The 1,153,433-nt window shown below is 40.5% G+C and overlaps 10 protein-coding genes, 4 long non-coding RNA genes and 2 pseudogenes across 20 annotated transcripts; 6 read left to right on the top strand and 10 right to left on the bottom strand.

Annotated features, from left to right (window-relative positions):
* Positions 1–1,709: 1,709 nt before the first annotated feature.
* On the bottom strand, positions 1,710–4,211 carry LOC134219499 (bifunctional lysine-specific demethylase and histidyl-hydroxylase NO66). Its single transcript, XM_062698245.1, has 3 exons — positions 3,906–4,211; positions 3,583–3,842; positions 1,710–3,480 (listed from the first exon to the last, which is right to left on the bottom strand). The coding sequence occupies exons 2-3, from the start codon at positions 3,838–3,840 to the stop codon at positions 1,813–1,815; spliced, it is 1,926 nt and encodes a 641-aa protein (XP_062554229.1). The 5' UTR covers positions 3,841–3,842; positions 3,906–4,211; the 3' UTR covers positions 1,710–1,812.
* Positions 4,212–4,752: 541 nt separating this feature from the next.
* On the top strand, positions 4,753–5,356 carry LOC134219501 (large ribosomal subunit protein bL33m). Its single transcript, XM_062698246.1, has 3 exons — positions 4,753–4,910; positions 5,079–5,182; positions 5,247–5,356. Exons 1-3 carry the CDS (start codon positions 4,870–4,872, stop codon positions 5,297–5,299), a joined length of 198 nt encoding a protein of 65 aa, XP_062554230.1. The 5' UTR covers positions 4,753–4,869; the 3' UTR covers positions 5,300–5,356.
* Positions 5,357–14,791: 9,435 nt separating this feature from the next.
* Positions 14,792–272,696, bottom strand: LOC134222321 (1-phosphatidylinositol 4,5-bisphosphate phosphodiesterase). Of its 7 annotated transcripts, XM_062701466.1 has the most exons (15): positions 272,313–272,695; positions 271,515–272,182; positions 140,582–140,790; positions 140,358–140,417; positions 111,089–111,226; positions 88,901–88,980; positions 48,199–48,275; positions 47,973–48,132; positions 47,747–47,913; positions 47,383–47,687; positions 47,159–47,323; positions 45,692–47,097; positions 45,277–45,637; positions 45,124–45,213; positions 14,792–17,228 (listed from the first exon to the last, which is right to left on the bottom strand). In XM_062701466.1, the coding sequence occupies exons 3-15, from the start codon at positions 140,750–140,752 to the stop codon at positions 17,160–17,162; spliced, it is 3,249 nt and encodes a 1,082-aa protein (XP_062557450.1). In that variant the 5' UTR covers positions 140,753–140,790; positions 271,515–272,182; positions 272,313–272,695; the 3' UTR covers positions 14,792–17,159. The 7 variants fall into 7 exon arrangements, 6 of the variants coding, with proteins under 6 accessions (XP_062557450.1, XP_062557448.1, XP_062557451.1 ...); XR_009982411.1 differs by lacking the exon at positions 88,901–88,980 and adding an exon at positions 85,681–85,760 and having other exon boundaries at positions 44,670–45,213; positions 271,515–272,696; XM_062701464.1 differs by lacking the exon at positions 88,901–88,980 and adding an exon at positions 85,681–85,760 and having other exon boundaries at positions 271,515–272,696.
* LOC134221448 (uncharacterized) lies at positions 172,436–173,209 on the bottom strand. Its single transcript, XM_062700637.1, has one exon. The coding sequence runs from the start codon at positions 173,207–173,209 to the stop codon at positions 172,436–172,438; it is 774 nt and encodes a 257-aa protein (XP_062556621.1).
* A 19,677-nt stretch (positions 272,697–292,373) lies between the features above and the next one.
* LOC134227781 (protein arginine methyltransferase NDUFAF7 homolog, mitochondrial-like) lies at positions 292,374–293,751 on the top strand. The gene has a single exon (XM_062709462.1). It carries the CDS (start codon positions 292,435–292,437, stop codon positions 293,710–293,712), a length of 1,278 nt encoding a protein of 425 aa, XP_062565446.1. The 5' UTR covers positions 292,374–292,434; the 3' UTR covers positions 293,713–293,751.
* Positions 293,752–309,041: 15,290 nt separating this feature from the next.
* LOC134220720 (uncharacterized protein CG43867-like) lies at positions 309,042–1,149,054 on the bottom strand. The gene is given in 20 exon segments (XM_062699822.1): positions 309,042–309,724; positions 309,785–310,421; positions 310,484–310,658; positions 323,451–323,829; positions 323,902–324,014; positions 324,446–324,541; positions 335,418–335,597; positions 335,664–335,776; positions 335,836–335,980; positions 336,042–336,185; positions 336,237–336,659; positions 336,720–336,856; positions 337,269–337,518; positions 337,581–337,736; positions 337,796–337,932; positions 337,935–338,580; positions 452,369–452,431; positions 913,818–913,910; positions 913,981–914,614; positions 1,147,950–1,149,054. Coding segments are annotated over 19 exon segments (4,629 nt in total). The 5' UTR covers positions 914,527–914,614; positions 1,147,950–1,149,054; the 3' UTR covers positions 309,042–309,528.
* On the top strand, positions 348,318–379,141 carry LOC134220721 (uncharacterized). Its single transcript, XR_009982022.1, has 2 exons — positions 348,318–348,433; positions 378,700–379,141. It is a non-coding gene; the product is annotated as an uncharacterized LOC134220721 (long non-coding RNA).
* On the bottom strand, positions 574,876–576,116 carry LOC134227469 (uncharacterized). Its single transcript, XM_062708985.1, has 2 exons — positions 575,956–576,116; positions 574,876–575,890 (listed from the first exon to the last, which is right to left on the bottom strand). Exon 2 carries the CDS (start codon positions 575,776–575,778, stop codon positions 574,876–574,878), a length of 903 nt encoding a protein of 300 aa, XP_062564969.1. The 5' UTR covers positions 575,779–575,890; positions 575,956–576,116.
* Positions 722,079–723,499, top strand: LOC134219110 (odorant receptor Or2-like). The gene is made up of 5 exons (XM_062697802.1): positions 722,079–722,311; positions 722,386–722,469; positions 722,524–723,039; positions 723,102–723,311; positions 723,379–723,499. Exons 1-5 carry the CDS (start codon positions 722,096–722,098, stop codon positions 723,478–723,480), a joined length of 1,128 nt encoding a protein of 375 aa, XP_062553786.1. The 5' UTR covers positions 722,079–722,095; the 3' UTR covers positions 723,481–723,499.
* On the bottom strand, positions 856,590–857,746 carry LOC134227961 (uncharacterized). The gene is made up of 4 exons (XR_009983803.1): positions 857,546–857,746; positions 857,325–857,489; positions 857,162–857,257; positions 856,590–857,100 (listed from the first exon to the last, which is right to left on the bottom strand). It is a non-coding gene; the product is annotated as an uncharacterized LOC134227961 (long non-coding RNA).
* LOC134221215 (uncharacterized) lies at positions 865,225–866,330 on the bottom strand. The gene is made up of 4 exons (XR_009982264.1): positions 866,186–866,330; positions 865,965–866,129; positions 865,802–865,897; positions 865,225–865,740 (listed from the first exon to the last, which is right to left on the bottom strand). It is a non-coding gene; the product is annotated as an uncharacterized LOC134221215 (long non-coding RNA).
* Positions 926,357–927,394, top strand: LOC134221446 (uncharacterized). The gene has a single exon (XM_062700636.1). It carries the CDS (start codon positions 926,357–926,359, stop codon positions 927,392–927,394), a length of 1,038 nt encoding a protein of 345 aa, XP_062556620.1.
* Positions 947,046–947,935, bottom strand: LOC134221445 (uncharacterized; annotated as a pseudogene).
* On the top strand, positions 1,000,299–1,001,159 carry LOC134223843 (uncharacterized). Its single transcript, XR_009982748.1, has 3 exons — positions 1,000,299–1,000,610; positions 1,000,674–1,000,738; positions 1,000,811–1,001,159. It is a non-coding gene; the product is annotated as an uncharacterized LOC134223843 (long non-coding RNA).
* On the bottom strand, positions 1,065,490–1,066,288 carry LOC134226932 (uncharacterized; annotated as a pseudogene).
* Positions 1,101,437–1,102,921, bottom strand: LOC134221444 (uncharacterized). The gene has a single exon (XM_062700634.1). The coding sequence runs from the start codon at positions 1,102,919–1,102,921 to the stop codon at positions 1,101,437–1,101,439; it is 1,485 nt and encodes a 494-aa protein (XP_062556618.1).
* Positions 1,149,055–1,153,433: the final 4,379 nt, after the last annotated feature.

The following is a 1,153,433-nucleotide window of genomic DNA, read 5'->3' as shown; positions in this document are numbered from 1 at the left end:
ATGCTCGTGGAGGACCAACGCGCACTTGGAGTTTTCGAAAGGAAAGTGCTGCGTTCCATCTATGGTGGGGTGCAGATGGCGGACGGTAGGTGGAGGAGGCGAATGAACCACGAGTTGCATGAGCTGCTGGGAGAACCATCCATCCTTCACACCGCGAAAATCAGACGACTGCGGTGGGCCGGGCACGTAGCCAGAATGTCGGACAGTAACCCGGTGAAAATGGTTCTCGACAACGATCCGACAGGCACCAGTGGTGGAAATACTCGCTTCACGAGTAAGAAAAGAGTGTAATTGGGCCTACCAAAAATGCCACACTCGCACGAACCTACTGCCTGCATTTTTCTGGCGCTTCCTTTGTTCGCGAGTACGGGCAGAGCAAAAACAAAAAGCTGGGCTGTATTTTGTTCGGGAGTAAAAACTCGGTCGCGAGTTTTTGTGATTACTTCGAATACAATGGATAGATTTGACTTGACATAAACACAATAACAATAAACAAGTGTGTTCTTGCTCGAACATCTGTGAGAAATAAGTTCCGAGGTTGTTTTATGACTTTTAGCAAACTAACCCGAATGACTCGCGAAGCTTCACGAACATTTTTCGGGGTTCGTTTTTTTGTTTTCTCTGCGAGAAGTAGGTAGGCAAGAAAAAGGCAAAACAAATGTTCGCGAGTCATTTGCATTGCCTACTTCTTGTTTTGTGAGTAAGGTTCGCAGATTTCCACCACTGACAGGCACAAGAAGGCGAGGTGCGCAGCGGGCAAGGTGGATTGATCAGGTGAAAGATGACTTACGGACCCTCCGTAGATTGCATGGTTGGCGACGTGTAGCCATGGACCGAGCCGAATGGAGAAGACTCTTATATACCGCACAGGCCACTTCGGCCATATACCTATATATGAATGTTGGTGTTATTTCGTGATTTCATGACGTGGATAGTCACGTTCAAGTTATTGTAACTACAAGTTAGTGATCTGCTGAATCAATGTTCGGGACCCTGAAGTCTGAATGACCTTACATCTATTACATCCGTGGTCTTTCTGTGAGCAGATATCGCCACTCGGATTTTACCAGGTGTGTTAGCGAATATTCTTACGTGCGAAATAGGTACTGCTGATTGCCATCCCTCCAGCAGCAGCAAAGGTCGCAAGTCGCAGCCCATTACCGTTGGTAGCGGAATAAAGGATGAAAATGAAAGAATCTTTTTCTTCCGTTTTGGGTGTTTGCATCCCCGATGACAATCTTTACATCGTGTGTTGGGCACCCTCCGTAGGCCTTATCAAGGAATTGATAGAACGGATCCTCTCAGTGGCGTAGCCAGAAAATTGGTGAGGGGGGGGGGGGGGGTTTCCGAACATTTTTTTCTTAAAAAAAAAAAATTCTTCTAAAAATTTCGTCTCTTGGGGGGGGGGGTATTTATGCCCAAACCCCCCCCGTGGATAAGCCACTGCATCCTTTATGTTATCAGGTCTTATCGTTCGTTAAGGCGTATATGCAGATCAGGCTGTAGATGGAGAACTAATTGTCCTTCAATCTCAACACGCAAATGCGGTCGTTTATCGGCTTCCACCGCTAACCACCTCCCGTTCTGAAAACAAAATGAGAACACATCGATGTATGAATATATTCTAGGAACCAATAGTCGCCAAGCGTAGTAACTTACCTAATGTATTTGAAACGTCCAACAATGGTGAGAAATTAATGTCAAATCTGTTTCTTTTTTAGATAGTTTTTACATTTTATTTCTAAAATAAAACAATGAATTACAATTGTATTAATAATAATAAAGAGTTATGCAATTTTCAGCCCCAGGCTCTTAATAACCTTGAATTACTATTAATCCTTTTTCCCAAAGGCTTTTCGCGAATTCAATTTTATCTTCCACTGGCAAATCTCGAATGGTCAATGGTTGCGGATACATCTTGACCAGCAGTTCTACACCCAGGGCAGCATCTTGATCGATTTCAAGGAAGTTTGGCTCATACTCGTGATACTCACGTGAATTATCCGTGTGGTAGTAAATGCGAAGTTTCTCTTCCTCGCTCACCAACCGAAGTACATTGCGGCGCAATAGGGAAACGGTACTGTTCTCCGTGAATGGTACCCGAAGACTAACGGTGCCGTTAGAATTGAAACTGAAATTGGAACCATACACTGTGCTGGATTGTTCAACGCTGGAGACGGATGGTGGAAGGGCATCATGCTGGAAGCGCTTAGCAAGCTGATCCACAGCGCTATCGATTGCTTCTTCACTGAATACCTTGTCGACAAGCGATTTTATCTGCGTTATCAATTGCTTGCGAGTAGGGGTATTGCTATCCGAGTGTACAATGCCGAAGTGTTGATGAAGGTCCAGAGGAATCCCTCGTCGTAGCTCAAATGTATTTTCAGCCGCTTGAGCCAGTGCATGCGGAAAAAAGATTTCTAGCAGGTCGGCCCAGCAATTTTTCTGATAGACACTCATCGTGACGTGCAGGGAATGGTGACCTGGTACGGTGCTGGCTTGATGAATGATGCCGCGTGGAAAGTACAGCAAATCTCCGGGTTCCAAAATTACTTCCAAAATAGGACTACCGATCTCTTCTTGTGTGAAGTTTGGTGATGATATTCGTGCGAGCATCTCTGCCGGTTCCCGTGGACTGTATAACTTCCAGTGTTTGCGTCCTTCAACTTGAAGAACAAACGCTTCGATGTCATCGTAATGCGGTGCAAAGCCTTGACTGTTTGGAGGCGTTAGATAAAAATTAGCTCCGGTCATACAATGGAAAAATTCTTGCAGTTTCACGTTCATTTCGTATACTCCGGGAAGATATGTTTGTGGGTTGAGCATTCGAATGCTGCAACCTTCATTGTAAAAAGACCACATCTCCGGAGGCAGGACCCTCCCGTCCGGATTATGTGTCTCTCGCAGACCATCACGATACGAAGTAACGTCTATATTTTTGGTGTACTCGATATTATGCTGCCGTAGCATTTCATCGATCTTCGCGCGAGAAAGCAAGTTTTTGTAGTATGATTGGTCCTTTCGCTGGATGAGTAGTGGCTTCTTTTCCCAATAGTTGGCCATAAATTCTTCGACCGGAGTAGGATAAATCACCCAACCAAATTTTTCACGGCCAACATTACTACTGTCCTCGAAGATAGAATTATTCGCGCCATTTATGCGTGGAGTTTGGGGCTCTTGTTTAACTCTTACTTTAGGGGTGTCTGTGATTGGTTGCGGCATTTGTTTGTTCTTTTTCTTTGATTGCTTGTTGATGGGTGACTGGTAGTTGGATGTATTTTTGAGCGATTCGCCATTAAACGGTGCCTCGATTAATGAATCATTGACCTGTTGCTTGGCGCGATTAATGCCCTCCAGGTTTTTCTTCAACTTTCGCTGGTGTTGTTTAGCGTCCTGTAATTTTATTTTCAGTCCAATTTTGGTTTGTTTCTTAGCGGCTTTGTTTTTCGTCAAACTAGCATTGTCATCGACAGATTTTTTCTGAAAATGTATATTGTTTAGTGAATTATATATTCTGAATGTTCTTACTGTTATCGATATGGGCTACTGGCGTTTATTTGCATCAGTGTACAAGTGACTTACCTTATTCTTTTTTGCCTTTTTCGAAGATAAACCCACTGATTCACTGGAATCTTCTTGATTTAATTCTCGGACGTGTTCCTGCACCAACAAATCTATCATTTGCTGTTTACTGGCCAATGCTTTCTTAGACTTTTTCGACTGTTTTTCCGCAGATAAGTTCCCATTTTCTACCGCTATTCTTTTGGTTCCCAAAGGCGATGGTTTTGATGTCACCGGGACAGCAACAGGGGTATCGAAAATCGATGGAACGGCACTCATTTCTGGGAGTAACATTTTAGCATTTAAAATTGAATATTAAATTATTTTAAATGTACTTCGCTTACCTTAATTATAATTATTTTTCACGAAAAATGCAAAAATCCAATGCAAGCACATCGGCTTTAGAAACCCGCTTCTAAAAACGTGCACTTGTTTACATTTCCTCGCGATGTATTTAATGCGTTGCGCCTGTGACGTGACGAATATTGACGATTAAAGGTTGCATGAAGAAGAAGAAGTCGAAGGATGATATCTGAAAAATATTGCACGGGGAAGCATACGGGAAGTTTTTTAAAACTCTTCTCAAAAATTCTAGGAGCAATTTAATTAAAAACGGTTAGCAGTACGGGGTTGGACTTTCCTTCTACTGCATAATAAACGCAATTTTTCGATTTCAAATTTTATTTTATGATATCATACTTGATACACAGTATAAGGAAAGTCCAACCCCGTACTGCTTTCCGTTTTTAATTAAATCGTTTCTAGAATTTTTGAGAAGAGTTTTAAAAAAATTTCCGTATGCTTCCCCGTGCGATATTTTTCTAATATCATCCTTCGACTTCTTCTTCTTCATGCAACCTTTAATCGCCAATTGACCAGTGCATGATGACGTAGGTTGACAGTTCACAGAGCTTTTTCTCCGGGACTTAGCCTCCGGCGCAGCTTCCGATAAAAATGTTTCGTCATTTTATTCGCATGTAGATGTTCTTTGCGATTGATTTCTTGCTGAATGCAAAGAATAACACTAAAATATTCGGATCACAGCAATTTTAAACTAAAAATATGAATTTTAATTTTCCCTTCATCGATTTTTCTTCTAACACCTTGTAAACAAGCTCTGTGAACTGTCAAAATAAGTGAGGTTAAGTTAGAGTTTGCATTGGTCTATAGAGAAACGCTTCAATAATGGCAGTTGACCTAATCGTGCGAGCTCGTTTTCGTCAATCTGCAACTCCTTTGAAGTGTAAAAAAACAACAGAAGGTTGCTGATCACCAGGGGATTTTTTGCGTAATACTTAATCAATTGCAATGTTTCTCACGAATATTTTACTGAAAAAGGCAAAAAGCAAGTAAGTAAATTGTAAAAAATCGATTCATTTAACCTTAAGTTCAAGAAACAGTGATCACGACTTGATTCCATCCACATTTTATTATGCCAATGCATGCCGTATCAGACTACAGTACTAGCTCGATATTTCAACAGCAGTTTATCGCACCATATCGATTTCTACTTTCAGAAACATCCTGGTTCTGATGGAAAGTGCCGTCAGTGGACATCAGTTTTTGAAGATTCGAGAGCGACTGGCCGATAAGTTGGAACTCATTCGCTTCGATCCTTACAGTAAGTAGTTTTGTTTTTGAATCGGTTGTTTCAAAAATACATACGTCGAATTCTTGATTTTTAGTTCAACGTAACAGTTTATACAAGGAACGAAAACGTGTGCGAAGTATGAATTAATATAATGGAATAATCATTTATATTACTATAATAATATTGTGTTTATAGTTAGACAAATCGCTAGATTCATAAAATATTTCTTCGAAAGCCTTTCCCGAGTGACCATGTTCACAAATTCATGGTTGCAACGGTTCTATACTATTCCCAAGAAAGCCATACCCCAGAATTCTTTTTCCCAGAATGTACCACTTCCCAGAAAATCATTCCCCAGAATTACCGTTTCCCAGAAAATGATTTCATTTTTGTTTGTTTTCCTATGACCTTTGGGTATACAATTGTAGATGGGGAAGCTCTTATAGTATAATGCTGTTTTGCATAATTCATTTGTATTAATTTCACATTTCACAGGCAAATCGGAAGACGGATTTGCTTGGCTACGACAGTTGATATTTTGAAACCACGTTTATTTAAAATTTTCGAAAAACATTGGATCTTGCCTTTAACACTTAATTAACAATTTGATGCCACAATCAGGGCTGTAAATATTTGGCAGCACTAAATGAAGGTGATGTTTTTGCCTTTCTCGTACAACAAAGTTGTACCGAAAGGCTATCATTTCACTCCGAAAACGAACTTTTTATAGAAGCCTCTGAGACCCATAGTATTATATACCAATCGACTCAGCTCGACGAGCTGAGCACATGTCTGTCTGTCCGTGTGTATGTATGTGTGTATGTGTGTGTGTATGTGTGTGCACAAAAGCTATAAAAAACATTAGCCAACTTTTCGTATAGTAATCCTTAACCGATTTTCTCGCAACAAGTTTCATTCGACAGGGGACAAAGCCTTGTTGATCACTAATGAATTTTATAACGATCGGTCATTGCGTTTGAGAGTTATGAAGAAAATGGTACATCGGACCATACATATAAACATCATATAAGGTTGGTGTCTTAACTAAAGGCGAGAAAGGCATCACCAACGCTAGGTGGATTAATCTGGGTTTTTATATTTAATTTTTTATTGTCTTCGTTCCTTGAAATCGATATCATATTTTCGAAGAAAGAAAGGAGTAAACAACAGAACTCACATCACCCAGTGCACCACGAATATGAAATTCACCACATGTATGTACACATTCACCCAGCAAATGACAAAAAATCACGCGATGAAATGGGCCATTCACATTCATGCAGTAATGCACAAACTGGACAGCCTGTCAGAGCAACTTGTGTTGGGATGAATGCTAAATTGAATGGTTAGTGCTGGAATGATTTTTTGGCTGCCCTACAGTCGCACTCACGACGGTGGCGATGAGATTGACCGGAGAATATGCTGAGATCCATGTTTTTCACTGCATTGACTTTGACATATTCCAACCCTGGCCATAATACCACCGACGAACCGACGTGTCACTTCATAGAAAATAATTCAAATTTGCTGCCCACGACGCCATGATGAAAAATCATCGAACACTACCGCCACCCCCTATAATGGCTCGCGAAGTTTTCATAGCTCAGCCAGCAACCTACGTGTGTTAACATTGCAGCGGAGTTGTGTCTTAGCTCATTTGACAGGAGCGATCGCCTGCAAAAGCGAATGACCGTTAAAAAGTGTGAGACAATCAGAGAGCGCCAGTGACACGTCGGTTCGTCGGTGATAATACCTCTCGTGTTGATTATTCGTTGCGTGAGTTTTTTAAAGGCTGGCATGCAGAGCCGCACATTAAACCTTAAAAATGATTATAAACCACTCAGGGTGTTTCTATGGACCATAATGGGGCTACTCCATTAGAAGCCACACATGAAAAGTGCATAGTTACGCTGGTTGATCCGTAGATCTATACTCCAAAGAGTTCCAGTGAATAAAGTGAATAAAGTGAGTCTGAAAAATGCATTTGCATTTGTTGGTTACATTGATGGATAAAGTGGAACGTATTTCTTATTTCATGATAAAAATAATGAAATAAACTAAAATATTTAAAAATGACAATAATAGAAAAAATCATAACGAATTTGAAATTCAATCGTAGTTGGCATTTGAAATGCCAGCATACTAAGAAGCTAATGAGAAGAAATTTGAAATTCAATCTCAGTAGGCTGACAGGAATTCAAGATTATTCGAACGGTGAAAATAAACGATGATTCAGTGTTCTGTTTTTGATGCGTGAACATGCGAATTATCCTTCGGTGTTCCGCGCTTGTTTTCGTTGGTAAAAGGCAAATCGGAAGACGGATTTGCTTGGCTACGCACACTACGCTTCGTTGTAGATCGTAGATGGGTAAGAAGCAGGCGCCGGTTAGTTGTAGTTGCTCTTTGGTATATATTAAGAATATTGTTATTGATGATTGTATGATGTGTATATACCTGTTGTTGAATAAAGAGAGCTGCAGCTGCTGGCAGAATTATCAATCAATAGCCTTATGTGTGGTGTGAGTAGTATTTGTTGTTCTTTGTGATGTGAGGGACAAAATCCAGCAGTGAAAACAGGAAGAGTGAATAGCTTCTAACGTTAAAGCACGCATTTTCCCGGCATAAGGAAAATAAGTAGATAATTCATTTAAAATTTTAGAGATTTAATACAAAAAGTGTGACGAAGGGGGAAGGGGAGGTTGAAAATAATCAATTTTTGCTTGACGTCTTTTAGAGATCTTCCCAAAGTACACTTCTTTTATTTCTCAATTGAGGCTGCGCCGCAATGAGCCTCTGTATTTGCCTTTGCTGCAATGTTCCGTTGGTTTCCAGTTTAATGCTTGTTTACAGATTTCGTTTTTGTCCCTTCTAGGGTATGGTTGACCAGGCCCACTTCCGATCCCTGCTATCGGCCTGACTTCTTCTTATTGGCATTACATCCCCATACTGGGACAGAGCCGCCTCGCAGCTTAGTGTTCACTTCCACAGTTTTAACTGCGAGGTTTCTAAGTCAAGGTAACATTTTTGCATTCATATATCATGAGGCTAACACGATTATACTTTTATGGCCAGGGAAGTCGAGAAAATTTCCAATCCGAAACCAGACCGGCACCGGAAATCGAACCCAGCCACCCTCAACATGGTCTTGCTTTGTAGCCGCGCGTCTTACCGCACGGCTAAGGAGGGCCCCATATCGGCCAGACTAGAATAAATAATAAATACATATTTGTCTTCCTTACTCTAAATTCAAGACACAAACGAGTAATATTTATCTATGTCTCAGACTTGTAATAACTACAAAGAGGATTATAACGAGGTGGATACCAAAGGAGTTAATAGACACCGTATAAAACTATAATTGGGTTTCAATCTTTAAGAAGAAGTAAACACGTCAGGCTAGTAAGGTGTACACAAGTTAACTCATCTTTATTTCAGATCTGTTCATAGGCATAGCATTTATATTCCCTTTTCCTCTCTTCAGCAATAGGCTCTCTCCGAACCTCGCTCAGAACGTGCACTAACACAACAACTCCTCCTTCCTTCAAGAATGAAACTAAATCAATGTTAAAAAAACTTCGAAATCAGACCCTGATAAACATTTCGAATGGTCCTGAATGATTATATAAACTTAATAATAATAAAAATCACCTTTAAGTTTTTTTTTAGAATTTCGACTGGATTTCCCAATTTGCTTGGTATCCTGATTAATTTCATGCCTATCTATTTGATCTCCGATCAGAGAATCTTCTCTAAAAAAAACGATTCCGTTGGGAATCCATAAAAATCAGGCTCTTGATCGAATGTGCATCCGTCATCTTCAGTATCGACTTCTCTTCTTCGCTTTCTTGAATTAATATGCTCATTTTCTCCGCTTAACACGAAGCGTGGAACGGATTTGCGGCTATGATCGTTGGAAATCTTAATCTGTCGTTTGTGTGCCGCAATAAACCTTCCTCTGAGCGATATCTGAAAAACGGAGAAATTCGATTAATATACTTTGCTGGTAACCATCGTCTGATGTCACTTTTATTAGCGTTTTTGTAATAGATCAGGTCACCGCTTTTGAGATTAACGAATTGGTCGTTGAATTGTCAGTAATTGCAGAGATAACGGGTGAAGAGTCATGCCTTGCTTTTGAATTGTGTTTGTTGTTAGTTTTGGGATTGATCAAATCCAATAGTGTCTTGGGTTTGTATGAAAGGAGTTTTTCGGATGGGGAATGGCCCCCATCCTCTTGACAAGTGTTTCTATAATTTAAACGGAAATAGGAAACTTGTAAATCTGTTTCGAGCTTCTTCATCTCCGGGTCTATTAAAAATTTCTTAAAAACATCCTTCACTAATCGAACCATGTGTTCTGCCTGCCCGTTGCTTTCCGGGTGATAAGGCGGACTTTTCATCACATACACCCCTTGCTTTTCGAAAAATTCAACGAACTACTTAGAATTAAATGGTGGCCCACCGTCTGTGACCAACACATCAGGCAATCCGTACCTGGCAAATACATTGAGGAAAACCTTAATCACACTTTTACTATCCGTACTAGTCCTCATGTATTCCAGCTCAATCCACTTCGTGTAACTGTCTACAATCGCCAGAAATGTTTCGTGGTCCAGATGAAAGAAATTTGCATGCACTGTGCTAAACGGTTTGTTGGTCGGGATCCATTGAGAATATGTTGCTGGTCTCGTAACTGGGGTCATTTGATTGCATATCCTGCAGCATACAACGTACTCCTCCACATCCCTATTCATCCCGAACCAATACATCGTTCTGCGGGCCAGTTGCTTCATTTTGTTTATGCCGCTATGGTTCCTATGCAGCAGTTCCAACGCATTTGATTTTAAATTGACTGGAATGATGACACGGTCCTGAAACAACACGCATCCCTCTACTTCCTCTAATTTCTGGTGGTGAGAGTAAACATTTCTGAACCTTCTATCCATGCGATCTGGCCAGCCTTGCCTAATATATGCCATAATTTTCACCAAAAACTCATCTCTTACGGTCTCTTTAGCAATTTGTTTATAGTCAAGGGGAAAGTTTTCTGTAAAATTTAAACTTTTTATATATTCACGATCCAAGACTTTCGGAACAGGCTGTGCAAGGGGAAAACGTGAGCAAAAATCTGCATTTGCCATTCTGGAAGAAGGTCGGTATATGATTTCATAATCATAAATAGAAAGTTCGTTAACATAACGTTGCAGCTGCGTTACTGAAATTTGATTTTTGCCCTCCTTGCCAAAAATTCCGATCAATGGTTTGTGATCACTGTAAATTACAAACTTCATCCCAAAAAGAAATTTATGAAATTTCTTAACTGCACAAACAACCGCTAAAGCTTCCAAATGTAAGATGGGGTACTTTTGTTGGGCATCATTTAGGCTGAAAGATGTAAAGCAAATAGGGCGTTCCTCTTCACCTACGATATGTGCTATCACCCCTCCTAGTCCATAACTCGAGCCATCTGTGGTGACAACTATTGACTTCTTGGGATCAAAATACTTCAACAAGCAAGGCCGAAGAAGAAATTTCTTGCAATCCTCAAAAGTTTGTTCACACTCGTCCGTCCAAGTATATCTCACATGTTTCTTTAAAAGACCATAAAGGCACTTGATGCGGGAAGAAAGATTGGGGATAAATTTAATATAATAATCCTTTATTCGTCAAAATGTGCCTCAAAAATGGCAGTTCTGTCACAAAAAACTGGCACTTTTTCAAATTAACCTTTCTATTAGCTCTTTCCAATCTCCCCAGTACTAGGTAAAGTTTTCTTTTACAATCCTCCCAATCAGTTCCCGCAATTAAAACATCGTCCAGATAACAAGACACATTTTCCAGGCCTTGAAGGACTTGGTCCATAACTTTTTGAAAAATGGATGCACTTGATGATGCTCCTTGTGGCAGACATATAAACGTTGTAAGCATATAAACCCTTAATTGTGTTTATTATCATAAACTTTTTAGAGGCTGGCGATAATAAAAGCTGCGTATCAGCACCAGCTAAATCAAGTGAGCAAAAAACTTTAGATCCTGATAAAGAGGCAAAAATGTCCTGCGCAACAGGTAATGGGTAGGTATTTGGAATTATGACCTTGTTTATTGAAACCTTGCAATCGATCACTAAACGGATGTTTTGATCCTTCTTCATCACAATTACTACCGGTGAGGCCCATTCGCTGGTTTCTACCTGTGTAATTACCCCATCTCTCTCTAAAGAATCTAAATGCTCATTGACTTGTCTCGCAGTCTTAGCGGTACCCCATATGCTTTTCTAAAAATAGGCTTATCTTCTTTCAAAACAAGATCTCCTTCATACCCAACTATTGGAGTTGAAAAATCCCCATCAAATACAGTTGAAAACTTACTTTTCAACTCTTCGATCACGCTTTCTTCTTCGAGCTTATAAATGCCTTCGTCTTTAATCCTCGGATTCGAAAAAATGTCCCGCCGTCCAGCATAAAAACAATCCAACCAGGTGCGGCCCATCAATGGTATAAAATCGTTGTCAAATCGAAGCACGATCATGAAAAGCTGCTGCCTTTTGCCTTTCAGGTGAACCGAGACGCTAATTTTCCCAAGAACTTTTAATCTCTTGTCATCAATCACTGCCAATTTCTTGTTACAAGATGAGAGCTTACTATGTTCAAAATTCCTCAAAAATAGTTCTTCGGAAATAACGGTCTCTGCCGAGCCACAGTCAATCTCAAGAAATACAATTCACGAAATCACAATACAAGAAATACCAAAACTAGCAAAAATAAAGTCACGTACCTTGAAAACTGTAGTACTTCACCTTCAAAGAATTCTGCGGCGGCAAACCAAAATAACGTTCAAGAGAACACCCGTGGCAAAGGTCAACCTCTCACAATATAAAGCACCAACTCAGCTTGGTCGTCGTCGTCGTCGCAAACAGCTGATCTATTGAGGCAAGTCGATCCAACCCGAACGAACAATCAGAGTACAAAAACCCGCATGGATACATCGTCTGGAGACCGGCATCACCACACTGCGTTCAAAGGTTAGTCGATTAACAAAGTACAAGCAGGGGAATCGATAAACTAGGCTAGTTCGGAATGTTGCTGAAATAGTGAAACCCACAGAACTGCGTGATCTCACCGAGGCGAACATAACTGAGATCCTCGACACCCATGTACAGCGGTTGAGTGCTCTTGCTAAACGACTGCGACGTTATGGAGAATGTTCGAAGAGGAAGGAGCAAAATCGAATATTCAACATCAACGAAAGGGAGATCTACAACCACATCCGAAACGACAAAGCCGATTTTGACGAGGGCCTTCCGGAGATTGGAGAAGTCACGCAGTTTTGGTCCAATCTACGGGAGAACCCCGTCATGCACAACGGCGATGGGGTGTGGATGGTAGAAGAAGAGCAATATTGTGGTGGAATTGGAGACATGACCGCTATCAACGTGACCGCCCAAGACATACGTGAGGCTACTCGGTATACCAGGAATTGGGCTGCACCAGGACCCGATTTTGTGCATAATTTCTGGTATAAAAAACTCACAACGGTCCACGAGCGGATGGCGGAATGCTTCAACACGGTACTAGATAACCCCGGGCAGCTACCGGAATTCATGACTAGGAGTGTCACTTATCTTCTGCCGAAGGATCGGGACACTTTGAACCCAGTACAGAGCAATAACGTGCCTTTCGAGTCTGTACAAAGTGCTGTCATCGGTAATAGCGAGGATGGTGCAGAACCATTGCGACGTGAACAACCTGATGACCGAGGAACAAAAAAGGTTGTCGACGCAACACTCGAGGCTGCAAGGATCAGGTCATCATTGATGCAGTCGTTGTTGGGCAGGCCGACTATAAAAAGGCATACGACTCAGTACCTCACTCGTACCTTCTTAAGGTACTGCAGTTGTATAAGATAGACGGTAACGTCATCAGGCTAATGCAGCACGCTATGGGGATGTGGAGCACATCCCTACACATTACCGATGGAGAAAAGGTGTTACGGTCCGCGACTCTCAGCATCAGGAGGGGCATATTCCAAGGCGATACCTTTAGTCCTCTATGGTTATGCCTTGCCATGAACCCTCTTAGCAGAGCACTCAACCAACACATCTATGGCTATCATTTGAAGAGTGGGGAAAGGAGTACAAACATTACCCACACCTTCTTTATGGGCGACTTGAAGCTGTTTGCGGAATCTGTGGAGAAGCTGCACCAATTTCTGCGGCTTGTAACGGTATTCAGCAACGACATCCGGATGGAGTTTGGTATCGATAAATGTCGATCCATACATCTACACCGGGGTCACCTGGTGGATGCCGACAGTTTCCGCGTCAACGAACAGGAGGAGATTCGAAACATGGTTACATACAGTTTCGGGGTGGTGAAGTGGACCAAGACTGACTTGGAGGCGTTAGAACGAGCAGTACGAGTGGCGTTCACTAAGCATCGCATGCGCCATTCAAACTCATCCATTGAGAGAGTCACCCTGCCACGTACAGTAGGAGGAAGAGGCGTCACCGATATACAAACACTATGTGTGTCCCAGATTCAGCAGTTGCGAAGATACTTCGTGGAAAGCCAGAACCGCCACGAAATCTATCGCGCTGTGTGTGAAGCTGACCACGGATTCAGTGCCCTGCATCTGGCGCACGAGGACTATCAGCTGAATTGCGACATCAAATCTGTCGACGAGATGATCGTATCGTGGAAGCAGAAGGAGTTACATGGGACGCACCCCCATCAACTGGAGCTGGAATATATCGACAAAGTGGCGTCGAATACGTGGCTGGTGCGGGGTGAACTCTTCTCGGAAACAGAAGGATTCATGGTAGCCATCCAGGACCGGGTAATTGCGACGAAGAACTATCGGCACTATATATTGCACGAAAACGTAGAGGACCGCTGCAGAAAGTGCAATTCAGTAGGAGAGACGATTGAACATATCGTGTCCAGGTGTTCAGCCTTAGCTGATTCAGCCTATCTCGGTCGTCATAACGAAGTAGCCAAGATTGTGCACCAACAGCTTGCTTTAAAGCACAACTTGGTTAACCAGTTTGTCGCCTACTACAAATATGTGCCTGTCCCGGTTCTGGAAAATAGTTTCGTGAAGCAGTACTGGGATCGCGAGATCATAACGGATGTCCTCATTCGTGCCAATCGGCCCGATATTGTGGTCTACGACAAAAGGATGAAGCGGGTAACCCTCATCGACATTGCTGTACCGCTAGACCATAATGTCCAAACAACATTCTCCAACAAGATAACGAAGTACCACGACTTGGGGGAGGAATTGAAGCAGATGTGGCACCTGGAGAACGTGCGTATAATTCCGGTTGTTATCTCAGCAACCGGAATCGTCCCGAAATCTCTTCTGAGATCCTTAGGAGAGCTGGAACTATCTCATAACCTCCATAGCATCCAAAAGACAGTGGTTCTTGGAACTTGCAGCATCGTAAGAAGATTCCTGAACCACCATAATTAATACATCCGGTGCAAACGTTTATTATAGGATTTTAAGTCAACCGGCGAATGAGATCCACAGAGCCTAATCCCCTTTGGCATTCAGATTGCCCGGGGTAGGTGGAAATTCCCAGCACACTTGCTGAGGAAGTGCCAAAACTCTATAATAATAATAATAATAAACACATCAATTGTTTTGCTAATGTATGTTTCATTACACATTTTATTTTCTGTTTTGCTTTGGTTTGTCTAAATTTCCTTGTATTTTTTTTTTCAACTTTTACATGTGATGAATGCTTACTGACTGTTACTCTCTTTCATCTACATAACTAAATGCTGGCTTCCCACACGGACTGATTAGAATTGGAATTGTTTAAAAATAAAACACAACAATGCGATCCATCATTAACTCTTGCCCTTTGTTACAGTTTTGATTATATCTTTCCTAGCCTGCTTTCCTATTCTATATATTTTTTCTGTTTAGTTATATTTCTGACGGAAATTATAATACTTCTTCTTTAGATTATAGGGAGTTTCCTTTCGCACAAGGTGTTTTTCATTTTTATTTCTATCGTGATATTCTTTAGGAGCTCTGGAGTCAGTTTTTAACGTGCCTCTATCAGAAGGCTTCCTTAACATGTAACGACTAGAAAACGTGTTTGTCTTGTTTCGGGGGAAAAGACCTACTTAATAGTGGTTGAGTGTATGTGTGTATGTGTATTCATGTTTGACATGAGTGAGGAGTTCGTTGAATGAATGTCTTTGTATTTTAGTTAAAACACTAATCAGTTGAGATGGGAAACTACAAAAAGATGCGGTCACGTAATGTGTTAGTGTCGTCTATCAGGTTGGCTACACGATAAAAAGTATAAAGGGATGTTTTCGTATTATAGGCACTCATGATTCTTGTAGTTGCATATATTTAAGTTTCCTATATTGTTTCCGGTTTGCTGTATCAGCATTTTGAATTCAGTTTTTTAATTGATTTTATTTGATTACAAGGAATGGGCTTATGTTGGGATAGTTTGAATTCAATGGAACAGACTTGTCGCTTCAGCTGGAAGGAATTAACGCTCAGGGGAGGGAAGAGGGTTACAATATCTATCTCATTTATTTGTTTTACTCATGTTTTCTAAAATCTAAATATTAGGTTGATGTTTTTGCGGCCTATAGATTCTTTAAAATTTGTTTCTTATTCAACTCTTTACATGGTTTGTTTATATAATTAATTTAAAAAAGGACTATGACATAAACTTCAATGTTTATATATCCATACATTTTGGGGTTATCATTGTTTCCACTTGTTATTTGTTATTTCTCTTTCCAGTTTAATACACTGGTTCAATTAAATAGAACAGTTGATTGTTTGCAAAATTTAAAATAGTTTTTGATTGCTTAATAAATGTGACAAAAGAGTCAATACCATTTTTTGACATCATGCTTTTAAATTTAGTTCAATGCCACAATATTTCATTTAGTAAAAAGAACTTGAAATAGGCTTTGGTCGTTTCCTAATTGACTCTCTAATTAACGCATAATTCATAGTGAAAAATGTGATTTTCGGTTTGAATCCAACGAAATGCGCAATAACAAGAACATATTTTCGTTTCTAGAATTTTACAAAAATAAAAACAACCATATTAAAAATCCTTATCAGTATCTCTAGCACGAACATTATAAAACTTGATTTATCGATCACATAAGAACCATGCTGAACATTTGAAGTTGAATCGAATTTGATTAAGCTGAATAACAAATCATTATATTATTTATTGTATGGCATTTTTGGTTGTCACATAGTTGGTGAACAGTCTCAGTTTTCTACATGTACTGTGAGTGAGTGTCTGTGAATGTCCGAGTCTGTGTATGAACTTCGCTACTCTTCCACTTTCTGATAGAAGTTTAATTCATTTGATCCCGCTCATTCCTAGTTCGATAAGTATGTGTTGCTTCCATTGTTCCGTGTCATCCCTAAAAAGTTTTCCACTGAAAAGACAGCACAATAAAACATCTATTTTTCCTCCACCGCCCGTCTGCCTTCACTTCCTTGCCATTTACATCATGAATAATGATCTATAGGAAACAAATAATCTCACTTTGATTTTCCCTTTATTTCATGTGTTGCCCTAGAATGATGCTACACTTTGATAGGTTCTGTTTACACTTCTGCTAATACTAGTTAGTAATTGTTTCTTACATGTTTGGTTTTTGGTTCACCTAGTTTTTGTTTCGCTCAAAATGATACATTTCTTACTTTGATAATAGAGCTTCTTAGTACGTCTTAACTTTACTAATTATATATTCTAAAATATGGGGTTTTTCGTATTTTTAATACATGTTTCACTGGTTTGTTTCCGTTCGATCTACATTGTGATCTGCGTTTGATGTTTATTTCCTTGTTGTTACTTTATTCTTACATTACATGGTTGTTTGCTGTATCCTGGCCTTAGCTGTAGACATCTAAAAAGTTCAGTTCTTCTGTGGTGTGATTGTTTACATTCACTTTCGCTTGGGCTATTTTTTGGTTCCGTCCAGGGGAGGCGAACCGTTTTCCAACATTCAGGCATAGAATTCCATCTTGCTGGTCATCTTGTACTCCTCCTCGTCGACTTTGTACATGTCAATCAGCTGTTTCGGTAAATGAAAAAGGGGTTCAATATGTTTAGTTGATTTGAAGCGGTTAGTATTACAATTGGATTGATTAGTTAAAATTTTTACTATTAGTTTTTTTAAATGTTTCCATGATCCGCAATTTTATTTATTCTGTTAAAAAATGGTTAGTCAATAACATAGAAGAAGTGTTCATGCAAGATTCTTCTTCAATACTTTCGCGGATCAGATGATGACAAATGACCCCTAGTTTTGATATTGACTGCAAAACTATAAGCGCCACCGGGAGCACTTAACTTATTGTTCTTCTGATTTCAATTGACCTTTCCCGTAAAAAAATGTATCTCGATTTTTTGTCTCAGTCGATTCTTTGGCTTATTGGTCAACTTTCCCGAAGAACCCATATTTCTTAAGCCTCTAGCTATTTAGAAATAGAAAACTATAACCGAAAAAGTGCTGCACGTGTAAACGTGGGTCTGAAAAATTCACCTGATGTTCGTTCACTTTTTTGAAGTTTTGTTAATTTTTTTACCCTTCTTACATCCTAAGAAGGGTATAAAGATCGCTTGAAAAACCGACTTTTTATCCGAGGCTCGGAGACCCAAGTCGTATATACCAATCAACTCAGCTCGACGAACTGAGCACATGTATGTATGTGTGTGTGTGTGCGTGTGTGCGTGTGTGCGTATGTGTGTGCGTTACAAAATCTCACATCAAGATCTCAGCCGTCCGTGGACCGATTTGCACGATTTTAACACTAAACGAAAGATATGACTTTGTTATTGTACGAGTTCAATTTTTTGCAATCGGACATTTGGTTCCAGAGATATGTGAGAAATACGAACATGAAGTGCATTTTCAGAAAACTAACATAATAATGTCACATGAATATCTCAGCCGTCTGTAAACCAATTTGCATGATTTTATCTTTAAACGAAAGCTATGACTTTGCCATTGAACCCATTGTATTTTGTTTTTGCAATTAGACATTGGGTTCCGGAGATATCTCTGAAATACGAACATAAAGCATTAGACGTATCAACTTCACACATTGGTAAAATATGTCCCATCAAGATCTCAGTCGCCCTTGGACCGATTTGTGCGATTTTATCTTTAAACGAAAGCTATGTTTTTGTCATTGGACCCATTCATTTTTTTCTGCAATTGGAAATTCGGTTTCAGAGATATCTGTGAAATACGAATATGAGACATATTTTCAGACTACTAATGAAGAATTGTCACACCAATATCTCAGCCGTCTATGACCCGATTTGAACTCTTTTGGGCTTAAACAGAAGCTGTAATATTGCCATTTAAGGCGGCAAATCAAATCTGCAGTCTTTTTGTATTTTTTAAAAATTGTTAAATTTCCAGAAATATCCCTTTTTACCCTTCTTACATCCTAAGAAGGGTATAAAGATCGCTTGAAAAACCGACTTTTTATCTGAGGCTTGGAGACCCAAGTCGTATATACCAATCAACTCAGCTCGACGAACTGAGCACATGTATGTATGTGTGTGTGTGTGCGTGTGTGCGTGTGTGCGTATGTGTGTGCGTTACAAAAATCTCACATCAAGATCTCAGCCGTCCGTGAACCGATTTGCACGATTTTAACACTAAACGAAAGCTATGACTTTGTCATTGTACGAGTTCAATTTTTTTTGCAATCGGACATTTGGTTCCAGAGATATGTGAGAAATACGAACATGAAGTGTATTTTCAGAAAACTAACAAAATACTGTCACATGAATATCTCAGCCGTCTGTAAACCAATTTGCATGATTTTATCTTTAAACGAAAGCTATGACTTTGCCATTGAACCCATTGTATTTTGTTTTTGCAATTAGACATTGGGTTTCGGAGATATCTCTGAAATACGAACATAAAGCATTAGACGTATCAACTTCACACATTGGTAAAATATGTCCCATCAAGATCTCAGTCGTCCTTGGACCGATTTGTGCGATTTTATCTTTAAACGAAAGCTATGTTTTTGTCATTGGACCCATTATTTTTTTCTGCAATCGGAAATTCGGTTTCAGAGATATCTGTGAAATACGAATATGAGACATATTTTCAGACTACTAATGAAGAATTGTCACACCAATATCTCAGCCGTCTATGACCCGATTTGAACTCTTTTGGGATTAAACAGAAGCTGTAATATTGCCATTTAAGGCGGCAAATCAAATTTGCAGTCTTTTGTATTTTTAAAATTGTTAAATTTCCAGAAATATCCCGTTTTACCCTTCTTACATCCTAAGAAGGGTATAAAGATCGCTTGAAAAACCGACTTTTTATCTGAGGCTTGGAGACCCAAGTCGTATATACCAATCAACTCAGCTCGACGAACTGAGCACATGTATGTATGTGTGTGTGTGTGTGTGTGCGTGTGTGCGTGTGTGCGTATGTGTGTGCGTTACAAAAATCTCACATCAAGATCTCAGCCGTCCGTGGACCGATTTGCACGATTTTAACACTAAACGAAAGCTATGACTTTGTCATTGTACGAGTTCAATTTTTTTTGCAATCGGACATTTGGTTCCAGAGATATGTGAGAAATACGAACATGAAGTGTATTTTCAGAAAACTAACAAAATACTGTCACATGAATATCTCAGCCGTCTGTAATGGTTTGGTAAACACACATTGGTAAAATATGTCCCATCAAGATCTCAGTCGTCCTTGGACCGATTTGTGCGATTTTATCTTTAAACGAAAGCTATGTTTTTGTCATTGGACTCATTAATTTTTTTCTGCAATCGGAAATTCGGTTTCAGAGATATCTGTGAAATACGAATATGAGACATATTTTCAGACTACTAATGAAAAATTGTCACACCAATATCTCAGCCGTCTATGACCCGATTTGAACTCTTATTGCTTAAACAGAAGCTGTAATATTGCCATTTAAGGCGGCAAATCAAATCTGCAGTCTTTTGTATTTTTTTAAATTGTTAAATTTACAGAAATATCCCTTTCTTTATTTTTTTTATTTTGAAATCGATAAAAGCATGATAATATCAGTTATTTTATATACAATTGAAGGTCATATGCATAGAAATTGTAATATGCACTGGGCACACACAACCATTCAAAAGTGTAAGAAGGGTTGCGTTCACTGTAGGTGGATTAAGTCGGGTTTTATTTTTAGAGGCGACAAAAAAATGGCTTCTTTGGGAAATTTGACTTTAAATAAAATAAAGAATCGATTAAACGAATAAAAATTGTTGACAAAAAAGGTTAATTCTCGCTTAACTTTTCAAAAGGTCCTAAGTAACATTTTTTTCATGATTTAATTTGAGTATTTCAATCAAAAGCTTTCATGTTGTTCTGTTGATTGCACTATTCAAATTAATTTATGAAAAAGATGTTACTTAGGTCATTTTGAAAAGTTAAGCGAGAATTGTACCGCCCGCAACATGGGAAACTTTGCAACATGGCATGGGACCAAAGCTGCCGTAATCTGAAAAAGTGACGAATACGCCATTTTCCAAAAATGGTGTTAACAACGAGTAGTACTCATCGAGCTCTTTAACAGAAAAATGCCAAACATACATGTTGTAGTTTGGCGCTTACGTCACTTTATCAAATTACGGCAGAAAGACTCGATAGAGACAATTAGGGATCCTACATTCAGAGCGCAAGTGATGGCAGCGTTTGTTTACGAAAGTAACAGCGTTGCTAAATCGTCTGTAAAAGTATTCGCACATCTCTTAATATAGGATCCCTAGAGACAATAAAACGAGATACTATTTTTGACGGGAAAGGTCAATTAGATTCATAGCGAGTGACCTAAGGCTTTCTGACCTATATAGCTATACTGCCGTTCTACGCATAACTGTCCCATGTATATAGGAAATCCCAGCAAACATGGGACAAATATGCGTATGACGACAGTATACGACCTACAAGAAAAAAGACGTAACCAGACATTGATTCGTTTAAGAAAATGACAATGGCACGTTTACTGAAATAATTATAAAACCACTACTTTTATATGGAGCTTCATACAAGTGGAGTGTGGCCGTTGTTCAATTAAAGAAGAGTCCTAGTTGGAAAACGCATTATAAGTGAAAAAATGCGCTTTTGTTCCCAAGGGGGACCCTTGTAAAAAAACAAAATTTCGTCTAAAATCCAAAAACCAAATATACAGAAAGGCAAAGCTTTTTCATGCTAATCACGCCATAATCAACACAGGAGATTCAAAATAATAATTACCAACGAATAAAACTATGTATTTGTCGTTTTTTTAACGAATTATAAATGAAAATCCTTCTTCCACTCGAAACTTACGATCTGTTCGTAAAAAAAAGATATGTTCTGACATTGACATTTCATTTTTTATGGCTCAAATTCATCTGGAGTGTTACTAGGTAGCCACTACATGGGAAATAATAAGTAGAGCTCTTGTTAATAAATAGAAAAACATATAATTATTGTTGGTGGCAATTTAGTTGCCACTGCCTTATAAAGGGTTAACACCGCAGCGTGTCAATTGGTGATCAGCAAGCCATGACTCTTGTCAGACGTCCGTGGCGTGCACACGTACCGACGGAAAGCTGTCATCGCATTTCGCACCGGGGCCACACATTTTGGCGATCCTGCCAGGTTATTTTTTGGTTCCTGATGCTGATTTCAATAGGTGAGTTGCATTCAAGGGGTTAATGTGCTAATTAGCAGAGTCTATTATATATAGAGTTACGCAAAGAGTGAAGCCAAATCTACCTATTGAACTGTCAAACCGTCTACCTATCGAGCAAAGTAAACAAATGATTGTGGGTAAGGCGGAAGTATTGTTATCGCCTGATGATTATTATGGCGAATTAAAACTCATAAATTGAAATGTATTAGATTTGTTCTAGAAACAGCTTCAAAAAACTTCAATACACCCCCCAATAAAGTTGCAACAAGAAACTCACGTGTTTGCACTCTGTAGGTGACTTTGGTTATCGAATTAAAAAGCTTTAGAAGTGATCACTCCCGTGAAGTCACTTGAAGGGTTGAACAAAAATTAAAGTTTTCAACATAATAACAAGAGCATCATTCAGAATAAGAGTAAGAAGATCCTCTTTGCGCAACTCTATATAATAGACTCTGCTAATTAGTAAAATATTGGATGGTTAAAAAAACACAAGGCAAGGTGGTTTGTATTAGAAATACTACAATAAGAGATCGGCGAAGAGGCCATCTTGTTTCCAATCGAACCGTCAAAAGCGGTTCCAATTCGACTTGTTTACTTTTTGCATCCATAAGAAGCAAGCAAAAAGTTCAAGTGATGCCGGTATTATTTTCACTATTTCATGCATTTTCATACGTTGCCATTCCGACAGTTTTTCACTCTGCCGGTCTCTGGTTATAGGGTGCCTAGTTTGTATTACCGCAAAGGTGATTTGGCACAAAGCGCATCGAGACGACCGCTGGAAAATGGATTGTAGTTTGGTAAATCACAAGGCGTGTCGGGACGACCGTTGAAAAACGGATTGTGGATAAGAGAAACACAAAGTGCGTCTAGAAGAACGCTGGAAAACGGATTGTGGTTTGGAAAATCACAGCGCGTCTGGAAGACCGTTAGAAAACGGATTGTGGCTTGGAAAAACGCGTCTGGAAGAACGCTGGAAAACGGATTGTGGTTTGGAAAATCACAAAGCGCGTCGGGACAAACGCTGGAAAACGGATTGTGGTTTGGAAAATCACAGCGCGTCTGGAAGACCGTTGGAAAACGGATTGTGGCTTGGAAAAACGCAAAACGCGTCTGGAAGAACGCTGGAAAACGGATTGTGGTTTGGAAAATCACAAAGCGCGTCGGGACGAACGCTGGAAAACGGATTGTGGTTTGGAAAATCACCAAGCGTGTCTGGAAAACGGATTTTTTTGGAAAATCACAAAGCGCGTCGGGACGACCGCTGGAAAACGGATTGTGGTTTGGAAAATTACAAAGCGCGTCGGGACGACCGCTGGAAAACGGATTGTGGTTTGGAAAATCACAAAGCGCGTCGGGACGACCGCTGGAAAACGGATTGTGGTTTGGAAAATCACAAAGTGCGTTTGGAAGACTGCTAGAAAATTTATTGTGGTTTGGAAAATCAAAAAGCGTGTCTGGAAGACCGCTGGAAAATTGGTTGTGGTTTGGAAAATTCCCAAGCGGCTTTTTGACTGACTTGTGATATTTTGTTCGTACAAGGAGAACGGAAATCGTTTCATATCAATTCAAGCGTACATTTGCTATGGGATATCCTCATTTATTGGATTGAGGGATATCCGATACGATTTGCGATCAATTAAATCTGCTAAACGAAAGTTTGGGCAAAAAAATGGGTAATTTTTCGTTGGCACTTGGTGCGTTTTGGCTGAAACCCGACCACATAAGACATCAATCTATGAAATGGTGTGATTTCCGTTTTTATCAAACGTGTCATTTAATAGATATAAGCAGATATTGGTAAGCACTTCCTCTAGGGGTCTAAGGTAAGATATTTACCCTACAACCCTTCCTCGTGAAGGCATCAAGGTACAATTCACAGTGCCAGTCAGTCTGCAACAAAATGATGTGGCAGAGCGACGGAATCGTTATCTCATCGAAACAAGTAGGTTTCTACTGTTTTATGTTGGACTGGATCAGTGCTACTGGTCAGAAGCTCTGGATACTGCAGTGTATCTGCAAAATATATTACCATTAAGCTAGGGGATGTACAGGGTGCGACGGAAAATAATGCGAAAATGTTTAAACTTAAATATTGGGTTAATTCGAGTAGCTGGTGACCCTGGTGACTAATTTCTGTTGAAAGTATATTTGTTTATGTTTACTTTCAATAGCCGCTCCGAGAGATTGTAATTGTTGTATTGTAAATTTGTAAAAACGAACGCAAAAGAAGTGATTACTGGTTTGTTGCTCGCCCAGAAGACGCCGAATGACATTGCTATGGTGGTAGGATTGGCCACAGTTTATCGCCTTAAGGTGATTATAGAATGAAGCCCGTGCTGAATTTCAAATTCACCATACGTTTATCCACATGCATTTCCAAAAGCCCAGTTCTGGCGTAATAGTTTTCGTACAGTGCCGAAACTCAAATTATGATTGTTCAGCATAACTAACAAAACGATCTACCATTATTTCAGCCCCATACGCGTTATGGTTCTTTCATCTCGTGCTCTTGAAAAAAATATTGGAAAAGGGCGTGGTTTACAAAATGGCCGATGTCTGACTTTATTGTATAATCACCTTAAAATGTCTCTGCATGATGGGTCCAAGTAGCGGAAGCCGGAAAGTGAACGTCCGTGTTTTGAACGTATGCCAAACGCGATCAAATCGGCTCGTGGAAAGATTAGTCGCTACCAGGTGCGTTCCATCAGAAAACTTGCCAATGTTGCCAACATTTCTGAGTAATCCATGCGGAGACCATCAAAGAACACTTGCATGTATCTCCCAAAGCTTGAGTGAAACGCCTGATAACGGACCGGGTATATGAACTATGAGTGACTCGCTCAAAAAGATTGCTTTCTTTGTTGAAAAAAGAAAAAAATATAAACCTTTTTTTCCGACGTGAAAAGCTTTTCAGAATCGATGCTGACGCCAACGGCCGCACAGACGGGTTTATTTCACCGAAGAAAATTGTGGAAGTTCTGAAGAAAGTGAAGTTTGAATTCCAAACTAATCCAACTGGTGTCATGATGTTTGGCTTGGGGGCGTCGAACGGTTTGAAACTGCCGCCTGTTTTCATTGATGTTGGGGTTAAAATCAATACCGAATTATTTATCGGTATTTTAAAGGACCAAGTGCTTCCCTGGGGGAAGGCCAAATTCTCCGAGGATCAAAACGTTGTTCTACGGCATGATGGAGTGTCATGTCGCGCGTCCAATCGACCAAACAATGGCTGAAGAACAACGTAAAATTTTGGTCGAAAGATTTGTGGTCCCCTAGCAGTCCGGATCTTAATCCTTTGGGTTATACTATTGGGGCGTATGTTGAAGCACGAGCTGCAAACCATCGCACCCTTGTGTGAAGATCCTAACGTCAGCCATAACATGCACATGGCAGTTGATGTCGGAGGACTAGGTTCAAAAGACGTGTTCTAGCTCCGGCGTCGTCTTGAGGATACTATTAATAAAAATAAAGCACACATTCAGTAAATTTGTTTGAAAGGACCTTATAATGACAACTGAACTCGAAAATGTTGAGATTATTGCTTGGAGCAGTTCAAATGGGATTTATAAGAAATAGAACCAATTTTCGCATTATTTTCTGCCGCACCCTGTATGTTTCCCATTGCAAGAGATGCACAATACACATTCGCATGCACGAGTCAGTTATGGGCCAAACACAATTGATACGTTTGCGTGCGTTTTGACAGTTTTCCCATGGAAAAACTGTCAAAACGCACGCAAACGTACCAATTGTGTTTGGCCTATTACAAATCATAGTAACCATTGAACTCGACAACGTGGTAGCCTAGCAATGGTGCTCTTCCGTCGTCAACCTTCGTCGAATACGCACGCATAGGTAAGTCGCTATCATCAGTGACCCAGGGGATTATTCGGGTGGCCGTTCAGCTGGAGCTTCCAGTGGAATTCCATAGAGATCAATTGCAGTCACTTTGTATAAGTTGTGGAATAATCGAAAGCCTAATGTCAAACACCTGTTAGTATTTGGCACCAGTGCTTGGGTAGGGTAGGACGGGGCAAGATGGGTCACCTAAGGCGAATCCTCAATGCCTCAAAATAGAAACATTTTAATTTAGCATTTCAACGTGGATCTATAAAAATAGCTCATAATCTGTAAGCTAGGGGTATGAAATAACAAAAATTCTACTTTTTGTTTTATTTTGAGTCATTAAAGTAGAAGTCTATTTTTATGTCAATCAAAAAATGCCGGGGCAAGATGGGTCAAACAGCGGGGCAAGATGGGTCACCATTAATTCTGCAATTAACATTGTTTTTATTCACAATATTAAATTACACACAGATAGATAAGTTTATTGCCAATGATTCTATTGAATAAAAGAGGGTTTTAAAGCTTTGGGTTGAGAAATGGCACTACATTTAAAAATGTCTGCAATTTCTTATGAAAACAAGCCGTCCGTGTATTACTTTTTTTAAGACAAAAAATATACATTTTTAATTAACAAATTAACATCATTATGCTCAAAAGTAACCTTAAAATGATTGAATCAGCAATGGAAAATATGTTTTGAATACGAATTATACACGGCCGTGTAAAAAAAATCCCATACAAAATTTTTGCAAAGTTGCTCCATTTGCATGATTCGTCGAAAAACCATAAAAATTTTTTTACACAGATTTTCGAATTTTGAACTGAAAACTTTTTTTACACGGAACGCATCCCCCGTGTAAAAAAAAAGAATCGGGTGTATTACTAAAAGTGTTTGAATTTTAGATTGCTCGACGAGATTACACGTTTTATAGAAAGTGTGTTTCGCATAAGAAACAATGCTGAAAATATTTTACCTTGCCATACTCTACCAAAATGAAATTTTATCATCAAATCGAGTTACAATAAAGTAGAACCAAATTATTCCTCCTACAAAGTCATAATCTCCAAATTAAAATGTATACGATGCTCAAAAACAGCCCTGACCCATCTTACCACGTGCCCCATCTTGCCCCGCCTAACCCTACATATTGCAAATCAGCTTTATCCAGCAGTTCAAAAATTGATCTTCGTTGAATATTCTTAGTAATACTACAAAGAGCGTATTCCTAGAATACGAAAGGTGTACATCAGACGTGACGCAAAGTTTATTGATTGTGAACCAGAAGAACCCACCGAAAACATTCAGGAAGAGAATACGATCGAGTACGATGGCAGAATGCGATGCAGAAAGAAATCCAGTAATAATCAGTTTAAACCTTCAAAAAGAAACAAGATGGATTCGAAGCACCTCGTGCACGACAAAGTTTAACAAAAGCATTTACGGGCTTAAGCAGGCCGCACGGGTCATCCTGTGCCGTATCGGATATCTGTTTTTCTGTAGACTTCCTAGAACGATTTCAACAGAAATCATCTTTTCCCCATTGGCAATGTTTGAAAAATTAGTTCATTTGAAGGGAACTAAATACAAATGTGTGGACTCCAAGCGAAACATTGGAGTGGAGCCGTTAGTTATCTTCGCTGATGCTGACTGGACCACAGATAAGAAAAACAGGGTGTCGACTACCTGGAAAAACCTGGAAAGTCAGGGAAAGTCAGGGAATTTCAATTTGGACCTGGAATGTCAGGGAAAGTCAGGGAATTTTGATTGAGGTCAGGGAAAAAATCACAAAACCCAATATTGAAAATTTATAGTGATTTTCTTAATTCGAGCAAAATGTTAAACTAAGGACACGCTGAATTATTTTAATCCATTGAAAAAAGACCAATAATGGTACCAAAACTTCGGAGCAAAATTAATCTAGCGTTTTAACTGGTCATAAGACTGCATAGCCGATAAACAATACTCCGAGGCAGTTACAGTCTACAATCACTTTCACTATCAAGCTATAAAGCTTTTTCTTGTGACCGGTGGCAGTCTCTAGACTAAAAGTCTACTCCGGACCCATTCCATATACACCATTGGTAATCGAGTTTGTTTCACTAAGCAATAATACAGGTGTTAAAGCTACGCTTTTCAAATGGTCACTGTTGAGGCCTGATCCAAATATTTTTTTTATAAAAAGTCTCCTTCAATATTTTAGATTATTTAGTTTGAGTGGTTTTGTGTCGAGGTCGTTTTGATTTTTTGCAGTTTCCTCAGTAGCGTTCAAGTCATGTTCCCATTAAACAAAAGAAGTTCTGAAAGTTCGTTCAAATACTGGTCATAAGACGAGTTTGTACAATTCCACTACATTCCACTGCTTTATTGTACCTTTGACAGATACGTATTTCGACCGCAACAGTAAGGTCGTCTTTAGTATCTCGTACTTGACTCGACTAAGTCGAGTCGACTAAGTAATTTGTTTCCACTGACTCGTACCTGACTCGACTAAGTTGGAAATTGAAAAAAATGCGATCTATCTCGATAAATTTAAATTGCTTATTAGTAGCCAACTCTAATAATACCTTTTGATGAAAATAGTTCAGATTCAGAACTGATCCACAAATAATCATCAAAAATGTTCAACCTAAAACCAACAACTATATTTTTAGAAGCTTGTTTAAAGAAAACACCGAATCTATCTATCCGAATCTAAAACACACTATCTCTGTGGACCTTCGACAACACTACACAGCATCGGCATCATCTCCAAACAAGATTCTGTAGGTTTTAAAAACATTTCGTGAACTTCCATTTGATGATAGGCTTATAAAATCATCGGCCGATCCTCATGTCCTTAGGTGGTCAAATTATTAGTCATGTAGAAAGAAAGCATCATATGGTCTACCCCATGCACGTAGGTGGCGGTGGTCTTATTAAAATGTTTTCTCGAAACTCCATAACCATACTCGGACGCAAGTGGAGGAAAATGTTGTTGTCAATAATAATGTGCACAGCCTTATGTGCCGACACCTTCCTAAAACAATTTTAAATACTGATGGCAGTGAGATATTGTAAAAAACAAGGCCGAATATATTCAATTACTCAACGCAAAGTAATTTAAGCAATCAACATAAATTAAAAATTTTGCATATAGGAATTGTTGGGTTAATTTACCTTTCATCAATTTAAAAGTTATGTGAGATATCGCATACCCTTATCACGGTTTGGCGAAACCGTCGAAAACAGCTTAGTCAGATTTACTTAACTGGAGCGCGGTGGGTGACATGTTCAAACGTGCTCACATATTGGACAGTGCACGATATAGCGGTACATAACCGCGATCGTCATTGATGATGATGCATTGGCGCATATGTATAGGACACTAAGGAAAGAATTTGTTTGAGTGAGGAGCGTAGAATAATAACTTAGCCAAAATGATAGAGACAATAAGAGTCTTCATTGAATCTACATACACGTATACAGGTGTATTGATCTAAAGGGGTTTGTTGCCCAGTGTGAAAAACAGAGAGAACATGATTTTGTTCTTACCAATATAAACTTGAAAGGAAATATTGATATTGGGGTCTGAGTGTTTCGGAAAAGGAAGAGCCGACCCGAAGGGGTAATGATTCTTTAGGGAAAGGGGATTTCAAAGCCCAGTTGAAAGAAAGAGAAAACAATTGATTGATTTATTTTTAGAGTATACTTAAAATCAAAGAGTAATACAAGCGGTAGCTGTTAATAGCTCGGCGGTATGGTGCGCTGTTTACAAAGAACCCATGCTGGGTTCGAATACAGATTTTTAAGTGAAGGTTTTCACAACTCCGTTGGTTTAGTAGTATCATGCATTATGAAACATTTGGGACTTGTTGAACATTACTCTGTGAGACAGCAATGGTCAAGTTTAGGTGTAAAGAAAGGGGTAGGACTTAGAGATACTCATTTTATACAAAAGATATACGAAATAATACATTAGTAAATTGAAGTAGCCACTTGAATGTGTGCTCGAAATAAGAGAGTTTTTGAGAGTGGAAAGAGAGCAGAATTTTTCCAAGAGAATTTCAGAGGGGACATCCAAAAAAGGGGGCAAAGTTTCGTAAAGTATGGAAGTCCAATATTAAGGCTGAATTAGCTAACTTATGACAAGAAATTAAATAACTATTGTAAAAATTTGGAATCAAAAGGAAGTTGTTTCGGAATTTATGGATTTTCAAATAAGCTGATGAAGCGTTACGTGCAAAAGAGCTTTAGGGAGCATCCATAAAGAATGCAAAGTTGAGTAATGAATGGAACCTCAAAATCGAGGATATTTACGAAGTTAAAATTAAAACCACATAGTCTGAATAGATAAATGTGGGATGAGGAAAATGGTTACGTTACTTAAGGATTCTTGGACCTTTCGTGGGGTCCAAAGTCCAGTCTGATGCAATTCATGAAATCATTATGAAATTCAGAACTCGGATTGACTATAAATACCGTGCGCTTTTCCAAGCTCGGGGTCAGTCCCAAATATTCAGCAGCACCTTTATTGGAATTCGGCGCTTTCTAGGTTTCCCTAGCCGGCCTACCGAATACTCCAATTGGGTCAGTCCCAAATATTCAGCAGCACCTTTATTGGAATTCGGCGCTTTCTAGGTTTCCCTAGCCGGCCTACCGAACACTCCAATTGAATCAGCGTTGTCCTTAGACACCTCGACACTCGTGACTAGTGCACGAATCGAGATCTAAGTTTAAATTAATTAACTTCTTGAAAAAGATAAAAGTGAACAGTTAAATAGTCCGTCGTGGTAAAATTGAAAATCGGTGTTAGAGTCTCAGAATAAGTATCGATAAACAAAAAGTGTTAGTATCTCTGGGAAAGACATTGTCATACGGGAAATAGTGCAAAAGTTTGAAAAACGAAAATATTCGAGTTTATAATTATACGAAAGTGTTAATTGTAATGAGTGTAATGAAAGTTTATAAATGTAAAAAAAGTTTATAAATGTACAAACAAGTGATACATAAATAATAAAGTTTTATTCTAACCGTAATTGAGTGTTTGAACTAAAAACCCGAAAAACCAGTGCCGCGCCGTCGGCATAGAACGCTTCATATATCGTGGTAGAAGCGTCTTAATATTCCGCTCGGGACATTTCCACTTCGTTACATATGGTGACAGCGGAAAAAGACTGTTTTCGCAACAGAGGAACGCTAATTTTTGATTAAGTGAAAATCAGTGCCGAAGAAAATAAGAACAAACATCAGATAAGTAGAAGTGGTTTTGCGGAGAAAAAATACAAAAAAAAAACGAGCACTAGATCGAGCACCAGGTCTTAGATATGGAAAACAACCGTTTTTCTTAAGGAACGCTATTTTTGATTAAGTGAGAACCAGTGCCGGCTAGATCATTGATGAACGGAAGAAAAATGAGAAGAGCATGGCATTCAAGGATCAAAACAGTATTATAAAATGGAAGAAGTGAAAAAGACAAGATGTATACAGGCTAGAAATTAAAGTGTGAAATTTATTAATGGTAATAAAAAGTGTACTGTAAAATGAAGAAACGGAAAAAGTGACAATTTTAAGAATGTGATCAAGTACACGGACCAGTACCAATGCACTGCGCTTGTGGGTTCTAGTGTTCAGAAAAGCAGCAAAAATGATGATTAAACAGACAGAAAACCAGGGTGTAATGGAAAAATAAATAAAATTTGTTGTACGAGAAAGGCAAAACAGCGGAATTTGGTTGCGGTTAACTAACGAAGAATTGCAAAAAGACACCAGAAGATCGATTGACAGAGATGAAGCTAAGGATTGCACCTCATTATGGCAAGAACAAAAGGGCGAGTGTGCCACAGGAACAAGAAGTAGTGAGTATGTATAACAGGTTTGGGTGAGTGAAAGTTTGATAGTTTCATATGCATGTACAAGAGGGTAATGTTAATAATGTTGCAGGAAATTCCAACTAAAAATATGAGCATTTATAATTGTAAAACGTTATCACAAAACAAGAGTGAAATTAAATATTTTAGTTGATCATTCACTACAATAAAGAAGAAAAATTATATTTAAAACATTCAGTACGAACAGACGAACAAAAAAATGGGAATGGATTACGAAGCATTAATTGAAATACGGACGATAATAGAAAAAAGTTTGAAAAATAATACTGCATAACACTCCATAGGGCTAATTTTTTTTAACATTGTATGAAATCATAATCTAAAATGGCACTAAATGATGTACATGATTTTTGGTCTATGTCGACTGGCAGCCAAAACGGAAACGGAGCTGGTACCCAATACCAGTTCCCAATGAAAACTATAATAAAATGCATCCCAGAATATCATGGCATATCCGAAGAACTAGGACCATTTTTGGGACAAATCCAATACTTTTTTGATCTTATGCCAGATAACACTTATGAGAAAACACTGCTGAATGTGGTTCTCATGAAACTTAAAGGAAAAGCTGGAAAATATATTAATAGAGTAAAGGCAGATACATGGGCAGAGATGCAAACAAATCTTAAGAGGCAGTTCAAGAAAAAGATGAGTAAGGAAAGTGTAATGTTGCAGATTGAAAACCTAGAACAAAATGAAATAGAACCACTTCCCACGTATATTGACAGAGCACTAGAAATTCATGAATGCATAAATGATTTAAAGCAAGATGATATAGAAGCTATATTTGCAGAAAAAGTCTTAGAATACACTTTTTAGCAGGTTTAAGGAACACAACCTTAAAAGAATCAGCGAGAAAGCAGAAAGTTATCAATTTCAGAAACCTTGTACAATATGTTGAAGACGAATGTGTTAACGATGAACTAATACGACAAATTGAACAACGACTAATGGCTTATAAAGGGAGATTTATACAGAAGGAACGAAGGCAAAGTAATACAAATCTCTATGATAGCAGTAATAGTTGCAAATATGAAAGATACATAAATAACAATTTCAATAATAATTTTCGGCATTACATTTATTGTAATTCAAAGAAACAGATGAATAATATAAGAGCTGAGAATTCCTTTTATCCAAACATTTACCACGGAAGATGCTATCAATCAAGCAATGCTTATAATAAATTCAACAAATCATGGGATCGTGGGGATGATCAATTTAGCAACATGAGAACAACACCGCATGAGAAATTATATATTCATTATACGAAAAGCAATCAATTTATAGTGAGACTGGAAGCAGTTTCAAAACCTAATACAGCTTTTAAATATTTATTAGACACAGGATCTTTCTGTAATATAATAAGGTGGGATATAGTGGCCAAGCTCGGCACAGAAGATATAGATTATTCAGAGAACCTTATAATAACAGGATTTGATAATACTCAGTCAAAAGCTATTGGATCCACAGAAATTACATTTAGAATTGGAAACTCTCATTATAGAATTAAGTTTTTCATAGTCAAGCATTTAAGTGTTCCAGGAATTATCGGAGCAGAATTTGTTCAGCAATATACGTTGTATATTAACAAGAATTTCAAATATATAGTACTGAAAAAGCCAAGTTATAACATGAATTCTCTAGGAAATGACAAAAATAGAAAAAAGGATATAGGTATAGTACATTTGAATGGATGCTCAAACAAAAAGAGTCCGAATATTTTTCCAAGCAAAATAAATAAAATAGGCACAAGCATACTTGTTGAAAAGGGTTGTCAAACGGAAATGAATGAATTTACAAAGGAAAACAATGAATACTTGGATGCATCAATTGAAAGTAACGGCCAAAATGGATTAAATAAATCAATGTATAATGATAACATTTCAGGAGACCAACATAGAGGAAATAGTAGGGTTTCAGAGGGTAATGGAAACGACTATATTAGTAGTATGATTCCGGAATATGGTTCTGTTATTAGGGAAGATTTAAACTCCGGCCCAAAGTATAGCGCTGTAAAGAATCGTGACACTGAGTTAGATGAAAGCATCAGACATCCTATAGAATATACATTTGACAAGCGATTCTACTTAGAGCTCAAAACACAAGAAAATCCAAGTAAAGCTACAAAATTTCTCTTAGATACCGGAGCTGAAACGAATTTAATAACTGCCAAAAGGGCAATACAAATTGGAGCTTCATCCATAAACACGAAAAGTCATATGGCAGTTACTGGAATGACAAAAAACATAATTAAAACTATAGGAACAACGTGGATACATTTGATTATCGGGAAAACAATAATTCCAGTCAAATTCTATGTAGCAAACAATCTAAGCGTACCAGCATTACTAGGCGCTAACTTCATTAAAAAACATGTACACACCATTGAAGACAACTTTGCAACTGTTATCCTTAAAACGAATGCTGAAGCTGGAAAACCATACATGGAAAAAAATCGCGTACGATGGAACATCGTGGACTATGTAACAAGAAATATTGAAGACCAAGAAAGTTTAAAGAAACACATAGACGAGAATGAACAAGAACCATGGGTACCAGAGGAAGACGACCTGTACACGGATGAAGAAGAATATTTTCAAAATACTTTTGTAAACGATGATCTGGCCAAACTAAATGAAGAAATGGGAGAAGTATTTACAATAGCTGCTCTGAACGATAATAGCAATTATTATGTGGATAATGAATATTGGGAAGAAAATTTTGAAGATGAATATATACAGAGTGAACAATGGAAAGCAGAAGATTTGGACTCGAATCAAGACTACAGTCTAGTTGAAAATCGAAATCAAAACGAAATACAAGGTAAGGAACGTTTAGAAAAACTACTCGATACAGTTCCTTTACAGCACTTGAATCGTGAAAACTTTGATGAAATGGAAAGAATTATGGCAAATTATTGTGATGTATTTTATCTGAAAGGAGATCATCTTACAACTACAAATGCGGCAGTACACGAGATAGAAACCACGACCAATGTACCAATCAATAAACGGCAATATAGGTTCCCCGAATCCACAAAGAAACATATAAATGAAGAAATTGACGAGATGTATAAACAAGGAATCATTGTACCAAGCAAAAGTCCGTGGAATGCACCCGTCTTGTGCATACCAAAGAAAGATTTAGATGAGGACGGTAATAAGAAATATCGAATTGTAGTTGATTTTCGAGCTTTGAAATTAATAACAAAGCCATTCGTATACCCGATTCCTTTAATAAACGAAATTTTAGATAATTTGGAAGACAGTAAATATTTTTCAACTATTGATTTGAAATCGGGATTTTATCAGGTTCCAATTAACCCAAAAGATGCCGCCAAAACCGCTTTTTCAACTCCAAGAGGTCATTTTGAATTTACAAGAATGCCTATGGGACTAAGAAATAGCCCATCGACTTTTCAAAGGCTAATGAATACTGTATTATATGAAATTAGGGATGTCAAAGCTATTGTTTATCTAGATGACATAATAGTTTTTGGTGCAACAGTTCAAGAGCATAATGAAAATCTAATAAAGGTTTTAAATACTCTCAGAAAACATAATTTGAAAATAGAACCAACAAAATGCCAAATTTTGAAAAGAGAACTTAAATTTCTAGGACACACTGTAGACAAAAATGGTATACGGCCATTGGAAGTTAATATTAAAACTATAAAAGAGATGCCAGTACCAAAAACAGTTAAAGGAGTACGATCATTTTTAGGAACAGTAAATTTCTATGGCAAGTTTATCCCAGGAATAGCCGATAAACGAAAACCATTGAATGAATTGTTAAAGAAAAATGTTAAATTCAATTGGACTGATGATTGTCAAAAAGCATTCGAAGAACTCAAGAATTTCCTAACATCGGATTCACTTTTAGCGAGACCAAACTACAAAGATACATTCGTACTCACAACCGACGCGAGTGAATATGCCATCGGAGCAGTCCTTTCGAATGAAAAATCAATAGACAGACCCATTGCATACGCTAGCAGAAATCTTATTGGAGCAGAAAGAAAGTATCACACGATTGAAAAAGAGTTATTGGCAATCGTTTGGGCAGTACATCATTTCAGACATTATATTTATAACCAAAGATTCATTGTATACACAGATCATAGGCCACTGATTTCTTTATGGCATTTAAAAGAAACTTCACCAACTTTAACAAGATTGAGATTAAAATTGCAAGGATTGGAATGCGAGGTCCGATACAAACAAGGTAAAGAAAATATTGTAGCTGATTTCATGTCAAGACTTAATCATGATGATGAATCAAAAGAAAGTCCAAATATAATAACTGTTGTCACCAGACAACAACAAAGGGTGAAAGAAAAAACAAATCAATCAACCGCGGAGCACAGAGCTAATGAGACATTACCAGATAAACCCAACAGGCACAGGTCAAAAAATTGCAAGCCTTATGGAGAGGACCATACGAAGTAGTTAGTCTACCTAGCGAACAAACAACCATTATCAAAAACGGAAAGAAATTGGAAAAGGTTCATAATAACAGACTACGAAGGTATAATGATTAGCAATCTTATTAATATATTGTAGATAAATATGTACATAATTTTATTATGACTTAGGTTTAATGAGAGTTTCCATTTGAATTAAATTTTGTATTGAATTAATATAGGTACAAATACTCACTTATATATATAGAATAATATCATATAGAGATATTTATGGAGAAAAATATTCAAATAATAATTTAACGATGGTGGAATGATAAACATAAAATATAGACAAAAAGGTACAGCAAAATTGAAAATTTATCTAAATATAAGGATTAAAACAAATAATATAAAACCGGAAATTGAAAGCGCGTAGTTAAAACTGGGAAATGGGATATAAAAATCAAGCACAAATAAACGAAACAGGGAATGCCAATGTAATACAAGATCAGCGAAAATCAAGAAAGCTGAACAAAAAAGGAGTCGAGAAACAGAACCTTGAATATTTTAACTATTTCTTTAAATTCGAGGACGATAGGTATCATCAGAGTTGGGAATTTACCAATGAACATTGACTGCTGAGAAAAAGAATTAAAATATACCAAGAATAATGAAGGGAAATAAAGTATCATGGGGGGAAATGAACAATTATCAAGAAGTGATCAACAGAAAAAAAAAACTAATGAGTAAGAAAACAGTATACTATGAACAATTACACAATAATACACTAAACAAAGGGGCCCCACGACTGAACATAAGAATGGACAAACTGTAGACATACGAATATGATATTTAAATTTAATGATACTATGAATGTGGATAGATGTGTGATTGGACAAGAGGAGACGTCCTCAGAATGTATGGATATAGTACTCATTGTGTGAATGAACTACATTAAAAAAAAACAATAATAAATAAATAAATAAATAAAACTTTTAAAATAATTGATACCAAGCAAAGGAAACGGGAATCATGGAAATTGCTAGAAGGGGACTGGGTGTGAAATGGAAACAAGAAGAGAAGTGAAGTAAAACTCAGGGGAATCAATATCTAATTGAATTGAAAAGAGGAGTTTAAAGTTGACGAAATAAAAACAAATAAATGGGAAGGTAATGATTTTTTACGATAGTAAGACCGGTAAAGAGAAAGGGAAACCGGAAACGAATTAAAATATGAAGAGAATTAAGCTTGGGTTGGAATATGGGACGATGAAAAAAAATAAAACAAAGGAAATTCAATGCATAAACTAACAATAAATAGTTTATATAAAGCTTTGAGCTAGAAAGCCTGATATAAATAATTCTTTTAACACATTATCTTATGAACAATATAAGAAGTAAATTAAACCCGAGGTCTAAGTTTCATTTCAGAAGCACGCCGAAAAACCATATTCGGAAAAAGGGGGAGGGGCTGTAGCAATTCATCAACCAAAACCATCCTAAATACTAAAGAAGTAAGTATAACACGATAGACGTAGCAACAAGTATTTTGCAGGAAGAAATTTTTATTTAATTTATACGTCCCCACAAACCTGCAGAAGACATTCATTGCTACAACACAAAGATAAATTTAATGGGAATAATACTGGGAAAACAAAACAATCGAAAAAAAATGATAATAATAGTAAGTAAGGTTCATAATAAAATGTGATAAATATAATAACTTAAACATGTAAAAAGGTAGCAAGGAATAACTAAAGTATCGAATAACTAAAGTAAGTGAAAAGTAACAAAGACTATATGAGCAGGTCCTTATATTTGCAAAGTCTAATAAAAATTATAGGATAGTGAACTATTCACAATAATTTGAGAAAATTTAAATACGCACAACTTACTCGAGAGACGGTCGAGATAGCATCTATTGAAGACGAACAGACGACATCGGCAGAGAAGTAAGACATCAACAGTTCACGAAATACATACCATAGTTAATTGGTATCACCGGAACGACGGGTCATACGGTGGGTTGAAGATCGAGAGTGTGGGGGATCAGGAGACGGAAGACGAATTATTCGGAGGTTATCAATGAAGGCGAACTCAACCAGGAAGTGAAAGTGTTAAATACATCATACGAAATCAACAATACGAATTAAAGTGACAAATAACAGGCGAAGACGGATGTGCATCATACGAAAACAAAAAGGCGGATTCAACAAGGCGATTGGAGATAAGTGAATGACAAGACATTATACAAAGCTGAAAGCAAGGACATATTCAGGAGCATCATCATACACAACTGAAAGTGCGAGAAGAGATTTAAATTCATCCCAAGAAGAAGTTCAACAAGAAGATTTTAATGTGGAGACGAGCAGTAACAGTACAAGCTAACTCACGAAGATATAAACAACGTTAGAACAAGCAACAATTCAACAGTGTTCATCAATTTAACCAGACGGCCCCAAAAAGTCAATTCAAAGCAGAGGTCCTAAAACTACAGCGGAGGCGGGTCTAACACAAAGGCAACTTATCAAGTAATCAAAATTTCCACAAGCTGAAGCCAATACACAGCGAAATTCAAAAAGCAACAACAAAGACTTCGAATCAAACACAAACAATGCGAACATCATGATAACGGTACAACATCTAAGAATCCATACATTTAAGCAGTGTGACACACGTCAATTCATCACGACTTGCTAACTAGCAACTTATCTGAACGGAAGCAGCTTAAAACTATTGAAAAAGGCACTGTAATAACGTCAAACTATTACAATGTTACATGCAGAAAATCATTGAAATACAACTAGAGCAGAGCTACTTCTACTCCTCTGGAGATATCACGTCAGATTTATACAAGTGGCCGGTACAACAGCAATTTTTGCACACAACAAACAATAGACATCATTTACCAAAACATCATCATGGCTTGGCCAAAACAATTTCATCGAAGATTACAAATTTAGACGGCAGTACAAAGGAACCCACACGAGAGGAGCAGCTTAAGCGGCGAAACAAGTAAGGCATCAGAAAGCACAAGACGATACGGAAGAATCAAACAGCAGACTAGGAACACACCCTGCACTCGAGATTTACAACCAACCAAGTGATCAACAACACTAATGATTACGAGGACGCAAGAGCAACACCAAGTAAAGGCGAGGCGATTCGAGAAGGCATCATCAGGTAAGAAACTCTCGAGAAAGTTTATGTGCAAATATGAGAATACTTAAAAGATTAGAGGAAATAAAATGGTCACACGACGAAAAAAAAAAAAAAGAAAAAAAGGGATATAACAGGGTGATTTGATAGATTAGAAGAACACGTAATAGATGCAGTATGGTCAGAAAACAAAAAAAAAAAATTTTTTTTTTTAATAATAAAATAAGTTGATATAACACTAAGATACGGGTGAAAAATAATTTTGAAATAACACAAAGAGTACGAATTAAATTAGAAGAATAATAGGGATATAATAGAAGGGATAAATTAGAAGAATAATAGGGAACATGAAAATTACTGTGGAATAATTATATATATTAACTCAGAAACGTATCAATGTATTTAAATCTTGGTCAAGAGAAGCGTTGAAGAATAACAAAAAAATGTTAGCTGAACCATATCAAAGATCCAAAAGTAAACTTTGTAAGAAATTATTATTAAAAGAATTTATAAAAACATATACAGAACGAATAACATCAAGAGATTCTAACACTAAACTCCACCGAAAGTAAAATTCAGATATGACAGATAATAGTTAATGATTGATAAACAACGGACCATTGAATGATTATATAATTGAAAAATATATATGTTTTTGGCCTACCCTAACAAGCGAAGGATCATTTTCTTAATGAACCTTCACCTCGTTTTGTGGGAGGAGATGAACGGCCTTGAGATCCTTCATCACTCCTCATATCGGATCACGGGATATATCGTAGGAATCTTTAAACCAAACATAGAAGAAAGCGTAAAACTTTGAGACAGACTCAGCTGACCCATCTACTTGCGATCAGCTGATCCAAAACAAATTAAAATAAACGATCGTGCATACGAAATAATATACATACAAGAGGGCAAAAACATTGCCACTGATGAGGGACCAACGCCCGGCGATTCACATACGGAGCATCATATTTCAATTTTATTAGTGGCAATTATTGTACGCAGGGAAACGTTCATTACCTTTCCCAACGTAATGGAACGACAAGTACGTTATTAAGGGTCAATGTAGCATAAAATCACTATTGACAATATAATTCATGTTACTTTTGACCGTTTGACCGATATATTTACTCGGATTTTCCGGCGCAAACAATTGAGCATAATCTACTATATATGCTCAACTCGATGGGATGGAAGGATATGCACAGCCTTATGTGCCGACACCTTCCTAAAACAATTTTAAATACTGATGGCAGTGAGATATTGTAAAAAACAAGGCCGAATATATTCAATTACTCAACGCAAAGTAATTTAAGCAATCAACATAAATTAAAAATTTTGCATATAGGAATTGTTGGGTTAATTTACCTTTCATCAATTTAAAAGTTATGTGAGATATCGCATACCCTTATCACGGTTTGGCGAAACCGTCGAAAACAACTTAGTCAGATTTACTTAACTGGAGCGCGGTGGGTGACATGTTCAAACGTGCTCACATATTGGACAGTGCACGATATAGCGGTACATAACCGCGATCGTCATTGATGATGATGCATTGGCGCATATGTATAGGACACTAAGGAAAGAATTTGTTTGAGTGAGGAGCGTAGAATAATAACTTAGCCAAAATGATAGAGACAATAAGAGTCTTCATTGAATCTACATACACGTATACAGGTGTATTGATCTAAAGGGGTTTGTTGCCCAGTGTGAAAAACAGAGAGAACATGATTTTGTTCTTACCAATATAAACTTGAAAGGAAATATTGATATTGGGGTCTGAGTGTTTCGGAAAAGGAAGAGCCGACCCGAAGGGGTAATGATTCTTTAGGGAAATAGGATTTCAAAGCCCAGTTGAAAGAAAGAGAAAACAATTGATTGATTGATTTTTAAGAGTATACTTAAAATCAAAGAGTAATACAAGCGGTAGCTGTTAATAGCTCGGCGGTATGGTGCGCTGTTTTACAAAGAACCCATGCTGGGTTCGAATACAGATTTTTAAGTGAAGGTTTTCACAACTCCGTTGGTTTAGTAGTATCATGCATTATGAAACATTTGGGACTTGTTGAACATAAGATATACGAAATAATACATTAGTAAATTGAAGTAGCCACTTGAATGTGTGCTCGAAATAAGAGAGTTTTTGAGAGTGGAAAGAGAGCAGAATTTTTCCAAGAGAATTTCAGAGGGGACATCCAAAAAAGGGGGCAAAGTTTCGTAAAGTATGGAAGTCCAATATTAAGGCTGAATTAGCTAACTTATGACAAGAAATTAAATAACTATTGTAAAAATTTGGAATCAAAAGGAAGTTGTTTCGGAATTTATGGATTTTCAAATAAGCTGATGAAGCGTTACGTGCAAAAGAGCTTTTAGGAGCATCCATAAAGAATGCAAAGTTGAGTAATGAATGGAACCTCAAAATCGAGGATATTTACGAAGTTAAAATTAAAACCACATAGTCTGAATAGATAAATGTGGGATGAGGAAAATGGTTACGTTACTTAAGGATTCTTGGACCTTTCGTGGGGTCCAAAGTCCAGTCTGATGCAATTCATGAAATCATTATGAAATTCAGAACTCGGATTGACTATAAATACCGTGCGCTTTTCCAAGCTCGGGGTCAGTCCCAAATATTCAGCAGCACCTTTATTGGAATTCGGCGCTTTCTAGGTTTCCCTAGCCGGCCTACCGAATACTCCAATTGGCTCGGGGTCAGTCCCAAATATTCAGCAGCACCTTTATTGGAATTCGGCGCTTTCTAGGTTTCCCTAGCCGGCCTACCGAACACTCCAATTGAATCAGGGTTGTCCCTTAGACACCTCGACACTCGTGACTAGTGCACGAATCGAGATCTAAGTTTAAATTAATTAACTTCTTGAAAAAGATAAAAATGAACAGTTAAATAGTCCGTCGTGGTAAAATTGAAAATCGGTGTTAGAGTCTCAGAATAAGTATCGATAAACAAAAAGTGTTAGTATCTCTGGGAAAGACATTGTCATACGGGAAATAGTGCAAAAGTTTGAAAAACGAAAATATTCGAGTTTATAATTATACGAAAGTGTTAATTGTAATGAGTGTAATGAAAGTTTATAAATGTAAAAAAAGTTTATAAATGTACAAACAAGTGATACATAAATAATAAAGTTTTATTCTAACCGTAATTGAGTGTTTGAACTAAAAACCCGAAAAACCAGTGCCGCGCCGTCGGCATAGAACGCTTCATATATCGTGGTAGAAGCGTCTTAATATTCCGCTCGGGACATTTCCACTTCGTTACAAATGGTTCAATTTTACATTCGTTGCTTTTGATGTTTATTTTAAAATTTTATCAGGAAATATTCTGGTTGATCTTTGAGATTTTTTTTCCAGAGATTAAATACTTTAGTGAAAATGCTTTAGTATTTTTTGTGAAGATAATTATTCCTTTCAGAAAACAGTTTACTAACTCGACAGTTTAATCCTGGAGCTCCTTGATGGATGTTTAGTATTTTTTCCATAGCTTTGCTCATAAAACTTGGTAGATTGTATGGTGTTTACTCAAATTTAAATTGAAATGACTTGGTGGAAGGATTCATACAAAAAATATGCCAATGAATCTTTAAACATTTTACCACGAGTTCTTTAAAAAACTCCAATAAATGTTCCTAATAAAGTTTCATTGTGTGTTGGTGTTATACTTGTCTGACATATATGTACTTGATAGTAGTTGAACTTTTTATAAATAAAACAATGTTGGAATTCTAAGACCATCGATTAACTTTTGGCAAAAAACTAAAAATCGATCAAATATACGGAGTAGGTGTAGCTCCCCTTAGCATATGAGCCTAGCTATGCCACTTATTCACAAAAATGACTATTTTTATATTTTCCATGGGGCCATTGCCAAAGGCCACAATCGGCAAATATTAAACGAATTGAGAGTATTCAGATCAAAATATTTAAAGTATTGCATGATTAGAATGTTTTTCTGGCATTACTGTAAGTGCTGCATGGATTTATGTGAGCTTGGAGGGATTGAATTCCTGATTATCTGGAAGATTGCAACGTCTGTGACTATTTTTAGAAGTCCATTAACTCCACTGAGTGTGAATAAAAATTCTTACTCCGTAAGTATTCTTTTGAGCCAATGGAGGTTTCTCGATGTCCACGAAAATATCCAACCCGTAAGATTTTTTTAACGGTTTAGAAGGATTTCTAGAAGCTCTCACGATGGTTTGGAAGAGTTCAAAAGTCGTGTCAATAAAAGTTGTGTCAGTAGTCTTGGAGGTCTATTGCGACTCCAGAGGGTCCATGAGAGTTCCCAATGGTGGATGAAGGCACCAGAATGTTTATAATCAATGTTTGGAAAGATGTGAATTATAAAAACCTTTCAGGAGTTTTGCGTATTTACTTGATTCTTTATGAACGACCAGAATTACCTACGAATCTCTAAATATCCTTAATGTTCTGCCTCTAGAAGTGATTAGGCATCCAGTAACTCAAGAACTCATATGGACAGAATTCAAACATGCAGAGATTTTTATGTGCTTCTAGGAATTTAAAAAAAAAACACATTTTTTATACCTGGAATTTTTCGAGAAATGGTCTGGAAAGTCAGGGAAAGTCAGGGAATTTCATTTTCAAATTTGAGTCGACACCCTGAAAAAGCAAACAACAGTTGCCATCTTCTAAAGCAAAGCAAGGTCTTAGGTTCTTAGTTCTGGATCAATGGAGTTCTTGAAGATTTACAAATAATACGAAAACAAGAAGCCTTCGTCATTTTCGAAGCCAGGTTTGCATGGGAGTGTCCTGCAATTTTGAATGGAAGCGATCAAATCAAAACACATCGACATCAAACATCATTTTCTGCTAATCAAATTGCGAGTGAGCGTTTGAGTATAAAGTAACTCAACATATACTGGAAAATTTGTTTACGACGCTTATGGACCGGAAGCGTCTAGAAGAGCTATGCTACCATCTTGAAATGACTATTTAAAAGGGGGTTGTAAACGCTCAACATTCTCACTGCACTGGTTACTAACGCAGTGATCGGTACTGGTTATTTTATCATACTAGGGACACGGCAGGTATTTCCGTCCATCGTCATAGGGGCTAAAAGCAACGTACATTTGCTAGAACTCCACTATAGCAGAACGTTTCTTCTGAGCTTACGATCTGGTACGCATGAGTTTTACAAAAAAGCGTCTCTTTTATTGGTTTTCGAGACTATGACGAACAGACGAAAATACCTGCCGTGTCCCTATTCATTCTCTTATACGATTCCAAGCTGGTAACACGTGGAAAATTAATCAGTGCTTTTTTTCGAGAATAGTCTAGTTGAAGTAGTTTTGCGTTGACGTGGAATAGAAAAGATTTCACTTACTGCCCAAGTGGAACACGATTTCATTTATCTACATAGATCTGTTTTTCTATTGATTTACGACAATAATGTTAATATAGTTGTTAGTTTTAAATGGCCCAAAAACTGATTAGTGTCAACAAAAAACTAACATAAGTTAATATGAACAAAAAAATCGATTTAAATAATAGCTTACTTGATTTTGAGCGAAAATAAGGCGGTCTGGGTCCAGGTCATTAAAACCTACAGCAATCGAACTTATAAAACGAAGTAAGGTACACGTGAACTTATTTATCAAATACAGATTCGTATCAACAAATTGAAACAGTAGGTATAATGGGAAAATAAATAACCGACTTTGAATGCGACTACTTATAAACAAAACTAACGACAGAAAAAAAATCGTTAAGCTTAAAAAAAATCTACTACACGATGATAACACAGATCAGCTTGGCAATTGGGCGAAACACAATTCGTGAGCCATCAGTGCCCGTCATCTCTTTGGCCGGGCAGCGATGCGCGTTGTTTCACCGCACATCAGGTTTTTTTTTTCGAAAGGTGGGACACAGAGTTCGGGGCTGAAGAAGCATGCGAAGCACGCGCTACACCACCGTCTCTAGCGTTACAATCTCCCGGTATGCGTTCTGTACCTTCTGAACGTCGTTGTCCAACTCTTCCAGTTGCTTGTCATGGGTCACTTTCAGCTTCTCCTTCTCGCGGTTTTGCTTGATGGTAGCCGTCTGCGAATATACAAAATATGTTTAGGAAATTGACCTTTTTTTCCGTCGGATGAGATGGAAGACCTTCTTCTCGTCCATAAACCGCTTGATATTGTTCTGCTTTTTCTCGCGCAACCGGCGGTCCTTCTCTCCCTTGGTCTTGAGTGTTTTATCGTTGGCCACCTCTTTGGAAGTTTCGACGGAAATCTTCGCCTGGAGACTGTTGAGGGTTTTGATTTCGCGCTCGTGCTTGCCTTCGAGTTGCTTCATCTGGGATGCCTGCGTCGTTTCCATAAGCTTCCGCAGAATCTCCCGCTGATCGTCCAGCTGCTGTTTCAGCAGATCCCACTCTTCCTTCTTGTGGCGTTCGATCATTTCGCTCCACTGGGCGTTCTGCTCTTGGATCACCTTTCGGATCGCTGGATCCGCCTTGATTTCCTCCTTGCTGTAAATGAAATAGAAATGAGAACGGCACAGAATTATGAGAAATGCTTCCTACCTCTTTCCCTTGATCAGTCTTTCGATGGCAGTATTCTGCTGTTTTTGTACACCCGTCCGTTCTTTGGCATGCTTCTTCTTAACGCTATCCAGTTCCTTCTGTTGTTTCTTGGCCGTTTTCTGGAAGCCTTTCTCCTGTCGAAGCGATTCCACGGTAATCGGATCGAATACGATTGGTGGTTCCAAGTACTCGTCCTTCTTCGCCACTTTGCTACTGTCAGCTGCGGCGCCCGAGCTTGATTCTTCGATGCCCATGGCTTTCATGTTATCCGATCGTTCTTTGGCAGCGCCCATGAATGCACGAGGATCGGAGAGCGCGTCCATGAAATCTTCGAAGCCATCGGGAACGTAGATTTTAAGTTCTATGTTACAGAATAACATAGGCAATGACATCGGAAAGTTGGCATCGGTACGGAGTGAGATGTGCCGGTAGCCGGCTTGTAGACCGTCCAACGGTAGGATTCGTTGTCCGAGTAGTTTACCATTTTCATCGTAAACGCCGAATCGTAATACGGCTAGATCCGGCAACACCACTTTTCGGAAAAGGAACGCTTCTTCGTTGTACACCGGATTGAGACCGTTTGCCGGGACCAGACGGGTTCGGAATTCTTTCCTGACGGTATCTGAGGGTAAGCCGTACATGTCGACTTCGACGTAGGTTCCAACTTTTTTGTCCGACAAGAATTGACCGGCAATGACTTGTACGGCGCAGGAGGCGGCAATCACACCATCGACTGGAGCGTCGGCAAATGGGTCGAAACTTCGATCGGCTCGTCGCATGAAATCCGGCTTTAGCAAATATCCGCAGTTATTGTTGTACTCGAATTTACCTTGGTTCAGCTGCATTGGTAGATCGGAGGTCTGGAAGTTAAGGGACACCATCTGGCAGCCGGCATTCCAGAATACTTGAGGCATGTAATTGGACGAATCAGCGCGGGTTCCTTTGGGATAGATACGTGACATCTGTCGTTTGTTGTAGTTTACAAAATCGATGGCCTGTTGCTTCAAGAGATTCATGCCGGTTGTCTCGGCAAACGAAGACATGTTATGGTGGATATTTTTATTATCGGCGTAGTCAAACGATTGAAACTTGATGGGCTGGGCGTAGTTAACCATCGACGAGAGCCATGGGTGGACATTGGTCGTTGAACCTGTATACTGGACTGCGGGAACCTCTTCGCCGCCATCTTGTGATGCTGCCACTGTCGCTACCGCTGCTACCTCTTCGGTTGGTTCCAGTTTGCGCACGGCGCTGGCGTCTTCCTTGACGTCGTCCTCCGCCACGAATTCGCCCTGTAGGAACAGCTCTAGTTCTCGTTTTTCCACTTCCGGTTTCAGTCGTTTATTCTTGATGAGGATCTTACGTTTTAGGGAAGAAGGAGGCGGAAGCGCTGCTCCTGGCTCAAGCTGCAAGCAAATGACTTTTGTTAAGAGGTGTTTGAAGTTTTTTGAAGCATCATATATTTACCGGATAGTCAGGCAGTGGCTCCTTCAGCAGTAGATCACCAAGGATTTCATCACAGTATTTTGCTAGTTTATACTGCTGCGATCGACAGCAGTGATTTTCGAATGAAAGAATCACAGGATAATCCGAGGTGACGAATGCCGTATCACGAAGCGCATATATCACGTCCTGAAATAAACCAGAACCAATTTAAATTTGACGCCTTCATTGGGTCATTGAACTCTCACCTTGAACAAAATATCTGAACACATGGCCATTCCGTGGGTGATGATCGGTTCCTCGTCCTCGCCCTTGCCATCCCAACAGTCCAGTTCGACGCATCGGCATCCGGCCAGCAGGGTTTGGCGGTACATTTCGACGGAACTTTTACCGCCGAACTGGCGGCCGGACAGGTACGTATTGTGAGATGAGTTGATGTAGTAGTGGGACAACGGTTGGTCCATGTCCATGTAGATGTCCAACCGATCGAGGAATACTGGCGCGTTTTCATCCGACATGAGGTACCGGATAAGACCGTCTTTGGTAAGGGTTTCTACAAATACGATTATGGAATTGATCTCATGTTCTTTTGAATAGTTGTTGTATACTCACTTGCTTCTCGTGCTGCTTCCTCCTGCTCGTATGTGTTGATGATTTCCAGCGCTCGCTTTTCGTCATACAGCGGATAGAGAATCTCATTGAGTCGAGGATCACGTTGCTTTTCGTTGAGGAAGTTGATGAACTGGTCCATATTGATGGTATTGCTCTTACCTTGTGTGCTGCAAAAATACAAAGATGATTGGTAATCGAGGACAATTTCTACTATTTGGAAGCATACATCGATCGGAACAGCTCTTCGATATCATTTCTAGGACAGATCTTGTGGTACAACTCGTAGAACTTTTCAAACGTGAAGTCTGGTCTTTCAATGGCATCGTTTTTGCCGCTGGGCAGCCCCAGATCTGACAATATTTGATAGACAAGCTTTTCCGTTTTACCTAGAAGCAATCAAGAAATTCATTAAATCCCTAACGTATTCTCAGTTACAATGAGATTCTATCTACCGGAGGCGAATGTTCTGGCAACGACTTTGACTGGAACCTTTCCTCGTGGATCCACCAGGAATCCTAATCGCATCCAACTGATAAACGACAATTCATTTTATATGGAAAAAAGACAAAAAAGTTAGTTAGATATAAAAGATTAATCATATTGATATGCAGCATGAAAAAACATTACTATTCTACGTTTATGATTATGAATGATAATTCATCTTATCGATAGACGAAACGCCCAACGTAAAACATTAGAAACATGCGGCACGAAACAAGCAGAACAAAACTAATGAGGTGCCAATAACGATTTAATCTATGTAATTAGTTTTAATTAGTGGGGAGCTGCGATAATCTAGAACACAAAAAATAAGCTAGGAAATGAATTTCAAATGAAGCTATTAGACGTTAACAATTTGTATGTTCACACCAGAATTACGAATATACCGATACCGGGTTTTAAGGCACAAACACCCTCTGTCGGTCATTGTGCTATGGCACGATAGTGCAACTATATGATCATACATACATATGTGTTCATTAAGAGCTGATGGAATAAGCTGAAAAATAATTTTAAAGTTTGTATCCATGTAACATATGAACTCTCGTTATGTTGGAATTAGAGCGTGGACATTTTTTTTTTGTTTTTCATGCTTCTCTATCGATTATTAGACTAGTGAACAACGTCTGGTTCCAAACCGTAATTAACTCATTATAACCTTGATTATGATTTACAATTTATGTAGTTATGCTTTTCGCAGATGATCCAGGTTGTTCTGGAGCTCAGATCATTTTGTCTGCCAAGTCATCTACATCCGGTACAAAACCTTTAGCAACCCGTTATGTAGGGCAGTTAAAATATCAAAAATGTTTAGAAATACCAGCTCCTATACGTCTATTAGCACATTTTGACCAAATGTTCTGGCAAAATTTCAGGCAATTTATCTCCACCAAATTGCCTGAAATCGTAAGGAAATTTGTGTTGCGTTGCGTTGTAACGGAGTATTTCGTAGATTGCATACTGATAGTTGTCATGTATGTTCTTTACCTTTCTTACCCCAATTGCTTATGGATTTCCATTTGGGATTCAATGGAAATTCAATTGGGGGTCCAAAATGATAAAACATGAAAGCTATCATTGCCGGCCACGCCCATCTTCTCCGTTACTAGGGAAGGGAAGGAAATGATGATATGACATCTACTTAACGAGAGGCCAGCGACTCACCGACGCCCTCATAGATGTCAAGGAATTGGATGGTGGGTAGGGTATGTGGTTTAGGAGTATCATTATAAGCAAATGATAGAAAATTTGTGGAAATACGTTGGGAGTGACTTTGCTAAGAAATTTATGTCACTCCATTATCCTTGCCGATGATTTTCCTCGGATGGGGCGAAGGTATTAGCCTTGCCCTGGCTAATAGCCTAGGTTTAAGCGCCTTTGCTCGCTCTCTGAAACGAAAAAAGAGCAAAAAGAAATTAAATTTCCCTTCCCCCCTGATATGATAATTATTTTGGTCAACAAATTACACATTACTGTCTTGAAAATTGATATACCAAAAAGGCACTGGTTTTCGCGTATGAAGTCATCTTATGCTTTTAATAATAAATGAGCACCAAATAGGTAAAAAGATTAGATAAATTGTGTGTAAACCTATGCCGAATTGCAACGAAACAGGCATTTTATCACGAAGATACAGTAATACTTTAGACTAAAAAATCTACCAAAATCTGTCCTGATTAAACTGGAAATCGTCCAGGATGCAGATCTTTTAAGTCAACCCATTGCACCACTCTGCGTGCGCTGGACCCACATTAAATGTCATAATTTGCATTTAAAAATTATCAAATAAGCAAGGATGAAATACTTCAAACTTCCATTCACCTCCGCTACACTCACCCATGCATCATCAGATACGTATTTCGTTTTCTACTTGAAAACTTCTTCAGTGTTTTGTTATCGTAGAAAACGAAATACGCATCCGATGACACACAAGTGAATACAGCGGAAGCAAATGGAAGCTTGAAGTATTTTAACCTTGTAACATTTACCCCTAACACGCTCAATATTAATTATTTCAATATCAAATAAGACATAATGGTTTGATCTCACCAATTTTCCAGAAGAAACCTTTTGGCTCCATGTAACCGTTGGGTAGAGGTGGCAGGATGCATAATCTTGTACGTGTCGTTCGTGATTCTGCTAAATAAGCTGGCACCAGGTTTGAATTCCTACAATAACGTCACCAATGACAATCCATTGGTTAGTTCAACAGTATTCCAGTTCCAGCAGCTTGCAGGCACTTGCGGGAGCAAAGTTAGGACACCGCTCGCCGTAATAATTCCTTTTTAGTCGATCGCAGCTACATCGAGAAAACCGCCTGGACGGTATCGGCAATATTCCAGCCAGGAAGAATGCAAAGGCACGTATTTTGTAGAACTATCAAAAGGAAAGCTTCGCGATAGTTAGGTGCTTGGTATCGCACCCTATTTGCCGGAGTGTCTGGATCAAATCACTATAACCACCCATGTCACAATAAAACACACAGCCTAATGTCCAAATATATTCGCGGTACATTTTCCTAGAAAAAAAATTAAACTTTTTTCTGAATGTTCAAAGGAAAAAAAACAACGAGCACTTAAAATTGACATCTTTATTCGGGCGCGGCATACTTCGATCCTCCTGAAATCGTAAGGAAATTTGTGTTGGGTAAAAATAAAATAGAGATTAAATCCTAATACGGCTTTAAATCGCGATGATTTCAATTTTTAACCTAAACTTCCATTTCTAAAGCCTGTCCACGTTAAATTTTGGACACCCATCGTCCAACATGATTTTTTAACATTTTTACCAACCACTGAGGCGATCTGTTTACTTGATAGCTCAATCTCTTTGCTTTACTGTTGCTTTCAGCATGTCTAAGCGCACGTCCAAATTGATGAAATGGCGACAAATCAATTGAACATTATCTAGCTGTCCGAAATTTAACATGAGCATGAGCATGAGCATGATGACCGTGCATTTCACAGTTGCTACTCCGTGATCGACCAGAACAATCGCAATTGCACAGGGAACCAATGGATGGAAGCATGGGATTTGCACTCCAACCTCAATGTGCACAGTTCGAGAGTATTTTGGAAGGTCGATAACGGCGCTAGCCACGTCCTCACGGTTATCGGGGATGGGAATGAATTAATGATGCAGTCACTCGTCCACTGCAAGCCGAGAACACCTCTGCACTCGCCACGAGCTCCTGCGTAATTTTATTGGAATCTGGGGTTTAGGTTTTATGGTTCGTCTTGGTTAACGGGTTGCCAATGTGATAGTTATGAAAGGGTGGTGTAGTAATCTAATTGGATGTCGAAACAAACTTTTTTTTTGCTAATTTCGAATTCTAACAGTTACCTGCTAAAACTAATCAAGTTGTAGTTATAGGAATAGAAGAAAGAAACGGTATGAAAGCCCATTTCCAGTTCTAGCGATTGCTAGAACATGAGAAATATATGAAAAGATACAAACAGAGTGTAAAATAATCGAAATTTTTTGGTGAAGTCCACCTTCCTTCACTTGTCAGCTCACTTCCAGACACATTCATAGTCGGCTCTGGACTGTCAATATTCAGTTGAATATTAGTCATTGAATATTTATGCACATTTTACAAATTGATAAATTATCTGAAATCTGAACACGTTTCAAATGAGTAAAGCAATTTATCACATAGAACTGAATCTTATATTCATCCGCGAGGCACATTCAACGGTAAACAACAGTATAAACAATGCTAATTATGTTTTTTCTCCATATAGTAAGCACACTCAGTGACAGTCGAATGAATGAGTTGGTGGAGCAGTCGTCTGACTATGTCATTCTATGTTTTGAATATTCATGCGATGTTTATCAAAATTCGGACTGAATTTGCTTCATGAAGATGAATATTTTAAGCTCTGGATACAAAGTAGGAGAATGGAACGGGCCTGGGATTGAACCCACGACCTGATGCGGATGAGGCAGAAGCGGTAGCCATATTACCACCAAGCCCGTTATATGATCTAACTGTCCGAAATTTAACGTGTACAAACTGAATCACTGAACAGTTTAGATTAGATTAGATTAGATTAGATTAGATTAGAATAGATTATTTTTTAGGTCTTTTGCTATTGTTCAGTCGTATTCATATTATTAATAAACACTATGATCAGTACCAATAATTGTCAATTAATAACGACAGCATAACGCCTAAAGATGCAGCTGAATATATTAAATTAGCCACTAAGGCCGATACAAATATATAAAAATTATTTTGTCTCCCCCCCCTCGGATTTTTTTTTGCCAAAAAATAATATTCTGAGGGGACATCAAAATAAAATTCGGATAATTTTGAAGATTTCCCGCATTAGTTATCGCAGTCAAGAATTATGGTTCTCTTGAATTTCTATCACTTCATCGGCAGTTTCGTACGATTTTCGGAAGGCAGACCATCGTAGTATAGAAGCTGTGCTGTCTAATTTGGATTGGGAGCATATTCTGGATTCAGACGACGTCAATCTTGCTGCACAAACTTTCTCGCACGTCTTATCCTGTTCAGATGCTTGGCAGTAAGCTTTTAGGGCATAGAAATGGAAAGAAGACTTTGAAATTAAAACAACAAAAATCAAATACAAATCGCCACCTTTCAAACGCGGACTTTTTGCCGCCATTTTGTTTTCGGATAGAGCATTATTGCACCAAAAGTAACTGGATTTCTTTGCTAATTGCGACTCATTAAATAAGATAAGCGGTATACAAATCGAAGGAATCGCTTTTCAAGGTGCGCATCGAACTATTTACAGTGGTACACACTTAAATTCAGAATTTCAGCTCGGTAATATTTTTTACTGATTTTATTCGGTAAAAGGAAATTTAAACCGAAAGCTCAGTTATTTGAAGTGAATTTACTGATGTTTGTTATGATTTTTACTGACTTCTCAGTAGTTCAAAATGAAATACTGAATTACGGTATTAAACATTACCGAGCAACACTGTTCTGGAAAAAGCTTCCTGTACTTGTCAAAAATATACCGATTACTCAGTAAAACTCAATGCATTCTACTGAGCACACTGTAAAATAAATACCGAACTCTCAGTTTCGCTCACGTGCCGTTCTTTGACGCCATATTTGTGAAGTGAAAAATCCTAGGTTCCTATTTCCGTTGGAGAGACCGTTGCGCAAGTCGTTTTTTAGCTACACAGAAAAAAAAATGAAAAATAAACAGCGCGTAAAACTTGACATGCGGAAATTTACGCTGTTCTTCGCTGAAATGTTCCTCTTCCTAACAAGATTGCTTACAACTTGTGTGCAATATTGACGATTCACGTCAAAAATTGTATACATTTAGGCTGTATCCCGTGTGGAATTACGCCAATAATGGTGTTCCATTTATGTGCATGATTTTTGGCGTAAGTTTCAGTGGATTTTTCTATCTGTGTAGTTATTAATGTACAAGTGGCCTGTTCAGTGCGCAGAAATAACTTAATGTTGTACCGGTGTATTCATACTTCAGGTTAGTTCAAACATTTTGTTAGATTATTGTTTGGTAGCTAATGTTTTTCAAATTTCAGGAAAACAAGAATGCTTTCGCGCCTTTATATCGCCAGGTTGGCCGATGTAATAGAAACATTTACTTAACGTCCTTATGCTTTATAAATAAGTATGTATTGGAAAAAATGATGAGAAATAAATGAACGTAAAAATTTTCACTTTTTTGTTTTTTTTTATCGAAGAAAACAACAGAAAAATAAATAACAATTTGTTCAGTATTTTTTATCACCGAGGTCCGTACTGGTTTTGCTGATCTCTCGGTATTATATTTACCGAGTGCTCAGTAATAACTGACATTTCGCCACCGGGAACTCAGAACCGAGTTCTCGGTAATTAGTTGAACTATTTCACTGAGCTGGCTACCGAGAGCTCAGCTGTTGAGAAATCGGTAATCTGACAACCGAGCCCGGTAAATAAAATTAAGTGTGTAGTTTAGTTAATCAGACTGTTTAAATATTAATATTTAGTTACAAAATAAGCTGTACGGATTTTGATCCTCTGATTCGAAATCCGTCCACGATGGACGGATTTCGAGTCAGGAGTATTTGATTTTATTCATTATTTTGTTATGATTTTCGTAGTTTTTAATAAGAAAATGTGCAACACTTCAAAAGTAGAAGCCTTCATGCTCCTATGTCAATGAAAAACGTTTTATTTACATTCGATTCCTATTTTCTAATGACTTTTTCATATACTAAGGTGCTTAAGTGTACGGATTTCGATGCCACACGGTATAGATCGGCATGTCCCGAAGAAGATTGTTCGCGATGGCTCGCGCGTTCCTTGGATGACAAATGAATTACGTTTGCTAAAAAGAATGAAGAAGGCCGCACTCAAAAGATTTACCAAATATCGTACACTCCCGCTGAAACAACACTATGTCAGGCTGAACTACGAATACAAACGCTTGAGTAAGACCTCTTATCACCGATACGAGCAGGGAATTCAATCTAGGCTCCGATCACATCCAAAATCCTTTTGGAATTACGTTAATAAGCAACGTAAGGAGAAAGGATTGCCTTCATCTATGGTATTGGGCGACGTATCGGCCCCGAGGCAACAATATATCTGTAGCCTATTCTCTGCTAAGTTTGTCAGCGTTTTCTCAAATGAAGAACTCCCTGCCGATCACATCTCACTTGCCGCAGAGAATGTTCCGATCACAAATCAGACGCTAAGCAGCGTGGATGTTTCAGACACGACGATTTCCAATGCCGCAACCAGGCTGAAATCCTCATTCCATCCAGGACCCGATGGGATTCCGTCCTCATTACTCAATAAACACATCGTTTCCCTGCTTTCTCCACTTCGATGCATTTTCCAGCTTTCTCTGTCAACCGGTTTGTTCCCGTCATGCTGGAAAAAGGTGCAAATGTTTCCAGTCTACAAAAAAGGCAGCAAGCGTGACGTCAATAACTACCGGGGCGTTACTTCATTGAGCGCTGTTTCAAAATTATTTGAGTTGGTTGTCATGGATCCAATGATATTCCATTGTAAGCAGTACCTGAGCGATGATGAACATGGGTTCATTGTCGGTCGATCCACCACGACAAATCTACTGTGCCTAACTTCGTATGTTACCGACAGCTTACTAGAACGAGCTCAAACGGATGTTATTTACACGGATCTATCTGCTGCTTTCAAAAAGGTGAACCATGAGATTGCAATCGCTAAGCTCGAGAGAATTGGAATCAACGGCAATCTTCTTAGCTGGTTCCGTTCCCATCTTACGGATCGGAAACTAACGGTTACTTTAGATGACTGTTATTCACCTATGTTTAGTGCCACCTCTGGCATTCCGCAGGGCAGTCATGTGGGACTATTGATCTTTCTGCTCTATTTCAACGATGTGAATTCTGTTATCGAAGGCCCACGGTTGTCCTATGCAGACGACCTCAAAATTTATCTGAAGATCCGCTCATATGCAGATTGCGTAGACCTGCAACGCCAACTCGACGCCGTCGCAAATTGGTGTTCATTGAATCGAATGGTGATCAACCCGGCAAAGTGCTCCGTTGTTACTTTTTCTCGAAAGAAAGAGCCGATCAAGTATAACTATGAATTGAGAGGAGCGACAATCGAGCGCGTGAATCACGTGAAGGATCTCGGGGTAATCCTGGATTCACAACTGACTTACAAGCAGAACATCGCATACGTCGTCGATAAGGCTTCAAGAGCTCTTGCAGTTGTGTTTCGAATTGCTAAAACTTTCTCTGACATATATTGCTTGAAATCGCTATATTGCTCTTTAGTGCGCCCCACTCTAGAGTATTGTTCAGCCGTTTGGAGCCCATACTACATCAATGGTGTGGAACGATTGGAATCCATTCAGCGTCGTTTTCTTCGGTTGCCCTGGAGTGACCCTTTCCAGTTACCAAGCTACGAGAGCCGCTGTCGCCTGATCAATCTTGACACTTTGCAAGTTAGAAGGAACGTCACCAGAGCATTAACCATTGCTGACGTCGTACAAGGCAGGGTTGAGTCAAAGGTTCTTCTTGAGATTATCCACCTGAACCGTCCGAGAGCTCTTCGTAACTATGTAATGTTGAGGCCAAGACACCATCGAACAAATTACGGTCAGGCGGTTAGGTTAGGCGGTTTGCAGCGGATATTCAATCAAGTTTCCCAAGTGATTGATTTCCATTTGTCCCGAGAGGTTCTCCGGCGTAAATTTTATTGTTTTTCTAATGACCAAGCTTATTAGCTATATTAATGTGTGTTGCCATGACTTGACTATCTGTATGTTTTTATTATGAATATTGTATTACAGTCGCCTCTCTACATCTCGATATTGCAGGAACCATCGAGATAGGGAGAGATCGAAGAATGGAAGAAAAATTAAAATGGGAACTAGATCCAAAAAAGCTCGTTGCTATGAAAAACGACAACAAAACAAATGTCATTTCTTGTTGTTGATATGACTGTTATTGTACAAAGATGGTCTAGTAGCCTACAAATTTGAACATATCGACATAAGGAGAGTGAATCCAGAACAAAAAACGATTAGAATCCATCGAGATAGAGAGACATCGAGGTAGGGAGGTTATCTATATGTAGAAAGCCAAAATGTATGTTGATTGAAGGGACCGGGGAAACCATCGACATAGGGAGAATTATCGAGATATAGAACATCGAGATGTAGAGAGTCGACTGTATATTGTATTTCATCCATAACATCATTGGGGCAGCAACAAGCCTGTTGATGTATAATAATAAATAAATAAATAAATAATAATAATAAAAAAAAGATTTTCAAAACGTTATCATTCAAATCCGAGGAGTTTTTTGAAAAAAGCAACAACAATGTCTTAAATTCGTACTTTTCGTTTCGATGAGACGGAATCAAGCGATTTTTGTGTCGAAGGAGAAACATTTTTTAGTAGTTTATGGTGAAAACATCTTTCTCTCACCACTCTTTTATCTTAAACCTAGAAGATAAATGGGAAGCGTGCCTACTTGATAAAACTGTTTTTTTTGTAATTCCTGATCACAATATATCTGGTTTACAGTTCGCGTTTGAGAAATAAAACGGTCTACTTTTCTATAACAATGAAATTGGTGCTCTAATGATCATTATGCAACTCAAATGGGTTGCATAAAATTCATTATGACACTCATTTGCGTGCTATAATGGAAAACCAACATTAGAACAGTAGTTAAAGCTTAGATCATTTAGAAATGGGACACTTGATTTTAGCGATAGCGGCGCTCCCAGTGTTCAGATATACAAGCTCTTGACAGCGTTTTGTTGTTTATAAACAGTACTGCTCGGTAAATTTTTTTCGCTGCCTAAAACTAACGTAGTTCCGAGATATTTATCATGCAGGAAGAGAGAAGAAAAATAATTGTGCACAACCACCTGCAAAACCCATTTGCGTCAGCCCGGAAGCTGGGAAAACTGCTAGGTTATCCCAAAAGTACCGTGGCGCGAGTGATAAAACGGTATAAGGAGACCCTAACGACTGCTCGCAAAGTGCAAACCAAGCGTTGGAGTGGAACTTTTGATCGTCAACTGCGGTTGAAGGTCATTCGAAAAGTCAAGGATAATCCCAACATCTCTGATTATGATTTGGCGAAAAAACTGAATGCTGATCGCTGTACAGTGCGGCGAATTCGTCTCCGGGAAGGCTACAAGTGTTACCATGCAAGTAGGCAACCAAACCGAACCCTCAAACAGCAAACAACGGCCAGATCCCGAGCTCGTAGGCTGTACGACCGACTGCTGACGAAACGCGAAGGGTGTCTCTTGCTCGACGATGAAACTTACGTGAAAGCCGATTTCCAACAAATCCCAGGGGTCAAATTCTACAAGGCACCTGCACGCGGTAAGGTTCCTGGTAAATACAAGTTCATTTTCGCAGATAAATTCGTGAAAAAATTTGTTCGAGAATTTCTTCGAATCCGTGATGAATGATTTGATTCACATTTTTTCATGAAATATAATAAGATTACCCGTGTTTCTTTCTTAGAAAGCGTTTTGATTAAAAAAATGGTTTAAAAGATACACGCATTTCAAAGTGTCCCATTTCTAAATGATCTAAGCTTTATATGTCCACATTTTGTATTCTCTGTGTGGCGTAATGAATGAAATAGTTTGAGTGACACGGCATCAAAATTCTCGGCAGGATTATCTACCAGCTTCTTCGTTAGTCGAGCATGCAATGTAGCAAGCCCATCTTTCGTCATTGCAAAAAAATCGATTTTTTCAGCACTCATAGGGTAACTGTTCCAGTTTTGACCATGTTCCTAATTTGGCCATTTTCTGTCATAAATCCGAAAATAAAGCAATTTTCGAGGGTTTTATTAGCTCAAACCGAAGATATATTCCTTATCATTTTCGCGTGTTGAAGCTGATTGATAGTTTTTGGAAAATATGCATTTTTCAGGGTTGGTAAAATTAAGAACTAAATTGGTCAAAACTGGTACATTTACCCTAGTATTTATCCAACTCGGTAAACCTGTACAACTCGTGCTGAAAAAATCATCTTTTTGCAACTATGTAGTTGCACCAATTACTATTAACATTTCATACTTTTTGCGCCTCAATCATTTTTCGCGAAAAATTTCTGGTTAGCAATTTATAAAAATTGTTGACCGCAACGGAATTTCAAACTAGAACATCAACAAAAATTTCGAAAAGGACAAATTGATATACAATTTGTGAAAAAGAATCCACGTGTCTTGGAGGAACTCGAACCCTCAAGCTCCTACTCTCTAGATAGGCGTGATAACCCCTACACAACAAGACTACTTAAGTTCACTCCTGACTAGACTGGCCCAGATTAGTATGGGGAGAAAAAAATGTTGTCGAATTCCACGGGGCACCCCCCAGAATTGTGTCTTTGGGTGAGAAAATCAATCTCTGAAAATTTCAGCTCAATCGCTTGTTGCATAAGCTGGCGCATTTGATTTGAAGTTTGTATGGGGATTTCAGCCAAAATGTATAGGAAAATACACCTCCGTCACTCATTCGATCTGGAAATTGGTTCTGATTACTCGATTGACCTCAGAATTGCAAAAACGGCAGTTGGTATGCTACAGAACAATTTCACAGAACATTGCACGATGATTAAATGAACTTTTATATAGTTTTCGGCTGATTTATTAGGAGCTGATTTGTGTATTTTTGGATTTTTTGATCAAATCGCATCAGCCAAAACCTATATAAAAGTTCATTTAATCATCATACAATGTTCTGTGAAATTGTTCTGTAGCATACCAACTGCCGTTTTTGCAATTCTAAGGTCAATCGAGCAATCAGAACCAATTTCCAGATCGAATGAGTGACGGAGGTGTATTTTCCTATACATTTTGGCTGAAATCCCCATACAAACTTCAAATTAAATGCGCCAGCTTATGCAACAAGCGATTGAGCTGAAATTTTCAGAGATTGATTTTCTCACCCAAAGACACAATCCTGGGGGGTGCCCCGTGGAATTACACAACTTTTTGTTTCCTGGGCCAGTCTACTCCTGACGTAATCCAAGATTAAAAGTGCTCGCGTTTTCGGGAGCACACCACTCGATACGGAAGAAACGCACTACTGTTATTTTTATTATTTCACGCATGCTGCGACGCAGCAAAGCTAAATAAATAAAAATGACAGTTGTGCGCCGCCTCTGAATCGAGTGGTGTGCTCCCGAAAACGCGAGCACTTTTTATCTTGGATTCCGTCAGGAGTGACCTTAAAGGTCACGTTTGCGGAAAAGCCATCAGAATCCGTGTAACAACCTCTACCGTGGTGCAATTTGAATTACTTTCGAATGCTTGATTTGTCCAATCTTAACATGTGCTGTACTGTTGTATATCCTCAGTCAAGCGAGCTCACCTTGTTTTATTATCGAGAGAATCACACTCTATGCCCCCATCAACGGGCTGGGTGGATTTGTAAAGAGTGTGAATCAATTACACTTTGCTGTGCCAAATGCTTGATTGGCTAAAGCATTTGATGAGTGGGATCGTTCTACGCATGCGGTCGCGTGTACTCAAACGACTAATAGCGGTGGAAGACCGACACATGATTACAATTAATCGCATATTATTCGGCAACTCGGCCGTACGAAAATATTTTTTTTTGTTAAATATCTGCAAAATGCCTTGGGAAGTGCTCACTGTGACCACACCACCACATTGACTGCTATTAGGATTAAGTTGCTTGTTACACATAAGCTACTTTTGTTGGCGTTGGTAAAGGCATGGAAAGGATGAAAGGAGTGAGAAAACGAACGAATTAAGTAGGTAGTGAGCGAAAAATAATTATCACTCATAAGGATTTCTCTTCTTCCCCTTGAAACGATTTCTCGGTGAAAATCTGCGGTGAGCTTTCTCTGCTCGTGAGAATGAGTGAGAATTACGATTCCTGGCCTGATGTCTGATACAAAGCTACGAAGTAAGACGCATGACTTGACATGCTTTCAAAGAGATGGTATACCAGAATCTCTCACTCATCTAATTTGGACAAGTAATCGGTACTAGCAGCATAGATAAAAAATATTACCATTTTTATGAACAGGTTGAGGAAAAATTATCTCTGAGATTGGTGGAAAGTTTTGATTATTCTTGTTCAACATAGGTTTGTATCTTGGCGCATGTGCACAGCACATCTTTCGAAATGGACAAATTGATTTGAAATTTGCGAAAAAGAATGCACGTGTCTTGAAGGGGCTCGGGGCTGAACCTCCTACTCTTTAGATACGCGTGATAACCCCTACACTGGTATTACTTAAAGGTCACGTTTGCTGAAAAGCCATCTGAATCCGAGTACCATCCTCCATCGCGGTTGATTTTTTTTTGCAAATTGAATATATTTCTGATACAGAAAATCATGTTTAGCAAAAAATAATAAAAACCATTTTACCAATATTAGAAAATTACGCAAATTTAATTGGCTGTTAATTCATAACAATGACTAAATCTACATGTCCAAATGCCTATGATAGCTCTTCATTTTTAAAACATTTGTCTAAATTATGTACTAAAAATTAAAATCCAATTCAATATTTACTAATTTTCAAAATAATCCCTCCGCCAAAATCTGTTTTCTGGAGTTGATCAACCAAGCATGGCAGGATCAAATCTTTCCGGACTAATGGGAAAATAGCCTCGTTGTACCCGTCCCCAGGAACAACATTTCTCCTCAAGATGTCACAAAGTAACCTCTAACCTCTCTTGTGTCTCCAAGGTTGTGCGTTGTGGAGAAGTTAGTAAATCGGCGGCTGAGGGACAAATTAGAAGCCGATGGTAGGTTCGACTATCGCCAACACGCGTTCCGCCCGGGATACTTTTCGACTTTTTGCCCTTTTTCGACCTTTTGCCCTTTTCGACCTTTTGTCGTTTTAACCTTTTGTCCTTTCGACCTTCTGTCCCTTTCGACGTTTTGTCCTTTCGGCCTTTTGTCATAGATTCGTTTGCAGCAACTAGCAATTGAAGGTGAATGTAAAGATATGTCCATTTAGAATCCGGAATCATTTATTGTATTGCAGCGGCACGGAAAGTGACCGCTGCAATACAATAAATGATACCGCTTCCCGGCCAGATTTGGCGAGTTGCCACTACAGCCGGGAAGTCATCCAGTGGTACCGCGATAATAACGAAGATTCCATCGATAAAAACATAAATCCACGCAACTGCCCCCAGCTCCGGCCCATCGAGACATTTTGGTTAGTAATGAAGCGGAAGCTTAAGAAAAGTGGGAAAAGTGAAAAAACTGCTCGGGACGCGACTCAGATGACCAAAATGTGGAACAAATGTGCCAAGGAAGTTGACTCCGGAGGTGTGCAACTTTTGATGAGAGGAATAAAGAAGAAGGTGCGAATTTTCACTAGAAACACGAAGAAATTATTTGCATCAATAATTTTTCCTTAAAGTACAGTGAATTACCCTTGTTTTGATGTATTAGCCTTATTTGTACGTCAATCCGTTACCGAGATACAGATGATTTTATTATTCCGGATTCTAAATGGACATAGCTTTATGCTTTTCGCAGATGATCCAGGTTGTTCTGGAGCTCAGACCATTTTGCCTGCCAAGTCATCTACATCCGGTACAAAACCTTTAGCAACCCGTTATGTAGGGCAGTTAAAATATCAAAAATGTTTAGAAATACCAGCTCCTATACGTCTATTAGCACATTTGACCAAATGTTCTGGCAAAATTTCAGGCGATTTGGTGGAGATTCATATGGAAATTTGTGTTGGGTAAAAATAAAATAGAGATTAACCTAACCTAAACTTCCTGTTCTCGCACATAAGAGCGTTTTGCTGGTCGAATTCTGTCAGACATTGTTTTGCATGATTGTGGACATCATTGCAATGGTTGTGGACTTGAAATAACACAACAATTAACGTTTATTGGACGGAATAAGTTGTACACGACTTATCTTGTTCAACGTTCGTTTTACTGATCACTTAACTCCACAGATGACGGACAAGGTTCTTGATTTGCACTGGACGACCTTACTACAGACTGTAGTGACTGACTAACATCCTTTTATTTGAACATTATGACTGTGACTAGTTCTACCTACATCTTAACTATGACGGTAACTATTACTATTACTATTACTCGACGGACTATCGTGACGGACTATTACGACGGACTATCCCCTTTCTTAGCTGCGGACTAGGGTTAATTACCCTTCGAAATGTATGGAATCTGATAGCTTTTTATTATAGCTCTGCATATTGTTCATTTGTACTCTGACAATTTCTAAGATCAATTATGATACCTCATACTGTAAGCTTTCATCTACATAAGAACAGATTTGGCGGTAAAATACTGGACATGATTCTGACTGACTGAAATCTTCCTAATAGTATGTGAATGCGTTACTATTGCTTCACAGTATTACTGATCTAATGCGAACTGATCGTTTCTGACTGAATCATGCGCGAACACTTCCATTTCTAGTATCTGTACAAACTGAACCACTGAATAATTAATAATTTTTTAGGTCTTCTGCTATTGTACAGTTGACGCTATTTGTGCATTTCACTCATATTCACATTATTAATAAACACTGGTCAGTATCAAAAATTGTAAATTGATAACGACACTGCACTGCACACCTTGTGATGCAACCGAATATATTAACCAAAGCTTAGGTCCCTAATGGTGCATAGTGAAGAATTTTGAAAAAAAAAAGAACGATAAGTAATGTCTAAAATTCGTAGTTTTTGTTCCGTTGAAACGGAATCAAGCGATTTTCGGTATGAAGGAGAAACTTTTTTTACTAGTTTATGGTAGAAAACATCTTTCACTCACAACTCTTTTATCTAGAATGAACCTGGAAGATAAATGAGAAGCATGCCTTCTTGACGAAACTCTTTTTTGCAATTCCTAATCATAATAGGTATACCGTCGTGCGGGGCTTCTTTTGACGAATCGGGGGCCACTTTGGACATTTTTAAACCAGAACTACAACGTAAATTACTATCAAATTGCCATTAACACCATTCGCGTGTCTTGTTGATAGTTGGATGGCTAATTTCTGTTTCAAATTTGGTATATTTTTCGTTTAATTTTTATAGAAACTCAAAAATCCAAAGTAGCCCCCGGAGTCAAAAGAAGCGCACGACGGTACTTGCTTTACAGTTCGCGTTTGAGTGATAAAACGGCCTACTTTGCCATACCAATAAAAGACAGATCTCGGCAAGCCTCGGTGGATAAACGTACAACTCGTACAACGTACAACACAAACTACTATTGACGTTTCATACTTTTTGCGCCTCAATATTTTTGACGTAAACTACGTCTAAGGGGAAGACTCGGATACAGGGTGACAAACGAAAATTTCCAAATTCGAGACCGTCACGAAATTAGGATAGATTTCAAATGCTAATAGCTCCTTTATCTTTCGATGGATTTTCTAGATTTTATTATCAATCAAATTGGAAACTCTCCAGCAATTTTTATGCCCATCGGAACTATTGATTATTAACGTAAGAACATTGAAAAATCCAATTCTTCACAAACCCAGTAAAATTTCAGAGTTTCTTTACGGCCGCAATCTGGTGCTGTTGGTTCTTGCGCTCTATTTTTGTGCGGTGATTCGCACAAAAACTAGAACAAAAGAACCAAAGCCATGACCACGGTCAAAGCAAAAAAGTAATGTTTATAAAAAAGTGCTTAAAGTGCTGGACATGTTAGTGTACCTAAGCGACGCCCTTGCTAATAATTCTTTAAAGCCTACACTGATGGACATAATTATACGTCAAATTTTCATTGTAATCCTTCGAAATGCATAAACAGGTTCATGTCTAAAGGCAATCCTAGACTAACATTATTAAGCCAATTTCGACGTAAACTGCGTCTAAGGTGAAGGCAGGGATACAATTTGTGCAATATTTCAAAATTGAGGACCGTCATGAAATCATGTAAGATTTTTAACGTTAATAGCACCTTTATTTTTTAATGAGTTTTTAGGATTGATTTATCAATATACTCGGAAACTCGCCACCAGTTTACAAGTTTTATTAAAATTGATTATCAACAAATACCTAACATTTCAAAGCATTTAATCGCCATTTATTAGTAAATTACCTTTGAGATGCATTAACCACTCTGCTCTAAGTCGAAGAATAGTCGGAGAAAGGTATCATCACCACTGGGGAATGAATTAGGGCTTTTAAGTGAAAATTTTAAATTATCGCATCCAATTATTTTTATATTTTTGTAATAAAAGAATTGGTACGCGATCGAACATGATTTAGATGTGCAGATCAGATCGAGATAAGGAGAGATCGAGGGATGGAAGGAAAATTTAAATGGGTAGTAGATGGAAAAACCTCGTTGCTATGAAAACGGTAAAACCCAAATGTTATTTCTTGTGTTTATTTTTGCCCCAAGGTTGTCTAATAGCCTAGAAACTTGAATATATTGACATAGAGAGAGTGAATCCTGAACAAAACATGAGCAGAACACATCGAGATAGAGATACCGAGATAGGGATGTTATCTAGATGCAGAAAGCAAAAATGTATGTAGTTCGTAGGGACGGATAAAAGGGACATAGAGAGATATATAGAGATTTAGAACATCGAGATGAGTACGGGCCGTAATTGGTGCGCGATCGATGCAGAACATACTCATGAACTTACGGAATAGTGGGAAAATCAATTGAACACGTAAAAGAATAACATAAATATCAATAATGAGCAACAATCCGATCGCTTCGGAACAATAACTGTCTTAAATATTGGGAAATATTCTATGAATTCTTCGGGTTGGCTATATTAAAATAGTTAATGGGCCACCTCACAAAATGATCTTACACATAAGGGCCGATTTCTATAGTAATTTCCATACAAGTATCAAACTGCTCGTGCTCAGTCAAATTACAACAAATTCAGGAGGAGGTTCATTAAAATAGCAAATGTTATCATTCAAGCATAGGGGAGCGAAAAAGTCAAAATTTGAATCACTCTAAGCTCATGCTCAAGCCAGTGACATAGGCAATCAAATGAATTATCTTATCTGTTTTACGTAGTTTACGTCGGGCGGTCATATCTTGTATATAACCCTTCTGATTTTTTGCTAAAATTTCTGGTTAGCTATTTATAAAACTTGTTGACCGCAACTGGATTCGAAACTAGAATATCAACAAAAATGGCATTGGAAAGCGCTCACTTTAGCCACACCACCACATTGACTGCTATAAGGAGTGAGAAAACGAACGAATTAACTTTTCGCGTCACTGGTAGTGAGCCTTTTCTTCTTCCGCAAACCGATTTCTCGGTAAAAATCTACATGAGTAAGCGTTCTTTTCTCGTGAGTGTGATGTTACGATCCCTGGTCTGATGTCTGATACATAGCCACGAAGTAGCACGTAGGACTTGAAAATGGACATGCTTTCAAAGAGATGATGTACCCAAATCTCTCACTTATCTAATTTGGACAAGTAATCGGTCATACACCCCCGGAATTAATTATAAGGCGCTGATTTTCATACAAAATGGTCATGTTTGACGACAAAAATCTCGACTTCTAGCGATTAGATTGAGGACATATTTGGCATAAATGACCCAAATTTTCAATTATTGATGTTTGTAGGCACATTTACTGAACCTAGACTTGAATTGAGGACATGTTTGGCATCCCAGCCTTCTTCTTCTTCTTCAATGACTCTACGTTCCAACTGGAACTTGGCCTGCTTTTCAACCTAGTATTCTATTCGCATTTCCTCAGCTATTAATTGGAAGCTTTTTTATGCCTGCCATTGCATGAGTATGTATCTTATGTGGCAAGTCGAGAATGTTTCCCACCCGAAAACATCCTAGACCGGACCGAGAATCGAAGTCGCCGTCTCCGGATTGGCAATCCTACGCCTTTGCTCGCAAGGCTACTGTAATCATCTAAAGAGGCACCACAAAAAAAGTGACCGATTTTCGATCTTTAGGCACCAAACGAAAGCTGAAGCTGTACATGGCACCGCTAATTTTCGAGTTTTGTGTAACGAAACATAAAATTGTTTGCAAATATGTGCTCTACTCCCAACTGTATTTGATACATTGTATACGCCATTTCTGGGCAATTTTATCCCTCGAGCGGTCATCGGAAAGCTCTCTGGAAGATCCGGAACACCCGTGAAAGTGGCTAATTTCAAAAGTTCATCCCAGAGTTTCGCCATTTTTTTTTCGTAATTATCCATTCTGGCAAATTGTGGGTGCAATCAATAGTGAAAGTCTTATGTGACCTTTAAACGCTTGGGAAACACTCCTTCGGAAGATCCAGTGCATCCGTAAATGTGGCCAATTCCAAAAGTTTATCTCAGAGCATCGCGATTTTTTTCGTAACCACCCATCCTGGCGAACTGTTTATGCTATCAATGATGAAAGTCTTCTGTCACCTCCTAATTCACCCGAAATGGTAAAAATGGCCAATTCCAAAAGGAATTAAAAGAGGAATTCTCGGAGGAAATCCCGGAGAAACTTCCTTTTCTTTAGAACCTTCTTCTTCTTCTTATTGGCATTACGTCCCCACACTGGAACAGAGCCGCCTCGCAGCTTAGTGTTCATTAAGCACTTCCACAGTTATTAACTGCGAGGTTTCTAAGCCAGGTTACCATTTTTGCATTCGTATATCATGAGGCCAGCACGATGATACTTTTATGCCCAGAGAAGTCGAGACAATTTCCAATCCGAAAATTGCCTAGACCGGCACCGGGAATCGAACCCAGCCACCCTCAGCATGGTCTTGCTTTGTAGCCACGCGTCTTACCGCACGGCTAAGGAGGGCCCCTCTTTAGAACCTCTCTGGAGGAATTCCCGGAGGAGCTTCCGAAAGAACTTCCCGAGGAGGTCCCGGGGCAACTTCCGGAAGAATACACGGAGGAGTGCCTTTAGGAACTTCCCGAGGAATTACTTGATGAGCTTCTGGAGGGATTACCGGAGTAACTCTTGGACGAACTTCCGGCGAAAGAAAGAGAAACTTCGAAGGAATTCAAGGTGGAACGCCGCCACCTTGCGTTCGCTGACTAATAATGATCTATTACGCTAACTTTTGGAATTGGGCTCTTTTACGGATGTTCCGGATTTTACCAAGGACTTTTTATTATAGATAAAAAAATATGTATAGCTTTTAGTGGAATGTCTTTACTTGTCATAAGACAAGTGTGTACAATTCCATTTAATTCCACTACTTGATTGTACCTTTGACAGATACGTTTTTCGACCCCAACAGTAAAGCCGTCTTCAGTAGCGGGCTTGGTAGTCATATGACTACTGCTTCTGCCTCATACGCAGGAGGTCGTGGGATCAATCCCAGGTCCGTTCCATTCTCCTACTTTGTATCTTTCTCTTTATTTCTCATGTTCTAGCAATCGCTAGAACTGGAAATGGACTTCCATACCGTTTCCATTACTATTCCTATACCTTCAACTTGAGTATTCTACCAGTAATCTGCTAGAATTGGAAATGAACTATAGAGCTCGTTTCCTTCATCCAATTAGAAATTCCATCAGTTACCTTCTCCTATCTATCACATTGGCAGCTCGTTAACCAAGACGGACCTCTGCCTCTCCAACCTAACCCAGAAATTCCAACAAATTCCGCATGAACTCGTGGCAAGTGCAGAGGTATATTCGGCTTGCAGTGGGCGAGTGATTGCATCATCATTTCCTCCCCCTTCCCTACATTGACTTGCATTCTGACGTGGCAGGCGCCAGTATGGCCTAACAAATGAGATCACCAGTACTTGTACATTGAAGATGTGTGCTAGTCCCAAGCAAACATCTGTTGGTTCCCTGTGCAAGAACAGCTGATCTGGTCATAATGGAGTAGCAACTACGAGCAGTCAATCAAACTCAAGCTCAAGCTCAAGCCCAACAGTAAAGCCGTCTTCAGTGTCTCGAACTTGACTCGTCTTTTTTATTGTCATTGTATATCGCGAAGTATTTTCGCTATTGATTGCATACACAATTCACCCATATGAATGAAAGCGAAAATTGGCAAAGCTGTGGGATGAACTTTTGGAATTGAGCGTTGTCAAGCATGGAAATGGTCACTTTTACGGATGTTTCGGATTTCCCGGAGGGCCGTTTGTGGTCATCTCAGAAGACTCACACGACTTATTACGCAAACACGCAAAAAAAAGCGTTCATGAATTCGTGAACTATCAAGTACACGGTGTATTTTTTCGGGAACAATGTGACGGATTCGGAAACAACAGTCACGTTTTCTGGAATGTTCTGGAAAACGTGACTGGTGTTCCCGAATCCATGAATTAAATCACGGTGTATTTTTGCTGGTTCACGAATTCGGGAACGCTTTTTTTTGCATGCACAATTCGCCCGTATGGATGATTAGTTACAAATCAAATAGCGATGCTCTAGAAAAATTTATTAGAATCAGTCACTTTCACGGATATTCCGGATCTTTCGGAGGACCGTTTCGGATTTTTTTTTGTCACGGAAGACTTTCACTGTTGATTGCATCCATAATTTGTCAGGATGGATGATTACGATATAATGCGAATCTCTGGGATGAATTTTTGGAATTGGCCATTTTTACGGATATTCAGAATCTTCCGAAGCACCGTTTTGGAAGCATTTGGTCTCAGAATACTTTCACTATGGATTACATACACAATTCACCGTTATGAATGGTTTCGAAAAAAAACCGCGGAGCTCTGGGATGATTTTTTTTAATTGACCACTTTTACAGATTTTCCGGAATATCCGGATGACCTTTCCTGCGCATTAAGAGGCCACTAAAGACTTCAGTATTGATTGCACTTCAGTAATGTTTGCATTTTGCCAGAATGAATGGTTACGAAAAAATCACGAAGTTCTGGGATAAACTTTCAGAATTGGCCACTATAACGAATGTTCCGAATCTTCCGGAGGAGCATTTCTGGGGCATTTGAAGGTCACAGAAGTCTTTCAATATTGGTTGCACTCACATTTCACCAGAATGAATGGTGCTGAAAAAATCGCGAAGTTCTTAAATGAACTTTTAAGGATGTTCCGGAGGGCCATTTTGGGAGCATTTGGGGGTCACAGAAGACTTTCACTATTGATTGCACTCACAATTTTCCAGAACGAATGGTTACTAAAAAATCGCGAAGCACTGAATGAACTTTTAGAATTGGCCACTCTTACGTTCCGCTCTAGGGATAAAATTACCCAGAAATGACGTATAAAGATATCAAATACAGTTGGGATTATCAAAGCACATATTTGCAAGCAAATTTATGTTTCATAACACGAAACTCGACAATCAGTAGCTCAAACAGTACCTCTTTAGTACAAGTTCCCCGGGGACTAGAGAGGTCAATTTGGATGTATCACCCCATGGGCTTGACCCCAATGCACAATGTGTAACTTTTTTCTAATGCATTTAGAATGTTAAGTTGTTTAAATTATTCACTAAAAATTGAAACCCAATTCAATATTTACAAATCTTCAAATTAGTATTTGTTTGGGCAAGAAATGAAAAAGTTATTTTAGAGCAACCACGCGATCAACATTTGATGCGAAAGTATTGAACGCACTCTGCCGTGTGATTCAGTTCAGTAGTGTGCGGTATAGAACCAATACTATTGTTCATCAGTTGATCGACAGTACACTTCGGAACCAGCTTTTACTTTAGCGTAGAAACGACAGAGCAGTTGTAAATGAACCGCGATCGCGAGCTTTGGAATAAAGCGACTTAGTTTTTGTCCAAAATAAAAAGTGCTGTTTGTAGACAAAGTTTTGTGAGTGTTTCAATGAGTAGATTCCGCTGATCAGTACCCGTTTCGGTTATGTATGCAACATAATTTTGGTCCTTCGAGCCGGATCAAGCTGAATCGGGAATTTTTCACGATCGTGCTTCCAGAACAGTTTCGCGCGTGAACCATTTGTATTCGCGGAGCAATTGGACTTTGTGCGGCGTTGAAAAAAAGATTCCCACCATTTTCTCCATTGTCGGGGTGACGTGTTGGAAAGCGCCAAGAACGGGGAGGATCCTGGACGAAGATCGAGAAGTATTGATCGGGATGTACAGTGCGGTTTTGGTTGAGGTCTCGCGTGGAACGGGGTCGATTCAACGGTGAAAAAGTGTTCAGTGAGTGCATAATTACAGTGGTATTCCAATATTGGCTTAGGAAAACAGTTCGAATTCAGCTTCTTCGATCTTGTCGATTAAGCTGCCGGAGATCAAACTACCGCAGTTTTCCGATACACAAGAACGTGAAACTCAACAATATGAATAAGTTTACGTATCTTCGCTCGTCCTTGTCTTCTGAGGCCCTGCAGGAGATTGATATGATAGAGCTTTCAGCGACGAATTACACCGTAGCATGGAATGTGTTAGAAAACCGTTATCAGAACAAGAAACTGATTTTAAAATCGTGGATTTCATGAAACGTGAGAGCTTCGAGTTGCTCAATAACGTAGTTAGTGAATTCGAGAAGAATTTTCAAATGCTAGACAAGATATGAGAAAACACTGCTGGATGGAGTACTATGCTCGTCCATATGGTTTGCGCACGACTCGATCCTGTTACGCTGCGACTCTGGGAGACAAATCACAACTCAAGAGATGTTCCACAGCTGTACGTCAACCTGACAACTTTCATGAAGAACCATTGCACAGTCCTGCAAAATTGGCCAATCCAACAGGCCTGTTCAACTTGAGGTCAGAAAGCCGAAATTGGGAGTGAGCATTCCATCCACTAAAGGGCGACGCTGCTTTTGCTCGGAGTCATTCCTTTTGGCATTTTTCTGCAAAAAAAAGTTTAATGAGATGAAGCTTTCAGATCGGTACGATGCTGTGAAGAGAAACGGATTGTGGCTAAATTGTTTATCAGCTGGTCATCTAGAATGCTTTTGTAGCAACTTTTGGCGTCTATGCGGAAAACGACACAATGCTGCTTCATCCGTCGAACGATTCGGCGAACAGTGCAACACAAAGATCCTCCGTTTCATAGACGACTCGAGGATCCCCAAGTGACTATCAACAAATCCAACAGATAGCACAATCGAGACCACGAAAGGTTTTCGTAACCGAAAGGTTTTGTCGTAAGCTCTATCTAGAGGTGCAATCTGATTTCCTGGCGATACAAGGCATCGGAAACTCTATAGGCATGTCCAAAAACGCTGTGCCGATGACAATCAGCCCTCGGATGTTAGCCATTTCGACTTTCGAAGAAGACATCCATTTCAACGTGCTGCCCAAACTCACGATTTCCTTGCCGGCTCAGAGCATCGACATTGACCAGTGAAACATTCTGGAGCATATTGAATTGGCGGCTCCGAATTTCCATGAAAACTGCGAGATCGATATGTTGATTGGTGTTGAATATTTCCTGAATCTGCTCAGAGAGGGGCGAGTGAAGGTGGACCCGACTCTACAGAATACTGTTTTCGGTTGGATCGTGGCCGGTCAAGTTCCTGAATGATAGCTTCCTAGTCTGCAAGCAGCGGTTTATCGTTGTTCTCAATCGGAGTTGAACGACCAGCTCACCAGGTTTTGGGAATCAAAAACATGCCATACCAAGAATACTCACTCAGTCGAAGAGTTGATCTTCAAAACCACTAATACAAGAGAAGAAAGCGAACGCTTCGTATTGACTCTGCCAAATGATGTTATCAAGCGATTGGGAGACACCAGGAGTAACTCATTAAAACGGTTTCTATGTTTGTACTGTTTTACTACGTACTGCATGATCAACGTGTAGCCTGAAGACCAGAATCTGCAGTGTATCTTCTGGAGGCAATCTGCCAATGAAGAACTTCGAGAGTTCCAGCTGACGACGGTGACTTATGGTAAGCATTGGCTTCGTACTTGACAACGCGGTGTTTGCAGCTACTAGTTATTGAAGGGGAAGAAGACTTCTACGTGGATTACCTTATTATTCTACGTATGATTACCGGAGTGGAAGACGTTGAAGAAGGTGTGGAACGAAATGATCATGCTGACGAATTCGGCGAGATTTGTGCTCCGAAAATTGAATTCAAACTATCAGCAGATATTGGTCAATCTTCCAGCTGACATGCGTGACGAGCGCCTAGTAAGACTAATCCAGAACCACCATCAAAACTCTTGGCTTGGGATCCCCAAGCTCCGCTTTTCTGTTCCTAAATGGAATTCGACCGCCAGTATCCCGAAGCGCACCGTGGTCTCTGATGCTTCGATGTTGTTCGATCCTCATGGAATAGCCGATCCAGTGGTGTTTCAAGCAAAATTATTCACCCAAAAGCCGTGGAGGTGAACCACTACCGGATGAAATGCAGGAGTATTGGCATGAATACCGGAGAAATCTAGTCGCCTTCAAGTCTCTATCAGTTCCACGTTGGGTTAGCTACAGCAGAAATTGCTCCATAGTCCTGCTCCATGGATTTAGTGATGCATCCCATAAGGGTTACGGAGCTTGCTTGTATCTAAGGTTTGCATTGCATATGCATATCACTGTACAATTGATAACATACAAATCAAGAGTCGCTTCTCTGGATGATCTCAAGATGAAAAAGTGGAAACATTCCATTCCGCGGCTGGAGCTCTCGTCCGCCCTGTTTCTGTTTAGCCATTTGTTGGAGATTTTTTTAGGCCATTATCAAGATTCAAATGAAAGTTTTTCTATGGACCGACTCTGTGATTCTGGTTGGCATCCCCTCCCTCGCGATGACAAGTGTTTGCAAAAAGAGTATCGCAGATACTGTACTTGAGAGTGGATTTGAAAGCGAGCGGAGGGGAATATTTGTATCGATATAAATCTTACGACCTTCCTTCTGTCAAATCTTAGTCTTACCCTTGCTCCTACCATATCCATATAAATTGTTTCCACTAAACGATTTCAACAGCATTTGCCGAACCACATAACCCATCTTGATTCCAATAGTTTCCAACATTCTCATCTAACAAGTGGCACTAAATACCCTATTCAATGCTGGTGACAACGATGAATGATTGATTCGAATCTAAATAAATAATTGACGTTAATTAGATAGCCAACAGATTTTCCGAGCTAAATTGGTTCAATTGGTTCAGGTTCCGATAGTTATTTTATTCGCGCAATATGCATATAGGATGCTTGTTTGATATGTAGATGCAAAGATTCAGTAAATGCATTTTACAAACAACAAATGCTGGTAGTCCGCCAGTGTCGCAAGATGTTTTCGTTTGAAGTCGTTATGTTGGATCGTTTATGGCAGCGTTTATTTATATTGGCAAATTGGAGCGCGTGTTGATTCTGTTGGTGCTATATATTAGACGCAGCGCAGTGTTAGTCCTAAGTGAGGCTAATTCAATTGCTGTTGAGCAAGGTGGGATAATGTGATTGAATTCCTCAATAGAAGTAGTAATCTGTCTGAGTGGACGGCAGTGATAGATATTACAAATATGGTACGAGCAACAGCATTTCGACTTGGAAAATGGTCGAGGTTTTGCTAAACCGTCTTTTCGATTAGCATGTGCTTCTTTGATAGTATCTTCTTTTTTTTTCTCCAATGGCTCTTATGTGGCAAGTATGACGAATTCGCTGCCCAGGCTGTCGAGAAAGTTTCCAGCCTGAAAACGTCCTGGACCGGACGAAGAATCGAAGTCGCCATCTACAGATTGGCAATCCTACGCCTTTGCTCGCAAGGCTACTGGAGACCCCTACTTTGATTGTATGAGGATATTGAATTGATCATCATTCGGTACAATGTCTGATTATTAGGAAGTGAACCACAAAAAATATGAAAAATCTGTTCGGTTCAGCAGAATATCGACCAAAAGTACAACAGATGGTTCAAAATCTTGATACATTATATGGGGTATGTATCTGTTCGTTCAAAAAAAAAATAACATGCTTTTAATCACTTTTGCAAGAGAGGAGTACTTACCTTAAATCACAAAAAATAAGAAACAAACTAATTTGCGTCTCAATGATTAGTTTCGATTGTGATTGATTGATGAGATCATTATCAATTGTATGAAAGGCTGCGACCTCAGGTGTTCAAAAAAGAGATTTCCTGTGCTCATTAATTCTTTTGTGCCCAAAAATCAAACTGAATTCGTCAACGAGATATAAAGGCAATAGATTACCTATGAAGTCTATTCAAATATTTATTGAAATGCTAACGAAAGTTATTCCCCTTTGGATATTTTGGAAGTAGTCCAGCTATTGAATTGATAGCTACCTTCCAATGGTTATTATTGTTCCGGATCCCCATTCAAGTCTATTATAATCGGTAGCAGCTAGATATAATTCAATCAAAAGCAAACACTTTCGTTCCAAACATTACAGAGCTGACGGGCAAAGTGAAGGAATACCTTTCCTGTGTAAGCTTCATAGGGCTACGGTTGTTTATATCGTCGTACGAAACAACGTCCATTATTTTGTGCTTTCTCTCGCATCACAATTGCCTCACCTACTCTATTACAGCGGTCGTTACATCAAGGACAGTAAATACCTCGTGTTTCGCCGGTGGACAATATAAACAGCAATAGGTTATAATTCTATTTTCTGAAGTGGCAGTCATTTGCCGCACGTTAGTAGGACAGTTGCTCTTGAGCGTCAATTGGATTAGGATAATCGTAGACAAGGGGATCCTTTTATGAAATCTTCTCTGGCCACTTGTAAGTAGGTTGTTAGGTTAGATATATTGTTGACTTGTGGAAATTGAATCCTCGATGTCGAAGACACAGCTGTGTCTTCATCTAATTGGATCTGGTCGGTATCCAGCACCCAGCATCCGCTCCACCTAAGTACGGATGAATGTTCTACTCGTTAATACGGCTTATGTAGTTTTTTTTTTATTCCACAAGCATAATGAAGATCTATGATTTGACACGCTTTACTGAAGGTTGCGGTGATTTGTCATCCTATGTTATTCGTTTACTGTCTTCAGTAATTGTGTTGCATTAGAAAAACTCTATATTATGATTCTAGTTTTCGATTATTAAAAAAAAAATCAATATTCAAGAATTATTCTTTTCGGTTTTAGATTCTATTGTGCTATTTTTGCGATGAATTTGGGGAAAAGGGCCATTTGGGCACTACCAACTATTTCCGTCCGCAACGGTTTGTAACATAGTTGCACCAAATAGTTCAAATTTTGGCCAGCTCTAGGTGAGTAGAATCTTGCAGAAGGGGAATGTTAGATTTGAAAATTCCCTTGTTCCGTAAACCAGATTTATTAATGATTTCCAACATGTTATATACAACATCATTCTTCTCCTTCGTCAAGGTCTTTGTCTTCAACAAAGTTTCAATTTCATCCATAAAGTCACATCTACAAGTCATCTAAAGTATCAGAAGATAAATAACTTTTTAAATCTTCAAAAATCATAAAAATACGCCCTCTGTCAGGATAGGTTTGTAAATCTTTGTTTGACGTCTCTTCGTTAACCAAATTGAACATAAAAATGAGTTAAGAAAATTATGTTGAGCTTTTTAATGGAATGTCTTCACTTGTCATAAGACGAGTTTGTACAGTCCGATTTAATTCCACCACTTAATTGTACCTTGACAGATACGTATTTCGACCTCAACAGTAAGGTCGTCTTCAGTGTCTCGTACTTGACTCGACTCGAGTCAAGTACGAGACACTGAAGACGACCTTACTGTTGAGGTCGAAATAAGTATCTGTCAAGGTACAATTAAGTGGTGGAATTAAATGGGACTGTACAAACTCGTCTTATGACAAGTGATAAAAATGAGTTCTAAATCTCTTCAACTGTTTATGCTGACTCTCTGCTGTTTCACCTAAAGGTGAGTGAATAATAATTTCATCAGCATGAGCCATAACTCTATAAACTGTAGCAGGAATTTGATACCATCCGTACAAACCAAGATCCAGTTCGTATGTACTTTTGCAATAAACATCAGACTTGCCGGGATTAATTGGTCACTGGATATCTTTAGCTATCCCACAATCAATTCCTCATCAATATTCATTAAATTGTCCAAAAGTTTATGTTTACATAATGTTTTTCTACACACATTTTCAGTAGTACCGTACTAATCGTGGTTGATCCACTCTAACACCAAAATTTTGGTGAAGCCTTGTTGTCACAATTTTCTTTCTTTCTTCGTATTGTACTTTGAATAATTTTGTAACATTCCATCTTTCCGATATGAAATATGCAGTAAACATTCGAAAAATCTAACCAAGCATGTAGAGGAGAAATTTCATAATTTAATGCTTCTTTGTCTGAAGTAAAACCTTCATTAAATTTTTCTAAAGTGGACATATTATAAGGTGTAGCTGAGCGGTTAGAACAATTCATCAAAGATGATGTACCAGTAATGTATGTTAGCACATTCCCATCAATCATACTCAACAGAATTTCGGTTCCCCAAAACTAACACTATGTATAAGAATCAAGAAATTTATTGTTAAACTTGATTCCGGCTCCGTAACGCTTCACGGCAAATGAGCCAAATGAGATAAAAAAAAAATATACAACAGAAATTCAAAATCAATAAGGATGAATTTCATTTGGAAGATCAATTTTAACTGGAGTTAATCCTCAAATTTCTTTCTTTATTCCATATTTGGCCTTAAGATTTTGTTTTACTTTCTTCAATGAACTGTATCGTTATAGGTCTACAGAATCTAATACTTGGCAGTGGTTCTCAACCTTTTTCTTGAGAGGTACCCTTTCGAACTTTTGCATTATTTGGTATATACTTTGGTATATTTTTACGCATAACTCATAAGATATATGGAAACAGACCTGATGCATTTAATGGCTCTCCAAAATGTTGTCTGAAACCTTCGATATTCTGTGAAAATTTGCAACTCAAATTAAGTAACTTTTAGAGACTTCCGAGACTCTTGAAAATGGGCTTCCGCGCTTCGTGAAAGGAACCTTCCAAGCATCTTTAAAAAAAAATTCGGATACTCTCGAAGGGAGGCTACCGAGCCTCTTGAAAGGAGGTTTCCGAGCCTCTTGAAAAAAGGCGTCTTGTAAGAAGGCTTCCGAGTCTCTTGAAAAGAGGATTCAGAGCCTCTTGGAAGGAGGCTTCTGAGCCTCTTGAAAGTAAGCTTCCGAGTCTCTTGGAAGGAGAATCTCTTGAAAAAAGGCTTCCGTGCCTCTTGAAAGGAGGCTTCCGTGCCTCTTGGAAGGAAGCTTTCGGGCCTCTTGGAAGGAGGCTTCCGAGCCTCTTGAAAGAAGGCTTCCGAGCTTTTTGGAAGGAGGCTTCCGAGCCTGTTGGAAGGAAGCTTCCGAACCTCTTTGATGGAGTTTTCCGAGCCTCTTGGAAGGAGGCTTTCGTGCCTCTTGAAAGTAAGCTTCCGAGCCTCTTGGAAGGAGGCTTCCGAGCCTCTTGAAAGGAGGCTTCCGAGCATCTGGGAAAGAGGCTTTTGAGCCTCTTGACAGTAAGCTTCCGAGCCTCTTGAAAAAAGGCGTCTTGTAAGAAGGCTTCCGAGTCTCTTGAAAAAAGGATTCAGAGCCTCTTGGAATGAGGCTTTTGAGCCTCTTGAAAGTAAGCTTCCGAGTCTCTTGGGAGGAGACTTCCGAGCCTCTTGAAAGAAGGCTTCCGAGCTTTTTGGAAGGAGGCTTCCGAGCCTGTTGGAAGGCAGCTTCCGAACCTATTTGATGGAGTTTTCTAAGCCTCTTGGAAGGAGGTTTTCGAGCCTATTGAAAGTAAGCTTCCGAGCCTCTTGGAAGGAGGCTTCCGAGCCTCTTGGAAGGAGGCTTCCGAGCCTCTTGGCGTCTTGTAAGAAGGCTTCCGAGTCTCTTGAAAAGAGGATTTAGAGCCTCTTGGAATGAGGCTTCTGAGCCTCTTGAAAGTAAGCTTCCGAGTCTCTTGGAAGGAGACTTCCGAGCTTCTTGTAAGGATGCTTCCGAATCTCTTGTAAAAAGGCTTCCGTGCCTCTTGAAAGGAGGCTTCCGTGCCTCTTGGAAGGAGGCTTCCGAGTCTCTTGGAAGGAGCCTTCCCAGCCTCTTGGAAGGAGGCTTCCGAGCCTCTTGAAAGGAGGCTTCCGAGCATCTGGGAAAGGGGCTTCTGAGCCTCTTGGAAGGAGGCTTCCGAGCATCTGGAAAAGGGGTCCTGAGCCTTTTGGAAGGACGCTTCCCAGTCTCTTGGAAGGATGCTTCTGAGCCTCTTAGAAGGATGCTTCCGAGCCTCTTGGAAGAAGGCTTCCGAGCCTCTTGAAAAGAGGCTTCCGAGCCTCTTGAAAGGAGGCTTCCGAGCCTTTTGGTAGGAAGTTTCCGAGCCTCTTGAAAGGATGCTTCCGAGCCTCTTGAAAAAAGACGTCTTATAAGAAGACTTTCGAGTTTCTTGAAAAGAGGATTCAGAGCCTCTTGGAATGAGGCTTCTGAGCCTCTTAAAAGTAAGCTTCCGAGTCTCTTGGAAGGAGACTTCCGAGCTTCTTGTAAGGATGCTTCCGAATCTCTTGTAAAAGGCTTCCGTGTCTCTTGAAAGGAGGCTTCCGTCCCTCTTGGAAGGAGGTTTCCGAGTCTCTTGGAAGAAGCCTTCCGAGTCTCTTGGAAGGAGACTTCCGAGCTTCTTGTAAGTATGCTTCCGAATCTCTTGGAAGGAGGCTTCCGAGCCTCTTGAAAGGAGGCTTCCGAGCCTCTTGAAAGTAAGCTCCCGAGTCTCTTGGAAGGAGACTTCCGAGCTTCTTGTAAGGATGCTTCCGAACCTCTTGTAAAAAGGCTTCCGTGCCTCTTGAAAGGAGGCTTCCGTGCCTCTTGGAAGGAAGCTTTCGGGCCTCTTGGAAGGAGGCTTCCGAGCCTCTTGAAAGAAGGCTTCCGAGTCTGTTGGAAGGAGACTTCCGAACCTCTTTGATGGAGTTTTCCGAGCCTCTTGGAAGGAGGCTTTCGAGCCTCTTGAAAGTAAGCTTCCGAGCCTCTTGGAAGGAGGCTTCCGAGCCTCTTGAAAGGAGGCTTCCGAGCATCTGGGAAAGAGGCTTTTGAGCCTCTTGAAAGTAAGCTTCCGAGCCTCTTGAAAAAAGGCGTCTTGTAAGAAGGCTTCCGAGTCTCTTGAAGAAAGGATTCAGAGCCTCTTGGAATGAGGCTTTTGAGCCTCTTGAAAGTAAGCTTCCGAGTCTCTTGGAAGGAGACTTCCGAGCTTCTTGTAAGGATGCTTCCGAATCTATTGTAAAAAGGCTTTCGTGCCTCTTGGAAGGAGGCTTCCGAGTCTCTTGGAAGGAGACTTCCGAGCTTCTTGTAAGGATACTTGCGAATCTCTTGGAAGGAGGCTTCCGAGCCTCTTGGAAGGAGGCTTCCGAGCCTCTTGGAAATAGGCTTCCGAGACTCTTGAAAGGAGGCTTCCGAGCCTCTTAAAAAAAGGCGTCTTGTAGGAAGGCTTCCTAGTCTCTTGAAAAGAGGATTCAGAACCTCTTGAAAATAAACTCCCGACCCTCTTGAAAGAAGGCTTCCGAGCCCCTCGAAATGAGGCTTCTGAACCTCTTGAAAGGAGGCTTCCAAGCCTCTTGAAAAGAGGTTTCAGAGCCTTTTGAAAAGAGGCTTCCGAGCCTCTTGAAAGGAGGCTTTCAAATCCTTTTGGAAGGAGGTTTCCGAGCCTCTTGGAAGGAGGCTTCCGAGCCTCTTGGAAGGAAGCTTCCGAGCCTATTGGAAGGAGCCTTTCGAGCTTCTTGGAAGGAAGCTTCCGAGCCTCTCTAAAGAAAGCTTCCCAGCCTCTTGAAAGTAGACTTTCGATCCTCTTGAAAAAAAGCTTCCAAGCCTCATGAAAGAAGGATTCAGAGTCTTTTGAAATAAGGCTTCCGAGCCTCTTGAAAAGAGGCTTCCGTGCCTCTTGGAAAGAGGCTTCCGAGCCTATTGGAAGGAAGCTTCCGAGGAGGCTTCAGAGTCTCTTGGAAGGAGCCTTCCGAGTTTCTTGTAAGGAGGCTTCCGAGTCTCTTGGAAGGATGCTTTCGAGTCACTTGAAAGGAGGCTTCCGAGCATCTGGGAAAGAGGCTTCGGAGCCTTTTCGAAGGACGCTTCCCAGTCTCTTGGAAGGATGCTTCCGAGCCATTTGAAAGGTGACTTCCGAGCCTCTTGGAAGGAGGCTTCCGAGCCTTTTGGAAGTAAGTTTCCGAGCCTCTTGAAAGGAGGCTTCCGAGCCTCTCGAAAGAAGGCTTCCCAGCCTCTTGAAAGTAGACTTCCGATCCTCTTGAAAGAAAAAAGCTTCCAAGCCTCATTAAAGAAGGATTCAGAGTCTTTTGAAATGAGGCTTCCGAGCCTCTTGAAATATAAGCTTCCGAGCCTCTTGAAAAAAGGCGTCTTGTAAGAAGGCTTCCGAGTCTCTTGAAAAAAGGATTCAGAGCCTCTTGGAATGAGGCTTCTGAGCCTCTTGAAAGTAAGCCTGAGTCTCTTGGAAGGAGACTTCCTGAGCTTCTTGTAAGGATGCTTCCGAATCTCTTGTAAAAGGCTTCCGTGCCTCTTGGAAGGAGGCTTCTGAGTCTCTTGAAGGAGACTTGAGCTTCTTGTAAGGATACTTCTGAATCTCTTGGAAGGAGGCTCTGAGCCTTCTTGGAAGGAGGCTTCCGAGCCTCTTGGAAGGAGGCTTCCGAGCCTCTTGGAAGGAGGCTTCCGAGCCTCTTGAAAGGAGGCTTCTGAGCCTTTTGGAAGGAGGCTTCCGTGCCTCTTGGATGGAGTTTTCCGAACCTCTTGGAAGGAGGCTTCCGAGCATCTGGAAAAGAGGCTTCTGAGCCTTTTGGAAGGACGCTTCCCAGTTTCTTGGAAGGATGCTTCTGAGCCTCTTGAAAAAAGGCTTCCGAGCCTTTTGGTAGGAGGTTTTCGAGCCTCTTGAAAGGAGGCTTCCGAGCCTCTTAAAAAAGGCGTCTTGTAGGAAGGCTTCCTAGTCTCTTGAAATGAGGATTCAGGGCCTCTTGAAATGAGGCTTCTGAGCCTCTTGAAAGTAAACTCCCGACCCTCTTGAAAGAAGGCTTCTGAGCCCCTCGAAATAAGGGTTCTGAACCTGTTGAAAGGAGGCTTCCAAGCCTCTTGAAAAAAGGTTTCAGAGCCTTCTGAAAAAAGGCTTCCGAGCCTCTTGAAAGGAGGCTTTCAAATCCGTTTGGAAGGAGGTTTCCGAGCCTCTTGGAAGGAGGCTTCCGAGCCTCTTGGAAGGAAGCTTCCGAGCCTATTGGAAGGAGCCTTTGAGCTTCTTGGAAGGAAGCTTCCTGAGCCTCTCGAAAGAAGGTTTCCCAGCCTCTTGAAAGTAGACTTCCGATCCTCTTGAAAAAAGCTTCCAAGCCTCATGAAAGAAGGATTCAGAGTCTTTTGAAATGAGGCTTCCGAGCTTCTTGAGAAAAGGCAGAGGCTTCCGTGCCTCTTGGAAGGAGGCTTTCGAGCCTATTGGAAGGAAGCTTCCGAGGAGGCTTCAGAGTCTCTTGGAAGGAGCCTTCCGAGTTTCTTGTAAGGAGCCTTCCGAGTCTCTTGGAAGGATGCTTTCGAGTCACTTGAAAGGAGGCTTCCGAGCATCTGGGAAAGAGGCTTCGGAGCCTTTTCGAAGGACGCTTCCCAGTCTCTTGGAAGGATGCTTCCGAGCCATTTGAAAGGTGGCTTCCGAGCCTCTTGGAAGGAGGCTTCCGAGCCTTTTGAAATTAAGTTTTCGAGCCTCTTTAAAGGAGGCTTCCGAGCTTCTCGAAAGAAGGCTTCCCAGCCTCTTGAAAGTAGACTCCCGATCCTCTTGAAAAAAAAAAGCTTCCAAGCCTCATGAAAGAAGGATTCAGAGTCTTTTGAAAGGTGGCTTCCGAGCCTCTTGGAAGGAGGCTTCCGAGCCTTTTGAAAGTAAGTTTCCGAGCCTCTTGAAAAGAGGCTTCCGAGCCTTTTCGCAGGAGGTTTCCGAGCCTCTTGAAAAAAAGATCTTTCGAGCCTTTGGAAAAATGGCCTCCGAGCGTCTTGAAAAAAGGCTTCCGAGCTTCTTGAAAGAAGGCTTCCAAGCCCCCCCCCAAATAAGTCTTCTGAACCTCTTCCAAGCTTCCAAGCTTTTGAAAGGGCTTCCGAGCCTCTTGAAAATAGGACTCTGAGCCTTTTGAAATGACACCTCCGAGCCTCTTGAAAGTAATCTTCCAACCTTCTTGAAAGGAGGCTTCCGAGCCCCTCGAAATAAGGCCTCTGAACCTCTTGAAAGAAGGCTTCCAAGGGCCTCTTTAAAGAAGGATTCAGAGCCTTTTGTAAAGAGGCTTCCGAGCCTCTTGAAAGGAGGCCTCCAAGTCCTTTTGGAAGGAGGTTTCCGAGCCTCTTGGAAGGAGGCTGCCGAGACTCTTGGAAGGAGCCTTTCGAATTTCTTGAAAGGAAGCTTCCGAGCCTCTTGGTTTCATAATTTGCAAACCCGAACCCGATTAATAAATACCTTTCAAACCCGGACCGGACCCGAACCCGAAATGAAAAATCTTATCAAACCCGAACCCCACCCGTACCTGACAATTTTTACATTCGTAAACCCATACCCGACCCGAACTCGAATTTAATCAACTATTTAAACCTGAGCTGGACCCGAACTATTTTATTGTCGAAAAACTCAAACTAGATATTTTATATTTCTCTTCACATCAAAAAGGATGTAGGCCCAAATAACGAAAAAGACTCAAAAACACCAGAAACGAATAAAAAAATCGGTCTTTTGTTTCTCAAATCCGTAACCGACCCGGGCCCGACATTTTTTCATCTCTCAAACCCGTACCCGAACCGAACCCGAAATTGTACTAATTTCCTAAATCCGAACCCGACCCAAACCCATCGGGTTCCCGACCATCTCTAGGCTGTGGGTTCCATAAGAGCCTGCAATTTTACTTTAATGTTCGATCCTATTTGTTCTATCAAATTTTCAGGAGGAGCACATATCTTTAATTACATCGTAAGACAGACATCGCGAAGGAGTATCGTAATGAATCGATTCATACTGATATTTACTCGAATCAGTTTCCATAAAAAAACTCAAATGCTTCTTCTGGCGTCTTAAGCTTATTCGAATATGTTGAATGTATGCTTGAAAAGTAATGCTTGTCTTGGGTTAAAAAGGTCGAAAATCTCTATGTAATTGAAAATTGATGAAGTAAGACTATTCTTGCTTGTTAACCCTTTATAAGGCAGTGGCAACTATATTGCCACCAACAAATATGTTCTTCTATTTATTAACAAGAGCTTTACTTATTATTTCACATGTAGTGACTTTATTTGCTTCCTAGTAACACCCCAGATGAATTTGAGCCATAAAAAATTGAAATGTCAATTTGAGAACAGTTTTTTACGAACAGATCGTAAGTTTCGAGTGGAAGAAGGTTTTTCAGTTATAAATCGTAAAAAAAAACAAAGATATATTTTTTCCTGTTGGTATCAATTATTTTGAATCTCCTGTGTCAGATTACTACGTGATTAGCGTGAAAAAAGCTTTGCCTTTCTGTATATTTGGTTTTTGGATTTTTGACGAAATTGTGTTTTTTTTCCAAGTAAAAAAGGCGAAAAAATTTTTTCACTTATAATGCGTTTTCTGACTAGGACTCTTCACCAAAAATGTAACGTACCTTGATTTGACTGGTTCTACGTAAAAACCAAATTTTTAAAAATCTTTTTATATTTTTCTTGTTGCCTGTTTTCCTGCTTGCCGGGCAGTGGCAACTATATTGCCACCAATGTTGTCCCGCTTCGCGGACAGTGGCAACTATATTGCCACCAATTTTTCAATGTTTCTGAACTGTTTTATGTATAACAAACATACATTTAAGTTTAATACCATGTCAACATTGTGTCATATTGTTGTTTTTGTTAATTTATTGTTTAGATTCGTCTGCCTTATAAAGGGTTAATCATGCCTTAACCGCTTATTCATTCACCTTTTTGAAAATAAAAAAAAATGTTGATAATTGCTAAAGTCAAAATTGATTCAGGATGGAAGACATCGCAGTTTGAACCGGAGCTAATTGTAGTAGCCCTGTGCTGGAAGGTTACCACGCTAGCCCTGAGTGGTAATGAATTGCCGCTAGACTAACCAGAACATGTGACGTGTCCATGCCCAGGAAAACACAACATAGGGCTAGCAGTCACATGTGGACATGTTGAATCTATTGGAATTTATTTAAAACTAATCAGCATTTCCTTTTTGAAAACATCGATACGCAGCGGATCAATCCGAGGTCCACCTTTTTTTACCGAGCTTATTCCACGATCGAACACGAGCAAAACAAGTTATGAACGACCTATATCGGAACAGTCATTCTGGACTTTTTCCCGGATCTAGAGCACTTGATGGAATCAATTTTCAGTACTCAGCGTTTTATACACCATTCGATTATTGGAAGTAACGAACAACTGTCATTATTCTTTTTTCACGCATGCTGCGACGCAGCAAAGCTGAAAAAATAAAAATTACAGTTGTGCGTTGCTTCCGTATCGAATGGTGTGCCCTTGAACACGCGAGTACTTTTAAAATTGGATTCCGTCAGAGGTCCTTAACGGAGACGAGTTAGTTATCCGGGTTCAGAAATCTCCAAATATTACTTTCCGTCAAAGATCATCACCTAAGGGGTCCATCATGAATACGAATATGGGCGATTATATAGCGAAACTAGAAATGATCGATCAGGACATGTTAAACCTATTGAAATTTATTTAAAAAATAATCAGCCTGCAGAACGACACGATTGCAAGTGTTCGTAGAACTTGTCTAAAAGCTGAAAAAAGGCTGTGACGTACCAGGACAGAGGGGGATAAACTGGATATATGGAGGATCTTCAAGGACGACAGCAGCAGCCTGAACATTTTCGGCAGTTTTGAAGGACAATTCTGATAGCATCACTGATTTAGTCATTTATTGATTATTGTCACGTTTGTTATTTACGCATGTAATATGTACTGTAATGTGTACTATAATATATATTTACTGGTTTGTGAACAAGTGAACGAGCAATAACAGACGAACTACAGATATGGCAAATTAGCACAGTAATGTACGATAGTTATACCTTCCCAGTTCAGTACTTAATAGTTTTCTAGCGGCAGTGAATGATCTCTTGACATTGTACGACTTCTACTGGGACTACACAAACCAATTTTTGAGACTTACTGCTTCATGAGATTTGTCCGAGTGCAGACATTATTCATCTTGTTATTGTGAGTGATTGCGCGAAGCCCTTGTTGCCATAGCTTTTTAGTTTTGTTTTAATAGTTTGTTGCGATATGAAATGGAAAAACAGTTGTGTTAGTAATTGATAGTTAGGTATTTCCGTTCAACCCGGACCGACTCAAACCTAAATATTGGTTTACTCTTATATGTGTATTTTAGATTTCGAAGTATTAGTCCTTGTTTGTAAGCTATGGTAATAAAGGATGAATTATCTGAATATTACAACACCAATTTTGAACGACCTTTTGTTCTTAGACTTTTTCATATACGGTGCATGTGCATTGTGGACCCTAAAAATGGTATAGATTTCTCATACTATATAAATGCATCCTTCCGTGTTGATTACATTCGGTAAGCAAAACCTCTGCTTCTGCAACGAAAATCTGCCCATGTAACAGCGGTATAGAGTAGATAGCAGACAAGTTAGGGATGGAAATCCAATTCCCTGCCGTGACAGATGCGACCACCCCGGAGGTGCACATTTCAACTATCTGCTCTGCACACTGACTGTCATGTTGTATGTCGAGGAGATATATCCACAATCTTCACTGCGAATACATCGATTTATCCAGCCTACATTCTTGCACAAATCGTACCAATAGACTGGCTCACAGAGAACTGAAATTCATATTTTTCAATTAACCCTTTTGATTTGTTAAAAATGACTTAAAGGACCAAAGGTGGTGATAGACGGTGTAAAAGACGTCAATCTCTCTCTTACAAGTCATGAAGACAAGCTTATCGCAACTTGGTACAAGTGCAATTAAAACAATCGGAGAAGTAGACCGATAAGTTATAATCTCTTTCCTTCTCTCTTGGTGACTTCCGTTTCGCTGATTTCAAATAAAAGATTTCAAGCAATTTTAATCATTTGGCATCGGTTTTTTGAAATTCGAAAGTGTCATTTTCATTGGCACTCACAAAGTAGCATTTTCTTGGTAAAACGGAAATGAGATTGCACCATTGAACTGAATTATCTCTAGGTAAAAATAAAAAAAATGTTGAAAATGTTCTTTCACAAGACCAGTCTAAAACCTATATGTGGCTCGCACTTGGAAAAGGCACAATAATGTAAAGGTGGTTCCGTTTTCAAGGTTAGCTTCACTTTGTTGACAAGAAAGCCGGTTGGTGTGAGAGCAGAAGAGGAAGGCTCTTTTGTTATTCAATTTGAAATCCATTTCGAATAGACTATGGTACGCTGTTCTGAATAAATTGTTCGTAACAGTCAGTGCCAGTTCGTGATGTCTTTTGGGTATCTGTATCTATATTCAGTGACTGGGAAAATCACTTGTTTGAAAGGCAAAGAAGTGGTAAATAGTTGATGAACTAAGATGTAGTCATCATCAGCTCTATAGCTCAGCAGCTACTCGGCATCGTCAATAAAGATGAGGCGGCTACATTATTGTCGAGATTACTCCATGCACGCATAGCCATGTGGAATAGTCGAACACAGGTGGATGTCTACCAGATAAAACTGTTACCGACATAAGGACGATTATCGCTCAATGATGAATTTTGCTGTGAAATATTCGTGAGTGCATATTTTTGGTTTTATAATGAATATTTTATTAGACATTAAGGATTTTAATCAGAACTTTAATGTGCTAATGTTTGAAATCTGATGATAACTGTAGAAAGTTTTCCATTTTTTTTGTTATACGGATATTTAGCACCATACTCCAAAAAAAAAACTAATACTTAAATTTTCCCATTTATATCCCTGTTTCGAAGCTGAAAAATAAAGCTCAACGATTTCAGGCCACGTGACCATTGACGTCAATTGGGCAAGTAACCCAATTTGATCCAGTTAATTTAATTACGCCATGGTACTTTGACGGCGTTTATGTTCATTTGTCTTCTGCTGGAGCCCCCGCCGCTTTCGAATGAAACGACTTCCCATTTAGCAAAAACAACGACGACTATACGATGGCACTATAGCTCCGGCTTGCCCATCTTGCGAAAATTTCCCATCACCAATCAGTCAGCCAGCCAGTGTGCAGCCGCCGGGGAGTTGTTCGGAAAGTGTTTCCATCATCACCTCTCGCTTGCCGTTTCACTTCGACGGACGACGATCAACGGAGACGGAAATTCAATTATTACTCACTCATCATGACACACGACGACTTTTGCTTCCTTTGAAATTTTCCAACGACATCAAGCGAGCAGTTGCTTCCATGGGGTAACGTCATGACACTTTGAAACGTTGAGAATATGCGATACTCATATTGCGCACTCTGTTCCAACTTCAAGTTGGAAATATATTACTAGGACGAAAATAAGTTGCAGGTCGATAATTGTGGTGTTTATCCTACGTATACATGTGTGTGATTGACAGCGGCCAAGAGTCTAGCAACAAACTGTACACAGGCTGATGTACAGGGAGGGAGGGGGACAAAGCAGCCGTCACCCGTATTTAAACTCTGTGCGGATTTGCATGAAAACCAATTTTTCCACTCTATAAACGCCAGGCTTCCGTCACTGAAGCTGACTTCCTTCTCTACCTATATATCGACTAATCCTTGTGACATGACGACCATGGTCGTAGTTTCCAGCTGGTTTAGGAAGCTCGTGTGGCCCTCTCTCCACTATTGATGTTGGTTGATGGCTTGCGATGAAGCAAGGTGGAGGTATTAGCTAACATAGCAAAGTAATTTCAGAACCGGTCATGTTGTTTTATGACCAATCAGGTGGACCACCCAACCTCGTTTAACATCGATTACCCGGAATGGGTGTTCAAACATTTGAATTTTTTGTTCCTGCACGTCATTGCATCTCAATTGCAACTTTAATACTAAGAAATCTGCTAGTGATCTTGTATAAGCTTAATTTTTTAGTTAGTTCTATCCACATTCAAACGATCGAACATTCCAGCAATCTGTGGCATCTCGTATAATGCCGAAGGAAGACTCAAGATATCAACAATAATTGATAAGAACTAATAAGAACATATACATGCAAAATAATACTGAAAAAATCAAATATATAAACCCGCCATGCAGACATGCGTATCAGTTAAAATAGGCGCGCAACCAAAAGTTTTATGATGAACTCGTTTTCAACCAAAAAAAAAATCCAATGGCCACAACCAAAGTGAAATGTAAACCGTACGTAAACAATGAAGATTCGCAATAGAGGCCATGTGATGGGGGGTGTAACTTACTGCTTCTTGAGGGCAGTCATTGGACACACATTGTTTGCCTTGCCGTTGTGTGTGATTTTCCGTAGCCCATCCACCCATATCTGCAGAAACCGAGAAGGGACAGAGGGAAACGAACCATAGAATTGGGATATTAAATGATTGAACTGCGTTGTTCTGTAATTTCCGGATGTCAATCACTCACCGATGGAGACGCATGGTTGTTTAGTTATCTATTTGATGCTTCGTTTTCCAGAAAGAAGCTCCCATGATACTTATTCCTTTCCAGATTGGACTGCGTAAGGAAGCCAATACCATCATCATCATCATCATCATAATCAACTTAATGTCATGTACGTAATGCCTGTCAATCGCCCCTTTTCGTCACATACACTTCCACTCAAGCCGTTGTGGTCACTAATTAAGATCCTAATCGTCGTATATGAAGAGGTTGAAAGTCGGTCACTGTTTGATCTCGCTGGCGATCCGGAATGTGCTATATGTGTTGCAACAATCGTGGCTGCCCTCTGTGTATGGGCACGATATATCAGCGCCCACTGATATGCGGTCCGGAGTGATCCCGATGTTTAACCCACCTCTCGCTAACAATGTCAACGCATCATCAGTTTCAACCATGCCGCATAGGATCCGGAAGGTTTAGTTATAGTTAGATGTGGCAATGTGGGAACAGCGTGCGGTTGGGATGGTGGTTGCCACTCTGCACTTGATAGGGAGCCTGCATGACGATGTGCTGCACATGATAGGATAGAGCTGTTGGGAAATTGCGCTAATGCGCTGCTTGATATCATAACCCACAGGTAGCAAGTCATAATACATACAAATAAGATTGGTATATTGGCATGTGCTTTTGTTGCAATTATTGAATCCATAACACTATACTCAAATCAGAACTTCTCATGATCGCATATTCGTAACATTTATAGTTTTTGTCGTCTTTGAGCTCAAGTTTTACATTTTGATAATCCACCTATTCCTTTCATCTCTTGTGAAGAAGGTCAATGTAGTAAATTAAAAAAACGCAACTAAATCCATTTGGGCAATACCGAATCTCTATGCTCCAGAGTGCTGATCGATTAAGAATGGAGTGGATAAGTATTTGTTGGACTTATTGAAAACTGATTTGAGCCGAGTGCCTCCGCAATGCCAAACGCGATGAATTCAGCGCTCTGAACAAAAACGAATTCACGATCTCATAAAAAAATAAGAATGTTTTTGAACTTAAGTACCGATGCATGGTAATATTCAACATTGTTTCACATTATTGTTGAAGAAGCCGTAACTGAATAATAGGCGCATTTTTGAAAGTCATTGAAAGTCTAATTCTCCAAGAGAGTAAAAAGCGGTACCTTAATTTAAAAAGAGTTCCCATCAAGTTTGAGAAATATCTGAATGTAAACGACTGTTTCATTTCTTCTCAATAGCAATGAAGTTAGAAGACATGCACTGAACGTAAGACACGGATCGTCGCAGTGGTTCATTCCGAACCAAAAAAAAACATCTGTAGTACTTTTCTAATGTTGTCTGCAACCTGTAAGAATGGGTGATAATTTTTAGAAACAGTTCAGTACATTCAAAGTTAATTGCCTATATGCCGGGTATTAATACGGGTGATCTACCAATTTTTAGATTACTATGTGTGAAACTTGATTATGCATATGTACAACATGTGATGAATTTAGTTCGGAAAGGTATTGGAGGTAGCCGCCCCACCGAAGGGGCGGTTGCCCTCCTTCGAACCAAATCTAGAAACAGTTGTTTGTATCAAGATTTTATACTACTATTTTTATTTATGGTTCTATGTGCATAGACAAGGAACTAGAAAGAAAAATTTTGGCTGTTACGTCCTTGGTCTTACGACCTTGCGTTGGTCTAGATATGTAGGGAGCGGTACCATTTGGGCAGCACCCCCTATTCCCGTCCGCAACGTTAATAACTCGACCGCGTTCCAACCAAATGGCTTGATTTTTCACCTGTACATCACTAGATATCGACAGGAAACTAACCATGTACTAAGAAACAAAGTAGTTCGGATTTGTAATGCGCTCGAGTAATGAACGTTGCCGGACGGAATAAAGATGCTATAAAAAAAAGGCTCTTTACTTCTTCTTCTTATTGGTACAATAACATCCACACTGGGACAGAGCCGCCTCCGCAGCTCAGTGTTCATTAAGCACTTCCACAGTTATTAACTGCAAGGTTTATAAGCCAGGTTACCATTTTGCATTCGTATATCATGAAAGCTAGCACGATGATATACCTTTTTATGCCCAGGGAAATCGAGACAATTTCCTAATCCGAAAATTGCCTAGACCGGCACCGGGAATCGAACCCAGCCACCCTCAGCATGGTCTTGCTTTGTAGCTGCGTGTCTTATCGCACGGCTAAGGAGGGCCCCTCTACCCTACTCCAAAATTCGCATTTAAACCACCAGGACTGAAAATCAATGGAAAATTCAACGAGTTTTTACACTCGTCAACCAAGATTTAAAAAAAATATCTTTTGAGTTGGTTTCGGGCGCGATGTTGCCCTTCATCAGGACTATACCCAACACAACAACGAGTGTATACACGATAAGTGTTATGTGTTGTCTCGCGTCGCGTTTTATTAGTGTTTTAATGTTTTTAAGTTAGCATAAACTACACAAACCCATTCAATATTTTTTTTTTTGGAAATCCGACTGGAACGTTTTCTATTTGTTTTTGAATTTCCGAAAAAAATACCCGCAAAACGATTCCAATGAGGTTATTTCACAAAATGTGTGCCAAGAAAATTTCGAAAAATTTCAAAAAAATCCTGGAGGAAATTCTGAATACGGAATACCAAAGAATTTCCCGAAAAAAAAATCCGGAAAGTTTTTCCACTTAATTTTCGAAGAATTTTCCCAAGCAATTTCTCAGAATCTCCCGAGATCTGGAGATCTTCTTGAGCAATATACAAAGACTCTCCCTGAATAATTTCCCGAGCAAATATCAGTATTTGTTGAGGAAATTCTAAGGAATTTTCCGAGGAATTTCCTTAATAAACTCTTCGAAATTGCTTTTGGGATATTTTCCGACTTTCCTTGGGAATGTTTCGAGAAATTCCAAAAATTTTCCAATTAAAATACCGAATAAGTTCCCAAGGAAGTTCCGACTAATATCCCAAGGAAGTTCCGTGACCTTCTGAAGAATTTCCCAAGGAAATTCCGAAGATTTTCGTAAGGAAATTCCTTGAGAGATTAAAAAAATCCAAAGGAATTCCCAAGAATTTCCTAAGGAAATTCCTAAGAATTTACCAAGGACATTCCGATAAATATCTCTTACGAGGTAGAATTTTGCAAAGTTCGAAAAATTTTGCAAGTTCCGGAAAAATTTCGAGAAATTCCGAAGAAATTTCCCAAAGAAATTCCGAAAAATTTCCCAAAAGGAAATTCCGAAGAATTTTCCAAAAGGAAATTCCTGAAGAATTTCCTGCTGAAATTCCGAAGAGTTTCAAGGGAAATTTCGAAGAATTTCCCAAGGAAATTCCGGAGAGTTTCCCAAGGAAATTCAAGAAGAATTTCCCCAAGGAAATTCGAAAATTTCAAAATTCCGGAAGAATTTAAGGAAATTCGAAGAATTTTCAAGGAAATTCCTGAAGAATTTCCCATGAAATTCGAAAAGAAGACTCCCAAGGAAATTCGAAGAATTTCCCAAAAGGAAATTCCGAAGAATTTCCCAAGAAATGTCAGAAGAATTTCCCAAGGAAATCTCATGAAGAAATTTTCCCAAGGAAATTCCGAAGAAGAATTTCCCAAGAAATTCGAAGAATTTCAAGGAAATTCCGAAGAATTTCCTGTAGGAAATTCTGAAGAAATTTCCCAGGAAATTCCGAAGAAATTCCCCAGGGAAATCCGAAGAAATTTCCCAAGGAAATTCGAAGAAAATTTCTAAAGAAATTCCGAAAAGAATTTCATGAAATTTGAAAATTTCCAAGAGTTCTGAAGAAATTCCCAAGGAAATTCGAAAAAATTTCCAAAAGGAAATTCGAAAAGAATTTCGAGAAAAATTTCCCAAGAATTCAAAGAAATTTCCCAAAATTCGAAGAATTTCCCAAGGAAATTCGGAAAAAATTTCCGAAGGAAATTCGAAGAATTTCCCAAGGAAATTCGAAGAATTTCAAAATTCGAAATTTCCCAAGAATTTCCCAAAGAACTTCGAAGAAATTTCCAAAATTTGAAATTCCGAAAATTTCCCAAGGAAATTCGAAAGAATTTCCCGAAAGGAAATCTCGAAGAATTTCCCAAGGAAATTCCGAAAAATTTTCCTGAGGAAATTCGAAGAATTCTCCCAAGGAATTCAATTCCGAAGAAATTCAATTTCCAAGGAAATTCCGAAAAGAATTTCCCAAGGAAATTCCGAAGACTCTCACATGAAATTCCGAAAGAATTTCCCAAGGAAATTCGAAGAATTTCCCAAGGAAATTCCGAAAAATTTCCCAAGGGTCGAAGAATTTCAAAGTCGAAGAATTTCCCAAGGAAATTCCGAAGAATTTCCCAAGGAAAATTCGCGAAGAATTTTCCGGAAATTCCTGAAGAAATTTCCCAAGGGAAATTCGAAGAATTTCAAGGAAATTCTGAAAAGAATTTCCCAAGAAATCAACTGAAATTTCGAAGAATTTCCAAAGGAAATTCCGAAGATTTTTCTGGGAAATTTGGAAGAATTTGCCACAGCAAATTGAAGAGATTTCATGAAATTCGAACAATTTCCTAAGAAATTTCGGACCTAAAATTTCGGACAAATTCTGAGGAATTTCAAGATTTCGAAAATTTCAGTACTCATGGAAATTCCGGAAGAATTACCCAAGGACGTTCAAGAAGAATTTCCCAAGGAAATTTCAGAACAATTTCCTAAGAAATTCCAAAGACCTAAGGAAATTTCCTGAACAATTTCCCAAAGAGGCTGGACATTTCTGAAAATTTCAAGGATAATTTCGAACTCGAAGAATTCCCCGAAATTTCTGAGAGGTCGAAGAATTTCCCAAAGAAATTCGAGAAGCATTTTCAAGGAAATTTCGAAGAATTTCCCAAGGAAATCTCAGAATTTCCTCAAGGAAATTCCGAAGACTTTCCCAAGGAGTTCAGAATCTCAAGACTTTCGACAAAGAATCCGAAGAAATTCCCAAGGAAATTCAGGGAAGAATCACAAAGGAAATTCCGGTAAGACTCTATGAAATTTCTCTGAAGAATTTCCCAAGGAAATTTCCGAGAAGAATTTCCCAAAGGAAAATCCAAAATTTCCGAAGAATTTCCGAAGAATTTCCGAAGAATTTTCCCAAGAATTCCGAAGAATTTCTCCCGAAATTCCGAAGAATTTCCCAAGGAAATTCCGAAGAATTTCCGCAAGGAAATCTCCGAAGAATTTCAAAATTCGAAGAATTTTCGAAGGAGTTCCGAAGCATTTCCCAAGGAAATTCCGAAGAATTCCTCAAGGAAATTCCGGGAAGAATTTCCCAAGGAAATTCGAAGAATTTCCCAAAGAAATTGAAGAATTTCCCAAGGAAATTCGAAGAATTTCTGAAATTCCGAAAAATTTCCCAAGGAAATTCGAAAGAATTTCCCTAAGGAATTCTGAAGAATTTCCCAAGAAATTCCGAAAAATTTCCTCATGAAATTCCGAAAAATTTCAGGTAATTCCGAAGAATTTCCCAAGGAACTTCGAAGAATTCTCCCAAAGAAATCTCCTAAGAAAATTTCCCAAGGAATTCGAAAATTTCAAAGAAATTCCCAAGAATTTCCCGGGAATTCGAAAGAATTCTCCCAAAAGAAATTCCGAAAAATTTCCCAAGGAAATACCGATAAATTTCCGAAGTTGAAAATTTCTGAAGATTCGAAGAATTTCAAAGGAGATTCCGACAGAATTTCGAAATTCCTATTTCAGAAGAATCAATTCGAAGAAATTTCTGAGAAATTCGAAGAATTTCCCAAGGAAATTCCAGAAGAATTTCAAATTCCGAAGAATTTAAAGAATTCGAAAGATTTCAAAATTCGAAGAATTTCCCAAAGGAAATTCCGAAGAATTTCCCAAAGGAAATTCGAAAAGAATTTCCCAAAAAGGAAGGTCGAAGAATTTCCAAGAAATTCGAAGAATTTCCCATGAAATTCGAAAAAGAATTTCCCAAGGAAATTCGATCTTTCCTGAAAAGAATTTCCACAATCAAGGAAATTGAAAGAATTTCCCAAAGGAAATTCGAATTTCCAAGCAACTTAGAAAAGAATTTCCCAAAAGTCGAAAAATTTCCCAAAGAAATTCGAAAGAATTTCCCAGAAATTCGAATAATTTCCTAAGAAAATTTTACGAATCAAGATCTTTCTGGAAAATTTGCACTTTTAATCCTCTTCCGAAAACTCCGAAATTCCCAAAATTCGAAGAATTTCCCAAGGAAATTCGAAGAATTTCCCAAAATTCTGAAGAATTTCCCAAGGAAATTCAGCCTCAACGAATTCAAGGAAATTCCGAAAATTTCCCAAGGGAAATTCGAAGAATTTTCCAAGAAATTTCATATGAATCTTTCCTGGAAAATTCCGCACAACTTTCCAAGGAAACTCCGAAGAAAAATTTCGAACGAAATTGGAAGAATTTCCAAAGGAAATTCGAAAGAATTTCCCAAAGAGTTCAAAATTTCGAGTTGAAGAATTCTCCCAATAGGAAATTTAAAGAGTTTCCCCGAAGTCGAAAGAATTTCCCAAGAATTCAATTTCTGAAAATTCATAGATCTTTCTCAAATTCCACTTTTAACTTTCTAAGTTCTAAAATTTCGAAAAGAAATTCACCCCAAATTCGAAGAAAATTCTAGAAGAATTTTGGCTCAGTACCCAAAGAAATTCGAAGAATTTCCCAAGGAAATTCCGAAGAATTTCAAAGTCCGACAATTTCCAAAAATTCCACAGAACACCGAAACTCGTGGATTACCAACGAATTCCGAAGAATTTCCCAAGGAAATTCCGAAGAATTTCCCAAGAAATTCGAGAAAGAATTTCCAAAGGAAATTCCAGAAAATTTCCCAAGGAAATTCGAAGAATTTCCCAAGAAAATTCATGAAATTTCCTAAGAAATTCAAGAAATTTTTTCAAAGAGTCAAACGAATTTCCCAAGTGAAAAAATTTCGAAAGAACTTTCCAAGAACAAACTTCCGTAGAATTTCCCAACGAAATTCCGAAGAATTTCCCAAAAAATTCAATTTCGAAGAAATTCGAAATTTCAGGAAATTCGAAAGAATTTCCCAAGGAGATTCCGAAGAAATTTCAACAAAATTCAGAAAATTTCCCAAAATTCAGAAAGAATTTCCCAAGGAAATTCAATTTCCCAAGGAATTCGAAAAATTTCCCGAGGAAAGTCGAAAGAATTTCCCAGGAAATTCAGAAGAATTTCCCAAGAATTCATTCTGAAGAATTTCCAAAATTCGAAGAACTTCCAAAGGAATTCGAAGAATTTCCCAAAGAGTTCAATTTTCTGAGGAACGGAAGAATTTCAGGAGTCGAGAGGAATTTCCCGAGTTCCCAAGGATTTCGAAATTCCGATCAGAATTTCCCAAGGAAATTCGCGAATCTTTCTGGAATTTCCAAAATTCGAAGAATCCAGGGGCTCCGGAATTCGAATTTCCCCAAAGGAAATTCCGAAGGATTTCCCAAAATTCGGGAAATTTCCGGATTTTCTGAGAGTTCAGTCAAAATTTCCCAACGAAATTCCGAAGAATTTCCCAAGGAAATTTCGAAGAATTTCCCAAGGAAATTCTTTAACTTTCCGAGCTCGAGAGAATTTCCCCGAAGTTCTGGAAATTCGAAGAATTTCCAGGAAATTCCGAAGATTTTCAAAATTTCTGAAGAATTTCTGGAAGGAAGTTCTGAAGCTCGATTTCCCAAGGATTCAATTTGAGATTCGAAGGAATTTCCCAAGTTCGAAATTTCACCAGATCTTTCTGGAAATTCACTTTAACTTTCCAAGAGCTCGAAGAATTTCAAAGAAATTCACAGTGAGATTCAAGAATTTCCCAACTAAACTCCTGAAGAATTTCCAAGGAAATTCGAAAGAATTTCCCAGAAGAAATTCGGAAGAGTTTAAACAGGAATTCGAAGGAAATTTCGACAGAGATTCAAAAATCCTAACTGAAATTCCGAAGAATTTCCCAAGGAAATTCAAAATTCAGAAAATTTCGAAGAATTTCCCAGAAAATTCGAAGAACTTTCTAAAAAGGAAATTCCGAAGAATTTTCCAACGAAATTCCAAACAATTTCGAGTTCCGGAAGGAAATTCCGCCAGGAATTCAGGTTCCCAATAAATTCCGCCTAGAATTTTCTCAAGGAAATTCCGAAGAATTTCCCAAAGAAATTCTGGAAGGGAATTTCCCAAAGGAAATTTCGAAGAGATTTCGGAGTTCGAAGGGTCTATCGAATTCCGGAAGAACTTTCTAAAGACGATTCCGAAAAGATTTCCCAAGCGAAATTCTGAAGGGAATTCTCAAGGTTTCCAACAAAGAGCTCGAAGAATTTCCCTGAAGGAAATTCCGAAGAAGTTTCTGACGACTGAATTCGAAGAATTTTCCCAATTCTGAAATTTCGACGAAAATTCAGAAGGTATTCTGCAAGGGAATTTCAACAAAATTCGAAGAATTTAAAGGAAATTCTGACAGAATTTCCTACAAGGCTAAATTCGAAGAATTTCCCAAGGAAATTCCAAGGAAGAACTTCTAAGGAAATTCGGAAAGGAAATCTTCTCAAGGGAGATTCTGAAAGAGATTTCCAAAGAAATTCGGAAAAATTTCGCAAGGAAATTCCGAAAGAATTTCCTAAGGAAATTCCGAAGAATTTCCCAAGGAAATTCGAAGAATTTTAACGAATTGGAAGAAATTCGAAGAATTTCCCAGGAAATTCAGAAGAAATTTCTCAAGAAATTTCGAACAATTTCCAACTGTTCCAGAGCTTCCAATGAAATTCCAAGAAAATTTCGAAGAATTTCCCAAGGAAATTCGAAGAAATTTCTGACACTCCTAAGGAAATTCGAAGAATTTCCCATGGAAATCTGAACAACTTCCCAAGAACTCGAAATGCTGAATTCGAAGAATTTTCCCAAGGAATTCGGAAGAATTTCCCAAAGGAAAATTCAGAATAAGAATTTCCCAAGGAAATTCGAAGACCATTTCAAGAAATTCGAAACATTTCTAAGGAATTCGAAGAATTTCCCAAGGAAATTCGAAGAATTTCTCAAGGAAATTCCGAAAAAGAATTTCTCATGAAATTTCTAAGAAGTCGAAAATTTCTGAGGAAATTCGGAAACTTCAAGAAGTGCGAAAATTTCCCCAAGGAAATTCCTTCGAAGAATTTCCCAAGGAAATTCCGAAGAATTTCCCCGAGGAAATTCGAAGAATTTCCCAAGGAAATTCCGAAGAATTTCCCAGGAAATTCGAAGAATTTCAAAGAAATTCGAAAAGAATTTCCCAAGGAAATTTCGAAGAATTTCAGGAAATTCGAAGAATTCTGAAATTCGAAGAATTTCCCAAGGAAACTTCGAAAAATTATCCCAAAAATTCAAGAAAAATTCTCCTCAAGGAAATTCCGAAGAATTTCCCAACGGAAATTCGAAAGAAATTTCCCAAGGAAATTCGAAGAGAATTTCCCAAGGAAATTCGAAGAATTTCCCAACTAAGAATTCGAAGGAAATTCCTGAGGAATTTCCAGCATTTCTGAAGGAAATTCGGAAGAATTTCCCAAGAAATTCGAAAAATTTCCCAAAGAAATTCGAAGAATTTCCAAGGAAATTCGAAAAGAATTTCAAGGAAATTCTGGAAGAATTTCCTCAAATTCGAAAATTTGAGAAGTCAGAATTTCCAAAAGAGTGAAATTTCCGAAGAAATTCCCAAGGAAATTCCGAAATTCAATTTCCCAACGAAATTCCGAAAGAACTTCCTACACCCAAGGAAAATTCCCAATGAATTTTTCTGGAAAGGAATTTCCTTTGCTTTCAAAACTTGAAAAATTTCCCAATGAAATTCGAAGAAATTTCAAGGAAATTCCGAAGAATTTCATGAGGAATTCCGATGAAGAATTTCCCAAAGAAGATTCATGAAGATTTCGAAATTCCTGGAAAATTCTGAAGAATTTCTCCAAGGAAACTTCGAAGAATTTCCCAAGGGAAATTTCTGAATAAGATTTCCTGGTGAAAGGTCGCACAACTTCGAAGGAAATTCCAGAAAAGAATTTCCCAAGGAAATTCGAAGAATTTTCAAAATTGAAAATTCCGCAACAACTTTCCAAGGAAATTCCGAAGAAAATTTCCCAAAGTTGAAATTCCGCGATGAATTTCCTGGAAAATTCTCCGAAGACTTTCCAACGAAATTCGAAGAATTTCCCAACGAAATTCCGAAGGAATTTCCCAAACTAGGAAACTCCGAAAGAATTTCCCAAAGGAAATCAGCACTTCCTACAGTACCCCTCGCAGATCTTTCCTGGAAAATTCGTATCATCTCTTCAAGGAAATTCGAAAGAATTCTCCCAACGAAATTTCTGAAGAAATTCTCCTAAGGGAAATTCCGGAAGAATTTTCCAAGGAGTTCCGAAGAATTTCCAAAAGGAAATTCCGAAGGAACTTCCTGCAAAGAAACTCCGTCAGAAGAATTTCCAACGAAATTCGAAAAGATTTCTAAGGGGTCGAAAATTTCAAAATTCCGAAGGAATTTCCAAGAAATTCCAAGGAAATTCGCAAACGAATTTCGAAAATTCCATATGAAGACTTTCCCAAAGGAAACTTCCGTGAAGAATTTCTACAGAATTCGAAGAATTTCCCAAGGAAATTCCGAAAATTTTAAAGAAATCTCAGCAGAACTTTCCCAAGGAAACTTCGAAAAATTTTCCAACGAAATTTCGGAAGAATTTCCAAAGAAATTCGAAAGAATTTTCAAGAAATTCGAAAAGAATTTCCCAAGGAAATTCCGAAGAATTTCTAAGGAAATTCTCGAAAAATTTCCCAGGAAATTCGAAGAATTTCCCGAAATTCCGAAGAATTTCTATGAAATTCCAGCACCCCCCGAGGAAATTCGAACACTTCAAAGAAATTTGCTAAACTCTAAGGAAATTCAGAAGAATTCTCCCAAGGAAATTCGAAGAAGAATTTCCCGAAGAAAATTTCGAAGAATTTTTCAAGGAAATTCGAAGAATTTCCCAAGGAAATTCGAAGAATTTCTCATGGAAATTCGAAAGTGCAGGACATTTCCCAAAGGAAATTTGAAATTCGAAGAATTTCCCAAAGAAATTCCGCACAGATTTTCCCAAAAGGAAATTTCCGAAGAATTTTCGAAGAATTTCGAAATTTCGAAGAGAATTTCCCAAGGAAATTCCGAAACAATTTCCTCTAAGAAATTTCTGGACAATTTCCCAAGAAATTTCGAGGAATTTCCAAAGGAAATTCAAAATTTCCCAAAATTCCGAAAAGAATTACCCAAGGAAATTCGAAGCAATTTCTCATACACCCCAGGAAATTCCAAAGAAGTGCCTTTGAGGATTCTTCATTCGAAGGAAATTTTCAGCAAAATTCAAGGAAAGAATTTCCCAAAAAGAATTCTCGAACACCTCCAAGGACTTTCGAAGACCCTGCTGAATTCTCCCAAGAAATTCCTGAGAGAGAATTTTGATACTCCAAGGAAATTTCGAAGAATTTCCTAAAGAAATTCCGAAGAATTTCCCAAGGAAATTTCCGAAGACATTCCCAATTCGGATAAATTCCGAAGAAATTTCAAGAAAAATTTCCGAAAATTTCACGAAGGATAATCGAAGACTTTCCCAAAATTTCGAAGAATTTCCATGAAATTCGAAGAGATTTCTGAGGAAATTCGAAGAAATCGTTCCCTGAATTCGAAATTTCGAAGGAATTCAGATTTCCCAAGGAAATTCGAAGAATTTCCCCAAAGGAAATTCCGGAAGAATTTCGAAGGAAATTCCGAATTTTTCAAGAATTTCGAAATTCGAAGAGTGCAAAATTTCTGCCAAGGAAATTCCGAAGCATCAAGGAATTCCTGAAAAATTTCGAAATTCCGGAAAATTCTAAGAAGTTGAATTTCCCAAGGAAATTTCGAAGAAATTTCCCAAGGAAATTCGAAGAAGAATTTCCCAAGGAAAATCCGAAGAAATTTCACAAGCGAAATTCCAAAGAATTTCCCAAGAGTCGAAAAATTTCGAACCGAAGAATTTCCCAAAGAAATTCAGAAAAAGATTTCATGAAATTTCCCCGAGAGTTGAAGGAAATTCCGCAAGAATTTCCTAAGGAAATTCCGAAAAATTTCCCAAGGAAATTCGAAGAAATTTCTAAGGAAATTCCGGAAGAATTTCCCAAGAGAATTCCGAAGAATTTCCATGAAATTCCGAAGAATTTCCAAGAATTCGAAGAAATTTCAAGGAAATTCCGAAGAATTTCGAAATTCTAAGGAAATTCGAAGAATTTCCCAAAGGAAATTCCGAAGCAATTTGCCAAGAAATTCGAAAAATTTCTGAAGGAAATTCCGAATTTCCAAAGAAATTCAATTTCATGAAATTCCGAAGAATTTCCCAAAGAAATTCGAAGAATTTCCCAAGGAAATTCCGAAAAAGAATTTCCTGGAAGGAAATTCAAGAATTTCCCCTATGAAATTCCGAAGAATTTCCCAAAATATTCCGTAGAATTTCCAAGCAAATTGCGAAGAATTTCCCGAGGAAATTCGAAGAATTTCCAAGGAAATCTCGAAGAATCTTCCCAAGGAAATTCGAAGAATTTCCGAGAAATTCGAAGAATTTCCCAAGGAAATTCGAAGAATTTCCCAAAGGAAATTCGAAGAAGATTTCCAAGGAAATTCTGACATTCCCAAGGAAATTCGAAGAATTTCTAAAGGAAATCGAAAATTTCCGAAGGTCAATTTCCCAAGGAAATTCGAAGAATTTCCCAAGGAAATCTCGAAGTTAATTTCCCAAGGAAATTCCTGATGAATTTCCCAGAGAAAATTCTCGCAAGGATCTTTCTGGAAAAATTCCGCACTTTAACTTTCCATGAGAGCTCCAGAAAGAATCTCTCCTCAAGGAATTCCGAAGAAATTCCAAAGGAAATTCGAAGATTTTCCCAAGGAAGTTCTCGAAGAATTTCTAAGAATTCCGAGAAAGAATTTCCCAAGGAAATTCGAAGAATTTCCCAAGGAAATTCCAAGAATTTCCCAGAGGAAATTCAGAAAAATCTTTCCTAAGAAATTCTGCAACAATCTTTTCCTGGAATTCCCTTTAGCTTTCCTAACGAAACTCCAGAAAAATTTCCCAACGAAAATTCCGAAGAATCTCGAAACTCTATGAAATTTCCCCGGAGTTGATTTCAAGGCGAAGTTCCGAGAGAGGTTCCAACAGAATTCCAAAAGAAATTCCTGGCCAGAGTTCGAAAGGATTTCAACCAGTCTAGCATGAAATTCCAAGGAAAATTTGAGGAGTTCAAGGTCGAAGATTTCGAGAGAGATTTCCCAGAGAATTCGGAAGAATTTCCCTAAGAAGGAATTTCGAAGAATTTTCCAGGGAAATTTCAAACAGTTCCCAAGAAGGGATTCCGCAGGATCCTTTCCAAGGAAGCTCCGTGGGATTCTTCGAAACGGGAGTTCGAAGAGAATTCCAAAGGGAATTCCGAAGGAATCTTCAAGGAGAATTCTTGCAGAATTTTCCCAGTAAGAATTCCGCACTTTGAGATTTCTAGTGAAGCTCCAGGAATTTTGAAATTTCTGAAGAACTCACAAGGAAACTCCGAAAGAGATTTCCTCAAAAGGGAAGTTTGAATTTCGCACATTTCATTCATCGAAATTCCGAAGAATCTCCCAACGAAATTCTCAAGATTTCCGCAACGAAATTTCGAAGAAATTCTGAAAAATTTCCCAACAAAATTCCGAAGAATTTTCCAACGAAATTTCGAAGAATTTCCCAACTAAGTTCCGAAGAATTTCCCAAGGAAATTCCGAAGAAAATTTCGAAGTATTCCGCAAGGAAATTTCTCAAGGAAATTTCTGACAATTTCCCAAGGAAATTCCGAAAAATTTCCATAGGTTAGAAGAACTTCCCGTTGAATTCGAAGAATCTTCAAGGAAATTCCGAAGAATTTCCCAAAGAAATTCAGAAGAATTTCCAAGGAAATTTCCGAAGAATTTACTACAAGGTGAAGGTTTCCCAAGGGTCGAAGAATTTCTAAGGAATTCCGAAGAACTCTCCAAGGAAATTCGAAGAGATTTCCAAGGAGGAAATTCCAAAGAATTTCCCAAGGAAATTTCCTCGAAGTATTTCAAGGAAATTCCGAAAAGTATTTCCCAAGGAATTCGAAAGAATTTCCCCTAAGGAAATTCCGAAGAATCAAGGAAATTCCGAAGAATTTCAAGGAAATTCCGAAGAATTTCCCAAGGAAATTCTGAAAAATTTCCCAAGGAAATTCCGCAAGAGAATTTCCATAAAATTCCGAAAAATTTCCCAAGGAAATCTGATGAATTTCCCAAAGGAACTCTCGAAAAAATTTTCCCGAGAACTTCGAAGAAATTTCCAAAGGAACTTCCGAAGAATTTCCCAAGAAAATCAGAAGAATTTTTCAAGGAAATTTCGAAGAATTTCCCAAGGAAATTCGCACAAATTTCCAAGGAAATTCCGAAGAATTTCCCAACAGGAAATTCAACGAAAGAATTTCCCATGAAATTCGAAGCAATTTCCCAAGGAAATTCCGAAGAATTTCTCTGCCAAAATTCGAAGAATTTCAAGGAAATTCGAAGAATTTCCCAAGGAAATTCTGAAGAATTTCGATGAAGTTCGAAAAATTTCCAAGGAAATTCGAAGAATTTCCAAGTCGAAGAACTTAGCCATCAAGGAAATTTCGAAGAATTTCCTGCAAAGGGAAATTCCGAAGAATTTCTCCAAGGAAATTCCGGATAATTTCCCAAGGGAGATTCCGAAGAATTTCCAAAGGAAATTCCGAAGAATTTCCTAAGGAAATTCGAAAAAATTTCCCATGAAATTCCGAAGAATTTCCCAAGGAAATTTCGAAAAATTTCAAGAAATTCAAAAAATTTCCCCGAAATTCAATTTCCCAAGGAAATTCAATTCCCAAGAAATTCCGAAGATTTTCCAGGAAATTCGAAGAATTTCCCAAGGAAATTCGAAAAAGAATTTCCAAGGAAATTCCTGAAGAATTTCCCAAGGAAATTCGCAAGAATTTCCTCAAGAAAATTTCACTGAATCTTTCCTGGAAAATTCCGCAACAACTTTCCATGAAACTCCGAAAAATTTCCCAACGAAGTTCTGGAAGACTCCCAAGAAACTCCGAACAGTTTTCCCAAGGAAATTCCGAAGAATTTCAAACAGGAAATTCCGAAGAGTTTCCTAAACGAAATCGTCAAAAGAAATTCTGTGAGAATTCCGAAGAATTTCCCAACTAAGTTCCAGAAGAATTTCCCAAGCGAATTCCAGGAAATTCGAAGAAAATTTCGAAGAATTTCCCAAAGAAGCTCCGAAGAATTTCCTAAGGAAATTTCCGAAGATTTTAAAGGAAAGTCCGACGAATTTCCCAAGAAAATTCCGATAGAACTTTCCAAAGAAACTCCGTAGAATTTTCCAACGAAATTCCGAAGAATTTCCCAAGGAAATTCCGAAGAATTTCCCAAGGAAATTTCGCAGAATTTCCCAATAAAATTCCGCACAACTTTCCAAGGAAACTCCGAAGAATTTCCCAACGAAATTCTGAAGAAATTCCCAAGGAAACTCCGAAGAATTTCCCAAGGAAATTCCGAAGAATTTCCTATCGAAATTCCGAAGAATTTCCCAACGAAATTCTAAAGAATTTCCCAACGAAATTCCGAAGAAATTCTGAAAAATTTCCCAACAAAATTCCGAAGAATTTTCCAACGAAATTTCGAAGAATTTCCCAACTAAGTTCCGAAGAATTTCCCAAGGAAATTCCGAGAAAACTTCAATGTTATCTCTGCAAGGAAATTTCTCAAGGAAATTCTCAACCAATTTCCCAAAGAAATTCCGAAAAATTTCCAATGGAAATTCCGAAGAACTTTCCCAAGGAAATTTCGAAAAGAATTTCCCAACGAAGTTTTGAAGAATTTCCCAAGGAAGTTGGAAGAATTTCCAAGGAAATTCAGAAAAATTTACCAAGGAAATTTCGAAAAGCTTCCCAAAGAATTCCGAAGAATTTCCCGAAATTGAAGAATTTCCAAGCTGAAATTCCGAAGAATTTCTCAAGAAATTTCGAACAATTTCCCAAAAACTCCAAAGTATTTCTTAAAATTCAAAAGAATTTCCAGGAAAATTCAAAAATTTCCCATGAAATTCCATAACCTTCTCAAAAATTTCGAAGAATTCTAATGAATTCAAAGAATTTCTCATTAAAATTCCAAAAAAATATTCTAAGGAATTTCGAAAGATTTCCCAAAGGAATTACAAAGAATTTCCCCAAAAGAAATTCCGAAGAATTCTGACCAAGACTTTCCCCAAGGAAATTCGAGGAATTTTCCAAAAACACCAAAAGAAGGCTTTCGAGGAAATTCCAAAGAATTTCTCAAAGAAATTTGAAAGAATGTCCCGAGGAAATTTCACAGAAATTTGCCATAACAAAGAAAATCATGCGAAGGAATTCTTCCGAAGAATTTCTCGAAAGAAATATCGAAAATATCTCCCGACGTAATTCAAACGACTTTCTCGAGAGCAATTCCGGAAGAACTGGGAGAAATTTCTGAAGAGTTTTGAGGAAAATTCAAGGAATTTCGAGAGAACTTTGAAAAACCTTCGGGAAATTTTGGAGGAAATTCAGGTATTGAAATTCCGAGAAAAGATTTATGGATAAAAAATCCGAAGAATTGCCCTAGAGTATTCCGAACATTCTCCCGAGAAAATTCCGAAGAGTTCCAGAAGTATTTCTTGAGAAATTTTTTGATGAATTTCATACTGAAATTCCGTAGGATTCTAGTAATGAAATTTCCGAATTTCTGATGAAATTTCGAAGTACTGCTTGAGTAGACTAAGTACAATTAGAGTACAACTTGCAGACTCATCTTCTTTTTGTGGATTTCAAGGCAGCATACGACTAACCGGAACGGAATTAACTGTGGCATATAATGCTAGAACATGGCTTTCCGAAAAGAAACGTAGGCTGAATTCGTGCGACTTTTGGAGCGTTCCAGATGTTTGGTGAGGTTGTTCAGTTCGATTCACTTCGCGACGTTAGATGCATGAAATAGCCAGGCGAAACGCTTGCATCCTTCAATCTGCTATTCAGCATAGCACTGGTGGCTGGCCAGTACAAACGGTATTTGTCCCGAGGTGGAAATGGATGCATGGTTGTCGTGTCGTTGTTGTCGTGCACGTGATAATGACGAGAGTCTCAATCGAGGAAAATGTGCGTGAAACCGGACATTTTTCAGAGGAAATTCCGCAGAATTTTCCGAGTGGACTTTCCGGAGATACTCCGGAGAAAATACAGAATAGAGTTTTTAAAGGGAATTTCAAGTAATTATACAAAGAAAATTCGTCGAGTTCTTTAAAAAAATTCCGCAGAATTTTTCTGAGCATATTTCAAAGAATTCTCCGAGATTCAAATTCAAACCAAAATTGGATACCAGGCGTAGTTGACCTTGTCGACCAATTGATCTGAACTAATTTAGACTGCACATAATACGCAAGGGCTTTAGGGGCGTGCAGAGACATTCTGGGTTGATTTCCGTTATAAAGTTCTTCTGAATCGGTAAATTTTACTCATATTGAATTTGGAAAATCGAAATTTTCTACATTTTAAATGACAGCATCTGTACTCCAGCTAGAATCTCTGTGCAATAAATAAGACAACCGTAGAAGAATTGTAACGATAATCAGCTTAGAAGACGTCCAGCTACTTGCTGTTTGAAATCATTATTCTAATGTTTTCTTGATCGCAGTATTCGACATGTTTACCTAGAACATGTACTTCCCAAAATTCAATTAGGTTCAGGTTTTCCATAATACAAGTTTTATACAAATGCTTGCACACTTGATCATTTATTGAATGAAACGGATGTGATGACATTTTCGTAAAAAGTTTAGTCACAAGATGAAACATTGCACGAATCACACCTCTCCATATACTTTTAAGCTTATATGTTACTCAACTGTTTTCCAAATCCCTACCTATCTTTTGCCCTTGGAGGCCTATTTTTGCCTGAAAAACTCTCACGGGGACATTAAGATATCGTACTAATTTACATTATCGTAATAACTAGGCATTTTATCTTATCTGAACTAGTGTTGGTAAAATCACTCATAAAGCACAAAATCATTGAGCGCGCTCACTTTGAAACTAACTTCATTACGATTTTAAAATAATGCACATCATATCTGAGAGTTTTCATGCTAAAGCGGATCCATTTCAACACATTTCCCAAAAAGTCATTTCGCTCTAAAAAGTGTTTATGAAGCTCAATTTGGGGGGCAATTTATTGTTTTACATGCAAGAGTATTGAATTTTGTTCTATGTTGAACATTAATTTAACGTTATTTTACTAAAGAAAACAAAAAAATCTACGATGATTCAAATGGATGATTCAATTCAATACTTGATTTTTTTTAGAATTATGAGTTGGATGGGTTTCAACTCAAGAGTGATTTCTCAACACTGATCTTAACATGCAATCATGCAAACATGCAAGTGACTTCAACGCCATTAAAGCGCATATCCCTTTCCTACATTGTGACCACAAATAATCCCAGGAATTTTTCCCAATCAAATATCAACAAACTCCCAGTAACAAGTCGTCGATTTTAGAGGTCAAGAACTACAAATGCAACACACTTAGAGTAAGAGGTGGGGGCAAGAAGTACGCTTTATAGTTTTCAATCGATCATGCATAGTATTTATATGAAGAAAGCTTCTGCATATCAAATCAGTGTCGATGATTCATATACTCTTCAACTTTATGTTGCCACCCATGAGTGAAAAATATATTGAAATTATTGAGATTCGTTTAGTACTGGAGACCCTTTATTTGCAAGACAAATTTGAAAAACGCACTCTTACCCCACCGGTCGGTGGGCAATTTGAGTGCATCGAATATCGAGTGAGAGTACGCATTTATCCAATCATGTGCTTTAAGTATATATTAACACAAAAAGAGTTAATAACAATTAACGATGTTCAATGAGCATATATTAAAGATGTTTGAAGATTACGTAACTCTTAAAGGGGATGCGTTCCTAAAATGTTAACTAAGTTTTCTAACACAGAATTGCATCTAACTTATCCAGCATCTAAAACTTGTGATAATTTCCAAATTCTGTCCCTTTTTTCTTTAGTTGTGCCAGATCTTTACGCTTTGGAAGAAGTCTTATTTCAGCCGGAGAAACGGATTTGACATCATAACACAGACCTATTTCAAGATGAAAGGATAATTTGAATAAGATTTGTTCTTGCGTATTTAATGTTTCAAAAGCAATTTCCGCGATTGCTTTATAGTCCATTAAGCTCATTACCCAGGATCAACATCTTGGGATTTGTTGGCAATCATAATGTTCTCTGTATCAATTTTATGTTTGGCTTAACATCATTATGTGAAGTACCTAAATCATGAAAAGGAATTAAACCCGCATAATCTGGATTTTTAGCACTCGAAGTATTTTTCCAATAGTGTCTTCTCTGCGTGCAACTCGTGCTTAAAAAAACACGTTTTTGCAACTTGTTACATAATACAGTCTTTATATTTTCTGTCAAATCTTACATAAATTTCCCGCTTCAGAGTTGCCGTCTGGGGTTTGACGCTTGAACGTGGTTAGAATAAATTACTTCGCATGACCTTCTCAACCCATGAAGCAGGCGAAAATCCGAGGTCAACCACCTGGCTGGAATAAAACTCTAGATTAGCACGTTAGTGAAGCTAAATATAGGTACATACATTTTGGATGCTCTACTGGACTTCCAAGCGTCAAGGCTGCAGGATTTAGTCAATTGTTTTTTTTTCTAATTTATGAGAAAAAATATTTTAAGCTCTTTTTAGTGGAATGTATTCAACCGTCTAAGACGAGTTTAGTACTTTCCATTTAATTTCACTAAGTTTTGTTATCTTTGCAGATACGTATTTCGACCTCAACTGTGAGGTTGTCTTCAGTGTCTTGTACTTGACTCGACTTGTTGACTTGCCAAGTCGAGTCAAGTACAAGACAGTTCTATAATTTATATTATTTTTGATATTGAACAAAGTTCTGTTGAAAAAAAAATAACAGATAACTATGCCAACTATATTTTGTAACCAGTATGCATATACAACAGACGAAATAGATACAGGTACCATCAAATTATACATACAAATACAAAGCAATACAATGACTTCAACGGGATTCCATCTAGTTCTTGGGAATCGAAAGTTAATTCTGACCAAGCAGCGGGTTATAATCGTCATAAAGTCTATAGTGGGGTCGGCTACCCGTGCAAGATGCTCTACTGTACCGCTATCTATAAAGTACCCAGCTAGGTACCCACGACTAGAAGGTCAGTATCAAAATTATATCAACCTATGTTATTATATTATACTAAATTTTTTATAACAAAATTTATTTAGAAACCATAATTGCAGGATGTTGTTAAAAAATATCTAAATTTCTATCAAAAATTGTTACACTACTGAAACATATCAAATTTTATTTGCATTTTATCATAAAAATAACAAATTTTATGATAAAATTTATAACATAATCAGATACAAAATATATTGTTTATGTGCAGTTGGAATTTTTTACAGGTCGTGATAGGTCTCCAGATTGTGATCAACAATCAGAATTTTTTGTTTTAATATGTACAAGAATATTTTTCGAGAACATGAAACAAAAGATATTTTAGTTACTAGATAAAGATTGTCGCTGTCGTCGCTGTCCGAAACATCTTTTGCTGGCGAGGATAGGGGAGCTAAATGTCAAAGAAGGAAAATCCATACGATTTGACAGGTATTGCAAAATTACACATATTTCGGACAGCAGTGAACAAAGGGAACCCGAAGCGACCAATCTTTATCTAGTAACTAAAATATCTTTTCCGTAAAGCGAAACTAACAACATTTGCAATAAAGGCAACTCTTTTTCTTGAATTATATCCAGCATTGTGATATCTATGGCTGGAGGACTTTGCTACATCTATTTTAATTGCCTACTTTTTGGGGCAATTCGACGTTAAACATTTTTTTGATAATAATATATGATAAAATCACTGTTACAACATTTTGAAAGATAATGCTGCTTTTAGAACAAAATTGTATAAAAATACTTAAGTTATAAATATCACAATATGTTAAAATTGTGTTCCAGTTTCTGTTATGCTCTTCTGAGTCGGGTAGAGGGAAAAGATAAAGCAAGGCGCATTATCATGTACGTAATACCCTCCGTATGTAACAGATATTTCACCCAGTGAACCTTAGAACGACATCACAGGCAGCGGCCGGGTTCACCGACAGATCAGCCGTATCCCCGTGCGTGTGTTAAGTTTATGAGCTAACGAGCCCTCGTTCAGTTCTATTCAAGTCAAGTTGACGATGATGATGGTCGGGCGGATGCTGATAATGATAACCGTATTGACATCGAGCGTGGTGGTTGATTTTATGAGTTGATGGCACCTTCGAAAGGCTTCACGGGGCAGGGCTCCATAGTCTTTCTGTCGGCCATCGTTAGTCAGGAGTTGAGCTTTATTCACCTGACCGATGACAAATCTGGACAAGTGTAATGTGATAATCAAATCTAACTTCGAGGCAAGGTTCAACACAAAGAGGAAACCGAGGAGCCACCGTTCGTTGGCACGCGAGCAAACTTCAACGACGACGATGATGATGATGGCTTTATTCAGGAGCATCGAACGATGTGGAAACATAGTTAAACGAAAGCAAACAGATCCGGTCCTCTTTGGTATGTTTTTTTTTTCGTATGACCGAAGGGGAAACTCCATGCTTACTCATCTAATGATATGTCCACTTGGAAAATCCATTCACGCGTTTGTGGTCCCCTAATGGGCCATTATTGAGCAATCAGATAGGGAAAACGGTTTCCGCGATTGCGAAGCGAAAGCGCAGAAAAGTACCATGCGTCTCCATTTTTGGGTAATCACCGATTCAGTCCCATCCCTTTTTTAGTAGATAGGTCTTTGATCCTTGATAGGGGCACCACCGATTTGGGTAAATGACCAACGGGGTCCGGCTTACCTTGGCCGTCGCTGCATCCGGGCAGATCACGTGCTGCATGTTAATGTTGATGTAGTCTGTTCCGGAGCAAATGGTGAGGGATTTCTCCTCCACGTTCTCTCCATGTTTGTTGACCACCTGGTTGAAAAGTTTCAGATCCTGTTTTGTTCGGACAAAAGGAAAAAGGGGAATGGAAAATAATTTCATTAGTGAAGTTCTGCAAAGAGGATTTTTATGAATTGAAATTCTGTTGTGCGTAACGTTTAATTACTCGAGCACCAATTAGACCGAATCATGCTGAAAGAATGGAAAATGTATTCCTCATTCAAATTGTGTATCATAGTATTTTGTCGGTGTCGTAATATGGAGCAAAAATTGATTTTACTTTTTAACCTTTGAAAGAATCGTCTGTAAGAGTAGCCACCAATATTTCAGTCTTTATCTTGCCGATCTCAAGTGATTCGCGTGATGAAACTCAATATGTATTTTTATGAGCATATTAGAAAGTTTTATCGAAATCTCAGTTGTTGAATTGTCTATGAACATTTTTCATAAGGGGTCGTACTCTAATTACGTAAGCGCTTATGGGGGATGGGGGCTCCGGTAGCAAAAATTTTCTTATGCTCTATTTAAAAAGCTAGTTGTACAGGAGAAAAATCTTACATGGGAGAGAGGGGTTGGAAAAGCCAGAAAAATTGCTTACATAATTAGTGTACGGGCCGCTTTTATTTATTCAAAAGAAGAAACACTTTTATAAACACTTCATACCTTATACTGAGCAAATGTATGTATTGAAAGAAGGAATCTTATTCTGCCTTGCTGTATACAGATTCCATTCGTCAAAATCATTTTGCCTCCGGCTAAGGTAAGGGGGTTAAGGGGCAATCACAGGTGGCAACTAAAAAAATGAAATGGCTTCTATACTTTTCTATCTCAATAATAATGCTTTCATAAAAATATGACTTTATGTGAATGAATTCTTAGAATGAATCCTTAGACATACCGCACACACACTTTCACTCCAAAATTGCTTACAACATATGTTAACAGGAAGTACTGCGACGAGCATTGTAAATTTTTCAAGCGAACAAAGATCATCGGAAAAGTACATAATCGAACATTTTAATCGTTAAAATGTTTCTAAAACTGTCATAGCTTTTTTTAGTATACTGAGCAACATTCCGAAAATCGATGTGGCAGATCCAGCGATCATGTCATACCAACAAGACTAAGCTGCCCCGCACGGCGAACCACGGACCATATGCTAATATTCATTAGTCTAAGTTTAAAGACTAAGGGACAACACTTCGTATATCATATATCAGTTTGAACTGTACTTTGTACTTTTTTCCCAAGCCATTTTTTTTATTAGAATTTTAAAGTTGCCACCCGTTATGGACACCCTAAGGCTTTTATCAATACTAACTGATTTAAAGTGTATATACCGTAATCCAGAATTATCATTGATCAATTTTTTCAATGTTTTGTAAATATTTCCTCCGTAAATTAAATGATTGCTTTTTCCATATGTTTCCCAAAACAGTACTTGCTACGTGTAGAACGTTTGAGGCTATTGTTCTTGATTATTTGATAAATATAAAATTGTTTTAAAAATCTGTTTTATCTAGTTTTTCAAAATTTTAATTTGGGGTAATCTTTGATCGTCGATCATTTCACTTTTGTTACGTCTATAAAACAAGCGTTTGTAAACGCCTATAAGGTGAACAATTACTTTTGAAATCCTTATACTGAGGCGAGCTGCACAAGCGTATTGGTTATTCAAGTAAGGCATCATGACCGCTAGGTGAAATTATCCTGGTTTTCAACAATAAAAATCAAAATTTTGAAGTAAAAAAGTATGGATAATAAACAAAAGAAAATAAGATTACTTATCTACCCAATTGCTGAAATTACAGTCTCAATTTTTGTTATTATGCTTGTTTTGGGTGCTTTTTGTAGCTTACTGTGGAGTTAACAAAATAGATGTTGATTTTGCTTTTTCAAACTATGGCACAAAATTAAAATGCAAATTCTAAGTGGAGATTATATTATTTGGTAGCAAATTTAGTCAAGATTAAAATACTCTAACCTCATAATAAGTAATCGTAATAACTGAAAGTAATAACTTTGTATCCATCTTTTGAAAATGGTTCCAACTGATCAATGTTACCCCCTTTGATCAATGTTCCCCCGATTATTACGGTACGTCGGATTTTTAACAACTACATGATACTTTAATTTCATAATTCTCTACCAGTTCCGTATCAGAGTCGTATCAAAAACAAGGAAATCCTCAATTAATTAGAACGTTTTTTTATAAAGTTAATTTTCACCACTCTTGTTAAAAAGGTATCGGTGCAATACAGACTCCTTTATAAGATAGCATATGAAGAAGGAATTATTCGACGGCGTAATCGCATAAGGGGAAGAAGAATCAAATTCAAGTACGAGACACTAGAAGACTAACATTACTGTTGATGTCGAAATACGTATCTGTATCTACAATCAGAGTGAAAGAAATGAAGAAATCTTTCAAAGTATTTTACGATCAATATTTCCGCAGGATTTTCTTAAAAAGAAATCCCGAAAGGAACTCCTAAAGGAATTTCTGAAGGAAATTCCAAAGAAACTCGTAAAAGGAATTGGTGAATGAATCTCGAAAGGAATTTCAAGAACAATTCACGTTGAGTTCATCAAATACCGGAGAAAGTTCAAGGGGAACTCCTGAGGGAAATTCTGGAAGAATTCATAAAATTTTCTCTTGTTCATCATTTAGGAGGATTTTTCGTAAAGATCCATGGGAAGCTATTTACCATGCAAGGAATATCTCGGAGAAATTTCTGATACTGGAATTCCTGAAAGAATTTTTTGATAGAATGGCTGAAGTCAATTTGTGGATTAAAATGCTTGAATAATCCAATTAAAACTTGATAAACATTAAGAAACATTTCCAGGAATTGAAATGTTTCTTAATGTTTACTATGTTTTACATTCGATGTTATTTAACTGCAAAAATAAATACAATTTTATCCCAAATTAATAGAACCTAGAAAACCTCAAAGTTTTTCACGAATGAAGTAAGACACTAGGGTGCCAATGAAAGTAAAGCATTTTTGAATTCAAAAACGACATTTACTCTACCACTTTCATTACCCCAAAATATACTTGACCCCATGCTAAGCAATTTGAAGCTCAATCGGACATGATTTAGAGGTGCCTAAAAGTGCACTAAAGTTTTCGATATTTCTACCGCATGAAAATTTTCCTAAAGGAAAAGTCATCAAAATCGGATTTTGTTTTTTGAAGCCAAATGACTTAAAATGTTTGAAACGTCAGGATAAAAAATGAAAATTGAAAAAAACGATTTTTTCTCTTAGAAGACATTTTTGGGGACTTTCATCGAATTTTAACACCGGACGAGTACGCCAACGTTTTTTAGACCTGTAAAAAATATCCCTCTTTTAAAATTTGAAGCTAAATCTGGACATGATTTAGGGAGGTGCTGAAATTAATCAATTTTTTCCATTCAAGCTCAGTCCCATTACCCAGTATTTATTTGATATTTCTGTTTGTTAAAACGTTGTGGCGTCGTATGGTGAAGTGCTTCCTTAAGTGCATACGCTTCATTAGAAAAAAAGTCTCAATTCAAAAAATGTTCCTAAAGAGAAAAAATCAGATTTTTTCAAAAATTTTTGTTGTTGAGCTCAAATTTTGCATGGGGTCATATTTTGGGGTAGTGAAACTTGAGGAGCAATGTCGTTTTCGAAACTCGATGACAATTTTTCCCATTCGTTTCCATTGGCACCCTAGTAGAGCACTGTGGTAGTACAGAAACCAAGGAGTGAAGAGGTAAGAAGGAAGTGAATAGTGCGATTTGAGGAATAAGTAAGATTTGAAGAAAGAAGAAAGAAGAAAGGGGAAGGAAGAAGGAGGAAAAGAAAAGAAAGAAAGGAATAGATAATAAGGAAGAAGAAAGAGAAAGATGAAGGAAGAAGGATAAAGAAAAAGAAAAGAATGATGAATGATGAAGAAGAAAAGAGAAAGGAGAAAATGAAGGATGAAGGAATGAGGAAGAAGAAACTTGCAGCCAAAAATATCCCCTTTATAAAATTTGAGCTAAATCGGAAATGATTTAGGGTGCTTAAAATTATTCAAAACTTTATTTTCCATTCAAGGTTTTCCCACTACAGTATTTATTTGAGCCTTCTTCCAAGAGCTGCTTGAGTTCCAAGCTCTTCCAAGAGGCTCAGGTAAGCTCCTTCCAAGAGCTGAAGCCTCCAGAGGCCTGGAAGCCCTTCCAAGAGGCTAGCTCCAGGCTCGAAGCCTCCAAGAGGTCAGCTCCTTCCAAGAGGCCAGCTCCTTCCAAGAGTGCCTGGAAGCCTTCCAAGAGGCTCGGAAGCCCCTCCAAGAGGCTCGAAGCCTGAGGCCTGGAAGCCTCCGAGGTCTGAGCCCTCCAAGAGGCCCGAGCCTCCGAGCCGCCTCCCTCCAAGAGGCCGGAAGCCTCTTCCAGAGAGGCCTGGGCCTCCTCCAAGAGGCCTCGAAGCCCCTTAAGAGGCCTGGAAGCTCCTTCAAGAGGCCTGGAAGCCTCCCTTCCAAGGCCTGGAAGTCCTCCAAGAGGCCTCGGAAGCCCCTTCCAAGAGGCCTGGAAGTCCCCTCCAAGAGGCCGAAGCTCCTCCAAGAGGCCTGAAGCCTCCTTCCAAGAGGCCCGCCGTCCTTCCAGAAGCCTGGAAGCCTCCTTCCAAGGGCCTGGGCTCCTTCCAAGAGGCAGCTCTTCCAAGAGGCTCGAACCCCTTCCAAGAGGCCTGGAAGCTCCCTTCCAAGAGGCTCGGAAGCCTCCTTCCAAGAGGCCTCGGAAGCCTCCTCCAAGAGGCCCGGGCTTCCTTCCAAGAGGCCCCAGCCTCCCTCCAAGAGGCTCCCAGCCTCCTCCAAGAGGGCTCGAAGCCTCCTCCAAGAGGGGAAGGCCTGGCTCCTTCCAAGAGGGGCTCGGAAGCCTCCAAGAGGCCTCGGAAGCTCCCTCCAAGAGGCCCGGAAGCCTCCTCCAAGAGGCCCGGAAGCCTCCTCCAAGAGGCTCGGAGCCCCTCCAAGAGGCCTGGAAGCCTCCTCCAAGAAGCCTGGAAGCCCTCCAAGAGGCCTCGGAAGTCCTTCCAAGAGGCTGAAGCTCCTTCCAAGAGGCCTCGGAAGCTCCCTTTAAGAGGCCTGGAAGCTCCTTCAAGAGGCCTCAGCCTCCTTCCAAGAGGCCTAAGCCTCCTCCAAGAGGCTCTCCAAGAAGCCCCCAGCCTCCTCCAAGAGGCCTGGAAGCCTCCTCCAAGAGGCCTGAAGCCTCCTCCAAGAGGCCTGGAAGCCTCCTCCAAGAGGCTCGGAAGCCCCCTCCAAGAGGCCCAGCCCCCTCCAAGAGGCCCGGAGCTCCTCCAAGAGGCCTCAGCCTCCTCCAAGAGGGCTCCGGGCCTCCTCCAAGAGGCCCGGGCCCTCCAAGGGCCTGGAAGCCCCCTCCAAGAGGCCCGAAGCCTCCCTCCAAGAGGGCCCGAGCCTCCTCCAAGGTGGCTAAGCCCTTTCAAGAGGCCCGAAAGCCCTTTAAGAGGCCTGAAAGCCCTTTAAGAGGCTGGGCTCCTTCCAAGAGGCCGGAAGCTCTTCCAAGAGGCTCGAAGCCTCCTTCCAAGAGGCTTAGCCTCCTTCCAAGAGGCTCGGAAGCCTCCTCCAAGAGGCTCGAAGCCCTTCCAGAAGGGAAAGCAGTCAATTATTATTATTTTCATAAATGCAGACTAACTGATTTAAAGTGTATATACGTCGGATTTTTAACAACTACATGATACTAATTCTCATTATCTACCAGTTCTGTATCAAGTCGTATCAAAAACAAGGAAATCTCAATTAATTAGAACGTTTTTTTTTAATTTTTTAATTTTTCACCACTCTTGTTAAGGTATCGGTGCAATACAGACTCCTTTATAAAATATGAAGAAAATTATCTGACGCATTAATCATAAGTCGAGTCAAGTACGAGACACTGAAGACGGCCTTACTGTTGAGGTCGAAATACGTATCTGTATCTACAATCAAGTGAAGAAATGAAGAAATCTTCAAAGTATTTTACGATCGTATTTCCGCAGGATTTTCTTAGGAAATCTCGATTGGAGCTCCTTAATGAATTTCTGAAGGAAATTCCAAAGGAACTCGTAAAGGAATTGGTAAATGAATCTCAAAAGGAATTTCCGGAACAATTCGTTGAGTTCATCAAATACCGGAGAAAATTCCAAAGGAATTCCTGAGGGAAATTCCGAAGCAATTCTTAGAATTTTCACTTTGATCATTTCTGGAGGATTTTCGTAGGAATCCATGGAAGTACTTTGAAGGAATATCTGGAGAAATTTCTAATGGAATTCCTGAAGGAATTTTTGATAGAATGGCTGAAGCAATTTGTGGATAAAAATGTGAATAATCAATTAACCTTTTGTCTGTGCTCTGGGGTCAATATGACCCCAGGCCACTTTGAGTGGCTGCAATTTTTTTTAGTTTTCAACCGATTCTCCTATTTTTTGGTAGTTTGGTAAAACTCGCCGAGATCTGTCTCCTAGGTGCAAATTCACTTGAAAAATCTTGAAAATATTCGCTACAGTGGCCTTTTTTCAAAAAACTTACGTTGTCTGTGCTCTGGGGTCAAATTGACCCCAAATTGAAATTGCTATAACTATTTTAATGTTTGGCCAATTTTGGATTTTTGGGGCTGTTTCGAAAGATAATTTAATCATCTTTCAGGTCGTTACAAAAGATTTACTATAGGTGGGCGGGTACATCGCGGGGAGGGGTTTTCGTAAAAAAGGGTACAAAACAGTGATTTTGCATGCTTATTTTATTATATCTGAAAATCCTACCCATTTTGAACTACACCTTTTCAAAAACGTTATGCAGGAAGGCGTGTGCTTTGACATGAGGCATTGATTAGTTTAGCGCTTGGTCGCTAGGTGGCGGTATATTTGAATTCATTATTTTAGACTACTCAAGTAACTCCGATATATGGAATTTTCCTCATTGTAAATATTCTTATCGCACAATTTTGTAATTTGTAAAGATGACGTCTGTAACCAAGTTCGTCTGGTGGGAATAGACTGTCATGTAACCAAATAAATAATAAGGAAATTTACAAATAGGCGGCGCTATTGTACTTGCAATATTCTTGCATATATGAAATATTGCTTTAGCTTGAGATCCCTCATACCTACACCCAAGTTGTATTCGGCAACATTGTTCAGGATGTCTAGCACTACAAAGCGGTGCTCAATATAATGAGCACTTCTGCCCATTTTTAAATTTGTGCGATAAGAATATTTACACTGAGGAGAATTCATCGGAATATCTTGAGTAGTCTAAAATAATGAATTCATATATACCACCACCTGGCGGCCGAGTTCTAAACTTATCAACGCCTCATGCCAAAGCACATGCCTTCCTACATAGCTTTTTTAAAAAAGGTGCAGTTCAAAATGGGTAGGATTTTCGGATATAAGTAAAATAATCATGAAAAATTACTGTTTTTATACTCTTGTTCACTAAAACCCCTCCCCACCATGTACCCGCCCACCAATAGTCAATCTTTGGTAACGACCTGAAAGATGATTAAATTATCTTTCGAAACAGCCCCAAAAATCCAAAATTGGCCAAACATTAAAAAAGTTATAGCAATTTCAATTTGGGGTCAATTTGACCCCAGAGCACAGACAACGTAAGTTTTTTTGAGCACAGACAGAAGGTTAAAACAAGTAAACATTAAGAAACATTTCCAGGAATTCGAAATGTTTCTTAATGTTTACTTGTTTTAATTGATTATTTAGCTGCAAAAATTAATACAATTTTACCTGGAAATTAATGAACCTAGAAAAACCTCAAAGAATCAGGGAATTTTGTTTTCACAGATGAGTAGACACTAGGGTGCCAATGAAAATGACATTTTTGAATTTCAAAAAACGACATTGCTCACCACTTTCATTACTCCATGACCCCATGCAAAATTTGAGCTCAATCGGACATGATTTAGGGATGCCTAAAATTCATTAAAGTTTTGATATTTCTACCCATGAAAATTTTCCCAAGGAAAAGTCAAAAATCGGATTTTTGTTTTTGATGCTTGATGATTTTGATGATTTAAAAATGCTTGAAACGTTGAGATAAAAAAAAAACGATTTTTTCTCTTAAAACATTTTTGGGACTTTCATCGAATTTTAACACCGGACGACACGCAAACGTTTTCGTAGCCAAAAATATCCCCCTTTGCAAAATTTGAGCTAAATCGGACATGATTTAGGGGTGCTCAAAATTAATCAAAACTTTTTTTTCCATTCAAGGTTTTCCCATTACCAGTATTTATTTGAGCCTCCTTCCAAGAGGCTCGGAAGCCTCCTTCCAAGAGGCTCGGAAGCCTCCTTCCAAGAGGCTCGGAAGCCTTCTTCCAAGAGGCTCGGAAGCCTCCTTCCAAGAGGCTCGGAAGCCTCCTTCCAAGAGGCTCGGAAGCCTCCTTCCAAGAGGCTCGGAAGCCTCCTTCCAAGAGGCTCGGAAGCCTCCTTCCAAGAGGCTCGGAAGCCTCCTTCCAAGAGGCTCGGAAGCCTCCTTCCAAGAGGCTCAGAAGCCTCCTTCCAAGAGGCTCGGAAGCCTCCTTCCAAGAGGCTCGAAAGCCTCCTTCCAAGAGGCTCGGAAGCCTCCTTCCAAGAGGCTCGGAAGCCTCCTTCCAAGAGGTTCGGAAGCCTCCTTCCAAGAGGCTCGGAAGCCTCCTTCCAAGAAGCTCGGAAGCCTCCTTCCAAGAGGCTCGGAAGCCTCCTTCCAAGAGGCTCGGAAGCCTCCTTCCAAGAGGCTCGGAAGCCTCCTTTTAAGAGGCTCGGAAGCCTCCTTTCAAGAGGCTCGGAAGCCTCCTTCCAGAAGCTCGGAAGCCTCCTTTCAAGAGGCTCAGAAGCCTCCTTCTTTCAAGAGGCCTGGAAGTCTCCTTCCAAGAGGCTCGGAAGTCTCCTTCCAAGAGGCTCGAAGCCTCCTTCCAAGAGGCTCAGTCTCCTTCCAAGAAGCTCAGAAGCCTCCTTCCAAGAAGCTCAGGAAGCCTCCTTCCAAGAGGCTCGGAAGCCTCCTTCCAAGAGGCTCGGAAGCCTCATTCCAAGAGGCTCGGAAGCCTCCTTCCAAGAGGCTCGGCAGCCTCCTTCCAAGAGGCTCGGAAGCCTCCTTCCAAGAGGCTCGGAAGCCTCCTTCCAAGAGGCTCGGAAGCCTCCTTCCAAGAGGCTCGGAAGCCTCCTTCCAAGAGGCTCGGAAGCCTCCTTCCAAGAGGCTCGGAAGCCTCCTTCCAAGAGGCCCCGAAGCCTCCTTCCAAGAGGCTCGGAAGCCTCCTTCCAAGAGGCTCGGAAGCCTCCTTCCAAGAGGCTCGGAAGCCTCCTTCCAAGAGGCTCGGAAGCCTCCTTTCAAGAGGCTCGGAAGCCTCCTTCCAAGAAGCTCAGAAGCCTCCTTCCAAGAGGCTCGGAAGCTTCCTTACAAGAGACTCGGAAGCCTCCTTTCAAGAGGCTCAGAAGCCTCCTTTTAAGAGGCTCAGGAAGCCTCCTTTCAAGAGGCTCTGAAGCCTCCTTCCAAGAGGCTCAGAAGCCTCCTTCCAAGAAGCTCAGAAGCCTCCTTCCAAGAAGCTCAGGAAGCCTCCTTCCAAGAGGCTCAGAAGCCTCCTTCAAGAGGCTGGAAGCCTCCTTCCAAGAGGCTCGAAGCCTCCTTCCAAGAGGCTCGAAGCCTCCTTCCAAGAGGCTCAAGCCTCCTTCCAAGAGGCTCAGAGCCTCCTTCCAAGAGGCTCAGGAAGCCTCCTTCCAAGAGGCCTCAAGCCTCCTTCCAAGAGGCTCAGGCCTCCTTCCAAGAGGCTCAGAAGCCTCCTTACAAGAGGCTCGGAAGCCTCCTTCCAAGAGGCTCGGAAGCCTCCTTCCAAGAGGCTCGGAAGCCTCTTTTCAAGAGGCTCGAAAGCCTCCTTTTAAGAGGCTCGAAAGCCTCCTTTTAAGAGGCTAGGAAGCCTCCTTCCAAGAGGCTCGGAAGCCTCCTTCCAAGAGGCTCGGAAGCCTCCTTCCAAGAGGCTCGGAAGCCTCCTTCCAAGAGGCTCGGAAGCCTCCTTCCAAGAGGCTCGGAAGCCTCCTTCCAGAAGGGAAAGCAGTGACACTGTTTATTATTATTATTTTTCATAAAATGCAGGATATTCTGTTTGTTGGGGAATATTTGCCATTGTTTCCCAAGTCATCTAATTTGCCGTCGTATGGTGAAGTGTTTCGTAAGTTCATGCTTCATTAGAAAAAAAGTCCCAAAAATGTTCTAAGAGAAAAAATCGATTTTTTTTTCAAAATTTTGTTGTTGAGCTCAAATTTTGCATGGGGTCATATTTTGGGGTAATGAAACTTGTGAGCAATGTCGTTTTTCGAAACTCGATGACAATTTTTTCCCATACATTCCATTGGCATCCTAGTAGACACCCTGATAGTGCGAAGTGAGGAAGAAGTAGTAGTGAGTAGTGCAATGTGAGGAAGAAGTAAGATGGAAGAAGAAAGAAGAAAGAAAGGTGAAGGAAGAAGGAAGAAGAAAGAAGGAATAAATAATAAGGAAGAAGAAAGAAAGATGAAGGAAGAAGGATAAAGGAAAAAGAAAGAAGGAAGATATAAGAAGGAAAAAGGTGAAGGATGAAGGAATGAGGAAGAAGAAAGAAAAAAGAAAGAAGCAAGAAAGAATAAAAGGAAGGAAGAAAAGCAAGGAAAATGGAAGAAAGAAGAAAAGGAAGGAAGATGGAGGAAGGAATAAAAGAAAGGAAGATGAAAAAAAGAATGAAGAACGAAGCAAGAAAGAATAAGTAAGAAGGAATAAGGGGAAAATAAGGAAGACAGAAAAAAAGAAGGAAGTATAAGGAAGAAGGAAGAAGGAAGAAGGAAGAAGGAAGAAGGAAGAAGGAAGAAGGAAGAAGGAAGAAGGAATAAGGAAGAAGGTAGAAAGAAGAAGGAAGAAGGAAGAAGGGAGAAGGAATAAGGAAGAATAAAGAAGATATAAGGAAGAAGGAATAAGGAAGAAGGAAGAAATAAAAAGAATGAATGTAGAAGGAAAAAGTAAAAAAGACGAATTAAGTACTGTCCATTTAATTCCACCAGTTAATTTTCGTTATCTTTGCAGATACGTATTTCGACCACAACTGTGTGGTCGTCGAGTCAAGTACAAGACACTGAAGACGACCACACAGTTGTGGTCGAAATACGTATCTGCAAAGATAACGAAAATTAACTGGTGGAATTAAATGGACAGTACTTAATTCGTCTTACACAGTTGAATACATTCTACTAAAAGAGCTTCATATATATTTCTGAAGAAAAAAGATGAAAAAGGAGAAAATAGAAGGAAGATTAAAGAGGGAAGAAGGAAGAAGGAAGAGTGAAGAAGATAGAAGGAAGAAGAAAGGATGAAGGAGAAGAAAGAAAGAAAAAGGAAGAAGAATAAAGAAGAAAGAAGGAAGAAGAATAAAGAAGAAAGAAGGAAGAGCGAAAAAGAAAGCAATTAGGGAGAAGGAAGAAGGGATAAGGTGAAGAAAGAACTTATTTATCACTTTTTGCTTCTCTTTCGGCCTAATGGCTATTAGGCCTAATAACTTTTGGCCAAATGACTTTTGAACTAACGGCCTTCGGCCTAATGGCCTGACACCATTTGCCCGGTATTAGGCAAAGAGGATAAATAGTACATTCTTCAAATGAACTCGTTTGCTTGGAATGAAGAGAAAGAAGGACACAATGCCTTTTTCAAATGATCGTGTCTATCTAGTATAAGGCGTCTCGAGAAAAAAAACATCTATCCGCAATGAAACAAGCAGAGAAGATAATTCGGTCAATAAAGGAGCGCGCTTGCCAGGTATAATAAAGGATTGATATGGAGCAATTATACGTTTCAAACTACAGGAGCCGTTCGATAACTGCAAAATGTTTACCTTTCAGTTAACGAATGCCGTTCGATAACTGCAACGCATTCTAGACGTCAAACGGTTGCCAATCGACGTCAGATGCAATAAAAGTGCATCTAAATGTGCATCTAAATGATGCAATAAAAGTGCATCTAAATAGGCACGGCAAATGCTGGGTAAAGCGTACCATTGGTACTTCGCGTACCTGAAGGAATAAAATAGACCCCATCTCGCGGTCCTTAGCCTCTTACCCAGCAACTCCTATCCCTATCGCGGTGCTGGCCGGGATACGAGCAACCTTAGGGAAGATCGGGTAACCAACCCCGGTGGGAACTATGGTCGTATGCTGACAGGAAAGGGGAGGGTTCGCTCCTCTCCGGAGGTGCAAATCTTATTGAGCGTCTGTTCTCCATGTCAGGATCGGCTCACAACAGCGTCTGCTCTCCAGGGGCGGTTGATCATCGTCTGAGTGCCTGCGAGGGACTCTAAGTGAAACTGTGCACCATGGTCCACCGGAAATAAGGAGGAATGGTCCTCCGGAAATTTAGGGGGCTTGGTGTCAGGCCCTGCAAGCCAGCCTTTAAAAATCATAAGCAACGAACAATCAACAAGAGAGTACGGACCGGAACCATCGGCGAAGACCACTGCGACGAAAAGGGACTAGCGATTGGAAACTCGGTTCGTGGAACTGCAAATCTCTCAACTTCATCGGGAGCACACGCATACTCGCCGATGTGCTCAAGGACCGTGGATTCGGCATAGTAGCGCTGCAGGAGGTTTGTTGTAAGGGATCAATGATGCGAACGTTTAGAGGTAATCATACCATCTACCAGAGCTGCGACAACACACACGAGCTGGGAACAGCTTTCATAGTGATGGGCGATATGCAAAGGCGCGTGATCGGGTGGTGGCCGATCAATGAAAGAATGTGCAGGTTGGGGATCAAAGGCCGGTTCTTCAACTTCAGCATAATCAACGTCCATAGCCCACACTCCGGAAGCACTGATGATGATAAGGACGCATTCTACGCGCAGCTGGAACGTGAGTACGACAGCTGCCCAAGCAACGACGTCAAAATCATCATAGGAGATTTGAACGCTCAGGTTGGCCAAGAGGAGGAGTTTAGACCGACTATTGGGAAGTTCAGCGCTCATTGGCTGACAAACGAAAACGGCCTACGACTAATTGATTTCGGCGCCTCAAAGAATATGACCATTCACAGCACCTACTTCCAACCCAGCCTCTCGTATCGATACACCTGGAGATCACCACTGCAGACAGAATCACAAATCAACCCCGTTTTGATTGACGGACGGCACATCTCCGACATTATCGACGTCAGGACATATCGTGGCGCTATCATCGACTCTGACCGCTATCTGGTGATTAAACTGCGCCCAAAACTATGCGTCATCAACAATGTTCGGTATCGACGACCGCCGCGGTACGACCTAGAGCGACTGAAGCAACCTGATGTCGCCACTGCATACGCGCAGCATCTCGAGGCAGCGTTGCCGGAAGAGGGTGAGCTCGATGGGGCCCTCTCTTGAGGACTGCTGGAATACAGTTGAAGCAGCCATTAACGACGCAGCGGAGAACAACGTCGGGTATATGGGACGAAGTCGACGGAACGATTGGTTCGACGAAGAGTGCAGACAGATTCTGGAGGAGAAGGACGCAGCGCGGGCGGTCGCGCTGCAGCAAGGTACCCGGCAGAACGTGGAACGTTATAGACGGAAGCGGAGACAGCAGACCCGCCTTTTTCAGGAGAAGTAACGCCGCCTGGAAGAAGCGGAGTGCGAGGAGATGGAACAGCTGTGCCGTTCTCAAGATACACGCAAGTTCTATCAGAAGCTCAACGCATCCCGCAAAGGCTTCGTGCCGCGAGCCGAAATGTGCCGAGATAAGGATGGGAGCATCTTGACGGACGAACGTGTGATGATCGAAAGGTGGAAGCAGCACTACGAGGAATATCTGAATGGCGCTGAGAGTACAGGCAGTGAAAGTCAAGACAGCGGAGGAGATGACTACGTCAGTTCAGCGGACGATGGAAGCCAACCAGCCCTCACCTTGAGGAAAGTTAAGGATGCCATTCAACAGCTAAAGACCAATAAAGCAGCTGGTAAGGATGGTATCGGAGCTGAGCTCATCAAGATGGGCCCGGAAAAGCTGGCCACTTGCCTGCATAAACTGATAGTCAGAATCTGGGAAACCGAACAGCTACCGGAGGAGTGGAAGGAAGGGGTTATATGCCCCATCTACAAGAAAGGCGACAAACTGGAGTGTGAGAACTTTCGAGCGATCACCATCCTTAATGCCGCCTACAAAGTGATATCCCAGATCATCTTCCATCGTCTGTCACCATTAGTGAATGAGTTCGTGGGAAGTTATCAAACCGGCTTCGTTGACGGCCGCTCGACAACGGACCAGATCTTTACTGTACGGCAAATCCTTCAAAAATGCCGTGAGGTCCCAACGCACCATCTGTTCGTTGATTTCAAGGCGACATACGACAGTATAGACCGCGTAGAGCTAACGTAGAGTTAAATTACACACCGCCTTATGTTATTCCGCGAAAATGTTTTTCGGTGAAATATTATACATTCAATACTGTAGAGTCTGGCCCAATGGTTCTGACAATAATGGTCGCAATGTGATGTTGCAGAGTTTGTTTACTCGGGACGTAATCGGCTAATGGTTAAAACTGCAGTGAACGTTTAACAGTGTAAGCGCAATCGAAGCAGGCGAAAACCCAGATAAAATATTATTCGGGAGAGAATAGTCGAACGCCATGCAGAACAGAAGAAAGTGGCAAAAGCACCCGTAAAGATTATACAAATACATATTACTTATTCCTTATTCTGACCAAACTCGCCTCCTGCAAAATAAGAGATCACATCAATCCTTACTTTCATTGTCTATTCATTTGCCTTTGCCTTATTTCGAGCTAACGCTTATTTCAGGAAGAACAGACTAAGCGGAAAGTGGAGAAGTGGTTAGACGGTCACATCAAGAGGGCGGCGGAGCAGCAGTCGACCACGGACTTTCGGGAAGCGTATCCGAAAGATACAGACCCGCTAAGCGTGAGAGTAGGCCTCAGCAGAGTTAGTGACAAGCCGAAGCTTGCGAAGAAAGTGCCGATGCTCGTCGAGTGCAGAGACGAATCGGACAAAGAAAGCGAAACCAGCGAAGAATCGGAGGACCAGGTGAAGAACAGTCGAAGCCGGCATAGCAAAGTGCGGAGCAGTCAAGGCTCTCACGGGCCGGGGCAAGAAATCGGCCATATTTCAAAGCGGCAGCTAGCGGCTTGGAAAGCGGTGTCCTAACATCTTCCAAAGTTTCGGGGAGAGCCGGATGTTTATTAGCAGTTGTGCTCAAAACTGTCCGCGTGTCGGTTTTCCTACCTGGAGAATTTAAAACGTCTGCAACCAAGTAACAATCGCAATGCTTCGAAGATTTATGTTAGTTTTATAGAGGTTTTATTACGGCATGTAGAAATGCTTAAAGTTTTATTTTGGTTTTATACAGTTGTCATTTAATTAGATCCGCAAGAGTACTTGAGAACTACGTTTTGAATTCCAATATAAAACCACAGCTCTTTAGGTTTCATAATACTCCTGCGTTCCTCCTCAGGGCTAAAATATGGAACTGACATAAAGCCAGCAGTTAAGTTATATGTTGGTTCAAGACTTATAAAAGCTGCCAAGCTTCATAGAGTCCTGTATACAACCCACATATAACCTTTAATCCTGAAGAAGACCTGCATATGAATACGAAGCTTTAAACTACTACAATGGATAGAAACCAAATTTCAAATTCAGCACAAATTGTTTGACCCACGGAAGTCTTTTCATTTCGATTTCAGTCGAAAATGAAAAAAAACATTACCAGTTTTTTCTATGTCGTGAATTAATCCTCTACGCTCTAAATAAGTTGTTTGTGGGAGGATCTTACTGCTTTGGTAATAAAAAGGGAGTTCGCTGCATAGGTAATAAAAAAAAAGATTGAATTAACTAGAATATAGAGGGTGTCCATTCTGCTCCGGGTATTCACATTGTCCCCTGGCCCCTTACTGGAAGCGTTGAAAATTGTAAATCAAAATTCTGACAGATAAATTATAAAAATCACAAGTGTTCTGCTTTGAATTTTATTCAAGTTTGTATGAGAACTAAAATTGTCTTAGCCTCTACAAGAACAATGCGAACGCAAACATCATTGCCATGAAAGAAAGTGTAGCATTGCCTTGATTCGATATCAAACCGTTGATTAATTTCAAAGGGCAAAGTTCAAAGTTTCTTCCAAAGAGTTATCATGCAGAACCACTCACACCAGATTTAAACGATTTAAAAGGAGGCAATTGTTTTACAACTATAAAAGATTCTCCCAGCCTGCATTTGACATCTATGCCTCTACTTCATCATTCTGGCTCGGTCTATTGGCCGGTGCAGGCTCGCTAAATTTATCACTCACAAAAACCCACCCCCTTTGTTCGGTCTTAAACAGATGCCTGTGGGGAAAACTGGTATGAAACGCGCCATGCTGCGAATGGTTATGACTTTCATGCAAATTATTCATATAAATGCTATCACGAAACATGCATAAAACAGACGTATTTAGAAGGATGCTACCAACTTTGATTTTTTTACAAAAAAAAAATGGGATAAATCGCCAATTGTTGACTAAAATCTTTGCTTTTTGTGGGAGAACCATAAAGAAAGAACTTACGCTTAACAGTTGACGAATTACAGAGATACAATGGCAATGTGGAAGAAATTGGATATTTCTGAGTTTCCAGGTTTCGAAAATTGAAATATTCTCATCTAAAAAGTAGACCATTCGCCCCTATTTAGCCAGCAATAGTTAAATATAAGGCTCGAACGCTTTCTGCGACTCTGCGCGTTGAAAGTCTCATCTCGGAAGACAATAGGCTTTGAGAAAGGGATCCTACCGCTCTGTTTTCGCAGCATCCTTCTTTCGCGGAAAAATAAGAGGATTGCATGCGATTTATTCATCGTGGCACACGTACAATAAATATCGATTCATGGTCTCCGTCATCGCCATCGCTGGTCCCTCCAGGACTAGGATCCTGAATGGGAAATCCAGCTCAAGTTGAAACAAAAATAATAACCCGCACGGCTCTCCGAAGCAACACTGAAGCGGTTGACGAGCCGGCAGGTTTGAATTCACGGAAACGCTCTGGCAAAACAATGGCTGTATTATGCTTTCGATTGGGGTTGCTGGGGGGAGCATAGAGTAGATAAAGAGCAGCATCCGTGAAGGATTTAACCCTCGGGAAGCGTTCAGCCTGATTGTTCATTTGGATACGGGAAAGCCTCTCCGTGTTAAGCGATTCCGGAAAACGGGGAAGGTATTTTATACAGTTTTCTGTATCTTCGTTAATATTGATGTAATTTATGTTGGGAAGCAGTGAATTAAAAGATCCAATATTATAAAGGACAGTCCTTATCGTCAGTGTCCATAGCCCGACATCTTAAAACTCTTGCAAGATTGAAATCAAACGTGAGTGAAAGCCCGCTGGGGTCATCGATAAACAGTTGTGCACGATTCGGCTTGGAGTATTTTTATATGTTCTTCATGGTTGAAAGCAATGAATTAAAAAACACAATAAACATTCTTGTATCTGTAAATATTTAGCTGCACCTCGACGACTTTTGTGGCGAAATGATGTTTCTGAAAATGAGTAAACTGCACATGAATTCATTCTTATTTTTTGTTCTTATGCAAAGTAAGTGTTCTGCCGAATTGGCTCTTCAGCTTACCTCAAGGATGTTTTCGATCATTTAATTATTTTGTAATTATTGATCGATCCACCTTGTTCGTTATGTACCTCGCCTTCTTGTGCCCATCGGATCTTTATCGAGAACCATGCGTGCGCGTTGGCCCTCCACCAGCATCGTCCAGGTCTCGTATCCGTAGAGAATTAACGGTCTAATGAGCGTTTTGTAGATAGTTATTTTGTTCAGCGGAAAACTCTAGTCGATTGGAACGTTTTGCGGAGTCCAAAGTACGTACAGTTTCCTGGCTTGACTCGTCTCCGAGTTTCTCTGCTGGTTCGATATTGAATTTCGTCCTCGATTTCGTCCCCACCGATACAAACTCGTGGTGGGTGGCTTACATTATCCTCTCTCGAGCATCTTCCGATCATGTAAATCATCTTCAACGTGTATCCGATCCGCTTAGATTCTCTTATCAGTCTGATGTAGGCTTCCTCCATTTTCACAAAGTTTAGTGCAGTAATATCAATGTCGTCGGCGAAACCAAATATCTAAACGTGAATCGTGAAAATCGTAACACGTATTACCCTCTGCAAAGCGACGTTGAACAGGAGACACGAAAGACCATTACCAGGCCGTAATGCCATCAATGTGATCAGCATAGTAATTTCCCCTACTGGGACAGAACCTGATCCTTCCAAACCTTGGTGATTACCCAGTGCAACGCTCTAGTCAGTGTTTATATAGCTCTCTTGATAGTTGGTCAACCCCTAGAACTTTGTTGTTTTTGAGCCCAAGAATCTCCTCTTTGATTTTTTGGAGATCCGGAGCTGCAAAATGTATGTCCTGTGTGCATGTTTCAAGGCTGGTCACCATACTACATTACTTGTCTGCCACATCGCCGTTTAGACGCTTTTCGTAATGCTGTCGCCACCTTTAGATCAACTCACGCTCATTGGTGCGAAGGTTCTCGTATATGTTCCTACATATGTCAGGTTGAGGCACGTGGCCCTTATGTGAACGGTTCAGCTTCTCATAGAACTTTCGTGCATTATAAGAGCAATATAACTTATGTGGCCAAACGATCGTTTTGGCCAGATGACTTGTTAGGTCAAACGGCTTTTTCGGCCAAAGTACCAGTTCGTGTTCGTGCTTTCAGCCAATCTAATTTACCAAAAAATTCTTATCAAACTAGTCGTCTTAATTATTCTAGATTGAGAAAGTCAACGACCATTTCGGCCAAAGAGCATATTCGCCCAATTGAGCTACTCGGCAGCCGATAGTATTCTACCAAATGTTTTTTTTTCGGTTACACGATAAATTCGGCCAAACAACTTTCAGCCTTGTGGTCGTCGGCCAAATGGCTTTCTGCTGAACGACTCTTTTTCGTTAAAAAAAATCAATTTCAACGGGAAATCTTTCGCAACTTTTTTCTTAATTTTATGAATAGTTTTTCGAAATTTCAATAAGAAATTGTATGGAATTTTCAAGAAAATCATTTTTTCTTCATGAAAAATTATCTGGAGTTTCGTGATGTTTTAGGGATCAATCAGGAAATTTTACGGAAAATCCACTGAATCTTCGGAATTTCCACTGAAAACTCTGCGGACTTCTTCAAATTTGAATCGGCGTGGAAAATTATAGATCAGCGGCGGGACAGTGCTTCGAACGTATGGAGCTACGGGACAAAAATCATAACTTACATTCTACACGTTCTAACTCAATGGTGTCTTTGGAAAAATGGTTGTAAACTAGTTTTTCTACTAGTTGCATTACTGACCTATGTTAAATTGATAAAGGCATAAGGCAAATTCCATAACATGTAATATGCTTCGTATAATCGAGATTCATTTGAGAAAATTGTAACTTATGATATAAACTAATATTTGCGTAATTGACCTATGTTGAATAGATAATTGCATAAATGCCGTAAATTCCAGATTTTACGATATGCCTCAAAGAATCAGGATTTTTTTTACGAAAAATATGAGGTATGATAACAGTTTCTATTACAACAATTGACCAATTTCCAATTGATCATCTCATAAGTGACGTAAACGCCAGCTCTAATGTTGTATACTATAGAATCAGGATATCCGTAGAAATGATTTGAGGAATTGCTTTTTTAACACGGGATCAGAAATCATTGGAATTTGTTAATTTTTTTTCCAAGTTCGTTTATTTTGTAGGCTCAGGCGTGTATAACACTTTACGGAGCCATGGTTATTGATACGTACAATCAATATCATCTTATAAAGTTAGTAACAGAGGGGTAAAAACCAGCGTATTCGTGGTGACTCGAGGTTAAGTTTACAATGTTTAGGGATGGGCGGAGATTAGGATTCGGAAATCATGGAATCATCATAATCAAGGAATTTCAACTGCTCATCCGGTCATTTGGCATCAGGGACGATGTGGCGTGTCGTCGTGTTCGAGGAATGATTCGACTGGGAGCATCTTCCGGATGGCCAGAAAATGAAGGATGTCTGACATGGCCGCGAATTTGTGTGTTTTTATGAGATATTGCGAAAAAACAACGTTGTTTTTAATGTCGATAATTTTTAATGGAACTAGAGCCACGACAAGCAGGCTCTCATCTGAGCTCTCAGCCTTCGACAATTTTTATGTGTAGCTGCTATGTCCTGAGCTTCCATCAAAAGCCCATTTGCATACAAGTTTTACCGTCCTTGAGCTCTCTACCGAAAGTTGTTGCATAATGCTTAGCGAGGTACAATTCATTAGGTCTTGCAAATCAACATCAGTGGAAGTTTCAACGCGTAAAGACTAGGAAGCAGATTTGCATGTACCTCGTACCTCGAAGCAGATTGTACTTTCTCCCGGATAAATCAAAGTCAATGTACAACGCCAGTTCTTGTGCCGCTGTCATAACGTTTTCCGACAGATAACAGATATTGAGGCTGGCATCCGATACGTGTGTAAACATCCGCAACCGTTAATTCAAATGTATTTTAAATTGGGATCGCGTTTGGCAATCGATGGGAGATGGCGCAAGTATCATTGTTATCGAAAACGCAGCCAGAATGCGGCTGTCAAATGCATTGGCTGCGTTCGACGGTTGTTAATCAGCTGCGTCCGTATGTACTGCCGCAATCAGTTGAGTAGATGGCAGTAGTGGGCCAACGTATATCAATTCAAAAGTTTACACAGGATTTTCAATAAAATTTGTTCTAGCCTAAATATCTGTTATCTGTGGTTTTCCTGTTTTGTGCTTGAGCTACTTGATATATTGGCCGCAAATGCTAGCTCCTCAGGTTCGTTAATATTGATGAGGTCTTCAACACGTTGTTTCTTTGTTTTATTTGAACATTTCTGAAACAGTTTTTGAGGTCTTCCCTTCGCGATGTTGAATGAAGACTCGGCAATTCTTTCAAAATTTGTATTCGGATTGCGTGGAAGATTTACCAACGAAGACAATCAGCGAGAGTTTTGCTTCTCAAATTTCTCGGATGATCGAAAGCTCTGTGACCATTTTTGATCATTTCTCAAACAAAATAATTTGGAAAACTGCTTTAGTTCTTTTTCAAGTTCCTCTAAGAAATTATCTGGGTTATATAAATCCGACAGAAACTTCAACACATGAGCTTTTTTTGAGACGGATCAATGGAAAGCTATTGTTTGTATGTATCTATGTTATTGAGCGTAAAAGTATCACCTAGAAAATCGTTAACAGCTATTAATAGAGCAAATAAGAGCAGCTGGAATCACTTCCATTCTCTTAAGAATACTATAAGTGAGCTCTGGTGCGATTTTCAGATATGTGTTTTGATGTACTTTTTTTAAAAAGCTGTTTGAAGTTGTAGATTATTTCTTCCTATATAACTTCATGCCCATGACTTGGAAGCTTCACTCATCACAATGATCGAAATATGTCCAATTGATACACATTAAATTGGATCTTACTTAATTTTACGCTTTCCATATCGATTTTCACAGTGAAAGGTACCGTTCGAAAACTTTGGCAATGCAAAAGATGCCTTTCACCAACAGGTGATAAATCATTCACTTTCAGCGATGGAAATGTTTACAAACACGAATTGTTTTGATCGTCCCAATGACCTCACAAAGATACTAATGCGCATGCAGCATAATTGAAACATATGTTAATATCATGGTCTACTTGATTCGACTAAATACGAGAGTCGATTTTTCCATTTTTGTCCAAGGGACAAAGCACTGTGCGGCATGCCAAAAACTGTCGGTGGCGGCGGCGCACACCTCTAGCCGCGGCGTTCGACTTCGATGTGTGTTGTACACCGTCGAAAGATTCTGCGGACGTTCGTGATGTCGGAGAAGAATTAACCGTCGATTAGAACGTGGTCAATTTGGTTTTCCGTTTCTTAGTTAGGTGATCTCCATGTGGCCTTGTGAATATTCTTGCGAGGGACGAAAGTACTTCGGACTATCACTACTAAACTTCATGATTTCACAAAGCAATGATGGGAATGATATTTTTGGGTTCCTGGGCCACTCGGGTTAAATCCAGCCACAATCCGGGGGACCTTTGGAATGGCTATTCACTAAAAACTAAAATAAAAAATATTTAATAAAAGATCGTGTGACACCAAGTTTTATAATTTCACAATACAGTGATAAGCATGATACATTAAGGGGTCCCTGGGCCGCTTGGGTACAATCTGCTCACATCGGCCACAATCCGGAGGACAGAATGGAACAGAATTCTCCAAATTGTGTCAAAACACGTTGCGGAACATCTCAAACTTCTTGATCTCACAATGACATAATGAGAAAGATATTTTTAGGGTTCCTGGGCTACTTTGGCTCTGGGTCTAGTACAAAAGCGGCACAATACGGAGGACTTACGGAATGTTCATTTCCCAAATTGAGTCAAAACAGATCATGTCACATTTAAAATAGCATGATTTTACAAAACAATAATGGAAATAATATTCTTAGGGTTCCTCGGTAACTTGGATTCAATTTGGTCACATCAACCACAAGCCTACGGAAAGGGCATTTTTTTAAATTCAATCAAAATAGGACATGTGTCCCCTCATACTTTATGATTTCACGAAACATGAAATAAATTATGTTTTTGTGGCTCTTAGGCCATTTGGTCACATTGACTGCGATCCGTAAAACCTACTTAGGGAAAACTTGTTCAATTGGATCAAAACAGGTTCTCAAAATCAAGCCTAGTCTAGTCGGATTGAACCCAAATCGCCAGGAAACCCTGAAAACTGCATTTCCACCGTTGCTTTTTAAAATCATGCAGCTTGCGGTGTCACACGATCTGAAAATATCATTCAGATAATTGCTTTGTAAATCATTAACTGTTCGGAAGTTGGATTTCTCAGTCTGAAGTATCAAAACGATGGCTTATTTACTTGCCCGACGTTTCGGCCGATGGGTTGTGGCCTTTTTCAATGATCGTATAGTCTATCGTCTATCGTACACAACCACAACCCATCGGCCGAAACGTCGGGCAAGTAAATAAACCATCGTTTTGATACTTCTGACAGTACATCTTATCCAGTCGGAAAACACCCTTCCTAAAATCATGAAGTTTGAGGTATTACACAACTTATTTTGACTAAATTTAAGAAAATGGCCATTCCGCAGGTTCCCTGGAATATGGCCGATGTGGCCGGACTGAGTGACCCGAGTGACCCAGGAACTGACCTAACAACTGACCCCAACGATCCCAAGGGTTGAGCCAAATCTAATATGAATCAAACAATCCGTATCGAATGCAACTTGTTGCGAAGGTATCAGTCAAGAAATGTGGTTTTAACAGGAGTTTTTATTTTTTTAACGCCTTTAAGAACAGGCATAAGGGACGGAAAGTTATAATCTTAAGTTCATCATGGACTTGCCTTAATTAAATTCACATTGTTAATAACATCAACAAACTTAACTGATGTTAATTATATGGTGTCCCACCTAAAATTAGATTTTTGAACATCAAACAATATTGTGAGTAGGCCGATACAAATATTAAATTTATTTTATGTCCGACGGCTCTTGGAAGGTACGAGGGGGGGGGGTAATAAAAAATAACAAGGAAACGAAAAAAGTCCAAAATGCAATTATTCCGTGCAAAATTTGAAATAATAATGGAAAATGATAGCAAAAAACGTTTAGAGCAAACAAAGAATATGAATATTTGTAACATATTTTTATCTAGTAGTGAATTTAATTCAAAATTTTATATAAATAAAAAAATACTGAAACTTATTTCTGAAGAAAATTTGTTTTTTATTTTTGGAAAACTGCAAGTTCTTGCATAGGTTCGAAATTGAACACTTCCCGGAGAAGAAGAAGTAGAAAAAGGTGCAGTATTAAGTAGAATCGGTGGAGCACGTCATATCAGCATGCCCACGTTCCTAAAATTATTGGAATGCTTGTTAGCGGCATAGATACGATCTCGGACAAACCCATAGACAGGATTTAGGACGCTAAATTCACCCATGCAAGAAACATGCACGGGTGTGCTGCGGGGTCATTGTGGCTCATCTGAGGCACGATCTGAGATGTCTTCCCAGGTGTCTGGTTGCAGATTCGCCTTTAAATACCTTACTCCAAGCAAAGGTACGATACACGGAATACAACCTTGCTTTTTGAGAGTTAAAATTACACTTGTTTTATGAAAAACTATCAGACCCGACGAACTTCGTTTCGCCTAAAATTAATTAGTTCTCGAGTTATGCAAAAATTTATGCTTCATTTGTATGGGAGCTCCTCTTTCCAGAAGGGGGAAGAGTTTCGAACCACCACTGAAACATGTCTTCCCTTCCAAAACCTCCACATGCCTGATTTGGTTCCATTTTCTTGATTCATTCTCGAGCTATGAAGAAATTAATGTTCCATTTGTATGGGAGCCCCCCTTCTAGACTGGGAAGGGGTCTCGAATCATCTTAAGAACCTTCCCCTGCCCCAAAAAATCTGTATACAAATTTTTACACTGATCGGTACAGTAGTTTCCCAGTCTATGTGGTTCAGACAGACAGAAACTCATTTTTATGTATATAGAAGAAAGTTAGATAAAACATTCTTCCAAACAAGCTCAAAAATAAACTATATTACTTTGTAAACATAGTGACGGGTATTGGTACATTGGTTCATAGGCTATACGGTACTGGGAATGGGTTTCTTCACTCTCCATCCTTGACTTGGGCCCAAATCTGATTCCTAACGACTTCGTTTATTTCTCTGTCAGGTTTTCGTCGCTAGGATATCTCAGGTCTGCCTTTGTAGCGATATCCTGCCAGATTTCTGTCCAGCGCTTGCTTGCAGATTTCGTCTGCACTCTTACGTGGTGTGAGACCAGCCTACTCTGCACGTGGTGTGAGACCGGCCTACGTCCATTCACACTGTGGAGCTGATGGTGATGTTGGATTTCGATGGCATTGTCGATGGGGCTTATTCGGTATCCAGTTGTGAGGCTACCGAGCTGTAAAACGTAGACATCGGCTGATGCATACTTGCAAATCTATATGAACTCTGCTTATACGCAGTCTCACTGGCGTATAACATTACAGATTTCACGTTAGGTTGAATATTCGAGGTTTGGCGCATTGTCTGGGCCGATTGGATCTCCATGTTCTATGTTGAGCTTGGTCCGCCACCCGACGATGGCTGGCTTTGGTTTTCGACCTTCTCCACTGTTTGCCCGGCTACCGTGGAGTTGGAGTTGTTCATATACAGCAATTTGGTCTTGCTGACGTTGATGAGTGGGAGTGTACGGCCAGGTCATTCAGTTTACTCTACATGGTAGAGCGCTGTTGCGTTGGTAGAGCAGTATTATCTTCTGAGTCGAGGTCGTTCGATTGCTCTATGGTGGTGGGCTGCTAGAGCGGCCCTTGATTTCGTCGATTACGATGAGCAACAACACTTCAGCGACTCCATTGCACAGGACTCTCGATTTTGTGACTTGGGACGCCCACAGTTTTTTTTGTGATTCAGACGATCGAAGGCTTCTCCGTGGCTAATCAGTACCAAATGGAGGGACTCTCGAAATTCAATGATCTGCTCCAGGATAATGCGAAGCATGACAGTATGATTCTCACATGATCATCCGGGCCGGAATCCTGCCGGCTGTCAACCTTTCCCTATATCCCTATATCCTATAAGTCGTCAGGACTTGAAGAAGTTGTTCTAAGTGGTCGAGCCAACGATTAAACTGATCAATTGGATCGGTGAGTGACTGACATGCGTCTTTCTCTGGCATCCACCAATTTGTCCTTGCTCCAATCAGACTTCGTGAAATATCGTAGAGGAGGCGATTATTGCCGGTTGTTGCGGCTTTTCTCCCTTTGCATAGTCGGCTGGGGAGTCTACCCGCATTCGCTTCTCCCGCTTCTCCCGCCAGCAGCGTTTGAACTACTCCTCAGGAGCTGCTGTAAGCAAGAGTCCCTTTAATATTCGTGACCTGATAGGATATAGAATATTTATGCCAATAGAGATATGTCCTCATATTTTCAGTTAAAATACTTTTGATGACAAATGTATGGTATATAAATGATATATTACGTGCCAAGTAAAAACATTGATACATAGGAAACCGCCAAATGTTGAACGGCTAATTTTGTCGCCTATTGTTGAACTCCCATAAGAAATGCACGTGCGTTCAACAATAGGCGAAGAAATTAGCCGTTCAACATTTGGCGAATTACCCAATGCTCAAAATTAAAAAAATAAAAACCTTAAAAATTTTTTTTTTCGCCCCCTCGATATTTTTGGAAAATTGAAGGGGGGGGGGGAGGGGTGGTTAACATCAAATAAATTTAATATTTGTATCGGCCAATAGCAAAAATAACAATAAACTACATTTTTAACCACAAAAAAAGGTTCGCTAATATGGTGCTGTTTTAGAGTGCTTGGTATGGATAGCACGTGAATGTTCGTCTGTTCGCTCCTCAATTATTCTGTTCAACCTTTACATGATTGTAGCAGTTAATGATAAAAAACATTTCATGAAATACTGCTTAACCCTTTCGGGAGTCAGGACGGATAGGTTTTGCCCAGCGTTTTAGATTGGCTGTGAAAAATCATAGAAAATTCTATACCACACCACATTCTAAACACTCAATTAAGTTTAATCATCCTGGTCGTTGAGACAGTGATCAATTTTCAGAAATATGAGAGGCTCAAGGTTCTCTAATACGTTCTCGAGTTCAGGGTTTATGCAATGTCCCTCTCCAATCTGGTCCAATCCAATTTTCTTGAATTCGATATGTTCAAGGTACTCCAAAACGTTCTCAAGTTCAACACAAAGTATCTACCGGATCAACCAAGGCTTTTGCAGTGTCCTCAACATTGTTATGTACCCAACCTCAATAAGGATGTGCGCACCATGCGAAGCCAATTTTCTTTAATACGGGATGTTCAAGATATTCCAGAACGTTCTCATGTTCAACTCAAGTTGTCTACCAGATCAACCAAGGCTTTTGCAATGTTCTCAACCCAATTTTATTGAATACTAGATGTTCATGGTACTCCAAAACGTTCTCGGGTTCAGTTAAAAGTGCCAGAACAAATATAACTTTTGCAATGACAATGAGTGTCAGTATGTACCCAATCATGCTTAGCTTAGCTTAACTTAGATTTGACTGACTACACATATTTATAGTTACTACTCCGTGATTGACCAGAATCAGTGAAATTGCACAAATAATCAATTGAATGACTGGCATTGTTCAAGCGTTCTGTGTGCAAGTTTCAGTGACTCAAGTGTTCAAATGATGTATAACGGAGCAAGCCACGTCATTGTAGTCAGTTGGGAAGAGGGAAGGAATGTTAGTAGGTGGTTCTTGCTATTTGAAGACCGTGTTTACCTCTGCGTCTCTACAAAAACCTCAGGCGAATATCAGTTAGTCGGTAGGCATCGCTGGATCTGGATTCACTCTGATAAGTAATTGCCTATCATGCCATTTTTTTTACAGAATAATAGAATGATTTTAACTAACTATGATTCGGTCGCAAAGAGAAACCCAAACTAACCACTTGCACAACGAGCAGGAACACGATCAAACGAGTATGAATTGATTTACTTCTCGACCCCATAAAGCACAACGATACCAGATTTTTCGGAGTATCTTTGAACCGAACATGAACACTCCTCACCATGCATGTCTGGTGGCAAATGCAAACTGTGGGAGGATCGCGTTTTGGACGACCGAAACGACGCGCAGCACTATGTACTTACTTGCCCGATGGCTACTGCAAACTATTGAAGATCGCACTTGTCTCGAGCGAGGCAAAGCGCAATACAAGCGCATGATCCGCCGAATATCATTTTTTTTTCTTTCGTTCGCGACGAATAACACACGCACTGTACTTATTTGTCCGATGGCTACTGCAAACTATGGAAGATCGCACTTGGATTGACGAAAGCAAAGCCCAATACAATCCATCAGTATGCGCCTAATCTTGAGAAAAATCTGGTGTAGGAGAAAGGTGTTTGTTGCTAACAATGCCCTTTCGAATGTGGCTGCGGACTTTTTTTTGGCGTTGAACCACTGCGTTCACGGACTTGTAGATTATATCAAACAGTTCGAAGTCATATAAGCTCAATAGACCTACTGGGATATCGTATCTAACATCATCAAATGATCGGAACTGAAGGACGTTTTGAAGAACCAACAAGGGTCTGTAATGCAGTCGACCCTCGAGATGTAATACAGTCGATAACGAGATGTGGTACAGAAGTTTCTTGGAAAATTGTTCGAAAGGACTATCAGAGTAACCGAGAAAATATTTTAGTATCATTTGTTTCCACGAGTCGATATCGAGTCTTAGAACATTGATTCATGGAGGGTCCACCGTAGTACAGTGACTATAATAACAGTGTTATAATGAGTCAGAATTGGAACAGAATCATCTGTTAATTCCATACAAATACGCGTCCCATACGAGTACGAGACCTGTATAAAACGTGGCACATGGTGCTTCTCTTTTTATAAGACTCTACACTGTAGCTTGTAAAAAATGAGTACTGCTGGGATGTTTAGTGGTGTACGGGTACATCGTTCATGACTTGGTTGATCGGGTAGATAACATGTTCTGAGCTCTAGGACGTGTTAGAGACCCTGAAATGGTTTACGTTTATTGAATACTCTATAAATTTAAGTCTTATGATCACATAGATATTTTTGGACATACATTTCAACTTAGGGCATTTTTTGTCTAGACATATTTCCTGATACATTCAAGGATATGTTCTGAACTGAACAGTTCGGACGGCCTAGGACATCCGAACAAATATTCCAATGTTTTTTAGTGTATATCTTAACTAGTTTTTAACTCCAAATTTGTACGTAAAAAAAGTCGTCCTGAAAGGATTAAGCCGTAATTTGGCTCATGCTTAAGTTATAAGTCCTAGATGTTTTCCTTCAAAATAATTATAAAGGTTCCCCGAAACACATGCGATGCGACAATTGCGACGCGATTCTATCGCTTGGCGACTGCGATTCTGTCGTCGTTGGTAGGGAAGCGTAAATGAAACATTGCCTACAGCGAGCCAACGATAGAATCGTGGCGACTAGTTGTCGCCGTCGCGGCGATGGAATCGCTCAGGTCTGGGGAAGCCTTAAATGTTTTTTTTTTTCATACATTTCTGATTCATTTTCTATGGAGTCATATTGTGACTAACCTTTGGCATTCCTCCTGCTCGGATGTCACTGACTTGACACAGCTCGATCACATCACCTTCCTGTGGAGGGAGAAAGAGATCATCAAAGTTTATAGTCTGAGCTTTTCACGATTCGAGTACTGGACTGCAAAAGATAGATTTCTTGGACGCTGGATGAGCTCTATCGTTACTTCCAGTGTCAAATACCCTAATTCTTTTCAGTGCCCAATTGAATCTACACTCACCCGTCCTTCACTCTTCCAATAGACGAAGAACCCATACTCGTCCACTTTGAATGTGCAGCCAGGTTCAAATTCTGTGTTGTCCTTATCCTCAAACCACCGGTCAAAGACGCATCCGGCCTGCAGGGCATCCGGGACCGGAATCTGCCAGTTGAATTCGAACCGCTTTGTCATGTTGCTTTCCTATGCTTATTGACTAATTATTATGAGATCTGAAAAAAAAAAGAAATAGAAATATGATAAGTTTCATCAAATATCCATGAGCTATTGTTTCATGGCAGATACGCGTATTCAAACCACAATTGTAAGGTCATATTCATGCTCTCGGATTTGAGTCCAGTTAGTCAAGTACGAGACGCTGAAGACGACTTAATAGATATACGAGTGTCTGTCAAGACAAAAATAAATTAGTGAAGTTAATTCACAGAAAGAACTCGGCTTCTGGCATTAGGATTAACAAACAAAACGATATGTTGCTCAAATTCCTATCCTTTACCAATAACTACGGTGCAAGCTCCCCGCAGCTTCAAGGCCAATTTTATATAGAGTGCCGTTATTGACAGAAGCTCCAACCACCGGGGAGGAGCTCGTACAAGTGTCCGGAGCGAATGTCCCCGAACGCGGCCAACTTTCCTTATTGGTGATAATTAAATAAATCAAACGGCGAGTTTATTAAATTAAACATTACATCCGTGCATACACAACACGACGCACGGCAGTTGTCACGTTTGGTTCCGGCACGGGGGACCGACCAGCATGTGCCGTATTCGTCGTGATGTGCCATGCGCTGTGGTTGGTTGATGGCAATGTGCCAGGGAAAACATTCGGCTGACTGATTGGCTACACTGAAATGATTTATGTGGATTGAAACGGTTTACTGACAATAAACATCAACATCAGAATAATCTAGGTGACAAATGAGTATAATTGTATTTTGACAAAATTGTGTTTCTAATAGCGAAATCAGAACATTCCAGATATTATAAATATTATCAATTGAAAATTTACCTTGGGACCAAATAATTTGTTTCAGTGCTGCAACGGTGATCAATTCTCTCATCACACTACACAAAAGCAATGCAATGAATGGGTTTGGTCGCAATGGGTAAATCGCTTTATCAATTTTGTCACCCATATTTATTGCATTAGCAGAAAGCGGTAAGTGACAATGCGAAATTTGATTTGACAGGGAACTGGCGTTCATATGTAAGTAACTGAATAACTATCGGTCAATTTTTTGCGCCATTCGCGATCCATCACAGCCAGACTGAAATAGATGATTAACTCAGTTCGACAAGTTTATGGCAATAACATAACCTTCTAGTATATTAAATATAGAAAACTTCTTACCAATGGGAGCCTTCCTGGACTCGCATGGTCTTAGATCACTCGCGCAGTCCCGCTGCTATTGTGAACGACAGACGTGCTTTTTTCGAACGTGTTGTACTTTTTGCATGGGAAGTTTAAAGAAAAAAAAGTTGCATAATAAGACATGTACAGAAATGTAAAATATCTTTACCCGTAACCCTTTATCACGGTAGTTAGTTATATAGTTTCTAACCATAAGCAACACCACAAGACACCACTTATTTAGCTTTTGGGCAATAACCCGATTCTTTTGGTACTTGGTATCAAAGCTTGTTCTCTAATATTGAATTTTGCGTTCATGATGGCCCAAAACTTCTCAATATGGGGATGTTCCGAAACAACTTTGATGTCTGTAATAGCATAAAGTGTTGACCACAGGAAGGGCGGGAGATGCTTCCTTAGGCACTCGCCCTGGTAATTTCCTCTTTGATGCCCTAGCAGCACAGTTCAGATCGATTTGGTTGCAGTAGCTCATATATTTACGACTGAAATTGGTCGTATTTAGGTAACAGAAATATGTTCACAACATGTCTGTGCTGCTCGGGTGGTATCAATGATGTACGGTCGGTTAATGTTATTGCATCCATTGATGAGATTTTTTTGACGGGTTGGTCTACAATCTTCCCTCTTACTCAAGAACGGTCAACAGTGAAGTGGCAACTTAAAACTTCTACCCAGCAACAGTTTTATGTCAGCTTGATGTACGGGTCTCAGATTTTAATTAAACTTTAACAACAAGCAGAGTTTATAGATGAATAAATAAAATAAAAAAAAAAGTTTCAGTAATATTCCATTTAATTCCACCATGTTGTAATATTTACACATATATGACACAATCCACGCACTTCTACACCAAGGGACCAAAATTTCAAACTAAAAATTAGGATCCAATATCTGTAGGACAGGAAAACATACATATTGAATTACAAGAAAAACATTTCTTCCACTGAAAAATGTTTTCGGAACATTGTTTAATAGCCCAATCAAAGTAGCAGACTTTTAGTATAAAAAAATACTCCCTAAACATTTTTTTTTACAAATATGCATTATTGCTCCTATTTGGGAGCAAATGTATTGATGAATACGTAATTAAATACAGTTTTTAATGATCTTTTTGTGTGCACATTGTATTGCTTCGAAAATTTCAGTTTACATGAAATATTTGTACTTTAAAAACAGTGACATTGAAATGGTGTCGCGTTACGAAAATAGTCGTATAATTGATACTAGACAAAAGGTACAAACATTGGAAAAGTAATATTTCGGATTCTCTTAGTACTCGTCAAGAGCTTTCTTTTCGTGTATTAAGATCCAAAATCGGACCATTTTCCATGAAGTTACACTAGGTACAAAAATATGGTGTCGCGTTACGCGAATTGATTGTGCTTCTGTAATAAGGGATAAAATGCTTTCGGTTTATTGATCCAGTATCACAATGGTTTCTTTCAAGTAATTTAGGGCTTGTACATGAATAGCGTAACAAAATTGGGGGTGTAACGGGGTGTGTCATTTGGTAACTCTCCATAGTACAAAAAATAGGTTACCATACAAAAATGTTACGGAGTGGTGGGAAATTACAAATGTTTGGTGTTTGGTGACCCCTTTGGGGTCGTCCGTTAATAAGTCACGTGAAACTGAGTTTTTTTTCGAATAAATTGTGAGGCTTTTTTAATCCTCTCTCTTTTCCACGCAATATCACAATGCCACTCATATGAGTAAACGTAACTAACAGTTTGCTGACGAACACGGTTTCCTTCTACCATGTCACGAACCGTCAAACTTGTTTGTGGATGCCAAGTATGATTATATTTTTTTCAATGATTCGTTTATTTGAAAGACTCATCTGACGTGAAGCGTTACGGAGCCGCAGTTATGTTTTTTAATACAAGTTTTAATACAAGTTTTTAATACAAGTTGATTTTTTAACATATTTTTAGCTTTGAGGAACCGAAAGACTCGTGTTTTCTTTTCTCCATTTAATTTTAATCTTTTTTATATTTTAGTTAATTTTCCTTTCGTTCGCTCTCACTAGCTCGGCTTTTTTTTATTCTTTGACCAAGATCGTCACAGCCGAGTACGTCAGCGCTCAAAGAAGATGCCGTGAACATACGTCAATTTAGTCGATATTTCATCTTAAGAACTTTAACAGAGATTTTCGCAGTCAATATCGGTGAAATAATTTAAGAGTGTTGGTCACCGGTAGTCGAAAATATAATGAATATCGTCAGGCAAAAAACTTCACCAAACCAATGCAAGAATAAGGGCCTATCGAAAAAGGTTAACAGAGAGTTTCTGAGTGATAAATTGAAAAAAAAAATCCATTTTATGTTAATCGAGATGATCCAGCATTGGGCTGGTTCGTTAATAAAGACATATTATATCAGGAATCCTAATGAACTTCGCTTTGACCTGAATGAATATACAATAATAAGACAATTATTTTACACCAGGATATAAACACTATTTTCAAAATTGAGTATTTATTTTGTGAGTAGTGTTGATGATAGCGTAAAGATTGAAAATGTAGTTAAAAGTAGTGCACTCAGGGCACGACGCATACGTTCTTGTGATAAACATTGGTTGAGACATGAGACGTATTCCAATCTTTTCGGAAATAAATAAAAAGTTGAAAACAGACAACGTTCCAGTAGAAACGTAGAATAAAAAACGACAGAAACGACAGAAATATAATCAACATTGCTGAGCTTCTTGGGCCATCATCACCTTTCAAAATGGTTAACGTAGAAAAAAGGCAATATAGAACTTTTCAGTGTAAAAAAACTCACTTCTAGGGGGATCGATCATCTGACCACGTACTTAAAAACCGATCCGGGTTATACTTGGGTATGACTAATATAAAAATAGGAAAACCCATTACCATTTAATTTGTTTCTAGAACTGAATATGTGATACGAATGGAATTGGTTCAGTTCTATATTTGTGCCGGTTAGTCCCTCAAACTTTAATAACTGAAACTCCAGATCGTAACCACCAACTCGAACTACATTCCACGATAGATAATGTGATAATATTCTGTGTCGAATATAACATGTCGCATCGAAATCGGCTGAAATTACGTATTCTATCAACGATAAACACGTTTGCGTAACGCGACACCATTTGCAGGAGACTGTTTGTCGATCAGCGTAACGCGGCGGTGTTCATATGAATTCAGTTATTTTAATTATAATTTCCGTTTTTTCCTGCAATTTTAATCCACAGCCTCATTTCTGTTGATGTATACGAGAAATGCTTAGAATAAATCGAGACTCCAAACCGTATACCAGAGCTGAAAAACGCAATTGCATTTCAAAATGCGAAAAAGTGCAATTCAGCGATGGTGTCGCGTTACGAAATACAGCGAGCTATATTTATCATATTCAAAGTGAAAAATGTCAAAATTAATATTCTATCAGAAAGGAAATTTAGTGAGGATAATTTTACACCTGTTTAATCATATGTCCCCGAGGCTAATTTTCGAATGCAGACCTAATTTTTCGCTGAAAGTCGGCTCCTCATGGTGTCGCGTTACGCTGGAATGTGTCATATGCATTTAGACCTCAACTGTGAAGCCGTCTTCAGTGTCACGTACTTCACTCGACTTGGTCCTCCGTACGACAAACCGATGGAATTATTAGTTTGAAGGTACTAAAACGCCAGTGTTCGGAATATGAGTTATGTTCGAAATTTGAGTCAAAACAGAACTGCAAAAAAAAAATTCTACGACATTTTTCACTTTGATGAAAACTAATAAAGAAAAGCCGCAAAAATTATCGTGAACTCGTATATTGTATCTCGAATATTATCAAAAAATATATCTGAGAATAAAATTATATGAGCTTTACCCTCTGTAATATTTATACACCCAGGTTTTTTACGCGGTTGGAATTCATTAATTTCTCGGTTAACCTGAACTTTCACAGCTTTTCAAATACCACCCGAATTTTCTTTAAATTTTTTGTGAATTTTTGTCGTGGGGTTAACTCATTGTTTCATTGACGCTGAAGGTCTTAAACGACTAAAACCAAACCGTTTAAAAGCAACTTGGGTGTAATGTATTTTTTAAATTAATTTTTCTTATGCACTAAGGCTAGTTTTGGGGAACCGAAAAACTCGCGGTTATGGAATACAATATACAGTATGAAAAGATGGAAACTTAGGGTGCTGAGGTAATAACAATGCTGATGTTCACATGGTTGACATTCTTGACGATGTTTCACTTCTGTAACGGGACGAACAGACATTTTCTTGGGAGACAACAACGAGAGGATAACATACGAAAGGGAAACGACATTAAAATGGACAACATCCCGGAATGGTTATGGACCTAAAGTGGAAACAAACTCATTCAGAAGAAACTCTGGCAATAAGGGGTATCAACATTCTTGAAATTGTCAACCGGAACCATGATCTTATGAGTATTTACAACGGACCGGTCATCCTTAACAGGTTTCCGTGGAACCCAATGAGGCCTATCATTAAGGAGAAACCTTGGCAATCTTTTTCTTTAATGAACAACTGAAACTTGACCTGCTTTACATTTTGCCCAGAGAGTTGAGCACATTTCCCACTCGAAAGCATCTTAGACCAAGAATCGAACTTGGCATCTGCTGTTTGGTAATCCTACGGCTATGCTCACAAGGATAACTGAGAACCCTGGCAATATAGGGGAAATGACGGCTTTGGCAGGTTTTGTCCTATTATTGTCAGGGGGTTTTCTATACCCAATCATGCTCAAACTTGGCCTAAACACTCTTTGCATATCAAAGAATATTGCGGCCGAATTTCATAAAATTTGATCAACAAAAACCCCCCTGACAATAATAGAACAAAACCTGCCAAAGCCGTCATTTCCCCTAGATTTCAAAAATTCAAGGAATTGTTTCGGAAACATGTTTCCACAAGTAGCAGGGCAACCAGATGGTTTTCCACAAAAACGAAACAGATTTCCGTGGAACCTAAACCTTCTGGATTCGGTATTCTGCAACAACTAGTGTTCTTTGTCTCAATGCGAGCTCGTCCTTATTCGATATTGATATATTATGTTATGTCATCATTAGGGGTGGTGGAAATTCGCGATTTCGCGGAAGCCGCGAAATCCGCGAAATTTAAACATTTTCGCGAAATTAACCTTTCCCGTCAATAATTTCATTCCATTCTCTTGCCTCAGTCGATATAAGGAGACCATAGCCGAACTAGCCGGCTTTGATAAAGAAAGTGTACCGTAACCTACTGTATCCTACCATGCTCAATATGTGACTTACTACCGAAAATTCATCGAACATGAACTCGGAAGTATCAGCTGCCACAAATTCTTTGACTGAGCTCCAAGAACTGCTCCAGGACCGAGAAATAAAGGAAAAGATTGGTTTCACAAGTCAAAGCATCTAAACTGGTTGTCTTTTTTATTTTTTGTACCGAAATATAATTTACCGTGAATTTTTGCCGCGAATTTTCAGATTTTCTAAATTGGCTGCCGCGAAATTTTGAAAATTTTGCCGCGAATTTCCACCACCCCTAGTTATAACAGTACACCCAAAAACCAAATCTGACAATTATTATATAAAATCTGGGCATATACAATTCTGTAAGTTTTTATACAGATATTGTATTAAAATAATACAAACCTGTATTATTTAAATACAACAATTGTATTACAGTCGTCCGAAATTGTATATGCCCAATTATTATACAGTTTCTGTAAAGTTCTTATGCAGAACTGTATTAAAATCTGCCATCTGCTGGTTGGGTGTAGGAATCGTTTTGGTAGAACGTGAAACACAGAAAAAAAAACTAAGCTAGAAATACAAAGTACGAAAGGGACGAGTCTAGGATTTAACCCACGATCTCCTGCTTATAAGGCAGAAGCGGTAGCCACTAGACCACCGAGCTCGTTGCCTGCCCGACTTTTTTTCATCACATCCAAAAATCGCCAGATTTGATTGGTTTACCGTTTTGATGGTACACCCTCTTGAAGGCCCATCAGCTTATGAAAGCATGTATCCCAAACAATTTCAAATATGTTGATACTTATCCAGTTTTCGCGAGCGGTAATAGCTGCCAACTTGTCAGATTTGCGTTTGTGGGGGGTCAATCGCACCCACTGTCCTGAGCACGCAAAAAAAAGCGTTCATGAATTCGTGAACTAACGAGTTCACGGTGAATTTTTTCGTGAACAACAGTCACGGATTCAGGAATACAATCACGTTTTCTGGAACGTTCTGGAAAATGTAACTAGTGTTCCCGAATCCGTGACTTAAATCACGGTATATTTTTCTGGTTCACGAATTCGGGAACGCTTTTTTTGCGTGAGCTTTCTGGCCAATGTGGTAAAAAAGAAGGCGTTGATGCAATAATTTCACACTTTCTTATTTGATAAATTGCTCTGATTGCTTCTTTTCCCTTCTTTCTTCTTCCGTTTTATCTTTTCTCTTCTCCTTCTGGAATCTTCCTTTTGCTTTCCTCCTTTCACACTTTTCATTTTCCACTACTAACTTTTCCCTCCTCACATCCCACTTCTCACTTCTCTCTTCTTATTCCTTGCTTTTAACTTCGCACTTCTCATTCTCATTTCTTTAATTTCACTTTTCAGTTTTCCCTTTCCACTTTTTACGTTTCACTTCTCACTTCTAACTTCTCACTTTTCACTTGTAATTTGACCAAATGACCGTTAAGTAGAGTTGTAGAAAAAGCTTCACACTAGAAGTCTACCATACAACACATTTTGAAATTCAGCTTTTGGAATGAGTTATTGACAAACTACTAAATGATCGAACGCAAATTACGGTAACATCCTTGTCTAACGACCCACTATGGTGGGACCTTACTTGGAAAACATGTTTCCGAAACAATTCCAAGAATCTTGATACCCATATTGTCAGGGTTTCTTCTCAATGAGTTTGTGACCATTTTAGGCCCCACGGAAATCTTTTCCAGGCTGATCGTTTCGGTTGTCATCCATGCTATGGTCTTAACTACTTGGAAAACATGTTTCCGAAAACGAGACGAGCCAGCCTCGGGCTGAAAGTCTCGATAACAAAGACAAAAAAAATTGTTTCCGGAAGAATTTCAAGTATTTTGATACCAATATCGCCAGGGTTTCTTCTAAATGAGTTTGTGGCCACTATAGGAGCCATGGGAACCTATTCCGGAATGACCGTTCCGAGACCAAATGATCAGGTGGTCCTAATACGTTGTGAAGTCATAATCCTCGAATTTTCTACGAAACTGGTTACTTGGGATACAAGAAATCATCACTAGGTTTCTACAACATCCAATTATCCATTTTTGAGTCATGGTTTAGCAAATCCGGAATTCCGGCAACCAGTTAATCGGAGCCTATTGAAAAGAGGCTTCCGAACCTCTTGAAAGGAGGCTTCCGAGCCTCTTGAAAGGAGGCTTCCGAGCCTCTCGGAACGAGGCTCCCGAGCCTCTCGGAACGAGGCTCCCGAGCCTCTCGGAACGAGGCTTCCGAGCCTCTTTGAAAGGAAGCTTCCGAGCCTCTTGAATGGATGCTTCCAAATCCTCTTAAAAGGAGGCTTCCGAGCCTATTGAAAGGAGACTTCCGAGCTTTTGAAAGGAGGCTTCCGAACCTCTCGAAAGGAGGCTTCTGAGCCTATTGAAAGGAGGATTCCGAGCCTATTGAAAGGAGGCTTCCGAGCCTCTTAAAAGGAGGCTTCCGAGCCTCATAAAAGGAGGCGTCCAAGCCTCTTGAAAGGAGGCGTCCGAGCCTCTTAAAAGGAGGCCTCTTGAAAGGAGGCTTCCGAGCCTCTTAAAAGGAGGCTTCCGAGCCTCTTAAAAGGAGGCTTCCGAGCCTCTTAAAAGGAGGATTCCGAGCCTCTTAAAAAGAAGGCTTCCGAGCCTCTTGAAAGGAGAATTCCGAGCCTCTTGAAAAGAGGCTTCCGAGCCTCTTGAAAGGAGAATTTCGAGCCTCTTGAAAAGAGGCTTCCGAGCCTCTTGAAAGGAGGCTTCCGAGCCCTCTTGAAAGGAGGCTTCCGAGCCAATTGAAAAGAGGCTTCCGAGCCTCTTGAAAGGAGGCTTCCGAGCCTCTCGGAACGAGGCTCCCGAGCCTCTCGGAACGAGGCTCCCGAGCCTCTCGGAACGAGGCTCCCGAGCCTCTCGGAACGAGGCTTCCGAGCCTCTTTGAAAGGAAGCTTCCGAGCCTCTTGAATGGATGCTTCCGAACCCTCTTAAAAGGAGGCTTCCGAGCCTATTGAAAGGAGACTTCCGAGCTTTTGAAAGGAGGCTTCCGAACCTCTCGAAAGGAGGTTTCTGAGCCTATTGAAAGGAGGATTCCGAGCCTATTGAAAGGAGGCTTCCGAGCCTCTTAAAAGGAGGCTTCCGAGCCTCATAAAAGGAGGCGTCCAAGCCTCTTGAAAGGAGGCGTCCGAGCCTCTTAAAAGGAGGCTTCCGAGCCTCTTAAAAGGAGGCTTCCGAGCCTCTTAAAAGGAGGCTTCCGAGCCTCTTAAAAGGAGGATTCCGAGCCTCTTAAAAAGAAGGCTTCCGAGCCTCTTGAAAGGAGAATTCCGAGCCTCTTGAAAAGAGGCTTCCGAGCCTCTTGAAAGGAGAATTTCGAGCCTCTTGAAAAGAGGCTTCCGAGCCTCTTGAAAGGAGGCTTCCGAGCCCTCTTGAAAGGAGGCTTCCGAGCCAATTGAAAAGAGGCTTCCGAGCCTCTTGAAAGGAGGCTTCCGAGCCTCTCGGAACGAGGCTCCCGAGCCTCTCGGAACGAGGCTCCCGAGCCTCTCGGAACGAGGCTCCCGAGCCTCTCGGAACGAGGCTTCCGAGCCTCTTTGAAAGGAAGCTTCCGAGCCTCTTGAATGGATGCTTCCGAACCCTCTTAAAAGGAGGCTTCCGAGCCTATTGAAAGGAGACTTCCGAGCTTTTGAAAGGAGGCTTCCGAACCTCTCGAAAGGAGGCTTCTGAGCCTATTGAAAGGAGGATTCCGAGCCTATTGAAAGGAGGCTTCCGAGCCTCTTAAAAGGAGGCTTCCGAGCCTCTTAAAAGGAGGCGTCCAAGCCTCTTGAAAGGAGGCGTCCGAGCCGAGTCCGAGTCCAAGCCTCTTGAAAGGAGGCGTCCGAGCCTCTTAAAAGGAGGCCTCTTGAAAGGAGGCTTCCGAGCCTCTTAAAAGGAGGCTTCCGAGCCTCTTAAAAAGAGGCTTCCGAGCCTCTTAAAAGGAGGATTCCGAGCCTCTTAAAAAGAAGGCTTCCGAGCCTCTCAAAAGGAGGCTTCCGAGCCTTTTAAAAAGATGCTTCCGAGCCTCTTGAAAGGAGGCTTCTGAGCCTCTTGAAAAGAGGCTTCCGAGTCTCTTGAAAGGAGGCTTCCGAGTCTCTTGAAAAGAGGCTTCCGAGTCTCTTGAAACGAGGCTTCCGAGCCTCTTGAAAGGAGGCTTCCGAGCCTCTTGAAAGGAGGCTTCCGAGTCTCTTGAAAGGAGGCGTCCGAGTCTCTTGAAAGGAGGTGTGTGGCCTAATTCCGCCGAACGAGCTATCCGTTGATTTGATCGCTTGTGTGCTGTCTTCTCGAGCGTGCCCGACGAGGAAAGAGGCAAAGTCATGGCCTGCTATTCACTGGTCAATGTTGGAAACCGAACCGTTATACGGATGATATTTACATATCTGTCATCAATGCACGCTTAGAGTTGATTGCCCAATTTCTATTAAATCTCACCCTCACATTCCCCTTCTTCTTTCATCAAAAAAGAGAAAAAAAACATTGACTTGCGATTTTCATAAAACAACCATTTACATAATTTTTTTTTCACGCGTGTTTTTTTACATTACAGCCAAATTTAATTTTACAATTCAGTATCCAATATCCGTACTCAATTCCCATATTCAAAATCATCCTAATTCAAATATTTCAATCCTACGTTTGATACGATTATCCAAGCTTAAGCCAATCAGTCCGACACTCTCACACAACACCTTTGAAATTCAAACTTAAAACGTTGCGTTCTGCTGGTCCACCGCATTAAGGTGTCTTTGACGCGAACAATCCGCCCTTGTTCTACACAACCATCAAAAAGCTGCGACAATCCGTACTCTTCCAGAGCACGTTCGACAACACAAGCAGAAAACCGATGAGAAAAACAAATAATTTATTCCGAAAACAAATCATGTTTAATCGCAACCGATAAGAACAACAAATCATTCAATCTGGTATCTTCGACATTACAAGTGGAAACCGCTGAGAAACCGATGCTTCGACGCTACTTTAGAGTTCTTTCGATATTTAAACATGTTTAAGTCAAACCGAGCGCCTTCGACTCTTTTAGTCGAAACCGTTGAGAAACAACACATTTTTCAATCCAGAGTTCCTTTGACATCATAAACCAAAACCGACGAGCAAATAATTCAATCCGACGCACTTCCAGAGCGTCTTTGACATCCCAAGTCAGAATCGATGGACAAATCATTCAATCCGACGCTCTTCCAGAACGTCTTCGACATCACAAGTCGAAACCGATAAAAAAACATTTAATCCGACGCTCTTCCAGAGCGCCTTTGACACTACAAGTCGAAACCGATGAGCAAATCATTTAAGCTGACGCCGTTCCAGAGCGTCTTTGACATGACAAGTCGAAACCGATGAGACAATCATTCAATTCGACGCTCTTCCAGAGCTTCTTTGACATCACATGCAGAAACCGATGAACAAATCATTCATTCCGATGCTTTTCCAGAGCGTCTTCGACATTACAAGTCGAAACCGATGAGCAAATCATTTAATCCGACACTCTTCCAGAGCGTCTTCGACATCACAAGTCGAAACCGATGAGAAAATTATTCAATCCGACGCTCTTCCAGAGCGTCTTATTACAAGTCGAAACCGATGAGAAAACAAATAATTTATTCCGGCGATCTTCCCTGCGACATCACAAGTCAAAACCGATGAAACAAATGTCCCGATCACGCCCACAGGATACTTACAGAACAATAATTTCCAACCAGGAACAACCTGGCAGGATCGCCAAATGTGTGGCCTAATTCCGCCGAACGGTCTGTCTTCCCGAGCGTGCAACTGCGGGCATGCCCGACGAGGAAAGAGGCAAAGTCATGGCCTGCTATTCACTGGTCAATGTTGGAACCCGAACCGTTATTCGCGACTACGAAGGTAAATTCTTCACGCACAGTCTGACAGTTCCTTATGGGATTTTACTGTGGAGGGACAAGAAAGGGTGATTGGCGGCCATGTTTCACGCACAGTCTGACAGATAGCAATGAGATTTTGCCATAAGAGTGAGTAGAGGCATTACCTTCGTATTCGCGAATACGGATGATATTTACATGTCTGTCATCAATGCACGCTCAGAGTGGATTGCCCAATTTCTATTAAATCTCACCCTCACAGGAGGCTTCCGAGCCTCTTGAAAGGAGGCTTCCGAGCCTCTTGAAAGGAGGCTTCCGAGCCGATTGAAAGAAGGCTTCCGAGCCTATTGAAAGGTGGCTTCCGAGCCTCTTAAAAGGAGGCTTCCGATACGGCGTACCAGCATGGTCTAAAGCACTAGAGGCCGGGTGCAAATTAATCAGGGTACACCGGCTGATGTGTTTGCGGGTTTCAAGCGCATTCCGCACCATATCTTATGAGGCGGTGTGCGTCATTGTTGGGATGATGCTTATAGACATAATTCTGAGGAAGATGTGGAGTGCTTCAACGACAGGGACTCGGTGCAAATGTGACGTGTCAAGAGAGCAGCTTCGTTGCTCAAATGGCAAAGTGCATGGGACACTGCAATCAAAGGTCGTTGAACCCACAGACTGATTCCGGAGGTATCGAATTGGATTAGTAGGAAGCAGGGATTGAATCCTAAAGAGAAAGAACAAGTCTCTCACTTATCGTCTCTGTTTACATATACGATATGCAGCATACCGCGAGAGAATTGATTCGGGGTGCTATACCCCATGATAAATTTATTTTAGAAAGCTCCTAATGTGGGAAGCACTGGCTCTGATGATGCATTTTAACTTGTTCTACACAGCTGTGCAGTAACCAACACGAAAGGAGCGAAAACAAAGCTAGAATCACCATTTTTCTGTGAGGGCTGCCTATCCGATTCTGTTTTTTCGCACTTGTATACAAGTTTGATAAATTTGTTATCATGGCTTGTTATGATTCGGGACAGTTTTTGCCTCTCCTTTATCGTTGTTCGTTATCTATTGAGAGCGATTTCTGGAAACCCTGGTAGGAAGCATGGTCATTGGTCAGGTCAACTTCCACCTATCACAGGTGTTGTCTAAACATGGCTGCTTTAAAAAGTTCCTGCATAGGTTCGGGTTCGCAGATTCGGCGGAGTGCCCGAAATGTGTAGGTGAGGTAGAATCGGCATTCGATGTTGAACGCAATGCCATGCTGTTTGTCAGCGGCATGGATACCGGTCAACCTCGTTGAGAGGATGTGTCGGGAAGAGGTTATACGGAATGGGGTCGTTCAACAATGATGTCACAGGTTATAGGGGGGGAGGGGGTCTAAGATTTTGTGACAGTACATATACTAGGTATACAAAAAAGCGCGACAGAGGGGGGAGGGGGGGGTCTAGAAATCCCAAAAAGTAGTGGACGTCATATTTGAATCACCCCAATGCGGTGAACACAGCGTCTCAATAGATTATGTCGAAACTACAGCGCTGGTGGCGTCTTGAACAAAACCAGCAGCTGCAGTAGAGACAACTGTGATGCAGTGAACACCATGCTCACTAAAAGAACAAAAACGCGCGGGTGGGCTTCGGGGACCTTCGTATGCAGATATAGAGGTCATTGCGGTTCACGCGTGGCGTTTGTTGTCGGGGTGCTCGTCTCCTACGCGAGTTTGTGATACAGACCGATAGGTTACTATCATAGCTTGCGATCGACGGGTGGTGAGGTTACCATCATTGAAGTCGATGTTGTGTTATAACACCGAGTGCGTTAGCATAGGCGTGAGCGTTCTCAATAGTCTTCCCCTGATGTATTGCTTAATTGCGAGCCGGGGGATATGGACTGACGAAAGGGTTTCGGTTTTAGTGGGTTGGGTGATCCCATCCCCACACTACCTGAGTTAACCTCCTCAGGTGTCAGTTTACAGATTTCCGTTCACCCTTGCTCAAGAAAAAAAGAGAACAATATACGACAGGATACAGTGGCCCTGTAACGCTCATATTTTCATTTATATCAAATTGAATTATGCTACATCAACAAATAATCTGCAGAAAATGAGTTTCTTTTAATAACATGGCCAAACACGTGTCCCCTTAAGCTGATTCTGATGCTAATTAATCGTTCCATCAAGATCGAGTGCAAAGCTGCAAAACATATCCCCCGTGGTGCCAAATTGGAAGCGTAGCGTAGCGCAAACAATTTGTCCTATTCAATCGGTGTACATTTTTCTATTTTTTGCCTTTCTCGTACAATGAAATGTAGCGAAAGGCTGCATGTTCATCTTGTAAGTTGAATGTGATTCGTTTTTTTTTTATTAAATATTTTTAAATGTCTGTCTGTTTCTACTTTTTTACTCGTTATTCATATTTTTGTATATTTAGGAATTTATGTTTTTTAAACCGGAGAATATAACAGGGTCAACTTTCCTTTTAAGAGCAGTATTGCTTTCTATTAATTCGCAAGAAAGAGGGCATTACCGCTAGGTAGATTAATGCAGATAATTTTTTTAATCATTTGCTATGGGCTTGTACTTTATGTACATATTTTGCTTTGAGACGACAACCAACCAACAACATGCCGAAAGAAGCACGAGTGGCATATGGTCTCCGCTAATAAAGGCAATGTCGAGTGCTGTTCGTCGCGAATTCCAATTAGTCTAACTGATGGCGGAATGACCAGGCAGAAGCGTGTTCTCTGCCACCACGTAGATACATTTATTAGTAGATCGAGGTGGGCTGTCCAAAAATGGCACGACATAACACGGGTACGAGCTCTGCTTAGGCTGGCGTGCGCGGCCCGCGGTCTCACAACAGGTGTTGATAATTCACTGGCTAACAATCCATTAGAGGCATCAGACCAGATGGACACTCGCGGATGAGGCTTAATTCAATAAGCAAGACGTAGTCAATTAAAATGCTATTTGAGCTTGAACGAAAACAACCCATTAGATGGCATCTGGTATATCTACTCCTCCGTTTAAGGAAGTGTGGCCGTTTGTACTCGATGAGTGCAAATTTTGCGATAACACCGCTTTGGAGAAAAGCAATCAATCGATAACCCGGCTCTTTATAGGTGAAAGGTTGACTCAGCTACGGCTGCAATGTGGGTGTGAAGCTTCTGGCGAAGCTCATTTTATGGCACTAAATCATTTTTCCGCTTTAATTTTGATAACATTGTGTACCGATGTGGAAAATTTATATCCCTGATAGTGTCAGTGGGTTTGCCGCGCAAATTGTTTTCAGAGAGCTAGTGCGACAGGCAAAAAGTATTAGTGGACAGGGGAATCATTGGGGTTCCCCATCCATCCGCCCCGGTAGCAGCGGGAAATAATAAAACTTCCGAAACAACCCTCATCAACCGGCGATCGGACAGCTGTTACGTTCATTGAAAGCAATACCGAACATGTGGCATTGAGTTGTTGTTGATGTGTTTGTTTTGTTGTGGCACTTATCATTTATATCCAAACCAACATCTGAAAGTAGGTTGCGCTGCAAATGAAATAAAATCAATTGTTTTCATTTTAATTTGTTTTGTGTTGTATAAAACTGGTCCTACTCCTTACTTATAATTTGACCGTTTTTGTTTTATAGATGTATGAGATAGATTTGCTATAATCCGTTCAATGCCACCTGAACCACCAAATCTACAAATCTATGAAATGTATTCCAAACGCTGTTTATGAATTGCAATCAGAGCCACAGCTTAGCTACGCAACATTGCTTTAAATAGCAGTACATATATGGCGGAGAACATTTGAAAGGAACCTGGAATTTATCACGAGAAGATGCGAATCATTTGGAACTTGTGCAATTTTCTATAAGAACTCGGAATAAAATCAATTAATTTTTTTTTCAATGTTCGATGGAAGATCTAGATTCATTTATTAGTTTACATCTAAACAGATGAATCAATTTGATGAATAAATCAACAATTTGACGCAACAATGTTTGGTTCACGGCCACATCCCTCAAACTTCGACTGCGCTCCACACTTGCGAATAGCTCGCTTGCACTCCCTCCTTTTTATTCCAGCTGGACCTAAGGCGGGTACCATCTTTGCAGAGTTCCTCTCCAGCATGCTTGCAATATCGAATTACTCCAGCCCTGCCCATCGTATCTTTCCAGCTACACTCGGAATACTCGTGGTTCATCCTTCGTTGCAACACACTCTCTTCACTTGTACAACGCCAAAGATGGTTCTACGCACGCATCGCTCGAAAATTCCAAATGCTTGTCCTCTTCGAGTTGTCGAAACACTTTTTGAAGCTCTGGCACAGTATTATTTAATAGGCACATCATCAATGTTTATTCTACTTATAAGATCCAAATGCTTAACAGCAGATCTAATCTACCGATAATTAAAACAAGCCTGACAAGGCTATTTACCTATCTTCTCTTTTTTTCTACTTTTGACCTTTTCCTCCTGTAAACACATTTTCTGAAATAGCGCACGAGCAACGCATTCAATTATGCATTAACCCCATCCGACCGGCCGATGAATTGGTCAAATCGGGCGGCTTCCACCATCAGCCGCCCGTAATGAGACAACTATTTATGGGGGCAATTATTTTCTATCGCCAACCGGATAGGCATCGTTCGTCAAGAAAACGTCACACATTTTCCTATACTTGGTATAGGATGCATGCACCGCCAATCTACGTGGCTACGAAAACGCTTGTTCACCCGTCTCCCGGGGGTTTCGGCTATTTGCGTAATCGTTTCCTCGATGAGTTTACTTTTTCCCATCGTTATATACCTACTTGAGCACCTAAGTACCTGTGCGTCGGAGGAAGTTCAATGTCGATGAAGGTAATGAGAAGTGTTCAAAATGAGTTCAAGGTGATGCTTGCATAACTCTCGCCGTGCTTTTGGGACCATCCATAACGTAAGCCATGTTTCCAAAGCCGCGGGGTAGGGTTTTCAAATAAATTGATGATGTATTACATGTACTCGATGAATGTCCCCACTTCCGTGCGAATGTATGATACCATCGCTCTGCTCGCCAATCAGCTGTTCACAATGACTTGGGTTGGCACGGAGAGACGAACTCGTTTTTCTCAAGCACTCATTCACAAAGGGTGAGATGAGAAATGTGCAATGCACAGTGCACGTCGGCTCTGACATGCTCGAATGGGAAACGTGGATGAAATTCTTGAAACTTTTCTCATTACATACTCGACAACGGGCGGTGACGATGATGCCGAGATGACGTTGTTGACGGAAATTGCTTGAGGGCTTCCCGGCGGAGGTTCCGAAGAAATATGAATGTAAACCCTTTATCAAATCAATATTGAGCGCGAGGTACGAGCATGCGGAGAATACTTGTGAACGTTTATTTGAATACAGGAAAGATAATAATAAAAATGGGGAACAATAATTGCCATTTTATAATCGTATAGTGCTTCTAGTAAGGCGGGGGAGATATTTTTATTCGGAAACGTGGAGAAATTCATAGTTCCCAAATTGATTAGGAAATTATTTATAGTTTTCTAATGGAATATCTTTATTTGTAATAAGATGAGTTAGTACTACATTCTATTTAATTTCACCACTTGATTGTAACTTTCCAGATATGAACAGTATAGCCGTCTTCAGTGTCTCGAGTCGAAGATATCTTTTGAATCAGATAACCAATTTGCACCATGTATAGTGCAAAAAAAAACAGTTATTTATACACTAGACTCGTGTTTTACCGAAATCCCTCAATTAATAAAGGTAGAATGGTAGATTGGTAGCAAATATACTCTATTACCAATATAGTCCACTCTGGCTGATTTGAAGAGACAACGAAGTAGCGCCGCGGTGTCACAAAAGGCAAGCAATGTAGTGAAGAAACATTCCGAGGGGTGTTTAAACGTATAATTCAATATGCAGTATAACATGTCGAAATAGTATGCTATAAATCATCCCATGACCCCATTTTGACATCTTGAGATGATTTGCTGATATTGTGGGGTCCATAAAAAAACGCAATCTCAATTATTATGAGAGTTTAATAATCGTGATATTTTCATACTAAAGCATTACGGCTCCGCAAAGCGTCATACACGACTGAGCCTACCCAATTTTAATATTAGATGAAAAATCCTAATATTTGCACTATTTTTTGAGATTCTGTGAGATTTTTGTCAATTATTTCTTTGTTTTATAATTCTGGAAATATTTTAGGGATTTTTGAAAAAATCATTTAGTCTGGAGGCTGTTATTGAAGTATTGAATAAAGGAGACGTGAATTGAATTGAATTATCTTTATTTACAAGATTTTCGAACCTAGACATAAGGAGACGTGAAACCCGGAATCGGCAATCAAAATTTTCCCCCACTTTCGGGTGCCGCAACTGGGGTCTGGGTCATTTGGCATAAAGTAATTTGGCATAACGCCATTTGGCATTAGGTCATTTGGCATAAAGGCCATTTGGTATAATGGTCATGTGGCATAACGGACATTTGGCATAATTTAGAACTGCAATGAAATAGTGGGTCATTTGGCAAAACGGACATTTGGCATAATTTTGAGCTGTGAAAGCGAAAGGGATATTTCATGTAATTTTTAGCGTAGATAAAGTAGGTCGAGCCTGTTTTCTGATAAATTTAGACTGATGGTGTACATTTTCCGGAAGAATGAAATAACAAAACGGCAGAATTGCTTCCGAGGGAGGGTTCACATCCATCATTGACTTATTCTGGCCACATGCCTACTTTTGCATCCACCATTGCTTCAATCCGGGAATACGCCTTAAGACCGGATCAAATCCACCATTGCCTTAATCCGGGCAAGCGCCTAACTTTAAAAACTCAAGCAATACACTTGTCGTAGATGAGTTACTAAAACCAATCAAGTCACATATGAGTTACTGCAACCAAATCAATCTGAATTGTACTACTCAAGGGAAGGGGAAGAGATCACATCTACCATTGATTCATTCCCGGCAATCGCCTACTTATAAAGAAGGAGTCACATCCACCATTTGCCATAATCAGGGCAGGGCCTACTTTTAAAGAAGGGATCACATCTACCATTGGCACAATTCGGGCCACACACCTACTTTTAAAGGGGCCCTCCTTAGCCGTGCGGTAAGACGCGCGGCTACAAAGCAAGACCATGCTGAGGGTGGCCTGGTTCGATTCCCGGTTCCGGTCTAGGCAATTTTCGGATTGGAAATTGTCTCGACTTCCCTGGGCATAAAAGTATCATCGTGTTAGCCTCATGATATACGAATGCAAAAATGGTATCTTGGCTTAGAAACCTCGCAGTTAATAACTGTGGAAGAGCTTAATGAACACTAAGCTGCGAGGCGGCTCTGTCCCAGTGGGGGATGTAATGCCAATAAGAAGAAGAAGAAGAAGAACCTACTTTTAAAACTCTCGACGGTGTACAACACGCGTCGAAGTCGGACGCCGCGGCTTAACATTGGGCGGCTACAAGACGGTAGACTAGCCCAAGAATACGCGCAGCAGCTGGAAGTGGCACTTCCAACGGAAGAGCAGCTAGGCGCAGCATCTCTTGAAGATGGCTGGAGAGATATTCGATCCGCCATTGGTAGCACCGCAACCGCTGCACTTGGCACGGTGCCCCCGGATCAGAGAAACGACTGGTATGACGGCGAATGTGAGCAGTTAGTGGAAGAGAAGAATGCAGCATGGGCGAGATTGCTGCAACACCGCACGAGGGCGAACGAGGCACGATATAAACAGGCGCGGAACAGACAAAACTCGATTTTCCGGAGGAAAAAGCGCCAGCAGGAAGATCGAGACCGTGAAGAAACGGAGCAACTGTACCGCGCTAATAACACACGAAAGTTCTATGAGAAGTTAAACCGTTCACGTAAGGGCCACGTGCCACAGCCCGATATGTGTAAGGACATAAACGGGAACCTTCTTACGAACGAGCGTGAGGTGATCCAAAAGTGGCGGCAGCACTACGAAGAACACCTGAATGGCGATGTGGCAGACGAAGATGGCGGTATGGTGATGGACCTGGGAGATCGCGCGCAGGACATAATTCTACCGGCTCCGGATCTCCAGGAAATCCAGGAGGAGATTGGCCGGCTCAAGAACAACAAAGCCCCTGGGGTTGACCAACTACCAGGAGAGCTATTTAAACACGGTGGTGAGGCACTGGCTAGAGCGCTGCACTGGGTCATTACCAAGATTTGGGAGGAGGAAGTTTTGCCGCAGGAGTGGATGGAAGGTGTCGTGTGTCCCATCTACAAAAGGGCGATAAGCTGGATTGTAGCAACTACCGCGCAATCACATTGCTGAACGCCGCCTACAAGGTACTATCCCAAATTTTATGCCGTCGACTAGCACCAACTGCAAGGGAGTTCGTGGGGCAGTACCAGGCGGGTTTTATGGGCGAACGCTCCACCACGGACCAGGTGTTTGCCATTCGCCAAGTACTGCAGAAATGCCGCGAATACAACGTGCCCACACATCATCTATTCATCGACTTCAAAGCCGCATATGATACAATCGATCGGGACCAGCTATGGCAGCTAATGCACGAACACGGTTTTCCGGATAAACTGACACGGTTGATCAAAGCGACGATGGATCGGGTGATGTGCGTAGTTCGAGTTTCAGGGGCATTCTCGAGTCCCTTCGAAACCCGCAGAGGGTTACGGCAAGGTGATGGTCTTTCGTGTTTGCTATTCAACATCGCTTTGGAAGGTGTAATACGAAGAGCAGGGATTGATACGAGTGGTACTATTTTCAATAAGTCCGTCCAGCTATTTGGTTTCGCCGACGACATAGATATTATGGCACGTAACTTTGAGAAGATGGAGGAAGCCTACATCAGACTGAAGAGGGAAGCTAAGCGGATCGGACTAGTCATCAACACGTCGAAGACGAAGTACATGATAGGAAGAGGTTCAAGAGAAGACAATGTGAGCCACCCACCGAGAGTTTGCATCGGTGGTGACGAAATCGAGGTGGTAGAATGTGTACTTGGGCTCACTGGTGACTGCCGAAAATGACACCAGCAGAGAAATTCGGAGACGCATAGTGGCTGGAAATCGTACGTACTTTGGACTCCGCAAGACGCTCCGATCGAATAGAGTTCGCCACCGTACCAAACTGACAATCTACAAAACGCTAATTAGACCGGTAGTCCTCTACGGACACGAGACCTGGACGATGCTCGTGGAGGACCAACGCGCACTTGGAGTTTTCGAAAGGAAAGTGCTGCGTACCATCTATGGTGGGGTGCAGATGGCGGACGGTACGTGGAGGAGGCGAATGAACCACGAATTGCATCAGCTGTTGGGAGAACCATCCATCGTTCACACCGCGAAAATCGGACGACTGCGATGGGCCGGGCACGTAGCCAGAATGTCGGACAGTAACCCGGTGAAAATGGTTCTCGACAACGATCCGACGGGCACAAGAAGGCGAGGTGCGCAGCGGGCAAGTTGGATCGATCAGGTGGAAGATGACTTGCGGACCCTCCGTAGACCGTTGTAGACGATGGATGTGTCATCTGCGAACAGAGACAGAATGCCGCCTTCTGGAGGTTGTGGCATGTCGGAGGTGAACAGATTGAAAAGCAGGGGCCCGAGGATACTGCCCTGGGGAACGCCTGCGACGATGTTGTGCGCATTGGAACTCGCTCCGCTGATTGAGACCCGGAATGTCCTTGCCGACAGGTAATTGTTGATGATTTTCACCAGGTAGCTGGGAAGATTGTAGCGTTGTAGTTTGTACACCAGGCCATCATGCCATACATTGTCAAATGCCTTCTCGACATCGAGTAAGGCCATGGCGGATGTTTTCGAGACAAACTTGTTCCGTCTGAGGACGTTGGTAACTCGGGTCAGTTGGTGTACAGTTGACCGACCGCGTCGGAAACCAAACTGTTCCTCGAGCAAGATGTTGAGATTTTCGGCAGAGTCAAGTAACCGATGATGAATAGCTTTTTCGAATAGCTTGGATAACCCTGAGAGAAGGCTGATGGGTCTATAACTTTTGGGTGAGGAAGGATCCTTCCCAGGCTTCCGGATGGGGATGACTTTCGCTGACTTCCAGAACGATGGGAAGTAGCTAAGCCGGAGACACTGATTAAAGATCAGCGAGAGGTGCTCGAAGAACGGAGCACTCATGTGTTTGAGCTCGAGATTCAGGATGCTGTCGAAGCCTGGGGCCTTCATGTTCTTCGACGATTTGATATAGGCCGTCAATTCGTCAGCTGAGATCTCCAACTCCTCCGAGAAGTCGTTGGGAATCAAATGGATGTTGTTAGCATGCTCGTTGACGGCTGCTTCGTGTGGACTGACGATGTTCTGTCCAAGATTGTGTGAGCTGACGAAGTGACGACCTATTTCAGCGACCTTCTCTGCAGGAGTTATCAAGCGATCCTTAGAGCCATTATTGTCTAGTGGGATCAAAGGTGGAATGGGCCGAGGCTTGGATTTTAGAATTTTCCAGAACGGCTTAGCATAATCTGGGAGAGTGCGGATCTTATTCGAGAAGTCGTTATTTTTGAGGTCCACCATTCTGGCCTTGATAATTTTTGTGATTCGATTGCAGCGTGCCTTAAGCTCAGGCAGTCCAGTACGCTGAAACTGCCTGCGAGTGACATTCCGCAATCGAATCAAATCTTTGGTGAGTGTATCGATGTTTAAGGAGTTGCTTACCTGCCGAGCCGTCGGTACGTGTTGCTCTCGGGCCGCCGTGATCGCCTCCTCGATAGTGCACAGCTGGCGGTCGATACTTTCCGGCGTCTCCGGACGCACCTCGTAGTCGACGATGTTATCGACGCACTGCTGGAAACGCTGCCAGTTCACTCGGTGGTAGTTCCGCCGTAACTGCTTATGCCGATTGACCGAGGAGCCCAGTTCCGCCACCACCGGATAGTGATCCGAACTGAGCTCCTGGTATACAACCGGCTGCGAGACGTGGTCACTCAGGTTTGTTACGTAGAGGTCGAGCGTTGCGTGGGCTCCGGACCGACTCAGCCGAGTGGGGGAATCCGGGCTCAGGATCGTGTAGTGGCCTTCCTCCATGTCGTTGCTCCAGATGGTGCCGTTTCGATTGCCGCGACTGTTGCCCCAGGCTTGATGTTTGGCATTCAAGTCGCCGGCAATGATATACTGGCCTTGCCTCCGCGTCAGCTTGACGATGTCCCTCCGAAGGGCAGCAGATGATCCATCGCCGGCTTTGGCCTGCGTTGGACAGTACGCCGCGATGAGCGCGATTGTGCCGACCGAAGTGGTGATTTCGACACCGATGGCCTCGATGACACTGAGCTGGAAGCTTGGAAGCAGACGACAGTTGATGTTGTAGCGAAGAGCGATGGCCACACCACCTCCCCTGGTCGGCCGGTCGAGTCGCACGATACGGAAGTCCGGGATGTTGACGTTCACCTCCGGTTTTAGGTGCGTTTCGGTGATGAACGCCACGTCTATTTCCTTCTCCTCAAGGAAATCCTTCAGCTCGATTGATTTGCTCTTTAGCGAGCAAGCGTTCCAGTTGACCAGGCCCACCCTAGCAGCCATTTTCAATGATGAACATGCCAAGTGTGAAGACCTGGTCGAATCGGGTTTTGCAGCCGCGCAGTCGAGTGGCGAGCTGCGCGAAGATCGGCATCAGTTGCTCCGGAGTGTACAGCGGGGCAGATTCTTCCGGTGGGACGGCTTCGTTCTCCGACTGCCGACGGAACCCAGGAGGAGGAAGCGGGGGTTATTCGCTGGTGGATGGTGCCGACGATGCTGGAGCTTGGACCGATGCAGCTGCCGCTGCCAGTCGCTTGTGCGGCTGTAGCGGTGGGAGTATTGGAATCACACGACGGGGAGCCGGGATGGCTGGAAAGTTCACCTCGTTGATTACAGGAACACGGTTCTTCTTCGGAATGGTCCTGGTGGAAGCCTTCTTCCGGATTTCCAGGAACTCGGCTCGCTTTGGGCAGCCCTTTGTGGTGGCCCGATGTTTGTCGCCACAGTTGGCGCATTTGGGATCGGCCACCTCCATTTTGTCGCACTCGTCAGTCGGATGGGGTTCGCCACACTTGTTGCAGCGCGGCTTCATGCGGCAGTTTCTGGTGCCGTGCCCGAAATTGAAGCAGTTGGTGCATTGCGTGACATCGCGGTGCACTGGCCGATATCGCTCCCAGTCAACGACGGTGTAATTTATAACGCCAACCAGCTTCAGGTCCTTCCAGGTAGTGGAGCCGTGCTCCAGATGGATCAGGTAAAGCTGGTCGCGATATTTCCTCGCCTTGTCGTGACGAGCGATCTTGTGGACGGCTACTGGCTTCAGTCCGCAACTTTCAAGCTCTGCTTGGAGCTCTTCCTCCTTCATGTCGTGAAGTCCTCGCAGCAAAGCCTTGAGCGGCTTCGTGCCGGGGTGGTCATGAGTGTAGTACTCATACTTGTGGACCTCGAGGAACTCCACGACGGATTGATGATGGTCCCTGTTGGCCGGCATCACTTTCACGCCCTCGCTGCAGAGCCGAAAAGTACATTTCAGCCCCTTAGCGATCAGCTGGCGAATTTTTGGGCGTAAATCCGGCGGATCGCCCTTCACAAACACGGGCGGGCACTTCTCCTTCCGCTCCGGTTGCACCTGCGGCAGCTGCGATTGCTGCTTCTTCCTCTTTTTCGGCGGATTGCCGGCGTCATCAAGCGGCAACGGCGAGAACACGTTGCTCTGCAAAAGCTGCTTGGAGGGTTACCTGCGCCTCCAAGAGCAGTGCGCTTAGGCACTTTTCCAGCGACCGAATCGGCCACCGAGTCTCCCATGACGGGTCCGGGAGAAAATAACGCCAACGCGACAAGCGAAAACGTAAACAGCGAAAGAACGAGAAAAAACACTTCGAAAAAATGCGCGAGCAAAAAACACGTCCGTACGTGTTGCTGTCTCGAACTGGAATGAGCGTGTCTGCTAGCGAAAAAAAAAAATGAGCATAGTTAGTGGGAATTCGAAAGAACCCTAAAATGCACAAATCTTGGAACAATTCAACTTTTTTTTAATTAGAGTGATTTTTCATTATTTTATAAATTTGTTAAAAGTTTGTTTCATTCAACTAGTCTATTAAAAAAAACTATACTTCCTTATTTCACAACTTTATATCTGTTCAGATCTACGTTAGTTAGTCTAGTAAAGGCATATCGGTTAAGTTTCAAGAGGCCAAGTCTTGTGAAAACAAAACATCTGGACTTGTAAAGTACATTCTACTGAAAAACTTTATAATAATTTCATCATATGTTTTGTGCCATACCTACTTGAATAATATCCAACCGATTTTAATCTCTAATTTCGATTTTGGAAAGGTTTACAAAAGAATCATCGTTTGAACTCTCATTGGCTGGATTTAGGAGCATACAAGTATGGAGGCCAATCATATGTGTAGACGTTCACGACTATTATTTATTGAATTTTGGTCGAAAATGTTCCAGCATTTTTTTCAAATCTAACCGAAGTTGTACGTTAGAAAAGGAATGTATGTATATTTTTTCAAACAATTTTGTTTTTCAACTTGGTTTTAAAAAATAAACCAGTATGTGATTACGCTTTGCAAATACTTAATGATGGCAATGAAAAAAAATTGAAAAATCTTGGTACTTGGAATTGACGTTTTACAACGAAAATTTGATGCGATTCAATAAGGAATAAAGAAATATTTTTGTGGTATATAAAACTATTTTGGGAGCCACAAGTGCGTCACCGGATGTGCCACCAATCGTGGATTCCCATGGAGACTTAATTGCTATTTTGACTGAGCGGGAAAGTGCAAATAAAAAAACGAGAAATTTTGAACCGCAAAATGAAGATATTAGATGAAGACAAGAATAGATGGAAAAAGCTAGCGAAGCTATAATGAGACTAATCGTCAGCATAAAGGACTAGATAGTAGCTAATTGAAATGAGCGGCCTGAAGTAGTGGGCGTCAATAAGGAGAAGAATTTTATGCAATAAAAGGTCTGAGAGATGAAGAACCTCTTTATTGCTCTATCAAGAGGACAGATTTGGTAACAACCAGCGTACTGTGCAACATCAGCTCAATTCCGGCGAATTCCGGGTGCGAATTTCGATGCGTTTGTTCCGAATTTATCGGATCATAATTATGCCGTTAGCCTTAATATGCCATCTTAAAATTTAAAATGGCGTCAAAAATCGAATTTCGAATTCTGTTCATCGATGTCGATTGATGGACACCCATATTGCATGGTTTCATTGTTAAGTTTTTTGGGGATTTAGACTGGATTAGTTGCTAATATTCAGGATTTTTGGCTTTCAGTCACATGAAAATGTTAATTATTTCAAATCATTGCCAACGCTTCGATCCGGGGGTTTGAATCTTCATCATTGTTAAGATCACTACGAAACTGATTCAAACTTGAATGTTGGTCGGCTATCTTGGATTCCAAAATGGCGTCAAATCTAGACCAACATTTGAGAAGAGCGTAACAACAAAAATGTATTATTTCCATTTTTTCTATGCCTTTTTGACGTTGCAACTCTTGTTTTTTGCCTATTCCGACGAGAAATCGGTGATGCTTTCGGCATCTCCCAATCTCCAATAGAATAGTTGATTCGCAAGAACGCTTAACCTGTTATACCTGGATCGACTCGCTTTCAAGAAAAGGAATTACTAGTGTGCTAACGATATAGGCTCTCACTTTGCGACCAAAGTTCGATTCCCCGTGTTGGCTCTATTTTTTTTTATTTTCCATTAAAATATGAACCATGAAATTACAGCACGTGTAAATTTAAATCAACCTATAATTTTATGTTGTTAAACACGGAGGGCAATTTGTTACATCTACTTGAACGAAAATTTACAGGTTTTGTTAGAACTGTGCAGGTAAGTACTCACTCAGAACTAAGACCGCAGGTGGCCTCCAGAAAGCTTCCCGGAAAATTCAAAACGATGATCAATTTGTAAAGTTACTACATCAGAGCAATATTTTTTTATAAATCATCCCTGAAGTCACTGTCAGGGAGTTAATTCACAGTTCTTACTCATCTATAGCCATACCCGTAATGCTGGGTAGATACCTCTTCGTGGTGTGTTACGGGGTAAGTTCTACCATGGTCACATTGCCAGCTACAGGCACATCCTGACCCAACGAATACCTTCCCAATATCCAACTCCGTGGTACTTATTCCTTCTCTCCCTAGTAACGGTACAGATAAGCGTGGCCAGGAATAGTAATTCTAATGCTTTTGTCATTTTTGTCATAGATTGAAATTAAGGACTACACCCACCTTGATTTCTGATAGCAATCTGGACAGAGATTTCAAAGGAAACATGAGTATCACTAGTTTCCAGTCCACAAAATATATCGTAGCAGTGCCATGCTTTCGTATTTTCATATATTCATATTATATTTATTTTTCATATTTTTACATTTTTCATATTTTTAAACTATTATATTTCATATTTTTGTATTTTCATATTTATATAATTTCATGTTATTACATTTTCATATTTTCCATATTTTAATATTTTTCCATTTTCATACATATATCACCTTATATGATGCTTTTATATTTTCATGCTTTCACTTTTTTTATACCTTTATATGTACATATTTTTATACTTTTGTTTTTTTTAATTTCAAATTCCATATCTAATAAATTAATATTAATAAATTCCAAATAAAGCATTTAATCCTTTGTATTTTCATATATGTGTATTTTCTTTTTGCATGCTATCATACTTTCATATTGGTATAATTTCTAATATTTAATTTTTTTTTGTGTTTTTCTTATATATTTATACTTTCATGTTGTTGTAATTTAATTTGCATATTTATATATTTCTATATTTTCAGGTTTCCGTTTTCATATTTTTGTATTTTTATATTTTTATGATTCAATTTTTATACTTTCATATTTCCATGTTATCAGTGGCGTAGCCACGGGGGTGGTTTTGGACATAACCCCCCCCCAGAGACGAAATTTTTAAAAGAATTTTTTTTTGAAAAAAAAATGTTCAGAAACCTCCCCCCCCAGACCAATTTTCTGGCTACGCCACTGCATGTTATATATTTTTGTGTTTTAATATGTTTATATTATCCTATTTTCAGATCTTCAGTGGATCCCCCAGTGGCGGACACATAAGCTATTTAACAAAAATCTCACTAACTATACGGATTATGTTAACTGGTATACCATATACACAAAATATGATCGTTGATGAATCATATAAACTATACATGAGCATTTGAACACGTTTTGCGACAATGTATTTTAATGATGAATTTTGGTGGAAAATTTCACCTTTCAGAAAAGCGTACCCTAGTACCGGACACTTTTGCATCATGTTCAAATATAACGAAGTTGCTATTATATGAGTAGAGACATCATTTAGAATAGCAATATTTTTCACTTGCTTTGAGTTGTGGATATTAAAATGTGTTAATAGAGCTTATTCGACTCTCCAGCTAAATTTCTTACATCCTACTCCGAATTCTCACCTTTTTTCAATTCCATCTTCAAATTTTCGTTCTACTTATTTTTATGGCTTCCTGATACTTTAGTATGAAGAAGCAATTAAATTCAAGTAAGTTTAACAAAACAGGTGTAAAATTGACTATTTGCTTACATAAGAATCTCGCTGTCCGGACAGCTGGGGGATAGCTGGTGGATAGACGAAATTGATTTTGCACCACAATTACATAACATATCTAACAAATCAAGATCGTTATTCAAAATATTTCTGATATTGACCATCTTTACATAATTAGAATGCTTCCTATCAAATTTGATCTTGTTGATTCAAACCTTCTAAGTAAGGAAAAACAGGAAAATTTTGACCATTTTTTTACAATCCTAAATTTTGAACAAAGCTTTCAACCTAAAGATCAAATTTTTCCTACAGGTAAAGGACTTTGAAATAGCTATCATTTGCACTAAATTAGATGGTGGAAGAACCTCTGCAAGTATCGTTTTGAGAAGTGTCCGGTGTTGGGAGGTGTCCGGCGCTGGGGGATCTCCCCCTATAGTATTATGTACCTTCATATTTTTATGATTTAACATTTTCATAGCCCACTGCAAAACATCCCAGAAATGAAAGCTTCACAACCTGCCATGTAACGTTTATGCAGACGACGTCCTGGCACATAACCTGCTATTTAATACTCATAACTAAAAAATTCTATATAATTTCCAGCTTCTTCTACAAGAGATGTACATCCCGAGTTAACTTCGGCTCCTAGTTGATGTTATATTCTACAAATATATATAAAATTTGATATAATTTCTTATCATAATGTTATTCATTTCACTACATATTTATATACAACTTCCAAAATAAGAACTTGAAAAGAACGCGGTGCGTATGGTACGGTATGTACACGCATCCTTCAACCCCTGTAGATTCGTGATATGTATCATGTTGAAGAGAATACTTGAACACGATACATCTCTAAGAATCATCTCTGCGGCAAACACAACGCAGTGGGCCTGGTCGCTTTGAAGTTTATGTCATACCACTGGTGCATCTGGTGCATCAGCCAGAGCACAAGCGAATTGCTTGAAAATAGTTGGGTGAAGAATAGGGTGGCAACGATAAGATAATAGGCTTGAAATCGATAAGATAAGAGGCTTGACCGAGGCACGATACAAACGGGCGCGGAGGAAAAAGCGCCTGCAGGAAAATTGATGCCATGGAGAGACGGTGCAACTGTACCGAGCAAATAACGCACGAAAGTTCTATGAGAAGCCGAACCGTTCACGTAGGGGCACATCTGATATGTGTAAGGACATAGACGGGAACCTTCTAACGAAGGTAGCGGCAGCACTACGAAGAGCACCTGAATAGCAATGTGGCAGGAAACGAGGGCGGCATGGTGCCGAAATGAATGGAGAAGACTTTTATGCACTGCACAGGCCATTCCGGCCTTAGCATGAGAAAATAAATAAATAAATAATCTTCCGTTGCCTTAAACCGGGCTAACGCTCACTTCAAAGAAGGAATCACATTCACCATTGCCTTACTCCGGGCAGAAGCCTACTTTTAAAGAAGAAATCACATCCACTAATGTCTTAATCCGAGCAAACGTCTACTTGTAAAGGCAGTACAACATCCAACATTGCCACGATCCGGGAGAGCACCCAGCTTTAAAGAAAGGATCAAATTCACCTTTGCCTTGATTCGGGAAAGCACCTACCTTTAAAAAAGGGATCACATTCGCCATTGTCTTTAAACATATTCTCTTTTGCTTTAATCTGGGAAAGCAACTACTTTTAAAGAAGGGATCACATCCTCCACTGCCATATTGCCAAATGTCCGTTAAGCCAAATATTTTTATACGTATTGCAAATAATATAGGGATGGACAAAATTTGGTAAAATTAGATGTGTTGTTATCATCCGATTTTGACAATTCAGGCATGCCTGAACTAGAAAATTAATGCAGTTTCACGGTATGCCCATGGAACCGACTATGGCCACCGGATTCCGGAGATATTCCGGGTTTTTTTGGAGGTAGGTTCAAAACCGTAAATTTGAGGTGGATATTAGGATAAGTTGTGGTTAAAAATTGAATAATATTAGTAACCACAAATGAAGTAGGGCTCTTGCCGATTGGAACCATATATTGGGGTTTGGAATCGGACCAGAATAAAGTGAGATATGGCCATTTTTTTATAATCGGTTCCGATCGATAATAATCAAAGTAGTCAGGCCACTACTTCATGTGAATCTCGCTTTTTGATAGATCGTCCAGATCGTTTGGTAGATCGTGTCAAGAATGAAAAACCAATTGAATAAACGGATCCTGGAGTCGCTGGGATGCCCCCGGGGAACCTGTGAAAGGGGAGATTTTAGTTTCAGCACCAAAACCAGTCTACGGCTATTTTTTCATGGTTTTCGATCAGGAAGCGAAGTATGAATATAAAATGGTCCATTGACGACTCTGACCGCTTCCTGGACCAACGGATTGGCCTCGGGGAACCTGTGGAAGGGGACATTTTAGTTTCAGCACCAAAAACAGTCATTCGATGGATCTTTTTTCATGGTTTCTCCATCATGACCCATAGTTGAAAATAATACCTATATTATCTGCTACAACATATAAAAAAATAAAAAATATTGGAAAATTCATTTTTAATAAATCGATTTTTAAGTTTTATAAGTATTTTCAATGTGTGATATCGACCGGTCAACTCGAGTCCGTATATTTGAATGACCTGTGATCTCGTTCTGCTCTGTGTTGAAACAGTGGTCGCGGATGAGACAACTAACACTACAACAACTCCCAATCTCAATGATCTTCTACATAGTATAGATCACCACATCCCCCTTTCTTTACATGAGAATATTACATATACTATAAGTTGTTTGAATGACTATTTATTATCGGGTGTATCTTACCTTAAACGCATGTGTCATCAGTTTCAATTGAGGATCCTTACCTAAGCCTTATACAGGGCTGTTAACTTACGAATACGCTTCGAACAGCGACGTTCAGCTACAGTTGGTTCAAGGTGTTCTGGTGTTTCACTAGACTCTCCCATCTGACTAGGAGCGGAAACCTTCTTTAGATGAGCCACGTTTCGCTCATAGCTTTTTCCACTATCCTTTGAATGGACCCGAACTTTTGATCCCTGTCGCTCGTCTACTAAGAATTTCTCAGATAAGAAACTAGTCGAGAGTTTGTTCGTGGGGTGTAAGTTCTTCATAAGAACTAGGTCTCCTGTACCGATGTCACTGGTCTTCGCCTTTCTTTTCGCATCTTCTCCTTCCTTTCCTTTCCATTTTTGAACGGCATCTCTGTCTGCATAGTCTGATGGTACAACGGATGAACTTAGATCTTCTGGATCTGGAAACTTATACCTCAGTTTCCGATTCTGTAGCAGCTCACTCGGAGCCTTTCCTGTTGTTGTATGTGCAGTATTATTGTACATTTCAAGATACTGATTCATTTCAGCCTTCCAGTCTCCGTAGATAGCATTGGCTATCTTTAAACGTTTGAGAAGGGAACGATTCTGCCTCTCTACTTCACCGTTTGCTTGAGGCCAATAGGGTGAAGTGTGATTCAGATGAATTCGTTTTGAACCACAAAATTCTTCGAATTCCGTTGACACGAATTGCTTGGCATTGTCAAGCGTAATTGTACGTGGTACACCCCAAATGCTAAATATTTTAACCAACCGTTTTATGGTTTCTTTCGCCGTAATAGCAGTCATGATCTCCAAGCACAAATACCTGCTAAAATAGTCAACTACCACCAATACGTGCTCGCCGGTCGGTAAAGGGCCCAAAAAATCGATGGCTATGTCTAACCATGGTTTTCCGGGAGCGGTCGTCTTTGCATAGGCTCCGGAGGATCAGCCGTCTGCACTAATCTACATCCTTCACAACTGTCGCATGTCTTCATAGCTTCCGTATCCATTTTGGGCCACCAGCAGCGATCTCTTAATCTTCGTTTCATAACTGTCTGTCCCGGGTGTCCCTCATGGGCTAGAACCAACATTCTGCCCCGTAACGCTGATGGAATCACCAGTTTTGATCCTCGCATTACAAGCCCGTTTACAAATGATAATTCATTTCGGAATGCTGAGTACGCTTTCAGTATTTCTGACGTCCAATTGTCCTCCATCACCGCTCGTTTGATAGCCTGCATTTCTTCGTCATTTTCCGTAGCATCGACGACTTCTAAAATATCAATTGCGGCCGTCTCTTGAATCGCTTTAATTGAAATTTCCGTATCTTCGTCAAAATCATCTTCGGCTGAATCGTTCACAAGCGTAGCTAAAGTCGATGCGGCAATTCGACGAATGTAGACTTCCGATTCTTCTTTCCATTTATCGTCAACATGTGATGCCATTCGGGAGAGCGGATCAGCGATATTGGTTGAACCCCTTTTATAGACAACAGTGAATTTGAATGCCTGCAAGCGCAACATCCACCTTTCTATGCGAGCTGTTGGGCGCGAGTTTGATGTAAACAAAACTTCAAGTGGACGGTGATCTGTCTCGAGAGTGAAAGAAATTCCGAGAAGGTAATCCCTGAACCTCTCAACAGCCCAGACTATTCCCAGTGCTTCCTTCTCAATTGGCGGATATCGTAGCTCAGTTTCTGATAGACTTCTTGATGCATAACTTATAACGCGGGGTATTTTGTTTTTCAGCTGGATCAATACTGCTCCAAGCCCAACACCCGACGCATCAGTAACCAGAATGGTGTTGTCCTTAGGATCAAAATAACCTAAGTTCTTTAGGTTTCCCATTTGTTGTTTCAATCCTTCAAACGACCTTTGATGTGTAGAATTCCATTCGAATGGAGTTATATCTTTAAGGAGTGCTCTCAGAGGTTGATTCTCTGTTGCTAGGTTGGGAATGAATTTTGCAACATACGTAACGAGCCCTAGAAAGCTTCTCAGTTCTTCCTTGTTGCGCGGAGCTCGAAAGTTTAGAATAGATCGAATTTTTGCATCAGTTGGGAGAATCCCTTTTTCCGAGAAGTTGTGTCCCAGAAACGTTGTTTCTTGTTGCTTGAATCTACATTTCTGCATATTTAGCATGATTCCATGGTCTTTCAAAACCGTCAACGTTTTTCTCACCGAATCGTCATGTTCCTTTTCGGAAGCTCCCCAGATCATAATATCATCAATGAAGACCACCGTATTCTCACAATTCGAAAGAATGCTTTCCATCAAATTCTGGAAGAACTCTGGGGCATAGTTTACTCCGAAGAGTAGTCGTGTATATCGATATAGACCCCAATTGGTGACAAACGTTGTTATCTCGCGACTCTCTTCCGCCAGCTCAACTTGGTGAAAAGCTTGTTTAATATCCAAAGTTGTGAAGAATCTGGCCCCGTTGAACTTTGGAAGAATGTTTTCGAAGATTGGCAATGGGTGATTTAGACGCTGAATCGCTTGATTTGCCCGACGCATGTCGATGCAAAGTCGCAAATCTCCATTGTCCTTAAGAATAGGGACCAGAGGGGACACCCAAGGTGATGGCTTTTCAACACGTTCAATGATCCCCATGCTCAAAAGCTCGTCCAGCTTGCATTTAACCTGATCCAGCAATGGAACCGGGCAGCGTCGTAGAGGCTGAATTACAGGGGTAACACTTCTATCAATGGGGAGAACCAGTTGGAAATCTCTGATTTTAGGGAAAAGCTCCGTTTCCTTCACTTGATTAACCCCCGATTTGAAAGAACTTGGTAATCCGACTTGTAACAATCCAAGTTCTCGCGCCGTATTTTTACCTAACAAAGCTTGTTGACCGCCGCGTATGACGTAAAAAGTGGATCTGGTAGAAATAACATCGTTTTCGTCGGGCACTTCTATAACTGCATCGAATACCGTCAGTAATTCCAAAGGAATGCGACCGTAGGCCATGAACTTCTTAGATCTGTCATACCTTTCAGAGTAGTAGATCGCCTTGTTAAGCTTCATTAGATCCCATGTTTTATCATCTATCAGGTTGTACGTAGAACCTGAGTCAATCAGCATTTCAATGTTGACTCCGCCAACCCGACATTTAAGAAGCTCATCATTTTCACTGTCGACTTTATAAACTGAAAACTCTTCAGCTTCCTCTTTTTCAAGGGTCGTTTCGACGTTTCTTACGTGCTTGAATTTCTTATGCTCGGAGTTATACCGTTGAGGCGAAAGTTTACGCTTATGAGACTGTGAGTTATTTGGGAATTGAAGAGAAAAAAAATGAACGCTTAGCTATTTAACCTTAACACGCATAAGAGAATATATTTATGTATAATAGAAAAATTATTTTCTTACGGTTTTGTTGGACATCTTGCACATCGACTGGAAATGTCCGAAATTTCCGCAGGTATGACACTTCTTATCAGCCGCAGGGCACTTTTGAGATGTCAAGTGTCGGAAACGACCGCATCGAAAGCATCTTTCTTTGAAGGCAGGAATTCCTGAGTTCTTGTAATATGGTGTACCTGATTTATGAGTGGTCAAACGGTTAACATCTATTCCTTGCTTTGGTTTTGAATGCATCTGAGCCGCTTGAAAGTTAATGGACTGGTGAGCGTTAACAATTTTGATACAAGTGTTCAATGACAAGTTTTCTTGTTCCAGTAATTTACGACGCAATTCATCCGTAGAATTTTGGATTATTTTATCGACGATAGCTGTTTGACGACATTCGAGCTCAGTTTGCCCAAATGAGCATTTTTCCGCCTTTTGTTGAACTCTTAGCAGAAATTTTTCGATAGGTTCATCATTTTCCGGGGTCATGGTCCAAAACTGAAATCGCTCGAAACTTGAGTGTTGTTTCGGAGCAAAATGCGCCGATAGTTTTTCCTTCGCTATCACGTATGGATCACTCCCATCTGAACCATCAACGTCAGCTCCCGGAATCCCGTAAAATACCGATTGCAACTCAATGCCACCCATGGCTAACATCTGAGCCTTACGGCTATGGCCATCCGAAATGTTAGTGGCCAGCATGACATTTTCAAACCATCTTATCCAAGATGTCCAAGCGCTTCTCACCTCCGTTGCTGGTAGGTGAGAGAACTTAAATTGCGGTAAATTATACGACGCTGGACTGAAGAACGACGCCATCGGAATAATCGTTTCGTCATTAGCCATTATGTTCTGTTAGAAAAAAAAAAAGCAACACAGTCAACATTTATTACTGCACCTAATATCCTTTGGTTGTCTATAACTGTTAATAACTTATACGCAACAGTCCGCCATAATACATGAACATAACATAACATATAAAAACAATAATATATTGCGTGTGTAACTACATACAGGAATTTTAAACGTAGCGCTCAGAACGCCCTCAGTGAATTTAATCACATCAGTTTCATGCTCTCGAGTGTTTTCTCTTCGTACAACTTTTTTATTTTATTATTTTTTGTTTTTTACAGTGAATTTAATCACAGCGTTTTGTTTTACGCTCTCAGTGAATTTAATCACAATGCCAGCGGCTCTGGTTATTTCATCAACCATTTTACCAGTGAATTTAATCACAGCGTCTTCACGCTCTCAGTGAATTTAATCACAGCTTCTCTACGCTCTCAGTGAATTTAATCACAGTGCCAGCGGCACTCTATGCGCGTCGCGCAATTAATACGCAGTCAACATTCTATCAGGTGTTGACATCACTTGCATTACTCCGTTCATTCATGAATTGCATACATTCAACGTTGTCTAAAATTATAATGAACATGTTTTTCCTCACTCTCTCATTCTCTTTTTCTTGTGGGTAAGGTTAGACACTCATACTACCATAAAGTGTGCTAGCGTCATTGTCAATGGCACTTGATGCCACCCACGTGCAGTGCACACTTCACGGCGCATGCGCTCTCTACTTGCCTGATGACTTTCTCCATACCAGGGTTTCCATTCATTATGTCTTTTGAACGTCCACGAACAAATGAAAAAAATAACATACCTGAATATCCTCTCATCTTTGTCATCGATTAGTATCATTCATCGACCAGGTCATATCAATAGCACTCTCAACAATCAGTCTGCAGTGCACTGTTTTATTGCAGTGGTAAATGACCTTGAAATTATATGTGTGTATCCATATTTTTTTTTTCACGGCACCGCAACTGGCCTTACCAAATGTATTGCTGTCGAACACATTTTATTCCATATGCACAGAGGTTTCATTCTTCTGTTTCTTATACATACACCCCATTGAAGTCCACATGCACACTTGTATTAGTACCATCTTCATTCAGAATTTATCCCATTCACACAAAGGTTTTGTTCGTTTTTTCACTGTTCGGATTTTTTCCCCTCAACAGCACTGATGCACTTGGAGATTGTTATCTCAGCTCGCCTCCACCAACACAAAGGAGAAAAAAAAATTGGCGTCTTTTGGCGTACCCATGCTTGATCTAAAGCTCACTTTCCTGTTTTCACCTTACTTGAGAATTACTGATTTTTTCTTTTCTGTATGTTCGTTGTTATTACTCCATTTCACACATATTATTTTCAGAAGGAAAACCACAATGCTAATTTTCCACACCATTTTCCTCGCTAGAACTTTCTATATGACCCCCCTTTTCCATTGGAAACCATTTTTTTCACCGTCACTGTTTCAAACATTCGAAAATGGCGGACTGCAGCGCTTCTATTTTATTTTTTTTTATTAAAATCAAAATTTATTCACTTCAGTACACATTTCTCATTATGAAATTCTTTTTCCGTATCGTTACCTTTTTTTCTCCAAATTTTCACTATCCTTCGACACTATTGAAATCCGCGTTTTTCCGTTTTACCTCGTCGCCACGTGTGATATCGACCGGTCAACTCGAGTCCGTATATTTGAATGACCTGTGATCTCGTTCTGCTCTGTGTTGGACCAGTGGTCGCGGATGAGACAACTAACACTACAACAACTCCCAATCTCAATGATCTTCTACATAGTATAGATCACCACACAATGTTTGAATTTTTTTCACGGTGCATATTTTTTCACATAGCCCCATTGATTACCTAAAACTTTGATAAAGACACCAGAATGATCGGACAAGCCGTTTTCAAGTTATATTTTTTTGAAAGTGTTCAAGGTGTTTTTGCTTAGGCCCTTGTCAAAAGTTACACCAGAATTAAAATGGCAAACCAATGATGCAGATAATGTTTTTTTTGACATTAAGGATGTATATTCAAAATTTCAAGGTAATCAAAAATACAAAATTGAAATCTTGAAAAAAAAAAACAATCGAGATTTCACAGAGAATTTTTCCTTTCCGAAAATGACGTTTACCCAAAAATATTATTTCTGGGAAAACGACTTTTCTCGGAAATATCGTTTTTCAGAATAGAATAAAAAATTAATTGGCGGGCATGATGTATTGAAATCTGTCATTGGATGCTTTTCAATCTTCTCATAAAATGATGAAGTATCAATTACAAAATACAATGACCACGTTGAGCAACTGGTTTTATCATTTTTCAATCATAATAGCAACTGTGAAATCAAATTGACATTCTGGGCAAGGCCGGGTACATGCATTGTATGTGTTTCTCATTTTCTACTTCGCATTTCTCACTTCTTAATGAGAAGTGAAATATGAGGAGTGAGGAATTATAAGTGAGGCTTCTGACTTCTCACTCTATATTTCTCTATTCATTCTTCGTACTTCTTATATTTCACAGGAAAGAGTGTGAAATGATAAGAGTGCTAGGTCTTACTTCTCACTTAATATTTTTAGTTTCTCTTTTCTTACTTCTTGTTAATTATCATTAAATCACTTTACACTTTTAACACTCACGATTGTTCGGTCATATGATTCGTCAGGCGAAACGACATTTATGGCCATCTGACGAACTCGGTGGTCTAGTGGCTACCGCTTCTGCCTTATAAGCAGTAGGTCGTGGGTTCAATTCCAGGCTCGTCCCTTTCCTACTTTGTATTTCTATCCTAGTTCTATCTGTGTTTCACGTTCTACCAAAACGATTCCTACTGTTATAACCTTCCACACTAACGATTCCAAAACCTCCCGTGGCACCTATGAGAGGTCGTAGAGTTCTCTGCATCTTTCTTAAGTAGGTGTCCAACTAACCATCCTTCCCCTTCCTCAGCATTCGCAAGGACGTAGCCAGGACAGATCTCGACTATTGGAGAGTGCATTGCTTCCATCTAAGAGTTAGTGATTAGTCCCAAATCAATATCTGTGGTAACGGATGAAAGTGATACTACTCTCATACAATAGTCTTGGCTTGTTGTACCACCTACGAATTTGTGCGAACTGCTTAATGCTAATGCTAATCTGCCGCTAATCGCCAGTCGAGCACATCTGTATATGGGCGTCCATATACAGATGTGCTTGACTTGCGGTTAGCGGCAGTAATGCTAATGCTAATTACTTTTCCCTTTAATTTATTGATATCTCTTGAGGTGGACGGATTTCGGTGCTGTACGGATTTTGGTCCCTCACGGTACTGATCAAATTTCATCAGCAGGCTCTGGAGTTTTGAAATTTTTAGCAAGGTTCATCAAAATTAAGTAATTAACAACTTCTCTGGAGAATCCGCGCTTTGAAAACGCTTGTTGGCCGATTTGGCGTATTGGACTTTAATGGAATACCATTAAATACTGTGAATATTGAACAAAATGTCTGCATTCATGTATATTGAAACTTTTCTGATGCTACTGTGGTAAAAAACTCAAGTAAGTATCGGTAAGATTCCATATGATTCAATTTCATCATTTCAATGAATGAGAGGTTCACACTAAGTTTTTCTTTTTCGAGTTCGGCAAAATCGGGCACCACTGTAGCTCAGTAAATTTAAAAACTGAATCTCGGCATAAAATTTCGTATATTACTGATTTCCAGCAAAATATTTACCGTATATCAGCAACCGAAACGTCACTATTACTGAGATTTCGACAAAAATCATGTTTGCTGAAACCTACGAGACGAGCCAGCCTCGGGCTGAAAGTCTCGGTAATAAAAAAAAATGTTTGCTGAAACTCTGCGGTGCCCACTTCAGGAAAATAAACATAGAATAAACAAGATCTCCGCTAAAAAATAAGTTTGTTTATTCCATGTTTGAACCAGGGCTGCCCCAGTGTGCGTCGATTAGACGAATCTGACAGCCCTCCCATGTAATCGGTAGTTGGTAGTTGTTCAAAAGTCATTTTCGGAAAAAAAAATCGATTTTTGGAACCGCCCTAGCATGGAAATGGTCACCCTAATGCATAAATAAAAAAATACGTGTCTAATATTTTGTTCCAATTTTCATGATATTCTGTGACCCACTATCAGTGTTGTAAAATGTCATTTGCATTCGTTTGTATAATTTTCCTAGAACTTTTTCCCGAAGGTAGCTATCAATTCATGATGTATGGCGAGCTTATAGAGCTTAAATGTGGCTACAACTTTGTCTAACAAGACATTGCTGTAAATATGTAATCTGGGGCGTGGGAGGCAAAATGTCATTCAAATGATCGTGTCAATCAATGACACGTTACATTTTGGAGAATTTTCACTCTCCAGCCTCAGATGTTATATTTGAAGCAATGTACACAAAAAGGACAAAAATATAGCCCTACTCAAGCGTTATGAGTACATCTAAAATTATGGAATAAATTTGGCTTCTAAAGAAAGTTATGAACAAATTAGTCAAATGACATGCAGATGACATTTTACAAGCCTGCCCACTATATCGGTGTTTTATGGAATCGCTATATACACAAAATCAGCGAAAACAAAGCAAAATAATCTCGGCAAAAAACATGATTGCTGTGTGAATCTCGGTAAAAGTTGACCATTTTGCTGAGATCCCGGTAAAAAAAATTAAGTGTGTACCCTTTGTCATAAACAGAGTTTGTTACTGACAAACGCTCCTCACAACAAGCCTTTATCAGAAGCCGAACACAATATGACAAGAATCATTTGCCTTGCCATTTACGAGAATACGATGCCAGTTTTGCAAGGATGTTATCGATCATTTAATAATTTGCGTTTGATAATTTAGTAGTTTGTCAATAACTGATTCTAAAAGCTGAATTTCAAAATGTGTTGTATGGTGAACCTCTAGTGCGAAGGTTTTTCTACAACTCTGCCTTATGGTTCGTTGTTTGAATTTCATTAGTAACGGAGTTATAGCTATAGTTTCAGTAACTTTGACTAAATGATAACAAAATCCCAATCATTTAGTTAAGGTTACTGCAACTATAACGCTATAACTCCGTCATTAGTTGAGCTCTAACATTCGGTAGAGTTGTAGAAAATCCATTGCACTAGAAGTCCACCATACAAAAGATTTTGAAATTCATCTTCTGAAATGAGTTATTGACAAACTACTAAATGATCGAACGCAAAATACTAAATGATCGATAACATCCTTGTTGTAATCAGTGTTAGATTCTAAAATTTTTCCATAAAAGCAGAAACTACGATAGCATTAAACCGAGATTTGCTGTAGATATGATGCAAAATAACGTGATAAAAAGTTAGCATCAACATTGTCTTCTTTTTTGTTGCTGACAAAAATCAAGACAAAATTTTCAGAACGACTTGTAAACTTATAAACAAAGATTCAAATGACGATTCGGTGTATCTGATAGCTCTCTCACGCAAACTAACACCATGAATAGGTAGGTGAAGGTTTCCGCTACGTGTGGATGGTGTTGGTTTACGAGGGAAAGCTATCAGATTTGTCAAATCGTCGTTTGAATCTTTGTTTACAAAAGCAGATAAGTCGTTTTGAAAATTTTGTCTTGAAATGTTCGGATCTTTGTCATTATTATCTCCAACAAAAACAAAGCTTTGTCGTTGATTCTCTTTTGTCGCTTGTTTCGCATGCGCATCCGAGAAAAAAATGATTCCCTGCTTCTCTGTAGGGGCTGCCTATCCGATTCTGTTTTTACAATTTAATAAATTTATTATCATGGCTTTTTATGATTCGGAACAGTTTTTGCATTTTTTTTTATCGCTGCTCGTTATTAAGAGCGATTTCTGTAAACCCTGGTTCTCACTTATTATTTTCAGCTTTTCTTTTCTTACTTCTCACTTCTCAATTATCATTAATCACCTTACACTTTTAACACTCACGATTGTTCGGCCATATGATTCGTCAGGTGAAACGAGCAGATAACATCTAATTGAAAGTTTTTGTATCACTTTAACACTCCTCCGACCGTGATAGGTTTTATGCTACGTACACACCAGTCAAGCAGTTCGACGAACATTGACTCCACCCCCAAGAAAACGCTTCGGTTGCTGCTTTGTTGGAACGTGTGTGAAGTTGTTCGAACAACCATTTGACAGTTGGCGGCTCGGTTGGGAAAAATTAAAACGGTTTGATTTTGGTTTGAGTTGTCGGGGGTGGAGTCAAGGTTCGCCGAACATGTTTGAGCATTTGTAGTGAAGTTGCACAAACCCCCATATATTTTTTATGGTTGGTGCTCGAGTTGGTGCTTCGGTCGTTCGTGTGTGATATTGTTGGTCGAATAAATTGATTGTTCGTGTCGGTGTTGATAAAAATTGATGAATGTTTGAATAAACGGGAGGTGGAGTCAATGTTGGTCGAACTGCTTGACCGTGTGTACGTTCCATTACTTACACGAACGACCATGCCTCGAAAGACACTATTTTCAAATCGCTATATCTCAGCCGTTAGTGAACCGATTTGAATAATTTTGGGACTCACAAATTTTCCCGTCCATCAAGATTTGTCTGAGATGTTGAGACCTCCGATCGGACCAAAAATAACCTCTGTGGACCTCCAAACGTCGGAGCAAGTCGTGATTTTCATACAAATTTCGTGGTTGGTGCTCACCAGCTTGATGTTCATGCTAATATTAGTAAGATACTTCGAAATCCGTGAGATTTAGAAAGTTGCCGTCTTCTACAATTTTGTTCAGGAGGTTGAAACCAAACTGTCGCAGATCATATTATTTTGGAACTCGTCCGCTTGGCGGCGCTAGTGTATATGGCAATACTCCGTCAGTCAAATATTTCGGAATCCGTAGGATTTAGAAAGCTGTCGTCTTCTACAATTTTGTTCAGAAGACCAAAACCGCACTGTCGCAGATCTTATTATGTTGGAACTCGTCCGCTTAGCGGCGCTAGTGTATATGGGAATACTCGTTGGGTCAAATATTTCGGAGTCCGTAGGATTTGGAAAGCTGCAGTCTTCTACAAATTTGTTCAGGAGGCCAAAACCATACTGTCGCAGATCATATTATTTTGGAATTCGTCCGCTTGGCGGCGCTAGTGTATATAAGAAAGCTCATTGAGTCAAATATTTCAGAATCCGAAAGATTTAGAAAGCTGCCGTCTTCTACAATTTTGTTTAGGACGCCAAAAACATACTGTCGCAGATCTTATTATTTTGGAACTCGTCCGCTTCGCGGCGCTAGTGTATATGAGAAGGATAGTTGGGTCAAATATTTCGGAATCCGTGAGATTTAGAAAGCTGCCGTCTTCAAAAATTTTGTTCAGGAGGTCAGATCCATACTGTCGCAGATCATATTATTTTGGAACTCGTCCACTTGGCGGTGCTAGTGTATATGAGAAAGCTAGTTGGGTCAAATATTTCGGAATCCGTAAGATTCAGAAAGCTGCCGTCTTCTATAATTTTTTTTCAGGAGGCCAAAACCGCCAGCTTGGCGGCGCTAGTGTATATGAGAAAGCTCGTTGGGTCAAATATTTTGAAATCCAAAAAATTTAGAAAGCTGCTTCTACAATTTTGTTCAGGAGGCCAAAACCGTACTGTCGCAGATCATATTATTTTGGAACTCGTCCGCTTGGCGGCGCTAGTGTATATGGCAATACTCGTTGGGTCAAATATTTCGGAGTCCGTAGGATTTAGAAAGCTACCGTCTTCAACAAATATGCTCAGAAGGCCAAAACTATACTGTCGCAGATCATATTATTTTGGAACTCGTCCGCTTGGCGGCGCTAGTGTATATAAGAAAGCTAGTTGAGTCAAATATTTCGGAATCCGAAAGATTTAGAAAGCTGCCGTCTTCTACAATTTTGTTTAGGAGGCCAAAAAAAACTCCTCCTGAAGTTCCTCCAGAAATTCTTTCGGAAGTTCCTCCAGGAATTCCTCCGGAAGTTCCTCCAGGAATTCCTCCGAAAGTTCCTCCAGAAATTCCTCCGGGAGTTCCTCCAGGAATTCCTCCGGAAGTTCTTCTAGGAATTTCTCCGGTAGTTCCTTCGGGAATCCTCCGGAAGTTCCTCCGGGAATTCCTCCGGAAGTTCCTCCGGAAGTTCCTCTAGGAATTCCTCCGGAAGTTCCTCTAGGAATTCCTCCGGAAGTTCCTCTAGGAATTCCTCCGGAAGTTCCTCTAAGAATTCCTCCGGAAGTTCCTCTAGGAATTCCTCCGGAAGTTCCTCTAGGAATTCCTCCGGAAGTTCCTCTAGGAATTCCTCCGGAAGTTCCTCTAGGAATTCCTCCGGAAGTTCCTCTAGGAATTCCTCCGGAAGTTCCTCTAGGAATTCCTCCGGAAGTTCCTCTAGGAATTCCTCCGGAAGTTCCTCTAGGAATTCCTCCGGAAGTTCCTCTAGAAATTCCTCCGGAAGTTCCTCTAGAAATTCCTCCGGAAGTTCCTCTAGAAATTCCTCCGGAAGTTCCTCTAGGAATTCCTCCGGAAGTTCCTCCAGGAATTCCTTCGGAAGTTCCTCCAGGAATTCCTCCGGAAGTTCCTCCAGGAATTCCTCCGGAAGTTCCTCCAGGAATTCCTCCGGAAGTTCCTCCAGGAATTCCTCCGGAAGTTCCTCCAGGAATTCCTCCGGAAGTTTCTCCAGGAATTCCTCCGGAAGTTCCTCCAGGAATTCCTCCGGAAGATCCTCCAGGAATTCCTCCGGAAGATCCTCCAGGAATTCCTCCGGAAGATCCTCCAGGAATTCCTCCGGAAGTTCCTCCGGGAATTCCTCCGGGAATTCCTCCGGAAGTTCCTCCGGGAATTCCTGCGAAAGTTCCTCCGGGAATTCCTGCGAAAGTTCCTCCGGGAATTCCTCCGGAAGTTCCTCCGGGAATTCCTCCGGAAGTTCCTCCGGGAATTCCTCCGGAAGTTCCTCCGGGAATTCCTCCGGAAGTTCCTCCGGGAATTCCTCCGGAAGTTCCTCCGGGAATTCCTCCGGAAGTTCCTCCGTAAGTTCCTCGAGAAATTTCTCCGGAAGTTCCCCCAAGAATTCCTCTGGAAGTTCCTCTAGGAATTCCTCCGGAAGTTCCTCTAGGAATTCCTCCGGAAGTTCCTCTAGGAATTCCTCCGGAAGTTCCTCTAGGAATTCCTCTGGAAGTTCCTCTAGGAATTCCTCCGGAAGTTCCTCTAGGAATTCCTCCGGAAGTTCCTCTAGGAATTCCTCCGGAAATTCCTCTAGGAATTACTCCGGAAATTCCTCTAGGAATTCCTTCGGAAATTTCTCTAGGAATTCCTCCAGGAATTCCTACGGAAGTTCGTCCAGGAATTCCTCCGGAAGTTCCACAAGGAATTCCTCCCGAAGTTCCTCAATGAATTCCTTCGGATGATCCTCTAGGAATTCCTCCAGAAGATTCTCCAGTAATTCTTCCGGAGGTTCCTCCGGAAGTTCCTCCAGGAATTTTTCCGAAAGTTCCTCCAGGAATTCCTCCGGAGGTTCCTCTAGGAATTCCTCCGGAGGTTCCTCTAGGAATTCCTCCGGAAGTTCCTCCAGGAATTTCTCTGGGAGTTCCTCCAGGAATTCCTCCGGGAGGTTCTCCAGGAATTCCTCCGGAAGTCCCTCCAGGAATTCCTTCGGAAGTTCCTGCAGGTATTCCTTCAGGTATTCCTTTGGAAGTTCCTTCAGGAATTACTTTGGAAGCTCCTTCAGGAATTCCTCCGGAGGTGCCCTTAGGAAATCCTCCGAAAGCTCCTCCAGGGATTCCTTCGGAAGTTCCTTCTGGAATTCCTTTGGAAGTTCCTTCAGGAATTTCTATGAAAGTTCCTTCAGGAATTATTTCGGAAGTTCCTCCAGGAATTCCTCCGGATGTGCCTTCAGGAATTCCTTCGATAGATCCTCAAGGAATTTCTTCGAAAGTTTCTTTAGGAGTTCCCGTGGAAATTCCACCAGGAATTCTGCCGAAAGCTCATCCGCAAATTCCTCCAAGAATTCTTCGTGTCCCTACAGGATTCCTTGGGATGTTTGCCAGTATTCCTCCGCAAGTTCCCAGAAATTTTTCTCGTAAGTTCCACCAGAAATTCTTCCTAGAGATCGCCCAGGAATTGCTTCAGAAGTTCCTCTAAGAATTTTCCCAGAAGTTCATCCAGAAATTCCTCTAAAAGTTCCTCCGGCGTATTGCCACTTGTGATCGAGCACTACAATTCAAAGAAATGCGGCGTAGATATTTTGGTGAGATAACAAAAGAGTTCTCGCTATCGAAGCCAACGAAAAGATGGTGGTTTTTTACGGAGATCTCGAAATGATGCTACAAAACTCGTTGTATTGTTTACAACAAAATTTTCAGCCTGGGAAAATAGAAATATGCGTCGCCAGGAGTTATTTTTTAAAGACCTGGCGTTTCGTCTTGCTGAAAATCATGTGAGACAAAGGCTGAAACAATTTCAAAGCGGAAGTATACACACAAGTCTAGAAAACGGTATGCTGAAGTTCCTCGTGAAGGTTGAGACATTGAAAAACGAAAATGTTCAACATGCTCTTCTGAAGCTCCTCCAAAAATGTGAGAATATCACATGTTCAATCCATTCATTCAAGCAAAAGCAATACACATATTGTGTGTGTCAATAAGCCGCCTGGAAAGCCAATAATTACGAGCAATATAAGAGATAGCATGACTCGATATACTCGGCAAAGACCTAGACAACGAATAAAGGATCACGATTGGAAGCTTGGAACATTGAACTGCAAGTCACTAGGCTTCGCAGGTTGCGACAGGATGAATTACGATGAATTACATCCCCATAACTTCGACGTTGTGGCGCTGCACGAGATTCGCTGGACAGGACAGAAAGTGTGGAAAAGCGGGCATCGTGTGGCTACCTTCTACCAAAGCTGTGGCACCACCAACGAGCTGGGAACCGGCTTCATAGTGCTGGGTAAGATGCGCCAACGTGTGATTAGATGGCAGCCAATCGACGCAAGGGTGTGCAAGCTGAAGATAAGAGGCAGTTTCTTCAACTATAGCATCATCAACGTGCACTGCCCACACGAAGTGAGACATGATAACGAGAAAGAAGCGTTCTACGCACAGCTGAAGCAGACATACGACTGACATACCACGCACTAGGTGTTCGCCATTCGCCAAGTACTGCAGAAATTCCGCGAATAAAACGTGCCCACTCATCATCTATTCATCGATTCGATCGGGACCAGCAAGGTAATACAAGAACACGGATTTCCAGATAAACTGACACGGTTAAACAAAGCGACGATGGATCGGGTGATGTGCGTAGTTCGAGTTTCAGGGGCATTCTCGAGACCCTTTGAAACGCGCAGAGGGTTACAGTAAGATGATGGTCTTTGATGTCTGCTATTCAACATCGCTTTGGAAGGGGTAATACGCAGAGCAGGGATTAACACGAGTGGTACAATTTTCAATAAGTCCGTCCAGCTGTTTGGCTTCGTCGACGACATAGATATTATGGCACGTAACTTTGAGAAGATGGAGGAAGCCTACATCAGACTGAAGCTAAGCGGATCGGATTAGTCATCAACACGTAGAAGACGAAGTACATGATAGGAAGAGGTTCAAGAGAAGACAACGTGAGCCACCCACCACGAGTTTGCATCGGTGGTGACGAAATCGAGATGGTAAAGGGGGGTGTAGATGGCGGACGGTACGTGGAAGAGGCGAATGAACCACGAGTTGCATGAGCTGTTGGGAGAACCATCCATCGTTCATAACGCGACGATTGCGGTGGGCCGGGCACGTAGCCAGAATGTCGGACAGTAACCCGGTTAAAATGGTTCTCGACAACGATCCAACGGGCACAAGAAGGCGAGGTGCGCAGCGGGCAAGGTGGATCGATCAGGTGGAAGATGACTTGCGGACCTTCTTCCCTTCCCTCCGTAGACTGCGTGGTTGGCGACGTGTAGCCATGGACCAAGCCAAGACCAAGGAGAAGACTATTATATACCGCACAGGCCACTCCGACCTTAGTTTGAATCAAAAATTAATAAGTGTATCTTGTAGAACCGATTCCGCACAGGCAGCAGAAAGGAGAGACCATTTGCAATTTCTGTACCAGCCTTGAGCACAGAGTGTAGGATATTTTCGACTGTTGCCCAAACTGTGCAAAGCGGGAGTGAAATAAGAATAAGTATGTTTAACCGGTTATGTTTAAAATTCATTTTGACACTTCATTAGTTGATTTTTTTTCTACAAAAATAGTACTATTGAATGTATCATCAAGTGAAATAAAAACAATGAAACAATATTCACCTAACGTGCATGTCACAGATATATCTAGTGGTTTATTGTTTCCGTGTGTGCTACCTAATATTCATTCAAGCAGATGAATTCCGATCTTATAAATTCTTTTACATAATGACTTTTGTTTGTAGAAAATAGATATTTTCCAAGCCTTTCAATTTCCTAGATAAAGTATCCACTATGTATAACCCATTTGAATTAGCGTCGCCAAACGGATGAATTCAGAACATATCAGATCTTCACCATAATGGCTTCGAGTTCCCATAAAAGTTTGTAGAAGATAGACTTTTTTCCAAGTCTTCCAGTTTCCAAGACAATGTATCAACTATGCATAAACCATATAAATCAGCGCCACCAAGCGGATGAGTCCCGAAATAATATTAACTGATACAGTATGGTTCTAAACAAATATGTAGAAGACAGCCACTTTGTAAATTCTACGGATTCCGAAATATTCGACTGACCGAGTATTCCCATATAAACTAGCGCCGCCAAGCGGACGAGTTTCAAAATAATATGATCTGCGACAGTATGGTTTTGGCCTCCTGAACAAAATTGTAGAAAACGGCATTTTTCTAAATCTTTCGGATTCCGAAATATTTGACCCAACGAGTATTGCCATATACACTAGCGCCGCCAAGCGAACGAGTTCCAAAATAATATGATTTGCGACAATATAGTTTTGGTCTTCTGAACAAAATTGTAGAAGACGGCAGCTTTCTAAATCCTACGGATTCCGAAATTTTTGACTGACCAAGTATTCCCATATACACTAGCGCCGCTAAGCGGACGAGTTTCAAAATAATATGATCTGCGACAGTATGGCTTTGGCCTCCTGAACAAAATTGAAGAAAACTGCATTTTTCTTAATCTTTCGGATTCCGAAATATTTGACCCAACGAGTATTGCCATATACACTAGCACCGCCAAGCGGACGATGTGATCTGCAACAGTATAGTTTTGGTCTTCTGAACAAATTTGTTGAAGACGGCAGCTTTCTAAATCCTACGGATTCCGAAATATTTGACTGACCGAGTATTCCCATATACACTAGCGCCGCCAAGCGGACGAGTTCCAAAATAATGTGATCTGCGACAGTATAGTTTTGGTCTTCTGAACAAATTTGTTGAAGACGGCAGCTTTCTAAATCCTACGGATTCCGAAATATTTGACTGACCGAGTATTCCCATATACACCAGCGCCGCCAAGCGGACGAGTTTCAAAATAATATGATCTGCGACAGTATGGTTATAGCCTCCTGAACAAATTTGTAGAAGACGGCAGCTTTCCAAATCTTTTGGATTCCGAAATATTTGACCCAACGAGTATTTCCATATACACTAGTGCCGCCAAGCGGACGAGTTCCAAAATAATATGATTTGCGACAGTACAGTTTGGGCCTTCTGAACAAATTTGTTGAAGACGGCAGCTTTCTAAATCCTACGGACTCCGAAATATTTGACCCAACGAGTATTGCCATATACACTAGCACCACCAAGCGGACGAGTTCCAAAATAATGTGATCTCCGACAGTACGGTTTTGGCCTTCTGAACAAATTTGTTGAAGACGGCAGCTTTCCAAATCCTACGGTTTCCGAAATATTTGACCCAACGAGTATTGCCATATACACTAGCGCCGCCAAGCGGACGAGTTCCAAACTAATATGATCTGCGACAGTATAGTTTTGGTCTTCTGAACAAAATTGTAGAAGACGGCAGCTTTCTAAATCCTACGGATTCCGAAATTTTTGACTGACCAAGTATTCCCATATACACTAGCGCCGCTAAGCGGACGAGTTTCAAAATAATATGATCTGCGACAATATGGTTATGGCCTCCTGAACAAATTTGTAGAAGACGGCATTTTTCTAAATCTTTCGGATTCCGAAATATTTGACCCAACGAGTATTGCCATATACACTAGCGCCGCCAAGCGGACGAGTTCCAAAATAATATGATTTGCGACAGTACAGTTTGGGCCTTCTGAACAAATTTGTTGAAGACGGCAGCTTTCTAAATCCTACGGACTCCGAAATATTTGACCCAACGAGTATTGCCATATACACTAGCACCGCCAAGCGGACGAGTTCCAAAATAATGTGATCTCCGACAGTACGGTTTTGGTCTTCTGAACAAATTTGTTGAAGACGGCAGCCTTCTAAATCCTACGGTTTCCGAAATATTTGACCCAACGAGTATTGCCATATACACTAGCGCCGCCAAGCTGACGAGTTCCAAATTAATATGATCTGCGACAGTATGGTTTTGGCCTCCTGAACAAAATAGTAGAAAACGGCATTTTTCTAAATCTTCGGATTCCGAAATATTTGACCCAACGAGTATTGCCATATACACTAGCGCCGCCAAGCGGACGAGTTCCGAAATAATATGATCTGCGACGGTACGGTTTTGGTCTTCTGAACAAAATTGTAGAAGACGGCAGCTTTCTAAATCCTACGGATTCCGAAATATTTGACTGACGGAGTATTGCCATATACACTAGCGCCGCCAAGTGGACGAGTTCCAAAATAATATGATCTGCGACAGTACGGTTTTGGTCTTCTGAACAAAATTGTAGAAGACGGCAGCTTTCTAAATCCTACGGATTCCGAAATATTTGACTGACGGAGTATTGCCATATACACTAGCGCCGCCAAGCGGACGAGTTCCAAAATAATATGATCTGCGACAGTACGGTTTTGGTCTTCTGAACAAAATTGTAGAAGACGGCAGCTTTCTAAATCCTACGGATTCCGAAATATTTGACTGACGGAGTATTCCCATATACACTAGCGCCGCCAAGCGGACGAGTTCCAAAATAATATGATCTGCGACAGTTTGGTTTCAACCTCCTGAACAAAATTGTAGAAGACGGCAGCTTTCTAAATCTTACGGATTCCGAAATATTTGACCCAACTAGCTTTCTCCTATACACTAGCGCCGCGAAGCGGACGAGTTCCAAAATAATATGATCTGCGACAATATATTTTTGGAGTCCTAAACAAAATTGTAGAAGACGGCAGCTTTCTAAATCTTTTGGATTCTGAAATATTTGACTCAATGAGCTTTCTTATATACACTAGCGCCGCCAAGCGGACGAATTCCAAAATAATATGATCTGCGACAGTATGGTTTTGGCCTCCTGAACAAATTTGTAGAAGACTGCAGCTTTCCAAATCCTACGGACTCCGAAATATTTGACCCAACGAGTATTCCCATATACACTAGCGCCGCTAAGCGGACGAGTTCCAAAATAATAAGATCTGCGACAGTACGGTTTTGGTCTTCTGAACAAAATTGTAGAAGACGGCAGCTTCCTAAGTCCTACGGATTCCGAAATATTTGACTGACGGAGTATTGCCATATACACTTGCGCCGCCAAGCGGACGAGTTCCAAAATAATATTATCTGCGACAGTTTGGTTTCAACCTCCTGAACAAAATTGTAGAAGACGGCAACTTTCTAAATCTCACGGATTTCGAAGTATCTTACTAATATTAGCATGAACATCAAGCTGGTGAGCACCAACCACGAAATTTGTATGAAAATCACGACTTGCTCCGACGTTTGGAGGTCCACAGAGGTTATTTTTGGTCCGATCGGAGGTCTCAACATCTCAGACAAATCTTGATGGACGGGAAAATTTGTGAGTCCCAAAATTGTTCAAATCGGTTCACCAACGGCTGAGATATAGCGATTTGAAAATAGCGTTCCGACTGTTTGGGAGGCACGGTCGGAGGAGTGTTAATAAGAATCCGACTGTTCCTTCTGATCTCTGTGGATTTAAAAATAATTTGCAGGTTGAAAGGTTCCGCATTTAGATTGAAAGAACCTTTTTTTCTACCGCTGCCACATTCCGCTGTTCTCATTCACATCACCACCGGTCATGCACAGATATGCTGCAGATTATGATTGCCTTTCCCCGGGATGTTTATTTTACGTCAAAACAATGCTTATTGTTTTGCTTAGGAATATGTATTTTTCTTTCTACCCACATATGCTCATGAAATAGCAAAGTTTGTTGTTCCTACCTTCCAGCTCGCAGATTTGCTCTTTTGTATGTTTTGCCCCCATGATTAATGCTATTTTACAAGGCTCGTGAAATTTGTTCGTTATAATGAAGGACGATGGCTCTGAAGGCGCTTGACGAATGCGGTGAAAGATTTGTAAAATATTCTGCTCTTAAAACATATATTCTTTTTCCATTCGGAAAGACAATAGTATTTGTGTATGCAAAAAGGATGCTTGAAGTAGTAATTAATATAACTGTCAAAATACATATCACTATTCAACAAGTTTTATATTTTATATGATTTTAAATTACCTAAGATCATAAAAGTTATTGACTGACTAGTTGGAAATAATTTCCCAAACTAAAACTTCAAACTTATTGCATTTATATAATCAATCGTGTTAATTAGGTTAAATAACTTCAATTTATTCAGCTTTCTGTATTGGCCATCCATTGCGAGCAGCGCAAACGTCGGCACTACGTATTCAATTTGGACTGTCCATGCCCGCCCTTTCGAGTTCACGTAAACCCACAGCTATCCATCAGGGACCAATTCTTCTTAATACCTACGTTGCCTGCCTTCGTCCACTTTCGATGCACTCGCTAACAAGAGACCATGTAATCAACGCAAATGATCGATTCGTGTCTCGGTTGACCAGTAAATTTTAATCAAGCACACCAGCAAGCACCCTTTTCATCTGGGTCAACTGCACACGATGATGGGCTCACTCAGGACACAGTATCGGCCCGACGCGCGTCCTGAGGGCTTATCGGTAGAACAATTTTGCACTATCCATTAAGCCTTCGCACTTGATTGCTTATTCAAAATTTCGCACTCTGCCCAAGGCTGCCGATCACTTATGGAGAAGCATGGTCTTCTATCTATTACTGACTGACCTTTCAACGTGAGACGACAAATCCTTGCCGGCGAGATTCCAAATCCAGGCTCTAACGTAATGCCTCTGCAATCCACAATAACTTTGTCCAACTGAACGCCCACACGAAGTGCACGATTGATGCCCGACCGCGAACTTTCCCCCCGACTGCACTGTCAGAAAGTACGTTGAATCACGCGATTGTTTTGACTGACTCTGGAGCACTCCAGCCGTTACGATGTGGGTCGTGTGCTTTCAGCTCGAGCAGTGGGTGGATGGCAAACTTTTAACGACGAACCGTTGTAGCGCTTGAACCGAACGAATGTGGCACTCGTCCATCCGTCAAGGATGGCAACAAGAAACTGTCTGCGATAGAACGGGAAACCGTCCCTTTACTTTTTGTCATGTCGGTTTTTCGCATGTTTCCCGAAAGGGCTTCCTGTTTAAGTATATTACATGTATGTGTGCTTTCTATAAGTTTCTGAGGCTAGGGATAGCGAACTCTAACAAGTCAGTGCAGTGAGGCAACCTTATAGGATTTGGTGCACAGTATGTGGAGTTTTCGTAATGGTCATAGGTTAGTTCTGTTTCGAAGTCAGAATGCTTTGGTTATGCCTTATTGATGCTAGAAACTGACAATTATCAGAGCAGGGAGTAGGGACGAAGTTCGGCAAGAACTGGAACTAGTGGTACTTATCTCTATGGTTCTAAGACGTGATGTGCTCCGTTACGTTAAATAGTTCACTATGTTTGAGAGTCTTTTCTATCCACAAAGTTTATAATTCAGATCAAGCTCACATGCTTATCAAATTAGAATGCTTAAAAATGTGCCATTAGACAGTTTAAAAGTTTAACTCATTTCCGCGGTTGTCATTTCCATAAAATGTCTTCCCGAGAAATCGTATTCAACCGCTGTAACACGTATATAGACTATTTTTTCGCTGTTTAATATTTTCTGAGGTCCATATGAACCGACCCACTTAGGGTTGGCATATCGCAGCGAAACATTTTCCGCGTTGCCGTAATGTCATCTTGAGGACGGCTTCGGATTGTTGTTTCCGTCATTATCGCGTTTCTTCGTTTTGTCCTGCACGTGACTGTTTCCTTCCAGCCATTCGTTTGCCACACCAGCCAGAGCGTCCCGAAGGAACACCTCAGAAGGCGCAAAATGTACATTCGACGAGTGCTTTGTGTATAATGTTTGTACATATTGTTGCGGTGGCCCCTGGGCTGCGATCTGGCACACTATTGCTGTGCTGAGCCGAGGGCGGAACTCTGAAGCTACATAAAAAAAAGTTCCGTTCTCATTGCCTACAGACCAAACATGTTCCCATTTGCTTGCAAGGCTTCCCCCGCAGCAGATCTCACGTGCCGCACGTTTCGCTTGGATTTTCCGCCACATGTCAGCCGGGAGCGGATGACACTTTTCTTTGCAAGACTGCCTTCACATATGGTTAGGTTTGTTATATTTCTCTTCGGAAGCAAAGTGTGGAAAATGTCCTGAGGTTTGCCGAATCCAGTCCAGACTGATTGGGGAATGATATTCTTAGTATTTTTGTTGAAGTTTTGATTGAATTTGATGCGCACATAGAGTAGGTTTGTTTTACTTTGCCCATTTTTTTTATTTATGACATTTAGAAATAATAATTAAAAAATATCAATGGAAAATTTTGATTAGGTATGGAAAATTCGCATTTTTTCATTGCAATCTGCAACTATTAACATCTGCTTGGTTTTTGAAAATTTCTCATATGTTTATGTAAATTTCAATCATTTACGGAAATTTTAAATTTAGTAACTAATTGCAATTTTATTATTTGTTTTAATTGTAAATTTCCAAGATTACTATGAAAAATTTCCTACTTCTCAAAGTGCTTTTCATTTGAGTATTTTACCAATATAATTTGATATAGCGAACATTTAATTTTTGTGTGTTCTGCAAAAATTACGATTCAAAAGATCTTGAAATAATCGCTACCTCGCTACGTAACCTTTTCAACATTCTTTCAATTAAGCATTCATTCATTTAGGTATAATGTAATTATTTATATCGAATTCGTTTTTCATCGATCGGTACGAGCCATGATCAATCCATTAAAGATTCTATTAAGATATGTACACATAGGATGACCCCCACTGGGTAGACCTGTCGCAGTGGTTATGCAAAACAATTTCCATCCAAAGCGCATGGATCAATTTCTAATTTCCCGGCGGAGGTTTCCTGGTAAATTTATTGCCTCGCATGATTACGTTCTGAATGTGATTATGCGCGTGTGGTGGGCTTCTACGAAGCATTTCTCGTTTACTCTTAGGCACCACAGTGGAATCCTCTTGACGGTTATACAAATGTTTCCATACAGTCTCATTCACTTGACGTATTGTACCAAATAATCAAAAACGTTCATGCATATTTTTAATTAAATTTATAATACATATATCGCAGGTATCTGAGGGATCCAAACGATTATAAATATTGAAAAGAATTATTCTCTCTTGGATTAGATACCTCACGGTTAATAATCTACGGCTATCCGATTAATTGCGATCATTATAAAAAAATGTTCTCGATATTCTCTCTTATTCTCAATGGTCCTCATTGTTTTGTAGGAGCGTGTTTTGCTGGTAGACGTGAATAAGTACAGTTTCTATATGGATTTCTGATTGTTCGCCACGCTGAAAGTCTGGATTACGTTTTTGCGGTGCGAAACAGAACATTCCAACTGAGATTGACATAGGAGATGCATATGAATAAATCATGAAGGTCACAATATGCTTAATTAATTCTCTAGTGGATACCAATTTAGCCTTTAGACGTATGCAAAAGTTTATTTACGAGTAATCTACGTTCAAACAGGATTTACATAGTACTCCAAATATTTCAGGAGTTCGGATCAATGAGTCTACCCAAGAGACCATGCATATGATTCACAATTTAGATAAGTCTAAATAAAATTGTGGATCATTGTGGACATAATAACAATTGATCTTGCAGTCCAACTACAATGGGTACAAAATTGATACAGACGTTTTGAGGCCATGCGTATGGTCAACAATTTGGATATGTCAAAATACGATGATTCAAGTTTCTCATTTTTTTCTGGAATTCAGAATAATTGGCCAGGTCAACTAGGCTCGGTACAAAATTGATAGCAACCAATCATGATTTACATCCTCTTAGATACCATCTCATGATAAACGATAAGTTCTTCAAAGAAGTCTAAAGAGTTTCTAACAATTGATCTTGGGTAGACATCAAAGCCTGCTATCGGTTGAATCTAAGCCTAGTTGATCTGATAGACAAATTGACCTCCAGAAGGATATCTAAATCATACGCATGGTCTTTATGGTCCTATATGGAAACAATGGGTTGCTATTGGTTTTGCAGCGATGTTAGTTGACGTGGTAGAACCATTTGAGGTTTGAGCACCATAATGACTTGGGCAATATCCGATTTGAACATATCAAAAACGTCAATCATACGCATGGCCTCTAAGGACCTGTGTGGAGGAAATGGGGTGCTATTGGTTTTGTAGCGAGCGTAGTTGACGTGGTAGATCCTTTAGGTCTTAATTCAAGAATGATCTGCAGAACTTAGAACATCTGCATCACATCGCATTCCCTATCTTTGATATAATTTAGAGGAAATTTTCGTAAAAAAAAAACAAATATAAAATCGATGTTGCGTTATAGTATTATGAAATTTTCGTCCTTACAAAAGTGGCCAACTATCGATCCTTCCACTGGCGATTATAGAATTTGGGTGTGGCCGATCATCAATCTAAGGTCAGTTTCGGAAAATACCATTCTGGCCGCTTTTATGTTTGAACAACATATTTATTGAAATGCTAGATGTAGTCGAATCTATCACTTTCCATAATTCTTCCACGAACTGGCTGTGCATGTATTTATTATTATTATTATGGCCTGTGCGGTATATAAGAGTCTTCTCCATTCGGCTCGGTCCATGGCTGCACGTCGCCAACCACGCAGTCTACGGGGGGTCCGCAAGTCATCTTCCACCTGATCGATCCACCTTGCCCGCTGCGCACCTCGCCTTCTTGTGCCCGTCGGATTGTTGTCGAGAACCATTTTCACCGGGTTATTGTCCGACATTCTAGCTATATGCCTGGCCCACCGCAGTCGTCCGATTTTCGCGGTGTGAACGATGGATGGTTCTCCCAACAGCTGATGCAACTCGTGGTTCATTCGCCTCTTCCACGTACCGTCCGCCATCTGCACCCCACCATAGATGGTACGCAGCACTTTCCTTTCGAATACTTCCTCCACGAGCATCGTCCAGGTCTCGTGTCCGTAGAGGACTACCGGTCTAATGAGCGTTTTGTAGATTGTCAGTTTGGTACGGCGGCGAAGTCTATTCGATCGGAGCGTCTTGCGGAGTCCAAAGTACGTACGATTTCCAGCCACTATGCGTCTTTGAATTTCTCTGCTGGTATTATTTTCGGCAGTCACCAGTGAGCCAAGTACACAAATTCTTCTACCACCTCGATTTCGTCACCACCGATGCCAACTCGCGGTGGGTGGCTCAAATTGTCTTCTCTTGAACCTCTTCTTATCATGTACTTCGTCTTCGACGTGTTGATGACTAGTCCGATCCGCTTGGCTTCCTTCTTCAGTCTGATGTATGCTTCCTCCATCGTCTTCAAGTTACGTGCCATAATATCTATGTCGTCGGCGAAGCCAAATAGCTGGACGGACTTATTGAAAATTGTACCACTCGTGTTAATCCCTGCTCTTCGTATTACCCCTTCCAAAGCGATGTTGAATAGCAGATACGAAAGACCATCACCTTGCCGTAACCCTCTGCGCGTTTCGAAGGGACTCGAGAATGCCCCTGAAACTCGAACTACGCACATCACCCGATCCATCGTCGCTTTGATCAACCGTGTCAGTTTATCCGGAAATCCGTGTTCGTGCATTAGCTGCCATAGCTGGTCCCGATCGATTGTATCATATGCGACTTTGAAGTCGATGAATAGAGGATGTGTGGACACGTTGTATTCGCGGCATTTCCGCAGTACTTGGCGAATGGCGAACACCTGGTCCGTGGTGGAGCGTTCGCCCATAAAACCCGCCTGGTACTGCCCCACGAACTCCCTTGCAATTGGTGTTAGTCGACGGCATAAAATTTGGGAGAGTACCTTGTAGGCGGCGTTCAGCAATGTGATTGCGCGGTAGTTGCTACAATCCAGCTTATCGTCCTTTTTGTAGATGGGACACATGACACCTTCCATCCACTCCTGCGGCAAAACTTCCTCCTCCCAAATCTTGGTAATGACCCAGTGCAGCGCTCTAGCCAGTGCCTCCCACCTTGTTGTCTTCACGGTCTCGATCTTCCTGCTGACGCTTTTTCCTCCGGAAAATCGAGTTTTGTCTATTCCACGCCTGTTTATATCGTGCCTCGTTCGCCCTCGTGCGGTGTTGCAGCAATCTCGCCCATGCTACATTCTTCTCTTCTACTAACTGCTCACATTCGTCGTCATACCAGTCGTTTCTCTGATCCGGAGGCACCGTGCCAAGTGCAGCGATTGCGGTGCTACCAATGGCGGATCGAATATATCTCCAGCCATATTCAAGAGACGCTGCGCCTAGCTACTCTTCCGTTGGGAGTGCCACTTCCAGCTGCTGCGCGTATTCTTGGGCTAGTCTACCGTCTTGTAGCCGCCCAATGTTAAGCCGCGGCGTCCGACTTCGACTCGTGTTGTACACCGTCGAGAGTTTTGAGCGCAGGCACACTGCAACGAGGTAGTAGTCGGATTCAATATTCGCACTGCGGTAAGTGCGGACGTTCGTGTTGTCGGAGAAGATTTTGCCGTCGATTAGAACGTGGTCGATTTGGTTTTCCGTTTCTTGATTAGGTGATCTCCATGTGGCCGTTTGAATATTTTTGCGGGGAAAGAAGATGCTTTGGACTACCATTGCGCGATAGGCTGCGAAGTTTATGCATCGTTGGCCGTTGTCATTCATTACGGTGTGCAGACTATCCGGTCCGATGACCGGTCTATACATTTCCTCCCTTCCTACCTGTGCGTTCATGTCACCGATGACGATTTTGACGTCCCGCAGTGGGCATCCATCGTATGTCTGCTCCAGCTGTGCGTAGAACGCTTCTTTCTCGTCGTCGGGTCTCCCTTCGTGTGGGCAGTGCACGTTGATGATGGTATAGTTGAAGAAACGGCCTTTAATCCTCAGCTTGCACATCCTTGCGTTTATTGGCTGCCATTCAATCACGCGTTGGCGCATCTTACCCAGCACTATGAAGCCGGTTCCCAGCTCGTTGGTGGTACCACAGCTTTGGTAGAAGGTAGCCGCTCGATGCCCGCTTTCCATGTTCCAAGCTTCCAATCGTGATCCTGTATTCGTCGCCTAGGTCTTTGCCGATTATATCGAGTCGCATTATCTCTTATATTGTTCGTAATGATTGGTTTTCTAGGCGGCTTATTGGGCCTGCGCAAACCTCCTGTCTCGTCGGAGGGCCGTCGTGTCAGGGCTGTTTAGCGTCCCACCTAACACCAGGACTTGGGCTTGTGCGCTTTGAGCGGCACACGGTCGCTTTGGTGAGGCCTACTTGCGGATACATGCAACTTTTTATGGAGGGATCGTCAAGCCCTTGGACATAGTCCCTGCTGCCCCCATCGATATATCTTGGTGTTGAACATAATAATGGAATACAGATACAGAATCGATATGTTTTTGGGCTCCACCCCACTACCCCGAATTCCATTACCCCAAAAGCCATTACCCCGAATGGGACACTACTCCGAAATCCATTACCCCGGAAAGCCATTACCCCGAAAGTATTTCGAAACAGCGCAAAATGAAAAAAAATGCAAGGTATAAAAAATATACTACTTAGAGAAACACAATAAAGATTCTGTTTAACCTATATAATGGAGAGAGAGGAGGTAATGCTTGGTTGGCTAAAAACATTTCTTATTGGAACCCCAACAAAATGGGTGTCAAAATTCTTGAAACTTCCACAGCAGGCTGTTGTTTATTATCTTGGGTCCAACAGATGTGTGAAAATTTGAGTGGCCATTTCGGAACAGGTTCCCAGTGGGGCCAAGAATGGTCATAAACATTTTTCAATGGAACCTCAACAATATGGGCATCAAACTTCTTGAAATTGCCTCAGCAGTTTGTTTCTGATTGTTTTAGGGCCACCAGACGTGCTGACCTTTTTTTTTTCCTCGTTTGTCGTTTGTCCTCGTTTTCCTCGATCACTGCGTCCAGATTTTAGGACTATTGTGATATACCCTTTTGCTGTGAAATACGCAAGTTATCTCAGTAACATGTTTGTCACTGAGATACCTTGGTATCGACTGAACTCAAGACCATCTATTATTGATGAATAGAGATCCTGAGTTACAGTATGTGACTCCCCCATTCTGGCGAGACTAGCTTTATGAAGCCAACCACGTCCTTGGGGGATAAGATCCATATGTCAGCAGGCCCTAAAAAGGGCTTGCTGAGAACTTTGAACCTACGTTGGGTGAGTGCACTGCAATAGCAGAGGATGTGTTCTGATGTTTCTCTCTCCTCGTCACAGAAGCGGCAATTTGAGGTTTGGATTGCTCCGATCTTTTGTAGATGGTATCTGCAGGGACAGTGTCCAGTTATTAGACCGATGTAGATGTTGAGATCCCTTTTGTTGAGACCTAATAGTTGTTGGGTTTTCTTGGGGTTAATCGTTACGAGCCTTTTGGATTGGCTCGTATGGGGAAGTGCATTCCAGTTTGATGTGATTTGACTGACCATATATTTGTTCAGTTCCATTTTTACAGAGCAGTCTGAGATCCCGCAGAAGGGCTCAGGGCCAATGAACCTTTCATTAGATCCATTCCTGGCTAGCTCATCAGCAATCTCGTTTCCCTCTAGACCCGTATGTCCTGGGATCCAATATAGGTAGACTCGATTGCGTATGGATAAGCTTTGAGTTACAAGTGTAGTTATTAAGCGACTTAAGTGCCGCTTGGCTGTCAGAGAAAATACATATTTTTGCAAATCTATACTTTCTCCTCAGGCATAATAACACGCATTCTAATATTGCATATATTTCCGCCTGAAATACTGTGGGCCACTGTCCTAAGTGGACAGAAATTTTTGTTGTAGGGCCATAGATTCCGGATCCTGTCAGATTATTCATGTTCGAACCATCTGTGAAGAAATTTATAGAGCCTGTTGGAACGCTGGGTCCACCTCCTTCCCACTGAATGAACACATCGTAAGGTAAGTCATAATTGACTACCGTTTCCATCCAGTCACTACAAATTCCCATTGCGGGATTTATGGCAAATTCATTTAATATGCTGAGGTGACCCGTAAGGTCTCCCGACAGCAGTGTTTTTGTTCTCTTTAACCTTGTAGCATTTTTTTCCGCTTCCAGCTTTATGAATTGATCTAACCGGGGCAGGTGAAGCATTGCGTCTAGGGCCAAAGGGGGTGTACGACGGACTGCACCAGTGATGTCAATGCAAGCTGTGCGTTTGATTGTGTTGAGCTTATCCCTTGCATCATCCTCATTAGTTGGAGGCCACCAGACAAGGTAAGCGTAAGTTGTCCTGGGACGGACAATGGTTTTATATATCCACATGATCATACTTGGTTTTAGGCCCCATCTTTTACCAAGGGTTTTGAACAAACCCAAAGTGTATTGAGACCTTTCTGCACAACTGATTGGAGATGAGAGTTCCAATTAAGCTTTGCGTCGAGTATGACACCTAGATATTTTACTTCACTTGAATAAACTAATTGTGTTTGATTCAAGAAAAGGGTTTCAGTTGAACCTTTCTCCGTTTGGTGAAAGGGATAATGGAAGTTTTGTAGGATTTATGCCTAGTTGATACTTTTGACACCAGGAAAAAGTGTGATTTAGGAGCAGATTGCATTCTTTCCACGATAACACTTTCGAATTTGCCTCGTACAATAATGACAACGTCATCAGCATATCCAACCACTTCGAAGCCTCTTCTCTCTAAGCTGTCTAGAAGCTCATCCACCACCAGTGACCACAACAAAGGAGAAAGCACTCCGCCTTGCGGACACCCCCTTGTTGCTTTAACAGTGATGTATGAACCGCTAAGCTCAGAGGAGATTTTCCGATTAGCTAGCATAGCATGTACCCAGGTAACAATGCATGGGTCGAATTTTCTCCTCCACATTGCTGACCCTATAGACGAATAAGAAGCGTTATCGAATGCGCCCTCAATATCAAGAAATGCTACAAGAGCAATTTCTTTTGCATTAAGTGTTTTTTCGATTTTTTGAACTACCGTATGTAGTGCCGAGATCGTAGATTTTCCACTTTGATAAGCGAATTGTTTTTTGACAAAGGCATTGCTTTCATAAATTTGTGATTTATGTACTCGCATAGTACCTTTTCCATAATTTTGAGCATTACAGAGGATAAACTTATCGGCCTGAATGCTTTGGGGTTGGTTTTATCTCTCTTGCCTGCCTTCGGAATGAAGACAGCCCGGATTTGACGCCAATCGTTAGGTATGTGCCCCAAAATCAGACTCGCCTTAAAAATCTCAACCAAGGGTGGAACCAGTGTTTTCTCCTCTTTTTGGATCAACGCTGGGAATATTCCATCCATGCCAGGAGACTTAAATGGCTCGAAAGATCTCACAGCCCTCTCAACCCTGGCCCGAGTGAAAGCTTCCTTTGCAACCTTTATTGCATTTTTTTTAGATCCAGAAACCCATGATTGGATCTCTTGTGGATCTGAGACAGCAATTCCAGTGCCTTGGTCGCTGATGCTCGACTCAGGGATTGCTGGCCTTAGTTTCCATTCCAGGACAGGTTCCCAGTCAGGGTGTTAAGTGGCCCTAGCGTAATGGGTATCAATCTTTATAAAACATAAATAAAAAAATAGAAAGTCGCAGTTTTTTGTAACCCGTGTGTTGAGAGCAAAATGATTGCAACCTTTGACCCCAGAAGGCAACTAAGTGGCAAAAGGCAAAAGCTCCGAAACATCCGGAGAAGTTGCCGATTCTGAAAGTTTATCCTAGGAAGCTTAGACTTTTTAGAATTTTTGTATTGTAGCAATGATCGAGCAAAATCAATACAAGGACTACTCATTCATCCCGGATGGCCACTAAGTGGATTTTAGGAAGTTCTGGAGCATTAGGAGAAATGACCAGGCGTAGAAGATTATATTTTGACGCCGTGATTTTTTTTTATAAATCTATTGTTAGCGTGATGTTTATTCTGGAAATCCATCCTAGAAACTATTACTTGTTGTAGCATTGTGACTATTGTGAGAGTAAAATCATTGCATGAACAACGCATTGACCACGATTGGTCATCAAGTGGCACTGAAGGTCCGTAACACCCAGAGTAAAGAGAAATTCTTGAAAATCGTCCCAGAATACAGTGGTTTGTTATGAATGTGAGAGCAAAACTTCGCTAAATGGTCCTCCGCGAACTCCGGAACATTCAGAGAAAAGTGACAATTTTTAAATTCATCCTCGTAAACCGTACTGTTCACAAAATGATTTATGCATCAAAATGAGAGCAATATCATTGCAAGAACCAAACGTTGACACCGGGAGGCCATTCAGTGGTGCTCCAGAAGCTCCGGAATAGGCGAAAAGGTAATCAATTCTAGAAACTCCTCTAGAAAGCTGCAACTTTTTTTTGTAGCTGTGTGCGATCAAAATCAATTCGAGGATCATTCATTGACACCGTGTGGCCGTTAGGTGAGCATCCGGAAGCTTCGGAACTTTCGAAGATGTGCCAATTTTTCAAGTCGTCCTAGAAAGTTGTGAGTTTTTAGAAATCGCTTGTTGAGAAATGTGAGAGCATAATTGATGCAATCTAAACGGATAGCCACAAGGTGGTCCTTCTGAGGTTCTAGAAAATCCAAAGGAGTGGCCAATCGTTCAAATACATCCAATAATGCTGCTAATATTCGAGGAAGGCTCTTTTCGCAGCAGCAATACGTCTTTTCACTTCACAGGATACGTCATTGTCACATGTCACAAGTGTTCAAAGATAAACAAATTCTTCAACAGCTTCCCCATCAAGCACTACCTCAGCACTAACACCTTTATCTTTACCAGCAATCATGTACTCTATAGACACTATAGGTTCCATAGACGAGCGCAGGCACGGTTGGGTTATTTCGATTATGTGTGTTTCTCCACTTTTTCACAGTGTACCACGCGAATTTGACGTCACACGCTGCGTTGCTTGGGTTGCAATAGTGACGTCATGCTCGTTTGGCTACACTAACTGACAGTTTGTTTGGCTACACTCGCCTTCGCCTCAGCTCGTCTATGGAACCTATAGTGTCTATAATGTACTCCGTCTTGGTAGAGTCGATTGTTTAACCTATCTTCGCCGGCTCCCTCTTCATTAGGGCAAAAGCCTTTAGTACTGCGATCGTTACCAATGTAGTCAACGTCGTCCGCAAAGATCAGGAGAATATGCGACCATGTGATTATAGTTCCATTCTTCTGCACGCCAAATATCCTAATCACCCCCTCGAGTGCAATATTTTACAATAAATTTAAAAGCGCATTACTCTGCTTCAATCTCTCCACGGTCACAAACGCGGTTGATACGTCATCTGCAACCCAAATAATTTATTTCGAGCCATCAAGCGTTGCATTCAGATATTATCTGCCACAGCTAATTTCTTTTCCCTGAACCATACGCTGCTTTAAAATCAATAAACAGACGGTGAGACTGCAAGTTGTACTCCGGAAATTCATAATTCATCTTCTGGCTAATCATCTAATCCGTCGTTGGTCGGCCTTCACGGCCAGACAGGCAGTGTTGGGAAATGAGTGAGCATGTTTCTTTCCATCCAAACTCACTCACTCATATGAAATGAAACAGTTCTACTCACGCGTGAGTACTCTCAGGTAGCACATAGAAATACTACAATAAGAGATCGGCGAAGACGCCATCTTGTTTCCAATCGAACCGTCAAAAGCGGTTCCAATTCGACTTGTTTACTTTTTGCTTCCATAAGAAGCAAGCAACAAGTTCACGTGCTGCCAGTATTATTTTTACAATTTCATGCATTTTCATACTTTGCCATTTCGACAGTTTTTCACTCCGCCGGTCTCTGGTTATAGGGTTGCTAGTAGCACAGGAGTACACACCAACTCAATTACTCATTCGATTTTGTTGTGAGTAAGTGAGGTAGTAGGCGTATTGAAAAAAAATCTGTAAGGTTAGAAATAAGGGAAGATCCATTAATTACGTAACGCAAAAATTGGACTTTTTCAACCACCCTTCCCCCCTATGTCACACTTTTTGTATGAAGCGTCCGAAAATTTTGTATGGATCATCACACTTCACTCAACCCCCCTCCCCCTCTTAGCGTTACGTAATTTTTGGACGTTCCCTAATTGAAAATGCTAATTTCCTGAGTCAATCATGAAATATACGTATTGTACATGTTTGTGTTGGGGCCCTCCTTAGCCGTGCGGTAAGACGTGCGGCTACAAAGCAAGACCATGCTGAATCGTTCGAATCCCGGTGCCGGTCTAGCCGATTTTCGGATTGGAAATTGTCTCGACTTTCCTGGGCATAAAAGTATCATCGTGTTAGCCTCATGATATACGAATGCAAAAATGGTAATCTGGCTTAGAAACCTCGCAGTTAATAACTGTGGAAGTGCTTAATGAACACTAAGCTGCGAGGCGGCTCTGTCCCAGTGTGGGGATGTAATGCCAATAAGAACAAGAAGATGTTTGTGTTGAGGTGCGTGTTTCTATTTAGGCGTGTTTTTGTGTTTATTTGCGTGTTCATGTTTTGGGTGCGTGTTTGTGTTTAGTTGTGTGCTTATGTTTTGGACTTTTGGGTGCGTGTTTGTGTTTAGGTACGTGATTGTATTTAGGTGCGAGTTTGTTTTTAGTTGTGTGTTTATGTTTTGGGTGCGTGTTTGTGTTTAGTTGCGTGTTTGTGTTTAGTTGGGTGCGTAGACTACGAATATAAAATAGCTAGAAGGGCTAAGCATTATAAGTATAACTTTTTCATTTAAAAAAAAATATATTTTATCTATTGGTGTTTATTTTGTTACCATACTGCTAAGTAGATGCGACATTTGTATCCTCGTTGATCATACCTGCAATAAGAAATAGAAATAAAAAATGAGACAAATGAATATGAAATTATTGAATGGAATATTTATGAACATTTATGGGGTCTCCCAGACAGTTTGGCGAATAAAGACGTAGAATTTCACGTCCTAGGATGTATCAGATGGGAAACTTTCTCACTTCCATTATACTTGCAACACAATATACTTATTCAATATTCTTGCATAGAAAAGCATTCAATCAATAACTTTGTAAATGGTAATAGAACACCGTTGATCGTTGAATTGAAAGACAATAATAATAAGTTGGTCAAGGTTGGACGAAATAATTGTTACATGGAAAATAGAAAATTGACACCTGTTTGAACGGTTTCACATTTCGATCAACAGAGTGCCTACAAGAATTTAACTCATTAGGGGCCGTACACTTATTACGTAAGCAATTTTTCTGGGTTTTTCGACCCCCTCCCCCATGTAAGATTTTTCCCATACAAAAGATTTTTTATTTATATGGCGCGTAAGATAATGACAAACCCCCCCTCCCCCCCTAAGTGCTTACGTAATATGTGTACGACCCCTTATTGTGGGGATTGAGTTAATTACCATTAGCGTATGATTATATATAAACACCTCAGCTTGTCAATCGGTGAACAGCAAGCCATGACTCGACCTCTTATTTTGGGATCACCGTGGAGTGCACACGCACCGACGCACCCACCCACGGAGAGCTGCTGTCATCGCATTTCGCATCGGCCGTTGCGTCACACATTTTGGCGATCCTGCCAGGTTATTTTTTTGATCTTTTTTTTTGTTGGGGCGTAGAACCACTGTGTCCATTGATTTGAACTTTTGTGGTATACCCCTGATTACTATTAACTATTCGCATCTTCTAGGTTGATCACCATTTGTCAAGTAAACAACCTAAGACGCGTATTTTCCCAGTCCGGTATAATTGAGTTAAGGTCACTCCTGACGGAATCCAAGATTAAAACTGCTCGCGTTTTCGGGGGCACACCACTCGATTCAGAGGCGGCGCAGAACTGTCATTTTTGTTGATTTAGCTTTGCTGCATCGCAGCATGCGTAAAATAATAAAAATGACAGTTGTGCGTTGCTTCTGTATCGAGTGGTGTGCCCCCGAAAACGCGAGCACTTTTAATCTTGGATTCCGTCAGGAGCGACCTTAATAAAACCCACTACCTTTCCAGGATTTGCAGTCCAAATATCTCCTGGTTGCATAAAGCCACTATTTAGAAATTTAGATCTACCCTTGTACAATGCATCACAACTGCAAAGCAGATGTTCCGAGGTTTCACGTTCCATGTTACAGAAACGACAGATAGGCCAAGGCCAGACTAGGCCAATAAACTGTGTATTTGAACCTCGTTTCGCAAGCTCGTCTGCCTTTTCATTACCTCCAATGCCACAGTGCACGCTATGTTTAAAGGCAACTATTATGCAAAGTGAATGCACCTCGGATGTTAAGCCGTTAGATCATAGTTTTTGACCTCTAGTTTAAGGATCTGCGTCGATTAAAATATTTCACCGGTGAAATTTTGACTTTTTTACTATTTAAGGTAATATTTTTAACCTAAAAACCTTTTCTGATTTTTTTAAATTTTTTGAAACAAGTTATATAAAATTAAACCACAACTTTTTTTTCCTGATGATTTATGAAACATTTTCATATAAAAACATTTTTCATATGATGAAAATAGTAGAAGTTATATTAAAATTACTGCCAGTTTTAAATGTTCTTAAGGTTTATTATGAACAGATCTGGAGCCTTCCTTAGCCGTGCGGTAAGATGCACTGCTACACTACAAGACCATGCTAAAGTGACTGCGTTCGATTCCCGGTCTTATCTAGGGCATATTCTCTCCTTCCCTGGGCATAAAGTATCATCGTAGCCTAATAATATACGAATGCGAAAATGGTAACTTGGACTAGGAACCTCGCAGTTAATAACTATGGAAGTGCTAAATGAACACTAAGCTCCGAAGCGGCATATCTGAGAGTGGTTGATATAATGCCAATAAGAAGAAGTATTATTAAATTTGAGAACATAATATCACTCTTTAACATTTCAAATCAACAAAAAATTAAAACTACGAACTAGATCAAAGTAGTATTTATGTTCTGTATTTCAAACTTGATTAAACCTCAATGGACGTCTGCATTATATGACCACTGTTATATGCTACCACCGTGGATAACAGTTTACTTGCATACTGTTCGTGGTTATCTGGCATTTTGTAGTTTTGCTAGATAGTATAGAAGTTTCTGTGGATGGCTTCCGTTGTTTGCTTCGTATACTTTATAAGGCCTCCCTGTGATGCGCTCAATTCAAGAACATGGAATTTAAAAATAAGAAATTTTTTGGTGTTTGGTAGCCCAGCTGCTATCCAACTATCCACAAAACTGTTACAAAAATCTCGTATGGCGTCTGAATAGAAGTCCAACAATGTTACACTAGAACAGCAATCAACTACCTGTGGTAGACTCTCCAATACCTTGTAATAACCATTGCATTATTTTCCTTTCAAAACACCCCGTTTAATTAAAAGACTTCGGCAGTAGCGCCCAGTGAAACCAAGTTGAGCGTGATGGGTTGCGTTGACCTCTGATATCTAGACTTCAGATTTGTCTTGATGGTTTTTGCTACAGGGCCGAAAATTTGGTAGACCAATCCCACCAGCTAACGTAGCGCTGGAGGAGGGGTTTTCTCTAAAATTGTGTCATAGTCCCCTCTTTCCAAAAGATGATTATGAACACAATTGAAATATAATCGAGCATCTTTCTTGACCTGTCCAGTGTTAAATTCTGTTTCTATGGTAACAAGTGGACGGTGCAGGGTTGCTGGTTTTTTATTAGACACGTATGAGATATGCAGTTACACAAGAATTTGCTATCGAAAAATGAAACGTATGTTCGGTGTCAACAGTATTTTCAATATAACTTCTGCTACTTTCATCATATGAAAATTGTTTTATATGAAAATTTTCCTTGAAGTGTCAGGAAAAAATTGTGGTGCCTGGATTTTATATAACTTGCTTCAAAAAATTAAAAAATCAGATTAGATATTTAGGTTAAAATATGCCTTAAATGGTAAAAAAGTCAAATTTTCACCGATGAAATATTTTAATCAACACAGATCCTTAAACTAAAGGTCCAAAACTATGATCTAACGGCTTAACATCCGAGGTGCATTCACTTTGCATAATAGTTGCCTTTAAACATAGCGTGCAGTGCCCTGGAACCCAGTACAGATTTACGGAGCTCTCTTGGCACATCTTTCGCAATGAAAGAATGCAGTCCCAGACAGTTTTGACTTACATTTAAAGCTACTCAACGCTTTGAGTGCCGCTTGACTATCTGTGAAAATACAAATATTTGCATAGGGGAAGTGCACCGGTTTTGGCCAACTTAGTGCCTAATTTGGCCAACCCTTAAAAATACATATTTTTTCCAAAATAATCGATCAGTTGAAAGCAGCGTTGAAGGGTGAGGGATATATCTCTTGCTGGAACTAATAAAACCTTTGCGAATTGGTTTATTTTTGGAGTTATTCACAAAATTGGTCAAATTAGGAACATGGCCAAAACCGGTACAGTTCCCCTATCTATATTTCCTTTCTACACAGATATTAGCACATTTCATTATAGCAAAAATCTCCTCTGGGAACACCGTTGGATAGTTTCCCATTGCCACTGAGATCGCTATCCCAGGGCCGAAGATTCCTGCACCCTTTTTTGTTCCTATTTTTGAGCCATCTGTGTAGAATTTTATGGAACCGTCTCGAACAGTGGGACCTCCGATATCCCAAACCATACTTGATGGTTCATATATGTTGTAAGGAATGTCATAGTTCTCCACAGGTTTCATCCAGTCTCCATTCATATTCATCTCTGGCCCATATTGGAAATTTTGTGAAATACTCAAGTGGCTCACTAAATCGCCTGACTTGAATAACTTCAATCGTTTAAGTTTTTGCATATTCTTTTCCGCTTCTAACTGCACGAATTCATACAAAGGTAGCAGATCAAGAATTGCATTTAAGGATTTTGAAGGGGTGCTACACATCGCTCCCGTTATAGCAATGGACACTAACCTTTGCAGTTTTGTCAGCTTCTTCTGTGCAGTAGCCTCTTTTGTTTTTGGCCACCAGACAAGAGCAGCATATGTCAGTTTTGGACGAATAATGGAAGTATAGATCCACTTTATCATTTTTGGTTCTAAGTCCCATTTTCTTCCAAATGTTTTAGAGCATATCCAGAAGGCACTAGTTGCCTTTCCGATCGCACACTCAATATGAGCATTCCAGTTCAGTTTAGAATCCAGAATGACTCCCACTTCCAGGTATTTGACCTGTTCACTAAGCTGAATTTCAAGTCCTCCAAGCTTTAGAGCTTTTAGATCAAGTTTCCTTTTCCTAGTGAATGGTACAATTACAATTTTTGACGAATTAATACTAAGGCCTTCCTGAATACACCACGGTTGGGTAAAATTTAGAACCCATTGCTTTCTTTCAGAAATGATATTGTCGAATTTCCCCCTCACTATGATGACAATATCGTCAGCAAAGCCTACAACCTCGAGACCTTTTTTCAAGCTTCCTAGAAGATCGTCTACAACTAAGGACCACATTAGTGGCGAGAAGACCCCTCCTTGAGGGCAACCTTTGGTTGCCCATACTGTAAGAGACGAACTTCCCAGCTCTGGAGAGCTGGATCCTTACGCGGATATCAAAAGGTGAGTTAAGTTGGTAATTTGATAATTTGGTAAAATATTTGATAGTTTAAAAAACACAAGGCAAGTTGGTTTGTTATGCTACAAAGCGCGTCTGAAAGACCCCTGGATTGTGGTTCGGAAAATCACAAAGCGCTTCTGGAAGACCGCTGGAAAATGGTTTGTGATTTGGGAAATGAGAAAAGAAGGTAAATGTGGGGTTTGAGTAAATTACCATCAGCGTGTGATTATATATTAACCCTCTAGCGCCCAAGACCGCCTTTAGACGGGGTACTTTGATTTTTTTTGTAGATGTCCATAAATAAAATACACTTCAGTGCATGTTTAAATGTGGGTTAAAGAAATTTAAAGTTAATTTTCAAAATTCTACATAATAAAAAAAAATATTGAAAATTTAGTATTTTTTTTTGTTCTTTCGTGTGTTTGCTCGTATACTTTTGAAGAGTGAAACATTTGAAGTTTAATATTTTTCCACTCATTCCGTGCCGATAGTTCGAACGAGCCAGACGTGTGTGATGTGTCTCATCGCGGGTTTTGTTCGGTAGTGCGTGTCTATTGTTTGGTGCCTACCTACGGATCCAAGGCGATTACTGTCGGCGAGCCAAGTAGCTGCTTCTGGCGACGCCAGTGAAGCAGGCTATTGTTTCTGCTGCTACCTTCAGCAGCAGCGCAGATAAGTGGAAGGCACTGTTTTATTGTTCTCCCATCTCTCTGATACAGAGTGGGATTAATTATAATACATTAAATTAGTTTTTTTTATATTTTTTTCTAATTTGCTATTAGTTCTAAGTTAGTATAAGAATTAATAGTCCTTCCACCTTGCGAGGTGAGAATGGAGGCAGAGACTATGGGGGGCGGTAGTCCTCTGAAAGATGTCCGCACACGATTGTACCATGCGGCTTCGCCTGGGTTTTGGATTGTTTACTTTCGGCAGAAAGTGAAAAGTCTAGACTTTCTCGGCATTAAGCGAGATTTGACGCGTCGTTTTACGAAGCTTGATTTTAGTCAGATCAACAGGAACAAGCTACGAATCACCGCACCTACATATCAGGTGGCGAACGAAATTGCTAAAGACAAGGCCTACAATGTTGAATATTTGGTTTATGTCCCCTCGCGGGAGGTCGAAATCGAAGGTGTGATCAACGCAGCGAGCCTGACTTGCAAGGATGTACTTGCGGGAAAAGGCCGCTTAAAGAACGCAATGGAGTCTACCGTGGATATTCTGGATTGCAAGGAATTGCACTCAGCAACCATGGTAGATGGCAAAAAGGTATATTCTAAGTCAGGCTCGCTTCGGGTGACGTTTGCCGGTTCGATTCTCCCAAAATATGTCGATTTAGAGAATATGTTGTTTCCGGTGCGTCTTTTGTACCAAGGGTATTTAATTGTACCAATTGCAAACAACTTGGTCACACTGCCGAGTTTTGTGACAACAAACCACGTTGTGGTAAATGTTTCGAAAGACATCGGGAGGAATCCTGCCAGCAACAAGCCACAAAATGTGCTTATTGCGGTATGGCTCCTGCCCATGGTTTGCAAGATTGCCCGGTGTACAGAAAGCGCACCCAAAAAGTGAAGCGCTCGTTGGTACAGCGCTCCAAGCAGACTTATGCGGAAATGGTTAAAGCGCAAGACACATCCGCCGATACCACTGCAAAGGCTGCTATTTCAGCTACCGTTCAAGTAAGTGATTATTATGATTCCATATGCATTGACGAATTGGACTCTGACACAGCTGATATGGATGATTCTACGGAGGTACACGTGCCCGAAAAGAGGAAGCAACCGTCTTCCCCGGGATCGCGCCGTAAGAAATCAAAAGTCATCCATAAAAGCTTGCCCAAATCTGAAGGCAATGGGGATTATTTAAAATCCCGAAGCAACCTGTCTTCACTGCTCCTTTGGATCCATCTTGCAGCAAGACATTCCGCCATTGCCCAAAACCGATGTTTCCAAGAAACATCCGGCTAGGAAGAATCAATGAAAGAAAACTTCAATTCGTTCTTCCCAAAAAGTACTCCGTCCAAGCGAGGATTGATCTCCATTAAGAACCTTGTGGACCGTTTTTGAACTTATTCAATATTCCGAATGCATTGAGGCCAATCATTGACCTCTTTATACCAACAGTTGAAAGTTATCTGAAGCAATTGACTGTTTCATGGCCCCTTCTTGCAGAAATTGTATCTTTCGATGGATAATACGGCCAATACCGAAGATACAATCACTGTGCTGCAGTGGAACTGTCATAGTCTTAAAAATAAATTAGACGTGTTCAAGTTTTTGATTCGCAATTCCGATTGCGACATATTTGCACTCTGTGAAACATGGCTTTCTTCTGAAGATGAAATCAACTTCCACGATTTTAACATTATTCGCCAAGATCGGGATGATCATTATGGTGGCGTTCTTTTGGGGATCAAAAAATGCTACTCCTTCTACAGAATTCCCATTCCGACTGTTCCCGGCTTAGAAATCGTCGCATGCCAAGTAAATGTGAAGAATAAAGACCTTTGCATAGCTTCAGTGTACATTCCTCCAAATGCCTCTATTAATCGTCGACATTGGAGCGCAGTCTCCCTTCTATCATCTCCAGTATTGATATTGGGTGATATGAACGCACATGGTATTGGATGGGGCGAAACGTATGACGATTATAGAGCGCCTATTTTCTATGATTTGTGTGACGATTTCAATTTGAATATTTTGAACACTGGTGAAGTAACTCGAATAGGACCAAATGGTCAACAAAGCCGTATTGATCTGTCTTTATGTTCAAATTCACTATCGTTAGATTGCACGTGGAAGGTTATCCAAGATCCCCACGGTAGTGACCATATGCCGATAGTTAACACAATATAAAGTAGCTATCAACAATCTGAGCCAGTTAATGTTCCTTTCGACCTCACGAAGAACATTGACTGGCAAAAATTTGCATCGGCGGTAAATATTGGTATTGAATCAACTGATACTCTTCCACCGCTGGATGAATATCAATTCCTTACCGAATTAATTAAAAAAAGCGCACTAGAAGCTCAGAAACGACGCGTTCCAAGTACAACCGTCATAAGAAGACCAGCCACTCCTGGCAAGGATGTTATCGATCATTTAGTAATTTGCGTTCGATCATTTAGTAGTTTGTAAATAACTCATTCCAAAAGCTGAATTTCAAAATGTGTTGTATGGTGGACTTCTAGTGCGAAGGTTTTCCTACAACTCTGCCAAATGGTTGGTTGTTTGAATTCCACTAGTAACGGAGTTACAGCTATAGTTTCAGTAACTTAGACTAAATGATAACAAAATTCCAATCATTTAGTTTAAGTTACAGCAACTAGCGCTATAACTCCGTTGTTAGATGAATTCTAACAACGAACCATTAGGCAAAGCTTTAGAAAAACCTTCGCACTAGAAGACCACCATACAACACATTTTGAAATTCAGCTTTTGGAATGAGTTATTTACAAACTACTAAATGATCTAACGCAAATTACTAAATGATCGATAACATCCTTGACTCCTGGTTGGGATGATGAATGTACTAAGTTGTATTCTGAGAAATCTGATGCCTTCAAGGCTTTCCGTAAATACGGAAGGTCTGAGCTTTTCGAAGAGTATTTGAGGCTTGAAAGAAAGCTCAAAAATCTTCTCAAGGCTAAAAAACGTAGCTACTGGCGACGTTTTGTCGAGGGACTATCGCGAGAAACCTCAATGACAACACTTTGGAAAACGGCCCGCAACATGCGGAACCGCACTTCCACCAACGAGAGTGAAGAATACTCCAATCGATGGATATTCAACTTCGCAAAAAGGTCTGTCCAGATTCCGTACCAGCAGAACCGCTATTTCGAGAATCAGTCAATGATCCCGGTTCTTTGGGTGGACCATTCACAATGCTGGAACTATCTATGTCTCTTCTTTCATCGAACAACTCTTCTCCGGGATGCGATAACATCAAATTCAATCTTCTGAAAAACCTCCCAGATATCGCAAAAAGACGATTACTTGACCTGTACAACTGTTTCATGGAGTACAACATTGTGCCACCTGAATGGCGACAGGTCAAAGTAATAGCTATTCAAAAGCCTGGGAAACCAGCGTCTAATCACAATTCATACCGACCGATTGCCATGCTATCATGCATGAGAAAATTATTGGAGAAAATGATCCTTTCAAGAATCGACCATTGGGTCGAGCAAAATGCATTACTGTCAAATACTCAGTTTGGATTTCGTAAAGGTAAAGGAACAAACGATTGTCTAGCGTTGCTCTCTTCAGATATACAACTGGCTTTTGCGCACAAGGAGCAATTGGCTTCAGTATTCTTGGATATTAAGGGCGCTTTTGATTCAGTTTCCATTGAAGTACTGTCAGACAATCTGCACAGTAATGGGCTACCCGTATTTTTAAATAATTTCTTGTACAATTTGTTGTCAGAAAAACAAATGAACTTCACACTCGGCACTCTGACAACTTCCAGAAATAGTTACATGGGCCTTCCCCTAGGTTCATGTTTAAGTCCCTTGCTTTATAATTTCTATGTCAAAGATATTGACAATTGTTTGGAAGGACAATGCACGCTCAGACAACTTGCAGATGATGCCGTGGTCTCTCTAAGAGGTCCATGTGCAGCTGTCTTGCAAGGACCATTGCAAAGTACCCTGGATAATCTGACTGTTTGGGCCAGACATCTAGGGATCGAGTTTTCACCGCAAAAAACTCAGTTGGTTGTGTTTACTAAGAAGCGGTATCCTGCTCAACTGAAACTCAAGCTGTTGAATGATGACATCAACCAATCTTTATCTTCTAAATACCTTGGGGTCGTGTTTGATTCCAAATGTACCTGGAAACTCCACATTGAGTATTTGATACAAAAATGCCGGAAAAGGATCAATTTTCTACGTTCTATCTCCGGAACATGGTGGGGTGCTCACCCGGAAGACCTCATCAAACTCTATAGAACGACTATTCTCTCTGTTTTAGAGTATGGCTCCTTCTGCTTCCTCTCAGCAGCTGATTGCCACCTGATCAAATTGGAACGAATTCAGTATCGTTGTTTGCGTATTGCCCTTGGCTGCATGCATTCAACGCATAACATGAGCCTGGAGGTGCTTGCTGGAGTCACTCCTTTAAAGCACCGTTACTGGGAGCTCTCACTTAGAATACTCATCAAATGTGGGACAAGTAACACACTTGTCTTACATAACTTCGATAATATGATTGAACTAACTTGTCGTTCAAGATTCCTGAGAGTTTATCTCAACTACATATCATCAGATCTTTGTCTTCCGTGTTATAATCCACCTCGAGTTCACTTCACCAACGACAGTTCCTCAATTGTATACGATCTGTCCATGAAACATGCTATTCAAGGAATACCAGATCATCTTCGACAAATATCTATTCCTCACTTTTTCTGAAAAATATGAACATGTCAATTGCAACAACAGATATTTCACTGATGGTTCTCGCATCAACGGATCCACTGGCTTCGGTGTTTTCAATGTGACTTCAACCACCTTTCCGAAAACTCCAGGAACCGTGTTCGGTTTATGTTGCTGAGCTGGCAGCAATTAACTTCGCTTTGGGGATAATTTCCAATCAGCCCGTAGACCATTATTTCATCTTCTCGGATAGTCTTAGTTCTATCGAGGCACTCCGGTCGATGAAACCCGTTAAGCACGCATCTTACTTTCTTACAAACATAAGAGAGCAGATGCGTGTTTTGGTCGAAAGATCATTCAAGATTACCTTTGTTTGGGTCCCTTCTCACTGCTCAATCTACGGCAATGAGAAGGCAGACTCGCTGGCAAAGGTGGGCGCACAGGAAGGTGAGGTTTATGATAGACAATTCTCGAGCAACGAGTTTTTCCCATTAGTCCGTCAGAGTACTCTTCAAAGTTGGCAAAATAATTGGACACACAACGAACTTGGACGGTGGCTATTTTCCATAGTTCCAAAAGTTTCTGGGCGAGCGTGGTTCAGAGGTGAGGACTTAAGTCGAGGCTTCATTCGCATGATGTCGAGACTTATGTCTAATCACTATTCACTAAACGCACATCTGTACAGAATAAACCTTGTCGATAGCAACTTATGTAGGTGCGGAGCCGGTTATGATGACATCGATCACGTAGTTTGGTCCTGCTCGGAAAATGACGCCTCCAGAGAGCAATTATTGGATACCCTAGTGGCCCGAGGTAAACAACCCTTCAGGGAAGTTCGAGGTGTTTTGGGAGATCGTGATGTGGTCTATATGAAGGCCATTTATAGTTTTCTTTGTGCTTCTGATATCAAAATCTAATAGTTTTTTTTTCTTTCTTCAAAGTTTTTTTTTTTTGTGTTTAGTCTCTGCTTTCTGTTCCGTAGAGCACCATAGCTCTGCCATCCGGAAGATGCTCCCAGTCGAACCATTCCTCGAGCACGACGACACGCCACATCGTCCCTGACGCCAAACACCCGGATGAGAAGCTGAAATTCCCTGATCCCAAATCCTTAGCCCTGTCCATCCTTAAACATTGTAAACTAACCTCGAGTCACCACGAGTACGCTGGCTTCTACCCCTCTCTTACTAACTGAAAAATTAAATGATATTGATTGTATATATCACAAAGAACCATGGCTCCGTAAAGTGTTATACACGCCTGAGCCTACCAAATAAATATTTTTCCACGACTTATCTTATTCAATAGAAAGTTAGAGTGGTGAATGATATACTCTAAAATATTTATCTAACTATTTATACGGAAAACAAAAATATAATCCAGAAAATTTGAAAATTGCAATAAGTCGACTTTAAATGAGAATTTTTGATTAAATATTAACAGATTCGAGACATTATTTTATTGGATAAAAAACTGGAAAAACTGTTTAGATCGATTTTAAAAAGCAAAATAGTGATTTTGAGCGTATCAATCGATGAACAGCAAGCCATGGCTCAGCCTTTTCTTGTAAGATCTCCGTGGCGTGCACACGTACCCATGGAGAGCTGCTGTCATCACATTTCGCTCCGGTCATTTGGAGTCACACAATCGTCACCCTTGATAACGGTAATTAGAATTTTCCCACTAATTGATAATCATTAAATTATCAGAAAGAATTCATTCATATAATAGTTGGTAGCGATGAATTGTATGAAATTAGAATTGTTTGCAATCTTCTGTACAGTTTCCCATGATTGCTTCAATACTAGAAGATTTATGAAGGTATCCAACTCCGTCAGTATGACGACGGTGCAGGTGCATCAAACTCTGATGTCGATCCGAGTGCAAGCCCGAAGCAATAGGGGTGGCACTTCCGGAAAAATAGCTTTTCATAGCGTAATTTCTAAAAGGTTAGCTGCGGCGATGATTTAAACGTGTGGGAAGTTATCGCTGTGACAGGAATGGAACGGATCAACTTCTATTATGCAGGATTATTATGTGGACGTGGGTGGAAACGCAGATTACAAAACCAATTGTGCGCTTATTTAAATGGTTCATAATGAAGTATTTGATAATAATGATGCAACGGAAAAAATCTGCATTGTTTCATCATCCAACCAAGGTTATGGGATAAAATGAAAATAGGGAACTGTTCATCTCATTGCAAAATAACGAAATACAGCTCCAATCTTGTCGCTCCTTTTAGCTAACATGCGTGCTCACTGGTTTTCTTTTTAATATTCTTTGGAAAGAAATAGTTTATGAAATATTCTGTAATTATTTATTGCCAATTTTGGTTTTTTTATAGATAATAAAAATTATTTATTGATTCTACCCTAATTTATTGGCAATTTCTTAATTTTTATGGAAATTCTCTTATTATTTATGTATTTTTTTAGCTACCCCTTTGAATTCGGTAAATAGATGCTGATACAATTTTGCCTAAGAACTTTCCAGAACATGTACAATTTAGGAAGATTTCAATACAATAATTGTATTGAAATCTTACAATTTTGTATTATTTTAATACAGTATCTTTTTAAAAAGCTTACCTTTCTTATACTAAAACTTAGAACTGTATATGCCAAGGTTTTATACAAGAATTGTAATATTTGTGTTTTGGTTGTAACCGTGTTGAAAATAGCATCAAATTTAAACAACACTTTATTTAACTTCCTGTTCAACATTTTCTGTTTTTATATAATTTTTCCTAAAACCAATGCTCTTTGTGAAGGTGGTATTATCAATATTCATGGTGAGTCAGAAGTAAACTTCGGATCTAGAAATAAATGTTTCGTTTATTTTTTCATCATTTTTCACTAAATCCCGGACAGTTTCTGTCGTTATCTCAGACTCGTTAGATTGACATCGGTGGCAAGTGTCATGCAATTCCTGGTGCAGATCCCCGATACAAAGCGGCTCCACCTCGAACTCCTGTTGCAAAAAAAGCCATCGCTATTTTTAAAACCCATTTGCTCGGATATGTTTCACATTCCATCCCCACCGCAAAGCAGTTGGTGTTTGCCGGTGTTTTTCATTATCGGACAAACATAGATAGATAGGTGTTTGCTTGGAAGGTGCACTACCAGGTCGCTGCTGCCCACCTTCAGTCCGTCCGCTAACTCAAACAACGAGAAAAACTGATACAGAAAAAGAGAAAGTCAACAGAGCCTCCTGGTGGCCTGTTTTTCTGTATGTGCCTACATTCAGGCGCTCGGGCGCTCTTGGCATCAGCCACAAGTCATACAGAAAGTCCAACCTTACCCCACACCCTCATATGTCTATGAAACTCGGCGTACGGATAACCTTGTGTTCCTGAGCACGTTCAGTCCTTTGTTGCATCGTGGTTGACTTGCGGGCGGTAGATGGTACCACTTTCACCATCGGACTGCCTGGCCTACTTGGATGCGCTCCAATTGACCGCATAATAGGAAATAAAAATGATGGGACAGTTTCGATGACTTTTTCATTGTACCTAGATATTCAACGATTTGTAGAGAAATGAAGTTTGATCATGCTCGTTTTAATTGTTAAAAATGTGATTATGTGATCATGATTCAGTGAAAGGAAATTATAAATCCAAATATAATTTAGACCCAATTAATTCAGCACTTTATTTATATATTTTTCAGACTGAGGCCGGAGTGGCCTGTGCAGTAAATAAAAGTCTTTTTCATTCAACTCGGTCCATGGCTGCACGTCGCCAGCCACGCAGTCTGCGGAGGGTCCGCAAATCGTCTTCCATCTAATCGATTCTACAAGTGCGCGTTGATCCTTCACGAGCTTGTCCAGGTTTCGTGTTCGTAGAGGACTACCCTTCTAATTATTGTTTTGGAGATGATCAGTTTGGTACAAAGGCGAACTCTAGCCGATTGGAGCGTTTTGTAGAGTCCAAAGTATGAACGATTTCCTGCCATGATACACAGTCACAGTTGACATCCAACACACATTCAAGTCACCAGTCCTTTACAAAATTGAATGTGCGAATCAGTGGCGTAGCCACGGGGGTGGTTTTGGACATAACCACCCCCCAGAGACAACATCTTTAGAATTTTTTTTTTGAAAAAAAAAGTTCAGAAAACTTCCCAGACCAATTTTCTGGCTACGCCACTGGTGCTAATGAACAGGACGGCATGTGCATGTACAGCAATAAGCGTTGACTCTTGGTGTCAGCATTGTTGTGTGCGGTGTCAAAATGAATCTTCAGCTTGGCACATTGATATTCAATCGGAAATCTCAAAATAAATATCATTTCATACTGCAGTGCATAGATTTGACATTTTGAAGTTAGATTTCTAAAAGATATGCATCTGTTTAGTATATAAAATAAAATAATCATCATTTATCGGTGCAAATCGACAGAAAATCAAAATATTCATTTCAGCCCAGGTAGATATTCGTTTTCTGCGCTCGATTATCAATCGGCTTTTGAAGATCAGGAGGCAAACTTTGTTTGGAAGTTTGACAGTACGCGGCGAGATATTCGTGTCTGCAATGCCGATCGTCTGATCAAAACAAACATGAGGCAATGACGAAGCTGTTTACTGAGTGTCGATGCAGATGATAGTAAACCGAAGATTTCCGTCCCTTCCAATGAGCCCAAGAACACGAGTTCTTCGAATTGCTTCACAAATAGCGCTGATAAGCACCGTTGAAATTAAAATAGCTTTGGATAGTATTCAAAACTTTCTACATCTTATCTTAGCTTGATTGGCACATCATAGTTGCTAGTCGTGATTTGCCGAGAAACAACAAATAATGCACAGCTCACCAATTGAATAATTTTCCCGGGATTAGAATGCTATTCTCGCTGTACATTAGGGTGGCTCAAAAAACACTTTTTCAAATTTTTTGATGGGCCGCCCTCTTATTCGATTCTTTTTGATGCCCTGATGCTCTGGACAAAATTTCAGCCAAATCGGTCAAAGTTTAGGCGGTGCTAAACTCGTTGGAAGTTTATATGGAAAAATGTATGCAGAAACATGCAAAAACAGTGATTTGCAGTTGGACGGCACAATTTATGATCAAGAATCATGATACTCATTCAGTTCTTGCAGAATTAAATACAGAATGTTATGCTGAAAACCGCGAGAAGATTGGAGTTTATTAGGCAAAGATATTAGCATTTTACTGGATTGTTGTAGGGGTGAATTTATTTCTTTTCAAAGGTAAAAGAAACGAAATTTGCTCAAACCCACTTCAGAGAAATGCTAATAACTTAGCCGGGCAAACTCTAATCTTCTCGCGGTTTTCTGCATAACATTCTGTATTAAATTCTTCAAGATCTGAATGAGTATCATAGTTCTTCATTGTAAGTTGTGCCGTCCAACTGCAATTCACTGTTTTTGGATGTTTCTGCATACATTTTTCCATATAAATTTACAACGAGTTTAGCACCGCCCAAACTTTGACCGATTTGGCTGAAATTTGGTCCAGAGCATCAGGACATCAAATAGAACCGAATAAGAGGGCGGCCCATCAAAAAAGTTGAAAAAAGTTTTTCCCATACTAATTTGAGCCACCCTACTGTACATGCTTTGGAGTTTCCTTAATTCAAGACCAATAACGATGCAGGCCACGTCCTCACAGTCAATTAGGATAAGGGAAGAAAAATTAGTTCGACACTCATTGCTACAAGAGACCGAGGAATCTTCTGCACCTCCATGAGCGCACTGGAAAGGAATAGTATGTTAGTTGGGAAGGGAATCTATTGGAAATCGCCTAAGTATTTAAGCAACCAATTATTTCTTTTGAACGAAGCCATATTCATGATGATACAGAAACGGGAAGGCAACGCGACGACTAAAATACGCACTGTACTCGCTTGCTCGATGGTCACTATAAACTATGGTCGTCTCATGTACAAAAATGCAGCCAAGTGTATACATTTCATACTATTTTTTTAACCAAAATTGAAGCTTCCAGGTATTTTCTAAAATCTATAGACTATCTTTAGCTAGTCAACACTTATATCGGCAGTCTCTTAGACGTGTCTTGTGTTTATCCAAATTACAAACCATTTGCCAGTTGTTTTCCAGACGAGCCTTGTGATTTTCTATACCACAAACCATTTTATTCTTCACAAAATCACCACTTGAATTCAACTCAACTTTTGAAATCAGCGTCAGGATCAAAAAAATAACCTTTCAGGATCGCCAAAATGTGTAGCCCCGTATGGCCGGATTTAAATAGGATGACAGCATCTCTCCGTGGGTGCTTGTACACGCCACGGAGATCTGAAAAGAAGAGCCCGAGTCATGGCTTGCTGCTCTCCGATTGACACGCTGGGTGAGTGAATCTATAAACGCACGCTGAAGGTAACTTACTCAAACCCCAAAAATATGTTAAGCTGAAAGTCATCTAGTCAAATTTCATTCGGCCGAATTGGAAGTTTATCCGAAACTGATATTAGGTTGAAAATGTAATTTGGCAGCGACATACACCCGAAAGGGACACTCGGCCGAACTGATAATTTGGCCGAAAAAGTGGTTTGGTAAAAATGTTAGTTTGGTAGAAAGAGCCATTTGAACCGAAAATATCCTTTCTGCAAAACAACCAGCATATTATATCTATGATACAACCATTTCGACCAAATGGCATTTCCTGCCGAATAGGTCGGCTGAAAGACTTTTTGGCAAAATTATCAATTTAGTCGAACGACACTTTCGGCCGAATGTCCAATTTCGGTCAAGTGGCTCTTTCTGCAAACGATCATTTCGGTTAATTGAATTTTTTCACCGTTCGATCAAATGACATATTCTAAATTCAAATAATTTAGGCTTAAATTTATTATAACTTGTATTAAATTTATTCAATAATTGTAATATTTGTTTTTCAATGTACTATTAAAAATATAGAGAAGAAAGTGTGCCATGGTTATGAACGCACGTGTTGTTGTTTTCGCGTCGGTTTGCCAATTTTTCTGCATTTTGTGAGATTCGGCGGGTGGTGTTTCGGGCTACGCCACCCAGCAGGATAGTGATTTTCTCGTGTGTTTATTGGATACCGTAGAAAGCGATAACGACTGTAAAATGTCCTTATATGCGTGTAAACTCTTTATGTAAAAAATGATACGCAACAAAGTCAAAGTACTGTTCCTGCTGGCTTTGAACTTTGTGGATGCAGATGTTATCTGGTGAGCAAGTTTCATGTTGGTTTTTAACGTGTTTCAATGTTGAGTCGTAAGTTGTATTGGGTATAGTTTTTGCATCATTTTTAGGAGTGTAGTGACCGAAAGTCATTTAGTTTGTTTAGTTTCTTCTTTTTACTATAACTAAACTTTTCTCATTTTCTGAGTGATCGATTGTTAGCACGGGCAATGCCCTTACTAATAATGTGATCAAGAAATGTAAATGTGCAAACATGGTTAGTGTACTATTACTGTTGGAAAAATGGTAAGTAATTTTTGATAAATCATAAATGCCTTTTTGCCTTTCTCGTACAACTAAGTTGTACCGAAAGGCTATCATTTCACTCCAAATTCGAACTTTTGATAGAAGTCCCAGAGACCCATAGTGTTATATACCATTCGACTCAGCTCGATGAGCTGAACAAATGTCTGTCTGTCCGTGTGTGCGTGTGTGTGTGTGTATGTGTGTGCGTGTGTGTGTGCACAAACTGCCATAAAAAACATTAGCCAAATTTTCTCATGGAAACTCTTAACCAATTTTCTTGCAACAAGTTGCATCCGACAGAGACTAAAACGTTGTTGATCACTTTTGAATTTCAGAATAATTGCAAATTGCAAAAAATAGATAATATTAAAATAGTGCTGAGACATAATCACATAGAACAATAATGTGTTATGAAAAATGCCTGGCATCTATGAATATTTTTAAAGTTTATCCGTGGCTTGCTCCCATTAAGAGTTTCATCGTAGTATAAAGATGCTCGTGTTGCACGCATTTAGGCGTAAGTATGCTCTTCGTTCAGTTTCATAGTACTATGAATTTGTCCGAAAGTCAAAATTCGAACATAGGAAATTCGAGAAACTTTTGGCAGCGCCATCTGTCGTCTACTAGTGTAAATTTTCTATCATAACATTAGACGGTTTAACTGTTTTGCCTTTCTTGTACATCATCGAGGTGTAAGCGTAAAAGCTACATTTATTACCTTTTTGCGCGAGAAAGGCGCCATCACCGCTAGGTGGATTAATCTGGGTTTTTTTATATTGATTAAATTTATTACTAAATACGCGCCAGGGTCAGAAAGTTAAATTTTGGTCCAGGAAGTGTGAATGCACTTCAGATATTCTTATGATATGTGGGTGTAATCGCGGGGCTTATTGAAAACGACTATAGCTTCGGAATGCTTGCGTTCTTGAAATGGGCTATAGGAGTTACAATAGAGCTATCACCTTCTAGCTCCCGGATCTAAGATTCTTGCAATTATATTAAATTTTGATAGTTGCACGAATATTCTATCCATAATGCCACTGCCAGACAGTGGGAGTTAGATTGTAATAACACACATAACACACACTATTAAAAATATACACAGTATAAAAATGTTACAGCATACACACTTAACTCATTTCACCGTATTCGGTAAATTTTACCGAAATCTCAACAGCAGAACTGTTCGGTAATTTATTTTACAGATCTTTTGTAATTTTTTCCATTGCTCAACTGTCAAAATCACCGAAAATCAGTTAAATTATTTACCGAACAGTTCTGCTGTTGAGATTTCGGTAAAGATTTACCGAATTCGGCGATTTATTTTAAGTGTGTATATGATGTAACAAAAAGGTTCTGTTCGATTAGACTCATTTTTCCATCACTTTTTAAAATTACAGGTCGTCGTTACTATGGAGCTTGTATTCAATATTGCCTACAAGAAAAACTTGGATGTAAAATTGGAGGCTATTGAGCGTAAAAATATGGGTTCAAATATTGCGCTTTTTGCACTTTATAAGAGTTCTGCGAGATTTTTTTTCTCACAGTCATCTTTTTCTCACACTCAATACACTCAAAAAAGTTTGATTTTCCGTGTATAATATTTGTGTGTGAGTGCTCAATCTGAAAACAAATAGACGTCAAATCATGGCGGGAATCGATTTAGTGTACACGCTTACATGTGACTAACTAGTAATGGGTTATAATTGGGTAAATTTCAGTAACAAAAATCGATCAACCCGAAATGAGAGTGAGTGTGAGAAAAAGAAGCGGGGAAATCATAATCTACACATAACTCTTCAAATTGATGAAATCGGCAATATTTCCATAGCGTGTAATTTTCAGAATTTTTAACTGTGTAGAGAAAAAATATTTTAAGCTCTTTTTAGTGGAATGTATTCAACCGTCTAAGACGAGTTTAGTATTGTCGGGCCGCCACCAAACCGGACCGCGTGATTGAGCACTCGCGCTGCGACGCGAGTCGCGACAATTTGAAATATTTCATTAGTAGTGCGCATCATGCACGCATGGATGTACTATCATGCGCACTAATCAGAAATGAGTTGCGACGTCTGATAACTGCAGATATTTCATTTTATTGAAAACAAATTTTCGATTTTCTACTATACACGGAATACTCTCCATTTAATTCCACTACGTTTTGTTAACTTTGCAGATACGTATTTCGACCTCAACTGTGAGGTCGTCTTCAGTGTCTTGTACTTGACTCGAAAAGTCGTCTTAAACGGATGAAAAATATAAAGCCAGTTTTGTGTTTTTTTTTATTTTGTCTACACAAGATCCGACGGAATAATGCTTCATTTTTTTCATTTCTAGATAAGATGAATCTGTTTGAAAAAGAATTTAACAGGTTCTAAAACTAAATCAATAAATAAAAAACTACATCGTTTTTATGCGTCAAGCCAGTGATTCGCGCAGCGTTGATATTGTAGGAAAACTTCAATTATACCGTCGTTCGGGGTGACATTGGGCCTAATGGGTAAGATTGGGCCAAAAACGAATAATGTTTCAACTCCTAATATCTCAGAAACTGTTACAAATTTTGATGAAAACATCAAACGGGTCGAAATTATATTAAAATTCACTTCTAGGAAATCACAAAACAAATTCCAAGAACTAATTGTGCTCGTACGATAATGCTTGGAATTTGAATGTAAAACTATTGAGCGAATGAACCCATATTAAAATGGTGTCAGTAATGCCCCACAAATCTATTACATAACTAGTTTTTAGATCGATGGATACCTGGTTATCATGTTACGATAATCTGTTGTTGTTTTATCAAATTTTATTAATATTTATATAATGGTTCTGGTTTTTCGTAGCAACGAGCAATGCACGCAAAAAAGGGGTGAGATTGGGCCAAGCCTTCAGTTGATTTGCCTTACATAGTTGGTAAGAGCCGTAATGTAGGCAATTATTTTGAATGAACGATTGGATCGTTTCATCGACACCGCTGAACTATTTCATTTGGCCCAATGCACAGTGGTTCGCTCCAGAACAAAGGTTGGCCAAAACCTTAAAATGTTCCTAAAAATAGGTTTTATGTTTGTATTATGGTTTTTTGATGGTCTTTATCACATACAGACTTAAAGATGGGTGTTCGAGCTCTACTTTGCCAATATACAGCCGTGTTTTTGGCATCCCTGGGGTAGTAAATACTTTCATTTTACTGCTAAATTTGCCTTTTGAAAACAGATCGTTTCGCAACAAAGACTATCTCACTTGCTATAAAACTAGTTAGTACTATTCCATTTAATTCCACTACTAGATTGTTACTTTACCGAACCGTATTTCGACTTTAACAGTAAAGCCGTCTTCAGTGTCTCTCACTTGACTCAAGTGGTGGAATTAAATGGGATAGTACTAAGCAATACTAACTCGTTTTATAACAAGTGAAGATATTCCACAAAAAAGCTATTAATAATTTTCTTACAAAAAGACTTATTTGCTGAATACTGTGCTAAGACAAGACAAAACAAATAATTTTATGCTGTGCTAAGACAAAACAAATAATTTTATTCGGAACATCCTCAATTATGGAATATTTTTGACTTGTATTTGAATTGAATCAATTAATTTGAATGACAAACGAACAACTTTTATTGCAACTGTATACTTACATTTGTATTCCTTATAATCACTTTATAATTTCAAGGTATCTGTCTTTTCTATAATTATGAGCACTAGCAGAATAACTATTTTTACAAATATGAGACAGTTCAGCTTTTCAGTTCAAATCTCAGTACCAACATTATCTATTGCTCAGTGCAAACATTCTCTATTGCTGCCAAGAAGAGTGTGTTACAGCTCAAACATTTAAACTTGAAACTCTTGATATGTAGAATCACTTTAATGGCAAAGTAATGAACAATGCCAATTTCACCTGTCATAAGACGAGTTTAAACAATCCCATTGAATTCCACCACTTAATTGTATCTTGACAGATACGTATTTCGACCTCAACAGTAAGGCCGTCTTCAGTGTCTCGTACTTGACTCGACTTGAAGAAAATGATCGCAGCTTACACTATTTATATTGCTGATTCGCCGACGCATGGTGCTTTGTTCCCTAGGAGCTGCCTGCTAAAAGGCGTTTTGCCTCATGAGTTTTCCGGCGACAGAATATCACCACTTTTTTGAAATGTGAATATTATCAATATGATTGAGATTTTTAACAATTTTTGAATGGCATCAACTAGCTATCTTGTTTAATTGTTGCATAATGTAAAAATACCCATGAATAGCGTTACAAATAAGACAATAAATCAGTGTTTGCTTAGCTAGGGCATATTGCCCCCCCTTCCCCTACATCGCTAACCTCAATATTATTTCAAGACTGCATTGTCATTGTCAGGGTCAGGGTCAGGAAAGTTCTATGAGAAGTTGAACCGTTCACGTAAGGGCCACGTGCCACAGCCTGATATGTGTAAGGACATAAACGGGAACCTTCTTACAAACGAGCGTGAGGTGATCCAAAGGTGGCGGCAGCACTACGAAGAGCACCTGAATGGCGATCTGGCAGACAACGGTGGCGGTATCGTCATGCATCTCGGAGCACGCGCGCAGGACATGCGACTTCCGGCTCCGAATCTCCAGGAAATCTAGGAGGACATCGGCCGGCTGAAAACAACAAAGCCCCTGGAGTTGACCAACTACCAGGAGAGCTGTTTAAACACGGTGGTGAAGCACTGGCTAGAGCGCTGCACTGGGGGATTACCAAGGTCTGGGAGGAGGAGGTTCTGCCGCAGGAGTGGATGCAAGGTGTCGTGTGTCCCATCTACAAAAGGGGCGATAAGCTGGATTGTAGCAACTACCGCGCAATCACATTGCTGAACGCCGCCTACAAGGTACTCTCCCAAATTTTATGCCGTCGACTAACACCAATTGCAAAGGAGTTCGTGGGGCAGTACCAGGCGGGATTGATGGGTGAACGCTCTACCACAGACCAGGTGTTCGCCATACGTCAGGTATTGCAGAAATGCCGCGAATACAACGTGCCCACACATCATCTATTTATCGACTTCAAAGCCGCATATGATACAATCGATCGGGACCAGCTATGGCAGCTAATGCACGAAAACGGATTTCCGGATAAACTGATACGGTTGATCAAGGCGACGATGGATCGGGTGATGTGCGTAGTTCGATTTTCAGGGGCATTCTCGAGTCCCTTCGAAACCCGTAGAGGGTTACGGCAAGGTGATGGTCTTTCGTGTCTGCTATTCAACATCGCTTTGGAGGGAGTTATACGAAGGGCAGAGATTGACACGAGTGGTACGATTTTCACGAAGTCCGTACAGTTATTTGATTTCGCCGACGACATTGATATCATGGCATGTAATTTTGAGAGGATGGAGGAAGCCTACATCAGACTGAAAAGCGAAGTCAATCGGATCAACACGTCGAAGACGAAGTACATGATAGGAAGAGGCTCAAGAGAGGTCAATGTAAGCCACTTACCACGAGTTTCTAATGGTGGTGACCTGTGGTGACGAAATCGAGGTGGTTGAAGAATTCGTGTACTTGGACTCACTGGTGACCGCCGATAACGATACCAGCAGAGAAATTCGGAGACGCATAGTGGCTGGAAATCGTACGTACTTTGGACTCCGCAAGACGCTCCGATCGAATAGAGTTCGCCGCCGTACCAAACTGACTATCTACAAAACGCTTATAAGACCGGTAGTTCTCTACGGACACGAGACCTGGACGATGCTCGTGGAGGACCAACGCGCACTGGGAGTTTTCGAAAGGAAAGTGTTGTGTACCATCTATGGTGGGCTGCAGATGGCGGACGGTACGTGGAGGAGGCGAATGAACCACGAGTTGCATCAGCTGTTGGAAGAACCATCCATCGTTCACACCGCGAAAATCGGAAGACTGCGGTGGGCCGGGCACGTAGCCAGAATGTCGGACAGTAATCCGGTGAAAATGGTTCTCGACAACGATCCGACGGGAACAAGAAGGCGAGGTGCACAGCGGGCAAGGTGGATCGATCAGGTGGAGGACGACTTGCGGACCCTCCGCAGACTGCGTGGTTGGCGAAGTGCAGCCATGAACCGAGCTGAATGGAGAAGTCTTTTATGTGCAGCACAGGCCACTCCGGCCTTAGTCTGAAAATAAATAAATAAATTGTCAGGGTCTTAAATAATATGTCTATGTCAAATATAGGTGACAGAACTCAACTTAAGTTAACTTTAAATACAAAATTAATTAAAATACTCGCATTTTTCTGATTGAAGTTCTCCAAAAGTATAGGCGCCGATGAGTGCCTGCAATGATTATATGTTCATTACAAAGCTTAAAGCAATTGCTTTCTATTAATCACTATTTTGTTTTGCGAAAAGTTGCGATAAGCTGTTTCTTTAACGGTTTAGTTCGAAATGTTCATAGTATTTTTGGTCTATTTCTAACTAAAACCTTACAAATGCGCATTTTTGTTCACAAGAACCTTAAAAATGCCTTTTTGTATTATTTGATTGAAGTTGAAACGTTTGATATAATTATATAACATTTAAAACATGTGTAATGAAAGCGATAATTCAATGACGGAATCATTTGTATACTTTTATTTGAATATTTTTATTACTGTAAATGAAATTATTGAGCAGTTTTCTTCCCAAACGGCTAGAAGATATTTATGTCTAATAATCAGAATTACGTAATCATGCTGAAAACTTTTCTAAAGCAGAAAATGAAATGAAAATTCTTAGTATTTTTTAGCAAATTGGCATTGATAAGAAACTTGATAACTTGTATCTTGACAGATACGTATTTCGACCTCAACAGTAAGGCCGTCTTCAGTGTCTCGTACTTGACTCGACTTGAAGAAAATGATCGCAGCTTACACTATTTATATTATGCGTAGGTATAATAATTTATCTAGGTACTTATCTTACTACGGTGCTTATTTCTACTCGCTTGATGCGCTTAATGCTTAGGTATAAACTTGAAGAGCCAGGAGCTACCATTCAAGGAAATAAGAGAAATAAGAAATAAGCACCGTAGTAAGATAAGTACCTAGATAAATTATTATACCTACGCATATAAATAGTGTAGCTACGATCATTTTCTTCAAGTCGAGTCAATACGAGACACTGAATTGTTGAGGTCGAAATACGTATCTGTCAAGATACAATTAAGTGGTGGAATTCAATGGGATTGTTTAAACTCGTCTTATGACAGGTGAAAACATTCCACTAAAAAGCTCAACATAATTTTCTTATCAATGCCAATTTGCTAAAAAATACTAAGAATTTTCATTTCATTTTCTGCTTTAGAAAAGTTTTCATTTAATTCGGATTATTAGACATAAATTTCTTCTAGCCGTTTGGGAAATTGATCATAAAAATCTGTTAAAATGATCAACCGGAATTCATTTCATTCTAATATGGATAGTGCGTGGAGACCAAGGATGTTATCGATCATTTAGTAATTCGCGTTCGATCATTTAGTAGTTTGTCAATAACTCATTCCAGAAACTGAATTTCAAAATGTGTTGTATGGTGGACTTCTAGTACGAAGGTTTTTCTGCAACTGTGCCTTATGGTTTGTTGTTTGAATTCCACTAGTAACTAGTACTCAATAACTATTATAACATGTAGAAATACGGTTTAAGGTTATTTAGCCATTGGCCAAAGGGTAATTTTTGTAAGAAAGGGTCATTTGACCGAACTTCATTGGGCCGAATAGTTAAAATTGTTCCTTATTGAGTGAAGGGAGTAGTGAGATTTTCGAGGTGAAAATTTAAAGTGGGAAGTGGGAATTGAGAAATAAAAATTTCGAAGTGTGTAGAAAGTGGAGAGTAATGAGTGTTGAATAATGGAAGTTCGTTGCAAGTGATAAGCGAGTAGTAATAAGTGATAAATGAGAAGTGAAAATTGATTGGTGAGAAGTGAGATGCGATAGTTTTGAAATGTTAAATAGGAAGTGAGTAGTGAGGAAAACAGAAGCAAGAGGTGAGAAGTGAGGAATGATAATTGGAATATGAGAAGCAAGATTCTGCGAAGTGAGAAGTGAGTAGTGAAATATAAGACAGATAGAAGAAGGAAGAATGAATGAGGAAGCAGTAAGAAGGAAGAAGAAATGAAGGCGAAAGAAGAAGGCAAAATAAAAAACCCAGAATAATCCACCTTGCGGTGATGGTGCCTTTCTCGTGTATTATAAAACAAGAAAACACATAAGAATTACAAGAAAAGCACATATAGAGGTCAACATTGCACTTTAGGGAGATAGATTCAGCTCTTTCCAACGATTCACATTTATTTGCGTTCATTGTAATGCATTGCAACAGTTTTTGGAAATTTTTTTTTTTCGATTTTCAAATTTTTTTTTCGATTTTCAAATTTTTTTTTCAAGGAGGGAAAAGAGGCGAAGGAATAAAGAAAAAAGAATGATAAAGAAGGAATGACGTAGATAGAAGAGGAAAGAAGGATGAAAACGGGAGCAAGTAGAACGAAGAGGGAAGGCAGAAGAAGAAATAAGGGAAAGAGTTGTTACCAACTCCTTTGACATCCTGTGGAGTGGACGTCCGCACGTCCCAAACTAGCTCACTACGGGATTTACTTCTCAGGGCCGGCTATAGGCCTGCTTGAGGGACACAACGACACTAAACGCGGAAAAACAGGGGACAATACAACAAAGTTATCGACGCAATTGCATGCCAGGGAAGTGGGTAATTAATTTAAGAACAAGATACATTTTACTTATTTATTTTTAATGGATTCTCTTCATTTTTTTGTGATTTTAGTGGTTAGTTTCATGTTAGGACCGATTGTTGATTTTCCTACCTTGCGGTTAGGCGGGTATCCGCCGGGCGAGGGGTCTGGTGATGTCCGTTTCGTGTGGGGTTAGAATTTGACCCAGGGCAGTGGGGCCAAGGTTGGCTTATACAGCTTGACTTGGTCTCCTACCGGGACCGAGGTATCGGCAGATGGTTTTCATGTCGGAAACGATGTACCAGGACTTGGCTCTACACTGGGACCGAGGTACCGGCAGTTGATTTCCTTGCCGGGGCGATATACCTGGGGATTGATCTTCCGCAGGAAACGACGTACTGGCTGCTGAAGCAGGAATAAATCTTGAGGTGGGCCTGGAGTAAGGCGTGGTTCACGGCTGTCGAGATGATCCGCTGGATGGTGAGAATGTCGGGAAATCAGCTAGATGTGGCTTGATTGGAAAGCAAGCCACACGGACACAGTGCTCAAAAGGGACCGGGAGGTGGCACGTGTTGCCTGGCTTGCACAATATCCCCCTTCCGTGGACGTTGACGGTTGAAAGGTAGTCTTCCAGTTTAGGTCGTAGGCTTATCGATTTCCCCAAACGATGCGGGGGGGATTACTTGGTTGCACTGAATTAGCTTTCGGTTTTGCTAATGTACGGGTTCACTTTCTCCTCCCGAATTTTCTGGTTTCGCGATCTGCTACGTCCACACTCTAGAAAGTCTTCCATCCAACTCCTCGTTTTGTTTTTTTTCTTTCCCCATTCCACCCTCCATCACCTTTTCACTTTCGCCCCGGATCTTCTACTGGTTCTCTGACGTTCTCTGTTATTCGCCTCTCAGCTTGCAGGGGTGGTGTTGACTTTGACTATAGACACTATAGGTTCCATAGACGAGCGTAGGAACGGTTGGGTCATTTCGATTAAGTGTGTTTTTCCACTTTTTCACAGTGTAGCACGTGAATTTGACGTCAAGCTCCGTTGCTTGGATTGCAATCGTGACGTCATGCTCGTTTGGCTACACTAACTGACAGTTCGTTTGGCTACACTCGCTTTCACCTTAGCTCGTCTATGGAATCTATTGTGTCTATAGTGTTGACGCGTTGCGTTAGTGTTTACACAATGGAGACGGAATAGTCCAATAAATAGATATTTACCAGGGTATTCCGCCTTATGGGTACTTCATGCTAAATCTCACGCGATAAATATTGTTCAGGCAATCGTGTCGATTTTTATTGTTATCCTATTCGGTAACAGAGTAGAGGAAAAGGAAGGAGGAAGAAAGTAGAATGGACTTAAGAAAGAAGGAAATAGGTAAAGGCAGAAGCAAGAAGAAGGAAGAAGGGAGCAAAAGAGGAATAAAGGAAATTGGAAAGAATAAGGATTAATTTAGCGATTTTCAATTCAGACATCTCACTTCTCACCAGTCACATCCCACTTCTCACTCCTCGGTCCTAAGTTTTCACTTCTCACTTGCTTGCTCTCTTGTTTCGGAATTCTAAATTATCACTTTTCACTTCTCACTGCTCACTGCTCATTACTCACTCATCACTTAGAACTTCTCACTTCTCAATTCTCAATTCCCACATCTCACATCTTGCATTTTAATTCCCACATCTCACTTCTTCGCATTTTTCAGTTCTTACTTCTTACTTTCCTCTTTTAAATTTTCGCTTTTCATAACCGTAAAGGCTTATATGTATACTATCAGAGCTTCCCAAACATTTGGGTATGCGACCCACTTCCCATAACACGGTAGATCACTTTGACGTAGTGTGTTGCGGTGTAAGATCTACCAAACAGAGCCCTAGCTTAATCCATTTTCTAGCTAGGGCAATGAGTTGTGGTAATTAAGGATTCATCGTATTTAGTCCCCGCTACCAACAGCAGTCTCAGAAATAAAACATAATTATTGTTACCTTGCAGACTATTGAAAGACTCGAATTCCTCTTGTTTGAGGCTAAACTATATGCAGCGGAAACAACTTTTCAAGCAATTAGTTTAAAAAACCTCGTTACCCGTCCCTAGGCTGAACTGACTGCTGGAAAAATCGAGTTAGGGGTTTAAACACGTACTAACTCTTCTTTAACTGGTGGATAATGGTAGTGAGAGAAACACACGGAAGTTCTTATTACTGAACAAATTTTCATGCTTGAAATGGTCTTGTAGACAGAGCAAAATCCCGGGTTTGTAGCTTTACTGGTGATATTCTAGAAGCATGACAAGGATGTGACTAGGGCTCCGATGCATTGCCAAAAACAGTATTAGTGTTATGTTTTCTCAAGAAAGGATTGATTTCCTATTGATAAGGGGCGCGCCTTCAATGGGATTGCTCTCTGTGAAGGGTCTAAATAGCGGGACCTTGTCATGGTGCTCTTGAGAAAACAAAACAACAACTGTATCGAAACCGATACTGCATTGCTTATCAATAGTAATGGAGTAATTCGACATGCACTTAAACACTAAGGATACGGGTAACGCTACAATAGATCTAATAACTGGTCGCAGTGGCACACCCGAACAGGAAAAAAAAAAAAAAAAATGCGACCCACCTAGCAAAATTCTATATGTCTCGCGACCCACTTATGAAAAAATGCATATTACCAAGTAGTATTAAGCATTAATTGAATCAGAATTTCATCTGTTTTGGCTTCTTTCACATGAAAAATATTCACGTTACCTTACATGTACAAATGCAAAAAATGACGAACATGGTATTGTTTGTCAAAATGTTAGCGTTTTTATTTTACTTCATTAAGGGGACAGCTTTTAGGCATAAATGTTTAAATAAAATAGCGTGGTGATGGATATTTAAAATAAAATGCGGTTTGAACTTGAAATAATGTTCCTGAAAAAAATGATCAAAAGGTTCGGCATTCGAGCTGCAATTAATATTTGTTCTGCGCGACCCACCAACAATCCGCTCGCGACCCCCCTGGGGGTCGGGACCCACAGTTTGGGAAACCATGCTATAAAGTATACGTAAAGGCTATATGTTCGCTACAAAAATGAACTTTTTATAGGAGGCCCGGAGACCCATAGTGTTATATACCGATCGACTCAACTCGACGAATTGAGGTGATGTCTGTATGTGTGTGTGTATGTCTGTGGACAAATAAATCTCACTCATTTTTAAGGTACTTATCCTTAACCGATTTGCTCGCAACAAGTTGCATTCGACGCAGAATCCTGTCCCATTGTTTCCTATTGAAAATGCCGGATCGGATTATGAGCTTATAAGTTATGGCCAAAATACTTTTTTTATACCAAAAATTGCGTAGAAATTACTCACTCGAAAGAAACGAGAAAGGCACCATCACCGCTAGGTGGATTAATCTGGGTTTTCTGGATAGAATTATTAGTTTCAAACATCTTGGCTGAATAGAACTAAGCTTAGATTAATTAACAATCACTTTCACGGTCTTCTTAGTCTAGCGATGAGATGTGCGGCTCAATTCTCGGATTGCCTTGGAGAATTTACGAATTGGAAATATTCATAACTTCCTTGGACATAAGAGTAAATATTTCATTTTAATGATATACGAAGCAAACATGGTAACTTAGTTTAGAAACCTCGCATTTAATAATATGTGCAAGTGCGTATTGAACACTTAGCTGTGAGGCGGAAAATCCTAAAGAGGAATGTATTGCCAATAAAAATGTTTAAAAGCACTTTTGATCAAATTCTCCCCCTGTGATGCTGTGCATAGAAGATTTCCATATTTTTTGTCAGTAAATAAAAAGAAACATTTATTTAAAAATTAGTACTCGTGCGTCCCCTGATACTACTGCAGAACCAATTCGAAGAGGGTGGGCATGATTCTTATAAAAGCATTCCTTCACAGCCGCCAATCAGCGTTAACGCAGTTTAGCAAAATACCTACGTTTCGCAAGCAAACAACTCAATACCACTCTCCCGACCGTAAAGCCAAGCAAGATGAGAGCAAAATAAATAAATCATTTCATGCGATTCTGGATTCTGATTTTTTGCACTTTTCTGCCAGTCAGCGAAATTCCTTTGGAGAACCAACGGCACCGTGCTCTGTTTTGCGTCATATTCCACGCCATTAACATTCGGAAGAAGGCCTTTCACTGTTCGCTTGTATGTTTCAAGCAGCATATGAATACAGGTTTATCGTGCCCTCAAGTCTGGATTAGACGGTTCACGTGAATTGGACAAGCCATCTGACTTGCTTGAACGTGTTTAGCTCACTTGACTAGAAAGATAGTTGAACACATGTTCAACTATCAGCAAGTCTAATGAAGCTGCCACTGACTGTGCATATCACTTGACTAATTTCAATGCGAATTGAATAGCGAATCGAGAATTCAAGTTCAATTCAAACTGGACAATAGTTTAACAATTCCCTTTACCAATCTAAGCCCAGCATAATATTTTCACAAGAAATGGTTTATTTATGTCTACGTTGAAGCATGCCAGAACCAGCCAAAAGCGAAGAGCAAACCCGCGTGGATCAAACCTATGTGTATATACAAATAGGTATGTGCACTACTTAAAAATTAAACTCAACGTCGTAGGTCTTGCCTCTTTTCAACGTGCTCGTGCAATTAAATCAGAGGAAAACAGAATAAAACAATAAACCGTTATTAATTCATCTAATGGTGATATTGCTTTCACGAGGTTAGACTTGAAACGAACCGTTATAGAAATATCATTTCTGTTGCGACATTAGAAGGAAGTAAACAATAACATCCAAAGTTAATTACAACCGTTTTTTTTACAACGCTGTGTCAAACATTTCAGGGTTCTTTTTAAAGTAGTAAAATAATGAATAGCGACCCCTTGGTCTGCTCTTTAGTGGCCGAATTTCACATTTACTGCTGTTATGCGAGAAACCTTTCAAGTAGTATCAATTAACAAGCTCTGCATTTCCACTACACATTACGTAGGGGAACTGTTCCGATCTCCATCTCACTGAACATATATTCATCTCATCGTGAAACAAAGATATACGACACCAATTTCGTCGTTTTTTTGCCAATGTGCGTGCTCACTGCTGAGAAAAATCACCAAAATAGAAAAAATAAATCAAATACCTTTCCATTGCTCTGTTTTTCATGGGATAAATATCGGGGCCATGAGATGAAATCCAGGAGCAGGTCCCCTACATAAAGCCCCCACTCGGATTTTTTTGCCCGAAAATAGTAATCTGAGGGGGCAACAAAATAAAATCGGGTCATTTTGAGGATTTTCAAAATATTCTTTAACAAATCCGAGTAGTGTTTTTGGATTTTGTTCATTTAAATATTTTTGTTTTTATAGCATTTTTCAAAGCATACAATCCTGAATGTCCATCGGCTTTTCCAAATACAGAAATACAGTTTAATTGCTGAGAATTCTCAAATTGACCAACTGGTTAATTTAAATAGCCGAGAGCCAGCTGCAAAAGTACTAAACTAAGTTTTTGAAATTCTTCCAATTGGACACCTCATAAATTCCCAATGAGCGTACCTTTACGTCAAAGCAACAATAAAAACATCCACCAATTTTTGAACGTGCTCAAGGACTGCTTTGAGCGCCGCGAGCTTACTGCATCACCCCTCCCTCCCCCTCCGGACTGAACTCGTGCAGCGTCACCTCCAACGCAGAGGAACGATGGAGCGTAATGGAATTTCAATTTCAAGCCACTCAAATCGATACTCGGGCAATTATTCATAACCAGGGCCCTACACTGAAGGAAAACCGCACGAAAAGTTATTAACGCGCACTTATCGCATTTCACCATCGTCATCGACGACGTCGTCGTTTGGTGGCGAGATGAACTCCCTTCTTCCCTTCACTAAGCTCATGATCCCTCCGCCCTTTTCTCATTGGTTCTACGACGTGATGCAGGCGCAGGGAGCTGTTTTACCCTTCTTACACCCTAAGAAGGGTATAAAGATCGCTTGAAAAACCGACTTTTTATCCGAGGCTCGGAGACCCAAGTCGTATATACCAATCAACTCAGCTCGACGAACTGAGCACATGTATGTATGTGTGTGTGTGTGTGTGTGCGTGTGTGCGTGTGTGCGTATGTGTGTGCGTTACAAAAATCTCACATCAAGATCTCAGCCGTCCGTGGACCGATTTGCACGATTTTAACACTAAACGAAAGCTATGACTTTGTCATTGTACGAGTTCAATTTTTTGCAATCGGACATTTGGTTCCAGAGATATGTGAGAAATACGAACATGAAGTGCATTTTCAGAAAACTAACAGAATAATGTCACATGAATATCTCAGTCGTCTGTAAACCAATTTGCATGATTTTATCTTTAAACGAAAGCTATGACTTTTCCATTGAACCCATTGTATTTTGTTTTGCAATTAGACATTGGGTTCCGGAGATATCTTTGAAATACGAACATAAGGCGTTAGACGTATCAACTTCACACATTGGTAAAATATGTCCCATCAAGATCTCAGTCGTCCTTGGACCGATTTGTGCGATTTTATCCTTAAACGAAAGCTATGTTTTTGTCATTGGACCCATTAATTTTTTCTGCAATCGGAAATTCGGTTTCAGAGATATCTGTGAAATACGAATATGAGACATACTTTCAGACTACTAATGAAGAATTGTCACACCAATATCTCAGCCGTCTATGACCCGATTTGAACTCTTTTGGGCTTAAACAGAAGCTGTAATATTGCCATTTAAGGCGGCAAACCAAATCTGCAGCCTTTTTGTATTTTTTGAAAATTGTTAAATTTTCAGAAATATCCCTTTTTGCCTTTCTCGTACAACAAAGTTGTACCGAAAGGCTATAAAATTGCTTCAAAAAAGAACTTTTGATAGAAGGCCCGGAGACCCATAGTGTTATATACCGATCAACTCAGCTCGACGAATTGAGGTGATGTCTGTATGTGTGTATGTATGTATGTATGTGTGTGTGTATGTGTACAAATTTTGTAGACACACTTTTTGGAACTTAGCATTATCCGATTTACTCGCAACAAGTTGCATTCGACGGGGAATGCGGTGCCATTGTTTGCTATTGAAAATTGGCTCGATCGGACATTGCATTTCGGAATTATTGAAAAATCATTGTTTTTTCCCAAGGGTCCCCCCTTGGAAAAAAAAATTCAAAACCAAAATTTTTTTTTTCGAAAATGATGGCGATGCATTTTAACTAATGCAAAAACATGCAAAATGATCGAAAAAATGTGATCTATTCTCCTAAAGAGCTTTTTTGACCTTTCTAATGTGATTCTTTCAATATATTTTATAATGCACGAGAAAGGCATCATCACTGCTAGGTGGATTAATCTGGGTTTTTATATTCAATTGAAGGTCATATGCATAGAAATTGTAATATGCACTGGACACACACAACCATTCAAAAGTGTAAGAAGGGTTGCGTTCACTGTAGGTGGATTAAGTCAGGTTTTCTAATAGTTCACACTTTTCTGGTTGGCGCTAACGAGCGTGTGTTTAGTGTATTTCAACGTGCCTTTTCCGGTTTCCGATACATTTTCTCCTTCACGCTCGGCACGTTCCTTCTCCACGATTCCGCGCGAAATCCGCGATTAAGACGAACAGCGGCGGAGCTAACGACGACGACTTTTCATCGTTTGCCTATTTAAGCTGTCGGATGGGTGGTCGGGGCGGGCTGCTGATGCTGCCTGCCGCACTTCACCGTTAAATATGACTTCGATACACTTCTTCCTTGCACTCTCGTTGGCTTCTACTCGGCATCTCATTTATTAAAATATAAAATCTGTAAAGTGTTTTAACATAGACAAATGTATACAATAGATGAACTTCAAATCCATTATGGCATCATTTTCGTTATTGCAAATTATGGGTATATTTTTTTATGGAAATGTTTTATTACGATGGTGAAAAGGGTCAAGGACTTAAGGAATACCGAAAGAAAACTAGAAAGTCTTCTTCACGCGCGAACAAACTCGTTGCATTTTTAAAGGAAAGCATCGCACTAGATCGAGCTCCATCGTCGCTGTCACCAGAGGCCGACAGCAACAGAAGTTCGGGCTCAGAAGTGGGGCTGGGTCGGTCACACCTTACGTAGGGGCGGAAACGAAATCTGTAAACAAGCATTAGACTGGAACCCAGCAGGACATCGCAGCAGAGGCAGACCCAAAGGCTCATGGCGCCTCAAAGAAATAAAAAGTCGACCAAAATCTAACCTGGGGTGGCATTGCGCATCTCGACTCGAAACGAGCAAACCATGCAAACAGTCATATGCAGAAGCAATCAACTGAAGACACTGTTGGGCTCCACAAAGGATAGAGTAGAAATGTTAAATAAGGCCGGGGTTTATCAAATTAATTGTTCACAGTGTGATAAAGTATATGTAGGTCAGACAAAAAGATCGTTAGATGTAAGGTTCAAAGAACATATTGCAGAAGTAAGTAAGGCTAAGAGGGAAACTGATAAGGGATTAAATTATGAGTTTAGGTCTAAGGTAGCTGAACATGTATATCAGGAAAATTATTCAATTACGACATCAAACATTAAAATTTTAAGAAATGTCTCTTCTCCGTGGAAACTTGATGTTGCTGAGAGCTTGGAAATCTACCGACAGGTACAAACGCGATTGTTGAATAAAGATCAAGGAAATGGTAGCTCCTGGCTCTTCAAGTTTATACCTAAGCATTAAGCGCATCAAGCGAGTAGAAATAAGCACCGTAGTAGAATAAGTACCTAGATAAATTATTATACCTACGCATAGTATAAATAGTGTAAGCTGCGATCATTTTCTTCAAGTCGAGTCAAGTACGAGACACTGAAGACGGCCTTACTTTTGAGGTCGAAATACGTATCTGTCAAGATACAATTAAGTGGTGGAATTCAATGGGATCGTATAAACTCGTCTTATGACAGGTGAAAACATTCCACTAAAAAGCTCAAAATAATTTTCTTACCTTAATAAAGTTGTAAAAAAATCATGATTTTGCGAAACGAGCTTAATAGATTCTATTTTGATGTACTTGAGTGGTGCTGGTCAGGTTTGGTGGTATTTCGAAAACCTGGTTTCCCCGGGAAAGTGGTCACCTTTTGATTTGTGGGCTTCGTGGCCGTGCGGTTAGCAGCTTCAGTTGTTTAGGAGCATTTGCATGCCGTAGAGTGTGAGTCTCTATTGAAAATGTCTTGTGAATCCATGAAGATTGCCGCGAGATGGGTTTCAGATTAATACACAAAAGGCCCACATCCCGGGGAGAACCAGGTTCTCGGAATGGCACGAAGCCTTGCGAACACCATTCAGGTACCTCAAAATAGACTCTATTGATCTCGTATCGCAAAGTCATGAAGTTTAAGACGCTGGTTTCAGATCAATTCAAAAGGGGCCACTTGAATGTCACTGACCCGAACCAGCAGCACTCAGGTACCTCAAATTAGACTCTATTGAGCTCGTTTCGCGAAATCATGAAGTTCGAGACGTCGCAAAATGGGTTTCAGATCACATAAAAAAGTGGCCACTTCCCCGGGGAAACCATGGTTTCCGGAATGCCACAGAACCTGTCCAAACCCATCAAGGAACCTTGAAAGTTGCACTATTGAACATGTATCGTAATTTCATAAAGTACCACACGCCAAGCAAGGTCATTTGATTTTATAAAAAAAAGGTACCCCACTTGACCCCGGAATTATTCCAGAACCAGGTGACCAATACCAGTTCTCTTCCCAGGTTTGAAAACTAGAGACCTAACCGGTTTGTTTGGTAGGTGAATCGTCAAAATCGGTTAAGAATCAAAGGAGTTATGATTTTTTAAAGTCATTTTTAAAGTGATCCACATCGTTTCAACATGGCAAATGCTGGGTAACAGGGTTTGAATCCAAAGGAGAATGAGAAAATCTCTCACTTCCCAAGTAACCATTAGCACTATATTACGCCAAACCGCCATATAGGGCCACTATACGGCTTTTCAAAAAATTATAAGCATTAAATTAGCACTATATGGCCGATTCGGCGGAATTTAATGCTTATCAGGGTTTCGACTTTTCGTTTCAATGAGACCAAAGCAAGCGTTTTTCGGGCCAAGGGAAAATCTTGTTTCGTTGTTTATGTTGAGGATTATCTTTCACCCATCAATCTTTTCTCTAGAATTAGCATTGGAAGATGAACGAAAATCTTGCCTATTAGATGAAAATCCTTTTTCGTTTCATTACTTTCACCTCTTACTCACTTTTCGCGAGAATTATCGCAGAACAATTACAAAATTGTATAGCTGCGCCGGGATTTGAACCCAGAATAGTAACAATAATAGCTGTGGGGATGCGCTTACTTTAGCCACACCACCACGCTATCTGTATGAAAGCGTTAAGTTATTTGTTCCACATAAACTACTACCATTTGCATTGATGATGCCACGAAAAGACTCGAATATGAAAGAAAAAGAGCAAACCAACGTTTAACGGTAATCGAAGTAAGCGAAAAATTGTTATCACCCTCCAGGCTGTTTTTCTTTCCCGAAAAGCGATTTCTCCCCGAAAACTTTCGTGAGGGAAAATCATTACGATCCCTGATGCTTATTGATTACTTGGGTTATCATGTCTGTATACATTCTCGATAGGTAACATACCGTGAGAGACGTTTTTCGGTAGCTGTTACGATAATGAACTGATTCGGGGAACTTTCTTTCAATAAGTCCCAATTGCGGAGTGCACCGGTTCTGATGATTCTGAAATTTCAACTTGTTTTACACAGCTGTGCGAAAAAATTATGGTCCCCAACATGAAATGAGCGAGAACAAAGCGTTTTATCAAACCCCATCTATCCGAATCAGTTTTTTTTTCAACTTGTATACAAGTGCGATAGTTTTGCCTCTCTTTTATCGTTGTTCGTTATCTATTAACTTTCCGCAACTCGCTTCAACTTTTATAACACGAGAACTCACGCGTTGTAAAAAGTACAACAGTCCTAAAATCCTTTATAATGAAGCCAATTCAAATGATATCAACGTGATTTTTTCGGTAAAATAATGAAGGGGAATAAATAACTGAGCGGCGCTAGTGTACATGAAAATACCAGTTTGGTTAGATATCTCGGGATCTATGGGATTTAGGAAATTGCCGTCTTCTTGTTCAAGGATTGGAAACCAATATGTTGAGAAACTATTTAGTTCAGAATTGAGCCGTAAGGCGGCGCTAGTGTATATGAGTTATTAGTTTGGTTAGATATCTCGGGATCTGTGGGATTTAGTAAATTGCCGTCTTCTACAAAGTTGTTCGAGTACTGAAAACCAATATGTTGAGAAACTGAATAATTTAAAATTCATCCGCAAGGAGGTGCTACTGCATATGAGATATCAGTTCTTCGATATCTTGGAATCTGGGGAATTTAGAAAATTGCCGTCTTCTACAAAGTTGTTCGGGGATTGGAAACCAATATGTTGAAATATTGTGAAGTTTAAAATTCATCCGTAGAGTAGTGGTAGTACATGTGAGACCACCAGTTTGATTATATAACCCCGGATCTGTGATATTGGAGAGTGGCCGTCTTCTCCACAGCTCCTCGAGAATGAAAACCATTATTCCGAGAAACTGTTAGCTACCATTTTTTCCTCATACACAGGAGGCCTTTGGTTCGATCTCAGACCCATTTCATTCGCCTACTTTGTATCTTTTTGTATATTTCTCATGTTACAGCAATAGCTAGAACAGGAAATGGATTTCCGTAGCGTTTCCGTTTCAATCTTGTACCTTCAACTTCAGCTTGACTAGTCTAACAGTAACTGTTAAAATTGAAAATACAGGAAAAACTTGTTTATTACATCCAATTAGAATTCCGTATTTTGCGTTCCTATCACATCCCAACAAAGTTGTTTAGCTGAAATAGCTTTTTTTGCCAAATAAGACCAATATCTTTCGAATACCTGATGTGTTTATTATCATCAATGACTACTATTTAGGTATTATTATGATAGAATTCATTATTCATTTGTTTGCCTAGTACATATATTTTGGGCTTTTATTATACCTTTGGCGAAGGTGGGAAACTCTATACAATATTTAACGGTGAAGAGCATTGACTAACTTCCTGATATTATTAGAAATGGTTTAGAAGAAAATCGTTGGTCTAGGACGAACTATACAAAACGACCATTCACGGACGTTCCAGATTTGCGGAAAGGCCATCTGGTAGCCACCTGCGGCCGTTGCAGAGTAAGAACTGTGAATTAACACTAAGACCACCATCAACAATGTCTTAGAAAAAATTGCCCTTCTCTAGGACGAACCATCCAAAATAACAGTTTTACGGGTGTTCCAAATTATTCGGAAGGCCGCCTGGTGGCCACGTGCAGTCATTAAGACTTTGAAATATCTCCAAGATCACCGTCAGAAAAGGTTTAGAAAAAATTGCGCTGCTCTAGGAAAAAACTTTCCAAAATCATAATTTCTACGGTCGTTCCGGATTATCCCGAAGGCCATCTAGTGGTCACCTGCGGTCATAGCAGAGTAATGACTTAGAATTTCATCCAAAATTACCGTCAGAAATGGTTTAGAAAAATTGCGCTGCTATAGGACGAACTTCACAAAATGACCATTTTTACGGATGTTCCGGATTTACCAGAAGGCCGCCTAGTGGCCACTGCGGTCGTAGCAGAGTAAGAGCTGTGTATTAACTCGAATTTCGCCGTCAGAAATGGTTTACAAAAAATTGCGCTGCTCTAGGATAAACTTCTCAAAATTACCATTTTTACGGACGTTCCAGATTTCCGGATAATCCGGTGGCCACCTACGGCCATAGGTGAGTGAGAACTGTGAATTAACTCCAAGGCTATTGTCAGAAATGGTTTAGAAAAAAATGCGCTGCTCGCGGACGAACTTTCCAGATTGACCATTTTTACGGACGTTCCGGATTATAAGGGAGGCCGTCTGGTGGCCACCTACGGTTATAGCAGAGTAAGAACTGTGGAATATCTCCAAAATCACCATCAGAAATGGTTTAGAAAAAACTGCGCTGCTCTAGGACGAACTTCACAAAATGACCATTTTTACAAACGTTCCGGATTTTCCGGAAAGCCGCCTGGTGGCCACCTGCGGTTATAGCAGTGTGAGAAATGTGTTTTAGCTCAAACATCCCCATCAGAAATGGTTTAGAAAAATTGCGCTGCTCTGGGACGAACTTTGAAGAATGACCATTTTTACGGACGTTCCGGATTATAAGGGAGGCCGTCTGGTGGCCACCTACGGTTATAGCAGAGTAAGAACTGTGGAATATCTCCAAAATCACCATCAGAAATGGTTTAGAAAAAATTGCGCTGCTCTAGGAAAAAACTTTCCAAAATCATAATTTCTACGGTCGTTCCGGATTATCCCGAAGGCCATCTAGTGGTCACCTGCGGTCATAGCAGAGTAATGACTTAGAATTTCATCCAAAATTACCGTCAGAAATGGTTTAGAAAAATTGCGCTGCTATAGGACGAACTTCACAAAATGACCATTTTTACGGATGTTCCGGATTTACCAGAAGGCCGCCTAGTGGCCACTGCGGTCGTAGCAGAGTAAGAGCTGTGTATTAACTCGAATTTCGCCGTCAGAAATGGTTTACAAAAAAATGCGCTGCTCTAGGACAAACTTCACAAAATGACCATTTTTACGGACGTTCTGGATTTTCCGGAAGGCTCGGTGGCCACCTACGGTTATAGCAGAGTAAGAACTGTGGAACATCTCCAAAATCACCATCAGAAATCCGGAGACGAGCCAGCCTCGGGCTGAAAGTCTCCTTAATAAAGACACAAAAAAAAAAAACCATCAGAAATGGTATATAACAAATTGCGCTGCTCTAGGACGAACTTCACAAAATGACCATTTTTACAAATGTTCCGGATTTTCCGGAAAGCCGTCTGGTGGCCACCTGTGGTCATAGCAGTATGAGAAATGTGTTTTAGCTCAAACATCCCCATCAGAAATGGTTTAGAAAAAATTGCGCTGCTCTAGGACAAACTTTCCTAAATGACCATTTTTACGAACGTTCCGGGTTTTCCGGAAGGTGGCCACCTACGTTCATAGGTGAGTGAGAACTGCGAATCAACTCCAAGGGTTTTATCAGAAATGATATAGAAAAAATCGCGTTACTTTAGGATAAATTGTTAATGAAATAAATAAATAATGCATTAGGGGAAGTGGGGGTAGCACGCCCATAGGGGTTAAAACGCGCCACCCCTGAATAAGGTTAAATATCCCCATTTTGATTATTTTCAATAGTCTATACGATAAAGCAATGAAAAATATTGCCATTGGATACATATATTTCATGATTTTTCTCTAGTTATACATGAAAAACTCGAAAAAACAATTTTTGCGTGTTTTGATGCAATTCTAGCTCGGTGGAATTTAGTCTTTCTGTCGCTGTTATACATTGATAAATTAATAATTGAGCCATGAGCCATGCTGCTTACTCGTGTTCTTTATGTTCCACACGAAATCGTCGTCAAAATGGTTTTAAAACGATTTTATGGGCCTTCAAACTTCTGAGGTCGGTGTGGGGCATTACGCCCATGCTCATTTCGTATGACCGAAACAGCTGAAACATTCGGTTAATTGCCTTAATGTAGGCAATTAAAATGAAAATCAGTACGATAAGCACATGCGCGTTTTAACCCATCCACTGGCGCATCTCACCCCGCATGGTTTCAAAATCATTTTTTTTCGGGTGCTTTTTAAAAATCAAATTTCTGTGCAATAAAATGGACAATTACATATCTGTTATCGGTAGTCAGTCGCAGATATGCTGTTCTTCAGTATGCGCTGATGAAAACTGGCTGAAATGGTGGTTTTCATTGATAAAAATGGCATTTTCCTTAACGTGGGCGTCCTAGCCCCAGTTCCCCTACTAGTCACTTTTCCCAGTGCACCTGAGCCTTTTATTTAGCCATATTTACCCGAGCCTTCTATCGAATCACTTTCATTATCTTTTCAATTGATGAAGAACTATTTTTTTTGAGGAATACATGGCGGTTTGGTGCAAATTGGTCAACTAACTAAAAATATATCTCTTTTTTACTGAATGTGTTGTACTTTTTACAACGGTGCGAGTCCCGGAAGGTTAAGAGCGATTTCTGCAAAACATGCAGTGGGTAATGCACAGGGGACTGAGGGTCTGTCTCATTTGGAGAATTAAACTGAAATTAAACTTAAAAGTGACATTTCAATAATTATCGAATAACCCTGCTCGCAGAGCAAGATTACTTTTGACAGATATCGAATCATTTTGCATCGATGTCTTATTGTAATTGCTGGGTAGCACCAGCCATTCTTATGACCGGGTTATTTGCTAATTTTCGAACTGTCACTTTTAAGTTAAATTCTCCAAATGAGACAGACCCTGAAGAGAAGGCTGATACGCCTACCCACCATTCATTCAATATGGGAGCTTCCACAAATTACGATCTATAAAAAACTTTCAGATGTTTCTCACAAAAAGTGTGACATAGGAGGGAGGGGGTGAAAATGCCCAATTTTTGCGTTACGTAATTAATGGATCTTCCCTATGGCGTACAATGTTTTTGTTTTAATTTCGTTTAATGTATGATAACAAAGCTTCGAAAGTATCGACGGGCTATTTTTCGACATAAAAAAGCCATACAAACACAAAAGGCTCGATATACCTCAACTAATTGCAAGTTTTCGCCAGGAAAAGTTAATTGCCGATAATTAGCACTAACTGCGTACGAACCAATTACCCAAAATGAGTATCTAAATTCTAGTATACCACCCAAAAATTGGGTCTAAAAACAGAAGTACCAAAAACGATGTTGGGTAGAGTGCCATTGTATCGCGGATGGCAGGCGTTTCACCCTACTGCATGCGCAGGGGAATGTCTCCGGTTGTGGGCCGGCCCCGGTTTTGAGCCACCCTGAATAATTTTTGACACTTGATAGATACGACAAATCTGACAGCATACATAATCAGAACCAATATGGTTTCGTTGCTGGAAAATATTCATAAGAACTTTTTCTCAAGCTCGTCAACGATTATTGGGAAAACCGCATGATTCCGGACGAGTGGACAAAAAATTTCATACCTAGTGCCTATCCCGAAGAGCAGCGGGGCTAGCCGCGATGCATCCAAACCGTCGAGAGGATGGTCAACCGGCAACTCAGGGAGAAATTGGAAGCCGACAGAAGGTTTGGTTATCGTCAACACGCCTTTCGCCCAGGCTATGGCACCAGCACATACTTTGCCAGTCTGGGCAGCAGGTATGAGGAAGGCAAGCATGTTGACCTTATGTCACTCGATATCGCCAAAGCTTTTTGCCGAACATGTATCTCTTTGGTCCTGAAACTGAGGTATGATAGACAACATGCTTGCTTTCGTTAAAAACTTCCTCACTCGGCGAACTAGTCAAGTGCTTATTGGCGGTACAGCATCAGACGAGTACCCCGAAGACACCGGCGTTCCCCAAGTGTCGGTCCTAGCGGTGACGCTTTTTCTAATCGCTATAGACGGAGCTTTCAGCGTTCTACCAGCGAACGTGTATTTATTTGTATATGCCTGATGACATTTTATTGGTCGTGGTCGGCAAAACGCCTGGAAGGAACAGTATTAAAACTCTGGCTACTGTAAGTGCCATCTATCGCTGGGCTTCATCCGTCGGTTTTGTTATGAACGCCAGTAAGTGTGTTCGGGAACACGTCTGCAGTGGCGGTCCCCCATACAAATGCCGAACCAAACCAAATATGTCGCTCGAATTTTTCGCATATTTATTTTAGAACGCTAAATTTATTTTGAGATTAGAATTTTTATCCGACATATACTTTGCTACTCTGAAGCAGTAACAGCGTCCTCATTCTAACATTGAAACAGTCAATTTCCAGCTTTGGCGCAGCTAGGCGCAATTCACCACATCCACCGGAAAGTAGACAAAAAATAGATTTCAATACATGATACCAGATCGTTCCGAATCTTTCCCTAAAAACCCAGATTAATCCACCTAGCGGTGATGGCGCCTTTCTCGCGCAAAAAGGTAATAAATGTAGCCTTTACGCTTACACCTCGATAATGTACAAGAAAGGCAAAACAGTTACACCGTCTAATGTTATGATAGAAAATTTACACTAGTAGACGACAGATGGCGCTGCCAAAAGTTTATCGAATTTCCTATGTTCGAATTTTGACTTTCGGACAACTTCATAGTACTATGAAACTGAACGAAGAGCATACCTACGCCTAAATGCGTGCAACACGATCATCTTTATAGTACGATGAAACTCTTAATGGGAGAAATATTCATAGATGCAAGGCATTTTTCATAACACATTATTGTTCTATGTGACTATGTCTCATCACTATTTTAATATTATCTATTTTTTGCAATTTTCAATTATTATGAAATTCAATAGTGATCAACAGCGTTTTAGTCTCTGTCGGATGCAACTTGTTGCAAGAAAATCGGTTAAGAGTTTCTATGTGAAAATTTGGCTAATGTTTTTTATGGCATTTTGTGCACACACACACGCACATACATACACACACACACACACACTCACACACACACACACTCACACACACACACACGCACACACGGACAGACAGACATTTGTTCAGCTCATCGAGCTGATTCGAATGGTATATAACACTATGGGTCTCCGGGACTTCTATCAAAAGTTCGAATTTGGAGTGAAATGATAGCCTTTCGGTACAACTTAGTTGTACGAGAAAGGCAAAAAGTTTAGTAAAATTTTCATTTCCCATACATACTTGTTAAGGAGACACTTTACAGCATTATCTTCAACAAATTAAATTCTCAAGTTTCAATCAACAAATTTTGGAATCAGTTCATTTAATATATGCGTGAAATAAAAAAAAATACGAGCTTCGCGAAACAAGCAAAAAAAATGAGGTGTAGCCAGTACCTGTCTCCCCCCAGTGGTGCGCGTCCAGTGGGATGGAGCAAAGGACTGGCTGATGCCTTTCATTAACAACGACCGCACCATCGCCTCCCAGCTCAATAAAGGAAAAAAACACGGACGAACTTAGAAGATCCGTACTGGAACTCAGCGCAACGCGCTTCCGAAATAGCAAGATTTGGTATACCGACGGATCCGTCTCCAGTCGAGGAGTCGGCTTTGGAGTCTGTGGACCCAACCTGGCCAAATCGGAAAGTCCACCCGGCCAATGTAATATTTTTTCCGCCGAAGCCGCCGCTGTTTTTGTCGCGGCCGCCTTTCCGGCGAACAAACCAATCGTGGTCTTCATGGACTCCGCTAGTGTAATTTCCGCCCTTCAAAGCGAGACTCCAAAATACCCCTAGATCAAGGGAATCCTTTCAGGTATGATCCCCGGTACCACCTTCGCCTGGATTCCCGGCCACTGCGGCATTAGGGGAAATACCGAAGCCGATGGCTAGTGTCGGGCACGAGGGATTGCCTTACACCTGCTCCATCCTGCTGGCTGACATAAAAAAAAGGACGAAGAGCGTCGTCGGCCAGTACTGGGCTCGGACTTGGAATAATAACAGAGGGCTCTTTTTGAGCAAAATCAAAGAATCCATCTGCCCCTAGAGTGACCCTGTTTCTCAAAAAGAACAGCAAGTCATATCGAGGCTCCTGACCGGTCACACAAGGGACTCCTACAACTTCTGAGGAGGCCCTTGCTGGTCCTGCTATGAGCTCTGCGAAACCGAAAACAGTGTCCCAAGTACGACCACCCACGAAATCTATATGGGATTTTCTGCTACATTAAGGATGCCGGTTCAACACCAACGGGCCTTTCGCAGATATAAGTCCCAATCCACTCCCTTCTTTTTGAGACCACCCACTGTCGTTCAGCTGGAGGGTTTCTGCCTAACTATCATGTTTCCAGTCTATTACAAAACAAGTCATGCTGCCACATTTTCGTCACTAGAAACTTGGATATGTAATCAACCATGTCTAAATCATATTCCAGAAGATAAAGAAATATGGTAGGATCATTTTGGGATATCCTGGGTCATCCAAACCGTCCTTAAGTTCAGAACTTGCGATCTACAGCTACGACACTAGCTTTTTTCGACGCTCCAAAGTCCAAGCATATTCCTGAGGATCAAGAAGCATGGTCAGATGGCTTTGGGATATCCTGGGTCATCCAAATCGTAGTTGAGTCCAGAATTTGCGATCTACAACCACAGCAGTAGATTTCCCAGGTAACCATAGGCGTTTGAAAAAGCCGTATATCGCCACTATAGCGCTGTCACACATTAGGGTGTCCCAAAAAAAATCGATGTTCGAAAAGTCATGGTGCTCAACCCTAAAATGAAAGATATACCTGTCTGGATAATTTTTGTAGAACAAACCGAATTTCTAAAAAATCGTTTAGAGGTCGCGCCAGATCGATTTTTGAAAAATGAGCTTTTTTAGGTCAAAAATCAAATATTGGGCCCTTTCACATTTTTTTTCATGGTCACCCATTCGTTTTATATTTTTTATTTTTCTGTGGATCTTTGCCCATATTCTCCATGAATTAGTTTTTAGTATTATACGTGTTTACAGTCAGAAAAACTTTTTAAGCATCGAAAAAAGCACATTTTTTTTATTAATTTTTGAAGTTATTTCATCCTCAAACAAAAAATAAATTTTTGTCGTTCAGAAAAACTTACATACTACGAAGAGCTATTTATAAAGAGTATTTTTATAAAAAAATATCCAAGAAATGTTGTTCTGGGGCTGAGATATTGCAGTTTTAGTAAATAGTCAAAAAGTGTACAAATTCGGTAGTTTTTCTTTACATGTTATAATTTCATCAAGATTGCACCAATATTTTATTTTTAATTAAAAACAATTCAAAAGCGAATAAATGGGAATATTTTCTATGTAACATAGCTTTTATTTCCGATGGAGTTGGTTACCTGAATCACAGGATTTGGTCGGAGTATATGGATGGAGACAGTTATAAAATGATATCACATTCAACTATTAATATGTAGCAATATACAAGTAATCAGGTTTACTATGATCTCTTTATAAGTTTTGGTTCAATCATAGGCTGCTTTTCACGGTATACAAAAAACAAGGCAGGCTCAGAACGTATCTAAACATTCAGTTTGAACGTAAACATCTGTGGTCACTACTATCTTCGCACAAGCTGAACTGAAACGATGCTCTACGGTCTCAGCATGCTTACTTTTGTACTCTAACATGTGGCGATAAAATATGCGTCTCACTTGAAGTGTCATTTTTCCATTTTACTTTACGTTTATTCCGTTTTTACTTTTCCAATATCTCAAGTGAACTCATGGAAAAGCTGTCGAACTGGTACGACGAAAAAAAATGTTTGACTGTGATATGACATATCAAAAGCATCACGGTATACAGACAACAAGGTAGGCTTGTAAGAAAAGTGACACGTCAAGAGTAACGCATATTTTAATGCCACATGATAGAGTACAAAAGTAAGCATGCTGAGACCGTAGAGCATCGTCTCAGTTCAGCTTGTGCGAAAATAGTAGTGACAACACATGTTTACATTCAAACTGAATGTTTACATACGTGCTGAGCCTGCCTTGTTTTTTTATACCGTGAAAATCATCCTATGATTGAATCAAAACTAATAAAGAGATCATAGTAAACCTGATTATTTGTATATTGTTACATATTAACTGTTGGATGTGATATCATTTTATAACTGGCTCCATCCATATACTTCGGCCAAATTCTGTAATTCAGGTAACCAACTCCATCGGAAATAAAAGCTATGTTACCTAGAAAATATTCCCATATATTTGCTTTTGAATTGTTTTTAATTCAAATTAAAATATTGGTGCAACTTGATGAAATTATAATATGTAAAGAAAAAGTACCGAATTTGTACACTTTTTGACTATTTACTAAAACTGCAATATCTCAGCCCCAGAACAACATTTCTTGGATATTTTTTTATGAAAATACTCCTTATAAATAGCTCTTCGTAGTATGTAAGTTTTTCTGAACGAGAAAAATTTATTTTTTGTGTGAGGATGAAATAACTTCAAAAATTAGTCAAAAAAATGTGCTTTTTTCGATGTTTAAAAAGTTCTTCTGACTGTAAACACGTATAATACTAAAAACTAATTCATGGAGAATATGGGCAAAGATCCACAGAAAAATAAAAAAATATAAAACGAATGGGTGACCCTGAAAAAAAATTGTGAAAGGACCCAATATTTGATTTTTGACCTAAAAAAAGCTCATTTTTCAAAAATCGATCTGGCGCTACCCCTAAACGATTTTTTAGAAATTCGGTTTGTTCTACAAAATTATCCAGACAGGTATATCTTTCATTTTAGGGTTGAGCACCATGACTTTTCGAACATCGATTTTTTTTGGGACACCCTAATACACATAGAAAATTTAAGTGACGGGAAAAGTTTTTTAGTAGCTATAGATATGAAGTCCCGAACTCAAGATTAGTTTTGGTGGTCAGTATATCCAAACAATCAGCAGGTTTATGCAAGGACTATAACTTCCAGGAGATGTAATGAAAATCACGTATCAAAACTTTGAGAAGCAAACAACGCTAAACCACAACTGTTGGTCACAAGTCCCGGAGCTTAAATCATGATTTTATTACCAGACTAAGGCCGGAGTGGCCTGTGCAATCCATAAAAGTCTTCTCCATTCAGATCGGTCCATGGCTGCACTTCATCATACTTAAAACTTGAACAGTTTGGATTACTCAGAATTTCTCAAAACTATCTTACGATATCCGTTGACCTCCCAGAAGATGTAATGAATACAATTGAATGCATATTGAAGCTTTGAGTACTGAAAAAAGTTTTTTTTTTGCAGCTGTAGATCTCATGTCCTGAACTCAACGACAGTTTGGATGACACAGAATTTCACAGAACGTTCTAACGATATCTGTTGACCTCTCAGGAAGTGTAAATGATATAATTGAATGCGTTACGCACTGAAACACATTTTTTGGCAGCTGTAGATTTCAAGTATTGAGCTCAAGGATAGTTTGGATGATCCAGAATATCTCAAAACTATCTTACGATATCCGTTGAGGGAAGTCGGATGTAATGAATACAAATGAAAGCATATTGAAGCTTTGAGTACCAAAAATAGCTTCTTACTAGCTGTAGATCTCAAGTCCCAAACTCAAGAATAGTTTGGATAGCCCAGAATATCCCAGAACTACCTTGCGGTGTTTTTTTATCTTCCGTAAGATGTAACGAACATGGTTGAATACTAAAATAAACTTTGAGTTACAAAAAAAAGCTTTTTTGCAGCTGTAGATTTGATATCCTGAACTCAAGGATAGTTTGAATGGCCTACGACGTCCAAAAAGATTAAACATAGTTTCACGGTAACTCTACGGATACTCTTGAATAAAAATCTTATTTTGAAACAGTACAATCCGCTGGCAATATACCAATTCTTTTCTTGTTCATAACTTCACCGTGTTCATGACGTTCTAGGTTGCCGTAAGGCTATGATCGCCCATGCCTGATATTTTTTCCTGATTGGGAAGCTCATTTCAAGCAAGCTGAAAATAGTGTTAACTTTTGAGGTCATATATGACCCCGTGGGCCTGAAAGGGTTAAACCTAGCTTCATGAACACTGAAACTGGCGGGAGCGTCGGTTGGCACGCGAAGGAAACTCATCTTGTTCCCTTCGATCCTTAATGTTGAACTTAATTTATAAATTAAAAAACACGTTAATAAATCATTCACCACCGTAAGATGCAATTTACAGTTTTACAGTTGGGGCAGCCAAAAAGATTATTATCGTGAGTTTCTGGAACTAACAATTATTTTTGTTGGCCATGTTCCTCCAAGTTCCGTGATCCTGGTTCAGTGCATAATTTTTAATGCAAAACGTAAATAAACGAGCATAAGTCCATATAAAAATCCAAGATGGCTGAGTTGGGGATATTGACAAGCCAGAACACCCCCCAATAAATGCATCCTGATGTGAAGGTAGAGGAGGGGTTAAGTCAAATTGTTTCCCCTCTCCATCTGGTGTGTCTAAGCCATCTCGGACCATTGATTTTCATTATGTTGGTCGGCAACGATTTCAGTGCGAAACCAAACTACACCATACAACTGATGGTTGATTTCTTCTATGGTTGTCATTATCGGTTTAGTTTTTTTTTTGATTTTCTGTATCCACTAATGGATAGAACCATTCTAATCATATGTGTAATTATGTGTTTGTTATTTTATAAACATGTTGAGTGGGATTATATAACTTTGTTATACGCAAAAGTTAAAAATAATTTGAATATTTCAGGGATTTTGCACAAATGATGATATATCGCTTTACTTCGCTCGCTAGTTTACGACGCTTATTTTCTCAACGAAACGACCGTAATAAAGCATCTGCCCTTGAAACGATTTTAACGATTGTTTCGATACTTTGAAATCTCCACCGCAACTTTTCGTCTAGCATTTCACGTGGTTTTCCCGGCATGATCGTACGATCACCGCGGCCGTAATCCGACTCTACGGCCCAGCCGGGTTGCGCTCTCATTCGCCTCGAAGCGAAGCTGCATCGAGAAAACTTCTAACAACCGGATACCGGTTCCATAAATCAATAGGATTAATTGAATCTTGGATCTTGGATGAAATCAATCGCCCCCATTCCATGTCGGAATCAATCGATAAACAAATCATCACTTACGCCGCGGAGGTGACACGAGATTACTGTTCACGTCGCTCAAAATCTCACCTTTTAAGCGTATCAAGTAATAGGACTTTTGTAGCTAGGAGTTTGTCTTATTTCAAAGAATTTATTAAAAATTGTTTCTGTGCTATTTTATGTTTAATGTAAAGAAATAACACCAAACAGATGATTCTTTGCAATATTAAGATTAAGCAACGATTATTTCCAATTAACGATAATAACCGATTCTAAAATTCATACGAAATGCCCACTTGATATCTAATAATGAGCTAGTTTTATTTGGGGGAATGGGGGTAATACGCCCTAGCTAAGCAAAGGCTGCTTTAATATTTTTGTTGTAACGATATTCTTTGGTATTTTTGCAGGAAGACTCTTGAGGCTCTTAGGGAATAATGCACCACGCGTCGGCTGTTAAGCACTTCTAGTATGGACGGCGCGTGGAGGCGCGTAGTATATTGTAGGCTAGTCCACTAGCGTTGTGTCTCGCATCGCGGTTTTTCCTACGTACCTTCCTATCTTTCATTTTGACTCTTTATTCGGCTACATAAGTTTAGGTCTAATTTTTTTACGTTCATCTCACCATAATCAATATGAGGAAATATATTAAAAGGCGTCCATGTTTGGGAGTAGGTTTGCATCCGAGCATGATTGCCCTCGAGCAAATGGTTTTCAAGACAGAAATAATTTTATATAGAAGAAAAGTCTCCAGAAGGTTAGCATGATGATTGACATGAAGCGTCGTGTTTGACAAACAAATTTCAATAATACTGGCAGTGTGATTTGTTTATTGCCGTAATTTGACGTTGATTGCACGTAGTAGGTACTTTGATTTGCTTTTCATTCGTTTCAGAGTAGGCTTACAGATCTTCTTTACTGACGACCCCAGTCGAGAATTAGAAACTGAACGTTTTGCGGGTTATGCTCCACTCTGGTATAGTCGCTGTGGTAGGGGAATGGTGACTCGAGCTCTATGAAATTTTCCTCAAACAAACGCATAACCTTCTAATCAGCGACAAGTAATATTTTCATAATTGTTTATTTGTACCGATATCTCCGAGCGCACACGACTAAAGATAACACGATGTTGTAGGTTCGCAGAACTTGTTGGTCGGTCGATCAGATTCGAGCTGCGTATAAGCAGACCGACATTATTTGTTTACCCCTCTCTGTTTTTTCTCTATTCGCGTTTGCGGTTAGACTGTTTTACACTCTAGTTCTAATTTGCTGTCTGCTACCGCACTATGGGCTGCAAATGGAAGTTATACGAATAAATCAACGACATCCGTTAAATTCATGATTAAAATTAAAAAAAACGCTTCCGTTAAAATGAGACACGTTTTGCCTTTCTTGTATACTAAGTATACGTAAAGGCTATAAGATCACGCCCAAACCAAACTTTTGATAGCAGGCTATACAACCGTGGTACTGCGAAATCACACCAAGCGCCAGCAAAACATTTCCTATTTTTCTGCTCAAGCATTCGTTTAACAGCTTTAATTGATCACATATCGTATCGGGCATCCCTCAAACACACACGAGCTGGGAACAGCTTTCATAGTGATGGGCGACATGCAAAGGCGCGTGATCGGGTGGTGGCCGATCAATGAAAGAATGTGCAGGTTGAGGATCAAAGGCCGGTTCTTCAACTTCAGCATAATCAACGTCCATAGCCCACACTCCGGAAGCACTGATGATGATAAGGACGCATTCTACGCGCAGCTGGAACGTGAGTACGACAGCTGCCCAAGCCACGACGTCAAAATCATCATAGGAGATTTGAACGCTCAGGTTGGCCAAGAGGAGGAGTTTAGACCGACTATTGGGAAGTTCAGCGCTCACCGGCTGACGAACGAAAACGGCCTACGACTAATTGATTTCGCCGCCTTCAAGAATATGGCCACGCAACACAGCCTCCCGTATCGGAACACCTGGAAATCACCACTGCAGACACGACCACGTTCTGATTGATGGACGGCACTTCTCCGACATTATCGACGCCAGGACATGTCGTGGCGCTAACATTGACTCTGACTACTATATGGTGCTGGTCAAACTGCGCCCAAGACTATCCGTCATAAAAAATGTTCGGTACTGACGACCGCCGCGGTACGACCTAGAGCGACTGAAGCAACCTGATGTCGGCACTGCACTGCTCGATGGGGCCCTTCTTGAGGACTGCTGGAATACAGTTAAAGCAGCCATTAATGACGCAGCGGAGAACAACGTCGGGTATGTGGGACGAAGTCGATGGAACGATTGGTTCGACGAAGAGTGCAGACAGATTCTGGAGGTGAAGGACGCAGCGCGGGCGGTCGCGCTGCAGCAAGGTACCCAGCAGAACGTGGAACGTTATAGATGGAAGCGGAGACAGCTAGGGTTCCATTTTTCCCGGGAATCAACTTCCCGGGAAACGGGAAATAAAATGTTAACTTCCCGGGATTTCCCGGGATCCCGGGAAATAAAACAATTTTGCGAAATTCAAAATCGTAACGTGAATAAATAACTAGGATAATAAGAATAAAAATATACCCTCGACCTCAATTGATACTTGATACATTGTGCAAAAATGATTAAAGACTTGTTGAAAAGTCTGAAAAATTGTCTCTGTTTAGTTTGAGAGCGTTACCTAGGTCTATGTCTGCAAAACGCTCGCTATATCATAAGCATGAGATGACGAGGTTTCAGCATCTACTCTCGTTAGAGAGTAAGATCTGCTGTGTCCAGATGATTCCTTGATTCTTCCTTGATATGGAGGAGAAGACGGCTTTGACAGGATTTGTTCTGTTATTGCCGGAAGATTTCTAACATCAGCCATTCTGGTACTCGTCTGTATATTATCTTAATGCAAACAATATTCTGGTCAAATTTGATGTATAATAAGAATCATGATACGAGCACTTGAGTACATTTCGCCTTTGCATTTGAAGTATGTAAGCAATAAATGTTTTTTTTTTCAACAGCGAAAAAAAAAAGTTCAGACGAGCGTTCTTTGGTCGTACTTTACAAATCATAACTATCAATATTAAATGAATCTTTCTGTCAAACTTTGTTTGAAATTTCCAGCAGCACCAGAAATGCATAAAATTGCATAAGTTTGGCGAGTTTTTGTTATTATACTGTTGTAATGACCTTATAGTAAAGACCTTAAATATGTTAACTTTTATACTCTGACATATCCAGACAGTAAATTCTCAATAGTTCATTATAATTTAGAAAATGAAAGCAATATCACGATTGTTCGGAACATGAGTCTGTTATGAATAATAACCTACCTCTGACAATAAACCTACCAAAGCCGTAACTGCCGGATCCCGGGAACTTTATTCTTGCTATTGAGAAATTTCATCAAATACTCGATTTTTATTTCAACTTCGTAATGCCCGTAATGATTGGACTTACTAAATAAATAAACGACCGATGGAAACTTATGCTTTGATTCGCCTCCCTTCAACGCGCATTAGAGTTAAACCGTACAATACTGTAACAGCTACAGTTAAAACTTAATTATTTTTATAATATGGGGAGTTATCTTCTTTGAAAGCGAAATATACCATTAAATAGAAATTTCGTTATGAGAACAGTGAGAAGATGTTAGTCAAAAATATAATTGATACTCATCAAATTTGCAAAATAAGAAAAGGATTTCCAAATACTTTAACCGATCACAGTCGTCTCCAAAAATTGGTAAATACTTTAACATAATAATTTCCCGGGAAATTCGGGAAACTAAAATGCGCATCCCGGGAATCGGGAATCCTGGGAAAATTGAATTCCCGGGAAATTGTTTCTGGGAATGCAACCCCTAGAGACAGCAGACCCGCCTTTTTCAGGAGAAGAAACGCCGCCTGGAAGAAGCGGAGTGCGAGGAGATGGAACAGCTGTGCCGTTCTCAAGAAACACGCAAGTTCTACCAGAAGCTCAACGCATCCCGCAAAGGCTTCGTGCCGCGAGCCGAAATGTGCCGGGATAAGGATGGGAGTATCTTGACGGACGAACGTGTGGTGATCAAAAGATGGAAGCAGCACTACCAAGAACATTTAAATGGCGCTGAGAGTACAGGCAGTGAAAGTCAAGGCAGCGGAGGAGATGACTACGTCAGTTCAGCGAACGATGGAAGCTAACTAGCCCCCATTTTGAGGGAAGTTAAGGATGCCATCAAACAGCTAAAGACCAATAAAGCAGCTGGTAAGGATGGTATCGGAGCTGAGCTCATCAAGATGGGCCCGGAAAAGCTGGCCACTTGCCTGCACAAACTGATAGTCAGAATCTGGGAAACCGAACAGCTACCGGAGGAGTGGAAGGAAGGGGTTATATGCCCCAAAGGCGACAAACTGGAGTGTGAGAACTTTCGAGCGATCACCATCCTTAATGCCGCCTACAAAGTGATATCCCAGATCATCTTCCGCCGTCTGTCACCATTAGTGAACGAGTTCGTGGGAAGTTATCAAGCCGGCTTCGTTGACGGCCGCTCGACAACGGACCAGATCTTTACTGTACGGCAAATCCTTCAAAAATGCCGTGAATACCAGGTCCCAACGCACCATCTGTTCGTTGATTTCAAGGCGGCATACGATAGTATAGACCGCGTAGAGCTATGGAAAATTATGGACGAGAACAGCTTCCCTGGGAAGCTTACCAGACTGATCAAAGCAACGGTGGGTGGTGTGCAAAACTGTGTGAAGATTTCGGGCGAACACTCCAGTTCGTTCGAATCGCGCCGGGGACTAAGACAAGGTGATGGACTTTCGTGCCTGTTGTTCAACATTGCGCTAGAAGGTGTCATGCGGAGAGCCGGGTGTAACAGCCGGGGTACGATTTTCAACAGATCCAGTCAATTTATTTGCTTCGCGGATGACATGGACATTGTCGGCCGAACATTTTCAAAGGTGGCAGAACTGTACACCCGCCTGAAACGTGAAGCAACAAAAGTTGGACTGGTGGTGAATGCGTCAAAGACAAAGTACATGCTTGTGGGCGGAACCGAGCGCGACAGGGCCCGCCTGGGAAGCAGTGTTACGATAGACGGGGATACCTTCGAGGTGGTCGAGGAATTCGTCTACCTCGGATCATTGCTAACGGCTGACAACAACGTTAGTCGTGAAATACGAAGGCGCATCATCTGTGGAAGTCGGGCCTACTACGGGCTCCAGAAGAAACTGCGGTCGAAAAAGATTCGCCACCGCACCAAATGTGTCATGTACAAGACGCTTATAAGACCGGTTGTCCTCTACGGACATGAAACATGGACAATGCTCGAGGAGGACTTGCAAGCGCTCGGAGTATTCGAGAGACGGGTGCTTAGGACCATCTTTGGCGGTGTGCAAGAAGACGGTGTGTGGCGGCGAAGAATGAACCATGAGCTCGCCCAACTCTACGGCGAACCCAGTATCCAGAAGGTAGCTAAAGCCGGAAGGGTACGATGGGCAGGACATGTTGCAAGAATGCCGGACAGCAACCCTGCAAAGATTGTGTTCGCTTCCGATCCGGCAGGTACGAGACGGCGTGGAGCGCAGCGATCGAGATGGGCAGACCAGGTGCAGAACGACTTGGCGAGTGTGGGGCGTATCCGAGGATGGAGAGATGCGGCCTCGAACCGTGTATTGTGGCGTCAAATTGTTGATTCAGTGTTATCTGTTTAGATGTAAACTAAATAAATGAAATGAATGAATGGAATTGAAATATGAACTTATCAAAACTGATTTGAGTTTCTGCAGTTTAAATCTAAACAGTTTTGAATTTCTTCGGTTGAGAACTTTGTGGACTGGACATACAGTTAATATTATTCTCGTTCACATGACTTAAATTGTGATTCTCAATAGCATTGAAAAAAACAAATCTTCACTGGTCTACTAAGCATCTTGTGTTTGCTCCTAATATAACCTAATGTTTGATCAGTTATCTATTGCTAAATGTTCAGAATTGTATGCGATGAGCTTTTCTTGATAAAATTCTGTGGAATATCGCCGAAAAGATCAGCAGATAATGTTGAATATCATTTGTTCACCGTATGGATTTTAAATTTAGTTGAGGCTTAAATCTTCCCATTATAAAGATGACGCTTTATATAGATTTTAATTAGAGTCGGAAATGTTCCATCTGGAGATGTAATGTTTATGAAGTAGATAAAGATGCCGTATTTGCCTCGAGTTACAAAAAAATTCTTCCAATAAACTTGAGTGTGCAAAGTTCTGACAAATACAATAATCTTAATTATATTAAAAACTTAAAATCGATCTTTCTTTATGTCCTCCTTTTCGACCAAATGTCCTCCTTTTTTGCTACGATTCGGGCGAATTGTCCTCCCTTGGAAAATTTTCAAATGGTCACCCTAGGGATGCCTGAACCGGAAATTTTATATTGTTTCACAGTATGTTTACAAGGCCGGCTAAGGTCCTTCGAGAAATAAGTTTATCAGAATCCGAATGAAAATAAACATCAAGGTCCATCTCATTTACCGAAAAATTAGGGTAACCAACTTGATTTGGAGCCCTACATATTTTGGACCCTCCTGTCGACATTTTCTTGATATCTGAACTAAACTCAATGCCGCTGCTGAATCCCGCATGCGCATGGTCTTTATGCAAATTAGATTTCTGCAAATGTGTTTTGAAATTTGAATGAAATGTTAATGAAATCAATTTTTTCAAGAAGGCAAGCGTTACAATGCGTTACGCTTCAAAGCATACATCATTTAATATCTCAGAACGAACACAATCAGTTCATGTTGACATTGCAAATTTAAATCGGCTTCTCATTGATGCATGTAAATCGAAAGATAACACTTTGCTTTAGCTCAAATGACCTGTGCAAATTGAAAATTCATTTTTGAACAGACTAAAAGGAGATGTGCAAAATGTGTACATTTGGGGGTCCAAAATATGTTGCACTGTCCAAAACGAAGAATATTTTCATTTCAGATAGTTGAAAATCTCAGCGATTTATAAACATCCGATGCCCATTTCAAACTTCCTTTCCATAAATAAGACTTTCATATATGAAATTATGTGATTTCGGCTTGTATCACACGTCTCATTTGAAAGATATAAGCGGATATTGGGTAGCACTTCCTCTAGGGGTCCAAAATGGAACATTTACCCTAAACTTGAAAGTGCCAGTTCGAAGATTAAAAAAATACCCAGTCTTAAAAAAGGCTGGTGCACCAAAACCATTAAAACGTAAATCTATCAAAAGTAATCTTGGTCTGCAAGCAGGGTTATTCGATAATTGTTGAACTGCCACTATGAGATATCCAAAGTAACATTTTAAATTTTATAACGTTCTTGAAGACCACAGTTTACTCTACAAGAGTATTATAAAACCAGTATAAAACCAAAATGTTACAAGGGATGAGACAACACACCCACTTTTTAGTGACGAACTCAATTCATCTATTGGATCTAGACGCATTAACTCTTTGGTTACAAACTTTAGCTCACTATAATGTGGGCGTCGAAACTAAGATAAATTAATCTACTTAGTCATTGTACGTGTTATCGACAGGTGTTTTATGAAACACTATTGGAACCTTTTTTCTTTACATTTGATTTGATCCAACTGGAACTGGATGTCGCATTGTGGATAAAATTTTGCTTTAAACTGAACCATTTTAGCTGACGAGTAGTAGTGATTCACATTGCTCTGCTACATTTAATTTTAATATGAATCTGAAACATGCATTCTCCCAGCAGCTGCCCTAGATTAATTTAAGTTCAGATTCAAAAGCTCAAAACTGTTGCACAGCTTTGTTCTATTTTCTGCAAATTGAATCACGAGATTCAAATTTTGTATGTTTTGGCGATTGAACGCGTTAGCAGCAAAATAAATAATTATTTTATTTATTCAAACAAAATTCAAACATGAACAGAACACTGCTGGAGATACACGCGTTTTTGTTTTATTTTGCTTCAGATTCCAACGAGAATAGTGTTCTATTGTTTGGAGGAAAAATAAATCACTGCTGATCAATCAGTTAATTGGTTTGCAGTCTTATTTTTTTTTTTCGAAATAAATGGTTTTTTTTACAGAACGATGCATTAGAAATTAAATGCCCACTCTTTATCACAATGCCAAATATTTGTCAAATTCCCTCAGACATATATCAAACTGTTTAGATATCGACATGGGTATCAGGCAGACTTGACAAATTTGTTATTATTAATAATTTGGTATTTGTTATTGTGACAAATACAGTGCTGATAACTTTTGCGCTATAGCTAAACATGTGTATCTGAAATGAACGAATCAGCTATAGAGATAATTGCAATAAATTTATGAAACATATTTTAGATGGTGCGCTTTTTCTTTTAAAAACAGTCAATAATCGAGCCCAAAATAAAAAAAAACTTTTTATTTTTTATTCAAATTAAATCTTTCCTCGAGTTTAGCACCAAGTTTTCGGCTTCAATCATATTGTATGCAGATGACAGCCGTTTCAGGGGCTGCTAAAAATAGTATTTTGGCCACAGATTCCGATCTGGCCAATTTTCAATAGCAAATAACTGGACAGGTTTCGCGTTGAATAAAACTTGTTGCAATAAATAGGTCAATGCTAAGTTCTAAAACGTGTGTTGAAGTGTGCTAATAGTGTGTGTTAAGTTTTTTACACATGCACACACACTACATACACACATAACATACACCACATCAATTCGTCGAACTGAGTCGATTGGTATATTCCTATAGGTCTCCATGACTCCATTAAAATTTTTTTTTTTTGAAATGACTCTATAGCCTTTCCGTATTCTTAGGGTACTAGAAAGGCAAAATAAAAAGATGCCGACAAGCGTCCACTTTCCCCTACTTAAATAAGTTTACCAATTGGTGTCTGTGTTTTCCTCTTGCATGTGACATAGCTAGAAAACATAAAAGAAAGACCTAAAACCACTGACGGTGCCTAAGTTCTGGTAAAGGTGGGGCACCAGCATTTTTGGCGTCAGTAGTAACAATTTTGTGCGGTAAGACGCGCGGCTACAAAGCAAGACCATGCTGAGGGTGGCTGGGTTCGATTTCCGATGCCGGTCTAGGCAATTTTCGGATTGGAAATTGTCTCGACTTCCCTGGGCATAAAAGTATCATCGTGTTAGCCTCATGTTATACAAATGCAAAAATGGTAACCTGGCTTAGAAACCTCGCAGTTAATAACTGTGGAAGTGCTTAATGAACACTAAGCTGCGAGGCGGCTCTGTCCCAGTGTAGGGATGTTATGCCAATAAGAAGAAGAAGAAGAAGTAACAATTTTAAATGAGAGCGTTAATCGGTCAAGCGATAAATCAATTAAAAAAAAAAACCGGAAGTTTATATGTTACGAAATTTTGGTAACTAAAATTTTTTTTGGAATGTTTCTCCAAAAACTTGCAATTCCTGTGTGATATGGTAAAACGTCCTATCGTTGTGGTATGTCCTAATGTTGCGGTAGTGTAAAAGTAGTCCATCCTGAATATAATAGCATTGAAAAAAGTTATGGGTACGCAAAAACTCTTCGAATTAACGATTAGAACAGCTTTTGTTTGGCAAAATTCCGTGCAAAATGATGGAAAATAAACATTTTTCGTTAAAAAATTTGAACCCTTTGAGCCTATTATTGCGGTAGTGCTAAAGTCCTATTGTTGTGGTATCGATCTCCATAAGAATTACATGCAATATCGCAACAATATACCTGACCTTCAAAAAATTTCGCAATGATAGGCAACTGCGTCTTATTATTGCGGTAGTTTGTTTTATTGTGATAAAAACAAAACAACATAAGTTCAGAACAATCGACGTAATGTTTACGAAAATATAGTTCTACTATTACAATGTGGAAAAGGACCAACAGGTATTTTTGAAATCAATTTTGTTTTGACACGGTGCTTAAACCCTCCATAATAGGTCGTTTTACCCTAATGTATAGACTGTAATTGAGATTTTCTAGCAATAAATTCCAGAGTCAAACCGGGGTTTACTACTGACCAGAATTCTTTGGATGTTCTCAAGAATTCCTGGGGAATTAACTTCTACCATTTTTTCGTAAATAATTCTTCAAGAAATATCACCAAGATCCAAGATTTCCAAAAAATAATCAAAAGTACTTTCAAAAAATCTTAAAGAAACTCTTTCGAAAAAAATATTTCATTCCTTCGAATACTAACGGAAATTCGATTCACTCGGAAATTTCTCCAGCAAGAATTCCTTCCACAAGTCTGGGACAAAATGCTCCTCTTGTGGTTTCCCTAGAAAATCTTTCGGAAATTATTTCGCAGATAAATCCAGAAATTCTTATGGAAATATAAGAAAATCAGATATTCTTTCAGAAATTCCTTTGAGAATCCCTGTATGAATTCGTTTGAAATAAAAACTGAAATTAGGATATTGTTTCAGGAATTGTAAAAATTGTTTTACCTTCGAAAATAACTTTAGAAGAAATCCTTCCGAAATTGGATTTGGAAATTCTTTGGAAATTCCTTTAAGAATTCTTACAGAAATTGATTTAGGAATTTCTACGTGATATGTTTTAGGAAATCCTTCAGAAATTCTTTTGAGAACTCCTCCAATAAATTACGCCAGGAATTCCTTTTGACATTTCTTCGGAAAATTCTCTGGAAAGACCTTTGTAAATTTATCCGGAAATCCCGCGGAAATCATCAATTCCCGCAGAAATCATTCCAGAAATTTATTTAGAAGATTTTTTCCGATAATTTATTAAAGAATAAAATAGGAAATACTAAAAAAAAATTCAAACAGTTTCTATCGGAAATTTTCGGAAAGAATTCATAAAACAATTTCTAAATGATTCCTAAAAGAATTTTTTGAAGTGATTACCGAGAAAAATCTTGAAGGAATATCCGAAGGTCTCAAGAAATTTCTAATGGAATTTCCGGTGGAATGTCCGAAGTGATTCATGGATGATGATTTGAAGGAATTCTGAAGGATTTCCAAGAATTCTTCCATCTTCCTAGAGGGATATCTTATTGGAAGAATTTCTTTAAGAAGTTCCTGAGCTAATTGCTAAAACAATTTCTAAAAAAAGTTCTACGGAACTCCTAAACCAATTTCCGAAGGAATTTCTAAACCATTTTCAAAACAAAAATCCTAAGGAATTCTCCTAAAGGGAATTTCGGAAGGTTTCCCTGATACATTTTCGGATGGTATTTTTGTAAAATTTCCGTAGGAGTTCCGACCAAATTTCCAAAGGAGATTCCAAAGAAATTCTTTGAAAAATTTTTAAGTAAATGTCGAATGAATCTCTTAAGGAATTTCCGAAAGAATTTTCAAGATGTAAGTGTTCTTTAAGGATTAAAAAAAATTCTCATAGGAATGTTTGAAAGAATTCTTTAAGAAAAATCTTGTTTTAATTTTTTAAAGAATATCTTGATGCTTTCCAAAAGAATTTCTGTATCTATATCCGAAGTAATTTCCCGAGAATTAGTCGAAAGAATCCTTGGAAAAAAATCGAAGGAATTCTTGGAGGAATCTATAGAGAAATTCAAGAAATCAAGTTCCTTTGGAAATTTCTTTAGGAATTTGTTATCTGAGAATTGACGACTGAAGTTTTGCTATGAAGATTGAATTTTTTCGGCGACAGCAGTCTTAATAAGTAGCAAATACTTTGTTGCTCCTACATCCGACGTTTCGGTTAATTTATGTAATCTGTGCCCTAGAGTTATTTAAATAAAATGACAAGTTTCATAAGTTTTATTTGTTTATTCTTACAATTAGACATATAGCAGTCTAAACAATAGCAGTAGTATCAGTCTCCAATTACTTTAAAGTTCGACAACGCAGAATATGGAGAATACTGGCTATCCGGAATGTAAGTGTTTTGCCATAGACTTATTATTTTGATTCAACGCAATCCAACGAATCGCAAATCAAAATAGAACAACAGAAAATACGGCTTTACTTCAAATAGAAGTGTCGCTGAAAAGCGGATGCCTTTTATATTACTCGAAAAATGTACACCGTGTACGAGTAAAATCCACACTCATGAATTGTACAAAAGCTTTGCAAAACTTAGAGTTAATCTTGTCTGAACAAGTAAAATGTACCCCTCACTAAGTGAAAAAAGCTGAAGTGCAATTGTGGCTTCCACTATATTTATGTTTTCTTATGTTACTGTACTTTTACACGACGATTCAAAATTAAATCAAAATTGATTGAAAATCCAACGTATATCCATTTATTTTTAAAGTAGCAGTTGAAAAATACGCTGTACTGTAAAAACATGTTAAATAAAATTTAAAATTATGTGTTTTTCGATGCTCTTATTATGTGCATTAAAAAAACGTAATTTTCAATCGATCTTAAGTTTCAATTAATTTATTGTTACAGCAATTATAAAATCTACTTGATTTTCAATCAAATTCCGGATTCAATCAATTTATTATTACATCATTTCTAATTTACATGTCGTGTAAATTTAATTATTTTTTGCTGTGTATCACAAATATTTAGAGTTACCATTAAATTGATTGAATATGTATCTGCGTCCACATATATTTAGAATTTCCTTTTCTCTTCCAGGAATATTCTCATAAAGGACTATATACAGCTTTGGGTTTTGAAATTGTGGCTTAGATCGTTCATTTAAGTCAATATTTTGTTTCTGCTTAGAGCTCCAAATCTAAAAAAAATGAAATGTTAAATTAAATCATTGTTTAAATTTACATGATCGTGTAAAATTAAACGATTGGATAGATTCAATTGAAAATACCTTTAATGTAATTACACATGACTACATTTTCAATCCGTGTAAAATTTAATATCTGACTCGTTTTACGTTTATTTTTATGCTCCAAATATGTGCATGAAAATAAACGTAAATTTACACAAAAATTAATACTGTGTACAACTAAATGCATATCGCTGAAAAAATTCAATGTTAGACATTTGTTTGGTAATTCCTAAAAGTAATTCCGGCGGATTGCTAAAGGAATTTCTTAAGGAAATTCCGGAGGATTTTCCAAAAGAATTCTTAGACAAATTTCGGAAGAATTTTTAGAAAGAATTCTTAAAGAAATTTCAAAAGGTGTTTCTATTAGCTGAGGATTTTTGAAAAAAATCCTCGAGAAATTTTGTAATGAATTACTGGCGGAATGACTTATGGATTAATTAAAGAATTTCTTCCAAAATTTCTCCAGAAAATCCTTCAGAAATTCTTTCAAGGTACTCCTCCAGAAATAATTCATAAAATTCCCACAGTAGTTTATTTGAATATTCCTCCAGGATTGTTCCGTAGAAAGGCCTTTACAAATTTCTTTTTTTAAACTATGCAATATTTCTTTCAAAATTCCTGTAGGAAAGTTTGTTGAAAGAATTCTTCCGAAAAATTATTGAAGAATGAAATAGAAAATTCTAAAAGAGTTTTCGTAGGAGTTTCTAACGGAAATTCGAAAGGATTATCTAAGTTATTCACAAAAAAAAATTGCGAATGTAATTTCTCAAGGATTCCTAAGAGAATTTTTGAAGGATTTCATAAGAGATTCCCGAAAGAATTTTCAAAGGAATTTCAAAATGAATCTCCGAAGATCTAAAGGAATGTCTAGAAGATTTGCTGAAAAATTGGAGTAATGACCGAAAGAATTCCTAATAGAATGTTCAAAAGAATTCCTGTAAATCTGGAGAAATTCCTGAGGGAAATATCGACGGTATTCTAAAAATTTCTTCTTAGATTTTCCAAAGGAATTTATTAAGAAAGTACTAGCAGAATTCCTAAGATATGTTCCACAAAAATCCTTATTCAATTTTCGAAGAAACTTCTGAAGTAATTTTCTAAGGCATTCCTAAAGAAACAATACCTACAGAAAACCCTTAAGAAATTTTTTAAAAAATTTCTACAGAAAATGTTATTAGAAAGCCTTCCGAAATACTTCGAGGAGAATTCTTTTTATAAGTTTCTTTATGAATTCCTTTGTAAGTGGCCTTAAGATTTTTTGTAGAAATTGAATCCTTCAATTTTTTTAAACGAAATTGCACAAACAATTATTAAAATAAAAGCTTCCAATTATTTTTTTAGAAAATCCGTTCCTAAACTCTAGTAAGAAATTCTTGGAATTCATTTGAAATTTCACTCAGGAATTTCATCTGAAAATTCCTTTGATATTTCCGTAAGAAACCCATCCGAAAATTCCTTTAGGATATCCTATTTCATTTATTGATAAATTTTCGGAAAAAAAATTCCAACAAAATATCCGGGATAATTCCAGCAGGAGTTTCATATGGTTCTACTAAAAGGAAATGGAAGTTCTGAAGGAATTTCTAGATGAATTTACGAAGGCCTTTTCAGTGGATTTTCCGAAGGAATCCCAGGAGGAATGACAAAAAAATAAAAGCGAAATATTCTAAATTATCTCTGGAGGAAAAAAATACGTTCAGAAAAATATTTGATAAATGAGAGTATTTTGCTTATAAAAATAGTATTTTTTCCTAAAGCAATTCAAAACATCGTCTAACGCAACAATTTTCAATAATGAAACCAGCCAGCCGAGTGCTGAAAGTATTAAGTTAATAACAACTAATTAAGATAGCTAATCAGTATTTTAAAAAGAAAATGATGAGCCAGATTTTCCTGTCCAATGCTAGTTGTTGCGGAAAAGTGAATGTGTTTTTTTCGCACAAAAGATTTTTTTAAGTTATACCTATTTAGTGCATTTTTTACTTTAAACGTTTCTAAATACCTATTTTTAATTTTCATTTCTTTGTGGAAAATTTTCATTGTTGAAGGAAATTTTAAATTTAACAATGTTTCAAATTTAATAACATTAAACGCAAATTTTAAATCCTCAGCCCACAGTTCACCGGCAACCGAGCAACCAAGTGGAAGCTGTGTTGTATGAATGAGGAAACACAGATTCGTCAAGTGTAAATATTTGTAAACTTACCTTGAAATTGCTTAAATAGCGCGCGCGGGAGAGAAATAAGATTTCGTGGCTTGCCTCGTCCACGCTGCTTTGAGAAATATCCTCCGAGTTTTGGCACGAACCGGGTGCCAACTGTGGCGATAGAATCCCTTTTCTGGGCCGGCAGCGATGTTGCGACGGGTGGCAGCGGACGATGGGTGGTGAAGGTGCTTAAATTCCTACCCTCCAATAATAACAATAATGAATCACTTTTCAATTAAGTTCGTTCCGTTTTTCTCTCTCTCCTGGACGCTCTCAATGGCTGAGGTCTGCGGCCGATGAATTTTCCACTACACACACGGTTGCACGGGTCACACGGTCGGTTACGGTGGAAAACGAACACCCAGAAAAACGCCTCTTGACTTGGAGTTTTCCTTTTTATTACATTGCTTTCTTCTCAGTTTTTCCCGCACGCATTTGGCTATTTTACGACATGCCACACGAACACAGGCACAGCCCAATACACAACAGGGCTTCAAGATTCTCAAGTAAACTTGGGACAGTGGCTCTTCTTGCTGCTATTGTTGATAGCTCCCCGACGGAAAACTCACACTTCCCAAAATTTTCTCGATTTGGAAAATACGCCACCCTTCTTTCTTCCGTTGTTTGCTTGCAATTTTCGACGACTGATCCGTTCACTTTAAATTAAACTTTATGATTTTTATTAATACCTTGAAAATACTTGCATATCACGAAACTCCCAACACCCAGAGTTTTATATTCCCAGAAAACGGGCTTCCGATACAAACAGTCGACTAATCGCCACCGAGCTTGCCTCACCTTGGTGCTGCTGCATCGACATTTTCGCGATCAAACCCTGCAAATCTGAATCACGTCGGCATGAACTGAATCTTTTCAATCTCGGTATAGGCCAAAGCCCTTTCCAAAGCTTGTTTTCCTGTTCGCTAGACTAAGATCACTCCCGAGCGTTCTGCGTTTAGTTGAGATATCTGAGGCACCACTTCTGACAGGGCTTTTTCTTCTTCGCTTCACCGCAGCGCCAGCAGTTTAGGTCATACACCAGTAGCACGGGCCCAGGCTGATTCGATTCTGACACCGATGGACGGGACCACTACGGATACAACTCGTGCGGGGTTTGACTTTCGCGTCGGAGCTCGAGTATCTATCTACTAGCACTTGCAACCTGGTGAGATAGAGGCACACTAAACATTCTCTCGCCTCGCAGCAGTATGACGACGACGACACGGCGATCCAGAGTTTGCCCACAAATACGTATAGTCAGCTTGGCTGGTTGGTTCGAAAACATCTGTCAGCAGAACCCCTGTCCCATGTATTCGCGTATGGCTCTGGCTGGCTACATCTGCTACGGTGTGGTGAGGTGGATGATAGTCGAGCTCGAGAGAACCGTGAGCGACACATGGGACCGCGAGAACCGCGAGAGCTGTCTGGCGGAGTTCAACATTCGCACGTTTTGTGTACGTAAATTGAAGATAGTGATATCAATATCATGCGTTTTTGGTCCGGTTTGTTTGGTTCACGACCACAACGAGGTTCGTTGAATAGGGTTGCAGTACCATTTTTTCGTCTTCAAATTAGCTTCCGACTTTCGTTTGTACGATTTTGATCGAATATCAAAGAGTAGAATGTGGTAGAATCATAAATTTAATTAATATTTAACTAAATTATTTTATTACTGTGGTGACATAATCAACTCATCATGGCATTTCAAATCAACATTTGACAAGATTGTAATTCATCTATGATGTAACATGGTGTCTTTACATTAATGATTCAAAAACGTATAACATAATTCGTGTTGAAATAAAATAATGAAAGGAATCATACAGGCAAGGATCGTACCGATCATTTAGTCAAAGTTTGGCTTATTTGCTAATCACATCAAACGAGTCAAATTACAACTCTAAAAGTTAAATACTTCAACGTGAGAACGTTAGTATCACTGAATATACTAAATGATAATCAATTTCAATTATTTAGTATAATTTACTTCTACTAGCGCTGTAACTTCGTCTATATGTATTGGAATTCTAACAACATACTATTAACCCTCTACAACCGATATCTCGGGTCATCTAAACCCAACTTGAGTTAAGAACTTGCGATCTACAAAAAGTTAGTAAATCATGCTAAAATGGCCCGATGAAAAAATAAAAACTATTTCATACAAAATGTTCCATACAAAAAAAAGTTTCTCAAAGTTTCTCATAGGGACCACCACTACGACTTTCTTTGTATTTCCGAGAATGCATTAAAACTAAATCCAGCTGCTTATGGCTGCAATGCTGTGATTCCGATCACTTTTTTGTAAAAAAGTCAATAATTTTGAAACAATAAATTTAGGTATATTTATAATACTCGGCAGACTACGATGGGCTTGATACCTATTCCATACATGTGCTAAAAGAGCATCGCTTAGCTTAAATAGAGAGAGTATATAACTTGGAAGATGCCGTAGGCTTCGTGATAGGATGTGTACACGATCCCAAGCAGCACACGTGTCATAAACGAATGAGGGTAGCAAGAAGTCTAGGGTAGGCGCCAATCCCTCCAGGGGCGATGCCCTAGTCATCAAAACGGACGAGGCTAAGTACTCGGACGTCTTGATGAGAAGTGACGCCAAGCTCGGTTAACTCGGCGCCGATGTACGTCGAATAAGACGTACCCGGATGGGCGAGATGATCCTCGAGCTAAAGCGGGGCGTCTCGCAAAAGTGCGCCGCCTACAAGAAGTTGGCGGAGGAAGTCCTAGTTGAGACGGTTAAGGTGAGGGCACTCACGACGGAGGTGAATCTAAGGGTTAAAGACCTGGACGAGATCACCGAAGTCGAAGAGCTCGTCACGGCACTGCGGCGACAGTGCGAAGTGGAGGCGTCCACCGCAGCCGTTCGGCTACGGAAAGGTCCGGCAGGGACACAGGTAGCATTGGTTCGGCTATCTGCAGCGGATGCCTCCAAGGTAGTCAAGTTAGGAAGCGTCAAGGTGGGGTGGTCGGTATGCCCTGTGGGCATATATGAACAACCCAAAGTTTGCTTCAAGTGCCTGGAACCGAGGCACAAGCAATGGGACTGCAAAGGTCCTGACAGAAGCAAGCTCTGTCGACGCTGCGGATTGGAGGAACATAAGGCACAATGTTGCACGAACCCTCCCAACTGTTTGATCTGTTTCAGCAAAGCTGCGAACAGCAAGCACCCCATGGGGGGTTCGAAGTGCTCGGCGTTTAAGCGTGCTGCAAAATCACAGTGCAGGTAACGCAGCTAAACCTGACCCACTGTGATGCAGCCCAGTAACTGCTGAGTCAGACAGTTGCTGAATGGGGGACGGATATCGCCATCATAGCAGATCCTTATCGGGTACCCGCCAGGAACGGTAATTGGGTCACCGATGGGTCTAAAATGGTGGCGATATGGACAACGGAGAAATACCCAGTCCAAGAGTTGGTGTCTTCGACACACGAGGGCTTCGTCATTGCCAAAATCAACGGGGTTTTCTTCTGCAGCTGCTAGGCGCCTCCTCGATGGTCGATCGAGCAGTTCGGTCGAATGCTAGATTGTTTGACGGCTAACTTGATGGGGCGTAGGCCGGTGGTGATAGCGGGGGACTTCAACGATTGGGCCGTGGAATGAGGAAGCCGATCCACGAATCAACGGGGGCAGATCCTCCTGGAATCACTGGCCATGTTGAATGTGGACTTGGCTAATATACCTACAGCTGGAATGGAGCCGAGTCGATTATCGATGTTACGTTCTGGAGCCCTGGCTAAACGAGTAGTTCGAACTGCAGGGTAGATGATGGCTACACTCATAGCGACCACCTGGCGGTTCGCTACAGTATCGACTATACAACCAGCATTCAGCGGACGGAAGAAGGGGCGAGGCCTAGCCCTCGTATTCGGAAGACATCATACTTCGACGACGAGTTGTTTAAGGAAGCGCTCCGCCGCGAGCACAACACTCTCGGTCTGAGCGGCGAGCAGCTGGTAACAGTACTCTCGCGTGCATGCGATACCACCATGCCTAGGAAAGTCCACCCTAGGAATGGGAGACCACCGGCTTACTGGTGGACTCAAGCAATTGCGAACCTGCGCCGCGCCTGCCTACGGGCAAGGAGGCGGATGCAGCGAGCACGCACAGAAGAGGAGCGTGTTGAACGACGGGTGGCGTTCGTGGCTGCTAGAGCCGCTCTGAAGACTGAGATTAGATCAAGCAAAAAAGCCTGCTTCGAGGGCCTGTGTCAAAGTGCCAACGCGAATCCATGGGGTGACGCCTAAAGGGTCGTAATGGCCAAGACACGTGGGGCGATGGCCCCTACAGAGCGGTCTCCAGAGATGCTGGAGAGGATCATCGCGGGGCTTTTCCCACGTCACGACCCAAGTCCCTGGCGTCACTTTGTGGAGCTGCCAGGGCGGAACTGTGGCAACCGTGGTGGAACTTGCGGGGATTGCACAATCCCTTAGTGTAGGTAAGGCGCCATGACCGGATGGTATTCCGAACCTGGCCATCAAAGCGGCCATTGTTGAGGCTCCCGAGATGTTCAGATCTGTCATGCAGAGATGCCTGGACGAGGGAGTCTTCCCTGAAGCATGGAAAAGGCAGAGCTTGGTCCTATTGCCAAAGGCGGGAAAACCACCGGAGGATCCGTCGGCATATAGACCAATATGCTTGCTTGATACGGCGGGGAAGGTGCTCGAGAAGATCATCCTCAACAGGTTGTTGATACGCACGGAGGGTGCGGATGGTCTATCGAGTAACCAGTCTGGCTTCCGAAAGGGTAAGTCGACCGTAGACGCTATCTTGTCGGTTACCAAATCCGCGGAGATAGCTATCCAGCGTAAGAGGAGGGGAGTTCGCTATTGTGCAGTAGTGACTCTCGACGTGAGGAATGCTTTCAATAGTGACAGTTGGGCAGCTATTGCAGATGCGCTTCTGCGTCTTGGAATTCCCGAGTACCTGTATGAGATTCTCGGAAGCTACTTCCAGAATCGAGTACTGGTATACGACACGGAGGCGGGTCGGAAGTGCGTTGACATAACTTCAGGGGTTCCGCAAGGTTCCATACTGGGTCCGGTGTTATGGAACGTCATGTACGACGGTGTCTTGAGGTTGAAGTTCCCGGTGGGCGTGGTAATCGTCGGCTTCGCTGACGATATTACGCTGGAGGTCTACGGCGAATCGATCGAAGAGGTGGAGTTGACTGCATCCCACTCGATCGCAATTGTGAAGGAGTGGATGAGTTCCAGGAAGTTAGAACTGGCTCACCACAAGACTGAGGTGGTTGTTGTTAACAACCGAAAGTCGGAGCAACAAGCGGTGATAAGGGCAGGCAACTGCACGGTCACCTCTGAACGCTCCATCAAACTCTTGGGGGTAATGATCGACGATAAGCTCACCTTTGGTAGCCACGTCAATTACGCCTGCAAGCGTGCCTCCACAGCTATAGTGGCATTGTCCCGGATGATGTCCAATAGCTCTGCGGTTTATGCCAGCAAGCGCAAGCTTCTGGCTAGCGTTGCTCTGTCCATACTGAGGTATGGGGGCCAGCTTGGGGCACGGCCCTGCGTATTAACTGCTAAAGAACGAAGCTAGAAAGTACGTATAGGCTCATGTGCCTAAGAGTTGCGAGCGCGCACCGTACCGTGTCGCACGATGCACTTTGCCTCATCACCGGTATGAGGCCTATTGACATCGTTATCGGTGAAGACATAGAGTGCTTCGAAATGCGCGGCACGAGAGGCATCCGTAGGACTGTCAGGTTGTCCTCAATGGTCAAATGGCAGCGTGCGTGGGACAGTTCCACTAAGGGTAGATGGACACTTAGGTTGATACCGGAAATAGGTACGTGGATCAAGAGGCGCCATGGGGAAATCACTTTCCACCTGACCCAGGTCCTAACAGGCCATGGTTGCTGCAGACAGTACCTTCACCGGTTCGGACACTCGGCCTCGCCCGAGTTGGCTGGAACGTCGTTTTATCAGCTATCGTCCAAATCGTCTCGGAGCTACACAGAATGTGGCACGTGGACTCGAGGAATGGCTAGTTCAGGCGCAAATAAGAGGTGGTCCAAGGGTTCGCAGTCGGCTTCATGGGTCATACCGATCCTTTTATCGAACAAGTTGCCGCGTGAAGAACAACATGGTATCGTCGCTTTCGCGGCGTCGGTCAACCGGGCGGGTTCCGAGCCCGAGGACGGAAAGGGGTCCTCGTCAAGGCTAGGGCAGGCGTAGGCACCACGTCGGCAAGTCCCTCTGTGTGCTGGCGAATAGGCCCTATCGCAGAGAGGTCAATTTGGGGTGCACGCGGCATAATCATTCTTGATACCAGTCGTGCAGAGGGAAACAGGCGCGAAGTCGACCTTCCGAGGACATAGAGCGTGGTAAGGCCACCTAGAAAGCCGGCAATGCGCTGGCACGATACCATGATGTTCTTCTAAAAAAGCTAGCCACGATGTTCGCAGCCACGCAGCTAACCTCGAGGTTGAGTTGTGCACAGGCCCCCTTTGTTACTTTCTGGTTGTACCGAAGGGACGATGGGCTTGGCAGCAATGGAAACGGTTTAGCGGGTCGGGGATGTAGTCCTTCCTCCATCGTTTGCTGTTGGAGGTGGTCCCTAACCCCGCACTTCCTGGACAACCCAGGATGTCTGTTGAGCAGATTCCCCCTCCATTGCTTAGGAAGAAAAAAAAATACGTGTCATAAACGAATTACTGTGATTTATGTATGACGAAATCTAGTCATATATGAGTTGCTACAACCAAATCGGTAAAAATTGTGCTACTCGGGATGGCTTATGCAACTTGCAACGATACTCCATTAGGCGTTGGCTCACCAAGAGGAGGCATCCCATTATCTATTATGTAATCAAGTAAGTAAATGTGAAAAATAATGGACTAATAAGGGTAAAATTAAGAGTTCGGAAAAGTGTATATCTTTTTTCAAACTCCTACAATATTACCCTCAGATAAAGACAGAGATAGGGACACTTATGGAAAAACTCCATTACTCGCATGGATGCGATTTTTCGAGTGCATACTACACATATCTTACCAAATAGATTTTGAAAAGTGGCAGGTATGAAAGATATTAAAGAAAGAGTGCTTGAAAGGAAAACAGCTTATACAGAAAAGGCTTTATGATAGCTCCAGAGCCAAGGCAATGTGGAGCACGATTAGATACAGCTGGGAACATATGTCAACGAGCGTTTTCGAATCCAAATCTGTTGAGTTAATCATTAGATGTCAACGAAAGACTAATTAATACACCGATTCTGGAACATTCTGGTTGCGATAAACTGCCAAGAGCTAATAATATTAAGTTATATTGGCAGCTGTATGAATGGTAATTATGTTTAAAATTACTGCTACGGTGCATAAAGTCCATGCTCATGCCGGGGATATAATAGTTCATTCACCAGCATCACTTGGAATCCTGACTGAAGAAGCAGCTGAGTGCCAATACAAGCACCCTAAAAAAATCGGACTCATCATGCCAGGAAAGCATCACGAAAGGAAAATTTACATGACATTTTCAGTAGTGCTATGAACAAGTCGAATCCTTTGATAAGCTCATTCAACTTACGTCACTTCAAAATTAATCTAATCTGGATTATCCAGAAGCTGTTCAAAGTATTTTAGTGACTGAAAGTTCTTGCAGTACAACAGATCCGAGTAGTGATAAAAATAGTTCTAGCACGAGACGAGCCAGTCCAGGGCTGAAAGTCTCGCTAATACAGACAAAAAAAAAGTTCTAGCAGATATTTTAATCGATCTTGAAAAGATACTTATGATTTAGTTGAGGATCTTCAGTTCATAAACATAATGAATAAATAAATGTTGTTGCAGTATACTTGTAAACCATGAAACTTTTATTACATGGAGTTCATGTAATAAAGGTTAAGAGTCTAAACTAAGAGTCTGAACTAATTGAAAAAAATCTATCGAAGACAACCAGTTACGCTTGCAGATGCAAAGGCCTGTATCCCATGAAGTCCTTGGGCGACTTAGAGCATCTGTGCGACTCAGAACAGTACACAATTTCCTAGTTTGAATACTATAGGAATGTGCCATAATAAAATACGCATCAATAGACTGCTGCAACATGTACATTACGTTCGTAAATAAAAGAGATGTATATAATGGAGATCAGAGGGCTACATTCCAGGGAGTTTGGAGACCTTAGAAGTAATCTTCTTCTTCTTCTTGGCATTACATCCCCACACTGGGACAGAGCCGCCTCGCAGCTTAGTGTTCATTAAGCACTTCCACAGTTTTTAACTGCGAGGTTTCTTAGCCAAATTACCATTTTTGCATTCGTATATCATGACGCTAGCACGATGATACTTTTATGCCCAGGGAAGTCGAGACAATTTCCAATCCGAAAATTGCCTAGACCGGCACCGGGAATCGAACCTAGCCACCCTCAGCATGGTCTTGCTTTGTAGCCGCGCGTCTTAACGCACGGCTAAGGAAGGCCCCACCTTAGAAGTAATAATGACCGACAAAGCTCTTCAGAATTGCAAATGAAAATTCTTCGTAATTTGCATGACAAATTCTTCAGGATTTTACGGAAGAATTGTTCCAAAGTTCTACAGGAAAATTTTCAGAATATCTACGGAAAATTGTTCGGAATTTCTGTTGAGTATTCTTCGAAATTTACACAGAAATTTTTTCAAAATATCCGCGAGAAACTCTAAACAGTGTTTACAGCAAACTCGTTCTAGGAAATTTCAACGGAAAGTTTTCAAGAGTTTTCCTAAGAGATTTTTCAAGATATGGATTTCAACAAAAAAGCTTCGGATTTTTACGGAAAATGATTTGGAATCTCCACGGGAAATTATACGGAATCTGCACGTGATATTTTTTTTATTCAATGGAAAATTCTTCGAAATTTCCACAGGGACTTTCCACTAAAATTCTTCAAAACTTCAACGTATTTTTTTTCAAAATTTTCACTTTTCACCAAACTTTTTGGAATTTGAATAGAACTTTTGTCGGAATTTCAAAAGTATTTCTTTGGATTTTGACGGGAATTTCTTTGTATTACCCATAATACATTCTTCGGCAATTCCATGGAAAGGGAGAAGGGTGGTTAGGTGGTCAACTGGAAGCCATTTGGCTGATAACAAGTCAAGCTGAAAGTCCTTTAGCCGAAATTTATTGGGCCGAAATGTTTGAGCGAAACGGTAATTACATCAGAAACGTTTCAGCTGAACATTTCATTTGGCCAAAGCGTTTGACTGAATAAGTCATTTGGCTGAAAATGCCGTTCGGCTGAAATGGTCATTTGACAGAAAGGGCCTTTTGGTTGAAAATGTCTAAACGGATGCAAATGCTGAACGGATAATATGGTAGAAAATGTCGACCCCTTTGGCTAAATGATGTCGGCCAAGGGATCATTTCGGCAAACGGTATTTTCGGTCAAATGATCCATAAGGCCAAACGGCTTTTTAGATCAAATAACCAGTTTGGTTAAACGACATTTTCGGTCGAATGGGTTTCGACTATAGATAGTGGAATATATAGATGAGCGAAGATAAATCCTCTGTCTCCAAACGAACTGTCAAACGTGTCTCCAAACGAGCATGACGTCACGATTTCAATGAAAATATTAAGGGCTGTGACGTCATATGGGCGTGTGCACGTACTCAGCCATGCTTTCGCTCATCTATAGATTCTACTATCTACAGTTTCGACCAAACACCATTCGACCTTCCTGCCGTCGCCCTAAAGTCATTCGGCGGAAAGCCATTTTTGTGAATGCCACTTGGCCGAATAATACGGTAAGCTGAAAGCCATCTAGCCAAATATCATTTGGCAGAATTGAACATTTGAAAATGTTATTTGGCCGATAGCATGGGGCCTTCCTTAGCCGTGCGGTAAGACGCGCGGCTACAAAGCAAGACCATGCTGAGGGTGGCTGGGTTCGATTCCCGGTGCCGGTCTAGGTAATTTTCGGATTGGAAATTGTCTCGACTTCCCTGGGCATAAAAGTATCATCGTGTTAGCCTCATGATATACGAATGCAAAAATGGTAACTTGGCTTAGAAACCTCGCAGTTAATAACTGTGGAAGTGCGTCATGAACACTAAGCTGCGAAGCGGCTCTGTCCCAGTGTGGGGATGTTATGCCAATAAGAAGAAGAAGAAGAAGAAGAAGAAGAAGATTTGACCGAGAGCAACATATAGCTGAAAGGGACATTCGGCCGAAAGAGTTGTTTGTCCCTGAGACAAGACTTGCAAAAACGTTGCTTCTTTTTGCTTGTTTTGACTTTTGGTATTCTTTTTAGTCCTGTGGTCTCAGGCTGAGACGAGACCTGCAAAGACAGCTTCTTTTTCCTTGTTTTGACACTTGTTCTTCTTTTCATCACAGTTGATCATCGATTCTCAACTGTTTCCTTGAGTGTTTCACCTAAATCCTGGGTAGAATCTTTTGAGCACAATAAAAGTGTTTGTGATTTACGGATTTGTAAACTTATTTTTATAAAGATTTTCCTATCGGAAATAAAACACGTATTCATAACAGTTCAATATTAAGCTGTCCGGCTTTTCTAGAATACTTTTCAAAGTGAAAAAGTACTCGTAAAACAAAATCATTCGGAATACTTTTTGAGGGATACCAATACTTTTACATAAAAAGGTGCTGGTTGCATCTGACAATTCGTGACAGCGCTTGCTGGTTGCATATGAAGTTACATTTTTTCCTCTTTGCAAGTCCCGTCGCAGGTCTCAGGTCCTGTGTAGGCTTTTCTTAGAACAGTAAAAATGTTTTCAATTCGCGAATTTGTAAATTTATTCGCATTTTTTTCATACCAGGATTGAAACACATGTTTATAACTGTTTAATATTGAGCTGTCCGGCTATTTTGGAATAATCCTCAAATCTTCAAAGCCGCATATGATACAATCGATCGGTACCAGCTACGGCAGCTAATGCACGAAAACGGATTTCCAGATAAACTGATACGGTTGATCAAGGCGATGGTGGATAAGGTGATGCGAGGGGTGATGTGCATAGTTCGAGTTTCAGGGACATTCTCGAGTCCCTTCGAAACGCGCAGAGGGTTACGGCAAGGTGATGGTCTTTCGTGTCTGCTATTCAACATCGCTTTGGAGGGAGTAATACGAAGGGATTGACACGAGTGGTACGATTTTCACGAAGTCCGTCCAGTTATTTGGTTTCGCCGACGACATTGATATCATGGCACGTAACTTTGAGAGGATGGAGGAAGCCTACATCAGACTGAAAAGCGAAGCCAAACGGATTCGACTGGTCATCAACACGTCGAAGACGAAGTACATGATAGGAAGAGGCTCAAAGAGAGGTTGTCAGCGACTGCAACCAGGGATGTTGCGACGTTATCGGCCGTACCTGCCGGAGAGAAGGGCCAAATGTCAGCGACTGCAACCAGGGATGTTGCGACGTTATCGGCCGTACCTGCCGGAGAGAAGGGCCAAATGTCAGCGACTGCAACCAGGGATGTTGTGACGTTATCGGCCGTACCTGTGCTTCTATATTCCGCTTTTGGAATCAAATAAAGTAGGCGATGATCAAGGGGAGTGATGGAAATTTTGATAAAAACAGCAGGGTAAAAACTTGATAAATAGTATTTCTTTTATTTGCGGTTTGAAAAATAATAACAATTTGATTTGTTGCTTTTTCTGTTTCTTAGCTTCTCAGGTGGTTGATTTTTGTTTCACAGTTGGTTGTTTCTCATTGGCGATCCAATCTTGAATGAACTCTTGCTCTGGATGTCACGGCTTTTATAGCGCCGCTCCGGTTGACAGGACATAAACAAGGGCCTACTTGATCATCTCGGCTACCCGTGACTACTTTGATTGCATGTTATTTCCAACATTCTCCGGGGCGGCAACATAATTTGCTTTGAGTAGTATAATTTTACTTATTGGTCTGGTGAACACTGATCTTGAAGTTCGTACTACAACTGTTCGGACTTTTCCATCAAGTCCTCGTATCACGTTCTCAATCAAACCCTTTGGCCAGCATCCACGATTCATGTTTTCGTCTATAATCATAACAAAATCTCCTGTTCTGTATTTATGATAGTTACGATTATCCTGCCACTTGTGCCTTTTCAACAACTCAGGTCGGTACGCGGAAACCCATTTTCGCCAAAACCTATCGGCATAAATCTGAGCGTGTTTGTAAGCTGATCTGGAATTTAATTCACTTTCATGAAAATCATGATCGTACTGCATAAAGTTATTACGTCCAAGGAGTAGCATATTCGGTGTTATTGGTTCAGGATCTTGAGGGTTGTCGGAAGTGTTAGTCAACGGTCGATTATTCACAATGTTCATTACTTCACATAGTGTTGTTCTGAGTACCTTGACAGTTCGCACTAGTCGTTCCCAACAACCTCCAAAGTGTGGAGCACCGGGTGGTATAAACTGCCATTCAATCCCTCTAACGCTCAGTGTCTCTTCAATAGTTGGTTGATGTAATTCTTGTACCAGCTTTTTTAGTTCTTTATTTGCGCCAGTAAAATTCCATTATCTGTTAGAATCTTCTTAGGAACACCGCGGAATGCTATAAAACACCTTATTGCCATAATACAACAGTTGGTATCCAAAGATGGCACTGTTTCTAAATGAATGGCTCGACTGGTCATACATGTGAAGAGCACGATCCAACGTTTTTCAAGACGGCGTCCTATTTTAACTATCAATGGCCCAAAATAGTCTATTCCCGTATAATTAAATGGAAACACGAACGGAGTAGTTCGAATTGGTGGCAAATTACCCATTTGCGCTGTATTTGTTTTTGCTCTAAGTTCACGACATCGAACGCAGGATTTCGCCAGTTTCTTGACTTGTGATTTTAGTTTCAAAATTCTATCACAGAGAAACAGACGTCTCACTTAGAACAAAATGCAATCAAAATCGTCGTCACGAAAACATTACCGCTCAATGCTAAAAGCACTCTAGGTGGACAAGCGGCAACCAGGTGGCGGTAGTGAGCAAACGTCAAACACAAGCAAAACCGATTGAAGCGCCATCGGTGGCCGATCGACCACCTACAAAAAATTGAATCCACCGTTAAAAAGATGAACGATGATACATGTGTAGAGTGAGACGTCTGTTTCTCTGTGATTCTATATTGCTGCTGCATGTTGCTCACCACTATTTCCACACCTTGATGTCCATTAGCTATGAGGTACATCCGAATCAATAACTCCGTGAAACTATGATTGTCTGGTAATATAATAGGATTGTTGACGTCAAATTGTCTACCCTCTTCTTGGATTCGACCTTGCATTCGAATAACTCCGTCACATAAAAAAGGAGAGTAGGCACGTAGATGACTTGATACTTTCACGAATTTATTCATCTTCAAATCCTGCATTTCTTCCGTGAATACTTCTTGTTGGACTTTCTTATACCACGCTTTACGTGCTTCATCCATGTCGTGAAAATCAATGCTTAATTTTTCAGGTTTTTCTTTTTTTTGGTAGTGCTAATATTTTCCTCATTTTTAAATAATATGCTGTAGTTCTGATGAGTCGATGATAATCAGAAAATCTTCGGATGTCTGGTAACTTCACTGATACTTCTGATGATACGTGAAAACAACTTTCAGATTGAACAACCATTTCTACCAGGAAATTTACTTGTTCCGCAGGCGACAAAGGAACATCTTCTTCAATCGGCCATGATTCACGATCTAGGTATAAGAAATCTGGACCCTTCATCCAATCGTTCATATTTTCAAATCTTGATGATTTCGTCGCATGATCTGCAGTATTGAGATGTGATGGAATCCAATGCCACATTCCTGAATGATGTCCATTATCTTTGATTGCTGTCACTCGAGATCCAATAAAAGCTGTCAATTTCTCTTTCGTCTTCAACCAGCTTAAACAAATTCTTGAATCAGTCCACAAATGAATAGATGTGATTTCAACATGCAGTTCTTCTTGTACAGTTTTTGACATCTGACTAGCCAACACATAACCTTGTAGTTCTAGTCTAGGAATCGTTCGAGATTTCAATGGAGCTACTCTGGACTTGGCAAATACTTGACAAACATGTGATTTTTTGTTGAACCAATGAACCATGTAAATCACACATGCAAATGCTTTGTCACTTGCATCGCAAAAGGCATGAATTTCAATGCTACCAAACGAGGGAAGTCCAGGAAAGTAATATCTTGGTATTCTAATCTCATTCAATCTTGTTGTTTCATTCAGCCACTCCTTCCATCTTGAAAAAATACTATCAGGAAGAAGATCGTCCCATTCAGTCTGTAAACGCCATAACTCCTGGAACATGATCTTGAGATGAATTGTTATCGGGCTTAACACGTTCAACGGATCGAATATTCCCATCATAAATTTCAGTAATTCTCGTTTTGTAGGAATCTTATTGCCCGATCGCAGCTCGGTATCTAGTTGTGGAAAATTCAATGGAAATACAAATTCATCGGTGTCAAGATTCCAACATAGTCCAAGAATACGAACGGTCCTTAATTCTCCTATATCTGCTCGCAAAGAGTGATCAATTGATTCAACTACTGCTTTCGAGTTGGAAGTAAATTTGACTAGCTTGAAACCACCATAATCATGAGCCATGATCACCTTTTGAATTATTATAATTGCTGCCTCTTCTGTATCTTCGCGATCGAAATAATCATCGACGTAGTGTTGGTCCACGATTGCCCGTTGTACACCAGGTAGACGTTCTTCTAACTCATGAGCATTGAAATTCTTGATGAATTGGGCTATTGAAGGTGAGGATACAGCTCCAAAAATCATAGCTACCATTCCATAAACTTCAGGAGGGTCAGTACGATTCATTCCCCGTCAAAAAAATCGTTGGGAGTCTTGATCCTGTACACGAATAAGTACTTGACGAAACATTTCTTTGAGTCCGCTGTAAAAGTAATCTTCTTTTTACGACCTCGTATCAGAACAACGATTAACGGGGGAATAAAATCTGGACCTTTCAACAACAAATCATTCAAAGAAAATCCATTTGACTTAGCCTTCGCATCCATCACTAATCGAAACTTATTCGCACTTTGTACACTGAAATGCGGTAGGTACCATGTTTTGAAGATTCTTCTAGTTCATCTGGATTCAGCCTTCTTGCATCTTTTATCGACATAATCTTGCATCTTCTGACAGTATTGATTAGCAAACTTCGGATCCGAATCCATTTTCTTCTCCATTATTTGTAATCGACGGAGGGCTTGAGCTTGCTGTCAGGGAATTTAAAGTTGTTGAACTTGTACAGTTGACCAATTTCGAAACGATCGCCACAACGTTTCAGAGATCTTCTCATGATGTCTAAAGCTCGTTCATCCTCATCGGAGATTTTAGGATCTTGACGAGTGATTCCGAAATCTTCAATTTTGTAAATTTGTTTTATCAAAGATGTTAGTTCGTTGTCTTCATTATTTGAACATAGAAAAGCATGTAATTGTTCCTCGGGTTTGTAAACATTTGGATCAATTTCACCATGAATAGTCCATCCGAGATGACACCGGGTGAGTTGCAAACCATTGATAGAATATTGAATGGTTTTCAGTGGAACTATCAAACCAGCATTGTTTGATCCGATCAATAGAGCCGGCGAAGCATCCTTAATAGCAATCAGTTTGTCTTCATCGAGTAATGGATAGAGGCTTTTGATATAGTCCACGTTTAATTTCACAGTTGGCAAGTTGATATTCTTAATTGTCCGAATGTTATTCACATCATACCATTTCGCATCATCAGCTTGTCCAATAATTTGTAGTTTCAGGATCATTGATTCATCATCTCTGCGGGATATTCCATTCATCCAACGGTACGAAACTGGTTGAATTTGTCCAGATAGGCCCAATTTTATAGCAAGCGATGTATCCATCATTGAGATAGAGGATCCTTCATCAAACAGAGCGAATACGTAGTGGATTTTTCCCTGACTACGAATTCGAACCTTGCAGACACGAAGCAGAGTGTTAGAGTTTTTTGAATTAACGTTACACAAATCTTCAGGAGGTACAGGTCTTCTTTCACGGTTATAAAATGAATTCTTCGGTATTTCGTCGGTGTGTACTAACTCATGATGGTTCTTTCCACAGATTGTACAAGTTTTTCTAGATTTGCAGCTTCTCCGGTTGTGATCAGTTTCCAAGCACACAACACAAACCTTACAATTCCTTGCGATCGTACGACGTTGCTCAACAGAAGATCTGGCGAATTTGACGCATTTTGCTAAGCTTTTGTGATCAGAAGAACCGCATACAGGACATTTTTGAATAAATTCCTCATTGCCACGAGAGTTGATATTGAGAACAGGTTGCCTTGGTTTTGAGCTCAGCATTTGCCTCTTGTTAAAAGTTAGAGAGTTGATACTGGCAAGTTGATTCTCCATTTCATCCTCCAACCGGCAGATCCGGCTCGTAGGACCAAATGTCAGCGACTGCAACCAAGGATGTTGCGACGTTATCAGCCGTACCTGCGGAGAGAAGGGCCAAATGTCAGTATCTGCAACCAGGGATGTTGCGACGTTATCGGCCGTACCTGCCGGAGAGAAGGGCCAAATGTCAGCGACTGCAACCAGGGATGTTGCGACGTTATCGGCCGTACCTGTGCTTCTATATTCCGCTTTTGGAATCAAATAAAGCAGGCGATGATCAAGGGAAGTGATGGAAATTTTGATAAAAACAGCAGGGTAAAAACTTGATAAATAGTAGGGTATCTGTTCCATTATCAATAACATGCTTCTATACCAATAACATTCGCAAAAGAGCCAATTTAGGCTCAATTTGTGTCGTGTTTTGTTGTTATCCGGTGTGCTCACTGCTGGAAAAAATCGCAAAAATGTGAAAGAAAATAATTTGCGAACCAATTCTTTGTTGTCGAATGGTATTGATTTGGGTACATGGTATGAATTCAAGGAGCAGTTCCCCTATTTCTTTTATTTGCGATTTGAAAAATAATAACAATTTGATTTGTTGTTTTTTCTGTTTCTTAGCTTCTCAGTTGGTTGATTTTTGTTTCACAGTTGGTTGTTTCTCATTGGCGATCCAATCTTGAATGAACTCTTGCTCTGGATGTCACGGCTTTTATAGCGCCGCTCCGGTTGACAGGACATAATCATCTCGGCTACCCGTGACTACTTTGATTGCATGTTATTTCCAACAGAGGTCAATGCAAGCCACCCACAACGAGTTTCTATCGGTGGTGACGAAATCGAGGTGCGTACTTACTTTGGACTCCGCAAGACGCTCCGATCGAATCTTCAGAACGCTTATTAGACCGGTAGTTCTCTACGGACACGAGACACGACGGAATAAACCGTAAAGTTAACTGTATCCAAAAATTTGTATATTAAAATAGTGAAAGTGACTAGTTGATTTATCTAGATCGAGAGGTGCACCAAGTAGAAGAAGTTGCCCTAAAGTAAGAATCCGCAGTGCGGTTAATAGTGAAACAGTAGTGTTCTTTGTATAATTTATTGTACTTATTGTATGTAGATCCATTGTGTAAGTGTAACAAGCATCTCGAGGAACAAAGAAACAATTGTAGTTCATTAAGAAGAACAAGAAGAAAAAAGGTAAATTATTATTTGTACTTGCGGTTGTGGAGTTAAGATAATACCAGTGACGTCACCAGGGAACTAATGCTAGGGGTAGGTCCAGCAAGTGGGCCTTTTTTCTGTGTTTTTTTTGCTTTTCTCGAATAGCAGAGCCAGGGCAAGGTAGTACGGTGGTGCGTAAGGCCGATTCCCAGTGGTTCCCGAACTAGTTACAGTCCGGCATCAACTCGTTTGTCGAGCAGTGCTTTTGGTGAATGCCAGCGTAATCGGTGGATATTATTTGGAGTCAGGGATCGCCCCGCATTCCCGACGAAATCGTCAAGCCATCTGACGTCTTTCGGCCATCGCCATCGTCGCCGGAGACGCGAAGTTAAGCACGCCATCGCCACGCCATCGCACACCTATCGGCCATCGCCATCGTCGCCGAAGACGCGTTTGCAAACCACGCCATCGCCCACCTTTCTGCCATCGCCATCGTCGCCGAAGACGCGTTTGCAAACCACGCCATCGCCCACCTTTCTGCCACCACCATCGTCGCCGAAGACGCTATCGCGAGCAAGCACGTCACCGGTCGAGCCCTAGAACAGCCATCGCCACCACACCACCATCTATCGCTAACATCGCATGTACCGAGATCGCACCCGTGTCAACGTCCAGAACCTCGAGTGGCCATCGCTATTGTTCATCTGAGTTCAACCACCGACATCGCCAAGTGGGTTCACGATTCCGCCAGTGCCGGCGGTTAGCTTTCAGCAGTCATCGTGGGTCAAGTCTACGCAACGTCGATCATCGCACGCTCATCAAGAACCGGTGGCGAACGGTGGTTCTCAACTACCATCAGACGGCCCGCGACGAACCGCACGGTAGGACCTCCGTCGATGCATCGTGGCACTGAGAGAAAATCATCCGGACTGAGAGAGAATGTCAAGAAAAACCACAAGTACCCTACCCTTAAATGACGTCACTATGAAAACTTTAAATAAATTAGCATGCTAAGATGAAGTACGGTGTCGAGTACATTAATTGAGAGCTAGGCCTTGATTGATTAGTCTTTTTCACTATATTTTGTAATTTCACCTCGTTTTCGGGCTCACAAAGGAGCCGCCAGTCCTCGCTTGTTGGGATCCAGGGTGAATACACTGCTTGATCAGCTTTTGAGCATATTGAATACGACCCAGTTTGCCGATCGTCCCACCATAGCACGCCGGTGGGCACGTGTCGTGATACACACGTGCGTGTATAACTCCTGCTGCAGGTAAGTTCGGTTGTGGGTGTGTCAGTCCCGGATAAAACAGTACCATAGGCTCAATAGTGTAAACAATTGGATTACCATATGCTCTACGGTATACAATAGGATATATTGTGTTTTGATGGTTGCACATATTGTATCAACACCGTGGATATAATACGTCAACATAGTTCTCTAATGTAACAGTACTTGCAATTGTTTTTGGATCATTTTAGTACATAAGTTTTAATAAAATTTAATTGATAACTGATGAAAACTTTATTCAAAATGCTAAACAATATTTACGACATTGCGTAAAAAATGCATTATTTTCCTCAAAATTTCATTATTGAACGATAAAGCCGTCATAATTAAGAAATCCAATATCGTATTGTTTTACTATAAAAATACAATTAAATCTAATGTAACTCGAACGGGTTTCTTCGGATATTTCAACAATATAATTACGATACACTCTATTGTTTGACAAAAAAAGTGTATGAAAAAATCTCAGATTTTGTATAGTTACGATACTTAACAACCCGTACGTTCTAATGCGAAAACTTCATTTCCAATTAATTGAATGGTTCATAACAATACATTCTAATGTATTTCTATTATTTCATCTACAGTATAATCTAAGGTCAATTTATTGTTTTTGATAGTAATGTTACAATAAATTGTATTGTTTTTCTATAATATTTTTTATTCGGGGTGGCAAGAGAAGGTAAACGACCCTGTTTTTGTCTCCCCATCCTAGCTTCAGTGTAGCTAGCGGGTAACAATGGTACGTGGTGGAGGCGAATGATGAGTTGCATCAGCTGTTGGGAGAACCATCCATCGGTTACGTTGCGAAAATCGAAAGACTGCAGTGGGCCGGGCACGTAGCTAGAATGTCGGGCAGTAATCCAGTGAAAATGGTTCAACAATCCGACGGAAACAAGAAGGCGAGGTGCACAGCGGGCAAGGTGGATCGATCAGGTGGAGGACGATTTGCGAACCTTCCGCAGAATGCGTGGTTCGCGAAGTGCAGCCATGAACCGAGCTAAATGGAGAAGACTTTTATGTGCAGCACAGGCCACTCCGGCCGTAGTCTGGTAATAAATAAACGTAACTTTGAGAGGATGGAGGAAGCCTACATCAGACTGAAAAGCGAAAAGCTTGGGTAAACCCAGGCTGTGACGGGACTTGCAAAGAGGAAAAAATGTAACTTCATCTGCAACCAGCAAGCGCTGTCACGAATTGTCAGATGCAACCAGCACCTTTTTGTACGAAAGTATTGGTATCCCTCGAAAAGTATTCCGAATGATTTTATTTTACGAGTACTTTTTCACTTTGAAAAGTATTCTACAATAGCCGGACAGATTATTATTGAACAGTTATAAATACATGTTTTATTTCCGATAGGAAAATCTTTATAAAAATAAGTTTACAAGTTCGTAAATTGCAAACACGTTTATTGTGCTCAGAAGATTCTACCCGGGATTTAGGTGAAACACTCAAGGAAACAGTTGAGAATTGATGATCAACTGTGATGAAAAGAAGAACAAGTGTCAAAACAAGGAAAAAGAAAGCCGTCTTTGCAGGTCTCGTCTCAGGTCTCAGGGTAAACTCCTTCGACCCCTTATCATAAGAAAAATTGATACGCGTCAGTATTCAATGTATCTATTTGATTTATTTCCACCCGTTAATTGTATTGTGCTCCAATAAAATGACTTTTGATATCGTTATCATTTTCCAATGCTCTTATAGATGAGTAAAATAGCATATGCTATTTATCAATTGATAAAGCATTCACCGAGCGCTCTACCACATGCCGGCGAAATATTTAAAAACTATCGAATTTTTTTTTTCCTAAAGTTTTCTGGCGCTTATTTTGAGCTGAGATTGTTCCTACAATAACTTCAATTAAATAAAATTTAATAAATTTGATACGATATTTTGATCTCAACAGTACAAATTGACAGAATGGTCACCCTGTTCGAAGAAACCATTATAATTGTTGCGCGACACTAGTGCAACAGTGAAATGTGTTGCACAGCTGTTCCTGTGCTTGAGATAAATACAAACAAAGCAATGTGACATTTCTTATCAATTAATTTTGTTTTCATTCAACTTGGTACAACAGCTGTTACTGATCTCGATCTCAGTATTTCGGTGATGAATTCGACTATTTTCCCGCGATTATTCTACCAACAAGTTCGAAACTACACCTACAAACCAGTGAAAAGAGTGTCCCTGCCTCCTGCCAGCACACTGCCCCACAAACCGGACCCCAAGGTATATTCATCGCTTCAACATGATCTCAAATCGCGGATCCTGGCAACAGGCCCAATTCCGGTGGCGGCTTACATGAAACAGGTCCTCACCAATCCGTCCGCGGGCTACTACATGACCAGTGGGGACGTTTTCGGGAGCAAAGGAGATTTCATCACTTCGCCGGAAATCGGGCAAATTTTTGGGGAGATGATTGCCGCGTGGTGTGTGAATGAATGGTCCAAGTTCGGCCGACCGGCGCCGTTTCAGTTAGTTGAATTGGGACCCGGCAAGGGAACCATGATGCGGGATGTGCTGCGAGTATTTGATCAGCTAAAAGTTAGTCGAGGGCTGGCTGTGCAGATGGTCGAGATGAGTGAGCATTTGAGCCAGGTTCAAGCGGATCTTTTGTGTAAAAGCAGTACGGTGTTTACGGACAAGCCTTATTACCGATCTGGCGTCACGGCAAACGGCACAAGGATCTATTGGTATCGGCAGTTGGATGATGTTCCTGACGGATTTGCAATCGTTCTAGCACACGAGTTTTTCGATGCGCTACCTATTCATAAATTTATAAAGCAAAATAATGTATGGAAGGAAGTGCTGATTGATGTTGAACCTAAAAGCGATAATAAGTTCAGATTTATTGTATCCAAGTCGGAAACGCCGATGTTAAGATTGTTCTTGAACAACTATGCAGATTTGGTCGAAGGAAGAACTCACATAGAAGTGTCCTTTGATACAGAGGCTATCATCCGGCAAATTGGTACCCGATTTGAGGCCAATGGTGGATTTGGTCTCGTGGTAGATTATGGTCATCTGGGAGACAAAGGAGATACATTTCGGGCGTTTAAAAATCACAAATTGCACGACCCATTGATGGAGCCGGGAAGTGCTGATCTAACAGCGGATGTAGATTTCAGGCTGCTGAATCGGTTTTGTGAGGATACGGCACAAATTACAACCATTGGACCGACCAGCCAGAGGGAATTTTTGGAGGCAGCTGGGGCACAGGAACGACTGAATATTTTGGTGAGTAGTAACACCATTAGCGAGGAAGATAGAGGTCGGCTATCTGATGGGCTAAAAATGTTGATCGATCCGGAGCAGATGGGAGAAAGATTCAAGTTTTTTGGGCTTTACCCGAAAGCGTTGGAAAGTTTTATCAAGCAGCAGTCATAAAATAAGTTAAAAATAAAAGGCTTACCAAGATTTTGGAAATATGATTATTTCATTCAGGAAAGAACATCCTTGATATAATTTTGTCGGAAAATTCAGTCTAAAGGAAAATTAGTACATATTATGAAATAACAACAAGGTTATTTTGATTAATAAGATGAGTATGTTACTTCTGCATGATATATCAAACGCATTGTACAATTAGATCATCCTCTAAACTTAAGCGTACATTTTCATGATATAGGGGGAATGACGGCTTTGGCAGGTTTTGTTCTATTGTTGGCAGGGTTTTTTTTATGACTGACTAAAATTTGGCCTAAGCATTCTTTGCATATCAAAGAATATTGTGGCCGAATTTCATAAAATTTGGTCGACAAAAACCCCCCTGCCAATAATAGAACAAAACCTGCCAAAGCCGTCTTTCCCCCTAATAAAAGCGAAAGTTTAAATTTTATAGTGCTGTAATACTAATGACACACTGGTGGTATTCGTACCATGGTACAAGTTGTACCACTAGTGTGTCACCTTGTACCATGCTGGTACAACGTGGAAAACCATGGTACAATATGTACTAGGGTATATAACCGTGGTACTTGTACCACAAGTGTGTCTTTAGTATAAGGATGCAGTACGCATGAAGATAAAACTAGGGATCATTATAGGATCCCTAGATAAAACTACCGTGAAGGCACCGTAATCATCCTTTTGAAAAAAAATATCGCCAAATGGATTGGCTAAATATTCATAACAAGTTTGCTACTATTATAGAATGTATACAAAATATGAAACTTCGAAATATAAGTTTATTTTTTAGTTTTATTACCTGTTTTTATGTCAGGGCTGTTACAACAGTAGCGGTTTTCGCGGATTTGCTCTCCCAGTCGCAAAAATCGCGGTTGTTGAAATTGTGTCGCGAAAATCGCGGATTTATATTTACGCTCTCTATTGTTTAATTCACACGATATTTGATCAGGGACGCCGAATTGTGTTTAGAAGTGAGTCTTTGTTTTTAATATTTTGGACAGTGGCTCCCATGAATGTTTTTGCGAAAATCGCGAATTATTATTACAATTTGGGGAATGACACTTTGTATATTTTGCTCCCAAAGGGTGTTATTGTCCGGATCAAACGCATTGAAATTCGCTCCTGGGAACGCCGGAACTGAGCTAAAGTATGCGGTTTGTCGCACGTAATCATGCTGGTTATTATCAACTCTGTCCATTCGGTTGAGCGATAGAGAGAGAGGTTCTTCATCTCTCTGACCTTCTATTGAATCCCAGGTCTGCTCCATATAGTGATTCCCAGTACTCCAAGCTGCTTATTTGAACTATTTGCTAATCTAGTCCTTTGTGGTGTCATAGTTCTATTACCATCATTGCTTACCAAAGAATAGCTTGAGAGCAAATCGATGGTGGTTGGTTGTTGTGCAATCGTCTAATTTTTATAACTCAGGTTGATATCTAAAATGTCTTGTTTTAAGGGTTCTCTTTCTAAAAGATTGTAAATTAAGAACACTAGGATATAGGCGGACAACGGACATGAATAGGAACATGGAACGTTTTAACCCTAGCCCAGCAGGGTAAATTGGCACAACTTGCCAATGAGGCACGCCGCATGAAGCTGGAGATCCTGGGACTGAGTGAAGTCCGTTGGCCAAACTTTGGAGAACACAGAACGCCGTCGGGACAAGTTCTGCTATACTCTGGTTTACGAGGTGAACACGCTCCCCGGCATCGCGGAGTTGACTTCCTACTAAGCGCTCAGGCACACTCTGCGCTTATGAAGTGGGAACCTATAAGTGAAAGGATAATCGTTGCCAGATTTAGAACACGGGTCCGAAACCTTACTATAATCCAATGTTATGCGCCAACCGATGCTGCCGATCTGCAAGACAAAGAGAACTTCTACAGTCAACTCAATGCCGTCGTAGGTAGAATTCCGAAGGGTGATATCAAGATCTGTTTGGGCGACTTTAATGCGAAGATCGGATCCGACAACTCGAACCATGAGCGCATTATGGGACGCTATGGTCTCGGAGAAATGAGCGAAAACGGAGAGCTGTTCGCAGAATTTTGTGGTAATAACGACATGGTGATCGGGGGATCGCTCTTCCCTCATCGACCGGTTCACAAGGTCACGTGGGTCTCCCGTGACGGCTTTCTTCTTCTTCTTATTGGCATTACATCCCCACACTGGGACAGAGCCGCCTCGCAGCTTAGTGTTCATTAAGCACTTCCACAGTTATTAACTGCGAGGTTTCAAAGCCAGGATACCATTTTTTGCATTCGTATATCATGAAGCTAGCACGATGCAGGCCTGGTAGCAGGTCACTTTTTAGTGACTTGGTCACTTTTTTCGGGCTAGTCACTAAAAAGTCTCTTTTTGCCTTTCTCGTACAACAAAGTTGTACCGAAAGGCTATCATTTCACTCCAAAATTGAACTTTTTATAGAAGTCTCGGATACCCATGATGTTATATACCAATCGACTCAGCTTGTCGAGCTGAACAAATGTCTGTCTGTCCGTGTGTATGTGTGTGTGTGTGTGTGCACACGAAAACCGAAAAACATTAGCCACTTTTTCATATAGTAATTCTTAACCGATTTTCTTGCAACAAGTTGTATTCGACGGGGGACAAACCCTACTTGATCACTATTGAATTTGATAACGATCGACCTTTGCGTTTAAAAGTTATTAAGAAAATGCAATCGAACTATGTAAGCGCCATTTAAGGTTGGTGTCTTGGCTAAATGCGAGAAAGGCAGTGTCACCACTCGGTGAATTAAGTTGGGTTTTTTGACCTCAAGTCACTAAAGTCACTTTTTCTCGCAAAAAGTCACTATTTTTAACTATTTTAAAACTATTGACTAAGATTTTTGTATAAAGCTTTATATAGCCATCGGAAGATGCTTTGTTCATGTCGGAAATGAAATTACGGATCTTGGAAAAATGATCACTCTGAAACTTCGACAGCCATTTAACTCGCTGCTCTTATTCGCGAATACGAAAGTAATGCCTCTACTCACTCTTATGGGAAAATCTCATTGCTATCTGTCAGACTGTGCGTGAAACATGGCCGCCAATCACCCATTCTTGTTCCTCCACAGTAAGATCCCATAAGGAACTGTCAAACTGTGCGTGAAGCATTTACCTTCGTAGTCGCGAATTGGCATTTCACCAGTAGCGAATTGAAGGTGTTTTACGGCACAATTTATGAATTGGTATACAGTCATGCAAGCAGGGAACCCGTCGATTTCGCGTACTTTTAACTCAAACTTTATGGAGTAGGGGAAGGTGGGGAGACTTGATTCATTGGGAAACTTGATTCTCCCTTGTTTTACCAAGAACTAAACTGCCTGCGAATCGTTCAGATATCTCAATTTAATGGATCTAATCCCACAGCAGTAAAATAGGCTCTACTATCTTGCTTATCTGTTGATACCGTTTCTGGTACGTCCTCTTGCCCTCGGGGAACCGTCTACAGGTCCTAGAAGAGGAACCGCCCTAAACCCCATACTACTGGTCTATAGCCAATGGTAGTCAACGGGGTAGGCACGCAAGGCCTCTTTTAGTCCTCGAGTCCCAGGGTCGATGAAGGTAATTAGGGAGGTTTTCGGACTAGGTAACCAAGAAATTCGAGGGTTAGTTTTAGAATTTATATTCACTTACGAAATGGATCTGTAGTTGAACAGTCGGTCGATCGTGCCGGGCGGCCGAGGGTGTAGGATGAACAGCACCAGTCGCGCAATCGGTCGGTTGGACCCAAACGGGTACACAGCAAATAATTTTGAAATTAAATTTCAATTAAATTCGATTGATGTTTACAAGCAAGCACGGTTTAAAGGGACAGTTTAAAGGGACATTTCGATTTAAAGGGACAGTAAAATCGATTGAATGTTACGTTTAATTGCATGCTCCAAATATGTGCATGAAAATACATAAAATCACAACATATTTTTATCTGTGAAGGGCGGCACGTCGGTGGCGTGGGGCGGCGCAATGCGACAGACCGGTGGAAGCGGGTCACTGCGACAGTGATGACGATGAATAGGTGGCAGGCAGGTTACGGCAGTAGCACTCAATCGCGTCTTGTAGGGAGGGGTAATCTTTCACCGATGAAAGGCGTCGCGTGGAAGGTGTTCAGTTTCGGAGTTTCGTCCCTTGGCCGGCTCGTCTCGTATCGTTGAGTTGTCCTGCTTTTTTACTGATAGTGCGTAAAATTTCCGTGTTGTTAAAAGAGAGGGCAGTACAATTTTACTTAGTCACTGAGCAGATAAAAGTTAGCGTGTACGATTTTTGTTTCTCTTCTGAGTTCGTTCTAAGAGAAAAGAGTGGTGAGTGAAAGATGTTTTTCGCCACAAATTTCGAAAAAAAATATTCTCCTTTGACCCAAAAACACTTGATTTCGTCTCATCGAACTTGCAACTGAAATCGGAAGTCACTATTTGGTCACTTTTTCTGCAACTGAAAGTCACTATTTAGTCCGTTTTTTCGTCAGCTTTGGTCATTAAAGTCACTATTTTGAGTGGCTTCGGTCGCTACCAGCCCTGACGATGATACTTTTATGCTCAGGGAAGTCAAGACAATTTCCAATCCGAAAATTGCCTAGACCGGCACCGGGAATCGAACCCAGCCACCCTCATCATGGTATTGCTTTGTAGCCGCGCGTCTTACCGCACGGCTAAGGAGGGCCCAGGAGGGTGACGGCTTTACAGAAAATCAAATCGACCACATCTGCATCAGCCGATGCAGCCGATTCTTGATGTACGGAATAAACGTAGTGCCGATATCGCGTCTGATCATCACCTCCTCATCGGAAAAATACGCCTCCGCATTGCGCGGATTCGTCGGCAGGAGGAAAGAGTTGGACGACGATTCAACACACGCCGACTGGAAGATGCCATGGTGAAACGGTCCTTAGTTGAAGAACTGGAGACGCGTGCTGCAGATATTCCGAAAGGTGGCAGCGTGGAAGACCAATGGACCGCCATCAAGAATGCCTTCATCGCCACCAGCGAGAACAATCTGGGCGAACTGCGCACCCAGAGAAAACAATGGATCACCGATGAGACCTGGAGGAAGATAGAGGAGCGGAAAGAAGCCAAAGCCGCGATAGAGCGATCGAAAACCAGAGGAGCCAAAGTCCTAGCCCGTCAACGATACGCGGCTCTTGAGAAGGAAGTAAAACGCTCATGTCGACGAGACAAGCGAGCGTGGGCAGACTCTTTGGCCGACGAAGGAGAGAGAGCCGCCACAACCGGGGACATTCGCCTCCTCTACGATATCTCACGACGCTTAAGCCGGGCGAAGATGAATGCAATGATGAAACGCTGGTTCGAGCACTTTGAACAACTTTTTCAAGTGCCAGCCAGGCCATCACCACCTCGGCATGATCTGCCTAGGATCCGACGTATAACACGCGTCAACACCGGAGCTCCATCACTGCTAGAGATTCAAACAGCCATCCAAAGCATGAAATCGAATAAAGCCCCAGGGGTCGACCGCATATCAGCCGAGATGCTCAAAGCCTACCCCATGACATCCGCTCAACTACTGCATCGTTTATTAATTTCGTACATAAGAATATATAGCTACGTTGAATAAATACCATGCATCCATAGCAATAACGGGAATAGTTTTATTTCTTATCTTGGTGATTTATAATAATTATCAAATAATTAAACAATTATCCTAGTATGCAGAAAAAAAAACATGATTTATAGGAACGTGTAGGGTAAGACACCCAGAAATCACCCTCCCCCCCAGTTTTCGCCCACCTATTTTAAAACCTTCATTTCTCGAAAACTAGTTGTTGGAAACAGTTTAAGTTCAGGTTTTTCATAATTGATTGATGCTTGTATGGAAAAACTTTAACTGTAACTGTTTTCAACAACTCGTTCAAGAGAAATCAAGATTTTAAAATAGGTGGTCGAAAACTGGGGGGAGGGTGATTTCTGGGTGTCTTACCCTAGCTTAAAATAAAATGTAGATGAACCAGTAGCGTTCATGGAGCATTATGAACCAGCAGCGTTCATGGAAAAGTATGAACCAGTAGCGTTCTTGGATAGATATGGAACAGTTGCGTTCATGGAAGAGTAAGAACCAGTAGCGTTCATAAAAGAATATGAACCAGTAGCGTTCATGGAGTAGTATGAACCAGTAGCGTTCATGGAGTAGTATGAACCAGTAGCGTTCGTCGTGGAATAAGGATTTAGAAGATCTAATAAATGAACAAGTATGTTTGCATATGAGTTCGTGTTTTCCTAATTTTTCTATTTCACTCGTCTGAATCATAATATAATATATTCGTATTATGATGAAATGAATTATTTCATAATCTTATCTATAAATCTATTATGCTCATCAATTATTAGTCAACCGCTCGATATTTAAAAATGCCTTCATTCGATACTACATGGTTAGTACTGGTACGAAGTAATATAACCTCAAACCAAAAAAAAAAAATTACAGATGGAAGAAACACGTCAGATACCCCCGTTCCATTGCGAAACCATTGAGAGATTTGGGAGAGAAATCTAAGAGGGTTTACGAGGTGAAGCACGTACCTGCAACTAAAAAGATGTATGATGAAGAGCAGGAAGACAACTCAGAGGACTTGGCGAAGGTATACTATGCTTTCTATGGTGGAAACGAAAGCAACATTCTGGACTGCACAATAGGAGATGTATCTATCAAAGTACTTATTGATTCGGGCGCTGATGCAAATCTAATTAGGATGGAGACGTGGGAGACGTTGAAAACTGAAAAAGTTCGTGTGCTGAAGTCGACAAAAGGATGCTCAAGAATATTGAAAGGTTACGGAAGTGATACACCGTTATCCGTTATTGGAACGTTTGAAGCTGAGGTACGCATTGGACAAAATGCTACGATTGCAGAATTCTTCGTTGTAAAAGGTGGCCAAAAAGATATCCTGGGAGATTCGACTGCAAAAATAGCGAAAATTCGAATTATCCCTGATGCGAGGCCGATTTTTCAACCGTTGCGAAGAGTACCGATTCCTATGGAAGAAGCAGTAAACAGGAAGCTAGAAGAACTACTGAAACGCGACATTATAGAAGTGAAGCAAGGGCCAGCAACCTGGGTGTCGCCATTAGTAGTTGTGGAGAATTTGCCTGGATTTACGACGCGTGAATGAAGCTGTAGTTCGGGAGCATTTTCCCATGCCAGTTGTAGATGAGTACTTGGCAAGATTAGGAAAAGGACAGATGTGGAGTAAACTGGATATCCGAGAAGCGTTCCATCAAGTAGAGCTTGACGAGGATTCGAGAGACATCACGACATTCATAACAAATCGAGGGTTATTCAGGTTCAAGCGGCTTTCTTTCGGATTGGTAACAGCTCAAGAAATCTTCCAACACATTATGGAAGAAATGCTTTCAGGTTGTGAGGGTACTTATTGGTACTTAGACGATGTCATCGTTGAAGGAGAAACAAAATAGATACATGACAGGAATTTGGAAAAGGTAGATTAATTTGAATATTCATTGTTTAGGTTAATATAAAGGTAATAAATGGAATGCAAATAACTATTTTTAGGTTCTTAAAAGATTCAAAGATAGAGGCGTAGAATTAAATTGGACTAAATGCGAGTTCGGGGTTTCAAAACACCGGGGTCTCTAGGACACCGTATATCTAAGGAAGGTATGAGTCCATCAACATCCAAGATAAGAGCCGTCTTGTCTTTTCGTTTCCCTTCTTCGGAGTCAGAAGTTCGTAGTTTTCTTGGACTAGCAAACTATATGAATATGTTTATACCAGATCTGGCTACCCTAGCTGAACCACTGCCAGAACTTACGAAGAAAGGTATAAAATTTGAATGGAATCGGAAGCACAGTGAAGTATTTACTGAAATCAAAGAGAAGTTAGCGTCAGCAGCCTGAAGTGTACTGTACAAGTATAAGGCTATCTGACGTTTATCATCTTTCTCTTGCACGCGCACGGAACGGATAGGATTTGTTTTCATACGGAAACGCTTCGGAAGCGTTTCCGTATGAAAACAAACCCTATCTCGTCTGTGCGCGTGCAAGAGAAAGATGATAAACGTCAGATAGCCTTATGTCTGATTAAATTAAGCTTAAAGTGCATAACAGCAGTGTGCGCTGCGCGCAACACTGCTGTCAGCTTTCGTTATAAAAATAAACAAGACCAGAAGGTCTTTTCTGTTCAACACTCAACGAAGTCAAACGCGTTCTTTATTTTCTCCCACGAAACCCTCACACAATTATGTAACGGGACGTTTAGGTAGCTGAAAACCTTTTTCTACAAATTCATTAGTGGCGACGAGGATAAATTCGGTTTTGGTGCGGCAGCTGTACGAATAGCTGTTTTTTTTCGGGCTTGTTCTTCGAACCGTCGGAGACACAATTCGCCCCAGTTGGCACACTGGAAGATAATGTGAAAAAAGGTGCACATGAAGTGATAGTTGGCGTCGTTTCGGAGGTCGCAGAAGAAACTTTACTTTGAGCTTTGTCAGCCGGACCGCCATTTGCTTTTTCGGCGTGGTTTTCTTTTCCGCAATAGACAAAAATATTCAAGCCTACACTGACAAAATCCAATCATATCCATTATGTGTGGCACACATAAATTTTGACTATAGCATTTCCCACATAATGACTATGTGAATTTGCATAGCATATATGTGGAAACACATAACCCTCATTAACTAATAACCTTTATGTGGATTCTCTTATAGCGGGTGGTTATTAATGCACATAAAATTTATTTGTAAATTTCTTTAGATTTTTGCCAATAAAAATGTGTGGATTTTTATTAGTGTAATAATACGTTTTTTCCTTTTAGGGAATGGTGTAAAGTGCTAAATATCTCTATAACAAGTTATTAAGATTGTTTCTTTTATATTCAACAGATATTTTTTTCCACGATCTGCACAGTGGGAGATTTGTGCGGTAAAACTTGGTATAAATTAACGGATCCGCTCTTCGGTTTCATTGGAAATTCGGTTGTTTCGTGGTGAGATTGATCAATTCATCGGGTGAATAGCACAATTTTGGTCCTCATTGGCGTTTAATTTTTATTTTTCGCTATTGTCAAAAATATTGAGTGCGTAATTAATTGATAAATTGAAAAAATGGCGCAGAGTGTTGCATGCTAATTGTTAAATAGATTGTTTAATTATTTAATTGTGTTACCTTTTGTTTTATGAAAAGTTGCGCAATAATTACAAAAGAAAAGTGAGGCGCGTTTTAAAATTATTATTCATTTTGGAGAACAGTGAGTGAACAATAATGCTTTTTGGCTTTATTTAATTATACAAAGGGAATAGAACACAATAAGAAAACAATATAATAATAATAATCCTGATTGTTTGTCAGTGAAAGCATTGAAAGTAATTATTATTTTGATTAATTGTCAGTAAATGCATCTAGATTATTGAACCGATTTATTGTTTTATTTGCAATTTGTGTTGTGTATTGGTTTCAAACATTGTGTATTGTTTTTTTGCTTAGATTTTGGCAGACATGTCGTTTGTTATAGCCCCAAACTTTGAGCCTTACCGTAAGGGCCAAACTTTTGCCACTTGGATCAAGTGTCTAGCGGTCCATTTCCGGGTGAACAAGGTCAAGGATGCGGATAAAAAGGACCAAATGTTCATTCTCGGTGGCGATTATTTGTTCGGTGTCGCAGAGAAGTTGTACCCCACGGAAGCTTTAATGGACGAGGTGGAGTACGAGACTGTAGTCCAGAAGCTTAAGGAGAGACTCGATAGGACTGATTTGGTCCTCATTCAGCGGTACAATTTTAGTACCAAGGTACAACAGCCTGGTGAAACCGCGAGCGATTTTATTTTCACGCTCAAGCTGCAAGCGGAGAATTGCGAGTTCGGCGATCAGAAGAATCGGCTCATTCTTGACCGGATTCTGGTTGGTCTGTCGGACAATAATCTAAAACATCGCCTCCTCACGGAGGATAGCTCTAAATTCACTCTTGAACAAGCGGAAAAAATTATCGCTACGTGGGAAATGGCGGCAACTCACACCAGGGCTCTATCGAACAATGATGATATCAGATTGGTAGCTTCCATGAATGATCTTCACCCTCTAACTGGAGGAAGAGGCGCAGTAGTTCGACGGATGAAGGATTTAGCCGAAAGTTTCCGTCGTCCGGTGAAGAGTCGACTTGGTATGCGACCTGAATTTCGCCCTGCGGAGGAGCGCCATCACTATTCGCCGCGGCCTCGCTTCCCATCGCATACTGCACCTCGCCGGGATCAGTCAGCTGGTCCGTCCCATCAGCGAAACAGAGCGAATGACCAACAACGAGTAGATCAGCGTATTTGCGACTACTGTGGGCGCAGAGGTCACGTGCGGAGGAAGTGCTACAAGCTGAAGCAGGAAAAGAGAGGGACTGTGCAGCACATCGATACCCTTGCAGCTGCATCCAGTACTGGTAGCTTGGCTAAGCGATTATCACGATTGAGGTCCATGGATTGGGACTCGGATGGTAATGATTCAGGTGACTTAGAATGTATGCATGTTTCCTCTATAAACAAAATAAGTAATCCATGTTTATTAAATGTATTTATTAAACACCTTACTATACAGATGGAGATTGATAGTGGCTCTTCGGTTACAGTTATGGGAAAAAATATGTTCAATTCTAAGTTCAACCTTCCTTTATCAAAAAGTTTGAAGCATTTGATAGTGGTTAATGGTGCCAGGTTAAAGATTGCTGGCGAAGTGGAGATATTGGTTGCATTCAATGATAAAAAGGCTCGATTAAACATGTTGATACTTGATTGCGATTACCTGTTCATTCCATTGCTAGGAAGAACATGGTTGGATGAATTTTTTCCCAACTGGAGAATTTTTTTGGTAATTCTATGCCAGTGAACAATGTATTGGACAAATCAAATGATGCACGAATAGCAAATATCAAGCTGAAGTTTGCTGATGTAATTGTCAATAATTTGAGTGTGCTTGTGAATAATTGTGAAGCAGATTTGGCTTTAGAAAACAATTTTTAGAAAACAATTTATTTTCAATAAGGATTTAGACGTTCCCTGTTTTGTAAGGGTGAATTATTTCAAATATTTGTTGATTGATTCTGGCACCCAGTTTAGAATGTCATTAAGTGTGATTTTTGCGGATTTGATATCGTGGTTCCAGTCAGATATGTCAGTTTCTACAGAATGTGATAAATTTGTGATAATTGAAGTAAATAGCTCTTCTGCTAAATCTTTGGTCTTTGCCAGAGAAGCAAATAATAATACATTTCCGCAAGTAAATGTCCATTCTGATAGGCTAGGTAAAACTGATAAATATAAAACAAATTTGGCAAATCAATCACTTGTTACATTTTTTGACGAGTATTCTTTGTTCCATGACAAAGCAAATAATGATCTATGCAATACATTTCAAATTTTTTTAGAACTTGTGTATGGCAACCATGTTGGTGTCTATGGGTTAAAAAGATCAATAAATCAAGTGAATAATTTGCTGGAAATAGACACGAATTTTCTTACTGCTTTTGGCGTCGTTGTAAGTGAGGCAATAAATCCAAAGCAACATATTGTTTTAAAGTTTTTGAAGCGGGAGGCTACTAAAAACATCTTGGTAGTGGACAGTGTCTCTAAAAGGGTGGAGGTAAAGCGGTTTAAGAAAATTCACAACCTGCTAATAAATTGGGCAAAGTTTGAATTTGATAGCTTTGGATTGCCATACGTTCTAGTGTCTGACAATGGTCCTCCTTTCAGCTCGCATTCTTTCAAAGGATTTCTTGAGAGACAAGGGATAAAAGTACTAAACAGTCCTCCATACAATCCGGCTAGTAATGGTCAGGCGGAGAGGCTGAGAACTGTGAAAGATGTTCTGAAGAAGTTCTTGTTGAAATCAGGAATGCTAGAGTTGAATTTGGAAGATCAGATAAATCTGTTTTTATTTAACTATAGAAGTAACATGACGATGGAGGGAAACTTTCCTTCTGAAAAAGTCTTTGTAAATACACCTAAGATGTTAATCGATTTGGTTAACCCTAAAAAGCATTACAAGCATAACATACCACATGTACGTGAAAAGTGGATAAAAGCATCGTTTCTAAGACGTTTTTCTAAAAACTTGTTACAGATCATGGTTGGAAACGAGGCGACAACCACCGTCCATCCACTCAAATCAGAGTCGCTAAGGATGGACGCAGCACATCAGGCGTGCCATGGCGAGCGATGCGTGTTGTCGAGGATGGTTGGCCGCTACCGATTGACGACGACACTTCTGGTTCTGGTCGGTCGCTTCCGATCCGACTACCGTTGAACCCGCGATGGCACCCGTACCCATGATCGAGAACGATGTCTGGCAGTTACCAGATCGGAGAAGTTCGACGCAGTCTGAAAATAATGTGTTGAGTGAAAATAGAAATAGGAAGAGAAAAATCCGTTAGATGATCAAAATCTCTAACGGATACTGAACGTCGATACTGCCAGACAGAAAGAGAGGCATTGGCGCTGGTCTGGAGTGTTGAACGGTTTAGAATGTATTTGTATGGGAGACGTTTCGATCTGATGACGGATTGCAAAGTATTGCAATATTTGTTTGCACCAAAATCGAAACCGTGTGCTAGAATCGAACGATGGGTATTACGTTTACAATCCTTCGATTATCAAGTGATACATATTCCAGGACCGCAGAATATTGCAGATTGTCTTTCTCGTCTATCAAATATACAATCACAAGCTTTTGATCCAGAGGAGGAATTGATAATAAGAGAAATAGCAGAAATGGCGGGTTCATCGGTAGCATTGAAGTGGGATGAAATTAAAGATGAAAGTGAGAAAGACGAAGAAATATCCGAAGTAATACACCTGCTGAAAACTGGAGAAGAGCAGAGTATGCCTTTGGTTTTCAAAGTAATTATAAACGAATTGTCTATTATCGATACCGTTCTATTGAGAATAGACCGAATTGTCATACCACGGAGTCTACGAAAACGTATATTACAAATTGGCCATGAAGGTCATCCGGGCGTAAGGATGATGAAAAGCCATTTGAGAACAAATGTTTGGTGGCCGAAAATGGACTACGATATAGAAAAATTCGTTAAACAATGCAAAGGTTGTACTTTAGTATCTACGCCGAATCCACCAGAACCAATGATAAGGCGAGAACTTCCGACTCAACCGTGGGTCGATGTCGCGGTGGACTTTCTGGGTCCGCTTCCTGAGGGTCAATATTTACTGGTTGTTGTTGATTATTATAGTCGCTTTATGGAAGTCTCAGAAATGAAGGAAATAACTGCTTCGGACACTATAAGGGAGTTGGCAACAATTTTTGGTCGGTATGGTCTTCCAAACACAATGAGAGCAGATAACGGTCCACAGTTCAATGAAAATTCCGCGAATTTTGCGAAGATAGCGGTATTATACTCATTAATACGATACCATACTGGCCTGCAATGAATGAACGGCAGAACAGATCGCTTCTTAAGAGGCTTAGAATTGCACAGGAACTTGCAAAGGAATGGAGAACAGAGCTACCAAAATATATTCTAACGTAAACCGTCTAAGACGAATTAAGTACTGACGGTTTAATACATTCCACTAAACGAGCTTAATATATTTTTCCTATTCTAACGTATCATTCCACTAGCCACAGCACTACTGGAAAATCACCTGCTGAGCTTATGTTCGGGCGCAAGATTAGGTGCAAGTTACCCGTAATTCCACCAATGATATTAGAAGATGGCGAAATACGCGATCGCGAAATTTTGAAGGAAAAGGGCAAAGTATATGCAGATAACAGAAGAAAAGCTAGGGAGAGTGACATCGATGTAGGCGACCACGTTCTGGGGAAAAGAATGAAGAAGAACAACAAGCTGGAGGCAGACTTCTCCCCAGAAGAATTCGTAGTAATAAGAAAAGTAGGCGGGGACACAAAAATTCGATCGAGTGAATCTGGGAAAGAATATCGCAGAGTGGTAACTCATTTGAAAAAGATTCTGCCACCTGACCCAACCGATACATCAAAAAATACGGCTTGTAAGAATCAAAGAGAGAAACGTGTGAGAACCGAACCAGTGAAGTACAAGGATTATATACCACATTAATATAATAAAAGCTAGGGGGGATTGTAGGGTGCAGAAGGGAGGGCAGTTAGTCTTTGTGTATAAAAGAGCACGGTCGCAGATAAAGAGTGGTTGTGAAAGTACTTCTTGTTTCTGTGATTGGCTGGTGAAATCCCGAAGTCCCAAACCCTACAACCGCAAGGATAAATAAGGTTCAGATTTCCTCTTCATATGAGTCAGCATGCAGTGCTGCGTACAATGCTCTGCGAAAAGATAAAAGATTATTTTTGGCGTAGACGCACGTGTAACGAGTTATACCAAGTGTACAAAAAAGACATTGTATATACCATCACATGCTTAGCAAGCCCTACTAATCATTGGAAGGAATTTCCCAAGTAAACAATTCTTCACCTGAGAAGAGGAAGGAGGCAATAGGGCGTGGTTTTCAAGCCCTTAGACATATCCCTGGCTTTCTTTCATTAGGAATTCATTTGCAATATAGTAAACAATCATCGATGTCCTATATTTTTACACTCCACTCAATTTTACATCTTCTTTGATTTTACGCGTTTCCCTGTCCCATTTCTGGTTCTATGACACACTTACTGGTAGCTTGCCTTCTGACGGCCCAACTTTTTCCACATTCACTTCTCCATTTCATCGTGGTGCGAACAATTTCAATCACTCTTTTCTGCGGAAAGGAGGCATTGATACAGAACCTCGAGGAGTACAACATGTTTCTTCCCTACTGATTCATTCTCTACAGTTTGAGATTACAAAACTCCCGTTAGATGGCTTGTGTTGAACAACGAAAAACCGCGTTTACATTGTGACTATTGCGTTGTATTTTGCCCTGGTGACCAATATGGAGGCCCTACTTCATGCTTTCCTACTTGCCAGCCGCTAATCTATCTTTTAGTTACTGAGCGCGTGTGTATGTGTGAATTTATGTATAATTGCCAATTTTAGTCTAGTTAACTTTTTTGTTCGCATTTAAATTTCTTTCATACATTCGTAGTATAACTGTTTTTTTTATCTGTTTCGCTGTCTAAATATAGTAGTTTTGCGTAAAAAATCACAATGTTTTTCCTATTTTTATTCATATCTGTAACAATTCGCCTCCGGAAAAGTCTTCCATATTTTTTTTTATTTTATTTATCATTTCACGCTTACCTCTTTTATTGGATTTGGTTAGATTCTCTTTAGTCTATAAATTAAGAATGTGTAAAGTACTTACTGAAATCATCTTAATAAAAAAATCGAGCACTCTGGAAAACCATTTGAACTTTTTTTCTCTAACACTGGAGTACGGGAGTTTTGACTTAGTGTTCACTTAGTTGTTATGAGAATTATTTACATTAAATTAGATATGTTATTAATGGAAACAAAAAAATCAAACAAAAACTCAAAACTTTTCGTAAAATATTACAAATGTATTTCCTTAGTTGCCTAAATGTATACTAGATCCGTTTGTTAGAAAAGTGTTATTTTGGTAAAAAAATATTGGAAAATAAATGCCTAAAATATGGTAAATCAATTCTATACAAAAATAATATCAACTTGCATACTCGTTACCATGGCAACGTTGGGGATAACCAAATTCTCAATCGCAGCAAGCGATCGCGTACGCCTTGTGTAAATCGAATTACACTGGTCAAAATCCTCTAACTTGCTTCGGTGTCTAACCTGAACGATTGTGAGTGTGAATATTTCTGTTTTCTGAATGATTGCGACGTGACGGCATATGTTGTGCGTATTTATGCTGCGTTCCCCTTGCTCAACCATTCTAACGTCGCTGGTGATCCGGTGTGCTCTTGAGGATGTCCGGCTGGCCGTGCGAACTGAGCGTGTGGCTGACGTGCGAATTGAGCGTATGTGAGTGGGACGTGAGCGTGTTGTGGGCGTGAGTTGTGTTGGCATGCGACGAGTTGAGCGTATTGTGCGCCGGCGTTCCCGTGCACGAACCCGGGTGGACTCGGGATCTACAAAAAGCGGTTGGGTGAGTTCGGAATGGGATGGACCGTTAGTTTGGTGTGATTTACCTAATACTTCGATGGCTTCCGTTCCTCGTCAGTGTGTTCATCTGCGGCGTTCCAGGAAGGGTATGACCGAGGGCATTCATGTAGTCCGCTATGAGGAGTGTAATCTCCAGAATCTTTGGTTTACTCATGGCGAATAGAAGCTTCTGCTCAGGGCTTCCGGCCAAAGTATCGTCCGCACTGACTACCAGCATAAAATCATCTTGACAACCTCCGAAGGTCATCACAGAGCTGTACGGATATCGTGCGATTGATCCCATAGACGAGAGTTCAAGAACGCTGAGGGCGTCCTCAGAGACAGCCAGCCATGCCATCGCTTGATCGGAATGTCGGGGTTTGGCTTGGAAAAGAGCAGCGCCGAAGAATGGCCACTTCCGAGCGCAAGTCAGGTATATTCGGACGCAATCTACAACGGAACGACCCTTCAACAGGGACCATTTGCCCGCAACCACTTCTTGAAGCTCTTTCAAACCTTCTGACGTGAGCGCGTCTCTGTATCGATATGGATAAAATTTGTCCAACGCTTGCAAGGAACTCGTTTTGGACTTGTCAGCAGCGTAGTCTCCCATATCGATTTGAGCCATCAGTGAGGCTAACTCTAAGGCCAAATCCCGCGACAACGGGAATCGTCCTTGAACAACTGAAATCAAGAAAAAATAGATTTGTTATGGAATTGTCTCCCACTGAGTATTCTGATCTAACCTTGTTGATTGATCTGGTAGCTGAGAAGGAGTCGCTCCTTCTCGGTTTCCAGTTTGGCTGCATGCTTCCAATATAGACGGTTCTTGTACGTTAGCTGAATGACACGCGAGTTTTCGAACTTTCCGGATCCCTTCTCGCGGAGGGCTGTTTCCCACTTGGAGATGACATCGCAAAGCTGAATGAATAAAGTTTAATATGATCAAGTATGATTATTTAGATTATGGATGTAATTCTGCAAATTATGTCGAGTAGCACATATTTCAAAATGATTTTGTCACAAATAATATTGTTGGATAAAAAAAAACCCAGATTAATCCACCTAGCGGTGATGATGCCTTTCTCGTGCGGTAAAAAAATAGTATTTTGGCCATAACTACTAAGCCCATTGTTCGATCTGTCCAATTTTCAATAGGATACAATGGGGCAGGATAATGCGTCGAATGCAGCATGTTGTGAGGGAATCCGTTTAGAGTAAGTGCATTAAAAGTGAGCTAGACTTTTTTACGCGCTTTTTAATGAGAAAAAGTATTTTGGCGATAACTTCCAAGTCCGATCCGGCCAATTTTCAATGGGGCAGTATACTGCGTCGAATGCAACCTGTTATGCGTAAACTGGTTGAGGGTAAGTGCAAAAAAAGTGAGCTAAACTTTTTGCTCTTTTGGTGCGCACACACACACACATACACGCACACACACAGACATCACAGATTGGTATATAACACTATGGGTCTCCGGGCCTTCTATAAAAAGTTCATTTTTGGAGCGAACATATAGCCTTTACGTATACTTAGTACACGAGAAAGGCAAAAACAATGGTCATGGGACTATCCATCGTTCTCAAACAACTGAAAAATTGAATTTGTTACCGGAAGCAGTAAACGGACAGCTGTGAACCTTGTGAAGGACCGAAAGGCAAGAATTTAAGGTTAGAAGATTTTTCTCCTTGATATGTTTATCCAGTGATACTCAGAATTTTGGGTGTTTTTTTTTCTTTCAGTCCGTACGAAATGATAAAAACCCGACTTAATCCACCTACAGTGAACGCAACCCTTCTTACACTTTTGAATGGTTGTGTGTGCCCAGTTCATATTACAATTTCTATGCATATGACCTTCAATTGAATATAAAATAACTGATATTATCATGCTTTTATCGATTTCAAAATAAAAAAAAGGGATATTTCTGGAAATTGAACAATTTTTAAAAAATACAAAAAGACTGCAGATTTGATTTGCCGCCTTAAATGGCAATATTACAGCTTTTGTTTAAGCCCAAAAGAGTTCAAATCGGGTCATAGACGGCTGAGATATTGGTGTGACAATTCTTCATTAGTAGTCTGAAAATATGTCTCAAATTCGTATTTCACAGATATCTCTGAAACCGAATTTCCGATTGCAGAAAAAAATTAATGGGTCCAATGACAAAAACATAGCTTTCGTTTAAAGATAAAATCGCACAAATCGGTCCAAGGACGACTGAGATCTTGATGGGACATATTTTACCAATGTGTGAAGTTGATACATCTAATGCTTTATGTTCGTATTTCAGAGATATCTCCGGAACCCAATGTCTAATTGCAAAAACAAAATACAATGGGTTCAATGGCAAAGTCATAGCTTTCGTTTAAAGATAAAATCATGCAAATTGGTTTACAGACGGCTGAGATATTCATGTGACATTATTATGTTAGTTTTCTGAAAATGCACTTCATGTTCGTATTTCTCACATATCTCTGGAACCAAATGTCCGATTGCAAAAAAATTGACCTCGTACAATGACAAAGTCATAGCTTTCGTTTAGTGTTAAAATCGTGCAAATCGGTCCACGGACGGCTGAGATCTTGATGTGAGATTTTTGTAACGCACACACATACGCACACACGCACACACGCACACACACACACACATACATACATGTGCTCAGTTCGTCGAGCTGAGTTGATTGGTATATACGACTTGGGTCTCCGAGCCTCGGATAAAAAGTCGTTTTTTCAAGCGATCTTTATACCCTTCTTAGAATGTAAGAAGGGTAAAAAGGAGCGACCCGTGGCCAATGTCCATTTCAATACCCTCAGCTGATAGATATATTTGAAAGCTTTAGTCCATGTAGCTTGTTTGATCAAAGTTCATTTTCATTGTGTGAGATGTAAATTAAGGAAAAAACGCCCAGAATGCTGAGCATGAGTTAATCGACATAGACGAAAACAGCTCGCGAAGCGTGGAAGAATTTGGAGAAGTCAGTCTGACCAGGTGAATTGACCTGCTTCATGAGTATGAAACTGATTTAAAAATTTCATCAAATAATTTTCTATTCAAAATTTTTTGAAGAATAGATTGATGCTGTGCGATATTGTGGTCTTCGCAAAAAATATAAGCCAATGGTTAAGGCTCCGGACATCATTATCGACACCATAAAAATCAAGCTGATGCAGGTAGAGTTTCCATCCCGGGACATTCCGGGATAAAAAATCCTTTTTCACTTCAACAGTTGTAACACTACACTGTCAGTACTGTTTCTGCTCACAAATTTTATTTGCTTAAAATGCGCAACGCCAACTTATGAAATAAACCCATACTTAACATATTTTTTTTGACTAGCATCAGTCATAAAAATGCTGGAGAGAACCCCCTCAAAAGGCGCTAACTGATGCTTCTCTCAGCAGCCTGCAGCTCTTTTTTATTCAAACAACAAGTGCAGTCTACCACGACATTTTGAACTTGAACACTACCTGCAAGGCCGGATTAAAGGAGTCCGGAGAGGGGCGTGGCTCTGGTCCCCCATAAAACTTATATGCCAAAACCAACCTTTTTTGTACATTTTGGGGCCACTACAAACTGTCGGCCCCGGGGCCCCTTCCGGCTGAATCCGATCCTGACTACCTGTTATTACCATTTGACGTTTGTACAACAATTTCTCCAGTACATGCGCAGTGCATGTACAAGTGATGTGTACCTTAAAATAATTAAAATGTACATTCCGTGTATTTTAATGATGAATTTAATGTAATGAATGATGAACGATCCAACCTCCCGTTCTTGTAGACGCTGCATGAGGGCAACAGGGACTATATCCAAGGGCCTGACGAACCCTCCCCACGGGCACTGCGAATTAGGGGGCATGTCTAGGACGCGGTGAGGTTTGGAAGTGGGCTCTGCTAAACCCCCTAGCTGCATGAGTTTGCAAACAGACCCTATCAAAGCAATCGCGCGCCTCTTAAAGCGCACAAGCCCAACAGGCTGTCCAATCCTGCCTTATGGGTGAGAGTAGGCTCAGACGACCTTTCCTGACTCACGCTGATCTGGCTCTGAACACGAAAGTGTGAATCCCCGCATGCCGCAAGGCATGTAGAGACAACTATGGGATCGCTTCAGACGACTCCAGTAGGATTCGGCAGTAGCAACAAGGGGACTCAATCGAAATGAGTACCGTGGACCCCCGGTAATATGACCGTTTTTAATCTGAACACTTTTTAATTTGAACCCCGTTGGTTTGAACATCGTTCAAATTAAAAATGGTTCAAACGTCATTTACCACGTGGAATCGAGAGAAGAAAAATGGAACATCGTGAAATGGAACGCAGAATCAAAACAAACCAGCAAAGAGAGCAGCCATAAACCAGTTTTTCTGATGCTTATAGAGTAACCAGAAGTTCAAATTAAAAATGAACCCCGTTAATTTGAATGAGGTACCGTTCAAATTATCGGGGGTCCACGGTACTTCTAACAAAAAACATTTGAGGAGGCAGTAGCGGGTAAGGTGGTGAACCCCTTCGCCAAAAGGGTTTGGCAAGATCTCCTCCCCATAGGTTGGAGACAGGAAAGACGGAGACTAGTATCAGCAGCACCGGAATCTCTACGGCTATGGCTATCAGTACTCTCAACGGGCCACCCGGGATGCCGGTGGTCGTCGAGAAACTCGATGAAATCATTGTTTCGTATCCAGTATTTTGCGCTCGATAATGGTAGCCTCGTGAGTTCCTTTTTGACATTCAAGAGGTAGAAAATATTTACTTCTTTTAATCAATGTAGACTTTGATAAGTTGGAATTATTGGCACTCATTAAGCTTTCAACAAACAAACTAACGTCAAATACCTATTTCTCTTTAAATTTTATAATTTTCACAAATCCATTTTCCACATACTAACACTTTAATTCTATTTTCTAGGATTGTAAGGGCTGACCGACCTGGTGTTAGGTGGGACGCTAAACAGCCTTGACACGACGGCCCTCCGACGAGACAGGAGGTTTGCGCAGGCCCAATAAGCCGCCTGGAAAACCAAACATTACGAACAATATAAGAGATAATGCGACTCGATATAATCGGCAACGACCTAGGCGACGAATAAAGGATCACGATTGGAAGCTTGGAACATGGAACTGCAAGTCGCTAGGTTTCGCAGGTTGCGACTGGATGATCTACGATGAATTACATCCCCGCAACTTCGACGTCGTGGCGCTGCAGGAGATTTGCTGGGCAGGACAGAAAGTGTGGAAAAGCGGGCATCGAGCGGCTACCTTTTACCAAAGCTGTGGCAACACCAACGAGCTGGGAACCGGCTTCATAGTGCTGGGTAAGATGCCCCAACGCGTGATTGGGTGGCAGCCAATCAACGCAAGGATGTGCAAGCTGAGGATTAAAGGCCGTTTCTTCAACTATAGCATCATCAACATGCACTGCCCACACGAAGGGAGACCCGACGACGAGAAAGAAGCGTTCTACGCACAGCTGGAGCAGACATACGATGGATGCCCACTGCGGGACGTCAAAATCGGCATCGGTGACATGAACGCTCAGGTAGGAAGGAAGGAAATGTATAGACCGGTCATCGGACCGGATAGTCTGCACACCGTATCGAATGACAACGGCCAACGATGCATAAACTTCGCAGCCTCCCGCGGAATGGTAGTCCGAAGCACCTTCTTTCCCCGCAAACATATCCACAAGGCCACATGGAGATCACCTAACCAAGAAACGAAAAACCAAATCGACCACGTTCTAATCGACGGTAAATTCTTCTCCGACATCACGAACGTCCGCACTTACCGCAGTGCGAATATTGAATCCGACCACTACCTCGATGCAGAATGCCTGCACTCAAAACTCTCGACGGTGTACAACACGCGTCGTAGTCGGACGCCGCGGCTTAACATTGGGCGGCTACAAGACGGTAGACTAGCCCAAGAATACGCGCAGCAGCTGGAAGTGGCACTCCCAACGGAAGAGCAGCTAGGCGCAGCGTCTCTTGAAGATGGCTGGAGAGATATTCTATCCGCCATTGGTAGCACCGCAACCGTTGCACTTGGCACGGTGACCCCGGTTCAGAGAAACGACTGGTATGACGGCGAATGTGAGCAGTTAGTGGAGGAGAAGAATGCAGCATGGACAAGATTGCTGCAACACCCAACGAAAGCGAACGAGGCACGATATAAACGGGCGGGGAATAGACAAAACTCGATTTCCGGAGGAAAAGCGTCAGCAAGAAGATCGCGACCGTGAAGAGACGGAGCAACTGTACCGCGCTAATAACGCACGAAAGTTCTATGAGAAGTTGAACCGTTCACGTAAGGGCCACGTGCCACAGCCCGATATGTGTAAGGACATAAACGGAAACCTTCTTACGAACGAACGTGAGGTGATCCAAAGGTGGCGGCAGCACTACGAAGAGCACCTGAATGGCGATGTAGCAGACGAAGATGGCAGTATGGTGATGGACCTGGGGGGACGAACGCAGGATATAATTCTACCGGCGCCGGATCTTCAGGAAATCCAGGAGGAGATTGGACGGCTGAAGAACAACAAAGCCCCTGGAGTTGACCAACTACCAGGAGAGCTATTTAAACACGGTGGTGAGGCACTGGCTAGAGCGCTGCACTGGGCCATTACCAAGATTTGAGAGGAGGAAGTTTTGCCGCAGGAGTGGATGGAAGGTGTCGTGTTTCCCATCTACAAAAAGGGCGATAAGCTGGATTGTAGCAACTACCGCGCAATCACATTGCTGAACGCCGCCTACAAGGTACTCTCCCAAATTTTATGCCGTCGACTAGCACCAACTGCAAGGGAGTTCGTGGGGCAGTACCAGGCGGGTTTTATGGGCGAACGCTCCACCACGAACCAGGTGTTCGCCATTCGCCAAGTACTGCAGAAATGCCGCGAATACAACGTGCCCACACATCATCTATTCATCGACTTCAAAGCCGCATATGATACAATCGATCGGGACCAGCTATGGCAGCTAATGCACGAACACGGTTTTCCGGATAAACTGACACGGTTGATCAAAGCTGATGTGCGTAGTTCGAGTTTCAAGGGCATTCTCGAGTCCCTTCGAATCCCGCAGAGGGTTACGGCAAGGTGATGGTCTTTCGTGATTGCTTTTCAACATTGCTTTGGAAGGGGTAATACGAAGAGCAGGGATTAACACGAGTGGTACAATTTCCAATAAGTCCGTCCAGCTATTTGGCTTCGCCGACGACATAGATATTATGGCACGTAACTTTGAGAAGATGGAGGAAGCCTACATCAGACTGAAGAGGGAAGCTAAGCGGATCGGACTAGTCATCAACACGTCGAAGACGGAGTACATGATAGGAAGAGGTTCAAGAGAAGACAATGTGAGCCACCCACCGCGAGTTTGCATCGGTGGTGACGAAATCGAGTTGGTACAAGAATTCGTGTACTTGGGCTCACTGTTGACTGCCGAAAATGACACCAGCAGAGAAATTTGGAAACGCATAGTGGCTGGAAATCGTACGTACTTTGGACTCCGCAAGACGCTCCGATTGAATAGAGTTCGCCGCCGTACCAAACTGACAATCTACAAAACGCTCATTAGACCGGTAGTCCTCTACGGACACAAGACCTGGACGATATTCGTGGAGGACCAACGCGCACTTGGAGTTTTCGAAAGTAAAGTGCTGCGTACCATCTATGGTGGAGTGCAGATGACAGACGGTACGTGAAGGAGGCGAATGAACCACGAGTTGCATGAGCTGCTGGGAGAACCATCCATCGTTCACACCGCGAAAATCGGACGACTGCGGTGGGCCGGGCACGTAGCCAGAATGTCGGACAGTAACCCGGTGAAAATGGTTCTCGACAACGATCCGACGGGCACAAGAAGGCGAGGTGCGCAGCGAGCAAGGTGGATCGATCAGGTAGAAGATGACTTGCGGACCCTCCGTAGACTGCGTGGTTGGCGACGTGTAGCCATGGACCGAGCCGAATGGAGAAGACTCTTATATACCGTACAAGCCACTTCGGCCTTAGTCTGAATAAATAAATAAATAATGGCTGGATCGGACTATGGGCTCAGAAGCTATGGCCAAAATACTATTTTTAACACACGAGAAAAACTCCATCACCGCTAGGTGGATTAATCTGGTTTTTCTAAATAAAATCAAATGCCTGCATCAAACATATTTATTTTTTCTGAATAAAATCAAATTATGCGTGCACTAGTGGGTAGCTCGCTCGCTCTTGCACGGAAGAAAAAAGTACTCAGCGATCATTTTTTTAAACTTACTTTTGAGTTATTTTTTCTCCGCTCCAACACTCTTTCTACTGTTGTCAAAAACAAAAGAGCGAAACAATCCAACGACGCCAGTTCAATACGGGGAGCCAACTTTGAGTTTATTGTCTGAGGTCGAAATTGAGTAAATTAAACCCCCAGTTGGGTAAATAAATTTTCCGTTGGGTACTTTTTTAACATGGGAGTAAAGGCAAAGTAAAAACTTCGACCCCATTTAGCCAATTTTGGCTTACCGTGTTTTCGGATGCTTGTCAGGCACAAAAAGGTCCTTGTCCCACCCCAAGAAGAAGCAACACCATGGAGAACGGAGTGACGTAAATTTCTTAGCATTGTCACTCCCAACGTCTGTACAAATTTATGTCATTTGCTTATGATGATACTCCAAACTTATATTTCCTTCCAACCATCCAACTCCTTGCCATCTATGAGGGCGTCGGTGAGTCGCTGGCCTCTCGTTAAGTAGATGTCATATCATCATTTCCTTCATTTCCTTAGTAACGGAGAAGATGGGCGTGGCCGGCAATGGTAGCTTTCATGCTTTATCATTTTGGACCTCCAATTGGGTTGCTATTATATCCCAAATAGTAATCCATAAGCAATTGGGGTAAGAAAGTTAAAGAATATACATGACAGCTATCAGTATGCAATCTACGAAATACTCCGTTACCACGCAACGCAACGCAACGCTTGTCAGGCACAAAAAGGTAAGTAAACGAAGCATGAATGTTAGCAATTGTGGAATCTAGTAGTCAAATGCTACCAGAATATGATAATTGCAATAATTGATAGGAAAATATTTTAGCGGTCGAACAAAAACAATAATATCTATGTTTGCTTCAATAATTCCGGTGGTTGAAGCAACTTAAAATGGATATTTGATTTAAAAATGCGCACTTTGTGTTTTTGAAAGGAAAGTGCTGCGTACCATCTATAATGGGGTGCAGATGGCGGACGTTACGTGGAGGAGGTGAATGAACCACGAGTGCCATGAGTTGTTGGGAGAACCATCCATCGTTCACCCCGCTGAAATCGGACGACTGCAGTGGGCCGGGCACGTAGCCAGAATGTCGGACAGTAACCCGGTGAAAATGGTTCTTGACAACGATACGACGGGCACAAGAAGACGAGGTGCGCAGCGGGCAAGGTTGATCGATCAGGTGGACCCTCCGTAGACTGCGTAGTGGGCGACGTGTAGCCATGGAACGAGTCCAATGAAGAAGACTCTTATATACCGCACAGGCCACTTCGGCCCTAGCCTAAATAAATAAAATAAATAATGATTTAAAAATAGTTTTCGTTCGCTTCAAATATAACAATATGTTTGCTTCAAACGTATTCATTTTTGGTGCTAGAACAAACTGAACTTTTGTTTGAATTTACCTCAAATATATGCGTGCACCAGGGGGCCCTCCTTTGCCGTGTGGTAAGATGCGCGGCTACAAAGCAAAACTATGCTGAAGGTGGCTGGGTTCGATTCCCGGTGCCAGTCTAGATAATTTTCGGATTGGAAATTGTCTCGACTTCCCTGGGCATAAAAGTATCATCGTGTTAGCCTCATGATATACGAATGCAAAAATGGTAACTTGGCTTAGAAACCTTGCAGTTAATAACTGTGGAAGTGCTTAATGAACACTAAGCTGCGAGGCGGCTCTGTCCCAGTGTGGGGATGTAATGCCAATAAGAAGAAAAAGAAGATGTGCGTGCACCAAGACTTGGTGCTGAAACGTAGAGCGCAAGTGAGCGGCTCGACTTACAAGAAGCTGGCCCAGGAGGTTCTGGGTGACGGCGTCGAGGTGAGGTCGTTAGGTGCGGAAGTGTCTCTGCGGTGTAAAGCAACTGGATGAGGTCACGGAAGCAGACGACATCGTTTCTGCCGTAAAGTCGCAATGCTCTGCCGAGGTGGAGAAGACCTCTGTACGTCTAATCGGTGGACCATTCGGCATGCTGGTAGCCTATTCAGGTTACCGGTTGCGGAAGCCAAAAAGGTCCTGGAGCCAGCTTCAGTGGATCCCATGACTGTAAGGGCCTAGACCGTAGCAACCTGTGTCGTCACTGTGGCGAGGAAGGGCACAAGGCGCACGAATGCGATAAGGCATCAAAGCGCCTTTTCTGCGCCAGCAAGAAGCAAACCCGTTATGGGTGGACCTTCGTGTCCTTTCGGTGAAGCCAATAATAAAAAGCCGTGCAAGTAACACAGCTGAATCTTAACCATTGTGCAACTGCCCATCAGCTGCTGTGGCAGTCGGTCTCAGAGTCGAGGATGTCACCCTCCTGTCCGACCCGTTCAACGTCCCTGTCGATAATAGCAATTGGGTGGTGGACGGGTCAAGGATGGCGGCTATTTGCATGACGGGAAGGTACACGATCCAAAAGTTGGTACAATCATCTGCTGAGGGTGTCGCGATAGACAAGATCAATCGTGTGTTCTATTGTAGCTGCTATGCCACATTTGAGGTCCGGCGATCCCTTTCAGGTCCATGGGTGGAGGACCAATCTTTTCGACAGCGAAGTTTTCACCGCGACCCTGGGACTGGACACCAACGCTGAAGGTCTAGGCGGGGATGCGTTGATAGCTGTCTTATCACGCGCGTGCGACGCCACCATGCCTAGGAAAGCCCTGCCGAGAAATGGCATATGCCCGGTGGCATCTACTGGTGAAGTGCCTCAAGGCTAGACGAAGGATGCAACGTGCCCGCACCGAGGACGAAAGAGTGGATCGCCGTGAAGGGTTTCGACCTGCGAAACTGGCCTTCAACAAGGCCATCAAGAGCAGCAAGAGAGCGTGTTTCGACAACCTATGTGAAGGAGCCAACGCGAATCCGTGGGGTGACGCCTACAGGATAGTGATAGCCAAGACCAAAGGGAGCTCGTCACCCCCTGAACGGTCTCTGGATAGGTTGGCGAGGATTATCGAGGTACTTCCCAGCCGGATATTTGTCCCATGTTAGCTGGGATTCCCTATATACATGGGACAGTTATGCGTATAACGGCAGCCAATCTGTCTTATAGACATGACGGGCATGTTGCTAGAGAGGACCATGCTCAAAAGGCCGACCCCGTACTCAGAGGGTACGAACAGCATGTCAAGCAATCAGAAGGGTACGTCCATGTGGACGCTATTAACTCGGCGGTGAAGACCGCCGAGGTAGCAATCCAACAGAAAAGGCGTGGTATTCTAAACTGTGCGTTAGTGACACTTGATGTGAAGAACTCATTCAACAGCGCAAGCTGGGATTCCATCGCCTTCTCGTTCCACCGTCTTTGCATGTCGGTGGGCAAAGCTATTTCCAGAACTGTGTACTATTATACGAGACAGATGACGGTCAGAGAAGGAAGCACACGCGATCAGCACGGCGGTGGATTGGATGGGCGCTAGAGGCCTGGAGCTCGCTCAACATAAGACGGAGGTGGTTATCGTCAACAACCACAAGTCGGTTCAATATTCGTATGATTCATGTGGCTGAAGTCGCGATTACATCAAAGCGGAGTTTGAAACTGTTTGGGGTCGTTATTGACGACAAGCTGACCTTCGGCAGCCATGTTGACTATGCTTGCAAGAGGACTTTGACTGGTGTTGCGGAATTAACGAGGATGATGTCCAACAATTCCAAGGTATGTACCAGCAGACGTAGGCTACTGGCAAGTCTTGCCGTAGCTATACTTAGGTACGGCGGCCCGTACTGGGCGAGAGCTCTGGGGGTAATCAGTTACCTGCGGAAGGAGGAGAGCACGTACCGCTTGATGTGTCTCAGAGTGATATCTGCCTACTGCACGATATCACACTATGCACCCGGCGTGATTGCGAGCATGATTCCAGTCGGGCTGGTCATCCGGGAAGACGAGGAGTTTTTCGAGCTACGTGGTACCAGAGGAGCCCGTGAACGCATCAGGGTGACTTCGGTTGCCAGATGGCAGCGCGAGTGGGATAACTCTTCTAAAGGTAGGTGGACCCACCGGCTGATACCTAACATATCGAGCTGGGTGGAGAGACCCCATGGAGAAGTTCACTTCCATCTGACACAATTCCTGTCAGGCCATGGCTGCTTCCGGCAGTACCTCCACAGGTTTGGGCACGCGGAGAGCCCCGTCTGCCCTGACTGCCCAGGGGTTGATGAAACAGTAGAGCACATACTGTTCGTATGTCCTCATTTCGGCGTCGAAAGAAGAGCATGATAGACATTGCGGTCGGGATACAACCCTGGTACCTGGTTAGTGGTGAGCATCCTCCAAGTAAGACTAATATGGTGCGTCAGAGAGAGTGTCAGGGTGTGTTAGAGAGAGCACCCAAGTAAGCCTCATACGGGATGAGTGCCTGTGTGAGCGTGAATGAGCGAGTACATTAAGTACTGCCTATTCCCCAGAAGTAATGCTGGGAGGCAGTTCCTGGGGGAAATGATGGGTGGAGCCCAAGGGAGTTTAATCGGTATTACCTTCACTGGTAGAGTCCGACACTCCAGTACACTTCCGTTTGATAGTAAATGCATTCTCCCTAACAAAAGAAAAACCTGCCGTGGAGGGGCAAAGGGATCTTTGATAGTTTTTTGTGCAGGGTAAGTTTTCAACAAGCCCTAGGGAAGCTCACGGAATCCTTACCAGTGCTAGGGACGCTCTTGCGGCAGATACTGGCAGCATAATCTGCTAATTTTAAGATGGGGCCTGACCTGCTTGGTTGATGAACAACTACCTTCTTGGGCCTCCTAAGTCCCGACTGTAAGGCAATCGGCCTACCCTGATTTATATAGGGTTGTGAATCCTTCTCCCCCAGTAACTAGGAGATTTGAGTATGATTTTACCAACACTGTCTTTAAGTCCCACGATCTGACTCTGTCAGCTGAACGGTTTTCACCTCCAACCCTTTATAACGCATTGCCGTATTTTGTTGAGTATTTTCTACCCTTACGCCGGTGTACGGATTAGTGTCAAGTTTTGAAAATTCTCTGTTTTGAATCCTTATTTGGTCGGTTGAAAATGGGTAGAACTAGGATTAGTTAGTTTGGATTTTGCCTCTGACAGTTTCAACAATATCTAAGAAGGGCAGCGCATTCTCAACATCAGCTCAAAGCATCCTAAGTTAATTTGTCCAGTGTTTACCATTGATCCAATCCAGTCCAATTTTAAGTCCACACATCAAATTTCCTACCTGAACTTAAGGTTGTGGTCATGTTCAACATGTGACTCAACATTATCAGTGGATGAATTGCTAAATATTTGGTAATACACCCGATTCTGTTTTTACACGGATGTTTTTTACACGGCCGTGTAAAAAAAATCCATACAAAATTTTTGCAAAGTTGCTCAATTTTGCATGATTTCGAGAATCATATAACTTTTTTTACACGGATTTTCGAATTTGGAACTGAAAACTTTTTTACACGGAACGCATCCCCCATATAAAAAAGAATCTGGTGTACTCCAAACATTTTTTTTTATTTAACTCACCTTAGCCTGCGGATCCAGGTAGTGCTCCAGGTCCTTCTCGATCGGATCGTCGCTGAACAGCGTGAACCCGTTTGCCCCATCGCGGCAGCCGATCTCCTGCGCCAGCGTCGCATGGAACTCCTCGATCGTGGACGACCCATCGAACGAAACCACCTGGTAGGTGCCGTTCATCATGTGCACCGGTATGGCATGCGGCAACGAGTGGTGGTAGGGATTCTTCAGCAGGATCGACAGCACCTCCATCCGCGAGGGTTTCGTTTCGCGACCTCCGTTCTGCATCGTTCGCTCCAGCGCACGCTCGCAGTAGGCCGCGTATTTTCCGCACTCGGTTTTCGAATCCGCGTTGCGTGACAGGTGCAGCTTGAGGTACCACAGGAGGCTATTGGGGTTGGGTAATTTGGAAATTTTAAAAAGTTTCGTAAGAAAATAGGTTTATCAAGAATTTGCTTACCGATTGTTCTTTGGCACAAATAGCGACACGGCAAGCGATAGAAGCTGCCATCCCTGGATAAACGTGTAGGCCGGCGGATTAGATTTGCAGTCGATCGGAGGAACCGCTGGTGCCTACGGTTTATGTGAATGGGTTATGTCATAAATGGTTAAAATTAGTTGAAGGAACCAAACGAAAGTTTCGAACGATTGTTAAATAATAACTCAAAAGGTGAATATGGGCGAAAAAGAGTGATTGATGATTTAGTTAAATATTTTTATCAGCAAACCTCAATTACAGGAAAGAGTAAATAATTTGGTTAGTATGAAGCGAATTGGGGCGCATTGATTATCAAATTGGCTACAGTTGAAATGTGAGTTATCAAAATGGAAAACTTTGGTTAGCAGCCGTTGCTTACACGCAAAACCATAGGAAACAAACGATGAATCAGTAGATTATTAACAGAATATAATTAAAACAAAAAGACAGGAGAACACAAGTTTGATGAGAACACAAGAAAGAGCAAACGAACAAAAACATAAAATAACATTACTGTAATTCCTACCTGAATGGAAGTTGGTGAGCTCCCATTCGCTTGAGATGCATTGCCTTGTAGCGTATCGCAAGTGAACAAACTCTGCGTGGCACACAACAGCAATTGCTGTTGTATTTCGCATTTTGACATTTGGAATTTATTGGTTTTTTATCATTAGCGTAGAATTTTCATATTAAGTTTACAAGCATTCGGGGAGGCGGAGAAAAAGAGAAAGAAAAGAAACATGGTTGGCAAAAATTGAGCATCATTAGTAAGATCGGTTGACTATTGACTCCGAACAGTAACACAGGGCTAATGTGAATAATTTGATGATGATTTCCTCTATCTATTTTGAGACAGACTATTGGTTGAATAAAAGAACTAACATGAATAAAATGGAAATAAAACCAATTTGAACTTCTGGGTACACGACTAGTTTTAAAACATAATAAATAAAGGTTTCTAGAGTAGCTTAAAACCGAAAGAAATCATAGCATGCTGAAATGTTTACAGAAATTCGCATTAACGCATATTTTAACCAGACGTAATTTCCGCTGCCTTCAAACTGACAGCTGTCAATTAACACCAATGGCAAATATCATTCTGAAAACTATCTCCGCTATCGCTGCGTTGATGGATTTACTATCGCGTACATGATTCGATCTAAATATAGCTTTAATGTTTCAGATCTCAAGTGATCGGATCGAAGGAAAAATAGAGGGAAAAAGAGTGTTTTGATATTGAAACCAACGATTAAATCTTTATTGCCACTTGCTCTCGTTCGACGGCTCTATTTTAGTAAACTCCGCGGCATTTTTAAAGAGAATCGAAGGCAGTAGATAGAACAAAAGTTTTTTGAAAATAGGAATAAAAGAGTGAACGTTCAAATAAGATTACTTTAGAAAATAGAAGAATTTAGAACAGAAGAAACTAGAAGCTCGTAAGCGGTGACAGAATAGATTTTTGTAGTGATAGGAAGGTAACGGTACAAAAGTGCCACAAGCGGAAACAACGTGATCAGATCCATGCAGGTACAGTTACTGATTACGATTATGATTAGAAATCGAAATTTTTGGACACCTACTCGTGTTCATTTGTTATTTTTAGTCTAAATATGATTAGCTCGATTTTTTTTTGTCTATTTTCTTTTGTGGGAGGGGAATCGCTAATATTAAGATTTGTTGTTGCAAACTATAGTCGATAATTGGAATGGGGAAGCAGGGACGGATTTTGAATGTATTAATTTTGAAGTACTTCCAGTGCAGCCAGATGTGTTTCAAATGCCAGTTATTTATCTACAAGACTACATTCGATGGAAATTTGTGGCCAGCTACACTGGATATGTGTCTCTGTGTTTGATGCTTAAGCAATGTTAATTTGTTGGCTATGAGTAATGGCTATGAAGAATCTATTCGAAATGTAGGATTGCCAGATACTCATGTATCAACCTCAATGAAATGTCTGTATTTGTCTGTATAGAATATTAGAATAATTGCACAAAATTATACTTTCGATAGCCTTGAAAAGCATTATGATTATTATCATGATTTTTATTTATGTGGATTCAACACATGACTGGTCAGAATCATAATTTATATTTCGTGGAAGCAGAAGTACCTATATTTGCGTATTTCTTTATTAAAATTAAAAAACTACCCGTTAGATTCCATAGTGATCATGCTTTTTACTTCTATACTTATTTCCGGATGATACTTGATATTTGGCGTGCAGTCAAAAGCTGCACAACAACAAGCACTGCAATGTCTTAACACAAAGCCTAATCGCGACTATGAACATAATTTGATTGTATTTTTCTATAGGTATTATTGGTATATTGTTGAAAGTTCTATTGACCCAAGGCGGAATAATCATAACGATTCTTCGCTAATATCATTATTAGATCGGAACTAGATGTCGATTATGTCGGAACTAGAACGATTTGTGCATTATAAAATTTGAATATAACGTTCTGAAGTCGAATCACTTTCGAACATCGGAAAGATTCGGAACGTTTAGATACATACGATATTTCCTTTATCTTCGTTGTGGTAATAATAGAGTGTATTTAATGCAAGATTCATATTATCAATCTGGGACGTCCAGAGAAAAGTTGACTACTTCGAGCACATCATACAATCAGTGTTGGTGAAAACCGAAATTCTCAAAACTCATGGTTGAAATCAAGTGCGAGTCAGATCCTATCAACTCGACTCGAAAACTGCACTGTATTTTTGCACAACATTATTGCAGGATTTTTATGAGTTTTTTGCCTTTCTCGTATACTAAGTATACATAAAGGCTATATGATCGCTTCAAGAACAATCTTTCTATAGATGACCCGGAGAACTATTAGTGTTATATACCGATCGACCGATCGATCGATCAAAATGTTGCAAAAATGTCACCCATTTTTCAGGCACTTATCGTCAACCGAATTGCTTGCAACAAATTCGACGCACACTTCTATCCCATTGTTTCCTATTGAAAATTGACCAAATCGGACTATGGGATCAGAAGTTATGGCCAAGATACTTTTGTTTACGGAAAATGACCTAAAAAGTGTCACTCATTTTTCGGGTACTTATCCTCAACTGCTCGCAATAAGTAGCATTCGACGCAGAATGATGTTCCATTGTTTTCTATTGAAAATTGGCCAGATCGGACTATGGGCTCGGAAATTATGGCCAAAATTCATTTTTTTACAAAAAAATTGATGAAAAATGTGTCACCAATTTTTCAGACACTTATCTTTAACCGATTCGGTTGCAAGTTGCATTCGTTGCAGAATTCTATCCCATTGTGTCCTATTCATCCTATTCCTTTGGCCAAATTGGACTATGGGCTTAAAAATAATGGCCAAAATACTATTTTTATAATGCACGAGAAAGGCACCATCACCGCTAGGTGGATTAATCAAAGTTTTTTTTGTTTCTGGGAGCATTGAAATAACGTACTTTGTATTCGGCAGATGAGCAAAACGATGCAAGACACGACCGGTCGACGTAAAACTTCTTAGTGCCATGAGAATCGTAATATCATATGAATTTTAGGTTGTTTACATGACACAATCGTGAATTTAACCAAAAATTATCATAATCTTTTCTCAGCATAAACATTTTTCTCAATCACCACCGACGATTATCACAGATGATACTTGGACCCGATGTGCTTCAGTAAAGGTGTGGGCCAAAGTCCACAACGTCACGTCTGTTATAAAAATTGTACAGAGTATGCCAGATGTGACCTCACATTCGGGGGCCTTCTGCCATTATCGGCAACCCAGCTGAGAGTTTTTCTCTCAAAAGAGCGAATTTTCGTTGAACAAATACTACTTAAGAGTTTGGGCCACACCTGTAGTAAAGCATATCGACTTGGACCGCTACCTTCGCAGACATCGTCTCAAGCCAATTCAAAAAGCTGCTCTCCCGCGCGCGTTTGCGGTTTTGCTTGAAATCATCGTGCGGTTGTCATCAGCATTGGCAGCGTTCAAAAGAATTTGTATAATAAATTTTAGTAAAACAGGTTTGTCGACAGCCAGTAAAAAATGAGAGATAAAATTGCACTTGCACAATTCTGCTACAAAATTCCTCTTAATGTCCCTTCCCAGTCACTAACAGCAGCAAAACTAAAGAAAGAACCATGCGAGAAAATTTCATTTGTGCGACAATTTCCAATACAGCACACAAAACCTTCTTCTTTATTAAATGATGGTTCTGAAAAGGACCGATCCACGATCAGTATGCAAGAAAATTTCGCTTCATTACTGCTCCCACCGACGACGAGATTTTTGCAGCAACCACCGCCGTCGGTCATCAATGTTGGATGAATTTCGATGTCTTGATGATGTTGCTTACGACGGCCACACGATTATTTACATCAAATTGGATCTGCAGCTTCCGTCAATTACACGAGTGAACACCACTGATGTCGCTCTCCGAAGAATCTTGAACTGATTGGCTCGCGCGTGCGGTAAAGCAGCTTTCTTGTATCTAATGAAGTAAGCTCATTAGCTCCGCCCCTTCGTTATTAGTAATGAGTGCACATAAAATTTGCACCCAGAAAAAAACAATAAAGCGGGTGGGCAACGGTCTCACTAAATTGAATATAAGAAAGGAGCTTTCCCGCGCGTGAGAGTGCTTTTGTTCGAGATTCCTTGAAGAGTGGTCCCTGCATCGGCATCAGTGGCAGTCGTCGGAGTCTGTCACCATGAGAATGTGCTTAGTAATGTGGTGAAACTTCTCTCAATATTAAACTTGCTCTTGTATATAAAAGTGGATTAAGAAAAATCTGATATGGGATGTGGATTATTGTCGCAAGATTCGGACAATCGGTTGGTTGCTCTTAGTACTTGTAAACGTTCAGCAAGGTCTCAAGAAGCATAAATCAGTTCTTCTCAGAACCCCCATTTGAAACGGAAGAGTTGATTTGAACTGTATTTACTTTGAAAAGACATACAATTAAATGGCAATGATTGCGTCGTTATCGATCCCAACAGCATCAGTGATGGCCGTCGGCGAAGGTGAAGAAAATTTATTAGCAGTGGTAGCTGCTGCAGCCATTTAGCGGTAGGAAGTGAAATTTTCTTTTCAGATTTGGATAATCGTTTGGTTGCTGTCAGTGGTTCTAAAGGCGCATCAAGACGCATATATCGCTTCCTTATTTGATCCCCATTTTGATTGGAAAATAGTTTATTTGAACGAATTTTCTTCAAATTGAAAGTGGCAATTATGGCGTCGGTGGCAGTTCCAGCAGCATCAGAGCTGTCCTTCGGTGGTGGTTACTGCAAAAAAAATATTTCACAGCACTGCTTACAACATGTGCGGAACGATTGCATTTGAGTGTTCTTACTGATGACAAGTTTTCTTTTTTGGCCGTCATTGTTGGATGAATTTTCACTTTGGTTGACATATCCGGTAAAACAAATTCTCTACTGTGTATAACGGTGGTCCCAAAAAAGGACTGATTAATTTTAATTGTACCACAAGCGCCGTCCGATGATTCGTTGCTGCGGACGCCGGATGGTACACGCTCCGTGAAATCTTGACCGTAAATGCAGCAGCAGCGCGTCCCACGACCGCCACTCACACCACCGAACGCCAACGCCACCAAGCCGTTATAACTATACCGCTACCAGACGGCCCACGCTTCTGCGGAGCGGTTCGCTCGCCGTGAAATCACGAACGAAAATGACGCGCGCGCGCAAGACACGACTCTTTTTAGGCACAGAGAAAATGAAGTGGTAAGCCAAAAGGTGCGTACGTTACAGCAATCTGATGTCCGTGTTGTGGATGCATGAACGGGCTTCCGAAATTTTTACCAGACGTGAAAGAACTAAAATTTTCAATAGTTTGACGTTGACAATCAATAGTTTTAATACAATTAGCGAGTTGGTGGAAAGTTTCCAAATCTATTGATAAGAAAATCTCGAAAATCCATAAAGTCGGTATTAACGTAAATCTTACATGATTTCGTGACGGTCTCCAATTTGGAAATTTTCATTTTGCACCCTGTATCCGAGGCTTCCCCTTAGACGTAGTTTACGTCAAAAAACTCAAGCGAACTGCTCCTCTGCAGAATTGATGGTCAATTAGCGCGATCTTTGGCCTCGATGATTGGGATTTGAGCATGATTCTACTAACACTGCTTATATATTTTTCTTGTGTTATAGAAATCCGAAAGAAAAGTTAAGTGAGCAGAAATTAACTCCGGGAGACCATCAAGTCCCCTTTGCGATAGATCCGAAACACTAGACTTTCAATACAAATTTTTTAAAAAGTAATTTCCAAAAAAATAAACGCCCTAGGGTTAAGAGAAGGCCATCTAAGAAATTTGCCTTCAAAATCAGTCACTTGCCTCCCGGGTGATACTGATTATCCGTAATCACTAAGTAAAACCCGCAAATCTATGAGTTCTTTCATAGACCGAGATTGGTTCCTCGGATACTTTGTTTGACAAAACAATTGTTATGCAATGAGACACACCCGCGATTATTTTGCTTATTGATTGCTGACCTAACTATTTGAACAAAGTTGCAGCTCTCTAGGACGAATTTGAAAATTTGGTCATTCATTCTTATTGAAAACTCGATACTTGGAACGTTAGGCCCCCTTAGCACGAGTTGCCCTCCTTGCTCGAGAGCTGCAAAAGGTGAAGGTGGAGGTTGCAGCACTTCAGGAGATCCGATGGCGAGGAACAGGAGAACGGGAATTCCGCGCAGTTGACCCAATTGCGATTTCTTCATTCAAGTATCACATCTACTACAGTGGCGGTAAGAAGGTGAATCATGGAGTTGGTTTCGTAGTGCTTGGTGGTAAGCAGCAGCGTCGAATCATTAGTTGGAGGCCGGTAAATGATCGCTTCTACGTGTTGAGAGTTAAGGGCAAGTTTTTCAACTATACAGCTTGATCAATGCTGTATCAATGCAAGTCCTACGAAAAATGCCCAACACGACGTGAAATTCACCATCGGTGACGCAAACGCACAGGTCGGAAGGTCATTGGAAAGTAGAGCCTCCACGCAATGACAACGGCCGGAGGCTGATCAATTTTGCCGCAGCCAGAGTAATAGCTATCTGTATTTTGCACGCAAGAATATTCAAAATCACACCTGATGGAGACACCCAAATGAAGATACGTGATCTCAAATCGATCATGTTTTGGTGGGCGGTCAGCATTTCTCAGATGTCATAGATGTGAGGACCTCCCGAGGCCCAAATATCGACTCTGGCCACTATCTGGTGGTATGTAAGATTCACGCAAGGCTGTCCAGCATCATCGGTTCTAGGCGTGAGAGAACCATGCGGCTGAACATACAGCGACTGTCGGGCGAGGGCGTTGCGGAACAATTCGGTCATAAGCTCGACGAAAGAATCGAAGGACACCTAACTGGATCTCAGCATATTCTCCGGTAAATCTCATCGCCGTGAGTGCGACTGTATGGCAGCCAAAAAATCATTCCAGCACCAACCATTCAATTATTAATTAAATTGTTACTTGGTATCACCGCCACCGCCATTCGATAGTACGAAATTGCCGAAAAAACGCTATGCCAAAAATGTTCGGGAGGTGTCTTCCGCCCGAACGAATGAAACTCGGCCTACAAGGGGGGTTCTGGTGGATCAAGCGAATGAAGTTCGCTCTATTCTGTTCGAGTGGTCAGTGCGATAAGACGTGTAACTTCTAAAGATCTCTGTGGTCGAGTACCCCCAAAAGTTACTGGTGAGATCGTTCCGTTTCGCGACCGACGTAGCGTTCCCTAAAAGTGAAGAGCCCTCTTATTCGCGAATTGTCCAAAACCGGGGATTTCATTAGACGAGTGTTGTGACAAACGCAAAAACTCTCACGTGATCGTGGAAGAGACTGGTCCATATGGCGTGCTTGAAGATCCACGAAGCAGTGCCAAAAATCACTATAACAATCGCGAGTGAAGATTCCCCCTATACATCTTCCGTAGTGCAAAACTGTTGTGAAATTGTGAAATTTCGTGATCTCTCGTTGTCGGAATACCTCCTCGTCCAAGGAAGAAACACGTGAACGGGTCGAGTTCGATCGATAGTGCGGAGTGACACGGTTACAACGGCAGAAAGGAGAAGCCCTTCTCCCAACGTAGAAATTTCCATTCGGCTAGGGAAGCTAGATTGCCCCTAGGATGAGTCCAAAAGGTGAGTCGCATGTTCTATATTTCTACGTAACTCTAACTTACAGAGTTGACATGATGTGCCAGACATGATCAATGACAGCTCCGGAAATCTGTTGACCAACCGAGCAGGGGTGGCTGCTCTTTGAGTTATTGTTGAATTGACATTCGGACAAAGAGGATTCAAGTAGAATCAGGATTGCAGATAATGGACAAGCAGTGAAGCCACCAACGCTAGACAAAGTGAGAAAACCGGTTCGGGAGCTGAAGAACAGCAAGGCCGCTGGGAAGGACGGAATCCCGGCCGAGCTTCTAAAAGTTGGGAGGGACTGACTGAATGAAAAAATCCACCAAGTGATTGAAATGATTTGGGAGGAAGAAGAAATGCCTTCGAGCTGGCTTGATGGCCTCATATGTCCTTTCTACAAGAAAGGGCACAGCCTCGATTGTGCTAATTATCGAGGTATAACACTCCTCAATACCACCTACAAGGTAATCTCCCGAATTCTGTTTAGCAGACTGTGTCTTTTTGCAGAGACCTTTGTCGGCGAATATCGAGGCAGTTTCGAAACAGACGTTCAACAACGAATCAGATGTTACTTTGCGAAAAATCCTTGATCAATTTTGAGATTACAACTAGCGGACTCATCACTTGTTTGTAGATTTCATGGCAGCGTACGATTCAATGAAGCGGAACGAACCGTGGCATACAGTGCTAGAATATGGCTTTTCGGCAAAGCATATCAAGCTGATTCGTGTGACGCTGGATGGATTCGACCCGTTCGTAATGTTAAATGGATTGAAGCAGGGCGATGCGCTTTCTAATCTGCTATTCAACATTTTTTTCAAGAAATATCTGAAAAACAACTGATAGAAATATTATCAGCTTGTATGTATGTCATTCTGACACAGGTGTAGCTCTGAAAGGTGCAATTCAAAGATCTAGTGTGCAAAGAAACAGAACCATCATCAACAAGTCTTACATGCTCCTAGGTTTTGCGGATGACATCGACATCATTGGTGTAGATCACACAGCAGTGGAAGAGACTTTCGCGCCTTCAGGATGGGACTGATCATAAACTCTGTCAAAACTATGTGGCAAAGAATGTGGCAGTCCAAACGGCGTTGGTCCCGTGGTGGTAGTGGATGGGATGCGATTCGAGGTTGTCGACGAATTCATATATTTTGGAGCACTCGTTACATGTGATAATGACGTTAGCCGCGAGATGAAAAGACGTGTTCAGGCTGCAAGTGACAATTTGCGTAGCCAGCTAAAATCTCCCAGCCTACAGACACGGACAAAACTAGCTCTGTACACATCGTTGATTCGTCCCGTCGCCCTGTACGGCCATGAAGCATGGACGTTAAAAGATGCAGACTATCAAATTCTCGGAGTGTTTGACCGGAAAATACTGCGCTCAATACTTGGCGGCGTGGTAGAAAATGGTGAATGACGCAGAAGTATGAATCACGATTTGTACCAAGTATACAAAAATGCAGACATCGGCAGGCTGATAAAATACGACAGATTACAGTGGGGTGGACATGTAATGTGAGACCAGCAGAAGTCATGTTTAGAAGAGTACCTGGAAGATGACGTCGGTAATCGAAGAAGATGCGCGTGCGTCTGGTGTGGAGGGAGACTGACGATAGGCGGCCCGAGAACGAGCGACCTGGAATATGGCGTTACATTCGGTTTCGCTCTCATCTACCGACGAATCTGCGCAATGTTCAGGCATATTTCGACAATGAGTACGCGATATCGGCGCTATCTTTATTCCGTAATTTGTAACTTGTAATTTATTTTTTTGTCATTACGGAAGCCTACAGGTTACCCCATATTTTAGGTCATTATTCCGTACATCAAGTCGATTCGATTCTCTGTAAAGCCGCACGGAAGACCCACGTGAGCTTGTGAATCGGATATCATCCATACATAACATACAACTCTTCATCCAGGCTTGGTTGACTGTACGTCAGCTATAGCCTTCGGGAATTGCTGAGGGAAACAGCTGTTCATGTCAGCTGCTTCACGAACCACAAGGCTATAACTGTGGGAGTGGGACGAGTGGGAGTATACATTCCCCGTCCCTACAGGGTGCCAGGCCGTGGCTTTTGATCCCGACGTCCAAATCTCCTGACACCCGAAAACATCAAAGAGCTCCAAATAAATTGGCAATGCATTTCATGGATAGATTGGTGGATATCATTTGCAATTCGCCAAACATAGGATTGAATCTTATTTCAGTGTAAATTGAATCTTTTGACGCTTTCCACCATGAGCAACAATGAGCCACTTTCCACATACTAGCTAGGAGAACGCACAATAATTATTATTATATTGTCTCTATTAACGAGATTTTCGGCCCTCGTGGAATGCACAAGAAGGGAAACCATAATCGAGCAGCTATGAACGAGACGAGGTAATCAATGATCGTGGTGCTATCCGTAATCATATGGTACAGTATTTCTCCGATCTCTACGTACGAGAGAACTTAGCAGAAGTAGAAGATTAGGTAAAAGAAGAAAATACTCTCCGTTACGAGATAATAATCCCCACCGAAGACGATACAAACGCAACTTGCATGAGCGAAATTTAAACCAGCGATATTCCATGGGTCGATGGGAAATTTGGGAAATTCTGGACATGGAAACGATTATAGAAGAATTGGAAGGGTCATTTGGAATGCGGGAGGTTATTGGATATTGTTTAGAAAACGAACAATTTAGTATAACTTCTGAACCCCTTAACCGATTTCCACCAATATTGATCATATATTCTCTATCCTCAGCAGACCATTAAAGATAAGGTGGGCCGGTTATAAGGAAAAGAGGGAGGTATGTGGGTGGTGTAGAGAAATTTACCTCTGTATCCCGTTCGTTTCTATACACATATTCCATATCACTTTACAGATAGTTACAGACATTTCTTTGAGATTGATACAAGTTTATATGCGGCATCCCTCTTTGAACTTGGTCATGCATCAAACACCTTGTTTCTGGTAAAAATTTTGATAACCAAAAGGTTTGTTACAGGTTTGAACTATTAAAAAACTATAAATAAAGAAATTCGTGCCAATTTGTATAAACAGCCAATCAATCATTCAATTATGAAACATGGGATGAGGATGACTAACTGAAATATGAACTATTATTATTAGTAAAACTAAAATAGAATTTATTCAAAAATATAGTTTAAATGGGTCAACTAAAAAAAATTGGGGTCAGTGTCTACGAAATCTAATTCAGAATTTAAAGCATTCAGTTTAACCAAGAGAAGAAGCACGCCAAATTGGCAAGCGTTCCCCTCGAATATGAGTATCAACTTGCAACTTACACGAGCCGGTATGCCCAGTTTTTTGTTTACCTGGACACCTACACCCAGTTTTTGGCCGGTATGGCGGGACGTTTGTTTGATCAGGGTGCAAATCAGCTCCGACTGAAGTTCGGGCATATCCAAGCATTGCTGGAGCGCGTTCTGGGCAAGGACCACGTGGTAATCGATACCCGGCTGGTTGACCGCCACCGACATGAACAGTTGGCAGCTCTGCGATGTTTTCAAAACAGGAAATCAACAATGCTTTATCAAGAACTTAAAAATGATCAAACATACCTTGAAAAGCTTGATAGCTTCCGCTTGAAGCGTTTCGGAATGTAACGAAGTCAGTGGTGAGGTTATGTTGTCCTTAGTGTGCAGTAGAATTGGGTGTCGCCATAGGACGCAATCTATTTGAAAATCGATTTGTTAGACTTAATTTTACTTTTCATATCAATTGTTCACTCACTGGGGTCGCCGTCAGTTTCCATCAATTTCTGAATAAGCTGCTCGTACTGGGTACCGGCATTTGGGCCACCACCCGAAACAACCGTAAGGTGGTACAGCCAATTGTCACGCTCCTGTTTTCCCGGAAGAATTAGATACGTCGGACCCTATGAAATAAATTTTAAAATCTTTAGCACTTAAACCCAGGAAATTGTAGAATGGACATACCACTCCTTGTTGCTGTGGATAAATAGCAACGGTGAGCCTTGCTTGACTTTGCGCTTGATCTTCACGTTCTTCCGAATCCGAATCGGAAACGTGCTCCACTTCTTCAACCCGAGCGTCCCGCATGTTGATCTGACCGAGTGGATTCTGAAAATAATTCCTGTAGCATTTAAAGTTTTTAATATCACCATTGCTTACTGTCTCCCCCGGTGCCTTAAAGTACAGGAACATCTTCCCCAACAGCACGCACCAACACTTCTTTGCGTGTCCATTCTTCACCTTGGTAACCCACCCCTGTACCGTTGGCTTCTGATCGTCTCGACTGAGCAACAGTTTCGTAGCGTTTCGCCTCTGCACGTTCTGCAGCACCCGTATCCAGTCGTCCATCGTAGCGTTCGAATCGGCCGTCAGGTAGTACACCTTCTTGCCCGTGTCAATCTCAAACGTCGACGCTCCCTCCGCTCTGTTTATCCGACACGCCTCGTCCAATGCGATCGTTCCCTGCGGTTTCCGGTTCACGTCGTGCTGGCTCTTCCAGTACGTCAGCTGACCGTTCTTCAGCACGAACCATCGCTTGCGCCACGTTTTCAGCTTACCGCCCAGCTTGGCCAGATGGCCCACCTATGAAAAGCGACATGTCAATCAATCAAGATCATTCAACACTGGGCACCCTTGCCGAACCTTTTCCAAGGTCTCCATCTTTTTCGGCGAATCAGCGTACGAGGTTCTCATCAGCAGCGACGGCATCGACGCGTCCATGCAGGTCGTGTCCACCGTAGACACCGCATCCGGTGGTATCGCGTAGTCATCGGACAGCCCTGATTCAAAGGACATTTCTGAAATTACTACAATCGATGGTGGTAGTGGGAAATGGGTGTCGAAAATGTGCAGGGGTGTGTCAGGGGTAGAATTTTTGTGTGGAGATGAAAACAAAGAGAAAAACGGAAAATTAATTTTCTTCGCCAACTAATCGGTCAATCTTTGTGGATACGGTCGAATCACACTCTGCGAAATGAATGGAATCCCAGCGCTAAAACCAAGGTTGCTATAAGACATGGTAAGTACAATGCAACGCCAGCAGCAGGAGCATACAATTTGGAGGTTGAAGCATTTGCGAAAAGTAGGTTATGATAGAGAAAACTTAGTGCGGGTTAGTGTAAGTGAGCTCAGAAGCCAATGTTAGCACAAATAAGCGATATTTGTCACGGGTGCAGTCTACGATGATATTACCTCGGGCTTTGTTCTTTGGACTTTCGGACCCACTACGTTTGGCGGGACTCAGACTAGAGGAGGTTTTGAGACTCTTCGAAGGACTAGACGCACTGCCCGAGGTGCTCGTCTCGGTGTTATCCGTGCTGGTTGAGTTGTGCGAATTATGAGTGGATGTGGCACAGGTCATAATGGCACCGTGATCCTCGCCGTCACTGCTGTCGTCGCTTGAATCTCCGGTAAATGGCATCGATCGGATCTGGGAGGCACGCTGCGAATTAGAAACGATCGTTAAATCAACGGCAATATGGGAGATTATTTAATTTTACGCACCCCTTTAACGGTGGCGTAAACCGGTACACTAATATCACAGTATCCACCGGACACGGTTTGCGAGCGGGAATTCATCCCTACGCTGGACGTCATGCCGGACCCGGACTCCTGGTCCTGAGATTCGTTTTCGTCACCTGCTAGGCCATCATTTGCCACCTACATACAAACGAATCAGTCAAAGCAAGATCTCCTACATTGAGTTACTCTAAACTTACCTGGTAGATCTTCGCCTCCCAGCTGGGGAATCGATGAAGTGGAGGCGTTGGAGGTCGCGGGGTTCCCAAGTCGGCCACCGAGTCCGAGGTGGTCGTACTGGATCCCCTGCTTGGGAGACCCTTCAACCAGGTGGGGCCTTCTCACGCGAAGGCGTGTAGATCTCCGCGTAGTCATGTGCAGTGTCCACATCGGAGTTGGGACTGGGCTGATGACCTGGGACGAGGGGGATAAGGTTAAGGCCGTCGACGGCGGCCGCTAAGTCTCTAGCTAATTCCTGAGGTTCCATCGAAAGGTTCCGTCGGTGATGGTGCACGGACGATGACGCCAGGAGAGAGCGATGCTCCGGCGGATCAAGGGATTCGCTCCGTCGGCGACCGCTGCGCCGCTTGTAGTCCTGGACGTCTAAGCTTAAACTAGATCTAACGGGTTGCTGTATACTATGTCTACTGCTTTGGGTTGCGATGTGGTTCCTTAACAACTCTAACTGTTGATTGCACTTGATGTTCTGCTCCCTCAGGAGCTGGTTTTGCTCCTCAAGCTCACGTAATTTGTTGGTGACCCACTCCTTGATTTTGGCCGCCTTGGCACCGACCTGGCGGGCGTCCTGGAGCCTAAGCTGTTTCTGCTCCTCGACTGCCGACTCGAGCTGTGTGATTTTGACCTTCTCGATGGGGGCTTTGGCGTTTGAGCTTTGACCTTGCGTTCCACCGCTACTGCTTCCGGCTGGCCCAGTTATGCTCTGTGGCTTGGGCCAGTCACACAGTCGCTGCTCCATGGCCCGGACCTATCGTGGGATGAGAGAAGGATAATACAACGATTAGCAAATTATTCATTGGGGAGATTCAGATCTTGTTGCAAGCGAATGTATGGATGTTTGAGACGGAAATGTAAAATTTGATATTTTTCGAATGCTATCTAGCTTTCTTTTCCGGCAACATATTTTCAGTTTGATTTTTGAAAATTATGTGTTGATCATCACGTATTTCGAAGCCTCTCTTCGAGTATAACTTATGTACGTCCCTCCGTAATCAGATTTTTCTAAGAATATTGTTCGATTTCAAAGTGGCAACCTGAGAGGATGTTATAGTTTTGAATATGTGAGTTATTTCCTTGGGTGCCATCGTTTGAGCATCGTTTACATTTTAGTGCAGAGATCATACTCTTGTAAGATGAATGATGTAGACCTACATTATTTTCACTGGATTTGCGAGTAAAATTTCATTTTGGTAGAGTATGAAAAATTAAAATACTTTTCAGCATTGTTTCGCACGACTATCAGGAAAACGTGCAATCTCGTGTGAAATTCTAACCAAAATAGGGTAGTTGGGTCAGCATGTCCGTATTAAAAAAATCCCCATCACATACAGATTATGAGCGATATGGATAAATCCATGTTAGAAAAGTAAAATTAGAATGTTTGAGAGTTCGCCTCAAGTGAATCATCTTGTCCAACTCTTCCGTAGACGTTACAAAACGCTGAGTTTACACTTTGGATTGGCTACATATTTAAAACCAGGGGGCAACAGGGACCATGTCCAAGGGCTTGACGACCCCTTCCCAGCTTTCTGCGAGTCAGGGGGTTCTGCCTAGGAGGTTGTGGGGTTAACAGGGGGCTCTGTTAATTCCCTCCCAAAAACCACATATCCGCAAGCAAACCCTATCAAGCGACCGTGTGCCGCTTAAAGCATACAAGCCCCTAACCCCGAATCCCAAGGTGTCAGGCGACCCGTGCCGAAGGGATGAATGACCTGGGGGGTGAAACAATTAGCCAGGTCGTTAACGGAGCCTGTGGAGGTTCCACAGAGTGAGGGCTGCTTCGGTGGCAAGCGGGTGGCAGTGGGTGGTACCCACACACCCCCAAGTGGTGCACATGTGGTGCAAGCGAATGGGAGTTGGGGGTATTACTCGTAATACCCCCACAGAGTGAGGGACCGAGTGTATGGGTGAGCACACAAGTAAGTCTCGCATGGTACGCATGGTCGGTAGTGTTAGAATGACTGAAGTCTCAGCACCTCAGAAGTAGGGGACACGAAAGTCTCGCTGCGTCTGGCAGGAGTGTCGGGGGGTTGATGCTTCTGCGACACCTCATAAATCGGAGACATGTAAGGTAAGTGGTGCCACCCCGTTGCAGGATGGGGAGACCACCACACTGGCTGAGGACTATCTGGGCTTCGAAATGTCAATGCGTGACGTGCCGGGTGTTCCACGCCCAAACGATGCACAGGAGGTGCACAGAGTGGATAAAAATGGGAGATGGGGGTATTACAACCCCCACTGAGTGAGTGACTGAATGTCAAAGAGAGTGGTGCACAAGTGGTGCAAGCGATTGGGACTGAATGTATGAGCGAGCACACAAGTCAGACTCGCATGGTACGTATGGTCAGAGTGGCTGCTTAGGCAGTAGTGTGATCCGGCTGTCAGGGACGGAATGAGTGAAGTCTCGCTAGGCCTGGCAGGAGTGTCGGGGGCAGATACCTCTGCGGCACCTCAGAAGTAGGGGACACGAAAGTCTCGCTATGACTGGCAGGAGTGTCGGGGGGTTGATGCCTCTGCGGCACCTCAGAAATAGGAGACATGAAAGGGTCTGCCTCGTAGCTGAGGTAGGAGCGGCATAGGAGCCACCAACCTAGGGTCGCCTCCGGCTTGGTAGACAAGTGGTGCCATTCTGTTGCAGGACGGGGTGAGCACCATACTGAATGAGGACTGTCTATGTTGTGAGATGGCGGCATGGGGTACCCCCTGCAGGGTACCCAGTCTTCTCCTTGCAGTCATTCAAGCGGCATAGGCAGGTGAGTGTTGGGGCACATGTGGTGCCAGTATGTCTTGTGCAAATGTGTTGCATGGGGAGTGTCGAAGAGTTGAGGCGCATACGTGCACTTGTGTACGTCATGGAGGAGGCGCAATGCCCAATAGCCATCCCCCGAAGTATGGCTTAATTGCGGGCCGGGGATAATGACTGGAGAAAACGGGGTTTGGTTTTAGTGGCTTCGGACTGGTGATCCCAACTCCACACTACCTGGATTCACCACCCCAGGTGTCTGTTTGCAGATTTCCATTACCGTCGATAAAAAAAAACATATTTAAAACCAAAATGCCGAATCACAACCCTCGGTTACATAATTTTATTGCTGCATTACCATCATCATTTATTGCATGCATTACATAATTTTATTGCATCATCATCACAGCTCATAATTATTCCGGCCAGTGTTCTGCAACATATTTTTAAATAAATATAATTTTAAAGTAGGGCTTCAACAAAGTTAACTTTGGAGTCGGAGCAAGCCATGGATGGTTGCTTTTGAATTTGCTGTCACGATTTTGTTCGTTCCCGTAAAATTAAGAATTAGATTCGGCTGATGTCTACACTTAGCTGACTAGAAGAAAAAACGTTCTGAAGTTTTCGTTTTACGCGTTTGATAACTATCACCAAAGTGTAATGCTTGTGACTTGTATATGGGTTGGGTATGTATTTTGTTAAAAATATGTGCGTTTGAGTAATTTAGAATAGCTCTGGAAGAGTGAAGTGATTTGTTCGTGAACACTAAGAATGTTTGATAACCTAAATCAGATCAACTTGGTGAGATTATTTCTGTTCTTACTATGATCTTCTTTTTCTTATTCTTTTTCAATTTTGGATTTTTTCAGCACGTTTTCGATCATTAAAGGGAGAATCTATTTAATTTTGCCGGAAAAATCTATACATTTTTCTAACATATTTGGAAATTATTTTCAGACTTTCCACGGGCACTACTTTGAAGTTTTCAAGTTATTCGGAATCTGCACGCAATTTTTTTACCCTTTTGACTGAAAATGTCATTTGGCCGAAATGGTTATATGGCCGAAAATATCATTTGCTGAACGACATTTTCGGCCGAATCTCGACCAAAGGATCATTTCAACGAAATTTTAGGGCATATAACCTATTTGGCCAAACTACTTTTTAGATCAAATGACCAGTTTGGCTAAACTAAAGTTCGGCCGTATGTCCATTTCAGCTATACGACATTTTCGATCATATGGGTTTTGGCCAAACACCATTTGGCCTTCTTGCCTTCACCCAAAAGTCATTCGGCGTCATTGTGCCATTTGTGTGAATGCCACTTGACCGAATAATACGTTAATCCGAGCCATCCAACCGATTATTATTTAGCTGAATTTAACGTTTGTCTGAAACGATTATTAAGTCGAAAAGGGTTTGGCTAAAAAATTTATATGTTTTTTTGTTAAATATCTTGGCTGTGCATATGCACAGCATATGTTTCGAAATGGACAAATTGATATGAAATTTGCGAAAAAGAATCCACGTGTCTTGAAGGGACTCGAACCCTCAACCTCCTACTCTCTAGATAGGCGTGATAACCCATACACAACAAGACCACTTAAAGGTCACGTTTGCGGAAAAGCCATCAGAATCCGAGTACCAACCTCCACCGCGGTTCGCTCTCTTTTTTGCAAATTGAATATCTTTCGGATGCTTGATTTGTCAATTCTCCACATGCGCTTTACTATTGTATATCCACAGCCAAGCGAGTGCACATTGTTTATTAAACGAGAGGATCGCACTCCATGCCCCCAGTAACTGTCTGGGCGGGACGGTATAGAATGCGAATTCAATCGCACTCTGCTGTGCCAAAGGCTTGCTTGGCTAAAGCATTTGATGAGTTTGATTGCCTTTAACGTAAACGGTCGCGTGTACTCAGACGACTAATGACGGTGAAAGACCGACACTTGATTACAATTAATTGCATATTATTCGGCAACTCGGCCGTACGAAAACCATTTTTTGTTAAATATCTAAATTTATATGACCAAAAGCAACATACAGCCAAAAGGGTCATTCAGCCAAACTGGCAATTTGGCCCAAAAAGTAGTTTGTCCCTTGCAAACTTGCAAAAACGTTGCTTCTTTTTTCTTGTTTTGACTCTTGTTCTTCTTTTCAGTCCTGTGTAGGTTCTTCTTAGCACAGTAAAAGTGTTTTCAATTTGGCAGCTAAAGGCATTTGGCTCTTCATCCATAACTTAAATGACTTTCGTTTGCCAACATGGCCAGATCAGCTGAACGACACTTTCGACCGAACGTACATTTTGGCCCAATGGCTTCTTCTGCTAAATGACCTGCTAAGAAAAACCGGGGATGGGACTTACAAAATGGGAAAAAAATGTAACACAATCTGCTGCTAGGCAATCACTGTTCCTTCAGACAAAAGAACAGTTCAGCGAACGACATTTTCGACCGTGTGTCCCTTTCGACGAAATGACATTTTCGGCCAACAAAACTTCAGGTTACGTGGGTTTTATTGGACGATTGTTCATATAAATGACATATTTGGCGATACAACAACAAATGGCTTTTTTCCGAACGGTCCTTCTCCGTTCAAAAATTTTACTAACGGGATTTTTTTTCAGAATTTCCACTGGAAGTGTTTGTCTTAGTATATTCAAAATTTCAGGTATATGGGAATAAATTTTCATGGGAATCATTGTGTTGGGAGGACGATCCTGAAACGCACCATCTATTCAACGGTGGGCTCATCGTCTGACAAAATCTGTCAGAGCGACTGACGTCTACCAAGCGAGCGAACGAGAGGAAGCGATCTGTCACCCGACAGCAACAGTTACAGTCATTCATTGAGTGCATTCACCACCATCGCGATAGTAACCACACCGCGTTTTTCAAATTATTTGTATTTATTTTCAAATAAAGATTTTAATCTGTTTGTTGTGTAAATCATCGGCCCATTTATCACAACAAAGAGGCGACGAGTATATTCAGTGTCGGGTCCGCAAAATTCCGTCGGGAAAAGTCAGTTTTTCGGTCGACAAAAATACCGCGTGTGTGCAGTGAAAAGTTGAGGTTAGCAGCATAATGCCGGATCCAACTGTACAGCAGGCATCAGGAGGCGCATCGCAGAATTCCAACCAGATGCTGATGCAAATCCTCCAGCAGCAGTTGATGATTCAACTCACTCAGCAGGTTTCAGCAACCCTGCAGGCCATTCAGATGTTGTTGAGGAATGAAATTGTTTTGGATTCGCTCTCTAGCAGCATCACTGAGTTCGTTTGTACAGTTTTACCAGCGTCGGGGCAGTTTAGCCATTGTTTCCGATTGCCTTATTCCATCAAAATTTCGAGATCGAGTGCTACGAGTACTATACAAAGGACATCCTGGAATAGAAAGAATGCGGTCCATAGGACGTAACTACGTCTATTGGCCTGGAATCGACGAGCAGATCAATCATCGAAAACCAACAGTAAAACCAACATGGAATCTTGGCCTACACCTTGGTAGCGGATTCATGCAGACTATGCTGGACCAGTCGACGGTAATTACTATTTGATTGATGTCGACGCATTCAGTAAGTGGCCAGAAGTCATCTCTACCAAACGTATTACAACGTCCGCTACAGTGGCCATGTTCCGTTAGATCTTTTCCAGAGATGGAATGCCGGAAACATTGGTTACAGACAATGTTACACAGTTCACCAGTGAAGATTTTGAAGCCTTTTACAGTAACAGTGGCATCCTACATTTGAGGACGCCGCCGTATCATCCACAGTCAAACGCCGAGAGTTTCGTCGACACATTCAAGCGAGGAGAAACACTCCGCGATGCTATTGACACTTTTCTTCTGTGCTACCGCTGCACTCCTTGTCGTAGCGCACCTGAAGAGAAGTCACCAGCAGAACTGTTACTGGGTAGAAAACTAAGGACATCACTAGATCTACTGAAACCACCAACTTCGTTGGCAAGACAGTCAGTTCAACCGTAAGCATGGCACGAAAGCAAGAAGCTACGATGCAGAAGAGCTGGTTTGGACGAAAGTACATCGAAACAATACCTGGTCATGGGAACCCGGTCAAGTACTAAAAGGATTGGTCGAGTCATCTACAACGTGTGACTACCGGAAAAGCGGAACCTTATTAGGTCACACTGCAATCAACTGAAGAAACGGTATGAATCAGAACAACTAGCATCAACAGCGCAAAACAAGTGTACTCAAATCCCGCTTAGTATACTTTTGGATTCATGCGGTCTCAGTCAACCTCCAGCTACTGTACCAGCAGAACCATCCGAACCGTTGGAGTCAGCTCCAGCAAGTAGAAGTATCCTCAAGGGAGGTTCATCGCCGAGCACCAGTCAAGCCACCAAGAGCTACTATTCAGCAGGAACCGAGCCAGCTTCGCCAAACTTTAAGAACCAGTAGACAAACCGTGAGGTATGAGCCGTATCATCTCTTCCAAGAGGGGGAGCTGTTGGGAGGACCACCCTACGACCCTGAAACGCACCATCTATTTAACGGTGGGCTCATCGTCTGACACAATCTGTCAGAGCGACTGACGTCTACCAAGCGAGCGAACGAGAGGAAGCGATCTGTCACCCGACAGCAACAGTTACAGTCATTCATTGAGTGCATTCACCATTACCGCGACAGTAACCACGCCGCGTTTTTTGAACTTCTGCAATTTTGTGTCGGCGTGAAAAATTATAGATCAGTTAAGTGACAAATTTTAAACGGCAGCGCGCCGATGCAAAAATGTTATCGTCGGCGGTGTGCAATTCCTCAGTTATGAATTGAGAGCTTTTCAATGCTCGAAAACATCCTAGGCCGGATCGAGAATCAAACGTCGTCTCCATCCTAAGCATTTGCACACAAGGCTAACTGGAGATCCATTGGATTCAAACCTAAAAACAGCCGAAAATAATGGCAGCGAAGAGATTGGTGGAGGAACAACGTTCATACCTTTGCAGAACAATCCTGTTCGATTTGGTTGCAGAAACTTCTATATAATTTGATTTGTTTGTATATGAGTGGCAGAAAGGGGCTGTCCATATACCATTTGGACAGGTTTTTGTCAGTTATAGATACCCTCCCCCAGAGGTGACATCCGCTCATATAAATTTTACGAAAATTGTATGGATCGTGGACATTTGCCATACACCTCTCTCCTAAAGTGTCCACGTGGTATATGGATAGCCCCAAAATCGTTCTCGCCAAAGCCAACAACGCTACGACATACGCAGCGCTTCTCAAGAAGGTTAGAAAGGATCCAGAGCTGAGGGACTTGGGCGGGAACGTAGTAATAACGTAGTAAGACGCACACAAACCGAAGAGATGCTCTTCGAGTCAAAGAAGGGAAGCTCGACTATGCAAGAGTGCAGGACGGAAGTTAAAACCCCAACCTCAGAGATGGAAATCATGCGCAAGGAACTAGATGAAGAGGAGCTCAAATATGCAGTAAAGTCACTTTTCACTAAAATCGCACTAAAGGGCTTGCAAAAGGCTGGACAGATCTAACGTGTGTTGGAAATGCGGTGAAACAGGTCATTTTGCGAAAGTTTGCACACAAAGACCCAAGGCTCTGTACACACATTACGTAACGCGGTTGAGGGGAGGGGTGCCAAACCAAACGATGAATCCGAATCCACCTAACCTCTTCGGTATCCTTCTACGCATAATTGTCTCATATTACTTTTTGTAGATTATGACTTTTTTATCTCGAGTCTATTTGGGAGTACATTTTTCGAAAAATTTTATAAAATATTGAAAACAACATAATGTCTGTTTGCCCCACTGCTTAGTAACGACGCATTTTTTCATGCATATTCACCATTTCTGCAGATTATGTTATTTCATGAAACGAATAACGACGCTTATTATTGGAATACTGTTATCTATTTCGATCTTCTTAACCAAGCCAAACTTAATAGAGGCAACCTATTGGGTTTTCAGAGTAATTGCATTTTAGTCTACCCACTTCAACCACATAAACAACTTAATAAAAAAATATGCAGAATATTGGACGATGTGCCGGTCGTACAATATTAATTACACACAGCCAGCGAGTGCGGGGGTTACCCCGGAGCAAACGTCTTTTTCCAGGTTTTCTGCTACACATGACTTTTACTCGTCTCTCTATCGGCATACGCACTACATGTTCAGCCCACTGTGATCTACCGTATTTGATCAGCCTTAGGATGTCTGCATGTGTCCACACTGCGTCATTCACCATTTTTCTACCATGCCGCCATGTATTGAGCGCATTATTTTCGCAGTACGGGACTAATTTGCGTAAAAATCAACAGACCATGAACTGCTAAACCGTTTGAATGCTCATGATCGCAAACTCTGGTTCCAAATGAAAAATTAGAGTGATTTCAATGAAAAGTTTTTTTTTCAATTTGGTGAGCAGTTGGACGCTAGCAATGGAAAATTTAATACCACATAATAAACATTTTTCTCCAGAACTAAAACCCTCATCTAATAAAAGAAAGAAATTTTGCATACTAGATCCCCAAATTCCCAGATATGTTTTGTTACAGAAGGTATTTGCTTCCTAATGCTGGTTTCCACAATCATGTACCCTCAAATCGCAAAGCAAGCCTGCCTAAAACGGCAGTACACAAACTAGTCGCAAGTGATGTCATAGTTTGTCGACGGATTTTTTTCCTGTGTGTTTTTCAAATGTTGGAATTCACAAGACTTCAGAACGGAACAATTAAAATTCTAAAAAATCTCTGATGCAACTTTAAGGATTTGAAGCATTATTGGATTCTGTGACCCATAAGAAACTGATAGATAAGGCTATAGACAAATAAAAATAAAAATAAGAGGAAGACACACGACGGTGTTAACTTTGACAGATCCTACAGCACAGCATAGGAAGATAGTTTTAAAATGCTTAATAAAATCTGATTGATGTATGATAAGGAAAATATACATAAAAATGAATATGTACTTCAGAACTTTTTACGTTTCGTACATCAATCAGATTTTTATTACAATTCGTCTAGAATTTATTATAATCATTTCAAAATGATTTTCCTGTGCTGTAGGATCTGTCAAAGTTAACACGGTCGTGTGTTTTATTCTTATTTCAACTTGGCAGATGGAGCAGATCAGCCAGATGCGAGAGCGGTTAACTGACAACTGTAGTAGATAAGATCGGGTCTATACAGTGTCGGAAACAATATTCACTTAACTTCATTGTCTAATTTGCATTCAATTATTATCCAATCAGATTATATACTTTTGTAGTATATTTCGTTTAAACGTGCAACGAGCGACCTTACACGGAAGAAATAAACTATCCAATAGTGAGTTTAATTCACCCAACCTCGAACATCCGTACGGGAAGCCAAAATTGAGTAAGTAGGGTCGAAGTAGCTTGCCTTTACTCCCATGTTAAAAAAGTACCCAACGGAAAATTTATTTACCCAAATGTAAGTTTAATTCACTCAATTTCGACCTCAGGTTAATAAAACTCAAAACTGGCTTCCCGTATTAAACTGGCGTCGTTGGATTGTTTGGCTCTTTTGTTTTTGACAACAAAAGAAAGAGTGGATGAAAGAGAAAAGAAAAAATAACTCAAAAGTAAGTTTAAAAATACTCAATTTTGGGTACTTTTTTCTTCCGTGTAGATCGTAAGATATTTTTATTCCATCCAGCAAGAAACTTTTCGGGATGGTCGTGTGAGAGTGAAATGACAATCAGTTTGCTGAGTATTGTTGCGACGAACGGTCGAGACTAGAAATTTCGGTCGGGTCACGACAATGACGCAGCCGGTCGGATTACGATTTTTATCTTTAGGTCTTGTTGGTGCTCCCCGAAAGAAGTGATATAGGGAAAACAATCAGGTAAATATAAGCGTAAAATGGAGAGAAATAAAGCAAATATGCTAGCGTTCCCGGTAGGCTCCCTGACGGAAGGGCAGTGGAGTAGGCCGGGTGACAGAAAAGTGCAAAAAAGAGAGCACAATGAAAACGAAAACAAAAATGGCTAGCGTCCCCGGTAGGCTCCCTGACGGAAGGGCAGTGGAGTAGGCCGGGTGACAGAATAGTGCAAAAAAGAGAGCACAATGAAAGAACAAAAACAAAGATGGCTAGCGTTCCCGGTAGGCTCCCTGACGGAAGGGCAGTGGAGTAGGCCGGGTGACAAAAATTTGCAAAAAGAAAAAAACATAAACAAAAGATTAAATTTTAATACTGAATTAGAAAATATATTCTAGCAACATTATATTTTAAGATGGATTATCAATTTGAATCTCGTTTTGGAATTGACATCGGATTTAGAGATGTTCATTGAACTTGAACTACATTGGGATTGGATTTGTATTGAAATGGGATGAGATTTCCATTGGATCTGGATTTGAATTGAGATTTGGATTGCATTTGGACTGGATTTTCATTGGACTTGGATTGGATTTGCAATAGATTCAAATTAAATATAGATTCGATTTAAATTAAGATTGAATGAGTATTTCAGTGGATTTGGCTAGATTCGGATTGGATTTGAAGTGTACTTGAATTTGGATTGGATTTGATTTGGACTAAATTTGAATCGAATTTGGATTGGATTTGTTCGGCCTGGATTTAAATTAAGTTTGGATTGGATTTGGATTGGACTCGGATTAAATTGGATTTGAACTGGATATGGATTAAATTTGGATTAGTTTATGATTAGATCTGGATGAGTACTTATTTGGATTTGACCAGGTTTTGATTAGAATTGATTCGGACTGGATTTGCGTTATATTTGGATTGGATTTGCAATGGACAGGGATTGAATCCTAAAGAGAAAGAGCAAGTCTCTCACTTATCATCTCTGTATACATATACGATATGTAGCATACAGCGAGAAAGTTTTTTCGCAAGCTGTCATGATAGAGAACTGATTCGGGATGTTAAACCCCATGATAAATTTCTTTTAGAAAGCTCCAAATGCGGGGAGCACTGGCTCTGATGATGCATTTCAACTTGTTCTACAGAGCTGTGAAGGAACCAACACGATAGGAGCAAAAACAAAGCGAGAATCATCATTTTTCGGTGGGGACTGCCTATCCGATTCTGTTTTTTCGCACTTGTATACAAGTTTGATAAATTTGTTTTCATGGCTTGTTATGATTCGGAACAGTTTTTGCCTCTCTTTTATCGTTGTTCGTTTTGGATTTGGAAATTTGGATTGGATAAAGATTATATTTAAATGAGTGATTTAATTTGGCTACATTTGGTTTGGATTGGATTTGGATTGAATGTGGATTAAATTTGAATTAAATTTGGATTGGATTGGGGTGAAATTTCTGGATCACGACAACAACCTGATTGGACAAATGCCGGTAATTATGGGAGGGGATTTCAATGCCAAGGCAGTAGAGTGGGGCAGCAGAGTAACTATTATTAAAGGATACATTCTTCAGAAGGCTCTGAGTGCGTGTTTTTTTGGAGTAAATATCGTGCAAGCGTTGTGAGTGCGTGTTTTAGTCGTCGCGAAGTAATTAAGATATCAAATCAGTCTAGGGGAAAATACGTAGCACACGCGTTGCTTTTCCGTTTTTGTATCATCATGAATATGGTGCGTTGAGTGTATGATGTATAGTGCATAAAAAGTGTTACAAACACGCGCATGTTTGTGCAAGCATAGAGTGATCGATTATAAGCAAGGGCAATGCCCTTGCCAATAATTTGAGGCTATGTGAAGGCACAAACATGTTCAGCGTCAGGATAAATTGGAATAAAATGGTAAGCCGATCTCTCTTCTCCACTTGTTGAAGTGGAGATGTTGGCGACGGAGATGATAGGAACGATCGAGAGCTGGATGAACGGAGTTAAGCTGCAGATAGCTCACCAGAAGACGGAGGTGCTTTTAGGCAACAATTGCATTGAAGCGATTACGTCTGCGAAAATTCTATGATCGCAATAGCAAGGATAATGCCAAACATCGGCGGTCCAAGAGTCAGCACGAGGCGTCAGCTAGCTAGTGTCTCATCATCGATACTGCAATATGGTGCTCCTGCTTGGAGTAATGTGCTGGAAACCAAACGGAACAGTAGAAGGTTACAAAGTGCGTTTCGGATGATGCAGTATGCGTTATCACCGGGATGGTCCTTTTATGTATCACTCTGGCAGAAGATATTGAGTGCTATCAGCGGAAAGGCACCAGCAACGTGAGAAAAATCGTTCAATGAAAAGGTGGCAGCAGGACAAAGGAGTGATGCTCAACGACACAACAGGCTGTCTTCTCCGAAGTAATTTTGAGTTGTCGTGCCGGAGAAGTTCAACTATAAAGACATGATGAAAAATTAAATGGAAAGTTCAGAATACATAATCCACGAACTCTTGTGGTCCCGAGGAAAGCCAGTTTACGAAGCAAGGAGAGGAGCTTTTTTTCGTCAGACGAAGTTTTTCCTCTCAACGCAGTGGAAGCAAGTTTTCATAAAAGCAAGGATAACCGAACTCTATTAGGTAACCTAGCAAAAGTGATCCCCAGAACTTAATCCCCCTGGATGGCAGGAAGGGGAGATGGCGAATTTTCCCAAGCAGTTTTGCTAGGAAGCGCAGACGAAAGTGTTATAATTCGATATAGGGGGAAAGACGGCTTAGGCAGGTTTTGTTCTATTATTGGCAGGGGGGTTTTTGTCGACCAAATTTTATGAAATTTGGCCACAATATTCTTTGATATGCAAAGAATGTTTAGGCCAAATTTGAGCCTAGTCAGTCATAAAAAAACCCCTGCCAATAATAGAACAAAACCTGCCAAAGCCGTCATTCCCCCTAATTCGACATAAAATAACAGACATAACAGCCCAGTTCAGGCATTCTTTCCGCGTGCTAACGAACCTTATTTTGGATATTTAGATATTGTAAAAGCGAGGGCTGGCAGGGCTAGTGAGGTGGTAAGCCCCTTCGTCAAAAGGAGTTTGGCGAGGATTCATCCCAAAAGGATGAAAAGAGCAGTGGAGCCTGAGAAGCATCGACTCGAGAAGGCGACTTGTAGGCCTAAAAAGAGGGTGAAAGGCACCAACACGACGCAAGTCGCCGGGCCTCAGGAGCCTGTGCCATGGGCACAGTAGACCGAACAGAGGTGAGCCCTTGTTAGTCAAAACCGACAAGGCAAAATACGCTGAAGTAGATGCGGCCGGAAGACTTCCGGCTCTGGGAGTAGACGTGCGAAGCATCAAACGCGCCAAGGCCGGAGCTTACAATGGCCCAGAAGGTACTGAGGGGGGAGGGGTGGCATCGAGGTGGGAACGTTGGGGGCGGAAGTGAACCTTCAGTGTAATCAGTAAGGGGTCGTACACTAATTACGTAAGCACTTATGGGGGGAGGAGGGGGGTGTGCCATTTTCTCACGTTCTATATAAATCAAAAATGATTTGGAAAAATCTTACATGGGAGGAGGGTGTTGAAAACCCCAGAAAAAATGCTTACGTAATTAGTGTACGGCCCCTAAAGCCAAAATAAAAAGATTACAGATAATTATCGCTTCTTTATCGAGATTGGTGCGAGGTATAATTTATTTGAATTCTGGACAGTTTCACCTTAACATGGTTTCGTCCTATGCTTGCTCGGTCATTATTTTATCATTTATAACATCGTTGACGTTTTTTACATCTGTCCGTCTGTCTATATTTCAGATAGATTCCATAGAAGTTAAATAAAACTAGCTGTTTGCTACGGATGCTTTGAACTTTTACAGTTGCTTTTGTCCAGATGCACTTCGTGTTTTTATCGCAATGAGAAGCGAGAACATGAACGTCATCCTTTGTTCTCCACGCAATTATAATCACTGTTAGAAAAAAAATAATACCATTTTGCTTTAACAAAAAATAATGCAAAAATGCAAATGTAAATGAAAACAGCAAAATGATCCATTAAAATTAAAACTGTTCCTCAGTTTTACTTCCCCATAATAATTTGCGTTAAAATAGACATGAGTTACTTTGTTTCATAAGGAAACGAATCTAATTGGAGTACCACATTAAGAAATCGTAATAACAAAAAAAATGCTTGGAAGTATTGACTTTTTTACGAGTTCGCACTTCCAAATTTTATTACTTAACAGTAGCCAATAAGTTCATTTTGAAAAAACTTCATTCCAGCCGACGGCTCACAATTGCAATTATTTCCTACAGCGGCAGAATTACAACCGATTGCATGGAAAATTGCATTCCGGAAGTGTAGCCATAACTTGCAATTATGTGCTCTAGTTTTGCTCCCATTGCTCGAATCTAACGCACACTAGCATTCCGTTGCATGCCGACTGGTCGGGCTACCACGGCATTACAGTGAGCAGGAAATTGCATCGTATCCCCCTGCATAAAAGCGGCAATCAAAAAAGGATATGACTCGGCCGGCCGCCCAGCAGCCCCGGTCCGGTCGGTAGTGGTGCCGGCTGTGTATTAATAAAGCACCACTTCCTCCCGGGAGACTAATCCGATGCAGTTACCGGTTTCTATGGTATCTGCTTTCCGCACATCACCACATACGGGGCGGATGGGTCGGCTTTTTCTCCCCTCTCACTGGACTGTGAAAATGAAACGGTGTGCTGGCGTCCTCGTCCTCGGCGGTCATATGTGCTTTTCCTGCATGTGTGCTGCAATGGGAGTGCTGCTGATATGGGAATTGAGAATAGTTCTGGTGAAAGGCGTACCATCATCGTCCAGTCCAAGTGGCCCCCCGTTTTGTGTTGCAGTTTCCATGGGCTGGGGCGACTCTTGTATGCATCCAAGTAGGCATAGGCATGTATCAACCTTCCAACAATGACGTGTATGAATAAGTAGGCTATTTTGAGTCGTTTGAGAGATTGGATTGTTCGAGATAAAAGCCGACTTCGCCCGGTAATGGACGAGATAAAAGTGATTATTTACGCGTGAATTGACGTAATTGTCACGCTGGGGTGCAACTTTTCTCCTCTATGCTGGATATGCTTTGTGTCGGATTATGGTCTGGGAGCATGACACGGTTTAATAATCCAATCGGGTTTATCTCTTGAACTTACTCTAATTAAATTAAAATGTCCACCAGCCCGGCACTCGTTTGTAGAAGGTATAGGTACTGAGCACCATTGTTTCAGTGATTTCAATTATGGTTATGGTTATGCTTCTGATGCTGATGCTGGGAACAACTCTTGGACACAAGTGTGGTAAGAAAATTGAAATCAACAAATGCTGGTCATGATTAAATTCCTGGTCATGGGCACCTTTATGTTCCACCATACGGATTTTCAGCTTTTTGTTATATTAGAGGTTACCCTTCTACTGAGTCTGTTAGCAACGAATATTCTGTAACGACATCAGTGATTATTCTTGGTGCCCATGAATATTGTTGATTATTTAACGCCATTGAGAACCCACGAGAAACATCATAATTTCAAATAAGGAGTAATTAAATACTCATATCAGAATAAAAAAATCAGCATTCATGAAAGCTTTTAAAATTCCAAAATCTTTCCAGAAACGCGAACACATTCTTTCCAAAATAGGTTTGAAAGTTCAAAATTTTGCGTTACATAATTAACAGATCTTTCCATACCAAACAAAAATTTGGAAAAGTGGTCGTTTTTGTTCCAATATTGCGTTCGTGCTTAACTGCACGCTTTTGCTTCAACTAAATCAAACCATGAAGTAGACGTTGAACAAAACAAGCAAACTGAAACCAATATGGAAAACTAAGATGAGAAACTGAAATAATTGATTTAGGTATTTTGTTTGTTTCAATATCCTCGCAATTTCGCTGACGACGGTTGTCAGCACAGGTCTCGTTTCGTTATGAACACCATCATAACACTATGGTAGGAATGGTATGGTGCCGACCTTCCGCATTCACCGTCTCCGCTCGTTGGCGCAGAAAGTCGAGTCTATTCTGCTTTTGCACATTAGGATTTCCCGTTCAAGAAGGTGCGTGACGAAGTCCTATATCCTTAACATGTTCAACTGCTGGCTTTTATGGCTAATTAAGGTTGAATTTTGGACAGGCCGTTTGAATCAATGAAATAAATATTCAACCATTTTAGGTGTAACGTCCTGGGTGCGGTTGATTGTGTATCAGAACTAACCAACTTCATAAACTAACTTCTCAACGACCCAGGCAGAGCACCACTGTGCCGAATATTTTCGTTTGGTCAATACCAAAAACGGAACCAGATTGTGCAGAACAATATTTGCATAAATTGCTTCTCGAAGATCGAAGCAAACCATGTGGCTGTGGACTGGAGTGCCTGCTGTGCGAAAGTCGTTGGCTCCTGGGATGCCTTATCGAAATTGCAATTGCATGACATGTCGAAATTAAGTTCGTTGACGATCAGCAGCTTGCGGCAGGAACAACAGCAAGCAAAAGAAAACTTTCCGGGCAATTTGGGTTTCTCTCGTTTGCTTGTCGTCGTTCATTGGTTTTGGTTATGCCCCCTCGAGTGGGTGGTGGGAGCTCGAAATATATTTTCTTTGATATTTCTTCCTGCTAAGGAAACTTATGCAATGCAATCATCGAGAGGGTTACCCATTTCTGCACCTAATGAATCATTCTTTTGGCCTAATGAGAAAGGTGATTTAGGTAAATATCGCTATGGTATAACAACAAAACAAAAACGCGATCATCAAAGCAATCGTAGACGCTAGACGACTGATTAGTCACACCTCGTCTAGATGGGGCGACAGGTCAATGCATCACATGGTGGAACCTATCCTGCAGCTTGCTGTGTTCGTTGATGCGTTGCCGTGACAACCGACTGACTTCTGAATGCGGAGTGACAAACGGCGTGCAATCTTCTCGCATTTAATTAGATCAACTTCACACACTGTAACTAATGGAAAGTGGGAGACAGAAACAAAAACAAACGAAAGCCATTCCCGCCCAACTGCACTGACATTCGATCTTCTCTTGCGCACGGTGTTAAAATCGAGAATATCAGCAGAACTGGTCTCTGCTTTAGAAATATTGAATCGTCAATTTTTCAATTTTTATTCAAGACCCATTGAATAGGTATATTCGAAAGTCAGGCATATTTTTATATTATTTCCATTTTAGACAAGAATCAAGTCTATCATAAAATGATTTTGAGATTGTTTAGAGAATGTAAATCTTATGTTAATGTTAATGTTATGAATGAGTAAATTGTTTTTATCATGGTTGCCTTATTATTTGAATATCAAGCTTAAAATAAATCATTTTGATATTGTTCATTAAAAGTTCTAAATGATTCTCACATATTACGCCAAGAAGCTGGATAACAACCGAGCTTCAGACACCGCGCTGTAATTGTGTCCACAGACGACATCGGACCCTGGGATGGGCGGCCGCGGCGCCGAGAAAACAAAATCGCTCACGTATCGCAAACAGCATCAGCGACTCAAACAGATCCCAAACGACTGCACTTAACTAAATAATAGCACTAACAATAATAACAGCACCAAGAATGGTAATAATAACTTTATTGCTTTCCCTTCTTCGGAGATTTTCCGCCTATGGGGAAATCTGAAGCGTTTTCTAACAGTGAGTGAGTGCTCCATGCGTTCCGACGCTTCTTGTAAAGGTAGAGGTACATAATTCATTCCCAGCCGTGATCCCCGGAGAGAAAAACAAACGGAAAAGAGCGATGACGAAAACAAAACGGATGCATGCCAGAATGAAAATGGGATGTGGTGCGTGAGTGGCGCTTACCGCAAACCCCCTCCCAACAGCGCCCTCAATCACTTTTCTGCTTGTTTGCCATACACATGATGGATGTTCCGGGGAGTTTATAAACTACTTTCATCATACATTATCTATGCCTTCATTTGCTTGATGTATGTAACGATATCAGACGAGAAAAAACGAGAAACGGCAAGTATAGTTATGCACACTTTTATCTTCAGCAACACGACTACCTTCAACAAAATCTCAATGGTGTATGGAAACATTTTCTGTAATATTGCATCGGAAAACCGTGCAAATTATAATTTTGGATGTTTTAGCACTTTCTGAAAAACAATTAGCCTGTTAGCACACATTTTAAGTCACACCACAATGACGCAATTTATGAAAATGTTCCGCTTCTGTTTGAATCAAATCTCGGACAGCAGCTGCCATTTAATACATATTTCGGATACAAATAATTAAACTTCGGACACCTGATTACTTAGTATCGAAAAGAATAATTAAAAACAATTGGAACTGCACAGCTTAGACTGTTTACAAATTATTTCGTCGCATTGAATTAATATAGCTTACTATAATGGAACCATTCTAAAATAAGCTAAAATTATTAGTTCTTTCGACCGAGTTTGATAAAATATTTCGATGAAATATTTAAGATTTTTTCCATACGGATTGCAGTCTACGTAGTTTGAATATGTCCGAAATTTGATTCTCCACAATACACACATTCTAAAATTAGTGCATTTTTTTGCAAAAACGCGAAATGCAAAGATCTTGCAGGTGATTCCTGTCCTGTTCCTATCTTACTCCTATCCTATTCCTATCCTATTCCTATCCTATTCCTATCCTATTCCTATTCCTATTTTTGGTTGAATAAGCGCTCTATTAGCTTCCAATGTTTGTTAGGGATAAGAATTACTCGATTCAGTTAATTGGTCATAACTAGTCTCGGAGCTCCCAGGACGTATGAACTTAATCAAGCGGGAACAAAAGAACAGAAACTTCTGGAGGTCCTAAGACGTGGGATTTCTCATGTTAAAACACCTTCCTCTCCCGAAAAAACAATGTGTTTTAACCTAATCAACCAAATAGGTGTGAACAGACTTTCTCGGATGACTTAGTTCCTGGCTTCATGTCTCTCCAAGGTGTTTGAAAGAACCAGCTTTAGTGCCTTAGTGACGAGTTTAGTGCTTTCCATTTAATTCCACTACGTTTTATAATCTTTGAAGATACTTATTTCGACCTCAATTGTGAGGCTGTGTTCATTGTCTCGTACTTGACTTGACTTGAAGTAAGAGAACGGAAGATTCGGTTTCCGGCAACATAGGTTTGGTCCCGGGGATGGCACTTTTTCATGCTTCGCTAGCCTAGGGGATGTGTTCCCGAAAACCTTTGGAGAGGGTAAACATGTCGACCTAATTTCTTTGGATAACTTGGAGGCGTTCAACCGTACTTGTGCCCGTTTTGGCGGTTACTCTGTTTTAAGTTGCCATGATTTGAGTCTACCTGAGCTTTTCAAGAAGATCTTCATCTTTGTCTACACAAATGATATTCTGCTTGTTGCCGGAGACACTCCTGTCCGAACGCAGATCCGAACCCAACCCGGTCCTAACTAGACGACCAGGCCATTCTCAACCCGAAGTTTATGAAGGTATTTGACACCTCAATTAACCGAGGGCTAGCTTTCAACCGCCAGTTTAGAGATCAGTCAATGTCGGCTGCAGATCTAGGATCAATTCGATTAAGACACCTTCTAAGCCACACAGGACCACAGGAGCCACATAACAGGACCATCCGGTGCAGGATAGGTTAGCCATTTATCGACAGCAGACTGCTGTACGGGCTCGAGGTGTCTTGGAGACACTGGATTCTGCGCACGGTATATGACACATGTCTCTCTCTAGTGACTCACGTCTACTGGCACGGAGCGAGAAGTTGGCATTCTCCCAATGGTAATGTAAATAGTTCCATTCCACATAATTTATAAAGGGGCGAAAACGCCGAAGTTCTACGTAGGTCGGTAGCAGGATTATTAAACACCAACTTCGCCAGGTTCGAGCATCGATACACTGGTCGGTTGGTATCGTATCGTGATGTTGAGATTGGTGTGACTGGAAATCGCTTAACCGTCTCTGACAGCTTATCCCCTCAACGCAGCGTCTTTTCCACTGAGGTTGAGGCCATCTTTATCGCCACCACTACCCCTTCGGACAAGCCCATTATCATTTTGGGCTCAGTGCGTTTGTTGATATTAATGTCTGGCTTGGAGATGTTTTCCAGCTAACGGCCATGCTGTTATTCAGCTCTATGTCAAATGTTATTTGCTATCAGCAAATTAACGATCTAAACATACCGTAAACATCGTTAACCTTCCTAATGCATTAGAAAAAAGTTACACATTGTGCATTGGGGTCCATTTGGACCCAAGATTTCATCTCGATCACAAAAACTCAAATTTCAACCGATTTTCGATCTTTAGGCACCAAACGAAAGCTGTAGGTTCCAATAACAAGCCTACGGGGTGATTCATCCAAATTGGCCACTCTAGTCCCCGGGGAACCTGTGCTAAAGAGGTACTGTTTGAGCTTCTCAATTTGGCAGCAAATTTTCGAGTTGCGTGTTATGAAACATAAAATTTCTTGCAAATATGTGCTCTGATGATTCTAACTGTATTTGCTATATTGTATATGCCATTTCTGGGCAATTTTGTCCCTCGAGCGGTCATCGGAAAGCCCTCTGGAAGATCCGGAACATCCGTAAAATTGGCCAATTCTAAAATTTCATCCCAGAGCTTCGCGATTTTTTGGTAACCATTCATTCTGGCAAATTGTGGGTGCAATCAATAGTTGAAGCCTTCTGTGACCTACAAATGTCCCAGAAAAGGTCCTCCGGAAGATCCGGAAGATCCGTAAAATGGCCAATTCCAAAAGTTCACCGTAGAGTTTCGAGATTTTTTTAAAACCATTCATTCTGGAAAATTGTGGGTGCTATCAATAGTTGAAGCCTTCTGTGACCTACAAATGTCTCAGAAATGGTCCTCCGGAAGATCCGGAACATCCGTAAAACGGCCAATTCCAAAAGTTTATCCTAGAGCTTTGCGATTTTTTCGTAACCATTCATTCCAGCAAATTGTGGGTGCAATCAATAGTTAAAGCCTTCTGTGACCCACAAATGTTCCAGAAACGGTCCTCCGGAAGATCCGGAACATCCGTAAAATTGGCCAATTCTAAAAGTTCATCCCAGAGCTTCGTGATTTTTTGGTAACCATTCATTCTGGCAAATTGTGGGTGCAATCAATAGTTGAAGCCTTCTGTGACCTACAAATGTCCCAGAAATGGTCCTCCGGAAGATGCGGAACATCCGTAAAATGGCCAATTCCAAAAGTTCACCCTAGAGTTTCGAGATTTTTTTAAAACCATTCATTCTGGAAAATTGTGGGTGCAATCAATAGGTAAAGTCTTCTGTGACCTCCAAATGCCCCAGAAATTATTCTCCGGAAGATCCGGAACATCCGTAAAATGGCCAATTCCAAAAGTTCATCCCAGAGCTTCGCGATTTTTTTACAACAATTCATTCTGGCAAATTGTGGATGCAACAAACAGTTAAAGTCTTCTGTGATCCCAAAATGTCCCAGAAACGGTCCTCCGGAAGATCTGGAACATCCGTAAAATGGCCAATTCTAAAAGTTAATCCCAGAGCTTTGCGATTTTTCGGAACATCCGTAAAAATTGTCAATTCCAAAAGGTAATCCCAGAGATTCGCATTATTTCGTAATCATCCATCCTGACGAATAATGGATGCAATCAGTAGTGAAAGTTTTCAGTGATCCAAAAAGCTCTCGAAACGGCCATCCGAAAGATCCGGACCATACGTAAAAGTGGTCAATTTCAGAAATACATCTCAGACCTTTTCTACCGAATTTCTTGTCCAATCAATTGTGCAAGTCTTTTGCAACCCGCAAATGCTCCCGAAAGGGGCCGATACCACAAAATCATTCCAAAGCATTGCTATTTTATTCGTAACCATCCATACGGGCAAATTGTGTACGCAATAAATTGTTTCAGTCTTCTGAGATGACCACAAACGGCCCTGCGGGAAATCCGAAACATTCGTAAAAGTGGCCAATTCAAAAGTTCATCTCAAAGCAAATTTCGAAACTTTTTATATCATCGAATGGATAATGCAATCAATAGTGAAAGTCTATTGTGGCCCGAAATGACCACAATACGGTCCTCAAGAAACCCGAAACATCCGTAAAATAGGTTTATCCTAAAATTTGATCCCAGACCTGAGCATTTTTGTTAGCATTCACGTAGTAACGGTGAATTATATGTGGAGTAATTATATGTGGAGTAAAAAGTCCTCTGTGACCTACCAAAAGTTAATCACATTCGATTTTTTAGACATTAACATTAACATTGTTAACGGCTCCGGTTCTCCGGGAAATTTGGGACATCCGCTAAAATTATGAATTCCAGAAGTTTATTCCACAGCTTCACATTTTATTTCGAAAACATCCATGGTGGAGAAGTGATTGTGAAATCAATAGGGGAAGGTGGGGAGACTTGATCTCCGGCGAGACTTGATCTCCGGGGAGACTTGATCACCCCTGTTTTAGCGAGAACTAAAGTAGTTTTCTTCTAGCGTATTTTTAAGTATAGATCCTCTATAGACAAATGACCTTTATGTGGTGATTTGTTTTTTGGATTGACAAACCTTATTCATTCTGCAGGCCGGTTTGTGTGTTTTGACTTTCCCAAAGATTTTTTTTATTAGCCTCGCAAAATTTGAAGAACTTTTCATAACAATGTACTGATGCAAATGTCAACATTTCCTCAAAGTTTTAGGATATTTGGATTTGAAGTTATTGCCTCAATATGGGGACACTTGATCTCCCATTAGTTTATTTATTCTATTTCGTCAACCAACGTAGACATATACATGTTTGTTTTTGTAATGCTGTAGTATGATTAAATAATAGTTTGTTTTAGTAAAGTGATGTATAATTCTGATTTTGAATTTATATTGCTGAATTTGTAATGTTTGTTCTTTGAAAATATTGTCTAATGTTATGCCGAGACATTGTTAAGTCAATAGTTTCGCAGTGTTGGTAGTAAACAGCCATCATTCGGTTGAGAGGCCCAAATTTGGCGTAATTTGTTCGGCAGTGGTTGGTTAAAATAATGTTTTATGTCGAAGTAGCCGAGAAGGTATGTTAAAAGTAAATTTCGATAATTCTTAGAGAGTCTGTGTGGAAATCGCGTATGTTTATTTATTTTTGGTTGTGATACATCGGAAATCAGGAATACCAGTGAAAATAGTCAATTCCAAAAGTTCATCCCACAGCATTGCTAATTTTTGGTTTCATTCATATGGGTGAATTATGTACGCAATCAATAGCTAAATCGTCCGTGATATGCAATGACATTAATAAAAGTCGAAACAAGTACGATACACTGAAGACGGCCTTACTGTTAAGGTCGAAATACGTATCTGTCAAATCACATAAAGGAATCAAATCAATCGGTGGAATCAAATGGAATTGTACAAACTCGTACGATGACAAGTAATGACATTCCACTGATATCTCAAAATAATTTTCTTATCAATAATAAAAATTCCTTCGTAAAATTCGGAATATCCGTAAAAGAGGCTAACATTTAGCGTAACAGATCATCATTAGCCAGCGACGGCGGCGTGGCGGCGTTCCTCCTTGAATTCCTCCGAAGTTTCTGCAGAAGCTCCTCTGGAAGCTATTCAAGAACTTCCTCCGGAAGTTCGTTCAGAAGTTCCTTCGGTAATTCCTTCGGAAGCTCATCAAGTAATCCCTCGGAAAGTTCCTAGAGGCATTCCTCTAGAAGTTCTTCTGAGAATTCTGAGAGTTCTTCCGCAAATCTCTCTAGAAGTTCATCAAGTAATTCCTCGGGGAGCTGCTCCGGGAGCTCCACCGAACTTCTTCCGGAAGTTCATCCAGAAATTCTCGATGAAAAAAAATCCAAAAAATTGCGATGTTCTGAGATATTGTTTTGGAATTATTCACTTTTACGAATGAACTGGATCTTCCGGAGGACCGTTGCTTAAGCACTTGGAGGTCACAGAAAACTTTCCCTATTAATTTGCCAGAATGAAAGGTTACAAAAAAAATCACCGTGCTGAAGTTTTGGAATTGTCCACTTTTACGGATGTTTCAGATCTTCCGAAGGATTGTTTCTTCGACATTTGTAGACCACAGAAAACTTTCACTATTGATTGCACCCAAAATTCATCAGAATGGATGGTTACGAAAAAATTGCTATGCTCTGGGGTGAACTTGTGGAATGGCCACTTTCACGGATGATCCGTATCTTCTGGAGGACCGATTTTGTGGCATTTTGGAGGTCACAGAAGATTTTCAAAATTGATTGCATCCACAATTTGCAAGAATATATTATTATGAAACAAATACAAAGCTCTGGAACGAATTTTTGGAATTAGCCATTTTTACGGATGTTCCAGATCTACCGAAGGACCGTTTCTAGGGCATTTAGGGGTCACTGAAGACTTTCACTATTGATTGCCCCACAATTTGCCAGAATGGATGCTTACAAAAAAACACGAAGCTCTGGGATAAACCTTTGGATTTGGCCATTTTACGGATGTTCCGCATCTTCCGAAGAACCATTTCTGGGGCATTTGGAGGTCACAGAAGATATTTACTATTGATTGCACCCACAATTTGCCAGAATGAATGGTTTTAAAAAAATCGCGAAACTCTAGGATGAACTTTTAGAATTGGCCATTTAACGGATGTTCCGGATCTTCCAGAGGACCGTTTCTGTGACATTTGTAGGTCACAGAAGGCTTTAACTATTGATTGCACCCACAATTTGCCAGAAAGAATGGTTACGAAAAAATCGCGGAGCTCTAGGATTAACTTTTGGAATTGGCCACTTTTACCGGTATTCCGGATCTTCCGCAGGACCGTTTCTGGGATATTTGGGGGTCACAAAAGACTTTACCTATTAATTGCACCCACAATTTGCCAGAATGAATGGTTACGAAAAAATCGCGAAACTCTAGAATGAACTTTTAGAATTGGCCATTTTACGGATGTTCCAGATCTTCCGGAGGACCGTTTCTGGGACTTTGAAGGTCACAGAAGGCTTTAACTATTGATTGCACCCACGATTTGCAAGAATGAATGGTTACGAAAAAATCGCGGAGCTCTAGGATGAACTTTTAGAATTGGCCACTTTTACCGGTGTTCCGGATCTTCCGGAGGACCGTTTCTGGGACATTTGTGGGTCACAGAAGGCTTTAACTCACAATTTGCCAGAATGAATGGTTACAAAAAAACGGGGAGCTATAGGATTAACTTTTGGAATTGGCCACTTTTACCGGTGTTCCGGATCTTCCGCAGGACCGTTTCTGGGATATTTGGGGGTCACAGAAGACTTGACCTATTGATAGCACCCACAACTTTCCAGAATGCATGGTTTTAAAAAAATCGCGAAACTCTAGGATGAACTTTTAGCATTGGCCATTTTACGGATGTTCCGGATCTTCCGGTGGACCGTTTCTGGGTCAATTGTAGGTCACAGAAGGCTCTAACTATTGATTGCACCCACAATTTGCCAGAATGAATGGTTTTAAAAAAATCGCGAAACTCTAGGATAAACTTTTAGAATTGGCCATTTTACGGATGTTCCGGATCTTCCGGAGGACCGTTTCTGGGACATTTGTAGGTCACAGAAGGCTTTAACTATTGATTGCACCCACAATTTGCTAGAATGAATGGTTACCAAAAAATCGCGAAGCTCTGGGATGAAATTTTAGAATTGGCCAATTTTACGGATGTTCCGGATCTTCCAGAGGGCTTTCCGATGATCGCTCGAGGGATAAATTTGCCCAGAAATGGCATATACAATATAGCAAATACAGTTGGCTCATCGGAGCACATATTTGCAAGAAATTTTATGTTTCATAACACGAAACACGAAAATTTGGTGTCAAATTGAGAAGCTCAAACAGTACCTCTTTAGCACAGGTTCCCCGGGGACTAGAGTGGTCAATTTGGATGAATCACCCCGTGGGCTAACTGGAACCTACAGCTTTCATCTGGTGCCTAAAGATCGAAAATCGGTTGAAATTTGAGTTTTTGTGATCGAGATGAAATCTTGGGTCCAAATGGACCCCAATGCACAATGTGTCACTTTTTTTGTGGCGCCTCTCCTAGATGTCGCTGGAAGCTGATTTTCTCAGGGAACCTAAATTTCCGAAAGTTAGGAAAAGTCAGAATTTTTCAGATTTTTATCTCGTTGCGTTACAAAGTTACAGCTGTGTTTAGGGTGTGCTTGGGTCGAAATGGACCCCAATGCACTAGGAAGGTTAAACAGTGATTTCAGAGTAAACCTATTGGTGATGGAATGGTCATCTAAATCTTCTGACCTTAGCTCTGTCGTAGGATTTATTCGATGACATGCTTCAGAATTCAACGACGTATTTGCCTTGAAGAAATTGTACTGTTCTATATATGGTCACGGTTCAAGTATATGGTCTCCATATTACATAACCAACATTTTCTCCGTTGAGCGAGTACAGAAAAGTTGGTGGGATTTGCTTTGCGGTTGCTGCCCTGGACAATTGATTGCCCTACCCTCCTTGAACAGGTTCTCTTGAATATCTCCCCTCGGAGATTTAGGAATTCCTCATTACTAGCCATTCCATATGACCGGACGGCTACAACAATCTGCTGGATGCTTGTCTGAGACGAAACAAATATGGAAGCTAATGAGGCTAAACCGGAAACTCTTGGTAGGGTATTCACTCAAAACAAGGTCGAATTATTTCCTACATAGAAACAATTTACTGGGCTGCCCAAAGTACGGCCCGCGGGCAAGATGCGAACCTCAAAGGCCCGCAAAGTGTAAATAAAAATTATAACCGGCCCGCAACTTTTATTGATTCAAACTATTATTGGTGGAACAGTGGATTACCGAAGCAACAAACTTTCTTCATTCGGCCAACACGAAGTCAAAAATTGTAGCACGGGCCAGTTTGGCTATTAGTGACTTCGTGACTTCGAGTTCACCCAACAATCGTTTCAAAACTGATTTCTTGATTTTAAGCAACGGATGAAACCATTCCAGGACGGTGAACTTGTTGAGCAATGCATATCTGCTGTTGTTGACATTGAATCCACTAACGAGAAAGCCTCCTTCAGTAACATTAGTTTGTCGCGGAACATTGTGAAGTGTAAAAGTTTTCGCAGAAAATTTGAAAACTACGTCAAGAGAAAAAGTCTTCTACTACAGATTCTACTCTTTAACATCGATTAAATATTGATGTAAAAACATGTCACATGTAACTGTCTTTATCTTCAAATCACAGAGAAATTGACAGCTTTGATCCCAATAAGCGGAATGACTACCGGAAAAGACCTGAGGGAAACTGACCTGAAGGAGCTTAGTCTCTCTTATGAGAGTCAATGAGCAAAAACTATCAATAATCTTGAAGTATTGATGCTCATCATTAAAACAATCAACTTTATCATCGCGGGGAAACTCAATCATCACCAATTCCAAATGATGTTAACCGAAATGGAGAACAGAATCGAGATTTTCTGGATTTTTGGGAAGTTCGTTGACTGAGCCGCGGTACCATGCACTATGGGGAAAGTGGTGGATAAAAATCGAAAAATTGACTTGCTTTGAATGACGTGTCTTGTATACCATTTGATAGATGGATAGTTCAAACCTAGATTCCCAAAATTTCAGCCCTCTGTGATGAAAACTCATTACGCCACAGACATCAACTTAGGAAAATTGTGAAAATTGTAGAAAAAATGCATTTCAAACAAATGCAATTTTCTCAGCGAATAACTGTCCTATTTTTGAATTTCATACACCGTTGGAAAGATAATTGTCTAAACTTAAAAATGGGTAATGGATTGTGGTTACACGGGTAATAAAAAATAGCTAAAACTGGGTAATTATCGGAAAAAAAGTGTATTTTTGCTTAAGTTGGACTATATCTAACGAGCAGGGACGAGCAGTGTTAAGAGACCACCACCACAGGTTAGTTTGGGGTCTATACTATCTGCGGAACGAGAATCCGGATGAGCGTCATTTTGACACTAAGTCGAAAAAAATGTTTTTTTTTCATTTTTTGCCTTTCTTGTATACTATCCCGGGTAGAAGCCGTGATATTGATAACAAAACATGATATTAACTTGTTTGAAATAAGAGTAAAAATAACAAGCCAAAATAACAAAAAAAAGCATTGAAATATCATAAAAATAACAGGTTTAGCTATTAACAAGAACAAATTAATAGCTCAAGATATTGATGAGTTCTTGTTAATGGCAAAACCTGATATTTTTGTGATATTTCTGTTCATTTTTTTTGTTTTTTTCGTTTGTTATTTTTACTCTTATTTCAAACAAGTTGATATCACGTTTTGTTATCAATAGCACGTTTTACTGTTGATGAGCCATTTTCGTCTACCCGGGATATATACACAACCGATTTGCTTGTAACAAGTTGCATTCGATGCAGAATCCTGTCTCATTGTTTACTATTGAAAATTGGCCAGATCGGACTATGGGCTCGGAAATTATGGCCAAAATACTATCTTTCATTGAAAAATTGCGTAAAAAATGTCACTAATTTTTCAGGCACTTATTCTAAACCGATTTACTCGCAAGTTGCAGTCGACGCAGAAACCTGTCTCATTGTTTGCTATTGAAAATTGGCCATATCGGACTATGGGCCCGGAGGTTAAGGCCAAAATGTTATTTTTTATTGAAAAAAATCGAAAAGAATGACACTCATTTTTCAGGCACTTATCCCTACCCGAGTTTCACCTTCCAAGCAGTGTTTTATTTGATGTTTTTGTTTTGTTATGCTCGATAATCGTGATTAACAAAAAAAATCCTGATTAATCCACCTAGTGGTAATGGTGCCTTTGTCGTGCATTATAAACAATAGTATTTTGGTCATTATTTTTGAGTTCATGGTCCGATTTGGCCAATTTACAATAGGAAACAATGGTAAAGTATTCTGCAACTAGTTGCAAGCAAATCGGTCAAGGATAAGTGCCTGCAAATGAGTGACATTTCTTCACGCTATTTTTATATGAAAGATAGTATTTTGGCCATGGTTTCCGAGCCCATAGTCCGATTTGGCCAATTTTCAATAGGAAACAATGGGACAGTATTCTGCATCGAATGCAACTTGTTGCAAATCGGTAAAGGATACGTGCCCGAAAAATGAGTGATACTTTTGCCTCACACAGGCATTCAATTCGTCGAACTGAGTCGATCGGTATATATCAATATGGGTCTTGTTTGTTTGTTTTTAGAGCGATCATATAGCCTTTAGGTATACTTAGTATACGAGAAAGGCAAAAATTATTATGACAATTTATCAATAAAAAATATGTTTAATTTTGTAGTAGGGGAACTGCTCCTTGATTTCATCTCATGGCTCCGATGTTCATCCCATCAAAAACAAAGCAATGAAAGAAATTTGGTTTGTTTCCTATTTTTGTGATTTTTAAAAGCAGTGAGCACGCATGTTGATAAAAAGAAGCGACTTTGTTTCGCGATGAGATAAATATATGTTCAGTGAGATGGAGATCGGAACCGTTCTTCTATATTCATCCCTGCAGTATGAAAATTGGACTTAGTTAAAAATGTTGATATGTGTTCAGTTAAAGTAATGGAAACATATTGAAAAATAATCCTTTCGACTAGTTTGAATGATTTATTTGTACGGAAAAAATATCTTCGTGAGATGGGGGGCGGGGCAGCTAAGTTTGTGTGAAGGGAGGGGGGTTGGAAAAGAAATATTCTTCTCCAAAATACCTGATTCATAAAACAGTACTCTTATACAACATATTTTAAAAAATGGGCCAGCGGTCAGATCTTGGTTAGAGGGGGGAGGGGTTATGGTGGGCTTCCATATGTACCGCTCCTATTTAATCTTATGCACAGCACAGTTAAAAACAATCGTTCAAGTTTATTTTTCAAGAATATGTAGCTCATAACTGCAGGTTAAATACTAGTTACAACTTCCGGATGCGATGAAAATACATAAATATGATAAAACTTATGCTAATCTTACTGAAATACTATAAAAAATACAGAAAAACCAAAAAATATTTACGGCAACCACTTTGTATAGAGCCTCCCCATAGTGCCATGCTTGAGAGGTTTTCTTTTACAAGATAAAGGAAAACTCATGGTCGATCTGAATGATCCTGAATGAGTTAGTGACTTAGTTTTTCTAGCAGATATCACCAAACATACTCAATAAGTTGAACATCATGCTACAAGGTACGGATCAACACATCAAACATTTATTATCCAACATTAAAGGCTTTGAAACAAAGTGATTGAGTGAAATGTTAAATTTTTTGTTTAATTTTCTTCCCACGGAAATTTTATTTTTTGCCTTTCTCGTATACTAAGTATACGGCAAAGGCTATATGATCGCTCCAAAAACAAACTTTTTATAGAAGGCCCGGAGACCCATAGTGTTATATACCAATCGACTCAGTTCGACGAATTGAGGTGATGTCTGTGTGTGTGTGTGTGTGTGTGTGTGTGTGTATGTGTGTGTGTGTGTGTGCGCAAAACTACTCAAAAAATGTCACTCATTTTTCGGGCACTTATCCTCAACCAATTTGCTCGCAACAAGTTGCATTCGACGCAGAATCCTGTCCCATTGTTTCCTATTTGAAATTGGCCAGATCGGACTATGGGATCGAGAGTTACGGCCAAAATACAAATTCATACGAAAAAATCGCGTTGAAAATGTCACTCATTTTTCGGGCACCGATTTCAACCGATTTGCTCGCAACAAGTTGCATTCGACGCAGAATCCTGTCCCATCATTTCCTATTTGGAATTGGCCACATCGGACTATGGGATCAAAAGTTATGGCCAAAATACAAATTCATACAAAAAAATCGCGTAAAAAATGTCACTCATTTTTCGGGCACTTATCCTCAACCGATTTGCTCGCAATAAGTTGCATTGGACGCAGAATCCTGTCCCATTGTTTCCTATTTGAAATTGGCCAGATCAGACTATGGGATCAAAAGTTATGGCCAAAATACAAATTCATACAAAAAAATCGCGTACGAAATGCCACTCATTTTTAGGGCACTTATCCTCAACCGATTTGCTCGCAACAAGTTGCATTCGACGCAGAATCCTGTCCCATTGTTTCCTATTCGAAATTGGCCAGATCGGACTATGGGATCGAAAGTTTTGGCCAAAATACAAATTCATACAAAAAAATCGCGTAAAAAATGTCACTCATTTTTCGAGCACTTCTCTTCAACCGATTTGCTTGCAACAAATTGCATTCGACGCAGAATCCTTTCCCATTGTTTCCTATTGAAAATTGGCCAGGTCGGACTATGGGATCGGAAGTTATGGCCAAAATACAAATTTATACGTAAAAATCATGTAAAAAATGTCACTCATTTTTCGAGCACTTATCTTCAACCGATTTGCTTGCAACAAGTTGCATTCGACGCAGATTGTTTCCTATTGAAAAATGGCCAGGTCGGACTACGGGATCGGAAGTTATGGCCAAAATACAAATATATACGTAAAAATCGCGTAACCAAACTTTTACAGAAGGCCTGGAGACCCATAGTGTTATATACCAATCGACTCAGCTCGATGAACTGAGATGATGTCTCTGTGTGTGTATGCATGTGTGCGGTGCGCGCACCAAAAGTGCGAAAAGTTTAGCTCACTTTTTTGGTACTTATCCTCAACCGATTTACTTGCAACAAATTCCATTCGACGCGGGATCCTGTCGTATTGTTTTCTATTGAAAATTTGGAAGATCGGACTATGGGCACAAAAATTATGGCCAAAATGCTTTATGTTATAAAAAAGCGCGTAAAAAAGTCTAGATCATTTTTAATGCACTTACTCTCAATCGATTGCTTGGACGCGGATTCCTATTCTATTATTTTCTATTGAAAATTGACCAGCTTGGACTATTACCTTAGAAATTATGGCCAAAATACTTTTTGCCTTTCTTGTGCTATAAAGTTGTACCGAAAGGCTATAATTTCTCTCCGAAAACGAACTATCGGATGCTTCCACACTGATACACTTCCCTCCCTCTTCATACGGGAGTTTGGCAGAAGGACGGTCATGAGATTTATATCATAACAAATATTGCCCTCCGCTCGCTTGATGGGAATGACATTTTCGTTTTCTTTTTGTGTAGTCAGAGCTTCAATTTAACAAACATCCAAACATCCTTAAAATATAAAGCTCGATCCACTTAGTATTTGGCCGTTTCTTTCCAATTACTGCGGCGCCTCTGTTGGCCATACCGAGAAGTAAAATACATCACATCATTGCGGAAGGTTTGTTTAATTTATGGTGAAAGTTTCATCAGTATTGATGCTCACGTTCAAAAGTTATCGAAAATGGAACGCGAGAGATGGGAACAAATTTTGCACACTCACGTTGGAAATCCAACATGGTCAGGAGGAATGATTTCAAAGCATCTAAAATTTGCGAAATTGACTGTAAAAACTGTCAAACGTTATCGGGAAACACTATTGCTGGATCGCGTAGCACAAAACAATCGTAGAAGTGGAACATACAACCAGAAACAACAAGTGAAAGTCTGCAGAGCAGTTCGGAACCATTTTGGGATTTTCTGCATTATTTAGCAAAAAAGTTCACTGTACGGCGGACAGCACAGCTCAAATAATCTGTCGGCGTGAAGGTTTCATGTCGTATGATGTCAGTAAGCGTCCCAACAGGACTCTGTAACAGAACCTGGTTGCCAAACATCGCGCAAGAATGCTGGTCGAGCAAGTTCTGACGAAATACAATTGATGTATTTTGATGAGCAATGAAATTAATATTAAAATTGACTTTCAATTCCCGGGACACAAGTTTTACCTTGCCAAAAGAAGGGTAATGCCCCAGGAAAATTCAAATATGTATATGCAGGCAAGATTGCCCACAAATTGATAGTATGTCAAAGTATCTGCAGTTGTGGAAAGAAGACTAAAGTTTTCATCACTGGATCGACCATAAATGGGCAAATATTCAAGGAGGAATGTCTTCAGGAGCGATTTTTGCCATCAATTCAATCACACGACTGTCCGGTGTTGCTTTGGCCTGACTTAACAAGCTGCCATTACAGACGGGATGTGATGGAATGGTATGAACCGAATGATAATGATGTTATTGAAAAAACTATCAACCCACTAAAATGCAAAAATTTTGGACCCAACGAAAAATATTAGGCAATTATCATAGGGAAACTTGAGAAATGGTGCAAAACAATCAGAAAACCATCTTATATGGAGAAGTGGTGTGAAAAAATGACAGATTAAGTTGACCGTTCTACTGTGCAAAAAATAACGAGTGGTATTGAGAGAAAAGGCCGAGATTTCATCCGAAATGCCAATGAATCATTTTCGATATTTTTTCCTTCAAAGTTTATTAAATTCCCTGTATAATAAAACTTGACCCACCTTTTTATGAACTTTTTCGGCAAAGAAATGTCTAATTTCGTGCGGCCAAATTCTAAGTGGATCAAGCTTTATAACTGGGTAACATAAAACAGGGGTATGTACATCAAAAAGATTGGGAAAGGAAAAAAAATGTAGAAATTCTTATTAGCATATTGTAGATCAAGTTGAAAATCGAACCGAGATCTCGCGTTTTCAACTGGATCTACAATATCTTTGCTTGAAATAATCCGATTTTCATAGAACGGACAAAGAAGTTTTTCTTTTTTACTCCTAGCTACTAGCTCATCTACTTTCAAGCAAACACATTTTACGAAGGTCGAGAAAGGCACCATCACCGCTAGGTGGATTAATCTGGGTTTTTTCTGTCAAAAGCAGTACTACTCATAGTTTTTTTTCGCTTTTGACGGAAATTGCGTAAAATTTTCGTGGGAAGAAAAAAAACGGCAATGGAGCATTCATAAATTACGTAACGCTTAGAGGGGGGAGGGGGGTTGCCCGAAGTGTGACAATCCATACAAAAATTTTAAATGATTCATACAAAAAGTGTGACATAGGGGGAGGGGGGTTGAAATGGCTAATTTTTGCGTTACGTAATTAATGGATCTTCCCCAATACAATTTTACTCAGTCCCTGAGTAGATGAAAGTTAGCGTGTGGTAAAACTGAAGCCATTTGACTGGAATTTTCTGGCCTATTCGCTCGTTTTTGAGAACACAGTAACGAACGTTTACGGATGTGAATAATGTAATTGGCATGTTTCAAATAAAGATTACTGACCACCAATGCAACGACGAGCTCAAATCTAAATATTTGATAGAAACATCTGTCATAAAATATTTTCGCTCTTCGGAAGCACATGTCTGTGCGAACAGCTTTTTTCAATAGTGAAAACCGTGCAAAACGAATTTCGGTCCCCGATTACGAAATCAATAAAGGTCGGGTATAGAATAATTACATAACTGTAATTCGTGATGGTTTGCTTTGAACTACTGGCAGCAACTCCTAAAAATAATTACTAATTTCGGTTTAAAATGCTAAGAAAGGAAAGCCCATAGAAACGCAGATTTAACTATTTATCATATCACATTGCATTAGTAGCTAAAAACGTGTAAAAAACGTCTAATACCGATTTGAAAGTGCCAGTCAGGCGCTTGCCTAACTTGGACGCATTCACAAGTTCAAAATACGGTACATTTTGGTTCAAATCATGATCAGTTCTCACCTTGCATAAATATACCGTCGTCGGGGGTGACAATGGGTCAAATGGGGGCGAGAATGGGTCACTGTTTCAACTACTTAGAATGCTTGTACAATAGATTGAATGTAACTGAGAGCAAAAGACTAAAATGGGACATTTGGTCGAATGGATGAATCTATGCCAAAAGGTCGAAAGACAAAAGATCGAAAGGACAAAAGCTTGAAAAAAGTTGAAAGACAAAAGACAAAAGGTCGACAATACAAAAGGTCGAAAGGGACATGTGTGACCCTGAATGGCCGGAACGAAGTTAGGACGGCGACCCTCCGTGGATGCGTGTGCACGCCGCGGAGGTCTGACTAGAAGTCATGGCTTACTGCTCGCCGATTGGCACTCTGATGTGTGATACTATTAACACACGCTGAAGGCATTTTACTCAAACCCCAAACCCAAAAAATCTTCTAGCATAGGATGCAATGCTTGTTTTTCTCTTGGGTTATTTTAATGAGACGAAGGTGAACATCGGTTGCAATTGAGCAACCGATCAACTCCATTGAAAACTGCACACCAAAATATACTTGACTCAACATCATGGTTTTAACACCAGAACAATGATTCAGAGTGTGGGTTCCCAAACTGTGGGTCGCGAAAGATAAAACTAGATTCATACTTTCGTTGGATGATTAGAGAACAACAAATTTACGATGCCAATGGCCTTCTTTTGTTTGTCAAATACAATGACATTAACATTCCAAATCTTACCCAAATGCAATCCAAAACTAAGCGGTGTTGAACTTCAGTACTAAGATTTACAGATTTAGATTAGATTTATACTAAGATTTAAGAACAACCTAATAAAGATAAGAAAATCCATGCTAATCCAAATTTAATCAAAATCCAATCCAAATCCAATCCAAATGCAATCCAATCCAAATCCAATACAAATCCAAATCTAAATCCAATCCAATTCCAAACCAAATGCAATCCAATCCAAATCCAATGCAAAGTCAATCCAAATCCAATCCAAATCTAAATCCAGTCCAATTCTAATCCAAATCCAAACCATTTCCAAATCCAAACCATATCCAATCCAATCCAAATCCAATACAAAGCCAATCCAAATCCAATTCAAATACATTCCAAATCCAATCCGATTCATTTTCCGTTGGTCTTCCATACGCACCTTGTAGTTTCACAAACTACAATACAGGTTTTTCTGCCACCTTTCAGACACCCCTTATAGTTTTCTGAACCACAAACCATTTCCACCGATCTTCCAGACGCGCATTGTAATTTTGCAAACCCCAAAACAATTTCTTACGGTCTTCCAGGCTTTGATGTTCTTCAAACCACAAACCATTTTTCCACCACAAACCATTTTCCGACGGTCTTCGAGATGCGTCCTGTGTTTTAGCAAACCACAAACCATTTTCAGACGGTCTTCGAGACGCGTCTTGTGATTTTGCAAACCACCAACCCTTTTTCCGACGGTTTTCGAGACGCGTCTTGTGATTTGGCAAACCACCAACCCTTTTTCCGATGGTCTTCGAGACGCGTCTTGTGATTTAGCAAACCACAAACCATTTTCCGACGGTCTTCGAGACGCGTCTTGTGATTTAGCAAACCCCAAACCATTTTCCAATGGTCTTCGAGGCGCGTCTTGTGATTTAGCAAACCACAAACCATTTTCCGATGGTCTTCGAGACGCGTCTTGTGATTTGGCAAACCACCAACCCTTTTTCCGATGGTCTTCGAGACGCGTCTTGTGATTTAGCAAACCACAAACCCTTTTTCCGATGGTCTTCGAGACGCGTCTTGTGATTTAGCAAACCACAAAACATTTTCCGACGGTCTTCGAGACGCGCCTTGTGATTCTGCAAACTGAAAAATATCACTCGTCACAATTGAACCACTTGAACTCAACTCATCTCATGAAATCAGCGACAGGATCCAAAAAATAGACTGGCCCTAATGACCCTAAATGGCCAGAACGAAGTTAGGACAGCGACAGCCGACAGCCGCGAAGGTCTGACTATAAGAGGCAAAGTCATGGCTTACTGCTCGCCGATTGACACGCTGATGTATGATACTATTGACACACGCTGAAGGCATTTTACTCAAACCCCACAGGACAAGTGTCATTGGACGAAACATCATTTGACTAAATTTCTTTTGCCCAGGTGTTATAGAATCTGTAGTTGGTGAGAGGGATTCTCCAAAGGCAGTTTCATATCCGGATTGTTAACCGTTATCCTATTATTTATTATTCACATGAACCCATCATTCTTTGGTCATTATTGGAGCAATATCTACTTTTTGAAACACGGCAATAAACATTTAATTTTAAATTATCTTTGACTAAAGATTCTTTCTTTCAAATATCGATCCGACGAAAGTCATTCGAAAGTCAGCTCGACCAAATGTCCATTCAACGTAGTGTCCTTTTAACAAATATCCTACGTCTAGTCTAGTGGACTTTTCATTTTTCATTTTCGACTAAATCTCCATTTTACCAAATGTCCATTCGACGTTATATCCTTTCGACCAAAAGTCACTCGACTAAATATCATTCGACGAAGTGGTATAGATTCATTCTATGTTATGCTTATCTATATATAAATAAACCGATCATGCATTTTTAATTATATTTAAAAAATTAAATTTTAAAATTTGCAAATTTAAGCTCATTTGGATAGAACTGAATTTCTAAGCTGATAAAGTCTTTCACTTGCTTTTGATGGTACTCGTGATTGATAGTCCTGCGCAATTGCCCGTTAAGATATTTGCTTTAGAAATGGCTGGCAATGAGCTTGTCTTTAAAACAAGGAGGATGGTGCTCCTCCTCTGAATCCGCTATAGCTACTATAGTAGCTATCAGACCATTCCCATCTCATAAATATCCAATTTATAGAATGCTGTGAACGTTCTTCCGTTCACCTAAACATTGCATCACAAGCAAACGGAGTAGAAGGAGCAGCAGCACATTGAAATTCAAAACTTTTCCTTTAATCACTTTTCTCGGACTTCCGCTACGGCGGTGCTTCCATTTCAGTGATTTCTTTTACGCCCCCTCCTTTTAAAATGTAGGACTCTTTCGCTCTTGTTCGGTCGGTGAGAAAATGCACACTGCCCATTGCATCGCCATCACTTACTGCGACAATAATGGGATGCTGCACCCGCGGACGAAGGGACATTTTCCCACGATTCAATTCCCCTTTCTATCGCGAGAATGAAAAATCGGAATAATAAAAAAAAACTCGTATTGAACGAAAAACTTTCATCAGCTTGCCACCAAAATTAGGTTCCACTAATTCTCTACGGTAGGGAAGCCATTAAAAACTTTCGACTTTGGATAAAACTTGCGCTTCGAAACAAAGAAAATTATCGTGGCCGTGTGGGTGTGTGTTTTACCGACACGAAAGTTTCTCGCAGTCAGCGTAATTCGCTTTCGCGCTTGGCAAAAATTTATCTGTATCGCCAAGTTTATTTACGACGAAGCTTGGCGTTATTTATGGTGTGTTCGACGAAAAATGTAGATCCCCCTCGCAAGCACTATCCGAGCATAATTAATTACAAATATATACAAGTTCGGTTGAAAGTACAGTGAAATCTCAATTTTGTGAATAATCCATTTTTCTTCTTTTTTTGAAAAACTTAAAACTATATAAAGGCTGACAACTCCCGAAAATTCAAATTCCTTTGTATTGCAAATACACAATTTTTATTTGGGTTAACCAAATTTGGTCACAACTGTTACAGTGCAAGGGGCTAGAAAAGCGATACGTACACATCTCGTCCGTACAGTTGGGTTCCGTTGTCGTGCGCCATCGTGAAGCAATCCAAGCGAGCGAAAATAATTCGAAGATTTTCACCAAGTTCACTCATTTTCTTCAGCACTGGCAGCAAACTCGAAGAACTCACTCACTGCATTTCACAGTCACTTCTGATTAATCACGAAGATCTAAAGCAACGAGACATTATTCTTTGGTGACACTGATGTTGACGGTGATGAAGATGATGGCAATGGACGGCGGTAGGAATATTGCATGCGTTACGGTTCAAAGTGGAGTGTCTCTTAATAAAAATGCATTCGGTGGAACGCGCGAAGAGGAATGCTTCTGGAATTTATTACAATTTAGTTGCATGTTTGTTTCTGTTTTCTCTGGCACATTTATCACTTACACTGGAACAGGAATGCCAACTTGCAGTGCAGTGGCACAGTGTACGCGCTTGGGCTGCATTTGCACCCAAAAGGGTCCTTTTGTGACGGTGCCGAGTACGTGGATGGTGCATTATTGCGGTTCGAGTCCGACATATAGCGAGAGTGAGGATGAAAATGGGAAACATGGAAATTGCGTTTAAGGACAAAATTGCGGATTGGATTTGCACATTTCTGCTTTCTGGTGTAGCACATGTACAACGTCGTCTAATAAAGTTAGAAGAAAATTTATGGTTGAAACACATTCATAATGGGCGAGAAATTAAATTAAACTGGACAGTGATAGTGGTTGTCTTTACTAGCACTCCACTGTTAACCGTGTTTATATAACTCAAGTAGTCTGGCTTTTTATTGTCAGAAGTTTAGACATAGTAATTATTATCTTCAGTTGATTTGGGATCGATCCCAATATAGACGCCATTGGAAATATTACTTAAGATAGTGAGAATAGCCGAACGCCGAACTCATACATGTTCTCCACACTAAGCAAATTTGCCGCGATGTCTTAAAAATGTGAATCGATTACGTCTTGCATCTATGGCCACACTGATAGGTTTTCTTCGTTCTTATTTAAAAAATGTATCTCCTTTGAAGTAAAGAGGTCAAATGGCCGGGGTTCTGCTAATCCGCACCGAACGCTAATGAAAATATTCTTTTTTTTTCCTCAAGTTTCAATTGATCACAAATCACAACACCATAACTGTGAATATCCTTCAACAACTGTACGCATGAATTGATATGAATCATATCATATTCATATCATATGAACTTTATTTTTGTTTTGTTTTTACGTACAGTCATACAGCCGATTGGTGTGGTTTTACCGAACCTCGACCAAATGATACAAAATTAACTGATGGTATTTGTACAGAAATCATTAAAAAATAAATAAAACTGCGAATGTTTTTAATAGATTTACCACGGTTAAAAATCTTTGAGCCTAGATGTGTAAGATGCCAACAGTTTGGGTTTTATTTTGATGCCGTTGATCTTTATGCATTTGTTTGCTGCTGTTTTAAATCTATCACGTCATTTATTTTCAATTTCTCACATCTGGATCATTACAGCTTCTGACTCGCAATGAGCTTAGCACATGATCCATCTCCAAATTGTAAGCTGACCAGATGAAATAAGAAAGTTGGTATTACACGTTGACGTTGCGACAGTGACGCCAATAAATGATGATGTTTTTAAACTCAGGAAGATATTAGGATACTGATGGAACGCTATCAATACCGTGCAAATTCATATTTCGTACCACGTTCAAATCAAAGTTGACACAATTAACAAGACAAGAGTTGACGAAGTCAACAACAAGACAGTAATGGGTTATTTTATCATGTCTGAGAAATAGGTCGTTTGAGCAACTAGAGTAACACGACCTATTACGGATAATTTAAATATTGGCGACCACGATAATAGAACGAAGAAGCCCATTGGTACACCAAAGCAGCGAATGAGAGGTTTTCTTACAGTTCTATATGAGAATCTTGCGAAATCTGTATAAAATTTATTATATGTGAGTTATTATAACAGAGAATACTTCAACGATACGTCGTTTTACCCTATTACAGATACAAGAGGCACTGTTTGTTTAATTTCAAGCAGTATAAAAGCAGCCGGATAGCCGGTCGTGATTAGTTCCTATCTGGAAGTCAACATCACCAGTGCTAAAATATGAAGACAATCGCCTTACTGTGCATCACGTTGCTTTTGGTGGCCTCGATATCCAATGGATTTGCCGCTCCTCCGCCAATCACTGACACTTCGGCTGGGGAAGTAGCAGCCGAAAAGGACCTTCAGGATGCGGAGACACCGAAGATAGTGCAAAGTAGACGTCTGTGCAGTTTGTTTGGTGATCCTGGGCCGTACTATCGGCCTTGCTTCTTCCTGTAACAATGCTTACTACAGTAGTTAACACTGGAACTTGATGATCACGGCTGATAAGTTTTTACGGATATTATAAAACATTTTATTTAGGAAAATCCTGACCAAATAAATAGTGAAGTAAACATATCAATTTCTCTAACGAGTGTGTTTTATTTAATTCTCAAGGCAATCATTGTGGGTTCAGAAAGAAAAAGTAATCAGGCGATTTGATGCAGCGAGAAGCAATCTTATCTGTCGTCCCTTTTGATTTACTGTGTGTTAGCGGACGAAAAGCTATATGGTAGGACCAGAGATTTGATTCGCGAAATGCCGTTTAAGCCGGTTTAGCCCTTACCTCGTGTTTTTCGGCACATAAATTTCTAATAAGAGATGAACAACAAATCTGAAAACTATTTTTTTGCAATTCCTGATCATAATATCTGATTTACAGTTCGCCGTTGAGTCATAAAGCGGCCTACTTTTCCATACCAACAAAATGGGTGCTTTAATGAACATTATGCAATGCATATATTAATTTTAATTATAATTATGCAATGCATATATTAATTATTAATTATAATATATGCATTATGCATATATTAATTATAACACTCATTTGGGTGCTATAATGAAAAACCAACATCAGAACAGTAGTTATATGACTACAAATAGCTGAATTAGCTTGGGTAAGTGTTCAAATAGTGTATTCTCTACGTCGCGTAATAAATGAAATAGTTTGATGGACATGACATCAAAAATATCCAAAAGCAAGTACATCTATCGCTTCACGGTTTATCGAACTATGCAATGTGGCACGGCAACATGGAATCTCTGCAGCAACAAGCCTTGTTCGATAAACGTACGACTCGTGCTGGAAAAAACATCTTTTTGCAACTTGTTGCACAAACTACTATTTCAATGCCGTAGCAGAGGTAAAAAAATAGTTTTGTCGAGCTCCTGCAACTTTCTTTCTGAGACATGTGCCCCTGAAAGGGGTTAGGGACAAAAGGTGGAAAGAAAAAAAAGACGAAAGATAAAAGATCAAATGGACAAAATGTCAAAAAAAAAAAAAAGAAAAGGTCGAAAGGACAAACAGGACAAAAAGTCGAGAAGAACTAAATGTCGAAAGGGATAACAGGTCGAACTAGACAAGAAACTAAACGGAGAGAATCAATACCAGTTTCATTCATTTCTTAAAACAACTAGATCTGTTCGCCGCCGCCGGTGATTTTACGTCGCAGCCGCCCACAGTGGTTAAAATCACGAGAAACGTGATCGTCAGCTTTTTCGGTATGAAAACGTGTTTTAAATGGCATAGTATGTTCAGCAAGTATGCTGCATACATCAAGGGGTATCATTTTTTTTTCTTTGTGATGTCTGTTGACAGACGGCTGGGACCAATCATGGTCCATCTCGCCAAGGGGTATCATTTGAGAAAAATTTTATTTTTGATAAATTCACCTAAAAGTGAGATGGAAATTTTTTTTTTTTTCAAAATTTATTGAAACAACATGGCGATGCGGACGTTTCGAAATTTTCGGCTGAATATTTTTCCCGTCTTAAGATTGATTCGGCTGATCATATTGGTACACGGGCTTTCGAAAAGTGATTAGCCAAGTGAATGTCGGCAGAGTCGGAATTTAGAAGTTTTCTGTGATGTAAACGTATCAGACCACATGCAGTGTCAGCGGCTGGTGTTGCTGTGCGGGACCGAGAAGATCCGATAGAAATGGCGAAGCGAACCTGATAGGCTCCAATGGAACATGACTGCACAGCGAAAATGGTACCGTGAAAGCAACGCAGTTCAAGTACGGTACAATTTTCCGAGCGAAGTAACTGACTGCAGAGATGTCAATCAACCAGTTTCGCGCAATTTCGATCTTCAATAATCGTACGGATATTATAACGAATCTAATGGGACACCGGTGAGCTCTTTCCGATTTATTACAATTTTATTTTTATTCTTGTTTATTTTACATTTTATTTGTAAATACTTATTCGCCATTTTTTCAACTCCTGCATCTATGAAAGCTGTTTCGGTTCCGAGCGCTTTCTCAAGTAGGACGTGGCCAACTGTACAGAGAATATCGGGTCTACCAGGGGACTGCAGAGGTGGCTTATTCGTCTACCTACCCATTATTTAAGCGTATGTTAATGGAAACACGCACATACACAATATATCGCGTACAATGTTTTTGTTATTATTTCGTTTAATTCATGATAGCAGCACTTCAGACGTATTGTCGTGCTATTTTTCGACACAAAATAGGTATACAAGCAGAAAATTTCCATGGTTTTTTTCAGTGAAGAAAATGATATATAAGTAATTGGAATGAATTAATCAATCCGATCAAGTTTGTGATGAATCGGACCGGATGCCTAACTTTACCCGGTGAGCCGTTTCCATTTACATTCTCTTTCATTCGGTCTTTTCCAAACATTTGCATCGTAGGGTCGTATGTCAAGACTGATGCGTGTCTGGAGTGGATACCGTATAGTACACTTTGCATGTGGTCAAATAGAGATATGCTCCTATATCGTCTTCACTTTGGATTTGGACACTTGTTTACTTGCATATGCGACTTTAAGTTGGCTAATACCATTTCTATCTGCTCCTGTCCATAGGTTTAATAGATACATTGTCAGTGAGATCTAGTTTCTGTAGTTACTAACACTCATCCTGTGATTGCTGGATTTTCTAGCAGTTCTGTGCAGAAGCCTGTCGGTGCCTGTATGCGACCTGGGTGTATGCGAGGTTGCTGGATTCCCATACAAGTATTGTATGGGACGTTACAATTTTGCAAGCTTTTTTTTACAATAATTGATTGTGAGCTTACATTTTTTTTGTGTGAGAGTCTAGCAGTTTCGCAGATGCCCAGTTCTTGTACAGGCTTGTGGGTTCTTGTAAAGAATTGTTGGAGGGTCTGACAGTCGCTGGTTGGGTGTAATTCCGAACTTATCTTTCGTTCTGTCAGTAAATCAACGCAGTCGAATAGTGGCAAAAAAAATGTTTCTAATTTATCACAATCCTAGGGCGCCTATTCTTTTCTTTTTTTTTTTGTTCGGTTCGGTTTGTTCTGCTTTGTGCAGTTGGTCAGAAATTAAATTGATTAGTGCCAATTTGATCGTGTTTTCGTCCAGCACGCAGAATGTTCGTGGAAGTCGGATCGGTTTTTCTACTTTCTGCAGTCGATCGGAACATAAATTATGCTTTCATGGAAGCATGTCAGGTTTTCGCGGAAGCCAGATCGTTTTGATCTGCTTTGTGCAGTCGGTCAAAAATTAAATTAATTGGAGCGCATTTGCTCGTGTACTCGTAAAGCATGCAAAATGTTAACAGAAGCCGGATCGTTTTTCTGCTTTATGTAGTCGATCGGAACATAAATGTGTTTTCGCTAAGCTTGCCGAATGTTGTGCAGTCGGTTGGAAACTAAAATAATTAGTGCGCGTTTGAATGTTCTCCTTTTGCTTCGCTACACCTTACACACCGTTTGCCAAGATTTTCCAGTAAGCAGAGCGGTCGGCCGGTCGTCGAAATTTAGTTTTGCTTTGTGCGGAAAGCAAAACGATCGGCCGGTCATCGACATTTTTTTCTGCATTGTGCGGGTGAGTCAATTAATCAGAAAGTGTAAATTTGTTTCTTGTCCAGTCGTGATTCTCCAGTAAGCAGAGCGATCGCCCGGTCGTCGAAATTTAGTTTTGCTTTGTAAGTAAATAATCAGAAAGTGAAAATTTAGTTCCAGTTGTGTAGTGGGTCGATAATTAAAATAATTAGCGTTCGTTCGATTGTTTTTGTTTTAATCAAACTACACGCTATACACGGCAATCCGTTTACCAAAACGAACCCTGCCACACTCTCTACCCCATATATCCAACATTCCAGTGATTTCTCGTGGAAGTGTAGATGACTCGTCAGCTTCCATCAAAGCGAGTATCACGTCAACATTTTCCTACCCATTCCTTAATTGACCTGCATTCGGATATGGTGTTGCTTAAATTTGGGTCACCAGTTCTTACTCATTGAAGATTATATGTTAGTCCCAAACATCATTTATTGGTTATCTGTGTAATTACAGCTGACCTGGCAATAACGGAGTAGCAACCGTGGGCGGTCAATCATGCTCATGCTCATGCTCAAAATTTGTTGAAACAAAATGGCGTCTTTGGGAAAGTTGTCACAAATAATGCACAGAAAAACTTTGAAAACTATTGAAACGAACAAAATATGACTCAATTTTAGATAATAGGTCATTTAACCCTATAAAAACTGGTATACAATGAACACACAACATAAAAATACAGCATTCAACTACTAAAACATAACAAAATTTTCAATAGTTAGAAGGAAATTCGAGATTTACGAGCAAAACTACACTTTTTTTACACCAAAATATTTCGCAAGGTCGCAAAAAGTGGCAGCCAAATCAATGCACATTCAAAAGATATGCAATGTTTACTGTTGTCGGACGTCAACAAAAAATGAATCCCACGTGTATGCTTACTGAATTGGTATTGGAAGTTTCCACCACTAAAAATCCATGGTTGATGATTTTTATGATTCAATCCCATAGCAATTTGAGTGTCACAACGCTTCATCTTAAGTTGATTTTGCTCAAGTATGCTTGGGCGAACATATATACATTTTTTTCTAAGACTGCACCTCATTTCCCAATTCCACATTTCACGAAATTAAATTAAAAGTGACAGTTGTATAATTACCGAACAACGATGCTCACACAACAAGATTATGTTCGATGGGTATTGAATTGTTTTGACAGATGTCTTATCGGTCTTATTGGACAGTTACTGCGATTTTTATGACTCGGTGATTTTTTATTTTTGAGCTACCTATCACTTTCAAGTTTAATTTAGTTTCATATCAGTAAATAAGACGCAGCCTAAGAAGTTGAACGTTTTTCGGGAATATAAGGAATTTTTCCTGGTATTTTGGTCTGAAATGATTTCATAATTTCAATTAAAAGTGGAAAAAATGGTCTGTATCCGCATAACTAGAAAACGGATGGATGTACTTTATTCATTCCTTCAGCAGATATTTTCATTATTGTTTCCGACGGGTTTATATGGCCTTTAGGTTGAGTAAATCGTGAAAAACTAAAATTAGAACTCGTAAGGAAATTTTGCTGGGTCTCCAGTAGCCTTGCGAGCAAAGGTGTAGGATTGCCAATCCGAAGATGTCGAGTTCGATTCTCGGTCCGGTCTAGGATGTTTTCGGGTGGGAAACATTCTCGACTCCCATAATAGTCATGCAGGACAACGTCTGCTGGGTCAACTAGTTTCTTATAAACTACATTTGAAAATACTTTAACTTCTTGAATTTCTCTATGAATTTCTTCAGAAATTATTTAAGTAATTCCTTCGAGAATATCTTCTGGAAGCCCATCGTGAAATCAAGAATTCATACAGAAAATTGTACAGTGATTCAACCAGGATTACCTTTTCAAATTTCTTCTGAGCTTTCTTCAACAACTCCTTCAGATTTTTTTGTGTTGAAAAATTAATTAGAAATAGCAGATTTTAAGTAGTGAATGTTACACTCTAAAATATTTATCCAACTTGTTACACGGAAAATAAAAAATTAACTCTGAAAATTTAAAAATTGCTATTGCATTGGATAAGAATTTTCAAACAAACAAAAAAAGATAAAAATGCCGAAGTAATTTAGGAAAATTCTTGTAGGAGTTTCTGGAGGAGCTCCAGGGAGAATTTCAAGAGATTTCCTGAGGAAAAACTTAGGAAAAACTTGAGGAATATCCGTAAAAAATCTGAATTTCTGGAGGAATTCACGGGGAAATTTTGTAATAGCTCCTATGAATTATCTAAACTCCAGAGAAATTTTTAAAAGGATTTTGGAGGAATAACTTCAAGAAATTCCGGAAGAATTCCTGCAGGATTCTAGGGTGGAATTATCAGAGGGGCAACCGGACGAACTCCCTGAAGAAGGAATTTCTGGAGAATCTTTAAAAAAACTATGGAAATTTTGTAGATATTCCTGGAAGAATACTTAGAGCATAGCTTCCCAAAGTTGGGGGGTCGCGACCCCCTTCCATAAGATTTACACAGGCAGGGGGGTCGCGACCCACCACTTTGGGAAACTATGACTTAGAGGAAGTGGAATTTAGTGGAATTTCTGCTTAAATTATTGAAGAGACATCCGGAAGAAATCCTAGAGGAACTTCCGGACAAAATCCTGGAGGAACTTCTGGAGGAATTACTGGAGGAGCTTCTGGACGAAATCCTGGATGAACTTTCGGAGGAATTCCTAGAGGAACTTCCGGGTGAAATCTTGAAGGAACTATCGGCCGAAATTATGGAGAAACCTCGGGATGAAAGCATGGATAAACTTTTGGACTAAATCCTGGAGGAACTCCCGGATGAAATCGTGAAGGAACTTCAGGCCGAAATTCTGGAGAAACTTCCAGATGAAATCTTGAAGAAGCTCTGGAGATACTTGCGAAGAAATATCTGGACAAACTTCCTGATGAAATCATGGAGGAAATTTCGGGCGAAATCCTGAAGGAACTTCCAGACGAAATTCTGGAGGAACTTTCGGGCGAAATCCTGGAGGAACTGATTTTCACTTTGTTTTCGCTCATTTTGTGTTGGGAACTGCACAGCTGCGTAGAACAAGTTGATGCATCATCAGAGTGCTCTCCGCGTTTGGAGCTTTTGACGTTGGACAACGTCTTACCCGATAGTACTGGATGTTTAATCAGAATCTAAAATTTGGGACCGTCACGAAATCATGTAAGATTTTGAACGTTAATAGAGCCTTTATCTATCGATGGATTTTCGAGATTTATATATCAATCGACTCAGAAACTCTCCAGCAATTTGTCAATTTCATTGAAATTTTTGATTATTTACGATAAACTATTGAAAATATTAATTCTTTTCCTACCCAGTAAAATATCATAACCAACCAATCCCTCTCATGCATTCCCAACACGGATATCAGAATGATGTTAGTTACGGCCTTGTGACCCACCGTTTCATTTTCTCCGTATAAAAGGCCCATGATTCGCGCTCGTGCGTCATTTCTGCACGATGATCCACAGTGAGTGGTTACGGAGAGCGAACAGAACGATGGCATTGGCGATTTCAGCGACAAACTATCGAGTGGCTGTCGTCAGCGTCGGTATTCCAGTGAAATTTTCTTGCATGGTTCTGGATCTGGTTTTGCTGCAGGACTAATAAATGGGTTCTAATGAGGACCATCATTTTATACCGGGAAAGGTTGTTGTGTGAAGAATTTTGTTCAAAGTGCAAATTAACTGTTTTGCGACGCCAGAAAGTTGCCGTCTGTAGCAGAATCACGAACGCGCGTCGGAGGGAGATGCTACAAATATTTATTCGCATGGATAGCACCAGGGCCAATCAAGTAATTTTTTTTTTTCAAGATTCTGATTTGGTTTTGTTACTGCTTATAACTGGGAAGGCGAATTATTGAAAATTAATCGTTTTCCAAGTATCACAATTTTATGGAAGTTGCATCATATACAATTTTGTGTTGACTGGATCTTGCTTAATTTTTTTTGGCAAATGATCATATCGTTAACGTCTAGATCACTACCCAATGGACGCGTGTTTTATGATTGCTTATGGATTAATCATCCATAGTTTAAAGCGAAGAAAGGTTATGCATTATGCCAAGTGGATCACGTAAAAATCATGCAAATATGCAAATCCCAAGTTGAATCACGAAATAAGATTTGATAATGTTAGATTTTTTTTCTATCGAACACTAGCGTATGAGAATAGTTAATTTATATTGTAAATATTCTTGAAAAGGGTGAATAAATATTAATTTTGTTTATATCTTTCAAAATTTTCAAGGTTTCAAGGTTGGTAGGCTTTAAATTTGGAAATCTTGAATATTAAAAAAAAAAAAAAAATTTTTCCAAGAAAACTCATTTTTGTTTTCCATTCATTCGACAAGAAACAGTATATTCCAAACCAAAGTACCGAACAAAAATCCGGAGCGAGATGCAAAACCTGGAAGTTGAACAGACGGATTTTTCAAAAACCGAATAAGTGCATTCTGATGTACGATGAAGTGTATGTAAAAAAGATTTTCCACGATGCTGTCAGGACCGCAATTTTATACCAAATCTATTCATGAGGATGTCAGAGTAAATGAAAAACACAAAAAGATGACTGACAGGCTTTTTGTTCGTGGGTGGTCATTAATTTCCTACACCAAAGAAACAATTGGTACCGATATTTACCGCAAGAAGTATTTGCAGAAAAGGATGCTTCTACTGTCACGGTCACTCCTGACGGAATCCAATTTTCAAAGTACTCGCGTTTTCAAGGGCACACCATTCGATACGGAAGCAACGCACAACTGTCATTTTTTTTAGCTTTGCTGCGTCGCAGCATGCGTGATGTGAAAAAATAAATATGACAGTTGTGCGTTGTTTTCGTATCGAATGGTGTGCCCTTGAAAACGCGAGTACATTGAAAATTGGATTCCGTCAGGAGTGACCTTTAAAAGCACAGCGTGGCACCCTTTATTTTGGTCAGATTTCTCCTCAGCACACTACGCCAAACCTACAATAAAAAAAAGCGGCTTCAAGATAATGAAATAGATTTCTTGGGAAAAGAGATCAATCCACCAAATTGTTAACAGCTTCGTCGCATTGAAAACTACTGGGGCTATATCATCAAGCGTTTCTTGAAAAAGGATGGAATGGTGTCCAAAAGCATGTTTTTAGAAATATCAGCCTACTGCGTCCAGAAAATGTGATGAAACCACTGTCCGAAACCTCATAATAGCTGTCAAATGATGGCTAAGAGAATATGTACTTCAAATAATTGTTGTTTCATTTCTCATTTTTATTTTCATAAAACCTGAATAAAAATACTCCAACTTTTTTTTTTCATTTTTCATTTACAAATTTATTCATATATACAAATTTATTCGATACAGTACTTTTTAAGCTTTACAATTGTATTCTATTCGTAAGTCCCACAGTGTTAAGAATCATTACTCAACAGAAAGATAAAATTCTGAATCTACGCATGGAAAAAGTACGATTTTGAGAAGTTTGTGCTTTAAAATTGAAAATCGGTTCGATTTTAAATTGAACTATTCAAATATTTAAATTTAACTTGACGTAAGTAATGCAACCCATGCAACCTTTTCATTGGTAAAATGTTTAACCTTCTGTCTGTGCTCAAAAAAACTTACGTTGTCTGTGCTCTGGGGTCAAATTGACCCCAAATTGAAATTGCTATAACTTTTTTAATGTTTGGCCAATTTTTGATTTATGGGGCTGTTTCGAAAGATAATTTAATCATCTTTCAGGTCGTTACCAAAGATTGACTATTGGTGGGCGGGTACATCGCGGGGAGGGGTTTTAGTGAACAAGGGTATAAAACGAGTGATTTTTCATGATTATTTTACTTATATCCGAAAATCCTTTCCATTTTGAACTGCACCTTTTTTAAAAAGGTTATGCAGGAAGGCATGTGCTCTGGCATAAGGCGTTGATAAGTTTAGAACTCGGCTGCCAGGTGGTGGTATATTTGAATTCATTATTTTGGACTACTTAAGATATTCCGATATATAGAATTCTCCTCAGTGTAAATATTCTTATCGCACAAATTCAAAAATTGGAAGACGTACTCATTATATTGAGCACCGCTTTGTAGTGCTACACATCCTGAACAATGTTGCCGAATACAACTTGGGTGTAGGTACGAGGGATCTCAAGCTAAAGCAATATTTCATATATGCAAGAATATTGCAAGTACGCTAGCGCCGCCTATTTGTAAATTTCCTAATTATTTATTCCGTCACATGACAGTCCATTCCCACCAGACGAACTTTATTAAATACGTCATCATTACAAATTGCAAATTTGTGCGATAAGAATATTTACAATGAGGAAAATTCCATATATCGGAATTACTTGAGTAGTCTAAATTAATGAATTCAAATATACCGCCACCTAGCGAACAAGCTCTAAACTAATCAATACATCATATCAAAGCACACGCCTTCCTGAATAATCCTTTTGAAAAGGTGCAGTTCAAAATGGATAGGATTTTCAGATATAAGTAAAATAAGCATGAAAAATCACTGTTTTTGTACCCTTTTTAGGAAAAACCCTCCCCGCGATGTACCCGCCCACCTATAGTCAGTCTTTGGTAACGACCTGAAAGATGATTAAATTATCTTTCAAAACAGCCCCAAAAATCCAAAATTGGCCAAGCATTAAAAAAGTTATAGCAATTTCAATTTGGGGTCAATTTGACCCCAGAGCACAGACAACGTAAGTTTTTTTGAAAAAAGTACACTGTAGCGCATATTTTCAAGATTTTTGAAGTGAATTTGCACCTAGGAGATAGATCTCGGCGAGTTTTACCAAACTACCAAAAATTAGGAGAATCGGTTGAAAATTAAAAAAATGGCAGCCACTCAAAGTGGTCTGGGGTCATATTGACCCCAGAGCACAGACAAAAGGTTAAAGTGAGACGAAATTCAGTCAGGTATTCAAAGTTAAAAGAAGTAAAGATGATCGAGAAGCACAGAAGGAATAAATCCTTTTGGAAACCCAAAGAACGGAACAGATATCTTTTGGGTTTATAAAGGGAGAACCTTTGGTCTTTCAAATTTGTTTGGGCTTCCGGGCTTTATGCGTTTTCGAACTAAATACTTTTGTCTTCTGAATGAAATCTTTTTAGGCTTCGTAATCCTAAAAGGTTATCCCTTGTACAGAAAGAGAGAAAAATCTCGACTCCACTCGGAATTCCCAAAGTATTCTTTTCGAAAGTCTAAAAGGAATCAGTTTGAAAGTAAAGTCCAAAATAATTTCGTTCAGCAGCTCAACAAGGATCCGTTAAGAAACCCAAAAGAATTCTGGAGTGACATTCCGCTTCTCGACTCGAAACTAGCAAATCATGCAAACTGTCATAAGAAAGAGCTGTCGAAAGGAGATGCGTAATAGGGCCTCTGCTTTGGAAGCTCAAAAGAATTTCTTTCATAAATATAAAAGAATCCCTTCCAGAATCCCAAATAATTTCGTTTGGAAACCCAGAGAAAGGACTTGTTTTGGGTTTTCGAACCGAGATTTTTTGGTTTTCTGAACGGAGCTCTTTTTGGCCCTCGGAAAAAAACTCTTCTGGAGTTTCGAATCGATTCTTTTTTCAGTTCCGAACAAATTCCATTTAGGGCTTCGGTATTGTGTTAGCAGCATCCCTTAAGTATTCTAATCAGAATCCCTTGTCCAGAAGCAGGAAGAGGCTCATCCAGAAGCCCAGAACGCTCCAATCGAAAGTCCAAAAGTATTCCATTCAAAATTCCAAAAGGATTCAGTTCGGAAGACCAAAAATATCCCGTTCGGGATTTAAAAATGGTTTTGTTCAGTATCACATCAGAATTTCGTTTGGAAGTCCAAACGGATTTTGTTCAGAAAATCGAAGGGATTCCGTTAGTAAACCCAGTATGATTACGTTTGTCTGGCATCCCTGGTAAAAATCATTTTTTTGTTCAGAATGAAAAAAAATGTCTTTCCGCTTACGTAATTTTTAAATGATAACAAGCATTATCGATTTCCGTTTGTCGTTTCTAACAAGTATCTGTATTGAGTTATCGTATCGAGTTGAAGTGCATTTCAAACATAGTACTTTATGCAAAACAAAAAGTACGAGAAAGGCAAAAATAAACAATTCAAAATATAAAACAAGAAGCACTGTCGATCGCGAGAGCTAGTTGCAATCAAACAGTTCACAGTCAATAAACAGTTCCAAAAATGAAGACAATCGCCAAGTTGTTCATAGTTCTGGCTTTGATAGCCATGATCTCCAAAGGATTCGCCGCACCTGCGGATTTGGCTCAGGAAGGTGCCTCTGATGACGCACTTGCAGCAGCATCGCCCGATGCGGACCTCCCGGATCAAGATCTCGGATTGGCTGACGGAATCAAACCAAGATCACCGGAACCTGGAACAGTGTGTTTTCTGTTTTGTATAACTTGGTGAACATACCTTTGTCAATAATATGATACACACGATGTGATGGAGTGATTATCGATATTTTAACCGAAATTATATAGAGAAGGTGGTGATTCAATGAGTTTTAGTACAGTGGTTGTCAATTACAAGAGAAAAGATTTTATTTGTCATGTCTTTTATGAAATCAATATTGTTCAACCAGCCTTTCGAAGTCTATTTATAATATGATAAAATGTTTATTAGGCATCAAAATAGAAAGCGAAATTTAAGTAGAGCTCATTTGTTTAATCCAACAGATCATAGTTTTTGTTTTAAAAGTGTAGACATGACATCATGTCATCATCCTAGAAGTGATCATTTGATCAACAAGTGTGAATGCACAATCCAGTTTTTATTTAAACTTGAGCAGTATGCAAGCAGTCAGTTCTTATCGGAAATTTTCCAAGAAGATCCTCATCACACTGTGCATCGTTAAGCTCTACACCCAAAAACAAATCTTACAATTATTTTATAAAATCTTGGCATATACAATTCAGCAAGGTTTCAATACAAGAAATGCTGATGTGAGATTGTAATACAATAGATGTATTAAAATCTTCCGAAATTGTAAATGCTTTTTAAATTTAATATAGTTTATGTGGGGTTCTTATGCAGAACTGTATAAAAATCTGTCATCCGCTGATTGAGTGTACTGACACCTCTGTTGGTGAAACAAATGTAAAGTTCTAACAGAGTGTTACTAAGGTAAATTGCGTTAGCCTCATGATATACAAATGCAAAAATGATTAATTTGATTAAAATACTCGCAGATAATAACTGCGAAAGCGCTTCATGCACACCGAGCTGCGAGGCGGCAATGTCTCAATGGGACTAGTGAGGGTTGTAATGCAAATAAAGAAGAAGACTGTGTACACAAAATCCATGCTTTATCTAAGTACGAGCAGTATAAAAGGCAGCAAGACAGTGCATCTTGACAGTCAGTTCTTATCAGATATTTCGCATTTCAATTTCAGAATGAAAAGCGCCAGTATACTGTGCATTGTGGTATTGTTGGCCGCGAATGGCTTTGCCGCACCTTCGGATATTGCTGTGCCGGCTATTAGTGGAGCAGTCGAACCGGGACAAACTATCGTTATGGATACGACACATAAATCGCCAGAACAGTTACAGGTTAAGCGTCGGTGCTATTTTGGCCCTTATTGGTTTTATGAGCCTTGTTTTTACTTGTGATATGGGATTGTAATCAAAACAAATAAATGAAATAAATATGTTGAGCTAAAGAAAATAATATAAATACATTTTTTTACCTGTCATAAGACGAGTTTAAACAATCCCATTGAATTCCACCACTTAATTGTATCCTGACAGATACGTATTTCGACCTCAACAGTAAGGCCGTCTTCAGTGTCTTGTACTTGACTCGACGACGATCAAGTACAAGACACTGAAGACGGCCTTACTGTTGAGGTCGAAATACGTATCTGTCAGGATACAATTAAGTGGTGGAATTCAATGGGATTGTTTAAACTCGTCTTATGACAGGTGAAAGCATTCCACTAAAAAGCTCAAAATAATTTTCTTATCAAAACAACATTTTTTTAGTCTACTTTTCTTGTAGGATTCTGTGACTTTTTTTTTAACAAACACAATACTCCAAAACATTTTAATTAGTGCTTTGAAAACAGACCTTTGAAAGTCATACGAAATAGTTATAAAGGAAATATCAATATTTGATTTTTTTTCGTTTCAACAAAACGTCCTATCCGAAATAGGATCAGTAAGTGCATGTTGTGTGACAGCGAAATAGCAGATGCTGTTTACAATATAGAGCAAAAATGAAATATTCGATTGCTTCGAAATCATCGAAGTAGGCCTGACAAAAATACTTCCCGTGGAAAATACGGAGACGATCTCCAAAATAATATTTTGGGAAAATTTTCCCATTAATGTGTTGAACAGATCCCAAGAAAAAATCCCAGAGTGCGTTGCTTCCGTATTGAGTGATGGGCCCTTGCGAACTTGAGTACTTTCAAATGTGGGTTCCGTGTGGATTGTCTTTGGGAATGTTGTGAAAGCGGAGATTTTGTGGACTTCCAAAACAGTTTTCTTTGCAGATCGAAGTGTGCAGTGCAACACTAGTAGGGATCCACCATCTGCTATAGCATTAAAAAAGCAAAAGCTTGTTTATGACCTTGAAGGCTTTGCAGTGTAGATAAATTTTATTGCTTACCTTAGAAAATGTGAATCGATTCTGTTTTCTCGAAATTGTATACAAGTTTGAAAAAGGTCATTTGGCCGAAAGGGACATTTGGCCGAATAGGACATTTGGCAGAATAGATTATTTGACCGAACATGTCATTTGAAACATAAGAAATGAGGAGTAAGAAGAGAGGTGTCTCACACTCACTTCTCATTTCTCACTGCTTACTGTAAATAGTGCGAAGTGACAAGTGAGCAATGAGACGTCTCGCTTTCACTTCGCGCTTCTCATTTTTTACCACAAAAAGTGAGAAATGAGGAGTGAGACGTTTAACTACTCACTTCACGCTTCTAACTTTTTTACAGTGATAAGTGAGAAATGAGGAGAAAGAAGTGAGACATCTCCCTACTCACTTTCCACAGTTAGAAGTGAGAAATGAGGAGTGAGATGTGAGACGTCTCACTTGTCGTTCCTCATTTTCCAATTCTCACTGTGGAAAGTGAATTGTGCGAAATGAGAAGAGAGACGTCTTATTACTCAATTGCCACTTCTCACTTTTTACAGTGAGCAGTAAGAAATGAGAAGTAAGTAGGGAGACGTCTCACTTCTCACTCTTCATTTCTCACTTTTTAAATGACATGTTCGGTCAAATGTCCTATTCGGCCAAATGTCTCATTACGCCAAATGTCCTATTCGGCCAAATATCCTATTCAACCAAATGTCCTATTCTAGACCTATTCTAAAATCTGCGGAATTATTTGAAAGCTTCCAGGAGTACCCTCGTAAGTTCTTCCAAGAATCCTTCAAAAAATCGACCAGGAATTCATCTGGAAGTTCCTCCATGAGGAAGTTCTTCCAGCAATTCCTCTAACAATACCTACGGAAGTTCCTCCTGAAATTCCAAAGAAAGTTCCTTAGGAATTGTTCCGGAAGTTCTTCCAGGAATTCCTCCGGAAATTTCTCCAGGAATTCCTCCGGAAGTTTCTCCAAGAATTCCTCCGGATGATCCTCTAGGGATTCCTCTGGAATTTTCAGAAAAATATTTTCAGCTCTTTTTAGTGGAATGTATTCAATCGATAAGTAACTCCATTAAGTTCCACCAATTGTTTCGATATCTTTGCAGATACTTATTTTGACTACAACTGTGTACTCGTCTCCAGTGTCTCGTGGTCGAGTCAAGTACGAGACACTGAAGACGACCACACAGTTGTGGTTGAAATACGTATCTGCAAAGATATCGAAATAATTGGTGGAATTAAATGGAGTTACTTAACTCGTCTTAGACGGTTGACTACTCTGGAAGTTCTTTCAGGAATTCCTCTGGAAGTTCCTCTAGGAGTTCCTCAAGCAAATCCTCAGAAAGTTTTTTTTATGTCTTTATTTGTGTGTTTTGCCTTTCTCGTATACAAAGTATACGTAAAGGCTATATGTTCGCTCCAAAAACGAACTTTTGATAGGAGTCCCGGAGACCCATAGTGTTATATACCGATCGACTCAGCTCGACGAATTGAGGTGATGTCTGTGTGTGCGTGTGTGTATGTGTGTGTATGTGTGTGCGCAAAATAATCTCACTCATTTTTCAGGCACTTATCCTTAGCCGATTTGCTCGCAACAAGTTGCATTCGGCGCAGAATCTTGTCTCATTGTTTCGTATTGAGAATCGGCCCAATCGGACTATGGAATTCGGAATTATGGCCAAAATATATTTATGTATAAGAAAAATTCTCACTCACTTTTTAGGCACTTACTCTTAGCTGATTTACTCGCAACAAGTTTCATTCGACTTAGAATCTTGCCCAATTGTTTCGTATTGAAAATTGGCCCAATCGGACTAGGGGCGATTCAAATATGACGTCCACTACTTTTTGGGATTTCTAGACCCCCTCCCCCCCTCTGTCACGCTTTTTTGTATACCTAATACATGTACTGTCACAAAACCGTAGACCCCCTCCCCCCCAAAACCTGTGACATCATTTTTGAACGACCCCCTATGGGTTTCGAAGTTATGGCTAAAATTATTTTTTTTACGTAAGACACACGTACAAAATTCTCACTCATTTATCAGGCACTTATCTTTAACGGATTTTCTCGCAACAAGTTGCATTCGACGCGGAATCTTGTCCCATTGTTTCGTATTTAAAATTGGCGGAATCGGACTATGGAGTTATGGCCATTTTAGTCACATATGTATCCTCAGCCGATTTGATCGCAAGAAGTTGCATTCGATGCAGAATCCGGTCTCATTGTTTCCTGTTGAAAATTGGCCGGATCGGACTAGAGGCCTGAATAAGAGAAACGCGGATAGGTATGTGCCGCCAATCGAACCGTCAAAAAACAGCAGCCAATCAAGCAGGAGACCTGTCAAGCAGCCAAAATGTTTGCTCAAATACTGAAAACGGCCAAATTCGATTTAGTGCCATTTTTCAATAAACAAAATTGAATGTATTTTACATTAGTTTTCAATAATATATGCAAGTTATAAATAGATTATGAAATGAAATTCCATTGTTTATTGGATTCTATTGTTATGTGATGTGGACACATAAAATAGGGGATTGTAAGTTATTAGCTACATAAATCATTTCTTTCTTTTCATGTGTTATCCTTTGATGAAGAAGCTTGAATACAGTGTTGGCAGAGTCATATTTTCTATCCGCGTTTCTCTTATTCAGGCCTCTAGATCGGACTATAGGCTCAGAAGTTATGGTCAAAATACTTTTTTTTTCACCAAAAGTGTGTAGAAATTACTCACTCGAAAGAAACGAGAAAGGCACCATCACCGCTAGGTGGATTAATCTGGTTTTTTTTTTTTAATTTTACATTAAGTTCAACACAATAATCCTCAAAAAGTTTCTCCAAGAATTCCTCCAGTAGTTCTTCCAGGAATTCCTCCATATGTTCCTCTAAAGGAATTTCTCCGGATTTTTTTTTCCAAGAACTTCTTCACAAATTCTTCCAAGAATCTCTCCGGCAATTCCCAAGGAAACTTCTAAATAATTTCTTCAAGAATTCGCCCAGAAAACCTTACAGGATTTTTCCGGATAATTTCCTTGAGGACTCCTCCGAAATATCATAAGGAAATTACTTCGGAAATTCACCCCTCTTTTCTTCAGATACTTCTTTAGAAATTCTTCAAAAAGTATCTCAAAAATATCTACAAAAAATAGGGTAAATGACCCAATAGTGGAGGAACTAAGCACGTTCCACCACTGTTTGTTCGCATGCACAGAAGCTATAATTTATTTCGCTTACCTAAATTTTGCATTCGAAAGCTCTTATTTTATATTTTAGTAGAAAGTATTCCGATGGCAGCAGCTCCTGTCATTATTACCTAAAATGAATCCTCCAATTATTGGTGCAATGTTCCAATAGTTGCGATATTTTCTAATTCGTGTTCCTATAGTTGCGAATCCCATTGTTTTCATACGGGACTCGCAACTATGGGAACACTACCGCAACTATTGGTACAAGGCAGAGAATAAATTACAGTATTTCAGTGATATTTTACCGATTTTTTAGTAAATCCAAAACAGTTTTCAACTCTTTCACTTAATGACAGGTCAACTAATTGATAAACAATGAGGGTTGCTGCGTTATTTGCGTATATTTGATAAAAACTACACTACCGCAACTATAGGAACACCCACGACTATCGGATCAATTACCCTATCTTCCAGAAATACCTCTTTGTGTTCCCCTGACAATTTCTCTACAAAATTCCTCAAGGAACTGCTCTGGGAAATTCCCTTTTCATGAAGAATTCACCACGGAATTTTTGTGAGTTTTGTGTGTGTGTATCCGACAGGCGCTAGATAAATCTAGACTTACAGGAAAAATGCCATCGGCGTGGTAAAAAAATATACGGCGGCGTGGTCAGTTTTCATATGGTGGCGCGTCGATTCATTTTTGACGGCGACGGCGGCGCACAGGTTTATCTTATTCGGCCAAATGTCCAATTCGGCCAAATGTCCAATTCGGCCAAATGTCCTATTCGTTCAAATGACTCTTTTGGCCAAATGACCCTTTTGCCCTAATGATCTTTTCGACCAAATGATCTTTCAAATGACCTATTCGGTCAAATGACCCATTCGGTCAAATGACCCTTTCTGCCAAATGGCCCTTTTGGCCAAATGATTATCTCGGCCATATAACCCTTTCGACCAAATGACTCTTTCGGCCAAATTACTCTTTCAGTCTAATGGTCTGTTCGGCCAAATGGTATATTCGACAAACAACTTTTAGCCTAGTGGGCTTCAGCCAAATGACCGTGAACCAATGGAAAGGTGAACCAATGGAAAGAAACTAACTGAAGGATATCGAAGATGCCAAGGCCAAAACGAAAGCGGAAAAGGACAGAAGTCAAACCACTGGCAGACACGCAAAGCCAGGTTTCAATTTTGGATGCTGTTTTTTCTTATCGTAAAAATAGTCTATATCCAAGAGAACTGGTAAACCCAGAATTTTTTTTGTCTTTCGAAATATAACTAAACCCTAAGTATTCGGCATACTGCAATTTTACCTAAATAATTCGTCTTAACAAACTGTTTTTTTTTTCACTTCACTTATGTATTCACAGAAAATCGTAATTAAAAAGGCCTTAAAATTACTTTCTCGAGTAGTACAGTACCAACCAAGTTAGGTAAGAATATGCGATAGGATGCTCTAAAATTAGGCAGATGGTTAATTTTTTTTATGAAACAGAACGCAATTTCTTCTATGCAGTTTTTTACTATATCATATTTTGAATAAAATTTATTCAAAATTGTAAATAGTTTCTACTATAAAACTTTTAAATACCATTTTGAATTAAAATTAAATTTATATAAAAGTTAAAACTTTTACGCTTTTCAGGAAGTATCATACCTCCATTGATAAGCACCTTGGTGGTATCGAGCCGCGCTGATAACAGCTCACGCGTCGCACAGAAGCGTGACCAAAACCGGCACAAACCGGAAACATGGATAAATTATAAACATAAACAGAAAGATAACACTTGTTGGACATCAAACATCTTTGCGCGGTGCAATAAGTTCAAATAAGCATTTACATTTAAGAACGTTTTTACGCGGTTTGTATTTCCCTCATGATGGGCTCTGGTTTGGTTTTGGATTAGCAATGAGTTAATCCCACGAAAAAAATCTAATTGTTATTAAACTTCAAACATTACATATTGTTACATATTTTAAACAGAAGTGTAACAGTGCATTGATTAGCCTGTTTATTAGGACTACGACTTTCTTATTTTGTGGAAGTCTGGTTAACAGTTGAAAATGATACACAATTCTGTAACATGATCATGACAAATTGTTTCTCGTTGACTACATATGACCTGTTAGTTTTTAATAAGAACAGAAATTTTAACGTAGGGATTTTAAAGTTTCAGACATCTAACGTGGTTATGGTTGCTATCAGCTGCACTAAATAAAGCTTAGTTAAGTTTTAATATCGCCATCATGTGCTGACCAAAGTCAACATTTGACCAAGTATGAAGCGGATGCAGAATGCATTGAGATTTATTTATTTATTTATTTAAGGCCTACATCAACAGACTACTTATGTCCTAATGATGGTAATAAAAAAAAGATATAAGATATAAGTATACATATCGTCAAAAACTTAAAAAAAATGGACACAAACACTAAAACAGCTATCTATTGCGAAGTGAAAAATTCTTTGAATCTTCGACGCAGCGTCTGACGAGGCAGGTTGAAGTCGAATATTGTAGAAACCCTGTTGAATATACGCTGTAATCCTTCAATACTACCGTTCATACTGTAGTTAGTCCGACGAAATGGCATTCTTAACATAGCGTTATTGCGAAGTGTTCTCGGCTGTACGTTAATATTAATCTGTTCCAAAATGTCACTACAATCTATTCGGCCTTGCAAAACGTCTGCAACAAGTACAGCTCGAGCGGTGTTACGGCGTTCTCTTAGCGGCTCCAGATCGATAAGCCGACAGCGGCTTTCATAACTTGGCAGGCGTAATGGATCTCTCCACGGTAGTCTACGCAGAGCAAATCGTAGGAAGCGTCGTTGCACGGACTCAATTCGTTCGGCACCGTTCGTATAATTGGGATTCCAAACGGCGGAGCAATACTCCAGTATCGACCGCACCAGTGAGCAATACAAAGACTTTAGACAGTAAATGTCAGAAAATTCTTTACCCATCCGAAAGATGAAGCCCAGGGTTTTGGAAGCCTTACCTACAACGTATGAGATATGCATTTTGTACGTCAGCTGGGAATCCAAAATTACGCCCAAGTCTTTGACATGACTCAGACGTTCTATGCTGGTATTCAAAAGCGTGTAGTCAAATCTAACGGGATTTTTAATCCGAGAAAAAGTGATCATCGAGCATTTTGCCGGATTGACTATCATACGGTTGACGTTACACCAATTGGCAAAGGATTCTAACTGACGTTGAAGAAAATAGCAATCGTCGATGGACTGGATTTGCAAGAACATTTTCAGGTCATCAGCATACGATAGGTGGGGAACTTCGAGTACAAAATTCACGTCATTGAAATATAGTAGGAAGACTAACGGACCCAAATGACTTCCTTGGGGTATTCCCGATGTAGCCACGAAGGAATCAGACCTGCAGTCGCCGATAGCAACCGTTAGTTGGCGGCCGGATAGATATGATCGAAACCATTCCAATAGAGTGCCATTTACTCCTAACTTGTCTAATTTGGCGATAGCGATGCAGTGGTTTAACTTATCAAAAGCAGCTGACAGATCTGTGTAGATGACATCTGTTTGAGCTCTTTTCGTCATGCTGTTCGTGATGAAAGATGTAAGGCACAATAAATTAGTACTAGTGGAGCGACCGGCTATGAATCCATGCTGAGTTTCAGACAGATACTGCTTGCTGTGAGAAAGCAGAGGATCCATCACAACGAGTTCGAACAGTTTTGATATTGCACTCAGCGAAGTTATTCCTCGATAATTGTCCACGTCACGTTTGTTCCCTTTCTTGTGCACAGGAAACATTTGTGCAATCTTCCAGATGAAAACTCAAGCCGTATAAAAGAAGGACAACGGCCGTATCGTGATAGTCAGTTCCCATCGGAAGTTTAGCATACATGACAGTTTCAGAATGAAGACCAGCACCGTTTTGTGCATCGCCCTGCTTCTATTGGCAATGGTTTCCTATGGATTCGCCACACCTTCCGGTATCATTGTGGAAGCTACCCCTGGTGAATCAGATTCGTTGGAATTGGAACTTGCTAAAGAGGATTCAACATCGCCCGTTAAACGAATAGGGAGCGGGACCATTTGGGCAGCACCTCCTATTCCCGTCCGCAGCGTTGATAACTCGACCGTGTTCCAACCAAATGGCATGATTTTTTATACATGATTAAATATCGACAGAAACTAACCATGTACTAAAAAACAAGTAATTCGGTTTTAATGCTCCCGAGTAATGAACGTTGTGGACGGGAATTGGGGGGTGGCGCCCAAATGGTTCTCTACCCTATGCATTCTGCATATCCTTTGTTTACATTTGTGAATGAAACTGGAACACTTAGGAAGGATAGTTTACGAAAGTTGTCATTCCAAATTAAAATATAGTATGTATGAGGTCATTTTCTCTTGTAGTTTTATTTGTTCTATGTTCACTATGGTTTCTTCAATAATGGATTGGATATCGACAAGACTCGAAAGAAAGTTCAAAAACACAACTGTCGAAAAAGTGTAGCTCGAGGAATTCCAACTTATTAAGTAGGTAGACTTCATTCATTAATCCAGTTCAATAGTTACGCAGCTTTTGTAATCATAGTACTACTACTCATGTTTGTACTCACTACTCATGTTTGAGAAAAAATATTCGTATCATCATAAATTATATGTAAGAACCACAAATTTAACAACAACCATAACAAATTTGAATATTTCATTTGATTTTGTGATAAGGTTTACGACATGCATCTCTGAAAGGAGGTATATTCGGTCTCTTGGTAACAACGATCATCAGACTAAAGTTCTTTTCTACTCCTATACACCTTGTATGCATATTGCACATATTTAATACCATAAGGAAGCGGCTGACACCGTCTTTGGCTCTTCAAAGATTAGAACTTTCGCATTGTGCACATTGATTCTAGAAAGTGATTGCAATCCGATTGCTTTGTCAATCACAAAGTAGCGTGGACATTGATCGTTAGTGTGGAGCTGCTCTCCATGTTCGTGATTTGAAATTTGAACCGCAAATCAACTTCAAACGAGTGGGAATTACTTTGCTCTTTTTATGCTGGTGTTCACAGTTTTGTCTCGAGAACCGAAATAGCATTTTCGTACAGCACATTTTACCTTAATCTAAAATTCATTTTCATGCAAATATTCCAACCGGTTGGCATTGAATTTCAAACATTACAGACTGTAACACCGGAGTCAGCTTGCATCAGTGCTAAATTTCGTCCTCACAACGCATAACCACGCGAGGTATGTTTCCCATATTTACATAAATCCCCCCTCGCTAATTCGATGTTAATCGGTGACCATAAACTTGGTAACATTATCCTTTATTCCATTTCTGTCTCTCTATCGCTATGTTTGTAACCCTTGTGTGTGTGTGTGCGAACATATTCGCCCTGTGTAGGACACTTTTTGCCCTTTTCGGGTCTTTGTCGTTCACAGTTGCTGCATATTTGAGCGACTGACAACTGACAAACCGAACTGTGCAGTGACGCTGAAGTAAAGCATAAATATGATTCGCACACTGCGTGACATTGCGTCTGTTTCACATAATAATCGTTTGCTTAAAAGTTTCGTTCGTTCTCACTCCGTCTGCGGGTTTCATTCTCACTCACTGACATGGTTGGTTCTTCGTCAGTTCGTTGGCATGCATGTCGCTACCGCCATCATCAGTTTTAATGAATTTGAATATCGCTGGGATCCACCACGTTGTTTCCCCTTCTTCGCTGATTTCTCCTTGCCACAGGTTCAGCTGATTTCATATTTTTTGGACGATCACAGGAAATGCAATTTGATACACTTCGGCAACAGACGACGAATACAAACACACACACGTCGTCGCATGTGGACACACGACACGCACTTCCCTCCCGAATAGGAACGGTGTGGAAGGGCGGCATAATAAAATTGTTTTAAAAAAATAGGGGAATGACACTCACTCAGTGATCGGGACGGCGAAGAATGGAACCAGCCAGCCGGAGACCGTTTTGATTTATGCGTTGAAGTTTTTATGTTTTGAATATATAAAAGGCATTCATTACTATTATTTTTTTTGCAAAATAGTAAAACGGCTTTCTTATCGGTTAACATATTTTGACTAATTTAGTCAAATTTAATTGACTAATTTAGTCAAAAACAACGAATCGAATCCATTAATATTTCTGTCCAAACAATTCATTTCGAGTTGAAAATGTGCCGAGTTACTTGATATTCTAGAAGTAGTGACATAAACGTATTCACATGACTGAAATTTCTGTACAAATTGAGGAATTTTTCGTTACATGCTATTTAGAACTTTGAAAAAATTTACAATAAAAGAATCGGTAATGAATATACGTTGTGGAAGGTTACGAGGTTGAAAACATTTATAACAAATGTTGTTACACCATGTTGTTACAAGATGAAGATTCTTTGAAAAATCAAATTTTAAAATGTTGTAATAAATAATAATTGTAATAGGGGAAATGACGGCTTTGTCAGGTTTTGTTCTATTATAGTCAGGGGGGTTTTCTATAACTAATTATGCTCAAATATGGTCTAAACATTCTTTGCATATCAAAAAATATTGGGGCCAAATTTTATAAAGTTTGGTCAACAAAAATCCCCCTGACAATAATAAAACAAAACCTGCTGAAGCCGTCATTTTCCCTAGTTAAAATAATTAAGTTATTGTTCCGTTATGCCTTTTTGATCGACTTTGGGACAAATGCTATGACTTGAATCCACATCCAATAATAAAAGCTGGATCGAAAGTAATTGCCTGAATTATGGTCAAAATCCGTCGTTCGAATTTCCACCCAATTTTTAGCCGGAATATAGGCAATATTTTTTTATGCAGATATTTTTGTGAATAATTATGTCAACGTTGTTATCATATTGTTAATGCGTTACGTATATAGAAATTTTAGTTATTATTTTGTTATTATAACAACTAACATTATTTCTATGAATTAAAAAAAAATCCCCTTATTATAAATGTGTTTAGCACTTTTAAATCGGCATGGATTCAAAATTAGCTAATAAAGTAAAACAGATTAGTGAAAATCAGATAGAAGAGATCCGTTACAATAAGAATTTTGTAAGCATAGATGTGAGAAAATTGAAGGATAGTGCAAAATAAAGAAAAAAAAAATAGAGAAAATTCAACATTCGCAAGATCTTTTTGTAATGAAATCACTCAAAGATTGCAGAATTAGAATCCGCATTCCGCATTGCCCTTCTTGATATTTTTAATGTATTTGGACATTTCTTCTCCTATATTTTTTTGATTTCCTAATGCTTGGACCATGGACTGACGTCATTATCCGTAACACTTATGTTTTACCGTTTAGGTATTAGAGTTAGGGGTTATACGTTTTTCAACGACAAAAATATCAGAGTTTGTGAACTGTTTCTCTGAAGTTTGGGTTAACGGATTGCGTGACTAGTTTTCGAAGATCCTTAATTTCCTGATATTCCGTTATTTTGCTTGGATAAATTTCATTTGCGGACAGCCAATGCGAGTTGTAACAAATGTCGATGGTCTTATTTTTCTCTCAAAGCTGGTAGACTTTCCTATCGATCCGGTTGTTCGTATGGTCGAGTAGCTTAAATTTACCTTGGGCAACTTTTTTTTGTTAATCATTTGTTTATTAAGGCTCAGACGTTTCTTAAAACTTTACGGAGCCAAATACAATTAAAATAAAATTATTTTTTAATCTTGTGTGAACTCTTCTTTGGCGGAGCACACGCGGTCCTGACGAAGCGAATTGAGCTCGACGCTGGCTTGCCTCTAGCTTCCGTGTCTTTTGCTGCATAACTACATTGAAGTCGTTGACCAGCTGCAACCAGTTGGGAATTCTGAATGTCCTGTCCTGTATTCGTCGTCGGTTTCCACAGTTTCTGACTTTTTTTTCAGGTGCGATGCTCATTCCGTGTGCCGGGTTCCGAATTTTCCTCGTAAGGCAAATGTTTTGACGATGTCCTGTCGCTTGGCATAAGAAGCACGTGTTCTTTAAACCGTCGTGGAAAACTTTTACGCTTCGGAAGTTCACTTCGATCTCCATTTCCATGTATACGCCTCTAACACCAGTGTAGACATGGTTCAATCCCAGGTTAGGAGGAAACTTTTCGCGAATCGTACGATGCACTTTTCCGTACTGGTTGAGAACCGCTGACAGTGCGTTGTCTGATACCTCCGGTGGTGACAGATCAAACACTCGAAGGTAACGAGTTTTACCTCCCGCAACCATCATACACACGCCCACAGTTTTACCACTAATGTAATTGAATTTCTGAGGCTCTAACATCACAGCCTCCGAGATAAACTTGATACAAATGCTTCGCTTTTCTGTCAGCTTGTAAATAGCTTCCAAATGCGACACATCACATTACGGACTCAGCAATCTCTACCCACAAGGGTCGAGGTGAATCGATCGATCGAGAAAAGGAATTCGGCCGTATTAATAAACACCTCACTCATGACGATCCGTTTGCTTGAGCAACTTTGGCGAAGGCTTTAAGACCGTTCCTGGCCTCGTAGACACGTTTTTGGCTTAACGGGTCTACACTCATCCGTTGAATGTCGTTTTCGGTTCTGTAGGGCGAACAGAATCTTTAGGAGATGCTTGCCGGCTTGACATTTGTAAGGGTGCCCTGCAATTTAAATGTTGCATGTGCCGTGTTCGACAGCGAATGAACCCAAAGTCAACGTGAAACCGTGATTATGCTTTCCCAGTTCAACCCGTACTTCCTTGTTATTTCTCTAGCCTATTATGATTTTTCAGCTTTTCCAGAGGTTTCTCTAGGAATTCTCCCGGCAGTTGCTCCAGCAATTCCTCTGCAAGTTCCAGGAATTCCTTCACAAGTTCTTCTATAGATTCCTTCGGAAGTTCCTCCGGAAGTTCCTCCAGGAATTCCTCAGGAATTCCCTCCAGGAATTCCTCCGGAAGTTCCTTCAGAAATTCCTCTGGAGGTTCCTTCAAAAATTCCTCCGGAAGTTCCTCCAGGAATTCCTCCGGAAGTTCGTCCAAGAATTCCTCCAGAAGTTCGTCCAGGAATTCCTCCGGAAGTTCCTCAAGGAATTCATCTGGAAGTTCCTCTAGGAATTCCTCTGGAAGTTCCTCCGGAAGTTCCTCCAGGAGTTTCATCGGAAGTTTCTTTAGGAATTCCCCCGGAAGCTTCTACAGTTCCTCCGGGAATTCCTCCAATAAATCCTATGGAAGCTCCTACAGAAATTCATCCGGAAGCTCCTCCAGAAATTCCTTCAGGAATACCTCCGGAAGTTCCTCCCGGAATTCCTCCGGAAGTTCCTCTAGGTATTCCCCCGGAAGCTTCTACAGTTTTTCCGGGAATGTCTCCGGAAGCTCCTCCTGAAATTCCTTCAGGAATTCCACCGGAAGTTCCTCTAGAAATTCTTCTGGAAGTGCATCCAGAATTTTTTCCAGAAGTTCCTACAGCAATTCTTCCGGAAGTTCCTCCAAGAATTACTCTGGAAGTCCCTAAAGAATTTCCCCCAGAAGTTCCTCCAGATACTCCTCCGTTCAGATTCGTAATTCCAGGAATTCCTTCTTAAGTTCTTCTCTAGAATCCTTCGGAAGTTCCTCCAGGAGTTCCTCCGGAAGTTCCTTCATGAATTCCTCCGGAAGTTTCTCCAGGAATTCCTCCGGAACCGGAAGTTCCTTCAGAAATTCCTCCGGAAGTTCCTTTAGAAATTCCTCCGGAAGTTCATCCAGAAAATCCTTGGGAAGAAATTCCTCCGGAAGCTCTTTCATGAACTCCTCCGGAAGTTCCGTCAAAAAATCCTCTGGAAGTTCCTCCAGAAATTCTTTGGGAAGTTCCTCCGAAAATTCCTCGGGAGGTTCCTTCAGAAATTCCTCCTGAATTCCTTCTTTCGGAAGTTCCTCTAGGAATTCCTCCACAAGTGCTTCCATGAACTCCCTAGAGTTAATGTGGGATTTCTTGAAGAAATGCTTAGAGCAATTCACGAAGAAATTTCTTTCGGTCCCTGGAGAAACTTTCGGATGATTTTTTGAATTCCCATGGAATTGCGAGTGGATTTCCTAGTCAATTCTCGAATAAATTTCGGAAAGAGTTGTTGAACAAAATTCTTGGGCTGAATCCCTTAAGATATTTTTAGATATTTTTTTAAAGTAATTAGTTGAGTTTTAAAAGACCCATACAAAGACATTCTTCTAGGACGTTTTTTGCACTTTTTGGGCTGGAACTCCTTGCTATTTACCAGATATTTCATCATACACTGCTGCATAATTGTATGTCGAATCCTCAATCTCCTACTCTCTAGATAGGCGTGATAACCATTGAACAACAAGACCACTTAAAGGTCAAGTTTGCGGAAAAAGTGGTCTTGTTATGGGGTTATCATGCCTATCTAGAAAGTATTAGGTTGATATTTGAGGCCCTCCAAGACACGTGCATTCTTTTTCGCAAATTTAGTATCAATTTGCATTTCAGAAATTTTTTTAACAAAAAAATATGTTTCGCATGGCCGAGTTGCCAATAATCCAAGTAATGTTGATAAGCCATTTGAAACTATTGATGAATAACGTTGAACTGTAGAAAATTAGAATTAGTGTCAAGGCTGATGGAAATCTTCGATTCTTAAGCCGTCAGGTGTGCAATTATTTCTTGAACATGATCATCAAGATTGGCGTCAAAAGCAACAGCGTTTGTATTTTATTCAAAATTAAATACCACAAGATATCCATGCAGCACTTTGTTGTCTCGTAGAAAAGATATTTAAAAATATGTAAGTTCTAAATAAATTAAAAAAGAATTGACAAGCAGAACGCGTATTTGGCAATCCGTATGTGTTGATTTGCTTGTAAAAATGATGGGATGTTCTCCTTCCATAAATGATTAAAAAATATACAATATTTATATGTAGGGACACGGCAGGTATTTCCGTCCATCGTCGTAGGGGCTAAAACCAACGAAAGCAACGTACATTTGCTAGAACTCCACTATAGCAGAACGTTTCTTCTGAGCTTACGATTTGGTACGTATGAATTTTTTCAAAAAAGCGTATGTTTTATTGGTTTTCGAGACTACGACGAACAGACGAAAATACCTGCCGTGTCCCTATCGCTGATATACAATTGCTCATAAATTGCTGTTTTAAAATTTTTACAAACTAAAAACATTTCCTGAGTTACTGCGATTGCGTGTTTTGCTACAAACTTGTGCTCCATGGTCCCTTTAATATCGTTTCATGGAGGTTCAACTGCATATATTTCGTATCGCATGACACTTTTTCCATTGTTTCTCTCCGGTTCTTCGCTGCGCCATCAATAAACCTAATCTTTACTCCGCACACTCAACTAGAAGCCAATGGCGGTCTAGCCGGGCCTCTCCCCTCGGTAATTTAATTGAATTTTAATCAAACAGCTGCGTCGATGCACGCGCGCGTCAGCGATGTGCATTCCTTGCCATCTAAAAAGCGCTTCATCCTTCCGTTCGGTCGGTTTTTGTTCTATTCTACAGCGTCGTCATCGGCTTCTGCACGACACCGTCATTCGATTCAATTTCCTGCACCCCGCTCTTCCTCAAACGCATTTCTTCTTCGCGCGTCCGATGCACACTCTCTTATTGGAAATCAACGTCTATCACGACGAGACAAACTTCTCGATTTTCTACTTCACACCCCCCTTCCATCCCACCGCCCACTCACTGATCTCTTCGTTACCCGGAAAAGACACTCACATTTTGGTCGAATTACTGCTGGTCATTTCCATCGAATCGAGATGTGAATAAATTCTTAAGAACTCCTAAAACTCTTACGATTTTTATTCACAAATCGTAAAAATCACAACTGCTCCAATCCAATCCAATTGCACTGCATAGGGAACGATTCCCTTAACGACCCGACCGAGAACCCGAGCGAACAACTGTTAGCTATGTTTGCAGAATATTGCAGTTTTCGTCGTTTCTTCTTAACATTTGTTTACTCTTTCTTGTTTCCCTTTTCCCTTTATGTTCGGGCACCAACTCCCCTTTTTGCTTTGTCAGTTTTTCCCCCTCTCGCACATCAACACGGGACGAAGGGACGAACTCGGGTGAAAATAGAACCGAACCGAACGGGAGCTAACCTAGAACTGAACCGAACACCGTCGACATCGGCCGTGCTGGGCGGAAAAATCGTCCGTTCGGGTTTTATGTTGTGCGTGGTCGGGTTCGGTCGGGCGGAAAGACCACTGGCACTCACTCACCGAGCGACCGACAATGACGACGGGCAAAAGGGTGCAGCACGCAAGGAAGGTTGGATGGGTTGGGCGGGCGCCGAAAGTTTTTCCTCCTTCCTTCCTTTATGTGCTCGTCGGTCGCACTACTGTAGTTGGCCTACTGCGTGAGTGGTTAGATGGTGGAAAATGTGGCTGCGAGAATCCGAGGAGTGCGATGAGTGGGACGGGAAAAGTAGTTTTCTTTCGCTAAGGACTGGGCGACAGCAGCAGCGGTGGCAGTGGGTGTATTATGTTAATAAAAATGGAACGACTTGCATTTTATTTGTCAGGTGATGAATCATATTGTATCGTTGCATAATTTCAACAGATTTTTATGATTATGTGCTGCGAAAATTTTTCTAATTACTCTTTCAAGGGAATCAACTGAGTTTAAATTGTATTATGAATGCTTCTATATTACTAGCATTGTTTTAAATTGCAGCTTGCCATTCAGATTAAAACCCAATCACCATTTCAGCCTACACCTAACCAAATAGATGGCAAATTTTAATACAGTTCGCTATAAGAAGCTTACAGAAACTCTTTTTTTGGCATATACAATTGCGGAAGATTTTAATACAACCCTTGTATTGGAATCTTACAATTTTGTATTATTTTTATTAAATATATGTATAAAAAGTTTAAATTTATTGTATTAAATCTTTGCAGAATTGTATATGTCAAGATTTCTTTTAAATATAGTTGTGTGATCTAGTTTTTGGATGTACGCGGTAGCTATTGGTAAAAGAGACGTATGTGCTAAAATGTATCCGTGATAATACAAATGAACTTTATAATAATCAGAATACAAATCAACTGAACTTTACATTATTTTTAAAATTTAGATTTTTTTTTATTTTACTGTATTATATGTTTTGTTGTAGGGTAATTGATCCGATAGTCATGAGTGTTCCTATAGTTGCGGTAGTGTAGTTTTTGTCAAATATACGCAATAAACGCAGCAACCCACATTGCATATCTATTTGTTGACCTGTCATTACGTGACAGAGATGAAAACAGTTTGGGATTTCGTAAATAATCGCCAGCAACCATCTGTAAGGGGCAAGCCACAGTAAACGCGACGAGTTAAGCGACACGACTCACGGTAAAGAATAGCAATCATTATCAACAGGCTGTCAAATTGCATTGTGGCGTCGCGTCGCATCGCACTTTGCGTTTACTCTGGCTTGCCCCTAATGGTCGTTATCTACACTCCACAGAACAGATTCTACGATCTCAAAATGTACAGCATCGGTTTAATAAATAAATATCATCTGAAGTTCTGATCTAACTTACCGGTAAGACGAATGTCATAATCTTTGACACCATTCCACAATTAAAATAAACACTCTGCACTTGATTCTACTAAACTAAACATTCTGCACTTAATTCTACAACGCGCGGTTTAGATTTAAGAATAATTAAGCTAAGCATTAATAAAACCATTGGACTGATTGAAAAATCTAAAGTACGCATGTCAAATTCTTTGTGCAAGCAAATTCCGAAAACGACCCGGAATATTAAGTTTCATCAAAATAATTCAAATCAATCTTCAAAGGCATTTAAATTAAAAGTCGATGGCGATCGATGCTGTGTGGCAGTGAAATAGCACTTGCTGTTTATTATATAAAGCAAATATTCAATTGCATCAAAACCATCGAAGTAAATGCGATCACAACTGACAGATAGATAGGATAAGGTGTTTCAAGAGGCTCCCACTTGTCTATAAATAAGACAAACTGCACATTTGGCGATCCTGCCAGAATTTTTCAAAAAAAAAAAGATCAAACTGTAGAATCTGATTTTGCAAGCGGGAGCAATTATTGAGAAATTGTATAGTTTGTCAAAGTGAGTGTAAGTGATTTGATCGAACAGGGGAAGAGCTCTTAAAAGGAATGGTAACAATGGTGAGCACGTGTTTGAGAAAGTAAGTATCGTATGTTGAATTCAAAGTGGATGCACATATCTGAGGTTGCCCGTCAATTTGATAGCCGCTAAAACTAAAAGTTGGTTAAAAGAGTGATTGGTTTGCAATTCATTTTTGAATTTGATCTTTTTCTGTTTGCATCGGAGTGTGTAAAATCATTGCAATGTTTCTCACATGTATTGCTGCTTGGTTTGGTTCATTTCTACATTCTAATCACGTGGTTATGACTCAGATTAGTCGTTACGATGCGTTTAAGGGCGCATTAATAATAAATAATTGGAATGTTTTTTACAGTTTCCACTGGGTGGACATTCCCCTTTAGATTCGACCGCTGTTTTGAACCGCTAAAACAAATCGACGGAATCAATTCTTCGACAAACTGCGTTTCCAAATTTATCTTTAAAACCCGACTTAATCCACCTACAGTGAAAGCAACCCTTCTTACACTTTTGAATGGTTGTGTATGCCCAGTGCATATTACAATTTCTATGCATATGACCTTCAATTGAATATAAAATAACTGATATTATCATGCTTTTATCGATTGCAAAATAAAAAAAAAGGATATTTCTGAAAATTTAACAATTTTTAAAATACAAAAGGCTGCAGATTTGATTTGCCGCCTTAAATGGCAATATTACAGCTTCTGTTTAAGCCCGAAAGAGTTCAAATCGGGTCATAGACGGCTGAGATATTGGTGTGACAATTCTTCATTAGTAGTCTGAAAATATGTCTCATATTCGTATTTCACAGAAATCTCTGAAACCGAATTTCCGATTGCAGAAAAAATTAATGGGTCCAATGACAAAAACATAGCTTTCGTTTAAAGATAAAATCGCACAAATCGGTCCAAGGACGACTGAGATCTTGATGGGACATATTTTACCAATGTGTGAAGTTGATACGTCTAATGCTTTATGTTCGTATTTCAAAGATATCTCCGGAACCCAATGTCTAATTGCAAAATCAAAATACAATGGGTTCAATGGCAAAGTCATAGCTTTCGTTTAAAGATAAAATCATGCAAATTGGTTTACAGACGGCTGAGATATTTATGTGACATTATTTTGTTATCTTTCTGAAAATACACTTCATGTTCGTATTTCTCACATATCTCTGGAACCAAATGTTCGATTGCAAAAAAAATTAAACTCGTACAATGACAAAGTCATAGCTTTCGTTTAGTTAAAATCGTGAAAATCGGTCCACGGACGGCTGAGATCTTGATGTGAGATTTTTGTAACGCACACACATACGCACACACGCACACACGCACACACACACACACATACATACATGTGCTCAGTTCGTCGAGCTGAGTTGATTGGTATATACGGCTTGGGTCTCCGAGTCTCGGATAAAAAGTCGGTTTTTCAAGCGATCTTTATACCCTTCTCAGGATGTAAGAAGGGTAAAAGGGATATTTCTGGAAATTTAACAATTTTTAAAAATACAAAAGGCTGCAGATTTGATTTGCCGCCTTTAATGGCAATATTACAGCTTCTGTTTAAGCCCAAAAGAGTTCAAATCGGGTCATAGACGGCTGAGATATTGGTGTGACAATTCTTCATTAGTAGTCTGAAAATATGTCTCATATTCGTATTTCACAGATATCTTTGAAACCGAATTTCCAATTGCAGAAAAAATGAATGGGTCCAATGACAAAAACATAGCTTTCGTTTAAAGATAAAATCGCACAAATCGGTCCAAGGACGACTGAGATCTTGATGGGACATATTTTACCAATGTGTGAAGTTGATACGTCTAATGCTTTATGTTCGTATTTCAGAGATATCTCCGGAACCCAATGTCTAATTGCAAAATCAAAATACAATGGGTTCAATGGCAAAGTCATAGCTTTCGTTTAAAGATAAAATCATGCAAATTGGTTTACAGACGGCTGAGATATTCATGTGACATTATTTTGTTAGTTTTCTGAAAATGCACTTCATGTTCGTATTTCTCACATATCTCTGGAACCAAATGTCCGATTGCAAAAAAAATTGAACTCGTACAATGACAAAGTCATAGCTTTCGTTTAGTGTTAAAATCATGCAAATCGGTCCACGGACGGCTGAGATCTTGATGTGAGATTTTTGTAACGCACACACATACGCACACACGCACACACGCACACACACACACATACATACATGTGCTCAGTTCGTCGAGCTGAGTTGATTGGTATGTACGACTTGGGTCTCCGAGCCTCGGATAAAAAGTCGGTTTTTCAAGCGGTCTTTATACCCTTCTTAGGGTGTAAGAAGGGTAAAAAGTCATGCCCAAGCACTTAAGGCAGACTTAAGGCAGTTTCTCACTGTCATGTTTTCCTAAAAAAAAAGCACACAAATCACAGACTTTATGAAAAAAAAGTGTCTTTCTTTTTATGCGAATATCTTTGATTACTGAGTTGAGAAACGTTTGATACGGTTTGGTAATAATTAGAACCGCTACACATTATTTTGTGCACAAAACTGGGTGATTTTTCATAGACGCTTGGTGCGAATTAGCAGAACCCCGACCGACTAACTTTACTATTTCTGGTGGATACGAGTTTAGGCTACCTTCTACCAAAGCTGTGGCACCACCAACGAGCTGGGAACCGGCTTCATAGTGTGCAAGCTGTGGATAAAAGGCCGTTTCTTCAACTATAGCATCATCAACGTGCACTGCCCACACGAAGGAAGATCCGACGACGAGAAAGAAGCGTTCTATGCGCAGCTGGAGCAGACATACGATGGATGCCCACTGCGGGACGTCAAAATAGTCATCGGTGACATGAACGCTCAGGTAGGAAGGGAGGAAATGTATAGACCGGTCATCGGACCGGATAGTCTGCATACCGTATCGAACGACAACGGCCAACGATGCATAAACTTTGCAACCTCCCGAGGAATGGTAGTCCGAAGCACTTTCTTCCCCCGCAAGAATATCCACAAGGCCACATGGAAATCACCTAATCAAGTAACAGAAAACCAAATCGACCACGTTCTAGTCGACGGTAAATTCTTCTCCGACATCACGAACGTACGCACTTACCGCAGTGCGAATATTGAATCCGACCACTACCTCGTCGCAGTATGTCTGCGCTCAAAACTCTCGACGGTGATCAACACGCGTCGGAGTCGTCCGCCGCGGCTTAACATTCGGCGGCTACAAGACGGTAGACTAGCCCAAGACTACGCGCAGCAGCTGGAAGTGGCACTCCCAACGGAAGAGCAGCTAGGCGCAGCATCTATTGAAGATGGCTGGAGAGATATTCGATCCGCCATTGGAAGCACCGCAACCGCTGCACTAGGCACGGTGGCTCCGGATCAGAGAAACGACTGGTATGACGGCGAATGTGAGCAGTTAGTTGAGGAGAAGAATGCAGCATGGGCGAGATTGCTGCAACACCGCACGAGGGCGAACGAGGCACGATACAAACGGTCGCGGAACAGACAAAACTCGATTTTCCGGAGGAAAAAGCGCCAGCAGGAAGATCGAGACCGTGAAGAGACGGAGGAACTGTACCGCGCTAATAACGCACGAAAGTTCTATGAGAAGTTGAACCGTTCACGTAAGGGCCACGTGCCACAGCCCGATATGTGTAAGGACATAAACGGGAACCTTCTTACGAACGAGCGTGAGGTGATCCAAAGGTGGCGGCAGCACTACGAAGAGCACCTGAATGGCGATATGGCAGACAACGGTGGCGGTATGGTAATGAACGTAGGAGCACGGCTCCGAATCTCCAGGAAATCCAGGAGGAGATCGGCCGGCTGAAAAACAACAAAGCCGCTGGAGTTGACCAACTACCAGGAGAGCTGTTTAAACACGGTGGTGAAGCACTGGCTAGAGCGCTGCATTGGGTGATTACCAAGGTTTGGGAGGATGAGGTTCTGCCGCAGGAGTGGATGGAAGGTGTCGTGTCCCATCTACAAAAGGGCGATAAGCTGGATTGTAGCAACTACCGCGCAATCACATTGCTGAACGCCGCCTACAAGGTACTCTCCCAAATTTTATGCCGCCGACTAACACCAATTGCAAGAGAGTTCGTGGGGCAGTACCAGGCGGGATTTATGGGTGAACGCTCTACCACAGACCAGGTGTTCGCCATACGTCAGGTATTGCAGAAATGCCGCGAATACAACGTGCCCACACATCATCTATTTATCGACTTCAAAGCCGCATATGATACAATCGATCGGGACCAGCTATGGCAGCTAATGCACGAAAACGGATTTCCGGATAAACTGATACGGTTGATCAAGGCGACGATGGATCGGGTGATGTGCGTAGTTCGAGTTTCAGGGGCATTCTCGAGTCCCTTCGAAACCCGTAGAGGGTTACGGCAAGGTGATGGTCTTTCGTGTCTGCTATTCAACATCGCTTTGGAGTAATACGAAGGGCAGGGATTGACACGAGTGGTACGATTTTCACGAAGTCCGTCCAGTTATTTGGTTTCGCCGACGACATTGATATCATGGCACGTAACTTTGAGAGGATGGAGGAAGCCTACATCAGACTGAAAAGCGAAGCTAAACGGATTGGACTGGTCATCAACACGTCGAAGACGAAGTACATGATAGGAAGAGGCTCAAGAGAGGTCAATGTGAGCCACCCACCACGAGTTTCTATCGGTGGTGACGAAATCGAGGTGGTTGAAGAATTCCTGTACTTGGGCTCACTGGTGACCGCCGATAACGATACCAGCAGAGAAATTCGGAGACGCATAGTGGCTGGAAATCGTACGTACTTTGGACTCCGCAAGACGCTTCGATCGAATAGAGTTCGCCGCCGTACCAAACTGACTATCTACAAAACGCTTATAAGACCGGTAGTTCTCTACGGACACGAGACCTGGACGATGCTCGTGGAGGACCAACGCGCACTGGGAGTTTTTGAAAGGAAAGTGTTGCGTACCATCTATGGTGGGTTGCAGATGGCGGACGGTACGTGGAGGAGGCGAATGAACCACGAGTTGCATCAGCTGTTGGGAGAACCATCCATCGTTCACACCGCGAAAATCGGAAGACTGCGGTGGGCCGGGCACGTAGCCAGAATGTCGGACAGTAATCCGGGGAAAATGGTTCTCGACAACGATCCGACGGGAACAAGAAGGCGAGGTGCACAGCGGGCAAGGTGGATCGATCAGGTGGAGGACGACTTGCGGACCCTGCGCAGACTGCGTGGTTGGCGAAGTGCAGCCATGAACCGAGCTGAATGGAGAAGTCTTTTATGTGCAGCACAGGCCACTCCGGCCTTAGTCTGATGATAAATAAATAAAAGTGAGAAGTGAGTTGTGAGAAGGGAGTAGGAACAAGCGTGGATCGGGGAACGAGAAGTAAAAACGGGTTTCTCTTTCCTCCTTTTCTTTTTCTTCTTCAATCTTCTATATTCTTTCCTTTTTCTCTGTTATATCTCTCTTCTCACTTCTCACTACTCAATATCTCGCTTTACACTTCCACATTATCTGTTTGGAAGGTTTCGGCTTTTTAGTCTGACTATTTTTAACAGCTGCTTCGTCGCTTCAACGAAGGAGCCATTTATTTCGACTTCAACATCAACGCATCTAGATTTCGGTAGAGTACCGGTTTTGGCCACCTTAGTGTCTAATTTGGCCAACCCTGAAAAATGCATATTTTCCAAAACTGTCGATCAGTTTCCACAGCGGAGAAGCGTAAGGGATATATCTCCTGTTACAGCCAGGGACGGAATGGTTGACATTTCTTTTACCATTGCTTCTTCTATGCAAAAAAATAAAAACAAAACCACGGCAGCCACAGCAGCAGCCACGCCAAGCAGACGACAGTCAGCACATGCTTTTACCATTTTCTCTCCCCACAATTAATGTTTTCGTACAATAATCTCACAACGTGGGATGGGTTTGGTGGGAAATATTCATTTCATTACTACTTGCTTGATTTAGAGACAAGAACGAATAAATCAGTACCTACGGATAGCACTCCTTCTAGGCTTTGCGCCACAGGTAATTGAACTCGATTCTGTGCTGTTTGCGCTGCGCACGAGCCGAAACAAAAAATCTCACGCAAATGTTGACCGCGCGCCGGCACGACTCTAACGTAGCAGCAAGCAAACAGTTTGCTTCGTCGGAAAAATAAATGTCACGATGTCGCGTACATTTTTTTTGGCAAACTGTTTCGGCTTGTTTGGCGCAAGAAATTTGACTGAAAAAAAGATAAACATTCGCATAATCAAAATGTTTTAATGTACATTCCCCAACACTGGTTACAGCTAATAAAACCCTTGGAAAATGCTTTATTTTCGGAATTATGCGAGAAACTGGCCAAATTAGGAAAATGGCCAAAACGGGTACAGTTACCCTATTGTTTGAAAAGATATTTCAATGACTAATATTCCAAATAGTAATTAAGTTTTCATGTAGACAATACAGTCAGATGAAACATAAATAAATAAATAAATAAATAAAACAACCGTTTAAGATCTGTGCCAACGTTTCGGCAAGTTTTTGTTGCCTTCATCAGTTGAAAAATTATGAATGTGGTTCTACGTCTAACGTCTTTGCAAATCATCAATTACATTCAATTCCTTCTTTTACACGGGGGATGCGTTCCGTGTAAAAAAGTTTTCAGTTCAAAATTTGAAAATCCGTGTATAAAAAGTTTTATTATTTCTCGAAAAATCATGCAAAATGGAGCAACTTTGCAAAAATTTTGTATGAAATTTTTTTTACGGCAGCGTAAAAAAATCCGTGTAAAAACAGAAACGGGTGGTTAATCTCTCCAATTATCATCTCTCATTTCTCACTCCTTGCTTCTGTTTATGTCACTACTCACATCCTACTTTGCAACTAACACTTCTCATTTCTCACTTTCCACTACCCACATGTTACTTCACAGATCTCACTACTCAATACTCACTTCCGTTTTTCAGTACTCAATGCTCACTACTCTGTACTTATTCCGAACATCTCATTTCTCACTTCTCAGTTCTTGCTGTTCACTATTCACTTCGAACATCTCACTTCTCACTTCACTTAATAAGAAAACAAATTTTAACTACTCGGACAAACGGTATTCGGCCAAATATAAATGTGTTCCCTATCTCGATACCTCCCTAACTCGATGGTCCCTTCAATATCGAGCAAGGGAGAGTTCACTGTGAAACCTTAACTAATGATATCATTTTGTCTTCTGGGTTGGCTGGGTTGATGGTTGGGTAATGGCGTTTCAATTATTTTTTTACATACATCTATGATTCATTATTCAGCGACATAAATCGATAAACTAGAGTGTAATCAATGTAATAAAGGTGTAGCAAAGTTATTTAAATTTTAATGAAGAAGGAGTTTCACGAATGGTTGGTTGGAATGTCTCTACCATTATTCTAGTTTGTTTTTGTTTGAAAATCTAATATAATGTGTGAAATTGTTGCTATGACAGCAGTGCTAAAATTTGTCCACAGATGTGGCGCTTTCATTTCTGGGTGCCAAAGATCGTTCATAGCTTACGAAACTGGAACAACAAATCAGCAGTTTCATATTGATTGTTGACTTTCGACCTTTGGCGTTGTTGCTGACTTTCTGAGAAAATGGTATTTGTCTACGTTGTGGTGACTACTCGAAGACTTTCGACTCCATTTTCGCTGGTAGTGATTCGAGAATTTGGATTCTCCGCTGCAGGAACTCCAACAAGACCTTTCTGGTGTTCTGCTCCTTTGCCGACGATTGTTCCATTCATATTCGTCGAATGCTCGGGTCGATGCGAGAGTTCAGATATCCGACCAGCAACAGATCCTTGCACTCCGCCGGTTGGATGATCTGATCTAGGGTCAGAATCAAACGATCGAATCCATCGACAATCTTATGGATATCCATACTCAGTCAACACAAAATCGTGTATGATACAACATAAGATGCGAAAGTGGAGGCGATATACGTACATGTTGAATGGGGAAGTAGCTATATCGCCTCCATTTTAGGATCTTATATGGCACCATATACGATCTTGTATTGACTGAGATAATTGACTTTTTGCTGCGGGCGGCAGTTTGAAGAGAGCCTGCATTTGCTTTTTTTTATATCGTTTTAGCAACGACTGCCAAGCAACCAACTAGTTGCCCCTCGTGGTCTTCAACGGATCGACTGGTGCATTAGCTTCGTCTACTACCCCTCCACTTACGGCGGGTCTGGTTTCTCATAGATCAGTAACGTGTAGAAAGCCATTCGTCGATGTTGCTGCTGCACAGTGTTGCTTTTTGCCGATTTCGTGCTCTTTTTTAATAGCATCGTTTCTGTTGATTTTTTCGCTGTAGTTTGTTTGTCTGTTTGGCGGACATCATTCACAAATTTTCAATAATAAATAATGGACTCAAATTCCTCATGCAGCTTTCTGTGAGAAATTGTTATTTGCTAATTTCCAAACAGTGTGTCTATAAAATGTCTATACATACACACATACACACGAATATACACACATACAGACATCAGCTCAGTTCATCGTGTTGCAATATACTATGGGCCTATTGGCCACCTATCAAAGGTTAATTTTTATTGTGATCCTGTATCCACAGAAAATGTCACATATCTCGAACTATATAAGTCTTAGGTATGGGGTCTCCTTGGCAAAGTGAAGTGGCTTGAAATACTATCCGCTACAACTTCCCTGAAGACACTAGGCTCATATCTGGTTTCGATGGTTAAGCAAAATTTTTATCTCACTTTAAGGTGGATTAAGCATTTTACAGATTTTCTCAAAAAATGGTCCTATTCATATCTAACGTCTTTTCCGAACAAACTACAGCGAAAAAATCAACAGAAACGATGATATTAAAAAGCGCACATATCGGCAACGACGGTAACATCGACGACTGGCTTTCCAAAATATATCTTAGTTACCAGATAAAGATTGTCGCTGTCGTCGCTGTCCGGAACATCTTTTGCCTTCGAGGATAGGGGATCTAAATGTCAATGAAGGCAAAATACGTGCGATTTGACAGTTAGGTACCACCCATGTTTCGGACAGCAGAACAAAGGGAACCGAAGCGACAATCTTTATCTGGTAACTAAAATATCTTTTGGCTTTCCCTTCACCGTCGCGCAATCACTGACGACATCTGTTGTTTACATCGACTCGGGCAAATCATGAACGAGATAGTGATAGTGAGCAAATGATAAACTGGAACAAAACCGATTGGTCGATCAATCGGACAACTATTTTGAATTAATCGATGAATCAGTGAACGGTGGAATAATTTTCAGTGTTATGTCTGCTTGTTTGTGGTTCCATCTTCGTACTTACATCGACGGCATAAGTCTAATTTAAACTCCAAATGTTCTTACCTGGAAAAGAGAAAAACAAATGTCCATTAGGCTAGTTGATATGGGATCAGACGAAAGAATACGCGGATTATTATTTTTAACTTCATTAATGTGAATTTTGATATCATGAGAATAGACCTTCACTTTACCTTGGTTAAAATCCCAACAAGTCGTATGAAGATAAAAAAAATGTATTAAATCAAATTCTAACCCCGAAGAGAATAATCAAATTAGGTGTAACTAATTTGGTGTGGTTGTCCATATTTGTTTTTTCATTAAGATGAATAGCTGAAGGTAGGCCTAACTGGCACAAAAAATGTATTAATCATATTTACGCAAATATCATCACCATACGCGACTATAAATTCAATCTTCAAGTGGCATCACAGCAGCCCGCTCTTATTTCATGATAAGTTGCCATAATTACGGAACGGGTGCATGTTTTCTTTTGCATCCATCCCTATCCAGCTTTGTGGCGAGTGCCGCGCCGACCCCGTTCGAAAAATCATGACTTGCTGTGGGTGCAAAGATTCCCTGAACACGGTTTAATTTTCATAACAAAAAAAAAACATCAGATTTGATGCCGGGAAGCTATATAGGGGAGATCGACTCTGAGGAAATCCGATTTTTGGATGGGAAAACCCACAACAAGAACGATTATGATGACCCCGCGGTTTTTATTCGGTGCGCGCGTGTGCTTCTCTTCCAAATGAATGTGCTACATTCATATATTTTCCTGACGGCTCTGACTTGGTTTCGAGTGGGCCTGTCGCGTCGCGTCGGTGAGATGAAGCAATAATGAATGAATGGTGGGAAGCATCAGAATTGACGCAAATTGAACTCATTACGGATAAACAGCATTTCGGTGTTTCGAAATCGAACTCGTTCTCACGAGTTTTTCAAACCGACCCGGCGACCGAATCATTGTCAAGAGCAAAACAGCTCCCAGCGTGATACGGAGTCTGGCGAATCGTCATGATACCGGATCGGAGCCGAAAGCGGTGTTTTACGTCGACAACAGCATAGAAATGGTGTTGTAATGGTGCACAGATCCTCGCCCCCTTCCCACATTCGAGACGGGTACCTAATCCGTCCAGTCTGGCTGGCGGCCAGAATTCAGTCTACTCATGCTGGTTCAGACGCGCGACCGTCGCGTCGCGTCGCCTCCGGTCGGCAATGCCAATTTCAGCAAGAGTTGCTCGGGAGAAAAACATCAAAGCAAGCTGACATCAGGATCCCAGGCGAAAACATTCACCCGAAGTAGGCTCTGCTAAACAGTAGTGGCAATCGGAGAGAAATCCGATGTGTCATCCCCGGCTGTCGCCACGCTGCCGTATCGGCAAGTCAGGGTATGGGTGGAAAAGTTTTTCCTCACGCCTCGCCTGTTTTGAATGCGCGTTTTTCTACGGCGGGTGTTTTCCTTGGGCGCAAAAGGTGCAATAATCCCTTCGGTAAGTGGAAAATCGTTACAGGTCTAGCTGGTCTGCTCGACTTTAGCGCTTGTATTAGTCATTATGTGTGACCGTTTGAAAAGTAACATCCTAAAATAGACATCCTAAGATAGACATCTCGATCAAAATAAATGCTTTTACCCTATCCATCTCATTAATTTGACACTTCAGTGATGGATTGAGGGCAAAATCGTTCTTGACGTTAATCACACCTGAAGAGAAAAGGTTTTGATCGATATAAGTATATGCATTAAAATATATAAAACACTAGTTGACCCAGCCGACGTTGTCCTGCATAGTAGGCAAAAATGCGTGTTGAGAACCGCCCAGGCGAAATTTCCATTCCAATCTTAGTTTTATTTTTTAACGAGTTTTACGAGTAAAATTTTCGTATGAAGAAACAGGACTTCTGACCTCATTCCCGGCATAACATGCGTACAGTGGCAAAAAATAATAACTGTTTATTACAGGAAGCAACTTTCTCTGAATTTTGTTGGAGCTGTAATACATATTCCTATGAGTTTACACCCAGTTCATTTTTTACAAGAGTGGGTTTTAGTCGATTAAGACCTTCAGCGTTAATGAAACTATGAGTTAACCCCATGAAAAAATTCACAAAAAATCAAAGAAAATTCAGGTGGTTTTTTAAAAAGATCAAGTAAACTGGGAAATTAAAGAATACCAATCGTGTAAAAAAAATATTGGGTGTACTTTCTTAAAAAAATAGTTATCCTTACTCATCATAGTTTGAAAGGATTTCTCGCTTAACTTTTCAAAAGGACCTAAGTAACATTTTTTTCGTGAATTAATTTGAATAGCGCAATCAACAGAACAACATGAAAGCTATTGATTGCTGTATTCAAATTAATTCATGAAAAAATGGTCCTTTTGAAAAGTTAAGCGAGATTTGTCTAAGGATTCAAATTATCGAGGTGCAGCCTCATTAGCTAACGAACAACGATGAAAGAAAGGCAAAAACTGTTTCGAATTGTCACTAGCCATGAAAACAAGTTAATCAATCTTGTAAACAAATGCGAAAAAAACCGAATCGGATAGGCAGCCCCCACCGAGAAGTGATGATAAAACGCACAGCTGTGTGAAACAAGTTGCAATTAGGGCTTCCCTTCCGGAAAACATACATCAGTTTGCCGAATTTCCCGGGAAATTAATAAACCAAATTATTTTGTCATTTTTTTTAAATCTATTTAAGTCAGGTGAAACGGATATGTTTTCCTAATCGTTTGTTCATTAAGTAGATACAAACGCCAGTGGGCGTTACAAAATAGAATTAGCATATAAGTGTCTGTGGCGAAGCTTCTTATTGTAAAAACACAGTTATTTATTTATACAGAGCTACGAATTCTTACTTGATCGCAGATATTTATACATGGGCAGTCAGAGATGTTATAAGTATGCCTTATTATTGTCAGAGGATTTTTATTAAACCTTTTATTTTGATTCAATTCTAGAACAGACTTATATTCTAAACACTCGTTTTTATTTTAATATTAGTCTGAACTAACCCATTTGAATATTTCAGAAGCTTTTCCAAATCATGATTAATTAGTATTTAAATCTGGACACACTAGAGTGTTGTGTGTGTGTGAGTGTGATGTTAGGTGCTTGAGGTCATTACAATTGACTTCTCCCGTTAAAAAAATTTATTCGTTCAATCGATTCTTTGGCTTATTTAAGGTCAACTTTCCCAAAGAACCCATATTTTTTGACACCTCTAACTATTTTTAAAATTTAAAACAAAAATCGAAAAGGTACTGTTTTTTAATATTTGCCAGATTTTGAACGAACATCGCGTGAATTTTTCAGGCCGGTTCACACGTGCAGCACTTTTTCGGTTTTTGTTTTAGATTTTAAAAATAGAGGCTTTAAAAAATATTGGTTCTTTTGGAATGTTAGCCTTAAATAACCCAAAACATATACTGAGACAATAAAACGAGATACAATTTTTGACGGGAAAGGACAATTGTGCAACAACAAAAACTCGGCATACCTATGCGTTTGATGCGGTTTTTGTGCTATTCAGAATACGAGATATAATTGGCTGCAAGAATCATTCAATTTATAATCAGGATCAATATAGTACAACCATCAAGCACTTGTCTCAAAGATCTTCTTTCACGCCTTCAAATGAAACAATTTATGTATTGCTTTATATGCTTATTTTTTGTTTGAACCTTCAAAGCCGACAATGTGCATGAGTGGTTGTATGTAATATGTATCGAAAGTGTTATTTGTCCAAAAGGGTCATTTGGACGAAAGGGTCGTTTGGCCGAAAGGGCCATTTAGCCGAATGAGTCATTTGGCCGAAAGAGTCATAAGTCCGAAAGGGTTATTTGCTCGAAAGGGTCATTGGCCGAAAGGGTCATTCGGCCGAAAGAGTCGTTTGGCCGAAAGGGTCATTTGGCCGAATAGTTCATTTTAAAAGTGAGAAATGAAGAGTGAGAAGTGAGATGTTTCACTTCTCACTCTTCAATTTTATTTTCTCGCTGTTCAAAAATGAGGAACGCATCTCACTACTCACTTCGCGCTTCTCACTTTTTACAGTAAGAAGTGAGAAATGAGCAATGAGAACGTCTCACTTCTCACTCCTCATTTCTCACTTCTTGCTGTAAAAAGTTAGAAGAGAAAAATGAAGAGTGAGAAGTGTGACGTCTCACTTCTCACTCTTCATTTCTCACTTCACACTTCAAAAAATGAGAAACGCGAAGTGAGTAGTAAGACGTCTCACAGTCCCGTTTTTTAGACCTACTTGTGCTGTCCCGTCGTAATCTGAAAAATCCTCAATTTGTCCCGTTTTTTATTGATTCTTCCAAGGACCTCCAAAATATTTTTTAAACAAATTTATTCTTTAAAGCAGGAATCTGAAATCAAAAACATGGGAAGTGATTTTTTGTATCTTTATTAGAGAGATTTGCAGCCCTCGGCTGGCTCATCTCTTAACAAAAAAAGTGGACGAAACCCATAAAAACTTGGTAACTTGGTAAGCAAGTAAGGGAACTGTTCCGTTTTTCATCTCACTGAACATATATTCACCTCATCGCAAAACAAAGAAATACAGAACCAATCTCGATGCTTCTTTTTGCTAACACGCGTGCTTACTAGTAAAAAAAAAAATCAAAAAATTAGAAACAAACCAAATTCTTTGTCATTGCTTTGTGTTTAATGGGATAGAAATAGGAGCTATAGGATGAAGTACCGAACCGTTCCCCTATTTTCTTAAAATCAGGTCACGCCTCAACGTCAAAACGCAAGGACAGACATTATAATTTTCAGATTAAATTCATTTTCAATTATTCTTTTTGAATCTTCCGAAGTGGGAAATTCCTTTTTTTAATCTGCTCTACCACATATTTTTCAATCATTTGGTTCTTTTCGAAACATTAAGAATTATTCAAAGTCTTTCTGAATAATTCTGAATATTTCTAAATCATTCAGGCCAGGCTAATTTACACACCAGGAGCTTGTCTGCAAATTTCGCTTTCATGTGTGTGATCAGGATTTATTATGATATTCCGTTATGAAAAATTAGAAATTCGGCCCGATTTAAAGTACAATCCTGCAGAAATCTCTGTGAGTCAGAGATGTAAACCAGACCATAAATTGGCCAGGATTTTTTTCTTTTCGGGCGAAATTGCATAAGTCTTCCTTTTTTTGAAACACATGAGAACAAAATCAATGGACAAGATTCCCAAGGTTTGAGGCTGCTTTTAACGTCATTTAAATCAAATTCGAACAAAAAGGACTGTGATTGTGATTAGATTTGACATTTACTCTCATGCGCCAACCATATTCATGGAAAACATTACAATTACATTTTTATTGAAGTTCTTTCCTTGTTGAGATTCTTGTTATTCTTATCCACAGATTTTTTCCCACTATTATTAATGAAAAAGGGATTTTTCCAAAACCGGCCTTAAGCAGGATACTTTGACTATTGTTTGTTATTTTCAATTGTTCAGAATTGGTAAAGTTTTTGAAATGTCAATAATAAAATCCTTAATGCATATCTAAGAGTAGATAAAAAAACAATTTCAAAATTTTACGTTTTTTAAATATTGAAAGATGCATAATTTTTCGTTCCTTTGTGCTTTTGTTCGCCTTTGAAAAGTGAAATATTTGAATTTTAGTATTTTTCCAAAACTAACCTAATACAATAAAATGTTATGGTGGTGAATGATTCACTTTAAAATATTTCTAATTTCTTATACGGAAAATGAAAGTTAAGCCCATAATTTTTGAAATTTCCACAGCTATTAAATTTTGTAACAAGGTTTTTCTACATGTCCCGTTTTGCAAGCGCATTTGTCCCGGTTTTTCACCGAAATGATTTGGTCAGCCTATACTCCTCATTACTTTTCGAATTACCTCAATTACTTTTCAAATTACCTATTCGGCCAAACGACCCTTTAGCCAAATGGCCTTAAGCCAAATGAATTTTTCGGTCAAATGAATATTTCGGTCAAACGACCCTTTCGGCCAAACGACCCTTTCGGCCAAATAAACCTTTAGGCCAAACGAACCTTTCGGCAAAACGATCCTTTCGGCCAATTGACCCTTTCTGCCAAATGGCCCTTTCGGTCAAATGACCCTTTCGGCCAAACGACCCTTTCGGCCTAATGACCCTTTCGACCAAATGGCCCTTTCGGCCGGCCAAATGAATCTTTCGGTCAAACGACCCTTTCGGCCAAATGACCCTTTCGGCCAAACGACCCTTTCGGCCAAAAGACCCTTTCGACCAAACGACCCTTTCGGCCAAACGACCCTTTCGGCCATATGACTTTCGGCCAAACGACGCTTTCGGCCTAATGGTTTGTTCGGCCAAACAACTTTCGGCCTAGTAGCATTCGGCCTAATGGGTTTCGGCCAAATGACCCTTCCCCGTTTTTATGCTTTATTATTTATAACGCTGCTTAAGAAGTACATTTTGTTTTTGGTTAAATTTTCACCTCTGGTTTTGAATACATTAATTCCGGATAATTTGGAAAGGCGTTTATATTGAAGCTGATCATGTTCAAAAGTAAATATCTGCGTTATTTGGGAAACTTTGGGAGCGTCCACAAATTACGTAACGCTTAGAGGGGGAGGGGGGTTGAGCGAAGTGTAGCTGCCGGTTGCTCAACGGGGAACCTTCCTGAAACTCTTTGACATCAATACACCTCAGGATCGGCATGCTTAAAGGACTATTTCGAGACACTAGAAATGACCGCACTGAAGTACAGAAAAACTCACATTCTTTGGTTTCGTTCGCTACATTTATTCGGACATTTCCGACTCACTTCAACACCGTCCCTTCCACTTCCACTACGCTAACCTTATTTTCCGGTAATCGCTTCTTTCCCGCCAATCAGCGGCTGGCTTTCCTCCACGCTACGGCTTGGCGTGACTACGGTGCAATAAGAAAGGGGCTTTCTTCCCGCCAGTTAGCGGTTGACACTTCTTCCCGTAATGGGATGCAATGGCGTCCTCTGCTGTCTCTGGAGCCTCTCCGAGTATGTTGACGGACTCGGTCGCGGGCCTGTATCTCCGGAACTGTCCCCAATGGACAGAGGGGGAGGGGGGTTATCAACTTGGCTTTGTACCACCGAATGGCGGCGCACTCTACAGTTCCGGAATTTACTATTTCGATCGGTAGATTAAGGAGGACGATCCTCTACCTTTCGCCATCACCGTGTTACTCACTTTTCTTCTCTTCTCCCATCTCCCCACCTGCCAAGCGTAGATAATCATGGCGTATTCCTTGTCATCCTTTTGCTACCAATATGGAGTCCGTAGCGAACTCTGGTGGTGGGATTTTAAAACCCATAAGGTAGCGAGGCTGCGTACTACACAGTGGGTGGACAAAATACCAAAATACGGAGAAAACTGTACTACATATGCGGACACTACTTGTTCGGCTTAGACATTTCACGACGTAAAGTTCACAAAGTATCAAAAACACTCAACACTGAACTACGAACACTTACAGAAGTGTGACGATCCATACAAAATTTTCAGATGTTTTATACAAAAAGTGTGACATAAGGGGGGGGGTTGAGGATTGAAAATGCCCAATTTTTGCGTTACGTAATTAATGGATCTTCACTTAGCAAGTTTCGTTTTTAAACTATAGTATGTCATTGATTTTTTTGCCATCGAACATTGGGTTCTGGAAATATCTCTTTAATAGAACATAGGGGAACTGCTCCTTGAATTCATACCATGTACCCAAATCAATACCATTCGAAAACAAGGAATTGGTGTGCAAATTGTTTTATTTCTCATTTTTGTGATTTTTTTCAGCAGTGAGCACGCCGGATAACAACAAAACACGACACAAATTGAGCCTAAATAGCCTGTTTTGCGAATGTTATTGATATAGGAGCATGTTATTAATAATGGAACAGATACCCTATGTCATTACATGTTATTTTTTTTGCAATTCAAATCTGCAACCTTTGCCAACTCCTTAACATCCATGAGGGCGCCGGAGAGTCTCTGGCCTCTCGTTAAGCAGATGTCATATCATTATTTCCACTTATGCTAAAACGATTTACTCGCAACAAGTTCCATTTGATTTAGAATCCTAGATGGATTGGATTCCATTCGGAATTTTTATCAAAGGGAGAACGCTCGGAAAACGAAAAATAGGGAGCGTTATTTGGAATTTTGAGCTTAAAAAGAGGGGCTCAAAAAGAGGGAGCGTAAAAGGAGGGAGCGTAAAAAGAGGTTTTACAGTACGGAAATTATATTGGTTTTAGTTTTGGTTCAGATTTTTAACTAGTTGAAAATACCGTTCAGAAGCATATAAGGATTTCATTCGGAATCGCAAAATTATTCCAACTTTCATTGCAAAATGATTCTATTCAGAATCACGAAATTATTCTGGTAGGAAATGCAGAAGAACTCCAATCAGAATCGCAAAAGGAATTCGTTCGAAATCTCAGAATAATGCTGCCATACATCACAGAAAGAATTCCGTTGGGAGTTGTATTTCGGAAGTATAACCGCAGAATATTTCCATTCGATCCCGCAGGTTGATTCTGTTTCATACCCCTCAATGGGTTGTATACTATTTCGCCGAAAAACATTTTGCGGAACTTTTTTTCTCGGTACGACATTTCGCGGAATGTATCAACTCTCCGAAACACATTTCGCGGAATGAACCTTTTTCCCGAAAGACATTTCGCGGAATGTACCTTTTCACCGAAAATCATTCCGCGGAATGCCATTTGGCGGAATTCAGTTAGAATAATTATCATTCAAATATTTAACGATTTCTGCTTAATTACATGAAATCCGGGATATTTTTTTTTGGATTTAATGCAAACCCGAACCCGACCCGTACCCGAGAATTTTTGCATTCGTAAACCCGTACTCGACCCGAACCCGACGTAATTTAATTATTTAAGCCCGCACAAAAATTTTTCCCGGAAAATTCAAACTAGATATTTTCTAGTTGTCTTTAAATTGAAAAAAATGTAAGCCCAAACAACGAACTAGCCTCACAATTAACAAAACTGACTAAAATAATTTTCAGTATTTTATTTTTTAAGCCGGTACCCGACCCGAACCCGATATTGTACTAATTTTTCAAACCCGAACCCGACCCATCGGGTTCGGGTTCGATTCGGGTTGCGAGTTTCAAAACCTGAAACCCCACCATATCTACTGCCCGGTATAAGGCGAAAGGAGTTGCTAATGTCTTCTTTCAAAGAACACGTCTTCCCGGTATAAGGCGAAGGGAAGAGTAACGCCTTCTTTAAATGGATGCATCTGCCCTGTATAAGGCGAATGGAGTTGATAATGTCTTCTTTAAAAGAACGCGTCTGCCCGGCGGAGGGAGGGGTAATGCCTTCTTTAAATGAATGCATCTGCTCGGTATAAGGCGAAAGGAGTTGATAATGCCTTCATTAAAAGAATGTGTCTGCCCGGTATAAGGCGAAGTCAAAGGTAACGCCTTCTTTAAATAGATGCATCTGCCCTGTATAAGGCGAAATGAGTTGATAATGTCTTCTTTAAAAGAACGCGTCTGCCAGGTATAAGGCGAAGGGAGAGGAAACGCCTTCTTCAAATCGATGCATCTGCCCGGTATAAGGCGAAAGGAGTTGATAATGCCTTATTTGAAAGAAAGCGTCTGCCCGGTATAAGGCGAAGGCAGAGGTAACGCCTTCTTTAAATGGATGCATCTGCCCGGTATAGGGCGAAGGCAGAGGTAACACCTTCTTTAAATGGATGCATGAACGCGTCTGCCCGGTATAAGGCGAAATGAAGGGTAACGTCTTCTTTAAATGGATGTATCTACCCGGTAGAGGGTACAATTGAAATTTTGAACACTACTTCTAAATATTCTGGGAGGCCTTCCTCAGCCGTGCGGGAAGATGCGTGGCTGCCAAGCAAGACTATGCTGAAGGAGGCTGGGTCTAGGAAATTTATCGAAAAAATTTGTTTCGGCTTTTTAGGTAGAAAAGTTTTAACGTGTTAATCTCGTGTTTAACGAATGCAAAAAAAAAATGGTAACCTGGCTTAGAAACCTCGCAGGTAATAATTGTAGGAATGCTGAATGAACAAAGGCTATTATTATTAATATTCCGCGAAATGGTGCATTCCGCGAAATGGTACATTCCGCCAAAAGTCATTCGGCGAAAAGGTACAAACCGCCAAATGTCGTACCGCGAAAAGTTACAAACCGCTAAATGTTATTCCGCGAAATGTTCAACCGCGAAAATGAATTCCGCGAAATAGTTTTCGGTGAAATGTTATACAATCCCCTCAATGATTCCTTTCGAAATCGCTGAAGGATTCCTTTCGTAGTCGCAGTACTCGTAATCGTAAAAGTACTACTCACTCACTCGTAATCGTAAATGTACTACGTTCGGAATCGCAAAAGAATGATGCTCAAAATCGCAAGAAAAACTGATCGAAATTCACTTCGGAATTACAAAAGGATTCCATTCAAAATCGCAGCAGGATTTCATTCGGAATCGTAAAAGGACTACGTTCGGAATTGCAGAGGGGGGTTATTTTCGATAACATCGAATGATTCCGTTCAAAAGCGTAGAAGGATTTTGTTAGGAATCGGAGAAGAATTCCGCTCGCAATCGCAGAAGGTTTCACTTCGATATCCCAGAATTATTCCGTTTCGGTGTTGTAACTTCAAACACCTTTCGAAAACTTCAGGAACCGTGTTCGACTTATGTTGTTGAGATGACAGTAATTAGCTTCACTATGGGGATAATTTCCGATTAGCCCGTAGACCATTGTTGCATCTTCTCGGAAAGTCTTAGTTCTATCGAGGCACTCCGGTTGATGAAACCTGTTAAGCACGAATCTTACTTTCTTACAAACATAAAAAAGCAGATGCGTGTTTTGGTCGAAAGATCATTCAAGATTATAATTGAATTCATTCATTCAATCTACGGCATTGAGAAGACAGACTCGCTGGCAAAGGTGGGATTTATGATAGACAATTCTCAAGCAACGAGTTTTTCCCATTATTAGTCCGTAAGAGTACTCTTCAGAGTTGGCAAAGATATTGGACACATTGTTTCGATTGCTTCTTATTGATAATTGGCTTCGTCAGAATATGGGATAAAAAGTGTGCATATTGCTAGTATCATAAACTTCGGCAGAACTAAATTTCAGGATAGATAGTGTTTATTATAGAGGTTCAGGGTTGAGTAACTTCTGAATTTGCTATTCTGCTATCGGTTTACTCATTACCTCTAAATAATACTCGGCCATGGCATCCGCGAACTCTGAAATTTGCGATACTTCTCATCCGCTTCCAGCGCACTTATCCAATAAGTTCACTACTTACTGGAATTTACGATGGATGAACAGTTTTATCTTGTGCCAAATGCTTCGCAAACTGCAGCAAAATCGGATCGATTGTATCATAAAACATGTAATGTTTTTATCGACATCATCGAGTTCTTTTCCTTGCCTCATCAGACCGTGCGGAGCGAGCCAAAGTATTGACGACGACGGTGTACTTTGTCATAACTTTCCCGCAGCTCGTCGCTTCCGTTCGGTTATCCGGTTACGAGGCGGTGCCAACGTTGAAGTATTGCAGCGATCAACTGCAGTATATTATCCTCGCTCGATATTTGCTGTGGAACGTTTTTTTTTAACTCAAAAAGAGGAAAAGAATAGAACAGAAAAAAATAAAGAATCGAGCAAAGTGGTGTACTTCGCCAAAATGCTGTTACTTTTCTAACGAAACTTTTCTCCACTTGGCACTAATCCGATGTAAGACAGTCACATTTCCAACTCGTCCGACGGACAGCAGGGCCCATCCATCCTCACCCCCAACGAGCGGTCCTCACTTCTAGGAGTCTTACTTATCTGGTCGTTCGTTTCAACGAGAGGCTAGAGTCGTTTGTTTGTAATCCATTCTTTTCAATACGAGAAAGGGTTTTTCAAGAAGGGAACTTCTCCGTCGAGACACGATACTAATAATAGAGGATTTCCGGTGACTGTGCTCCTCCTGCATGCAAAAAGAAAGGACTAAGTCCTCGTTTAGGGTGGTATTAAGAATTAAGCTTATTAGAAATAATTCCTTACCGAATATACTTATGATTATTAGAAGCCGATGTTTTTACAGTTTGTTCTGTATCACACGACTTTTCCTAGCAGTATTGACTACTTTTAGACAAGGGACTTGACATCATTCAACCTTTATCACATAAAAAATTCATCTTCTGAGATGTGCAAAATAAATAGACCTTAACATGAATAAGCCACGCATTTCAAGCATTAGACTAGACAGTGAGTGACACTTTAGCGTAGAAAACATGGTGAGGTTGCTCATTTTTCCCGGATTCGGTGGGTCGATGGTGCTGCTCTTGTGTCACGTATTTCCTACCGTCTGACTAATGTGGTGCCACTGCGGTTTATTTTGACTATCATTTTGACTGGTGATCTGCCCTCGGCCATCCCGCGGAAGATAGACGGTTCCGAATAATAACACAAAACGTATAATTTGTCTAAGCCACTCTCGTTCGGCGATATTTTTCGTGAGATATTCCACACACGCCAACTTGGCAAAGCGTTGGCTAATTTTCCGTTTGGTTTTTTTTTTATTTCGAAGAGAAGACGCATCCGTTGTCGTTACTGTGGCACGCTTCACGTGGAAAACCGGCCATAACTCGAGACCATGGGACTCGACTGTGAGACTAACGATGATGGCGCATGCAGACGCGGCGATGGCGACGCTTTGGAGCCAGCCAGTCGCCGCCAGACTGTGCGAAATTTATGAATGAGTGCGGCAAAATGCGATTATTACATGTCTGATTGTGTGACTTTGGCCTCCCGCCGCGGTTGGATGGGTGAGCAACGTCAAGGTGCGGCCAATCTCCAACAGTAAATATTTTATTTCGCTGCTCCTAATCTGTTAACATCATTTAATGTGTTTTAAAGAGGCGAACATTTGTTTACTTTTGCCACTGCGATAGCAGATTTTTGGATGAAACTTCGATACATTTTATTGACGAGATTTTCAGCCCGAGATACTGCGTTATAATATCAATGCCTTGAGAATCGAACATGTAAATATTTTTACGAATTATCTAAGAAAATTTACAACTTTATACCCCACTTCCTAAATGTTTTATATGAAATTAAATCAGTTTGTTTATTAGAATAAAAATGAATTTTTCTCAAGATACAGAAATAGTGCGCTGGATTTGCATAAAGATGCTGTAAACAACATATCTTTAAGTTTGCCAGATAAAACTGCAGAAGAATGTTCGGTCTGGAAATTCCTACTTCCGAATTCTAATTTGATGCTACGACGACAATAATCCGGAACACATTACGAAGTTATTGTGTGAAAAGATATCTTTGTCATTAGTCCACCTGTGAAATAGTTTGTGATATAATCCACGCGCTGTTTGATCCGCAGTTTGTAATCGTCAGCTTGATTTGAATCGAGGATGAGATTTGAGAATTGATTCCTGCACTTCCGTAATCAGAATAAGTGACGTATGCGCCAAATTACCAAAATCGATTCGAAAAGCGATAACTCCTTCTACAAAAAATTCGCCTTGACAGTTGGAAAAGTATTGGCATCTGCTGTAGCTCAAGAGTAAGATCAGGATCTGAAGTAAGATCTTGACACATGGACACGGTAAGAGTAAGATCTGGACACATGAGTTACGTTATGTGCTGCTTTTTCATAATAACCGTATTTTTCCTCGTTATGCGGAGAAAGACGAGTTTGTAAGCTTCTGCTCTATTATTATCCGAGGATGTATTTTTTTTTTCAAATATAAGTTCTAAGATTCACCGGTGATTGTGATGGTGTTAACGACCGCCTGTGAACAACTCCTTCAGCGGCAAAAAGGAACTTTTTTTTCCCATCGCATTGTGATGGGGATGGAAAACAGATTTATTACAGTAACCTAACAGGTGATGCTTCAATGTTGGGATGGATTCCAGAGCGGATTCTTTTAAGAATCTTGGGCAGATTCCTTTGAGAATCCTGAGTGGATTCATTTGAGGTTTCAGTGCGGATCCGTTCAAGAATATTGAGCCCGGTCTCTAAGAAAAAATCTATGGGGATTCCAAATGAGCTTTCTTGAACTCCAGAAATTACGAGAGGAAACTATAAGTAGTTTTATTTTTTTTAAAGAATTTCGAGAGTAATCCTCTAGTAATTCCGAATGAGTTAATTTTTCGATAGCAGTATACGCAACACGGGTTTGAGATTTCGTGATTTTATTTGTGAAGAAAATTTTTTTTTTTTACAAGACAGGTCACAAGGTAGACGTTTAATAACGGAAAGTGGCTATTATTGCTCTTGAGAGCCTCTTGAAAAAAAAAGGCTTCTGAGCATTTTGGAAGGACGCTTCTGATCCTCTTGAAAGGAAGCTTCCAAACCTCTTTAAAAAGGAAAAAAACTTCCGAGTCTCATACAAAAAAAGCTTCTGAGCAGCTTGAAAGAAGGCTTCCAAGCCATGGTGAAGGAGGCTTTTTAGCATCTTTAAAAGGCGCTTTTTAGCCTCTTGAGAGATGTTTCTTACCATATTGAGAGGAGGCTTTCAAACCTCTTGGAAGGAGGCCTTCAAGTCTGTTGAAAGGAGGCTTCCTAGCCTTTTGAGAGGGTCTTCCAAGCCTCTTTGAAGGGGTGGCTTCCAAGCCTCTTGGGAGGGAAGCCTCCAAGCCTCTTGAAAGGAGGCTTCCAAACGTCTTGAAAAGAAGCTTCCGAGCTATTGAAAGGAGGCTTCCAAACCTCTTGAAAGGAGGCTTCCAAACGTCTTGAAAATAAGCTTTCAAGCCTCTTGAAAGGAGGCTTCCAAACCACTTGAAAGGAGGCTTTCAAGCCTCTTGAAAGGAGGCTTTCAAGCCTCTTGAAGTGAGGCTTTCAAGCCTCTTTAATGAAGGCTTCCGAGCCTCTTAAAACGAGGATTATGAGCATTTTGGAAAGACGCTTCTGAACCTTTTAAGAGGAGGCTTCCGAGCCTCCAAGCCTTTTGAAAGGAGGCTTCCTAGCTTTCTGAATGAAGGATTCCGAGCCTCTTAAAACGAGGCTTCTGAACATTTCGAAGGGACGCTTCTGGACCTCTTGAGAGGAGGCTTTCAAGCCTATTGAAAAAAGCATTCTGAGCCTCTTAAAAAGAGGCTTCCAAGCCTTTTGAAGAGAGGCTTCTAAGTCTATTGAAAGTAGGCTTCCTATCTTCTTGAATGAAGGATTCCAAGCCTCTTGAACGAAGGTTTCCGAGCCTCTTAAAACGAGGCTTCTGAGCATTTTGGAACGACGCTTCTGGACCTCTTGAGAGGAGGCTTACGAATCTCTTGAAATAAGGCTTCCAAGTCTCTTGAAAGAAGGCTTCCTGGCCTCTTGAGAGGATGCTTCCAAACCTCTTGGACGGAAGCTTCCAAATCTCTTAAAAAAAAGTCCTATTGAAAAGAAGTTTCCAAGCTTTTGAAAGGAGGCTTCCAAGCCTCTTGAATGAAGGCTTCCGAACCTCTTAAAACAAAGCTTCTGAGCATTTTGGAAGGACGCTTCCGAGCATCTTGAGATGAGGCTTCCAAGCCTCTTGAAAGGGGGCTTACGAGTCTTTTGAAAAGAGGCTTCCGAGCTGCTTGAAAGGAGGCTTCCAAGTCTTTTGAAAGGAGGCTTCCTATCCTCTTGAATGAAGACTGCCGAGTCTCTTAAAACGAGGCTTCTGAGAATTTTGGAAGGACGCTTCTGGACACCTTGAAAGGAGGCTTTCAAGCCTCTTGAAAGTAGCCTTCTGAGTCGCTTCAAAGGAGGCTTATGAGCCTCTTGAAAGGGGGCTTCCGCGCCTCTTAAAAGGAGGTTTCCAAGTCTCTTGAAAGAAGGCTTCCTAGCCTTTTGAATGGAGGATTCCGAGCCTTTTAAAACGAGGCTTCTGAGCATTTTGTAAGGACGCTTCTGAACCTCTTGAGGGGAGGCTTTCAAGGCTCTTGAAAGGAGGCCTCCAAGCTTTTCGAAAAAAAGGCTTCCAAGGGAAGGAAGCTTCCAAGCCAAGCTTTAAAAAGAAAAAAAACCTTCCGAGTCTCATGCAAAACAGTTTCCGAGCAGTTTGAAAGGAGGCTTCTAAGCCATGGTGAAAAAGGCTTTTTAGCATCTTTAAAAGGCGCTTTTTAGCCTCTTGAAAGGAGGTTTCTTACCATATTGAGAGGAGGCTTCCAAATGTCTTGAAGGGAGGCTTTCAAGTCTGTTGAAGGGAGGCTTCCTATCCTTTTGAAAGGGTCTTCCAAGCCTCTTTGAAGGCGTGGCTTCCAAGTCTCTTGGGAGGGACGCCTCCAAGCCTCTTGAAAGGGGGCTTCCAAACGTCTTGAAAAGAAGCTTCCAAGCTATTGAAAGGAGGCTTCCAAACCTCTTGAAAGGAGGCTTTCAAGCCTCTTGAAAGGATGCTTTCAAGCCTCTTGAAGGGAGGCTTTCAAGCCTCTTTAATTAAGGCTTCCGAGCCTCTTAAAACGAGGATTCTGAGCATTATGCTGCCGTAATCTGGAAAAGTGACGTAACAGCCATTTTACAACATGCATGTTTTCCATTTTTCTGTTAAAGAGCTCGATTAGTAGTACTCGTTAACACCATTTTTGGAAAATGGCGTATACGTCACTTTTTCAGATTACGGCAGTATGGAAGGACGCTTCTGAACCTTTTGAGAGGAGGCTTCCGAGCCTCCAAGCCTTTTGAAAGGAGGCCTCCAAGCCTTTTGAAAGGAGGCTTCCTAGCTTTTTGAATGAAGGATTCCGAGCCTCTAAAAACGAGGCTTCTGAGCATTTCGAAAGGACGCTTCTGGACCTCTTGAGAGGAGGCTTTCAAGCCTATTGAAAAGAGCCTTCCGAGCCTCTCAAAGCCTTTTGAACGGAGGCTTCCAAATCTATTGAAAGGAGGCTTCCTATCTTCTTGAATGAAGGATTCCAAGCCTCTTGAATGAAGGCTTCCGAGCCTCTTAAAACGAGGCTTCTGAGCATTTTGGAACGACGCTTCTGGACCTCTTGAAAGGAGGCTTCCAAGCCTTTTGGAAGGAGGCTTACGAATCTCTTGAAATAAGGCTTCCAAGTCTCTTGAAAGAAGGCTTCCTGGCCTCTTGAGAGGATGCTTCCAAACCTCTTGGACGGAAGCTTCCAAATCTCTGGAAAAAAGGAGTATTGAAAAGAAGCTTTTGAAAGGAGGCTTCCAAGTATCTCGAAAGAAGGCTTCCAAGCCTCTTGAAAGGGGGCTTCCGAGGCTCTTGAGTGAAGGCTTCCGAACCTCTTAAAAATAAGCTTCGGAGCATTTTGGAAGGACGCTTCCGAGCACCTTGAGATGAGGCTTCCAAGGCTTTTGAAAAGAGGCTTTCGAGCTGCTTGAAAGGAGGCTTCCAAGTCTTTTGAAAGGAGGCTTCCTATCCTCTTGAATGAAGACTGCCGAGTCTCTTAAAACGAGGCTTCTGAGAATTTTGGAAGGACGCTTCTGGACACCTTGAAAGGAGGCTTTCAAGCCTCTTGAAAGTAGCCTTCTGTGTCGCTTTAAAGGAGGCTTACGAGCCTCTTGAAATGGGGCTTCCGAGCCTCTTAAAAGGAGGTTTCCAAGTCTGTTGAAGGAAGGCTTCCTAGCCTTTTGAATGGAGGATTCCTAGCCTTTTAAGACGAGGATTATGAGCATTTTGTAAGGAGGCTTCTGAACCTCTTGAGAGGAGGCTTCCGAGTCTCTTGAAAGGACGCTTCTGATCCTCTTGAAAGGAAGCTTCCAAGCCTCTTTAAAAAGAAAAAAAAACCTTCCGAGTCTCATGCAAAAAAGCTTCCGAGCAGCTTGGAAGGAGGCTTCCAAGCCATGGTGAAGGAGGCTTTTTAGCATCTTTAAAAGACGCTTCTTAGCCTCTTGAAAGGAGGTTTCATACCATATTGAGAGGAGGCCTCCAAATCTCTTGGAAGGAGGCTTTCAAGTCTATTGAAAGGAGGCTTCCTAGCCTTTTGAGAGGGTCTTCCAAGCCTCTTTGTAGGGGTGGCTTCCAAGCCTCTTGGGGGGAAGCCTCCAAGCTTCGTGAAAGGAGGCTTCCCAACATTTTGAAAAGAAGCTTCCAAGCTATTGAAAGGAGGTTTCCAAACCTCTTGAAAGGAGGCTTTCAATCCTCTTGAAAGGATGTTTTCAAGCCTCTTGAAGGGAGGCTTTCAAGCCTCTTTAATGAAGGATTCCGAGCCTCTAAAAACGAGGCTTCTGAGCATTTCGAAAGGACGCTTCTGGACCTCTTGAGAGGAGGCTTTAAGCCTATTGAAAAGAGCCTTCCGAGCCTCTCAAAAGAAGGCTTCCAAGCCTTTTGAACGGAGGCTTCCAAGTCTTTTGAAAGGAGGCTTCCTATCCTCTTGAATGAAGACTTCCGAGTCTCTTAAAACGAGGCTTCTGAGAATTTTGGAAGGACGCTTCTGGACACCTTGAAAGGAGGCTTTCAAGCCTCTTGAAAGTAGCCTTCTGAGTCGCTTCAAAGGAGGCTTATGAGCCTCTTGAAAGGGGGCTTCCGCACCTCTTAAAAGGAGGTTTCCAAGTCTCTTGAAAGAAGCCTTCCCAGCCTTTTGAATGGAGGATTCAGAGCTTTTAAAACGAGTCTTCTGAGCATTTTGTAAGTACGCTTCTGAACCTCTTGAGAGGAGGTTTCCAAGGCTCTTGAAAGGAGGCTTCCGAGTCTCTTGAAAGAGGCCTCCAAGCTTTTTGAAAAAAGGCTTCCGAGGCTCTTGGAGGATGCTTCCGAGCTTCCTGAAATATGGCTTTCGAGCCTCTTGAATTGAGGCTTCTGAGCATTTAGAAAAGAGGCTTTCTAGCCTCTTAAAATGAAGCTCCCTAGCCTCTTGAGAGGATGCTTCCAAGCCTCTTGGTCGGAATCTTCCAAACCTCTTGAAAAGAGGCCTATTGAGAAGAAGTTTCCAAGCTTTTGAAAGGAGGCATCCAAGCCTTCTGAATGGAGGCTTACGAGCTTCTTGAATGAAGGCTTCCGAACCTTTTGAATGAAGGCTTCCGAGCCTCTTAAAACGAAGCTTCTGAGCATTTTGAAAAGAAGCTTCCAAGCCTCTTGAAAGGAGGCAAATAAGGCCTTGAGATCTATACGCGTAATAAAAGATCTATCCGCTTGTTTCAAATATGGTACATGCTCCATGTGACTCATAGAATAGATTGTGTTCAAAGCATAAGTTCTTGGTCATCCAGAAAATTTCCGAAGTAAGGCCTTGAGATCTACACGCGTAACCAAATATCTATTCACCTGTTTCAAATATGGTACATGCTCCGTGTGACTCATAGAATAGATTGTGTTTCAGGAAATTCGTGGATGAGTTTGAGCACAGATCGGAACACATTCCTGGTTTCATATCACAAAAACCGTGTACCATATCACGATCCTTACTAGCGTACTTTGACCTACGAACAACACCTATCGAACAAATGGGTAGAAATTTAATAAGTCCCCAGTAGGCACCGACATAAAAAAACCAAGTCCCTCAATAGGTTTTTACGTCGTTTTTTTTAATTACGCGTTTTTTTAAGTCGGTACCGCGTAAAAAAACTTCAGTGTACTAGAATTCTCGGGTGCTTATTCAAAAGATTCAAACGTCAATTTTTCTGACGGCACTCCCACGCCAACCATCACCACGGACAGGTAGGGGAAGGCTTTGGCTACCTGTTGGTAATGTTGGTTTGCGTGGGAGTCTCGCCAGATTGGACAAATCGACGTTTGAATCCTTGTTTACAAAATCACATACGTCCTTTTGATTAACTACTCGATAATTCTTTGTTTTTGATTATGAATCCAAGGAGCCGTCATTCCATTTTTTTTTACAGATTTTTAAAAAATAGAATTTATTTGAACATGATTGTATTGGAATGAAACAAGCATTGAAATGGGTACTGGACCGTTGCCATGAAAAAAGAAAACAATCGCATTTCTTGTTTTTGATGTGTTTGTTATTGATCAAAAATGGTCTAGTAGCGTAGAAATATTGCTTTATCGTCATAGGGAAAATGAATCCTGGACAAAACATGATCACATCGATTCGACACAAAGACATACCGAGATAGAAGGTTATCGAGATGTAGATGGATTAAAAAAATATGTGGATCCACGGGACCGTGAAAACCATCGACTAAGGGAGATAGATCGAACAGAAGAACATCGTGATGTAGTGAGACGACTGAAGTTGCGCAGCCAGAAAAGGCCATACGACTGGTAACTGATTTCCTAAAATCCCACAGTGTCCTGGGATGCATATGACGGTGGATCCAAGGATGTCGGGATAAGTTATAGGACGACAAATCATCACCAAGAGAAAAATAGAAAATATATCAAAATAGTTTGACCTTCAACAAAGTTTCAAACTTCTTACAACTAGGTTAAACGTTAAACTAGTAAAAAGTGTCTTCGACACATTTTTTTTTGCATCGATGACAATCCAGCGGCGAGCAAGATTTGGTCAGGCTCGAGCAGTTTGAAGAACAGTGACTGTTCCAAAACTGTAACCAAATTTGGTATTTGGATTTAAATGGTACCCTCTTAGAACAACTTTGTTGAATAAACACTAGACTGGCCCAGCTTAGTATGGGGAGAAAAAAATGTTGTCGAATTCCACGGGGCACCCCCCAGAATTGGGTCTTTGGGTGAGAAAATCAATCTCTGAAAATTTCAGCTCAATCGCTTGTTGCATAAGCTGGCGCTTTTGATTTGAAGTTTGTATGGGGATTTCAGCCAAAATGTATAGGAAAATACACCTCCGTCACTCATTCGATCTGAAAATTGGTTCTGATTGCTCAACCGGCAGTTGGTATGCTACAGAACAATTTCACAGAACATTGTCTGATGATTAAATGAACTTTTATATAATTTTCGTCTGATTTATTAGGCGCTGAATTGTGTATTTTTGGATTTATTGATCAAATCGTATCAGCCGAAACCTATATAAAAGTTCATTTAATCATCATACAATGTTCTGTGAAATTGTTCTGTAGCATACCAACTGCCGTTTTTGTAATTCTGAGGTTAATTGAGCAATCAGAACCAATTTTCAGATCGAATGAGTGACGGAGGTGTATTTTCCTATACATTTTGGCTGAAATCTCCATACAAACTTCAAATCAAATGCGCCAGCTTATGCAACAAGCGATTGAGCTGAAATTTTTAGAGATTGATTTTCTCACCCAAAGACACAATCCTGGGGGGTGCCCCATGGGATTAGACAACTTTTTGTTTCCTGGGCCAGTCTAATAAACACTATACAAAACAGATCATCATTTACAGTCAGCCAGACTTCCCGTTTTTTGAGAATGTTAGGATTCTATATTTCGATCTTTCTATGATTAAACCATTCAGTGGGATAAAGCTATTCTTGAAAATTCAAGAATACCGAGACGCCATAACACGAACATAAAACCTAGCGGTCTTTCTCATGCATTATAAATGGACCTCTAAATTCTCAGAATTGTTTTTGAAATTTCAGAATTTAAATCTTGAAATTGTCGTTCAACATGTTTAACTTTCATTTGTAATACTCAATGATTCATCATAATTAAACGAACAATAGGGATAATGTGATTATGTTTAAAGAAACAAATCCTGTCACGTTTCGATCTAATGTCTTTGAGTCTTTTGCTTGCTACTTGCTGCCAATAGCTTGTTCCAACAATTCTGTACAAATCACGATTGACAACAAAAGACCACACCGTCTTCTAACGCATGTGATCCACGCACCCTTTCTACCTTATCGTTCGACATCAGACGAAGCAAGCCACGCTTCCTTCGATGCTGGTGTACGCTGTTCGGCGCTTACTGTGATGTGATGACAGAAAATCGATTCCATCCGGTGGTGCTCTGGCAGCGCTAATTGGAATTCGATCTTTCTTGTCCGTCCCCTGTGCCGCACTCCAACCGTCACCGACCAACCGTAAAGCTTGCACCGAGAAGTACCGTAAAGACCGAGGACGATGACTATACGTGAACTCCTGTTGGTGACAGCCACCCCTATAAGGGTATCGCTAACTTTTTTTTACATTGTTACACAGCTGATGCTGCAAAGGAGCCCTTTACGAAAGCTTTCCCATTAGAAACAGACGTTCGGACCATTACAACGATGAAGGAATCGTTGGCCCTAAATGTGTTTCGTTTAGTTGATATTTTGTGAGGTTATGTAAGCACTTCTTATTTTTTTCTGTCGTTTTAAATTCACTCGATGGGGAGTACGAAGGCGAGAATATGGTTATTGTTATTGTATGTACCGTCCAGAAAGTTTTGCGGGTGTTTAGGGTGGTAGACGAAGTCGGTTTCTCGTTTTGAGTTTCATGGGGAGTCAGGTTTCAACTCATGCGGAAAGAGGTTGCGAACTTTATCGATTTTGTCTCCGCATCACTACGAAGCCTGTCAGTGCCCAATGCAAACACCACGGAGGGTTGCTGCAATTGCTTATTGGGTCAAGGTTAATGAAGATTTATCGCTAGGCTTGAAGTCACCATAAAGGTCAAAGCTGAATCACGGAACATTTATTGAATAATCACCTTTTTCTGCTTATCGATGGCTGGCCATTACTAAGAACAGTTCTTAGAAGTATTTCCCCTTATCTAGGCGAGCACTTCTCACAATTCATGATACAACATCAGCTGCTGGCTGCAATACTGCTCATTCTTTATGAAACTTCAGCACGAGATCACACTTCACTCGATTGAATTCCACCAACAGATATAAAATTCCACCTCAAGTCTCACAGCACTGATCCATAAAACACTTGAAAATTAATCGCACAGAAAACTCGATGATAATGTATTTCCTTTTCCTGTGTCACAAAATCCCCTTAGCACTCATACGTTGTTTTCCCTGTCGTAGTAGGCGACGACGGCGACAACGGTTCTTAAGACAGCGCTACGCTAAAACGCACGACAGGGAGCTTTGACTTGCAAAAGTGTTACGCGACGAAATTCCGATAAAACTCGTCAAATTAGCATCCAGCTCCCGAAAACTATTTGGCAAACACTCGGAAAATGGGTTTTAGTCGTTGTCCCAGCGAATATGAATCACAGCGACCGCACCGAAAAAAAGGGGGATGATAATTCGATAATTTACACGCTCGTCCGTCGGTACAAATCTCGGGGCCTTTACAAACAAAAGGGAAATTGTGCACAGTTCGCGTAACACTCACTCCTTACACACCAACACTGCACCGTAGTAGGCTCTGAAGCACGTCTGAGTGGTTTATGGACACAAACACATTCGAGTACACGTTGGGAAAAAGCCAGGGAAAAGGACGTCACACGACCACCACGGTAGGCGACAACGGATGAAACTTTTCCAAGATGGCGACGAAGGATTATGACAGTTACCAGGATGAGGGCTCGCCGCTCCGTAGGTATGTGGTGGTGAGCGCCTATCAGGTGGAATGGAGGGGCCACGGGGGTCAACCGTTTGGTGGTGTTTTGGAAATGCTCATGCGCCAAGGCCACCCATCGTCGTCGGCCAGAGCCGGTGAGTGACGAAAGGATAGTCGAGTTTAGTGAACTCAAATGTGGACGGTTGATGTACGAGAGTGGTGGAAAGGACGCTGGTGTAATTCTGAGGGGGTTGATGGCGACGCGGTGAGAATCTCAACAGGGGTGAGTTCCTGTCTGGGAAGAGGTGGAATAACATGCGAAATATTGATTTTCAGCTTCTTTATGGGATGACATAAGGAAAACGTTTGACATGTGGTTGGATGTGGTGTAGTCTGTAGGGTTGGGACAAATTGATTGCAGGGCTGCCTCTGGTTGAAAACTGAGACAGTTGAAGGATAAGGATAGCGAATATTTCGATAACAGTTTAATGATTCAACAAAACTGAGTAGTGACCTAAGCGGAATAAACATCCTTTTTCCAACGTGCAATATTTTGAAGGAAGTTTATAAACTACTATATCTATGCCAGCCATGACATTTAAATCAATAAGAATAGAAATGGAATGTTTTTATGATAAGATAAACCTTTAAAAAATCCTGATACCATCGACTCTCGACATCTCGATATTGACATCTCGATGGGACCAGATAAGAAGAGATCGAGATAAGAAGAGAACGATTAATAGAGGGCAAATTAAAATGGAAAACAGGTTGTTGCTATGGAAAACGACAATACAACAAATGTCATCTCTTGTTTTTGATGTGTTTGTTACTGTCCAAAGATGGTCTAGTAGCTTAGAAATTTAAATATATTACCACAACGAGAGAGAATCCTGAGTAAATTATGATAGGGAGGTTATCGAGATGTAGAAAGCTCAAATGCATGAAGATTGAAGGGAGCCAGAAAACCATCGACATAGGGAGAGATATCGAGATATAGAACATCGAGATGTAGAGAGTCGACTCTGAATTAACATATCTTAGATTATTATGTAATCGCATAAGACCAATACAACTGTTTAATACATTTGAAACAATCTCACCAATAAATTGATCTAATTCCGGTTAAATGAACTGAGGAAACGATGATCACTTTAAGTGTCCACAAACAATTCACTTCACTCTTCCAGACCTTCTTCTTCTTCATAAACGGCTCTACATTTCAACTGGAACTTGGCCTGCTTTACAAATTAGTATTCTATTAGCATTTCCTCAGTTATAAATTGAAAGCTTTTCTATGCCCGCCATTGCATGGGTATGTATCTTGTTTGGCAAGTACAATGGATACACTATGCCCAGGGAGTCGAGAATGTTTCCAGCCCGAAAACATTCTAGACTGGACCGAGAAGCGAACTCGAGACCCTTCCCGATCTATTCTGAGCGATTGGTTATTGGTCTTGTTATTCGTTCATGTATTTTTGATATTATCACACAGCCACACATATTTCACCAAAGACATCCCCGTATTTAAACTTTAGATCACATAAACTTTTTTCCTCTAGCACATATGCAAAATATGGACATCAGCCAAATCTATTTGTTGCGGGAACGAACAAAATCGTGACAGCAAATTCAAAAGCAACCATCCACGTGCATGGCTTGCTGCGATCCTTAAAAATGATATTTTAAAGGGGTGGTGACGAAATTCGTAAAATTTTGAGAAGTTAAAAAAGAGAAGTTAAATTAAGAGTTAAAAAATATCATATTAACCCTTAAATGAGTTTTTATTTAGAATTTTTACTAGAATCAAGGGGAATAGTTATACTTTCATGTAAATGCAAACTCTCCCCCTTTTTATAGTTCTGAAAACTAGGTGGCCTAAAACTTCGTTTTAGGGTCTCCAAATTGTCCGGGAATTGAGTTCTATTGATCTACCAGGTCAACTACGCCTGACATCAAACCGATAGCAACCCAGCTTGTCCATATAAGTCCTTAGAGCCCTTGTGAATGCTTCATTAGTCTTCATCAGTCTTCCAGTTGTCCGGGAGTTGAATTCATTTGATCTACCAGGTCAACTACGCCTGGCATCAAACCGATAGCAACCCAGCGTGTCCATATAAGTCCCTAGAGCCCTTGTGAATGCTCCACCATTCAAATAAGTCAAACGTAGACATTCTAGGGCCTCCAAATTGTCCGGAAGTTGAGTTCAATTGATATACCAGGCCAACTACGCCTGACATCAAACCGATAACAACCCAGAGTGTCCCTAAAAGTCCTTAGAGTCCTTGTGAATGCTTCATCATTCAAATAAATCCAATGCAGATGTTCTAGGGTCTCTAAATTGTTCTAGAGTTGAGTTCAATTGGTCTACCAGGTCAATTACTGATAGCAACCAAACACAGCGTGTCAGCGTGCAAGGACTTTAGGGACACGCTGGGTTGCAATCGGTTTGATGCCAGGCGTAGTTGACCTGGAAGATCAAATGATTTCAACTGACGTTCCTTGACGTTTTCGTTGACGGAGTGACAACGCTCTCGCCACGTGTGAAGCGACGATAATGACGGGGGTCGTCGATCACCAGCCTAGGACTCGCCACCACCCACAATTCGACAAGATGCTGATTTTCTGTCACTGCGAAGTGGTAATCAATTTACTTTAAAAACGCGAACTGTGGTTTGAAAGCTTTCTGTTGCGGAATAAGATCCCTGAACCTGGGGCCTCATTGTGCATCTCCTTCCGACAGCTCTTTCATATGAGAGCTTGTACGATTTGCTCGTTTCGAGTCGAGGTGCGCAATTCCACCCCTGGTTTCAGGTGGTTTTTATATCCGTTTGACCACAGTTTACAAAATTGCCATGGCATAATGATTACTGTTACCGACATGGTAGCATGGTAGTGAGTTACGGTCGTTGTTACAAACGTTCGTTTGTTGTCAGCGGTTGCTTGGTGTTAGGGGGTGAGGGATAACTAAAATTTAAATTCACAATAAGGTTGTAAAGGGCATCGGACGCCGAAGGAAAGGAACTTGAATGGGATGACAAAACAAAACTTTAAATGCATATCATTAATATTTCAAATGAACTATTTATTTAATTCTAGGAGAGGTTACATAGTGTACATGAGACGACCAGTATAGCTAGATATAATGAAATCTTAGAGAAAAGGCGAACTATCACGTGCTTCAAAGTTGTATGGAATGCCAAATATATTATCTTGAAGTTTATTTTGGAATTCACTGACTTGGGAGGATTCGGAATCAGTTATTTAGATTATTGCTGCAATCTATAATGTTTCTCGAGAGCTCAATATTATAACACTAAATAGCAGTTTAGGTAACGATACAATTTACTGATTCCCATATCGTTGTTCTGTGATTGAAAACCACGATGTTGAGACGAGTTTATTTTGGAGTTCAGTTCAAAAGAATTAATCGGTTTTACAAATGCAAATTCATTTTTCATCATTGTTTTGCGCAAATAACCCAAACAAGCAAAACAAACATTGCGTCCAATGTTAAATATTTTGATTTTCCTTTTTTAGTGGGAGGAGAAGGGGGTGAGGATTGATGAAGTTACCTCCAGCGTGTGTTTCTAGCATGGCCGACAATAGTTATTTCCATCGTATGAAGAAAGCGAAAAAAAATAGCCTTCGTCATAACATCGGACAGCGCAATATATCTATTGGTTTTCTTCGTGTCGCATGTCTAACACGAAGATAGTCGCACAACTAAAAGTTATGACAATTTTCATAGTCACTTAAGTGATTGCACTTCACATAATTGATTGCACGTCGCGTTAAAACCAGAATAAAACCAGAATAATCAAATAAACGAAAAGAAGGATCTTTGATAACATGAATGTATCGAAAACATTTATTACGCATTTATACATCAAATCAAATTCATTATCACAAAGGGCTAAAAAGTTTGAGTCTTTGGTGGTTTTTTGCGTGGTTGCTATAGTGATTGGAAATGAAATCGGCTCCGAGATCTTATTCAATTTGCAAAGCATAATCGCTTGGCGACGGCACAAAGTTTGCCATCGGTATGCAAAATCTCAAGCACGTGTCGGAATGGGACGATGCAACTAATTTATTAGCATGATAACTGAAGAAAAATCGATGGCGTCAGGATCGGTCTTAACGACGGCTGTTGTCAGGTGTTTGCCCTCGAAAATGTATTCATAAGAGAAGGTTGATCTGAGATTAATTTTCATCAAAACACAAAACATACTTGCTTGGCGACGGCAGAATGTTGCCGTCCATAGAAGAGTCTCAAGTACGTGTCGGAAAAAGACGCTTCAATGAATTAACTCGTACGGTGACTGAAGAAAATTCGATGGCGTCAGTATTGGTGGCCGTCTGCAGCTGATTGCTGCAGAAATTTGTTTTCGGACGACATCCAAATTTTGTTCAGTCACCATGCGAATGAATTTATTGCAGCGCTTCTCTCCGGCACGCTCGTGATTAAACTACCGGCGACATCGTTACGATCTAACCTTCTGCCATCATCAAGCGATTGTGCTTTGAAATATAAAGAAACTTTGACTCAGATTGCACTCAGATTGCAGAATGCACATTTTCAATCACCAATAGCAACAAAACCAAACTATTCTACTGCTTTTTGTTTATGGAACTGTCAGTGTAAATCGCACCGATCTCTTTTCTTCCCGTGATTATCCTTATGGCTGTCAGTGCGGAATTTTCAATGTGGGCTACGAAACAAACTGTGGTGGAGGTATACAAGTGTCAGTCCCGTGGTAAATTCAATGTTTACCGACAACAGTTTTTACCGACGAAGTTATAGATTATCCGAATAAGAATTATACAAATGGTCGTTACAGCCTTATCAGCCTTAATGAATTCACATGAAATATTTTCAGAAGGGTCACTTAAATGATGACAAGGGTTCATAGTAAAAATTGTCATGTCGAAGGTATGCAATCCGTACCAAATCCATTGCATCACAATGTTATTTCTTAATGCCAGCTACGGAACGATTCAGTTGGGGAGTATAAATAGCGATTTATATTTGCTCAAATCCTGGTTTGACGGGAGTTAATCACTGGCGGAGTTAAGCTGGGCCACGATGGGGCACGTGACCCAACAAAATGAATATTTTCCCTGAAATTTAATTATAGACGCTAAAATTGCTCTGAAAAAAAAAAGATTTTCCTAGAATTTCTTTGGGTTATTTCGGTATTTCTCCGAAAATTCTATTGAAAATTCCCTTTCTTTTTTAATTTATTTATTAAAGAATTCATTCTAAAATTTCTTCAGGAATTTCTGGTTGACCGTTTAAGCCCCATCAGCACAAGACAACCACTATCCGATCCCAGCAGAGCAATCCGGCCCCCACGACGTCCCAACCAAGCCTGAGCTGTATCTTCTAATCACCCCGGTCGTCCAGTCAAGCAACACTATGCCTTCCGGCCGCCCGTTGGACCGTAGTTGCCAACTGAAGAACCGTTTCTCGATCTCCTCCTCCTATGGCGCTTCTACCAGCGACGACGTTTGTTTCAGCACCGACGCTGGGCCCCAAGCCACCGATCGGTCGCAACAATTCTTATCCTTAAACTAACACAAACCCTGCCTTTTCATTTAGAAAAAAAATCTAAGTAAAATGTACCGATTCCTCTTTTTCTGTTTGAGTGCATGCATGTTCATTGGGTTTCTTGGTCCGCTTCGATTTATCGGTGAGTCCCTTAAGCAGGATAAGAGTCGATCCTGAGAAGTTGGTTGAGCTATCGTAGAGCGTTTGGACGACCACTCTACAGACGTGTGGACGTCACGAAGAGTTACAATTGGCGATCCAAATAAAAGAAAAAAATATTATACAGAGTTTCGAATATTTTATACCTGCTTGGGGAGACTCACAATCGTTGGTGTATCGAGAAGGTGTCCTAGTTATTATTATTTATTCAGACTAAGGCCGAAGTGAGCGTTTTGTAGATAGTCAGTTTGGTACGGCGGCGAACTCAATTCGATCGGAGCGTTTTGCGGAGTCCAAAGTACGTACGATTTCCAGCCACTATGCGTCTCCGAATTTTTCTGCTGGTATCATTTTCGGCAGTCAACAGTGAGCCCAAGTACACAAATTCTTCTACCACCTCGATTTTGTCACATCCGATGCAAACTCTAGGTGGGTGGCTCACATTGTCTTCTCTTGAACACCTTCCTATGTACTTTGTCTTCGACGTGTTGATGACTAGTCCGATCCGCTTAGCTTTCCTCTTCAGTCTTCAGCTGCCATAGCTGGTCCCAATGGATTATATCATATGCGGCTTTGAAGTCGATGAATAGATGATGTGTGGGCACGTTGTATTCGCGGCATTTCTGCAGTACTTGGCGAATGGCGAACATCTGGTCCGTGGTGGAGCGTTCCCCCATAAAACCCGCCTGGTACTGCCCCACGAACTCCCTTGCAATTGGTGTTAGTCGGCGGCATAAGATTTGGGAGAGTACCTTGGAGGTGGCGTTCAGCAATGTGATTGCACCGTGATTGCTACAATCCAGCTTATTGCCCTTTTTGTAGATGGGACACACGACACCTTCCATTCACTCCTGCGGCAAAATTTCATCCTCCCAAATCTTGGTAATGGCCCAGTGCAGCGCTCTAGCCAGTGCCTCACCACCGTGCTTAAATAGCTCTCCTGGTAGTTGGTCAACCCCAGGGGCTTTGTTGTTTTTCAGCCGGCCAATTTTCTCCTGGATTTCCTGGAGATCCGGAGCCTGTAAAATTATGTCCTGCACGCGTTCTCCAAGTTCATCACCATACGATACCGCCATCTTCGTCTGTCACACCGCCATTCAGGTGTTCTTCGTAGTACTGCCACCACCATTGGATTACCTCACGCTCGTTCGTAAGAAGGTTCCGACTCCGACACCGTCGAGAGTTTTGAGCGCAGACATACTGCAACGAGGTAGTGGTCGGATTCAATATTCGCACTGCGGTAAGTGCGGACGTTCGTGATGTCGGGAAAAAAATAACCGTCGATTAGAACGTGGTCGATTTGGTTTTACGTTTCTTGGTTGGGTGATCTCCATGTGGCCTTGTGGATATTTTTGCGGGGAAAGAAGGTGCTTTGGACTACCATTCCGTGGGAGGCTGCGAAGTTTATGAACCGTTGGCCTTTATCATTCGATGCGGTGTGCAGACTATCCGATCCGATGACATTTGCTCCCTTCCTACCTGTGCGTTCATGTCGCCGATGACGATTTTGACGTTCCGCAGTAGGAATCCATCGTATGTCTGCTTCAGATGTGCGTTGAACCCTTCTTTCTTGTCGTCGGATCTCCTTTCGTGTGGGCAGTGCACCTTGATGATGCTATAGTTGAAGAAACGGCCTTTAATCCTCAGCTTGCACATCCTTGCGTTGATTGGCAGCCACCCAATCACACGTTGGCGCATCTTTCCCAGCACTATGAAGTTGGTTCCCACCTTGCCTTAGTAGAAGGTAGCCACTCGATGCTCGCTTTTCCACACTTTCTGTCCAGTCCAGAAAATTTCCTGCAGCGCCACGACGTCGAGATTCCGGGGATGTAATTCATCGTAGATCATCCTGTCGCAATCTGCGAAACCTAGCGACTTGTAGTTCCATGCTCCAAGCTTCCAATCGTGATCCTTTATTCGTCGCCTAGGTCTTTGCCGATTATATCGAGTCATATTATCTCTTATATTGCTCGTAATTATGGGTTTTCCAGGCGGTTCAATGGGCCTGCGTAAACCTGCTGTCTCGTCGGAGGGCCGTCGTGTCGGGTCTGTTTTGTGTCCCACCTGACACCAGGACTTGGGCTTGTGCGCTTTGAGCAGCACACGGTCGCTTTGGTGGGACCTACTTGCGGATACATGCAGCTTTTTATAGGAATTTAACAGGGCCCGCTGTCAAACCCCACCACCCCCACAACTCGCAGGTGGCCTGGGGAGGGATCGTCAAGCCCTTGGATATTGTCCCTGCTGCCCGCAGGGACAATATCCAAATATGAAGATGAAGAAGAAATTGTTGAAGGAATTTCCTAAAGAATTATTAAAAGACTCTTAAATCGCCGAATTACAGAGTCAGCAGAGCTGTTTTACAAAAGTGTCTAAAGTTTTGCAAAGTTTGCTACATATAAGAGCGTTTTGTGGAAGAGTCTTTTAAGAGAAATCCAGTCAAGGAATCAGGTACGATAACCGGAAAGTGATAGAGGACTTGGTAAACTAACCTCAAATGACCCCCTATTTCCTTAATTTCTTATATTCTGGTTGAGACTCATTGGTATTTGATTCCAAAACCGCCGAGATATCTTCGTGCCAGTTAGTCGCCGGCATGCATGAATAATATTCACCCAACTAGAGTATCCCAACGCACGTGGCGTATCCTTTTCTCTTCGCTATTATAAGGGACACTCCTCACGGAATCCAAATTTAAAAGTACTCGCGTTTTCAAGGGCACATCACTCGATACGGAAGTAACGCACAACTGTTATTTTTATTATTTCACGAATGCTGCGAGGGCTGTGATCTTGAAAGCACGAGTACTTTTAAATTTTGATTCCGTGAGGTATGTCCTTAACATTTTCAATTTGATTTATTCTGAATCTCATTCGATAAACCTTTCAGCGGAATTTCAAAGGAACCGAAACCCAAAATTCATAAATCCTGTTTTGACAAAAGCTTAAATAAATCAAATATCATCAACTCATCACGATTCGTTAGCATTCATTGGTTCCCCTTGTCTATGGCAGAAATTTAAACTCCCTTTAAAACTAAGCTGATTCTCATTCCCACTTTTACGCAACATAGACGTTGTTTACAACCGTCATCGTCGTCATACCTGATGTGGTCCCGGGAGATCTCATTCACTCACAAATAATCGCAACCCCTCTTTGCTTTGCTGTGTCGGGACCACTTGCCATCGGACTGGCAAGCACTTGCCAATCTGTCTTCCCTCGATGATGTTGCTCTGCGATAACTGATTCTTCCCACTCCCCCACGCACAGCATCGATTGTTATTCATTTAGGTTTAGGAATGATTGGCACATTTGATCATAGAATGATCAATGGTAAAGAGAAATGTTATTTCACTAATGCCACCTTTAAAATAAAGCAATTAAGAAAAAAAAGTATTCACGCAATACTCAAATTAAAATTTCAAAATTTCCAAAAATGTGTTGAAAACATTCTATTAATTAATTTTTGGCAGAAGCGTCGTTTATAATTATTTGTATCATTTTAATTAAATTATTCTCTAGGCTCTCGCCAGTATAATTATTATTCAAATATTTTAAATTTTTAACAAAAACCATTATTTGAATGCGTATAAACTCTAGACTTTGATAATACTCTTACCTTATCCTCAGCTTCATCGGCCCGTTCCTCGGCTTCGATGACCCTTTGCTCGAGCTCGGAGAGCTGGAAAAAAGGAGAAGAGAAACGCAAAGATTAATTGAAATTGTTGCGTGCTTTATCGTCATGCTTTCTCTGTTCGGTTATGATGTCGACGGTTGGATGATTATGCTTTGTGTTTGTAATGCAGCCAGGGAGGGGGAGAGCCGGTTGGAAAACAAGAAAAGGATCCTGTAATTTGTTGAAAGGGGGAATAAAACATCGCAGTACGTGGTTGGTGTCCCCACTAGATTGAGATTGGTTAGGGTGGTTAAAGTGAAGATTAAAATATGCATTCTGGTTAATGTTGAAATATTCATACATATATTATTCAGTTGTAAAAACATTGCCAAAAAATAATTTTAGTTTAAGTAAATATGTTAATATGTCTTAAGAACCACCCGACTTCAACGCCAGCGTCAAGTCTATGTTTTTCCATTGCACAAACCATATTTGCACTGTTTGCTCTAGCGTCCGCTTGGTGGCTCGACACAATTTTGCCAAAAACTCGCGTGCAAGCGGTTCAACCCATTATTGTCTGCAAGTGGGAGGTCGCTCCTATGGGTGGTAAACTAAAAAGGATTGATACTTTGGAAGTGCACAAAAAAAAACTCGTTTCAATAAAAATCGAAGCAATCCGTTTGCTCGTTCGTTGCCACTCGTTCAAATCACAGCAGGCGCTATGGCGACTAGTACGATGCATAAATTTAGGATCAATTTCACTGCCACTATCTGCGATGGCGAACTTTCGAGGTGATGGGATACGCCGATACGTCGGGCAGGGCCAGCCAGATCAACCGACCGGGTGTAGGTTTTCGCTTTTTGATGATGATTTCGGTGCCATCAAAAAGAGGGGGGATTAGGAATCGCCCCATCTGAAATGCATCACAGTGTGCGAGAAAGGGGCGATGAGAGGGTTGTGAAATTTATAGATATAGTCTAGTTTTAGGGGGCATAAAAGCCAAACGGGAAAATTGTCATCATCGCCATTTAGACGTCGAAAAAAGTGGGGTCGGGGTGGTTTCGGTTGATGTTTATAGCCAGAGAAGTCGAGAAAATGGAAATTTGAGTAGGACAATGCTTCCATTAGAAAGATTTCGCATCCTAGTGGCGGATATGGATAAAATAATAGAGCTGTTATGCGGTTCGGCGATTGCAGAGGATGGAAGCAAAGCGCGATGTTTATGGAAGAAACACACCAACTCCGTGCGAAGGCGATGACTGCAATTAGTGCTAATTAAAATTTCGTTCTCATTAGCTTTTGTTGAACGCAGTTGCTGTAGATGAGTCCGGGGGTTTCGCTCGAACGACACGATTCAGACTTCTGAAGCCTTTCGCCATCTCGGGATAACAGCAGGATGAGGGCGGTCTCAGTTTTAGTTAGGAAGCATGTTTAACGTCACTAGCCAAGTGGCAAGCCGGATCCAGTTCCCGTAATCTGAGACCGTAAGGACCGGAGATTAGTGGAAGTGATTTAATAAAGTCGCTTCTTAGACGTCGACGACGACGCTTAGAGCTCGTTGCCTTCGCAGAGGGGAGTGGGTGTCAAATTTGCGATCCAAGTAGGCGGTTGAAATGAGACACGGCGCAATCAAGTGCATCATCGCAGCAGTCGTTGGCTTTTGATTGCTATGGTGATGGTGTTATTTACGTAGTAACTTCAATGGGAGGTGGTGGGAAGAGCTTTTTGGTACTTCCAGGTAGGTACTTGTTGATGATAAAATAATGTCTAAAATAAATTACAGGAGTGTACATAAGTGTAGCTATCTTAAAACCTCTTGGGAAATCGTGGTACTATTTATGGTTCATACAAATTGAGACCTTGAAAAGATCAGACGTTATACGCACGATATTGCCATTACCAAGCCACAGGTGAAGGGTTCGAATTTAATTCCAATACAGAACACTTGGTTGGAAATGCTTAAGTTTTTGATTTTGATATCGAATATAAGGACAAACTTTTCGGAATCCAGTTTTATTCACCTCGCGTTTTCAAAGGCGCCAGATGACAATTATTCGTTGCATCTTTGTTGATTTAGCTTACATATAAACAGATAACACTGAATCAACGATTTGATTGTTGAGATTGGTGCCTCTCAAAATGGTAAGGGTATGCGATAAGACACTTTTTCCTAACGAAACGAAACGAAACGAAATTTAAAATGTCTGTGTTGATTCGAAACGAAACGAAACGAAATATAGATTTACTTTCGAGACTTCGAAACGATACGAAATCAACGTCCATTTAATTCGAAATTTTTCGAAACGAAACGAAATTTTATTTTTTTTTCCGCGGAATATTTATTAAATTGATTTTACATTATGTACGCAATTCTGATTTCATTTTCTCAAAGTCTAATATCTGCTTTGCGACCAATTGAATTTTGGTAACAGAAGAAGCAGTCTGTGATAATTCGCCGTGCTCCCGTTTACCATTGGCGTTAAGGCAATTTCTGAGCATTTGTGCTGCTTTCAAAGGAATTCATTGTGGAGTGGGTGCTCCCGAATCTGATCTGATTTTTTTTTCTGATTTAAATTCTATTTAAAACCTTATTTCATTTAAGACTTATGTGATTATGCTGAAGCATACTTCATATTCATTTATCAGCGTGTTTTTTTGGTATTGAGCTAAATCAAAACCAGTATATGAGAATATAATATGCACAGATAGAGAATTATTAATAGCACACCTTTGCTCGCTAGACGAATCCTCTGCTTCTTTTAAAAATGCACAAAGATATACCGCCGGAAATAAATATAAAGACAAGCATGACTTTCATACATTTTCATCATGTTTGAGGATCGAAATCTCGATTTGGCTAAAATTTTACTAGTCACCTGTTTTTAACTTGAACTTTTGATCTTTGAGTGCATTTCAAACATTTCTATTCATTTTATCCTCCGAATCTGGAAATAATTATAAAGACACCACTTTATGGCACTCAATAATTATTTCCAACAGAAACGGGCATAAGCACAAAATATGCATAAATGTTACTTTCATTGAATAAAAATTCAAGTCATTTTAGGCCTGCTGGCAAAAAATCAGCCCAATCGAATCGTTAAGAATCTAGATATTGACCTCCCAACATGGCCATTTTGTATGAAAATCGAGCTTGTCTTTATACTTATTTCCACCAGTATGTCTTTCAGATTGCATTTCAGAAATGTGATCGTAAAGTTTTACGGCAGCAGTTGCCAGGTATAAAGAAATATTTTTCCTTTCTCATACAAAAGTTGTACCAAAAGGCTACCATTTCCTTCCAAATTTAACCTTTTGTAGGAGGCTCGGAAACCCATAGTCTTATGCACAATCAACTCGAGGAACCAATATATTGTCTTTTTGTCCTTGTATAAGTGTTTGTGCATATGAGGCATGCAAACATTGTTGTCGAAGAGGGTGCTTGGTGGCCTTGTGTCACTGCTTCTGCCTCATAAGCAGGAGATTAAGGGTTTGATCCCTGGCCCTTTCCAATTTCCTATTAGATAATTTCGTTAATCATATAACTCAATCTCTTTGCAAATCAAATTCTCATTGCTAGCAAGTTGATTCTAAATATAGAATTGTTATAAAAAGCTGCCTGTTACTTAGTAGCAGTAAATAAAATGTTAAAATAGATTGGTATTCATTTGTACCCGCATACGAATGCTATATACGGTCGCTATGCTCGTGCAGGCCTCATACAAGTAAGAATGTGTGAGGTTCATGTGCGGGTAGCGATGGTGTGGTAGACGTGTGCGTGGTATTAGAATCCAATAGCATTCAAATTCTAAAAAAAAAATGAATCCCATTAGAATTCACTTTAATACTTTCTCATTACTCTAGTACTTCTAATTCTCATTCATATATTCCTATCCCATAGATCGCATCACTTACCAAAGTGAATCCAGATAATATATCCCATCATACTAACACAATATCCTATCCTAAGACTATCGTGGAGATGCAGAGGTATACTCGGTCTCTAGTAGCAACGAGAGTTGAACTAATAATCCTTCCTTCCTTTGATGACCGTAAGGACGTGGCCGGCGCCGTAATTGAATGCATTGAATTTCCGAAATTTGCACATTGAGAATGATAGCTAAACCCAAGCTCCATTCAATTGGTTCCCTGTGCAATTTCGCAAGTTCTAATCAATCACGGAGTAGCAACTACGCATTGTACGGTTATCCTGCTCATGCTCATGCTCATGAGGCATGCAAAAATTGTTGTCGAATTTCCATCCTCAACCGACTTCAATTGAGTGCAAGAAACAGCTGCTATGAGCCGGTTACGCCCTTACAGTCAATTGGAATGCTCTGTATCTCCGTTAGCGCCACGGGAAAGGAATCTTTGGTTTGTTGAAAAGATAATTCATGTGAAGCCACCTTGGTAAGCGACTAAATATTTATTGTAAACGAACTTATTTTGAAAACTCGAAGATGAAAACCTTGGTTCAAATCAATCCAACACAAAATGTGCTTCGTTTAATGTTTTCCTTAGAGCCTCCTTAACTCTTAAACGGTGCTTAGTCATGCGCTGAAATGTGGTTTGAGGCATAAAAACACTTTACAGGAGCCTCAGAATTCCTCTTTGACAAAGTTGTACTGATCTGATTCATATCTGATTACATTTACACTCTGAGACTGACGTCTAAAATATTGAGTCGGATCACTTTAAAAAAAATGGGATAGAATACTTAAAGATATTTTTCGTTTTCTGTTGTACATTTCTAACGAAACACCGAAGACGTTTTATAGAAGAAATCCTAATACGTATTTGTCGACTCAGAATGGGATTTTGTAGTAGAAAAAAAAATGTATAACCAAGGATGTTATCGATCATTTAGAAATCTGCGTTCGATCATTTAGTAGTTTGTCAATAACTCATTACGGAGGCTAAATTTCAATATGTGGTGTATGGTGGACTTCAAGTGCAAAGGTTTATCTACAGCTCTACCTAACAGTTCTTTATATGGTTTTCACTTATAACGGAGCTATAGCTCCAGCAGCAGTAACTTATACTAAATGATTGAAATTTTGTTATCATTTAGTAAAAGCTACCGCTACTAGCGCTATAGCTCCGTTATAAGTTTAATTCAAACATCGACCTGTTAGGCAGAGTTGTAGCAAAAACCTTCGCACTAGAAGTCCACCATACAACACATTTTGAAATTTAGCCTCTGGAATGAGGTATTGACAAACTACTAAGTGATCGAACGCAGATTACCAAATGATCGATAACATCCTTGTGTATAACATTATGTTTTGAAAACATCTTTATGATTTTGTTCAGCGGCGCAGCCAAAATTTTTGATAATACATGACTGTGCGAGACATTATGGTTTAAGTCTAAATTTGTTACGAAATTCCGCGGAATTCCGTTAAATTTCGTTATAAGCTAGTTTTTTCAAGCGAAATTTTTGTAATTTTACGAAACGAAACGAAATCAATAAATCAGATTTCGCCATGCCCAAATTCCGCGAAATTCCGCGGAATTTCGTTTCGAACCACCTGAAACGAAATTTTTCGAAATACCGCATATGCTTACTAAATGGGAGATGAAAATTATTTGGATTCAGGACAGTTTCGCCTTAACTTTCGAATTGAATCAATTATGACATTCCACTATTCCAGATGTTTTTGGGATTGGGATAATAAAAAATACAATACTATTCGAAGCGGGGGAGGGAGAAACATAATGAAAATCAGGTATCGCATCACGCACGCAAATCCATTTTCTAGGACTCTAAGCCAACATCCTCGAATCCAAACCAACAGACCACGGCAAAAAAAAAGGTTAATTCAATGAAAGTTGTAATTTAATGTTCATAAACCGATTCACGAATGAACGAACGTGGGGTGCGTCCTGCGCTGCCGTCGGAGAAGGGAAATTGAATCTGAAAGTTGGTGGAAAACAGATTTTCCCATTCTCGGTTCGGCTCATTCAGTTAGGGGGCTAGGCTCTAACAGGAGAAATGTTTCACTCCTAATTTCTGACGTTTGCGTCCCAACCAGTGCAGAAAAATGTCCATTCCGATCCCACCAACCAAACGAGAGGGGGCGAGTGAATCTGCAATTTATGATCGGATCGCCTGCACTGGATGGGTCATTTTACGGTTGGTTAAGCTACGGTCCAAAATTGCGTTATCCGGAAGCGTTTTCGCCGGAATTGTTTACCTTATTCCACCACCGCACCGGTCGGGCTTCGGAGGAGGCTTCGTAGAAAGTGAAAATCTCTATTATGATAAATGTTGCTGACGTGCGGTGGTAAAATTTTCAACTTGCTCCAGCAGCCTCAGTAGGCGGCGGAGAGTGGTTCCCGTGGCTACCGATGCGGAGCCCGATTAGCAGCGCCTGCTACCATTATTATGGGATGAAAGGATCGCGCTGAGAAATCGTTTTGAGGATTTTTGACGATGATGGATGAAGTTCGTGCTGGTCGGTGGAGAACAAGAAGGAAGGAAAGACCTCTTGGCAGCACAACAATAAGCGAAACAAATCCCAAGCCTACTGTTCGGGGAACAACCAAATGGGATCCAATTTTCCAAAGGTAAACAAACAACCGGAATATATTGTGTAACAACAAAGAGATGGGTAGGGAAAATAAAGTTGGGAAAGCATGTGTTGAAGTCAGGAACAGATGAGGTTTGGTTCGTCGGAGGGATTTGGCTGAAGTGGAAGATAACAAAGAAGGAAATTCGCCTGACGGATGTTTGTGTGATAAGGCACAACCCATTATGTATGGGATGGTGAGATGAAAGGCAGACAGCCATGCCATTAAAAATGGATTTTGCAGTGAGTGTTGTTCGTGTTCGATATTTGCCGAATTTCCCAGAAGGGGTTCCGAATCGAGCGAAATTGAATGCAAACATTATTGACAGCAGGAGAGGAAAATATTGTACAAAAATTGATCCTATATGCTATCAATAATCGATTACTGTTAGTGGATTGGGTTCTGATGAAATAAGCTCGTTGAAGTCAGAAATTGTATGTCATTCAAATCCTTTCAAGCAGGAGCTTATTCGGTGTGAATTGTATTCGTTTAATGTTTTTACATGTGTTGTAACTGGAAACAATCTCAAATTAAACCCTATGAATGAGATGGATATATCACTTCCCTATTTTCACAACGGACTATCCATCTCATTTATTTGTCATTGAATTGTGTTCTTCGTAGATGAAACACAAACTTTAAATTCCTGGCTTTAAAGTTTGTGGTTCATCTTCGAAGAACACAATTCAATGACAAATAAATGAGATGGATAGTCCGATCATACTTGTTAGAGATTCCTTTCTTGGTGGGTTTCTGTTACTCCTCAAACTTAGTTTTTTGACCTATACTGCCGTTCTAGGCATAACTGCCCATTGTTATCTCAGATGAAAAAATCAAACTAGCGTCAGTTTGTCCCACTAATTTCTAAAATCGATTGGATCTGCAAATTCAACAAATATTTTTAGAATGTAATGAGCGTAGGCAACGCTTTTCCAGAACATAATACGAATCAAGGATGTTAACGATCATTCAGTAATTTGCGTTCGATCATTTAGTAGTTTATCAATAACACATTCCAGAAGCTGAATTTCAAAATATGTTGTATGGTGGACTTAGTGGTGGACTATGGAGTGCGAAGGTTTTTCTACAACTTTGCCTAATGGTTCGTTATTAAAATTCAACTAATAACGGAGTTAGACCGCTAGTTGCAGTAACTCAAACTAAATGATTGGAATTTTGTTATCATTTAGTCCAAGTTACTGAAACTATAGCTATAACTCCGTTACTGGTGGAATTCAAACAACGAACCATTAGGCAGAGTTGTAGAAAAACCTTCGCGCTAGAAGTCCACCATACAACATATTTTGAAATTCAGCTTCTAGAATGTGTTATTGACAAACTACTAAATGATCGAACGCAAATTACTGAATGATCGTTAACATCCTTGATACGAATTACTGCATTTGTAAACTTTTTGTAGGCTCCGTTTTAATTTTTTCAGTGGGAATTGACTCGAGTTTGAGATTTTTAATCAAAGGTAACATGGGACAATTATGCGTAGAAGGGCAGTATAGGTCATACAAATGGCTCTACGGACAAATTAGGTTAGAATTTATTGTGTAAAATCGCCCAATCCGTGGACGGGAACTCCACTCCGTTTCCTTGCACCAACCCCTCCTCCTCTGGTTCGAGAGCTCCGGAGGACATTCATGCACAGATGTCAACTTCAACGTGTCCAGTAAGGTCTTTGGATCGGAGAAATCGGTGAACGCGGTAGAACATTCTGAGACCCCTAAACCGAAAAATAAGCTGCAAACGAGCAAGCAACGCTCGTGCCAGCCGGTGCTCCAAACCAGCCACTCCTTCACGTTATAGAACTCTGGCATAATTGAACCCAGCAACACAGATTGGTCGGTGAACTGCGTACCAGTCGTCAAGCCGCATAAGGTTCGGCTTTATTTAGACACGCGTAAGATCAACGAACGTACTGTTCGTGATACTTACCCCTGACCGCACCCCTGTCGAATCCTAGGTCAACTCCCGAGGACGAAATATCTCTCAACTATAGACTTGTCGGAGGCTTTCCTACAAGTCCCGTTGGAGAAGTCCTCGAGAAGTATACGGCCTTTAGTGTGCAGGGCAAGGGGTTGTTCCAGTACACCCGGATGCCCTTTGGTCTTGTCAACAGTCCTGCTACTGGTTGACTGATTTTTAAGCCACGGTGTACTGGAACCCTATGTCATCGTCTACCTCGACGATCTTGTGAAATTGCGCACTGACTGAACAGAGCCAACCTTATGATAAACTTGGAGAAGTCTCAGTTCGTGGTGCCGGAAATTTCCTTCCAAGGATATCTCTTTAGCTCGGAAGGTCTGCGTGGAAATCCGGACAAGATCCGTCCGATCGTCGAGTACGAAAGACCGACTACGATCACCAGGCTCAGGAAATTCCTATGGATGGCAAATTACTACCGCCAATTCATACCGAACTTCAGCAAGAATTGCGGGCCCCTGTCGGACCTCCTCAAGTCCAAATTCAAAGTCATCGGCTGGAATGAAGCCGCGGAGAGAGCTTTCTGCACGATAAAAGATCAGAAAATTGCCGCCCCGATTCAGGGGAGTTCCGATTTTTCCCAGGAGCTCGTTATCCAGACGGATGCTAGCGAAGTCGCTGTTGCGGGAGTGCTTACTCAGTAAGCACTCCTCAGAAAAATTACCACGCTGCTGAGAAGAAAGCTCTAGCCATCTTGCTTTCCATCGAAGCGTTCCGGGGGTACATTGAAGGTTACCACTTTACCTTGGTGACGGATTCGTCGGTTCTGACCAACATTCTGAAAACGAAGTGGAAGGTTGGGTCCCGGTGTAGTCGGTGGAGCTTGGACTTTCAGCAGTTCGACATGACCGTAGTGCACCAGAAAGGCAAGGAAAATGACATCCCGGATACACTGTCGAGGAGGATAGCGCTAGTCCAAGATTCTCCGACTTCGCCTCCGTACGTATCCTTGATGGAGAAGGTCAGAAGCCGCCCAGACGATTTCGGCAGACTGTAAAAGTTCATCACCAAGAATGTACCTTTCGATTCGCGGTTCGAATGAAAGCAAGTAGTTCAAGCCGATGATGTCTTCGAGGTTTTGAGACAAGCTCACGATGACCATTTCTATCCGGGGTTTTTCAAAACCATAGCTCGTGTCCAACAGCGCTGTTATTGGCCCAAAATGGCCGAAGACGTCAAGGCACATATTCACGTTTGTTCCACCTGTAAATAGGTCAAGCTGCTTTACGTCCAAACAACTCCGGAAATTGGGAAGATGCGATTTGTGCCCCTGCCGTGGGTCCGTTTCCACGCAGCCGAAAGGGAAATATCTTATCTTAGTGATTTGTGACTATTTCTCGAAGTGGGTTTGAAGAATCTTTGTGTGGTTTTGAAGAATCAATGGTTCTACCGGAATTCTGTCCTTGAAACCAGTATTACCGACAATGGCTGAACTCCCGCTAACATTTGCTATTGAATCCTTTCAAGTGCGTCAACCGGATAATAAACGCGCCCATACGCACCTATATCCAGGAAGACCAGCGTGTATGGGATACGAATGTTCCCAAAATTGAGCTAATGTTCAACACCAGTATCCACGCCTCGACCGGGTTCACTCCGTATTTCATTGCCTAAGGACAAGAGCTATCGGAGCAGTGGTCTGACCAAACCGTCTATCTCGTCACAGAGATGAATTGTCCGCGGAAAAAAAAAGGCGGAAAGACGTATACAGAAGTTGACTGCGTTGTTCTCAATAAGATGTTTTTTGCCAGACAACCGTTTGAATGGAATTAATGAATGAACATTGTATGAAAGGTGGGGGGAATTAGTGATAGTGTGAGTGAGTTTGTTTGGATATGATCTGATGGAAAAGAGTTCCTCTCATAAGAACAGACAACTCATTCCGCTATAGAAATATCATAAGAATACCTCAAAACTGCCTAGTGTTTTTATAAATGATTTTTTCATGATTTCCTTGTATAAAAGGGGAAGGGTCGCTTAGCCGAAACCCATTCGGTCGAAAGCTATTTGGCCGAATGCCACTAGGCCGAACAAACCATTAAGCCGAAACCCATTTGGCCGAAAGGGTCATTTGGCTGAAAGGGTCATTTGGTCGAAAGGGTCATTTGTCCGAAAGGGTCGTTTGGCCGAAAGGATCGTTTGGCCAAAAGGGTCGTTGGCCGAAAGGGTCATTTGACTGAAAGGGTCATTAGCCCGAAAGGGCCATTTGACCGAAAAGGTCGTTTGGCCTAAAGGGACCGAATAATTTGGCTGAATAGGTCATTTGGCTGAATAGGTAGTTTGAAAAATGAGAAATTAGGAATAATAAGAGAGACGTTTCTTTTCTCACTCTTCATTTTTCTCTTCTCACTCTAAAAAGTAAGAAGCGCGAAATGAGTAGTGAGACGTCTCACTGCCCATTTCCAACTACTCACTTTTCACAGTGAGAAGTAAAAAAAGAGGAGTGCGAAGTAACACGTTTCACATCTCACTCCTCATTTCTCACTTCTCGCTGTAAAACGTGAGTAGTGCGAAGTGAGTAGCGAGACGTCTCACTTCTCACTCCTCATAAACCACATCTCGCTGTAAAAAGTGAGTAGCGAGACGTCTCACTACTCACTTCGCGTTCCTTTTTTGTGCACAGCGCTGCAAAAAAAAAACGGAATATGGATTATTAAAATTATTACGGCATTTGAAACGCTTAGTTACTTTATATATAGTAATTAATACATAGTAATTGAAATGTGTTCATACCTTATTATAGCATTACTGAAATTCAGTTTTTGCTATCTACAACTCATGATATAATTATCAATTGATTAGCATCTTTTTCATATGGCTGATAATTTTGACTTTAGTTTAATCGCCACGACACCATGACAAATTTATTCTGCAATAAAATTAATGTCTCTTGCATAAACTTGGCACGAAAATTTTTTATCTGGATCAGTGTTGGTAGAATCATACTCAAATTTCAATCATCGATGCTTCAAGCACGAGCTAACTTGCTTGCGATTCTGTAGAGGGAGCATCGAGCTTGAAATTCTCGGACAGAATCGCATCGCTTCGCTTACTCACCGAAAAATAAATTTGGCTCTAAAACCGTCAAAACGCTAACGAGGCGTATGTTTTGCTTACATATGGATTTATTAGCCATAGCTTTAAGCGAAATTAATTCAATGCATTCAACAATGAAGAACACGTAAAAATCATGCAATGATGCAAATCGTGTTTGGAACCATGAGCGATTCTCTGGGTCATGAGTCTGTTGGGATTTGATCATGTTGCAAGTTAATATGTTGAAAGCTGTTTGTTTTGGTTTTGCGTGAAATAAATAGCGAACTTTAATGGTTGAGGACGGAAGAATCTGCTAAAATGTTGTTTCAAGCGGGAAATTAAAAGACATTCGGAAGCAGCATCGAATGGAAAGTTGTACTAGTGTTAATCATTGATTATGAACAACAAAAATGGGAACTGATGAACGGTTCCAGTTGGATTTTTAAAGTGAACCTGATGCTGAATCATTAGTAACTGCAGTTTATGTACCTGTGGATGTACCGTAATCCGGGGGAACTTTGATCGCTGGGGTAGCATTGATCAGTTTAACCATTTTCAAGAAATGAATAAATTATAATATCTTATTCTACTTCTGTGCTTACCTCTACAGCAGTAGAATTTTCTTCAAGTCGAGTCAAGTACGAGACACTGTAAACGTCATTACTGCTGAGGTCGAAATACGTATCTGTCAAGGTACAATCAAGTGGTGGAATTTAATGGGATAGTACAAACTCGTCTTATGACAAGTAAATTATTGGCTCGAAAAAAAAAAGATATTAAGCTCATACTTCTAGTTATGTGATAAATAATCTTATTTTCTTAGTAGAGCACAGTTTTTTAGTTTTAGTAGCATAGCATAGTTTTCATAGTTTTTGTTTCGGAAATATTATATCTATTGTTGATAATCCAAATAATTCCACTAGCGGTGATGATGCCTTTCTCGAAATAATGGATGTACATCGCCTCAGCCTAAGTGATTCCAACTATAATTTCCCACCTTAAGGCTCAAGACTTCATCACAATGTTTTGAAAATTAATGACTGTATCACTTGTTTGTAATAGTGATGCAATTGGTACGGAAAAGTGCAGCAGCGATAAATAAATGTTGTTTACAACTGGGGTGGGTGGAAATCAAGGGCCTCATACGCCTGTCACTGGCGAACAAAGCTCGTGTACTCTGCATCGAAGCTTAGAACCGGTGTTAGGGCGCAATCGATAATGTGAACATTTTTATATTCGGTTAGTTACTGCAAATAAATTCTTTTTCGAGTCCCTATAATCAAGCAGGTATCTTAAGCATATCACATCGTTATATTGTTTATTTTATATCGAATTGTTTATTTTATATCATACGACATGTTCATGGTGTATCAAATTTATGGGTATTTACCGATTTAAATTTAAAGAAGCTTACATAACATGTTTAAAAATTTACTTTTGGTTTTATTGTTCAATCCGACAAACAGCAACGGTGAAGAGATGATTATTTTCTTGTATATGCACATCTTTGTTTGCGTGTTGGCTGGCGTATACGTTGTATTGTTCGGATTGAATGAAGTTGCATCGCGTAGATTTTGTACTCACCATTTCACTTATTGCGCTAGTGAATTTGAGTTTTCCGCATTTTAATGCATTCACAATACGGTCGTCAAATTTGTCTCTCACTTCATTTTTTGGAAAGCAGTTTTTGACAGTTTTTGGACGTGAAGTGAATTAATTTGTAGTCAAGATTGAAAAAAAATGTGAAACTCAGTTAGTGAATATGTTTAGGAGTGATAAAATCAAAACAAATAATTGGAAAAGATCAAGTGAAAAATCTAGTGAGTGTGTATGTGTTTGATCCGAACGTTCGAATGTTAGTATGCGTTCGATGAACATACGAATATCGGCCTAGGAAAGCAGTTTTCAGCGTTTTTCCAGCAATTCCTCAGTAATTGCTAGTTTTGATAAGTGAAAAATTAATATGGAAATGCCATGAATATATTATGATGGAGGGTAAGTCCGTAAATAGCCCCAAAATATTGAATTTAGTTCAAAACTTTATTAGTATTAGTGCGGATTTGAATAAAATCATTGTCATTATCGGATTGATTACGGTTTATAGAGCCTTAAGGCTTATGTAAACGCTTTCTTTATAGATTAATGCATGATCAAAGTTACCCCAAATTGAAAAATCAAAAAACTCGATAAAAAATATATTCAAAACAAGTTTAAAGTTATCAAATAATCAAGAACAACAGCCTTATACGTTCTACATGTAGCAGACTCGTTTTAAAAATATGAAAAAAAGCTATGATTTCACTTACTGAAGAAATATTTACAAAATCAATCTTAAAAGTAATCAATGTTCCCCTGGATTACGGTAACAATGTTTGGGGTCAATAAAATGATTATTTTTGTTAAGTTATCCTTCACTTTCATTGCACGATCTACTTGACTAGTTTTTTGTCATCAGTCCGGTATTTTTTTGTCAGATATGATTAGGTTTTATTCAAGAACGTTCACTTTAACTCAGACCCAACAGTTTCTTCGCGGTTATAAGCTGAATTTGTATGATGATTGCCTTTATTCTTTGAGTAATATAATAAAACACATGCATCTCTTGGGCTGTGGCAGGAGTACAGCTCGCCTCGAAGATCATTACATGAATGAAGTAGGACCAGTGCCAATGTGATAAGCTTTCAACATGGTTTCAGATTCGACTAAATATTTTGAGTACAATGACAATAACAATATTCAATATTAAAAGGATTCTTTGTAATGCTCTATTTAGTAAAGTTAGCTCGATGTCTTCGAAGGTGCAAGTCTGTGGCTTAAGAAGCGACACTTCTGAAATTAGGAAGATCACCGATACAAGTCGAGATAGGAGATAGCCCAACTAATCTTGCCTGCTCTCGTCAATCAAACGGTCGGTGACTGAAACCTGAATAATTATTACGCTTTGCGGCAAGTGTTTCACTTACATGGATACAAGTTGCTTTTACCCCCTTCCACCTTTACTTAGAAACGATGCACGGATACATACGTTCCACATTTAGGAAAGAAAGCTGCGTCTACAAAGATACGCAGCGTGGATACATTCGCTTCACATTTGTGAAAAAAGTGCCGGGTCCACAAAGGAACGCAGCGTGGATACTAGGGTGGTTCAAAAAATCGATTTTGCTCCACAGTGCTCATCTGGTTCTTTACCATGTTCTGAGTATCCTCTGAAAATTTGAGCTCATTTGGATTAAAACTGATTTAGCACAAGCCGTTTCAAGTTTGCATGCAATTTAGTATGGGGAAATTTATTTTTTCATTATACTGTTAATGGCACTTCCCCATTAAGTGCAGGTTAAAAGAAAACATATACAGCTAAAAAGAATACTCAACAGCTTTCACCCAACGAAAATCGCGTGTTGATTAATCGCCCCAATAATTAGTAATCGAATTTAAACTATACCGTAGTTTTCTGGAGCTAATTGCATAACTCATCAACAGGCAACATTGCTGCTCGTGGCGCGAAAGATAGCACACACAAATTCAGGCTACTATGTTGCACTACACATTTCAGTGATGCCCTCAAAGAAGTTTAACGATCATGGCTAAAGATTCGCAATCTGTCTTAAAATCGATTACTAATTATTGGGGTGATTAATCAACATGCGATTTTCGTTGGATAAAAGCTGTTGAGTATTCCTTTTAGCTATGTAGGTTTTCTTTTAACCTGCGCTTAATGGGGGAACGTCTTTAACAGTATAATGAATAAATAAATTTCCCCATACTAATTTGCATGCAAACTTGAAACGGCTTGTGCTAAATCAGTTTTAATCCAAATGAGCTCAAATTTTCAGAGGACACTCAGAACATGGTAAAGAATCAGATGAGCACTGGGGAGCAAAATCGATTTTTTGAACCACCCTAGTGGATACATTTGCTCCACATCACAATATGACAGCTCCGTATGAAGGAGTGGCCAAAACTACCAACTACCAAGGGCAATTTTTGATTTGGGCGTGTAAAATGTATACTCAAAAAATCAGGGCGGTTTTTATTTTTAAGATTTTTTAGAAAGGGCTGGGAACGTTCAAACTAGCCCCTCCTTGAAATGACATTTATACGTTTTTTGTGGGGACGGGCAGCTTTGCCATATTTTTGTCTCGAAAGTAACAACTAAGTTAAACAACTACTTATTATCCATTTACCGACGTTTCGATGTTATATTACATCTTCTTCAGGGATTTCTACAAAAAACGAGACACAATAAATTTAACATACAAATCCTTAAGTATAGTCTTAAGGAATGTATAGCTGTTATCGTTTGGAAAGCTCTGTATGAACACAATCCGTCTAAAATTTTCTAAACGATAACAGCTATACATTTCTGTAAGACTATACTTAAGGATTTGTATGTTAAATTTATTGTGTCTCGTTTTTTTGTAGAAATCCCTGAAGAAGATGTAATATAACATCGAAACGTCGGTAAATGGAAAATAAGTAGTTGTTTAACTGCATAGAGACTGCGAAGCCGAGGAAAAAAAATCCCTGTGATTCAGTAACTCAGTCGATAGCTACTCAGTAACATATTTATATATCGTTACAGCTCTACATCAGATATATACAATAGGCTTAATTATGTAATAATATCTTCGTCCAGAATTTAGTTTTTAGTAGTTTTGTAAAAGCATATTTTACGCAATGTTCAACGAACAAAACAGTTTGGTACCCCGCAGTGAAGCACCATGCACTACACTGTTGAACTCTTAAATTATGCCCAAATTCCACAATTTTGTGAGATACACGAATTTGAAAAATTGCCCATTTTTGCCTTTCTCATATACTAAGTATAAGTAGAAGCTACATGATCGCTCCTTAAACATTTAAAAGAAAGTCCGAACACCCATAGTGTTGTATACCGATCGATTCAGTTCGACGAATTGAAATCTGGCTGTACATGTGTGTGAATGTCTGTATGCGCATGAGCAAAAATTATATCAACTCTTTTTTAGGCACTCATCATAAGCCGATATACTGACAACAAGTTTTATTCGTCAAAGAATGTTGCTCTATTGTTCCCTATTAAAAATGAGCAGGATCAGTCTATGGGCTCCAAAGTTATGACCAAAATATATTTTCTTAGAATGCACGAGAAAGGCAACATTAACGCTAGGGGGATTAATCAGGTTGGGTGAATAGTATGTTGAATAACTTCTTGCCACAATACCTTTTATGATTCTTTTTTGTTGATGTCACAATATGACCAACAATCAATATGAAACTGACGATTTTTTTTGTGGTTCCAGCTCCATACACTATGAACGGTCCTCGGTACCCAGTAATGTAATGTCATGCAATCGGAAATCATTACGTAATTTATTGACGGTACCTTCAGATCACTGCTTCTGTAGCCACATGTTCGCAACTGGGTCTTCATCAAACAAAACAATTCCCAAAAATAGAAGCAAGCGGTTCATTGTGCAGGATTTTTCGCCATTGATTTGAACTATTAATTAAGCTGTGTTCCATTATTTCGTATATTTTTAGGTATAGCTATTATCACAGAATGTGTTCTTAGCATATGTTCTTGGTCATCAAAGAAATCCCTGGAGTAAGGCCTTTTGATCTAAACGCGGAACTAAAGATCATTTTTTTCGGTTTCAAATATGGTACAACTTACTTACTTATGGATCCTGTACACCTCCGGTGGTGCAAAGGGCCGACTTGAAAGATCTCCATCCTGAGCGATGTATAGCTATCGCTTTAACCTGTTGCCAGGTTAGATTTCGGTCGACTTCTTTTATTTCTTTATTGAGGCTTCGCCGCCATGAGCCTCTGGGTCTGCCTCTGCTGCGATGTCCCGCTGGGTTCCAGTCTAATGCTTGCTTACAGATTTCGTTTCCGCTCCTACGTAGAGTGTGGCCGACCCAGCCCCACTTCCGATCCCGAATTTCTGTTGCTATCGGCCTCTGGTGACAACGACGGTGGAGCTCGTTGTTTGAGATCCAGTTGTGAGGCCACCAGGCCCGAATTATATACCGCAGGCATCTGTTAATGAACACCTGCAGCCGTTGAGTGTTCTCCACTGATACACACCATGTTTCGCTAGCGTATAACAGCACAGATTTCACGTTAGAGTTGAAAATTCGTATTTTGGTGCGTTCACTTATCTGCCTGTTTTTCCAGATATTTCTTAAACTCGCAAAGGCAGCCCTTGCTTTCTTGATCCGTGCGCCTATGTCGATCTTGGTACCGCCGTCTGACGCCATTTGGCTACCGAGATATTGGAAGCTTTCAACATTCTCCACTGGTTGCCCGGCTACTGTGAAACTGGAAGGAGTCACCGTGTTTACATCCAACGATTTGGTTTTGTTGACGTTGATGACTAAACCTGCCGAGGAGGAGCGATCGGCAAGGTCGTTGAGCTTACTCTGCATATCAGAGCGCCGTTGCGCGAGTAGTGCAACGTCATCCGCCAATTCGAAGTCGTTTAGGTGCTCCATGGTTATAGGCTGCCATAACAGCCCGCGGTTTGGTTCACGGTCAATCGCATCTACCAGAATCTCATCGATTACGATGAGGAACAGTAACGGTGATAGAATACATCCTTGCCTCACACCAGCTACGACCCGGATAGGGTCGGACAGGACCCCATTGTGCAGCACTCTACACGAAAAGGCCTCGTACTGTGCTTCGATGAGGCCGATGATTTTCTCAGGAACCCCTTGCGTCTCAGGGCGCCCCACATATTCTCGTGATTGAGACGGTCGAAAGCTTTTCGTAGTCAATGAATACCAAGTAAAGGGACTCTTGGAATTCGTTGACCTGCTCCAAAATGATGCGGAGCGTGACAATATGGTCCACACAGGATCTTCCGGCACGGAATCCGGCTTGCTGCCGCCGGAGAGTCGCATCGATCTTCTCCTGAATCCGGGCTAGGATAATTTTGCACAGAACTTTGAGAACGGTACACAGCAACATAATACCTCGCCAGTTATCGCATACAGTCAGGTCGCCCTTTTTGGGCACCTTCACTAAGATACCTTGCATCCAGTCGACCGGGAAAGTTGCGGTGTCCCAGATATTACGAAATAAACGATGCAGTAGTTGAGCGGATGTCATTGGGTCAGCTTTGAGCATCTCGGCTGATATGCGGTCGACCCCTGGGGCTTTATTCGATTTCATGCTTTGGATGGCTGTTTGAATCTCTAGCAGTGATGGAGCTTCGGTATTGACACGTGTTATACGTCGGATCCTAGGCAGATCATGCCGAGGTGGTGATGGCCTGGTTGGCCTGGTTGGTTCGAAGTGCTCGAACCAGCGTTTCAGCTGGTCAGTTGGGTCGGTCAATAACTGATCATTCGCGTCTTTCACAGGCATCGTTGCATTCATCCTCGCCCCGCTTAAGCGTCGTGAGATATCGTAGAGGAGGCGAATGTCCCCGGTTGCGGCAGCTCTCTCTCCTTCATCGGCCACAGAGTCTGCCCACGCTCGCTTGTCCCGTCGACATGAGCGTTTTACTTCCTTCTCAAGAGCCGTGTATCGTTGACGGGCTAAGACTTTGGCTCCTCTGGTTTTCGATCGCTCTATCGCGGCTTTGGCTTCTCTTCGCTCCTCTATCTTCCTCCAGGTCTCATCGGTGATCCATTGTTTTCTCTGGGTGCGTAGTTCACCCAGATTGTTCTCGCTGGTGGCGATGAAGGCATTCTTGATGGCGGTCCATTGGTCTTCCACGCTGCCACCTTCCGGAATATCTGCAGCACGCGTCTCCAGTTCTTCAACGAAGGACCGTTTCACCGTGGCATCTTCCAGTCGGCGTGTGTTGAATCGTCGTCCAACTCTTTCCTCCTGCCGACGAATCCGCGCAATGCGCAGGCGTATTTCGCCGATGAGGAGGTGATGATCAGACGCGATATCGGCACTACGTTTATTCCGTACATCAAGAAGGCTCCGTTACCATTTTTTGCTGATGCAGATGTGGTCGATTTGGTTTTGACGATTTGATTGAAGGGAGACCCACGTGACCTTGTGAACCGGTCGATGAGGGAAGAGCGATCCCCCGATCACCATGTCGTTATTACCACAAAATTCTGTGAACAGCTGTCCGTTTTCGCTCATTTCTCCGAGACCATGGCGTCCCATAATGCGCTCATGGTTCGAGTTGTCGGATCCGATCTTCGCATTGAAGTCGCCCAAACAGATCTTGATATCACCCTTCGGAATTCTATCTACGACGGCATTGAGTTGACTGTAGAAGTTCTCTTTGTCTTGCAGATCGGCAGCATCGGTTGGCGCATAACATTGGATTATAGTAAGGTTTCGGACCCGTGTTCTAAATCTGGCAACGATTATCCTTTCACTTATAGGTTCCCACTTCATAAGCGCAGAGTGTGCCTGAGCGCTTAGTAGGAAGCCAACTCCGCGATGCCGGGGAGCGTGTTCACCTCGTAAACCAGAGTATAGCAGAACTTGTCCCGACGGCGTTCTGTGTTCTCCAAAGTTTGGCCAACGGACTTCACTCAGTCCCAGGATCTCAAGCTTCATGCGGCGTGCCTCATTGGCAAGTTGTGCCAATTTACCCTGCTGGGCTAGGGTTAAAACGTTCCATGTTCCTATTCGTGTCCGTTGTTTCGCGCTAAGAGTCGTCGCCGTAAAATCAGTCCGTATTCTTTCATTATCGGATTCTCGAACAAATTGATGTTTCGGGAACAGTAGGTTGTTGGCCCAAGGTTCCCTATCCACCGGGATGGGGCTGCCATCTTAGGTATAGCTTCCGGGGAATAGCATTTCATACTCAGCCGCTGGATGCCAGAACAGACGCTGTTGGAGCCGCACCTCCTTGGTGGACAGACGCTCGATCAGTCGGGTCAAATTTGTTTAAAGTCCCACCCAACACCAGGACTAGGCTAGTGCGCTTTGAGCGGCACACGGTCGCTTTGATAGGGCCTGCTTGGGGACACATGCAGCTTTTTATAGAAGTTCAACAGAGCCCACTGTCGAACCCCACCACATCCTAGGCAGACCCCACAGTACGCACCCTCTCACTCTAGCTGATGTCAGAAGGACAACAGTGGTACAAGCTCTCTTCATAATAGAACATAAACTATGACAAGTACAACATCCGGTTCGGTTCCGGGTCTTTATTTCAGGATCAAAAAAATCCCAATTATGGAAACCAAACAAGCAATTTTACGTCTCAAAAACTGAAACACTGTAATTGATGTGTAGGATTCTGGTTTGATATCGGCTTTAGCGACGGTACGTAAGTAGTTTAACTTTCAGAGGAAACAGTGCATTTATACGTATATCATCACTTTGTTATTAACTCATTTGTTTTGTTAGTAGTGAAATTCTTTTCTAGTTCGGAATCTTCAAAGGAACAGATTTTTTAAATCATGGATACATGTAAGGCCTGCGGTAGGAATCCGGGGAGATCAGACAGAAGTGTTCTGTGTAGCGGCTCGTGTGGAGGACTTTTCCACCCTGGATGCGTTGGTCTGAACTCCACCAACTTCAAAGCTTGGACAGCCAATGTGGGCATTCTTTGGTTCTGCGACAACTGTAGAGTCAGTTTCAACCCCAGCATAATGGATCGAGAATCAGTAATCATGAAGACGATGCGAGATCTTCTATACTTCGTGTCGACTCTATGGATCTAAGAATCGGACAGTTCGGAGAGAATTTGAAAACCCTCTGCAACTTACTATCAATCTCCACTTCAATGCGCCGCGATTCCAACATTTCATCCAGACTACAGAACTTTTCGTCAAGGGGACCAGCACTGCATGATCACTCCGAGTTCTACAACAGTATTGACCGCTTCAATGTGGACCTTTCTCTTCGATCGAATGCTGCAAATATGACGTTAACTGGTGCTGAAGGAGAAACTAATGCTGACTTGATTGGCGATGAATCTAGTCATCACATTAATGTTTCACCGCCTTGTCGATCCAGAGTTACTTTTCCTGCCAACAATAATATAAATTCTGCTGATCCCACTACCTATGCCACTACCGTCACAAATTGTGCCACTGCCTCCACTTCCAAAGCAACTAATGACACCGCTGCTGCCCCCGTTATCAACGCTACAATGAATACAACAAGCTCTGACACCAGTACAGCTACCACTTTCGTCGCCACCGCCCGTTCTGCCACTACAAACAGCTCCGTCGCCACCACCCACTCTGTCGCCACCATCAGCTCCGTTGCCGCCAAAAACCCCAATGCCATAACCAACTCTAGCTCGTCTCCACATACTGTCAACAATGGTATCAATCATCAAAACGTACCTAACGGTTTGCCTGCGGATGAGCAACAGAACTGTCGTCTGCGTGTAGTAAACAGAAGCTATCGTCGAGAAACATCCGCTGATAATCTGAAATCGTTCTATGTAACTCCCTTCCATGTTGAACAAAACGAAGAAGACGTCCTGGAATACCTCCGAGAAACACTCAACGTTGGAGAATCCACGCTGAGATGCGTAAAACTAGTGCCGCGCAACAAGGACATCAGTGAACTGTCGTTTGTTTCTTTTAAAATGTCTGTGTCCGATGATTTGATTCCATTCATCAATGACAGATTCTACTGGCCAGAAGGCGTTGGAATCCGTGAGTTCGAATCAAAAAACGAGAAACGTTCAATTCCTCTAATAACAACATAAATGCCAATGTACCTTCCCATAATATTTCTCATTCAGAAATTTGCGATACAATTTACGATTCAAAACTGCACTCCATTACATGGATTACAGTCAGATGCAATCCTTGCTTCAGAGATGCTCTAAGATCTTTTTGAAAATTGGTCTACACAGTGCCAGAAGTTTAATTGATAACATAGCCAACTATCGTGCGCTCCTAGAAAAATCTGAACTTGGTGTTTTTGCTGTCGTTGAATCGTGGCTTAAATCAACTCATACAAACAAAATTGTTGAGATAAGTGGATATAACATCATCAGATCTGATCGACACACGAAGAAAAAAGTTCGAGGAGGGGGAATTGCCCTTTATTTGAAGAAGAATTTAAAGTTTACTGTCATCTCTAAATCAGGAAACGAGAGCGATATCGATTACCTTTTCGTTAAACTTAAACAAGCCAATCTAGTCTGTGGAATAATATATAAACCACACGACATATACATATCTAAATTACACGTCCTATTCGATCTTATTTCTGAAATCTCTGCTGCGCCTAATATCTTGGTTGCAGGAGATTTTAATGTTTACATGATGCTAGAAAGCAATTTGAATACAAGAAACATGTGTGATCAAATAAATGCACTGTCCTTTAAACTAATTAAAACTTTCCCTACCTGGCACAAGGTTAGCTGCATATCCTCTACAATCAATCTATTTACAGGAAACTGCACCAGTTTTACCAATAATGTGTATCAATCATCTATTGGAGTTATTAGTGACCATGACTTCGTGTGTATTGATTTCAAATTCAGGCATCCTAAAACATGCTCTGAGGAGTATTGGGCTCGCGATTACCATGAAATTGATAGTGAATCATTCATCTCAACCTTACGCAATTCTAATTTTGACATAATGTACCAACACAATGATGTTAATGAGAAACTTAATTATTTTAACAAGCTGTTTGTATCGATAATCAATCAATATGCTCCTTTGAAAAAGAAAGTTGGAAAAGACCCTAATTACCCTTGGTTGAATAATCATATTAAAATTTTTTTCAAGATCTGTTCTGAGGCCTATGAGTGCTGGAAACGAGATAAAAATGATGATCGCAGGTGGATAATTTTAAACGTTTAAGAAATCTTGCAAACCGAGAAATCATATGTACGAAAAGAGAGTATTTTACAATCAATCTCAGTGCAGACCTTCTAGCCAAACAACTCAACACATCAAAAGACTTGGATTGAAAAATTTTAATTCTAAAATGGGTGGCGGCGATGCTACTGCTGAAACCTTTAATAACTATTTCATTTCACATGCTTTGCCGTTTTCATTCAATGAACATATCAATGATTCAGCATCTCAAAACAATTTTTCATTTAAAGGAGTCACTAATGATGAAGTTCTGTGTCAGTTTGCCGCAGCTTCAAGTGATTCTATAGGTGTCGACCAAATTCCATTAAAAATGTTAAAAATGTACTTAAATGTTATTTTGCCTCATCTAACAGATCTGTTTAATTCATGCATAACTTTTTCTGTGTTTCCCAAACACTGGAAAACAGCAAAAGTTATTCCTATTGAAAAAAGTGATAGTCCTTCTACTGAGAAAGATTATCGACCCATCAGTATACTTTGCGCATTGTCCAAAATTTTTGAATCAATTCTTTCCAAACAGCTGAACGAACACCTCAATCAACATGATCTTATTTGTGAATCACAATCAGGGTATCGTAAAAAATGTAGTACGATAACAGCTTTGATTAAAATCGAAAATGATATTAGAGAAGCTATGGATAAAAACCCGACTTAATCCACCTACAGTGAACGCAACCCTTCTTACACTTTTGAATGGTTGTGAGTGCCCAGTGCATATTACAATTTCTATGCATATGACCTTCAATTGAGTATAAAATAACTGATATCATCATGCTTTTATCGATTTCAAAATAAAAAAACCCGACTTAATCCACCTACAGTGAACGCAACCCTTCTTACACTTTTGAATGGTTGTGTGTGCCCAGTGCATATTACAATTTCTATGCATATGACCTTCAATTGAATGTAAAATAACTGATATTATCATGCTTTTAACGATTTCAAAATAAAAAAGGGATATTTCTGCAAATTTAACAATTTTTGTGAAAATACAAAAAGACTGCAGATTTGATTTGCCGCCTTAAATGGCAATATTACAGCTTCTGTTTAAGCCCAAAAGAGTTCAAATCGGGTCATAGACGGCTGAGATATTGGTGTGACAATTTTTCATTAGTAGTCTGAAAATATGTCTCATATTCGTATTTCACAGATATCTCTGAAACCGAATTTCCGATTGCAGAAAAAAAAATTAATGGGTCCAATGACAAAAACATAGCTTTCGTTTAAAGATAAAATCGCACAAATCGGTCCAAGGACGACTGAGATCTTGATGCGACATATTTTACCAATGTGTGAAGTTGATACGTCTAATGCTTTATGTTCGTATTTCAGAGATATCTCCGGAACCCAATGTCTAATTGCAAAAACAAAATACAATGGGTTCAATGGCAAAGTCATAGCTTTCGTTTAAAGATAAAATCATGCAAATTGGTTTACAGACGGCTGAGATATTCATGTGACATTATTATGTTAGTTTTCTGAAAATGCACTTCATGTTCGTATTTCTCACATATCTCTGGAACCAAATGTCCGATTGCAAAAAATTGAACTCGTACAATGACAAAGTCATAGCTTTCGTTTAGTGTTAAAATCGTGCAAATCGGTCCACGGACGGCTGAGATCTTGATGTAAGATTTTTGTAACGCACACACATACGCACACACGCACACACGCACACACACACACACATACATACATGTGCTCAGTTCGTCGAGCTGAGTTGATTGGTATATACGACTTGGGTCTCCGAGCCTCGGATAAAAAGTCGGTTTTTCAAGCGATCTTTATACCCTTCTTAGGGTGTAAGAAGGGTAAAAACTAATTACTTTGATGTCATTGTTGGGTTTTAGTAAGGCATTTGACTCCATCGATCATAAACTGCTCTGCAATAAACTTTCAAGTAATTTTCTTCTTGATTCGCATTTAGTTAAGCTGGTGTTTTCTTATTTGTCAAACAGATTTCAATATGTTGAATTTGACAATAAACAATCAAATAAAAAGAGTGTGGTGTACCTCAAGGTTCAATACTAGGTCCATTGCTTTTCTCAATGTATATAAACGATTTACCACTTGTATTGTCTTTTTGCAAATTTCATTTATATGCCGATGATTGTCAATTGTACCTTTCCGCGCCACCAAGTTGTGTGTCAGATATGGTTAGAAAGGCGAGATGAACGAGGATATTTGCAATATTGTTAGGTGGTGTGAGCTAAATGGTCTTGTACTAATTAGAAGAAAAACTCAAACAATTATCTTTAGAACAAAGCGTATGTCTAAAATGAATGCACCGTTAGTGAAAATCGTCCCCAACGATTTTATACAATATTCTGAAACAGTTAAAAATCTTGGTATTGTTATGGACTATTCTTTGGATTGGAATGCCCAAGTTAATTCAGTAAGTAGGAAAATTCATAATGCTCTACATTCACTATCTACTTTAAGGCAATGCACACCACAACATATTAGAAAAAAATTGGCCATATCGCAACTGATACCTATTTTCGACTATGGTGATGTTCTTTTTGGTCTTTTTTCACAGAGGAACTTAAAAAAACTTAATTTAGCCTTCAATGCCGTTACTCGGTATGTTTTTAATCTTAAAAAGCATGATCATATATCGAATTATGCAGACTTGCTTTTAGATTGTAAGCATAATCTTCACCTTAAGCTGCGTACCTGCACCCAAACTTACAAAATTCTAAATAATCCCCCAAAATACCTTGAGAACTACGTATGGGCGATCAACAAGAGCACCCATACTGATTGTTTCACGATGCATGACTAATTATTTGGAAGATTCTTATCGTCATAGAGCCGTCAACATTTGGAATAATTTGCCAACTAATTGCCGACTTCAGCGCAGTCTTCATGTGTTCACAGAGAGTGTGTCTAATTTTATAAGAAATAGGTAGAATACATTGGCACTTGTGAAATAGTTATAGTTCCATATACTTTGAAAACCAATAGAGGTTACTTATGTGGCTATGTAGATTATTAATAAATAAATAAATAAATAAATAACAGCTTACTTGAGTATTCTTCTAGAGTTGCGTGTGAACGAACTTTGCAAACTTGGCAGAAAAATGTCACGGCAACAGACAACAGTGGTAATTTTTACCATCAGAAGCCTTTTTCTACACCAGGTCCATTTTATGTCAAATAATTCGTATGTCCACCTAGATATTATAAATCCTTATCCTATCCATTTTTAAATCTCTAGGAAATTTTCCAAATGATTGCACAAATTTCTTTCAAATCGTGCATCATGATTTCTCTCATTGTATCAGCTTAGAATGAATAAACCAATTGGTCAACAGGATATTTGTGTTTTTTTGTTATTGATACTTCATCATTTGATTAAAAGAAGGCAGATTTCATTTGAAAACATTGACTGATTTCAAAAAAGGGATCAAACCCAAAAACCTTTTACCGGGCAAACGTCTATTTCTAAAGAAGGAAAAACATCCACCGATGCCTTATTCCGGGCAAATGTCTATTTCTAAAGAAGGGATTACATTCACCATCCAGAAAGAAACACATTAACCATGATTTCAATGAAGGGTTGAGTTGATCGATAACTGAACAATATTCCTTCCCCACACCCTCCCATTTTTCATCCTTAATACACTATCGTCGTCTCCTTAATATAAAGAATGTGTGTTCCAATGGCTGACAATCATGGGCAATTCGGCTCCGTGGTACGCTATTGGTGACGTACACCACGCATCGATCTCTCTTTAAATGGTCCGTAGGGTTTTGAACGTAAAATAAAACAACACCAGTGCAGAATATATACAATACACAATATTCGTGAGAAAACACTTATGAACACATCGACAATGAACTAATCAACACAAGACATACAAAATGATGATTGTTCATTTTTGTTACCCCAGTCAACACAATATTGTATATGATGTCACATAAGATGCTAAAGTGGAGGCGATATAGTTACTTCCCCATACAATGTGTACGTATATCGCCTCCACTTTAGCATCTTATGTTGCATCATATACGACTTTTTGTTGACTGGGACCGTCATATTTTATACAGATTTTGCATAACTATAATCATACATTGTATGGAAACCTTATACTAAATAGTTGAAGCATATTCCCGGTTGAAGATAAGAAAAACTCCTACTTGAAGATTGATGTTCCTTGAACAAAAATATCCCAGATTGGAAAAGCGATAAAAAAATTCTGACGCCATCCCCAAATCGAGATTAATATTCATCACTTCTTGAACATTCTCTCATCTATTTAGCTTTTCTGTTTCAGGTGAATTCAAAACTTACAATAACATCGCCGCCATCCGCCATGACAACACCAGAACCTGCTGTGAGATTCATGATGACGGTCATTCATTTCGATTGCACGCGTGGGGCGATTTGGATACTCTCGCAAGCAACGTATTCAAAATTCACGAAATCACAGTGGGAAAACCCAAAGCGGTGGCGCTTGTGGCCATTATCACAATAACGAATCCCGAGAAGAAAAGAAAAAAGCTTGTGTCTATTTTTATTTGCCACGTAAGTATAGACCGGGGCTGGTTGGCTAAACAAACGGCCCCACCTGGAGAAAGGTGTAATTTGGTCTAATATATGCGAGGGAATAAACAAAAGTCGTCGAGAAGCGACGAGAGTTGAGGCCAGCCGGCCCGGTTGGGATCCTTGTTGTTCTATAGGAGGGGATTGTGAGAGGCACAAAACAAACAAAGAGCCCTCCCGATAGAACAAAAAGAAAATGCGAACGGAAGGAAAAATTACTCCGTTATTAATCAGAGCAAGCTTCGCTTTTTATCTCCCCATCGAGCAACGAAAACAAAAGCGTAGAAAAATTTCACCTGAGCAAAGCCCCAACGCACATTTGGCCGTAGATGACAATTGAAAAAGTTGGGATGATTACTTGCAGGATGTCATATTGTTCGGGAGTTTGACAGGCTGATGGATCCCCTGGCGAAAAATCGGGAGCATAATGGGGGGGCTGTTCGAGTGGAAAATTGGTAAAAGGCAGCAGGCTGCGGGCGAGCAACTGAATAAATAGGTGTGGTGATTCCGCGCAATCATCGTGATGGTTCGGCCCAGACGAATTACGCTGGAATGGACGAATTATTCATCTCGTTAGATACAAAAAAGCGTTTGTTGCGTGTTCGCTGTGGAATATAAAAGAAAGGTCTTGGAAAAAACACGTGGGGCAGAATCAACAATTTCCAATTCATATATTCATGAGCTCACCGCAAAGTGTGTTTGTTTTCGAAGGCAATTGTTGACGTTGTAAAGGTTGCATGCCAACCCAAGCCCGCAAAAACAAACTCCGAGAAGAATCCTTTCGCCCGTGTAATTCTGCGCCTCGGCACACGGTGGAAAATTGAGTTTCCAGCGGAATGAAATAATTCAGTTTGTAGTCTTGTGGCTGTTTATCTGCCGTGGAGCAATTTTGATGCTTTCATCCAAAGCAGGTTGATGGAAGAACGATGATGTTGCAGGCATCTACTTGTGAAGTGCCCGAAGGTAGCTTTTATTGAAATTTGTTTGAAAAAAGCTTCAATCATGTTATTTCCATAGATTGAAATTGCTCGGATGGCTTTTTTTAAAGAATGCATTTACTTTTTGTTGGAAATTCCGATCGTTTCAAACTTGTTTTAAATGGATTAAGTTGAATATTATTAACCTTCGATCGTAATATCAAAACAAAGTGCTCCCTATTTTAATTCCAATGCCATTTTCTTATGATGCTGAAAGCAACCATAAGTTTCATTATATTTATTCCTCTAGAACACAAAACACTTGACTGTGTAGCATCAGTCTATTTAATTTCCATCGTTACCACGCGAAATTGCAGACTTTATTGAAATAAGACGAAAACGAACCGGCAACATTCCCAACTATGAGCCTTCCGAGGGAGCATGCAAATAGACATCTTTGCCGGTTCACTTCTCGAGATGACAAAAGATAAACATAGCCTCCGGCCGGGCTGTCTTCCCCGTTCCTGGCTGCCGGTTTGCCGGTCATGCCTTGTTCGGAGTAAGGTCCTTGTCGTCGCTCTGCATGATATCTGGGTCGAAAATAATGATCTCGGCATAACCTTCACGGCCGGCACCCTCCTCGGCGCATAAAGCAAGTTGGCACACGGTCGGTTTCCTCGGCAAGTGGCGGAAGCAAGCATTACAGACAATATTGCTTCATGGTAGCATGGTTCCTTGCTTGTACAAGGAAATTAAATACCGCTATTAAAATGGGATGAAAATGGGGATAACTGCGGCAATGTAACACATACCACGGCTCGGCTAATGATGTAATGTGCCGGGATAAATAGAGCGGAAATGAGTACCTATAGTCCTCACTTGATTGTGAATGGGATTACCTGGGGCGAACAATTCGATTCATTGTATACAATCTACAGATTATTACGCATGGTTTTACTTTAGAAGGATTTCTATAAGAATTCTACATTGCAAAAAGCCCTCTGCTGTGCTTGTTTGAAAGATTATTTGATCTGTCATAAGATGAGTTTAGTATTATTCCATTTATTTCCACCACATTGTAATATTTACAGATGCGTATTTCGACCTCAACTGTAAAGCCATCTTCAGTGTCTTATACTTGACATAATTTCTCATCAGATTCGGGAATTATTAGATGCTGTGAATTTTCTGCGTGAAAGAAATTTCATCATCATATCAGGAACAGCTTATGTTCTGCAGTCCAGATTATTTGATCCTTGTACAAGTCCAATTCCGAGGAAATCAATATATTTTATTGCATTAGGAGATTAACCATGCTTTGGTTTTATTCACAAACTCTATCATCAGCTATTTCATCCTGAGATCCGGCTTACTTCAAGCTCTACAAAAGTCACTAATTCCAGCCCAACTCCGCAAAACTTTTCCTTCTGTTACCTGATCCTATTCAGTTCTCGAAACATTTACTGAATGTAGGAAACCGAATACGTTTCCTACCGTGGAAAACCTTGAAGCAAAATTCGGTATGTTTGTTTGTCTGTCTGCTGATCTCCATTACCTGGCGTCTTCCCTTCGACCCACGTCAGCACGGCACCGTAACGACGAGAAAGTTCGTCGTCAAATTTGCAAACGACCATCAAAGGAGATAAAACTCGATTTTCCTGCGGTGTTGCCTTCTCCTGACAAAGTCACAGCAACCTATGGAAACCGCACACCTGCACATGTCTACCGGCTGAAACAACGTGGCGGGGCAGTTTGTATACGATTGGAAAAAGGTGTTGCGATGGAAACGGCTCCTCGTTTTGGCGATGACATGCTTGCTGCGATCGAAAAGGAAGAGCATGGGGGGAACTGTAACAAAACGTCCGTCAAAGAGAATATTTTTATCTGATTATATTAGGTTATTAATTCTGTGCTGAAACGAGCGGAACAAATCATTTGCAAAACATCAATACTTCAGGTCTGTTTAAAATCCCAGTGCAAACCGAAATCTCAACAGCAGAACTGTTCGGTAAAAATTTTACAGATTTTTTGGTGGTTTTGACAGTTGAACAAAGGAAAATACAGCAGAAAATCGGTAAAATAATTACCGAACAAATCTGCTGTTGAGATTTCGGTGAATTGAAGCAAAATTCACCGAAATCTGTGAAATGATTTAAGTGTGAAGTAAGTTCTATTTAAATTTATTGAGTGAAAATGAATATTTCTTTAGAGAAAAAAAAATAGAAAATCCTTAAACCTTTTGTCTGTGCTCTGGGATCAATATGACTCCAAGCCTCTTTCAACTCTCCTCATTTTTGGTAGTTTGGTAAAACTCGCCGAGATCTGTCCCCAAGGTGCAAATTCGCTCGTTCAGGATGTCCAGGACTGTAAAGCGATACTCAGTGTAATAAGCACTTTTTCCAAGAGGCGGTGCTAGTGTGCAGTTATATTTGAGTATAATGTTCCATGTGAGATCTGATGTATTTTGGTTTGTAGTATTTTTGGAAAACATGAATGTTGTTGTAGAGTCTACCAAAAGTTTTCTTTGTATTCAACCTGCTCCTGCGATGCTTATAATAGAAAGCGTTATCAGAATGTGTTCTTCGTCATCATTCCGCCACCTATGATCAAGCTTAGGAAACGTCCTGAAAGATGATCCTAAATTGGCCAAACAATAAAAAAGTTATAGCAATTTCAATTTGGGGTCACTATAACCCCAGAGCACAGACAACGTACATTTTTTCAAGCACAAACAGAAAGCTAAAAGATGTTTCTGAAAAAAAAACCCGAAATAATAATGTAAATTCTATAGTCAAGCTAACTTCTTTTTCTAACACAATTTCTTATAGATCTTCTCAAAACAAATGATCGTACCGTGTGGTTGGCCTCCCAGTAAACAAAAGACCGTATATTATAGCGAACAAGTATACAACGTGGAGGTCATGTACGTACACTTTATATAAAGTCAAATGGAGACATATTGCTATATCGCCTTCATCTTGTATACTTATTCGCTATCATATGTGACCAGACACTTGTATGATAGTAAAAAAACAAGCGAAGCCGTTTTTGATATTTTGATTTTTTTTTTTCTTTTGGGTCTATATAATATAAAGAATTCATGTAGCAAACATTTATTAAATCTGCCAGGCAAAAAAAAAAATAAAAATCTGTCGTTTATTTGAAAGACTTATTTGCCGTTAAGCGTTACGGAGCCGGAATCATGTTTTGATTACAATTTTTTCATGATTCTGATTCACTAATGTTAGTTTTGTTCTGGGGAACCGAAATACTCGCGGCTTGGATGAAGTGATGGAATACAATAATACAGTAAGAAAGGAAGGGAATTGAGGGTGCTTAAGTAATAACGATGCTGATGTTCACATAGTTGCCATTCTTGACGACGTTTCACTTCTGTAACGGGACGACAGATAGCCGAATAACATGTTACACGGCCGTAGTGCAAACGTAGTATAAGGGGTCCCATACACGCTCCGACATGTTGTACAACTTTTTCCGCCCCCAAGAATGTTGTTTTGGTCAGAGGAAAGTCGGACCGTCTGCGGGTAAGTTGTACGACTGTTGGATAGGTGATTCGACTTTACTTCGACCGAACCAAATTTCCTGGGGCGGAGTCAAAGCTGTCCAACATGTCGGAGCGTATATGGGGTCCCTACACATACAGTTTTTCTTTTCCGATCTCGGCAAAATCGGGCACCGCTGTAGCTCAGTAAATTTCAATACTGACATTTTTTACCGTAACTCAGCAACCGAAACTTCATTTTCACTGAGATCTCGCCAAAAACCATGTTTGCTGAAACTTGGCACCACACCTCGGGAGAATAAACAAAAAAAAAATGCTGAGAGCCATTCTAGCCATCTAGAATGTGAAATGCCATTCTTTAAACTGCACTTAAAAGTCACGTCTTAAACATACGTCGTCTGATATTCAGAAATGGCTATATCGAATACCGTTCCAATCGTTTTTAATTTTATTTACATTTGTATTCGGAGGCAAGAGGGGCAAGAGGGGTCCAAAATTGGTCAAATTTGACAAGAGATAACAAATTATAACCAGACAATCGCAACCTAATAAACCCTTAGTTTTATTTTGGTCGAGCTTTTGACACAACATGAAACCATGATACTTTGTACTGGACCCACCAAAGAACTTATCGTCTAAGGATTTGAATCACTTGTTTGAGAAACTGCATAAATCCATTTTACACTATTTCGAGAAAACAACAAACAACTGTTTTCGAACAAATTGGAACCGAATCTTTCGTTTTCTTAAATACAGATCAATAGTTTTTGGCAAAATTCAACACCCTGGGGCACTTTCAGTGCAAAAAATGTAAGCAGGGCTCCACAATTGCTCTTCAAAGTACGTGGACATATGTAGTTTCTCAAACAAACGAAATTTTGGCCTTTCGCGTATACTAAGTATACGTAAAGGCTATAGGATCACTCAAAAACCGAACTTTTGATAGAAGGCTCGGAGACCCATAGTGTTATATACCAATCGACTCAGCTCGACGAATTGAGGTGATGTCTGTATGTGTGTGTGTACACAAAAATGTGAGACACACTTTTTTGTACTTAGCCTTATCCGATTTGCTTGCAAAAGGTTGCAGCCGACTCGGAATCCTTCCTAATTTTTTGCTATTGAAAATTGGCCCAATCGGCCATTGCGTTCCGGAATTATTATAAAAACATTGATTTTTTCCCCATTTTTCCCAAGGGTCCCCCCTTGGAAAAAATTTCAAAAACGAATTTTTTTTTCAAAAACTTCTGCAATGCATTCAAATAAACGCAAATGAATGTGAATATATGGAAATAATTGAATCTATCTCCCTAAAGAGTATTTTCTTGTTTCATAATACACGAGAAAGGCACCATCACCGCTAGGTGGATTATTCTGGGTTTTTTCATGCATTTCTGAACAAAATTTTTTTTTCGTGTTTTTTGCCAGAATACGTATTTTAGGACGAGGATTCAGAATATATAAAAATCTCATTTTGACCAAAAATGTTACATATGCAGTTTCTCAAACAAACGGTTCATTCGTAATCCTAATGCTTTGTAGTAGAAGAATTATTCTCAGTGAATGTTTTGTAGATAATTATTAGCCCTCGCACCGTTGTAAAAAGTACATATTAGCAAAAAAAAGCACGTTTGTCGTATACAACAGATGCGAGACTGCATGAGAGATTTAGGACTAAGCGCATCGCGAATCCGCATAGTGCCCATAGGTTCAAACATATATGCTGACCTAGTATTTTAAAGAATTTTCGCAGACACACTTTTTTTTTTACAAAGTATTCAGCATATTTGTTATTATTTGTTATTATTTAGCTGAAAATCACAATTTTGCTGAACTCACAGTGTTTAGGAAGGATTGGTCTCACCTTCACATTATACTCACGCAAGGATTCGGTCCTATGATTGAAGTTTCGGAGAGTCTGTGAAACGAAGCGGTTTTAGCGGCCGTTTACCTAACAAATAGAAGTCCTACCAGTCAGAGCGATATCTGATTGAAATGTGCACAGGACACGAGCTAGACATGAGCAAATTACGTGTTTTTGGCTGCAAAGCATTTGCTTGGGGCCTACGTTACAGAGAAAGAATCTGGATCCGAAAAGCAAACCTGCTGTAATGGTCAGCTATGCGCCGAACGCCTGCGACTTGTGCAACAAAGAGAAGAAGCAGTTATTCCTGGCCAGAGATGTCAAATTCGATGAGAGTAATTTTTCATGTGCCATCCGTGATCCATGATGAAACTCCTTTGGTGGTTATTCCGTAAAGTAGGAGGATCAAAACGTGGAAGACGTGTGCCCTCCTGAACAAAAACTTGTTGACGATTGTAAGAACTATAAGTGTTATGTCTTGTCTCGCGTCGCGTTTCTTATGAGTCTCCTGAACAATCCGAACGAGTTTACATCGTGACTGAGGATGAAGATGACGAGTTTGAAGACGGTGTTGACGAAACCGGAGCGCTCCCTTCGAAACCAGACAGTAGTATAGACCGTGTAGTTCCGCTCAAGTCAAAATGGGTCTTCTGAATCAAGCCAGACGAGCATGGCGAACCGATCCGTTACTAAGCGCACTTGGTGGCGAAAGGATCCCAACAGAAGGCCGGAATCGACTATGTACAATGAAACGTATTCTCCCGTTGCAAAGTTGACTTTGATACGAATCGTTCTTGAAGTAGCTACCCACCAAAAGATGCACGTTCATCAACTCGATGTGAAGACTGCATTTCTGTATGGTGAGATTGAAGAAGCCGTCTACATGGCCATATCTGAGGGAGTTAAGGCACCACCGAATCTCGTTTGCAAGCTGGAGTTGGATTTAAGTTTTACTTATTCTTGGCACGACTACTGTCTATATACCAGGATTGACGATTGAAGCGGTGTACATCTTTATCTACGAAGATGATTTGCTGATCGCTGGCGATCGGCTGGGCCTGGTAGAGGGAATCAAACGTGCCGTTTCTATCTAAGAAGCTTCAGATGACGGATTGCAGCGTGTTAAATCGCAATTCCTTGAAATTCAAATCTGGTATGATCGCGCTGCCGGGTGCATGTCTCTGACGTAAGAAGCTGCTGTGAATCCTGTACTGGAGAAATTTGGAATGCAAGACTGCAACCACATCAAGACCCTAATGGACCCTAATGTTTCCTGTCAGTCCAAAGTGAGAATACCGTGTCTCATCCGTACCGTCAACAGTTGAGCAGATGTATACAATCCCATATGTTTGACCCCCCGCAGCAAACAAGTTGAAAACAAGCTTATATTACTAATAGACGACCAAATTTAGTCATATATGAGTTACTGCAACTAAATGGACCCGAATTGTGTTGCTAGAGTCTGACATATGCTATGCCGGCGCTTTCAAGTACAATCCGATGAAACCCACTGGCAAGCATCGAAAAGAGTGGTCCGTTACGTAAAGCGAGCGAAGAACCTGCAGCTTATATACAAGAGAAACGACGATGCTGAAGCACTGTCCGGGTGCCCAGACGCTGAAACTTCTCTCTCTTTTACGTCAATAAGATTTGACATTCATTCAGGGTCGTATTTCCAATTAGAATGTAATCCCTTCCCAATACTCACTCTGAGGAACTCACTGATCCGCAGGAATTCAACGGAAAACGAAACGCGTACCCGTGTTGAAAACCCGGGTAAAAGAAACTATGAATTAAAGCTTTTCCTAATAGTGGTCTCAAAAGCCGTCTGAAGAAAAATAATTTCTGACCGATCTAAGAAGGAAGAGGCCTGGTGGCTTCTTCTTTTCGAGCCTGGGGAACGGAAACAATGCAGGTGAAAAGTTTAACACTTAATGGATGCGCTCGAATAAATAATTTTGCCTACCACAGTTTTACAAATGAACATAATATTGGTTTTATTAACCTATCGGGCCCTAAGGACGTCACTATTACTAGGGTATACTTGCGGTGGCGATATCGTGGTGGTGGTGGCGGCGGTCGTGTTGATGGCGGCGACCTTGTAGTGAAGGTGGCGGCGTTCGTGTTGATGGCGGCGACCTTGTAGTGAAGGCGGCGGCGTTCGTGGCGGCGACCTTGTAGTAAAGGCGATGGAGTTCGTGGCGGCTACCTTGTACGGAAGGTGGCGGCGTTCGTTATGGTGGCGGCGTTCGAGTACCGACGACGGCGGCGTTCCTATTGGTGACGACGATCGTGTTGGTGACGGCTACCTTGCATTGAAGGCGGCGGTGTTCTTGTTGGTGACGGCTGCCTTGCACTGAAGGCGGCGTTCGTGGCGGTTGGCGGCGTTCTAGTGCCGAAGGCGGCGTTCGTGTTGGTAACGGCTACCTTGCACTGAAGGCGGCGGCGTTCGTGACGGATGGCGGCGTTCCAGTGCCGAAGGCGGCGTTCTAGTGCTGAGGCGGCGTTCTAGTGCCGAAGGCGGCGTTCGTGTTGGTAAAGGCTACCTTGCACTGAAGGCGGCGGCGTTCGTGGCGAATGGCGGCGTTCCAGTGCCGAAGGCGGCGTTCTAGTGCTGAGGCGGCGTTCGTAGCTGAAGGCGGCGTTCGTAGCTGAAGGCGGCGTTCGTAGCTGAAGGCGACGTTCGGCGTTATTTGGTGTGTCCGGCGGATTGTCGCCAGGGAGAACGATGAACTTTCTTCCAAAATCCCCGATTTACGATGGCGGATGATCGAAGGCGACCCCGGATGGATTAATACCAAGCAAAATGGCGTCAGATATTCTCCTCCACCCTCGAGGAAGCTTGATGATTCTGTCGTCCTGCCTTTTCTATCGACCCTAGACGAGGTTTAGGATTATGCAGGTGCGCGTATTCCGGACGACGAACTATCCCTCGAGCTTCCTGTGGGGAAACGGAATGGTTCGAAAGAACCCCAAAAGAAGAAAAAGGCCCGATGTCGGACCTGCCACATCGATTAATTACCCTGTTGTGACGTCCTTTTATTCTTTCTTTACACGTTTTATTTCTATTTGTTCTATTTACCTTTTTCTTTGGGTATATCTAGTTATTTAACGATTTTTTCCGTTTTTTCGTTGGCACACACTGTTGTACGTACTAATTGGAGAACAATAGGAACACATTTTTATTTCTAACAAAAGAGCTATTATAATAATTTTTGCACACTAACCGGACTAACTTTTCGTAGTTAGCACTGACCGTACTATTAGTTATAGTTACTTTTATAGCTTTCGAATATTATCTATAACGAGACACAAATTAATTATCAAAATTTTCACTAAATTGGCTATTCGATTTCTAACCAAAAATTTTAAATTATTAGACACGTCGCGCACTGCTTCCTTGAAAGGTCGAACAGAAAAGAATTTTCTCCTTCTTCGGCTGAGATATATATATATATATATATTTTAAGGAAAAGATCGAGGGCAGACATCTTGAAAACCGATGTTTGACATTTACAACTCACCTCCTATACCTTAATTCATATTCTCTTGAATGTATGCTCGGTAGCGTTACATGGGTATCACAAAATTGTGATAGGGGCAAGCGTTTGTTTTTGTTGTAGTTCAAACCGCTGACAACAAATATCCAATGCGAATGGATTGAGAAAGAGAACGTGAGAGCCTCACAGAACCGTGAGAGCCGCCGCTCACTTTACAATCTAATTGGTACACGCATAAAAAATACTATTTATGTTTTGTGGTGGAGCCAACAAAAGGAATGATTGTAACGATCGGTTACAACGCCCAAACCCAGACCAGGTATTCAGACGCCACATCGAATGCTGAGAATTGGAAATCCGTTAGCGGCTACTTTTTCAAGGTCTTTTGCTGCACGAAATCCTGGAAGGGCCTGGAACAAGTTGGACCGAGTACTCCGTTTAAGATATTCGAAGATAATCGTGGATGTGTTGCGATGGCCACAAATACGGAAGTCAAACGAGAAAAGCGCATACACTGAGCGAAATAAAAATAGCACCACCATGGTTTTTACCAATTTTATTGAACTATGAACAGATGATGGTAATTTCAGTTCAGAATGTAAGTAAATTCTGATTCCCAACTTTTCAGTGCATTACATTGATATTAACGGGGACCATCTACATTTAAGCTGAATATTTCATGAAAAACGGTGCGAAATAAAAATGGCATCACTCTTGTTTTTCTTCAATGCTTGGTAATATTTTAGCAAAAACTATTTTAAAATTCATGATAAAGTACTTTGTTATGACAGTAGGAGCGATTCTCTATGATTATTTAAAAAAAATATTGTTTTACGGACAGAATTATTTTTCCAAGAGTAATGCTCGAAATGCTCCCAACATTCACAAAAACGTTTTTTTTAATGACGAATCGTTTACCTTTTGTATAAAAGTAACGAGCAATTACAACACAAAGTTTCACTATTTAGGGCCTATTCAGGCTAATCTCTCAAAACTGTTTAAATTTTTCCCTAAAAATCTTGATTTAGTCAACTTAGTTATGGGCCCATGAATGACTTGCCGTCTTGCTTGCCGTGCTTGATTACGCTTATCTCTAGCATTTTCAAGTGATCCACCGAATTATTTCTCATAGATATTTACAGCGAATAAATATTTACTCGAAATTGAAAGCCTTATACACCCAGGTTTTTTTTTGACACGGTTGGAATTCATTAATTTCTCGCTTAACCTTAATTTTCACAGCTGTTTAAATACCCCCTGAATTTTCTTTGATTTTTGTGAATTTTTCCGTGGGGTTAACTTATTGTTTCATTGACGCTGAATGTCTTAAACGACTAAAACCAAAAAGTGTAAAAAACCTGGGTGTAATAATCATTACTTCATCACCAAGGTTTCGATTAATTCTGACAATCAGTTCTAGGTGTAAATCGCACAAACAGTATTGTCAACTTTTCGACCGCAAGAACTATGTACATTCATCCACTTACTTGTGCAGGTAATGTACATATCATCAAAATTGAAGCTATAATGTTTTTCCCACCTTATGAAATAGCGCTTGCCTCACCTTTTGCGAAATTCCAAGTTTTTGTTTCTAGGCACAATTGAGTACACATATCTTGATGGCATTCAATATTGCAAAATTCAGCTTGGCTTTGGTATGATTTACTCTTTCAGTTCACTGTTTCCTTGAAATTTCTGCGCTCATATTTTGCCGTAAGCTGGCTTCTTCTCCTCGTTAGTCTTTGAGGTGGCCATTATTGAAATTTTCCTAAAATCGTTCAACTAGGGCATTAATCGGAAGCCTTTGGAATCGATTTCATTGAAAGAGAGATATGCATCATTGCAGGATTTAATTTTTACAATCTTTTTCAAAAGAATATGCTATACTCGAACTATTTCTGCAATATTAACGAAAACAAAGCTCCATTTCATCAGTTTTTGCATTTAACTTTACTTTCCATGTTAGTTGTTAGCAACGGACTGAAATTCAAAATTAAAATCGTCCAAAATTTATAAAATTTATTTCGCACCATTTTCATTAATTTTTCGGCTTAAATGTGAATGGTGCGCATTAATATCAATGTATTGCACTGAAAAGTTGTGAAACAGAATGTACTTACATTCTGCACAGACATTTCCATAATCTGTTCAAAATTTAAGAAAATATTAGTAAAAACATGGTGGTGCTATTTTTATTTCGCTCAGTGTAGATGTGAAACATTATTTCCTGCGCGACCATATGCGGCACAAGGCGACTGAAAAACGAAGCAATCAGCAAAGTTTTATTAAAATATACAAGTGTTCAAGATTTTTCATTCCTGTTAAAACTTTCTGCTGATGAGCCCAATGGGTCATACATGAATGGAAAAATGGTTGTATTAAATCTCACAATGCATAAAAATTAACAATTTCAGCTAAATTGAATGAAATCAACTCCCCTAAAATATATAATTAACTTCTTTCATACTTCCTTGGACGTCCTAGGTCATCCAAACTATTCGTGACTTGAGAAAAACAGCTGCAAAAAAGCTTTTTTTTGTTACACAAAGTTTCGAAATGTATTCAATGTTTATTACATCCTATGAAAAGTGAAAAAAATTACCGCAAGGTATTCTGAGATTTTCTGAGACATTCAAACTATCCTGGAGTTCAGGACTTAAGATCTACAGCTGCAAAAGTAGCGTTTTTCGACACTCGAAGTTTCTTCAATGTATACAACCATGGGCGTTACATCTCCTGGAAAGTCAAAAGACATTGTAAGATATTTTTAGTTTATTCTAAATCATCTAAACTTTTCTTGAGTTCAGGACTTGAGATCTACAGCTGCTTTAAAGGCTTTTTTTTTACATCCCGGAAGATATTATGGACGATATACGGTTTAGATATTATGGATCATCTATTATTCCTTGAAATTCCATCAACAGTTGTAGCAGTGTTTTTTTTCTACACTAGTCAAGTATATCCGTTACGTCTCTTGGTGCTCTACAGGCCTCCAAAGCTTTTTTGTTAATATTCTGGCTTATCCAAACTGTCCTTTGATTTGGGACTTGCAGATCTAGTTGCCTAAACATCTTTTTTCGCTTCTGAAAGTTGCCATTTGTATGTGATTATTATATCTTCTATATAAGAGACTTTGTTTTTCCTTTGAGGCATCATAACTCACTGATCGTTGCGTCTTGGGATCATCTGCGTTTGTACATACTAAGAGTTGATCAATTTGACGGGGAAAGTTGGAAAATTGACAAAATGCAACAGTTCCGTGAGCTCTGAAGAAAGTCATCATGCTGGAACTGAAATCGATCTAGAGTGCGACGCTGCAATCAATTAAATGATTGACAGAATGAAAATTAAACCTGAGCGAGATGGGGCAGGTTCGCCTAGTCTTCTTCTTCCTATCCTTCTTCTTCTTTTTCTACTTTTTCTTCTTCTCTATCTTCTATATATAAAAAATAGTTTGCATTTTCTTTGAGGCAATATAACTATCGAATGGGCTGACCAGTTTGCAAGATTTTCTCACTAATCGATCCGTCTTGGGCTCGGTTGTGTTTATATTTAAAGAAAGGCAGAAATTTTCCCTCGGATAGTTTGAACACCACGAAATTGCGAAAAAAAAATGATAAATTGTGAAGAAACCCAAAAAGAAAGCGACGCCGTAAAAAATGACATTTGAAAAGCAAATATGATAAATATGCCTTACAATGTGCGTATTACCTTTCTGTTCTGTGGTAGAAATCAAGAACTGAACTCATGAATCTTCTGGTTTAATTGGAATGTTCCCAAAAATACTATTAACAACTAAAAATTGAATGCATAGATGCATTGTCTACAATGTTCTGTGGTATTTTTCGCTTCTGCCTGACACGATTTTATATACTGTTAGGCAATATTTCAAGAAAGATGGCCTCACCTCTTAGATAAGGTATTAATGGATATCAATATTAGTAACTACAGTATAAAATAACTATGACACATTCAAATTCACTTCAACTTGATATATTTTATGTATTTACTTGTGACGTTTTGTGATGCCAGAACTTGATTGCACTTCATTTTTGAAGAAATTTGTCCGTAATAGCGGAAAATAACGGAAAAAAACCCTGATTGATCCACCTAGCGGTATTTGTGCCTTTCTCGTACATTATAAATAATAAAAAAATGAGTGAGAATTTCTTAGCGTGTATTTTTGTATATAAAAATCGTATTTTGGCCATATCTTTTGATCCCATAGTCCGATGTGGCCATTTTTCAATAGGAAACAGTGAGACAGAATTCCACGTCGAATGCAACTTATTGCAAACTAATTGAATCAAGATAAGTGCCTAAAAGATGGGTGAGTTTTATTTTGCGCACATACATACACACACGCACACACAGAAAGACTTCATCTCAATTCGTCGAGCTGAGTCGATTGGCATATAATACTTTGGGTCTTCGGACCTTCTTTCACAAAATTGTCTTGGAAGTGAATATAATATAGACTTTTCGTTACACCTTGGTGTGCGAGAAAGGCAAAAACACAGACATTTCCAGAGCTCATGAAAGCAGGGAGGGTTTTAGAGGAGTGCTACCTAGTTCAAAAGAAATACCTACTAATCCTTTTTGAGAAAAGCCAGAGCTTTTGAATATCGGCTAGCACATTACTGAGAACGAGCACTATCACCAAGGTGAATGTAATCCCGGCCATTCTAATAATGGCAAGGATTTCGAAGGTGCCATTCTTTAAACATGTCTACCTTTACGGTGAACTATATTCAAATTGAAGTCTAAACTTTAAATTTTGTGTTGGGGACAAAATTATTTGCATCAGAGTGTAAAATAATCGAGATTTTTTGGTGACGTCCACCTCTCTTCACTTGTCAACTCACTTCCAGACACATTCATAGTCGGATCTGGACTATCAATATTCGATTGAATATTAGTCATTGAATTTTTATGTACGTTCTACAAAATGATAAATTTTCTGAAATCTGAACAAGTTTTAAATGAGTAAAGTAGTTTATCACATAGAACTGAATCCGATTTTCGTCTACGAGTCACTTTCAACGGTAAACATCAATATAAACAATGCTAATTAAGTTTTTTCCTGCACATAGTAAGCACATTCAGTGACAGCCGAATGAATGAGTTGGTGGAGTAGTCACCTGATTATGTCATTCTATGTTTTGAATAATCATGCGATGTTTGTCAAAATTCGAACTGAAATTGCTTAATGAAGATGAATATTTTATGCTCTGATTTGCATACGTGGTGTATTTTTGTTGGATTACGCAAATATTGTTAAGGCTGCCCCTTATCGCACCCTGCCAATGCCGTATTTTATCCTCTCACATTAAATTAATTTCATATTTCGGCGTTTTGTATTTAGATATTTACAGAAATGTGTTTATATTTGAGGTCTATCCCCTCTGTTTTTACTTATGGGCTTTCAATACATTTGAACCATATCCATATTTGATTTTGATGACGAAAAAGAGAGCATACACTATGCGCATCCATTTTTGTATGAAAGTGCATTCGAACGTAAAAAAAGAATATGAGCGTAATTTTTGGGATTATAATCCAAAATTTTTGAACAATATATAGGAATTCCGCATATTAAATCATTAGAACTTTATTAAATTGGTATTAATCGAATCAGAAAGATCTGATCCATTTCTTATCACTTCCCCCAAAAGTTCGATGCGGATAAGACATATGGGGACGTGTGCCACCGTAATGCGAACGACGATGACGAGTGGTTGTTCGATATTGGAGTTGAATGATGCTTGGCTGTTTGATTACTGTTTACGCTTGATGGGACTTGGCACGGAATTGAATTTGGAGTTTGGTGGAGGGATTGTTACAATTTTTGGTTGCTCTGCGCTGGCTGGATGGCTGGGAAAGTTTGAATGGGAATGGACGCGTTTGCATGGCGGCGAAGAAGTTTTCCGCTGATTCGATTTGTGGGCAACTTCCAATTTGATGGACTATTGTTGAAGTTATATTTGAAAACGTTGCAGAAGTGTAGAATACGCACATACACTCATTCGTCATACAGACCCCATTCGATTTTGGCAACATTCGACACATAATAAATATGTACATAATAAATATCAAGCCCATATAAAAATAAATTCTGCAAATTTGTTATTGCTTTCAAGGAAGATATTCTTAAAATGAGGGAAAATTGGACAAAATTTGTTGATTAACTCACTACTTCACTAATACTCTTGGAATTCGAGTCGGCTTACCTGTAAGAAAAGAGAGAGAAAGAGATAAAATTGTATTAGCATTATTAGATGTTTGTTGTTATATCTATAAATTTGAGGTACTTTTACATTTACAATGTTATGAAAACTCATATGTGAATATGTACGTTATGTGGAATATATTGATTTGGAAAATGTATTGGAGGTAACCACTTTCCCTTCGATGGGACTCGAACCCATGACCCTACAGTACTTTTACAATTTATTTAACAGTTCGACATGCAAATTGGAACAAATTATAATCTATGTATAATTTGCAAAATAGTGTTTTCCTGCATACAGAGTGTTTTTATCGTAGAGAGATCTGAATTTTTATAGCAGTTGTTTACGTAACAAGACCAAAATTCGTACAAAAAATACCGACGACTCAGCTGTTTTCTATTCATAAAGTTGTAAATCATAAATATTAATTCAAGATTGCGAAATTATAATGGAAAAAGTTTAATTCAATTTCCACCTCATCCATGAGCCATTAACCATAAGGTTACTGAAGTGAAAAGGTCCCACTCATAACCATCCATATTTCACTTATGGTCTTCCTTCGCCTAATAAACACACCGTCTGGCAGGATTAAACGACTTCGCAGGACCATTTTTCAAAAATAATCACCTAACAAAACCCACGGATGTGTAAATATAAACAAACGTAGCATTACTTCATACCCTTCCAAAATCACCGCCACAAGAACTTCAACCCTTTTTTTCGCTCCCGCCTTAAAATCCCGAGCTAAGCTCAAAGTTAATTCATAACACCTGGTGCCATAGATTCCGAGCCTGCAACTAACGGCACGACGACCTGAGGAAAACCATCATACATAAGCCATTTTCCTTCTGGTGGTGCTGCAGTGAGCAACGGATGCTCACCACAAATGGGACCGGCATAAAAAAGGTACGGCGGGTGGATAAAGCTCGGCAGTAGCAAAAAAAAAGTGTTCACTATTATTAAAACACAATTTATTTACGAGTACAGGAAGAAATTAATGTTCACCGCGAAGAAGCGTTCTCGGTTTAAAACTTTGCAGTTATTCATTCGCTTTTACAGCCAAATTCTAGCGCAAGGAGCAGATGCTGTCGTCGAGTTGCATGGTGCCTAGCAACGGATTATTAAAGTGAGAGTTTTTTGTGTGTCAACTTTCCAGGCTGTCGAATTCTTGCCAGCGACGCGACGTAGATGCAACGAACGCCTGCCTATTTTCGCAAAAACGTTCTTCCACCAGAGCTACCTTTGGAGGCACCTGGTAACCAAACTGCGTTCTGGAAAAGTTTTCCTCCGAGAATTGTTTGCTTTGCGCGTTTGAAGTTGTTGAACCAGTTTGCGGTGGTGAGGCACTCTGCAAACGCATTCATCCGAGCGTCCACTTGCGAAAGGTCGTCAACTCCTTTTCCACAAAGGCTGATGTTTGCACTGTAACTGGTTCTTACTATGGGTGGGTGTAAAGCCATGATGTAGACCATCAGTGGCACGTCGGATAAAAAAAAATTTGAACGAGGAAAAACGAGGCAGCCTTGACGATCATCCACCTGGGAACAGCACGCTCGTCTCGAGAAGCAGCCGAAGGTGTTTTCCCCAGCACTGTTCACAACTACCCGACATTTTCATTTGCAATTTCGGTAAGCATCTTTGCAGTTTGCTGAGTTTCATTTTTTCATCCCGCCAGCGCACCGCCAATCCAAGAAGCCATCGACATAATTTGCTTATACCGTTATTAATTTTTCATGCAACCATGGTAGCACACCCATACCGGGTTGCTGCTGCAGAGAACTCGCTCCAACAATGGAGTCGAGAAGGTGAGGACGAAAAAAAAACGACGATGAAGGCTATGATGATTACGGTGATGATGTTCACCGCCTTCGCCCACTTTATAACAAACCTCGGCTTCCGGCAGTTCCTCCCGGTGCGATATGGTGCGGTAGGAATTGGACTGCGGTAGAGTCCTCGAGGGTTGGTATATTCCCACGCTTCCCTTTCCTCCTACACGACGCGGCATGGTGGTTCCGCACCCAGTAGTGGAAGTTTTCTGTTGGTTGGTAGCCCGGCCAGGTGGGAAGCACAGTCAGTCGCTGTTTGTTTGTTGTTACACCTCGTGCAGCGCCGGCTATAGCAAATGAACAAACTTGCGTCAACGACTGGCATAAAAATTTTAGCAAATTGTATTATCTTGCTTCATTTTGTTGTGCTGCAGTTGAATGTTTTTTATGGGTGGAATAAATAGGTTAAGCTTCATTTACATAGAACTTTTATATTGTGTAGTTCGGAGTTGTTTCAAACTCTTTTCAAAGTGCTGAACTACGTAATTTAAAGTTTAGTTAAGCTTTTGATAACAAAAACTTATTTTTCTGTGTCTGATTCATATAACACGAGAGAATACAGTTTCTTTATTAAGAAAACCATGACCCTCTTGGAGTGGAAAGGATTATTGTGTTGTGAGATATCACTTAGAATACCCTAAATTATGTCCAAAATCTAAATTCTGGGAACCACAAAAATTATGATTTTTCATTAGACCTCTCAAAATTTGATGCATCAACTTAATAAGATATATAAAGTAGCCAGATATTCACTTCACAGCAAATTTTTACCATACAAATAGAAATGCATTGATTTTTGTAAAACTTTAGACTTGATGGGATCCACAATTCAATTCAGGTTCTAAATATATTTCTAAAACGTCTTGAGTTTTAGAATTTCTGTTAAATAGTACGAATTTCTTGGGGCCCTCCTTAGCCGTGCGGTAAGATGCGCGGCTACAAAGCAAGACCATGCTGAGGGTGGCTGGGTTCGATTCCCGGTGCCGGTATAGGCAATTTTCGGATTGCAAATTGCCTCGACTTCCCTGGGCATAAAAGTATCATCGTGTTAGCCTCATGATATACGAATGCAAAAATGGTAACCTGGCTTAGAAACCTCGCAGTTAATAACTGTGGAAGTGCTTAATGAACACTAAGCTGCGAGGCGGCTCTGTCCCAGTGTGGGGATGTAATGCCAATAAGAAGAAGAAGTACGAATTTCTTAAACGATTCTAAGGTTCACCAGCTGTTGATTAGGTTTTTTTTTTATAAATTATAGTCATAGTCAAACAATTCATAGTTGTTAGAATGACAGCATCTGTCAAAAGATACGTAGGGCTGCTTATAACCTAACGGTGCCCATATACGTTCCTCTTCCCCTACGTATCACAATGAATCATGGCTCAGTAAAAAGTTATGTACGCCTGAGCCTATCAAATAAACGAATTTGGAATAAAAACTGAGAGTTGGGGCATGACAACTGTGATGAGGGAAGCAAGAAGTAAGAATGGGAATTAAGAATTGAGAAGCGAGACGCGACCAGTAAAAAACGAGAAATAAGATGTGAGAAGTAAAATTTGAAAAATCAGAGGTGAGAAACGGGATGCGAAAAGTGATAAATGAAATGTGAAAAGTCAGAAGTGAAATGGCGAAGCAAGAAGTGAAATGTTAGAAATAAGAAATGAGATGTGAAAAATGAGCAGTACAAAGTGGGAAACACGAAGGAAAATTGAAGAATTGAGAAGTGGAAAGTGAGAAAAGAGTAATAGAGTAGAAGCGGGGGCGAGAAAAGTAAGAAATAAGATGTGAAAAAGAGAAGGGTAGAGTGATAAGCGTCAAATAAAATATGAGAAGTGAGGAGTAAGATGCAAAAAGATGTAAATGAGATGTGTGAAGTGAGAATTGAAAAGTGAGAAGCAGGAAGTAACAAGTTGGAAGTAGAAAGTGAGGAATAAAAAGTGAGAAGTATGAAGTAAGAAGTGAGAAGTTGGTGATGATAAATAACTTGTGAAAAGAGCGAGCCGCGAGAAATGAGAAATGAGACAGAGAATAGACGAGGCACTAAACTTGGGGATTGAGTAATGATATGAAAAAAAAAATTAAAAAATTTGAAAAAATTGAAAAAAACTCAAAAAAAATAAAAAATTTAAAAATTTAAAGAAATTACAAAAATTGAAAAATATTTTAAAAAAATTTAATTTTTTTAAAAATTTAAAAGATTTAAAAAAATATTTTTTTTTGAAAATTTGAAAAATTTAAAAATTTAAAAATTTAAAAATTTAAAAATTTAAAAATTTAAAAATTTAAAAATTTAAAAAATTTAAAAATTTAAAAAATTTAAAAATTTAAAAATTTAAAAATTTAAAAATTTAAAAATTTAAAAATTTAAAAATTTAAAAATTTAAAAATTTAAAAAATTTAAAAATTTAAAAATTTAAAAATTTAAAAATTTAAAAATTTAAAAATTTAAAAATTTAAAAATTTAAAAATTTAAAAATTTAAAAATTTAAAAATTTAAAAATTTAAAAATTTAAAAATTTAAAAATTTAAAAATTTAAAAATTTAAAAATTTAAAAATTTAAAAATTTAAAAATTTAAAAATTTAAAAATTTAAAAATTTAAAAATTTAAAAATTTAAAAATTTAAAAATTTTAAAATTTTAAAATTTTAAAATTTTAAAATTTTAAAATTTTAAAATTTAAAAATTTAAAAATTTAAAAATTTAAAAATTTAAAAATTTAAAAATTTAAAAAATTTAAAAAATTTAAGAAATTTGAAAATTTTAAAAAAATTAGACTTGTGCGCCGCCGCGCCACGCCGCCGCCGCCGGTGGTTTTACTCGCGCCGCCACCGCCGACGATTTTGTGTCGGCGCGCCGCCGATCATAATTTCGCCACGCCGATGACTAATCGCAATAAAAACAAATCAATTAACTTAAGTCGATTCGAGCCAAACACGAGACACTGAAAACGGCATAATAATTGAAGTCGAAATACGTATCTGTGAAGAAATACAGCGTGGTGGAGTTAATTGGAATAGTACTAAACTAGTCTTATGACAGTTCATAAATGTTGTTAAGGTGGATCTCGTCAAAATTCAATTTCAAATCTACCTCAAGCGATGGCGCCTCTAAGTCGGTGTATGTAGTGACATACATTGTTTTGGTTAATTGATAGGTTGGTTGACTAGTTTGAGAGCTTGAATGAGGCTTTATATAGTATAATCATACATAAATTGTTAAACTGATCTTTGGAATGCGCTAAGCCAAGGCCTCATTCAGTCGAGTACCTAAATTTGTAGGTAAATGGGTTTGTTGTGGTTCATAAGCTTTTGTGGGGCCTGGATACATGCCCAAATCGTCCCCATTAAAGCATCTGGCATTGATGCAGGTAAATTATTGCAGTTTAGAAATTTCAAGTTAGGTTGCACGTTAGTTATTTTGACATTTTTTTTTATTTATTTAAATCAATTTATTTGATCAGTTTTCATTGTTTTTAGATTTGTGCTACTAGGACAGTTGGCTAATAAGACAAACTGATTTAGCAAAATAATTAAATATTATCATTAAATATTATAATATAATAAATATAATTTATATTTTAAAATCAATTTCTGAATATAACTGACAAAACCACTTGCTGAGCATCAGCAAATCAAATATTGCTGAGCAATTATTACGAGCCTCAGTCAAAAACGCTTCTTATTTTCTTATTCACAGCCATTGTAACCCAGAACTGGGGCGTAGTATTTAGGCAAATTATTTAGATAAAACGTCAGGTATTTTTAAGCATTTCGAAAATTTAATTTTATTGTATTGTCTGAAAATTATTTAATACTGTATTGTAAAAGCCTTATTGTAAAATTCCTGGAATTTCTGAGAATATTCAAAGAAGTATCGTTTAAACATTCATTTATGAATTCCTTCGAAAAATACTCTAGAAATTAGTTCGGAAATAAATCATGAAATTTATTTCATAATTCTTCTAGATATTCCTCCGAAAGTGTTTTTTAAACCTTAGAAGATTATTTAGGAATTAGGAATTTGGGTATTCCTTCGGAGATTTCTTACAAAATTTCTCCGAAAATTCCTTAAGAATTTCATTACCGATTTCTCCAGGAAATCGTTAACAATTTTTTTTCGGAAATTGCTTAAGGGGTTGTTCAATAATGATGTCACAGGTTTTAGGGGGGGGCTAAGATTTTGTGACACTACATATCTTAGGTATACAAAAAAACGTAACAGAGGGGGGAGGGGGTCTAGAAAACTCAAAAAGTAGTGGACGTCATATTTGAATCGTCCCTAAGGAATGCTTTTGGATTTTGTTCCATGAATTCTTGCATTCTCTTTCGGAGACTCCTTGAGGAATTCCTTTGGAAGTTCTGCGGACATTTCTTAAGGAATTCCTTAAAAAGTTCCATTCATTGAGGATGTCTTCGGAATTGTTTTTGAGAATTTCTTCGAAAATTTTTCTTTTTGAAATTGTTTCGGCAATTTTTTCATGAACCGCTGGAAAGAATTCTTTTAGATATCCATAAGGAATTCATTCAAAATTTGCCTAAGGAATTTTGTCAGAACTTCTTCCAGCAATTCCTTTAAAACATTCTCCGGGAATTCTTCCGGAACTTCCTGCAGGAATTTCTTTGAAAATGCCTTCATCTTTCCGAAAGTCTTTCAGTGTTTGTTGTTTATTATTGGATTTTTTTTTGAAAATTCAATAAGTAACTACATCGCCAACAACTTCATTTTCAATAAATTTCAAAGGATTTCCTGGAAGATCTTTCGAAAAAAAAATCTGGAGAAATCTCCGAAGGAAATCTCGGAGGTTTTTCGAATAATCTTTTAAAGAAGTCCTTGGTAGAATATCCGATGGAAATCCGGGAGGTATTTTTTTGATTATTTAAGAAATGAAATTCTGGAGGAGTTCCCAAATAAATTTTTGGAGGCGATTTTGAAGAAATTTGTGTTGGGTTTAGTGCAGGAACCAAAAGAGAACCTGAATGGATTCTCGAAAATAATTCCTAAAGAAACTTCTAAAAGAGTTTTTGAAGGTATTTCTTAAGCACTTCCCAAAAGAATTCCTGAAGGAATTTCCAGAGGAATCCATAAAGGTATTTTTGAAGGATTCTATGATAGCTCAAAGGAATACCTCAAAGGAAATTACGAAGAAATTCCTCCACGTATTCCTTTGTTTAAAAAAAAACCTTAGGAAATTCGTTAAGGTTCGTTCTTTTGGAAATTTCGTAGGAAAATGCTTTAGGAATTGCTTCAGAAAATCCTTTAGGAATTCTTTCGTAATTCCCTTAGAAATTCTTCCGGATATACCTTCCGAAAATCATTCGCAAATTCCTTTTGAAATATCGACGGAAAATATTTTAGAATTCCTCTAAAAATTCCTTCAGAAATTCATTTACAGATTGCTTCGGAAATATGTTTACTCTTTGAAAGTTTGCCTAGGATTTTCTTCGGAAATTAATGTGGAGGATGATTTTAGGAATTCCTTCGTATTTTTTAGAAAAAAAACGTTGGATTTTTTTTTAAATTTCTCTAGGGGTTCCTTAGCAAGTTTTTTGACAACTTTTCCTTAGATTCCCATAGGAATTCATTCAGAACTACCTTAAGTAATTCCTTGGGATTTTATATGGATAATCCTTTGAAAATTCTTTGGTAACTTTAGGAAAAAGATCTTGGACATTTTCCTTAGTAATTCCGTCACAAAATTCTCCATTTATTTTTATTTTTTCGGGAATCTCTTCAGAAATTCATTCAAAGAAATTTCTTCGGAAATTGCTTTTGGGAACCATTCGGAGATTCTTCTAGGAATTCCCTAGAACATTTTTTCGAAATTTACTGAAAAGATTCTTTTTGATTTTTATGCGGGAATTCCTTCGGTTCCCTAATGTAAACTATTTTTGAAGCACCGACTTGCCGGGTAAAATTATAAAATACCTATACACATAATAAGCAAGGCCTGCGTGCCCAAACCTTTGTTCCTTATGACGAATAAACGAGTCTACATTTAGCATGCAAGCAAACAAGCTAGTTCGGTTTTGAATTTCCTTGGTGTGATTAGTGGGAAGTCAGTCGCAGTCGTGGGATCAATAGTGATGTTGGTCAAGTTCGGACGAAGTATTTTTACAATAAGTTCTTTCCAAAATTTCTTCAAAAATTTTGACAGAAATGTCTTTATAAGCTCTTTTCGCTATTCCCTCGGAGAATCCTTTCTGAACCCCTTCGAAGATATTTTTAGCATTTTTTCCGGAAATTGTTTTAGGAATTCTTTCGGAAACTATTTTTCCTTAATAAATTTCCGAATTAAATCCTAGAAGAATATTCTATGGTTTTACCTGTGGTTTTACTAAAGGAATTTCCCAGAACCTTAATGAGTTTCCGGAGTATCCATAGGGTTTTACAAAGAAATTTCTAACGCAGCGTAAAAAAATCGTAGTTTCCTCCAGAAATCCCTTCAGGAACTCCACCAAGAACTTATTTGTCATATTTCACCTACTTTTGAGGAAAATATTCAATTTGGTTGGTCATCGTGCCCCGGCTTACTCAGCCAGAGCTCATTTTAGTTATGTTGATCATCTATTGAGATTTGTGCATACAAGAACGCAAGGTGGGGAGTAAACTGTCCATTGTGGTTGTCATTAGTGGATTCCATCGTGAATGTCCTTCCAGGATTCAAGGGTCACAGCAGGTGAACGTACTGCAAATTCTCTAAATATACTAGATATGCAGCCACCAGGGACAGAAAAAGTCAGTTCAACTACACTCAAACAGCTGACATTGAACACGCAATCAAGTTGCTAGTCCTTCCCGAATTTGAATGTGCGAATGAATAGGACGGCATGCGAACGAACAGCAGCAAGCGTCGACTCTCGGTGTCAGCGTTGTTTTGTGCGGTGTCAAAATGAATCTTCAGCTTGGCACATTGATATTCAATTTGAAATCTCAAAATATGAATATCATTTCATACTGCGGTGCATGGATTCAACATTTTGAAGTCAGATTCCTAAAATATATGCATTTGTTTAGTATTTAAACTAAAATAATCATCATTTATCGGTGCAAATTAACCACAATTCAAAATATTCATTTCAGCCCCGGTAGATATTCATTTTTTGCGCTCGATTATCAATCGGCTATTGAAGATCAGGCGGTAAATTTGGTATGGAAGTTTGACAGCATGCTGCGAGATGTTCGTGCCTGCATCGCCGAGCGTCTGATCAAAACAAACACGAATCTATGACGAAGCTGCCTACTGAGCATCGATGCAACTGATAGTAAAACGAAGATTTCCGTCCTTGGCAGCCACTTAAACATTGCCCAATTGTATATGTTACTCAAATAATAGTAGTTAGAATTTTTAGATATATTGAAAAGTAAATCGACCGGAGTTTATCAAAATCCTGAATTAAGAAAACTTTTGGAAAAAAATATTAACAAATTAGTCCTTTGACACCGAAGTCTAATTATTAATACTGCTCAAGGGTTATGAAAAGTGAAGCAGGATTCGTTTTTAAATTTTGATTTATCAAAATCAGAGAAGAATAAAATAGTTTTAATTTAAATAACATTTTGAGATCAGGTACTTATTAGTTTCGCTGGTAATTTACTATGGAATGTGCTGTTTGATGATCGACAATCATAGAATACAGTAATATCCCGTTTTTATCACCCCCCTGGTGAATTTTTGGGTGATAAAACAGGGTATGTGACAAAATTGGAAAAAAAATATTTTCATTTTTTTTAATTCATTCCACAAATATCAATCATTTTATGCCTTGGAAAGGCCAAATGCGTGAACGGTACCCGTTATTTCTTGTCGAAATTGCTTACAGAATATTTCCCAGGTACTCAGAAGTCGTTCGTAATGAACTACAGGCGGTGAAAGTTATTTCATGAAAATTAATGTTATTTTTGGTATTATTTACGAAAATAAAAAGAATGACAAAATTTTTTGGGGTGACAAAATCGGGTCGAAAACGTGACAAAATCGGGACGTGATAAAATCGGGTCGAAAACGTGATAAAATCGGGGGTAGACAAAATCGGGGGTAGACAAAATCGGGGAGTGACAAAATCGGGTCAACACTGTATTACAAATTTAATCCACTGAAGTCGACTTTTATACGGGCGATTCGTGAATTAAAAAATCCCGGTTAAAATTGATTTTTTAGCCAATGATTTTTTCATTCACGCCGGTTCACGCCGCCGCCGCCGCCGATAAAAGCCAACGGCGCGCCGCCGCCGGGGTAAAAGTGACCACTACGCCGCCGCCGCCGATTATATGACCGGCGCACAGGTCTAAAAAAATTTAAAAAATTAAAAAAATTAAAAAAATTAAAAAAATTTAAAAAAATTAAAAAATTTAAAAAATTTGAAAAATTTAAAAATTTAAAAATAAAAAAATTTAAAAAAATAAAATTTTAAAATTTTAAAAATTTTTAAATTTAAAAATTTAAAAATTTAAAAATTTAAAAATTTAAAAATTTAAAAAATTTAAAAAATTTAAAAAATTTAAAAATTTTAAAAAATTTTAGAAAATTTAAAAAATTTAAAAGATTTGAAAAATTTAAAAAATTCAAAAAAATTAAAAAATTTAGAAAATTTAAAAAAATTCAAATAAATGAAAAAATTGAAAAAATTTAAAAAAATTTAAAATTTAAAAAAAAATTAAAAATTTAAAACAAATTATAAATTTTAAAATTTTAAAAAATTTGAAAAATTTGAAAAATTTAAAAAAATTCAAAAATTTTAAAAATTTCAAAATTTTTAAAATTAAAAAAAAATAAAAATTTAAAAAATTTAAAAATTTTTAGGAAATTTTTTTTTTTTAAATTAAAAAAAAATTTAAAAACCAAAAAAATTTAAAAAAAATTAAAAAATTTAAAATATTAAAAAATAGGAACACGGCAGGTATTTTCGTCCATTGTCGTAGGGGTTAAAACCAACGAAAGCAACGTACATTTGCTAGAACTCCACTATAGCAGAACGTTTCTCCTGAGCTTACGATTTTCAATTTTCAATTTTCAGTTTTAAATTTTCAATTTTCAATTTTCAATTTTCAGTTTTTAATTTTCAATTTTCAATTTTCAATTTTCAATTTTCAATTTTTAATTTTTGCCTTTCTCATACAACAATGGCGGATCTAATATGTCTCCAGCCATCTTCAAGAGACGCTGCGCCTAGCTGCTCTTTCGTTGGTAGTGCTACTTCCAGCTGCTGCGCGTATTCTTGGGCTAGTCTACCGTCTTGTAGCCGCCCAAAGTTAAGCCGCGGCGTTCGACTTCGACGCATGTTGTACACCGTCGAGAGTTTTGAGCGCAGGCATACTGCACTCTTTATTTCTCAGTTCACCATTCGGCCTAATGACCATTCGCGCTAATAACCATTCAGCCTAATGACCTTCTCAAGTTTGAGCTTACACTCATTACGCTGGCCTTCTGTCTGATGGCCATCGGCCTATGGTCTGAAACCATACAATATTTAGAGGAATTTATAAATTATAGTGTCATATAAAATCGTAGATTTAACTTTAACGCTATAATTGTTCTAATTTTTTTTCTGAGCCTAAGTAAAGAAATAATTTTATTTTGGTCAAAATTAATTTCCCAGCACTGGTCTCTAGTATCCCATTTTAGATTGCCTGATATTTATTAAAGCAATTTATTATTTTCACTTGCAATAAGCGCTGCCTGTTCATGCCACCATTAATAATTATATACAGTAACCATTCGCTAACTGGGCTAGAACATCAGTCCAGTTAACGAGCGCCGCTTTTTAACTGGGCTGACAAGGGGATTTACGATGCATTGTTATGATCGTTGTTTTACTTGGAACGAGAATAATTTACCATTTCGACTCCCCTCGCAGCTTAGCCTTTGTTTTTGTTTTTTGACGGATAACCGCTTTTTAACTGAGCTTTGGCCCAGTTCCAGTTAGCAAACGCCCAGTTAAAAAGCAGTCCAGTTAAAAAGCGCCCAGTTAGCGAACTGTTGCTGTAATGGATACATAAAAAAACTTCTTAATCATAGCACATGGAGACAATCTCACCAAATTCATCCTTTTCGGATCATGGAACTGAGGAATAGACGAATAGATTTGTTGTTCATGAAATCAATCTTCACCCTATATATTACTCAATCCGGCACTGACGATCATTTTATACTTCCGAAATGCTCTTCCACCGCGTGAATTCATTTGGCAGAAACGTGCCGAAACTTGCTCTTCAAAGCGCGTGGAAAAATACGTACGAAAATTTGCAACCGTTCGCGAGCATGGCACACTACGTTTTCTTATGACGTTTGTTGCAATATTCTTTTTGCGTCGTTTCTATTTTTTCAGATTTTGAATTTCCAATTAAAGATAAATTAAATAAATCATAATGTACCGAAATGCGAAGGCCCTCGCAATCGTCGATCAAATAAAAATGCGCCTTTTGAAGGATCCTAAGAAGCAGCAATCTGCCAATGTCATTGACCTTGCAATGTACTGTCCATGATCTCATATTTATTCATATTTTTATCGTGTATATCCTTCCAATTATTTCCCTTGATAAACAAATTGATAAAGACAAGACACTTTAGTCTGATTTATTGTTGAAATATTTGAGTATCTAACGGTTCTAATGGTTTAACTCGACTTGAACCATGTACAGCTGGAAATAATTGTTTCGTAATGCAGTTGGTAATTATGACCAATGAATTATTTCGTGTCTTAACAGCGTGGAGTTTTATATATCTTTTTACATAAAGGTCATAAAAAAAATTACATGAAAGGGAAAATTGTATATTCGATGAGATGAATAACAATAATAAACAAATTTAAATATAGGTAGTATTATTTACTTGAAGATTCCCGCAAAGCTATCAATGAATTATAAATTACGAGGCAATTATAAAACAAGAATAGACACATCATTGAATCGTCCATTGTAGGAGATTCTCACCCCAGTCATCCGCTCACGCAATCCAGGAAATGAATGTTTCCTTTTATTAAATTTAGCACCTCATATTCGCTCTTACAGCACGCGGCCACATGCACACGTTCCGGTTTCCCTGAACGACCGTACCATCTCTCATCGATCCTGCAACCACGTGTCGTGCCCGACCTCCTGGGAAAACCAACCGTCTCGTTCGTTTTGCGGAACAAACAAAACTTTCTCCCGCCCAATCTGCGGAGCGGGTGAACGGCGAGAGGTTAGGTTCAATTTTGCATCGTTACAAATTGTTTGTGCCGGAAATCCCAAGCTCTTTTACGGCTGTAATCCATTCCGCACAGCTGTTTCTCGAATTTGCTCCTCGCATCCCTTCCGCAGTAGGTGGGGGAACCGTTCAGAAATAATAAATGAATTACCATTTCGTGATTGTTGCTCAGCTTCCGGAAAACAGTAAGACGATTTGACTGCCCTCCTGCCGCTTCTGCCAGCATCGATTCTCGTCGCCAGCCGGGAGAGTTGGGAGCTCAAAAAGTGCAACTGCAGCGCACGTGATTCCGATTTCGTGTCTCATGCTCCCAAGCGGGTGCTTCATCTCGTGGCGTGCCAGCTAATGGAAGGGTTTCTCCACGAGGAAGGAAAGACAGGACGTGAATGATGCAGAATAATATTTCTTCCCGCTCTTGACTAGTCGACTGGAGCTGGTGCTGTGCCGAATGGCGACGATGGCGGGAAAGTGACTTCAAACCAAACAGCTACATAGGTCAAGCAAACTACTGTCTCCAGTGTTGTAGACAGGGCTGAAGCAACGGATTGTTCCAACCATTAGAACTCTGACGCAATTTTCCAGGAACGATTACACCATCTGTTACTCAAGTCTAATAAGGATAATGAATTACGGTGGACTGCACATTCGCTCGACCAATGCCAAGATTTTTGCAGAACTCGCGAGCACTAATTGACCCTGGACACGAACTTTGTGCTATTTTGGGAAGGTGCGTGCCATTGGAAAACTGAACTGCTTCTTGCTCCCCCCGGAAGTCTTTCTTTCTCCCGGCTTCCGGTCATCAATTTTCACCGAGTGGCAATTTTTCATACCCCCTCTCGTGCCTGTCGCCGTTTCAGCTTGCGTGAGTCGAATGCTGCTCGCCGGCTACTCGCCGTGTAGCAGAAATTCGAACTCTTTAATCTTCGTCAGGGCGTTTTTCGGAGCGTGTTTGTTCGGGAGGGAAAAAGGCAACCCCGCTGTACCGACCGACGTACCTTGCAATTGCTGTCGGGCGCCGTACGTAAGATCAGCCCGCAGGTCAAAGGAAAAACTGTGTAATGAAAATAAAGTGCCCATGGAAATAGGTCCGGAAAGGTCCGGAGGGAAAAATCAATGTAAGTGCCATGCTCACCGATGTCGATTTGTTATCGGGAGAGTTATTGAATCCGCCACCGGGACGGAAATAGGGATAAGAACGCTTCACTTACAATTGAGAATCCATATTTATCAAACGAGGGAATCATTTGGGATGTTTATCTGTTTTGAACAATTTTCAACTTTGTTTTTCCTATCTATAATAGAAGGCGTATCCAAACGTGAGGATAAAATTTGTAATTATTTTTCATTGAATTTTGTTAGCTTAGCTGGATTGGCTGTACAGTCGTAGTTGCTAGTCGACAAAAAATATGTACAGGTCACCTCTTGAACAGCCTTCTTGGGATTAGAAAACTATTCTCACTGTTCAAGATTTGAGGTTACATTAATTCAAGACACCAATAACGATGCCGGCCACGTTCTCACAGTCCACCTGTCGAAGAAGTTGCAGTCAAAGAAAAAACAATGCAAGAGGAGCTACTATCAACGTGTGCTGACGTGCTCCTTAGCAAAACAAGCATGGAGATACATAAATGAAATTCTGGGAAGGAGTAATCAATGGAGTTTCAGTTACGAACAATTATTCGATAAGTAATGAGTTAAACCGTTATTTCTGCTCAGTTGGCTCTAATTTGGCATCAACAATAATAAGCGACAGAAACATCTGCAATTACAACACACTGCCCACTACAAGCTCCGTCATGTTTCTACATCCAACATCAATTGAGGAAATTGTTATTCTTATAAGCAAATCGCGAAGTCGAAGCAAAATTCTTCACACAAACAATGACAGTTCTTTATGGGTTTTTACAGTAGAGCAACAGAGAGGAGGAGATGGCGGCCATGTTTCACTCAAACTCTGACAGATAGCAATGGGATTTCCCATACGAGGGAAGAGCAGAATTTGCTTTGACTTCGCGAAATTAAACTGTTGCAAATCACCTGGACCGGACAACATATCTGCAGCTACTGTAAAAGCAAACCATTTGGCTTTTGCTCGGATTTTACGAGATATCTTCAACGAAATCATCGTAACTGGGCAGTACCCCGGTCGTCTCAAACTAGCTCGTGTGATACCTATTTCCAAATCTGGTGATCGTAAAGATGTAAACAACTATAGACCAATTTCCACCTTATCTGTATTGAACAAAATAATAGAACAACTCATATCATCAAGGATCAAGATTATGGATTTAGACGAGGAAATAGTACTCTCACGGTCACCTCTGAACTTTCGTAATATATATATTTGCACCTCGACAATTATGATTTGCCGGAGCACTGTTCTTGGATTTGAAGAAAGCGTTCGATGTTATAAACCATGATCTGTTGATGAGAAAACTGGAATTCTGCGGAGGAAGTGTGCTGGGACCTCTTCTTTTCATATTATTTATCAATGAATTGTCTTATCTGCGTATTTTGTTTATTTGTAATTGTTTATTAAGCACAATATAAGTCATTTTTTGAACTAATTATCACTGCTTATTTACCTACCGTTTCCGCCGGTTGAAATATTTCAGTCTGTGACTTCAAATTTGTTTTGTTTTTATTTTATTTTATTATATTTATTATTTCTTTTTGTAACAAATTACAATACAATTTCCAAATTTCATTACATAAAAGAGTAGAGTGGGGCAAGAGTATGCACTTAGTTTTCAATCGATCATGTGGCCCTTACGAAGCAAGCTTCTGCATATCAAATCAATGTCGATGATTCATACACTCTTCTTGTATGTTACCCAGCGGAAAAAATATTGAAATTCTTGATATTCGTTTTGGTAGACCATTTATTGCAAGACACGTGAAAAACGCACTTTTAACCCACCGGTGGGTTAAGAGTGCGCGTCGGGTGGCGTAAGAGTACGCATTTATCCAATCACGTGCTTTAAGTACATATTAACCCAAATAATAATTAATAATTTATGTTTAATGAATGGCTCGGAAGCTTCCTTTCAAGAGGCTCGGAAGCCTCCTTTCAAGAGGCTCGGAAGCCTCCTTTCAAGAGGCTCGGAAGCCTCCTTTCAAGAGGCTGGAAGCCTCCTTTCAAGAGGCTCGGAAGCCTCCTTTCAAGAGGCTCGGAAGCCTCCTTTCAAGAGGCTCGGAAGCCTCCTTTCAAGAGGCTCGGCCTCCTTTCAAGAGGCCCGGAAGCCTCCTTTCAAGAGGCTCAGCCTCCTTTCAAGAGGCCCGGAAGCCTCCTTTCAAGAGGCTCAGCCTCCTTTCAAGAGGCTCGGAAGCCTCCTTTCAAGAGGCCTGGAAGCCTCCTTTCAAGAGGCTCAGGCCTCCTTTCAAGAGGCTCAGGAAGCCTCCTTTCAAGAGGCTCAGGAAGCCTCCTTTCAAGAGGCTCAGAAGCCTCCTTCAAGAGGCCTCAAGCCTCCTTTCAAGAGGCTCAGAAGCCTCCTTTCAAGAGGCTCAGGCCTCCTTTCAAGAGGCCTGGAAGCCTCCTTTCAAGAGGCTCAGAAGCCTCCTTCAAGAGGCTCAGAGCCTCCTTTCAAGAGGCCTGGAAGCCTCCTTTCAAGAGGCTCAGAGCCTCCTTTCAAGAGGCTCGGAAGCCTCCTTTCAAGAGGCTCAGGCCTCCTTTCAAGAGGCTCAGGCCTCCTTTCAAGAGGCTCAGAAGCCTCCTTTCAAGAGGCTCGGAAGCCTCCTTTCAAGAGGCTCAGGCCTCCTTTCAAGAGGCTCAGAAGCCTCCTTTCAAGAGGCTCAGAAGCCTCCTTTCAAGAGGCTCAGAAGCCTCCTTTCAAGAGGCCTGGAAGCCTCCTTCAAGAGGCTCAGAAGCCTCCTTCAAGAGGCTCAGAGCCTCCTTTCAAGAGGCTCAGGCCTCCTTCAAGAGGCCCGGAAGCCTCCTTTCAAGAGGCTCAGGAAGCCTCCTTTCAAGAGGCTCAGGCCTCCTTCAAGAGGCTCGGAAGCCTCCTTTCAAGAGGCTCGGAAGCCTCCTTTCAAGAGGCTCAGAGCCTCCTTTCAAGAGGCTCAGAGCCTCCTTTCAAGAGGCTCGGAAGCCTCCTTCAAGAGGCTCAAGCCTCCTTTCAAGAGGCTCAGAGCCTCCTTCAAGAGGCTCAGCCTCCTTTCAAGAGGCCTCGGAAGCCTCCTTCAAGAGGCCTCCTTTCAAGAGGCTCAAGCCTCCTTTCAAGAGGCCTCAGCCTCCTTTCAAGAGGCCTGGAAGCCTCCTTCAAGAGGCTCAGCCTCCTTCAAGAGGCCTCAGCCTCCTTCAAGAGGCTCGGAAGCCTCCTTCAAGAGGCTCAGCCTCCTTTCAAGAGGCCTGGAAGCCTCCTTCAAGAGGCTCAGAAGCCTCCTTTCAAGAGGCTCGGAAGCCTCCTTCAAGAGGCTCGGAAGCCTCCTTTCAAGAGGCCTCGGAAGCCTCCTTCAAGAGGCCTCAGCCTCCTTCAAGAGGCCTCAGCCTCCTTTCAAGAGGCCTGGAAGCCTCCTTTCAAGAGGCCTCAAGCCTCCTTCAAGAGGCCTGGAAGCCTCCTTTCAAGAGGCTCGGAAGCCTCCTTTCAAGAGGCTCGGAAGCCTCCTTTCAAGAGGTTCAGAAGCCTCCTTGCAAGAGGCTTGGAAGCCTCCTTGCAAGAGGCTTGGAAGCCTCCTTGCAAGAGGCTTGGAAGCCTCCTTGCAAGAGGCTTGGAAGCCTCCTTTCAAGAGGCTTGGAAGCCTCCTTCCAAGAGGCTTGGAAGCCTCTTTCAAGAGGCTCGGAGACCTCTTTTCAATAGGCTCGGAAGCCTCCTTCCAAGAGGCTCGGAGGCCTTCTTCCAAGAGGCTCGGAAGCCTCCTTCCAAGAGGCTCGGAAGCCTTCTTCCAAGAGGCTCGGAAGCCTCCTTCCAAGAGGCTCGGAAGCCTCCTTCCAAGAGGCTCGGAAGCCTCCTTCCAAGATGCTCGGACTTGACTTCTTGGAAACCCTACCGAATTGGTGTTCTGCATCATAAAGTACTTTATAGAATATTTTATCGAAATGGTATAATGTTCACCTGATTGAACGTAATAAAATATTAGTTGCGGAAACACAATCGTTTTTAGCAAAATGACCAAAAAGTTATCTAACACCATATCTCCTTTGTTGTTTATTCAAATCGTTCACAAATACACATGATAATAGTTGGCCAGAATACCTGTCAAACTGATGCAGTGCTGCTAGTTTATCTTTTTTATTACTTCAAAAAATCGAAAACGTACTCTTACCCCACGCGCACTCTTGCCCCACTCTACTCTGTAGAACTAGTTGTGAACAGCGAGAAGTGAGGATTGAGGCATTTCTCACATCTCATAATAAATAAGACGTGAGAAGCGAAAAGTAAGAATTGCCAAGTGAGAAGTGAGAGGCATGAAGTGAGAAGTGAGAAGTAGGATATGTGAAGTGTAATGTCAGAAGTGAGAAGTGATAAATGAGAGGTGAAAAGTATGAATGGAAAAGTGTCAAATGGAAAGTAAGAAAAGAGAAGTGAGAAATGAGAAGTGGAAAGTGAAAAGTGAGAAGCAGAAAGTGAGAATTTTGAATAACTTGGCTGCACTTATGCACACCACATGTTTCCGGAATGGACAAACTGATACAGACCCATTCGATTTTGGCAACACTTTCGGACCAAAGCGAATTTTGCCAAAATGTAATGATTTTTATTTTCTCATGAAATTTCACATTTCTTCACTTATTGTGAAGAAAAGAATCCATGCATTATGGAGGGTCTCGAACTCTGAACCTCCTACTCTCTAGATAAGCCCTACACAACACGATCATTTAAAGGATACGTTAGCGGAAAAGATTTTAGAATGCGACTACCAATCTCTACCGCGATTAGCTCTTTTTTGACTAATTGAATATCTTTCCGATGCTAGAGTTGCCCAATCTTCGTATGTGCTTTACGGTTGCATACCCCATTATTAACGGACTGGGCTATAGCTTGTAAATCAATCACGCTCTGTTATACCAACGACTTGCTTGGCTAAAGCATTTGACGAGTGTAACTTTGACTGTTGACTAAAGATTGTTGAAAACCGACACTTAATCGCATTAATTGCATATTTTTCGGCAAACTGTTCTTTTTTTCCAATTTAGTATCAATTGGGTCAATTCGGAAATATTAAATGACTTGGCTGTGTAAAGCATTATGCACAGCCAAGTCATTTAACAAAAAATGAATTTTCGTACTGCCGAGTTGCCGAATAATATGCAATTAAACTGGGCATTTTAAATCGAGAAATGAGAAGTAGGAAGTGAGAAATGAGAAATGAGAAGTTATTAAAGTGAGGGGTGAGAAGTGAGAGGTGTAAAGTGAAGCGTGAAAATTGAGTGAGAAATGAAAAATTAAAAGTGGGAAGTGGGAAGTGAGAGGTGGAAAGTGAGAAGTGAGAAGAAAAGTGAAGAGTGAGGAGTGAGCAGTGAGAGGTGGGCAGTAAGATTTGAGCTGTGAAAAGTTGGAAAGTGAGAAGTGAGGAATTAAAAATGAGAAGTGAAAAGCGATAAGCGAGAAATGAATAAAAATAAAAAAGTTTCTTCAAAATTCGAGAAGCAAATTAAAATGCATGATAGAGATTTTTGGGAACATATTATATTAGATCAGTTGATAATCCATTCAGTAGCATGTTGAATGATCATTCGGTTATAAAATTTCGAAAAACTATTCCAAAGTGAACCTTTTTCTAAATTTGTATAAATTGTTACGAATCGAATACAACCCCATACAAGATTTAAGATTTTTCTTTTTTGCATAGTTCAAAATAATCTCACAAAGTAACACCAAAACACAAATTGCCAGTCCACCGAAATAGCACATCCACAGCAGCAAAACATCTTCCAGATCGACTGCCTTTTCCTGTTTAACCGGCTCGACGTCACCGTCATCTCTGCGTTCATGAAACTTGTACAGTGCCCCTTCACCGAAGAACGCATCTGCATATTTCTGCAGAAGCTCGCAAATTCCAATATCATAATAGCACATACCAAGCACATATCGCGCATTTTCCACCGCTTTGGACCATCGATAGCGTTGTGCCACCAGCGGAATCAGAAGCGTTTCGTTCCATAGTCGGTAGAATCTCGGCTGAAGCAAGAGACAGATGTATCTATCGGGACCCCATTTCAACGGGAAACTTTCGTTGGGCTTCACATGGTTTGTATTGAGCCAGCACGGTCCTCGTGGTGCTACAGCAACGCTGTTTGAAATATACCAACAGCACTGTTCGTCCAGCTGCTGCACCGTATCGATCTCTGGGTAAAATCGGGGATTCAATAGAAACGAGATCACCAACGATTCGTAGGCCGAGAACAATACGACGTTCAACATCATAAAGAGTCCTACGGCTGCTTGCTCCAAGGTCCGATGGAAAATCGTTGGAGAGCTCAGCACGACGCAGGAAAAAATCTCTCGGATACTTTTCACCAATTGCTTCCAGGTGTACAATTTGGAGAACCACATTCGTAGGATAGCGACCGATACGATCAGGGCTGCATAAGCCATCCAAGTTGCGGCATCGAACGGGTCAAACAAAACTGCTAGCATTGGCTGGAGCTCACCCACACGAGGTACCACCGCTCGATAGCTGGTCATGCGGCTCGTGTAGATGTACTGACGCATCGGACCGCTGAAAATGTGCTCGAATGAGTTGAAAGCAATCCAGAATCGGACGGGACTACTTGTGGATATTGTTGCGTTCTGTCGCGAAGCGAAGAGCTCGATCAAACGCATTTCAATGGGTTCCAGTGGTAGGTTCGGGTGAACGAAAATAGGGTTGAGAGCCATGTCACTGACCACATCAACAATCGGATTCGAGTCGATTGTGTTGCGCCTAATGAGCTCGCCTTGGAAGTCATTGTAGTAGAATATGCCGTATCGGTCTTCGTTGTGAACGAAATAAACGCAGTTGTACAATGTCTGATGGTAGAAACGAGTTAGAAGAGAACTGAAGAATTCTTCGGTAGTTACAATTAATCTGGGATGTTCCGCTTTGTAATATCGAGTTTTTCTGAGGTCTCCTGCTTTGGTGAAGTTTTCGAGGAACAAAAGTGTGCACGATTCGCATGGAATCGTATCAAAGTATGTCTCGGTTTCTGTAACGATCGACAGAGGGCTGTCAAACTCAGCCAAAAATCGATCTATCATGGTTTCCTGCGGGGAGCCGAGAGGTGGATCGTAGAACACAAACACAGAATGGTAGGGCTTGCAGATGATGGACATTGCTTGCCGTAGTTCAGTTAGTATGCCCGAGTTTACTAAATTGATAAAGGTAGATGCAAATATCAGAAACATACAGAGCTTCATCATTTTGAACAAAGTATGATTCAAGACAATAAGTGGCGTAATGAAATTCAAAACATGAGTCTTTAATGGAAACCATTTGGAAAAATTAAATGAATAAGTAATGTCACATAGAGATGATTAAAGCTGAATAAATAATGTCTCATATGTATATTGATATTGACATTGATCAATGAAGATGGGAATCACACATAGTTTCTTATTCGTGTATGTACATACCGTCCCATGACGTTCCAACAAAGAATCCAATCCAGTTTTCAGCTTTGGAGCAAGGGATTTTGTTGTCAGACTCCGAGTTAAAATCGCATTAGAACACACTTTAAAAGGCAGGAATGTTCATTTCCTCGCTTTTCACCCTTCACCCAACAGTTGTTGTAAGCTTCACATTTCAAAAGGACATCAGCATCTGGGTTGGCAACTTCCGTCTCCTACTGCTTCCGGAATCCAGTACTTAGTGCGTTTTATAATTTCACTTCTTGGCTCTCATGCCGTCGTTGTAGGAAAAGGGGCTGGGCTGGGAGCGCAAAACGATTTCTTTGTTTTCCTCTGATGGAAGTTTTGTTCGAGCAAAAAGGGTCGCACTAATCTGAGCTCAGTTCCCTTCACAACGGAGCCGCTTTGTTCTGAAGCTGATGTCGAAGAAGATTTAAATTCCATTAGAGTTATTATTTTTCGAGTTGAGCATTATGAGATTTATGCGAGTCTCCAATCGCAACGAGCGCGATACTCCATTCCACTTTGAAGTCGTGTGGAAGAGTGCGATAAGATACCTACTCGAAACAAACAACAAGTGGCACCCTTTTTTTTTCCTCGAAGCATAAGATGGGACTGCGGATACCCGGATTGCCACCAAGCAGAACAAGGTTAACACGGGACCTCCGCTTCAGGTTAGGAAGCAAGGCGGTGGCAAATGAAATAAGTGGCTTTCCGGGTGTTTCCGCCACCGTTCGTCCGTCCATCCGCCCAATATCCGCCGCACGAAGGGCAATAAAGCGAAGCGACACCGAAGAAGACGAGGGTCGCTTCCTTTATCCGCGCAAGCAGATGAGATAAATGTAATTTGTCATTTTGTTTTGCTTCCACACCTGAAATGAATCATAAAGCCCCGGATGGTTCCGTTGGAGCCCGGAGCTTATCTGGACGACGGTAACTGGGGTGGAGCTGTGTAATATTTTGCTGAATGTGATAGCAGTTGGGAGGATCAGGATGTTGCTACGGATAATTGTGAGTGTGTGCGAGTATTCAAGGAAAAAAAGGGCAGATTTATTGTGACGAGGTAACGTGGTAACGAGCTGCCTTTTTGCCGGAATGTGACGGAATTTCTTTGGTTGGATGATATTAGGTCACTTCTCTGGTAATCCGTGCCTGTCTATCTTGATGGTTCGGGGAATTCATATCGCAGTTCTTTCAACACACTGCACTGGAATACCGAACTTCCAAGTCTTTCAATTATAATGATAAAAGTTGTATCTTTGAGAGCAATGCGAACAGAATTATCAAACCACTAGCAGTTGCAGTACTTGTTCTCAATTGACGATGGAAGACGATAAAAGATAGGCCCACTTCAAATTAAGAAGAAGAAAAAATAATTAAATAAAGATAGAAGAAGAAGAAGAAGGAAAAGAAGAAGAAGAATAAAAAGAGAAGATTACCTTATATATTGATTGAAAGTTTTTCTTGCATCATTATGTAACTTGCGTGGCAAGTACAATGGATACACTATGCCCAGGGAGTCGAGAATGTTTCCCACCCGTCGTCACTAGAGATGTGCGCCGTCGTGCCATGCCGCCGCCACCGACATTTTCTCATCGGCGCGCCGGCGGTTGATCTACAATTTCTCACGCCTGTTCAAAATTTCGAAATATTTCCCGAGGAAATTTTGAATCGGTTCTCGAGGAGCTTCCGAAGAGTTTTCCAAAGAAATTGCAAAACGTTTTTCGAGAAAATTTTGAAGCGTTTCTCGAGAAGTTTCCGAATTGTTTCGCGAGGGAATTAAGAACAGTTTTCTAAGCAAAACTCAATGCGTTTCCCGGGGAAATTCCGAAAAGCTTGCCATAGAAATTCCGAGGAGTTTCCTGAGGAAACCTCGAAGCGTTTTCGGAGGGAATTTTTAAGCGTTTTCTGATATAAATTTGAAGCATTTCCAGAATACAGTTTTCCTAGAAAACTCCGAAGCGTTTTACGTGTTCCTTGAAGAGTTTATGAAAAGTTTTCCGAGGAAACTCCAAAGTGTTTTGGAGGGAGTTTGGAAGCGTTTTTCAAGGAGTTTCTATAGTTCTTCTTCTTCTTATTGGCATTACATCCCCACACTGGGACAGAGCCGCCTCGCACGATGATACTTTTATGCTCAGGGAAGTCGAGACAATTTCCAATCCGAAAATTGCCTAGACCGGCACCGAGAATCGAACCCAGCCACCATCAGCATGGTCTTGCTTTGTAGCCGCGCGTCTTACTAAAAAAATCGAAGAGCTTCCTGAGGAGTTTATGAAGAGTTTTTCAAGAAAATATATATTTCGAAAAGTTTCCCGAAAAAATTCGAAGCGTTTCTTGAGGAGTTTCTGGAAAATTTACCGAAGGAATTCCAAAACGTCTTCAGAGGGATTTTCTGAAGAGTTTCCCGAGGAAATTCCGAAGCGTTTCCAGAAGAAATTGCGGAGCATTCTCAGAGGAAACTTCAAAGCGTTTCCCAAGGAGCATTCGAAGAGTATTCCGAAGGGCCGTTTGGCCGAATACCATTCCGCCGAATGCCATTTGGCCGAAGGCCACTAGGGTGAAAGTTGTTTAGGCGAATATACCATTTGGCCGAACAGACCATTATACCGAAAGTAATTTCGCTGAAAGGATCATATAGATGAATAAGTCATTTGGCTGAATATGTTATTTGGCCGAAAAGGTCATTTGTCCGAAAAGGTCATTTGTCCGAATAGGTTGTTAGGTCGAATAGGTCGTTTGACGTCTCACATCTCACTTCCCACTGTGAGAAATAAGAAGCAGAATTAATGAGTGAGAAGAGAGGCGTCTCCTTTCACACTTTGCTCTTCTCACTTAACGCAGTGATAAGTAACTCCTTATCTCATACTTCTTACTGTGAAAAGTAGGTAGTACAAAATGAGTAGTGAGACGTGCAACTTCTCAATTCGCAGTAGAAAATTGGTTGCATCAGTTAAAAAGAGAGCTCGAAATAATTTGTAATGTTTTTGAGGCTATTCGCTGTTGTTCTAATTCTCGTCCGATTGTAATTATTTTATTTTCAAAACACATATTGCTTGTTAAATAAGTGCCAAAAACAGATCGTATGGAGTAAGTAGAAATATTTATGAAATTTTTTGAGTAATAGCTGAAAAACATGTTGTGCAAAATGTTCAAAACAATGGGAAGTAAAAATTCATAGAACATGATAAATATTCGAAACATTCTCGAATACTGGATGCTATATGAAAGTAAACAAAATTTTGGGCCATATGAAACCATAAAATAGTGGCAAGTGAGAAATGTGATGTGAGAAGTGAGGAACGCAGAAGTAAGAAGTGAAATGTAAATAAGAAGTGAAACGAAAGAAAGAAGAAAGGAGGAAACATATATAGTAAGAAAGAAAAAGAACAGAAGAGTAAAAATTAACAAAGAAAGAAAGAAGATGAAAGAAGGGAAAAAGAAGAAAGAAGGAAGAAAAAAGGAAAATAGAAGAATGAAGAAGAAGGAGAGAAGACACAATGAAGCAAAACAAAAGAAAGAAGGAGGTAGCAAGTAACTGGAAAAGAGAAGAAAGATGGAAAAAATGAGGAACAAAGAAGAGAGAAATAAGGAAGAAAGAAGAAAGATGGAAGAAATAAGGAACAAAGAAGAGAGAAATAAGGATGAAAGAAGAAGGAAAGAAGGAAGAAAAGAAGAAGAATGAAAGAAGAAAGAAAGAAGAAAGAAAGACAGAAGAAGTAGGAAAAAATAAACAGGAAACTAGAAGCAAGAAGAAAGAAAGGAAGGAGAAAGAAGGAAGAAAAAGAGAAGGAAGAAGGGAAAAAGGAGGAAAAATAGAAGAAAGAAAGTGGGAAGAAAGTAGGAAACAAAAAACAAAAAAAAAAGGAAAACAAAGGAGGAAGAAAGAAGGTAGAAAGAAGGAATAAAGACCGAAGAAAGAAAGAAGAAAAACGAAAGAATGGAAGAAGAAAGAAAAAACGAGCAAAGACAGAAGAAAGAAAAAAGAAACAAAGAAAAAAGAAAGGAGAAACAAAGAAGAAAGAAATAAGAAAGAAAGAAAGAAGAAAGAAGGAGGAAATAAAGAAGAAAGAAAGAAGAAAGAAAGAAGATTTTTTTTTAAAATTTCTTTATTTAAGTGTTTTTTTTCGAAAATAAGAAGTTTATCATTTAAGAAAGAAGAAAGAAAGAAGAAAGAAAAAAAAGAAAGAAGAAAGATAGAAGAAAGAAAGAAGAAAGAAAGAAGAAAGAAAGAAGAAAGAAAGAAGAAAGAAAGAAGAAAGAAAGAAGAAAGAAAGAAGAAATAAAGAAGAAAGAAAGAAGAAAGAAGAAAGAAAGAAGAAAGAAAGAAGAAAGAAAGAAGAAAGAAGAAAGTAAGAAAAAAGAAAGAGAAATGTGGAAGAAAGGAAGAAAGAAGAAAGAAAGAAGAAAGAAAGAAGAAAGAAAGAAGAAAGAAAGAAGAAAGAAAGAAGAAAGAAAGAAGAAAGAAAGAAATAAGAAAGAAAGAAGAAAGATAGAAGAAAGAAAGAAGAAAGAAAATAGAAAAAAAGAAGGAAAGAAGAAAAAAGAAAGAAGGAAAAAAGAAAAAGAAAAAAAGAAACTAGGAATAAAGAAAGAAGATTAACGGAAGAAAGAAGGATGAAAGAAGGAAGAAAAAAGAAAAAAAAGAATAGGGAAGCAAAAATAAAAAGGAAAAAAAAGAAGAAAGTCAAAAGAAAGAAGGAAAGAAAACAGTAAACAAAAAAGAAGAAAAAGAGGGACAGAGAAAGAAAAAAGAGAGTTGAAATAAGGAAGTAAGAAGGAAAAGAGGAGGAAAAAAGATGAAAGCAAGTAGGAAGAAAGAAGAAAAAAGAAGGAAGAAATAACGAAGAAAAAATGTGGAAAGAAGGAAGAAAAATGAAGAAAACAAGGAAGAAAATAGAAAGAAGTTAGAAATGAAGAAGATGAAATATGGAAGGAAGAAGGAAGAAAGAAGAAAGGAGGAAAAACAATTGTAGGAAGGAAACATATGAAGTAACAAGGAAAAAGGAAGAGAATAGAAGGAAAAAGGTAGAAGAAATAAGAAAGAAGGAAGAAAAAAGAAAGACCTTTTTTCCTTCGACCTTTTGAGGCAGTTTTTTTGTATCGACCTTTTGTCCCTTCGACATTTTGTCCTTTGGACCTTTTGACCTTTGACCTTTTGCCCTACAACCCTAACTCCTCATTTCTCGCTTCTCACTGTGAAAAGTGACAAGTGAGATGTGAGTAAGGAGACGTCTCACTTCTCACTTCACACTACTCATTTTTCCTCGTGAGAAGTAGGAAATATGTAGCGAGAAGTAGAACGTCTAACTTTCACACCTCATTTCTCACTTTTCAAATGACATATCCGGCCAAATGACCAGTTCGGCCAAATGTTCTATTCGGCCAAATGTCCTATTCGGCTAAATGTCCTAGCCGGATAAATAACCTATTCGTCCAGATGGGGTTTGGCCTAATGGTTTGTTCGGCTTAATGGCTTTCGGCTAAAAGATCCTTCCCCTTCGAAAAGTTTCCCGAGGAAAAACGAAGCGTTTCTGGAGGACTCCCGAAGTAACTCCAAAGCATTTTCGGGGGGAATTTCGAAGCGTTTTGTGAAGAGTTTCTGGAGAGCTTTCTGAGGAAACTTCAAAGTGGTTTCAGAGGAAGTTTTTGAAGAGTTTCCCGAGGAAATTTCTAAGAGTTTTCTGAAGTAGAGACACTGAAGACGACCACACAGTTGTGGTTGAAATACGTATTTGTAAAGATATCGAAATAATCGGTTGAATTAAATGGAGTTACTTAACTCATCTTAGACTGTTGAATACATTCAACTAAAAAGAGCTTAAAATATTTTTTCCTGAAGTAATTGTTTCCAAAGGAAATTTTGAAGCGATTCCTGAGAATTTGTTTCCCGAGGGAATTCCAAAAAGTTTTCCAAAAAAATGCGTTTCTCAAAAACTTCCAAAAAGTTTCCCGAGGAAATTGCAAAACGTTTCCTGAGGAGTTTCCGAAGACTTTTCCGAGGAAAATCCAATGCTTTTTCTGAGAGAGTTTCAGAAGAGGAAATTTCGAAGCGTTTTGAAAAAAATTGTGAAGTATTCTCAGAGGTAACTTCAAAGCGTTTCCAGAGGAGTTCCCAAAGAGGAAACTTCGAAGTGTTTTCCGAGGAAATTTCGAATGATTTCTTGAGGAGTTTCTGAAGAGTTCCCCAAGGGAATTTTCAAGCGATTCCAGATGAAATTTCTAAGAGATTCCAGAAGAAATAGTTCCCAGAGAAAACTCAAAAAAGTTTCCGAAGAGTTTTCCAAGATATTTCGAAAAATATCTCGAGGAAATTTCAAAGCGTTGAGGAGTTTTTGAATATTTTTTTTAGAAAAATTTCAATGCGTTTCCAACAGAAATTGCGAAGCGTTTCAAAAGGAAATTTTTTAAAGGTTTCCAGAAGAAGTTTCAAAGCGTTTCCAGAGGAAATTTCAAGCGTTTCCCGAAAAATTTCTGACGAATTTCCAGAAGTGAATTCCGAAAAGTTTTCCAAAGAAATTTCAAAGCGTTTCTCGAAGAAATTGCAAACTTTTTTCCTGGGAAATTTTAAGTGTTTCCCGAGGAAATTTCGATGCGTTTTATGAGGAAATTCCGAAAAGTTTTACAATGAACTTTGAAGAGTTATTCGACGATGTTCCGAAGATTTTCTCAAACGAATTCCGAAGAGTTTCTCGAGAAAATTGCGAAGCGATTTCCGAGGAAATTTCGATTTTTTTAACTAGTTTAAAACTATTTGCTGTGCATACATCAGAGAAAATTTGAGGGAATTTGAAGAAAAATATGGAAATACAAAGTAAAACCCTTTGGAAGTTGCGTGGAAGCTCAAATGATTTTTCTTTGGAGATCCAGAATAGTTTCCAGCAGAAAGTCAGCATTTTTTTTAAATGAAGGTCTCCTCATTTTTGAATGCAGAGATATTTTCAGTGGCAATTCAGAAAAAAACTTTACTGGTTTATTTAAATGGATCCTGAGAAGATATTGTAGAAAAAGTCATAAGGAAATTCATAAATCATTTCGCAGAAACGCGGTAGAATTCCCCTGGGAAAATGAGAAGAATTTCCAGAAAATGTTCGGGATGTTCATGTCATGTCAAGAAGAACAGCAATCCTATCTCATGCGTTTAAAATCATCATCTATTTCGCAGGTAGAAACGCATAGTACACTAGAGCAATGTTTGAAGAAAAATCTCCTGGCCCAGGTGGGGTGCTTTTCGAATGTTATTTTGAACTAGGGCATTATTAAATGATAAGACCATATCTTAAAAAAAGTTATAATTTATACCCAACTAATCAAAATGAGTTAAAACGTTGGATTAAAAGAAAAGTCTTTAATCATCATAAAAGCTTGCTTAATACATTCGTTCAAGCCAGTCGCATAACTCTCCTTCACGATAAAGTGTTAAGAAACGAACAAACAAGTTTGCTGGAAGGTCATGAATATTCCAGAATCATACCGCGCTCACTGGAATGCAAACGCTTCCATGACATAAACTAATCGACAGTAAAGTTTAGTGCTATCAAACAAATGAATTACTGTTGGTAGATAGTGTTTTTATTTGATTAAAACACTTTGGTTCACATAGCAATTCAGTATTGCAACTGTTTTGTATTGAAGAACAACAATTCAACAAGTAAAAAAAAATGTTTACCAAAATGGCTAGAACATTACCATTCTTGTTGTTAGCAACATTTTCTGTAGCAAAATTTGACGCAAATATTCTAAACGAGCTGAAACACGCGATGCCCATCATCTGCAATCCTGACCATCCGGTATACGTATTTTACGAAACACAGAACCTCAGCATGTCACTGGAAATTCTCGTTGATCAATTCTTAGGGCAGTACAATGGACCACTTAAAGTCATAACAAATACCACAACCTACTTCGATACGATCCCAAGCGAATCATGCACAGTGCTATTTCTTGGAAACTTCACCGAAGTAAACGATTTGAAAAAGACAAAACAAACCAAGTCGGAACACCCCAGGTTGATCGTGACTTCGGCTGAGTATTTTCATTTGCTCAAAGAGAGATTTGTTGCGGAAGAACTCTTCAATTGCGTGTACTTCGTGCAGAACAACTCAAAGTATGTCATTTACCATTACAACGACTTCCTGGACACTCTCAACAGTTGGACGAGAATTAAGTCTAACCCAATAGCCGATGCAGTAACTGACTTAGCCGGAAAAAGTGTCTCCGTTGACATGTCTTTGGAACCAGATCCTCTCGAAATGCGTTTGATCGACCTGTTCGTCTCGATGCGCAACGGAACACGAAACTGGTTTGAGAGAGGGGTCACAGTACGATTTTGGTTGCGCTTCAACGTGTTTCAGTTTTTGTACGACGGTCCAATGCGACAATACATCTACATGGATCATACGACAAGCTATCGAGTGCTGGTTCCACGAATAGACAAGCCACAGCCAATGCTTGCGATTCTTTTTGACCCGTTTGATGTCTCAACCTGGCTTATTTACGGGTTTGTAGTGCTGATGGTGGCATGCTTTCGAATGTGGTGTTCTAGCAAAGTCACGTGGATGACATTGATTAGAAGCATCCAGGATACTTTCTCGAGTGCTGTATTAAACTCTCCGGTTGTGTTTACTCGATCATTGGAACAAGCAGCCATAGGTATTTTCTTGCTGATGAACGTCGTCTTATTCTCAGCCTATGAATCGCTGGTTATCTCATTTCTTCTGAATCCACGTTTTTATCCGGAGTTAGACACCCTAAAGCAACTTGATGACGAGTGTTGTTGGCTAATTACAAGCAGCATAATTCCACATTTTAAGTTACCGTGTGTGCACTTTGATTACAATATCACGAAGGAAAATCATAATTTTTCACTGCGATATCAGGATCGGTACCACTGTTTCTTGATTCCTGAAAGATTTCGAAGACATTGGCATGAAGTTCTTGACCTTCCGCTAGTTGCAGAGCATTATCGATGGTCTAAGACGAATGATGATCCGCAGTATGTAATTGGATGGGCTTTTTTGGATATTGGAATCGGACTTGCTCTGAAGAAATCTGCAGATGCTTTTTTCGCGGAAGGAGCACTCTACAAGTTTTACGAACGAAATCAAAACAATGATATCCAGGTTATCAAAAAAGAGAAGCCTGTGGCGTTGCCAGATCTGCTGCTACTATGGAGGTGCTATTTTGGTGGCTTATTGCTTGGCGTTTTGGTGTTGTTCGTAGAGATTGTTGTATTTCAGTGTAAAAGGATGATTTTCTTGTTTGGCAAATAACTCTAAAAGTAAACTATGCTTTGCTTTGGTCAATGACAGGAGATTGACAAACCCAAGAAGTTTTCAAATGTACTGCGTCTGTACCGCACCGCAATTATAAAAACATGGCTTATAAACATTCACGTTCTGAATCTATAAATAAATCAAAATTAGGCCGTTACAAATATTTAATTGACTTTTTGTCCTACTGGACTCCGAAAGGGCAAGGGGGGGGGGGGATAATAAAAAATAAATATTAAAATGAAAAAAATCAAAAAACTCGTCGGATTTGTTAAAGAATGTTTTGAAAATCCTCAAAATTGTCCAAATTTTATTTTGTTGCCCCCTCAAAATATTATTTTTTGGCAAAAAAAATCCGAGGAGGGGGGGAGACAAAATAGATTTTAAATATTTGTATCGGCCTTACTGATAAATAAAGAATTCTTCTAGGGTTTATTCCGGTCACGCCGACGATTTTCGCCTGTACAGAACTGCCTTTCGCATCATTCCTTTGAGGCCATCCAGAAACTACGTTTTTTAGGATTTGATACCCCTTCCCGACTAGAAAAGCAAAACAAAAACTGAACTTTTTTCGGAAAATATTCTAAATAGAATGCGTGAACGGTGTGGCGAAGCGTCGTGTTCGAATTAGGGTTCATAAGGACACTCCTAACGGAATCCAAATTCCAAAGTACTCGCGTCGCTGCATGCGTGAAATTATAAAAATGAAAGTTGAGCGCTACTTCCGTATCGAGTGGTGTGCCTCTGAAAACGCGAGTACTTTGAATTTTGGATTCCGCGAGGAGTGTCCTTTTAACTAGTCACATAAATATAATTTAATAATTTCAACTTCTCAAAACACGGGGTACACATTGCCAATCCCATTTGGAACTGACAAGAAAGAACCGACAGCACAGTGCAAATGATGTTTGAAATAGGGGGGAAGATGGCTTTGGCAGGTTTTGTTCTATTATTGGCAGGGGGTTTTTGTCGACCAAATTTTATGAAATTTTGACACAATGTTCTTTGATATGCAAAGAATGTTAAGGCCAAATTTGGGCATAGTCAAACATAAAAAAACCCCTGCCAATAATAGAACAAAACCTGCCAAAGCCGTCATTCCCCCTAGTGCAATTAAATGAATGGATTACTGTTGGTAGTAAATATCTCAATTTGAATAAACAATTTTGCTTGACATATCAGTTTTTCATTGAAGTATTAGTATAAATAACCATTCTTATATGTCTGTTCTTCAATTCTACAAGCAAAAAACACAAGAGCATATTATTAACAAAATGGCCAGATCCTTACCATTCTTGTTGATTGCAACATTTTCTGTGGCAAAAAGTGACGCAAGCATTCTACACGAGCTGAAACACGCGATGCCCATAATTTGCAATCCCGACCATCCGATATACGTATTCTACGACGAACAGAGTCTTAGCACATCACTGGATATTCTCCTGAATGAGTTCCTAAGGCAAAACAACGTTCCGCTGAACGTCATAACAAGTACGAAAATCTACTTCAATACGATCCCATGCGAATCATGCACAGTGCTATTTCTTGGAAACTTCACCGAAGTAAACGCATTGAAAAAGACGAAAAAGATGAAATCGGAGCATCCCAGGTTAATCGTGACATCGACCGAGTATTTTCATTCACTCATGGAGACGTTCATTGCGCAAAAAATGTTCAACTGCGTTTTCTTCGTACAGAACGATTCAGATTATGCCATTTACCATTACAACGACTTCCTGGACACTCTCAACAGTTGGCCAAGAATAGAGTCTAATCCAATAACGGTTGCAGCAACTGACATGGGCGGAAACAGTATTACCGTTGACCTGTCTATGGGACCGGACCCTCTCGAAATGTGTTTGATTGAACTTTTTGTTGCGATGCGCAATGGAACAGTGCAAGTTTATAAACGAGGGGACACAGTACGATTTTGGTTGCGCTTCAACGTGTTTAAATTCATGTACGAAGGTCCAATGCGACAATACATCTACACGATCCATACGACAAGCTTCCGAGTGTTGGTTCCACGAATAGGGAAGTCATACCCAATGCTTGCGATCCTCTTCGACCCTTTTGATGTCTCAACCTGGCTTATTTACGGATTCGTGGTGCTCATAATGGGATGCTTTCGAATGTGGTGTTCCAAAAAGTACACGACGAAGTCATTGATTAGAAGCATCCAGGATACGTTCTATAGTGCCGTACTAAGCTGTCCGATGGTGTATAATCGATCACTGGAACAAGCAGCAATGGGTATTTTTTTGCTGATGAACGTTGTGCTGTTCTCGGCCTACGAATCGTTGGTCATATCTTTTCTGCTGAATCCACGTTCCTATCCGGAGTTAGATACCGCTAAGCAAATTGAAGAAGAGTGTTGTTGGCTAGTTACGGATAGCATAGTTCCGAATTTCAAACTACCGCATGTGAACGTAAATTTTAATATCACGAAGAAAAACTACGATTTTCCACTGAGATTTCAGGATCGGTACCACTGTTTTTTGATGCCTGAATTATTTCGGCTAGATTGGCATGAAATTCTTGACCTTCCACCGGTGATAGAGCACTATCGATGGTCTAAGGCGAAAGATGATCCGCAGTGTGTTTTCGGGTGGGCTTATTTGGATATTGGAATTGGGCTTGCTCTGCAGAAGTACGCTGAAGCATTTTTCGCGGAAGGAGCGCTCTACAAATACTACGAACGAAATCAAAACGATGATGTTCAGCTTAACAAACAAGAGAAGGCTGTTGCGTTGCCGGATTTACTGTTGCTTTGGGTGTGCTATTCCGGTGGATTATTGCTTAGCCTTTTGGTGTTGTTGGTTGAAATTGTTGTATTTAAGGCGGCTAAGGGCCAATTTCTTCACCTCCGCTTACACTTAAACATGGTTTAGCGAATAAGCGTGGGTGAAGCAATCGGCCCTAAACCGGATGAAACAGGGTTCTAACTTCAGGGTGCATCCATCAATCTACTGCCATAGACATTGACAAATTCAAAGAAAAAAAAAATCGAATGTACTTTGTCTGAGTTGTAATTTAAAAAGAAAACTTATCTCTAAGTCTCTAACACAATCAAATTTGGAACAATTAAATCAAAATAAATAATAAACAAAGCATTATCTCTCGTATCTGGGCGCTTTTTCCCTCCACAGGCTATTCACTAAAACACATGGAGATCACCCAACTAAGAATCGGAAAACCAAATCGACCACGTCGTTATTCTGGGACATTGCCGCCCTGCTGCTTAGTGTTTATTTAGCACTTCCACAGCTAATAACCACGAGGTTTCTAAGCCAAATTACTATTTTTGCATTTGTATATCATGAGGCCAACACGATGATACTTTTATGCCCAGGAAAGTCGAGACTAAACCGCTTACCATCTTACCTGTACTTACTTACTTTACTTATGGATCCGGTACACCTCCGGTGGTGCAAATGGCCGACTTGAAAGATCTCCATCCTGAACGTTGTCCAGCTATCGCTTTAACCTGTTGCCAGGTTAGGTTTCGGTCGACTTCTTTTATTTATTTATTGAGGCTTCGCCGCCATGAGCCTCTGGGTCTGCCTCTGCTGCGATGTCCCGCTAGGTTCCAGTCTAATGCTTGTTTACAGATTTCGTTTCCGCCCCTACGTAGAGTGAGGCCAACCCAGCCCCACTTGCGATCCCGAATTTATGTTGCTATCGGCCTCTGGTGACAGTGACGATGTAGCTCGTTGTTTGAAATCCAGTTGTAAGGCCAGCAGGCCCGAATTATATACCGCAGGCATCTGTTAATTAACACCTGCAGCCGCCGAGTGTTCTCCACTGATACACACTATGTTTCGCTAGCGAATAACAGCAAAGATTTCACGTTAGAGTTGAAAATTCGTATTTTAGTGCGTTAACTTATCTGCCTGTTTTTCCAGATATTTCTTAAACTCGCAAAGGCAGCCCTTGCTTTCTTGATCCGTGCGCCTATGTCGATCTTGGTACCGCCGTCTGACGCCATTTGGCTACCAAGATATTGGAAGCTTTCAACATTCTCCACTGGTTGCCCGGCTACTGTGAAACTGGAAGGGGTCACCGTGTTAACATCCAACGTCAGATTTTGACTTTGGTTCTGTCGCTATGAGTGATTATAAATACACATTATTAAAGATAAATCGAATCTTTAGAAAATTACTATTTGTTCTAGAGGAACTTGATCCGAAATTAATTCTCTTCACAATCGCTGGGAAACGGTAGATAGTTCAGGCGTAAAGATGCCGACACTAGTGGAATCATAAGCGCTCTTCGGAGAAAGACGCTGCGATAAACTTTTGATTGGCATGGATGGAAAGCGTTTAAGCGGTAAATTATAGCTTCGGCTGTCGTCGGTGAAAAGTGGAATTTTCACGCAAAATTCTGACTGTAAAGTGTTAACGTTACAGCAAATTGGCCGACCACCGCCGCCGATGCCGGCGCTGGGATCGCTCTCCGCGATAGCTCGAAAAAATGGCCTGCACGCGTGGGAAAGCACCATCGAGTATTCGAGAATGTTTCGAATATTAGTCATGTACTATGAATTTTTACTTCCCATTGTTTTGAGTATGGCATGGCAACGGAGACTCTAGCCCACAAACTCAGTGAATGCCCAATGCCCAGTAGCATCAGCATGGCGACAAATACAGCGTGTATTGGCAACGATCATCGGGGGAGGGAGGAGACTTTCCTTCGATGACTTGATTCAACCAGCTTTGACCAACACAAACAGGAGACAAACAACATTAATTCTTAAGCTTTTTATAAATTATGTGTCCTTTATCATGAATTGTGATAACGCTATAGACGTAGATGAGCTAGAATTTTCTCTTCAAATCGAATTGTAATTAATTTTGAATAATAGAACCATTAATAAACAAGCTTTTTATGTTAAAAAAAAGTATTTTGCATAACATGTTTTTCATCTATTACTTAATTTTTTTCATAAATAATCTTACGTACTGCATACGATCTGTTTTTGACACTCATTTAACAAGCATTATAGATTTTGAAAATTAAATTATTGCAATCGTACGAGAATAAGAACAATTTCAAATTAATAGCGACTAGCCCCAAAAAACATTAAAATTATTTCGAGCTCTCGTTTTCACTAATGCAACAAGGTTTTTACTTTTTGGAGCAATGTGGACTGTGTCATTAGTGTACAGATCAAACCCCAAGATATACCGTAACTGGAAATTGTCTGATTCTTAAGCCATATCCGTATTCATGAGGATTATTCCATTTTCAAAATATTTTTTGAGCTTTTTCTGAATTTACAGGTCATTGAAATCATTTTTCAACCCAAACTCGTCGTTAATGCGAGAAGACAAACATTGTTATATATCTGTATTGAAAATTATATTGATTCAACAGTTATACGTTTATTTCTAGGTAATTTACCAAAAAACCACGTTCCAAAAATAACCCATTTTGCGTAAAAAAAAAAAAATTGTTTGTCAAAAATCAAACCTTCATATTTTCTTAATTTTCAGCAAAAAAAAATCGGAACTAATATATCACGTGAAAGAGTTGGATGTAATCTATGAGAGGAATCGACATTTTCATGAAATATCAAGCGCCATCCCAATTGCCGACTGTTTCTCAGTGTATTTATAATTATCGGAACGGTCTATATGCATGGCGATCAGTAAATCAATCAATCATCAAAATTGTATGAAGGGCTGTAGGACAAAGGATCACAAGGACAAAACGTCTAGTGAGCAGAGTCGCTTAAAGAAAGATCCATTAATTACGTAATGCAAAAAATGGTGATTTCCATCCCCCCCTCTCCCCTGTGACACACTTGTTGTATGAAGCATCAAGATTTTTTGAACGGATTGTCACACTTCGGACAACTCCCCTGCCCCCATCTAAGCGTTACGTAATTTATGGACGCTCCTTAACTTAATTCTCGAATGAGACAGTTTGCCATAAGTTACACAAGCTCACGTAGCATTGATTCGGTTTTCCCAGCCAAGTTGTTTTACTGACCCTCGCTGTTATTGCAAAGGTTGCTTCGTGAGACTCGCGTGCGCTAAATTCTATGTGCGCGTTGCAATCTTTGCTCAATCTCATCTTTTTTTGTACGCGTGCAAGATGTCTGAGTGAGTAAATTTAAAACATCTGCAATGTCACATAGTTGATTACAACCAAATTTTGAACAATATGTTAAGAATATGTGAACTAAACTCGAGAATCTAAGGGTTCGAAAGCCTCCATTTGAAAGTATGAAGGCTTTTTCGAAAAGCTCAGTAGCTTCGTTGTAAGTAGCATGGAAGCCTCCTTCTACGCGTATCGAAAGCTTTCTTCCAAGCAGCTCGTAAACTTCCTATCCAGAGACTCCGAAGCCTTCTTTCAAGAGTCTAGGAATTCTTCTTCAAAGAAGAACTTCTCGGAAGCCTTCTTTCTAGAAGAACTTCTCGGAAGCCTTCTTTCAAGAAGAACTTCTCGGAAGCCTTATTTCAAAAAGAACTTCTCGGAAGCCTTCTTTCAAGAAGAACTTCTCGGAAGCCTCCTTTCAAGAGGCTCGGGTGCCTCTTTTCAAGAGGCTCGGGTGCCTCTTTACAAGAGGCTCGGGTGCCTCTTTACAAGAGGCTCGGGTGCCTCTTTACAAGAGGCTCGGGTGCCTCTTTACAAGAGGCTCGGGTGCCTCCTTTCAAGAGGCTCGGAAGCCTCCTTTCAAGAGGCTCGGGTGCCTCCTTTCAAGAGGCTCGGGTGCCTCCTTTCAAGAGGCTCGGGTGCCTCCTTTCAAGAGGCTCGGGTGCCTCCTTTCAAGAGGCTCGGGTGCCTCCTTTCAAGAGGCTCGGGTGCCTCCTTTCAAGAGGCTCGGGTGCCTCCTTTCAAGAGGCTCGGGTGCCTCCTTTCAAGAGGCTCGGGTGCCTCCTTTCAAGAGGCTCGGGTGCCTCCTTTCAAGAGGCTCGGGTGCCTCCTTTCAAGAGGCTCGGGTGCCTCCTTTCAAGAGGCTCGGGTGCCTCCTTTCAAGAGGCTCGGGTGCCTCCTTTCAAGAGGCTCAGGTGCCTCCTTTCAAGAGGCTCGGGTGCTTCCTTTCAAGAGCTCAGGTGCCTCCTTTCAAGAGGCTCAGGTGCCTCCTTTCAAGAGGCCTCAGGTGCCTCCTTTCAAGAGGCTCAGGTGCCTCCTTTCAAGAGGCCTCGGGTGCCTCCTTTCAAGAGGCTCGGGTGCCTCCTTTCAAGAGGCTCGGGTGCCTCCTTTCAAGAGGCTCAGGTGCCTCCTTTCAAGAGGCTCAGGTGCCTCCTTTCAAGAGGCTCGGGTGCCTCCTTTCAAGAGGCTCGGGTGCCTCCTTTCAAGAGGCTCAGAAGCCTCCTTTCAAGAGGCTCAGGTGCCTCCTTTCAAGAGGCTCAGGTGCCTCCTTTCAAGAGGCTCAGGTGCCTCTATTCAAGAGGCTCAGAAGCCTCCTTTCAAGAGGCTCAGGCCTCCTTTCAAGAGGCTCAGGAAAGCCTCCTTTCAAGAGGCCTGGAAGCCTCCTTTCAAGAGGCTCAGAAGCCTCCTTTCAAGAGGCTCAGAAGCCTCCTTTCAAGAGGCTCGGAAGCCTCCTTTCAAGAGGCTCAGAAGCCTCCTTTCAAGAGGCTCAGAAGCCTCCTTTCAAGAGGCTCAAGCCTCCTTTCAAGAGGCTCAGAAGCCTCCTTTCAAGAGGCTCCAGCCTCCTTTCAAGAGGCTCAGAAGCCTCCTTTCAAGAGGCTCAGAAGCCTCCTTTCAAGAGGCTCAGGAAGCCTCCTTTCAAGAGGCTCAGAAGCCTCCTTTCAAGAGGCTGGAAGCCTCCTTTCAAGAGGCTCAGAAGCCTCCTTTCAAGAGGCTCAGAGCCTCCTTTCAAGAGGCTCAGAAGCCTCCTTTCAAGAGGCTCAGAAGCCTCCTTTCAGAGGCTCAGAAGCCTCCTTTCAAGAGGCTCTGGAAGCCTCCTTTCAAGAGGCTCAGGAAGCCTCCTTTCAAGAGGCTCAGAAGCCTCCTTTCAAGAGCTCAAGCCTCCTTTCAAGAGGCTCAAGCCTCCTTTCAAGAGGCTCAGAAGCCTCCTTTCAAGAGGCTCAGGAAGCCTCCTTTCAAGAGGCTCAGGAGCCTCCTTTCAAGAGGCTCGAAGCCTCCTTTCAAGAGGCTCAGAAGCCTCCTTTCAAGAGGCTCAAGCCTCCTTTCAAGAGGCTCAGAAGCCTCCTTTCAAGAGCTCAGAAGCCTCCTTTCAAGAGGCTCGGAAGCCTCCTTTCAAGAGGCTCAGGAAGCCTCCTTTCAAGAGGCTCAGGCCTCCTTTCAAGAGGCTCAGAAGCCTCCTTTCAAGAGGCTCAGAAGCCTCCTTTCAAGAGGCTCAGGAAGCCTCCTTTCAAGAGGCTCGGAAGCCTCCTTTCAAGAGGCTCAGAGCCTCCTTTCAAGAGGCTCAGAAGCCTCCTTTCAAGAGGCTCAGAAGCCTCCTTTCAAGAGCTCAGAAGCCTCCTTTCAAGAGGCTCAGAAGCCTCCTTTCAAGAGGCTCAGAAGCCTCCTTTCAGAGGCTCGAAGCCTCCTTTCAAGAGGCCTGGAAGCCTCCTTTCAAGAGGCTCAGGAAGCCTCCTTTCAAGAGGCTCAGAAGCCTCCTTTCAAGAGGCTCAGAGCCTCCTTTCAAGAGGCTCGGAAGCCTCCTTTCAAGAGGCTCAGGAAGCCTCCTTTCAAGAGGCTCAGGCCTCCTTTCAAGAGGCTCGGAAGCCTCCTTTCAAGAGGCTCAGCCTCCTTTCAAGAGGCCTGGAAGCCTCCTTTCAAGAGGCTCAGAGCCTCCTTTCAAGAGGCTCAGGAAGCCTCCTTTCAAGAGGCTCAAAGCCTCCTTTCAAGAGGCTCAGGCCTCCTTTCAAGAGGCTCAGAAGCCTCCTTTCAAGAGGCTCGGAAGCCTCCTTTCAAGAGGCTCAGAAGCCTCCTTTCAAGAGGCTCAGAAGCCTCCTTTCAAGAGGCTCAGAAGCCTCCTTTCAAGAGGCTCGGAAGCCTCCTTTCAAGAGGCTCAAGCCTCCTTTCAAGAGGCTCAGAGCCTCCTTTCAAGAGGCTCAGGCCTCCTTTCAAGAGGCTCAAGCCTCCTTTCAAGAGGCTCGGAAGCCTCCTTTCAAGAGGCTCGGAAGCCTCCTTTCAAGAGGCTCAGAGCCTCCTTTCAAGAGGCTCAAGAGGCTCAGCCTCCTTTCAAGAGGCCTCAAGCCTCCTTTCAAGAGGCTCAGGCCTCCTTTCAAGAGGCCCGGAAGCCTCCTTTCAAGAGGCTCAGCCTCCTTCAAGAGGCCCAAGCCCCTTCAAGAGGCCCAGCCTCCTTCAAGAGGCCTGAAGCCTCCTTCAAGAGGCTCAAAGCCTCCTTTCAAGAGGCTCGGAAGCCTCCTTTCAAGAGGCTCAGAGCCTCCTTTCAAGAGGCTCAGAGCCTCCTTTCAAGAGGCTCCAAGCCTCCTTTCAAGAGGCCTGGAAGCCTCCTTCAAGAGGCTCAGGAAGCCTCCTTCAAGAGGCTCAGGCCTCCTTCAAGAGGCTGGAAGCCTCCTTTCAAGAGGCTCAGGAAGCCTCCTTTCAAGAGGCTCAGGAAGCCTCCTTTCAAGAGGCTCAGGAAGCCTCCTTTCAAGAGGCTCGGAAGCCTCCTTCAAGAGGCCTGGAAGCCTCCTTTCAAGAGGCTCGGAAGCCTCCTTTCAAGAGGCCCAGAGCCTCCTTCAAGAGGCTCAGAGCCTCCTTTCAAGAGCTCGGAGAGCCTCCTTTCAAGAGGCTCAGGCCTCCTTTCAAGAGGCTCAGGCCTCCTTTCAAGAGGCTCAGGAAGCCTCCTTTCAAGAGGCTCAGGCCTCCCTTTCAAGAGGCTCGGAAGCCTCCTTTCAAGAGGCTCAGAGCCTCCTTTCAAGAGGGCTCAGAAGCCTCCTTTCAAGAGGCCTGGAAGCCTCCTTTCAAGAGGCTCAGCCTCCTTTCAAGAGGCCTGGAAGCCTCCTTTCAAGAGGCCTGGAAGCCTCCTTTCAAGAGGCTCAGGAAGCCTCCTTTCAAGAGGCTCAGGAAGCCTCCTTTCAAGAGGCTCGGAAGCCTCCTTTCAAGAGGCTCAGGCCTCCTTTCAAGAGGCTGGAAGCCTCCTTTCAAGAGGCTCAGAAGCCTCCTTCAAGAGGCCCAGCCTCCTTTCAAGAGGCTCAAGCCTCCTTTCAAGAGGCTCAGGAAGCCTCCTTTCAAGAGGCTCAGAGCCTCCTTTCAAGAGGCCTGGAAGCCTCCTTTCAAGAGGCTCAGGCCTCCTTTCAAGGCTCAGGCCTCCTTTCAAGAGGCTCGGAAGCCTCCTTTCAAGAGGCTCAGTGCCTCCTTTCAAGAGGCTCAGGAAGCCTCCTTTCAAGAGGCTCAGGCCCTTTCAAGAGGCTCAAGCCTCCTTTCAAGAGGCTCAGGAAGCCTCCTTTCAAGAGGCTCAGGCCTCCTTTCAAGAACTCAGAAGCCTCCTTTCAAGAGGCTCAGGCCTCCTTTCAAGAGGCTCAGGAAGCCTCCTTTCAAGAGGCTCAAGCCTCCTTCCAAGAGGCTCGGAAGCCTCCTTCCAAGAGGCTCGGAAGCCTCCTTTCAAGAGGCTCGGAAGCCTCCTTTCAAGAAGCTCCGAAGCCTCCTTTCAAGAGGCTCAGAGCCTCCTTTCAAGAGGCTCGGAAGCCTCCCTTCAAAAGGCTCGGAAGCCTCCCTTCAAGAGGCTCGGAAGCCTCCCTTCAAGAGAGCTCAGGCCTCCTCCTTCAAGAGCTCAGAGCCTCCTTCAAGAGGCTCAGAAGCCTCCTCAAGAGGCTCAGGCCTCCTTCAAGAGGCTCAGGAAGCCTCCTTTCAAGAGGCTCAAGCCTCCTTTCAAGAGGCCCGGAAGCCTCCTTTCAAGAGGCTCGGAAGCCTCCTTTCAAGAGGCCTGGAAGCCTCCTTCAAGAGGCTCAAGCCTCCCTCCTTCAAGAGGCCTGGAAGCCTCCTTTCAAGAGGCTCAGGAAGCCTCCTTCAAGAGGCTCAAGCCTCCTTCAAGAGGCTCAGCCTCCTTTCAAGAGGCTCAGGCCTCCTTTCAAGAGGCTCAGAAGCCTCCTTTCAAGAGGCTCAGGAAGCCTCCTTCAAGAGGCCTGGAAGCCTCCTTCAAGAGGCTCAGAGCCTCCTTTCAAGAGGCCTGGAAGCCTCCTTTCAAGAGGCCCAGCCTCCTTCAAGAGGCTCAGGCCTCCTTTCAAGAGGCTCAGGCCTCCTTCAAGAGGCTCAGAGCCTCCCTTCAAGAGGCTCAGAGCCTCCTTTCAAGAGGCTCAAGCCTCCTTCAAGAGGCTCAGGAAGCCTCCTTTCAAGAGGCTCAGAAGCCTCCTTTCAAGAGGCTCAAGCCTCCTTCAAGAGGCCTGGAAGCCTCCTTTCAAGAGGCTCAGAAGCCTCCTTTCAAGAGGCTCAGGAAGCCTCCTTTCAAGAGGCTCAGGAAGCCTCCTTTCAAGAGGCTCCAGGCCTCCTTTCAAGAGGCCTCAGAAGCCTCCTTTCAAGAGGCCTGGAAGCCTCCTTTCAAGAGGCCCCAGCCTCCTTCAGAGCCTCCTTTCAAGAGGCTCAGGCCTCCTTTCAAGAGGCTCAGGAAGCCTCCTTTCAAGAGGCCTGGCCTCCTTTCAAGAGGCTCGGAAGCCTCCTTTCAAGAGGCTCAGAAGCCTTCAAGAGGCCCAGGAAGCTCCTTTCAAGAGGCTCAAGCCTCCTTTCAAGAGGCCTGGAAGCCTCCTTTCAAGAGGCTCAGGAAGCCTCCTTTCAAGAGGCTCAGGAAGCCTCCTTTCAAGAGGCCTCAAGCCTCCTTTCAAGAGGCTCAGAAGCCTCCTTTCAAGAGGCTCAGAAGCCTCCTTTCAAGAGGCTCAGGAAGCCTCCTTTCAAGAGCTCAGGAAGCCTCCTTTCAAGAGCTCAGGCCTCCTTTCAAGAGGCTCGGAAGCCTCCTTTCAAGAGGCTCAGAAGCCTCCTTTCAAGAGGCTCAGAGCCTCCTTTCAAGAGGCTCAGGAAGCCTCCTTTCAAGAGGCTCTGGCCTCCTTTCAAGAGGCTCAGAAGCCTCCTTTCAAGAGGCTCAGAAGCCTCCTTTCAAGAGGCTCAAGCCTCCTTTCAAGAGGCTCAGGAAGCCTCCTTCAAGAGGCTCAGGAAGCCTCCTTTCAAGAGGCTCAGAAGCCTCCTTTCAAGAGGCTCTGGAAGCCTCCTTTCAAGAGGCTCAAGCCTCCTTTCAAGAGCTCAGAAGCCTCCTTTCAAGAGGCTCAGAAGCCTCCTTTCAAGAGGCTCAGGCCTCCTTTCAAGAGGCTCAGAAGCCTCCTTTCAAGAGGCCTGGAAGCCTCCTTTCAAGAGGCTCAGAGCCTCCTTTCAAGAGGCCTCAGAAGCCTCCTTTCAAGAGGCTCAGAAGCCTCCTTTCAAGAGGCCTGGAAGCCTCCTTTCAAGAGGCTCAGAAGCCTCCTTTCAAGAGGCTCAGAAGCCTCCTTTCAAGAGGCTCAGGAAGCCTCCTTTCAAGAGGCTCAGAAGCCTCCTTTCAAGAGGCCCAGCCTCCTTTCAAGAGGCTCAGAAGCCTCCTTTCAAGAGGCTCGGAAGCCTCCTTTCAAGAGGCTCAGAAGCCTCCTTTCAAGAGGCTCAGAAGCCTCCTTCAAGAGGCTCAGAAGCCTCCTTTCAAGAGGCTCAGGAAGCCTCCTTTCAAGGCTCAGAAGCCTCCTTTCAAGAGGCTCAGGCCTCCTTTCAAGAGGCCTCAGAAGCCTCCTTTCAAGAGGCTCAGAAGCCTCCTTTCAAGAGGCTCAAGCCTCCTTTCAAGAGCTCAGAGCCTCCTTTCAAGAGGCCTCAGAAGCCTCCTTTCAAGAGGCTCAGAAGCCTCCTTTCAAGAGGCTCAGAAGCCTCCTTTCAAGAGGCTCAGAGCCTCCTTTCAAGAGGCTCAGAAGCCTCCTTTCAAGAGGCTCAGGAAGCCTCCTTTCAAGAGGCTCAGGCCTCCTTTCAAGAGGCTCAGAAGCCTCCTTTCAAGAGCTCAAGGCCTCCTTTCAAGAGGCTCAGGAAGCCTCCTTTCAAGAGGCTCAGAGCCTCCTTTCAAGAGGCTCAGAAGCCTCCTTTCCAAAGGCTCGGAAGCCTCTTTTAAGAGGCTCAGAAGCCTCCTTTCAAGTGGCTCAAAATCCTCCTTTCAAGAGGATCGGAAGCCTCCTTTTAAGAGGCCCAGAAGCCTCCTTTCAAGAGGCTCGGAAGCCTCCCTTTCAAGAGGCCTCAGGCCTCCTTTCAAGAGGCTCAGCCTCCTTTCAAGAGGCTCAGAAGCCTCCTTTCAAGAGGCTCAGAAGCCTCCTTTCAAGAGGCCTGGAAGCCTCCTTTCAAGAGGCTCAGAAGCCTCCTTTCAAGAGGCTCAGAAGCCTCCTTTCAGAGGCCTCAGAAGCCTCCTTTCAAGAGGCTCAGAAGCCTCCTTTCAAGAGGCCTCAGAAGCCTCCTTTCAAGAGGCTCAGAAGCCTCCTTTCAAGAGGCTCAGGCCTCCTTTCAAGAGGCTCAAGCCTCCTTTCAAGAGGCTCAGAAGCCTCCTTTCAAGAGGCTCAGAGCCCTTTCAAGAGGCTCAGAAGCCTCCTTTCAAGAGGCCTCAGAAGCCTCCTTTCAAGAGGCTCAGAAGCCTCCTTTCAAGAGGCTCAGAAGCCTCCTTTCAAGAGGCTCAAGCCTCCTTTCAAGAGGCTCAGGAAGCCTCCTTTCAAGAGGCTCAAAGCCTCCTTTCAAGAGGCCTGGAAGCCTCCTTTCAGAGGCTCAGGAAGCCTCCTTTCAAGAGGCCTGGAAGCCTCCTTTCAAGAGGCTCAAGCCTCCTTTCAAGAGGCTCAGAAGCCTCCTTTCAAGAGGCTCAGGAAGCCTCCTTTCAAGAGGCTCAAGCCTCCTTTCAAGAGGCCTGGAAGCCTCCTTTCAAGAGGCCTGGAAGCCTTCAAGAGGCCTCAGCCTCCTTTCAAGAGGCTCGGAAGCCTCCTTTCAAGAGGCTCGAAGCCTCCTTTCAAGAGGCTCAGGAAGCCTCCTTTCAAGAGGCTCAGAAGCCTCCTTTCAAGAGGCCTCAGAGCCTCCTTTCAAGAGGCCTGGAAGCCTCCTTTCAAGAGGCTCAGAAGCCTCCTTTCCAAGAGGCTCGGAAGCCTCCTTTCAAGAGGCTCAGAAGCCTCCTTTCAAGAGGCTCGGAAGCTTCCTTTCAAGAGGCTCGGAAGCTTCCTTTCAAGAGGCTCGGAAGCCTCCTTTCAAGAGGCTCGGAAGCCTCCTTTCAAGAGGCTCGGAAGCCTCCTTTCAAGAGGCTCGGAAGCCTCCTATCAACAAGGTTGATGAAATCACTGGGATGTTGGATATATGGGGTAGGGAGTGTGGCAGGGTTCGTTTTGGTAAACGGTATGCCGTGTCTATCGTGTAGTTTGATTTATTTAAACGAACTTTCGAACGAACACTAATTATTTTAATTACCGACCGCACTAAGCAGAACAAGATTTTCGATGATCGGCCGATCGTTCTGCTTACTGAAGAAAACACGATTATATGCGAACTGAGTTTTCACTTTCTCACAACACAAATGAACAAAATATAATGCATAAACTAGACTAAAAATTCGTAATAGCTTTCAACCTGCAAAAATAACTTTGCGCTGTACAAAGGATTTCTGAAGAACACAAAAAGTACAAACCGCACAACAACTTAAATAATGGCGAATCTCGTAAACGTTATCGAAGCTCTCCCGTCTCTGAGTCACAGATCATGGTTTACTGAAAACAGTGGATTGTTTGTAAAAGTGCGATTATCCGGAGTTTATTTAAGGAAACTAGGCAAATATTTAATTCTGATGAGACAACGGTACAAGACATTATAGCAGTTTGAGCTTTAGGTCAAAATTAGAGGCTCTAACCATCATTACATCAACTTTAAGGTGGAAAGCTTCGATAAAAAATCTTTCCTTTACCATGGTAATGCTGCTGGGCAATTAGCTTAATGCTTATGTTGCATGGAATTTGTTTATGTAAATTTGAAAGATGAAGCTGTTACTGTTACTGTTACTTGAAGCTTATTATTTGAAATGATGAATTGAAAATTTGTAGAGAAAAATTATAACTGGTAGGTATTACCATTTTCAGGAAAAAAAATTAGGGTGATTAGAATAAGGAACACGAATAAACGGAATTAGGATTAATAGTTTTTCATATGATTGGAATTGGAGCCAAGGAATTGCTCTAGTTCGGATAGTTTTAAACATAGCGCATTACCTTGAATGAATGGAATGAAAGCACATCACATCAAAAATCAAGTAAAAGAAAAGAATTGGAACTTGCTCACCGATGTCATTTGTCCATTTTTGATCTGAAAGGCTGTCAGTATTAACTTTTGATGATAATTGGCAACTTCAGAGTAACCACCACAGGGCTTCATTCATCCAATTGAAATCGGTAAACATTCCCCAAAATGACGCGTCGCCGTCGTTGTTGATTTCTTGCACCAAATCCGGATATATTGTTGAGCATAGGGATTAAACCCGAGAGTAAACCTTGATATCCGACGGTGATATTCAGCTCGCGATTGACCTTCATGTACACGGTTTCCTCAAGTGGTCTAGAAACAGCCTTCATATTATGCTCCTAGTCCTAGTCCCTTTTTGTTCATGGTGATGTGGTAATTTTTCGCACGCGGAGGAACTTCTCTCCGGAAGTTCAAGGGCTTGCGGCACTTTCACTATAACCGTCAGGTCCTTTATGAATCATTTGCTAATCGGCCGAAAAATGAGCAGAAAAAACTTGACAGCAGAATTAATCTGCAACCTTCCACGGGCAAAGCTTGCTGCGACCTCCCATAAGAAGGGTTGCGTTCACTGTAGGTGGATTAAGTCGGGTTTTTTTTATATATGTTACGAGTTACGTTTTTTTTTCATTTACAGTGAAAAAATAGGGGGTACCTCAATGAATGTGTTGAGTTCGAATGGGTACCTCTCAGGAAAAAGGTTGAGAACCGCTGCCTTATACCGACCGAATGCGGTCATTCGAAGAAAGCATTACCTTCTTTCTTTGCTAAAAATCACAATCCAAAAAAAAAAATAGAGCGGATTGGGGTTGAATGGTACATTCCGCGAAAGGTCCTTTGGAAAAAATGAAATGTTTTTCTGCGAAATAGTATACAACCGACCACTTCTGCCAAATGACCCTTTTGGCCAAATGACCCATTCGACTAAAGACTCATTCGGCCAAATGACCATTTTGGCCAGATGGGGTTCGGCCAAGTGGCATTCGATCAGAGGGCGTGCCCTTCCCCTAGGGCTCCACCCCATTACCCCGAATGGCATAAACCCGAAGACTGCTACCCCTTATGGGACAGAACCCCGAAAACCTTTACCCCGAATGGGACACCACCCCGAAATCCATTACCCCGAAAGGCCATTATTTTATTTATTCAGACTAAGGCCGAAGTGGCCTGTGCGGTATATAAGAGTCTTCTCCATTCGGCTCGGTCCATGGCTACACGTCGCCAACCACGCAGTCTACGGAGGGTCCGCAAGTCATCTTCCACCTGATCGATCCACCTTGCCCGCTGCGCACCTCGCCTTCTTGTGCCCGTCGGATCGTTGTCGAGAACCATTTTTACCGGGTTACTGTCCGACATTCTGGCTACGTGCCCGGCCCATCGCAGTCGTCCGATTTTCGCGGTGTGAACGATGGATGGTTCTCCCAACAGCTGATGCAATTCGTGGTTCATTCGCCTCCTCCACGTACCGTCCGCCATCTGCACCCACCATAGATGGTACGCAGCACTTTCCTTTCGAAAACTCCAAGTGCGCGTTGGTCCTCCACGAGCATCATCCAGGTCTCGTGTCCGTAGAGGACTACCGGTCTAATTAGCGTTTTGTAGATTGTCAGTTTGGTACGGCGGCGAACTCTATTCGATCGGAGCGTCTTGCGGAGTCCAAAGTACGTACGATTTCCAGCCACTATGCGTCTCCGAATTTCTCATTTTCGGCAGTCACCAGTGAGCCCAAGTACACAAATTCTTCTTCCGAAAGGCCATTACCCCGAAACATTTCGAATCTTCAGTATTCCATTATTATGGAATATCGATGAAACGCAAAATGATAAAATTGTATTGGAAAAATGCACTAAAGATTCTGTTTAACCAACAGTTTAGAAAAGAAAATTATTTAGCTCGTTTTTAGGGGAAGTCCTTCATACTGTCATAAGACGAGTTTAGCACAATTCCATTTAATTCCAGCACTTCGTATTACTTTTACAAATGCGTATTTCGACCTCAACTGTAAGGTCTTAAGCTCTTAAGTGTCTCGTACTTGACTCGAGTCATTATTCAAGTACGAGACAATGAAGGCGACCTTACAGTTGAGGTCGAAATACGTATTTGTAAAAGTAATACGAAGTGGTGGATTTAAATGGAATTGTGCTGAACTCGTCTTATGACAGCAACAGTTTAGATTTTTCGTCTAATTAACTTAAACTGTCATTTTACCCCATAACCTGAAAAAATACTATTCTACGAAATGGAGTAAGAGAGCCTTCTTTAAATGAATGCGTTTGCCAGGTATGATGCACACAGAGGAAACAATGCCTGTTTAAAAGTAACGCATCTGCCTAATGTAAGACGAACAGAGACGATGCCTTCTTTAAGTTAACGCGACTTCCCTAAGCCAATCAAGCAATCCCCCTCTCTCGCATACACCAACACACCTCATTACTAACCCAAATTCTGTGCTTCCCTAATTATCACTTTTACTCACTCACCAACTCTTACTCACTCATCAATTTTCACTCACTCATTTATTCTCAATCACTCGCTCTCTCTATCTTGCTCATTCTTATTCATTCACTTTTACACACCTACTCTTACACGCTCACTCACTCACTCTCAGTCACTTACGCATTGTTACTCACTCACTCACTTTTACTCACGCACTCCCTGTTACTCACTTACTCACTTTTACTAACTCACTTTTACTAACTCATTTACTCTTACTCACTCTGTCTTACTTACTCGCTCACTATTACTCACTCGCTCACTATTGCTCACTCTTGCTCACTGACTCTCTCCTACTCATTCGCTCATAAATACCACTCATTCACTTTTACTCGTTTGCTTACTCTTACTCGTTTATTCTATCTTACTCACTCGATTTTACTCATGCACTCACTCCTACTCACTCGCTTACTCTTACTTACTCGGCCCTCGTTCACTCTTACTCACTCACTCAATTTAACTAACTCACTCACTCTTGCTTACTCATTTTCTCCCACTCATCCATCATCAAATCTTACTCAATCACTCGTACTCACCCACCCGTCGATTCTGAGACTTAGACCATGTTTCATCCATAATCCGTTGCTTTTACTACAGCGACCAAGGAACAACTTCAACCTTGTTGCCCTTGTAGCCATGCTGACGTGGACCGCAAATGCCTCCGACTCCCTGAATTGTGCATGAGAACATGCTGCATGATCTTACCCTACCCTTCAGGATTTTACGGAGTAAGAATACTTAGTTCTATACTGCATTGAAACAGTTTCAGGCGAAGGGCAAACTATTGTTCATTCATATGAATTCTGAATAAACTTTTATAAACTTGACATAATGATTAATTCGGGGTAATGGCATTCGGGTAAGAGATGGAGGCCCCTGCCCTCCTCTCCAGTTGCATTCTACATATCACACACATCTTTAAATTCTATCTCAGATTGCAGAGTAATGTCAATGTTAATCCCATTTGGAGCTGTCGTGGAAGAACCGACAATATAGTGCAGAGCACTTCAATATGGTGCAATCAATCAATCAAATTGCTGTTGGTGGTAAGTCTCACAGTTTGATTATGCAATTTTGCTTAATGGCATACCATCAGTCTTGCATGTTTGTTTCTAAAGTCTGCAAGCAAAAAACCTCAGAGCATATTATTGACAGGATGACTAGATCTTTGCCATTCTTGTTTTTTGTTGCTTTTTCTGCAGCAATAATTGACGCAAGTATTCTACACGAGCTGAAACACGCGATGCCCATCATCTGCAATTCCGACCATCCGGTATACGTATTCTACGAAACGCAGAGTCTTAGCCCATTACTGGAAATTCTCCTGAATCAATTCCTAGGACAGTACAACGGTCCGCTAAAAGTCATAACAAATACTAATATCTACTTCGATAAGATCCCATGCGAATCATGCACAGTTCTATTTCTTGGAAACTTCACCGAAGTAAACAAATTGAAAAAGGCAAAATATTTCAGATCGGAGCATCCCAGGTTAATCGTGACTTCGGTTGAGTATTTCCATTTGCTCATAGAGAGATTTATCGAGGAGGAACTCTTCAACTGCGTTTTTTTCGTGCAGAACGATTCAAATTATGCCATTTACCATTACAACGACTTCCTGGACACCCTCAACAGTTGGCCAAGCATAGAGTCTAATCCAATAACCGATGCAGCAACTGACTTGGCGGGAAAAAGCATTACTGTTGACCAGTCTATGGAACCGGATCCTCTCGAAATGTGTTTGGTTGAACTTTTCGTCTCGATGCGTAATGGGACAATAAACTGGTATGGGAGAGAAGGCACAGTACGATTTTGGATGCGCTTCAATGTGTTTAGGTTCACGTACGACGGTCCCATGCGACATTACATCTACACGATCCATACGACAAGCTTTCGAGTGTTGGTTCCACGAATAGGAAAGTCACACCCAATGCTCGCGATTTTGTTCGACCCTTTCGATGCCTCAACCTGGCTTATTTACGGGTTCGTGGTGCTAATGATGGGATGCTTTCGGATGTGGTGTTCAAAAAAGTACACGTTGAAGACACTGTTTAGAAGCATAAAGGATAGTTTTTCTAGTGGCGTACTGGGCTCTCCGGTGCTTTTTAATCGACCCCTGGAACAAGTAGCAATGGGTATTTTCCTGCTAATAAACGTCGTGCTGTTCTCTGCTTACGAATCACTGGTTATCTCTTTTCTGCTGAATCCACGTTTCTATCCGGAGCTAGATACCGCTATGCAAATTGACGAAGAGTGTTGTTGGCTAGTTACAGATAGCATAGTTCCACATTCAAAGCCACCGTGTGTAAACCGTGCTTACAATTTGACGGTGGAAAATTATAATTTTTCGCTGAGATATAAGGATCGGTATAACTGTTTTCTGATTCCGAAAAGATTGCAGAGATATTGGCATGAAATTCTTGACCTTCCGTCAGTGGCAAAGCGCTATCGCTGGTCTAAGTCGGATGATCATCCGCAGTATGTGGTTGGATGGACTTTTTTGGATATTGGAATTGGACTTGCTCTGCAGAAATACGCGGACGCATTTTTCGCGGAAGCAGCGCTCTACAAGTTCTACGAACGAAATACAAACAAAGACATTCAGCCTTATAGACAGGAGAAGTCTGTTGCTATGCCAGATCTGCTGCTACTTTGGGTATGCTATTTCAGTGGATTATTTCTTAGCGTTTTAGTGCTGTTTGTTGAGATGGTTGTATTTCGGTCGTCCAAGAAGAGCACAAACAAGTTATTTACCCGAAGCAAGTGCTTTACTGTAACAGAGTTGCAATTTAAAAAGCAAATTTATCTCTAGTAATTCTCATCAATCCACCTACTGGTAATGGCGCCTTTCTTGTGCGTCATGTAAAATAACTTTTGTGCCATATCCCTATTGTGGATTCACCGTCGATTGCATCTTACTGCGAGCAAACCTGCAACTAATCTTCCGGTGTGTATAGGATAGTAAAATGGATCAAGACTACGCGCAGCAGCTTGAAGTGTAACTTGCTATGACTTGGTCTTGTAACTTAAATTTTATAAATCAGGTGATGAAATAATTGTATTCAGCTAAAATTCACGCAAAGACATTAAAAGTATATTTTAACTAAATCAACCCCTCTCTCACTCATGGGTTCTGAACACCCCTAAGGGAACGTTGGGCCATCGTGAAAGATCTGCATCTTGGGCGGTTGCACGCTTTTGCATTGTTTTTTTTTTGTTGAGGCTTCGTCGCCACAAGCTCTTGGGTCTGCCTCTTCCGCGATGTACTGCTGGCTTTCAGTCCAGCGTTTGCTTGCTGATTTCGTCTCCGCACTTCCGTAATGAGCAGCCGATGCACCTCCATTTAAGCTCTCGACTTTCTTAGTATCGGTTTTTCGATGGAGCTCAGCATCCGAGATCGAGTTGTGAGAGCACAAGATGCGAATAACGCAACGGAAAAATCTGTTGATTAAAAAAAATTGGTCTTGCTGATGTTGATGGTAGGACCCGCCGTAGAGGAGCTGCTGCTAAAGCATCAACACGCTACACTGGTAGTCCAACAAGAAAACAATCTCTTTACATTATTTTTGGTGGCATGAAATACGACAACCTCAACGAACAGCACCAACACGCTAAGTAGTAATCCACCAAAATAGCACATCCACAAGAGCAGTAGATCTGATAACGCGATAGATTTGTCCTGTTTATTAAGCTGAAGATCTTTGTTTTGATTTCGTTCGTAGTACTTGTAGAGCGCTCCTTCCGCAAAAAATGTATCAGCGTATTTCTGCAGAGCAAGTCCAATGCCAATATCCAAAAAAGCAAACCAGAACACATACTGCGGATCATCATCCGACTTAGACCATCGATAGCGTTCTGCCACTGACGGAAGATCAAGAACTTCATGCCATTTTCTCCGAGATCTCTCAGGAATCAAGAAACAGAGGTACCGATCCTTATATCGCAGTGAAAAATTGGAATTTTCCATCGTTATATTGCTATTAAAATGTACACACGGTAGCTTGAAATGTAGAATAAAGGTATTTGTAACTAGCCAGCAGCACTCTTCATCAATTTGTTTAGCGGTATCTAACTCCGGATAAAAACGCGGGTTCAGCAGAAACGAGATAACCAGCGATTCATAGGCCGAAAACAGCACGACGTTCATCAGCAAAAAAATACCCATTGTTGATTGTTCCAGTGATCGATTGTACTCCGTCGGAGAGCCCAGTACGGCACTAGAGAACGTATCCTGGATGCTTCTAATCAATGTCTTCAACGTGTACTTTTTTGAACACCACATTCGAAAGCATCCCATTATCAACACCATGGAACAGTAAATAACCCAAGTCGAAACATCGAATGGGTCAAACAGGATCGCAAGCATTGGTTTTGGCTTGCCTATTCTTGGTACCAACACGCGGAGGCTTGTCGTGTGGATCGTGGAGATGTGAAAACCCATTGGACCGCTGTATATAAACTTAACCACATCGAAACGCAACCGAAATCGAGATTCAACCCTTACGTCGAACCAGTTTACTGTTCCATTGCGCATCGAGACGAAAAGCTCGAGCAAACACAATTCGAGAGGATCCGGTGGAAGAGATAAGTCAACAGTGATCCCTTTTCCCGCCAAGTCAGTTGCTGCATCGGCTATTGGGTTAGACTTAATTCTCGTCCAACTGTTCAGAGTGTCCAGGAAGTCGTTGTAATGGTAAATGGCATACGTGGAATCGTTCTGCACGAAGTACACGCAATTGAAGAATACTTCTGCAATGAATCTCTTTTGGAGCAAATGAAAAAAATCGGCTGAAGTCACAATTAAGCTGGGATGTTCCGATTTATAATGTTTAGGCGTTTTGAATTGGTTTACTTCGGTGAAGTTTCCAAGAAATAGAACTGTACATGATTGGCATGGGATCGTTTTTAAATAGATGTTGATATTTGTTACGACTTTGAGCGGACCATTGTACTGCTGTAGAAAGCGATCAACAAGAAGTTCCAGTATTGGGGTGAGCGCGAGACTCTCTGCTTTGTAGAATACGTACACCGGATGTTCGGGATGGCAAATGATCGGCATTGCATGTCACAACTCGTACAGAATACTAACGTCCGTTTCTGCTGAACAAAGTGCTGCAAATAACAAAAATAGCAAATATCTAACCATTTTGCAAAAAAAAAAAATGCTCTGGACTATGTTGTAATACTGGAACCTGCACTACAGTGAATATGTTTCGATATTAAATTATTATGTTAAGAAAAACCCTTTGATTAAATTTATGAGATTGGTTTATAAAATATTCTGACAGTAATCCATTTGTTTGATTGAATTAGTTTAACATTTGTAACCTTTGTTTTGAATGCACGAGACAATGTATTGAGCTTTTAAAGGCATGGACATCTATTTTTACGAAAATCAATTACCGTGGGCGACCAAAATCCGTCCACCTCAGGAGAAATCAATAAAGTAAAGGGGTTTTATGTAATTATTTTAATAATAATTTATCTTATCCTGTTCATATACTTGAAAGTAAGCGTTTTATTCATCAAAACAGAGAGTAAGCTTTAGGGCCAAAAAAAAAACTTAAATCGAAAACAAATCACAACTTAGAAAACTCGTTGTTTGAGGTGCCATTTGTTCGCGTGCTGATCATGATTCTTCCAAAAGTGACTATTCAAACTGTAAATTAAAGATGCAAGATCAATGGAAATAAACCGTAGGGGTCAACGTGCAAGATGCAAGATCAACTATTCATAGTGGTTAACTTCCAGAGGTGAACCAGCCAAGAGCTGAAAGCCTCTTCAATAAATAAGAAAAAAAAGTGGTTAAGGGAATGAAAAAATCTCTCACTTATCCTCTATGTAGGGGGAGATCCCCTAGCGCCGGACACCTCCCAATACCGGACACTTCTTAAAACGGGAATTGCAGAGATCCCTCCACCATCTTATGTAGTACAAAAGAAAGCTATTTAAAAGTCCTTTACAAAATTTTAAATTGAACAAAAATGTCAAAAATTTGAATGTTTAGTCTTATTTTAGAAGGTTTGAACCAACAATATTAAAATCAATCGAATGCATTTGGATTATGTCGAGATGATCAATATCAGTTTTATTTCAAATAGCGATGATTTGTTAGATATACAATGTAGCTATGGTGCAAAATCAATTCCCTTATTCGGTAGCTGTCCCCCAGGTCCGGACAGTGAGTTTTTTCATGTGGTCAAATAGCCATTCTCTGCACATGTTTTGTTAAACTTACTTCAATTCAGTTGTTTTTTCTTACTGATGTATCAGAAAGCCACAGAAATAAGCAGAAACAAAAATTGAAGATGTCATTGAAAATGGAGAGGATTTTTGAGTAGGATGTAAAAAATTGAGCTGGAGAGTCAAATAAGCTCTATTAACACGTGTTAATATCTACAACGTGAAGCAAGTGAAAAATATGACTATTCTAAATGATGTCTTTACTCATGTAATAGGAACTTGGTCATAATTGAACATGATGAAATAGTGTCCGGTACTCGGGGACACTTTTCTGAACCGTGAAAATTTGCACCAAAATTCATCATCAAAATGTCCAAAAACGTGTTCAAATGATCAAATATAGCTTGTATAGGATAATTAGAAGGTTTTTTGATAACTGGCTTACGTGTCCGGCACTGGGGGATCTCTACCAATTCATTTACGATATGTGGCATAACGCGAGAGACTTTTTCCGCAAGCTGTCATGATAAAGAATTAATACGGGAGGCTATAACCCATGATAAATTTCTTTTAAAAAAGCTCCAAGCTCATGATGCATTTCAACTTGCTTTACACAGCTGAGCGAAAAAATATTGGCCTCAACGCAAAATGAGCGAGATATCATCACTTCTCGGTGGGGGCTGCCTATCCGATTCTGTTTTTTCTCACTTGTATACAAGTTTGATAAACTGAAAGCTATCATGGCTTGTAATCATTCGAAACAGTTTTTGCCTCTCTTTGATCGTTGTTCGTTATCTAATGAGAGCGATTTCTGCAAGCCCTGCACTAGGCCGAACAAACCATTAGGCCGAAACCCATCTGGCCGAAAGTTATTTGGCCGAGCGTGTCATCTGGTCGAATAGGTCATTTGGCCGAATAGGTCACTGTCTCACTTCTCACTTTTAACTTTTCACAGTGAGAAGTAAGAAATGAGGAGTGAAAATTGAGACGTCTCACTTCTCACTCCTGATTTCTTACTTCTCACTGTAAGGAGTGAGAAGTGTGTAGTGAGACGTTTAACTTCTCACTTCACTCTACTCACTTTTCACAGTGAGAAGTGGAAAATAAGTAGTGAAAAGTGAGACGTCTCACTTTTCATTACATATTCCGCACTTCACTCTGGAAAAAGTGAGTAGTGCGAAGTGAGAAGTGGAACGTCTCACTACAACCTTCTCACTCCTTACAGTGAGAAGTAAGAAATGAGGAGTGAGAAATGAGACGTCTTAATTTTCACTCCTCATTCACTTCACGATGACCTATTCGACCAAATGTCCTATTCGGCCAAATGTACGATTCGGCCAAATGACTTTCGGCCTAATAGTTTGTTCGGCCAAATTTCGGCCAAACAACTTTCAATTCCGTCCGTTTCGAATAAAGTGGTTTTTCATAACAGTGAGTCTGAATGCAGTGGATTTTGATATGTTCGAAATAACTCCAGCGATATGGTTTTGAATGCTGTTAAAAGGATGAAGAATTCCTTTGCACCTGGGCCTGATGGCGTTCCTGCTGTCGTATTCCATCGATGTGCTAATGCATTAGCTGAGCCTCTAGCCTTCATTTTCAATCGATCGCTCGAACGGAGCGCATTTCCCAACTGTTGGAAACTGTCTCACATGTTTCCTGTATTTAAATCTGGTGACCGTAAGGACGTTAAAAATTATCGTGGTATTACCAGATTGCCTGTTGCTTCTAAGGTTTTTGAGATCATTGTTGGCGGTCATATCCTTCATGCTGCAAAAAAACCACATTTCGACGAATGAACACGGCTTTTTTCCCGGTAGGTCGGTGACTAATTTACTGCACGGAAGAAAAAAAGTACCCAAAATTGAGTACTTTTAAACTTACTTTTGAGTTATTTTTTCTCTTCGCTTTCATCCACTCTTTCTTTTGTTGTCAAAAACAAAAGAGTCAAACAATCCAACGACGCCAGTTCAATACAATTTTCAATTCAATTTTGAGTTTTATTACCTGAGGTCCAAATTGAGTGAATTAAACTTAAATTTGGGTCAATAAATTTTCCGTTGGGTACTTTTTTTAACATGGGAGTAAAGGCAAACTACTTCGACCCTACTTACTCAATTTTGGCTTCCCGTACGGATGTTCGAGGTTGGGTGAATTAAACTCACTATTGGGTAGTTTATTTCTTCCGTGTGGGGTTCACTACCACCTACTTGACACTCTTGACAGCCATGGAAGAAAAATCGCAAGTGGATGTGATTTAAACGGGCGGCATTTGCCAAATTGACCACAAGATACTGCTTCGTAAACTCTCTCGTCTGGGATTTTCAAACAGACTGGTGTCGGGGTTTTCCTCATATCTGTGTGGCCGGTCGATTTTATTTCTGCAGCTCGGCAAAAATCCGCACAGCCGTGCGCTAGCAAAGTAAACAACTGATATTCCGGCAAAAATAGCGTTTGTTAGCAGATTTTCGGCAAATTATTTGCTGATTGTCAGCTATTTTGTCAGAAATCTCGGCATAAAACATGTTTGCTGGAGCACGGCTGTGCGATTCTCGGTAAAAGTTCAACATTTTGCTGAGATCCCGGTAAAAAAAATTAAGTGTGCACGGATCACACGTCTGGCGTTTAACAAGGGAGCAACTTGGGGCCGTTATTATTCCTCATCTTTTTTCAACGACGTTGCCACTTTGCTTGAGTTTAACTACAAGTTAATTTACAAGTAATCTATACTATTGTTCGCAGTATTGATGACTGTATTAGACTCCAATCGCTGATTAACTCTGTGAGGGTGAGATATATTAGAAGTAGGGCAATCCACTTTTAGAGTGCATTGATGACAGATATGCAAATATCGTTCAACGGTTTGGCTGCCAACACCAACCAGTAAATAGCAGGCCACGACTTTGCCTCTCTTTCCTCGTGGGACAATGAACGGAGTTGCACGCGTGATGAGACAACAACCCCGGTGATAGCTCGTTCGGCAGAACTAGGCCGCACAAACTCATTTACCATGTGCCGTGAATAAGCTAATTATCAGCACTACAAAATGTCACGTTGACCTTCCACCGGTCCACAAATGTGCCGAACGCTAAACAGAGTGGACCAGGTGACGGATCTTGGTGCTGTTTTGGACCCCAAGCTCTCCTTCAATGCACATTATGTCACCATGATTTATAAAGCAAACCGACAACTTCGATTCATCTCGAGAAAATCCAAGGATTTCACGGATCCGCACTGTTTTAAAACACTAGCACAATAATTCCTGTGCGACCTATTCTGCGACCTATTCTGGAAACGGCTTCTGCTGTTTGGGCGCCGATCGACGTAACGTGAAACTTACGAATTGAGCGGGTCCAGAAAAGGTTCTTACGGATAGCTCTCAAACATCTACCGTGGCGTGATCCCGCAAACCTTCCAGCGTATATCGACAGATGTCAACTACTTGGCCTCGAAACCCTTGATCGGAGGCGTAAGGTGCAGCAAGCTACATTTGTTGTCAAATTGCTCAACGCTGACTTCAATTGCCCCTGTCTTTTGTCGCAGCTTAACTTTAGGACTTCAGAAAGAATGCTAAGAAAGCGATCTCTGTTGCAACCGAACTTTCATCGCACTCTTAATGGATTGAACCAGCCAATTTGTGCAATGATCCGCATGTTTACTTCCGTTGAACATATGTTTGACTTTGGTATCTCGGCATCTCAAATCAAATAAGAAAATTGAATATTATGTAACTTTGGCATATTCATTAAGAGAATTTTAATCTTTTTTAAAAATGGAAAGAAAACAAAAAATTCATAAGTCCCATTGTCCCTAATTAATTTCCAGTGCCATAGTGGTGATCAAGCCAAAGCCATCTCAAGTATACGAAGTGATCCAATCGGCGCTTTTAAGAAGCATACGGAACAAACTGACAGGACGCATCTGGTGCATTTTTGCTGTATCTCGGGCGCATACGTTCGGCATCATTGATGACTGTTTCTTCAGGATTCTAGTTGCTGAGTTGCTTAATTCGAAAGCGTTATTCGGGAGGATCAATGTGAATGCACTATCAATTTTGTTGAGCTGAACCTATTTAGCTGCAGAACCGACACCAGTAGTTTTAACATCAATAGCTACCGAAACAGCTACGAACCCCCACGAGAACCTTCGCAGCTGCAAAATTGGTCACACAGGAGAAGAAGTGCCATTGAACCTATGTCGTTTTCTCTGATATTCCTGATGCTTCTCGAACAAAACTGAAACTATTTTGATAGTGGATGACCTCAAGTGATGAGCACATTAAAATACATTCCTTCTTTCTTCCACTGATTTATAAATTTAGAAATTTTAAATTGAACACTACATACGTACAGGGCATCGTTTGCTGCTATTGCCGCGGATACTGTGGGAGTCCCAGGTATCTGGTGGCTCTTCTCGACCTTCTATTCCCTGAGTAGTTAGTACGAATGAGTGCGTCCTTGTGAAATTCATCCCGTTTCCTACACTTCCTGATGAAACCTTTCTTGCTTCATGAGTGATTCCTTTTTGTAGTACAGTCTTAGAAGTATTTGGAGAACCTAGACCATCTGTATTGAACTAATTTGAACTGCATATAACACGCAGGGGCTCTAAGGACTTGTATGAACATGCTTGTTGGTACAGAAAATAAAACACGTGTGTGTTCTATAAACTACAACGGGAAAGTGAAAAGTATATTTCAATAAACTAATTGCTATGCGCATTACTGTACGTAGTCATGGTAACTTGTAACAAATTTCAAATTTTCATGGAATGCTACGTCGAACGTCGTCATCTCCCACACTCCTCCTCGACGGAAGAACACCAGCAGCTTCACGGAAACCCTTCAGTTTGACGGATTGCAACGCCTTTGTTATCATGTCGGCAACCATAGAATCAGTCGGACAGTAGTGTATGTTGATATCGCCATTATGTAGCAAGTCACGAACAAAGTGGTATTTTGTCTCGATGTGCTTCGAATGGCGACTTATGGTAAGGGAATTGGTTTGCTTGATCGACGCCAAGTACCAACTCGTCGTGCATCGTGTGCTTCAGGTATCGCAATATTCGTTTCGCTTCCAGCCAATCAGCTTGGGTCCGACAACTGGCCTTTTTTCCCAGTATGGATACAGCGGCTGCAATATCGGGACGAGTGTTCACGGCCACGTACAATAAAACGCCAATTAGCCTTGCAAATTGTTTATTATTTGCCAATTTATTATCATCAGTCTCTTTTTTTGAGAGTGCCTGGACTATAGATAGTAAAATCTATAGATGAGCGAAAGCATGGCTGAGTCGTTTTTTTACCTTGCACACGCGCATATGACGTCACAGCCCTTAACACTTCCATTGAAATCGTGACGTCATTCTCGTTTGGAGACACGTTTGACAGTTCGTTTGGAGACAGAGGATGTATCTTCGCTCATCTATATATTCCTCTATCTATAGTCTGGACTGATTGGAGATTTTGAAGATTTGGCGTCTGTCATTCCGAACCGCTCCAATAATCTCTGAATGTATGTTGTTTGATTCAAGCTGACACCATCTGGTGATCGGTTCACCTCGATACTAAGAAAGTACTCGCGACAGTTACCGAACAAAAAAAAAACGATTGTATTTTTCCGGAAGGACCATAACCTGTGGGTATGGTCGTAGATAGGACAGAAAATAAAACACGTGTGTGTTCTATGAACTACAACGGGAAAGTGCAAAGTATATTTCAATAAACTAATTGCTATGCGCATTATTGTACGTAGTCATGGTAACTTGTAACAAATTTCAAATTTTCATGGAATGCTACGTCGAACGTCGTCATCTCCCACAATGCTGGATTGATTTCGGTTTGATACAAGGGGAGGTTGGTTTGTTAGACTTATTGATCTGTACTCCAGAACAATTTGAAGAACCTAGATCATCTGCATTAAACTTATTTGAACTGCATATAATTCGCAATGACTCTAGGGGCTTGTATGAGCATGCTAGCTTGATTTTCCTTATGAGGTACTGCCGAATCAGTAAATTTTACTCTCATTGAAGTTGGTAAATCGAAAATTTGAACATTCTCTATGACAGCATCCGTACTCCATCCGATCCTACAAAAAAATGAGCATCGCTAGGAACTAGCAACCTACAGGAAACCAGATGAGTTGGATAAGACAACCGTGAAACGATTGTGAGAATCGCTTAGAAGACGACCGGGAATCAAATGTTTGAAATCATGATTCCCATGATTTCTTGATCGCACTATTCGACATGTTAACCAAGAACATGTACTTTCCAACAAGTAATTAGGTTCAGGTTTCCCTTAATGAAATTGTCATTCAAAAGTAATGCACACACTTGTACATTTAATGTAATTAAACGGATTAGGTGAAAATTGCATAAAAAGTTCAGTCTCAGGACGAATCATTGCACAGAAGTACCATGCGTCTCCATATGCTGTTTTGCTTATACGCTGCTGAACAGTTTCCAACATCGCTACCTACCACTTTCCCTAGACGGCCCATTTTTGCCTGAAAGACACTTATGGGGAATCACAAATATCGTGATAACTTAGATTATCGTATTAACTTAGTTTTGTAACTTCTATGAATATGCAATCTTTCAAACATAAAAATGACTTCAACGCCATTAAAACGACGAACCTTCTCCAATTTCATGACCAAATAATCTCGGAACTGTCCCAATCAATCAACTAACGTCAGTAACCAGTCAATTTTAGATGTCGAAAACTACAAATGTGACACATGAGCATTGCGAAAACAAAAAAAAGTTCTGGACGACAACAGTGTTATCATTAAAATATTTATTGTAATCCGGTCTAAATTCTTTTTGATTGTGGTTTATTGCAATGAAAGAAGGCAATGTTATTTTTCTAATTAGCACATCTGGCCGGTATAAGGCAAAGTGAGAAGATATTACCGTCTTGAAATGGACACGTTTGCTCGCTATAAAGAAAAGAAAAGAGGTAGTCTCTTCTATGAAATAACGCATCTGCCCGCTATAAAGCAAAGGGGAACAATAATGCCTTCTTTGAATCGATTCGTCTGCCCGGTATAAGGCGAAGGGTCATTCCGTGCCGATAGTTCGAACGAGCCAGACGTGTGTGCTGTGTCTCATCGCGGGTTTTGTTCGGTAGTGCGTGTCTATTGTGTGGTGCCTACCTACGGATCAAAGGCGATTACTGTCGGCGAGCGAAGTAGCTGCTTCTGGCGACGCCAATGAAGCAGGCTATTGTTTCTGCTGCTACCTACAGCAGCAGCGCAGATAAGTGGAAGGTATTGTTTTATTGTTCTCCCATCTCTCTGATACAGAGTGGGATTAATTATAATACATTTTTTCGTACGGCCGAGTTGCCGAATAATATGCAATTAATTATAATACATTAAATTAGTTTTTTTATTTTTTTATATTTTTTTTCTAATTTGCTATTAGTTCTAAGTTAGTATAAGAATTAATAGTCCTTCCACCTTGCGAGGTGAGAATGGAGGCAGAGACTATGGGGGGCGGTAGTCCTCTGAAAGATGTCCGCACACGATTGTACCATGCGGCTTCGCCTGGGCCTTGGGTTGTTTACTTTCGGCAGAAAGTGAAAAGTCTAGACTTTCTCGGCATTAAGCGAGATTTGACGCGTCGTTTTACGAAGCTTGAGTCCAGTCAGAGCAACAGGAACAAGCTACGAATCCCCGCACGTAAATATCAGGGGGGGAACGGAATGGCTAAAGACAAGGCGTACAATGTAGAATATTTAGTTTATGTCCCCTTGCGGGAGGTCGAAATCGAAGATGTGATCAACGCAGCGAGCCTGACTTCCAAGGATGTACTTGCGGGAAAAGGCCGCTTAAATAACGCAATGGAGCCTACCGTGGATATTCTGGATTGCAAGGAATTGCATTCAGCAACCCTGGTAGATGGCAAAAAGGTATATTCTAAGTCAGGTTCGCTTCGGGTGACGTTTGCCTTTTCGATTCTCCCAAAATATGTCGATTTAGAGAATATGTTGTTTCCGGTGCGTCTTTTTGTACCAAGGGTATTTAATGTACCAATTGCAAACAACTTGGTCACACTGCCGAGTTTTGTGACAACAAACCACGTTGTGGTAAATGTTTCGAAAGACATCGGGAGGAATCCTGCCAGCAACAAGCCACAAAATGTGCTTATTGCGGTATGGCTCCTGCCCATGGTTTGCAAGATTGCCCGGTGTACAGAAAGCGCACCCAAAAAGTGAAGCGCTCGTTGGTACAGCGCTCCAAGCAGACTTATGCGGAAATGGTTAAAGCGCAAGACACATCTGCCGATACCACTGCAAAGGCTGCTATTTCAGCTACCGTTCAAGTAAGTGATTATTATGATTCCATATGCATTGATGAATTGGACTCTGACACAGCTGATATGGATGATTCTACGGAGGTACACGTGCCCGAAAAGAGGAAGCAACCGTCTTCCCCGGGATCGCGCCGTAAGAAATCAAAAGTCATCCATAAAGCTTGCCCAAATCTGAAGGCAATGGGGATTATTTAAAATCCTGAAGCAACCTGTCTTCACTGCTCCTTTGGATCCATCTTGCAGCAAGACATTCCCGCCATTGCCCAAAACCGATGTTTCCAAGAAACATCCGGCTAGGAGAATCAATGAAAGAAAAACTTCAATTCGTTCTTCCCAAAAAAGTACTCCGTCCAAGCGAGGATTGATCTCCTTTAAGGACCTTGTGGACCGTTTTTTGAATTTATTCAATATTCCGAATTCATTGAGGCCAATCATTGACCTCTTTATACCAACAGTGGAAAGTTATCTAAAGCAATTGACTGTTTCATGGCCCCTTCTTGCAGGAATTGTATCTTTCGATGGATAATACGGCTATTACGCAAGATACAATCACTGTGCTGCAGTGGAACTGTCATAGTCTTAAAAATAAATTAGACGTGTTCAAGTTTTTGATTCGCAATTCCGATTGCGACATATTTGCACTCTGTGAAACATGGCTTTCTTCTGAAGATGAAATCAACTTCCACGATTTTAACATTATTCGCCAAGATCGGGATGATCATTATGGTGGCGTTCTTTTGGGGATCAAAAAATGCTACTCCTTCTACAGAATTCCCATTCCGACTGTTCCCGGCTTAGAAATCGTCGCATGCCAAGTAAATGTGAAGAATAAAGATCTTTGCATAGTTTCAGTGTACATTCCTCCAAATGCCTCTCTTAATCGTCGACATCTTTGGAGTGCAGTCTCCCTTTTATCATCCCCAGTGTTGATATTGGGAGATATGAACGCACATGGTATTGGATGGGGCGAAACGTATGACGATTATAGAGCGCCTATTTTCTATGATTTGTGTGACGATTTCAATTTGAATATTTTGAACACTGGTGAAGTAACTCGAATAGGACCAAATGGTCAACAAAGCCGTATTGATCTGTCTTTATGTTCAAATTCACTATCGTTAGATTGCACGTGGAAGGTTATCCAAGATCCCCACGGTAGTGACCATATGCCGATAGTTACCACAATTAAAAGTAGCTATCAACAATCTGAGCCAGTTAATGTTCCTTTCGACCTCACGAAGAACATTGACTGGCAAAAATTTGCATCGGCGGTAAATATTGGTATTGAATCAACTGATGTTCTTCCACCGCTGGATGAATATCAATTCCTTACCGAATTAATTAAAAAAGCGCACTAGAAGCTCAGAAACGACGCGTTCCAAGTACATCCGTCATAAGAAGACCAGCCACTCCTGGTTGGGATGATGAATGTACTAAGTTGTATTCTGAGAAATCTGATGCCTTCAAGGCTTTCCGTAAACACGGAAGGTCTGAGCTTTTCGAAGAGTATTTGAGGCTTGAAAGAAAGCTCAAAAATCTTCTCAAGGCTAAAAAACGTAGCTACTGGCGACGTTTTGTCGAGGGACTATCACGAGAAACCTCAATGACAACACTTTGGAAAACGGCCCGCAACATGCGGAACCGCACTTCCACCAACGAGAGTGAAGAATACTCCAATCGATGGATATTCAACTTCGCAAAAAAGGTCTGTCCAGATTCCGTACCAGCAGAACCGCTATTTCGAGAATCAGTCACTGATCCCGGTTCATTGGGTGGACCATTCACAATGCTGGAACTATCTATGTCTCTTCTTTCATCGAATAACTCTGCTCCGGGATGCGATAACATCAAATTCAATCTTCTGAAAAACCTCCCAGATATCGCAAAAAGACGATTACTTGACCTGTACAACTGTTTCATGGAGTACAACATTGTGCCACCTGAATGGCGACAAGTCAAAGTAATAGCTATTCAAAGCCTGGGAAACCAGCGTCTCATCACAATTCATACCGACCGATTGCCATGCTATCATGCATGAAAAAATTATTGGAGAAAATGATCCTCTCAAGAATCGACCATTGGGTCGAGCAAAATGCATTACTGTCAAATACTCAGTTTGGTTTTTGTAAAGGTAAAGGAACAAACGATTGTCTAGCGTTGCTTTCTTCAAATATACAACTGGCTTTTGCGCACAAGGAGCAATTGGCTTCAGTATTCTTGGATATTAAGGGCGCTTTTGATTCAGTTTCCATTGAAGTACTGTCAGACAATCTGCACAGTAATGGGCTACCCGTATTTTTAAATAATTTTTTGTACAATTTGTTGTCAGAAAAACAAATGAACTTCACACTCGGCACTCTGACAACTTCCAGAAATAGTTACATGGGCCTTCCCCAAGGTTCATGTTTAAGTCCCTTGCTTTATAATTTCTATGTCAAAGATATTGACAATTGTTTGGAAGGACAATGCACGCTCAGACAACTTGCAGATGATGCCGTGGACTCTCTAAGAGGTCCATGTGCAGCTGTCTTGCAAGGACCATTGCAAAGTACCTTAGATAATCTGACTGTTTGGGCCAGACATTTAGGGATCGAGTTTTCACCGCAAAAAACTCAATTGGTTGTGTTTACTAAGAAGCGGTATCCTGCTCAACTGAAACTCAAGCTGTTGAATGATGACATCATCCAATCTTTATCTTCTAAATACCTTGGGGTCGTGTTTGATTCCAAATGTACCTGGAAACTCCACATTGAGTATTTGACACAAAAATGCCGGAAAAGGATCAATTTTCTACGTTCTATCTCCGGAACATGGTGGGGTGCTCACCCGGAAGACCTCATCAAACTCTATAGAACGACTATTCTCTCTGTTTTAGAGTATGGCTCCTTCTGCTTCCTCTCAGCAGCTGACTGCCACCTGATCAAATTGGAACGAATTCAGTATCGTTGTTTGCGTATTGCCCTTGGCTGCATGCATTCAACGCATAACATGAGCCTGGAGGTGCTTGCTGGAGTCACTTTTTTTTTTTTTTTTTGAACTTTTTTATCGTGATTTTTTATTTTACATATAAGTTCATCACGTAGCTGGAGTCACTCCTTTAAAGTACTGGGAGCTCTCACTTAGAATACTCATCAAATGTGGGACAAGTAACACACTTGTTCTGGATAACTTCGATAATATGCTTGAACTAACTTGTCGTTCAAGATTCCTGAGAGTTTATCTCAACTACATATCGTCAGATCTTTGTCTTCCGTGTTATAATCCATCTCGAGTTCACTTCACCAATGACAGTTCCTCAATTGTATACGATCTGTCCATGAAACATGCTATTCAAGGAATACCAGATCATCTTCGACAAATATCTATTCCCTCACTTTTTTCTGAAAAATATGAACATGTCAATTGCAACAACAGATATTTCACTGATGGTTCTCGCATCAACGGATCCACTGGCTTCGGTGTTTTCAATGTGACTTCAACCACCTTCCAAAAACTTCAGGAACCGTGTTCGGTTTATGTTGCTGAGCTGGCAGCAATTAACTTCACGTTGGGGATAATTTCCAATCAGCCCGTAGACCATTATTTCATCTTCTCGGATAGTCTTAGTTCTATCGAGGCACTCCGGTCGATGAAACCCGTTAAGCACGCATCTTACTTTCTTACAAACATAAGAGAGCAGATGCGTGTTTTGGTCGAAAGATCATTTAAGATTACCTTTGTTTGGGTCCCTTCTCACTGCTCAATCTACGGCAATGAGAAGGCAGACTCGCTGGCAAAGGTGGGCGCACAGGAAGGTGAGGTTTATGATAGACAATACTCGAGCAACGAGTTTTTCCCATTAGTCCGTCAGAGTACTCTTCAAAGTTGGCAAAATAATTGGACACACAACGAACTTGGACGGTGGCTATTTTCTATAGTTCCAAAAGTTTCTGGGCGAGCGTGGTTCAGAGGTGAGGATTTAAGTCGAGGCTTCATTCGCATGATGTCGAGACTTATGTCTAATCACTATTCACTAAACGCACATCTGTACAGAATAAACCTTGTCGATAGCAACTTATGTAGGTGCGGAGCCGGTTATGATGACATCGATCACGTAGTTTGGTCCTGCTCGGAAAATGACGCCTCCAGAGAGCAATTATTGGATACCCTAGTGGCCCGAGGTAAACAACCCTTCAGGGAAGTTCGAGGTGTTTTGGGAGATCGTGATGTGGTCTATATGCAGGCCATTTATAGTTTTCTTTGTGCTTCTGATATCAAAATCTAATAGTTTTTTTTCTTTCTTCAAAGTTTTTTTGTGTTTAGTCTCTGCTTTCTGTTCCGTAGAGCACCATAGCTCTGCCATCCGGAAGATGCTCCCAGTCGAACCATTCCTCGAGCACGACGACACGCCACATCGTCCCTGACGTCAAATACCCGGATGAGAAGCTGAAATTGCGATCATTGTCCTATTCCGTTACAGTTTGGGACAAACGCTTGTTACGAGTTGAGTTTGTCCCAACATTTACAAGAGAGGACAATGTCGTTGTCATTAACAATGTTATTGTTTTACATTCCCTGTGAATAATTGTTGTTTTGTGATCTCTGCTGATACACAACAATTCTCACTGGTGTAACAACACAGATTTCACGTTTGAATTGAATATTTTAAACATTATTCGGCAACTAATCTGATTGTTATGATACGTTTTATTAACTCAAAAAAACAGCCCCTAACTTTCTTGATTAGTGCTCGTATGTCGATCTTGGTTCCGTCGTCCAACGCTAACTAGCTGCGAAATAATTGCAAATTTTCGTTCTTCTCCACTGCTTGTCCGGCTACCGTAAAGTTGGAGGGCTTGTTAGTGTTGTTATATACGTACAGGAATCCACTCGGAATTAATCAAAGTACTTCTTGGTGGCATGAAATACGACAATCTCAATGAACAGTACCAACATGCTGAACAATAATCCACCGAAATAGCACATCAACAGGAGCAGTAGATCTGATAACGCGACAGGCTTCTCTTGTTTATTAGGCTGAATAACAATGTTCTGCTTTCGTTCGTAATACTTGACGAGGGCTCCTTCTGCGAAAAATGCATCAGCGTATTTTTGCACAGCAAGTCCAATTCCAACATCCAAATAAGCCCATCCAAACACATACTGCGGATCATCATCCGACTTAGACCATCGATAGCGTTCTGCCACTGACGGGAGGTCAAGAACCTCATGCCAATGTCTCCGAAATCTATCAGGAATCAAGAAGCAGTGGTACCGATCCTCATGTCGCAGTGAAAAATTGTAATTTTCCATCGTAATATTGTTATCAAAGTGTGCACACGGTGACTTGTGCTGTAGAATCAAGCTACTTGTAACTAGCCAGCAGCACTCTTCGTCAATTTGCTTAGCGGTATCTAATTCCGGATAAAATCGAGGGTTCAACAGAAACGAGATAACCAGCGATTCGTAAGCCGAGAACAATACGACGTTCAACAGCAAAAAGGTTCCCATGGCTGCTTTTTCCAGTGGTCGATTAAACACCATCCGAGAGTGAAGTACGGTGCTGGAAAAAGTATCCTGGATGCTTCTTATCAGCGTCTTCAACGTGTACTTTTCTGCACACCACATTCGAAAACATCCCATCGTGAGCATCACGAACCCGTAAATAATCCAAGTCGAGGCATCGAAAGGGCCAAACAGGATCGCGAACATTGGTTTTGGCTCGCCTATTCGTGGAACCAACACTCGAAAGCTTGTCGTGTGGATCGTGTAGATGTACTGGCGCATTGGACCGCCGTACATGAATTTAACCACATTGAAGCGCAGCCAAAATCGTAATTTAATCCCTCTGCCATACCAGTTTATTGTTCCATTGTGCATCGAGACGAAAAGCTCGATCAAACACATTTCGAGAGGATCCGGTTCCAAAGACAGGTCAACGGTAATCGCTTTTCCGGCCAAGTCAGTCGCTGCATCGGCTATTGGGTTGGACTCTATTTTTGTCCAACTGTTGAGGGTGTCCAGCAAGTCGTTGTAATGGTAAATGGCATACGTTGAATCGTTCTGCACGAAGTACACGCAATTGAAGAGTGCTTCCGCGATAAATCTGTCTCTGAGCAAATTAAAAAACTCAGCCGAAGTCACAATTAACCTGGGATGTTCCGAATTGAAGTATTTCGTCTTTTTCAGCTGATTTACTTTGGTGAAGTTTCCAAGAAATAGTAATGTGCATGATTCGCAAGGAATCGTGTTGAAATAGGTGGTCATATTTGTTACGACTTTGAGCGGACCGTTGTACTGCCACAGGAAGTGATCCACGAGAATTTTCAGTATTGGCGTGAGGTTTTGTTCTTGGTAGAATACGTACACCGGATGATCGGGGTGGCAAATGATAGGCATCGCATGTCGCAACTCGTGTAGAATAGTGAAGTCAATTTCTGCTGAACAAAGTGTTGTAATTAACAAGAATGGCAAAGATCGAATCATTTCGTTGAAAAGATCCTCTGCAGCATGTCTGCTTGTAAAACTGGAAAATAAACTTGTACGACAGAGAATGCCTTTGATACTGAATTACTATATCAAGCAAACTTTTTGATCAAATTAAATAAATTGATTCATACAATATTACTAATAGTACTATTCTACACGAGCTGCGACATGCGATGCCTATCACTTGCTTAATATTCTTAATCGGAATATCTGATGTTATTCTGTGACTTCGGCTGATTTTTTTCATTTGCTCAAAAAGTATTAATCGCGAAAGCACTCTTTAATTGCGTGTACTTCATGCAGAAAGATTCAAAGTATGCCATTTATCACGACTTCGGGGACATTCTTAACAGTTGGCCAAGGATAAAGTCTAACTCAATAGCCGATATAGCAGGTAGTCTGGACAGCACATTGGTTTGAACTATAAGTGATAGTTCTTTATTAGAAGATTTGCAGGTTAGTCATTCTGCAGTTTTGCATCTATATGACGATTTTGGTGTCAATAATTCAGCGACCTTCTTAGATTTTATACAGCTGTTGAAAAAAGTTGATTGAAAGCACTAAATCATAAAAAATTTGAATTTTGCCAGGAGTTGTAACACAGATATCAAATTCATGCAACTTGCGTGTTTTAAAGTTGATCGATATAAATTTTAACTAGTTAGGCAAACTTTCCTCTTTTTTTTTTATGCTTTGTTAGAGCAGGTATACCTTTCGGACAAGAATAAAGTTTCTTTGTATCAATCGAAACTTATAAGAACTCACCGCTTCATACAGGATTTGCAAAGGTTTACCTGAAAGAGGAAAAGTATATTGTTAAGAAATATTTACAATAATTGTTGGTACTAATTACAACATATCTTTGGAAAAATGGAAATAATTGAAAAATTAAGCATTAATTAACCCTCTTAGGACGACTTTTTGTTTTCAGATTAGTGTTTTTTATATTAGATTTTATCAAAAATCCGTCCGAACTGGGAGAGCTGTTGAAAAAAGATGCACAATGAGGCCCCTGCTCTGGAGTCATAACAAGAAAAAAAAAATCCAGAAAACATTATCCCACCGTTAAAAACTTCTTCAATAAAAAGTAGAATATGGAAAAAATAAAATCGTACACTACTTCAAACTACTTCAGACCTTCGAAGTTCTCCTAATCTTTCTTGAGTTTAGATCACTTGTTCTATGGGATCAACAAAATCGTGAATATTGTATTATTGACCTTCACAGACCTCAAAAATATCCTGGAGTCCAGCTCATTGGATCTATGAGGTCAACCAAGTCATGAATGTTATATTCTTGCTCCGATGAATATTCTAGTACAGCGGTTCTCAACCTTTTCCTTCAGTGGTACCCCTTTAGATTCAATCATATTCAGAAAAAGGTGGTTGAAATTCAAAAGATTCCCAAAATATTATTTGGATATCCAGGGACCATGATATATAAAAGTTCAAAACCACTCAAAACATTTCGGGTTAAAGAATTCTCCTTGAAATCCTTCTAGAAGCTCCCCTGGGAACTTCTAAATTCCTCCGGAAAATTATCCACAAATTCCTCTGAAAATCGTTCGAAAATCCTTCTCATGTAATTGCAATTCCTCCTTATTTAGAAACCCCTCACTAATTATTTTTTCAGGGAATTCATGATGGAGTTCTATGAAGATTTCTTTTCTTTTTCTAGTTTTACTTCTAGACATTTCTTCTTTATGACGGTAATCCTCCGATTTCGCTCTATAATTTCACTTGTAAATCTATAATAAATTCCTTCAGACATTCTTCTCGGAACTTCTCCGGGCATTCCTCCCGGAACTCTTCCTTTAAGGAGTTTTTCCAAGAGTTCCTCCGGGAATCCCTCCAGGAACTTCACAGAGAATTCCTGGAGAATATTATGGGAAATGGGATTTCGGAAATTCCTCTAGAAATTCAACTCCGGGTATTCCACCAGCTGTTCCTCTGAAAATTCCCTCGGGAGGTTCACCAGTAGTTCCTCCGGGAATTCATTCAGGTTTTCTTTCAGGAATTCATTTAGGCTTTCTTCCATTGTTGATTTCATTTTAGGTAATTAGGTAATTTCTGTATAAATTTGTGGTGGAATTCCTGGAGAAATTCTTTGAAATTTGTACAAGAAATTATTCGAAACTTTCACGGAAAATAATATGGAATTTACACAAGAAATTCGAAGATTTTTCGCGAAATTCTTAGGAATATATACTGGCAATTCTGCGGAATTTCTCCGGAATATTCTTAGGAATTCCAAGGTGCAGTTTCTCAGAAATTTTTAGGAAAAACAGCACGAAAAAAATATCTGAAGAACTCCCTGCAGAATTTATAAGTTCGTGGAGTAAATCATTGTGGAATTTTCGGATCAATTGGCGAAATTGATGGTGGAATTCCTGAACACATTGCCGAAGAAGTTGCTGAAGGCATTCCCAAAGAATTCCTGATAGAATGCCTCTAAAACTTATGGAAGAATGCAGGATTTTTATAATAATTGTTATAGCCGATTTCACATTCTTTCTGAATACTAAGTTCGTTAATATTTTTTTCACTATATTTAAAAAGATCTGATGAGCAATAAATTATGCATTTTTAAATCCATCCAGTACAAAACGCTGACTTCAACGCCCAGCACGACGCGACGCGCTATTGTGATCCAGCCTTTACTGTTGGTTGTGGATTTGGAATCAAAGTTTTTGGAACTTGGAAGAAGCATTTTTTTTTTTAAGCTTTATTAATGTGCTTGGAAGAAGCACTAATATTCACGTGTTTTTATAAAACTACTATTAAATTACGATTCAGAAGACCAATCCTGGCTATGCCCATGCCAAGTCGAGTGGGTTGAATAATGGCCAGAATAGCCATTGGGTCTGTCTGTAGATTGGTAGCACTGGTTGAATTGCTTGGACGAACAAAATTCTAATTTGAAGTAGGACAGACGTCATCTTAATTGAAATCCCTCGATACAAATTCTTGTATTCAGTATGCTGTAAGATAAGTGACGTCATTCCAAATACTCATCCTCGTTTAAAGCTCAACCAGTTAATGTAGACCTAAGAAAAAAAAATAAAACTCATATTATCAATGCTCATCGAATATTCAACGTCTTCGCACTTTGTTTTTCACCATTGGACTCATACAAGTTTTTGGTTCGATGGAATGGATCAAATGCAATCGTTTTCGGATCTCAAATAGTTTGTCTGCGTAAAATGAGTACATTTATATCAAATTAACACAAACTCCCTATCACTAGTACCCAGTGTTTCGCCTTTATCGTATTGAAAGATCCCATTTAAGGCTTCCTCCCCAAAGGCCTGTTCAATGCTCCTTGTCATTTGTATTGTCTGTTCTTATATACATTTTATTAATTCCTCATCCGTCGAATAAATGACAGTGAAGGCACAAATCTCCTAAATTGAAGGAAACGTGCCCCCGGTCATTTGGCCGAAACCCATTCGGCGGCAAGCCATTTGGTCGAATGCAACTGGGCCGAACTAACCATTAGGCTGAAAGTCATTTGGTAGGAAGGGTAGTTTGGCCGAAAGGGTCGTTTGGTCGAAAGGGTCATGTTGGAACGGAAACGTTTTCGGACCCTCTTGTAGCACGCGTGTTTTTAGGTTAGCGAGCTCAAAGCTAGATTTATTAAATAATAAATACATTAGGATAACATTTGTTTATATACGAGAATTTATTCTTACATTTGGTCTTCCTAGTGTTAACTGGATGATATTTCGGGAATTAAACGATCACTAGTTCAATAATTTGTAATTCAGCTCTACCTTTTTTGACTTCACAAAAATAATGGTTTTGAGGAACGAATGATTTGCAGGATTATGACACAACGGATGTCAACGTTTGACAGCCGATATTGATGACGCGGCGCAGGGTTGCGCGCTATCGAGTAGCAGTGACGTAGGGGCGCCCCCAACATCCCCCGACCCGTAATGCACGTCCAGCGCTTTTGGTGGTACTGCGTTACTCTCCACTAGATCGTTGTCTACGACCACAATGTCTAAAACAGCAACCTTGGTCACAGGTCGCCGTAGCACGCCTCCAGACGTCTTCACCAGCACCTGTCTGATTCGCCCATCACGTCCCTTGATGACGGAAATAATCCGTCCGCGCAGCCATCCGTTCCGCACCGATGCATCGACGATGACAGCTAGGTCTCCCACCTTCGGTTCCTTCGCCTCTTCGTACCACTTGGTTCGGCTCGCGATGATCGGGAGGTACTCCTGAATCCAACGACTCCAGAATTGATTCACCAAATTTGTTGCCAGTCGCCAGTTGGTCCGTAGGGACTCCGGGCGTTCCGGAATCGGGATCGGAGGTTGGGTGACGCCTTGCGAGCTCAGGAGCAAGAAATGGTTTGGCGTGAGTGCTTCCTGTGTCTCCGCTTCGAGTGCCACGTACGTCAATGGTCTAGAATTGACTATCCCTTCTGCCTCGGTCATTAATGTGAGAAGAGTCTCGTCGTCTGGATTTCGGTTGGTTGTCAGTGTAGAGAATGCTGTTTTAATTGACCTGACGAGCCTCTCCCATGATCCGCCCATGTGGGGAGCGGATGGTGGATTAAACACCCACTTGGTAACTGCGTTGGTGAAAACCTCGGACAGTTGTTGATTCATCTCCTTAATCTGCTGCTGTAACTCTCGGTTGGCGCCAATGAAGTTGGTACCGTTGTCGCTTCGGATTTCCAAGGGGGCTCCCCGACGCACTACGAATCGTCGAATAGCCATCTTACACGCCTCGGTGGATAACGAGTGGACCACCTCTAGATGGACGGCCCTGATGGTAAGGCAGGTAAATAGCGCTACCCATCGCTTGACCAAAGATCGTCCAACCTTGACTAAGATGGGTCCGAAGTAGTCCAGGCCGACGAAGCTAAACGGCCGAATATGCGGACTGAGTCTCGCCTCAGGAAGGGTTCTTCTCTCGGATACGTCGGTTTCGCTTTCATTACTCTGCACTGCATACACTTTTTTGAGAGATTCCGCACCAGCGTCCGAAGACAGGGGATGTGGAATCGCTGGCGGACTTCATTGATTACGGTTTCGTTGTTTGCGTGCAGGTAGTAACGGTGGTACCACTCGATGACCAGGTTGGTTAAACGATGACCTTTCGGAAGAATGATTGGGAATTTGGTGTCGTACGATACGAAGACTGCCTCCGCGATGCGTGTGTCCATCCTAGCGACGCCGGCTTCGTCGATAAACGGCGACAATTTGTAGATGCGACTAGTTTTATCCAGTTTCGTTTTTCGCCCTTCTTTCGCCTGCTGTAACTGGAACATTTCCTCCGGAAACTCAGCTTGCTGAGCCAGTCGCCAGAGTGTATTCTCAGCCTTAATGAATTCCTCCTGATTGACATGCGATGACTGTAGTGGCTGCTTTAAAATCTTCCGTCGACAGTTGTCCACGAAGCGGTGAGCATAGGCGACTGTTCGCCTAAGTCTTTCGAACTTGGAGAAGCGGTGCCAATCGATAACTTCGCTCCGCTCCGCAACTAGGTGGACGTTGCACTGTCTGATTTCCTCTTCGACTTGCTCTGGTTCGACTTGATGTGGCCAAAACACTTCTGCCTTCCACAGGAACTCCGGCCCCTTGAACCAACGACTGTCAGATTGCAGATTAGGACCACTTCCCCACTTTGTTCCATCATCTGCCACATTTATCTTTGACGGAACGTATCGCCACTCTTGAGCGTTCGATTTAGATAGTATCTCGCCTATTCGACAGGCGACGAATTGCCGGTAGCGTCGATGATCGGAATTGATCCAAGAAAGGACGGTTTTCGAGTCGGTCCAAAATACTCGTCGCGAAATTGGCAGACTGTGACTATTGCATAGAGTTTTCATCAGCCTACAGCCTATGAGCGCCGCTTGCAGCTCCAATCTGGGAATGGAGAGTGCTTTCAGTGGTGCCACTTTCGTCTTTCCTCCGACGAGCGCACAGTGGAAGTTTCCTTGGATCACGGCCCTGAAGTAGGCGACGCAAGCGTAAGCAGTCTCGCTGCCGTCGACGAAGATATGCAGCTGCAAGTCTTCGATGTCTGTTGCTGTTGCGCTCGGGAAATAGGCACGAGGTATCTGTATTGCTCTCAGTTGCTTGAACTTGGTTGCCCAAAGCTGCCAACGCTCCAGAATCGAATCGTCGACCGTATCGTCCCATCCAGCTTTCGTGCGCCAAATATCCTGGATGATAACACGTCCGTGAATGAGGAAGTGTGAGAGGAGCCCCAGTGGATCGAACTGACTCATTACGCAGCGCAAGATGCCCCGCTTGGTGGGAGTGACTGCCGCCACGTCGACTTCGTTGGAGAAAACGAAAACATCCTCGCTTGCCATCCACTGCATGCCCAGTACGCGTTCTATTTGGGAACCGCCATTGTCGACGATCTTCACTGTACCAGCACTGACTTCCCCGACCCGTCGGAGAACTGCCACAGAATTGGACAGCCAGTTGCGGATCGTAAATCCACCACGCCGATGCACCAGCTTGACTTCTTCAACCACCTGGCACGCCTCTTCCTCGCTGTCGAAACTTTGCAGATAGTCGTCAACGTAGTGTCGGCGCTCGATCGCCTCTGCTGCTCTCGGATATTCCTCCGCGTGTTCGGCCGCATTAAGGTTTTTTACGTATTGCGCCGAGCACGGAGAGCTCGTCGAACCAAAGGTTGCTACGTCGATAACGAAGGTCTTCAGAGAGGCACCATTTTCACCGGGCCAGAGGAACAGTTGACTGTATCGGTCCTCGCGTCGCATTTTCAGCTGGTGGAACATTTCCATGATATCTCCCACCACGGCAATCTTCCGCTCCCGGAATCCCCAGAGTACATCTGGTAGTGGTTGCACTAGATCCGGTCCCTTAAGCAGCATACTGTTCATGGAGATGCCGTCCACTGTCGCTGCTGCGTCCCACACGATTCTGATCTTGTTCGGCTTTTTGGGGTTCTGCACTATGCCAATCGGAAGGTACCATCGCTTTCCCGGGTCCACTGCTGTCAATTCTTGCTTCGAAGCTTCGTGGATGTATCCCTTCTGCTGGTACTGGACTATTTGGCGTTGGACTTTCTCGAATATCGCAGGATTTGCTTTGAAACGTTTCTCCAAACACCGTAGCCGTCGGACGGCCATGGCATAACTATCCGGGAATTCTACGTTATCGTAGCGCCATAAAAGCCCAGTCTCGAATCCACCTTCGACTCTCCTTGTCGTCCTCTCGAGTATGGCCCTCGCTCGCTGGTCTTCATCCGATTCGGGACACCTATCCACTGAAACGCCTACGTTCTCAGCCGTGAAATATTGTTTTACAAGCTCGTGTAGACTGTCGTCGGATGCGCAACCGCAAACGTGCAAGTTACAGCTGGCGTAGTTGATCCCGTTCGGCATCGATCCATATATTGCCCATCCGAGACGGGTTTTCGCTGCTATCGGTTCGCCCACACGACCTTCCCGGATTTGTTGGGTGGCGGTGAGTCGAGTATTCTTCGCTCCGATAAGTATTCCCGGAGCTTTAGCTTCGAAATCCACAATCGGCAGCTTACGCAGGTGTACAAAACGATCAGAAAGCTCCTTGTAGCGTAGAGTCTGCACCGGCAAGGCCAGGATTCAACAGTTCTGACGTCGTCCAGCGGATACCTTTGCCCCTGCAATGCCCGAAATCTCCACCTCCACTTGACGGGAATATTCTTCTTCACGGCTGATGTTGTTCGTCCACGTCAGGCATAGACGCATTTCCTTCCCTTCGACCTCCAGTGCGTCAGCTATTCCCTTCTCCAGCAGCGTGACCGATGAGCCTTCGTCGATGAAAGCTAGCGTTTCGATACTCCGTCCGTTACTGAAGAGTCGTACCGGCAACATGCGAAACATTGTGGAACTATTGGAATGGTGCGCATTCACTCCTTCAGTTGGATTTCCTCGATGCACCCCGGCGCCTTTTGCGGTGGTGATTTGGTAGGATCGATGAACGTCCGGAATCGTCATGTAGAAGCGGATGATGACGCATTTGACACCCTTGCACGTCGCAGCGTGCCGAAGACCGGCAGGGTTTTCTGCCATGTTTACCGAGACAGATCCGACACAGATAGTTGCCGTGAACAGCTTTCCAGCGATCATCCCTATCCATCTTCCTGAACACGTCACACTCCTTCACGCGATGATCCGAATTTCCGCAGACTAAGCAGCTTATTGGCGATGCTGGTTTCGTAGATTCCACCTTGGTTTTGTCCGGAACCGCTGCACCAGATGGAGTAGCGTGGGCATTGACGAATCCTTTCTGCTTGTCTTCCTTCTTCGGTCGTGTTCCCTTTAGATCGAACGAAAGCGTGACTTCGGCAGCTGACGAAACCAAGTTCGCCATATATCGGCTGAATATACGGAGGTCGACCACAGGAAACTGCCGCTTGAAAGTCACCCAGTCTAGCTTCAGATTCGCGGGAAGTTTGTCCACTAACTCTTGGAGCACCATCGGGTTGGAAAGGTGTAGCACTTGACCTGCCGCCTCCAGATGATCACAGAAATTCTGTACCGCCATCCCGAAGGCCACTACTGTAGACAGATTATCTGCTTTCGGTGCTGGAACTTCTCGAACTTTCTGGAGCAGCGCGTAGATTATTTGCTCCGGACGCCCGTACAGCAGTTGCAGCGTTTGCATCACTTGTGGTACTGATGCAGGTAATAGTAGACGACTGCGAACTGCTTCGAGCGCACCGCCCTTCAAGCACCGTTGTAGACGACCGAGATTTTCCACGTTACTAAAACCGCACGCCTCCGTGGAAGTATTAAAGGCACTGTAAAACATTGGCCACTCTTCCGGGCTGCCACTGAACAATGGCAGTTCTTTTGGCATAACATGTCTCGCCGCCAGTTGACGAGACGTGGGAGCACGGTCGTCGATATGCGCGGATGACATTGTTTGAGCACCGAGCGGTGCCTGCAAAATGTGTGGGTTGGATTGAGGGAGGTATATTGAAGGAGGGAAGGGAGCGTAGACGGATTGTGTATTTATTGTATTTGCTCGGGGATAACCTGACCCTACGCTACAGTTTGCATACTGCGAACAAGCTACCTGGCCTACTGGAGCAAAACTGTTTAAGCTATGTGTTACCTTATACGGTTGGCTTACGCTTCCCATCGGGTGATTTCCGAGCTGATGGTTGGCGGAAGACACTGGGTGGAGCTAGTAAGTCCCGTCACTGGATCGACCCAATTGGCTGTCGTGACCGGCGTCGATGATTCCGGACGATTTGCTCCTCCTCCAGGTTGGAAATCACGCATAAAACTCGTTGCCTGCCCCACTGCATATGCACTCGTCGGCGGGTACAATTGTCGCAAATTCGCCTGTGCCGCCATAGTCGAAGAGGGTTGAGAAACTGGAACTGGTTCGCCGCTGAAAAACGACTCAACAGCTGGTAGCAACGAAGTCAACGGGGTGGGAACTACTCCTCCAGCAGCGGTATGCTGCAGTCTCGTTCCGGAATTTATGATTGGAACCGTCACTGTACTCGCCGGCGCAGAAATTAGCTGATTCTGGCTGACAGCGACCTGGTTCAGTCGATTTACCCAGTCTCCAAGACCACCGGTTGCCGCTTCATCGCCGGTTGTTTCACACCTTCCGTTCAGGATTTCGTAGCGAGCCTTCCACGCTTCTTTTTCCAACTGCAACTTCCGACGTTCAAGTTCAGCAGCCTGCTCCAATTCAATTTCCTTTAGTAGGAATGCCTTTCGCTCCTCCAACAGTTCGAGATTAAGCCGGGCGAGCTCCCCGATCGCCCCCGATCCAACTGTGGACCTGCTTAATTGTTGGTTTCCCACATTGGTTTGCACGCTCGGATCTCCTACGGCGCCGTCGGAAGTGGATTTGGTTACACATCTGGAGCACTTCCAGTTTTCCTCCTTCTGCCCGTCGTCGAAACCCACACATCCATAATGTGACCACTTGCCGCATCCTTCGCACTGCACCATATCGTCGATGTTGTTGGGCTCCTGACAATCCTGACAATCGAATCGACTCGTCTCCGGCATCCTGGTTAACCCGTTTCGATGTTGGTCACAACAAATCTTTGAGTTGTGTTGGAACGGAAACGTTTTCGGACCCTCTTGTAGCACGCGTGTTTTTAGGTTAGCGAGCTCAAAGCTAGATTTATTAAATAATAAATACATTAGGATAACATTTGTTTATATACGAGAATTTATTCTTACATTTGGTCTTCCTAGTGTTAACTGGATGATATTTCGGGAATTAAACGATCACTAGTTCAATAATTTGTAATTCAGCTCTACCTTTTTTGACTTCACAAAAATAATGGTTTTGAGGAACGAATGATTTGCAGGATTATGACACAACGGATGTCAACGTTTGACAGCCGATATTGATGACGCGGCGCAGGGTTGCGCGCTATCGAGTAGCAGTGACGTAGGGGCGCCCCCAACAGGTCATTTGACCGAAAGGGATTTGGCCGAATGGGTCATTTGACCGAAAGGGTCGTTTGGACGAATGGGTCATTTGACCGAAAAGGTCGTTTGGGCGAAAAGGTCATTTGGCAGAAAGGGTCATTTTGCCGAATATGTTATTTGGTCGAAAGGGTCTTTAGGCCGAAAGGGTTATTTGGCCGTAAAGGGTCATTTGGCCGTAAAGGGTCACTTGGCCGATAGGGTCATTTGGCGGAATTGGATTTTTTTTTAGGAATAGGATATTTGGCCGAATAGAACATTCGGCCGAATAGGACATGTGGTCGAATAAGAAAATTGGCCGGAGAGGTAATTTAAAAAGTGAGAAATTAGGAGTTAGAAGTGAAACGTCTCACAGCGAGAAGTGATAAATGAGGAGTGAGAAGTGAGACGTCTCACAGCGAGAAGTGAGAATTTACCCTGTCAGCCAAATTACTTTTTCGGCCAAACGACCCAATTGAATTTCGGCCAATGGTCTGTTCCGCCAAACGACCCTTTCGGCCAAACATCTCTTTCGGCCAAACGGTATATTCGGCCAAACAACTTTCGGCCTACTGGCATTCGGCGGAACGGTATTCGGCCAAACAGCCCTTCTCCCTTTGAAACAGTGAGTTTAAAGATAATTTATTATCATTATCCATAGCGAAATCTTTGATTTCGACGACCCCTACATCCTGGCGCCCTTGGCGGGGGCCAACTTTGCCATTCACATGCTACGTTTTAGTTTCTGCAGCAAATTCTTCAAGAAAATAAACTTATTAAAGTTGTTTACATTTTTATTTAAAACTAGCTGTATGTACCCGGCCTTGCTCGGAGTTGCCAGTTTGTTTCGCAGTTTTTTCACAATCGGAAAATGAATAAACCAATTGGTCAAAAGGATAATTGTGTTTTTTTTATAATGATGCTTCATCATTTGATTAAAAGAAGGCAGATTTCATTTGGAAACATTGACTGATTTTGAGAAGGGATCAAACCCAAAATCGCCTTATTCTGGGCAAACGTCTATTTCTAAAGAAGGAGAAACATCCACCGATGCCTTATTCCGAGAAAACGTATATTTTTAAGGAAAGGATCAAATTCACCATCCAGAAGGAAACACATTAATCATTGCTTTTCACTGGGCATACCATGATTTCGATGAAGTGTTGAGTTGATCGATAACTAAACAATACAACGCCCCCACAACCTCCCCTTTTCCATCCTTAACCCACTATAGTCTTCTCCTAAATAGGAAGAATGTGTGTTCAAAATTTGACTGAAATCGGCTAAGGGGAGATCAGAAGTAACACTGAGGTGATTAAGAGCTGAACAATGGCAGTCCCTCCACCACCTTCCCGTTTTCTAAACATCATCCCTATCATCTTCGCCTTCTTAAGAAAGAGAATGTTTGTTCCAAATTTGGTTGAAATCGGGCAAGGAGTACAGAAGTTATACTGGATTATTGGATCATTACATACCTTGCTTTTATTCATTAATCTTTAATCATAATCATATACACCCGATTCTTTTTTTACACGGGGGATGCGTGTCGTGTGAAAAAAATCCGTGTAAAAATAATCCGTGTTATTTCGAGAAACCGTGTAAAAATAATCCGTGCTATTTCGAGAAACCGTGCAAAAAAAATCCGTGTTATTTCGAGAATCCGTGTAAAAAAAGGCGTGTAAAAAAAATCCGTGTGAAAATAATCCGTGTAAAAAAAGAATCGGGTGTAATTTTTATACCTTTTAAAATTTGGAATAAAAGTTACTCGATTATTGATCACTATGCAAATCATTAAATTTGATCATTCATAATCATTAATCATATTGATCTTACTTACTTACTTACTAGAGTCCTATAAGAAGAGTAACGCCATGTGGAACGTTTGACAGGTCTCCTGCTCGTTTGGAACGCGCATTCGTATGGAACTGACAGACGTTTCTGTTCCAATTCTGACACTTGACGACACTGTTATTATAGTCACTGTATTACTTACGGATCCTGTACACCTCCGGTGGCGCAAAGGGCCGACTTGAAAGATCTCCATCCTGAGCGTTGCCCGGCTATCGCTTTAACCTGTTGCCAGGTTAGATTTCGGTCGACTTCTTTTATTTCTTTATTGAGGCTTCGCCGCCATGAGCCTCTGGGTCTGCCTCTGCTGCGATGTCCCGCTGGGTTCCAGTCTAATGCTTGCTTACAGATTTCGTTTCCGCCCCTACGTAGAGTGTGGCCGACCCAGCCCCACTTCCGGTCCCGAATTTCTGTTGCTATCGGCCTCTGGTGACAACGACGATGGAGCTCATTGTTTGAGATCCAGTTGTGAGGCCACCAGGCCCGAATTATATACCGCAGGCATCTGTTAATGAACACCTGCAGCCGTTGAGTGTTCTCCACTGATACACACCATGTTTCGCTAGCATATAACAGCACAGATTTCACGTTAGAGTTGAAAATTCGTATTTTGGTGCGTTCACTTATCTGCCTGTTTTTCCAGATGTTTCTTAAACTCGCAAAGGCAGCCCTTGCTTTCTTGATCCGTGCGCCTATGTCGATCTTGGTACCGCCGTCCGACGCCATTTGGCTACCAAGATATTGGAAGCTTTCAACATTCTCCACTGGTTGCCCGGCTACTGTGAAACTGGAAGGAGTCACCGTGTTTACATTCAACGATTTGGTTTTGTTGACGTTGATGACTAAACCTGCCGAAGAGGAGCGCTCGGCAAAGTCGTTGAGCTTACTCTGCATATCAGAGCGCCGTTGCGCGAGGAGTTCAACGTCATCAGCCAATTCGAAGTCGTTTAGGTGCTCCATGGTTATAGGCTGCCATAACAGCCCGCGGTTTGGTTCACGGTCAATCGCACCTACCAGAATCTCATCGATTACGATGAGGAACAGTAACGGTGATAGGATACATCCTTGCCTCACACCAGCTACGACCCGGATAGGGTCGGACAGGACCCCATTGTGCAGCACTCTACACGAAAAGGCCTCGTACTGTGCTTCGATGAGGCCGATGATTTTCTCAGGAACTCCCTTGCGTCTTAGGGCGCCCCACATATTCTCGTGATTGAGACGGTCGAAAGCTTTTTCGTAGTCAATGAATACCAAGTAAAGGGACTCTTGGAATTCGTTGACCTGCTCCAGAATGATGCGGAGCGTGACTATATGGTCCACACAGGATCTTCCGGCACGGAATCCGGCTTGCTGCCGCCGGAGAGTCGCATCGATCTTCTCCTGAATCCGGGCCAGGATAATTTTGCACAGAACTTTGAGAACGGTACACAGCAACATAACATGCCTCGCCAGTTATCACATACAATCAGGTCAGTCAGGTTCACTAAGATACCTTGCATCCAGTCGACCGGGAAAGTTGCGGTGTCCCAGATATTACGAAATAAACGATGCAGTAGTTGAGCGGATGTCATGGGGTCAGCTTTGAGCATCTCGGCTGATATGCGGTCGACCCCTGGGGCTTTATTCGATTTCATGCTTTGGATGGCTGTTTGAATCTCTAGCAGTGATGGAGCTTCGGTATTGACACGTGTTATACGTCGGATCCTAGGCAGATCATGCCGAGGTGGTGATGGCCTGGTTGGCACTTGAAAAAGTTGTTCGAAGTGCTCGAACCAGCGTTTCAGCTGGTCAGTTGGGTCGGTCAATAACTGATCATTCGCGTCTTTCACAGGCATCGTTGCATTCATCTTCGCCCCGCTTAAGCGTCGTGAGATATCGTAGAGGAGGCGAATGTCCCCGGTTGCGGCGGCTCTCTCTCCTTCGTCGGCCAGAGAGTCTGCCCACGTTCGCTTGTCCCGTCGACATGAGCGTTTTACTTCCTTCTCAAGAGCCATGTATCGTTGACGGGCTAAGACTTTGGCTCCTCTGGTTTTCGATCGCTTAATCGCGGCTTTGGCTTCTCTTCGCTCCTCTATCTTCCTCCAGGTCTCATCGGTGATCCATTGTTTTCTCTGGGTGCGCAGTTCGCCCAGATTGTTCTTGCTGGTGGCGATGAAGGCATTCTTGATGGCGGTCCATTGGTCTTCCACGCTGCCACCTTCCGGAATATCTGCAGCACGCGTCTCCAGTTCTTCAACGAAGGACCGCTTCACCGTGGCATCTTCCAGTCGGCGTGTGTTGAATCGTCGTCCAACTCTTTCCTCCTGCCGACGAATCCGCGCAATGCGCAGGCGTATTTCGCCGATGAGGAGGTGATGATCAGACGCGATATCGGCACTACGTTTATTCCGTACATCAAGAAGGCTCCGTTTCCATTTTCGGCTGATGCAGATGTGGTCGATTTGATTTTATGTAAAGCCGTCACGGGAGACCCACGTGACCTTGTGAACCGGTCGATGAGGGAAGAGCGATCCCCCGATCACCATGTCGTTATTACCACAAAATTCTGCGAACAGCTCTCCGTTTTCGCTCATTTCTCCGAGACCATGGCGTCCCATAATGCGCTCATGGTTCGAGTTGTCGGATCCGATCTTCACATTGAAGTCGCCCAAACAGATCTTGATATCACCCTTCGGAATTCTATCTACGACGGCATTGAGTTGACTGTAGAAGTTCTCTTTGTCTTGCAGATCGGCAGCATCGGTTGGCGCATAACATTGGATTATAGTAAGGTTTCGGACCCGTGTTCTAAATCTGGCAACGATTATCCTTTCACTTATAGGTTCCCACTTCATAAGCGCAGAGTGTGCCTGAGCGCTTAGTAGGAAGCCAACTCCGCGATGCCGGGGAGCGTGTTCACCTCGTAAACCAGAGTATAGCAGAACTTGTCCCGACGGCGTTCTGTGTTCTCCAAAGTTTGGCCAACGGACTTCACTCAGTCCCAGGATCTCAAGCTTCATGCGGCGTGCCTCATTGGCAAGTTGTGCCAATTTACCCTGCTGGGCTAGGGTTAAAACGTTCCATGTTCCTATTCGTGTCCGTTGTTTCGCGCTAAGAGTCGTCGCCGTAAAATCAGTCCGTATTCTTTCATTATCGGATTCTCGAACAAATTGATGTTTCGGGAACAGTAGGTTGTTGGCCCAAGGTTCCCTATCCACCGGGATGGGGCTGCCACCTTAGGTATAGCTTCCGGGGAATAGCATTTCATACTCAGCCGCTGGATGCCAGAACAGACGCTGTTGGAGCCGCACCTCCTTGGTGGACAGACGCTCGATCAGTCGGGTCAAATTTGTTTAAAGTCCCACCCAACACCAGGACTAGGCTAGTGCGCTTTGAGCGGCACACGGTCGCTTTGATAGGGCCTGCTTGGGGACACATGCAGCTTTTTATAGAAGTTCAACAGAGCCCACTGTCGAACCCCACCACATCCTAGGCAGACCCCACAGTACGCACCCTCTCACTCTAGCTGATGTCAGAAGGACAACAGTGCCCAGGCTGCACTACCAGCTAAGTACGCAACCCTTAGCTGGCGGTCAATTGTCATCGGAAGACCCGTGGAACTTGTGAGGACCAGAGCTATATTAGGCGCCCCTTCCCGGATGTCAACTCACCATTTCGCAGCCCTAAGAAAGAGAATGTTTGTTCCAAATTTGGTTGAAATCGGGCAAGGAGTACAGAAGTTATACTGGATTATTGGATCATTACATACCTTGCTTTTATTCATTAATCTTTAATCATAATCATATAATTTTTATACCTTTTAAAATTTGGAATAAAAGTTACTCGATTATTGATCACTATGCAAATCATTAAATTTGATCATTCATAATCATTAATCATATCGATCGTTAATCATTAATCATACACATAGTGTGTCAACATTTAATCACGATCGGTAATCGTGAATCATACTCCAACGGTTTTTTGGTCATTATTCATAATCTGTAATCATTGTCAAAAATGAATTTAATCGTTAATCATTATCAGTCATCATTGTCAAAAATGAATAAATCATTAATCATAATCTTTTATCATAGAGTTGGATGATTTAATCATTTAATCCGGTTGGAATTGGTCCTGGGGTTTAGGAGTTACACTGAATTGCTCGTTTGCTAAAGATATCCCCTTCCCCCTTACCCTCCCTTTTTTCTCAATGACCATTTCACCCTCTTTGTTATCTTCTCCTTGGGATAGAGAATGTGTGTACCGAATTTGGTTGAAATCGGTACAGGGGTTCAGAAGTTAAACTAAAATTCCCGTTTTCTGAACAATACCCCTCCCTCCAGACCCCTCCACCTTTGTCTAAATTACCCACCCATACGATCGGCTCCTCATAGTGAATAGGTGTACAAAATTTGATTGAAACCGGTCCTGGGGGTTGGGAGTTACACTGAGTTGCTCGTTTTCTAAAGACAACACCTCCCCCTATACCCTCAATGACCATCCCACCCCTTTGTTATATTTTCCTTATGATATAGAATGTGTGTACCAAATTTGGTTGAAATCGGTACAGGGGTTCATAATTTACTTTGAATTGCCCGTTTTCTGAACAAAACCTCATCCCTCCAGATCCCTCCCCCTTTCCCAAATCCCCTCTCATATGATTTTCTCCTCGTAGTGAATATGTGTATAAAATTTGGTTGAATCGGTCCTGGGAGTTGAAAGTTACACAGAATTGTTCGTTTTCTGAACAAAACCCCTCCCACCACCCCTCCCCCTTTTCCAAATGACCATCACACCCCTTTGTTAACTTTCCCTGAGGATATAGAATGCGTGTACCAAATTTGGTTGAAATCGGCCAAGTGGTTCAGAAGTAGATAGCGAACATACATACATAGATTGGTTTTTATGTATATAGATTTCGTATACGTTCACATTAAATTTCGGCTCACATTATTAAACCCATTTGTTTTCTATTAATTGCGTCGATCATTTCCATGAAAAAAAAATATAAAAAATACGAGAAAGGCAAAACAAGAAAGAAGCAGGAAAATCTGCAACAGTTTGCCGCGATTCTATCGTTGGGTCGCTTAGGGAGTTAGGCTTATGTCACGGCGAAGTTTGAACGGTCGATGATAAATATCGGAACATGCAGTTCAAGAGATTCTGTAAATGCAAAGGAATTCAGATTCAATTGACGGTTCCCTACATGCCGGAGCAGAATGGACTAAGTAAGCGCATGAAGCGGAATCTTGTTAAAAAGGCAAAGGCCATGCTGGAGGATTTTGCCATCGACAAGATTTTCGGGGGTCAAGCTGTGCTAACAGCAACCAATTTATCGAACAGACTGCCCGCCCAATCGAAGTCAAGGTCATTCAACGGGTTGATTCTAAAGCTTGAGATGATTTGCGTCGGATACGCTCATAATGGAAACCGCGTATGGAATTCGATGGAGATGATGTCGACTTGTGGAGACTGAGCGTCCAGATCAGAAGCAAAACATCCGGATGCGCATTCACTTTATATAAGAGCTGTAAGCATTGAACTATTCAAATTTATATTGAAGCTGTAACCGTCGATTCCATAATAAACTTGTGGCTTTCCGGATAAAAAATATCATTGAAAAACAATATATTTTATTGCTACAGCACCATTTAGTACATAATAATTAATAATAATAATAATAATAATTGTCGGGAAAATTTGAATGGACTCGCCTTTTGGAAAGTGTTATCCGGGCAAATTGAATTGGGCCGTGGTCTCCTGAGTGGCGCTTATGCCACATGGTTTTTCAATGCGGATCGATCCGTGACGGCTATAGCCGTACTTGTATACAAGTACTTGCGGTACTATTTCCGCTGGCCGATCGTTTTGAGTAATTATTTATTTATTTACTAGCTGACCCGTAAGCTTATATGAATATGAAATATGAATCTTCCCCGGTTCCCAAAACCCAAACCCAAAATCGGTATAACAAGGTGGATAGAAAGGTTTTCACAGACGTATCACAATCCGAGGTTGCGCTGGTTTCGGTGTATGTACAATGTACATCAATTTTCATAGCACCTTCTTCAAACGTAGTGTAGATTAATGTATTGTTTAAGGAGTTAATAATCAGAATGGCCAGTGAATATTGGATTTCGAATTCCCGTTTTTTTCCCGGTTTTCTCCCGAAATTTCGAAAAATTTCCCGATACAAAAATATATAGTATATAGGAAGAAAAAACAAATTTACAATATCAGTTATAGCAACAGTTGTAGTTTATTTTAAGCGAATCTTTTCATTAAAAACAATTGTACTGCAAAATAGCACTGGAATGAAATATTTAAAAACTATAATGCAGAATACAGAAGAGTGGTTTCTGGTTTTGCATATTTAGTGCTGGTTTATTCATATTAAAATCTCATTCATTTATTCTTCATGGGTGAGCAAACTCGTTTGCGATACAGCAGGAAAACAACACGATTAAGTTTTCTATACTTAATTCCACTGGGAATGGGGCGCTTGACTCACTTGAATATTTTCAAGAATTAAAAAATATTCTAAAAAAATATTTTCTGCCAAAATTTGATAAATCCCGGAGAAGCATCCAAAGGATATCTCTTATGATTTATGGAAGGAATTCATGGAGCAATATATTTAGGTAATTCCCGAAAATATCTGGAGAAATAAAGGCATTTTTTAGGAAATTCCATCGCAAATGCCTTTGAGAATTCTTTCGGAAATTCCTTCAGTTATGCTCACAGAAATTCTGTTCGAAACCTCTCTCAGGTTCTCCTTCAGAAATTCCTTCAACATTTCAAAAATTCTGCCAACTTCTATGATTACTTTGGGATTTCTACCAGACGTAATTCAGAAGATTCTGCCAAAAATTCCCCATTTTCCATTCCTCCAGGGTTTTCATCGGAAAATCCTCCGGAAATGCCTTTATATTTTTTCCAAAAATTCCTTCGGAAGGGTACAAGCTTTAAAAATTCTTGGAAGAAAGTCCTATGTTATAGGAAATCCTTTGAAAATCCCTTCAGGAGTTTCTTCGGAAATTCCTTTAGTACAATCATGCGAAATTCCTTCAGGAGATATGTCCGTAATTTTAGCAGGAATTCTTTAGGAAATTTTGTTGGAAGAATTCTTCTGGTATGTTTATAAAAAATAAAATAGTTTGCAATGGCATTCCTAAAAGAATTTTCAAAGATATTTCCAAAGGAACTCTAGAAGAAAATCCTTAGGAATTTCCAAAGCCAAATATATAAAACAATTTTAGAAAGAAAGGTTTGAAGATATTTCCAAGAGCAATTTTCTATATATTCTCATATTTCAGATCACTACTACACTAATGTTTACAAATAAGGCAGTATTTCAATTTTTCCCGGTGCACATTCAAATTCCCGCATATTTCCCGATTTTTCCCCGGTGATTTTCTATTCCCGACTTTTTCCCGGTTTTCCCGGTTCGCTGGTTAGCCTGAATAATCAAAACGAGTCAAGTACAAGACACTGAAGACGACCACACAGTTGTGGTCGAAATACGTATCTGCAAAGATAACGAAAATTAACTGATGGAATTAAATGGACAGTACTCAATTCGTCTTAGACGGTTGAACTAATTGTATTCAGCTTAAATCCAAGCGAATGAAGACATTAAAAACATATTTTTCTGCCAAAGCAATCACTCACTCATTCATAGGTCCTGAGTACCTCTAAGGGAACATTGGGTCAACGTAAAAGATGGGTCTGCCTTTTCCGCGATGTCCTGCCCGATTCCAGTCTAGCGCTTGCTTTCTGATTTCGTCCCCACTCTTTCGTAATATGTGGTCAACCCATCTGCATTTACGAATTTCTGTTAAAATCGGGTTTAGATGCCAGCTAAGCTTACGAAATCTAGTTGAGAAACCAATAAAACGAAAAGATCGGTTGATGAACACTTACAGGGCAGCAAAAGCAGCCCTAGCATTATTGATCCGTTCTCCTATGTTGATCTTAGTTCCGCCTGTCTGACGCCAACTGGCTGCCAATATATTGAAAGCGCTCGACCTTATCAATATCGACTACCGCCAACGGGGGTGTCATTGGGCCAAAATGTGGTATGCTCCAAGTAAATGTTACAAAGCTCTAGTAGTTAACATTGGAATCAAGTTTTAATCAGTTTGGTACAAGCTTGAATAATAAATTTACCGCTGTGTGGGGAAAAATAATGAATTATGGAAATTCTTCAAACTTATATGTTGTTCAAAATTGGCCCATTCCCACCACGCTTGAAAGTGCTTGCCCGGCTAACGAATTTATCTTTCTGACGTTCCCGGTGAGACCCGCCGAAGAGGCGCTACTACCAAAGCACTAACACGTGTAATTCAAACTCACATTTTTCTATCCGAATTTCATAAAATCCTGTCAAAAATAACCGAAGCATCTGCTACACTAGTAACCAAACGGGAAAATAGTCTGTTTATATTTTTCTTGGTGGCATGAAAGAGAATAATCTCAACGAACAGCACCAACATGCTAAGAAATAATCCACCGAAATAGCACATCCATAAAAGCAGTACATCTGATAACGTGACAGACTTTTCCTGTTTATTAGGCTGAATGTCTCTGTTTTCATTTCGTTCGTAGTATTTGTAGAGCGCTCCTTCCGCGAAAAATGCGTCTGCGTACTTCTGCAGAGCAAGTCCTATTCCAACATCCAAATAAGCCCATCCAAACACGTACTGCGGGTTATCGTCCGACTTGGACCATCGATAACGTGCTGCTACTGACGGAAGGTCCAGAACTTCATGCCACTGTCGTCGAAATCTTTCAGGAATCAAGAAGCAGTGGTACCGATCCTGATATCGCAGTGAAAAATTGTAATTTTCCATCGTGATATTGCTATTCAAGTGGGCACACGGTGACTTGTATTGTGGAACATAGCTCTTCGTAATCAGCCAACAACACTCTTCTTCAATTTGCTTAGCGGTATCTAACTCCGGATAAAAACGCGGATTCAGCAGAAACGAGATAACCAGCGATTCATAGGCCGAGAACAACACGACGTTCATCAGTAAAAAAATACCCATCGCTGCTTGTTCCAGTGATCGACTAAACACCATCGGAGAACTCAATACGGCACTGGAGAAAGTGTCCTGGATGCCTCTAATCAATGTCTTCAACGAATACTTTTTTGAGCACCACATTCGAAAGCTTCCCACCATCAGCACCACAAACCCGTAAACGAGCCAAGTGGAGGCATCGAAAGGGCCAAACAGGATGGCAAACATTGGTTTTGGCTCGCCTATCCGTGGTACCAAAACTCGATAGCTTGTCGTGTGGGTCGTGTAGATGTAGTGGCGCATTGGACCGTCGTACATGATCTGAAGCACATGAAATCGCAACCAAAATCGAAAGTCAATCCCTGTACCGTACCAATTTATTGTTCCATTGCGTTTCGAAATAAAAAGCTTGATCATACACATTTCGAGAGGATCCGGTTCCAGAGACAGGTCAAGGGTAATCCCTTTCCCAGCCAAGTCCGTTGCTGCATCGACTATTGGATTGGATTTTATTCTTGACCACTCGTTGAGGGTGTCCAGGAAGTCGTTGTAATGGTAAATGGCGTACTTTGAATTGTTCTGCACGAAATATACACAATTGAAGAGTGACTCCGCAATAAATCTCGCTTTGAGCAAATGAAAATACTCAGCCGTTGTCACAATTAACCTGGGATGTTCCGATTTAAAGTGTTTAGTCTTTTTCATTTGGTTCACTTCGGTGAAGTTTCCAAGAAATAGAACTGTGCATGATTCGCATGGGATGGTATCGAAATATGTGTTAATGTTTGTTACGACTTTGAGCGGACCGTGGTAGTGCTGGAGGAAGTGATCCAAAAGAATTTCCAGTACTGGGGTGAGATACTGTCCTTCGTAGAATACGAATACCGGATGATCGGGGTGGCAAATGATGGGCATCGCATGTCGCAACTCGTACAGAATAGTGAAGTCAGTTTCTGCTGAACAAAATGTTGTAAATAACACGAGTAGCAAAGATCCAAGCATTTTGGTAAAAATATTCTCTGCAGTTTGCTTGTAGAACTGGGAACTAAACTTGCACGACAAAGAATATTCTTCGATATTTAACTTCTTTGTACATTAAAACTGTTCAATCAAATATTTACTTGCTTTATAAAATATTAGCAACAGAAATCCATTTGTTTGATTAAACCAATTTCAACTAATGTAGCTTCCCCTTCAACTGAACCACCGAAGATGTCATGTTATAACCATATGGGGTTGCATTTGACGCGAACTTTGCAATTATAATAAAGTTAAAATAGCAATCTGGAATAGCAATACAAAAATATATACCAATAAATATAAAAACCAATCTATGTATGTATGTTCGCTAACTACTTCTGAACCACTAGGCCGAATCCACCCAAATTTGGTACACACGTTCTCTATCCTCAGGGGAAGTTAACAAAGGGGGTGGGAGGGTCATTGGAAAAGGGGGGTGGGTGTGGGAGGAGGGATACTGTTTGAGTCGAAAAAACCAGTATAACTTCCACCTCCCAGGACCGATTTAAACAAAATTTGGAACACATACTCTTTGTCCTAAGGATACAATTATAGTGAGGATAGGGGAGTTATTGGAAAAGGGGGAGGGTGTGGTGGGAGGTGTTGGTGTTTAGATAACGATCAATTTAGTGTAACTTCTGAACCCCTTGATCGATTTCCACCAAATTTGGAACACATATTCTTTGTCCTATAGAGAGACTTTTTTAGTGCAGGTGAGTAGGTTATTGTAAAAGGGGGAGGGTGTGAGGGGAGGGGTTTGATGTTTAGATTACTAAGTGTAACTTTTGAATCCATTGACCTTATTCAACCAAATTTGCAACATATGTTATTTATTCATAGAGAGACGATTGTAGAGAGGATGAAAGGGTGGGAACTTGAAAAGATATGTTTTGTTCAGCAACTGAATAATTCAGTGCAAATTTTAAACACATATTCTTAAACAAATTATCATGGAAAGAGGGGGAGGGTTGACAAATATAAGTGAGAGGGAGAATTGTTCGAAATTTAAGTAACGCAATATCAATTAAAACAGCTGGGCCATGAGTTTGATATAAAAGAAAAACCGGACAAAACAGCTGAAAATGCTGGATCCAGTTACCAATATATTTTTGTAGACCAATAGATGAGAGTTTACTGTCACGGGCATTGTTACTAGAGGGAAGAACTTGGCAAAAATCAAGTACATCGATTTTTTATCCATCGATATTTTTTATTTTATTTTGAAATCATACAGCAAATCAAATTGATTTGCTTAAAAATAATGTTATCATGTGAATAATATTTATGTTCTGATAAAATGTGTCTTACTGGCTACAAACCATGTTCATAAAAATAAAGCGATAGATATTTTTTTTTTGTCCAGGTTCAGCTCACATCTCATTTTATTTGTCGTTCTTTTCTTCCTTCGAAGCTAACGTTTAGTATGAGCTCTTCACATTTAGCCTATTTTTAACGAGTTCCAATACAACTTAGTAATTTTCTGCAAATATGGTACCACATACACCTAAGTACTTGGAAATGTGTGTACTGTATTTGTATCTATAAACGCATCGTAAAGTCGTCGTTCGTGTGACAGTAATGTGGCACGAGTTTATAAGAAAAATCGATCTGTTCTGTTGTCTTTTCGAAAGCATAATCATCTTTTGGTTTTGAATTGCTGCTCAAAAAGTAAGTGGTACAATGATCTATACCGATGCAATTCTAATGTAATAATACCGTATTCTGAACACATAGTACAAGGTGTATACAAAATGCCCCGTAGAAGTCGAAGCTCATTTCGTAGCACCGCAGCAAAAAGAATGAGGGAAGCACGATCTTTAGAAACAAGTCAAGAGCGCGATGCCCGACTGGAAGCAAATCGATTGCGAAACTCTACTGCAAGAGCGAATGAATCAATTGAACGACGTAGCGTGCGTTTGCAAACCATGCGACAGCGAAATGCAGATTCACGAGCAAGTGAAACAAGTGCGCAGCGTATAGTTCGACTGGACTCCATGCGCTTACGAAATGCAGTATCCAACCAAAGAATGCACTTCGTTTGGAATTTAGCGGCATTTAATTATGACAACACTTGCAATTATGCTACCCATCCAGATGTCTTGGTTGGTCAAATGGATAAGGAGTGCACTTATTGTCATGCTCTTAAGTTCAGTACTGAACCACCTGGAATGTGCTGTGCCAATGGAAAAGTTCGTGTGCCGTTAATTGAAGAGCCACCGGAGCCACTTCGATCGTATATTTCTGGGAGGACATCAGCGTCGAAGGATTTTCTACAAAATATCCGTAAATATAATTCGTGTTTTCAAATGACTTCGTTTGGCGCAAAACAGATTTCTCATGGCGGATTTATGCCCACGTTCAAAATTCAAGGGCAAATATATCATCAAATCGGATCCCTTTTGCCAATTCAAGACAGCAGTCCAAAATTTTTGCAAATTTATTTTATGGACAATGAAAATATCGAAGTCGATCAACGCAATAGAATTGTACCTGGTACCAAACGTCCAGTTATTCAAGACCTGCAAAATTTACTGCATCAACATAATGAATTAGTCAAACTGTTCAAAACGGCATTAGAGCAAATGCCAACGGATGAAGCCAAAGTCGTAATTAAAGCGGATCGAACACCGGCTGGGGAGCATCAGCGACGTTTCAATGCTCCAGTTGTTAGCGAAATGGCAGTTGTTTTGGTTGACCAACAGCATGATCGTCGAGATATTGTAATTCGACGACGGAACGATACCTTACAGCGTGTTTGCGAAACCCACCGACTTTACGACGCACTCCAATATCCTTTGATATTTTGGAAAGGAGAGGACGGCTATCACTTCAATATTATGCAAATAAATCCATCAACTGGTGAGTAAAGAGTAATGCACTATTTGGCTACCGCCTATAAATTACGCCACGCTTCAATGGAGGTAACAAATGTAAACTTGATGATTCTTGCATGGATATTGGAAGGTTTCAAATGAAAAATAGTTAAGGGAGGTCAAAGTATTTTTATGTTTTAATATGCTTTGAAACCTTACACGGTTAAAAGAATTTGCCTATTAATAGGTACTCTTTTATTATTGATATTATTCCCACTGTGAAAAATTCACCCATTTTCTTTTAAAAGTAGGGAGAGAAATTTTTTGTGAGAAAATATTTGAATTTAGTGATCATTTCAAATAATTACCTACGAGGGTAAAATATCAGTTTTTTGCGATACGCAATATGTGAACAAGTTTTTGAACATATTTTTCGCACATTAGGTCGATACAAATATTTAAAACAAATTATGTCCCCCCCCCCTCGGATTTTTTCGGCCATAAATAATATTTTGAGGGGGCAGCAAAAAAAATTTGGCCAATTTTAAGGATGTTCAAAACATTCTTTAACAAATCCGTGGAGTTTTTTGATTTTTTCAATTTTAATATTTATTTTTATTACACTCCCCCTCCCCCACCTTGACCTTTCGGAGAGAAGTAGGACATAATTTTATTTAAATATTTGTGACGGCCTTATTCAAAAATAAACAAAATTTGAAAATGGGGAAAACCCAATGTGGAGGAAAGGAGGTTGCAAAATCTATAACAACGATTAACATAATAAGCGCAAGGCATTACATAAAAAGATATCAACATCGAATTGGGCTCAACTTAATTTATATTTTTGTTGGATTTTTACCAGGTGAGCAAACAAATAAAAAGTGTCAGCCATGGACTATTATGCTCATCGTTTAATGATTCGGGTCAATTCAACGAACCACATTTTGAAATATCGGCAGCTTTTCCATCAGTTTATTGTTGATATGTATGCCAAAATTGAAACGGAACGCCTTCTATTTATTCGTTTGAATCAAAAAACTTCGTGTTGACAATTACATTCATTTGCATGATGCAATTGCAAACGACGGAAACGTAAATGACATTGGAAAAATGGTCATACTTCCTGCCACATTCACTGGAAGTCCAAGACATATGCAAGAATATGCGCAAGATGCGATGACATATGTTCGAAATTATGGTCGTCCAGATTTATTTATTACGTTTACCTGTAATTCGTCATGGAATGAAATTCAAGAGCTCCTTTTAGATGGTCAAACGAAAACGATCGTCATGATGTCATAGCGAGAGTATTTAGAGAAAAGCTTGCCAAACTCATAGGTTTGATAACGAAGAGCCACATTTATGGAGATGTGCAATGTTGGATGTACTCAATCGAATGGCAAAAGCGAGGACTACCACATGCACATTTGTTAGTTTAGTTGAGAACAAAATCCTTCCGAATCAGATTGACGATATTATTTCAGCTGAGTTGCCTGCTCCAGAAAATGACCCCGGACTCTTTGAAATTATCAAAAACATATGGTTCATGGGCCATGTGGATCATTCAACAGAAATTCACCATGCATGCAAGACGGCAAATGTTCGAAAAGATACCCACGTGAATTTATACGAGAAACTCAAACCGGAAATGATGGCTATCCAACATACAAACGACGAAAGCCAGAAGATGGTGGGTTCACAGCAACGGTGAATGGGAATGATATCGATAATCGGTGGATTGTGCCATATTCACCGCTTTTATCTAAAGCATTTAATGCGCACATTAATGTCGAATATTGCAATTCCGTAAAATCGATTAAATATATTTGCAAATATGTCAATAAAGGCGGTGATATGGCTGTTATCGGTTTATCAAACGCAAATGCACTCGATGAAGTCAGTCAGTATCAAATTGGTCGTTACATTAGTAGTAATGAGGCTGCCTGGCGGATCTTTGGTTTCTCAATTCATAAGCGATATCCATCAGTTCAACATCTTAGCGTTCATTTGGAAAACGGCCAAAGAATATATTTTACAGAGGAAAATGCACAACAACAGGCTACCAATCCACCAAATACTACCTTGACAGCATATTTCAAATTATGTTCAAGTGATCCATTTGCGAAGACATTGTTATATGCAGAAGTTCCGAAGTTTTACACGTGGAATGCATCGCGAAAGCAATTTCAAAGAAGAAAACAAGGCACTCGCGTTGCTGATCAAAATGGTATTTTTGCTGCTGAAGTTCTAGGTCGCGTTTATACCGTTCATCCAAAAAATGACGAATGTTATTTTTGGCGGATACTACTACATGAAGTAAGAGGACCTACGTCGTTTGCATCATTGAAAATCGTTGGTGAACAGCAATGCGAGACATATCGAGAAGCGTGTGAGAAACTTGGGTTACTCGAAAATGATCAACATTGGGACACAACGCTAGCAGAAGCTTCAGAAGCTTGCCATCCGTATCAAATACGCAATTTATTTGCAATCATTCTAACTACGTGCAGTCCATCGAATCCTAAAATGTTGTGGGAAAAATACAAAGAAAATCTAAGCGAAGATATTTTGTATCAACTGCGAAGAGTGAATTCAAATGATGAATTGCCTTTTTCCGCAGAAATATTCAATCAAGCACTTATAAAGCTTGAAGATAAATGCATTGCGATCAATAACAAAACTTTGGTACAATTAGGTCTACCAGCATCCGAAAGGAATAGCAATGATTTATTTGATAGAGAACTTTTACGCGAACGACAATATGATACTGATGAGTTGCGTGCATACATCGAAAATCAAACATCTCGATTAGTAGCTGATCAAAATTGGCTTTCGATACTGTAATGAATCATGTTGCGAACAATAGCGGTGGACTCATTTTTCTTGATGCTCCTGGCGGCACAGGCAAAACATTTCTGATTAATTTAATACTTGCTGCTATTCGCGAAAAACGTGATATTGCACTAGCCATCGCTTCATCTGGAATTGCAGCAACGTTACTGGATGGCGGACGAACAGCTCATTCAGCTCTCAAATTGCCATTGAATCTATCCCATATGGAAAACGCGACATGCAACATCACTAGAAATTCTGGAATGGGAAAGGTTCTGAAGGAATGCAGAATCATTATATGGGACGAATGCACCATGGCGCATAAAAATGCCTTAGAAGCACTTGATCGTACATTGAAGGACATAAAGGGAAATAATCGAATATTTGGTGGTGTTCTAATCTTGCTAGCAGGTGATTTCCGTCAAATTTTACCCGTTATACCACGATCAACACCTGCAGACGAAATCAATGCTTGCTTGAAATCATCTTATCTTTGGCGATATGTTTCAAAAATAACACTATCCACTAATATGCGTGTTCATTTATTGAATGATGTGGCTGCGCAAAACTTTTCAACACAACTCTTGAATATTGGCAATGGAGAATTTCCTGTGGATCATGAAACCGGCTACATTGCACTTCCTTCTGATTTTTGCCAGGTGGTGCCTTCACTGGAAGATGTAATTAAAAGGTGTTTCCACATGTATCAACAAACTACAAAATCATAATTGGCTCTGCGAACGAGCAATATTGGCACCAAAAATGAAAACGTTAACCGCATCAATGAACAAATTCAGCATCAACTGCTAGCCCAGTCACAACATACAAATCTGTCGATAGTACATTGGAAGACGATGAAGCAGTGAATTATCCGGTAGAATTTCTGAATTCTTTGGAGCCATCTGGTATGCCACCACATCAATTGTTCTTGAAAGTCGGTTCACCAATTATGTTATTAAGAAACATTGATCCACCGAAATTATGCAATGGAACCAGACTTTCTGTAAAAAATTAATGCCAAATGTTATCGAAGCGACAATTATCACTGGTAAATCCAAGGGCGAAAATGTATTCATTCCCCGTATTCCAATGATTCCAACAGATTTGCCATTTGAATTCAAGCGGCTTCAATTCCCGGTACGACTCGCATTTGCAATGACTATTAATAAGGCACAAGGCCAATCCTTGAAATTTTGCGGTGTGAACTTAGAAAATCCATGTTTCTCCCATGGACAATTGTACGTTGCTTGCTCTAGAGTAGGAACGCCGACAAATTTATTCATTTACGCACCAAATGGAAAAACTAAAAATATTGTTTATCTGAACGCTTTAGATTAATTTTTGATATTTATATTGATTCAAATAAAGAGTTTTCAAACAAAACACGATGCATTTTTTTTAATTTAATATCATTGATGCGTTGCAAAGCGCGCCGGGTAACAGCTACCTTCATCTATCTATCTTCTATCTTCTTCTATCTTTTTCTTCTATTTCCTTCTTTCTTTCTATCTTTATTCTTTCTTCTTTCTATCTTTCTACTTTCTTCTTTTCTTTCTATCTATCTATATATATAAAACCAATCTATGTATGTATGTCTGTATGTATGTTAGCTAACTACTTCTAGAACCAAATTTGGAAATAATATTCTTTATCCTCAGTGAAAGGTAACGAAGGGGTGGGAGGGTCATTGTAAAAAGGGAAAGGGTATGAGGGGAGGATACTCTTTAGAAAACAAAAAATCAGTGTAACTTCGAACCCTTAGAACCGATTTAAACTAAATTTGGAACGCACATTCTCTGTCCTATGGAGACGATTATAGTGGTGGTGGGTAGGGTAGAACGGTCATTGGAAAAACAGGAGTGTTTGGGAAGTGTATGTTACCTATAAGTATGTTGGCATAATGTACGTTAAAACGGAGAGGCATAACGGACGTAAAGTATAATTTATATTCTCCCTTCTTATGAACTTGAGAGGTATTTTAAAAATGTACAATTCCCCAAATTGAAAAAAAAAATCCAAAAGAAAACATTTCTCCGAAAATAACATTTTCCAAAAAATTACTTTTCGCCGAATATGACATTTTCCAGAAAATAACATAGGGGAAAACAACTTTTCCCCGGAAATATAATTTTCTAGAATGCAAAGAAAAAAAATTGGTCGTGCTCCCGAGACGAGCCAACTTAGGGCTGCAAGTCTTGCTAATAAAGACATATAAAAAATATATGGTCGAATGATTATATTCAACAGTGAAATCTGCCTTCTTTCAATCATTGGATGTTCTTTAAAATATTGTTTTCCCTTCTCATCGATTGATGAAGTAGCAACATTAAAACACAATAAACCTTTTGACCAATTGGTTTTATCATTTTCCGATTGTAAAAGCAATTGCAAAATCAAACTGGCAATTCCGGGCAAGACCGGGTACATACAGCTAGTATACCAATAATTTAAAAAAGTTGTTTTTTCGTGTTTATTTCAGCAATTTCCCAAAGTATGCTGGCCATATTTGTTGGGATGGGATTTAAGCGGTTCATGGTGGATTGCAACTAGACGTTCTGCTGACGAGCTGTTGTAGATCCGGAGTTTAGAACAGCGGATGTTTGCTCAGACAGAGCCCATCGTATCAGTGGTGGTCGTGTGTTGGTTGTTGCAGACAATATTTCGCCACGGTAGCGTCTGTTACGTCGAGTGGCCGTTGTCGGCGACAGCGGGTCTGGAGTAAAATTTTCTCTAAAGACTCTGACTGTTGTGTGGTTGCTGTTAGTGGTTGAAAAGTCACATTATTGAAAATAAATCAGTCTTTTGGAATTGTTTATAAAAAAAAATTATATAGGAATAGTTTTTACCAAAGCACAAAATACAATCGCACAGACAATTTATGACGTCAAGTGATTTTTTTCGCAATATTAGGGCTTTTTTTAAATTTTATATTATTTGGAAAAGCGTGAAGTTAATTTTTTTTTAGTGAAATTCAGATTATATGCTGTTTGAATGATGTGAATGATCAGAATTATCATTTCACACGGTGGTGATTGCATTGGAAAATTTATTCGCATCGACGGCGTATAAAAACTATCAAAAGGCGGCCGTCAAGGGCGGTAGCCAGTCAAGTGAAATTTTCTCACAAGACTGGATTAATTTTTGGTCCCTGTTAGTGACTGGAAAGGCGTATTATTAAAAGTAAAACAGTCCATCATTTAACACTACAGAGTAGAGAGGGTTGGTTTGTCAAGAATTTTCTTCAAAGTGCAAAACACAAAGTTTATTAGCAACCTTGACGTCGGTAATAGAAAACCATCAGAATCAGTGGCGTTCGTATGTGAAGGGTTGCCGCATAAGAACATATTTTTCAAATAAACTAGAATTTTAGCTGAATACAATAATTTCGTCTTCTGGATATTAAAATAAAAATGAAATTTTGGTTAGTTAGCAGTTTTTCATTTTTGTAGCTTTTCGGGCGAGCTCATCTAATCCTAATTACCAAAAATGCGAGAAGAGGACGACTAGGACGGCCAATATGGCAGCCATTTTTTTTCGCTATAGTGATTGTCCTTATATAATTATAATTCTTATTGTTATTATATTATATTATTATATTTTGACTGAATAGGTATATCTTAAAGTTCTTTTGTATTACTCTTAGCGTAACAACTCACCACTTTAAACATGATTTGCAAAAGTTTACCTGAAAGAAGAAAAATGTGCTGTTATTAAATATTTACAATAATTTGCGTAACTAGTTTTGCAGCAGTTTTCGAGTACCTATGCAAGCAGTGATTTTCTATTCTCGTTCAGGAAGAATAATATGATTTGTCGACACAGATTGTAAGTTGCTTGTCAAAATCATTGTGTAGAAAAAAAACTGGCACGGTCGGCACCACTTATCAGAGTGAATTTAGTTTCAACGATGCCTACCGACTTACGAATGTGGTTCTTCTGTAAACGCACAGATTCACACAGTCTTCAGCAGTAAAAACTACATATTAATTTTTCTTTTTTCTTCCTTGTCGTTGCCTTACAAATCCTCGCTCTTCAATCAGCGGAAAATTTGTCTTCAACTCCGAAAATTTGAAAGCGTGCTTACGCTCCAAGAAATGAACACTGAATGATCATCGTTTATTTTTATTCGAACAATCTAGAATTTCCTGTCAGCCTACTGAGATTGAATTTCAAATTTCTTCCCATTAGCTCCCAAATGCCTACTACAATTGAAATTCAAATACGTTATCTTTTTTTTAAATCGTTAAGTTTATTTCATTATTTTGTAAAATTTGTATCTCAAAACTCGATCTATTTTTATCTCGAAACTCGAAAAATTGTATTTTGGGGCTTGGACAATTTACATTTTATCGGATCGCGGAGAAAATTATTCTCCGAACTCGGACAATCTACTTCTCGAGTTTCGAACAATTTCTTTGCGGGATGAGATGAAATCCTGATCTAACCCTGAAAAATCCCTATCCCATTTAGTTTCACCACTTGATTGCAACTTCACATTCCGATAGGAATCCTTTTGCGATTACGATGAAAATGCTTTCAAAATTCCGACGTGAATTCTTTTGGGATTCCGAAGGGAATCTTTTTGGGATTACGACGAGAATCTGTTTCAATATTCCGATGGGAATCCTTTCGGGATTCCGACTGGAACCCTTTCGGGATACCGACGGCAATCCTCGCGGGATTCTGAATGTAATGCTTTCACAGTTTCGATGGGAATCCTTTCGTAACTCCGACGAGAATCTTTTTGGGAATACTTTCGGGGATCTTACGGTAATGCTTTTGAGGTTCTGGAGGGTGCCCTTCCGCAATTCCAAAGGGAATCCTTTCGCGATTCCAATGAAAATCCTTCCACGACTCATAAGAAAATACTTTCACTATTTCGACGGATTTTTTGTACGATTCCGACGGGAATCCTTTCCGGATTTCGACGGAAATTCTTTCGCGTTTTCGAAGGGAATCTTTTCTTGACTCTGACGGGAATCCTTTTGCTATTTCGACAGAAATCGTTGTGCGATTCCGACGGGAGTCCTTTCCAGTTTCTGACGGAAATCTTTTCGCGATTTCGACGCGAATCCTTTCACGATTCCAACGGAAATCCTTTCCGGGATTCGACGGGAATCCTATTGAGATTCCGACGGGAATCCTTTCGCGACTTCGACAGGAATAGTTTTGCGATTCCGACGAGAATCCTTTCGCGATTCCGATGGATATTCTTCTGCGATTTAGGCGGGAATACTTTTGGAATTTCAACCGAAGCCCTTTCGTGATTCCGATGGAAATATTTTCGGCTCTCCGATGGCAATCCTTTCAGGATTCCGACGAGAGCCTTCTTGGATTTCGACGGAAATCCTGTCCGGATTTCAACGTGAATCCTTTCATGATTCTGACGGGAATTCTTTCGTGATTAGAATTGAAATTCTCTCGCGATTTCGATGGAAATATTTTCGGCTTTCCGATGGCAATCCTTTCAGGATTCCGACGAGAGTCTTCTTGGACTCCGACGGAAATCCTTTCCAGATTTCAACGTGAATCATTTCACGATTCCGACGAGATTCGTTTCGGGATTCCGATTCCAACGAAATCCTTTTACGATTTCAACGGGAGTTCTATCAGGATTGCACCGAGAATCCTCTCGTGACCCTGCAGGGATCCTATCGCGATTTCAACGGGTAAACTTTCGGGATTCCGACGGGTATCCTTTCTGGATTACGGCGAGAACCGTTTAGTGATTCCTAAGGCAATCTTTTCACGACTCTGACGGCAATCCTTTCGGGATTCTGACGAAAATCTTTTTGGGCTTCCGACGAAAATCCTTTCGCGTTTTTACGGGAATCCTTACATGGTTGCGACCGAAATCCTTTCGTGATTTCACCGGCAATCCTTTTGTGATTCCCATGGGAGTCCTTTCGCGATTCCGATGGGAATCCTTTTCACGATTCCGACGAAATCCTTTTACGTTTTCAACGGGAGTTCTTTCAGGTTTCTGAAGGCAATCCTTTCATTATTCCGACGAGAATCCATTCACGATTTCGAAGGAAATTATTTCGCGATTTTGACGGAATTCCCTTTGCGACACCGACGGTAATCCTTTTGGAACTCCGACTGGAATCCTTTCGCTTTTTTGAAAGGAATCCCTACGTGGTTGCGACAGAAATCTTCTCGTGATTCCAACAGCAATCCTTTCCTTTGTTATCGATTCCAAGGGAAATCCTTTCGCTATTCCGATCAGAATCCTTTTAGAGATTTCGACGAGAAATTTGTTTGCGATTCCGACCGAAATTCTTCGCGAGTAGACGAAAATAGCTCAATAATATCAAATGTTGATAAGATAGCAAAATGAGATATGGACATGATTGATATAAGAGATAAAATATCAGACGACAATATCAATATTTTGCACTAAAATATCATAAGGATATCAAGATATGTTATTTGTAATAAGTGATCGATATCAAGTGCCATTAGTTTGTTCTTATCCATAGCATATCTTGATATTTAAATGATGTTTCTGTGCAAATTTTTGATATTGTTGCCTGTTATTTTATCTCTTATATCAATCAAGTCCATATCATGTTTTGTTATTCTGTTCATGGTTTCTGCCCGGGTTCCGATGAGAATCTTGTTAGCGATTCCGACGAAATGCTTTCACGACTTCGACGTGATTTTTTTTGCTTTTCCGAGCGAGATCCTTTCGCTATTCCGGAGGGAATCTTTTTAGCGATTCCGAAGAAATCCTTTCACGATCTCGACGATTTTTTTTCTGCGATTCCGACGGAGATTTTTTTCGATTCCGATGGAAATCCTTTCGCGATTTCGATGGAAATCCTTTTAGCGATTCCAACAAAACCCTTTCACGATTTCGACGAGATTTTTTTTTGCGATTCCGACCGAAATCCTTTCGCGATTCCGATGGGAATCCTTTTAGCGATTCCGACAAAATCCTTTCACGATTTTGACGAGTATTTCTTTGCATCTCCGACCGAAATCCTTCCGTGATTTAGACGAGATTTTTTTTCCGATTCCGACGGAAATTCTTTCGCGATTCCGATGGGAATTCTTTTAGCAATTTCGACTAAATCCTTTCAAGATTTCGTCGAAAATTTTTCTTGCGATTCAGACCGAGATCCTTCGAGATTTCGACGTGATTTCTTTTTTGCTTTTCAGACCGAAATCCTTTCGCTATTCCGGTGGAAATCTTTTTAGCGATTCTGATGAAATCCTTTCTCGATCTGAAGAAATTTTTGTTTGCGATTCTGACGGAGATTTTTTTGCGATTCCGTCGGAAATTCTTTCGCTCTTCCGATGGGAATCCTTTTAGCAATTCCGACTAAATCCTTTCACGATCTCGACGAAAATCCTTCTGCGATGGGAATCCTTTTAGCGATTTCGATTGGAATCATTGGAATCAATCGATTCCGACAAAATCCTTTCATGATTTCAACAAGATTTTTTTTTGCAAATTCTACGAAATCATTTCACGATTTCGAAGGGGAAGGGAATCGGAGGGAATCCTTTTGCGATTCCGACGAGAATCCTTTTGCGACGAGATTCTTTTCAGGGTTCCGACGGCAATTCTTTTTTGTGACTCCGATGGGAAACCATCGGATATCTAACATATTAATTCCATTGTTATCTAAACAAATTATTGAAAGGCAGATTGCGACGTCATTGGAACGAAAATGAAACATTGTGTTACCAAAACTGGATAGTGCCTTTTATGAAACTTGGTGTACTGTCATAGTTTTTTTTACCTCTAGGAGCAAAAGAAGAATGTACAAAAAAGCAGAAAAGAAAAAAGAGGATAAATGAAGGAAACAAGAACAAGGAGGAAAGATGGAGAAAAAAGGGATGAAGAAAGAATGAAAATTAAAAAATAAAAAATAAAAGAAGATAAAGAAAGCTGATGGCGAGAATTGTGTTTATTGTGCATATGTAAGTAGGCAATACGACATACGGCAAAATCAATTAACACTAAGTAGTGGGCGCATCAAGTTGCATCTATGTAAGGGCTTTCTATCAATGTATCCACCTTTGTTAAATCCGTGCTATTACAAGCTTCAGCGTTGAACAATGGATACCCTATGCCCACTGCCCGGGGAGTGCAGAATGTTTCTCACCCGAAAACATCCTAGACCGGATCGAGAATCGAACTCACCATCTCTGGATTGGTAATCCTACGCCTTTGCTCACAGGGCCAACTGAAGACTCTAGCATTATGTATAATAATAAATATTATATCCTGGTTGCATGACATTCGCCAGAAAGTTGTTTGCCAGAAGGCTTTTTGTCAGAATCAACTAGCCAGAATGCATCATTCCCCAGAATCGTTTATCTCCTATTAAGTGATGAACTTTGTAAAACCTTAAAAATCACTCAAATAAAGAATAAAAAAAAAAAAAAATTATCTCCTATTTGCCATGCACGCGTTTGCCCAGTATGCGCAATAATTCATAACGCCATTAACTTTTCGCATAAAGGAGGGTCATTTAGCATAAGGAACATTTTTCATAATTTTGCTTTGTTGTTGTTTTTTAGTTGTTTTAGGTCGATAATAGAATTTAAAATACGTAATTCTTTCGAAGAAACCATACATAACCCGGATATAGTCGCTTGCCCGGATTAAGGCAATGGCGGATGTGATCCTTTCTATCAAATATTCCGGATTGAGGCAATGGTGGATGTGATCCCATCTTAAAAACAGGCGTTTGCCCGGATTAGGGTAATGGTGGATGTGCCTCCTTCTTAAAAAAACAGGCGCTTGCCCAGATTAAAGCAATGATGGATGTAATCTCTTCTATAAAAATGGTGGATATGCTCTCTTCTTCAAAATAAGGTGCTCTCTCGGATTAAGGCAATGGTGGATGTAATTCCTTCTTTAAAAATCGGCTTTTGCCAAAAATGAAGCAATGGTGGATGTGATCCCTTCTTTAACATAAGGCGTTTGAAGGGATTAATATAATGGAAGATATGATCCTTTCTTTAAAGTCAGGCTCTTGTACGGATTAAGGCAATGGTGGATGTGATCCCTTCGTTGAAAATCGGCGTTTTCCAAAAATGAAGCTATGGTGGATGTGATTCTTTCTTAAAAGTAAGCATTTGAAGGGATTAAGGCAATGGTGGATGTGATCTCTTCTTTAAAAGTAGGTGTTTGACCGTGCCCGCGTTTGAGTTTGGCAATTGTGGATATGATTCCTTATTTAGAAGTAGACATTTTGCTTAGACTTGTAGATATAACTTCTTCAATGAAAGCAAATAGCAGTCTAATATGATTTAAAGTTTTATAATCCATATGTAGATATGTTTCAAGTTTTGAAATGAAATCTTCGACTCAAATGAGGCGAAGAAATATAATATCCATTCCTAACGGTTTGTTTGGTATTAAACAAGTATGAAAGTATTTTTTTTGAAAAATAGTATTTATCGTTCTTAAAATTCTTTTATGTTCTTTTATGAAAAATAATTATACAGAAAATCCCTTCATTAGTAAATAATGCCAAATCCCTGTTATGCAAAATTACCTTCTTTATAGATTTTTCCTATTCTTTAGCCACCAATAATTTTCGGAATTTCTAGTTTTACTGTTTCTGGGTAATGGTACATTCTGGAAAATTACATTCTGGCAAATGGTCTATTTTGGCAAATGGGTTTCTGGCATAAATCATTCTAGCAAATTGATTCTGGCAAATGTTATATAATCTCAAATGCTTAGCAAAAAAATATAGAAGCAAGGGAAACTAGAAAAAAAACCCCAAAAAAACCCAAAACTCTTGAGCCCATAGTCCGATCTGCCCAATTTTCAATAGGAAGCAATGGTAGAGTATCTTGCGTCGAATGCAATTTGTTGCGAGTAAATCGACTAAGGATATGTGCCTGAAAAATGAGTGACATTTTTTTACTCAATTTTTCTATAAAAAAGTGGTATTTTGGCCATAACTTCCGAGCCCATAGTCCGATATGACCAATTTTCAATTGGAAACAATGGCAGAGTATCCTGTGTCGAATGCAACTTGTTGCGAGTAAATCGGTTAAGGATAAGTGCATGAAAAATGAGTGACATTTTTTTCTGTAAAGAAAGTTATATTTTGGCCATAGCTTCCGAGCCCATAGTCCGATCTGACCAATTTTCAATAGGAAACAATGGCAGAGTGTCCTGCGTCGAATGCAACTTGTTGCGAGTAAATCGGTTAAGGATAAGTACCTGAAAAATGAGTGACATTTTTTTGGGTGGGTGCGCACAGACGAACACACATACACACACACACACACACACACATACACACAGACATCACCTCAATTCGTCGAGCTGAGTCGATCGGTATAAAACACTATGGGTCTCCGGGCCTTCTATAAAAAGTTTGTTTTTGGAGCGATCATATAGCCTTTACCGTATACTTAGTATACGAGAAAGGCAAAACAATTAAACAAATGGATAAATCACATTCGTTTCGTTTTTTTGAGTACGGAGTGTAATATTCAACAACCGATGGATTCAACTGGTTGCATCGATTAAGTTGCAATATTCAAAAAAACATTTTTTTGTTGTGCATTGTTCACTGATTGCGACCAGATACGAGTTCGTACTAATCTGTAAGGGTATGCGATAACACACTTTTTCCTAACGAAACGGAACGAAACGAAATATAAAATTACTATGTTGATTCGAAACGGAACGAAACGGAATATTGATTTACTTTCGAGACTTCGAAACGATACGAAATCAAGGTCCATTTAATTCGAAATTTTTATTGAATTGGTTTTATATTCTGAGATTTCATGTTTTCGAAATTAAATAATGGTTTTGTGACCAATAGACTTTTAGTAACAGAAGAAGTAGGCTGTGGTAACCCACCGCGTTCCGTTTATATATCACTAGGGGTCTCTCTGTATAACACGTGGACAGTTTAGAGGGAGGGGGGTTATGGCGAATGGCCACGGTTCATACATTTTTTTGTAACCGTTTGGTTACAAATTGTTGATTTTTGTTTTGATATATTATTGTTTGTTTCGGAATCTTCACGTTTCTCGTGTAAAAACAAAAGAGCTACCACAGAAGCGTTAGGGTTTGGTACCGCTGTAATAACATAAGAGTGCTACAAAATACCCAACATGGCATCATGCTTGGAAGAATGCCATGTTGGATGAAAGCGAATTGCAAAATTAGCGGGAAATATGGGAAGAATTTGATATAAAAGAGTAGCCATTGCCCAATTTCGGCCTCTTAGTATATCAGGCGTCCGTGTGCTGTGAAGTGGAAGCAGGAGCTAGTGTGAACTGCGGGGAAAATGTGTTCAGGTATTTCTGAACCCTATACTGTGGAACTTGAAGTTAATTCTTGTGTCCATTAGGACCTCTCTTTTCTTTTGTCTTCTTTTTCTACGACGTTTTCGGACTGCTTTTCCGGCCAGCACACGGTTCGGCCCGCGAAGTTATTTGGCTTTCGCGCCTAAACCGTCAAGGATTGTGACGTCCTTCACCGGACGATTCCTCGGGCCGTAGGCTCTAATCGTCAAGGAGGAATTCCCCTCTCGGCCGTCCAAGGTGGCTAAGCCATGGCCGGCCGATCGCGCCTACGAGGGAAGACGCCTGCTCACCATTGTCCAGCAACGCCCGCTGGCCCTGTCGGACGAAGACCGTCTGTTCACCGCTCGCCACGCTATTCCGGCGAGATTTCTGGTCGCACAGCTGGACAGAAGTCGCTGTGTCTGCCATTCTGCTCCAGCCATCAACAGCAGCAGCGGTATGTACCGGTACCAAGGCTAAATTAGGTCACACTTAACAAATTAACATAAATTTATTACACAGAAACAACACGCACACGCCACTATTAGGAATCAGATAAATTATATGAGTTCTGTGTTGTTAGTTTTTGTTTACCGCGAAAAACCCTTGATTACCCAGTAGTTAGCCGACCCTGGGATTGCCGGAGAGTCTCTTGCATCTTGGGTGGCCTCGCTTTTGCATATTGTCGATTAGATTCATTTTTGAAAATTTGTATGAGCAATTCAATTGTCCACGATGGGGGAGGGAGATATCTAAAACTAATTAAAACCTGTCCACGTGGTATATGGACAGCCTCCTAGCAGACCCGTCGAGCTTCGTCTTGTCCAAAACTAATTAATTAGCACAAACTTTTATTTTGTATTCACAATATAAGTTTGAATGTTCGCTCTATGATAAGAAAGGCAGAGCAAACGTCAAAACTTCTAGAGCGAGGAGGGGTCTCGAACCATTATATAAACATTTATTTTCTTCAAAAGCTCCATTTGCTTGATTAGTTCCTGACTTATGTAAATATTTGTGTTTCATTTGTATGGGAGCCCCCTTTTCCAAAGAGGGGAGGGGGTCTTGAACCATCTTAAGAACCTTTTTCCCGGCCCTGTATGCAAAATTTCATGTTTATCGGTTCAGTAGTTTCCGAGTCTACAAGGGTCAGACAGACATAAATTCATTTTTATGTATATAGAAGAAGATACAAATACACCTTGTATAGCTTTCAAAGAAATTCATCTTGGATCGTGCGCTCCCGAATCTGATTTATTTTATATCAGTTTAGTTTTATATCAGTAAGTCTAGTCTGCATATATACACAGCCATCACTTGGAAGAATCATGGAAAATGATAGAACCGAATATTATTTTACTTGTTTATTATTTTTATTGTCAATATTTGTGCTCAAAGCACATCATGAAACTGTGTGAAAATCAATTCATAATTTGATTCCACATCCAAGTCATAGAACGGGGACATACCAACCGTTCCGTTTACAATATTAAGTAAAGACTAAAACATCGTATACGCAGATAGGGAGTTGAATAGCATTACATTTGCTCACTTGACGAATCCTCTGCAACTTTTTAAAATGCACAAAGATAACAATTTCAGATTGTATTTCAAAAATGTGATAACAAAGTTTTTATTAAGAACATTATTTTGAGCTAGTCGAGTCAAGTAGGAGACACTGAAGACGGCCTTACTTTTGAGGTCGAAATACGTATCTGTCAAGATACAATTAAGTGGTGGAATTCAATGGGATTGTACAAACTCGCCTTATGACAAAGTTTTTATGGCAGCATCAGCAGTTTGCCAGGTATGGAGAAATAATTTTGAGAAGTAATTTAAAAAAAAATGTATCAAAAGGCTATCATATCACTCCAAATTCAAACTTTTTATAGGAGGCTCGGAAACCCATAGTCTGATATACAATCAGTTCGACGAACTGATCTATTGTCTGTTTGCCCTTGTATATGTATTTCTGCATATGCAAAAATTGTTGAAAATTTTCATCAACCATTTTTTCTTGCAAAAATTGCATTCGACTGTCTTATCATTATTGAATTTGGAATAGATCGGCCATCGCGTTCAAAAGTTATAAGGAAAATGGTGATTCAAATTGAAAAGGTTGGTGTTATAGCTAAATATGAGAAAAGCATATTTTTTCCACAGGGAAAAATTGACCTTTTATAGAGGAGTTGAGCAACATATCGTACTAATTCGATTTTTTTCAAACAACAATACTCAATCCACCTTATTTGGTACCGCGTAGAAACTTAGATTTTTGATTTAATTTGATGATTGTGGCAGCGAACGATTTGATATCACGTGCAATTTGTAATGCGGATAAATTGTACATAGCTGTGAGACCTCTGGGAGATTATTACGATGATTGTAATTTTGTTAAAATGTAAGTAAATGTAATTTACTCAACCTTAATCTTGTTTTTCGCATGAAGAAATATCATAAAATTTGATATTTGATATTTCAATGCCTCCTTAAGGATAAAATTTGATATTAGAAAATAATTTGTGTTTAAAACCAAACCGTAAAACTTAGAACTAAAGCTGAAGGAGCTGGCCAGACTCTTATTATGTGAGATTCAAATTGTTTGAAAGTAAAATGTTGCATTTTGTTTTCTTAGGGCTCTTAACTCTTAAGCGGTGCTTACTCATGCACTTAAACCTGGTTTGAGGCCTAGACGGAGGTGAAAAAATCGGCCTTTAAAAGGGAAGAGGCGCTCAAAAAAGACTTCATATCTGATTACATTTACACTTTAAGCCTGACGTCTCAAAAATTAAGTCGGATCACTTTTGTTACAAGTGGGATATTCCAAAAATTGAATTAAAGATACTTTTTGTTTTCTGTTAAACATTCCTAACAAAACACTGAAGACGTTTTATAGAAGAAAACTAAATACGTATTTGTTGACTTAGAATGGGGTTATGTAGTATGTGTTAATAGAAAAATGTGTATAACATTAAGTTTTGAAAAGAGCTTTATTTTTAGTTTGTTCAGCGGCGCAGCCGAAATTTTTGATAATTTAAAGTATGGTGTAAGTTTGGATTTGTTTGGAAATTCCGCGAAATTCCGTTAAATTTCGTTAAGAGCAAATTTTTTCTTGCGAATTTTTTGGAATTTAACGAAACGAAACGAAATCAAGAAATCAGATTTCGCCATTCTTAAATTCCGCGGAATTTCGTTTCGAACCACCTGAAACGAAATTTTTCGAAATACCGCATATGCTTACTAATCTATCACCAGATTGAGGATAATGCAAACCAGGAAACATCCATAAACTACGTGACGCATGCAAAATTTGTGGATGCTGCATATTTGTTTGTAGCATATGGGAAGGAAGTTAAAATTATTCGATGTTATGTTACGTTTTCAATTGATAGTTTTCTGGACTAAGCACAAATGCATTTATTAATATATGATTTTATCTTTGCGTATCAGATGAAGAGTTGAAGTGCAATTTAATCATATTCATATTGTGCCCATACTGCTTTGGGTTAGTTGCACTTGAATAGGGTTGCTTCCATGTGCATAAAAACCTACATAAGGAATCAGTAACTGAAGAAATGGGAATTTTTTGGAGTATTTTATTATTTAACTTCGTGCTAATTTTATATGTGAAATCGGACATGTTGCATGAAGTGCAACATGCAATGACCATTGTTTGTCAATTCGGTCATCCTAAATTTGTTTTCTATGAACTGAATATCACCACTTCACTAGAATTATTTTTGGATCAATTCCTCGCAGAATCTAATGATTCAATTGTGCTCATCACCCAAACTAAGATATATTATGATAAAGTTTTATGTGTATCTTGTCCAGTACTGTTCCTTGAACACTTCTCCGATGTAGATAAATTGAAAAAAGGTAACGAAAACTACCAATCGGAACACATCAAGCTGATTGTGACCACTACTGGATTTCTTCAACATCTCATCACTCAATTCATCGTGCAGGAGCTGTTCAACAGTGTGTTTTTCGTTCACGACCAGTCGGAATATGCCATCTATCACTACAATCATTTCCTGCGTACTCTCGAGCGATGGACCACGCTCGATTCGAACCCAATAGTCGACGCAGTCCGCAATTTGGCCGGGGCCGAAATTTACAACGATCCGAATCTACCACTGGTACCGATCGAGCTACATCTTCTGGAAGCTTTCGCGTCCACACATAATGGGTCAATCACGAGCGCGGAAAGAACGCGACTTTGGATCCCCTTCAATACCAATTGGCATATGTATAGCGGTCCGATGCGGCAGTATGTCCAAACCAATCGAATGACCAGCTTCCGAGCACTTGTACCACGGATAGGAAAGCCTCAGCGGTTTCTTGTGATCAGGCTTGTAAAATGTCATCTGCATGTCATTTGACTAATTTGTTCATAACTTTTTTTAGAAGCCATATTTTTTCCTTAATTTTAGATGTACTCATAATGCTTGAGTAGGGCTATATTTTGTCAAGGGTACATTGCTCTAAATATAACATCTGAGTCTAGAGAGTGAAAACTCTCCAAAATGTCACGTGTCATTTGACATAATGTCATTTGAATGACATTTTGCCTCCCACGCCCCAGATTACATATTTACAGCAATGTCTTGTTAGACAAAGTTGTAGCCACATTTAAGCTCTATAAGTTCGCCATACATCATGAATTAATAGCTAGCTTCGTGAAAAAGTTCTAGGAAAATTATACAAACGAATGCAAATGACATTTTACAACACTGCTTGTGATCCTTTCCGATGCCCCGACTTGGGTCATCTTTGCTGCCCTGATCGTGTTCTTGGCGATCTTCCGGAAGTTGTGCACCTCACCCGGTTCAAGAGTCGTACAAATATCTGAAGGTTTTCTCATGCTGCTGAACGTTGCTATGGCGTCGATCTACTTTTCAATTGTGTTTTTAGTTTCGCTGGATCAACCTTTTTACCCGAAGATTGACACACCGGAACAAGTTGACGAACAGTGCTGCTGGTTTTTAGCGGAGGGCTTGCCGTCGCATGCTCGATCGCCGTGCAACCACAGCGAAGATTTCAGCGCCCAGCTAGAGGGAAAGTTCTCGATTAAATACGGTGACGATCGGTTCAACTGTTTCCTGGTCGACCCAAGATTCCCCCTGTTTTGGAATCAGATTTTCCAGCTTCCATCAGTGGCGCAGCAGTACCGTTGGTCCAAGGCGATCGACTTCAGCGAGTATGTGTCGGCGGGGATATTTGGCGATGTAGGGGTGGGTAAGATTTTGCAGAAGTACGCTGATGCGTTTTTCGGGGAAGGCGCGCTACATCAATTCCACCACCGTGCTGAAAAAGAGTCTTTCATACCGGTAGAGACCATCAAGGTGGAATGGTTTCTGTTGATGTGTTATTTGGGAACTATTGTAATTAGTGTTCTGGTTTTTCTGAGTGAGATGGTAGTTAGTTACGCGGTTAGGCGCAATTTTCTGCTTCGTTTGACGTTGGGTGCAATTTTTGCGATAGTACAATACCTCAGATGGTTCGGAATAATTTATAAACTGATCTTTGGAGAAAATGTTACAGAACTACAGTAAACTTTCGAGAACATGTGTTTGGTGTACTTAATTTTGAAACTAGTTAATGTTTTAAGTAGTTACTATTTAATTCCTTTCATTCCTAATTGTCAATTAGGTTATAAAAATATAAATGCTCAATACAACTTTTTTCAAAGAAATCAACTGACAAGTAAACTTTGTCGGATAGGCCCCGTTCTTGCAAATCTATTTCGCATTTGACGTTGCAATAAGAATCCAAGTTCCGACCACTTACTATAATACTTCTGGGTCTAGTAATTCATATTACGTAATAAACTATAACTGTTGTACTGGGTTGAATTCTTTATTTTGATCACAATCGTACTTGTACTATCAGAAAGGTCAATATGATGTGAATCCTTTATTTTGTATATGATGCTCAATTAAAAGTTTTACGGCTGCAAAAATCATTAAGCTCTGGAAAACCAATAAAACCAGTATCCATTATCAATTGTCCAGGTTTTATTTTTCCATTTTGTCCGATTCCATTTATCTTTTCTATTAAAATTTATTTGTATTCCGGAGTACCTCTGGGTCGACGATTCGGAATTAAATTCCACGCAGCACATTTGGAGTGGGAAAACTGCCAATTTGGTACAAACCAAATACAATTACAGCTCACCCATTTGCCTTTGTTGCTACAATGTTTACCCATTCAATGGGTGCGATGCAAATTGAAAAATTGCTGAAAATTCGGGTTAAGCCTCAGCAGAAAAAAAAAAGTTTACTTAAATTCGTGGGGCATGGTACGGATTCAAATAAAACATCATTCTACACGGTAAATGTTGGGAAACAATGCTTCGCGAACAATGAAGGCTTTGCAGTGCTGGTTGCTATGGTCTCACATCCCCCACCATTTTTTTTTTAATTTTTCGCTGGTGTCAAAACGGCTGACACCTTTCATGGTAGCCATGGTTACGGACTCGCAACAGACAAAAGAAACGTTGGCGAGGTGGCCTACTGCGTGAACGAGACATCCAACTCCGGTCCGGAACGCTGCTGCTGCTGGTTGACTGTGGAGTTCAATATCATTCTCGCTATTTATTAAAAGTGTCATCCCGGATCCCTGGTGCCCCCTCACATACGCACACGTGGTTAACTCGAGTGGGATGGGGCCCCATATGTATCAATGAATGTAGGGCGCCAGCATCAGCAGCAGCACAAACAAAAGAAGGACATGTAATAAACCATTTCCATCGTCGGTGGCCCAGTGCGGATGAAAAACAAGGAAAATGTTTTTCCCCGGTGCGGTCCCGAAGGAAGGCGAACCCTTGTCCGTCCGGCGGGGGCACAGGTAGGTGGAAGCAACAGACGGGAGCAAGTAACATCAAATTTTGATGGGGGTTGAATCCAGTGAGAAGGACCGACAACGAGATGAGCACCGGGTCGGGATTTCATTCCGGCTGACTGCGACTAAAGCGCTTTTGACGGAAATATGTCACCATGTCAGAAGACACCTGCTTCTCCTGGTTTGCTCATCGAGGCAGAATCTGCTGGTTCCGCAGAAGACACCGCGCTGGGGTGGGCCCGGGGGAGGACACTTCTCCGCTAACAATGGATGTCAACTTGGATGATGCTCGTTCCGAGGGAATGTTAGTTCGATTAACTGGAAATATTGGAAACCGTAACCTAGATATTTTTGACATTTATCACACATGAGGAGGGTTGTGTTTGCTCTACGTGACTGTGGGACTGTACCCTTGGAAAATGTATTGGAAAGCTGACCTTTAGGAGGATTCGATAATTGATAACACAGATGGGGCATTTGCTCTTTGTCACACGGTGGATTATTTAAGTAGGATATAAATTTCATCATCAATTACGAGCCTGAATTCAATCACACTCGGAAATAGAAAACGAATCTTTGGAAACTTGCTAAGCAAAGACCGTTTACAACATAAATAATGTGCTTCTGGTAATTATAACACACCAAACAGAAAGAACAATGGACCAGACCAATTCCAAATCCTATACAAATCCAATCCAAATCCAATCCAAATCCAATCCAAATCCAATCCAAATCCAATCCAAATCCAATCCAAATCCAATCCAAATCCAATCCAAATCCAATCCAAATCCAATCCAAATCCAATCCAAATCCAATCCAAATCAACCAAACCAATCCAAATCAATCCAAACCAATCCAAATCAATCCAAACCAATCAAATCCAATCCAAACCAATCCAAACCAATCAAACCAATCCAAATCAATCCAAATCCAATCCAAACCAATCCAAACCAATCCAAACCAACCAAACCAATCCAAACCAATCCAAACCAATCCAAACCAATCCAAACCAATCCAAACCAATCCAATCCAATCCAATCCAAACCAATCCAAACCAATCCAAACCAATCCAAACCAATCCAAACCAATCCAAACCAATCCAAACCAATCCAAACCAATCAAACCAATCCAAACCAATCCAAACCAATCCAAACCAACCAAACCAATCCAAACCAATCAAACCAATCCAAACCAATCCAAACCAATCCAAACCAATCCAAACCAATCCAAACCAATCCAAACCAATCCAAACCAATCAAACCAATCCAAACCAATCCAAACCAACCCAAACCAATCCAACCAATCCAAACCAACCAAACCAATCCAAACCAATCCAAACCAATCAAACCAATCCAAACCAACCAAACCAATCCAAATCCAATCAAACCAACCAAACCAATCAAATCCAATCCAAACCAATCCAACCAATCCAAACCAATCCAAACCAATCCAAACCAATCCAAATCCAATCCAAACCAATCCAAACCAATCCAACCAATCCAAACCAATCAAACCAATCCAAACCAATCCAAACCAATCCAAACCAATCCAAACCAACCAAACCAATCCAAACCAATCCAAACCAATCCAAACCAATCCAAACCAACCAAACCAAATCCAAACCAACCAAATCCAATCCAAACCAATCAAATCCAATCCAAACCAATCCAAATCCAACCAATCCAGTCAAACCAATCCAAACCAACCAAACCAATCAAACCAATCCAAACCAATCCAAACCAATCCAAACCAACCAATCCAAACCAATCAACCAATCCAAACCAGTCAACCAATCCAGTCCAATCCAAACCAACCAAACCAATCCAAACCAATCCAAATCCAACCAAATCAATCAAATCCAATCCAAACCAATCCAGGTCAATCAAATCCAATCCAAACCAATCCAAACCAATCCAAACCAATCCCAGGTCAATCCAAACCAATCCAAACCAATCCAAATCCAGTCCAATCCAGTCACCAATCCAATCCAATCAAACCAATCCAAACCAATCCAAACCAATCCAATCCAAATCCAGTCCAAACCAATCCAAACCAATCCAAACCAACCAAACCAATCCAACCAATCCAAACCAATCCAAACCAATCCAAACCAATCCAAACCAATCCAAACCAACCAAACCAATCCAAACCAATCCAAATCCAGTCCAACCAATCCAAACCAATCCAAACCAGTCCAAACCAATCCAAACCAATCCAAACCAATCCAAACCAACCAAATCCAACCAAACCAATCCAAATCAATCCAAACCAACCAGATCCAATCCAAACCAACCAAATCCAATCCAAACCAATCCAAACCAACCAATCAATCAAATCCAATCCAAATCCAACCAAACCAATCCAAACCAATCCAAACCAATCAAACCAATCCAAACCAATCCAAACCAATCCAAACCAATCCAAATCCAATCCAAACCAATCAAACCAATCCAAACCAATCCAAACCAATCCAAACCAATCCAAACCAATCAAACCAATCCAAACCAACCCAAACCAATCCAAATCCAACCAAATCCAATCCAAACCAATCCAAACCAATCCAAACCAATCCAAACCAATCCAAACCAATCCAAATCAATCCAAACCAATCCAAACCAATCCAAACCAATCCAACCAATCCAAACCAATCCAAATCCAATCCAAACCAAATCAACCAATCCAAACCAATCCAACCAACCAAATCCAATCCAAACCAACCAACCAATCAACCAATCCAATCCAACCAAATCCAATCCAAACCAATCCAAACCAATCCAAACCAATCCAACCAATCCAAACCAATCCAAACCAATCCAAACCAATCCAAACCAATCCAAACCAATCCAAACCAATCCAAACCAACCAAACCAATCCAAACCAATCCAAACCAACCAAACCAATCCAAGTCAGTCCAACCAATCCAACCAACCAAATCCAGTCCAATCCAAACCAATCCAGTCAATCCAATCCATCAAACCAATCCAAACCAATCCAACCAATCCAATCCAATCCAATCCAACCAATCCAACCCAAACCAACCAAACCAATCCAAACCAATCCAAATCAAATCCAATTCAGTCCAATCCAATCCAAATCCAAACCAATCCAAACCAATCCAAACCAATCCAAACCAATCCAAACCAATCCAATCAATCAAACCAATCCAACCAATCAAACCAATCCAAACCAACCAAACCAATCCAAACCAATCCAAACCAATCCAATCCAATCAATCCAAACCAATCCAATCAATCCAAACCAATCCAATCCAGTCCAATCCAACCAAACCAATCCAAACCAATCCAAACCAACCAAACCAATCCAAACCAATCCAAACCAATCCAAACCAATCCCAATCCAATCCAGTCAAACCAATCCAACCAATCCAAACCAATCAAACCAATCAAACCAATCCAAACCAATCCAAACCAATCCAACCAATCAAACCAATCCAAACCAATCCAAACCAATCCAATCCAACCAAACCAATCCAAACCAATCAAACCAATCCAAACCAATCCAACCAATCCAAACCAATCAAATCCAATCAATCCAAACCAATCAAACCAATCCAAACCAATCAAACCAATCCAACCAATCCAACCAATCCAATCCAAATCAATCAAACCAATCCAAATCAAATCCAAACCAATCCAAATCCAATCCAAACCAATCCAACCAATCAACCAATCCAAACCAATCCAAACCAACCAATCCAATCCAAACCAATCCAAACCAATCCAAACCAGTCAAACCAATCCAAACCAATCCAAACCAATCCAAACCAATCCAACCAATCCAAACCAATCCAATCCAACCAATCCAATCCAATCCAATCCAACCAATCCAATCCAATCCAATCCAATCCAATCCAGTCCAATCCCAAACCAATCCAAATCCAGTCAAACCAATCCAAATCCAGTCAAACCAATCCAAACCAATCCAAACCAACCAAACCAATCCAAACCAATCCAAACCAACCAATCCAAACCAATCCAACCAACCAAACCAATCAAATCCAATCAAACCAATCCAAACCAATCAATCCAAACCAATCCAAACCAACCAACCAACCAAACCAATCCAAACCAATCCAAACCAACCCAAACCAATCCAAACCAATCCAAACCAACCAAACCAATCCAAACCAATCCAACCAATCCAAACCAACCAAACCAATCCAAATCCAACCAAACCAATCCAAACCAATCCAAACCAATCCAAACCAATCCAACCAATCCAAACCAATCCAAACCAATCCAAACCAATCCAAATCCAATCCAACCAATCCAAACCAATCCAAACCAATCCAACCAATCCAAATTCAATCCAAATCCAATCCAAATTCAATCAAAATCCAATCCAAATCCAAATCCAATCCAAATCCGATACAAATCCAATCCAAATCCAATCCAAATCCAATCCAAATCTAATTCAAATTCAATTCAATCGAATCGATTATTGGATCTACCTAAAGTTTATTATTTTTATGATAGACGAAAACTGAATAGAATTCGGGAGGACGAGGTTTACTTCTTTAGATTTACGTAGGTCTATGTTAGGCCGTTACAAATATTCAATAAAAAATCCCCCCTTTATTATGAGGGATAATAAAAAATAATATTAGGCCGTTACAAATATTTAATTAACATTTTGTCCTACTGGTCTCCTAAAGCTCAAGGGGGGTGGGGATAATAAAAAATAAATATTAAAGTGAAATAAAATTAAAAAACTCCTCGGATTTGTTAAAGAATGTTTTGAAAATCCTCGAAATTATCCGAATTTTATTTTGTTGCCCCCTTAAAATATCCCAAGCAGCACGCGCAACATCTTTCAAATAGGTGTTTGTTCCTAATAAATTGCATTGAAGACACTGGCAATACATCGAGTCACGTTAAAGCCACGTTCCAGTTTCAGAAAATCACAATGTTTCATTTCCGTTTAAGTGGCGTCGCAATATTCTACCCATCTGACTTCTTGGGTGGTTTAAAATTCGATGTGTTTCATATCAGAAACAAAAAAGATAAGTTGCAGAATTAAAAACACTTCGATTCATTGCTGTTACGACAATGTTTATGATATGTTGCAAAACACTTTGAGCTCAGCTGAGCAGTATTTTATTTTTGACAGTACCCTGCATGTTCCGTATAAGGTACAATGAAGTTACAAATGACTTTGTTGTTTATGTAGTGCACTTGTAGCAGAATCTCCAAATAGAATTGTTGGTGTGATGGTTATAGTAGAAGGTGGCAAATCTCAAGATCCATGGTTCGATTCCCGGTTGGTTTTTGTGTTTTTTATTTTCATTATAGCCGCAAGATGTTGCAAATAGGCTCCACCTTGTTGAGGTGAACCGGTCAATGGCCGAAAACCTCATTAATAAAGGCAATAAAAAAAAAAAGGCTCCACCTCTTGCGCTTTTTGTGTCACAAATGAGTTCCAAATACGACGCGTTGTGCATAAGCCAGACCTTTAGTAAGTCACATCACAGTTGTTGTCACTCACTGAGAAACAAGAGGTGTTGCTTGGCTATTATTTTTTGGCAAAAAAATCCGTTATTTTTGTTTTTGCTTTGCTTAATAATAAATAGGATCTGGGCAAAAGATATTTTAGTTACTAGATAAAGATTGTCGCTGTCGTCGCTGTCCGGGGGGAGCTAAATGTCAAAGATGGAAAATCCATACGATTTGACAGGTATGTACCACACATGTTTCGGACAGCAGACCAAAGGGAACAGTAGCGACAATCTTTATCTAGTAACTAAAATATCTTTTATCTGGGCTCGATCAACCTGCAGGGATTGAAAGTTCATGCATATTCAAAGGACGTCTTTACTTAAAAATGATATCTTCCACATACCCATAATGACTTGAAGATTCAGCATTTGAATTTACCTGCAATGAAAGAGAGGAAAAATATCATTTTAGACAGTAATTAGAAAACTCAATATCAGTTCACTGTAAACGCTGAAATTGTTCTCAAATCTTCATAGCCATTATCCGAAAATGGAAATCTAATCAAACAGAGTACTCCCATCAACGCGCTCCACCCGACGACGAAGGGATGACGCCGGTCGATGAGTGTTGCGTTTCAAATCACCATTAAATAACATTTTAATTAATCCCATTCACGATTCCCTTCCTACCCCCCCCCCATCGTATTATTTTGTGAGAACACAAAGGAAACGCGCCGAGTATCCGCTTTTTTCGACGGTGGTCTTTCGTATTCTTCTCGGCCCATTTCCGCATTGGGTTTTCTTCCACCGGAATCGCGTAGAGCGCGGTTCACATTACTTGACCCCGTAGGGCCGTCCCGGCTGCCATTCCCGTTGCCCGTTGATTGCGGAAATTAGATCCTTGCGTTTCATTTTTCATTCATTTGTCCTGACCGGTTCGTTTTTTTTTCGGTGTGGGTTGGAACTCGTACTTTCAGAGCTTAGTGAAACTTTTCTTCCCTCGCTTCTATTTGCTTACTTGTCGAAAGCGGTCAAGGGGAGGTACCTTCGCCGCTTCAATTGAGATCATTAGCTGTACGCGATTTTAATACTGACTGTGGGAGGAAAAAAGCGCCGTTCTGTATTTGAGAAGACGATCGTTTGTTAATGTTGATGATGATGGCAATTTTGTAGCGTGAGAAAGAGCCATCTTTGAGATGAGGAGGATATTCTTTTGTGCCGTAGATAATGAGCATTTTTTGATTAATTTTAATTATGTTTGGCATTGTTTGTAAATGGATATATTGGAGAACGATAGTTAGAAAAGTAATCAGCACCCTTTTCTTATTCACTACTGTCATCCTGCCAGGAAACACTCACTGGAAGCCTCGGTGATAAAAGTTGCTTCACCTAGAAATTTTAAAAGTGTTACTTCCATAGCTCAGTAAAAGCACGAAAACAATACAAAGATTTTTACATAATTCATTATAATACAAACATTTGCTTCATAACCACGTGTCATAATTCATGTCGCTTAGTTTGAAGGTTTTACATTTTTACTACACCATCCGAAAAGCGCATTTCCTGTGTGTAAAATCCTTCGTCAGTGAAAGTTTTCCTGCTGGATATCTTTACAACAAATTCACGGACGAAGAATCGCTTCAACAACGCAGACAAGAAACATCGTGCCAGGTAAATGTACATAGTTAGACCCAACAGCATATGTCTTTAGTTTTCCACCCGGCATTGTTTGTGCCGTGGAATTCAGAATCTAACGTCTTATGATAGAGCCAGCTCTGCGCTGGTGCGGATGTGACGTGTGGAATTTATGACTAACTCCTGGCAAATGCCTCCTGGAGGCGCAAATACCTGCATAAATAATATCCATACGGCACTATTCCGCTACTGCAACCGAACGAGCACCCCCAGTAGGGAGTTTCACACGATTAACCTCCCTGCGAGGTTCGGTTGGCTGCAAGAAGCATTACTCACGACTTAACCTGAATTTAAACAGACAAATATTTATTGTGTATTAACGTGAAGCGGCTCCTCTACCAGCCCTGGCCAAGCCATCCTCCAACTAACCTACATCGTCGTCCCGGTGATGTTGCAAGCTCTGGCGCCTACCGAGCGGTCGTCCTCTGCAGTTGCTTTCACGTGGGACCATATATTTCCGCGGGAAAGCAACCATGAACGAAAGTTCTTTGCTTTCACCTTCGAGAATGGGGGTCTGCGGCAGGATATAAATTTACAGCGATTTCTTGCACCATTTGGCAGTGGGATCGTCTATCAAAGAACTTTCCACCAGGTGAAATCCCGCGGTTGTTCCACTTGTGATTTGACATATTTATCATCGTGACTGATCAGAATCAACATTGTTGCTTTATTCGTACACTAATTGTATGTAGAAACTAGAAGCTAGAAAAATGAACTTTTTATAGACTCAGCACGAGAAATTATGGTGATGTCTGCACAAGTATGAGCACGCAAAAGAAAAATCAATCATATTTAAAGCCCTGACCCTCGATCGATTGTCTCGCTAGTTGCATTTGACAGGAAATTTTCAGTCATAATGATTCATAGCAAATTGGTCAGCTTGGCTATTGCGTTCAGGAGTTATTGCCAAATTGCTGTTTCCCAAAATTCTTCTTCCCGAGCAACACACATGTTGTAAATCACTTTCTGATATTTATATATGACTGTGCGGCCCAATTCCGCCGAATGAGATATCCGTTGGGGATGGTTTAATCGCTTGCGTGCTGTATCGTCGAGCGTGCAACTCCGTTAGTTGCCCGACGAGGAAAGAGGCAAAATCATGGCCTGCTATTCACTAGTCTATGTTGGCAACCGAACCGTTATACGGATGATGCATATCTGTCCAGGCTTGTAAAATGTCATCTGCATGTCATTTGACTAATTTGTTAATAACTTTCTTCAGAATTAAAATTCACATCATAATTTTAGATGTACTCATAAAGCTTCAGTAGGGCTAAATTTTTTTTCAAGGATACATTGCTCTAAATATAACATCTAAGGCTGGAGAGTGAAAACTCTCCAAGATGTCACGTGTCATTTGACATAATGTTATTTGAATGACATTTTGCCTCCCACGCCCCAGATTACATTATCACAGCAATGTCTTGTTAGACAAAGTTGTAGCCACATTTAAGCGCTATAAGTTCGTCATACATCAAGAATCAATAGCTAACTTCTGAAAAAAAGTTCTGGGAAAATTATACAAACGAATGCAAATGACATTTTACAACACTGTCTGTCATCACGCTGAAGGGGATTGCCCAATTTATAATATATCTCACCCTCACAATGACCAATTTTGGTCATATCCCGTGTAGCACACATGTTGTACATCAGTTTCTGTAACTCATTCTTATTCTTCTTATTGGTATTACATCCCCACACTGGGACAGAGCCGCCTCGCAGCTTAGTGTTCATTAAGCACTTCCACAGTTATTAACTGCGAGGTTTCTAAGCCAAGTTACCATTTTTGCATTCGTATATCATGAGGCTAACACGATGATACATTTATGCCCAGGGAAGTCGAGACAATTTCCAATCCGAAAATTGTCTAGACTGGCACCGGGAATCGAACCCAGCCACCCTCAGCATGGTCTTGCTTTGTAACCGCGCGTCTTACCGCACGGCTAAGGAGGGCCCCTGTAACTCATATGCGATCGAATTAGGTTGGATAAGAGTTGCTGCAACTCTGATCAGTCTGAATTGTGCTTTTCAACGTGTATTGTGCTGCTAATCTTCTTCTATTGCAATCAAGGAATGTAATTGTCGCTGAAAAATGCAAAAAACAAGCGACAAAAGAGAATAGCGATAACTCTTTGTCCTCACCTGCAGAGGATAAAGACAATGTTGCGTTCCGTTTTATTTGCAACAAACATGGAGAGGAAATTGTTGTGAACTTTTCAAACTGCGATAGCTTGTATATTTCAGAAGTAAAACATAAATCTTGTGAACAGATGGTTAAATTTATGTCTAAACATTGATAACTGATACTTATTTAACCAAAAACAGCATCGAAAACCGACTAGTTCTCAAAATGCGCGGCAGGCGATCATTGTCATTGTTGTATTCTGTTGCAGCAACACTTATTACGAGTTGAGTTTGTCCCAACATTTACAAGAGAGGACAATGTCGTTGTCATTGGCAATGTTGTTATTTTACATTCCTTGATTGCAATACATTCCAATTACAACTTGGTCTGCCTTTCAACTTACTGTTCTATTAGCATTTCCTCAATTATTAATTGAAAGCTTTGTGTGGGTGTAAGTTTATACTGGTCTAAACGTTGACTAGTTCACCCTATGGGCTATGCACTTGCAGTGAGTGCCATTTGAATATACTCATCTCAGTAGGCCGCGACTCTGACCTCACTTTCGTTTGCTGACCATCGTGCAGGTAAGACGTGTGACAGCTGCTTCCTGGGTGATTCCTTTTCAGCTGATATTAGGCTATTCACAAGCTTTTACATGCTCGCCATTGCATAAGTATGTATCTTGTGTGGCAAGTACAATGGTTACGGGAGACGAGAATTTTTCCCACCCGAAAATTCAGATTGGCAATCATACCCCTTTTTCCCAAGGTTATGATACCTTCAAATTTGGACGGGCAAATCAATCAAAAATCCACGAAAACTTCCTCTGAAGATCCACAGGAAGTTTTCTCGATTTTTCATGGAAATTCCTTTAGAATTTTTATTGAACATTTCTTGGATTTTTCGCGGAGAAATTCCTCCTAATTTCCACGGCAAACATCTCAGAATACCTATGAGAAATTGTTACAAACTTCTACAGGAAATTTCTTCTAATTTCCAAAGGAATTTCATTCGAATTACCGCTACGATTTTTTTCTAATTTCCATAAGAAATTTATTTCTGTGGGAAATTTTTCAGAAGCCGACGTTGGTCAAAAGCCAATCTACGGAAATCCATTTGTTCGAATGCCGCACGTTAAGTGGAAAATCACAGAGGACCAACAAATCGGACTTGGGATTAGTACTCCATCCTCTAACATTTGATATTGTGTAACTAAAACGACCCGAAGCGCTCCGGGAGTTTCTTAGAAACGCAGTTGCTTTATTGCAATACGGAAACCACGCCTCCGGTCCAGAGAGCCCGCCAAACGCCCCGAAACATTCCAACTCCACAACATCAAACGCCAGAAATCTGCATCTCAACATCAAACCACCCATCTCAGACGAAATACTCAATATAATGAACACGTAGAGGGGAAACTGGACACACATGATCCCCGGGGACACATGATCCCCCCTGTTTTCTCGAAAAAAAATTTATACCAGTGATATGTGCAAACGGATCCATTGGATAGATTATTGAATCTGAGTAACATTTGATCTTAGTTACTTTATGTACATGGGTTTTAGAGAGGTTTTATTATGTAAGCATTCTCAATCCTTTTTTTGGATACACTTGATCCCGATATTACATATATTAAGGCGTTTGTTGTAAACCGTTGCATATTATTGTACCTAACTAATTGATCTGTTAAAATTCTTTTATAGTCAAAAAGTATATATAAATTCAATGTCTTTTAATTTTGTCAATCAGACGATACACGCGAAATTTGAATTTCTCAATAGCCTTATTTCATTATCCAGAACAAAGTATAGCTGAACATACTTAGTTTTTGATTAGTTTTATTAAATGCATTTTAACATTATTTTCAATGAAAAAGAAAATAATGTTAAAATGCATTTAACAAATGCATTTAACAAAAAGGATGATGTGTGACAGTACCAAATAATAATGCGTGACAGTACCATATTAATGTATGAAGTCACCATCCTGGTATGATCACGGTTGTGGTATTGGTAGTAGTCTGGCGATCTCGATGTATCACAGTCTTTTTTTATTGGTCCCAAAACAGGTACTCAGGGATATTTACCATTGGCCATGGCATTTGCAGTGTGGCAAATTTTCAGAGATTTAATAGAAAGATTAGATTCTAAAATTACAAAGATATATTTATGTATTGAAATCATTTTTTGTATCATAACTAGTGTCAATCACAAAGAGAGATCCTCTTGGGAACATCTTATTTGTCGTGATATGACCACTGTCTTTTAGTGGAGGGAATGGTTTGCAGATAAATCATCATCATCATCATCATAGTTGCAAAAAGATGATTTTTTCAGCACGAGTTGTACGTTTATCGCCGAGTTGGATATATACTACGAGTGCTAAAAAAATCGAGTTTCGCAACGAGTTGCACACGCTATTTTTTGCAATGACGAAAAATGAGCTTCAGTATGGTAAAAATGTACCAAATTTTACAGGTTTATTTACTCCACATGATCATTCTTGCGAATAAATCATGTTGCTGAAGAGAACTATCGGATTATATGTTATCGTACCACACTGCATAGCTCTTCAAACCACGAAGCGATAGATGAACTACCATTTGGAAAATTATGATTTCATGTCCATCAAAATATTTAATTTATGACGCGACGCAGGGAATACACTATTTGAACACTTACCCAAGCAAAATCAGCAAAATGAAGTCATGTAACTACTGTTCTCATGTTGGTTTTTCATTATAGCACCCAAATGAGTGCTATAATAGATATTATGGAATATTATGGTCATTAAAGCACCCATTTGGTTGGTATGGAAAAGTAGGCCATTTTCGCATTCAAAGACGAACTGTAAACCAGGTATTATGATCAGGAATTGCAAAAAATTCATTATAGCACTCATTTGAGTACTTTAATGAAATACCAACATCGGAACAGTAATTACATAACTACATTTTTCTGAATTAGCTTGGGATAGTGTTCAAATAGTGTATTCGTCGCGTCACGTAATAAATGAAATAATTAGATGGACATATCATCAGAATGTTCTAAAGACAAGTTCATCTATCGCTTCAAGGCTTGTCGAGCTATGCAATGTGGCACGATAACATAGAATCTGATTGTTCACTGCAGCAACATTATTTATTGGCAAGAATAATCACATTGAGTAAATCAAAGTTTACAATTTTGGCACAGATTTTTCGATTTTTCGTCATTGCAAAAAATAGCGCGTGCAACTCGTTGCAAAACTCGTACGTACAACTCGTGCTGAAAAAATTATCTTTTTGCAACTAATGTCACAAACTACTATTCTGTATCCAAGCATGATTTCAATATTTCTATTTCGCAATAAATTGAGCATTTCATAATGATTTGTTGAATAAATCAGATTCAATACCATCTGGACATCCTTATCTCCAAATCAACAATTGCTCAAATTTTGAGAGTCAACATTTATATTGTCATTGTTACTAAAACATTGAAAATACAGGCATACCTCGATAGTAAGTACCCTCGATTGTATGTTCAACTAGCAGACCCGACGAACTTCGCTTCGCCCAAAATTTCTTTCTATGATTAGTTCTCGAGTTATTCAGAAATGTCTGGTTCATTTGTAAAGGAGCCCCCCCTTTCAAAGAGGGGAGGGTTCTAAAACCATCTTAAGAACCTTCCTCGGCCCCAAAAACCATTACATACAAATTTTCACGCCGATCGGTTCAGTAGTTTCCGAGTCTATAAGGTCTATAAGACTGTATCGCTTGGTTGTAATAGTGATGCAATTGGTGCGGAAAAGTGCAACAGCGATAAATAAATTTTGTTTACAACTGGGTAGAAATGGGGTGTTAAAAATTTGCCAGCTGATACATAAAGTTGCCAGGCTTGACGAAATGTTTATTTTATATCATAATACATGTTCACAGTGTATCAAATATATCGCTATTTATGGGTTTAATTTTTTTTATACATTAGGGTAAGGCGGTATAATATGCCCCCCCTAAGGCAACTCCTTGATAACTTTTTACTTTTCAACGCAATTTATGCAAACTTTGCGTTATTTTGTAGTCCAGGAAGTCGCAAATGCATTGCCCGTGAGTAGTCATATAAAAATATTACAGATAACACGTAATAAAGCTTTTTTGAAAAGTCGTGAAAAAAATGAATTTTAAAAAGTGTCTGGGCAATACGCCCCATCTTAACCAAAGACGTTTCATAGCCCTTTATCAGTATTTTATCATTCCCATAATAAAAAAATTACAAATCTTTATGCGCTTGACATCAAAAAACCAACTAGGTCCATTTGAGCAGGTGTGAATTACATTTCAATATTTTCCATAAAATTTGGAAGCAACTGCTGCAGGATCGCTACGCTTGTGTCCAGTTGGTAACGGTATATCGTCCTGCCTACACTGGGGCGTTTTGGCCAGTGAATCATGTTTTCGAAAATCGTAACATATTTGAAGATGGAAGCGATTTTTTATCATATTAACCACTGAGAAAAGTTATTTTGTTGCCCAACTGAGTGTTCCAGTTCAAGTTTTACGGACAGTATGCAAGCGTCGCTCCAAAATGTTGAACAAACAAGGCTTTTGCAATGACCTCAACATCGATATGTACCAAACCTGGTTCAATAAGCATATGTGCCCTAGACTGGCCCAGGATACGAAAAGTTGTCAAATTATACGACCCTCCCCCCGGAAATTTATTCAGGAATCCCTCCGGATGTTTCTCCCGAAAACCCTCCGCAAGTTACTCGAGGTGTTCCTCCGGTAGTTCCTCTAAAAATCGACTAAGACTCATAGGAGTTACTCCAGAAATTTCCCAGTGAATTCTTTTAAAAATTCTTCCCAACCATCTAACTTAAAGTATTTCTCCGTTAATTCTTCTAAATATACTCAAGAAAATCCCTTAATTCCTTGGTGATTTCTTCAGCAATTCACTTAGGATTTTTTTCAGAAATTTCCACGTCTTATTTTCCAGAACTTCCATCAGAAAATCATTCAAAAATTCCCATGGAAGCCCCTCGTGACATTCTTCTCTCTGGCGTTACTCCAGAAATTTCATCAAGATCGTTTCATTGATTTCTTTGAGGCCTTCCCTTTGAATTTCTTCAGAAACTCTCGTGGAAGCCCTCGACAGCCACCTTCTACTCACGCCCGGGAATTATTCCAAAAACTCCTCCAAGGAAAATTGTTCAGGGGTATTTTTCTTTGGAAATTCTCCCGGAAACTTCTTGAGTAATTCATCTGGCCATTTCTCCAGATATTCTTCCGGAAATTTCGTCAAAACTCTTTCGGAATAACTTGCAAAAATTCTGCCCAAAATTCCTCTGGAAATTATTAAAGAAACTCTCCCGGAAGATCCTGCCGGAATTCAAAAAAATTCTGCCGCGACTTCCCCTAAAATATCTTCAAAAAATCTATCGAGAAATTATCCCCCTTTTTCCTCTAGAAATTTCTTCATGAATTCTAGGAGCGTTCTATGGGCAATTCCCTAGTTTCCTGAAAAACAATTCCCATATTTATATAGAATATTTTGAATAAAAGGGATCTAGTGGCCATGTTGCCAAAGATATTTTCTCACGTCGCAGTTTTTGGTGGAAATCAGCTCCACGCTAGATGCAGCTGTGAATAGATAGCCATCCAATGATTTAGATTCAAAAACTTCATCGATGATTTAGAGCTAAAGACTCAATTGGTCAAACTATGTTGATCGGTGTATGAAAATCGGTCCTCTGGGCCTCCTATCAAAAGTTCGTTTGCGGAGTGAACATATAGTCTTTTTGTTACACATTGGTGTACAAGGATGGCAAAAACGATTCTAATGATTTCTAATTCTTTGCTTCTAATTTTTTTTGTTCCTATTTTTTTGCTTCTATAGTACGTACGCTCCGATAATACGTACACTGAAATAACACAGGTGTAGGTGTATGTACTATCGAGGTATGCCTATATTCCAATCAACGATCCTTTCACCATCAATAGAAAGCGAAGATTCCGATACAATACCGGTACATTGTTAACAGAAGACCACCGCAAATCGAAATTCAGGAAAACTTCAAATCTGCAAAAAAAAGAGAAAAATATGACAGACGCGAAAAATAAAACGTCTTGCTTACTCAAGGCCTGCTTTAGGCCATTTGGCCGAAAGTACCGTTTGGCCCAAAATCACTTGGCTGAAAATGCAGTTTTACCGAAAATGCCGTTTGACTGAAATGGTCGTTTGACAGAAAGAACCATTTGACTGAAGATATCATTTGGCCGAACGGGTTATACGGCCGGAAATGTCATTTGTGCATAAATGGCGACCTTCTCGGTCAAATGACGTTTTCGACCGTACGAACATTTCAATTGATCGACTTTTTTGGCAACATGATCGATTCGGCCAAACGACTTTTACTACTGAAGGATCTGTTTAAATACCATCTCTATGTTACGATCAAAGTAGATTGCATTGATATCGTAATAAGTTTTCTCAATCATATTCAAGTCAACTCCTAACAAAGACAAACTCCTTATAACTCTGCGTGTTTTATTGGTTCAGAATGCGGAAATAAAGAAAGCTATTTTCCTGAAAGCTTGTGCTCGTTGAACTGGAAGAAGAAAAGTTATCGCTGTTCGAGTGAAACAATTTGGCAACTGCCAGGTTCTGACTTGATATCATGATGGAAGTGGAGTACGCTGGGGAATTCCCGGAAGTCCCTTCGTCGCACTTCTCATTCTTCAATTATTATGAATCACTTTATCGTGCCGTGCCATGCGATAATAAACACTAACCTGTGAGACGAGGGGGATGTAATGCCAATAAGAAGAAAAAGAATCCTTTTCACATTTGCTATTGTTCGACCAAACGACATTTTCGGTCATATTACCTATATAATATCAGCGAGTCTGCGGCTAAACGTCATTTTAGGCCGTACGAAACGTTCGGTCAAACGTCAAATAGTTCTTCCTACCAAATGAACGGTTCGGCCTATTCAGCCAAACGATTGTTTTTTTTTCGGTCGAATGACGTTTACGTGCAACAACGATTACAAACAGTAGTTTCGAGTTGTGGCATCACAGATATGGCCACCTAGGAGGAAAGAATTTGAAAAAGTCCTCTGGAAGGATTAGATAATCGAGACAACGGTGAAGATTTGAAAGTGTCCTGATCGGTGTTTACGTGAGGTGTGCCAGACGCAGAAAGCAGACGTTATGAAGTGGCGTTCATCTCATACACTCCTGTGGTGAATACAGTGGAAACATGAAATAAAGTTATCCATGCAATTAATTGTTATCCGGGTATGTCGTCTTTTTCCTTCCTAATGCATTAAAAAAGCTACACATTTTAAAAATTCTCCTAAATTTTTAGCAAATTTGGATGTAATTTGATTGTGCACACGTCATTCAAAGTTTATATGGAATTCACTGTGAAAATCGACTCTTATGTGAAAAACCGTTCTGTGAGGTGGCGGCTATGAACTATTGAAATATAATCAACACATTGACTACATAGAATACTTTCCAAGCTGACAGGCAGTTGTTGTTGCGAAGTACTTTGTCATATGGAAGCAAATCTATGAAGAAAACAGAAATGCTCATTATTGATATTGATGTTATTCTTTTACGTGTTAAATTTAATTTATCACGATTCATTATTCCTTTAAAAACTTTTTTTGAGGGCATCAAATCGTTTCGCAACAAAGGCAGCCTGTTTCCTTGTAAAATTTCCCATGTTGTAGGGAGGGGTATGAGTAAATATATTGACTAAATAAGAGGGCATATAGTCATGAGCACTAGATGCGAGAGGTGACAGTTCAACGAAGCGAGCATTCAGTTTTGTGATGTATTTCGCGGGAAGCAGTTGTGCTTCGGAGCTGCTGCGGATCGAGCAGCAGCTGGAGACGGCTGATTCGGATGCAGCTGTCTCCTAAGGACACGACACTGATGTACTCATATGTTTTAAGAGCTTAATGGGAAGCGTTGGGGAACGATTTTCCATAAAAGTTACTGTTTTCATAGTATTTTCATACAAACTTCAAAATGCGCGTGCTCACTCAAATTATATCCAGATGAGTTAAACTTTTAGGAGGATTATTAAAATGACAAATGCAATCGTTCAAGCATCGGGAAGCAAAAAAGTCAAAATTAGAATCACTCTAGTGTGCATTGGGGTCCATTTGGACCCAATATTTCATCACGATCACAAAAACTCAAATTTGAACCGATTTTCTATCCTTAGGCACCAAACGAAAGCTGCAGGTTCTTACAGTAAGGCACTGTGGTGATTCTTCAAAATTGTTCTCTCTAGTCCCCGGGGAACCAGTACTAAAGAGGTACTGTTTGAGCTGCTCAATTTGGCTACTATTGTCCGGTTTTTCTTGCTATTAAACATAAAATTGCTTGCGAATATGGGCTCTGATTACGCCAGCTGTATTTGCTATCTTGGATGCGCCATTTCTTAGCAATGCCATCCATTGAGCGGTCACTGGAAAGCCCTCTGGAAGATCCAGAACTTCCGTAAAAGTGGTCAACTCTAAAACTTCATCCCAGAACTTTGTTCGTATCCTTCCTTGATAGTGCAATCAATAGTGAAAGTCTCCTGCAGAAAGGTGAACTTTTAAAACTGGCCACTCTTACGGATGTTTTACGGATCTTTCGAATGACCGTTTCTGGGACATTTTGAGGCCACAGAAGACTTTTACTATTGATTGTACCCACAATTCGCAATAATGGATGGTTACGTACAAATCGCGAAGCTCTAGAATGAACTTTTAGAATTGGCCTCTTTTACGGATCTTCCAGAGAAAGAAATGGCTAATACAATGCCCAAACGAGGTATACCTCTACACTGTAGAGTCTACTCACAGTGTGCGGTCGCGATGTCTAATCGACATCCATAACAACACAAATCAACCATGCCGCAGAATTTCAACCCGGTTGCGTCTGGCTTTCTGTCCTTGTCCTTGCAATAGATTCGAGACGCATGCCGTTTTTCAAAGCCTACCTCTGGTTACTTTCCGAGAACTGAACATGACACGGTGTGGTTGTGTTTGTGGGTTCTCAGTCCCACCACGCCCGTGCGGAAGTGGAAACCATTTGTCCAAACAGTCAGTGGTCAGTGGAAATTCCGAGCGGAGTAAACACAAAAAGAGTACTAACTCAGCTGGAAAAGATATGTGTTCCCCTTTTTACCGAATGACTTTGTAATGCCAACATGTTCGGTGTTTTTGCTCAACGAACTCGTTTTCGGGATTCCAATTTTCCACAGGCAGCTAAATGAAAGTTACATATTGATGTAAAAATATCGCTCAATAGTTTTGATATTGCCCTCGAAAAGTTGGATCTGTTATATGTTTTATATTATTTCCTGTATATGTGCCTTCCTGGGGCCCTTCTTAGCCGTGCGGTAAGATGCGCGACTACAAAGCAAGACCATGCTGAGGGTGGCTGGGTTCGATTCCCGGTGCCGGTCTAGGCAATTTTCGGATTGGAAATTGTCTCGACTTCCCTGGGCATAAAAGTATCATCGTGCTAGCCTCATGATATACGAATGCAAAAATGTTAATAACTGTGGAAGTGCTTAATGAACACTAAGCTGCGAGGCGGCAATGTCCCAGTGGGGGATGTAATGCCAATAAAGAAGAAGAAGATATGTGCCTTCCTGATTTTATAACCAATAAGTCTAAATAAAATGCTGAAAATTTTCTTATGAAAACATTCTATATTATGACGGAGTGTATACCTTTCAGTAATTGTACTCATATGTGCGGAGTATGGAAAATAAAATCACAAAAACGAGCTGAAAAATGGGTTCCGCTTTGAAATCCTAAACCATATGTCAAAACCAGTTAGCCTTTTTTTCTAGGGAGTGAAAACGGAACCATGTTTGCTCTCCAAATCAAAGCAGACGCGCTGGAAGTGCGATGCCCAAAATAATGATGATAAAATGTTTATTTTCATAATCCTTCCATAACTCCGCCGTCTGCACGGATAATTAGCATTCGTTGTTCCTACATTTCCTGGACGACGACGTGGTCGGTTGTTACGTAATCAATTAGGGATGTACCCGGCTCGGTCGGTCACCAGCGGCAACACATTCCGGGCACCGAGTTGCATCGGGAGTAAGAACCGACCGAGAGGATGAGGTGGGTAAGTCACAAAGTCCAAAGCTCTTGACCTCAACGCAAATAAGCAGTTACAGGCAGCTGGAAGAAGGCAAAAAGCGCCAATCGAATCAGGAACGGCCGCGTGGCATGCGGAGGGAAAATATGAAAACAACATCGCCTGACTGCGAACGATGGGATGGCAATGTCCGCGCCAGCTGGAGGAAAGAAAACGGAGGAAAAGTTAATGATAAAGCCGGAATAAAAGCTAAAATCATTTTTAATCTCAGCAAATAAATTTGCTACTTTACTGGCTTTTGCAGTAAATGGTCGCTCCTCTCTGCCGGGCATCCGAGTTGGCTTTGGCCCGGAAAAATGGCTTCACTGCACGTGTACATAACTACGAATCTAGTATTCGCTGGACGGTTGGTTGCCATTGGTGAGGCGCATGGACGACGGTCGGTTGGTGGGTTGAAAGTGGGCAAAAAGTGAAAAAAAAGCATTCCTTTTCCGAGCGCATTGCTTTGGCTGTTTGTGGGTATGGCCTCCGTGTCTCGGACCCATAGCGCCGCATTGTTATCGAAGGGGGCAAAACGGTTTTCCCTGCGCAAAATTGCTACAGTGAGCGTAATTCCTTTCTCCAACTTCTGTGCTCCCGCTGCTGTGTGTATTGAACTGACGAACATGCTACGGTTTTCAGCATTATGGTTTTCTATTTTCCTTTTTTACTAGAACTACAACATCGTTGTTAATTAACTGGTTGGGATATACTCTTCGGTTATATACCTACAAAAGGCAAAGTGTTCTGAATGCCACTTACAGGTGATCCAGGACAATGATATCTGCATTGCTTATTGCGCATTGACCTGCAAATATATTCGTTGATTTCGAACATCATTGGTTGGGTGTTGTAATCTTATTTTGATTGTACCTACTAATATTCTACATTTTTTAAACGATGTGTAGATAATCCACTATTGGAATATCATTGTTTCGCAGCTATTTAATCAAACTGAAGATGTTGCTATACGGGACGAAGTTGAAGACAATCATCTTCTTCTTCTTCTTCTTTCTGTTTGGGTGGTGCTTTCTTTTATGCGCACACACCCACCTACCTGGACTGGCATCGCAGGCCATATGTCCACCTATTTCTATTTATACTCCTGTGGAGTTTACAATTATTTGCTCTCTTCTTTATCGACTTTTCTGGTTTTGTGTCAGGAGACTTACAATTATTACTTGTTCATATTAATGTCCTTAGACTTTCGTATTCGTTTATAGTCATATAGACTTTGTCCCTTTTTTTTATAACTAAAGGGTGTGGAGGGGGTGGGGATCGAACCCATGACCATCTGATTTAGAGTCAGACGTGTAGACAACTACTCTACAGACCCCCCCTACGACGACAATCATGAAGATGAAGGCAAATACGATGACGAAAATAAATAAACAGACAAAATTCAAAGGTTATCAAATCAATGTTCTACATTTTGCTCATTGCTAATTTGATGTTTAAATTATTACATAATACTGATGTAGCTTTTTTTTACTTTGAAAAATGGAATTCCTATTCATCATATCATATTGCAATGTTTTTACTCCCAGGTTTTTACCAAAACACAGTATAAGACTTCGTAATCGATTCACCAGAGAGAGCTTTTATCTTTGGTCCATGGAATAAATTTGTCGCCTTCATATGTCTCTCAAGAGATGATGCTGATGAATGAGTTTTCCATTCCATCTTTGTCTCTTGTGTCGTCGTCATCCTTGATAAAAACGAGTTGGAATGCAAATATTTAGCTTTGTAGTTTACATTCACTTTGCATAATGCAAATAAAATAAACGTTGATTTTAGTGATTCTGAAGTGTTGATACAATAATACTGAATTATGTATTGGTTAAGTTAAAAGAAATTCCTATTTTAAATTCTTTGACAACATGTTGAGTGTTATGAAATTGCAGTACGAGCATTCATTCAAACCTCACTGTCTTGAGCTTTCATCATTTATATAATCTTTGTTTTAGACGTTCTTAGAGGTTTGAATTCAAGTGGACGTGTCGAATCCTCCCAAAACTAATCGAAATTAATTGCTGGCGTTCAAACAGTTATTTAACAGTTTAGCACATCCAACGGAATTGATCCGCAATAGAATCCTACCTCCTGATTAATTCCATAATTGAACCAGCCAAGCGTGGTCGCAAATCGCACCCCCGCCGTCACCAGTCTACCAAAGGGACAAAGGCGATGAATGCGGTGCAAACGTTTGCAAACCACCACTATCGCCCATTGCCGGTCCCGATGATCACAAATTAATGAAAGCGAAGATAAGTAAACAGACTTCTAATCCAATTACCGGACTTGGCTGGCAGCAGCATCAGCAGCGCACAAGCGCCAGGGAAAGCGCTCACTGAACCGTGCAAACAAGCGACGACATATGGCGCGGAGCTCGGGACCTTATCAATTGGAAGCGGAAAACGAATTCCACTAATTTCCGTTGGCTGCTTCCGGGCTGTAATCCCGCTTCGATAATGACTCTATTTAATTTTGGAATGATGTAGAAAGCACCGTGTTGTGAAATTCATTTTGATCCGGATAAATGTGTTTATCGACAGATCATTTTTGATGAATTTTACTTCTAGACTATATGGAGTGTTCAATAAAAGCTGCTCCGTAGCGATTCATTGATTTTACAAATTCGAAATTTAACTTTTAAAATGGCAAAATTTCCGATGTGCACTTATTTAAACATTCACGATGCGGTATCACGATACACGAATTATTCCCAATTTCATTTCAACTACATAATCTAAGCCTTACTCATTCAAAATTACTTCGAACTTGACTCATTTTCGTTCAAAATTAAAATTACGAGAAGCACGAGTCAAAACACTTAATGTCTATGCATGTAATGCATCAAGGGGATTGGTCGAGCCATCAAAGGCTCAAAACTGTTGAAACAAGGCTTTGTTTACGTTTAGCTTTTAAGTTCTAATCCTATGTTTTTGAAGAAGTTTTCATTTTACACCCTATATCTGAGCCTTCCCGAAAAAAAATCTTGCCATGAGCAGTTTTTTTTAATGATTGTTTACAAGAAAATCGTTCAAATTCTCGTGTTGACCAGGAATTTCCTCAAATTTACAATACATTATTATTTAACATGAATCCCTATTCTAGAACAATTTTATAATTCTATTAAATTCACATCGGGAATAATGCTGAATACTGAAGAATCCTATATATCTGTTTCCAATTCAACAGTGATGACCAAGCTAAAAGTATAAACTATTCTATTATTGCATTTGAAAATTTCTCAATATCAGAATCTTACTACACTAGAGAAATAGTGTTTTACTGTCAAAACAGTTTTACTGGCAGATATAAAACAAATAGATTTTCCACAATCCAAAAGAAAACGAAGATTGCCTCCATGCTGCATCAAACTGATTTCTCATTTTGCGCCCCAAGTTTATCACGCGCACTGAAATTGTTTGCACTCGCTTCAACCATCACGTATCAAATCAATTTCACAGCTTATCAGCACAGGAAGTAAACTTTTCCCTGCTGCTGCAACCGCTTCTGATGGCGGTGTGTGATGGCTCAGCAGCAGCTGTCGATCGCGACCCCCGTTGAAACCCGCAAAGCGAAAGGTGCGGTGCTCATCCGTCACCCACTTTATGTCCTGCGGGCACTTCCCCGCCGAAGCGGTTCCCACGGCGGCATTCGACACAACAACCGCTTACGTAACGAACGAACAAGTGATTTAAACTTTTTGATGAAATAATCCTCTTCAAAGGAAATCCTGAGACACGCGGCGTGAGGGGATCGGGGCCCCATTGGCGCCCTCGCTTTTGTAAACAATTGCAATCTCAAAGGAAAGGCGACCACGGGGCGACGCACGGTGAGATGTTTCTTTATTTTTAAGTGCAAAAAAAGGTATGCTGACATAAACAAAACTACCTCAATTCGTCGAGTTTTACGATTGCCTATTACACTAGGAACATAAATTTTTTACGCCGAGATTTAAGCAAATCTTGCAAATCCGTGCGTCCTACCAAAGCATTGTTTTCTGAAATAAAAGCGCTTTTGAAGAACATTCTGAAAAAAAAAACACATCAATTCATTGGGTCCTATAAACATTTCAAAATCAGTTTTAACTCGTTTTCAAATGTGTCTCCCATTTTGCAATAAGCAATGAACGATTATGCCTAATTTTTTAGACATCAACCCCACGGTGCTGGGAAAAGGTTCCCATCCATTCGATATGGGTCTGAAATTTATTTTCCAGGTTCGTCCGGGACGAACTTTGAAATCAACTCGTAGGCTTGGAGAATTCAACAGCGAGCGCGCGATGGAGAGACGTGGGAAATCAAAGAAAATCCACGAAACGAAGAAAAGCGTGAAAATAGACAGCACCGAGGCAAAAAGTTTCTTCCGACTTGTTTTGCTTTTCTTTCGCTCGATGGGGTTCCAAACTCCGAAGTTGAGTGAGTTGAGCTCGAGCCCGGTTCCAGAAGTGGCGTGTCGAAAGAGGGGGACGTGAATTCATTCCAATTCGTTGCATGCTTCGGGATCGTATAATCTGCCACATTGCCGCCGTCTTCGAGCATTTCGGTCGCAGGACCCCGGTGTGGGTGTGTTCGTTATAGTGATACAGAAACGAGTGGCAGAAGCAAAAGTTTTCCTCATTTTTATTTTCAAAAGTAGCACGATACTAGTTCATTTAGGAGTTCAAATCGATCGCAATAACAACGTCCCAACTGGCGGCAGCGCTGTAACCATCTTCGGCGTGAAACAGATACCCCCGACAGGATCGAACGATGGATGTCTCCTCGTTTAGTTCCGATTGAAGTAAACTAGGTTAGTTTGTTCAGTGTTTTTTTTGGGGTTTTTACTGGATGTGTTGCTAATAATCAAAATTTTCGGCTTTCAGTCACATGAATATGATGATAATTTTATATCATTGCTAACGTTTCGATCCAGCGGATTGGATCTTTATCAGGGCTCGAAATAAATAAGCTTGATTGAATGTATTTTTATATTATACACACAGCATACATCCAACCGCTTTACCCACTGATCAACTCTAGACAGCCGTGAAACGCGTGAAACCGGGTATAGCCCTTTAGGTACAAGTACGTTAGGCATAAGTACATGTAACGGGACGAGGTTTACAGGGCAGATTAAGGATAATCACAGACTCCACTTAAGTGCCAGACAATGAGTTGTCGTAGAAGTGCTCGATCTCAGGTGAAGACCTCACCACCGGTGTATTTAATATTGTTTTACACAGCAGCGCCAAAATGTTTTTTTCTCCAGTGGTCTATAATTGAAAACACAAGTTCTTTTATGTAGTCTAATTCATGTGTTTCGCCAAGGAAAAGTGTGTTATCGCATACCCTTAGTGAGCGTAGTTGACCTTCACAAACGTCAAATCAGTAATTGACCACAGGCAAGATTGCGGAAATCACCGCTCGCTGAGTAGAATTCTGAATATAATTGTTTTAAATGCCAAGTTGTTGTACAATTCCTGTATGTACAAAATGCAAATTGTTTTAAAATCTGACATCCTCTGGTTGGGTATCCAATTGAGCTGTTCTACGCCAAATCAGTAAATGACAAAACATTAGTATTTTTTATTTGGTCAATACTTAGGAAACGTGTTCAGTACAACCAAGTACACATGTTTTGATATGATGAACGAAAGTTTATGGCTCAAGGAAAGTTGGGCAAAAAAACAGCTTTCTGAATGATTCACCACTGGCGGTGTGTTGTCGGTCTCTTTCCGTCCTTCGGAAAATTGTGATTGTGTTAGTGCAACAATATCACAAACACTCATTAAAAAAATATGGATTTTTGTAGTGATGTGTTGCCAGCTGACAGATAAAACCGAAGTGGCCTCCAGGTGGAAGCAACACTTCGAGACTTTGTTGAATAGTGGAAGTGACGGTGCATCGGTGAGCAGAATAAATATTAGAGACGATGGACAAGCTGTGGAGTCGCCTACACTAGATGAGGTTAAAAAAGCTGTTAAAGAGCTAAAAAACAATAAGGCTGCGAAGAAGGACCAGCTCTCGACCATATTATGTCGAAAATATGGGAAGACGAGGAAATGCCTGCTAGCTGGTTGGACGCCCTCTCTTTAAGAAAGGGCACAGACTGGAATGCGCCAATTACCGAGGAATAACCCTCCTTAATTCGGCGTACAAAATTATGTCCCGTATTCTGTTCAACAGATTGAGACCGCTTGAAGAGTCCTTCGTCGGCGAATACCAAGCAGGTTTTCGTGAGGGCCGATAGACGACGGCTCAAATGTTTACCCTGAGTCAAATCCTTGATAAATTCCGGGAGTACAACTTGCAGACACATCATCTGTTTATTGATTTCAAGGCAGCGTACGATTCAGTGAAACGGAATGAAATATGGCAAATTATGCTTGAACATGGGTTTCCGGCGAAACTGATACGGTGGTACCATTATCACTAAATCGCATATGCTCCTGAGATTTGCGGACGATATCGATATTATCGGGATTGATCGCCGTGCCGTGGAAGAGGCTTTTGTGCTATTTAAGAGGGAGACAGCGAGGATTGGACTTACGATCAATACCAGCAAAACGAAGTATATGGTCGCTGGCAATCAACGTGGGTTCATTAGTGGTGGTGGTAGTGAAATGGTGCTGGATGGTGAAAAATTTGAAGTGGTGGAAGAATTTGTGTATCTTGGAACATTAGTGACGTGCGATAATGATGTTACCCGTGAGGTGAAAAGGCGTATTGCAGCTGCAAATAGGGCTTATTACGGACTTCGTAACCAGCTTAAGTCCCGTAGTCTGCAAACGAAAACAAAACTCGCGCTGTATACTACTCTGATTCTTCCGGTGGCTTTATACGGCCATGAGACATGGACGTTAAAGGAGGCTGATCGGAGAGCTCTCGGAGTGTTTGAGCGTAAGGTGCTGCGGACAATACTCGGCGGTAAACAGGAGAACGGTATCTGGCGGCGCAACATGAATCACGAATTGTACCAGGTGAATAAAGGGCTGGATATTATTAAGCTTATTCAACACGGCAGACTACGGTGGGCTGGTCACGTTGATCGTATGCCGGAAGAACGTCAAGCGAAGATAATATTTAGTAGAGAACCCGGAAGAGGCCGCAGGCTTCGTGGAAGGCCGCGTACACGATGGCTTTTTGCAGTTGAAGAGGACCTGAGGGCGATTGGCCCAGGATCGAGTCCAGTGGAGAAGGATACTCCATTCGGTGTAGGTTTATCGAAGAGCTGTAGCCCATCAAGTAAGTAAGTGTTGCCAACCTTCATTCTCCCTTATCCCTTCCTCCTCATGGGGCCTTCCTTAGCCGTGCTGTAAGTTGCGCGACAACAAAGCAAGACTATGCTAAAGGTGCCTGTGTTTGATTCCTGATCCGTCTAGGAAATTTTCAGGTTGAAAATTTTCTCGACTTCCCTAGGCGTAAAAGTATCATCGTGTTAGCCTCATGATATACAAATGCAAAAATGGTAACATGGCTTAAAAAGCTGTATGGTGGCAATGTCCCAGTGAGGAAAGTAATGCCAATAAAAATATGAAGAATGGCAGTTTAGATTTGAGAGTAGCTTTAGAGAAAGGCTTATGTGTTTTCGATCCCATAGTTAAAAAACCCAGATTAATCCACCTAGCGGTGATGGCGCCTTTCTCGTTGGTTCAAAAGGATTGATAAAATTTCAAATAACACCAATATGTGGATTGGTCTTATTTTTCATATTTGTTTATATGCATGAAACAAATCGGATGAGCATAAGAGCAAAAAATGGTATTTTATTTTGTAGTTTTAAAATTAGTATTTTCGCCATAACTTTTGACCCAATTGTACGATCCGGCCAAGTTTCTATAGGAAACAATGGGACAAGATTCTGCGTCGAATGCAATCTGTTGCGAGCGACCTGAGAAGCACACATATTGCACATCAATCACAGTAACTTATATATTACCGGATTCAGTCACAATATGGTTACTGCAACCAGATTTGTTGAAATTGTGTTGCTTGGGGAATAGATGAATTATAAGTGCTAAGAAAGTGAGTTAGACTTTTTTGAACTCTTTTTCACAATAAATAGTAATTTGACCATAACATCTAAGCCCATAGTCCGATCTGGCTAATTTTCAATAAGAAAATATGAGACATTCTGCGTCGAATGCAATTTAATGCGAGCAAATCGGTTGAGGAAAAGTGCCTGAAAAATGAGTGACATTTTTTTAGCGATTTTTTCATAAAAAACCCAGATTAATCCACCTAGCGGTGATGGTGCCTTTCTCGTGCATTATAAAAATAGTATTTTGGCCATTACTCTTAAGCCCATAGTCCGTTCTGGCCAGTTTTCAATAGGAAACAATGGTAGAGTATTTTGCGTCGAATGCTACTTGTTGCGAGTAAATCGGTATAAGTGCCTGAAAAATGAGTGACATTTGTTTACTCAATTTTTCTTTAAAAAAGTGGTATTTTGGCCATAACTTCCGAGCCCATAGTCCGATTTAGCCAATTTTCAACAGGAAACAATGGTAGAATATTCAGCGTCGAATGCAACTTGTAAATGCGAGTAAGTCGGTGAAGGATAAATACTTGAAAAATGAGTGACATTTTTTTTGGGCGGGTGCGCACAGACACACACACACACATACACACAGACATCACCTCAATTCGTCGAGCTGAGTCAATCGGTATATAACACTATGGGTCTCCGGGCCTTCTATAAAAAGTTTGTTTTTGGAGCGATCATATAGCCTTTACCGTATACTCAGTATACGAGAAAGGCAAAAATGGTATAATTTTCGATCCCATAGTCCGATATGGCCAATTTTCAATAGGAAACAACGGGACAGGATTCTACGTCGAATGCAACTTGTTGTGAGCAAATCGATTGAGGATAAGTGCTCGGAAAATGAGTGACATTTTTTGCGCGTTTTTTCCGTATGAATTTGTATTTTGGCCATAACTTCTGATCCCATAGTTCGATCTAGCCAATTTCAAATAGGAAACAATGGGACAGGATTCTGCATCGAATGCAACTTGTTGCAAGCAAATCGGTTGAGGATAAGTTCCCGAAAAATGAGTGACATTTTTCACGCGATTTTTTCATATGAATTTGTATTTTGGCCATAACTTCTGATCCCATGGTCCGATCTGACCAATTTCAAATAGGAAATAATGGGACAGGATTCTGCGTCGAATGCAACTTGTTGCAAGCAAATCGGTTGAGGATAAGTGCCCGAAAAATGAGTGACATTTTTTACGCGATTTTTTCGTATGAATTTGTATTTTGACCATAACTCTCGATCCCATAATCCGATCTGGCCAATTTCAAATAGGAAACAATGGGACAGGATTCTGCGTCAAATGCAATTTGTTGCGAGCAAATCGGTTGAGGATAAGTGCCCGAAAAATGAGAGACATTTTTTGAGTAGTTTTGCGCACACACACACACACGCACACACACACACACACACACACACACACACACACACACACACACACACACACACACACACACACACACACACACACACACACACACACACACACACACACACACACACACACACACACACACACACACACACACACACAGACATCACCTCGATTCGTCGAACTGAGTCGATTGGTATATAATACTATGGGTCTCCGGGCCTTCTATAAAAAGTTTGTTTTTGGAGCGATCATATAGCCTTTACCGTATACTTAGTATACGAGAAAGGCAAAAACAATAACTGGGATATTGTTCGTTTTAAAGAAAAAAGTGTCTGAGAAAAAATATTAGGGAACTAATATTAGGGATTAACAATTGTTAAAAAATGTTTTATCAATAGTAACTCTAGGAAGATATTCATAAAATAAATTTATGTTTTTCTCAAACATTTTTTTTTTCTTTTCACTGCAAGCATATGATTCAACAGGAGATCGAAGTAGGTCGCGATGCAAAACGAACGGAAATGTTTTGCATTCGCCAATAATCCAAAGTTCGCGAAAAATCAATAAAACAAGTAAAAATATGTAATGTGATATTTCATCCTTAAGTTAGAAACCGAAAAAAACAATCCAACGTAAGGTCACGATTATACCAGCTAGAACTCCAAACAAGTATGGTGCAACCTCCTTTGGACCATCGAAAGGAAGCGGACCCGTCACCATCACCTCTCAAGTTTATAGGCGGTGAAGATAGCGGACGGTCTTCTTCCAAGGATTCCAAAAAAGAAACGATCCCACATAGCCACAGTACAGAAATTGGAAATTTGAATACAAAAAAGTAGGTACTTTGAGCAAAATTCTGCGAAAAGTTCGATCGCCTAGTAACTGCCGCTTCTGCGATGAACTAAGAGGTAAGTAAGAAACCTCAAAATTACAAAATAAAGCCTGTTCACGTTAAATTTCGGACACTTGAACAATGTCCAATTGATTTTTCCCCTTTTATCAATTCAAGAGAAAGCTAAAACATGCTGAAAGCAGCACCTAAAGCGAAGAGATTCGGCTGTCATGTAAATTTATCGTCTCAGTGGTTAGAGAAATTTTTAAAAAATCGCATTGGAAGAGGGGTGTCCGAGATTTAACGTGGACTATTACTCTTTTTCCACTAAGTGTTTTATCCAACATCAAATTTATCATTATTGGAATCAGTTTACAATCAGTTTATAATCAGTTTACAATTTCACAATTGCGATATCACAATCTGTGTTTTTTTTTTCACACTTTATCCTACTCACGCAAGTGAAACGACCAAAGGGCAAACCACAAAACATCTCGGCAGACATTTCATCATCAAGGGCAATATCGTTCGACGGAATTGAAGAACAATGTAATAATTACCACGGTTGTCAGCACTTCCAACCAACCACAAAGATTCTCTTGAAATACACCTCTTGTTGCCTTATGTTATTTTTAGCCAACTTTCCGATCATTTTAGTCGAAATCCTTTAATTTCGAACTATTTTTTGTCCAATGAATATTACACTTTGAATATAAATTGAAGGTATGAAGAATAAATATAAAATACGAGGGTTGATATGAAAAAAATATTAAAATATGAATATAAATAGTAAATGTTAGGTAGAATTGAAATTGAAAATCTACATGAAAAATAAAGAAAACTGAGTAAAATGTGAAAAATATTCATATCTTTATAATACATGTTAAGGTTTGTGTATTCGATAACCTTAGAGGGATTATTGTATGAGTGCAAGTTTGTTCGTGTTTTGTGTTGGACGCAGAACAATCACGTGGTTATCGAAATGTCCGGTTTTGCTGTGCTGTTCGTGTTTTGAATTGGACGTAGAACAATCGGAGATCGTGTCCAGATATATTTTCTTCAGAAAGCAGATCATTAAAACTTTGTTCTGCTTTGTGCGGGTGAGTAAATTAATTAGTAATTCGAATTATAGATCGCGTCCAGACATGTTTTCATCATTAAGCAGAACGATCAGCCGGTCATCAAAATTGTGTTCTGCTTTGTGCGGTAGGCAGAACGATCGGATGGTCACCGAAATTTTGTTCTGCGTAGTGCGGTTGAGTAAATTTATTAGAAAGTTAAAGTTTAAATCGCGTCCAGACATCTTTACTTCAGTAAGCAGAATGATCGGCCGGTCACCGGAATTTTGTTCTCTGTGTGCGGCCTTTAAATAAAATTATTAGTTTTGTTTCCATCGATCAAACTACACGGCATACCGTTCACCAAAACGAAACCAGCCACACTCCCTATCCCATACACCCAACATCCCAGTGATTTCTCATGGAAGTGTTGACATGATTCGGCTTCTATCATAGCTAGAATCATGTTAACATTCTCCTACCCATTCAAATTTCAAAATCAATTTTTTACAAAAAAGGCTCATATTGATGATGTTTCTAAAATAACCGTAACCTAAAAGTAAAAAGTATTTTGAATTAATTTCATAAGTGAAACGCATCCTTTACATAAATTATTCGAGATGATCTTTCAACACACATGAATATTCCAACATCTTTTTTCTCACACAATTGGAAAGAGATTCGTCAAAATTTTACAAAGAAAATAAAAAAAAACAGTTTTTGTTACATAATGTGAATCTTTAGATTTAATAATGACAGGGATTTTTTTTATGTGAGCAAATATTTCTTTTCAGATTTTATTGTTATACGTGGACATTTTAATTTCCTATCATTTCGTCTAAGACCTTCATATTAAGTAGACCAAGTCGAGGACGAGCCACTGAAGATAGTCTCATTGTTGAGGTCGAAATACGTATCTGTAAATTTACAATCAAGCCGGGGAATTGAATGGAACGAATAGTACGAAATCGGCTTGAGACGTAAAGACATTCCGCTAAAAACTCAAAGATACAGACCAATCGTGTTGCACGCGAAGGTGCGACGTCGGACTACGTAGCCTCATGTAGTGAATTTTATACGTAATAGCATAACGGACCCTGGATTGCTCAGGGGCTGGCAGTAAGTGTTACGGTATGTCTATTGTTTGCATCGTGGAACTTCAACTTTACAATCAATATTGAAGCAACGAGGAACTGTCATCTTTTTATTCTGCGCTTGCTGCGACGCAGCCAGGGGGAGAAGGCGGAGCACTGAATCCCTACCCCGACATGTGCTGGTTTTAAAATGTAAACAACAGTGTTAATTCACTACCACCTTTTTGTTATGGCGTGGCAATTTTTATGCACACTTTTGTTCTCGATATTTAATCAAAATTAAACACTCAATCATGCAGCAATATAACGATGTGGTATGCTTGAGATTCATTTCATTTATTTAGTCTACATCTATACAGATAACACTGAATCAACAATTTGACGCCACAATACACGGTTCGAGGCCGCATCTCTCCATCCTCGAATACGCCCCACGCTCGCCAAGTCGTTCTGCACCTGGTCTGCCCATCTCGCTCGCTGCGCTCCACGTCGTCTCGTACCTGCCGGATCGGAAGCGAACACCATCTTTGCAGGGTTGCTGTCCGGCATTCTTGCAACATGCCCTGCCCATCGTACCCTTCCGGCTTTAGCTACCTTCTGGATACTGGGTTCGCCGTAGAGCTGGGCGAGCTCATGGTTCATTCTTCGCCGCCACACACCGTCTTCTTGTACACCGCCAAAGATGGTCCTAAGCACCCGTCTCTCGAATACTCCGAGTGCTTGCAAGTCCTCCTCGAGCATTGTCCATGTTTCATGTCCGTAGAGGACTACCGGTCTGATTAACGTCTTGTACATGACACATTTGGTGCGGTGGCGAATCTTTTTCGACCGCAGTTTCTTCTGGAGCCCGTAGTAGGCCCGACTTCCACAGATGATGCGCCTTCGTATTTCACGACTAACGTTGTTGTCAGCCGTTAGCAAGGATCCGAGGTAGACGAATTCCTCGACCACCTCGAAGGTATCCCCGTCTATCGTAACACTGCTTCCCAGGCGGACCCTGTCGCGCTCGGTTCCACCCACAAGCATGTACTTTGTCTTTGACGCATTCACCACCAGTCCAACTTTTGTTGCTTCACGTTTCAGGCGGGTGTACAGTTCTGCCACCTTTGCAAATGTTCGGCCGACAATGTCCATGTCATCCGCGAAGCAAATAAATTGACTGGATCTGTTGAAAATCGTTCCCCGGCTGTTACACCCGGCTCTCCGCATGACACCTTCTAGCGCAATGTTGAACAACAGGCACGAAAGTCCATCACCTTGTCTTATTCCCCGGCGCGATTCGAACGAACTGGAGTGTTCGCCCGAGATCTTCACACAGTTTTGCACACCATCCACCGTTGCTTTGATCAGTCTGGTAAGCTTTCCAGGGAAGCTGTTCTCGTCCATAATTTTCCATAGCTCTACGCGGTCTATACTGTCGTATGCCGCCTTGAAATCAACGAACAGATGGTGCGTTGGGACCTGGTATTCACGGCATTTTTGAAGGATTTGCCGTACAGTAAAGATCTGGTCCGTTGTCGAGCGGCCGTCAACGAAGCCGGCTTGATAACTTCCCACGAACTCGTTCACTAATGGTGCCAGACGACGGAAGATGATCTGGGATATCACTTTGTAGGCGGCATTAAGGATGGTGATCGCTCGAAAGTTCTCACACTCCAGTTTGTCACCTTTCTTGTAGATGGGGCATATAACCCCTTCCTTCCACTCCTCCGGTAGCTGTTCGTTTTCCCAGATTCTGACTATCAGTTTGTGCAGGCAAGTGGCCAGCTTTTCCGGGCCCATCTTGATGAGCTCAGCTCCGATACCATCCTTACCAGCTGCTTTATTGGTCTTTAGCTGTTGAATGGCATCCTTAACTTCCCTCAAGGTGGGGGCTGGTTGGCTTCCATCGTCCGCTGAACTGACGTAGTCATCTCCTCCGCTGCCTTGACTTTCATTGCCTGTACTCTCAGCGCCATTCAGATGTTCCTCGTAGTGCTGCTTCCACCTTTCGATCACCACACGTTCGTCCGTCAAGATGCTCCCATCCTTATCCCGGCACATTTCGGCTCGCGGCACGAAGCCTTTGCGGGATGCGTTGAGCTTCTGATAGAACTTGCGTGTATCTTGAGAACGGCACAGCTGTTCCATCTCCTCGCACTCCGCTTCTTCCAGGCGGCGTTTCTTCTCCTGAAAAAGGCGGGTCTGCTGTCTCCGCTTCCGTCTATAACGTTCCACGTTCTGCCGGGTACCTTGCTGCAGCGCGACCGCCCGCGCTGCGTCCTTCTCCTCCAGAATCTGTCTGCACTCTTCGTCGAACCAATCGTTCCGTCGACTTCGACCGATATACCCGACGTTGTTCTCCGCTGCGTCGTTAATGGCTGCTTTGACTGTATTCCAGCAGTCCTCAAGAGGGGCCCCATCGAGCTCACCCTCTTCCGGCAACGCTGCCTCGAGATGCTGCGCGTATGCAGTGGCGACATCAGGTTGCTTCAGTCGCTCTAGGTCGTACCGCGGCGGTCGTCGGTACCGAACATTGTTGATGACGGATAGTTTTGGGCGCAGTTTAACCATCACCAGATAGTGGTCAGAGTCGATGTTAGCGCCACGATAAGTCCTAACGTCGATAATGTTGGAGAAGTGCCGTCCATCAATCAGAACGTGGTCGATTTGTGATTCTGTCTGCAGTGGCGATCTCCAGGTGTACCGATACGGGAGGCTGTGTTGGAAGTAGGTGCTGCGAATGGCCATATTCTTGGAGGCGGCGAAATCAATTAGTCGTAGGCCGTTTTCGTTCGTCAGCCGGTGAGCGCTGAACTTTCCAATAGTCGGTCTAAACTCCTCCTCTTGGCCAACCTGAGCGTTCAAATCTCCTATGATGATTTTGACGTCGTGGCTTGGGCAGCTGTCGTATTCACGTTCCAGCTGCGCGTAGAATGCGTCCTTATCATCATCAGTGCTTCCGGAGTGTGGGCTATGGACGTTGATTATGCTGAAGTTGAAGAACCGGCCTTTGATCCTCAACCTGCACATTCTCTCGTTGATCGGCCACCACCCGATCACGCGCCTTTGCATGTCGCCCATCACTATGAAAGCTGTTCCCAGCTCATGTGTGTTGCCGCAGCTCTGGTAGATGGTATGATTACCTCTAAACGTTCGCACCATTGACCCCTTCCAACAAACCTCCTGTAGCGCTACGATGCCGAATCCACGGTCCTTGAGCACATCGGCGAGTATGCGTGTGCTCCCGATGAAGTTGAGAGATTTGCAGTTCCACGAACCGAGTTTCCAATCGCTAGTCCCTTTTCGTCGCAGTGGTCTTCGCCGATGGTTCCGGTCCGTACTCTCTTGTTGATTGTTCGTTGCTTATGATTTTTTAAAGGCTGGCTTGCAGGGCCTGACACCAAACCCCTAAATTTCCGGAGGACCATTCCTCCTTATTTCCGGTGGACCATGGTGCACAGTTTCACTTAGAGTCCCTCGCTGGCACTCGGACGATGATCAGCCGCCCTAACATGGAGAACAGACGCTGTTGTGAGCCGATCCTGACATGGAGAACAGACGCTCAATAAGATTTGCACCTCCGGAGAGAAGCAAACCCCCCTTCCCTGTCAGCATACGACCATAGTTCCCACCGGGGTTGGTTACCCGATCTTCCCTAAGGTTGCTCGTATCCCGGCCAGCACCGCGGGGAGGTAGGGATAGGAGTTGCTGGGTAAGAGGCTAAGGACCGCGAGATGGGGTCTATTTTATTCCTTCAGGTACGCGAAGTACCAATGGTACGCTTTACCCAGCATTTGCCGTGCTTGAGATACCTGCTTGATTAAAGAGACTCGAAAAAGTATTTATTTGCAGTAACTAACCGAATATAAAAATGTTCGCATAAACGATTTCGTTCTAAGCTTCGATGCAGAGTACACGAGCTTTGTTCGCCAGTGACAGGCGTATGGGGCCCTTGGACGCAGCAAAGCCAAAATAAAAAGATGACAATTATTCGTTGCTTATTTATAGAGATTGGTGTCTCTGTACAGAAAAAAAAAACTACAAAAACAAATGTAATGCGCTTTCTATCTGAGAAGTGGCTTATTTTCTTTAAAATGAGAGTAAAAGTCGTCTCCGTAAAATATTTGTATTTTTTTTATTCGTATATTTATTTGGTAGGCACTCTGTGTTCTTAACCGCTACTGTGCCATGATCTACTGTGGTACTCTGCTGTACAGAGTCCACACAGAATCTATTTTTAGATGTCTATAATTCGTTATTAGGTTATGCAGCGTCTGTATGTAATCTCAAATCGATGACAGATCAGTAGTGCTTTGTGTTGGACTCGGGGGCAGCCAACCATTCACGAACTCAAACCTTGTCGGAGTCAGTGGAAAGTACTACTGAACTGTCAAAAAGTTCATTCGACGAGGACCGAATTCATTCGTGACGTCATGCTGCAGAACCTAATTGTTGTCGTTGCCAGTCCATATCATCGTGAGTTCATTGTGTTCATTTGTCCATGTGGTGAATCCAGTATTCGTTGCTTTGTTTGGTTGCCATAGACTAACGCAAAATGAACTCCCCCAAGAAATTATGACGTTTGAGCGGGTCGCATAATGAACGCAAAATGAACTTTTGTTCGAGAAAACGACCCGCTCAAATGTCAAAATCCATCGTGTGAGTGAATTCGATGAACCCCTGCATAAGTCTATTAATCGAAGCACGTTGCAGGAATGCCTCCGAGAAGAAAAGTTTTGTCAATCGTCTCCAGAAAGCCGTGTCGGAGAGGCGCGTTCCCCAAAACGCCACTATACGAACTGCAGTTCCGGCGACTGACGAGGGTTTGATGGGGGGCTTGGAATCAAACCCATGACCATTCGCTTATGAGGCAAACGTGTAGCCAACTACGCTACGGGATCCCCATATGTTTGTATTTTATGTAAAAGTATGTATTTTGTTTCGAGGCTGTGTTTAAATTAAAAGTATGCGCTTTCGTCATAGAAGTTCAAAAAATATTCAATCACATTACGTAATTAACACATAGCCGGTGCTGTGACACCGAACGATGGAAAGAGAAAACAAATGTTTGTATTTTCCTTCATTCCCAAACAAACAGTTTGTTTTCGTTTTTGAGAATCCCCAATCGAACAAAAGTTGTGCAGTGAGTGCAGCCGACGCAAATCGCGCTATGGTCAAGGTTTTGGTGGTAAGTAAGACTTTAATACATTAAAAAAGTGTTACTTGAGATGTTGTTTTTTAATCTTATGAAAGTTACCAAGACATTATAATTTATTTACAGCATCTTTTCGACTCTTCTATTCTTCCGGCGCAGCAAACTTCACCCGATATGGCGATGGCGAAACCGAGCCCCCAACTGTCCTGCAGTGGCCACCTAATCAGCATTGTCTTCAATCAACATATCGGGAATAATCTATGGAAAACTGAAGTTGATCGCCTGGACATCAATTTGCACCCAAATAAATGATGTTAATGTAAAATAAAAACTAACAATTATCAATAACAAGAATCCATAAATTTTCCCTGTTTTATTCTTTAATGGTTTGACAGTGTTTTAATACTGTACTATAAACTGTACTATAAGTATTTTAATACTGTACTAAAAACTATAAATGAAACATACTTTTTATCAATTTAAAAGTATTCGTACCTTTATTTTTCATTGTTTCTATTTGACAGTTCTACAATTTATTTATTATTTATAAAATTTCAATATCATATAAGACAACCTTACCGATTATGAATCGAAATTTGAAGAACTTTTATTTTAATGATCCGCGACTCTCTACGAGAAAGAACCAACCAAACTTTTTATTTTAACCAACGGTTTTTTTAATTCGATTAACGTTATTTTGTGTGTGTGAAAACGCGATATATACTTTATTTGGATACTGTACAGTTTCACCACAGATAAACAGACATAACACATTGAACATTCACTCATCAAATTCATCGTCGAGTAAGCATCAACGACATCTGTTGTTTTCACTAAATTGGGCAAATAACGAACCAGATGGGGGTAGTGAGCAGCGAACAGCGATGCGCGCTACGAGTGATCGATTGGCCAACTGATGATTATTTAAATTGGCCAGTAAATCAGTAAACGATGGAAATTTCACGAGTGTTATGTCTGTTTGTCTGTGGTTTCATCTTAAATTAATTTCTATGTTAATTAATGATTTTTGTGTGTGTTACTTCTACTTGAAGTGAAACGATTTACAATGATTTGGAAATGCTAATATCATCCAAACTTAGACGTACATGTTCATGATAGAATTAGAGGCGAAAGTATAGAATTGATAGTTCCGTTAGGATACGGCAGGCGTGAAGAATGTTTTTATAGAAGTCGATTTGAAAGCGAGCGGAGGGCAATATTTGTGATGGCACATATCGCACGACCTTCCTTCTGCCAAGCTCCCGTATGAAAGGGGAGGCTTCCACACTGATATTCTTCCCTCCATATTAATGATTAAGAATGGATATTCTACCCGTTATGAAATGGATATGGGTTTTTATTTATGTCATACCCTTTTTTGATGTTTTTGCAACAAAATGAGTATTTTTTTTTGTTTTAAAATTAATCCATTTCAATAAAATTTTAAAACAATAAAAAACGGTGTATCAACTGTTGAACCATTTAAAATGACCGCTTTCTTCCTAAAAATAATGACGGCCAAAACTTTTAAACAGGGGGAGGGCTTTTATTTTCGTCACTATATGTATTACAGACGGCTACAGACGCTATCGATACAGACGGCTACAGACGATATGACTATATGGCTACAGACGCTATCATATCACGATGGTCGTTTGAACCGGTAATTCACCACAATTTTCAGAATCATTTTATTTAAGTACTGCTGATGTCGTCCACATGATGATTTGGAAAACCGCAGCATATTAAATTATCTTGCAGCAACTATCCCACTAGGCGTGCTACCAACGCCACAGGCGGAAATAAAATTTCTGCAGCAGCCACGCCGACTATCATCACCGATGCCGATGCTGGGACCACTTCCCGCGGAAGCTCGCGCGTGCGGGAAAGCAGCTTTCTTGTATCCAAGAAGGTACGAATAACAAAGGGGCGGGGTAAATGGGCTCACTTTATAGAATACAAGAAAACTGATTTTCCCTGCGTTCGAGCCATTTTGTTCGAGATTCCGCCGAAAGCGATCATCGAATTCAACGGATCATCTCAATCACCATGGTTCTTGCAGAAAACTTATTTCCATAACTGATAGTTGTCTTCTGTTGAGTTACTGATTGTTAAGACGCATGATTAAATGGTAATCCTTATCAGGGCGAAACAAATTTCTAACGAAAGGATAGATATCGACGGATTCGTGCGATACAGACACAACTCGAAATCTGTAATTGTTCAGAAATTAAACTTTAAAATTTTCACTCAAAAAATTAAACTTTTTTGTGATTTTTTCGAATTACATGGACATTTTTGTGCATGTCTCGATAAAAAAGAACTAATTTTGTACGTTTCAGCGAAAAACTTTAAAAAAAGTAAATATTTTCTAGGATTTGGACATATTATGGAAATTTTTAAAATGGATATTTTACAGGATTCTCTACAGTACATAACATCATTTTACGTTGACTGTAGACTGCAGAAAATTCATTTGCAGGAATGGCGTCTGTAGCAATTGATCGGCAAATCATCAAGTGTCAGTAGAACTCGGGTGAAATAATCCCCGAAGATTCCGACTTTGATTTCATTGTCGTTAGTGATGGAAAATAATTGATTTTAACAAACACCAGTTCACCTGGAATGTGCTCTGATTTTGATTTTTAAAATCTAATTCAGATCACCTAAACGGTTAAAAGTTTTTTCTTACTTATCAAAATTTTGTTTGCACTTTGTTCAAGTTTGTCGTTGCGATCCAATAAACTAGGTCCTTTAAAAACAAGTCTCAAATCAACTCTGTTTCTTTTGATTTGGTTGGCTTAAAAAGATCCGATTTAAGCTTCTTGATGCGCTTGATGCGATTTACTTACAATAATGCGCCCTTCCAAATACTAACTCAACGGCAGTCCGAAACAGGCGAGGAAAATTCACTTAGCTGCTGGTCGACGACATGATGATTTATTGCAAAACTGCAGCAGACGCCATCGTTAGATTAATATTTGGCACGCTACCCACGCCGTCCACAGCGGAAAAAAAATTTCGGCAGCAACAACACCGCACCGAAGGCCTCCACGAATGCCGATTGTTGAGTCGTTTTATCTCTGGTTCATTGAAACACATATTGAAAGCAGCGTTTATTGTACGTCAGCTTCAATGCTACGATTATATTTCAAACTAGTCGACCCCAGAGTCTATTATATAGAGTTGCGCAAAGAGGATCTTCTTACTCTTATTCTGAATGATGCTCTTGTTATTATGTTGAAAACTTTCATTTTTGTTCAACCCTTCAAGTGACTTCACGGGAGTGATCACTTCTAAAGCTTCTTAATTCGATAACCAAAGTCACCTACAGAGTGCAAACACGTGAGTTTCTTGTTGCAACTTTATTGGGGGGTGTATTGAAGTTTTTTGAAGCTGTTTCTACAACAAATCTAATACATTTCAATTCATGAGTTTAGATTCGCCATAATAATCATCAGGCGATAACAATACTTCCGCCTTACCAACAATCATTTGTTTACTTTGCTCGATAGGTAGACGGTTTGACAGTTCAATAGGTAGATTCGGCTTCACTCTTTGCGTAACTCTATTTATAATAGACTCTGGTCGACCCGGCAGACGTTGTCCTGCATAGTAGGCGAAAATGCGCGTTTTGAACAGCCCTTGCAAGATTCCCATATGGATCTTAATTTTAGTTTTTCACTATTCACTCGACTTTAGCAAAGATTTTTGCATGAGGAAATATTATATAAACCCGTCGGAAACTATAACGAATGTTTCTGCTGAAGAAATGAAAAAAATCCATCCAGCCGTTTTCGAGTTATGCGGATACGAACACAGACCATTTCATTTTTATATATAAGAAGATTAGATAAATTTGCATATAATTAATTAAATATTAAATATCTTACATGATAGTTTCCTTACTTCTACTGAAACAATCCAACTTAAAACCTTACTGTTTTCTCTAACACTTCATAATTTCCAACTATCAAAACAGTGTCACCAGTTTCACTGCAACACCTTAAACCATCCATGAGTGCAAATGTCATGTGCAACCTTAACGGTTAATGAAGAGGCAGGGCCAATGGGATTACATTATTGGACACAAAACAGCTGCTTTCCTGTGCGCGCGAGCCTAGAAATAAATTACCTTCTTGGTTAAGCCATTATGTTCGCAAGTTCGTTAAGCCGCAAAGAGCGGTCTCAGTATCGGCGTCGGTGGAGGTTGTCAGCGTGGTAACTGCTTAAAACTCATTCCAAAGGATGGTGGTTGTGGCCGTTGTCAGCAGCAAGTGAACCATTGTCGGACCATGGTTTGACTACTGATAGTGTTCAATCAAAGTTAATTGCCTATGTTCCGAGTATTAAATTACCCGACTTGGACATCAATTTATAATGTTCTGATAGTGGTTATAAAGGCGTATTTAGCGTAAATCGCTTCTTTTCAGGATTTTCCCTTTAAACGGAAAATAGTGGAATTGTGGAAAATTTTCTTCGGTAACAGAAAATGTAATGGCTATGATGGCGTCAGTAGCAGTGGGGGTTGCGGCAGAAAATATGTTCGCCGCGGTAGCTTCTAAATCCATTCTATTCAGAGTTATTTTAATTTCATACAAGATAAAGTTGATTCTAGACGAATTTTCTTCAATGTATAAAACATAATCGCTTGGCGACGGCGGAAAGTTGAAGTCGATAGAGGAATCACAAACGAGCGTTGAAGAGATAGGTGGTATTTAGAGGCCTGAATAAGAGAAACGCGGATAGAAAATATGACTCTGCCAACACTGCATTTAATCTTCTTCATCAAAGAACAACACATGAAAAGGAAGAAATGGTTTATGTAGATAAAATCTCACAATCCGCTATTTTATGTGTCCACATCACATAATAATAGAATCCAATAAACAATGGAATTTCATTTCATAATCTATTAATGACTTGCATATATTATTGCAAACTAATGTAAAATAAATTTAATTTTGTTTATTGAAAAATAGCATAAAATCGAATTTGGCCGTTTTCAGTATTTGAGTCAACATTTTGACTACTTGACAGGTCTCCTGCTCGATTGGCTGCTGTTTTTTGACGGTTCGATTGGCGGCACATAGCAATCCGCGTTTCTCTTATTCAGGCCTCTAGTGGTATTTAATCTGTGCACATATTGACTGAAGAAAATTCGATGGCATCAGTATCGGTCCGAGCAGAAGCCGTCGACAGGTGGAAAATTTATTCACTGAGGTGGCGTCTTCAGCGATTTTACTGTCGATTTGCTGTCGTCAGCGTAAAGAGAAATTTTCTTGATAGATTCTAACTTTGGTTTTGTTGCTAATAGTGATTCAAAACACGCATAATTGAAAATACGTAAATCGGTTGTTTGTTTTTCTCCAACACCTTTGCTATCTATTTACCCATTTTTCAGTGATAATTACATACACTCCTTGTTGTAAGCGGATGTGGGATGATCGATATCAAACAATAGAGTTCAATCAATCTTACTAAATTTTAAGTCCACTAAAAAAAACTTCAATTAATATACATCATACGGTTGTTAGATATATTTATTTCCATTTGCTTCTAAACGAAAAGAGTAATCATCGTCGATTGGGTACTTGAATTCGCCTTTCGATGCAATTTGATAAAGCACTGCTTATTCAAACTACTCGAGAAAATATTGAACATTTAATTTTCACTCATCCGATTGTCTGTATAGTTTCTTAACATCTGTCAACATGATTCAAGATTTATAACTGCAGAATACTGTCCCTTGCTCTATAATCCACCTTAATTTCAACCAAGAAAGAGTTGACTGTAGAACTGGTAGTCTATCATATCAAATCGATAAACGACTATCCGAATCAGGAGAAGATAATATAAACCATAGCAGGAAAAGAAATTGAATACATATTGTACGAGCAGAAAGGCATCGAATATTTCTGTTTCGACTGTCCTTCACACACTGGGGAGACCGGAGACCGGAGAGCTTGTTATTGATCATCTTTCAAGAGAATACTTCATGAGACATTGATAGTAGGGTCGCATGCCGAAGCAATCCGATATGGGCGATATAATGTTATACGAAACGTTGATTACAGTTTGATGAAGTTTTGTTCTTTTGCCAAATAAAACAACCTAAAGATATCCACTAGAAAAAGGTATCAATTTGAAATCAATTTATTTCAACAGTTTTGGGATTTTTTTAGGAAGCGGCAGTAATAAACTTCTTGCATTAAATATCAATTGCTTTATTAGTTAGCAAACATGAAAAGATTTTTACAAAGGCTTGATATAGGAAGCCAATCGCAATCTACATAATCGTTCATCCTTCACAAATCTAATTCCGTCTTTAAATGTTTTACATTGTTTTACATTTTCATGTATTTTTTTTTAAATTTTGGATTAGTCCTACAATACGACTTTCAATACGTATCTAAAAAGAATAATTCTTTATAATCCTTATAATTATAAGTCATGTTTTTATTTTTCGATTAATGTAGACAGATCTGATCGACCAAGGAGAAGTAACAACGAAATGTACGGTCATCAAGCTCAAGCTCAAGTTCAATTTTGATTTTTTCATGCGAAATTTCCGATTTTTATGGGTCGTTTTTATTTTATTATCGAATAATCAAATTTCACGATAGGAAAAAATCGGAAACTTTTGAATCTCGCCTGACAGTTACCGGAAGAATCGAAAACCGCCCAAGCAAAAAAACTTTCCTCATGTTCCAAATTCGTCATTACCCGCAGCTTTTCCGTGCTATTGAGAGCTCTTCTGAGAAAAATTGAAAGAAAAATCAGAATCATCCCAGCCGCAGCACCAGCCAGCGGTAGTTGAAGTGAGATTTTCCCCTCGATTTCCGTTCCATCCTCCGAGTGTCCCCAGCAGAGCAAACCTTGAATGGACCCTTGACGAATTTACAATGGATGAAATCCCAACCAAAAGAAAACTCCATTCAATTTCGAGAGAAAAAAGCGAGACGCCTTGGCATCCAGACTGATGGGAATAATGGGCTTTCGCTTTTATGATTGATTGAATCTCATGAATATCGCTTTTCTCGCCAGGCCCAGCGACACCTCGGCGTCGCCTTCGCCGTCGTCTGTCGTCTGTGTCACGCCAAGCCCCGAAGGCCTTTGATGCAGACACTGACACAGTCTGGCGTTTTTGTTTTGCTTGAGTTTCCTTTCAATTGATTGGATCTCGTTTTGTGTTTGGATGGGTTGCACGAGGAAGTGGAAGATGGGGACGAACTCAAGAGGCGCCTAATTTTCACGGTTCGTGGATGGGAGATTATTCAACAGACACCAGCACACAATCGCTAATGGTTGCCTTTTTTATCCTGCAGCTTTCGGGGGGATTGAAATGGAATTTGACGGAGTTAAGCTGATCCTTCGAGTGGTTGGGAAGAGATGAGATAATTTTTCAATTTGCTCCATCATAAGCGAGTGCTTATGGACGAGGGGTTGGTTTGGTTTTTCCCCGCAGATGTTCGAGGGAAATTCCCGCTGCTCGGATTTAATGACGGCGAATTTAACATGTTGATGCCAACAGGGAACTGATTATTCGAAATTGATGGGCGTTGTCACTGCCGATTCAACTGATTTGTGGGACATTAAATTTTATATTTCTGACATTCTCACGAAATAAATTTTCATTTTAAATTATCTGGTTAATTATTTAGCAAATTGATTGTATGGATTCAAGAACATTGTTGTCAAAAAGAGTAAAAAAGATGCAACTTTTTTAAGGACAGTATGAAATATAATTAAACTTTTCATTTTTATCACATTTTGTTCATTCTTCTTAACTGTCGCAAACTTATTTTCACAATTTCCCTTATAACTAGCATCTTCTTTCTAGATTTTGTGAATTGTGAATTGTACAACTAAGGTCAGACAATGTACAATCCGATTCGCTTTTTTCATTGAAGTTAAACATCATGTAGCCTAGTAACTTTGAAATTTCAATTCGAATTAAATTGATGTAAATACTTACAACCATGGCCTAAAGCTTCGCATTTAACATACCTGGAATGAAATGAAAACATAGAATTCATTAGTCAAATGTCAAACACCGACCGCAAACATAACGGAAACAAACAAAAAATGTGAACTCATCCACCTCATCATCCCAAGATGAACAACTTGTTAAGTGCTTTCGTAATTCACTTAGCCGTGTGTTCAAGCGAGCGGCCCAGGCCAGGAAAATCCAACCATCCGCACACAACGCCCCGCTACCAACCGACACTTGAAAAGCTTGAGGTTAAGTGAAAAACAGGAAGATGAACGACTTTCGGTGTCGAGTCTCGTCGGCCGGGCAAGATTTATCGCTGATACATGATGCTTAAATTAGTATTTTGATTAGTGAAATGATTTATTCGATTACGAAAGTGGCGGTGCCGAGCCGACTGGTTCCGCTTACTGCCGGAAAGTCGATCCTCTCATCCTCGTGCTACAATCCACACCGATTTGGCCATATATCTTCCTATTGGCTGTTCTTTTTTTTGGGTTGAAGGATAAGATCAATGCTTGGTAGCGTGAGATGGAGTGAATAAATACATCTACAACTAGTGGGAATCAATTTTCCGAAGCGAGTGATACGTTCGGTTGAAGTCGAAATGGATAGATTGGCAATGGAAGACGAAGCATTTTTTTTGCCAGTTTCACATTCTATGGCGCTCTGTTATTTATTTGCCTTTTAAAAAGCTTTCGTATTGATAACACGAAAAAAGCATGGCAAGAATGGTAGGTTGGGCGAACTGAATGGCGTTAAATTTACTAAATGAGTTTACTATTCCAATTAAAGTTTCAAGTGACTGCAATATTGTCAGTACTACCGTTAATGCTTGAACTTGAAAAATATCAGTCGTGACGGGTATTCCAAATTTACCGCCATTGTTATTATAAATGCAGGATACAGTTTTATAGAAAATAGTGCCAATATGAAAAATGTCTATTTCTGACTTTTCAAAAGATCTGAGGTTACTTTCCATCAGCTTCTTATGATTGATTCCCGAATCTAAATGTGTTTACAGAAGGATGAATACTGCTTTTAAATCCTTTCCATTGCAATGCATTGGTGCCAGATTTCCAGATGGATTACTTCGAAACATCTTTCAAAAGCTCATTCTAAATCTCATGCAGATTACCGCCAAGAAATCACCACGAAGTTTCTCTGGGGAAGAAAGATTTATTCTCGAGAATCTTGAAAATATGCTTCAGGACTTAATTCAAGTGTTTTTGAATTCATTTTCACGGAATTAATTTCCTCAGAATTTTTCTTTCACAGCAAGGCCTCACGAAATTCATTCACAAATTCGACATGCTATTTTTAACGGTGGCGGCGGCGTGGCTTGACGCGGCTAAAAAATATCCCTCAAACATTTCCAGAAGTATTGCTGCTTTAAAATGTTTGAATTTTTCGTAACTTATGGCGTTAAACATCAACGAAAATGATATTCAGCACTAGACGGATCTCAGAAAATCAGGTATGAATTTTAGTATTAAATTCGGTAGCAACCTTATTGATATTAGGTACACATTCAATTTTCATTCTGTAATGTGGCGAGAAAGTGTGCGTTTTAGAAAGTTAAAAATTTCCAATAGAGAACGATAACTTTGTTTGCTTACCTTTGCTTTGTTGTTAATATCCTTTTTTTGAGGTGACTCAGTTCCAAATAGCATCATAGCGCGTCCCACATTTTGTTTCTCTCTAAATGATTGCTTAATAAATTTCGGTTGATTATTCCAGAAAACTCTTCATAAGATCCCATTAGATTTTCAAGGCATCCAACATATATTTAGGAATTTTATACGTATCTTCTGAAGCACTAATATGGGAATTCTGAATAAATTCTTTGGAAATTATGGGGAACTCCAAAATTTTCGGTTGATTCCTCCCGAATATCTAAATTTCCTTCAAAAATCTTGAAGAACTTCTTTAGAACTATTTTTTTTTAATACTCGGTAACTGATCCAGGAATTCTGCAGAATTCCTTGAGAAATTTCTTAGAAAATTCCTGCAGAAATAGCCCTAAGAATTCTTAAGGAACTTCTTCAAGAATACCTCCTAATTTTTGCCTTTCTCGTATTTTTTTCAAGAATTCCTTCATAGGTTCACAGATATCACCTAACGTCTATTCATGCATTTATTCAGGAAATGCATTTACGATATTTTCCAGAAATTTCTCCAGGAGCTCCTTATGCAGATTCTACACGGATTCGTTCAATAATTTGTTAAGGAAGAAGTTCAGTGTAATTTCTTGTTAAAATACTCAGATAAAATGCTGCATTACGCTTTCTTTTGTCTGGAATTAAAATGCTTGACTGCAAAGCAAGATCATGCTGATAATGATTGAGCTCAATGTTGGAACGATGTTGGAAGTTTTGTACTTTCATTATATACATTACCATAATATACATTTTAGCCGCATCCAGTTGGCCTTATAACAAAGGAATGTAAAACTGGTGAATAGACTTAAAAACCTTACAGTTAATAACTATGGAACTATGGGTACTGAATTTCTCAAGCTGCCTAGAATTCTCGAATATGAATTTCATTGAAAATCTTGGCAATTGTACTTAGTAGTTCGATTGAAGGAATTATCTAGAAGCAGAGAAGCATTGGGGCCCTCCTTAGCCGTGCGGTAAGACGCGCGGCTACAAAGCAAAACCATGCTGAGGGTGGCTGGGTTCGATTCCCGAAGCCGGTCTAGGCAATTTTCGGATTGGAAATTGTCTCAACTTCCCTGGACATTAAAAGTATCGTCGTGCTAGCCTCATGATATACGAATGCAAAAATGGTAACCTGGTCTGGAAACCTCTCAGTTAATAACTGTGGAAGTGCTTAATGAACACTAAGCTGCGAGGCGGCTCTGTCCCAGTGTGGGGATATAATGCCAATAAGAAGAAAAGAGAGAAGCATTTCCCAGAGTTCATGGAGAAAGATTTTCTCATAATACAAAAGGCAGAAGTTCGTCAAAGTTCTAGAAAGATGATTCGCCCTGAATATCTGGGCTAGGATAAACCATTCCCCCAAGATCCTCGGAGGAGGAGTTACCCAAATTACTGAAGTTGGAATTCAACTTCTGAGGGTAGGATTCCTTAAAATTCGTTTCGGAGGAATTTCTCGAAATTCAAGAAAGAAACTTCCCGAGAATACCTATAGAAGGAATTCATCAAGGTATTTCACCAGAATTTCTGAAGGAGAAATTCCAATATTTGGAGAACAAGTTCCATAACTCCTAAACTGCTGGGGAAGAATCCTGCACATTTTCTAGTGATGGAAAAACCCAGAATTCTCGCCAGAGGGTGTGTTTTCCAGACATGGAGTAGAATTTTCTCGGAATTGGGAAGTTTAGCAAACGAAAATATTGAGTACCAGCAGATGGACAACATTGGACAACAAGTGATGGACATTTATGTGGACCGAGAAATTGATAAGATATATTCGCGTAAAAAGCAATCCCAGTGTTTAATTTCGTCAGAATTCCTTGATAAGAAATTTCTCAGAATTTTTTATTTCGTCGGAATTCAAGTAAATAGTAATAATCTATCTAATATTCTTGGTGGGATATCTGAAGTAAGGATTACTATTCCCCAGATTTTTTAACAAGGAATTCCGGGAAGAGGGATTCACTAGAATTGTTGGGAGAGCAACTCCGCATTTTTTTTTTTTGCAACGGGAATTTCCCAGATTTCCTGGCACGCTCAAAATTTTTTCCTTCACTTTTCCGTCGTTTCTGAAGAAATCACTCGCATCTTTTATAAGTCTTGCCATATAGTAATGCGAAGATTGTAACAAACGAATAACTACAATGTTACTTAAAGGGACTAATTTTTCTATAAATTTTGGTTTTTCCTTACAAATTTCACGATCGTAAGGCGCCCACTTAGGCTTGCAAAATAAATAATACAAGCAATGTGAAACTGAAATGGTGGTCAGCATCCACTGATGGAACATAACGTCAAGATGTTTATCATCAGTGATGAAATAAGATTCTAAAAAGATAGGAAAACAAATAAGATCGATAGATAAATACATCCATATGTTCCCACTGAGATCGATTTCTAATTGAGGTTTTGACCTTTTGACTAAATGTTCGGCCATTTGGTCGAATGCCGTTTGGCTTAATGCAGGTTTAGATTATCCACTTTCGTCTAACTAAGTGATAAACGATACTGAGGACCGAAAACATTTGTTTTGAGGAGGAGAATGTTTATGAAATATGCAGAAATATTCACTGCCTACCGCACCGGTGGGATTCGAACACACACCTTTCAGTACGCTAGACGGGTGGTCTATCACTAGGCTACGGTAAACCTAATGCTGCCCTCATCAAGTAATGTGATAGATACGCTCCAACTTGGCTTAACGTAACAAAAATGTTGTGCCAAGAAGAAAAGACAATTTTCGGGCTAAACATTACATAGGCTCTTTCTTCATTCCACTTTTCTCCTGATTTTTTTAAAAATATTTTTTTCGGTTTGCTTTATACTTTGTTCCTTTCTTCTTCTTCCTGTTTCTTCAGTCTTCCTATCTTCCAAGTATTTCTTTCGTCCTAATTTTTCTCTTCTTACTTCTCACTTTTCACTTCTTACTTCACTTCACCACTTCCCAGTTTTTGCTTCTTACTTGTCTTTTATTTTAACTTCTTATTTCTCTTAACAAAAAGGAAAAACGTTCAACTATTCGACTAAATGGCATTCTTCCAAACGACAATCAGCCAGATACGCTTAAACCGTAATATTTTGACCATAATCGCGGATAAACAACAAAGTCTTTATTGCGATGTTTAAAAAATATTTTAACCATGTTAAATTGTTTTTTTTAGTATAAAACTTTATTTTTTAATCGATTTTTAATTTTTTCCTACCAGTCGATCGGAAATCTTCGTAAGAATCTTTTTTTTTATAACTATCGTTGATTTGGAAGGCTTGTTTGCCGAGAAGCTTTACGGAGTTGAAGACATGATTTTTAACATAATTTTTCATAATTCTTAAACAATAATGCTAGTTTTGGGGAACCGAAAGACTCGTAGAGGGCCGTTTGACTGAAAGTCAATTGGTCGAGAGCCATTTGGCAAAATGCCACTAGGCCGGAATTTGTAGGGTCGAATGTCATTTGGCCTAACAAACAATTACCGAAACCTTTCAGGCCGAAAATGTCGTTTGACCGAACTGGTAATTTTATTTCATTCTTTATTCAAACTGGTCATTTGACCGAATAGGTAATTTGGTTGAACATGCCGTTTGGTAGAAAGGGTCATACGGCCGATGTGGCATTTTGCCGCATGGATCATACGATCTTTAATTTTGTTGCTAATAGTGAATGTGAAAAGTAAGGAGTAGTTAGGCCTGTATCGGCCTGGTGAAGGAAATTTTCTTTTGTTTTTATTATAGTATTTTTTTAACAATATTTAGCTATCTGTACCCTGTACGGCCTTGGCCGGGATTAAAAAGGGAAATATGCAATTAAATTGTTCAATGCTGAAGCACAATGGCTACAAAAAAGATAAAGTGACCTCTCCCTCACTAGATGTTCTGTTACTCGATATTTTCCCTTACTTTTTGAAATTCAAAGTCCCTTGGATCTAGCATACTGCGCTCCCTCGTAAGCAGGGAATCAATTTTTTTCGAATGCGCCTGCGAAACAAGCGACAAAAGAGAACCAACGACAAAGCTTTGTTTTTGTCGGAGATAATAATGACAAAGATCCGAAAATTTTTGTCAGCAACAAAAAAGAAGACAATCTTGTTGCTAACTTTCCATCCCGTTATTTTGCATTATTTCTAGTGAAAATTTCGGTTTTATGTTATCAAAGTTTCAGCTGTTATGAAAATATTCGATAATCGAACAATGATTACCAAATTAGCAGCGTATTTTCGGAGATATCAGAGCATGCAAGGCAAATGATTCTTGTCATATTGTGTTCGGGTTCTGATAAAGGTTTGTCGCTAGGTGCGTTTGTCAGTAACAAACTCTGTTGATGACAAAGAGTATATTGTTAGGCGTTGCTCGAATATTGATTCCCTGCTCGTAAGTCAATATTTCTCTTAAGATATTCTCTAAGTCTACGAAGTTTGCCAATACATTTTCACCTTGCTAACTCGATGTTGTCAAAAACAGTTACACGCACGATACATTTAGAAGTTAGAAATGAAAAGTGATTAGCGAGAAGTGAGAAATGACAAGTGAGAAGCCGGAAATGACAAGTGAGAAGTGAGGAATAAAAAGTTAGAAGTGAGAAATGAGTAGTGAGAAGTAAAAGTAAGAAGTGAGAGATGAGAAATTCGAAGTGAGAAGTGTGAAGTAAGTAGAAAAGTGAGTAATAGGAAATAAGAAATGAGAAGTGAGAAGTATGAAATGAGAAATTCGATGCGCAAAGTGAGTAGTGATAAGTGAAAAGTTAGAAGTGATAAGTGAGATATGAGTAGTCAGAAGCGAAAAGTTCGAAATTTAAAGTGAGAAGCGAAAAATGAAAAATGAGAAGTGAGAAGTGAGATGTGCGAAGTGAGAAATGAATAGTGAGGAGTGAGAAATGAGCAGTGAGAGTGGAAAATTAAAAATGAGAAGTGAGAAATTCGAAACGAAAACTAAGAAATGAGAAGTAGGAAGTAAAAAGTTATAAGTTAGTAGTGGGAAGTTTGACATGTGATCGGCTTTTGAATATGGTGGCTGCACCATTTTGGCTTTGTGTCCCTCTTAGCCTAAGGCGATTTGTTTTGAAATAATTTGAAATAATGTGTTGGAAGATGCAATTTCCGGGTGAATATAACGTAGGCTATTTTTTTAATCCACTTTCTTTTCTCTTTCTCACTTATTTTGTTTTATTTTGAGATTTGCAGCCCTGTAGTTCACCTCAGACTTATTTTTTCTTCATTTATCTAAATGTCTAAATGTCCGACATGACTTTGGAGGTACTGTCCTTCTTCGTCTTCAAAGGCTCTTCATTCCAGCTGGAACTTGGCCTGCTTTTTCAACTTAGTGTTCTATTAGCATTACCTCAGTTATTAATTGAGAGCTTATATGTCAAGTACAATGGATACACTATGCCCAGGAAGTCGAGAAAGTTTTCAACCCGAAACATCCTAGACCGGATAGTGAATCGAATTTGCCATCTTCGGATTGGCTATCCTACGCCTTTGCTCGCCAGGCACTGTTATCACTTTTCATATTTTCCTAGTTCAATAAATATAAGTGAAAATATCTTTCTGGAACTTCTAATCATCGAATTAGCTCGCAACAAGTTGACGAGGATTCTTGAAATAAGTTCAACCTCATGTTAATATTAGGCTATTAACCTAGAAGTGCTGTTTGAACTTTACCTATATCCAAATCACTTTTCATATCGCACGATAAATGCACTAACACCGCTATGTGGATTAATCAGGGGTTTCCTTCAACTCTCTTCTTCTATTTTATTTCTTTTCTTCCTTATTATTCCTTACCTCCTTTGCATATTTCCTCTTTTTCCTTTCCTTACCCAAGTAGCACACGCAACATCTTCCAAAAAGTGCCTGGCATTGGTAAAACATCAAAGCACGAAAAAGTTGCATCAATATGTCAAAAACGTTCAAATTGTGTTTCATTAACATTATTGTAATGCAGTACGCGTTTGGCATTTGAAAACAAACAACGAAGGAATACCGCACAGCATGTTGCATACAAGAAACAAAATCATTAAGTTGCATATTTTTTTAGAATTGTTTGTTTAAATTAAGATACAGATAAGTTTAGCGTCGTTTAACGTTTTGGCAACTCACAATTTATTCCGGTGATGGTGCAATCAAGTAACAGGAAACCCAGGTACGAAACTCCATAACCGTATGGTTTTTATGGTGAGTCAACATGCAGTCCCTTCGAAGTGTTGAATGGTGCTGTGGTGCAGTGAAGGACTATCAATCACAAGATCCATAAATCAAAACCAATTTTATGTTTTTATTTTTTTCGCTGTAGTATTTTGCAACATTATTGCAGTTTTACTGCAATCGAAGGTTGTTTCCGTAGACTCAACCTCTTGCGCTTTTTAGATTGAAAGAGAGTTATATTGATGGCACATATGCAAAGATTGTTTCTTTCCGAATAGTTGCATCACTTCTTCCTTCATATTTACTTTTTCGTTTCCCTTCTATTATTTACTATAATTTGGGACTAAATGCTTTTCAGTTTTACGATGAGAAATCATATTTACTTCCATCTTTCTTCCTTATTCTTTTTCCCATCATTATTTTTTTAAATTTATTTTTCCATCTAGTTTCTGTCAGTAACCTTCTCCGACACTTTTTTTCATCTTTTTACATTTTCCGAGCAACATACTTATTTTCGACAAGTTTGTGTGACCTATCTACAACCTAATCACGTCGTATTTCAGTGGCAGCAACCAAATAGGTTGTAATTGTGCTACTCTGGTACTTTCTGTAAATTGTTTCATATGTTCACTTAATTGAACTATACATTTTGTGAAAAAACACCCGTTCCCTTCCCCCAATGACACTTCCTATAGTCTCCGTGGGTAGATAATATTTATACCAAATTTGATTGAGATCGGTTGCTGGGCTCAGAAGTAACATTGAATTATTCGTTTTCTAAACAATACCCTTCCCCATTACACCCTTCCGAATTTCCCAATGGCCATTCCACCTGCTCTTTAGAATTGAGAATATGTTTAAAAAATTTAGCGGCGAAATGCCACGCTTCTTTTTCTCACATTCACTTTCTTACACCTTGTTTCTCAGGTTAATGATGATTGAGTAAGTGAGAAATGATAAGCGGGATGTGGGAAGTGAGAAATGAGAAGAGAAAAGTAAGAAGTGAGGAGTGAAACTTCTTACTTCTCAATCCTCATTTCTCATTTCTCACTGCTCACTTCTAACTTCTCACTTATAACTTCGCACTTCTCACTTTTCTCATTGAGGCATGAGACGTCTCACTTCCCACTCCTCACTTGTCACTTGTTACTTCTCATTTATTACTTCATCATTATTTACAATAAAAAGTGAGAAGAGAGAAATGAAAACTAAGATTTGAGACGTCTCATGTCTCAATGGGAAAAGTGAGAAATGCGAGGTGAGATTTAAGAAATTAGAAGGAAGAAATGAGAAGTGAGAAATGGAAAGTGAAAATGTGAAATGGAAGAATGAGAAGTAAGATGTTGATGAATTTACGACCGTCGTTTGCGATTTTTGGATTTTTTGGTGTTATATCGGTCCAACCGTTTTAGTCAGAAACGACGTTACGAATGTTTATTCATTCAACGGCAAAACTGAAGTTATCTCTAGGTAAAGTTCAATTTTGCCCTGAGGATGAATGAATAAACATTCGAAACGTCGACTTTGACTAAAACGGTTGTCTTAGGGAGCATCCATAAAATACGTAACGCTTAGAGCGGGGAGGGGCTTCCCGAAGTGTGACAATCCATACACATTTTTTAAATGAATCATACAAAAAGTGTATCATAGGGGGGAGGATCTTCCCTTATTAGTAATTCATGGACCGATATAACGCCAAAAAATTCAAAAAAAAAGTAAGGTGTTTCATTTCTAACTCCTTACTATTTCACTTCTCTCTTCTAATTTTCTTTTTCTCATGTTTTACTTACTTACTCAAATACTAATAAACCGGATCGAGGTTGAAAAGGAGTACGAAGTGAGGAATGAGGATTGCGAAGTTAGATGTAAGAAATGGGAAGTGAGACATCTCACTTTTTATTTCTCAGTACTCAGTTCCCATATCTCTATTCTCATTTCGCACTTCTCATTTCTAAATTATCATTAATTATTTAACAATATTTTTTTCTTGTACAATCCGAGTCAAGTACAAGACACTGAAGACGACCTTACTGTTGAGGTCGAAATACGTATCTGTCAAGGTACAATTAAGTGGTGGAATTAAATGGGATTGTACAAACTCGTCTTATGACAAGTGAAGACATTCCACTAAAAAGCTCAAAATAATTTCCTAACTATTTTTTTTTATTCCCTTCTTTATTTGGTATGCACTCTGTGTTTTTGAACTGCTACTGTGCCGTGATCTGCAGTAGTACTCTGTCATCGATCTCATCGTGCCGGGACTATCTCATCGTGAGTTCATTGCGTCCATTCTACCATGTCGTGAATCCAATTGCATGTTGCATTATTTGGTTGCCATTAAATCCGGGTAGGCTGGAGGAATGCCTTCGAGAGGAACAATTTATCAGTCGTCATCCGTCGACTGACAATGGCTCGGTGGAGGGGCTGAGAATAGAACCCAAGACCGTCCACTTATAAGGCGTACGTGCAGTCAATAAGGCTACGGAACTCCCTACTTCACACTATCCACATTCACAATCATTCGAAAAAATGGCATTTTCTGCCATATGATTCATTCGGACAAACAACATTTTCGACCAAATCACATTTTCGGCCAAATCACATTTTGTATACTATTTCGCCGGAACATATTTCGCGGAATTTGTTTTCGCGGTACTACATTTCGCGTACAATTTTTCCAGAAAAACATTTCACGGAATGTACTTTTCTTTTCCCGATAATTATTCCGCGGAACGTTACGGAACGGAACGGAATTTAGTTAGAACTAATTATCATTGAAATATTTATTTAATTATATTTAATTACGTGGTGCTAGTGTTTTAATATCCAATCTTAATTCTTCTGGATTGTGGTGTAAAACAATAAATAAGATGATGCTTTTTTCAAATGAGTATATCTGGTGATATGAAGCGAACAGGACTGGGTTCTGCTTTTTCAGTTTCTTTGTTCAAACAATATTTTTTGTTTGAAAGTCGTTTGTGTAGCAGCCAAGCAAATCCGTCTTCCGATTTGCCTTTTACCAACGAAAACAAGCGCAGAACACCGAAGGATAATTCGCATGTTCACGCCTCAAAAAAAAACACTGAATGATGATCGTTTATGTTTCACCGTTCGAATAATCTAGAATTCTCTGTCAGCCTACTGAGATTGAATTTCAAATTTCTTCTCATTAGCTTTTTAGTATGCAGGCATTTCAAATGCCTACTACTATTGAATTTCAAATTCGTTATCATTTTTTCTATAATTGTCATTTTTAAATATTTTAGTTTATTTCATTATTTTTATCATGAAATAAGAAATACGTTCCACTTTATCCATCAATGTAACCAACACATGCAAATGCTTTTTTCAGACTCACTTTATTCCCCACAGTTTGAACTAAAACCATTTTGATATTTTATCTTGAAAGTTGAAACAAAAGGCCGTTGAAGTAGAAAGATCGTCTCCATATTTGAATGAAATGAGCACGAGATGCACTTTATGACAAAGAGATTGTTCAATTATACATACAACAATTGTGCTTAAGCGATCTTGATGAAGATACAAAGGAACGGATCTCTAATTTTAGTTTGAACAGTTCTAGGTATGGAAGATTGTTAGAATGGAAAACTCATGGCTTAAATTCCAATGAGACGCACGGATTTCTTGCCTCCAAGCATTTTGTTTCGAGAGCCTTTTAGCACTGAATATTTTTGTAATAGACCTATTTGTTAGACCTATTTCACTAATCATTCTATTCTAAAAGCCAGAAGAAGACGATAAGCCTTTGAATTACTTAATGCTATAGAGTAAATAAGTCAACAAAATGAAACACATATTACACGAATGTTATAAACATGAACCTTCGTAGCTTAAAGGTTATTAGGACAATATGCCTTCATTGCGAACAATCCTTTACCACAAGAAAGTATTGGGTTCAAGAAAACCTTCCCAAATAGACTTCACACTAACCTCATTGCAACTCAACATTTAAAACTCTTCGCCACGGAAGAATTTTTGTTTAAATTTTACCAGTTTGTGTTTTGTTTAGTTAAGCCTAATATTAATTTACTCCTTCTTGCTTTGAAGGATTATTTCCATAGAAATTTTATCGCTTCGTTCGCCCACAAGTTAATTTTAATCAGAAGGTAACCGCCTTTTGCTCAAAGATTACTTTCAATGACTTTTGCCACAAAAATCGTCCCGTAAAAGAAAATCCTACTTGTGTTAAAAGTAGTTGTACCGTGAATAATCAAAATTCGGACACACTCAAACTTCGGACGCTTCAATTCGTATGGGAAATTTTCTGAAATATTTCATCGAAATGTTTCGTCAAGCTGGATCGGAAAGACTAATAGTTTTCGCTTGTTTAGTATAGTTACATTTTAATAAGACATGTTAAATCAATGCGACGAAATGTTTAAAAGACAGTCTGAGCTGTGCAGTGCAAATTTTTCTTAATCATTCTTCCCGGTACTGTGTAATCAGGTGTCCGAAGTTTAAATCTTTGTGTCCAAAATATGAATCCAACCGGTGTCCGAGGATTGACTCAAACATAAGCCGGACATTTTCATAAATTGCAAACATTCTTCGCAAAATCTTGCACATATTAAATACTTAGTTCAAAGATGAGTACTGTATTTAGTGGCTGCAATGGTGATTTAAACGGTTTGATTTAAAAGGTGAGTTAACAGGATGATTGTATTTTAGAAAGTTCTTAAGCGTCCGAAGTTTGAGTTTGCACGGTACCATGAGCGAATGTTTGCTGTTATGCCAACAAAAATAAATATCATTGATGTTTTTGGGTCCTGTGTGGCAACCACTTCCATACCGGAAGCAGACGTCGATACCTTAGAATAGTTTTACGTGACACATTGTTTTTCTCTTATTCTGAAACCCCAAGAAACTTCCAACATTTTTGTAATACCATTATACTCTATAAGAGAATAAACTTCCAGGTCCACTCAAACTCAATTCTTTCAAGTCATTGTTCTTCTGAGTACCACATTCAACCACACTCCAACCATGTAGAAGTATCGATACGTAATGGCACACTGGGCCCACCCCTGAACTACTGGAAATTTCCAATTAATTTAATTATTTCCAAAGACTGTTCGACCGATTCGAAAAGTTTACTACCCGAGAGCCATAAGATCTTCCATTAAATTTCCGGTGGGTGTGGAAGCTCTCCGGCGCGCATCCGGAGATTCGAATGCAAGAGGGAAGGAAATGGTGCCGGATCATCAATTTGAGGGCATCAAGTGCACAGCATAAAATCCGACGATGGAACGGATCCTCCTTCGACAGTGCTGGAGGCGGTTCCCGAAGTATATAAATATGTATTAGAGTTGAACCACAGATGGATAATAACTCCTCAGTCGGGCTCGTGAAATTGGAGCAGACAATGGGATTCAGCTCTCCGGATCCGTTGTTGGAGACACCAAGTGGTGATAAAATCGTGCAGTTTGGATTAATATTGCCAGGCGGAAATGGCGGTGAAGTGGATTTTAATAAAAATAAAATTTCTATTGAGCCATGACTTCGAGAATCTGCTGCACGGGGTATCGGGTGTGAGTGAGATACGGTTCGTTCTTGGTTTCTTGGGAAAGGAACTTTATGAAAGGAAACTTCAATTGAAGCTTCAAATAAATTCGCTTTGATAATGATAATATTAGTTCAATTATCGCAAAAAATTACTACAGTAGCATTGCGCTCCCGGAACAGAGGTTACCAAATTATGGATACAGAGTATGCGATCAATTGAACTGACAGCCATTAATCTTCATTTGACCTGTGGCACCAATTGTTTCACCATCTGCCACCGACGTCCCACTTCCTGCCTTAATTGAATACATCTGCCTAACTGCTAATAAATTCTGTCCGTCTCGTCCAACATCGGTCGACAGCATGCAAACCCGTTCTTCCTTTCTCTTCTTGTTTGCCACTTTGCCGTTCCTCAAAAAGTCCAAAACCTTACACAAGTAATCTGGCAACTTCCGTTTGATCTTGTTCGGTCGAATCTGAACATCCAACATCGGACAACTATGGCTCGGGTACCAAAGTAAATGTTTTGTCTTCTCGAAGATGGTTCCAGTATTTTTCCTACCCGAGAGCCAAGGTTAACATGACGATTGTTGAAACAATAAAATAATTTCGGACTCTGCCAGGCGAATCACCCTCCTTACCGTCCCATCATTTGCTGTCAATTGTCTTATGTTTCCTGCAGTCCGCTCATGTTCCCGTTTGTTTGGAAAAGCAGTAGAAGCATGTCGTTCCCGAATGGGAACAGACACAGCAATACCAACCCACTTACGAAAATTTGTTTTAACTTTTATTCAACTGTGAAAACGTCCCGTGCCAATGCAATGGGATGGGATGTGTTGTGCGTTGAAAATGGTGAACGCTTGGAGCATTGCCGTAAGTAAGGGTTCTTTGCAGGGGACATTCCGAAAGTCACTTTTATGAATAGAGACTTATATTTATTGTTCGTACGGTAAATTAGGTCCTAGTATGCAGACAGGAGACGCACATCGAATAATAGTTTATGTAACAATGTAACAGTGTTGGTGAAAATACCAAATGCAGTCTTGCAAAATGTCGTGAGCATCACTGAAATGAGTACTAGGTCGAAAAAACCTCGTTCCTACGAAAAACGACAACAAAACAAATGTCATTCCTTGTTTTTGATATATTTATTCTTGTCCCAAGGTGCGTGAAAAAATAAAAATGACAGTTGTGCATTGCTTCCGTATTGAGTGGTGTGCCCTCGAAAACGCGAGCACTTTGAAACTTGGATTCTGTCAGGAGTGACCTTAAGGCGATTTTGGGGTATACCTTCGTAGGATGGTTCGGCAGCAGCTATTAGCGGGCAATGGACCAAAAAGTGTCCCGGGGTAAGAGCCTCAAGATCTTCGGGATCAGTTGAAATCTGGGTAAGCGGCCTAGAGTTTAGGCAGCTCTCTATCTGGACGAGCAAGGTCTCAAGGTTCCTATGGTAGACTCCAACTTTCATAATTCCGTCGTTTAAGGTCGGCGCCAGGGTTTTCAATCTAGAGTTGGGCATTACTTCTCCTTAAGTAGCTACGGCTAGGTTCATAGGTTCAGTTGTGACTAAATCTTAGATGATATGCCACCAGTGATACGAGACCAGCATAGGACGAGCGAAGACTGAAGTTAGAATTTGGAGTTCAAATTTGAATTGGAAGAGATACGGCTCGTTCTTCCAGCTCCTCGGCGAGAAAAGCTTCAGGTGTTGGCCAGAATCTGTTCGGTTGGCTGAGACATGGTGGTCCATTCCACCAGACAATAGAATTCTTGAGTTCCGTTGCCAGCATACCACGAGATATTATATCCGCTGGATTCTCATGTCCAGGCACGTGAACCCAAAGTCATCTGTTTTGTGCTGTATTTCAGACACCCTTTTCGCCACGAACGTCTTTCAGCGAGAAGGTGGGGCCAATATCCAATTGAGGACAATAATTGAATCAGACCAAAAGAAGCATTTCAGTTGGAGTTTCAAGGCATCCTGGACTCTTTAAAACAAGTCGCGCTAGACAAACCTTTTTCTGTTTCTTGCTGTTCCCCAAAGGCGCAAGTTTCGATTTGGAGGTAAGTAGTCGGACGGATGTTTCACCGGTTCTAGAGACGGCGCGGAGGTAGATACATGGCCCATACGCCTTCTCGGAGGCGTCACAAAAACCGTGGAATTCGGTTGCCGATGGGAACCTAGCGAGGAACGACGATTGTTTCGATTGTTGCTAGTTCAGATCGAAACTGCAACCAGTGTTGTTGAAGCTCGTCTTCGAATGGCTCGTCCCATGAACGTTTGTTTCTCCAGAGTTCCTGTACGAACAGTTTGGAAACTACTATTACGGGTCCAATAAACCCCAACGGATCGAATAGGCTGGAAGTATCGGATACTACCTGAAGCGATCGGACGCTGGTTCCCATTTCAACCCGAGAGTCTTAATGGAAGCTCCCGGATCCAGGCCTAGCACTATGTGTTCATATCGAAGTGACTCCGGAAGTGGAATCTCAGCAGAACTTAAAAGCTGAAGGAGCTGAATGAATAGGTTCTTTCCATTTTTTTCCATTGCTACCGGATATGAGGTCATCCATGTAGAAGTCTTCTCCAACGGCTTCTGCAGCTAACGGGTATTCACGACGACCCAGCTTAAAGAGCTCCTGCAGGCCAAATACGGCCGTGTCGTCAAATACGGTGCAGCTGAAGTTCCGTATGTCACCGCCATGAGCTCGAAGGTACGAATTCGCTGAAGACATTGGTCCAATGAATGTATCTGGATCTGGCGGTACATTTTCTCAATGTCCGCAATTATGACGTACTGATGAGTACGCATGATTATGGAGAATGATTATGGAGAATAGATCACCTTGCACGGCTGGGCCTACCATCAGCGCATTATTTAGAGAGATGTTGGTGTCTGTTACGCATGACGCGTCGAAACTACGCGAAGTTTGGTGATCACGCTGTCTGGGCGTTCGATGCGGTGATGTGGTAGGTAATACGGGTGATGCACAGTAGGTTGTATGGTATCAGTAACTTCCTTCGTGTGACCCAAAAGTTCGTATTCCTCGATTAAGGCCAAGTAGGCGGCCTTGAGCAGGGGACGAGCTTGTAATTGACGTTCAATTGCGAGACAGCGGCTCTTGGCTATTTCGTACGAATTTCCCATCAGAGATAGGACGGATGGCTTCTTTGGGAGCTGCACTACGGACCGGCCACCTTTATTTCTTCTTGTGGTGTCGGCGAAGTGAGCTTCGCATGCCGGTTCTTCTACCGACATTGTACTAGAAGACTGACATGATTCCAGCTTCCAAAATCTGGACAGTTGTTCATCCAGATCTTGTGTACTACAGACGTTGACTATGCTAAAATTTCTGGATTTGGTCGGCCATCTCAAATTCGTTCGGAAACGACCAGACCCAGTAGAGTATTCTGAAAAACAGGTCTTCCGGGACCCAGACGGATGAGTCCATCGAGAAGAAGATCGGCGGCGTCCACTCCTATAATCATGTCCACTGCTGCTGGTTGGTTAAACTGTAGCTCTGCTAAGTCTACGTAAGAGGGCCAGCTCCATTCGGCCACATCGATACTATTCGATGGAAGCTCCCGTGTGACGGATTTTAACACGTGGAACTTTAGTTGAGTACGGAAGCTGCAGCAATGCGTATGTATACATTCATAATAAGATGAAGTAGGTGGAAGCTACCGACGATTGTCCGCTCCCACCGACGGTGTGATTCTCCTTGATTCTTTGGACTTGTAAGCGTTGAGCGAAACCTTCGGATGATGTTCAGCTGCGAAGCGGGATCGAGTAATGCTCTTGCTCGCAGAATATAATTGGATGAATCGACGACATTCACAAGCGCCGTCTGCAATAGCACGGTTGATGGAATACGGCGAACGTTGTCCACAGAGGATGTAGAACAATGACTTAGCGAGCCGGTAGTGGGGCAGGTTTGGTTGACGAGAGGTGTTGGCGAGGAAGTCTTACTTACGTTTGACGACATGGCTGGAGCTATTGAAGTTTGAGAATGAGTTTGGGTTGTGGTAGGTTGGCTTGCGGTTTGTTTGGACGGTTGTGTTTGGGTAGGATTGCGAATTGGAGCTTGATGGTGGAGTATGGTATGGTGCTTTTGACCACAAACACGACAGGAACCCGACGAACAGCTTCTAACTTGGTGCAGAGAGACCTTTTCTTCACCAAATCGTAGCATAAGATAAGTAGATAAGTAGATACGTTGCAGAAAACGCATGGCTTTGGGGATGAACTGACGATGGTATGTACACTGCTGGTCTTGAATTTCTGCACTCGACCGGGTTCAGATCGAGGGAGTTCGGAAACATTCGGCTTTCGGGGCGCGATTGATTGGAGAACGGTGCAATGAGAACGCAAGAACTCGATCAGCTGTTGGTACTGTGGTACGTCTGTGGATTTGTAATAATTTTCTCATTGTTTTGTATCGATATTCATCTTCTCGATCATCTGCAGATTACGTTCAAAGTCATCGACTAGTCGCGAAAGGGATTCGTAACTTTCCCGCTTCATGTATTCCACAGAAAGAAGCGCATCCAAGTAGGTTTTCAACACTAGCTTTTTATTATCAAAGCGTTTGATCAAAGCTTGCCATGCAATGCTTGCATCGGTAATGTCGATCGACTCAACCAACCGCCTTGCGTCTTTTGTCAGTGCGATAAGATAAGAAAACTTATCCACATCCGATAGATTCGGATTAGAATCGATGAGACTCTTGAATGTGTCCCGAAAAGTAAGCAACTCCGTGACTGAACCATCAAAAGAAGGAAGTTTTACTTCAGGAAGTTTTATTCTTGCTGTTTGACAAGTCTTAGAACTTGAACTAGCAGGATCCAGCACATCACTGACTGGTAGGTACAGGGTTAAATTTGCATTCAGCATTAACGAGGAATCCCTTAACCTGCACGTAAGTCTTTTCAAATTTATTACGTGAAGCACGACTAGCCTTTTCGTCTTCGTCTGCGGTAGCTGAATCTTCATCTTGCAGCAAGTCTATTTCAAGACAAATCTTCAGAAACTTTTCAAAAATTCCCTCCAAGCGATCTATCCAATCCAACAATCTGACCCTTATCCCGCGCTTCATCGTAGCCTCCAATGAATTTAGCAACATTATTCAACGTGTCGAAGAAACAACGCTTACATCGCTTAGCTCATCAATCAGCATCAATGGGTTGGCCGGCGGCGTTCCAGAGATCCAATTTATAAGATCACATAGAGCATGAACCATTTTTAGAAAGAAAAAAATATAGCAGCCAATACGGCGTATACTCAAGAAACTTCTCAGAGGACCTAGAATAATATTTTGAGGGCCAATCCAATTAGGTTCTACAGAATACAAGACACATTGTCAATTTTTAAAAATAGAGAACAGTCGTCAGGATACACGTGCAGACCATAAGGCCTAAACTCCACGGAATTCTTGGATGAACTGAAATGGAAAAAATGTTGAACGCTCATCCAATTTAATTCTACGGAACACAAACAGCATAAACGGTTTAAAAAAGCTTGCAGCTCTCAAGGAGGTCAAGACCTATACTCCAGGGAATTCTTATATAAACTGGGATGCAATAAATGTTGAAGGAAAATCCATTTTTATTCTATGTGACGAGTTCTTTCTAATTATTGGTGAACATTGGATAACGATACGTTGTGTCTATTTTTATATTTGCTCGGAAGAAGCTTAGGAAACAAAAAGATTGTGAGTCATTGTATTTTAGTAACGGAGGTCATTATATCGAGCACGACATAAGTCGGAGGCCATTTTTTGACGTAGAACTACGTCTGTCTTTTCAATATTGGGGTACACTTTACGATTGCACAAAATCGAAAAACGTCACGAAAATATGATAGACTTTGATCGTTAATATCTCAGCCGTTTCTCGATGGATTTTTAATTTTCTTGGACCATTCAATCAAGGAAGAGTCAACGCTTCATACACGATGTACACTGAAGTCGTTTTTTATGCGGTTCATTTTAAACAAATTGCTTTTCATGCGATTTTTTTCACTCGAATTTCGGGAGTTCCGCGGTTTATTCAGTTTATTATGGGATTTACCCAGTTTTTTTACGTTGTTTTAATTTACGCGGCCCATATCCTCCGCGTAAAAACCGATTCCAGTGTGTTACAATATTTATGTAAGATAATATTTACTATTGAAAACTTGCTAACAGTTTAGCAATCGGTTTCGGTGAATTAGTTAATCTCGTAAGTGCAGCGCAAGCTTCTTCTTCCATAGCACTACATTAAAACTGGAACTTGGCCTGCTTTTCAACTTAGTAATTTATTAGAATTTCTTTAGTAATTAATTGAAAGCTTTCTACGCCCACCATTAATGCCATTGCATTAGTATGCATCTTGTGTGGCAAATACAATGGATATACTATGCCAAGGGTGTCGATCTTGAGGATCTTCCTCACCCGAAAGCATCCTAGATCGGATCGAGAATCTATCTCGCTATCTCCAGATTTTGCGCCTTTGTTCGCAAGGCTAACTGGAGACCTCAAGCCAGCATAGATGTCAAATAATACAACTTACAGGGTTTTTAGCTGGTGCAGTTTGGTTTCTGCTAACTTACACGCGCATTTTCTCTCGAAAGCTTGGGGGCTTTTGACGGCAGCTTCCGGCTTACGTCTATTGATGCCATTAGAGGGGCTCGTAATCTTCTTCGCTGCTGCAGTGGATGCGTTCTGGGTTTATGCTATGTTTATGTTTATGTTCAGCTCGTTTATGCTAATTCCTAGGTGTCTGCCGGAGTAAACGCAAAGTCCGACGCAACTCACGTGAAGGAAAAATATATCTTATGAATAAACTGTCAAATTTCTTTGACGCGTCTACTCTGTCTTCCTCCAAAGGGTGATCATCAAACGCCGTTGGCAGTCCAGGTTTCACGATGGGCTTTTCTGTAATGAGCCACGGGGTGTTTAGACAGACTTAGTGGCGGGTGCTTAGTCTAAGTCTCTGCTCCAGTTTGCGTCGGTTATGGTTGCAGCGGTACACTATAAGCCAGGGTTGTGCAGAATCATTCTCATACGATAATGAATCGCCTGCTTTGAGCGTGCTTACAGCGGCACACTAGGAGTTAACTTTCTGAAATCAGTATGGCGAAAGGCATCTGAGGTTCGATTTCTCAATATTAAGCACCTTAATCGAAAAAATATTTGGTAGGCGTTGTAGTGGACACCATCCTTCATAACCGGTACCAAATAGTTTTTCGTGAAAAGTTTCTAATTTTGAGAAAACCCGCGTTAGATGTCTTTCGCCATACAAATTTCTGATGGTTAACTCATGCTGGCTATTTTCGCATATACTAGAGCGCCTGGATGTGGCAGCGGTGGGTAGAAAATCAGCCACTGCCAATAATTCATTATTGGAACTATCATTTGATAACTTCTCAGGTGTTAAACGTAGGCGAGTTGTCATCGGCGATAACTTTTCAAATTTTGGAATCGATTCATTTTAATGTAAACTTAACTAACACCAATTTAATGTGAACAATGAAGTTCAATCGGAATCGGATGATTGGCATTGTGTTTTGGTGTTATGTAGGAAAATAAGTTTAAAAGTAGCATATACCAATGCTTCGAATCGAGATACAATGATTCTTATTTTCTCGCAAGTTTTTATCAATCGATAATTTGGATATGTGATCGCTTGAGAGTGTTTCTCATGCTCGATTATTTGAAAATTTTATTTTTATCATCCTTTTCAAATGTTGTTTTAAAAATTATATACATCATCAAGCTCACTCAATCTTAGGAGCACAGGATGAACAACGAAAACAGATTCACCCAGGGCTTGAAAAATGCTTGCTTTGATCTCATCGAACGAAAGAGTCGAAAACCTGTACATTACACATAGCTACGTAGTTCAACGTCACCTTTGCGTATAACCCGATTGGGCTGGACCTTGGAGTTTTTTTTCTAGATTTCTGAGAAAACTACTCTTCCAGGAATTCCAACTCAAAGAATTTTGAGAAACTGCTTCTGTGAATTTTTGCAACATTCCTTTTTCTTTAATTCTGTGCAATACTTCCTCCAGAAATTTTGCAAAACTCCTTCTTCAGGAATTCTGGGAAACTCATATTACAAGAATACATGGTTTTACCTGCCTTAGAAATTATGGGGAATTGTTTCCCAGTAGTTCTGAGGATGTTCCCTGTACCCCTTCAGATATTATTCCTCTTCTTCCTCTAAGGATTTTTTGGGAAATTTGGACCAGACCGACATTTTTTTTTTTTGAATTCCGTACAAATTCTTTCTCAGGAATTCTAAACTACAGACTACCTTCTCACCTCAACCCAAGTATTCCTTTTTCGAATTCTCTGGAAATCTTTCACGCAGTAATTCCGGATAAAATTCATCTTCATGAATTCTGGGAGCTTATATACAAGAATTGAGGTATATTCCTGCTCTAGAATTGTTGGAGAATTTCTCCTTCAGAAACTCGGGGAATTTCATCCTACAAGAATTCTACGGAAATTCTCCGGAATACTCATTCAGAAATTTTGGGGAATGGCCCCTCCAAAAGATCATGACAATCCCTCTCGCTCGAATTTAGAGAAATCCCTTCCTCAAAAATTAAGAGTAATTTCTCCTTCAGGAATTTAGAAAAATATATCCTTCTATGTCCCTGGCGAATTACTCAATATGCATAGGCCAGATAATTCATCTCTCTGATAACTTTTGATTTTTAATTCACACCAAGAATTCCTTATCCAAGAGTTTTAGAGATTCCCTTATCCAGAAGTTCTGAGAAATAAATAATAGATGTCTTCAATTTTCTGGATAAGAAACACCTGGAAAAATTCCGAGAATTTCTAAAGGATTTTCACGTTTGTCCTGTTGAAATTCTCTCATCTGAGCTTTTTGGTTGGCATTATTAATTGTTAGGCCTCTAAGTAGATGCATAAATGGTGAGGTGCATTTCTGTGTCATAAAACTAACACGATTATACTCATAAGCATAGGGAAATACCAAAAAGGAAGACAAAGTTCAGATTTTTGCTATTATTCTCACTAGGAGTTACACACCCTCCTGGACGAACTATTGAAGAATTCATGAAGAAAGTTCTGGAGAAGACGGTAGAGAAATTCCTGGAGAAAGTTTGAATTTTTTTTTAAGGAACCTTAAGTTATTCTTCTCATGGTGGTATTCATGAAGGAGTACTTGACAGCGTATGTACAATATAAATTATACTTATTGCGATTAGGGCACGAGAGAAGCAAATATTTAACAAAGGCATTTTTTGTCACCCACCGACGAAATGTTTGAACGATAATTTTGTACCGCGCCGATCCGAGCCGCCGCCGCCGAGAGCAACCGCCGTCGTTAGAAAATTGTGCTCACGCCGCCGCTGGCTCAAAGTAGTTCGGCGCACAGGTCAACTTTTCTATGTAGAAATTTGAACTAGATTGGCTCGGTATTTGACAACGATTTTATTTTGGCGAAAAAGATACAGTCTTGTTCATTTGGAGATCTGTATTTGACTGACTGGACTGACTATCTTATAATCATTTATAAGCTACGAGTGCCCGATAGGTAATCAACATGAATCAATTTCGCTCCCCTATCTTAAGGATAGGTGATAAGAGAGAACTTATAATGGTATTAAACTGTTATACGATCCGACCGTTCGGTTAGGGTGCACAATTAACTACAAGTTTGAACAAGGACTATCTGACAATTTGAAACCCTACGTACACCTCTGACTGCTCTGACTTAGTGGCCCTAAACAGAACTAGACTCGCAACGATGAAAGCTTTATGCATATTTTATCGAAAACACAACTCCCGGCGATGCATTTCACATCCCGGAAGGAAGTTTCCTTTGCACAGTGCGCGCCGTCTTTGCCACACAACGGAGAAGCGGAGCCGGAAAGACACTCGCAAGTCCCACTGCTCGAGTACGTCTCGATTGTTTCGCAAGCAATAACTAACCATCAACGAACATCAACAGCCAACCGTAACAACAATAACAACTGCCGTTTGGGGGGGATCCGTTCTTACCCAACTGAGTCTTTTCGTAAGTATTCTTGCCACCGGTCGGTGGTGCTGCGGTGCGATCGGAAAATAAGATGAAATGTTTACTTATCCTCGCATCGCCCTCCGTCACACCTCCGGACTCCGGAGTCATCACACCTTTCGGTCGGAAAACATGTTATAGGATGCGAGCAACCGAAACACGATTTGTGTGGGACTTAGACTGCTGCTTCGATGAACCTCGCCTTCCCAACAATAGGGGAAAAGTTACTTCCGTTTCGTTTGTGGTGTCGTTGGGCGGCGCGAGTGTGTTTGTGTGCTATCCATGTGATAAATATTGATTGTTAGTTGTTGGTGGAGCGAGTTGTTGGAAGCTACGCGGCAGCAACGTTGAGAACCGACTGACTGCTTATGTTTGACTTTTCCTCTGGCGCGCGCGGTACAGGTACTTGAGCTGACGGGATCCTTGTCGTGCCCGCTTCCGTTCGCAGAGGAAATTGAGTGGGCACCGCACCGGCACTTTTCGTCATCTGCCACCAGGTGCCACGGATATAGTTTGCAATATTACGAGTTTGAAATGAATTGTTGATTGCTTTGCTCACTGTGATAGTGGAGTTGATATCGAAATTCTCCTGCGAGCGGAACAATTCTACATGACTACGCAAATAGTTTCAAAATAAAAAAGTTTTTGTTGACTGCGATAAACAAATCCCCTCTGGCGTTTAGAGGGTGGTAGGAGGTAGCATATTTAATAAGAAACCTAATATATTTAAAATATGAACGAACTCACCGATAAAAAACGCAACTGATATTGGAACACAATAGGAATCATTGTTTTTTGTTAACTTTGATCTTGTTAACTTAATGACTTCTAGACATTTTAAACATTTCTAAACTCGCCAATTCTTATTTGCAAATTTGAATTAAAAGCAATCAAATCAAAAGATAAAACGTTGCAGACAGAAAAAATGTTAAATTTAAACCAAAGATGCACAGAAATTAATTTCCAGTAGGTTAAAAGATCTAATCCCTTGTAGCATTTCCCCTAAGACGCGCTAAAATAATTAATCATAATTTCCATTATTCAAATATCAAATACCCATATGCGGTTAACCTCGTCCTAACGATTAATCAGCAATAATAATAGTTTTGATTTTTTTACGCATTCTGAAAAATGTTTTAAATGAAGTGCGTCATTCAGCTATTCAGTTCTTTTGTTTCCACATATCGAGTTAGTCTTTCCGAAATGATCTTCCAAACTCGTCGTACTTACTTACGGCTAATTGTCTATTCAGAACGGACCGTCATTAGTGGTAATCACTTTCAGACGAAACGCTCCCACCTTCAATTGCCTTCTAATACCGTGCAGAATCCCAAACATAAGCCTAAGTAGCTTGAAAGCAACAAACTGAAACGAACTGACGAAGCCACAGGACAGGACCACCTTCACCCGGATCGCCATCGGGAACGATAACGACAGCGTGGCGGTGAGACGGCATCTCTCCCTTCCATCCTTGGCACACGACACGATAAATTCATGATTTTTTGATTGTGCACTAAATGCTTTAGAACCTCGTAAAAACTCGGTGCTGAGGTTTTTCCTCGCTCCGAGGGAGAAATGGACGCTGTGCTTCACGAATTCGACGACCCCACGGATATTTCCAGGTGCTTCACGGTTGATGACGGCTCGACTACATAGTTTATGAGCTTTCTCGTCGTTGTTGTCTGAAAGAAGTTGGAATTTGTATGGATTCTCATTGACGATTACGACCATTGCCAAGGCTGAGCTGTGCAACTCTGTATCAAAAGAGGAATTATCACCACCCATTCAAGATGTGGCACTCTACTGGTTTGCGGTTCAAGGAAAAGCTTTTGATAATGATGAAAGACTAAGAAGCTTTGTGTTTTGGTTAAAGAGATTAACTGATAGACGGAAGATATACCTAAATGAAAGATAAAATGTAATTCCGTAAAATGAATAACATTGTGTTTTATTTCTATGATTAATGTTGAGAGCTTGATGAGATTTGAACAACAGTAATATCATCTTATTGGAAAATAAATTTGATGATTCAATCAAGAATATTTCTTATGGCTTGAAATATTTGCCAAATGGAGTCTTCACTTCCACTCCACATTGACAGTTGTTTTCAATCTTATCATTCCAACAGCGATTGCACCATCAATGTCCAATTGACTTCCCCCCGGAGAAAAGTTCGTCCAATAAAAGGGTCACAGCCAGAGAGAAGAGTCTTTAAAGTCAACCCCCCGGCAGTCAGCCAAGTGTAGTCACAGTCACGCTCTTGCGAAGAGTCGCCGTCTCATCGCTTCGTTCGTTCCTGGGGAGCTCCTGAGGAATCGGTGAAAGGGAATCAATTTAACCTGATTTAAATCCCTCGGGCGTGGGCATGTATAGCCCAGTCCCAGCCAGCACCTACTGCAGGAATGAATGTCCAACCCCAATAGTTTCGGGGTAGAGCGAGATACGGACGTGGATCAGCTGGAAGCTGAGAAGACACGCTCTGATTCTGCTCTACTGCTATTGATTTCTGTTTGCTTGACTATTTTCTGTTTCTGGAGTTCTGTTTCTACGTTATCAATTCTGGGAACTCGCAGGAACAAATGAGGGTGGGTGCAGGAAAACAGGAAAATTGCATTTCACCATTCGTTGTCGTCGTCTTTTTTTTCCGAAGGACTCGCTTTCTCAACACTGACGAATTGAAACCAGAAACGGTAGATCGATGAATGGTAATCCATTGCATTCATGAAGTGGAATATCTCCTATCTGGTGAGTCGGGCGAAACATGCAAGTCTGGTGCTCTTGTTGTTCGGGTCGCAACTTTCGGTCGGAAATTTCAATAGCAGCATTCGGAAACGGGACAGACATTCATTCTTCTAAGCGTGCACCTTGCCTTGTTGTATGTTTCGCTGGGGGTTTGAACTTTTCAAATCTTGGAATTTATAGCCGGTTTCTGCTGGTGGAGGAAGATATATGGCATCTTCTTTTATGTGAGTCAAGTGGAGCTTTCCCAATAGCGTGCAATCTGAAACATCGCATGACAAAGTATTTGCAACAACGATTTCGACGACAAGTTTAGACTTTATTGTGAGCTTCAGTGCATGAGAGTTGATAAACTTTAAAAATTGATTGATTGATCACCAATGAAAGTTTCGCTCACAGAAGATGCAATTCGTGATAAATAATTTATTGAAACCTTATACAATATCTAAATATAGAGAAAAATCCAAGAAGCAGACCCATAGAAACAAGTTGCACGCACTTTCAAATAGAAACGATGCTTGGAATTGAATTGTATTTGAGACGAATTTAAATTGAATTTGAAATAAATTTGGATTGGATTTGGATTGGATTGGATTTGGATTGGATTTGGATTGGATTTGGATTGGATTTGGATTGGATTTGGATTGGATTTGGATTGGATTTGGATTAGATTTGGATTGGATTTGGATTGGGGTTGGTTTGGATTGGTTTGGATTGGTTTGGATTGGTTTGGATTGGTTTGGATTGGTTTGGTTGGTTTGGATTGGTTTGGATTGGTTTGGATTGGTTTGGATTGGTTTGGATTGGTTTGGATTGGTTTGGATTGGATTTGGATTGGTTTGGTTGGTTTGGATTGGTTTGGATTGGTTTGGTTGGTTTGATTGGTTTTGATTGGTTTGGTTGGTTTTGATTGGTTTGGATTGGTTTGGATTGGTTTGGATTGGTTTGGATTGGTTTGGATTGGTTTGGATTGGTTTGGATTGGTTTGGATTGGTTTGGATTGGTTTGGATTGGTTTGGATTGGTTTGGATTGGTTTGGATTGGTTTGGATTGGTTTGGATTGGTTTGGATTGGTTTGGATTGGTTTGGATTGGTTTGGATTGGATTGGTTTGGATTGGTTTGGATTGGTTTGGATTGGTTTGGTTTGGATTGGTTTGGATTGGTTTGGATTGGTTTGGATTGGTTTGGATTGGTTTGGATTGGTTTGGATTGGTTTGGATTGGTTTGGTTTGGTTGGTTTGGATTGGTTTGGATTGGTTTGGATTGGTTTGGTTGGTTTGGATTGGTTTGGATTGGTTTGGATTGGTTTGGATTGGTTTGGTTGGTTTGGATTGGTTTGGATTGGTTTGGATTGGTTTGGATTGGTTTGGTTGGTTTGGATTGGTTTGGTTGGTTTGGTTTGGTTGGTTTGGTTGGTTTGATTGGTTTGGTTGGTTTTGATTGGTTTGGTTGGTTTGGTTGGTTTGGTTGGTTTTGATTGGTTTGGATTGGTTTGGATTGGTTTGGATTGGTTTGGATTGGTTTGGATTGGTTTGGATTGGTTTGGATTGGTTTGGATTGGTTTGGATTGGTTTGGATTGGTTTGGATTGGTTTGGATTGGATTGGTTTGGATTGGTTTGGATTGGTTTGGATTGGTTTGGTTTGGATTGGTTTGGTTGGTTTGGATTGGTTTGGATTGGTTTGGATTGGTTTGGATTGGTTTGGATTGGTTTGGTTGGTTTGGTTTGGATTGGTTTGGATTGGTTTGGATTGGTTTGGATTGGTTTGGATTGGTTTGGATTGGTTTGGATTGGTTTGGATTGGTTTGGATTGGTTTGGTTGGTTTGGATTGGTTTGGATTGGTTTGGTTGGTTTGGATTGGTTTGGATTGGTTTGGATTGGTTTGGTTGGTTTTGATTGGTTTGGTTGGTTTTGATTGGTTTGATTGGTTTGATTGGTTTTGATTGGTTTTGATTGGTTTTGATTGGTTTGGATTGGTTTGGATTGGTTTGGATTGGTTTGGTTGGTTTGGATTGGTTTGGTTGGTTTGGATTGGTTTGGATTGGTTTGGATTGGTTTGGTTGGTTTGGATTGGTTTGGATTGGTTTGGTTGGTTTGGATTGGATTGGTTTGGATTGGTTTGGATTGGTTTGGATTGGTTTGGATTGGTTTGGATTGGTTGGTTTGGATTGGTTTGGATTGGTTTGGATTGGTTTGGATTGGTTTGGATTGGTTTGGATTGGTTTGGATTGGTTTGGATTGGTTTGGATTGGTTTGGATTGGATTGGTTTGGATTGGTTTGGTTGGATTTGGATTGGTTTGGATTGGTTTGGATTGGTTTGGTTGGTTTGGTTGGTTTGGATTGGTTTGGATTGGTTTGGATTGGTTTGGATTGGTTTGGATTGGTTTGGATTGGTTTGGATTGGTTTGGTTGGTTTGGATTGGTTTGGATTGGTTTGGATTGGTTTGGATTGGTTTGGATTGGTTTGGATTGGTTTGGATTGGTTTGGATTGGTTTGGATTGGTTTGGTTGGTTTGGATTGGTTTGGATTGGTTTGGTTGGTTTGGATTGGTTTGGATTGGTTTGGATTGGTTTGGATTGGTTTGGATTGGTTTGGTTGGTTTGGATTGGTTTGGATTGGTTTGGTTGGTTTGGATTGGTTTGGATTGGTTTGGTTGGTTTGGATTGGTTTGGTTGGTTTGGATTGGTTTGGATTGGTTTGGTTGGTTTGGATTGGTTTGGATTGGTTTGGATTGGTTTGGATTGGTTTGGATTGGTTTGGATTGGTTTGGATTGGTTTGGATTGGTTTGGATTGGTTTGGATTGGTTTGGATTGGTTTGGATTGGTTTGGATTGGTTTGGATTGGTTTGGATTGGTTTGGATTGGTTTGGTTGGTTTGGATTGGTTTGGATTGGTTTGGATTGGTTTGGATTGGTTTGGATTGGTTTGGATTGGTTTGGTTGGTTTGGATTGGTTTGGATTGGTTTGGATTGGTTTGGATTGGTTTGGATTGGTTTGGTTGGTTTGGATTGGTTTGGATTGGTTTGGATTGGTTGGATTGGTTGGTTTGGATTGGTTTGGATTGGTTTGGATTGGTTTGGATTGGTTTGGTTGGTTTGGATTGGTTTGGATTAGATTTGGATTGGATTCGGATTGGTTTGGATTGGTTGGTTTGGTTTGATTTGGATTGGTTTGGATTGGTTTGGATTGGTTTGGATTGGTTGGTTTGGATCGGTTTGGATTAGTTTGGATTGGTTTGGATTGGTTTGGATTGGTTTGGATTGGTTTGGATTGGTTTGGATTGGTTTGGATTGGTTTGGATTGGTTTGGATTGGTTTGGATTGGTTTGGTTGGTTTGGATTGGTTTGGATTGGTTTGGATTGGTTTGGATTGGTTTGGATTGGTTTGGATTGGTTTGGATTGGTTTGGATTGGTTTGGATTGGTTTGGATTGGTTTGGATTGGTTTGGATTGGTTTGGATTGGTTTGGTTGGTTTGGATTGGTTTGGATTGGTTTGGATTGGTTTGGTTGGTTTGGATTGGTTTGGATTGGATTTGGATTGGTTCGGATTGGTTTGGATTGGTTTGGATTGGTTTGGATTGGTTTGGATTGGTTTGGTTGGTTTGGATTGGTTTGGATTGGTTTGGATTGGTTTGGATTGGTTTGGATTGGTTTGGTTGGTTTGGATTGGTTTGGATTGGTTTGGATTGGTTTGGATTGGTTTGGATTGGTTTGGATTGGTTTGGATTGGTTTGGATTGGTTTGCGTTGGTTTGGTTGGTTTGGATTGGTTTGGATTGGTTTGGATTGGTTTGGATTGGTTTGGATTGGTTTGGTTGGTTTGGATTGGTTTGGTTGGTTTGGTTGGTTTGGATTGGTTTGGTTGGTTTGGATTGGTTTGGTTGGTTTGGATTGGTTTGGATTGGTTTGGTTGGTTTGGATTGGTTTGGATTGGTTTGGATTGGTTTGGATTGGTTTGGATTGGTTTGGATTGGTTTGGTTGGTTTGGTTGGTTTGGATTGGTTTGGATTGGTTTGGTTGGTTTGGATTGGTTTGGATTGGTTTGGATTGGTTTGGATTGGTTTGGATTGGTTTGGTTGGATTTGGATTGGTTTGGATTGGTTTGGTTGGTTTGGATTGGTTTGGATTGGTTTGGATTGGTTTGGATTGGATTTGGATTGGTTTGGATTGGTTTGGTTGGTTTGGATTGGTTTGGATTGGTTTGGATTGGTTTGGTTGGTTTGGATTGGTTTGGATTGGTTTGGTTGGTTTGGATTGGTTTGGATTGGTTTGGTTGGTTTGGATTGGTTTGGATTGGTTTGGATTGGTTTGGATTGGTTTGGATTGGTTTGGATTGGTTTGGATTGGTTTGGATTGGTTTGGATTGGTTTGGTTGGTTTGGTTGGTTTGGTTGGTTTGGATTGGTTTGGATTGGTTTGGATTGGTTTGGATTGGTTTGGATTGGTTTGGATTGGTTTGGATTGGTTTGGATTGGTTTGGATTGGTTTGGTTGGTTTGGATTGGTTTGGATTGGTTTGGATTGGTTTGGATTGGTTTGGATTGGTTTGGATTGGTTTGGATTGGTTTGGATTGGTTTGGATTGGTTTGGATTGGTTTGGATTGGTTTGGATTGGTTTGGATTGGTTTGGTTGGTTTGGATTGGTTTGGATTGGTTTGGATTGGTTTGGATTGGTTTGGATTGGTTTGGATTGGTTTGGATTGGTTTGGATTGGTTTGGATTGGTTTGGATTGGTTTGGATTGGTTTGGATTGGTTTGGATTGGTTTGGATTGGTTTGGATTGGTTTGGATTGGTTTGGATTGGTTTGGATTGGTTTGGTTGGTTTGGATTGGTTTGGTTGGTTTGGATTGGATTTGGATTGGTTTGGATTGGTTTGGATTGGTTTGGTTGGTTTGGATTGGTTTGGATTGGTTTGGATTGGTTTGGATTGGTTTGGATTGGTTTGGTTGGTTTGGTTGGTTTGGATTGGTTTGGATTGGTTTGGTTGGTTTGGATTGGTTTGGTTGGTTTGGTTGGTTTGGATTGGTTTGGATTGGTTTGGATTGGTTTGGATTGGTTTGGTTTGGTTTGGATTGGTTCGATTTGGATTGGTTTGGATTGGATTGGTTTGGATTGGTTTGGGTTGGTTTGGATTGGTTTGGATTGGTTTGGATTGGTTTGGATTGGTTTGGATTGGTTTGGATTGGTTTGGATTGGTTTGGATTGGTTTGGATTGGTTTGGATTGGTTTGGATTGGTTTGGATTGGTTTGGATTGGTTTGGATTGGTTTGGATTGGTTTGGGTTGGTTTGGGTTGGTTTGGGTTGGTTTGGATTGGTTTGGTTTGGTTTGGATTTGGTTTGGTTTGGATTGGTTTGGATTGGTTTGGATTGGTTTGGATTGGTTTGGATTGGTTTGGTTTGGATTGGTTTGGATTGGTTTGGATTGGTTTGGATTGGTTTGGATTGGTTTGGATTGGTTTGGATTGGTTTGGTTGGTTTGGATTGGTTTGGATTGGTTTGGATTGGTTTGGTTGGTTTGGATTGGTTTGGATTGGTTTGGTTGGTTTGGATTGGTTTGGATTGGTTTGGATTGGTTTGGATTGGTTTGGATTGGTTTGGATTGGTTTGGATTGGTTTGGATTGGTTTGGATTGGTTTGGATTGGTTTGGATTGGTTTGGATTGGTTTGGATTGGTTTGGATTGGTTTGGATTGGTTTGGATTGGTTTGGATTGGTTTGGATTGGTTTGGATTGGTTTGGATTGGTTTGGATTGGTTTGGATTGGTTTGGATTGGTTTGGATTGGTTTGGATTGGTTTGGATTGGTTTGGATTGGTTTGGATTGGTTTGGGTTGGTTTGGGTTGGTTTGGGTTGGATTTGGTTTGGTTTGGATTGGTTTGGTTTGGTTTGGTTTGGTTTGGATTGGTTTGGATTGGTTTGGATTGGTTTGGATTGGTTTGGATTGGTTTGGATTGGTTTGGATTGGTTTGGATTGGTTTGGATTGGTTTGGATTGGTTTGGATTGGTTTGGATTGGTTTGGATTGGTTTGGATTGGTTTGGATTGGTTTGGATTGGTTTGGTTGGTTTGGATTGGTTTGGATTGGTTGGGTTGGTTTGGTTGGTTTGGGTTGGTTTGGATTGGTTTGGATTGGTTTGGATTGGTTTAGATTGGTTTGGATTGGTTTGGATTGGTTTGGTTTGGATTGGTTTGGATTGGTTTGGATTGGATTGGGATTGGTTTGGATTGGTTTGGATTGGTTTGGATTGGTTTGGATTGGCTTTGGATTGGCTTTGGATTGGTTTGGATTGGTTTGGATTGGTTTGGATTGGATTAGGATTGGTTTGAATTGGTTTGGATTGGTTTGGATGGTTTGATTGACTTTAGATTGGTTTGGATGGGATTTGAATTGGTTTGGATTGGTTTAGATTGGTTTGGATTGGATTGGTTTGGATTGGTTTGGATTGGTTTGGATTGGTTTGGATTGGTTTGGATTGGATTTGGATTGGTTTAGATTGGTTTGAATTGGTTTGGATTAAATTTGGTTTGGTTTGGATTGGTTTGGATTGGTTTAGATTGGTTTGAATTGGTTTGGATTAAATTTGGTTTGGATTGGTTTGGATTGGTTTGGATTGGTTTGGATTGGTTTGGATTGGTTTGGATTGGTTTGGATTGGTTTGGATTGGTTTGGATTGGTTTGGATTGGTTTGGATTGGTTTGGTTGGTTTGGATTGGTTTGGATTGGTTTGGATTGGTTTGGATTGGTTTGGATTGGTTTGGATTGGTTTGGATTGGATTTGGATTGGATTTGGATTGGATTTGGATTGGATTTGGATTGGATTTGGATTGGATTTGGATTGGATTTGGATTGGATTTGGATTGGATTTGGATTGGATTTGGATTGGATTTGGATTGGATTTGGATTGGCACCCCGTCTTATGGCTGTCTTGAGCGTTAGAGGGTTAATAACACTTACACTACATTTTTTTTCGCTTCACGGCAAATGAGTGTTCCACATAATTGTTTTTTTATTGATCAACGATAGCCTGCCAGTTCTAAAACTATAGATTTGGTCAAGATTCACATAAACGATAGAATGCAATTTAAATTGTATACTTGGAGCATCACACGCGGCGTTTCTTCGGTCAAGATTTATAAAGAGGAACTTTGATTTTCTTGTTCAAAACAAAATTTCAGGGTGGCGTAACTCTAGCGGAAAGCTTTTCAATCCTATGTTCAAAACCGAAAAAAAACGTCAACCGAAGATACAATGCGACCGAACGCATCGCTTGCTGCGATTGGACTCGAGTCTAAAAATATTCTTATTTGTTTTCATTTAGGTTGAAGCCAGAATAGACGCGACCGCGCGATGCGACGCGACAGTGCAATTTGACAGTTCATTGATAATAATTATTATTCCTTTGCGTAAGTCGCGTCGCGTCAAATCGCACGTCGCGTTTACTATGGCGGGTACCCAAGTGGAGTTGACAATATGAAATAGGTGCGAAAATGTTTTCATACCATGCGTCTCCATCTGTGAGTCTGAGAGACGACGCCGCCATTATAAGAACCATGACCCGAGTAGACGAAAATATCTCAATAATATCAAATGTTGATAAGATAGCAAAATGAGATATGGACATGATTGATATAAGAGATAAAAGATCAGACGACAATATCAATATTTTGCACTAAAATATCATGAGGACATCAAGATATGTTATTTGTAATAAGTGATCGATATCAAGTGCCATTAGTTTGTTCTTATCCATAGCATATCTTGCTATTTAAATGATATTTCGGTGCAAATTTTTGATATTGTTGCCTGTTCTTTTATCTCTTATATCAATCAAGTCCATATCATGTTTTGTTATTCTGTTCATGGCTTCTGCCCGGGGACTGCACCACGCGAGGATGTTTTGGTATGAGGCTTCAATTATGACCAATGCAAATATTTCAAACGACGACTCCAATGTCGGGAAACTTTTGGATTTCTTTTCGAATCTTTTAACAAGTAACAGTCACCAGTCGAACTCTTGAACTTGTATTGCCATCTATGAGAATCTTGACATTAGGAGATGTTCGTCGCAAATCATTCCTCGCGTCATCATAGAACCGTAACCTTTTCGTAAATCCTGTTTTAACTATCTCTATTGTCCGAAGGGAACCATAAAAACAAAAGCAGCAATTCGCACTGATTGGCTCTTTAATGAAGTTCACCGGCAACGGCGGCCACACGTTGTTCGATGCAATTTTCCGCCACCAATTCATGTTCTATTTACGTGGTAAAGAAATGCAAAAGCCAAAGGGAGTCCAGATTTTCATCCCACTTTCATGAAGTCCATCTAATGTTTCAGCTCCCCAACCGTATGTGAGTGAGAATGAAAGCTCTTTTCAGCTTTACATTTCCGGCTGACCGAGGCTGACACACCACACACTGGACCAGTTCCAGCCGTCTGGCGAGTGGCGTATTCATATCCATAAGTGGCGAGCTCTTCCACTCGCTTTTCCGTCGCGCCACGTCGCTCTGCCAAACTATTCAATGCGGACTTTGACCGAAACGTCCTCATCCGACCGTCGTCGGTCGGTCGGTCGCGTCGGTGTGGTTTCGAACATGTTCTACTCTGCATAAAGTGCACACATCTGCACAAACACGAATCCACACGTTTTAAAGTTTGAGCGAAGTGGAAAAAAATAGCACCATTTAACTACAGCACAGACGGGCGCAGGAAAGTCGGTGTGTCGAACTAAAAGCATGGATGGCGAAGCTTGTTCTTTGTATGGTTTTAATTTTTGTGAAATACAAAGGATGATAATTTATAGTTTTATGATTTTCATGTAAGGGTCTGTTCACAAATTACGTAACGTTTTTGGGGGGAGGGGGGAGGTCCCACTTGCGTTATATTTTGTTACACCAAAAGGTGGGGGAGGGGGTGGGTACTACCAAATGTTATGCATAACGCGAATATATTTTTTTTTCAATCACTGATTGAAGTAATTGCTGATTTAACTTTATCAAGACAATGAACACGCATCAACCTATCCTCTTTACTACCATACTACCCATAATTGTCCCATGTTAGACTTTGTAGTTTTTACTTTTTCTCTCAGAGCAGGCTATTCTGGCGTTTCTTTAATTTTAAAAGACAACGAGCTATGTTCGAAAAATTGTTGCTAAATGTCGAGGCCTTTGTGACAGTAAACAGATTATATTCTATCGTTATCGCATTCGTCATCACTGAAATCAAGCACATAGTTTGATATGCGTAAAAAATATCAGGCAAATATTGTATTTCTCGTCAGAACAGCCCCGCTAAGCTATGTGAATGGTCATGGTCACAAATTATATTTTTGTTTCTACTAGCTGCATTCTTGATGTCCTTAGTTTTTAATCATGTGTCGTTCCTGTTCTAACAGTGTTAAAAAAATACCAAAACCCACATGCTTCAGTGAAGGAAAAAAATCTGCATTTAAAATTTCCACAGTTACGCGTTATACGGGGGAGGGAGGGGGTACCAAAAATGTTACTTTTTGTTACGAGGGGGAGGGAGGGGGTCAAAAACTCGGATTTGTGCGTTACGTAATTTGTGAACAGACCCTAAGTGCTTGAATGTCCATTCCTATCTCCCTATGCTAAAATTTTCATCTTCTGGTAAATGACCGCCGCGTAGTATAGTGTTCAATGAGTGCTTGCACTGTTGTTATCTGCCAGGATTCTAAGTCAAGTAAAATATTTTTCCTCGTAATTGTCAACCTATCTTCACAAATCGAAATATTTGCTAAGTATTCTTTTTGCTTATTTTTCCTTAAATCAAAACATTAGTCGAGTCAAGTACAAGACACTGAAGACGACCACACAGTTGTGGTCGAAATACGTATCTGCAAAGATTACGAAAATTAACTAGTGGAATTAAATGGACAGTACTTAATTCGTCTTAGACGGTTTAATACATTCCACTAAAAGAGCTTAATATATTTTTCTGAACATTAGTTTGTTTTTCCTGATCTGCTTAATGATATGCAAATTACATTTAAAAAAATCAGTATTGGACTAACCAAAATCATCTTCTTGGTTTTTTCGCTGTGCAAAATAAACCCACTTGAGGGTCATTTCGAATCCGCAACATGCAAAAAGCACGCCACAGAGCAGCACTCTTGTGTGCATTTCCAGATTTTTACTAACCGGGGGCTTGTCCGCACACAAGCAGGGCATTAATATGTGAGTGGATTCGCTGTAAGGCCAGCGCAACAACAATCCAAAATAGACCAACGTGAGTGAACAGAACGAAAGAAAAACGAATCTGAATCCGTTTATGTTCACTCAATAAACATCAGGCTTGGGAGCTTGGGGGCACGGATTTTTTTTTATTGCATCCTGCAACATGGACGATAGTGGAGCTTTTAATTTCGCTCGGTGCCTGGGTTCGTATCCCGCGGGTTCCATTTCCGGATGTCCAGCCCGAGCCAGCGTGGTTCGCTCGATTACTTCCATGGCCGGTTTGCCGGGATTGTAAACATGGTTGTATCTGCCACTTTTAATTAAGTACTATCAGTACAATGTGGGTTTTGTAACTATTCCAAAACTATGTATGCCTTCAAGGAACATCGAGTCAGGCTAATCAATGAATCTTGGAATTCTTTCTAAATGAGTTAGGCCGATATAAGTAATAATGTTCCTTCTCCTGTGGTTTTTTTTTTGACAAATTCATAATTCGAAGTAGCAATAAGAAAATTTCAAACATACTGTATGCATTGCCAATATTTTGGTTTTTCTTTTCTTATCATTTCTTTGCCATTTATTGACCTTAAATCTGATATCTCGAAGGAAGCATATACCGAACAATTGGAGGTGTTGACTGTGAACCTTTTTTGTTTTCTAGTGAAACGCTGAAGAGTTTAAGATGTCGGAGGATTAATATTCTTCACAGTTCAGTTCCATTTTCCAGTCACATTTTTTGTATTGAACGTTCAAAATTTTTGTATGAATCGTCACGCTTCTATGAACCCCTTCTCCCCCTGTAGGCATGACGTACTTTGTGGATGGCCTCTTATTGATTAATACCACACTTGAACACTCTCCACAAAAAGTGGAGCGTCATTGTGACACATTCAACTAGTAAATAATTGATTGAATGAGTTCATACGTTTTTTCAATAGAAATCCTATATCCAGCATAAATTTGACACATTTTGGTTGATAATAATCAAAGTAACAAAACTATTTACGAAAAAAGCAATAAGGATTAAGAGGATTCGGCCTTAAAAACACTTTTTCAGCTTTTGAAAATGAAATAAAAATTCGATTTAGATTATGAAATTAAATCTTCTGTGGAATACATAGTTATCCATGTGATTGAATTTCTATTAATGCACAAACTGTCAAGTTGCAAGGTTGATAGTTATCTTCAAACAATGTGAATAAAAATTAATTCCAAAAGTATCTCTCCTTCTTAAGAGCCCCGCACATAGGATATGTTTGCGTTGTGTTTGACACATTTCCCATGGAAAAACTGTCAAACACAACGCAAACGTATCCTATGTGCGGGGCTCTTTACAGCTATACCTGGACTTCGTATTAAAGAAACATTAAATCGTATTTGTGTGGCAGGGAAATAGTGCTTGCAACTATGCAAATATATTATACATAATTGCTTTGAAGAAAGCGAAGTAGGCCTTGTATGAACCTCAACAGAGAGCCACATCAATATTAATCGAAGCAATCGAAGCGAGTAGTTGACAGTCATACGAGGTGAGCCATCATAGCCAGGAGACTCCCGCTTGCATATCACGATGTGGAGTTTCATTTTGCGATCCTGCTGGATTTTTTCATGTTTAAAAGAGTCTGCAAACGGGCGTATCCAAGGTTAAATCGCATTATGAAAAACTTGTTGATTATAACGCGAGTGAATGTAGAAGAAAAATGCTGTTTGTGGTGCAGATCAGATTGTCACATCATTCAGGTAAATCAAAACAAACAGAAACTTACAACAAGTTAAATTGTAAAATCATAAGAAAAAAGTAAGTTGCATATGTAGTTTTACCTTCTGCAATATAGAACCCGAACGAATACCTTGATCGGTTTGAACGCGAAAATCAATCAAAAAGCTGTATCTTTGCCCATACCAACACGGAACCGCAATTCATCTTTTTTTTGGGTATGTTAAGCGACTTCGCGTTGCTTAATTTTGTAATGAACGAGAGTGGTGCTCACTTAAAGTGCTAAGTGCGAATTCATGTTAATATAATTCAGCGGTTCTCAACTTGGGGTACATGTACCCCTGGGGGTACCTTCGCTGGCCCCAGGGGGTACCTGAGACAAAAATGCGTAATGGCGGATGTATTACAATTTGAACATTTATTGATAAAGTTTTGAAGCTTGTGTTTTTTTCCAAAGCTTTGTATTGTACATTGCTTTGTATTGCCTCCTTCCTAGCAGCTCGTAAGCATCCTTTCAAGAGGCTCGGAAGCCTCCTTTCAAGAGGCTCGGAAGCCTCCTTTCAAGAGGCTCGGAAGCCTCCTTTCAAGAGGCTCGGAAGCCTCCTTTCAAGAGGCTCGGAAGCCTCCTTTCAAGAGGCTCGGAAGCCTCCTTTCAAGAGGCTCGGAAGCCTCCTTTCAAGAGGCTCAGGAAGCCTCCTTTCAAGAGGCTCAGGAAGCCTCCTTTCAAGAGGCTCAAGCCTCCTTTCAAGAGGCTCAGAGCCTCCTTTCAAGAGGCTGGAAGCCTCCTTTCAAGAGGCTCCGGAAGCCTCCTTTCAAGAGGCTCAGAAGCCTCCTTTCAAGAGGCTCAGAAGCCTCCTTTCAAGAGGCTCAGAAGCCTCCTTTCAAGAGGCTCAGAAGCCTCCTTTCAAGAGGCTCAGAAGCCTCCTTTCAAGAGCTCAGAAGCCTCCTTTCAAGAGGCTCAGAAGCCTCCTTTCAAGAGGCTCAGAGCCTCCTTTCAAGAGGCTCAGAAGCCTCCTTTCAAGAGCTCAAGCCTCCTTTCAAGAGGCTCAGAAGCCTCCTTTCAAGAGGCTCAGGAAGCCTCCTTTCAAGAGGCTCAGGAAGCCTCCTTTCAAGAGGCTCAGAAGCCTCCTTTCAAGAGGCTCAGAAGCCTCCTTTCAAGAGGCCTGGAAGCCTCCTTTCAAGAGGCTCAGGAAGCCTCCTTTCAAGAGGCTCAGAAGCCTCCTTTCAAGAGGCTCAGAAGCCTCCTTTCAAGAGGCTCAAGCCTCCTTTCAAGAGGCTGGAAGCCTCCTTTCAAGAGGCTCAGAAGCCTCCTTTCAAGAGGCTGGAAGCCTCCTTTCAAGAGGCTCAGAAGCCTCCTTTCAAGAGGCTCAAGCCTCCTTTCAAGAGGCTCAGGAAGCCTCCTTTCAAGAGGCTCAGAAGCCTCCTTTCAAGAGGCTCAGAGCCTCCTTTCAAGAGGCTCAGAAGCCTCCTTTCAAGAGGCTCAGAAGCCTCCTTTCAAGAGGCTCAGAGCCTCCTTTCAAGAGCTCAGAAGCCTCCTTTCAAGAGGCTCAGAAGCCTCCTTTCAAGAGCTCAGAGCCTCCTTTCAAGAGGCTCAGAGCCTCCTTTCAAGAGGCTCAGAAGCCTCCTTTCAAGAGGCTCAAGCCTCCTTTCAAGAGGCTCAGAGCCTCCTTTCAAGAGGCTCAGAAGCCTCCTTTCAAGAGGCTCAGAAGCCTCCTTTCAAGAGGCTCAGAAGCCTCCTTTCAAGAGGCTCAGAAGCCTCCTTTCAAGAGGCTCGAAGCCTCCTTTCAAGAGGCTCAGAAGCCTCCTTTCAAGAGGCTCAGAAGTCTCCTTTCAAGAGGCTCAAGCCTCCTTCCAAGAGGCTCAGGAAGCCTCCTTTCAAGAGGCTCAGGAGCCTCCTTTCAAGAGGCTCGGAAGCCTCCTTTCAAGCGGCCCGCAAGCCGCCTTTCAAGAGGCACGGAAGCCTCCTTTCAAGAGGCTCAGGAAGCTTCCTTTCAAGAGGCTCAGAAGCCTCCTTTCAAGAGGCTCAGAAGCCTCCTTTCAAGAGGCTCAGAAGCCTCCTTTCAAGAGGCTCAGGAAGCCTCCTTTCAAGAGGCCCGGAAGCCTCCTTTCAAGAGGCTCAGAGCCTCCTTTCAAGAGGCTCAGAAGCCTCCTTTCAAGAGGCTCAGAAGCCTCCTTTCAAGAGGCTCAGAAGCCTCCTTTCAAGAGCTCAGAGCCTCCTTTCAAGAGGCTCAGAAGCCTCCTTTCAAGAGGCTCAGAAGCCTCCTTTCAAGAGGCCCGGAAGCCTCCTTTCAAGAGGCTCAAGCCTCCTTTCAAGAGGCTCAGAAGCCTCCTTTCAAGAGGCTCAGAGCCTCCTTTCAAGAGCTCAGGAAGCCTCCTTTCAAGAGGCTCAGAAGCCTCCTTTCAAGAGGCTCAGAGCTTCCTTTCAAGAGGCTCAGAAGCCTCCTTTCAAGAGGCTCCAGCCTCCTTTCAAGAGGCTCGGAAGCCTCCTTTCAAGAGGCTCAGAAGCCTCCTTTCAAGAGGCTGGAAGCCTCCTTTCAAGAGGCTCAGAGCCTCCTTTCAAGAAGGCTCAAGCCTCCTTCCAAGAGGCTCAGAAGCCTCCTTTCAAGAGGCTCAGAAGCTTCCTTTCAAGAGGCTCAGGAAGCCTCCTTACAAGAGGCTCAAGCCTCCTTTCAAGAGGCTCAGAAGCCTCCTTTCAAGAGGCTGGAAGCCTCCTTTCAAGAGGCTCAGAAGCCTCCTTTCAAGAGGCTCCAGCCTCCTTTCAAGAGGCTCAGAAGCCTCCTTTCAAGAGGCTCAGGAAGCCTCCTTTCAAGAGGCTCAAGCCTCCTTTCAAGAGGCTCAGAAGCCTCCTTTCAAGAGGCTCAAGCCTCCTTTCAAGAGGCTCAAGCCTCCTTTCAAGAGGCTCAGAAGCCTCCTTTCAAGAGGCTCAGAAGCCTCCTTTCAAGAGGCTCAGAAGCCTCCTTTCAAGAGGCTCAGAAGCCTTCTTTCAAGAGGCTCAGAAGCCTCCTTTCAAGAGGCCTGGAAGCCTCCTTTCAAGAGGCTCCAGAAGCCTCCTTTCAAGAGGCTCAGAAGCCTCCTTTCAAGAGGCTCCAGCCTCCTTTCAAGAGGCTCAGAGCCTCCTTTCAAGAGGCTTGGAAGCCTCCTTTCAAGAGGCTTGGAAGCCTCCTTTCAAGAGGCTCAGAGCCTCCTTTCAAGAGCTCAAGCCTCCTTTCAAGAGCTCAGGAAGCCTCCTTTCAAGAGGCTCAGGAAGCCTCCTTTCAAGAGGCTCAGAAGCCTCCTTTCAAGAGGCTCAGGAAGCCTCCTTTCAAGAGGCTCAGAAGCCTCCTTTCAAGAGGCTCAGAAGCCTCCTTTCAAGAGGCTGGAAGCCTCCTTTCAAGAGGCTCAGAAGCCTCCTTTCAAGAGGCTCAGGAAGCCTCCTTTCAAGAGGCTCAGAAGCCTCCTTTCAAGAGGCTCAGAGCCTCATTTCAAGAGGCTCAGAAGCCTCCTTTCAAGAGGCTCAAGCCTCCTTTCAAGAGGCTCAGAAGCCTCCTTTCAAGAGGCTCGGAAGCCTCCTTTCAAGAGGCTCGGAAGCCTCCTTTCAAGAGGCTCGGAAGCCTCCTTTCAAGAGGCTCGGAAGCCTCCTTTCAAGAGGCTCGGAAGCCTCCTTTCAAGAGGCTCGGAAGCCTCCTTTCAAGAGGCTCAGAAGCCTCATTTCAAGAGGCTCGGAAGCCTCCTTTCAAGAGGCTCTAAAGTCTCTTTCCAAGTTGCTCGGAAGCCTCCTTTCAAGAGGCTCGGAAGCCTCCTTTCAAGAGGCTCGGAAGCCTCCTTTCAAGAGGCTCGGAAGCCTCCTTTCAAGAGGCTCGGAAGCCTCCTTTCAAGAGGCCCGGAAGCCTCCTTTCAAGAGTCTCGGAGGTCTTCTTTCCAGAGGCTCGGAGGCCACCTTTCAAGAGGCTCGGAGGCCTCCTTTCCAGAGGCTCGGAGGCCTCCTTTCAAGACGCTCGGAGGCCTCCTTTCAAGAAGCTCGGAGGCCTCCTTAAAAGAGGCTCGGAAGCCTCCTTAAAAGAGGCTCGGAAGCCTCACTGCTGCATGCTTACTGTAAATTTGTTAAAGAACTGCCCATGAACTAAAGGAGGAAAATCTCTGAGAAATGTTAAAAAGTTAGATTTTGATTTGAAAGAATATTTCTAAACTTGTTATCGCACATTTTGTCTCTTTTATGAGTGCAGTATTAAAGATTTTTAAATTTTGTGCATTCGACCTTTTGTTCCTTCGACCTTTTGTCCGTTGATCTTTTGCCCGTCGACCTTTTATCCCAAAGACCATGCGACCCTTGCGACCTTCCAGGAGAAGTGAAGGATGCAATTGAATACATTCAAAAATATTTCAATAAGGTAACAGTCAAAACGTACAATGCAAGAGGTAGTGTTGTTTCAGGGGTAGTAAAACCGAATCTTCATCACTATAAAAATACTAATCAGTGCAAACTAAGTGCAGGAAATAATCTTTTCACCTCATACGTACATCATTCCATATCATTACTTCTTTCTAAAACACTCCCTTTTTTCATAAATTTTCGAAATACCTGATTTTTCCAAACATTTTATCGATTTCCAACGACCATTCTTCCATGAGGTCTTGGTGAAAATTTTAAAACATAGAGTATCAGTATGTATCGCCACTCAGTGACGAGTACCGTAAACATGGTGCTCAAATAGCTGTTGTCTACACTTTCCACTGCTGCTGCTAACTGGAAGTAAATTTCGTCGAAGTAAACAGTCGGTACCTTATTATTCCCAGTAGTCGCAGATGTAATTGTAGTAGTAGCAATGTAATTCAACAAAAACGGAGAAGGATAGTTTGGTCTAAAGTTAGTCGGCCGAAAGTTATTTGGCCGAATAATACATTAGGCAGTCATCTATCCGTATTCCTGCATTTGGCTGCATTGAACGTTTGGTCGAAAACGATTAAAATACTATAAACTATAGTTTCAACTAAAAAACGCTATAGTTAAAATGTATGTGTACCACACACAAACGTAACAATTGGATTTTTTCCAGTGTCAGACCGAAAACGTCGTTTGACCGAAAATGTCATTTGGCTGAACAGGTTATTCGGCTGAAACGGTCGTTTAACAGGAAAGGCCGAAAATGTCATTTAACGTAAAGAATCGGTCATACGGCTGAAAAAGCTGTTTAGCTGATCAGGTCATATGACCGTAAATTACGTTTGTGAAACGAGTAATAATGAAACAGTTTAAATTTTAAATCATGGATTATTGTCATTCTATTATATAGGAATCTTTTGTTCATTTCGAAAGATAACAAACAATTTTCCAGGGTTGATTTGTGGAAAGTAACGCTTCTGATTTTACTTTTTTCGTAGAAAAGTAGTAGAAAAATAATGTTTATGTATATATGAAATATATGCCCAACAAAATTTATTGTGAATATTGCGTTTGGAGAAGCTTAAAATCAACGCGCTTCGAAATTATAAAATATTTACATTAAAATTTTAAAGTTCCCAATTCTCTAAACTGCTCAAAATATTTCAATTTCAAGCAGTATGGAATGAAGTAGCTATGGTTTAGTGAAAATACTCAAGAAATAACTGAATTCCTCCAATAAATCATCTGTTTGATCGAAATTGATGTTTTCTTTAATTTCGGCTTTTGACTGTTTTGCCATTAGAGGCAAAATCCCGTAAGCGAAATGTGTGAGATCGCTAACACCGTACAGTTTCGCTTCCCTACGGCCAGTCCTCGGCCTTCATGGGAGGAAATTGCAATGTGTTTGAAGCGGCTGGATGCGGATGTTCTATTAATGGAGTCGGCGTATAGAACAGCCTTGGATCGCTCCCTCTTCGTGAAGTTCGTAACTCGGGAATCAATGACGGACGCATTGCGAAAAAATGCAGAGCCAAGAAAGTTTATGTACGAAAATGAAAAGTCAGTGGAAGTGTGCATGCGCGTCGCAGGAACAAATGTGCAGTACGTTCGTATTTTCGATTTGCCTCCGGAGCTAAGCGATGATCTTTTATCATTGACGCTAGGCCAATACGGAAAAGTCGAACGTGTTGTCCGTGAACAATTTCCAACGGAATCAGGTCTCGGTCATATGCATACCGGAGTGCGTGGTGTATACCTCGATGTGAAAACCGACATTCCACCGACGATCGAGGTGGGGCACCGAAAAGGACGAGTTTTTTATAACGGTCTCAAGGACAAGTGTTTTTTGTGTGAAGAACCTGGTCTCTGGAAAGAATCTTGTCCACAACGTGACCGTAATAAGCAGGAGAAAAGGCAACAAAAAGGGGTAGCCAGCAATACATATGCCGCAGTTGTTGCAGAAACGCATGCTGAACCAGAAGCGCTGGAATCGTTAGATAGGACGGAGTATTTGATTGAAGAGAAAATCATCGAACATTCGGAGGCGGAAATGTTTTGTTGGTCGATGATGATACCGGACCAGATTCTGTGGAAAACCAACGCAAAGAAAATGTGAAGAAACTGGAGGAGGTAGCCAGAGCAATTCAGAAGGCCATGTCAAGCCCAGATGCTACTCAGCGGCGAGCTCAATTTGCGGCTTCACGGTCCAGCTCAGGAACTGCTTCAGGCTCCCGCCTGAAGAAGAAATGTGCGCGTAGAAGCTATTATTAATTAAACTTAATGAAATGTTAAATTATCAAAATGATGATCGGCTCCGTAGAGTTTTTTTTAACAAATGAGCCTAATAAACAAACGATTTAAAAAAAACCAAGCGGCAATAAATTTGTTACTTCATAAGAAAATTATTTTGAGCTTTTTAGTGGAATGTTTTCACCTGTCATAAGACGAGTTTATACAATCCCATTGAACTTCAGTTGATACTTCAGTTGTGAAATCATAAAGTTTGAGTTGTTACACGACGTGCTTCGACTCGACTTAAAAAATGCCCATTCTGTCCTTCGGATTGTGACCGATGTAACCAGATTGAACCCAAGTGGCCCAGGAACCCTAAAGCATTATTTTTATCATTGTTTTGTGAAATTATGAAGTTTGCGGTTTCACACGACCTATTTTGACTCAATTTAGGAAATAAGGATTGAGCCTGAGTGGCCCAGGAAGTTTGGAGTGTCGCACGACCTAAATGGCCAATTCGGAGGTCCCTTCGATTGTAGCCGAATTGAACCTGAGTGGCTCAGCAACCCTGAAAATATAATTGCCATCATTTTTTTTTGCGAAATCATGAAATTTGAGGTAAGAAGAAGAAGGATTCTGAAACAATTCTCAAACCGTGCTGAGGATTGGCCCAAATCTAGTATGAATCAAACATTCGGATGGAATGCAATTTGTTTCGAAGAAATGTGGTTTTTACAGCAGTTTTAATTTTTGAAAGTCATTTAAAACAGACGTCAGGGACGGATAAGTTAAGCCCTGTGTTCCCCGTGTGAGGGTGAGATATAATTAGAAATTGGGCACTTACAAGCGTGCATTGATGACAGATATGCCCCAGGGTCAAAAATGACTGTCATGTCACGTCGCCACCTGGTGACCGCCGCACTGGTGTTTTTATGAGTGGATCATGCATTTAGTTTTACGTCGAACATTATTATCTATCTTTTTCCTTTTTCACGATTCAACTCACGAACGGGATGACTGATTTAGAAAATTATTTCAGTGTTCTTCTCATTTGAACACAAGTCTTTAGTGAGTTATCGCTTATTTTGTATTAAGGACCATATTTTTTTCGCACTGCAGTGTAAAACTAGTTGAATAGCATTAGCAGAAACACTGCTCCACGCGTTTGGAGGTTGTAAAAAGTAATTTATCATGGGGTATATCATGTATCTCAAGGTGAGGGTATGCTTCATGACGTAAATGTATACAGTTTAAGTGAGAGATTTTTTCATTCTCTTTTGTATTAAATCCCTGGTATAGGTTCAACTCAAGGAGCTTGACTTTACTAAGGTGGCGCAGATCAGCACTATGTGCCACTCTAAATAAACAATTTGTGCTGAATAAGCTAGTTGTTTTTGCTCTAGAAGGCTTTTCTTTGATTGTATAAGCGCTCTATTGACTTCCAATGCTTTTTGGGCTAGTTGTCTCTTTTACTCTCCTGATGATCTTATGCAAAGCAAATACTGACTAAACAAAAGAATAGTTGATTTTTGGGGATTTCGACTGGATAAGTTATTAATATTCAGGATTTTCGGCTTTCAGTCACATGAAAATTTTTATAATTTCAAATCATTGCCAACATTTCTATCCGGGGGTTTGGATCTTCATCAGGGCTCGAGATTAATCAACCTGTCGATTGAAGTGTTGGTCCATCATGTGATCAACACTTCAATCGACAGGTTGATTGATCTCGAACCCTGGTGGAGATCTAAACCACCGGATCGAAACGTTGGCAATGATTTGAAATTATCAACATTTTCATGTGACTGAAAGCTGAAAATCCTGAATATTAACGAAGGAATAGTCACTAAACAAGGGGAGTAAAAATCAGTTCGATTTGTTTCATGTTTTTGTGGTTTAAACGACTGTTGTCTTCCTTTTACGTCCACTAATTCGTTTTTGGTTACGAATTGGTTACAATGATTTGGAGATGGAAACAGTTCTCCTAGTTTTCGAAGTTAAATTCCGACCCTTGTCCGCCTGACACTTATTGGTTTTTACTCACAGTGAATTTTGAAGAAGAACTTTACCTGTAAAGAAAGAAAAAAAATATAATTAGATTTCAGTTCAGTCAAGTTATTTTTATATAATAATTATTACAAATTAAAGCAATTGGGAAATTTTCAGAAAGTCACTTATATCAAGCGCATTGAATAAGACACACCGACAACAATGGTTATTTGTTCTTCTACGAAGCTTGTTGCAAAAACTTGGATAAAGCAAAACTTTTTGCAAAATTCTTGTAAAATAACTATCAATATCCACAACTTGTTTAATGTGTTTTCTTTGGTTGAAGTTTCGTTTACCTTTCTGATATTACATCAGCTTTGCGCAACTACGAAGCGGTAACAGCATCATCAACCAGAGCAGCGAGGCTGGCAAAGCTGCAATCCGGAAGTTTGGATGCAGTTTTCAAACCATTAACAAGGATCGCGCACTGGGAAGGAGGGAACGAGTGCTGTTGAACAACTCCATACCCTCGACATTGACACAGAGAAACTCTTGTTCCCCGTCGTGGCTGGATATCCATATTGTGCCATTGAACTAAACAACAGCGAGCGTAGTGGCGGTTGATAGTGAGTGCAATAAAAATTTCAGTTTTATTACAAACAACCTCCCCTCGCGATCCTTCCAAAGACGAACAGATGATGACGACAACGACGAAGCCTTGTAGGGTAAAACGTCCTATCGTTGTGGTATGCCCTAATGTTGCGGTAGTGTTAAAAAAGTCCATTCTGGATATAATACCAATGAAAACAATTGTGGGTACGCTAAAACTCTTCGGATTAACAACTAGAACAGCTTTTGTTTGACAAAATTCCGTTCAAAATGATGAAAAATCAACATTTTTCGTTAAAAATTTTAATCCTTTGAGCCTATTATTGCGGTATTGCTAAGGTCCTATTGTTGCGGTATCACTCTCCATAAGAATTACATGCAATACCGCAACAATAGGACTGACCTTCAACAAATATCGCAACGATAGGCAACTGCGTCCTATTGTTGCGGTAGTTTGATTTTATTGTGATAAAAACAAAACAACATAAGTTCAGCACAATTGACGTAATTTTTACGATACTATAGTTAACGAGCATCCTAATCAACTACTACAATGTGGAAATCGACCAACAGGTAATTTTTGAAGAATTTTTGTAATGAATTTTGTTTTGACACGGTGTTTAACCCCTCCATAATAGGTCGTTTTACCCTAGTAGTTGTTGGCTGCTGCTGTCGGGTCTGGGAATGCGCTTCAAGCGGCGTCTCCCTCCGGTCAGATGGAAAACGGTCGCGCGGGAGAGAAAAACAATTTATCACAACGTTGCGCTGCATTTTTATGCGGACCCAAGAAAAGCGGTTCAGCGGGTTGGAAAAGTGGTTGTCGGTTTTACGAATGTTTATTATTGTGTCGTGTCGTGGATGTGGTGTTTCAGTTTGCATTTTTTTTGTGTTGACTCTCGTAGCCGCTGCAGTGAGAGGACAGGATTTTCCACTGTAAATTATTGCCTAGTGCTTTTGAAATTGCCGCCAAGGTTTGCAGAGAATGACCGCGGCCACAAACATAAGCACAATGCGACTGGGCGGTAATAAAACTACGGGACATTGTTATAAGGTAAACAGCACAGCATTGTTACTGTGAATATGACGAATGTTTCCCTTATGCATGATAGAGAACACAGCGCCATGACTTTTTTTGTTTGTTTTGGAAACAAATTTTTATAGCTCAGAAAGCTTTTGCCTCGTAAAATTGGAATCTGTGCAAGATATGTGATTTTAATTATTTGTGAAGATTTATTTTGTGCTTTTCATCCAGTCAGAAACAGGCATGATAAGACTTTCAAACCTAACAACATTTCAGATGAGCATGTTCCAATGCAATGTTAATGTGTCAAGACATTGTACTCCTTAGTACATTACTTCACTAGAACATTATTCGGAACAATTTGTGTTAATATAGGCAGAGAGATATGCATGTTTGATTTCAACCATCTTCTCACTATCGCCTATGGTCGATATAATGCAAATAGCATACAATGGCAGTCAAAAGTCCATTTATTATTTGTATGAAAGGATCAACCTAACAACGTTAGAGAATCAATGTATCAACATCGCATAAAGTGAAACATTTTAAATATTTGTTGACACCGATGGATTCTAAATAAAATATCATATTGTACATGAAAGTAACAAGTTGTCAGTAGCAAAATGCTATACAGAACATCACTTGCAGCCGTTTTTTTTCTCTCCATTAAAATATATTATTTACAACCGTTTTAATTTCCCACTTTGCATGCAAGGCATTGTTTACTTGTCCTGAAACAGAACCTACATAGCCATAGAGTTTGTTTTCTCTTTTTTACCACCAACGTTAGCGCCCACAGCCCATTGCCGGTTGGTTGGTACTTCATTGTGAAACCCGTGGAAACCGGTTTTTGTTCGGATTGCACCTCATCGTTAAAAATACATCGCGCCAGCACCAAAAGGATTTCCCACTGCACAAATTTCGCCGGGCTTCAATGAGGCTTTATTGATGGACCACCACTACTGCTGCAATTGTTCATTGTTTCGAACGGCGATGATGATGGCGACCGGTAATGACAACGATGCAGAGTGCTGCAGTTGGGCCTCGTTCACAGAATCTGCTCATTCATGGCCGTCGCTTTGATTGGGTTATGAAAAATGAATATTTTCATTAAACGAATAGGAGGATAAAGTTATCGAATCAAGGGAATTGTTGTTGCAACTGTAAAAGGATTTTTCCCAGGCAGAACGTGACGGATAGGATGGAAAATTTATGTATGCAAATTGAATGTTAGTTTGGAAATTGTTCGGTAGCTCCAATGGATGTCGGACTCAATGGAGCTTTATTGCTCACATAGGAACGGAGGGGCTTTGCTGAACGAAGTTTTCGAATATCTGGGCTTTCGTGTGGTTTCTGGCAATGCTTGCCATTAAATAGTGGTTACGTAAAATATTTTCTCATAGCTCAAGAAGATCAAAAAGAATTCTGATATTAAATATGACAGTCACTATAATGCTCTTTTCTCCATGTTATGATCGAAGACAGGAGCCATTCTAAGGCATTTCACTTCAGAGCCTGTTTCACCGCAGACAATTTCCAATCAGCTTTTATAACACGCACTATACATAGGTATTTATTAGATTGGCATTCATTTTCATTTTGATTGATTGCAATAGATACTATTGCATAAATATGTGATTATCTGCATTTTGCGTGTATGTAATTAATTTCATTAGAACATAATATGACAAGATTGTTTATAGTTTTCCTGAAAGCGCAACAAAAAAAAAATTGGACTTCTGATTTGTTTCATTTTGACGAATTCAGAAAATGAACCATTTTATTTCGCCCAGATATTGAGTGATTCGTGCTCGAACTTTTTTATATTGAAGTGAACTCTCCCTAAATCGAAGTGCCTTGATCCTAGCATACTGCGTTCCCTTCGTAGGTTGCTAACTCGGTGATGTCAGAAACAGTTCACATGCACGATATACACAGTGTCGGGCCATTTGGCCGAATACAGTTAGGCCGAATATATAATCGTAAAAGCTTAGATTGCGAGAAGTTAAACGTGAGTAATAAAAAGTGAGAATTACATGATATGTATATCGAGAAGTGAAGAATGTGCAAGGGATTGAGACATTTATCACATCTCATATAAAATAAGGAAAGCCAAAAGTGAGAAGTTAGAATTGAGAAATTCGAAGATAGAAGTGAAAAGTAGGATGTTAATAGTGCGAAATGAGAATTGAGAAGTAAGTAATAAGAAGCAAGAAGTGAGGAGTCAGAAGTGGTAAGAGAGAAGGGAGATGTGAAAATTGGGATGTGAGAAGTTATAATTGAGAAATTAGAAGTGAAAATTGGGATGTGAAAAGTGAAAATTTAAAAGTTGTGTGACTTAAGAAGTGAGTAGTAAGAAGTAAGAGTGAGGAAGTGAGAAGTGAGAGAAAGAAGTTGGTATTGAGAAATTCGAAGTAAGAAGTACAAAGTGAGAAATTAACCATGGGATGTGAAAAGTGGGAAGTGAGAATTGAGAAGTGAGAAGTAAAAAGTGAGAAAATGAGCAGTGAGATGTGAACAGTAAGAGTGAGAAGTGAGAAGTGGGTAATGAGATGTTAGTTGTAAGAAGCATGAAGTAGAAACTGATTATTGTTAAATCGTTTCTTAATCCTTACTTCCTTCTGTCTTTTCCTTCCTTCAATCTTCTTTCTGTGCCTTTCTCCTACTTTTTCTACCTTCTTCGTTTTTCTTCAATCTTTACCTTTTACTTTCTTCCCACTTCTTCTTCTTTTCCCTTACATCTTCTTCTTTCTTCCTTTTCCCCCTTCTTTCTTAATCCTTACTTCCTTCTGTCTTTTCCTTCCTTCAATCTTCTTTCTGTGCCTTTCTCCTACTTTTTCTACCTTCTTCGTTTTTCTTCAATCTTTACCTTTTACTTTCTTCCCACTTCTTCTTCTTTTCCCTTATATCTTCTTCTTTCTTCCCTTCTCCCCCTAATTTCTTCTGCCGTCTTCCTTCTTCCTTCTTCTTTCTACCTACATTTTTGTCCATTCTCTTACATTCTTCCTTTATCCCTATTTTTTCTCCTCTCGTTTTTTTTGCTGTTTTATTAATTCTTTTTTTTCTGTCTTCCTTCTTTCTGTCTTATATCTCACTACTCACTTGTCACTTCTCAACAAACAACACTTCCTAATTATCATCTCCTACTTCTCACCTCATACTTCTGATTTCGACTCACATCTCATTTCTTATTTCTCACTTCCCACTATTCATTTCTTGCTTGTTTTCGCACACATTTCAGCACATCATTCAATTCTCACTACTCTATACTCACTTCGAATATCTCATTTCTCACTTCTCGATATTCACTTCAAACGTCTCATTTCTCACTTCAAATATTAGGGAAACAAATTTAAGCTATTCGGTCAAATGGCATTCGGCCAATTGATCCAAATGATTCACATTTCTATACACCCAGGTTTTTTTTACGCGGTTGGAATTCGTTAATTTCTCGGTTAACCTGAACTTTCACAGCTTTTTGAATACCCCCTGAATTTTCTTTGATTTTTTTGATTTTTTTCGTGGGGTTAACTCATTGTTTCATTGACACTGAAGTCCTTCACGACTAAAACCAAACCGTGTAAAAAACCTGGGTGTATGCTATGAAGAGTGTTTGGTATTTTGGAAAAAAAATTATAAATGTGTTACCTATATCGATACCTTCCTAATTAGATGGTCCCTTCAATATCGAGTAAGGGAGAGTTCACTGTAATTAGAAATCTGCACAAGGTAAACTAAAAACTAAAATAAACTCGATCCGATTATTTCTAAGGAAAATCAATATTACGTGTGCATTTTGATTGATATTTTTCGGTTTATCACTTTGATATAGCATATGGTGTAAAATAATGGAGTCCTTAAGAGCTGTCCTCACCGGTTATACAAATTGGTATAACAAAATTAATTATTTGCTTATCCTTCCATACTTTCGCAAAAAAAGGTTTCATTTGAGTAAAAGCTGCGGGGTTGCTCGATGGTGCAGTTTTGATATTTTAAATATGATTAATAGGAGAATTAACAAGTGTTCCACCCAAGTGTGCCCTCCATTTGCACCAGCTGCGGGGACTTATATGTGGCTTGAATAGCTGGCGAGGCTTTAGTGCAGAAGATAACCAAAGCTTTGGTAAGATGATGCATCAAACGTTATTTTACGTTGCGAATAATAACCCGAGTAAAGCTTGAGAGCACCAACTATTTTTGTTGTTGTGAAGACGGTTCAAAGATAAAAAGATCTATAGCAGAAAAATCTTACTGTGACATCAAATCGAAAGCTGTTACTTGCGGTCGATGAAAGCAAATTGAAAGCTAATTTTGATGTTGATTTTCGTTAACAAAATAAATAATCAGTTTGAAGTCATATCATACAATTTAGAAATCTACAGCAAAATAAAGTCAAATGATGTAATTAATCACGAGAATCAGAATTTGAAAACAAATCATGATTTTAATTTGATGTCGATATCAAAATATGTTTTAAATTTGCTCTTTTTTTCATTTTTTTTCTGAATATTATGTGCTAATTATCATAAGAAACTATTTCATTGTTAAGAAAATTATTTTGAGCTTTTCAGTGGAATGTCTTCACTTGTCATAAGACGAGTTTGTCCAATCCCATTGAATTCCACCACTTAAGTGGTGGAATTCAATGGGATTGTACAAACTTGTCTTAGGACAAGTGAACTATTTCATTGTTTGATAAATTTTCGAAAGAATTTCTGGAGAGATTTCCAAAAGTATTTCCGGCGGTTTTCCAAAAGGAATTCTTGGAGGAATTTCCGAATGAATTTTTGAAAGAATTTTAAGAAGGAGAACCTGAAGGGATGCGTTTCAAGGAATTTCTGAAGTAGAATATTTAGTTCCGAATTGAATTTTAGTTTTGAAATTGAAAAATGAACAAGATTTTTTTAGAATTTCTTCAGTAATAACTTCAGAAACTCCTGCAGGATATTTTTCTGGAATTATTCTACAGGAATTCCTTTGCAAATTTCTCCAATTTATATTGAGAGGTTCTTTACGATTTTTTTCTCAGAACAATTTTGGCGTACATAATTTAAAAATAAAAGAAATATATAATTTGGTGGGCCACGTGTTCCATATATTGCGTCATCGACAACAGTATCGACCGAACGAGACTTGTTTGGATTAGACATTTGATCCGAAGATTTGCGGTGTAACATCTATGCAGGACGCTAGACAGAGAATCCAGTATCTTTTGGAAGAGTTCATTCTTAAAAGCAAGTTTATTCCTCCGGAACTGCGTCAATTTGCGGTTTATCAAAGGGTAAAACAAATTCAGAGAAAAACGTCGCACTTGGTAGACCTGCTGTCTGAAGACCAGCTTGCTGTCTAGTGTGAGGACGGGATAATTAGCCTCATCAGCCCATTCTACTGATGTGCGGTTTATGACGATATTGCAATCCGTAGCCGAAAGAAGTATCTGAGTTTGGGAATGAAAAAAGAGTATGGTCTGGGACTTTTCCCGCTGGTGAAGTATTCTGTCAGGACACCTAGACGTCGCGGGAGCTATGATTTGAGCGCTCTGAACACTCTACCTTTGTAAATGGTGGGGCTGCGAACAGATACAGACTTGTTCCAACTAAGGATGTTTTTGACTCGTGCCAGTTGATGGTCGAAAAATAAAATGGTCCTTGAGCAAGATATTGTTTTGTTCAGCAGATTCAAGTAGAATCTTAAATTTGTCTACCTTAGATTTTATCACGTTTGTGACCCGATTTTACAAGTGGTTTCTCACAGATATTTATTTCAGCGAATTCAAATCGAAATAGAGTCATTTTGATTATGTCCTTCTTAATCATCATTGCAACACACCTACTATTCATATCAACCGTGGTGTGATCAGGTCGGTGGCACGATGCCATGTTTTTGTAGCCAACATCTCCGTATACAATTTTTGATAGTACATATGTGTTTTGTTTACAAACATCTCATTTGATTTCCATTAGGATACAGAACTGTAAGTGGGATACGCTCGCGCTCGCGCAACGTTGCCAACGCGTTGGCTGCAAAACAAACTTATTGTGTGAGATAGGGATGCCACCGGGCTGGGCGTGGCATTTTCATGTGACACTGCCGGGACTGCACTTGTTTAGAACCGCTGAACAGGCCCGCAAACCCGAACTGTCACTTTCATAGACGAGCTGTCAATTGACGATAAAATCAGCTAAAAACAGCTGAACGTCTCGTGAAAAGGCCTATACCAAAGTCCAAAGTGTACACTGTTAACTCGGTACTACTCATTAATAAGGTAAAAAATACACATTTTGTGACGACATAGAGAGAACCAGAGTTCACCGGATTCGACTCGCCGGAGTCATCTTCAGTGTCTCGTACTTGACTCGACACAAGTCGAGACACTGAAGATGACCTTACAAGTCAACAGACTTGAGCCGAGTCAAGTACGAGACACTGAAGACGACTTTACAGTTGAGGTCGAAACACGTATATGTAAAAGTAATACGATTTGGTGGAATTAAATGGAATTGTACTAAACTCGTCTCATGACAGTGAAATATTTCTTAAATAGTTTCAGTCTTTTAAAATGTCTCATTTTCTTACATAGCTTTATGGAAATGCGAAGGTTTCCCTCTTCTAGTTCTAAGTCGGATACTAGTATTCCCCGTGTCAGTTAATTTATGTAGTAAATGCATTAATTTATGAAATAAATGCTTGTTTGTTGAGACGTTCCGAAGTGGTGCATATATGCTTTTTCCGTCTACCGTTCTCCAAAAAGGCGATTTTCCTCGTGTGATTTAGCTTTACCCATTTTTTTCCAAATGGAACTCGTTTTCGTACCACTGCTTGAATCGAACTGGATGATGGTTGTATAAGTGACAATAGGAATAGGTTTTAGGTTATAGTTGATTGAGGTTGCAAATTGCATATTTGATGATAATTTATTTGGATGTAATTAGGAGGAAATTCACGGTATATATGGTTGCATATTAGTGAAATTTCGAACGCAAATATCATTAAATTTGTAACTGCTATAACTTTCGATTCCCTAGATGAAATATTTTGACATTTTCAAAGCAGACGCCTGGATATTATATCTTTCGAAAAACGAGTTCAGAATGGATGGACATTTTTTTTCGTTAATAACGGTCACCGTAGGTACAGTACGGCAAAGTAAAATATTTTTCAGCATTGTTTCTTATGCGAAACACACTTTCTATAAAACGTGTAATCTCGTCGAACAATCTAAAATTTAAACATTTTTTTTAGTAACATGAAACTATCGGGCTGCAAAATGGTGGGTTGACATCACGGAGAACGTGAATTCCGAGCGGTGAACGGTGAACGTGAATTCCGAGCGGTCGTGGACCCCACGACACAGATGAAGCGAGTGATGCGGTGGAAACCCATTAGCGAACGAATCTGTGTGTTGAGGATACGGGGCAAATTCTTCAATTACAGCTTAATCAACGTTTACGCACCGACAAACGATAAATCCGACGACGTGAAGGACACGTTTTATGAATGTCTTGATAAAGCCTATGGAGAGTGCCCAAAGCATGACGTGAAAATTGTTATCGGAGACGCTAACGCTCAGGTCGGTAGAGAGGACTTTTTCCGTCCCATAATCGGTAGGGAGAGCCTTCACTCCGCTACCAATGGCAACGGCCTACGGCTAGTAAATTTTTCTGCTGCCAGAGGGATGGCGGGATTTGCGGGCAGCAGGGACCATGTCCAAGGGCTTGACGACCCCTCCCCAGCCGTCTGTGAGTCAGGGGGTTCTGCCTAGGAGGTGGTGGGGTTAACAGGGGGCGCTGTTAATTCCCTCCCAAAAACCACATATCCGCAAGCAAACCTTATCAAGCGACCGTGTGCCGCTTAAAGCATACAAGCCCCTAACCCCGAATCCCAAGGTGTCAGGCGACCCGTGCCGATGGGATGAATGACCTGGGGGGTGAAACAATTAGCCAGGTCGTTAACGGAGCCTGTGGAGGTTCCACAGAGTGAGGGCTGCTTCGGCGGCAAGCGGGTGGCAGTGGGTGGTACCCACACACCCCCAAGTGGTGCACATGTGGTGCAAGCGAATGGGAGTTGGGGGTATTACTCGTAATCGTCTCGTACGTAACTAACTACGTAACTCGTCTCGCTGCGTCTGGCAGGAGTGTCGGGGGGTTGATGCTTCTGCGGCACCTCAGAAATCGGAGACATGTAAGGTAAGTGGTGCGACCCCGTTCCAGGATGGGGAGACCACCACATTGGCTGAGGACTACCTGGTCTTCGAAATGTCAATGGGTGGGTGCTGCCAGCAAAGTACCTAACAGGGACCTATTGGCAGGATCAAAGCCCGGGTAGGTGAGTGTTAGGCACGCTTGACGTGCCGGGTGTTCCATGCCCGAACGATGCACAGGAGGTGCACAGAGTGGAAAAAATGGGAGATGGAGGTATTACAACCCCCACTGAGTGAGTGACTGAATGTCAAAGAGAGTGGTGCACAAGTGGTGCAAGCGATTGGGACTGAATGTATGAGCGAGCACACAAGTTAGACTCGCATGGTACGTATGGTCAGAGTGGCTGCTTAGGCAGTAGTGTGATCCGGCTGTCAGGGACGGAAAGAGTGAAGTCTCGCTAGGCCTGGCAGGAGTGTCGGGGGCAGATACCTCTGCGGCACCTCAGAAGTAGGGGACACGAAAGTCTCGCTATGACTGACAGGAGTGTCGGGGGTTGATGCCTCTGCGGCACCTCAAGAAAAAGGCGACATGAAAGGGTCTGCCTCGTAGCTGAGGTAGGAGCGGCATAGGAGCCACCAACCTAGGGTCGCCTCCGGCTTGGTAGACAAGTGGTGCCACCCTGTTGCAGGACGGGGTGAACACCACACTGAGTGAGGACTGTCTATGTTGTGAGATGGCGGCATGGGGTACCCCCTGCAGGGTACCTATAAATTGGTTCCTTGCAGTCATTCAAGCGGCATAGGCAGGTGAGTGTTGGGGCACATGTGGTGCCAGTGTGTCTTGTGCAAATGTGTTGCATGGGGAGTGTCGAAGAGGGGGGGCGCAATGCCCAATAGTCATCCCCCGAAGTATTGCTTAATTGCGGGCCGGGGGAATGACTGGAGAGGAAGGAGTTGGTTTTAGTGGGTCGGGAGTGGTGATCCCATCCCCACACTACCTGGGTTCGCCTCCCCAGGTGTCTGTTTGCAGATTTCCATTACCTTCGTTAAAAAAAAAAAAAAGAGGAATGGCCATCAGTAGCACCTACTTTACACGAAAGATCATCCGAAAGCACATCTGGAGACACCCAAATGGTGAAACTTGCAACCAGATAGACCATGCTCTGGTGAATGGGCGCGGATGTTATCGATGTGCGGACATTTAGAGGTCCGAACATTGACTCTGATCACTACCTCGTTGTCAGTAAAATTCGATCACGGTTGTCAACTGTATCGAACGAAAGATCACAGCGAACGATGCGTTACAATATCCAGCGATTGTCGGCGGAAGGAGTATCGGCTGAGTACCGCCAGAAGCTCGACGAACGTATAAGTGCAATCAACGTTAGCGACAACATCAACGATCTATGGGAGTCGATCCATGGAGCGGTGAGCACAACAGCACGAGAAGTGGTTGTCATTTTTGCCTATAGGCACTGCACAGAGGCGACCCAGGACAAATTGGTTCGATGTGGAGTGTCAGAGAGTGACAGATGAGAAGAACGTTGCCAGAAGCCGGATGTTGGTGTCGGGTTCCCGATCGAATAGAGATCGGTACAAGGAAGCAAGAGCAGCCGAAAAACGAACCCACCGCAGGAAGAAAAAAGAGTACGAAGAACAAGTTATTAGTGAGGCGCAGGGCAAAAATGGAGCAGAACGGTATGCGGAGGTTTTATGAGTGTGTCAATGGCGTGCGGAGAAAGACAGCGCCATCTCCCGTCATGTGCAACGACCAACAAGGGAATTTGTTGACAGATAAAACTGAAGTGGCTGCCAGGTGGAAGCAACACTTCGAGACTTTGTTGAATGGAGGAAGTGACGGTGCATCGGTGAACAGAATAAATATTAGCGACGATAGACAAGCTGTGGAGTCACCTACACTAGATGAGGATAAAAAAGCTGTTAAAGAGCTGAAAAACAATAAGGCTGCGGGGAAGGACCAGCTCCCGGCTGAACTTCTCAAACAAGGCAGAGAGCAGCTTTATGAAGTTCTGCACCATATTATGTGGAAAAAATGGGAAGACGAGGAAATGCCTGCTAGCTGGTTGGACGGCCTCATTTCCCTCTGTTTAAGAAAGGGCACAGACTGGAGTGCGCCAATTACCGAGGAATAACGCTCCTTAATTCGGCGTACAAAATTATGTCACGCATTCTGTTCAACAAATTAAGACCGCTTGAAGAGTCCTCCGTCGGCGAATATCAAGCAGGTTTTCGTGAGGGCCGATCAACGATGGATCAAATGTTTACCCTGAGACAAATTCTTGATAAATTCCGGGAGTACAACTTGCAGACACATCATCTGTTTATTGATTTCAAGGTGGCGTACGATTCAGTGAAACGGAATAAATTAAGGCAAATTATGCTTGAACATGGTTTTTCGGTGAAACTGATACGGCTGATTCGTATAACGTTGGACGGATCGAAATCAAGTGTAAGGATTGCGGATGAAATATCGACGTCATTTGTTACCTTAGATGGATTATCACCCTGCTGATGCACTCTCGAATCTACTGTTCAATATAGCGCTCTAGGAGAGCTGGTGTGCAAAGAAGCGGTACCATTATCACAAAATCGCACATGCTCCTGGGATTTGCGGACGATATCGATATTATCGGAATTGATCGCCGTGCCGTGGAAGAGGCTTTTGCGCCTTTTAAGAGGGAGACAGCAAGGATTCCACTCACGATCAATACCAGCAAAACGAAGTACATGTTCGCTGGCAATCAACGTGGGTTAATTAGTGGTGGTGGTAGCGAAATAGTGCTGAATGGTGAAAAATTGAAGTGGTAGAAGAATTTGTGTATCTTGGAACATTAGTGACGTGCGATAATGATGTTACCCGCGAGGTGAAAAGGCGTATTGCAGCTGCAAATAGGGCTTATTACGGACTTCGTAACCAGCTTAAGTTCCGTAGTCTGCAAACAAAAACAAAACTCGCGCTGTATACTACTCTGATTCTTCCGGTGGCTTTATACGGCAATGAGACATGTACGTTAAAGGAGGCTGATCGGAGAGCTCTCGGAGTGTTTGAGCGTAAGGTGCTGTGGACAATATTTGGTGGTAAACAGGAGAACGGTATCTGGTGGCGTCGCATGAATCACGAATTGTACCAGGTGTATAAAGGGCTGGATATTATTAAGCTTATACAACACGGCAGACTACGGTGGGCTGGTCGCGTTGTTCGTATGCCGTAAGAACGTCAAGCGCAGATAACATTTAGTAGAGAACCCGGAAGAGGCCGTAGGCTTCGTGGAAGGCCGCTTACCCGATGGCTTTTCCAATTGAAGAAGATCTGACGGTGTTCAATGTGCAGGGCGACTGGAAGTAATTGGCCCTGGATCGCGTCCAGTGGAGAAGGATACTCCATCCGGCGTAGGTTCATCGAAGAGCTGTAGCCCATAAAGTGAAAGTATCAAAAGTAATGTATGTTATACTAACTGCGTTGGAATAAATAAATTTTATTAAAAATTAGACATTTTAATATGAACTTGCAAATGGAGCAAGATGGGTCAGCACATACTGAAGGGCATAGTTTGTATTCAAAACAAATTTCCATTTTTTTATTGACAGAAAAATAGACTTCTACTTTAATGACTCAAAATGAAATAAAAAGTGGATTTTTTGTTATTTTATACCTCTGACTTACAGTCTGTAAGTTACAGATCATGAGCTATGTTTATAGATCCACGTTGAAAAGTTGAATTAAAATGTTTCTGTTTTGAGGCATTAAGGAGCAATCACGCGTTGTCGCATCTTTCCCAGCACTATAAAGCCGGTTCCCGGTTCAAACGATGCAGTAAATAAATTAATGAGTTATGGGCAAAGGAAACCAGTGCAAGAAAGTAGTGCGGTGAGAAATAGAGATGTTGGGTAATGAAGGCTAGAAATCGAAACGCGAAAGGAAAAGCAGCCCCATCATGTGGTCCATTTTGTCATCTACCTTTTGCCATTTTCCATTTTTAACATTCTCCTTTTCACACCATACAATTTTTATTTTATTGATTTACCATTTTTCCTATTTCCAATTTTCGACTTTTGCAAGTTTCCAATTTCGAAAATTTTTCCATTTTATTTAAATTTTCATAGTTTTTAATTTTTCAGTTGGATAATTATCCAACTATCAAGTTATCCAATTTGCCATTTTTAAATTTTTAAACCATCAATTCCAAAATAGGAAAATGTGAAAATTGGGATAGTGGATAATTGTAAAATAAAAAAAAAAGTGATTAGAGATTTAAAAAAAAATAACAAAAAATCAAATTCAAAAGAAACAAATTTTGAATACCTATCCAGTTATCCAATTTACCATTTTTAAATTTGTAAACCCTCAAGTTTTTAAATTTTCAAACCACAAAATTTTAGATATTTCAGATATTAAAATTTTTATTTTTTTTTAGGATTCTAAATTTTAAATTCTTATTTTTTCAATTTTAAATTTAAATTTGATTAAGAAACTGATTTTTATTTTTTCCAATTATTTCTCTTTTTACTATTACGGTTGATTCAGTCTTCAGTCTTCAAAAAAAAAAAAACACGACCACACAGTTGTGGTTCAAATACGTATCTCCAAAGATATCGAAAATAATTGGTGGAATTAAATGGAGAGTACTTAACTCGTCTTAGACGGTTGAATGCATTCCACTAAAAGAGCTTAAAATATTTTTCTATTTTTGAATGTTCAAATTTTCTAATTCCATACAACATCCAGCTTTTTGGAGAAACAAAGGGGCAGCTGGGACCATGCACAAGGCTTGACGACCCCTCCCCATGGCCACTGCGAAAGGGCCTGCCTAGGATGTGATGGGGTTTGACAGCGGGCTCTGTTGCACTTCCACAAAAAGCTGCATGTGTCTAAATTCAGGCACTATCAAATCCAGTCAACACATAAACATATGAACCATTTGTTTGAGAAACTACATATGTGACATTTTTGGCCAAAATGAGATTTTTATATATTCTGAATCCTCATCCAAAAATACGTATTCTGACAAACAACACGAATTTTTTTGTTGTTGAAAATGTATACGCACTTTGGAGAGCGATTATGAAGCGCTGTTTGCCGTTTCTGAAAGTGCCCCAGGGCATTGAGTTTTGCCTGGAACTATTGATCTGTATCGGAAAAATCAAAAGATTCGGTGCCACTTTGTTTAAAACAGTTTTTTGTTGTTGTCTCGGAATTGTGAAAAATGGATATATGTAGTTTCTCAAACAAATGATTCATATGGTGTCGTGTAGGATACTGAAGTGGACGCGAAAGAGGTGCTTCTCCATACAACATGTATGAATATCATGTATGTTTATCGTCTCCAATTTAGCATCTTGTATTGCACGATTGTACGATTTTATGTTGAGACGGAAGCGACCGTGTGCTGCTTGAAGTGCACAAGCCCAACACGAGTGCCAACCAGCACATCAGGATTAATAACAGTGAGATCCTGGTTACGGTATACTGGTCACGGCAAACGACATACACACACGCGCGCGAAACTAATACAAAGTAAACGACATGTAAAATAAACGTAAATTAACAAAATATGTTAGGCTGAACATTCTTATTTAACCTCAAATAGAGATAAAATAAGCATTGGTGATTGACATCAGCTTTCCGATTACTATCAATAATGTGGTTGAACAACCGTGAATATTATTTTATTTTCAACTAGCGAAAGAAACCCAGCTTTGCCCGGGTGTTGCAAATGTCAGATCAATTTCCATGCGTTTGTTTTATTTTCCTCAACAGCTGACCCAAATTTGTATTTTACTGATTTTTTGCATTTCCCCGTTAAATTCACCAACTTTTTGTATATACAAACCTTGCGGATCCCAAAACGAATCGAAATAGGAAAAAAATCTTGCAAATCGGTCCCGTTCGCGAGTTAAATCGTCAGGAAGAAATCTCAACTCATTTTTATTATATAGATTCTAACCCCGTTTCATTTTTACTTTCCTTACGTTAAAGAAATTATGACGCGGGCGCCTAGCCCGAAATTCAAATGAACAATGGTTTATTCTCGCGAAGGATGAACAATTGAACAAATTAAGAAAATGCTACCAACCGCGGTGGAGGTTGGTACTCGGATTCGGATGGATTTTCCGCAAACGTGACCTTTAAGTGGTCTTGTTGTGTAGGGGTTATCACGCCTATCTAGAGAGTAGGAGGTTGAGGGTTCGAGTCCCTCCAAGACACGTGGATTCTTTTTTGCATATTTCATATCAATTTTCCATTTCGAAACATTTGCTGTGCATATGCACAGCCAAGATATTTAACAATAAAATGGTTTTCTTACGGCCGATTTGCCGAATCATATGCAAATAATCGAGATTTTCGCAGAAAATTTGGTGAAATATTTACCGAACAATTCTGCTGTTGGGATTTCGGTGAATTGAAGCAAAATTCACCGAAATCTGTGAAATAATTTAAATATGTGGCTTAGAAACCTCGCAGTTAATAACTGTGGGAGTGCTTAATGAACACTAATCTGCGAGACGACAATGTCCCAGTGGGAAATGTAATGCCAATGGAAAAGAAGAAAGATAACAAAACGTAGTGGAATTAAATGAAAAGTACTAAACTCGTCTTAGACAGTTGAAGAAATTCCACTAAAGTTCGGTCTGAACTGGCATTTATATGTTGTGTATCTGCATCTTCCAACCAGGTCACAACAGGCGGAATTCCACCTTTCAATAATGCCTTTACTGATTAAATTTCTAGAAAGTGATTTTTTAGATACGTATTTTGCCCATAAGAATTAGGTCGTCGTCAGTGTCTCGTACTTGAATCAACTTTGTCGTCGGTCGAAATACTATTTGCATAACTTAGTTGGGCATTGCATGGGAATGATAACTGTTTCACAGGTGAGAAAGTGACATATTTTCTTCATTGAATTATTGATGTGGACAGTGTAAGTATCATGTATCAAGAAGAATCAGGTCAAAAAGTAACACATAAATCAACAAGCGATTGTCGAAGACAAAATATTGGATAGTCTCTGTTGAGAATAGTTGATAGGTTTCGTGAAACTGGCAACACTGGCAATTAAATGTGTGGTAATGCCATATACTTCCACACGAAAGCAATAAATTTAGCTTGGATAAGTTTAGAGTTGTGATGGAATCGGTTGCTGGAATATTGAATTCAAACTAGATTGTAAGTTAATTATATAAATATCGTTAGTTTAATAATTATTAACGGAAAATATATTCTAGCTTTGAAGCTGTGCAAAATGATCACTGCTTTCAAAACAGTTTATTTCGAGCCAGAGAAAACCGTCACAACATTCTTCAAAGAATCTAACTGCCCATACAAAAGGATTCGTCATGGAGGACTTGTATACAAAGCTCGCATTACTAGAGGAGCAACACAAGTCATGGCTAATTGAACATAGCCAGAAAGAGTTACGAATCAAACAGGAATACGAACGAGAGCTGGCGCGGCTGAATGAACATTATGATGCAGCTGCTAAGCAAATTGAGTCTACATTCCGTGCGAAGAAGGAAGCTATAAATGAGAAGTTTAGTCAACGAGATAGCTGTGTAATTCCTCTTCGCAAAACCGCATCTGTGTCAGCAATTCTTCTGCCAAAGACTTCATGTGTCGAAGCTGACGACGCTCATAAATTGGAGACGGCTTCGCAACCAAATATTTCGGCTAACGTAAGTTTCATCGTATCATCCGGCACGAATGAGTTTGGCTCCGGTGATGAGAAACTGATAAATACGGCTGGTGCCGCTCAAACAGGCACTGGGATGAAAGAACAATGTACAAAATTGCTAACTTTACGGAACAGTAATGATGAAGTGATAGTGGTAGCAGTAATACCAATAAGCGTGAGGGAATACAGCAGGCTGGATACATTCGCTCTAGAGAAAAATGAAACAAAATCAATTTCAAGTTTGGAAATGGGTCTGGCGGGCAATAGAAAGCATGATAGATTATACGAATTCAAGCAAGACCGTTTTTCGGAAAATAATGTTTTTGATCCAGGAGGGACTATTTGGCGTAATATGGTTCATTCAAATGGTTATAAGTTAAATTGGATGGAAGTACATAATAGACCAGAATGTTACTAGTTTCACGGGTGGGAGTGTTGAGAATAGTTGATAGGTTTCGTGAAACTGGCAACACTGGCAATTAAATGTGTGGTAATGCCATATACTTCCACACGAAAGCAATAAATTTAGCTTGGATAAGTTTAGAGTTGTGATGGAATCGGTTGCTGGAATATTGAATTCAAACTAGATTGTAAGTTAATTATATAAATATCGTTAGTTTAATAATTATTAACGGAAAATATATTCTAGCTTTGAAGCTGTGCAAAATGATCACTGCTTTCAAAACAGTTTATTTCGAGCCAGAGAAAACCGTCACCTTTCTAATTATCATACTTTTCGAAATTAGTACCAACGAACATTAATCTCGATTGTAGTGCAGTTCACATCAGTTCCAGACTATCCATAAATAACCAAGCTACGTGAAACACCGGGAAGCAATGGGCCGAGCTGAATGGAATCTTCGTACCGCAAAGTCCACTCCGGTGTAACTATGAATAAATTATTAATGTGAAATATCTAAAACAAACCATTAAAAGCCACGAATGCTGGTTATTCATCTCTTCATATTTAAAACGATTTCCTATAATCCTTTAATATTTAGGGAAGATAAGTTACCATTCAATATTCCTGAATCAGGGTTCACATGTATAAACATATAAAGTTCCTTATGCCACGGAAAATGACAGAATCACGAGAAAGGTAATAAGAATCTAATTGTTGCACAGGTGAGAAAGTGACACATTTTCCTTCGTAAATTATTCAATCATTTGCTCCTCAGTGGTGATGCGAAAAAGTACTTATCACAACGTAATCGGACGATTGTGTTCATTCACTTTGGTTTCATCGGTCTTACAGTACACAATTTCGCAATGGCCAACATTCTGGATTGTCCGATAATTTCCGTTAATGCTCATGTTTGGCGGTTCTGGTCCTTCGTTTTGAAGCACGACATTATGCGGTACGTGAGTATCATCCCGGTGACGGTAATGACGTTATTTATGTTCACCGACTTGTATCGGTCGTGGGGAAACATCCAGGAGGTCATTATCAAGGCCTACTTTGCGGTGCTGTACTTCAACGCGGTGGTAAGATGGGAAAATATTTTGTTTTGAAACTTTAAGTAATTTTGGGTAATTTTGGGATTAAAAATATTTGTTAGCTGCGGACATTGATTCTTGTACACGATCGTAAGCATTACGAGCAGTTCATGGGAGGAATAGCTGAAGTGTATTCGGAAATTTACGTAAGTATTACTTCATTACCGAAATGCACGTAGAATAAAAGTTTTCCTATGAAGCATATAAAAGACGACATCATCCAAACCACATTGAGAAGCTACACGATCCGTGCTCGAATACTGTCAATCATGAATCTCGCTCTCGGCGCCATTATCAGCACCTGTTTCGTGGTTTACCCGATGTTTGCCGGAAATCGTGATTTACCGTACGGTATGTTCATCCCTGGTGTGGATAATTTCCAATCGCCCCAGTACGCAATAATCTACGTGGTTCAGGTTGTGCTGACCATTCCTGGCTGCTGCATGTACATCCCGTTCACCAGCTTTTTCGCATCGACCACCCTGTTTGGATTAGTCCAAATTAAAACCCTCAAACGACAGTTGATCATCTTCAAGAATGGCATCATCGACCAGGACGCCAATGAAGTTAACCAACGAATTATAAAAATTATAAAAGATCACGTCCGAATCATAACCTACGTTGCTGAGCTGAACTCACTGGTGACCTACATTTGTTTCTTCGAATTCATCTCGTTTGGAGCAATGCTGTGCGCTTTACTTTTTCTTCTGAATATTGTAAGTATCCGATTATTGCTGCCATAGGTACCAAGTTGATAACATTTTATTTCGCCTCTAAGATTGAGAACGTCGCGCAAACCGTCATCGTCTTTGCGTACATTTTCATGATAATTTCGCAAATCTTCGCCTTCTACTGGCACGCCAACGAGGTGCGGGAGGAAAGCATGAACATAGCGGAGGCTGCCTACAGCGGCCCATGGGTCGAGCTGGACAATTCAATCAAGAAACATCTTTTGCTGGTTATTCTTCGAGCGCAGCAACCACTGGACGTAAGTCAAAATGCGGGGGTGGAAATTTAGGCAACTCCTCGTTTATTGGTTTTAATTATTTCCACAGATCACAGTAGGCAACGTCTATCCGATGACGCTGGAAATGTTCCAATCGCTGTTGAATGCATCCTATTCGTACTTCACCCTGCTGCGACGAGTTTATAATTAAAGAGGAAGCAACAATGATGATGAAGAGATGTCTTATTGATTCGCATCATATTATATAATATCCATTCATATCTTTCTGTAACGTATTTTAATAACACATGAGTTATTTCCTGGCTTTCATAACAATTCTTTTTACTTGTCAAAAGATAATTTAGCAATAAATTCCACAACTTTACAGATACGTATTTCTACCTAAACAGGTCCTTTTCAGTGTCACGTACTTGACCCAATCCGATCGAGTATAGTACGAGACAATTAATACGGTCTTATTGTTGAGGTTAAAATACGTACATACCAACACGGACAGATTTCACTTAAAAGCTCTAAATAACTTTCTCATAACTTACGATTTACAAATTTAACGATGAAAATTCGACGGGCAATCTTTTCCCATTGATTCCTATTGAAAATTGGTCGGATCGGACTACGGGCTTAGGCGTTATTGCCAAAATACAGGTAAACTTCGATATAACGTACATTACGATTTCAAAGTTGTACGTTATATCGAATTGTACATTATATCGCAGCACGAATAATCATCCTTATTTTACAGTACTTGAATGTTGTTCAATTATCTACTTCATGGTCGAATATTTATTTTTCCAAAATAAGGTTCATCTAGCAGTGTGGAACGGCTTTTCTTGTGAACAATTCCTAGAATTCCTACGTTTTAAAGAAAAAGACCTTTGCTTTTATGATGTTGACTGCTTTCGATGTACTTTTCGGTGATTTATTAGGCGTCTAGGGTTTGAATGAAAAACAACATATAATCGTTTTTATTTAAAAATTGAAACAGACTGAAACGCTAAATGAATCACTTAAGAAAAAAATTAGCCTTAAAATTGAATACCTAAATATTTAAAATTAAAAGTCAAGGAAATAATTTGTAAATACATGGCTTACATTGCGTTACAGTGTTTGCATGAGTATTCATAAATTGGTTATCTGCTATTTTAAGCGGATTTAAACTAGGGAAAAAATGTCATTCTGCCAATTTTGATAAATCTTGGCGAAACTTCCGAAGAATTCTTGAAGCAGTCCCTGAAAAACATTCTGGAGAAATGCAGGATTTTTTGTTTCGTAAATTTCTTCAGAAATTCCTTTAGGAATTCTTTCCTTTAGTAAAACCATACACAATACCAGAATTCTATCCAAAGAATTGTTGGAAGAACTCTTCCAAAAATTTACTGTACTGAAGGAAGGAATAGTTTCTGATGGGATTTCTAAAGGAATTTCCGAAGGAGTACTTAAAAGGAATTCCTGAAGGGGTACCTTCGCTGACTCCAGGGGGTACCTCGGACAAAAATGCGTAATGGCGGATGTATTACAAATCCTATAAAAAATTATCAATAATGTTTTGATAACTGCAAATTATTCTATTTAAAAACTTTGCATTGTACACAATACGCACGGCGATCAGTGATTCAAAGTCTAAAAAATCCTGCCCACCACAATCAGCACAGTATATGAAGGGCTGTTGGATTAAATATATGAAAAAAAAACTTCAAATGCAATCTATCTGTTCGAAACAAAATGTTGAATAATATATTATGAATATACCTCTGAACTATAATCTCAAATTTGAATGTTCGGAAATCTTCATTTGAGAGGAATGAAGATTTTTTTTTTCTAAAAAGCGTTTCAGTTGCTTTGTTGCAAGAGGCTGGAAACCGCTTCATACACATGTCAAAAGAATAGTTTGAAAGTCTCTTTTAAAGAGGCACGGAAACTTCTTTTCCAGAGGTTCGGATGCTTTCTTTCAAGAGGCTCAGATGCTTCCTTTCATGGCCTGTTTTCAAGAGGCTCGGAAGCCTCATTTCAAGACGCTCGAAAGCCTTTTATCAAAAGGTTTGGAAGTCTCCTTTCAAGAGGCTCGGAAACTTCCTTTCAATAGGCTTGATTGCTTCTTCAAGAGGCTTGAATGCTTCTTCAATAGGCTCGGAAGCCTTCCTTCAAGAGGCTCGGAAGTCTCCCTATAAGAAGTTCGGAAACTTCTTTTCAAGAGGGTTGAATGGTTCTTCAATTTTTTTTTTTTTCAAGATTCTCGGAAGCCTCACTATAAGAGGCTCGGAAGCCTCAATTCAAAAGACTCGGAAGCCTCCCTTCAAGAAGCTCGGAAGCCTTCCTTCAAGAGGCTCGGAAGCCTCACTTTAAGAGGCTCAGAAGCCTCAATTCAAAAGACTCGGAAGCCTCCCTTCAAGAAGCTCGGAAGCCTTCCTTCAAGAGGCTCGGAAGCCTCCCTTCAAGAGGCTCGGAAGCCTCCTTTCAGGAGGCTCGGAAGCCTCCTTTCAGGAGGCTCGGAAGCCTCCTTTCAAGAGGCTCGGAAGCCTCCTTTCAAGAGGCTCGGAAGCCTCCTTTCAAGAGGCTTGAAAGCCTCCTTTCAAGGTGTCCAGAAGCATCCTTCCAAAATTCTCAGAAGCCTCGTTTTAAGAGACTCGGAAGTCTCCATTCAAGAGGATAGGAACCCTCCTTTCAAAAGATTTGGAAGGCTCCTTTCAAGCAGCTCGGAAGCCTCTTTTCAAAAGCCTTGGAAAGCTCCTTTCAAGAGGCTCGGAAGCCTCCTTTCAAGAGGCTCGGAAGCCTCCTTTCAAGAGGCTCGGAAGCCTCCTTTCAAGAGGCTCGGAAGCCTCCTTTCAAGAGGCTCGGAAGCCTCCTTTCAAGAGGCTCGGAAGCCTCCTTTCAAGAGGCTCAGAAGCCTCCTTTCAAGAGGCTCAGAAGCCTCCTTTCAAGAGGCTCAGAAGCCTCCTTTCAAGAGGCTCAGAGCCTCCTTTCAAGAGGCTCAGAAGCCTCCTTTCAAGATGCTCGGAAACCTCTTCTCAAGTGGTTCAGAAACCTCCTTACAAGAAGCTCGGAAGCCCCTTTCATGAGGCTCGGAAGCCTCCTTTCATGAGGCTCGGAAGCCTCCTTTCATGAGGCTCAGAAGCCTCCTTTCAAGAGGCTCAGAAGCCTCCTTTCAAGAGGCTCAGAAGCCTCCTTTCAAGAGGCTCAGAAGCCTCCTTTCAAGAGGCTCAGAAGCCTCCTTTCAAGAGGCTCAGAAGCCTCCTTTCAAGAGGCTCAGAAGCCTCCTTTCAAGAGGCTCAGAAGCCTCCTTTCAAGAGGCTCAGAAGTCTCCTTTCGAGAGGCTCAGAAGCCTCCTTTCAAGAGGCTCAGAAGCCTCCTTTCGAGAGGCTCGGAAGCCTCCTTTCAAGAGGCTCGGAAGCCTGCTGTCAAGAGGCTCGGAAGCCTCCTTTCAAAAGGCTCGAAAGTCTCCTGTCAAGAGGCTCGAAAGTCTCCTATCAAGAGGCTCGAAAGTCTCCTGTCAAGAGGCTCGGAAGCCTCCTTTCAAGAGGATTGGAAGTTTTCTTTGAAGAGGCTTAGTAGCATCCTTTCGAAGTACTTAAAAGTATCTATTCAAAAGGCTCCACAAGCATAAATGTATCATCGTGTAAGCCTATTGATGTACGAATGCAAAAATGGTAACTCGGCTTGGATATCGCGCAGCTGAAAACTGTGGAAGTGCTAAATGATTAAGCTGGTAGGCGGCAATGTCCCAGTGGAGGACGTAATGCTAATATGAATAAGAAGATGAGTTACTATTTTTTATTTCGGAATAAATCTAAAGGAACTTCCAAAGAAATGTTTGAAGGAACTCCGAATTTCAATAGAAATGATCTCTAGGGGTCTCTTCAAAGGCGTCGGATTGTCAATCAAGTGATGGCAAATACGATTCTCGGTCCTGTCTAGGATGTTTTCGGGTGGGAAACATTGTCGAATCCAAAAATCAAAAATTTGAATGCATTTCTCTTCGGAAATTCGAAAGAATTTCCCTTCGGAAATTCGAAAGAATTTCCCTTCGGAAATTCGAAAGAATTTCCCTTCGGAAATTCGGAAGAATTTCCCTTCGGAAATTCGAAAGAATTTCCCTTCGGAAATTCGAAAGAATTTCCCTTCGGAAATTCGAAAGAATTTCCTCTCGGAAATTCGAAAGAATTTCCTCTCGGAAATTCGAAAGAATTTCCTCTCGGAAATTCGAAAGAATTTCCTCTCGGAAATTCGAAAGAATTTCCTCTCGGAAATTCGAAAGAATTTCCTCCGGAAATTCGAAAGAATTTCCTCCGGAAATTCGAAAGAATTTCCTCCGGAAATTCGAAAGAATTTCCTCCGGAAATTCGAAAGAATTTCCCTCCGGAAATTTGAAAGAATTTCCCTCCGGAAATTCGAAAGAATTTCCCTCCGGAAATTCGAAAGAATTTCCCTCCGGAAATTCGAAAGAATTTCCCTCCGGAAATTCGAAAGAACTTCCCTTCGTAAATTCGAAAGAATTTCCCTTCGGAAATTCGAAAGAATTTCCGAATTTCGGAATTTTCGGAATTTCCCTTCGGAAATTCGAAAGAATTTCCCTTCGGAAATTCGAAAGAATTTCCCTTCGAAATTCGAAAGAATTTCCTTCGAAATTCGAAGAATTTCCTTCGAAATCGAAGAATTTCCTTCGAAATTCGAAAGAATTTCCTTCGAAATTCGAAAGAATTTCCTTCGAAATTCGAAAGAATTTCCTTCGAAATTCGAAAGAATTTCCTTCGAAATCGAAAGAATTTCCTTCGGAAATTCGAAGAATTTCCATTCGAAATTCGAAAGAATTTCCTTCGAAATTCGAAAGAATTTCCTTCGAAATTCGAAGAATTTCCTTCGAATTCGAAAGAATTTCCTTCGAAATTCGAAAGAATTTCCTTCGAAATTCGAAAGAATTTCCTTCGAAATTCGAAAGAATTTCCCTTCGAAATTCGAAAGAATTTCCTTCGAAATTCGAAAGAATTTCCTTCGAAATTGAAAGAATTTCCTTCGGAAATTCGAAAGAATTTCCTTCGAAATTCGAAGAATTTCCTTCGAAATTCGAAAGAATTTCCTTCGGAAATCGAAAGAATTTCCTTCGAAATTCGAAAGAATTTCCTTCGAAATTCGAAAGAATTTCCTTCGAAATCGAAAGAATTTCCTTCGAAATCGAAAGAATTTCCCTTCGAAATCGAAAGAATTTCCTTTCGGAAATTCGAAAGTATTTCCTTCGAAATTCGAAAGTATTTCCTTCGGAAATTCAAAGAATTTCCTTCGAAATTCGAAAGAATTTCCTTCGGAAATTCGAAAGAATTTCCTTCGAAATTCGAAAGAATTTCCTTCGAAATTCGAAAGAATTTCCTTCGAAATTCGAAAATTTCCCTTCGGAAATTCGAAAGAATTTCCTTCGAAATTCGAAAGATTTTCCCTTTGGAAATTCGAAAGAATTTCCCTTCGGAAATTCGAAAGAATTTTTTTTTCGGAAATTTAAAAGAATTTCTTTTCGGAAATTCGAAAGAATTTCCTTTCGGAAATTCCGAAGAATTTCCCTTCGAAAATTCGGAAGAATTTCCCTTCGGAAATTCGAAAGAATTTCCCTTCGGAAATTCGAAAGATTTCCCTTCGGAAATTCGAAAGATTTCCCTTCGGAAATTCGAAAGAGTTTCCCTTCGGAAATTCGAAAGAATTTCCATTCGGAAATACGGAAGGATTTTACTACAGAAACTCAAAAGAATTTCCCTTAGGAAATTCGAAAAAATTCCCTTCGGAATTTCGAAAAATTCACTTCGGAAATTCAAAAAATTTCCCGTCGAAAATTCAAAAAATTTCTATTCGGAAACTCGAAAGATTCCTTCGTAAATTCGAAAGAATTTCGTTTCGGAAAATCGAAAGTATTTCTCAAGGAATTCCCCAAGGAATTATTGCAAAAAATTCTGGAGGTCCTAAGATTTTTTGATGAAATTCCCGAAGTAATTCGATGTGGAAGTATTGAACTGATTCCTTAGGAAGAATTTTCGAAGGAATTACTGGATTCGTTTCCGGAGGATGGTTTGAAGAAATCTTTACGAGAAGCAATTCCTGGAGTAATCTTCAAAGGAGGATTTATAGAATAAACTAATGGTAAAATTTTCGAAGGAATAACTACTTGAGGATATTTTTGAACAAATTCCTGAAGAAATCTAGGAAATTCCAATATGTATTCCTGGGGAAATTCTATTTGTTTTTTTTACTTAAAATACCTGTCATAAGACGAGTTTAAACAATCCCATTGAATTCCACCACTTAATTGTATCCTGACAGATACGTATTTCGACCTCAACAGTAAGGCCGTCTTCAGTGTCTTGTACTTGACTCGACTTGTCGAGTCAAGTACAAGACACTGAAGACGGCCTTACTGTTGAGGTCGAAATACGTATCTGTCAGGATACAATTAAGTGGTGGAATTCAATGGGATTGTTTAAACTCGTCTTATGACAGGTGAAAACATTCCACTAAAAAGCTCAAAATAATTTTCTTATTCTTAAAATACTTTAGGAATTGCTTCTAAAGAGCGTATAGGAACTTCCTTGTGTTTTTAAAATATTTTTTCAGAAAATTCTTTTCTGAATTTGCTACAAAAATTCCTTCAGGTTTTTTTTTTAAATTCTTTTTTAAAAGAAATAATTTAGAAGTTTCTCCTGAAAAAAATCTTGAAGGATTAGCTCCACAACATCTCCCAGATTTTTTTTTCGGGAGCTCTTTCAAAAATGTCCTCTAGGGTTAATTTGAATAAAAATCCGGTACACATTTCAAGCTTAAATCTTCAATACCAAAACATTACTCGACATTGGTTGGAATGGAATAGACCAGAAAGCAACCAAATATCAGTTCTTACTTCTTTTCAGAACTTTTTCCCAATATCAACAAGACATTTGTCCGACATAGAACATGCTTAAAATCTCATAAACTCAATACCGTGTCGAAATCAACAATTCTCGAGTCATTCAAGATAGAGAATAAGCACAAAGATCAAAAACAGCCGGCTTCGCTTCACCTCACGCACGATTCCAAGGGTACGTCTCGGCTTATCGATTTCAAGGGCACGTTCAATTCATCGACCGGCATGACACATCTACCAACTTCTACGGCAGTCAACCTTCACACCGTAAGCACAACAAAGTTATCCCATCCATTACCACTTGGAACACTACTGACCCCAATCGGCACCACCCGGGCTAACCCCCAAACGCCCAGTCCAATTTTCGAACCCACAGTCTGACGGCTCACCTTTTTCAACATTTCCTCCAGTGACTCCATATCGAGATTGCAGTGCAGATTGTTGTTCAGCATCGGATTGGAGCAGTAGTACTGCTTGGATTGCAGCAGCTGCAGCTTCTTGCCGCTGATATCCTCCGCGGATGGCGGCTGTTGAAACTGCACAAACGACACGTGTGCCGAAGTCGCAGTGGTTCTGGCACTGATCGGCGTCGTCCTTTGCGGCGTTAGTGGTGCCTGGAAGTGCTGGTGCTGGTGCTGGTAGCGCTTCCGACCGGCAACCGGCGTACTGCGGGCAGAATTGTACAGATGATCTACTAGAAGCGAGTGACCTCCTTTCGGTGGTGGCGTCTCCAGCAGAAGCAGAATCGTCGACAGGTCCATTATAGTGGCAGCAATTGGATCAACTTGTGTGCCTCTGATATGCTGCGGTAGCGTACAAGCGGTTGCAAAGCTAAAACTAAATTCAAAGCGAAGCAGTTGGCAAGCACGGCGAACACTGAGTTAGACATTAAATCCCGATTGGGAGCAGGATGACTACGATGGAATGATGTTATTCGGAATACACTTGCTACAATTGGCAAGTTTTCTATAGGTCACACTTTTTCCAATACACTTTTTCACGGGTGCTTCTTTAATTTTCCCTCTTCTTCGAAAATTATTTCTTCACGGGTGTTTGTCACTTGAATTTCAATTTTGCATTTTTCGCCTCAGTAGGCTTCACTTTTACTTTTTCTCAATCGTAGCAACTGGATGCTGGCTTCGTTATTTTCTTTCATCGAATAAATGTAAACTGAACGAAGCAGGCTAGCGATCAGCGGCAAACAACGAATGTAAATCAGAAAAAATATGCAAAGCAAAAGCGCACAAAACTCGCAAGTTGAGTGATGCAATCTGACGCTCCTTGGAAGGATTTCCCGTGCGGCGGAGCCAAAGCCAGCAAAGCAAACGCAACTAAGCACCAAGCGGAAAAGCGACACTGTTGCCCTTAGGGCCCGACCACAAACACGGGTTGATTTTTCTTCTTTCTCTTCTTGGCTTGCTTTTGCTCAAACAACCTCCAGGAACCACGGGTCCTGGGAATTTATGTTTTGGGATATTCACTTTGCCAGCCCAGAGAACGGCTCGGGCGATGGAAACGCGAATTCGTTCAGCCAAACAACTGTGAGGTGCTGAATTCACTCAAAGGAAGCCCCAATCGGGGGCGAAAACGGCGGACAACTCACGGCAACCCATCCGACACGGTCGACGACTAACCCATAACTGTGGGTGCAGAGTTGTCGTCAGCCGGATCAGCACTGGCAATCTGCCAGGACTCAAGCTCAGGATAAAGTGGCGTGCTCCCACGCGGTAGGGAGTGGAGACGCGACAGAAGATTACTCTCGCTCTGCGAATTTCCCCGGGGTGGAAATGGACCGGAGCAAACATAAACAAAGCGACTTTCGTTCTCACCAGGATGGAAATTCCGTCTGTTACATGAGAGAGAGAGCGCGAGTGAGAGCTGAGAGTCAGGATAAAATTATCCTGTGTCGGAATGTGGCTCCTGTGTGGAAGGATGAAGTGAAGAAAATTTCCCCGTTTGCCAAAACTAGGTGGTTGGGTGGGTGGAGGAAAAAAAGGGAAATTTAGAGAACGATTTGAACTTGGCAGACGATGGCTCATTCGCCGTTTGACTATCGTTGAAAGCTGGTCAGTAGGGAGGAATTGATAACAGTCAGTGTGCTTGTTCTTTGAATAAAACAAGGAATTGTCATTCTGATGTTACGAGATGGTGCGGTGTGAAATTCTAATGAGTTAGGCTGCAAAGGTGAAATAATATTCTTGCATGTAAATAACGTACACTGGATCAATACATACTGGCAAAAATCGATTCTGTGGAGATAAATCAGATCAATTAACGTTCTTTGATAATTCCTGTGTGCTGAGTGATGTAGTTTAATTCCGAAGTTTCCACATTACATATATTTGATTCCGCTGTTTGTGCTTCCAGAGTGTCAGTGATATTCAATGCTGGAATGTCGATAAGTGGAATTAATATTGCTTTGATGGATTGAATCTGGACTTCTAGTTCCTAGTTCTAGTAGTCTCGTTAATTCAGTGATCCATTGATCCCAAGTAAGACTAGGTTGGATTTGAATTCTCTCAGGGAATTGCTCTTTTGTCGAGGAATTCATAATTATGTTAACGTGTTGTGTTTCTAAATCAAATAGTGTTTACTTTTGTTCAGATTGTAGGCTTAGGAAGACATAGAAAGATATCAATAATTTCAAAAGATATTTTTGTACCAAAATGATGAGGGACAATTCCTTCGAGACGTTGAATATGACACATTTCCTGAGTTTTAAGTTCCAGCCATCCTAGCACGAAACATTTGTTTTCTCTTTCAGCGTGCAAAGTAGTAAACCCTATCACGTCCAATTTGGACTCATTTTAAAGTTCCTTGTATTTAATTTTGGATTCATTCCGGATGGTTCTGACATTAAAATGCGGGAAAAAACTACGTGTATTAGACCTTTCAATACGAATGATTGTTTTATTAGTTAATAAAAACATCTCCACTACCCATGCTTGAACAGATGCATCGGATGATATTGAATCTGAAGCTTTTTCTCATTTATTTCAGGAATATTTACTATGAAAAATACTATGCTGAGTGGGATGGTATTCTGTATTGGAGTTTGTGCGAGTTCTGGAATAACAAACAGTAGACAACGAAGGTTTGCGGCTATACGGCAATACAACTGTTATTATTTATGGAAAACAAATAGGGGAAACCTTTAAATGTTGAACGGCTAATATTGTCGCCTATTGTTGAACTTCCATAAGAAATGCACGTGCGTTCAACAATAGACGAAGAAATTAGCCGTTCAACATTTGACGAATTACCCTATTTGTATTGTGGATTGTTTTTTAATTATTATTGCTAATATTAATTAATTATGGAAATTTTATATTTTATTTAATTGAAAATTTTGATTTATTTATACAAATTTTTTCTTGTAATTTTTACTTTTAAAAGTGCTAATTAATTTTTGTTTTGTGGAAAATTCTCAATTGTTTATGGAAATTTTGCGTTTTAGGAAAATTTTCTATTTGTTTATTGCTTATACTCTGATTTCTTTGTTGGAAATTTTCTATTTTTTCATGATTTTTTTAAATTTTTTATGGAAATTTTATTTTGTTGCCATTTTTGACCGGCATTCTGCTGCAATTTTTTGAACGCGACGCCGGTGAATTTTAGGCGCCGTTGAAATAATTTCAGTGCCGTAGCCTGAGCTGGATTTGGGGTTAATCTCCTCTTCTCCCCTAATTTTGTAGGAGAAAAATTCCTTTCAAACCTGTATACATTTATTCAAAAATTTTCGAAAAACTTGATATTCAGAGAACTAACGAAAACTGTTCCAGCGTTTTGTAATGTGCATGCGATTCATTGACTTTCAGTTAACAAATGCAGGCATCTTTTTTTGGCATTCCCCATGCAAATTGATAAAAGTGCAGGCAGGCATCTTACATCTTGAACCCCAATGTTCAAGATGTAAGATGATGTAATGTACCATCAGAGGGTGCGATCACCACTAGTTTAGCATGTCAGCTAGAAATCTTAGCGAACACATTTTTACATAACTGGTACCAAACCAAAACAGGGAATCCTTCTACATATTACCATTTTTAGGAAGTGATTTTTATAAAGAATTTTATAAAAATCCCAGGAAGAAATTTTCCTTGGAAATACTTTCTCCTGGAACTCTGGAAAACTCATTGTCCAATACATCTAAGTTATTCAATCTACAAGGATTTTTGAAAACTTCGGCACCAATGATTCTTTCTGCAGTAATTCTGAGGAATTACGCTTCCAAGATTTGGAGACTTCCATTTTTCTTAGTTCTGAGAAATTCCTTCCTAAGGAGATCTGCAAAATTCCTGCTCCAGCGATTCTTAGAAACTTATATTACAAGAATGCAGGGTTATTCCTTCTCAAGGAATTGTAGGGAATTCCATTCCAGGAGTTCTGATGATTTACGCCATTAAAAATTACGGTCCTTCTAGGATTTTAGGAAACTTGAATTCTGAGCAAATTCTTCCTTAGGAATTCTTGGATATTCCTGCTCCATGAATTTTGAGAAACTGATTTTCAAAGAATTCTCAAAATTAGAAATTAGCACTCACGCTGCCGCTGATTCAAAGTAGATCGGCACTACGCATCATGTAAGCAATGGTCTCACGGTTCCGTGACAAACGGCAAGATGATTTTTGAGTTTATGGATTCGCTACTTTCTGTTGAAGCGTCGCGATTCTATCGCTTGGCGACTTCGAATCTGACGCAGCCCAGCGATAGAATCGCGGCGAGTAGTTGTCGATGTTGCGACGATAGAATCGCTAAGGTCGGGGGGAGCCTTTAACATTTTTTCACATGGGACTACCTACCGTGTGCTTACATCAAATACAGTCGACTCTTTACATCACGATATCACGTCGTCATCGGGCAGTCTAGCCGTGTAGGTAAGATCCGCACCCCAAAACGCACCACCAAAACTGCACCTCCGGCGACTGACAAGGGCTTGGTGGAGGGGCTAGGAATCGAACCCATGACCGTGCGCTTATAAGGCGAACGTGTAGCCAACTACGCTACGGGACCCTTCTTGTTTTCAATGAATTAAGCCCGTTAGCCCTGCCCCTTTGTGATCTGCTATGGGTGTAAATATAATTCGCACTCATTAGTGCAATGGGCAGGGCTAATGGAATTACTTCGGCTCGCGTGAGCCATTCTGATCGGGATTCCTTAGGCAACGGGCCGTTGCAAGCGGGAGAAAAGGCAACGCCAAAAATAAATAAAAGTTTTTAAAAAATAGGTTTAACGTAAAACAAATCAAAACAAGGCACGTTACATTTTTTAGCGAAGAATCTAGATTGAAAACGCATTATAAGTGATTTTCTTGTTTTGCACTTTTTTCACAGGCAATTTCATTTATTTAGTTTACATCTAAACAGATAACACTGAATCAACAATTTGACGCCACAATACACGCCTCCATCCTCGAATGCACCCCACGCTTGCCAAGTCGTTTTGCACCTGGTGTGCTCACCTCGCTCGCTGCGCTCCACGCCGTCTCGTACCTGCCGGATCGGAAGCGAACACCATCTTTGCAGGATTGCTGTCCGGCATTCTTGCAACATGCCCTGCCCATCGTATTCTTCCGGCTTTAGCTACCTTCTGGATACTGGGTTCGCCGTAGAGTTGGGCGAGCTCGTGTGGTTCATTCTTCGCCGCCACACACCGTCTTCTTGCACACCGCCAAAGATGGTCCTAAGCACCCGTCTCTCGAATACTCCGACCGCAGTTTCTTCTGGAGCCCGTAGTAGGCTCGACTTCCACAGATGATGCGCCTACGTATTTCACGACTAACATTGTTATCATCCGTTAACAAGGATCCGAGGTAGACGAATTCGACCACCTCGAAGGTATCCCCGTCTATCGTAACACTGCTTCCCAGGCGGGCCCTGTCGCGCTCGGTTCCGCCCACAAGCATGTACTTTGTCTTTGACGCATTCACCACCAGTCCAACTTTTGTTGCTTCACATTTCAGGTGGGTGTACAGTTCTGCTATCTTTGCAAATGTTCGGCCGACAATGTCCATGTCATCCGCGAAACAAATAAATTGACTGGATCTGTTGAAAATCGTACCCCGGCTGTTACACCCGGCTCTCCGCATGGCACCTTCTAGTGCAATGTTGAACAACAGGCATTAAAGTCCATCACCTTGTCTTAGTCCCTGGCGCGATTCGAACGAACTGGAGTGTTCGCCCGAAATCTTCACACAGTTTTGCACACCATCCACCGTTGCTTTGATTACTCTGGTAAGCTTCCCAGGGAAGCTGTTCTCGTCCATAATTTTCCATAACTCTACACGGTCTATACTGTCGTATGCTGCCTTGAAATCAAGGAACAGACGGTGCGTTGGAACCTGGTATTCACGTAATTTTTGAAGGGTTTGCCGTACAGTAAAGATCTGGTCCGTTGTCGAGCGGCCGTCAACGAAGCCAGCTTGATAACTTCCCACAAATTCATTAAATAATGGTGACAAGACGTCGGAAGATGATTTTTTTTCTAATCTTTCGTTTATTTGGAAGGCTCGACGTCGGAAGAGGATCTGGAATATCACTTTGTAGGCGGCAGTGGATGGTCATCGCTCGAAAGTTCTCACACTCCAGCTTGTCGACTTTTTTTTGTAAATGGGGCATTTAACCCCTTCCTTCCACTTCTCCGGTAGCTGTTCAGTTTCCCAGATGCTGACTATCAGTTTGTGTAGGCAAGTGGCTAGCTTTTCCGGGCCCATCTTGATGAGTTCAGCTCCGATACCATCCTTACCAGCTGCTTTATTGGTCTTTAGCATCCTTAACTTCCCTTTGGCATCCTTAACTTCCCTCAAGGTGGGGGCTGTGGTGACGCTTCGATTCCATTTCTCCCTTGCTCTTGAAAAATGTAACTTCTACACCAAGAATACAACACTGAATGAATCTAAAAGTGCACATTGTACTTTATACCTAATCACATGCCTACTGCGATTGAAATTCAAATATGGTTTTGTTTCCTGGGAGCAGCTAATTAGGCGAGATAATGCGTCCGCTATGTTGTCTTCTCCGCTAATTCTTTCCATTGTGAAATCATACGGCTGTAGTCTTAGGGCGTATCCTTCAGCTCTTGAGAATGCTCGCTTCCCGATTCGGTAATTTGAATGAAAAATGAACTCATTCGCCGATGCATCAGTACGAATTATAAACAATCGGCCGGTTAGAAAGAACGTAAAGCGCTTAACGCCCCATACTACTGCCAGTGCTTCTCTATGAGACTGTGGATAATTCCGCACGTGGGCGTTAGTGATTTAGATGCACACGCAATTATTCAAAGAGGCATCAAAAAACAACTCGGTTGTATCTGTAACAGTGTAGTATCCTAATGTCTTTATTGCTTCCACAGCGTCAGTTTTCAACCAAGTGAATTCAGCTTCTTCTGCTTCAGTCCAGTAAAATCCCGTAGCATTTGCTAGCTTCCTGAGATATTCCGTCTTTGTTGCGCGATCCACTATGAATTTGTCGACAAATGTAATTGAACCAAGAAAGCTTTTGTCCTCGGCGCATGTAGTCGGTACTTTGAAACCTTTAATAGCGTCTATCCTTCAGCTGTAAGCTCAAACCCTATAGACGTTACTTTTTGGCTAATGAAGACGCATTTTGATTGATTAACTTTCACATTATGGACCTTTAGTTTTTCCTGAATTGCGGCGAGGTTTCTGTCGTGCTCTTCCTTAGTGTCTCCGAAGATCAAAACGTCGCCTTGATAGCTGCATACACCTTCACATCCTGCCAGAATTGTGTGCTCCATCACCTCCTGAAAGATGTCAGGTGAGTTGCACAACCCGAAGGGAAGCCTTTTATAACGGAGCATGCCGAACTCCGTAATAAAATTAGTCAAATGCCGAGATTTTTCATTGAGTTCAATATGAAAGTATGCACTGGATAAATCTATGGTAGAGAACCATCGTGCACCTTTCAAATTAGCAATGGTTTTATCCAAATTAGGCATTGCATACGGGCTTCTGGGGATATATCGATTTGGACCTCGCAAATCAACAAAGAGGTGGAAGTCATTAGATCTTTTCGGCACAACAATCATAGATGAACAGAAAGATTGATCCTTGGTATCTGTTACACGTTCCACAATATCTGCGACGATTAGTTCATTAAGTCTGCTATTCACAGCTTGTTTCATAGCAGCCGGAATATTCATGTAAATGTTCCAACACGGTGGCTTTGTAGTATCGTAGCTTATGTTCACGGCCGGAATGTTGACTTTCGGAACATTCTCACCGTTGCTTATGAAAGTTATATTTCGCCAACTATTGCTGATTTCATTCACGATAGTCCTATCGTTGATCGTTTCAATCCTAGGAGTAAGATGCTATACCTAGTTGCTGTATATCGACTTAGCAGAGAATGCAGTTCTTTGACAACGTAGAATTTTTCGAGGAGTATCGGACGGCCGTCTGAAAGGTGCAGAAATGCTTCGAAAGTACATAACACATGTATACCATCCTATGTAGCATATGCTTTCAAGGGTCGATCTGTACCCTGCTGTATGTTGTGTGAACCTTTGCTGTATTCGTCCTTTCCTATTAATCGTTCAAATATCGATTCAGTCATAGTGTTTATTTGTGCACCAGAATCAATCAAAAACTTGCATGGCATTCCTGCTTTTTGGAAACGTATTCCTCATTCAAACGAATGGTTACGATTTCCCGCACTTTGTCAAGAAGGTCAGCTACCCTAGCAACACACATGTTTGATCTAGGCTACTGCAGCCCATATGTAACCAGATTCAGTCACCATCAGGTCAGGTCATGAGTGCTAGTTTCCTACGCTGAAGCATGAGATCAGAAGTCGAGGCGATGTACAATTTGAGTCGAAACATAGCGTTCCAATACGGGTTTATTTTCCCGTCTGGGGCATTAGGAGATTCTGTTGCCTGGTAGATCTCTAGCAGCTTTTGACCCGCTTTGACCTTGAATACCACAAATTTTGTTCCCTCATCGATATGCCTGCTAACATGAATTATTCAGAAGGTCCATCCATGCTTCGAAGTCCACCCTGGAAATGTCTTCTCCTTCTACACTTGGTTTGCATGCCGGTATATTAATCGATGATACGGACATCTGATTCATCGATGAAACGAATTGCGAAAGCTCAACACCATTTTCGGTCCGGTGGTTAGGCTGATTATGCCTTGTACTTGATGGACCCAGATCATTTTAAAATTCCTCGCTGTTCACTTTACTCTGCGATAAAGAAAAACCGGCTTGCAGAGAACGGATTGTTGCTTACGCCTTAGCAAGTTCATCCGCGAGTAGATCGTTACTAGTGTTGGCTCCAGATAAACCTTTTAAAGCTGCCTCCAGTTTGGAGCTCTTTCTTTTCTTGTTAATGCAATTATGATGTTGTACGTTATGCGTTCCTCCACTTTTTTGTTCAATAATAAAATTCCAATTCGCGATAATAGTGTTAGCTGTTCTAATCTCAACCGCTTCTGTTTTTGCCGTGGCCCCGGGCCCCCACAAATCTTATGTACCAAAACCAACCTTTCTTGTACATTTTGGGGCCCCCAGAAGCTGTCGGCCCTTGGGGGCAGCAGGGACTATGTCCAAGGGCTTGACGACCCCTCCCCAGCTGTCTGCGAGTCAGGGGGTTCTGCCTAGGAGGTGGTGGGGTTAACAGGGGGCTCTGTTAATTCCCTCCCAAAAACCACAAGTATCCGCAAGCAGACCCTATCAAGCGACCGTGTGCCGCTTAAAGTATACAAGCCCCTAACCCCCAAATCCCAAGGTGTCAGGCGACCCGTGCTGAAGGGATGAATGACCTGGGGGTGAAACAATTAGCCAGGTCGTTACCGGAGCCTGTGGAGGTTCCACCAAGTGAGGGCTGCTTCGGCGGCAAGCGGGTGGCAGTGGGTGGTACCCACACATCCCCAAGTGGTGCACATGTGGTGCAAGCGAATGGGAGTTGGGGGTATTACTCGTAATACCCCCACAGAATGAGGGACCGAGTGTATGGGTGAGCACACAAGTAAGACTCGCATGGTACGCATGGTCGGTTGTGTTAGAATGACTGAAGTCTGGTGAGGCCTGGCAGGAGTGTCGGGGGGCAGATACCTCTGTGGCACCTCAGAAGTAGGGGACACGAAAGTCTAGCTGTGACTGGCAGGTAGACAAGTGGTACCATCCTGTTGCAGGACGGGGTGAACACCATACTGATTGAGGACTGTCTATGTTGAGAGATGGCGGCATGGGGTACCCCCTTGCAGGGTACCTATCTCCTCTTGCAGTCATTCAAGCGGCATAGGCAGGTGAGTGTTGGGGCACATCTGGTGCCAGTATGTCTTGTGCAAATGTGTTGCATGGGGAGTGTCGAAGAGTTGAGGTGCATACGTGCACTTGTGTACGTCATGGAGGGGGCGCAATGCCTGTGAGGGTGAGATATATTAGGAGTTGGGCAATCTACTTTTAGAGTGCATTGATGACAGATATGCAAATATCGCATAACGGTTTGGTTGCCAACACTAACTAGTAAATACACGCAAAAAAAGGCGTTCATGAATTCGTGATCTAACGAGTTCACGGTGTATTTTTTCGGGAACAACAGTCACGGATTCGGGAATACAGTCACGTTTTCTGGAACGTTCTGGAAAACGTGACTGGTGTTTCCGAATCCATAAACTAAATCACGGTGTATTTTTGCTGGTTCACGAATTCGGGAACGCTTTTTTTTGCGTGTAGCAGGCCATGACTTTGCCCCTTTCCTCGCGGGAGAACAAACGGAGTCGTACGTGCGATTAGACAGCACACCCCGTGATAGCTCGTTCGGCGGAATTGGGCCGCACATTTGGCGATCCTGCCAGGTTGTTCCTGATTAGAAATTATTGTTTTGTAAGTATCCTGTGGGCGTGATTCTGACCTTTTTTCATCGGTTTTGACTTGTAATGTCGAAGACGCTCTGGAAGAATTTGCACATCGGTTTCGATTTGTGATGTCGAAGACGCTCTGTAAAAGCGGCGGATTGTATGTTTTGTCTATCGGATTCGACTTGTGATGTCGAAGACGCTGTCGGAAGCGTCGGAATAAATGATTTGCTCACCGGTTTGGACTTGTAGTGTCGAAGACGCTCTGGAAGAGCGTTGGATAAAATGATTTGCACATCGGTTTCGATTTCTGATGTCGAAGACACTGGATTGACAAATGTGTTGTTTCTCAACGGTTTTTACTTAAAAAAGTTGAAGGAGCTCTGGAAGAGCACCAGCATAAATGATTCGTTTTCTCATCGGTTTCGACATGTGATGTCGAAGCTGCTGTGGTAGAGCACTGGATTGAATGTTTTGGCTTGTGACGTCGCAGACGCTCTGGTAAAACGCCGAAAAAAAAAGTTATTTATTTTCTCATTGGTTTGACTTAAACGAGTTAGGATCTGTCTCATTTGGAAAATTAAACTTAAAAGTGACAGTTCAAAAATTAGCAAATGACCCAATCATAAGAATGGAAATGTCGAAAAAATTCTGAAGTAGCGCCGATGCAAATGATTAGTTTTCTCATCGGTTTTCCACTTGTAATATCGAAAGTACCAGATTGAATGATTTGTTGTTCTTATCGGTTTCGACTAAACATGTTTTTTTTTCGGAATAAATGATTTGTTTTCCCATCGGTTTTCTTCTTGTGTTGTCGAAGGTGCTCTGGAAGAGTATCGGATTGTTGCAGCTTTTGATGGTGAAGGTTGTGTAAAAGAGGGGCGGATTGTTCGCGTCAAAGCAACGTTAATGCGGATCAGCAGAACACAACTTTTCAAATTTGAATTTCGAAGGTGTTGTGTGAGAATACCGGACTTATTGGCTTGAGCTTAAAGGGCATAGTATGTTTGGCGAACCACCGGTATTGTTTTGATTTTCCCTTTGGAAGGTCATCAAATTGTATTGGATATGGACTGCCGGATCGAATTCTATTGGTTTTGGATTGCAATGCTGAAAATATACTCAAAAAAAATAGAAGGAATACAGCTGGAGGATCATGAGTCTGAAATAGTTAACATGGATTAGAATATTAGTTGGGGAAATTGGATGGACAAAAAACATAACCATGCAATGGCAGGCATAAATAAAACTTTCAATTAATTACTGTGGAAATGCTAAAGAACACATAAAGAGTAAACCGAGAACTAGTTGTAATGCAGAGCCATGGAAGATGAGGAGAATGAAAAAAAAACTTGATCATTTTATATGAATGTTTGATTTTAGTATTCCATTATAAAAACGTTCCAATGTTGGTCTGGGAATAAAACGTTGTTAATGGAATACGAATATTAGATTTGCTTTTCTTGTTCATACATTGGATTTAAGTATCAGATTGTAAAATTATATTGAAATATTTGTATTCCAATTTGAATTAGGATGATTTTGAATATAGGAGTTGAGTACGGATATTGGATACTGGATTGTAAAATTAGAAAAAAAAAATGCGATGTTAATAGTTGTTTATGAAAATCCTAAGTCGATGGTTCATTTTTTCTCTTTTTTAGTGAGAGAAGAAGGGGAATGTGAGGGTGAGATATATTAGGAGTTGGGCAATCCACTTTTAATGTGCATTGATGACAGATATGCAAATATCGCATAACGGTTTGGTAACTAACTAGTAAATAGCAGGCCATGACTTTGCCCCTTTCCTCGTGGGACAACAAACGGAGTCGCACGTGCGATTAGACAGCACACCCCGTGATAGCTCGTTCGGCGGAACTAGGCAATGCCCAATAGTCATCCCCCGAAGTATTGCTTAATTGTGGGCCGGGGGAATGACTGGAGAGGAAGGAGTTGTTTTAGTGGGTGATCTCATCCCCACACTACCTGGGTTCGCCTCCCCAGGTGTCTGGTTGCAGATTTCCATTACCTTCGTATCGGAAAAAAAGAGAAAAAAAACAAGCAGTCGTCCCCGAGACCCCCTTCCGGCTAAATCCGGCCCTGAGCAACAAACTGACACCACCATCTGTAATAAATTTTCAGCATCGCCACTAGCGGCGCGGCATCACAACAGTGCTATTTTTATAGTCAACCCTTTCTTCATATGAAATGCTGGTTCGTTGAGGTTGAATGATCTGCAGCAACACACCGAGGACCACCACCAATGCGATGGGTTTCCGTTGAAAATGTCACTAGCGCCTCCGTGATGCTGTGTCCGCTTCGCTGCGATCGCTTTGATGCGTCCGCTCTGCGTGAAATCTTGTTCAAACTGAGGATTAGATCCAGATTAGATTTTTGATGTCTGTGCTAGTGGTGCATGTACGTGATTGGTTGGTTTACCTATTTCAATCAATTATCGATAATAAATAGTTTAAAATCAGTATTTTTATATAGATACGAGGAAGCGTTGACTCATCCTTAATCGAATGGTCCAAAAAAATTGAAAATCCATCGAGAAACGGCTGGGATATTAAATTTTAAAGTCTATCATATTTTTGTGACATTCCCCGATTTTCGCAATCGCAAATTGTAGAAAAGACAGACGTAGTCCTACGTCAAAAATATTTAAGCTCTTTTAGTGGAATGTATTTGACTCATACTTCACTCTACTTAGAGTACTCTGAACCTGAAGACGGTCTCACAGTTGAGCTCGAAATACGTATCTGCAAAAATAACAAAACTAAGGGAAATATATAGAAAGAACTAAACTCGTTTTAGGCAGTTTTTAGATTCAACCACCTAGCTGTGATGATACCTTTCTCATACATGTAATGAAATGTTTAGCAAAAAAAATACAATAAGAAATTATAATAACACTATTGGGAGATAGATTCCATTATTTTCTATCAATTCTTATTGATATGCATTCATTCCAATACATTGCATTGCAACTACTTAAGGATTTTTTTTTCATCTAGAATTTTTTTTCCAAATGGGCACTTGTCAAGGAAGAGATTGTCATTAACCACGATCCATTAACTTTGATTTTCCCTTTCCATGTCAGCATTCTCAAAAAAAGGAGCAATCCCTAGAAAAAAGATCAAAGTTTTGTCAATAATTTTGGATACGATAATAGCAATTACCAAAAAATACGAGGCACTTTTTCTTGTACAAACACACCAGCAACATCTAATTCGTCGAACAGAGTTACTTGATTTATGTAACACTATTTGGTCTGCGAGCATTTCATCAAGAAGTTATATTTTGGAATAAATCCTATTGCCTTCACGTACACCTTATGTTCGAGAACAGTAAAAATACATTTATCGTCTTCGTCTATAACACATGTGTCATTGCTGCACAAAAGCTTTCAGAGGTGTGCTCACCTTTCAAGCATCCATGCCTCTGAACAGCTTAGCTGACGATCACGACCAACGACGCGTCGGTGTGCTGTGGATGAAAATCTTGATTTGATGTGATTCGCCAAGCTAAGCTGATGAAAATTGGGCGAAAATTTAAATTGGAGCGTCTGAAGCAGAACTCATTAAGAATTAATTAACGGAGATGTGTGCACCTGACGGGAATGGAAGCTTCTCTCGCCCTTCATTCATGGAACAAATTGAAAAGATTTGTAATTTTGCATTCGTTCAGCACGATAAAGTCACTCCAATAAAATTTCACTTTTTACGATTCCACAATCCCTCCGGCTAAAGTTATTCAGAATTTATTGATATTTTCATTGCAGACATTAGTCTCATGCGTTCAAACAATTGTTGTAACTTTTCCGAATAAGTTCATAAGCACTTCTGCTCGCTGGGGAAAACTGACACAATGTGGTTCACCCCCATCCGTTCGCAGCCCAGCTCTCTCGCACTCACACATAATCCCATGTAGCGAACGCCGAGAGCTTTAAATTATATGACCCACTGCCAATAAATTCCGAGATTAAGATCATCAACTCCTGCCCGATCCCTGCCGTATTTTCCATAATAATGGACGACCGGAACACAACGGGGCAGGGGAATCCTCACCGATGCCGCCGCCAGTCGACGATGATGATTAAACAGGAACACGCACATGGTGTCCTCCCCCCCGTCCATGATGCCGGTCCTGTTCGGTTCAGTTCAAGTGAACAGCAGCGAGTGACCCAATTCGCTGCCCGGGCTATAAAAAGTCCGGTTTTATGGCCGCCGGATCCGGGACCCCAGGACCCGGGGACGCACTTCCTGGCCGGGCGATTGGAAAGATTCTCCGCTCCATTGACAGGCGACGATGACTGACAAACGCGTCAACTCGATTCGCACAGGCTAATGACGAATTTGAATTTTACATTTTTTATGGCCGGAAAGTATGGCAGGGCGCGCGGGTGTTGGGATGCGAAGTGGAAGCGTCGTAAAAGAAGGAAAATATAAACATGGGATTCCAGATTGGAAATGCTTTAATGTTTGGAGCAAGCAATTTCGTGGTGTTGGAAAGGCTGGTCGTTTGGCAATGTTTAAGAGCACAAAAGAAAACCGTTTGGATGGCATCTGTTGATGTGTTGAATCAATATTAAAGCATTCCTTATTAATATCTTTTTCTTTCACACAAATGGCCGACTTTAGAAATCTTCATCCTTGAAAAATCTTTGTCCATTTTTCGCCTTAGACTGTTGTCCAGTTAGATTTCAGTTGACTTCTTTTATTTTCAAGGTAATCTAGGAATTATTCTAGTCGAGTCAAGTACGAGACACTGAAGACGGCCTTACTGTTGAGGTCGAAATACGTATCTGTCAAGATACAATTAAGTGGTGGAATTCAATGGGATTGTATTAACTCGTCTTATGACAAGTGAAGACATTCCACTAAAAAGCTCAAATAAATTTTCTTAACAATTATTCTAAATTTTTTATGAAGTACTGTTGTTACGTCAAATGTTTGCAGAGGTATTCGTTTTTTTTTGTACTCTGGTTTGTAGGACTCTTAAATTGGTCTTTCAGATGCTCTTCCATCATTAATAAGTGAAAGCCGATTAAATGCACGCATTTGTATCAACATCATTTGCTCAAATAAATATAGGAAATCTAGAACCTCTCAGTATGTGCTCTCAGTCTTGGTAGTATCGTGTCTCTACCCGAACAAGAGAAAATAACTCAATAACACGTTACAATACCAAACGCATAACAAACTATTATTCAGTTGGTATCCAATTACTTGGGCATGATTCGCCGGGGTTCTCACAATTTATTAAAATTTTATCGATTTAGATGATAGTCAGCCAAAACTTGCCGAAATGCAAATAATTCGTGTCCTTTTTGTTAAAATATAGAAAAGTGTTGAACTAGTGTGTAGATTTTAGACGAAAAAAATATTTCAACCCAAATTCAAACCAAATTTTAATCGGGTTCTGCACATATTTATTACGACATAAATATTCCGATGGTTGCCAACGATTTTGTAGTCTCGAATGAAATTCATGCATTTGTCAAGGAAGAGATTGTCATTAACCACGATCCATTAACTTTGATTTTCCCTTTCCATGTCAGCATTCTCCAAAAAAGGAGCAATTCCTAAATTGTTTCCATACCTATACACTCGTGCATGCCTTTACATGAGGTGAGTTATGACAGGCGATAAAAATTGAAGAAAGCCCACATGAGGCACTTTCGCTGGGATAAATTCCGGGGAACATTAGCGAACGTGCCGCTTGCTGCTGGTGATATTACGGCCAAGAATCGTGGGGTGAGTGCATTCAAAGGATCGCTTAATAGTGAGGACCGGAAACGATTTATGACCGACCGATATGAGTAGCCCGAAGCAGACTGTTTCTAGATTATGTCTGTCTCGCAAAAACGGCAAAAAGTGAGATGTTCTGCTCCGTACAAAAAATATACGGATCACAAATCCTAGTGATAGATGGCACTGGGGACGATAATTTGTTTCGTCGCTGGGTATCGAAGTCGGACGGATGTTTTGTCTGTCCAGATGTGACTTTTGCCAGACATTACAAAGAAATTTTCTTCTAGATTAAAGTGACAAAACTTTCTGTTTTTTAAACTGAATAAATATCCAGCGCAGAAGTTCGACAGAATTCCCTTCGGAAATTCGAAAGAATTTCCCTTCGGAAATTCGAAAGAATTTCCCTTCGGAAATTCGAAAGAATTTCCCTTCGGAAATTCGAAAGAATTTCCCTTCGGAAATTCGAAAGAATTTTCCTTTAGAAATTCGAAGGAATTTCCTTCGAAATTCGAAAGAATTTCCTTCGAAATTCGAAAGAATTTCCTTCGAAATTGAAAGAATTTCCTTCGAAATTCGAAAGAATTTCCTTCGAAATTCGAAAGAATTTCCTTCGAAATTGAAAAATTTCCTTCGGAAATTCGAAAGAATTTCCTTCGGAAATTCGAAAGAATTTCCTTCGAAATTCGAAAGAATTTCCTTCGGAAATTCGAAAGAATTTCCTTCGAAATTCAAAAGATTTTCCTTCGTAAATTCGAAAGAATTTCCTTTCGGAAATTCGAAAGAATTTCCCTTCGGAAATTCGAAAGAATTTCCTTCGGAAATTCGAAAGAATTTCCTTCGGAAATTCGAAAGAATTTCCCTTCGGAAATTCGAAAGAATTTCCCTTCGGAAATTCGAAACAGTTTCCCTTCAGAAATTCGAAAGAAATTTCCCTTCGGAAATTCGAAAGAATTTCCCTTCGGAAATTCGAAAGAATTTCCCTTCGGAAATTCGAAAGAATTTTCCTTCGGAAATTCGAAAGAATTTCCCTTCGGAAATTCGAAAGAATTTCCCATCGGAAATTCGAAAGGATTTCCCTTCGGAAATTCGAAAGAATTTCCCTTCGGAAATTCGAAAGAATTTCCCTTCGGAAATTCGAAAGAATTTCCTTCGAAATTCGAAAGAATTTCCTTCGAAATTCGAAAGAATTTCCTTCGAAATTCGAAAGAATTTCCTTCGAAATTCGAAAGAATTTCCTTCGAAATTGAAAGAATTTCCTTCGAAATTGAAAGAATTTCCTTCGAAATTCGAAAGAATTTCCTTCGAAATTCGAAAGAATTTCCTTCGAAATTCGAAAGAATTTCCTTCGGAAATTCGAAGAATTTCCTTCGAAATTCGAAGAATTTCCTTCGGAAATTCGAAAGAATTTCCTTCGAAATTCGAAAGAATTTCCTTCGGAAATTCGAGAATTTCCTTCGAAATTCGAAAGAATTTCCTTCGAAATTCGAAGAATTTCCTTCGGAAATTCGAAAGAATTTCCTTCGAAATTCGAAAGAATTTCCTTCGAAATTCGAAAGAATTTCCTTCGAAATTCGAAAGAATTTCCTTCGGAAATTCGAAAGAATTTCCTTCGAAATTCGAAAGAATTTCCTTCGAAATTCGAAAGAATTTCCTTCGAAATTGAAAGAATTTCCTTCGAAATTCGAAAGAATTTCCTTCGGAAATTCGAAAGAATTTCCTTCGAAATTCGAAAGAATTTCCTTCGAAATTCGAAAGAATTTCCTTCGGAAATTCGAAAGAATTTCCTTCGAAATTCGAAAGAATTTCCTTCGAAATTCGAAAGAATTTCCTTCGAAATTCGAAAGAATTTCCTTCGAAATTGAAAGAATTTCCTTCGAAATTCGAAAGAATTTCCTTCGAAATTCGAAAGAATTTCCTTCGGAAATTCGAAAGAATTTCCTTCGAAATTCGAAAGAATTTCCCTTCGGAAAATTGAAAGAATTTCCTTCGAAATTCGAAAGAATTTCCTTCGGAAATTAGAAAGAATTTCCTTCGAAATTCGAAAGAATTTCCTTCGGAAATTCGAAAGAATTTCCTTCGAAATTCGAAAGAATTTCCTTCGGAAATTCGAAAAATTTCCTTCGAAATTGAAAGAATTTCCTTCGAAATTGGAAAGAATTTCCTTCGGAAATTCGAAGAATTTCCTTCGGAAATTCGAAGAATTTTCCTTCGGAAATTCGAAAGAATTTCCTTAGAAATTCGAAAGAATTTCCTTAGAAATTCGAAAGAATTTCCTTAGGAAATTCGAAAGAATTTCCTTAGGAAATTCGAAAGAATTTCCTTCGAAATTCGAAAGAATTTCCTTCGGAAATTCGAAAGAATTTCCTTCGAAATTCGAAAGAATTTCCTTCGAAATTCGAAAGAATTTCCTTCGAAATTCGAAAGAATTTCCTTCGAAATTCGAAGAATTTCCTTCGAAATTGAAAGAATTTCCTTCGAAATTGAAAGAATTTCCTTCGAAATTCGAAAGAATTTCCTTCGAAATTCGAAAGAATTTCCTTCGAAATTCGAAAGAATTTCCTTCGAAATTCGAAAGAATTTCCTTCGGAAATTCGAAAGAATTTCCTTCGAAATTCGAAAGAATTTCCTTCGAAATTCGAAAGAATTTCCTTCGAAATTCGAAAGAATTTCCTTCGAAATTCGATACAATTTCCTTCGAAATTCGAAAGAATTTCCTTCGAAATTCGAAAGAATTTCCTTCGAAATTCGAAAGAATTTCCTTCGAAATTCGAAAGAATTTCCTTCACAAATTCGAAAGAATTTCCTTCAGAAATTCGAAGAATATCCTTCGGAAATTCTTCGGAATTTCCGAAGGAAATTTTCGAATTACCGAAGGAAATTTTTCGGAATTTCGAAGGAAATTCTTCGGAATTTCCGAAGGGTAATTCTTCGGAATTTCCGAAGGGAAATTCTCTGGAATTTTCTTAAGGGAAATTCTCCGGAATTTCCGAAATTCGAAAAAGCTTTCGATTTTTCGATGGAAAATTCTTTCTTTCCGAATGGAAATTCTTTCGAATTTCCGAAGGGAAATTCTTTCGGAGGGAAATTCCGAAGAATTTCCCTACGGGAATTCCGAAGAATTTCCCTACGGAAATTCCGAAGAAATTCCCTACGGAAATTCCGAAGAATTTCCCTACGGAAATTCCGAAGAATTTCCCTACGAAAATTCCGGAAAATTTCCCTTCGGAAATTCCGAAGAAATTTCCCTTCGGAAATGCCGAAGAAATTCCCCTCGGAAATTCCGAAGAATTTCTCCTGGGAAATTCTGAAAAATTTCCCTTCGGAAACTCCGAAGAATTTCCCCTCGGAAATTCCAAAAAATTTCCCCTCGGAAATTCCGAAGAATTACTTTTCGGAAATTCCGAAGAATTTCTTTTCGGAAATTTCGAAGAATTTCTTTTCGGAAATTCCGAAGAATTTCTTTTCGGAAATTCTGGAGAATTTTCCTTCGGAAATTTCAAAGAATTTTCCTTCGGAAATTCCAAAGGATTTCCTTCGAAATTCGAAGAATTTCCTTCGGAAATTCCGAAGAATTTCCTTCGAAATTCGAAGAATTTCCTTCGAAATTCCGAAGAATTTCCTTCGAAATTCCGAAGAATTTCCTTCGAAATTCGAAGAATTTCCTTCGAAATTCAGAAGAATTTCCTTCGAAATTCGAAGAATTTCCTTCGAAATTCGAAGAATTTCCTTCGGAAATTCCAAAGAATTTCCCTGCGGAAATTCCGAAGAATTTCCCTGCGGAAATTCCGGAGAATTTCCCTGCGAAAATTCCGGAGAATTTCCCTGCGAAAATTCCGGAGAATTTCCCTGTGGAAATTCCGAAGAATTTCCCTGCAGAAATTCCGAAGAATTTCCCTGCGGAAATTCCGAAGAATTTCCCTGCGGAAATTCCGAAGAATTTCCCTGCGGGAATTCCGAAGAATTTCCCTGCGGGAATTCCGAAGAATTTCCCTGCGGAAATTCCGAAGAATTTCCCTGCGGGAATTCCGAAGAATTTCCCTGCGGGAATTCCGAAGAATTTCCCTTCGGGAATTCCGAAGAATTTCCCTTCGGGAATTCCGAAGAATTTCCCTTCGAGAATTCCGAAGAATTTCCCTTCGGGAATTCCGAAGAATTTCCCTTCGGGAATTCCGAAGAATTTCCCTTCGGGAATTCCGAAGAATTTCCCTTCGGGAATTCCGAAGAATTTCCCTTCGGGAATTCCGAAGAATTTCCCTTCGGGAATTCCGAAGAATTTCCTGCGGAATTCGAAGAATTTCCTGCGGAATTCGAAGAATTTCCTGCGGGAATTCCGAAGAATTTCCTGCGGGAATTCGAAGAATTTCACTGCGGAATTCGAAGAATTTCCTGCGGAATTCCGAAGAATTTCCTGCGGAATTCGAAGAATTTCCTGCGGAATTCCGAAGAATTTCCTGCGGAATTCCGAAGAATTTCCTGCGGAATTCGAAGAATTTCCTGCGGAATTCGAAGAATTTCCTGCGGAATTCCGAAGAATTTCCTGCGGAATTCCGAAGAATTTCCCTTCGGGAATTCGAAAGAACTTCCCTCCGGGAATTCCGAAGAATTTCCTGCGGAATTCGAAGAATTTCCTGCGAGAATTCCGAAGAATTTCCTGCGGGAATTCGAAGAATTTCCTGCGGAATTCGAAGAATTTCCTGCGGAATTCCGAAGAATTTCCTGCGGAAATTCCGAAGAATTTCCTTCGAAATTCCGAAGAATTTCCTTCGAAATTCGAAGAATTTCCTTCGAAATTCCGAAGAATTTCCTTCGGAAATTCCGAAGAATTTCCTTCGAAATTCCGAAGAATTTCCTTCGAAATTCCGAAGAATTTCCTTCGAAATTCGAAGAATTTCCTTCGAAATTCCGGAGAATTTCCTTCGAAATTCCGAGAATTTCCTTCGAAATTCCGGAGAATTTCCTTCGAAATTCCGAAGAATTTCCTGCGAATTCGAAGAATTTCCTGCGGGAATTCCGAAGAATTTCCCTGCGGAATTCCGAAGAATTTCCTGCGGAATTCGAAGAATTTCCTGCGGAATTCCGAAGAATTTCCTGCGGAATTCGAAGAATTTCCTGCGGGAATTCCGAAGAATTTCCTGCGGAATTCGAAGAATTTCCTGCGGAATTCCGAAGAATTTCCTGCGGAATTCCGAAGAATTTCCTGCGGGAATTCGAAGAATTTCCTGCGGAATTCGAAGAATTTCCCTGCGGAATTCGAAGAATTTCCTGCGGAATTCGAAGAATTTCCTGCGGAATTCGAAGAATTTCCTGCGGGAATTCCGAAGAATTTCCTGCGGGAATTCGAAGAATTTCCTGCGGAATTCCGAAGAATTTCCTGCGGGAATTCGAAGAATTTCCTGCGGGAATTCCGAAGAATTTCCTGCGGAATTCCGAAGAATTTCCTGCGGAATTCGAAGAATTTCCTGCGGGAATTCGAAGAATTTCCTGCGGAATTCCGAAGAATTTCCTGCGGAATTCGAAGAATTTCCTGCGGAATTCGAAGAATTTCCTGCGGAATTCCGAAGAATTTCCTGCGGAATTCGAAGAATTTCCTGCGGAATTCGAAGAATTTCCTTCGGGAATTCCGAAGAATTTCCCTTCGGGAATTCCGAAGAATTTCCCTTCGGGAATTCCGAAGAATTTCCCTTCGGGAATTCCGAAGAATTTCCCTTCGGGAATTCCGAAGAATTTCCCTGCGGGAATTCCGAAGAATTTCCCTGCGGGAATTCCGAAGAATTTCCCTGCGGGAATTCCGAAGAATTTCCCTGCGGAAATTCCGAAGAATTTCCCTGCGGAAATTCCGAAGAATTTCCCTGCGGAAATTCCGAAGAATTTCCTGCGGAATTCCGAAGAATTTCCTGCGGAATTCCGAAGAATTTCCTGCGGAATTCGAAGAATTTCCTGCGGAATTCGAAGAATTTCCCTGCGGGAATTCCGAAGAATTTCCCTGCGGGAATTCCGAAGAATTTCCTGCGGAATTCGAAGAAGAATTTCCTGCGGGAATTCCGAAGAATTTCCCTGCGGAATTCGAAGAATTTCCTGCGGGAATTCGAAGAATTTCCCTGCGGAATTCCGAAGAATTTCCTGCGGAATTCCGAAGAATTTCCTGCGGGAATTCGAAGAATTTCCTGCGGAATTTCGAAGAATTTCCTGCGGGAATTCGAAGAATTTCCTGCGGGAATTCCGAAGAATTTCCCTTCGGGAATTCCGAAGAATTTCCCTTCGGGAATTCCGAAGAATTTCCCTTCGGGAATTCCGAAGAATTTCCCTGCGGAATTCCGAAGAATTTCCCTGCGGGAATTCCGAAGAATTTCCCTGCGGGAATTCCGAAGAATTTCCTGCGAGATTCTGAAGAATTTCCTGTGGAATTCCGAAGAATTTCCCTGCGGAATTCCGAAGAATTTCCTTGGAATTCGAAGAATTTCCTGCGGAATTCCGAAGAATTTCCTGCGGGAATTCGAAGAATTTCCTGCGGAATTCGAAGAATTTCTGCGGGAATTCCGAAGAATTTCCCTGCGGAATTCCGAAGAATTTCCTGCGGAATTCCGAAGAATTTCCTGCGGAATTCGAAGAATTTCCTGGAATTCCGAAGAATTTCCCTGCTGGAATTCCGAAGAAAATTCCCTGCTGGAATTCCGAAGAATTTCCCTGCTGGAATTCCGAAGAATTTCCCTGCGGAATTCGAAGAAATTTCCTGCGGAATTCTGAAGAAATTTCCTGCGGAATTCGAAGAATTTCCTGCGGGAATTCCGAAGAATTTCCTGCGGAATTCCGAAGAATTTCCTGCGGAATTCCGAAGAATTTCCTGCGGAATTCGAAGAATTTCCTGCGGAATTCCGAAGAATTTCCTGCGGGAATTCGAAGAATTTCCCTGCGGAATTCCGAAGAATTTCCTGCGGAATTCCGAAGAATTTCCTGCGAGAATCTGAAGAATTCCTGCAGAATTCGAAGAATTCCTGCGGGAATCTGAAGAATTTCCTGCGGAAATTCCGAAGAATTTCCTGCGGGAATTCGAAGAATTTCCTGCGGGAATTCGAAGAATTTCCTGCAAGAATTCTGAAGAATTTCCTGCGGAATTCCGAAGAATTTCCTGCGGAATTCCGAAGAATTTCCTGCGGAATTCGAAGAATTTCCTGCGGAATTCCGAAGAATTTCCTGCGGGAATTCGAAGAATTTCCTGCGGGAATTCCGAAGAATTTCCTGCGGAATTCGAAGAATTTCCTGCGGAATTCCGAAGAATTTCCTGCGGAATTCCGAAGAATTTCCTGCGGAATTCCGAAGAATTTCCTGCGGGAATTCTGAAGAATTTCCTGCGGAATTCCGAAGAATTTCCTGCGGAATTCCGAAGAATTTCCTGCGGAATTCTGAAGAATTTCCTGCGGAATTCCGAAGAATTTCCTGCGGGAATTCTGAAGAATTTCCTGCGGAATTTGAAGAATTTCCCTGCGGAATTCTGAAGAATTTCCTGCGGAATTCCGAAGAATTTCCTGCGGGAATTCGAAGAATTTCCTGCGGAATTCCGAAGAATTTCCTGCGGAATTTGAAGAATTTCCCTGCGGGAATTCCGAAGAATTTCCTGCGGAATTCGAAGAATTTCCTGCGGAATTCCGAAGAATTTCCTGCGGAATTCGAAGAATTTCCTGCGGAATTCCGAAGGAATTCCCTCCGGAATTCTGAAAGGAATTTCCTGCGGAATTCTGAAAGGAATTCTCTGCGGAATTCTGAAGAATTTCCCTGCGGAATTCTGAAGAATTTCCTGCGGAATTCCGAAGAATTTCCTGCGGAATTCCGAAGAATTTCCCTGCGGAATTCCGAAGAATTTCCTGCGGAATTCGAAGAATTTCCTGCGGGAATTCCGAAGAATTTCCTGCGGAATTCGAAGAATTTCCCTGCGGAATTCCGAAGAATTTCCTGCGGAATTCGAAGAATTTCCTGCGGAATTCGAAGAATTTCCTGCGGAATTCCGAAGAATTTCCTGCGGAATTCGAAGAATTTCCTGCGGAATTCCGAAGAATTTCCTGCGGAATTCCGAAGAATTTCCTGCGAGAATTCGAAGAATTTCCTGCGAGAATTCCGAAGAATTTCCTGCGGATTCCGAAGAATTTCCTGCGGAATTCCGAAGAATTTCCTGCGGGAATTCCGAAGAATTTCCTGCGGGAATTCGAAGAATTTCCTGCGGAATTCCGAAGAATTTCCTGCGGAATTCGAAGAATTTCCTGCGGGAATTCCGAAGAATTTCCTGCGAGAATTCGAAGAATTTCCTGCGGGAATTCGAAGAATTTCCCTGCGGAATTCCGAAGAATTTCCTGCGGAATTCCGAAGAATTTCCTGCGGAATTCGAAGAATTTCCTGCGGAATTCCGAAGAATTTCCTGCGGAATTCCGAAGAATTTCCTGCGGAATTCCGAAGAATTTCCTGCGGAATTCGAAGAATTTCCTGCGGAATTCGAAGAATTTCCTGCGGAATCTGAAGAATTTCCCTGCGGGAATTCCGAAGAATTTCCCTGCGGGAATTCCGAAGAATTTCCCTGCGGGAATTCCGAAGAATTTCCCTGCGGGAATTCCGAAGAATTTCCTGCGGAATTTGAAGAATTTCCTGAAGCTGCGGGAATTCGAAGAATTTCCTGTGGAATTCCGAAGAATTTCCTGCGGAATTCGAAGAATTTCCTGCGGAATTCGAAGAATTTCCTGCGGAATTCCGAAGAATTTCCTGCGGGAATTCTGAAGAATTTCCTGCGGAATTCTGAAGAATTTCCTGCGGAATTCCGAAGAATTTCCTGCGGAATTCCGAAGAATTTCCCTGCAGGAATTCGAAGAATTTCCTGCGGGAATTTCCGAAGAATTTCCTGCGGGAATTTGAAGAATTTCCTGCGGAATTCCGAAGAATTTCCTGCGGGAATTCCGAAGAATTTCCTGCGGAATTTCCGAAGAATTTCCTGCGGAATTCGAAGAATTTCCTTGAATTCTGAAGAATTTCCTGCGGGAATTCCGAAGAATTTCCTGCGGAATTCGAAGAATTTCCTGCGGAATTCCGAAGAATTTCCCAGAGGAAATTCGAAGAATTCCTGTGGAAATTCCGAAGAATTTCCTGTGGAAATTTCGAAGAATTTCCTGACGAAATTCCGAAAAATTTACCGTGGAAATTTCGAAGAATTCCCGTGGAAATTCCGAAGAATTTCCTGTGGAAATTCCGAAGAATTTCCCGCGGAAATTCCGAAGAATTTTCCTGCGGAAATTCCAAAGAATTTCCTGGGGAAATTCCGAAGAATTTCCTGGGGAAATTCCGAAGAATTTCCTGGGGAAATTCCGAAGAATTTCCTGGGGAAATTCCGAAGAATTTCCTGGGGAAATTCCCCTTCTGAAATTCCGAAGAAATTCCCTGCGGAAATTCCGAAGAATTTTCCTGCGGAAATTCCGAAGAATTTCCCTGCGGAAATTCCGAAGAATTTCCCTGCGGAAATTCCGAAGAATTTCCCTGCGGAAATTCCGAAGAATTTCCCTGCGGAAATTCCGAAGAATTTCCCTTCGGAAATTCCGAAGAATTTCCCTTCGGAAATTCCGAAGAATTTTCCTTCAGAAATTCGGAATTTCCCTTCGGACAATCTGAAAACGTTTTCCAGTGGTAATTATTTTACTCTGGATAAGAGGAGTGATATGTACTACCCAAGATGCTAATATTAATATATATTTTGGCATTTCCTTGAGAAAGCGTAAGTCTATAATACATCTACAAAATCAGTGTCCATGCTGACAAAAGCGTCCACTTAACGAATTCGCCTCGCGCAGACAACAGCAGCATTCAGCAACGGCGAAAATGCTATAAACAACATTTCAATGACCTGTTTTCCCGGATAGCCATCAGTTTTAACGAATTATCTATATCCAAACGCATTGTATTACTTCGAAGAAAAGTATGAACGCAAGAATTATATTCATCGAATACTTTAACTTTGAAGACATCTGATCGCTAAACTCAAATTTTCATTATAATAAAAAGCTTCTCCATGGTGAACACAGCAACCATTGCGCGCGGACGGCTGCTGCTAAATTTTCCTGTCAGGTTTTAACGTGTGATTCCGCTGATTTTTGGTTTTTAAACAATTTTAAAAAGTGTTTTTTTTTTAATATTATGTGTATTAGGACAGTGAAGTAGTGCTTTTGCTGGATCCAGTTTTATTTGACGCAACAGACCTGCAATGAAGTTCCGGTGAGAGGTTCCAATTTTAACTCTTTTTGCTATTCTGTTCTGTTTTCTGTAGGCTGTGTGATTTTTAAGATCAAATAGTTTAATCGTATTATTGTGCGTTTTATATTATTGGCTTATTATTCCCAAAATAAGTAAAATCTCTCCGGCACCTGTTTCTACCTATCCTTTCCCTAAAACGGGATGTCGCTTTATATCAGATTCTAAATAATTTGTTCAATGTTATCATTTCGACTTTGTTAGGCATGTTGAAAAAGTGAAATTATGCTCGTTTTGGACTTAGATTGGACTTGGAAATATACAGGGGATTAGATAATATTTGCAATACTAAAATCTTTTGCTTATATTTGTTTTTGGTATGGTTTTTGAGCCATAATTCCCACTAGCTGTATAGAATATTCGGATGACTTTCCGTCGGTCATGTGTAATATAGAATTTTAAGAAAATTTGAATAGTGTTGACTGATAATGTGTTAAGTCTCACTTAAAGGAAGCTACGGACAGTAAGGTCAATAGAACAGATATGTGGCTTTTGTTTCATTATTCATACTACATATCTAAAATATATTCTAGCTACTTACATATTCTCATACACTTGGAAGTGTGTTCCCTCCAAGGACAAGCTTTTGCTTCATTCACGCAAAATATATTTGAATAATTGTCGTATAATTCACTAAAACCCATGTTTTCATTGAAATCTTAAAATACATACAGATAATGCATAAATATAAGCTTACTATTAAATTTTTAATCAAGCTTTTAATCAAGTGCATATCTGTTTTAGAAAAACTATTGTTTTTTCCTAATTACTGTTTCATTCATTATAAAAAGGCATTTTTGCATGTAGCTATTTAATCTTAAAATTGAAATTAGATTTGAAAGGTTGAAAAAAAAACGTATAAAGGAGAAAATAAAACATGTTGTTACTTTGAATAGTTTGCTGGAAATATTCCTGACTTAAATTCTTAAAAAATTAGGTTTTTTTAAACGCATTCCAAATCTTAAGAAAAAAACAGAGCACCCTTTATTGATACTCTTCGCATTCATATAATAGGCGACCGAAAATTTAAAGTTTCGTGTTACCTTTTTGATTTTTTATTTAAAAATTTTCGTTGTAAATTGAGTCGCCCCTGGAGAGAGACCATGAACTATATTTTGGAGAATTATGACCTTTAAGAGTATTATTCCCTGCAGAAGACAAGCTATGTCATTTTATGAATTAGAATTAGATCATATATTTTGCATCGACTATATGTACTTGATCCGTATATTATCTCTTTCGCCCAACTTTCCGTATTCTATGATGTAGTTTGATCGGTACTCCCTGTGTAAATTCAACATCTGTTATAGCAATGCTATAACTAGAAATAAGTAAAATACTTGTTTCTACAGTAAATAAAGCTGTATATTATTGATTCTATCCTGTTCCAGTAGTTTATGTAATTTTGAGATCTGTAACAATTAGTAGAATAGAAGTTGCATAGATCACATCACTTTCCATGGTGAATCCCGATCTATGTTCCTGATTACCCCACCCAACTAACTTCCTTCCCGTGGTAATTGTGAAGATGCAGAGGTATTCTCGGTCTTTAGTAGCAACAATTACTACATACTAACACTCCCTTCCTATCCCAACTGACTGTAAGGACTTGGCCGGCGCCGTTATTGATCAACATTTTCGAGCTGCTGAAATGTGCACTTTGAGAATATTTGGTAAATCCCAACCACTATTCATTTGGATCAAAGTGCAATTTGCACCAGTTCAGATCAATCACGGAGTAGCAACCATTGATATGTACAGTCAGTCTAAGCTAAGCTAAGCTAATAATAAAAAGCTTCTCCATGTTGAATAGTATGGAAAATTGAAACCGCTGATTGTTCAAGTTCCACTGATTGAACTTGCTTAAATTTCGCTTCCAAAAACCATAGTGGAACGATTTGGTTTCTATATTTCCATTCATTTCCATGCTAATGGATAATACTTAAAAACAATAATTTAATGCAAGCAACCTGTAATAGAGTAAAACGGCTTTTATGCAATTTGAAACATTGTTGCATACATTTTGCCGGCCAACCTGGGTGCTTAAAAGTAAATATTTTCTATCAAAATTGAGAAGTCGGGTCTGAGCAAACAAACACGCTATTTGCTTATTTGTTGATAAAGCACCCGAAGGTCAACAATTCAACAATACCAAACTACCAGTTACATTCGATGGCATGTTTCCTTGGCCTATTTTTTCAATGCTTGTTCCAATGGCATTTGCTGCACTGGAGGACGACATCACAGACCAGTTACGCCATTCGAAAACCTTCATTTGTGAAACGGGGCACGCAGAATTTGTCTTTTTCGAAGCAAATCTCACCGTATCATTGAGTACTGTATTGAATTATTATCTTTCAACGTCAGCTGAATCGCTAACAATCATCACCAACATCACCAGCTACCGTTCGATGATCCACTACGATTCATGTCCGATACTTTTCTTGGAGAACACTCGTGATGTGGACTTATCTTATCTGGAAGCGGATCACAGAAGAATAGTGGTAACCACCTCCGACTCATACCGTCGTATCAAAATATTATTTATTCGGCATAAAATCTACGATGCGGTATTCTGCGTTATTGAACGATCGCAACTTGTCATCTATCATTTCGATCGTTTTCGGAAACAGCACAAACGTTGGACGAGACTCGACTACAACCCCTTGGTCGAAGCAACCCGTGATCTGGCCGGGATCCCATTCGAGGCCTTGGCATACATCTCAATGGACAAGAAATTCATCAAGTTTCTAGTGAACAGAATGAATGCCACGCTCCAAAACCCATCATTGCAAACTGAAATTGGAATTGGCTTCAAACGCTCCATTTTCAAGTATGGACACATAGTTCATCAAATCTACATGCATCGCACGATGAGTGTTCGTATTGTGGTGCCAAGACTGCACGAACCCAAACCCTTGATTTCCGCATTGGTGGATCCTTTCGACGTCGAAACTTGGTTGTTTTTCGTAGCCGCCATATTGGCAGCTGCCTTCCTACGAGTTTGCTATTCTCGAAGATGTACATTCCGGCATTATCTGAAAAGTGTTCAGGATATTGCTGCCTGTTTAATTACACATTCCCATTTAGTTTTCCACAGGCAGATTGAACAGTTCAACATAGGCCTTCTCATGCTGTTAAACGTGGTTCTCCTGACAGCCTACGAATCGCTGGTAATATCGTTTCTACTAAATGTGCGTTATGAGCCTGAGCTGGATACGATCGAACAGGTGAATCAAACGTGCTGCTGGGTCGCTTCGGAAATCGTTCACAGTTTGAACCTGCGAGTTTCGAACGACTGTCTATTGGAAATGTCGAGCGTGACGTATGGTCGAACTGTAGACAGCGACACAAAGATTCGGTGCCATTTGGTCAATCGAAAGATGGATGACGAACGAAATGTGAACGAACTGCTCACGCAAAATGGAGTTCAAAACATGCGGATGTCCAAGCTGATGTTGCAACCGTTCCCTGTGGTGGCGATAACCTTCGGCGACGTCGGGGTGATCATGTGGGTAAAATTCTATGCTGATGCATTTTTCGCAGAGGGCAATCTTTTCAGATTCATGGAACCACGTGAACAAGACGACAAATTCAAAGACAAGCATGGAAGGTCGATCGCTATGAAGGATTTGTCTTTCTTGTGGGATGCTTATCGTGTCAGCATTGTTGTGAGTGCAGTTACATTTGTTGGAGAGTTAGCACTGCACTATATTACTGCATATAGGAGCCGCTTTTTACGCGAATAGTTTCTATCGATTTCTCGGTCTACCACAACTTCCACAACCTTTCAAAGACCACCTTCGATGTTTTGTGATTTTTTTTTTGTGAATAAATATCATTATATAATATACCGGTAGTTCAGGGGCACTCCTTAGTCTAGCGAGCTTGCGATGGAAGTCCTGTAAGACTGTCTTTTTCGATCAGGACACCTATTTTCCTCTTTCAGGGTTTTGTCCTGGGACTCAGGGTCGTAGCACTAATAAAAGCTCCAGAAAGAATTGGATTATAAAATCCGAACACGTTCTTAGAGCCTCTGAATAAAATTTTAGAAAAGAAGGTATAGGCGAAAATGTATAATCTTCTTCTCTTCTCTCTTCTTCTATTCTTCTTTCTTTATTTCTTTCCATATATAAAAATTAGTTTACATTTCCTTTGAGCCAATTTAACTCACGAATGGATGAACCGATTAGTATGCACGGCTCGATTCATTCTTCAATGGTCGTGTTTATATGTAGAAACAAATGATTTTTCACGGGGATAGTTAAAAAAATCAATAATATGCTAAAAGTTGATGAATTGTGAAAAAATTTAAGAGTGCGTTACTGCAATATTTGACATTCACAAAGCAAACGATCCCGGGCAACGCAGGCACAAGGTCCAATCTGCTAGTAAATTATATAGGGCAAAAGATCCGATAGTCGTGGGTGTTCCTATAGTTGCGGTAGTGTTATTTTAGCAAAATCTACGTATTTAACGCAGCAACCCATATTGTCTATCAATTTGTTGACCTGTCATTACTCAAAATAAAAGAAAACAAATAAGAAAATCCCTCCTAATCGGTAAAGTATCACTAAATTACCATATCTTTTCTCGGCTTTGCACCAATAGTGGCGGTAGTGTTCCAATAGTTGCGAGTCCCATAAGAAAACAATGGGACTCGTAACTATAGGAACTCAAATTAAAAAATACCGCAACTAATGGAACACCGCACCAATAATTGGAGTACTTAAGGTAAGCGACATGAAATATAGATGTGGTGTAAGCAAAGAAACAGTGGTGGAACGTGCCAAGTTCCTCCACTATTGGGTCTTTTACCCTAATAATCCCAATAGTCCAATAGTTCCTTTCAGGAGGCATCATTTTATGAGCAGAACCAACCTTTGTAATCAATGTCATCGTAATCTTACGTTTAGTAGCATCACGCGAATTCGGTATTCATTCCACCAAAAATTCACTGGATTTTCATTAAATTTTTCTTCGAGCTAACCTATCTCAAAACTCCCCAAAAACTTAAAACACTGGAAATTTCGGAAAAATGTTAAACTCAAAAAGCTTCTACAAGAATTCTCGGAAATAATTTTAGAAAATCATTGATATACATCTTACAGTAACTCTGAGTAAATTCTAAGGGCCAAGGGGTTCCTTCCAGAATTCTGGGGAATTCATTATTAGTCCTGATGATCTGGGGGTGTTCCTTTTGAAGTTATGGGGAATTCATTCTATTGAGACAGGAAGGGCTTCCAGTGAAGATACTAAAGAATTTTCCGTTGAATTTTTGAAAGAATTCCCATTGAATATACTGAAGGATTTTGAGTGGTGCTCCTGAAACCTAGTAGAATTCTGAAAGGAATTCCTGGGAGATATTGTTGAAGTAATTTCCACAGGAATTCGTTGATGAATACCTGAAGGAATTCCAGGAAAAAATATGTGAATTCCTGCAGCATATGCAAAAGTAGTTCCAGGAGGATTTCCATGAGAAGTTTCATCGGGAATTCCTGTAGGAATATTTGGAGAAAGTCCAAGAATAATTCCTAAAGCAGATCCAGGAGGAACTCTTAGAGAAATTTGAAGAAGAACAGTTCAGGATGAATTTCCTAAAATTCTACTTGGTGCTCCTCTAGAAATTACTTCCATCCAGGAATTCATCCTGAATTCCTCCAGAGATTCATTCTAAATCCCCCCCCCCCCTCCCCCTAATTTTGAATTCCAACAGGCGTGAGTTATTCCAAGAATTCCTTAAGTAACTCCTAGATAAGTTTCTGGAGAGACTCAAAGATGAACTTTTGAAGAAACTCCATAAGGAGCTCCATGAGGAATTACTGGAACAAATCCGGGATGAATTGTTGGAGGAACTCCAAAAAGGAACTTTAGGAAGAGTTCCTGAAAGAACTTCAAAAGCAATTCCCGAAAGAGCTTCTAAAAATTAAAGGGAAAATATTTGGAAGAAATTCCCGAGGAAATCCTAGGGGAACTCCAGGAGTATTTTTTTGAGGAACACAAGGAGTAATTTCTGGAGGAGCCTCAAAAAAAATATTCAGAAGGATTCCCGTAAGAACTCCAAAAAGATATCCTGGATAAACGCCAGGTAGAATTCTGGGAGGAACTTCAAGAAAAATTCCCTAAGGAAAACGAAGTAGAGTTTCCGAAGAGACGCTTGGAGGAATCCTTGAATTTTTTTAAGTATCTCGAGGAGGAATCCCTGCAGGAGCTCTAGTAGCAATTCCCGGAGGAACTTCAAAAGTAATTTCTGGAAGAGCTCCAGGAGGAAATCCTGGAGAAACTCCAGAAGTAATTTCTGGAGGAGCTGAAAGAAGAATTTTTGAAGAAACTCCAGGAAATTTTCCTGTAGGAATTCCAAAAAAGATATCATGGATGAACCCCACATAAAATCCCTGCAGGAACCCCAGGAGGAATTCCTTGGTAAACTCAGGAGGGAATCCTGGAGGAACTCCAGTATAAATTTCTGGTGGAGCTTCAAGAAGAACTTTGGAGAAATTTCTGTGCGTTTTCCTGGAAGAACTCCAACAGGGCATTCTTAAAGCAACTCCAGGAGAAATTTCTTGAGGAATTCAGAATGAATTTCTGGGGGAATTCAAAATGAATTCCTGGGGGAATTCTTAATGAATTTCTGAAATGATCCAGAATGAATTCTTGGTGGAATTCAGAATGAATTCCCGGGGGTTTTCAGAAAAAAATCCCGGGGGAAATCAGAATGAATTCCTGGGAAAATTAAGAACAAGTACCTGGCGGGAATCAAAATGAATTCCTGGGGGAATTCAGAATGAACTTCTGGGGGAATTCAGAATGAACTTCTGGGTGAATTCAGAATGAATTCCAGGAAAATTCAAAATGAATTCTGGGCGGGAAGCAAATTTAATTCTTGGGGGCATCCAGAATGAATTCCTGGGGGAATTCAGAATAAATTCTTGAAAAGTTCAGGATGAACTTCTTGAAGAATTCAGGGCGAATTCCTGGGAGAATTCAGAGTGAATTCCTTAAAAAATCATTCAGGATTAATTCCTTGAAGAATTGAGGATGAATTCCTTGAAGAATTCAGGATGAATTTCTTGAAGAATTCAAGGAGAAATTTGAAATGAGTTGCTGGAGGAATTCAGAATGAATTCCTGGGAGAATTTAAAATGAATTCCTGGGGGAATTCAGAATGAATTCCTGGGAGAATTTAGAATGAATTCCTGGGGGAATTCAGAATGAATTCCTGGGGGAATTCAGAATGGATTCCTGGGGGAATTAAGAATGAATTCCTGGGGGAATTCAGAATGAATTCCTGGGGGAATTCAGAATGAATTCCTCGGGGAATTCAGAATGAATTCCTCGGGGAATTCAGAATGAATTCCTTGTGGAATTCAGAATGAATTCCTTGTGGAATTCAGAATGAATTCCTTGTGGAATTCAGAATGAATTCCTTGTGGAATTCAGAATGAATTCCTTGTGGAATTCAGAATGAATTCCTGGGGGAATTCAGAATGAATTCCTGGGGGAATTCAGAATGAATTCCTGGGGGAATTCAGAATGAATTTCTGGGGGAATTCAAAATGATTTCCTGGAGGAATTCAAAATGAATTCCTGGAGGAATTTAAAATGAATTCCTGGAGGAATTCAAAATAAATTCCTGGAGGAATTCAAAATGATTTCCTGGAGGAATTCAAAATGAATTCCTGGAGGAATTCAAAATGAATTCCTAGAGGAATTTAAAATGAATTCCTGGAGGAATTCAAAATGAATTCCTGGAGGAATTCAAAATGAATTCCTGGGGGAATTCAGAATGAATTCTTGGGGGAATTCAGAATGAACTCTGGGAGAATTCAGAATGAATTCCTGGGGGAATTCAGAATGAATGCTTGGAGGAATTCAAAATGAATTCCAGGAGGAATTCAAAATGATTTCCTGGAGGAATTCAAAATGAAATCCTGGAGGAATTCAAAATTAAAATTCAGATGGAATTCCTGGGGAATTCAGAATGAATTCCGGGGGGAATTCAGAATGAATTCCGGGGGGAATTCAGAATGAATTCCTGGGGGAATTCAGAATGAATTCCTGGGGGAATTTAAAATGAATTTCTGGGGGAATTCAGAATGAATTTCAGAGGGAACTCAGAATGAATTTCAGGGGGGACTCAGAATGAATATCAGAGGGAATTCAGAATGAATTTCAGGGGGAATTCTGAATAAATTCCAGGGCGAATTCAGAGTGAATTCCAGGGGGAATTGAGATAGAATTTCAGGGGGAATTGAGAATGAATTCCAGGGTGAATTGAGAATGAATTTCTGGGGGAATTCAGAATGAATTCCTGGGGGATTTCAGAATGAATTTCTGGGGGCATTCAGAATGAATTCCTGGGTGAATTCAGAATGAATTCCAGGGGGAATTGAGAATGAATTCAGGGGAATTCAGAATGAATTCAGGGGAATTCAGAATGAATTCAGGGGAATTCAGAATGAATTCCAGGGGAATTCAGAATGAATTCCAGGGGAATTCAGAATGAATTCCAGGGGAATTCAGAATGAATTCAGGGAATTCAGAATGAATTCCAGGGGAATTCAGAATGAATTCCAGGGGAATTCAGAATGAATTCAGGGGAATTCAGAATGAATTCAGGGGAATTCAGAATGAATTCAGGGGAATTCAGAATGAATTCCTTGTGGAATTCAGAATGAATTCAGAATTCAGAATGAATTCCTGGGGAATTCAGAATGAATTCTGGGGAATTCAAAACGAATTCCTTGGGGAATTCAGAATGAATTCCTTGGGGAATTCAGAATGAATTCTGGGAATTCAGAATGAATTCCTGAAATTCAGAATGAATTCCTGGGGAATTCAGAATGAATTCCTGGGAATTCAGAATGAATTCCTGGGGAATTCAGAATGAATTCCTGGGGAATTCAGAATGAATTCCTGAAATTCAGAATGAATTCCTGGGAATTCAGAATGAATTCCTGGGGAATTCAGAATGAATTCCTGGGGAATTCAGAATGAATTCTGGGGAATTCAGAATGAATTCCTGGGGAATTCAGAATGAATTCCTGGGGAATTCAGAATGAATCCCTGAGGTAATTCAGAATGAATTCCGGGGGGAATTCAGAATGAATTCCTTGGGGAAATTCAGAATGAATTCCTGGGGAATTCAGAATGAATTCCTGGGGAATTCAGAATGAATTCCTGGGGAATTCAGAATGAATTCCTGGGGAATTCAGAATGAATTCCTGGGGAATTCAGAATGAATTCCTGGAGGAATTCAGAATGAATTCCTGGAGGAATTCAGAATGAATTCCTGGAGGAATTCAGAATGAATTCCTGGAGGAATTCAGAATGAATTCCTGGAGGAATTCAGAATGAATTCCTGGAGGAATTCAGAATGAATTCCTGGAGGAATTCAGAATGAATTCCTGGAGGAATTCAGAATGAATTCCTGGAGGAATTCAGAATGAATTCCTGGAGGAATTCAGAATGAATTCCTGGAGGAATTCAGAATGAATTCCTGGAGGAATTCAGAATGAATTCCTGGGGGAATTCAGAATGAATTCCTGGGGGAATTCAGAATGAATTCCTGGGGGAATTCAGAATGAATTCCTGGGGGAATTCAGAATGAATTCCTAGGGGAATTCAGAATGAATTCCTGGGGGAATTCAGAATGAATTCCTGGGGGAATTCAGAATGAATTCCTGAGGGGAATTCAGAATAAATTCCTTAGGGAATCCAGAATGAATTCCTGGAGGAATTCAGATTGAATTTCTGGGGGAATTCAGAATGAATTCCTGGGCGAATTCAGAATGAATTCTTGGGAGAATTCAGGATGAATTCCTGAGGGAATTCAGAATGAATTTCTGGGGGAATTCAGAATGAATTCCTGGGGGAATTCAGAATGAATTCCTGGGGCAATTCATAATCAATTCCTGGGGGAATTCGGAATGAATTACTGGGGGAATTCAGGATGAATTTCTGGGGGAATTCAGAATGAATTCCTGGGGAAATTCAGAATAAATTCCTGGGGGAATTCAAAATGAATTCATGGGGTAATTCAGAATGAATTCCTAGGGGAATTCAGAATGAATTCCTGGAGGAATTCAGAGTGAATTCCTGGAGGAATTCAGAATGAATTCCTGGAGGAATTCAGAATGAATTCCTGGAGGAATTCAGAATGAATTCCTGGAGGAATTCAGAATGAATTCCTGGGGAATTCAGAATAAATTCCTGGGGGAATTCAGAATGAATTCCTGGGGGAATTCAGAATCAATTCCTGGGGGAATTCGGAATGAATTTCTGGGGAAATTCAGAATAAATTCCTGGGGGAATTCAAAATGAATTCATGGGGGAATTCAGAATGAATTTCTGGGGGAATTCAGAATGAATTTCTGGGGGAGTTCAGAATGAATTCCTTGGGGAATTCGGAATGTATTCCTGGGGGAATTCAGAATAAATCCCTGGGGGAGTTCAGAATGATTTCCTGGGGGAATTCAGAATGAATTTCTGGGGAAATTCATAATGAATTTCTGGGGGAATTCAGAATAAATTCCTGGGGGAATTCAAAATGAATTCATGGGGTAATTTAGAATGAATTCCTGGAGGAATTCAGAATGAATTCCTGGTGGAATTCAGAATGAATTCCTGGTGGAATTCAGAATGAATTCCTGGTGGAATTCAGAATGAATTCCTGGTGGAATTCAGAATGAATTCCTGGAGGAATTCAGAGTGAATTCCTGGAGGAATTCAGAGTGAATTCCTGGAGGAATTCAGAGTGAATTCCTGGAGGAATTCAGAGTGAATTCCTGGAAGAATTCAGAATGAATTCCTGGAGGAATTCAGAATGAATTCCTGGAGGAATTCAGAATGAATTCCTGGAGGAATTCAGAATGAATTCCTGGAGGAATTCAGAATGAATTCCTGGAGGAATTCAGAATGAATTCCTGGAGGAATTCAGAATGAATTCCTGGAGGAATTCAGAATGAATTCCTAGGGGAATTCAGAATGAATTCCTGGGGTATTCAGAATAAATTCCTGGGGGAATTCAAAATCAATTCCTGGGGGAATTCGGAATGAATTTCTGGGGGAATTCAGAATGATTCATGAATTCTCAAATTCGTAAACTCCTAAACCAACAAATTCCTGAACACCCAAATTAATAAATTAATGAGTCCCAAATTCCATAAATTGCTAAATTCACAAATTTCTAAATGTCTAAAATCATGAATTCCCAAGTTTCTAGATTCCTGAATTCCTAAATTCTTAAATGTCTAAGTGCCTTTGTTCCTAATTTCGGCGCCGCCCACAACCAGGACGTTAGGCAAGAAGATTCACACCTCGATTGTGTGCTATTCAATAGATGGTATATATACCTATCCCATTTGTCATTGATATCAGTTCGAAATAACGCCTCCTCATTGACAATCATTACAGGTTTGAGAAAATTGGGCGCTCAGTCAAATAAAGTACCCAGTAGAATAATTTCTTATTTATTATTATTATTATTTTTACAAACATTTACCTGCTTATCATTAGTTTCTTGTATCCATTATATTCACTACACCATTCACATTCTGTCGCTTCATACTTGTTCGTACCCTAGCGTACGGCTTTCAGTTTATTGATTTTCAAATAATAACTTTTGTTTATAACTTTTGTTCATCGATTCGATTTTAAATTCCTAAATTCCAAAATATGATATATCGTCATTACTTTACCAGTTCAGATTGCAGTTTTCAGCCTGGCCAGCGCACTTGCGCCGCGATTCAACTCCGTTCCCCCTGTGACCATAATCTTATCAACTGCACAAATCATCCAAATTCTAATCCCGTTTTCTCGGTAAAAAAAAATTGTTTTTTTTTCTTGCTTGTTATATTGCTGGATTCTTAAAATCCACACAGATAAAACTAACTATTTATGAAAGATAATGTTAATTTTCATTTGGCATAAAATGTTTGACGGTTTCAATTCGAACGGCTTTCATGCAAGCAGTGCGGTATGACTTGCAAACAACATTTTGCGACTTGTAAGTATTGCAAAAAGCGTGGAACGGCATATTCCGGCTGGTTCTCAGCGGCCAATGCACTATGGGGCGGCTCCATACAAGTAGGTGGCCGAAAATATTTTCATTTCATTTCTGCAATATTTCACACTTATATCGTAGATTATTGTCTAAAAGATGTGAAATACTTGTTTTGCAGGTCGTTATTACTTCTAAGGTCTCCAAACTCCCTGGAATACAGACCTTTGATCTCTATGGAATATATCCCTTTTATCTACGAATGTCTCATGTACACAGCAGTCTATAGATGTGTATTTTATTGCAGCGCAGACCTGTAGCTTAGCTTAGCTTAGACTGACTGTACATATCAATGGTTGCTATTCCGTGATTGATCAGAACTGGTGCAAATTGCACTACGATCCAAGTGAATAGTGGTTTCTCTATTCTCGAAGTGCACGTTTCAGCAGCTCGCAAATGTTGATCAATAACGGCGCCGGCCAAGTCCTTACAGTCAGTTGGGAAAGGGAGGGAATGTGAGTGTGTGGTAATTGTTTCTACTAGAGACCGAGAATACCTCTGCATCTCCACATTTACCACGGGAAGGAAGTAGTGTGGGGTAATCAGTAACATAGATCGGGATTCACCATGGAAAGTGATGTGACCTATGAAACTTCTACACAGCAGTATTAGCATTTCCTTAATTTGTTCAATTGTACATTCTTCGCGAGAATAAACAATCAATCGCTCAAAGTGAGCGATTGTTCATTTGAATTTCGGATTAGGCGCCCGCGTTATCATTTCATTAACGTAAGAAAAGTAAAAAAGAAACGGGATTAAAATTGAAAATAATTGATAGTAATCGGAAAGCTAATGTTATTCAGCAACCCTTATTTTATCTCTATTTGACGTTAAGTAAGAATGTAAATTTACGTTCATTTTACATGTCGTTTATTTTGCATTACTTTCGCGCGCGTGTGTGTGTCACTTGCCTTGACCAGTATACCGTAATCAGGATCTCACTGTTATTAATCCTGATGTGCCGGTTGGCACTCGTGTTGGGCTTGTGCGCTTTGAGCGGCACACGGTCGCTTCCCAGTCTACATAAAATCGCACATTGTGCAATACAAGATGCTAAATTGGAGACGATATACATACATGTTGTGTGGCAAAGTACCTCTATCGCCTGCACTTCAGCATCCTACACGACACCATATACGTTCATGTGTTGACTGGGTTTGATAGGGCCTGCTTATGGACACATGCAGCTTTTTGTAGAGGTTTAACAGAGCCCACTGTCAAACCCCACCACATCCTAGGCAGGCCCCCTAACTCGCAGTGGCCATGGGGAGGGGTCGTCAAGCCCTTGGACATAGTCCCTGCTGCCCCTGTATTTTATTGCAGCGCAGACTTGTAGAGTTCAAACTAGAAAATTGTATACTGTTTTTATGTGAATTGAGTTGTACAGATGTTCTATGTTGGAACTGTACCGCGCTAATAACGCACGAAAGTTCTATGAGAAGTTGAACCGTTCACGTAAGGGCCACGTGCCACAGCCCGATATGTGTAAGGACATAAACGGGAACCTTCTTACGAACGAGCGTGAGGTGATCCAAAGGTGGCGGCAGCACTACGAAGAACACCTGAATGGCGATGTGGCAGACGAAGATGGCGGTATGGTGATGGACCTGGGAGAACGCGCGCAGGACATAATTCTACCGGCTCCGGATCTCCAGGAAATCCAGGAGGAGATTGGCCGGCTGAAGAACAACAAAGCCCCTGGGGTTGACCAACTACCAGGAGAGCTATTTAAACACGGTGGTGAGGCACTGGCTAGAGCGCTGCACTGGGTCATTACCAAGATTTGGGAGGAGGAAGTTTTGCCGCAGGAGTGGATGGAAGGTGTCGTGCGTCCCATCTACAAAATGGCGATAAGCTGGATTGTAGCAACTACCGCGCAATCACATTGATGAACGCTGCCTACAAGGTACTCTCCCAAATTTTATGCCGTCGACTAGCACCAACTGCAAGGGAGTTCGTGGGGCAGTACCAGGCGGGTTTTATGGGCGAACGCTCCACCACGGACCAGGTGTTCGCCATTCGCCAAGTACTGCAGAAATGCCGCGAATACAACGTGCCCACACATCATCTATTCATCGAATTCAAAGCCGCATATGATACAATCGATCGGGACCAGCTATGGCAGCTAATGCACGAACACGGTTTTCCGGATAAACTGACACGGTTGATCAAAGCGACGATGGATCGGGTGATGTGCGTAGTTCGAGTTTCAGGGGCATTCTCGAGTCCCTTCGAAACCCGCAGAGGGTTACGGCAAGGTGATGGTCTTTCGTGTTTGCTATTCAACATCGCTTTGGAAGGGGTAATACGAAGGGATTGACACGAGTGGTACGATTTTCACGAAGTCCTTCCAGTTATTTGGTTTCGCCGACGACATTGATATCATGGCACGTAACTTTGAGAGGATGGAGGAAGCCTACATCAGACTGAAAAGCGAAGCTAAACGGATTGGACTAGTCATCAACACGTCGAAGACGAAGTACATGATAGGAAGAGGCTCAAGAGAGGTCAATGTGAGCCACCCACCACGAGTTTCTATCGGCGGTGACGAAATCGAGGTGGTTGAAGAATTCGTGTACTTGGGCTCACTGGTAACCGCCGATAACGATACCAGCAGAGAAATTCGGAGACGCATAGTGGCAGGAAATCGTACGTACTTTGGACTCCGCAAGACGCTTCGATCGAATAGAGTTCGCCGCCGTACCAAACTGACTATCTACAAAACGCTTATAAGACCGGTAGTTCTCTACGGACACGAGACCTGGACGATGCTCGTGGAGGACCAACGCGCACTGGGAGTTTTCGAAAGGAAAGTGTTGCGTACCATCTATGGTGGGGTGCAGATGGCGGACGGTACGTGGAGGAGGCGAATGAACTGTTGGGAGAACCATCCATCGTTCACACCGCGAAAATCGGAAGACTGCGGTGGGCCGGGCACGTAGCCAGAATATCGGACAGTAATCCGGTGAAAATGGTTCTCGACAACGATCCGACGGGAACAAGAAGGCGAGGTGCACAGTGGGCAAGGTGGATCGATCAGGTGGAGGAAGACTTGCGGACCCTCCGCAGACTGCGTGGCTGGCGAAGTGCAGCCATGGACCGAGCTGAATGGAGAAGTCTTTTATGTGCAGCACAGGCCACTCCGGCCTTAGTCTGATGATAAATAAATAAGATGTTCTAAGTTGCACAAGGACTCCGTCAAATACAGGCCATTGCATCTACATACGTAACAGGTTGTCTTTGTAGGATTTTTCAGATTGGTTCAGGCTCTTAACCCGTAAAACAAGTAAAGGGAATACAATATAAAGCTCTATTAAAGCTAAACGAACTCCATGCAATAAAAGCTTCAAGATATATAAGTATACTGCAACAACATTTATTTATTCATTATGTACATGAACATCCTCAACAAAATCATCATTTATTTCTTCAAGATCGATTAAAATATCTGCTATGGTATATTTTTCTGTACTCGAATTGGCAGATATATTCCAAAACAACGCGATCTACCTGACGTCCCTCGTGAGCTCTAAATACTTCAATGAGTTGCCTATAATTCATGATTCACCAAATAATAAGTACAAACACTTCACACGATTTACCTTCGCAATCACAGCTCACTATGCACTCAGATAGACATTCATAAATGTTCTGTTTATTTATTTCACCTAGGTACATACCAATAGTTATCGAAAGATGTCCTTAGGTACAGACATTTTTGCTTCTTGTATTCACATATTGGATTTTAATTAATATCAAAATTTTACTTTTTATGAAATAATTTCAAATGAAGCCCAGAGTATTTTCGTAACCCTCAAGAGTATATTGTTTTTTTTTTCAAATTTATTTGCTTGATACTTGATAGATAATGAGTTGCCTCCTCTTGGTGAGCCTACGCCAAATGGAGTATCATATAGCTGCATAAGCTATCGTGTACACGGCCTACCACGAATCCTACGACACTTTTCGTGTTATCTACTATCTCTATTTTAACTGTTCTTGATGCTCTTTTGTCATACGCATGGGATTTGTATCCAGCCCATCGCAGTCTGCCGTGTATTATAATAATACTCATATTTAATGTTTCAAAATCAATAACTTTTTTTCGAAAAGTGATTATAATCGCAGATTTGCAGCCATAAGCAGCTGGATTTGGTTTTAAAGCTTTCTGGGACGTCCAAAGAAATTCGTAGTGGCGAAACTTTGAGAAACTTTTTTGTATGGAACTTTTTGTATGAAAACATTTTTTTTTTCTTCGGGTTATTTTCGGATGTTTCACTACCTATTTTCCCAAAACTGACCCGTTCTTCGCAAGTCCATGAAACAAGCTTTCAGAAACTTTTTAAAGAGTTGGAAAAGAGCTACTGTAGCCGAAGATATTGACAGTTGAATAATGCATTGATTTTTCAAGAACTAAAAAGTGTCTGGCTCTAATGCCTATATCTTGATAACCATATGGCTTAGAGTGCTGATATGCTGGGGCTTAATGCTCCAAAGCATTAGCATTTAGTAGGTCAACTTGAATTACGAATCAGAGAAAGTCGATTTTTTTTATTTTTGGCCACCTGATTCCCCATAGTGCAATGTTCGGATTTACAATCTGTAGTCGCTAACGAAATCCTGATATCCTACACATAGTAACTGGAATGAATTATGATAATTAGACTAGAAACACCATTGGGGCAAAGTTGCCGTTCCACGCTTTTTGCAAGGGGTTGGTTCTTACAGTATTAATTGAATTTAAATTGAATTGAATTTTATTGCCTTTTTCGTGTGGAAAAGTTGCTTTCGAACTTAATTACTTACAATATTGCTATTTGACTTTGAGTCTTTTGTAACATGTCAATTACGATCTTGTTTATGACCCATAAACAAAAAGAACACAAGTGGAAAAGCCAGATATCGAAAAAAAAATTCATGGCGACTACCATCAGTGCCTTCGAGCACTGTTTTTATCTAGGCTATTTAATGACGAAAAAAGCGACAATAATTATGAGGAAATGAAAATAGTTTTGCATTAGTTCAGAAATTGGTGATTACACAACTATTACGTCAAATGACCATTATGCCAAACGGCATTATGTCAAACGACTTTATACCACCGTAACCAATCGTTTACTTTGTGTGAAAATCTGTCTACTTCTCCAAAACTTCTGGTGTACCATAAGAAAGTAATCTGGGACCTCTCTTGATCACCTTGTTTATCAACGAACTCTCCCGATCCCGACTTCTACCTCATAGTTACCGTTTTTTCTATGCGGATGATGCAAAAGCTTTCATGATCATCAACAGCATCGACGACTGTGAGGAACTACAATCGCGTGTGGATAGAATGGCAAACTGGTGCTCTGCTAATTTGTTGACGTAATGTTGTTTACGTTCATCAAAAACACAAGCCGGTATTGATAAGAAAATTATTTTGAGCTGTTTAGTGGAATGTTTTCACCTGTCATAAGACGAGTTTGAACAGTCCCATTGAATTCCACCACTTAATTGTATCCTGACAGATACGTATTTCGACCTCAACAGTAAGGCCGTCTTCAGTGTCTTGTACTTGACTCGAAGTCGAGTCAAGTACAAGACACTGAAGACGGCCTTACTGTTGAGGTCGAAATACGTATCTGTCAGGATACAATTAAGTGGTGGAATTCAATGGGACTGTTCAAACTCGTCTTATGACAGGGGACAAGCCGATAGATTTTGACTATTGTATCTCTGGTACTATTCTCGAGAGAGTGAATCGGATTAAGGATTTAGGAGTCACGCTGGATCAAGACATGAAATTCAAACCGCACTATAGCGGCATAATCGCAAAAGCTAATCGGCAACTCGGATTCATTTTCAAACTATCTGAAGACCTTCGGGACCTATTTGTCTAAAATATCTGCACGGCTCTCTAGTTCGTTCTATTCTTGAATTTTCTGCTGTAGACTGGAGCCCTTATCAAAGCGTCTGAATCTCAAGGCTAGAATCCGTGCAGCGTTGGATTCGTGCGTTATGCACTTCGGCACCTACCATAAAGGGACCCCGATCATCTCTCGCATATTAGGACCGATGAGGACTACTTGGTATTGACACTCTTAAAATGAGAAGGAATAGATCACAAGCTGCCTTCGCGACCAAACTCGTGACTGGTGAAACTGACTCTCGAAAACTTCCCATGATGTTGAATCTTTATGCTCCGGAACGAACAATGCGTCAACGAGTTTTTCCTGCACTTTCCTCCATGATTGAACCTCTCCGAGCTGCTGCTTTTGCATTCAACAGCATTTATAGGCTATTTGATTATAGTTGACTATTGACCAGCATTTTAAAAATATTGTAATCGTTCAATGCACTTATATTAATATTTAGCTACTATATTCATTAGGACTATCCGAAATTTCCCATTAACTTTGAAATAATGATCGTTACAAAAAATTGGGATAAATAATGCTGAAGTTTTCCAAACAACGAAACAGTGAGGAAGTTTCTTTCAGAAATCTCAACACGTTATTATGTTTTCATATTATTTCTATAATGAAATTAAAAGAGAGGTGCATTTGAATGTTAAATGTCAAATATACAGAAAATGAATAAAAGAATATAAAAATATAAAAAAAATCAAAACCCAGAGAAAATTTCGATACATTGCCATATAATAATGTACCGTGCAAACTCAAACTTCGGACGCTTAAGCACTTTCTGATGTACAATCATCCTGTTAACTCACATTTTAAATCACACCGTTTAAATAATCATTTCAATCACTAAGTACAGTATTCATCTTTTAACTACGTATTTAATATGTGCAAGATATTGCGAAGAATGTTTGCAATTTATGAAAATGTCCGGCCTCTGTTTGATTCAAACCTCGGACACCGGCGGGATTGTATTCATATTTCGGACACAAAAATTCAAACTTCGGACACCTGATTACACCGTACCGGGAAGAATAATTGAAAACAATTTTCACTGCACAGTTCAGGCTGTCTTTTAATCATTTTCATCGCATTATTTTAACATGTCTTATTAAAATGTAACTATACTAAAACAAGCGAAAACTATAAGTCTTTCCGATCCAGCTTCACGAAACATTTCGGTGAAATATTTCAGAAAATTTTCCATACGAATTGAAGCGTCCGAAGTTTGAGTGTGTCCGAATTTTGATTATCCACGGTATTCAAACAAACCAAAAACGAAGTCTTCCCGAATGTTTCCAAACTGTTTGGCTGGTTACATGTTTTTCATATCTTTTAGGAAAATCCCCAATAGGCGATGATGAATCCGATTATCGGATCAAAGAGCTCCCATAACCATGGAAATGTCAACGCAATCTATGTCCCCGGCGTCCGTAAGTTTTTGCATACGTCCAATCTTTCCACCCTTCCCCGTAGATAAGAACCGAGCAATTTCTGCAATAACAAGTTGTCAATTTTGTGCCCGATTTGCTCGGGCTACTGGGATCGTAATCCCAGGAATGATAGGAAAAGATAGGACAGGAGTGGGGGGAAAACACGAAATTGTTCTTTGTGCCGTGCCCGTTCGGTTCGTCCCAGACAGCCTGTTGAAATCAAATTCCCTAAACCGCAATAGCATTTCCACCACCATCAGAGCAGCAAAGAACGTTGGCAGAGCAGCAGCAGCAGCAGCGGCAGCAGTTTGCTTTTGATTAACTGCGTGCTGAGGGACAAATATTTCATCGCTGTTTATTTGCAACCCATTCGGAAGGCATTGGAAGATATTGAGTTTTCCCTTGGAGTCGGAGGGCACAGCATCGCTCACAGACCCGGGAAGACCACATTTTCCGGGAAAAGTGGTAGATAGACGGCCAACTGAGGATGAAAGATATTGGATTGCCAGGGAAAATGGGGCGAAATGCCAACCTCTTTGCGTGGCATACACAAAAAAATGATCATCGCGAAATTTCGTGTGATGAAAAATAGCAGATGTAAAAATGTCGTTTTCAATCGCCAGGTTTTCTTAAATACTAAAACTATGGGCCACATAGGGGTAATGACGGCTTTGGCAGGTTTTGTTCTATTATTGGCAGGGGGGTTTTTTATGACTGATTATGCTCAAACTTGGCCCAAACATTCTTTGCATATCAAAGAATATTGTGGCCAAATTTCATAAAATTCGGTCGACAAAACCCCCCCTGCCAATAATAGAACAAAACCTGCCAAAGCCGTCTGTTCCCCTACCTTTTGTTTTTTTTTTTCAAAGTTTAGTTTAGTCGGAATTAAATAAAATTTTAATCAACAAAAAAAGCGCTTCATTTTCGCTTCATCACGTTTTAAGTAAGGAACTGCTTTTCAAATTTTGAATTACGACATTTTACGATACTAATTATTTTCATACAGGCTTAGCCTGTATCAAACATTGCATCTAATAATTTGAAAAAATCGTTAATATGATCAATTTGAAAATATGTAGAAGAAATAGTTTATTCTTAATTCAAAACACAACAAGTTTTTTCACTTGAAGGGTGTAGATAACTTTCGTGTTTTGGATGAACAACTAGTACGAAATGAAATAAATCCAAGGAACTGCAAAAGGGTGTTCAAAAGCGCATCTTCACCCGCATTCCTCTACATTGGACGTTTGTGCTTCTTTGAATGCTTGCACAATATTTGTTGTCACAAATCCCGAACGTTTGTTGTCTCGCTTTCATTGCTATCTGATTGTGAGGCATCGTGCGACGTTTCTTATTTCTGGAGGGATATTTTTTTTTTGCAAATTATGCAAAATAAGTCCGCCCACCCATTCACTGGGATTAGGAACCGATGCAGGATGTTTTTTTTTGTTTCGCCTTCAGTGTTGCGAAAAAAACGCACCAAAGAAAATTTTCACGTTTCACTTACCGTAAACGCCTTTCAGTTTTTCAACGTTGCATTCACTTTTCACCATTCAATGCAAACTCTCGAGGAGCACTTGACATGGATAGAAAATTGAAAGACTCGAAAGGAAAAAGAACGAATCCTATGAGAAAAAGGGAATATGTACCCGAATGTGTGCAACGCGGGATGCCCTAAATCTGCTCCATCCTGATTCCGCGCAGTAAGTATGGCAGTAACTTTAAAGAATCTGCCACTACCGTACTGTGACCGAAATAAAAAATGATGGGAGAATCTCCTGCAGTGATCATGGCATGGAACTACCTTTCAGCGAACCGCTTGAATATATTACACCTCTTTATGGAGCACTTCATTTTTTTTAGCTGTTTGAAGAACACCACTGATTCGCTTCCGTTCAGCTGACTTTCGCCGGGCTCATCTAGTTCAGATGATGACTAACACAGCAAGGACTCAGTTCCACATTCTTTCCATTTTTGCTTATGAGTTGGTGAAATGAATCTTCTTTGAGGAAAAGAAAAATCATGGATAACGGAGAACCACCAAATTTTGATATTTTATTAAGTGAGTCGCCTCCCTCCTAGTGGAACTGAAATCGACACCAGTCGGCGCCGGTGGTATTTTCTTAAAGGGAAAATTTATTAATTACGTAACACAAAAATTGGGAATTTTCAACCTCCCTCCCCCCTATGTCTTAGTTTTCGTATGAAACATCTAAACACTTTGTATGGATCGCTTACCCCCCCCCCCCTCTCTAAGCGTTACGTAATGTGTGGACTCTCCCAAACGAATTTTCACACGTTTTCTCGGGGAATGGTCGATTGGCCTAAACCCATTCGGCTGAAATCCACTGTGGCCGAATGCCACTAGGCTGAACAAACCATTGGATGAAACACATTTGGCCGTTTAAAAGTGAGAAATGAGAAAGTGAGACGACTCACTTCTCACTCCTCATTTCTTACTTCTCACTGTAAAAAGTGAGAAGCGCGAAGTGATTAGTGAGACGTGTCACTAGCCACTTAGGGACCATCCACAAAGTACGTCACGCTCCTAGGGGGGAGGGGGGTTCCGAGCAGCGTGACGACTCATACAAAAATTTTAAAGGTTTAATACAAAACGTGTGACGAAGGGGGGAGGGGGGGGTTGAAAATCGCCAAATTTTGCGTGACGTACTTTATGGATCTTCCCTTAGCACTACTCATTTTTCACAGTGAGTAGTGGAAAATAAGCAGGGAAAAGAGAGACTTTCCATTTTTCAAACCTCATTTCTCACTTTTCCATAACTTTGGCCAAATGACATGTTCGGTCTAATGACCAATTCCAAATGATCCATACGGCCAAATTTCCTGTTTGGCCAAATGTCCTATTTGGCCAAATGTCCTATTCGCCCAAATGTCCCATTCGGCCAAAAGTCCTATTCAGCCAAATGTCCCATTCGGCCAAATGTCCTATTCGGCCAAATGTTCCATTCGGCCAAATGTCCCATTCGACCGAATGTCCTATTCGCCCAAATGACTTTTTCGGCCAAATAACCTTTTCGGTTTAATGACTTATTCGGGCAAATGGCCTATTCGGCTATATTACCCTTTCGGTCTAATGGTCTGTTCGGCCAAATAGTAAGTTCGGCCAAACAACTTTCGGCCTAGTGGCCATCGGCATTCAGTATTCGCCCAAATGGCCCTCACCTCCTATAGAACATTGTCGTCGTTCCTGACTCATATGTTGATGGCCAACTGTGGGAGTTGATTCGCTAAAAACAATTTAGTTGTCTCACTTTTAACTGAAAGTGAGTAAAATTTCTTGGACGGCAATTGTACTGAGTAGAATGAGTATAAATTGCTGGCTGCAAAAATGCCCATCGTAAATTTCCATCCAGAATACTGATATGTATCTTAAAATTATTTATAAGAACCTCTAAATTATGCAAAAAAAAACAGTAACCAAATCATAAAAATCTGTAACGTATAAAACTTGTCACATTCCGTTCAATTTGTTTATGTAGCTTTTCCATTTCACCCCTGCAGAATATGGGATGCTCCGACCATCAACATCATCATCATATAAATTGTATGGACCGCTACTTGCTGCCCCGATTCCGTGAAACCATGAAACGGTAAGTGAATGGACAAGACGAGAGAAAAAAAAATCTACCATGTTCAACTATTCCCATTTCGCCTTCCACCCTAATCGTCGAAACCCCGCTTCCATAGTTGCGCAGTAAATTCCACATACTATGTACCAACAAAGCCGGGATCCCTCTCATTTCCGGCAGTTTCCGCTCGAGACAGTCAATCGCAGCGATGCGCTTCCTGTGCACACACCCCACCCCCCTTCGGTCGGTTCGGATAGTCGGATCAAAGGAGTAGCACTGCCGGCGAAAGCAGGGGGCGTACCAGGAAATGAAACTAAGCTAACTACGCTTCAAGTTAACGATAAAAGCTGCCATCTCTGATGGCGATGATGATGACGACGGACGGACGGACGAAGGCAACAACACGGTCACCGGTTCGGTCGGTTGGATGGCTGCCAGGATATGATGATTATATCACTCGAGTCCTGCCCACATCAAGGTGGGTGGCTGTGCGTCCGCGAGGGGCGGTTGAACGAAGATGTTAAAGCTTCATCACAGACATGCCACGGGAGCATGTGTGCCTTGCACGAAGCTTCGGAGGAAAATCTCATCCTATTCTTATGGAATGCTTCGGCGAAAGAATGGAGCAGTTCAAGCAGTTGAAAACAGGTATTCTTTTCTTCGGCCAGTTTTTTGCCAGAGAAGGTCAGCTCCAGTTACAAACGAAAGAGTAGACTTTCGAAGGAAGCAACGAGAATTACCAGGTGGAAAGGTAAAGGTCTGTTCATTCTATTTTTTTCATTTCGGTTGCATGCCGCCGAGCACTCTCATCTATACATGACTAGGCTAGACTCTTCGGTGCGGTGCGATATTGAGCGATAATTTCTGATTAAAGAACTCCGATAAGAATCCTGATGGCCGTAATCGTAAATAAGAATGGATCAGTTGATTACCGGGAACTCTTGTCGAGGAATTTTAGTGTTATGAACTGACCGTCATCGTCGGAGGTAAGTGCTCCATTCTTCTCGATATGAGAACGTTCGGGGAGGAAATGATGAGGGTTTTAGTCGACGGGGATGGTTCTCCACAAGTAAGGATTTTCTACAGATTCAGAATCACGGAAAATATAGGAGTAGAAGGCACGTGGTTATCAGAACCAGTCTACGGTAAAGTGATTAAGTCCGGTGATATAATGCACAATGTTATTACACACATGAATGGATAAATTACATATACAATCAAATTTTTGTATGAAAAGTTCCCAAAATATGATAAAATTTCAAAATTTTCTCTGAGGCACAGACCTAACGATATTCCAAATTACTTAGAAAATCATTTCAGTTTGAAAACAAACTTGTTACAGACTCGTAGACTTATAAAGGTTTATTAATACAATCCTACTCAGCTCGATGAGCTGCGTAGAAATATATTATTTCCAGGGAATTAACCTTTGGGGATTCGCACCGTTGGCGTTGTAAAAATGAACTTCAACGTTTAAAAAAAATCTCGCTTGACATTCACAATCACAACGGGCGTCAAATTGCATGAGTGATTCAGGACCAATTATAAATTTAAGAATTTTTCGGAATTCTTTGTTCAAGAAGTTTGGAAGCCTACTTTCAAAAGGCTCAGCAAAGTAATTTTAAGATGGTTAATGCCTCCTTTCAAGAGGCTCGAAAGACCCATTTTATCAGGCTCGGAAATCAGATTTCGAAGGGGCTCGGAATTCTTCTTTCAGTCAGCCCCCTTTCAAGTGGTTCGGAAGCCTCTTTTTGAAAGGGTCGGAAGCCCCCTTTCAAAAGGCTCAGAAGCCCCCTTTCAAGTGTCTCGAAAACTTCCTTTGGAGGGGCTCGGAATTCTTCCTTCGAGAAGCTTAGGAGCCTACTTTCGAAAAGCTCAGAAATATCATTTCAAGATGCCCAAAGCCTCATTTCAAGGCTGGAAAGACCCTTTTTCATGAGGATCGGAAGCCCCCTTTTAAGAGGCTCAGAATTCTCCGTTCAAGGGGATCGGAATTCTTTTAGCCAACCATCACGGCTCGGAATCCCAGTTTCAAGAGGCTCGGAATTTTCCTTTCGAGTGGTTGAGATTTCTTCTTTCAAGAAGTCTACTTTCAAACGGCTCAGCGACGTCATTTCAAGATCCTCAAAGCCTCCTTTCAAGAGGCTCGAAAGACCCCTTTCATGTGGCTTGGAAGCCTCCTTTTGAAAGCCTCGGAAACTCCTTCTAAAGGGACTCGGAATTATTCTTTCAAGAGACTTGGAAGCCTACTTTCAAAAGGTTCACAAACGTCATTTCAAGATGCTCAAAAGGTTCGAAAGCACTCTTTGAAGATAATTTTATGAGTTTCGCTTATAAAAATAGGGTGTACCTCAATGAATATAAAAACACGAAGGGGTTACCTCTGAAGAAAAAGGTTGAGAACCGCTGCCATAGAGCAACTAAATCAAACTGGTGCCAACTTCCTAATCCATATTCCGTCCACGCCAAGGTGTCGCACACTATCTGATATTCCAACACATAAAAGCTCTGCAAAATAGCGTTTCCGGACGTAAAAAAATGTGTAGAACCGAATCAGGAATGGAAAAAAAATGTGCAATCGATTTCTATTCTCAACTGTAAGTTCATTTGAGAAATAGTCCCCGCTATATAATTCCTTGTTGGAAAACGTTCGACGTATCAACACTACAGACCAGTACTGGAATTTCTCATTTTCAATGAGAGATGTCACGCGATGTTTACATATCTGCCCCTTTCATTATCTACAGAAACGCGAAGGATGATGCTACAAAAATCTCAAAAAATATTTCTAGACCAACATTTGAAAAGGGCGTAACAGCCAAAAATTATTCCTTCTGATTCTTTGTCTACATATAAAGCTATGTATGTAGACGAAGGATCAGAAGGAATAAATTTTGGCTGTTACGCCCTTTTCAAATGTTGGTCTAGAAAATGTTCCGTGACAGTGCATGAAAATGTGCAATATCTGCTTATTTTTGTGTTTATTACCACTTTCAACCTGGTGAATTAAAGGAATATGATTAATTTATCGACTAATTACTATTCTTCGCATATATCTATTAAAATAATTTAGAAATATTAATTTTAAAATAAAGCACAACATTCTTTCATGACTGCCTTTCATGCGAAATACAGGCACTAGTGGCACTAATGTAGCTGTTTCATTGCTCTTCACGAAAAACAATATTGTGCATTCAAAATGCTATTATAAGACTATGCCTCTCTTGATTGCTTTTAAAATGCTTATTTAGAACAGCCATGCTTTCAAAATGCTTATATACAGCATGGAGCATATGCAATGCAAGTATAATGCTGCTATAGTGCCTACTTTAATGCTTATTGATTACCTGGGTTATTTGCAAAGTGTTGAAGCAGGTCCATCTGGAAAATGACGTGTCGTCGAAGGTGATAAGCATCATGAACACCTTGACGACATCTACGAGCGTATCGCAGATGAGGCCTTCCGACTGGAGCATTACAACAAACGCCGCTGTCCACCTTCTGCTGCCGGGTGAAATGGCCAAGCACGCAGGGAACCACATCCATCACTAAGTACACCAGCTCCAAGTGAACGAAAACGAGGACTTAGCTCCACCTAAAACGGCCCTTTTCATGAACCCAGCCACGCTCACAGATAGGAAGGATTTTCATACTGAGCACGCACAATTTTGGAAGAAAATTTCACTTCACTGCTACTGACGCAAACGTCGGCCACTCGATGACTTACCCCTAAAACACGATAGACGCCATCCATGCGAATAAGTTTTTGCTTCGTCTCTCTGAGACGATGCTTTTATTGCTACCAACTATAACTTTCTGCACTTTGGAGACAATTTTTCTCGGCTTTTGTATCTTGCATAAAATGGTGTTTCTGGAAAAAGCCGATGTTCAATCCACAATGCACCTTTTTATCACTCACAGCAACATTTCGTGGAAATTTCTGTTGAGTGCTGCTACCGACGTCATCGGCGCGATAGCACTGGGCAGCCCTCGTGTTTGCTCTTCGAGAATTCTTGAACTGAACTGGGGATTAGAGCCCAGTCTATAAGTTGCGTGCTTGTGATACACATACGGGATTGGTTGGTTAACTGAATTTTGACAGTGCCTGGCGAAATAAAATTTTGCAATAGATTAGCGCTTTTAACCCATTGTATTCAAATAGTTATGCGAAAGTTTGGAGAGTTCGTCGATCGATTGATACCAAAATCCGAAATCGGTTGAGAATATAAGCAAATACTTCCTGACCACTTTTCGTGACGGTCTCAAATTTTAATCTGCAGAATGGCCCCCCTTTTTCCCGAAAGCCGTAATCCTACGTCAAAAAAAGCTGATTCTCGTACGATGCGTATTGTTCTCACTTATGCGAAGGTTGCATTACTTCAATCTGATTCTGTTAAGGCATCTTGTGTTTTTATTTCGTTCGCTGATTTATTTATAAATATAGGGAAAACGAAAGCAATTTCGCAAATAAAATATTAAATTAATTTAATAAATAATAGGCTAGTGATGTTGATTCCCATATCAACTGTGTTTTCGTGAAATCGGAACGGATGTGAGAGCGGTGGGACGGTGGGACGCCCGCAAAAAGAATATTGTTATTGTGGAACAATTCTGCGTGGTGGGACGTCCGCGATCAAGCGTTTCTTCTTCTGCGTTGATGGGACGCCCGCAAAAAATAGTGTTATTATGAATTATGGAATTATGGATGATTATGGATCACAATTGAATCATTTGTTTGAGAAACTGCATAAGTCCATTTTACACTATTTCGAGAAAACAACAAAAAACTGTTTTCAAACAAATTTGCACCGAATCTTTCGATTTCTTCGATACAGATCAATAGTTTTTGGCAAAACTCAACACCCTGGGGCACTTTCAGTGCAAAAAATGTAAACAGTACTCCACAATTGCTCTTCAAAGTACGTGGACATATGTAGTTTCTCAAACAAACGAAAAAAATGTCATACATTCCTGAACAAAATTTTTGTTTCGTATTTTTTGCCAGAATACGTAGGGTATCTGTTCCTATATCAATAACAATAAGCCAATGTGCACATAAAATACATTGATTTCTCACTCAGCAATCAAGAACCATGAAAATAATTATACTGAACTGAACTAATTTTTAATTGAAAACAATTTTGCGGCTTTCAAAATTTCATAAATATCACATTTTACAAGTATTTAACTAAAATACATCATCGCCTCCATGCACCTATTTCAATAATATCACAAAAAAGTTAATCCTATGCCTGTACCTATATCAATAACACCATTTCCAACAGAAAATACGCATACTATTACTCGTGTGTATACGTAACGATATGTTAACAGTGATGCCGAATTCTTCAATGTTTCAAAATATTATCAGCAATAAATGACAAAATTACAGTTTTTGTTACAGTTTTCTATCCGTATCCGTTAAATTTTATGATCATCATAAATTATCTTTTTGATACACCTTATTTTACAAACAAAACTGTTGAATTTCATAATGAAGATGCATGCAAGCATTCATAAAGCGAAAATGTAGGTTGGCAACCCTCAAGAATACTGCAAGGCATGTAAACAGTTTGGAATATGGACAAGGATATTTAAGAAGTTGTGAAAGTTGAACCTATATCAAACAAAAGGAAATTACGTTGTTTTTTTAACATAATTGAATCAATTGTGAAAGTGGAATCTACTTTATATGTTATGAAGTGAATTTCAACAGAATGAATTTGTTTTATCTGGAAATTGAGTGAAAAACAGTGCAGTAAAAAGATATGCATCTGCTAGTAATAGTTCCGCAGCGCATCGAATCAGCAGCTAAAAGATAGGAAAATGGAAATAAATGTGAATCCTTATTTTGTTTTTATTAATGTGGATCTCGTGAGCTAATACATTTCTGGAAATGAATATCAAATAGTATTCCGATCTTTAAAGAATGTATTCCAATCATTATTGTGAACATTTGGTGAGAGATATTGTGATAAAATTGATTTTCAATTTGGTTTATCGACGGTTGTGATGAATATACGGGCTGTTATTAATATGTGAACATTTACCCTATGCAGTTTCTCAAACAAACGGTTCAATTCTTCGTGGTGAGACAATTCAAGAGTATCTTCCTCTGAATAGTGTTATCGTAGATCCCGATCGTCGTGAATGGTCGGGAAGTTTAGTTTAGTAGTGATATATGACATGATATGTGCGCTCATAATTAAAAGCTGTTAATCAATTTGATTTCGGTTACGGTTTCCGTCGATAAAAACCGGTTGTTCGGTAACTGCAAATGCACAGTGAAATAGACGTGTGATCGAAGAGAGTAGAGGCAGTACTACTCATGACTACGATTAGTAATTCAAGTGAAATAGTGTTATTGGAAATGATACTTTCATTGCAAGTCGAGGCGTCAGTTGCACGAGAGAGTCTTGAGAGTAATGTTGAATATAGTGAATCGGTACCCATAATGTTGTGTCGATTAAGAAGGTAAACGTTCGCAGTACCGTCAACTGGGGGGAAGATGATCATTTTTAAGACAAAACATGCAATAACAATGTGTGCACATAACATATAGGCATCTTTGCCGTGGAATGTGGTCCTTCAATGATTTTGGAACGCTAGCGAACCTAGCGGTGGAAGTCAAGCTTTACTGAACAACGCACATTAGACAGAGCAGCATCGCATGCTTTGCTTTCTCTTTCTGTCGCCCTGGATATACGGGAGTGCCGTTCGTCGATTGTTGATACACAAAGAGCCTACTTTGAAATTTGCAATTTGTTCTATGATGTCTATCTGTTTTGTGATGTGTGTTTGCATTTTAAATCGAAACAAATATTGTCAAAACATGTACTGCTATACGTTGTAATAATCAACAACTTTAGTTTTCTGAAATGCGTTCGCATTTATTAAAATAAATTAAATTATCACATATTTTTGGAATATTCTAGTTTGGGGTGAAGTTGATCAAGACAGCTCTACTAAAACCATTATGTCCTAGTAGTCAAAATACACTAGGTTATCTGTATGAATGTTGAATTTACTACGTAAAGAAGTCTAAGAAGTCAATATTTGAAACGAAAATAGCGTCATTTATGACTATCTCTCTCTTTCTTCCACAAAATACATTTTCATGATTATAATCGAAAAACTCGGATTTCTACCTAGCGGTAACATTACTTGAACGGAGAATATTGTTGACTACCGTTTTATAAAAAAAATGACACTTTTGACTGACACATCAAATGATCATCTTCACCTCAATGATCATCTTCCCCCCAGTTGACGGTACCATAATATACAGGAAGTAATCGTTTGCTCCAAGATGCCCTAGTGCGAGAGTAGCGACGAGTATTTTCCTTCCACAGGTACAAGGCATTAAAAAAAACGAGAGGAGAGATGTGTTGTTTGGGAAAGGCTTATAACATGAAAACGCACAACATACCACTTTTTCTCCGTCATATCACAGATCATGGCAGCCACAATTACGACCGGATAAACAACGAGCCATTTCATACAGTCGGTCGGACAAGTGACAACGCGAAGACGCCGCAGCATGAATGGTGATTTTCCGGAGGTGATGCAAAGTCCACAGTTCGGTTTTGTGCGGTTGGTTTCCTCCCCCTTCATACGGGAGCTTGGCAGAAGGAAGGCGGTGTGATATGTGCCATCACAAATATTGCCCTCCGCTCGCTTTCAAATCGACTTCTATAAAAACATTCTTCATGCCTGCCGTATCCTAACGGAACTATCAATTCTATACTTTCGCCTCTAATTCTATCATGAACATGTACGTCCAAGTTTGGAAGATGATATTAGCATTTCTATATCATTTCAAAATAATGTTTGCAACTTTACATTGCGTTTTTGTTCAGTGTTAGTTCAAATTAAGTTACACGTAACATCCAGCGTCGTTTACCAAAACGAACCTCGCCATACAGTCCATTCTATTTATCCAAAATCCCAGTGATTACTCGTGGGAGTGCAAATGATTCATTGGCTTCCATCAATGTGGGTATCACGTCAACATTTTCCTGCCCATGCCTTAATTGAACTGCATTCGGACACTGCCGACGCTGGAATTGTAGCTGACCTGGCATCAACGGAGTAGCAACCGTCAATCAGGCGGTCAATCATGCTCATGCTTATGCTCACAACCAAGAACGTTGCCGACTAATCGAAGTGTCTTACGTTTTTCGAGTACACTAAGTCATTCACTTTCGTAGTTTGTCCCATAATTCTTGGATCTACTAGATTGATTAAACTTTAAACAAATTTGTTTAATTTTGAAACTTAAAAAGAAGACACATAATAAACCTGGAATTATCCAGCTCAATCAGTGATTGAGCAATATGTCTTTACTAAACTGATACAGTTTCTCAAAAGTAACGATTTTCTTGAGTATGTTTAAAGCTATGTCCATTTAGAATCCGGAATAATAGAATCATCAGTATCTCGGTAACGGATTGACGTACAAATAAGGTTAATAAATCAAAACAAAGGTAATTTACTGTAGAAAACAATGAATTATTGGCAGTGGCTGATTTTCTACTCGCCGCTTCCACACCCAGGCGCTATCGTATATGCGCAAATAGCCAGCATGAGTTAACCGCCAGAAATTTGTATGGCGAAAGACATCTAACGCGGGTTTTCTCAAAATTAAGAACTTTTCATGAAAAACTATTTGGTACAGGCTATGTAGGAAGGTGTTCGCTACTACGCCTACCAAATATTTTTCGATGGAGGTGCTTAATTTTGAGAAATCGAGCTTATAGATGCCTTTCGCCATACTGATTTCAGAAAGTTAACTCCTAGTGTGCCGCTGTAATTACGCTCAAAGCAGGCGATTCATTGTGATACAAATCATTTATTTTTGTTTCAAGTGAAAATTTGGAACTTCTTCTTTATTTCTCTCATCAAAAGTTGCACACCTCCGAAGTCAACTTCCTTGGCACATTTGTTCCACATTTTGGTCATCTGAGTCGCGTCCCGAACTGTTTTTCCACTTTTCTTAAGCTTCCGTTTCATTACTGCCCAAAATGTCTCGATGGGACGGAGCTGTGGACAGTTGCGTGAATAAATTTTATCGATGAAATCTTCGTTATTATCGCGGTACCACTGGATGACTTACCAAAGCTGGCCAAAACTTCACGGGACCTTTATGGGCTTTATGGAAGGTAGACCGCGGTTTTGAGACATTCCTCCTTGTACAGCTTCGAGTCCATCGTCTTATTCGTCACAAACACTTAGGTCTTTGCTCCACAGCTGCATATCCCTTGCCAAAATCATCTGTTTTTTTTGCAAGTTTGTCCAAAAAGCAAACTTAAACTTCGCAGGAACTACTCCTCGTGCCGTCGCCATGTAGAATTTTTGGCTAGAAAGCTGTCCGAAATCCATTTTGACGTGGGTTCTATCGTCGATGAGCAGGATTATCAACGTGGGTGTGCAGATTTTTTTCTCTCCTTTCGGCTTCCATCTGGAATAATTTTTGACTCGCTGCACGAAACATCGTGAAATTTATACCGCAGCAAGTGGACGCCTAGGTAGAAAAACCGCTGTAAAAGAACTCTTGCAGCGGTCACTTTCCGTGCCGCTGCAATACAATAAATGATTCTGGATTCTAAATGGACATAGCTTTACCTGTACTGTTTACCCTGTAATATCTTCAAATGGCAGCAAATCTTAATAATAGGTTTATAATATCTATACAAATTAAAAAAAAGGTGTTGATGTTCTGTGGCCAGAAAACTCATTTAAAGGCAAAACGCCTTTTAGTTAGCAGCTCTTGAGGAAAAAACACCACGCGTCAGCTAATCTGTTTCTAGTATGGACAGTGCCTGGATGCGGGTGGAGACGCGTGATACAACGAAGATACCACGGCGCGGTTGTTGTAGGGCGTCTTACCTCACCTCTGTTCTTAGCTTCACCAAATTGGTTGTCAAGAGACACTTCACAATCACACAACTGTCAATGCAAATGTCTGGTGCAAAATGGCTGCTAGCGAAACAATTCCGAGAATCGGAGGACGCAACCATCCTAGAAAATATCACACCGTGCTAGACTGCTAGAGGCATCATCACCTTGCAACATCGGCACATTCTCACATGCCATGCGGTAATTATGATTCATTAGAGACGAACGGACAGATTTGAGCAATTGCGACGTTTCTTTTGTCTGTGTCGCTTGATGAAGCTCGCGACCACCAGTATGGTAGGCCACCCCGGTTTGTCACTTTTCGATGATTTATAGTGTCAACGCCTGCTTTGATTTGATGAGGTGTCACTTTAGTCGATGCTTGTGCTTGCGGCGGAGGAATTATATTTCCGGTACAACCTGTGCCGCCTGCTTCGATGCATTTTAGTACACTGAAATAATTTGAATTTCGAACTGAAACAAAAAATGAAGTTCATTTATTCAAAGACAAATTCAAAGAATTCATTCAGTGGTAACAATCGAAATTTCATCACTATAAAACTACTAATCAGTGCTAACTAAAGGCAGGAGATAATCTTTCCACCTCATACTTCATTCCTTATCAGTACTTTCTTCTAACCCCATGTTCCATATATTTGCGAAATACCTGATTTTCCTATGCATTTTATCGATTTTCAACTACCATTCTTCCATGTCATGGTGAAAATTGAGAAAATTTCAAAACATAGAGTAGCAGGTTGACCAAAACAGAAATTAACGCCGGTATTGCCACTCAGTGACGAGTACCGTCAACATGGTTACGGAAGGTTGTTGTTTACAGTTTTTATGGCTGCTGCTTGTAACGCTCGCATTTAGTTCATTTTGTAGAAAGCCTGTGAATCGTTCAGAAAGCTCAATCTACTGCACATAATCCCACAACAGTAAAAAAAGGCTTAACTATCTTGCTTATCTGTGGTAAGCTGGAAATGATTGAGTTTGGTGGGAGGATTGACAAGCCATTTACAAAATCAACCAAAATGCAAATGTTACAAATATGCGATCACGGGCAGTGCACCTTGGAAGTAAATTTCATCCAAGTAAACTGTTGGTCCCTCATTACATTATTATTAAAGGGCTGAGAATAAAGCGTAAATATGCCTATAGGTATACATTTTTTTTTACTTTTCAGTCTTGACAAAATCCTAACACTGTTATTTAATCTTGTCCAACGTTTCGATCCATTTGAGACCTTCCTCAGGGACTCAATTCTTACAGGTTTATCCTCAACTGTGATTCTGCTTAACCATTGATTGTCACGAAGTCAGGATTTTTTCACATAAACGAGAACGATTCGAGCACCGCGTTTATGGTAAAACCCTATTCGCTTATCGTTCTTTGGAATTTAATACTTGGCACAAGATCGATCACTATTGCTTTAAGCAATGCAATGGTGATCGATCTTGTGCCAGGTACTGAATTCCAAAGAACGATAATTCAAAGTTGTTGTAACAGAGACCCATTCCATCTCCTTTCCATTGTCACCCACGAGGATGGTACAGAATGTATCAAATAATTCTTTGATTAGTAAATACCGTTATAAGTATTTAATAAAAATTATGTCTTACTGATCTACGAACCGACCCAACCGACCCAACTGACCAGCTGAAACGCTGGTTCGAGCACTTCGAACAACTTTTTCAAGTGCCAACCAGGCCACCACCACCTCGGCATGATCTGCCTAGGATCCGACGTATAACACGTGTCAATACCGAAGCTCCATCACTGCTAGAGATTCAAACAGCCATCCAAAGCATGAAATCGAATAAAGCCCCAGGGGTCGACCGCATATCAGCCGAGATGCTCAAAGCTGACCCCATGACATCCGCTCAACTACTGCATCGTTTATTTCTTAATATCTGGGACACCGCAACTTTCCCGGTCGACTGGATGCAAGGTATCTTAGTGAAGGTGCCCAAAAAGGGTGACCTGACTGTATGCGATAACTGGCGAGGCATTATGTTGCTGTGTACCGTTCTCAAAGTTCTGTGCAAAATTATCCTAGCCCGGATTCAGGAGAAGATCGATGCGACTCTCCGGCGGCAGCAAGCCGGATTCCGTGCCGGAAGATCCTGTGTGGACCATATTGTCACGCTCCGCATCATTTTGGAGCAGGTCAACGAATTCCAAGAGTCCCTTTACTTGGTATTCATTGACTACGAAAAGCTTTCGACCGTCTCAATCACGAGAATATGTGGGGCGCCCTGAGACGCAAGGGGTTCCTGAGAAAATCATCGGCCTCATCGAAGCACAGTACGAGGCCTTTTCGTGTAGAGTGCTGCACAATGGGGTCCTGTCCGACCCTATCCGGGTCGTAGCTGGTGTGAGGCAAGGATGTTTTCTATCACTGTTACTGTTCCTCATCGTAATCGATGAGATTCTGGTAGATGCGATTGACCGTGAACCAAACCGCGGGCTGTTATGGCAGCCTATAACCATGGAGCACCTAAACGACTTCGAATTGGCGGATGACGTTGCACTACTCGCGCAACGGCGCTCTGATATGCAGAGTAAGCTCAACGACCTTGCCGATCGCTCCTCCTCGGCAGGTTTAGTCATCAACGTCAACAAAACCAAATCGTTGGATGTAAACACGGTGACTCCTTCCAGTTTCACAGTAGCCGGGCAACCAGTGGAGAATGTTGAAAGCTTCCAATATCTTGGTAGCCAAATGGCGTCAGACGGCGGTACCAAGATCGACATAGGCGCACGGATCAAGAAAGCAAGGGCTGCCTTTGCGAGTTTAAGAAATATCTGGAAACCAGGCAGATAAGTGAATGCTCCAAAATACGAATTTTCAACTCTAACGTGAAATTTGTGCTGTTATACGCTAGCGAAACATGGTGTGTATCAGTGGAGAACACTCAACGGCTGCAGGTGTTCATTAACAGATGCCTGCGGTATATAATTCGGGCCTGGTGGCCTCACAACTGGATCTCAAACAACGAGCTCCATCGTCGTTGTCACCAGAGGCCGATAACAACAGAAATTCAGGATCGGAAGTGGGGCTTGGTCGGCCACACTCTACGTAGGGGCGGAAACGAAATCTGTAAGCAAGCATTAGACTGGAACCCAGCGGGACATCGCAGCAGAGGCAGACCCAGAGGCTCATGGCGGAGAAGCCTCAATAAAGAAATAAAAGAAGTCGACCGAAATCTAACCTGGCAACAGGTTAAAGCGATAGCCGGGCATCGCTCAGGATGGAGATCTTTCAAGTCGGCCCTTTGCACCACCGGAGGTGTACAGGATCCATAAGTAAGTAAGTAAGTAAGATCTACGAAAGGTCAGGGGGGGGGGGGGTTGTGAAGACAAAAAATAAATAATAAAATTTAAAAAAATTAATAACTCATCGGAGATGAATTAGACATCATTTTGCGGTCCTTTGCCTCTTACTAAGCAACTTCTATTCCTATTTCCCCGTGGTACTGAGCAATCTAAGGGTACTATATGGTCGTATATTGACAGGAAAAAAAGGAGGGTGGTAGCATCTTTCCGGAGGCGCAAATCTGATCGAGTGTCTGTTCTCCAAGATATGATTACAAATGTTTTTCATTTTTTATTTCATTTCCGACAAAACAAATTTTTCAGTGTACACCAATTCATTATGAGCTCCATCAAATTTTTGGAACAATAATAATTGCGCGAAAACGCATTATTTCTGCATCTGATGTACACCATCAGGTAGCAGAGCAAATGGCTCACAATAATAGTAGAAATACAAATTTGTTGAACAGAAAATAGTGTTGAAAACAAAAAGATTCATTTGATCTTCTTTTTAAATGTTGAGATCGATCATCGAAATATTTATTCGAAAGTCTTACTAGATATTGAAAAATCCCGAAAGATCATGTTTAGATCAACACTTAAAAATGGTGTGCAAGATCGACTGTAACTTATACATTCAATTTACGGCAACGCAGTTTTTATTCAAAGCAACGAGTTTATTAGCTGCCCAACGTTTCGACACGGAAATGGTGTCTTCCTAAGGGGTATTTATTCGTGAAACAATACAAATAATTACCCCTCGAGAAAGACACAGTCCCCGTGTTGGATAACGAATAAATGTGTTTCTGTGAATATGCATATAGCCGTAAAATTAAATTTATTAGTACCTACATTTAGATTTGCACTTAAAATATATTCATTATTATGGAATTTGAATTTTCTTCCAAAACCGACTAATCCTAGCCCAATTTGGTGCGCTCGCTGATTGAAATTTATTCACCTCACCGCCATCCGTCTAGTTGTGTTCAAATTGTCGAATTGAAATATTTGGTAACAAACTGAAACTAGGAATGTATTGGTAGGCGACACAATCAGAACGGGTGACGATGTGACGAGAACTAACGAGCGAAATTTCCAACCTTCAGACAAAGGAAGCTCGCACACGCCACCCACCGCAGCGTAATTGAATTTGATTGTCAGTCACGGTGCAGCGGTGCATTTCAATTTGCGTTAATTCAATCGAACTGGAATATGATTTCCTTGTCTGCTGCTCAGCATTGATGCTGATGATGATGGAATTTAACCAATCGAAAATGATAGGGCGCTCACACAAATAGTTAACTCACGCTTGACGGACCTCGACAATCGAAAGTATCTTCATGTGCGGAGAAAATCACTGGAATTAAATGACTTCCAATTTCCGGATCGATTCGTTTCACCACCGCACAGGCCAGTCTACATAGAGCACGACATTGACAGACAGGACATTTATGGGAAAATTGAAGCGTGTTCCATGCGATTTGAAAGTTCCGTCGGTGTTTTACGATTTTACCAATCGGATCGCCCAATAGAATTTAATTTTATTTTGCATTTTTGATTCGATTAGTTGTTTGTAATGTAAGATATAAGTTGAAAGAAAATCGGTTGAAAGATGTTTCTTCAAAACACACTTCCCTCTATTCATCAACAAAGCCTAAACCATGTTATAAACAACCTTTCTGTAGTAGAATGCCCTCCGTTTTTCCATTGCCATCGTCGTTATCATTTGCATTTCTCATATTACATGTCATTATGAGCATTTTGAGCAATACTACATTGATAAACATGTTCTTTCTTGAAATTTATTCATTCGTTTATGATAAATTAAAAATGACATGATGGCACAATGGAGAGCTTCAATCAATACTGCCAAATGGGGAAAATTGTCAAAATTATGGCCCTTGCCTTGCGTTTTTTATATCTCAACAGCTGTTAGATTGATTGGTGTTAAGCTCCAGATCGACATGACATGAATCCAGACATGAAAGTACTATTCCAAAAACCACTTGAAAACATGATTATGTCATATTTTACTTGTGAAGCTTTTAGAAACTTATAGTCCAGCTAGAAGTACAATCAAATATTCGTTCCATTACGATTTTAAATCCAAATCGGTCAAAAGAATAGAGCCCGTTTTATGACCCGCTTCCCTGATTTTTGTTTTGAATACTGCATGAAACGTTCCCAGTTGTAATGAACTTCTCCGGGAGTTAAATTTTCTACGAGTGTTGTGTTGACGTTTGCTTTATTTTTCGCTCCCCTCTGAACAGCAGCCTGCAGTAGGCTTGATTCGTCGTAAAATTAGTACTTCCACGGCCAACTGGGATGTGTTGCATGTTCATTCAGCTTTGGGGCCATCAGCTTCTCCTCGACATCTCGACATATATATTATTCGGAAGCTCCGAGAGCTCATAAAAAAGTCCACAACGACAGGGAATAACCATTCGCTTCATCGCCATAAACACTTGAGATGACAAACTGTCCATCTTTTCTTTTCTTCGGATAGGAGGCAGTTTCTTTTTTCCTTTTTTTTTTCGGGGAAAACGTTCCTTAACTGTCACCACCGAATGGTTGCAACGTCGTCCTAACTCGAGGGGGGCGATGGCGAAAGCTCCAAGCAGTGCTTTGCTGCTGAGGCTGATGGTTATGGCACACTTTTCCACATCCCCTGGAATATAGACACATGAAAAAGACATCACTCGGAGTTATGGCCAATAGCGAGAGGTAATAACAGCTCTATTCGTTCTCACACGTTTGATTCGATTCCAGGTTTGTGGTATTTCTTCTTTGGGGTTTAGCCTGAAGGAGAAATATGGATATTGTTATGATTTGTTGGATCGTAGTTTCCCGAAAATAAATATTGGGATTACGGTATTTCAGTAGAATTGTTTAATAGGAATTTAAACATTGGATCGAAAACTTTGGATTTTTTATTCTGAATTTTTCTGCTCAAAAACGTTTCCTACTGCTAAACCATCAAAAAAGGTAAGCACGTGATCAGAACTCAGTGGTGAACTGAATCAAGGCATGACATCACGCTATTTTAATTCAACTCATATTTGAGTTAAATTTCACTTATTCCAGCAACCCTACCCATTTTTAGTAAACAAATAAATCTGGTAAATGAACTGAGTAAATTTTACCCAGATTTCTCCGACCTTGGGTTTAGTTATTTTGATAAAGAATACAATTCCCTGACCGCATTTCCTCAACAGAATGCAGTAAAAATGGCCTATATCAATGTTTCGTGATTTTCATTTGTTGTCAGTTTCGAAACCCGATGTGTTGCCAGATACAAAACCAAGATTTGAGAATTTGATATTAATGTTGACTCAAATTCATTTTAACGATTACTCAGATTTAAACAACATCCAACATCAGAAAAAACGTAGAAATGGCAAAAAACGTAGAGATGAACAGTTTCCAGCATCCGTGTTCTAAAACAATGTAGTTTACTATTTGTTTACATTTTAAGTGACGACATTTGAGAGGTTCCGTCGTATACTTTATTGAACGCTTACGTAAATATTATTCTGAAACAGTTTTAGTATACCTTTGCTGCACTTCAATACTAAGGTTGTGTTCCGATAATTTGTCTCGTCATACCTAGAAAGAGAAAAACAATGGCAATGGTAAGAACATTATGTCATTCGAGAAGAAAGTAAACACAAACAATATTTAATTAAAAAAAAAGGTGTAAGAGGACAGACCTATGTATGATCGGATAAAAAAACACTAGATGTATTTACGTTTAAAAAACTAACAGTGGGTAATGTCTGTGACATAACCGGAAGTGGACGTAGGACTTGGCTTGACCATGCATGTAAAAATACATATTTTGCTCAGCATTATTCATAAGCATTATTACACGTTTCGTTACCAATCTAGAGAAAAAATATCAAAATGGAAAGCTATCAATCGATTTTTCATCTAATGTTGATTTTTTTTGTCATTGATGAAAGTATGTAAAAAGTTAATTCTTTGATTTCTAGAGACGGCAATAGAGCTTGCTGACGTTTACTCATCCTTCTCTTTCAAGCGCATGGGGAGGATAGGATTTGTTTTCATCGGGAAACGCTTCGGAAGCGTTTCCCGATGAAAACAAATCCTATCCCCTCCGTGCGCGTGCAAGAGAAAGATGATTAACGTCAGCAAGCTCTATATCATCATCCCTGTCCGGGCTGACAATAGTCATTCTCGTCGTATGAAGAAAGCGAAAAAAATATAGTCTTCGTCATAACATTGTCCGACGCGACACCTATTCGGTTTCTTCATGCCGCATGCCTACCACGAAGATAGTTGTGCAGCCAAAAGTTATGACGATTCACATAATCGATTGCACGTCATTATAGATGGAGTAGTTAAAAACATAATGACGTCTAGAATAAAGAAATAGTACGAACTTTGGTAACATAAATGTTTCGATAGCATTTATAACATCTTCATACGTTACTTCAAATTCATTTTCACAAAGAAATAATAAAAATCTTCGCAGGGCAGCTGCCGCTTGAAGAATATTGGTATGATCTTCGTTCTTCGCTGTCGTCATGACGATTTGGTTGCACGACGAAAGCTAACGTTGTGCGCGTCATTGACGATGCGTCGAGTAGCAATGAAGACAATAAATCTCGTCGCTACTGCGGTTTTTCTTGCTGCGACGATGACTATTGTCAGGCCTGTCGCTGTCGCTGGATGTTGGTTCTCTACCGACCGCTCAAGATAAAATTTGAGCAGGAACTAACCTCGCAGTGATGCCACATATTTTCTAACGTCACCTTTATTTTCTGGCGTAAAAATCTTTTTCATCTTTATTTATGAGCAAAAAATCTTGAAAAAAAATCTTGATATAGTTAAGGATATCACAGACGAACAGACATAACACTCGTGAAATTTTCATCGTTCACTGATTTACTGGTCAATTTAAATAATCTTTAGTTGGCAAATCACTCACTCGAGGCGCGCGAATCGGATTTGCTCGAGTTTGACGTTTGCTCACTACCGCCATCTGGTTCGTGATTTACCCAACTTAGTGAAAACAACAGATGCCGTTAGTGTTTGTACGACGATGAATTTGATGAAGGAATGTTCAATGTATTATGTCTGTTTGTGTGTGGCTGTATTTTTGAGCCATCCCATTTATTGCAAATCAAAGTGCACAAAAGTTATAATCATAAAGGTTTTTGGTGTGATAACATTGCCTTTTTGAATTTTGAATTGGATTGAGACGCTAATGCCAGGTATTTAGTCGATTTCTAATATTAGTTTTATTTAAGTTATACTACGAAAACACCCTTTCGGCAGCTGCTGACGAATGAGAAATGAGAAGAAAATTGTTAATGTTGTTGTTTCTTAATAATGGAAATGCCAACTTTCCATCTCATCGTTTACTGCCCAGTAACTTCGCCCAGCTTGCCATCATATCGTTCTGCTCATCGACCTGAGTTTTCTTTTTTTTTTGCAAAGAATTGCGGCCCTGAACTTTCCATACTTGTTCTCCAACTTTAGTGTCTCCGCTTCTGAACCTGTCTCCAACTTTAGTGTCTCCGCTTCTGAGGCAGGTAATGTTCTCCAATGAAAATTGAAGTTGTCTTAAAAACGAGATCATTCAAGTTGAAACGTTTGGTTATTTGTTTCACCAGCTCCACATAAAAATTACATGCGTTTCCTTCAGCAGTTTAACAAGAAGTCCGGCCAGGTTCTCTGCCGATACCCTAGATCTTTGTTTACTCGCGAGGTCATCTTCACAGATGTTGAAAAGGAGAATCAGCAAAAGTGATTTGATTTCACTGAACATGTTCGTGAATTTAGGACTTTCCCATGGGAAGAAACGAATAAACGATTGACTTTGTTAACCAGCAGTAGGACATACTGCAAGAAGTGGAGTAAAGACTTGGTCGTCATGGGATCGTTGAGGTGATGAAGGATACGCTGGGCAGTTGAATTCTTGTCGCAGTTCGATTGGAACGTAAAGAACATGATTTGCTCCGAAAAACGATCAATATTCCTTTTGTCTACTGATTCAAGCGATAGCCATCTCGTGGCTGATGGATTTGACTGAGTGAAAGCTACCTTATCGGCCAAGATATTAGATTGTAGTATCGGACAAAAGTGAAAAAAAGAACACAAAATCCCCAAAAATCTTTAAAAAATCTTATTTCTTCAGAAAATCTTTAATCTTTATATAAGGTACCCCGGGGCAAGTGAAAATACGGGGCAAGTGGGTACTATGACTGCAGATGAATCGATGAACGTTTTTAATGGTGACAATGTTCTAGAAAGATGAAGCAGAACTTCAAACAAATTCACCCGACACAAAAATATTAGGAATCAAAACCATTTGAGGCACCATACTGATGCTATTGCTTAACCATGACTTTAAACTACCGGGAAAAGCTATAACTTGTATTTTAATTCAATGTTTTTCCAACAAAATAGTCGTTTCTAAATATATTATTGCACATCAAAAAAAATTTGAGCAATTAAATAATTGTGTGACATCGAAAACGATTTAAAAATTTTAATCAAAGCCAAAATCTGCCATTATCATTTGCCCTTGAGTTTTGACGTAGAACTACGTCTGTCTTTTCTATATTGGGGTACACTTTACGATTGCAAAAAATCGAAAAACGTCACGAAAATATGATAGACTTTGACCGTTAATATCTCAGCCGTTTCTTGATGGATTTTCAATTTTCTTGGACCATTCGATCAAGGAAGAGTCAACGCTTCATACCTGAAGTACACTGAAGTCTTTTTTACGCGGTTTTTTTTACACGAATCGCTTTTTATGCGATTTTTTTTTACTCGAATTTCGGGATTTCCACGGTTTATTCAGACATATTTTGGTATTTACGCGGTTTTTTACGTTGTTTTAATTCACGCGGCCCATATCCTTCGCGTAAAAACCGACTCCAGTGTGTTATAATACTGTATGATAATATTTACCATTGAAAACTTGCGAACAGTTGAGCAATCGGTTTCGGTGAATCAGTCAATCTCGTAAGTGCATCGCAAGATTTTTCTTCCATAGCACTACATTCCAACTGGAACTTGGCCTGCTTTTCAACTTAGTAATCTATTAGCTTTTCTTTGGTTATCAATTGAAAGCTTTCTAAACACATTGCATTAGTATGTATCTTGTGTCGAGTTTTCCACCCGAAAACATCCTAGATCGGATTGATAATTGATCTTGCCATCTCCGGATTCTGCGCCTTTGTTGGAAAGGCTAACTGGAGACCTCAAGCCAGCATAGACGTCAAATTAGTGCAACTTACAGGCATTTTGCTGGTGCAGTTCGTTTCTCCTAATTAACATCGTTGCTGCAGTGGATGTGTTCTGGGAAACTTTGTTCGGCTTGTTTTTTGCTGATTCCTGATTACTCTGTCGGAGTAAACGCAAAGTCTGGCGTAACTCACGTGAAGGAATGATAATTATTGATAAACTGTCAAACTTTTTTGTCGCGTGTACTCTGACTTCCTCCAAAGGATGACCACCAAATGCCGTTGACTGCCCAGCTTTCACGATGGGTTTTTCTATAATAAGCCACCGGGGGTTTAGACTGGCTTACTGGCGGGTGCTTAGTCTTTGTTCCAGTTTGCGTCGGTTATAGTTGCAGCGGTACACTATCAGCCAGGGTTGGGCTGAATCATTCTTATGCGATAATTATTGAAATTATCATTTGATAACTTCTCAAGTGTGGAAAGTGGGAGAGTTGTGATCGGCGATAGCTTTTAAAATTTTGGAATCGAATAATAATAAACGCAAAATTATCATTTAAATGTAAACCTAACTAATACCAATTTAATGTCAATAATGAAGTTCAATCAGATTTTTGGCAATGTGTTTTGGTATTATGTAGGAAAATAAGTTCAAAAGTAGTTTTTACCAATGCTTTAAATCGAGCTACAATTAACGAACGATTCTCACTCTCTCGCGAGTGTTTACCAATGATAATTTGGATATGTGGTCGCTTGAAAGTGTTGTTTATCCTCGATTAGGTATTCGGAAATTTTATTTTTATCATCCTTTTCAAATGTTGGTCTAAAAATTATATACATCACCAGGGTTCGTAATGATCACTCAATCTCAGGAGCACAGGGTAAACAATAAAAACAGATTCACCCTAGGCTTGAAAAAATTTTGTTTTGGTCTCATCGAACAGAAAAGTCGAACACCTGTACATTACATACAGCTACGTAGTTCAACGTCTCCTTTGCGTACAACCCGATTGGGCTGCACTTTTGAGTTTTTACATACATGGGGCAAGTGGGACATATTTGAACAACATTTTCGATAAAGCTATTTTATTTGTTTCTAGATGGTTGTCTAGTGAAAAATAATTTCGTCATTCATATATCATATGGATCTGAATCAGATGCAGTTTGATTTCGTTGTTAAAAAGTATTGTACAGTTATGTAAAAAATGTGTATTTTACATTCTGAAAATTATCTTCCGCATAAAGAAGAGCAATGGCTATAACTATGTGATATTCTTCCGTTTACAGTGCAAAAAATCCATTTATTCTACAACAGGTCAACAGGATTTGTCTTGTGATTTGTTATTTTCAAACTTCGCATCAGATTTTCAGATAAATAAAGTGCTCAACACATAAATTGGCTATTTTTTTCTGTTAAAAATTAAGAACACTGCCCATCGCCTGAATAAAAACGTTTCTTCTAAAGTATTGATTTATGTATTTTTTTGTGTTCTAAAAAGAGAATATTTATTCACACAAAAAGTGAATAAAGATTTGCTTATTCTTGCTTCCTGAAACATTTGGTACTAAAGTAAGCTAATGGAAAACAGCCAAATAAACAGTAAATCGGCTGTTGTCTTGTTTTCATAACTGCTAACATTATAATCCCTTTCTTGTGGCGAAAATAAAGTCCAACATGCAACCAATCTCCATCCATGATCTGAAGTTACTAATACTAAGAAATAATATGAACAGTATATCTACATTCCTCAAATTAGTTTCGTTCGGCAGTAGAAAACAGAATAGGTCCCACTTGCCCCGTTTGAAGGGGTAAGTGGGCCCTGAAGGTAAATTTATTTCTAGCACTACCATTTTTTTTGTAATTAAATAAATGGCTTCTAACACCTCTACACTTCAACAATTGAAGCATATAATGATGTATCAGTGGTTAATGTTCTGAATTAACCTGTTTTCTAAGCATGCGTTAACAATTTGGCTGAACTAGCGGTTTTTTAGGTCCCGCTTGCCCCGGGGTACCTTAAAGATATCTTTATCAAATAATATAAAAAAATATAAATAAATAAGATAAATCTTTATATGTGGCAACACTTTACTCGCGTGAGCCATGATTTTATCATTATATCAGAAATCTAGCCGAAGCTCCGCCCCTTTGATGAATAAGACCATTGAACATCGTTTGCTCACTGCTAGTCGTGGGTAATTAAAGTTACAAAACATTTCAAAATTATTATTTTCTAAATAATAACTAATGAATAAAAGAGTTCACTATCAAAATAATTATATATGGGACATTCGAAGTATTTTCAATGCCATAATTGCCAAAAAAGATGAACTATAGCATAGGAAATCCGCCGAAGCTCCGCCTTTTCGATGAATAATACCATTGTAAATCAGCTGATGGCTACACCTTTACATTGATCAATAAAGCGAATGATTTCTTCATTATAGCATTGCAACTTAAGCCGATGTTCCACCTCTTTGATGAATACATCGCAAAACATTTGTTGGTTCTACCTTTACGTTGACCTACCAAACAAAAATGATTTGTCACATATATAGTATATAGTATAGTATATTAACAGCATGGTCCACTTCGAGAATCCCCATATATTGGGTTACCCTTTGGGTTACCAAAGATGACTAACGCCTAAAAATGATTGCCAGGTGCGATAATTGCAAATATTACACAGATTTTACAATTTTTGAAAATTTTAATTATATTTTTCAACATTTCATTTTTAAACTAAGATTCCAAAATGGGATAATGTGATGATTTCTAGCACATTATTTCGACATGTTATGCTGCACATTGAATTATACGTTTAAGCACCCCTCGCAATGTCTCTTCACTACATTGCATGTCTTTTGTGATATTGCGACGCTTCTGCGTCAACTCTTCAAATTAGCTAGAGTTGTGATAGTGGTAATAGAGTATACTTGCTGAAACACAAAATCACGTTAACCAAGAATATTTAAAAGCTTTATACCAACGTTTGAAAGTTACACAAAATTCAGTAGCTATTTACCTATTTACATCAACAAATACATCAAATTTTAAATTGAAATATTTAAACTCAAAACAGTGACAATTTTTGGATTTCTAATGGAGAAATTTCAAAAAATTTCGTTGAGATCTTAAAATAAGAAACGCATTTTCTTTTGTCGTGAGCGAGAGAGAATTTTGTAACAATTCATCGCCATGAACGCGAATTAATAAAATTGTCACGCAAACGCTCTCTAATTAGTTGATTGTACTACATTTTCAAAATGATTCTATTGCGAAAAACTCTTTAGTAAGTATATTAGTGGTTCTGAAAAGATCCATTCACAATGTTAGATGTAAATCTCCTCTTGAGCGGTTCAACTGGGAGTTTATGATTGTTTAAAATATTATGAATCGATGTCTGCAGGAATACCAAACGCTTAACCGCTGCTGCCATCGGCCGAGAAAACTTGATCAGTAGTGTTGTCGTCGACACTCTATGGTCACACACCGCCGTGCCGCGCTTACTGTTGGCTTCTCGACAATGCCGGGCTGAAAATGCCGATGATGCTGACCTGAGAATGCTGACGATTCTGTCTTGCTCATAAAAAGGCTTAGGTTTGCGAATGCGTGGCTGAGACGATGATGCAACCGTTCAAAAATTCCGACGATGCGCTGATGTTATTGCTTTACCTGTTTGGGTCAGATTGAGAGGAAAAATTCGCGCTGCGCTATTTTATGCCTTCTTAGCAGACCTAGCGTGAGCTCATTCGTTGACGTCTGCACCAATCAGAACGTAGTAATGGAATGATGCAAGAATGATGCGGTACCCATATTTATAGGTTTTCGCGAATTCAATACTTTGCTTTGAAAACAGTTTTAGGCCTATTGAAACAAGTTTTCGGATATTATCAAGCATTATTATGAGAGGCATACTTGAAAGCTGTCGATTGATTAACTGCAGAAATCTGTTCACTAGGGTAAAAGCTATTAACGTTTGAAATCTTTCAACACAGCGTAACGCGGCCGATTTAGAAATTTTGAAATGACACCCGGCATAGTAAAGAGAGACGTAAGTCCTACGTCAAAAAACACACAACAGATGTATTTACGTTTAACTTCACGTAGCAGTAATACACTCAAATAATTAATTAGTTATGTAAGATTACGTAGATAAGTGGAACCCATCACTTCTACAAATGCACTCAGAGCCGTAAGGTGGTCTTCCAGCGCCCTTGGCGAAAGCTTTATTAAGCGCCCCATTTTTACTAAGAAAATTTATATTTGCAATATTTTACATTTAGAGCAATTTGAATCTCACAAGATGCAAAATTAAAGGGCTTAGTGTTTTCAAGAAGTTTCAAATGAAAGTCATGATTCAATATTCAGCGGTGTACATGAACTTGGTATCTGAAAATCTTTGTGGATCAGTACTGCAAAAGATCATAAGACAGAGAGCTAAGCGCTTTTTTCTATTTCAGGGGTTTTTTTTTATCAATTTCGCATGAAAAGCAATCATGAAAGGATGTTGTGCTGTGTTTTAAAATAAAAATCTCTAAATTATTTTAATAGTATTATGCAAAGAACGATAACTAGTCGATAAATAAATCATCCATCGAGGTAAAGCGGTATAAACACAATAATATAGCAGATTTTGCACACGTTCATGCCCTGTCGCAGAATATAAATTAGCGAGACTTTTGTAGCATGCCATTGATCCTTAGCATTCCTATAGAGCATAAGAGGGGCAGATATGTAAACATCGCATGAGATCTCTTATTGAATTTGAGAAATTACAGTACTGGTAAATATACATAATATATCTAGAAGTTTTATAGTAATATTTTATTATACGCAAAATTTGTAAGGAGTGAGGGACTCTTTTAGTGCCGGACATGAACTTCAAAAAAAGTCTGAAAGTTTCTAAGACCATCTATAACGTACATACCGGATAAAAGTAACCATAATTTACATAATTTTAGACAATAGTGGCCAAAAAGCACAACAAGCAGAGAAAAGACGAGAGAATCCTTTGAATTTCTCCAAAAAAAAATAATGAATTTCACCGAAGTAATCACACTTAAATCATTTCACAGATTTCGGTGAATTTGGCTTCAATTCACCGAAATTTCAACAGCTTTTTTTGTTCGGTAATCATTTCACCAAAGTTTCTGCGGTAATCATTTCACCAAAGTTTGTTCAACTGTCAAAACCACCGAAAATCTGTAAAATTATTCACCGGAAAGTTCTGCTGTTGAGATTTCGCTGAAATTTTACAGAAATCTGCGATTTATTTTAAGTGTGATAGTTATATGTGTTCTATTATTGGCGGGGGGGTTTTTGTCGACCAAATTTTATGAAATTGGGCTACAACATTCTTTGATATGCAAAGAATGTTTAGGCCAAATTTGAGCATAATCAGTCATAAAAAACCCCCCTGACAATAATAGAACAAAACCTGCCAAAGCCGTCCTTCCCCCTAGTTAGTCAGTCTACATTTCGGTGTAAAACAATTCCGGATTCCCAGGAAATTCTTCTGTGTTGAGCAAGAAAGTTATTCTTAGTCAGAAAAAATATTATTAAGCTCTTTTAGTGGAATGTATTCAACCGTCTAAGACGAGTTTAGTACTTTCCATTTAATTCCACTTCGTTCTGTTATCTTTGCAGATACGTATTTCAACCTCAACTGTGAGGCCGTTTTCGGTGTCTCGTTCTTGACTCGACTATTCTGAGTATTTTAAAAAATCCATCGGAAAACTTTACAGTATTTCCACTTAAAATTCTTTGCAGATTCCACGAGAAAATCTTTGGAGTTTTCTCAGAAACTTCTTTGGAAATTACACAAAACATTTTTTAGAATTTTCACGGGAAATTATTTAGAATTTCCGAATTCTTGGAAGCTTTTTGTAATTTACAAGGGGAGTTCTTCGGAATTTCCGCAATAAACCCTTCGGAATTTCCGCTGGACACTTTCCGTAAAGTCCCTGAGATTCTTCTAAATTTCCAAGGGAATATTATTGGAATTTCCGCGAGTAATTATATGCACATTGACGGGAAATTCTTCGGAATGTTCATGAGAAATTCTTCGTTATTTCTACTAGAAATTCTTCGAAACTTTAACGGAAATTTCTTCGCGACTGCTAATGGAATTTTTCCGGAATTCCTGAAGAAACTGTTGAAAATTCCCTCGGGAGATTATTTCAATTTCTCCCCAAGAATTCTTCGAGTTTCCAATAAAAAAATCTTCGAGGAAATCTTTTGGAATTTTCATGGACATTTATCCAAAATGTTCACAAGATATTCACCGAAATTTTCAGTAGGAAATTCTTTGGATTTTCCGCAGAAAATTGCTCAAAATTTGTAAAAGAAAGGGAAAAAAACTCAACGGGAAATATTTTGGAACGTCCGCTAAAAATCTAGGATTCGTAGAAACGTTTGGAAAATATGCTGAAATTCTTTAGATTTAAAAGGATGGTTCTTCAGAATTTCAGAATCAGTGGAGCGCCGATGCAAAAATAACGGTAGCACACCTCTACGAGGAATCGAATCCACCGCAAGTTCCATTAAATGGCTTCGAGATCAGAGGATTACATTTGGATTAGTTTAAAATTGAATTTTATTTTGTTGGGTTTTGTTCTGTTCGAAGTTTGTTGTAATGTTCATCCTCGTTCAAAGGCCTTATAGGCCTTTAGTGAAAAACAAATGTAACTTTGTTACATTCTCCCCTAAGACGCTCAATATTAATTGATCAGTCAAATTTACTTGTAAATGCTTCTAGTTTATTGGAATCGGACCACATGAAGTTTCTCTGAATAAAACAGGAAAATTTATCACAAAATTACTCAACATCTATACAACTACTTCTCGGAATTAATCTTAAGAGCAAGAGAAATTAGACACCAGGTCGAAACTCACCAAACCAATTAATTTGAGAGTAAATTGTGTTTACTGATGATAAACTTTAAGGTTCGTGAAGTTTCTCGATGAACATAACAGTGGTCAAAAATGGAACTAATCTAATCCGGGTATCAAACTTTATGATTTCCAAAAAAAAACTAGCGATCAAACTTAAAAGCAAAACGTGTCATGCTGAAGGGGAAATAAAGAAATATTCTATAGAATTCTTTCATAGGCATTTGGTGTAGTAGGTTTGTTATCAATTGAGCTTTTAACTTATAACAGTGGTCTACTTCGCATAGCGTATTTCTGGATTTCGGCGCCCCCTACAGGCTGGCACCCTTGGCAGGTGTCAACCTGGAACAGCGCGCTACGGCGCTGAATGTACTCAATAATACAATTTACAAGACAGGCTATATATCATATTGATTCTTTACGCAAAACCACTAATGACGCTATAACGTTTTAAAATTGCAAACTCTTGTATCAACAGCCATTTGTTGATTTTCTCCCCACCATCTTACGACCGAGTTAGAAAAATGGCCAATGGGCCAGTTAGAGTGAAAATCAGCTTCTCCCTGCAAGTGCGTTCTCCAAAAGAAATTTACCCCACCAATAAATTGCTGTTTGGCTGCATATTTATAAAAATGTACCTCAGATTGCGAGTAGTGAAGAATGAACGATGAGAAGTGAGTAGTAAGAAGCCGGAGGTGATTATTGAGGAAAGAGAAGTAAAAAGTGATATGTTTGAATTGAAATGTAAATAGTGAGAAGTGAGTGATGAGAAGTAAGAACAGAAAAAATATAAATGAGAAGTGAGAAGCGTGAAATATGAAGTGAGAAGTGAGTAGTGATAAGTGAGAAATGAGAGCTAAGAACTGAGAACTGAGAACTAAGGACTAAGCACTGAGAACTAATAACTGAAAAGTGAGAACTGGAAACTGAGAACTCAGAACGGAAACTTACTAACTGAGAAATGAGAACTGCGAAAACTAAAGAGTAAAAACCCAAAAGCAAAAAAAATGAACTGCAAATTGCGTGCTGAGAAGTGAGAAGTGCGATGTGAAATAAGAGACAAGAGAAATGAGAAATAAGTATTCAAAGTGAGAAATTAACCCGTATTCTTTTTTCTGCATTTTCGTTCTTCTATCTTTTTCATTCCTTCTTCCAACTTTCTGTATGTTTCTACTTCTTCATTCTTTCGTTTCTCGTTTTATTAATTCTTCGTTATTTCTTCATGTTCATTTTTTTCCTTTCTTTCTGCCTTCTTTCTTTTTCTCCTTTCATCTTTCTTCTCGCTACTTCCTTTTCCCTTCTTCTTTCTTCAATCTTCTTTTTTCTTTTTCCTTTTTCCTCCCTTCTTCTTTTTTTACCCTTTTCTTCCTTCTTTCTTCTTATCTTTCAATTATCCTCCTTCCTTCTTATTTCCATATTCTTTTTTTCTGCATTCTTCTTTCTTCTTCCTTCCTTCTCCGAACTTTCATTATTTTTCTTTCACTTTATTCCTTCGTTCCTCTTACTACTTCATTCTTTCTTTATGTTCCATCTTCCTTCTTCTTTCTTCCTTCTTCCTTTTTCTCATTCCTTCTCATTTTTTCTACATTTTTCGTCCTCCTTCTCCTTTTTTCTTCCTTTTTCACCCTCCTTCGTCCTGCTTCCATCTCCCTACTTCCTTTTTCCTTCTTTCTGCTTTATTCTTCCTTCTTTTTCTTTCTTTATTTGTTCTTCATTTTCCTTCTTTCTTCTACATTTTCCTCCTTCCTTCTTCCATTTTTTCTTCCTTCTTCCTTGTTCCTTCCCTTTCCTTCCTCCTTCTCCCTTCTTCCTTCTTGCTCCCTCTTTCATCCTTCTTCATGCTTCCTTCTTTCCGCCGAATTTTCATAGAAAATTCAGAAGAATTTTCTTAGGCAATACTTAAGGATTTCCCGAAGAATTCAAAACATTTCAGATTAAATCAAATTTTTGAATGGGGAAGGGTCGTTTTGCTGAAAGTTCTTTGGCTTAACGCCGAAAGGTGTTTTTCTGAACATGTCATTCGTCCTGAACAAACCTTTGGCTGAAAATGTAATTTAGCCGAAATGGACATACGGCCGAAAATGTCGTTCAGCCGAGCAGGAACGTCACCTGAAACCTCATTCTGGTAAAATTCTCTGTTCAATAAAAGTGACAAGCAGGACTTCTTTGCAGTTTATCATCTCGTAATGCAAGTTTGTATTGTTTGCTATCGTTCTGAGGGGATAAACTACAAAGAAATCTGCTGCTTATCACTTTTTTAAATAGAAGTGAGAGGAAGTTGACGAAGAGAATCCTTTCTTGCAACATTTGCCCTTATTCCAGATAGAGCATGATTTGGCCAAAAATGCCGTTTAGCCGATATGATGTTTTGACAGAAAGGGCCATTTAACCGAAAATGTTATTTGGTCGAAATGGATGACGACCGAAAGTCGTTTGGCTGAAAAAGCCGTTTGGTCGACATGGTCGGTTGGCAGGAAGGGACATGTGACCTAACGGGTCGACATTTTTGGCCATATGACCCGTTTAGCAAATGAAATTTTCAGCTGTATGACTCGGCCAAGCAATATTTCCAACCAATACAGTATTGCTTTTTTGCCGATTTCGTGCGCTTTTTTAATAGCATCGTTTTTGTTGATTTTTTCGCTGTAGTTTGTTCGGAAAAGACGTTAGATATGGGCCATTTTTTGAGAAAATTTGAAAAATGATTAATCCACCTAAAAGTGAGATAAAAATTTTGCTCAACCATCGAAACCAGATATGAGACTAGTGTCTTCAGGAAAGTTGTAGCGGATAGTATTTCAAGCTACTTTGCCAAAGAGACCCCATACCTATGACTTATATAGTTCGAGATATGTGACATTTTCTGTGGAAGGTCCCTGAAATCAGATTTTGGAGCATAGCTTCTTTTTCTATGTTTCAGGCATTTTTATCATGTGTTATTTTTTTCTATGGGTGTTTTAGAATCGTGTAACTTGTTCCGGTGCAAAATGGCGCACACAACTTTTTAGTACACTGAAACTGCTGTATGTTTACTCTTATCTCGCGGCTAACGCTTGTGTTTACACGAAATCACACGTGAGTTATTTAGATTTCGAATGTCCCACTTTTTGCCTTACTTGTACACTAAGTTTATGTAAATGCTATAGGATCACAATAAAAATTAACCTTTGATATGTGGCCAATAAGCACATAATATATTGCAACACGATGATCTGAGCTGATGTCTGTATGTGTGTGTCAGTGGCGTAGCCAGAAAATTGGTCTGGGGGGGGGGTTTTCTGAACATTTTTTTTTTCGAAAAAAAAAATTTTCTTCCAAAAATTTTGTCTTGGGGGGGGGGGGGTTATACCCAAAACCACCCCCGTGGCTACGCCACTGGTGTATGTATAGACATTTTATAGATACACTGTTTGGAAATTAGCAAATAACAATTTCTCACAGAAAACTGCATGGGGAATTTGATTCCATACAGATATACGAAGAAAGTGCCGTCCGTGGAGGACCGGCCAACTTAAACTCAAAGGTGCTGCCCAATCGGGTTGTACGCGAAAGTGACGTAGGAATGGAACTACGCAGCCTTACGTAATGCATTGTAAAAAAGAAAAGAACCTAACTTGGCCCGATTTATTTTTAATAATGCGCCTTTTCAAACATGAATAGCAACCAAATGATTAAATCTTGTAAGAAAAACTTCACTTCCTACTAATAAATGGCTGCAGAAGCTATCACAGCGAATAACTTTTTTGCCGCAACTAACGCTGACGGCCATCACCGGTACCTGCACTGTTGTTATTGAATTTTCTATCGATTTGAAGAAAATTCATCTTGAATAAATTCTCTTTTGTTGAATATTGTGGTCCTGATAAGAAACGATTTATACTTTTTGTTTGTTGGGAAAAATAAAAAATACGCTCGGTAAAATACGCCATTTTGGTGGTTGGGTAAAATGTTGTTTCGTTGAGGTTGAATGATCTGCGCAACCACGTCGATGACCACCATCAATGCAATGGTTCCGCTCTCTGCAGAATTTCGATCAAAATGGCAAATTGGGATTCCGCAGAAAGCGGACCGATTCTGAATTTGTTTATGAGCTGTTAGTTATTCAAAATGCTTATTTTTGAAAAGAGTAACATCAGAAATTTGACCCAAGCAGAAGTTTCTTCATATTACAAAACATTATCGCTTAACATGTTTCGGTCCGAGCGACGGTCGCCGAGGGGTGGTTACTGTAGATATTTTCTACTAAGATGGCGTCTTCATCGATTGTGCTGTTGTCGGCGGAAAGTAAACTTTTCTGGCAAGACTATTTGGTATTGTTTCTATTAGTCATTGTAAATGAAATCGATTCTTTGCTGTCCACCATTTTATACAAAAGAAGGTTGATCCGAGATGAATTTTCTTCAAAGTGCAAATTTTAATCATTTGGCGACGACTAAAAGTTGCCTTCGGTAACAGAATCGCAAGCGCGCGTTGGAGGGAGATGATGCAATAAGTTTGTTCGAATGGACGGGATCAGTAGCAGTAAAATAAAATTTCCTCACAAGATTCTGATTTTGTTTTGTTGCAGTTAGGAATTGAAAAGTCGTATTTTTGGAAATATATCGGTTCTTTGCTGAACTATTATTTTACACATGGGTAAGTAGATCCGAGTATTTTCTTCAAAGTGCAAAATTAATCATTTGGTGACGACATAAAGTTCCCCTTTGGTAGCAGAATCACAAGCGCGCGTCGGAGGGTGATGATGCAATTAATTTGAATAGTAGGAATCACTAACAACAACCAAGCTACTACACCAAACGTCCATGCCACCGAAACAGTGCATTGTCACAATCAACCTTTTCTTTCCAGAGAACTCTGGTCCTGAGAAGAACCAATTTTCTTTCTCCAATGCTAACAATAACTAACTGCAACCAAACGCTTGTCGGAATCGGAATCTGTTACTGTCCGACGACTCGATGACTTTTCGCTAAGACGCCACAATTTGGAATACATTTTCAGGATCGCCACAGGTGGCGCGGGTCGCAACAGTGCTATTTTGTAGTCAACCCTTGCTTCTCCTAAGATGCTGGTTCGTTGAGGTTGAATGATCTGCAGCAACACGCCGACGACCACCACCAATGCGATGGATTTCCGTTGAGAATTTTATCAGCGCCTTCGTGCTGCTGCATCTAAACTGCGTGAAATCTTGTTCGAACTAGACCTGTGCGCCGCCGCGTCACGCCGCCGCCGCCGACACTTATTGACGTACGCCGACGCCGGTCAAGGTGTCGGCGGCGCGCCATACGCCGGTTGGCTCGACGCCGCCGAATTTCGCATTTCACGTCGATGATTGGCCAACACAAAAATCACAGTATACAGTACGTTTGAATCTGCCGAATCAAGGCAACCTCTCAGGCAATAATTAAACAGCTATTATACTTTAGCAGATTTGTTTGCTTCTATCTCTGTCACTTTTACTCGCATTGGCGTGTTGAATGTTAGATCATCCAAGATCTTTTTGGCTTCTCTTCTTATTGGCAATACATCCCCACACTGGGACAGAGCCACCTCGCAGCTTAGTGTTCATTCAGCACTTCCACAGTTATTAACTGCTAGGTTTCTAAGCCAGGTTACCATTTTTGCATTCGTATATCATGAGGCTAACACGATGATACTTTTATGCCCAGGGAAGTCGAAACAATTTCCAATCCGAAAATTGCCTAGATCGGCACCGGGAATCGAACCCAGCCACCCTCAGCATAGTATTGCTTTGTAGCCGCGCGTTTTACCGCACGGCTAAGGAGGGCCCCGATCTTATTGATTACAGAAAGCAATAATGGTAACTTGGCTTCTGAAGCTGGAACACGATGGGGCACGTGACCCATTGATTGAAAATTTCATTCACTCTCCTTGTACTTAAATAGACAGAATTGTTTTAAAAATAACGGTTTCGATTTATTTTGACAAACAATTTCCAAAGAAATTTCTTGGTTTTTCTGAAGCAATTTCCGAAGGAAGTCCTGGAGGAAGTTCTGAAGGAATACGAAGTAAATTCTTAGAGTCTTGAGGAAGTTCGGAATTTATCTCCGTCTGGAAGATTTTCTGAAGGAATCCCTGGAGAAAGTTCCTGAAAAAATCTTGGAGGAATGTCCAAAGCATGTCGGTAATTCCTTTAGAAGTTCCTTCGAAAATTGGTCATTGTCAGAATTAACGGTAGGAAAGTTTTTTTAAGAATCTCCAGAAAAATTGATTTCATTTGTGGAGGTTTTTTGAAGGAATTCCTGGAGAAATTCCCGATCGAATTCCTGACGGAATTTTTGAAGGTGTACTAGGATGAGTTTCTTGGTGACTTACCGAATACATTTCCTAAAAAATAATTAAAGGTATTTACGAAAAAAAATGTGTAGAAATTTTCGAAGAAACTCCTGCTGTAAGTTCCCACGAAACTCTTGAGAATATTCGAATATTTGCAATCTCAGGCGTGGTAGTGGGTCACTTTTTAGTGACTTGGTCACTATTTTGGGCAAGCCACTAAAAAGTCCCTTTTTTGACGTAAACTACGTCTAAGGGGAAGATTCTGATACAGGGTGTCAAATGAGAATTTTAAAATTAGAGACCGTCACGAAATCATGTAAGATTTGTAACACTAATAGGTCCTTTATCTTTCAATGGATTTTAATGATTTATATATCAATCGATTCGTAAACTTTCCACCAATTTACTAGTAGTATTGAAACTATTGATTATCAACGCTAAACTATTGAAAATTTTAGTTCTTTCATGCATCATGCATCCCTTATACAGCGTTTTCCAATCCTTGGTAATTGCCTACTTTTAGGGTATTATCTATTATTGAACTGGGTTGTATGAATGGGGTGGCCCAGCCGCTAGACAGTGGAGTCCCTACTCCTTCATAGAGTGGAAGATGTTGCCAAGCTGGGTAGCTGGGTAGTATTGTCGTGGGATGGTTCCTTCTCTTCTATATAGAGCGGCATAGTTGGTTCAGTGTACTATATTTGGTTTTACGTAGTTTACGTCGATCGGTCGTGTCTTGTATACAACCCCAAATTTTTTTCGAGCTCAAATCACTAAAGTCACTATTTTCAACTTTTTAGAAACTTTTGGCTAATTTTAATTTTGGCCAATTCCTTAAGTTCATGGCGGAACTTGAATGACGGATCGGAAAAAATGTCCGCTAAGTGCCTTTTGGTCTGCAAGTTGCTCTTAACTTCTTATTATTCGTTTTGAAACTTGGCCAACTGTTAACTTGGTGTTCTTATGTGATTTTCGCACACAGTTTCGCACACAGTCAGATGATATACATCTGAAACTGAAAATGCATAAATTTTGGATACTTAAATATAAAAAATCGTGAATGTTTAAATTTTTTGATGATTTTGAATTTGGCACATACCGTATGATATTCCGAATAAACTGCTTGTTCAGACATGTCATTAACAAAAAAAAACCCAGATTAATCCACCTAGCGGAGATGATGCCTTTCTCGTGCATCGTAAAATGTATTGAAAAAATCACATAAGAAAGGTCAAAAAAGCACTTTAGGGGAATAAATCGCATATTTTCTATCATTTTGCATTAATTACTATGCATTGCCACCACTCTTAAAATTTTTTTTTCCAAGGGGGGATTCCAATAGCTGCTTGGAAAATCCATTTAAAATTCCTTCGTAAATTACTTTCAGAATTTCTTCGAATATTCCTTCAGAAATTCATTAAAAATTCGGTTCGAAAATCTTTCAGGTTCTTTTTCGGTTATTCCTTCAAAAATTGAATCGGAAATTTCTTCAGGAATTTCTTCGAAAATCTCTTTAGAAAAGCCACCAAGAATTAATTTGGACATTTATCCAGGGATTACTTCAGAAACCCTTCCGGAAAGGCATTTGTAATATTTTCAGAAATTCTATTGGAACTTTCTCCAGGAAGTCTTTAGAAAATTACTTCAGTAAACCATACTAAAATACTGCAGGAATAGGTCCGGAAAGAATTCGAGTTTGGAGAAATTTCTTAAGAGGTATTTGAGAGTTAAACTTATTTTCAAATAAAAAAAACATTTAAAAACGTTTTAATATAAACTGGACATTTATCATTCTGAAGAGATTCCCGAAATAATGCTTAAAAGGAAATTTTCGAAGGTCTACAGGAATCTCTGGAAGAGTTGGTAAAGAAATATCCGAAAGGATTCCTATAAGAAATTTGAAAAGAAGTCCTGAAGAATTCCAGAGGGAAATTTCTGAAGAATACCAAAAATATCTTCCTAGAGTTTCCGAAGAAATGTTTTGAGGAATTACTGGAAGATTTTCTATTAGAAATTTCTGAAGGATTTCTCCCAAATGGATTTTCGAATGTATTCCTAAAACAGTGTCCGTAGGTATTCTCATAGAACTTCTTGAAGGATTTTCCATGGGTATCTAATTCTTAAAGAAATTTTCAAAGGAATCCCTAAAAATAGTTTCGAATGAATTACTGAAGAAATTCCCAAAAGACTCCGTAAAGGAATTTCCGAAGAAATCCCTCAAGTAGAAGGAAATTCCTGATGGAATTTTTGAAGGAATTTCGGAAAGAATTTCCGAAGTAATACCTTAATCAATTTTCAAGGTAATTCTTGGTGGAAATTCTGAAGAAATTCATTAGGGAAATTTTAAATTAATTCTTAGAATTCCTTTCTCGAATTTTCTGAGGAATATCTTGAGGAATTTCCACACGAATTTCTGGATTTATATCCAAAGTACTTTCCAATGAACTCATGTGCTGTGATGCGGAAATGTCCTAGTGGAGGATGTAATGTAAACTTTTGCTGTGGAGATACAAGCTATAGCTATTAGGATGTTCCCCCCATCAGTCTGACTGAGGCTAGCAATTGTACAAAAAACCCATAAAAATTCATAAAAAAAAACATGAAATGCCTTGCTGCGTGATTTTTTCTCAGCTCAAAATTCTTCACGCCGATTTACGCCGCCGCCGAACATTGCTTACGGTGTGACGCCGCCGACGCCGCCGCCGCCGATGTAAAAATGGCTTTACGCCGCTCGCGTTCACATATACTTCGGCGCACAGGTCTAGTTCGAACTGAGGATTGGATCCAAACCCGCAAGTTGCGTGATTTTGATGTCTGTGCTTGCGATGCATGTACGTGATTGGTTGGTTTACATTTTTCCAAACTTGTTATCAATTATCAATAATTAATAGTTGAAAATCAGTATTTTCAGATGAATGCAAAACAGCGTTGAGTCATCCTTGATCCAATGGTCCAAAAAAATTGGAAATCTGAGCTGTGATATTAGAGTTCAAAGTCTATCATATTTTCGTGACGGTCTCCGATTTTTGCAATCGCAAAGTGTACCCCAATAAAGTAACGACGTCGTAGTCCCACGTCAAAAAAATCTTTGGAACTTAAAAACAAAACTTTTGTTCCCATATGAATCTCCTATTGAAATTCGGATGAATTCATCGAAATCAAAAGGATTTACCAAATTCATAATTGGAAATTCAAGAGAATTTTCCAAGGAATTTCAGAGGCGTTTCCGAACAAATTTATAAAAAATTGTCGTGATTCGGACGAGGTTTCTAAACTTATTCTTTTGTCGCAATAATTCTGCGTTACCATGAGCTCCGTCGAAAAATTTCCAAAAAAACCATCCACTACATAAATCTAATGTTATATGAATTCGCATTAGAAAAGCAGGAAGAATATTGAAGGAGTTGAAGAACAGTCTATCTGCTACTCCCTTTTTTCCACGCCCAATTAAATTTGTACGGTTATTAATTACTATGTCTGAAACTCGATTTATGCATATGCACAACATGTGATAGATTTAGTTCGGAAAAGGTATTAAAGGGTAACCACTCTCTATGATGGGGTTTGATCCCATGAAACCATTACGCTAGACAGGTGCTTGCAAAATGTTGTCATTTGATAGTTTTTGCAAAAGTCACTTCTAATTCGATCGAAACCAACGAAAAAAGTGATTTGCGTAGAAAAGTGTGAGATTCAGAGATTTAATTTTTACTCGAAGTTCGCTTTTTTTCTGTGCATTAGGTGCATTACGATTATACTGGTTGCCAAAAGAAAACAAAAATACAAATACCAGTCCAGATTGTTTAGAGCTAGATTCTCTTTCATTCTGCGGGAGCCCGCTCACCCAACGCTTTCAAATGCAGCCTCCTTCCCTACACGAATCCTCCTCATATGAAATCAGCTCAAACGGGAAGGATTCGCCTGAATAAATGATATCTTCCCCTCGTTATCATCAACATCATCATCGCCGTCCTTTCTCTGAACGGTAGCTTCCCTGGATGGTTTGCTCTTCTGAAACTGGATAACGTTCCATTAGTTTACTGCCAAATAAGTACATTCTTACTTTATGTAGCTGGCTGTCTTCATATGTGAAGCGTTGAAAGTTTATGACTGAGGATTAATTCATTGTATTACTTTAGCATTATCTTTTAAGGAAGAGACGTCTTCCAATTTAGTATACGTACTATTCCATTCGATTCGCAAGAATTCTATGGGCAATAGTCAATCTATTCCACTTCACCGCTGTTTGATATCGAAGTTGTAAAACATTCAGTCTCGCGGAAATTTTCCAATTCGTCCGGCGATGCGCGTTCAAACGGTTCAGACTCGACCTCGGAGGGATAATGATGAATAATAAATTATCTTCTGACAGTCAGCGAATGCATTACTTCTGACTGCGCAAATTGATGAGGTTCTGGAACTGGGACGGCTCGATTGCAATCAGGCACACCAGAGTGACTTTGTTAATTAGTCTCAAGACCGTCTTATTCAGTTCAGCAGCCACGTTGATCGAATTCCAGATCGCTAATGGTTATTGTTTGACAGCTGAACTTTGTTCAATTACTTATCGAAAAAGTTTCACAAAAATGATATATCACCGTTATTTAACGTGGACTGACTTGTTTCCATTGTAACTTTTTGAATCTTAAGGGTCAGAAGAAAAGTTCACTTCTTGTTCGGAGAATACAGAGAAAACAATTCAATTCTTAACATTATTGCTGGTTACTCTCCTGATCTTCATTTGTATTTAATAGAACAATTAACAGTTATATGTTAACAAAAAGACCATCATTATCAAACGTAAAAAGTTGAATAGTTTCCCCAAGAAAAAAACGTGGAATACGATCCGATGGAAATCACTGAGATGAATAATTACCGTTTAATTAGGCCCTCGCCCACTCACCAAACAGCAAAAGCGCAAAAGCTATTTACCGGAAAATGCATGTGCACCAAAAAGGCACCACATTTTCCCGCGTGATAATTTCGGAATAAATTGAGCACCATCTAATTAGCAGCCACTCTCGTTTCTCACAGCGCACTGTCGGGATGTATGCCATGGCCAAACTTTTGATTATAAAGGTGACTTTGAACAAATGTCCTCAATTTCTTTACTTGAAAGGCTTTTTGACAGATATCTTTTAGATGCCTATCGCAATCCATATTTCCTGAGTCTCGTCCTTGATTTGAAAAAACGACTTTTACCATTGGAAACCCACAATCCAGCGTGATAAATGCAATATAATTTAATTTTACGCCTTTTTGAAGCCTTGTGATTGAATCTCACGTCACGGAACACAAGTGTTTGATGTCAGCTTCGACGACATTTTGGAAATTGTTTGGCGGAGTTAATGCATGGTTTTCGGTTGAAATGTTATTTTGGCATTACCATGATTTAATTTTTCCCTTCAATGGGCACATCGATGGAATAGTAATTGATGGAAGCAACAATTATCGCATATTTATCCCGATGGTATTTATATGATAGTATGAAAACATTTTTGAGCCTCTCAGCAATAATAGGGTAAGACGGTATAATGCGCCCCACCTGGCCAAAACGCCCCCCTTTGATTTCTAGAAAACTATAACTAATTAAGGGTCAAAATCAGTTGGTACCTATAAGTATTTGTAAACCCACCATACTATGTGAATGTGGAAGTATTTTTGTATTACACAATGAAAATAATAGCAAAATACAAAAAGTTGCAGTTTTGATGTAACTTTTTATGTTTGTTTACTCAACATTATGGAGCGACTCTGGCATACTGTCCGCAAAACTTGCATTGGAACACTCAGTTGGGCAACAAAATAACTTTTCTCAGTGGTTAATAAGATATAAAATTGCTTCCATCTTCAAAAATGTAACGATTTTCGAAAACATGTTTCACTGGCCAAAACGCCCCAGTGTAGGCAGGACGATATGCCCTTACCAACTGGACACAAGCGCAGCGAGCCTGCAGCAGTTGCTTCCAAATTGTATGGAAAATATTGAAATGTAATTCACACCTGCTTGAATGGACTTATGTTGGTTTTTTAATGTCAAGCGCATAAGGATTTGTAGCCTTTTTATTATGGGATTGATAAAATACTAATGAAGGGCTATGAAACGTCTTTGGTTGAGGTGGGGCGTATTGCCCAGGCACTTTTTAAAATTCATTTTTTCACGGCTTTTTAAAAAAGCTTTATTACGTGTTATCTGTAATATTTTTATATGACTATTCACGGGCAATGCAATTGCGACTTCATGGACTACCAAATAACACAAAGTTTACATAAATTGCGTTGAAAAATAAAAAGTTATCAAGGAGTTGCCTTAGGGGGGGCATATTATACCGTCTTACCCTATTTGCTGACGCATCTCGGTGCCCGGTTTTCGGTAAACTTAACCAATGCGTTGGTAAGATCTATATCTAACAATATTTTTTGTCAAATTTTTGCTGAAATATTGATGAAGCTTCGGTAAAAGAATGACTTCTCAGCACTCGCATTTTCGAATAAAAATGCTGAGGTAGCGAAATCATTCAAGTGTGTGAATTTGGGCAGCGAAAAAATCATAATTTCAAATCCTTATGCATTTCGTTCTTCACAATCGCTTGAATGTTCTTGCATCGGCTCTTGCCTAAGGCTACTTTAAAATGTCGAAAAATCAACATGCGGTGAGGAAGAAAAGCGTCACAACAAAATGCGACGTTAACTGCAAGTGAAAAGCAATCGTAGCCGTCCGTCATCGTCGACAAACCTATTCCGTTGCTATGACCACGACAACCGCCAGCAGCGCGGTGCAGCGTTTTGTGGGCGGTTGTGATGGGTGGCTAAATACCAGCAGTAGTGGGCGGTCTGCATCCAGAAAAGTACCTTTTTTGGTTGCATTGTCGTTTTCAGGATGGATAAAAGCATAAAATGCAAAAGCATTTACGCTTCGGGCAGTTACCCTAATGTTGTCGTTTTGCACAGCGAAGGCGGTACCGGCTTGAATGATAACGGAATGGTTCCATTTATGCCGCTCTCACCCTTTGGACACACTGCGAAGGATGTCTGCAAATATGTGGTCGTTCACGTTGAACCAAGAAAAACAAACGGAAAACTTTTAACTCGCCGACGGACAGCGAGATTTGGAAGCAGACGTATGTGAAAGAAAAGCAGAAAAAGAATAAAAATTACTTAAAGCACTTTTCAGAACTAGAATAGACGAAGCATCCATCGTGGTTAGGCTACGAAAAATGACATTGAAGGAGGCACATTATTATTGATAGAACTCAAGATACTAATGGAAATCAGATTAGCTTCTAAATGAGGTATGCTATAATAAATTACATAGCAATCAATCAGTCGTTTCAAAACTGTGGACATCGTATACAATATTGTTTTAAGTCGTATACAATTTATTGTGTACCTATAAGCATTCATATCCTTTAATTACACACCGAGTAAGACGAAATTTAACCAATTACTTTTTCTATTAAGTCAAAAAATAGAAAAAAGCGATTATAGCACCCATACATGGAATTGTCCAGTATCTGTTCAGCCGAACGACCAATGGCGAACACTCAAATAATTCTTCACGGAAATCACCGCTGACTTTCTTCTGTGGTTCATCCCCTCGGCATATCTCTTCATACACAATTATTTTTATTTGTTCTTCCATTACAGAGAGCTATTGCAAACTGCATCCCATTGCGGTTCCTGGCCCTCGGCGTCCTTTGCTTCAGATCCGTTTCATTCCCGCTGACTTAGATAAGGTGGAAATGTTTCCTCCGGGGCAACACTGGCAGACGACAAGCACAGGATGCATCCTCCTTCAAGAAATGCATTTCCGGTTCTATTTTAATAAAATGATGGTAGTTCCAGCAACACGACGCAGACAACGACGACGACCACGGCAGGGGAGCTTTTACGGCGAGTGTTGACGCCCTCCTAAGGAGATAAAGATGACCGTAAATTCTGGGAAATCGCGCCCTCTCGGAGGCAAACTCCTCGGAATGGGACAACGACCCACTACGAGGTAATAATTTGTCGCGATTTCTGTTCTCCGGCGACGGGGTTAAAGTGCTTGAGCTTTTACGAATCATTACCCACGAAGCGCGTCTTTCATCGAGAATGAATGGCGTTCATATTTTTGCTTATTCGTACGAAATTATGTACCTTCGGTCAAGAACCTGAAAAGTTGAATGACTAGTTAGCTGAAATAAAAGTGAACTAAGCAGTGGAATTAGGTGGAATTTCAATCAAACCTCCTCATAGAGAAGAGTAGTTATTTGATTCCAAGGCCTTAATAATTGTTCAATAGTTTGACACCCTTGACTAGGCCATCAAGTTGAAATATTCAAGAACTTGAATATTAACACTATCCATTTCTATTTTCATTTGACAATGGCGTTCCGCACAATGGCAGACTTTTCATACTTTTTCTCCTAAGTAAAACATTAAATCTCCGCTAAGGCTCTTCTCTGTTAAAGACCATTCATCCCTAGAACAATAGCCTCTATATAAGCTACCATAACTATACACAAAAAGGAACGGTTGGCCATCCGAACTCATCACCCTTGTCTTATATAATATAATAGTCTTAATAAATGTCACACTGAACATAAACAAGATAACATTTTTGTCTTTCTCGTTCAATGAAGTTTCGGAATAGCTATCATAGACAATTCATGATTTCAGCAGTGTGTATAAAAACGATAAACATTCAAATCATAGCTTGTACATCCTAAGCATTTGATTAAATATTCAAAATTATGTAATTTCTTGAATGATTTCACAATAAATTTGAAAATTGTTCACGTTAAGATGATCGCGTTCTTGATCGAGTTGCTCAAAACAATAAAACATCGTACAAACTATTTCAACACATTGCCGCAAAATTCAAAAATCAGACTATTTTTTGCTGTAGTCAACTCAATTTTGACCAAATTGTCACTTACAGCCCTCTGCTTCTAACCCCATCAATTGTGATTCCTGTTTCACTGTGTCCCTTGATTGAAGAATATACATATCCCGGCTTTACTCTTTTAAATTAAACTCAATTAAAATAAATTTCTGCAAGAATTTATTTGGTCATTCCTCTAAGAATTCTCTTGGATTTTCTTGGGATGTCTTGTGAAAGTCCTTCGGAAATTGCTTTGGAGATAAATCCAGAAATATCTTTGGAAATTCCTCATAATATTACTTCAAAAATTCAAAGAAGGAATTACAAGAAAATTTCGAAAGATCCTTATTTTCCACCTACAGAAATTGTTTTAGGATTTTATTTGGAAACTGTTTTGGAATTTTTTCGAAAATTCTTTAGAAATTCCTTAAGAAAATTCTTCAGAAAATCCTTTGAAATTTCCGTTAAAAACGCCTCTAAAAATTCCTTTAGAATTTCGTATTTAATTTGTCCATAATTTTGCGGAGTTATTTTTGAAAAAAATACAGGAATAAATCCTGCATGAATTTCGGAAGATATTTTACATAGGAATTTCCTGGAGGAGTTCCCAAAGAAATTTCTGAAGGATTTTCTGGTGAAATTTTAGAGAACTTTTCAAATGTATTTCAGTCGAAATTGCCGAAGAAATCCTGTATAGATTTGGGCAAAAAATGTCTGAACGAATATCTTCAGAAATTTCCTAAAGAATTATTAAAAGATACAACGAAAGAATTTCCAATGGAATTTCCGAAAAAAAATCATTTTGGAATTTTTAAATATTTTATTAAATTTCTACAAGAATTGCTTAAGGAACATCTGAAGGAATTCTTTCGGGTATTCTTACAGAAATTTTTCCGGGAAGCCCCTCGAAAATTCGAACAGTAGTAAAACAAAACCCTGTATTGAATCTGGAATTAAGACTTGCAAAAAAAATGAAAATATCGGGATTGCAGTCGATCCATCATCTTACTTTTTCGGATATTCTCTCCTTGCAAATTTGTTCCAGGAGTTTTCTTTAATAGTAATCATCATTCAGTAATCAAGTTCGTTCGGAAAATCCTCTCACAGGAATTAATTCGGTTAGTCACCCAGAAATTCTTTCAGGCATACCTTCGAAAATTCCTTCAGTAATCCCATTGAGAATACTTCTCTCTCCTCAAGGAATTTCTCCAAAAATCCACCGCGCATAAATTCAGAAATACCTGCAAAAATCATGAGGAATTCTTTCGGAAATTCCTTTAAAAAAATGTCTAACAATTATTTCAGATTATCAGAACGGATTTCTAGAAGAATTTTCGGAGCAACTCCTGAAGGAATTTCCGAAATATTTGAATTTCCCTGTGAATTCCACCAAGAATTTCTTTGGAATTTCCTCCAAGGATTTTTTCGGCAAATTCTCAGGAAATTACTTTAGAGATAGATCCACAAATTCTTTTGGAAATGCATCAAGATATTCTTTTAAAAACTCATTTGAAAAACTTTAAAAAATCCTTAAAACATGTTTGCATCTTGAAATTTTTTTCAAAAATTCTTTCTCAAACTTTTAGATACTTGTAATCTCTCGTTTATTTTGGAGGCTCAATAGCCGTGAAGTGTCACGGAGCCGACATCAAGTTTGATATTACATTTCTTGATTGTTAAGCATGGTGTTAGTATTGGGGAACCGAAAGACTCATTTAGTCGAGGTTAGGGAATACAATAATATAGTAGGAAAGGAAGGGAATTTAGGGTGCTTAAGTAATTACGATGCTGATGTTCACATAGTTAACATTCTTGGCGATGTTTAACATCTGTAACGGGACAAAAAAACATTTTTTTTGGAGACAACAATGAGAGGAAGACATACGAAAGGGGTTAACGACAGACATTTAAATGGGCAACAAAATGAAGACCTTCCATATGGGGTACTACAGATAAGGGGATGGACAGACTAAGATACAGTCTTACATAAGCAACTTTCACAAATTGGTAAACAAGGGACATGTATTCGACTTCCACCAACACTTCTTTAATAGGCTTTGGTTGTTTTCCTCGGACCCGGAGATGTTCAGTTAATGCAGATCTGGGGCCGTGATGCTCCTCGCACGCCTACACGACATGATCAATGTCCTGACAATCCTCGCCGCAAACACTGAAATTGCATTCCAATAGCCGCATATGCATTTGAAGTGTAGTGACTGGACATTAGACGACACATGGTTCGAATGAAGTATCGTCCCATATTCAGTTTTTTTTTTAACCATGGACGCTTCTACACCTGCGGGCGAACTGAATACAGCCATCTATCCAACTCCCCATTTAATCATTTCTGCTGTCAGCTCATCAAGGTTTCCTGGCGAACTAATGAGAAAAAATCATTGAAGGTGATTTGCCGATCGTAAATATCACCTTCCACAGCGCCCACCTTAACCAAAGAGTCCGCTTTCTCATTTACCGGGATCGAGCAATGAGAAGGGACCCAAGCCATGGTGATTGTGAATGACCGTTTTGATGAAGCACTCAAAGGTTTCCGTATCCCGGTTAGAAGATACGCTGAGTGTTTTAAAGGTTTCATTGACCGAACAGCCTTTATGGTAGTTAGACTATCGGTGAATATAAAAAAGTGATCATAAGGAAGTGATGCAATATGCTGAAGTGAATAGTTGTTCGATTTCTTACTTATCATCTCTCACTGTGATCGTAATCATTAACATATCTCACTTTTTAGCGAATTAAGAAGGAAGGCGCCTCTTTTCTCATTTATAATTTTTAACTTCTTATTTCACACTTTTGCCGTGAGAAGTGAGAAATCATGATTGAGAAATAAAAAGTGAAACGTCAAATGACCTATTTGGCCTAATAAAATGTTCAGCCGGATGAATTGTTCCGCCAAATAGCTTGATCGGTCAAATAACTTATCCCGAGCAGCACAAGTCAGACAAAATTGGTTACAGCAACTTGATTGTGATTAAATCTAGTCACATGTGAGTTGCGGAACATGTATGCTACTAGGAATTCAGCCAAATGACTAGTTCGGCCAAATGATCTATTCGGCCATATGGCCTTTTAGGCTATATGCTCTTTTCAGTTTGGTTCGGTCTAATGGCAATCGGCCAAATTGCTTTCGACCATACGACCCTTCCCCTTAATGTTATCAACACTGTTTTCGATTTTAATATGTCCATGTGAATGTTGAAGAATAGAAGTTGAAACTTAGCATAAGAATCAATCTGTGCAATTGTTTTTAACATTCGAGACGAAGAAATAAATAAAAATAAGTAGCCGATTGTTTATCCTCAACATTTTTTCCTCGCTTACCGATGGTGACATCCTATAAACTGCACTCGATTAATCCAGTTGCTTAGGTTCTTTGGGTAGATACTCTGTATTGTTGTTGATCGTCATGTGGTTATCAGGATACGTTTACAATTGCCACAATAACACTGTTTCTGCACTGAGAAGTTTTTCCTGTGTTAACGCTCTCCTGACATTAAGCTCATAGAGTAGCAGCTCTAATGATGCACGATGTAAAAAAAAATTGATTATTATTGAAGTTTCAAGAACTTTTTATTTAATTTACAGAAAGTTTCGCAAGGCAATTGATAACTCAGCAATGGATAAATCATGGTAATTAACCCTCAAAATTGAAAACATGCACAGTTGTAACATTTTTTAATAGAAAACCTGTTTTTAAACGGACCAAAAAGTTTTTTTTTGGTATTTTTTATATTTGATTGGATCACAATCTTCTTTCAGCATCAACTGTTTACTGCCTTTATCCAGTTCTCAATGTTGTATTTGCATTTGATTTTTCTTCCAACATTCATGCTAGATAGCCAGCTCATTGTTAGTCTACCATATTTTAAAGGATTTATAATATTTTCCTCTTGATACGCTGTCCCATAGTTTCTGTGTTACACATCATATTTTGCTTCAAAACCATAATAGCTTCTCATAATTTCCATGTTTTGGGTCCGAAAATGGCTACCAGATGAACTAAAGTTTTATACAGAGCGAATTTCATTTCTGTATGTATGTTACGGAAGCTAAGCTGCTGCTACACGCTCGACAGTCTCATATTTGATTCGTTCCATATCTGCGGGGGTTATTCACACTTGTATGGACAGTAACCTGGCTACTTACGTCTTAGAAGACCAAACATCCCAAGTAATGATTATGTCTTTATAATATGTCTGTGAAGCATTTCTACTACGAATAAGATTATTTTCGGCTTACGTGATCAGTTGTAGGACTAAGTTTGGCTTCAGAATATCACGAGTGGAAGGTGTTACGTACAATACTTATTGAGAGGCCAGATACGCATGAGTTACGAGCTGTATCATATGTCCAAAAAATTAAAAACGTGTTAAATCTTATTAATTTAATTGTTTGATTTCCTATAAAGGATTTCATTTTTGTGTCGTTGAACAGGTAAAAAGTGAAGAGACGCCACTGGTTGATCTGCCACGATCGGTTTCGATGGAACGTTACGCCAATCGTAGCGCTGCAGAATGGTGCGAACGTCCGCAGTCAGTCCACACTCCGGAGCACTGATGATGATAAGGACGCGTTCAACAGGCAGCTTTCACGTGAGTTCGACAGGTGAAAAAAATCATCATAGGAGATTTGAACACTCAGGTTGGCCGAGAAGGAATTTAGACAGACTATTTAAAAGTTCAGCGCTCGCCGACTGACGAACAAAAACGGAAACGAAATAGCTGTGTCATGCTCAAGAAACACAGAAGCCCTGTCATAAGCTCAACGCATCCCGTGAAGGCTGCCACGAGCCGAGATGTGCAGGGATAAAGATGGGAGTATCTTTCGGAAGAACGGGAGGTGCTTGAAAGGTGGAAGCATTACTTCGAGGAATACGCGTTAAGAGTATACATAGTGAGGGTCAAGGCAGCGGATGATGGAAATCTCCTTAAGGGAACCGCTATCGGGGGTGACAATGGGTCTGGGGACTGAGAATGGGTCATCGCTTTCACCGGCAGCCTGGAGGTAGGATAGCAAAATCGTTCAAAAAGGTTTCTTATATTTTAGTCTTCTTGGCCTCAGATACATTCAATCTATTCTACACGCATTCTAAGTACTTGAAACAGTGACCCATTCTCACCCCCATTTGACCCATTGTCACCCCCGACAACGGAAGTTAAAAATAAAAAAAAAAACAAAAAATCAGCTGATAAGCATGGTATATTAAACTGCTTTTATAAAAAGCGATGATCCACAATCCAACATAAGGAACATTGGAAAGTTCTTCACAAATAATCAACGCTGAACTCGAATGGTTTTCATATGCTCATTTCGGCATTTGAATTTATTGACTGAACTCATCAAGATGGAGCCTGGAAAAGATGGCTACTTGTCTGCACAGTCAGAATCTGGGATACTGGACAGCTACCGGAGGGATGGAAAGAAGGGGTGATATGCCCCATACACAAAGAAGGCGAAAAGCTGGAGTGTGAGAACTTTCGAGCGATCAACATCCTAACTGCTGCCTACAAAATGATGTCCCCTAGATCATTTTCCGTTGTCGTCGTCTGAATGTTCGTGGGATGTTATCAACCCGACTTCATTGACGGCTGCTCAACAACGGACCATATATTTACTGTACGTCAAATCCTTCAAAATGCTTTGAATACGAGGTACCAAAGTATCATCTGTTTATCGCTTTCAAGGTGGCATGCGAAAGTATTCACCGCGTAGAGCTATGCAAAATTATGGACGAGAACAGCTTTTCTGGGAAACTTACCAGGCTGATCAAAACAGGGAAAACTCTAGTTCGGCCGAATCCCGTAGAGGACTAAGAACTTTCGTGCCTGTTGTTCAACATTTCTAGTGTTATGTGGAGAGCTGGGTGTAAAGGCTAGTGTACGATTTTTTACAGATCCATTCAATTTGTTTGTTTCGCGGATGTTATGTACCGAACCGAACATTTGAAAATATGGCAGAACTATACATTCGCCTGAAACGTGAAGTTTGTTGCCTGGTGAACTGATGGAAATTTGAGCTTCCCATTTTATTTAAACGAACCAAATGCTTAAGGTGCAGGACTCATTCCATCCCGCTACAGGTATAAGCTAACGACAAAGCTTTTCTATATTTGATTCTTCATGATTTAGCACCGTCCATTTGGCTGAAAGAACCATATTTCAATTTTGTAATATCTTGCGAGATTGGAATGTATTCTAAGCTATGTTCCAGTGTTCGACGTGTGTTCCAGAAAATCAATAAGAATTGCAAAAGGCACTTATGCGCTGGCCGCTAGGTGGTATCAAACTGCTTTCATAAAGAGTGATGATCCACAATCCAACATAAGGAACATTGGAAAAATCTTCACAAAAAATCAACGCTGTATTCGAATGGTTATCATATGCCCATTTCGGCGTTTGGATTTATTTACCAAAACAAATAAAACGGTTTCATACTGTGAACTTATGTGCAGAGATTGTGTCAAAACGATTCTTGAAATTATGGCAGGCAACTTTTGCTTTGGGTGTAATTTGTCACACTAAAGCTCGGCTCCCCGCTCATTGATTGTCACAGTTCAGGTCCAGTCATTCGCTTAGTGAAACCAAAGAGCCCTCTGTTGGATCACAATTGTTTAGTGCATTTAAAACGAAATTTTTTACTTAAGAATCAAAGCTATTAGTATTTAAAATCTGCATCAATTTTTTTACACTATTAGTTGCTTTTCTTCTGAAATAGACGAGTTTTTCGTCAATTCAGTCAGTTTTTTGATACGCGCATTTCGTCATCGAAGGTAAGATCATTCTCAGTGTCTTATATTTAGTAGGACTCTTATTCCACAACTTGTATCTCCTTATGAATAACTTCATAATCAATTCCCCAGCAAATACTAAAATACAAATCATTGTTCCAAAACCGTGACATATCCATACCAAAGCCAGATCTTTCAACTGAACGGCCTTTTCTTGCTTATCCGGCTTCATATTTTTATCCCAATCAGTATCGTAATACCGATGTAGTGCTCCTTCAGCGAAAAACATTGCCGCATCCATTCGGAACGCGTCCATCAATCCGAAGTCAAAATAAGTCATCGCAAACACGGCAGACTTTTTCATCTCTGCCTTAGATCGACGATAGTGCTGCGCAACTACTGGGTTCAGAAGCGTATGGTTCCACAGAAAATCATACACTGGATGCAGAATGAAACAGTGATAATGATCGGGATCGAACTCCGGCGAAAATCTCAAGTGCATCTCAATCGACGTTTGACACATATCTGGTCGGTCAAAGAATATGGTTTCTACGCCCCCGGACCACGTCCAACAACAGGATTGCTCCAGGAGGCTGATCGTGTCCAACTCCGGATAGAATCGAGGGTTCAGCAAAAACGCAATTACCAACGATTCATAGGCCGTCATAAAAATTACGTTCATCAGCATAAACAATCCTGCCACGAGCTGTTCCAATGGTCGATGAAACATTTCATATCCACTCAGCACCGCGCAGACAGTTGTCTCTTGCAGGGTCTTGACGAAATGCGTCAAGGTGTACTGACGTGAGCACCAATATCTGAAGGCAGCCATTGCAAAGATCATCCCCAGGATTCCAATCCAGGTTGCTCCATCGAACGGATCATGCAGTATCGACAGCATTGGCTTAGCTTTGGCCAAGTGCGGTACCATTATGGGATAGTTGGCCATCCGATGAATGTAGATGTGCAGATAGCTTACTCCCTGGCGATTATTAATGTGAACGAAGATGATCATGGATTGTGCACTCGTTTCCACTATTGACCCGTTATGCCGCTGGATGAACATTTTAGCGAAGATGTCTTCGATTCGATTGCCAAGTTCTATCGCAAAATCGTGGCCTGCCAGATCTCGGGTAGCCTGTACTATGGGATTGAACTCAAGATATTTCCAGCTAGTTAGGGTCTGCAGATAACGATTGTAGTGATGAATGGCGAACTGTGATTCGTTGTGCACAAAATAGACGGTATGGTAGTGTTCATATCTGATGGTTACTTTTTTGATGGCATCGAATTGAGTAAACGAAGTTACGATTAGTCTCGTGTGTTCCGCAATTTCTCGTAATAGGTGAGCCATTGCCAAATTTTCAAAAAACAATATTGAGCACGATTTGGCTGGAACCATTTTCTGGAATGTTCCGAGGTCATTGATAATATAATATGAATCCTCAAATATTTCTAACAAACGGTTCATCGAAGAAGATAATAAAGGGCTAATATTGATATCGTAAAATACAAATAGCTGATGACTGCTGGGACAAATGGTTGTCCTTGTGCGATGTAAATTCAATGAAATATGCATTTCCGGTTCAACGTTGATCAGTATCTTAGACTGACTTAAATACTTGTCTCCTGCATTGAGTCTATTGGTTTTTGACTTGATCACTTTAACTCCGGTCGCCACTATTGCAATCAACAAGAGAGAACTGATGTTAACCATTCTTCTACGTTGATTCAATGATACTGGAATCGAAGCTGTTGATACTTCAAAATGTTGAACTTATAATCAAAATAATGAAGGATCTCTTGGGCCAACAAAACAATTTATTTCGAATAACAATGTTGTTATTGTTTTGTAGGCAAATATTAACCTTTCTTTCCCGGCAAATATATGGCCCGCTTAGACATTGGTTGAACATATTGTTGCTTTGGCTTCAAACAGTGTCCAGTAAAGGCAAATTTTGAAGTTAAATGAATCCTGGAATGCGTTTGTCTAAAAACGTTAACCCTTTTCCCCCCTTGTCGGGTTTTGCTTTTAAATTCGTCGTCACCAAACCAAAGCTTGCTCCCGTCATAATAACATATGAAAAACGACTTCCCAGAGGCTACTTCGCCACCACCACCCCACCGTCATTCGTGAACAAGAGTCGGAACCAACCTATGGACGGTATGTGCGTCCAGCCTCCTGGGGGTAATACTTAGTAATATGCGACATGGTTTTGATGTTTCCCGGTTCCATTTCGACTGGTTGCAGTAGGCGGTCGGGTGGCGGCGGCCTCCCGTTGATGTTTGCTTCGTTTGCCAACCGACGCTTCGCTGCAGGGTAAGCCGTACAGCCAAAAATGTGAGCCTAAAAGCCAAAACTAATTTTTCGGAAACATATTTTATGGATTTTGTACAGTTTCCGGGTTACGGTTGGGTACGAAATGGCATTGCCATCGGATAGTGAATAGTTTTGTCTTGAAGCATGTTAAGCATACGAAAAACGGATTAATTAATGTAGCAATTATGCTGCCTTTCACATTTAAAAGATCATGCAATATTTTGAGCCTATGAATCAACCGTAACCTTGATTTGCATACCAAACAAAACTTTAATTTAACATATTGGACAATCCGTCTCAGTTTTTAAAATAGCAATATTTGTAAATGTTGGTAATTTCTTCTTCTTATTGGCATTACATCCCCACACTGGGACAGAGTCGCCTCGCAGCTTAGTGTTCATTAAGCACTTCCACAGTTATTAATAGATATTTTATTACTGTCAAGTAGTCTTCTGAAAGGTCAGACTTCATACTATAAAGTAGTGGAAGTTTCGTGAGTGTCAATTCATAAACAAAAATTGACTTAATTTACAAATGTTGCATTTTCTTCATTAAAAAATCGCTATTTTTACCAAGTTGCGTATAAGCGAGAGGCTGGCACACCGGGACACAATGTCAGGCACACTTCAGACAGTTTTTATTCTACTGTTTGAATGCGCGTAGGTTTGGTGAACGTCAATTTACATTTATCCTTTGCATCCCCAAACTCTTTTGTGCATTTAAAATTTTGGTGATGTTTTTGCTCTACTTCGTTAAGTTTTCGACCAATTTGTTTGGAATTTTCAGACATGAACCAGAAATTATCATAGTTCCAGATTTATACGGAATCCCAGTGGGGTCTGTTGGGTGGCCATTTAGGACATTTTTGCCTTTCTCTTATACAAAGTATACGTAATGCTATATGTTCACTCCAAAAACAAACTTTTTATAGAAGGCCCAGAGACCCATAGTGTTATATACCAATCGACTCAGTTGGACGAATTAAGGTGATGTCTGTCTGTGTGTAAGTGTGTGTGTATGTGTGTATGTATGTGTGTATGAGTGTGTGTCTGTGCGCAAAAAAATGTCACTAATTTTTTAGGTACTTATCGCCAACTGAATTTGCATTCGATGCAGAATCCTGTCCCATTGTTTCCTATTGAAAATTGGCTAGATCGGACTATGGGCTCGAAAGTTATGGCCAAAATATTTTTTTTACGGAAAATTCGCGTTAAAAAGTGTCACTCATTTTTCGGGCAATTATCCTCAACCTATTTGCTCGCAACAAGTTTCATTCGACGCACACTTTCATCCCATTGTTTTCTATTTTAGCCCGAACTATGAGCTATGGGCTCAAAAGTTATGGCCAAAATACTATTTTTTTTTACACACGAGAAAGGCACCATCACCGCTAGGTGGATAATTCTGGGTTTTTACTTTTATGTTTATTATTCGTTCCAATATCGTCTTTTTATACCCGTATCGCGAAGAAAACTTATTTGCGATACTTCTGAATGAATTTGGAAGCATAATGGCCACACTGGAACCGGTTCCGGGGCTCTAACTGGGAACATATATCAGAAAACTTCGAAATGTATCAAGAGACATATCAATCATCGGCATTTTCTGGCAAAAGTTATTTTGTAACTAAACTTATATTTCTACTATCAATTTTGATCCTTTTGATCCAGTTGATCCAAACATCCCGGGACATCTGGAACCAATTCCGGAGACCTGTGGAAGGCTTGAATCCGGTTTTTGAAAACATAGCATACGACATAACAAACTTCATGATTCACCATGACAAAAATGTAGGATAACATTTTTTAGATCTCGATTCTACTTCTGGCCACTTCCGGGAAAATCCGGCAGTCGACGGAAGATTGTTTCATAAGTTGAAGTTCGTTACCAAAGCTGTTAGTTGAATGCACATTTCGACTTTTACCTTCGGAACTATACCTTCGGAAATTCCTTCAGCAATTGCTTTGGAAATTCCTTCAAGAATTCCTCCGGAAATTCCTTCAGAAGTTTCTTCAGGAATTCCTCCGAAAGTTCATTCATGAATACCACCGGAAGTTCCTCCAAGAATTCATCCAAAATTTCTTCCAGCAGTTCCTTCAGCAACTCCTCCAGAAGTTCCTTCAGCAATTACTTCGAAAGTTCCTTTAGCAATTCCTCCGGATGATTTTCAGGAATTCTTTTGGAACTTCTTTCAGAAATTCGTTTAGAAGTTAAATATGGAATTCCTCTGAAAGCTCCTTCAGAAATTCATCCGAAAGTTCATTCAGCAAATCCTCCGGAAGTTCCTCAAGCAATTTCTACAGAGTTAGCAGTTACTCCGGTAGATCCTCCGTAAGTATCTTCAGAAATTCCTGCAGAAACTTCAGGAGCAATTTGGGAAGGAACTTCCAGAGGTTTTCCTGAAGGAACTTCCAGAGAAGTTCCAGAAGGAACCTCCGTAGGAGTTCTTCAAGGAACTTCCGAATGAATTACTGAAGGAACTTCCGGAGGAATTGCCCAAGGACTTTCCGGAGGAATTCCTGGAGGAACCTCCGGAGGAATTTTTGGAGGAACCTCCGGAAGAAGTCCTGGAGGAATTCCTGGAGGGACCACCGAAGAAATTCCTGGAGGAACTTTCGGAGGAATTCCTGGAGGAACTTCCGGAGGAGCTTCCGGAGAAATTCCCGGAGGAACTTCCGGAGGAATTCCCGGAGGAACTTCCAGAGGAATTCCTGGAGGAACTTCCGGAAGAATTCCTGGAGGAACTTCCGGAGGAATTCCTGGAGGAACTTCCGGAGGAATTCCTGGAGGAACTTCCGGAGGAATTCCTGGAGGAACTTCCGGAGGAATTCCTGGAGGAACTTCCGGAGGAATTCCTGGAGGAACTTTCGGAGGAATTCCTGGAGGAACTTTCGGAGGAACTTCCGGAGGAACTTGCGGAGGAACTTCCAGAGGAATTCCTGGAGGAACTTCCGGAGGAATTCCTGGAGGAACTTCCGGAGGAATTCCTGGAGGAACTTCCGTAGTAATTCCTGGAGGATCTTCCGGAGGAATTCCTGGAGGAACTTCCGGAGGAATTCCTGGAGGAGCTTCCGGAGGAATTCCTGGAGGAACTTCCGGAGGAATTCCTGGAGGAACTTCCGGAGGAATTCCTGGAGGAACTTCCGGAGGAATTCCTGGGGGAAATCCGGAGGAATTCCTGGAGGAACTTCCGGAGGAATTCCTGGAGGAACTTCCGGAGGAATTCCCGGAGTAACTTCCGGAGGAATTCGGAGGAACTTCCGGAGGAATTCCTGGAGGAACTTCCGGAGGAATTCGGAGGAACTTCGGAGGAATTCGGAGGAACTTCGGAGGAATTCGGAGGAACTTCGGAGGAATTCCCGGAGGAACTTCCGGAGGAATTCCCGGAGGAACTTCTGGAGGAATTCTGGAGGAACTTCTGGAGGAATTCGGAGGAACTTCTGGAGGAATTCCCGGAGGAACTTCCGGAGGAATTCCCGGAGGAACTTCCGGAGGAATTCGGAGGAACTTCGGAGGAATTGGAGGAACTTCCGGAGGAATTCCCGGAGGAACTTCCGGAGGAATTCCTGGAGGAATTCCGGAGGAACTTCCGGAGGAATTCCCGGAGGAACTTCGGAGGAATTCCCGGAGGAACTTCCGGAGGAATTCCCGGAGGAACTTCGGAGGAATTTGGAGGAACTTCGGAGGAATTCCCGGAGGAACTTCCGGAGGAATTCCCGGAGGAACTTCCGGAAGAATTCGGAGGAACTTCCGGAGGAATTTCGGAGGAACTTCCGGAGGAATTGGAGGAACTTCCGGAGGAATTCCCGGAGGAACTTCGGAGGAATTCCCGGAGGAACTTCCGGAGGAATTCCCGGAGGAACTTCCGGAGGAATACCGGAGGAACTTCGGAGGAATTCGGAGGAACTTCCGGAGGAATTCCCGGAGGAACTTCGGAGGAATTCTGGAGGAACTTCCGGAGGAATTGGAGGAACTTCCGGAGGAATCCCTGGAGGAACTTCCGGAAGAATTCCTGGAGGAACTTCCGGAAGAATTCCTGGAGGAACTTCCGGAAGAATTCCTGGAGGAACTTCCGGAGGAATTCTTGGAGGAACTTCCGGAGGAATTCCTGGAGGAACTTCCGGAGGAATTCCTGGAGGAACTTTCGGAGGAATTCATGGAGGAACTTCCGGAGGAATTCCTGGAGGAACTTCCGGAGGAATTCCTGGAGGAACTTCCGGAGGAATTCCTGGAGGAACTTCCGGAGGAATTCCTGGAGGAACTTTCGGAGGAATTCCTGGAGGAACTTCCGGAGGAATTCCTGAAGGAACTTCCGGAGGCATTCCTGGAGGAACTACTAAAGGAATTTTCGGAAGAATTCCTGGAGGAGCTTCCGGAGGAATTTCTGGAGGAACTTCCGGAGGAATTCCTGGAGGAATTTCCGGAGGAATTCCTGGAGGAACTTCCGGAGGAATTCCTGGAGGAACTTCCGGAGGAATTCCTGGAGGAACTTCCGGAGGAATTCCTGGAGGAACTTCCGGAGGAATTCCTGGAGGAACTTCCGGAGGAATTCCTGGAGGAACTTCCGGAGGAATTCCTGGAGGAACTTCCGGAGGAATTCCTGGAGGAACTTCCGGAGGAATTCCTGTAGGAACTTCCGGAGGAATTCCTGGAGGAACTTCCGGAGGAATTCCTGGAGGAACTTCCGGAGGAATTCCTGGAGGAACTTGCGGAGGAATTCCTGGAGGAACTTCCGGAGGAATTCCTGGAGGAACTTCCGGAGGAATTCCTGGAGGAACTTCCGGAGGAATTCCTGGAGGAACTTCGGGAGGAATTCCTGGAGGAACTTCCGGAGGAATTCCTGGAGGAGCTTCCGGAGGAATTCCTGGAGGAACTTCTGGAGGAATTCCTGGGGAAACTTCTGGAGGAATTCCGGGGGGAACTCCCGGAGCAGTTCCTCGAGGACCTTCCGGAGGAATTCCTGCAGGAACTTCTGGAGGAATTCCTGGAGAAACTTCTGGAGGAATTCCTGGAGGAACTTCGGAGGAATTCCTGGAGGAACTTCGGAGGAATTCCTGGAGGAACTTACGGAGGAACTTCCGAAGGAATTCCTGGAGGAACTTCCCGAGGAATTCCTGGAGGAACTTCCGGAGGAATTTTTCGAGGAACTTCCGAAGGAATCCCTGGAGGAACTTCCGGAGGAATTTTTGGAGGAACTTACTGAGGAATTCCTGGAGGAACTTCCGGAGGAATTCCTGGAGGAACTTCCGGAGGAATTCCTGGAGGAACTTCCGGAGGAATTCCTGGAGGAGGTCCGGGAGGAATTCCTGGAGGAACTTCCGGAGGAATTCCTGGAGGAACTTCCGGAGGAATTCCTGGAGGAACTTCCGGAGGAATTCCTGGAGGAACTTCCGGAGGAATCCCTGGAGGAACTTCCGGAGGAATTCCTGGAGGAACTTCCGGAGGAATTCCTGGAGGAACTTCCGGAGGAATTCCTGGAGGAACTTCCGGAGGAATTCCTGGAGGAACTTCCGGAGGAATTCCTGGAGGAACTTCTGGAGGAATTCCTGGAGGAACTTCCGGAGGAATTCCTGGAGGAACTTCCGGAGGAATTCCTGGAGGAACTTCCGGAGGAATTCCTGGAGGAACTTCCGGAGGAATTCCTGGAGGAACTTCCGGAGGAACTTCCGGAGGAATTCCTGGAGGAACTTCCGGAGGAATCCCTGGAGGAACTTCCGGAGGAATTTCTGGAGGAACTTCCGGAGGAATTCCTGGAGGAACTTCCGAAGGAATTCCTGGAGGAACTTTCTGAGGAATTCCTGGAAAACTTCCGAAGGAATTCATAGAGGAACTTCCGGAGGAATTCCTGGAGGAACTTCCGGAGGAATTCCTGGAGGAACTTCCGGAGGAATTCCTGGAGGAACTTCCGGAGGAATTCCTGGAGGAACTTCCGGAGGAATTCCTGGAGGAACTTCCGGAGGAATTCCTGGAGGAACTTCGGAGGAATTCCTGGAGGAACTTCGGAGGAATTCCTGGAGGAACTTCCGGAGGAATTCCTGGAGGAACTTCCGGAGGAATTCCTGGAGGAACTTCCGGAGGAATTCCTGGAGGAACTTCCGGAGGAATTCCTGGAGGAACTTCCGGAGGAATTCCTGGAGGAACTTCCGGAGGAATTCCTGGAGGAACTTCCGGAGGAATTCCTGGAGGAACTTCCGGAGGAATTCCAAGTTTCAAAGTGCTCGCGTTTTTGAGAGCACACCACTTGATACGGAAGCAACGCACAACTGTCATTTTTGTTGATTAGTTTATTTAGGAGTGACCTTAAGGAAATTCTGGAGGAATTCCTGCAGGACCTTGTGAAGGATTTCCGCAATACTAGGGTGAACTTCCGAAGAAATTTCTACGCCACCGCACCGCAGCGACCGATCGCCAATCGCCGATCGCGGCTACAAAGCAAGACCATGCTGAGGGTGGCTGGGTTCGATTCCCGGTGCCGGTCTAGGCAATTTTCGGATTGGAAATTGTCTCGACCTCCCTGGGCATAAAAGTATCATCGTGCTAGCCTCATGATATACGAATGCAAAAATGGTAACCTGGCTTAGAAACCTCGCAGCTAATAACTGTGGAAGTGCTTAATGAACACTAAGCTGCGAGGCGGCTCTGTCCCAGTGTGGGGATGTAATGCCAATAAGAAGAAGAAGAAAAAGCAACGGTCATTCAACCATCTGGTCTGCAAACTGTGGCGCATTATTATCAGTGCCCAGTTTCATTTATCGCCGGAAATGAAGAGTCCACAGCGAGCGCACAGTTTCGACACCCCGAGGGCGACTTCGACACAAACAGGAAATTACAGTCGCCTGTTAAGATCGCCCCAACTGGATACAATTTCGAAGCTATCAAAAATCCCGGCCACTTACTCTGTTGAAATATTCGACCAGGGACGCCCATTCTAATCGAATGCGGAGTGTAATTGGCTCGCATAAAAGGCTTGTACCGAACAACGCCTCCCGCAGTGTGGCTCGCTTCGGAACCAACAACATCCCAGCAGCGACAAAGCCATTAGGCAATGCGTTCCATCATATCACTTATCCGGCAATAATCCACACAACTTGCTCTTTCGAGAGGATGGGGACCGAAGCAAAAAAAAATTGGCCCTCGCCGCATTAATATTCCATGTTGATTCCGGGATTTTCCAGTCGCTTTTACAGCCATGCTTGCCCGCCCCCTGCTGCTGCTGCTGCTACCCGAAGGAAAAGCGAAACGAAAGGCAGCCCCCACGCGCCGTGGCAGCAACTTCGAATGCGCTGTTGGCTCAATCCACGAGATGATGGAAGATTAATATTTAATTAAATACATCTTCACGGTCGTCCCGGTCGAGTTTGTTGCTTTCTTCGGGCAGGAAACGGGAATCGGTTGGGGGACTAAACTCAGAAGGCGAAAAGTTTGAAAAAGTAAGACAATTTGATTTGACTCGCATCAAGTACCTATTTTTGTCTTCTTAGATTTTCTTTATTATGTGTTGGTACAGCCGACTTTTCAGTCTCCATACTTTCAATATTGAAGAGACTCTTTTCTTTACAGCTATTCATTATTTTTATGAAAATGTAGAAAATCTATGTGAGTATTTATTTTGATAACTTTTTATTGCTTTTAGTATATCTTTGATTGATTTGGTAGCACGTGCTTTGTTTAAGTACTGCAAATATGGGTTTCTTACTCGGGAATTTCACTAAAATGTGTACATAGGATGTTAATTTATTACGAAGCGCAATATAAGTTGATACACACTGTAATGCTAAATATTGATCAACGGTAAACTAATTTGTCATTGCAATGGGATAGTTGTTTACATAAATGCATTCGTAATAACATACGTGGCGTTTGAACTTTTCTAAACATGCTTTGAACGCATGCATTTCCAGGGATTGGGGAGTAAAAGTTTCAGCTATAAATGAACATTCACACGTTCGAATTTCATTATAAGTTTATACAATTGATACATTCTTTCCGATTTCGTAATGTCAAAAGCATACACTTTCCTATTGCTTCTTCCAGTAGCAGTTTACAGTCTCGTGGATACCGAAATTGTTCAACAGTTGCATCACTCAAAGTCCTACATATGTGACTCCACACATTTAGAGTTTATTTACTTCGAAAAAGATCTTGACCCGTCATTGGAACGTATTTTGAACCTGCATTTGAAAAGTACCAATCAACCCTATAAGGTCCTTACCGAGATAAGCCGTTACCTCTGGAGGATACCTTTCGTCTCATGTCCGTTGATGTTTGTGGAGGGTCAACAGTTCGTTAAAGTACTCAAAAATATCCCAATCCATAGACTTATTATTGTAACCTCCGCAGCGAACTTCAATAGCATGAATGAGCTTTTCATCAAACATGGAATCTACAACGTAATATTCCTTGTTCTCGAAAAATCGCAGTTGACCGTCCACCACTTCAATCAGTTTTTACGCAAACAGAATCAATGGGCCACCGTGGATTCGAATCCCTTGCTTGACACTACCCACGATCTGGCCGGTGCCGCATTCTCGTTTGACAGCAAAAACTCCAGGGAATCATTATTTGCAGATTTCGTTAGTTCACGAATGAACGCAACTCTCGTACATCATGCGTCAACATTTGGATTACTTTTCACTTCGATATTTTCTATCTATGGAGAGATGTTCATCATGATTTACATGCATCAGTCCAACAGAATTCGCGTCTTGGTTCCAAAACTCAAACAGCCAAAATCAATTATGTGCATCTTGGCGGATCCGTACGATTTCGAAATATGGATGATCTACGGTGTCGCAATTTTGGCAGCAGCTTTTCTTCGTATGATCTGTTCCAAGAATTTCAGTTATCGACAGTACATAAACAGTGTTCGAGATATTATTGCCTGCGTCATATTGAATATGCGAGTAGCTTTCCATCGATTTCAGGAACAGATCAACGTGGCCATCTTCAAGCTACTAAGTGTGGTTCTGTTGCTCGCCTACGAATCGCTGGTGACCTCCTTTATGATGAATCCTCGTTTCCACCCGGAACTGGACACCGTTGAACAGATAAATGCATCCTGCTGTTTTTCGTTGCACTTCGTTCCTGCGGCTCGAATGTTTCGTCATTCAAGCAACTGCAAATCGGTGTTTCTCGATAAGCAGTACACCCCGACAGCGCGTGACAGTGAAAGATTCGAGTGCTATTTGATTGACACCACGTACGAAACTTTGAATCATAACTTCATGAGCTACCTCCCCATTGCCAAGTATTATCGATGGTCCAATGCGCAAATGCAACCATTTCCCGTATTGGCCATCGCCTTCGGAGGTATAGGAATGGTCGAGAAGATTGTTCGCTACGCGGAAGTTTTCTTTGCCGAAGGTGCACTGGTTCAGGCATATGATGAAAGGATTTCAACCACGAAATATCAAACCGGTAAATCAGTTCTGGTCGAGGATTTAATTGTGCTGTGGGGAGTATACTGCTGTGGAATCGGATTAAGTTTGATTGCGTTTCAAGGAGAGCAATTGCTTCATTGTATAGCTTCGTTTTTTGCGCTTAGAACAATATTAATGAAAACGATCATGTGAATAAAGGACATCAAATTGAATTCGTCTAATTTTGTTAAGTGGAGTTTTGGTTGCAGCAAAAAATAAAATATTCGTTATTCGGTCAACACAATCGAAATGCCAGGTTTTTTTTTTAATTTGTGAAAATAAAGACACGAATCAAATGTTGCACCTAACAATAAGAATAATTTGCATAAGAACCTGGGTGCCCTCATTGGTCTAGCGGTACGATGTGCGGCTATAAAGCAAGACCATGCTGAGGGTGGCTGGGTTTGACTCCCGGTGTCGGTCTAGGCAATTTTCGGATTGGAACTTGTCTCGACTTCCCTGGGCTGTGAAGTATCATCGTGTTAGCCGCATGATAAACGTATGCAAAAATGGTAACTTGCATGGCTTGCATGGAAACTGTGGAAGTGCTGAATAAACGCTAAGCAGCGATGCTGCAATATCCCAATGGCTTCCGAGCCTGTTGAAAGGAGGCTTCCTAGCCTTTTGAAAGAAGGCTTCCGAGCCTCTTGAAAGGAGGCTTCCTAGCCTTTTGAAAGAAGGCTTCCGAGCCTCTTGAAATGAGGCTTCCGAGCCTCTTGAAATGAGGCTTCCGAGCCTCTTGAAATGAGGCTTCCGAGCCTCTTGAAAGGAGGCTTCCGAGCCTCTTGAAAGGAGGCTTCCGAGCCTCTTGAAAGGAGGCTTCCGAGCCTCTTGAAAGGAGGCTTCCAGGCCTCTTGAAAGGAGGCTTCCGAGCCTCTTGAAAGGAGGCTCTGGAGCCTCTTGAAAGGAGGCTTCCAGGCCTCTTGAAAGGAGGCTTCCTGAGCCTCTTGAAAGGAGGCTTCCAGGCCTCTTGAAAGGAGGCTTCTGAGCCTCTTGAAGGAGGCTTCCAGGCCTCTTGAAAGGAGGCTCTGAGCCTCTTGAAAGGAGGCTTCCAGGCCTCTTGAAAGGAGGCTTCCAGGCCTCTTGAAGGAGGCTTCAGGCCTCTTGAAGGAGGCTTCTGAGCCTCTTGAAGGAGGAGGCCTCTTGAAAGGAGGCTTCTGAGGCCTCTTGAAAGGAGGCTGAGGCCTCTTGAAAGGAGGCTGAGGCCTCTTGAAGGAGGCTTGAGGCCTCTTGAAGGGCTTCCAGGCCTCTTGAAAGGGAGGCTCTGAGGCCTCTTGAAGGAGGCTTCAGGCCTCTTGAAAGCAGGCTTGAGGCCTCTTGAAAGCAGGCTTGAGCCTCTTGAAAGGAGGCTTCCAGGCCTCTTGAAAGGAGGCTTCTGAGCCTCTTGAAAGGAGGCTTGGGCCTCTTGAAGGAGGCTTCGAGGCCTCTTGAAGGAGGCTTCCAGGCCTCTTGAAAGGAGGCAGGAGCCTCTTGAAAGGAGGCTTGAGGCCTCTTGAAAGGAGGCTTCTGAGCCTCTTGAAAGGAGGCTCTGAGCCTCTTGAAGGAGGCTTCCAGGCCTCTTGAAGGAGGCTTCCAGGCCTCTTGAAAGGAGGCTCTGAGCCTCTTGAAAGGAGGCCTGAGCCTCTTGAAAGGAGGCTTCCGGGCCTCTTGAAAGGAGGCTGGGGCCTCTTGAAGGAGGCTTCCAGGCCTCTTGAAAGGAGGCTTCTGAGGCCTCTTGAAAGGAGGCTTCTGAGCCTCTTGAAAGGAGGCTCTGAGCCTCTTGAAGGAGGCTCTGAGCCTCTTGAAAGGGAGGCCTGAGCCTCTTGAAAGGAGGCTTCTGAGGCCTCTTGAAAGGAGGCTGAGGCCTCTTGAAAGGAGGCTTCCAGGGCCTCTTGAAAGGAGGCTTCCTGAGCCTCTTGAAAGGAGGCTTCCGGGCCTCTTGAAGGAGGCTTCTGGGCCTCTTGAAGGAGGCTGGGAGCCTCTTGAAGGAGGCTTCCAGCCTCTTGAAAGGGCTTCCAGGCCTCTTGAAAGGAGGCTGGGCCTCTTGAAGGAGGCTTCTGAGCCTCTTGAAAGGAGGCTTGAGGCCTCTTGAAAGGAGGCTGGGCCTCTTGAAAGGAGGCTGAGCCTCTTGAAAGGAGGCTTCCGGGCCTCTTGAAAGGAGGCTCTGAGGCCTCTTGAAGGAGGCTTCCGGGCCTCTTGAAGGAGGCTGAGCCTCTTGAAAGGAGGCTTCCTGAGCCTCTTGAAAGGAGGCTTGGGCCTCTTGAAAGGAGGCTGGGCCTCTTGAAAGGAGGCTTCTGAGCCTCTTGAAAGGAGGCTCTGAGCCTCTTGAAAGGAGGCTGGAGCCTCTTGAAAGGAGGCTTCTGAGGCCTCTTGAAAGGAGGCTTCTGAGGCCTCTTGAAAGGAGGCTTCCGGGCCTCTTGAAAGGAGGCTCTGAGCCTCTTGAAAGGAGGCTTCCAGGCCTCTTGAAAGGAGGCTTCTGAGCCTCTTGAAAGGAGGCTTCCTGAGCCTCTTGAAAGGAGGCTCCTGAGCCTCTTGAAAGGAGGCTGAGGCCTCTTGAAGGGAGGCTTCCAGGCCTCTTGAAGGAGGCCTCCAGGCCTCTTGAAGGAGGCCGAGGCCTCTTGAAAGGAGGCTCCTGAGCCTCTTGAAAGGAGGCTCCTGAGGGCCTCTTGAAAGGAGGCTCCTGAGCCTCTTGAAAGGAGGCTCCAGGCCTCTTGAAGGAGGCTCTGAGCCTCTTGAAAGGAGGCTCGAGGCCTCTTGAAAGGAGGCCTGAGCCTCTTGAAAGGAGGCTTCTGAGGCCTCTTGAAAGGAGGCTTCTGAGCCTCTTGAAAGGAGGCTTCTGAGCCTCTTGAAAGGAGGCTTCTGAGGCCTCTTGAAAGGAGGCTCTGAGCCTCTTGAAGGAGGCTTGAGCCTCTTGAAAGGAGGCTTGGGGCCTCTTGAAAGGAGGCTTCCGGGCCTCTTGAAGGAGGCTCTGAGCCTCTTGAAAGGAGGCTCTGAGCCTCTTGAAAGGGAGGCTTGAGCCTCTTGAAAGGAGGCCTGAGCCTCTTGAAAGGAGGCTTCTGAGCCTCTTGAAAGGAGGCTCGAGCCTCTTGAAAGGAGGCTTCCGGGCCTCTTGAAAGGAGGCTTCTGAGCCTCTTGAAAGGAGGCTTCTGAGCCTCTTGAAAGGAGGCTTCTGAGCCTCTTGAAAGGAGGCTTCTGAGCCTCTTGAAAGGAGGCTTCTGAGGCCTCTTGAAAGGAGGCTGGGCCTCTTGAAAGGAGGCTTCTGAGCCTCTTGAAAGGAGGCTCTGAGCCTCTTGAAAGGAGGCTTCCGGGCCTCTTGAAAGGAGGCTTCCAGGCCTCTTGAAAGGAGGCTTGAGCCTCTTGAAGGAGGCTGGGCCTCTTGAAAGGAGGCGAGGCCTCTTGAAAGGAGGCTTCCAGGCCTCTTGAAAGGAGGCTTCCAGGCCTCTTGAAAGGAGGCTTCCAGGCCTCTTGAAGGAGGCTTCTGAGCCTCTTGAAAGGAGGCTTCCAGGCCTCTTGAAAGGAGGCTTGAGCCTCTTGAAGGAGGCTTCTGGGCCTCTTGAAAGGAGGCTTCTGAGCCTCTTGAAAGGAGGCTTCCTGAGCCTCTTGAAAGGGAGGCCTGAGGCCTCTTGAAAGGAGGCCTGAGCCTCTTGAAGGAGGCTTCCAGGCCTCTTGAGGAGGCTTCCAGGCCTCTTGAAAGGAGGCTGGAGGCCTCTTGAAGGAGGCTTCCAGGCCTCTTGAAGGAGGCTGAGGCCTCTTGAAAGGAGGCTCAAAGGAGGAGGCTTGAGGCCTCTTGAAAGGAGGCTTCAAGCCTCTTGAAAGGAGGCTTCCAGGCCTCTTGAAAGGAGGCTTGAGCCTCTTGAAAGGAGGCTTCAGGCCTCTTGAAAGGAGGCTTCCAGGCCTCTTGAAAGGAGGCTCTGAGGCCTCTTGAAGGAGGCTTCCAGGCCTCTTGAAAGGAGGCTTCCAGGCCTCTTGAAAGGAGGCTGAGCCTCTTGAAGGAGGCTTGAGGCCTCTTGAAGGGCTTCCAGGCCTCTTGAAGGGAGGCTGAGGCCTCTTGAAGGAGGCTTGAGGCCTCTTGAAAGGAGGCTTCCAGGCCTCTTGAAAGGAGGCTTCTGAGCCTCTTGAAAGGAGGCTTGAGCCTCTTGAAGGAGGCCCTGAGCCTCTTGAAAGGAGGCTTCTGAGCCTCTTGAAAGGAGGCTTCTGAGGCCTCTTGAAGGAGGCCTGAGCCTCTTGAAAGGAGGCTTCTGAGCCTCTTGAAAGGAGGCTTCCAGGCCTCTTGAAAGGAGGCTTCCAGGCCTCTTGAAGGAGGCTTCCAGGCCTCTTGAAAGGAGGCTTGAGCCTCTTGAAAGGAGGCTTCCAGGCCTCTTGAAAGGAGGCTTCAGGCCTCTTGAAAGGAGGCTTCCAGGCCTCTTGAAGGAGGCTCTGAGCCTCTTGAAAGGAGGCTTGAGCCTCTTGAAAGGAGGCTTCTGAGCCTCTTGAAGGAGGCTTCCAGGCCTCTTGAAAGGAGGCTTGAGGCCTCTTGAAAGGGAGGCTTCCGAGGCCTCTTGAAAGGAGGCTTGAGGCCTCTTGAAGGAGGCTTCTGAGCCTCTTGAAAGGAGGCTTCTGAGCCTCTTGAAAGGAGGCTTCTGAGCCTCTTGAAAGGAGGCTTCCAAGCCTCTTGAAAGGAGGCTTCCGAGCCACTTGAAGCCTCTTGAAAGGAGGCTTCCGAGCCTCTTGAAAGGAGGCTTCCGAGCCTCTTGAAAGGAGGCTTCCGAGCCTCTTGAAAGGAGGCTTCCGAGCCTCTTGAAAGGAGGCTTCCGAGCCTCATGAATGGAGGCTTTTTCTAGCATTTTTAAACGAAGGCTTCCGAGCCTATTGAAAGGAGTCGTTCGAGCTGTTTGGAAGGAGGCTTCCGAGACAACGAACTGAGTCTCGGTAAAGGCCTTCATGTCTCTCAATCCTAGATTTTAGCTATGAAGCATATTTTCATCATATTATTATGCATTTTGTATGAACCATTTAGATTACATTGAAGGTTTTTTTTTTAATTTAATCATTCGACGTTTTGTTTTGTGTCCCACAGCCCTCTATACTCTGTGCTGGTTGGGGTGGGCAGGATTCAAAAGTTTTTTATTTTTTTGATCCCTGTTCGTGTACGAATATACTAGCTCCATCTAGATGTTAAAACCAATCATCCCCTTAAGAAGAATCCCTTGTTCATCGATTGCATGATGGTAGCGCCCGAAATAGCAGTTGACCTAAAACGTACCAACTGAACAAAAGCAGCGTTTATGAAGATCCTTTTTCGTCTACGAGTGATATGCGACGAGTATAAAAGGGATTTCCAGCATGTGAATCATTCCTTCTTCTTCGATACAAGCAGCCGGTACTCAAACTAACTGTTGGTGGAGTGAATCCAGAATACATGTGCTAAAATTTATTTAAGTTGATTTGAATTTGTAGTTAATAAGATTAAATAAAATGTTCAGAACAATTTGGAAGTGATGCGAAGAATAAATAAAAGTGAACTAAGCTCAATGCTCAATACTTGATGAATTGTAGAAGAAGACACTCACAAGTGACTGGCTAGTGGGAACGTGGGACAAAATCAACCCTACTGCTCTCTGCTAAGATATCGACAATCCCCATGCATATGATGAGTTTTTATTGGAATTGGAAACGAACGGAGACGATCCAAAAATTATTTGCAAATGAAGTTAATAAGAGTATTTTTTCCTAAATTGCAAAACACAAACGCAGATAATATGACGTCCAGTGAAAAACACACATTTTCTTTCCTTAATCATAATTTATACATAAAAGCCACATGGGATTCCTAATGATTGTAGTCGCAACGATGGCATCGATAGTGGTATTAGTAAATATTTTCAGAATTTCAAAATTAAATGATTCTTTCATTACGTTATCATACGTACAACTGGCACTCGCGTCTAGGATACAACCTTCTACTTTTTCATTCCAAATTTTCAACTTTGAAGTTCTATATCTCGATTCGTTCAAGTTATATCTGAGCTTTGGTAAAATTTTCAGCAAAATCGGTTCATAGGAAACCGGGATCTTGAGCTTCAAAGTCGACCATTTCGTATGAAAAACGACATGTTGGCGCTTTATTATACCTGCCACTGTATATTGTTATTTATATTGTATACTAGCAGACCCGACGAACTTTGTTTCGCCTAAAATTGATTTATTTTCTGATTAGATCTCGAGTTATGAAGAAATTGATGTTTCATTTGTATGGGAGCCCCCCTTTCCAAAGCGGGGAGGGGTCTCGAACCATCTTAAGAACCTTCCCCGGCCCCAAAAACCTCTACATACAAATTTTCACGTCGATCGGTTCAGTAGTTTCCGAGTCTATAAAGCACAGACAGACAGAAATTCATTTTTATGTATATAGATTTATTATAAAAACCCAGATAAGAAGATGTGCAAAATAATTTAATATTGCGTCAAATACTTAGAGAGCTGCACGGACGAGCTTTATCTCTTTCTTTCTGCATAGAAATTAGAAAACAATAAGGCCAATAACTGTCGAAATGGACAGTTACTGGCTTTGTTGTTTTCTAACTATCCTGACAAACGATACGTTCGTGCAGCGCCCTATAATCAGTTCTGCGACAAACACTATTAAACTAAGTCCAGCTCCAACACAATAGGCTACCCATATCAAAGAAAGGTCCTCCACTTTAATCGGCTTGTCTCCATCGTGTTCCATGGCCTTACTTCTTTCGTACGTTTCTGAAGCCCTGAACAACGCACCTTCAGCAAAGAATACTCCAGCGTAGAAACTAATCTTTTTATAAATTCCAACTCCTCCGAAAGTGACTGCCGATATAGGGCACGACTGCAGTTGCACCTTGGACCATCGATAGTACTTGATAATACTCTCATGGCTCATAAAGTCGTTAACCAACCTTTCATAAGTAGGGTCGATCAAATAACACTCGAACCTGCCACGATCCACCACTGTTGGAACGTACTTTGCATTCCTAAACACCGATCGACACGCATCTAAATAACGGAAATCCAAATGTTTTGCAATCCCTGAAAACATCCAACAGCAGGATTCGTTCAATAGTTCAATAGAGTCCAACTCCGGATAGCAACGTGGATTGAGCAAAAACGATATGACCTGCGATTCGTAAGCCGTTGCTAAGACCACACTCAGCAGTTTGAAAATGCCAGCACTGATCTGCTCCAACAATCGATGGAAATTGATGTGGGAGCTCAACACCGTCCAGGCTATGACTTCTTGAACACTCTTCACGTACCGTAAAAGGCTTATTTGCTGAGAGCAGTACATACGGAGAAATGCAATCGCTAAGACCAGCATTCCGTAAACCGCCCATGTCTGTATGTCGTACGGATCCACCAGAACATAGATAATCGGTTTGAGCTGCTCGAGTCTTGGAACTAACGCACGCAATCCAGTAGTTCGGTGCATATAGATGTGATGGAACAAACCTGCATGGGCCACCATAAAGTGCGTGTAGACTAATCCAGTTTTCACCGGAGTTTGTACCAAAGTAGCATTCATTTGGGATGCCACGAAGTTAGCAAACAATGCTTCCATGGTATTGCTCTTCGATGCCATGAACTCAGCGCCGGCCAGATCACGAGCTGTTTCGACCAGTGGGTTGGTATCGAGCTTCGTCCATCGATTCTGCTTCCGTAGAAACTGGTTAAAATGGTAGATGGTCAGCTGTTTCTGCCCCAACACGAGGAACACCGTATCATTTATTGTGTGCTCAATGAACCGGGCGTTTATGCCATCGAAGTTGGTAGCGGAAGTCACAATCAATAATTGGTGTGTCACGACATGTTCGAAATGGTTCGCGATGGAATGATCTTCCACAAACATCAAAGAGCATGAAGCGAAGCGTGCTGCCCAAAGGAAGCTGCGAATGTCGGTAATGACAGTCATGGACGTCGCAGAGTTCGTCATGTACAGATTCAAAGTACGCTCCAATGGCGGGGAAAGACCGTTTTCGAAGTATACTAACTCAGGATGACCAAACGAACAAACCTGGGATTTTGAATGGTACAGCTGCTGTACGAGTTCGTCGTTTAGTTGACTCATTACAATGGGCAATAGTTTTAGAACAAGCAAAGCTATTCTCATGTTGAAGTGTTTCTTAATTGAACACACTCTTGTCACTGTTGAATCGGTAACAACTGTCATGGTGCACGTTCAAAAGCGCATTATTTATTATAATCACCAGTTTATTCCGTGGGAGGGATATTTATTATCTAACTTCAGGGTACGTATAGTAGCGTTATCAAACTTACTCAAACAAATAAAAAAAATAACCTTTTATATATGTGACGCACTAACATTAGTCAATACTGCGCTGTTGTGTGATTGAAATACTTTTTTCTTTGCTTCATGCTCCATTAATTTACTTATTAAATGCTTATTTGTTTGAATAAGTTTGATAACGCTACTATACGTACCCTGAAGTTAGATAATAAATATCCCTCCCACGGAATAAACTGGTGATTAGAATAAATAATTTAACGTGGACCATGACAGCACCATGACAGTTGTTACCGATTCAACAGTGACAATAGTGTTTTCAATTAAGAAACAGTTCAACATGAGAATAGCTTTGCTTGTTCTAAAACTTTTGCCCATTGTAATGAGTCAACTAAAAGACGAATTCGTTCAGCAATTGCTCCATTCAAAGTCCCACATTTGTTCGCCCGGACATCCTGAGCTAGTATACTTTGAAAACGGTCTCACCCAGCCATTAGAACGGGCTTTGCATCTGTACATGGCAAACTCAACGACGTCCAAAACTGTCATTACCGACATCCGAAGCTTCCTTTGGGCAGCACGCTTCGCTTCATGCTCTATGATGTTTGTGGAAGATCATTCCATCGCGAACCAGTTCGAACATGTCTTGACACACCAATTATTGATTGTGACTTCCGCTACCAACTTCGAGGGCATAAACGCCCGGTTCATTGAACACAGAATAAATGATACGGTGTTTCTCGTATTGGCGCAGAATCAACTGACCATCTACCATTTTAACCAGTTTCTACAGAAGCAGAATCGGTGGACAAAGCTCGTCAGCAACTAGTCGAAACAACCCGTGATCTGGCAGGCGCTGAATTCATGGCTTCGGAAAACAATGCCATGGAAGCATTGTTTGCTAACTTCGTGGCAACACAAATGAATGCGACTTTGGTGCAAAATCCGGTGAAAATTGGATTGGTTTACACGCAGTTTATGGTGGCTCATGGAGGATTGTTCCATCAAATCTACATGCATCGAACTACTGGATTGCGTGCTTTAGTTCCTAGACTCGAACAGCTCAAACCAATTATCTATGTTCTGGTGGATCCATACGACATACAGACATGGGCGGCCTATACAATTCTTATCTTGGCAATCGCATTTCTCCGTATGTGCTGTTCTCAGCAAATCAGCCTTTTGGGGTATGTGAGGAGTATTCAAGAAATCCTTGCCTGGACTGTGTTGAGCTCCCACATAAATTTCCATCGATTACTGGAGCAAGTCAGTGTTGGTATTTTCAAACTGCTGAGTGTGGTTTTAGTGACAGCATACGAATCCCTGGTCATATCGTTTTTGCTCAATCCACGTTTTTATCCGGAACTGGACTCCATTGGACAAGTGAACGAATCCTGCTGTTGGATGTTTTCGAATATTGTTAAACTTTTAAATTTCCGCAATTTGGATGCGTGTCAATCAGTGTTTAAGAATGATAAGTACGTTCCAACAGCGCTCGATCGTGGCAAGTTTGAATGTTATTTGATCGACCCTACTTTCGAGAGATTAGTTGACGACTTTATGAGCCAGGAGAAGATTGTCAAGTACTACCGATGGGCAAAGGTGCAACTGCAGCCGTATCCCATGTTGGCAGTCACTGTCGGAGGTGTTGGAATTCACAACAAGATTAGTTTCTACGCCGGAGTGTTTTTTGCTGAAGGTGCATTTTCAGGGCATCAGAAGCGTACGAGTCAAGTCAGGCCATGGAACACGATGGAGACAAGCCGGTTAAAGTGGAGGACTTATCTTTGCTGTGGATAGCCTATAGTGTTGGAGCTGGACTAAGTTTAATGGTGTTTGTTACAGAACTGATTATTCGACGCACATCTTCGTATTTCGGGTAATATTGTTACTCTTTTATGTGCAGGGAATGTACACGGAACTGACACTTGTATTCCTTCACCACAGTTTGCTTCGTAGCCAACATTGGAAATTCCACACTGACAGCCATAAGGGTAACCACGGAAAGGAAAGAGATAGATGCAGACACGGACAGTTCCATAAACGAAAAGCAGAAGAAAAGAGACAACTAGCCTAGAAACGGAATAGGACAATGCTATAGCAACAGTTGAAAACGGGTTATAGGGCAAAATTAATTCTTTCTGCTTTCTGAAATCAAATTCAAAAGTTTCACAATATTCGAAAACATCCGACAGCAGGATTCGTTCGCTTGTCCAATGCAAAGTTTCTGATTATAAAGTTGCGCAAAGGGGATCTTCTTACACTTATTCTGAATGCTGCTGTTGTTATTATGTTGGCAACTTCATTTTCGTCCAACCCTTCAAGTGACTTCACGGGAATGTGAAGCTTTTTAATTCGATAACCAAGTCATCAACAGAGTGCAACCACGTGAGTTTCTTGTGTATAGTGTTTTGAAGCTGTTTCTAGAACAAATTTAATACATTCCAATTCTTGCGTTTTAATTCGCCAACAATCTTTATTTTAACTTTGCTCGCTAGGTAGACGGTTTGACAGGTCAATAGGTAGATTTGGCTTCACTCTTTGCATAACTCTATATATAATAGACTCTGGTCCAATGGAGTCCAGTTACATATATAAACAAATAATTGGAAAGAATAAGTTTTGGCTTATACATCCATTTCAAATGTTGGTCTAGAATGATCGCCTTCTGCGCATTTGGAAAAGTAGTTGGTTTTCGATGATGTTTTGAGTTAAAAAGTATTAGTTACCAATGTTTAGACAAAAAAATAGCCATCTTTTGACATAAATTAAGTTCTACTTCTAAAATATACAAATTATCCCAGCTCAAAAAGTTCACAACAATTATCTCGTTATATAAAATGGATGAGATGGAACGCAAAACTGTCTTTCATCTCTGCAGATGAGAACAATCTCTTCTGTTGCTTGTATTTTTTGGCATTTTTGGATTTAATCTGTAAACATCTCTCCAACTACGCTTTTATCTTATCAAGGCACTTGAGACATTTCTTTACTCCTACCGATCTCTACGCACAAGTTCTTGAGAAATCAAACAGCAAATTATTCTTGCACTTAAATAAATCATACCAAGGTCAAAATTCACATAGAAAAACTCAACTTGACCCAGTAGGCTCCATATTTTCCAAAAATCATTTTAAGCCACCATAAATGTATGAAATAGAACACGTTCATGATTATGAATGATTATGATTTGAGAAAACATCGATCCTCAACCTCAATGAGACATTTGTTATATTTGTCATATCATTGAACAACTCCAACCTCCGGTTTTGGTAACTATTCAAATGAAACCAGTGGATAACTCATCAGTTTTGAGTTTAAATTATAATGGTAACAATTTTTGTAAACAAATATCCATGTCACGAAATAAACTGGTAATGAAAATAAGTATGTGTTGACGAACAACCATAAACGATATCAGCATGGTTTATCAAGTCAATTGCAACCGATTCATCAGTGACAGGAGTTGTGTTTCAATAAAAAAAACCTTAACATGAGAATAGCTTTGCTGGCTCTAAAACTGCTGTCCGTTGTAATGAGTCAACAAAACTACGAACTTATTCAGCAATTGCACCATTCAAAATCCCAAATTTGTTCGCCCGGACATCCTGAGACAGTGTACTTTGAAAACGATCTATCCGCACCATTGGAACGTGTTTTAAACCTATACATGGCCAACTCAACGACGCTCAAAATTGTCATTAACGACATCCGACGTTTTCATCGGACATCACGCTTCGCTTCATGCTTGTTGATGTTTGTGGAAAGTCATTCCATCGTGAACCATTTCAAAAACGTCTTGACACACATATTATTGATTGTGACTTCCGCTGCCGCTTTCGACGACATAAACGATCGAATGATGATGAATGAATGAATGAATGAATGCAACTCTGGTTCAAACTTCGGTGAACACTGGAATAGTCTACACACAATTCATAAAGGCTCATGGAGATTTGCTCCATCATATCTATATGCACCGAACTACTGGATTGCGTGCGTTAGTTCCAAAACTCGAACAGCTCAAACCGATTATCTATGTTCTGGTGGATCCATACGACATACAGACATGGGCGGCCTACGGAATTCTGATCTTGGCAATCGCATTTCTCCGTATGTGCTGTTCTCGACAAGTCGGCATTTTCCGGTACATGAAGAGTATTCAAGAAATCCTTGCCTGTACCGTGCTGAGCTCCCGCATTCATTTCCATCGATTGCTGGAGCAGATCAATGTCGGCATTTTTAAACTGCTGAGTGTTGTTTTAGTGACTGCATACGAATCGTTGGTCATATCGTTTTTGCTCAATCCACGTTTTTACCCGGAGCTGGACTCTATTGAACAAGTGAATGAATCCTGCTGTTGGACGTTATCGGGTATTGCGACACTTTTAGAATTCCGCAATTTGGGTGCTTGTCGATCAGTGATTAAGATTAAAAATTACATACCAACAGCACTGGACCGTGGAAGGTTTGAGTGTTATTTGATAGACCCTACTTTCGAGATATTGGTTGACGCCTATATGAGCCAGGAGAAGATTGTCAAGTACTACCGATGGGCAAAGGTGCAACTGCAGCCGTATCCTGTGTTGGCAGTCACTTTCGGAGGTGTTGGAATTCACAACAAGATTAGTTTCTACGCTGGAGTGTTTTTTGCTGAAGGTGCATTGTTCAGGACATCAGAAGCGTACGATAGAAATGAAGCCAAGGAACACGATGGAGACAAGCAGGTTAAAGTTGAGGATTTATCTTTGCTGTGGATAGCGTATAGTGTTGGAGCTGGACTAAGTTTAATGGTGTTAGCCGGAGAACTGATTATTCGACGCAATACAAGATAAATTGGCATATTAGAGTGAATCAAATTTTGAATTTTTCGCTCCCCATTTACTGTTTTAATAATTCCCCTTTTTTAAATCTTTATTTTTGTGATTTTTATAATTACAAAAAAATCATCACATAATAATCCTCCTAATTTTTAGCTAATTTGGTTGAACTTTTACTGAGCATTTCTCTCAACTAACCTTGCTTTTGAATATAATAGTGCATTACAAAACATCTTACATGAAAAGTGAAATATAGCACTCAAAATTCGAACAATCGGTTGGTTGCTGTTACTAGTTGTAAATGCTCAACAGAGCTCAAGAAGCATAAATCCGATCATCTCAGAACCCGCATTTGAAACGGAAGAGTTGATTTTAGCCGTATTTTCTTTAAAGTGACGTACAATTAAATGGAAATGATTGCGCCGTTATCGATCCGAACAGCATCAGTAATGGCCGTCGGTGGTGGTTGCTGCAGTCAATTTATTCGCCGCGGTAGCTTACCAGCTTTTTACGCAGCTAATGCTATAAATTTTGAATCACTCCTTTTGACATTCGCCTCGTCCACTATAATTTTCATGATTGGATCGAAGTGTGCTCTGCTATATTTTAGAAAAAGTTGTGTCCGTTAATACATACATTCAAAAAACATAAATTTATGAAAACATGCAAACTTCTGAACCCAAATTTAATAAACTTCCGCCCATTCCGTTCTGAATGCAACCTTCCTACAATCTCCACTAGAATGAAAAGAGGTCATGTTTAAACTGCAGTTTTGAGATTCTTAATCTACTGAGCACTGACGCTCAGAAGAATAAAACATAGAGTATGTGAACATTTCGTTAACTACATCTTTCACTACCCCAGCTGTTTATTTCTCTAATCGAAGAGTTTATGAGAGATGTGATGGCTGGTTAATTAATGTAGTTATGAAGAAGCCACAGCCGAATTAATCAACTGCGCAATATACAAGTGAACCAAATAATGAAGCATGCTGAATAGTAATCTGAGTGGTCATAGTAGGAGGAAATCAATTTGATAAATTTTCAACGCAGTGCGTTATCCAGAATTTGGTCTCTGAAAATACGCTTGTGACTTTGTTGTACACTGCCCTTATTCGCATAAAAGTCCCATGTCAGTTTCGTTGACTTGAGTAATTTGCTGTTGAATTTATCAAACTTGTTTTACATGGAGAAATACAAAAAAATCTAATAAATTGAGAAAAAATTGGTATCTTTCCAAAAAATTGACATAATATTCTTTATCCGTATTTATCCGTGTTAATTGTCCCACAATTAAATAGACCATACTTAAGTTTATTTCTTGTGTAAAAGAGTACCTATCAAAATCTGGAGTCTGATTTTTATGAGAGTAAATATCAAGATGAGACAACAAAAGTGGAATTTGTATTAAAATTTCTAGAACAAAGCCTACTATTTTATCAGTTTTTCTTAAACAGAAGACAATTTTAAGCTAATTACTGAAAGAAAATCAAAATCGTCAAAAACTTACGTGGGACTCTTATGCGAATCCTGGCAATATTATAGTCACCTTTCCAACCTCGTGCTTCTTGAGTTTCACTGAGTACATACATTTTGTTATTAATACGGCAAAATTAGCTTACGTCTGAGTATAACGCAGTGTTTCAACTTGCCCCGATTCGCGGGGTAAACTGAAACGATGCATATAAAAAAATAATTTAAATATAAAAAATATTTATAAAAAAGTTTGTTAAGGTTGCTCATTTTTTATGTATAATATTTGGCCCGAGCTAGCAAACACCGCAAACGGATTCAAAATATATCAAAGGGTGATTTTTTTACAGCACTTCGAATTTCAACTTTGAAAAAACCGTTTCAACTTGCCCCGGTGTACCTTATTTATTTATCTTATTTTATTTCATCTGACAAAAAATGTCTTAATGAAATAGGGATGTGGAAAAGCTTCTTTGAGATAACAATGTGCTGTACGGAAAGTGTTAAAACACATCTTTAGATTCATCTTCCAGTACTCCATCAGGTGTCGTATCCATGTCGTAGACCGAGAAAAAAAGGCGACATTTCACCTAATTCCGTTGCGTAACATACACACCAGCCGTATTCGGAAGGCGTTGGGCGTGGAGTTGAAGTCGAAAGCACTATAGGACTCATTGAAGCGTAATGACATGTACCGAACAGGATCGTGCAGTCCGTAATTAACAACACTTGGAGGAAGGTAAAGGATGTTTCTGGTTCGTAATGGTCGTTCTGGTGCATACATTTGAAGGGCAGCAAGCGTTTCAGGAGAACAGACTTCATCTACAAGAATTTTCGCTAAAACAGCTTGAGCTATCGATCTTCTACGCTCCAGAGTGTCTAATCCCAGTAGCTGACATCGGTGTTCATAGGGCGGTAGGTTAACAGCGTCGTTGCAAGAGAGATGGCGTAGGGCGTAGCGAACAAATTTCTTTTGTACGGTTATTGCGAGTTTCCTGTCGAGGGGGATAGCAACCTCAGACAGTCCCGGAAAGCTCAAGGAATTGCGCTCAAAAAACTGAAAACAAAACTCCACAAATCAATTTAACCATACATGAAAGCTTTATTCCTTCGATCCATCTTCTCCTAACGGAGCCTAATCATCCTTCCATTCCTACTTTCTCTCTTCTTCCTATCAAAATCAAGTCCTTACATGCTAATCATATTTCCTACTCACGGTACCAGCTACACGGGGCGTCCCCCAGCTCTGGCGTCGTGAGCATCCCCGCACGATCCCATAATCAGCAACCAATCTGCGTCGATCGCACCTGCGCGATGTCTCGATGCCGAAACTCCAACGTTGTCCCTCACTCCAACACTCCACCTTCGATTCCTGATGTGAGTGGATTCTCCAACGGTGCTTCGGGATATCTCGGATCGGCCACGCGTCGTGCACCCGTTGTCTTTACTCGCGTCTGGAGATCGGGTAGATGGGTACTCTCCGGCAATCGAGGAGCGGATGTGTGTCCAAGCGAATTCCGTAACTGTGTCGTCGGTCCACAATGACCACCGTCCGTGAGTCAACCGGATTTCGATCGAGTTGGCTCAACAACAAAACCCTGTGGAATCCAATTCACGTTAGAAAAACTGATTGCCTCACTATACTCAATCAGAACCTACCCAGAGGGGTCTTTTTTCGGTTCTCGTGGATTCCGAGCTGCTCCAGTAACTGACCGCTTCGAGCTTTTGTTACGACGGTTTAGCTCCACGCGGCGACTGAAAAGTTGCACGGTCGTTTTAGGTTAGGGATTCTTTTTCGAGACGGGATCTTTGCTAGAATTACCTGGGGAGAGTTCCTTCTTCTCAAATTCGTTGGTACGTCCGGCTTTGAGAAGCTTTATGCCCGCCGCCGATTCTTCTTGTCCCTTAATGACGACCGATCGCTCGTTTCCCGGGGACTCCCGGTTACCGACTCAGATGCACGAGGTTAGGTACACCTTTGTGAATCCTGCGAAACAATCCGCTGTTGAAAATCGTCGGAATTTCAAATAGCCACTAACTCACCTTCGAATGGTCACGAAAAGGTAGTCTTCAGCGAGTCGATTTGTGCCTAATCACACGTTTTTCCACGCGAAACGTTTTATTTCTCGCGAACTGATTCGCACCGCGTGTGGACGAGAGATCAGCAACGGGCGAATAACTTCATCGCTGTCAGTTTGTTTATCTCGCTGTGTGCGTGCAATCGAACGCCGCGTCAGATTGACACTTGCCATTACGACTATAGGCCTTTTGTTCGACTGCAGGGGTGCGCTGTGCGGGCTTCGTTTAATTCGACCGTTGGCTATCAGTTATGCGGCAAACCGTTATGCGGCGGAAGACGTATCGTAGTTTTGGTAATGATACAGATGTTTTCTGATGTAGGCGTGCAGGGTGCTTTTCCCTTGATTTACATGTTTTGATTTTTTTTAACTTTAGTCGTAACGAACCTAATTTTGATGAACAATACTAAACGTAACACAACTCTACCGTAGCGGAAGAATTTTTCATAAATCGGAGATCAAACGATTTATGAAAAATTCAAAAAATGCTTCAATCATCCTCCTAGGATGATGGTCAGAGACAAATCGGTCAACTAAACTCTTGAGCAGACCTCAAGTTACAATCGGTTCCTTAACCTAACTCAACTATATGCGCAAGCCTAGACTGCTTGCCAAATCTTCTTCACAACATCGAATAACAGCTTTACTGTACAACTAATCTCATAATCCCGCCAGCTGCTTCTGGCAGAATCTTCGACCTCTCAAATCGTCTCTAACCAAAGTCCTTTCAAGCTTCCACAAATCCGAACCAAACTACGGCAAAACATTCAAATAGGATTTAAGCCTATTGTATTGACTAAAATAGGCGAAATCACACACAAATCTAAAGAAGCTATATTTACAGACTATTTACAAGGACAAAAATGGTTCGTATTGGTTTTGTTTGAATACTGAGAAAAGACGCATTTACTCGACTAAATTGTCACGAGGCCGGGAAATAGGGTTTTACCGCGCCCTGGGTCGCGTTACCATTCATGACAATCCCCAGTGCTTTAACTCTTGGCCACGCATACGATTTTAATGGATATACTTTTGCCACTTTTAGCTCTGTGCGGTGTGTCGACGAATATTTGGTGGAACGGCTCGATTTCTCTCGATCGGCTAACGGCCTAACCACCGTGCTCATGATGGCGGTCTTCGGTGCTTCTTCTCTCTCCCGTTTGGGACTTGTCCTGTTCCCGGACAACATCTTCTTGCTTTTCTCTCTCCTCCTGTTCCCGCATAATCGTTGTTCCCCTGCGCCGGATAGTGGCCGTAAGCGTCAACCCCCGCCGAACAGATTTTTGGTCTTCGACTCGAGGCTTCAACTCCTCCTACCCAGGAACTGATCTGCTCTTCTGTGGAGTCCCTGCAACCCGTTGCCAGTTTACAGGGTACGATTTCTCTCGCTTCGTGAATGGCGCACGGTTCATTCCCTGGCGCGATGGGAATGCTGGATGAACCGAAATTTCTTGCCTGTCTGGATCGCCAGTTGTGCGACCTGCTCTTGTTTCGGGACCGTTTGTCCCCCACTCCTCCACTCTCAGTACTGCACAGTCGTTGCTCCCTTGCGCCGGATAGTATCCGTAAGCTTCGACCCCTGCCGAACGGATTTTTGGTCCTCGACCCGAGGTCTCCACTCCTCCTACCCAGGAACTGAACTGCCGTCCTGCAGAGTTCCCTGCAAGTTTCCAGTTTAACAGGGTACGATTTCTCTCGCTTCGTGAACGGCGCGCGGTTCGTTGTGGCTCATTCCCTGGCGCGACGGGAATGTTGATGAACCACGTTGTTCGGCGACCGCTTTGGTCTTCCTCTGCGTTTGGACGTTGGTCTTCCTCCGGTTGTTGCTATGCCGATTGATTGTCGAGGTGGAGAGGTAGTTTATTAAAGTTGTTGCTCATCACACCTGACTGTGCCATTTATCACGCTTGGCGACGGATTTTCGTGAGCGCAGTGCTCCTGGTCCACAGACTCTGTCTGCTTACATAGCTTGATAAGGTTTTGGAACCTCGCTCGGTTGAGCGGAATCCGCTAGTTCCTCAATCGGTCTGGCGAAAGTGAAGAGAAATGTGTTGCTGTTTCTTCACTTCCTTCGTCGTCGTTGCTCCCAGTGATTGGTGTTTTTCAGCAACCCTTGATTCTGGTTGGCAGGCATTACCTGCGTACATAGCTTGAACATTGCCGCTTAATCGGCTTTGATGTCTTTTGCATGGAATCGACCTTTCTTCCCACTCAAAACGTCCTCTAACAGGTACACATTTGTTCCAAGGGCTTCCTTCACAATTGCCGGAACAAACTTCGGCTCTAGCTTGCTGTTGATTTGGTCCGCCTTCGATGAAAGGATGAATGTCCGGCGCCAAACCAGATCTCCGACCTTGAACGCCACCGCTCTCGTGCGTAGATTGTATCGCTGCTTCGCTCGCTCGTGGCTGTTTTTGATCCGCTCGATGATGAGCTTCTGAATACGGCGTATCGTCGACAATCTCATCTCCTGGGCGACCTTTGGATCCTCCCCCGTGTTCAACGATTGCTGTGTGTAGAGGTCCGTGTGTAGCAGCAGGTTACGTCCGAAGTTGGCTTCGTGCGGACTCACACCCGTTGCTTCGTGTTTCGCTGCGTTGATCGCCGCTGTGATAGCAGGCAACTTGTCATCCCATTCGCGATGATCGCCGTCGAGTAGCGTCCGAATACAAGTAACCACGACGCGATTTACGCGTTCGGCGTTGTTCGCTTGTGGCGAATAGTAGGCGGTCTTCATGTGGCCGATCTTGTGCTTTGCTAGCCAAGATTTGAAGACCATGGACTCGAACTGCTTCCCATTGTCCGACAGTATCAGCCGAGGACGTGAGAACTTCAAACATACTTCTTCCTCTAGAAACTCCACCATCTTTTGCGAATCGGCTGTGCACATTGGCTTGACGATCACATACTTGCTTACCCAATCCACTATCACTAGCAACACTGTGTTCCCTCGCTTAGAGCGCGTGAGTGGACCCACGAAATCGATCGATATCATCTCCCAAGGAATCTTCGCCGGCTTGGGCTTCCCCATTTGTGGCATCATCGTCACGCCGGGCGCCTTACAGGCTTTGCAAGTTGCGCAGTTCCGCACGTAGTCTCTGATCTCCTGCTGCATCTGCGGCCAGTAGTAGTGGGCTTGTAGTTTGTGCCAAGTTTTGTAGAATCCGAGGTGCGCAGCCGCTGGCTCGTCGTGGAATCTCCGGATCAGAAGCATTCTTTCTTCTTTGGGAACAACTTGTTTCCATTTGTGGTATACTGCTCCGACTTCATCCTTGCAACGACAGTTCTTGAACAGGGTGTCATTTGCGATACGAAAATCCGGAAACTTGTCTCCTTCACTATTTACTCTATCCACCAGCTTCTTGTACCACGGATCCACCACTTGATCCACTGTGAAAACGGCTTCGGATACTATTCTCGAGAGCGCATCCGGTACTACGTTGATTGAGCCTTTCCGGTAACGAATCTCGAAGTCAAACGCGTTTAGCCGCAGTAACCATCTGCTCATCAAAGCTGTAGGATTTTTCATTGACTTGAGGTAGCTGAGTGCTGCATGGTCGCAGTACACGATGAACTTGATCCCTTCCACGTATGCTCGAAACTTTTCGATTGCTCGGATCACCGCCAAACACTCTCGCTCCGTGACGGAATATCTCCGCTCCGACGCTGACAGCTTTTGCGAGAAGTAACTAATCGGATGTTCTTCACCGTTGATATCTTGCGTCAGGACCGCCCCGATGGCAGTGTCACTGGCATCGCACGCTATCGCGAACGGTTTGGAGTAGTTTGGCATGGCCAGCACCGGCGCTGAGACCAGAGCTGCTTTCAGTTTGAGAAACGCTTCTTCTGCTACGGGAGTCCACCGGAACTTTACCTTGGCTGATGTCAGGTTTGTGAGTGGTGCCGCTAGCTCCGAAAAGGAGGAGATGAAGCGTCGGTACCAGTTACATACTCCCAAGAACCGCTGCACTTCCTTCCTTGACGTCGGGGTTGGAAACTGAACTATAGCTTGGATCTTCTCGTCATCTACTCGCCAGCCTTGCTCGTCGATCATGTAACCGAGGTACTTCATGCTTTTCCTGCAGAACATTGATTTTTCCGACGATATTGTCAGGTTCGCTTGACGCAATCGGCGGGCTACCTCTTCCAGCAGCGCGACATGTTCCTCAAAGGTTTCAGAGCAAATGATGATGTCGTCTAGATAATGGAACACTAGAGGTTCCAGATCGGCGAAAAGGTGCGTCATCAGTCGCGCTAGAGCTTGACTAGCTGTACACAGTCCAAACGGAACGACCTTGAACTGGAAGTGTCCGCGGGATGGAACCGTGAACGCCGTCAATTGTCTCGAGCCAGGGTGTAGCGGTAACTGCCAGAACGCATCCTTCAGGTCCACCGACGAGATGTATTTGCTGCTTCGGAGATTGTTGGTGATTGCTGCGATCTGCGGAATAGGGTAACCTTCGTTTACCATGATGGAGTTGAGATGCCGGGCATCCAGGCAAACACGATACTGTCCCGTCTTCTTCTTGACCGCTACCAACGGGTTGTTCCACGGGGAAAACTGTGCCTCCTCAATAACATCGAGCGCTATCATTCGGTCGATCTCCTTGTTCACCTCCTGCAGAACGTACGGCGACATAGGATAATCCCTTTGCTTCCGCGGTGGCGCATTTCCGACGTCGATGCGGTGCTCGTACAGTCTCGTACGTCCCAACCTGCCTGCTTCCGCTTTGGGGAATTTCCGGATCGCATGCTCCAGTCGCATTCTCTGTTGTGATGACAGCTGCCTCATCTCATTTTGCACTCCAACACTTGGTTCCTCTTTAGCCGCTTCTACCTTGCAGCATACCGCTTTAACGCCATACGTGTCCCAGAAGTCCATTCCAAGGATGATACAGTCCGGGATAGAGGGTACTAACAGTACTGGTAAAACTTCGTTGCGGTTATTGTACACGATCGGAAGGTGTACGAAATTGGAGATAGCGTGCCTCGTACCATCCGCTGTTTTTATTCCGCCTATAACTGTTCCTTTCTGCAAACCGTATTTCTCCGCCAGGTCGACCATCTTTCCTCCAAGCAAGGAGCAGTTTGCTCCGCTGTCTAGCAGCGCTGTTAGTTCGTCGCCCAGCACCGTTACGACTGCATGTGGGTGGTTGTCATTTCCGGGATTGACGATGATTGAGTCTAGGTTCTGGAATCTTTCGGAGGGGTGTCCGAAGGGTTGCGGAGAACTGTTCCCCTCTATTGTCGGTTCCCCGCTTGACCGTTTCCCGCATCTGCTCGACACGTGAAACAGCTACGAAGTGAGTAGCCTTTTTGTCCGCATCGATAGCAGAACAGAATTGCTTGCGGTTTTGGGCAATCCATGAACCTGTGACCGTCTTCGTCGCAGTTCCAGCAAACCATGATTGGCCGTTGGTTGCGCGGAGATTCCTGCTGATCCTCGTGGTAATTATTCTCCCACCTGGCTGGCTCCGGCTGCCGTCGATGGCTTTGCTGAGGAACGTGGTCTAATGCTTCTTCGATGTTTGGAATTTGCCGGCGCGTTTGCCCGTTCTGTATTCTTTCAGAGCGATCTAGTAGTTGCTGTGGCTGCCGTTGTTGATACTGCATGAGTTGCTGCCTCCGTGGCTGCATTCTGGGCTGTTGTTCACTTCCGAACTGCTGACGTGCTTCTTCGGATCGACGAACTCTGTCCACAAATCTGGGTGGCTGATCGTTCCGCGTTGTGTTGCTCGGACGCCAGGTTTTGCTCTCCAGGTTCAGCTTCAGCGCGTTGACTTGCTCTATGAGATCATCGATGCTATGCTGCCAAGTATCACGTGATTCTTCTTCCTCTGCTTCGTATTGTGGAATGTTTTCCTCTACTTCTACCGCGTGAACTCTGTTGTAGCGGTGTGGTTGTTGTTGCTGAGCAAGCGTTGGCACCCTGTTGACGGTTACCGGCGTCGCAAAGTTCGGCTCCAGAAGCGCACTGTGCGGAATTGGAATTCGGCGCTGTCTGTTCAAGAGCATTCGTGTTTCGTCGTACCCGGTGCAAACTTCTACCATTTCCTCCAGTGAACGCGGCCTTGCTGCCGTAACGATAGCAGCATAGTTCTCGTTCATGTTCTTCTTCACCAGGAAGAAGTTTTCTTCCTCTGGAATTGGCGGTTCCACAAAGCGAAAAAGCGCCGAAATGTCGCGAAAATATTTCGCGAACGACTCTTCCCTTCCTTGGAATCTGAAGCTAGCTTCCAGGCGAAGAATCTGTGAATAGCCACTGGGCAAGAATTCTCTTCGGATTTCCCGCTTGAAGTCGTTCCATGAATGAAGCAAGCGTTGAGAAGTTGCTCGTGCATACCAGTCGATCGCGTCCTCCTGCAGCAGATGCTTGATGGAACTCAGCAGCGTCGCATCACTCATGCCCTCTGACCTTGCAAACGTCTCGACTCGATCCAGGAAAACGTTGAGCGATGTCGTGTCTTTGTCCCCACGGAACTTGAACGGCCAGTTGTGCACAGCCTTTTGTATCCTTCTTTCTTCTTCTCGCATCGGTCGTGGTTGTTCTCGGCGAATGAGCCGATCCAGTTCATCCCGCATTCTGCAGTACTGCTCTCGAATACGGTTCTCCCTGTCCTGCATCTCTCTCATCCTGCCTTCTAGTCCTTGTGCTTCACTTTCCGGGTAATTCCAGGCTGCACGATCTCTCGAACGGTAGGGAGGGGGAGGGGTGCTGCTTCGACGGCCTGTATTTACTTCTCTTCCGTTCTCATGGTCGTGTGCTTGGAACGAACTTGAAAATAGTTGCCCGCGTTCGTTTCCGCACGAAAACGAATTAATTTGTGGTGGTCGGTCCGACATCGGTGCCGGAACTTCCAGAATAAAGTTGTCAGCAACTGGGATGGTTGCATTCTCTGCTCCTCCAAAGGCTCCGTCTTCTTCAGCGTTGCTTCTGCGCACTGCGCCAGTCGACTGTGTTTTGTTCACTGCACTGTTACTTCTTGCTACACCATTCACTGCACTTGCTCCGTTCACTTTGCACAATAACAAATTGACTTGCATGATGAGCCTGGAGTGCGTTTCTTGCAATTCGACCGGAGGACGGATCAAACTTAAACGGTCGCGATAGTGTGTAAGACGCGTTCGAATTTGATTTAATGCTGTACTATCGGCTGAGCGAATGGCCGATTCTGTACTAATGTGCAATTGGTGAATTTGAGCTTCACAATGCTCGATGTTTGATTGTGAGCTCATTATGTGGTCTGAGCTAGTGGGCTTCCTATCTCTCAAGGTCTCCTCTTGAACAAGTGCCTTGAGACGGAGGATTTTACCTCGATGGGTGGTTGGACCTAGGTTGACTACGTGGCGTAAAGCTAACTCGTAGGTCACCTCTTCGTCGGTCAAATGCGTGTAATCCATATCGATAATAATGCGTAAGAGTTAAAGTAAAATTTGACTATCGTAGGCTGGATAATCAAAACACAAAACCAAAATATAACTAAACAAACCAAAAAATTTCGCTAAACGGTAGTAATTATTGTGGATTTTCAGTTGGGCGCCAGTATTGCGAGTTTCCTGTCGAGGGGGATAGCAACCTCAGACAGTCCCGGAAAGCTCAAGGAATTGCGCTCAAAAAACTGAAAACAAAACTCCACAAATCAATTTAACCATACATGAAAGCTTTATTCCTTCGATCCATCTTCTCCTAACGGAGCCTAATCATCCTTCCATTCCTACTTTCTCTCTTCTTCCTATCAAAATCAAGTCCTTACATGCTAATCATATTTCCTACTCACGGTACCAGCTACACGGGGCGTCCCCCAGCTCTGGCGTCGTGAGCATCCCCGCACGATCCCATAATCAGCAACCAATCTGCGTCGATCGCACCTGCGCGATGTCTCGATGCCGAAACTCCAACGTTGTCCCTCACTCCAACATTCCACCTTCGATTCCTGATGTGAGTGGATTCTCCAACGGTGCTTCGGGATATCTCGGATCGGCCACGCGTCGTGCACCCGTTGTCTTTACTCGCGTCTGGAGATCGGGTAGATGGGTACTCTCCGGCAATCGAGGAGCGGATGTGTGTCCAAGCGAATTCCGTAACTGTGTCGTCGGTCCACAATGACCACCGTCCGTGAGTCAACCGGATTTCGATCGAGTTGGCTCAACAACAAAACCCTGTGGAATCCAATTCACGTTAGAAAAACTGATTGCCTCACTATACTCAATCAGAACCTACCCAGAGGGGTCTTTTTTCGGTTCTCGTGGATTCCGAGCTGCTCCAGTAACTGACCGCTTCGAGCTTTTGTTACGACGGTTTAGCTCCACGCGGCGACTGAAAAGTTGCACGGTCGTTTTAGGTTAGGGATTCTTTTTCGAGACGGGATCTTTGCTAGAATTACCTGGGGAGAGTTCCTTCTTCTCAAATTCGTTGGTACGTCCGGCTTTGAGAAGCTTTATGCCCGCCGCCGATTCTTCTTGTCCCTTAATGACGACCGATCGCTCGTTTCCCGGGGACTCCCGGTTACCGACTCAGATGCACGAGGTTAGGTACACCTTTGTGAATCCTGCGAAACAATCCGCTGTTGAAAATCGTCGGAATTTCAAATAGCCACTAACTCACCTTCGAATGGTCACGAAAAGGTAGTTTTCAGCGAGTCGATTTGTGCCTAATCACACGTTTTCCACGCAAAACGTTTTATTTCTCGCGAACTGATTCGCACCGCGTGTGGACGAGAGATCAGCAACGGGCGAATAACTTCATCGCTGTCAGTTTGTTTATCTCGCTGTGTGCGTGCAATCGAACGCCGCGTCAGATTGACACTTGCCATTACGACTATAGGCCTTTTGTTCGACTGCAGGGGTGCGCTGTGCGGGCTTCGTTTAATTCGACCGTTGGCTATCAGTTATGCGGCAAACCGTTATGCGGCGGAAGACGTATCGTAGTTTTGGTAATGATACAGATGTTTTCTGATGTAGGCGTGCAGGGTGCTTTTCCCTTGATTTACATGTTTTGATTTTTTTTAACTTTAGTCGTAACGAACCTAATTTTGATGAACAATACTAAACGTAACACGGTTTCCAATCCAAACTCTCTGATACGGGCTCCAAATAACTGATCCAAATTCGACAATCGATCGAACTAGTGCTTTCAGGCAAAAAGGGTCCCGAAATTCATCGGCGATCCTAAAGATGAATCCTAATTGTTTATTAGCTCTAGTAACAACATCCGAATAATGCGTTTTGAATGTAAGAGCTGAATCTAGCATAATACCAAGATCCCGCACTGTATCAACACGCTGCATTGTTAGATCGTTAATTGTGTAATCGAAATGAATTGGGTTTTGCTTTCGGTGGTAACTTATCAAATTGCATTTTTGGATACTCAGCGTAAGGAGGTTCCTGCTGCACCATTCGCTGAAATCGTTGTAGCTGTAGGCAATCGGCATGGTGTCTGATAACAGCAAAATACCTTGACATCGTCGGCATAGAATAGCCTGCATCCAGAGGGAAGGACGAATCCAAAGTCGTTCTATAAAATTGAACAGCATGTGGAATGTTCGGATTGTGCCGATCCAATGTTTACACAGAGTTTGCAGTTTTTCAGATACGAGCCGAACCAATGTACTAAATCTGGAGAGACGCCTAGCTTTATCAGTTTCGCAAGCAATATACAGTAATCAACTCGATCGAAAGCAGCTTTCAGATCTGTATAAACTGCATCCACTTGGGCTCCTAGCTTCATATTACGCAGGCACAACGATACAAATGGAACGAGATTAGTTGAGATCGACCTTTTAGGGTAGAATCCATGCTGATCAGGTGATACGATTTACAGGCAGCAACATCAAGTCCTATTAAAGGCTCAGAAGCTTCGGATACTGTACAGTTAGGAAGTGCATCATTCACCAAAACTAAGTAGAGTAGTCGGGAGTTGCGGTTCACTATCGCATTGATTTGCGCCAGACGATGTAGATCAAAGCCGTTGAACAGCACACAACACTGTGTCGGCATATGGGATCGCAAGTAGTCAATTAATAGGAGCTCGTTATTAGTGACATTCCAAACCAGTCCAGCTTGATTATAGTCACCATACAGGAGGGCCAAGTCGTTGTTGTTCAATCGGGAAAATACTGAACCGATCGAATTAATGTGATTGTCGATGTACACCATGTCATGTTTACCATCTGGAGGATGATACATTGCATTGCACCGATACTAAACCTACGATTGGATGCTGTAATCCTGACCCAAAGTTGCTCAACTGATGTACTAATAACAGCGGTGTCCAAGCAACAATCTGACCGCTTAGATACTGCAATTAAAATGCCACCTCCACGTGTCTTCGTACTATTTAAAGATTTGCGATCGTTCAGAAATACATTGAACTGAGTACCGAATAGTTGTGTGGAATGTATTCGGTCATCGAGCCAAATTTCAATGAGAACCAGAACATCATATTCCGATAACGTAGCAGCCGTGGAGGAGTAATCAGTTTTGTTTCGTAATTCACGCAAATTCTGGTAGTAGACCAGGAGACCATTAGAACCAATCAGAGGGGTTTCGCTAGACTGCTGGGAAAGGCTAACATTTCCAATGCAGCCTTCCAGAGCCGAGGCTGTCGGGGGTACATTGCATGGTATCACTCGATCACTTGTTGCTAACGATGCATTGTAGCGAACAGGATTGTTCAAAGGCTCGGATTGAAGTACCGTAGTGCTGCTACTATTAGACGAGGAATAACTGCAAACGGGACGAATATCAGTGCTCGTTAATGTCCTAGGATTACAGTACTTGCCTAGGACAGCACGGTGAGAAACCCCATCACCAAATCCGAGCACAGGAACGTATGACTAGAATCGACATCAGGAATTGGTGAACGTCGAAGCTCGACTGTGCCGGGTGGCTGAGGGGTTCCCATAAGGCTATTTGAAGCGCGTTCCTTTGATGAACTCCCCAAGCAACACAAGTTCAACAAATCTGGTTGCAGTAACCATATAGTGACTGAATCCGGTCATATATAAGTTACTGTGATTGATGAGCAATATGTGTGCTTCTCAGGTCAGATGAGGACTAGAGTCGATGCAGCTGCTATCGTCGCCAAACGGGCTTTCGCTAGGATCAGGGCGAGATTCAGGGATCGAAAGTTTGCTTAATACATTGTACTTGCCTTGCCTTGCCTTCACCAAATCCGAACACAGGTACAGAACGGCTTAACTGACTCGTACAATGGTCAGGAAGAGAGGCATTACAAAACTCGCTGTGTCGGGCGGCTTAGGGGCTTCCATAAGGCTGTTTGAAATGCGTTCCATAATTGATAGAATTCCATTACGACAGGGGTTGCATGTGAGTTCAACGGCGATGTTAGATTGTCTCGTGCCGTTGTCAGTATCATAACCGGAGCTCCTACTACTGCGACGGGGTTGCCAATACATCCAGTGATGGGAGTCCGTTGTCGAGTCGTGGGACTTTGGATGATCCCCAAAAATCCCGTTCAGATCGCAGATTCTCGAATTCCCGAAAGAAAATCCCCTTCGGCCAAATTGACGGATCCAATGCAGTGTGCTTCAGTTCTTTGTCGATCCCAACTTTAGACAAGAAGAACGCAAATTGCTCGAGATCAGCATCTTTCCGAACAAGCTTTCGGACATCGACTTGATTATCAATTTGTAGGCAGTTTTTAATCAGTTCCGAAATGTCGTCCTCATTCACGTGCGGAGCAATTCGGGATAAGTAGATCCAGAATTTTTCCGGTTGCCTTGCAATGGTATCCACAGTCAGACTTCCCTTTTCAACGTACCACCAATCAAATTCACATCAGGGCGAGATATCGGCGTGTTCCTGGAAGCAGTGTCACGGAGTCGCTTAGTGCTAGGCCACGGTCGGATGCGAGTTAGTCCGGACGAGTCAATCTTCTTGTTATTATCCACAAGTGACTTGGTCAGTTCTTTGGTTTCCAAACGTCGTTTTTCAGTTCAGCTAAAGATTCATTGATCGAATCCGAAATTGCAGTTACTACATCCATATTTGGCCTCTTTAATCCAATGCATTTCGAATGCACCGACTGGTTGCAAAAACCACCACATTGTAGGAATTCGATCGTCTTCACCGGCTTAGAGCACTGGTAGCAGTTTAAATCCATGGTGTCAGTAGCCGTCAACAGATGTGTGCGCAGCGTAAGTAAAGCTTTGCTTCCAGAGGGATTCCTGTAGGAATTAACGAATTGAGAATTTTTTGTAAAATGTTTTCTAGGAATTTTCGGAGAAACTTTTGGTACAGTTTCCAAAGGAATTTCTTAAGAAAGTCCTCCGCGAATTTATCCGAGATTTTTTCCAGAAATTCCTTCAGGGATTACTATGGATATGTTTATCCACAAAGTCTCGAGATAATCCTGGAATTCTTCCCAAAACTCCTCCAGCAATTTCTAAGAACTTTCTTCATCAATCCCGGAGAACCTCCCGAGAAAAATCTTTTATGGATTTCTGGAGGAACTCTTCTAAGAATTTTCTAAAGAAATCATGGAGAAATTCCTCTACAAATTACTCCAGGAAGGCCTCTGAAATATCTCCAGAAATGTCTCCACTAATTACTGCAGCAATTCCTTCGAAAATTCCTCAAAAAGCTTGGAAAAAAATCCGAGGAAATTCTTAGAGGATTATTCGAGTAATATCCGAAGAAATTCCTGGAGAAATTTTGAGAGGAGTTTCCGAGGGAACTCCTAAAAGTATTTCCTGAGGTGGGTTTGAACCCTTTTCTTCCCATAGTAGCTGTAGAGCTTCATCAAATTTTGCACCATCCAACTTTCATCGAATTGTTGCAATAACGAAGAGCACTATTTTTTAGCACATCTTTGTGGTTTGAAATAACAGCTGATATAATTAATTTTGTGTAAAAATATTGAAACTATTGGAAACAACCAAGTAACTATTGATCAACAATCATAAACTTTTTTTTGTTTTCCACTAATTTCACCAATGCCAAAAAACTTTTGCTCTAGAATTTTTCGCAAAGGTGATTCCTTCCGATTGAAATCTTTGGAAAAAGTCGTGGGAAGTCGTGGTGGAATTTTGCGATGAATTTCTAAAAAGAATTTTCTCTGGAATTAATAAAAAAAAATCTACTAATTAATGGATAGCAATAGTTCTAATTCCCTAACAAGAAATATCTGCTGGAAGGATTTCTTAGGACATTTTCAGAGATTTTGTTTTAGTCTTAGAGGAGTTGCCGAAGAAATCCCTGGAAGATCTACTGATAGAATTTCTGAAAAAAAAAACTCCAAAAATTTTCTATAAAAGTTGCTGGAAATATTTTCGTGGAAAGTAATTCCTGGAAGAACTCTTGGAGAATGTCTTGGAGCACTTTTCGTAGTAATTTTGAAGCAATTTATGGAGGAATTCTGGGAGGACTTTCCAAAGTAATTCTTGGAAAAAATGTCGGAGAATTTCCTAAACAAACTTCCATTGACAACCGTCTAAGACGAGTTATGTACTTTCCATTTAATAGTTTTGTTTTCATGGCTTGTTATGATTCGAAGAGGTTTTTGCCTCTCTTTTATCGTTGTTCGTTATCTATTGAGAGCGATTTCAGCAATCCCTGAGCATTTTCCTTGACTTTAGAGCATCTGTTCCTTACAATATTTCTCTTATTTGTTTTATTTGCCTTACTTGTCTAATTTGTCTTATTTGTCTTATGTGTCTTACTCGTCTTATTCGTCTTATTCGTCTTATTTGTCTTATTTGTCTTATTTGTCTTATTTGTCTTATTTGTCTTATTTGTCTTATTTGTCTTATTTGTCTTATTTGTCTTATTTGTCTTATTTGTCTTATTTGTCTTATTTGTCTTATTTGTCTTATTTGTCTTATTTGTCTTATTTGTCTTATTTGTCTTATTTGCCTTAATTGTCTTATTTGTCTTATTAGTCTTATTAGTCTTATTTGTCTTATTTGTCTTATTTGTCTTATTTGTCTTATTTGTCTTATTTGTTTTATTTGTTTTATTTGTCTTATTTGTCTTATTTGTCTTATTTGTCTGATTTGTCTTATTTGTCTTATTTGTTTTATTTGTCTTATTTGTCTTATTTGTCTTATTTGTCTAATTTGTCTTATTTGTCTTATTTGTCTTATTTGTCTTATTTGTCTTATTTGTCTTATTTGTCTTATTTGTCTTATTTGTCTTATTTGTCTTATTTGTCTTATTTGTCTTATTTGTCTTATTTGTCTTATTTGTCGTATTTGTCTTATTTGCCTTATTTGTCTTATTTTTTGTGTCTTTATTAAGGAGACTTTCAGCCCGAGGCTGGCTCGTCTCAGAGTATTTGTCTTATTTGTCTTATTTGTCTTATTTGTCTTATTTGTCTTATTTGTCTTATTTGTCTTATTTGTCTTATTTGTCTTATTTGTCTTATTTGTCTTATTTGTCTTATTTGTCCTATTTGTCTTATTTGTCTTATTTGTCTTATTTGTCTTATTTGTCTTATTTGTCTTATTTGTCTTATTTGTCTTATTCGTCTTATTTGTCTTATTTGTCTTATTTGTTTATTTGTCTTATTTGTCTTAATTGTCTTATTTGTCTTATTAGTCTTATTAGTCTTATTTGTCTTATTTGTCTTATTTGTCTTATTTGTCTTATTTGTCTTATTTGTCTTATTTGTCTTATTTGTCTTATTTGTCTTATTTGTCTTATTTGTCTTATTTGTTTTATTTGTTTTATTTGTCTTATTTGTCTTATTTGTCTTATTTGTCTTATTTGTCTTATTTGTCTTATTTGTCTTATTTGTCTGATTTGTCTTATTTGTCTTATTTGTTTTATTTGTCTTATTTGTCTTATTTGTCTTATTTGTCTTATTTGTCTTATTTGTCTTATTTGTCTTATTTGTCTTATTTGTCTTATTTGTCTTATTTGTCTTATTTGTCTTATTTGTCTTATTTGTCTTATTTGTCTTATTTGTCTTATTTGTCTTATTTGTCTTATTTGTCTTATTTGTCTTATTTGTCTTATTTGTCTTATTTGTCTTATTTGTCTTATTTGTCTTATTTGTCTTATTTGTCTTATTTGTCTTATTTGTCTTATTTGTCTTATTTGTCTTATTTGTCTTGTTGTCTTATTTGTCTTATTTGTCTTATTTGTCTTATTTGTCTTATTTGTCTTATTTGTCTTATTTGTCTTATTTGTCTTATTTGTCTTATTTGTCTTATTTGTCTTATTTGTCTTATTTGTCTTATTTGTCTTATTTGTCTTATTTGTCTTATTTGTCTTATTTGTCTTGTTGTCTTATTTGTCTTATTTGTCTTATTTGTCTTATTTGTCTTATTTGTCTTATTTGTCTTATTTGTCTTATTTGTCTTATTGTCTTATTGTCTTATTTGTCTTATTTGTCTTATTGTCTTATTTGTCTTATTTGTCTTATTTGTCTTATTTGTCTTATTTGTCTTATTTGTCTTATTTGTCTTATTTGTCTTATTTGTCTGATTTGTCTTATTTGTCTTATTTGTCTTATTTGTCTTATTTGTCTTATTTGTCTTATTTGTCTTATTTGTCTTATTTGTCTTATTTGTCTTATTTGTCTTATTTGTCGCAAAAACTCACTTTCTGCTCCTGCTCTGTTCCAACGTTTCAACTTTGAAATCGTCGGTCGAACAGTCGTACAACTTGCCCACAGAGGGTCCTACTTTACTCCGACCGAACCAAAATTTCCTGAGGGCGGAGTCAAAATTGTACAATATGGTGGAGCGTGTGTGAGGTCCTAACCATTTTTTTTTGTTCATTTTGGCAGTATAGCAAATGAGCGAAAACAAGAGGTCCATTGATGATCTGATTTTAGTACTAGTATTACATTGAAAGGAAATCTTCAAATAAAGCCAGTAACATCAAAAACCATGCGCTTTCGACCAGCTTACTTTGATCGATCTTACGTTTCTTTCCATAAGGAAATAGATTTGATATCTATTTTTTTTAATATTAATTTTTGACGAATATTCTGTTTTGATCACTTTTAGAACTTATAATATCACATCATGGACCTCTGGAGATTATTTAAAAAGATATAGCCATTTTTTCGATAAAAAGTATTATATTTTCAAAATCAAATAAAAAAATCTAGGGGTAATGACGGCTTTGGCAGGTTTTGTTCTATTATTGGCAGGGGGGTTTTTTATGACTGATTATACTCAAATTTGGCCCAAACATTCTTTGCATATCAAAGAATATTGTGGCCAAGTTTCATAAAATTCGGTCGACAAAAACCCCCCTGCCAATAATAGAACAAAATCTGCCAAAGCCGTCTGTTCCCCTATATAAATAAATAAATCTATCTTCTGTATAAAAAAAAATGGTCTTTGTTCGTATCCGCATAACTCGAAAACGGCTGGATGGATTTTATTTATTTCTTCAGCAGATATGTTTGTAATCGTTTCCGACGGTTTTATATGATATTTTCTAATGCGAAAATCAGGTGTAGGGTTATGTAAATCGTAAAAAACTAAAATAAAGATTGGTATGCAAATTTCGCATGGGCGCATATTATGCTTATGCAGGACAACGTCTGCCGGGTCGACTAGTCTTAAATAAATTTTCAGTTAAAAAAAAATAGATCCATGGTTCTTTGACGAAAGCGCCTTCAAAAATTCTAAAAGGACACGGAACAAAGTTTTTGTTAGTAATGAATATATACACAATTATGGGAATAAAACTGATTTTTAGGGACCACCCTAAGGTATTTAAGGTAAAACTCATAACTTGAGAATCATAAGTGATAGAAATATGGTTTCTCAGCAAAGTTGCTCAACATTAATTATTCTACAACTTTGTCTATACCAATACAAGTCTATACCTAATAATTGGAAAGTTGATATTGTGCAATTTAAGTACCACCCTTATTTTACTACATGAAATAAATCGTAGATTTTTTTTTGTTTGAGGGCAGCAAATTCGACTCTGAGACCATTGTGTATTGTGGCGATACACTGAGTAAACTTCAAATCCAAATCCCGAGGGACGTAGCAATTTAATATTGTCTAAGCATGATCTATGTTGACAATCGACTTCATTCACTGTTGGTTGCAGCATTGTATGTAATTATCTCCCTAGATGCTGCAACCAAACATTTGTTCAACCCGTTTTATCAGAACTTTCCACTCTTAACCAAAATCAGCAGCGACGTTTACTACATACAGTAATATATTGCATCGCACAATGAACAGAACAAATTTTAATGCGCTACTTCTATCGCTGTTGCCCGGCTTTTTAGAGCCAAATTTTATCGAACAGCTACAATTCATCACAAGTTGCATATGCGATGCAACCTTCCCAAAGTTCGTGTTCTATGGAGACCGTAACATTGCCGCAGAGGAATTCATTTTGAATCGATATTTGGCTTGCTTGCCGGAACCATTGGTCATCATCAACGACATCGAAGAGCATCTTTGGCCAATTCATTTCGAAAGCTGTCTCCTACTTTTTACAAACGAAACATCTTCAGAAAAAATTATGGAAACCTTTCGGGATCACAGGAAAATTATTGTCTCTTCAAGGGCTCCTTCTGACCGCATGCACGACTTGATCATCAACCATGGAATTATCGATGCCTTTTTCTTCGGGTTCGATCAATCGGAATGGACGGTTCGTTATCATGACCATTTTGCCTTGGATCAGAGCCGGTGGACAACAATTAAGCCGGTCAGCTGGATTGACACGATCAGTGATTTAGCTGGTTCAACGTTCTCAGCCACAATCAATAACAAGCAGGATCTGATGTTCGCAGAGTTCATAGCATTGGAAATGAATGCCACCCTTGGCGTATGTGCGACATGTGCTGTTAGGATCGGCATGCTTCAAGGCTCGAGACAAATGTTATTGATGTTGATAACATCTCAAAGCTTTATGTACATGTACTCGTACATGCATCGATCTGCGGGACTTCGATTTCTAGTGCCAAGACTGAACGAACCCGTGTCAATGTTATCCGTGTTAGTGGATCCTTTTGATGCTGAAACATGGGCGTTATATGGATTCATGATTTTGACAGCTGCTATCTTCCGTATGTGCTGCTCACGACGGATTACGATTCAACAATTTCTTCGCAGTATTCAGGACGTTACTCTTTGCACCATAATGAGCACACCGATAAAGTTCCACAGACAGTTGGAACTTTCGATCGTAGCTTTACTGAAACTAGTTGGCTTGGTTCTCATGTCGGCGTACACGTCACTTGTGATCTCATTTCTGCTCAACCCTCGTATGTGTCCCGAACTGAACACATTAGACCAACTGAATGCATCTTGCTGCTGGTTTTGGGCATTGAAGGACGATTTCTTAAACTTCCGTCATACAGGCGAATGCCTATCAATATTTTGGCACAGACCTTACATCCCAGAAGCGGCCGATCGCGGAAAATTCGAATGCTACATGATGGATTCCAACGCCGAAGCTGCAACGAACGATACGCTGTCCGATGCGACAATAATTAAGCACTATCGGTGGTCTAAGCTGGTGGTGAAGCAGTACCCAATATTGGCATTCATTGCCGGAGGAATTGGAATGCATAAGCGGATTAGTTTCTATGCGAGTGCATTCTTTGCAGAAGGAGCTTTGAGCAAGCAGGATGGTGGTGATTGGGAGCAGACCAGCCACAGGGCACGCAGTGCGGAAAAGTCAATTCGTGTAACAGATTTGTCTTTGCTATGGATGACATTCGGTGCAGGGGTCGTCATCAGCAGCCTGGTGTTTGTCGCAGAGCTGGTATTGTACGGTTTCAGATTCATTGCGTTTGGAAGATGGGGCAGATTTAGTTAGATTCCGCACAAACTTAACTTATTCTATAAATTTGTGTTAAATTCTAAGTCCTTCGAAATTCTGTTCTGTCGCTGAAAAATCTTTGAAATTTAAACATCAATAGAGGCAAACCTATTTTCAAAAAATGTACTGATAAAAAATACCTTTTAGAGTTTTCTCTCTCTCCTTTTTGATGGCACAGACCTGTTGGTCCATACTTGGGGGCCGTACACATATTACGTAAGCACTTATAGAGGGAGGGGGGTCTGTCGTTATCTTACGCACCATATAAATTAAAAATCATTTGTATGAAAAAAATCTTACATTGGGGGAGGGGGAGACAAAAAACCCAGAAAAAAATGCTTACGTAATATGTGTACGACCCCTTGCCAAGTGTCAAACAAGATATTAAATTAAATTAATATTTCAAAATGACGGTTACGCGAATGGTAAACTATTTGACTACACAGATAGAAAAATTCAATGAAATTTACACTAAAAATCATGCACATAAATGGAACATCATTATTAGCGTAATTGCACGCGTGATATTGCCTAAATGTATACAATATTTAACGTGAATCATCAATATTGCTTGCAAGTTGTACGCAAACTTGTTAGGAAGAGAACCGTTTCAGCGTAGAATAGCGTATATATCCGCATCTCAAGTTTTACGCGCTGCTTACTTTTCACAATTTTTTTCTGTGTAGAGTTTCTTACTTACTACCGCTGATCTTATGCAACACAATTAGTTACTTACTATGTTACATGCGCATAAGAAAGATAGAACTTGTTTTCATCGGGAAATAATTCCCATGAAAGAGGAAGGTGATTAGACACAAACAAACAAAAAATAAGAGGAAAAAAGATTCGCATCAAACCATTACATACATCCGAACCTTAACGTGCTACCACAACGGAATGCCAGATGGTATTGTTCATAATAAGTTTAACTGGTTTAAGAAGATATATTAATCAATCCAAATTCATTGCAAACATTTAAAGTAATTGTGGGGTCTCCAGTAGCCTTGCCAGCAAAAGCGTCAGATTTCCAATCCGGAGATGGCGAGTTCGATTCTCTGTCCGGTCTAGGATGTTTTCGGGTTGGAAACATTCTCGAAACCTTCCGAAAAGTGTATCCATAGTACTTGTCACACAAGATACATACTTATGCATTGGCGGGCATAGAAAAGCTTTCAATTAATAACTGAGGGAATGCTAATTGAATACTAAGTTAAAAATAGGCCAAGTTCCAGTTGGAATGTAGAGCCATTGAAGAAGAAGAAATGTGAACACCAGTTTATGGTGTACAGTACGCCGTGTACTATAGACTTTAGCTTAATGTGACCATACGTCCCGCGTTTCGCGGGACAGTCCCGCATTTTCACTATTTGTCCCACGCTGAAATGCGTCCCGCGAAACGTTCAACTTATGTTTATATTATGTCCCGCGAAATACAGAAAAATAGAATACATTATTAACTATTACTTAGTATCTTAAAAAAAATATAAAATTTAAAAAATATATAATTAACTTAGACTAATGTTTTGTAAGGCAATCATATGGATCATAGAATTCAAGATTAAGATGTTCTCCTGTGACCCAGACTAAATTATCTCTATAGTTTGTTTTACCCAAGCCTTACACCCTGGGAATCTTGTAAGCAGATTTCGCTTCCATGTATTTCCTGCTACGTAATTGCTTGAATTTCGACACGGAACGTCCAAAATTCCACTCCATTTAAATGCCATGTGTAGAGGTGTGCGCCGGTCCGATATTCGTCGGCGGCGGCGTTTGTCAGAATTTTGGTCGGCGGCGGCGGCGTTTTCGGCGTCACGCCGAAAGCCTTTTTAGCCGGCGGCGGCGGCGGCGTGAATCGGCGTGGCGATTTTTTATTACGTTTCTTAAAGATTTTGTTTTGCATTTTATTTTCAAAGAAAGAATCTTTTGAATTTCACATAAAAAATCTAATGAACGTCTCCATAAAATTTTATAAGTTTTTCCTAAATTTGGAAATTATTTTCGATTTTTTTATGGCAATTACTTTGAAGTTTCGAGAAATCTTTTGAATTGCCAAGAGAAGTTCTTTAGAATTCCTAAAAAAAAATGTTGGAAATTTCAGCATAAAATTTGTCGCAATTTACATGAGAAAAAGAATTTCCACGAGAAATTGTTCTTAACTTCTACAAGAAAATCTTCGAAAATTCATTCTGTTGAGCATTCTTCAAAATTTGCACAGAAAATTCTTCATAATTGTAGGAGAGTGCGGCTGGTAGAATGGGTGTTTAAGCGTTGGCTTTCTCAGTCTAGAATAATTAAGATTACTAGTTTGGCATTTCCAACGATAACACAGTAAATTCTTAAAAATTTTCACGGGAGACTCTAAGAAGTTTTCAAGGAAAATTCTCCGGAACGTTAAAGCGAAACTTCTTTAGAACTTTATGCGGAAGATTGTTCAAAATGTAGATTTCAATAAACTTTTTTTTGTATTTCAATGGAAACTGCAATTCCATAGTTACATCAGTTTTGCAGTTATCGGACAGTTGAACTTCAAAACGATTTCAAAGTCGATGATAGCCGCATTGCGCACTATTGGTGTACTTCTATTGCATCGGACGTCTTCTGACAATCATTACGTCTAGAATGCGTCACAGTTATCGAACGGCCTGTGCTAACTGAAACTAATACATGTGGCAGCTATCGACTGACTAGTGTATTGTCCATAAGAAATTCTTGGGAAATTCCATTGACACGGCCGAAAAAGTCGTTTTCCTTAACAGGTCGTTCGACCGAAATGATCGTTTGGCCGAGAAGGTCATCAGCCCGAAAATGCCGTTAGGTCGAAATGGTCGTTTGACAGAATAGCCTATTCAGAATTGGCCGAAAATATCGTTTGGGCCAATAGGTCATAATGTCAAATAACTGAACGGGTAATTTAGAAAAAAAATCTTTTCGATTGGTCTAATGACCGACATTTCGTAACCTCTCTACTTTTTAAGTTGATACTGGCCTTTAAGTCAAAAGTCATCTAACCAAATCCCAAACTGTTATCAGGTCGAAAATGGTTTGACCGAAAGCGACATACAGCTGAAAAAAAAATCATTTTACCGAAAATGCCGTTTGATAGGAATGGTCATTTGACCCGGAAATGACCTTTTTGCAAAACAACCATTCAAACGGCATTGACTGTCAAACGACCAATTCGGCTAATCGCCATTTTGGCTATTTCACGAGCTTATTCCAGTTTCATTTGTTGACAACGCATATTCCTGCAAACAAACTCAAATGAAATCGGATTATCTGTGAAACAGAGCTTGTTATCACAAACTATATCGCAATGTATAACAAACAAACTCGCTTAAAAATCGTGCACATCGCATACACTACCGTGCAACGTCGGATAAGAAATATACATATATCGCCTCCACTTTTGTAAGTAAAAAGCGTTTTCGCGACTGGTATACGACTTGTGCGTATAGACATCGCAAAACAAAAAAAAAACAATTCTATTATGCATGCATTCTGGTTATCTGGGAATTCTTACCGAAAGACGTTTTTGGTCAGATGATCTACTCGGTCAAATGACTTTTTCGACCGAACGGCATTTTTAGTCAAATGGCCTGTTAGTGTAAACAACTTGTTACAAACCCGGCCAAATGTTCCTTTTCGCTATACGTCGCTTTCGGACAAACCACATTTTTGGTCAAACCGATTTTGACTTGATAACAGTTTACGTTAATCGTTTAGTTTTTTTTTCTAAATGGTACTTGGCTGGATGTCTTTTGGTCTAAAGGCCTAAATTGATTTAAAATTATAGAGGCTACGGAATTTTGTTTAATGGTCAATTGATGAAAAGGCCATTTAGCTAAACGAGTGGCCATTTTTGACAATATTACTCGTTCAGTCATTGACATTTGGCCGTATGACCAAATGGCCCATTCTGTCAAAAATCCTTTTAGGCTAAACGGCATTTTCGGCCAAATTACCAGTTTGGCCGCGGTCGCTTTTGGTCAATGGAATTTCCCAAGAATTTCTTATTGAAAATAGAAAGAATTTTCTGCAGAAACCATAAAAATCCTTTCAAATTTCGAGCATATTTCCGTTGTTTTAAAGTTAACTAGGCCAAACTAGCCGTCTAGTGATGAACTTCTCCCTGCAAAAAAATCTAATAAAGGATAAAAAACTAGCCGTGTTAAACAATCTAGATTAAGGAAGTCAACGTGAAGGCATCCCTTTTACCAGTCACAATTTTCTGTGTAATTTTCAAAGAATACTCAACAGAAACTCAATAGTAACTTTCCGTGGATATTCTGAATATTTTCCTGAAATTTGGAACAGCTTCCCGTGAAAATTCTGAAGATTTTCTCGTGTAAATTCCAAACAATTTTCCTTGGTAAATCCAAGGAGCTCCTCTTGGTAATTCCAAAGAGATCTCGAAAATTGTAATTCCTGTGGAAAATCTGAAAATAATTTCCAAATAAATATTCTGGAAAAAACTTGAAGATTTTTCTGAAGAAGTTCATAATTTTTTTGAAGTGAAAAAAAATCTCCCGTTAATGTTTTGAAAATATATCCAAATTGACCAATTCAGCCGAACGACACTTTCGACCAAATGTCTACTTCGGCCAAATGGCCCTTCCGACCAAACCACTATTTCGGCCAAAGGGCGTATTCGGGTATTAAGCCGTGTACTATAGACTTATAACCCCCTTGGGCTATGCTCTGCTGAGAGAATGCAAATATCTCCAGGGTCGAAAGAAGGGGAAACCGGTTCAACACTCAATACCACTCACCTGTTTGTCTTCAATAGGAACTCACTCTTAGGGCAAATCCGTAAATACAGCGTAAAGATAATACTCCCGAATGGGGTCTTAGGGATATTAAATGGCACAAAAGCTACTCTGTCGAAAGACTCGCCGAATGGTTACGGAAGTGAGAGAGGCCTGAACACCCTCAGTACTGGGTACGGGATTAACGAAATGAAATTTACTAGTGAAATCAAGAACTCTCCGAAATGCTTTTAAACTACATAATTATTTTGCATGCTAATTTTTGTGTTTTACATAATTGTTTTGAGTTATTTGTTTTGGCCATTAACTTAAAACTAGTGACGTCACATTAGTACTTGCGGTTATTTCTTAGGTCTGATGTTGTGGCATTTGGCGTGGTGGACACTACTTTACTGCTGCCCTTGGAGTCACGACCATTTCGGCGGATCGTATGTCCCGGATTTTTAACCCTTACTGGCAACCCAGGCTCAATGGAGATGAAGAACTGCTGGAGTTAAGGAGAGTCTCGCTTGCGGTCACGCACCGCGAGAGCAATTCGTTGCTGGAGCCCTGAGCTACACAGTGGTTGCCGACGGATGGCTGGGTGGGGTCTCAGATTTGTCCCGAGACACAAGCGGTCACCTGCTCGTTGGATCGGTTCCACCAAATCACAATGGCGGCGGTTGCCAGACGCTAGAGGTTTAGGCAGAAAGAAAAAGGCCCTGTGTGGACCTAACCACAATTATTAGTACACCACGCCACATGTTTTTCTAACCCGAATTCCGATAACATCGGGCTTTACAATTTTTCAGGGTTTTTGGAAATTTACCTTTTTCTTCTTTTATAATTTAAACCAGTAGCGCAGCTTGGAGTTTGGGTATTTTGATACAACTGCACCCTACCGCAACAAAGCAATCAGATATTTAGACATTATCACACCATTATCTTCTAACAATACTAACCACCAGAAATAATTAAGGTTTTGCCACTAACACGCTACTTATATTTTAATATCTCCTGTTCTGGACCTATAATAGTTCAAAAAGCATACAAATTGTAATTAATTCCACTAAGTAGTAGATTGCACATATAACATACTTTTATTTAACGTTTCACGACGCGCACTTGCCACTCGTTTGAGTATCCAAAACAGAAGAACTTGGACAGAGCTAAAAGCTGAGCTAGCGATTCCAAAATTTCCCATAAGAAATACGACTAGACCCGAGCCTGTCGTAAAGGTGTAAGTGCACAAACGTGAGTACTGTACCCCTGCCCTACCTACGGACGCCTCATCGACTAAGAATCTTTTGCCGGCGCTCAAACTACTGCTCGACAAATTCGATGAAGCTTTGAGTGGCTGGGGAAGTGGGATCATTTCGGGAGAGAGATATTTTAATGTTTCTCCATGAGCATATTAGGCAGGGTCATCTTTGGATGGTAATTAAATGTGCTTGAGATGGAGTCGCAAGCTATAATTTGGAACCGTCGGTTACAGACTTTAGCATTTAGCTGTAAGTTTATTTCTTATTGGTTTATGCATAGTTCATAAGTGTAGTTTTACTTACAAGAAATAGTTTTGCTTCGTATTTTGACTATTCGTTTGGGTTTTAAAACTAATTTCTTCCTGCATGATTTAGTATAAGTTAGGTTAAGTTTAACAATTTAACAGTACCCTGCATATCTTTGACGTACTTCTTTTCTCCTCTTCTGACTATGTCATCATGACAGCTTAATTGACGAGCAGTGTGAGCAACTGACCCACTTGGCCGAATAGGACATTTGGCCGAATAGGACATTCGGCCAAAATGACATATGGCCGAAATGACATTTAACCGAAAGGGACATTTGGCCGAATAGGTCGTTTTGCCGAAAAGATCATTTGATCGAACTTGTCGGTTGTATACTATTTCGCAGAAAAACACTTAGCGGATTTTTTTCGCGGTACGATATTCCGCGTTAACGAATCTGCCCGGTAAAGGGAAAAGATAATGTCTACTTTGAATAGATGCGTCTGCCCTATAAATGGTCGGGTTTCACATTTTGCAAACCCAAACCTGACCCGAATCCGATTTGTAAATTTTCTTCAAACCCGGATCCGACCCTAACCCGGAATTTTTTTTATCAAACCCGAACCCGATTCGCACGCGCAATTTTTTACATTCGTAAACCCGTACTTGATCCAAACCCGACATAATTAAATTATCATTAAAGTTTTGCCCAAAAATCCAAACCAGATATTTTCTGTATATTTTTTAATCGAAAAAAATGTAAGCCCAAACAACAATATTCAGAGTTTTATTTCTGAAACCCGTACCCGACACGGACCCGATTTTTTTTATTCTCACAATCCCGTACCCGACCCAAACCCGATATTGTATTAATTTTTCAGCCCGAACCCAACCCGATCCCGTCAAGTATAGGGTTTCAAAACCAGAAACCCGACCATCTCTAGTCTGCCCGGTATAAGGCGAAAAGAGTTGATAATGTCTTTTTTAAAAGAACGCGTCTCTTCGTTATAAGGCGAATGGAGGGGTAACGCCTTATTTAAATGGATGCATCTGCTCGGTATATGGCGAAAGAAGTTTATAATGCCTTCTTTAAAAGAACACGTCTGCCCGGTATAAGGCGAAGGGAGGAGTAACGCCTTCTTTTAATAGATGCATCTGCTTGGTATAAAGCGAAAGGAGTTGATAATTCTTTCTTTAAAAGAACGCATCTGTCCGGTATAAAGCGAAGAGAGTAGTAAGACTACTCGCACTTCTCACTTTTTACAGCAAAAAGTGAGAAATAAAAAGTGAGAGGTGAGACGTCTCTTTTCTCACTGTAAAAAGTGAGAAGTAAGAAGTAAGAAAAGTAAGAAGTAAGAAGTCTCACTTCTCACTTCGCACTCCTCATTCTTTACAATGGAAAGGGAGAAATAAGGAGTGAGAAGTGAGTCGTCTCACTTCTCACTCCTTATTTCTCACTTCTTACAAAATGACATATTCGGCCAAATGACCTATTCGGCCATATAACCTGTTCGGCTAAATGACCCTTTCGGCCAAATGATCTTTTCGGCCATATGACTTTTTCGGCCAAACGGCTTATTCTGCCAAACGACCTATTCGGCTATATGACACTTTCGGCCTAATGATCTGTTCGCCCGAAAAGTGAGAAATGCGTTGTGAAAAGTGAGACGTTTTACTTCTCACTACTTATTTCCCACTTCTCACAGTGAAAAGTGACTAGTGCGAAGTGAGAAGTGGAACGTGTTTACAGTGAGAAGTGAGAAATAAGGAGCGAGCAGTGAGACGTCTCAAAATGAAAAATGAGAAGTGAATAGTGAAGCATCTCACTTCATACTACTCACTTTTGACAGTGAGCAGTGGGAAACAAGTAGAGAGAAGTGAGACTTCTCACTTTTCACACCTCATTTCACACATTTCAAATGACCTATTCGGCCAAATGTCCTGCTCAGCCAAATGACATGTTCGATTGAATAACATTTCGCCGAAAACTATTTCGCGGAATCAATTTGAGTTTTTAAAGTATTTGATGAGTATTTAGTATTGTCCGGATCTCTCTTCGCTTGTGTGGTCGGGTTGGGATCTGACGACCAAACTGGCACAACCTCACACAACCCTACTTCATTGAGCGCCGTTGCTGATGAAGCAAGTGTGTAGGAGCCGGACAATACTAAATACTCATCCTACTTGGTTGGCATGTGTACAAAAATACATATGAGAGAGTTAGTTCTAAAAATGTATTGCGAGAGATCGGCTGGTACCTGGTGCTGGGAATTTGGTTTCATCAGTACCCGCTAAGCTGCGGTGGACGACGGAGGTCCTTCGTAGCTTAGTAGGGAAAGCACCTGTCTAGCGAACTGGGGTCGTGGGATCAAAGCCCACCGAAGGGGCGGTTTTCCTCCAATACCTTTTCCGAACTGAATCTATCACATGTTGTACATATGCATAATCAAGTTTCAGACATAGTAATTAATTTCCACACCGGGTGGCTTAATACCCGGCATATAGGCACAATTCTCATTTTTATTGTTTCACGCATGGTGAAATAATAAAAATGACAGTTGTGCGTTGTTTCCGTATCAAATGATGTGCCCTTGAAAACGCGAGTGTTCGAAGATCACCAATCTTTTTAGCGAAACAGGTTTTTCTTTTTAGTCGCTTTAAGCTGTAATTTTATTAATTTCATTAGAGTATAAATTCGAAATATGGAATAATTTGATTCTTACAATTTTGGTGTTCTACCAAGGATTCAGGTTAGGTATTTTCTTCTCCTTTACGCACGGCACACAGTGTCTGTTATATTTAGGCTATTTTCCAAAGGCAAATTCCAAATTGACTTAGTAGGTCTTACTTATCAAACAATAACTCCTTTTTTTATTAATTTATCGCACTGTTTGTAGTAGTAGAAAAGTGTGGCGAATGCTCGGCGATAGTATCTCCTAGGCAATACACAAACTATAGTTAGTCACAATATTATTATTCAATTAAATGCACCTCACCAATAAATTCAATATTTTTAAGGTTTCTGGATATTATCACTAGCAAATTATCGATATTTTCTCAAACTTTCAAATAGCTGCAAATTCACGCTCGATTCAACACCAATTACTTCTGACCACTCGACCGACACGATCGTTTTTTTTTTTTTTTTTTTCCAATTTCGTTTATTTGGTAGGCTCAGGCGTGTATAACACTTTACGGAGCCATTGTTCTTTGTGATATATACAATCAATATCATTTTATTATACGGTTAGTAAGAGGGGGGTAGAGGCCAGCGTACTCGTGGTGACTCGAGGTTATTTACAATGTTTAAGGATGGACGGGGCTTAGGATTTGGGATCAGGAAATTTCAGCTTCTCATCCGGGCATTTGGCGTCAGTGACGATGTGGCGTGTCGTCGTGCTCGAGGAATGGTTCGACTGGGAGCATCTTCCGGATGGCAAGAGCTATGGAGCTCTACGGAACAAAAGGCAGAGACAGAACAAAAAACTTTAAAGAAAGAAAAAAAACAAATTATTAGATTTCGATGTCAGAAGCACAAAGAAAACTATAAATAGCCTGCATATAGACAACATCACGATCTCCCAAAACACCGCGAACTTCCCTGAAGGGTTGTTTACCTCGGGCCACAAGGGTATCCAATAATTGCTCTCTGGAGGCGTCATTTTCCGAGCAGGACCAAACTACGTGATCGATGTCATCATAACCAGCTCCGCACCTACATAAGTTGCTATCGACAAGGTTTATTCTGTACAGATGTGCGTTTAGTGAATAGTGATTAGACATAAGTCTCGACATCACGCGAATGAAGCCTCGACTTAAGTCCTCACCTCTGAACCACGCTCGCCCAGAAACTTTTGGAACTATGGAAAATAGCCACCGTCCAAGTTCGTTGTGTGTCCAATTTCTTTGCCAACTTTGAAGAGTACTCTGACGGACTAATGGGAAAAACTCGTTGCTCGAGTATTGTCTATCATAAACTTCACCTTCCTGTGCGCCCACCTTTGCCAGCGAGTCTGCCTTCTCATTGCCGTAGATTGAGCAGTGAGATGGGACCCAAACAAAGGTAATCTTGAATGATCTTTCGACCAAAACACGCATCTGCTCTCTTATGTTTGTAAGAAAGTAAGATGCGTGCTTAACGGGTTTCATCGACCGGAGTGCCTCGATAGAACTAAGACTATCCAAGAAGATGAAATAATGGTCTACGGGCTGATTGGAAATTATCCCCAAAGCGAAGTTAATTGCTGCCAGCTCAGCAACATAAACCGAACACGGTTCCTGAAGTTTTCGGAAGGTGGTTGAAGTTACATTGAAAACACCGAAGCCAGTGGATCCGTTAATGCGAGAACCATCAGTGAAGTATCTGTTGTTGCAATTGACATGTTCATATTTTTCGGAAAAAGTGAGGGAATAGATATTTTTCGAAGATGATCTGGTATTCCTTGAATGGCATGTTTCATGGATAGATCGTATTCAATTGAGGAACTGTCGCTGGTGAAGTGAACTCGAGGTGGATTATAACACGGAAGAAAAAGATCTAACGATATGTAGTTGAGATAAACTCTCAGGAATCTTGAACGACAAGTTAGTTCAAAAATATTATCGAAGTTATCTAAAACAAGTGTGTTACTTGTTCCACATTTGATGAGTATTCTAAGTGAGAGCTCCCAGTAACGGTGCTTCAAAGGAGTGACTCCAGCAAGCACCTCCAGGCTCATGTTATGCGTTGAATGCATGCAGCCAAGGGCAATACGCAAACAACGATACTGAATTCGTTCCAATTTGATCAGGTGGCAATCAGCTGCTGAGAGGAAGCAGAAAGAGCCATACTCTAAAACAGAGAGAATAGCCGTTCTATAAAGTTTGATGAGGTCTTCCGGGTGAGCACCCCACCATGTTCCGGAGATAGAACGTAGAAAATTGATCCTTTTCCGGCATTTTCGTATCAAATACTCAAAATGGAGTTTCCAAGTACATTTAGAATCAAATACGACCCCAAGGTATTTAGAAGATAAAGATTGGTTGATGTCATCATTCAACAGTTTTAGTTTCAGTTGAGCTGGGTACCGCTTCCTAGTAAACACAACCAACTGAGTTTTTTGCGGTGAAAACTCGATCCCTAGATGTCTGGCCCAAACAGTCAGATTATCTAGGGTACTTTGCAATGGTCCTTGCAAGACAGCTGCACATGGACCTCTTAGAGAGACCACGGCATCATCTGCAAGTTGTCTGAGCGTGCATTGTCCTTCCAAACAATTGTCAATATCTTTAACATAGAAATTATAAAGCAAGGGACTTAAACATGATCCTTGGGGAAGGCCCATGTAGCTATTTCTGGAAGTTGTCAGAGTGCCGAGTGTAAAGTTCATTTGTTTTTCTGACAACAAATTATACAAGAAATTGTTCAAAATAACGGGTAATCCACTACTGTGCAGATTGTCTGACAGTACTTCTATGGAAACTGAATCAAAAGCGCCCTTAATATCCAAGAATACTGAAGTCAATTGCTCCTTGTGCGCAAAGGCCAGTTGTATATCTGAAGAAAGCAACGCTAGACAATCGTTTGTTCCTTTCCCTTTTCGAAATCCAAACTGAGTATTTGAAAGCAATGCATTTTCTTCGACCCAATGGTCGACTCTTGAAAGGATCATTTTCTCCAATAATTTTCTCATGCATGATAGCATGGCAATCGGTCGGTATGAATTGTGATTAGACGCTGGTTTCCCAGGCTTTTGAATAGCTATTACTTTGACCTGTCGCCATTCAGGTGGCACAATGTTGTACTCCATGAAGAAGTTTTTAAGGTTTAAGGTTTTTAAGAAGATTGAATTTGATGTTATCGCATCCCGGAGTAGAGTTATTCGATGAAAGAAGAGACATAGAAAGTTCCAGCATTGTGAATGGTCCACCCAAAGAACCGGGATCAGTGACTGATTCTCGAAATAGCGGTTCAGCTGGTACGGAATCTGGGCAGACCTTTATTGTGAAGTTGAATATCCATCGATTGGAGTATTCTTCACTCTCATTGGTGGAAATGCGGTTCCGCATGTTGCGAGCCGTTTTCCAAAGTGTTGTCATTGAGGTTTCTCGTGATAGTCCTCGACAAAACGTCGCCAGTAGCTACGTTTTTTGCCTTGAGAAGATTTTTGAGTTTTCTTTCGAGCCTCAAATACTCTTCAAAAAGCTCGGACCTTCCGTGTTTACGGAAAGCCTTGAAGGCATCAGATTTCTCAGAATACAACTTAGTACATTCATCATCCCATCCAGGGGTGGCTGGTCTTCTTATGACAGATGTACTTGGAACGCGTCGTTTCTGAGCTTCTAGTGCGCTTTTTTGAATCAACTCAGTAAGGAATCGATATTCATCCAAAGGTGGAAGAGTATCAGTTGATTCAATACCAATTTTTACCGCCGATGCAAATTTTGGCCAGTCAATGTTTTTCGTGAGGTCGAAAGGAACATTAACTGGCTCAGATTGTTGATAGCTACTTTTAATTGTGGTAACTATCGGCATATGATCACTACCATGGGGATCTTGAATTACCTTCCACGTGCAATCTAATGATAGTGAATTTGAACATAAAGACAAATCAATACGGCTTTGTTGACCATTCGGTCCTATTCGAGTTACTTCACCAGTGTTCAAAATATTCAAATTGAAATCGTCACACAAATCATAGAAAATAGGCGCTCTATAATCGTCATACGTTTCGCCCCATCCAATACCATGTGCGTTCATATCACCCAATATCAATACTGGAGATGATAGGAGGGAGACTGCGCTCCAAAAATGTCGACGATTAATAGAGGCATTTGGAGGAATGTACACTGAAGCTATGCAAAGATCTTTATTCTTCACATTTACTTGGCATGCGACGATTTCTAAGCCGGGAACAGTCGGAATGGGAATTTTGTAGAAGGAGTAGCATTTTTGATCCCCAAAAGAACGCCACCATAATGATCATCCCGATCTTGGCGAATAATATTAAAATCGTGGAAGTTGATTTCATCTTCAGAAGAAAGCCATGTTTCACAAAGTGCAAATATATCGCAATCGGAATTGCGAATCAAAAACTTGAACACGTCTAATTTATTTTTCAGACTATGACAGTTCCACTGCAGTACAGTGATTGTATCTTCGGTATTGGCCGTATTATCCATCGAAAGATACAATTCCTGCAAGAAGGGGCCATGAAACAGTCAATTGCTTCAGATAACTTTCCACTGTTGGTATAAAAAGGTCAATGATAGGCCTCAATGAATTCGGAATATTGAATAAATTCAAAAACGGTCCACAAGGTCCTTAAAGGAGATCAATCCTCGCTTGGACGGAATACTTTTACTAGAAGTGCGAATTACTTTTTCTTTCGTTGATTCTCTAGCCGGATGTTTCTTCGAAACATCGGATTTTGGCAATGGCGGGAATGCCTTACTGCAACTAGGATCAAAAGAAGCAGTAGGGACAGGTTGCTTCGGGATTTTAAATAAACCCCCATTACCTTCAGATTTTGCCAAGCTTTTATGGATGATTTTTGTTCTCTTGCGGCGCGATCCCGGGGAAGACGGTTGCTTCCTCTTTTCGAGCACGTGTACCTCCGCAGGATCATTCATATCGGCTGCGTCAGAGTCCAATTCATCAATGGATATGGAATCATAATAATCACTTACACGAACGGTGGCTGAAATAGCAGTCGATACAGTGGCTGTGGCGGATGTGTCTTGCGACTTAACCATTTCCGCATACGACTGCTTGGAGCGCTGTACCAACGAGCGCTTCACTTTTTGGGTGCGCTTTTTGTACACCGGGCATTCCTGCAAACCATAGGGAGGATTCAAACCACAATAAGCACATTTTGTTGCCTGTTGCTGGCAGGACTCCTCCCGATGCCTTTCAGAACATTTGCCACAACGTGGTTTGTTGTCACAAAACTCGGCAGTGTGACCAAGTTGTTTGCAATTGGTACAATTAAATACCCTTGGCACAAAAAGACGCACCGGAAATAGCATGTTTTCAATATCAACATATTTTGGGAGCATCGAACCGGCGAACGTCACCCGAAGCGAACCTGACTTGGAATATACCTTCTTTCCATCTACCGTGGCTGCTGAATGCAATTCCTTGCAGTCCAGAATATCCACGGTAGACTCCATTGCATTCCTTAGGCGGCCTTTTCCCGCAAGTACATCCTTGCAAGTCAGGCTCGCTGCGTTGATCACACCTTCAATTTCGACCTCCCGCGAGGGGACATAAACCATATATTCAACATTGTACGCCCTGTCGCCAGCAATTTCATTCGCCACCTGGTATGTAGGTGCGGTGATGCGTAGTTTGTTCCTGTTGATCTGGCTAAAATCAAACTTCGGAAAACGACGCGTCAAATCTCGTTTAATGCCGAGAAAATCTAGGCTTTTTACTTTCTGCCGAAAGTAAACAACCCAAGGCCCAGGTGAAACCGCATGGTACAATCGAGTGCGCCCTCCATCTTTAGCAGGCACATTGCCTTCTCTAGTCTCCTCCTCCATTCTCACCCCGCAAGGTGGAAGGATAATTTTGCTTATACTAACTTAGAACTAATAGCAAATTAGAAAAAAAAAAACTTAAAAAAAACTAATTCGATTATTCTAAGCAGTCCCACTCTGTATCAAACAGAAGGGAGAACAATAAAAACGTTTCTACTTATCTGCCCCTGCTGCTGTAGGTAGCAGCAGTAAAAATAGCCTGCTTCAGTGGCGTAGCCAGAAGCAGCTACTTCACTCGCCGACAGCGATCGCCTTGGATCCGTAGGTAGGAGCGCACCACACAATAGCCTTTTCACTACCGAACACAATCCGCGATGAGACACAGCACACAAGTCTGGCTCGTTCGAACTATCGGCACGGAATGACACGATCGTTTTAGCAACAGGCTGTCCAGTCGGGGGGCTTGCTATGTGACGTAACAGCGAGTACTCTTAAATTTGGATTCCGTGAGGAGTTTACTGGTTTACATTTCGGAAAACGAGTCACGGGATTTGGTCTCTCATGTATTTTCAAAGGGGCGTGAAATTCGTTTTCCGTGCACAGATCCATCAAATCCCGCCTTTTTAAAAACACATTGGGACCAAATACCGTGACACGTTTTTCGAACTGTAAACCTGCCTTTACTTTGACGATTGTTTGTATTTTTTTTAATTGTTTAGAATTGAAGGTTATTGCGGTGTGTAATCCACTCTAAAATACTTCTCTAATTTCTTACAAGGAAAATGAAAGTAAAGACCATAAAATTAGAAATTTTTACCGAAATGAGCTGGTTAGCCTATGCTTACGTAACATGTGTGCGGCACCTAACGAATAATCGGCGAAGTGAAATTCGGCCGAACAGCCCTTTTCGGTTGCATTTTAAACTCACCTTCTTGAATCGTCCTTTTTAGCTGTTATTTTGATGTACGTAAGGGAGTTAAAGATCACGCATCCCGGACCTACAGCCCGGCCCAATTGCTTCCGAAGCTAAGGATTGAGAGGAAGAGTGCTGAAGCCTAACCTGATATGGAGCTTGCTTCTGAAATGTCGTGTCTTGGTGTTATTATTCCGCATATTTCAAATGCTTAAACTATGCGATTAACATGCAAATGCCCGCACGCTAGTTTTTATGCTTGCACGACATCTGTAGACTAAATCAGAAAACATCATGCATATTTAATTCTGTTGTTCCCCTATAGATTATATATGGAAGGACTGTGAACAGAATTATTGAAAGAGGGCATAAGTAGTGAAGAAGAGTGCAAGGTGTGCTTATTTTTCATTGACGAAGCATAAAACCGCTTCGATCACGTGTTTACGTATTCATTTAATAATAAAGACATTCCGTCTAAATATACATTTTCGTCTAGTTATCCTTTGAAGTATGAAGCCTCATCCACACTAATACTTACCTGGGTCTGGGTCATTTGGCATAACGCCATTTGGCATAAGGTCATTTGGCATAAAGGCCATTTGGCATAATGGTCATTTGGCATAACGGACATTTGGCATAATTTCGAGCTGTGAAAGCGAAAGAGATATTTCATGTAATGTTTAGCGTAGATAAAGTAGGTCGGGGCTGTTTTCTGATAAATTTAGATTGATGGTAGACATTTCCGGGAGAACGAAATAACAAAACGGCAGAATTACTTCCGAGAGAGGGATCACATCCATCAATGACTTATTCCGGCCACATGCCTACTTTTAAAATAGGGATTACACCCACCATTGCTTCAATCCGAGCATGCGCCGTAAGACCGGATCAAATCCACCATTGCCTTGATGCGGGTAAGCGCCTAACTGCAAAAACTCAAGCAACACATTTGTCGTAGACGAGTTATCAAAATCAATCAAGTCACATATGAGTTATTGCAACCAAATCAATCTGAATTGTACTTTTCGGGGAACAGATCACATCTACCATTGATATATTCCCGACAAGCGCCTACTTTTAAAGAAGGGATCACATCCGCCATTGTATTGCCATAATTCAGGCCACATACCTACTTTTAAAGAAGGGATTACACCCACCATTGCCTCAATCCGGGCAAGCACCTTCTTTTAAAGAAGGAATCACGTCAACCATTGCCTCAATTCGGGCAAGCGCCTTCTTTTAAATAAGGAATCACATCCACCATTGCCTCAATCCGGGCAAGCGCCTACTTTTAAAGAAGGAATCACTTCCACCATTGCCTTAATCCGGGCAAACGTCTTCATTTAAAGAAGACATCACATCCACCATTGTCATAATCCGGACAAGCGCCTACTTTTAAAGAAGGAATCACGTCAACCATTGTCATAATCCGGACAAGTGCCTACTTTTAAAGAAGGGATCACATCCACCATTGTCATAATCCGGGAAAGTGCCTACTTTTAAAGAAGGGATCACATCCTCCATTGCCATAATCCATGCAAGCGCCTACTTTTAAAGAAGGGATCGCATCCACCATGGCCTTAATCCGGACATGCGCCTACTTTTAAAGAAGGGATCACTTCCACCATTGCCTTAATCCGGGCAAACGTCTTCTTTTAAAGAAGACATCACATCCACCATTGTCATAATCCGGACAAGCGCCTACTTTTAAAGAAGGGATCACATCCACCATTGCCTCAATCCGGGCAAGCGCCTTCTTTTAAATAAGGAATCACATCCACCATTGCCTCAATCCGGGCAAGCGCCTTCTTTTAAATAAGGAATCACATCCACCATTGCCTCAATCCGGGCAAGCGCCTACTTTTAAAGAAGGAATCACATCCACCATCGTCATAATCCGGGAAAGTGCCTACTTTTAAAGAAGGGATCACTTCATCCATTGCCATAATCCATGCAAGCGCTTACCTTTAAAGAAGGGATCGGATCCACCATGACCTTAATCCGGGCAAGCGCCTAGTTTTAAAGAAGAGATCATATCCTCCATTGCCATAATCCGGGCAAGCACCTACTTTTAAAGAAGGGATCACATCCTTCATTGCCATAATCCGTCAACACGCCTTCTTTTAAAGAGGGGATTATATCCACCACTGCTCTAATCCGGGCAGGCGACTACTTTTGCATTGCATTGCAAATGCATTCTTTCCACGAGAGGACAATGTCTTTTTAATATTGTTATCGACGGGTGTTATATTTACTATTCCGGGGTTTTTCCAGCACCACTTAGTCACCATTTAGCGAACGCAAAGAAAAATTATGCCAAATGTCCGTTATGCCATAAGACCCTCACTTTTGACGTTGTTTACAATTATGCCAAATGTCCGTTATGCCAAATGACCGTTATGCCTAATGGCCTTTATGCCAAATGACCTTATGCCAAATGGCGTTATGCCAAATGACTTTATGTCAAATGGCCCGCTCCCTACTTACCTGTATAATGGATCGTCGTCAGAATCGATTCATCTTGCCAGAACTAAGCACGTTTGTTCAACATATCTAAAGATTTTATTTATAGCGTTAGAACGGGGGCAACCATTTTTGAAATAACAAGTTCCAAAAGTTTGAAAATAGTCGAATCGTTTCAAATTGATCAATATGTTGTTTCCTTTACGATAGTTTTGAATATATGCGAAATACATTTCTATGACTCATAATACCAGCATTTGAGTTTCATACTCATTTATCGATAAAATATCAACAACGTATTTTTGCCATATTTAAGCAAAACTAGAACCAAAGTGTGGTTAGTTTTGGGGAATTTTCAAATTTTCGGTGCGATGCTTAGTTCTGTTGTAATACGTCTTGCTACTCTTCTGTATTATTGATTGCTACTAATATGCAGACAACTTATTTCACCACGTCATCACCGCAGGCCCATTAATGCGTCGTCGTTCCTTTAGTGAAACTCTGCTCCCGAAATGAGACTTTGAAATCCAATCGTTTTCAAATTCGCACTAACCCCCGCGTCGGATGCCACCGTGTAAAAACCTTGCCAGAACGTTCGTGATCATGCATAATTTTCGTCGCTTTAGAACCATTTTCACGCCCCTCACCATTCCGAAGAAGATTAGTTTTCTCCGCCATTTAGGAGATGCGACGAGGGTGAAAGTGACGATGATGGAAAATGTGACATTCATTAGGTTTCTGCTTTGCACATTGATTACGGGGGGATTACTTCGCAAACCGGCACGGTCTCCTATTAAGGGATGGGGGCATAAAACGTAGTCCCCCATGTCACACGTCTATACCCATTGCGGAAGTGAACCCGAATTCGGTTGACCGACCACCCTTCGTCGCCGAGCTTTCCCCTGCCGCGCCGCGCCGAATAGGACAGTAAATTAAATCTAATATCGAGATAAGGCGCATACGGAAGGTTTATGGTTGTGCTAAAATATTCCATCTGGCTTCGGTCGGGGGACTGTGGAAATGCTCCGAATGACAACGCTTAGAAGTTCTTAGACGTGGCGAATGACAAAGATTGGGGAAAAGTTGCCGGTTAATGGACGGCTTTGGCTTGTTCCACGTCTTGTTCCGGAGTGAATGAAAGTAGTCTCCGGCTGCTGGCGGGTTGGACTGTGTGCATATGAATAATCATAAAATAATGAGGTTTATGGCGAGGAAAGTAGATAATGAATTTCCTTTTTCGGCGTTCCCAGGGGGTGAATCTGAGACGGAAGCTGCAATGTTGGGGATCCGTCGTCGTGTAGTTGAGCCCCATATCAACAGAACTATTACGAGCCATTTCAGTGTCGCCTCTTCGGGCAATCGTACGCCCGAGAATGAGACGCTCGGTTGCTGGCGGGTGTGAGGTGCTTGCAATGCCGCGTTTTTATTGATGACAATGTTTCGTCGTGGGGGGTCGTAAATTTTCGCCGTCGTCAGACAGTTTTCCACATTGCCACACAATAGAGCGGTGGTAAATCCGTGGTATCCTCGGGTGCAATTGCTCCGAAGGGATGGCGAATGGTACACGTTCGGTTTTATTATCATCACCCCGTTTCGTGATCTGCTAAAGCAGCTTCAATTCGATGCTGCTGAGCATTGTCGGCGTGATTTCGTTCGCCGTCCACTGAAAGACAGGGAACAAGTGGTTGAATTTTTAATAATTTTCCAAGCTGGGAGACGTGACTTCAGGGTTTATTACAGCTCGAGAATGGATATAAGCGAGATGACATATTATTCATCATTTGAAACTCGGTTTGAATTAAAGCAATGCGACAGAAAATCAAATTAATTATTCGGAATTTAATTTTTATACTTGATTACGAATAGTAATCAAATAAGTATTAAGGATGCATATCCGTTGTACATACACGTAATTGAAAAAAAAAATCCACAGTTTACCGCTTGTGGTGGCACATTTGAAACAGAAATGTATATTCCGTGTCACCGTCAAAAAATTCCAATATCGAGATAATAGATGTAGCTGAAAATGTGTATTGTGAGTGAACAACCCGAGCAGGAGCGACGACCTCGATAACAGAAATTGGTATGAACTACCCTACATAAGAGGTAGAAGCTAAGCTTAGACTGACTGTACATATCAATGATTGCTACTCCGTGATTGATCAGAGCTGGTGCAAAATTGCACTTCTATCCAAGTGAATAGTGCTCCATTCTCGAAGTGCACGTTTCAGCTGCTCGGGAATATTGATCAATAACGGCGCCGTCCTTATAGATAATTGGGACGGGAAGCAATGTTAGTGCTACTAGAGACCGAGAGTACCTCTGCATTTCCACAATTACCACGGGAAGAAAGTTGTGTTAGTTCGGCGGAATTCCTGGCGGAAGTTAGTGAATTTTAGCAAATGTCTAAAGCGTTGTCTCTTTCACCCTTATGTCCAACTGACCCGACCTATCCTTCTATCTCATTCTGTAGATAGTTTTTTTTATAACATTTCGTTCGCGATTTATCCATTCGGACTCCCAGATTTTGGCTCTGACCGTAGTTGTAAAACTTTTTGCAAACTCTCACGTCCACTGGTATGAATATTCATTCCACCTTTTCATCGTGCAGTGTTCACTGTTCAAGTGGCATACTGGTTTTCTATGCGAATTCGATTTAGTTAACTGGTATACTAATCTCTTGTCTCTCAATTAGAAAAGTTGTCTTTATCAAAAAATAATACAGTAAGTACGCAATATTTGAACTGTTACAAAGTTCCTGAAGCAATTCTGCTAAATTTCCTTCAAAAATTTCTGTGGAGTCCAGAAATTCCAAAGGTGCTATTACAAAATTTCTCCGTGTCTTCCTCCAGAAAAGAGTTTTTTTTACGAGTAGTCCCGTAGAATATCTGCCAGTTTTTTCTCCCTGGAGTTCCATGAGAACTTTTTCCAATAACTCTTCATAAATTACTTTGAGAACTTTCAAACAAAAAATCACTGAAATCCTTTCGTATCTCGCATAGAATGCTCAACCCAACTCCCACCCACCCCCAGGAATTCTTACGGAAAAATCTCAAGGAGTTTTTCTAGGAATACTTATGGAAGTTCAGTGTCGGATTTCTCTAGAAAACCCTTATAATCCATAAATTTCTCCAGAAATTAACCCAGAAATCCTTCCAGGTATTTTCCAAAACATTCTTCCCTGAAGCTCCCTATAAAATCGTTTATTGGAATTCTTTAGTAATTCCTCAGAAATTCTCCTGGTCATCTCTGAACAAATTCCTCTTGAAATTAAATTTACACGAAAACTTCTCGGAAATTTTATATACTTGAAACTCTCCCAGAAATTCCTACAGAAACTTTGACAGAAATTCCTTCCGATAGTCCCCTATTTTTCGTCTGGTACTTCCACCCAAATTTCGCTTCTGCAAATTCTTTCACAAATTCTCCAGTCTTTTCTTCTTCGAGTTCCTCCATAAGTTTCTTCGGAAATTACTTCAAGAATCTTTCTATTAATCTCTCAATAGATTCCCTAAGAAATTTCTCGGAAAAACTACTCCAAGAATTCCATGAGCTATACTAAAAAAACCTTCAGGAACTGCTTCGGTATATTCCTCCAGACGGAATTCACGATGGAATTTTTGTGGGAATATTCGAAGGAGTTCTTAAAAGGTACCATGAAACAAGTCCTGAAGGATTTCTTGAAGAAGTTCCTGAAGGAATTGCTGGTTGAAATCCTTATAAAGGTTGTAGGATGAATTCATGAGAGAATTCTCAATGAAATTTCTGATTTATTACCCAACAAATTTCCTGGAGGAATTCTTAAACAAACATTCTGAAAGAGTTGTTGAAGAAATTTCTGGAGAAATTCGTTAAAAATGTTTACATCTCTGTAGAAATTTTTGGATGAATTCTTGAAATAATTTCTGGTGAATTTCCCGCTGGTTTCCAAACAATATTCTCGAAGATGATAACAAAATTTCAAATAAAATTCCAACAGTAATTCAAGAAGTTGAAGAATTTTCAAATGGAGCTTAGGGAAAGCTTAAAAAATCATATTTTTGAGTTTCCAAATTATAATAATTGAAATTTTAAATGAAATTCTGAAATAATTTCAGATCAAAACACCAAAGATACCAATAGGACCGATAAGGGGTCGTTCAATTCCGTTCAAAGTCGTCTAATCGAAATTTGTCCACTTCCTTGAGGGAACCAGGTTCCCACTTCCGGATATGGTCATTGTGTCGAAAACCTCTCAAAAACTCATCTATTGAACTTGTCTTTCAAAATCATGGAGTTTGATATGTCGCAAGATGGGTTTTGATGTTAGTCGAAATTTGTCCGCTTCCCTGAGGGAACCAGGTTTCCGGGAACACTTCCGGCCGTGACGAATGTATCCAAATCCTTTCAAAAACACATCTATTGAGATTGTCTTCCGAAATCATGAAGTTTGATATGTCGCAAGACTGGTTTTACCATTTATCAATGGTTTTAAAAAAATGACCCGTTTTTGACTGCACCTGACCCAGAACCCCCTAAATAAATCCTGCCAGATTGGCACCATGGTCAAATCAAAAATAGACATGTGTAACCGTTCAGTTACATATCTCATAGATTTTATTTCAATTTGTGTGTCTTGTCTTGAAACTGTTGAGTTGATTTTAGAAATTGTCTTAAATTTAGTAGGAATAGTCAAAATATGTTAATGTAAACCTTGTTTATGTAAAAGTTATTAATGTAAAAAACTGTAATTGGAAAAAAATTTAATGTAAAAATTGTGTAAAGCTTAAATTGTTAATGTGAGAATTGTAAAATAAAATAATGGGCAAGTAGGAATGAATGGGTGATGACGATCAACTGTGGTATAAAGGGCGAGAAGGACATGTTGGTCGACATGGAAGGAGTGGATAAGGATAATGGAAGCATGAACGATTGGGCGAAGAGAACCCTTCTCGGCGTGGCCAATACGGTCTCGTCCGTGGTCCGTCGATTGCGTAAAAAATATAGGACATAAAACCCCCCTAAGAGACGAAATTTTTAGAGGACAATTTTTTTAGAGGAAATAAAATGTTCAGAAAACCCCTTCCAGACCAATTTTCTTGCTACGCCACTGGAACCGGGTATAGAAGAGCTTCAAATTGCATTAGCCTTGTTGCGGTAGATTTCGAAGACTGCAAACACGTTTTTTTTGTTTTTGAAACCCTTATCTATAATGCTATCAAGAAAAGGCAAAAACAACAAAAGCATGAGGATTACTGCTACTGGCCACGCCCATCTTAACCTTAGTAAGATGTTGGGGTCAATATGACCCAAAACGAAACTTCAAAGTAGAATAACTTTTTATCTGATAATTCGATCGTTCTGAAATTTCTTGACTTTTAATATTTTGTGGAAATGAAGCATCTGACATGAAAAAAGTATTTTAAGGTGCAACAGGAACGACCCCACAAAAAAAGTTACGAATAAGATGTTAGGGTCATATTGACCCAGAAATGTAAATGCTTATAAAACAGTCAAATTATAACCGAATTACAAAGTTTATATACCGTTCTAAAGATAAACTCATCAATTTTGTGGCTATGTGGTGATATGCTGGTTCTGGAGACAATGGTCACCGGGAAACGACTTCCACGGGGACCTTGTCGGTCATATAAGGGGAGCATAAAAATCGCTCCATATATGCCATTCGATCGCTAATTCTTCATATATTCTCTTAAAACGGTAATGTATGGTCCATGAGAGGGCTTCCGACGAAGGTGGCCACTCCTGCTACAAGCAAGGTGCCCTCGGGGAACCCGCAGGAGGGGACATTTCCGTTTTAGCACCAAAATATGCCATGCGGCGGCTCTTTTGTCATGATTTTCCACCAATCAGATGGTTATGCGCTTGAAATCGATAACAGACCACATTAGCCACTCCTGATGCATGCAAGGCGCCCCGGGGAACCCGCAGGAGGGGACATTTCCGTTTTAGCACCAAAATATGCCGTGCGGCGGCTCTTTTGTCATGATTTTCCACCAATCAGATGGTTATGCGCTTGAAATCGATTAGTGACCACATTGGCCACTCCTGGTGCATGCAAGGCGCCCCGGGGAACCCGCAGGAGGGGACATTTCCGTTGTAGCACCAAAATATACCGTGCGGCGGCTCTGTCGTCATGATTTTCCACAAAATAGATGATAATGCGCTTGAAATCGATGAAAGACCACATTGGCCACTCCTGGTACATGCAAGGTGCCCCCGGGGAACCCGCAGGAGGGGACATTTCCGTTTTAGCACCAAAATATGCCGTGCGGCGGCTCTTTTGTCATGATTCTCCACCAAATAGATGATAATGCGCTTGAAATCGATAAAAGACCACATTGGCCACTCCTGGTACATGCAAGGTGCCCCCGGGGAACCCGGAGGAGAAGACATTTCCGTTTTAGCACCAAAATATGCCGTGCGTCGGCTCTTTTGGCATGATTTTCCACCAAACAGATGGTTATGCGCTTGAAATCGATAAATGACCACATTGGCCACTCCTGGTACATGCAAGGTGCCCCCGGGGAACCCGCAGGAGGGGACATCACCGTTTTAGCACCAAAATATACCGTGCGGCAGCTCTGTCGTTATGATTTTCCACAAAATAGATGATAATGCGCTTGAAATCGATAAAAGACCACATTGGCCACTCCTGGTACATGCAAGGTGCCCCCGGGGAACCCGCAGGAGGGGACGTTTCCGTTTTAGCACCAAAATATGCCGTGCGGCGGCTCTTTTGTCATGATTCTCCACCAAATAGATGATAATGCGCTTGAAATCGATAAAAGACCACATTGGCCACTCCTGGTACATGCAAGGTGCCCCCGGGGAACCCGCAAGAGGGGACATTTCTGTTTTAGCAAGAAAATATGCCGTGCGGCGGCTTTTTTGTCATGATTTTCCACCAAACAGATGGTTATGCGCTTGAAATCGATAAATGACCACATTGGCCACTTTTGGTGCATGCAAGGCGCCCCGGGGAACCCGCAGGAGGGGACATTTCCGTTTTAGCACCAAGATATGCCGTGCGGCGGCTCTTTTGTCATGATTTTCCACCAATAAGATGGTTATGCGCTTGAAATCGATAAGTGATCACATTGGCCACTCCTGGTACATGCAAGGTGCCCCCGGGGAATCTGCAGAGGGGACATTTCCGTTGTAGCTCCAAAATATACCGTGCGGCGGCTCTGTCGTCATGATTTTCCACAAAATAGATGATAATGCGCTTGAAATCGATAAAAGACCACATTGGCCACTCCTGGTACATGCAAGGTGCTCCCGGGGAACCCGCAGGAGGGGACGTTTCCGTTTTAGCACCAAAATATGCCGTGTGGCGGCTCATTTGTCATGATTCTCCACCAAATAGATGATAATGCGCTTGAAATCGATAAAAGACCACATTGGCCACTCCTGGTACATGCAAGGTGCCCCCGGGGAACCCGCAGGAGGGGACATTTCCGTTTTAGCAAGAAAATATGCCGTGCGGCGGCTCTTTTGTCATGATTTTCCACCAAACAGATGGTTATGCGCTTGAAATCGATAAATGACCACATTGGCCACTTTTGGTGCATGCAAGGCGCCCCGGGGAACCCGCAGGAGAGGACATTTCCGTTTTAGCACCAAAATATGCCGTGCGGCGGCTCTTTTGTCATGATTTTCCACCAATAAGATGGTTATGCGCTTGAAATCGATAAGTGACCACATTGGCCACTCCTGGTACATGCGAGGTGCCCCCGGGGAATCTGCAGAGGGGACATTTCCGTTGTAGCACCTAAATATACCGTGCGGCGGCTCTGTCGTCATGATTTTCCACAAAATAGATGATAATGCGCTTGAAATCGATGAAAGACCACATTGGCCACTCCTGGTACAAGCAAGGTGCCCCGGGGTATTCCGTATGAGAGGACATTTCGTTTTAGCATTAAAATATGCCGTGCAGCGTCTCTGTCGTCATGATTTTCCACAAAATAGATGATTATGCGCTTGAAATCGATAAGTGACCACATTGGCAACGCCTGGAACCTATGAGGGGGCCCCAGGGAACCCGTAGAAGGGGACATTTCCATTTTTACACCAATATAAGCCGTGCGGTGGTTCTTTTGGTGTTTCCCCATCGAACAGATGGACGTGCGCTCGAAATCGATAAGTGACCACATTGGCTACATTTGAAACCTATAAGGCTCCCTCGGAGAACACGTAGAAGATGGCATTTCCATTTTTACACCAACATATGTCATGCGGCGGCTCTTTCGTCGTGATTTTCCTCCAAATAGGTGCCCTCGAAATCGATTATTGACATATTGTCCACCCTTGGAACCTATGAGGTGCCCCCGGGAGCCCGTAGAAGAGTACATTTCCATTTTAACACCAAAATATGCCGTGCGGTGGCTCTTTCTTTGTTATTTTCTACCAAATAGATGGTCATGTGCTTGGAGTTGATTAGTGATATTGTCTACTCTTGGAACCTTTGAGATGCCCTGCGAACCCGTAGTAGAGGACATTTCATGGTTATATCAAATGTACTGTGCCACTTGCGGCAGCTCTATCTTCGTCTATCATTGTCTACCCTGGCCACAAGTCTTCAAAAAGTTGGTTATGCGCTTGAAATTGTTCTTCATTTGAAATTGAGTATACTGAGTCAAATAAAAAAATAGTTTCTGGGCTACTGTGATGATTCTTTCGAACAGCTCTCCAAGGATTTTCTATTCCGCATCTCGATATTACCATTAGTCGATGGTCCCTTCAATATCGACTCATAGAAGTTTGAGGTTTTCACCGATCGCCGTGGACAATGATATGAAAACGCAACATTTTGATATAAAAAATCTCTCTTTCTGTGAGACTCCTGCGGGTACCTTGTAGGTTGTAGATATTAAGTTCAGAATGAATGACCTATTTGATAGAAAAAAAAACAAGATTAATCTACCTAGTGGTGATGGTGCCTTTATCGTTCGTTCAAAAGAATTGAGAAATATATAAGAAAAGTCCAATATAACACTAATAGGTAGATAGCTCTTATTTTTCATATTTGTTTATCTGCATTCTAAAACTTTCTGCTGAACGCAACTTATTGCAAGCCAATCGGATGAGCATAAGTGCCAGAAAAGTGATTTTCCCATGCAGCTGCTGAAATTAGTATTTTGGCCATAACTTCGGAGCCCATAGTCCGATCTGGCCAATTTTCAATAGGAAACAATAGGGCAGGATTTTCGGCGAATGCTATTTACTGCGAGCAATTCGGTTGAGGAAAAGTTCCTCAAAAGTGAGTTAGATTTTGTGTGCACAGACACTTTCAATGAATTCTTCAAGGCACTCCACAATTACCGAAATTGGGCCTGGGGCTCCCCCGGGTTGATATTTGATTTCAAGAGCATTACCAACTATTTGATGGAAAATTATAGTGAAAGAGCCGCTGCACGGCATGTCTTTAAGGGCCGATGTCCCCGTAAAGTTTTTTCACGCTGCTTGCACGCCGCGTTCACGTAAGGTACCCAGCATCAAATGGAGTAATGCACACGTAAACGTGTGCACGACTGCATTTGATGCCGGATACCTTGCGTGGACACGGCGTGCACGCAGCTTGAAAACACGCTACGTGGGCATCGGCCCTAAGTAAGAGTAAGAGAAAGAACGGAAATTTCCTCTCCTATGAGCTCCACGGCGGTACTTCATAGGTTCCATAATGGAAAATGTGGTAACTTGTTCATTTCGGTATAAAAACGGAAATGTCACCATCTACGGGTTCCCCGTGGGCATCTCATTGGTTCCAAGAGTGGCCTGTGGTCACTTATCGATTTCAAGCGCATAATCATCTATTTTGTGGAAAATCATGACGAAAGAGCTGCCGCACGACATATTTCGGTGTTAAACGGAAATGTCATCTTCTACGTGTTCTCCGAGGGATGATTTCGAGCGAATAACCATCTCTTTGGTGGGAAAACACACCGAAAGAGTCGCCGCTCGGCATGTTTCGGTGTTAAAACGAAAATATCCCATTCTACGGGTTCCCTGGGGGTCCCTGGTAGACTCCAAGAACGGCCAATGTGGTCAATTATCGATTTCAAACAAATAATCATCTATTTTGTGGAAAATCATGACGAAAGAGCTGCCGCACGGCATATTTTGGTGTTAAAACGGAAATGTCCTCTTTTACGGATTCCCCGAGGGCACCTCATAGGCTCCAAGAGTGGCCAATGTGGTCACTTATCGATTTCGAGCGCATAATCATCTATTTTGTGGAAAATCATGACGAATGAGCCACCGCATGGCATATTTTTGAGTTTAAACGGAAATATTCCTTTCTACGGGTTCCCCAAGGGGCACCTCATAGGTTCCAAGAGTGACCACCCAAGTAACATTTTAAGTTTTATTCCGCTCTAAGAATGGTTTTCAAGATCAATTTATAAGATCTAACAATAAAACCGAGTAATACACGGCAACCTTCTGATGACCACTATAAGAGTAAGATATTGCCAAGTGGCCCTCTCCAGATTACCACTATAAACCTATTATAAGAGCATTTAGAAACCCTTTTTAAACCACCCGCAAAAAAGGGAATTTGGCTGCGGCAGCTGTCAAAATGTTGTATTAAAAAAAGAGAAACAAATCTTTGCAGAAAAAAGATAACAAAATGGATTGTTGATGAAAATTATGATGATGACAACAAAATAATATTTTATTTCAGGTTGTTATTTCGATTCACTATTCACTATTGATTCACTATTCTTCTTATTGACATTACATCCCCACACTGGGACAGAGCCGCCTTGCAGCTTAGTGTTCATTAGGCACTTCCACAGTTATTAACTGCGAGGTTTCTAAGCCAGGTTATCATTTTTGAATTCGTATATCATGAGGCGCTTCCGATTTTATGGTCAAATATTGTGAAAAAAATAAGGTTGAACACCACGCGCCGGCCATATAACGTAGTTACGGGAAATAAATCGAAAATATTGATTACCATAACATCTAGGATGTCCTCTAAATCGATTAGTATTTTGCCCAAACTATTAATTAATAAAATTATTTATCGGAACAAGTATGATAAGCGGTGAAAATTTCGTTAAATCATGCATTTCAGTGATATATTTCACTGACTGCGAAATGCTTTTCCGTTTTCAATATGGCCATCATGGAAATTGATCAGAAAAATTTTGCTTTTATAAAACACCGTCATAAACTCTTCGCAATACAAACATTCTTATGGGGGTAATTCATTTGACCACATTATGACCAAACATTGTAGATTTATTCGAGTGTTGAAAATTGGATTTATTACGCTCTTCATCACTACCATAGATCTGTTCATATGGTCAATAGGCATTTGACGTTTGAAGCATTTTTCAGCAGATTTATGGGAGGCTAATTGATAACAATAAGAGCGCCAATAAAACTGAGCAATCAGCTTCGTGATTGCTGTCATAAATCCGCAATAAGAATTAGACAAATCCAAGAAGCATGGACATTGTTACTTGGGCAATGTGGTCAATTATCGATTTCGAGCACATAATCATCTATTTTGTGGAAAATCATGACGAAAGAGCTATCGCACGACATATTTTGGTGCTATAACGGAAATGTCCTCTTTTACGGGTTCCACGGGGGCACCTCATAGGCTCCAAGAGTGGACAATGTGTGGTCACTTAGCGATTTCAAGCGCATTATCATATATTTTGTGGAAAATCATGACGACAGAGCCGCCGCACGGTATATTTTGGTGCTAAAACGGAAATGTCCCTTCCTGCGGGTTCCCCGGGGGCACCTTGCATGTACCAGGAGTGGCCACTTTCATCGGAAGCCCTCTCATGGACCATACATTACCGTTTTAAGAGAATATATGAAGAATTAGCGATCGAATGGCATATATAGAGCGATTTTTATGCTCCCCTTATATGACCGACAAGGTCCCCGTGGAAGTCGTTTCCCGGTGGCCATTGTCTCCAGAACCAGCATATCACCACATAGCCACAAAATTGATGAGTTTATCTTTAGAACGGTATATAAACTTTGCAATTCGGTTATAATTAGACTGTTTTATAAGCATTTACATTTCTGGGTCAATATGACCCCAACATCTTATTCGTAAGTTTTTTCTAATATCCGAAGAAGGTTAATCGTAAGGAGGAAGAGGATAGAAGCAAGAGGCCAGTGACTGCGACACTCGCATAGGTACCACGGAGTTGGATATTGAGGATGGTATTCATTGGATCAGCCAGAAGCTCTGCAATGTGACCATCGAACCTCATATTAAGTAACACATCTCGAGAAGGTATCTACCCGGCGTCACCGGAACAGGTAGTGAGTTACAAGTTGTGTCACAAATTTATGTTGATAATTACAACATTTGTTGTTTAATATGAGCTCAAAGTTTTCTGTATAACAACCAAAGTATGTTATAAAATGATCTTATGACGATGAACTATTTAGACTCACAAAGCTTATAAATCTGTAGTAGGATCGTTTGTTTAAAATATATAAAGTAATCAAAATAATGACAAAATTTTAAAAATACAGTCAACTCAAATCTCGACGTTCTATATCTTGGTATCTCTCCCTCTCCCTCTCCCTGGTTTTCTCGATCCCTTCAATAAGTAAACCATTTTGCTTTCTACATCTTGATAATATTCCCATCTCGATATATCTCAATCTCGATGTGTTCTTGTAATACTAGACCATCTCTGGGCAATAACAAACACATCAAAAATAAAATATAACAAAGCTTTTATCGTTCTAGTTTCCATTTAATAACTAATTTAAATGAAGTTTTTGAGATTTTGAACTCGATGTGGCATTCTTAAGAAAATTTTGAAAATCCAACAAAACCATGGTATCTTATTAGAAACCCACAAATTTTTATTAACTTTAATTTTTAAATGGAAGACTAAATAAAGTAAATTAAAAACTGGGTGGCCAAAAAATCACGAGTTAAAAAATCTTTTAAATCTAATTAGTTTTTTTTTGTTTTATTTTAGATTTAAAAAACCCGACCAATTAATTTACCTCCACATTAGTTTTTTGGGTATCTATTCTTAATTGTTAATAAACAGAATCATTTTATAAAAATGTGATATTTCTAAAATAATATCAATCCAAAAGTTTTGCATTTAGTGGCTTGTGCCAGAATTATTTCTGACATAACTTGCTCAAAATTTTGTTGTTCGAGACTTATCTCGAAGGCTCGCAAGGCGGATTTAACAATCATAAACAGATTTAACAACCATTTAACAATCATAACGTACTTTCTGTCATCGACGCCCTTATCACTCATTATTCTTCCTTACGTTGCGAAACATCAAGCATCATTGTCATGTGATGAAACTGAGGCTGTTCACTATCTTTGTCACCGGAGGGTATTAACGCTCATTAGCAGACAAAGTTCTGGTTCCAATACTCCTCAATTCTGTACTTTTTACTTGAGGTTAGCCTTTCGTATTTTAACAAATTTCATTCGTGAAGAAAAAGATCATAGTTGACATGATTCGGAAATAACCTCACGATTTTCACAACACACATGGAACTTCTTTGGAGCATATTTCCCCAATTCATTATACTGCTACCGGATTCACATTTGATTTGGTAATTCCGAGGTAATTTAAATTTTAAACAAACATTCCGAAATATTTCTCGTGGAAATTTAGAATGGTTTTCTACGATATTTTTAAATTGCTCTTGCAAATATGGAGCAATTTCTTGAGGAAATTAAAAAAAAACTTGTGGACCTTTAAAGGATTTTCTGAATAATTTTCGGTTGAAATTATGGGCAATTTTCAATTGAAATGTTAGTGAATTTATCGTAAAAAAATCGAATATATTTTCTTGAAATTTACTGAGGCTTTTTTTTATAAAAATTGCAAATTCTTTTTTGTGGAAACTCAAACAGTTTTTGATGGGAAATTCAAATAATTTCTCGTGAAAGTTTTCTACAAATTATTTAGCAATTCCGAAGATTTTCCATCGATAATTCCCAAGAATTTACATTAGAATTGCCGAAGAAATTTGGGAAGAATCTTCCATGGGCATTTCGAAGAATTTTGCTTATATGTCCAAAGAATATGTCCTCGCAAAAATTCCGAAGAATTTCCGAAATTGGGAAAAAAAATTCCGGGGACTTCCGGGAAAATCGCCAGTAGATATTCTGAAGGGTTTCTAGCGGGAATTTCTGGGGAAATTTCCCATTACAAGTTCCAAAGAATATCTTTTGGCCAAAGACTTTTTCTTGGATACCTCAAAATGCTTCCTTTGTAAAATTTAAAAAAAAATCTCGCTTAACTTTTCAAAAGGACATAAGTAACATTTTTTTCATGAATTAATTTGAGTACTGCAATCAGAAGCTTTCATGTTGTTCTGTTGATTGCGCTATTCAAATTAATTCATGGAAAAAATATTACTTAGGTCCTTTTGAAAAGTTAAGCGAGAAATCCTTTGAAGTACGCCATAATTTCAATTCAACTAAGAAGTTCCTGCCGAAAATCGAAAGAAATTCTAGTAGAATCTGCAATAAAATCCAAGTAAAATTAAGAATTTTCCTGCTCAACACAGAAGAATTTCCCGGTGAAATCCATGCTTTAAGTCGTAGTTCTCACTTTAAGTTTAGTGAAATTCATTAGATTTATATGGAGAATTCCAAGAGATTATTTAGGAAAAGTCTTGCAAACGAAAAACGAAGCTGCTGTATAAATCGTTTTCATAAAAATAAAAAAAAATGCATAAAAAAGACTACGTAGACTTTTGGTGTACCCCCGCCCCCCTTCGTAGACTATCGTAGACTTTTTCGAAACCCCTCCCCCCCCCCTCAAAAGTCTACGTGGTTTATAGACAGCCCCTCTATGGAAAAACCATTACAGGGGCTCTCTACCGGTTTCCATAAAGTTTCCCCTAATATCAAACTCCAGCCAAACTCCAGGGCATTCTTGGAAGAGCTTGAACATGTAAAAATAACAAAGTGGATTTGGATCTTAGTATAAGCTATGATTAAGTATCGTATTTAAAAGTGTCCAAAGATCAATAAATTGAGTAAAAATAATGAATAATTCTTCTACGTCATATTCTTCTTCATCACCCCAATTAGTGACGTAAAAAGAGGGTAAGATCACGTCAATCAGTAAAAGTATCCACTTTACTGTATTGTGTTATTCGCAAACATGCATACTGACATCGCCTTGTGATTGTACTACAACGCCACAAATTGGCCATCTTGGAAACCAGGTGCTTGTTCATTTTTTCAAGATTCCAAGCTGAGAGAACGATAACGATAACGATGAAATGCACCACGGAATTAATTGTATAATCACCTTAACACCTCAACATCAAACCTAAATCTCCCGGCCCTCGTTTCAGTATTTCAGTGCAATTATCTTCTTCTTATTATTGGCATTACTTTCCCCACTGGGACATTGCCGCCTCGTTCATTTAGCAGTTCCACAGGTATTAACTGCGAGGTATCTAAGCGAAGTTACCATTTTTGCATTTGTATATTATTAAATTTCACAAGGATTTGGAAATATGTTCTCTCCAATAAAACAGTTCAAAGGATCTCTTTGAATGGTTCCCTGTTGAAAATGATTATCATTTACCGCTAGTAAACCTGAGCTTCAGTCGATTGTTTGCTAAAACTGAACAACCAAATATTCACATTTTCCACATTGCATTTCTGTAGCTAGATCATAATTAATGCCTTGGTTTGAAACCCTGAAACCTGTTCCACGTTGAACGGCTAACGCAGATAGTTCATGGTTTTTGCGACCGGAAGTCACAATGCTTTTTCGGTTACATTTTCCCACCCATGTTTGATCACTTCACCGCTACCGTCCCCCCTACTGGCACATCGGCCATTGTGACCCGTCGTGGATTGTTCAAAATGCAATCCATCGCACAAAAGCTCAATTACAGAAAACACACTTCCTGATGCTCTTGCACCGTCGACGCCGACCGGAACGTCGGACCGTAGTAATGCGGATCGGTCAACTGCGATGATGACAACATTGGCATGCAACATATTGGATCAATTTGTGTTGCTTGTTCCCGGGGCAGGGCTGTATCGCAGCAGGGTGTGCGATACGAGGGTTAAGGGGGATGACACAATCACGGACAGCGCTGGCAACCAGCAGCGGAAGGGCGCATAAAGTATGTACAGTCCATTAGGAAGTAAATCGATTGCGGCAGCCGGTCCGGTTCAATTGGTGTTGGTACTGGTCCGAACGGAACGAAGCTCCACTGTTACAGTCGGGATGATGACTTCTGTGTTGTTTGCCCTGGCAAATACCCCCGCCCACTTCGCACTACCAGCCACTCTGGCAAAGAGTAGCGGGTCTTTGTGGTAAACTAATAAAGCATCCTCTCCCACTTTTCAACTGAATGCTTCTGCTGATGGTGCTGATGTTGGGTTGCCAGGTGTGAAGATGTTTCCTCATTTGGAGCTGCTGTGAAAATGCATGAAAAACATGCAAATTTGGTGCTCAGTCTAGGAAAAAGATTTTTTTCTCCAAAATATTGTTGCATTTTTTAAAAATTCATTCATTGATTTCAAACATAAAAAGTATTTTTTCGTCCATTTTAAAATTAGGCTTTTAAAAGCATCCGACATCCCTGGTCGATTCCTCCCGAAAGCTGGTTCCTGTGTGTCGCGTTTGCCGGGTTTTACATCCACTTGAGCTGGGCTTCCATTAAGCTGACTGCCAGAACACAGCAAGCCGGGACCGACAATGCTACCGGATATGATGCCAAGCCTGCTATGTTTCACTGCTGTTCTGTTCGTTCCTTCGAACAGTGGAGCGCAAAAAAGTAAACATTCGACGTCGACTACAGAAATGCCTTTCATATTTCCTAGGATCAGAGCAGAACAGCAGCAACTACACACGGGTTGGGTGCTGTTCCGGATTTTGGCTCGACGCACGGCTGAAGATGCATCTCCGGCGGTATCCGATTTCAGGAAATTGGAGAAGACTGGTGAAGGTGGAGGCACACAAAACAGTCTCAGGATGTGCACTGTGTTACAAGTTATTGATTTTCGTTCCGCTTCAGTTCATCCCAACGACTGATGATGATGGTGCTCGAGCGGAGTAAGTCAGAAGGAATTTCCCGGAGCATGGAAAATATATTGTCATCTGGGTTTCTCTAAATCTTAAAGAGTGATACCAGGGTGAAGACTTTCGGCATGGATCTACATCGGCATTTGCTGTGTTCTGGATTATATCCAAGCAAATTGCGGTGGTTGAACTTTGCTTCGGTTATTCGGTTCGAAGCCTACTGATTTACCACAGCAACTCCGACATAATTCACCGCTTTACTCCGACTACCCTTTGTTCGTAATTATTTCCTCCTCCCAACGCAACCCACAGCGGAAACTTCTCTGACAGCTTCCGTTTGAGGTAAAAATTTAATTAGGAGAACTTGTTTGCCGCCCGCAAAGCTGCACACCGACAAACGCACGCAAACAACGAAATCATACCTTGGTGGCAGGTACACGGGTCACGTTGAAATCGAGAAGCCAATTATCACAATGATGGCGCTAATTAAGAAGGAAACGTAAAGTGAGCCGTTCTTGTTTGACGTGTGACAAGTTAGGATACAAACTGCTCCACGCGTCATGGTGAGGGTGTTTCCCATAATCAGTTTTCATTTAGCTCGGGTTCGCGTTTTGTGCTTTCCACGCCACTGATTACCACCCCTTCTACCCCATCATCATCATCGGTAACGTTTCGCTGTCGACGTCTGTCACTTTTCCAGCAAAAGAAGAAGCCGGCGGCTTGTTTTGTAGTCACTTGACGCAGTAGACGATTGAACCGTAGTAGGCGTTGGGACGAAACTCCAGCCATCAGATAGAGCCCTCCTTTGATAGAAGATCGGATCGGAGCAGAGGTTAAACAGAGTTAATTAATTAGCTGCTGGAAAAGTGCGGATTTGACGGCTGTGAGGGCCGTTGAAGGAGCGATTGAAAGGCATCTGCTTGCTACGTAATAGGGGTTGAGCTACTTAATGGTTCGAGAGTCGATAGCGCTCAGTCTATATACAACATCGCCATCTAATGAGTAGGTTCTAATTGGGCATAATGGGTGCTAATTAAAAGGTGAGTAGCTTTAATAGGGTGCCAGCTGACTCGATATGGAAAGGCGGAGGTTTGCTCATCCGTATCCACTTACATGGGAAAGAAATAGAATTTATTTCTTGAGAGAAGCATTCCGATAATAGACATAATTTGTCTCTTAAATAAAAAAAGAAAAAAAAACTTTTATGGCAAATAGGTACCATACAACGTTTCAAATTTCGTCAAAAAATCCTTCACTAAATTCATTTTCACAGATCAAAAATCTGGAATGGTAATGCGTTAATACGGTTGTCGAATAAGTTACTAGATGAGAAGATCAAGCAAAACATGTTGTCCGTTATAATATAGGGTAAGACGGTATAATACGCCCCCCCCCTAAGGCAACACCTATGATAACTTTTTACTTTTCAACAAAATTTAAGGAAACATTGTGTTATTTGGTAGTCCAAAAAGTCGAAAATGCATTGTCTGTGAGTAGTCATATTAAAATATTACTGAGAACACGTAATAAAGCTTTTTCGAAAAGTCGTGAAATAATGGATTTCAAAAAGTGCCTGGGCAATACGCCCCACGTTAGCCAGAGACGTTTCATAGCCCTCCATTAATATTTTTTCTATCCCTTAATAAAAAGGTTACAAATCCTTATGTGCTTGACATTAAAAAAACAACATAAGTCCATTCAAGCAGGTGTGAATTACATTTTAATATTTTCCATATAATTTGGAAGCAACTGCTGCAGGCTCGCTGCGCTTGTGTCCAGTTAGTAAGGGCATACCGTCCTGCCTACACTGGGGCGTTTTGACCAGTGAAACATATTTTCGAAATCCTTTACATTTTTGAAGATGGAAAAAAAATTTTTATTACATTAATCACTGAGAAAAGTTATTTTGTTGCCCAACTGAGTGTTCCAGTGCAAGACAGTTGTTCCAGTTGCGGACAATATGCTAGCATCGCTCCAGAATATTGAGCAAACAAACAATAAAAGTTACATCAAAACTGTCACTTTTTGTATTTTGCTATTATTTTCATTATGTTATACAAAAATACTTCCACATTCACATAGTATGATGGTTTTACAAATATTTAAAGGTACCAACTGATTTTTACCCTTACTTAGTTTTAGTTTTCTAGAAATCAAAGAGGGGCGTTTTGGCCAGGTGGGGCGCATTATACCGTCTTACCCTATTCATTCGATTGTACGCCATCAATCACCAGTTTCCGATCACGCCAACCATGTAGCACCCAAAATCACCATTACTTCAACCATGCCAGATGTTTTAAACCAACGAACGAACGAAACTAACATCCAAAATTATCCTAGCCCCTACCTTTTCACGCAGCATATCGCGAACTCGTCCTGCCTGGTTCCGCGAGCGGTGCAACTCGAGCTGCAGCTCCAGACACCGCTCCTGCCAATTAATCTGCAATCGAAAACGACTATTTACGGCCCTGTTCCTACAAATTAGCGTACGTTTGGTGTTTTGATTTTACCTCCGGAAGCCCCTGGTGGTAGTTGTTGACCTGATGGACGTCCAGACTGTCGGTGAGGCTGCCGAACGGAGGCCACGGCGCATCGGAGTCCAGTGCAACCAGTGAAGGGTTCGCTATGACGGCCGCGTTCGGGCTGGGTCCCCCTCGCGGAGGCACCATTGGCGGCCGGCTGTTGGAAGCGGATCCCCCTCCGGCAACACCCCGCCGGGCCATCATCCGCGGACTGTTTGGGGTCGAGCGGGATCCCATTACGATGCGATTGAGGCCCGGCGGAGGACCACCGATGTAGCTGCTGGTCGAACTGCTCGAGCTGAGCTTGGCGCTTTGATTCGAGGCCGACGATAGCGATGTAGACGACGAGGCCGTGTTGTAATTGTAGCAACTGCCGGACTGGTGGAGATGACCGGTGCCATATTTCAGGTGGTTTTGCTGCTGGAGGTGCTGCTGGTGTTGCTGGATTTGCTGCTGGATCTGTTCGAGGTCGGTGAGGCTCGTTAGTGGATCGAAAATTTGCGACAACCGACGCGGAGGACTTTCATCGGTCATTGCTTCCGGGCATGTGCTTCTTTCGCGAGCGACACCAACCAACTATTTGGGAGCCGATTTCAACGACAGCTTGCGGAACGCGTCATTTCTGTAAATGAAGAGAAGGAAAATACTGTTTTAGTACCATTTGAAAAGAGTTTATATCTTCTAATAAATATTTTATTATTCCTCTACTCTCTTGCTAAATTCTGAGGTAAAATCAGAAAGGAAAATATAATAGGGTAACGGTACCAATAGTGGAGGTATTAGTAGATCAACAGAAGAAAATATTTTTCAAAAATTTATAATTATGGGGAATTCACAGTTTTAATATCGCAGCCAATAGATAAACTAATAAATTTGCTAACAAAAATGAGATTGATGTCATTTAACATCAACAACTATCAAATATTGCTTGCACTGTGCCACACTGTTCCTTTAGTGGCGGTAAAAATTAATTTTGATTCCTATAGTGGTGCTATTCATTGATTTCTTATGAGACTGGCCACTATTGGTACAGTTGCACCACTATAGGGTAGAGAACCATTTGGGCAGCACCCCTATTCCCGTCAGCAACGTTCATTACTCGAGCGCATTACAACCGAATTACTTGGTTTTTAGTACATTGTTAGTTTCTGTCGATATCTAGTGATGTACGAACAATCAAACCATTTGACTGGAACGCGATCAAGTTATTAACGTTGCGGACGGAAATAGGGGGTGCTGCCCAAATGGTCGCGCTCCCTAGGTGTAAGGGGGTCAATTTTATTAAAGAAATTCATTGTTTTCAATAGTTTTCCGAGCGAAATCTTAGGACAAGTTGCATTTAACGGGATATTTAAAGCACGACGGTGGATGTCATCGTAAAGTGTATAATTATGATAAAGCTTATTAAATTCCCACTACCTCCACTATTGATGCTACCTCCATTAAGGGTACGGTTACCCTATATGGTGGCAAAATGTATTGCCTGATTTTCTACAAATTGCACGCGTACCCTTCAGCAAAGACACCGTCACGCTTTCTGCACCCCGTTTACTTGATTCTTATGGGTGAATAGCATTGCGGTGTATCGTTTGGCGCGGCCGTACCTTTCGTCAGTAATTCGCCGCGTAAAGTTTTGTGCAAGTACCCATTTGGGAACATTACAAACAAACGCAGAAAATCTGACAATATTCAGTTTCATTCGTTTATCAATTTCTGTTTTTTTTTCAGTGTCACTAAATTTATTATTTTACTTTTAAGCTTTCAGCATTCTAATTTAGCTTTTTTCTTATCAACGTACATAAATAGTGAGGGTTCGTCTTCTGAATAATAATCTTCTTTTGCCTATACTTTGTCACTGGAAAAAGGCGCAAAACTAAGGATTGTAATGGTGTTCTAAAGGCTGATTCGAAAATTGCGTAACGCTGAAATTGACAATTTTCAACCACCTCTATTTTTGTACATTTTTGGATGGAAGATTTCCTCAATTGTACGATCCGTAACGATCCAAAAGACTCCTTACCATCGCTTGAAACTTTACGTAATTTGTAAATTAGTCCACTGATCTCCGTTGTAAGGAAATGGCAATGCTAATATCATCTTCCAAACTTAGACATACATGTTCATTAGGGTGGCTCAAAAAACACTTTTTCAAATTTTTTGATGGGCCCTCTTATTCAGTTCTATTTGATGCCCTGATGCTCTGGACAAAATTTCAGCCAAATCGGTCAACGTTTGGGCGGTGCTAAACTCGTTGGAAGTTTATATGGAAAAATGTATGCAGAAACATCCAAAAACAGTGATTTTTAGTTGGACGGCACAATTTACGATCAAGAACAATGATACTTATTCAGTTCTTATAGAATTAAATACAAAATGTTATGCTGAAAACCGCGAGAAAATTGGAGTTTATTAGGCAAAGATATTAGCATTTTACTGGAGTGTTGTAGGGGTGAATTTATTTCTTTTCAAAGGTAAAAGAAACTAAATTTGCTCAAACCCCACTTCAGAGAAATGCTAATAACTTAGCCGGGCAAACTCTAATCTTCTCGCGGTTTTCTGCTTACATTCTGTATTAAATTCTTCAAGATCTGAATGAGTATCATAGTTCTGCATCGTAAGTTATACCGTCCAACTGAAATTCACTGAAAAATATATAAAGCTCTTTTAGTGGAATGTATTCAACCGTCTAAGACGAATTAAGTACTCTCCATTTAATTCCACTAGTTAATTTTCGTTATCTTTGCAGATACGTATTTCGACTTTGTCGAGTCAAGTACGAGACACTGAAGACGACCACACAGTTGTGGTCGAAATACGTATCTGCAAAGATAACGAAAATTAACTAGTGGAATTAAATGGAGAGTACTTAATTCGTCTTAGACGGTTGAAATTCACTGTTTTTGGATGTTTCTGCATACATTTTTGCATATAAACTTCCAACGAGTTTAGCACCGCCCAAACCGATTTGGCTGAATTTTTTTCCAGAGCATCAGGGCATCAAATAGAACCGAATAAGAGAGCGGCCCATCAAACAAATTGAAAAAAGTTTTTCCCATACTAATTTGAGCCACCTTAATGTTCATGATAGAATTAGAATTAGGCGAAAGTCTAAATTTGATAGTTTCGTTAGGATACGGCAGGCATGAAGAATGTCCTATAGTGGATTTTAAAGTGAGTGGAGGGCACTATATGATATGAATCTCACGACCTTCTGCCAAACTCCCGTATAAAAAGGGAGGGTAGAGTATCAATGTGGAAGCTCACTTGTCATAAGACGAGTTAATACAATCCCATTGAATTCCACCACTTAATTGTATCTTGACAGATACGTATTACGGCCTTACTGTTGAGGTCGAAATACGTATCTGTCAGGATACAATTAAGTGATGGAATTCAATGGGATTGTATTAACTCGTCTTATGACAAGTGAAGACATTCCACTAAAAGCTCAGATAATTTTCTTATCAATGTGGAAGCTGTTATCTCTACATTGGCTCCACTGGATGTAATGTCGAAAGGATATGTTTCAGAAATAACAATTCTAGATATTTCTATTTATTTGCCAACAACCAAATTATATAATTCTCGTGGGATTGTCGTACGCCGGTAATTTCATAATTTTCAGGAATTAATCTGTTCGTTACCAGTGAGGTCCCAATAACGATATACTGGTCACGGCTTACGACAACTGACAGAATCTGGATACCCGAGCAAAGTCTGAAAACATAATGAGAGCATGTAGAAAACATATTTTGATTGTGACAGTAGACCTGTGCGCCGAAGTATTTGTGAACGGCGGCGGCGTCGTCGGCGTCACGCCGGAAGCAATGTTCGGCGGCGGCGGCGTGAATCGGCGTGGAGAATTTAGAGCTGAGAAAAAAATCTTGCTTTTTATGTGAATTTTTAAATTTTTAGTTTTTCACTCGTCGAGAGTACAAAGGCCACAGGGGCACTTGGCGGGAGGGGGGGGTAGGATGCCCACCCTCAGGTCCAACCGTGGGATCTTCCAATGACAAATTTTAATTCAAATGAACTTTATATTAACATGTTTAAACTTAATGGACTAATACAACTACAGGAAAGGAAGTACTAAGAATCCAGGTAAAAGCGTGCAGGAGTAGAAGCATAAGTACTAGAACGCTAGTGGCGCTGTAGTCATTAAAAATATTTTGCCAAAATATGCTTCCACAAGCCTAACTTGTCGGTTTGTTATGCATTATGTTGTAGTCCATGTTTTGTTTCATTACCAACATTGGTTTGACACTTGTAGTACCGGTACTTTGGCTGCCAGACCAAAGTGACCTTGATGTTAGTCACGCGAACAGAAGCGACATTAGCAATCTAATACTTATGCATCTACTGGTCCAGGTGACGATGAGTACGCTGCTCTCCGGAGATAATTTAAATGGCTTGAGGCAGGAGACTCGCCCCTAATGTCGCGGTCAAGCCTCTTATTCCCTCTGGCCATCCAAATTCGAAATGGAAGTGAAATTCCGAAAATGTTCCAATATTTCCGACCGTAATAACAAGTAATGTTGCGAGGGACTCAGAACCCGGGTTGGGGTTCCCAGGCTGCCCGGTCACTGGAGGGGTGGGGACTTATAGCCTTGGGGTAACCATGGAATGCCCGAAAGCCTCGAGTTGTGGGAACATGCTCCCAAGATTGATCTCGGGTCCCAGTGAAGCCGTTAAATTAGTTTGTATAGGCCCCCATCTTTTAAGAAAGAGATGAGGGCGGCGGTGCTAGCAGCGTTGTCGGTGAGATAGGTGAGATTGATGCTTCTGAGCTTCTGTCCCTCATCGAATTTCGTACAATTGGTAGACAGCTGCGATCTTCGTCTTTGCTGATGACCAGATTCCATCGAACGACATACGGATTCCACGAACCGCTTACATCGTGTGTTCGAATTTTCTCTTTAGTAGACCTCTTCGTAGATCTCTTCGATTTTGGGGAAAATAGTAGATTGTTCATTAGTAGGGTAGAAAGGTCCGGAAGACTAAATTAGTTATCTAAGACATTCATGTAGACTGCTGTCCGATGAATTAAATAAATAATAATAATAATAATAATCACAGACGTCACAGGTTGTATTGGAAAGGCTCCCGTCAAAGTTATGCGAGAGCCGTGTGTGTCCGGTTCGGAGCCGGGAGATAATTTGCTGTTCTTTGAGGTTGGATAGGTCTGTCCATGCCGATGTGGTCCCCTTCAATTTCCGAAGGTATCCGGATGTTGTGACAATCCAGGAAATTTCCCAGTTTTCTCGTACAGCATTCCTTATCCAGGTTTAACGTCACCAAACGGGACAGATGACCTAAAACGCTGGCCCTGATATCCGTCTCCGGCAAGGAGATCTGCCGTGATGTTTCCAGGCACTCCGCAGTGCCCCGGAACCCAAGCGAAGGTCGTGTTCGGGAGCATGTTCGCTAAGATGCTTTGGATCCAGGGGTGCTTAGGCTCGTCGCTCTGGAGTGCGGAAATGACGCTGGCAGAGCCGGACAGGACGAGGATGGGTTTCCTTGATGGATAGGTGCGATAGGAATGCTAGTTACAATCAGACTTATGGGGGCAACATCCTAATAGCTATAGCTTCAATCTCCACAGCAAAAGTGTACATTACATCATCCACTAGGACATTTCCGCATCACAGCACAAGTACTTATAAATCCAGAAATTCGTGTGGAAATTCCTCAAGATATTCCTCAGAAAATTCGAGAAAGGAATTCTAAGAATTAATTAGGAATTTCTTCAATGAATTCCTTCAGAACTTCCACCAAGAATTCCGTTGAAAATTCTTTCCGAAATTTCTTTAAAAGTTCCTTCATGAGTTTCCTTCTACTTCAGGAATTGCTTCGGAAATTACTTTACGGAGTCTTTTGGGAAGTAATTCATTCGAAACTATTTTTAAGGATTCTTTTGAAAATTCCTTTAAGAATTCCTTAGAAAATCCTTCAAGAAGTTCTATAAGAATACCTACGGACACTGTTTTAGGTATACATTCGAAACTCCATTTAGAAGAAAACCTTCGGAATTTGAAGTAGGATTTTTTTTAAATTTCTTCAGGAATTTCTAATAGAAAATCTTCCAGTAATTTGAGGAATTCTTCGGAAACTGTCTGGAAATAGCATCACACCCCCAGTCACTACAACCCTGTACCGGCGCTAGAAATTTGCAATGTAGCCCCAACCAGCATCGATCGTCTGCGCCTTATACAGATCGTTATATTGCATCGCTGTTTGTACCGGATCGATTTGCGATATAAACACGACGCAGCAGTTTCAGTGGACAACGACGACGTAGTTTACAGGATAGCAGTGGATGATGGAAAGATCTTCGTACCTGCATGTATGGTTTAACTAGTACGTCGCCCAGAACGATTGTACGTGATGTCGGCTAATAACGAGAGATATGAGAGTGGACATGAGAGGCGTCGGACCCGACCGAAACCCAAATCATCGCACGGAGCGATCCCGATCAGATGATGACCGGTAGGTGTTAGGTGCACCAGAACCAGAAAGGCTACGGACGAGCGTAGAGGCCGCGCGCGTTCAATTTCAACCCGTTTTTAATGTGTTAGTTTGTAAGCAAAAAATGTTAAGTTAAGATCCAAATAAATGTAGTGTCGTAAAGTGTGCTTTTAGATAAATAAATGTAGTTTTTTGTGAAACGGTTGATGTAAACTCGAGTGTTATTTTAGTGGCAAAGGAAGAAAAACAGTCCCAGATTCCCAGACTTTGAGTCATAGTGCTGGTGGAGAAAAGAAGAATCCACCGATTAGTTTAGCCTGTGTTGTTATGGTCAGATAACGTCGAGTGTTGGAGGGCTGAAGGATAATTATCGAAGGCGGAAAGAAGGCAAACAGTTCCCCAACATTTTGGTCCTGAACGAACCGGATCGGACGGACCGGAAAGGGATTGAAAGGAACTTGGTTTTCAATCGGATTTGGAGAATCGATTGTGGAGGATTATTGCGCCATTGTGAAGCCATTGCCATTGGATCGGAACAATTAAGGGTAGCCATCATTTCACTCGCGGATATTTGGCGCGGTAGCCATCGAGTTGTGCACAGACAGGGGTTCTTCATCACGACACTACAAGGATCACTACGATCGAGGAATGAGGTCCATCTTCGCGGTTTGGAAAAGACGATCGGCTTGCTGTGGACTACTGAACCAGCGTATAAACTGGTTTTCCAGGTAAATATTTAAGTTCAGTATATGTCCAGTCGTCGTTAGGATTGCATGAAACTAACACACATTTTTCGACATTTTTCCCTGGACCTCGCTGTATTGGATTGCGGTGAATGCCGAGACGATCCAAGACGAATTGTGCATGGGCGCTAGGACACCGATCAATTGCTTTGGATCTAGGACACCGTTGGTATCCCGGAACATACGATCGATTCGCCGTGGTTGAAGAGGCGGCAACGTATATCTTCTGTCTGGGTGAGTGCTTTGAATTGTATATGTCACCGAAGCGGGACGCAGAAATATACACTTTGTAATTTGAAATTATCCTCTTCAATTCATTGGCTACGAGTCCCTGCATAAAAACTGTTCGTTACCAGAACAATCATCTCGATTTGGATACGCTTGCTTTTCTATTTGGATTGGTGCTGTTTATGTTGTTCCGGGTTAGTTGAACAGTATATGTCTGGCCGAGGCCTAAATCTCTGCATACTACATGCATATTTCCTCTTCTTGGATCCCACCCTGATTATTGAGCTACTGTTATACATTGGATGCCCCACCTGTGAAATTTGGAAGTTTGTAACGGTTTTGGAATAGAACCGTAAAGCTGTTAGTTCTCCTAGGTGAGTTCTACAGTATATGCCTGCCGAAGCCTAGGACTTCCGGAATATTACATGCCCTTTTCCTCTTCTCCAATTGATTATTACGAGTTGTGTTTCGTGTGCTGTTGCTGTGTATCCGTACCTGCTGTGAGCTGAACGATCGTGACGTGATCCTGTTGAATGCGGTGTAGCAGATCTCGGTGCAGCATATTGTTCTCCAGGTAGGCTTCTACAGTATATGTCTGCCGAAGCTTAGGACTTTTGGATCTCTACACCATCCTATTTCTCTTTTGTCGGATCGAGTGACGTACACCAATGCCTCCCAAGGATAAGAAGCCGCCAGCGCTGAAGCTGTTTATGGTCCAGCTCAAGAACATCCAGACGGCTTTGGACGACATCTTCAGATTCGTACAGAACTACCAGCCGACCTGTACTGTTAGCGCGATCAACATTCGTCTGCAGCGAATTGATGAGTTGTGGGGACGGTACGAGGAGACTTTGAATGACATCCAGGCTCACGATGACTTTGAGGATGAGGAAGGAGAGTTTGATGCGGCTAGGTTAGGGTATAGCGATAAGTTCTATGAGTGTAAGGCTTTTCTTATGGATAAGGTCAAGGAACTGGCGGGAGCTGATGATGTGGATTCGTCGATGCGAGGAAACGAGACGTTACCGCACGGGCATGGTACACTTGATCATGTTCGTTTGCCTCAAATCAAGCTCCAGACTTTCAACGGTGACATCGACGAGTGGATCAGCTTTCGTGACTTGTATACCTCCCTCATCCATAGAAAGACGGACTTGCCGGAAGTGGAGAAATTTCACTACTTGAAGGGCTGTCTTCAAGGTGAACCAAAGAACCTCATCGATCCCTTGAAGATAACTAAAGCAAACTACCAGGTGGCTTGGGATTTGCTGATTAAGAGGTACGATAACAGCAAGCTGTTGAAGAAGCGTCAAGTGCAAGCCTTGTTCAACTTGCCAACACTATCTAAGGAGTCGGTAGTGGACTTGCATACCCTGATGGACAGGTTCGAGAGAGTGGTCCAGAACTTGGATCAAGTGGTTAAACCCGAGGAGTACAAGGATCTTCTACTTGTTAACTTGCTGACAACTCGGTTGGATCCTGTAACTCGAAGAGGATGGGAAGAACATTCATCTATCAAGGAACAGGACACGTTGGCAGATCTAACTGATTTCATGCGTCGTCGGATACGAATCCTGGAATCACTCCCAACGAAGACTTCGGACAACAAGGGATCCCATCAATCGCAACAGCCAATGAAGCAGAAGTCGTCAGCTGTGAAGGCCAGCTACGGCTCCGTACAATCGTATGGGGCGATGTACGGTTTGTAAGGAGAACCATCCGCTTTATTAGTGTTCTTTTCAACGGTTGTCGGTGCGGGATAGAGAGGCGGTGTTGAGGTCAAACTAGGAATTGCCAGTAGGAATTGCTTCCGGCCGGGTCACATAGCGAAGAATTGCCCGTCTAAATATTTCTGCCGCAGCTGTCAAGGTCGTCACAACACATTGGTGTGTTTCAAATCTGGGAAAGATGGATCAGCAAAGGTCGCTGCTGCTACGGAACGCAACAATTCTCCTCCTCCGGATGCTGGCGAGCATTCGGGTTCGACATCCGCCCAGGTGGTGAACGTGGTCGCCACCGATTCTACAATATCTGGTGCAGCTCAGCAGTTCTCCTCCCATGTCCTTCTGGCCACGGCGGTCGTTATCGTGGAAGATGACGAGGGTAGCCGATTTTCAGCTCGAGCGTTGCTAGACTCCGGCTCTGAAAGCAATTTTATCGCAGAACGGTTGAGCCAACGACTGAGGACGCGTCGAGAAAAGGTGAACATCTCGGTCCTTGGTATAGGTCAAGCAGCTTCAAAAGTGAAGTACAGAATTCAAGCAATGGTGTGCTCAAGAATCACGGATTTCTCTCGGAACGTGAATTTCCTGGTTCTGCCGAAGGTAACTGCGGATTTACCAACGGCGAAGGTCAACATGAACGGATGGAAGATGCCTGACGGGATTAGTTTAGCGGATCCAGCCTTTTCAGCCCCAGTGCGGTGGACATGGTGTTGGGCATCGAGTTCTTTTTTGACTTCTTCGAATCTGGTCGAAGAATTTCCATCGGAAACCAAATGCCGACATTCAATGAATCGGTCTTTGGATGGGTGGTGTGCGGAGGTCAAACAAAACCCACGGAGAGCCTACGTGTTAACTGTAGCACGGCAACTACAGCAACTTTGGAAAAGTTGATTGCACGGTTTTGGGCTAGTGAAGAAGTTGGTACTTCGAAGATTCTTTCCACCGAGGAGCAACGGTGTGAAGAATTGTTCCAGCAGTCGGTTCACAGGGAATCCGACGGTCGGTATACTGTTTCGTTGCCGAAGGATGAGGACGTCGTTTCGAGGATTGGTGAGTCACGGGACATCGCCTACCGGCGTTTTCTAGGCACGGAGCGCAGATTAGCTAGGGATGCTAATTTACGGGAGCAGTATCATCAGTTTATGGCAGAGTACATACAGCTGGGGCACATGACCAAGGTGAACGATACAACAGAGTCAAAAAACGTTGTTTTCTACCACACCATCCCGTCATAAAAGAGGCTAGCACCACCACGAAGGTTCGTGTGGTCTTTGATGCGTCGTGCAAAACGTCGTCAGGTGTATCGCTGAACGATGCTTTGCTGGTGGGTCCAATCGTCCAAGAAGACCTTCGATCGATCATGCTTCGAAGTCGCATGAAGCAAATAATGCTGGTGGCTGACGTGGAAAAGATGTTTCGGCAAATCTTCATTTATCCGGAGGATCGACATCTTCAATGTATACTTTGGCGTTTCGACACCGGTGCGGCTATTGATGTGTATCAGCTGAATACTGTCACCTACGGGACAAAACCTGCGCCTTTTCTAGCGACACGCACTTTCAATCAGCTGGCAACTGAAGAGAAGCTACAGTACCCGCTGGCTGCTAGAGCAGTTACAGAAGATACGTACATGGATGACGTTATCACATGAGCGGATACGATTCAAGCAGCAAGCGAAGTTCGGAAGCAGTTGGAGGAAATGACCTCTAAGGGAGGATTTCGGCTGAGGAAATGGGCTTCCAACAAACTGGAGGTACTGGAGGGAGTTGCCGAGGACAATTTGGCAATTCGTCTGTCAGAAGGAATTAACCTGGACCCTGATCCGACTGTCAAAACACTCGGACTGACATGGATGCCGAATACCGATCAACTGCGATTCCAATTCGACGTTCCAGCATGTCCCATCACCTCACAACTGTCAAAACGGCAAGTGCTGTCGGTGATTGCGTCGCTATTCGACCCACTGGGACTCTTAGGTGCAGTTATTACCACGGCCAAGGCAATAATGCAGCTATTGTGGAAGATCAAGGATACCAACAATCAGGCATTGGATTGGGACCAGCCGTTACCTTCGACGGTGGGTGAGTTGTGGAGATCCTATTATGACCAACTTCCCATATTGAACGAACTCCGTATCGATCGCTGTGTGGTGGTTTCCAGAGCGGTAGTAGTCGAAATCCATTGCTTCTGCGATGCTTCGACCAAAGCATTTGGCGGCTGCGTGTACATCAGGAGTGAAGACCATGAAGGAGAAGTGAAAGTCCGGTTGTTGTCTTCGAAATCAAAGGTGGCACCGTTGAAGACACAGTCCATCCCAAGGCTGGAGCTTTGTGGAGCATTGTTAACAGCACAACTGTACGAGAAGGTTCAGGAATCAATCAAAATACCAGTTCGAGCGTTTTTCTGGTCCGATTCCACCTGTGTATTGCGTTGGATCCAAGCATCACCGAATTTGTGGAATACGTTCGTGGCAAATCGTGTTGTGAAAATTCAATCTATAGCTAATCCGTCACAGTGACAGCATGTTTCAGGCAAGAATAACCCGGCGGATTCGATTTCTAGAGGTATCAATCCAAAAGATATTGTAGAGAATACTTTCTGGTGGGAGGGACCGGAATGGCTGAAACAAGAGCGGGCTGGCCATGTTCATCAGCGGAGTTGACTTCGGAACAAGTGGATCAAGAGCGGCGACGAGAAATAGTATCCTGTTCGGTTTCGGTGGAAGCAGAGTTCAACGAATGGTATTTGGGGAAATTTTTATCCTATTCGAACCTCATTCGTCGAACTGCGTATTGGTTGCGGTTAATGGAGCAACTTAGAACAGACGTGCAGAGCCGTGTTGAAGCAAGAAGTAATTTGTCTACTAGAGAGCTCGTCACGGCAGAGCAGATTCTAGCTCGGCGAGTGCAGAGAGAAATTTTTGGAGGAGAGTGGAAAGCTCTTGCTAGGGGAGAAGAAGTGTCTAGGCGATACCCACTTCGTTGGTAGCACCCGTACATCTCGGATGACAACGTGATTCGTGTCGGCGGCCGCCTTGGGCATCCAACGGAGACCCATCATGCAATATATCCGCTGGTCCTACCAGCACGTCATCAATTCACACGGATGGTTCTTCAGCATTTCCATTTGAAGCTTCTGCATGCTGGTCCTCAGCTGTTACTTGGTGCGGTTAGGCTCCGGTTTTGGCCTTTGGGAGGTCGAAATATGGCACGTTACATTGTGCATCAATGCATGAAGTGTTTCCGATGTAAACCTCCACCAATTCAGCAGTTCATGGGAGAGCTGCCAGCACCACGAGTCACAGTATCACGACCATTTTCGCAAACCGGGGTGGACTTTTTTGGTCCACTCTACATCAGACCAGCACCTCGTAAACCAGTAGTTAAAGTGTATGCGGCAATTTTTGTTTGTCTATGCACAAAGGCAGTGCATCTCGAGCTGGTTACGGATCTAACGACTGAACGCTTTCTACAAGCTCTTCGTCGATTTATTGCCAGAAGAGGGAAATGTCAGGATATTTATTCTGATAACGGGACGAACTTCGTTGGCGCTAGGAACAAAATAGTGGATTTGCTGCGGTTGCTGAAGTGCCCCGATCATCGTGAGAAGGTAGCTGAGGAGTGTAATGAAAAAGGGATCGAATGTCATTTCAACCAACCATCCACGCCCCACTTCGGAGGACTTTGGGAGGCGGCTGTTCGTTCAGCAAAGGCGCATTTGCTTAAGGTAATGGATGAAACATCTCCATCGACAGAGGATTTAAGCACACTGCTGGTTCAAGTAGAAGGATGCTTGAATTCACGGCCTCTTACTCCAATGTCGGATGACCCAAATGATTTGGAACCCTTGACACCAGCTCACTTTCTCATTGGCACTTCTCTGCATGCGCTACCGGAACAAAATCTAGAAGCAGTTCCGATGAACCGACTGGATCGTTGGCAACTAATGCAGAAGAAGCTACAGGACTTCTGGAGACGATGGCATAGAGAGTATTTGTGCCAATTGCAAGGGAGAACCAAACATTGGCAACGCCCAGTTCAAATCGAGAAAGGATGGTTGGTTGTTATTCGCGACGAATATCTGCCACCAATGAAGTGGAGAATGGGAAGGATTAGCGAACTCCATCCGGGAATAGATGGAGTGGTTCGAGTGGTTACATTGAAAACCGTTAATGGATATATTAAACGAGCCGTCGAGAAGTTATGTTTCTTGCCAATACAGGAATCACCAATTGAACAGTAGCTTTCAGGCAGTGAAAACATTGAATCCCATCCCCTCCCATTTCCTTTCGAAGAGGATATGTTTTATTTTCTTTCAGAAATCACACCAATTTCTGGGTGGGTGAGGATGTCTGGAAATAGCATCACACCCCCAGTCACTACAACCCTGTACCGGCGCTAGAAATTTGCAATGTAGCCCCAACCAGCATCGATCGTCTGCGCCTTATACAGATCGTTATATTGCATCGCTGTTTGTACCGGATCGATTTGCGATATAAACACGACGCAGCAGTTTCAGTGGACAACGACGACGTAGTTTACAGGATAGCAGTGGATGATGGAAAGATCTTCGTACCTGCATGTATGGTTTAACTAGTACGTCGCCCAGAACGATTGTACGTGATGTCGGCTAATAACGAGAGATATGAGAGTGGACATGAGAGGCGTCGGACCCGACCGAAACCCAAATCATCGCACGGAGCGATCCCGATCAGATGATGACCGGTAGGTGTTAGGTGCACCAGAACCAGAAAGGCTACGGACGAGCGTAGAGGCCGCGCGCGTTCAATTTCAACCCGTTTTTAATGTGTTAGTTTGTAAGCAAAAAATGTTAAGTTAAGATCCAAATAAATGTAGTATCGTGTGCTTTTAGATAAATAAATGTAGTTTTTTTTGTGAAACGGTTGATGTAAACTCGAGTGTAATTTTAGTGACAAAGGAAGAAAAACAGTCCCAGATTCCCAGACTTTGAGTCATAGTGCTGGTGGAGAAAAGAAGAATCCACCGATTAGTTTAGCCTGTGTTGTTATGGTCAGATAACGTCGAGTGTTGGAGGGCTGAAGGATAATTATCGAAGGCGGAAAGAAGGCAAACAGTTCCCAAACAGAAACTTTAGGAAGATATTTTTGGTATTCTTTCGAAAATTCCCTCTGGAATTTATTTAGAACTTTCTTCAGGACTTCTTTGCAAATTTCTTTGCGAATTTCGGACATTCCTCCAGATATTCCTTTAGCAACTCTTCCAGAAATTCCAGTAGACCTTCGAACATTTCGTTTTTTATTACTTGAAGAATTCTTTCGAGAATCTCTTCAGAAATTCTGTTGGAAAATATTAGAAAATTTTGTTTGTAAATTGCTTCATTTTTTTAACCGTTGTTCTAGTGTTTTTTTTTAAATTGAAAATAAGTTTAATACTCAAATACCTTTAGAAATTTATTCGAAAATTCCATTAGAAATTTCTCCAAATTCGAGTTCTTTCCGGAATTATTCCTGCAGTAATTTTGCATGGTTTACTGAAGGAATTTTCTAAAAACTCCCTAGAGGAAGTTTCAAGAAGAATTTCTGAAAATATCACAAATGCCTTTCCGGAGGAATTTCTGAAGAAATCCCTGGATGAATGTCCAAATTAATTCCTGGTGGCTTTTCTAAACAGATTTTCGAAGAAATTCCTGGAGGAATTGCCGACTCAATTGTTGAAGGAATAACCGAAAAAGAACCTGAAAAGATTTTCGAACAGGATTTTTAAAAGAGCTTCTGAAGGAATATTCGAAGAAATTCTTAAAGTAATTGACGAAGGAATTTTAAATGGATTTTTCAAACAGGTACTGGAATTTACATTGAAATTTTTATTTTCTCAAGGAATTTCTTTAAAAAAATCCGGAGAGTAGTGAAACAAACTCAGTTTTAACTCTAGAAGCAAACTACATGCCAAGAAAATCTCCGTGAGTGCGGATATTCGAACATTCTCAAGAATTCTTTGGGAACTTACTGCAGGAGTTCCTTCGAAAATTTCTACTGTTTTTTTTTGTAAATCTTTGAGAAATACATTCATGAATTTATTCGGTAAGTCATCAAGAAACTCATTCTAGTATACCTTCAAAAATTCCGTCAGGAATTCGATCAGGAATTTCTCCAGGAATTCCTTTAAAAAACCTCCACAAATGAACCCATTTTTTTCTGGAGATTCTTCAAAAACTTAATTCTGACAATTTCATCACGAATTCCTTCGGAAATTTTTTTTGGAATTCCTTTAAAACTGTCTACCCATGTAGATGGGTACACTTCCCCACAGTTGTAATGGATTTGACGCGCCCTTCTTAAAAAGCCATCTCTTGGAAAGCTCAAAAAGGATTGCGAATCTATTTATTAGTCTGTTGGATTACACTGTTGAAAGAAGATTCTCTCTATTCCGCGGGCTTCGCGCAAGTGTCTCTGCTTACGGGCCCACCACCTTCGATTTTTGCCCTTCACACAGCAGTGCATTGAAAGCAGATTGGTAATTAAATTCGACTGTAATATTGGATGGAGCCGTATGCAGAGCAAGACTCAAGTCAGGATGGTAGATAACTACATACATACATGCATACAAACTTTTAAAAATTTCTACAAAATTCCTTCGAACATTATTTTAACAATTCCACTGGAATTTTTCCAGTTAGGACATTCCATTCCCTCGGAAATTCATCTAGTAGTTCTTTAGGAATTTCCTCCGCCATTTCCTTCCAAAATTCTAGGACGAATTTTCGGATATCTCCGTACGAATTCCTAGAAAGATTTTCAAAAAAAAACTCCTAAAGAACTACCGATATGCGTAAATTTCTTAAAGAATTCATTTGGACATTCCTTTAAGAATTCCTTCAGAAAATCTTCCAGACGGAGATAAATTCAGAAATTCCTCAAGACTCTAAGGATTTTCTTCATGTATTCCTTCAGAACTTCCTTCGGACATTATTTCAGGAAAACCAAGAAATTTCACTGAGAATTGTTTATCAATTCTGGCTATTCAAGTACAAGGAGAGTGAAGAAAATGTTCAATTTGGTGGGTCACGTTGGTGGCCCATCGTGCTCCAGCTTCAGAAGCCAAGTTACCATTACTGCAATCTGTAGCCAAGAAGTTCTTGGGTGACCTAACATTTAACACGCTAATGCGGGTAAAAGTGACAGAGATAAAAACAAACAAATCTGCTAAAGGTATAATAGGGCACTGCACGGACTGCTTTGTCTCTTTCTCGCTGCAAAGAAATTAGAAAACAACAAGGCCAGTAAACGTCAAAATTTATGAGGAACGAAAGAGAAAGAGATGTTTCCATGCAGTGCCCTATAGCTATTTAATTAATGCCTGATAGGTTGCCTTGGTTCAGCAGATGCAAACGCACTGCATACTGTGATATGTGTGTTGGCCAATCATCGGCGTGAAGTACAAAATTCGGTGGCGTATGGCGCGCCGCCAATGCGGCGATTTCACAACATCAAAACAAGTTATCGATTTGCTCTCAAGCTTTGCTCGGGTAGTGGATTGGAAACGACGCCATTGGGCTGACGGTCGTGATGTTCCACTCACTGAGTAAGGAAGGGTGACACCGGCATGAAATGGCGAGTGGGCTAACATTACGGCCGCCTCCGTCCCGGTAAAAAAACGAGCAGTCCTCCGAATACGTTCAATGCTCGTCCACCAATCTTATTGGTTAGTACTAGGCTCGGTTGAGATTCTCCCGATCGCGCGATCGGCTCTGAACACGGCCATATAAGTGCGCCCGAGTCAACCCTAGCCCAAGGTCCATCACTGCTTACAAAGACAATCCATGGATCATAAGTGACTACGTACGACGGGTGGAGATAACGGTTTGGAAGGGGGACCCTATAGAATGAGTAATTCAACATACCATACAGAAGTAGATGCAGGAGCAGCGCCAGTAGCGTGTTGGTGAGATTACCGCCACCAGTGACAGTAGTGCAACACCAACAACAGCAGCAGCAGCCCTCACAAAAGCCGAAAATAGTGGCAGCGAAGAAATTGGTGGAAGAAATTCGTGGATGGGAGGAACAACGTCCACAAGAAGATTAAGGACATGGTTCACAAGATCCGGAAGGTGCTAGTATCGGCAGCAAATGAATTCGATTCAGCAGCGCTGAGGGCCGAAATAGCGAAGCACGCATTAGCGCTGACTAAGGCACCTGCTGTCTTAGCAACGCCGGAACAGGGCCATATCAGCACAGTTCCGTCGTACTCTAAGAATCAAGGGAAAGAGAAACTGGCTGGAGTGGGGAGTACATAAGCCTCCATGACTCCCAAAAGGGCCAGAACCTCGCCAGGAGACGGGAGGCCAGGCGAACTCAAGCGGCCAACGCGGGAGGACGTAGTCGAAGGAACAGACGCTACTTCACAGGGAGAAGGATGGAGTACCGTTGTAGGCCAGAAGGAGAAAAGAAATAGACAGTTGAAGCGAAAAGAGGCGAGAATAATGGAGCAGTACAAGAAAGAAAAGCCTCCACTGCGTCAGAAACCACCTAAGGGAGAAGCCATACTCGTCAAGGCCAAAGACGCTACGACGTATGTAGCGCTCCTGAAGATAGTTAGAGAGGATCCGGAACTGACTCCAGAGATGTTAATAATGTGCAGGGATCTAGACTAGATCACGTCGGAAGAGGAGCTCAAGGATGCACTAAAGTCACAGTGTAATTCGGTGAGGTGCACATGACTATCCGAATGAGGAAACCATGCGGAGGCACATAAACAGCGGTGATTCGTCTGCCAGTAACCGCTGCTCACAAAGCTCCGGAAGCAGGCACACTGACTGTTGGATGCTCAAAATGCCCATTGAAAGCCACCCCGCCAGTAAATAAACAAATGGAGAGATGCTTCAAATGTTTGGGCCTCAGCACATAACATAAGTGTAACTCCGAAGAGAAACCGAAGCAAAAAGTTGGCCCCCTTTGCTTCTCGCCAAAGTTGTATAACTGGTATGGGGAACATCGTTCTGTCACATGAGAAAAGCGACACGGAACTAAAAAGTGGTATAAAAGTTAAGCCCTGCACGGACAAATAAATTAACCCAAAAATTGAGTCACATTAATAACATATTCGGCAATTCGGTTGCACGATAAAAAGTGTCTATAATTTCACTTTGTATGCGGAACGCAGTCGTGTTACTTTTTTTTTCTCAATGAAGCAAATATTCAAATATACTACGATATCAATCTCATTCATTTTAAGGTACCGTCGTTCGGGGTGACATTGGGCCTAGGGGGTAAGATTGGGCCAAAAACGAAAAATGTTTCAACTCCTTATATCTCAGAAACTGTTACGAATTTTGATGAAAACTTCAAACGGTTCGAAATTATATGAAAATTCACGTCTAGGAAATCACAAAACAAATTCCAAGAACTAATTGTGCTCGTACCATAATGCTTGGAATTTGAATGTAAAATTATTGATCGAATGAAACCGTATTAAAATAGTGTCAGTAATGCCTGGATACCTGGTTATCATGTTACGATAATCTGTTGTTATTTTATCGAATTTTATGAATATTTATATAGCGGTTCTGGTTTTTCTTAGCAACGAGCAATGCACGCTGAAAAGGGGTGAGATTGGGCCAAACCTTTCTTTGATTTGCCATACATAGTTGATAAGAGCCGTAATGTAGGCAATTATTTTTAATGAACGATTGAATCGTTGCATCGTCAACGCTGACATTTGGCTCAATGACACCCCCGTTGGCGGTATCACACAGGATTAATTTTACAAAATTAAGCTTCCATTAAGCAAAATAGGATAATCAACTTGATTTCAACCCCTACATATTTTGGACCCTTCCGGCGACATTTTCTTGATTTCTGAACTAAAATCAATGGCGCTGCTAATCCCGCATTGTCTTCATGAAGAATAGATTGCTGCGCATATGTTTGACTAGTTTCCTGTGCGAAAATAACGATATTTAGATGAAATTTAAATAAAATCATTAAGTTCAAAAAGACAAGCGTTATAATGCGTTACGCTTCAAACCATATATCGTTGAAAATCTCAGAACGAACACAATTAGTTCATGTAGAAATTGTGTACAATCAGTTCATGTAGAAATTGTGAATTTAAATCGATACGATATTCTCATTCAAGCATCCCAATCGAAAGATAAGACTTTGCTTTAGCTTAAATGACCTGTGTAAATTGAAAATTCATCTTTGAACAGACAAAAATGAGGGTGTCCAAAATGTGTAGGGGAAGGTGGTCGGTTGCCGACACTGGTCGCTTGTCGCTTGAAATATCCAATATTTAAAACATGTGCACATGTGTATTTCACTTCAAAAACATATTTTTTCAATTATCGTAACTTAATTTAATTAATTTCTAAACGTTTAACATCACTGCATCAAAACAAAACAACTGCTTTCAGTTGACGTCTGACGTGATTATCTTTCTCTGTCAAGCTCATTGGAAGGGAAGGATTCGACATCGTATAGCTTGCTGGTTCTCATTGTATTTGAAATTTATCTTTGAAATTACGTTTTGGCAAAAAAATTGGATATCGTATGTATGTTCTGATTATGCTTCTGAATAATAATGCAATTTTACTGACAAAATTTAACTAACATTAATTGTTGTTTCAAACCTAATTTTGTAATGATCACACTAAATCAACCACAATTTTCAAAGTAGAATGGGTGACTTCCCAACAAACATTAAAGGTGAGTGAAGCGCTTATATAGCCAAAAATAGTTTTCTTCAGCTAAAAAACTAGCTTATTCAGCTTTAATTGTTTGTTGGATTTTTCACGGTGGGAATAATGAAACGTGCTTGGTGGTCATATGGCTACCGCATCTGTCTGGGTCGTGGGTTCAATCCTAGGCCCGTTCCATTATCTTCCCATTTTGCATCTTTCTATATACTATACAAGTTTTTTTTTTTTTGTGTCTTTATTAAGGAGACTTTCAGCCCGAGGCTGGCTCGTCTCCGGGAATACTATACAAGTTCTTGCAATCGTTAGAACTGAAAATGGAGTCCCATACCGTTTCCATCTTCTAACTATTCCTTTAAGAGCTGTTCTATCATTCTGTTAGAATTGAAAATGAACAGAAAAGCGCGTTTCCTGCATATCAATAAGAATATATAATCATTTCTTTCCTATCACATCGGCAATTCGTTAACCAAAACGATCCTCTGCCATAGAACCTAACCTCCTAATTCCAATCAAATTCCGCATGAACTCGTAGCAAGTGCAAAGATGTTCTTGGCTTGCAGTGGGGCGAGTAACTGCATCAACATTCCTCCCCATCCCCGATTACTTTAAGGACGTGACCGGCGTCATAATTGACCATTGAAAGTCTAGTCTATTACCATTGTTCTGGTCAATCACGGTGTAGCAACTAAGAAGTGTACGTTCCTCAAGTTCAAAATGAGTGACTTTTTCACGGTGGAAATAATATCAACAAAAAACAGTACCTATTAATGGGCAAAGTCATCTAACCGTGTAAGGTTTGGTTGTGTTTACTATATTTTTTTCCGTGTTTCGAATGTGAACTGGTATAATGCCTTTGACGTTACGATGTTCTCTATACCACCTTTGAATCTGTACTTGGGTACAGCTTTTTGAGCCCGAGTTACCCATATGTTATGTGGCTTCAGACACCGGGAAGGAGCTTGTACAGGTCCGGACAGATTCAACAAGTGTTGGAAATACGGAGAAACAGGTCATTTTGCGAAAGACTAGGACGCAAAGACCAAATGCCCTGCATATAAGAAGGCGACAACAACAGAAACGATGTGTGACGTAGCGTTAATTGCAGAGCCGTATCGAGTTACACCTGATAACGGCAACTGGGTGGCTGATATAACGGGAATGGCTGTGATACAAGTTATGGGCAGATTTCCTATCCAAGAAGTGGTAGAGAGTTCATGTGAGGGATTCGTGATCGTCAAAATCAACGGCGTTTACGTATGCAGTTGCTATGCGCCTCCAAGGTGGACAGTGTAGCAGTTTAGCCAGATGGTAGAGCGGTTAACCGGAATGGGAGGTGATGTTAATGCCTGGCTGTCGTGTGCGGCAGCAGAGTCACCAACACGAGAGGGTGTATTCTCCAGGAAGCTCTGGCGAAGCTAGATGTACGACTGTGCAATGAAGGCTCCGTAAGCACATTTCGGAGAGACGGGAGGAAGTCTATTATCGATGTCACGTTCTGCAGTCCTTCGTTGATGGCGAACATGAACTGGAGAGTTAGCGAAGAGTACACCCAGAGCGATCACTAGGCGATTCGCTATTGTATTGGGCAACGAAACCCTGCGATAACACGGAGAAGATTGACCGTTGAGCAGAAGTGGAAGACTAAAGCCTTCGACAAGGACCTCTTTGTTGACAACAATTTCGAGAACGTTGATGCTGCCGAACTGATAAGAAGGATGATAACGGCTTGTGATGCCGCAATGCCGCCAAAACTGGAGCCTGGGAGCAATCGGCGTCCAGCCTACTGGTGGAACGAGAGGCTCAGTGCGCTACGCGCTGCTTGTCTCAGATCCAGCAGGCGGGCATAGAGGAGCGAGGACGGAATCAGAGAAAGAGGAGCGCAAGGCGGTGTTCCGGGAAGCTAGAACCGCATTGGAACGGGCAATCAGGATTAGCAAGGACTAGCTGCAAAGAGCTATGCCGAGAAGCAGACGCCAATCCCTGGGATGACGCGTACCGCATTGTAATGTCGAAGATCAAAGGACCATCGACACCAGCTGAAATGTGCCCAGTTATGCTGAAGGAAATCGTGGGACACGATCCGACTACGTAGCCGCCGATACCGCACGGCGAAGAAGAAGGAGCAATTTCCGAGGGTCGGCAAGTGTCCAATGACGAGCTGGTAAAAGCTGCGAAGCACCTGAAAATGTAGAAAGCACGCGGTTCAGATGGTTCAGATGGTTCAGAAGTGCCAGGACGAGGGTAACTTTCCAGAAATGTGGAAGACCTAGAAGCTGTTACTGCTGCCAAAACCGCCAGCTTTGAAGCCATTGCCACTGCGCTGCACAGAATGCGGGCTCCCGAATATCTTTGCCACATCCTAAAGAGCTACTTCGAGAGCAGAGTCCTGGTGTATGACACGAACGAAGGGCAAAAGTCGCTGCGTGTTACAGCGGGTGTTCCTCAGGGCTCCATACTCGGCCCAACCCTTTGAAACGGGATGTATGATGGAGTCCTGACACTGCGGCTGCCCAGGAAAGAGAAAAACGTGGGTTTTACTTTTGCAGACCATTACAGTGATGGGCGAGACACTCGAAGAAGTCGTGAAAAGTCGTCGAAGACAATGATCACAATAGCGAGGATCATGCCAAACAACAGTACGTCGACGTGAATGAACAGAAAGCATAGCGAAATTAATTTTCTACCTGACGTAGTTCCTGTCGGGTCACGGATGCTTTTGGAAGTATTTACATCGGTTTGGACACACCAATTCCCCATTTTGTCCAGAATTTGAGAATTTGGGGCAAAAAGTTAGGAAAAAAGAGTATCACCCATCACCTCTATGATCACATAAAGACTGATGAACTATGACTATTCTTGTCTAGCTATGCTATCGGGTATGGTTTGGAAATGTTTGGCATCTGTGCTATTGAAAAGTTTTGAAAAATCGTTTTTTACTCAATAACTAACAAAATGAAACATTTGCAAAATGATTTACTTCATAAGTTTTTGTTCGGCAAACATTTATCATTATCTGTTCAACACATTGGGCCAATAATATCAACAATTATCTGTAAATATTATTAAGTTTTACAGAATACAAGAAATCTTCTATATATATATATATAAAACAAAGTTGGCATTTGTACGACCGCGCATGACTCAAGAATAGACAGCTCAATTTTTGCTTTCCCTCTCCCTTTATTTTCTTATTTACGATGAAGTTGAAAAAAAATGACAATCGAAATAAAATCTCTCCGATGAAATGTTTTGTCGTGCTTTTTGTATGATAATTTCAAATCATGTCATCTAAGTTGAAATTATCTGATGATGATAACGGAAAGATCGATTTTTGTTAATTTTGGTTTGGCTACTAAACTAATTCGAAAAGTGTCATAATAAAATAATGTCAAAAAAAAGAAAAAAATATTTTGAAAAACCGGTTTGTTTTTTAGATAAATTGTGTAAGTAAAAAAAATATCAGCAATTGATTAGTTTTAGGCGAGACAAAGTTCGCCGGGTCAGCTAGTTTTACATAAAATGCACTTTGATGCTTATTTGACCCCAAAATCCCTTAAATTTCCAGCAATTTCTCACAGTGAACAGATAAACAAAATTTTAGAACAACGTCTTAAAGATAAAATGACAAAAATTTGAAAACTCGTGATATATGGGACATTGGGGCAAAACGAGCTCAATAACTACATACAGAAGTGTTCCTCGTCCATGAAACAACACTCCCTGAATTCCTTAAAAAAATCCCATTTGAATAAACCCTTGATCTCTTCCGTAAGTTGTTCGTAGAGAAAGTTATCAATTTTTTCTACCTTTGAAATCGGATTTTCTTAGTGTGCAATGTAGTTTCGAAGTGTTTATCAATAATCTAACATTCTAGTCGTTATACCTATGGTCTAATAATTTTCAAGAAAAACCAACAATATTACAAGAAAATAATTTTATTCCAAAATAGTGTATTTCCATTCAAAATGAACGACACTGGGCAATTGTGTATAATAGCTATACTGCTTTTTCTTCCTGCGGTGTATTCGTTTCCTTATAGAGGATTTCGTGACGGACTTTAAGTGGTCTTGTTGTGTAGGAGTTACCACTCGTTATCATCTCAACATTTAAGAATATTATAAACATATTTATTGATTCCATTCTAATTGTGTGCTAATGTGTGCTAATAGTGCTCACGGGGGCACGGTTAAAATATCAAAGCTTGGCTGGTAAACGATATATAATAAATTTCTCAGATATGTAACTCGCTAACAATTCTCCAGCAAACACCGCACTACAAATCGCTATCCCACAACCGTAGCATATCCACAGCAGTGAGAGATCTTTCATCTGAATGGGCTTCCTCTGCGTGTTCCTGTTGATTCTTGTACCCGGATCCTGACTATAATATTCAAACAGTGCACCTTCTGCGAAGAATACTGCGGCATTGGACTGAAACACTGTCATTATTCCAACATCGAAAATGGTCATAACAAACACATTTGCCTTTTTAATTTCTGCCTTAGAAAGACGATAGTGCTGTACTACCACTGGAATCAGCAGGACACGATCCCACATGAATTCGTACAGTGGGTGCATAAGAAAACAATGGTAACGATCGGTATCGTACTTCAAGGAGATGTTCTCATATTCATCGATTGTAATGACGCAGACATCCAGGTATACAAAACTCACGGTTTCTATGCCTGTCTCTACCCAACAGCAGAATTCGTCAAGTTGACTGACCGTGTCCAGTTCAGGATAGAAGCGGGGGTTTAACATATAGGCAATAATCAACGATTCATATGCCGTCATCAACACGACGCCCATCAGCATGAAGGCGCCTATGACAAGCTGCTCCTGGGGTTGATGGAAAAACCTCGGCTGGCTCAGCACAGCACTAGTCAATGTGCTTTGAAGAGTTTTCTTGAACTGTTCCCAGGTGAATCGCTTCGAGCACCACATTCGGAAGCAGACCATCGCGAGGATCATCAACAGAGCAGCCATCCAGGTGGCCACGTCGAACGGATCCCGCAATATTAACAACATGGGCTTTGGTTTGTTCAAATATGGAACGAGCACCGGATAGTTGACTGATCGGTGCATATAGATCGGTAGTCGGTAGATATCATTTTCTATTATATTATTCATGTGGACATATACGATCATGGATTTATCTTCGTCCATACAAATGGATCCGTTGTGTCTGGAGATGAACATCTCGCTGAATGCTTTTTCCAGTTGGTCGGCTAGCTCTATCGAAAAACAGTGACCGGATAGGTCACGGGTCGCGTCTATTATAGGATTGGACTCGATACTTGTCCAGATGTTAGAGGTCTTCATGAAATAGTTGTAGTGGTAAATAATGGAATAAGATTCGTTGTGAACATGATAAATCGTGTTGTAGAGTTTGTTGTTGATAAAATCTTCTTTCAGAACATTAATGGAAGCGAAGGAAGTCACAACCACTTTTGTATGATCCGATAAATGATGGAAATCGTTGAAATGTTCGATGAATAACAAAGAACACTCGGGAAATATCGTTGCGAAATGTTCGGTATGCGTAGTTAAAACATGTGGATAATTAGTTGATCCTAAAAAAGTATCTAATAAGGAAGCGAGTGGAGGACTAAGATTCGGTTCGTAGAAAATTAGTAAAGAATGGATCGTGGGACAGATAGCTGCTAGAGTTTGGTGCAAATTACGTGAATTGTCGGTTTTAGACGTAATATCCACCACTGATTCTTGATCTGATGTTTTTTCTCTCATGTTAGAAACAGGTAGTAACAAAATTACGAACAACAGAACTCGAAAGGTTTCCATATTTTACTAGCACTAGGATGAGGTTCTGTTTCCAGTGAATTACATGAGGTATAAAATTGATGAAAAACTCTTGGGATAGCAAGAGCGACATATAATTACTGTTCTATTGATAAATATTCGTGCTTCGTAAAGTATGCATATCCATAAAATAAGTAATTATATGAAATAAAGAATAATTGTGGGTCTTCAGTTAGCCTTGCTTAGTTAGCCCATAATAAAAAGGTTACAAATCCTTATGTGCTTGACTTGACATTAAAAAACATCATAACATAGTTTCCATATCATTTGGAAGCAATTGCTGCAAGCTGGCCGCGCTTGTGTCTAAGTTGGTAAGGGCATATCGTCCTGCCCACACTGGGGCGTTTTGACCAGTGAAACACAGCAATTTTTATCATCTGTCATTATTATATCACTGAGAAAAGTTATTTTGTTGCCCAACTGAGTGTTCCAGTGCAATTTTGCGGACAGTATGCGTCAACATTCTGTAGCGACAGTAGCGTCGCTACAGAATGTTGAGCAAACAAACATTAAAATTCAAGACAAAATTTTCAAAACGACTTATCTGCTTTTGTAAACAAAGATTCAAACGACGATTTGACGAATCTGATAGCTCTCCCACGCAAACCAACACCATCAACAGGTAGCGGAATCCTTCATCTACCTATTGATGGTGTTGGTTTGCGTGGGAGAGCTATCAGATTCGTCAAATCGTCGTTCGAATCTTTGTTTACAAAAGCAGATAAGTCGTTTTGAAAATTTTGTCTTGAATTTACATCAAAACTGTAGGGGTAAACTGGACACACATGATCCCCACTTTTTGTTTTGAATGTTTCTCGATGTAAAATGCTTGAATTTATATGATTTAAAATGTACTTGATGAACAATTTAATTAGTTATTCAAAAATACCATTGGAATAATTTATTTTTTCATGTAAGTTATAAAAAAATTGATTTTTCCAAAAGATAAAGAACCCATTCGGTCGAAAGCCATTTGGCCGAAAGTTATTTGGCCGAATATACCATTTGGAACATTAGGACGAAAGTCCTTTGTGCCGAAAGGGTTATTTGGCCGAATAGGACATTTGGCCGAATAGTTGATTTGAAAAGTGAAAAATTAGGAATGAGAAGAAAGACGTCTCACTCCTCACTCTTCATTTTTCTCTTCTCACTGTAATTTTTTTTATATTCATCTTATCGCGAAACAAAGAATTCGTTTCATTTATTTAGTCTACATCTAAACAGATAACACTGAATCAACATGATTAATTATTTTAGAGCGTCTTAGGGGAAATGCTACAAGGTTAAAAGACTATTATTCTTCCATTTACTTCCACTATTAACTTTTTATGTATCAACAAGCAGATACGTATTTCGTTTCCTACTTGGAAACTTCTTCAGTGTTTGTTATCGACTGAAGAAAAACATTGCTCATTAACTTTAAATATGGTGTGTAGGTAGAACTGCAGGTAAAAATTAGGGCATGTCGCTTGGACCGATTCGTCGTCGTCCCGTGGGTAGTAATCTAAACAGCCAGGTATATCCGTTTCCTTGATCTTTGTTAAGTAAGTTTAATTGTTTTTGTTTGTAAATTTCTAAGCTTTCCGCTACGTCAAGTTCCCAAGGATTTTGTATTTGTCTGAGAAGTGATATGTTGTCTTTGGTTAATTGATGATCTTCGTTAAATATATGTTCGGCTACTTTAGATTTGAAATGATAATGTATACCTTTTTCAGTGTCTTTGTTTGCTTTAGTTACTTCTGCCAAATGTTCTTTGAACCTTGTGTCTAGTGTTCGTTTTGTCTGTCCTATGTAGATTTTGTCACAGTGTGGGCATGATATTTTATAAACTCCAGATTTTCCTAATGCGTCAACGGGGTCTTTTGTGCTTCCAAGTAGTGTCTTCAGTTGGTTGTTCCTGCTACTGAAAACTAATTCGATACCAATTTTTCTAAATTTAGAGCGTAATGGTCTGGTTATATTATGCTCAAAATTAGCGGATATTGTACTGGGTTTTTCTATGTTTGTCTGTAATAGCTTGAATAGTTCTAGTTGAGTATCCGTTTAGTCTAGCTGTTTCAAAAATGTAATTTAATTCTTTCTGTTTCCCTGTAACGCTAAGTGGAAAAGTCTCGAGTCTATGTATCATGTGTTGGAATGCGGCTGCTTTGTGTTGGTGTGAATGGTTTTTTTTTGCAGGGCTGCGAAACAAAGAAATACAGCATCAATTTCGTTGCTTCTTGTTTCTAACATGTGTGCTCACTGCTGGAAAAATCACAAAAATAATAAACAAGTCAAGGAGCCGTAACCCTACTAAAAGAGAGGAAGTTCTGCTAATACGTCAACGAAAAATTATTTAATGTTGTGGCTCCAAACTCCTAGTCAAGTTTAATGATATAATTTATCAGAAAATAAAAACCAAAGTATAAAATAATGTTTATTACAATATTTTTCTGGAAATTATCTTTACGGATTTTTCTAAAACATTGTCATGTAATACCGCGAAATTTTCTAATCTTGAATAATTATCAGCACCATTGCTGATTGTGCATCATTTAATTGATTGTGTATCAATCTGCGAATAAATGAAAGTAATTATTTTTATTAATTTTTTTATTATCATCAGTGTATTTGATTTGTTTTTGCTGGAGAATCTGAACTGTTGGTATAATTTTATTTTAATGTACGTGTTGTGTAGTACCAACCACACCTTGACGTATGTTCAGTCATATGCCATATGGCCATGACTTGTTCCCATCCCGGAAGGATGTGGAGTAGGAAACCAATAACTTTTCCTGGATGAGCAGACCAAATCTGTCTGGGCTAATTTTATTCTTCTTCGTCCACCACCGCTGCCATCGCAGCTTCAGCCATCATCGGCCTCTAGCCGTGACCTCCGAGCATCAATCGCAACCGACACCACTGCATCCGACCATCATCAAGCATAGAATGACAAAAAAGCGTCCTCCTCTTTCATGCATATTCTACTGCTGGCTACTGCATAGGGGAGGAGAAGACCACCAGCTGTCATCGAGAGAAAAAGTAGAATCATTGAAATTTCACACGGTGTGGTATAGGAAATGAAGTTTATTTTTGTTATAAAACAAAAATTAAGGACGTTTCTCAAAAAAAATCTTGGTTTACGGGGTTAGAATTTTAAAACCACACAAAATAGACATGATATCTCGAATTTTATATTTTTTTTGAATAAGCAGTTAATGCTTAAGATTGTTGAATTTCTAACCCCACAAACTAAAAATTGTTTGACTAAAAATTGTTATATAACTTTCTAGAGACATTTCAATTCTCATTTCCTATATCATGCCATGTCAAGTTTCCAAGGTTCTACTTTTTCTCTAAACTTTTCCAGGTGGCAGCACTGATGAAGGAACCTCCCCCATGCTGTGTACGTCAAGACAGCGAATAAACGAGAAAAATGCGAGAGCAAAAAGCATATCAGTACGCGCTGCTGCCACAAACTGGAATGATTCACATACGGCAGGCACAGCTTGTTTAATACACAAAAAAAATCTTGTGTTGGACTCGAAGGCTCGTGACATACAGCATTCTGATGTCCGTCTTAGGAATACACGTGATTGGTTATATATGAAATTTTTATTGGCTTTGACAAGAATTGAAAATTTCAATAACTTATCGTTAATAATCTTAAGATCATCGAAAGATAAAGCCGCTAAAAACTCTCAAAATCTTCTATTTCAGCGTAACGCTCTCGATTTCCAAAAATCTAAATGGCACACAGTATAGTAAAGAAAGACGTAAGTCCTACGTCAAAAAAATCAACGTTTTGTCGAGAATCCGTGTAAAAATAAAGAATGGGTGTATATTACCTTAACAATGGATTTTTAAGGGCTTTCGGGGCCAAAAAGCGAAAAAGAACAGCTGGTTTGGGTATATCTGAGTTGTAAATCATACGCGTGGGTTCAACGGACTTGTATGGACATGATTGGTCAACTTCAAATATCTATCGAGCGCAGTTGATCTGGTAGACCAATTGGTCTAAACTCCAGAACAGTTTCTAGAGCCTTGAACATCTGGTTTGGGCGAAACTGAGTGGAATATCGCAAATATGGCCTATACGAACTGGTACGGACATAACGGGTTTCCATTCGCATGGTTTTTCGTAGTTTTCTTCGGCAAAATTTGCATATTAAGATTCCAGTTCAAAATCGAATTTCGAAGTCGCGAAAACCGATTTTATTCGCGTTCAACTTATAGCGCATCATTGCGCAACTGGTGCACATTGTTTGCAACCAGATGCGTTATACAGCGCACCAGATGCGACTAATAGGAGAAAATTGATTGTCGTGAGTTCAAAAATTCGGTTTTGAGCTGCACATATAATATCATCTTTCATTAGTCATAGAGGTCATTTTGGAGTCGATAGGGATGTCCAGAAGAAGCATATTTTCCCCACATAGTATAGTCAATGCTAGAATAGTGTTAAAAAATATTTCCGGTCCGATTCCCTGAGGTAACCAGGTTCCCGGGAACACTTCAGGACGTTGGTCACATTGGCCAAAACCTATAAAAAAAACTCTTCTATCGTCTTCCAAAATTATGAAGTTTGACTTGTCGTAAGATGAGTTTTGGTGCTAATCGAAATTTGATGGCTAAAAAATTCATCTATTGAGCTTGTCTTTCAATATCATGAAGTTTGATATGTCGCAAGATGAGTTTCGGAGCTAATCGAAATTTGAGGGAACCAGATTCCAGATCCAGACGTGGCCAATGTATCCCAAATCTCTCAAAAAAATCATGTATTGAATTTGTCTTTCAAAATCATGAAGTTTGATGTGTCGCAAGACTGTTTTTTACACCACTTGAAAAGTGTCCACTACCCCAGGGAACCAGGTTCCCGGAACATCCGGAACTATGTCCTGGTGATCCGATTGTATCAAAACTAACTTCTGATGATTAATGATGATTGACCACGCTTGCATCAACATTCTGGGCACTCTCGTTCATTTATCACTAGTTTGAAAAAAAGACCCGTTTTTGACTGCACCTGACCCTAGCCACAACACAAGCTTTTTTCGTCATTCCAAGCTTGGCTATGCATTCAACCATCTCCATAATATGTTCCTGGAGATCAAGAAACATTATCAGATCCTTTTGGGATATCCTAGGTCTTCCAAATCTTCCTTGAGTCTAGAACTTGCGAACTACAACCAGGACACAAGCTTTTTCGTCACTCCAAGCTTGCATTGGCATTCAATAACATATTCCAGAAGATCAACAGACATGGTGAGATGGTTTTGAGATATCCTGGGTCATCCGAACTATCCTTGAGTCCAGAACTTGCGATCTACAGCCACGACACAAGCTTTTTGCGTCACTCCAAGCTTGGCTGTGTATTCAATCATGTCCATAACATATTCCTGAAGATCAAGAGACATAGTGAGATGATGAGCTAGAATATCCATATATAGAATAGCATATAGTTGAATACGTATCAAAAGCTTGGGTAGTGGAAAAAGCCATGGTTACAACTGTTGACTGCACCTCAAGCATAGTTTGGATGACTTAGAACATTTATACTATCTGCCAATCCATTTTATGCTTCCAGTAGATGTAACGGGTGTGGTTGAACTCGTATTAAAATTTTGTTGAAGGAAAAAGCTACTGTCACAAATAATGATCGCACGTCTCGAACACAAGAACAGTTTGGATTACTCAGAATATCTCAGATCAATTTAGTGGTTTTTCTTCTTCCAATAGATGTGATGAACAGAGTTAAAAGAAAATCAAGACATTGAATGGCAAAAAACGCTAGTTTGCAAGCTTAAGAACGTAGATTCTGTGCTACAAGACAGTTTTGATTACCTAGAATTTTCCAAGTATCGCATTTTTGAGCCGGGAGATCTCCTAGAAGCTGTAATGGATATAACTGAATGCACATTGAAGCTTTGAGGACTGAAAAAAATGCTTTATTACAGCTGTAGATCTCAAGTCCCGACCTCAAGGACAGTTTGGGTGACTCAGAATATCTCAAAACTATCTTACGATATCTTTTGCCCTCCCAGGAGCTGTAATGGATACAATGGAATGCATATTGAAGCTTTGGGGACTGAAAAAAGGCTTTATTGTAGCTGTAGATCTCAAGTCCCGATCTCAAGGACAGTTTGGATGACCCAGAATGTCTCAAAACTATCTCACAATATCTGTTGTCCTCCCAGGAGCTGTAATGGATAAAACTAAATGCATATTGAAGGTTTGAGGACTGTAAAAAGGCTTTATTGTAGCTGTAGATCTCAAATCCCGATCTCAAGGACAGTTTGGATAACTCAGAATATCTCAAAACTATCTTGCGCTCCGAGGAACTGTAATGGATACAACTGAATGCATATTGAAGCTTTGAGGACTGAGAAAAGGCTTTATTGTAGCTGTAGATCTCAAGTCCCGAACTCAAGGATAGTTTGGATGGCCAGTACGTCCAAGGAAGATTAAAAATAGTTTGTTGTATATCACAGTAGCTCTACGGATACGGATATCTATATCTATATTCGCTACAAATATACCTAATATTTTCCCTTCCCTAACTCCACCGTGTTCAGGACGTTCTAGGTTAACGTAAGCCCTTAATATCCCCTGCCTGATATTTTTCCCTGACAGGGGAGTTAATTTCAAGTAATTTTGCTGAAGACAGTGAGCATTTTTATCCATTGTGCGATTCTATACATCTATTTTTCTTTTGGGGTCATATATGACCCCGTGTGCCTGAAAAGGTTAATAAGGGATCATACATTGATAGTTACCGGTTCAATAAATTGTAATAATTATAGACGAAAGTTATGAATATAAATCATCAAGCAGATAATTTTAATTGTGTACGACCATTTGAAGTGTTTACTTTTCCGGTTCGCAGTGACTGGTTCGCAATAGAGCTTGCTGACGTTTAATCATCTTTCTCTTTCAAGTGCATAGGCAGAATAGGATTTGTTTTCATCGGGAAACGTTTCCCGATGAAAACAAATCCTATCCTTCCTATGCGCTTGAATGCGAAAGATGATTAAACGTCAGCAACCCTTATGACATTAGGATGAACGTAAATAAAGCGGGCTGTGAAAAGTGATTGTTTCGAAGTGAGAAGTAGAATGTGAGTAGTGACATGAACAGGAGCAAGGAGTAAGAAATGAGAGATGATAATTGGGAAGTGAGAAGCAAGATATTGAGTAGTGAGAAGTGAGTGGAGAGACATAAAACTGAAAGAAGAAGGAAGATAGAAGCAAGAATAAGAAAAAGAAAAGGAGGAAATAGAATCTCGTTTTTACTGCTTGTTCCTCGGTCCACATTTCTTCTTACTCCTTTCTTGCAACTCACTTTTTTTTTATCTTTATTTTTGAGATTTTCAGCCCGCGGCTGGTTCATCTCATGAGATAATATTTCACAACAATTAAATACAATGCATTCTGAATAAAATTAATTATTTTTTCTTGGATCGTGTGTTGTATACTTTCCAGTCCGAATGACAATTTTTTCCACTATCACCAGCATCAGCAATAACATCACTGCACGATCTTTTGGGAATATTGTCTTCTTGATTATCGCTTGTTGTTGCAGATGCAGTAGACAATCGCCTCTTCGCGCTGGCTCCAGTACCGGACTCTATGAAGTTATCAGTTTGTTCGTCACCATCACCGTCACTGTCGTTGTTGTTTTTCTCTTCGTCTTCATAGTCGTCCTCATCGCTTTCGCTTGCATCGGCTCGCATCGGCGGAGGGTCGCTATTGTGTTGTTTGTTGGATGATGTTGAAACCGTCGCTGCTGGAGGACGCGTTTGGGATTGGTTTTGTTTTTGTCCAGTTACAAGCGTGGGCTCGTCATCGATAACGATACGAGATGGTATTGCTTTCTCTAGCATCATTCGCACCACTCTTACACCGTTTGCTACTCCCGGAAAAAGTTCTTCCACGTCTCGTTCTGTACGAAGATAACTTTACCATATTGCTTTAGGCAGTCCGATATGGTTTCATTCGGCATTCTCGGAGGAAGATCATGAATCCTCAATGTAGTGGTGGGACCATCTACGTATATCGGAATATGATAGAATACCCCGAGACGGTGAAATGAGTGTTTGAGGTGATGTTCTTTTTGTAGTCGTGCGGCTACGCCTGCGCTGTTCATCTCAACAAACACACAGTCATTGAGGTTGTGCAGTTGGATGCTTTTCACATCAGCCATGTTAAGCTTGAGAGATTCCTCAAGAAACTGCTTTACCTGGGCCAAAGGAGGGCGTCTCGGGAGGACACTGAAATCCATGACAATGGTGTTCTTCCTGTGCGACATATTACGCTAATTACACTTTATTTTCGTCACTAGGTATACGAAATTTTGTTGGTTATTTACGTCAACTGTGCGGGAAACGTCTGTCACGCGCGAAAGACAATTGTCGACGAGCAACTCACTTCTCAATTCTCATTTCTCACTTCTCACGTCTTACTTTTCTTTTCGCTAATCTCGTTTTCATCTCCCTCTTACCACTACTCTCTTCTTATATCTCACTATTCATTTCTCACTTCACACATATCACTTCGCACTTCTCACTTCTCTTTTTTCACTTTCTCTTCTCCTTACTCACTCATAGCTTCTTATACCTTACATCTGATTTCTCATATCTAACTTATCACTCACTACTACTTCGCATTTCGAATTTCTCACTTCTAACATCTCACATCTCATTTCTCACAATTAAATAAATTATATAAATAAATACATAAATAAATTCTAACTTCTCACTTCTTACTTTGCTGTTTTCACTGCACACTTCGAATTTCTCACTTTTCACTTTTAACTTCTCACTTCTCTCTATTTATTTCTCACTTCTAATTTTTCACTTTTCCCTTCTCATTCATAACTTCTTATATCTCACTTCTGACTTATCATTTCTCACCTATCACTTTCCACTTCTCACTTATTTCTTTTCACCTCTTACTACTCACTTCGCACTTCGAATTTTTACTATCAGAACCCAAGGGTACATTTAGAACATCTGGCATGCAGACTTGAAGTACAGAAAAAAAGGCATGGCAATTATTGCAACCAAGACGATTTAGTTTTAGTTTTAAGATTTAGTTGTTTTTCTGCTGAGGTTGTATACGTGATAAGGCTGTTTTTTCGAAGAAGTTCAAGCATTACACAGAAAAAATATGTTGTGATTTTGTGATGACCATAAACATACAGAAGGTAATGAAATCCGCTCTGTTTAAGATCATGATGACCGAGGTCATTTAGTGCGTTTGTCAGAAAATATAATTACGGAACTAATCTTAAACAAAGAACTGGATCACGGCAGGCAATTTCATGCACATCCATAGGATGTAATGTATGTATGTATGTATGTAATGATTGACTGCTCGTAGTTGCTACTCCATTATGACCAGATCAGCTGTTCTTGCACAGGGAACCAACAGATGTTTGCTTGGGACTAGCACACATCTGCAATGTACAAGTACTGGTGATCTCATTTGTTAAGTCATACTGGCGCCTGCCACGTCAGAATGCAAGTCAATGTAGGGAAGGGGGAGGAAATGTTGATGCAATCACTCGCCCACTGCAAGCCGAATATACCTCTGCACTTGCCACGAGTTCATGCGGAATTTGTTGGAATTTCTGGGTTAGGTTGGAGAGGCAGAGGTCCGTCTTGGTTAACGAGCTGCCAATGTGATAGATAGGAGAAGGTAACTGATGGAATTTCTAATTGGATGTAGGAAACGAGCTCTATATTTCATTTCCAATTCTAGCAGATTACTGTTAGAATACTCAAGTTGAAGGTATAGGAATAGTAATGGAAACGGTATGGAAGTCCATTTCCTGTTCTAGCGATTGCTAGAACATGAGAAATAAAGAGAAAGATACAAAGTAGGAGAATGGAATGGACCTGGGATTGAACCCACGACCTCCTGCGTATGAGGCAGAAGCAGTAGCCATATGACTACCAAGCCCGCTAAAAATACGACCAACATGGGAATCGAACTTCAATCCGCAGAGTGAGAGGCCACCTCGTTAGCCACTCGTGCATTTCAACTTCTTATGCAATTTCATGCACATCCAAAGGAACACAAAACAAAATTTCCAAATAAAAATATTTGATTTGACAACTAAATAATGAAAATGAAAAGAAGCAGTTAAATCAAACAATTCCAGAAGGACGGAAAAAACATTGCTTTCATCTGTCACTCGATTGAATTAAATTACCAAACAACCGAGCTTTTAGAAAATATACAAAAGATAAAGGGTTGCACGTAGATATCAGTGTTAGCCTTCAAGTATCATGCAATCATAGGTTTGTGGTACAATTATTCCTCACTCCACTCTGTGGGGATATGCATGCTTTTCGAAGCGCGTATTATTTATCAACATGGCGATAGCAGTAATTGTATGTCGCTATCCCAAGAGATTTTCTTCAATTTTATACCTCATATAACCCGAGCTTCACAGGCGTTGTTAAATCCTACTGCTAGTAAAACATGAAAACCGTCAACGTTCTGTTGTTCGTAATTCTGTCAGCACCTGTTTCTAACATAAACCATCTGAAAAATAATAGTTTCAAGAGGGAATTGCCATCAGTTCAAGAATCAATGGTGGATTTTAGGTTCAAAATTGACGATTTACGTAATTTGCATCAAGCTTTAGCAGCCATCTGTCTCAAAAGCCATTCGTTACTAATTTACTTTGAACCAAATCTCAGTACTCAACTGGCTTTTTTATTAGATCACTTTATTGGATCAACTAATTATCCGCTTATTGTGATTACTGACACCAAACATTTTACAACGATGTTTTCAGTATGTTCTTTATTATTCATCGAACATTTCAAAGACTTCGATCTTTTATCAGATCACACAAAAGTGGTTGTGACTTCCTTCGAATTTATTAATGTTATCAAACAAGATTTTATCAACAACAAACTCTACAACACGATCTATCATGTTCACAACGAATCTTATTCCATTATTTACCACTACAATTATTTCATGAATATCTCCAATATTTGGACAAGTATCGAGTCTAATCCTATAATAGACGCGACCCGTGACCTATCCGGTCACTGTTTTTCGATAGAGCTGGCCGACCAACTGGAAAAAGCATTCAGCGAGATGTTCATCTTCAGACACAACGGATCCATTTGTTTGGACGAAGATAAGTCCATGATCGCATTTATCCACATGAATAATATGATAGAGCAACACGTCTACCGAATACCGCTCTATATGCATCGATCCGTCAACTATCCGATACTCGTTCCATACTTGAACAAGCCAAAGCCCATGTTGTTAATATTGCGTGATCCGTTCGACGTGGCCACCTGGATGGCTGCTCTGTTGATGATCTCCGCGATGGTCTGCTTCCGAATGTGGTGTTCGGCGCGATTCACCTGGGCACAGTTCATGAAAACTCTTCAAAGCACATTGACTAGTGCTGTAATGAGCCAGCCGGGGATTTTCCAACGACCTCAGGAGCAGCTTGTCATTGGCCTTTTCATGTTGATGGGCGTCGTGTTGATGACGGCATATGAATCGTTGATTATTGCATTTATGTTGAATCCTCGCTTCTATCCGGAACTGGACACGGTTAGTCAGCTGGACGAATTCTGCTGTTGGGTGGAGACAGGCATGGAGACCGAGAGTTTTAGAAACCTTGACATCTGTTACATTGCAATCGATGAAAGTGAGAGTATCTCCATGAAGTACGATAACGATCGTTACCATTGTTTTATTATGCACCCGCTGTTCGAATTCATGTGGAGTCGTGTCCTTTTAATTCCAGTTGTAGCCCAGCACTATCGTCGCTCTAAGGCAGAAATTAAAAAAGCAAACGTGTTTGTTATGCCCATTTTCGATTCTGGATTAATGACATTGTTTCAGCAAAATGCCGCAGTATTCTTCGCCGAAGGTGCACTATTTGAATATTATAGCCAGGACCTTGACACGAGAATCGATCGAGATATGCAGAGGAAGCGCGTAAAATTGGAAGATCTCTCGCTGCTGTGGATGTGCTATGGCTATGGAATAGCGATTTGCTGTGTGGTATTTGGTGGAGAATTATTAGCGAGTTTCATAGCTAGGAAACTTAAATTCGTTTTATTTCGTTTGCGAGCCGAGCTTTGATATTTCAACCATAGGCCTGTGATGGCTGAAAATCATTATGGGTCGCTCTAAAATAAAAGCAAAATAATTAAAAATTGTATATTTTTTCAATCAACTATCAAAAAGTTTGTATGAATAAACAAAAATTTCTATTGTCTGCTATTTGAAAACCTCTCCTGTGTAAAAAAAATCTCAGTATTAGGGCATGATAACATTTTCACTCTAGTTATCGGGCGTTTAACTCTTCTTGACATTTTTTTAATATTATTTCAATGCATCAACACCTGATTATCTTATTATTTACTTCTAATAATTCTGCTGGAATGGCTTCGGAAATTGTACAGGAACTCCTTCCGTTATTCCATCAGAACATTCTCCACTGGGCCAATTGGGGGTGCAAATGGTGCACTGTTTCAAAAACTTAGAATGTCTGTATAATGGAATTAACGTAAAGACAAGAAAAATAATATATAAGAACCCTTTTAGTTATCCATCTTCCAGACTGTTTATGACAGCGATGGCCCAATCTTACCCAGGACAATTACTACCCCCGACCCCCGAAAATATTTTGATAAAACTGTAGTGATAAAGGATCATAATATGTTTTGCCATTGAACGGACTTTCACTTGGACAAGCGCTTGAGGCTCGACTGTACCTTCAACGGTATTCGAATGTAATTCAAATGAATGCTTAGTGAAATAGTGGCGTCAATGTCCTCAATCCCGTAATAGAATGCATGCACCCAACATCACCATCACCCACACGAGAAATGTGTGACAAACTCATATATTTTATTGAAATAATTAAAACAAATTTAATTAAGCTTGCATTATTTATGCCATGTGCACAATATCATAGTGATGATCTCAGGTCTCGTCCTCATCATCATTACCATCATCCTCCCGGCTGGCAATGTCCTATTATTTGATCAACCAGCACCAGCTGTATCAGCATGATGCTGATTTCGATGGTACCTGAACAGATAGAGAAATGTGTTGCAATGCAGAAATGGCGATATTTATCGACGCAGATTATGTTAATCCCGATGCAGACCGCATGACAATGAAACCGTGTTGGTGGCCCCCATCAAAAGAGCGGCAAGGAAGATAGAAGAAAGAGGTGCTGTTCAAACAGAGATAACGTTAATTCATGTCGGCGACCTCTCGGAGCATTGTCGTGCACTAAATGCCATCACCAGCTGTGTTCCATTGGACGTTTGCACATAATACATTGTTACTAGGGCAATGGCTCCACTTCGATGCCACATCCTGAGAATATTGTAACTGGTCTCACCAATGGTTCACCACCCTAAATGTTGCAGCACCATTGCGTGTGACATTTACCCGCCTGTTATTTCCCCTCCTGGGAACGTCATCGGCCCGTCCGAAGAAATTGACCACACTTAAAGCATTTATGCAAATGCATCATCAGCACCGAGGACAATTAAATTAGCCTGGCTGCACCAACAACGGGAGCACAACAAATTACAAGCTGAATAGTCCCATCTGGCTGGCAGCAAATCCCTTTCTTTCAGCGTCAACTGACGACGACGTGTTTTCATCTCCCGAACGTCAGCCGCAAAATTTTAATCTCATTACTTCCGCTTGTCAGCACGATAATGGATGCTTGTCGTGCAAAAGAACGTAATTACAGCGTGAGTATTTTTGCTACAGTTTGAAGCAACGACATGGCGGGTGGACAACCTGCCGACAGCTTCCGTGTATTGTCGTAACCTAATTATTAAACACTTTAGTCGATTCCGCCGCTGCTGCTGGCGCATCCGTCAATCCATCCGTACCGTGCCGTTAATTCATCAGTGTCTAGCCAGTCGTCCGAAAACATCGAAATACCGAAAACGGCCTGAAGCCCAGATATTCATCAACGGTGGATGCGAACGTCAGCTTTATGAAGCCCATCAATATGTCATCAACTGGCAGCGACGTCGAGCAGATACAAACTTGAACAAAACAAAAAATCGAGCGGAAAATCAAGGAGTCATAGAAATTCGGAATAATGGCCTACTTGGATGGAAGCCATCGTCAGAGCCGAAAACATTGCCAACCAGTTGGGAAAACAATAGCCGCGGCTAGGTCGGGTGGCATCCACTCGCTCGAGTGTTCATCATTCTCCCACAGCCAAGCCCAGGATAAACAAGATAATGACGAACAATGATGGAGTGGATGGATGGAAAGGATCGCAAAAAAAACGAAAGTGAAAAAAAAATCGCTGTCCCAAACACTCTCGAATCGGTTATAACCCGGAACGTAGAGCACTCGAGTCGATGAATGGTGTGGGTGGTTTGGGTGGTTGCCCAAAAGGAGAGTCAGCGCAGGGAAGTAGATTTTTTAAGTTTGATGAGGTCTTGGTGATTGACAATTTGAACAAAGTTTTTTCAAGGACAATACATTTTAGAATACTTAGAATACATTATACACTTGTACAATATATTTCCATACAATATTTATGAATTAAAATATTTATAAAATATGATTGTTCCACTATTGAACAAAAAAAAAAAGTTTTCAAAAATAAGTTAGAAACATCTCTAAGTACGTAAACAAAAACTTTAAAATTGTATTAGGTCTGAATGTAACATTCTATATAGAGTAAGTGGATTTATCGATTATCGAATGCTTATCAGTATTTGGTTTGTTTTGAACAGTTTTCAAATGGGGAATTGATAGCACACGTCCATTTAAAGTGAGAATCTAGAAATGTCGGCGTGTAAAGACTATTCGAAAAACATTCCAGAACATGGTCCTGGTTGTAGAATGATGCTGGTAACGTTGGCGGTCTCATCTACTGCAGTTTGTTAAGTATTATTTTGACGTAGAACTAAATCTGTATTTTCTATATTTGAGTAAGCAAATCCAAAAACGTGACAAAAATATGGTAGACTTGAAGTAATATCTCAGTTTCTCGGCTCGCACGGCTAAGGAAGGCTCCAAATCTATTCATAATAAACCTTAGACACATTCAAAACTGGCAGTAATTTTAGTATAACTTCTACTATTTTCATCATATAAATAAAAATTATATGAAAATTTTCCTTGAAGCACCAGGGAAAAATATGGTGCTTGGATTTTTTATAACTTGCTTCAAATAAATTTAAAAAAAAATCAGAATAGATTTTTAGGTTAAAAATATCACCTTAAATAGTAAAACCCAGATTAATCCACCTAGCGGTGATAGTGCCTTTCTCGTTTCTTGTGAGTGAGTAATTTCTTCGCACTTTTGGTATGAAAAAAAGTATTTTGGCCATAACTTCTGAGCCCATAGTCCGATCCGGCCAATTTTAGTAGGAAACAATGGGACATGATTCTGCGTCGAATGTTGCGAGTAAATCGGCCTAGAGTAAGTGCCTAAATAGAGAAAAAAAAATTTCTTGTAAAAACTGGCCATAACTCCGAAGCCTATAGTCCACTGGGCCGGTTTTCGATACGAAACAATGGGACAAGATTCGCGTCGAATGCCTGAGTGCCTGAAAAATCAGTGAGATTATTTTGCGCACACACATACACACACAGACATCTATTTAATTCGTCGAGCTGAGTCGATCGGTATACACCCGATTCTTTTTTTACACGGATTATTTTCAAACGGATTTTTTTACACGGCTTTATTTACACGGATTCTTGAAATAGCACGGATTTTTTTTACACGGATTTATTTTTACACGGAACGCATCCCGCATATTAACAAAGACCCGGTTACTTTTTTTACACGGTTTTTTTTACACGGTTTTTCGAAATAGCACGGATTTTTTTAGACTTGATCCCCGGGGAGACTTGATCACCCCCTGATTTATCGAGAACTAAAGTAGTTTTGTTCTAGCGTATTTTTTAGTATAGATCCTCTAGACAAATGACCTTTATGTGGTGAGTTATTTTTTGGGTTGACAACCTTATTTATTCTGCAGGGCGGTTTGTATGTTTTGACCTTCCTAAAGATTTTTTTATTGGCCACGCAAAATTTGAATAACTTTTCATAACAATGACCAAATGCTTTCGTTTTTTCACAGCACAAAGCCATAAAAGTGCTTAATCATTTGTACTGATGGAAATGTCAACATTCCATCAAAGTTTTAGGATATTTGGATTTGAAGTTATTGCCTCAATATGGGGACATTTGATCCCCCATTAGTCACTCATACAAAAATTTGGCGAAAAAATTCAAAAAAATATAAATCTGTTCTCAGGCTTCTGATTTCTTGTAGATTTGACAGATTTGATGAAGGGTTGACAGGAAACATTATTTATTGGGTAGATATCATAGAAAGAGGATCAAGTCTCCCCAAATTTAAAAATAACATGTGCTGTCGACTTCAATAACAAAAATCTTTCATGTATACGCACAGCAATTCGAAAATTGCGCGTTTTTTGAAGGAAAAATATTTTAAAAATCTGAGGGCACCTTTCTAATTTTAACAAAGCAAGCTCTTGAAGAGGGATCAATTTCCCCCGAATATTTTTTGACAGCACTCTAAAAAATTGATTAAGAATCAATAATAACAATATTTTAAGGACTGTCATACATCAGTAAAGTTAAATACTATATTTCTCAGAGAGTCAGTGTGGAAATCGCGTATGTTTATTTATTTTTGGCTGTGATACATCGAAAATCAGAAAAGGGGATCAAGTCTACCCAGTCTCCCCTATACTTTGTATACAAGAAAGGCAAAAAGAATTTTGGTCATAATGAGCTAGACTTTTAAATGTGCTTTTATATGAAAAAAATAATAATTTGACCATAACTTCGAAGACCATAGTCCGATCGGGTCAATTTTCAATAGGAAACAATGGGGCAGGATTCTGCGTCGAATGCAACTTGTTGCGAGCAAATCGGTTGAGAATAAGTGCCCAAAACGTGAGCTAGACTTTTTAATGTGCTTTTTTATGAAAAAAAATTTTTGGCCATAACTTCGAAGCCCATAGTCCGATCGGGTCAGTTTACAATTGGAAACATATAACCGTTTCAAAAGGACCTCTTCGAATTTTTTAAGAAACACAGCGGCTTATGCGCCACCCCCAACGATTGAGGGACCACTGGTCATGTGATGTTACGTTGCCCGACTAAGCTAATTTAGCATGAGTTTAATTCTCGGGGAGTTCTGAACGGTTGGAGAGTAATTGTAACGATGGCTATGATTTTGAATGAAATCCAACTGAAGCGGACGAAAACGAAAGAGTGAATCAATTCGCACGTGCTCAGAAAAACGAAGTGGAACGGAAAGAAAACGTAACCCGGGCGAACTAATATACCACAGGGCTCAGGTAGCATAAATGAATGTAGAAAGGTAAGTTTAGCTTAAATTCATTTTAATTATATTATGTTTTTTTCGTTTAATATAGTTGTGTGTCAGTGTATGTGTTGTGTGTTGTGTGTTCATGGCCATGAGTGACATACCTGCTGGTTCACCGGAGGTTCGCAGATTCATGCGATGATCTGTCGTCGCAGAGGCGGGACTAGGCCTATCTCCGGGGGGCACCAAGATGTTGGGCACCAGCGTCGTTAGGGCGTGCTCGAAAAAAAAACCAACGGCCGATCTATAGTTGCGGGGGAGGACGTTGGAAACTCCAGTACGCTGCCCGATCGTACGTAAACCGCACGCAGGTAGGCCGGAGGATGTCTTCTCTACCCCGTTTGTCTGCCAGAAACTGGCGGGCCGGAACGAGCTGTCGCCGCAGAAAACGCGCCACGCGGGCGGAGCCGAATCAAGATGGCGGATGTCTAGATCCACGGACTCTAGGTCCAAACAAAAAAGCGCCTGTTGGACGCTATTGTCCAACGTTAAAAGAATTAAATAATATACTCAAATGAATTTTAAAAGCATTATTACCTTTTATAAAGAAAGAAAACTCACAAGAGCAGAGTTTTCGCCACTTGTGGTATATATATAAACCGGAACTAAATAAATATGAAAAGCAAAAAAAATAGTTTTAAATCACTTCACTTCGCTGGTTATATTAATTAGGAATTATTTTAGGCACTTTTAATTTTAATTTACTAGTATTACTTTAAATTTAATCACCTTGAATAAAAAAAACGAAAAGGCTAGGAACCACGGTGACTAACTTCTGTACTCTAGCCGACGGATTTTGGAAATGAGCGAGAAGAATGGACATTGCAGTAAATGTCCAACAAAAATCAAAAAAAAGTCACTATTAATACTAACACACTTAAATTTATACGAGTCCACAGTTTATTATTTTCAAATTCATATGCCATCTTTACATAATCCGAGAACTTATAAAAATGTTATTTAAGCTTAATTGGGAATGGTTCATGAAATAATATTTTATTGTGCTACAACTTAGTTATTTATTTTAGCGTTTTAAGTTTATTTGTGTTAATCAAAGAATATTACCTACAGACCCTAACAATATACAGACAACGTTACATCACAGCACACTCTTTTATGAAAATTTGATCAATTTGAGATTGATCAAATTTTCATAACCCTATATTTAATAATTTCATGGAATATTGTCCAACCCAACATATAAATGCAATACCAATTGCTCCAATTTTTTTTGACACCAATACTGTAACATATAAATTTATAGTGAAGCGCAGATGTCGGTAAATGACCGTACGATAAACAACATCTACTCTATTGGATAATAATCCAACGAAGTTGTAGATAGAAAAGACTTTAATAACACTGAAATGTAACGTAAACAAAGCCTGGTGTATATTACTCAACATCGATGTGTCTCGACCAATAGTACCTAAAACACCAGCTTCAAAATCAGCATTCAATCAACCTTATCAACATATGTGCCATTGACCAATTTGTTGACTTTCCGCTCTTTAACGTAAACAAACTTTAAATCATAACATTCTACCACATCAACATTGTGTTGACTAATACTATAAAATGTTACATACATATTGAATATATTGCGAAATATTTCAAAAACATCGCATGCCTACCGACAGCCATGCGTTCAGCCCTGCTGATGAAGTTGACAAATCAATGAACATATGTTCATTATTATGACAGAAGTAAAGTGAATTCAACATGGAAATGGACGAAGCGTGCTTTTCAACGGAGCTGTAGATTTCTTCGAAAAACTGTGGATTAACATATCAAAACCCGGGGAGTATACGATTAACTTGTTTGTTTTTATCCTACTAAATAATTTATTTTCTTTTTCAGATGGATAACCACAGACGAAAAACCTGCTTAACTTTGCTGTCATTATGCTCGAGCTTGCGCTGAAAGATGGCAGTTTATGCAATGCTTACACCTTACGCACACCTACATCTACTAGTGAACACGTTATATTGAATTGTTTTCCTGTTTACCTACGCGCATCATACCTATGAATCAACGGAGTAATTACCTGAGTGGAGTTCATTCCGACCATTGAAATGATTATTTACACCTGATGTGATTATGTGAATTATGCTGTACTATTATGAATGAAAGTGAATTGTTTACTAATATAAGGTCTAAGAGTGAATTTATACAAGAGAAGATTATTTACAAATACATGTAAACTAACATTTTAGTTTATATTAAGCCGTTTTGATTTCGTACGTGTTTTTATAGGTGTTTTTTTGCCTTTAGTAATTTTCATAGAGATAAATTCATAGCTTTTTCGCGTGTTTTATTTACATTTTTTTGAGAAAGGTTGCGTGATAGATGCCTAATCGTTTCCCTGAGCTATCTATCAATTCATAGCTATCTCCCAGTACTTTTGCAACTTCTGCTTCTGTGCATCTAGGAGCCAACTTGGCACAGAAATTCTTGCCTTTATCTGACAAGAACATGGTTTTTTTGTGAACTTTTTCCCCAACCTGATACCTCGGTGCGTTTGAATTGGATCTCAGGTTGTAATATTTTGCTTGTTTCATATACGCATCTTGTAAATTTTTACGCACCTGTTCGTATAGACGGTTTCTATCCTCATCTGATAGTGTGTGAGATTGATTAGATTGGTTTAATGTTTCGTATTCTCGGCCATCAGAAATAATGTTCCGACCGAACGTGAGAAAATACGGAGTATGTTTTGTGGAATCATGGCTCGCATTTCTGATAGCATTGGCAATGCTATGAATGTTATCTGCCCAGGTCTTGTGATTTTCTTTAATTGTGGCTCGTATTGCCGCTGTTATCACACGATTAACCCTTTCTGAGTTGTTGACCTGGGGGTGATATGCAGGCGTTAGCCAATGAGTTATCCCATAATGCGCCAACAAGTCTTTGAATAATTTTGAAGTGAATTGGCTGCCATTGTCCGTTAGCACTACTTGAGGTGTCCCGAACATTAGGAAAATAGACTGTTCCAAAAATTTCACCAAAGACGAAGCTGTTGCTTGTGTGAATGGCTGTATTAAAACAAACTTTGTGAACACGTCTGTAACAACTAGAAGGCATGTGTTCCGCGCCTTACCAGACGGTGGGAATGGTCCTAAGTAGTCTAGTGTCAAGAATTGGAACGGGTGACTACAGTGCTGTTTTTGGGAACCCATAGGCGGCACATTATTGATATTGGTACTTTTAGAAGTTTTGCAAGGCATACATGTTTTACAAAACTTTTAGTATCGAGAGACATTCCTGGCCAATAAAAGCGTTCTTTTAATTTAATTATAGTTTTTCATAGCCCAGATGAGCTGGTTCGTGAGCTGCTTGGATAATGCCAATCCGGTTGTGTTTGGGCGGATAGTGCTTCCAAATGAATCGTTTATCTTCAATTTTCGAAGTGTTTTGAACTAATTTGTAGATATTATTTCCTACTATTTTGAAATCAGTGAAATTTCCTGGATTCTTTGTAATTTTATCGTGTAATATTGCATAATCGTCAACAATCTGAACAACTTCGATCCTCGAAAGACAATCAGCAAGGACGTTTTCCTTGCCCTTCCTATACACAATAGTGAAATCATATGATTGAAGTTTTAGAGACCAGCGCAGGAGCCTAGAGTTTCCATTCGCAGCCGTGATTGTGAACAACCAGGTAATACTTTTTGCGTCGGTAACTACTTTGAAAGTTGTACCTTCTATGTAGTGTCGAAAGTTTTCGATAGCTAATAACACTGCCAAGCATTCTTTTTCTGTCGCAGCATACTTGCGTTGCGTGCTTGACAACTTTTGCTAAAATAAGCAATAATTCGTTTACCTTCAGGGTGGTCTTGCAGCAATGCCGCCCCGACTGCAAGCTGAGATGCATCAGTCTCAATGACGAAAGGCAGATCGTATCGCGGGTTAGCGAGCACTGGCGAGGAAGTCAATACTGATTTCAGCTGTTCTAGTGCCTGGTCTGCTTCCTCTGTCCATTTAAATCTCTTTGATTTTTAAGAAGGTCTGTTATTGGGGTTGTCAGATGACTGTAATTGTTAATAAACTTTTGATAAAAGCCCATTAGGCCCATGAGTCTACGAACATCTCTGATTGATTTGGGACGAGGATAGTTGAGGATTGGCTCTAATTTTGAACTATCGATGGCCAATCCGTTTTCAGTTAATAGGTATCCTAAATATTTTACTTGTCGTCTACAAAAACGACTTTTTCAACGGATATTGTTAAGCCTGCTTTAGCTAATCGCTTGGCCACCTCTTTTAACAGACGGAAGTGGTCATCTAAGGTTTCTGTCGCTATAACGATGTCATCTAAATATATGAATACGTAAGGTTCCAGATCGAATCCCATAGCCTTATTCATTAATCGGCTCATAGTGAAGGGAGCGTTTTTAAGGCCGAAAGGGACAACTTTAAATCTGAAGAGCCCTTTTGGCGTTCGAAAAGCAGTATAGTTTTTAGAAGTTTCTTCCAATGGGACTTGGAAATATGCGTCCTTTAAATCGATAATACTAAAGTATTTGGCCTTTTGCAACCTGTGAAAAATTTCGTTCATGTTGCGCATGGGGTAGGCATCTTTTTTTGTAATAGAGTTAATCTTTCTCGAATCGAGGCAGACACGAATTTTCCCATTTGGCTTTTTACAGGTACTAACGGACTAGCAAATTCGCTAGTACATTCTTCGATTACGTCCAGTTTCTCATATCGTTCTAGTTCCTTTTCTATGTTCTCCCATACTTTAGGCGAGTATCTATACATCGGGAGGTCTCGCATTTTCGCGCCTTCTACAATTTCAATTTCATGTTCTATTAATTTTGTGCGACCTAGCTTATTCTCACTGGTCCACTGAAAGCCCTTTAGCGTTTCTATTAGTTGTTTTCTTTGTTCAGTACTTAATTCATGTTCTGTTTCTATATTGTCTATTCCTTGTTCTGGGTCAGCTGGCAAGTCTAGCGATGGAAGTTCTAATGACTCATCTTCTTCGGGTTTTGCCTTGTGAGTTATACCCGTTTCATTTTCAGTTAGTTCAAGTGCGCATATTTTTAGACAAATTTCGGGTTCTAAATTGTTGTCGGTTAATTCTGAATGGGAATCATGGCTAATAAAATTAATCATTGGCTGGCCGTTGACGTTCAACAAATCAATATCGGTCAATCCATTGTCGCACCTTATCATTGGCCTAATACCGAAAGCGTTCCAAAAATCCATACCCAATATTAAAGTTTTCGAAAGCTGGGGCACAATAATCGTTGGAATAACCTTTGTAATACCTGCAAAAGTATACGGTATGTTGGCATAACCAACGCATTCGTGTGTCGTATTGTCGGCGGTGCTTATTGAAACGGTTGCATTCAAGAGTTTAAGTCCATGCTTACGGATCAATTTAGTTGAATTCAATACACTTATGCTAGCTCCCGAGTCAAGTAAAGCCATGATAGGTGTATCTAATATTGCGACTCGAATTTTTGGGCATAAATTAGGGTTGACTTTAACAAGCATAGTTTCTTGATATTTTTGAAAATTATCAGAGTGTTTTGGGACCACTTGAATCGTTTGCGAGATGGACGGGCTCCCACTAGTGCATCCCGCATCTAGTTTAACGATTGTTGTTGTGTGTTTGGTAAGGTTTGAGTATTTGGCCGTGTTTGTGGGTGATTTCGTTCGCACGTTTTTGTAGTACGACCGAGATTACCACACGCATAGCAGAAAATCAATTTAGCCTCGTTGCAGGTTCTCCAATGGTGTCCTGCTTTCTGGCAGTTCCAACATTTTACTGTGGACGTGTCAATTACTTGTGAATTTTGAGTGTTAGAAGAAGCGTTTGGTTTTTGAACATTGTTTGAAATTTTCAATTTCCTTTGAAGCGCATTTATGAAATAATCGTCTGTTGATGAATACTCATTCTCTGAACCGCCTTGAGCATCGATATTTTGGATTTCGTTTCGAGTGGTTTGGCCAGATCGATATAGATTTGGATCAGTTGCATCGATGCGATGATTAAGATCCAATAAGTGTTCCAGGTTTTTAACACGTGTGGTGGCCAACTTAGATTTATAATGGGGCCGCATATTCTCCCACACGATTTCGAAAACGGTTCGTGAAGAATGTGGGTGTTTAAGACATTGGTTCAACTTTTCTACTTCCGTAACGAATGCCACAAACGTTTCCCCCCTTTTTTGGCGTAGCTCTCTCAATTGAGCGCGTATACCACGGTCACGGTTGGGATTTCCAAACCTAAACCGAATTTCGTTTTCAAAGGTTTCCCATGTCCTACAATGGTCTTCTCTAGTGAACCACCAGTCACTTGCCTCACCTTTCAATTTATAATGTATTTTATCAAGCAATTCTCTTTTTCCTACTCTTTCGTGTTTTGCTAGTTTTTTAGCCCTATTCAAGAAATCCTCTACCTGCATAGATCTAGTGTCTCCGGTAAAAACGATATCCCAGTTTTCCACTCTCGATCTTGATGATCGATAATAGTTATCATAATCGTCCCTATAACGCCTTGGAGGCGTTATCGATCTACGAAAACGTCTGTATCTGTTTAATCTTCTGTGGTTGTCATGTTCTGTGCTGCTATCACTTGTAGAAGCTGTGGAGCATCTACCCCTTGACCTATATGCTACTTCTCTGTGTTTATCTTTTCGTTCATGTTCCCACATTTCACTCTCATGCGAGTCAGAATTTTCAGCTGACGAATAAAATGTCCTAGTTTTATACAGCCGCTTTTCTCTTTCACTTGTTTGTTTCCTTTTTTTGTCATTCTTATCAGCCCGTGTTTCTCCTTTTCTTTCCTCCTGTTTCTCCTTCCCGGACCTTTTTGATTTTTTTTCATTGTTTGTATCAGCTTCACTATCTTCATTCTCACATTTATTATCTATTGTTGGATCTGACCTCATGTTTCTATTATCTTCTTCTCTTCCTTTTCTCTCTTTCGGCCAAGTTCCTGTCCTACTTTTTTCTTCTGTTTTTGATTTAAACATAAGTGTATTCGAATTAGCATTTCCTTGTACTAGTGCTTTAGGGTTCGGATTTCTCCATGAATCCTTCAGTCCTTTTGCTCCTTCTCCTAATCCTAGATCGAGATCTGTATCATCATTAAGATGCTCAGGGTCATAAGTTACCCTTTGCCTGTATGCTCTTAAAATTTCTTCGATCTGTTTACAACAGTCACTTTTTATTTCCTTTTCCTCCTCATCTGTAGCATTTGAATATGATAACCTAATTAAGTAGTGTCTAAGCCTAGAAACGATTCCATAATCGAATGATTCACGTAAACTTCTCTTTAGCGTTTTTAAAACATTTTCAAGATTAGTTGCTTCATCTTTAATTTTGAGACCGGTATCATACAGCTTCGGTTCTGTTCTTTCTGTTTTGTACGCGTACCTCAAAGCTCTTCTTTTATCCTCCAATTTAGCATCAACTTCAACATTCACATTTCGAAGCGTTATTTCGAAATTTAGCTCATCTTCTGTCAAATGATCAGCGTTAGGTAGAATGTAGAATCTTACCATTTTTGTTATCAGCCTATCAAATTATCAGCAAAAAATAAATAAACTCAGTTCAATCTATTTAATTCGAACTAACTGTTCTGGAATTCAAATAATAACAAAAAAAATAAAAAATCAAATCAAATAAACAAAATAAAGTAACGAAAATTCAATTCAACTTATTTTAACTTCAAATTCAAATGATATAGATTATTATAAAAAGACTTAAATTTAGAATAAACTTTATAAAATAATAAGAAATATGACTGAAAAAATATTTAACGTATAGTAAAAAAAAGAGTGGAAAGTGAAAGTTGTTTTAATTATGTTGGAAACTAATTTTAAATAAATTCAAGCAATTGGATTTTATTTTACGTGGGCGCCACTATAACCGTTTCAAAAGGACCTCTTCGATTTTTTTTATGAAACACAGCGGCTTATGCGCCACCCCCAACGATTGAGGGACCACTGGTCGTGTGATGTTACGTTGCCCGACTAAGATAATTTAGCATGAGTTTAATTCTCGGGGAGTACTGAACAGTTGGAAAGTAATTGTAACGATGACTATGATTTTGAAAGAAATCCAACTGAAGCGGACGGAAATGAAAGAGCGAATCAATTCGCACGTGCTCAGAAAAACGAAGTAGAACGGAAAGAAAACGTAACCCGGGCGAACTAATATACCACAGGGCTCAGGTAGCATAAATGAATGTAGAAAGGTAAGTTTAGCTTAAATTCATTTTAATTATATTATGTTTCTTTTTTCGATAAATATATTTTTGTGTCAGTGTGTGTGTTGTGTGTTCTTCATGGCCATGAGTGACATATCTGCGCAGGGTTTTAGAAAACGACGACTGCTGGTTCACCGGAGGATCGCAGATTCATGCGATGATCTGCCGTCGCAGAGGCGGGACTAGGCCTAGCTCCAAGAGGCACCAAGATGTTGGGCACCAGCGTCGTTAGGGCGTGCTCGGAAAAAACCAACGGCCGATCTATAGTTGCGGGGGAGGACGTCGGCGACTCCAGTATGCTGCCCGATCGTACGTGAACCGCAAGCAGGTAGGCCGGAGGATGTCTTCTCTACCCGTTTGTCTGCCAGAAACTGGCGGGCCGGAACGAGCTGTCGCCACAGAAAACGCGCCACGCGGGCGGGAGCCGAATCAAGATGGCGGATGTCTAGATCCACGGATTCTAGGTCCAAACAAAAAAGCGCCTGTTGGACGCTATTGTCCAACGTTAAAAGAATTAAATAATATACTCAAATGAATTTTAAAAGCATTATTACCTTTTATAAAGAAAGAAAACTCACAAGAGCAGAGTTTTCGCCACTTGTGGTATATATATAAACCGGAACTAAATAAATATGAAAAGCAAAAAAAATAGTTTTAAATCACTTCACTTCGATGGTTATATTAATTAAGAATTAGTTTAGGCGCGTTTAATTTTAATTTACTAGTATTACTTTAAATTTAATCACCTTGAATTAAAAACGAAAAGGCTAGGAGCCACGGTGACTAACTTCTGTACTCTAGCCGACGGATTTTAGAAATGAGCGAGAAGAATGGACATTGCAGTAAATGTCCAACAAAAATCGAAAAAAAAATCAGTATTAATATTAACACACTTAAATTTATACGAGTCCACAGTTTATTATTTTCAAATTCATATGCCATCTTTACATAATCCGAGAACTTATAAAAATGTTATTTAAGCTTAATTGGGAATGGTTCATGAAATAATATTTTATTGTGCTACAACTTAGTTATTTATTTTAGCGTTTTAAGTTTATTTGTGTTAATCAAAGAATATTACCTACAGACCCTAACAATATACAGACAACGTTACAAACAATAGGACAGGATTTTGCGTCGAATGCAATTTGTTGCGAGCAAATCGGTTGAGAATAAGTGCTCAAAAAGTGAGCTAGACTTTTTAATGTGATTTTTTATGAAAAAAAGTATTTTGGCCATAGCTTCTAAGCCCATAGTTCGATCGGGTCAATTTTCAATAGGAAACAATAGGACAGGATTCTGAGTCGAATGCAATTTGTTGCGAGCAAATCGGTTGAGAGTGCCCAAAAAGTGAGCTAGACTTTTTAATGTGCTTTTTTATGAAAAAAAGTATTTTGGCCATAACTTCTAAGCCCATAGTTCGATCGAATCAATTTTCAATAGGAAACAATGGGACAGGATTTTGCGTCGAATGCAATTTGTTGCGAGCAAATCGGTTGAGGATAAGTGCCCAAAAAGTGAGCTAGACTTTTTGCGCACACACACACACATACACACACACATACACACACACATACACACACGCAGACATCACTCCAATTCGTCAAGCTGAGTTGATCGGTATATAACACTATAGGTCTCAGGGCCACCTATAAAAAGTTCGTTTTTGGAGCGAACATATAGCCTTTACGTATACTTTGTATACGAGAAAGGCAAAAAGTCAAATTTTCACCGATGAAATATTTCAATCGACACAGATCGCACAGATCGTTAAACTTGAGGACAAAAACTATGATCTAACGGCTTAACATCCGAGGTGCATTCACTTTGCATAATAGTTGCCTTTAAACATAGCGTGGCGTCTTTGTAATTCAAGTGTTATATTAATATATTATATATTTTTTTATACTTTGTTTCGCGGTTTTTTGGAAGGAATTGTAAAGATGTTTATTTGATAAACGATCTGTAAATAAGTTACAGAAATGGATAATGGAATACGTTGGATGGAAGAGGAACGGCGAATCATAACCCTGTTCAAGGACGAAGGGTACTCAAACCTGACAATTGTAAAAAAAAACCGTTCCGATAAGGAATTCAAAACTTGTTTAAAAAAGGTGATAGTTATGGCATCCCACAAAAGGGCGAAACAAATTGTTTCTGCGGCTTAAAAGACAGATAAGACGCGAAGCAACCAAAACCGGTTGTCTTGCTTACTAATTAAGAAAAAGTTTGATATTCCAGTAACGCCCGGACATCTTCTTCATTGGCATTACAAACATATCTCGCTTAACATGTGTAAAGAGCCTATATCCATAACGTAAACATTGAGAAAATGCCGTTTTGAAAAAAAAAACATCTCAATTTCAATTCCCATTTCACAGGTTTATGATATTTCGAGCAGCAAAAACTCCTAAAAGCACATAAATATTGTTTATTCATTCATAACCTTATTTGCTTCGAAGATCAAAATCAAAAAAGTGTAGAAATCGATAAAAGAAAATTTTAAATCTATTTTCATTTTTTCTCCGGAATAGGCCTTCTTGATAAGTAATTCTGTGTTTGCTTGTCATTCATAGACCCATTGTTCATGGCATTTTTCAAACGTAAACAAGGAAAAAGGGTTTAGAGAGAGATTTTTGACGTAGGATTACGTCCTTCGGGAAGATAGAAGGTCATTCTGCAGATTCAAATCTGAGACCGTCACGAAGAATGGTCAGGAAGTATGAGCTAATAACTCAGCCGTCATTCAACAGATTTTAAAGATTTTTGTGTTAATCGATCGACGAGCTCCTTAAGATTTTGCTCAACTATCCAAAAAAAATTTCAAGGGCTAAACTATTGAAAAATTTAATTTTACTAGGCACTGAAAAATCGGTAAGCCAATCAATCGCGTATGTGCATCGCAAGCACAGACATCAAAATCGTGCAACTTACGGACTAGACTCCAGTCCTCAGTTCAATTAAGTTTTTTCGATGATGATGACGATGACACCCGTAACAGCAGTCTCAGCAGAAAGCTGATCATCGAGAGGCCATCGCCGAAAGCAGCAATCTTCGGACTATCGTTTAGTTACTGTTAGTGGCGCATTGTGAAAAAAAAAATCGGTTCTTCTTAGGACCGAAATTTTATAAGAAGAAAGGGTTGATTGCAAAAATGACATCGATTAAGGTCCCCGGATACTAGTGGCGACACTGAAAATGTTTTCTTAATAGTGGCTACTTAGCAGAAAATTATCGAATGACTGTCCGACAGCAGCAGCAGTCAAGTGAAATTTTTACACAAGGTACAGTTTATCGTTTGTTTGCTATGAATGATTAGAAAGGCGCATTGTGGATCAAAATCGTTTCTTGTCAAATCTACCATTGTACGCAAGAGAAGGTAGAGCCGAAATATTTTCTTCAAAGTGAAAATCATAACCGCTTGGCGACGGTAGAACGTTGGAATAGGTGGCAGTAAAAGCGCGGGAAGTAAACGCTGCAAACTTATTTGCAATGATGACGTCTCACATCATTGAGTTGTTACTGATTTTGGTATGCAAAAAATAATCACTTGATTGAGACGTTGCAAAACAATGTATTGGAATGGATGACGTCTATCGTGTTCCAGGGGCAAATCATAATTTGGCTGACAGTGGCATCAGTAGCAGTGAAGTGGAAATTCATTTCAAAATTTTGATTTCCGGCGTGCGCTGTACGAAAACTCCTCTCCTCTTTGAGTGGGACTATGGCCCTGAAAAGGGCCGTTTTAAGTGGAGCTACGTGCTCGTTCATACATAAGGAGCTGACTCACTTGGTGAATTCTTTGGAACCCTTGGAGACAGCGGGCTTGGCCATCTCGATACGCACGAAGATGTCGTTTACGAGGCTGTTCATAATGCTCGACGCCTTCGATGAGACGCCCTTGATAATGTTTCTCTGAGCCTTGCTGCCGCCGCTCGTAGCAATCATCTTCGCTGCCACCGCCCCACCCCACAACTCAGAAAAAAGACAGTCAAAACCTTATTGTGGCGTTTAATACAGATTAGGATCCATGATTTGTTCATAGAATGTGTTCAAAAAGCTACTCGACAAAATATAGAGCGTGAAATCCACTATTATGTTTTAATGCAATACCCGAGCAAAAAAAATAGATTTTTTTTTTATTCGGGCTTTTGACAATGTTTTTGAATATTGTGTTTTGAGAAATTTTGCAGAAGATATTGTATGTTTTTCTCCTAATTTTAAGTGTTGAATCGTTGTTTTTCGATATTGCAGTCTTAAACTAATATAAAAATCGATTTTCAATATTTCGAAACTAAATATACAACGTTTTGACCCGTTTCGTATCACAAAACATTGAATAGCACTGATATACGCTAATCTGCAGATAATATGGCCTTTTTAATTGACATTTCTATCAAAGGGAACACATTTATCGTAAAAATAGGTCAATTTCATGAAAAAATATCAGCCTTATTGGCACATTTTGGCAGCTAGATTTACGTTATTCTGAAAGCTTATTTTATATAGAATAATCCAGTGGTTAAAGCTCAGTTGGGTCTGTGTGACGTGATAAATAAGTAAAAGATAAGTATACTGATTTTCTTGTTTCAATTTAATTTGCCTTTAATTAATTATTAAGCAACTATTTCCGCATTATCGATTAACGTTAAGGTGCAAGAATCTTAACCAATAAGTTATTATACGGGTACAGTGCCGAGTTTTGGCTATATCTCTATATTCGAGCATTAAAAGGCCATATTATCTGCAGATTAGCGTATATCAGTGCTATTCAATGTTTTGTGATAAGAAACGGGTCAAAACGTTGTATATTTAGTTTAAAAATACTGAAAATCGATTTTTATGAGTTTTGGACAACAGTATCGAAAAACAACGATTCAACCTTCAAAATTAGGAAGAAAACATACAATATTTTTAGCAAATTTTCTCAAAACACAATATTCTAAAACATTCACCAAAACCCGAACAAAAAAAATAGAGAAAAAAATTGTTTTTGCTCGTGTACCGCATTGAAATATAATAGTGGATTTCACGGTCTACATGTTGTTGGGCAACTTCATGAACACATTTTATAAACAAATCACGAATCTAAATCTGTATCAAACGTCTCAAATAGGTTTTGACCGGGTTTTTTCAGAGTTGTAAAAGTAAGTAAACGATAGTGTTCAAATTTCACTTTCACAGTAAAATGCCTACATTTCGGATATATCCATCCGCAATGGACATGCACAAAATAATTGAATTTCGCATCCACTACAGAACTATACGTAATTCTACGTTCAATTTGCGGTCGTGTCTTCAATGCAGCCTTCTACTTTTTTTCTCCGAACTCGGGCCGATGATGGCTCGGAAAAATCACGTTATCGGCCCGAAGTTGGAGTAGGCTTTTTCCTGACAAACAAAAAACGAGTGGCTTGGCCGTTTTTTAGGGTGGACTTAGACATATTTTGAAAGTAACACGTTGTAGGCCCTATCAAACATTAGTTTTTTCTAAGTAGTTTAATTGAAGATCCGGAACATTTTTATTCGATTAGTAACTATTAGAGGATGCTATCGAAGGGTATTAAAATTTAATTTGTATACTGTTTATTGTAGGTTCTTATCAATTGTTAAACGAGATATCACTCATATTTTGGACGAATTGGTGAACATAAAATGGGCTAAACTAAAAAGCAAGCCGAAAAATCCGAAGTTCCATAAAAAGAACCGTCTCAAATTTGCGAGAAAATACATGGAATGGAAAGCCGAGTGACGAAACTTTTTTTTTTCAAATGAACAAAACAGAACGATTTGTTAATGCTGCTATTGGCAGGATTTAAACCAAATGTTTCGGTCGGACATATGGAGAACGAGCATTAGAAGACATCATTTTACAACAGGACTACGCGCCGATCCATGTTACCAATCAGTATTAGGCATGGTTTGGTGAAAAAACATCCCGCTGCTTGAATGGCCAGGAAGCAGTCCAATCCTATCGAGAATCTCTGAGGCATAGTAGCTGGGCAAGCGTGCGTAAATTGGCGGAAATATGACAATGTGTCCAGCCTAAAGGCAGCTGTTAAACAGTGCTGGGCCAACAACGACATAGCCACACTACAGAAGCTATCCGATTCAATGCCAATCCGGTTTTGAAGTTATCCGAAATGGAAGAGGCCATACGAAGTAGTTGTTATGGAACACCATCGAAATTTGTTTCATAATAATATTTTATTCCGAAACTTCAATGGTGCAGCTAAACGATTGTTTGAACTTTAAAAGAGCCTTTAACTTTCGAATGATTTTTAAGATTTATATATCAATCAACTCTCCAGCAACTTTCATTGAAACTCAAGATTTTGAACGATAAACTATTAAGAATCTAAAGTATCGTTAAGCCCAGTAAACCTTTTAGATCCATCCAACCCCGTTCGTCCTTTCCCAACACGGACATCAGAATAATGTAAGTTACGGACCTTTTGGTCTACCGTAATATTTTCTTTGTGTATAAAAGAAGCAGTGCCTACCGTGTACGAGTTATTCACTACACGCACGTCAAACCGAATCGAAACGCAACGAGGCGAACCGGAGGCATGGCGCCAAAGGTGGGCGGCGGTAAGGCAGCAAAAAGAAGACGACGACGATGATGACAGTAGCAACAGCAACGGTAACGGGGGCGGCGCAGCCAGAAGAACGATGAAGCCTCTCATCTGACCAGTGATGGGAAATGTCAAAAAAAAATTCATGAGGTTGCTATTACTAATTTGATAATAACTTTTTTCAAAAGTCTTTTACAACTCGGATTTTTTTATTAACATGTAATGTTTAAAGGATCCTACAACTTTGCCAAACAGGTCATTGTTCTAAATATACAGTGTGAGGCATGAGAACGAATTTAAAAAACGTCACGGAATGTCGTGACATTAATGTCATTTGACACTAATTCGACTCTCACGCCGCCAATTTCACATTTAGAGCAATGACCAATTAGAAAAAGTTTTAGAACCCTTTTAGGGCTACATGTTTATATAAAACATACGATTGTAAATTACTTGTGAAAAAAGTTATTAACAAATTAGTCCCATGACATCGATATGACATTTCCCGTCACTGCATCTGATGCACCACATTACAAGCTCAACGATTACATGCGTCCGTTTCCTGCTGCCGAACAAGCTCGTCAAGCACGCCGTCTGAGGGAAACGTAGCCGTCACCAATTAGGGTCGGTGTACCAATTGTCGCCATACTTAAGAACAACTATTTTTTAAAAAAATAAGTAAAAGGCATGTGGGTGGACTTTATATCTCAAGCGAAAGGTTTTACTTCATGCTCCTTAGAACAGCTGTGAAAACCACAATACAATTTGTTATTACCCTCAAAATTGATTAATCCATAAAATCAATTTATACAATTATACTTTGCTTGTTTTGGAGGAAATCAAAGGTGTTATCGTCTCATATGAATATGCTTTATCGATATGAACTTGGTTCGCGGTGATTTTATTGGTCATTTCGCATATAAAGCACTAGTGCGACAACTGGTGCTATAGCCACAACTGGTACACCTAGCCTACACAAGCTCCAGCTGAACACGAACAACGCCGAAAGGAACACCAAAACGGTTCCAGAATCCAGGGTCAAAGCCACACTTGCAGAAAGAAGGTGTTTCGTACACGTACCAAAGGCGAGTTATGATATGTGGACATACAAGTAGTTTGTTTGATGATAATTTAGCGTTCCTTAATGGAATTCCTATATTGCAACATCTATTGATTCTGTCTTTGGATTTGTTGCTGTAATTGATTCGAAATGAGCATTATTGGGAATTACTTGGTTCTTTTCAAGACCACTATTCTATACAAGAGAGGGTTGAGCCGGATAGAATTATTTTCAAGATTATGATTTTGGTTTTGTAGCTGTTAGTGTTTGGAAAGGTGCATTACGGAAAATAAATTGGTTGTTTTCCGAACCACATATAGAAAAGAAGGTTGAGTAGAGACGAATTTTCTTTAAATTGCATATCATGATCGCTTAGCAACAGCAGAAAGCTGCCTTAGGCAGCAGAATCACAAGTGCACAAGTGTATTAACTGATTTTCAGCAACTTTGACGGAAATCTCAGCAAAAGAACAACTTATTTGCGAAACTCGGTAAAAAAATCCCAGTAAAAAAAAATAAGTGCGTAGAATGATGTGACAGAGAAAACCATCGACATAGAGCGAGAGTGAGATATCGAGAAATCTAGACCAACATTTGAAAAGGGCGTAACAGCTAAAATTTTGCCCTTCTGATTATTTATCCATGACTCAATTTTGCTCAATCAGGTTGCTTGTATCTCGTCAAGTTACTGTAGTGAAGTTATTGCCTGCAAAAGCAAAGATCGTTCTATAATGCATTCCAAGAAAGGAACTTCTTGCAGCGCTTTTGATGCATCGATTGGTGAAGAAGATACTTGCAGCATTAGCGTTGTCCTTTCGGGACATTTATGGTAGGACAATTAAATGGTGCTAACTTGACTAGCGAAGAACTCAGAACATTTGGAGGTGATTGTACGAAATCGAAATAGTGAAAACGCTGAAAACGGCCTCACAGTTGTGGTCGAAATACGTATCTGTAAAGATAACAAAACGTAGTGAAACAGTTGAAGAGATTCCACTAAAAGAGCTAAAATATTTTTTCTGAACCCCGCCAAATGTTATTCATCAAAATGTTCATCTGCAAAAATGTTTTCGACGAAATGGTTTTCGGTGGAATGTTATACAATCGCTTTAGTAATAAATCTGAGAATCAACAAGTAGGAAAGGTGATTTTTGCTAAATGTTAAAATATGGAAACCACTAATGCATATGAGTTGAATGTAAAAATTGCGTTGGCAATCAAATTATTGGTATTTGAAGTGTCCTTCCATTATTAGACTGATCTTCAGTATGCAACAACACAGGTTTTATTGCTATTATGTTATTTTGTATTTTGCGCTGGATTATTTTCAAGTAAGAAAAGTTTTGATTAGTTTATGAGAGGCTTATGGCTCACTATTCCGTGTCCTACTCTTTCACACAATACACTCCTAGTCGATACTGGACTTATTTTTCCAGCATTGATCTTGAATGCAAACCATATCCTACAGTCGATAAAGTGGGTTAAACATTTTACATACTTCTGACACCCCCCAAATTGCCCCCAAACGATTCTTCGGATGTTCCGGAAAATGACACCCACATAAATCTACTCACTAAATGGAAATTTATTTCCCGTACGTTCGGCTACATCACAAAGGAATATGTTCGTTCAACCCTCATATCCATTCAGGAAACTTCGTACAATGGAGAGCAGGTGACGATTATTCATCACGTTGTCGGTCGTTGTGGTTTACGCACGGATTACGTACGGCCGAAATCCTTTTCCGTGCTCGACAAATGTCTCCAATATTTGTCATATATCTCATTTCCGTATCCATTGAATGCCTTTCGGATTCGAGCAATTGGGGGCGCGACGTGAGAAGCCAATTCCGATTGGCAAACGATTTCCACTAAATTATACATTTATCGTCTTTGAATCAGGAAAACGACCGACGACGAACAACGCATTGATAGGCGTAGTATTGTGTGATCGGCGCCTTCTTGCGAGTTCGAGTTCGATATAGAATCCGTTTGAATATTCCGGAAAAGCCATTTGTATTTTATTGAAATGCATACATTCCTCGTCGTACGGTCGAATCGACTAATAAAGAGCATCTGCTGTAGCAAGGTATGTTGACAATCTGAGTGATGGATATTTTTTCCTTTCAATTCGACCAGAACTAAGGCAAATATAATGAATTCATCATGTTAGAACTGTAACAAATACTATGAATGGTAAAATCATAAATAAAATTATTTTAATGCACTCAAAAAAGGTTCGTCACTATAAATTGGATTAATCATACTTTTAATTCCAACTTCCAGCAGTGTCTGCGCCAAAAAATTGATTTCGAAAGACTCAGAGCAAAATTTACTTCATAATATTAATATATATATATTAAAAATATCTTAAGTCTGAGCAGTGTGTAAAAAGTGTAGGCAACAAATAATAGCTGATGGTTTAAGATTTTTAACAAATTTCATCTTCAAAATAAACGTTGTCAAACCAATCACGTAACAATTTAATGTGCAAAAGTAAATGTCTGCTCTGTTGGTTGTTTCGTTATTCCCATCGTTTCGAGACAAAAAAAATGGCACCCGGCTGTCGCCTTCATCCGACAAACCGACTGAATCAAAACTTCACTCACGTTTCGTTAGGCAGACACACATAACAACGGTGCCAAGGGAAGCCTCCTGAGCTTACTCTGTTACCGGAAGCTTCTTCATCCTGTCTCCACGTTCTGCTTCTGTCCCACTGCCATGAATATTTAATTAATTAACCTAGTCCCAAAGTCGGGTGCCATTTCGCATCGCCTGCTCCGTTTCGAGGGCTCACTACGATCCGGGTAGTCCAGTGACCTGTCGGTTGGTCGGTCTGTTGCTTTTAGAGACAGTCCTAGTAGGCGACCACTTGCTCATCGGACGTGACTTATAAACATCGCACTAATCGTACACATTAAATTTGCCCGGTTAGCCTCCCCGACTCCGACTCTGGCCGGTTGGAGTCAGCTGTCCCGAGATGGGGAGCACATGTGACAGCAGAGATTCCACGGGTATGATAGCCCCTGCTCTAAATTATTTAAATATTCAGGTGATCCCACGCGCTCACCTCGTTCGGTTGGATGGGTGAGAAAGTTTTTTGGCAGAGGCTTAGCAACCAGGAACGACGAAAAGCTTTTTCCAGTTGAAAGCGCTTTTGAGCTGGTAGGATTTCGACGAAGTACATTTTTACGAGCCCGATTTCGACCAGGTCGCATATCATCCACTGTGGCAGAAGGAGGATGGGAAGGGGTTAAGTTCTGCGTCAGCAGAAACATTGAGACTGAACGTACAAGATGGAACTTCTACTCGGCACTCGGCAGATAACTTTCAGCTTGGGCCCTTGGTGGCGAAGATACCAAAAATGTTGTGTAAATATGGCATGTAGAACGAGAGAGATGAATCTGGCTGACTTCGTTGAAATTGATATTTCTCTGAATCTGTGCAGAGCGATTCGGGCCGCAAGTGGCACTGGGTGGAACAGATAAATATGAATTTGTAGATTATTAAACGAATATAAAATTCATGAAGACATGATGGAATAGATTTCATTGGAATCGTTTGGAACCAAATGGAAGAGGAAATGGATCTTTTGGGATGTGGTTTATGCAAATAAGGTTTATGATGGTTACTTCACACTATGAGAAATGGTGTTCGTAATGTACATCAAACTTTCATGGCACAAGTCGATGAAATATGCTGTACCAAGATCGTTTTGAATTAGGTGCAAATGAATTTTAGACGAGCTTATAATTTGTTTTGCCCTAAATTACTTTTCACATTTGATAAACACTCCAGAATATAACTCACCGCTCATGCACGAGGTTCGTTTGCAAATTATCGAATTATTCAAACGCCAATATCTTACCTGAAAAAAAGAAGAAAAATAGATTTTAGAAGATTGACAGTGAAAAGGCTTGATTTCATTACGCAATAGATATGATCAACCAAAGCTTGCTACGAAGCCAAAATAATATACAATGATAATGATGAAAAGGTCTTTTGGTCTACCCTTAATTTACATCATCAGTTTTTTGAATCTCTGAGCTGTTTTCATTGCTTGACAAGTGCAAACAGACGGTGCACAAATGGAGCACAATTCCCAACCCAACATTCGTTGAGTCAGATTGCGAAAATGCAAGATGTGAGCATTGAATCAGTTTGTTATGTGATTCGGAAGCATGGTGACGAGTTTTAATTTAAGGACATGAAATAGTTTGGACGCAAATCGGTCTCTATGAACCATATGCTGAATCGGAAAATCGCTCAAGCTTTCTTCTGTAAAAATGGTTCTTCTGTCCAAGATATGGACAAATCAAGCTCTATCTGGAATAAGGGCGAATGCCGTAAAAGAGGATTCTCTTCGTCGACTTGATACTTAGTGAAACATTGCGGGAATCGGTTGAGAACCCCTGTAATGGTATAAATAAATAAATAAATAAATAAATAAATTAATAAATAAATAAATAAATAAATAAATAAATAAATAAATAAATAAATAAATAAATAAATAAATAAATAAATAAATAAATAAATAAATGAATAAATAAATAAATAAATAAATGTTTGAATAAATAAATAAATAAATAAATAAATAAATAAATAAATAAATAAATAAATAAATAAATAAATAAATAAATAAATAAATAAATCATTAAATAAACTAACTCCGACTAACGAACAAAATAAAAAATAAATCTGAAGCCATTAACCAAAAGCTACTGAACATAAAATAAATATGTATCACTCAAACACTACAAAAAGTGAAGACAGATAGGTATTTATTGAATATTCCGACATTTATAACAATGTTCTATTTGGACTAAACCACTAACCGGCCTTCCCACCAAATATTCAATTGTGACCCGAAAATGAACGGTCACAGACTTCCCCTCTTTTAAATGACAAGCAGCGGATTTATTTGTGGTTTTCCATCTCACAACGATAGAAAACAATGCGAACTTGCATTCTGAGGTGATAAACTGCAAATAAATCATCTTTTGTCACTTTTATTCAAAAGAGGGGAAGACGCCCTTTTCCCAGATAGAGCTTGAAATATGAATACGTCGAAGAATAAATTTGACCCAGCGAGACACAAAATGGATAAACTTTCAAGAAGCAGAAGAAGAAGAAGACATAAGAAGTAAATAACCAGCCGCATTTGTCAAAACAAGGGCCAATTAATTATGCGAGAGACTATTGAGCTGAAGATCAATATGCAACGCTGTAGATGATGAATCATGAGGGAAATTCGATTATACGATGCTACCGGGGGATCAGTTCTACACGATCTGTGCTCATATCAGATCAGATTTTACAGAAAAAGAAATGGTAAAAAGCAATGGTTTGGCAAGCAATTTGTGAGTGTGGAATGCTCTTGGACTTATTTGCCACAATCGATGCGATAACAGTTGATGTGTACGTTCTAGAATTCTTGATGCGGCGGTTACTGTCCATGATCCGGAAACATCATAACCCACTACTGAACCCAGTACATTACGTGACGGCCACGGTAGTCTGCACCCTCCCAGTGACTGTTAGATTTTCTAACAATTCTGTATAAGCACCTACATAAACCTGCATATGAACTGGGCATATGCAAAATTATTAGATTCTAATACAAAAAAAAGGTTTTTTTTACTATATTTTTGTGAATTTTGATACAGGGATCAGTTCTTCACTTGTCTAGTAAAGCCAAAGCAAGAGGGGCGCTTGGAGAAAAGGAGGGGGCTTGAAACGGACCCACACTCAGGTCCAACCTAGGAACCTTCTAGCAGCAAGGTTTATTGTATTATGATAACAGATTAAAATAAAATAGGACAGAATACTTAAAACTAGGACATAAAAAATTCGATAAAATATTGGCCGGTGATAAAACTGTACGAATAAAACACAGGACGCTGCATAAAGTTTTACAGGGTTATCATCTATCCGAAACTCAGTCCTCTTCTCCAAAAAAAAATCCAGGTAGTCAACTGTTTCTATGGCTGGAACGTTGGATGAAGTTTAAGACGAATTATGCGCTGATCTCCGGGGTAAATAAACGTCATTATATTGCGCAGTGACATCAGAAGATAAATTCTTCGGATAATGGCGATTTCTAGAGCCATAGCGAAAGCAAACCAAACAATTTATGTGGAAGGGAAGGACGAGCAAGTTGAAGGATGTTGAATCCCCCCTCAGCTGATCATAGGGCTGTAATTAATTTCTGTTTTATCACTGAGAGGGGTGGATCTTAAAACCCCTGGAAAATACCAGAATTATCCCCTGTAGATGGTACTAATCAGTGCCGAAACGTAGAGACGAACATAATATTATCGCTCTGACCGAGTTCATGGACTGGACTTTGATTATGACAGGTCTGACGGATGGTGAAGTTTGCAATGCAGGTGAGTTCAAGACCATACAGAAGCCGGCTGTGACAATGGCTTCTCCAATGGGGAGACAAATACCTCTGTTGGTCATTCTGTGGAGCTTTGAAAGGGCTTTGATTAAATTGACCCTGGTGCGACGGAGCGGGAATGAGGCAGAAATGTGAGGCCACGGTAGATGGAGACGCCGAGTAGTTTCACAAATCTGCGTTTGGGAATGGAGTGTTCCCCCAACTTGATGCACGGTCCTGACACTAGATGCCTCCATCGACATACGTGATCGCGTACACCACTGGTTGTCATGCTAAATCCTACCGAGGTGACCCAACGGAGGATAGCTCTTGCGGCGGATTGCGCTCTAATACGAGTGCGTCCAGGTGTGTCTCCGACGACAACCAATAGGATGTCGTCGGCATAAATGAAAACGTAAACGTTGGGTGGTATGAAGCGTGACCGCCAGGACCGACCCTCGTGGTACGCCAGTTTCATCCTGGTAGATTTCGGAAGACTAATTTCCGTTGACGGCTTGAAATGGTCGCCCTTTGAAAAAAATCCGAGCAAATGCCAGTATGTTGCCCGAGAATCCCCATTCGCTGAGTTGCTGCAAAACTAATGGTGTCCAGGTTCGATTGAACACCTTAGAGAAGTCAGGGGATACCAAACCAGCGTGTTTACCCTCCTCGAAGGCATTCTGAGTAGGTTCCGTACCCAGGACGGAAGACATGCTGTTGGATGGCGAATCTTCCATCGGCCTCGAGTTTCTCGCGTAGACGACGGTTAACTAGCCTCTCGACAATCTTAGAGACGCAGGAGGTTAGCGAGATAGGGCGGTGACTGAGCTGCCATTCGTCTGGAAAGATTTGGCCCGACCGTGTTTGGTTGACCCAATCGAAGAATAAGGCTTTAGCGGGGAGCAGATGGTACTTTTTACCATCGGGTACGCTTTTCCATCTAGTCCAGAGGAATTTGCGTTACTACTGGCGAGGGCGAATGAAAGCTCGGCAGCAGAGAAAGGCTGGTTGAATGAGGAATTCGACAAGTCCGGGGGTACTTGGAAGTTCTCGATGAACCTTTTTTTTTTATCTTTATTAAAGAGATTTTCAGCCCCTCGATGAACCACTGAAATTCGGCCGGGTACCCACTTACCGCGACAAGTGAAGCAAAACACTCCCCGAGAGTGTTGGCAACTTCCGGAGGGTCTGATATAGTGCGATCTTCGAGAAAGTTCTCCCATTGCTTTTCCTTGGCACGGATGACGGCACGGCACTCGAAGTGTTTTTCTCTGTATGTTTGTGGCGCACACTTTCATGAATGACTAGCGGGAAGTCCCCTAAGGAATCGGAGGACCTTCCTACATGCTTTAACCACCCGACGCGTTTCGTCCGACCACAAACGAAGGGCTTTACGTCCCGGTCGGTTGCTGGTTTGTGGTATAGACGTATCAGCAGCATCCAAGTCGACCTGGGCGAATTCGATAGTGTTGACGGAGTGCTCAATCGTATAGCCATCGTGGCCTCCGGGAGGTGCTAGGAGGGGAGGCGTGGGCAGTGATCATTGTAGGGAAGTGGTTGCTCCCAAAAAAAGTCGGAAGAAACTTCTTACTTGAGTATGGGGAGAATGGACCGACTGGCGGTGGCCTAATGGTCGTGGAAGACTTTCATGACCAGAGCTGGTTGAGAGCAGGGGTAAGGAGGCCGACGTGTTGTTGGATTTATGGTGGTCCAAGGGGAAGATACCATCCTGAGGATCAGAGTTGTGGTCCTCAGTTGTGCCCGGAGTGGAAATCCCTTGAGTGGTCATCTGCACCCTAGAATAAGGTTTACGAGCGAAGATGAACTATAAGTAGACTGCTAGACATAGTAGGACTTATTGCCCGGGTTGGAGTGTCCATGGTGCCTAGGAAGCTGGATCTGTTGGGTCTCATAACCCGGGTTGATGTCCCCGGGATGTCCGGAAAGCGGCCTCAGGTGGTGGGACTGCCCAGAAAGAGTGGCGGTATTTGCAGCGACCAGTGTTCCGACAGTAGTCGGGATCTGGTAGATCTATTTGGAGGAAACAGTGTTACTTGCAAGCTTTTATCCCATTTCCGGTGTGGGAGTGGGGGGGGGGGGCTTGCTCGACTACCGGGAAATCTAGACAGGTTCTTCTCGTTATCTTAGTCCACTGGCTGCCGGAGTCGACCCGGCCGTTCCAGTCTACTGGCGCCCCGACTATCGAGGGCACCACACTTTGCTTCTTTGTCCGCGGGCTTTATCGGGTGCCGAAGTCGACCTGAAGTTTCCGGTTGGGGTATGGCTCAAGGGAGATGGTGAGCGTTGTGTGAGTTCACAAATAAATATTGTAAGAAAAGCTTGCAAAATTGTAAGGTCTCATACAATATTTGAATAAGAATCTGGCATTTTCGCATATGGCCGGTTTTTTACTGATTTTGGTAGGCTTCTATACAGAATTGTTAAAAAGCGAGAAGAGCCAGCCTTGGGCTGAGAGTTTCTTCAATAAAGATTTAGAACAATTGTTAGAAAATCTGACAATCACAAAGTCACAATGACAATCACAAAGCAAAAAGAGTTGAATTCGTACCAAAGGAGGTGAATTCTCTAAACTGTTCCCAGTTTTGTGCTTTGTCAAGAAATTATTTTTGGAAGCTTATTAAGGCAATGGATGACATCATATACATATGATATTGTAAAAAAAAATATTACAAAAGCATACATCCTCTTTTCTGATGCCAATGAGTACCATCTGTTCAAAATTCCTCTCCTTGGCGTACGATTAAATGGATCTTGTATGAATGACGGTGAACTGTAATAAATCGTAGTAAAGGACATAGAAGCGAAATAAGAAACATTTTTTCCCAAAAACCAATTTCGAAATGTTATTTTCAAACCCAACCATTTTTTCCTGCATTCTTAGCTTTTTACGTCGAACAGATAATAAGACTGTTTCTCTTGGATCACTTATCACTATTTATTTTTCATCTTCTCACTTCTCTTTAGATTATTTATGTTATGCATACGCCCTAACCAAAGTATGCCACAGTGAAGCATATTTAATAAGCGCGTATAATCTATCTCTCTAGCTTGGTATTGTTGAAAAATGGTTTTATTTATAGAAAAAACTGTAAGGAAATGAAAGCCAAAATAGATTTTCATTATGTAAAAACACAATTTTAGTTATTCTTATTTATAGATAATTGAACCATTATTCATTTATTGGAAATCTGGAAACATATTAGAAGTAGGTTTTGTAATCAAATTTAGCTTAATAACCGAAAAAAAGCAGTGGCTTATTAACCTAATCGGTGCATTATAAACCGATTCCCCTTGAAAGGAAATTACTTAAACAAGTTTAGTGGATTGTGGATTCACCCAACCAAAGCGGGTTTTTTCTTCTTTTCTCTTGGGGTATACCCCGCTAGGCATTACGGACGTTAGGCGTAGAATGTACCAAAGAACGATTGTACGCCAGTTCTCCGAAAACCTATTCCCCAAATAGAACAATTCTCCGAAATCCATTAACCTGAATGCAACAATTCCATGAAAAACAAGTGCCAGTAGTGTCGGGTAAGTCACAGCAAAGGGTTGATTGGAAGGCTTACCCGGTATAAGCCATTTCAAACAATGTCATTTTTGGGTAAAATGTATTTTCAAAAAATGATGATTATGGTGTTGTCATTGGAAAAGATCATTTCGTGGAAATGTTGTTTTCTGGGAAACGTAATATTCAAGGGCATACTATATTTTCGAAGAAATGTTATTTTAATGGAAATGTTATTTTCAGGCAAATGTTATTTAAGAAGAAATGTAATTATTACATTACATTGCAACTTTCGAAAAAATGATATTCAAATTTTCGGGAATATGTTATTCTCGGGAAATCGTAATTTTTTTAGGGAAAGGCATTTTTGGGTAAATGCAAACAGGCTTGGTGGTCATATGGCTACTGCTTCTGCTTTCACTCCCAAGCCCGTTCCATTCTCCTACTTTGGGTCTTTCCTAATATTTCTTGATATACAAGAACATAGAGCAAAGCACATTACAATTTTTAAGCATTTCGAATTTATTCATTTATAAGAATTTGGAAGCCTTTGCTACTTTAATTTTTTTTTTGGGCAGCTACTTTTGGGCAACTCGGTGTCGGCAGCATTTTTAGAATCATATAATGAAAATGGCTGCTGAAATGGAATTAAAACCTGTAGATAAGTCAGAAAATTATCGTTACATAAGACCGACACAAATATTTAAAAACAAATGTCCCCCTAGTTTTCTTTGCCCACAAATAATATTTTGAGGAATCAACAAAAAAAATAGGGTTTTTTTGTTCCCACCTGTGCTGCTCGGGTAGGGCTCACGATGTCAACAACATCCGATATGCATTCCTTAATAAATTCTTCATCCTGGAATGGTTTCATCCGTTTTGTCAAAAACTCAATAATACCAACTCTGTCCCGTACTTTTCATTTTTCCGACTTTGTGTTCCCCCTAGTAAAGGGAACTTCGATAATCCACGCTTCCACCAAAAATTTGATCCAATAATGGAAATTTAAATTTAATTAGTACTTCACCTTTGAAGCTCTTTTAACTTTTGATTAATTCCTGATCCAGTGTAAATATCGTATTTTGTAGAATGCTTGGTCTCGTAATATCGTTTTAGATCATAGGCATTTATTCAACACAGCAACATTTGCTGAACAATTTAAGCAAACCGGCTTTCCATTGGGCAACGTGTAAAAAATAACTTCTCTTGCCGCGATGTTCCACGTCATCTTTAGTTTCTTTGGGTCACGCAATGCAGCTTTTTCAAGTTATGAAAAAATAAATCTTTTGATCCAAATTCAAATTAATCTTTTTGCATAACCAGCATAATAGCAGTGTTGCCAAAATGATTTTTAAGTTAGAACAAGTTGGAACACAACAAAAGTGTAGGGCCAGAAAACATTTTTTTAATGCAGTAGAAACATGCAGCATAATTATAAATGATAGTGGTGATAAACAACCAATAGAAGCTTCTCGAGCCAGATTGAAAAGCTCGAGGGCTAGTTATGAAGTATTTTTGTCGAACATGCCGGGCCATACAAATTGAGCTGAGGGCCACATCCGGCCTGCGGTTCGTACGTTGGGCAGCGATGGAAGAATGGGGAATTTCAATAAAAGACAATTATGCCTAACGTCTGTTATGCTCGTCGTACTCACGTCAACCGTGCACTCTTGCTCTTGGTGGACTTGTTGCAGTATTGGTCTTTGCCGGCTCAATTTCGACTTTTTTTTCCACCTTTACTAAATTATGAAACACTGAAACTATTGACCAGTACGTACATTATTGCCCAGTTCAGTTTTTAACCACCACAAAAAAATTTCGTGAAACAGAACCATTCTAAGATTAGCGTCACCAATGCAAATGTGGTCATTCTTTTAGCGGCACCAATAATTGGGTTTAATAAGGGCGTTTTTCGGTTGAGGGCTTTTGAAACGAGGAGAGATTCAATAATAGTCAAGTAAAAAAATCATGTCAAAATTGTCAAATTTCTATATTTTTTGTGAAGATCGTTGTTTTTCATCGTCGCTTTGGAAAACCTACTAAATATCCAAATGTTGATCACCTCAGTATTTGTCCCCCTAAATTCTCTTTCCGAACACACAAGCACTCATCGAATTGTAATCATGCAGTTTATTCCCACTCCATCTCAATAACACTCAGCAAAGTTCAATCCATCAAACCAGGAGGCCATATTGGTAAAACTGCCGCACAGGACAAATCGCTGCGTCTTCCTACTTCCGTAGTCTTAACGACCGAGCGGCAATGTCTTCCACATTGCCGCCATTTAACCTAAAGACCCACTGAGACGGAACACCGCATCGCACCGTGGGTAACGCATAGCTGGCCCACTAGACGGTTGTCCCCTCTAAGGGCTTCGTCCGACAAATAAATCCATTAACACAAATTTGATTCTGTTCGTAACTTTTATCAATTTGATTTATAGGAAAAGTTATCGGAACAGCTGCTCTATAAACATAAATCAAAGGGCGCGAGCACTGAAAACGAGCCGACACAGCTACGTATTATTCTGCAGCAATCGTTGGTAGTGGGAGCTGAACTACGCAGAGACACATTGCTTCATCGCTTTTCTTTTGAATTGCTTTGGTGAGAGCGCAGTTACAACTGTTGTGAGAAATCACAGCGAGCACAGAAAAAAAATGCGATGCGGAAGTTCGCAAAGAAAAACTTTGCCTCAGTCGGCACAATAACATATCCAAGCAACCGTGTAAGGATCAAGTGATGTGGTTTGGAATTTGTCTGAAAGAAAAAGAAAATCTAAAAAAAATAATAGAATTTAGGCGAGGGGACAACTGACAACTCCGGACGAATCAAAAGTAAGAGAAAAATTCATTATCCAATAAATCAGCCACATCATCATCCGGACTTTGTGCGGCGATGAAAAAAGGCGGAAATTAATACCCCTGAGTCAGTGTGTCATGAAGTTAAAAAGCCGGAAAATCGAAAACAACTTCGCCTGTTGGGTCGACGCCCCACCGCATCCGACAGGATGCGAAACAATGATTTCCTCTCAAAATCCGGCGAGCTGTCAACTGTGGCGAACCGGCGACAAACAGGACAATGAATAGGCAGTAGGCTGCGGTGACCTGCGTGGGCTTTTCCAATGATCGATGGGCATACCAAACATATTGCTTCTTGGGGTGTGCAAAGATTCGTTCGCATTGGGGGAATGCTTGCAATTTCGGTCCATTACTACGTGCCTAACATATTAATTGGACTTCAATGTTGAGGTAATTAAGGTCAATAATGAATAGTGCTGTTGAATGGGGTGCCATTTGATACGCGTTAACAATTGGCTTAAGAAGGCAAATAGAACCTATAGAAATCATTTCCAAGTTTACCGTGAATATTTATTAAATGTATTACTTACATCTTGGAAATCCATAGTTTTTTAAAAATTCTCGTAAAATCCTAAAAAATATGGACTGTTATTGAAATTGAGCTATTCCAATAATTTTACTTCAATTAATTTAAAGTTCGAAAATGTCAGCATTTCAAAACTGGTCTTATCATTAGTTAGGTATTTTGTTTAGGGACAGCATTTATAAAAATGTACGAATATAAATAAACCTCAGGCTTTTCAATTTTCCTCAACAATTTCAATCAACAAATTCGTAAAAGTTGGACACGTATTTTCCTGATCTGACAACTAACGTTCAAGAATAGGTTGGCTGTATCAAGCATAAAAGCACTTGACAAAATATCTTCCCCTACAGTCGACTCAGCCATTCAGTAGTGCTTGTTGCCAAACAGACTTTCTGTTGAGCCCAACAAAATAACAACGATGACACATATCCCTTATCATGTGTCCTGTCTTCAAGAAACGAAAAAGCCCTTCGGCAGACTCCAACCGAACGCGACTCTGACACCGCACGCACATGGCCGTACATCTTAATTCTCGGTATGTCGACATTTCCGAAAGCACAGAACCCGATCCACTCGCTCGTTGTTGGTTATTTGTGTCAAAGTCACAATAGAACCGGAGCGCCGGTTCACTTCAGTCAGGCTTAGATACTCTGAAAAGAAACCTGTCATCATGTTCCACCGCCAACCGCGCGCCTTTGACGACAAAGGAGCAACATACCTTCGCCCTTGATTGTAACGCTGTAAGCCTTTCTCGTCGTATTACTCCTTTTCGTTTTTTTTTCTGTCGCTGATGGGTATCTCCAAGTGCGTGGCACCGCGGCGTCGCCTTTTATCATCATTTGTAACCGTCATCAAAATCCTCTCAGCCCCATCTGGATCTGGTCCGCCACCTACCCACGAGGCAGGATTTCCATACACGCGACTCGATGCGCACGTAGCACTCCTTGACTCTTCGCCTACTTTTCCACGGTTGATGGTAACAAATGGCAGGAAGGCATCCGGCCTACTAAGCGACGACTCGCTCGGTTGGCAGCCACCGAAATCCGATAGAAGGCGCCCCATAGCCATCGCCATCGTAGGAGTGTGGCCCTTGCTTCGATCCGACGATGGCGAAGGTTGTCTGATATTGCGATAACAACGCGGAGGAGTAGCTACGAGAAATGCGAGACGATGATTGTAAACAAACAAATACTTTGCGGCGCATTTGCGATAAGCACTTGCGAAGGGGTGGGTCTTTATAAACATATGTGTGCAGTGCAAGGCCGTTTTTGGTAAACAATGCTCGTAGTCTACAAGCGAATTCAACGATTATCTTGAAAAACCTAATGTACGGCATAATTTGTTTGAAGTTCTTATGTTGACAAGCGTGCGTACCGTACATTATCGCTTCAACTTGATCTTCTTGGAATTACTTGGGACATGTGGGATTACATAGACAATAAGTGACATAAACTGGAATGGCACTGTAGTTATAGACATGATTCAAATCAGGTGGATTTCCCCCCAAAAAATAGAAAAAAGCACTCGACACAAGAGGGCAATTGAATCGATTGATCGCCACATCGTGACAGCAGTGAATTGTGCGATATGCGGGGTGAAATTTGTAGATTTGAGACAACATCATGATATGATTACGATGAGACGAAGGTACATGTTTGGCACAATGATCAGAATGCCGGAAACACCATTCATTCGACAAGGATCTAGACATTCCGCACAAAATGAGAAGTTACAAATATATTGTGGTGAACAAGTAGAAGTAGATTAATGGTCGAATTCCATTTCTCAAAATAACCTGATGAGGAATATAGAATTAAGGCTTGAGAACGGAATGGAATGAGGAATGAGGTTCATATAGAACGATTCTATACAGTTAGCCTTGCGAGCAAAGGCATAGATTTGCCAAGCCGGAGATAGCAAATTCGATTCTCGGTCTAGGACGTTTTCGGGTGGAAAACATTCTTGACTCCCTGAGCATAGTGAATCCATTGTACTTGTCACACAAGCTTTCATTCAATAACTGAGGGAATGCTAATGGAATACTAAATTGAAAAGCAGGCCATGTTCCAGTTGGGTAGAGCCATAAAAGAAGAATACAAAGAAACAATCAGACTCTTGCAGCCCTAGCCTGTCGAGCTAATACCTACATTTGCCGCAAAAATGTTCCACCATGTGGATAATGTCACATGCAGACACTACACTCAATAAAGATAGGAGCTTTTCTACCTCTATCCAGTCTGTTTTTCCGCCTATAACCAATCGCTTCCTTTCCATTTCCCCGCAATTAGTGCGTGTTCGAAAGCCATAATCCTACCGCAGGATTTAATCTCTGCGAAAAACCGCTCCCCCTTCCATTGTATCGCATCACCCCTAGCCAGATATCGAACCTAACTCGACTTCCCCGAATCCAACCAAACCCGGTGCCGCCGTATCTCGTGCGTTTAATGAACCGATGCGGGCTGGAACTTTCTCTGCCACCACCTGCACGTCGTCGCAGTGTGCGGGCTATCGATTTTGAGCTACACACAATTTAGCCTACTTTGTTGAAGCTGGTTGGGCCGGGAATGGATCGGGCCGGGACGGTTTTTGCCCCTCTTTTGGCCCGACCCGAGTGCAGTTTTTCGAAGGCGACAACAACGGAACGGATCGAATAAGGATGCGGTGGTGGCCTCTTTTACTGCGATGCGACAAACCATTTCGAGAAAGGAACGGCAAAGGCCATGATACCGGTGCGGTTGACAATTAGAAATAATTAACGCTATTGAAGCGGAGTCAGGACGGTTTTAGTGGGTAACTATTTTCCACTTTACAAAGTCGACATTTTATTGCTTTACTTTTGTACGGTTGCGGTTCGGTTGGTTTTTTAGGGTAACGGAATCGGTGTTCCGAAAACAAGGCATTCATTATGTTGAAAAATTTCACGAAAGCATGCACATAACTGTGGAATTTCATCCGACGAAATTAGATGGAAATTCTGGTAGATATTTTAAAACAATTTCCTGTTAAAAATTATAGCAATCGAACATTTAAACAGGCTTTCCGTGGAAATTCAATGCAAATTTTCATTGAATTTTCAAATCCTTTTCCCACGGGAGTACAATGGACTTTCCGAGGAACTTTGAAGAGATCGCTCGCATGAGTCTGGACAGTAAAGGGAAGATCGAAATTAGGGTTGGCCATTACGGGTGCGCCGATTAATTTTTCTTTAATTGCACGGAACGCTTGGTCGGCCTTTTGGTTCCATTCTACCTTTTTTGGTTTAACCTTAAGTAAATTAGTCAAAGGTACCATGAGTGCACTGAATTGGTCAATGAACCGTCGGTAATAATTAGACATACCGAGGAATCTGCGTGCACGGACTGATTTGGGCACTTCATACGCAACGATTGCATGCACGCGAACCGAATTGGGTCTCAAACCGTTTTTGACAAGATATAACCTAAATAAGGCAATTCCGGTACGCAAAACTTTGATTTTGTAATGTTTATGCGCAAGTTGGCTCCCCTCAACCTCTTTGCTAGTTCCTTCAAATGAGGAATATGCTCTTTGAAGGTTTTGGAAGCCAAAATAATATCGTCCAAATAGACAAATATGTTGGGCTCCAGTTCTCCAAATACCAATCCATGATCCATTAATTTGCTAAGTGTCGCCGGGCTGTTGGCGAGCCCGGACGGCAATCGCTTAAATTGATAAAGACCTCGTCCGGGAATGGAAAAGGCTGTATATTATCGAGACGATGGGCACAGTGGAATTTCTACGAACGCTTAACTTAAATCAATTGTCGTAAGGTATCTAGACGACTCTAATCGGCTAAGAATTTGCGTTTGATGTGGAAGTGGGTACGCGTCACGCTTGGTACGCTCATTCAACTTCCTGGCATCTAAACAGAGACGAACAGCATCGGTACCTCGCATTGGGACTGGTACCACTAGCTGTGACCAATCTGATTGAGATCGTTCAACAATATCGTCTTTGATCATATTGTCAAGCGCTGTGTGGATTTTTCGCTGTACTTCAGGGCTCAATGGGTATGGGTTTTTACGAATCGGAGGTTGCTCACGAAATTCGTTCCTTATCTCGATTGTATGGGTGAGCAGACATCCAATATTTCCTGGCTCGGGGACTAAAAATAGTGTCTTAACTTCTTCCAGTTCGATTTGTTGTTCTAGTGTTAGAGTGATCTCATTTTCAGGTAACTCAACTGAGTCGTCGATCGTTTCAATAAACGAATCCATCAGTGAAGGAACGATGCCAAACTGATCCCAGAAAGTCATCCCCAAATAACATTTGCGCTTCAGAGAAGCTGCAACTAGACTTGTGCGCCGCCGCCGGTGGTTTTACTAACGCCGCCGCCGCCGACGATTTTGGGTCGGCGCGCCGCTGATCATAATTTTGCCACGCCGATGACTAATCGCAATAAAAAAAATCAATTAACTTGAGTCAAGTCGAGTCAAGCACGAGACACTGAAGACGGCCTAACAGTTGAGGTCGAAATACGTATCTGTAAAGCTATACAACGTGGTGGAATAGTACTAAGCTTGTCTTATGACAATTCGTGTTAAGGTGGAACTCGTCAGAATTCAATTTCAAATCTACCTCACGTGATGGTGTCTCTTAGTCAGTGTAGTGACATACATTGTCTTGGTTAATTAATAAGTTGGTTGATTAGTTTAGAGTTTGAACGAGGCTTTATCTAGTGAAATAATACATAAATTGTTTAACTTGTTGTTGGAATTCATCTAAACCAGGACCTTAATCAGTCAGGCACCTAAACATTTTTCATAGCATCTGGCATTGGTGTAAACCAATCATTGCAATTCAGGAATATCAAGTTTAGTAGCACAGTCATTATCTTGACAGTTTTTACTTTTTTATTTAGGCCGATACAAATATTTAAAAACAATTTTGTTCCCCCCCCCCCTCGGATTTTTTTGACCGAAAATAATATTTTGAGGGGGCAACAAAAAAATTCGAACAATTTTGAGGATTTTCAAAACATTCTTTAACAAATCCGAGGAGTTTTATTGATTTTTTCCATTTTAATATTTATTTTTAATTATCCCCCCACCCCCCCTGGACCTTTCGGAGACCAGTAGGACATAATTTAAATTAAATATTTATAACGGAAATCAATCAGGCCAGTTTAATTTGTTTTTAGATTTGTGCTAATATGACAGAGGACCTAATTGACAGCAAAGTCAATAAATCCTTTCTGTAAATGTTTTTCCAGTTTTTTAACGAGTAACTAATTTTTATTTGAAAATCAATTTTTGATTATGGTTGACAAAACCACTTGGTATATTGCGAGCATCAGTTGAAAACGCTTCTTCTATTCGGCGGCGAGGCGACAACATCCCAGCTCTGGGTTACAGTAGCAGTTAATACTGTAACCCAGAGCTGGGATGTTGTCGCCTCGCCGCTTTGTATTTAGTAAACTTATTTAGTTCCGAAAAGTTTTTTTTGAAAAACCTTAGAAAATTGCTTCAGGATTTTTTTCGGAAATTTCTTCATGTATTTCTTCGGAAATTCCTTACGAAATTTCTTCGAAGATTCCTTCAGAATTTCCATTACCGATTTCTTTAGAAAATCCTTTACAAATTTTATTCGGAATTCTTTAATGAATGCATACGAAAATGGTTGCAGGAACTCCTACGAAAATTTCGTTGAGAATTCCTTCGGAGACTCCTTAACCAATTTTTAAAGAAATTCCTTCGGTAGTTTCTCCAAAAATTGTTTAGAATTTTTTTTAATGCAATTCTTTTGGAAATTTATTTAAGAAATCCTTCGGAAATTCCTTCTTTTGAAATTTCTTTGGCAATTATTCCATGAATTCCTTAAATAAATTCTTCAAGATATTGCGTAAGGAATTCCTTCAAAATTTACCCCAAAGAATTTCTACAGAACTTCTTTAAAAACATTCTCCAGGAATTCTTTCAGAACTTCCTGCAGAAATCCATTCGAAAAGGCATTTATAAGTTCATTCCGAAAATCTTTCAGTAATACATTCGGATTTTTTTGAACAATTCTTTTTAAAATTCTTTTGGTGTTTATTTTAGGAATTCTTTCAAAAAATTAATGAGTAACGGAAGATATTTTTAAATTATTTAAGGAAAAAAGTTCTGGAGCAGTCTCAAATGATTTTTTGGAGAAGTTTTTGAAAAAAAAAATTTAGTTTTGTGCAGGAATTTCCAAATGAAATTTTGAACATGAACATTTCCAAAAGAAAATCTGAAAGGAATTTCGAAAATAATTCCTAAAAGAACTGCTTAATAGAGATCTCTTTTCTTCTTCTTCTTCAATGGCTCTACATTCCAACTGGAACTTGGCCTGCTTTTCAACTTGGTATTCTACTAGCATTTCCTCAGTTATGAATTGAAAGCTTTTCTATGCCCGCCATTGCAACATGAATGGGTTTTTGAAAAAAAGCCTATATGAATTTTCCAGAAATTCTCATAGGATTTTATCAAGACGAGCTCGGTGGTCTAGTGGCTATCGCTTCTGCCTAATAAGTAGGACATCGTGGGTTCAGTCCCAGGCTCGTTCCTTTCCTACTTTGTATTTCTATCTTAGGTTTTTCTGTGTTTCACATTCTACCAAATTCCTAGTGACCTTTCACACTAACAATTCCAAAACCTCCCGTGGAACCAAAGAGAGTAGAGTTATCTGCATCTTTCTTAAGCAGGTGTTCAACTAATAAACCTTCCTTTTCGCCAGCATTCGCAAGAACGTTGTCAGGGCAGATCTCACCTGTCGGAGAGTGCTCTGCTTCCATCTAAGAGATAGTGATCAGTCCCAAATTAATATATTTGGTAACTGATGAAGGTAATGCTACTCTCTTACAAAAGGCTATGTTGGTATCACCTGCGAATTTGTGCGAATCGCTCAATGCTTATGCCAAATTCTCATAGAAATGAGCTTTCCCTACACGCAAAAAAAAGCGTTCTAGAATTTGTGAACCAGCAAAAATACACCGTGATTTAATTCATGCCCGGATAAAAGTGTACCATAGGCTCAACAGTGTAAACAATTGAATAACCATGCGCTCTACGGTATACAATAGGATATATAGTTTCTTGATGGTTGTCCATATTGTATCAACACCGTGGATATAATACGTCAACATAGTTCTCTAATGTAACAATACTTCCAATTGTTTTAGAACATTTAGTGCATACATTTTAATCATTGATAACTTCTGAAAATTTTGTTCAAATTGTATATAAGCCATATAATAATATTTATCCAATTGTAGCAAATATGCATTATTTTTCTTAAAATTTCATTGTTGAACGGTAAAACCGTCATAATTAAGAAATCCAATATCGTATTGTTTTACTATAAAAATACAATTCAATCTAATGTAATTTGAACGGTTTTCTTCGGATATTTCAACAATATATTTACGATACACTCTATTGTTTGACAAAAGAAAGTGTATGAAAAAATCTCAAATTTTGTATAGTTACGATACTTAACAACCCGTACGTTCTAATGCGAAAACTTCATTTACAATTTAATGAATGGTTCATAACAATGCATTCTAATGTATTTCTATTATTTCATCTACAATAAAATCTATTGTAAATTTATTGTGTTTTATTGTGATGTCACAATAAATTGTATTGTTTTTCTATAATATTTTTTATTCGGGTGGATTCAGGAACACCAGTCACGTTTTCGAGAACGTTCCAGAAAACGTGGTTGTATTCCCGAATCCGTGACTGTTGTTCCCGAAAAAATACACCGTAAATTCGTTAGTTCACAAATTCATGAACACTTTTTTTTTGTGTGTAGGAGAAGGATGCCTGTAGGAATTTATAAGAAACCTAGTTTCCTCCAGAAATTCTTTCAGAACAAGAAAGAACATTTTGGGCATATTTAACCAAATTTCAGGGAAAATATTCAATTTCGTTGGTCGGTACCAGTCTTACTCAGCCAGTGCACATGTGCAGTTATGTTGATCATCTATTGAGATTTGTGAATACAAGAACGTGAGGTGGGAAATGAACTGTTCATCATGTAATTGTAATATATGTAATTTAACATATAGTAGTTCGAATTTTCCTGAAATTTAAATATATTGAGAAGTAAAATGACTGATGTAGGTATCAAAATCCTGAATTGGGAATAACTTTTGAAAAAAGTTATTAACAAATTAGTTCTGTGACTCCGGAATCTAATTCTCAACACTACTCAGGGATCACGAAAAGTGAAGCAGAATTTATCGAATTTAATTCATAAAAGACAGGAAATAATAAAATAGTTTTAATTTAAATAACATTTTGTAAACAGGTGTATTCAGCACTATTGAATGTGCTGTTTGATGATCGGGAAACGTATAAATTTGCAATTTTAACTAAAGCCGATCTTGTATACGGGTGATTTGTACCGTGTGAATAAAAAAATCTGCGTTGAAATTGATTATATAAGCAAACGGCGCGCCGCCGTCGGGGCAAAAGGGACCACCACGCCGCCGCCGCCGATTATACGACCGGCGCACAGGTCTAGGTGCAACAACGAAGGATACGATTTTCGTGATCCCATTGAACAAAACTTTTGAGACTTCTCCCAGAACATGTACTGGATGCAGTTATCAAAGTCAACTCCAATTGTGAATAGTTTAAATTCAGATTCGTTACTAGAGGTTCTGATCATTTGCCAAGAATATTTCTATTAGTTCCACTGTCTAGAAGAGCAATTAATTTTATGCATAACAGTTCAATTCTCACAAATGGCCGGTTGTCGCCATGTGGGTGGTGAAAGAAAGACTCGCACAAAGGTTTGCAAGCCATGGAGGGATAACCAAGCTGTGTCAGAATGGAATTAATTGAATTGATTTCACCAATTTGAGGACTTGAAGGCTGAAAACGAAGACTACTCTGCCTCAATGAGCAGTCTTGTTTGCGTTTTTTTTACACAATAGGGACAAAAACCTGTTGCAGGAAGCCAGGGAAACCACAGACTTCGCAGAAGACCTGTTTTTTCTGGCTGCATTGTGTGGCATTATGGCCAAAATTATGGCAATTATAACATGTCCCTCTCTTCATCGGCACATACGCTTTCAAAATCTTGTTCATAGGACTAACTATTTTGCTTGGTCTTGGCTTTTGATCGCCTAACTTTTTAGACTGATTTTGCTTTTGTATAGTTTTGTGGGTTCTTGTGATATTGTTGTCGATTGGAATTCGTATACTCTTTCCTATAGTTCCTCTATTCCACGTTCGATTGTTAGCCGAAAGTGCATTTTTTTTGTTCTTCTATTTCATTGACTTGCCTCTCTGCCGGCCGATATGCCCTAACTTATCATTTCGGATGTACCACTGCCAGTTGATCGAATTGAAGATCTTTCCGAACTCTCTCATTTTCGGAATGGTGTTTATATTCCCCTGCAACATGGCACTCTTGTACTCTGACCGAAGATTACGGAAAAGTATTTGAAAATTTTTCTTGTCATCGAGAGCGACTGTCATGTTTTGGAAGATACGAGTCATTTCCAGGTAGTAATCCTGAAAACGCTCTCTCGTACCTTGCTTGCGTAGATGTGCTTGTCTCTCGTGTTGATAATCCGTTCATTTAATCATCATAGAATGTTCTGTGAAATTGTTCTGTAGCATACCAACTGCCGTTTTTGCAATTCTGAGCTCAATCGAGCAATCAGAACCAATTTAAAGATTGAATGTGTGACGGAGGCGTATTTTCCTATATATATTTTGGCTGAAATCCCCATACAAACTTCAAATCAAATGCGCCAGCTTATGCAACAAGCGATTGAGCTGAAATTTTGAGAGATTGATTTTCTCACCCAAAGACACAATCCTGGGGGGTGCCCCGTGGAATTAGACAACTTTTTGTTTCCTGGGCCAGTCTAATGTATATACTATACCGTCCCGCCCAGACAGTTACTGGGGGGCATGGAGTGCGATCCTCTCGTTTAATAAACAATGTGCACTCGCTTGGCTGTGGATATACAATAGTAAAGCGCATGTAGAGATTGGACAAATCAAGCATCCGAAAGATATTCAATTTGCAAAAAAGAGAGCTTACCGCAGTGGAGGTTGGTACTCGGATTCTGATGGCTTTTCCGCAAACGTGACCTTTAAGTGGTCTTGTTGTGTAGGGGTTATCACGCCTATCTAGAGAGTAGGAGGTTGAGGGTTCGAGTCCCTCCAAGACACGTGGATTCTTTTTCGCAAATTTCATATCAATTTGTCCATTTCGAAACATATGCTGTGCATATGCACAGCCAAGATATTTAACAAAAAAAAATGGTTTTCGTACGGCCGAGTTGCCGAATAATATGCAATTAATTGTGAATAAAAACTGTTCAACAACCTAACGCATTCTCCTGCTAACTCTGAAATTGAATATGTCTCGGACTCTTCAACCGCTTTCACTCGTAGTAACCGAAAAAGATAATGGAGCAGTCTAGATTTGTATTTCTGATCTGGTGCATTCTTGTACGTCCTGGTGTCTTACACTTGTTTGATTTCCTGACCATTTTTGTCGCAGTTTTCCAACTCATCAACGATAGTTTTCCATGGGCGCTCATAATCGATATCCGAATGTTTATTTATTCCTTCTTTTTTCAGCTCGGTCCTACATTTTCGTTTAAGAACGGAACGCGGTTCACCATGATCATCGATTTTACAGATTTGCAACTCGTGCGCGAGCTCCTCATCAAGAAGATGAGCAACGTTCATCCCAAAATATTGGGAAATGAAATGATTCATCGTGCAGTGTAATTCGCGGAACAATGACTGATAAATAGGGGAACTGTACCGGTTTTGGCCATGTTCCTAATTTGACCAATTTTGCGAATAACTCCAAAAATAAAGCAATTCGCAAGGGTTTTATTAGTTCCAACAAGAGATATATCCCTCACGCTTCAACGCTGCTTTCAACTGATCGATTATTTTGGGAAAATATGTATTTTTTAGGGTTGGCCAAATTAGGCACTAAGTTGGCCAAAACCGGTGCACTTCCCCTAATCTAATCTAATCACGAAGTGCAATTCCCATCAAATTTGATAACCTAGAAAGAAACACTCGCGTCGTTTGCGATGTTTGTTGCAATTTGCTCAACGATTACGGTAAAATTGTAGATAATTGGTTTATATAGAATTTGTCCACCTTGTAACCACGCGTTCACAAGTACATTCACCAGAAGTAAATTATTGAAAAAATCCCAATCGCGATCGAATTTTTGTACAAATTGGTTTACGCTGACTATTCACTACCGGTCTATTGGAATCAATAACCAGTATCACCGGCGTAAACGATTATCGCTATCGTTTTCCTCCCTCGCTAACTTCAAAAATAGGAACTATTTTCTATTGGTCGCCATAATCCAACTTACGTTCGTTAGGCCCGCTTAGTCACAAGGACTCCCAGCCCACTCAGGGTCGGCTCTTTCCACCGAGAATTAACGAACAAGAGGACAATCCGGTAATAATACGGAGTAATGCCGACTTTCATTGATAATGGTCCCTAGCGTCCCTAATGCCCTAACTATGGCCTACCATTGACAAAACACTCACAGTTAGTGTATGGTTTAAGTGTAGGGCCCTGATGACGCCGCCGCCTTGCATGTGTCTGTGGATCCGTTCGTGGACAGTCGTGGCACCGGAGACGCAGTCGCTCATACGAGATGCCTTATCCGGAGGTCGTCGCCAAAATACCGTCTCGATGACTTTGTTGATGCCTGCGGTCCGCCACTTCGTGTACCGTCGCTACGATGCTGAGGAGTCGACCGCGCGCCGGGTCGGAATGGTGTTTGAGGGTTATTACCGTCGCGTTCGCGTCCGAAAGTGGATGCTCCGAGTACGCTTTCACGTTTTGGTAGGGCGTCGGCCGCCTGGCCGGAATTGTCCTTGAAGGATGTCGCCGCCACGTTCGAGTCCGGAACTCTCACCTTTCACAGAACCGGAGTTCTTCACCGGTTATTCCGGGACACTCACTAGATATGGTGGTGATTTGAGGTCCAATTACGATCGTCACTAGCTTGGTACTACTTTTAGTGAACTTTAAAAAAAAATTCCTGATAACTTTTGTGGACGTGTTGTTCTTAACGTGGTTGTTCAGAATCTGCCAAGTAAAATAGCGCTAGACCATCTCGGAACCGGGGAATAGGCTTTTTTCGTCGGGACCAGTGGAAAACGGTTTCGCCCACATACAACAGCTATCAAGCTCCGACAGCGGAAAGGGTGTTTTGTAGAAGTGTAATGTTGTATGGGTTAGGGACAAAAGGTCGAAAGGACAAAAGGTCGAAAGACAAAAGGTCGAAGGGAAAAATGGTCGAAAAGGACAAAAGGTCGAAAGGGACAAAACGTCGAATGGGACAAAAGGTCGAAAGGGACAAAACGTCGAATGGGATAAAAGACCGAAAGAAATTAAAGATCAATGATATCAAAAGGTCAAAAGGCACAAAAGGTCAAAATAGACAAGAAACTGAAACGGGGAGAAGCAATCCCGCACTAGAGTTGCCTTACACAATTGGCACAACTCTGCTTTTTTATTTTTTACAATTTTTTACATTTTTTTACTATTTTTTACAATTAAATAAGTACAGATACAATGTACTTAAATAGATACAGTACAATGAGTACAGATGGATGTTTGAGTTTTCAAAATGTCACTTCGTTCTCTCACAATAGCGCACGCCGCACATTAAATACACGGGCGTGTATTAGGGTTCCCCCCAAACACACGAGATGAGACAATTTTGACGCGATTCTATTGCCTGGCAACTGCGATTCTGTCGCCGTTGGTATGAAAGCGTAAATGGAGCATTGCCAGCATCCACCGAACGATAGAATCGTGGCAACAAGCTGTCGCCGTTGCGGCAATAAAATCGCTTAGGCCTGGGGAAGCCTTTATACACCGGTGTATTTGTACACCGATTGTACACCGGCGCACTTGCGTGGCTGCGGCGTGCACTATTTAGACAGATTGAAGTAACATTTAGAAAATTTAGATCTCCATCTATTATTTGCACTCATTAAATTATTTTTTTTCAATTGTTCAAAATAGTGGAAAATAAAAGAGCAATTTTTTAGGACAATTCTGTCTCACGTAATAAAAGTTTTATTCATTCCTTAAATTAGCAATCTTTTTTATCTCTAATAGAACTATCTAGATATTCATAATATTGGTTTATAGTAATTACTCCTTCTTTGAAAATTGCTCATTCTTCAACTTTGATTGATGAGATGAGTGTGTTATTTCTGCTTGAAAATAAATGCATTTAACAAATTAATTATGAATACACCCAACTTGTTCTTTATCGATGTTTTGTCCCTTTAGACATTTTGTTTTTTTCGATTTTTTGTTCCTTTCGACCTTTTGTGCCCTTTCGACCTTTTGTCCATTCGACGTTTTGTCTTTTTCGACCTTTTGTCCTTTCGACCTTTTGTCTTTTCGACCTTTTGTCTTTTGACCTTTTGTCCTTTCGACCTTTTGTCTTTCGACCTTTTGTCATAGATTCGTGTTGTATGACTGTGGATACAAATTCTGTTTTGTGTTTTGTGGTTTATTTTAATTTTACCGTTGTGTCGTCCTTCTATCTAGCTTTAAATAATTTTGCATGATTTTTATTCAATTGCATGATTTTCTTCATAAACCATATTTATTATAATAACTTTTAGTCTAGTAATATATGGTTTCCGATTGACCCAACTAGCTAGCTAAATTTTCAACGTATTTTACCGGATTTTCCTCCTAATTATTATTTGTGGTTGGAGTTTCTTGAGAAGAGAGTGAACATCGCTAAACGACTGGTTACACAGTTAATCATTCAGTTGATACCTCGTGCAATTTCACTGATTCTGGTTGTAACAAGTACGTTTTCTTATTTAATTGAATCCCATGGAAAATCTAAAATAGAATTTCATAAGTTAGAAACTATTGCATGAATGTTCGTTTTGCTGAATAAGATCCCTAAAGTTAGTCTCCACACAATCGCACACCTCACGCCTTCGAAATGCATCTGGCATACAAGCTAATCAAGTGAGTTCACATTACCAGTTACACACGCTAAACATGAGACCCAAGCCAACCGCGCGTCATTTCGCTATGCAAATTAAGCTTGAATAGAGGGACAACGACCCGCAAATGCGCCATTCAAAATACATTGACCTTCCTTATTCGACTTTGGACTCTACTTCCAAGATCGGAGAGGATTTGACTGGATGTTTGAAAGCCGTCAGAAAGAGATGTCGCGATGCCCGCTAAATCTTTTATGTCCAATTGCGAGAATTAGCGTTCGTGATATTATCTTCGGGTAATATCACGGCAACCGGGGATTATTTTACAGATTCGCAGTTAATCTGAGGCAATTTCCAACTCTAATCGATCACTTCGATTCGATCAGTGGAAGAGGCAAAAGTGGTCCGTATTTGTTTCGCGTCGTGGTGTAATTTAAAATGTTAGTTTGTGACATGGTAGCTTTTTGTATGATGTGTTAACTTTTCCCCCTTTGTTCCCCTAGTTGATCGTCAATCAGTAATTTGTTCGATCTAAGTTGCGGCAGTGCGTGTTACTAGTTTAGAAAAGGTAAAAGTGCGATATAATTGCAACCTAGTTAGGTCCCCAACCCAAAAGTGCGTGTGCGTTTCTTTTAATTAGGTGCGAGGCAGCGAAGCCATTTGCCGTTACACCACCATCCCATTAGAGACCGCTTTTGACCCCACTCGTCGGCGTCGAGGTAATCCCGGGGCACACGTGGCCGGAAGAGGGCCGCGTCACGTTCCTTTTACGCGCCCTAGACAGGCAGGCTCATCAAACCATCAGCGTCCAACCGACAGCAGCGAGAACTATTGTTCGACGAACGGACGCATGTGCCGCGTTCAAGCGTAAGACCACGCGCCAGGTGAGAGAGTCATCAACGATCGACACGTAAAGCCGTCGACATCGGGCCGGAGTAGTGCGTAAGCAGCTCTGTGTGCTCAGCCGCCGACTCATCACCATCCAACCATCCACGTAAAACACGTAAACCATGAGGCAATAAATTTCAAGTACTTAATTGCCTCCGTTAAATGATTGGTACATGATCAGCGAGTGAATGAACGGGTAACGCACAAACAACACGCACGATACACTGTAGGTTGATGGGGATTAGATAGTATGCGATAGTGTAGCAATATGTTAAAAAGGGGAAGAAGAAAGGCCTAGGCAAAGGAATAAACGAGATGTAATAAAGCTCTTTGTTTGACTGTATTAAAGCTTCGTGTTATACTTGATGTGTGTGAATGTAGAAATTATAGCGTACAGCATACTGCTATTCGTCTCGAACTTGATGAAGTAGATTCCCGTAAATGTAGACAAACAGTTAGTCATCTTCCCATGTCTTTTCGCGGACGAATCATCAATTTCAATTTGTAGTCGTGATAACTTTTCATTCTAAAGCGTGATTTATTCGTTTGATTGTGGAGAGCTGGGCCAGTGATGAAAACTTATTGTGAACGGTTAATTGTCTTTGGAGCGGTTCTGGTAGTTGCACGTACGTGATTTAGAGTCTTGCGGCGTCGATACGCTCACGCTAAGTACGACGGTTTTGACACAACCAGTCACTTCCTCCCCGATTTCAGAAACATTGACCCTATCCTCTGGATAGTCTCAGGCCGGGCAAACCTTAAACTGGTGGGTGGTCTCCTTCACGGAGTGGCGCTTAAGCCATCCATTTAACCGGGGAACGTGACGGGTTGGCGGGTTATATGGTCAATCACGGAGTAGCAACCATAGATATGTGTAGTCAGTCAAAGATAAGCTCCGAGGTTTGGCAACGGACCCTTTATTTCTCCTTCGACACCTCAAAGCGTTCGTCGAGTGTTTTCATCTCAGTCAGACGATGGGCCTTAGATGTTCTTGTCGTGGGTGGGATGTTCATGATCATCCGCAGGAATTTGTGGGTGGGTTGTGGGATGGTGGGTTTTGGCGCAGCTCTCCCAGACCGGCATGTCGATCACAGGGAGGATGATTTGCTTGTATAGGATATTTCTCAGGGACAACGATGACAACCATTCTACGGATATACCGTTGAGGGTGATTTTACAATCCCCAGGCGGAACAAGTTTGGGAGATTTGGAGTGGGGTAATATGATAACCTCGGTCTTCGCCGCGTTGATACAAATCTGAGATAGCTTTTCAGGACATCCAGGCCAGGTTGGAGCTTAGCCACAAGGGCTTTGATAACTCGTCCTTCATAGACGATCGAGGTGTCATCTGTGAACAGTGACAAAGTGCCGTCTTCAAGAAGTACTAGCATGTCGTAGGTAAACGGTTTGAACAACAGGGGCCCGAGGATACTAACCTGGGGGACGCCTGCAATGATACCGTGTGCATCGGAAGTCGCTCCGCTGATTGTGTCCTTTTCGACAAATAGTTTTGGGTAATCGTCGTGAAGTGTAGCTGGGAAGATTGTAGCGTAGTTGTTTATTCACCAGGCCATCGTGCCAGAAATTGGCAAACGCCTTCTCGACATCGAGCAACGCCATGGCAGAGGTTTCGGAGACATATTTGTTCCGTCTGAGGATGTTGGTGACTAGGGTCAGTTGGTGCGCAGTTGATTGACCGCGCTCAAAACCAAACTGAGCATTATATTGTTTTCATCGGAAAAATCGAGTAACCGATAATGAATTGCCTTTTCAAAAAGCTTAGATAACGCTGAGAGAAGGCTAATGATACGATAGCTTTTAGGTAGGAAGGGTCTTTCCCAGGCTTCCGGATGGGGATCACTTTTGCTGACTTCCAGGACGATGGGAAGTAGCTAAGCCGAAGGCACTGGTTGAAGATCAACGCGAAGTGATCGAAAAACTGGACACTCAAATGCTTGGGCTCCAAGTTGAAGATCCTGTCGAAACCTGGGATCTTCATATTTTTGGATGATTTTATATAGGCTGACAATTCGCCAGCTGTGATCTTCAACTCCTCCTAGAAGTCGTTGGGAATCAGATGAAGGTTGTTTGCATGCTCACTGACAAGAGCTTCTTAGGATGTTTTGTCCAAGGTTATGAGAGCTGACGAAATGCTGACCTATCTCAGTAGCCTTTTCAGCAAGAGTTATCAAGCGATCCGCAGGGCCATTGTTGTCTAGCGGGATCAAGGGTGGAATGGGCTAAGGCTTGGTTCTCAATTTTTTTGTCAACTTCCAAAACGACTGCATCGACTAAATAATTATTTCTAAGATCCACCATTCTGGCTGCAGGCAGCCCAGTACGGACATTCTTCGCTCTGGCCACCGAGATTGCCTCTTCGATGGCACCCAGCTGGCGATTAATACATTCCGGCGTTTCCGGACGCACGTAATCGATGGTGTTCTCAACGCACTCCTCCCCTGGAGTTTGGCCGATCGAGTCTCACCACACGGAAGTCCGAAATTTCTACACTCGCCTCGGGCTTTAGGTGTGCTTCCATGATGAAACCCACGTCGATCTCCCTCTCATCGAGAAAACCAACCAGCTCAATAAACCCGACCCACCCTAGTCGCCATTTTCTATGAAGAATATGCCCAGGGTGAAAATCTGGTCGAAGCGTAGTCGCGTTGCCAGTTGTGTGAACATCGGCTGTGTGATGTGTAGAGCGGTGGGTTATCCTCAGTCGGAAGGGGCTCATTGTCCTGGCGACGGAATCCAGGAGAAGGAAGCTGGGGTCACTGGATGAGAGCCGATGGTACTTGGGTATCAAGTGCCGGGGATGGTACACACTTCGAAAAAGCCATGTAATTTTAGATGCTTCGAGACCGACACCCACGAGCATCATTATTGATGCGAAACTGTGTCATGATAAATGTGAAACTAGGTTCACTTTTAAATTTACACGGCTGTATTATTGAAACAAAAATGATAAAGTACCAGACGGGAATCGAACATTGGTTCGCCGCGTGAGCGCCACTCACGTTACCACCCAGCCATCATCGCTTCATGAGGAAGCAGAGATCAAAGTGAAACAAGTTCTACATTCTTCCGCGTATGCTATGTTCATTGCATCAACCCGTCGGCTGCTTGGGTGTGTGTGTTGTCATTTCATACGTTCATCGCACCGGTTGCTGTGCTTTATGGAACGCACACACGGTCAAGCAGTTTGACCAACATTGACTCCTCCTCTCGTTTATTCAAACATCCATCAAGTTTTACCAACAGCGGCACGAACAATCAATTTATTCGACCAACAATATCACACACGAACGACCGAAGCGCCAACTTGAGCACCAACCATCAAAAAATATATGGGGGTTTGTGCAACTTCACTACAAATGCTTAAACATGTTCGGCGAACCTTGACTCCACCCCCGGTAACTCAAACCAAAATCAAACCGTTTTAATTTTTTCCAACCGAGCCGCCAACTGTCAAATTGTTGTTCGAACAACTTCACAAACGTTCAAACAAAGCAGCAACCGAAGCGTTTTCTTGGGGATGGAGTCAATGTTCGTCAAACTGCTTGACTGGTGTGTACGTTGCATTAGGTTCGATGGATGTAAATTTCAGTTTGTTTTTCATTGAAACTGTGGCGATTGGACTGAAACTTTCGTGTGCATCCAAATTGACTGAAAGATACATCTCAATTCATATTACGTCTTGCGTTATTGTGTCAGTTTTTTCAATCACGTCACCTGTAACATTAATAATTTTTTGGTGTGTACCGATGCGGCGGCAGCAGCCAGTCGTTTATGTGGTTGCAGCGGCGGAAAGACTGAGATCGGTCGGCGGAGAAGCGTAATGACCGGAAAGTTAATCTCGTTCAGTGCCGAGGGTGGATCTGCTCGTCTTATAGGCTGGTTTTTGGTGGACGCTCTCTTCTGGATCTTCACGAACTCGGCGCGCTTGGGACAATTTTTCGTTGTGGCACGATATTTCGTCCTTACGGGTACAGTGATCGAACTGAAAACAGTAAATGCACTTCGTGACGTCGCGATTCACGGCCTTGTCCACTCGATTATGGTACTGTTAACCACCTTAATCGCCTTCCATCCTCGAGATGGACGGAGTATAATTGGTAACGGTACCGGTGGCTTTTATCATGGCGCGCGATTTTGTGAACAGCTACTGGTTACAGTCCGCAACGCTTCAACTCCTCGACGAGCTCTTGCTCCTTCACATCTTCGAGACCGCGTAGTACTATCACGAAATCGAATGAGGCCTTGTTGGCGACCATGAGTTTCACCTCCCCTGAGGACAGCCGAAAAGTAGATCATGTCTCGAATAGCTGGCAACAGGTTCGGCGTGTCTCTTTTCACGAAGATTGGACGGGGACCGTTACGGTCGGGAGGCTGGTTGTGTTGCTGCTGAGCAATTGTCTTCTTCCGGTTCTTCTTCTTCGCCAGCGATCATCCTTTAGATCATAGTATACGTTATTTGATAGCAGCTTCTTTGCTTTATTGCTTTCCGCACTCTCATCGTCACTCGCGGTGCGCTTCGAGGCGCTCTGTTTGCGACCGAGGTGGTCGCCGTATCACCCATACCGGGGCCGAAAACCGCACGCGACAATGAGCGGTACACTACAATACGCCGAAATCGAATAAAAACTTACCAAAGCACGAGCGAAAAACGTGTCCGATCACGTAGCTCAATCAAACTGGAATTGGCTGGATGACGATAAGATGGCTCGCGCGCTCCGGCAAGCAGCTTTCTTGTTTTTAATGAATTAATCCCATTAGCCCCGCCCCTTCGTTACTCGTTATAAGTGCACAGCATATGTGCACCTGTAGCAAATCACAAAGGGGCGGGGTCAATGAGCTTTATAGGATACAAGAAAGCTGCTTTTCGGCGTGCGCGACTAGTATTGATCGGGATTCCGCAGAGAGCAGTCCCAGTATCAGCATCCATCTATTCTAACAAATTTATTGCATCATCTTCACCAGATGCGCGCTTGTGATTCTGCTACCGAAGGGCAACTTTCTGTCATCTCCAAATGATTAAGATTTGCACTTTGAAGAAAATTCATCCCGGACCATCCTTCTTTTTTATAAAATGATAACCCTGAAAAAAAAATCGGTTTCATTTAAAATGATCAGCGGAAACAAAATCAAAGTATCGTGGGGGCCTTTTACTAATTACGTAAGCAATTTGTCTGGGTCTTTCAACAGCCCTCCCACTATGTAAGTGCAGATGCCACCTTAGTGGAAAATTTCGTTTTGGTGCTTTAGTGTTTGATAAGGCGCATTATTGAAAATTAAGGATGTTCAGGATCGTCATTGTTTAAAAGGAAAAAATCAAAAACTTAAGCCGAAGAGTCCGTTTGTCTGAGTGAAGAGTTTTCCAAACGATCAATACCTTTTCTTGAAGCATGAAAATAAACGCAAAAATTAACGGACGCGCTGTTATTTTGAATCTAAATCAATTAAAAATTACACGATCGTGTAAAAATAAAGCAGATTTAATTGAAATTTAAATAAATATAGATTTAAATTTACATGACAGTTGCATTTACATCAAATCACGTTTATTTTTGCATTAGATATCGTTTTGGGGCCCTCCTTAGCCGTGTGGTAAAACGCGCGGCTATAAAGCAAGACCATGCTGAGGGTGGCCTCCGGTTTGCCTCCGAACAGTTTGCACAAACTGTAATGACAAATACCATCCTTTTCGCTTTTCGTATAGCTACGTAGTCCTATGTCACTTTTGCATACAACCCGATTGGGCTGCACCTTTGAGTTTTTTTTCTCAATTTGTGCAGTGAAACCTCAAAAACCACACTTTCTATAATTATGAGAATTTCTTCATAGGAAGCGCCAGGGTTAGCAAAGATTTTTTTTGTAGAATGCCTCACGTTTCACCATCAGGAGAACATTTAAACCGTTTTGCCATTACAGTACAAACGGGCATTCAAACCAACTGCTGCTGAAACAAAACCCAGCAAACAAATGCAATTATAAATTTAATAACATTCGAAAATATCATCAAACAAAGAAGGCACTCGCACGTTCACATATGGTGCGTCCTCTCGGTTTGCACCCAAAAGCAAAACGCCTTGTTTTGACGAGTGCCTTGCCCTAGGCCACTAGATCAGAACCATTCCGAATCGACACGGCGGCAGCGGGAAAAGTTTTTCCCTTTTAATCAAATATTTACGACGGTTAAGGCCGCCGCTTCCAACTTCTCCAGTTACGGCAGTTTGAAAATTACATTTTGCCGAACTCCTTCGAAACTTGTCGTCCCAACAACCCGGGCCCACGGAGGCGGACGCGTTTTCTGCTCGTTCAATTCTGTGGGATAATTAATCTTATCCAAATTTATTTCCACCACGCCTGATGAGGCACAAAAGAATCGCCCCAAAGTGTAGGTAGGTGGCAATATCGGAGTGGAACAACTTGTCCTCGAGGCTTTGCGGAAGAAAAACTTTATCCACGATCCATCAGTGATTTGCGGGAGGTAGGTTTAGTCTTATTACCGTGACGTATCGACGCAAAGGAACAACTCCAAGGGCAATTAATCTTAACGACAGACGTCGCAAACGATCCCGATTCCCGAAGTTGGCCGGTTGTTGCTCGGTGCGGTTTTCGGCAGAACTAATTTCTGGTCGTTTATCTTCCGCGACGTGGATCGAATGGGTGAGGTTTGGATTCCCGGGAACTGGCACGATGCGATATGATGTCGTGTAAGGCTTCCGAGCTATTTCTATTTAGGATCTATCAACATGGCAGATTTGGAAACGAACGTTGAGGAAATCCTTCGAATCTGATTCGCTCCCGTACACATTCACTTGGCAACACGGGGAAGCACTAAGCCTGCATTCAAAGCACGTGTCTACACCTGTTCCGCGGAGTATTTACGAAACCTACCCGAAGCAAAGCTCGGTTAAACTGGCCGGCCACGCAATCCAAACAAACGCGATACTGGCGTTCGATTGCATTTTCAAATCACGTAGCCTTCATTATTTTCACCTTTAATTCTGTTAAATTTATCATCAATTTAGTTTTCTTACAAAACGAAGCACATCCGGTGTTCGATGTGTTCTAGCTGCGTATTCTCCGTCCACCTGTTCGATGTGGGAGGAACCCTTTTTTATTCCCCGCTGATGATTTGAAACTGCGCACAGTGGTCTGACCATAGATGATTTCGGGAAAAAAAAGCGGAAAAGGTCCAGTTTTTTTTTCAATTCATTTGTCCGTATTACCATTCCCTGTGTATGGTGTGTGTTACTTTAGCAGTGGAGGAGTACCAGTCAGCAGGGGAAGAAAGAAGAAGCCCGGAGACAATGCGGACGAATATGTTAAAAGTGAAGGTTGAAGGTTGGTGAATACTTTGTTACGCCCGTGTTCAGACCGTTTTTCGCTCAGAGATCCTCCACTGTGCGACAGTCGTTGATGTAAGAAAGCAGGGGAAGCTAACCATGCTTTCCAAATTATAATTCAGCAAAACATCCAACGATCCGCGCTGTTGCTGCCCACTCCCGCCCCACAGAGAGTTTTTAGCCGTTCAATGAAACAAAACGTGATTCGCACCTCGCGTACCCACTTAGTCCCTACCGCTATCACGTTAACCGATTGTGAGTGTGAACGCAACACAACACACTGTTTTGGCATTTTCATGAAGCTCTCGAGAGGACAAGAGGAATCAACGAATGTAAAAAAACGCCTCTTCATCTCTCTCCCTTTTCATGAATGACGAGCGTTTCATTGAATTTAATTTAAACCAACTGATGCACCGCTCGTGAATGGGGGAGCTAAGCCAAACGCAAGGTGCACTCACACAGTTTTACTTTTGCTTTTCAATATAAAGTTACGAAAGGTGCAATTCAAAATTCAAAATAAAATAATAATATTTTATGCTTTTAACAGGTGTCCGGAATCCCGGTCCAACCAAAGGTTCTACCACGGAGACGGATGCCATGCGAACGAATCAATTGAAGAAGACTCGTAAACTACTGTGCTTTTCGTCTCCTACGCTGCACGAGACGAGTCTTACGATTCATGAAGGTACATTCGCGTGAGTCGCGAAGTGATTGCATGAGACGTGAGACGAAGATAATGTGAAGTGAAGGCGCACGATGTTGTAATATGCACCGGTGCGGCGGTGGCCGGTGGGTGTGTTGTCCCTCCGCAGTTCGTTCATCCGGATAGCGTCGCAATGTCTCACTTTGCATTCAGTTCAGTCATGCAGTCAACAGTTGGACTTCGATAGACTGGATGATGAAGTTTACGTGTCGCCGGTACTGGTATTTGAGGCGAGGTGAGGGTGTCTCTCTTCCTGTTATTATTGTCCCTTTGCGATGTATTTCGATCTTCATGAATGATATTGAACAGAAATATTCGTTTAGGAATTATATTGAAGTTGAATATTGAAACATATTTTAGTAAAATACTTGTTTGTTTTCAATAGGAATGCAGGGATACACTTCACAAGTTTGAAAAATGAGCGCATTATGAAAAAATGATAAATTTTAGTAGTTAATAAGTTATTCAATTTTAACCGGCTTCCAATTTTTCCCTACCAAACGATTAGAATTTTAGTTTTTTTTTTTTCATTTTTTATCTATAGTTGATTTGGAAATCTCCCTTGCCGTGAAGCGTTACGAAGCTGAAGACATGTCACTTTTGGGGAACCGAAAAAGTCGCGGTTGTTTGGATGATCTATTAGATTCGGCCACAAATTATGTAGTATCTTCGTATTCTCCTTCTCAGTTCGTGTACAGCCAACCATAGAGGTTGGTTTTTTATCACAAGACTTTGATGAAATCTATATGTTCGCTTTTCTGGTGGATATCAAGATATAAAAATGAAAATAATGGAAATAATTGTCATTTATGTCCATGATTTTATAACTTAAAAAGACACCTAAAATGTTTTTTTACTTCCAGTACGTATTTGATCCACCCTACGCTGATTCAAAAACTGCAACGGTAACTAGAAACCTTAACGAAGGAATGCTTTCTGCACTTTTTATCGTGAAACTGCAGTTACTGCAACACAGTAGGCATTTTTTTTGACAGCGCTTTGTTATCTCGCATGGAAATCAGTGCCGACTTCTAATGCATCAAATCAACACACTCGCCTGCTGGTTGCGTGGAACGGAGAGCCGGCACACGGCTCAGCGAATATTTGTTTTTGCATAGTTTGATGGGGCGGTAGGCGTTGGTTTCCAACAGTCCTAACGATGACGGCCGACCAACCGGTCAGTTGCTTTCAGGAAGCGAGCCCAGCGTTTAGCAAAGGTATGGCCTATTCTGTGGATAGTAGAATTTTTTTCGTATCGAACGCGTCAATGACCGGGATATTTCATGCAGTTAGAAGATTGATCTGAATAGCTTATGGAGTGGAGGCGGATATAAGAAAATTTGCGCCTTTGTGGGGAAGCATAATGAACTTATTGTCCATTAGGTCTCATTAAGTCCATTGTTTCTGAGATGCACCAAGTCATTAAACTTTTGTAATTTAAAAACCACTCGACAAAACAAAGTGTCTTTATCGCCTGGTCTCACCACCGGAAAATAGGCTTCAACCGAAGGGGAACCCGCTCAAGTTAACCTCAGGAAAAAGGCAAATAAATTCAAATTGAGAAATTTAATTCTATACGGTCATAGAATTTTGGTGCAGTAATAAATTTCACCGAACTCTCCTTACCCTTTTTCTTGCTCCGGCTTGCAGGAAAGCTTCCACTGCGCTTTCGCTTTTTATTCTCCAACAAAGTTTCACCCATGCTGAAAATCCGGCTTTTGGGCCAGTAGTGTAGGAAACTGCCGCAGCCTACTCGAACTGCCGCCTTAGTTGAAAGGGAGTACTAGAGCGGGAACCGAAAAAAAGAGTGCGCTCCACTTTTAATCCTCTTTGGCGAGCTTTTTATTCTCCGACGTTCCCCGCAAAAAATGAAACTATTTCCAACTGCACCAGCACTCGATTCAATGCAGACATGAAGCCGCTGTAGGTTTCCGCTTCGTAGTGTCTATCTATTTCCGGTCCCCCTATATGCCCTTCACTACATTCAGGCATTTGGCGAGAAACGTTGATTTGATGTTTCTATATATTGCGAATAGAGGACTCTATTTCAGCTCATTCCCGCCCTGTCTTTGCCAAACCCGTGGTTTGTGGTTCGGTTTTACACTCCGTCTGTTTGTGTTGATTTCCGGCCCCTCGGCCTACCCCGTCCGCGTAGGCTAGTTGCCAGGGAGCCGAGAATGGCATTCTGGTCGTCGCCTACTGTGTTTTCCATTGACATTATCGGATTGTGCCGGATTTCGCTGCCTGCCTACTGCAAAACGAAGCCAGACTCCACTTGCTGTCGACACCGACATCAGTTCGTCGTACTCCCGGGGGAGGGTTCAGTCCAGAACACTGTGTTGTTGCCGCCGTGATGAAAGTTTATTTTCAGCCGCAACTGAGAAGACAACTTTACCGGCGTTTCATCTGTCATCGCGAATGGGATTTTCCGAGTTGAATCCGGTGTAACCGGATACTAAAGTGAATGTTTGGATTTCATACTGACCGGATTTTATAACTATGTTGAAAATTTGGTTAGATGGAAAGTAAAGTTATTCATAATCAACCGTTAAAGGGTTGGTTTTTAATCAATAACGAGAACTTGCTTCATAACTAAACTATAAAACTCGATTCACATAAAATCTGAACGCACGGCTCTTTCTAACAGCACTTCTAGTGATCCGATCACAAATTCTTTGACAGTAAATTGTTTGGGAATTCTCTAGAACGTTCAGTCAAGATTTAAATGAAGTACAGTAGACGTTCGATAACTGCAAGTCATTTAACTGCAATGCTTTTTAACTGCAATTCGATAGTTGCAACAGTTTTGCAGTTATCGGACCGCTAAACTTCAAACTGATGTCAAACTCAATGACAGCTGCATGGTGCTGCACATTTAGATGCACTTTTATTGCATCTGACGTCGATTGACAACCGTTTGACGTCTAGAATGCATTGCAGTTATCGAACGGCATTCGTTAACTGAAAAGTAAACATTTTGCAGTTATCGAACGGCTGTAATAGCAGATGGAGGCCAATGAGAATAGATAGAAGGTGAGGAAGAAGACCAAATGCAAATGTATTAGTGGATGATGGAAAATGTAAACAGCAAATGGTGACGTACATATTTGCACGGCTTCTTATGGGAGCTCGTTCGAATGTAGTAGTGAAAGCTTTTTCGCCGTACACGAAAGGCACGCACACAATATATGGATTTCCATACCTTAGTATTTATTTACATTGGATGGAGGCGGAAGAAATTTCGTGCTCTCATGTTCAAAATCCACTGTGAACAAGTTCAAAAATTGCGCGCTGGAACTGGCGATTTTGAAAGTTGGAAGCGGAACGCATAAGGGCTCTCAAAAGCGCCGCACAATGGACAACTGTCGAAACGTACGCAAACATATCCATTGTGCGGGGCTCTTTACTCTCTATCCCCCGGAAGAACACAAGAATTTGTATCTGCAAGATTGGCCCACGTACATCTACCTTGAGCGAATTTCTGACTCGCTCCGAATGGTTCTTTGCATCAAATGACGCTTGGGATGCCCAATTTCTAATCGGCCAAAGCTGGAATTGAACCTGCTACATCACATACGAATTAAAATTTACTTAGAACGCTGCAATTCAGCGATAGTCTATTGGATATTCAATAAAGTTGTTGAAGCATGACTAGAACACACAGATAGGGGTGAAAAAGTGTCGACGATGATGAACTTTGGGAATAATTGGAATGTTTCTCCACCCGAAAACGTCCTAAATCAGACCGAGAATCGAACTCTCCATCTCCAAATTGGCAACTTGGCAAGCTTTCTTCGCAAGGCTAACTGGAGACCCACTTTCCGTAACACTTCAAATTGAATTTATTACACTCTTCAATGCAACCACAAGCCTGTCACTAAGCCCAAAAATATCAAGTTTTACGTTTATGATATTATTGCATTTTTTTCTAAAAGTATGTTGATATGATGTGTACAATGTTCATTAGGGAAGATTAATAAATTACGTAACGCAAAAATCGATCATTTCAAACACTAAATTCCCCCCCATGTCACGCTTTTTGTATGAAGCATGTAAAAATGTTGTATGTCACACTTCACTCAATCTCCCTCCCCCTCTAAGCGTTCGGTAATTTATGGATGTTGGATGTTTGTTGTCAAAATCTTACTACGGACTATTGAATCGAACTTTAAATAGGGCCGACGAACGTATATGACTATTTTGACTGAATTTAATTGAAACATAGAAACTAACCAAACCGTTCTTCCCCTACCTCTATTTCAGGTGTGTCCTTTTGTGCGAAAACACGCAACGATTGTGCAATAGCGATCGCAATTACAACTGGTCCAATTTATTACAATTGATGTTGCCGCCAGTAAATATTCATCCAGTCGGGCTGTCAGCAATGAATTGCTCGTGTTCAACCCCAAGTGCTCCCCGCCAATTGCCGCTAGTTATTACACCCATCTCATGCAACTATGTCGATAATCGCCGCAGGGACGGCCGCACTGTTTCAACCCGCTTTATGGTCCTGCGTTCAAGCAATTTCAAATAGAGATAGAACCAGTATAATGAACTGGGGAACCGGAACGGAGAGGTTATCTCCCTCCCAGTCCAGATTGCAGCCGGAGGAAAGCTCTCCAACCGCTCATTTGAATTTATGATGTCGGACGAGCATTAATAACTATTATTTATCTCCAACTCGTAATAACAATTATCGCAATCTCCACCGCATTCGGAAGAAACTGGATTCAGAGCCAGAGCTTCGCAGCTCGATTTACATACACTAACGATGATTGTTATGGTGGCCATTATTATGACAAGGCTGCAAAAATCATATTAAAGCAATTGCATTAGAGTTGTTCGTGCAGTCTTGCGTTGCTGAGAATGGGGGTAGAACAAGTGGACACTAATCATCGACGTTCATTAAATGATTTGTTTATGCAGATCTGCATGTGACGGATTTGAAGTCAATTTTTTTCACGCGTTGGATTAAGACTTGTCACATGTTCTACTTTAAATATATTGTGTTTATTCAACTCTTTTACTTTAACAAAGGATTAACATTTTCATTGCTCGACCTTCAACTTTTTTGAGACGTCGTTTGTTTAAGAATTTGATCAACATTTGAGGATGTTGGTAACTCGAATCAGTTAGAACATACAGCAATATTTTGTGATGTCCAGTAGTGACGAATATTAACCTTTTCAAACAGCTTGAATAACTCTGATAGAAGGTTTATGGGACGACGATAATTTTTAAAATGGAAAGGATCCTTCCTAGACGTTTTTATTTTCGATACTTTGATATTGACGGACAGCCGAGATCTCCAATTCAACAAACTTTGAATATTGATGGAGTGCTTATACAGTCAAAAAATTACTTGCTTTTTCGGATTAAATTGTTTGTTGGGAACTCTTCGGTGAAGTTGTTGAAAGTCCGATAAAGGTTGATGAAAGTTCGTTAACGCCAGCCCTGGGCGATGTCCTGTCCAATGTTTTGCGAACTGAAGAAATGACGACCGGCCTACTATGCAAGAGGGATCGAAAGAGGAATGAATTTTTAAATTTTAGATAATTTTGAGATCAGTTTAGCAAAGTCTGGAAAAGTGTTGTTTTTTTTTAATTGCTTTTCTGATGTCCTTTTCAGAATCCATGTAGACTCTTCTTAGCACAATAAAAGTGTTTCCAATTCGCGAATTTGTAAATTTATGTTCCTAATGATTTCTATATCGGTAACAAAACACATGCTCATAACAGTTTAATATTAGGCTACCCGGCTGATTTGCAATACTTCACTTGTCATAAGACGAGTTCGTACTATCCCATTTGACTCCACCAGTTGATTAACAGATACGTATTTCGACCTCAACAGTAAGGCGTCCCCAGTATCTCGTACTTGACTCGACTAGACACTGAAGACGGCCTTACTGTTGAGCTTGAGCTTGATTGACTGCTCGTAGTTGCTACTCCATTATGACCAGATCAGCTGTTCTTGCACAGGGAACCAACAGATGTTTGCTTGGGACTAGCACGCATCTTCAATGTACAAGTACTGGTGATCTCATTTGTTAGGTCATACTGGCGCCTGCCACGTCAGAATGCAAGTCAATGTAGGGAAGGGGGAGGAAATGATGATGCAATCACTCGCCCACTGCAAGCCGAATATACCTCTGCACTTGCCACGAGTTCATGCGGAATTTGTTGGAATTTTTGGGTTAGGTTCGAGAGGCAGAGATCCGTCTTGGTTAACGAGCTGCCAATGTGATAGATAGGAGAAAGCAACTGATGGAATGGAATTGGATGTAGAAAACGAGCTCTATAGTTCATTTCCAATTCTAGCAGATTATTGTTAGAATACTCAAGTTGAAGGTATAGGAATAATAGTAATGGAAGCGGTATGGAAGTCCATTTCCAGTTCTAGCGATTGCTAGAACAATAGAAATATAGAAAATACAAAGTAAGAGAATGGAACGGACCTGGGATTGAACCCACGACCTCCTGCGTATGAGGCAGAAGCAGTAGCCATATGACTACCAAACCCGCTGAGGTCGAAATACGTATCGGTCGAAGGTACAATCAAGTGGTGGAATAAAATGGGATAGTACGAATTCGTCTTAAGACAAGTGAAGGCATTCCACTATAAGCTCATCATAATTTTCTTATTGGAATACTAGTTAAAACGAGAAAGTCTTGTAAAACAAAAATCATGCGGAATACTTTATATGGGATACCAGTACAGGTAAACTCGATATAGCACACATTTTCCTCCGATATAATGTACAGCTTGAAACAAAATTTTAATTTGGCTAATTATTCCAAAATAGTTTAGTAAATTGTCATGATCATTCATGTAGGGATCTTATTATCTGCTAGATTCTGATTTTATCAATTATCACCTAAACAAATTATTGTTACGTTTTTCTCAGCTCACACGATCCCCAGAATTCTCCCGAGGTATTGGAAAATATTGAGTTAATCGAGGTTTTAAGCATGTTCCATGTCGGACAAATGTCTAGTCAATATTTAGCAAAAGTTCTCTCGAAGTCTGATATCGGGTTGGTAGTCAACCAATGTCGAGTAAGGTAGGGGAGGAGGTTCGGTTGAGGGCACCCTTTTGTGTTTGGTCCATAACTTTGGCCCTGGTTGATCTTATGTCGACATTTGCATAGCAATCGAAAGCTAAACTTATAACCTTACTACTAGCAAAGAAATTAATATGATTTCATCGATTTAGAAAAAAAATATTGACAATTTAGAAAATTTGACATTTTTGGACATTTTCATTTCGTGGTTCGGTTGTGGGCACCCTTGAAAACTTAGCTAAAAATAAAGAAGCATGAATAAAAACCACCCAGATTTAAAGACAAGGAATAGTTTATTCATTCTAAAAGCCAGGAGACGCTAAAAAACTCAAATCAATTCACGGTGCATTAAGGAGGATGTTGAAAAAATCACATAAGAAAGGTCTAAAATAGCACTTTATGTAAATGGGTTTTAATTTTTCATTGATTTACGTTTTATTGGTATGCATCACAGTCAAAAAATCCTGATTAACCACCCTAGCGGCAATAGTGCCTTTCTCGTTCATTTCAAAAAATAATATTTTGGCCATAAATTTTGATCCCATAGTCCGATCTGACCAATTTTCAATAGGAAAAAATGGGAAAGCATTCCTCGTCGAATGCAACTTGTTGCAAGCAAATCGGTCAACGCTTTGTTCCAAAAAGTGTGTGTATAATAACTAGACATGCCCAAAGAAAAAAAAAATAAACTCATTATTTCGAACAATTATGTCAAACTAATTATAAAAACTGCCTTAAAACGTTATTAAAAATAAGTTAAGGGACAAGTAAAACGATATTGAATGATTTATCAATAAAATGAGGGTGCCCATAACCGAACCAATAAAGGTGCCCACAACCGAATTTCGCAGCCTTTTTGGAACGAGAAGAAAATTTTGATGGCAATCGACATTGGGCCTCAAAATAGATTAAATTTACTGTGTAAATACGCATTAGAACTCACTTTTTGAATTAAATCCTTTAATTTATGACACTTTGAAAAAGGCCAAAAAAAACTTTCGTGTTGTTTTTCTTGTACGAAAAATTTATTTGTTTCTAGTTCAAAGTAGAGATGCCCATCCGGTTTGATATTGAGCACAAAACATCATGCTATTATAGCAAACAAATGACGGTTGTCAGAATGACAGCATCTTTTATCTGTCAAAAGATACATAGGGGTGCCCATAACCGAACGGTGCCCACAACCGAACCTCCTCTTCTATTAATATTGTAGATCCAAGCTACCGGATTTTTTTAATTAAGAAAAGAAATATTTCAGAAGAGTTCCATAAAGAATAACTGGAAGATTTTGTGGAGGAATTCCTGTAGGAATTTTTAATAAAATGCAGGAGAAATATCCCAATCAATGCTTGAAAAATATTCAAAGGAAATTCCAATGAGATTTTTTAAGGTATTTTAAAAGAAATTCGTAAAGGAATTTCCGAAGGAGCTCTCGACGGCATTTTTGTACGAGCTCCTCAAGGACTTTAGAACGATTTTTCAAATATAATTCTTGAAGAAATCCCTACCTATTGGATTTTTTAAATAAATTCTTTGATTCTCTAGGAATTCCTTCGGATATTCCTCCAGGAACTCTTTCGAGAAATCTTTCTGGAAATTTTCCAAGAATTCCATCTGAAATTTCCGCTTTTTTATTTATTTAGGACACTTTACACCATTACAGTTATTACGTGTCAAATTAAACCAGTTATTCCTCCCAAAATTCATTCGGGATTTTTTTCGGAATTTTCTTAAGAAATCAGTTAAAAACCACCACAACGAATTCTTTCGGAAATTTCCGTACGGAAACCTTAGGAACTCCCGGAAATTCCTGCGAAAATTCTTTCAGCAATTTCTTTAGGAATACTTTTTCATTCGAAATCATTCGAAAAATCCTTCGGGAATAACTTCTTCGAAAATAAATCCAAACATATTATTTCAAATTCCTCCGAATTTGCCTTCGAAAATTGAAAGAAGGAATTTTAAGACTTACTTCATAATTTACATCACGAATTCCTTCGGAATACAAAATTTTCTCCTGGAATTCCTTCGGAAATTCTTCAAATCATTTATTTAGAAACTGCTACGGAAATTTCTTCGGAATTTGTTCCGAAATTCCTTATGGATTTTCTTTGAAGAATTTCTTAGGGTTATAAAAATTCCTGTAGAAATTTCTTTGGTTTTTTAGGAGTTCCTTAGGAAACTCCACGGAGATTTAAATGAGATTTTTTTTAGAAATACCTTAAGGAATTTCTTTAGAAATTATTTCAGGAATTTATAAAAAAAAACCTTCAAGAATTCCTTCACAATATTCTAGAGCACATCTTCCACAACTTTCCCTTTTTTCTCTTTTTTTCTCTTTCCATTAAGAAATTCCTACGGAATTTAAAAAAAATTCTTGCGGTATTTTTACGAATTCCTTTGGGAATTAATTTGAAAATTCTTTTAGGAATTCCTCCGAGAATTCCTTTAGATATGTATTCCATTAAAAATTCCTTCAAGTATTTTTTTATTTCTTTAGGAAATTCTTCGTATATCTCTTCAGGAAGTCTTCGACCATTCCGTTTAAAATTCTTTCGAAAATTCCTTCAAACATATTGTTGGAAATGCCTTCATAAGTTCTTTCCGATATTCCATCTGGAATTTCTTCGGGAGTTACTTCAGAAATACTTTCGCATTCCCTTGACAATTCAATTCTTCAGTACAGGAAAGTTCCGGAAGTATTCTTCCAACAAAATTTCGGATATAATTAAAGTATTTTGTATTATTTTACTAAAGGAATTTCTGAACCAGAAGCTGAAGGGAATTTTGAAAGAAATTTCCGAAACAATTCTGAAAAGAAATAATCATCAAGTTGGCGGAATACTTGTTATTTTTGCAGAACAACGTTGGCGTAAATAAATAATTTTCAGTGAAAACAAATGTGCCCCAACGTAGGTTTACCTCTGCCAGTGATCGCAGATACACAATCAAAGAATTTTTATGCAAGCAGTGTCAAGGAAAGCATTCACAAATTATTTCCTGTACTTTTTACAGATAATAAATATGGATTTAAAATTTTCGAGTCATTTTTCCTTAATATGAACAAGATTGTAGGATTTGTTCACAAGAAAAGCTGTTTCACACTGTAGGCTGAACCAAACAAATATTCACCCATACAGTACATAGTAGAACAATATTTAAGTGGTGAAAAATAAAATTTATTATTCATGCTTCGTACAACACGGTATAGCACACAAAAATCTGTTGGCTTCATCTGAAGTTCGTGGCAGCGGATGACGTTACATTTTTTTCTGCTTTGTCCCAGGTCTTAAGTAGACCCAAAGGCCAAACGACCCGATCACTGCCACGGTGCTGTTAGATCGAATCGACAATATGTGGGAGAAATTTACGGTCTAAGATCTCACAATCAGTTTGATGAAGAAGAATATTGTTACGGAAAGATAAGCGAGCCACGCTTTTGTAAAGCAAGAACGTTTTTGTTGCTCAAGAGCAAAGCTACTCATGCCCGTCCGGCTTTGGACCAGGTGTTGTTGATTATGTCAGGCTACCGTAAATTTACCTTAAAAGGTTCTGTGGTGACATTGATGAATGGTTGAACTTCCGAGACTTGTACATGTCACTCATCCACTGGCGAATATATATGCTGGGAATAAAGCAGGGGGTGCCTTCAGCGTCAACCAAAAACCCTTATCGATCCTCTGAAGATTTGCAACGAATTCAAGTTTTTGAATCCCTCCCGTCTAGGAAGACGGATTTTAATGTTATTTATTCACAATAACCAACAACGTATCAACTACCAACTGTTACAGTATACAGTATCAAGTATACAAAATATACAAAGAAGAAAATATTGAAAATCGTATACGGCAGACTTCAGTGGGCTGGTCACTTAGTGCGAATGTCGGAAGAAAGAATAGCGAAAACAATACTCAACAGAGAACCAGATAGAGGCCGGCGACTTCGTAAAAGGCCTCGAACACGCTGGCTGCACGCGGTGGAATCGGACCTGGGGACCCTAAACGTTCGGGGAAACTAGAGGAACATCGTCCAAGACCGACGATTATGGAGCTCTACAATACGCCAGGCATAGGTGTATCGACGCTGTAGCCACCCAGGTTGGTATCAACTACCAAGTCTAGTTATAATTAGGGCGAAGCACGGATTTGTTGATTCCGACCGGGACATTATTATTTATTATTTATTCAGACTAAGGCCGAAGTGGCCTGTGTGGTATATAAGAGTCTTCTCCATTCGGCTCGGTCCATGGCTACACGTCGCCAACCACGCAGTCTACGGAGGGTTCGCAAGTCATCTTCCACCTGATCGATCCACCTTGCCCGCTGCGCACCCTGCCTTCTTGTGCCCGGCACACCGCAGTCGTCCGATTTTCGCGGTGTGAACGAAGGATGGTTCTCTTAGCAGCTCATGCAACTCGTGGTTCATTCGCCTCCTCCACGTACCGTCCGCCATCTGCACCCCACCATAGATGGTACGCAGCACCTTCCTTTCGAAAACTCCAAGTGCGCGTTGGTCCTCCACGAGAATCGTCCAGGTCTCGTGTCCGTAGAAGACTACCGTTCTAATGAGCGTTTTGTATATTATCAGTTTGGTACGGCGGCGAACTCTATTCTATCGGAGCGTCTTGCGGAGTCCAAAGTACGTACGATTTTCAGCCATGATGCGTCTCCGAATTTCTCTGCTGGTATCGCTTTCGGCATCACTGATGCAAACTCGCGGTGGGTGGCTCACATTGTCTTCTCTTGAACATCTTCCTATCATGTACTTCGTCTTCGACGTGTTGATGACTAGTCCGATCCGCTTAGCTTCCCACTTCAGTCTGATGTAGGCTTCCTCCATCTTCTCAAAGTTACGTGCCATAATATCTATGTCGTCGGCAAAGCCAAATAGCTGGACGGACTTGAAAATTGTACCACTCGTGTTAATCCCTGCTCTTCGTATTACCCCTTTCAAAGCGGTGTTGAAAGCAGACACGAAAGACCATCACCGAGAATGCCCCTGAAACTCGAACTACGCGCACCACCCGATCCATCGTCGCTTTGATCAATCGTGTCAGTTTATCCGGAAATCTGTGTTCGTGCATTAGCTGCCATAGCTGGTCCCGATCGATTGTATCATATGCGGCTTTGAAGTCGATGAATAGATGAAGTGTAGGCACGTTGTATTCGCGGCATTTCTGCAGTACTTGGCGAATGGCGAACACCTGGTCCGTGGTGGAGCGTTCGCCCATAAAACCCGCCTGGTACTGCCCCACGAACTCCTTTGCAATTGGTGCTAGTCGACTACACACTTAAAATAAATCGCCGACTTCGGTAAATTTTACCGAAATCTCAACCGCTGAACTGTTCGGTAAATTAATTTACAGATTTTTTGTAATTTTTTCCATTGCTCAACTGTCAAAATCACCGAAAATCAGTAAAATAATTTACCGAACAGTTCAGCGGTTGAGATTTCGGTAAAATTTACCGAATACTGTAAAATGAGCTAAGTGTGTAGTCGAGATGTTGGTACGATTCTGGTTTTGTGAGCCTGTTAGCTAGAGGAGACCTGCAAAACGAATTCTAGAGTGTCCTTGAATGATGTACTTCGGGATGGGCCAGTTGTTCAGGAAGATTTGAGGTAAATAATTCTTCTCAACCGAACAAAGCAGGTGCTCCTCGAATTGTTCCGATTTGACCCGGAGGGCAGTATTGCAGTGTACGAACTCGCCGTTTCATACGGAATCAAACTCGCCAACCCTTCAACGGTTGCCTACTGATGAAGCCTACCGTTTCCGCTCGTACAAGGGAATTCGTGAAGACGTTTATATGAACGACATCATCACTGGTACAGACGAAGCGGGACTAGCCGTCAGTACTTGAAATCAACTGACGATTTAATCACATTTAATTATTTTTCTTTATTTCAGTTTTATTTTATCTAGTTTCTAGTTTCTGGAAGCAAGTAATTGCACTTCAGTCTGTCTGGATCATGGCACCCTGTATTCTTTGTTCATGTGGTTTATGGCAGCAAAATAAAATTTACACAAGAATTAAAAATCTTCCATAGAATATTCGAAAATTGCCAATAAAGAAATCAGAGTATGGGAAAAAATAAAATTTCTACAAATAATGCAAAATTTCCACAAACAGTTAGGAATTTTCCACAAAACAAAAATTAGAACTTTTAAAAACATAAATTGAAATTATAAAAGAAGTATTTTCCATAAAGAAATTGAAAGGTTCCTCGAAAAAAAATCACAAAATTTCCATACATTTATTAATATTAGCAATAAACAATTTAAAATCAATAAGCAATAAAAAATCCACAATACAATGACAATCAATAAAGAGCAGGGTTTCGAATTTTCGTTTCAATGAGACCAAAGCAAGCGTTTTTCGGGTCAAGGAAGATTATTTTTTCACTGTTTAGTTTAAGGATCATCTTTCACCCATCAATCTTTTCACTAGAATTAGCCTTGGAAGATAAACGAAAATCTTGCCCATTAGATAAAAACCCTTTTTTGTTTCACCACTTTTACCTCTCTTTCACCTTTCGCGAGAATTATCCCAGAACAATTACAAAATTGCATGGACGCGCCGAGATTCGAACCCACATTAGACCTGTGCGCCAATTTAAATTTTACCGGCGGCGGCGTGATAGATCATTTTCAGCCAGCGGCAGCGCAGCGGCTTGTGTCGGCGTGAACTAGTTTCAAGCGCCCAAAACTTTTCCCGGAATTTCTTCAAAAGTTCCTCAACGAGTTCCTCCACAAGTTCGTTAAGAAGTTCATCAAGAAATTCCTCTGAACATTCTTCCAGATATTCCTCCAAAAATACCTCTGGGAAGTTCCTCTAGAAATTCTTGGATTCCTCCGGAAGTTCCTCCAGGATTTCGTCTGGAAATTCCTCCGAAGCTCCTCCAGGAATTCCTCTGGAAGTTCCTCCGGAAGGTCCCCAAGGAATTCCTTAGGAGTTCCTCAAGGAATACCTCCGAAAGTTCCTCCAAGAATTCTTCCGGAAGCGCCCAAAATTTTTCACGGAATGTATTAAGAAAGAAGTTCCTCTACAAGTTCGTTGGGAAGTTCATCAAGAAATTCCTCTGGACATCCAAATGTTCCTCGGGGAAATACCTCTGGGAAGTTTCTCCAGAAATTCTTGCGAGAGGTCCTCAGGGATTCCTCCGGAAGCTCCAGGATTTCATCTGGAAATAACTCAGGAAATTCCTCCAGGAATTCCTCCGGAAGCGCCCAAAATTTGTCTCGAAATTTCTTGGGAAGTTCTTTAAAGAATTCCTCAGGAAGTTCCTTCACAAGTTCGTTGGGAAGATTATGAAGAAATTTCTCTTGACATTCTTCCATATATTCTTCGGAAAATGCCTTTGGGAAGTTCCTCCGGAAATGCTTGTGGAAGGTCCTCAGGGATTCCTCCGGAAGCCTCTCCAGAATTTCGTCTGAAAATGCCTCCTAGAATTCCTCCGAAGTTCCTCCGGAAGTGCCTCCAGGAATTCCTCAGGAAGTGCCTCCGGAAGTTCCTTCAGGAATTCCTCCGAAAATTCCTCCAGGAATTTCTCCGGAAGTTCCTCCAGCGATTCCTGAAGAAGTTCCTCCAGCAATTCCTCCGGAAGTTCCCCCGGCTATTCCTTCGTAAGTTCATCTAGGAATTCCACCGGAAATTACAGACATGGATGAGCAATAGACAAGTGATGCCATTCAGTTGAAGTGCATCCAATTTTATATTCGTAACAGGTGTAGAGCAGCATGAGGTGGTTTGTTCGCTAGGTAGATTAGTAAAATAATGCTGTCGAGTCAAGTACGAGACACTGAAGACGACCTTACTGTTGAGAACGAAATACGTATCTGTTAAAGTAGTGGAATTAAATGGAATAGTACGAACTCGTTTTGACAGGAAAATAACCCCAATAGAAATTACAGACATGGATGACCAATAGACAAGTGATGCCATTCAGTAGAAGTGCATCCAATTTTATATTCGTAACTCCTCCGGGAATTCCTTCGAAAAATTCTCCTGGAGTCCCTCCAGAAGCTCCTCCGTGAAGTCCTCTGGAAGGTCCTCCAGAAATTCCAGGAATTCCTTCGGAAGTTTCTCCTGGAATAATTTGAGTGTTCCTCCAGGAAATCTTCGGGAAGCTCCTCCAGGAATTCCTCGGAAAGTTCCTCCGAGAATTCTTCCCATTCCTCAAGAAATTTCTTCAAGATTTTTTTCGAAAGTTCCTTTAAGGATTTTTTTCAAGTTCCGCAGAGAATTCTTCAGGAAGCTCCTCAGGTAATTTAGGTAATTTCGAGAAAACAATGTCATTGAATGCAGGTTTTCAAAATTCATTAAGAAACACTAATTTATGCAATCCAGTTCCTTCCATGATGTTCCACGAAAGACTTCAAGAATGGAACCGCATGCAAAAAAAATATGGGTGAATGAGATTACTTACCGAACTTATTTGCGTTTACCGATATTTCAGCGTACTGCCTTAGTGATACAGCTCTTTTACATTTTCATCGGTTATATTTTTTGCACGGAACATCTGTAATTTTTCAAATCATCGATCTTTTCAGTAAAATAAATTACCGAATTTAGAGTCTCTGTTAAGGTGCGTATATTTCAAATTCTCCCGGCAATTCTCTTGCCTTTTATTTCTTGAGCTCCTCCAGGAAGATATTCTCGAAGGAATTACTAAAATAACTTCTGAAGAAATTCTACGGGAAATTAAAGAAATTCAAGTATTTTCAATGGGAGTTCCTTGGAAATTAAAAAAATAATTCTGAATTTCCGAATTAACTATGAAAATATGGATTAATTTCAGATCGAAACAGAAAAAAATTCTGGTAGAAGATTCCTAAATTTCTCTAGGAGCAGTTTCCTGATTTAAAATCAAATTAAACTTAAAAGTAATAGTTCGAAAATCAAAAATCAACCGGTCATAAAAATCGCAGGTGCTTTCCAATAAGACCGATTACAGGGCTGGTAGCGAACGATGCCGCTCAAAATAGTGACTTTAGTGGCCAAAGCTAACGAAAAAAGGGACCAAATAGTGACTTTCAGTTGCAAAAAAAGCGATCAAATAGTGACTTTCAGTTTCAGTTGCAAGTTCGATGAGACGAAATCAAGCGTTTTTTGGGGTCGAAGAAGAATCTTTTTTCCGTAATTTGTGGCGGAAAACATCTTTCACTCACCACTTTTTTCTTAGCAAAAATCTGCGTGAATGAGCATTCTCATTCATTCTGAATACCTACTTAAGAAAGATGCAGAGAACTCTACGATTTGTCATAGGTGCCACGGAAATTTTTGGAATTTCTAGTGCGACAGGAACAAAAGTACGGATCGTTTTGGTGAAAACAGAAACAAAAAAATATGAAGATTCATGTACAACGAGCTTGGGATTGATCGCTCGACTTAATCTTTTTCTCCAAAATACGCAGATTTTCCGACTTGCTGTGCGTATTCATGAACGATTCTTGCTATGGAATTCGACAGCGCGTGCAATCTCCAAACATGGGGAGACTTGATCTCCTTTCTATGATATCTACTCAATAAATATTTTTTTAAAGCAAACTCTACATAACATCTGTCAAATCTACAAAAAAAGGCCGCTTGAGAACAATTTATATTTTCTTGATTTTTTTCGCCAAATTTGTGTATGGATGACTAATGAGGGATCAAGTCTCCTCATATTGAGGCAACAACGCAAAATCCAAATATCCTAAAATTGTGTTGGAATGTTGGCATTTTTATCAGTAAAGATCATTTAGCATATTTATGGGTTTGTGCTGTAAAAAATGATAGGATTTGGTCATTATAGGGAGAAGTTGTTCAAATTTTGCGTGGCCACTAAAACATCTTTAGGAGGGACAAAACACAGTAAATTGTAACCAGTGGTGTGTTGATCTGTCCAAAATTGTTGAGATTTTCGTGGTTTTTGTATTCGGTTTTTGTTGTATATGCCTTGAAAATTATTGAAACTTGACCCAATCAACACCCACTGTGCCGACATCAGCAACATAGGATAGTTCCGCTACTCAACACCCGGTGTACGCAAGGATATGGGAGGCCACGGTGGGTGGTGTAATGGAGACATCAATAGGGCGAAAATGTGATGAAGGGAAAATGTAACGGTCAAGCCTTTTCGCGCGAACGACCTCCATCGCTAAATGGCAATTAGCTTGCAAATTTTGCTAGAGATAGACGTGAGTCGATTAGCTATCTGGAACACTTAAACCAGGAAGTTAATTGTGCGACATAGGAGGAAATATCCAGGTATGGTTTAAACCTGAGCATCGATCGTCCCTCATCACTAACCGCCACAAATTACCCTAACGCCCCCTCCAATAGGACCCCTTTTTTTGGCTGGACCTTGGTGCACCCACAACAGCTTACGTGAACTCGGCCGTGGAGTGCTGTGGGAACCATTAACCAAGCAGCATATCGGTGGACCGCTAGCATCCGAAACTCGACCCTACACGCTCTGGGCCAGATTTGCCATTCTGGTACGTCCGTGGTACAACGGTCCAGACAACCCCATTTTGTGGATATTACCATCGCTGCAGGCATTCCGTGATTGGGTTCGAGGAAACAAGCCAGCATCGAAACCTCGAGGAAGTGTCCCCCCGCAGACAGTCCAATACGGGCTATAATTGGAGCTACCCAGTAGCGACGGTAGAGGAAACGGTTGGAGTAGCGGAACGTGAAGGGGCCCCCACCGAAGATAAGTGAGAAAAGTGAAGTAGGAGGTAGACTGAGGAAGTGGGAATACGAAGGAGCAATAAAGGTACCTGTGTGTGTAATTTGAAGAATTTGGTTTTGGTGTTCAAGTGGAAGTTTCCTGTATTTTCTTGGCCGCGATAATCAAGCGCTTACGCCGACCCTGAGGCAATTGAATAAGGGGGGTCTCATTAGTGCTGGGCAGGGATCGCCCCTTTAGTTACAAAATAATAGAGAAAATAAGGTTGTCAATCGAAAAAAAACAGGGGAGAATCAAGTCTCCCAAAGGGTCAAGTGTCCCAAGGAATCAAGTCTCCCCACCTTCCCCATACTGTATGTTAGTTTGAAAAACAAATTTCGAAATCAGCAGGTCTCCTGCATGCATGACTGTATACCAATTTATAAATTGTGACGTAAAACACCTTCAATTAGCTACTGGTGAAATGCCAATGAAAGCAGCGAGTTAAATGGCTGGCGAATTTTTAAAGCGATCATTTTTCCAAGATTCTTTGTTCATTTTTCCGCTATGAACAAAGCATCATCCGACGGATACATAGAGCTGTATAAAAAAAATCTTAGTGAATAGTTTCAAAATAGTTGAAAATAGTGACTTTTTGTGAGAAAAAGTGACTTTAGTGACTTGAGGTCGAAAAAAGAGACTTTTTAGTGACTTGCCCGAAAAAAGTGACCAAGTCACTAAAAAGTGACCCGCTACCAGGCCTGCCGATAAGACATCTGCCAAAAACAATTTAATGTCTGTCCAAAATATTCTGGTTATGTGAGCAGCGTTGATTTGGAAATTATTCAATTGAGGGGGTTAGAAGCAGAGGGGTGTAAGTGACATTTTGGTCAAAATTGAGTTGACTACAGCAAAAAATACTTTGGTTCTCAAGCTTTGCGGCAATATGTTGATATAGGCTGTACGATGTTTATCAAAAATGTGAAAATTCACAGAAAATTAGTATTTTTTTTAGCTTCCATACAATTTGTATGAAGAGAAAAAATATTGAAAAACTTTGCACCCATTTTTCTCAAAACCAACTTTTTGTCACTTACACCCCTTTGCGTTTGACCCCCTCAATTGTCACTGTTAAATCAATTATTTTGATATTCACCGAGCATACTTTTATATAAAAATCAGCTCAAAGCTATATAGTTAGCCAATTTCTGCATACTTGGAAGTAGAAAAATGTAATATGAACTTGACTGAAAATATGTATTTCCGATAGGATTAAATTACCGTCGTCCGTCGGGGTGACAATGGGTCAAATGGTGGTGAGAATGGATCACTGTTTAAAGTACTTAGAATGCTTGTAGCATATAGATTGAATGTAATTGGGGGCAAGAAAACCAAATTATAATATAGAATCCGACACGTCTCACGAGAGACGATAGTGTAATTCAAATGGGAGACATCGACAATTGTCACTTCATTCGAAACGCCTCACCTCATACGAGACGCAGAATAAGCACAATTGTCACCCCCGACGAAAAAATACTCTTTTAACAAAAAGTACGAAACCCAATAAACTATTGGTTTAATAATCCTTCAATCAGAGATGCATCCTGAACAGAACATGTTTTAAAAACAGTGTGCTGTGTTCAGAACGTTTTGAACACAAACACGCGTTCTCAACGGTGGCGGCGGCGTGGCGCGGTGGAGCACAGGTCTATTTATAATTGCATTTTTTGCTTCAAAAAATGCTAATTTATTTTTATTTCGTGGAAAATTCTAAATTGTTCATGGAAATTTTGCATTATTTGTGGAAATTTTATATTTATTTTTTGCTCATACCCTGATTTCTTTATTTTCTATTTTTTTTAGGGGGAGTTTTTACTTTAGTATGTGGTTTAAAACACGCACAGACAACATCTCCAACATCGAACTGCTTGAAAGGTCACCCAGAAACTGAATGATTATTTAAGGTAAACAGGAGGGAAATGATTACGGTCACATAAAACCCACAACAATTCTATGCAGTGATAATTGAAGCTTGTAGCGGAACACGTAATCATCAAAATGTTACGATATCAATTGCCATGTAAGCTCTCTACAGGTTGCATAGATAGATATGTACTATAATATTTAATCGCATTCCCCAGTACCGTCACTAGTTCAGTAACTTTCTTCTTAGATACACCTTTCTTTTGACTTTTCTAGATCAGCAGGGCGGATCATCTTTAAGAACACTTCAGTTGAAAAAAGAACTTGTATTATGTTACACATAAGATGCTGAGGGGTAAATAATTCACGTACAAGTTGTGGCGTACTTGAGAATTCTGTATTTTTCTTGGCATTTATAAAACTGCTAGTTTCTTAGTCAAAAAAATTACCGAAATTATGAGTAATTAGTGTACGCAACATTAATTTAAAAATGGGATTATTTTGTTTTTATTTTAAACCCGTATACCACATAACTGTAAAAAAAAATCTAGCATTCACTGATTGTGTATGGGAAAATCAACTTTTAGTTTAATCTTGTTTTGCCGTATGGAAGAAGCCGCATCAAGAATCACCCTAACCATCATCCCAATCGTCTTATAAAATGCCATTGCCGTCTTCGCACTAGCAACTTTGGAACCGCTAAGCAGCCACGGATAGATTTCATGGTATTTTAAAACTCATCTAAATGCAATAAAATTTAATGAGACTTTGACTCGCTGGCGGGTTTCGGATGGCTGCGACCGAGGAGAAGCTCGTTGTCACAGTTGTCGTTTTCTTCAAAGTTCACTTACGCCACAGCTCTAGCTGCAGATTGATTCCGGTCTAGAGGACCGGAGCAGATGAACGCCAGTTACTTTCCCTCCAGATCTCAAACTCAGCTCGGTGGAGAATCCTTCGGTTTTATTACTTCGAAAGGAAGGACTAACTGCCGGCTTGCTGCGATGCGATAATAATATTCGTTCCACAGCCGGCTACGATGAAGACGGCGACGGCAGTGACAACGACGAGCGCAGAGTAATTTCTACGAATGAAAATATTTTGATTACTTCTCCGGCGAGGCGAACTACTCCTTCTAACTGGGTGCCAGGAATTTCCTATAGCACTTTTCGGTCATAGCACTGACGGTTCCAACTACAACGTTCATTCACCGCCTCTAGAACTGAAGAAGCGAATAGTGAAGTGAAAATTTATGTTAGCCAAAGTTATTCTTCCAACCTAAAATATACATCCTTTTCACACGTTTCACGGTTCAGTTGTCGGTACGTTCAAGTGTCTGTTGTCTTCAGATCCATTGCTCGAGATAAAAGTTTGGCCATTTTGAAGTACTTTAAGACAATGGGAACCAATGTAAAATAATACTCATCCATTACCAATGTTGTCATAACGTGCCTTCAAACTTACCTGAAACAAGAAGAGAAAAGATAATATTTACTAATACAGTTTGTGTTTAGTCTATGGACATTGAACCAATTTGAATTCAGCTCAATGCGTGCATATATTATATTATCATAAACAAACGACTAATTATTTTCGTCAAAAGACCACTTTTGCTATCGCTCGATCTAATAGGTCTGTCCATACTAACCATTCAATTAACTTCCCATACATCGCTGTGAGCCTGGCTCAGCTATAGATTTTAGTACACTCAGCGCCGCCATCACATCCATAAAACTAAGACGTCTCGATGACCTGCCGTTCCAATATCGTGCTCGTCATCTCCGCAGCCGTAGTCTCAAGCCGTGCTCAGCTGGAGGACAAAATACCGTCCAAGCGCATCACCGACCGACATAGCGCGCGGCGACGGCACGGCCGAGGACAGCACGGCAAAGTGAAGCAAAAGTAATCAACAGCAACTGCCATTATCACATCGCTAAAAGTGTATCGACGAGCGGAATGACACTGACTGACTTTGGCCAAATCGCAGCCCGGTCACAGACAATAGGAAGTCGGCTAAACTGTCGATCAATTGAACAACTTGAGGGAATTTTGCTCATGACGCTAGTTTGTCTGTTTGTCTCTGATCAGGCGCGGTGCCATAACGATGGCGACAGACGACGACGAAGACGACGGTAAAGGAGATCCCCCTATCTCCACTAATGGAAAGTCACCAAAACTGTGTTTCTGATGCGTTTTTACGAGTCCTCTATGGCCATTCCAGGAGGGCACTTTTATGGTGGCGATGAAAGTTTGCTGCGACCGACTGCTACCTACCGACCTACCTTCCTTAGTTGATAGCAATGATGATCGGAATATTATTGGAAGTGAAATTGCTGCCGTTTTCGCAAGAGCTTCCAAGCTTCGGATTAGGCATTTCTGAACGATGATAAGACTTAGCGCCGTTCAAGCAAATTGTTCCTGGTATGAGATTTGATTGTCATTACCGGAATGGCGCTAGACGATTAGCATTTCCGATTAAAACGTATTCGATTAGGATTTGTGATTGGAGGGCAGTTTTGTTTAATTTTTGATAATTGTTTATGTCGTCGAAGAGAGACCCATTTCGAAATATTTGAACATAGATTTTATCATTTTTAAAGCATTTAAGTACCTAAGTTATTCTTACAGAAAATATTTACATTTTCAGCATGAAATGCTCTCTTGATCGGAGCGAGAATTGATCACCAGATTACAAAGAAATTTAGCACTTTTTCAGATAATGTAACAAGAACTAGAGAAAATTATGATGGACGCGCATGGTAAAATTAGTTTTCATTTTCATTGCTTTGTTTTGCTCAGAGTAACATAGGAGCTATGAAATGAAGTCCAGAAGCAGTAACCATAGTAATTTGAACCGCAACATTTTTTGTACATCTAAAAGTACTACTAATCACGAAACAACACATCCGTGAGACTTCTAATGTATTCAAATATATGGAAGAATCCTAAAATTACCTTCAATAACATGAAGGATCCGGACGTCGTAATAGTTGATTGGAGCCAAACTGCTCACTCACGACTTGTCGAACCAATAAAAATCACATATAAATCAAAACAATGACGCAATACGCCTTCGCGTCAATTACTCCTGATAAATTGCTCATGACGATTTTATTAAATCGTTGCTCATTCTACGCCCAATTGGCACCTTGCTCCTATGGAGAACTTCAGCTCCGTTGATGGCCGAACTCCGCCCGCATCGTATCGCACTCAGAATCGGGATTCGATAACCGCTGATTTATGGCTCTAACTGCCACACCTTTCAATCACGTGGCTGCGGCTGCCCTGGTCCGTGTCGCTGGCTGGGTCAAGCCCAGATTTGTGCTGCCAGAGGAGGGGAGGGAATGCTAAACTCACATTTGTTTGTCGACTCAAGAAGTACGAACTGAGGGGACTGAAGGCTAACCGGCTATTAGTTGGAAGCCCTACAACAACCGGCAAACTACATGTCACTGTGGGACACATAAACATGAAGTTTTGTCGCATTGCTTTGAGAATTTTTCTTTTAAATCCAAATTATCAACTTTACAAAACACATTTAGACTTCACTGAAACACCCTTGAGTTCCGAACAATTTAACTTCTAATTGATGATTCATTTGAACCCGGATTATTATACCGCAATTGCATAGTTTTTTCATAGCGGAAATATTGTGAATACTTATGAATTCGTGACACAAATAGGGGCATATTAGACTTATTTTCCAAGCACTATAACTTTTGTCCATCAAATTCGACATGTGCCCCATTGTACACACGCCACCACCGTTGTCACTAATTACGCCATTACAAAAACGCAGATCGCGAAATCGATTCAGGGAACCAATGTAAAAGGGCAAAATATTCTCATTTATGATTCCTGTCCGGCCCAGCGAAATTGGACAAGGCTACGAACAACAACAGGACGGCCGGCCCGCGACAACGACGTCCAACGCTGTGGCTCGTGCTTAGAACAAACACAAATGTACAACCAATTTCCAATTTGGATGATTTATCGGCGGTCATTTACAGTTGCTACTCAACCGTGTCCTGGCGCTACTACGACGGCATACCAGCACCCGGGGAAGAACGGCGACGGCCAAGGACCCGACCGAACCGATATAGTTGAAGTGTCATTAATTCACGGGCGATTTATCGGTTCCGCGATCGTTTCGGCCAAATCACAGCAGCAGCCAGGGCAGAGCGGTGGCGTTCGATGGTCGCATCGTAGTTCGTTGCCATGGATCCCGGTAGTTGCTGCGATGTTGCTTTTCATATCAGTAGCAACAACGACCGGATCGAACGTGTGCGTAGCTAGGAAAAAGCAGTTTAGTTGTTCTTCGAAAAGTGTGCTATGAATAATAAGGTTTACAAACTTCAGGTTGTTTACCGTAGGGGATCGAAATCCGTCCACCTCATGAGATATCAACAAAATTAAAGTGGTTTAAATGTAATTAATTTATATATTATTTATCTTGTCGTAATCGTATGCTTGTTAGTAAGATGTTTGGCCATTGAAATGGAAAGTAGGCTTTGAAATTAAAATAACAAAAATCAAAAACAAATTGCCACCCTGCAAACGCGAAGTTGCATTCGTCATTTAATCGCGTGTTCAGAAGATTATACCAAAAGTGCCTGTGTGTAAATTAAAATTTGCAATGAAACAAGTAAGCTCAGCGGAATATAAATCAAAGGGATCTATTCTCAAGCTATGTATTAAACTATTAACAGTGATAGTGTAATCATTTGGTGTGCCTAAATTTAAACATGTCCATTTAAAATTAGAAATTTTCCATAAACAATTAGGAAATTGCCAATAAAAAAATCAGGGTATGAGCAATAAATAATTATAAAATTTCCACAAATAAAACAAAATTTCCATAAACTATTAAGAATTTTCCACAAAACAAAAATAAATAAGCACTTTTTTATATTTCTTTATGGAAATTTTCTTTTTTTTTATTGCTTTTTATTGATCATTTCGTGGAAAATTTTTATTTTGTTATGGAAAAAATATATTTATTTTGTGGAAAATTTTGTAATTGTTTATTGCTAATATTGATTTATTTATGGAAATTTTGTATTTTTTTTCGTGGAACATTTTCATTTCTTTATGGAAAATTCTTCTTTTATAATTGCTATTTTTGCTTTTAAAAGTGCTTATTTATTTTTGTTTTGTGGAAAATTTTTAATAGTTTATGGAAATTTTGTTTTATTTGTGGAAATTTTATATTTATTTATTGCTCGTACCCTGATTTCTTTATCGTCAATTTTCTATTTTCTTATGGGAATTTTCTAATTGTTTAGGGGGAGTATTTATTTTAGTCAAATTTAAACATTGAGGCAAAAATTAGCTGTACTGTACTGTTCAGTTCGACGAATTGAAGATCAGGTCAGGTGATGTGCAAAATAAGTCTCATTCATTTTGAAGGCACTTATCCCTCACCGATTTTAACAGTCTCATTATTTCCTATTGAAAATTGACCGGATCGTACTATGGGCTCAGAAGTTATGGCCAAAATAATAATTTCATAACCCACACGAAAAAAAATCACTTTTTGGCTCTTATACTCATTCGATTTTTTTTGCAACAAGTTGCGTTTTGCAGGAATTGTACAATACGTATGAACAAATATGGAAAATGTGATCTATCACCCATTATGTATTAGACTTGGTGATGGTGTCTCTCACCCAACCACCGGATGGCAGATATTAATACAGTTCTGCATAAAAACCTTATAGAAACTGTATAATAATTGGGCATATACAATTTCGGAAGATTTTAATACAATTGTTGTATTGAAATAATACAGATTTGTATTATTTTAATACAATATTTGTATGAAAAGCTTACAGAATTGTATATGCCCAGATTTTATACAATAATTGTCAGATTTGTTTTTTGGGTGTAGTACGGTGTAGTGACATTCATTGTCTTGTGCAGTTAATAGGTTGGTCGATTGGTTGGTTTTAGAGTTTGAATGAGGCTTAATCTAGTAAAATAATGCATACCTTGTTTAACTGATCTTTGGAATTCGTCTAAGCCAGGTGGGCACCTCAGCATGTTAGGTGACTCACAACATATGTTTGTGGTAGTACATAAGCTTTTGTGTTAGCCTGGGCAAAACCCGAACATGCTCAAAGCCACCCATTTTTAAAGGATCAGCCATTGGTGTAGGCAAATCATTGCAGTTCAGGAATTTCAGATCAAGATTATTTTGACAATATTTATTTTTTCGTTTATTAAAATCAACCAGGCCACCTATTTCAATCACTTTTCTTTGTTTTTAGATTTGTGCTATAAGGACAGCTGGCTTATTTGGCAAACCAATTTAGCAAAATAATTAAATCCCTACTGTGAATGTTTTTCTTATTTACTGCAAGTGTAACCCAGAAACGGGATGTTGTCGCCTCGCTGGTCAGCATTTAGTAAAATTATTTAGTTAAAACAGTTTCAAACATTACGAAATTTTAATTGTATTTTATTGTCTTGAAGTTGTTTATTACTTTATTGTAAAAGCTCTAGGAATTCAATAAAAATTTCCAAAACAATTCCTGAAATTTTTGAGAATGTTGGAAGAAGTATCGCTCAGACAATTACTTCGGAATTTCCTACAGGGATTCCTTCGGAAAATACTCCAGAAATAACTTCGCAAATAAATCAAATAAATTTATTTGGAAATTCCTCCAGATGATCCTCCGAAAAAATAGAACATCTTTAGAAAAACTCTTTCTTATGAAATCTCTTCGGCAATTATTCCATGAAATCCTTGAATAAATGAGGAAGTTAAATGCAAGGGGGTGTAAGTGACAAAAACTTAGTTTTGAGAAAAATGCGTGCAAAGTTTTTCAATAATTTTTCGTTTCATACTAATTGTATGGAAGCTCACAAATTACTATTTTTCTTCAAACTTCCATATTTTTATAATTAACGTGCAATTAACATCAGCATATTGCCACTATGCTCTAGAACCAAAGTATTTTTTTTTTGCTGTAGTAAACTCAATTTTGACCTAAATGTCACTCACACCCCTCTTATTTTAACGGGGAAGGTTCATTTGGGGTCATATGAAAAGTGAGAAAAGAGGAATGAATGAGACTTCTCACTCCTCATGTCTCACTTCTCACTGTGAAAAGTGAGTAGTGCGAAGTGGGTAGTGAGACGTATCACTACTCACTTCGCGCTATTCACTTTTTACAGCGAGAAGTGAGAAATGAGGAGCAATAAGTGAGACGTTTTACTTTTCACTCCTCATTTCTCACTTCTCACCGTGGAAAGTGAGTAATGCGAAGTGGCTAGTGAGACGTATCACTACTCATTTCGCGCTTCTCACTTTTTACAGTGAGAAGAGAAAAATGAGAGTGAGAGAAGTGAGACGTCTCTCTTCTCATTCCAAAATTTTTCACTTTTCATATTCGGCCAAATGACCCTTTTGTCCAAACGACCCTTTCGGCCAAATGACACTTTCGGCCAAATGACCCTTTCGGCCAAATGACCCTTTCGGCCAAATGACCCTTTCGGCCAAATAACCCTTTTGGCCAAATGACCCTTTCCGTCTAATGACCCAAACGGGCAAACAAATGACTTTCGGCCTAATGGTTTCAGCTGAATGGCTCTCGGCCGAATGGTTTTCGGGCAAACGACCCTTCCCCGCTTTTAACCCCCACATATTTTTTCAGATATTGCATAAGGAATTCCTTCAAACTTTCTAAAGGAATTTCTTCAGAACTTATCCCAGCAATTCCTTTATAACATTCTCCGGGAATTCTTCCAACACCTCCGAAAATGCCTTCGTGAGTTATTTCCGAAATTCTTTCAGTAATACCTTCGGATTTTTTTTCAAGAATTCTTTTTGAAAGTCTTTTAGTGTTAAGAAAATTATTTTGAGCTTTTTAGTGGAATGTCTTCACTTGTCATAAGACGAGTTTGTACAATCCCACTGAATTCCACCACTTAATTGTATCTTGACAGATACGTATTTCGACCTCAACAGTAAGGCCGTCTTCAGTGTCTCGTACTTGACTCGACAAGTCGACAAGTACGAGACACTGAAGACGGCCTTACTGTTGAGGTCGAAATACGTATCTGTCAAGATACAATTAAGTGGTGGAATTCAATGGGATTGTACAAACTCGTCTTATGAAGTCTTTTAGTGTTTGTTGCTTATTGAGGAATCCTTCCAAAAATTCAATAAGTAACTCCATCGGAAACAATTTCATTCTCTAATTAATTTTCAAATGATTTTCTGGAAGAATTCTCGAAGGTTTTTCGAAGAATCTTTCAAAGAAGTCCCTGGAAGCATTTCCGGAGGAATTCCTGGTGGATTTTTTAGATTATTTAAGGAAAAAATCTGAAGGAGTTCTCAAACGATTTTTTGGAGGACTTTTTGAAGAAATTCTTGGAGGGTTGTATGTAGCAATTCCCAAATGCATTTTTGAAGGCATTCCTAGTGGAATTTCAGAGGAAAAGCCTACTGGTATTCCTGAAGGAATTCCTAGGCTTTTCCAGGAATTTTCTCGATTTTTTCCCAGTAAACTATTCTCAATTTTTCCAGAAATTCCTCCAGGAGATTCGTCCAGGAATTCCCTCAGAAATCGCCTCAAGGAGTCTTAGATTTCTCCAAGAATTCCTTTAAACATTCCGTCAAAACTTCCTTTAGAAATTCATCTAGAGATTTCTTCAGAAAATCTTCTGAAAATTACCTAGGAAATAAATCTTGGAATTAAATTTGTTCTAAAATTTCTCAAGATATTCCTCCGAACATTCAAATGAAGGATTCGCAGAACTATTTCATAATTTCCCTCAGGAATAAAAACTATGGTTGTAAACGACTGATTTGTAATTAACTCGAATTAACTCGAGCCTAATGGTTCTTTTGTAATCATCGCCGACGTTCCGGTGTTCACACCTTCTTCAGGGCCCATTTATTTAGAGGAAATGCATAGGTTACGTAATTTAAATTGAAGTCTAACTACAGACTCACTTGACTTGAATCTTCGTTGTCAGAAATCGTCGAGACGACGTTGTCGTTGTTGGAAAATGGTATATGGACTGGTGTAACACGTACCATAAATTAAATGAGTGAAACATTAACAAAAATTCAGAAACGATGCTAATTATAAATGTCTTACGGCTTAACATTAGGTTTGTGAGAATAACGTTGAGAAAATACTCCCTCAAAATGTTAAACCGGGTGGATTTTTGTATGGCACAGGTAACTATTGAGTTTGTTGATGGGTTGACGATCACGGTGGCTGGTTGAGGGGAGGCATGGGTTGATGCGGTGGTCAGTAGTGTTGAACGAGTGTTGGGTGGTGGCGGACGTTGTGATTTTAGTACCCGACAAACACAGAATTGGATGTGCATATGCACGGCTTAGTCCGAAACCATCGGCGATAATTACATAAGAATCATTCAGCTAATCTAAAAGACTGTAAGCCGAAAATAAACCATTCGACATACTTAAGAGCTTCCATCAGAAATTCTTTCGGAAATTCCTTTGGAAATTATTTTAGGAAATTCCTTTAGAAATTGCTTTGTAAAATTCTTTACGAATTTTCTCAAATTCCTTTTGAAATATCTAATGAAAATGTTTTAGGATTTCCTTCGAAAATTGTTGCAAAATTCCTCCTTCTTTAATAATTCCTCAAGAAATTCATTTACGGATTCCTTCGGAAATTTCTTTATGCTTTGGAAATTTACTTACGGATTTCTTCGGAAATTAATTTGGAAATTCCTTCGGATTTTTTTCAGAATTTACTTCGTAAATTTCTTAGAAATTTTTCTTGGAGTTCCTTAATAAGTTCCATGACAATTTTTCCTGAAATTTCCATAAGATTTTTCAGAACTTCCTTAAGCAGCTCCATGGGAATTCCTCCGGGTAATGCTTTAAAAATTCCTCTAGTAAATTCTTTGGTAATTTTAGGAAATAATCCCCTCAGGAATTACATCACATCATCCTCTAATTCTTCTTAATTTCCTCGGGATTCTCTTCAGAAATTCATTCGAAATCCCTTACAAATTTCTTCGGGAATTCCTTTGAAAATTCCTTCGAAAATTACTTCTGAGATGCATTCAGAAATTCTGTTAGCAATTTCTTTTGAAAATGTCTGAAGGGATATCATCGACAAATTCCTTCAAAATATTTGCCTTTGATAAACTCGTCCGGACATTAATTCAGAAATTCCTCGGAAAGTCCTTTGGGAATCTCTGCAAAAATTCTTCTAGGAATTCCATCGGAAATTTTTTCATTCCTTAATAAATTTCCGAACGATTTCCTGTAGGAATATTGTATGGTTTTACCGAAGACATTTCCTAAAGAAAACCTGAATGAGTTTTCGAAAGAATACCTAGGTATATGAATTTTCGCAGAAATTATCATAGGATTTTACGAAGGAATTCCTAATGAAGTTTCCGAAGGATTGCCTTTAGGAATTCGAGAAAAAGAAACCTAGTTTCCTCCAGAAATTCCTTCAGAAACTCCACCAAGAACTTGTTTGTCATATTTAACCCAATTTCAGGAAAAATATTTAATATAGTTTAGTGGGTTCCATTGTGTATTTCCATCCAGAATTCAGGTAAATACTAGTACCACCATAAATTGTTCAATGAGGCTAGATATGCTACCGCTCAAACATTGCTCAATTGTAAATGAAATTCAAAGAATAGATGTTCAAATTGTTTTCTAAAAATTTTAATATAATGAGTAAAACGACTAGAGTGTATCAAAATCCTAAATTGGAAATACAAATGAATTGGAAAAGTTATTAACAAACTAGCCCTATTACACCGAAATCTAATTCACGCAAAGTAAACAGGATTTATTGATAGAATTTGATTCATCAAAATCAGAGAAAAATAAAAATGTTTTAATTTAAATAACATTTTGAAACCATGTGCTGATTAGTGTCGCCGGCAATTGATTATGGAATGTATTGTTTGATGATCGACAAACGTTGAATATTGTAATTTTAATCCACCGATGACATGACCGGTGGACAGGTCTACTTGGAATAGTGAGAAATGAGGAGCAAGTGTGAGGCCTCTCACTTCTAACATCACACTTCCAAATTTTGAGACACTTCTTATTTCGCACTACCAACTTTTTCACACTGAGAAGTGAGAGATACTTGGTGAGAAGTAAGAAGTGAGACGACTCACTTCTCTGTTCGTATTACTCACTTTTTGAGGTGAGAAGTGAGATTTGAGAAATGAAGAGTGACCATTTAAAAATGAAACTTCTCACTTCTCACTTGTCATTTCTCATTCATCGTTTCTCACATCTCATTTCGACTTCATCGTTTTTGTAATGAGAAGTGAGAAATGAGGAGTGAGAAGGAAGATGTCTCACTTTTTACTTCATTTTCCTAAATACTTACTTACTTCTCCAATAGGTCACAATCCCTAAACTTGATTCTTTTATTATCGTTTAGTTTCCGTTTTCCTTTTTTTGTAAATAAGTATGCTTTAATTCTAGAATAAATAAATAAAACTGTAAATATGTAAATAAATCCTTATATTCCCTATCCTAAGATACCATTTACCCTAAAATTTAATGTAAATAATTAGAAAAATAAAATATTGAAAAAAAAGAAAAGAAAATTGAATTAAAAAAAATCCCATTTCACCACATTCATCCCCTTGGTATCGATCTGTCAAAAGTGTATCCCATCCTATATGTACATAACCATCATGGCGCGCGGTACCAACTGTGAACAGACAAAACCATCCCGGGAAATGTTCTCCTATACTTGGATTTTGCTGTGTCATCGAAGGCCTTATAAGCCTAAGCAGGATGAGGCCAAGGGCTCTTTTTGGTAACAAAATTCCGACAGTTTAAACCTTCCGTTGCTCTCTTCAAGTATTTTTTCTGAATCCTTTAGGAACAAAATTCCTATCTGTTTCGCGAGTGAACTGCCAATTGGCAGAGATAGTGTCTCGGAAGAAAATTGATGTCACCACCCATCATCGGAATTGCCGAGGGTGATCTAACGGCCTGTGATAGGTGGACCGTAAGTGATAGTGAAATCACCCATCCGGTACAAGAGGAAGAGAACTGTGCGACGCCCCCCTTCAACCTCGGACGTTGCATCCCTGGACCCGACCCAATCGTCGACGTAGCCATCGGTGAGGAAGTGGACCGGTCGAAGCCAATAGTCCGAACATCCACCGACCGACTGGAAATCGCCACAACCTTTGAAGTCAGGTGAAAATTTTGTACATTCCTATAAACCCAGTGAACTCCTGTAAATATTAAATAAACCCAACCAGTGAACTTTGAATTGATATCTAGTGTTTAGCATACTTATTTCACGCGCAAATCCCTTTTCTCCATCATTCGTTTTATTGAAATTGAATTCGCATTGCAAGCTTGGGAAGTGAGTCCGCCCCAACGATTATCCCGGACAGACCCTGAGAGGGCTGAAGTGTAAATAGTTTAGTAAATTTTCTTGTATTAATATAGTTTTATTTTAGTGAATTTTTCCCAATTGAATTAGTTTTTGTAGTTTTCTTAGTTTTATCATTTCTTTAAAATTTCGTTGAATTAGAATAGTTAATCGTAACACACTGTGAAAAGTGAGAGGTGCGAAGTTAGAAATAAGATGCCTCACATTCGCCCCTCATTTCCCACTTCTCATTTCTCACTATTCCTTCTTGCCAAACGACCATTGAGGCCACACGAATTTTACGGCGGAATGACAAATTCGGCCAAATGACCCTATCTGGCAAACGACTTTTTCGGCCAAATGACATATCCGACCAAATGACCTATTCAGCTAAACGATTTATTTGGCCATATGACCTATTCGACCAAATTACCTATTCGGCCAAATGACTTATTCGGCAAAATGACTCATTCTGCCAAATAACCTATTCGGCCATATGGCTTTCGGGCTAGTAGCCTTCGGCCAAATGGCATTCGGCCGAATGGTTTTCGGCCAAACGGCCCTTCCCCGTGGCTAGCTACTGCAAAACCAAAATCCCGTGTTGATGTCCTGATGCTTATTCCACCAATCGAATACTGGTGAGTTTGAGGCGCTGCAAGTGCATATCCTCCGCCCTTCCGGATCTTGCCATTGAACTGCTGAGGGCTGCCCAAGTGTCTTTCCGAATCATCAGCATCTTGGTGGCAAACGTTTGCGTAGAGTAGTTTTCTCTACCACGCAATCTATCCACTTCCGGCAGTGCAATGCTTTCTACTGCTGCACAAACACGTTCACTCACCTGCTTCCAACTGCGCCTCAACCTCTGCCATGAACAATCCATATATGGACTTGATAGATATAAGAGATAAAAGAACAGGCAACATTATCAAAAGCTTGCACAGAAATATCATTCATATATCAAGATGTACTGTGGATAAGAACAAACTAATGGCACATGATATTGATCACTTCTTACAAATAGCAAAACTTGATCTCCTCATGATATTTCAGTGCAAAATATTGATATTGTCGTCTGATCTTTTATCTCGTATATCAATCATGTTCATTTCTCATTTTGCTATCTTAACATCATTTGATGTAATTGAGCTATTTTCGTCTACTCGGAATGCAATCTTATCTCAGCTTGTTTTTTTTTATACTTTATTAACGCGTTTTTAGAAATTCAAATTAAGTTCAACACTGAAACCGCTTGCTTTTGATTGAAAATAACACATAGCAGATAGATCCCCTTCTAACTACGCCAGTGCCAGTGTGTAAAATACGATACCATTTTTCTTCAGTTACTACGCTTCGAGTACGAGCAGCAATTATTATTACGACGGACGACGATCGCCCGGTGGCAATAAGAACCAGACCACGGACTCATGGATCCATGGATGGCATCTGGCCTGGTCTGGCAGCACAGCATGAATCGTTTCTTTATTTCTCTGTACGTTTGTAACTCAATGAGTTATTACGTGTTAGTCAACGGTTGTCGTACTTGTTATTAGCCTGTTTGGCTGCTGGAGCTGAAGCTTGGATTACTGGAGCAGGGTTCTTGATGCGAGGGCGTAACAACCCCGGCAACATCAACGGAAGAGTGCGTTTATGAAATCGGGACTACCTTTTTATTCGGGCGTATGTAAAACACGTATATCTCTCCCAATATTTTTTGCAATTTTAGCAAAGTATAAAAAGTATTATGAAAATGCATTGGGAAAGAGTAAAATGTTCATTAAATCTGCACTAACACTCTGGAATATGGAATATGGCTATTGAGAAAATGTTAACAATGCAAACTCGTCGGAATAAAGAAGTATCCGAGAAAACAAACTGCTTGTAGCCCGTGTCCGAGAGCTAGCTGTGACAGGCAATAATATTGCACTTCAATGCCATCCGGCGGTGTGGACATATGTGTGCCCAGAGTTGCCGTTTACTCGCTTGCTCCGCTGGTGTTCATACTGCGAAAAAATGACATCGATTTGAAAAAGATGCCAAAGCAAGGCGAGGGAGACCCAGAGGAAAGGTAGTTAGTTTATTGGAAGTTCGACACCCAGGGGTCAATTGTTAACTGCCAGACGAGAGAAAATATGATCACCAATTAAAACGGCTGTCGACGGGGCAGCGACGATGTGAAGCAAACTGCACTCTGGGCAGGACAGGCCAAGTTTTAATTGCGTTAGCGGCGTAGTAGAATGATCTGCTGCACTACACTCCGCAGAAAAAAAAGACTGGCGATGCTAGGTGCCATCGCGTCGTGGATTTATTTGTGCACGAAAAAGGGCAATAAATTGGGAAATGAAAACATGCGTAAATTATGTTGTTTAATTTTAATTGACAATTCTACTCTACTACAAAAAACGTTAATTTTATATAAGGTGCTTGAATTAAATTGAATTTTTCGAATCACTGCTCATTGGTGTTCACTACTTACTCAGTTTTGCATAATATTTGTTTACGACCATTAGAAAACTTTTCATAATCCAGAACTTCGTCAACACCATAGTAGTCCGTATAGAAAACAGTTCACTGAACGATAAATAATTCATGGCCAACTTTACCATCGAAGAGCTGTTTGGCAAACACATTTTAATCGGATTTCACCGAATCAATCTCCAATGAAGCCACCCGACCGAAAGGAGTGATTGCTCGACGTTCACGAACCACCCAATAAGTGGTTCTGTCCACAAAAACGTCCTTACAGCATCAAAGCGTCGAAAATCGATGGCCGAAACTTTCCGCTCATCCTTTAGGAAAACATGCATTATGGAACAAAAGCGGACAACCATCGGAACAGGGCGAAACTTTGCCATAACCATCAAAAACCGTACGCTCCTTCCGATGTAGTCCCACTTTGAAACTATATACGCCATACGTGCTCGGTACCAAGAAGCGACTTATCTCCTGGGAGCACACACACCGAGATTACCTTCCCTCGCAGCCCACGTATCCTGTGACGACGACGTCGAAAACTTTTCCGGTGATGAGTTGTTCGAATGTCTGCCGACGACATCGTAGTCCCTGAAAAATCAACCCATCTCTCCCATTCATGAGAGTTTCGTGATGACCCGGTTAAACCCGGGGCTAAAGTTCTTGGGAAAACTTCTCTGTCAAGAATTGTACATTTTTTGACTTGGATGGGTCGGTCGGTCTCCGGCTGCAGGAGAATGTCAAATGATGAAGCCTATCATATGAGGCAGCCGAAACTCACTTACCCACCTACGGAGCCGCCGTTCAGCGACGATATCGGGGGGTGGTCTGAATGTTAAATAATCCGAGTGAAATGTGGAGCAAAAGTTTTAACGTCGTCGTCGGTTGGTGAACCTTGGCAGTAGCATCGGAGGTCGGAAAGACGGGGAGCTTATTAGTCGTCCCGAAAGTTTAATTTCCCATTCTGACAAAAGCACAGCATAGAATATGGCTCGATGGCTACGGACATGTGTTTTAGACTCGTTAGTTCGGCGCAAAGAGGCGCAGCCCGACTGGAGGAGTGTTATTTGTGATAGTGCTAATTGGAATGTCTGCTTTCGCTCGGTGTGTATATGAATGTAGATTGTCAGAAGGTACATATGGCACGAATCATCTCGGGGGCATCTGCTTTTGACGCAATTTGCACGTGTAGGAAACATGGCACGTTAGCTCGGTCGGAAGCAGCAGGTCGCAATGACATTTGCCGAAAAAAAATCATCAGATTTTGAAACATGAAGTTTGCTGAGCTGATGTTTGAAATTAACATTTTAGATGCAGTGGACCGTTTTGAAGCAAATTTTCAACACGACAAATGTTATACAGGCGTTTTAAATTCAAGGATTCAGATAATTGTTCACCTGTCATTAGACGAGTTTAGTACAATTCCATTTAGTTCCAACGTGGTGGTTCATTTAGTTCAAAATACGTATCTTTACAGATTCGTATTTTGATCTCAACTGTAAGGCCACTTGCAGTGTCTCGTATTTGACTCGACTTGTCGAGGGAAACGAAAATGACTAAAATCAGGGTTCGTACTTTTCGTTTCGGTAAAACGAAAACAAGCGATTTTCGGGCAGAGAAGAAACTTTTTTCGAGAAACATCTTTCATTTGCTACTTTTTTCCCTAGAACAAGCCTGAAAGATAAACGAAAATCGCGCCAACTTGATGATTTTTTTTTTCGTTTCATCAATCTTACTCCTCGAACATATTTCGCGAAAATTTTCGATGTGTATTTATAAAAACCCAGATTAATCAACCTTAAATGGGGTTTATATGGTCCGATGCACCATTTTCTTCATAACTTTGAAACGCAATGACCGATCGTTATGAAATTCAATAGTGATCAACAAGGCTTTGTCCCATGTCGAATGAAACTTGTAGCGAGAAAATCAGTTAAGGATTACTATATGAAAAGTTTTTCCTAACTTTTGTGCACACTCATACACACATACACACGGACAGACAGACATGTGCTCAGTTTGTCGAGCTGATTCGATTGGTATATAACACTATGGGTCTCAGAGGCTTCTATAAAAAGTTCATTTTCGGAGTGAAATGATAGCCTTTCGGTACAACTTCGTTGTACGAGAAAGGCAAAAATGTATAACCGCAACGGGATTCGAACCCAGAACACCAGCACTGGGCTGCGCTCACTCAAACCACACTACCACATAGACTATTCATTGGGGATAGGTTATTTGTTCCATAAAGGCTACTCTTATTTGCATTGGTGAAGGTACGAAAAGGATGAAAGAAGTGAGAAAACGAGCAAATCAACTTTTCGCGGCACTGACAGTGAGGTAGAAATAGTTATCTTTCAACAGGTCTTTTTGCTTTCCCGAAAAATGATTTCTCGGCGAGTGAGCATCCTCTGCTCGTGAGGATGAGTGAGCATTATTATCAGTCAGCATGACTTAAATAAAAAATGAATAAAGAAATCATACGCAGGAGGTCGTGGGTTCAGTCCCAGGCCGGTTCCATACTTCCTATTTTGTATCTTTCCATATATTTCTCATGTTCTATCAATCGCTAGAACTGGAAATGGACTTCCGTACCGTTTCCATCTGCTATCCTAAATCAACAACTTGTTTCGGCATCCAATTAGGACACACCTCCCTTTTATGACTATCACATTGGCAACCCATTAAGGACATAGTTGGAAGAGTACCACGATGGCAGTCAATATGGCACCGGAACTTCTACGGGTCAACCCCACACCTCCCGCACTCCTCTCCCACCAACATTCGAATTCATCGAACAGCTTCGAACAAAAGTTTAATATTCAAATTACTAACCTGTTCACAGCATATTTATTCACTTCCCGTGATAATGAACATGTTTATCCAAAGAGTCCTATGTATTTCGGCTTGAATAATATTCTAAATCAGCAGTTTCGTGCCAATTTATTAGCCGTTCGCGATTTGGTGGGTTTATCACTGCACTTCACTTCTTCTCAAAGGGCACTGAAAAAATCAAGTTTTTGCTCACTTCTCCGCATATGAGCAGCCCGAAATGTTGATGGAATGCAAATTAAACATCACTTTTCGAAATCAGTCACTTGTTTAAACCGAAAACTTAATATAAACTGCTATTTTTGCCCGAAAAAACGATTAAAAACTCAAAGGTGCAGCCCAATCGGGTTGTACGCAAAGGTGACGTAGGACTACGTAGCTATTCAAAATTGATGGTATTTGCCATAATAATTTGTGTCGTTTTATTAACATTGAGCAAACTGCTCGGAGGCCAACTGAATCAAGAAGTTGAATAGTTGATCCCAGTTGGATGGACTTTGAGTCTCTAACCGTGGAATTAACATGACTCATCGGCCGCTGAAGCCACTCGACTGGCTTTCAGTCGGGGACATCACAATCCTTACTTTGCCACGTACGCTTACATCGCGGGCGAAAACCAAACGTTTCAAATAAATATATTTGCGTTTGGTTTCACGCCACTTCTGATTCTGCTTATTTCTCCTTTATTTCAGCCATTTTTTGAGGATGGTGTCCTCCAAAAAGGTCTTTATGCATACAAAAGAAGGTTGATCCGACAATCCGATATGAACTTTCTTTAAAGTGCTAAACTTAATCGTAACTAGCAAATTTGATAGCGCGACGGAGGGAGATGATGCAATTTCAAATTAATTGCATGGAATCACTAACATCAACCAAGCTACCACGCTAAACCTTATGCCGCCCAAAACAATCCATTTTCGCAATTAACTCTTTCTTTCCATAAAATGCGGGTCCTGAGAAGAACCAATTTTCTTTTCCCAATGCGCCTTTCCAATGACTAACTGCATCTAATCGCTTGTCGAACCCTTGCGTTGCAACTGTCCGACCGCCACTTGATGATTTTTCGCTCAGCCTCTAAAATTTGAAATAAATTTTCAGCATTGCCACACTGCCACCCACTCCTTGGTGCTGCTGTGTCCGTTCCGCTACTCGAATGTCAAACCGCTCGAATCAAAATGGCTCGCGCGCGCCGGACAGCAGCTTTTTGTATTCAATAGATTAAGCCCGTTAGGCCGGTCCCAATGCTAAAGTTGCAGTTTCAGTTTGATACTGCTTGATGTTATAAAATTTATAGCTGTCAAAATAAATAAAACTACAACTTGATGCCCGCAACGCACAGTTGTAAAAAAAATAAAACTTGGTTTTATTTTTCCAAAAAGCCAAAACAAAACAAACTAACATTTTTCGCGGTAGTTTTAACCTCGCATACGAACAATAAGGAGTTTGTCTATTATTTAACACACACAAACACTATTAAATGAATTTGAAACTCAGTTTCATTCCAGTTTCAAATCAGCTCATATTTACAACAAACCAGTCGAGCAGTTGTAAATCAGTTTCAAAAAGTGCTCGAAAAATAAAATTACAACTCTGCGTTGCAAACTGGTAGTTTCAGTTTCAGTTTGATTTCCAAACACGCCATACAAAACCCAACAGCATTGCGACCGGCCTTAGCCCCTCCCCCTTGTGTGCTGATATGGGTGTAAATAAAATGTGCACTCATAACGATTAATGAAGGGACGGGGCTAATGGAATTACTTCATTAGATATAAGAAAGCTGGTTTTCGGCGCGCGCGAGCCATTTTGATGGAAATTTCGCAGACAATGTCGGAGAATGTTATTTGCCACTGCCTTGCAAGCGGGAAAAAATGCAAAAAATAATGAGATTTTAAAAAATTAGGTTTTACGCAAAACAAATCAAAACAAGATGTTTAAATAAAATGTTCAAATAAAGAAGAATTTTACTACTACTACGCGCGCGAGTCATTTTGATCGGGATTCCGCAGACAACATACCGTTTGGAAAATGGCAAGCTCTAAGAATTCTATGAAATTTTCTCGCAAGATTCTGAATTGGGTATGAGATGTTGATTATCTAAGATGCGTTTTGTTGCGAGGAATAACAACAGAAATTTTACTCAAGACGAAGCTTCTTCATATTACAAAACATTATCTCTTAGCATCTGTCTGTCCGAGCGACGTTCACCGATGGGTGGTTGCTGTAGATAGTTTCCACTGAGGTGGCACGTTACATTTTTAGCGAAGAGTCCTAGTTGGAAAATGTATCACAAATGAAAAACATTTTGTTTTGCACTTTTTCCCAAGCAATTTTGTCAAAATCCAAAACCCAAATATATAAGAAAGGCGAAGTATTTTTCACGCTAATCACGCTATAATCTAGCACATGAGATTCAAAATAATTATTACCAATGGGAAAAAGTATATCTTTGACGTCATTTTTCAACGAATTATAACTGAAATCCATCTTCCACTCGAAACTTACGATCTGTTCGTAAAAGCCGTTCTCAAATTGACTTTTCAATTTTATGGCTCGAATTCATCTGGGCTATTACTAGGTAGTAAATATAGTCACTACATGGGAAATAATAAGTAGAGCTCTTGTTAATACACAGAAAAACATATAATTTGTTGGTGGCAATATAATGTATAGCCTTATAAATGGTTAAACCGCCTTTTGCGGAATCCAGATCAAAATGGGTCGAGCGCTGGAAAGCAGCTTTCTTGTATTCAATAAATTAAACCCGTAAATTTGAATGGATGCAATCACTAACAGAAACCAAGCTTCCACGCCAAACGCCGATGCCACCGAAACAGTCCATTTTCGCAATTACCTCTTTCTTTTCATAAAATGTTGGTCCTGAGAAGAACCAATTTTCTTTTCCCAATTCCCACTCCAATAATTAACTGCATCCAATCGCTTGTCGACACCTTGCGTTGCAACTGTCCGACCGCCACTTGATGGTTTTTTGCTAAGCCTCCAAAGGGTGAAATAATTTTTCAGCATTGCCACACTGCCACCCATTCCTTCGTGCTGCTGTGTCCGCTCCGCTGCATCGAACGTCGTACCGCTCTCTGTGGAATCCAGATCAAAATGGCTCGCGCGCGCCGAACAGCAGCTTTCTTGTATTTAATAAATTAAGCCCGTTAGCCCCGCCCCTTTGTGAACTGATATGGGTGTGAATATAATGTGCACTCATAACGATTAATGAAGGGGCGGGGCTAATGGAATTACTTAATTAGATATAAGAGAGCTGCTTTTCGGCGCGCGCGAGCCATTTCGATCGGGATTCCGCAGACAACGGAACCGTTCGGAGAATGACAAATTCTAAGAATCCTATTAAATTTTCTCGCAAGATTCTGAATTTGGTTATGAGATCAATCGTAAATAGCGAATTTGATAGCGCGTCGGAGGGAGATGATGTAGTGAATTTTAATGAATGGGATCACTAACAGCAACCAAGCTACCACGCCAAACCCAATGCCACCGAAACAGTCCATTTTCGCAATTAACTCTTCCTTTTCGTAAAATGTTGGTCCTGAGAAGAACCAATTTTCTTGTTCCAATTCCCATTCCAATAACTAACTGCATCCAATCGCTTGTGCAAATTTGCAGCATTGCCACACTGCCACCCACTTCGTGCTGCTGTGTCCGCTTCGCTGCATCGAATGTCGAACCGCCTTCTGTGGAATCTCGATCAAAATGGCTCGCGCATCAGACAGCAGCTTTCTTGTATTTAATAAATTAAACCCGTAAGCCCCGCCCTTTGTGAGCTGATATGGTGTAAATATAATGTGCACTCATAACGATTAATGAAGGGAGGGGCTAATGGATTACTTCATTAGATATAAGAAAGCCGCTTTCGCGCGCGAGCCATTTCGATCGGGTTTCCACAGATAACGGACCGTTCGGAGAATTATGAATTCTAAGAATCCAATAAAACTTTCTCGAAAGATTCTGAATTTGGTTATGAGATGTTGTTTATCTAAGATGCGTATTGTTGCGAGGAATGACAACAGAAATTTGACTCAAGACGAAGTTTCTTCATATTACCAAACATTATCTCTTGCAGAGTGTAAAATAATCGAACATTTTTGGTGAAGTCCACCTTTCTTCAATTGTCAGTTCACTTCCAGACACGTTCATAGTCGACTCTGGACAATCAATATTCAGTTGAATATTAGTCATTGAATATTTATGCACATTTTACAAATTGATAAATTATCTGAAATCTAAATACGTTTCAAATGAGTAAAATGATTTATCACACAGGACTGAATCCGATTTTCATCCGCGAGGCACTTCCAACGGTAAACATCAACTTAAAAAATGCTAAAAAATTTTTTTTTCTGCACATAGTAAACACACTCAGTGACAGTCGAATGAATGAGTTGGTGGAGTAGTCGTCTGACTATGTCATTCTATGTTTTGAATATTCATGCGATGTTTGTCAAAATTCGGACTGAAGTTGCTTCATGAAGATGAATATTTTAGGCTCTGATCTCTTGACATCTGTCTGTCCAAGCGACGTTCACTAATGGGTAGTTGCTGTAGGTAGATAGTTTTCACAAAAGTGACGTCTTCATGGATTTTATCAAGGAATGTAAAATAACAACATTGCCAATGACAACAACATTATCCTCTCTTGTAAATGTTGGGACAAACTCAACTCGCAATAAGCGTTTGTCCCAAACTGCAACAGAATAGGACAATGATCGCCTGCCACGCATTTTGAGAAGTAGTCGGTTTCCGATGATGTTTTTGGTTAAATTAGTATCAGTTATCATAGATTAGACATATACTTAACCATCTGTTGACATGATTTGCGTTGATGTAGAAAATTTTTATGGATGGGATCACTAACAGCAACCATGCTACCACGCCAAACCCGATGCCACCGAAACAGTCTATTCTACTCTTTCTTTTTATAAAATGTTGGTCCTGAGAAGAACCAATTTTCTTTTCCAAATGTTCCTTTCCAACTAACTGACACTACAATTTGTAATAAATTTTCAGCATCGGCACTGGCGGTGCGGAATCGCCACAGTGCTATTTTTATGGTCAACCTTTTCTTCATATGAAATTCTGGATCGTTGAGCTTGAATGATCTGCAGCAACACATCGAGCACCACCACCAATGCGATGGATTTTCTTTGAAAATGTTAATAGCGTCTCCGTGATACTGTGTTCTCTCCGCTAAGATCGCTTTGATGCGTCTGCTATGCGTAAAATTTTGTTCAAACTGAGGATTAGATCCAAACCCGCAAGTGATTGATTTTTGATGTCTGTGCTAGTGATGCATGTACGTGATTGGTTAGTTTACCTATTTCTAAACTTTTGATCAATTATCGATAATAAATAGTTAAAAATCAGTATTTTCAAATAAATACAAAGAAGCGTTGACTCATCCTTGATCGAATGGTCCAAAAAATTGAAAATCCATCGAGAAACGGCTTAGATATTAAAGTTTAAAGTCTATCATATTTTCGTGACGGTCCCAGATTTTCGCAATCGTAAAGTGTACCCCAATATAGAAAACACAGACGTAGTCCTACGTCAAAACTGATCGCGGAGCGAATGTCAACAACGGTACCGGCAGCAGCAAACTAATAACTAGGGTGGTTCAAAAAATAATTTTGCTCTGCCACGCTCAGTCGAATATGATTTATAATTTGGGTGTCATCCGATGGTTTGGGCTGGTTTGAATAGAAGCTTACCGTGCACAGGTCGTTTCAGGTTTGTATGACAGTTGATATGGCGAGGTTGAATTTAACATTATTCTGATTCTGGCACTCCGTCATTGGGCGATGGCGAGGGGGGAGACCATATGACTGGATGAAATATTTAAGAGCTTCAACTCCATAGACAATCCATATTGAATGGTCGTTCCACTAGTTGGGAGTCGATTTTAATTGAGGTTGCGAATCTTTAGTATGATATTTGGGCTTCTCAGAAGGCATCAGTGAAACGTGCAATTCATCAAAATATGTACCCAGAATTTGTCAGTGATATCTATCGCACCAGGGGCAGATACTTCTAGTCTAGTCTAGTCTACACTATTGCACCAGGGGCAGATGCTTCAAACAAAAAGTGTGATATGGGGGTGAGTAAAATGCTATTTTTGCGTTACGAAATCAATGAATCTTTCCTGCGGTGCGGTTTTCGTTCGGTGAAGTCTCTGGAATGTTGCTTTCAGCTATGCGGGTTCTCTTTTCGCCAGCGTTTGGAGGGGAGGCATTTTAGCCAGCGTAATAAAAGGTTCAGTTTCCCATACTAGTTTTCATATAAACTTGAACCGGCGTGTGCTCAACCAGTTTTTGTTCAAATCGGTTTTTGGAGGACACTCGGAGCATGGGACGGAATCGAGTGAACGTGGTGGTGCTGGGTCGTTTTTGAACCACCCTACTAATATTCTTTGTTTTTTAATAAATACGACACCAATACTACTACAGTATATGACAGTTTTTATTGTACCAATACTTTCAAAGCTTTGTTTTGGTACTCAACCCACCTTCACCTTAACCAAGACGAACTTCTGCCATAGAACCTAACTCCCAGATTCCAATGAAATTCCGCATGAACTCGTTGCGAGTACAGAGGTGTTCTCGGCTTGCAGTGGGCGAGTGATTGCATCATCCTTGCATTATCTTCCCGAAAACCTTCCCTCGGACCACAAAATCTAGAGTTTTGGGAATGAAATGAAGTCTTCAACTACATAAGACTTGGACAATTGCACTTTGTCGCCTCGGAGCGATGCTGGGTCATTAGGCCGAACGGTCTTCAGGCTGAATGGTCATTAGCCCGATTAACAAGTAAGAAGTGGAATGTGGGAACTGAAATGTGGTGAGAATCGAGAAATCGGAAGTGACAAGTGAGTAATGAGAAGTGAGAAACTAGAGTAGTGAGGAATGAGAAGTGAAAAGTGAGGAGTGAAAAATTAGACGTGAGTAGTGAGGAGAAATGAGAAGTGAAAAGTGAGCAGAGAAAAGTGGGAAGTGAGATATAGTAGTGAAGTAAGTGAGAAATTAGTGTTAAATGAGAAGTGAGAAGTGAGAAATTAGATGTAAGCAGTGTGAAGTGTGAAATTAGAAACGAGAAGTGAAAAGTAATAAATGGGATAAAGTAAGAAAGAGGAAAGTGAGAAATAATAAAAAGCGAAATAAGTACAGGTTTACCTCGATTATATGGACCCTCGATTATATGGACTTCGATTATATGGACTTTTTACCTCGATTATATGGACTTTTTTTTCGCTTAATTTTTTTTGGGGTTTCGAAATGCTTTTGAATATTATACGTTATATTTAGCGTTGATTCTATTTTTAAGGTACATTGGGGCAAATAAAGGTCAGTAAGGCATGTTTCAGAAGTTATATATGAAAGCGCACAGTGAATAATATGAACGGCTGACTGAATTGGTTAACCATTTCCACGTTGCAAATTCCATTGTACTTGTGTATTTCAGTAATCTAAAACAGTCACGTCCTTACAAATAGGTGGAAAAAAAATAATGAGTACAGCCAATTGGTGATTGTTAGATTTTCTTACACTCCAGTATAAAAACCTACCAAAACCTGTATAAGAGCTGGGCATATGCGAAAATGCTACAATATTATACAAATATTGTAAGATGCCTTACAATTTTGCAAGATTGTTTTTACAATATTTGTTAGTGAGCTTACATATTTTGTATAAGCATCTAACAATTTCGCATAGCCCAGTTCTTGTACAAGTTTTGATAGGTTCTTATACAGAAAATCTAACAGTCGCTGGTTGGGTGATCTCTGCTACATGAAAAAGTGAAGTGAATGGTCAGTCTGACAGTATGAGAGCAAATTTTTTGCAATATTCAATTTTGCAAAGATTGCAATATTTAACTGTTAGATCTTTGCTTCCAACGTTTTTCTGCTTTTGATACGGTGGAGTGACATCCAGCAAATTTGACCAACTGAGACTGGTTTTCAGCAATATATCTAGGAAACTATGCCTCCAGTTAGCCTTGCGAGTAAAGGCAGGATTGCCAATCCGGAGATGGCAAGTTTTTGATTTTCGGTCCGGTGTAAGTTTTACGAAGTTGAAAAAGCAGACGAAGTTTTGTTGGGCGGTAGAGCCATATGAAAAGAAGTTGAAGAAGAAGAATATTCAGGAGACTGGAAGAGTATATTTTTACGTCAAGTTTCAAATGGTCTTCAAACCTGGCATAATTTTTTTTGGCGAACTTATTTATGATTTGAACTGTATAAAACTGAAAAATCTACAAGAAGTCTATATTTTCATATAAATGTTATTGAATATCAAAATATTTATATTCATTCAGTAGAAGGCTTGATTACACTGATGCTGATTAGTAGGTAGGGAAATTGAATACCTGGAATGCAAGTTATCAGTTCTCAAATGAATTGCTGCTTGAAGAATGAAGATTGAGGAATGCTGCTTAATACCATTGGTGCCGGAAGCAAGACATTAAATTATTTCAATTTTATGATGAAGTTGATGATGGATTGAACTAGGCGATGTAATAAAGGATTGAACTAAGGCGATATAATAAATAATATGCTCAATTAGATTTTTCCATCATTATTACCCTGAATTTTTGAAACGGTGTACAGTTGTTCATCCGACCGCCAATAATAAAAGTTTTCCAGAAACAACAAAAACAAAAAAAGCATACAAAATCGTATGTACCAAGGACATTATAATGTTCCGAAACCCGCCGGAAAATACGATCCTGCTTTAACATACGAAAATATTTACAACATTTTTTTTTAAACCTTGATTATTCCACCTATTAGGTGGAGATGCAATTGGTACTGGTGGACAAATGGAACTGATAGGTGGATGATTCAAATTCATTGTAAGAATCCCGACCAAACGCAACTTGTTACAAGCAGATCGGTTAGAGATAAATGTCAGAAAGAAGAGACTGTTTCTAAGTTACATTGTATAAAAAATTGTATTTTGGCCATAACTTCTGAGCCTATAATCCGATCCGGCCAATTTTCAATAGGCGAATTCTCCATCGAATTCAATTTGCTGTGATCAAACCGATGAAGGATAAATGTCGCTCCTTTGTCCTTTGCTTTTGAAGCGAACATATAGCTTTCTCAAACAATTTGTGTTTACTTGGTAGTTAAAACAGTAAGGCGCTGTAGTTAGAATTCGTAAGCAATATAGTGGCCAGTGGCCGTAAGTAATATAGTGGCCACACTAAGCTTGGCGAAATCTCCATTACTAACGTAATCTTAGAGAGGTGTACAAGCTAGCTACTGAAAATTGGTCAAGTTCGTACAAAACTCAACATCTTGTGAATTATCCTAAAATAGGCCCAAACATGCGTACTTATTACACTGTACAGCAATAAATGGATATATTTTTTCTTGTATTAAGACAAATTTCATCGTGTAACACAAATTTTGAGGATTTTTTTTTGCTTCGATTATATGAAAAATTCGATTATATGGACTTTTTTTGCAACGAAAAAGTCCATATAATCGAGGTATACCTGTAATGCTAAAAAAAACCCAATCCATTATATTTAGAACAAAACGTACTAATGTGCAAAATGCACCATCGACAATTGTTGGAAATAATTTCGTTGAATACACAAACGTAGTTAAGAATCTTGGAATAATTATGGATTGTAACTTAAACTGGGTAGCTCAAACCAATTTAGCAGAATATAGAGCATTCTTAATCATATTGCTATGCTGAGACATTGCACGCCACAACACATTAGAGTTCAACTGACTAGGTCGCTCATAGTTCCTTTATTCGACTATGGTGATGTCCTCTTCGGACTTGTTTCCAAAAAAAAACAGAACAAATTGAATCAAGCTTTCAACGCAGTCACCAATATGCTTTCGGTCTTAGGAAATATGATCATATATCTAGCTACAGGAATAAGATACTCGGATGTAGTTATGCCAACCATATTAAATTCATTGCCAGGGAATGATAGGCTAAAAAAATGGTGTTCATTGTTATTAAAATTAGATAGTGCATAGGTAGCAACATATACTTTGAAAATCATTAGTAGATTACTTATGTTGTTATGGAGTGTTATTAAATAAATTATTAAATTAAAAAATGAGAAGTAAGTGAAAAGTGAGAAGAAAAATTAGTAAGGAATAAGGGAAAAGGAAGAAGGAAGAAACAAAAGAAATGTAAAAGTATGAAGAAATAAAGAAGAAGGAATAAGGAAAAAAGCAAGAAATAAAGAAAAAAGAAAGAAAACGCAAAAAGTAAGAATGTAGAACGAAGAAAGAAAAAGAAGAAGGAAAAAGAAAAAAAGAATAAGGAAGAAGAAAGAAGCAAAAGGGAAAAAGAAAAAAGAAGGAAGTAGGAAGAAGAAGGAAGAAATAAGAAAAGACAAGGAAGAAGGATGAAAGAAAAAGCAAAAAAGAAGAAAGAAGAAGGAAGAAGGTAGAAGAAAGAAGGAAGAAGGAAGGAAGAAGAAGGCAGAAGGAAGAGGGAAAAAGGAAGACGGAAGAAGAAATATAAAGAAGGAAGTAGGAAGAAGGAAGAAGGAAGAAGGAAGAAGGTAGAAGGAAGAAGGAATAAAGACAAAGGAAGAAGGAAAAGGGAGGAAAAAAGAAAGCAGAAGGAAGAAGGAACAAGGAGAAATGAAGAAGGAAAAAGGAAGAAGGACAAAGGAAGACGGAAGAAGGAAGAAGGAAGAATGAAGAAGGAAGAAAGAAGAAGGAAGAAGGCAGAAGGAAGAAAGAAGAAGGAAGGAAGAAGTAAGAAGGAAAAGGGAAGAAGGGACAAGTATGAAGGAAGAAGGGAGAAGGAAAAAGAAATAGGGAAGAAGGAAGAAAGGGAAGGAAGAAGGTAGATGGATGAAGGAGAAAGGAAGAAGGAAGGAATAACCATATTTTCAATATTAGGAAAGAAGAAGGGCGAATGTGACTCTTTTCCCACCTTTTACTACGCATTCGGCCTACGTTCGGCCTGATGGCCTGATAATCGGGCAGCTTAGCATTCATTCAACACTTCCACATGTATCAACTACGAGGTTTCTCAGCCAAGTTACCAGGCTTGCATTCGTATAACATGAGGGAAATCGAGAAAATTTCCAACCAGAAAATATCCTAGACCGGATCGGGAATCGAACCCAGCCACCTTCAGCATGGTCTTGCTATGAAGCAACGCATCTTCCTGCCCTCCTGAGAAAGGCCCCGGATACTCTGGCATCTATCGTAAGTAGCCAATTTTGTGAAATCTAACCTCTAAATTTGCACGCATTGTTCTTTTTTTCCAAGTTCGTTTATTTGGTAGGCTCAGGCGTGTATAACACTTTACGGAGCCATGGTTCTTTGTGATATATACAATCAATATCATTTAATTTTTCAGTTAGTAAGAGAGGGCGTACTCGTGGTGACTCGAGGTTAGTTTACAACGTTTAAGGATGTACGGGGCCAAGGATTTGGGATCAGGGAATTTCAGCTTCACATCCGGGTATTTGGCGTCATTGTTCTTTTGTTGTATTTGACGAATTTGTTAGAGTTGGACTGCTATAAAAGAAAGCCTCACGGAATCCAAAACTGAAAGCACTCGTACTCGTTTTCAAGGGCACTTTATTCAAAACAGAATCCCCGCTTAATTGAAATTTTCATTATTCCACGCATGCTGCGACTTAGCAAAGCTGAAATAATAAAAATGACAGTTGTGCGTGGCTTACGTTTTGAATGGGGTGAAAATATCGAGGATAGTTAACCTTCTGTCTGTGCTCAAAAAAACTTACGTTGTCTGTGCTCTGGGGTCAAATTGACCCCAAATTGAAATTGCTCTAACTTTTTTTAATGTTTGGCCAATTTTTGATTTATGGGGCTGTTTCGAAAGAAAATTTAATCATCTTTCAGGTTGTTATTAAAGATTGACTATTGGTGGGCGGGTACATCGTGGGGAGGAGTTTTAGTGAACAAGGGTATAAAACCAGTGATTTTTCATGATTATTTTACTTATATCCGAAAATCCTTTCCATTTTGAACTGCACCTTTTTTAAAAAGGTTATGCAGGAAGGCATGTGCTCTGGCATGAGGCGTTGATAAATTTAGAACTCGGCCGCCAGGTGGTGGTATATTTGAATTCATTATTTTGGACTACTTAAGATATTCCGATATATAGAATTCTCCTCAGTGTAAATATTCTTATCGCACAAATTCAAAAATTGGAAGACGTACTCATTATATTGAGCACCGCTTTGTAGTGCTAGACATCCTGAACAATGTTGCCGAATACAACTTGAGTGTAGGTACGAGGGATCTCAAGCTAAAGCAATATTTCATATATGCAAGAATATTGCAAGTAAGCTAGCGCCGCCTATTGTAAATTTCCTAATTATTTATTCCGTCACATGTCAGTCCATTCCCACCAGACGAACTTTATTTAAGACGTCATCGTTACAAATTGCAAATTTGTGCGATAAGAATATTTACAATGAGGAAAATTCCATATATCGGAATTACTTGAGTAGTCTAAATTAATGAATTCAAATATACCGCCACCTGGCGAACAAGCTCTAAACTAATCAATGCCTCATATCAAAGCACACGCCTTCCTGCATAACCTTTTTGAAAAGGTGCAGTTCAAAATGGGTAGGATTTTCAGATATAAGTAAAATAAGCATGAAGAATCACTGTTTTTGTACCCTTTTTACGAAAACCCCTCCCCGCGATGTACCCGCCCACCAATAGTCAATCTTTGGTAACGACCTAAAAGATGATTAAATTATCTTTCGAAACAGCCCCAAAAATCCAAAATTGGCCAAGTATTAAAAAAGTTATAGCAATTTCAATTTGGGGTCAATTTGACCCCAGAGCACAGACAACGTAAATTTTTTGAAAAAAGTACACTGTAGCGCATATTTTCAAGATTTTTGAAGTGAATTTGCACCTAGGAGACAGATCTCGGTGAGTTTTACCAAACTACCAAAAATTAGGAGAATCGGTTGAAAATTGAAAAAATGGCAGCCACTCAAAGTGGCCTGGGGTCATATTGACCCCAGAGCACAGACAAAAGGTTAATAGAACACCTTTACAAAAAAATATTAGATTCCCCTGTACCACTCAGGGCTACTGACTGATACTTTTTACAGCAGCTACAGCTTTCTATTAAATAAACGACAAGTACCTACAGTACAAGATCAGCTATATCTATTTGGCGCCTGCTTCCTACCCATCTCCCGTCTATAGCGAGGTTGTGTACTCAGCTGATATTCGCCTTGCTAATCTCCTCGCGTCGCTCAACATTGAGTCAGTCTTCCTGAGCTTCATGCCTCCAAAACAATTCTTGATCCAATTCATGTCCTTCCAATCGACGTTCGTATAACAAACTTTCCAGCGCATGCGCAAGTATAAGTGGTCCGACCCCGATGCTATGCCTATTTTTTTTTGCTGCTGACCTGCTCCTGACCAAAGCTTCGCTTGGACTCCTTCTGACCAACTAGCAAGCTACCGAAAGTTCGAACCTTCCACTAAATTCTGTATGGCGCTACCCGTGTCTTTCGCAGCCAATGCATGATCCAACGATGTCACGAGACTTATGCGCCCGATGCATGGATCCCGGACTACGATTACGTTTCTGTAGATAATCCACCGACACTATGATTAAGATCCGAAATCTTCCCGGACCATAATCTGTTCCAGGGTTGTTAATCGATAAATTATCATCGTTAATTTAACGCCAACTTCGATAACGATAACGGTTGTACGATAATGTTTCGTTGACGATAAAGTGAGCGTTGATTTGATGTTATCGTTATCGAGTACTCGTTGATTTATCGATAATTATCGAGTTAACTGTAACGTATACCACAGTTGAAAGTACAAATATTCTCAAGTTGGTTTTTGAAAACCTATTTCAAGCTTTGTTCACCTTCAAATATTCAGAATCGCGTTTAAATCGTGGAATTAATTGGAATTCGAGAAGGTCACCGAATTTACCAAGTGTTTAATTTAGTATGATCAACAGAACTTCTATTTTGAAGATGCAAAACACCCAGTTAAACGAGTATTTTATGACCAACAGTGAGGACAAAACTCCTCAGCCTAACCAAATCATACTGAATAGGGGACGAGGTTAGTTCACTAATTCATTGAGAGTATTTTTAATCGGGGTGCAGGTGCAGTAATGCAAATATTGTTTTAGAGCTTTCTAAAGCATGAACTTCACCCCTGAACATTGAATAAAATCGTTTTTAAATCAAGTTTTTAAATCTAAGGAAACATCGAAAAATGCGTTGAAGAAATGATGCCGCGGGCGCCTCATCCGAAATTCAAATGAACAATCGCTCTTTTTGAGCGATTGATTGTTTATTCTCGCGAAGGATAAACAGTTGAACAAATTAGGGAAATGTTAATACTGTTGTGTAGAAGCTGTATAGGTCACATCACTTTCCATGGTGAATTCCGATCTATGTTACTGGTTAACCCATCCAACTAACACAACCTCCTTCCCGTGGTAATTGTGGAGATGCAGAGGTATTCTCGGTCTCTAGTAGCAACAATAACCACACACTAATTTTCCCTCCCTTTTCCAACTAACTGTAAGGACTTGGCCAGTGCCGTTATGGATCTAAATTTGAGAGCTGCTGAAACGTGCACTTCGAGAATAGATGGTAAACCTCAACCACTATTCGCTTGGATCGTAGTGCAATTTGCACCAGTTCTGATCAATCACGGAGTAGCAACCATTGATATGTACAGTCAGTATAAGCTAAGCTAAGCTAAGGAAACATCGAAAAATCCCAGGATCCCGGGATTACCCGGGATATACGAACAAGTTCATCCCAAATCTCGGGACAACGAAAATGGGCGGGAAATGGAAACTCTAATCGGTTTGAAATCTGCGTAATCTTTATACCTGTTGCCTCAATGGGGCCTTTGATATCATCTTGGTCACTCCGATCAATGCAGAGCAGACAGAGGGGGGATAAACGAAACGGCAAGTGAACCTAATATTATATTTTAGAGAAAAATAAATTTGCGAGCGCAGCTCTGATTTGAAGATGCAAAGTTTACTGCACTACGAAATTGCAGCACTCCCCGACTAGAAGAGCATAACTAAAACTTAACACAATTTTAACATATTGTGATCTTTATAACTTATTTTGATACAATTTTGTTCTTAGTAGCCATTATCTTTCAAATGTTGTAACAGGATTTTAACATAATAAGATTTAAAAAATGCTTAATACCGAATTGCCCAACAGTAGGCAATTAAAATAGATGTAGCAAAGTCTACAGACAGTATACTGCCATAGATATCACAAACGCTGATATAATTCGAAAAAGTTGTCTAATTTGTAATGTTCTTAGTTTCATGTTCTTGAAAAATATTCTTGTTCAGAAAAAAACTAATATTTTTAAATGTTGATCACAATCTGGAGACCTATCACAACCTGTAACTGCACAGTAAACAATGTATTTTGTATCTGATTCTGTTATAAGTTTCTAACAAAATATGTTATTTTTATGATAAAATTGTAACAAAATTTGATAGTTTTTTGTTTCGAGTAGTGTAATTTTTGATAGAAATTTAGATATTTTAACAACATCCTGCACCAAATTTCTAACAAATTTTGTTATAAAAATTTTGTATAACATAATAACATATTGTGATATAATTTTGATATGAGCTTCTAGTCGGGTCACTATAAGATAACAAATATAAGCCAGCAATGTAAAAAAAAAAATCACAGAAAAATAAATAAGAATAATATATTATTGATACTAAAAGAATTACGATATTAACTATTCTATATTTTTATCTAAAACGGAATAATAACTCATTTTGCCTTGCTATTTGTTATTCTATTCATCAAAATGGGTAATATGATATTTGTAGTTTGTCATCCATATTTGAGCGTGTTTTGATTATTTTTATTATTGAGTGACATTTTGTTTTGTTTCGTTTTGTGTGATTGGTGAAATTAACTGATTGCGGATTTTCAAAATATTTATTTATCCGGTGGAAGCAACTTTGCTCTCGACATGGGCCAGTAAGTAGCGTTAATCTATGTAATTTATTGATGAAGAACGCCTTGAGGATGATCCGTTGGAAGAGGGATCTATCCGGCCCACGCATCCGGAATGAATGTATGTAGTTGATTCCATTTCAGCGACAGAATGAAACAAATTAATGCGGCCAATCAGGAAACCAACAGTTTTATTGAAGGTGGTGCTCCAGGAAGCTAATTCTTTTGCTTTGAAGGAATATTTTGCCGAAAGCTGTTTCGACGCCAACTCCGGACAGGCCAAATTTGTTCCAAGGACATTTTCTGTGATTCCGCCAACGATGTTCTAAAGCAGCGGTTCTCAACCTTTTTCTTGTGAGGTACCCCTTCAAACTTTTGTATAAATTGAGGTACCCCCTCCTAAAAGTAGGCTTCAAGACTCTTGAAAGAATAATTCCGAGCCCTTTCAAGGGAGGCTTCCGAGCCTCTTGAAAGGAGCTTCTGAATCTCTTGAAAGTAGGTTTCCGCATCTCTTGATGAGAGGCTTCTTAGCCTCTTGTAGAGAGGCTTTCGAGTCTCTTGAATGGCGGCTTTTGAGTCACTGGGTGAGGATGCTTCTGAGTCTATTTAAAGAAAAATTCCGAGCTTCTTGAAGGGAGGCTTCCGAGGTTCTTGAAAGAAGGCTTTCATGCTTTATGAAACGAGCTTTCCAAGCATTTTGAAGGAATGCTTCTATTCCTTTTAAAAGGAGGCTTCTGAGCCTCGTGAAAAAAGCTTCTGAATCTCTTGAAAATATGCTTCCGCACCTCTTGATAAAAGGCTTCTGAGCTTTTTGTAGAGAGGCTTTCGAGCAACTTGAACGGTGGCTTTTGAGCTACTTAAAAGAAGGCTTCCTTTGCATCTTTAAAGGGTGCTTCTGAACCTCTTGAAAGTATGCTTTCAACCCTCTTGGAAGAAACCAAGCCTCTTGAAGGCCGATTCACTTGAGAGTAGGCTTTCGAAATTCTTAAAAAGACCCTTCCTAGCTTTTTCAAAAAGGCTTACTGCCCTATTTAAAGGAGGCTTCCGAGCCTCTTGAAAGGAGGCTTCCGAGCCTCTTGAAAGGAAACTTCCGAGCCTCTTGAAAGGAGGCTTCCGAGCCTCTTGAAAGGATGTTTCCGAGCCTCTTGAAAGGAGGCTTCTGGGCCTCTTGAAAGGAGTCTTCTGGGCCTCTTGAAAGGAGGCTTCTGGGCCTCTTGAAAGGAGGCTTCCGAGCCTCTTGAAAGGAGGCTTCTGAGGCCTCTTGAAGGAGGCTTCTGAGCCTCTTGAAAGGAGGCTTCTGAGGCCTCTTGAAAGGAGGCTAGAGCCTCTTGAAAGGAGGCCTGAGCCTCTTGAAAGGAGGCTGAGGCCTCTTGAAATGAGGCTTCTGAGGCCTATTGAAAGGAGGCTTCTGAGCCTCTTGAAAGGAGGCTTCTGAGCCTCTTGAAAGGAGACTCGAGGCCTCTTGAAAGGAGACGCTGAGCCTCTTGAAAGGAGGCTTCTGAGCCTCTTGAAAGGAGGCTTCTGAGCCTCTTGAAAGGAGGCTTGAGGCCTCTTGAAAGGAGGCTTCCTGAGCCTCTTGAAAGGAGGCTTCTGAGCCTCTTGAAAGGAGGCTTCTGAGCCTCTTGAAAGGAGGCTTCTGAGCCTCTTGAAAGGAGGCTTCTGAGCCTCTTGAAAGGAGGCTTCTGAGCCTCTTGAAAGGAGGCTTCTGAGCCTCTTGAAAGGAGGCTTCTGAGCCTCTTGAAAGGAGGCTTCTGAGCCTCTTGAAAGGAGGCTGAGCCTCTTGAAAGGAGGCTTGAGGCCTCTTGAAAGGAGGCTTCTGAGCCTCTTGAAAGGAGGCTTCTGAGCCTCTTGAAAGGAGGCTTCTGAGCCTCTTGAAAGGAGGCTTCTGAGCCTCTTGAAAGGAGGCTTCTGAGCCTCTTGAAAGGAGGCTTCTGAGCCTCTTGAAAGGAGGCTTCTGAGCCTCTTGAAAGGAGGCTTCCTGAGCCTCTTGAAGGAGGCTTCCGAGCCTCTTGAAAGGAGGCTTCCGAGCCTCTTGAAAGGAGGCTTCCGAGCCTCTCGAAAGGAGGCTTCCGAGCCTCTTGAAAGGAGGCTTCCAGGTCTCTTGAAAGGAAGTTTTCGAACCTTTTGAAAGAAGGCTTCTGAACATCTATAAAGAAGGCATTCGTGCTGCTTTGACGACGGCTTCCGTTAACTGTAGAAAGATGCTTCTCAACCTCTTGCAACGAAGCAACTGAAATTTTCTGAAAAAAAGCCTACATGCCTCTCAAACGGAAGAAATCACAATCATCAAAACTTTATCAATAAGCTCCGAGTAGAATTGGAATACGTCCGCCATTATACATTTTTATCCGAGGTACCCCCTAGGGCCAGCGAAGGTACCCCCAGGGGTACATGTACCCCAGGTTGAGAACCGCTGTTCTAAAGTATATTTGGGAAAATCTCAAGCACCAGGTAAATCGCAAAGTAGAATTCAGCGATTGTTGGCGTCAAATTGTTGATTCAGTGTTATCTGTTTAGATGTTAACTAAATAAATGAAAATGAAGAATTCAGCGATGAGGTACCATCATGGAGTGTGAAAGAGCAGCCTGATTTTGAAGACATCGGTGAAGAAGAAAGTGTACCCGATTAGTAGTATCACACCTCGGCTACTTCGCTTATGGCGTGGAAAAATGTTGAAGGTATTTGTATACGTATTCTCACTGGCAGTGGAAACAAATGCAGCAGTATCGGCATCAGCATCAATGCACCGAGGAATGGTTGTGGCAAATGTTGTGAACACTGGTTGGACCAGGGAGATCGTGGATATTGAGAAGGAAGTTTCGTTGGCTCTAACCATTCTCCAAGGCATAACAAAAAAGCTGAACGCAATGAAAGCGAAGGGAGTAGCAGGGTCGGAGGTGTTACTGTGTTAGATACAATGGATTCAGCGCTTCAGCCTGTTGAATCCGATTTAAGTCGAGTTCTGTCAACAAAAGTAACGGATTGCGAAGAAGTTGACCATGTTTAAAACCATTTTGTTCAATGTTTCATTGCCTAAATAAAAATACGTTTTGGTTTTGTTATAATACATATCATCAGTGTGGAGTTACAGTGAAGTCCATATGTTTCGTATTTTGGCTTAATCCTTTTTCAAGCAAGAAAATACCCCCCGAGTAGTAACCGCAATGTTCAAATATACCTTTTGCCGGAAATATTTTGAATAAATCAATGATTTTACAAACATCTCGCAAAATAGTTGTATTTTCGGTGTGATATTTTCTTAGGCATCGCTTTATGAGCCCAAAAGCGATCTCTATTGGGTTGGAAATGGGCAGTACGGCGGAAGAAACATCGGAACGATGCTGATAGAGCGCAAATATCGAATAATGTTTGGATCACAGTGAACTCTTGCTCCATCCATATTCTAAACAGAGTGGAACCCTGTACTTGTGAATTGTTCAAAGCAAATTTCTTGCAGCATTCGAAGAATTTCATTCTATTGAAAGTTCTCTCTGTCCAGAAACTCTCAAGATTCCCGTTCAGTCCTAGAAAACAAAGAAAGGATACTCGAGATTTGCGAGAAAACTTTCCACGATAGATTATTTTCTGTTTAACTACTCCATATCCCTTATTTCTGAACATATCCCGGTTGTCGAATGCAATCTCATCTAGGAAGACGAGGTTGTATATGTACCACGGAATGGATAGCATTTCTTTGACAAAACGGATGATTTCGTCATTACGGATCTGTATTGCTCGTCGTTCGATAGATTTCCATGAAAATCCAGCATCGTGTAGATTCACCCAAATTGAAGAAACGCTGATGGATTGGAGAAACGTCTGCTTTACCTCTTCCAAGAATAGTACTGGTTCCTTCCGACATAAATCCACTATCCATTGTGTTTAGATTTATATGTTGTACAATGTATACGGCTGGTATGTCATCATTGTAGTTGACAATTCTCTTCGCAATTCGGCATCGCAAGAGCAACCCGCCACTTCGGATTAGTACTGCGAAGTCAATAACCCCGCATGAGTGAGCTATGCTGAACTGTAACTTTTCGCTGGCTCCTGAGGTGCTAAAATCGGAAGATTCTTAGACAGGGAAGAGACACGGTCGAGGTAAGGTGATGGAGAATCATCGCGAAGAGAATCGCGCCATTGGTGCTTTTAAAGTGGACGGAAAATGGCTTCGGAGGGACCCCATCCAGTATCACAATCAGTAAAAAGCTCACAAATTCCTAAATTGATTTGCTCCCTATTTGTTTTAGTTCCTAAATTCTCAAATACCTTAATTTCTTAATTCTTAAATCCCTATATTCCAAAATTCTTGAATTCCTTAATTATTGAGTTACGAAAATACCTTTTTCCAAAGAGCAACATGCTGTAATAAAATGAAATGGAAGATCCGACTGTTTATCCGCGGCTTGGCTTTTCAGAAACAAGCTGCAGTTTTACATTTCTTGCAGACGTTAGTACTTATGGGCAAGACATAAAAAATAGATATTATCATACATCAAAAATGCATTTCAAGCTCTTGACATTCTAATCATTATCTTTCATCTGTTTAGTAAAAAATCGTTGTCCACTTAAAAATTCATAAAAGCAATTCAAATGAGCCCTAGTTTATTATGCATGATTTATTGACTTATGTAATACTCCGCCACATCCAAACTCAGCCAGTACAGGCATCGAAACAGCCAACATTTACACCTCAAATGTATGCAAATAGGCCCTCCATCAAATTTCATTAAGCTTTTGATCCGACCTCAACGAGCAAACAGTTCATTCACATACTTCAAGATCCCATGCCACGGTCTTTGAAGCGTTTCTGGGGCATACACTCGCCTAACCACATCCATTCACCATCAATCGTCCCACGCGGGACTCATAACCTCCGACAGAACACTCGCTCCGCCGTGCCATCGCATCGTAGAGCAGAAAAGAATCACACATCAAAGCAACCTTAGGCAGCCCCAGCGCAGGCGACACACCTTCAAAAGACCTACTGCGATCCGGTCTCCGTGTCGGTTGCTGCTGTTGTTCTGAGTGACCCAAAAATTGATCAATTTTCGCATTCCTTGTGTACCTTTTGCGATATTGAAGGCCTCCAACCCACGGCACCGGCTAGGTACGTGAGTGGGAGTAATGTTTGGGTGCCATTACCGGTTTCCACACTACTGGTGGGGTGGACGAACTAATGCGCGAACGCGTATTAATTATCATTTTATTCACATAAAATGCGAAATTTATTGTAATAGTTCGTTAACATGGGATCGTGTTAGTTTATAAATTATTTATCAAGTCGGGACCAGCGGCGCGAGGGTGTGGAGCTTGCAGGATGCCAGGAGCGAAAAATTGTCATGTGTTTAAAAAGGCCTGGAACCCGGAATGATGGTGCATGGGTAGAGTGGCTTCCTTGCACGTTGGTTCACTATCGGTGCCGTTCGTAGTTTTTGTTGCTTACAGTGAAGTTAGATATTTCCGAAATAACTGCAGAAAGGCTTGGGCCCAGGATATCAGTAGACTTTCCTGTCGGAATCTCCGTCCTACGTCTGCAACGGCATACCAACACTGCTGGAAACCACAGCCTACTATCTAGTAATGGCATGCCGACACACACTTGCCGCCTTTGACTGACGTTATGAGCATTTCTCAGGTCGTCGCTTACTGCGCTCCGTTCTTGTGAGCAGGCTCGCAAGACGTCGACGACCGAGCCGTAAGAATCTATAATCATCCGAAAGCACTGTCGTCGGTTGGTTCTACTGCGGACTGCGAGGTTGGACGTCGCCGTCGAGTATGAGTAAAGCTATTTACAATTGGCAATTTATGCGCTGAATATGTAATATCACCCCGTCATCGGTTTCCGTCCTTCCTCCTTGTTTCGAATCGCAGCCGACAGACCCAGTTGGTGGTTGGTTGGGTGGTTGGGATCTGCCCGTCAACGATCCGGAGGGAGGTTCGCCGCTTCTGTCAACGACCGTTTTAGCATACACACACACGTACACACGCTCGGAATGCTCGCTCGTTGAAGTGGATGAATGGATTGAATATGGAAATGAACAGTCAGGCGGCCTTCTGGAAGAAGCGAAGAAGGCTCGGCGGCACAGATGATGTTCGCTCCAGGGCAGGGCGAACTTTGTTCGGTTGTTTTTCTTGTTCGTATGACTAATGGCAATTTGCGGGTCGTTTTGGTGGTACAGTTGTGTTTAGATTTTATGAACTGATTCTATACACAGAATCAAAGTATTTTTTTTTCCGCAGGGTAACGTGTTCCGAAACTTGACTATGTCTTCCAAATAAACAGATGAATAAATAATGTGGGGGGAAAATATTTAGAAATAGGCAAACTGGTTAAAACAAAGTTTACAAAATCAAAGTTCACCTGTACCCGGTACGGCAGAAGCGAAGTTTTTTGTGTTGAGTGGGCGAGAATGAATTTCGGTGGGGAAATGTAGGAATTTGATTAAATCTAATCGCATTTTGTGATGTCCGGTGAATTCCTAGAATTGGGACAGTTCTTAACGATAGAAATGACAAGCGTAGCCGCAATGACGGGAAGTGCCGGCAATTTATTATGAAAGATTCCCATCAGACCAGCTCGAAGCGGAATATAAATTAAAAGAAACGTGATACCGACAGCTGAATCTTGTTTGTCCGAGCAAAACCAAAAGACACCTTCATTAGATCGGAACAAATCATTGTATTTTTTGTTGCGTCGCAACTTTTGTTCGAGTAAATTTTGAAGCACATAAAAACTTCCTCTACCGGGCATTAAGACAAACACTGTACAGCGCCGAAGAGAAAAAAAAAAGGAAATTCAAACGAGAATCCAATCCACTTCATGCAACACCCGCCGTCATAAAACTAAGTTTAATGCAGCAAAAGTTATCAAAATCTAATCAACTCTTGCCAGTACCGCAAAGTTCGATTTTTTTGTTCGAGTCTTGTGAGTTTGGGCTGGATTTTGGAGCAAGGATGAGGAAAAGCAAACCGGAAGCATCAAACCAAGAATATTGAATTCCGTCACTATTCTTCTTATATAGAAGATGAAAAGTAGTTTGGTGTTTATGCATTTTTACATAAAAACTTAAGCAGAATTTCAAACGTTATAATTATTCATTAAAATAGTAATTCAGTTTCCACCCAAAAATGAGAAAACTTGTCGTAACTCGGACAACTTCTCAACTAGTCCACTAGTCCAAATGTTCAGCCTGTGCGACCTTTGGTAATAAACGATGACGATGTCTTTTTATTTTTACGAAATTGAAGTTTTGTAACATCTTCTCTTGAACAACCATAAAAATCAGCGACATCCACCTTCTTCATCGTCTGTCGTCCGTTTTCGCCTGCTTTGATCAAGCTTGAAAGTACGCACATACGTTCGTCTGTTCGCTCATCCTGCACTCACTTTACTGTTTGTCGTCACAGTCAACGGCGTTGGCTTTCAAACGGATGCTTTTTCGACGGGCAGAGCCTACTGCGCTGACACGCCAACCCCAATTTTATGTGTAGAAGCTATGTGTAGAAGTCTCATATAGGAGTATTTTCCGAAATAAAACATTTAGACTCAAAATACTTTACAAAATCTTGTTCTATGTTACTGAAGTGAAGTTTATCACACATTTTTGGCTTTCTCGTACAGCTAAGTTGCATCGAAAACGTATCAATTCACTCTAAGCCGAACTTTTTGTACTATAGAAATTTTTCCCAGCCACAATGACATAACACTCCTATGTGCGCGCCTTCTTTCATCGGGACGACCGACCGATTGCCAAACTGAATTCAAAGTCGAATGAAGGAGGCAGAGCCTGTGGAGGTGCAAAATAAAAACCTATACCTCTTACTCATCACGTTTTCGATATTAAACTTTTACTTTCAATTTCGTGAGCATCCCATTGCTGCCGACACAAACATATTTCTCGGGCGGGACGAAGCCGGGTCTCGGTGGAAGTAGCGAGCTTCGCAACCAGTGGAATTGGAAATGGAAATTTGTGACGAAAGAAAGGAAAATCGATTTTTGCACAATCGTATCCGAAGATGATTGGCGCTTTTTTATCGGTTGGGAAAACTGGATAGCAGTTGGGCGATGATAATAACGATCAACCGTTTACACTCATGCTGTGGAGCACAGATCACCGTTTTTTTTGGGCATAACATATGGTGGTGTGGTAAAGTCACGTCAGTTTCGAAGGCCAACATGAAAAAACTTCAACAGCTTCGGAGAACAAATGCTGCTGAGGCGTTTTTCAAAGTATTTCGATGCAAACTCATCGCGTTTTCCTTCTTGGAAGGTAGTTTTCAAAAGAAACATTATGACCGAAATGATCCATAACTTTTTACTGACTTTTCTATGGTTAGTCAGTTTGGTTTATTTACTATCCAAACGTTGATATCGATATAGAACTTTCACCTAAACATTTGAAGGCCACAACCGCTTAATCTAATTACTTAAATAGCCAAACGGGTAATTCAATTTGAGTACGATTGATAGAGCAATAGAAATGGACAATTCATCAACTCGTTTAAATTATTCAGTTTGATTCGTTATTTATAACACTGACAACCCCACCACAAGCGCAGTCAAGACGATCATTTCGATAAATAAAGTAATTAGGGTCTTATTGAATGAAGAGTCCTGGTTTTAAACATGCTTTAGTTATAATTCACTCATCATGTTGAAAAGCTAAATAATTCTTCTTCCTTGCACACACTATTTTGTTTTGATGGAAGATAGGCTTTACTTAGGAAGATGGAAGATAGGCTTACTTCCACTAATTAATTTTAAGCTATAAAACAGATATGCATTTCGTCCTCCACTTGAGGGCGAAGAGGCTCGGAAGCCTCCTCTCAAGAGGTTCGGAAGCCTCCTTTCAAGTGGCTCGGAAGCCTCCTTTCAAGAGGTTCGGAGACCTCATTTCAAGAGGCTCGGAAGCCTTCTTCCAAGAGGCTCGGAAGCCTCCTTTCAAGAGGTTTGGAAGCCTCCTTTCAAGAGGCTCGGAAACCTCATTTCAAAGACGCTCGGAAGCCTCATTTCAAGAGGCTCGGAAGCCTTCTTTCAAGAGGCTCGGAAGCCTCTTGTTTGAAAGCCTCCTTTCAAGAGGCTCGGAAGCCTCCTTTCAAGAGGCTCGGAAGCCTCCTTTCAATATGCTCGGAAGCCTCCTTTCAAGAGGCTCGGAAGCCTCCTTTCAAGAGGCTCGGAAGCCTCCTTTCAAGAGGCTCGGAAGCCTCCTTTCAAGAGGCTCGGAAGCCTCCTTTCAAGAGGCTCGGAAGCCTCCTCTCAAGAGGTTCGGAAGCCTCCTTTCAAGTGGCTCGGAAGCCTCCTTTCAAGAGGTTCGGAGACCTCCTTTCAAGAGGCTCGGAAGCCTTCTTTCAAGAGGCTCGGAAGCCTCCTTTCAAGAGGCTCGGAAGCCTCCTTTCAAGTGACTCGGAAGCCTCCTTTCAAGAGGTTCGGAGACCTCCTTTCAAGAGGCTCGGAAGCCTCCTCTCAAGAGGTTCGGAAGCCTCCTTTCAAGTGGCTCGGAAGCCTCCTTTCAAGAGGTTCGGAGACCTCCTTTCAAGAGGCTCGTAAACCTCATTTCAAAGACGCTCGGAAGCCTCATTTCAAGAGGCTCGGAAGCCTTCTTTCAAGAGGCTCGGAAGCCTCCTTTCAAGAGGTTCGGAAGCTTCCCTTCAAGAGGCTCAGAAGTCTATCTTCAAGAGACTCGAAAGTCTCCTTTCAAGAGGCTCGGAAACCCTCTTTCAAGAGGCTCGGAAGCCTCCTTTCAAAAAGCTAGCAAGGCTCCTTTCAAGAAGCTCAGGAGTCTCCTTTCAAGAGACTAGGAAGCCTCCTTTCAAGAGGCTCGGAAGCCTCCCTTCAAGAGGCTCCGGAAGCCTCCTTTCAAGAGGTCCTGGTAGCCCCCTTTCAAGAGGCTCGGGAACCCTCTTTTCAAGAGGCTGGAAAACCCTCCTTTCAAGAGGCCCGGAAGCCTCCTTTCAAGAGGCTCGGAAGCCTCCTTTCAAGAGGCTCGGAAGCCTCCTTTCAAGAGGCCAGGAAGCCTCCTTTCAAGAGGCTCGGAAGCCTCCTTTCAAGAGGCTCGGAAGCCTCCTTTCAAGAGGCTCGGAAGCCTCCTTTCAAGAGGCTCGGAAGCCTCCTTTCAAGAGGCTCGGAAGCAGGGATGCCAGTGAATATTTTCAAATGTCTTCACAGTCGTTTAAATATGTCTTCAAATGTCTTCAATATAAAAATTTTGATTATTAGCGAGAAATTTTAAAATCCAATAGGTTTGTAAATTCAATCATGTCCTTGTTTTAAAGATGTGTTTTAAAGATTCAAATTGATAGAATTCAAAAGAATATTCTATAAAATTTTCACGAGATAGTGTTTAACGAGTTTTCCTGGATTTTGTACTGAGTCTGGTTAAAATTCCACCGGATTTTTTAACTGAACTTCCAGGTGGAATTCTTCCAAATTTATTTTTAAAGAATACCCTGTAAGGTTTCAAAATTTACCGTGAAATACTTGAAAAACATCCAGACGAAATTTCCCGAAGAATTCCTGTTGGAACAAGAAGATTTGCTGAAGAAACTTCTGGAGAAATTTTTGAAGGAACTTCCGGAGGAATTGCTGGAGGATTTTCAAAAGGAATTCTTGGAGAATCTTAAGAAGGAATTCCTTTAGGAACTTCGGGATGAATTCCGGAGGGAGTTTTTGGAGAAATTTCTGAACGATATTCCTGAGGAATTACTGAAGGAATATCCGATGGAATTCCTGAATAAATTTCTAGAGAAACATCCGGATGAATTCTTGGAAGTAGTTATGGATGAATTCTTGGAGGAGCTTCTTGAGAAATAGCTGCATAAACTTCCGAAAGAAACCCTGGAGGGAAGACCAGAGAAATTCCATAGTATACTTCTGGAGAATCTTTCGGCATCACTCTTGGAGAATCTTCCAGACGAATTCCTGGAGAAACTTCCAAAGGAATTTCTGGGGAAACTTCCGGAGGGATCAGTGGAGGAGCTTAGGCGGGAATTTTTGAAAATTCTGGAAGAACTTTCGGAAGAATTTCTGGAAGAACTTCCGGAGGAATTCCTGAAAGAACTGCTAGAGGAATTCGTGGAGGAACTACCGGAGTAGTTAAGGAGGATCTTCCGGAGGAATTCTTGGATGTTCTTTCGCTGGAATCGGACGACCTTACGGAGGAGCTCCTAGAAGAAATTCCAAAGGTATTCCTGGAGGATTTTTCGGAGAAATTCCTGAATCTTCCGGACAAATTCGTGTAGAAAATTTGGGAGGAATTTCAGAAACAACACTAGAATGATTTTTTTGGAGAAATTTATAAAGGAATTCTCAGATAAAATACTGGAAGAATGTCCAAAGATATTTCTTGAAGAATTACCAAAGGAATTCAAGGAAGAATTTAGCGAAGGTGTTTAATAAGTTTTCTCCGGATTTCTTTTACGAACATTTTCCTGTAGTAATTTACCATGGAAGATCTGAGAAATATCTATTTAACACCAAAACAATTTCAATTTCTTGTCGACATTCGCAATAATTTTCTATGAGAATTAATTGAGGCAAATTTCTTGTGGAAATCAAAAGGGATTTTTTGTGGGAGCTCAGTAAAACTTGTGGAAATTAAGAAGAATTTCCCGTTTAATATTTGGAGTATTTCCTTTATTTCTTTTTAACGGAAATTATTTTAAATTTCCACGATAATTTTAACTGAATTTTCAATTTCAATTCTCTTAACTTTAGAAAAGAAATTCTTTCACCTTGGATTTCTTTCACCAGCGCACAGCTCAAAGCTAAGTGTGTATGAGGTCTTAAATGCGTTGCAGTTATCAACCGGCTAGTGTGAATGTATTTTATGTTTGAGATTCTAAGCTCGAGACAAAGACTATTATAACTATTGTAATATTCATATACCTAGTTTACATAGAGGTCGCAGATTTTATAAGCTTATAAGTAAGTAATGAAATTGTATTTTCTATTCGCTGGCTTATTGATTGTCTTCAAGTGTCTTCAAATAAGTAGATAAGTCTTCAAATATTTTGAAAAGTCTTCAAAATGTCTTCACGAAATAAATGTCTTCACAGAGATTCAAATGTCTTCAAATTGAAGACATGTCTTCAAATCTGGCATCTCTGCTCGGAAGCCTCCTTTCAAGAGGCTCGGAAGCCTCCTTTCAAGAGGCTCGGAAGCCTCCTTTCAAGAGGCTCGGAAGCCTCCTTTCAAGAGGCTCGGAAGCCTCCTTTCAAGAGGCTCGGAAGCCTCCTTTCAAGAGGCTCGGAAGCCTCCTTTCAAGAGGCTGGAAGCCTCCTTTCAAGAGGCTCTGGAAGCCTCCTTTCAAGAGGCCTGGAAGCCTCCTTTCAAGAGGCTCAGAAGCCTCCTTTCAAGAGGCCTCGGAAGCCTCCTTTCAAGAGGCCCAGAAGCCCCCATTCAAGAGGCTCTGGAAGCCTTCTTTCAAGAGGCTCGGAAGCCTCCTTCCAGGAGGCTCAGGAACCCTCCTTTCAAGAGGCTCAGGCCTCCTTTCAAGAGGCTCAGAGCCTCCTTCCAGGAGGCTCTGAACCCTCCTTTCAAGAAGCTCGGAAGCCTCCTTTCAAGAAGCTCGAAAACCACCTTTCAAGAGGCTGGGAAGCCTCCTTTCAAGAGGCCAGGAAGCCTCCTTTCAAGAGGCTGGGAAGCCTCCTTTCAAGAGGCTGGGAAGCCTCCTTTCAAGAGGCTGGGAAGCCTCCTTTCAAGAGGCTGGGAAGCCTCCTTTCAAGAGGCTCGGAAGCCTCCTTTCAAGAGGCTGGGAAGCCTCCTTTCAAGAGGCTGGGAAGCCTCCTTTCAAGAGGCTGGGAAGCCTCCTTTCAAGAGGCTGAGAAGCCTCCTTTTAAAAGGCTGGGAAGCCTTCTTTCAAAAGGCTCAGGCCTCCTTTCAAGAGGCTCAGAGCCTCCTTTCAAGAGCTGGAAGCCACCTTTCAAGAGGCTCAGGAAGCCACCTTTCAAGAGGCTCAGAAGCCTCCTTTCAAGAGGCTCAGAGCCTCCTTTCAAGAGGCTCGGAAGCCTCCTTTCAAGAGGCTCGGAAGCCTCCTTTCAAGAGGCTCGGAAGCCTCCTTTCAAGAGGCTCGGAAGCCTCCTTTCAAGAGGCCGGGAAGCCTCCTTTCAAGAGGCCGGGAAGCCTCCTTTCAAGAGGCTCGGAAGCCTCCTTTCAAGAGGCTCGGAAGCCTCCTTTCAAGAGGCCCGGAAGCCTCCTTTCAAGAGGCTCGGAAGCCTCCTTTCAAGAGGCTCGGAAGCCTCCTTTTAAGAGGCTCGGAAGCCTCCTTTCAAGAGGCTTAGAAACCCCCATTCAAGAGGCTCGGAAGCCTCCTTTTAAGAGGCTCGGAAGCCTCCTTTCAAGAGGCTCAGAAGCCCCCATTCAAGAGGCTCGGAAGCCTTCTTTCAAGAGGCTCGGAAGCCTCCTTTCAAGAGGCTCGGAAGCCTCCTTCCAGGAGGCTCGGAACCCTCCTTTCAAGAGGCTCGGAAGCCTCCTTTCAAGAGGCTCGGAAGCCTCCTTTCAAGAGGCTCGGAAGCCTCCTTTCAAGAGGCTCGGAAGCCTCCTTTCAAGAGGCTCGGAAGCCTCCTTTCAAGAGGCTCGGAAGCCTCCTTTCAGAGGCTCGGAAGCCTCCTTTCAGGAGGCTCGGAAGCCTCCTTTCAAGAGGCTCGGAAGCCTCCTTTCAAGAGGCTCGGAAGCCTCCTTTCAAGAGGCTCGGAAGCCTCCTTTCAAGAGGCTCGGAAGCCTCCTTTCAAGAGGCTCAGGAAGCCTCCTTTCAAGAGGCCTCAGAAGCCTCCTTTCAAGAGGCCTCAGAAGCCTCCTTTCAAGAGGCTGGAAGCCTCCTTTCAAGAGGCCTGGAAGCCTCCTTTCAAGAGGCCTCAAAGCCTCCTTTAAGATGCCTGGAAGCCTCCTTTCAAGAGGCTCAGAAGCCCCATTCAAGAGGCCTGGAAGCCTCCTTTCAAGAGGCTCAGAAGCCTCCTTTCAAGAGGCTCAGGAAGCCTCCTTCCAGGAGGCTCGGAACCCTCCTTTCAAGAGGCTGGGAAGCCTCCTTTCAAGAGGCCTGGAAGCCTCCTTCCAGGACGCTCTGAACCCTCCTTCAAGAGGCTCAGGAAGCCTCCTTTCAAGAGGCTCAGGAAGCCTCCTTTCAAGAGGCTCAAGCCTCCTTTCAAGAGGCTCAGAAGCCTCCTTTCAAGAGGCCTGGAAGCCTCCTTTCAAGAGGCCTGGAAGCCTCCTTTCAAGAGGCCTGGAAGCCTCCTTTCAAGAGGCTTTCAAGAGGCTGGGAAGCCTCCTTTCAAGAGGCTGGGAAGCCTCCTTTCAAGAGGCTGGGAAGCCTCCTTTCAAGAGGCTGGGAAGCCTCCTTTCAAGAGGCTGGAAAGCCTCCTTTCAAGAGGCTGGAAAGCCTCCTTTCAAGAGGCTGGAAAGCCTCCTTTCAAGAGGCTGGGAAGCCTCCTATCAAGAGGCTGGGAAGCCTCCTATCAAGAGGCTGGGAAGCCTCCTTTCAAGAGGCTGGGAAGCCTCCTTTCAAGAGGCCTGGAAGCCTCCTTTCAAGAGGCATGGAAGCCTCCTTTCAAGAAGCCTGGAAGCCTCCTTTCAAGAGGCCTGGAAGCCTCCTTTCAAGAGGCTCGGAAGCCTCCTTTCAAGAGGCTCGGAAGCCTCCTTTCAAAAGGCCCGGAAGCCCCCTTTCAAAAGGCCCGGAAGCCTCCTTTCAAGAGGCTCGGAAGCCTTCTTTCAAGAGGCTCGGAAGCCTTCTTTCAAGAGGCTCGGAAGCCTTCTTTCAAGAGGCTCGGAAGCCTTCTTTCAAGAGGCTCGGAAGCCTCCTTTCAAGAGGCTCGGAAGCCTCCTTTCAAGAGGCTCGGAACCCTCTTTTCAAGAGGCACGGAACGTGGGCAGAAGCCATGAACAGAATAACAAAACATGTTATGAACTTGATTGATATAAGAGATAAAAGAACAGGCAACAAAATCAAAAATTTGCACCGAAATATCATTTAAATATCAAGATATGCTATGGATAAGAACAAACTAATGGCACATGATATTGATCACTTATTACAAATAGCATAACTTGATATTCTCATGATGTTTTAGTGCAAAATATTGATATCATCGTCTGATCTTTTATCTCTTATATCAATCATGTTAATATCTTATTTTGCTATTTTATCAACATTTGATATTATTGAGCTATTTTCTTCTACTCGGGAAGCCTCCTTTCAAGGAGCTCGGAAGCCTCCTTTGAAGAAGCACGGAAGCCTCCTCCAGAAGCTATTAAAAAAAATCGATTTTGAAATTTTTTTTCATAACTCCGGAACGCAATGGCCGATTGACCCAATTTTCAATAGCAAAAAATTAGGAAGAATTCTGCGTCGAATGCAACCTGCAAGCAAATCGGATAAGGCTAAGTACAAAAATGTATGCCTCACATTTTTTTGTTCACACACACATACATACATACATACACACATACAGACATCACCTCAATTCGTCGAGCTGAGTCGATTGGTATATAACACTATGGGTCTCCGAGCCTTCTATCAAAAGTTCGGTTTTGGAGTGATCCTATAGCCTTTACGTATACTTAGTATACGCGAAAGGCAAAAACTGGCTTATTCAACTGAAAGTGTTTGTTGGGTTATTCTTTATTTAATTAATCAGCTAAGTTAACTTAAAATCATTTTCCACTTCCGTTATGTTTTTTCAACATACCTCACCAATGTGACAGGACGACACGCGTATTTCTTACCCAATCTTTTCTGCACCAACTCACACCGCCTACTTGCCTCTAATGAAAACCAAAACCCATTTCCGATAAATAATTCAACTTATTTCTTGTCGTTTCGGTTTCACTCTCCGCTTTCAATGGGCCCCTTGTGAGTCTGGGTTTGCTGGTAACTGTCTGTCGGAAAGTATCGCCAACTAGCTGGTCGGATTCAACCCCAAAACGAACACGAGCCCGTGCTCTGCGGAGCCTCCGTCTGTGAAAATCTCGCCGAAAAGTGGCTTCGTTTTGGTTTGCCGACGAGACCTTTTTGTTGCTTTTTTCCCCTATATTCGATTGCTGCTAAATGGCAATCCAGGATCAGATGCCGGGGTCATGTTAAATGGATATCTGTTCGTTGTTTTCTTTTTTTTATAGAAGAATGTCGAGCAAGGCTCACTCGAGGATACATGACGATTGGCTCAGATGGTTGAATGAATTGGAATTGGCGTTTTGGTGCTGGCAGACTTAGAACTAATTTGTGAATGGTGTGTGTTTGGTTTCGAAACCATTCTTAAGCAGGTTTTGTGTGGCAGAACGTGCTGATTATTTGATTAAGAGAGTGTTGATTGAATAGAAATGATTTCTAATAAGAACGTATTTGCATATAGATGTATCTTCCATTCCAGGGAAAAAAATGTCGGCAACCCAAATTCAACGATACATCAGCTCTTTACACGGATAAAATTTCCGTTCTACCTCAATTTCTACAGCTTGTCAAATATTACTTCATTTTTTAAGTTTTTTGTGGGTTTTTGCGAAGTTAAAGCTCAAAATTGGACATTTTAAAACATTATTTTCTGAGCTTTCTATGCAGTTGCTGTTACAGCTTCCATTTATTACAAATTGATCAAAACATGATTTTTTGGTTTAGATTAAGGGTTTTAACTAGCCCATTGAAGCATGTATTTCTTTACCGAAATACTTCGAATATCAGACCAATCATTCAACTAATTTTATATGACTTCGGTTAAAACAGTACAAAATTTGTTTGGCGACAATCGAAATTATATTCCAGCTTCCAATTGAAAATAACCACATACTCGCATTCATCATCGGAAATCCGGTCAGTGTTGCTCGCAAAATTATAGCCTGTCGTTTATGTATCTATCCTGCAACCGTCGTCTGTCATATCACACATGTCTCAGGACAAAACAGTTCCACAACTCGACCCGACTGATCCAAGCCTAACTTCCCATCCCACTTCCGTTCCCATGGTCTTCCAGAGTCGTCACCCCATCATCCATCGATATCGTGCCTGCCTCGCATCATATTTGCGCCAGCTCCGCCGTGGCAAAATGTTTGCACAAACAATGCATCTTCGAGTGTCAGTACATTCTCGCACACCGGAAATATGATTATCATTCCTTTCGTCACCATCAGCGCTGTTGTCATCGTCGTCGTCGATTCGCCGTAGCAAGCCATGCGGCGGATCGCTTCAACCGGCGGCAATGACGCGCACGTCATCACAAATTTGCATGATAATAGCCGAAGCAGCAACAGCAGACTTTGCCAAAGAAGACTTGATGAACGACGACGACGACTCTCTTGATTGTCGGATACGGCATGACTATGGTGACCATCCTTACGAAAAGACCGACACGGCCGGGGTATGAACGGTCGGTCACTTTTTTCGAATTAATATTTATTGGTACAATTTTGCGCGCCGTTGGCCGTCTTCTGGGGGATTGAGCCAGCCTAAGCCCGGCTTAGAACGACGGTATTGTCCCGGAGATTGAAGCGAAAGCTGATGCTAATTGCCCGAAAAATTGGATGGAGAGTGGCGACCTTCACAGCTGACGAAATTGGCACGGGTTCTAAATCAAAAACATGGATGTTTCTTTGGAAAGCTGTGCGAGGAAGCTCCGACAGTGAGATCTGATCATTGTGATGAGATGATTGAAGAAAATGTAGACAAATGATTTGGGTGAGCTTTTGCTTAATTTGAATAATTTCTTGAAGAAGATTCATTGTCATGCTTGACATGCTTGGGGGAGCTTCATCGTTGCTGCTTGTTTGCTATGTTTTTATTGATTTGAACAACCTGAATACATAACCAGAACACGGCAAATCAATCAGAACTACCACTTCAAATTCTTTCGAATTCCCGCATAAAATGTTCCTAAATGTTCTTCTGAATTTCAGCGAGAATTTTTTATTTAGAAATTGAAATTGATGTTCAGCACTGCACGGGAACTTATTGAAGTCTGCGTAGAGGTTTTGAATATCATACTCGCTCAAAAATGAATAAAATTCCTTGTCATATATTGCTATTTCCTTCAATCAATCATAAACCAATAATGAACGTTTACCGAATTACACTGTAGTCGGTTTTTACGCGGGGGATACGATCCGCGTAAATCCCAAAAACCGCGTAGAAAACGATTTCACTAAAAATCGATTTTTCGTGCTTTTCACGTGTTACCTAACCTTTTTGAAAAACGGCGTAAAAAAAAACTTTTGGAAAAATTCGCGTAAAAAAAACGCGGAAATCCCGAAAACCACGTAAAAAACGACTTTTTTTTCGCTATTTTTACGTGTAACGGTCTATCCACCTGTTTCAAATATGGTACATGCACCTTGTGCTACGTAGAATAGAACGGCTATCCAAGACATTCCTTGAGTAAGGCCTTTTGATCTACACGCGTATCCAAAGGTCTGACGATCTGTTTCAAATATGGTGTATGCTCCTTGTGGTACATAGAAGAGAATGTGTATGCAGAACTACTTCTTGGCCATCCAAGTAATTCATGGAGTAAGGCCTTTTGACGCGTAACCAAAGGTCTGGTGACCTGTTTCAAATATGGTGCATGCTCTTTGTGCTACATAGAATAGAATTGGTACGAAATATATCTTTTCGACTATCCAATAAATTCCAGGAATAAGGCTTTACGACGTTTCGCGCGTAACCAAAGGTTTATCGATCTCTTTCAAATATGCTCCATGTGGAACATAGATTAGAATATATACACAGCATAACTTCATGGCTATCAAAGAAAAAAATCCTTGAGTATGGCCTTTAGAATTACACACATAACCAAAGGTCTGTGGCCCTATTTCAAAATGTGGTGCATGCTCCTTATTGTAGATAAAATAGAATGTGTACACAACATAACTTCTTGGCTATCCAAAAAAATCCTTGAGTAAGGCTTTTAGATCTACACGCGTAACCAAAGGTCTGTCGACCTGTTTCAATTCCTGCAGCAAGGCCTTTTGATCTACACGCGTAAGCATTCCTGCGCCTTGTGCCCTTCCACAATGACGACACAGGTTGCTACGGTCTGGGCCCTTAAAGTCGTAGGACTTATGTCCCGACTCTAAGCACCAATAGTACCTGTCCATTGAAGGTGGCTGAAGTTTGCTTATTGGGCTTACTGACCAGCCGATTTCAACATCCCTCGCTCCATGACCTAGGGTAGGCTGCGTGCCAAATGGACGACCTTTGTGTCGCACTGCTCTCTGACGGCAGAGACGACGTCGTCCGCGTTCGTGACCTCGTCCAGTTGCTTGCACTGGAAGGTCACTTCCGTCCCCAACGACCTCACCTCGGCGCCGTCACCCTAGATCTCTTCCCGAGCAGCACAAGTCAGACAAAAATGGTTGCAGCAACTTGATTGTGTCTAAATCTGGTCACATATGAGTGGCAGCAACCTATGTGAAGCTTGTGTGCTGCTAGGGTTGGGCCAGTCGTCCGGTAGCTTGCGCTCCACGTTTCAGCACCAAGATCATTTCACCAATCTGACGCTTCGCGCGTCCTGTTCCAGCGCCGAAAGCTTTTCAGTCGCCTGCATCGACGTCGGCGTACGGCCGATGGCACTGGTCTGCAGGTATCCTCTTGCGGCCCGGTGACTTGCGTCTGGTTCACTTTTTTGGGCCGAGAAGTCGCCTTCTAGTGTCAACGCCCTTCGGGCTCCACTACACTCCGATCTGTTCCGTCAAGACAACGTTTGGCCTACTAGTACTGTCGCCTACTGTTTGGCTTTGCTCTGAGCACCTTCGCCGGTTTGCTGCCTGAGCCGTTTTTGGTTAGGCCGCTTGCGAACTCGAGTTATGTTATCGAGTTGCTCGATGACCACCGGCATCCCGGGTAGTGGTCTAAATATTGTATCCAAATCGAAAAGTAGTTTAGATTATAGACACTGTAAGTTCTATAGACGAGCTGAGGCGAAAACGAGTGTAGCCAAATGAACTCTCAATTAGTGTATCCAAACGAGCATGACGCCACGATTGCAATCCAAGCAATGGAATGTGTGACGTCAAATTCGCGTGGTACACTTCTCATATCTTCCATCTTTATCTAATTATTTTACTTTTTACATCTCACTTCCCACTATTCACTTCTCGCTTCTCATTTCTCGCTTCTCACTTCTCACTTCTCAATTATTTGCTTCTCACTTATCACATCACACACCTCACTTCTCCCTTCTAACTTCTCTCTTTATGCTTCTCATTTCTCACATCTCACATATTGCTTTTTTCTCACTCCTCACTTCTCATATCTCACTTCTCACAACTCACTTCCATTCATTTCTAGGCTTTCACTAGCCACTTCTCGTCACTTCTCACATCTTAAATCTCACTTTTCGTATCAAATTTCTCACTTCTCACTTATAGCTTCTCATTTCTCGGGTTTTACTTAGCACTTATCGTTTCTCACTTCTCACTTTTAACATATCACATCTTTATCGCATTTCTCACTTCTCACTACAGGCCGGACTCGATTATCCGGAGGCTCGATTAACCGGAGTAATATTTTTACCCATCTTACAAAAATAGAAATATGTATTATCAGTGTGTATCCGTAACGTATCCAATATGTGCAAGACACCTAGTAATGATAGTGCCTTTCTCGCTTTCCTAAGGGACTGTTCACAAATTACGTAACGCTTTAGGGGGAGGGAGGAAGTCAGACCAAGCGTTACAGGCCGGCCGGCCGGCCGAACAGGTCATTTGACTGAAAAGTCGTCGAATCGAATAGATCATTTAGCCAAAAATGCCTAGATGGTCGTTTGGTAGAAAAAGGCCATTCGGCCCGAGCTGCCGAAAAAAATCGTTTGACCGAAAATACTGCTTGGCCGGACGAGGTGACATAAGGTCGAAAACGGTTTCCGACGTACGGGTGAAGATCATACGGCCGAACTGATAATTAGGCCGAAAAAGACGTTTGCTCCGACAGTTCATTTGCTCGAAAATGGCGTTTGGCTGAACGGGTCGACGTTTTTCGCCGTATAATCCGATCAGCCGGATAACATTTTCGGCCAAATTGCCCTTTTTGCTAAACTACCGTTTCGATCAAATGGAATTTTCGATGACAAGGGCTATTCGATTAAACGACCTGTTAGGGAATACGGCATTTTCGGCCAAATATTAGTTATTAGTCTTACCGCCAAACCATTTTTCACATAATAACCGTATCGGACAAACGGAATTCGGCTAGATAGCTTTCGACTTATCGTATTATTCGGCCATGTGGTATTCCGTCTTTTGAAAATTTTCTCGTAGAATTTCCGAAGAATTACTTATAGACATGATAAGAAATTTCACTGGGAATTTCCTGGGACAGCTCATTAGATTTTTCCGGGGAAATTGAAAGGATTCTCCCGTTAATAAATTATGACAAACGTTGCCGCCGACGATTTTCGGATCGGCGCTGACGTCTAACGGTAGTCAGAATTCATGAACGGACCAACGGGATATTTTATTAGATGTTATATAACCGAAATAAAGATTATTTGAGCAAAAGTTAAATTTTCAGCAACAACGAAAAAAAGGCTCGATTATCCGGAGGGTTCGATTATCCGGAGTGAAATTTTTTTCAACACTCCGGATAATCGAGTCCGGCCTGTTTTTACTTCTCGCCTCTCACTTCGCACTTCTCGTTCCTCACTGCTCACTTCTCACTCCTCACTTCTCACTTCTCGCTCCTCACTTCTTACTTCCCACTTCTCACTTCTCACTTCTATCTTCTAACTTCACCATTCTTGCCTTCACTTCTCACATCTTACTACTTTTCATTTCTCGCTCCTCACTTCTCACAACTCGCTACTCACTTCTCACATCTTACATCTTATTTCTCGTATTGAATTTCTCACTTCTCAATTTCACTCACGATTTTGTCGCTTCCAACCCACTTCTCGGCTCTCACTTATAACATCTCGTTTCTCAATTCTCGCTTCTCACATCTTACATCTTACTTCTAGTATCGAATTTCTCACTTCTGAATATCACTTCTCACTTGTAGCTTCTCATTTCTCGGCTCTCACTTATCACTTCTCGGTTCGCACTTCGCATTTTTCAAATCTTACATATTTATCTTATTTCTCACTTCTCACTATTCATTTCTCGCTTCTCACTTCTGATTTCCCGCTTCTCACTTTCCACTTCCCACTACTTACTTCTCACTTCTCATTTCTCACTTCTGATTTCTCACATCTCACTTCTCACTTTTCACTTTTCAGAAATGACTTTCCACTGCTCACCTTTTACTTCTCACTACTCGCATATCATTCCTTATTTCACACTTCCCAAATTTCACATTTCACTTTTCGCTATCGTTTTCTTACTTCCCATTTATTCCTTCCTATTTCTCACTTTTCTCTTTTCACTTCTCACTTCGCACATCTTACTTCTCATCCACTTTTTACTTCTTCCATCTCGCTTCTCATTTTTCGCTTCTCGTTTCACACCACTCGTTTCTCACTTCTCAGTTCTAACTTCTCACTATTCACTTGTTACTCCTCACTTTACACTACTTACTTCGAACTTCTCATTTTTCACTTCGTACTTCCTACTTCTCTCTTCTCACTTCTCACTTCTTTCATCTTAAATCTCACTTATCGTATCTAGTTTCTCATTTGTCACTTCTCAGTTCTCTCTTCTCACTTTTCGCTTTTCACTTATCACTTCTCGCTTCTCACTCCTCCCTTCTCACTAGTCACTTCTCGGCTCTCACTTGTCACTTCTCATTTCTCCCTTCTTATTTCTCACATCTCGCTTCACACTCCTCAGTTCTCTCTTCTTGCTTCTCACTTCTCACAAATTACTTCTCATTTCACATTTATCACTTCCCATTTCTTACATATCACTTCTCAATTCTCACTTGTCACCCCTCTCATATCACTTCTCACTTCACTTCTTGCTTCTCACTTCTTACTTCTCACTTCTTACTTCTCGCTTCTTACTTCTTCCTTCTCCCTTCTTGCTACTCACTTCTCACATATTACACCTTTTTTCTCATTTCTCACTTCTCACTTCTCCCTTCTCACTTCTCATTCGGCCTAACGGCTGTGGCCAAATGACCTTCGGGACTGACGGCCTTCGCTCTAATGATCCAGCATCGTACCTTCAATACCCTTACCCCAATACCCTTGAAAAAGACTAAGAATATTTTTTTGAAAACCGCGTCAAATCCGAAATCCGCGTAAAAAACTACTTTTGCAAAAATCGATCAAAAATCAACTGTTTACAATTTTCATGTGATTTAAAGACTTTTTCGAAAATTCGCGTAAAAAATTCAATCCGCGTAAAAAACCTCATAAATCCCAAAATCCGCGTAAAAAAGTCGCGTAAAACCGCGTAAAAAGCGACCCCAGTGTAATTTGCTTTATAACAGCGGCTGGTTTCGATACCAGCTGGCACCGTTGGAATAGTCTAAAACGAATAATATCTGGTCACGTCGTAGGACGGTAGGTCATGGGTTGATTGGTACGATGTGTAGGGTTCAGGCGTAACAGCCAAAGTTTATTTCTTCTGATTCTTTGTCTGCATATAGCTATATATGTGGACGACGAATCAGAAGGAATAAATTTTGGCTGTTACGCCCTTTTCAAATGTTGGTCTAGATTTAGTAATTTGGGTTCGATCACTCGACAATAACTCAATGATTACTAAATAATCGAAAACATCCGGTAGGTTCCAAATATGCTTCCGTAAAGAAGAAAACCGATCGAACGGGTAGAATTTTATTTCTGCGAAAGACAGATAACACATCTGGATCATGCGATGCGCCGTTTCAAAACAAATTGCAGTGCAATACAAAAAGCGGCTCGGTATGGACTGATCATAAGGGGCCCTCCTTAGCCGTGCGGTATGCGATAAGACGCGCAGCTACAAAGCAAGACCATGCTGAGGGTGGCTGGGTTTGATTCCCGGTGCCAGTTTAGGCAATTTTCGGATTGGAAATTGTCTCGACTTCCCTGGGCATAAAAGTATCATCGTGCTAGCCTCATGATATACGAATGCAAAAATGGTAACCTGGCTTAGAAACCTCGCAGTTAATAACTGTGGAAATGCTTAATGAACACTAAGCTGTGAGGCGGCTCTGTCACAGTGTGGGGATGTAATGCCAATAAGAAGAGAAGAAGAAGATGGACTGATCCAATCTAATTTCTTCACTATTTTTAATTTGCGAATTCGAATGCGGTCTTTCCTCCATGCAGAATTGTGATCGGAATGACTTGTGCTATTTTCTTTCGTCATGCATTCAGCCAACGAAAAGTCATAAAAAGTGAAAAAATAAGAATGTAGGTATAGTGTTTATGTGTGATATTGGGAAAAGACAGATATAAGAACGAGGGCACACCCACAGGGTAGGGATAGTTCACGGTCACGCGATATCGAAAACCGTAAGTTCGTTCCGATTTTTCATACTTTAATGACATACTTCATTCTGAATTTTTCCGAGAAAAACGTTGATCCTTTAGTTATAACATTATTCAATAAGAACCTAAAAATTTTACACATTTATTGAAACCAAGCTGAACCTGAATTAACAAGTTTCATAAAATTATCATTTATCGCCACCTTCGTAAATCCGTATGAAGAAACCGATTCCACAGTATTTCCAGCAATAGGACCACCGAGCTTAGAAATAAACCGCAAACGAACGTAATCCAGGTTGAAATGAGATCACTAAACGTTAACAATCCGGAGGACTTTATATCAGCCCTTTTGTAGTCACGCATGTCGCTCATCAATACCTGATAGTTATACTCACGCTTCCACATGTCAAGCAGACCTGCTTCGAAAAACACTTTCTGTGTATAATAGAACGGTTCCGCGTACGGACTTATCATGCTGATCCAGAAGATGGAAATCGATATCGATACCAACTCCTTCACAATCACAAATTTGGGACGATGCAAATTGAAGTCGTAGTTCCGCAGCAGCTGCACCATCCATGGAGCCGCAAGATTATTGCTGAGGTAGGCAAATTCATCATCTAACAAGTGGTAATCTTCCCTAGTGGGACCCGGAATAACTTGTGAACCCAGCAAACTGTCGTTAGCTAACCTCTTATCTTCGTTCGTGTCCACAATAATTTTTATTCCCGATTTTGCCAACTGCTCCAACGTTTCAATGTTTCCTACAGATGGTTTGTCCGTCATGAAGGATATAATTTTCGTCTCATACGCATTGCACATAAGAAAAAAGAACACAACCATCGGAAGTAGTGTCATTTTCTCCCTCATGTTGGCACGATGCAAATCAGACTTCTCAAAGCCGCATAACGAAAGAAGAATCGGATCGTTCTTGAATAACGTGGGGAACCCCAAACTGATCATCTCCATCGATAGTAGCAGCAGCAAAAGTACGATCCACGATTTCCAGTCGAATGGCTTTGTGAATATTTCAATCGCATTGAATGGTCTTCCCTGAGGTACTATAATTACTTGATAGTTCAGCTGATTTCCGATGAGCATACGATGGTTGTTTCCGTTGATCAATCCTGGAGCTCCCATGTCAAGCGTTATATCGATGAAGGACGCTTCGAATAACCGCTTCACGCATATATTGGCTGGTGTAGCTCCAGGACACAAATTTGGATACTGTTTCAGGGTGGTATTTAAAAATCGGGCGGTCTCGAGCAACCACAGCTTTGTTGAAGGCCACGGGTCATATCTGTAGGTGAATATAATGGGCATTCCGTACGTATTGCGAATCTTGCTACGTATCAGGTCATTCGGATGCGGCAATCCTCTGAAGAGTTTGTCAATTTGTCCGTTGAACCCCATTTGCATGAAAATATTGTCCTTTGTCCCAACGTAGACAACTTTGTCGAACCGAAGGCTGGCCAGCATTGTCAGGATGCCTTGCAGGTAATTGAAGTTCAGAAGAACAATCACTTTGGAGTTACTTTCCAGGAGGGAGAAGAAAGCTCTCACAAGAAGCGGACAATTCGGACGTCGCAAATCACGATCTCCCAGATATACGACGGTTAGTGCAGGTTTGTGAATGAAATGGTCATAAGACGCATTGTATCTTTCATCCATTACGAGCTTAACGACATTGGTTTGAAACGGTGAAGTAAGCAGCTTTCCGAACTGGCCGTTATCGGATCCAGCTGACAAATCGTAAAACAAGCACTCGAACCAGCCGAATTTGTGCTCGGCATGGTGCGAGATCACAGATGAAATGTAAGGAATCAGATCTCGCGTCCAACGTGAATTTGCACCAGCAGTGAGCCGCGGAGAAAGCAGGAGCAGCAGCACAATACAAATGTTTCCTTCCATGGCCAATGGCAATTTGATGGTTTCGAAGTTGGACATTAGTAGAATTAATTTGTGTTGGTTGCTTTTAAATTGAATTGAACATAGATTAATTTTGGAGATAAAAATATGATAAGAATTTTCTTAACCACTTTCAATAATAGAATGCATTTTCATCACGGAATGAGTTTAATCAAATAATGTTCTCTTAGATAGGAAGAAAAGCCGTCGGTCCCGTACGTGGGTACGATATGTCGGCTTTAGAGGTGGTTAGCACTCGTGAGGAAAAAGACCGACTGAAAATAAACGCAAATAAAAAGTACTTCACTTACGTTGCTTAGTTAAACAAAATAGGAAGCTGATGCCATCCGAAAATTGTAGAAAATCTCTATCATATTAGTAATATTCACAATAAAAAATCTTGGTTATATTTAATTGCTGAAAAACTCATGCGGCAAAACGTCTTTTAGCTGGCAACTGTTAGGGAACAACACGCGCAGGGATTGAATCCTAAAGAGAATGAGTAAGTCTCTCACTTATCATCTCTGTATACATATACGATATGTAGCATCCCGCGAGAGACTTTTTTCGCAAGTTGTCATGATAGAGAACTGATTCGGGAGGCTATACCCCATGATAAATTTCTTTTAGAAAGCTCCAAATGCGGGGAGCACTGGCTCTGATGATGCATTTCAACTTGTTCTACACAGCTGTTCGTGCAGTAACCAACACGAAATGAGCAAAAATAAAGCGAGAATCACCATTTTTCTGTGGGGCTGCCTATCCGAATCTGGTTTTTCGCACATGTATACAAGTTTGATAAATTTGTTATCATGGCTTGTTATGATTCGGAACAGTTTTTGCCTCTCTTTTATCGTTGTTCGTTATCTATTGAGAGCGATTTCTGCAAACCCTGATCACGCGTCTGCGAATCAGCATTCTGTTATGGACAGTGCGTGGTGACCAGAGATGCCAGATTTGAAGACAAATCTTCAATTTGACATTTTGAAGACTTTTCAAAATATTTGAAGACTTATATACTTATTTGAAGATACTTGAAGACAATTAATAAAGCAAACAAATAGAAAATACAATTTTATTAGTTGTTTATAAATTCTGCGACTTCTATATGTAAATTATATAAATATTACAAAAGTTATAATAGTCTTTGCTCTTTGTCTCGGGCTTAGAATCTCAAACATAAACATACATTCACATAAACCGATTGATAACTGCTACGCATTTTAGACCTTGTTAAAAAAAAATCCCGATGGCAGCATTAGTTTGAATTTTCCTTGACGGCGGCGGCATTTTGACGTGCCTGTAAAAAGGTATTTCGATCATTACATCGGAACGAAATAATCGATCTAGTTTACGGCAAAAATAGAAATAGAATTCTTCTATGACTTGATTTAGCTTTTTTTCTAAATTCCTTCCGAATTCATCTTATTTTTTCGGCATTTCCATGTGACATTCCTCTAACATTGACATTTTCTATCCGTTGGGAAACTCTTTGAAATTCCCGTGGATTTTTAAAAGAATTTTCAGTGAAAATTTAAAAGATTTTTTGGTGTACAATATAGACAAATTCCGACGAAAATTTTGGGGAATTTCTTGTCTAAATCCAAAAGAATTGAAATGGAAAATTCAGTACAAATTAACGTGGAATTTTAAGTTCTTCTGAACTCCCAAAATCAATCTCTTCTAATTTTCACAAGAAATTGAAATTGTTTTGGTGTTAAATGGATATTTCTCAGAATTTCCATGGAAAATGTATACAGGAAAATCATCTTAAAAGAAATCCAAAGAAATTTCAAACAAAATTCGGTGAAATTTTAATCAAAAATCAAATTCAGAGGAAACTTGTTACACACTTTCTTTAAATTGTTCCTTGAATTCCTTTGGTAATTCTTCTAGAAATAGCTTTCGACATTCTTCCAGTATTTTCTCAGTATTCTTTCTGAGATTCCTTCTGAAGTTCCTCCACGAATTTGTCCGGAAGTTTCAGGGATTTCTCCGTAAAATCCTCCAAAAGTTTTTTTGCAATTTCCTGGTATTCAGGTATTCCTGCGAAAGTACATCCAAAAATTCCTTCTGAAGATCTTCAAGAAGTTCCTCCAGAACTTCTCTGGTAGTTCCTTCACAAATTCCTCCAGCAGTTCTTCCAGGAATTCCTTCGGAAGTTCCTCCAGAAATTCTACCGAAAGTCCTCCCAGGAATTCCTGCCGAAGCTTCTCCAGGGATCCCTCCGGGGTTCCTCCATGAATTCCTTCGGAAATTTCTGCAGCAATATCTCAAGAATTCATCCAGAGCTACCTCCAAGAATTCCTCTCGAATTTTCTTAAGAAATTTCTTCAGGAATTCCACCGAAAATTTATTCAGTAATTCCTCAGGAATATCCTCAGAAATTCATCAAGGTAATCCTTCAGGAATTTCTCCGGAAAATCCCTCCGGAATTTATAATGAAGTTTCTACAGGATTTGCTTCTTGAGTTTTTCCTGAAAATCCTCCAGCAATTCCTCTGAAATTTCTTCAGAAATATCTCCGGAAGTTCCTTTAGTAAATCCTTTGGATGTTCCAATAGGAATTCCTCAGTCTTCCAGAAGTAATTAGAAGCTGCATTCAGAATAGTAATAAATTAGTATAAGTCATAAGATGCTCCATCAGGAATTTATCCGGAAGTTCATTTAGAAAATTTTCTGGATGTTTCTTCAAGTATTTCACGGTAAATTTTGAATCCCTACAGGGTATTCTTCAAACAAAAATTTGGAAGAATTCCACGTGGAAATTCAGTTAAAAAATCCGGTGGATTTTTAACCAAAGACTCAGTAGAAAATCCAGGGGAAACTCGTTAAACACTATCTTGTGAAAATTAAAAAAAAATATCTTGAATTCTAACAAAAGAGAAATAAACATTATTCTACATCAGTAAAACAAGGAAGTTGTTTTGAATTTACATAAATACCTATTGGATTTTAAAATTTCTCGCTGATAATCATAACTTTAATATTGAAGACATTTGAAGACATTTTTAAACGACTTTGAAGACATTTGAAAATATCATCTGGCATCCCTGGTGGTGACGCGTAGTACATTGTAGGTTAGTCCCACTAGGGCGTTTTGCCTCGCCAAAATATTAGATGTTTCATCAAAATTTAACAAATTATTTAGGATCACAGTCAATGCTGGATACAAGCGATATTTTTTGTGGTTATGCTGACCATACACACACATTTTTTTCGCCGAGATCTCAGCATTTATTGTTTATTTTCCCGAGGTGGGCACCGCCGAGTTTCAGCAAACATGATTTTTGCCGAGATCTCAGTAAAAGTGACGTTTCAGTTGCTGAGATACGGTAAATATTATGCCGAAAATCAGTAATAAACCAAATTTTATGCCGAAGTTCAGTTCTGAAATTTACTGAGCTACAGCGGTGCCCGATTTTGCCGAGCTCGAGAAAGAAAAAGTTAGTGTGTACGTACCGTATTTAACATCCCATCGTAATCTAACAACCAGAAATTCGACTACGAAAAAACTGTAAAAACGTACGCAAACGTATCCATTGCGCGGGGCTTTTCGGTTGTTGATAATACCGGGTATTTTGTTCACGAAGTTTGTTCCCTTTCGTTTTCATATCATTTCGATGGGGACCATCGATGATGAAAAATAAGTGTACATTCGAGCAGAACTTGACAAGGACTTCATCAAATTCTATGACACTGCTGACGAAACAAAACCAACCTAGAATTTATTTTGAAATCATCAGAATTCAAATCATGACGATATCACAACCAGATTTACTAAAATCATGTTGTTGTTGTTTTAAGTTGGTAATCAAATTTCAATAGCACACCGACACAAGCCAAGCAATCACGAATCAGTATGTGGTACGATACAAAATCTTATCATCAATCTGCATAAATTTGTTTTAGAATAAGGTTGTTGAACATAAAAATTCACTGCTTTTCATAAAATAGAGCCAGCTAATTTTTGAGTTATTATTATTTAAAAAAAAATTAACCTAAATTATGTTCAATAATGTGCCGCCTGCCAGAGCCTAAAATATTCATCTTCATGAAGGAACTTCGGCCCGAATTTTGACAAACATTGCATGAATATTCAAAACATAGAATGACATAGTCAGACGACTACTCCACCAACTCATTCATTCAACTGTCACTGAGTGTGCTTACTGTGTGCAGAAAAAAACATTATTAACATTGTTTATGTTGATGTTTACCGTTGAAAGTGCCTCGCGGATGAAAATCGGATTCCGTCCTGTGTGATAAATTACTTTACTCATTTGAAACGTGTTCAGATTTCAGATAATTCTTCTTCTTCTTCTTCTTATTGGCATTACGTCCCCACACTGGGACAGAGCCGCCTCGCAGCTTAGTGTTCATTAAGCACTTCCACAGTTATTAACTGCGAGGTTTCTAAGCCAGGTTACCATTTTGCATTCGTATATCATAAGGCTAACACGATGATACTTTTATGCCCAGGGAAGTCGAGACAATTTCCAATCCGAAAATTGCCTAGACCGGCACCGGGAATCGAACCCAGCCACCCTCAGCATGGTCTTGCTTTGTAGCCGCGCGTCTTACCACACGGCTAAGGAGGGCCCCTCAGATAATTTATCAATTTGTAAAATGTGCATAAATATTCAATGACTAATATTCAACTGAATATTGACTGTCCAGAGCCGACTATGAATGTGTCTGGAAGTGAACTGACAATTGAAGAAAGGCGGACTTCACCAAAAAATTTCGATTATTTCACACTCTGCCGCCTGCTACTAATATATATGGCAATGGATCATGTGGACAAGGGAGATCAATCAGTATGTGATCCGTTGCTACTACGTTTGCACCAGTATGGAGACGGATATGTCTGGCAGAACGACGATGCTGGAGATGTTCAATGAGAGGTTTCCTCGGTTTGCAACCCAGCTTGGCCAGAACAAGTTGAACACACACCAGAGATTTATTTATTTATCATCAGACTAAGGCCGGAGTGGCCTGTGCTGCACATAAAAGACTTCTCCATTCAGCTCGGTTCATGGCTGCACTTCGCCAACCACGCAGTCTGCGAAGGGTCCGCAAGTCGTCCTCCACCTGATCGATCCACCTTGCCCGCTGTGCACCTCGCCTTCTTGTTCCCGTCGGATCGTTGTCGAGAACCATTTTCACCGGATTACTGTCCGACATTCTGGCTACGTGCCCGGCCCACCGCAGTCTTCCGATTTTCGCGGTGTGAACGATGGATGGTTCTCCCAACAGCTGATGCAACTCGTGGTTCATTCGCCTCCTCCACGTACCGTCCGCCATCTGCAACCCACCATATATGGTACGCAACACTTTCCTTTCCCCAGTGCGCGTTGGTCCTCCGCGAGCATCGTCCAGGTCTCGTGTCCGTAGAGAACTACCGGTCTTATAAGCGTTTTGTAGATAGTCAGTTTGGTACGGCGGCGAACTCTATTCGATCGGAGCGTCTTGCGGAGTCCAAAGTACGTACGATTTCCAGCCACTATGCGTCTCCGAATTTCTCTGCTGGTATCGTTATCGGCGGTCACCAGTGAGCCCAAGTACACGAATTCTTCAACCACCTCGATTTCGTCACCACCGATAGAAACTCGTGGTGGGTGGCTCACATTGACCTCTCTTGAGCCTCTTCCTATCACACACCAGAGAGCTATTCCAGAATCCAGAAGACTCCAGAAGAAGAGAACATCAAGGCGAGCTATTTTGGCACAGTAGTTGTCCCTGCCCCCCACAAATATTATATACCAAAACCAACCTTTTTTGTACATTTTGGGGCCCCACAAGCTGTCGGCCCCGGGGCCCCCTTCCGTCTAAATCCGGCCCTGCAAGAAGCTCGATAGGATCTTTTCAAAAGGCTCGAAAAGGTCCTTTCAAGAGGCTCCGAAGCCTATTTTCGAGAGGCTTGGAAGCCTCCTTTTAAGATGCTCGGAAGCCTTATATAGGCTCCTTTCAAGAAAGTCGGAAGCCTACTTCCAAGAAGCTCGAAAGCCTCCTTCCAAGAAGCTCGAAAGCCTCCTTTCAAGATGCTCGGAAGCCTTATTTTACAAAGCCCGATGGGCTCCTTTCAAGAAAGTCGGAAGCCTACTTCCAAGAAGCTCGGATCCTCCTTTGAAGAAGCTCGAAAGCCTCCTTTCAAAATGCTTGAAAGCCTCCTTCCAAGATGCTCGAAAGCCTCCTTTCAAGAGGCTCGGAATCCTCATTTCAAGAGGCTTGGAAGTTTCCTTCCAAGAGACCCGGAAGCCACTTGGGAGCCAATCTATTTTGAGACTTGAACTGTGTGCTGCACTCGAAAGCTGAAGAAGAATGGCCACAATCGTCGTTTGCATCAGTACCCGCTTTCGAGATGGAAAGACGCAAGGTTGTCGCACTTCCAGTCGTCGTAGAAGACGCCGATGTCATCGATCGCTACTCCAGTCTCAGTCGACTCCTTCGCGTTTCTTCGTGGTGTCATCGTTTCGTGGAAAACATTCGGCGAAAGCATTTCCCCTCCGAATACCGCCGTCTGACCAACAACCAACAAGTTCACCGCCGATCCAGGCTTAGATTTCTCCACCCGCGGCTGGTTGATGGTCTTATTCGTCTTGGCGGCCGGTTACACAATGCGCACATTACGGTAGACGAACCGTACTGGTCAAGGGATACATTTCAGTATTTGTCTGCCTCGCTACAAAGGCCGTTCATTTGGAACTGGTCGATAGCCTCACAACGGAAGCATTCATTGCCTGTCTACGCCGGTTTATCGGTCGTCGTGGCAAGCCCTTCAACGTCTATTGCGATAACGCACAGACATTCGTCGGTGCTCACCGGGAGCTGGAATAACTTCGACGTAGATTCGTGTGTCAGCAACACCGAGAAGTAGTAAGCAATACTTTCGCTGAAGATGGAGTACACGTCCACTTCATCCCTCCACGATCTTCCAATTTTTGAGGAATATGAAAAGCCTGCGTGAAGTCCACCAAGAATCTGCTCCGCAAGATAATGGGATACGCACACTTCACCGAGACGGAGTTCATTACTGCATTGATTCAAGTCGAAGCTCAGTTAAACTCGCGGCTAATTACACCGTTGCCGAACAGTCCTTTTGACCAACTGGCGCTTACACCGGGACATTTCCTGGCGGGTAGACTACTAAATGCCACACCGGAACCCGATCTATCTGAGGTTCCAGAGAATCGGTTATCCAGATGGAGAAGAGTGCACAAAGTGACGCGCAATTTTTGGAATCGTTGGCAAACGAGTATCTGCAAACGTTGCAGAAACGCTACCGTTGGACAGAAGAACTGGACAACGTTATGGTTGGATCGATCGTTGCACTCAAGGACGAGAAGCTACCACCACAGAAGTGGTCACTTGGCCGGATTTTGGCAATAAGACCTGGCCACGATGGTCTAGTTCGAGTAGCAACAGTACGAACAAGCTCCGAGACGTCAGATCGTGCAGTATCTAAGCTGTGTCTACTTCCAACGGAAATTGATCCGGTAAGAATTCGCCTTCGCCCGCTCGATCCTGCGTTCAATAATTGATCGGCATCTTCAATGGGAGCCGATCAACGAGAATGACCGCCAGACTTTCAGTTTGGCCCTAGCTCGGGGGAAACGAGCACTGTTCCTGGAGCATCTCTAAAAAAACAAGCCTTTGCCCCGTAGATGAAAATCTCGTGGCCAAGACTTAACACAAGTTAAGTATTTTTTCATCACTCGGAAACCCTCTGAATATTCAGCTGTCGTTCCTTGCAGCTCCAGGACCATCTCCATCTATACTTCAACCTACACCAACACACTACCTCCACGGGAAACAGTCTGCAATCATTGCGTTGTACTTGGCACCGGGTACAATCGTCGTGATCATCAGATCAAACTCTCGTTGTACATAATTTTGATCATTGAATTACCCATCGTGCGCAAACATATTTTGTAAATAGTTGAATCAGTAAAACTGGCAACCCTTCCGCCAGTATGTTTATGCGCAACATAATAAACAACAACAGTTGAAATAAAATCTCGTCGCGAGCGGTTTGCCTTCCCACGGAATAGTTTGTTTTCTTGGTTTTTCTTGTGGAAGAAACAGCCAGTTGTCGCCGTGTGTCTCCCTGCGTCAAAGGGGATTTAATTCTAAGTGGTAGAAAGTGCAGGAATTGAACGGAAACCGCAAAAGAGATCCGTGGCGAAGAGAAGATAGATATAGTAGAGAAAGTGATCGAATACAGTCCAAAATTAAATCGAAGCAATTACGCTAATTACTGTACAAGAGGCTCGGAAGGATGTTTTCAAAAGGCTCAAGAAGCTCGGTAGGATCTTTTCAAGATGCTCGGAAGCCTCCTTTCAAGAGGCTCGGAATCCTTCTTTCAAGAGGCTTGGAAGTTGTCTTCTAAGAGACCCGGAAGCCTCCTTTCAAAAGGCTCTGAAGGTTCTTTTCGAAAGGTTCGGAAAGCTCCTTTCAAGAGGCTCGGAAGCCTATTTTCGAGAGGCTCGGAAGCCTCCTTTCAAGAAGCTCGATAGGATCTTTTTAAAAGGCTCGGAAAGCTCCTTTCAAGAGGCTCCGAAGCCTATTTTCGAGAGGCTCGGAAGCCTCCTTTCAAGAGACTCGGAAGGATCCTTTCAAAAGGCTCGAGAAGCTCCTTTCAAGAGGCTCAGAAGCCTATTTTCGAGAGGCTCGGAAGCCTCCTTTCAAGAAGCTCGATAGGGTCTTTATGAAAGGTTCGGAAAGCTCCTTTCAAGAGGCTCCGAAGCCTATTTTCGAGAGGCTCGGAAGCCTCCTTTCAAGAGGCTCAGAAGGATCTTTTCAAAAGGATCGGAAAGCTCCTTTCAAAAGGCTCGAAAAGCTCCTTTCAAGAGGCTCTGAAGCCTCCTTTCCAGAGGCTCAGAAGCCTCCTTTCCAGAGACTCGGAAGCCTCCTTCCAAGAGGCTTGGGAGTTACCTTCCATAAGACCCGGAAGCCTCGTTTTAAGAGGGTTGGAGGCCTTCTTTCAAGAAGCTCGGAAGGCTCCTTACAAGAAAGTCGGAAGCCTTCTTACAAAAAGCTCGGAAGCCTTCTTCCAAAAGGCTTGGAAGATTCTTTTCAAAAGGCTAGGAAAGCTCCTTTCAAGAGGCCCCGAAGCCTATTTTTGAGAGGCTCGGAAGCCTCTTTTCGAGAGGCTCGGAAGGATCTTTTCAAAAGGCTCGGAAAGCTCCTTTCAAAAGGCTCCGAAGCCTATTTTTGAGAGACTCAAGATGCTCGAAGGCCTACTTCCAAGAGGCTCGGAATCCTCCTTTCAAGGCTTGGAAGTTTCCTTCAAAGAGACCCGGAAGCCTACTTTCAAAAGACTCTGAAGGTTCTTTTCGAAAGGTCCTTTCAAGAGGCTCGCAAGCCTTTTTTCGAGAGGCTCGTAAGCCTCCTTTCAAGAAACTCGATAGGATTTTTTTAAAAGGCTCGGAAAGCTCCTTGTTAGGGCAGGTCTATGCTCACCTTTATCTGTTTCTGCCAACGCACGAAAAATCGCTGAATTTTAATGCCGGAAAACTGGTTTAATTCTTGACACTGTAACAGGTCTAGTCATACACTTTCACATTGCCCGGAGGAGTGATATGGCACTACAACAATTCTATCATGCAGTCAAAAGCACTTTATTAACCGACGATTCTCTAACATGCGATGGTTTGAACGTGGGAAAGAAACTTCTATTATATAGGTACGATTGGTTTATTGCGATACGTGCGGTCTGTTCGGTGGCTGATAGTATAACTAAAGAGCTCAGAGCAAGCGTACACATATAAAGGTCCATTCGAAGATGGAATATCGAGATTAGAGTATGACTAATTAAGAGCAATCTCTACACTTGCAATTGTGTCCTCTCAATCCATACGAGAGAACTCTGTGTCCAACATCGCCGCCACCTTTGAAAGCTACGAATTTCAAATCAAAACAAATTCGATAAATAGATCTCCTTATACAATAATAAATTCTAGCAAAATTCAATAACAATTATCTAAGTACTACGATGATCATGTAGAGCGGTCGTGATGCGCATCTGTTTGTGGATATGGATGTTTGCTGTTGTCCTACGTTGTGTTCGATGATTCTTCTGGCAGGAGACAAATCTTCGTGATGGGGCGCTTGAAGATACCTTTTGAAGTGCGTAGAGTGACTACTCGCACAAGTCCGTCCATCCCAGGGTGCACTGCTTCAATGCGGGCCAAAGGCCAACGAACGGGATGTATAAACTCGTCCATAATAACCACCAATTTGCCCGGCAATATTCGATGATTGGCTCGGCATACTCGAGTATCCTTTTGGAGCTCTTGAAGATATTCAGTTCTCCAATGATGCCAAAAACATTGGAACAGTTGCTGGAGTCTCTGGTGATGGTTCAGATGAGACAAACGTGCATCGAGTACATTCGGGCTAGGTAAAGCGTGCATGGTCGAGCCAATGATAAAGTGCGCTGGGGTAAGAACGGAGAAATCACTTGGGTCCTCTGTCATCGGAACTAGGGGTCGTGAGTTCATTGCGGCCTCTATTTCGATAAGTACAGTTGACAGGTCTTCGTATGATAACCGGGAGGCACCAAGCTGACGATAGAGATGCTTTTTCGCCACCTTGACAGCGGCCTCCCAAAGCCCACCAAAGTGCGGAGCTTTCGGTGGGTTCAGGTGCCAAACTATTCCGTCTGTCGCACAGAAGTTCGTAATGCAGTCCGTGTCCGCTTTGCTGGTGAGCATTCGGTAAAGTTGATGTAGCTCGTTTTTTGCCCCGATAAAAATTTTTCCGTTGTCGGAATGCAGATGACTTGGACGTCCTCGGCGAGCTACGAACCGTCGTAGAGCAGAAATGAAACCCGGTGTGGAGAGATCGCCAACTAACTCCAGGTGAACCGCCTTCGTCGTGAAGCACACGAACAAGCAAATGTAGACCTTGGTTGGCGCAGCTCTCTTGTGACTAGCCTTAAGGTATAGAGGTCCAGCGTAGTCTACACCAGTGACGTCGAACGGTCTGCTTACGGTAACTCTTTGGGCTGGAAGCTGCCCAATCTGCTGACGTGCTGGAACGGGATGGGCTCGGGCGCATTGGAAGCAATTTCTGATGATACTTCCATATGAGACGTCTTCAATTTATCGGACAGTATTCTTCTCGCATGACAGACAGGGTCAAATGTCCGCCACCGTGAATTAGTTTATGGTGGAATGATTTGGCAATGAGCTTGTCTAAAGGATGGAAACTTGGGAGCTAGGCTGGGTGCTTGGAAATGTATGGCTGTTCCGATAGTCTTAATCGTCCCCAACTCTGGGAACCCCCTCTGTGTCAATAAAAGGACTCAGCAACCTTAGAGATGATTTCTTAGAGAGCTGTCGATTTTCTTTCAGGTCGCGCAGTTCTTCTTGGAAGCTATCGGCTTGGGCTAGTCGAACTAGTGTAGCTCTGGGATAGTTCTGCTACTGAGAGCGAGTGGAATTCGCAAGGATTGGCATTGGTTGATTGCGTGCGGGACTTGATGCGTACGTTGTACAGGAATCTTTGGCAAAGAGCAACAATTCTCGTCAAACGAGAAAAAGAAGAGTACCTTGCGAATATCGAGTTATACGACGGCGTTATATTTGTGACGGCAACAACTACACCCTTACGCTCAATCTCGGCTTCGGTGACTTCATCGCAGGTGCGAATCGGCCATTCTGATTTCGGACGTTTTAACCACTCAGGACCATGTTTCCACAATTTGCTTTCCACGAGTTCTCTGACTTCCATTCCTCTAGATACGAGGTCGGCCGGGTTCTCTATTCCAGAAATGTGATACCACCGTGATCCATGGGTTAACGTTTGAACTTCAGACACACGGTTAGCGACAAAGGTCTTCCATGTACTGGGGGGAGAACTGAGCCACTGTAGGGTCACCGTTGAATCGGACCAGAAGAAAGATTCGTCGATGTTCATCTGCAGGGCTTCTACAATTCGGACGAACAGTTGAGATGCAATTACGGCGGCGCTTAATTCGAGTCTTGGTATGGACAGTCTTTTTAATGGCGCAACACGGGACTTGGCTGCCAAAAGCTGAACCCGAACATGGCCCTCGGCGTTTTCACTCCTGGCGTATATACATGCACCGTAGGCAGCCTCGGAAGCATCTGCAAAGGAATGCAGCTGAACAGAAGATTGTGGTTGAAAGGCGTATCTATCGATGCGAAAACTGGACAACGTCGGGAGCTGCTCGTACAAATTGTGCCATTTTAGTTTGATATGGTTGGGTACTTCTTCATCCCAGGAACACGCTACCAACCACAACTCCTGGATTAGCAATTTTCCTCGTACAATGACCGGTGCAATTAAGCCGAGCGGATCAAATAATCGGGATATTGCGGATAGAATTGTTCGCTTTGATGGTTTTCGATGGTTCCAATCTGACCAGCAGGAAGCCCTTGTAGAACCTCTATCTTGTTAGAAGTCCACTTCCTCAAGGGAAATCCTCCTTTGGCTAACAACTTGGTCAAATCCTCACGCAGTACAATAGCTTCAGCAATAGAGTCTGCGCCACCAATGAAATCATCTACATAGAATGACTTCTTCACGATTGGAGCTGCAATTGGATGCATGCGAGCTTCATCTTCGGCCAGCTGCTGCAGGGCTCGAGTGGCAAGAAAAGACGAAGGTGCAAGCCCATAGGTTACGGTGAGAAGCTCGTAAGATTGGAGACGTTCGGTGGGATTGAATCGATACTTAATCTTTTGCAGAGGAGTATCTTTCGAATGTACCAGAACTTGGCGGTACATTTTCTCTACGTCTGCTGTCATGGCTACAGGAAATTTCCGATTCCGCACAACGAGATCCAGCAGCTCATCCTGCACAGTCGGTCCCACACATAGAGCTTGGTTTTAGGAGAAGTTGAAGTTTTACTGGAACCGTCGAAAACTACTCTGGTTTTAGTAGTACTACTAGATTCCTTTATAACAGGATGGTGGGGAAGAAAACATTCGATGGAGTCAGCGACAGTGTTTTCGGGAACGAGTTTCATGTGACCGAGCGACAAGTATTCTACCATGAACTGATCATAATCTTCCTTCAGCTTTGAGTCCTTAACAAATCTGCGTTCTAATAATTCAAAACGGCGAATTGCGGTAGCCTCGGATTCGCCAATCATTGCATCAAAGTTTGGCTGCTTAGGCAGCTCAACAATGTACCTGCCATCGTTGGTGCGTGTTACGGTGGATTGAAAGAACTCCTCACAAGCCTTTTCTTCCAACGACAATGCGGAACGAGTCCCGAGCTCCTCTATTTTCCAGAATCGCTCCATACATTCATCCAATGAGGACAGGGAAGTGGTGGTAGTTTTGCAACAGACAGATTCCTGATTCGCCGGAAAAAGATGACTACCGCCAGCAACAATCCAGCCAAATACGCTGTCGACCAATTCCGGAAGGTTTTCGGAAAGTTTGATTCGAGCTGTTGTTGGGAAGCAGTCGAAAAAGTGTTGGGTTCCAATCACTAAATCGATCTTGCTGGAGCGGTTGAAATTGGGATCAGCAAGGAATATATCGTTCGGTAACTGCCAGTCATCAATTGGTACATCCTCCGCAGGGAGGTTTGATATCATCCGCTTCAACACCAAGAAGGATACATCTTTGGAGAAGTTTCCCTTGCGAGAAACAATGTTTGTGGTAACTGAATCAGTGGCATGATCAGGTTTCTCACCGATTCCATGAACAAGCACGTTTACTTTCTCGCGTTTTAGTTTTAGGAGTTGGGCTAGCCTGTCCGTCATCAAGTTGGGTTGCGAAGCACTGTCCAATAGGGCTCTGGCAAAATGTTCCTTTCCATAGGCGTCAACGATACGAAGCACGGTTGTCAACATAAAAATGGTTGGTTGGGGATTTCGAAGAACGCTGCTGCACTGAACAATGGTCGGTTCATCCAAATTAGACACCGTTTGTACCGAAACTCTTGATTGGGTCCTACAACTTGATGCTTGTTGCTGAATTGGTCTAGATTGGGAAGCTATCTGGGAACTTTCGCCAGCGGGTTTACTGTAACTGGGAAGTTGACCAGGGTGGAGGAGGGTGTGGTGATTTTTTCTGCAAACTCGGCACGTGAATTTGGAGGGACAATCTCGCGCGAAATGATCTTGGCGGAAACAATTCAGGCACAATCGCTTAGAGTTCACGGTTCGCAGTCTATCGGCGAGGGACATCCTTTCGAAAGCTTGACATTTGACTAGCAGATGTTGCTGATCGCATGCATGACATTTGGGAGCAGAGTTTTCAGTAGTGGAATACGATGACATTTTGGTGGGCATCTGCCTACGATAGTTTGCGTTTGGAAACACTGGTGGTGTAGGATGGGCGGAATGGTTGACGGAAACAGATTCGAGGACTCGGATGCGTCAAGAAACTCCACAAGACATGAGTACGACTGGTTGTTAACCGTCTCTGCGTAGTCCTGCCACGCCCGAATCTTGTCGTCGCATACATAATAGGTGCTCCAGCAAAGTGCTCCAAGACTCAGTTGGCTCTCCTAACTGCTGAAGGATTTTGGTGTACCTTTGAAACTCTTCTACAGTTGAATGAAGAGAAGATGTGGTCTTCTTTTTCATGCGAGGGATGCCAATATGTCCTGCAAGTGTCGCTTCTTGAGCAGGTACTCATTGGCATAGCGATTGATCAGTGCCTGCCACGCAAGTGGATAATTGGCAGCACTAATGGCGATGGTCTCGATAATCTTTAACTGCAGCACGTAAATAGTGGAATTTCTGAATCGGAGGAAGGTCCTGGTTGTCGTGGATCAATGCTTGGAAAGTGTCGAAGAAGGTTAACCACTGCATGTAGTCACCATCAAATTCCGGTATTGAGATAGTCGGCAACTTCAAACCAGCCAAAGTGGACACAGCGCGAGTAGGGGGTTCATTAGGGACATAAGCTTGCGAAATAACAGGAGGCGGTAATTTCGATTGAAGTTTGGCTTTTAATCGGAACAGCCTTGGTTCAAAGGAAGCACGGAATTGCAAATTTAAAGCTTTACCTTCGTTGGTTTCCTCCAGGTCCTCCAAAGCTGTCTGCGCATCCTCGAGCGATTGCCACAACAGGTCCAGGTTTTCCAACCGTATTTGTACCTCGAGCCCATCCCGTTCGGCGTTGAAGTTCTCTGCGAACTGCTCAGACCGACCCAGTGATGCGATTAATGTCGTCCTCCGCGTCGTCAGTTGGTCTCTGGTGCGAGTATCAGCCATTACAGCTCGATGGGACGGTGGAAGCGTTTTGCTGGTCCAAGGCTTGGAAATGCCTTGTATTCTATAAAAACCGGAACACAGGAGCAATGTGTCTCACGCGACACAAGAAATCGGCTGGTGAGTAGGATTTCACCTGGTGTTTGATTCAATGTGCCTTGAATCAATAAAAAATCAGCTTCGATAAGGCATGCAGAATGGCGACAACAGCATGCAATATGTTGATGGTAGATTTCCTTTATCTCAAAAACGATGGCGAAGTATTCAATAGGGAGATGGCATCACATAACGCGTGTGCAGTTCGGCGGGATATTCTGAGTGAAAGATGGCGAAAGCGGTGGAGCCCACAATCCTGGTCACGGCACCAGAAATATGTTGGGGCAGGTCTAGGCTCACCTTTATCTGTTTCTGCCAACGCACGAAAAATCGCTGAATTTTAATCCCGGAAAACTGGTTTAATTCTTGACACTGTAACAGGTCTAGTCATACACTTTCACATTGCCCGGAGGAGTGATATGGCACTACAACAATTCTATCATGCAGTCAAAAGCACTTTATTAACCGACGATTCTCTAACATGCGATGGTTTGAACGTGGGAAAGAAACTTCTATTATATAGGTACGATTGGTTTATTGCGATACGTGCGGTCTGTTCGGTGGCTGATAGTATAACTAAAGAGCTCAGAGCAAGCGTGCACATATAAAGGTCCATTCGAAGATGGAATATTGAGATTAGAGTATGACTAATTAAGAGCAATCTCTACACTTGCAATTGTGTCCTCTCAATTCATACGAGAGAACTCTGTGTCCAACACTCCTTATGTAGTAATGTCAAAATTGTAAATTTTGAATCCGTTCCGTTCTCACTGCGAAACGCATTTTGAATGAAAGATGATTTTTTCTCTTCATTTAGACGCAACGTTGAGACATAATCTTCCCCTCAAAATGTTACGTAAATTGTGTTCTTCGCCAAATTCAATTAAAGTGGCATTATTGAAGTGTATCGCGGTACTGAACTTCCCATTTTTATTGAGTAACTCAGATGAAATTTGAAAAAAAAAGTTTACCAAAAAGTCTGACTAATCCCCTAGCGGTAATGTTGTCTTTCTCGTTCATTATAATTATAATTTCATTATAACTTTTGGGCCCATAGTCCGATTCAGCTAATTTTTGATAGGGAACAATGGAACAACATTCTCTGACGAATAAAACTTGTTGCGAGTAAATCGGTTTAAGGTAAGTACTAGGTACTTACCTAAAAAAGAGTTAAGATAATTTTTGCTCACACACTTACACAGAGATCACCTCAATTCATCGAACTGAGTCGATCGGTATACTCTATGGGTGTTCAGGCTTTCTTTTAAATGTTTTTGGAGCGATTAAATAGCTTCTACGTATACGAAAAAGGCAAAAAATAGCAATTTTTCAAATTCATATATCTCATAAAATGGTGAATTTGGGCAGAATTTTATTCAAGGTCCTCAAAGCATAAAAATTTAACAATGTAGTGCATGATATTTTATTGCGGGGTACGAGCTTAGTACTATTCCATTTAATTCTACCACGTTGTATTCGGGGTACCAAACTGTTTTGTTCGTTAAATATTACGTAAAATATGCTTCTACAAAACTACTAAAAACTAAATTCCGGCCGAATCTATTATTACATTATTAGGCCTATTTCATAGTCCTGTTTAATAGCTTTGCAACGATATATAAACATGTTGCTTTTGAAACGGGAAAAAGGCAAAACTGCTCATTTTCCCAAAAATCAAAAAAAATCATTTCTAGGTGGGCCAGTAACAACGAGCCAACAGCCCTAACCCCCCCCCGCTCCCTACCCCTTCGAAAAAAAAACTCAAAAAACAAATCCGTCCAGATTATAAATATATCGGTTAATCGAAATAATCGAAAATTGACCTTTTGGTAGTCTTTATATGGGGCTGTCCTATTGTGCACCTGTGAAAAATCCCTGGAAATTTTACATGTAACTGCGTTTGTCCCGTTTTTTCGTTGAAATGATCTGGTCAGCCTATTTGTGGTAGATATAAAAATACAAAGAGCTTAAGATAGTATATTTAATAATTTATTGAAATCAAGCTGCGAAACCACACTATCAAAACCAGAATCCACGAACCTTCATAAAATAACAAATTTTTAAAACCTTGCGAAACAACCGATTCCACAGTATCTCCAGCAATAGTACCACCGAGCTTATCAGCAAACCACAAGCGAACGTAACCCAGGTTGAAATGAGATCGCTGAACGTTAACAATCCCGAGGACTCTACATCTGCCCATATATAGTCACGTCTGTCGCTCATTATTATCTCATAATTATAATCATCCTTCCACTTGTCGAGCAGTCCTGCTTCGAAAAACACTTTCTGTGTATAATAGAACGGTTCAGCGAACGGACTTATCAAACTGACCCAGTAGATGGCAATCGAAATCGATTTCAACTCCTTCATAACCACAAACTTGGGACGATGCAAATTGAAGTCATAGTTCCCCAGCAGCTGCACTACCCACGGAGCTTCCAGATTATTACTAAGGTATGCCAGTTTGTCGTCTAATGGCTTCTGGTAATCCTTTGCTGGGCTCGGAATAATTTGTGGACCCAGCAGACTGTCGTTAACTAAATTGTCATCTTCGTTTATGTCCACCATAATTTTCATTCCCGATCTTTTCAATTGCTCCAAAGTTTCGATGTTTCCCACGGAGGGTTTGTTCGTCATGAAGGATATAATTTTCGTCTCATACGCATTGCACATAAGAAAAAAGAACACAACCATCGGAAGTAGTGCCATTTTCTCCTTAGTGCTGGCCCGATGCAAATCAGACTTCTCAAAGCCGCAAAGTGAGAGCAGAATTGGATCGTTCTTGAATAACATGGGAAACACTAAACTGATCATTTCCATCGATAGTAGTAGCAGGGAAAGCACGATCCACGATTTCCATTCGAATGGCTTCGTAAATACTTCAATCGCATTGAATGGCCTTCCTTGAGGTACTATAATTACTTGATAGTTCAGCTGACTCCCGATGAGCATACGATAGTTGTTTCCATCGATCAATCCTGGAGCTCCCATGTCAAGCGCTATATCGATGAAAGATGCTTTGTACAACCGTTCCATACAATCATTAATTGATGTAGTTCCAGGACATAAATTTGGGAAGGGTTTCAGGGTGGTGTTTAAAAATCGTGCGGTTTCCATTAACCATATTTTTGCTGAAGGCCACGGTACATATCTGAAGGTAAACATTATTGGCATTCCATACGTATTGCGAATTTTGCTACGTATCAAACCATTCGGATGCGGCATTCCCTTGAAAAGTTTGTCAATTTGTCCGTCAAACCCCATTTGCATGAATATATTATCCTTTGTCCCAATATAGATAACTTTATCGAATCGAAGGCTGCCCAGCATAGTCAGGACACCTTGGAGGAAATCGAAGTTTAGTAGAACAATCATCTTGGAGTTACTTTCGAGGAGAGTGAAGAAAGCTTTCACAGAAAGCGGACAATTCGAGCGTCGCAAATCACGATCTCCCAGATATACGACGGCTAGTGCAGGTTTGTGAATGAAATGGTCATAAGTCGCATTGTATCTTTCGTCTATCACGAGCTTGACGACGTTGGTTAAAAACGGTGAACTGAGCAGCCTTCCGAACTGGCCATTATCGGAGCCAGCTGATAAATCGTAGAACAAGCACTCGAACCAACCGAATTTCCGCTCGGCATGGTACAAGATCACGGATGATATGTAAGGAGCAAGATCTCTGGACCACCGTGAATTTACACCAGCAGTGAGTTGAGCAGAAAACAGGAGCATCAGCACAATACAAACTTTCTTCTCCATGGTCAATGACAATTTGATGATTTCAGAAGTAGGACATTAGCAGAATTAGTTTGTGTTGCTTTTGAATTGGATTATTTATGGATTACTATTAGAGTTGAAAACATGATTTGTATTTTCCATTCTCATTTCAATAATAAAATGCATTAACATTACGAAATTACTTGAAAAACCTCTGAATAATCCTCCAAGCGGTATTTGTATCTTTCTGATGCTTTAGAAACGGGTACTAGAACCTATTCTTTGCCTAACTTGGCTTTGAGAAGGTCTGCCAGACTGGTTCTATGGAAATGACTTTTTTTTTATTTTCCGTGAATATTCAAGTATTTCCATACCAATAAACTTGTACTGAAAGTTTTTGAACTTCAAAAACGAACTTTTTGCCAGAATATCAGAGAATCAATAACCTTCGATTGAGTTTAGTAATTTGAGATGAAGTACGCTACATGTTGTAGGTACAGTCTTAACAGATATATAGTTCGTTATTGAAAATTCGTTTCTTTTTGAATAATATTCCTATTGCTTCTTCAAGGCACATCTTGTATTTTTGGCATTGTATAAAATTTAGGCGTGTTTCGATTAAACGAAATGAAGTTTTTTAGAAACATTATTTCCATTTACAAGAACCCGACATTGCACTAAAATTCGAACAGATTCTATCATCAAAGCATGACACCATTACAGACAGAGAACATGTAATTCCAAAATTGATTTCCACCAAGAGCAGTCAGTGCACTCCGCGGCACCGATTATCGTAACTTCCGGCAAGTCTTACCAAGGACATTTTACTGCTGGATGGTCGCACTCTGCACTAAATTCCATCACATAAATAATTCAAAGCGTTAGTTGCCAGCTCTGAAAATTACCTCCGCTCCATCAGGCTGCTCGCCTTATGTCCGAACTTGCGACGAGAGCGGAAGCGTGAAAGAGTGCATTCGGGACCGAACAGACAGGACACGAAGTGGTCCCACTAAGGAGCACTGTTTCCGGCGGACTTGCATCAGATGGCTTGAACGACAAATGACATTGTGCGAGCACGGAGGAACAAGAAGACAGGGTGGGTGCAGGAAATATACAACCCAGATAATCCGCACCAAAAACACAGCTAAAATGTCATCGCAATAAAATAAATCGTACAAAATGGCACCGTGGAAAAAGTGTCCCATCGAGTGTTGGAAACCGGCACGGCGCGGTGGTAAAAGGCATTTTAGTTCTTCTGGCAGAAACATCGCAGCGGAGCACTTGACGAAGGAAAAAATTACCTAATAATTTTCCGTTGGCCTGCATCAGGGCAGCAGCAATCTAGTCCGGAAAGTGTGGGGGCGGGGGATGGAAAATTTATTCTGTCTTTTCTTGCTGTGCGAATGTCGAGTGGCGTCTGGCGGCAATAAGGAGCCACCACACCCGACCGTTGAGATTTCGCACTCGACAAAACAGATATCTATGTTTCGGACGAATGCAGGGAACCAGTCAGTGAGGAAGCTTTTCGGGATGAAATCATCTGGAGTACAGATGAGATTTGGTGTCCAGATCGAATCCCAAGATATACTATACGTCAAAATCGTCTGATTCTAAAGCAACATCTCTACTAATGATGATTATTCATTTTTCGCAAAAAAAATTTAAGTTTGTAGGAATTTCCAGGAAATTGAAATTATTTTCCTGCCAGATCTCGCCGTTGGAAAATAATTTCATTTTCAGGAAAGGAAAGGAATCCAACAAAAAAAAATGGTATTCATAATTAAAACACAGATAGTGTTGCGCGCGCCCATTATGCGTCGCTGCACCTACACTGTAAGTGCGTACGTTCAAACTACTTGCGCTAGAGGCAAGGAATGTCAACGATAGACGTCAAAAATGATGATCGATCGGGGGAGAGAAAAAGCGAAACCTAAAACTTCACGATTCTATTTACAAATCTAAACGTGTGCTCTCATAGTTACGCCAAATTGTATGTTTGATATCTAATTATAACTATCTAAAACTACCGTGAATTCGAGATTCATACGTTAAAACGTATGTATGTAAGGAATTCATTTGATAGACTTTTGTTAATCAATATATATATATATAAATAACTAGATTTTAGATTCTACTCTGCGGGTCGAAGTTGAATAGATGGACTCTACATACTGAGTCGATATTTGGATAAATACTGAGGTAAAGGAGGTTGTGCTATTATATGCTCTTAATTGTCTCTAACTAAAGCGATGTAACCGAATTAATTTACCATCAATCTATACAGTTGTGAAATTAATCATTGTAAGGCTCATCTATGAGTCCGGGTCACGGGAAAGTACGGAATGCCCGACTGAACTCACCAAACGTAGGTCAATCAAGCAATTAGCATCGAACTACATAAGCTTCTTCTTCTTCTTCTTATTGGCATTACATCCCCACACTGGGACAGAGCCGCCTCGCAGCTTCAGCGGATCATTAAGCCACTTCCACAGTTATTAAATCGCGAGGTTTCTAAGCCAGGTTACCATTTTGCATCTGCATATCATGAGGCTAGCACGATGATACTTTATGCCCAGGGAAGTCGAGACAATTTCCTAATCCGAAAAATTGCTTAGACCGGCACTGGGAATCGAACCCAGCCACCCTCAGCATGGTGGTCTTGCTTTGTAGCAGCGCGTCTTACCGCAATGGCTAAGGAGGGCCTCAATAATACATAAGCTACATACATAAGCTTACCTATGTTTAAATTTCTAGGAAATTTTTAACCGTTCCACTACAATAAACGTGTTATAAATACGGATAACGTTCACTGGTCTTTCGAAATAACAAATTAAAAATTTCGTTTCCCGGACATGTTGACCGATGTTCAACGATGGCACCATTAGCTCCACCAGAAGAGAACAGCTGCTCGCTTTGCCAATCTGAAGATAACAGTCGGATGGTAAGTTGCGATGTAGTTGAGATTGCCCTCGTCTACTCATCAGAATGAATAATATTCGCCTTGGTCATATGCGTGCTGATGCTTCCAGAAGGTAAAGATAATGAGCTGCTGCAACGAAAATGCGTCTGCTGGACAATCTTCGGAGCTTGTATGGATGTGACCACCCCAAGCCATCAGCCGTACCTCATAGTTTCCATATGTGCCTTCCGTTAATTCATTCAAACTCCAGATGCCGACTTGCACGCTGTTGTTAAAAACATTTCGCCCTCGACAGTTTGGGTATCACAGCTCCAAGCAAAGAGCTATTTTCGGTTGAAGACGCTCAAGTGCCCTGAGTAATTAGGGTGGTTCAAAAATCGATTTTGTTCCACAGTGCTCATCTGATTCTTTACCATGTTCTGAGTGTCCTCTGAAAAATTTGAGCTCATTTGGTTTAAAACTGATTTAGCACAAGCTGCTTCAAGTTTGTATGCAAATTAGTATGGGGAAATTATTTTTCTCATTATCCTGTTAATGACGTTTCCCCATTAGGCGCAGGTTAAAGAAAACATACATAGCTGTATGGAATACTCAACAGCTTTCACCAAACGAAAACTGCATGTTGATTAACAGTTCCAATAATTAGTAATCGACGGTAAGACAGGTTGCGAAACTTTAGCTCGCGATCGTTAAACTTCTTTGAGGGCATCACTGAAATGTGCAGTGCAACATAGTAGCCTGAATTTGTGTGTGATATCTTTCGAGCCACGAGCAGCAATGTTGCCTGTTGATGAGTTATGCAAATTGCTCCAGAAAACCACGATATGGATTAAATTCGATTACTAATTATTGAAACGATTAATTGAGATGCGGTTTCTAATTGAGTGGGAAGCTGTTGAGTATTCCTTTTGCTATGTAGGTTTTCTTTTAACCTGCGCTTGATGGGGAAGCGTCATTAACAGTATAATAAAAAAAATTAATTTCCGCATACTTAGTTGCATGCAGACTTGAAACGGCTTGTGCTAAATCAGTTTTAATCCAAATGAGCTCAAATTTTCAGAGAACGCTCAGAACGTGGTAAAGAATCAGATGAGCACTGTGGAGCAAAATCATTTTTTTGAACCACCCTACTGAGTACTTTACGTGAAAATACACATCTTAAAGCGTTGATGGTGATATACTACAAGTCTTCTCTGGAGATATGATGACGTACGCTTACCCAACAACAAAGCCATGGCACTTAGGCGCCAAAACTGCCTTTTAAAAAGAATAAAACGAGAATCATCTCTCGGCGAAATGTTTAGGATGAAGATGTCCGACTACGTCAAGAAAGGATTCATTCGCAAGTTATCGCACGAGGAAAAGCATCAACCAGGTAACCGCATATGGTATTTACCATAACGAACATTTGGCATAATTTCGAGCTGTGAAAGCGAAAGGGATATTTCATGTACGTTTAGCGTAGATAAAGCAGATCGAGGGTGTTTTCTGGATAAATTTAGATTGATGGTAGACATTTTCCGGGAGAATCAAGTAACAAAACGGCAGAATTACTCTGAGAGAGGACTACATCCAACAATGGACTTCCTTAAAGTAGGGATTACACCCACCATTGCTTCAATCTGAGCATGCGCCGTAAGACCGGATCAAATCCACCATTGCCTTGCAGGTAAGCGACTAACTTGCAAAACTCAAGCAATACACTTGTCGTAGACGAGTAACTAAAACCAATCAAGTCACATATATGAGTTATTGCAAACTAAATCAATCTGAATTGTGCTTTTCGGGGAAGAGATCACATCTACCATTGATTTATTCCCCGACAAGCGCTCACTTATAAAGAAGGAGCCTATGACCTACCATTGCCATAATCTGGGCAGGGGCCTACTTTTAAAGAAGGGATCACATCCACCATTGCATTGCCACAATTCAGGCCACACCTACTTTGAAAGAAGGGATTACATCCACCATTGCTTCAATCCGGACAAGCGCTCGCCTTTTGAAGAACAACCAAAACCTGGTCACATTGCCATAATCCGCGCAAATGCCTCATTTTTAAAGAAGGGATCACATCCACCATTGCCTCTCAATCCGCAAGCACCTTCTTTTAAAGAAGAAATCACATCCACCATTGTCATTATCCGGGCAAGCTCCTACTTTTAAAGAAAAGGATCATTCCTCCATTGCCATAGTCTATGCAAGCACCTACTTTTAAAGAAAGGATCGCATCCACCATGGCCTTAATCCGGGCAAGTGCCTACTTTTAAAGAAGGATCACATCCTCCATTGCCATAGTCTATGCAAGCGCCTACTTTTAAAGAAGGGATCACATCCACCATGGCCTTAATCCGGGCATTACGTGCTCACTTTAAAGAAGGGACCAGCTTCCACCATTGCCTCAATCTGGCAAGCTCCTTCTTTTAAAGAAGGAGTCACATCCACTCATTGTTGCATAATCCGGGCAAGCGCTTCAATTTTAAAGAAGGGATCACATCATCCATTGCCATAATCCATGCAAGCGCTTCTACATTTAAAGAAAAGGATCGGATCCACCATGACCTTAATCCGGGCAAGCGCCTAGTTTTAAAGAAGAGATCGCATCCTTAATTGCCATAATCCAAGTAAATATCGTCTTTTTTTTTAAAGAGGGGATTATATCCACTCATCGTTTCCAATCTGGGTAATACGCATACTTTTTGTACTGCACATACATTCTTTCCACGAGAGAGGACACAATGCCTTTTTTAATATTGTTATCGACGGCGTTATATTTATTTATTCCAAGGTGTTTCCCGCACCACTTAGTCACCATTTAGCGAACGCAAAGATAAATTATGCCAAATGGCGTTATGCCAAATGACTTTATGCCAAATGGCCGTAATTTAACTCCCGTAATTTAACTATATTAAACTATCAATTAAAATAAGACGTCATTCCAATCATACGACAACAAAATCAATCAATAACGGTGTAGGATCATTGGCTACGCGTGTGGATTTGAAGACCTTCACTTCAGGAATGTCTTGAATAATGCGAACACCTCCATACACAATTTCTATTCCTATGTTCCACAATGTACACACAATAACATGTTCAGAACAGGTCAATACTTAAAATAATTTATGTAATTTTGATTTAACACGCAACATACCGCACAAAAAACTAATTTGGTGTACTTTTTGAAATAGCAAACCAAAACCAACAGATTTATTTGACAAGCAATCCATCGAATTTTTGAAATGGACGAACAAAATTCTCAAGTGGACGTACATAAGCGATTTTCATAAGACAACTTCTAAAAAAATTCAAGGGTTTTTAAGGACTCTTGATTCTCAATAAAACTAAGTGATTGCCTCATTGTGCTAATACTACGCAATGAAAACTTGGAACTCTAAAATACATACGTTACATACAACTTAGTAAGGAGTCAGTAGCCATAAAGTAATAAATTAGATTTGAAAACTGCTAATGACGGAATTAGCTCCCGGTGTTGAAAATTCACTGATTAGAACTTATTAAACTAACATAGGAAGGTAGAACTGATTAAATTAGCATCATATTGTGACATCAAAGAAATAAAATTTAATTTATTTCATATTTTATTAATAATTCTTTCATAATTATTGTTGTGGAATCTACGAAAGCAAATGCAGAGTTTCGTGTTTATAAGCTACAAACTGAAAGTAAAACAATTTTTTATTGTAATTCACAAAATTAAGGTTTTTAACTCACGATTTCATTGCGCTTTTGTGGTTTTATCGATGTTCCTAACAATGCGAAATTTTGTGCACTATGTCTACGTTATATATAGTAAGGAGATTGATCAAAATTAGTCAATATTTCATCGAATTAGGTAATATAAGGCTAATGCCTACTTTCTTAAGTAACTATGACAAATTAATTCAATGATTTGTATATACAATTGGTTAGTGTTTGCTACTGCCTAGCAATAATTCGGTACTTGTTGATACATAAAAGTGCAACAGTAAAGTATGACTTCAATTTTTCATTTAGAGAATAAGCTTCGGAAAATGCACCTACATAGATCTAGCATTGCTCAATTATTATGCAAGATAAGTTCTAAAACAACACATCTAGTGTTTCTCATATAAACCACGATATTTTTACTTTCAAGCATGTACCATATTTTGCTTTTTCCCGTTGACGTTTTCCGTGTCATTTTGTCGTTCTGTCATTAGTTCGCTCCTCGCGTAACGCTTTTTATATGATAAATGATTTTTTTTTCTTGATGTAATGTTATGATGTTATGTCAAAATGTTATGTAAATTGTGTTAGTCACCAAATTCAATTAAAGTGGCATTATTGATTAACTCAGATGAAAATTGAAAAAGAGGAAGTTTACCTAAATACCTGATTAACTTCTAGCGGTAATAAGTTGTCTTTTTTCGTGCATTATAAGAAAAGGTGTTTTGGCCATAATCTTTAATAATACAGAAAAATTATTTTGAGCTTTTTTATGGATTGAAGCATTTGAAACAGTGATAAGATTGAGTTTGAATAATTTATTGAATTCCACCACTACCAAGTGGTTGGAATCTGAATGGGATTGTTTAAAACTCTGTCTTATGACAGGTGCATAACTCTTTTTAAGCTTCAATAGTCCGATCCAGGCTAAGGCTAAGTGTCTAAAAAAGAGCTAAGATCATTTTTGCTCACACACATACAGACATCATATACACGTACACACAGACATCAGCTCAATTCGTCGAGCTGAGTCCATCGGTACACAACACTATGAGTGTTCGCGCTTTCTTTGAAATGTTTTTAGAGCGATCATATATAAGCAAAAATGAGCAATTTTTCAAATTTATAGTAATGACGAGTTTAGCGAGAGTTTTGTTATTATTGTCAGGGGTTTTTTAGACTGATTATGCCTCAAATTTACCTAAACATTCTTTTGCATATCGAAGAATATTGTGGCCAAATTTAATAAAATTTGGTCGACAAAAACCCCCTGACAATAATAGAACAAACCTGCCAAAGCCGTCTTTTCCCCTATCTTACAAAATGGTGAATTTGGGCATTATTTTAATTATGGTTCTCAAAGCTTAAGAGGTTAAATAGCAGTGCAGTGTATGATGTTTTACTGTAGGGTATTGTGGGGTACCAAACTGTTTTGTTCGTTAAATTTTGCGTAAACTATGCTGTTACAAAACTACTAAAAACTAAATTCTGAACGGAACTATTATTACATTAGCAAGCTCATTCCATAGATCTGTTTAAGGCTGGGTCTAGGGGTGAGAATGGGTCATCGCTCTCACTGGCAATTCTGGATGTCGGATAGCAAAAAATCGTTCAAAAAGGTCTTTTATATTTTACCCTTTTCTTACCCTCAGATACATTCAATATAATTCTATAAGTCCTTCTAAGTAGTTGAAACAGTGACCCATTCTCACCCCATTTGACCCATATTGTCACCCCTGACGACAGCAGAGCATAAATATGCTACTTTTGAAACGAAAATGTGGTAAAGTAGCCAAAAAAACGTAAAAATATCATTTCTAAAAAGGGCCAGTTTGAACGTCCCACACCCCTTCCTAAACAAAATCTAAAAAATAAAGACCGTCCTGATTTAAAAAAATATAGATTATAAATTGAGTATTCATCACAATTTAACGCCCAAATCAAAAATTGGCTTTTTGGTAGTTTTTGCCACTCCTTTATATGAGGCTGTCCTATTGTGACCTTGTGTAAAGCGAGAAAAAAGAAATGAAAAATGATAAGTGACAAGTAATTAGTGAGAAGTGAAAAGTAAAATGAAGTCGAACATTATTTTTAGTTCACTAGAGACGTAGGACATTTGGTCGAAAGGACAGTACGTCGAATGGACATTTAGTCGAAAGGTGGACGAATGAAGAATCTTCGTACATTTGGTCGAATGACGTTTGGTCGAGAGGATATTTGGTCGAAAGCGGATTTTCGTATGAATAATATTGTTAAATTTAATCGAATGACGTTCTGTTGAATGGATATTTGAAAGGAAGGAGCTTTAGTCAATAATAATTGAAAAATTGTTTATCGTGCTGTTTCTAAAAATTATACAATTATTGCTCCAATATTGATGAATAATGGGTTCATAAAAATAATAAATAACAGGAGAACGTCAAATATCTTTCGTCAAATGACACTTCATTAATCCGAAAGACATTATGCCGAATAGACAATCGAGTTTTCGGCCAACCATTAACGAATTCTAATTGGAAGTAAATTTTATACTGCATTGGCTTGAATAAATAATGAGCGAAAGAAAGAGTATCCATGAAAATAATATGGAAACCATTTCTATTCAACCAAATGTCCCTTCGACTAAACGTCCTTTCGGCAAAATGTCTTTTTTACCAAATGACATTCGACTAAATTTCCCAAAAGAATTTCCAACAGGCAATATTCTTTCGGATAACTTATTGAGACAAGTTAATCTTTTCGCTCCACACCGTTCTCTACGACGACGCGCACTGCTCTATATCCCCTCACGTCGTACCTTATATGGCCATCATAATCCACTGCTGAAGTTGCTGCAGACATTTTTAATGACGTGGAGCGACTGTTTCGATTTTAATATTAGTAAGACTACGTTTAAAAATAGGTTAAGGTTACTACTTTAAGTTACAGTCTGTGCAACAATAATATGTTGAAGACGGTGAACAAATAAATAAATAACCAGCAATTTGGAATAGTGCCAAAGGAGGCTGAGCTTAACAACTGAAATACTCTTCTAAAACAAATTCATGAAATCCATTAACTTACTGCTTTAATAGACTTTTCATAGCCATTATTGGCGCAGTAAAAAAATCGTCGTGGCGATCAATTTTTATATGACGGCACGCAGATTCATTGTTGACAGCGGCTTAAGAAAATCATCGGCGGCGGCTAGTAGAAAGCAGTGAGGTGTGAGTACAGTCAAACCTCTATGAGTCAATGTTCTAAGACTCGATATCGACTCATGGAAGCAAATTATGCTATATTGATAACAATTTTCTGGGTTACAGTAAAAGTCCCTTCAAACAACTTCCCAATTATTATTTATTCAATATCTCGATTTTTCCATGAGTGGATGGTCCCTTTAATATCTATTCATGGAGATTTTACTATATTACGAAATGACTAGTGAGTAATTAGTAGTGAAAGGTAAGCATCGATAAGTGAGAAGTAAGACGTTAGTAGTTACAAGTGAGAAATGAAAAGTAAGTAGTGGGAAATACAGAAACAATAGGTGTGAAGATTTTTCTCAATTTAAGTGATTTTTAAGTTTTATTAAGTTTTGTGAGAAGTGAGAGATGTTTAATAATTAGGAAGTCAGAAGCGAGATGTTGAGAAAAGGGAAGTGAGTGATGGGATCGAAGATGGGAGAAAGAAAAAAGATGGAAACAGGTCAAAATAAAAGGAAGAAAGAATAAGGAAGAAAGAAAAAAGAGAATGAAGAAGGAAGAAAGAAGAAGGAAAATGAAAATGGAAGAGGGAAGAATAAAAAAGAAAGAAAGAAGAACAAAGAATGAAGAAGAGCAAAGATAAGGGAGAAGAGAGAAGGAAAAAGAAAGAAGGAACAATAAATGAAAGGAAAAATATGGAAACAGGACAAAATAAAAGGAAGAAAGAATAAGGAAGAAAGAGAATGAAGAAGGAAGAAAAAAAAAGGAAAATGAAAATTGAAGAGGGAAGAAAAAAATAGAAAAAAAGAAGAACAAAGAATAAGGAAGAGCAGAGATAAGGGAGTAGAGAGCAGGGAAAAGAAAGAAGGAACAATAAAGGAGAATGAAGAAGGATGAAGGAAGAATACAGAAAAAAGAATAAAGAAGGGAAAAAAGCAGAGAGAACGAAGAAGGAAGAATAAAGAAGATAAGAAGAAGGAATAATTTAGTAAGAAGCGAGAAGCAAGAAGACAGAAAAAGAAACATGTTACATCTCACTTTTTACTTCCCACTTCTCACTTATCACTCCTCACTTCTCATTTCTCACTTTTCTTTTTTCACTGCTCACTTCTAATTTTTCACTGCTCCCTTCTTACTTCTCACTTCACATTTTTCATTTTTTCAAAAATTCCCAATGGAAAACATACGAAGAAGTTTTTGAAACCCTCACACTCAGTTCAGCTCGGCATTTTTTGATTCTTTTGCCGAGATCCGCACAGCCGACCGCTCGGTTGCTGACTTTTTGCTGATACCTCAGCTGAAAAGTAATGGCATGTTTACTACGGCAGCACTTGAAGAAGCCGCCGCAATCATACGTCCATTCAGCTGATATGTCAGAAAACGAACTTAAACCGAGAATCGCACAGCCGAGATCGGTGAAAAAATTCAAGTGTGCTTTTCAAAAATTCTAGAAGCAATTAAATCAATAACGGTAAGCAGTACACCTTTAAGACCTTTAAGGCATCGAAGAGCAGAAAGTTTATTAATGTGGGTTCAATCTTTTATTGCAATGAGTGTCGAACTAATTTTTCCTTACCTTTGAACAGACCTCTACCGACGGGGCGACGATCCCTGCCGGTGGGCCGCGCGGCGTCACACCTTATCCTAAATTGACTGTGATGATGTGGCCGGCATCGTTATTGATCTTGAATTAGTGAAACTCATAACATCATATACAGTCTCCTAATCCCAATAAGACTTTTCAATTGCTGAACTGTGCATATTTGTGGCTTTTCAGACAATCACGACTAGCAACTACGACATGCACAGTCCATCAAGCTGAGCAAAGCTAATATGACCCTTCCCTTCATGCACTCGGAATATATCCTAATATAAAGCTCAATCTTAAATAGACGATCTATGATGCTAAACAATATAGCATTCTTTATTATAGTTAAAAATAAATCACTATAAATCACTGGAATCGGAACACCGTCTTCGACCAGAGGTCGTACAGACTGAACACTTAACATCTAGAGACAACGGACCGGACATATAACACCCAGTGAACCAGTGGAGAATTTTTCGATAGCGAAAAGTTTCTTCCTTACCGGGGCGGGAATCGAACCCACACTCCCTAAAACATGCGTCTAGACGATTGACGTCGCTAACCGCACGGCCACGAAGCCCAATTTGAATAACTTGGTGTCATTTGGACCTCTGATGCAATTGTGTTTGATAGTATAAAGGAAGAAAATATCGTGCAAATGGTGGCTTTGCGAGATATCTTTAATCTTCGGCCTCTAACTTGCACGTTTCGACTTGAGCATCTATTTGCATCATAATTCAATTTGGCTGCAAGAGAACACAGGCCACCGAAAAAAAAATCAATTGAGAGCAATTTGGTCATTTTGGTGTTTTTGTTTTGATGTATTAACCGCTAAGGGGCCCTCCTTAGCCGTGCGGTAAGACGCGCGGCTACAAAGCAAGACCATGCTGAGGGTGGCTGGGTTCGATTCCCGGTGCCGGTCTAGGCAATTTTCGGATTGAAATTGTCTCGACTTCCCTAGGCATAAAAAGTATCATTGTGTTAGCCTCATGATATTACGAATGCAAAAATGGTAACCTGGCTAAGAAACCTCGCAGTTAATAACTGTGGAAGTGCTTAATGAACACTAAGCTGCGAGGCGGCTCTGTCCCAGTGTGGGGGATGTAATGCCAATAAGAAGAAGAAGAAGATTAACCGCTAAAATGATCAAGATGGTATTTGTACGGAGACAGAGATGGAGAAAGCATCAAAACATGTAACCTTGTGTCGGATTCTCTTCCCTCAGGGCCTCAGATTGGTGATCTCTACATTTAGCACAGCATCCAAAAAAGTTCTCAGCAGTAAAACTATTATTTCATCCCCTGAAAAGCCCTTCAAAAGCTTATCCTACAGCAACTACTCATAAACCCTCCTCACCAAGAATCCAGTTCATTACTTAGGGATTTTCTTTCTCGAAACAGGTGCAAGCTTTTCGCACCTCTTCACTGGCTCATGTTCATCGTCTTCACTTGCTTGTTTACTCGTTTTGGTATGCCTATTCCGTTCTTAAAGAAGATACCTAAACCACATGTGCGTCGTTCTTTTTTTTTGTCATTTTAGTCAGGAAAAAAGCACGTCAAGGACACGACGACGAAAAATTCCAATCCCGTCCCGAAATCCAGTCAGTAAACCCGAGTCGTGTCATCGAAAAAGCGGAAGCGAAAATTTCACCCGGCCTTTCCTCCGCAGCCAGATAATATTTACATAATTTTTTCATGGAACTTTATTACGACGCATAAAATTTATGACTTGCGAGGATTATAAAAGTGCGCTGGCAATTCTGTCGTCGCTTGGTTGGGCCTTCAGTACGCGACTAAAGCCACCTACATACAGACATTTTCACGGCTTGGAAAAATCAGGATGAGCCGACGGGGAAGGTGAATCCTTGGCCGTTTATGAGCTTCGATCTGGTCCCCTGCTCGAACCAAACGTAAGACGGAAGAAGCGCCAAGGAATGCGTGAGAATTTCGCAACAAACCTCCCGCCCGAAATGGGCTGACGACGACTATCAATATGCGACCGTGCCTATTAAGGATGGCCATCAACCGGCAGCAGTGCCATGGCAACGCCGAAGCAAGGGCGCGGCGGCTTAGCGACGACGCCGGAGCGTAAGCGGCACGTGATGAAATGGGACGCGTCGCCGTGGCAGTTTAATTTTTGTGGTCCTCCGGATTCCCTTTTACGAGCTTCTTTCACACTTCAGATAATTTTTATCGCCGACACGGGGATTTCGCTCTCATTTGCTGTTTTGCCGGCGCTTGTGCGGCAATTTGGCGATTACATTCTTTTCATCTTCGAGCTGATGGACCACACCACACCGGAAAGCTTAGCAAGTGCGGTAGTTCAGTGTTGTGGCTCAACTGGTTATCGATTTTTAGTTCCTCGGTAATAACGATATCCATCACCTTTATGGTGCGCAATTCCGTTGATTACAAAGGCTTAGACGTTTTGATCACATACAGAATTAGTTTATACAGTGACATCAAGAACCACAAGCACAGGACGTCTAAGATTTGGTTTCCCTTTCCTCGACTGTAAGAATGTTGAAGGGACAAGACACAAGAGTTGATATAATATTATAATAATCTTAATTTTAATGTTTTATAAATTTATCATACGCTATCAACAGCACTGCCGCTACAAGCATTACAGTCACAATTTAGCCTGTTTTTTTTTTTATTTATGGAACAGTTATGCTTTCAGGAAAGGAGAGAAATGATTATCATGACCAACGTGTGAAAAGGGCGTAATAGCCAAAATTTATTCCTTTCGGCTCCTTATCTACACAAAAACCTAATATATACATATACAAAGAACCCGAAGGACTTAATTTTTGCTGTTATGCTCTTTTCAAATGTTGTTCTAGAGTAGAATTAAGATTAATGCTTGATTTTAATAAAACACGTTTCCTCAATATGCTCTTAAGAACACTCAGAACATTTCCTTCTGTTTCCTATGTTTTATCTACCCTGCGGTTCAGAGTTTACAAAATTCACTTTCAGTTTCCTCCGATATTCCAACCACCCGACCGACCGACCGACCGTTCGTAGCTGAATCAACAACTCCAACTGTAGTCAATCAACTAGTCGTAACCCTCTCAATGAACACCGGGTCGCGCTTGCACAGCCATCAAGAATCAGAAGCTGAATTATTTATACTCTGTTTGGTTTCCCTCCCATATCGTTTCAATCGCTGTTCCGGACCGGCTAAAAAAATTGCACCATGATAAATCGAAAATATATTCGAAGAAAATTTCTAATTTATTGATGACCTGATTTTGTACATACCTATTACTAATAGGCTATTAGTCATAATAGCAAACGGACAATTCATATTTTTTTGTGTCACAAATTGTGCGACAGATAAAAAATCACAAAAATAAGATTTTTTTTGGAAAAATTTGGTTATCCAAAAAATCATACACGACAGAACACTAGTACCAGCATCCATTTACCTTTTATTTATTTATATTTTGTTGACGTTTTTCTACAATCGGCTTCCATGTCTGTCTCAAAACGCTTTTATTTATTCAAAGTGCTATGTTTTGTTGAAAGTTGCTCATTCCATGCTTCTAATTATCATTCATCTATTCGCGATCGTGTTTTAGTATAGTCAATCTTCTAGACGTATGTGCTATGGAGTGTAAGTTCGATTCCCGATTGGTTAAGAGAAAACTGTTCGTGATGCGAAAAATTCTCAAATGGTCGACTGGGTGTTGTGTAAATGTCCTGTCTCTTTGTCTGCTAGGGGTTAAGTATTCATATTGGTCAAAGACGGCGATTATGTCTTTTCTATGAAACTTTTACTGTTTTTTGATGTTTTAGAAATATAGTCATTAAAAATATGTTTATATAGAAAAAAATATTTCAACTTTATCCATTATTTTTTTTTATTTCTTTATTATTGTACTTTATTTTCCATTTTTTCAATGCTGCGGTGTTCAACCTAACATGTATCTACACGCCAACCCGCTTTGAGCCCAACCAAGTCATCAGCTGCTCCAAATACGGGTCACCAGCAGCGAGACACACATTCGATTCGGATTGCACACACGATGGACGGCAAGGTTCCTGGGGCAAACGGTTCGATCGCAGTAAGCTGTGTACCACCTTTACGGTGGGGTTGTTGCTGAAAAAGGACTGCAGTTTCCCATCCGCTTTCGGTTGCAAGTCGCACCCGTGTCCAACGACAGACAGCTTGGGTTGCTTCGATCCAACGAACACAAACAGAACTACGTGAGTACCCACTTGGTTTGTTCGTTGACTGTGTGTGACCGAAGGAAAAATGGGACAACATTTATGGACATTTTTCCGCATCGCCTGTCTGTCTTGTATTCTGTTCCGTCGACGACATGGAGCAGAAAAAAATATCGACACATTCAATTTCGATTTATGTTGGTTTCGTTTGCGACGAACCAATAATGCCGACTTAAGAAAGAATTTTGTCGACATTGATTGACTGAGATACTGGCTGTCATTGACTAGTGTCCATCGGTTGCCCAATAATAACAATGACAGTGGTTCTTCTGATGTACCGATGGAATAGCGTTTATTTGTTAAATCTGTATATATATAAATATTGTCATAGAGTTGAATGATTTAATCATAACGAATTAAATCATTCATTGGAAGCTTTATTAATTAACGCTCTGGTTCAGAAGCAGTTAGCCTAGTTTTAAAAAAATAATGAGATATTTAGTCTAGATGATGATTAAATACGTGGATCTGGACCATCTCTTCAAAGTTTTGGGATAAATGTATTAGCATTTTTGACTGTACCTTCAACTTGAATAAAAATCATTATCGTATCCATTGATGATCATTTAATTAAATTTCATATTATCATTTCATTAACTGTTTGAGGCTGTCTTCTTTCAGATGTCAACAAATTTTATTTTGCCTGACATGTTTTTGAATCGTATAGCTTATGTAATCTGCTTAATTTAAAATGATCTCACTAATCGTTATTAATTGAACATTCCTTGAGTGTGAAGCACTAGAATTGATAAAGTAAACAGCCATCAAGATGGAACGAGAAATATAAATACGGTTATATTTTTGCATTTTCGTGCTAATTAAAACGAAGCAAGCGGCAATGTGACACTCCGAGTCTAAAACGCGCCAATTCAAAAAAGTAAACAAACAACACTGAGACTAACAAAAGTGATCAATAAAAAAAATCCTATTCCTATTCCTCCCCAAAACATACGCTACGCGACAATGGGGAGGCAATTTTATCGCTAGGTGACTGCGATTCTGTCGCCTTTGGTATTCTGTCACCACTTTTATATGGAGCTGCATACAAATGGAGTGGCTTTTTAACCGATTCAAAACGGATTTTTTTTCGTCGTATTTCAACATAAATTTTGGACATACTGCTTCAAAAACGGATGCAAACCATAAAAAAGTAGAAATAAAGGGAAAATAATTTTTTTGAGATCTTTTAGGGCTTCCAAACCTTTCTTGAGTACAGAACTTGATGATTTACATAAACAACAAAGCGTTTTACGGGGCCTCAATCCTAATATGAAGTTGGCAATGGTACTTGAGACATAATTAAACTATTTTTATCAAATCGCAGTGTTACCAGAACATCAACGGTACTCCAAACTATTCTTGAGTTCAGATCTTGGAGGTCTTCAAGACCAAACAAATGATTGATACGCTCCTGAGCTTGTGTGTTAGTTGTTGGAACCCCATGTGACATCATTTCATCAGTATTCAAAAAAATCAACACTCCCAGAATAGCTATGGTACTCCAAACTATTCTTGAGTGCAGATCTTGGAGGTCTACAACACCAACAGAGTGATTCATAGGGTCATGAGCTTGTGTGATAGTTGGAGCAGCCCCACGGGACATAATTACACCAGTATACACAAATCACAATATTCTCAGAGTTCCTGCGGTACTCCAAATCATTCTTGAGTTCAGATATTGGAGGTCTACAAGACTAACAAAGTGATTCATAGGTTTTCGAGTGTGTGTGTGTTCGTTGGAGAAGCCCCTCGGGACATCATTATATCAGTATATAAGAAATTCAACATTCCTGAATAGCTACGGTACTCCAAACCATTCTTGAGTTCAGATCTTGGAGGTCTACAACACCAACGGAGTGATTCATAGGGTCCTGAGCTTGTGTGATTTTTTTTCCTGTTCGGGTGTGAAACTGCGACCTGTTAATAGATCTATTGTAGCGTTACCCGTATCCTTAGTGTTAAAGTGCATGTCGAATTACTTCATTACTATTGATAAGCAATGCAGTATCGGTTTCGATACAGTTGTTGTTTTGTTTTCTCAAGAGCACCACGACAAGGTCCCGCTATTTGGACCCTTCACAGAGAGCAATCCCATTGAAGGCGCGCCCTTATCAATAGGAAATCAATCCTTTCTTGAGAAAACAGAACAGTAATACTATTTTTGGCCATGCATCGGAGCCCTAGCCACATCCTTGTCTTGCTTCTAGAATATCACCAGTAAAAACAATGAAAACCCGGGATTTAGCTCTGTCTACATGACCCTTTCAAGCTTGTGTGATAGTTGGAGCAACCCCACGGGACATCATTACATCAGTATACACAAATCACAACATTCTCAGAGTTTCTGCGATATTCCAAATGAATGATTGAATTCAGATATTGGAGGTCTAAAAGACCAACAGAGTGATTCATAGGTTTCTGAGCTTGTGTGTTCGTTGGAGAAGCCCCACAGGACATCATTACATCAGTATATAAGAAATTCAACATTCCCTGGATAGCTACGGTACTTCAAAGCATTCTTGAGTTCAGATCTTGGAGGTCTACAACACTAACGGAGTGATTCATAGGGTCCTGAGCTTGTGATAATTGGAGCAGCCCACGGGACACCATTACACCGGTTTACAGGAATCACAACATTCTCAGAGTTCCTGCGGTAGTCCAAATCATTCTTGAGTTCAGAAAATGGAGGTGTTCGTCTTGTACAACAGAATGACTCATAGGTTTCCGAGCTTAAGTGTTAGTTGGTGAACCCCACATGACATAATTACACCAGTATATTCCCAGAATATCTACGATAACTTACATGATCTATTCCAACTCATAAAAATAGTTGAGACATCGTTGATTTTCATGTTGATCTTTTTTAATATTAGGATCTGTACTCAAGGAAAGATTGGAAATTCGTAGATATTTAACAAATTCTGTAGTGTGTCTGTAATGGTGTTTTGAAGTCCCGTGGAGCTATTCCAACTCATAAAACTAGTAGGGACATCGAGGATCTTCATGTTGATCGATTTGAATATTAAGATCTGTACTCAAGGATAGTTTGGAGAGTAGTAGATGTCGAGCGAAGTATGTGGTGTGTCTGTAATGGTGTTATGAGGGACCGTGAAGCTATTCAAACTCATAAAAAAATGAGACATCAAAGATCTTCATGTTGATCGATTTGAATATTAAGATCTGTACTCAAGGATAGTTTGGAGTGTCGTAGATATTGATCGAATTCTGTGGTGTATCTGTAATGGTGTTACGAGGTACCTTGGAGCTATCACAACTCATAAAACTAGTGAGGACATCGAAGATCTTCATGTTGATCGATTTGAATATTAAGATCTGTACTCAAGGATAGTTTGGAGTGTCGCAGATGTCGAACGAATTCTGAATTTTGTCTGTCATTGTGTAATGAAGCCCGTGGAGCTATTCCATCTCATAAAAAAGTTGAGACATCAAAGATCTTCATGTTGATCGATTTGAATATTCAGATCTGTACTCAAGGATACTTTGGAGTGTCGTAGATATTGATCGAATTCTGTGGTGTAGCTGTCATGGTGTTTCGAGGTACCTTGTAGCTATTCCAACTCAGAAAACTAGTAAGGACATCAAAGATCTTTATGTTGATCGATTTGAATATTAAGATCTGTACTCAAGGATAGTTTGGAGTGTCTTAGATATTGATCGAATTATGTGGTGTGTCTGTAATGGTGTTACGAGGTACCTTGGAGCTATTCCAACTCATAAAAATAGTAAGGACATCAAAGATCTTCATGTTGATTGATTTTAATAATTAGATCTGTACTCAAGGATAGTTTGGAGTCTCGTAGATGTCGAACGACTTCTGTAGATTGTCTGTAATGGTGTAATGAAGCCCGTGGAGCTATTCCAACTCATACAAAAAGTTGAGACAGCGAAGATCTTCATGTTGATTGATTTGAATATTAAGATCTATACTCATAGACAGATTGGAGAGTCGTAGATGTCGAGTGAAGTCTGTAATGTGTCTGTAATGGTGTTACGAGGTGCCTTGGGGTTGGGGCTATTTCAACTCATAAAAATAGTAAGGACATCAAATATCTTCATGTTGATCGATTTGAATATTAAGATCTGTACTCAAGGATAGTTTGGAGTGTCGTAGATATTGATCGAATTCTGTGGTGTGTCTGTAATGGTGTTACGAGGTACCTTGGAGCTATTCCAACTCATAAAAATAGTAAGGACATCAAAGATCTTCATGTTGATTGATTTGAATATTAAGATCTGTACTCAAGGATAGTTTGGAGTGTCGTAGATATTGATCGAATTCTGTGGTGTGTCTGTAATGGTGTTACGAGGTACCTTGGACTTATTCCAACTCATAAAAATAGTAAGGACATCAAAGATCTTCATGTTGATCGATTTGAATAATAAGATCTGTACTCAAGGATAGTTTGGAGTGTCGTAGATGTCGAACGAATCCTGTAGTTTGTCTGTAATGGTGTAATAAATTCCCGTGGAGCTATTCCAACTCATAAAAAAAGTTGAGTCATCAAAGATCTTCATGTTGATCGATTTGAATATTAAGATCTGTGCTCAAGGTTAATTTGAAGTGTCGTAGATGTCGAACGAATTCTGTAGTTTGTCTGCAATGGTGTAATGAAGTCTCGAGGAGCTATTCCAAAGTTGAGACATCGAAGATCTTCATGTTGATTGATTTGAATATTAAGATCTATACTCAAGAACAGTTTGAGGAGTCGTAGATGTTGTAACAACCTCCTTTGAAGTCCTCACGTCTGTGGAGGGGACCTCCTTACGTCGTCCTAACTAGCTCTTTTTGCTTTTGGGGTTCTCAGGGTCGGCTAGACACCTGCTTAGGAGAACACACGAACCTTATCTCAAACGAATTGGACGTAACAAGGAACGAACATGCGGGAAATTGAGGGAAAAAAGTAAAGAAATATGGTACATTTTATAGCATTTTATATATATTTATTTTTTCAGAATCGATATAGGGTTAGCGATTAGGGTTAGTATTGGTGCGGCCGATCGGAAACGTTGGCCCTTAGATGACATGCGAGAAATTTTCACATACCTTGCCTGCATACTTTTGGTTTCTCAGCTCACGGTCTTGGCAGCAGGATCGGGTTTGGTTTGACGTGTCCGGAAGGCGGTGCTGGAATTCTTTGCCAGATGACGACTAGGTATGGCATTAGTCGGTAACGGATGACAACTGAACGACGGGAATTGTTTTGCCGCCGGAGGGCAACTCGGCTCCAACCGATGCAAGATGAGTATGCCGAGGGACGCTGGTACCACGAACGGAAGACGGTGGTACTGATGAATTGTTGGCCTCGTTAGCGATTTAGTCCACTTGCGGACGCTCTTCTCTGCTCTTCCGTGGGAATATAACGGTGGTGTGTCTGGTAACGACCAGGCCCAACCGAAGGCTGGCCGATTGCGACGAGTGGCCGCAGTTGAAGTTATTGTTGCGAAGTGGATCCAGGTAACGTTCGGGCGCTGGCTTGTTCCAGCCGAGAAAGGGTGGCAAATGCCTTGCGAGATTTCCAGCTGCGTGGAAAACATAAACGGCCGGTTGTCGGCCGCGTACGACGAATAGCCTCTGTCCTGGGTAGTCGTATGACGTACAAGACTCCCTGGGTTCTTAAACGGTCTGATAAAGGATTGACCATGGTACAGAATGTTGGATTTCTGTCGCCCGCCCAGTCCGGCATAGGCCGCAGGAGAGGTTATGGTTACTCAATTTAGGGCACTGAGACCACCACGTGGAATGACGGCTGTTTGAGTTCCAGAAGAACAAGGGTTGGGCGCGCTGAATTCCGGTGATTGGGAATGGCCGACAAAATGTCTGCAGTTCTTAGTTTTGCACCCGTAAACTCCCGTTTCCGATTAGCGAAGTGTCCACCGTTGAGCGCTGATTCTCGATACCTTCTTCTCTTTGGCTCACGCATGTTGGTTGTCGAAACGATTTTTTTTGGGAGTCTTCTTCTCCGATCTGACTCTTAGGTCGGTACCTGCTCGACTGTCCCGATTTCGGATCCTGCTCGTTCCTCCTCGGTTTTGCCTTCTCTTCCTTCGCCGCAGATTTGGTATTGTCGCGAGAAATTCGCCTTGATAGATTTGTGCCATCAAGCAGAGGTGAGGGAGGCGTGCCAAAATACTAACATAAATTGAAGATTAGTGTGGGTATTCTTGGTCTTAAAAATACTATGTGCGAAGTCTTACAATTTTTCTTTATTATTTTTATATGGTATCGCATCTCGTGTTTTTTCGTTGACTTATTGTTATCTTATACGGTAACAATGTCGAGTGAAGTCTGTAATGTGTCTGTAATGGTGTTCTGTGTACAAGGTACTGTGGAGCAATTCTAACTCATAAAAATAGTGAGGACATCTTATATCTTCTTGTTGATCGATTTGTATATTAAGATCTGAATTCAAGGACGGTTTGGAGTATCGTAGATATTGAAAAATATCTGTTATACCACTGGGCAGGCGCAAAATTTTATCATTAAGCATTTCAATATCCATTATTTAACAAGAATATGGTAAAGTATGGTGTTGATTAATATAAACATCAAAATTACAACTCAAGGATAGTTTGGATGCTCTAGATCATCGTAGTGCCCGTAACCTGACCTGTGCAATAATTTTCCTGAATGGAGCAGTTAATTTTGAACATTTTTGCTGAAGAAACCAAGGCTCTATCTCTTAAAACTGATTTTTGACAGCTGATTTTCGTCTTGGGTCATATATGACCCATCCGTATTGAATAGGTTAGATAAATAGAATGATTGAATTGAACAAATGTTTGAAACAATTGAAAAAAACAAATCCTATTAAGTACTTCACGGATGAAAAAAAAAGACCCAGCGTTATGTAGCATACATACACTCAAACACGTTAGACCAACATTGACTCCGCCCCCTAGAAAATGTTTCTATTGCTGCTTTGTTTACCCGTGTGTGAAGTTGATAGTAGGCATCAATTTCACCTTTTTCGAATTTTGTTGTTCTAGTTCAGAATTATTTTTCTACCAGATTTGAGCAAGCATTGAAGTTCATATTAATGATCGACGTCAAAAACTTTTTGAAATCTGAACAATTAAAATTTGAACAATTAAAAATGAAAAATTACGGACCTGGGTCCTGGTCGTTATCAGTTGATTCATTAAATGAAACAAAAATTCGGGTCCGTTTACACATTACGACTCGCAAATTTTGGCAATTTTACAGGAGGTAGTTTACAGCGTAACGTATCGGTTTATAATAAATTTCTATCCCATAAAATGTATAGTCTTTCGAGCAAACAAAAAAATATTATCATTAACACATGGTATGTCAAGCCAAAAAATATATATTTCGAATAATCATTCTGATGAAAATGAGTGAAGAACTAGAATCAGGAAACACTATTTAAGTACATAAAGACTAGCAACACTTTGATGGAAATATAGATTTGAAAATATTCCTCTGAAGAATATTCTGTTCAAACAAAGGGAAAATTCTAGAATGCAATAGTATCAGGTAAAATACCAAAAAATATAATATGCAAAACTCGAAAGAACAGCCTATGATTAAAAGAAGGAAAAATTCAACAATGAAATTTTATGAGGTGAAACATAAATAAAAATAAATGTGCAAAAGAACGGTTGAATAACACTCGAAGTATTGCCTCATTTTTTGTAATTTCGACCTTTTATTCCATCTTACTTTTTGACCTTCGGCCTTTTGACCTTCGGCCTTTTGATATTCGACCTTTTGACTTTCAACCTTTTCGTCCTTTCGACCTTTCGTCATTCAGATTTTTTATTTTGACCGTTTGTCCCTTCGACCTTTTGTCCTTTCGATCTTTAGACCTTCGACCTTTCGGCTCAGATTTTTTGACGATTTACATTATCTCAAAATCTCTCTTATCCTAAATGTTTAACGCATATTAATTATCATGTGATTTTTCTTTGATTTATTCAGGATTTTTTGAGCCTTCTATTAAAAGTTCGTCTTCGGATATGATACCCTTCGGTACAACTCTTTGTACACGACTGCAGTGTTGGTAGAATTATACTCAAATCTGAATCATCGAGGCTTCAAGCACGAGTTAACTCGCTTGCGATTCTGTAGGGAGAGCATCGCGCATGAGTTTCTCAAACAGAATCGCATCGCTTCGCTCACTCGCCGAAAAATGATTTTGCTCTAAAAAGCGTCAAAACGCAATCGAGGAGTATGTTTTGATTACATATGGATTTATTTGCCATTGTTTTAGGCGAAAAAAAGTTAATCCAATTCATTTAACAATAAAGAACACGTAAAAATCATGCAATGATGCATATCGCGATTCGAATCATGAACGATTCTCTGGGCCATGATTCTGATAGGATTTGACTCACACGCTTAAAATCAATAACACAGAGATGTGTTTGCTTCACACAAAACAGACCTAATGCAGAACAACGCCTAGATGAGCGACAGTTACACAGGCACAAAAATGCCTCGTACGGTCGTGATAACTGTCCTTTTTAACATGTAAACATTTGTACAGATTCTCTGTTTCATGAGGAACCAAATACTGTTGAAAATATTGAAATCCAACTACACGAACTATTTTTGTGGCTGTGTAACTGTCGCTCATCTAGGTGTTGTTCTGCATTAGGTCCATTTTGTGTGAAGCAAACACATCTCTGTGGTATTGATTTTAACCGTGCACGCATGATTTGAATAGCCGATGAGATTTCAAGCTCTATCTGGAATAAGGGCGAATGTCGCAAGAGAGGATTCTCTTCACCGACTTCCCCTCTTTTTAATAAAAGTGACAAGCAGTTGATTTCTTTGTGGTTTTTCACCTCAGCACGATAGAAAACAATGCGAACTTGCATTCTGAGGTGATAAACTGCAAAGAAACCCTCTGCTTGTCACTTTTATTTAAAAGAGGGGAAGTCGACGAAGAGAATTCTCTCTTGCGACATTCGCCCTTTTACCAGATAGAGCTTGATTTGATAATTTGAGATTTTACCAACACTTTGTACAAGTAAAACAAAAAGATGATGAAGCAGGCACCGAAAAACGGATACAGAAGGGTGTAAAAATGTATACACACAACAAAGCAAAGGCGTGCATTATTTTTCGTGATAATTCTAACAACTTTTTCTGTTTGTAAAGTTTTATCATCATAATACTCCGAATTAGATACTGAGATGGTGCCCTGAAACAGATTTCCAGGTTTCAATAGGATCATACTCGGATACATACATAGATAATCGAATTCTAAACAAAAGGATACATATAACTAATATACTGCCGCTAACCACAAGTCGAGCACATCTGTATATGGGCCTCCACTCGACTTGTGGTTAGCGGCAGTATAACTTATGATGAAATCCTTCGAAATCCAATTTTCAATTGAAATAAATATCGACTGGATCGCCAGACCATTTTGCCAGTATTTTAAACGTGTGAAATACAGGTGCCATGCCTATCCAATTTGGGAGCCTTCCTCCGTTATTGGGTTCCAACTACATAGTTCGTATATCCTCCCGGCCTTGATCATCTCCTCATTTGAATTTAAATTTATTGATTTCCTCCCATGTCGACCCACGGCGGCCCGTCGTCCTCCATCAGTATTGTACCTTCGTCAAACTATGTTGCTGCTGGCTGCCCCCGTCGTTCAGCGGGAGGTAGTTCGACTTTTGTGCTTTACTCACCTGCCGCCATTTTTTGCTGTTTGCCATTTTTCTTCCGGAGCTTGTACCTTTTTATTTTCCGCCTCGGTGAGCATTGATGGGAAAATTCCCCGGAAGCGATGGGAAAATGATAATCAGGAATGTGGCTTTATCACTCTGTGTTCTTCCGGCGAAGCCCGGTTTGCAAGTCGGCAGTCGACGAGACCCGAGTAACCTTTTTTTTGCGTGCCGTGCTGATAAGCCCCACAGAATGGTTGGCGTTCTGTTCGGTTGGAAATGGTTGCTGATGTTCGACCCAATTTAAAGGCGACTGATTTTCGAACAGTATATCGATTATTTGAAGTAGAGCAGTGTAAAGTGACTGTATCGCTTCTTTATCCCATCGGTTCTATATTTTTCCTCAAAAATACAATGAAGAAATTAAAAGTAAAGAACCCCACTTTTTTGCATAAGTATGTAATTAAAGCACGTGCGTAAGCAAAAAGAAAGTATGAAATTTGAACGTTGCTTGTTTCATTGGAAATGGAACGATTCCTCGAAATGTGTTTTGAAAACAGCTTTAAAACTATCCTCCACAACATCTCCGTGGCGCTTCGCAGTTGATTACCATAAACCAGTTTTCAATCAACGCAGTCGCCAAAATACAATCTAAATCTAGCAAAATCAGGTTTTTTTGCGCTTCCAGTTGCTATCGACTCGCACCGTACACCGGAGCCGGCTGTAGACAGATAGATGGGCAGCAGCACACGCGTGTTGTGTGTTTTGAAAACAAACCTTATCTCATCGGTATCACACGATGACGTCGGCTGGCAGCATCCGGAGTCTGGTCCTAGCGAGTGAAGACAAAATCCAATCGCTGTTGTACACAGACGAGTATTGTCCCACGTTACTAGTCATAACACAACGATTTTTTTTCTTTTTATTATCATCACTCTCAGTGTGTCTTCTTTATGAAATTATTGTTTTATTCATTTAAAATCATTTCACTCTTAAGTTCATTAAAGCTTGTTTTTGCCTTATCTTGCTTTCCGAACCGCAATGTCAAAGTTCCCTGAAAATCATACTTCCAAATTGATTTTGACCAGCAAATAGAGGCATACCTCACCGTGCAGCAGCGGTGCCATCGTCGAGTGGCATTCTTCTGCACTCTGTGCAGCCACTTCGCTCCATCACTGCGTGATGGCTCGGTTCAGAATGGTGTGGTAGCGAGTACCGACCCATCCGAGCGACGGTATCTCTCGATGTACAATTTGCAACGGATTGTAATTCGTCATTCCTTCGAACTCATAAATCATACCACTCGGCTGCTGTTGATGGTTGCTTGGATGATTCTGGTGCGGGTGAAACAACTCGAGCTCACAGCATGCTTTTCAGTTATTTTTTTTTTCTTTTTGCGAAGTCGACGCCAGCTACGACGATGATGACAAAGCTCGGTCGATGTTGAGGAAGCGACTCTTCCTGACATGCGACTACCTTGCGAGGTATTTGAGCAGCCGAGGAGCGAGCGCGCGCACGGGTGTTCACTTACTCATCCTGCCATCATCATCCATATCGGTTGTTTCGCTGCTGGTTGCTACAATGCAACATAAAATTTATATATCGATTGGAGACTAGCGATCGCTGGCAAAGTTGAAGGCGATGACGACAATGATGAAGATGACAGCAAGTTTGACGCTGGTGTTGTAAGCTTTTATTTTGCAGATGTTGGCAAAATGTAAGGCAATAACGAGCAAAAAAGTTCGAGCGTTCACGATGACAAGATGCTGGGGAACAAAACGACTACAAGTTACGACTACGGTGCCGCGGTGGGAGTGTTTGACAACTTGGTGTTCATATTGGATGGGTAACATTGTATATTATAGTGGAAAAAAAGTGAAGGTGGCAAATGTAGCAACTACATAAAGAATTCATTGGAAGGATTGTATTGATTTTTCCTTTGTCGCAATTCAACTTAATTTGAATCGTGACAAGCAAATCCCAAATTAATTTTTAATGAGAAATTGGTTTGTTATTCACCAAACACGGCCCCTAACTAAAATCTTACTAACGTTCGAGTTATAAACAAAAACTCAGAAATGAGGAGCGATTCAAATATGACGTCCACTACTTCTTGAGATTCCGAGATACCCCCTCCCCCCTCTGTCGCGCTTTTTTATATACTTAGTATATGCACTGTCACAAGATCTTAGACCTCTCCCCCCCTAAAAGCTGTGACATCGTTTTTGAACGACCACTGAATTGTTCTTCTATAATAATTATCATCACCTTATCAATGTCTCAACTTATTCACACCAAATCTAAGTGTGTGTTATTTGATCATGAGTGGAGTCAACGAAAAAAATATAGGCGCACTATAGCTGATTATCTATGTGGAACGGCTCTACATAGGTAATTTAATTTAATTATTACAGATCCACATAGTTTTGTAATCAAATCTTCAAATTTGAAATTATTGTTAAAAGCCAAAACAAATCAAATATTGATTTAATGTTAATAGTCCATTGGCGTAAATAAAGTGATTCTAGGGAGGGCTTAGTCCTCCTTAGAAAAAAATTAGCTCCTCCTAGGATTCGAAAATTTAGTTAGCAGTGATATCAATTTTCAACATATAGCATAAAAAGTTTGAAGACAAAAGAGATATCTCCCATATTCATCCTATGGGCTATAGAAGAACTGGATGAATGCTGCCATCATAGAAAAAGTAGAATCACAAAAATTTACTCCGGCAAGGCATAGCCAATGGAATTCAAAATAATTTTAAAAATTACGAGTGTTTTTTTGCATGGTTGGTTGGAAATGCAATAAACATAAAAAATAGTACCTTTTTCGGGATCAATTCGAGAAAAAAATATTATCATGATTACTCAAAAGGGCAAGCTCTTCCAGAAGGCAAATTTTGAAATTGAAAAAATCATAACTCTATTCGCTTTCAACAGATCAATGTGAAATTTTGAGACAAGGTCCAGTTTTTATCCTATTTTCGATTCCACTTAGAGTGTTGGCCAGATTCCGTATGGTTCCGGAATTATTCCAGATTCCGATATGGCATTTGGGGTATTTCAACGAAAACTATTTTTTAAATGGAACTCCGCTCAAACTTTTCCCAAAAACAACGCTATACTAAATACGGTTTTTGAAGTGCTTATAAGCGTCTCCAGGATGTCCCCAAATGCCCCCGGGGAAGCCGTAGGAGGAGACATTTCAGTTTTTAGTCCAAAACATGTCATGTGACAGCTCTTTCTTCATGATTTCTCACAAATAATCTTCTGGTACGTCTGAAAAGTCTGTAAGAGGTCATTGGCCACTTCCAGAACCTCATGGAGTGCCCTAGGGGAATCTGCAGGAATGGACAATTTCATTTGTTGACCCAAACATGTCATGCGACTGCTCTATCTTCATGATTTCTCATGAATAATTTTCTGGTGATTCCATAAAAGACGATTGACCTCACTGGCCAGAATATTACGTGGTATCCCGGAGGAACTGTAGAAGATGACATTTCCTATCTTAGACTAAACGGATGTGTAAAACTAAACAGATGCACGAACACGGATTTCCGGATAAACTAATAAGGTTAATAAGGTTGATGTATGGGGTGATGTGCATAGTTCGAGTTTCAGGGGCATTCTCGAGTCCTTTCGAAACGCGCGCGCAATAGGTTACGGCAAGGTGATGGTCTTTCGTGTACATTATTGATGCACAAATGCCGCGATTCAAAAATATCGGAAAAATCCCTAATAGAACCATATTTAGCATAGCTTTGTTTCTGGGAAAAGTTTGAGAAAAGTTCCATATAAAAAAATAAGTTTTCGTTGAAATACCCCAAAAGACATATCGTAGGTACCCCAACGGAATCTGGAATAATTCCGGAACCATACAGAATCTGGACCGAAACTTGAATAAAAGCTGGACCTTGTCTTAAAATTTCACATTGATCGGTTGAAAACGTACAGAATTATGATTTATTCAAATTTAAAATTTACCTTCTGGAAGATCTTGGCCTCTTGGGTGTTAATAATTGAATAAATATATGTACAATGTATTGCCGATTTCACCCATTTGAAGAGTTATGTGTAGATTGCGATTTGCCCGATTCTTTTTCACACACTCACTCTCATTTCAGGTTGATCGATTTTTGTTACGTGTAAGTGTGTACACTAAATCGATTTTCCCCATGTTGTGACGTCTACTTGTTTTGAGAATGAGTACTCACAGACAAATAATCTTCTTCTTCTTTTTATTGGCATTACATCCCCACACTGGGACAGAGCTGCTTCGCAGCTTAGTGTTCATTAAGCACTTCCACTGTTATTAACTGCGAGGTTTCTAAGCCAGGTTACCATTTTTGCATTCGTATATCATGAAACTAACACGATGATACTTTTATGCCCAGGGAAGTTGAGATAATATCCAATCCGAAAATTGCCTAGACCGGCACCGGGAAACGAAAGCAGCCACCCTTAGCATGGTCTTGCTTTGTAGCCGCGCGTCTTACCGCACGGCTAAGGAGGGCTCACACAAAAATAATATATGTACACAGAAAAAACCATTTGTTTTAGTGTTTTGAGTGTGGGAAATAGATCACTGTGAGAAAAATATTCTCGCAAAACTCTTGTAAAGTACAAAAAGCGCGATGATATTCAAAAGTCTTACCTCGTGCTCCAAATCATTTTGAAATTTTTTAAATTATTTGGAGAATTGCATCTCATATCTTGCTGTGGAAATTTTTTCGTGATTCTACTTTTTCTTTTTTCACTTTTGTCCTAGCATATTGTCGCTGAAAAATGCTAAAAACAAGAAACAAAAGAGAATAGCGATAAGTATTTGTCCTCATGTGCAGAAGGTGGACTAAACCACCAGATGTTCATATCCAGGATTATTTTTAGTAAACATTACCCACATCGGATGTTTTCTTCTTACTGAAAATCGGCGAGTGACGTCATTGTGGTTTAGTTCATAAAGACAATGTTGCGTTCCATTTTATCTGCAACAAATATAGTGAGGTTATTTTTGTAAACTGTTCACTTTGTGAGTAGATGCATGGCTATATTTATGTCTAAACATTGATAATTCATACATGTTTAACCGAAAACATAATCGAAAACCGAGTATTCCCTAAATGTGCGGTACAAGAAAGGATAATGTTGTTGTCATTGGCAAAGTGGTAGTTTTACATTCGCTGATCCTATCATAATGAAATCAGTGGAAGACAAATCAGCTTGTTTCTCATTTCTGAAAAAGATCCTGTGTGGTAGTGAAATTGCACTTGATGTTAATTATGAAAAGACAATATCAAATAAGGCATTTTATGAGACAGATCGAATCAGCTGTTTTTCTCGTGTTTATCTACTTTGACAATTAGTGGGAGCCCTTTTGTTTTGTAATTTCGCGCTGAACATTCCGATGGGTCCCATCATCAATTCGACATGTTTTACTTTTCGGTTACCGGGGCTTTAGAACAAAGTTTTTCATATGATTCTTAAAACGTGTCGTTAGATTATTCATACCATTGCATTATAAGCATAAAATGTTGAAGAAAACATGAATGAAAAGCAAAACGTTGCAAATAATATTTTGTGTTCGGACCTAATAGAATTTTCACGCAAAATCAAAACATGGAAAGTAAATAATCGGGCCGCCGCGGAACGTCTCATAAAATACTTTGTTGATTAGTAAGCTTGATATGAATAACAATGGAGAGCCACCAAATATCAATCAAAGCAATCGTGGTATTTCGCCAGCAGTCAAAAATATGTAGTCAACCATCACGGACTGGAGTGAAAGACTTTCGATTGCCTAGCAGCATGATAATCTCCACAATTCTCATCAACATTCTAAAAGCATTCCCATCAGAATCCGAGAAGAATTCTCAATAGAATCTTTGAAGAATTACTTTCAGAAGCATTGAAGTATTCAGAAGAATTCACACTGGATTCCTTCCGGTGTCGTTGAGGGATACCCTTGGGAATCTCTTGGAGATACCCTTCATAATCCATGGAGAATTTGCTTCGGAATCTCTCGTTGATTTTCTTCGGAATTCCTCCAGAATCGTTCGAAGATTTGTTTCGGAATCATTCGGAAATTTGCTTAGGAATTCCTTGACGATTTGTTTCAGAATACTTCGACGAAATGCTTCGGAATCCCTTGAATAATTAATACAGAGTCTCTCGACGTTTTGCCTAGGAATCCCTAGGAATTTGCTTCGGAATTCCTCCGATGATTTGTTTCAAAACACACGAAACTTATCTGTACCGAAGTGGACGTAATCATGACGAGACAACAAGCATGCGGTAAATCGAGTAAAATGAAAAACTAGAGTACATTTTATACAGTTATTTTTTTAAATTAAATTTTGAGGTTTCGATCAGGGGTTACTCTTAAGGTCTTAAGGGTTAGTACTTGTTTGGCCAATCAGATACGTTGGGGCCCATAGTTGGCATGCGGTATACTTGGACGTACCTTGTCTATGCTACCTGGTTCTACCTTTACCGCTACAGCAATATAGGGTTCAGCTTCAGAAGCCAGAGTGGGTTTGCTTTCAAGCTGGGGTATAGTTTGACACATATATCTTGCTTGAAGCCATCAGTTGATCAGATGACGGCTCAACACGGCTGGGAGGTTACAATTTCTCGGGATACTCCGCTATATAACTACAAAGCACGACAGAGGCTGACCTACCAAGGTCGGGGCATGGTGAACAGGCCCTGCGGCCGAATAGGACGAGAGATCACTGCTGATAATGCTGCGACACTGAGGCTTATTTGGGCATAGGTGATTCGTGGATGCCGATCTACTACCGCCGGGTGACAAAGGAAACAGAGCGGAGCGAGGTTCCCGCCGGATGACGAAAATACAAGGCGTGATTTGTAGACGGTCCTTATGGTATGTCAGGCGACCTGGTAACTTGATGCGACACTAATAACGGTCAGGAGATGCTCTGATCAGGACAGGGCTAACCACGTGCTCGATTGACACACATTCTGTCGGGACATAACTGTGAGTACATAGCCCATGACAATTCAGATATGCGACAGATGTCCTAAGGATATTCGATCGGTCACGACAAGTGGTACTATTAAGCCACAACAGTCAAATAAATTGAAGATGTATGTGGGTATTCATGGTCTCAAAAAATACTACGTGCGAAGTCTTACAAATCTTAGTTATTTATTTATGGTACTGAAACCCGTGTCAGCTCGTCGTCTCATTGTTACCTTATACGGTAACAACGTTGGAATTCCTGGATGATTTCCAACGGAATCTCTGGAACATTCCCGTTGGAAGTCCTAGAACTTTTTCGTTGGATTTCCTGTAATATTCCCGTTGGAATTCCTGGAGGATTCATTCGAAATTTTTAGGAGATTCTCATTGGCATCCATGGAATACTTCCGTATAATTCTCTGAAACATTCCCGTTCAAATTCCTGGAATAGTCCCGTCGGTATTCCTGGAGAATGGAAGATATCTAGAAGATTCTCTTTGGAATCCCTGGAACATTCCCGTCGGAATCTCTGGAATATTCCCGTCACACTGTGGTCGGATATCATGAAATCATGGCATTAATAAAAAAAACTCCTTAGGGTTGCCTCGTAGAAGTATAATGTCTTCCACAAAGTTGTCGCATGATAAGAAGGTGATAAAAATATAGTTCGGAACTCACCCGCTAGAACGGCGCTCCAGCTAACTTTTCATATGAGCATGATAGAATAGTGGTGTCTTCAGCAAAGTTCAAGAATTCAGTATTATGAGCAACTCTTGTGAAGGAACCATCTTTGAAAAGGCTTTTGATTCTGAGATACAATGCATTTTATGTAAAAAATTTGAATTTTTATCCAAAATTCGATTATTTTAAGCTTAATTTTGTATCTATGTGCAATATTTATTTCCGCATACTTTTTCTGTATTTGGAAGAGCAATATATCTTCTTATATATAAAAATGAAATGGTCTGTGTTCGTATCCGCATAACTCGAAAACGGCTGGATGGATTTTTATCATTTCTTCAGCAGAAACATTCGTTATAATTTCCGACGGGTTTATATGATATTTCCTAATGAGAAAACCACGGAAAAAGTTGAGAAAATAGTGAAAAACTAAAATCATGATTTGTATGGAAATTTCGCATGGAAGTTCACAACGCGCTTTATCGCCTACTATGCAGGACTACGTCTGCCGGGTCGACTAGTAGTATATAGTAATCGAATTATTTCCTACTCTCTCCAATTCCCACTTAGATTTTATCTCGGATATAATCTTTGGGTTATAACGAATGTAACAGACGCGCATTCGGTTGCAGAAACTTGCCGTTAATCTTCCACATTCCACATTCAACCAAAGTAGGCCGAAAAATTCATATTATAATTAGCACATACACTTTCTGAGCAGTTCGAACACTCTGGACGTATTTCAAAACAAGAAGTTTTTATTTCATCCATATTCTTAACAAACTCCAGCAGTTCATATAAAAACGTAAATTAGTTAACGATGTTCGTAAATCTATGCCTAATTCGAAGAGTGTGAAAATCATAAAAAATAAAATGTGTGTCTGATTAAATTCGTCAGAAATATCATCTGGTGTCAGTATAATTGATGATTTTCAAGCTCTAGATCGTTAAAAATGGGCTCTTATGAAGCATCACTGGAAACAGAAACAGTTGTTTATATTATGTTCAGCAAAAACAGTTCGTATGCCAACGTTAAATAAATAATAGGATGTTTACAAAAATTATTCAAGAAAATATAATGCCAGCATAAAATTTCTATTGCATGGCTTAACAAATGCTAGTTTGCATTCCAAGGAATTCGTGACGTATGTTAAATTAAGCGCTAAATCACTCAATTGAACAAATAGAAAATAGGTCGTTACAGAGTTACAGCAAGTTTCTGCAACCAAATACCCCTCCGTTACATTCTTCACAACCCAAAGATTCTATCCGAGATAAAATTTCGGTGGGATGTGAAGGGAGTGAGAAAATAAAACGATGTTTCTATATACTTGAAACATTTAACATTAATTAAGGCATTTTTTAGGTTGTTCGTTGGTTAAATCGGGTCAGACCCTACCATATATTACTCTCCGAGATATAGAAAGATTATGCGGAATTAAATATTGCATACAGATACTAAATTAAGCTAAAAATAATTAAATTTTGAGAATAAAAGCACATTTTTATAGTGATGAACTTTGTCCAACTTAAAAATCACTTTAATCTTCTTCTTCTTATTGGCATTACATCCCCACACTGGGACAGAGCTGCCTCGCAGCTTAGTGTTCACTGTGTACTTCCACAGTTATTAACTGCGAGGTTTCTTAACCAGGTTACCATTTTTGCATTCGTATATCATGAGGCTAGCACGATGATACTTTTATGCCCAGGGAAGTCGAGCCAATTTCCAATCCGAAAATTGCCTAGACCGGCACCGGGAATCGAACCCAGCCACCCTCAGCATGGTCTTGCTTAGTAGCCGCGCGTCTTACCGCACAGCTGAGGAGGGCCCAAAACCACTTTAATAAAGAAACATAAAAAAGGAAGCACATTTTTACAAAAAAGGCACTCTATCTCAGAATCACAAGCCTTTTTAAAGATGGTTCCTTCACAAAAGTTGCTCATAAGACTAAATTCGTAAACTTTGAAAAAATCAACCTATCATGCTCATATAAAAAGTTGGCTGGAGCGCCGCCCTAGCGGGAGAGTTCCGAACTATATTTTTGCCACCATATGAAGGCCTACTTATCATGCAAACTGTGTGGAAGACACCAATCTTCTATGAGGCAACCTTAAGGAGTTATTTATTAATGCCATTATTTCATGATATCCGACCACAGTGCGTTGGAATCAATGGAGGGTTCCCGTAGACATCTCGGGAGGATTTGGACTCCCTTCGGACACCTATTGGAATCCCTGGTGGATTGCCCTCAGAAAAACTAGAGGTTTTCTCCGGTATGCTTGGAATTCCCATCGAAATTTTTGAAGATTCAAGTCAGAAATTTTGAAACATTCCCGTCGAAATCACTAAAGGATTCTCATCGGAATCTTTGGAGGATTCCCGTTGGAATACCTGGATAAAGGTTGCATCTATCAATTTGAGATGAAACAATATTTATAGAAATATGCAAATATATTCACTGCTTGGTGGGAACCTGATGGCGATCCATTACATATTGTCCTTTCAGTATGCGGGATAAAGCCGAGCTTAACTACAATTAGATGCAATAGCCACATGCCCTCAATTTGAGTCGTTGTAGCAATCATCGGCAGGTAAACAAACACACATCGATACTGTGGGCTACAACAGAGCCCGGGCAGAAGCCATGAACAGAATAACAAAACATGATATGGACTTGATCGATATAAGAGATAAAAGAACAGGCAACAATATCAAACATTTGCACCGAAATATCATTTAAACATCAAGATATGCTATGGATAAGAACAAACTAATGGCACTTGATATCGATCACTTATTACAAATAACATATCTTGATATCCTCAAGATATTTGAGTGCAAAATATTGATATTGTCGTTTGATCTTTTATCTCTTATATGTCCATATCTCATTTTGCTATCTTATCAACATTTGATATTATTTAGCTATTTTCGGGAAAGTACGTGCTTGAGAAAAGAGAATATGGTTGAGTGTATTGATCTGCAATTGACCCTTCCCGTCAAATTTTTTTTTTGTTCAACTGATTCTTTATTTTATTTAAGGTCAACTTTCCTAAGGAAACCATATTTTTTGACGCTTCTAAGTTTTTTTTAAATGTAAAACAAAAAATTATATAAAATAAAAATGCTATTTTTTTATGACTGTTATGCCAGTCGCCTGTTATGCTCCCGAGTCCCGGCTTTGAACGAAAATCGGGTAAATTTTTCAGGTCGGTTCACACGTGCAGCACTTTTTCAGTCTTGTTTTCGATTTTCAAAATAGTTAGAGGCTTCAAAAATATAGGTTCTTCGGGAAAGTTGACCTTAAATAAGCTAAAGAATCGACTGAGACAAAAAAATGAGATACACATACAATTTTTGACTGGAAAGATACATTTTTTGGCAGTTCAGCAGAGAGTAAGCAAGTTAAGTCTTGCTTTCTTTCTATTATTATTGTACACATTACGAGAGTAACAGATTCCAAGACAACGTTGAAGTCAACCAAAAAGAGAACTACCACCGGACTGAGATGTTTTGAAAAATTTGTGATTTGCGGCATGCTATTCAAGAGGAAAACACGCGACTTTCCTTTATAAAAATGAGACAACGTTTTCCAGAACACATGTTGGTCCATGAACAATGCAGTTCTTGCTCTTTGATTAGCAAAATTTCTTTCTTTGCCTCGACCTGTTTGCGTCAAAACTTCTTCAAAACTTCCAGAAACGTCAAACTTCTTACTTAGGTCCGATCGTAACGTCTTTTAAAATATTGCAGATGTAGATCGGCGTGACAACGCTGTGTTACTGCTTTTTCCCTATGTTAAGGTTCCCGAGTCAAACAAATAGAGTGAGTTATTTTAGAATCCTTATTTGACAACTACAACTTGATGCCATACGCAACTTCAACAAACAAATATAGACGCTTTTCTAAATTAATCGGAAGAGCATTAAAGATGAAACATTCTTTAGAAACTTCTCGATAAAACAATTACACACATCTTATTCAACAATGTAACGAATTGTTGGTATGAATTGACACCAAATTAACCAATTTACGGTGCCACTATAATTAAAATAAATCAAAATAAGGGTGCAAATTTCAGTTAATGGAATTCATTGAAGAATCCAGGGAAAAATTATTGAAGATCTTTGGCTGAATCCTGGATAATATTTCAAGTGGAATTTTAGAAACTGACAAACATATTTCTGCAGCTTCTTCAATTCTTCCAATTCCTAACGATTTTTTTGATAAAGTTTAGAAAATAATCTGCTAGAAGAGCTCCGTGAAAAATCTCGTTAGAAAAATGCTAAAAACTAATATTTCCTGGAGTCAACGTTTTTTTTAGCAATTTCATTAAAATTCCGATAGTATGACTCTCGAAAAAAAATTCGATATAATGAAAATAAACCCAAACCCATTTAAAATTTACTTTTTCTGTCCAAATCAGAAAATGTTCTTGAAAACCAAGTTTTATGTTTCAATTGTTCAGCTAAAACACGGAAATTTAACGTGTCACAGAAATTCCGAATGAAAAATGTTCAATTAAATATCTTCATGGATAGAGACCAAACGGTAACCGAAAAGTCAATCTTTCCTGTGAGTATTTTCAATGGTTGAAATTGACGAGTATTTCAATAAGGGTCTGAATTTGAATTCCCAGTGAACATACCTAGGGTGTATTACAAACAATACCAAGGTTTTAAGGGGAAACCTTTCAATAGAAAGGTTGACAACCGCTGGCTGCCTTAGGTGGTTGGACCGCATTTATCTCATCACCACTAAGATAACTTAATGAAGTGGTAAAATGTTCGAGAATTTTTGAAAACAAGCTCAAAATAGAGAAAATAGATCTTTACACCGGTTTTGCTATATTTTCCGAATGAAACTTGCTAATGCAAATGCATGAACAATATTAGAATTCATATAATAGTGTTACTTCGTCAAGAAATTACAGGTTCAGATGAATAAATTGTTATAAATTGATCTGTGACTATAATACAAAATAGAAAAATAAATAGTAAATGAATATGTGACAAAACAACCTTAGTCTTTTGATCAAATTCCCACATTACATTTCCATACAGAATTTCACAATTTCAAACCGCTGCTTTCGATCTTGTTGCGGGTTTTTGACGACACAAAAAATATAACAAGTGTAACATAGAAAGCTTTGTTTCATCCCGCCAGCCTAATTTGCATGGCTCAACTGGCATCGATGTCGACCAAACAAGCAAAGCGAACCGCAGTCTGACTATTCCTAGTACCAAATCAACCGAAACAAAACACAACGAAATTGTGCGCTTAGAAATTTATATGACTAATAGTGGTTGCTCGTGCCAGCAGCGTTCTGAGCCGCATAATGGTGCCCGACCACACAAAGAGAGCTAACCCTTGTCCGGACCATCATCATAGCTATGGATCGGTGGTGGTTGGTGGGAACGGTAGGGCGGAAGATAATCATGATGTTACAATCGTATCAGCTGCTGTGGGCTGGAAACCGCTGACTGCGTCCCAATGCCTGATTATGCGAGAAACTCTCCGAACCACGAACGACTATTGTTGGTGTTCCAAGTTGGTGATGAAAAAAAAACAGTTAATTTGGCCTGCTGTCTCAGCTCACATAATATGCGTTGGTGTTTTCGTGATTCATATTCTGCATTTCCAGGTTTGCTTTTATCTGATAGACTATACCATGATCTGATCATAGTCGTTTAACTGATGGTAATTATGCTTTTCTAGGTATTAGAAAGCTCAACATCAGTTGATGGGTAATATCATGAAAAAAATCGGTTTTTATCACCAATTGACACGTTCATAAAAGTTGAAATCTTAAAAGTGCGCTAACGAAGAAATAGAGATATAGAAGAGAAGAAAATGACACACTTTTTAATTCGTATAGCAGTCGTCCACGATGTACATAAATAGGTTAGTAGGTTAGTAGGCTAGGGCCCTCCTTAGCCGTGTGGTAAGACGCGCGGCTACAAAGCAAGACCATGCTGAAGGTGGCTGGGTTCGATTCCCGGTGCCGGTCTAGGCAATTTTCGGATTGGAAATTGTCTCGACTTCACTGGGCATAAAAGTATCATCGTGCTAGCCTCACGAATGCAAAAATGGTAACCTGGCTTAGAAACCTCGCAGTTAATAACTGTGGAAGTGCGTAATGAACACTAAGCTGCGAGGCGGCTCTGTCCCAGTGTGGGGATGTAATGCCAATAAGAAGAAGAAGAAGAATACATATACGATATGTAGCATCCCGAGAGAGACATTTTTGGAAGTTGTTATGATAGAGAACTGATTCGGGAGCCATGACAGCTAATATTAGGAAAATTTGCCGAACATTAAGTTAATTCGCTCGACGCTTTTAATGGCTTAAATAAGAGATTGTGCACAATTATGTTGATTTTCACTACTTTGCGTAATAACCAAAAGTAAGTAAGTCGTCTGATGGTATAATCTTGGTTAGAACTTGAATGATTATTTACAACGAAAAATGTGTTCAATTACAGCATAGTAGGCTAAGGTTTGAGCCAAATACCCTTTTCATCGCATAACTAATATTGACAATCGATATAAATCCTAAGCGGAGATGCGATCTTATTTCATTATATCTTATGCTACATATCAGTATCAGGCTCTTCCGATAATGTTCCCAATATTATACCGCTTCGATGATAACGATGTCAACATTAATAATTCCCGTAGAATTCCGATGCATACGATCCTTGGCTCTATCTTGAGCGCTTGAAGCATTTACAGAGCGAAAGAACGTGCAAGAAGACCTACCAACACATTCACAAACGTCACGCACCCACAACCAGTAGGCGACGATGACACCGTGAAGACTCCAGCCTGCAAACTCGCTGGAATAAACAATCAAAAAAAAGAGGCAACAAATACGGCGTGCGGTTGAAAGTGAGAGCACTGAGAGTGGGAGAGTCATCGCAACCACCTTGCTCCGTTCGAGAGTTTACCTACGATTGCCACATCGATTACATGCATCTAACTAATAGGCTAGCGGCCGTCGTCGGTTGGATCCGGCAACAGCAGTAATGTGGTAGAATGGAATGTACAGGAATTCCATTCCATTACAGACTGACATTCCTGCACCAGGTCCAGTGGCCGGTTTTCGTCTCCTTGTGTCCCATGTACTGGGCGGCGATGCAAGACCAGTCATGGACAACTCCAACCACAGTAAAGAAACCTATCGTTGCAATTTGGCATTTTAATTAAATTTGATAAGTCCATTGTACAACTCCAGACAGTTTTACATGCCGATGCATTCTGAATTGCATTGGAATGTTATGTATATAAAGGACATTAACTTACATATGTACTCAAAACCACTTGAATGTGGGGTGTTCCTCTAATCCATATGGCAGCGTTCCTGGACACGCCGGGATCGATAATCCAAAAACACACACCGCGACTCAGACTGGCTGGTGTTGAACGAGAATACACGAGCTTCACACTCTTTTTCACGAATCACACGACAATCTTCTCCGTGGCTCTCCTTTTCTGGTGACACTGGATCAATAATTCTTTTCCCTAACACGACGGGGCTTCAAGACCTCTTTGACACACTAATGGTAGAGTAGGCGACAAACCACTGAACTTTGACACTTCCACTTATTGCAAATATGCACGGATCATTCACTTAGTACGCACTCGAATCTTCAATCCTTACGTTTACTCTTACCCGTCCGGACAATAAATCAACGAAACAACACTCCACAAAATAAAAACATCACACAAAAAACCCCACGGAATCGTATCGCTTCAAACAGACCGATATTTCTTGCTCGCCAAAGCAAAGCAGGCTGGGTCACACATAGCAAAACACACGAGATTTGCTTTTTTGCGCTGTCTACTACTCCTGTCAACGACCAACGAGAAAAATATCCACTCACTAGTTTTACATGTGAATTTTCTCTTCTCTGCTAATTTGCTCTCTCATCAACACGCACGTTGTATTGTTACCCAATGTGCACTCTCTCGTGGGCTCTCGTCTCGAGCCACCTGAATGCACTTCTATACAGACAATGTAATATGCTTACACATTCAATGGTGCACGCAATTTTTTATTCTTGCACAAGCAATCTCCCTACCGTTACAGATTGTAGGCATAAAGCTGCATCGAACAAAAACTGTTTATGATCTATTCATCATTACAAGACATGGTTTATCTTTTCACACTAAATCACTATTCTTTTTATGTAAACACCCCTAAATTATCATCGACAAACGACAATTATGTGCAACAGTCCATAGAAAAGACACAATCCGATAGTAGAAAACAACGGAAAACTAGAGACTGAAACTGATTGCTACCAAGATTCACTCAAGTGTGACAATCGACAATTGTAATCCACACACACTGTCGCAGCTATTAACCGTGAGAAATAATCTGCGATAATTCGCGAGCTCTCTCGCTTTCGCTCACTCCCACCCGTTCGCGATAGAAACATTGCATTCGCACACGTGAGAGAGCACCAAAACAGCACCCAGAACCCTATACCTACACATATAGCAGCAGTGTTGCAAAACACTTTTGCAGAGCCACACGCGAAACGCGACCACTGCGCGCAACTGAAGAACAAGCACTAAAGCAAAGGGTGGGAATTCGAATCTCACCACCGCTTCACACATATATAAATGCATACCATCGCTCACGCGACCGCGACGCGTTTCCGCGAGAATGCCGTCTTTTGACGTTTTGTTTTGAACTCGCTGCGCGGGCGGTGGCACGGTAATGTATGCCTCCCGTGCCACCTGCTTCCAACGGGCAGAGGCGGGTGGGCTGGAGAGAACTTTTGGTTTGGCCTGTGTGGGTTTCGTGAGAAGTGAGCTGCCGGGAGAGCTACACTACACCGTGACGATCCATCCTCACAGCTGATGGCTTTGACATCGGCGAAGCTGATAGTCAAATGTGCCACGTGGGTCACCGGAGAAGGAAAAATGTTGCGTTCGGCACACTGTGCTGGACATGGAACCTGATATGAAAATTATGATCAATGTGAATCGCATGTGAAATCGCTCGTTTTTGTTTAGCTCTTAAAATATCAAAACGTTCCTCTGGGAACAAAATTAATTTATGAACAGATCAGTTAGTCTAGGTAAGTTATTTATTAAAATATCTAGGAGGAATGACGGCTTTGGCAGGTTTTATTCTATTATTGGCAGGGGGGTTTTTTATAACTGACTAGGCTCAAATTTGGCCTAAACATTCTTTGCATATCAAAGAATATTGTGGCCAAATTTCATAAATTTGGTCGACAAAAACCCCCCTGCCAATAATAGAACAAAACCTGCCAAAGCCGTCTTCTCCCCTACTAATCCTTTCGAAATTTGGTTTCATAGCTGGTTAATAAACTTATTAGATTTCGTCCAACAACATGATTATTAAATACTTTTCTTTTTCAGTGGTGCTCCATTTCAACTTGAGCTTGGCCTGCTATTCAACTTAGTATTCTAATAATAATTCAACAGTTATTAATTCGACTGCCTGTTCAAGTGTGCTATAAAACCACAATTAATACGTCGATATTACTAGGGCCTAGTCGCAATTAGAAGAGCGAAATATGGCCACATCCTATTTCTCGGGTACTTATTCAAAAGGACGTATGTGATTTTGTAAACAAAGATTCAAACGTCGATTTGTCCAATCTGATAGTACTCCCACGCAAACAATCACCACAGACAGGTAGTGGAAGTCTTCGGCTACCTGTTGGTTATGTTGGTTTGCGTGGGAGTGTCATCAGATCGGAAAAATCGACGATTGAATCTTCGTTTACAAAATCACATACGTCTAAGTACCCGAGATTTGAACTTGCAAAACGCAAAAATGTAAAGGTGCAATTAAGAGAATTAATATACAGTCAAACCTCCATGAGTCGATATTGAAGGGACCATCGACTCATGGAAATATCGAGATGTGGAATAGCAGTAGCCCATAAAATATTATATGGCATAATTTGCTTCCATGAGTCGATATCGAGTCATGCAACATCGACTCATGGAGGTTTGACTCTATTGCTTTATCTTTTGGAAATCATTTTCATTTTTTGTGTTATTGTTTTATTTTATTTTTCAATGAATTGAGAAACTAGTGGATAAAGACATAAAATTTAAATAGTATTACTGACAGTACAGCTATTTCAATCCATCATGATCTTTTGCTAAACATCCGTAAAATATAATTATATTCGAAAAGGGGTTAGAAGCAGAGGGGTGTAAGTGATATTTTGGTCAAATTTGAGTTGATTGTAGCAAAAAACGTAAAGCTTTGCAACAATATGTTATAATAAAAGTGGAAAATCACAGAAAAAAAATTTTTTTTATGCAATGCAGTTTTAAGGAACAAAAGAAAATATTGAAAAACATAGCATCCATTTTTTCGAAACTGGGGAATTGTCATTTTACACCCTTTTGTGTTTGACTCCCTCATTTGTTGGTACAGTGTTGACCCGATTTTGTCACTCCCCGATTTTGTCTACCCCCGATTTTATCACGTTTTCGACCCGATTTTATCACGTCCCGATTTTGTCACGTTTTCGACTCGATTTTGTCACCCCAAAAAATTTTGTCACTCTTCTTATTTTCGTAAATAATTACACAAACAATATTGATTTTCATGAAATAACTTTCACCGCCTGTAGCTTATTACGAACGACTTCTGAGTACCTGGGAAATATTCTGTAAGCAATTTCGACAAGAAATAACCGGTACCGTTCACGCATTTGGCCTTTCCAAGGCATAAAATGATTCATATTTGTGGAATGGATGAAAAAATTGGAAATATTGTTTTCCAATTTTGTCACATACCCTGTGTTATCACCCCAAAATTCACCAGGGGGTGATAAAATCGGGATATTACTGTATTGCAGAATATATTCAATTTTACTGAAATGGTTGCTGTTTTACAGTAGGCGAAAGTTCAACACTATTTCCAGTGTGTATATTAAGGGTATGCGATAACACCTTTTTTTACTGACAAAACGAATCGAAATTTGAAAAGTTCAGCCTAGTTTGAAACTAAACGAAATGAAATACAATACTGACCTGATTTCGTCACTCCCCGATTTTGACTATCTACCCCCGATTTTATCACGTTTTTGACCCGATAAATTTAAAAAAAAAATCGTTCTTTTTCTTTTTGTAAATAATAATGCAAACAACATATTTGGGAAATAACTTTGATCGCCTGTGGTTTACTACAAACCATTCCTAAGTATCTGTCAAGAATTGTGTAAGTCTTTTGGACAACAAATTTTGGTTTACAATAATGTATTTTGACTTTTCAAGGCATAAACTGATTCATATTTGTATAACAAATTAACCCGTATCGGCCTGAGCAAAGGAAAAAAATCAAATTGCTCATTTTACGTCGTATTGACCTGTTTTATTACTGTTCTGCTCGTACGGATCCCAGAATTCAGAATACATGCTGGGACTTGTGATGTGGTCCTTCTTTTCAGAGTTATTCCGGCGGGTCACTGGGTCAGATGCAGTAAATTCGACCACAGCTTCCTTTTTTGACGATATAAGTCCAAGAAAATGACGCTTATTTCATCCCTGTGTATACCATTCCGGTAGATTTGTATATAGGGATTATATCAGAACCAAAAATCATGGTGACACTTGTTTCAGAAATGGCTAACAACATGTTTCTTTGAAGTGACCCTTTGGGAACCGGCCCCAAAATGGCCAGTTGAAAATGTTCGCTCCATATTAGCAATATGGGTATCAAACTCCATCATTTTGCAAGACAAGTGAAAAAAATACATCCGGATATGATTCTGGGGACGAAATTCCGATTGTGTTACATTTCCTATTTTATCAGCCCAAAATTCACCAGTGGGATAATAAAATCAGGATATTATTGAATAGATTAAATTCCGATACTTCGAAACGATACGAAGTGAAGGTCTCATTTGATTCGAAATTTTACGAAACGAAACGAATATTTTTAAGTTGATTTTTTTTTGCGTAATGTATCAAATTTATTTCAATATTTTTGAACTAAAAAAAGTCGAGTCAAGTACGAGACACTGAAGACGGCCTTACATTTGAGGTCGAAATACGTATCTGTCAAGATACAATCAAGTGGTGGAATTCAATGGGATTGTACTAACTCGTCTTATGACAAGTGAAGACATTCCACTAAAAAGCTCAAAATAATTTTCTTATAAAAAAACTGTTTTTTAAAATTCCTGATCATAATACCTGGTTTACATTTCGTGTTTGAGTCATAAAATGGCCTACTTTTCCCTTTCCAATTAAAATCCATTATAACACTCATCTGGGTGCTATAATGAAAAACTTTAGAACTGTATTTACATGACTACTTTTTGCTGAATTGGCTGAACCCTTTCAGGCCGACTTTTTTACATCGATTTTCGTACAGATTTAGTTTTTTCCGCTCCCATCTGCCTATAGGGCGCTGCACAGAAGAATCTCTTTCTCTTTCGTTCTTCATGAAATTTGACGTTTACTGGCCTTGTTGTTTTAAAATTTCTTTGCAGCGAAAAAGAGACAAAGCAGTCCGTGCAGTGCCCTATAGAACGATCTCAAAAGGTGTTGAAATATTTTTTTAGGATGTCCTAAGCCGTCCAAACTGGTCTAGAGTTTATATCAGGGCTGTGCAATGTCAGGATGCTCTTTGTACATTCATAGAAAATTTAAAATGATACTCTTTCTATACGGCTAACCATCATTGCACAAAGAGCGTCCAAGACAACCAAATGGAACGACGCTCGGGCTGATGAAGAACATGCGAAAATGTGTATCCCCGCTGCACAAGATATTGTGTTC

This window comes from Armigeres subalbatus, chromosome 3 (assembly GCF_024139115.2).
Source record: "Armigeres subalbatus isolate Guangzhou_Male chromosome 3, GZ_Asu_2, whole genome shotgun sequence".
Lineage (NCBI taxonomy): Eukaryota > Metazoa > Arthropoda > Insecta > Diptera > Culicidae > Armigeres > Armigeres subalbatus.
This window is presented reverse-complemented; position numbering and strand designations above follow the sequence as displayed.

Bases quoted from the DNA above. Each gene is read 5' to 3' on its own strand.
- LOC134221446 (XM_062700636.1), top strand. From the start codon at position 926,357: ATGGCACGTTACATTGTGCATCAATGCATGAAGTGTTTCCGATGTAAA.
- LOC134227781 (XM_062709462.1), top strand. From the start codon at position 292,435: ATGAATTCGACTATTTTCCCGCGATTATTCTACCAACAAGTTCGAAAC.
- LOC134227469 (XM_062708985.1), bottom strand. From the start codon at position 575,778: ATGCCGGAGACGAGTCGATTCGATTGTCAGGATTGTCAGGAGCCCAAC.
- LOC134219110 (XM_062697802.1), top strand. From the start codon at position 722,096: ATGGCCAACATTCTGGATTGTCCGATAATTTCCGTTAATGCTCATGTT. The intron at 722,470-722,523 runs GTAAGTATTACT...TTTCCTATGAAG, and splicing joins AAGTGTATTCGGAAATTTAC to CATATAAAAGACGACATCAT. The intron at 723,312-723,378 runs GTAAGTCAAAAT...TTATTTCCACAG, and splicing joins GAGCGCAGCAACCACTGGAC to ATCACAGTAGGCAACGTCTA.
- LOC134221448 (XM_062700637.1), bottom strand. From the start codon at position 173,209: ATGACTGCTATTACGGCGAAAGAAACCATAAAACGGTTGGTTAAAATA.
- LOC134219501 (XM_062698246.1), top strand. From the start codon at position 4,870: ATGTTTCTCACGAATATTTTACTGAAAAAGGCAAAAAGCAA. The intron at 4,911-5,078 runs GTAAGTAAATTG...TTCTACTTTCAG, and splicing joins CTGAAAAAGGCAAAAAGCAA to AAACATCCTGGTTCTGATGG. The intron at 5,183-5,246 runs GTAAGTAGTTTT...CTTGATTTTTAG, and splicing joins CATTCGCTTCGATCCTTACA to TTCAACGTAACAGTTTATAC.
- LOC134221444 (XM_062700634.1), bottom strand. From the start codon at position 1,102,921: ATGTCATCGTATTCCACTACTGAAAACTCTGCTCCCAAATGTCATGCA.
- LOC134219499 (XM_062698245.1), bottom strand. From the start codon at position 3,840: ATGAGTGCCGTTCCATCGATTTTCGATACCCCTGTTGCTGTCCCGGTG. The intron at 3,481-3,582 runs GTAAGTCACTTG...ATACATTTTCAG, and splicing joins AAAAGGCAAAAAAGAATAAG to AAAAAATCTGTCGATGACAA.
- LOC134222321 (XM_062701464.1), bottom strand. From the start codon at position 140,752: ATGACAAAGCGGTTCGAATTCAACTGGCAGATTCCGGTCCCGGATGCC. The intron at 48,276-85,680 runs GTAAGTCTCAAA...GTCGTTTATCAG, and splicing joins CGGACAAATCTCATGAAGCA to TTGGATGCGATTAGGATTCC. The intron at 47,098-47,158 runs GTAAATATATGA...ATTTGCTTGCAG, and splicing joins AGCCACTGCCTGACTATCCG to CTTGAGCCAGGAGCAGCGCT.